Raw genomic sequence first — 1,153,433 nt, 5'->3', positions numbered from 1 at the left:
TGAATAAATCTGATACATCCTCAAGCAAAAATTACTGACTTAGCATCTCTCAGTGTAAATAATTGCCTTAAAAAGTACTGAACCACACCTCCCCATTACAAAAAAAGTTTACTCTCCCTTCCCTGCTGTTCCTAGTTTTGCTGGGCAGAAAAGACAAGCAACTCCTTCTATTCACATGGAAAGAAAACATGACATGGAAAATCAGTTCTGCAACAACACTGGAGCACATGCAGCAGTTGGGGAGTTGTATCTACCCCTCCTACATTTTGATACTTGAAGCTTATTTCATCTGCAAAGGGGCCTATACGAGGAAGGGGACCAGGGGTATATTTTACTGGGGTTCTGGTGGCAGTCCAGGCTGCATCCTTTATTACTATGTAGAAGGGAAATTAAGATTAAAAAATAGATCATCCAATTAGCTCACAGTCCTGTACATACCTTGCTGCCATGTCAAACGGCAGCTAATAATACTAAGTAGGCAACCAGAAATGTAAGTAAGCAAAAGAAAATGATCAAAAAGAAGCCAAAGGGCAACAATCCATCCTCCAGACCAATCAGACAGTACCTTTCTACTGTCAGGCAACAACTTAATAACCAGTGAAGCAAGCAAACAAAATCAAGATGAAAATGATTATACAATATAGAGAATCTGTGGCAACTAATTTTCACTGTCCAGAAAGTTCCAGACTCCAAATGTTGTTTAATATTGCATATCTCATGCCTCTCAAGTATTTTGTATGGGTCAGTTAAAAATCCTTTCTCCCTTCTATACCAATAGCCCTGACTTGCTTCATGCTTCACCAGCAGAAAGAACAACAATTCACGCCATCAGATTCAAGGAATTGATCATCATCTACAAAGATCATGGACCCACATATTTGCAGGAACACTTCTCCTACAATATAATGTGACCTTTGATCATCTGAGGGATACATTCTGAGGATATAACCCTACAAATAAGTAATACTGGCAATGGCCTGTGCACAATCAATCTCTGTTAGAACAACCTGACTTAGGAAGTCAGGAAGGCCCTCCACATTTCTATCAGTTTACAAAATGTACAAAAGAGAAATGCTCAGAAGCGCATTTTTATAAAGGGGTTACAACTGTGATATAATGGAACAGCTCAGGATTAGGCTTTTTAAAAAAGGGAACAGGTGGACCACAAGGAACTGGCAGGAACAGCATTCCCATTTTCCCCACCTTTGCTTCCTTGCCTTTCCCCCTACTTCTCTCTGTCTCTCACACTTCCTTCCCTCTGCTACCTCTTTTCTTATTTCCTTTCCTCCATACCTGTCACCATCTATCTCTTTCTGCCCCCATCACACTCTCTGCCCCCATCACCTTCACAGTCTCTCACCTGCTTCCTCTCCACCTCCCATAACAGCAGCACTGGCAGCAGCACTCCTAGTGACCCACCTGCATCCTCCTGCCTCCCCTTCTTCAGCAGCAATGATGGCAATAGCTCTCCTAGAATCACAACAGATCTTCCAATTATAGAGATCAATTCCCCTTAAGGTTGGGAAATTCCTGGAGATTTGCCAGCGGGAACTAGGGAGGGAAGCAAACTCATCAGGGACTCCATCCCCCAAACCATCCAAGAGTTTTCTCATTAGGTTTAAAGGTATCCTTGGAAGTTTGCACATACTTGAAATTTGACATTCTCGAATTGAGTTGAAATCAACTTTGAATCTTAAAATGCCCAAAAATATCCTTATCTGGCTGGAAATGTCAGGCTTTCTTCATTATCACCTGAATGTCTGTAAATGTTCTACAGCATGGCCCCTATTGCTCAACCATGCAATAAGTTTTCTCCAGGTTGTGTCAACAGAACAAATGACAAAGAGATACAGGACATATTGGCTTTGATCTTCCCCTATGAACAAAGAGATGACAATGTGATTCTGCTAGTGTTCTTGATCTTATGTAATGTACATGCCATCATATCTCAGTGCAGCAAAATGATAGAAAATCTTAACAAGGCAATTTCTAGCTGCAAAGAACAATACTGTAAATTTCAATCTTACATATATAGCTATACATAATATACCATTTTTCTGCTCACAACAAAGTGTTTCTGAATTTCACATATGTGATCTGGTATTAGAAACTATTGGTTTATTTTATTAAATAGCTGTGATGTTATTGATGGTAGAAGAAGAGTTGGTTTTTATACTGCACTTTTCTGTACCATAAAGAGTCTCAAAGTGGCTTACAATCATCTTCCACCCACCTCCACAACAGCACCTTGTAATCTACAGCATGGCCCCTATTTTGAATGTGGCGTTGGGGTTGGGGGGATTCATTTAAAATCAAAAATTCCTCTGAGGATAAATGCTTCCTTAGGCTCATCCCAATCAGTCTTTGGATTCCACCCTGTATTAGGTGGGAAGATACAGAGATTCTCACACACTGTATACATATGCTGTATACCTTTGAATACTGATTGCTGGGAAAAACTTTTACTTGCCTATTCTGCTTAGGGAACACTCAAAGGCATCTACTTGGCCACTGTGGGGAAGATGATGCTAGACTAGAGTCTGAGTTCTTTTTCTGCAGTTTTTATATTCTTTCACCAAATAAACCTTTTGTTTGTTTAAAACATGCATATGCTGCTTTTATTTACAATTTAGAAGGGGGTAACTCTACTTAGAATTGCACTGCTAGTTGGCTGTCTTATTACTGCCACTGGAGAGACAATTGAATGCTCCGTGTCTCACCAATAGAGAAAAACTGCTTTTGCCTTCAAAAAGAGCCTTACTCCTCAATAGTGGGAACAACTGAGAAAAAAGGCAAACAAACTTTGGCGCTGTGGCTGTCTCCTGAACATGCATGCCCCATTTTTGGATCACAGCCAATTCCATGTCACACAAATTGAAACACACTTTAAAGGGCAGATTATATTTGCAATAAAAGCATTAAAGAATGGCAAGTACAATTTATCCTTTGCCAGAGTAGTTCCAGATGTAAAAATGGACCATCTCCTCCAAGTCCTTGTGACAGGACAGGCTACTTTTTGCTCAAATCTTCAATTCAGAAAGGAAATGGGCCACCTTCCTGCCTTACCTTCTGAATGAACAGAATGAGGCAACTGTTCAGCAGTTGGATGCTAATGCTTAATTCCCCATCTCTCAAATCCCGGTTTAACAATTGGTGTGTGTGTGTGTTTTAAAGCATCTGATGAAAATGACTAAGTTAACACCTCTTTCCCCTCACAATTTCTCCATCCCCTCCCCCAACTTGAACACAGTCAAATTCAGTATATTAAAGATGTATTTTCTTTCTGTGAAGTAGGCAAGTACGTAGAACACAACTGAGATATGGAACACTGTCTTCATATATTTTTCTGTTTGTGGAATGCAAAGCAAAGACAAGCTTACTAGTGTGCTTTTTTGTTTGTTTGAAGGAAGAACATTAAATTATTGTACTGAGACACATTTTAGTAAACTGTACAGACCTCTGATTGATTGATTGATTGATTGATTGATTGATTGATTGATTGATTGATTGATTGATTTATAGGCCGCCTCACCCCCGAAGGGCTCGAGGCAGCTCACAGTACAACTGTTCTCAATAACAGCACATAAAATACATAAATAAAGCTTAACCCCATTGAAACAAATTTTCAACAGCAATTTTAGCCTAGATTGACATATTTACATAACCATTTTGTGCAACTGTTACACAGGTGGATGATTTGTTGTGGTGTTTTGCTATGAAAATATTTGTGCATGTTTTATTTCTATGATTTAATGTGGGTTGTACATGTATGTTGCTGTGGTTTAAAATACAGGCATCTAGTCTAAGGAAGAGTGGGACTGGATGGGTGATTGAAGTGTGTTATGGTTGGATGGCAGCTGTACTCTACCGGGCAGAATTGACTGGTTTGTGAGGATTTTCTGGAGAGTGAGAAGAAAGCTGAGAAGATGAAGAGAGGGAGTGAGATGCTGTAGGAGAAATCCATCTGAAACCATTACACTTACGAACTTTCCTGAAACAGTTAACACCATTATACTTCTAAATAAACTCTAATTTTGTTTAAGGGTTGATGGTAAGGGCTGTTCAATGTATACACTGCCTCAAAGGATTCTCCTTCTTTGGAGATTTTTAAACAGAGGCTGGATGACCATCTGTTTATGGTGCTTTGATTTCTGCATGACAGAGATTGGACGATGGCCCTTGTGATCTCTTTCAACTCTATGATTCTGTAAGTGAAAACAACTATAATATTTAGAGTAGAAGATCCCCTTTTACCTCAGAGCCACCCCTACACACTGACCATTCAGTCACTCAACCAAATATAACTAAGCCATCCTGTTCTTGGGTTTCAACTAAGAATTATAAGGTGAGAGAGCCTTTAACTGCAGTGGAAATAAGCAGGAAACACTAAGGATGGCAAAGAGATGCCATAAAACATGGCATCCCAACACTGCAGAGAAGTGATATTACAGTTGTTACACATAGGACTTCCAAAAAGAAACAAACCCTTAAAGTTATGCTTAGCGCAGGTGACATTATACTGTGCCTATAAAGCGCAGACCACAATGGCAGGAGGGGACAATCACCACTGCTTTGTTCTGCAGGAATGTGCAAAAATAGTTGGGAAGCAGTGCCTGTTATGGTATGAATTGTTTTCTTGTACCTGAGCTAGTACTTTTACTGCGTAATCCTAAACAAAAGTAAGTTTTTTCTAAGCCTGCTGACTTTGGTGGGCATGAGAGAGTGTTATTACCACAGATCCTATATACTCCCATAAGACTAGCTAATAGAACCACTGACCTCACTAGGACTGAAATAGCTACAATGGAAGTATCCTGTCTAGACTTATAGCCTAACTTCTTTTGGTAAAGATTCCTATTCCAGTGTTTTCAGTTATGCTTTTAATTTAAAACTGTTTACCATTTCACCTTTTCATGTTAAAACCTACTTGAATATTCTCTCACATTAGTGTTGTCCAGTTTATTGATCTATGTATTGGTATTGATGGCATTTTGTGATCCAATTATTACTACTATGTACTAGAATTTTTTAAAATGTCAGTAGTAAAGGTCATTTCTGGTGCCTCACAAACCATTAAGGTAGTTACTGGAGGACATTTATTTCAATTTAGCCTCAAACTCAAGACAATCTTCTTATGCTGGTATCTAAAAAAGAGGCAGTTTTATACGTTATTGAATACAAATCTTGGTTGCTGTATAAATATGTATAAATACATTTTAGAAAGTTACTTTTTCTGTGGTTCACTAGTGAAATATACTATTAAAGGCCATGAATACTTTTAAGTATTTGAATATTTATTCTTTAACTACAATGCTGTGTATATAGTAGAGAATAGAGGAAATAAACCACCAGAAATTTTAGCATCTTAAAAGAACAAATGTTTATAATCAGTTTGAGAGCTCAGTGGATTTGTGAAATTGTTTGGGATTAACAGGCTATTGATAGCTAATAAAACAATATTTAGCTTTGTCTAGGGAACAGCAGTGGAAAAAGGTGTGGGCACCTTGTCAAACAGGGCCCATTGAGGAAGGATGATGGGTTAAGTGTGGGGGTTGGAGTGGCAGCGTGGGTGCCCATTCTTCAAGGAGAACTTGTCAGTTGTTCGTAAGGCTAATGAAAGGAAGGACGCCAGCATCTGATGGCTGGGGTAGTATTGATGCAAGTTGGCTGACTAATCAGATTGAAAAAGTCCCATGGTATTTATGTCACTTTAATTTGCCTCAAACAATTGAAGACGACAGCATTCTACTAAGGAAAGCTTGATCCAGAACTAAAGCTAAATAAATTAGGGTCTCAGTTTAATCAAATTATCCTTTTACTGGCCTTGGATTAACTTAGAGAGACAGCGTCGGTCTAGGGACTTTTGATTGGCTGGCTAATTTTTAAGAACCCAATATGAAGAATGAGAGATTTTACACACAACTACTATGTATAATACTTCAAACAACCCCTTCTTTTCCTTAAAAAAAAACACACAGAGAGAAATAATGCATGTGTAGAGAAGTAGTATTTTACCCCTCTAGGACAGAGGCTTGAATTTCTTTTTTTAGCATAATTTACTTAAATTAATTCAATTTAGCTGAATTAAATACGCCTAAAAACAGCTTTCCCCACTTTTGTGAGAGCTGTTGCTTTTCACTGATTTGGCATGAGGCAATAGCTATTCATTAAAGCAATCTAAAATGAACTCAAACTGCCACAGACCCAGGTTTGGACAATAACATAGTGAAGAGGTCTCTTCTCTTTGCAGGCAGTCCTTTCATTTTAAAAACATATTCTAATTAAAAACAAAAAGTAACCTCCACAAATAAAAACGTGGCTACTTTTTGGCGTCTTTGAATGCGCTATAAAATCTGGCATTAAATATAAAGGATTAATTTATACAATGCTTCAGATCTAATTTTATGCAGTATTACAGCCAGACTTCATTATGCATAGTTCTCTACAGTAGATCCTTCTCCTGGTTTTACATGACTGTGTGTCCTGCTGGGGCAAATGATACAAAGCTTTAAAATGCTCAAAAGAAGTAATTTATTATTATTTGTAAGTTACCCAACAATCTTCCTCAAGGCCACTGTTAGCATTTGTCTTTACAGACGTTCCTCTTCAGGAACCAAGACATTATGACCCAACAGGAATCTCAACACCACAGTCACAACCCAGATATCTGCACAATATCTTCTATTTCCTTGTTGCAATGAGGCAAACATCTGCATTACCTTAGCAGTCCTTGCTTAAACAGCAGATAGGAAAAAAGGTTCCCAACACAGAGTAATAGTCTCATCCAAAAGGAAGGAGGACTGAATCTGCCAGTGAGAGCAGTGTGTGGCTGCGCTAGCGTATTTACTCTCCCCAGGGCACTTGACCTCCTTCTTGGCAGTGGGATGTGGCACCAGTGTCCCTGCACCTCTGTGACTGCTGCTGATGTAGCAGAGGCAGTCCAGCATGGCCAGGGGAAGAACCAACACTAATCAGCTGCCTCCCAAACAATGCCGTACAGGTTAGGACTTATGCCAGTGAAAATATGGTCCAATGGGGGCTTTCCAGTGGAAGTGAGGCTTTTTCACATTTCAGGCCTGTCCGTGCTGCCAGGTAGCCTCTGTGGGAGCAGTGGGTCAGAACAGCCACAGCCATGCTCCCAGCTCTTTGGATGTGGCTGTCCGTTTTTAGTTTACCATAAAGGATACCACTTGAGTATGATGTCCTTTCAAATCACTGCCTTCATGTGCTGGTGAAGGCAGTCGTAACCTTGATAAGAATCTGGGACCCCTTGTTTGTATGTGGGTACTTTTCCACAGAGCTACTTAACCACCAACTAAGCTATATGTCTTAGATCAAACAAACTTCACAAGGTGCTTTAATTTTATTTTCCTTGCTGCCCCAACGCCAAGGTAAACTGTGGAGGCAATGGAAAGACCTGGAATATGGAAGTATGTGGGCATCTATTTCCATGTCATTCACCAGAGCTCAAGGGGGCTCTAAAGGAAACCAAAAGGAACTACGTCTGCAACCTGCTTTGGATGTAAAGGCAGCTTTAGAGCAGGACATGGCAAAAGGCACAAGCCACACCTGTCACCTTCTCTCATACAACTGTCCCTAGTAGCTTGGAGACTCAAGTAGTTGCTTGGTTTGCTCAAAAAGTGAACTGCCCCTAGTAGCTTGGAGACTCAAATAGTTGCTTGGTTTGCTCAAAAAGTGAACTGCCCTGATTGTGAACAGTCAGACATGTTGCAAAAATCAAAGGAGTCTGTAAATACATTGTGACTGGAGGAGTTTGTAGATATCTGCACAAAATAGATCTGTCTCAGTTGGGGGTTTTTTGTGTACAGCATATCAACTTTTACAAAACATTTTCCTTCTTAGTGGTTTTGGGAGAACTTTGTGCTTCTACATAAGCATAGGCTATTTTTGCTTGGGGTATTTTATTATCTGGAACTGGTCTGTTAAGAAGTGGAAAAGCTTTCTTTGCAGACATTAACAGGCAAGAAGACCTACACAGACCGGGTGTGTATGTGAGACTGACAAAAAGGCTGAGGTTCCCTATTTCTCTGACTAATGATAGGCAGTGTGTCTGTCCTAAAAAAACAAACAATAGACACAAACTTTTTGTTTGTACAGACTGGTTGGCAGGGCTGTGCAGACTGGGGAAAGGCAAATTGGCTGAGGCTAAAGTTGATTATATATATCCTAAAACCAAGGCCTGCAGCACCCCTCTAGATACTATCTTCCAATCAATAAAAGAGCCATTAACTACCACTCTTTGGGTGAAAGTGTTCAACCAATTCCTTAACCACCTAACCATTGTAAAATCTAATTCATAGCCCTCCAACCTGCTTATCAAAACATCTTTGGAAACCTCATCAAACACCTTACTAAAAATATCCATGCTATCCTCACAGTTTACTAAACTTTCACTGGCCTATTCCACAAACACAAGTAAAATTTCTTCTTAAACAAGTATTTTGGGGTGGAATTCTGTGGAGTTTTCTTTGCAAAAATGTTTGGAAGATGTTTTAATTTTCCTCCAATAGTTTTATTTTGAAAACACTAAACTAACAACTTTCCCCCCTGCAGTTCTTTGGAAAATGTTCCCTGTTTCCTGTAACCCTGCCCTGTATACCCTGCCTTATGAAATATTGGATTTCATATTATTTCTCATACTGTGTGCTGCAAAATGCTAGTTTCCATGTTTGTATGGGTGGATAGCAGAGTGTCCGAGCTGTGAGTAAGCCTAAGGCAAAACAGTCTGTTTGCAGAGATTAAATCTATGAGTTACTCCAGGCAATACTATCTGGACGTCTCATAACAAGGACATGAATCTTTGATTATCCAACCCTGTCAGAGTACTCTAACATAATGGAATCTGTAGAACTCCTGAGCACCACACCTTGCTAAGCTGCTTTTTGGAAACTCCCTGATACTGTGCTTTTGAGAAAACATTTCTCCAAACAATTGCTTCTTCCATGCATTCCCTCAACCTCTAGATACGATCTCCCTAACAACAAGATCCCTTCCTGATTCACTCAAGCCTCAGCCAAATTTGAATACTTAAGGCAGAGACTTTAGGAAGTACCTCTGCCTAAACCATTCAAGGTATCACTGACATAATCTAGGGCCAATTGGCCCCATTGTGCCAGGGAGTAGAGACAATAGATAAAGCTGCTAATTAGCTCAGCCCTGCAACCCAGCACAGAGGCAAGAAACGAAACCTAATGCAAAGGGTCTCTCTTCCCACCAAACTCGCACGCCCCCCTATAAAAATCCTGCTCACCTAGACCTCCTTGAGAGTCAGAGTTGGTGTGAGACACGACCTATCGTCCTTCGCTTAGAATTAAGCTATGCTGGCATAGAGATCCTTGCTTTCTTCTGGAACTTCTCTGCAGATCTTTGGTAACGTATAAGTCCCCTGCTTCCCCAAATCCCATTCTATCATCCCACCTATCTTTTCCTCCCTATCTATATACTTAGGAACTGTATGTAAGTGCCTTAACGTCCCTTTGTGTGATTGTTTGCAACCAAAACTTATATAAACATATTTAAACTACAATTTGGTCTCTTTTGTGAATTCTCTGTGGATACGTTTCAAGCTGTTTCTGGTATACATAGTCTAAAAAGATCCTCTCCAAGCCTGCCTCTAGCATTGCCAAGCCGAGTAATTCCCCATTGCTCTATAAAAATAATTTCATACACTGTTAAGCTGGGTAACATTGCTGTGCGTAGAACAGTAAACATTTTATTCCTTCCTTTAGAAGCTCTTACTTTCCTTTTCACCACAGCTTGTGCCCACCATTTTCTGCCACTGCAGGATTCTCCGTGCTGCCCGCCACTTGCAAAAGAGATTTCCTCTGCTTGCAGCTCAAACGTGCGCAATTTCTGCCTTAAAAGAACATGAATAAAGTAAGTTTTCACTGCTGATTCAGTGCACTTGTTTTATCTCTTTTTGTTTTGTTTTGATGGAAGTGCCTTCTAAGCTATGAAGACTTGAAATATGTGCTCATAGCATGTTGCCATACCTTCAGACACCTCCCTGGGAAAAAAAGGAAAAACAACACATGCACCAAATCGGCAATGAAAACTAATTTTATTCATGTACTTTTTAGATGAAAATTGTGGGTGGATGAACTCCATGGGAACCTTCTGCAAATGGTGGGTGGTTCAGAGAATCTCAAAGCAGCAGAAAATAGTGGGAGCAAACTGCAACAAAAATTAAAGTAAGATCTGTAACGTGGGAGTGGAAGGGGGGCAAGTAAATGAACTGTTTTGGGATTAAATGCTTTATTTGTCCATTGCATGCAGGAGAAAAAAAAAGGCAAAGTGGTTCTTTTTAAAACACATGCAAGGCATTTTATTTGTGTTGTGCAGATCAATCAAATAAAAAAAAGGAAATAAGATTTGTCTGACAGGACCTGTTAGGGACAAATCCAAGCTGGCTACTTAAGAACATAAGAACATAAGAACAAGCCAGCTGGATCAGACCAAAGTCCATCTAGTCCAGCTCTCTGCTACTCGCAGTGGCCCACCAGGTGCCTTTGGGAACTCACATGTAGGATGTGAACGCAACGGCCTTCTGCGGCTGTTGCTCCCGATCACCTGGTCTGTTAAGGCATTTGCTATCTCAGATCAAGGAGGATCAAGATTGGTAGCCAGAGATTGACTTCTCCTCCATAAATCTGTCCAAGCCCCTTTTAAAGCTATCCAGGTTAGTGGCCATCACCACCTCCTGTGGCAGCATATTCCAAACACCAATCACACGTTGCGTGAAGAAGTGTTTCCTTTTATTAGTCCTAATTCTTCCCCCCAGCATTTTCAATGTATGCCCCCTGGTTCTAGTATTGTGAGAAAGAGAGAAAAATTTATCTCTGTCAACATTTTCTACCCCATGCATAATTTTGTAGACTTTCCAATCCCATATCCCCAGTCACTTCGAAGCGCCTCACTCTTCAAACTAAGAGTCCCAAAGCGCTGCAGCCTCTCCTCATAGGGAAGGTGCTCCAGTCCCTCAATCATCCTCATCCTTGTTAGCCCTTTCTCTGCACTTTTTCTATCTCCTCAATATCCTTTTTTGAGATGCTTAATTGTAGAACTGGACAACCAAGTACTCCAAGTGCGGTCCACACCACCTTGCTTTATATAAAGGGCATGACAATCTTTGCAGTTTTATTATCAATTCCTTTTCTAATGATCCCCAGCATAGAGTTTGCCTTTTTTTACAGCTGCCACATGCATTGAGTTGGACATTCCCATGGAACCATATCAACTAAAAGACGCCTAAATCCCTATTCCTGAACGTTCTGTGACTGTGATAGCACTGACCCCTGCTAGCATGTTAATGTGAAGTTTGGATTTTGCCCTATGTGCATCAACTTCTTACATTTTTAAGCTACATTTGCTACATTTCCTGAGCCCACTCACCTAATTTATCAAGGTCCGCTTGGAGCTCTTCGCAATCCTTTGTGGTTCTCACCACCCTACATAATTTGGTATCATCTGCAAACTTGGCCACCCACCCCTACTTCCAGGTCATTTATGAATAGGTTAAAGAGCACTGGTCCCAAAACGGATCCTTGGGGGACACCACTCCCTACATCTCTCCATTGTGAGAACTTCCCATTTACACCCACTCTTTGTTTCCTGTTTCTCAACCAGTGTTTAATCCATAGGAGGACTTCCCCTCTTATTCCTTCATTGCTGAGTTTTCTCATGTACTTTTTAGATGAAAATTATGGGTGGATGAACTCCATGGGAACCTTCTTATCGTGAAGTAATCCTCTAGATGTTTACAAATCATCCCCTTCTAAAATCTCCTCCAATATTTTTCTTGTGGCAGAGATTAAATTGCCTATAGTTCTCCAGATCATTCTTCCTTCCTTTAAAAAAAATTGGAACATTTATCCTTTTCCAATCATCTGGCACATCACTTGTTCTTCAAGAAGATAATGGATAATGGCTGTGCCAACTCCTTAAGTACTTTGTTAAGCATTCTGGGGTAGGCACCATCCAAGCCAGGAGATTTATGCCCGTCCAAAGGATCCAGATACTTCTGAACAATCTCTTTATTTATATTCACTTGCAAACCCAAATCCTGTATACTACTGCCTCCAAGTGGTTGCATTCTTCACTCCATGATAAGAAGCTTGCCTGTTTTCCAGACTGGAGAGAGTCATAAAGGCTAAGGTCTTGCACTGCAGCAAGCTGATGAAGAATGGTTATTGCGCCTTTCTGGGCTGTGTGGCTGTGGTCTGGTAGATCTTGTTCCTAACATTTCGCCTACATCTGTGGCTGGCATCTTCAGAGATGTATCACCAGACCATGGCCACACAGCCCAGAAAGCCCACAACAACTAGTTCAATCTGGCCGTGAAAGCCCTCGACAATACACTGATGAAGAATGATTAAAATGCAGAGAGAGAAATGCTGACTGGAGACCTGAAAGCTCTTCATGTTTTAATTTTATTTAAAAGCAGCCTTAGGATTGGACGGAGAAGAGAAGCAAGTGCTTTGAGAATAAAGACAGGCAATCTTTATAAATTCAGGATCAAGTCTGCTTATTCACTTGTTAAACAGAAGGTTAAATAAAACTGTTGCACATGGATGAAAGACAAACCCAAACCCATTATTGACTCTAGCACTTGGAGCATTCTTTCTCCCAGCTAGAAGTAACCCTAGTTGGGAAAGATGCTTTATGTTTTGGATGCAGAAAGAGAAGTCATGGGGGGGTGGTATTTAGACTGTGTATACCTTTTGTTTCAAAACAGAACAGAAGATGGCTCTGCTCAAGCACCAAATATGACTTGGAGGAGGTGCCTCCCTCCCAGATGAAAAGAAGGAGAAAATGTCTGTCTGTATGGAAATAAAGCAGTTTAGATACTAGAAGAGGAAGGCATCTCTGTTTGGGCATCTGATGTGGGGTAGTAGCATCTCTGTTGCCCTGAAAAAGTGCTTCCACTCATGCTCTACTTGTACATTTGTAAATAAAGCAAATATTATGAAAACGTTATCACTGCTCTTTCTTCTAAATGGACCCCCTACTGCTGATCCCTGAAATTCCTCACTGCTCAAGGAAGTGGGTTCTGCCCCACGATAATACTTGATTGGGTCCAAACTCCTGTGAATAGTAAATGCTCAAGGGAGTAGATCTTCCCTACTTTAACCATTTCTCACCATCCTGTGTCCTTCTCAAGCTTGGGAACGTTTTATAGAATGTAGAGTGGTAGGGTTACTTGTGTGGTGTTAAAAGTTATAAATGAGTCAGCCAAGAATGTGTACCTTATCAAGTGGGACACTTAATTATTGTTAAATTATTCTAAAATCCTATAAATATGGAAATGGTATTGGTCGAGAAGGGGTTCCTTGCCTGTGACCTGCTTACTTATGGACTTGTGTAATTGCTCTCCTTTAACTACCCATGTAACAGTGATGAATAGCATAACGCTTTGTTGATTTAGTTTATATCAAGAATGCAATAGTTATGCTTTAATAAGAAGCTTGAAATCTAAACAGTCACCAGTATTTCGGCACACAGTTCAGTATCGCGGTGCTCTATGACTACACGATAACCAATTAGAAGTTCCTCATCTCGTAGTTTCTCGTGCGCAATAGACTCGCCTCCGTCTCATAAATTTGACCCATGTAAGCTCCCGTATGTATTGCTCCCCCCCCCTCTCTCTCTCTCTCTCTCTCTTCGCGGGACTGTTTTTTACATTCTGTTATCTTATTGGTCGGAGGGCAGAGTTGTGAACTTTTATTGGTCGATGACCGGCTTCATCATTCCGGAAGTGGTGTATAGAGCACACGTGTGGAAGGGGTTTGTTGTTGACGGCGTAATTATGAGCTCGCGATTATCTGTGCCCCTTAGTAGGTGTTCTTTCTCTCCCCACCCCCCGCCCGTTTCATGTGGCTCAAACACTCCTCATTCCTTGTTTTCTCTCGTTGTTCCAGGCGAGGCGTCCGTTGCTACTTCCGAGACCGACCCCTGTTTGTCTGACAGCGGGAGCGACGGTCCTTGGGAGGACTTCGGGGAAGACTCAGAAGATCCTCCGTTGCAGATTCCGTGTCTTTTCTGTGACAGGTACGGCCGTCGGCCCTTTTGTGGACACTGCACAGGCGGAGACCCTCTTTTCCCAGAACTGCTAACCCTATAAGCTTCCGCTTATGCTTTCAGTTTATTTTTGGTGGCAGCTTTTGCTGGTTCTCTTCCTTACATCTTGTCTTGTTACAACAGCGAATAGGGTTAGTTTGGTTCTTCCGAACTGCTTGCATACATTTTGCTCTCGTGTATATTTTTGGTGCCATTGACCCTTGCTGCTGCTTTCTGCTGCAACTCCAGATGACTTAAAACATTATCTTTGCTAACCTCAGTCTTCTGTCAGTATCATATTGTATTCATGGGAATGGATTGAGGGTGGCGGTGAGGTGGCAGTAAGGAACATTGCTTTAGATTAGATGGGTTTGCTTTGTGGCAATAGCCATGGATCATCAGGGATGGTGAACACTCTCCAGTATGGGAAGTAGAATGATCTGCAAAGAGTATGTTATCATACAGGTCAGCTGTATGCCCTGATTCTTTTTGTACTTGTCTACTGTTAGATCTTTTGTCTTTCCAACATACAAATTCACATTTTTTGTGTAAACTGACTAATCTTTGGTAATTATATCATTATCTGATAATTGCCCCCAGCTTGTTTGTGCATGCATATTACCTCCCTTTTCTTTTCAGAATATAAAAATAGGTTATCCTACTATATTTTCCAAGATTTTTCAGTTCACCTGAAGATGTGTTTTGCCACTGTTCATCTGACCATAGATTCAGTATTGAGAAGATGGTTCATAAACATAGTAAGTGTATTTTTTAGCATTTTATGTATTTTTTTAACTTCATAGTTTTCTTTATTTCACAGCTTTTTACAGATCTCTTGGATCAAAAATGCAAATATATTTCTTTTTCCATTGCATTCTGTAGTACACTTTAGGCCTGTTGCATGAAACTGTGTTGTGATGTTAATATGATGGCTTACTTGTTGGTATTTGAATGTATCGGAAATCATTCTGTTCATGTGATTGCAAATGCCTTAGCAGACCAGGTGCTCGGGAGCAGCAGCAGTAGAAGGCCATTGCTTTCTCATCTGCATGTGAGCTCCCAAAAGCACTTGGTGGGCCACTTCGAGTAGCAGACTGCTGGACTAGATGGACTCTGGTCTTATCCAGGAGGCTGTTTCTTATGTTCTTAAGAAGAGAAGAAGAATTTGGATTTATACACCTATCTCTCCTTTAAGGAATCTTGAAGCTTCTTACAAACTCTTTCCCTTCCTCTCCCCACAACCTTGTGAGGTAGATGGCGCTGAGAGAGTTCTGAGAGAGCTGTGTCTAGTCCAAGGTCACCTGTTAGGCTTCATGTGTAAGAGCAGGGAAACAAACCCAGTTCACCAGATAAGAGTCCACCACCCATATGAGGAAGTGGGGAAACAAATCCAGTTCTCCAGTTAAGAGTCTGCTGCTCTTAACCAGTACATCATATTGGCTCTCAATCATAAAGGATGAAAAAGTAAAACTAATTCCATTATGGGAAAAGCCTAAGTGTGCATATTTGCTGATGTATATACAATGGGACAAGCAGCTTCAGTACAAACTGTGAGGTAGGGAAACATGCCATAAGTGAGGTTTTCAAGCAGTTCACATTTGTCTAAACATATTTGTTTTAATTGTGAATATAGGTGTACCTAGATGTTCATGTATGCAAAGGGTTTTATGTACATATGTGGAATCTTCTCTGAAAAATGAAAGGGTGTATCCCTTATAATTGTAAAAAGTACTTATGATTACTAGAGCTCTTCAGTCTCTAAGAAATTGCTGGAACAGGACAGTGGGAAAAATACTGTAAATGGTGCTGCAAGCTACCCATTTTTTTGTTTGTGGTGATCTTAAAATTTTGGCCAGTTATAGTTGCAGAGTATTGTTTTCAACTCTGCATAGTACAACAGTACAACACCCTCTCCCTGAAGAGAAACTGAGGCCCTGCAGGAAGGGATGCGTGTTGTACCAAGGGTGGTTGATTTGATAGCTGACTTTTTTTTTTGGCTTAGGGACTCCCCAACTCATGCACACACAGGCCTTTTTTGTCAGAAATCCTATCAGAGAAATTAATATATAAAAATCTGCCACCAAAATCTGAGGTAAAGCAAATGGAACTTAGAAAGAGGCTTTTGAAAGATATACTCAAAACTAGATTTTATTTTACAAACTTCTCTTCTCAGGTTGTTGCTATAGAGAGATACTTAAGCTTTCTGGTTTCTTGGTTACAGAGCAAATGCAGGTTTACTTAAATAGCTGTTTCAGTTACAAGATTTTGCTTCACTTAAAGATGGATGTTTCAGTTTACAGATTCCTTCACTTATAGTTTCACATACACACATACACACACAGAGTTTGGGGTAAACCTTTTCCACACAGTTCTGAACACTTTCCTAAAACTCCCACCCTTAAACTCCAAAGAGTCTCACATTGGCTTGTGACAGATTAAATTCTGGGGTTTCACCAAACCCACTCTTAACTCTGCCAGATAAATTAAACTGGACTAGAAAATCTCAGAAACCCTCAGAAACTCTCTGGTTCCATATCTGGGTGTGTCTCCTCATGAGACGATAGCCAAACCCTCTGTGGGATTTTAGGAGTGTTTCCCATGAATTCAGTTGCCCTCTTGTTTTCCACCAACCAGGCCTCTAGCTTTTTTTTGCAGAGACAAGGTTATTTCCTCTCAGTCTGAGATCTCTCTGAGAATACAGCCCCCCTTAGCCATTTTTCCCTTTGTCTCTGGCTCTCTCTCCCCTGACTGAATCTGAGGACTGACAGGATTTGTGTGGCACACAAGCTCTCAAGCTTTCAAGATCTTTGCAAACTCCCCACTGTCTTTCTGATAGGCTTTTTCCTGCTTTTATATCAGCCAGTATGTGACTCCTGGCTACTGCATTTTGGCCAGCTAATCAGGTTGTGCTCTGGTTAACACTTTGGTTCTCTGGCTAAACTGCACATTTTAAAATTAACCATTATAAAGCCTAATCCGTCACACATAGCTATAAAATTTGAGATAATAGTCTTATTTCCAAGAAGGGTTCATCTATGAACACAATATGGACTGATGTGTTTATCCTAAAACTGCAGGAAGTTAGGGACATCAATTCTGGGATAATCAGAATTAGCCCCCTCTGCCCGAAGCCTAGGGGTCTACCTGGATTCAGTTCTCTCTATGGAGACCCAGGTGGCCTGTACGGCTCAAGTAGCGTTCTATCATCTGCGTCAAGCACGCCAGCTGGCCCCTTACCTCTCCCAGTCTGACCTCGCCACAGTGATCCATGCGACAGTCACCTCCTGGCTAGACTACTGTAACTCGCTCTACGTGGGCCTTCCCTTATGGTTGATCCGGAAGTTAAAGCTGGTCCAGAACTCAGCAGCCCGGCTTCTCACAGGCAGTTCATCATGGGACCACAACTCACCCATGCTGCGCCGGCTGCACTGGCTCCCACTGGAGTTCCGGATTATCTTTAAGGTGTTAGTTCTAACCTTGAAGGCATGGGGCCTTCATATCTTAGGGACCATCTGTCCCAGCTCGGCCTCTGTGTTCGGCAGGTGCCAATTTGTTGGTGGTCCCGGGCCCCTCCATGATATGGCTGTCCTCCACTCGAGCCAGGGCCTTTAGTACCCTGACCCCCACCTGGTGGAACACTCTCCCCCCAAACATCTGGGCCCTGTGGGACCTAGAGCAGTTCTGCAGGGCCTGCAAGATGGAGTTGTTCCACCGGGCTTTCAATGAGGCCAGCCATTGAGGGTGCCATCTCCTGTATTCCTTATTCCATCTCTGGAACTCACATTTATTGAGTAGCCACCTTGATGAGCTGTAAAGCTGAATCTATAATGCTTTCTGGAGTTAAGGTTGGAGTGTCTGTTTTGGAACAGTTTTAAATTGAAATTTGAAATATTGTGTTTTTATGATCTGTATACTGCCCAGAGCTGTTAGGGGATGGGGCGGTATATCAAAACAAACAAACAAATAAAGATCAAGCACAGCATTTCAACAGCTTGTTCCTGAGCACAGTTAAGCCTACTTGAGTCCTTTGGTTGTTAAAGGCTTAGGTATAATTGATGTGCCAAGGGGTTAAATGGAAAGTGACACTGAAATTAGTTAGTAGGGCTGATAAGAATAAAAGCAGTTCAGTGAAAAAGGAGCCAGATGATAGATTACAATTTTGACAGATTTTGCTAAGTATTTCTCAAGCTGGGTTTTTTTCTCTTCCAGGACTTGATTTTTATGGATATATCAAGCTAGTAAACTTCATTAGGATGGAAGTAAGTTACTTAGTATTTCAAAAGTAGAACAAGACTGATGTAATATAACTGAATAACACTATGATGAATTCTTTAGAGGTACTTTTTTACTTAGGTGGGGTGGGTTAAAGAATAGAAACCTACTATATTTTGAAAGCTGAATCCCAAGTGACTTTCTGGAGAGTGCTGATTGATTTGAAGAAATTCTCCTTCAGTAAAATACTAAATAAGATATTATTGGGGAAAAACTGGAAATTTTAAACATGTATAAACTAAAAAATGTCCTTCATATTTTTAATTTATTTTCCAGAAGCCAGCTGCGGATTTTCTTATTTCTATCAGTGCACCAGTTCCCTGGGAGGAAGAAAAGTACTTGAAGCCTGTTTTGAAAGATGATTTTTTACTCCAGTACGGTAGGGTTTGTTCTAACATAAATTTGAGTACAATCATTATGGGGAAAAATAAGCATGTGGTTTAAAGGGCTGGCTTCTTCCGGCATAAAAAGGGCTATCATAGTTTATTATGGCTTGTTAGATTTTTGCTTCCTCAAAATATATATTTGTGGTTTTGTGGGATATCTTCCATTATGTCTCACGTGTCTTCTAATTTGTCTGTGACGTCTTGCAGTGTTCTTTGAGCATCAGATGTGTATTATTTGTAAATTTCTTTTCATCTGCTTGCCAAACCTTTCTATATATCTCGCTGTTTGATTTTATACCACTTTATCTGGGAGAAACTATTGATCTGAATGCTCTCTCACTATTTCTGAAGACTGTTGAGAGTTTGCACACATTTTAAAGAGAAGCTGCTGGAATCTGATGGCTTTTAAAAATAAGTTTTAAAGGTCAAGAATAATCAGCTGTATTTGGTGTAACATGACTTACACATGATTACTAAAAAAAACCCCACCTAATGTAGCCAGCTACTTATCTACCCAAGTAATTGTCTATTCCCCTTCTTCTCATGACTACTTAGTTGGTAAAGGTACTTCTGCTAGGATGGGAAGAGACTGTTTTGAGGAAATCTGAACTCATTTTTCTAGGTGGGAACCCCTGAAATGTTCCTTGCTGCTGTGTATGCAATTAGGAAATACGTACATTTTCCCATGCTTTAAGTTCCCATCAGTGCCTGCCTAATAATCTATCACCTTGCACTAAGGAAAGACTGGAAGTAGAGTAAAGAATAAACATCAGCAGTCAGCTCTTGTTTGCCTGCTTGGCTACACCCCTGTTGTGGGCAGGTGCCCACCATTTTAGTAGCTATTTTCATGTTAATAGATTAAGTAAACAATACTAAAGAGACAGAAGTGCAAGCAGAATTGCTAAAATTATTAATTACAAACTAAATTATTTTTGATTGTGTATCTATGAAATATTACTAAGGGCATGCCTATAATAAAACAAATTATAAATCCCTCCTGTACCAACATCAGTAACTTAATACGAGATTCTACCTGCTCTTAACCACTTATACCAGCATGATGTAGCGATTAAGGGCAGGTGGACTCGAACCTGGAGAACTGGTTTTGATTCACAGTTCTTTCAGAACTCTCTCAACTCCACCTACTTCACAAGCTGTCTGTTGTGCGGAGAGGAAAGGAAGGAGCCTGTAAGTCACTTCGAGACTCCTTATGGTTGAGGAAAATGAGGTATAAATCCAAACTCTTTTTCTCCTAACTCAAATAATATCTCATTGTCTATTCAACTGCCCAATAAATGTCAGCAAAAAGTCCTCTGGAATAGCCAGGTTCAGATTTTGTGTATCATTTTAGAGAGCATTTGGGCCAATTACAGAAAAAGATCCAATTGCTCCCCAAAACCAGCTACATTTTCTGAGAAGATATTGGAAGAGATTGTAAGTCATGATATGGGGCTGTCTGGTCAACTATGGTACTTGGTGTCCTTGGTGTTCTCAGCCTAAATGATTTCACAGTGTTACCCAGGATGGAGATGCACTCTCTCAATAGTGTGGAGAAAATTAGCTCAGAGCGGACTGCTTATTAATATTGTAAGAGGCTGGGTAGGGAATATTTAATACCAATATATACAAAGATCATCTCTTGGAAGAAAATCCACAGAGAGGCTGTCCCAGTCAGGCAGCAGAGGCAGGGTGGTGAGGCGCTCAGATTGAGGCTAGCTCCCTGGGTTCTTAAAGGGCCATGTGCAAAAGAAGCGGAGCCGGTAGTGTTGGTTTGCCCCTACCCCACAGATTTTCTTAGAAGAAAAAGGCAAACTCCAGCTCACTTTTAGTAAAAGAGAGCTGTGGCGAATATGGGTGAGGAAGTGGGTAAGTGGTGGTTGGATGTGAGGGAGGGCAGAGTGAGGTATGTGAGGATGAGCTGGATGTGTATGAGAGTATGTGTGTTGTGTGGTAGTAGTGGGTGAGGCACAGAGCGAAAATTACCTGTGTGTGAGGGGGGAACCCCACCTGACGTCTCACACGGCAAAGTGTGTATCTGTTTCACTTCCACTCGTATTACCTAACAGTATTACCTATTTACTGTTTTCACTGCTCATCTCTGGCCATCTGCGCGAACATTCTAAGGGCATACCAACCCCTCAGGCCACAGACATGCTGCACGAACATTCTAAGGGTGGCAGTTAAACGCAGCCAGCTTCATGGCCTGGTGTGCCAGGAAAAAGACGTTTTACCTGGCTCAGGTATGGACTTTCGGCGATTTGCCTGCAACAGGGAGGAACGTCCTGTGAAAATTTGGGGGTGATCCGTCCAGCAGCTTCTGAGAGAGACCATCAGGGACAAACACACGTTTAGATTTTTATATATATAGATTTGACAGTCTTTATTGTAGGGATAAGATGTTCACAACCACTTGATTCAATGTAAAAAACACACAAACACAGAGTTCCTAAGATATAAATAGGAAGGAGTTCAGAACCAAATGGCCATCATCTGGTTCCAGGGGGCAACACGTTGGGAACAATGACAAAGATTTGTGGCCAGGCTACTACTATGCAGATGCCCTCACTAATTGATTATGCTATCTTCATGGTAACTCATATGCCAAAATGCGTGGATCCCACACAACACATGCAAATTAAGTTTGTTAACTGCACCCTTTACACTTGTTAAAACAGGTAAATGGTCCTTTCTCCCACCCTGGACATTCCACAGGCATATATACTCCACTTGCTTTACTACCATCAGATCCTCTGAAGATGCCAGCCACAGATGCAGGCTAAACATCAGGAGAAAATCCTACTAAAATACCGTCATACAGGCTGGAAACCACACAACACCTCATTTAAATAAAAGATTTTTTTAAATTAGTAGGTATGCTCATACCCTTCTTTAGATGCTGGCCGTTTGCTTTGTTTGACCCTCAAGGGGCATATAAGGAAGCTGTTACCTCTGTGAAGCTGGCAAAGCATGGCAGTGGCATCTTTGTGATAAGGTTGCCTGTAGGTAGCTCAGCATTTCTCTGAACATGTCAGCCTCTGCGTCCTTTCATGCTAGTGTGCAGTTAATATGTGGTGAATTCTCTTGTGCTTTTTCCTCCCAGATATAGATGATGCTATTGACTCTGCCAGTACCTCTTGTCCTAGTGGGTTAACAGAGACTTCATTTCTCCTGGAACGCTTGAAATGTGCAGAGCACAGAGCAGAGTTGGCAGAAGCTGCGCTGGCCGGAGCCCAAGAAGATCTTCAGAAAATGAAGTACTGTTTGAAACAAACGTTGTATTTATTTAGAAATTTAATTGGCATTTCTCTTGGATGTGTCAAACAAAAAAAATGCTTTATATACTATTTTTATGTAGTTCCTACAAACCTGACTTTGTAAACAGTTCCAGTAACTTGAGTGCAGCTGTAAGATTTTCACCAGTGTCAAATACCAGCTATTCTGGTCCACCCAGTTTTAACAGGATCCCTTGACTTTTTTCTGTGCCTGACTATTACAATAATTGCTGTGCAACTTTTTTCTAACAGTAACATTTCAATTGTGAAACAGTTCCCCCCTTAGTACTGTAAATGAATGGGTCATATCCAGTGAATGGAAGTCTACAGAGTGAAATTTCCCTGCCTTTACTATTCTGCTGCAGCCTCCTCCTCCACTGTCCAGTCACAGTCAATTTATGGCGATACCTCAGGGCAAGGCAAGAGACCTTCAGAAGTGGTTTGTCATTGCCTGCCTCTGTATAGCAATCTTAGACTTCCTTTGTGGTCTCCCATCCAGGGTTATTAACCCTGTGTAACTGCTGAAATCTGACAAGATTGAGCTGTCCTGGTCTGTGCAGGTCATAGAATCTCTCAGCAATGGAAGAGGTGAATTAGCCAGAAGCATCTCTGTCCCTCCTCCAGGTGAAGTCCAATCTCAGCAACAACAACAACAAAACCTGCCAAAAAACTGTGAACCAAAAACATTTATATTTAGTCCATGTCAGCCAAATGAAAATATACAAAATCTAGTTGACAATAAATGCAGTCCCCAAAAAGTTTACTGAAAGCAGAAAGTCTGAATGTCCCTGGCCTCTGTCTTTGGTTTGGCTTCTGATTCTCTTCTAGTAGTGAATCAATGGGCATGTACTTCTGCCTTCTATCATGCACCTGGTGAAGTTTATGAGTGCATCACAGATATAGAAATTCCCCAGTTTAATGGAAGAAGAATCACACAAGTGGAAATTGCATGTCTCTTTTATTTACTTCATGTTATACCTCCGGGGAAGAGGCGGCCTATATAAATCTAAAATATAAATAAATAAATAAAAAAAAAAATAAATAAATTTGAGGTGTTGAGGGGAGGGGACATGTTGACTCCTTGTTTAAAGTATAGCCTTCTTTCCTGTTGAGATCCAGAGTGGAATATGGTTAGACGTTAGAGTGTTTGACTGGGACCTGATAGAATTGAGTTAAACCCCATGTATCTGTGAAGATCATTGAGTGACTTCAGCCAGACTCACACTGAGCCTAACGTCCCTCAAAGGGCTGTTGTGAGGCTAAAATGAGGAAAGAAGAATCATGCCATTCTGAGATCTTACAAGAAAATCAGTATAAAAATAGGCTAGTCTTTGTTCCATCAGATTATTGTGAACTTCTCTTTTCTGCCTTCCCCCAACAATTGTAAACCTGAACGCTGGAGACAGAGCAAGTTGTGCAAAGGTGTTGGGTACTTGTTTTCCACCCACAGGTCAGTGGATGTAAAAACTGCTGGTGGGCTGAAGACTGTGTCAATGTGGATCTGATGCAATTGAAACATCGGCTCCTAGTTTATTGGATTGTGTATTAGTCCCCCTCTTTAGAGGTAGTATGATTTATGCTGTTCAAGACGGGGGTAATTGGATTATTAGAAATAAAGTGAAATTGTTGATGGAACTATAGACATACACATTGTGCCCCGCAACTGTGGGGGTTCCACTGAACCCAAGGTCAGTGTTACAGATGCATAAAGCTGCCTTGTACTGAAACAGACCATCAAGGCCAGGATTGTCTGCTCAAACTGGCAGCAGCTGTCCAGGGTCTCAGGCAGCGGCCTTTCACATCACCTACTACCTGATCTTCTTCACTGGATATGATCGAGATTGAACCTGGGACCTTTTGCTAGCCAAGCAGCTGCTCTAGCGCTGAGGCTTCCCTAGAAGTTTTAGGGAGAGTGTAGGCTACTGTGGGAGGGCAAAGATGGGAATCTCCTGCTTGCTGTTTGTTGGTTACTTCAAATCATTGTAGTCCAAACTTCATAATACGGACAAATACGAGAATAAATACATAATATGGACAGATACGAGCAGGAGTGGCGTAGGAGGTTAAGAGCTCGTGTATCTAACCTGGAGGAACTGGGTTTGATTCCCAGCTCTGCCGCCTGAGCTGTGGAGGCTTATCTGGGGAATTCAGATTAGCCTGTGCACTCCCACACACGCCAGCTGGGTGACCTTGGGCTAGTCACAGCTTCTCAGAGCTCTTTCAGCCCCACCTACCTCACAGGGTGTTTGTTGTGAAGGGGGGAAGGGCAAGGAGATTGTCAGCCCCTTTGAGTCTCCTGCAGGAGAGAAAGGGGGGATATAAATCCAAACTCTTCTTCTTCTTCTAAACCAAATATCCATTACACAGAACGTGTGTTTCTCCAGAATAATGATCTCTTAGTGAACTGTTCACATTTGCTGCCATTGCAACAGTACATGGCTACTGCAAAACAAGACACCGTGGAAGTGGCTCTTTGAGTAATGAAATTCTCAGTAAAGTTTATTTTATGGTTAGTGTGAAGCTGATTATTTTTTTCCCTGCAATTTGTCTTTGAAAAACCAATGTTTTGAAATCCACTGTTAGTTATTTCATTTATGGACTAGTTTCAAACCACTGGAAGCAAATTTTCCCATCTCCGCCTTTCCTGCTACAGCCCAGTCTACTCGCCAAGAAGAATCCCCTGTGGCCCTGAGGGTATTCTTGGAACTGTGTGGTTCAGCCTGGCAACAGCCTGTCAGGGGAATGCTATCTAGGTGATTGAGATGCGTTCCTAACTTGATGTAACTGCTTGCAACTATATATCAATGCTGCTACAAGATATATGTAACCAGCCTGCTTTATGTTACCACTGCTATCTGGGGCATTATTTCCTTGATCTTCACTTTATGGCTTCACACTCTCTGTAGATAACTAGGCTCCCCCCCCCACACACACACACTCTGATCTCATGAGATATGTTCCTGTTGCTCCATGGGGGCAGGATGCCAGGTGGCTCTCTGTCACTATCTGTGCTGACGGGAGTGGGGGGGACTAGCAACAGGGATAAAGGGGATGGCAAAGGCCAGGTTAACCAGAACTAGCTTTGCTGAGCTTTGGTGCTCTGAGCTTATCAATAAACGCTACTGATCAATGATACAGAGTCCGTTTATTGGCTTAAAGTTCAAGACCTAACACAGCCACTTTACAAGGGGAACTTATCATTCCTCACCACACAAATAGAATTCTTCTTCTGTTCCAGGAAAATAGACTTTTGGTGTAAGTAAGGTTGCGATTGAGGTACAGAGGGTTTTGCTTTCCTGTGAATATCAAAACTGAGCGGATTGGTCTGTGATGACCTGTATGACAAAGGTAGTTGATGAAAGAAATCATAATTTTGTAACACATCGTTGTCTGAAATGTGGAAAAATACTGCTGCTGATATGCAGAGAATACCAAACTCTTCTGCAGCTGCTTTCTTTTCAGTTACCAGCAGGTGGAGCTTCAGTTTACAAGGCAGTTCTTTGAAACCTGCATGCTCTCCCTCCCTTATCCTGAGGTTTTGTATTTTTTATTGGTTCCATAAACATGTCTCAAGGGTATGTTTCAAATTGATTACAGACAATTTGCACAGGATTTTGTGATGAATGCAGAAGTCAGAAGTGGCTCAGCAGCCAGTGCCATTGCGGAACTACAGGAGAATGAGGAGAATGTTTATTTCAGCTCGTACGGGCACTATGGGATACACGAAGAGATGATAAAGGTTAGAAAGTGAGCACAGGCATGACTTCCTCTTTGTAAAGATGGAAGCAAGGCTGATGGTCCATAAATGTGCTGCAGCATAGCTGCATTTTTAACCCTCTCCTGACTTGTTAAAGGTTCTCCTGCTGAAAGCTGAGGTGGAGAATGCAAGAGAAAGAAGAGAAAAATCATACATAAAAACTGTCATCCAAAGGGCTTTGTACATTTTGGTTCTCCTTCCATTGCAATCCATTATGTTTTCTGCAGAGTTATTTTCAGAATGTCAGAGAATCCTCTGAAACTGGATTCAGCACAGAGTCAAAAGTCTGAAGCCAGAAATGAAATCACCAATTTGCAGTATTTCTAGAATTAAGACATTGACTAAGGAAGTATAAACTGATTCTGCAACTATACATTATAAAAGTAGATGATTGAATTTAGCAGATTAAAACTATTGAGGTCCTCTAAAAAGATAATATATGTAAATTAACCTTGGTTTGGTCATACTTTTATGCCAGAAACAGATGGTTTCAAGGGAACTGAAAATTGTGTATGTGCATAAACATTAAAAAATGGGTGGATTAATGATATTTTCACCCATTCTTTCAGGGTTCCTCTGGTTCATTTTTACCTGTATGGGTAGCTTAGAAGCAGACACCTATATATTTTATTTAATATTTGCTAATGTGACTTGTCTGTAGATTAGAAGATGATGGGGAAAAAACAACCTTGGAAAAATTGTGTTTCATTGTCTTGGCAAAGGTACCCTAAACATTCATATGCTCATTTTGAGCACGGCTATTTACATGCCCAAGGCAAGTGGTCCTGGGGTTGCTGGGTATCTGTCAGCCTTCCCAAGGCTTCTGTCTTGATTGGTGACAGGCACAGCATTGTGTGCACAGATGTCGCAATGCAAGTTAATGACCAATAGAGACAATAACCCACAGCAGAGGCAATGATAAACAGTGCTTTGGGCTAAAGCTGGGCAAAAAGGTTCTGGGGTCTGTTTTAGTGCACAAACAACCTAGGATCCACACTAATTTGAAAGATAAGGTATAAGTCCAGAAATTGCCCCTCCAAAAAGAATTAGACCCCAAAATCTGACATATTTACTCATTGGATAACCATGAAATTATGGCTGAGGTAAATTCGAAATTTCAATGAGCTTAAGCTGTACTGAGTCTATTGCAATCCTAAATTTAAGGGTGCAAGCAGAATAAATATTTAGGTGTACTTTAACCATTGTTAAGGGATGACTTGCTGGCTAATTTTAATTAGCCACATTGAAATGTGTAAATGAATTGTCCATACTTCTAGAGCTTTGACAGCAAATCTGCAGGGTTCCTGGGGGGAGCAAAGTAGGCATGAGACTGATTTTGAAATTTGCTCCTTGAAATATTATTGAATTTGCTAGAAAACATCAGCTGATGCTTTAAGAATTTTCTGGCTCTTTCCCATTTTTACTATGAATGTGCACCTTGGTAGTGAGCAGTACCAAGTGCTTTAATTGCCTTCAGAATTTCCAGTGTCAATTTTCAAGTTTAATCTGGCTTTTTGGTGCATAACTTGCTGTTCTGTGCATTTCTGGGTTTTTGGGTTGCTTGATTATTTTAGATCCACCAAAAGAGTGAGAGAAATGATGGAGGGGAGGAAAAAAGCTAACAGAATCCCCCCCCCCCCCCAAAAAAAAAAAAAATGACTGCAGCTTTCCGGAGCAGCTGTGCATGTAGTGAGGGCAGCAGTTGGAAATCTGTTGGTTAGTTTCAGCAGCAAGAATTGTAAGGGTAGAAATACTGAAGGCTTTACAGTTGACTGCTTACGTGACTGATATCTTTTTGAAGTTATGAAGAGCAAAATGGTGTCCAGTGATACCTTAAAGAATTAACAATTTATTGAAGCATAAGCTTTTGTGATTCAGAGTTACTTCATCAGGTTACAGTACGCACTTGTCAGTGTGGTGATCACAAAAAATATTAGGTGCTTGTTAGGTTGTCACAACTAAACTAACAAACATAAACTGTAAACAATCTGGAACTTGCATTGACATTTTGTAAAAACAGTTCCAGGTCACTCTTTTTTCTAATTCAGGTTTATAAATTTCAGCATGGAAGAGTAGCCTGATGTTACTGTTAAGGACTGTATTTTGCTTTTGTTGGATCAGTTTGTCCTTCCCATCCTTTTGCTATTCAGATAGCTTTGCGTCCATTGGTGCAGTGTTCAATTTGTATGCCAGGGATGATGTTCTCTCTCTCTTTTTTTAACAGTTCTGTTCGTACTTTGTACTATTTTTAACTGCTATCAAAAGGAACTAAAAATATCTCTTTATTTGCTTTGCTGATTGGTCCACTTGGCTAGTGGAACATATGGTTTGCTTGATTTTTTTTCCTCCTCCCTATGCATCTTAAAATGAATGAAGTCAGTTTGTTGCTAAGCTATGCAGCAAGCTCAAATACTGACGTACTGTTTTTGTTCAGGTGCACAATCTGGAAAACCACCAGCATTTTTATAGTTATGCTGAGTAAGCACTTGAAGATCACACACACACACACACACACACCCCGTGAACTTTTCATATTGTTTCATAGCTGCTGTACACCTTTCCAGGTTTAAGATAAGGCTGTTCCCAGGAGTGGAATAGCTTGTTTTGCTACCTAGACCTGATTTATAGTTTTAATTTTAAAAAAATGAATAGAGCTTATTTTTCTCTTGTAAAGTACTATATTGTATTTCATACCCCAGGTATCCAAAATTGTATTATTGATGTACTTGAATGGTTTTGGTAGTGTGGTGCTGCCAAAAAAATTGGAATATATATACACAAGCAGTAATTTGTTAGTGTAGCTTGACAGATTATTGTAGAAAACTATATGGCTAGTTCCCAAGCCAAGCACTGAAAACACTTCTGTGCATGTATGATCCTGAAATGGTTCTTCTGGACTTGGGGAGTGGGAAATGTTTGAAATGTGGTAAAAAGCACTTAATGTTCCTGTCATCGCACAATAATTTGTACTGTGTGCTCTGAACACATTTTCTTTTTTAATAGGATAAAGTCCGTACAGAAAGCTATCGTGACTTCATATATCACAATCCACACATCTTTAGAGATAAGGTAAGTGGGTTAGCTTTAAAGCCGTAAATGTTCTTGCAGTATAAGATACTCTTAGGTAAAAGACACTCTCTTGGATTGGATTTTTTCCCTAGACTTTGGGGAATCATTCCTTGACAGGTCTGTGATTCAATATACTTGGGGTTCTGTTACATGGAGAGCATTATTCAGCTGCAGAATGCTGATAACGGAAATGCTGATCAGCATTGTCATTGTTCTGGGTGCTCTCTTGAAGTGTTCATTAATTATGATGACATGGTTTTGTTAAGCTTTGCTGGTTGCTGTTTTTAAGTAGTGTCTGAAATATGTAGGCCTGCATTTATTTACAGTCATTCAAGTGCACTTCTAATGTGTATCTCACATGATAAAAATATAATGGAGATCCCAGAAGAATTAGCTTTTGAGGGTTCAGATCTGGTTTTTTTTCTTCCCTGAATAACTCATATGATGTATAGACAATAGACTGATTGCTGCAGATTTTTGTCTTTGCTGTAAACTGTATACTCTAATGTAAGCAAGGATAAGTCCTTTTGATCACCTTGCTGATCTTTGGACAAGGACACAAAGTGCCAGTGTGCTGAACGTTACCTAGACATTGCCTTAATATGGCAGCTCCCATTGCTAGATGTAGGAGCTTGCTGTTCCCCAGAGCCTGAGTTAAAATATGTGTAATAAATGTAGCACTACTTTGTATCATGTAAGATCCCATCCTGGTACTGTTGTAATGTAATCCTAAATCAGTACTGGGTATATATCACTATATCTAATTCTTGATGTAGCCCCATATGTGGATAGTTAAATCCAAAGATTAAAGCCATGGACAAATCCAAAAGCTAAAAAAAATACGTGGAAGAGTTATCCCCTTCAAATAGTAGAAGCAGCACATGTACTTTTAAGTAAGGAGATCTTTGAGGCTATGGTGGAGGAAGGGGTTTCTAAGCAACCACAACAATAATGGCAGCTTTCAAATGTTGGGGTTTTTTTCCTGTGACTTCGTTTAAACAAATACCTTGGCCATACTTGAAAGTGGGAAGGAGACCATATTTCTAGAAATGATATTGATTGTAGGCTTGCCTTAATTTTTTCTGCCATCTTGTCAAAGTGTCACTATTATCAGGGAAAATGCGGAACTCATCTCCTCTGATCTGATAAACTATCACACCCCTATGGATGAGACATTGCTGTTTCAAGTAGAACGAAGTCAAGTTTAAAAATTATGGAAAATTTTCTCTTGTAAACTATGCCCTTATCAAATAATAGGGAGGCTAGATCCAGGAATATAAACTAGAACCAAGGTTTGCTTACAATAGTTGTCTATTTAACTTGAGCATATAACTGTGTAATTATTAATTATTTTTTCTGTGTGATAAGTGTACAACATATTTCATTCAAAAATTTAAATATTTTTCCATGTGATAAGTATACAACACATTTAATTAATTTAATGAGAAGTGCAATATGAGATGGACATTCAAAGAAAAAAATAACAGTAGCTAAAGTGAGTTTTAGCCATTTCCTTTGGATTACAAAATGCCCAGCTGGCATCAGCGTTACTGTCTTGTTTGACGCTTGCCCTTCTTATCAGTTCTTGTGCAAAAAAAGAAGCCATTGTCCTTGCCATATTTCCTTTTTCTCCCAAATAGTGTTGATCATTGTCATAGCCAGCCTTACCAACTGCAAGAGCCCTCTGCCTTTTTTTCCCGTTCTTTTTTTTTTTTTTTTTGATATTTCCAAGCAAATGCTTGGAAGCCCAGTTTCTCTATCAGGCCCCACTGACATCTTCTCACTAATCCTACATAAATGATCCTCAAATGTCATTATGTTTGTGGATACCCTTATTGTTAACTTGAGCCAAAATGTTCAAAATGTCCTGAGTTTAATAGATGACTGAATGTTGTTTCAGGCTTCTCAACCAGTGTCTCCATTTATTCCCCCCCAAGTCAGTCTTTGTTTTGCTTCTCCATCAACCTCAGCTGACAGATGTTGAGATGGAATGGGTGCTTTGTCTTTTGCATGTTGCATTTATCAAGTTAAACATTTCATTCTTATGTTACGATAAATGATATAGAAGAATTTCATGGATACTCTCAAAATAGCTCAGGGGGGAACATATATAAAACATCAGTCATGATAGAAAGAGCTAAAAACACATCCATAGCAAGAAAACATGGATTTCCATTTATACATTTATAGTAGAGTGAGTAAAGCAATATATTCCTGAAAGATAAGCTGAAGTTGCTATGTACAACCAAGACGTGATTTTTCAGTGTTCCTATATTACAAGAATACTGTGGTAAACTAGTTCTTACATAACCAAGTCAACAGTTTTCTGTGAATTTTGGTACGGTTTTTAACATTCATACTTTTCTGTGACAAGTTGCTGCTTGTAATACATCTCAGTGGTGAAATGGAAATCACTGAAGAGTCTATAATGAAAAAAGGTGACAGGCCTTTAATTACAGACCCATAGCTAGCACCTCTAGAATGCAATCTGAGCACTCCATCAGACTTGGCAATTTGAGTAATTGTCTCATACTTGAACCCTTGTGTGTTCAATTATCTCACCCTCTCTTTTTCCATTATATTTTCGTTTTTTGTACTTGATGGTTATGCTAGTATACAAATAAGAAAATGTAGCTGTTGCAAATGACTTCTCACATTAACACTAATTCAGGAGGTCACAAAACATTCAGTCTGAAGGGTCACATATTGAATCATCATAGGTCAGGGAATACATTTTATAACGACAAAGTCATTCGTATTAAATGGAAGATGACCTCTGTGTCTTTTTTCATTATTTAATTATTAAGAGATGAAAAGAAGACTTCAGAAACACCAAAGCTATGGGTTCAATCTTGATTTACCTCAAGGTTTTTGAAACTTTGAATTATGTGGTCAGATGAAAATTTCAAGAAGAGGGTTTTTTTTACTGTATCCAGGTTTCTGACTGTATTTGCAAGAGTAGTTTTAAGCATATGTTGCTCTTTGTGATATCAGCAGACTTCCTGGTAATAATTACTTTTTGCTTTTTATGCAAGATTGTCTTAGATGTTGGCTGTGGAACTGGAATCTTGTCCATGTTTGCTGCAAAAGCAGGTGCAAAGAAGGTCATAGGAGTGGACCAGTCTGAAATTATTTACCAGGCCATGGACATCATTAGGTAGGAACTATTCTTCTGAATTAGCTGTTTTTAGTAATAACCTCTGTTCTTAGTCATATTATTTATTATTTATTTATTTATTAAGCTTGTATACCACCCTCCCCCAAGATTGATGGTTGTAAATAAGATTGATGGTTGTAAATAAAACAGATCACAGGGGGTTCAGGATAAACTTGCATGTGAGAAGGAAGGATGCACACAATGCTTGAAGCCTGACACCATTGCATGCTACTTATGCACTTCAATTCTAAACCCACCTGAGCTACTATAACATCTGCTTCTTTTTAAACTTCAAAATGCATTGCTGTTCATCATCATCTATAAGTAATGATGACTTTCAGCACAATCCAAAGTGGGGAGGGGAAAAATGCTAAGGAGGTAATATGACCATGGCACCACAATAAGTGCCACTTGCTCTGGCATAAGGTACATTTATAATGGCACTGGGGCACATACCCCAGCATTGGGGAGCAGCATGGGAGTATAGCTCAGGGACTCATGCCAGTGCTAGAGGGAGTATTTCTAGGGGCAGGACTGACGTTAGTGGGTTCTCTGATGCCTTTTGGACATGTTTGCCTACTTTTTCTGGTGCAAGATTAAGCCAGCAAACACTGTGCTGCAACCCACAGAGCTATATTATCGTTTTACAAAAAGCCCCCACCCAATTGGAACAGCTCCATCTCTATGACTTCAGTTGGTCCTGGAAGCTGACCAAAGCCAGCACAGCCAGTAGTTGCCCCCCCCCCCCTTAAACATATTTTCAGACATACACCTTCCAGCAGGTAAGGCACATAATCTGGGAAGCTGTCTGATAGCTACCTGACATGCAGACTTAGCATGATCATGGGGCACTGTTGGTGGGTACGGGCAAGCACTCAGACTGACACTTTTCACTTGGGGTTCACTCCTACCACAGTGGGCTGGCACTTTGGACTGCAGGGCTGTGACAACAACCCTCCTGGGAGAACAAAGACACAACCCCTCCCACCGAAGTTACTTTGTAGGTTGTGCAGCCTAGCAGCTGGTAACCAGCAACCAGAATGCTAACGGACAGGTGAGGTGCCACCATGATGGGTAAGCTCCTTTGCCACCTTGTCTGGGTCTACCAAGAGGCACCTAGTAGTTGGCTGTAAGGTGCAGAAGGAGCAAGTGGTTGTCCCCACCACCACCACCTTGCATAAGTAAGACTGAGGATGCCCCAGGAGGGCAGGTGGGTGAAATCTGACAGGGCCTGTTTGCTTGCGCAGGGGGCGGCTAAGGCCATGTTGATAGACTGTAAAGAAGAGCAGGGATGACTGGAATGTCTGGCATGACCTGTTTCATTGCAGTGATATGTGACGGCCCATGCTAATGTCTCCATCTGTCTGGCCACCTTTCTGGGCCAGGTGCGGGGGGAGTCACCCAGGATGTTGGTCTGGCCAGACTGTGTAAAAAGGGCTCTGGGCTCAGGGTATACTTAGGCCCATATAGGGCTCTGTGTCATCCAAGCTTGTAGGTCCTACTGTCATCAGATGGGGCTTGGGACCTGCATGATCAAGGGAATCTCCATGTGAACAGATGTGCAATTTCCATGACCATCTTGGGTGGCTGATTCCTTATTAGTCTTTGTGATTGGTCCATCAGAGGGGCACCCAGTGTCCTCTCCAGATATAATATTAACACAGAATGCTCTTGCAGGAAGCAAGAATTCAAACGTCAAAAATTATTACTGTTCCTTTCCCTCATCAGGGAATCCCTTTACCCGTGAATGCCAGAACATTCTAAGTTGTTCTGGCATGGACACACTCACATTCAGAGGCATATCGGGGGGGAAATGTCACTCTGGGACAACATCTGCTCCAGGCCCCCCAATGCTCCCTGCGTTCAAGGATGGGGGTGGCTCAGATGGGCACCGCAACAGCAGACCAGCTCCTGGGCTGGCCTGCTGCCACAGCGCTCATCCGAGCCATCTTCTCCAAGCTGTCCCCCTTCCTGCAGGCCACGTCAAGCCAGCCTGCAGGGAGTCGGGGGTGGGGTGGGGCAGAGTGCCACAGTAGGGGCCCAGGAGCCAGCCTACTGCCACAATGCCCATTTGAACCACATCCAAGCCCCGCCCCCAAGGGCCTGGAGAGAGAAAGAGGTGGCTCGGATGGGCGCTGTGGCAGCAGGCCGGCTCTGTCTTTAGGCGCCTCCCCCGTGCCGACCCAACTCTTCCAAGCTGGGTTGGCGCTTGGGGGGGGGGTGATTTTGTGCCCCCCTCCTGCCGTTTTGCCTGGGGTCATTTGACCCTCTCCTGTTCCCATACCCCTGCTCACACTATCTGGGGGGATGGAATTTGTCACCAGCACAAGTGGAGAGGATGGGCTGTCCATTAGTTCCTGGCAGACACTTTCCCACAGAGCATGCTCCCCATGTCAATGCGGCTCCTTTCTGGGCCTGCTGATCACCTTGTGAGTAGGCAGGTCCTTCGCAGGGTGGGGAGGTTTAGGGGTTTTGGTGTTGAGGTCCTGGATTCTGGCACCACTCACAGCCCCACTTTGTGGCCCCTTCTTCTGGCCCCAGACAAGACTCTTGTATGCAGACAAGCTCTCAAGAACCCTTCCCGTGGGTATTGGGCTGAGATAATACTCTCTAGCTTGCCCCTTGCACTCTTTATACCCAACCCACAATCTAGGCTGCTTCCCTGACTCTTCTGTCAGAACCTTTATGAACCTTCAACTCAGTTCGCACCCCTCCCCTTTTATCCTCAGCTGGCTAGTCAGCCTCTTCCTGCTCAGGTAGCTTGCCAGTTAGAGGCTGGTGCAGGGCAGCCAGACCTGTGGAGGGCCCTCCCTTGGTCCCTGCTGTGATTGAGGTTGTGTCAGGTGGCTTGGCTCTCCCGCCTGGACCTTCCAGGGGTGCTCAATGGCTTGTTCCATACCACCCCAGGTCTCGCTCTCCATCTTCAGGCATCCTGGCCCCTGCCTTCTGGCACTCTGCAGGGTTTGTGTGAGCTCCACTGCCCTCTCCTCCACCATGGAACTAAGTCCACAGTATTATTAATGACAAAGATGAAAAATTTGCCTAATCTGAGAGATGGTAATAGATTTTGCAAGACTCTCCTACTATGTTCCATTTCAGTATCCTTTTGGAATTTAATATGTGGCAGCCTTTTTTGTTTTGTATTTTCTTTATAAGACAACTTTGATTTTGTTTTTATGGTCATTCATTTTGCAACTTGATCTGTGACATGCTGTGTTGACATAGTACCTCATAAAGTCAGTAGCAAGTCATGGCTCTTGTGTGACAGCTTTGGGTTGCTTTCTCTGATTCTGAGCCAGAATCTAGTCTTTGTGGCAACCTGGCCATTATCAGTGCCGCTGAACAAGTTGTTCTCTCTGGCTTCATTGGGCCTTGAACTGCTGAGGGAAGGGGAAGGGTGCAATACAGGGCTGAGATAATGCTTTACAAGATGTCTCACTTGGGAAGGATGAAAGGCAGAGGTAAGGGTTATCTAGATGTGGCTGTTTTTCTCACACAAACTTTGATGCCATTTGTTTAGAACAAATAATTTCCAATGGTTTGAGCTGCCACTTCAACAAACTGTTGCTATCAAAAGGTATCCATTGGAAGACAGTTTTCTTTACCAGTTGAGATCCCATTCTGATGAGTCCATCTACACTTGCATAATTTGTCCATTTTGGAATACATAAGCTGTGCTAATTGACCTTACCTGTCTCACTGGAGGCAAATACTATTACACAGCTGAATTTGCATCATCAGCAAAGTCTTTATTTAAAATCACTGCAAAGTCATGAGGGACAGATCAGTTAATTGAATTTGAGACTTTCCAGTGGAAACTTCCAGTGGGGAATAGCAGACAAAATTAGCACCCATTTTCAAAGGCAACTTGTCTGTTCCAAGGATCTATTTGGATCTGTGTGGATATATTGTAGCAGTTAAACTTTAAATCTCCTTTTCATATTTATATCCTGTGCAGATTTTAGGAGGCTTAAAAGGCATTTTAAGCAAACAAGCTGGGTATGTTACTAGTTGTAAGGTATGGTAAAGGTAGTTCCCTGTGCTTGAACCAGATCGTAACTGACTCATGAGGTAACATCACATCATGACATTTACTAGGTAGACTAAGTTTATGGGGTGGTTTGCCATTGCCTTTTTTAGTCATCTGTAAGCTGGGTGCTCATTTTACTGACCTCAGAATGATGAAAGACTGAGTCAACCTTGAGCCAGCTACCTAAAACCAGCTTCTGTCAGGTTCAACCTCATGTCACGAGCAGAGCAGTGCTGCAACTTAGGGCCTCAGGGCTCTTGTGAGGTATAAGGCAGGCAAAATATCCTCATCAACATCTTAGGCTGCACATAAGCTGCAAAGGAAGCCCAAACGTCTCTGTTGTTGAGATCAGTTTTTCTGTTTTGAATTGGAAGTCAGGACCTTTGATTTTTTTCCCCGCCATATAATATGTGTGCAGTACTTTTATTGTGGAGTAGCAACTCATTCAGACTCCTTCCAAGGTACTTTAGTATAACTGCAGCATTATAAAACTGTCATTTGGATTTTTTTAAATCCCTTCAATAAAAGTACAGGAAGTCCTTTCTACACTTGGAAACTAAGAGGCTGATGAAAACACCTGTCTGTGCAACAATTTTGGATTTGTTTGATTTACATGCCACACTAGGGGCAAAGGGGGTTTAAAGAGAACTAATCTTGTGACAGTGATGAATGGTCTCTTGGAATATACAGGGAACAATTGCTGTAAGGTTACATCTGCTGACTCTATTACTATTTCATTTGTCTCTAATTCTCATTCACACAATTTATAACAGCCTTGTTATACTTTGTTGCTTCTGACAACAGAGTAGATGTCACTTTAACCTATTTGGGGTGTATGAAGTGATGCCAAAGTTTGTTTATTGATCAGTGGCAGATCAGGTGCTGGTGTCGAAATGTTTTCTGCCTCCAGTGTCATATTTTGGTTCCAAGGATGTGCTTTTTCAAACATGCATAAGGAAGAGTTTGATACTAATAGGGCTTATAGGTTAAGAGGCAATGGATCACTGAGCTTGAATGCATGAAAAAAGCACAGTTTCTCCCATACATAATTTTATTAGCCAGTTTCTTAAAGGTCCTTACTGAGGCAACTTCATAGTGTTCAAGATGTCTGTAGTGGAATGTTTTGACCAGCCATTTTTTTACTATGATTTTTTTTTACCAACTCTAGCCAAGTCATGTATTATAAAGGCTCTGGGATGTGAGAGTGATCTGGCTGTGATAAAGGTACTGAGTTGCAAAAGAAGGAAGAGAGTCAAAAGAGCAAACATTCATATCTAACCTTTCTCTTTTTTTAACTTAAGCTGTCCAACCTGAATATAAGATCAGTTCTGCCTTGTAACAGACTTACTACTGCTGAAACAGAGATTCTCAAGAAGATAGATTGGCTAGAGAAAATACTGATAGCTTCTCAAGGGGAGTTTGGTTAATATACCATGCTCAAAATTGTCAAACAGGGTAAGCTTGATACTGCCACTGTAAGACAGAACAAGAAAAGCATGTTCAAAACCTTTTCTCTTTGGTTAGCCATAGCTTATAGAACCATTTCACAGGTTTCTATTTGTTTCAGTTTCATGGGTTAAAAGTTATTGGGGTTGTATAGCCAAGCTATTGTGCAAAAATGGCTTTGTACTAATTCAAGAGATGACTGTCTTTGTATAGTGAGCCATTCATTTGTTCCATATAGTAAAAAAATGAAATCCTTTCCTCCTTGAACTTGAAAATGATATCTATGGTTCTCTAGTAGGAAGCTGCTGATCCATCCATCTTTGATTATCAACTCTTTGATTTGGAGAGGAGACGTCTGAGGGGGATATGATTGAAGTCTATAAAATTATGCATGGAGTAGAAAATGTTGACGGAGAGAAATTTTTCTCTCTTTCTCACAATACTAAAACCTGGGGGCATACATTGAAAATGCTGGGGGGAAGAATTAGGACTAATAAAAGGAAGCATTTCTTCACACAATATGTGATTGGTGTTTGAAATATGCTGCCACAGGAGTTGGTGATGGCCACTAACCTGAATAGCTTTAAAAGGGGCCTGGACAGATTTATGGAGGAGAAGTCGATCTACGGCTACCAATCTTGATCCTCTTTAATCTGAGATTGCAAATGCCTTAGCAGACCAGGTGCTTGGGAGCAGCAACAGCAGAAGGCCCTTGCTTTCACATCCTGCATGTGAGCTCCCAAAGACATCTGGTGGGCCACTGTGAGTAGCAGAGTGCGGGACTAGATGGACTCTGGTCTGATCCAGCAGGCTAGTTCTTATGTTCTTACTGTGTTAATTTGAAATAATCACCTGTTCAGTGCATTTCACTCATTGATGTCTTCAGACGATGACACTATGCCTAGAAAAATGTACTTTCAGTAAATAAATGAGGCTTAACTTACTTGTTTATTATAACTACTAGTGGGGTGCTAGCAACTTTTGACATATTCGGATATTCTGACAATACTTATGTGATCCCTCATGTTAAATATCAGCAGGTTGGTTTATGAAACTTTTCACCCTTACCTTGCCTTCATCTACGGTAACTGTCAATTATCCAAGTTATTAAACATGTAATGAGATTACTGGCTTGGGTTGAAAGTCAACTGTAGAGAGATTGTAGAAATAACAAACGTTGAAGAAAGGGCAGAGATACCAATTGCACTGGAGAAATAAATTTCAGTGGTGTGAATAATTACTCTGTCCCCTCTAACATTAGCTGTCATGAAATGGCATATGAAATGAAAATTGATATAGTGTGCCTCAGAGAAAGTAAATGCCATTAAAACTTGATTTCAGATTTACCCAATAAATAACCATGCTGTTTATTTAGAAAATGAAATACCTGAATATCTTTGGAACAAAAGTTGTGCTATGGTTTTGTACCTGAACCAGCAGATGTTATTAGCAGGTGAAGAAAATGAAATTGATAACTTCGTTATACCATAACTGTATTATCTGTAGTGAACATTTGTTGGTAATTTTTCAATTTTATTTATCAAAAATGTACAAGCATCATTTTTGTTGCAGCTGAATATTCTTGTAGAATTTTAATTAAATCGTGTACTGCTGAGTTTTACAAGAGTAACAGTAAGAGAATTAGGAAGATGCAATTCAACAGCATAAAAATAGAAGGTTTTGAAGACCTTAACTGTTAGGATGAAGTTAATATTTTAAGACTAAAAATTGGAAGACTCTCAATAAACTTCCACCTTTTTGCTTTCATCTCCAAGAACCTTATTCCATTTGTTCCTTACATTATAGTTTCAAGCATTAAGTGATGGGAAACTATTGTTAAGTTGACTAATTACCATTAGCATAAAAATACATTTGTTCGGGCAGAGTGATCTTGATCTGGATCATCTGAGTAAATGAGGCCATATTGTTCATTTTGCAGGCCTGTTTTTGGTTCTGTGTAAAACCGTAATCCAGGAGAACAACTAAATGTAATGAGATGTTCTTACACGTGCAGATTTGATTATTTTTTGTTTTTGTGGTTAACAGTTACATAGCAAGCTTACTTTTTTGTGTGGATATTGCCTTCTTGAAAACAACTGTGCAATTTCAGGTGCTAGATATAATTTCTATTTAGAAAAAAAGTACGGTGTATTTCATTTTTACCCTGCCTTTCTAACCAATGGGTGCCCAAAGCAGGTTATATCATTCTTCTTTCCCTCAGTTTATCAACACTACAACCCTATCAGGTACATCAGGCTGAGTGTGTGTTCTAGACCCAATGCCACCAAGCAAGCTCCAAGGTAGACTGGTGAAAATTGTTCACAAGCATTTCTCACCCCCCCCCCCCCGCCCTTCAAATGTGTACAACTAATTAGCATTTCACAGATGGAAGCATTAGGTTGAGAGTGTGCAGCTTGCCCAAGGCAGCAAGACCAGTTTGTATCAGAGGTCCAACCCTCTACAAAGCCTATGACACAGGGGGTCCTCCATGAAAGGGAAAGGGGGCAGGCACAGACTTATTCAGACAATTTGTATTAATATAGGCAACTACAGAAGGACTAATAACCCTTTTCTGAGGATCTTACTAACATACAATGCAGAAAAACACATTTTGTTCTAGAAATGAAGCTGTAGTGGTATTTCAGTACAGCCTCTATGCTGTTAGGAAATGTTACACTAATGTCAGTATAAAAGTGAAGGTAAATCCCCTGTGCAAGCACCAGATCATTACTGATCCACTGGGTGACATCACATTATGAGTTTTATGACACAGATTGCATTTAGAGGGTGGTTTGCCATTGCCTTCTACACATTACCTGCAGCAAGCTGGGTACTCCACCGCCCAGAGCCCCCCGGGGATGGGGCGGTATAAAAATCGAATTAAATAAATAAATAAATAAATACTCATTTTACTGACCTCCAAAGGATGGAAGGCTGAGCCAACCTTGAGTCGGAAGCACTTCAGTCAGAAACAAACTCAGGTCATGAGGAGAGCTGTAACTGCAGTACTACAATTTACCAATCTGTGCTACAGGGCTCTTACAATGTCAATATAGCAAATTCATATTACGGAGTATATAACCAGATATCACAATTTGCAGGCTCAACGGACTTGAAGATACCATTTCTTTAATCAAAGGAAGAATTGAGGAAGTTGATTTGCCTGCTGAAAAAGTCGATGTTATAATTTCTGAGTGGATGGTAAGATCACCAGTATGCTATGTATAAATAAAAGTAATTATCTGGAATTTAATGATTTATGTAATTACAGGCTCAAGTTATTGACTTGCCTTGTTATGGAACTTCTTTAGTATTGTGCATGGATATGTGGAGAAAGGCTATGTAAGGGCTTCTGCAATTCAGGTTTGGGCTGTAGAAATTTGATATACTAATGCTAAACAAACATAAGAGATGATGTGTCAGTAATTGAAGTTCATGTTGATGTGTCCCACTGAAGTTCATGTTGTAATATTTCCAGTTCGTAGAAAGAGAATCCAGTTCTCAGTGAATTTTTCATAGATAGGCAATGCTTGAGAGGGAAAAAACATAAGAACAAGCCAGCTGGATCAGACCAGAGTCCATCTAGTCCAGCTCTCTGCTACTCGCAGTGGCCCACCAGGTGCCTTGGGGAGCTCACATGCAGGATGTGAAAGCAATGGCCTTCTGCGGCCGTTGCTCCCGAGCACCTGGACTGTTAAGGCATTTGCAATCTCAGATCAAAGAGGATCAAGATTAGTAGCCATAAATCGACTTCTCCTCCATAAATCTGTCCAAGCCCCTTTTAAAGCTATCCAGGTTAGTGGCCATCACCACCTCCTGTGGCAGCATATTCCAAACGCCAATCACACGTTGCGTGAAGAAGTGTTTCCTTTTATTAGTCCTAATTCTTCCCCCCAGCATTTTCAATGTATGCCCCCTGGTTCTAGTATTGTGAGAAAGAAAGAAAAATTTCTCTCTGTAAACATTTTCTACCCCATGCATAATTTTATAGACTTCAATCATATCCCCCCTCAGACATCTCCTCTCCAAACTAAAGAGTCCCAAACGCTGCAGCCTCTCCTCATAAGAAAGGTGCTCCAGTCCCTCAATCATCCTCGTTGCCCTTCTCTGCACTTTTTCTATCTCTTCAATATCCTTTTTGAGATGTGGCAACCAGAACTGAACACAGTACTCCAAGTGCGGTTGCACCACTGCTTTATATAAGGGCACGACAATCTTTGCAGTTTTATTATCAACTTCTTTCCTAATTATCCCCAGCATAGAGTTTGCCTTTTTCACAGCTGCCATGCATTGAGTTGACATTCCCATGGAACTATCAACTAAGACGCATTGAGACCTTGTATCTCCGCTTGCCTAGCTCACCCTGCGCATGGAACAGGTAGCATTTCTGTGACAGGGCAGGAAACGGGAGCGCCCCAGAAGGCAGTGCGCTCCTGCGGCCGCGTGTGGGGGAGGCTGCCATACTGCCTTGCGCCCCAGAAGGCAGTGTGGCAGCCCTCCAAAAATCGGGACACTTCAAAAAACCTGCAGGACGCAGGACAAATTGTTTTAAGGCGGGACTGTACCGCCAAAAGCGGGACGTCTGGTCAGCCTACCTTAGTTCCAGCCAGATTCTGTCTTCTTCCTTGTCTGGTTACTGGTTAGAGAAAGCCTAGTTCTCAGTGAAACTTTCAGTTTTCACTCACAGGCTTCAGTGCACTTTCTGCCCTTTCTCCATCTGATGTTTTCCCCTCCAGCAAGCTAGAGCTATAAGCTTTTTGTTACCCAGTCTTTGAGTATATATGTCAGTGGCTTGAGGGATAGGTGAAAAGGTTAGTCACAAGGGAAAAGTCAGGACAACAGAAGGTATGCAGGTATGCAACAATTGGGAAGCAATGAAAGACCTGCATGCTCCCCTCATGAAAAGGGTATATCTGGGATTTAAGACCTGCATTTGTCTACAACAAGCTCACCTTGTATTGCAAAACATTTCATGCATTCTAAAAGAGAAAATATTCCATAGGAATTTTTTTTCAATGCTTTACAAAATTTCCAATTTTATCATTAGAAAATCCCTCTGAGTGGGAGAAATGGATGAGGTGACTTTCCCTTCATTTTTGTTCTGGTTTTACCCTGGCCCTTTACGTTTCTGTGTTTATTTTCTTTATTCTAGTTCTTTTCTAGGAACCTCTACCATATGTACCACTCAGCAAACAACTAATATTATATAAAAATATTAAAAGTTTCAAGTCCATGCTAAATCTAAAAGAAGACTACATAAAAAGGAATGTGATGATTTTCAGAATTTAACATGTAGAGTTTATCTTCTTACCATAAGAATTACCCTCATGTGGCAGGAAGAAGGATAACAATTATGATCTAGTGGTAGTAGTTGCAAAGGTATTAGTTTTGCAATTACCGGTATGTGTAAATTACTGTTGCATTTAAGACATTAAAAACATACCTATGGATAAAGACTGTGCGTGTGCATGTACACCAGTTACAAACTGAGAAACATGCCCCAAATATTGCTTTGCTGAAAAGATGTACTGTAGAGTTAGGTGAGTAGGCTTCATGAACAATCTGTTCTATGTGCAAGCAGAATTGTGTTTCTGTTCCCTTGAGGTACAGAATTTTAGGAGGTAATGATGTTTTACAGTAATTAGAGTAATTCTGCATACAGTAGTTAACATACAGTAGTTAACTGTGAAATGAGAGCAGTGGTGCTGGTTTTCAAGAATATTCACTTTAACTGTATAAGGAGATAATTGGGTGTATACTTTTGGGAAGAGGCTTTTTAGCAGATTTTACTCTTTTGCATTTTCATTCCATGTCCTATCCTATAAGAATAAATAAATGTCAATCTCAGAACAAATGGAATGCTGCCTTTGAATTCCTGAAATATTTTCCTTGTAAATTATCTTCCAGTTTTATCAATCAATTACATGGTCTTAGTTTTTGGAAGTGGAAAATACTAACTTCAGGAACATTTTTCTGTCTTGTATATAATCTCCAGCAAACCTGTTGTAAAAGCTGTAATATGAATATTTGAGTGAATACAGTGGAAATGCTTGTGAATGGAGAAAACAGATCTTTCCTCACCTCCTTCTTTCCCAGATAGCCTGTTGTTTGTCCTGCATATCCTCTGTGAGGGTTGGATAAGTTTCTAAAACAAAATGACCACTGAATGAGGCACTGCAGTGAACAGGTGGAGTTGAGTGTTACTGCCTTCTCTGTTGAAATACATTGCCAGTGCAAAAGGGAGATTTTTCAAGATTTGCTGTCACAGCTGCAGAGTCCATACCAGGGGTAGGGAACCTGCGGCTCTCCAGATGTTCAGGAACTACAATTCCCATCAGCCCCTACCAGCATGGCCAATTGGCCATGCTGACAGAGGCTGATGGGAATTGTAGTTCCTGAACATCTGGAGAGCCGCAGGTTCCCTACCCCTGGTCCATACTGTGGTGCATTTTATCTGTGGGGCTGCCCCAAACTTCAGAGCAGGGTGCATGGGAGAAGGGAAGATGGGAGAGTATCCAGTATGCTAGCACCTTCTATGAGCTTTTTCCGGAGATCCTATCTTCAGGTTGTGGATATCAATTCATAGCCAGACTTTTCTGACTAGCTTCTACAGTACTCTCAGGCTCATTTTGCACATGCAGAATAATGCACTTTCAAACTGCTTTCAGTGCTCTTTGAATCTGTGTGGAATAGCAAAATCCACTTGCAAACAGTCGTGAAAGTGGTTTGAAAATGCATTATTTTGCGTGTGCGGAAGGGGCTTTAGATTTCTTTTTAAAAGCTAAGGGGAGCTTAGTAAAAGGATATGTTGCCTGTATTCTCATGCTGTTTCTTCCCGACCTTGCAAGTTTCCCAGTTCATCTAGAGTTGACTGAAGGGAAGTTTCATAATAGATATGTACTGAGTAACAGGAACCTGATGGAAAAGAAGGTGAAACTTGTAGAAGAGGATAGAAAGCTGTCTGAAGAACCTCGTGGTGCTTTAGGAAGGGGCTATTTGGGGAAAGGAGGCAGGGCTGAGAGAAAGCCCTTGTTCTTGGTGAGCTATGGCAGGGAGAAAGTAGGCAAGAGGGTTGGGGGCAGAGACTATATATTCTTAGAAGCTAAGTGCCATGATGGTGCCATTCGGGGGTGGGGGGGGAGAGCACGTTAGCTTTTGCAGGTGCAGTTTTATCACTTCTAGCTGTGGCCTTGGAATTCTGCAGCTGGGAAGAGGCTCTTGACCGGACAATGAGAACTGTCTGCTTCTCGTGTGGGGGTGGGGATCTCACTCCCATATTATCAAGAGTTTGGTGCGGTTTTCGCGAGAACTCTCTATGTTCCTGACATGTCTTCAATAAAAGCCTTGAACCAATCAAGTGATTTATTGTCTGAACGGGGAATATGACACTAAGGGAGAATAAGGTTGCTGTCCTTTTGAGAAGGGGTTATTGGGGAAATGAGGCAGCGTGGTGTGGTTAAGAGCAGGTGGATTCTAATCTGGAGAATCGGGTTTGATTCCCCACTCCTCCACCTGAGTGGCAGAGGCTTATCTGGTGAACCAGATGTGTTTCCGCATTCCTACATTCCTGCTGGGTGACCTTGGGCTAGTCACAGTTCTTCAGAACTCTCTCAGACCTGCCTACCTCACAAGATGTCTGTTGTGGGGAGAAGAAGGGAAAGGAGCTTGTAAGCCACCTTGAGTCTCCTTACAGGAGAGAAAGGTGGGATATAAATCCAAACTCTTCTTCTTATTTTAAAGGAAATTTGTCACTTTGTGGCTTCTTCTGTCCTAATATTGTGACAGCAAAGGCTTTTCAAGGGCATTGGGATCTGTATTCACACTAATGTGATATATAAACTTCTAACTCTTAGGGTGTAGCCATCTGGTATAGTTAGTGTGAAATTATGAGTATAAGTACAGTTGTACTTCAGTTCCTTGTAAATGGGAGTGACTGTTTTCATTTTAGCATCTTGTGACTTTAACAATAAACCTTTCATTTGAAGCAAGAGGTTTCTGATGAGAGGTGTCCATTAAAACAGTTTTAAAAGCAATTTGCTTTGATGTGGTAACATTTTGTTCATCAACTAGAGCTGCTTAACTTTGGATAATTTTATTGCTCTTTTCTGATATTTACCTACTTGCATGCCTCAGAATGCTTTCTGAGGATTTTTCTTAACTGTCATGGAAATGCAAAATATGATGGCATAAAAAGGCAAAGCAAGTACTCCTACAAGACCTTTATATAATTTCCCTTTTTAGTTCCTCTGGTAGTGATTGTGTCATTTGTATGTCTTAGTTTATTCCTTAGCTAGGGTCATTAATATTCTATTCACAATTCTGTGTAGTATGAATCTCTTTGCTGTAATTAATTTTGAAGGTTCTAATGCAAGCTTTTGAAAAAAATCTGAACCTTGTCAGTGTGGAAACAGGAGCATCCCAAAGCATCACAGGAGAAATGTCAAGTATAATTTTCTTTCCAGATGGCACCCCTACAGGTGAGGCAGTAGCCTGTGAAATTACATTCTAAATTACACTGGAGATGAGCACCACACATAGAGGAAAGCATTCAGAAACTGGTAATAAATGACTTGATTGAAAATTAGGGACAGTTCCAACATAACTTACAGGGATGTGATTTTGCTTGAGAGAACAGAGATCTCAGGAATGTGAAAGGTCTAAGGGCGGCAGTGATATCTGTTATACTGTGCAAGATAATTTTGTTTGTGACCTTCCTTTTCATTTACTGGAGCTTTCTATGTCTCTCAACATAAAATCATAAAGTAATGTCATAAGAAATTATTTACACAGATATCAGTCACTATAAAACTAATGAAATAATTCTCCTTGTACCTGGGAGGTAAATGGAAGAGATATCAAATGTGTGACAATTTGCAGGATGTAGATTGGGCACTGGGTGCTGTGACATAACATCACTTAGGTGCATTTGAGTCTTGTCTCAAAAATTGTAATCTGCGTACATAACTTCTTCTGGATTAAGTTTAAAGCCTGAAAAAGGAATGTGTGGCCCTTTGTCATGATTTCAGCATACTTCCTTTGTTAGGAGAAAGTGTAGCAATCGTAATAGGAAAAAACCCTTAAAATACCATGGTGAACAAAACAGAAAGCCTGAGGGCCTCTACTAAACCAAAACATACACTTTATACTGAACAACAGCTGCAGACATTAAGTTTAGGATACAGTAGATATTTTCTCCTGACTGTCTTGGGTCCATTCAAGACAGAAAGATTTCTGGGAAGTATAAAAAGAGGAAGTGATCAGAGCATAGCTATCAGGAAGGAGTTTGCAGCAGCCCCCAATTTTTTTATTTTAATTGTAGCTGCTTGTGCTTGAAGCTGTGATAACTAAAATCAATTCAGTCTCTCAATCACTCTATGTGTATGATTTCAGAAGGGTTGCAACGTAAATTCTTATGGACACCTTAAATACAAATTTGTTTTGGCACCGGCGCCGGTGTGGGAGGGGGCCTCATTGGCACCGGCCCCCTCCGTTCGCAGCCTGGGGGTCCACCTGGATTCATCTCTTTCAATGGAGACCCAGGTGGCCCATATAACCCGGGTTACATATCCATATATTATACTTAATTCTTGTTGAAAGATTTTGTTGTAGAAGAATTTAATTAGCAATAAATTATGTAAAGGTAAGATAATTATGAAACCAATTGCTGTGTTACAACATTTAACAAGAATTAACAAAAGGAGCTATTAAAGGTGACCTCTCTGTAGGCAAGTAGAAAACTGTTCCTGCTGTTTGTCCTTGTAAACTTTATGCTGCAAAACATTCTAAAACATAGCTTGTAAAACCTGTATATGGTAATAGAGGAATTTCTTTAATACGGCATTTTGTCTTCCATTATATAGGGATATTTCCTCCTTTTTGAGTCAATGCTGGATTCTGTGATTTATGCAAGGAACAAGTACCTGGCAAAAGGTGGTTCAGGTTAGTCTACAATTCTGTTTTAATAACCCATCTTAGGGAAGCCAAAGATTTAGTCTCTGCTATGCATGACTAAGAAAGTTCTTACCCAAGATGAAAAATGTTTCCATTAGTGGAAGCTGCAAGGCATTCATTTTATAGTAAGGGTAATGCAGAACTATTGATGGGATATTTGAGTCTTAAACAAAATAGAATTTTTGAAGAACACTTTGACTTTACAAATACTGAATGTAATCCTTGAAAGTTTATAAAGTTTGTTGCTGAAAAACAGGGTAAGACTTTCACCATAAGATATTGCCATAGGAACACTTCATAAAGACTGATTTAATTTTACAATAATCTAACATTAAGAGTTTATTAATATACTGCCAGTCCAATTCTACACTATTCAGAGTTCTGGAGATGGAACATAGGAATTTAAGAAGAATTGGATCAAAGGACTGCCTGTTTTGTCAATCCAAATACCAGCCCCATACAAATTTTGAATAGTTGAATGGCTGTTGCAATATGTTGTTCTCCATATTAATAAAATAACTGATAAATACTTGTTACTGTATAGCCAATCTTAGCCTGTTACTGTATAGCCAAACATGAGCTGCTGACACTGACCAAGTTAATCTCTGGGCAAACCAAATCCTACAGAGCCCACTGAGTAAAGTTGGGACAGTTATCTCTTGAAGCCTGGTTTTGGTTGAAGGTTTTTTTCTCTTTTAATTAATTATACACTCTGATACCCAAGAGATCTACTTTGGCTTGATTACAGAGGATCCTTATTTTTTTTTCCACTGGGATAAACTCATAGAGCAACGACTTCAATTTCTCAGTCTTTACTTGGACTCCCTTCATTCAGTAACCAGACAGGAAGTTATGAATATGACTATTTATGTATGATTGCAACAGTACAATCTGTAGATCCTGACCAGCGGTGGGATTCAAATAATTTAACAACCGGTTCCGGTGGTGGGATTCAAATAATGTAGTAACTGGTTGTTTACAAGCAGCATTTTAACAATCGGTTCTGCTGAAGTGGTGCAAACCTGCTGAATTCTACCACTGAAACTCATAGAGCAACGACTTCAATTTCTCAGTCTTTACTTGGACTCCCTTCATTCAGTAACCAGACAGGAAGTTATGAATATGACTATTTATGTATGATTGCAACAGTACAATCTGTAGATCCTGACCAGCGGTGGGATTCAAATAATTTAACAACCGGTTCCGGTGGTGGGATTCAAATAATGTAGTAACTGGTTGTTTACAAGCAGCATTTTAACAATCGGTTCTGCTGAAGTGGTGCAAACCTGCTGAATTCTACCACTGATCGTGACGTATTTGTTCTACTCAATTTGTCGATGTTCTTCAGTCTGGCCAGCTTTCTTACTACTTGTTCACATTTGACTGTTCCTCAGTATAGGTATACCTTTGTGTTGTTGCACCTAAATGTCTTACCATCTAGAATTTTGCAAGGGAGATATTTTAAAATACCCTACTGATAGAGAATGCCACTGCAGTGCAGGATTGTAGGGACTCTGTATCACATGACTTTGGAAAGTACCTATTTTTTTTGTAGTTAGAAATATTTTAATTTTTCCTTTGCTCCAAAATATGGAGACATTACCTCTTTTGTTAGAAGGTAGTGGTAACCTGTCACTCTTTCAGTGGCAAAGTTTTATGTGATTGTGATTGATTTTTGCAGCTGCCTAATATCTAGTTTTGTATACTTTAGTAGTCTGCTTCAAAATAATAAGATATAGAATGAGATAGAAAGAGAGATTATAATTTTTTGTAGTGTACTTGGGGAAGCGGGGCATCTGCGTGGGTATATGTGGGCATATGCATTGTGCTTGTTGGGGGTTTATAAATTCTAGATTGGTGTGTTTAGTTTGTGTTCCACACTGAATATTGATGAATGGACATTAATCAGAAAATACATAATTTATTTAGAATTTTCATGTTATTACTAAATCGCTTCTTAGAATAACAAACACATAAAATCCTTACATTTTCAGTTACAGAAAACCACATATTTTGTTGCAAGGATGTAGGTAAGGGGGGTTCCCCCCATTACATGTCCAAAGCTCCGCCCCCCCTCCCGTTTGTTGGTTTTTTAAATTTGTAAAGTGTTTTTTTTTTCAGTTTTTGACCTGCAGGGGGCACAGTTTTAGGCTAGCAGCACCAAAATTTCAGGGATCTTTTGGGAGAATTTCCTGATGATACCATCCAGGTTTGGTGAGGTTTGGTTCGGGGGTGCAAAGTTATAGACTTCCAAAGGGGGTGCCCCCAACCCCCACTGTTTCAAGTGGGAGCTAATAGGAGATGGGGGCTACACCTTTGAGCGTCCATAACTTTGGACCCCCTGAACCAAACTTCACCAAACCTGAGAGATATCATCAGGAGAGTCTCCTAAAGATACTCTTAAAGTTTGGTGCTGCTAGCTTAACATTTGCACTCCTGACAGCAGGCATCCCCCAGATTTCCCCAGATTCTCCTTTTAAATCCACCTCCTTCTGCATGGATTTAAAGGGAGAATCTGAGGTCCCCAGTTTAAACATTGAAAGTGATGCTGTTTCATGGTGGAGGATAATCCACTCCCAAACAGCATCACTTTCAATGTTGTTTTAACTGGGGACCCCAGATTATTCCTTAAAGGTAGATTTAAAAGGAGAATCTGAGCTCCCTAGTTTAAACACCACTGAAAATGATGCTGTTTGGGGGTGGATTCCAGCATCACAGCGGCTTCCCATGGGGTGGGGGACGCAAAACTAGATTTTGCACCAGGCTGCATTTTCCCTAGCCACGTCTCTGCCTGGAGGGGAGGGCAGAAGGGATTGCCGGGCTGCCGGCTGGAAGTCCAGCCGAGGAGTGGGGGCAGGGGAGTCTGCCATTCCTGGCCTCAGAGAACTGCTTTTATAAGCACTGAGGCTGGGAGTGGGGCTTGGGGAGGAATGGCCATGCCCCCAGGGGCGGGTGGGGGCGGGGCCCTGCCCCCCCAAACCCACCCCATTAAAAATCTATACCTACGTCCCTTTTTTGTTGTGTGCACAAGATAGCTTCACTCACCATACTTATTGTGATTGTTCCCTACTTATTACAATCCAAAAGGCTTTTCATTATTTCCTTGCAGATTTTAAGGTCATTAAAGAAATGGTATGGAAAGTCATGTGTTAGTCAGAATACACCCTTACAATCCTCCCACTAGATTATGCTCACCACTCTTTGAAAATCTTATTACAGTAATCTAAAACCTTGTCGATTGCATTCAGTTTCTTAGAACAGATCTCTAGGGTATATTTCATCTCCATCTGTAATCTTTGGGTGAAATTTACTGTCAGAAGCAAATTCATTTATCAATCCTGTTTTTACTTTGGCTACTTTGCAGTTTCTCCATGTAAAGATATGCAGTCATGCTGGTAAATGAGTGTTTGTTTTGTACTCATATTGTTATACGTAGACATTTAACTCTGTCTTATGGTCTAGATCTAGAGTAAAAACACAGAGCTGAGTTCCCAACTTGTGAAGTAATTGTGGAGGCTAGACTTTAGGCTTTAGCACCATGACTATAAGAACAAGGCCAAAAATTCTATCCTTTGAAGTTGTCCATAAATTGTAGTGCATCTGGTTGTTTCCTAACAGGAAGTTTGTTTCCTGTTAGAAATGAGGGAATGTGTCCAACCAAAATTCTTCCATAGAGAATTTGCACTCTTCTGTCCTGTTTACAGAATTAGATGGTTGAACTTTTGATTTTTGTTTATTAATGGAAAATGTTGAGTCATCTGTGCTTACTGATCCGCTTACTGAGTGTGTGCAAAGCTTCATAGCTTAATTTAAAGTGGTGCTTACACAGGAAAAATGCAGACCGCAATCAAGTCAGACTGCAGCTTGAAAGCACTCTGGGAGTGCTGATCTTTACCCAACTTTAATATTATAAGACTACAGAACATCACCATGTCTTGTTTCATTGTATGCTGCATGTCTATAGCCTTAGTAATTTAGAGGTATTAATTACTATATATTTTTTAAAAAACTAAGGAACATATTTACACGGTGGGGGGACTACTATTCTGTTGTTGAAAGCTTTTAGCTTTAATGCAGGTTGGGAATCATAATGTAAACTGCCAAGGGGAACATAACTGGCACAAGTTGCATGATAACAAAACAGAAACATTTTCTACAGCTTGCTTTCTTTTCCTCTGGGACAGGTTTAGAGTCTTGCAAAGTTTGCAGGGAACGCTTCATGCTCCAGGTCTAAATAGTACAGCAGTGAAATCTCAGGTTTTCAATCTTGCCGCAGCACATTAAGCTAGCAGTGCCAAGAATGCAACATATGAATGATTTGTCCAGAATGGATGAGCAACTGGTAGACAAATGATCAAATCTATCCCCCTACTGTGGTGCCATGGCCGTTTCCCATACCCACGTCTCTGCAAGTGAGAATGTAGCTGCAAAAGAGAAGAACTGTGATGGAGGTGAAATAATACTGCATACCAAAATCACTTTACAGTGTCACAAATGACTCACATGTGTATTCTCACTTGATGTGAGATACCTGCCTGAATCAGCAATGCTTCCTTTTTCTTTTCTTCATTTCATTTTAAACTGATCTGATCAAGAAAGGAAAAATTAGTCTGATTATTTTTCCTAAGGCATTTATAGGTATTTAAGATTGAGTTTACTTAATTTTCGTTTTGTTTTCTAACTCATGGTGCCTTGTATATCAGCTAATATCTCAAGTGGTTAAAAAAGATTATCATAAAATTTAACATTTAAAAAACCAACTTCTGCAAATAAGTCAACAAAAGACATACAGAACAGGCTGCTTAAACTGGCACACTCATGTCAAGACAGTAATATGCAGAGACATCTCCCTCCTTGCACAGACTAAATGCATGTACTTTGGGGCATTTAAAGGCTTGAGACAGTATTGCCTATATATATTCATTGAGGTATGGATTCATATCAACACTCAGAGAAATAAGAGGGAAAAGAGTCTCCAAAAAAAATAAGTTTTTGTTTACTAACAGTAAAATCCAGAAAAATTGACGCAAAATAGTAAAGCAATGACATGGAAAGTACCAGGAAAATGCAGTATGGTTAAATAAAAACACAAAACCTTTCCCTGGAATGACTGCCCACCTACAGAAAATAAACCCTTTAAGAGAAACCAAGGCATACAGGCCCGATCAAGGGGAAGGGAAGGGGGGTGTCTGCAGCAGCAAAGAAGCAGTGGTTGGAGTTGAAATTGACCAGGAAAGGCAGAAGGGTTGCTGCCAGGCTAGTGGAGCAAAGGTTTGGTATCCAGAAAAGACAATGGACCAACCAGGTGACTTGAATAACAGGACATTTCCAAACTGGCTATAAAAACTGGGGCTGACTTCTTACCTGGGATGTGGAGGGGAAGGGGCATCTTGGATTGAAAAATAAGAATAATAAAAATGTAATATTTGCGGCATGTGCAGGTATGCACACCTTTGTCTCCATTGTGGAGTGGAGAGTTTTCACTTTAGAATTTGGAAGTGTCAAAAATGTTCCCGTAGGGAGATTTGGAAGTTCAAATATATTTGCATCAGTAGCTGGACATTTGTCATGCTTGGAGTAGAATCTGGAATCTTCCTTTCCAGTCATTTAGATAGGAAGGAGATGGCTGGGATTGGCCTGTTGCTTATTGTTTTGGAAATCTGAGACATTGGTTGGATTAGATTAGCTGGGAGGAAGCTCAGGGGTCCTTGGGGGAATTGCCCCTTGATTGAATCCCTCTTAGGTGGGTTTGATCGCATGACTGATAGAGTGGTACTGCATTCCTTTCCTGTTTGGCATGACTCATTACTTCTTGATGTGATCTAAATTCTGGCTCCATCTATCTTTCTGAGCCCACGCTCAGGTATACAGCTGTGTAGAAGGGAATCAAACCATAAAGAAAAAGGAGGATTCCCTTGGGTGACGGTCTCTTATGCATCAAACGTAGCCCCTAAATCAGATTCTTGAGGAAGACAGGATCTCACAAAAGACCGGGAGCTGGATCCTGCAGATAAATTACACTAACAGATGTATTCTTCTGTGGCAGAAGGAGTCTTCTCACACAATTTTCTTGCATCTTATCATGAGTGACTTCTGAGAGTCCATTCGAAAGGGCAGGGCTGTGATTGAAATGGCTGAGGTGTAAGTAGCTGCAGTTCTAACTATTAGATAGCAGAGATAATGTTCTTTGACAGGATGAATGTAACCAACACAATCATGCCTGGACATTAGACAGCACAAAGAAGAACAAAGTTTAGGTTTAGATGGAAGACGAAATATCCATTTTCTTTCTAGGCTACTTTTTTTTTCTCCTGCTGAGAAATTGTAGACTGTCCTTTTAAAATAGAAAGTCATAATCACGAGCAGGGCCAAGCTTAATCACCAAGCTGATAAATCCAGGCCATCGTAGAACCCCATCTGCCCTATGAATGCGCAGTGTATAGGAGTTACAGACTCAATCAAGCTTGCATTTCCTCTGCTATGGAAGAAAAAAATTTTTTTACACAATTCTATTAACAAAACTTTATTAAAATTCAAAAAATACATAGAGAAATAAAAAAGGTAAAAACAATTCACATGTGTCAGATTCTACCAGCCCCACCCGACCCCCCACTCCGCCTGGACTATTATCAGAATTGTTTTGAACCCCAATTCCACTTTGTCTGCCTTGTTCAAACTTGGGCCTCTTGGTTTTGCTTCAGAATGAGTCAAGAGCTCTGTTCAAACTCAAAGCACATATAGGATAAGAACTGTATAGGGTGAAACCTCCACTTCCTTTCCTGTATGTTAATCCATGGAAACTTTACAGATGTCTCACTGTTTTGAAAAATGGCCATTGTTGGTGGTGACAGAAGAACTTGCAGTGGCATGGTAAAAGTGGGTTCAGTTTGCCTCACAGTATAAACAGCTATGCTACTTTGATGTGTACCCTTAAAGTTGTACAGCTGATTGAATGTCGTTTGCATTGTCAAGGTTCCCTGTGTTGAGCATGTTTATGAAAAATTAAACCGACATAGACAACTGGGCCTCTTCTGCTTCAGAAAAAACATTTTAGAAGATTCTGCCACCACCCAGAGATTTTAATTATATTAATAGATGCTCCAGGCCATCCAAGAATTCTCCTTCAGTTGGCACCATGAGCTTAAGTGATTAGCCTGCTCTATGTGCGCTGCTGTGAGACTCTGCTGGCCCTTCTCTTTAGTATTTGGGCTTTTCACATTTCCATTGCTTTCTGTCACCTCAAGGCTCCCCGCTTCCCCTTCAGGTATTAGGCTTAGTCCTCTTTCCTTCTCAGGGGACTGGGCAGGGGGCTGTTCCGTGTCACTCGCTGTGTTAAGAGGCTCTTCTCCATCTTTGCATTGGCGACTGCCAGCAAAGATCACAACTTGGCTGTTTTCTTGAGCCCTCTCTTTGGGCACTGGGCTGGAGGCCAAGGGCTCCTCAGTTGATTCCTCGTGCCCCTGGCTCACCACCTCTCTGTTCTCATTCCTGCCTTTTAGACATTTGGAGGGGGGATGAGGGGGAACAGGCAGGCACTACAACCCCCTCAGAGCATTCTACTAAAAATACGATCCAGGAATCAGTGGCGAAATTCAAAACAGCAATAAAATCCAGGAATCAGATTCACAATTCTATTTAGATCTTTTTGTGGGAAAAGGTATATTGGCAGATTTGGTTACAAAATATCAGTATATGGAGAAGAGAACCCAGTGAATAGTAATCTGAGGCTTATAGAAGCCTTTCTGATAAAGCCATTCACCCTAAGAAGATTAAAAACATTTGTCTTCGGGATTGACATCAAGTGCAGGAATGGAGGGAAAATCAGTAGTAATGATAGTCAGTTAGATCCTGCCAGCCTCAAAAGGAGAGCCTCCTTTTGATACTCAAAAGGCTGTGCTGTTGATCATGAGACCCACTTGACCAAAAAAGCTACATGGAACTGGGGCTGCACTGAGAAGAGGAATTGGCAAGGTCACCCTTTCCCTCTTATGCCAGCAAAAAAGTTGGTAGAATCCCACCCAATACCTTTTTTGAAAAGCTTAGCAGATTAATCCTGTAATGTAGGACAGGTAATGGAGTACTAATTTTGAAATGCTGAACTGACAAGTGGCTTTCACAAGGGCAGAAATTGAGATATGGCTAGAATGCAGCTGTCACTGTAAGAGAATACAGTCAATGGGAAGAGAGCAGTGGGGTGAAAAGTAATGATGGGGTATAAATATTAACTTCCCTTTTCCCATAGAATGCAGCCTTAACAGCACTACTATCTTGATTGTCCAGTTCATTTAGCATGTGTTCCTTTGGGCATTTAACTGATGCTCTCTAGCTAGCTAGTTTGGGAGGTTAATGGATGTCTTGTAAATGGTTTCCTCTGTTTCTCTATAAATCAGCCAGCAGGTGGGGTTCACACTGCAGAAGACCTCATAGCACACGCAGTCTACTTTTGCATTTCATGAAGCAACAGAACAGATGATCCTGTCAAACATCAGTGAGATAAAAATATACTACATTAACACTGGGGTAGAACTTGTTCAAGATTTGGGCTAGAGGTCCAGTAACCCGCTTGCCTGTGGGGAGAATGGAGATTTATAATGAAAGTGCTTCGATATAGTAGAAGGTGTTTAAATTCAAGGATTTTTCTACCACAGTCATGTTTACATAACAGTTTGTGTTCATGTTTTGCTTTTCATCAGCTCCTGTTTATCTTCATATCTAGTATTTTCTGCAGGAATATAAGCAGAGGGCTGGGGGGAAATAAAGCACTTCAAAAGAGGTGATGGGAGCAAATTATGCATCTGTGAAATATGCATGCACATGATCTTTTCTTTCTCATTGCAATGCCTGTGGCTTAGCCGTACAGTTCATTTAGCCCTGAGGGGAAAGGGTGGGATACATAGCTCATAAAATAAATAAATAAAATTTAAATGGGATGCTAACCCCTTCAGGACTTTGTACCTGGTGAACTGTTGACAGCTAGTTTGGATGAAAGTATCTTCTTTGATTTCAACCTGCCTGAGAAGCATTAAGTATTTCAGCCCAACAAGCAGAATGGCTCTCCATCTTTTGTTTAGAAGTCCTAGTAGTTGCACCAAGTCCAGAATAATTAAATTTCCTGTATGTTAGTATGGTACAGTCCCTGAAGTGTCAACCTCAGCTCAGATTACCAACCTTGCTATGGCTTAATTTTTGTAGGTTTAAGCAAATCTGTATCACAGAGAGTGGTAAAACAGTAGAAGTAGTGGTGACCACCTAATACATATTTTGACTGCACACAGTGTGTTGCATTCTATATCCATGTATATCTTATGTATGTTTCTGATACATTTGTATGAGGTTGATACCAGGAAATCAATTATATCCTCCCATGCCACAGAATCACCTAGCACAGGGGTCTGCAACCTGCAGCTCTCCAGATGTTCATGGACTACAAATCCCAACAGCCCCTGCCAGCATGGCCAATTGGCCATGGTGGCAGGGGCTGATGGGAACTGTAGTCCATGAACATCTGGAGAGCCGTAGGTTGCAGACCCCTGACCTAGCACAACTATGTCCTCTATTCTGTCAGCTGTTCAGGAAAGGGTGCTTACCCTGTTGCATTGCTGAGGATTAAACGGAGCACTAAAATCAAAGCTCACACTGGTATGTGGTACTATACTGTAGTGATATGATAGTGACCACTGCTAGTGGGAACTTACTGGCTTATGACCATCATAAAAGCAGCAACCAACATAGCATGGGCAAGGTCTGGGTTTCTGCTTACTCAAGGGATTTCTCAGCTATTAAAAAGGATTCCTGCCCCCAACCCTCTTTGCAATCTTACTCCACCTCAAGGCTGGGCTTAGGATATCAAAGAAGAAAGTGAGAGAGAGAACCCCAGGAGGTAAGAAATTTAACCACTAAAACATGATGTCTCTGTGATTCCTGGCAGGCCTCAAAGTTTCATTTCTGTAAATGGGTTTAATAGCCCTATGCCTGTCACCAGGTTGGTGAAACTATGCTACCCACAGACAGTATAAAGTATTTTGTTTTTGTTTGTTTTTTTGCTTTTGAGATTTCTATCTAGTAGTGAAATATTAACTTATATATTAAAAGGGGGGCTTATTTAGCATTGAGCCCGCAGTTTGTCTTCTAGGTCCTGCAGAATATTCTGGAGCAGTTGAATACTACTTGGATATCTGTGTATGTGAGAGAGAAGACACACACACACGCAAATGACTCCTAACCAAAGATTTTGGAATTGTTGGGTTTTTTTCCAGAAAAAAACAGTGCTCAGAAAAAATTGCTGTCCTCATTCTTGATTTTCCTTCTGATTTTCCTCTTTTGCTGCTGAATTTGAACTGTTATAGGGGATTTCAGGAGACTGCAGTAGGAAACAGAAGGTGGCCAGTTCTCTTTTGCAAAACTGCTCCAGTTGAATGAGAGTTGAAGCCAATCCATTGAGCTAGTGTTCTTTAACTTTTGTAAAATCTGTGACACATGTTAAACTATGATCTGATAAAGGAAGCTCTTATTCCAAAAATAAAATTGCTGTATGTGAGAGTGTTTGCTTGATGCTCACTTACAACCACGTCTGTTTTCTCATTAGAACAGATTTACCCTCTCAATGTTCTTAAATTTGTGAGGCATTGCTGAAGGGATAAAAGATTTCCCATCTTACTTTACTGTCCATATGAGCTGTTATTAGTGACAAATGATTCTGGGGCAGTGAATTGAGAAGGACACAGATGACAAACCCATGAATCTGTAAAGTGGGCTGCTGTGAGATGTATATGATCAGCATTTAGTATCACATGTGATAAGGGATAATTTATTCAGAGAAAAGCTAAATGGCAGAATATAAGAAATAGAAATTAGAAGATTCTCATAAAAATGACCAACCCCCAAAGTAAGTATATGACCAAATCCTTTCCCATGAACTATGGTCTTCACAAAAGTAAAGGAAGTAATTTTCCTTGTTGGGTTGGGTCTGTTCCAACACAGAGAAAAGAAACTGTATAATGTAATACGTCAACAATCATACATATAGCAACCCTATTCAGAAGACCACAAGTTCAGCAGAGGGTTGTATGTGCGCTGCTGAGTTTGCATTAGCTATCAAGTGCAAGATAAGGTGGGAAAAGTAGACTCCTGGGTGTGGTGGTAGAGGTTTCATTGTGAAGGTTTTGGGCAGAACCTCTGTGAGATGCTATGAAGGTTATATTGGATGACAAGTACAGGGTCTCTTACCTCCTTTCAGTGGGCTTCTGGAGACTTGGTAAACCTTTTCTGCATACGGAATCCTAAATGAAGGATCAAATATTAAAATTAGCATAACTCACTGGAGTGAACTATGCCACTATAGCATTTTAACTTTCCCACAGTTTCAGTTCTTAATGTAAAGTTTAATACACTGTGTATGGAAATAAGAAAGAAACCCATTCTGCTTGGTAGCCAACTTCCAGGTAGGAATGGGGACTTGAACCTGACACTGCAAAAGCGACATCACTCTGACTTTCAGCTTTCCCTCCTTCCCTCTCCCTGGAAAAAGTCTGGCCAAGCTACAAATGTTGTGCAGTAGCAGGTTACTGAAATGAGTTTTGTATTGGCCATGGCTGGACATACCAAGTCATGTAGGTTGTATGGCAGCTGCTGGGCTCTAGCAGATTGTGTGGTGTCATCATAGCCACTACCACACCTGAGTGAATTTTGTTGCTTGCATGGTAGCAAGTTTGTTTGTGGTTGTTGCTAAGTCTAGCCTCATGTGTCCTCCCTCCAGGACTCCCTCCAGGAGAAAAGGAAGCATGGATAGACTGGAAGGCCAAAATAGCCTTGGAGCCAGTGGTGGGATTCAGCAGGTTCGCACCACTTCGGCAGAATCAGTTGTTAAAATGGTGCTTCTAAACAATCAGTTGTTAAATTATTTGAATCCCACCAATGGAACCGGTTGTTAAATTATTTGAATCCCACCACTGCTTGGAGCCCTGTTCCCCTGTCCATTACTGGCAGAAACCAGCATTCAGAAAGGCTGCCAATATTGTTGTAGTTGCCCAGCAACCCTCATAGTGGTCACTGAACTCTCAGAAGGCATTAATAAATGTTGTTTCTATGAACACCCCCACTTTATTTATTTATTTTTAGATTTCAGATTTTTCTAGAAACCAGGTTTGTAGAAAGGCCTGTCTTGTCAAGATCTTTGTGCAGACTGCTACCCAGAAGTTTATCATCCATCCAGTATGCGCATTTCTCATTTTTGTTACCCAGATGTAGAACTCTTCCTTTATCCTTGTTGAATTGCATCTTGTTCACATCCGACCGTTTTTCCAGATCTCATTGGGTCTGCCTTTATCTTCCAAAATGTTTGCTGCTGCTCCCAGTTTGGTGTCATCTGAAAATTTAATGAGTAATACCTCTACCATCTCATCCAGTTCACTTATGAAAATATTGAAAAGTATCAGGCCCAGAACCAAAACCTGGGGCACCCCATTGGAACCTTCTTCCAATCAGATAAAGTGCCATCAACATCCTCTCTTTGAGTGAGGTTCCCTATGTGCCTAATTCTCCTAGAGTTCAGTCCATAGCCCTCCAGTTTACCCTTCAGAAAATCATGGGGAACCCTGTCAAGAGTTTTACTGAAATCCAGGTAAACGACACTGACAACGCTCCCTCGATCTACTAAGCTTATCAGCTCTCACGTTCTCAAGCTTTTCTTCTTAATTTTCTAGTTACTTGTTAAATATTTTTTGTATCCAGTTTCCTATTTGGTTTTAAAGGCTGGCTATCCAGATAACAGTGGAATGGAAGATTAATGAAACCTATTTTAATTCAGGCTTTTATGCACAAAGCAGCATCTCCTCTGTTAACGTGATGGCTAAATAAATGAGGCCTATCAAAAATATGGATGTGGTAAACGAGTGGTGTGTATCTGCTAGTGTTGCTATCCCCCTGTGTTTGGCATGGTTTAAGCATTTTTCATTATTAGGAGGTTTGCAATCTGAATCAGTCATCACACAATTACCCTCTTCTGCTAACACTGTTGAGCAGCAGATTCTATTGCTGCCTCACAGATTTTTATTTGAGATTCTGGTCACTTCATAGCATGCTACTTCTAGAAAGGCATGCATGATTTGGAAAGTTTCTCTTCCCTCACTGCCTTTCTGGTGATCCAGGAATAAATGCAGAATGTAGAGAAGTAAGAGTTCTCCGTACTCCAAATATGGCAGTCTTAGAACAATAGTTAGAACTATTGGCAAATATAAAGTACTCTTATATGTCCTGGAGTAGTTACAAATTGCCACAATACCATATGGTAGCTTGTGACAGCTGACATGTCTGTAGAAGTTAACTGATTGGTCTCAGCTTCTATTGGGGATCATCACTTTTCCTATGTGTTTTATTTTTCTGTGTGAAACCAGTTATTGAATCATGGAATACCTACATCAGCATTTGGCTTCTCTTCAACAGTGTGTTCTGTTCTACAGTCATCAATATTCTTCTTTGCAGTATATCCTGACATCTGTTCCATAAGCTTGGTGGCAGTAGGTGACCTCAATAAACATGCAGACAGGCTAGCTTTCTGGGATGACGTGTATGGCTTCAACATGTCCTGTATGAAGAAGGCTGTAATTCCTGAAGCTGTTGTAGAGGTGTTGGATTCAAGTACTCTTCTGTCTCAAAGTTGTGTTATCAAGGTAATGTTATGAAAAAATGTTGTCATTTACAACCATATATGTATATGCCTGTATATGAATCTATAATGACATTGCTGCATCTATGGGGCTAATGTTTTGAGACTTGGACCTGACAATTGTTTGCAAGTTACAGCATTTCCATAACCATTTTTTTCTCCTCCTCTTCCCCCAACAACAAATTTGTTTGGTTAATCTAGGGCCGTGGTGGCGAACCTTTGGCACTCCAGATGTTATGGACTACAATTCCCATCAGCCCCTTCCAGCATGGCCAATTGGCAGGGGCTATGGGAATTGTAGTCCATAACATCTGGAGTGCCAAAGGTTCGCCACCACTGATCTAGGGCATACTTCATAATCCAAGAATCTTTTGTTTTTCAGTTTCTTACTTACCCCACTGCCATAAGTGGAAGGATTTCTACAAAGAAGGGGAGTGATTATTTTTCCTGTGCCCCACCTCCCGCTGCTTTGACTTCTCAACTGTCCCAAGGGTCCCCCTTTCCCCCAGAGCAGCATTTTAAGGGGCGTATGGGCGTCAGTCTGGAGGGGAGGTCCTACTCCACATATAAAAATCCCATCCATCCATGGAAATCTCTGATGGACCCAAGCCTGTGTTTGCATCTCAGGAAGGCTTATATGATTTTCCCCCCTCCTTCTTTTGTCTCATTTCAGGGTGGAAATTGAGTCAGGATAACAATCTAGACAGTAATGTGCAGTGTGAAAATATAGACATTCAGTGAGGTAGATTATCATTCTGTGTCTGAGGTGATAATTCATGTCAATCCAGACAGACTGCACTGCTGTCTTGTAAGAGAAGAGTACTTTTCCAGATTAAAATGGTAGTTGCAGTATTTTATTCAGTAATTCCTCCAAGTATTGTGAAGGCCAAACCTTGTGTCTTTGGAAACATAAAAGAACCCACTGAACATCTCCCACAGCTTTGAAACAAATGAGGAGCATGTGTGTTGGGGATATGAGTTCCGGATCATCTTCAAGGTGTTGGTGGTGACCTTTAAGGCCTTACGCGGCCTGGGACCATCGTATCTTCGAGACCGCATCACCCCATACGTCCCTGTACGGCCTCTTAGATCTGTTGAGGCCAATCTACTATTGGCCCCTCGGTGATGCGGCTGGCCTCCACACGGGCCAGAGCCTTTATGGCTCTGGCCCCGGCCTGGTGGAACGCTCTCCCTCCAACTGTCCAGGCCCTGCGGGACCTTGGTGAGTTCCGCAGTGCCTGTAAGATGGAGCTGTTCCACCGGCCGTTGATGGTGCCCCCCCCCCCTTCTTTGGCCCCTGACATCTGGGCCAACTGCCATCTGATGAGACTCGCTATTCCTCCTTTTGGGGGGGGGGAGGGAACTTTAAAATTAGAATGCTGGATGCCACTCCTCCCTTTTGGGGGAGGGGAGGGAACTTTAAAAATAGACTGCTGAACGCCATTCATTTTATTGAGATTTATTGTATATTTATCAGAAATAGTTTTTTATGGTTTTATCGCTGCTTTTAAATGTTTTAGTTATCCTACACTGTTATTTTTATGTTGTACACCGCCCAGAGCCCCTCGGGGATGGGGCGGTATAAAAGTTTAAGAAATAAATAAATAAATATAGCTATTGTGATGTGCTACAGCTGCTGTGTACATAGTCTGTGATAGAGGATCTTTGTGTGGTATTGGTAGGTAAAGCTTTTCAAGAATCTTTAAATGTTAAACATATTTATTTTCCTATGCATCTTGCAGTAAAATTAATGAGTTGACCAAGAATGTTGTTACAAACAAACATCCAAAATCAATAACTGCTATGTATAATGGATGATTTTAAAATATCTAGGAAACTCTAAAAATGTATCTTGTTAATCATCTTATGACTTAAGAGTACACATTTATTTCTGAATCTGATCATTAATGTGAGTAATGTCTGTGTCATGCTGCATGCAACTTTAAGAAAATCTGACAGCTTGTACATAATATTGAACTATGTGTTTTCAAAGAAGTTTCACATCCACAGTTTGAGCAGTTTCTGATCATTTGTATACATTTTGTTTATAATCACAACATTGTATTATTGGACATAGCACAGTGGATCATCTAGTCTCTCAGATAGGGTATTGAAATGCCTGAATACCTAAAATATACCCAACAGATGTTCGTTCAACCTTTTTCTTGAGCAGCTTTCTCAAATCTTGAGCTGTTCTTACACTTCCAGTCTTTAATGGAATTCTGCTTCCTGTGTCAATGAAATAATTGTTTCATATCCTAAAGTGGGGTATTCCTTATCATTATAAACTCTCTTAAACTACATATTTTGCTTTCTCACCTGCTTTTGCAACTTAATACACTTTTTGAAGAACCTAAATAACCATGCCAAAGACATCAAAGTCCAACATAATCCTATGGTTGGATTTTTGTTGTAGGCTCCCCCAGCTGATTGGTAACCATCAAAACAACCCAGTTAACTAAGTAACCTATAAAGTAATAATAGCCATCTGTGTATTATGCAAAAACAAATCCAAATTTGCCATCAAGTATGCTCAGTGTCCTGACCTGGATAGCCCAAGCTGAGCTTGTATCACACCTCAGAAGCTAAGCAGAGTCATCCCTGGTCAGTATTTGGTCAGGAGACCAAGGAATAACAGGTTTGCTATGCAGAGACAAAAAAAATATACAGCAGTAGGCACAACCAGTGACATCTTCCTGATGAGCTTGATGTATAGTGTTCTTATTTACAAATGAGTTAATGCATTCATATGTTATATATCAAATCATACACTTTAAAATATAAGGTGCACACCCAAAATGTAGTGCATGGAGCTACCACTGTTGTGGTTGATGAAGCAGGTTTCTGTAGGAAGGACAAAGAAGCAGATGTATTGCCACTTAGTGGGATGCCAAGGCAAGCTAGAACATTGCATTTGCTGACATTTGAAGGATAAAATGAAGGGCAGATAGATGCCTGGAGTAATACTTGAGGTGATAAAGTAATGGCAATATGGATAGGACAATCTAAATACAAATATAACCATGGTGACTTTGGTCAAAATTAAATTGTAGTCAAAAAGACTTCAATAATGCATTTAATGAAACATAACAAAAGCCTCACTCGGCTTCAACTATAAACCATAAGTTAGTATCCAGTAAAACATCCTGCACAACCTGTATAGTGCACCTTACTCAAATACATTACAACTTAGGAGAAAAGCAAAGCCTTAATTATGGGCGTTTATAAAACTTATTTGGGAGACAAGTTCCTTGCAATGCACTTGTAACAAGTCCAATCTACCATTTGCAAAACACTGGCTTAATTGTGTGATATATCTTGAAGCTGTTTCATATAATGCTAAATGTTTTCCATAGATCAGATGTCTTCTCTATTAAGGTCTGTTATTTTTGCTATCACTACCTCCATGCTCTTTTTGCCCATGGACTGTCACCCTGGAAGATGCCATATTTATCCTAGGGGTTGCCAGTTGTTTATTTGTTGCCACGTATCCTGTTCTGACACTTCAGATACTTTGACTCCTGAATTAAAATGTTTAGGCTGTCTACAATGTAGCACTGATTACATCAGTCTTTCTCTAAATTCTGTTTCATGTTAGTATCCATTTTTATATTTGAAATTCACTTAAAATGTCCTCTTTCTTGTAGTGGATAGACTGCCATGTTGTATCAGTTTCAGAACTGGAATTTACATCTGAATTCACCTTGCCAGTTATGAAGACTTCACTTTGTACGGTAAATATTTCTATTTGAATATTTTAGATTGCATTACCTTATTGCTATGCTAGAAGGAGAAGGAAGAATATGTACCATTACTTCTATCTAGATGCAGCATTGAGAAGTTCTAAAAATTTGTCACGAGTTAATACGCACTTTTAGCACTTAATATGATCCCTGAATGTACAAAAAATGAGTAGTACCGATTAGATGGTACTCTTTTTTAGTGCCATATTTTTCAGTGCATCCTAAAAATGTCATTAGCTTAGGGACATAAGAACAACCCTATTGGATCAGACCAATGGTCCATTTAGGTCAGCTTCACACAGTGGCCAACCAGTTAGTCTGGAGGGCCAACAATAAGTAATCAAGATCAAGTCCTTCCCCTACTGTTGCCTCCTGCCACTGGTATTAAGAGGTTTAATGCCTCTGATTGTAGATGTTTCCTTTAGTATCACTGATAAGTATATCCTCCATAAATCTGTCTAATCCATTTTTAAAACTGTCTGTGCCTATGGCCATCATTACAACTTCTGGCAGCTAATCTCACATTTTAATCACTTGTTAAGTAAAATATTTGTTTTTATTTTTTATCTACTGCCAGTCAACTTCATTTGATGTCCTCGACTTCTAGTATTTTACGAGAGGAAAAGATTTAATCTATCCACTGTTTCTACCTGTGCATAATTTTATAAACCTTTATCATGTCCCTGTAAAGAATCTCTTTTCTGAACTGAAAAATGCCTGACAATTCAACCTTTCCTCATAGGAAATGTGTTTCATCACTTTAATCGTCATCCTCACATTTTTATAAGCTCTTCAATGTCCTTTTTGGGATACAGTGACCAGAATTGCACCAAGTATTCCACATAAGGATGCACCATAAATCTATACAGGGGTATTATAATATTGGCCATTTTGTTTTCGATCCCTTTTGTAACACTCTCCAGCGCACAACTTGCCTTTTTCACTGCTGTGGCACAAAGGGATAACATTTTCATTGAACTGTCCATTTCAACCCAAAGCCTTTCCCCTTCTCAGTCTTGGCAAGTTCAGACTCCATTAGCTTGTTCTTGAACTTGGGATTTTTTGTTCTGGTGCGCATCACCTTATACTTACCTGCACTGAACTTCATTTGCTGCATTGTTACCTAGACATTGTGACCTTGTAGAGATCATAGTTAGCCTTGATTTTCATCTTCCTGAACAATTTTACAAACATGCTCAATTCCAGATAATGTACAGACAAATTAAATAACAACAACCCCAATACTAAATCCTTATGGACCCCAGTGCTATCTTTTCCCCATTGTGGGAACAGTCCATTTATTCCTATTCTCTCCTTCCTGTTGTTCTTCAAAGACCTTCCTGAGATAGCTCACAGAATAAACCAATACAAACCATATAAAATTATAACTAACAAGCAAGCTTGAGTATAAAAAGCATAGATATGCATAAAACAGTCTTCCTTGGTCATTTCTCCCCAAATTTCTAATGCTATCACCCTGTTGCCTTACTGGTTAGGATCAAATCAGTGATAGCTGATTGTTGTATCCTCCTTCCTCCTTCTGAAAGAGAAACTGTCAGCAAGGCATGTAATAACTTTTTGGACATTCTGTGATCTGCAGAGTTTGTCTCTCATCAAATATTAGGACAGCTGAAGGTATTAATGATGGTTGCTTTCCTACAAAATCTGTAATTTGTTCCCTGCAGTTGCCTCTGCTTGTGCAACCAGGATATCCTCTGGCCTTTGTCAGTTACTTTTTCACTTTTGCAGTAGTACCAGAAGCCTGCCTGCCTGCCTGCCTGGAAGATTCTCACTCTGAGAATCTGTGGCCCGGGCAAGCTAATTTCAGTTTTCAAGTAGAGACCATTTGGCAAGCTGTAAGATTATTTAACCCCTATAGTTACTGGTAGCAGTTAATTTGTGGCAGTCTTTGAAGCAAACTTTCCTCTGTTCGATCATTCTGGAATGTTTTTGCTAAAACTTCTGCCAAAATTTTGTATCTCATGGTGATTATCTCATTAAATTTCTCCTTTAAAAACTGTTTCATGTTTTCTCTCCTTTTGCTGAAGGCTTTGATGTTCTAACTGCATCTCACACCTTGGCTTCCTTTGTTCTTCACAGGTGTGTGGGGTGTGTGTGTGCACATTTTCCTTTGCTTTTTCAGGTTGTTGCCATCTGATTCTCTTTTGCTATCCATGAAGCCTACTTCTTTCAATGCAGTCGATAAGCAAAACAGTTTTCATATGTTTAGTGTTTTGCATAGTACGTTGTATAGCTTGTATAGATTTGGAGTACAGGTTTCACTTTTATTTTGGGTATTTTGTTGCTTTGTATACCTTTGTGTTCTACAGTCTTACAGATTAAGCAGTGTGGTAAAAGGTTGATTTGGAATCTGTCAGTTTTAGTTTGGAGGGTTTTTTGTTTTCATTTTTGTTGCACCCAAAAACAACAGCAAAATTTTGTTGAATATTACCTATTCCATCATATAGGATTATTGACATTTTACGAACAGGATTTCCACTCCTTTTATGATGGAGTGTGCTGGTTTAGTTAGAGGCTGACAGTCCATCCATCACTTCAGGCTGCCTAACCTTGCAGCAAATGAACAATAAAGTCCATTATTTGTGTTTTGGATTTTGGATATGGCTTAAAGGTCTATGGCTGGACATAATGTCCTCCTGCCCTCAAATCCTGTATCTAGATTTCGGCTTGGCTTAAGCTGCTATAAGACATGCTTGTTTAATACCCAAAAAACTTCTTATTTTTTGCATTTGAAACCTAGAGTGGCTTTCTCACACCATAAGACTAGGATTAGTTAGAAGCTCAGCATATTTATTTGTTTAAGCAGGCTTAGTTTTTTCCTTAAATACATTTTGTATCTTAGTCATTTTATGTGGTAAAACAACTGCTGTCCATGCTGAAACTGTTTATGTTGGGGCTGGAAATGAAGGTATGCCTTGCTTGACTGGCTGAGGGGTTGGGGAGCATGTTTAATTTTTACTTACTCTTTAACTGTGCAGAATTTAAGCATTCTGTGGTAAACTGCACACTGCCATTCCTAATGTAAGCAGCATGTAACTTGGTCATGCTCTTAGAAGGGTCAGCAACAATTGCACTTTCACAAGAGGGACTCTTGCTTTTATGAAATATGTTACACATGAACCCATTTAATTCAAAATGTGTTGTAGGATACATAGTCTGATCCTGAAATAGGCTAGCACACGGAATTCCCTTTTTTCAGTACATTTCAAGCATTCCAGTATTATGCTTTCTCTTTAAAGTTTTTAAACTGTTTGAATCATGATTTTTTTATAGGTCGAGACTAAATAAGTATATTTTTCTACAATGTTCTACAATTGTTTCAGTTGTGTTCATGCTAGCATTACTTAGTGTTAAAGCAGAATTTTCAGCTGTGTTATGAGTAAAAAAATTCATAGTCGAGATATAGTTTAAGCCGAAGAAAATACAGCAGAAAGTCAGAATGAAGTTATATTGATTTTTTAAGATGGTAATACAGAGTAATTTTAGTAGTAACAGCAAGGCTTTTATCAGTTTTCTTTCAAAGGAAATGTTCTATTTTCACTTCTGTTAAGAGTACAAATCTTTTTGTTTCTTTCTTTTAAAAATGGAGGCAACTGTAGTAGGTATGATATCATGCAAACAACATCTCATCTCTTGAACATATTAAGTCCAGAGGTGGAAAGAATCCAGAAAAGTTTGTGAAAATAAAGTCATTTCTTTTTTTAAAGCAATTTAGTTTTCCCTTCTTCCTTTCCTCGAGGGGGGAATCCTTCTTCACCTCTGGTCTTGGTTAAGAATCATCAAGTTTTTTTCCCTCTTTAATTCCAGCTCCTTCACTGAATTGCTGAACTTTTTTAACTGAAGCAAAAAATATTTTTAACCTTTCTTCACCTTTTTTAACCTTTTAGCCTTTCTTACTCATCAGATGACTTTTGCCTTTGTGTCCAACTACTTCAATACATCCCTTAGACTATTGTCTGAAATAAGATTTATCTTGCACTTCCCTTCTGTGAGAGTGAGACAAGCTCCAGGTGAGCCAGGTGAGACAAGCTTCCATGACATGAGTGATATGAACCTGGGTTTACCAAGTCTGACCCCTAAACCACTACACCACACCAGCTCTTATATTTAGGTATTATTGATTGATATATGATTGTGTATTATTATATGACCTTGTAAACTGCCCTGCCTTGGCAGGAAGGTTGTATAGAAATTCAATAAATAAATAAATAAATAAAATAATCTTGCCATTTCTCTGCCTTTTAAATTTCCTCTCTGGATAGGATGAAGGTTGTAATAGGAAATTGCAATAACGCAGATTGCAGAGGGAGAAATATTTATTTCAAGCACAGTAACACAGATTAAGTTGGTTTCAGTAATACGTACATGATAGTATGTTGTGGTTTTGATAGGGTAAATACCTTTGTACATTAAGCTGTTGGCAAGAATTTTTTTCTTTAAAAAAGAGAACTATTCAAAGAAGCTCAAGAGTTTGAATTATTTTTATTTAAGAAATATAAGTTTAAAATGGAAGCCGTATTTCTGTTATAAGAGCATAGTGATTCTCTTTTTTCTTTCTGCTGCATGGCTTACAAGCATTTCACCTCCATGGTTGGATAAACTCCATCAAAAGCACATTATCCTCCTACTTCTGTGGCCAGCTGCCTAATTGTATCTGCTTTAGCTGCATGCTGTTGGAACATGATACTGACTCAGAACAAAAATGATAAATTGCTCCCCGTAGCTGATAGTGATGATGGTAACTTTTAATTTCCTTTCTCCTAAGTGAATTGGTCAGAGTGCCATTAGCTGTTTACTCACAGAGTTGTATCAATCAGTTGGGATTTACAATATGGAGAGGGGGGGAGGGGTTTCCTAAAGAAGAGCTGTGTGATTACAAACCTGTGGTTCAGTCTGTCATTAAAATAATTCTAAAAAATGTCTGTTAAAAGTGATGATGTTGTTTTGTGAAAATTGGGGGAAGAGGTGTTGGAGTTATTATAACTCTAAAATGTGTCCATGCGTATTGGTAGAACAGACAAGTGTTTCATAAAGATGAGGTTAACTTATTAGACTTGAGCAAGAACATCCTTTCTTTTCCTCCCTGATTTTGTGCTAGCAGCAACATTAAAGTCTATGTCCTTGTTTCCTGTAACATTCAAAAGGATTTCTTGATTGAGGCAACTAGCCCAGCTTATATTTCAACATTGGCTTGGTCTGTGAATTGATTTCACGCTTCTGTTATGTAGCCTTAATGACCATATTTGTGGCTCCAGTGCTTCTCGTTTTCCCCTGTATAGCTGACAGTGTGCTCTGAATATTTACTTCTCTTTATCCTGTTCACTCCATCTTTTGCTTGCCATCTCCTCAATTCATAGCCCTACCCAGTCACTCAACAAACACACATGTCTATCTGCTTGTGAGACGTGAAGAACAGAAGGCAGAATTATTACTCTACTGCAGTGGTTTCCTAATATAAAACATTCTCTCAAAGCCCATGTCAGGCCAGAGCTGCAGGTTATATATAGCTAATCCAGTTGTGTTCACTATCAGTTTCCTAGTGGAGGCTGTTCAGAGAGTACTGCTTCAGTGACTCTAGCTGAGATGCAGGAGTCAATCATGATTACTCCTCTGGGGACTATAGATCTGCTGTCCCAGATAAAGTGACAAGATGGAGAGAAATAGAGGTGAAGTAAGCAAAATCATTTCTGTGTCAAACAAAAATGAAAATCCTTACAGTTACTATTAGTGGAAAACCTATTTTAGGTTGATGCTATTAATCAGTCTTCAAGTTTTACATTTTTTTTAATTGCAAGATTTAATTTATCTTCCTATACTAAACATTTCATAGTCGAATAAAACCTCAGTATGTTTTGCATCTGTTAAATTTCTGTGAACCTGATAAATTGACCCTGCCCATGTTTTTAGTGAGAATAGATAATCTGTCCTCATAATTTATATCAGAATCCATGCCAGTATATTTTATTTATTTGGACAACTTCCCTGGAATGCAGAGCTTGAAGCAGTTTATAAAGTTAAATTAGAAGGCAGAAAATAAAATACTGATGAAAAAACTGTATAAAAACTGGAGCTTTATAATCACCTTTTTCCAATAGAGAGACAAAAACAGTTGTGTCATCTCATTTTTTCATGTCAGAAGGATAAAAGTTGTAATATTGTGGGAACAGCAACCAGAAGATATTCTCGGCTATGGAATATAGATTTGATCCTAAGTGCAGAATATAACGTAACATAAAGTACAGAATCAACTAGTTTTTCCACAAGCCTGATTGAAGTCAGGTTGGGGGAAAATGTCAGGGAATGATGTGTGCTTCACAGAAATGGATTTTTTTGTCACCACATGCTCAGTTGTTGTTTTTTTAATAGTAAATTACACAGTCTTATTGTATCTCAGAGATCAGAACAGAGAAGAGCCCAGGCTACATGAGGTAGCTTTCACAACATCCAGGATTCTGTCCACATTCTTCAAGAACATCATACTGAAACAGTCCATCGAAAAAGACCTACAGTGCTACAGACTCCTCTACTGTATAATTTCCCAACTGGTAACCCAGAGTATCTCATAGTGTTAACAAAGAACTAAGCAAAAAAAAAAAGTCTAGCTAACACCCAATTTGCTGTCATTCTGGGATTCAGACCTTGGGGTCATCAACTTCTAAACTACCCTAAATAATTGTGCTCAATTAAGCTGATAAGATCAGTACCACTTCTTGCTAGAAATGTGAAGAACTGGGGACTTCTTCAGTTTTTGGAATGGAAGAAATTCAGTGAGGCACAACTCCTATGAAATATTTCTGGATTAAGTGATTTTTTTAAATGCAGGATTCTAGACAAAATGTGTAGTATGAAGATTTCTACATAAGACTATCTACAGCACTAGAGAATGATTGTGTATACTACAGACACATACACTGTATACTACAGTTGTAATATTGTGTATACTACAGACACATACACATTCAAGGCTATGATTCAGTGTGACAAAGGTCCACATTTTAATATGCTATAGTATGTTTTGTTTTTGGCAAAATACTAAATCCACCCCAGTCTCAAAACCGTGTTCATAGCCTGTCAAGTTGGTTTCAGTATTAATATTGAAATTCTGGAGATTTCTACCATGTACCACATCTGCCAATTCACAGGGCACTTTCAAGCATGTTAAGTCAATAAAAACTTGTTTTGTTTTTTATCAAATCAGTCTGTGTTTACAGCTAATAATAAAGAACATTTTAAAATATTAACTAGGATAACTAGAACACAAACAGCTCCATGGGGGGTGGGGGTGAATCTGCCGGCAGGCAGCCACTGTGGTCCTCCCTGGCTGCGGTATGCGGTGCAGGATGCTGCACCAGCATCCCTTCACCCCCAGTGCCTCTGCCAACGGCCTGGGGGCATGTCTGGGGGAGATACTTAGTCAGCTTCCTTCTGGCCATTCACACCATTGCATCAATGGCTGTGGCTTCAGAATTGCACCACTGAAAAGGTGGTGTAAGTCTATTAACCAAATGGAAACTTCCAGCAGTGGGGAAGGCTTTTTTGCATTTTAAGTTTCCCCACACTACCAGGAAGCCTTCTTGGGGGCAACAACCCAGTTCAGCCACGTTGCTGTGGCTGGGCACCCAGCCTACTGCATGGGGCTGTAAGAGCTAAAACTGCATAGCTTTCTTTAAAAAAATCTCTTACCAAATTTTCTGAATTGATCATTCTCTTAATTGCAGGTATATCTGCAGAAATAGCCACCTCTCTTTTTATTTTGTTCATTTGTCCTGGTGAGATTAGCCAGTGGAAAAGCTAAAACAGTATTTGTATTGTGGAATCTTATGGTTAATTAGTAAAAACATGTCTGTAAGGTTTAAAGGTTGGGGGGGGAGGGACACCCGAAAGCAAGGTGGTGGTTGTTCTACAAATTCAGTGGAGGTCTCTCTAGATGTGTCTTATAGGCTACCCTCCTTCCCCCTTTCTTTATTATCTTGCAAAGATTGAGAATTTGCTCACTCCTTTCTAGTATCTGCTGATACTTTATTATTATTATTACAACTATATGGTTTAGCAATTTAGTTCTGGTAATTGTTAGAGCAACTGGAACACAGTTTATGGAATTATAGCAGAAAAGGTTTGTGGATAAGTAAGCGTTAATTGTTCTCCTGCTGTTTCTCTTTTCTAAATTGTCCTCTCCTGAATCTGCTGTTCTGTCAGGATAATTGCTTTTGGAGTTTGTTACGCCTACAGAGAGGCATTGAACCCATGTGAATATAGAAGTGATACAATTTCTTCCTAAAGATTTAGTTGACTACTAGGTAAAGTTAAGTAAATTACTTGTCAATTAGTTGTGGAGTTGTTGCATTCTTGCAATAGGTTTCCTGGGCCCTGAAACAGATACACCTCCTCTGTGTACTGGTTTGGTTAGTGATAGAAGTGTGTAAAGTTAGAATTGCAAAGAAATATATCATATATATCCATGGTGGTGAACCTTTGGCACTCCAGATGTTATAGACTACAATTCCCATCAGCCCCTGCCAGCATGGGAATTGTAGTCCATAACATCTGGAGTGCCAAAGGTTCGCCACCACGGATATATATCTTTAACGTACAGTGTCTTTTACAAATAATCATTTACACATAGACCTCTACAGAGAATTCAATCTAAAGAATGTAGTCCATTTCATAAATGGTTTATGTGATATGAACCAACAGCAGTTTGAAGAAAATGTAACTTACAAACATGTCCTGGGATGACTTTTGGGAGCAATGTCTTGATGTATCTACTTTTTTTCTGTTCGATTGATTTGGGACAATATCTTCCTGATTTAGGATCAAAGTCTTCCTTCCTATCCCCCACAGAGAAGATCACCCATATGAAATCATTTAGTCCCAGTTAGGTGTTAGAATTAAAAAACAAACACACACAAACTGAGACTGTTCCTGAAAGCCTGAATAACGAATATGACCTTCTGCTGTTTTTGGGATTCCTGCATTAGTTTGATTATGTTAATTCTTATTTAATTATTCCACATCCAATTTTTTACAAGATTTGGCACATGTGCTATAAGCATTTTTATTAACATTACTGTGCATTGAGGGAAGAATATGTGTATATGTGTCTATTCAAGTGACCAACCAAATGGATGTATATAAAATTTTGTGCTAAAAACATTTTTTATTTCTGTAGAATGGGCATATTCTTGAATTCTCAGTAATGTAAAGGCTGCAGTCTTAAGACCGCTTTGCTGGGAGTAAGCACTACTGGATAAAATGACACTTGCTTCCCAGCAGTCTGCTTAGGTTTGCTCTGTCGATGTCTTACCTTTCCCACTTCAGGAACTATAAGAGCTAATTTCCATAATATTCGTAGAAATGGTAGATCCAAACCTTAATTGTATAAAGATGCCTACCTTAAATGAATGCTAAGGAGCCATACTCATTGGGAAATCCGCACCATTGGAGCCCATGGTGGCAGGAATCCCCCCCTCCCCACACACACACACAGGGTGCCCTGGGGTGCAGCCACTGCCAGCACCTTTTTCAGCCCCCACCCAGTGTTTTTGGAAAGCAGGTGGGACTTCTGTCCAGCTGAGCTTGCAGATTTGCAAAAAAGACTTTCTTTGGAGCAGTGGCTGCCATCACCACGCAAGCATCTTCACTGTGTAATGATAAGCTATCCGTGTTGAAGGAGAACCTGTAGGGACTTTTTAAAAGGGGGATCTTGTTGAGCATCTTCCCTATGAAACTCTGAAGAGATACTGTCTGTGAGAGTTAGATATTCCACTTCAGAACTTTTAAAGTTATTGTTGATACCATACTGTTTTTCTTTGAAATATACAAAAACATTTTTATTGGTATCTATTTTTATTTTTGAAATTTACCAGTAGCTGCTGCATTTCCCACCCTAGACTTATACACGAGTCAATACGTTTTCCCAGTTTTTTGTGGTAAAATTAGGTCGCTCAACTTATATGCGGGTCGACTTATACTCGAGTATATACAGTACAACATTCTTTCCCTTAAAAATTAAATATTTTATATAGATACACACTTCTTCATTTGGCTTTGGGGATATTTCTGAAACCAGTTCTCACATGGCCTTTTATTTTACTTTTTTTTTATTTGTTTGTTTCAGGCAATTGCTGGATATTTTGATATACATTTTGAGAAGAATTGCAATCAGAAAGTAAGTACTTTAAAAGTTGCAGATTTGACATACATTGTAAATTATTTAGTGTTTTTGAGTGTGTCAGCTTTTTGCCTTAAGGTAGTTGAGAGAGAACCTTTTTTTATCGTTGTGAGCATTTATTGTATGTATGTTTTTATAACAGCTTAAAGTAGCATGACATGAAGTCTTGTATTTCATCAGATTTCTGAACTCTTTTCAAAAAAATTTGAATGCAGGTCCTGTTCTCAACTAGTCCTTGCAGTGCCAGAACACACTGGAAACAAACACTATTCTTTTTGGAGAATCCTCTCCATGTAGAAAAAGGTAAATGTTATTTCTTTGTGTCAGTCTAAATATTCAATAAATACAATTTTATGGAGTCCTACAACAGCTATGCTGCTTCAGGTTTCGTGTGCAGTTATATTTGAATGCTCCTCCCTATTAAAAAAAACACCTCACTGCACAGAGACAAGCACGACATCAAGGAACTGTTTAAGCTAGAACATTTCTTCCTGATGTGTTGGTTTTCTTCATACGGGGAACTTGGCATGGGAAGCATTCTGACCCTACTGTTTAGCCTACAGTCAGAAAATGTACATCCTAGAAAGGGCTATCATGCTTTATTTCCTCAAGGTATAGTTTAATTCCTACTTTTTATGTTTACTAACGGTCTATCAATGTAGATATTGATAGATATCTCAGGTTCTTTATTACTATTTGTTACTATTACTATTTATTACTATTTGTTAATTGTTTAAAACAATTGTATGCGACTTCTTCAGAAATCTACTCCAAGTGTTTCACAACCTAAAAAAATAAAATCCTAGCAGACAAAATTATGAACAATAACTGTAAGGCATTTAGGCAGGAATTCACTAATCCTTTTAACAAATTAAAACTTCCAAGAAAGGTATGTATTTGAAACTACTGACAGTAAATCTGTTAGCCTGTTTCAGAGGTGATATTTTAGCTTGCTGTAAATTAATAAATGTGTAATGAAATCTTTAAATGTTCAGTCGCATTTGTCAGCAAAAGCACTTAATAATGTAAAAAATTAGTTGTGCACTGAGCAAGACTTAACCTGTCAGAACACCTGTAAGAACTCTGTTATGCTGTGGTGCCTTTAAGTGCAGTCTCATACTTCTGGATACTCAACTCGCAAGTTTTCTAAATTAGCGGACACAGTGATTCTGGTTCTCACTGTTTTCATTTTCATTTCTTACAAATATACCATGTAGTTTCCATCAGTCTTTTTCTTTGCTGCCCTGGGTTGGATCACAACAAACATGTCTGTGCAAGCAATTGGAAACAACTTTTCCCACTTCCCTCCCTTCTTGTGGTAGCCTTTCAACTCCTCCTCCTGCTGTTTGTGGGGATCCCCATCCACCAGCACTGTGGAAGGCAGGGGCCGGGCCACAGCAGGATGGAGAAGTGAGAAATCCATGCTCAGCTGGTAGAAATTCTATGCTTGCAGCACATTTTGATGGGATCCAAATAAACAATTTGAAAGGCTCGAGGTGAAACAGCCAGCCCTCCAGTGATCTCTTAAATCTGTCTTGTGCCACTTCATAAAAACCAAAAGGGTAAGTGCCTTCCTAAGAGATTCTGAAAGGCTGTTCCATAACACAGAGCAGCTACAGTGAAAGCTCAATACAAGCAATGGCATTTTAAACCAATTTGCAAATGAGAATTGATGAAAGATGCTGCTGAAATGAGAGGAAGTGCTATCCTGGTTCATATGAGTAGAGACAGTGCTTCAGGTATGAGGGTCTCCAGTCTTGAAGTGCTTTAAAAATCACAGGTAGTGTGGCACTCAGCTCAGCTTTCTGCAGTGTTGCAGATTTTTTCAGGATTCCAGTGAGAATGAGACCAACCACATTCACATCCAGTTAGATTTATGAATCAAATTGTATTTGTTTGGCAAAACAGCATATTTCACTAGCAACAACAAATAATCCAGGTAAAGCATACCTGTGATATTCCCTTAAGTGCAGAAATTAAAGATAGCCACTGAAGCTACAGGGTGTCTAGCTGGTCAGAGGTAGAGAGCTTGCCTGGTTTTCTCATGGATGGCAAGGAAGAAGCCAGCAACCATTCTCTTGTTGTGATTGGAAAACATAGAAACAAGATTGGTTTCTTGGGATGTTATCTTTCTCTCTGAGCTGTTGTCTGTCCTTGGGCTGCTCCAAACATACATTGGCTATATTCTCCACTTTCGAAAAAAATGTTTCTAATGCTCTCAGTGGGCAGATAAGTTCAGTTGTATCATCTCCTCGCAAGTGTCTTTTTCACTTACATTATGACCACATCTTGTCCAAGGCAAGTATACTTTCATGGTGTACTTGCAAAATAAAAGGCAATATTTTAGCTGTTCCTAACTGTACCATCTTCCTCCCAATTGTCTTTGCATGTTTCTTCAAGCAGTTTTTTCAATTCTAAATTATTCGTTTGACTAAGTTGCCCACATCCCCTCAGTTTTTTAGACATTTATGCATCTTGGCCACTTCTTTCTGTTGTCTTCAAATACTTTCAGCTACTTACTGTGCAGACCTCAACCACACTTTAGCAATTCACATTTATTACATGTAAGCCTTCTTTAAGCTGAAAGTCTTCATTTTTCTCAGCTGCAGGCTATGAGATTTTAAATCCTTGGCTATGTCCTGACTCGGATCTGGGAAGGGGATTCTTGGAAACTTAATTCCCACGTCTGATCTTAGTTCTAGGTGGGGTTGCTTTCTAGTTCATAGCTGGGCAGTGCTTCTGGAACCAGGTCTTCCTGTTGAAGAAACAGTACTGGACAGGCTTCCTTTTACCAGCTCCAGTGTGGAGCCAGGATTATAAATAGGAAGAAGAAAGATCTGAAAAAGTGGTAGTGGGAGACAGGGCAGTAGCAGAACAGGAAGTCAGGTCAGCCAGGAGGGAAAGGAGAAGAAGAGAAAGAAGCCAGTGCAAGAGAAGAGTTTCCTTAGGGAAGTTTCTAGACCAAGAGGCAGATTGCAGTACTGTGGCTCTTCTCCTTTGAAATGCTGAGGTGGATAAAGATAACCTGGAATAACTGCAAATAAAAACTACCACCTATGCAAGGAACCAGTGACTGGACTCGTGCTTTCAAGACCCTGTAGACCCCAGGAATAAGGTTCCCTTGTCCTCAGGGGGGCATCACAGTGAAGCACAAAACAAAGCAAGTAAGCTGGTAATTTTTGTGTGGGGTGTTAATATGAGAGTAATAGTTTGCTGGGATATTCAGGGCCCAAGCTGGTCAGGGTTTAATCTTTTTATCCAGCATTTATGTTCTGTGCCTGTGCAAATTCAGAGAAGATTTCAAGGACAGTCACATACAGAGCATGCTATAGTAATCAGTCAGAGTGTTACTGAAGCATGCATGACTATTATCAGAATAATTCCATAGGAACAGATACAGCTAAAGCAATAATGAAAATTGGCAGCAGCCTTATATTTGATATGGAGTAGATCTCCATCCGAGTATCCCAAGTGTTGGTAACTTTGTCCAAGGGGAAAAAAACCCAGCAGCCTGCTAAGTAGAAATGGAGGGCCAGAGGCTCCAGATGAAATGACTTCCTAGTTTTGAAGGAATCTCTGTCATGCAGTTTAGATCCCACCTAACAGTTCTATGGGCATTTGTTTCTGATTCCCCCCAACCTGTTGTGGAAATCTTTCCCATGTAATGATGGCTGCTATCACAGAAGACTTTAAAATTGGATTAGATGGATTCGTGGAAAGTAGATCCGTCAGTGGATACTAATCATGGTGACTAAAGGGAACTTCCACATTTAGAAGCAAAAACATCTATGAATATGAGTGCTAAGAGGCAACATCAGAAGTCCTTAGTCTTTATGTCCCGTCAAAGGCCCTTCAGGGAAACTTGGTGGATACTTCATGAAATAGAATGCTGGACTGGATAGATCGCTGGTCTTATCCAGTAAAGTTGCTATTACATTTTTAGATTCACCCCTCCAACTTCCCTTCATTCTGCGTCTTGGGCTCCTGTGTCTACCAGGAGCATCATTAGGCTTCAGGAGCAGGAAGGAGGCAAGCAACTTGCACTCCGCTGATGTCAGTGGTTATTTTCAGTGGAATCCAAGTCTGATGAAAATTCAGTAACCTTGAGGTGTGTGAATTAACCCCAATAAAGGAAGCTTTCTGAAAAGGAAGGACATGATGCTGGTTTGTAAAATCATTCATGGTGTAACCAAAGTAGATCGAGGCAACTCCTTTTCCAATGATTCTAGAACTCAAGGCACTTAATAAAATCAGTGGGCAGTTGAGTCATGATAGTCAAGACAAAACTTTTACACAAATATATAACTTGCTGTCATGGGATGTGCTGATGTCCGGTAGCTTTCAGTGGCTTTAAGAGTGAATAAGACCACGTCATAGAGGATAGGTCCATTGATGACTGTTAGCCTGGATGGCTGAATGGAACCTCTATGTTTAGAGACAAGTATACTTCTCAATGCAAGAAGTTGTAAGGCGACGGCAGCAAAGAGAGGTTTTGACTTTAAACTCTGCAGTGGTTGTTCCAGGTATTTGGGCAACCATTGTATGAAAAGGCTGCTAAAGTCACCAGAAGTCTTTTGTTCTCATGTTTGCTTAAATGATTCATTCCCTTGCTTATCCAGATACCTCCAGTCATTCCATGCTAAGTATAGTTCCTGCTCTGACATCCTCTTATGCCACAGTGAGTCTTTTTAAGCCCAGAGTATCGCATAACCATACTAGGGTTTCTCATAAGAAGGCATTTTAAATGGAACTCTGAAGTGCCTGTTAATTTAATCAAACATGCAAAAACCATATATTTTTGCTGGGTACAATTTCAGACTGTGGGGGAATCACATGCTCAGATGTTCATTATGTAAGAAGTGCTAGCTTCAATGAACCAAAAATATTAGAGAAGAATTTTTTCCAACATTTTATAGCTTCTCTTTATAATGTGTGTGTGTGTTGCTATAGAGAGGTATTCAAGCATACAGTTTTTTGCCTGGGTTTGAGGGAAGGTATTAGTCCCAGGAGGACAGTATTAAATTAGTTGTGAAAATGCAACAAAATCCAATTTGGAATGTTTTTCCATCACAGCTATCATTTAAACTGTTTGGGGGTTAAAAAACAACAACATCCCAACATTCCTTGAGATAATGTTGGAGCTTTTTTGTTTCACTATATCTTTAAACCCTTGGACCATTAGAAAATTCTAATATTAGTGGGGGAATTATGAAGAGCCTAAGTTGCCATTGGAATACAGGAGAGGTAACTTTGCATGAAGGAGGGTAACTTTGGCTCTGCCTGTTATATTAGAACAATGCTGGTTTATTTTTTAGTTTTATCAGAACGATGTTAAACAACAAGATTTCCAAAATATATAGTTGTTATATATGATAGTAGGCGCCATCTGGAACTAAATTATTAATGCTGCATTTTAATAGAGTAAGGTTTATTTTTATCAGAGCCATCCTAATTTATATTTATATTGTATTTTAATTGATTGTGCTCTTTATATTGTTCACCGCCCTGAGCCCTCCGGGGGAGGGCGGTCTATAAACCTAATAAATAAATAAAGCCTGAGTTATTAAAATTTAGTTCTAAAAGTCTTTATGAAACTTGTTGTAACTTTCTGATCTGGCAAAGCTTGAACTTCCATTTTTTTCTACAGATGGTACCAATAGTCATTCAACTATGAGAATTCAAAAACTGTCCGAAAAGGGTCGTTGGCAGGGTTATTTAGGTACTGCAGTGAAAGTCTATCTAGAAGTACATTCATAGAACACTTATGAGTAAACTCTGTTGAACTCAGTTATGATATGAGACATATTTTCCAAAGATTCTTCTCATCTGAGTATAATACAGTCACTCTTCTGTATGAGTGATATTACAAAAACTGACAACAGTGCAGACTGAGATAAAACAGAATGCTGTCACTATGCTCCATTTGTTCGTAATACGTTGTTGCATTCCTAAATGATGGAGGAAGGAGCCATCTAATATTTTATAGATATTCATTTTGAAGGGCATTTTTGGAGGTAAATTCTTGACTAATATAGATATGCCAATTTTCTTTTCATGCAAGAATGGTCTTGCACTCTAAATTTGTAGGACAAATTTGAAGTATCTTATCTTCTCCCAGCTCTTAAACGTTTAACCAGAATAGAAAAAGATGGGTTAGAGAATATCTGTGGCATACCAAGCAGATTCAAATGTCAACCATTTAGTAAATAAATCTTAATTCCTCTAGAAATCTTTTGAAAGACTTCCCTGACTAACTTCAAAAAAACTGAAGTTGAAACATAAAATCCACACGCAAACAAAATCCATTAGCAATAAAACAGCACATGGCTTCATTTTATGTTCTTTCTAATGCCTTGCAGTAAAAATAAAATGTTTATTTTCCACAGTGTCTTAAAAAGCTATACACAGCAAGCAAACAAAAAAGAAGAAACAGTGCCCACCAAAATTATTAAAAAGAATCTTGGTCTTGCCTTGGTCTTGCCTTTTTATAGTTCACAGTTTACTGTCTATATACAGCAAAATAGGTGAACTCAATTGTGTAATATTTATCAAATATATGCATTTAAGAAGTTATTTTGTCATAAATGTAAGAACATTTCTGTAGTAGTCAAAAGTGATATGAAGTGATTTTGACATTCTTCATGGCTTGTGACGTAGTTAGTTTTTAACTTGAAGTCTGGAAGCAGAAAGTCGAAGCATTAAATGATGCTGAGACGCTGATGGCCATGTCTGGAAATCGAACACATATAATAATGGGATTGGGACTGTGCTTATTACATGGCATGTGCATCAAGGACCTCCTGATAGATAACCTTGCAGTGGAATGTCTGAGAAATACACAAAGCCATATTGCAGCCTGGATGTTTTCAGGCACAGTTAACTAAAATGAGCTGTCTGAACATATCAATTTTAAATATACCAAATCAGGTCTATGTAACTCAGAACCATCAGGTCTTTTAACAGGCAATACCAGGGACTCAATCTAGCATCTGCTGTATTCAAAGCATGTGCCATACCACTGGCAATGACCTCCCTTCACTTCTGTCCAGAACTACTGAACTGACCTGAGTTGGTAAGATGCATTTCATGCAACTAGTGTCACCTGGATGTACAGGAAAAGATGGATCCAGCCCCTTAGACACCTCAAATTGTCATGTTATGGGGTACAAAAGGCTCAGCAGTAAACAGACATAGTGTGCCAGGCAATAGAGAACTTCTATTTAAAAGAACTGTTAACGTATAACCACACACTTTTGTACGCCATGGAACTATTTGTATGCTGTAGTCTTTCATACTCGTCAACACAAATTTAGTATACTGTAAAGGATAATAGTACTGCAAATAGAATGATAATGCATTCTGTCTTGATCGATCTCTGGCACGACTTGAACCTTGGTTGCATCTTATTGAGCTCAGGTGATGCAGCTCAGTTTAACAAAACGTTCTCTTCAGTGTACAGAGCAGGGGAGTGCTGATAGCGCATCAGTCATTTTATATCTACATGACATTGATTAATTGGTTGGAGCCTGCTCTCTGTTATGATTACACGGCCATTGCTTTACTTCAGCTGCAGAAATGGCTTTTCACAAAAGACGATTTAATGTGGCCTGGTGGGGCAAAGGAGAGACACAGATCTGCCTCATGACAATGAATTAAACTGATTGTCTGCATTGCTTAATGCAATTAACTTGGTTATAAATAACTGAAGGGTGTCCTTAATGGAAATGGTAGTAGATTGTTACAGAAATGTTGTTTTTTAGAGCTTGCCTCAAGGTATGCTTCACTAGGGTTGTTTAAATAGCAACTTTAATTCATTTTCATGCAATTAAACCAAGACAATGTTTTCTGATAAAATAACAATAAAATCACCTAGGGGGAGAATTATAGCTCTACAGTTAAATAAACTTGCCCATATGTTTAGGATTATGAAAACACTTTATTTGAGCTATGTTAAAACATTTGATTTTCGTCTTGTATGCTGTCAAATATAAATATATTTGTGTTGACATATTTTAAATAAAAGGTCATGCCCCTATAGGTTTTCTATTTTTAAAAAAAGATTGGCATGATGGGAGGCACACAGTGAAAGTGTGCATTTGTTAATATACCTACATGATCCCAATTGCTGCTGCATTTGGGGAGGGGGTTAGATTTTTAAATAGAATTTTAAAATGTTGAGGTCTCAGTCCTACACTAATGCATAGCTGATCAATTCAGTAGTATCCAGACAAGCACGTGCACTTGTCTGCTGCCTTTGCAGGAATCCTATTTTGCATATTGGTTTCCCTTAGATTATGTATAGGGGTGTATCATTTAGCCAATTAACCAGGTTGACAGCCAGCATGATGATGTGGTTAAGAGTGGAGTATTCTAATCTGGAGAAGTGGGTTTGATGTCCCATTCTTCCATTTGAATCCTGCTGGGTGACCTTGAACAAGTCATAGTTCTCTCTGAACTCTCTCAAGGTGTCTGTTGTGGGTAGGGAGGGAAGGGAAGGCATTTGTAAGCCACTTTGAGACACCTTGCAGCAGAAAAAAAGGGTAGAAAAACAATTCTTTTTAACACCATTTGATTAAAAGGTGCGCTTATGTAGCAGATTTTTTAAAAGAAACATTTGTAATACAAGGGCTTAGAAGATTACATCTTAGGTGCTCCTTGTAACATTTATTTATGTTTATATTTGTATGTATAATCTAAAACAAAGGTACCCAAACTTTTTGAGCCTGTGGGCACATTTCAAATTCTGTCCCAGCACAATGGGAGCAGCAACAAAATGGCTGGCACAGGAGGCAGAGCCAGCCACAAAATGTTTGCTACAGCATAACTTCAGCAATACAGTGTAGATCCTTGTGTTGTGCTGGTAGCTGCTGCCAACCAAAAGTCTTGCTGGACAATAGCACTACCTGGCTCTACTCACTTCCTAAAGTACTTGGCAGGAGCAAAAAACTTGGCAGGAGCTGCTACATGCTCAGAGCAGCTCCCAGACACTGCCGCTATCATGGGGCTCAAAGGTGAGTGTGCTACCTCAGCAATGGTGTGGAGATGGAATTCCCTTCTGTGAGTTTTGCATGCACACACACTTGAGAAGAAAGGAGGGAATCAGGTGATTTCCCCCAGCCAGTATCGTGGGTGCCCACAAGTCACTGAATTTACAAAGATTCCAACAGCCATTAGAGCATCTGGCAAACACTTTACTTCTTTTTTAGACCTTTTTGCTGGCTGTGAAAATCCAGTAGAAAATTAGTTGAACCAAAAGGGGTTTTTTTCATTCTTGCTGCCTATTTCTCCAGTAAATCTCCAGAATTAAGAAACTGTTGGACAGCTTTGCTGCTGGCATGGTATTTTAGCTCATGAGAGCCTCATGTGTTTCAACAGGTGTAGCAAGTTCTTCTAAAGAAATCAGAGTTTCTGTGTATTGTATATGTGTTTATTCATAATAGGTCAGACAACAGACAAAATTGTATACTGCTTACTGCCTCAGTACTGTAGGACTGTAAACTAGACCACTGTGTATAGTATTATCCTACTCTTACTAGCATGTTAAGTAATACCATCTTCTGGATTCTGTAACACAGTCTAATATGCTTTCTTTCAGATTTGTTGTAATCCTCATTCTGTTACACTGGTTATGTCTCATGCCATATATTAATTTATGATATGTAATCTGTTTTGGGTGGGAAAAGCAGACTATATAAGTATACAGAACTTCTTTCTCATCTATGCGTAATTTTCTGTAAATCTAATTGGTATTTTTTTCCTGACTTTTGATATCACCCTTCTTCCCATCCGATAAACATTTAGGATCTTGAGGGGAATTAAGGATAATTTTACCCAGTCTTGAAACAAACCTCTCTGAGATAGAATAAAAGCAGATACTGAATAGCTCAAGTGCACCTCAAAGAATTTGGGCAAACAGAGGGATGTACTGGAAATACCAAGAGATGGATTTCAGTAAGCAGGATGTGGGCAGCACAAACCAGAGGGAGAGCAAAAGCATGTCATGATGGTGCCGGGAGGGGGTGGAACCGCTTTTGCAGGTGCAGTTTTATGCTTTGATCACCGGCTGAAGTAGCGAACATCTTATCGGTGATTATGTTTCATGGACGAGGGGCACCGCACATTCCCTCCTCAGACGCCAATTTTGGTGGCGCACCATGCGCAAATATATAAACGCTTATGTTAGAGGCTGTTCTGTGTGTTCCATGGCAAATGGAAACCCTGGGAAACCCCAAGGGCCTCTGCAACCGATCCCAACCCTGAGCCAGTCTTGGAAAGTTATATCGATGGATTTTATCACTGACTTGCCTGCCAGTCATGGCAAAACTGTAATTTCGATAGTAGTTAATTTATTCTCTATACAAGCCTGCTTTAATCCTTGTGCCTCCATCCCCAGTGCTCCAAAACTGGCCAAGATGTTTATCCAACATATCTATCATTTGCATTCAGCCCCAGACAAAATTATTTCTGATCAGGGTAGCCAATTCATTTTGAAAATCTGGAAGGAATTCTTACAACTCTTGGAGGTGGAGCAAGCTTTTGCTTTTGCAGGGCTTTGGGGACAGTGCAACCACCCCACAGCTGAGCCACCCCTAAGCAATTTGCTGTGCCATGGCCAGCTGCAGGACAGCAAAGAAAAAAGCCAGTCCACAGACCTGAAAAGGCAATGCAGCAGCACTGTTGTGGAGGGAGCAGATCAGGGCCTGAAAGACTAAATAACTACCATCCATTGAATGGGGAGGAGAGCAAGCAAAGCCAGCCCAGGGGAGGAGAGGGGTGGGAGAAGGCAGATGATCTCCCAGCCATTATCCATCCTTTGCCCCTGAAAGGAATGAGGAGAAAGCTGGCCCACAGCCCAAAGCCAGGCCCCTCCCTGTTCCTTACCCCACCTCTAACTCCATCTCTTCAGCTCCCTTTCCCCCCCCCCCCCCACCTAATAAAAATACAAGGATGTTGCAGTTGGATGCACAAAAACTTTATTGAGGGGATGCCCATCTCCAAACAACTGCCTTGACTTTGCTGCTGACCAACCTCACCCCACCCTATTGGAGGTTTGTTGTCCTCTGGCTCAGCCCCGCAGTGCTGATTGCCAGCCTAATGTGCTTGGAGCAAGCCAAAAGTGTCAGACTAGTGGTGCAAAGTACTAGCTCTGAGTGCTTGCCCTTCTCCACCAAAGGTGCTCTGTATTCATGCTAAGCCCCCACATCTGGCAACTGTCAGACAGTGTGCATCTGGGCAGGATACCAACTCTGTCTTTTACTGGACATGGTAAGGCCAACTAAGCCAGTTCTTCACAGTAAGGCTAGCCAAACCAGACCTGCAGTTTAGATTCCACCTAATGTACCTGGCATAGCAGTGAGCTGCCTGCTTACAGCAGCAGTGATTGCACTTGGACTGGGAAGGCTCTGATGGGGGAGCGACTCCAGGGTGGCCCTGGCAGAAAGGAGGCTGTCAGTTTACCAGGACCTTCCCCAATGGCCTTAATGGCCAGTTAGCTCCTGCTCTGTGTACATGTATGCAAAACAAGCACCGGTGAATTCTTTTTTTCTTGGGCAGTGATAAAACTGAATTTTAATCTGTGATTAGAAGGAAGGATTTCTCAGCAAGTCATTATCTGCTTATGAGACAGTAACACCTGACCAGCAGAAATCCATTCCTTTCATGGTCATGTATGTTGTGTACTTTTTAAACATTATAACAGTTTTTCGACTGATGTAAACCTAATTCTGTAGCATGTTGTAATTTATTTGTAATTTAATGATTTCTGCATTTGTGCTTGGTTTTTATAGGTGAAGAATTGAAAGGAAAGATAATTATCCGCAAAAACAGAAAAGATCCACGTTCACTTATCATCACTCTTTCAGTTAAAGATGTGAAACAGACATACAGTCTTCAGTGAAAATAATTCAACAACCAACTTTTGAGAAAGACTTTGAAACCGTGCCTCATATTTCAGATACTTGCATCTGAATAAAGATTGTGATTATTTGGTACAAATGCAAATGGTTTTTTCCTGAAATGATAGCATTAGCTGTGTTCTTTGGGACCATTAATGGCTTTCCTTTGAACAGTATTTTATAATGAGAGAAGAAATGCCAGTAGGTAGGTAAATACCTGTTAAAAATTCAGAGTTGAGTACAAATCTTATCTTGTACTTGGACACCTCCACCTCCTGTGTATTAGAAACATTCAACTATTATTTGTTTATATACTTTTATTAAATCTGTAGCTTTCTATAGTTTTAAATATTTAGGAACACTTTCGTTGTGGAGGAAAAGCAAATTAGAGCATGAAGGCTATTCACTAGTTCTAGTGGGTCTTGGCCTGCCTTTAGTTGTCTAAATCTCATTACTTCCTCCAGTGCATTACTGTTGGAAGTATTTTCATATAGAAGAGCTCATGGAATGATCTACCTTTCCACTAAAGCTGTATCTAAGTCAAATTTTAACTTAAGTTGCCATTTCCTTTTGCGCCCCCCCCCTTCCCCGCCTTTCTACACCCCTGACTCAAAATCTAGTCCAGACCAGGCTGTGGCAAGTGGGGGATGTGGAGCATGTTGATGGGGAGGGGGCAGGAGGAAATAGTGATGAAGCTACAATTTTACTTAGGTCTTTACGTGGAACAGGGTATACTCCAGGAGTAGAAGAGCGCAGTGTGGAGGGCTTCAGTAGAACCCCCCTACCTTTTCACTTGCATAAGTTTTTGTACCATTCATGGAAAGTTCATGGAAGAGGAGGAGAACTACCAATTTTCTCTTGAGCTTCAACCCTCAAGCTGATCCAGCTAGTCAACTTTTTCTGTCAACAGTTCAGTCAAATTAACCCATTGCCTTTTTAATTATTGTATCATGAAGTCGTAGTGAAGTCTGAAGATGAATCTTGTCTGTTGTCTCATCTTGTCTGCCAACTCTTTATATTTGTTATATCCTGCAGCAAACCTGGGTATGCATTCAGATTTTGACATCATATTATGAACTGTTCAAAGTAAAAAGTCTCTTACAAAGTAAAACACTTGCACTGTTTTAACTGCTGCATGCAGCACTGTGATATGAGCAGATGGTGCCTTTAACAATTTGAGCAGGAATGGTCCCCAGTCTTGTTATGAAGGGAATGCTCTGTCAGTCTTGTACTTTCAAGCATTCAATATATCCAGCAGTTTTAGATTCTCATTTATAAATTTAGAAAGAAGAAGTCCGTGAGTAGTATTTTGGAAGAAAACAATAATATCTAAAGTAGGCTTTACAGTATGAAGTGATAACAGCAGATGTGTGGCAGTAGATAGTCCTATAAAAATTGATGCTAACTGGCAACTGCTGCCCACAGACTTCTGTCCTCCATTTTTTTTCCTAGGGGGGTGAGCACATACAATAAATTTTCATGCATTCATCTGAATGGGAAAATGGTATAAATTTTTGAAATAAAGTAAAACAAGTCCTGGTAGTACCATCTTGCTTATATTATTGAAATGCTAATATGATATGTTAGGCAGAGGCCCCTAAGCCTGTGAGTTTGTTTGGAATTATGACAGGATAGAGGGCTCACCACAAAATGGCTGCCACAGTAATCAAAACCAACCACAAATGTCATGGCGTAAATCCACGCTTAAATTCTTTACAGTACCTCTTCAACATTTCAGACAGCAGCTCTGTTGAACAGAATACTTTGAAAATAAACACTGTTTGAAATATTTTCTTGCACACATACAACTTATGTTTAGTTATATAATAAAGAGCTGCTGCCAAAGCAACATTTAAAAAATCTGCATACTCAATCAGAAACCCTATTGCTCAAAAACAGCCACCTGACCAAGCCCACTTTCTAGTGGGTGCTGTGGTGACCTTGTGCACCCCTGAGTTAGAATGTTGGAATGGCCCTTGGTTAAACTCAGGTTAAAATCATTTGCTGCAAAACTTACTGTGTGACCTTTGACCATTCCCGTGGCGTAGTGTGTTAGTCTGTTGTGGCAAAACAGAACCAGTGTTCATTGGCACTGTAAAAATTAAAATTTATTCCAGTTCAGATTTCAGTGTTCAGAAATTTAGAAACAGGGAGAAGAAAAGAGGAAAGATTTGAGCCGCTGTGTGGGGACTTGAACCAGTTTAACAGATGATGTGATGGGTCAGAGACTTCTGACCTCTCTTATGTGCAGTGAACATAAAATTGCAATAAAATAAAGTAACTTAAGGAAGAGGTACTTTAAAACGAATTGACCAACATTAGTAAAAGGTTATGATATGATACAAGAACTGTCTATTGAAGTTATTAGAAATTATGAGTGAGGAATCCCAAGCGTCTTTGTAAGCCAAGGCAACAGAAATTGTTTCTTGATGAGCGCTAATTCAGCACTTTTACATTATATGTCCCATTTGAAGTTTTCTATAGACTTTCAGATCAGCAACCAAGGTTAAAATACTTGTCCGCTCATTTCTGACTATTGCCATTTCCGATGTCAGATTTATATTCACTGATTCTCTCACATAAGGATTAACACATGAAGAACTGGTGGATCTGTAAGGCGTATTCTCCATACCGATATCTTCTCCCTTTACTTTCAGCTCTTCTCTGAACAGTGAATAAAAACAGTTATTTTAATAGATCTTATAAGTGCTAATATTTAAGGGGAAAATTCAAAATTATTAATCACATTGCTAAATAGTTTATTAATGGTGCAAAGCCACATAGGCTATTAGTGCTAAGAGGTTTGTCATTAGCTGGTCTAACTACAGTTTTTGCAGATTATGTAATAATTGCTTTTAACTAATTATGCCTTTTAAAGGAAATTTGAAATTTCCATCCATTGGTTAATGACATGAATAGTCAATGAAGATAATAAGATTTGATCTATATTTAAGTTTGTCATCTAGTAAATATGAAAAGATTTTTTAAACTCACTAATATTTATTAATTAATGTTTAAAAGTGTTATTTTGAAATGTACAGAATCCACTATATCCTCAATGAAAGTATCCTCAAGTCTTATTTACCACTGCCTTTTTATCATTGTCATCAATGTACCTAATTGTCAATGTAGTCTGATCTGTGGATACACAATTTTGAGATTGGAGCCATGAACAGTGAAAACATCTTTCTGCAATCTGAGAAAAGCCCAGGTTTTCAGAAAGTCTTTAAAAAAATCTGTGGGCGGTGGGTGGGTTAGTATATAAATCAGACCAACCGATTTCCCTGTAACTTCATGACCAAGCTTTTCCCTCTAACTTCATGAGATTTTACCCACTATTGTGGGTGTTACCAAGCAACCTTGGTAAGCAATGTTGTAATCTGGTGGCAGCAGCCTGGGTGACACCACAATGGGTCATGGCAGGATCCATGTAGAAAAATAAATTGTACCAGCAAGTAAGAAGGTGGGGGTAGGCGTGGGAAGTAAGCCAAATCCCCATCTCTAGTTGATACCTGCCTCTCTTCTGCAGGAGCAGAGAGTGTGAGATGAGGATTATACCTAGTGAGTGATTAAGAACAGTACAGGCTTTGTCCCTTGCTGAAGGACAGTGTGCAGTGTTTCCCAGTTGGTTGGTCTGATTTATATTCTACCGTTTCTTCCAGGCACTCAGCGTGGCATATGTAGGTCTCTTTTTATTCTCACAACCACACTGTGAAGTAGGTTAGGCTGAGAAAGATTAATTCAAGATCACCCAATGGGCTTCATGGCTGGGTGGAATCTGGATCTCACCAGCTCTAATGAGTTATTACAAGGGGTCTGTTAAGTCCACATGCGACCTAAGCATTGCAATTCTGATGTTTTGTCATTATGAACGAATGCAAGATTTAATGTTTGTTACTGATATAATGAATCACCTACAGATTCTCACCCTGGCACTCCAGGGCAAGGTTAAGATTGTTTCTGCTTTTACTCAGACTCAGCTTTCAAAATAAAATAAGAGTTTTTCAGAGACATACTGTTAAGGAATTCAATTTACTTTCCCAGTGTCAAAAAGAGAGTAAATGTATTCCCTAACAATGAAATAAAAGATCTCAAACTGGAAGATAAATTACAAAGGTAAATTACGAGGACTCCTTGATAATTTCCTAGACAGGTTTAAGGACTTGGAAAATCTGAAATCCTGCTTTGCCTTTCTTGTAAGTCCATTGATGTAATCAATGATTGTCCAGTTCCCTAGTACTGTGAAAATGGAACTAATCACATTACAGATGGACCTGAGCCTGAAGACGATTCATAAATCCCAATCTACAACTGAATTCTGGAATCAAGTTTCAGAAATAAAATATCCTTATCTGAAGAAAACCAGCATAGGACTTATTTCAATTTTCAGCATAATATACTGCTGTGAATCATTCTATTCTTTAACAAAGTTTTTGAAGCTGAAACATCATTCAATCCTTACAAATTAGCACTTGACAAGAACTAATTCATACAGCCTTGGCATCATATCCGGATTTTAAACAACTCACACCAAAGATGGTGTTACGCTAGCTCAACAATAAGAAAACGTTTTAAAATGGCAATGGGGAATAGCTTGGCAGCTAGAGGGGTAGGGGGGAATCTTTAGAACAACTATACCAGAAAGTGGCTTGAAAACGTTCCACAAAAGAGACCAAATTGAGTTTAAATATTTTTATAAGGTTTTGGTAAAAGCATTCACACAGGCTTAGAGAAGCTTACACACAGTTCCTAAGAGATATAAAAAGGGTGGAAAAATAGGTTTGGATGAAAGATTAGGAAGGGGGTAGTGAGGACTGATACGTTAACCTAGGTTCAGCTGAGAAGTTCTTGGAGAAGGCAAGGATTCAAATGACCAGCATGTGAATCCAAGCGAAGGACAATATTGTGACTCAAAACCAACTTGACACAAGAGAGGTTCAGGCTAGTAAAGAGCACTGAACTTGGGGTGCACTGTACTTTTATACCCTACAGCACGATCTGGGGCAGGAGCAAGGAGCTCTCTTCCTGGAGTTCCATGCTAGGTTTGCTGGGTTAAGCTAATTAGCAGCTTACCTATTGATTTCTAAATGTCGGGACAGTAGAGCCAATTGTCTTGTGATTGAATCAGGGGGTAGCCTTAAATGGCTTGGGCAGAGTTTCTTTTATGAGTCTACGTCGAGGTGTGTCATGTAAATTTGACTGAGGCTTGAATTGATCAGGGAAGGAGGTGGTTGCTAAAGGCAGTAATTTGCAACCTTTTGTGGCAAGATGCTTCCTGGATCCTTTGTGTTACAGCAACCTTGGCAGGGTGTGGTAATCAAGATACATGTCCATGAGGCTTCCAGTCTGCTAACTGGAGTAACTCATTCAATGGTTTAATTTTGCTAACAGGCCTTTTTGCACTTGGCCTGTTTTTGTTTTGGACACTGTGCTAGACACATGGTTGCTGGCCTTTGTCAGTACATGTTGCAGGAAAATCATATTAAATCCATATTTCAATAAGTCAGGATATGAAGGGCAGGACAACAATGGAGACTCACAATATTTCTACTATCAGTAATAGCCAGTAACCATCACTAATTTTCTTTTTCTCCATGCTTTGACCAAATATTTAGTGTCTTAGGCAAAAAAGTATGATTAGCAATATGTTTTACCTCTTTTGTTTTTATTTTTGGCTGTCTCATTTAATGTTAATAAAAATTACATACAAGAATAATTATGCATGTATATTTCTTAATATTTATATAGAATATTTGTAACAAAATGTGCATGTTGCAATTAAAAAAACCCATATATGTAATATTTGTTCGTGTCTTGTAGCTCTCAGTTATCTGAAGTTTATTCTGTGTGGCTCTTACATTAAGCAAGTTTGGCCACCCTTGACTTATCCTATCTGCAGCTAAATCAGTATTCAAGGGAATAGCTAAACCCACTTTCCATGTAGCAACAGTCAGATTGCATGGCCTCTTCTAAGCTTAACAGACTTGTTTGATTCCAATTTACATTTAGCTGATTTGGGAAAAGGTGAGTCTTTATTTTATGTTACTTTTCGGTTATATTATCAGTACATTGCAATTTGTAAAGTGAACGCTGGGGAAGGGTAGTGCCTGTGTTCCCTTGTTGAAATTGCTTTGCTTGCGGTTGCTGTTGTTTTTGCTGTGGGATGAGTATGTATTCTTGCTCGAGAACGGTAATTTTTTTCGTGGTGGTGACGGGTGGGGCTGCTTCAGCCAAAGCTGGGCTCAGGGCAGCTAATAACATCTCAAATACATTAGATACAAATCTAATAAAAGCATAATAAAATAACAAGGAGCTTAAAAATCATTAATAACCACCCCCAAAATACATAAGGTAGGTTTCTGTTCAATATGCATCTAGCTGCAGCAGAACTTTCCATTTCATTTTAAAATAGCAAGATGGTATCTATTGAAGAAAAGGACAATTCCTAAAATGGTGGCTTGGGTGCTGTCTCTCTGAAGCAATAAAAAAGCCCATCTGGAAGAACAAGATGGAGGAGGAAATGCAGATCAGAGGCCTTTTTAAATTTTCCTTTTGCCCTGTGTGCAGCCCAGAGAGAACATTGGCAAGGAATGTGCACTCTGTGTATTTACATGCTCTTCATTTAGCTGTTACCTAAGGTGATGTGGCACAGTTTCAAAGGGGCATTTCTCCTTAGAATTCTGATATTTTCCTTTGAATTGTTTTTAGTGCACCAGTCCATTCAATTTTCCATGACTAGATTTGTAATTAAAAACAGGAAAATTCTTTCTGATTATGAAGATTCCTCTTTTACACCTACAACATCCTATAGTATAGACCTGAATGAGAGACCTAGAGGAATTTCCACTATGTCTTCCTTGACAAGTAACTAAGGGAGAGGGGGACACTTCAGAGAAAACAGCTCCTAATGTGAAGCAAAAGCCAGGACAACAGTACCAAGATACTTGCAAAATAATCTATGGCTGGCTCTCTTATGATGTGGCACTACTGTAGATAAAGCATATTGTTACATCTGTCGCTTAGCAGTAAATTACATGAAGGTTCCTCTTCCAAACATATGAAGAGACAAGGATTCATGTGAAGCCTTTCTTGAAAATGGCTTCTCAAACTTTTGAGATTTCACGGGCATCAGAATTCTAACTTGCATTGTGCAGCAGTCCAAGCTTTAGACTCTGTTAAAGCTGGGGTAAAAGTAACATAGCAAGTTTTCAGAAGGCCAGCAGAAGCAAATGCAAGATGATCGAAAGGCACTGCTGATATTTTATCATCATTAAGGTACCTTGCCTGTCAGGGCAGTGTAAAATGCAGCCATGATGAGGAAGAGTCAAACCTGAAACAGCTCTTGCAGTTACATGCTGAAGATATTCCATAGCTGAAATCATGGTTGAATTGTACAAACTGCAAATGGATTTCACCTACCATTGTGAATGAAATGCTTGAGCTCATGGGTCACAATGTTCCGTGTACACTAGCAGGAGAAATTAAAGAAGCTGTTTATTACAGTGTAATCATTGATGCGACCATAGATATCATGACACAAGAACACGTTTCATTTTGCATTCACATTGCTACAGAGGAAATATTAGTGGAGGAATTGTTTTTTGGGATTTTATGAAACTGAATCCACCGCTGCTAAAACTGTCTTTTCAATTTCGAAAGATGCACTCTGTCTCTTTGATCTTTCTCTTGACAGATGTTGAGACCTATGCCATGATGGAGCATTGAATGTTGCTGGACGTCTTAGTGGAGTACAGGCTCTTGTAAAGGCTGAGGAGCCAAGGGCACTGTATGGTCATTGTTTTGCACATGTTGTGAACTTAGTTGTACAAGATGTGTCAGAAAATGTTACTATGTGTAGAAATGTTCTAAGTTATCTGACATCACCTTTCTGAAAACGTCACCAAAATGTGTTGCTTTGTTTAAACACTTCCGGCAGGCAGGGAACATAAATCTGAAACAATTTTGCCCCACTAGGTAGACTGTTAAAGCAGCTTCCAATCAGTCAGTGGCTTCTAATTATCTTCTAAGTATCTTCTGAGGAGAGAGGAGATTGTGGTACAAAAGCAGATGGATATGCATGAAGCTTGTTGAGATTTGCTTCTTTCTTCATGCTACAGTTATTGTTGCTTGTGTTTGGTTGTTGGGACACATTAAACACAGCTATTCAAAAATGTAATCTGCAGTTCCATCAAGCGGAACTTCTTCTTGCTTCTGCAAAGGAGAGCGCAAAGCAACTGTGGAACAACTTCGAACAGCTCTGGGCCCCAATAGTCATGCCAGCAAAAGACTTAGATTTAGAGAGTCCTATGGTTCCTAGGTCAGAAAGTCTGCTGGATGTGATCCTCACCTGCTTCCATCTCCTAAGGACTTCTACAGGAAAATCCTGTCTGAAATCAGTGATAATATCTACACAGTTTACACAATGGCTTTTCTCAGATGTGTCCCAACACATGCACAAAATTGAAGAGTTTGCTAAAGGAGAGGATGGTATTACACATACATTCTCAACTTGAATCCAACTATCCCTCAAGCGAAATCTTACTATTGGGGGACTTTAATGCTAGAGTTGGTGCTGATTTAGTATCTCTCCTTGAACATGAGGGGCTTGATGATGATTACTCCTTTTCCCTCCAATTACCTGCTGATCGTAATTCAAAGGACCCTGGTACTAATGCAGCTGGTAAGAAATTAATCCAATTGGCAATTAACCACAACAAACTGTGGTTAAATGGCTTGACAAACTATGAACACTCTCAAGATTTTACATTCATTTCCTCCTCCGGCTGTAGTGTTACCAATTATTGTTTGATTTCTCCACATTTGAAGTCCAAGGTGCAATCCTTCCAAATTGGGGATTTTCTCTTGGGAGATCACTTTCCTCTTCACCTTGTTCTAACCAGATCACAGAGCAGAGAAGTTCGTGGAGACAGCAAGTCATCTGCTGAGTATCTACCCAGATTGGTTTGGTCCCCTAATATGGCGACTATGCTTGAGGATCTGTTTAGTTCTCACAGTCTATGTAGACTTGTCTCCCTTGTCATTAATGCCGACTCATCATACGAGATGATCTCCAACTTTGAATCACTAATTGAGTATATAGTCGATTCTCTATTGAACTTTTCCATGAGGAAACCCAAACTAAATAGTAATAAGGTCCCTTGGTTTGACAAGGAATGTGCGAAATGTAATAGAAATATTCGATATCTTTACCAATGTTACAAAAACTCTCGATCTTCTGTTTTTTGGAATCAATTATTGCAATGTAAAAATAACCTTCGCCAGCAAATGGAAGTAAGACAGCTTGAACATGTTTATTTACAATGGGAGCACTCGTATTCTGCTGTGATTTCCAATGATACCAGGAAGTTTTGGGCTCTGGTCAATAATATGGATCAAAAAAGATCCTCTATTTCTATCTGTATTCCCCCTGACGTCTGGTATGAACACTTCTGTAAACTTTTTCAGGAGGATAGGAATTGCAATGTAAGCCTTACTCCTAATATTTGTTCCCCCAATTGGCCTCCGGTTTCACCCCATGAAGTGGCAGAATTAGTAGAAGGACTAAAGAGGGGGAAAGCCCCCGGGCCAGACATAATTATTCCAGAGGTCCTGAAGCTGCATGTAGGTTGGTGGGCCCCCCGGGCCAGACATAATTATTCCAGAGGTCCTGAAGCTGCATGTAGGTTGGTGGGCCCCCCATTTTAGCCACTGTATTCACACAAATTAACAACTCTGGTGTAATCCCTAAACTCTGGCTGACTGCAGTAGTGGTGTCCATCTATAAAAAGGGGGTCAGTTCAGATCCTAATTTTCGCCCTATCAGCCTACTCTCAGTAATCGGGAAGGTCTATGCCATGCTTCTTCTACGAAAACTTCAGAATTGGGCCTTACAATCACGAATAATTGGGATTGAACAAATTGGATTTACCAAAGGGAAGTCGACACTCGACCATGCGATAGTCTTGGCACATTTAGCCACCAAATATTCATGCAGGCCACAAAGTAGACTTTACTTTTATGCTGCCTTTATCAATTTGAAGGCAGCTTTCGATGCTGTTCCTAGATCATTCCTCTGGGCCAAGCTTGCTGCTCTTGGAATGGATGATAGACTCCTTTTCCTTATAAGGCAACTGCACACAGGTACCAGCTGCCGTATTAAATGTTCCCAGGAAGGTCTCCTTACTGACCCCATCCACTCCACCAAAGGGGTTAAACAAGGCTGTGTGCTGGCCCCTACTCTCTTTAACCTTTATTTGAGTGATCTCCCTTCAACCCTGGTTGGTTCTAATTTTCATGCTCCCAAGCTGTCCTCACACATACATTCTCAACTTTTACAAAACTGACTTGGATGCTGCCCAACTACAGCTTCATTGAAATATGTTTTTAGATATTACAAGGGAGTGGCAATTTAACCTTCCAGCTTTTTGTGATGTAATTGATCTGTCCAGTGGAGAACAAGAAAAATGTGTGAACTAATACCAGAATTAATTAAACTTATCAGAATAGGCCCTTACCATAACTATTTCTTCTGCGCCTCAGAAAGGTCATTCTGATGCCTTTGCAGAATAATGACCTTTCTACGGCCAAGCATAAGGCAGGTAAGGCTCAATCACATAGCTGTTCTTCATGGACATAACCAGATCTCTCAGAAAATTGATCTTAATGTTATAGCTAATGAGTTCCTTCAAAGACCATCAAGTAGAACAAATACATTCAGTGCCATTTAAGTACAGAGGTTTTTTGAACTGTAACATTTTAACAAGTGGGTTGTACTTCGATAAGGCAATCTGTATAGGGAAGTTGGGATCTGGCACAAGAGGATGCTTGTGAAAGCAGGAGAAGGGTTATAGACGAGGACGTAGGTAAGGGGGTGTTCCTGGATTCAAAACCATTACATGTCTGAAGCTCCGCATCCAGTTTGTGGGTTTTTTTGTATTTTAGTGGGGTTTTTTCAATTTTTGACCTGTAGAGGGCACAGCTTTTAGGCTAGCAGCACCAAAACTTCAGGGATTTTTTGGGAGACTCTCCTGATGATACCACCCAGATTTGGTTCAGGGGGTCCAAAGTTATGGACTCCCCAAAGGTGTGTCCCATCACCCATTGTTTCCAATGGGAGTTAATAGGAGATGGGGGCTACACATTTGAGGGCCCATAACTTTGGACTCCCTGAACCAAACATCACCAAACCTGGGTGGTATCATCAGGAGAGTGTCCTCAACATACCCTGAAAATTTGGTGCTGCTAGCATAACAATTGCACCCCAGACAGCAGGCACCCCCCAAATTTCCCCAGATTCTTTTAAATCCACCCCCTTCAGCATGGACTTAAAGGGAGAATGCGAGGTCCTCAGTTAAAACATTGAAAGTGATGCTGTTTCACAGTGGGGGAGAATCCATTCCAAAACAGCATCACTTTCAATGTTGTTTTAACTGGGGACCCCAGATTCTCCCTTTACGGTGGATTTAAAAGAAGAATCTGGGATCCCTAGTTTAAACACCATTGAAAGTGATGCTGTCTGGGGGTAGATTCCACTGGAAGTGTTTTGTGAGAGATGATGCTGACATTTGTTTGGTAAATGTTTTGCTGGGGGTGATTTGTGAGAGATTTACATGCTTAATACCTACTTGCACTGGCTTGGAGCTGTTTTTCAGGCTAACAACCTACCTCATAGGGTTGGTGTGAGGACAAAATTAGGAAAGATTGTTGGTGGGGAGAGAGCCATGTATGTTTTTCTGGGGGTGGGAGATGTTTTGTGAGCTGGTGCAAAAAATGATTGTTTGGTCGTGGTGGGGGAGGGTGGCTGCCCATACGGGGGGGGGGGGTGGCGCCAAACTCAGGTTTTGTCCCCGGGCTCCAGTTTGCCTAGATACACCTCTGGTAAAGAGTATCTTCTTGAGAAACTTTCATGTCATGTAATTCAGTCTATAAAGTGCTGTCTGGGGGAGGGTGGTATATAAGTGGAACAATAAATTAAAAAAAATAAACCTCAGAGTGTGTTGCATAAATTTCTATGAAATGATTCTGCAAGGGAAGCTAATCATATGTGAACTTATAGGAACATTTATTTATATATTTGGACAATTTGTACTCTTTCTTTCCACTTCAAGAGAAGTGGTTTATTGTGCTATCAGCCTAAAACCAATAATAAATATTGCAACAAATATGGAAAATATAGTAAAAGAAGAAGAAGAAAAGCAGCATACTGCAAAATACCTCATTTTAAATAATTAAAAGCACCACAGTAGTCTGGGAGTGATACTGAGGTTAATGCTAGACCCAATTTTTTGTTTTCATTGATTCTGAATACAAAACACTTTTTACTCCCAGAATGCAGATTTGAAAAGTAGAGATTGGAAAACAAGCCCATCAAAAAAGTGAGCAGCAGGATTTTTCCTGCAAAAAGAAATACTTTTCTGGTTATAAGTAGGTGTTGTATGATTTTTGAATGCATCAGCTATAAAATGGAGCCTAGCTTAGGCAAAACTAGGGTGGAACCAGAGCCATTAATATGATGACCACTTTGGGCCTTTATCCATGAATGAGCTGCCTGCTGAGACCTTAATAGATTCTGCTTTTCATGCACAGAAGGGGTTGGTTTTTGTTTTTGTTTTTGTTTTTGCCTTTTCTATTTATACTATGGCACGGTGCTTTGGTTTTAATGCGATGCAGTGTCTGTGATCCAAGAAAAAACCTTTAGTTTTAAAATAGACAACACGGTAAAGAGCGAACGAGTGCAAAAGGACATCACAAGCTGTTCTATGCAGAATCTGTATTTTCATTTTGTTGTTCCTCCTAAAGGTCATACAGATGCTTGAATATGTAGAACAGTGTCTATAAAACACATTTATTAATTTCCTTTTCAGGAAGAATTTAAAAGTTTAATTTTTAGAAATAAATGCCAAACAATGCAAAATTAAAATTGTGCCCATATATAAAGAGAAAATCCTTTAAATCCATTCAGATGGCTTCACATTCTATATCAGATTGGGATCAGATTTTAGGATCATACCTCTCACTTGTTTATTACTACCCGTGTTTTGGATAGAAAGTAATGGGTGAATGGGGGAGGAATGGTAAAAGTCTAAGTCTCATTTCAGAAAGGGTTGAATCCTAGTAGGAGCAAATTAGTACTTCCATCAATCATTTAGTCACATATGAATTTAGTAAAACAAAAATGTCCTTAAAGAAGAAATAAGCTGCTAATTTTGGTGACCTCCAAAGCTGCTTCAGAAAACAATTCTGATGATGCTGTGCTGCAATAATCACATTTGACAGCTGTTTGATAAGGTGATGCTAAGAAAGTTTCTTTGAGTCCTGCTAATACTTTCAAGCACTTTTTTTAATGGACAGAAGCTAGTACCACTAGCAGGTTAAGAAACCAGCCAAGGAACTAGAGGCTAGTACTATGGAATGTATGCACCATTGCTTTTGATTTTCATTGCTGTTGGTGTAGTAGGTAAGCAAAGCAAAACATCAGCCTCTTAATGAACCCAACTGCAAATTAAAGAAGAATAAAGCTACTCAACAAGTTAATTTGATTTTCCACTTGGGTACAACTCAAACTCCCATGGAAATGTGTATAATGTAGTAGAAGAAGCTCCAGAGAAATGGGGTTGGCACACCCACATATTTGTAAAATATATGCAAAAAATGTCTGTGCAGTTTGGTGGAGTCAATATTGTTCAAATGCTGGTGTCTATTTACATAAGGTTTTTAAGGTTTTATGCTACTCTGTAAGCCTGTTTACACAGTTATCTATTTTTGAAAGTTAATCTGCATTGTTCTTGAAACCTGCCTAGTAAAAAGCCCACCAGAATGGGGCGATGTTAATTCTCTGTAGTAAGGTCCTGCTTTCCATGAAGGAACTTGAGTTTTCAGAAAGGGCAGATGATTAGGTTTATTGTTGCTTTCAAAATTTGAGAAGGCCTTTTCCTTAATAATATTCCAAGAAATACTAAGCATTTGGGAACCAAGGTAAAAGTAAACCCATCAAAGATTATTCTTCTGTTTATGTTGGAGATGTAATTCAAGAATAAAAGGGAGGCAGACTTTTAAATTTACAGAAAGCTGGGCCATTATTAATTAAGATTCTGTGTGGCAGTTTAATTATCATTAAAAAGAAGAATTTGGATATAAACAATTGACAGTGGTTGCTGAAAAACTCAGTTGACAAATTTCATTGCATATACAAAGTTTCTATTAAACCTGCTAATGAATTGTGCAAAGAGCTCATAATGAGTGAAGTAAGTGGGAGTCCAGGGGGGAATCACTTAATAGAATTGACCTGTGTCAAATCACCAGATATTCTTGACCTGCTACTTGCTCGGCTGGAAAATTGGATTGGGGGAAGGCATGGGAACTCTGTTATTCAGAAGCTGTGGCAAACTTCACTTCAATAAGTGCATGAATTGATTTCTATGTTAGGAAGAGAAGTAGATGCTGCTGTTAGAAGCTGCCACCATGAAATAAAATAAATAAATAAACAAACAAATAAAAACTAGGCCAGTCAAAGCTCCTGGTTTTCCAGTTTGGTCCTGAGCTCTTAGCTTCATTACATTCTAAGATGAACTGCCTTTAAATGAACAGGGCATACCACAATTCAATAGATGTGGGTAACATTCCATTGAGTTTGAACAATATCAAATTATTTCTTATAATAGGTCTACCGGTTTCTAATAATGAAAATGTGCTTGTATTGTATTTCTAACCTGGAAAGGATAATAGCATTTCTGTAATTTGGTCATATGTTCTTCAGATGGGAATAGAGGTTCCAGGAAATTTAATCCTACTTGCCAATGTATCATGGGACTGAGCTGAGATTTCAAAGTTTTGTTAATAACACTTACTGTTGTGGAGAACAGGCAAAGATAGTTTGCTAGAATTTGACAAAAATTGAATGCCCAATCTTCCACTTTATCTCTTCCACTGAGGATGACTACATAAAGCCTATGCCACTGTGAGAACAGAGTTTGGATTTTAATCCTTTCTATCCTAGCAGATAAGCACAAAGAGAGAGTCTAAAAGAGACAAGTGTTACAAACATTTAATACGAACCAACCCTGACTCACCTCAGAAGCTACATTTGAGGTGCAGAGTGGGGAAGGGGAATGACAAGGAGCTCTTCTGGCAGGTAACTGGAAGGCCAGAGAGGTCTTTGTCCAGTTCACCAGGGAGCTAATCGGAAGGAATGGGGGCTGCGCAGATCAGCCCTTCCCCTTTATAGGCTTCATCTACTGAGGCAGCCCCTTCTTTCGCCATCCACCCTTCTTTTTATTTTTTTTATTTTTTATTGTATCATTTGAATATATTAATTTATATTAATATTCTTCATTTGTTTTCAAACAATACGTTTTCCCCCTTTTTCCCTCCCCCCTGTATTTTCTTCATAATTTTATCAAGCAAACAGCAATAAGTCAATTCTTTGTCATCTCTTCTCCCATATCTCCTCATTGACTCCAGCCACCATCCCCCCCTTCTCATGGTGCAAAGGCTAGGGGTTCTTTTCAGTATATTGTGTAGGGTTATTTTGCTTACGATATATTTTATGGCTTTTTCTACCTTCACAGTAAGGTTAGCAGTTTGAGCATTGGGATGGATCCAGTTTGAGGGAGGCCATGCCTGCATTCCCACCTCCCCTGTTTGGGGACTCCGATAAGGAGTCTTAGAGGTGGGGTGGGGGGCTGAACTACTACATGCCCAGCTTGGTAGTTGACTCTCACCACCAGGTGGCAAGGGAATAATGCTGAGGCTCACAGCCAGGTGGATCCCAAGTTTGCCACTCCACGAGTTTCCCCCAACAGGTGGGGGGGTTAGGTTATATCAAATGGCAGCTGGGTCATCTGATGTAAGGGTCCATCCCCATGCTGTGCCAGTGTTTTGCAGTTATACTCAATAAAAAGTTATGTCTAATTTCTCCCAACACATGCTGTCTGTGGTTCATTCTCCTCAAAGCTTCCTCTCTTTTTGCCCCTGGGTCCACAAACACTTTTACATATTATTATTTCCTTATTCTCAACTATTGCACTGTTTAAAACATGGCAGAGCAGTTTTTAACTAATCCCAGGGAAAGCAAATAGGAGCTAGGGAGTCTCAAGTTTGGGACAACTAAGTTCAATGAGGCAACAGTGTAAATGCTCAGAGTATTATTGGTAAGAACACAACAGTATTAGGGAGTGCGAGTAGGATGACAAGGGAAGGGTGGGTGTGGAGACAAAAGGCTCTAGGAAGGGTAAAGCTGTAGGAAAGGGAAATGTGTTATAGGTGTCTAAAGATGGAGAATGCAATAAAGCAAATAATGTGATACTGAGAGACTTCAAGTACCCTTACCCTTGCTCACAGGGGTACCCTTGCTCACAGGGCCAACAAAACGGTTAGTGATCTTGGATTTGTTTTGAGTGGGACACAAGACCTGGTCAAGATGTTGGTATTGTTGCACCATTTGAGAACAATGTCTACAATGCTATTAAGTTCAGCATTCATGTCAATGAAAAGTTATCCCTGAAGTCCAAAACAGTAACGTCTGATTTAAACAGGGGAAATTTTACAAAACTTAGGGGACTAGTTAGAAGGAAGTTGAAAGGGGAACACATGAAAGTTAGATTCTTTTAGGATACATGGAAGCTGTTTAAAACCACAGCAATTGAAATCCAGATATAATTGAGGAAATGAAATTGAATTCTGGATCTCCTGGTGGTCATGCAATAAAGCAAGATTCTTTTTGGACTGTGTAGATCAAGGTCAAGTGGCAATGATGGTCATATGTTGCTGTGGGAAAATGGCTCCTTTCACCCCCCCCCTTTTTTTTCTTTTTTCCCCCTCCCCCCTCCTATCAGGTATCATAGATTTGGAGGACTTAGAAATTCCAGAGAAACATCAGAAAGTGCTACCTGACCTAAGGGGGAAAGATATCTTGACCCAGCCTAACCAGGTCAAAGGAGGGTGGGGTCTGGGATCTGATAAATTACTGGCAGTGGAGGGGCAAGGTCTCTTCTTTCTTTCCTTCTGCTGGGGAGCAGACATTTTGCCTGGGCTGTGAATGGCGCAGCCATTTTTGGACCATGTGCTCAGTCAGGTAATGGGAACTCTTGGAGAATTGCAACCTTCTAAGTTGTACATGCCTACCCTAAGTTCAACAACTTCTAGCTAGGGTATGTTACGAGATAGGGACAGGGGATTTGTGGTTTCATCTCCTTTGTTTTGGAAACCCTTGCTCCATCTGGTGCTGTGCTAAAATATACTGGTATCCATTTTTATTTTGAATAAATACTTTTAAACCTTAGATGTGGAGAACGGTTCTCCGTACCACAAGTGCCCCACTGTCTTGATTGCACCATCTAAATAGGAGGGGAAGAAAGGCTGAGCAGCTTTTTCTCCAGGACCTCCAGCCTGCCCTGTGGACCCCAAGAGAGGGGGACCTTGGTGGTGATACAGTTTATCTCTATCTGTAAGCACCTGCTTCTAAACTATGTGAAAAACAAAAGAGACAGAAAACAAGATTTTTAAAGCTTTTCCAGCAATCAAAATGGAGTCTTTTTAGACTTAGAAATATACAAGCAAAATTATTATTGTTACATGGATAAAAGAAAAAATGCTATATTTAGATCTTTTTAGGTTTGAAATATATGATGATGTAAGTTTTAGATGTTGGCGCAGCACGTTTTTCTGTAACAAAGCTCTTATTATTCTTTATATTGTCTATAAAATAAAAAATGAAAAGTATAACAGAATTGAATAGCTGAAAATTATTGTTTGTTTTTTTAAAAAACCTTTGGAGGCAAAGTAATTTTTCACACTGTTCGTATTTTAATTAAATATTTAATTAATCATTGAACACTGTGAAATATTGCTTTGCAAAGTGTGAGTAAGTACATTTCAGATTTCGGATATTTCTTCTGCATCACTGAGTATTTTTTCTCTTTTTTTTCTCCCTGAAGCTAAAGAAACTCGGGTGGAAAATCCAGTAAACAAGTGGAGACCTTCAAGAAAATGTTGCACATTGTGTTGTAATTTGTTTTCAGTTTGGTTTCCTCACCACCACCACCACCCCAGTGTCTCTCCCCACAGTCTAGTTAGTTGGGCACAGTGAAAATGCTCCTTCTCACCCCAGCCTTCATAACTGCCACCCTGTTTAAACTCTCCTGCCTGCTTCTAACAGTTTACCAAGAAAAATAGAAGGAAAGGGGTAAAAAAGGAAGGAACAGGGTAAAAAGCAATAAAGCAATCCTCTCTAAGCTGAGCTACATGCTCCTTCTTACATTGTGGGAAGATGTGACTCTGACTGACTGAGAACAAAGAAGTTTTTCGACTTCCTCTTAAATGTGTTCATGCTTGGAAACACACAGTCTATGTGGCAATATATTGATTAGCCAATGGCAATCAATGGATCACTTCATTAATGCAGATAATTAGTTATTCGACACCTCATTGTCTATGGTAACCTAGCTAATGCTTACTAACAAACAACATCATTAACACTTTCATGACTAAAGAGCTGTGCTAGTGTAACCCCCATGCCCAGAATGGGTTGACCCAGTAAGGGGGTGGAGACTCAGAGCAGCAGAAAGGCTGCAAGAGCTCTTTGCAGAAGACAAGGGTACCAGACTCGGACCTTGATTTCTATAAGCCCTTAACACCTTGTTAAGGTAATTGCAATATTGTTGGGAACTACTGGGAAGGTAGTTGTTGTTTTTGCTATGTTGTAAATGTTGGAGTTTATTGTTTCAGGGTTTTCTTTTGTGGTTGTAATGGGTGAGAGTTCTCCTGGAGACCTTCATCATGTTGCAACCTGTTCATCAAGCCCTTGGAGTCTTCAAGAGCCAGCCAACTTGCAAAGAAGAATTTGGACTTGGCATTATCAGTAGACTGTAAATAGAAGGACTTGAAATGCAACCTGAACAGGACCTTGAATTGTAACGTTAAATGTTGATGTTTTAAAAGTGTTAATTGTAAAGAAAAGTAAACCATTTTGTTGTTTAAAAATTGTTGTTGCAACTCATTCCAAGTACTGCCCCACAGAACCCACAAGCTGAGGTTACACTAGCATATACCAACAGTGAGCCATTTGTGGCTCTCAGCTGCCGGGCCCACTGAGTCTTGTCCCCTCCATGAACCAACACCGGTGAACCACACAACTCCCAACCTCTGTTGCCAGGCCACTAAGGATTGTTTCTCCCCCATGACTGACTGACACTTGTAAGCCCCATGTTGCTCCTTGCCTATGCTGCTGAGCCCACCAAGGCTTTCCTTTCCCACCATCAATAGCACGCCCAGCACAGTTCGCAGATGCCAGCTCCCAAAATCTTGTTTCCCCCACCCCCACCCCTAATCTGATAAGTTCCACACAGCTTTTAGCCTCTGCTGCTGGGCTGCCAAGGTTTCTTCTCCCCCACTGTCAACCATGAGGGCAAGCCCTTCCAGGCCTGTCGAGGTATTCCTCCTTTCAGGTGAGCCCTGTGCAATTATGCAGTCTGCCACAGCTTCCTGCCACCGCCCAAATGAAGAGGAGGCAGGACTGTTGTCCATGCATGCACAGATATCTTTATGTAGGATGTTATTAAAACACTTCAGTGTGTTTTAAACCTTTTCAGGTTTTTCTGCAAAGTTTGCAGAACTATAAGTTTTTAATCATGGGCCCAATCCGCTGACTTAGACATTTGCAAATGAGCCCACTATTAGAATATACAAATGGGAACCCGCAAGAATTTCTGGGAGGTATCTCATTCTTTCCACCCATACTATTTCCTCCTTCCCGCTCCTGAAAGCCCCCATAGCCTTTTTTCCCCTTTCCCATCCAATAGTCAGCCTACATTTATTTGTACCTCTTTCTACATCCCCCCCCCCCCCCCCGCCAATAGCCTCTATTCAGGAAAATTATTGCCCTGGTGTGTGTTGCTGACCACTGGGTAAGGCCTATTTGCATGGTAGGGAATCTTCTGCTTAAGATCTGCTTAGCTTCAACACAGATACCATGCAGTGTAGTGATTATAATGTCAAGCTAGAACTTGAGAGACCTTGGTTTGAATTCACACTCAGTGTATGAAGCTCACTGTGCCAGTTACACTCACATATGCACACTTTTTTCTCTCTAATCTACCTCACAGGATTGTTGTGAGAACAATTAAAGTGCAGGAACCAGATGCACCACTTGAGCTCCGTGGAGAAATGGATTGATAGAACAGTTTCAAATATCAATTGCCTGTCCAGCTTTTCAGAGAAACTTTTGTAACATTTAACATAAGCACAATTTTAATCACCATTTTTAGACACTAGCAGGCCTGTTCACTTTTTAAAAACAGGTTAAAACAGGAATCTTGATTCATAATCAATAGGGACTCTACTGTGGATATCAGTGATCTCTTAATGTATTTCTCCATCATTACCATCTTGTGAACTTTCCATCCTTGGAGAACCTGCCAGTATATTAAGCAGTAAGCACCATGTCAGACAGACTTATCTAAATAGCCCAGGAGTAAAAGAATGGGAGATAAAAAGATACAGCATGATTGGCTATGCATTACACATTTCATGGAGGAGGAATGTTCTTGCCTGTCTGTTCTATAAATTTGCATCTCTGGAAGGGTGAACAACAAAATGTTTTCCAGAATTTTAGCAGCTTCTGTGTTTTAAGAAGATATCTCATGCTTTATGCTGTAACGTTTTATGCATAGATGTATGGAAATTAACTTCACTTAAGAGAAGTTCAAAAGTATTAGGGCATCACTTGATTTCTCTTCATTTCTTAAACAAACAATAACCAACATTAAAATATGGAATAAAAGATTTAAAGAATAACAGTTGCTTTTCTGCTTTTAACTGTCTCAATTTCTTACACGCTCCCTCAACCAGAAATTGCAGGGCACTTCCAACGTCCAGCTATTTACTGAGAAGCAGACAGAGGTAAGCGAATGCTACCCACAGGAGATGTGCCCAACTGTGTTCATTGTGTAAACTCAAGAACGGTGTAGTCAGAGCACTGTGTGCTCATTTCTTCTAAAATTATACCACTGTAATGAAAGAATACAAACAAAAGATACCTTTACAGAATATAAGAAGCATCACAAATTATTAGCCCTCCCCTCCCTTGAATCTTATGGAACCATTTTATTCTTGTGTGCTTCTTCTGTATACCCTGCATTCAGGAATAAAAGTTGTTATAAAATGCAGCAGCTTTCAGTTTATTGTGCGATGAAACATACTTTGAAGCGATTCAACTGAAAAAATGTTCCTCATGGGGACTGGACTGAACATATTATTTTGCAATGGGGTTGTTCTCAGTATGTTTCTGTGGCAGATGCTGGCTGCTGTTTGTGGATGTATAACTTGTATCATTGTGCATCTCCTGGCATGATGGGGGAGATTGGGGAGGGGGACTTCCAGGCTTGTATCCTATTGCTTTATGAATTAGAGATGTGCATCTATTTCCAAACAGAAGAAAAAAAAACAGAAAGGAATCAATTTGCTGTAATCATTAGAATAGTTAAAATCAGGGGAAATTTTTTTAAGTAAAGACATTTCCTTAGTTTTATTCATTTTGTTTGTTCCTTCCTTGATGTCTTAAAGAGTTCAAGGAGAAGTCAGAGGAAGGGGAAGAGACAGGAGATAGTGGAACTGACATAAATGCTTCTTGTACTATTACAAAAAAATAACCTGATGAGGTTAGCAGAAGATACAAAAAGAATTATACCAGTAGGTCTGTCCTTCCACTGTGACTGCAACATTTCAACTATTCGGTGCTGAAATTGGCATATGAGTGTTTTATAAGAGAGTGACTTGTAAGAGAATTTTAGGTGGTAGTGCCTTTCCAAAGCTCCTTTTTTGGCCTGAGCTAATTATATTATTTTTAAATGGTATTTTCTTGAGTTTTTCTTGTGGTATGCTAATATTTAGGTAATGTGTGTGAGTTCTTCAGTATGGCCTTAGTTTAATTTAAATCTTTTGTGTTAATGTCAATTGATTGCAGCCATGATTGAATTATGGGGGGAAAGATAAGGTGACCTTAATTACATACACAAATCCCTATTAGGTTGGTTCCTCCACCCTCCACATGACGAACTCTGTGTGTTCGTGCCCATGGAGCGGGCTCTGAGTGCCATAGGTTCGCCATCACTGGTATAGCATTTACCTGCCATAATAACCCTTTATTCTCACTGTGCTTGTGAAAGGTAAATTCTAGAAAGAAAAATACTCACCAATGCTGAGCTCACTGACCAGAAACTCCTCTTAGAAAAGGGTATCAACTGAGTTGCACAGCAGATAGAACAAGTTTATTTATTTTGTTAGCAAAGCACCCCTTGGCAAGGGAAATCTCTGTAAAGCAGGAGAAGCAGGAGGTATTTCAGACATCCTACGAGACATCATTTTTTCCTACTGGCAAAGAGCAGCTATTCTAGAAACAGCTACCTCCATCACAGTAGAACCCTTGACTTGTAACCTATAAACAGTTTTGGGACTGGTACCGCAACAGCCATTTTGTGATTGGAATTCATTATCTGTTTTCAGAATCCAAAAGTGTTCACAAGTTCAGCAAAGGTTGGTGTAACAAACTCCAGGGGAGCTGGAACTGTTGAAACATTGGCAGAGATTCTGACTGACAGTAGGAAATATGGGACCAAACAAAGTTATGGGAAGGAGCAGAGAAGGCAGGCAGATATAAAAATCCCAAATGATATTATAAAATGGTAGATCTGAATAGTGTAAACCAAGCAATTCAAAGCAGAAACAAGGCTGTCCTCCTCAAGCATACACAGCCACATGGTGTAAAGATCCAAGCAGAGAAAACTGAAGTTCCCTTGAGCAAAGGTAATGAACCATATTGCACAACAGAGGCCTTTTCCACACAGCACAGGGAGAGTGGGTTGCAGGTGGGATAAAAGAACCTGATCCCCCTCTTGCCCCGTTTGCATGCCTCCATTCAGGCAGCGACCGGAGCTTGCAGAGGCAGTGCGGGCTACCATCGCGCCTTTGCGTGGAGGTGCAGGTTTTGCTGCCCACTCACCTCCCACCAATGCATGGCCATGCAGCCATGTATGTCTGAGCCTCCACAGCCATGCTGCCTTGCCGGATGGCCCTGTGCGACTGCATATCCACAAAGATACAGGGCAGGAAGGGACCCCTCAGCAGCCACAGAGGGCGCCTCCTGCACGGGCCGTTTGCATGCATGCAAAAAGGAACCAGGCTTTTTGAAATGCCCCACGGATAGCGCGATTCAGGTAAAACCTGTTTTTTGGGGGATAACACGGGTTAGGGGCGGGAACCATGCAAAGTCCCCCCCCAATGGGTTTTTCACCATCATTATCTCATGGTAATTGGCCCATGCAGAAGGGGCCTTAAAGCTCCATGGTTCCTGCCAAACCATTCCTGGCACTACCAAGTGTTTTTAGAAAATGGACAAGACCAGGTGAGTGTTTTTTCCTAGGATGGCTTCTAATTGATGATTAGTGAGCTGATTGGCTGTCTGGAGTTTTAAAGACATTGTTTTGTGTCAGTCCCCGCTCAGACAATAAAAGACTTGTAGGTTTTCAAGGATTTTATTGAAGACATATGAGAGACAGAAGAAGACAAGCGTCAAGCACTTGATAATATGGATAGCATAATCCCCATCCCCACATGGGAACTGAGAGAGTCAGAAGTGTCCAGCCTGGAGGCCCTTCCCAGCCACAGAACTCCAAGGTCAGAACCAGTGATAGCGATGCACCTCCCAAAGCGAAAGCACTTCCAGATAATTCCCCCCTCCCAACAAGAGCATCCTGACACTTTAGCAGCAGCCACCACAACAGCACAAGAATTTTCACTGTGTGACCAAAGGTAAGCTGCAGTAGCCATTTTGTGACTGACTCCACCTCTTGTGGCATTTTTCGTCAACCATTTCATGGCTTCACCCACCTCACTGTGTCAGAATTTCAAAGGTGTCTGTAGACTTTTAAAAGTCAGGGACTCCTTATGATTCAGAAAAATGGTGTAGTCGTGCACGCGGAGTCACCGTAAGAACGAGACGAGACGCAGAGATATCATCTGGTGGAGAGAGCCAGCAGCGGGAGCGCGGGGGTCCGTGATCCTGGCAACTCTGCCGCGTGCTAGTTCCTGACACCTTTTATTAGGGTTTCTCTGGGGGCGGGCGAAGGGGTGGATCGGCGGGAGGCCGGGAGAGTGGGAGAACGGGAAACCGGGAGATCGTCAGGTGATGCATGATCTCATCGGGCTGGTATGTGCAGGAGGAAGCGTCCGTGTCTGCCTAATCCATGCCTGGGGGCAAGGGCCCATTATCCCTTTGTCTGGGACACCTGGTGGCTGTGAGCCAGGTAGTTCATGACCTGTGACTCACCGGGGGGGGACGGGGGAGCGGGTGCGACCAGAAGGCCGTAGTTGGGCCAGCATGCCAAGCGCTCTGCCTACGGTTCTGCTGGGTCAGCGGCTCATCCCTACAAATGGTATAAACCCAAACTCTTCTTCTGCTTCTAGAGTTTTTTTTTAAACACTGGCTAATAAGGCCCATTCAAAGGCATAGGGGGAGAAATGGCGCTGGGGGCAAAATGACACCTGCCCCCCGAAGAGCAGCTGGCTGAACTAAGGTAAGCGGGGTGGTGGTGGAAGGAGTGCAGAGCCCTGCCCCCTGACCCCCTGCTTACCTTAGTTCAGCCAGCTGAAAAAAGCTGCCTGGCTGGGCCACTGCCCAGCCCCACGGCCCAGCCCCATAGCCCAGCCTCGTCAGGCTGCTCTGGGTTGCGTGGCCTGGCTGGTGGGGTAGGGCTGGACAGGGTGCCCAGCAATGGCTTCTGCCAGGCCTGGCGAGGCGAGGCAGGGGGAAGAGGGAGGGGTGTGTGGACGATTTTCCACACACACTCCATATGACTCCAATGGTGCGTGCCTGGGGTGTACCCCCCCCCATCCTGTGGCAGCTACATGACTGGGCCCATCACATGGACTCACCTTTTCTCCCCTGGTAATTTAACTGCTGGATTGATGTGCTCACCAACAGTGAATTCATCTGCATGTAACTAATACTGTTAGAAATGCACATGGATTACTAGTGAATATATGTTTCTCTTTGTGTTGCTGATTCCAAAGCCCACATTCTTATTCACAAGGCAAATGATTTCCACAAAGTATTCACTGAGGAGACTACACTCAATGTGCAGAGAATGAATAAGAAGCCCATATTGTACCTGTGCCCACTCTGTCCTGCTTCTTGCCTTCATAAGCAACTGTCCAATGTGTACCTCTGCATGTCTTATCACTTGACTTCTGATCATCACATTGTTAAAAGTATAGAAGCTGGGTGAAAAGTGGTTGTTAATAACTGTTAGGATCCAGCTTGCCTTGTTGGTAATGTTCAAATATCATCAGGATGCTTCTGTTTTTCTCCCACCCAATTACTTTTGAACTTTCAACCTCCATTATGGCTGTTATCAAGGTCTTCTATCAAAGAGGCCATATCCTTTTTGACCTTATCCTTTCGCTGCATGGATAGATGCCTGAATGTATCAGATTTCATGCATATATGATTGGTCCAAGATCACCCAACAAGTTTCATTTGCAGAGTGGGAATGAGAACCTTGGTCTCCCAGATCCTAGTATGACATTCCAACCACTACATCCGTGGTGGCGAACCTTTGGCACTCCAGATGTTATGGACTACAATTCCCATCAGCCCCTTCCAGCATGGCCAATTGGCCATGCCAGCAAGGGGTGATGGGAATTGTAGTCCATGAACATCTGAAGCGCCAGAGTTGGACACCCCTGCCTTAGGGGCTGTACAGCTAGTATCATCAACCCAAATTCAATTGGCCATGCTGGAAGGGGCTGATGGGAATTGTAGTCCATAACATCTGGAGTGCCAAAGGTTCGCCACCACTGCACTACATCATCCTGGCTGGTTAACAGTCCTGTTTTATTCATGCTGACTCAAACTTCCAATCCTCCATCCCAGTATTTGAGCTGTTATTTATGCAGGTAAAAGCTTATCACAAATGTATGCAAGCATAATTGTTAACTATTTCATCCTAATTTTCAGTCCCAAATTGAGTCCAAAGATATTAAATAGCAAAAGAAATATAAAAATGCTTCAAAGTAACATATTTTAAATCAAACCCCTAATAAAACAACAGCAGCAGGAGTTCAATCCGTCAATCAATATACGCTAGTCACAGCTTCTCGAAGCTCTCTCAGCCCCACCTACCTCACAGGGTGTTTGTTGTGAGGGGGGAAGGGCAAGGAGAGAAAGGGGGGGTATAAATCCAAACTCTTCTTCTTCTATTACGGTCATAGACCAAAAGGTATCAAATATAAAATATAAGATCCAGACATTTCCAAATGTACAAAATAAAACTGAGGTGACCAGTTACTAGAGACTTTTTTTAAAAAATGAAGAAATTGTTGTTATTTATTATTATTGTTGTTGTTGTTGTTGTTGTTGTTATTTAGTACAAAAGAAAAACCAACTCTACCAATCTACCAGAAACTGATTGTTTAAGCCCTAATGTAAACTCAGATTAAAAACTGGAATAGAGCAGCAGGAGTTCAAAATTAATTTAATCCCCATCTATTCCCCCTCTCCCCGCCCCAGCTTTTAAGTGCCTGGGTGTGTTATCATTCAGCATGCAATAAATTGAAAAACCCTGTGTGTATGGGAAAGTGATCACAAATTAAAATTTGATATCACTTTAAAAATATTGTAAGTGTTGATTCATGAAACTTCAGGGGTCATTTGACATTATTGCTCAATATAAGAATTAAAATCAAGTTGATGCTTCGTTTATAAACATGCAGAAATGAGAAGAATACCAAATTTCAAGAAGAGCAAAGGGATGACAAAGGGATGCATCACCTTCCGCAAAGGCTGTTTTATCTGCACATGCTTGATGGCTTTGTTCTGCAGTAAAAGGAGCTGCTGAAATCCAAGAAACAGTCTTGCATGACTGATTGCATCCATTTGACTTGCTTTGGACTAGTCTTATTTCCCTTTGTATAATTGGAACTGTAAAACAAGCCAGTCATTTTAAAGATACAAGCAGAGGAGGATGACTGTGCATGTGCCTCTTTTCATCTTACAATAATTCAAGTGAGTTTTGTTTAAAGTAGCTTTGGCTGAGATGAGTCCTGAAATTATTCACCTAGATAAGCAAAGATGTGATATTTTGTGAAGAATCACATCCCTCCAACACATCCTAATGGTTGAACGAGGCAACTGTGGAATCATATAATGGACATTCGGATAATAGACATTTGTTGTCATTCAGATATCATGGCGGGTGTCTGGCCTGGGCCTTGCCCAGAACACTACCAGGAAACAGTAGCACCTGGCATTGCTACACTGGTTGTTTTCAACCTAATAAATCGCATCCCAGGCTTCAGCCTGGCGACGCCGTTGCGGCGGGGGAGGAAGGAGTGCAATGCCTTGTCCCTGCTGGCCGGCTAAGGCAGTCATGTGGCATGGAACTGCCATGTGATGAGGGCCTGGCAGCCTATAAAGGGCTGCACCGGCAGTGATCGGCCTCTTTCAAGGCTGGCTTCAGAGAAGGCCCTCCCTTCCCTCCCTTCCCTCCCTTCCCTCCCTGGTTGTATGGTTATTGGTTTTTACTGTTATGCTTTGTCGCAGTTCACTGGGCGGTTTTGGGCATAAGAGCACATCCTATTTGGGAAGGCAGTAGCTGGCATGCCGGACCTTCCCACATCGGGGGCCTCCATATGAGGTCCGAGGTGGTGATAGAGCTCTTGAGGGCAAGCCTTGGGGCCGCACTGAGAGCTCGCTGCCCGGCAGGAAGGGTTGTCACAAATTGGGTTTGCATTCATGTAGCATCTGTTCCAGTTCCCTTGGGGGATGTGCCGGACAGGGGTTCTGTCCGAAGGGCCTAAGGGGTCAGCTGGGGCTGCCCTATAACCAGGTTTAGCGGTTCGCTGCCTGGGGGCCAGGATGTGCTCTGTTATGCTCGCCCAGCTTCAAGGTTATTGTTAAATGTTAAATAAATTGTGCTGCGGCAGACTTCTTTTCCAACAAATATATGTTGTTGTTTCATTAATGGAACAAGTCTCCACACATCCGCACGCAAGGACTATTATGGCGTACCTCCATTATTCAAAGCAACTCAGAACAAAGGAGTTGAAGGTTGGCAGTAAAAAAATAATGCAAAGGCATATCTTAATGCTTATTTGAGAGCTGGTGTAATAGTTGGAACACTTGAGCCTTTTGCTTCATCTTTCCAGACCTAAAAGAACAAACTGTCCATTGCTTCTTTTGTTAGCTGGGAGGAAGTGGAATGACAACAATGGATGCTGTACCAGTATATGCAGCCATTCCTGCTCTCCATTCTTTCTCAGTGCTGAATGTGTGAAACAGTCAATAAATGACTTAATTCTGTAATAAGTTGTTAACTAGAAATGATGTTCTGATAGCACTTCATCTCCTCCCGCAAACTACTGAAAAGTAGTACATTTTGCATTCAACATTCCTCCAGAAATGCTGGTGAAAACATACAGAGTAAATACATTCTGTTGAATCTAGTGGGTTTGATACATTTGGGGTTTTTTATTTTGTTTTATTTTTTGTTCATTTCCTTCCTTTGGGTGCTTTGGGGTATAAGCTTAAGTAGAAACTAGCAGAGTCACTCTTCTTATTGGAATCACCATCTATTCTCATGCATAGGAACAAACAAACATTAAAAAAGAGCTTTCAAAACAGAATATTTGACTTATGAGTGATACAAGAGATGCCAATACCAGAGCAAAGTCTTCAGACTTAATACTCTTCAATTCCTGCTCCACACCAGTTCCTTTACCTTCCCTCTAGAAATCCGTTCAATAATTTAATTGTATATATAATAGTTTTTCCTAATCTGTAACAGTGTTTTGCCTTTTCCATCCATTACAATTATTTTTTTCAGAAACTAACGAATGGATTAGTAATGTTGTTCTTACACTGTTGTTTGCCATCTTAAAAACACGTGCACACACCTGCCTTGTATTGAATCAGACCACCGGTCCATACCTCAAACTATTTTTAAAACAATATAATTTCAAGGCCCATTAGGACTGGCAAGATCCAGATTTAAAAGATGGCTTGATTCCTGTAGAGAATTGCCGCATAGATGGACACATTTTGTTTATTCATTTTGCCAATTTATCTCCTGCAGATTTCCCCCTCCCATACGCACTGTACCTGTGGGTTCTCTGTTCTACAGAAGCAACCTGTGGTGGGTATTTTGGGCTGCAATAGGATGGAGAAGGTAAAGTTACATTCCTGGATGGAAATCCCTCCTATTTATTCAGTTACTTTCATTTAAAGGAAAGCCACAGCTGTGTCAATCTCCTAGGCCCGTGGTGGCGAACCTTTGGCACTCCAGATGTTATGGACTACAATTCCCATCAGCCCCTGCCAGCATAGCTAATTGGGCATGCTGGTAGGGGCTGATGGGAATTGTAGTCCATAGCATCTGGAGTGCCAAAGGTTTGCCACCACGGTCCCAGGCAAACTGGGAATATAAACATTTCACAGCGGGAGACAAAGTCCACTGAGAGGAAATCAAGATGGCTTCTGAAAGGCTGTAAGTCCTGCCTCACCATCCTTTTGAAGTTGTATAAGAACATTATCTACAAATATGTAGATAATGGTGACCCTGTAGACATTATATACTTGGACTCTCAAAAAGTTTTGACAAGATGCCTCACCAAAGACTCTTGAGTAAGCCTAGCAGTCATGGGATAAATCTTATGGAGTAAAATTGGTTAAATGACAGGAAGCAGATAGTAGTAATAAATGGACAGTTTTTACAATGGAGGGAATTAAAGCAGTTGGATCCCACAAGTGTTGGTATTGGGCTGGTACTAATTAGGTTGTTCATAAATGATACAGAGCTGGTGACTCAGTTTGCAGATAACACAAAATTACTAAAGATGCTGAAAAGAACTATGTGAAAAGCTCCAGGAGCATCTCTACAAATTGAGTGAACAGGCAGAGGAAGTTCAGTATGGGTGATGCACTCTGGAACAAGGGTGAGGTGATACATATGTGATGGGGCTGTTGCACATTTCCTATGAGTAAAGGCTGGGACTTCCCGCTTCATGGCATGAATTCATCTATTCTATCAGTGAATAATAAATCCGGAAGGGACCAAAGCACTACATAGTTTTTTTTATTTCCTCTCCTCAAAACATGTCCATTTATATACAAATCTATTAGAAACCTCATACAATTCGGAATAGAGTGCCACAATCAGAAAGCAGATGTACTGCTTCACTGTGCCAGTGGTGAAAATATCTTGCAAGCAAGTCAGCTAAATCATAGACTAAAGGGATAGGCATGTGTATTTTCCTCCTCCCAGTATCCCATAGCAGCTGGTCAGTTCTTTCCCATACATCTCCAATTTCCCAACCCTTCCATCTTCTTGTTCAGTTTTACATTTTGAAGCTTCTTTTCCAGCTCCCCGTGTTCAGGGATCTGGGTCCCCTCCTCTGCCACTGCTTTTATTTGCTTCCTTATCTGTGAGGATGTGGAGTGGAGTGGGATACTGAAGAGAAGAGGGGAGAAATGAGCTGATCCAGGACAAGATCAATTACTATTTCTCATCTTTGACAAAGTAATTAAGGCTGTAGTGACTTGTTAATTCAATCTGAATGGCTGCTGCAGTGATAGATGCAGATTTACAATCAGTTCTGCTTCACTGTAGGGAAACGATTATCACCACAAACAGAAGACCAGAGAGTGGAGAATCACTCCAGGAGGACGTGTTTCCTTTTTTAAAGAGACTGCAGATACTGCTACAGACTGGGAATAAAAAGGTGCATATCAAGAGCTCAGGAAAGGCACATAATAAATACTCACATTATCTCTCTCACTGATTCACTTACAGACAAGATGATGATGGGCAACCATGCGTGCAAATTACTGCAGTGCACATGGTGCCCGTAACTGAATCCCTGCTGCTGGTAGATGGGCTTTTCCAGGGCTGAATCAGAATCATGGATGCTTTACCATCAGATTATCTGTCCTAATCCATTGGGGCAGGACATCCCCTACAACCGAGCTTGTCCCCTATAATATCTGATAGCACCAACTATCTGATTGACATACTGTGGGCTGCCAGCTTTTCTATTGTCCCCAGAAGGCTATTCTGGCAATCATGAGACTACCAACAGCCGCACAGCATATAGGGATTTCCATAAAGAGAGGAATCAGAAGACTGTCCTCCTTCTTTCTACCACTGGAAAAGGAGGTAGTACGATAGATACACTAATGTAGGGGATCTCTGCCTTATTTAAACTGTTGTGAGGAAGAACAGATTTACTTGATCTAACTTAGGGAGAATGCAGGCTGAGTTGTGCGAAGATACTTGCTTGAGTTTCAAAGCACAAGTTGGCTGCATTTGTATTGCAGACTTAAACTGCTTTAATTGTATGGGTTACCCCAAAGAAAACCATGTTTCATATTATGGTAAAAGTGGAATTATAATTTGGTGAGGATGCCAAAAATGTGCAGTGGAGAATCCAGGCTTGCAATCGCTGAGCTATACCTAAGCATTTGTATAAGTAAAATCTAAGCAGAATACTATTTCCTCCCTATTGCAGGAAGACTGGATAATTGCTGCTATTCTGCTCATTTGAAGAAATGTTTCAGAAGGCCATGGCAGTCTATAGAAAGTTAGAGGAGTATGGATTGAGATGAGATGACAAATTTTATGTCCCTGGTTGGAGAATTGTTCTAAAAATATTAATCATACTTATGCCTTTCTCTTTCATACTCCCCCACTCCATGAATATCTTCTATCCAAGTTTCTGACCAAGTCAAACACAAAACTCACATACATTGGGGGGTGGGGGTGGTGATATCAAGTCACATCTTACATGTCTACCAGGATTGTGTAATGGTTCAGAGTGACGGACTCTTAATCCGGAGAACCAGGGCTGATTCCTCCACATGAAGCCTGGGCCAGTCACAATTCTCTAAGAACTCTCAGCCTCACCTACCTCTCAAGGTGCCTGTGTGGGGGGGGGGGGGATGGGAATACAATTGCAAGCCACCTTGAGACTCTTTACACTAGATAAAAACGGGGTATAAAACTCAGCTCTTTATGGGGTTTTCAAGGCAAGAGACATTCTGAGGTGACCTTCCATTGCCTGCTTTCAAGTCTTCATCCTGGTGTCTCTTGGTGAACTCTCATCCAAATACTGACTAGGGCTGTCCCTGCTTAGGTTCTAAGATTTGAGAAGATCTGGCTAGCCTGTGCTATCTAGACAGGATCATGGACTATTCATGGGGCTCAAATGTTGATCCTGAAACCAAGGCACAGCAATGTCCTGCACCAGCTTTGAGAGCCATTCAGCTTCCAATGCCTGTTACATTCTCTGGAGGATCCATCCGACCCTTTCCACACCGTGTTTCTGTTTGTACTGCAGACAGGGGAGTCACGAAAGCAGCTCAGCCACTGCTGTCCTTTTTGCTGGAAGGGCCAGATTTCTCTACCAGTTGGCAGTTGCTGCTTCTGAACTTCTCGGGCTCCGGTTTTTAGAAAAGGAAGGGAGAAAGACCAGCAGCTATTGATGCAGAACTGCTGAGGTAACCTGGGGGGTGAGGATAAGATTTGGTTCCCAGCACGAAAAAGTTCAACCGAGTTCAGCAGGGCACACTTCTCATGCTGCTGCTTTCTTCGGATTTTGCATCTCTTAGGCCAGCAGTTCTTACCAGCGGCAGGAGGGCAGGTGGTCTCTCCTAGCCAGGCTATTTCAAGTTGGCCAAGATAACGGAGTGCTGTGAAAGGAACACTGCCCCACTCTCAAGGGTGATAATAGGTGGAGATGAATACTTAACCCCCGGGGTTTCGTGTGCCAATGAGCCTGGGCAGAGCAGTTCGCTTCCGTTTTCCCGTGTGTAAAGGCTGCTGTGCTAAGAGAGGGAGGGTCACAGGTGAGGACTTCCAGGAAAGGCCGAGTCCCGGCATCTGGCGCAGTCTTCAAGCCATTTCCACGGGCGCTTCTCTCTCCTCCCGGTTCCCGCCCCCTCCGCCGGGGTCGTGCAGCCAGCAACGCCTCGATCCGTCAAAAGGAGCTCAGGGGTGTCATTTACGAGCCGGGACCGACTCTCTGCGCTCCACGCTTCTCCCGCGCCCGGCTTGTTCTCCGCAGTGTTCTGAGTCACCCCGGTGCGCCCGATCTTCCTCCTCCTCCTCTTCCTGATGCTGGTGCTGGTGCTGCAGAGCCGGCGGTCCCGCTGCGGAGAGCCCCTCCTCGCCCGAGCCAGGGAGAAGCCGGCCAGAGCAGCCGCGCAAAGAAGCCGGGAGCTCCTCCGGAGCCGGCAGCTGGGCGCACGCCTGGCCTGGCCCACAGCACTGCGCGGCGCGGCGCTTCCTTGCGGCGCCTTTTGCTCTGAAGCCCGGAGCCCACCCCCTGTCCCGGCCCGGCACTTGCCCGCCCTCGTTGCCCTCAAAAGGAAGGAGGTTTGAATAAAAAGGGGAGGGGTAGAGCCGACGACAGAGGGCGAGGGCAGCGGGGGAGGGCTCTTTCCGTCGCTTTCTTTTCCTTTTAAAGCCCGGACCAAAGCTGGCTCTCTGCGGAAGATGGGCTCAAGTGAAAAGAGTATAGCTGGACTGTAGCCGGAGGGCCACTTTAATAAATCTGACGCATGTAGGTGCGGGATGGGGGTGGGAGTGGGGAGGACGGCTCCCTCCTAACGTTCACTTGTCCCTGGTCCAGGAGAAAAGCTGTCCCCTGCCCATTCCACTGGATGCAAATGCAGGTCCTGCCTGATCAGACGGCCTGCAGGGGCGGGAGGCCGGACCGTTTTTAAATACACATTGCCACGTCTTTCCATCCACATTTATCATACGTTACAATCCTGCCTTGCGACGGTTTTTATGGGAAACCGACCAGGCAGGCTGATAGTTCTTTACGAGAGAAAGCGCAGCTCTTGCTTTGGCGAGTGACGCAGAGATTTCTAAAATAAGGACACAGCCGCCATAAAAATGACACATTTCCCTTTGGCAGCGGGGGAGATCAAAAGTTCCTTCCCGCTCCTTGCTGAAGAACCTTAACTTTATTTGGTACTCTGGTTAACTTTCAGGAAAGTTCAAGAAATCAACCGGACTTCGGCACTCGGGTAGTACGGAAACCGTAAAACGTTTTAGTCAATTGTGCTACCCAAAATTCTTACTGGCATATTTGTCACGAAAGGGAAATGGGCAGAATTCTACAAACGCTACTTTTGACCATTGTGGAGGGATTTATATTCCCCGGCATCTGCCGTCCTAATACGAAACACGTACACAGCCCAGGCTGACCTGATTTAGTCCGGACTCAAAAGCTAAGCAGGGTCGACCCCGGCAAGTACTTGAATGGGCCACCATCAAGAAATAGCAGTGTCAATATGCAGAGGAAGGCCGTGGCCAAGCACCTCTGTTAATCTGTTGCCTTGAAAACCCTACTGAGTTTCCACAAAAATGCGGTGACTTGACGGCCCTTTACTCATACAAAGCGAGTTACATTTTTGTAAATTGTCTGACGTCAATGGTCTTAGAAAGGTGTAACTTTGGTTAGGACAGGACTGCCAGACTGCAAACCCAAGCCTGTTCTCCCTCACATGTCTTCCCCACAGACGACGAGTCATTTCGGGTTGATAGCTTGTCTTTTTCAGTGGGGTCTTTCTACATCAAGGCATTACTGTAACAGAGGATTGGGGTTGGGCGGGGCGGGGGAGAAAGACAAGTGACATCTTGGGAGCTGAAACCCTGGTGAAAGTGAAAGGACAGCCCTGCTCTGCCCTGCTCGAATAAATATCAGTGCAGCATACGGCTATACATAAGCAGTAAGCGTGTTTAGGATTGAAGCCGCTTCCACTTTTAAATTACCCTAATTTCAGTGGCAGAACAGCGCTGTCTTAAGCAGAGTTACGCCCCTCTAAACCCGTTGACTCAACAGACTCAGGGGCGGTACTGTTGCTATCAGTTTTAGCTGCACTGTCCCATGCAGCAAGATTCAAAAGCAGAGCATTCTCTGCTGTGGCCCCCACTCTGTGGAATAGCCTGCCTGAGTAGTTCAGGAAGTCTCACACGCTTCTGCCCTTCAACAACTATGTAAAATAGAACGATTCATTTTTATAAATGGAATAGGACTATATTAAGGAAGAGCCGTTTATAAGGGTAAAGAGACTGTGGACAGTACTACTGATGTATATTCGCGCTATATTTTAATTCATTTTTCTTTGAAAGTTTGTTTATTTTTAAGTGCTGGAGAATATCCTACTTTACAAGATTTATTACTTTCTAAACCCACTAACTTCAGTGGTCACAGAAGGGGGTAACTCTGCCATCTGCTTTGCCACAGAAGCTTGTTGGCTGACCTTGGGGTAGTCACACAGTTTAATCTACCTCACAAGGTTGTTGTGAAGATAAAACAGAGGAATGTTCTAAACCTCTTTAAGTCTCTACAGGCAATTGAAGTAATGTGTAAATGAAGTAATAAATAAATATCTGCTGGAAAGAAATGCTTATCTACTGGCAGGAAATATCTACTGACAGGAAATGCTTGAAGCCCTCTTCTAATTAAAGTTCAGGAATTTATCACTTTGTGATTATAAATCGACCTATGCCAAAAGAAACTATGCCTCATAGTTCGATATCCCACTATTGTCTTGATAGTGGGTGCAATTCCAACTGTGAAGCTACTATCGAGCTCTCATGAGAAGTGCCTGTTAAGGAGAACAAATTCCAACAGACATTGCTGGAAATGTGCTGATGTCTTCAGTAGGAATCCATGCTGGACATCTGAAGGGCACTGAATGAAACAGGAAACACTCTGTCTATCTAATGGACGGGTGAGCAATTTGTAGATTTGTACACGTAGTATTCAAAAGTGGAATAACACTTAAATAGACACGATTCTGCCAGAATCAATTGCTTGGAAGGCAACTTAACCTTAATGGGAGCTTGGCTGTTTCCCCTTTGAAATTCTTAAAAGTGATCAACCGTCCCTGGATTGTGCCGAGTTTGTATATTAAGAACCCACTTTGTCTTCCACGTGCCTTATCAAATCTTACACCTATCATCATTTGCTTGAAACTATGCGTTATTTTCAATGGGACATTTCCTGATCGGTGTGCTTAGCCAGTTTGAGCCCTGCCATGTCCGGGAAGTCCTCATAAATTACAGTCTCTCTTTGGTTTCTTCTCTTCCCTCGGGAAGTCTTTACATATCTGAAATACGGAGGAGCGCTTGTTATTTACTGGAAAGTTGTGGTGTGCCTTCTCTTAAACAGCTGTGGAAGATTTCTGCTTGGAGCAAATATTATATTCAACCATGCTTGATGACAAATGTTTAAACTCATCAAGTGAATTGCAAAATCAAGCTTGTCGATTACGGAACAAGGTACGTGAGGCCTGGAGGATCCTTCTGCTGGTCTTCATTTTATAACTGGACAGGCTCAAAGGGCTTCCAATATGGTGCGCAGAAAAAAAGGATTTCTCCCTCTACTCAAAAGCTCACAAGATGACCTCGGTAGAGACCAACAGTTTTCACTGACTATGGTTTTATTTCCTCTATGTTATGTTGAGGCTACAGAAGCGGGGAAATTGAGGGGGCCCCTCCCCCCTTCTTGAAACAGTAGATCAAAATGCTGTCGTGTGCAGGTGAAAAGTAGGAAAGCGGGGGAGGTGGTGACGGCGTGGATCCCTTTTTTTTTAAAAAAAGTGCAAGACGTGGTGGAATATTCAGTTGCGTCCTTTGCTGATGCTGGAAACGAGCATAAAGCGTGGCTGCGGTAAGGGAGGGGAGGGGAGTGGAAAAGAGGGGAGGGGAAGATTTCTCTTCCTCGTGGTTATCCTTTCGGTGCAATAGGACGTGTTCCTCACATGTTCTTTTTCTAATTGCCAACAAGAAAGTTCTGCTCTCTCTGGGCTTGGTTTAGTAAGCAGGTCCCCCCCCCCCCCACAGTGAGTCACTGAGAACACGCAATCCCAACTGCTGCCTGAGTGACAGCTAGCCGGCGCTCTGGCTTCTTGTTGTCCCTTTAAAATCCGAATCCAAGGGTAATGATTTATCAGACTCGTATTATCAAGAAAATGTCATACGAAGGGCACCTTGCTATGCACTGACGCAAACCCACTCTTTCCAACGGAGGTATAGAAAGCTTTGCTCTTGCCTGGGCAAAACCCAGTCCACCCTTTTTGCCTGTACTGCTGTTTTTACTTCTAGCGGTTCCATCTGATGCTATTTGATATGGTAAGTGCTTTGCTTTTCTGTTCTTTACAGGAGGTTCGCATACGTGTATATATGTGTGTGTGTGGGGGGGGGGGATTATCTGTAACTGGTTATGAAATTGGCTTGTCCCAAGTTTCTGCTGAAATAGAAGATATCCGCAATTAATTAGAGGAACTCGTTTAGGCATAAGGCGACAAGAGAGGGAATGAAAGGCATTGGAACTATCCAGGGTCCTGAACGCCTACAGTCCGCTGTAGACGTTGCTCCCCTGTGATATCACAGCCAGTGGAACCGCGCAGGAAGGTATTTCAAAGCCAGAGGGAACTCTCTGATCAATAGCATTTACTATTTAGGTGGGTTTTGCAGATTTTAGACTCTGAAAAGCTCGTGTGTAGAGGAAACTGCACTGAATGGTTCTTTTCCTTTGGCAGCGCGGCAAAAGCATTTCTACAAGCCGTTCTGAACCTGTACCATAGCAACAGCAGCCCTGTTTATTACACAAATAGATTTGGGTGGATTAGGATATAAAAATGTAAAGAAATTAGATTAAATTAAATAAAATGGATAAATCGAGATCAAGCTTGCTAAGGCTGCAGTTCTTAGCGTACTTAAACCACTTTACATTAAGTACACATTTAGGGCTGATCTGTAGGAAGACACGATTCGGTATTTGTTATACTAAAGAGTATCTCCAGTGACGCTTCTGGCAGACTTCTTTTCCTATCGTCAAAATTATTGGAGACATCAGAATCAATATTACTGAGTTGAGTTATACCTCGCTGGCTGTATGGAGGACAGATTTTCTCTCCCCCTTCCCTCCAAAGCCAGTGTGCATTGCTGAATGACAGGAAGGAAATGGGGCGTAAAATTAAAGAATCTTTCTACAATGGTGCTAAGGGAAGGGAGCATCCCACAATCGTGATGTGAAAATCAAGAAGGTTTGCAAACAGAGAGCTGGAGAAGATATGTTACCTAACATTAGAAATGCAGATCTGCAAGGCGATTATATTGTTAGAGTTTACTGTACATTTTCTAGCGTGCGTTGCGTTAAGCTTACTGACACAGGAAATGTCCTAATTGAATCTGCGGCAGAGCCTCCCTTAAGCAATCCAACCCTACCCCGAACATTATGTTTTAGGGAGGACTCCCTCGTTCCGCGTCAATCCCCCCTCCCCTCCTCTCTTTTTAAACGTAACTTTCCTCTTGTAGGATTACACCAGCCAGAAGCAGCTTGTCAACAGCCCCGAGACGGTGGCCACCAGGTCTCTGGACAGCGCAGGGATGATCCGTAACAGCCCGGAAAGCGAGCAGCCGCAGAACCTGCCTTCCCAAATCCCGTCCCAGTTAGCCAAGGTGGCCACAGCTCTTTCCGGCGACCACCAGACTCTGCTGCCTGACGAAGAGAAACCAAATGATACAGAGAGGACCAAAGTTGGGATCTGCAAACTCACCCCCGCGCAAGGCAACGCCACCTTCGGCAAAGACGCCATAGAGCCTTTTCCTCTCCAGAACGCCCCCAGTGCAGGGAACGCAGCACAAGCCAATATCGCCCCTTGCAAAATTCCCCCCTTGCAAAGCACAGACAGGGAGACGAATCAAAGTCTTGGTAAGAGCACCCTGGAGCAAAACAATGCCCCTGGCGGTTGGGCGCCCATGAGCCAGAGCACCGTGGTCTTGGGCACAGATGGGAACACCTCTGTTCTGCCTGGCAGTCTCGGACAGGTAAGTTACCCCCCCCCCCCCCCGTCATGCTCTCACTTGGTCGCGCACAAGTGCTCTGAATTCACACGGTGCCAATGAAGTTGGCCGTACTCATTGTTGTCGCGGGCCAAAGCTTTAGTTCACTTTTAAGGGCTGCTGACTCGCGACCCTGAACCGTCTCTCTGTGACGGCCCCAAAGCCATTGGAGCCAAAGTAATAGCATAGTGAAGACTGAAAATGCTTTGCTCAATAAAAGGACAGGAGAATCAATAGATAAATACCGGACTAACTTTCCTTCCTAAAAAAACGAAGAGGAGGGAATTTCCTCCAGTATATCGTAATAGGTCATCTTCCAGCGAGTTCCGCCTGTTAGGAAAGATCAATCTTAAATGTTTCCTTGTGACTTCGAGGCAGGGTTCACCTGGGAGTTGGCGCTCTAACCACAGGGGGATATAATTACAGTGCAAGCATTTTCAGGATCACTTGCTCTCTTTTTACCTACAACCGCTCCCCCCCCCCTCGTGGAAATTCATGTAGAGGGGAATGCTTAGTGTGTTTGAAGAAGAGGGAAACCGCAAGTGGAAAACCTGAGATTAAAAAAAACTTCTAACCCACCCATCAGTCTTGCTATTCCAGCCTATATAAAACGTCCATTTAATAAAACACGAAGAACTTAGTGAAGAAAACTGTAACAGGTTCCCCCATTAATGGGAGTGATGCGCACTGCAGAACATTATGTTGTGTACATGGGCACGTGCGTGAGAGGAACCTATATACAGTTCAAGCAGTATATTTGAAAGTGTGGGTTCCCATACACCCCAAGTTCGCTCTTTCTTGGCATTGAACGCCCCTGGTAGTCTTTATAGACCGGTTGGAACAGAAGCCTCGTAGGAACGCTTTTGCCTGCCGACCAAAGAGGAATACAATACAAAAGAAAAAAAACCCAACCAGGAAAACCACCCAAGCAAAACAGCGGACTCTACCAGGTCCCCTCCCAAAGCCCCACCGGGCCGGGCCCTGTGATCAATCACTCCATCTCAGACAGTTCAGTGGTTACTCTGGGTCAGTGAGCAAGTCCCGGGCACTGCGTCATGAGGTGGAAAGGGGGCTGGTGTGGTTAAGGCGCACCTGATACCCTGGCAGAACAGCGGCCTCTCCCAGGAATAGCCGGGAGAGGCGACGGCAGGCACGGCCACCGAGAGCGCCAGGGGCAGAAGCAGCCCCCCTGTGCTCCGACCCCCAAGCCGGCTCAGCGGCTCAGTGGGATCCGCGTCGCCGAAGAAGCCCTATTGTTTCTTCTCTACTCCACAGTAATTGGGCACGGGTAGGACTCAGCCTCCAACCAGGGGCCCAGAGCTTAGCGAGCGGATCACGACTCGAAGATCCGTGTTCACAGATGTCACCTTGCGCATTTTCGTCTCTTGCCTGGAAGGTTTCTTAATCAAACCCCAAATTCTAACTAACTAATGCATATTTTATGACGGAGTTAGAGACCGATTTAAGTTTCAAGACGACATTCCGTTTTGAGGAAAGGTGGCAGTTTTTCTCCGATGATGGGTGTATCAGGCTAGAAGTCAACCCACTAAGACGTTTTAAGGGGCGAGTTGCTTGAGCCAAATCAGTTTTAAAATGAGTTCCAGAAAAGGCGACCGTAGAAGAATTATTTTGATTCCCGTTTTCTTTTATTCGAAGGTTAATGGTAGAAACACCTCCCATCTCTCCCCCGCCCCCCTTAAATTAGCCACAATTGGAAGCCTGTTTAACTACTACATCTGCTGCATCCATTCGCTGAACTTCGGAAGGTTTTGCGTTTTAGTGACAGAATCTTGCTTTGAGAGCTGCCAACAGGTATTGCAGGCATTGCGATAGGCTGCTGACCTAATTGGAAGAAAAGTCACCCCAAAAAATCGAGGTGGGGGCCACCAATGGAGAGATTCGGCTCTCTCTCCCCCCCCCCCTTTCCGCTGCTCTCTGCCCATTTTTGCCGGAACTTGGCAGGACTGGCGCGAAAAAGTCAGTTTCGAGGGTTTTTTTAAACATTTGGGTTCCGTTCTAAAGGCACTTTCCGAGGAGTTCCCACTGAATAACGTGGGTCCTACTTCGGAGTAGACGAGCTTTGGATTACTCTCTGTGAACATTACTCGGTATTTCTGGTAATTAACAGTGCTGAAAATCTGGCTGTCCCGGCACGTTTTGACTGAACTTATGTAGATACCCCAAATCACAAAACCATAATTCAGTCTCCCGGGTAAGTGCAAAGTTGTTCGTTTGCTGTCGAATGGCCTTACTGAGCCCGATTACCTCTTCCATGAGCACAGAGCTAAAGGGAGACTTTAGCAAGAGGGAACTATTGGGCAATGTGGGTTAAGGGATGACAGATAGCCACGGGAACATGTTTAAACGCAGCCTGGGTAATCATGGCAATAACTCTGAGCCGTTTATCAATTAATCGTTCAGGGCCCTTTTAAGGGAATGGGATTACGTTGAAAGTCCCTTGACACAATTTAGCTTTACCTCCCCGGGATTATTATGTTTTGCCCTTCTCAAGTGTGAAAAGGCATAAATGGTGAAATGCCAACATGAAACCTACACTGGAACTTTTCTGGGTTTTCTTCCGGAAGCACACCTGGTGCACAGAACAGTAGGAGGAGAAAGTCTGAAAACCGCTTTTAGAGTTCGGAGGGGAAGATTAGCAACGCTCTTGTGTGATCCCAACACAAATGCTTACTTACTCCATCACTTCTAAAGATTGCCAGTTGCATTAGGATTAAATGTGTCTGGATAGTGTCAGAAGTAGATCAGTGGAGTAGATCACAGGGTCACCAGCTACTCATTGAGTCCTAAACTATCTAGTAAAGTATGCGTATGAATTGCTCTTCATTTGTATTTGATACGTTTCATACATGATCCTGCCGCAATAAACTCTGCAGTCTCTAAGATTTTATAGGTCCAGGTCTCTCTCTGTCCATTTGTCTGCATCTCAGCTGAATTTCGTTCGCAGGTATTTCTGTCTGGTGGCAGCAGCCAGACTTTACAGATCTGAGACTGACGTCTGCCAGCCATGGCTATTTTTCAGGTCAACGTGATGTATGTGTATATATGTTTTGTCTCCCTGCATCAGGATGACGATGAAGGGGATGAAAATAAAGCCCGGGGCAACTGGTCTAGCAAGCTGGACTTCATCCTGTCCATGGTGGGTTATGCAGTAGGGCTGGGCAATGTCTGGAGGTTCCCGTACCTGGCCTTTAAGAATGGGGGAGGTATGGATTTTCCACTCTTTTTACATCCTGCATCTCCGCAAGGGATAGACTTGAGACCTTGATCCACAAGCCAGTCGAAACGAAGGGCTTGGCTTGAATAACTGACTTCTGGATCGACTACCGGCTGGCCAATTAGAAGGAGTGAAAGAGGGAGGGGGGTCGTGGAGCTGGGGGTAACGGTGGCGCAGAGTGTGGGCACGTGTGAAATGGAAACTTCCCGAAAACGCTTTGGAAGCCTTTTTATTGGAAGGGTCTGGTATTGATGCTGCGCGTTAGTGACTAGGAGCTCCCCAGGCTGGGGTCCCGGAGGAAGCGCCTCCCGAGTGCCTTTCTTGGAACAATTGCAGGGAAGAGGGAACGCCTTGCTCCCCCCTACTTGTCGGGGCCATTTGCCAGCTCAAGAGCGCCCTCCCCAGGTGGCTTCCCCCCATGCAAACAAAAATGTCTAGGGTCGGAATACTAGTTTGCAAAAACGAAGAAACACTGATATCACGAAATCAAGTATTTCACTGTAGAGATAATCCACCAATTCCGGGTCTATACTATCCAAGCTTCTTTATTTGTACAGAAGCCTGATGGAAAACTGTACTCGAATTATTCCCCAAGGGGTGGGGGGGGAGAGGATTGGACTCTTCACAAATTCTCTTTCAGATATGAAAACATATATTTTAAAAAAGTTTTACAACTACAGAACAAAAATACAGGAAGGTTTGTCTCAAATAACCAGACAATTTCGTTCAGAGACCTTAACTTTATCACTCATGAATAAAAATAAAACATATAGGCATCTGGTTAAGGACATTTCTCTTCAATTGCTATATTTACTGTAAATAACTCAGAATTCGCGCCCCTTTATTACCGAAGAAAGCTCATTTTTCTGTTCAGATATTTGGATACTAGCATCCCCCAAATCTGGACCCGATTTTAAAAAAATCTAGTTTTTTGTATGAAGCACTAGAAAATAACTATTTGCCACCCACAGTCCCATTCAAATTTAATACATGCATCAACCTTTTAGTTTTCAGGGTATAGCTTTTAGGGTGCATGCTTCTATGAAGAAGCGTTTACGTGAATCTTAAAAGAAACAAAGTATAATAATTTCAATAAATCCTTTTGTTTATCTCCAAAACTCCAGGGAGGCTTGATGGTAATTATGGAGGTGTAAAAACGAGTTTTAACTCCCATAGCAGCTTGCCCAGGAGGGCTTCCGGGCTTTGTTAAAAAGGTCGATCGGACCTCCCCTTTTCGTCCAAGCCGTTTTCCCCACCTGCCGCTAGATCGCTTCTCAGCTCGGCGTAGAGGCCGCGAGCCCATAAACACTTGATGGTTGTTTGGGAGGTGAAAGTGTCTTCAAGTCAACTTCCAGCGACCCAGAAGGGCTTTCAAGAGAACAGGCTACCGAATATACTATTGCCTGACTCTGCTGCAGCAGCCTTGGGCTTCCCTCCACGTGCTAACCGGGGTCGAGCCAATTTAGCTTCCCAGATCTGTTGAGATCGGGCCAACTTGGCCCTTCCAGGACAGGAGCAGGGAGGAAATGCCACCACTTTCCCTGCCAAGGCCAAAGGCGCATCTTTTGCATCGTAGAGTTCCTCGTCGGCCGGGTAGCCTCCAAAATTGTCGCATGAGCGACTGGCGATGACCGGGTCGCGAGGGGGCATCAAGCGAGCTCTTGGCAGTTATTAGCTGCCACCCTCCGCGGCTGAAGCCCATGCCGATTTCCCTCGCCTATGATCTCCATTTCCATGTGAATCGGCCCGGTCTGCTTGAGCCCGCCCCAAGTGGCCGTTCTCGGTACGCCTCAGCCAAGCGATCCCCACAGCCGCAGCCAGGGCGGGAAACGCGATCTGGGCTGTTCTGGGGCGCTTCCGTAGTAAAGGGAGAAACCGCTCGACATTTTTGCAAGGCAAAGGCGAAATGGAGCAGCTGCGTCCAGGGCAGTTTTGGCCGCCGCCTCCGAGGGAGGCGCTTCGCCCTGGGCCAGCAGGCCGGGAGACGCAGTTGTCGGGGATGATGAGCGCCACGATTAGCCCTAATTGAATTAGCTTCGCCACCTGCAGCAAGGCGGGCAGCCGTGGCCGCCCCGAGCAGCCCGCCTGGCCTGTCGCTTGGCGGGAGCGGATCCAGGATCCGGACACTGAACAAGGCGCTTTTTGTTGTAGTCTCTAGGGCGGAGCCCCGCGATCCCAAGCAGAGGAACTGCCCCACCCCACTCTTGTTTGTTCAGAAGTGAGCGCCATGGCAGTCAGTGGGGCTTCCTCCCACGGAAATGGACGCAAGATCGCCCCTTTAGCCGGAAGTCAGCCCCCACTGACTTCAGAGCAGGATGCAGTCCTCTGTGGAACCAGGAATCAGCCCTTTCCAACGTGGAATAAACATCCTGAACATCTATCTGCTGCCTTTGTGCAAGTCCTGTGACAAAGACCGTCCTATAACAAAGTGGTAGACCGTCCTATAGACCGCATGCCTAAACCAGTTTACTTGAAAAGAAATCAGATTGAAATAGATAAGACTTACTATAGATGAGGATGGTTGGGAAGCAGCCTGGGAAACATTTCCGCCTCGGTAGTAATTACAGGTTTTATGGTGCATGAAAATACCGTCTGTCAATCTGACCGATGCTCAAACCTTTTTCACAGGAGGGTCCCTGGCCTTCTGTCAATAACGTGTTATTTACTAAAGAGCAAAGCTCTCCTAATTATGTCATATTTTGTGATGTTCTCAGGGTTGTAAAGTAGTTTTGCACTGCACAAGTGCAAAAAAGAAACAGCAGGGGTAACAAAAAGGGAAAGGTGAGGGCTTGGCCCTGTCTCTGAAGTCTGTCCTCTTCTCTTCCATTAGGTGCATTTCTTATCCCCTACTTGACAATGTTGGCTCTGGCTGGGATTCCAATCTTCTTCCTGGAAGTTTCTCTGGGGCAGTTTGCTAGTCAGGGACCCGTGTCTGTTTGGAAAGCCATCCCTGCCTTACAAGGTGAGCAAAGCGAGAGCCAGCCATGTCTCCCCCTGTGTGTTTTGAAGGAGCTCAGGCTTTGTTCAGCTTGAACAAGAGAAATATATCTCCTGGGTGTCACTGTTTCTAGAATGGAGGCTGATGTGCTGCAGTCTGACTTTGACCTTGAGATAACCTTAGGCTGACTGATGGAGTAGCAATGCGGCACTTTCACTGCTTTCGTAAATCTTGCCTGCATTTCCCAGCAGGAGAGCATGTGACTTTTATTGCATCTCATGCATGTAATGGGGTAATGATACTTGCATTTGCTGCTGAGTAACTCATGAATACCATACAACACATTCATTATCCACTTTCCTTGTAGAAGTTATGCTTGGAGGAGTTATTTCAGATGAACAAGATGTACACCAAGAGGCAAAGGCACCCTGGGATCTAGGCACACTTAAATTGCAACAAAGCAGTGTGTTTTAAGAGTGTTCGTGCTGCTTGCTTTTTACCTTGCATATCGATAAAGGTTCTTAGAGGACTAATCACATATGGTGTCAAATGAGATGAATAACTGCTCACCAAATGACAACCATGGATTGATTTAGTGTTTAACCAAATAAAAATACATGTGCTGTTCATTATACACTTACTTGGGAATAAGCCCTTATGATTTCAACCGAGTTGTGGATAGAATTGAACTGTATGACATAGTGAGTCTAGGCAAAGTGCAATTTAAAAATTATATATATGATATATATGACGTGCTATTTTTGACATTTTTCAGGTCATTGTATATTTTAGCAGCTAAACGGAAGGTGGCATCTAATGTTCCCTGTTTCTCTTTCTGCAGGCTGTGGCATTGCTATGCTGATTATCTCTGTCCTAATAGCCATATATTATAATATTATATTGTGCTACACACTTTTCTACCTTTTTGCATCATTTGTACGTGTGTTGCCTTGGGCTTCCTGTAACAATCCATGGAACACACCGGATTGTAGAGATAAAAACAAACTTTTGCTAGGTAAGACATCAGAGCATGCTTTTCCTTTATGTCCTTAATATTTTCTTTAAGGTCAGATGGCAGTGGGTTTAAACCTTTTGAAAGATCAGCGAGGTTCTGCCTCAAAGTGACTAATTTTTGCTCCCTTTAGATCTGCTTTGACAAGCTTTTAAAGTTTTTTGTTATTATCACCATTGCATCAAAACTTAAGTAAATGTAATAAATGTGGTTGAACCTTTACTAGTTTGGCTCCCAGTTTTAGTTCTGTTGCCATCAGGGGAACATACTTTGCCATTACCACTTTTTTGATATCCCAAACAAAAGGGATTAACATAACCAATTTAGATCAGACTGTGAAAATGAATTCTGCACCACCACCAACTTTTCACATTTATTTTCCATGCATATGATTGAGCCCAATATAAGGAACAATTATCCTCATACCAACCTCCCAGTGTTTTCCAGTTAGAGACTAGGGACACCACATACTGGCCCCATACATGCCAACTTGAAGCTTTTCTGAAGATGAATGTAGTGACTTTCAAAGATTCTGTTCCTGTTCTAGATCAATTTTTCTTAATGTTCTAGATCAAATTTACTTACTGCTCTTCCTGGTTTAGCGGGAAGACACTGTGTCCTGGTGAATCTCCTGGTCCCTAATGGCTGCCTGGTATAGCTCTGGGCCCTCCAGGCCTGGTGGAGATATGGCAAAAGCTGGGGAAGTTGCTGGCCAAACAGAACCTCAGCCCACTGAACGATTATTTCTTTGCCCTGTTTTCTAGATGGCTGCTGCAAATAAGGCTGCTTATAGGTAACATATTTGTCTAGGTCCAGGAAAATACAGAAAATGTAGTAAAAGCCACACAGAGAATGTAGTAAAAGCCACCTAGAGGAAAATAACTACCGGTAAATAAGTAATATCTTTCAAGATAAATCGACATGTATTTGCAGCATCTTTAAAATTATATTCTTATCTTTATGCCACCTCTCAACAAAATGACCCTTAACATGGCACTCAATGAAACAAAAGGAAACTATTGTAACTGAAATAATTTAAAAGCCATTCGCTAAATAAAATTTGAACAATAAAAACAGCAATCAGCAGAGAACTAAATAATCGAAACTTAGAATCAGTAGAACAGTTTAAGTGTTGTTTAAGTCTTTAGGAATTTTCCATGAAAATAGTCTGGGAAACAAATGTATTAAAGGTTGTGTTGTGTATTAATAACTGTGGTTTATTACATTGCTGATGTTTAGAAGTTTGTCCAATTAGGGAGACATTAAGTATCTTCTGGGCAGACAAGAGCCCTGTAGACTGAAAGGGAAGAAAGCAGAGGAGGAAGGGAAAAGAAGGATGGGGAGGGAATGTAGGAAGAACAGAGCAATAAAACCTTGTGTTAAGCATCTTGGCATGTCCTTGCTCAGGGCAAATAAATAATAGTTCAAGGTACAAAAGGATTTTTAGGTTATAATTACTTTTATTGCATATATGTATGCATGCATGGGCTATTTATGACTGTTTCAAATACAACACAACAACTCATTGCTGATGCCTTGTGAGGCACTGACTGGCTAGTATGCTTAATCTTGTACTTTTAGCTATAACTTGTGAATATCAACTGCTTAAATTCACAAACTTTAATTTAGCAGTCAGTTATTCATTTGTCGATTTAGTTGGAAAGTGATGAACTTTGGAGTAATTCAGTTGGGAACCACTCAGTTGAATATAACTTATCCCAATGTTGGTTAGCAAGTCATCAGTGAAACAGCCATGCTCTATGGGATATACAATTGTGGTTTCTAAATCTCCAAAATGGCTTCATTTGCTCTGAAGGACTGAATATAAGGGGGAAATTTGCTGGTTGTGGCTGTTCTTATCACATGATACACTGATCATACCTGTCAGAATGTTTTCCTTTCAGTCCAATTTCTCATGATCAAATATGCTCTTAAAATGATTAAACCAGACAAATCTGTATGGCATATAGCTGGTGACCATTTTGAATTCCATGGTATGCTGGTATCTCATATTATGTGCTTATGCCATAGCATAAATTGAATGATAATTGTTCATTTGTTTGATTACCTGTGGCACTTGTAACAAAAGATAAATTTAATGTGTTGAATCCTTTAAGTCTGATGATTTTTCAAAAACAGAATTTAAAGAAGCTCTAGAATTGATCCATGTATTTGGAAATAGGTTCCCTCAGAACTTGTAAAGTTAACTCTAAATCTTTTGGATTTAGCATTACATAATAGAATGAGATTCACATAAGCCCTTTTCAGATGTTTGATTTTGGTCCTGCAACTGCATACAGTAGGAGCGTACACCGCACACAGTCGTCCCAACATGCATAGTCACCATTTTGTGTGATCCTGGCAATGTGCATTTTTACCATGAGCAAACTCTTCTATTACTTGTGAGTTCCCTCAAAAATCTGGAGTTTTGTTCATGTATACTAAAGATGCATGAACATGGAAAATAGATGCATTGTCCATTCACACAAAATAGTGACCACGTGTACTGGAAATCACACACAGCATGGACTCCCATTACATGTGACTGAAGCAGCAAAACTGAAATCTGGAAACTAAAATAAATTGAAAAGAAATATTAGTAGCTCTCTTAATGTCTCACTGTGTGGCTGCCCTGCCATTTCTCCAAGGAACATACTGTGAGTTAATGAAAGTGTAAGTGTGTATATCTTTAGGAGGGAAGGAGTGAAAGACTCACTTTTTTACAAAAATGAACACTGGGAATTCAGAGAAGCTGCTTAAACTTTAATTATAACACTTCACCATTATATCGATATGTATTTTTTTAAAAATAAGGGGATTTTCTGGTACCATCAAAAATAACACTGATGATAACAGCACCCTTCCTTGAAAATTCTCATTATTTATGACACATGCTGACAAAAATAAACTGATTCCACAAGTGTAAAAATAGACCAGGGGGTGGGGGGGGAGAGATGTGCAAACTAACCCTGCTGAAACCAATTCCACTGCTTGTATCAGACTTCCCAGAAAATCTTGAGTAACTTGAGTCTACAGAAGAGAGAGAAAAACACTTTTTAACACTTTGGGGGAGAGGTGAAAATCTATATGAATTTTTTTTAAAAAAAAATGCCTGGCTTTCAGTGGATTGTACTGGGAACTGATACTGCAGTGAGTGCTAGGGTTGCCAGCAACCTTTTTTGCCTGCTGCCACTCTGAGTAGCAGTGAGATAAAAATATATTTCTAAAAAGTCACCAGTGCATGTGGTGTGATCTCGCTTCTGGGGAAAACCTAGGAGTGACATGGTGTCACTCTAAGAATCACCAGAATCTCTATTGTTGAGATGGTGCTCCCCTATGTCTCTGCCCCTCCAAGCTCCTGACCCGCACCTGGCAGCCCTGACCTGCCCGTGGTTAGGCCCAAGAGTTGAACAGAATTTCTGGAAACTAGAAAAAGAATTGAGAAACCAGGAATCTAGAAAGAGATCAGTCTTGGCAATATAATAGTACCAGGTATCCAGACTAAGAATTGACCTCCTTCACGAAAGAGGGCCTGGACCAGCACCGTGTTCAAAATGCTGTTTATCCTGTGCGCTCTAAAAATGTTTCTATTTGATTCGTATAACTGTATGAGGGGGAAAAAATCCAAACAAAGTCTTTATGTGTGAAAATGGGCAGCTGAAGCTTTTTGTGGCCAACAACCTTAAAGGGAGAATCTGGGGTTCCCAGTTTAAATAACATTGAAAGTGATGCTGTTTCCCCCAATTGGGGGGACTGGATACAACACCATAAAATGTTTTCATAGCAGTAATAAAGCATTTTGAAAGCATTTTGAAAATGTTTTCCAAAAAAATTATTTCTGCTGTGTGGCATGGCCTATTGCTGTGTTCAGATTTGTGAGTTGGGGCATGTTCTATAATGTGATGGTGACTTTGAAACGACCTGGTGTAAAAAATCATTGCTTGGGAGAGCGGCTGCCCATGGGGGGGTGCCAAACTCCAGTTTGCCTAGATATGCCACTGGGCATAGCTACAAAGGGGCCGGGGGGGGGGGGGGCGCGTTGCACCGAGCATGCACCTGGGGGGCATCAAACTCAGGTTTTGCCCAGGACTCCAGTATGCCTAGTTACACCACTGGTACCATCCCAAGATTCTCTCACCTTATTCTGATTGTCTAGACCAGAACTGAGTATGTCAAAATGGACGAACTTAGGGAGGCAATGTTGTTTGGGTTAATTGTTTAAATATTTTGAAATTTTAACAATATTTAAGTAATAGGAACATGATGGTTTGTTATGTTAGTGGTAAGGGTTCAGTGAATTTTCATGCAGTATAGGTTCATTTTGTTGTTTACAAAAAGAACTTTCCATTCAACACTACAAATGTATTTTGAATTCTTTTATGTTAAATTATAATACATGGACCGTATTTAAAAAAAATTAAAATCTTACTGCATTTAAAAAGTATTATATAATGAAAAACTAGCTTATCAGAATTGAAGCTATAGATGATTAAGTTTTGCAGTTGTGGGGGAGTTCAGTGAAATGCCTGCAGGGAAGATCTGTCCATCACATTGCCCTTTTGCCTCTTGTTTTCACCTCTTTATGGGTAATATGTAAAGGTTTGTAGTTGTCTATGATGCTGACATGCAAATCCCAAACATGTTTATCCAGGAATAAGTCCGATTGATCTCAGTGGGATGATCATTTGAATAAACATGCTACATGCAGCTGTTTAGTAGCTCTGGACATTTTTTAAAAAGTGGTGGAAGCAGAGAAGTGTCTGTTCATCTGCAGCTACCAAAGTAACATTTGAAGAATATGCATTGGGGGATGTGCCAAGTGTTTCAAAATGAGTTTGTACATGACTATGTGCATGCTCACGCATATACAAAAATTCCTTTTGCCATGTCACATTGTAAGGGCAGTAAAACAAAGCAAAACAGATGTATGCATTCTCTCCATACTTGTTTAAATTACATCAAGTCACTGGCTTAAATCCTCTAGAGTTTTTTCTGTGGAACCCCCCCCCCCCTCGCAGCAGTTGGAATGTGATTCCTGGGGTTCTCCCTCCATCAGGAACAGCACTAGGTGGCATTTTGTGCTGCAGTGGGAGGGAGGATAAGAAAATCTCGATCCATGGGGAGTAATCTTTCCACCCACAAGAAAACTCTAGTGAATCTGAGCCATTCTCTGAAGTCCAGAGAGCATATTACAGGTCTTATGGAAATGCCACCTAAAATAGCTTCCTCAAAACAAATGGTCCCAAACCAAGTTGTAATATATGGAACCACATTCTGTGTGAGTGTCCATCATCGAATTTTGAGCTTTCATGTACCCAGTGTACACCTAGTGACTTTAGCATATGCTTTGGTTCTAATCACTTGTGAAGAACAGGAAAGTTAGATTATTAATGGTTGTGTATAATTCTGTAGTTCCTTTGTAGTAACAAGTTCTTATGGTTGTCCACAGGGCACTGGGTTAAATATGTCACTGACTCCACTATGAGGCTACCCAAAAACTCCAAAAGTATGAAGCAGACTTTGAGTAGCCTCCAGAAATTATTGCCTGTTGTACTTTATTGGTGAATTCCAAAACTTCAGCTTAGCTTTTCCTAGGTAAAAAAACAAAGTCATGAGTGTATTGTCAAAGGCTTTCATGGCTGGAGTCACTGGGGTGTGGTGTGATTTCCGGGCTGTATGGCCATGTTCTAGTAGCATTTTATCCTAATGTTTCGCCTACATCTTTGGCTGGCATCTTCAGAGGGTCCTCTGAAAATGCCAGCCACAGATGCAGGTGAAATGTCAGGAGAAAATGCTTCTAGAACACGGCCATGCAGTCTGGAAACCACACAACACCCCAAAATCATGAGTGCCTCAAAATTCACTAATTTGGGGTGTATCTAGATGCACCAAGTAGGGTCATGTTGATCTCTGGACAAAGACACAACTATATTGTGTCCAGTCAGTGTTTCAAATGGTGCTCATAAGGAACAGCATGTTATATGATTTTTGACAGGCTATGTCTAGATTCTAGATTCCTGCATATGTACTGCAGGAGCATTCAAACAATAGCAGAACCTAAAACCGGTGCCAGTTAAATCTGTTGATGTCTCAGTTCTGTATTCTGTTGTACACTTTAGCCAAAAATGCTTATTTACTTCTGTGGAAACTTGGAATTGTACCCATATGAATGTTTTGATCTTCTTTAGTCATCATAGCTACCTGAAGGGTAGCATGATTTGTTCATTGTTTTTGGTATAAAATAAGCACAATAGGCTCATCTTTTCCTGCTCTTTGTTCTGAAAGAATGATTTTATTTATTATTAATTTCCCATGTAAATGTAATTTCATGCTAGCACCTTCCAGTTTAGTGTAGTCATTATTTTTCTGCCTATCTTTCAAGATTTGATGAATGGCACTGCATGGGAAGATTGTCCTTTGCTGCAAAGCTTTGGACTTTGGGGTACATTGGCGCCCTCTGCTGATCTGAAGGGCCTAGTGCAAGGAAATCCACAGCTCTGGAAAGATAAGGTGTAAAAATCTTGCTGCAGTGCAGCAAAAGTGACCTTACGTGTGCCATCCTGTGATCTCTCACATGCCATGCTATGTCTAATATAAACATGGCAAATCCACATTGTACTGTTGAACATGCTCTATTCTAGTGCAGATTTTAGAACTTTCAATTTCCTTATACAATCTCGTTAGCCAGATGTCTGATTTTTTTAAAATCAAGGAACTATTCAGTAATGCTTCCTTACAGTTATATCTTCAAGGGATGTTATTGTAAAAGAATTTTGACTGCTTTCTGAATGTAAATATGATATTGTGTGTGCAGTCTTTATCCCAGCGTCTTATAGAATTAAGAAATCAAAACAAAATCTGAAGATAATATACTAGCAATATGGTCTCACTTCATTGAAACTTTTTTCTCCAAAAACAGAATTTAGGCTTTTGTAAGGGATGTATGCTCAGTTGTAGAAAAGTGAATGCCTTTTATTCAACTGCATTGAAAACTCAGACCCAAAATGTGGAAGGAAGTCTTCTAAACAACAACAACAACAACAAATGTTGGGGTCGTCCTGTTTACATTAAATCCAAGTTCTTCTCTTAGATGCACAGGCTGCATCCCAGCACAAAATCAGGCATGCTTATTTATGTCAATGCATTAAGTCTACTTAGTGCCTTAAAACTAGCATGAATATAAAAATACTCTATTTAAATGAACTATTTATATACGAGCTATATTCCTTTACATTGCCATTACAGAACAGCCTACAGCCTGTTCTGTGCAGATACTATTCAGGCAAAACCAGAGTGTGCAAAAGTAGGAAGGCAAAAAACCAGCATACTGCTGCCCTCTCTGCTGGCTGATTTGTGCTATAGCATCTTTTAAAATGATATCTGCATATCTTTCTGGGTAGAAGGCTAGATAGAGTTACAATAGCGGTTGCTAATGAACTTAATAAAACAGAAATGTATGAAGTGGCCCTCTCACAGCAATGAAATAAAATTTTGTTTTCCTTAGAATCTGATAAACAATCAGTATTTATACGTACTTTCTTTATTACAAAATTGCACCAGTATTAAGGATACAAAAGTTATAGTTTCCAAGAGTATGGAAGTGAGTTAGGAACAGTGAAATCCCAAGGGGGGAGAAACCCCTCAGGAGGTGGCATGACCCCAGTACTGGTGTAACAGTCACTGGTATAAGGTATAAGGGACATTGCACTGGTATAAGGGACATTTATGTCTGCGCAGAAGCACTTGCATAGATATTGGAGAGCTACATGGTAGCATGACACTCTGGCACCAGTATTGCTGCAGCACTAGTGCTCCTCCAGCGCCTCGGCACCAAAGGGATTTTTCTCAGGGGTGGGACTAACTTTTGTTAGCTTCCTGGACCCTTTCAGCCTGGGAACACCCCCATTTACTGATGTAGACTTATGCTGGCAAAAACATAGGTGCAACCTATGGAACTCTCTTCCATGAGAGTTTGGGGAGCATCCTTGTCAACTTGACACCTGCAGTGCAGCAAGTCCCTTTGGAGGAGACATGACTGTGCTGTGGCTGGGCCATCCCAGACCACAGCACAAATATCTCTCTTAGGATTGCACTGAAACTGACGATTTACTATGTTCCATTGATAAACATTTGGAGATGGATTTAGTGATCCTACAAAAGAAGGTTTTGACATCATCATCATCATCATCATAATCATCATCATCATCATCATCATCATCATCATCATCATCATCATCATCATCATCATCATCATCATCATCATCATCATCATCAAAACTGTAGATCATGTACTCAGCTGTTGCAAACAGATCACCAAGACTGAGTACAGAGGCACAACTCAAATCCACTGGAATTTATGCAGGAATTACAACATTAGGACAGCCAAAAACTGGTGGGAACATTGCCCAGAGAAAGTCATGGAAAATAAGAAGATCAATATCTTATGGGACTTTTGAATCCAAACACACAAGGTGTTGGCTCATAATACACCAGACATCACAGTGATCAAGGACAAGAGAGTGACTATTGTCAACCTAGCAATACCTGGTGATAGCAAGGTCGATGAAAAAGAACATGATAAGGTCACTTAATACCACAATTTGAAAATCAAGCTTCAGCAATTATGGCATTAACCAGCTGAGGTCATCCCAGTGGTAATCAACACCCTGGGCATCATTCCGAAAACACTAGGGCAGAACTTGAAACATCTTCAAATTGACAAATTCAACATCTGTAAGATTCAGAAGGCAACCCTGCTGAGATCCACAAGAATACTATGATGATACATGACAATGTTTTAGGCCTCTGGGTTAGGCTTGAATTGCAATGAAAGGCCAACAACCAGCTAAAGAACAAAAGGAAGGTATTTGCCATGCACCTAAACCCATAAAGGGTAGGTGCATGGTGAATCTTCAAGGGGAGACCATTCCAGAGCCTGGGGGCAATCACAGAAAAAACCCTCTTGTGTACTCCTGCCTCCCATCTTCTGATAAGGAAAGGCACTACAAAGAGTGCCTCCCCATGTGACCTCAGTGCCTGGGCAGGCACATATGGGTGCAGGTGCTACTTCAGGTAGGCAGGGTCCAAGCCATTTAGGACTTTGTACTTCAATGTCAAAACTTTGAATTGGGCCTGGGTGCAAATTGGGATCTAGTGCAGTTCCTTAAGGACTGATGTGATATGCATCTGACTGATGTGAGATGTGCTGGCTAACAGCTGCAGACTGTCTTCAAGGGCAGCTCCATAAAGAGCATGTTACAGTAGTCCAATCACTACACTGTGGCCAGGTCCCCTTTGTCCAAAAATGGGCAGAGCTGGCAAAACAGATGAAGCTTCTGGAGGGCCCTCCTGACCATCACTATCACCTGAAGCTCAAAGGACAGTCATGAATCCAGGAGCATCCCCCAGATCTTGCACCTGATCCTTCTGCAGCAATTCAATCCCATTTGAAACCAAGTGAGCCTTGGTCTTGTGACTTGGGAACCCAGAACCCAGAGAATCTCTGTATTAAACCTCAGTTTGTTGGTCCTCATCTAGCCCATAACTGCTTCCAGCCAGTTGTCTAGCACATAGAGCTCCTCTCCTAACTCTGATGAAATAGATAGCTAGAGCTAGATGTTACCAGCATATTGATAACACTTGACAACAAATCCCCTGATGATCATCCCCTGATGATCTCACCCAGCAGTTTCATGTAGATGTTGAACCAGGGCATATCAGTTATACACTAAAAGTTAAGTTAATTTAAAATCTATTTGGACGTACAGCGTATAAAAGCTAAAATATTAAGCCATTGAGTTAAAATTGTGTCTAATAAACATTTGGGAACTTTCGGTAATGACAGCGCACAGAAATCTGGCAGCTGGTTCAAGAATGGCAGTTGAATTGCTGTCTAGCAGGAACAGAGTTTTGGCAACATCTACAGTGTTGCCTAATCCAGCCATAAGAGGGTTTAGTAGTTTTTCCCGCTCAGATTCATATAGGGGACAGTGATGGAGAACATGGTGAACAGTTTCCTCGAAGCCAAGATTACAGCTGCAAGTTCTGTCAGTAGATAAAAGATGGCACTCTCTATTATATAGTCTAATAGAGGGAAGAACATTGCATCTGGCCAGAGTGACAGCACGTCTCAAGTTAGGATCGTACAGAAGATGTAAATAGTTGGGTGGGATGGAGAAATGAGGCAAGATATTCAGGTGAATTGGGGAACAGACTTTATTTGCTTGTGTCATCAGTTTTTGAGACTCCTGTTCAAGGAGTCTTTGCTTTATAAGCCGGTATATCTCGTTGGCAGTCATAAGTAATAAAGCATCCAATGACAGCGTCAGATCTTGCAATTTGGTATTTATATGAGCCCACCACTCCGTTAAATAAAGGTAGGTGAGCATGTTGGAGGTAAAGCTGGGCTGACCATTGGAAAAAACATATGCGTAGCCAGAACCTGAAGGTGCGACACCAGGCTTTGGTTTCCATGAAGTGCTGGCCAGCTTCCAAACACAGGGCTGCGTAGGGTACTGAGCAGGGGGTTTCAAAAATATTGTATAGGAAACTGGATTGAATTCGCTCCGCTTCGGTGTCTGAAAGCCTGTGCTCTGGTTTTTAAGATTGAATTGCACTAGTTACTTGTAGAATAACGTCCAGTGTGAATCTTATTTCATAAACTGTTCTGTGTGCAATTTTAACTTTGAGATTGCTTTAACATTTAATTATTTATTAAGATGTTTTCAAGGTGGCTTACATGTCACCATTAAAACATTACAATTTAAAATTAACTGAAGAAAACCCAAGCTACCCTACTCCTTCCTTCCAAAAAGTTATCTGCAGTTGATACCCTATTAAAAGCCCTGGGAAATAGAACAATCTTGGAGTACCCCTTCAAGATTTCTAATGACAATCTCCTCAGCTCCTCAGAGAGCTCATTCCACAAAACAGAAGGTACAATGGAAAAGACATGGGTTCTGGCTGATGGCAAGTGGGCTTTAAACCTCATAAATAGCATCTTGAATTGGACTTGGCAACCAACTGGCAGCAAATGTAGTTGTTGGCTAACCCCCCAAATAACTGCGTTGCCACATGCTGAACCAGCTGTAGTTTCTGGGTTGTCTTCAAGAACTGCCTTGTGTACAGTGTATTATAGTAATCTAACCATGAGGTGACCAAAGCATAGATCACTGTAGCCAGCTTGGCTAAGGAAAAATCTAACTGGTGAATAGATTCAGCTAGTGTCATCCATAACCTTGCTCCTTTAAGAGAGGCTTAATGTGAGGAAACGAGCAGCTGAAGTTTTCACAGCACAGTGGTAAATAACATCATCTGGTAAATAATAAACCAGTAAGCTACTGATCCTTTTCTCATGAGCCCCTGAGAAGTTTTGCAAAGTTTATTTTTTTCCCCCAAAAAACTCCATTTGTCCACCCTCACCTCCTTGAAAATGCTTCCTGGTCATTTTGTAGTCATTCTTAAAAAAAACTTTTTAGATTTCTAGCTACAAAGTTTCAAAACCTTGTGCTGCAATTCTCTAGGAACCATGACTATGTAAACAAGACCCCCCCCCCGAATTTTTTTTAAAAAAACTGACAAATACAGCATGAAATGTCCAGTGCAAGCTCAGGGAATGTCACCACCGAGGAAGACTATGGAGACACAGTGTTTTAAAGAGATCACACAGCAAGTGAAAATGTTTTCAAAATTTTTTTTTAAAGAATCGCTAGGGAATAGTATGCAAATAAAATGTTTTCAAGCAGGAAATAAAACATTTTGGGCTAAAAACCAAGTGGAACTCTATGGAAAAAAGTTTTATTTTCTGCCTCAAAATGTTTTATCTAGTTTGTGCAGACAAGGCTGATGTTAAGGGTAGGATATTTTTTCTGCAGGTTGTTGGCAATCTTAGATGCAGTAGATAAAAGTCTTGTCACCAAAATGTATAGAATGAATGTGTGAATTTGGTAAATTTACTATTTTTGCTGCCTTTAAAACAGTAGCGTATTTGCCTAGAGACAGGGGGTACCCCACCCCTGGCATAGTGCCCAGAGAATGGATGTCTCCAGGCACCATTTCCCCCCAGATGCCTCTGCTTTAAAGCTCTTTCCCAGGGTACCTAAAAGATCATCTTTTTTCATGAATTTCTGCCTGTCTGTTGAGACAGTTAGCTGAAATCCTGTTCTAGCCTCTTCCTTTCCTGGAAATAAGGCAGAAGGCCTTTCATGGGTAAGACCCCAGCTTTGGAATGCTTTTTCCCTGAATACTAACATAGCTCCCACTTTATTAGCCTTCTGGTATCAGGTGAAGACTTATCTATTCTTACAGACTTTTAGGTAATGTCCTTTTTTAGCTTCCTCTGAAAACCCAGAATTTAGTCTTAGTTGCCCACTGATCATTTTTTAAACTCTGCTGCTTTACTTTTTAATTTTTCTGACTAGTTAATTTTAATGTCTGTGTTAATTTTAATGTTTCTTACAGTGGGTTCTATTGTTTCTAACTGTTTTATAGTTTGATTTTTTTGGTTGGAAAGTGATATGTTATGATTATCTCTGATGTTTAAATGTTTTCAGTGATTTATTAGTCTCTTCAGCAACCAGTTTCTGGATGAGAGTGGGATATCTTGAACAAGCAACATTTTTCTTCCCCTCAGAGATCTTGAGTGTGCAAGTTGTATATGTATAAAACAGTCAGTTGTGGAATGACAAATTCTAAAAGATGAATCTGCAGTTCTGCACCACAAAAAGACTGTAACTTTTGAGTGAAAAGCAGAGGTTTGCACAGCAGCACTTTATGGCTCAATCTACTTGCCTCTAAAACCAAGGAGAAATTGTCTCATTGTCAGTCCATTTTGTGGGTCCCAATGATGATCATGTCAACACGTAGCCTTTTGTGTACTATCCCAGTCCCTTCTAAAGATTGTTCTTTTTCTGCTCCTTCACTTCAGTAGCAGCACTGTGAGCTTCTGATACTCCAGTGCAGAATGTGGAGGTAGCTCCCAAGGATTGCCATATACCACTGTGAAGGCAAGAACAAAAAACTGGAGTGGCAGAGCCTGTGGACTGCTAATTATAATGAAGTTGTGCAAAAAAGGCACTTGAAAAAAGTTGGGTTGCTTACCACTTTAAATCCAGTTGTGTTGCTTTAGCTGAGTTGTAAAATTAATTGCCCTCAAGTTTAGATGAAATTATGACTTAGAAACACACAATATTCCAAGTCAAATAATTTTCTTCAGTAGAAATAAAATCTTGTGCTATTAATTTTACCAGAAGGTTGTGTGTCTCAGATTAACACTTGATATGTGTTAAGTTTTATTATATCCTTCAATGAAATATGCTAATGAAGCTTAGGGGAGATAAGGGGATGCTTAGGGGATGCATTTTATGTCTCAAGAGTATTAGGAATTTTTTAGCCTGTTGCTTATTGTTTTCAATTGTATCTTGCCAGATTCCTGCATCATTGGTGACCACCCCAAAATACAAATAAAGAACTCTACTTTCTGTATGAGTGCCTATCCAAACTTGACAATGGTAAACTACACCAGCCGTGTCAACAAAACTTTTGTCAGTGGCAGTGAAGAGTACTTCAAGTAAGATATTTTTAAAAGTGTACAGTTAACCGTTTGAAAACACATGTAATTAGTCACTGAACAGAAAACAGTCATTACATTTTTTTGCAAATACTTTACCCACAGTAATTATGGTTGAGTATCTATGCCACTTGTCCTTCAAACATTGGAACTTCACTAATAAGATGATAGCAGAGGACACACAGACAGGTGTAATGTGATGACCACTTGAACATGTGTGAAGATCTGGCTGCCTGAGAAATATAGCAGATCCTTTGGCATTTCAGTAGTCCTGGTGGTTTCAATGTGAACTGTGAGCCTTGATACAGACCCCATAGAGTCATCCTTCAGTGTCAATTCTCAGTACTTAAATGTGATGCCATCCTGTCATAATAGGCTTATGGAGTCATAACAATCAATGTAGAATACAGTACAGAATCAATGTAGTGTAATAGTGCTCTTTGAGCACAGAGAGCCAGGTTCAAATCCTTTATCAGTCCTGAAGCTCACTGGCTCACACTGGGCCAAGCAGTCTCTCCCAGCTTGCACTAACTCACCTTGTGCCTCATGAAGGTAAAATGCAGAAGGAACAAACCATGCCATTTTTAGGGTGACAGATAAGAAACTCCTGGGAAAAAAGGTGGAATGCAAATCCATAGCTAGATCTAACTGCTTCATAGGGATGTTGAGTTATAGTGACCAGGGTTCTTGCCATCACACAAAGGTGGTTTTTTCTTTCCTGCCTGCCTTTTTTATTCCCCTGCCTGCCTGTGAAGCGCAGGCAGGACCGACCCCCTGGGCCCATTTCCCCTGCATGACTCCGCAGATGGGAGCCGGGGAACGGGTTGTTGAGAATCACGTTATGTGCGATTCTCTTGTTTTAACGCGGCTCACAACCACGGCTGTTCACTCTGACATGGCTGCAAGCTGTATTAAAACAAAAGAATCGCACATAACGCGATTGTAAAAAAACCCAGGTGTGTGTGTGTGAGGGGGAAGTGGATCTGCATTAAGATTGGGATCCATGCAAAGTTCTCCCCCAACCTGGGTTTTTTACCGGGTTTATCCCAGTTTAATTTGCCCATGCGGAAAGGGCCGATGCTGTGAGGGGCTGAAAGAAGGAAAAGGAAACTGGTATGGGTGGGTGTGGCAAACAGAACTCTTTTCATAGCTGCTGGTCCTTTTTAAAACCTGGAGACTGACAGAAAAAGCCAGCAATGGCCATTTGGAGCCCTTGTAACCTTAGGAGGGAGTGAAGCCAAAGGGGAAAAAAGTTATAACTGGATTTTGCCAAAGTTGGGGAATGGGTACTTCAGGATCACACTCACCATTTTCTTCAGGGGTGGCTAATGGTAGATTGTGTCAAACACTGGCAAGCCAGTAAACAAACTTTTTTGGGCCTTTTTCACAGGTGCTCTGGGAGTTGTGACTGGAATGTAGTGTGAAACAGTAGTCTAGTCTTCTTTCTGAGGCTTTCATTTGCAGGCCATGTTTAGAGTTGGTAACAGGCTGGAAGATAATTGTTCTGTTTGTTATTAGTGGGTAGGAATAGCCAGATGAAGCTTTTCATGATATGAAGAGAAATATCATTGTCTGTTAACATCTCATTAAGCCTGTTTTGTTCTCCAGTTAGCTGACAACCCTGACAGCTTTATCTTTGGAGCAATATCAAATGTGGCATTAATGCTTGCAGTCTGAAGTAGGGTTGTTAGTAAGTTGCTTTATCAATGCATTTGTCTGGTTTTATAAACTGGTTCTTAAAACAACAACCCTGTGATATAGGCCACTGTTACTCCCATTTTACAGATGGGGAACTGCAGCTGAGATGAAAACAATGACTAGTTCAAAGACACACAGGTTGCCAAAGGCAGGGGTGTCCAGGTCACTGAAATCAAATTGTAGCACCTGATCCAGTTTATAGTTTCCTCACTGTCGTTTGCAGTGCTGATTCAGTCCATAGTTCTCTGGAGACAATGGCAAATATTCTGTTGAATGTAATTGTTGTATAGTATTAAAATATGGACCTTGGCTTGAAATTCTCGTGGAGTTTGCGCAAACGCATACAGTGGGAGAAGGTAGGCTGTAACTACTCATATTGGCACTTTGACTCTCAGGTACTTTGCATTGAAGATTTCTGCAGGAATCGAATATCCTGGTGAAATCAGGTGGCCTTTGGTATTCACCCTCTTTCTGGCTTGGGCGATTGTTTATGCCTCCCTGGCTAAAGGAATCAAGTCATCAGGAAAAGTAAGTGATTTCCATAGCCATTACTTGGGAATGATAGATTGTGTTGAGTTCCTAAATGGTGAATGACTTGCCAAGAAACAAGATAGCCTCAGATACTTCAGAGAACCTTTCAGCTTGCATGGTATCTGCAAAAAAGTTAATGAAATCAAACTTTTTAATCATTGCTATAAATATTTGGTAAGTTGCCACAGGTTTTGTGAATGGGTCTCTCTTGACATGCAATTTATATTCCCTGTGCTTTTATGATAAACATTTTACTGTGTTGCAAAAAATCAATAGAAAGGGAAATCACATAAAATATAGCTTTAATGTAGAAGTGTGCAAATGTGAATGTATACAGACTTAGCATAGTTCCACTTGCGCAATATCTGGCACTTCCCTCCCTTATTTTATAATGCCTAGAAGTGGCTTGTACAATGCTTGCAAAAAATGTTCAGGATATGCCATGTTTAACCTAGTACAAATGGCTAGCAATTGTTATACATTTCCTCTTACCGTAGGACTCTAGTGCATGTGGAAATTTTCTGGGGGATCCACGAGTATAAATAGCAAATTTAGAGAAAACATTCGCCCCACTGACAACAGTGCAGGAAAATGGTTGGCTGCCACTCTAAAGAGTTGGAGTGTATCAAAACGTTCTTTTAGTATCAGTCAAGTCAATGGAGAGAAATTATTTTATTTCCACAGGGTAGCTTTTTTAATAATTCCATTGAAGAACTACTCTTTTACACATTCAGCTCTTGAATTACCGTAGCTGTATATCAATCATCAGCCTTGTGCCTCTTTAGGATGCCTGTCTCTAGCCTAAGCTAGAACAGATTTGTGATTTTTTGCAAAGAGTTGAAGGTCGTATATGAACAGGGGCATGGCTGTCTGTGTTTACATTCATTTCCACCACCACCTTTTTAAAATAGGTTTTGCAGCTTTTTGTTCTGTTTCAAATCTGTGCAAAAACCATTCACCGTATAAACTCACGTATAAGCCAAAATTTTCAGCCTTTTTTAAGGCTGAAAAATGCCCCCCTCGGCTTATACGCGGGTCACCCGCTCCCACCCGTGCAGAGCCACAGCACTTACCTATGAGTGGCGAAGCCTCGTCCCCCTCACTAACTCATGCTTTCTTTCTTGCAGGCTCAAAGTTTAAGGTGTTGTTTCAAGGAAGCTGCTGGCTTTCTAAGCTCTCCGCAGGCTGCCTGGAGAGGCAGCTTCCCTGCAGACTTAGAGCTTAGAAAGCCAGCAGCTTCCCTGAAACAACGCCTAAACTTTGAGCCTGCAAGAAAGAAAGTGTGAGATAGTGAGGGGGAGGAGGCATTCTCAGCTTCCCTTTCTCCTGCTTTCAGCCACTTTCCCTCTCCCCAGACCCGTGCACGCCACCTCGCCCCTTCTTAAAAAGCCTCCCAAAAACTTCTGGGGCGCTCCTTTCCTCCAGCTGTGGCTCCTTTGCCGGCTCAGCACCCTGCCTCCTGATGAATCTTTCCCACCCTCGGCTTATATGCGAGTCAATAAAATGTCCCAGTTTTTTGAGGTAGAATTGGGTGCCTCGGCTTATATGCGGGTTGGCTTATACGCGAGTATATACGGTAGCCTAAATGACAGTAGGCTGAAAGAAAAGTCATTATCATCACAAGATACAAGACCTTTATCATACCATCTTCAATTTCAGTTTTCTTATTTTAAAAGCATTGTCTGTCTTTAACCTAAGATCTCTTTAGCAACCATACAGACAACACCCACCTCATTGGGAGGGTGTTTCTCCTGTATAGTTGTTAACCACAATGTAAACCACAATGAGCAGAAGATCATGGAGTTCCCTTGCCATTGTGGTGGCCACTGAAGGGACAGCTGCAACCATTGTGGTAAGTGCATTTCCAGAGTGGGTTTTAGAACACATGGTTTTGTATCAAATATTTAACCTACATTCATGTTAATTAATTTCATGGTTAAATAAAGTAGTAGAAAGTGTGTGTATTTTTGTGTATCATCTGTGGTGTTTCTTTTCTCTTTTAGGTATGAACTGTTTTTCTTCACATAAACTTATGAGTATGTATAAATGTCAACATTAATTTTTATTTTATCCTCTGTAGGTGGCTCACATTCCCCTGGGCCAGTATCACTGTTTGTGATGCTTTGCAGAAAACACAATATGTTTCCTATAGAACTAAGCTGAATGAGTAAATTTTTTTTCTTTGTGTGATCTCTTTAGGTGGTGTACTTTACAGCTACATTCCCTTATGTAGTACTCATCATCTTGCTAATCAGAGGTGTAACCCTGCCAGGAGCTGGGGCTGGAATTTGGTACTTCATCACACCTAAATGGGAGAAACTAATTGATGCTATGGTGGGCTTATTATTCCAGTTATAACACTCTAATAGGGTGAATAATACACAGATTTATTATTTCCTGTATATTAAAAAAAACACATGGAACTTCGCTGTGTTGTGCTGAACAATGTTGTGTCAGCAATAAAATCTTGCCTAGCTACATTCATAGCTTTAGAATTTCATACGTGCATCAGAAAAACAGGTAAAAATGTCCCCTATGACAACTTGATAGCAAAGCATTAAAAAAAGCCATGCTCATATCATTCTTCTTTAAGGGATTAAAGAAGGTTACTTTATTTGCATGGTAACCTAAATAGCCCAGCTTAGACTGAGCTTGTCAGACATTGGAAGCTAGGTAGAGTTTGCCACAGTCAATAATTGGATGAGACATCACCATGGAAGTCTGGGGTTGCTATGTGGAGAAAGGCAATGACAACCACCTTTGCTTGCCTGCAACATCCTGAGGATGTAGTCGCTATGAGTCAATCACAACTTGATGGCATGTTGTTCTTCATTTGATTTGTGGATAACTCTAGCCTGGTTGGGATAGTGGTGGGCTGCAACATTGCTATAAACATATGTTGTTGTATTGTTGAAAGCTTTCATGCCAGAATCAACAGGCTGTTGTGGGTTTTCTAGATGGTGTGGCCATAGTCTGGTAGTTTTAGCTCCTAATGTTTTGCTTGCATCTATAGCTGACATCTTCAGCAGCACATCACAGTAAGATGTGTTTCTCTCCATGGTACATTGTGGGAGGGGGATGAGTTGCATTTGCATGTATCCATACAAGGTTCATTTACACTTGTATTTGCATGTGTATGTTTGGGTGGTTTGAATGTGTGTGACTCATCTCTGAAACTGTGGTGAGGTGAGGCAATGGGTGGAGGAATGAAAGGAGTTTGTAGCATCTGGTGGATTGTTGAGTGGTGTTTGAAATGTCCCCAGGTTCTTGGTTTTGGTTTTTTAGTACCAGTAGCCAGGCTTTGTTGATTCTCAGATTTTCTTCTGTTTTGTTGGAACTGTCTCGGTGTTTGTGGATTTCAGTGGCTTCCTTGTGTAGTCTGATATATTAACTGTCAGAGTTGTCAAGAATTTCTGGGTCATCAAATAATACCTTTTGTCCAGCTTGGATTAGAGCATGTTCAGCTATGTCTGATTTCTCAGGTTGGTTTAAGTCCACAGTGCCTTTCATGTTATTTTATGCTGTTCTGTTCAGAATGCTGCATTTTGTTGTCCCTATGTATACTTGTCTACAGTTGCACTGCATGGCATGTGACAGACTCCTGCGGAGGTAAAGGGATCTTTCTTTCCTTTGCTGACTGTAGCATGTGTTGTATTTTACGGTAGGTCTGAAGACTGTTTGAAGGTTGTTACCTTCCATCATTTTTTCCATTCTGTGTATGATTCCTTTGTTGTACAGTAGAAATACATTTCCCATGGGAGCGAGGGGCTGGCTGTTGTTCTTCAGTTGTGCATTTTTTGCTCAGTTTCATACCTTTTCTGCTTTTCATTTGGTTGAAGTATCCAATCTAGGAGATTCTAGGTCAGTCTCACTGATGGACTGAATCACCTAGATAAGGTGCTGCAAGTCAAATGGCTCCAAACCACCCAGACATACATGTACAAATGTAAGTGCAAATGAACCCCACCCAGGCACATGCAAATATACCTCATCCCCCTCCCATCTCAGGAATGGACAAAACAAAGACTGATTCTGCACAGCCAAAAAAACAGCACCCTAGGGACGGTAAAAACACCATCCCTGGGACACTGTTCACACAGCTGGTGCTGCTGCATTGCAGCAGCGCCATGCTCGCCCCCCAACTGGTGCAAAAACGCCACTTTTGAAACTCCCTGGGCGAGTTTTTTCAAAAATGGTGTTTTTATGCCAGTGTGGTGTGAAGCGCACTGGCGTTAGGGTGCCGCTTTTGGCCCCTCTGATTTCCTGTTCACTTATCTCTCCTCCCTGCCCAGCTCTGAATGACTGGAGGGACACTCCCATGCTGCCCTCCAACCCCCGGAGGTTGGAGGGCAGTGTGAGCAGGTCCCTCCAGCCATCCAGAGCTGCACAGGGTGGAGAGGTAGGTGAACAGGATGACCCGCAGGCGTCTCTAGGTGGAGCCGCCTCTGTGGGTCGCAGCAACCTTGGCACTGCCTGCACGAGACCATACGAACGAGACCATACGAGCGTTCATCAGCATGAATTATGCCGGTGGAGAGCTGTTTCCTGCCGCTGTGCAGAAATGGCCAAAGAGCGATCTCCACACTGTGCCTTGGAGAGAAACACATCTTATTGTGACATGCCTCTGAAGAGGCCATCCATAGATATGAGAGAAATATTAGGAGCTAAAACTACCAGACCACAGCCATATGGCTGGAAAACCTGCAATAGCCACACATTTGTTGACTCTGGGTCAAGTTTCCATATCAGTGCTGTATGTGAACGGAAATGACATATTTTCATGATGGAGAGCTGTGTTTGTGAAGGTCACAGGATCATCCATTAGGTACAAATCCAATTAGAACACCTTTCTGAATCTGTCTTTGCTGACATTTTGGGTCTTATAGCAGACAGTCAGATGTTTTGGCAATTCTCATATAAGACAAGGTGGTTCATTCCCAAAATTTAATACTCACAGTTACACTGCCTCTGATTGTGAAAATTCTGTTTGTTTCCTCATTGGGTTGAATCCTGCCAAGGTTTCTGTGGGTGCAAGAATTGATACGGATATTTCCCATCGCATGAAGTCCTCTAATTATCCCAAGCTATTCCTGGAGGTGGTCTACTGTTTCTCAGAAGCTGCATTTCAGGGGGTATTTGGACCTCTTGTGGGGAGAGAATCTATGAAAAATCCCTCTGTTCTGCCCCTGTAAAAATCTACATGGGACCTTATTAGTGGGACACACATAAACCATACTACAATGGATATTAATCATAGGTTACCACCCTCCATTAATGGGGAAATCTTTGCAGGGAGGAATTAGTGTTGCTCTTGGGTTGCTACTAGGTATGAGCACTGATAAAAATGATTGGTAAATTTTGGGTTTGGGTATATTTAAACTGGAAATGTTTGATAAAGCCAGATAAAGCCAATATCAACCAGCTTTATTTGGCTGTTACTGAAAATTTTCAGGTTAAAAACAACTCAGACCTGAATTTTTTTCAATTCTTCTCCTCTTCAGGGCTTGGAAATGGTGGCCGGGGGGGGGGGCGGGGGTAGGGAGAGAACTGCCCCTAATGATGCTTTCCAAGCTCCGGCAGAGGAGAGAACTCCATGCCATGATGAACTTGCTGTATCTCCCCGCCCTTTGCTGGCTCCTAAATCCATGTGTTCTTGGGAAATCGAGGTGTATGTGTGAGGGGGGATTTTTGCCTCTGTTGTATTGAATACACCTTTTTATCAGAAAAAGACCGCCCCCCCTCAAGCCAATATAGCTTTTTTGGGGGGGGGGGTTCATAATTTGTGTTTACTAAATCACCGAATCTAGTTGCCACCTCAAGACTGTTGACATGGGTTACTGTGAGGCTTTCATAGGTAGCCTAAAAAGTGACTTTTGAAATGGAAAAAAAGGCAAATATCCCAGAGGTCACTGCAGCCTTTTTCCAGTACCTGGTGAAGGACAGAAAAATGCTTCAACTTTGAGTGAAGCTAATTACTTTCCAGATAAGTGTCACTTAACTGTAACATGTCTAAGCACTGGCAGTACTGCAAGATGTTCTCAAATTGATCAGACACCTCAATTTTCAGAAATATGAATAACATTAACACAGGCAACCTTTATGGGAATGTGGTTATCATTTCAAGATTGTCACATGCTGAAACCATTGCTTAACAATCAAGGTAGTTTTATTGAGTGGAATAGAGTTTTGCTCTTGACTGTTCTTTTGTCTGAACGTTAGGATTCTTGAGCATTGTGATGCATGCAGAAATGTGTTTATATTTCCTACTCATTCCTTCCTTTGTTAGTTAGATCTTCATAATAATAATAATAATAATTCATCAGCATGCACTATTATTAGTGGCCATAATATTCTGTTTTGATAACATCATACAGTAAAATTAATTAAGCAGCTTGTGTAGGGTCTTTGAGAGTACCATTGAATCATAGTCTAGACCAGGGGTCGGCAACCTTTACCACCCAAAGAGCCATTTGGACCATTTTCCATGGCCCCAAAGATCTACTGAGCCAGAGAGGCGGCTCCTCCGGTTCGGCCCCTCCACTCACCTTTCCTTCCAGTACTGGGAGGTGTAGGTGTCGGGCAGGGAAACCTCCTCTGCCCAACTCTGTGGGGCAGAGGGGGGATGGCAGCTGTGGCCTGCCCGGTGCCGCAGCCTCTCGCACTGTGGGAGGCAGTGGCACCGGGCAGGGAAACCCCCTCTGCCCAACGGAGCAGGCAGCTGCCTGCTCCTTGGGGCAGAGGGGGGATGGCGGCTGCAAGGATGGCAGAGGGGGATGGCGGCTGCTCTGGAGGGACACACCCTCCAGGGATCGGAGGGCAGCATGGGCGTGTCCCTCCAGCCCTCCAGAGCAGCGCTGGAAGGAGAGGTGAGTGGAGGGGACTTGAAAAGTGGCACCCTCATGCACTGAGCTGCCTCCAGTTCGGCCCCTCCACTCACTTTTCCTTCCAGCGCTGCTCCAGAAGGCTGGAAGGACATGCCCTTGGTGCCCTCCAACCCCCAGGCCACACGGAGCCTCAGTATAAGGCTGAAAGAACTGCATGCGGCTCTGGAGTCGCGGGTTGCAGACCCCTGGTCTAGACCGTTATTGATTTGTTTCAACTTTCTAAAGTTGAAGTTAATGCTGATTTCCTTTCCTGAACTGTTGTAGGTGTGGAAAGATGCTGCCACTCAAATATTTTTCTCTTTATCTGCTGCATGGGGCGGTCTGATTACTCTGTCTTCCTATAACAAATTCCATAATAACTGCTACAGGTAAGTGCCATGATTTCCATAAAACCAGTGCCTTGGTAGCGCTTGAGTGTCAGAGTTCATTCATGAAATATCTGGAACGTATTTTGATACTTCACAATTGCCCGTTTGTTATGTTCATAATTTTGTCTCATAATTTAGGACCATTAGTGATCCTAAATTATTCAAGATGATTAGGCTATGAAAAGAAACAGACTGATTTGTCCTGATGGGTTTAAATGAGTAATGAAAATAGTGTCTGTACATTCAAAGCTATTACTTGCTATAACCACTTCAGACCGTAAAGAAGGGAGATGGTTTGTTTCTATGTGTGAAAAAAGCTTTCTGCACATAAAAATGTAGCATGCCAGAGCAATGGCGTGACAAGAACCTTTCTCCCTTACATGCTAGTATTCCTTGGACACTGAGCTTTAAAAATCAGGTAGTAGCCAGTGCTGGTTCTAGGTTTGATGGGCAGAGTGATCAGACTCCCTACCCTCCAATGCCTACCACCAGCACACTCCCAGTCCTCTTTTCCTGCCATGTCCGCACCAACCTTCCTATGTATCCCTCCTTGCCTGCTAATGACCCCTCCCATAGCCATCTGCTTGTTCTTTCCTCAGTGAAACTGAGAGATGTATAAGGTGGGAGTGTGGCTGCTGGGACAGTCTGACAGTATCCATACACTTACCCCTGGGAGGGATAGGCATTCTGGGCAGGTAGGAGCACAGGAGGAGTGCTTGCAAGCAAGGGGATGATGGAAGGGCACGTGGGCAGGTAGCAGAGGAGGTGTGTGGGTGAGGGCTGGAGGCATTGGGCCCCGCCAGAAGCTGTGGACCCTGGCAGATGCCCCATCTCCATTCTGATGCTAGGATACTCCCATCCGTAGCATAACAGGGTGCATTTCGTGTCTGCTGCCATATAATACATTTGAATCTGTAAGATATGACCGTTCCATTGCTTAGCTAAACTGTGACTGGCTTGTAACTGTTAAAAATTGGCAGCATTGTCATCAAACAGCCTAATGTTAAAAAACAGGCTCTATCAAGTATGAAATGGTCTCTCTTCTGCGAGTTTTGTTCAACTCTTGGTTTGGGTATGCCCTACTTCCTCCTCAAAAGTGCCCTAATTGAAAACAGGCCAGGTTGAAAAGTAAACTAGGGATTTGTCATTAACCAGGAATAGCATCATAAAATACGGCAAAAGCATGATCTCTGCTGCAAAAGGCCTTGAGATTTAGAAGTAGGTCAGAATCCAGCTGTGCAGACAGCTGTGCATCAGCAAAGGTAACTTTCTGTTTCTACTGTCACTATTGCTCTCTGTAGAAAGGTGATTTTTCCTGCACTTTCATTACTACCAAGTACCGCTTAGGAAAATCTCTCTGTGGTCTCAGAACAGAACATTTAAGTAAATGTGATAGGTAACTTGTTACTGTGCTAGGAAAGACTCTTTTTAAAAGTGAGATGTCCAACCTTATTTCCCCTTCCTACCCACTTATAGAGACAGCCAAAAATATAGGAGAGTTCTACATTTGTTGGCTGTTTCTACTGTTACAAGGCGCAACACAAGCTACAGAGATATTCCCCAAAAACTAAAGCCCAGAAAATAGTCAAAGAAGCAGTGCTCACAAGGACAGTTACAGCTGGAAGTTATTTTGATGTTTCAGCTGCAGTTGTCAGCACTGCTGAAGCGACAAGCAACACTGAAAATGTGTTACCGTCAACAAAAAGTGATGTCTTCATATTTGTATGTATTTCACCTTCTATGTGCACACACTTTTTTTTGAAGATGGATCAAAGTAATAACTAATGTGATGCAATAATGAACTTGGATCAGGTAGTCACCTGGTAGTTAAACATGAAGTAAACATGAACTTGGATCAGGTAGTTAAACATGAAGGACATACAAGGAGAAATATCATTACCTCTCCTCTACCTTCTGGGATTATTATAGGGTTGAGAAATATAAAAAAAATTCAGGAAAATTTGGATTTAGCTTGATTTGGCTATAAAATTATCAGTATAGCCAAATTAGATGAATCTCAATTTTGGATATACTGAAAAATTGGGGTTTAGCATTTTTTGGCATTTTTTCCTTTTTTAGCCTGTAGGAGGAGCATTTTTTAAGCTAGCAGCACCAACATTTCAGGGTATCTCCAGGAGACTCTTCCGATAATATCACCCAAGTTGGGTGAAGATTGGTTCTCGCACAGAATGAGGTGGTGAAGAACCAGCACAACTGCAATTTATACTTTTGGGCCAGCTAGGCAGGCAAGTGGCAAGTTACCCAAATTCAATCAGGATCCAGGACTCAGAGTTTGAAAATCCCAGGGAATAAAAACCTTCCCTGATTGGCCAAGGAGCAATGTTGAACAGTTACACTCACACTTCATTGACCAGATTAAATTTTGCCCCTCCTCCTGTGTCCTGTACTCCTGTGTCCTGTCCCTAAGCAGAATTGTACCATGGGAAATCCATTTCAGTCATTGGGCTTAGGAAGCTCTAACTCCACTTAGGAATACACTGACAACCATTTAAATATCCTGTATTTTAACCATGGCCACACAGTCCAGAAAACCCACAACAGTCTTAATAAAATAATTTAAAAATGTGTCATGTTATTTTGAACAAAACAGAAAAATAAAATCTTACCATCACAAACAACATACTAGTAAAAAAAGAAAGTGACAATCTTGAGCTGTACCCAATATAGAATTAAAATCCTATCCCTGACTCTCCAAAGCTTGCAAGAATAATAAAAACTGCAAAGGAACTGGTCCTCTGAGCATCTCTAGGGATCAAGTTAATAATGCTTCACTTGGGATTTGCTGAAGTCTCATTGGATTAATAGTAATTACACTTTTTTTTGCTGGTCATGATCAATAGTGTTGTGGCCATTGCTTGTATGTTGATTAAACCATTACTTAGAGCTTTACTGCCAGTAAAATCAAGATCTATACTACTTTCACTTACCAGTACATGTCCGCAGAAATGCAAAACAAACTTTTATACTAATACTGGTTTTGCTAATGATATGAGAAGTTCATTTTGCATTTGCATTGGGGATGATTTAACCACACACAAACAAAAATTAGGTCTCACTGCTGCAAAACAACATGCCTGGGATGATCTTTTTCTCCTTATAAAATGGCTATGAGAAAGGTTAGTTAAAAATAACTTATTTTGGACTTCTTTATGGTGGGGTTCTGAATGCAAACCCACCAATCTATATATCTTGAATCTTCAGGGACTGAAATTATGTCAGAAATTTCCTTCTAGACACCTTAACATATTGCCTTACTTAGCTAGTACCAAACTGGTACTAGCTAAATAGTCTCATAGCTGTCTATCTTCAGTCAGCATGGAGCTCCACTTGTGGCAAAAATTAACCACCTTCTCCCAGTTCTGATCTACAGTGTCGAATGCTGTTGTCAAAAAGTCCTGACATGGAGAATGTCAGTTTCTCATGTTCTACTCACCAATGGCTTCTGAATTTCCAACCAGGCAAACTGGCCACAGGTATAAATGGAGTATATTCTGACACACGAAGCACATATGACATGGCTTTAGTATTGCAGTACTACATGTTTGACCTGGATTCAGTGCTTTGGCTTCATTTCTGGGGGGAAAAACTTATTTTAGACATACTCCTTCATGAGGCTAATACAGCTCTACAGGGTGGTTTGAGATTGTGAAAGTGGTTTGGGTGAAAGGCTACTTTTTTACTGTATGCCATGGCTGAGAGCATAAATGTGCCAGTGTTAGGATCCCAGTCCAAAGGTTGGCAACCAGCAGAAGGCCTACCTGGTGTGGGGGTTTGCTGGCTATTTCACTGGAGAAGTGGTGATATCACTTCCAGTGCAAGCTGTGTTGCTCACTGTGATATCACTTCTGAGTCATGCCAGAAGTGATGTCATACCATTGAATGATACCCTCCCCAATTTCCTCAGCCATTTGTCCCCTTCCAAAAGCAGGAGTTCTGGCCTCCCTGGCCAGTGTGCATCTTGGAGGCACAAAATTCCCATTACATATCTGATACAAAGTACTCATGACATCACCCTAAGAGCTAAACTTGATGACACAGCAACAGACTTGGGTACGGGAGTCAGATAGATAGCTCAAAGTAAGATGAGGAGTTTAAAGTGTGGCATGAATGGACTGGAGGGGTGACTAAAGCCCTTCTCCATGCTTTTCCCACTATAAATAATTCCACACACAAAGAAGGAGTATGGGAAGGGATCAGTTCCCATTCTCAGTCAGACATGATGAGCTTTACATGGCCTTCCGCTATATGGCTTCACATTAATTCAACACAACCTAACCTGGATCATGCCCCATCCATATCATGTCAGTGGTAGCACTGTACTATGTTTCTACGGCGATATATGAGGTAGTCATATTTCTCTTCTAAATCTATTTCCAGTTGCTAGAATAAAATAATAGCTGGAGTCAATGAGGAGATATGGGAGAAGAAATTACAAAGAATGAACTTACTGCTGTTTGTTTGATAAAACTATGAAGAAAATACAGGAGGGAGGGGAAAAAGGGGAAAATGTATTGTTTGAAAACAAATGAAGAAGAGTATTGATATAAAATGGAATATTCAAATGATACAATAAAAAATTAAAAAAGAATAAAATAATAGCGATCAGAGGCGTAGCTCCAAGGGCGCGGGAGGGGGGCACAATGCACCGGGCAGGCACCCCTGTGGGGGTGTGGCAGGGTGTTCCTGGGCAGGACGGGGGTGTTCCAGGGCAGGGTGGGGGCAGAGGGCGCATCGGTACACTGGGCACTTTCCCCCCTTGCTACGCCTCTGATAGCTGTACACAGTTATGTAGGGAAAACTTCAGACCATAATAATGCAACAAAATCTCCTTGCTATATTTTGGCACAAGCTCAAAAGGAAACTGAAAGCAGAGATACCTCCAGTTTCTTTGGCCAGGGTCTAACATAGTTCTCAGGGTTGGCATCAGGAGCCATCAAAGCAGGGCAGCTGCCAAGACTTATGTCCCATCATTGGGTCCACTGCTATCACCTGTCTCCACTTTGCTCATTTGCTAGTGTAGTGGCATATGAGGAGGTACCACTGAGTTCTGCCCCATGTGCTGCCTACTATCACTGTCTGAGCAAGCAAGGGCCAGATGAGTTGGGGTGGGAGGCAGTGCATGGGTAGGGCTCAGCAATGCCTCATCTCCTTCTGCCACCTTATGAAAAATGAGTGAGAAGCCAGGTGCCTGGGCAGGCAACTTGCCAGTTGGGTGACTGGCTGGATACAGGCAGGCAGAAAAATGAGTGTGCTGCTGGGTGTTCTGCATGTTCACTAAGAAGTAAGGCCCACTGAGTTCAGGGTGGTCTACTGTCAAGAAAATGTGCATAGGAAAGTGCTATGAATGAGTTGAAGAGGCAGTAAGTAAGGATGTTGTGACTCCAGAAGTGAGTCCCTTGGGGGAGGGGTGCTTTAATTTTGGGGGGAGCCTGCCACAGAAGATTGGCTGTCCATCGCTATTCTCTGCTCAGACCCCACCAAAAACCTTGGACCAGCCCTTGCAGATCTGCTTTCTGTGCTGTGCTTTAGACTGTCTGTGTGAATCATTACATAACTATGAGAACATCTTAGTTTTGTTTTGATCCAGTGCTGCTCTGGTCATATCTGGATGGTAGATGAAGGAAATACATGACATAATTCTTCAATGCATGGATGTGGCCTAAATACTGAGAATAATGTATGAATTATTCTATAGTGGAAAGAACAAGATAGCAATTATAAAGGGATCCCTGTCCTCCCAAATCTAGAGGAAATAATTTAAGTTCATTTTCCATCACTATTGTTATTTTATGTTACCTCCCACACAAACAATATACGATAATTGTACTGAATGGCTTATAGCTCAGTATTCCAAAAACAAGTTTTGTGTAGCTGTTCCATGCGTTTTGGTACAAGTAAAATAATCTCGGATTCATGAAAATTTATTTTGTAGCACATACTATGGCTTAAAATTGTGAGTGCATGGTAATAATCTTTCTTACTGAGCATTTTTCCTTCTGATGCTAATCCTGAGCCATCTGTCAGGAGACAGAACACGACAGTCTGCTTTTATATCAGAGCTCAGCAGGAGGGAAAATTTACAATACATTTCATTATCTTTCTTAAGAGGCATCTCTCTTAGAGTCTCTGAAGGAACAGCAATTCTTTACAACTTTCTAGAGTGCTTTCCATCATTAATGAACAAGTGGCTCTGAAACGGCAAACCTTTCAATATCAGTTGACATATCAATATTTTGTTCCATGGTTTAATTAATACATGTACACTCATAGATATGCATTCCAGCAACATGCATTCAGGCATATTTCAGCCAGAGAACAAGCCTCGAAGTCTCTGAATGCTTGTAGCTCTTGTCAGCTCTACAGCTGCTATCAGCATCTATGGAAAGACACCTCTGACCCTCTCAGCGCCAGTAATGATGACTATGCCTGGGGTGGGGACTAGCCCATGGGAGTGGGGGGAGGGGAAAAAAGGAAGACAGTGTAAATACATGGGCTGGAAAGAATCAATCCCCAGCATAAGCTGGGGATTGTGGGTACAGTTGACAGCCCAAGTGTTGTCTTCTCCTTCCCCAACAAAAGGCTGGTATTAAGGCTGGATGTGGTCGACACCGTTACTTCTACACATCACTAGCCATCACCACTGGTGTGACCAATGCATCAGCCTTGAGGTTGGCTGTCCTGCTCCTTGTTCCCTCCCACCAAAGTTCCTTAAGATGCCTGCCCTGCACAATCTGCACTGTGTTTCCCAACCAATGGTTAAATGCCAGCAGCCAGTTGTAATGGTTGTGCTCTTCTTAACACTGCAGACAGGCACACACAGTACATATATTCTTTGCTATGGGGAAGGTGAAAACTGCAGGGCCTATCAGCCAATTAGCTCTGGATAAAATTCCTTTGTGGCCCTGTTAATCACTGCAGTCATAACAAAGGATGAGTAGCTATTCAAAAACAAACAAACCCTGATATCATGAGTGGGAGGGTGCCTTTTTGCTGAGAGAATGTTGCTGAATGCCAAATTCCTTTCAGCCTTCTTTCAATCTGAGATACCAGAGACACTTCAGCATGCCCCACCCATTCTGTGATAAGCTGACCACTATGGTGGGCCACATGAAGCCATCTGAGAGCTGACTGGCCTTCAGTCAGTGCTATACCCAGTTGCCCAGTCATTCTTGTTCTCTCTCCCCCACAAAAACTTCCTTATCCCCTTCTACAATCAGAGGGACCCAGACAATACTAGAAGTTGAAGGTGAATAAGCAATCAGTAGAGGTGCTGAGTGTGTCGAAATAAGGGTACTCTGGGCCCATAATAGATGTCATGAGCGACTGAGACTTTGAACACATGGAGATTTGTTCACAGGCTGTTTGAATGAACTAACAATCTCTTGAAACAATTCACTACAACTTCTTGAGTTTGGGAGAGTCATTTGATCACTGATCTTTCAGAAATTGGTTAACCCTGTAGGGTTAACTTTGCCAACTGTGGTCAAAATAAAAGTGAAACTTCTGCTTAGCAGCACACAAAATAATGATTGGTTTGATAAACAATAATTTGTCATTAATCACAATTACAGTAGTGGCTGTTAAACTATGAGAAGGCCAGGAATGTCATGATTATGTATTGATCTTTTCAGCTTTTGAGTGATTTCTTCCTGCGTATAATATGATCACTGCAAGAGAATTCATAGTTTTGTAATTCTTTAAATTAACATAATTTTCTCTTATTTAAAAATTTGCATATCATCACATGCAAAATTTCTCCTAAGCATTATTTATTATGTTTGTAATTCTTCCAGCAACCCAAGATAATCCAATGATATTCAACCCAAGATAATCCAATGATATTCAATGATTGGAACATGGGATTCCCACTGTCAAAGACCTCACCTGGTCTTTGAGTGGTAGCAGTGCCAAACTCTGGGCCCTGAACAAGTACTCAAAACTCAAAATAATTTTTTAAATATTTATTTAAAATAATAGTTGTCATTTAATTTACAACTATAGAGATTTAGAAACCACACAGTGAACACAAAATAATAAGGTGCATTTTGAGTACACAATAAAACAACAAAGAATATAGTTTACTAGAAAGAATACTTGCCGAAATATTACTAAAAAAGTCCTCAGTACATGTGCAAAGTTCATTAAGCAAAAAATAGATGCTGAGAGTTGATAAAGACAAAGAAAGGAAAAGGAAGGAATAATTGGTAACACCAATTTATTCCCCTAGCTAGTCAGATGACTATCAGTAAACCAATCAGGTTACATATTGGTCCAAACCTTCTCACAACAAATTCACTCTTTCCCCCTCCCTTCAAAACTGATCCTATCCAATTAAGGAACCAGTTGTATCTGGAAAAAATAATGAGGATGATTGCAGACCAGCTAATTGGACTGATGACCTTGGAGTAAGGCACACTGATTTCCAAACACCAATGCTTGCAGTTTGAGCTATGGGACATGGTGAGAAAGAAAGAAAATATTTTTGTTAGGCCTTTCAACATTCAAGATATACTAGATAGTCATTCTCTTGACACTCACATTACAAAATAAATCTGGCTGTCATATCACACTGATTACACCTATAAATAAATTACACAAGGACCATTTATGTCCAAATGCTGAAAAGCGTTCTTGGGGTATAATTCTTTTTAATGAAATTGTCATTATTTTTTTAACATAATGCAAAAAAGGAAATAAAAAAGAAGAGAGTGAGGGAAATGGAGAGGCTATGTCTTTTTGCTGAAGGCAAGCTTTCACTTACTGATCCTCGCTGTTATCAAGACTACTGGATTAAAAATGAATATGAACTAGTCCACCCGTCAAAGTTAAGGTCCCCAGAGCTTCTGGGGAGGCAGGTGCTAGACCCTCTCTGCACTAATGACACCTTGTTGACCCTTGCAGTAAAGTGTAGCTGGGAGCGGCTGGATGCTCAATCCAGTCAAAGCACCATCTTCTTTGGAACCTTGGGGGTATAAGTCAAAGCTCGTTTTGTCAGATCATTAGATCTGACGGGAACTTTTATTCTCAAAAGCTCATACCCTCATGGTCTCTAAGACGCTATTGGACTTGAATCTATCTGAGCATGAGAAACTACTCCATTACTTGATTGGATTTACCAGGGTAGTTGGTTATATGGAGTAAGGTGGTATCACGGTTATAAATTCTGCTTAAATAAATGAGCAGTAAATAAATCAATGATGACTATTCCTTTTTGCACTGTTGTATCTACCTTGCACATTAAAACACTATGGCAAATATTGTCCTTTTTTTCCCATTTCAGGGATACCTTGATAGTAACTTGTACCAACAGTGCCACAAGTATATTTGCAGGTTTTGTCATTTTTTCGGTTATTGGCTTCATGGCAAATGAGCTCAAAGTAGATATTGAAGATGTTGCAGACCAAGGTATGATGGTTTGTTTTGCTTACAAATGTAGCTTATTAACAGAATGATCTTAAGTGTGTTTACCTCAAAATGAGTCTCGCTGGTTCCTTTACTTCCAACTATAAACATTTAGGATTGTAGCCTACTTGTGCAGCTAGGCATAGAGGAATGAATTGATGCTCACTTCGCCTAGAGTATCAATTTCTTGACTTATAGAAGCATCCCTCTTATGTGTCAAGCACACCCACACAGGTTGATTCTGGGCAGTTCTTACTGGGATCTACTGCCTGATATATACCAACATTCAGCCTTTGCAAGACATCTGCATGTCTAAGAAAGATATTAAAGTTGGTTCATAGTATTTGTTCCAGATCAGAGTGAAACTCTGTATTTCTTAACCAACAAGTAAACGTTGTAATTAGACCTTTTATTTAAAAGATAATTTGATCACTATAGATTTGATAAACCAAAATATTAAATAGATACACAGAACAATGGCATATCACATAGAAATTGATTATTTATGAGCATGCATACTACTTGACTTTTAGAAAAAAAGTTAATTCTCAAAGTTTCCTACAGAGAGCTTTGCCAAAAAAAGAGGAAATCAGATTTCATTGAATTCCAGATCTTAGAGATTCAGAGGTTACAGGGTGTGCCCAGTTTGTCTAGCTAATACATAGACCAACACTTAACTGTACTAAATCTTCTGATTAGTGCTCTCTAAAGGCATAATGTAAGACACTTCTGAACATCCCAAAGAATAATGTCAAAAAATCATAAACAGTGGTTTAAAATCTGAAGCAGCTCATTATGGGGCAAGGTGTGCCTCTATACTTATATTGCTTTATAAAAGCACCATATGAATGCTAAGTAGTAAAAATAACAATATGTTAGAAAGGTTTTACAAATGTGCTTTCTTGAATTCAGGATGAGGCAGCAACCCAGCTGGAATGCTTTTGGGATTCAGTAATACTGCTAATGACTATGTCACCTCATAGTTCAGGTAGTTTCGCTGGATATACCTACAGAAGGAGATAAATATTTCCAAAGCAGATCACACTGAAGGGTCACAATGCCAAAGGAGATATATCAGAAGAGAGATACAAAAAAAATTAGCACTTATGCAGTTATATCAGAATTGTTGTCGTGGTGTTGTTTAACTTAATAATTGGTTCAAAGCATTAATGGCACAAGGATCTCCTTAACTGAAAATGTGGCTGAACACCTTTATGTTAACTTTGTGAAACTGCACAGCCAAGAGTGAAATAACTATTGCTGATTTAAAATGGAATATACCACTGCTTCTGAAGGTAAACAAACTGTGCCGTCCTAAGCTCTGGGCCTATCAATGTGCATCTCCACTTAGGATGGCAATGACTATCTGTATCCTCAGAATCCATTACATGAAAAGATGCCCAGGTATGTTGCTCACATCTAAGAGATGAAAGGGATGGTTGGATAGTCTCAAAATAATTCTGCTTTTTTCTCCTACCATGCTGAATGTCATAATATGTTTGTATTTAAATTGTTGCTTAGATTTTGATTTATAACAGAATAAAATGCCTGTTTTTACTTTACTCATTGTTGAAATTGTGCAGTTGCTGCCCTGTTGGTCCACCTCCTGATGGACATTATTTTTCCCTGTTCAGTGGACATTAATATACAGGGTCACTATCTGGGGAAATTTTAATTTTCTTCAATTAAATTATCCCAGAGGGTATGATGAATGTTAGAAACTCATTATTTTGACTTCTTAATTTAATTACCAGCTTCAAAAAAGTAATGCAAACAGCCATCTTATCTTTAGCAGCCAAGACAAAATCTTTAATCAAGAGATGAAAGCATGCTCATGAATATAAAGGTCCCCTAAGCTTTCCTATGGAGAAAAACTGCCAGTTAACAGCAGGTTTTAAAAAGAGCTGCTTTTATCTTACCAAAGCAATAAAATGTTTTAAACCAGCCATACTTTTCATGTTTGTTGAGGGTTTCCCAAATATTTTGTGAAGTACATACTGAAATTAACTATTCTGTCATAAAAATGTCTAGTGTTATAACAGCTACCATGCAGGGCAAAAACTGATTGGCAAAAAAGCTACATATAATAAATGAAACAATGAAAGGAACATCTGCCCCTCAAAGAAGCATGTCCTGCATTTCAAGACCAATTGAACAGAGTTGTGGCATAAGAAGTCTAATTGCTAGACCAGTGATTCTTATCAAAGTTCCCAAGCACCACCATGGTGTCTTGTCCAGTTTGCTTCTGGGTGTCCACTTGCTCCTTGAGTCTTGGAAATAAAACTCATATGGTCTTCAATAATACAGAAAAAAATTGAGTATTGGCTCACTCCTTGTCAGCGGACAGACAAGCAACACACTGAGCATATCTTTTGTTCATTTAGGAACTACAATTCTGATAAACAGGAATCCATAATTCGTCAGCATGCCTACCGGCTAACTGGCCATGCTGGGTAGGGGCTGGATGGGAACTTGGTAGTTCCTGAACATCTTGAGAGCCGCGAGGTCTCACCCTGGATCTTATAGCAGGGGAGTAGGAACCTGCGGCTCCAGATGATTCAGGAACTACAATTCCCATCAGCCTCCATCGCTTTTAGCCAATTGGCCATGCTGGTGAAAACTGTCAGTGCTCCTAATTTTATCAACCCGCAGGTTCCCTGATCTACTGAACATGAATTTCGGCTTGGAAAGGGTTCCATGAGGCCATGCAAGGAGCAAGTTTTCTTCTTTCATTGGAAACAGTGGGCTTTTCCGAATAGGTTTTTCCCCCCATTGGTTTTGGCCCCATACTGCTTTGGTTTATCCTCTGTTTTCCACATGCATTTTTGTACCTTTAGTTTTCACTTCATTATTTTGTTGTTATTGTTTTCCTTGATTTTTTTTCAATTTCTTTTGAAACTACACTTACCCCAATCTTTTTCTGGGACCGTTTTCAATTGTCTTTTTCCTTGTATGTAATGTTTGTGTCTGTTTTCTTTATATCACCAATTAAATTCACCTGCAGCCCACTTTTTGGTGATTGGACTGTGATGGCCAATCCACTCCCCCCCTTCTTGAAGATGGGTAAAGTTGTTTTGTTTTTGTTTTTTAAAAAGCCCTAAATTGAATTGCCAGCTTTCATTACAAAAAAATCAAGTCTCTAGCCCTTCCTTCATGAAGATTTGCCCTTTTCTTTAGAGGAGAGAGTACAAAATCACAAAGAGTTTGAAAGACAGGCAAGCAGAAGAGTCAGATACTTCAACACATTAAAATACCACATTTTATCCCAAGGAGTTCAAGAGGAATTCCATGGGTCTTGCCTCCTCCATCTTAACTTCATAACAACTTCACAACAGTCCTGTGAGGGATCAATTACTGAGTCGAAAAATAGTTACATAGAAGATGGCCTCCCAGGTTGTTTGACCAAAGCCTCTACTGTGCAATAGATATACTGCTTCTGAACATGGAGGTTTGATGTAGCAATTATCATCTCAGCAATTGACAAAGGAATACCAACTTCCAACAGCAAAGGGGAGGGTTCCAAGGGCCATTCTCCACAATTGTGACATTTGTTTTGTTGGACCGATATTTGAAAATATGTGAACCGTAGATTTTTGTTATAATCATATATATTTTTGTATTATCATTTAAATCTCTGTAAGCTGCCCTGAGACATACCTTGGTTGGGAATGGGCAGGATACAAATTTAATAAATAAATAAATAAATATCTCCACAAGTAAAAGGGCTACAGATTTAATTTTTTTTAAAAGGTGGATGATACTATCAATGCCAACACCTTTCCTTGAAAATCCTTACTATTGAAGGCATGTGCATAAGAAAATTAATTGATTCCACAACTGTGAAAATACACAGAAAGGGCTGATGTGAGGAAGAATTGTGCCCAAATTGATTTCAATGCTTGCAGATTGACTCCTAAGAAAATCAGGAGTAAGTGGAGCATGTGGAAAAACCCTCAATGCATGCAGAATTTCTTATCCAGATCAAAGAGTTGATCCTGGCTTTCTCTGCCCCTTGGGAACAAATAGTTGCTTCAGACAAAGCCAGAGAAATTATTTTTGTGTCTGTAAGGAATGTCATTCAGAAGCAGTTACCCTAGTCATTGAGGGATGCTTGGCTTGGAATCTCTCAGTATTTTGTGGAGTGTCACAGTATTTTGTGACTGCTTCACTCCCTTCTTCATCCAACCATTTTGTGGTGCTGCCCATTGCTCTTTTACAAAAGTCCAAGAGTGCACACAAGCTCAACAAGGTTGAGGAACCTTTTCTACATTACGCAAAACTCTCTGATCAGCAGCAATAGTGACCCAGATTTGTCACGTTTAAGTTAAGAGGAAAGGAACGAAAGAAGACAGAAACTGGTGCTCACTTAAATCCCACTGTCTGCATAATACTACATTTCCCATTTGCCAGTTTGGCCATAACTTTTGGTTTTTGATAATGTCCTTTACAGTAATTTGTGTTATTGATTAAAATAAAAATACCGGTAATTGTCTCTTGTTTTGCCACGTCTAGGTCCTGGGATTGCCTTTGTGGTTTATCCTGAAGCCTTAACCCGGCTTCCTCTTTCACCTTTTTGGGCTATAATCTTCTTCTTGATGCTTCTGACACTTGGCTTGGACACCATGGTAAACTTAACTTTTTTGTCTTGTGCTGCATTGAAGGATCCGCCATTAAAATCTTGGATTTAAAAATTAGTTAAAAACCCCTACATACCAAGAAAGCTTTCAGACAAACAATGTCTGTTTTGAGTTTGGCCTTGGCACCCAATATGTAGCTACAGGGTCCTAAATTAAAGTTATCTTTCAAATTCAAGCTGCACTAGGAAAACTAACAGTTGGGATGAATCTGATAGATTACTCTGAGTCATGTTTATAAAACACTTTGAAACTGTCTTACTTACAGTACAATTTAGATGTCCTGGGGGGTGCTGTGGTGGCCAGGGATTGCAGGAGCCGCCAAAGGGCCTCTGGGCAGTGCAGGCAGGAGGGAAATTCAAAATCCCTCCTGCTGCCCAAAGAGCCCCATCAGAGAAATAGACGTATGCCACTGTTTTTGGTAGTGTAAGTCTGACAGCTATGCCAGAGTGAAACTCAGGTGGAAACTGGTGTGAAAGTCAGGTGGAAACTGACTAATGTCATTTCCACTCCTGGGAATACTCATAGAATGCCCCCAGCTGTGCTGGCATCCAAAAGGACACTGACACAGCTCTGGGAACCGGGCTCTTTTCTGTGCCCGGTACTGTGGACCTCTGTGGTGCCCAACTGCCTCCCAGTTTGCTCTCCCCACTGGTGATCTGTCCCTCCCTTTCCTCCCTCAATCTGGTATTTGTCTGTAGAGGGTGGGAAAGAAAAAAATATACTCTAATTCGGGACTGAAAATGGTCCCTGATGTGATCAATTGCTGTCGCCATTTTTAGAAACTGTAAGATTGATACAGTAAGTGAACCGAAGGCCCCTCGGCTGTCTTCTGGTCCAATACTGGACCACTTTAATCTCCTTTCCAAGGCTGAACAAAGTAGTAGGGCTGTGAAACATACCACCTGTCCCCGGACCCGTGACCATTGTGGTTAGTTAAGGATGGTAGCGATGAGGTGCAGCAACCTCTGCAGGAAATTATTAAGATCTCTCTTAAATTGTGAGTTTTCCCAGAGGAGACTGGAATCTTTTTTATTTTAGTTGCTTGCTATATTTTATTGAATTTTAATTTTTATTATGTATGTGAGCTGCCATGAGTCCAGCTGTGGCTAAGAAAGGGCAGGATATCAAGCCTAATAAATAAATAAAATATGTGGAGGTTAGAAGAGTAGATTTGATGATCTTCATAGATTCCACACAATTGGTTATAGCAACAATGTTAGATACATTATCCATCAACATTTGAATGTTTGGATATGGTTCCTAATATCTTATGTTGTGTCTTTTTGATGCCCCGCAGTTTGCCACTATTGAAACTATAGTGACATCAGTTGCAGATGAGTTTCCAAAGTATTTACGTACTCACAAAGCTCTGTTCACGCTTGTATGCTGCATTTGCTTTTTCATCATGGGCTTTCCTATGATCACTCAGGTAAAAGTATTGTCATCTGAGCATTATCATGTTAAAATATGTATGTGTTGTTTCCTGTGATGGAGTAAGGCTCAATCTTACAAATTTTTAAAAGAAAATGGGGAGGACAAAATAAAATGTAAGTAGATTTGGTGTGGAAGTTGACACTATGTTGTTGTTGTTGTTTGTTGTTGTTTGTTGTTGTTGTTGTTGTTGTTATTATTAATAATAATAATTAGATTTAATAGTCCGCCCTACTCCCGAAGGGCTCAGGGCTGTGTACAATAAAACCCAACAACAAACAGTGATAAACATAATATAACAGTATAAATCAGAAGATATGTTAAAATCTATAGAATTTGGCAAGTTCATAAGTGATAATTTGGCAAGAAGGTACCGTATATACTCGTGAATAAGCCGAGTTTTTCAGCCCTGTTTTAAGGCTGAAAAATGCCCCCTTGGCTTATACACGAGTCCTGCTTACCAGCCGGCTCTTCAGACCTCTGCCGAGGCTGGGGGCGTGGCCGGGATGACCCTCCTCTCGCGGCTGAGCACAAGCCGCATGTTGCTACTGCCCCTCCTCCAGAGGGTGAAGGGGGAACCCCTGGCTGGCTGGGCTTCCTCAAACCCCGGGAGGCAGAGGAGCTCCTTATTTGGGCAGTGACTCCCCCTGATGTCATTGCCCAAATAAGGAGCTCCCTCCACCTCCCAGCTGGGTTTGAGGAAGCCCAGCCTGCCCGGAAGTGGATGGAGCTCCTTATTTGGGCAGTGACTCCCCCTGATGTCATTGCCCAAATAAGGAACTCCCTCTACCTCCTGGTTGCCTGGGCTTCCTCAAACCCAGCTGGGAGGTGGAGGGAGCTTCTTATTTGGGCAATGACATCAGGGGGGGTCACTGCCCAAATAAGGAGCTCCCTCTGCCTCCCAGCTTCCCACCTTCAGCTTATACGCGAGTCAATACGTTTCCCCAGGTTTGGGTAGTAAAATTAGGTGCCTCGGCTTATACACGAGTCGGCTTATACATGAGTTTATACGATAGTTAAATGCATTCCTGCACTAGATTAACATTTTCATCATCTCTTATAGAGTATTACTTTTCAGACCATAATTCAGCTTAGTTTTAAAACTTCTCTTCCATTATAATTGCTATACTCCCCTTTGCAGTATATCTCCCCAATATTCAAAATACAGATGTACAATAAACATGTGTACATAGCGTTACTGTTATGTAGCGAGCCAACTTGGCATGGAAACCTGCAGCATGGTAGGGAGACTATTATATCAATTGCTAGTGTGTAACAAAATGTGGGATAGATTATATGCATGTGAGCTCTGGTTCTGACATGAAGTTGGAATGTTCCACAATCCCAGGTCATTGAAATGGCCTGATGGGGATGAGCGGTGTGTTGGCTATGAGTGAGGAGGGGAAAAAATGATTTCAATCTAGTCCTGACAGGTTTTGACACTTCTGTTAGTAATGACTTGTTTTAATTTTAGGGTGGGATGTACATGTTGCAGCTCGTGGACACTTATGCAGCATCTTACTCTCTCGTTATAATAGCCATCTTTGAACTTGTTGGAATTTCATACATTTATGGTAAGAAAAAAGATGTATCCTGTGCACATCTGGCAGTAGATGTACAAATGGACAAGTCATACCTAATCCTGATTTTAAAAATCAAAGACTTTGCCATCACTCTTGACAAATACAAAAGAGAAACAGATAACAACAATAGAATTTCTCAAAGATTTCATGCAAAGAAAATGTTTGACTCTATGTAGATTGCTACAGTAGTACATTGCTGTATAATTGTGATTGTACGAGAAATTTGTTATAATTATGGTCAATACTGAATCAATAGTGGTGAATAGCATAAAAATATACATCCATAAATTCATAAGTAATTTTTTAGGCTACATCAGTTGCTTAGATGAGAATGAAGCATGTCTGTAAGCACCAGTAAAAAAGAATATAAAGTTTTGTTCATGTCAGGAAGTTCTAACTACCTCAGTTTTTTGTACAATTAGAATAATAATAGCAATAATTATAATGTTAATTGGGAAGTTGACAGGTAAGAGTGTATTGGTAGCACACAATTCTGTTCCAGTTCCATTAATATCTTCATGCATTGTGATAAAAAATCTTTTTGTTTGGTTTCAGAAATGCTAGGATCTTGTTCTTCTCTTATACAAATAAATAAGGAGTAACTTCTGGAGTTGGGAAGGGACTTCAAGGAGCAAAAGAGAAGCCTGCAACCTCCAGACCACCTATATGTAGAACCCATTTACTGGGAACATTAAGAATGCTATCCTTTGCTCTTTCCAAATCTTACCTCTCAATCTCTACACCGCCCACACCTAGCATTAGAGTACTGTTGTATGTAAATTTGGTATGAACCTGAACAGTTCATATGCACCTGAAGCTGAGGCAGAGTTTTCAACATTAGAGATGTGTTGGCCAGGAGCATGAGCATAACTCTGTCTCCCCTTGTTTCTTTTGGACTTGAATGTCACATGACTTCCATCTCTTGTATTAGCCTCAGCACCCTCATTATTACTAACTCCTGTGATTAGGAGAGGTAGAACAGATGAAATGATATAATTAATTAGACACCTAGCTTTTTAATTTTACAGGACACTATATAAGAATGCTCAGGTCACAGTATTCAGACATAACTGAGTGACCAATCAGTTTTGGAGCCAGTGTGATATTGTGGCTAAGAGCTGTAATCTGGAGAACCAGGTTTGTTTCCCCACTCCTCTACAGGAAGCCTGCTGGGACCCTTGGACTAGTCACAGTTTTCTCCAAACTTTCTCACCCCTATTTACCTCACAAAGTGTCTGTTGTGGGGAGGGGAAGTAAAGGCAATTGTAAGCCACTTTGAGACTCCTTAACGTTTGAGAAAAGCAGGGTAGAAAAACCAAACCTCCTGCTTTTAATAATTTAACTTCCACCGTGGTAAAAGAAAATAGTGAATTATTTTGTTTTTCTGTTCCATATAATCCTACCATTTATTGAGGAGGATGCTTCCTGGACTACCTGCTTAGATATTCTTCTGTATGCCTTTTGGTTCAAGCAGTCTTTTTGACTCAATGGCTGCATCTGGAAGGTTGCTTATCTGGGGACAGTAGGATAGCATCCTGTTCCCACAAACCCCTTACACTGTGCATCAGAAATTGTCAGGATGGGCAAAAAGAGAAAGAACAGAGTGGTGTCCAGTGTTCCCTCTTTTGACTCAGTCTTGTGCTTGGATTATCTGACCCAAGTTCAATGCATTTTTCCTGCTTTCCCATAGCATCATGTCCAGAGAGAGAAGAGGGGTAGGAGGGGAAGGGTGCAGGGTTCTTTCTGAGGGAGAGGGAGGGGAGTGAGCGAGGGGTGGCATGCAAGGGAGGGGAGGGGGCCCAGCATCTGGACATGGCCCACCCACTCTAGTGGAGGGAGAGGGAGGGGAGGGAGCAAGGGGTGGCATGTAAGGGAAGGGGAGGGAGTGAGGGGTGGCATGCAAGGGAGGGGAGGAAAGGGGAGGTTCCAGTCAAGGGGGTTGGACTTGGGAAGAAAAAGGAAGGATATATTTAAAGAAACAGAATATAAAGTTTCATATATTACCTGATCCTGCAATTGGAGAAGTTCTAAAGTAGCCAGGAGGGGGAAGGTGTTAAAGTAAAAAAAAAAGAAGGGTATCTGTTCAGCAGTTCCAGTGGGGGAAGAGCAGTCCTTCAGGATCAGATTGGACTTAATTTTTCTCTTGCTAGCATGATATTTTAATCATACTTTCTTTGGGCATTTTATATTGGGGCCAAATCTCATTGGTGGCATTTTTTAAAACCTTTCTGGCATTGAGTCAAATTTTGTGACAGGTGAGTTTTGGGGTGCTCTCCAGTTGGAAGAATAACATAATTCTTCATCTGATTGAGAGAGAGTCAGAATCCTATTGGTTACTGATTGGTTTGGATATTTGTAATGGTAAAGTGGAAGAAGACCAAATTTGGTGAAAATAATGGAGGGGGAATGATGGGTGCCTGGCAAGGCAATGGAGAAGGTAGGATTATTGAAACCCCTGGTTTCACACTGATCAAGTTACCTGAGTGGCAAGCCTAATTAAGAAAGGCTAGGACATGGCTGATGGCCCTGGCTTTTATTGTGATTAGGTTTCTAGCAAACTGTGCATTATAAGGCAGATTCCTGGATGGTCCAAGGAGGTAGGTTATTTTTCTGGAAACCTCAGTCATTAATCATGGTCTGAACTTTGAGGAACCCTTGGGAAGCCATTGGCAGAGGAATGTCCAGCCCCTGAGAAGAGTCCAAATACTTTCTCAGGAGTTTAGTTTGCCTATAGCCTGTTTCTAATTTCTCAAAATATCAAACATGGATTTTCTCCGGCAACTTCAGATAGCATATGGCCTGAGAGGTCATAGAGATGACCTAAAAACACTTCTCCTGATCTAGGTAAAGTATAGCTGTGGCCTTGTGTTATTTGATCTTGCTGATCACCCTCTGACTGTCCCTAGTGGAAGAAATGCAGCAGAGAACAGTCCAGCAGCAATCTTTTTCAGTCTGCTATAGTAGCACTGGGAGTAAGACATCTGGATCCCACTACTTCAGTCCTTTGATTGAGATTCCTGGTGCCATTTAAGAACAAGTGAGAGATCAGGTAAAAGAGCCCATATCACATATGACAGAGAAGACTAAAACATTCCAAGCATATTAGTATACACTTCCTCATGATTAACAATTCACATTGTAAAAAAAGAAATTAAAAGATGCTGGAAACCATTTGACATACATATCCTGTTTCCATGGAAACTAACTGAAGCCATATCTACCCTCATCCAAAAGAAGCTATTTTAACTAAATTCATTGCTGCCAGATCTTTGCGTCAGAAGTGTGGAGGGCAGAGCAGCCTATAGATTTTGTCAGGGCATGGTTTTCCTGCCTGTGTTTTTTTTAACGATTGTGACTATTATATCCCAAATCGCTGCACCAGATGTTGTTTATGAAATGGGTGATTTCATACTGCTGTATGTCTCAGGAAGGAAGCGTTAAAGTGTCAGGCATCTCTCTTTACATCTTTCAGTTTTGAGTTACTATAAATGAATTGAATAGTCACTGGATATATTGCCAGGCGTTTCAACTTTAAGGCCTGCTTGTAAGATTTGTATTGCCCCTTTGTGCTATTTTACTGTAATAGAAACACATTACAGTCCTAGCTGGAAGTGGAAAGAATTCTCATAAAACATCTTCCTTACAAGTGATGAGCAATTTGTGCTTAGAAGGAATACACGCTGGCTTCTCTTTCTCACTCTTACCCAGGATTCCGGGCAGTCTCTCTAGGATATGCTAACCCATTTCAACTTCCATTGCTAAGGGACAGTCAGGTATTCTGGAATGGAAAGTTGTTTATTCACTTTCACCTCTTCCTTTATTTATATGTTCAAGAAATGAGTCAGAAACTAAAACTGCTGGATGAGAGGCAGGGGCTTCTGACCCTGATAAAACATGCAACAGAGTTGTTTCTGGTGGCTGGATTTCACCACTGCAGTAACCAACTGGAGGGAATCAATAAGGATCTGTTACACACTGTGTCCAGTGAGAAGGGACTGTTTTAGTGGGGTATAATTTTTTTTAATAAAACATTCCCTTCTCAATGGACACAGTGTGTAACAGACTTCCCTCTGTGATACACCTCTGAAGATGCCAACCACAGATGCAGGCAAAACGTTAAGAACCAGATCAGAGGCGTACCTAGGCAAACTGGAGCCCTGGGCAAAACCAGAGTTTGATCTCCCCCCACCCCCGGGCAGCCACCCTCCTCCACCGTGACCAAACAATGATTTTTTCCACCAGGTTGTTTCAAAGTCACCATCACATTATAGAACATGCCCCAACTCACAAATCTGAACACAGCAACAGGCCATGCCACACAGCAGAAATAATTTTTGGAAAACATTTTCAAAATGCTTTCAAAATGTTTTATTACTGCTATGAAAACATTTTATGGTGTTGTATCCAGTCCCCCCAATTGGGGGAAACATCATCACTTTCAATGTTATTTATACTGGTGACCCCAGATTCTCCCTTTAAGGTGGATTTAAAAGGAGAATCTGGGCTCCCTAGTTTAAACAAGTGATGCTGGAATCCACCCCCAAACAGCATCATTTTCAATGGTGTTTAAACTAGGGATCCCAGATTCTCCTTTTAAATCCACCTTAAAGGGAGAATCTGGGGTCCCCAGTTTAAACAGTCAGGTATTCTGGATTCTCCCCCACCCTGAAACAGCATCCCTTTCAATGTTAAAACCTCCCCCCTCCGTCATGAGGCAGAAGCCTCTACAAAACTGAAAACAGAGAGTCATATTTACTTTAAAACCTACCTCCACAATTTTCAGACCTTAGGGCATGAAGCCATGATCTCATCCCTGTTACCGCAGCCATTTTTGTGTAGGGCAGAAGTTATTTAGAGTTTTACTTGGCTATTCCTGTAGCCATTTTTGTTAATGGCAAAAGGTATGTGCTGCAGAAAGGAGACTTAAGTTAGGGATCGTCTGCCAATTCCTATCTTGTTCTGAAGTGAAGGTAAGTGTGTGGGGGCAGGGGGGTGCCGTGGGGTGGGGGATGCTGTGGGGGGCAAGGGGGCTGCGGGGGGGGACTGGGGGGCAATTTTTCATCCCCCACTTGACGAGATTTGTTGCACCCATGGACAGAGATTACCCCCTTGTCCCTAGTAGGGTTAATCATTAACAACCGGTTCTCCGAACTGAGAAAATTTTAACAAACGGTTCCACAGAACCACCCCAAACTGGCAGCATTCCACCTCTGGGCAGGATGATATACCCCCTAATACTTCTCAGTTGTATACTGATACAGAGATTATACCAACATACCATTGGTGAGAATTCTCAATATATGTTGGTCAATTTCCAGGACATGTTAGCATAGAGTTTAGTAATTATTCAATGTCTTTTTGAGTTGGAATTTAGGAGTGACCAGTGGTATTCTGCATCACATTACTTTTTAAGCATCTATTCCCAAATTTCCTAAGACTAGTTTTCCCCACTCACCCACCCTCTCTGGATTATTTTTATTATTAAAAAGCACTTCTTACCAAAAACTGTTTTAACACCTTTCCCCTATTTTAAAAACAACTGTTTACGTATGAATGCTTCTTTCATGTTCCCTTTACTTGCTTTCCTCTGAACTAAATACATCTAGTTCTGTCAGCATTTTTCATTCATTGCAAGCAGCAAGCATTCCTTGTTTATTGCTAGAAAAAAGTTTGCAGACATCTAAATCTGTATCCATAACGTTATTTACACATATCCAAACTCTAGTGCTATTTTATATCTAAAGCTACCAAAAGGCTTAAGAAGTCAGCAACCTTTGCCTGTTCTGAACCTACTGCTCATAAATTTCATTGAGATCATAAGTTACAATGTTATGAGGAAGCAAAAAAATCTATACTCTCTTTTCATGTATTTATTATTTAAAATCTGTATCACACGATCAATTTTTCTACACTAAAAAGCTTCAAAGCTTCATTCACAGTGACTCTTATTTGCCATTTTTTTGTTCATTCTGCTAGTTCTTTACAGTCTATTTCAAATTTTGCTGTCCGTCATAATTTGCTATCATTTGTAAGTTTGACGCTTCACTGCTCACCCCTAATTTCTTATCGTACATTAAAAATATAAATGGCAGAGGTCCTAATGCAAATTCCCTGGGGGAATCCCGCTTATTTCATTGCACTGTGAAAATTGTTGATTTATTTCTACCCTCTGCTTCCTGTATTTTACAGCTTCTATTATTATTATTATTATTATTATTATTATTATTATTATACATAACAACACAGCACAAGTGTCTGGAATTCATCTCTGAATATCGAGTCCTTCCCAGGACTAGGATAATTAAGTATTAATAATATTATTAATAATTTATTATTATTATTATTATTATTATTATTATTATTATTATTATTATTATTATTATTATTATTATATACAAAACCAGTAATACACAGCAAACAAGATCACTATGCTGGATTTTGTATTAAATCACACGTTGGACGCTTCCCAAGCGTCTAGGACAGGGGTCGGAAGTCAGCATTTCATGAGCCGCAAGCATCTGCTTTGCCGCTTTTCGATGCGACTCTGAGATGGCTGCCTTCCTGGGGAAGTCCTGGGCAGAAATTAAGGCAAGAGGCGAGCAGGTAGCGAGGGGAGGCGAGCGAAGTGAGCGGGAGTCGCGAGCGAGAAGCGTGGCGAGCGGGGAGTGCGAACAAGCGCCCGAGCAGGCGAGAAAGTGGCTGGGGTCTTGAGCAGGTGAGGCGAGAAGGCGGTGGCGGGCGAAGGCGAAGTGAAGCTGTGGTGAGAAGCAAAATGAAGTCTGCGTTGAGCGAGGCGTCACGGAAGTGGGCTGGCTAGCAAAGCGAGGGAGCCTTGCACGGGAATCATCATATATGGCGGATGGATGAAGATAGCGAAAAGACGAGGCGATCTTGGCGATGGGGGATGGGGGATATACGGCAGAAAGCAAGAGATGGAGCGGCGAATCGAAAGCGGTAGCGATGGAAGCGAGGGCAAGGAAAGTGGGCGAGGGTGCGTTGAGCAGGCAAAGCGATAGCGGGCGAGCTGGCCGAAGAAAGGTTGAGCGACATTTATGATGGAGGGCAGGGAGGCAACGGAAAGCGGGTGAGGGTGTGAGCAAAAGCGAAGCGAGGGCGAAATGAAAGCGAGCGGGCAAGAAAGCAGGTGGGGGGAGCGAGCAAGGGGGCGAGTGGGCAAACAAGCAGGTGGGGGGGTGAGCGAGGGGGCGTACGAGCGGGGGCTGGGCGAGCGAAGCGGTAAATGGCTCTTTGAACTGAAAAGGTTCCCGACCCCTGGTCTAGGACTTTGTGATGTGTAGATGAATAATGCGTGCAGAGCCAAGTAGTGTAGCCTTTTGCAGCTGACATATGGTGATTTTGTCAGTGCCGATTGTTTTTAAGTGTTTTAAAGTTTTTTTTAGGCACTACACCCAGTGTGCCGATCATCACTGAGACCACCTTTACTGGCTTGCGCCAGAGTCTTTGTAGTTCAATCTTTAAATCCTGGTATTGTGTAATTATTATTATTGTTGTTGTTGTTGTTGTAGATTTCACAGCTGGTTGTTGGCCTTCATTACAATTCAAGCCTTACCCAGAGGTCTAGGAAGTTGTAATGTATCGGCGTAGTATTTGTGCGGATTCCAGCAGGGCTGCCTTCTGAATTTGCCCAATGTTAATTTTGTCAATTCAACATTTGTCAATGTTTTAAGTGCTGCCCTAGTGTTTTCGGGATGGCGCCCAGCGTGCCCTAGTGTTTTCGGGATGGCGCCTCAGCTGGTTTGTGCCATAGACGCTGAAGCTCGATTTTCAAATCATGGTATCTAGTGACCTTCTCGTGTTCTTTTTCAATGACCCTGCTGTCACCGGGGACTGCTATGTTAATGATGCTCACTTTCTTGTCCTCGATCACGGTGATGTCTGGTGTATTGTGTTTCAACACTTTGTCCGTTTGGATTCGAAAGTCCCACAGGATCTTGACCTTCTCATTTTCCATTACTTTCTCTGGACAATGTTCCCACCAGTTCTTAGCTGTTCTTTATGTTGTAATTCTTGCATACATTCCAATGGATCATCTTGGCCACTGAGTTGTGTCTATATGTTTGTACTCAGTCTGGAGCTGAAATCTTGCTTTGTGCAGCTTCTTCAAGAGGACATGATCTACAGTTTCATCAGCTTCTTTGCACAATCTGCATTTTGCATCATCTGAGGATTTTTTGATTTTGATTGAATTTGTTCTAATGGCTTGCTCTTGAGCAGCTAAAACCAGGGATTTGGTTTCCTTTTTCAGAGTAACAGTTGTTAACCACAGCCGGTCTTTTCATTGTCCACCTTGTCCTTGATTTTCTCCAGAAATTGGCCATGCAGTGCTTTGTTGTGCCAGCTTTCAGTCCTCATTTTAATCACATTTTTCCTGTATTCTTGTTTGGTTTTCTGGGTCTTCAGTAAATGTCTGTTCTTCACTTCAATCAATGCCTGTTCTTGACTTTCCTTCACATAATCGGCCAGTGCATGCTTCTCCTCTTCCACTGTTTGCTGTACTTGCAGTAAGCCTCTGCCACCAGATCTCTGGGGAAGGTATAATCTATCAGTATCACTGCATGGGTATAAAGCATGGTGCATTGTCATAAGCTTCCGAGTTTTTCTATCCAATGCATCCAACTCAGCCTGTGTCCAGTTGATGATTTGGTAGAAATGCCTTTGGTCTGAACGAAATTGCTGATTTTGTCTGCACTGGATGTTTCTTGCTTCATATCTTTCAATTTTTCTTGCTGTGGCTGTTATTTGTTGTTTGGTGATCTCCAATGCTTCTTCAATTGTTCTAGTGTCTAGCCAGTACCTTCTAATTAATTTTTTCATGATCTTGCCATTCTTTAACCTTTTTGTTCTTTTTCCTTATATTTTCTCAGTAGTTACTGGCATCTGATCTTAGTTTTTTAATCTTCTGTTCCAGTCTAATTTTCCATTTTGGTTTTGATGGTTGATTTATCTTGGGTTTAGGTATTTCAAAGCCCATTTCTCTTGTGACCACTACTGCCATATTGTACATGAGCTGATTAGTTTCTTTGATGGATGTTGTTTCAATTGTCATCAGTGCCATGTTTACATCCCTCGTTATGGTTGCCAGGTCTTTTTTGGGCATCATTTTCAATGCTGGCAGCCGTTGTCTTTCCTCATTTGATTGTCTATAATAGATTATCCTTTCCCTTAGTTCTTTCTGTCTTTCTGTCAGTCTATCATTTTTTTCTGTCATGGGGACTTTCTCTGGAGGTTGTACTATTATTTTCTCCCCTGTGCTGGCGTTTTCATCTTGCAATTCTATTATTATCTCTCTTGTTGTTTCTGAATTATGTACTGTTTTTTTGTCTGATGTTACAGTTGCTTTCTTTTCATAGTTTTCTGGACTTCTTCTAGTTCTATCTCTGTAAAGACTTTATTCCATGTGATGAATCGCCTTTGATCTGCCAGTTTTTGCTCAGTGATTTTCGAATCTGGGTAGCGTTGTTTCCACAGTTCGTACATCCACTTCAAGTATCCTCTTTTTGCTGGTTCTGAGTTGTAATAACAAGCCATGATGGCACGATTTTCTTGCGCACTATACTTCTTTCTTTTGGATGGTTGGTCTACTTGTAGTCCACTTGTAGGCCCTTGTTAACCCACTCGACAACCGATGCGGTATGGAATAATTTTTCATTTATATCACCATATTGTATGGGTTGCTGGACACTCTTAGTCTGGTTTCTCAGTTGAGACCTGTTTGGCATGGGAGCCCCTTCTGGTAGAATACACTACCTCCAGCATAGCTCTCAACGTCATCAAAGCACACAAGCCCCTTCCCGATGACAAGAGGGTGCGAGGGGATTATTATTATTATTATTATTATTATTATTATTATTATTATTATTATTATTATTATTATTATTATTGATGATGATGATGATGATGATGATGATGATGATAAATTCAATTTGATAGATTGCTCTATCCCTGAAGGGCTCAGAGCGGCATACAAGTCAGACAGAAAACAATAAATAAGAATATGAATGTATGAATGCTGAATGTTGTGGTTGCCTCCTATAATGTGTTTAACACTTCTCCAAGCTTTACGTCGTCATAAGTCTCTTCAAGAAAGTGAAATGGGTTTAACTGCTTTCAGGAGAACAAGCTGCTAATGTGGATTTGGCTGATACTGCATTTAATTTATACTAAGACTCAAGATAAAATATTCTTTAATAATTACTTTCTTTGAAGCTGAGAACTAATATAAACCTTACCCAGCAAAAAAAAGCATAACATGATAAACATCTTAGAAACTAGCCAGCATAATTGTTGTAGTATTGGGGTCATATGTTTCTGATAGCTGGCCCCAACCAGCATGAAATGCAGCTTCCAAATACTCTTCAAGGGTAGCTCCAAGTAGAGTGCATTGCAATAATCCAGTCTAGATGTAACTAAGACATGGATCACCATAGCTAAGTTTAACTTGCACAATAAATTAGGACAAATGCCTTCTGTGCCACAGTAGCTACCTGATTATGTAAGGTAGCTGCTGTGTTAGGTAGCACTCCCAAACTACAAACATGGCTTTCAAAGGCAGTATAACACCAGCAGAAGAGGTCTGAAGTCCCCGGTCTGCTTTTCCACTAAATCAAAGAACCTCTGTTTTGTCAATATTAAGTTTCACCTTGTTCACCCTTATGCAGCCCATTACAGACTCCTTGGAATTAAGTGGGAAAGAAAGGTAGAGTTGGGTATCATCTGTATAGTTGTGAAATCACAGTCCCTACCTCTTGTTGATCTCTTCCAGTTGCTTCATATAGGAATTAAATATCAAGGAGGGAAAGATGGAGCCCTGAGGTCATGGGGCAGAGCAGGAATTCCCCAGCACTATCTTTTGAGACTGACCCCTTCCCTCTCAGAGAGTAGTTGAACCTGCATAATATGATGTCCCTTAGTTCCAGTGCTGAGAGGGGGCTCAGCAGAATACTATAGTTGACAGTATCAAAGACTGCTGAGAGATCAGAATTAAACATTCTTCTGTGTAGTTCTCCATACAGGTAATCAGCCAAGGAGGCCAAAGCAGATTCTATTTCAAACCCTGGCCTAAAACATATTGTGTGTATGTAAAAGTATTTTTTAAAGTTTTTAAAATAATTTTTCTAATGTGGGCACATCAAATTAGACTGTAAACCTCTGTGCTACATCTGTCCTGGCCACTGAGTGGCAGGAGCACAACAATATGCCAAATATTCAGAGGCGTTCCTCCCATTGGGCAAAGTGGGCAGTTGCCCTGGGCGCAGCCCTGTGGGGGGCACAAGTTTGTTTGTGGGATTTTTTGTATTGTGGGATTTTTTTGTTTTTCCATTTTTGGCCTGCAGAGGGCGCAGTTTTTAGGCTAGCAGCACCAAAATTTCAGGGATGTTTTGGGAGACTCTCCTGATGCTATCACCCAGGTTTGGTGAGGTTTGGTTCAGGGAGTCCAAAGTTGTGGACTCCCAAAGGGGGTGCCCCATCCCCCATTGTTTCCAATGGTAGCTAATAAATGAGGCTACACCTTTGAGGGTTGATAACTTTGGACCCCCTGAACCAAACTTCACCAAACCTGGGAGGTATCATCTGGATAATCTTTTACTGATACCACCCTGGTTTTGTGAAGTTTGGTCCAGGGGGTCCAAAGCTATGGGCTCCCAAAGAGGGTGCCCCATCATCCATTGTTTCCAGTGGGAGCTAACAGAAGATGGGGGCTACACCTTTGAGTGGGTCCATAACTTTGGACCCCCCTGAACCAAACTTCACCACAACCTGGGTGGTAAATTTCATTAGGAGAAGTCTCCTAAAGATACCCCTGAAAGTTTGGGTGCTGCTAGCTTAACAATTGCACCCCTGCCAGCAGGCACCTCCCAAATTTCCAGATTTTTCCTTTTAAATCCCCCCCCCACCTCTTGATACATGGTTTTTTAAAGGGAGAACCTGAGGTCCCCCAGTTTAAACATTGACAGTGATTCTGTTTCCAGGGTGGGGAGAATCAACCCCAAAATAGCATCACTACTCTAATGTTGTTTAAACTGGGAAGTCCAGATTCTCCCTTTAAGGTAGACTATTGGGAGAATCTGGGCTCCCTAGTTCCCAAACATCCATTGAAAATGATGCTGTTTTGGGGGGTGGATTCCAAGCATCACTCTGTTTAAACTAGGGAGCCCAGATGCTGAGGCAGTAATAGAACATCTTGAAAGCATTTTGAAAAATGTTTTCAAAAAATGTCATTTCCTGCTGTGTGGCATGGCTTATTGCTGTGCTCCAGATTTGTGAGTTGGGGCATGTTCTATAAATGTGATGGTGACTTTGAAACAACGTGGGGTAAAAAATCATTGCTAGGCCACAGTGGGGGAGGGTGGCTGCTTACATGGGGGGTGCCAAACTCCCAGTTTGCTCTAGATAATGCCCACTGGACAGTGAGGCTACAAGGGGGGGTGCGCATTGCATTGAACATGCGCCTGGGGGGGGCATCAAACTCAGGTTTTGCCCAGGGCTCCAATTTGCCTAGTTACGCCACTGCAAATATTGCAAAGGGTTTAAGAAACATACAGTAAAATTAGTGGAGATAAGCACACCACACAAGGAAGTTCTTGTTTATGAGGTTATTAAAACCATAAATTCAAATGTGTTAATTTGAGGCTATTTTATAAATCACAAGACTGAACTCATTTCAGTTTTTATCCCCATGCCTTTACAATATATTGTTGTTATATTTGCTGAGTAATCCTAAGGGCTAACATATGTATATTTAAAGGGAAGCTGGCATAACTGTGGCTTTGTTGACTGTGAACCATGAAAACAGTTCTAAAAGTTATAATTACAGTACTAAGAATTGGAAATTTGGTGTTGTAAATACATTATTTTGAATATAATTTTGCTCTTTTTATTTCTCCTTTTTTCATCAGCTGATGCCTCAAATATCCTATTTTTGTAAATAAAGGTATACCTGTCTTGTTTTTTTATAATTCAGCTATGTTTTACCATCAGAAGGGGACACATGAGGATAAGTACTCTCCCTTAGCTTCCATTCTGTGATTTTTATAACTGCTTGTGACATTTTCTTTTTATTAATACAGAGAACAGGTCTATATTTGAAACAGAAACTGTCCTATTGATGGGTTAACAGTGACCAAAACCCTCCATGGATTTCTCTAGTCTTAGCTGGTCCCCACTGGGTAACAATTTGGGTGGCTGATAGCCACAGTAACAAGAGTTTCTGGGAGTTCAATATTTGTAAGTAAAAATCTGCATTCCCTCCCCACAAAAAAAAGGAAAAGAAACTAGTTTAAAACAAAAATGCCCCAGAAAACATAATGGTTGTAAATAAATACCACAGACAATGTTTACCTATAAATTATATTAATACAATACAATTTCAAGATCTATGTTTTATGGCAGATGGTCAGTTAAAGAAACATTAATTTTGTGAGAGAAGCATTACCTTTCTTTGTGTTATTTCTTTTGGCATCTTTGGTGAAACAGGTCATATAGGTTTTTTAAATCACAGTTCTTCCCAGCCCCACCTACCTCACTGGGTGTTTGTTGTGAGGGAGGAAGGGAAAGGAGTTTGTAAGCCCCTTTGAGTCTCCTTACAGGAGAGAAAGGGGGGGATATAAATCCAACTCTTCTTCTTCTACTGTGTCAGTGGAGGCCAGATAAAGTTGGGGAGGGGGTGGAATCCAATTTTATGGCTCGGACTTCCTCCCTCCAGCCCTGCTCTCTCACTGGTTTGCCCAGGGATAGGCCCATGAAACTGCTGAGAGAGGAGGAAATCCCATCTCCCCCTCCCACTGCTCACCTTACAGTGAGTGGGCCTGGTGCTGCTTCCTGACTCCACTGCCATACTCCCAGATTCCTCAATCCCTACCAAAGGTCTCGTGGATCCTGGCCTCCGCCTTTCCCTACTGAAGAACAATATCGCTGGGACTGCTACAGTTCTCAGCCTCCCCCCCCCCACTGCCAATACCGCCAGGGTGACATTGCTGGGCCTGGAGGATCTGTGCCCATGGCAGTTCAAAGGGTAAGTGCATTGTCTACGCATGCGTTCAGCAGAGGCCAATTTGCTGGTGGTCCCCGGCCCCTCAATGATGCGGCTGGCCTCCACACGGGCCAGGACTTTCACAGCGCTGGCCCCGGCCTGGTGGAACACCCTCCCACCAACTGTCCGGGCCCTGCGGGACCTTGGTGAGTTCCGCAGGGCCTGTAAGACTGTGTTTATTTCCAACCGGGCCTTTGGAGTGTCCAGCCGCTGATATGGTGCCGCCCCCCCACTGCTCCTGCTTTGGCACTGGTACAACAGAGCTCCTCATATTGAGGGGCCTGCCGTCCCCCCCTTCTTGGGGTGAGTTTTTAAATTGAGCCTGGACGCCTCTTGTTTAATTTGCTAATTGTTAGCCGCTGTTTTTATGTATTTTAAGATGTTTTATTGACGGAGCCTATGTTTGTATTTTACTGGATTTGCTCCTTTTTATTGTTTATATATTATGTTGTTCACCGCCCGGAGCCCTTTGGGGATCGGGCGGTATAGAAATTGAATAAATAATAATAATAATAATAATAATGTGTGGACAACACTGATTTGGGGAGGATTTTAACTCCCCTGTTTTGCTTTGTTTTTAATTTTCAGATTTTTCTGCAGGCCTAAAGGGTTTCCCAAGTCTGCAGAAAAATCTCTTGGGGGCAAGTGTGCCCCTATCTGCAGATATAAGTATTTGCAGGCATGGGCACTTTTGGGATTAAGAGATATATATAGATAAACATGTACAGGTATAATACATAAGAATATCATTTGCTCAGGAATGCTGCTTCCAGGTTACAGAAAGGAAGCCATATGTCTGCACAAATATGTGCAGACATGAACTATGTGGCCCTTGAAACAAATAGTTATAGGTCAGTGATGGTGAACCTTTTAGAGACCAAGTGCCCGGGGTGGAGCAAGGGGAAACTGCACCCGAGGCACGTGTGCACCCTGCACCCCTGCCATGCCCCTGTCCATCCCCGCCCTGCCCTGGAATGCCCCTGGAACACCACGATACACTGCCGCCATGCCCCTGGAATGCCCTTGCCACGCCCTCGTAGGGGCGCATGCCCAGTGCATCGTGCACCCCTCGCCCTCTTGGTGCTATGCCGCTGTCGAGTGCCCAAACTGGGGTGACAGCACGCATGCCCACAAAGAGGGTTCTGAGTGCCACCTCTGGCATGCGTGCCATAGGTTCACCACCACTGTTTTTGGTTAAATGTGGTGCCTGTTGTTCTGTTTCCCTTTCCTTCTCCATTTATCGAAGGATATCCCAATCTTAAGTAGGGATGCCAGCTGGCTTGGGCGGGGGTTGTGGTGGTGGGTGCCCTATCTTTTTAATAAATACTTAATATGTTGAAATGTGCAGTAGAAATTTTTCATAGTGTCAACAACATCCCTGTTAAAGAGACAAAAAAGTTTTCTCCAGGCCAGTTTGCAACTGAGACACTTATGATGCTTCATTCTTTTCAAAAACTGAATAATCCTTCTGCAGAACATTTGATAGAGTAATAGTCTGCAACATTATGCTGTGCTTAAATCAAGTACTGAGTGGTCTTTTTAGAGCACATCTATACTTCAGAGTTTAAAAATCAGTTCAGCCTTCATGGTTGTCCACCACAGTTTATCCAAAAAATCCTGGATATTGTATTTTCCTACAAAGCTGCAGACCTGTCACATGACAATTTTCAGGACTTTTGGAGATAAAGGCATGATATCGCTTTAGGATGGTGCTTGCTAAAATTCTTTTGCGGAAAGTAATTGTTCTAAAAATAGGAATAACGCCCTGACTTATGATATTCTTGCAAATTACCAATTTGTTTATCTTCCTGTATCTCAGTGCAGAATTTGATTTTTCATTCGTCTACTTTTCTCTTGAAAATTTTACAAACATAATGAAATGATATAATCCAAAATAAAAAGTATCATTCATGCCTCTTGTGAAAATGATGCACAGCTTAAAATGTGCAGCTAAACTGGCATTTTTGGCTTGTTTCTCTTTTTTCACAGTCTAATTTCAGCTTAATGCATTACACAAAATTGTGTTACATGTGAGCAGCATCTTGCTCTATGTACTTTACTTTTCTATAGTGACAGCTTGTATGATGGAATAAATCTGTCTTTGGCTCTAGTTATCTGTTCTCCTCGCTGAGATTTTTAAATCAGAGTGGGGAAGAAAGCCTTCTGCACTCAGGTCATCCATTCCAAAGATCATTTCATTAGTGCTGCATCACCGTCATCTCAGGGACAGGCGTGCCTTCTGTGTGCAATGTACGCTATTGTCCTTCCCTAAGATAAGGAATGAATGAGTGGTAAGCATGATTAGGATTTTGTACTGCATGTAATAATAATCCTGCCCAATCCTCATTAGCTTTGTTTGAAAACGAAGCACTTCTGAGCCTGAGAATGTTAGACACGGCTGTGTTGCAGTTGTAAAGAAAATTGCTTTCATCCATTTTTTTCCCGTGCCAGCACAATCAAAACCCGCTTTATTTTCATGCTTCCTTAAGGGCACAATGAATTTTCAGGTAGCTTCGTTCTGGACAAATGGCCAGAGGAGAAGAAATGTAAAATTGTGCTGTTGATAATTTATACTTATGTTTTATATTTTTCTTTAGTGTGAAATATGGCAGGCTGAATGTCAAGTGTGTTCAGGGCAGTTAGGCGCAGACAAATGGATCCTGTCCCCCAAAAGCTAGATGCTAATCCTGTAGCAAATGTTCCCTTTTCCTTATGCATATAATTCTCTTACAATTAGCAACTGTTTTCAGTTCTCCCTGAAAACCAGCCACACGATTCCTCATATGCATTCCCCCTTGCTTTCACTCTCCCTTTCTCCTCCCAGTATCACCTGTTTCCAAGGATGAAGGCAAACTGATTTTTTCACTGCCCCCTTGCTTTCCCGGTTCTATTTGTTACTTCATGTATTTGTTACTTCATGATGAGGAGAAGCATTTATCATGTCTAGTGCAAGGGCTCCCAGCCTTAGGGCTGGGCAGTGGCAATGTGCCCATGGGGCGGGGGAGGGCGATACACCAGGCAGAGCAGTGGTGGAGGCATGGCCGGACCATCAAGGATGTGTGGTGGGGGCATGGCATGGCATTCTGGAGGCATTGTGGGGCAGGACAGGGGCGGGCAGTGCTGCAGTAGGGGTGCAGGGCGCACGCACACCCTGGGCACAGTTTCCCCTCACTCCGCCTCTGGGGCTGGGGACCTGTGGGGGTCCACAAAGTTATTGCAAAAAGTCTGCGAATCCATATATGCACTAAGAATTATCATTTTGATCTTTTTGTCATCATGTATTTTCTCGATCAACAAATGCTAATAGTACAACTAAAGTCATGTGGGGGATTTGCAAAAATTGTTGATGTTAGAAAGGAGTTCTCATACTTGGATCGGGAACCACTGGTATAGTGGATGGGCAGAGGAGTGGTGTGGAAGATTTAAGATTCCAGTGTCCCTAAAATGTCTTTGTCATCTATATATATATAAAAAGCTAACAGTGTTTTTGTTCATGATAGTATAACTCAGTAACTGCTGGGCCAATTCCTCTGAAAATTCACAGCCACTATAGTCAGCCAGGTGAGAGTGTTTTTAGGTGTTCACATACCTGAAATTTCACACATGGCCCAGGTAAAATGCCTTTTTCCTGGCGCTCCATGGTGAAGGACATGCAGCTGCCTGTGTGTATCTGTCACCCTTAGAATGTTGGTGCTGCTTAGAATGTTCACTCAGATGGCCAGATATGAGCAGTGAAAACAGTACATAGGCAATAACTCAAGTGGAAGTGAAACACATACACATGAGGGGGAGGGAAGGGAGGGAGAGGGAGGGGTGGCATGCAAGGGAAGAGAGGGAGGGAGGGGAAAGGGATGGAGGGGGAAGCATGCAAGAGAAGAGAAGTGAGAGAGGGGAGAGAATGAGGGGTGGCATGCAAGGGAGGGGAGGCAGGGGGCCCAGCATCTTGATATGACCCACCCACCCTAGCAGAGAGAAAGGGAAGGGAAGGAGGGGGAGGGGTGGCATATAAGGGAAGAGAAGTGAGGGCGGGAAGAGAGTGAGGGGCGACATGCAAGGGATGGGAGGGAGGGGCCAGGCACCCTAGATTCCCTGAATACTGCGGTTACAGTTAAGAAAACCAGGCACGCATTACTCAGGAGTGAGCTCGGTACAGCAACCGTGACATACTTTGAATGGCTGCGTTGCGCCCCTCAGAGGGCTTCCTCAGAAGTGGCACCCATTGCCACCAACGAAACTTACTCCCAGGTACAGGATCATGACCAACCAGCCTAGATGTGTGGGAGGGGTGCCTTTCCATTCCCCCCCTAGGAATGCGGGCACACACATCAATGACATTGCACAGTATCAGACTGTGTGTTTGCATGAGCACATACTGCTGGCCTCTGCAATTGATTTGCTGCTACTGTTCCTTTCCCATTTCACCACCATAAGCCACAGCAACGCGTGGCCGGGCCCCGCTAGTAAATAATATTTGTCATATCCCTATCCTGGGGAGTTTAATCTCTTTTATGACAATCTTTACCACAATAGTTTTTATCAATGTCTACAGGAGTTCTCAAAAATAACCCTAAAGATTGCTTTTAGTCTCCCTCACATCAGTTCTGAATACAGAAGTGTACACCAGCCATTTTAAAATCGTGTGTGGGTATAATTTCCAAACATGGAAATTCAAGTACCATGTTTAGCACTACTTATGATAATGCTGTAAAGTGCCTCACTGTTAACAAGGCAGCTGCTTTTCATAGCAGCTTTATCACTATGAGCTATGAAAGTGTAGTTTTTTATTTTATTGAGGGACTGGGTTGGATGTAGGGATGTGACTTTAAATACAGTTAAATTGCTAATTCTGTACACCATTAATGGTAGTTGAAACTCTCCAGCAATATCTCAGTGATATTCTTTTTACATCAGTTTAATGCCAGTTTAAATCTTGTGGTTTCTGCAGCAGAATTCCAGGAACTATGGAAATGTTGAGGCTTCCATGTTAGACATTCTTAGCCCCTTCTAAGGTTAGAATCTATGATGTACGCATGTTTTTACAGATCCACCGTGTAAGCAAAAAAACCTCTCATAATAGATACTGTTGCATAATAATTATGCCAGATCTTTTTGTTATAGTTTAATCTCCTTGCTTAAAGTTTAAGACCTTTTCTGCGTCATTTTGCACATACGGGTTTAGCCTGGGGTGTGAATGACTAATATGATATGGATACTTATTATCGAAACCCTACAAAGCTAAACATTGAACACCGAACATGGCACATCTAAGACTCCTTCCACACATGCAGAATAATGCACTTTCAATCCACTTTCAATGCACTTTGCAGCTGTGTGCGGAATAGCAAAATCTACTTGCAAACAGTTGAGAAAGTGGATATTGTGGGTTTTCCGGGTTGTATGGCCGTGTCCCAGTAGTATTTTCTCCTGACGTTTCACCTGCATCTGTGACTGGAATCTTCAGAGGAGTTGTGAAAGTGGATTGAAAGTGCACTATCCTGCATGTGCGGTAGGGACCAAAGTCATTAGTGAAATGGCTAGTAATGAACACCATACTAAAGCTCAAAGATAATCACAGCAAGCTTGTATTTTTTTTCAGGTCTTTCTTTATTGGTTCCATGTTGATACTAAGGATTTATTAGGGCCAAGATAATAGGATAACTTCATGTCTGGAAATAGTTTTGGGATAGCTATTCTAGACTCAAGTCATTAGATGATGTTTCAGTTTTTTAAGTAGTAACTGACAGATTTGACTATTTGTTCTTGTGTGTGTGTGTGTGTGTGTGTGTGTGTGTGTGTGTGTGTTGCCATATTGCCGCTGATGGTTAATTCACATCATTGAAAACTGTATCCACTTGCTATAGTAGATGCAATTGGGTGGAAAAGATTCTGTGTATTTTGAATGGTAGGAGAATCATAGTTTGTTTTTTTTCACAGAGGGAGGCTAAAAATCTGAAATGTACATCACAGAGAAATGTCAGCCTTGATCCCTCACTTCTTGTCACTTTCACAGAAGTAGAGAAGTGACATGTTTTATTTTGCATTAAGGTGGGCTGGTTTTGTTCTTTGAGAGTGAATAATTAGTAGCCATGGCAGTGCTTCAGCATTCCAGGGGCTCTGCTAGAAAACATCTATTACTGAACAGAGGTGGTTTAGTGGTAGAAAGGTGAGAGGAATGACAATGAGAAATCAAGGAAAAGAAATCACTCAGTCTATTTCTAACTCAGTGCAAAGTGGTGTCGTTTTGCTATACACAAGCCTAAAAAATGTTGCTCCAATATAATATTTGTCCCATGATAAATCAGATTCAAGGCCCCTGCTGTATGCATAGAACTGGTTCAACAAACCAGATAATGTGACCGCTTTGTGAAAGTCTGGCAAACAAAAGAGTCAATGAACTGAAATAATGTATGAATTAATGTCAAAGAAAACACTTCTGTTCAAACAATCCCCTGATGATTTCACTCAATAATTTGTATGCTGTTTAATGGTTTAACATAAATTTGATTCCTTGATAACAGAGGAAAATAAATGTTGGTATGAATATTCTTTTCCTAAGCACCTTGCCAACTGGTTTCATGTGATGGAGCAAGGAAACAAACCCAGTTTATCAGATTAGAGTCCCTCACTCATCTAAAGGAGTTGGGGATCAAACCCAGTTCTCCAGATCAGAGTCCACCGCTCTTAACCACTACATCATATTAAGCAATTTACCAGTGGGAAACATATAAAACCACTTTCAAAAAGGTGCATTAGAAGCATTAGACTCATATCTTTAATATTAATACAAACACTAACAACCGAACTTTAACAGAGAGGTATTTAGCAATATGGTTCAGATTTCTAAAACTTTGTTTTCAGGAGAGCTATCCAGTGAATAATGCTGCCATGAATGCTTTCATCACAACAAAAACAGTGCCTGGCTGTAAGGATTCAGGATAAAAATGGGGAAAAAGTATATAGCACTGCATCTGTAATAATTATAGTAGCATTCTTTGGGTCCCAGGATGTTAAGAAAACAGCTTTCTGAAATATGCCTAATAAGCATGTAAAATACCATTTTTGGAAAGTAAATAATTTATTAGGATGGCTTTCAGTGTAATACTCCACATTGTACCACATGGATAGAATATCTTTTAAGGCATTAGACTGACAAGTCAGGAGTGTCTGTTCCCATAATAAGACACAAGGGAGATCACTATTGCGATTTTGTAAGCTGCAGCCTGGTCTCTTTTGCATTTTTAAAACGTAATTTACATGTATTTATTTTACAGGCTTGCAAAGATTTTGTGAAGATATTGAGATGATGATTGGATTCCAGCCAAGCAAATTCTGGAGGGTCTGTTGGGCATTTGTGACCCCAACTATTTTAACAGTAAGAAATGAGAGAGTGGGGAGAGGAAAAGGGTGGGAGTCCCAGAGCATCTGCCTTTTCTCAATGTTCCTCCTGCTAAAGATGCTTTAGCAGCCACAATAGCTATTCAGTAACTCTGCCATTCCTTAAAATAAACAATAGCCGTGCTGTAACCTAAATGTTTAAAATATAATTGACATAAATAAGCCCACTTTTTAGATGCTGGACCTGTCCCAGCATAATCTTTGTTCTCTGGGTGGCTGTGTCTGCTTTACACTCGGATCCTTGGATTCTGAGTTTTCATGTGTTATGTATGTGAACAACCTATACCACCCTTGTCTAGCAGCTATTTGAAAATGGGCCAGTGAAGGGTGCTAAGAAGTTCTCCAAGCTCACTGAAATGTACAATTCCTGATTATTTTCAATCAGGCTGGTGTGAGAGAGGGTTCAGAAGGCTGTACTTGAGATTCTTACCTCTCGATGAATGAGATTATGCTGTGTGCCAATATGCATTGCACAAGGTGAAACATATATAGAAGTATATATAAAACTTCTTTGCCTCTTTTTTTACATGCAGGGGTCTTTAGAGATGCTTTCAGGCCTCTTTTCCTGGTACCCCAGAAGGGTGGGAGCTGGGTTTCCTTTTTCATATTTGTTTGTTTGTTTGTTTTCATTCAGATGCTTGGCAAGATTCTAAACAGGATGAGACCTTTGTTGCAGTAGTACCAAGATCCTACAATTCCCTTCCCCAAGAGCCTTTCCAATATTGGCTAAGCCCATTCGGTTTAGTAAGGCTTCTGGAGTGACTTCATTCTGATTTTTATGGTGTACAGCTCAATTGACTTCCTGGCTTATCTGGGTTTTTTGGGGGGGATACATGTGATTTTTAGTGACTTGTTTTTTTCAATTCTACCCATTTTAAAGCGTTTTATTAATGCATTTCCTGTGAATTATAACATTTTTGCAATTGCAAGCCCTTTTAAGGGCTCTGGAATCAAAAATTGGGATAGAGGTATTTTAATCAATGATGGCTTGGAGAAATGCTGCCATCTTTCTCAGAAATTTTACCATATTGAGAATGGGTGGAGCAATCCAATGCCAAGGGCTTATTTCTTGTAGAATTATTTTTCTCTTTATCAAGTTTGCTGAAGGTGAGCCCTTGCCAAAAACTATTCTTGCCTGGCACAACTTATGTATTTTAATACAAGGCATAAAATACTTTCTACCAAAACAGTCTAACAGTCCATGACAATTTAGGCGCAGATGCTTCCTGTGGCCACTAGGTGTCAGCATATGTCTTGATATTTTCTTTTCTTTTCTTTTTGTTTTTCGATGTCCTTCAGAGAATTTGTGGTATTTTGAGCAGGAGAGGGAGGGAAAGTATACGTAATTTTCTAGAGTAATCAAGATAGTTGTATAAACTTCTGGCTAGTATTGTATCCATATTACCATTTTTGAAAAATATGGAACACAGTTATTAATTATATTAATTTACAATCTTCCTGAGTTTTCTCTTATTTCACTGCAATTGTTACTTAGCTTTGTTAAGGGGAAAAATCTGTTACACATGTTTATTTTAAAACATGAGCAATGTTCAAATTCTAAAGGCAGAATAGAACAGCCATATGTTCACAATGCCTAGGATATTAATTCCTAAGTAAGGCATCCCCATACCTTCTTCTGAGCATGACCCTATGCCATTATATTTTCTTAGCATCTGCTATTGGCTGTGAGATAAAAGGATCTTTCATCCTCTCCCTCCTAACTTTTCAGCTGTCTGAAAATAATCCAGATTTAACCCTTTATAATTAAGAGTATCTTTGCCTTTCCAGACTGAAGGTGACAATCTTTGTTCTAAGATTCTACATGTAATAACATTTTATTGATCTAAGTATTGCTACTGAGGTGAGAATTAGGGTCCCAATTTTTTTAAAAAAGCCTGGGGAGCAGTCACACTCATAAAGGTGTACATAAGTATTTCAGAGCAAATACGATCATTCCTGCAGCCTTTATAAAGATGCATCTTTTTAATATTTCTGCAAGCAGCCTTTGAACTCTGTAGGAACCATGGTTCTTCTTTCTCCCCCACTGACCAAAAGAGAACACTTCTGCTGAAAGCTCTGATTGTGGGAAAGACATCAGGGTGGAGTGAAAATAAAACATTTTGTTTAACGCAAGACTTGTTAAATAATGAAAGTCTGAACAATTCTTCCTACAAAATTTTAATAGCTTCTGTGGAAACAGATAACAAAGTGAAATTATAGAAATTAAAGTATATTTTCTATTAAATGTTTTATTCCAGCCTTCCCACAAATTGCTCATGGAAGCATACATAGACTCCATTTGATCATGACAGAGTTGTGAGGTAGGCTAAGTGAGATAGTGACTGGCACCAGTCACTCACTGAGCTTTATGAATGAACAGGGATTTAAACCCAGATATTCCTAGTCTCAACTCACAACGCTGGTCTTTTCCTCACAAATCCCTAAAATGTTTCTAAAACATTTTCATCCCCCTCCCCTCTCTTTACAATGATGTATGTCTGCATTCACCCCTTGAAACAATTCCTGGCTGCCATTACATGACCTCCCCCCCCCCCTTTTCAGTTCTGTGTTGAATCAATGCTTCAATGCTTCACAGCCTCGTGTTGCATTCTATACTACTGGTATACTCAATGCTTCAAAGATTGCCCCCCCACCCACACAATAAAAGAGCAAACAGAAAATATGTTGCAAATAAACAGGCAAAGGGGAACTGTGAGCTCAGAAAATGGTGCCAGAGAAAAAGTTCAGGGAAGCAGAAAAGCATGTGAAACACAGTAAATAGATCAGACAGCAACTGAAGATGTTTTGAAAACATTTCAACCAAAGAATCCTTTTAAAAGGGGATTCATTTAAAACATTTTGAGGCTGGAAATAAAATGTTTGGGGGTACATACTATGTGGAACTTTATGAAGGAAGTGTTTTATTTCCTGCCTCAAAACATTTTATAAGGTTTGAGTGGAAAGGGCCCCTAACAGATTGAGTCTTGTTAAACAATGTATTAACTTATTAGCTTGGGCCCTCGATAGAATTGACAGCTCACAGAAAAAATCTGTCTATGTCTTTAAAAGTTCTAGGGCAGCTATAGAATCTGACTGGACTTCCTCCCAGCCCAGGCCACCAATGTGTATCTTCCCCCTTCTTTATGCCCCACTGCAGAGCTGTAGATCAACCACCACTGCATCCATGCAGTTTCTGTGTTGCTGCCTGCCTGCCATCTGCCTGCCACATACAATCTTCAGTAGCAACCAAGAAGTGGCCCATAGCAACTATTTTGAATTTCTCAGCCCGAAGTCACAGAAACAAGCTTCACCTGCTGGGGCAAGCCCCCCCTCCCCCCAATCCTAACAAGCTTTTTAAACAGGGTAAAAAAGAAAGAGAATAATTAAAAATAAATGGGCTAGAGAAAAAATGGCATTCTTTCTCTTGCGGTGTTGTGGGGTTTCCGGCTCCATGGCTGTGTTCCAGTAGCATTTTCTCCTGATGTTTAGCCTCTGAAGATGCCAGTCACAGATGCAGGCGAAACGTTAGGAGAAAATGCTACTGGAACATGACCATACAACCCAAAACGCCCACAACACCGCAGTGGTTCCAGCCGTGAAAGCCTTCAACAATACATTCTTTCTCTTGTCCATAAATAGAAAAGGGAAATGTCCATAAATGGAAAAGGAAAATGCCCCCATATCATCTGGACTCCCCCACCCGTTTGGTGACCCGAAATGAAGTGCAGCAGTTGTGTCTATTTCTCCTTCATCCTTTTTCTTTTAAATCAGCAATTTTAGGGAGGAGAGGCAGAGATTTCTCAGTCACTTCCCATCCAGCATTGCCCCATTTGAAGCCACCTTCTCAAACACCTGGGAAGGATATTACAGCACAATGTACAGGATTCTGGATAAAAAAAATTGTATCCATTGATTGCTGAAAACAATGCGTTGCATTCAGCAGAAATGCACAGGACATCTTCATCTTTCTTGCTTATGGCGGTTTCTGTTAAAACAGATATTTGATGTATTTGAATAGTTAAGATTACAGTTTAAATTGATCCACATTTCCTGCAAAATAGCCAGTTATTTTATATGGGCATTTTTGGCAACACTGCTATAAATCTGCAGCATGCAATTATTGAATGTGTATAAGGAGTTCATGGTCATTACTGAATTAGGCTCAAACATAAGCAGAGACACTGTTCTTTATGCAATAAGTGGAATAAACTGAAGTTAATTGCTTGATGCTACACTGCCAACAGACTATGTAACAGAACTTTTTATTATCAGAATAAGATCCTGGTATCATTTGCTCATGTAAATCTAACTTGGTTTCATTGTTTTCTGTGGAATTATGCTAGAGTTTCAGTGGGGCTACAGAGTTTGAAATCTGATAACCGACACACATTAATTGTGTATTTGTATGGTTCTATATTTTTATCAATATGCATTTATACACACCACACACAATTATATGAATCATATAATACATGTATGGTAATGTACACACAGCTAATATGTGTATGTTTATATGTGTTCTTTTACCAGTTCATCCTTTGCTTCAGCTTCTATCAGTGGGAACCAATGACTTATGGCAGCTATCACTACCCGGGCTGGTCTATGGTACTTGGATGGCTGATGTTGGCTTGTTCTGTTATCTGGATTCCAATTATGTTTGTGATAAAAATGCACATAGCTCCTGGCAAATTTATTGAGGTAAATCTTATCCTCCCTCTGTTTTCAATGTATAAGATAGAGTTCTTTTAAATGGGTTCGGCTTCAAGGTTTAAGGGTGATTGGATATATATTCAGTGCGTATCTGACCTGCACAGTCTACATGCCTTAATGTCTACACTGTTGGTGGGTGCAAATTCACAGACCTTTCCCCCCTTTATATTACTTATCTATGTGTGTTTGCATTTGAAATCTTATTCTAGTGAAGTAGTTGCTTTTATTTCTTCAGTCATGTCAGGTTTGTATTAGCTGTGAGACTGCATAGGTCTGCATACTTGGACAGCTCAAAATATCGAGATTAAACATCAATATTCATAAAGGAGTTTTGAGGAGAATTTTTTAGTTGCAAATTAATTTCTGTTCTACTTAACTAGTAAAATAAGTGATAATAGACAGGTTTTGATTTTGGGGAGACACAACTCCCCCACCCCCACCCAAAAGAACTTGACAGAAATGCAGCATGAGATAGCAGAAGCAAATTCAAAAATTGGTGCCAACAAGAAAGTCTGGGAACTGTGCAGAGCCACAGGAAATGGTTTAAAGAGATTGCACAGCAAGTGAAAACATTTTCAAAATGCTTTTTAAAAAGAATTGCTGGGAAACAGCATGCAAGGGGTCCCATTCAAGTCAGTCACTATGTTTCTTGCCCTCTAATCTTGGAACTGGTATATTAACCAAACATAGTGGCATCCCTACTTTCTAACTATAGTACCAAGCAATACTGAAAATGTTCCGTCTTGTTTGAGAGAAATTTATTTCTGTACAGCAGTTATTTCATTTTTGGTACACAATTTCCTGAACTATCCAGTTCTTTACTGTTCATTTGGGACGTAAAGGCTGCAAACTGGTAATTAAGTGGAAATTAAAATAACTGATATGGAGCCTTGATTTCCTTTAATAGGTAATAAACATTTAATTGTTCCCTTTTAAACCATCAGAAATATGTTTTCTTTCCCTATTTCTATATACAATGCCCAATCAAATTATATTTTTCAAAAAAAAATCAGTGGCAAGATGAATGAGATTGTCATTGTTTGTACCTATGCAGAGTTAACACACAGTTTCCTCCCTTTTCCCATCTCCATAAACCAAAGTAAAATTATTTGTGATCTGATAATTAAAATCTTTGTTCACTCCCAGCAATGTATTACTTTTTGGTCATCTGTATACTTTTGGGAAATTTGCTAAACAAAAATCCAATTATTTTAATGCAGCAACCCACTGCTCAGACAATTGGGCTAAATAATTGAGCACATGTCCTTCGCTATGTGAGGTTGGTGATTGGTGGCCATTATTATGAATTGTTCTTCTGTGGCTGACTGGGGAAGTAATGAGAGAGCGAACAAGGGGAAAGTTAGATAATGAAAATCTGGACACTTTATCCTCTACTAATCTTGCATATGTGTAGAAAACAAACACTGAATAGAAGAGTATTTTAATATTGCCTTGTAGGGTAACTAACACAACCAATTTCAGCCGACCATGATCCACTTTTGCAACTGACACCTGCCCCCTATTTTTGTTGTTGTTTACTATTCCAGAGACTCAAATTGGTCTGCTCTCCACAACCAGACTGGGGGCCATTTTTGGCTAAACACCGTGGTGAACGCTACCAGAATATGATAGACCCACTGGGAACATCGTCCCTCGGACTTAAACTGCCACCGAAAGATTTTGAACTGGGGAGCCAGTGCTAGTAATTTCCCTACTTTGTGACCACATTGTATAGTCATTCCTTTGAGCTTTCTTTCTTTCATTGTCCCTTTTTATTCTTTTTCACAGTGCCTGAAAGTGATTGTTCAGGAAATAGGATTCATCATTGTATGCTTATAGTAGAGAACCACAGTGACCACTTTAAGTACTGGATTCTAGTGTGTTTGTATGCACACATACCCAGTGGTGTCCACGAAAAAGTAGTTTCACTGTGAAAAAATGGATGTGAATCAGATGCACAGGGAAATGGCTTCCATCAGTGCCAGGCCAATTATGCTCTTCACAATTAATTGACATAATCTACTTTTGTTACAGTCACAGGGGTGGGTTGTAAGTTTCTGGCGCCATATCTGGGCATCCCATGAGCACTCCCTCTCATTCAGCTGTGCTGAGGAACAAGGTGGTTGGCAAATGTATGTCACATACAGAAGATCACTAGATGGAGGCTGTAGCCGTAGCTTTTCATCTTATTGCTGGATTCCAAAAATCTGATTTTCATCACAGAATCAATCAAGCATAGGTATTCCTGTAACCTATTTCACAACATGCAAAAATCAGTAAATGCAGGACTATGGTAGTAGTGGGCAAGTGGCTAGGTTTCCCTTGAGGGGATGCAAAGCTGCAACAATTTGTTTACCTGCTCTGTGTTCATTGATTTTAAAGGAAATTAAATTGGGCCCTAAGGGGCCATTGGGGAGCAGGTGTCTTGATGTGTAAAACTATCCAATGACAACAACCAATTGATCAGGCTACCATCTGGGCAAATCTATTTCATATCTATTTGCCCTGAGTTGCAACAAACAGTTGCTTTAAGGAACTGCTTAAAGGCATGTGTGACTGTAAATTCTGGATCTACAGATAGGATAAGTTGCCTTATACCTTATTGCCCGTTGAACCCACCTCTACCAAGCATGACTGTTAGCAAATAATGAATTGAATCTCTCAGGCCAAAGCCTTTCCCAGCCCACAATGTTTTTTAATTATGATGCTATGGTTTGAATATGAAGCATCGTACATGAAAAAGTGCTGCTCTTTTACTGAACAATGCCCCCCATCCTGAAATTATCAGGACAATCACATACAAAATTGATATGCTGAGCATATAAAACAATAGAGTATTGCAAGATGCAGCTCAGAATTGTATTGGGCACATGGGACTAGATTCCCACATCTGTAATGCTAGGTGTAAAAATGGAGGATCTCCACCAAAAGTTAACTGAATCAAGCGCCTGGTGTTTATAACCACAGGAGCTGAGTGTGGCTCAGTGATTCTGCCAATATGTCTTCCGTTTGAGAGCTGCTAGTTACAATGGCACAGGTTGTTTTGCTTTGCAACAAAAGCAAGAAGGCAGCCTCTCAATATAGTGCACTAATATGAAATTATACTTGGCAGTGCTGTAGAGAAAGATTAACAAGCCTTTCAGGCTCTGTTAAAGACATTGGGTGGGGGGGAGGAGGAAACAATCGGAAGAGCATGATAAAACGAATTGTGTGAAACAAAGCTGTATCTGTGAAATCTGACATGAAAGTGTGCCAAACAAAGACAGATGGGCACACCTGTCTTAATTAATTTCATGCATTTTAGTTAATAATCTGCTAGGTTTTGTTTTTTATTAAATGCTTCAGTTCTTCCTTAAATCTTCATTTTATTGATAAATTGAGGGGGGAAATCCAAGCCCTATTTTAAGTCCCACTCATGTTTCCCATTTGCCCACACCTGATTTATAATCTGTCCTTTTCAAGAACCCATCTTATAATTTATACCTAACTTTCTATTCTTCTGGTAGTGTAAATCTCCTAGCTTCCACATGCAAGACACTTGTTTGCATTCAGCTGTTGTTGTTCAGCTATGTGCTATGCCACTGCTCTTTTCTTACAAAGTTCTTTATACAGTCTTTCAATGTATCCTCTTTCAGCCAGCAGGGTGGATAAAATAACTGAACCCTGAAGTTAGTCTATATAGTTGTTGATGTTATATCCATGCGCACTTTTGTAAAGACAGATTCTTCCTCCAAACAATAATCTGAGGTGTATATACTTTGCCTTTACTGCTCTTGTGGCCATTTCAAAATCCCTCCCTATCTTGTGGTCATTCCAAAATCATAAACCACCAACTCACATTGCAAAGGAAATGGGGACAGTGTAAAGCAAGAGAGAGCAAGAGTTTAGCTGCTTGGCACATCAGTCATCAACAAAGCTCCATTATGTTATCTGCATGCGCTACATACCATAGCATTGCACTGTGCACAGTGATATATAAATATTAACCTTAAATAGTTTTTATCTAACAAGTAGACTGAAAGTACAGCTTGTGAGAATACATTCAATGAACTCCATAGAAATAACCCGTTTATTATAAATGCACTATACATGAGGAAGAAAAATAATTGGCAAGACTGTAACCTTTAGTATCCTCTTGTATCCTATACATGCGTATATCAGGTTTGAAAAAGTTATCAGTGTTCACGTAGTGTGTACTAGTGCTGTTATATGTCCCTATGAAATACTTTAGCAACCAGTGTAGAGATGGTGAGTTTTAGAGTAGTTCTGCTTGTTTCTTTCCTTCCTTCCAGTGTTCGTAGTAACCAATCTAACCGTACTTCCTTTCAGGGAACTGTCTATATCATAGCCTTCCTTTAGTCTGTCCGTCTTCACATTACAGGGTCTCAGGTAACTCTTGAGTTTTAAAAAATCTGTGTCTTGTAGATGTGCCGCTTTCATCCTATTGGGTAAAAATTCAAATTTTAAAAAATGCAAACAAAAATACTAAACCTTTATGTAGTTTTAAAATATATATTTATTTTGTGTGTATATGTATATATATATTTAAAAATTAATACAAATGAAGGGTACAATCCAGCCAAGTTAAGAACCTTTTCATATCCCGTGCAAAAATATTACTTATTAAAAGACATGGGAGTTAAATGTGCTTAACTCTGGCTAGGTTTTGCTGAACTTTCTCTTCCATGAGGCAAATAGTGTTGCCAGTTCTGTGCTGCTGCAGGATGACTGTCAATCCATTGGCAGCTATTGAAGCACAATCAACTTGCCATCAAATTAAATGGAAAACAGATTTTTAAAAGTATTGTTAACCCCACTCCCCCCAAACTAGATAAGCTAAATCTTCTGGAATCTCTTCCAAAACTGCTCCAATGAAAGGAATGGGATTTGTCCATAAGTATTCCACAGAACTGAACAAGCTATATGTCAGTAGGTTGTGCTTTGGGAGTTTTCAATGGTCCTCAAATAGCTTGAAGGATCAAGACTATAAATGTCCCACAAGCTTACCAGCATCCCCGTAGTGCTGGGGGCTGATGCAGTGGGAATCTGCTATTCCACATTTGTTCTGAGATTTATTCTTTCTGTCTGAGCTCTGCTTTGAAGAGCCACCTCTTGCTCTTGGCATAATGAATTTCATAAACATGAGCTGGAAATTAGCTTTTGTAAACATCCATGGCTGGGGAATAAAAATCTGTTGCAAGGTAAATGATGAGCATTCTTTTCTAACCAGGGGGGTGGAGAAAAGAACAATACTACAACCTAGTAATCTTCTGCTTGTATTTATTGTATTGGATAATTTTCCCATTTGTTTTCAATGTGCTTTTATTTTAGTAACTCAATCCACTACTGAGTAGGCTGCATTTCAGCAGTAATTAAATAATTTAATATATTACTTTTAAACCTGACTAGTCAGCTACCTGCTAAAAAGAATACTCCAAGTAGCATGCTAAGAAAACTAAAACCAATAAACATTTATCAAACAAAATCAACAATAAAAAGGATAATTGCCATCTCTTCCCCCTCCTAATTTTATTTTAAGGGGGCTTTGCAGATCTCTAGAGTAGTTTCTGTGATCATTCCAAGTCTTATTGGATGAAAATTCAGCTTTTAAGATAAGAAGGTAATATTTGTGGTGCAAATATTCTTTTTTATGTGACCCCCCCCCACACACACACATATTTGTGAACTTTCCCTGTTCTAAGTTCTATGTTCTTTGCATATTACTAGAAGCAGTGGAAGTCAAGCAAGCCTGGTGATTGTAATAGGAACCACTGCAGTATCTGTATGAACAGAAATATACATACTAGGATTTAACATAACTTGGTAACAATCTGACCAAATCAAAGCTAATTTTAATTGGAAAATTAAGTAATGCTTCTTTGTTTCCATTTAAACTTAACATGGGATAAATTCTAGTTGCTTTTAAACAGAAACTGCAGATTATGGCTTGAGTCCTCCATTTCCCAAGACTGTGTGTGTTTAAGTTCCAAGACTATTTATATGACTTTTAAATATTTATTACCTATTTTGAAAATATATACCCTGACTTTCTGCCACCAAAGGCAGCTAACGGATTTAAAACATATTAAAAACATACCTTAAAAACCATTAAGACCAAACAATAACACATCAAACAATTAAATACAAGTTAAAATCTGCACAAAATACAGTAAAATACACATACATACAAACAACTATTTGTATGCATATATGTGCAGGAAGAAGGGAATTGCTGAGGGAACACCAGGTAAAACAAAAAATGTCTTCAGCTACTGGCAGAAGACAGCAACAAAAAGGGACAGATAAGTCTCCCTGGGGAGAAAGTTGCAGAGTTTTGGTGCCACAACTGAAAAGGCCCTCTCTCAGGTGGTCACTTCAGAAGGCAGGAGCACCTGAACTAGGGGCTCAGAAGATGAATGTAGTAGGTTCATAAAAAAGCAGACAGTTCTTCAGGTATGCTGATCCCAAGCCATGTATGACTTTAAAGGCCATCACCAACACTTTAAATTGTGCTTTAAAGGCAAATTTGTTGGAATAGAAATTAATTATTTTCCTCCAATTATTGATAATCAAGTTAGAGTTGATTTATGTAACCCACAGGCTTGTTTCTGACTCCTGCATATACCCCTGGTAATCATATGCACTAGCACTACCCACATGATTTAGCTTTTGGTATACATTGGCTATTGCTCAAAAAATGGCAGTGGGACAAGCCAATGACTGACTTCTCTGTTCTGTAGAAGCAGCAGACAACAAGATCATCACAAGAGTCTGACTACCGTATCAATTGGCGCTTAATGCCATCTGTACAAACATTCTGGGGGACATGAGAAATGCAACATGTAATCTGAGAATTGAAAACGTATAATCTGAAAAAGTATCTGCAGTGGCATAAAACATCACATTCTATCACACTGTAAAGTTAGCAAAAATAACTATTTTGAAATGTCTGTTTTTCTAATTGTAGTAATTTTCCATTGAATTTGATGGCAAAACCTTTCTTGACATGAAATCCAGAGTTGAGTGTGCTCCACATAGACAGTCTACCTTTCGTTTCTGTCTAATATCTAAAGAACGAAATCTAGAAAATCTTTTAAAAATCCATTTTAATTGATTTGGCCCCTTAAAAGTAAAGGAGTTTGATCATTTCGAAATTTATCAAGCATAGTATATGAATTTAAACTACCAAATATTCTGCATATATCTTAGCTGTTTGGATTATCTGATAGAGACTGCACATATATTTAAAATCACTTGCTGAACACAAAAGTATTTTAGTAACTATAATTTTCAAAGTGTAAAAGAATGAAAAAAGCCATATTTCCAGACAGGTGACATATCAATTTCTATAACTGTAGAACCTGCAAATAAAAAAAGAGTAAAAGTCTAATGGTGAACTATCTTTGTCTAACAAATTTTGTCTAACAAATAAGGCTAACTTTTGAATAAGCCATCTGCACTATTGTATATTTAAGAATTATATTTGAGGCAGAAATATTCCACCTTCAAATTGTTTAGGGTCATATGTATAGTACCTGTGTTTCTATGTGATATAGCAGCACTTTGTTTCCAAAAGGAGGGTTTAACAAAATGACTTTTGACATAAAGGCATGGAATGTTAGGCTGATGCTTCATTTGGATCAAGATACTGTATCTGACAGGTTCTGCTCCACTGATTGGATAGACATGCTTCTGCACTTAAAAGAAAAACCTTCATTGTTTCTTCTTTACTGTAGTTTCTTTCCCCATAAAATACCATTTAACATTGATGAGCCTCCCCTCTGCTCACTTATACCTTTTTATATACATGCACGTTTATGGCTTATCATGGTCTCTTACTAAGATTACTGCTTATTTCATGCAGATGCTGCTTTTTATTTCCTATTAAACTGCACCTTTTTGCAGGTTTCCTGTCTCAAATGAAGAAAGAAAAGAATAGGATGTTGATGCTTTCTCCTTGCAGGCACAGCAGGTGTTCCTCTGTTACACGGAGAGGTTAATCCAGCAGATGCTGCTATACAACTTTCATCCCTTTAAATGTGGCCTGACGGGAAGAATACCACCCCAATCTCCCATAAGTCACACTGAAATGAATTGAGGGGATGTGCAGCAGTGGTGGATTGCTCCCAAGAAGTGCTTTAAGCAGAAATGCTAAATGTTGCCACTGACCTGGTGTGTTTATGAGATTCTGTTTTACTAGCCTGTAGCTAAACCCTCTGCGCATAGTAAACTGCGCATTACTGACATGGCTGAAACTTAGCATTCCATGGGACCTATACTACAGACTTCAGAGAGAGGGGAGAAAAAATGCTTTTAAGATACTTATGGTTTCTGCCTTTGTCACTCTCAGGCAGCCGATAACCAAAGAAAATGCAAGCGCGTGAGAGAGAGAGGATGTGTGCTATTGATGGGTTGAATTTAAAATGTGATAGCTGGGCTGGACCTTATTGCTTGCAATAGTATGATTTGCCCACCATGTTTTAAATACATCTTCAGGTAACCATTTGCCTTATAGGTGTATTTCACTGTTAGGTATAAAATTAGTGTTTGACTAGAATATATTGTTGTCCATCACCTAGAGTATATAGTGTATTTTGTGTCTTCTAGGCACTTTATTGTGAACCTATCATGGAATAGGTTAATTCTTAATTACTTGCGTAATGTCATAAATACTTACATGCATTCTTCAGGGGTACTGCTGCCTATGGATAAAGATATGTACCCTAATCAGGATATTATATTTTCTCCATGTATAAGCTAATGGAAAAAAGAATATATTATGTTTCAAAAGATGCATACCGTATATATACATACATATATATCTTATATAGCACCTATGATAATATACATTATTCATTTAAGAAGTCATTATTCTTGAGGCCCTACCTCAAATTTTGTATTTATGTGTACAAATGCAATTTACTGTATTATATATTTGCCTATTATATTCTGATGTTACAAAATAGAGTCTATCCTATAATGTATGAGTTCAGGAAAAATAAAAAAAATAAATGTCTAGTGTTTAAAAGATACAACTTGTGATAGTGTCTGTTTTAAGTTTTAATCCCTGAAATTATTATTACAATGTAACATACAGCCTTAAGATATTTATGAAATACCTTTCATGCACTTATTGAAAAACTTGAGTGGCAACAAAAAACAAAAAAGCCCTTCAGGTCTCTCAGCATAGAGATGCAGAAGTAAATATCAATTAGGTGGTTAGAGTTCTAATGATTAGAGTGCTCTGCATGTTGAATAATTAATTACTTATCAAAGAACCAATTGGATTTGTTTAAATCCTTTTATTGCATTAAATCAATCATGCAGAATATTAAATAAAAATAGAGGAAAGAATAGGGGGTTGGGAGAGCAGCTCATGGAAATTGCATCTCTAAGCACACTTGCTAGGAAGTAAATCCCACTGCATCCAGCTGGTCAATGCTGAGCAATATTAACAATATTATGTTTGTGGGATCATGGTGGAAGATGTGCACTTGAAATGGAGAAGGTACCAAAGTAAGAAGTGACACAATATGGTCAAAGTTAATCAATTCCAAACTCCATTTATTTTAATGGGAGAACTTCACATATTTTAAAAACTTTCTCACCAAAACAAAGATTTTTTGCCCGGATCCGGTCTTTCTCCCAGGTTTACATTTCTTCTGGTTTATAATCTATGGCGATATCTCAGTGGGGATTAAATTAAATTTAAATTAAATCTAGATACAAGCAGGTTTCAAAAAACCCAGAGAAATTAAATCTAGATACAAGCAGGTTTCAAAATAAACTGCAGCTTTTCATCGAGGTTTCAACCTCCCCACTGCAGCATGTTTCAAGTGAAGGTATCTATGCCTATCTCAGTGTCAAGGAATGTGACAATTTCCACTTACGCATGATTGGCTTGGAGGGTCTATCCTGATTGGCTGTCATGCTGTGTAGGGGCGGGAACTTTTTTTGTCGCGACAGTATGTGGTAACGTGAACATGTAAATGATTATGCGCAATATGCATCTTTTTTCCTGATTGGCCCCTTGTGCCCACGTTTGAGCGGTTCCAGTTCTCTCGTGCCCACGTTAGAACGGTTCTTGTTCCCTTGTGCACACATTTCAACTTTAGCCTCAGCTGAGCGAAACAAAAAAAGCTGAGCGAAACAAAAAAGGCTGAACGAGCATCATGCACAGCCTGCCGCGCTCTGATTGGCTGGAAGACATTTGCGTCACTCTCTATGGCAAGAAATTTGAAACCACATTAGACCTCCGAACCTCCCCACCAATCTGATTTGGAGACGTGTTTTTTAAAAAGGTTCACATTCATGCAGGTTTGGGGAAAACACGTGGGGGGGGGGGAGCGCCAGAACAGGGATGAATCTGTGTTCGGCATTTCAGCTGTGGGCAGTTTGTCATGAAACCTGGATATTTCAGGCGAGCATCCTGGGATTAATTGGCAGTGGTGATATCGCCTATGGGTGCTTTTTTTTTTAACCCTTTGGCAGTACTTGTACTGCAAAGGCATGAATGCCTGCAAACAAACATACTGTAATGATATTAGTTATTTGAGCTGGTACTGATGGGCCACTTTTCATGCATGCCAAAAAACAAATGCTTCTGACAAGCAATTTTCTAAGTACAAAAGCAGCAATGTGACACTTAATCACAATACCACTGCATTAATAGACACAAACTGACTAGTTAAGCACACAAAAGATAGATATTTGCATTATGTTAGAGCTGTGAAGAAAACATCACCAAGTGGTGGATTCTGAAAATGTTCTCAGCACATGTTGCTCCTATGCTTGCTCATGAAGTGAAAAGGCCAGCTGTAGTCTTCTTCACTACAGTGGACTGTAAATGAGGGATGACTCAATTTAACAGATGACAATGATACCACTAATTCACCATTATAATGTCTAGGATTGAAATATATTTCCTCCCACAAGATTCTTTTTATGGTCCCACTTTTACTTGAACCCTTAAATACCTGTACATTCACCTTCCCAAATGCTGATTCCATGATTTATTCTCCCCAGAATAAAAATAGGCATTGTGTTAAAGCAGATATATAAGCATATATAAGCACATATTTAAGGATAAGAAACTACGTTAATGAATCAGAGGAAGGGGGCCAGTTCTGTTGAGGGAAGCTTTATGTGTGTGTCTTTGTGTGCACACGTGTGTGTGTGTGTGTGTGTCCGTGTGGTCAAGTCACATCTGATTTATGGCGACCCCACAGAGCTTTCAGTGCACAAGGTATTCAGAGGTGGTTTGACCAGGGAAGATTTTGGAGCAGATCATTCGACAGATAGTCGCCAGGGCTTAGAAGGGAATACTGTGATCACAAAAAGTCAGCATGGGTTTCTGAAAAACAAGTCATGCCAGACCAATCTTATCTCTTTTTTTTTTTTGATAGATTGACAAGCTTGGTGGACAAAGGGAATGCTGTGGACATAGCATACCTTGATTTTAATAAAGCTTTTGACAATGTGCCCCATAATGTTTAGTCTGGAGAAGCGAAGGTTAAGGGGGGACATGATAGCTATGTTTAAATATTTGAAGGGATGCCATGTTGAAGAGGGAGCAAGCTTGTTTTCTGCTGCCTTAGAGACTATGGATTCAATGGATTCAAGGTGCAGGAAAAGAGATTCCACCTAGGGCTGTTCAACAGTGGAATTCACTGAATCGCAGAGTGGTAAAGTCTCCTTTGGAGGTTTTTAAACAGAGGCTGGATGAGCATGTGTCGGGACTGCTTTGATTGTGTATTCCTGCATTGCAGGTGTCTGGACTTGACGCCCTTGGAGTCTCTTCCAATTATATGACATTGCTTTCCTCTGCATGGACTGAGAGAGTTCTGAGAGAACTGTGACTGGCCCAAGGTCATCCAGTAGGTTTCATGCGGAGAAGGGGGGGAATTGAACCCAGGTCTCCAGATCAGAGTCCGCTATTGAGAAAACTCAGCAATGAAGGAATAAGAGGGGAAGTCCTCCTATGGATTAAAAACTGGTTGAGAAACAGGAAGCAAAGAGTGGGTGTAAATGGGAAATTCTCACAATGGAGAGATGTAAGGAGTGGTGTCCCCCAAGGATCTGTTTTGGGACCAGTGCTCTTTAACCTATTCATAAATGACCTGGAAGTAGGGGTGGGTAGCGTGGTGGCCAAGTTTGCAGATGATACCAAATTATATAGTGTGGTGAGAACCGCAAAGGATTGCGAAGAGCTCCAAGCGGACCTTGATAAATTAGGTGAGTGGGCTCAGAAATGGCAAATGCAGTTCAATGTAGCAAAATGTAAAGTGATGCACATAGGGGCAAAAAATCCAAACTTCACATACACGCTACAGGGGTCAGTGCTATCAGTCACAGACCAGGAAAGGGATTTGGGCGTCTTAGTTGATAGTTCCATGGGAATGTCAACTCAATGCATGGCAGCTGTGAAAAAGGCAAACTCTATGTTGGGGATAATTAGGAAAGGAATTGAGAATAAAACTGCAAAGATTGTCATGCCCTATATAAAGCCGTGGTGCGACCGCACTTGGAGTACTGTGTTCAGTTCTGGTCGCCACATCTCAAAAAGGATATTGAAGAGATAGAAAAAGTGCAGAGAAGGGCAACGAGGATGATTGAGGGACTGGAGCACCTTCCTTATGAGGAGGGCTGCAGCGTTTGGGACTCTTTAGTTTGGAGAGGAGACGTCTGAGGGGGGGATATGATTGAAGTCTATAAAATTATGCATGGGGTAGAAAATGTTGACAGAGAGAAATTTTTCTCTCTTTCTCACAATACTAGAACCAGGGGGCATACATTGAAAATGCTGGGGGGAAGAATTAGGACTAATAAAAGGAAACACTTCTTCACGCAACGTGTGATTGGTGTTTGGAATATGCTGCCACAGGAGGTGGTGATGGCCACTAACCTGGATAGCTTTAAAAGGGGCTTGGACAGATTTATGGAGGAGAAGTCGATTTATGGCTACCAATCTTGATCCTCTTGATCTGAAATTGCAAATGCCTTAACAGTCCAGGTGCTTGGGAGCAACAGCCGCAGAAGGCCATTGCGTTCACATCCTGCATGTGAGCTCCCAAAGGCACCTGGTGGGCCACTGCGAGTAGCAGAAAGCTGGACTAGATGGACTCTGGTCTGATCCAGCTGGCTTGTTCTTATGTTCTTATGCTGTTAACCACTACATCATGCAGGCTATCAGCATGAGCAGGGGTGTACCATTCACGGGAACATGTGTGGGCAAATGTCTCTGGGTGGCACCCACAACCCGCCAATGGTCAGACTGGGGGTGCCACTGAGAACCTCCTCCCACTCTGCTAACCCTGGGGACTACTTTGGGGCTCCCGCCTGCCAAGCGGAGGAGGCTGAACTGGGAGAACAGAGGGGCAACCCTCTCCCAAGCTGAGTTTGGCCAGCTGCCCAGGTCCGCTTGCAGGGAGGGAAATGCATGCCATGCTCTCCAAGATCCACCCCACTCCAGAAGAGAGAAAGAGAGAGAGATGGAAGCAGAACCAGACTCAAAACAGTCAGAGATGCAGCCAGCAATTCCTCCGGCCCCTCTGATGCATGGTTCCCCAGCTTTGGAGCTCCTGAATATCCATAGGCCAATTCTCTTGCCTGGTTCCACCACCAGGACTCCGGCTGACTCTTTAAACCTGAGTAAGCATGCCCAGGGCTGGGGAGCCAGAAGGCTCTTGCGGCTGGATGGCCTTCCCAGAAGGACAAAGATGCTCCTCTCATGTGTAGCCCTCTGACGCTGAGGCCGGAGCTACATCAGATCACATGGGCTTGTATCCAGGTCCCAGGTGCCTGAAAATGACCTTCTGGTGGCGGGAGGCTGTGGAAAGACCCACATCCTTCCCAGCCCTTCTTGCAGAGGAACTCAGTGGGGCTTACTCCTGAAAAGAGGGGCCTGGGATTGGGGCTCACCCTTCTGAGGCTTCCTTGTAAGGCACCCCGAGCCCAGATGGGACCTCTTTCAGCCCCCAGAAGCCTCCAGGCCATGGCGTATCAACACAAAATGGAGCCTGGGACAAGAAATGAGTTTTCTGCCAGGATGGGGGGGATGGGGGGTGGCGGAAAACTCATTTCTTGTCCCAGGCTCCATTTTGTGTTGATATGCCATTGAGTATGAGGCAAGCCTTTTGATCACTTTATTTGAATTTCAAAGATTTATAATCCTTAGATTCTATGATCAAGTTTACCAAAGTATGGATGGATTACCTATGTTTTTAAAGTCGGCAGGGACAGAATATGGTCCTTGAAAGAGGCCTGCATCGTACCATTTCCATGTCACATGCCACATTCCTTCCACCTCACATCAGGTTATCAGGCTTCAGCTTGGCTTTTTAAAAGGGTTGCTACTCCCCCCCTTAGCCACCAACAGGGGATTGTAGGGTTGGCAGACCCAGGTTGGGAAAGTCCTGAGATTTGGGGACTGAGCCAGGGAAAAAAAGTGAGGTACAGAATTCACCTTCCAAAATATCAATTTCTTCAATGGAAACTTACTTGCGTGGTCTGGAGATGAACTATAATTCTGGGGGATCCCCATGTCCCACCTGGTGATTGGGTCCCCACTCTGTAATCTTACAAGTCTGGTCGAGGTGGTGGTTCTTGGGCAAGCACAATGGCAGCTGCTGCACCCATGCCTGAACTACCCTACTAGTGAGGAAGAAGCAGTTGCTGCCCCCTCGTAAAGAGAATCCAGATGTGAATGCAATGGCAGTGGTTTCATCCATATCTTACAAGGAAGATGATGACCCAGGTATGGCAATTACTACTGTATCTCAAAATCAAGCGTAGACCAAAGCATGGATACAGAATGCCACATACACATTTCAAAACTTTCAATTGAGAGGGCTCATGAAAAAAACTAGTGAGTATTTGCAATTTACAACTAGGCTGGTGTCTGCACAATGAGACAACATTAATTTTCATTACCATGCAAAATATAAACTAAAATGGAAACCCTTCAGCTACCAATGAAAGTTTCAACATAAGTTCTGTGCTCACAACAAGCTTTGTAAATTGCATATATAATAGTACAATTTTCCTAGTTGTTTTCTCTTTCAATTAGTTGGTTTATGCAGAATTCAGGAGGTGGGGGGAAAAAAATCACAGTACCAGCATTATGGAGATGAGCACCAGGAAATATGAAAACAGTTCCTACCCAATGCAGTTTTTGTATTGCCTTTTCCAAGCCCTGAGCAAACACTGTTTCCTTTTCAAACTGTCCTCCACAACTGGTGATCTGGCCAATTACTGCCCCGTTTTGAATCTTTCGTTTCTGGGGAAGGTAATTGAGAGAGTGGTGTTGGAGCAGCTTCAAGGTTTTCTGGATGACGCATCGGCTTTCGACCCCTTCCAGTCCGGCTTCCGTGCTGGGCATGGGACGGAGACTGTTCTCGTCGCCGTCACAGATACACTTTGTATACAGCTTGACCGAGGCGGATCGGCACTGCTGGTATTGCTTGATCTTACCGCAGCATTTGATGTGGTCGACCACGACCTTTTGACCCACCGCCTGGCCGTCTCTGGAGTGCGGGGCACTGTCCTTCAATGGATTGTCTCATTTCTCCGGGGTTGGACTCAGCAAGTGAGGTGCGGGGATCGGGCCTCCCGGAAGTGCCCGCTTCACTGCGGTGTACCCCAGGGGGCATTACTATCCCCACTATTATTTAATATCTATATGCGACCCCTTGCTCAGCTGGTACAGAGTTTTGGGCTGGCTTGTCATGAGTATGCGGATGACACGCAGCTCATTCTGTTGATGGAGGGGGGAGCGGTCACCGCCCCTGCAGCTCTACAGCATTGTCTGGAGGTGGTTGCTGGTTGGTTGCGACAGAGCAAGTTTGAATTCATCGAAGACGGAGATCCTCTGGCTTGGCCATGAGGGAGGGGGCGGGATTTTCCAGCCGCCGGTGTGGGAGGGGGTCACATTGGCGCCGACCCCCTCCGTTCGCAGCCTGGGGGTCCACTTGGATTCGTCTCTTTCAGTGGAGACCCAGGTGGCCCATATAACCCGGGTTGCCTTCTTCCACATTCGTCAGGCCCGGCGGCTGGCTCCCTTCCTCTCACAAGCGGACCTAGCCACTGTGGTCCATGCAATGGTCACCTACAGATTGGACTATTGTAACTTGCTCTACACGGGCCTTCCCTTGCGTCTGATTCGGAGACTAAAACTGGTCCAACATGCAGCGGCACAGTTGCTCACAGGCAGCGCCATTTGGGAACACATCCAGCCTGTGCTGCGCCAGCTGCATTGGCTCCCGGTAGAGTTCCGAATCATCTTCAAGGTGTTGGTGCTGACCTTTAAGGCCTTATGTGGCCTGGGACCCTCGTACCTTCGAAACCGCATTACCCAATATGTCCCTACACGGCCTCTCTGCTCAGCTGAGGCCAATCTATTGGTGGTCCCTGGCCCCTCAATGATGTGGCTGGCCTCCACGCGGGCCAGGGCCTTTACGGCTCTGGCCCCAGCCTTGTGGAACACTCTTCCACCAGCCGTTCGGGCCCTGCGAGACCTTGGGGAGTTCCGCAGGGCCTGTAAAATGGAACTGTTCCGCCGGGCCTTTGGAGGGACCAGCCGTTGAAGATGCCCCCCCTTTAGCTCTTAACACCTGGGTCCTTTTATCTAATGGGACTCGCCGCTCCCTCCCTCTTGGGAGAGGATTTAAAATTAGGGTTGCTTGGACACCTCTTATTATCCTACTGCTGTTTTTAAAGGTTTTAACTATATTTATTTGTATTGAGATTTATGTTGTACACCGCCCAGAACCCCTCGGGGATGGGGCGGTATAAAAGTTTAAATAATAAATAAAATAAATAAATAAAAACTATGAGAACTGTAGACTTGATTTTGTTATGGACAAAAGCTGGTATTCCTTAGGAAATTATAGTAAATCACACAAAAGTACTGGTCCACAGAGCAGGAAAAAGAGGAAAAAAATGGGACAATAACTTTTGTTTCAACCAGCTAGGCCCAAAAAGTGCCAAGGTATCTAAATAGCTTCACTTGCTCAATCTTATGGCCCTTAATTTGCCAAGAGGCTTCTAACTCTTAAAAAAAAGGATTTTGGATTAGCATAGTTGATTTCCATTGTATTTTCTTCGCAATAGTTAGCAAAACACTTTTGAGACCGACTCCAGATAAAGACAATAGTACCTCGTCATCTGCATATAGAAGTAGTGGAATGTGAACAGAATGCAACTTAGGACTGTGGCCATTAACTAAGGATAAAACTTGCCCTAAATCACTTAAAAATATTAAAGAGGGTAGGTGCATCCTTGCTTAATTCCACATACAAAAATATTAAAGAGGGTAGGTACATCTTTGCTTAATTCCACAAGGCATACAAATTTTACCAGTTAGAGAACCATTGTAAGAACATTTGACTTGACAGGTAGTATTGGTATATAGTTGTCTAATTAGAAACAAAAGCCTTGGTTCAACATTCTGTACTCTCAACTTGTGCAAAAGAAGATTTCTTGTTACTGAATCAAAGGCCCCTTCCGCACACGCAAAATAATGCGTTTTCAAACCACTTTCACAACTGTTTGCAAGTGAATTTTGCTATTCCGCACAGCTTCAAAGAGCACTGAAAGCAGTTTGAAAGTGCATTATTTTGCATGTGCGGAATGAGCCAAAGACTCCTTTTAGGTCCATAAAAGCGACATTCAGCTTGGAAGCCCCTATAACAGAATATTTGTTCACCAGGTGAGATAAGACCAAACAATGGTCTAAAGTTGTTCTATCTTTGCAAAAACCAGCTTGCTCAGGGCTAATAATCTTAGCATGATCTAACCAACTTTGAAGCCTAATGAGCAAAAATTTGGCATAGAGCTTACCAATTACTGAAAGTAAACTAACTGAACAATAATTAGAGGGGTCTATAGAATCACCTTTTTATAGATTGTTACTATTGTTCACTATGTATTTGGTATAATGCCTGCGTTGTTAATTACAGTAAATACAGCTGTCAATACATAGCAAATTTCAAAAATTCAGGAACAATAATATCTGGCACAATGGCTTTTCCATTTTTTAAATTTTAAATTTTGAGGGGGGAAAGTCATTTTAGAAATAGGAGATGCCTATTCTTTTTATTTCTTTTCAGCTAGTGGAGACTGTGCCGCAGTCTCTCTCCCGGGCGTAAGGGGAATTGGTTGAAAACTTACATTTATCAGGTTTGCTGATTGGCTTTGACCTTTTTGGAGACATAACTAATAAATAAAATGTTATATTTTAAAAAGTATTTATATTCCAAAATCCTCTCAAAGTTAAAAACCTCCCCGAATATTATGATTACAACAAAGCAGAATTATAAAACTCAATCTGTGCTCCCAATCATGAAATACATCTTTATTTTTAATCCTATTTTCCATGTGACCACTATTCACAGTGCGGCTCTTGCGCTTGAAACCAAAATTGCCTTCTATTTAATTGTTTCTACCCATTCCCCATCCTTTAGCTCAATGTACTGAGCATTAAACTCTGAAAGGAATTATTTGGTAGGACAAACGGCTTTTCCTGTCAACCTCTTTTAATGAGACCCACTTTCTTCTCATATGAATAATTTACAATTATAAAAGGAAGACAAACAGCAGGTTGATGAGTGACAGAGAAAAATGTGGTTCTGAACTGTCTGGGTCTTTTTTATCAGAAGGGGGCAGTTGAGAAGGATTAATGGATGTATTCTGCATGATTAATTTCTTCATAAAATTATTTTAATGGTCACTAGGGTGTCCAGGAGTACAAATATAGGTAACTAAGGAAAAGCTAAATATATCAACTAAGTAGCAGAGGAATGCAGCAGCGGAGGTGACAGTGACACAAGTTATGATTCCTGTAGGCAGTTCTTTCTCAGCTAATGTTTAAGGGTAATCTCTTGAGACTTTCTTTCACTGGAAATAAAATCCTTTCCTTTTGGTAGGCCTGATAAGCTAGATCTGTGCCTAGTGCTCACTGTATTTCACCGGTGACCAATCACTTGTATTAGCGTAATCAGACTGACTGATGGAAATCCACTAAAGGATAGATTTTTTTCCAGATGACTTTCCCCTCATTCCCATCTCAAATTGCAAAGTGACTTCTGAAGGCCTAAAGTTATTAGTTCAGCTGTGGTAGCCACATGCCTCCCATCCCAGTTTTTACAGTCAGCAGCACTTCCATATGTTTCTGGTGAAGTCAGTGGCAGCTTCAGGCTGCCAGAGAATATCTGGGAGTTGTAAAGGGATGGGCTTGGGGGATCTTGATGCTTTCAGGAACCTGTTCAATGACTGATACTGCAGGCTTGGGAGTTAGGAAAAGTTTATTTTATTCTGCTTTTCTCTTAAATTGAATACTCATACAAAATGAAATAAGCATAAAAACACCACACACCCCATCAGACTTCCCTCAGTACAAGCTTCAAACTGATGAGTCAAAAGAAGCCAGTACGGAATACTGGTTAAGAGCAGGTGAACTCTAATCTGGAGAACCAGGTTTGATTCTCCAGTCCTCCACATGAGCAGTGAACTCTAATCTGGAGAACTGGATTTGTTTCCTTGCTCCTATGCATGAAGCCGGTTGGGTGACTTTGGACTAGTTGCAGTTCTCTCAGAACTCTCTCAGCCCCACCTACCTCACAAGGTGTCTGTTGTGGGGAGGAGAAGGAAAGGTGATTGAATGCTGCTTTTAGTCTCCTTATGGTTGAGAAAAGCAGTTTATAAATACAAATTCTTTTTTTTAAAACTGATAATTTAACAATTGACAAAATATTTCAAAATGAAATGAAATGAATAATGGCCATGGCTTCACAGTGCACAAGGGGCCACAAGCTACAACCCAAGAAACTAGGTGAGATTATACTTCCTAAAGCAGACCGAGTTACCAACTTTTGTGGTAGGACTCCACTTATAAGATCTTCGTGCCTGACTATACCACAAAAGTCACTGATATCCCTTTCATAAAGCAAATTTAGGATCCTGAATTCTTGACCTGTGGAAAGGTAAGAAGGACTGCTGCCTTTCCCTGTATTTTTCACAGATGCTTGATACAAAGATATTAAGAAGCAAAAGATGTTCCGTGAAGGAAAATAAAATGATGTGTAAGCTTCACTAGCTTAATCTCTTCATGTCAGCCTACTATTAAAGGCTTAAAAGGAAAGGCTAGAGAGGGGAAAGTGACAATTTTACAGGAAAGGGAATTCTGGAAGCCAGATAGCCAAGGAGAATTTGAAGTTTTCAGGGCCAAAGCTGGCAGGACTCCTGTACAAATAAAAGATGCACAGTTGGAAAAGTTCATACAGCTTTATGATCTGCATTATGATCAGAAATCAACACCTCAGAAAGTATTGAGTAAATGGCTGCCCCTTAAAGAGCTGTATCTGGAAGCACTCAGAAAGTGAGGAGAATTGTTTTACCACAAATACGATTTTGTTTAAATTAACCTGCAAAATTTAGTACAAAGAGCAAAAGACAAGGTAATAGATAATATTTAGAATATTGGAGAGGTTCAGTTTGTGTATATGTTATTGTTCACCACATTACAAGTTATGTGAGTCTGAACTTTAGTGATAATACCTTGAAAAGACAATACTTTCCTAACACTGGGAGTCTGCTATTACTAGTAGCTTCAGCCACTGAATTTCACAAATTTCATTAGTGAATGATCCAAATATATGCATTTCCCCAGCTTGCAAAGCTTATTTAGGCAATTTATAATTTTCTTTTTTTATAACTTGGACTCTTACTCTCTGTGATAAATTTTCCATTTATTTTATTGTAATTCTGTTTGACTTTTTGTCTTTGCCTCTGCCTCAGCTTCAGAATGAAGATATCAATTTAAATTAGGATAGCCAAACCAATTATTAAAAGACAAACCAAGTGATATAGAATTTGCAATGTCAAGAAATTTAAAGAATGAGGAAAGTAAAAGATGCTATTGAGCTTTCAACAGTAAAAATGTTTCATTGTGTAACTAGTGTTAGTTCCCTGAGTATTAGATCAGAGTCTGTGTTCACTGCAGTTTCATTGCCATTTGCAGTTTCCTAAGTGTTCTTCCACTGAACTCAGCAGGACTTAATTTTAAGGAAGCATGATGAGGAGTGTGCTGCGTACTCTGCTCTGTATGCTTCTGCAGAGAATTTACTTAACATCCCTCAGATGAGCTGGCCTTCAGTCACTGCAGTTTGTTTATCTATGCATGCACAATTTCTGTTGCAGCCACTGGAGCACAGTTGTGCAAAACTGACTGTAGGACTGTATACATTTATTAATTTTGTAGTTATCACAGATGATTAGGCTGCATTCCCTCTACACTCACTTGGAAGTAAATCCTGCTTTACTCAGTGGGACTTGTTTGTAAATAGACACACATATGGCCAAGGTGTTAGTGAAAGCATGAAGAAAAGATAGGCTCATCAGCCCCATTAAGATCTAATTTATGTGCATGCAGCATTATTCCGCGTAGCAATGGTATGGATACAGGCAATGGTATGGATTTACCATCTTCTACTACACTGTTAGCATATAATATGGGGTAAAATACAAAATAGGTCAATTGACAATTGAGGGATTATAGTACCTTTCTCATGAGGAAAGGGTAAAGAGTTTGACTTCCTGGTTTTAAGAAGAGATACCTAAGGAAAGGACATGATAGAGGTTTATAAGATTAGACATACAGTAGAGAGTGTGGACAGAGATCTTCTTCTCCATCTACCAAAATAGAGAAAGGACATCCAAATCCAATGAAGCTGATATCCAGATTATTCTGGATGGACAAAAGGAAATATTTCTTTATTCAACAAGTGATTCAAATGTGGAATTTGCTGCAAGAGGATAAAGTGATGATCACAGGCACAGATAGCTTCAAATGGGGATTAGATAGGTTCATGGAGGATAGATAGATAGGACTATCAGCGGCTACTAGCCATAATGACTAGTAAAGGGAACTAGTAAAGGGAACTTCCACATTTTGAGAGAGTAAACCTCTGATCTCATTGCTGGGAGGCAACATCAGGGGACGGCCTTAGCCTCCATGACCTGTTGTTGCCACTCTGAAGTTGGTCACTGGTTGAAAGGGGATGCTGGACTAGATAGACCACCGGCTGGCTGGATCCAGCAGGACTTTTCTTATGTTAACCTCCTCCCTACCAGTTGACAGAGTGATTCAGACAGCAAAGCTATGGAGAGACGAGGGAGCTCACCCTGTGGTCGTCTAGTCTCCTGTGCATGCATTTCCCCCCAATTCCAGATCCACTAAAAGGGACAGAGGAGTGCAGTGGAACTCAGCAGCAGACCCTCCTTTCTGGATAAGTTGGATCGCTCTCCGGGCAGCGTCTCTCCTACTCACTCCTGCCGTTCTCCAGAGATGGCTTTGCCGCCCTCTTTGTGGGGGGCGGGGATGGACGCAGACGGATCCATTAGGCTCCGTGAGTGGGGGAATCCACGCGACCAAGGAGCTGGAGGCGCCGCTCTCTCACCGGCAGGGGCGTCGACGAGAGCGAGCCGAACAAAGATCGCACGGCAGGCTGGGCGTGAGCCGCCGAGCGCCACGGAAGAAGAGGTCGCCTGCGCCGGGACGCCCTCCCCGCGGGAAGCACGTGGGCTCGGCCAGGGGAGAACCTCCGACCGCCGCCGCTGGTGGAGACTGTGCCGCGGTCTCTCTCCCGGGCGGAAGGGGCGCTTCAACTTTGACGCCTCTGCTGCTGAAAGAGGGGACGGGAACCCGGAATTCTGCGGGGAAGACAGCGCGACGAGCCCCGATGGAGAGACTGGTGGGCGTCTGGGTTTGCCTGGTGGCAGCCGCGAGAGCAGGTAGGACCGCGGGGCGGCGGCGGGGGCGGGGGGATCCTTGCCCCAAGGAGCCTCTTAGTCAGGAACCGACAGCCCAGGGCTCTTGGTTAATAAAAAAATAATATATAGTAATAGGCACAGTCGCGCGTTTTCCGTCTCCATTGCAAAGACAAAAGGGAGTCGGCAGGCGTTGTGGAGTCGCTCTCCCCACCCTTTGGTCGATCTTCAGCCTCACACTCTTCCACTCCGAGTTAGTATAAAACCTGGGCTGCGAGCGAATGGATTTCCAACGGGGTCGCAGGAAAGGAGTGGAGCGAATAGTATTTTTTGTCTTTAAAGTCGATTGAGTCGATTGATCGATTAATGGGGGCGGGGAGGGGAGGAAGGCCTGATGAAACGGCTCGGGGAGAAAGAGGAAAAGACAATGCAGAATCTGGGGAGTGCTTTGTAGCTTGCTGGATGCAAAGGAGACGCGTGATCCCCGGGTGAGAGCCCCCCACCCCCTCCGCTGCCTCAAGACAATTTTTTCTCAGCTTGCAACGAGCCAACTCGGAAACTTTGCATTGTAATGGCAGCAGCTCTCTTAGGACCGGGCAAGTCCTGTTCCAACCCCACCCTACCGATCTGTTTCGGGGAGCACCTTTGCTTCCCTACTAGCCGCAATCCGAGGAAGGTGGCTGCGCGGACTGCGTGGATGTCTCTGTCATTGTTCAAACCCAAACCCACAACGTGTTCCCTCCCTCCCCCCCCCCCCTTTCGGATCCCTTGATGCTCTACGGGAAACATTTGCTTGTTACACGAGCACCTGTTAAGGAGGTGTCTCCGCTTCTGTTCCCTTGCGGTAGAAAACACAGGCAGGTGACTCTTACCGGCCAGGGAGATCTCTTTTCCCGGGGCTGGGACTGGGGAATGCAAGGACCCGGGAAGGTTTCAGCTTATCTGGCCGGGATTTCTCCTCATAAGAAAACGGGGTGCTTCTTTCCAGGCTGTATGCACGGGTGGCACTCTTCCCTTGCCTTCGCAGCCTCGGCCGGGCAGCTAGCCCTGCTTTGCATTAATCCCGGCGCGCTTGTGGGGCCAGGAGGGCGGGTTGAGAAAGACGCTCAAGGGTACGGAGGACGGGCTGGAGATCTCGCAGTCAGGCCAGGCGGCAGATGGCCTCGATCCGAACCGGCGACTTCAGGGAGCTGCGTGGCGTTTGGGAGTCAGCTTACAAACCACTTGCCCTGGCTCATGCGAAGCTCTTACTCGGAGAAAATGCGGGTGGTTGAGTTAGGTGCCTTCGCAGCCTGTCTCCTGCCACCTGCTCGTTCATGCTATTCTGCCCGCTCATCAGCCGCAGACTCGGTCAGGAAAAGTTTAGCAAACCCTCCCACCCAGCTGTCTTTTTTCTTTGCTCGTAGAAGATGGATAAAGGACTGATAAAACCGCCAGGGGAGAAGCTTTAGGGAAATCCAGCGTGCTTCACTTAAAAGCAGCAAAAGGTTACGTCTCCAAGGGTTTCCTTGACCCAAGGGAGGTACCGTCAGACGTCTCGGGAATCCTTTCATGAAACTTTGTAGAGGAGCCTTCTGCATAAGGCCGGGGAGACTATCAGAATCCTTTAAAGCACAAACGTTATTCTATGATAGTCTGGATTAGAAAAATCCATAGTAGGAGTTTCTATGTTAGTCACCCATCTTCCGTGTTAGCGTAAGAACCTGTTTTAATTGAGGCTCACTGGAGCAGGCTGCCTTGAGAGCAACTGATCATAATGTGGAAAGCCTGCAGAACGAATTGCCGGTATGTGAGCTTCTCTCCTCCCTTGTATGTTCCTCTTCTGAGGACTTGCTAGGTTTGTTGCAGTGAGGGGCCTTTTAATTAAAAGGGGTGGTTTAATGGGAACAGGTCTCTGGGGTACTAAATCTTCCATGTGCAATTAGGAAGAACCCGGAGAATCCTCTATAAAAACGTTCAAGCTAATATCTAATGGAAACAGGAAATATATATGGAGGAACAGATTTGTGTTTTTCTTAAAAATCTGTTTCTTTTATTCTCTTTACTCCTGTTTAGAGTTGTATAGTTAATTGGCTTAGCTTTGGATGATTTTAAAGGAAGTTTTCTGTACATAATTTTTTGGGCTGTTTTTCATAGTGGCAAACAGTACAAAATCACTTCTTAACTCATGCCAGTAAATTCAGTAATCCAAAGAATATTGGTTTGGAAGTAAGTCCCATTGAAACTGGACAGATTTACAGGGCATACAGGATCCTGCTGCCAGCATGCAGAGCTCTGTGAACAAAATATGTGTTTTTTTTCAACAGGTTCAACACCAGTTTTGCTTGAATGTGAAGCTCTAAGACAGTGAATCCCAAGCTTTTTACACTTGCGTACACCTTGGTAACCAATTTCCCTAAAATTGTATGCCCATGTTAACAAACCTATTATATAATCTTTTTTCACATGTATCCCCAGGTGCTGTTGCATGTACCCCTGGGGATATACATATCCCAGGTGGGAACTACTGCCCTAAGGTATAGGCTATTGTAATACTGCTTGGCAGGTCCATAGGATAGCTGCCTAGCAGTATTATAATAGCCTATACCTGTTCTTGGAGATGAGTTCAGACCCCTGGATGAGAAAATTAACTGTGTAGCTTTGGATGAAGTCCTGTGTGTCAGTTTGAATTTTGTCATGTGGCAGTTTGAGTTTTTCATAAGTAATCTATTTCTTTGGCATATGCAGAAATGAGACAAAAGTTTGTGAAACACTTTGTTAAAAGCAATGGCAATAATTAATGATCTCCCAAGTCCATATATGTGAAGCCATTTCAAGTGCAACTCAGCTAAAATTAAACTGTTACAAATTCAGTTCATTGTTTTGGAGCAGCAATGTAATAGTGGTTAAGAGCAGGTGCACTTTAATCTGAAGAACCGGGTTTGATTCCCTCTCTGTCACTTGAGCTGTGGAGGCTTATCTGGGGAACTAGATTAGCCTATGCACTCCAACACACACCAGCTGGGTGACCTTGGGTGAGTCACAGCTCTTCAGAGCTCTCTCAGCCCCACCCACCTCACAGGGTGTTTGTTGTGGGGGGGGGAGGAGGAAAGGAGATTGTAAGTCCCTTTTAGTCTCCTTACAGGAGGAAAAGAGGGGTATAAATCCAAACTCTTTTTCTCTTCTTAATGGCATTAATGGGACTTGACAATGCTTAACCTTACATTTAGGGTGTCTAAATGGGTCATCCATAGTTGCAGTTAACATTATAAGTGGCTGAATGGGTCATCCATGCATCAAACTCTCAAGTGAAACTTTAGCAACTGAGCTACAGCTCATGGGATTGTATACGAATAAATTACATGGATTATGAAATTATCAGAAACGTTCTCATCCATTGAAACTAGCACCAAGACATAAAGACATTTGAAAAGTCTTAGTGAGAGCCCTTTTTCCATTTTCCTGATCAGTTGTTATCTTCTAGCTCACAATAAGATATTGTCATTTAGACAATCAACTGTATTTAATTTTTGAAGTTCTTTCTGTTCTCTGCATCTGAAACATGTATATCTGTGAGGGGGAAAGTCTAATGTTCTGGGATAGTCTGTGAAATAATGTTGATTGTCTAAATTAAACCCCGGTTCTCCTGTAATTGCCATGTTCTAGATAGCCAAATGGCTGATAAAAGCACCAGATGGTGATATGTTTCTGACGCTGGAATGATGACTTCCTTCCTTCTTGAGCTTCCCCCCCTCCCCTGTTGTCATCAGGCGTTATCCAGCTTAGGCCTGTGAAAATGCTACAGTGTCTTTAATGTGAATGGCTCCAATTCTTTTCTTCTTTCTGAGATAAAATGAAGTAATGAAAGTCAGACTTTGTATTTGACTTCAGTCAGGATCATAAAAAACAAAATCCAATGATTTGTATTGGATTTAGTGGAAATGGTTTTCCGTTTAATGTCTCTTTTAATTTCTATGGAGAGAAATGAGACTTCTTCATCCATTTATTTTACATAAGGCTCTGGATACAAATGAGGCAGCTGTCTTTTCTTCCTTAGTATCTTGGATGGAGATTTGAAGTCCACAGGGAGGAAAACTGAGTTAGTTATCCCATAGGAGGTTTGGTGTGTGTGTGTGTGTGTTTATTAATTATTCATTGTTGTAAAAAACCCAAACTCTGCATGCAAAGAAATGAATAGGTATGAAAAGAGCAGCATATTAATACCCTGCTGAAGAGCTGCTCTGAAGTTGGGATCATTTCTGTATCAGTGGCATTCTCCGAACTGGAGAGGTGAACAGATTGGTGGTGATAAAAATTGAGGTCAGAGGAGCTGTCCAACTTACTACTGCTGATGCTTAGATGAATGGCCTGCTCTTGTTATGTAGGGATCCTTTAAACATTGCAGTTTACATATCAAATTTCAGGTAGGGAAATATATAACCTCGGGCTCACTGAAGGTGAAACCTTTATAAGTAGCCACAAAACATCTCTGAGGCATTGCAATAAATGGATCTTACATGTTTTGCTTATTTTGTTAAAACCAGGGCAGTTTCTTCTCCTCTTTTTGGATTTTTGCAAATAGGATGGATCTTTTCATAACTCTTTCAAGATAAATTTTATCTGACTCTGGAACTGATTAAACATTTTCCAAAGATCCCTTCCATCATTGTTGGAATCAAATTGAAATGGTCTAAGCCCTGTGAACTGGGAACTCTGACAATGGAAACTGAACTCTGACAATGGAAACTGTGTTGGAAAAGGGGGCCCATGATCAAGTGGATGGGTTATTTAACTTACTTCAGCCGAGTGGAAGCAAATTATTGAAAAGTGGTTTTGATCTAATGGAAATTAAGATTAGTTGGTTTAGGAGTTATAGTTATTGAAACTGCAGGGCTGAATCCTGGCTGCATCAACAATTCTTCTTGTACAGAGACAATTTTAGTACCAGTGGGCCCTGAAGTTCAAATTTTAGCAAACTAATTCATACCAATACAGTCTTTCTTCTGGTCCCAGAGTCTCTTGTCAGTCTGTTTGCTTCCTGATAGCACTATGTAACTTTTTCTGTCCTTATACATCTTCCTTCCCAGTGCTTCCTTCCTCCAAACCCCTTCATGCTCCTCCCTCCCTCACTGTTCTCAGCTTTGTGTCTTCTGTGTTCCCCTTCTCTCAGTGACTGCTTCTGGGACCTCTTCTACCAGAGCTCATTTTTTTCATCCTGTTTTAGAAACCACCCTTGCAGTGCCTGTTCCAGGATGTTCAGTGAGCTATAAAGTCATAAATTCTGTCCAATAGGTACCTAAGATGCTTGTCCAACCACAAATTAGACAGCACTCTGTGGCATTAGCTTCACCTATTCAAAGTTATTTCTGTATTGGTTTCACCATTAGTTCCAGTTCTACAAGATTCTGCATGTTGTGCTTATCCTGAAAACAAAATCCTGTAAAACAAATTTGTTTCTGTGCAACAAATGTGCAATAATGGTGCACTTGCTGTACTTTATTTATAGCCCACCTTTCTCATTGAGACTTAGGGTGGGCTACAACATAACATAAATGCAGTCAGACAGACAAAGAAATCCAGTGGAGAATGAAATAGGAAATGCAATAAGAGCAAGGTGATTTATACAATCAATAGTGCAATAGGCTACAATCCTATTCCCTTATAAACGTGATTTAAAGTGAATGGCATCTACATGCATGTTTAGGTGCCAGTGTTTGCCTGGCTTAGAAAACAACTTCAATTTCTCAAAGTACACTATATTTCTTGGCACCTGACATATCCCCCAGGTCTGCTGTTCATTATGTACCATAGTTATAATAACTGAAGATGGCAGTACCAGCTTGAAAGAAAAGTCAGGGACATTTCTATTTGTCTTCTGAATATCTGTTAAAAATAGAGTCAATAACAGATGTAAAGATAATTAACATTGCATATTAAGAAAACTGGCACCTTGGTTTTCTGTTGTAGCATTGCTTTGTCCAGTTTAAGTACCCAGCCCCCTATCTGCAAAATTTAGTACAATCTGTGTGGCATAAATCACTTGCATATTCATTTTCCTAGTGCCTTTTTCCTAGTGTCTAAATATATGGACCTAGGCAAGTTTTGTGTAATGTCATATAGGTAAAGCTGAGGATTAAATTTCTGTGTGCCTGTTTCATGCAGCGGGCTAGGGAGAGTCAACTTGATGCACTGAAATCAGTTAGTATTTGACTGTGGTATGTGCTTCCATTGACACTAGTAGAAGAAATTAACAAGGAAGAAGACTGATTTCTACAATCTGAAACTACAAGCTGAAACCACACATATTTCATAATTAATTGTGTGAGCGCTTATATGATTCAGCTGTACCTATCTGTTCATGTGTCTGTTGTTGACTGGCTGAAAGTGGTGTGCAATATTTAATTATCTGTATTGTGTGTTGGTATCCTTTATTTTCATGATTAAATTAATGCAGAAGCAGGTTTCATGTTTACCTGCCAGTTCATACTCTGATTTTTTGGTGATATTGCCATATTTATAGGAATGGTCAGTTTCATCAGTGTGATTAACTATTTCTACCAAAACAAAATTTATAAAATATCTTGCAGTTAAAATGAACTGGCAAAGGTGTTCTAGATTGTACATTATAGTTCAAAATGCATGTGTAACCCCCATGCTCAGAATGGGTTGACCCAGAAAGGGGTGGAGCAGGAGAAGGCTGCAGACCTCATGTAGTTGGAGGAGACAAGGCTACCAGACTCGGACCTTGGTTGTATAAGCCCTTAACACCTTGTTAAGGGTTTCTTTTTGTGGTCTTAATGGGTGAGAGTTCTCCTGGAAACCTTCACCATGTTGAAGCCTGTTCATCAAGCCCTTGGAGTCTTCAGGAGCCAATCCACTTGCAAAAAAGAATTGGACTTGGCAATATCAGTAGACTGTAAATATAAGGACTTGAAAATGCAACCTGAACAGGACCTTGAAATGTGATGTTAAATGTTATATGTAATATGTTAAGAAAGTGAACCATTTTGTTTTTAAAAATCATTGTTGCAAACTCATTCCTAGTTCTGCCCCACAGAACCCACAAGCTGAGGTTACACATGCATATATTTTATGTATATTACACTGTTAATAAATGCAAGCATAGTGGCCTATAGGCTATAGCAGGAGGTAATTTGAAGTTAACTCTCCTGTAAGCTTCCCCAAGGTTGAGTCTGTTGCAAACTGGACTTCCTGGCCCCACCTCTTTTTTCCTCCATGAAGGACCTTGGCAAAGAGAGTTAGTCAGCATTTGTATTTTCGATTCTTTCCTAGGGTGAAACTTAAACAAGTTCATCCTCCCAGCTGCCATTCTGCCTCTGCCTTAAATGGACTAGAGAGCTTTGGGAATCTTTCTCATTATCTTTCTCTGCCAAAGCATGAGGCTGGCATGATGTTGTCACATCTCCATTCCCGGTTATCCATAGCTTCTTCTTTGCAGCATTAGTTTCTCTATTTCCAATGGTAGGGAAAAGGCTGGACGAGGGAGAAATCTGTTTAAAAGAAAGACTAGAGCCAAGACCCAAAGAACTAGCCAGATATAGTTTAGCTTAAGATTTATATACTGATATGTATGGGGCTTTGAGGGGGCAGGTTTATATACAGTAATGCTCCAACCATACATTAAGCAAAATTCTGTGATTAAGTCCTCTGAATATTTTGTTCAAAGTTGGATAAGTAGGATGAATCTAATTCTCTAGTTTCTGCTCTAGTTCTTGTTCATTACAACCCCTTATGAAGTTGCTTATATACCCTCCGGTTGGAAAGCTTGCTAGTTCCAGTCCTTCTTAGCCACATATGAAGCAGCAGTTCATTGAGGTCAGTTTTGAGCTGAGAAACAAAAAACAGTCGAAGTCTTTCACGGTTGGATTCAACTGGTTCTGGTGGGTTTTCAGGGCTGTGTGGCCGTGGTCCGGTGGATTTTGTTCCTAATGTTTCGCCTGCATCTATGGCTGGCATATTCTGTAGCTGTGGAAAGGTTTACATAGGAACCACAAAACGCAGCATTCAGACATGTATTAAGGAACACGAAAGACACTGTCGGCTTAACCATCCTGAAAAATCTGCAGTTGCAGAACATGTGTTAAACAAAACTGGACATAACATTTTATTTGAGAACGCTGAAATTCTGGACAATTCAAAAGCTTACTATGTCAGACTGCACAGGGAGGCCATTGAAATTCACAAATATCAGGACAACTTCAATAAGAAAGAAGAGACTTTAAAAATTAGCAAAGCATGGCTCCCAGTACTTTAAAAATGGACTGATAACCCCACCCGCAATACAATGCACTCAACCACACTTTTGCATAGCAAGTTCCACCCAAACACTTAATGATTGGTTCCCCACCCTGGGACATGGACAATATACCATAGTAAACTTTCCCTTCTCACTTTTAGACACAGTGTGAAACAGACTTTTCTCTGTGATACACCTCTGAAGATGCCAGCCACAGATGCAGGCGAAACGTTAGGAACAAAATCCACCGGACCACGGCCACACAGCCCGGAAAACCCACCAGAACCAAACAAAAAACTGTTAAGCCTCTTTCCTTTCTTGACCCTTTTTATGAAAACTCAACAGGTACCTTAATCTGGTTGGGAAAAGTTCTGATAATGGAATATTTAAGCACTCTACCACAAAAATCATAAAATGAAATATGACACAGAAGGCTGCTTTCAACCTACATGTGTGACAATACTGACCATTCATTTTAAAGCTCCCTTTCTTCATCTGCCATTTTTCTTCTCAGATGCAATCTGCATCAAGTTGCTTTGGATAAAAATAAAATCCCTTCAGAAACAGCAGCAGTAAAACTCCATGTAACTTCATTCAGCACATTGGACCTTTCAAGCTATCTGTAGGTAGTATGCATATGTCTCCATTCTATATCACAACTGCAGGTTGTGTATGGCCTCTATAAGGACAGTACTTTCCTTGAGGACTGTTTTGTGCATGTCCACCTTTTGTGTCATGTGAGAGAGGAAGAAAATTCTCATATCTGATGCCAAGTAAGTGGTGAAAATACCCCTGAGAGGATGGTGTTGCCTGTCAGCTATGTCTGTGGAGAACAAGGCTTGATTAATGTCCAAATCTTCCAAAATAGGAAGTTTTATTTGATGTTGGTTGTGTTTGTCTAGCGAGTTAACAGTGTCAAAGATGTAGTAAATGCAGCTAGAGGTTGACCAAGTGAAGAAAAGGACTTTCTTTTTTTATCTGCCCCTACCCCAGCAGGCTACATGCATGTTGCTGCTTGTGAGGTTCTGAACTTTTTAGCTTTGATGATGCTGATCACCTGCTGATATGGAGCGGATGTATTGACATCCTTTTTATGTCATGTTATGTTCCAGCCTTCCCACATGACACTACAGCCACTTCAAGCAAACAAGCTGAAAGGGCTGGGAGTATTTCTAATATTTGGAACTTCTTTAACTATTACCTGATCATTCGCTTTCCTCTTCTCTCTAAAGATATTACACACTGTTCCTTCCCAATATGTTCTACTTGTTGCCAAGTATATTGTTGTTCCTTTCCAATCTTCCCTCTCCCCGTTTCATTCAGGGAAGAGTACTCTAATACATATTTTCAGTGATTTTTTTCATAGGGTCTGTTTCTGTACGTTTTTTTCTGGATTTGGACATCATCCTTTGATACAGTAAAGCACTCACCTCTTAATTATTTTTTAATGCACTGTTTGTCATAGTATCAGTCACAATTTCCTCAGTTCTTTAAGGTTTTCTTTCAACAGCTTAATTTCTCAGTCTTTTTGTTTTCTATAGAATATACTTAGACATCAGTAAGGCCCATTTCTCTTTACACTGATTCTGTTGGACTCTGGTTGAATCCAGCAGAAGATTGCTGTGGATGGGAGAGTATACATTTATTTATTTGGAGATCTATATTTTTCTTTTCACCCCAGTGAGGATCAAAAGTGGCTTGTGGCATTCGTTCCTCTGTTTTACCCTCACAGAAGTCTTGTGAGAGAGCACTTTGCTTCTGGAATGCCATCCCCACTGATGAGTGCGCGTTTACCGGTACTTTCTTATAGATGCCAGGATGAAAAAATATCTTTTTACTTAGGCTTTTAATTAGGGGTTTTATCTTACCAATTTAAAAAAAAATGATCTGCTTCTGTTTTATGGATAATTTTTATACTATTTATGTTCAATGGCTTGTTTTTAATGGAGTGTGTTTTTGTATTGTGGTGTGTTTTGTATTGTGGTAGTTTTATAAGATGTCTCAAGCAGGAGGCTGAAAAGTCAGCATAGATATAGCCTAAATAGATAAATACAGCAAAAATCAGGGAAGAAGAACACTTTTTTTGGTTAATGCAGTGAAACACGGTTTGCAGTGAAACACGTGTAACATAAGCATAGGTCAAAATAAGTTTCATAGATGTAGCCATATTACCCTGAATTTGTAGCGCTTTTACTTTAGAAAAGGAAGTGACCTGTTCCCCTTTTTTATTTTTTCTTTCTTTTAAATAGTTGTAGGCTTTGGAATGGATCCCAGCTTACGGATTGATATTATCTCAGAACTGGATCTTTTCAATATGTCCAATGGAATTACACAGGTGTCTGGACTACATAATGCCAGCAAAGCATTTCTATTTCAAGGTAAGGGCAGTATCTTTATCTGATTAACAGGAGCATGTGCATGAGTAACTGAGAACTTAGTGATTACCCCATTTCTTATCTAGGAATTATGGACTTTCTGACTGATTTGTTTACTAGGTTTTGACACTGTGCTGGTATTCTATTGATAGTGCTGCTGCTGGGTAGCTCAGCTTCTAATTTGATTTGAAAATATTTTGGTACACTAAAATAGTTCATCCAGGTTATTGACCATTTCTTGGAAAATTTCATGAATACATCCTCATCTGTACAAAGAAATGAAAAAGCATTTGCCAACACTAGATTTTTTACTGACCCGCCAATTTTTCATTTTTAAAAAAATAGTGGTCCAGAAATATATATTTTTTACAAAACTAGATGCTGTGCAAATATTTAGATATTATTACTTAACCATCTTTGTACAAATAAGAATATGGCACACTGACAATTATGCTGTATGGAACCCTCTGAGAGTCAGTCTTGCCTTCCTTATTAGGGCTTTCACCCACATGTCAACTATGAGCTACTATACAACTTAATCTGTTAGTAACCATACACATTATAGTTTTCAGTGGATAGCCATGTTAGTCTGTAGTAGTAGTAGAAAATTCAAGTCCAGTAGGACCTTGAAGACCATCAACGTTTTCTGGGTTCTTGGAAGCTAACCAGGGTTGACCATTATCAGTACTTGGATGGAAGACCACTAAAAAGATGGACTATACTGTATGCAGAGGGAGGCAATGCCAAATCATCCGTGCTTGTCTGTTGCCCTGAAAACCCCATGAGGTGAAACTTCAAGGGTTCGTGGCGAGTCAGCTACTTATTTCCAGCTTTCATCACTCAAGCTTCTCTTCCGATTAGATCTGGGAGAAGAAGGGTATTCTGATGAAATGGGCTTTGACTCATGAAAGATTATACAATTGAAAATTTTGTTGATCTTTAAGGTGGTGCCAGACCCCATTGTTTTAATTTTGTGGTTACCCAGGTAAGTGTGGTTTATATAGGATTTCTTTCATGCAGTGTTCAAGTATCTGTCCCCTTCATTAAGGTGCAATTAATTGTATTGCTACTTTCAAGAAAGTAACACATCCCATTATGCCATTGAATAGATGAATGAAAAAGACAGCCATATCTTTTCCAGTCAGAAGTATATAAAAAATAAACCAAATGCTTGTGCCGAGAAACTAACTCCATGACAATTTGAACCGAACAAATTCTGATCTGTTCATTATGAGAACTAGCCAAACTCAGGTTTCTTAAGTTTCTCTTCACACCTGTGGACCCAAGCTTGAAGATTCCTTGATTTGAAAAAACTACCAGATCTTTGTAGTGTTCAAATTGGCAAATTGTGGTTTGTTTTTTAGAAGGCGGGATTCTAAAGTGCTGTTTTAATCCTGGTTGTGAATCCTTGTTCGTAGAAACAAACACAATTTGCTAGAGGACCCCAGTATATCACACAAACTTTGGCTCTTTCAAATCAGTATGTCTTTCAACTTAGCTGTGCATGTGAAAGGTGAAGGAAGGGTTGTACAGGCATGAGACTGGACTGGGCTCAACACAAACTAATTGGATGTTTTGCAGTATCAGAATCCAGCCTGTATGAATTCCTCTTAAAAACACATTTTGCAGTTGGACATCTGAAAATATCTTTAGCTATTCCAGTTTATAATCTTGTGGTATGAACACTTGTAATAATTATGATTATTACTATTGTAACAATGTCTTCTGTAGTTGAGAGGTTTTTGGCTATTCAGTATGATAGGGGAGATATGCTAGAGGGTGGTTTGCCCAGTGCCTTTGCTTCTTAGTTGTCAGAACCACCCAGTTTCCACCCTGTAACCTACACTCCAGAGGGGAAGGAGTTTCCTGCAGCCTCCTCCTTCTCTCACCTTTTCCCCAAGTTCCCACTATGCTGAAAAGGGGAGGGGGTAAACTTTGTTCTTCCCTCAGCTCCCCTCCAGGAGCAGTCAGTTGACAGTCCTTGGCCATCCTTCTAGCCATTTTGCAGAGGATATTGTACTGTGTTTGTGTGCATGCCCTATTATGTTACCCAGGCTCCTTTCTCTCCTGTGATAAGTTAGGTAGTTTTGTTGATATGGGCCTGGCAAGGTCTTGCCCAGCCCAAAAGCTGCTGCTCAGGTAAGAGTGGCATATAACTTTTAAAAACAATGACAGTCCCAATTCTGACAACACTGGGAAGCTGCAAACTGATGGACAACATATTCCCTGCTAAGGCTCCCAAGGCCTTGGCTGGGGTCAGGGATCCCCTCAAGTCTTGTTGACCACCATCATTTGGAGTAGCTGTGGGATACTTTTTTAAAATGCCACCTTGTTTATTTACCAAAAGTTTTACTGAAAGTGACAAAGGTGGTTCTAGGAGTTACTGTAACTCTATGATTTTACCAGTGATTCATAGAGCTACTCTTTTGTTGCTTCTGGTAAGTAAATGAAACTGTAAATACATTTTTTAAAAATTTACCATGATATTGTGCCCCACCTCCAACCTCCCTGCTGGTTGCCAAGCAGTGCATGGCAACCTTCATCCCTACCCTCAGACAACATAATCTTTGCAATGGCATTTTAAAGTCCACGAAGAGCACCCATATTGCAGATTTAGGACTAGGAATAAGTGCTGCCTCAATAATGTCTGAGGTGAAATTGGAATCTAGACTTTTCAACATGAACTCTCAGCAGTTTTCTTAACTATTTGGAATGTCAGGTGCCTTTCAAACAGAATTTATAATCTGTTTTGGCTGCCAGTTGCTGATGGATTTTTTGTGTCATTTCAGACACAGGAACATTTTGGTTCCTGGCAGCTAACAGACCCCCCCCCTTTTTTTTTTTTTTCATACAAAGCCTCTTGTGCTCTGTTTGCAAAACAGGGCTGAGATTTTCTCTTCCTTTTTCAAATTTTCTTTGAGGCTGATTCCGCATCGGCCAAAAACAGCAGTGTGAAAATGGTGTAAAAGGGTTTAAAACGGTGTAAAAGGGTTTGTACTGTTTTCACACCGTTTTCACACTGCTGTTTTTAGCCCATGCGGAATCAGCCTGAGCTTCTTAATCGCTGTAGTGTGGTTTTTTAAATGTCTGAAGTACGTCCAAACATGCTGCTTCTTTTCCCCATCTTTTTTGTAGAGTGTTCTCTTCTGTCTTTTAAACACTCTAATTTTTGTGCTATAGTTCTAGACCGATATAGCAATTCAGTGCTATATTGCCAGTGTTCAGTAGGAATGTTAACAAAAGATGAGAAAAATGTTTTAGTAAAGGGTTGGGGAAAAATAGCATGGTTTGAAATGGCCAGTGTGCTTCAGATATAGCTTGTTAACAGATTTAAGTACACTGTATGAAATCCCTGATCCTGATGTTGCTTTTCCAACCGGTTTAACAACAAGTTTAGAATGGCAATGTGAAAGTGTCCTCGACTGGAGTAGAGCTGAGTTCAAATTGTTTCTCAGAAAGGAACTGCTTAGGTGGCCTTGGACTAGTTATTTAATGTCAGATTCAGTTAGTACACTATAAAATGGCCTTATTAACTAACTTCATAGTTCTTTTTTGAAATGAAAGAGGCAATTAACGTAATTGTACTCTGCACACTATAAACGCCTTTAGAATGGTTATAAATCAATTGTAGAATCTCACAGTAACTTTTTCTCATTGTGTGCAGCTTGTCTCAGACTTAATTTGACCCAGAGTGAGTTCCACAGCTGTTTTAAATTTCAGAATAGGACTAGTGATTTGAGCATGTACAGGTTTCTGTTCTATCACAAGTAGTTAACCACAACCTGTTACCATTTACATTGCTTCCAAACATTCTTGAACCTTGGTATGTGTCGGAATGTGAACATCAAGATGGGACCTTTTATCACTTATGGGGGACTTGTCGAAAAGTTAAGGAATTTTGGAGGTCAATACATACAATAATTCAAAAGATTTTAAGATAAATATTCAAATGAAACCTAAGACCTATCTGCTGGGACTTTTGGATAAATCTCTAGAAAGAAAATATGGAACTGTATTTTTATATCAGTCAGCAGCAGCAGCAGCAAGAATGTTATATAGACAGAAATGGAAAACTATAATTGAAGAATGGTGGGGGAAGGTATTAGCGTTGTCAGAGATGGCCAAGTTAACTTTGTTACTTAAAGAAACTAAATTAAGTTTATGGACAATTGAAAACCCTTGACAGAGTATTTAAAAAAAAACCATGGAAAAATTGATGATTAGTGGCTGTGATGGTTAAGGATTGGTAAAATAAGAACCAAGAGAGAAAAATAAGACTTTTATCAGTAATTATTCTAAATATTGAATTTTGTCTGGGTAGTTAATGACCAAGTGCTAAAAAAAATGCTCTTAGGGTCAATAGTCAGTGCAGAAGGATCTGAAAGTCCTTGTGGAATAAGTATTTTGTAATTTGTTAGACACAAATATTTGTAACATGGAAACCAGCAATGATTATCCACTTGATCCTAATGGGAGCCATCTACATATCTAGAGGAGGGAGTGTTCAGAAATGTATGTGGAAAACGTGGGATATTTCTGTTTTTCTCTGAAAGCCAGTGGAGCACAGCTGTCATGTTTGAAATCCCAAATTCTACATGTCATTTATTTAATTTTTTAAATATTGATTTGTAATCTGTTTTTAGCCTGAGAAATGTTTAAGAAATACCCTTTTTAAGCTGCTCCTTGTTTTGTGTTATTTTATGCTCTGGCTGTGTTTTGAATACTAGGTTTTATTAATTTTTATGATGTTTTATGTTTTTATCATGTTATATCGCAAGCTGCTTTGGGCAGGTTCCCTGGAGAGGTGGCATAGAAATTTTCCAAATGAATGTCTTCGCTTTTCCCTTAAATTATGTAGCACAAAGGAAATCAGAATCAAACCTTCCTGTTAAACTGGCTCCTGATTTGAAGCCTGCTGTGGTAGAGAAGGCAGATGGATTCCTTAGACTGTAAGGAGCCGTCTTTTTACTCTTTCGTGAGGCAAGTCCTGGGCAGGTTTCATGTAATCATCATATACATATATGATATCTGTATATTGTATGTATAGATTTATTTACTTAACCCACCCTTCCCCAAAGGGCTCAGGGCGGCAAACAACATCAAAATAATAACAATAAAACCATAATAAATAGAATTAAATATAATAATTATACTCGTATAAATAAAGTTCTCTTGTCTGAAGTGTTGTTTTTATGTTACAATTTTCACTGGAGGCTGCGAGAGTGGGGGATGTTGTTTGATTTACCTAATACCACAAAACCTTTCCACAACACCTGTGTTATATGGCTGCATCTGGAACCCTGTTAATGTACTGTGGGTGGTGGTGGTAGTAAACAAAAGGTTAAGAATTATTACATTCCATAGATGCAAACAATCTTTATTCTCTGATTGTGACCATAGAATTCAAATGTTTGTTGCAATTATCAGAAGTATGCATAACACATCTTTTTTTACATCTACTAAGTTATCATTTTTATTGAGCCTGCTGCTTGATTCCACCCTAAAATTCCTAGTTCTACCTACACAATGTTGTCCCGGTCCATTCTGTTTCTTTCATCTTCCTTCAGCCTGCTTGCCTGTCAGAGGCTTACTGGCAATGTATGGCACCTGGAGCAAACCCCCTGTGCCCCATGACCTTCGCGCCCCTTGCACCTCTTCGCACCCCGTGCCCCACTTACCTCAGCCAACTGAGGAGGATGGCAGTCCTGGGCAGTGATTTGAAAGAGAGGTTTTTATGGAACTTTTGCGGTATATAGCACTAAGTGGATGAAGAAATTAGTTACAATAACAACAACCTTTATTAGGCATGAATACCAGAAAAAGTCACAGCAGGGAAACCCAAACAAATTAAGACAAAATAGGTTAGGCATCTCTTACCATCAGAACCTGCAATAGAAACTGGGCTGTTTTCCCTAGCACCATATAATCAGTACTATTCAGTAGTTTTACAATACTTGCTTTTGGAGAACTGTTATGTATTGGCCCTAATAATAAAGCATCCATAAAAAGCTTGTATTTTGGGCAGCTGAGCAAAATATGTTCAAGTGTTTCGATAAGAGTTCAACACACTTTATCCAATATGGGAGAATTGCCAAACAGCCCCTGTAGAAGAGCTGGGGAAAACGTGTTACTCCTGGCCCCGGTGGAGCCCATTGGTGATTAGGATCGGATAGCTGCAGCACCTACATAGCCATATTGCCAACCACTGGAATGATGGCAAAATATAGAGGGGAGCATGTTTTTCTTGCTTGGCTCAGTAAGAGTTGTTTCTCTTGATCAAACAGTCTTGTTTTAATTTCCCTTAATATTTCTTGAGGCTCAAGCATAAGAAGTGGTGAGTTTGCCAGTAATTGTCCTCCACCGTTCAGAAACTTGGAGATCTGGTAAAGAGTAGAGTAGTCTACTGGACTCAGTGTGAAAACATGAAGTTACCCAGAACTTAAAGGTAAGTAGCCATGCCCTAGTTATTAAGAGGTGCAAACCAGCCTCCCAGCACAAAACCATATATGGTACACAGTGAGGTACTCCAAAAAAGTTTATAGAGAAATGATGATTGAACCCTCTCTATTGTATTACTCCATAATGGCACCCCATACAGAAGATGTTCAACTACTTTGGCTTGATAAACCTTTAAAGCTGCAGGAATATACTTCTGCCCTTTGGAGTAGAAAAACTGACTCACTTTTCAATAATAGTAGAACGTCCCTTGACTGCAGCATTTCTATGGCAAACCCATTTGGCATTAGACTGGAAATAAATCCCCAAATATTTAAACAATTTCACTTGTTCAATAGTAGTTCCTTGTAAAATTCATCTATGAGGTTTAGACTTATTGGAAACTACCATAATTTTGGTTTTTGTATATTGTGGGTTAATAGATTGTCTGTGCAATAAGCACTGCGTTGAAGAAATTAGTTGTTATAGTGTGCTATTTGGATGAGTAAGCTACATTATAAGCAAGGACAATTTTTCACCTAACAGAGCCAATGGAGCTGATTTTTACATTAGACTGTATCATGGTTGTGTGTGACACTTTTAGTAGGCATACAAGATAATTCTGCTTTTTTCTCCATAAATATACACATTTGTTAAATAGCCACGTGGCAAGAATTGAGTAATTAAAAGAGCCAGTGTAGTTCCATGTCATATTGCAAGCAAGAGAATTGTATTGGTGGGGTTGAATAGCTATGGAAGGGATCTGGGTTCTAGTCTACGTTTCAGAGTTACATAATTCTTTTTTTTTTTGGCCTTATTTGTAACAGGAGGTGGCAGCACTTTTACAGTCTTTCCCTACTAGAAAAGTGGAATTTGGTTAGGCTTGTTGAATAAAAAAAAAGGAGTTTATTGGAACTGTGATATTTATTCTTAGGAAAGAGATGAACAGAGAATAGTTTGCAAAAAACCCCAAAACATTTCTGCTATAGAATTAAGTATCACCTCATTTTTTTTGCATTTTTAGGCCTCCCTTTTTTGCATTTTAGGCCTTGCATTCTTCAAATAATCTTAAACCAGCAATTTGAATGTTCACAGGTGTTGGGAAAAGTTCCCATTTTCAGAAGTTGTTGTCTGACAAGTGCTATCAGCCCGCTTATATATTCGTACACAAAAGTAGATGTGATGATAAGTGTTTAAGTGTTCTAAGCATTTCACATACATTATCTCAATGACTGTTCAACTGCCTTGTTCAGAAATATTACTATACTGTAAAGATTGATTTGAAGATGAAACATAGTGGCTTGCCTTGAGCTCTTATATGAATTGCAGGCTTGGTTCAGAGCCAGTCCCTTTAGCTTTTAAGCAACTCTAGCATTTTGCACAACCTCTGTAGGCAAGAGTAATATCTGGACTGATTTTCAATTAATGCTTCAAATTTAATAAGGGAAATAGCCATCTGTCTACATTCATAGTTTTTTTGCTTCTTATCCTTCACTTGTGTGGGCTGTTCCAAGTATTTCAGCTTTATTTCCTCTTACATGCTATGTGTTCAGGGATGTGCAAATCAAAAGACACGGATCATTTTACTGAGTTCTCTTGCTCTGTGTAGTAGTTTAGTCTTGGTTTCACCTTTTCCCTCCTGTATGTAGGGGGAAGCAGAGAACATAGCAAATTTCTTCTTTTCTTACCCCTGAAATCTGGCAGTCAGAGTGTTTCTTGAATTTGGACATGTTATCTGCATTTTAAGTATTCTGCTCACAGTGTTTCTCCTCAGATAATTATACTCAAGAAGGAGCCCTATACCATAGCAAGCTTAGCATAATTGTCTTTAATAAATTGTCAACATATGCAGGAAATGGAGTTACTGCTACTACTTTTGAGCAGACAAGATATGAATTGAAAAGTGTTACAGTTTACTTGTCCAGAATTCATAATCTAATTATAACAGCAGGTGCAGTGGGTATAGGAGAAGATCTAAAAGGCCGTGCTGCTTTTGTATAGTGTATAATATGAAAAGATAGTATAGAGAAATAATTGTGAAAATATGTGGTGTGATCCATTCTTTGCAGTATTTTCTGTCAAAGTTTCTTTTAAATTTCTAATGTTATATTTTCGCTCTACAGTGAGCAAAAGTGAGAGAGAGAAAAATTTCAGCCTGCCAGTTAAAATCCTCCAAACCTGCTCATGTGCCCTAACTAGTAGAAGATGAGGCGAATGGTGACAAGAGTTTTGTTGTTTTAAATGATGGTACATTCTAAGGTTGCCAACTTTGGGCTGAGAAAATCGTGGAGCAGGATTTGGAGAGGGGAGTGTTGCCAGCTCTGAGTTAGGAAATACCTGGGACCACAACCGTAGACCTAGGGTTGCCAGCCACTCCCCCCCAGCTACTGGAGAGGTAGTGGGGAGGAAGAATGGCCAGATCCAGATTGGGAAATTCCTGCAGATTATGGGTTTGAACCTGGGGAGAAGAGGGACCTCAGTGGAATACAGTGCCACCAACCCCACCCTTCAAAACAACCATTTTCTCCCTGTCATCTGAAAATGAAATGTAACTATATCTCCAGGTCTTACCTGGAGGCTGGCAACTGTACAAATACTCCAACATGCAAAGCAGTCATTTTATCCAGGAGAACTGATTTTGGTCCTCTGGAGACTGACAAACCTAGAAGGGAGGTCCATAATCAATACAACCAATCCCACCCTCCAAAGCATCCATTTTCTCCAGGGGAACTGATCCCTTTCATCTGGAAATGAGGTATAATTACAGGAGATTTCCAGGTCATACCTGGAGGCTGGCATCCCTACATACACTCTAACCTGCAAAGCAGTCATTTTCTCCAGGAGAACTGATGTTGGTTTTCTGGAGGGTGACAAACCTAGAGGAGAGGTCTATTATCAATGTCACCAACCCCGTCCTCCAAAGCTGCCATTTTCCCCAGGGCAGGGGTAGGGAACCTGCGGCTCTCCAGATGTTCAGGAACTACAATTCCCATCAGCCTCGGAACTACAATTCCCATCAGCCTCTGTCAGCATGGCCAATTGGCAATTCTGGTAGGGGCTGATGGGAATTGTAGTTCCTGAACATCTGGAGAGCCGCAGGTTCCCTACCCCTGCCCCAGGGGAACTGATCTTTATAGTCTAAGTTGTAAGATCTCCAGGTCCCACCTAGAAGTTGGTAACTGTCTGGAATTCTTTCTGCCTTGATTATTGCCTGGAACCTGTTTTGCTTTCATTTAGGTGCTAAGCCAAAACAGTGATTCTGAATTCTTTTCATGCTTTATGGTCAACTTCTACCCTGTGGATTATTTTATTTATGTAATTTTAAGCTGCTGAATGTCATTCTTACATTTTTATGTTGTGGCTTTATGATTTTATTGTATCACTGTATTTGTGAGCCACCTTGAGCAGGTCTTTGGAGAGCCAGAAAAAAACATTTTCTAAATAATTTAATAGGTTATATATTACAGTCTAGGGCTCCATTACTTTACTTATGGAGCCTATTTTTTAAAAATCCTACATGGTATCATTTATATAGGTGGAAAAACTTTCTCTTCATTTGTAACTTTCGGCTCGTAAGTACCATCAAACTCCTTTATTGAAGTGTCAGTCTTAAATCCCTACTCTAGTTTCTAGTCTGGTTTTCACTGAGGGTAGGCTAATGATGGGTGAATATTTCACAACTTGAATTGTAAATGTATCACCCAAGATGTGTCATATTCATAAGCACTTGCAGTTTCTTCCATGATGTACGTTCTTGTGTTGCTCATGGAAACGGTTGTGAAAGAAGGCAACCCTGCCCCACTTCCCTTTCCTTCTGTGTGTATTGGGAAGATATCCCACATGCCCATAATGGAACAGGTGCTGTCAGAATCTCTGGTGGAATTCACAAAAAAGCTCACATCAGTTTCTGCAACTGGAGTTCAATCAAAGCAAGGAGTAAAAGTATTCAGTTTCTGATCATGGGCGAACAGTGGTTCCTGGTCTTGGCTGCCTAGTATGATGAATGCAGGCCATGCAGGTGCAGAAGTACAGAAGCGGCACATGTTTCTAAATGCAAACAGAGTTATTTGTTTGTTTGTTTAGTTATTAATTATATTTTTAGACCGCCCTCCCCAGTAGGCTCAGGGCGGTGTACATCATAATTTAATATATAAAATAAAACATAAAACAGTAATTCAGTCTGTAATATAAACAATCAATATGGTGACAGTTCCCTCCCCCCAATCCCATCCACAGGGCGTCTGGATAACACGAGGGTCTGATGGCTATCCCGGCTGGCCAAAAGCCTGGCGGAACAGGTCCGTTTTACAGGCCCTACGGAAACTTTGAAGGTCCCGCAGGGCCCTGGTCTCCTTAGGGCTGTTCCACCAGGTAGGGGCCAGGGCTGTGAAATCACTGGCCCTTGTAGAGGCCAGCTGGATCTGTTTTGGACCGGGGATTTCCAGCAGATGCTCCTCCAAGGAGCGGAGGGCCCTAGCGGGCCAGTATGGGGAGATGCGGTCCCTCAGAAATGCAGACCCAATGCCACTAACGGCCTTAAAGGTCAAAACCAGTACTTTGAAGGCAGTGGACATTAATCTATATATATATATAGCTAACAGTGTTTTTGTTGTTGATAGTATAACTCAGTAACTGTTGGGCCAATTCCTCTGAAAATTCCCAGCCTCTATAGTCAGCCAGCTGAGAGTGTTTTTAGATGTTCACATACCTGAAATTTCACACTTGGCCCAGGTAAAACATCTTTTTCCTGGCACTCCATGGTGAAGGACATGCAGCTGCCTATGTGTAACTGTCACCCTTAGAATGTTCGTGCAGCTTAGAATGTTCATTCAGATGGCCAGATATGAGCAGTGAAAACAGTACATAGGCAGTCACTCGAGTGGAAGTGAAACACATACACACACATACACACGAGGGAGAGGGAAGGGAGGGAGAGGGAGGGGTGGCATGCAAGGGAAGAGAGGGAGGGAGAGGAAAGGGACAGAGGGGAGGCATGCAAGGGAAGAGAAGTGAGAGAGCGGAGAGAATGAGGGGTGGCATGCAAGGAAGGGGAGGCAGGAGGCCCAGCATCTTGATATGACCCACCCACCCTAGCGGAGGGAAAGGGAAGGGAGGAAGGGGGAGGGGAGGCATGCAAGGGAAGAGGAGGGAAGAGAGTAAGGGGTGACATGCAAGGGTTGGGAGGGAGGGGCTGGGCACCCTAGATTCCCTGAATACTGTGGTTACAGTTAAGAAAACCAGGCATGCATTACTCAGGAGTAAGCTTGGTACAGCAACCGTGACATACTTTGAATGGCTGCGTTGCGCCCCTCAGAGGGTTCCCTCAGAAGCGACACCCATTGCCACCAACCAAACTTACTCTCAGGTAAAGGATCATGACCAGCCAGCCTAGATGTGTGGGAGGGGTGCCTTTCCATTCCCGCCCCCCAGGGAATGCGGACACACACATCAATGACATTGCACAGTATCAGGCTGCGTGTTTGCATGAGCACGTACTGCTGGCCTTTGCAGTTGATTTGCTGCTACTGTTCCCTTCCCGTTTCACCACAATAAGCCACAGCAATGCGTGGCCAGGCCCCGCTAGTTCATAATAAAAATGTGTTACGCATTATGATTTTTCCACTTTGTAATGTGGTAACATCATTAGCTAGAAGCCTATCCCGTGCTGTGCTAGTTTTCTATGTTCAGAGAATGTTTTTCTTGCTATCCCCCTCTCCTCAGCCCAGATAAATGTTTACCACTTCATGAAAACTCAGAGTTCTGTTATGTTTGTAATATGGACTTCAGTTACTTAAATCCTTGAATTTTTTTTGCTTTATATATTACCTTCTAATCCTCTGCAAGAGTTGGTAGCACCATAGCATAGTGACATTTTTTTTCATTCATGATGTTAATGAAATAGTTGGCAACAAATTATTAAATAGTTCCAATCTTCAGGATGTCCTAGTGTCCAAATTGGTCGAAGTTATATGGCAGAATTTGTACAGAACCTGGTTTCAGGGAACTGGGAATATGCTGAAAGCTGTCTCTACAGATTTTAGCAGCTGGTTCTCAGTGCATTTGGAAAAGCTAAAGAGATAGACATGTGCATATTCCATCCATGTGTGCTGAAAATAAATTGGGAGGTGATCTGATGATTTGACAGTTCTTTAGTGCAGTTCACTGTGGAGAATTCCAAACTGCCTTCTGATTTCTAACAACCTGACATGCAACATGTACATGTTGTAAAATGTACTCACCTCTGAAACAGAGGTTTCTCTGAGGAAAAAAATGGAAAGAAAAAAGAACTTACAAAACAGTCACCATTCAATACAACTAAATCAAACGGTATTTGATGGATGCATTTGGTGCGTATGAGCTGTTTGCAACCGTAGCCCTACTTTATCAACAGGCATAATTTACATCTCTCATGTAAACAAATACTGTTAATGTTATTCATTTTTTATCTCTAGTCCAATTGGGTATGGTGTACATGCAGGAACAGATGTATGGGTACTGCAAACTATACAAGAACCCTCTGTATCTATATCTTGCAGTCTGGCCTACAGGTGTGGCAGCATCAGCAGTATTTTGTAGAATGTATTGACCAGGCTGGCTGCACATCTGATCAACTAAGAGGCCAATCCTATGCATAATTACTTGAATATAAATTCAGGAAAACTTCTGAGTATGCTTTTGATACTTGTATCAAAGCTTTATTAAATTAGCCTTTACACATTGACCAATTTGGCATTATACAGATTTGATTTAAGGCAAATGATACCTTTTAAAGCTATCTATTATTTTCTTTGTCCCTCTCTTGCCTTTTCATTGAGATAGATGGAATATGTGAGTATCATTAAATCCTCTCCAATGTTTTCATGAGGGAATAGGGCTACTCTTGTACTTGTAAAAATTATATTCTCATACCAATTGCTTCTGGTGAGCCTGTCCTTCCAGCCTTTCATTACTAAAGATTATTTGGCACTCACAGTCTAGGAAACAGGAAAGTGCACTTATTATTGTATGCAGATGACGCAATCCTGATATCAAGAACCCAGATTGGCTTGAAACGCCTTCTTAACAAATGCCATGCATATTGTGCCCTAAACCATCTGGAAATCAACCCCACAAAGTCCAAAATTATGGTTTGTGCCAACACCTTCAAACCTTCTAACTGGTACCTTAATGGTAACAAACTTGAACAGATAAAGAATCACACATACCTAGGACTTAATTTCAACTATAAAGCCAATTGGGCAAGCCATCGAGACAGGATATTGAAAGAGTGTCATACCCAAACGGCAGCGGTATTGAAATTCCACTTTTCCAAAGGGCAAGGCTATCTACCAGCGGCACTTGAAGTATTCAAAGCCAAAGTCATTCAACATCTTATGTATGGCATACATCTTATGTATGGCTTGGAATAAGTCAGCTGAAAGAGTGTAATCTGTTTTTCTTTACAAAGGTTTGGGGTGCCACATTCTGTTCCCTACTCAGTTTTATGTCTGGAAGCAGGCCTGAGTCTATTAGAAACCAGAGCATGGTTATCAACTCTGAAATTCTGGCTGAGACAGAAAAAGACAGCTTAATCCAACTTGCAATGCCTGATCTGATGAGTTCCAACTGATGGTCCAACATCATTAGGAAGATCAAATCACTTGGTTTCTCACTGGAAACATTCTATATGCTTAATCCAAATCAGATCTTTAGCATATTAAAAACAAGACTACTGGACCAGGAACAACTGCTTCTAGCATCAGCAAACAGATCGTGCTCCCCTCTATACCACAATATAGTACCTATACATCAGCAGCTGGCACACTATATTGATTTGATACTGGAGCCAACAAAGAGATGAGTCTTAACCCATCTCTGCAATGTGTTTCCATCAGCAATGTATTTCCATCAGCAAAAGAGGAGGGACGACTACTCTCTACACCATCCAACGAAAGATTCTGTCCACATTGCCTGAATCAAGTAGAAACTTTAAATCACACAATCTTCTTTTGTCCTAAGTATTCAAATATCAGATACTTACTATCACAACCCATATACCATAAAGCACTAACCTGTCCAGCTGACTTGCGAATGAACTTACTTCTCAACAGCAAAAAACAGGAGACACTGGAAAAGACTGCTAAATTTCTCCTGCAAGTGATTGCTGTACAGAATCAAGGAAAACAGAAGGGAACACAACCTGTTTAATATTTACCCACTACATCACCTCTATTTTTTTATTCTGTATGCCTAATATAGGTTATTGATATGATATGACTAAAGATTATTTTCCATCTGTTGTTCATTTACAGTACTTTCTACTTTGGCTTCTGATCTGATGCAGATGTGTTAGTAAACTGATACCAATTTTGTTATTCTATTTTAATTTTTTAATTTATTTAAAAATGTGTATCCTGACACTTAGCCTCCATTCATTTTAACAATTTAAGAAGCTTTAATATTTAATCACCTCAGGATGTGTTTATATTTATTGTAGAGTATCTGCAGCTTGGATATACTTCACAAGATATGTGTAATTTGAATAGTTAGTTATGGGAGCAGTGGAAGGGAAGCAGTGTACTCTGCTGGTCATGTTTGTACACTGACAACAGTGTATAAAAACACATCTTCCAAAATTTTCTCAAAGTCAAATAGAGGACAGTGATTTGTGGGGGTGCCAATACCTGGAAATAGGATCTGCCCCAGCAAAAAGGCCCAGTAGGAGCAAATGTAGTGCATGGTAGTTAACTAAGATAAATAATCAATAAGTATACTTTTTGGTTTAGTTTTTATTAGTATTTAAACAGTTTGACAATACAGAGTTGAGAGAGTTCTGAGAGAACTCAGCCAGCAGGCTTCATGTGCAGGAGTAGGGAAACAAAATAAGCCATAAAATTGAACCCCCAGAAGCAAAGTTGACCAAGCCTGGATGCTATTACTAGGAGGGCCTTCTGGAGCCACCTTTAAAGTATGATGCCTCTATCTTCAAAAATGTGCAGCCTGCTTACTCACTCAGAAATTCCTCATTGGCTACAATGGAGCCAAGCTACTGCAGAACAGAGAATCTTGGGCAAAAATTTTGGGGTGCCTTTCAGGGGTGCATTTTTAAAGCTAGTGACACCAAAATTTCAGGGTATCACCTGGAGACTGTTCTGATGATTCCATCTGAGTTTGGTGAAGTTAAGTTCAGGGGGCCCAAAGTTATGGACCATCAAATGGGTAGCCCCCATCTCCTGTTAGCTCCCATTGGAAACAATGGGGGATGGGGCACCCCCTTTGTGAGTCTATAACTTAACCCCCCCTGAACAAAACATCAACAAACTTGGAGGGCATCATCAGGACAGTCCCCAGATGATACCATGAAATTGTGGTGCTGCTAGCTTTAAGAATGTGCCACTTGCAGGCCAAAACATGAAAAAATGCCCCCAAAACAAATTAAAATGGATCTGAAATTTTCGGAATTACCTGAAAATTCAGACACATCCGAAAATGTTATGTGTCTAATTTGAGCATACACATAATTTTATGCCCCAAAAAATCCGAATCCGAATTTTAACGAATTATTAGGATATTTACCAACCCTATTCTCCACCAATTGGAAGTGTTCTCTTAGCAGAGGGCAAGAGTGGGCGGAATGGAACTGTGATGATGCAGTCAATCAGAATGCAGGAAAAACGGGATGTTTGCTTTCGCTTTGGATTGGAGAAAAAAAGCGGGGATGTTTGTGTGAAGGGGCAGAAAGAAAATGGATTGTTTCCTTCACAGGAAATGGACGCCCATGCAAAGGACAAAACTGAAATAAAATAGACCCAGATTAAAAAAATAATGGATGTAACCCGTTGTTATTATTATGCTGTGCAGAATCGACCTTACAATTTGGGGCAACAAAATAAAGCCATCTTGGTTACACATTTTTTATTTGTGTAGCTTTGGTAGCAGTTCTGCTATGTTCTGCTATTCTCTTCAAAAATTCAGGGTACTCAAAAATATGTCTAAATAAATGACAGTCTGAGAAAAGTGCCTGAAAAATAAGCCACAAGATTTTAGAGATCACAATGTTTATCAGAGCATGCCATTAATCCAGTGCAAAGTCTGCTTTCTCCTTTGAATTCTTTGAAAGATGACCCCTTCTTTTTGCAAAACCGTGCTTTGATCACTTGTACATTACTGTTTAAAGTCTGCTTTGCCTGCTATCTACACAAGACTCTAATACCTAGTATTTTTCTCTCAGCTTTCAACAGGGGCAGCGTATATTCCATAGCTAACTCTGTTATGACTGGCTGTGTGACTGGTTGAATTTACTGTCAGGACTCCTGCTGATACCCTTTATATCATTTATATATGTGTGTTGTGTTTACCAGTTATTTCTTTTTATCTGTTCAATGTCTATCACCTTTACCTTAAGGGAAGACTGTATTTCTTGAGTGGCATCCTTTGGTGGATATCTCTGCTATCGTAATTATCACCTTTACTCAGTTCATAAATGCATGGGTCCTGTATGTTTGAATCAGAAGAAAACAACATGTGACTCAGTAGGAGCAAAATAATCTTAAACTCATTGTTAAGTGCACAAATAATTTTGTATAGAAATAATTATTATAGACAGTTGTAACCCTTGGAGTTCATACACCTTCAGGATGGTTATGTACAAAGAGAATGTTCCTGAAATGATGGGCATGCACATGGAAACATAAAGTGGTGAGAGTTTGTAAAAATATTATCAATGGATTTTTGTTGTCTATAAGCCCATGGTACTAGCAATTGGGGAGAAAACTTGTAGTCATCTCCACACGTGTACTTTCTGTCCCAGGTCTGCTATATTAATATTATTTCAATTTATTTTCCACCCTTTACAATAGTTTGCATTGCTTGTGTATGTACCATATGGCTTCTGTATGTACTGGCTCACTTGGGCACATTTCTTTCTCATTGGAAAAAGAAGATTGCCTCTGATAAGCCAAATAAAACTTCACTGACTAGTAAATTGATAGAAAAGGGTAAGAAAAGTAGGGAATCTGCTAGGACTTGCAAGATAATTGCATTTCCCCCTGTATCCCCTCTTCCACACTAGTTCTTCTTTCTGTTCTCCTAACATCCCCAATATCCTCTTCTTATTTCTTATTTTCTTCCCACAGCAACCAACCTTCCTTTTATCTGCCCCAAAGTCTTTAGCTTTATTTATTATTTGCTTTAACCTGACCTTGGATGGTCCAGGCTACCCTGTTCTCAACACATTTCAGATCTCAGAAGGTAAGCAGGGTCAGCCCTGAATAGTGCTTGAATGGGAGGCCACCAAGGAATACCAGGGTTGTTATGCCGAGGTATGGCAAGCCAGCTCTGTTAGGTGGTTTCTGCTTGGTCCAAATATCCTGGGTTGAGCAAGGGAAATATCCTGGTCTGACCAAGAAGTTTGCACGGTTCTCAGTCCTAAAGCGGGTTTGTCCCACAATATTCCCTCATCCCGGGATTTTCAAAAATCGCCAATTTGGCAATTCTTTAAAAAAATCCCACAGTGAGGTGGCTCTTGTGCAACATCATGGGAGCAGAACCAGTTTATCCTCACAACAACCCTGTAAGTTAAATTAGGCTGGGAGAGAGTGACTGCCCCAGGGTTACCTACCTAGCCAGCTTATAGATATGATTGCCAAATCCACCCTGGGAATTTTCTGGAGATTTGTGGTGGTGCCTGTGGAGAGAGGAAATTTGAGAAGGGATTTCACCTAGAATCTATGATATACCATAGAGTCTATCCCCTGAACTTCCATTTTCTGTAGGGAAATTGATCTCTGGAGAGCAGACATAAATTCTGGGAGAATTCCAGGTTTCACCTGGATGCTGGTAATCCTACTTCCATTGCAAAAGTAAGGTTATGAACTGATGTTACGAACAGATCCTAGTCAGACATTCTAACCACTACACCACATTGGCTTTCAGCTTATCCCTTTGATCAACCCTTGGCAAATTCTCTCTTGGAAAAATCTGGCCGCGCTGCAATTGTAAGCAGTTACTCAGGTGAACTGTGAGGTGGCTACAACCAAGCCCAGCCCAGTTGTGCAAGTTGTGTAGAGGACAGTGCTGCCTAGATGAGCTGTGTGGCTCCAATTTATAGCTGTTGTCACACCTGAGTGAGTTGAACACATTGTGTGGAAGCTGCAGTGCTTGCCCCGATGAGTCTTCTCTTGAGGTATGAAGGAGAATAGTAAAATGGACCAAATATTTTCTCACAGAAAGATGAGAGGAGAATTGTGAATGAATCCACCGGTATTCCCTAGAACTTCTTTCTAGAGTGATGATCCGTGGAGGTCCTTATGCCTACCCCGTTTCTAACACCCACATTTTAGGTTGACTTCAGTAGCCTCTGCCGCCATTTGCTGAACATATCCCAGAGTTTTATCTCCTTGCAGCTAAGATGAAGGACAATTCACTTTTAAAAGTTCATGAATAAACTTTGTCTTTCCTAGCAATCCCACATGTGTGGTTTTTTCTTTTTCTTTTGTTTTAAGTATGATATCTTTGTAGCTTTGTAGATGACATATGAGAATTGTAGGCACTCAGAAAGCTTGTCACTTTCCATTAAGAAGCATTAGGTAGATCTGGCCTCTGCAGAGGCCAGCTCTACCCATTATTTTCAATTGGGGTAGACTACCCACAATGAAAAGTAATGGTTATAGCTGGCCTCTTTCTCATAGTTGTAGCAGTGGGGCATATGTATGCTTTTCTTTTTTGAAACATCCAGTCCAGTTAATATGGTCAAAGCAGATTTTAAAGCATACATTCTTTGTGTGCAAGTGAGCTCTCAGAAAAATAAAAATATGTCACAAATGGCTTGCTGGAAAAAAGGATTCCCTTAAAAACTCCCATCCAATGCCCATTATTCTTCTCTTCTCCTTCTGTCTCAGAAATCAGATATCAGGTGTTAATCAGTAGAAATGTTTTGGGTTTCTCTCTTATATTTGCCATAGCTGAAATTTGCTGATTTGAAAAGTTTAAAAGGAAAATGGAATTGAATATTCTTAGTAAATGATGCTATTTGTTCATAGGTATATGTTCATATTTAAATGTTTAGTTTGGTTTGCAAAGATGTTTGCTACTTTCAGACATCTCTCATGCACACCTAATTACATGAAGTATGAAGTGACAGCATGACCCACTAAGAATTGTATCTTACAAGGCACTCCTCTACAACTTCTGAAGTCCCAGCAAGTTCAGCTTGATCAGTCTCCTGTTGTGCAGAAAAGCATGGGACGGTGCTGCCTTTTTCTGGCTATTTTGTGTTCTATTTTAACTCTTCTCTCTTTAGGAGCATGCCTTCTTCTCATCTATTCAAAATATATAGAAAAGAAGAGGGGATAGTGCAAGTGCCAGCTTCAGAGAAATGGTAGGCAGCACACAAGTGACTGTTGGTGCCATCTGGCCCTGGGTGCCAAGAAAAATGATCTGGCGTGCCACTGTTGACATGCATGCTTGGGTTGCCTATCCAAATGAGAGAACAGTCTTGTAAACCAGTGGGGCATGAGTTTCTAAATAAAATGAACATGTTGGGCTCACTCCCAGACAACCATGCATCAGTTAATAGTAGCTCCTATGCAAATAAAGCAGCTTAAACAGTAGGCAACCCACATAAGTGAGCACTGTATCATGCATCTCTTCCTCCAGCATTCCTTTGAACTGCAGCAGTTCCCAGGTGAGCATGCTTTCTTCTGTGACATGAAAAGTATCATCTGTTACATTCTGCATCAGAGCTAAGAAGTTGGTGACCATAAGACTGCAAGTATAGCATAGTGGTTGAGGGATGAGCTGGGAGGGAATTTATGTGAAAAATCTTACTTATTCTCTCTTCCCCTTTATGTTGTTTTGAGGACCAGAGCAATGGGCACAAAGGGCTCACAGCAGCTAGACAGACATAATATTCTCATAGCTTCACTATCAAATAGGAAGCATGTGGACCCTTAAACTGGACACAAATTTGGACAATTGCTTGCATAAACTTATCCACGAAGGCAAATTCTAAGTCCTGGGTGCATTACATTGGGAGACACTGCTTTTATTCCCATTCTGAAGTTTTAAAGACAAAATGTATGGGTGGATCGTCATTCCTTTTTATACATAACTAGCGGGGCCCAGCCAAGCGTTGCTGTGGCAATTGTCCTTCTCATCACAGTCCGCAACCCACACAGATGTCCATGCAGGTCCAATGATCCGCAGCATAGCCTTTTGGGGTTGTCAAATGGAATCCCTCTTTCCCTTTTCAGTTCACATTGTTATATGGTGGTGTCTGGTTTTTTTAGTATAAGGTAACCCTTTCCATTCCACAACGGAACTGTCCAGAGTTCAAATCCCACTGTCCATGAGGCTGGTTGACACGCACAGTCCTGGCTTGGGTAAGGCAAAACTGGGGCAAGGAGGCTATCCCAGTCAGGCAGCAGAGGCAGGGTGGTGAGGCGTTCAGATCGAGGCCAGCTCCCTGGGTTCTTAAAGGGCCATGTGCAAAAGAAGTGGAGCCAGTAGTGTTGGTTCTCCACCACCCCATGGATTTTCTTAGAAGAAAAAGGCAAACTCCAGCTCGCTTTTAGTAAAAGAGAGCTGTGGTGAATATGGGTGAGGAAGTGGGTAAGTGGTGGTTGGATGTGAGGGAGGGCAGAGTGAAGTGTGTGAGGATGAGCTGGATGTGTATGAGAGTATGTGTGTTGTGTGGTAGCAGTGGGTGAGGCACAGAGAGTGAAAGTTACCTGCGTGTGAGAGGAACCCCACCTGACGTCTCACATGGCAAAGTGTGTATGTGTTTCACTTCCACTCATATTATCTAACAGTATTAGATATTTACTGTTTTCAATGCTCATCTCTGGCCATCTGCGTGAACATTTTAAGGGCAGACCAACCCCTCAGGCCACAGACAGGTTGTACGAACATTCTAAGGGTGACAGTTAAACACAGCCAGCTTCATGGCCTGGTGTGCCAGGAAAAAGACATTTTACCTGACTCAGGTATGGACTTTTGGCGATTTGAGGGTCCAATTACCTGCCCGCAACAGGGAGGAACATCCTGTAAAAACTTGGGGGCGATCCGTCCTGCCGTTTCGGCGTTAGGGCATGACTAACAAAGTCACTGTTAGCTTTTTATATATATAGATTTAAAGGTGGGTGTGTGCAGGTTGCAGAGAACTCATGTCTCATAGATGTCATTGAACCCCACCAAAAAAACAAGAGTTGAAATAGAAACAATTTTAATCATAATAAACAGGTTTCTTAACAACAATTAATTAACTCATTAACAGAAAAGACGTGTGTTTATTTATAATCATCAATGCTTTCACTACAATCGCTTTCAGAATCTGACCGCAGAGAGATCTATAATGAGGTTTCATCATTTTCTTGGAGAAAGTCCAGCTTTCAGAATTGCTTCTCCTTCTCCTTCACCCACTGGATGAGATGGCTTCACATATTAAGGTCACTCCACACACCCCTTCCTCAAATAAAGTCCTAACGTCATTCAGTTTGAAGGTGATGTTATTGAATGCCACATGTTCTTTTATTTAATATAAGATCAGTAGCGGTGGCACCAGTGGTTGCAGCCCTCTGACGCATTGGTGGGCTGGGACCAGAAGATTGCACTCCTGGACAGAATCTGCTGTGTGAACTGTGGTCTGCCAGGGACTTTGACGTCTTCCACACTGTTATAGCTGATTCTTTCTCTGTTCCTTAGTACTATTATTTGCAGGCTTAGCAAGGTTAGGGTAGAGTAGTTTAGCTGTGGTTGTAATTGTTTTTTGGTTCTGTTGTGTTTATAGTTGTATTTATAGTTCAGTGGGTAGTTTGGGTTAGGTAGTTAGTATTGTGTGTGTAGATTAGTTGTTAGGCTTAACTTTTAGACTAAGGTACGATAGATTGTTTATTAATGGCTACGCTGGATTGTTTTACTAACTTGTTAAATTGTGACATTTAGTCCTGGGCCATTGTAATGGGAGAGGATGGTGGGGGCGACACTATTGGGGCAGGGGATCCCAGTACTGATGGGACAGGGCAAATATGATGGTAGGCAGAGGCTGTATGGGAGAAGGGGGCCAAGCGGCGGTTATGCTCGCCCCTCTTCTGACCTCTGGCCTATCTCAAGGATCCTGTCCCAAGGATCACTGGTATTGAGTGTGCTGGTCTAGAGTGGGAGACCTTGGAGAGGTTGGCTGTTTTCCTTGTGTACTGGTTGCCTAGTGCAATGGGGACTGCCTGCCACAGCTGCTGGAGGTGGTGACCAATTGGGCGTTGTGGTTCCCCAGACTTATCATCCTGGGGGATTTCAATGTCCATGTGGATGCTGCCTCATGTTCAGTGGCTGTTAACCTAGTGTCCTCCATGGTGACGCTAGGCCTCTCCTTGTTAAATTCTGGTCCCACTCACGAGGCTGGTCACACTTTGGATCTGGTCTTTGGGTCAGGAATTGATATGGTCCTATCCTCTGTGAACAGAGTGCCATGGTCTGCCCATTATGCCCTGAAAGTTCGGGTGGACTTGCTGCGCCAACCCTGTCTAGGTGACGGGCTGATTTATGCCCACCTGTGGAGACTTATAGATCCTGTTGGATTCCTGAATCCTCTGCAGGATCCTGAACCCACTGGCACCCTTGATGAACAGATGGAGGACTGGAATTCCAGGCTGTCCAATGCCATCGAAGTGATTACCCCTTGACTTTCTTTGCACTCCCACTTTCATCTGGCCCCTTAGTATACTGAGGAGCTGCGTTGAATGAAATGGGAATTCAGACATCAAGAGCGAGTGTGGAGGAAGTCTCCGGACAAGTCATCTTATAGGATGTTTATGAAAGCCTATGAGATGGCAACAAAGAGGCTGAAGAAGGATTACTTTTCGTCCACTCTCACATCCGCTAGCTCTTGCCCAGCACAATTATTTTGAATTATTTGGTCACTCTCCTCTTTAAATAAGGGTTCTAAAAATATTCAATTGACCCATAGCTGTGAGGCTTTTATGAACTTTTTTGCAGATAAAGTCATATTGCTCTGCCATGACATTCCTGCCACTTTTACTACAATTAGCAAACTGAAGGCCCCATTGCCATCTTCAGGTCCTTGTTTGGGCCAGTTTTCCCTGTTCTCTGAGGCTGATGTTTACAGGGTTCTAGCTGCTGTTAAACCTACTACCTGTCTTCTAGATCTGTGTCCCTCCTGGTTAATTAGAGCATGCCGGGAGAAGTTATGACCCCACCTGTTGGGTATCATCAATCACTCCCTTGAGCAAGGAGTGTTTCCAGGTGGGTTGAAGGAGGCAGTGGTCCGCTCATTCTTAAAAAGACCATCTTTAGATCCTATTGATCTGGCCAATTACCGCCCCATTTCTAATCTTTCGTTTCTGGGGAAGGTAATTGAGAGAGTGGTGTTGGAGCAGCTTCAGGGCTTTCTGGAGGATACATCAGCACTTGATCCCTTCCAGTCCAGCTTCCGTGTTGGACAGAGTTGGACAGCTTCCGTGTTGGACAGCTTCTGTGTTCTATGGGACAAAGACCGTCCTTGCTTCCATCACAGATTCACTCCGCATGCAAGTTGACCAAGGCAGATCTCGCTGCTGGTATTATTAGATCTTACTGCAGCGTTTGACATGGTTGATCATGACCTTTTGACCCACCACCTGGCCATTTCCAGGGTGTAGGACACTGTCCTTCAGTGGATTGCCTTGTTCCTCCAAGATCGGAGTCTGCAAGTGTGGCATGGAGATCAAGCCTACCAGAGGTGCCCATTTCATTGTGGTATGCCTCAGGGGGCTTTGTTATCCCAACTATTGTTTAACATCTATATGTGGCCCGTTGCTCAGCTGGTGTGGAGTTTTGGGCTGATCTTTCATCAATGTGCTGGTGACATTCAGCTCATTCTGTTGATTGGGGTGGTGGTGGTGGTGGTGGCGGCCGCCGCTGCCCCTGCGGTTCTATAGAACCAAACAAAAAAATTCTGAGGAAGTAGCTCCCATTTAGCCATTTTCCTCCTGCACCCTGGCAAAAAAAAGCCCACAAAAACAATACCAATATTCTTCTACTGACCCCCTGGATTGTACATTTGAATTTGGATTACGGAAAGATGCAGGGTCAAATGCACAGATCTCTGTCTCTTTATAAAAACAATTCACTTTTTTGTTACTGACAGAACGTGTTAGAGTTGTGATTTAAAGGGTGACACTGATACTGGCTTTTTGATCCTTTCTTTGTAGGTGATTCTCCCACTAAAAATCCTATGCCAATATTTTTTTCCCTAGTAGAAGACTGTATGCTTCAATCTGTCCCCAAAAGGGGGGAGGGATCTAGTTTGAGAGCAGAGATTTTCAGTGGAAAGGAATCCAAGAGGAAAGGGTTAACTCTCCACTCTTACAAACATTCATCACACTTTAAACTGGTGACCCAACAGCTGGCTTTCATAAAGAAATAAAACACACTATCGCAGAATCACAGAAGGCAAGCCAGTCCCCTTTGTCTGCTGGCTTCTCACCTTCAAAGCTGCTCTCAGCAGCATTGGAACAGCCCATTCGTTCTCTGTCAGCCATTTTTTTTTTGCGGGAAATGAATGACTTTCTTTTTAAAAAGTAGGAGTTTCACCAAAAGTCTTTTAAGCTGATAAAAATGCTTTTATATCAAAGAACAATGTTTATACTGCACAGACTGAATAATTTAATGATGGCTGTGCTTAAATAGAATCCTTTGATATTACACAAAAAGTAGGACTATTTCTCAGCAACAGAAACAGCCGACTTCTGCTTCTGCTGGTCAAAACACAATCACACTCTCATCTTTCCATGAGGAAAGGTGTAAGAGGCCACAACAGGTCTGGAAAGCCCCCACATTCTGTTTTTTATGGAAAAAAACCAAGGTTTGAAAGAAGGCACTAATATTGTGGTTGCTTAGGAATCCACTCCATGACCATTGAGATGTCAGTGGGCATTAACTTTTTAAAGGTAAAGGTTCTGTACCTATTATTTTGGAGGGTTTTAACCCCCATGTATTTTTAACTGTCATGTTTTTCTGGATTTAAATGTCCTCAGATAGGGCCACAATAAAAAGTATATATATTGATAAATCAATGGCAATCAATAAAAAAACAATGATTGATGCAATCCTTTATGTTTAGTGAAAGCATTCCACTACAGTCTAATTCCCTGTAAGGTCCCAGTAAGAGGATTGTGAGTGTTTTCTCCTGGTGGGGACTGCAAGTAGTCAAGTGCAAAGGAGGTAGGAGGGAACTGGAATGATGGTAGGCGAAAGACCTTGGATTGTAGTTGTTATGATATGTGAAAAAAGATGGTTCATCTCCTAGGTCGCAGATAGCTGGGTCAGCAACAGAGCCGGAGCCAGAAAGTCTGGAGCAACTTGTGATAGTCGAACTTTAACGTGACTGGTGCAAGAGACTTTGACTCTGTTCCTATGGAAGACTGTTGCTGGGCAAAGTACTAGCTTGAACATTATGAAGGCAGTGTATAGAACTCTGTATGTATCTTTAGGCTTCTTACCTTACTGCTTAGTCCTGTGTAGCTTTAGAACTTTGCATAGTGTTTGTATAGTGCAACTATCAAGTAAAGCCTTCCTGTGGAAAGAACATCTCGTTTGAAGTGTCTTATTCCAAGAAGGTGTGAGGCTGCTGAGTGTATGCATTTGGACTACTGGACCTACTTGTCTACTCAGGGGCAGCTCCGCTCTACTCTGCTGATAGGTAATGGGCCCAGAGGCCAGAATTCCAGGTTCCAGCCTAAAAGTCTACTCGTGAGTAAGACAGATGAGGTAGTGCAAGTCTGAGATGTGGTGCAGCAATTTGGAACAGCAAAGAAGATGGTATTTGCTAAAGCAAGTATGCCTTTTGAGAAACTGAATGAGAGCAACTACATGTCTTGGACTTGCAAGATGAAAAGCTACCTAATAACAGAAGACTTATGGACTTTTGTGGAGACAACTCCAGCACTGGTAATGCAGCTGGTAAGAGAGCAGATGAGAAAGCACAAGCCTGAATAGTCCTAGCATTGGAGAATTCTCAGCTCCTGTATATTAGAGACTCTAACACTGCAAAGAAGTCCTGGGATGAACTCAAAAATTTTTATCAGCAAGATACAGCTGGATCCAAAATGATCATAGCCAGAAGACTGTACAATTGCAAGTTAAAAGCTGGTGAATTCATGTCAACTCATCTACAGCTGATGAGGTTCTTATTTGTTCAACTAGAAGACCGTGACATGACTTTTCCGGAATCTCATAAAGCTACATCATCTTATCTTCTCTTGATGAAAACTGGGATCAGCTTGTCTACAGCCTGTAGAGTGTTCAAGAAGCAGACCTGACTCAGTCCTTTGTGACTGCAAAACTTTTGGAAAGTCAAGAACAGAGAAAGTACCAACAAGAGAGGCGAGCCACAGAAAGAAAACCAGTGGGAGCCAATCTGGTAACAGAAATCACCTAGCTCAAAATTGTCCAGATGACAACAGGAACAAGGTGATAAAAGAAGAGAGGGGGCAGAAGGGTTTTTTTTTGCAACCGACAAGAAGAATGACCAGTTTGAATCTGCTATGCTGGTGACCAAAGCTTCTGAAAAGCAAAATTCCTGGTTAATGGACAGTGCTTGTATGGCACACTCTGTCAACAACAGAAGTCTACTTCAAGATGAGACTAAAGCTACTGTGTCCCATGTGAGTCTCGCAGATGGCTCAATTTCAAAGGCAACATTGCAAGGTACTGCAAACGTTCCTTCCCTGGGTAAAAGTTTATCTAATGTCCTGTTTGTTCCCCAACTAGATTTTTGTCTACTAAGTGTAGCATGTTTAACTAAGGAGGGGTACAAGGTTGAATTTAAAAATGATATGTACTATGTAAATAAGCAAAATATAAATTGTGCAAAAGGGCAACCGAAAAATATGTTGTCACATGATTCCCAAGGGTAATGGGAGTGTACAACAGCTGTCTAGTTTGCAAAACAAACCATTACATGACAGCTGTGTTCATAAACTGCACTGTGTACTTGGACATGCAGGGTGGTCCACACTTAAGCAATTAGGCAAAGTCTGTGATATTCTGAGAAAACCTGTAAACACTATCTTAAATGCTCAGTATGCAGTGGATGTAAGGTGAAGTCCTATCCCATACCAAAAGTGAGCAACAGACATTCAGGGAGACCATTTGTATTAGTACATGCAGGCTTGGCAGATCCTTTCACACCTAATCAGGGGAATGCTTAATATATCCTGCTGATAGTTGATGACTACAGCAGGTACTCATATTGTTTACTGCTTAAATACAAGTCAGAGGCAGTTGAGAAATTTAAAAACTGGGTTGCCATGATAGAAAGAAATTTTCCCCATAAAGTGGCAAGTCTACAGACTGATCGAGGAGGGAATTCATGAGCAGTAAATTTCAGTCTTGGTTGGAAACCAAAGGTATTGTGCACAGACGAACCAATACTTACACACCTCAGGAGAATGAAATTTCTGAGAGACAGTTAGGGGTTGTACAAGTGATGACAGATTGTATGCTTCAGGATTCTAAACTTCCTTTTCATTACTGGGGGGAAGCTGTCTGTACTGCAACACATGTAATCAATAGGTTATGGAGCTCTAGCACAAACCAGACTCCACATTTCATGTTGTTTGGAAAGAAACCATCCCTAAACCATCTTAGAAGGTTTGGGAGTTTTGCCAATGTGTTCATTCCCAGTTCACAAAGGCTGAAGGGAAAAACAAAAGTGGCAGCGTTTGAAATTTGTGGGCTATTCTCAACATTGTAAATGTTTACAATGTTTACAGATTTACATTGGGCTATGGCAATGTTGTGATCTCTAGAAGTGCCAATTTTGAGAGGCATTCAGAGTGGGAACACGTACATGCCAACTCAGAGGTTTTTCTACCTTCCTTAACTGAACAGCCAGCAGATTTGGCAGTTAGTGATCAAAACACACCAACTTCCTCAGATCAAGGTAACTCAGACATTCCTAAAGTGATGAGTGAGAGTGAGGAGGAGAGCAGTTTAAATTCAGAACAAGAGGAACAGAAACCAGAATGTGTAGATTTTCCCAGGTCAAATAGGGAAAATAAAGGGGTACCACCACAAAGGTATGGGTCTTCACAAGTGGTCAGAATATGTCAAACATGGGTTGAACCACAACGTTTCCAGGAGATGTTAGAAAACTCCTGAAGAACAAGAGCATTGGAATGCTGCTATGGATGCAGAGTTTGAATCTCTGATGCAGCAAAATATTTTTGAGGTAGTGGATAAACCAGACAATCAAAAAGTAATTGGTTCTAGATGGGTGTATAGAAAGAAACCTCTTCCAGATGGAAAGTTTAAATACAAAGCAAGGTTTTGGGCAACAATGATGCCAGCATAGGTGCCACTTATGCCATTCTGGACTGCCAATGACGTCAGCAGTGGGGTCATGCCATCTCCACAATCCTTTCGCCTTTCCCCCCAGAATTGGTAGGTCCTACTTCAGAAGCATTCAATTGCTTTTATACATATCTTAATAAATTCTAGCTCACTTCTTAAGTATCTGTGTCAACCAATTAGGCTGTAATAATGTCATTCGTGTACCCAAATGCCATACCACTGTGGTTTATGTTATTTATGCCCCCTGTAATCCTACTTCAGAAATGCAAAGCAACCAGTTTATATGGGGCTCCTAATCAAGTATTGTCCAGAATAAAACCTCCTTTAGTAGCCTGTGGGACACATTTCTTTTCTTTGTGATGGAGTAAAAATCCTGCTTTAGAATGCCTGACACCACCTCTATCAAGTCTGTTTCTTTTTAAAAAATCTTGTGCCTGTAAACTTTACCTGCAAGAGTCTCAAGAGCACCACAAAATGTTGAAGAATTACAACCAGTATATTTTAGTAGTCTTTGGAAATGTCTGCAAAAGGTTTTTCATATATAACAATAACAGTGTGAGGTTTAGGACCTCTTAACATTTGATTTATCAGTGTCTTTGTGGAATGTCTTTCCTTAGTGGAACAAACCCTTTTGGATTTGTGCTTTGATTTCTGTGAGAAGGAGTGATTCTTTGAGATATCCCTCTGCTAATTATTAGTGTGATCCTTACACAGTTAGCTATGGAAAGTTTGAAAGAAATTATTCTTACACAAAAGTTGGTATTATAACGTCGGTATTTTCTGACTGGTTGTGGAACATATTAGCCATTTTTAAATTTTTCCTCATATGTACTTATTGTTCTAATTTTCTTACAACATTCTCACCTTCTCTGTTTTAACCTCACAACATCCCTGGGATGTAGTTAGGTTGAGAATGTGTAACTGGTCCAAGGTTACCCAGCAAGCTTCCTGGGCAGATTGGGGTTTTAAAGCTGGGTTGCCTGGATCCTACTCCCAGCACTCAAACCACGATACCACATTGTTGATACTTTCTTTAATCTATTCTCGTGCTCTGTCAGATTTATTTCTAATGTTCACACCGTAGGCACTAGAATTTTATTTTACCTGTAACTTTAACTGAGTGTGGTGGATTCCCATGCCATCTTAGTGTGAGGAGCAGGTACTTAACACGCCTTGATTTTTAAAATGGATCATATTAAAATTTGTTACATGAACTTTGACATAATAATTACATTTCAAAATTGTATTAGAATTCCAAGTTCGAAATCCAAGATGATAAAATTTCTTTTGAAAGGCTATGAGATTACAGTTTAACAGCCCAATCCAGATATTGGGAGGCAAATGAGCTATGGAAGCAGCACTGAACTGTGCTGCTGTGTTTGCCCCCTCAGCTGCTATAAGGGGCATCCCCACTGGTGGGGAGGACAAAGATGTTGGCATCCAAGTGCCCCACAGCTCTGCAGCAGTGAAACTTGGAAGTGAGTGCTGCCACAGAGGAATGCTGACATCTGAGTGGATACCGGGGGCGGGGGTGGGGTGGGGTGGGCAAGGGCACTCCTGGAGGCAGAGCCAACTTTAGTCAGCTTCCACGTGGCCTTTTGAGCTGGGAATGCTGCAGCCAGGGCTTTGAACTTATGCCACCCACTCCAGGTGGCTGGGAGTTGTTGGTTTTTTTTGCTGCCTCCCCACATTGCCTGGAAGACCTCTGGAATTGATGCAGTTGTGTGGCAATGGCACCATTCCTGGCTGCTTCAGCCCTGTGAAATGGGCTGTAAGAGCCTTCACCAAAGCAATTTCTAGAATGTAAGACTTCTTCATCATGGAATGGTATGTAAGTTTTAGATGTTTCCTCCTGGTTAGAAGTTCTGGCTATGGAAAAAGAATTAATACTTAATTTAAGGTGCCTGCATTTTGATACACTGAAGTTAGTTGATGACTTCTAGCAGCATCACAATAGGGAGCAAGGGAGAAAGAGGAAAGAAGGGGGTGCATGAGCCCAACAGTCTACTAGGTTTGTGCACTATGAACAAAGTAATTTATCTGTATGGTCTCCACGGGGAAAGTGTTTTTAAGGTCATCTGACTCTCTGGAGAGTCACGGTTCTAATTGGCTTTCAGAATTCTTGATGCAGTGTAGCTTGGTGATCCAATCAATGGCCCACTTGCATTTTGGAAGACTTGATAAGATTGTTCCTGCATCCCTTTCACTACCAGCTGTGTGGGCTACTGCTTTAGAGATATTTCTATCAGGTAGAAATCTCAGGCTGAATTCATCAATTGGAGCACTTTAGAAAGTTTGCAGAGTGATAGTCTGTATCTACTGGGATGTTCCCTTTTGCTTGGAAATCACAAATAGGGCATTGATTTGGCTTCCTGCTTATAGGTTCACATAGTGAAGAATGGCATGCACAAAACATCCTCAGTTATACCACGAAAGGGCAGAATAGAAATTGAATAAAATAAGACAAAATAAATTTATGAGTAAGAAGGGTAGAAATGGGGTAGCAGTTGATGTTCTAATGTGATAATATGAAGCAGTGTCATTGCAGTAGGACACTGTCAATTTCCCTTACTATTCTCCCACCGCCCAGGTGAACAGCAGTAGCAGGTACTGGCGAAGGACTGGAGATATTCCCAAAATGGGAACCTGGCAGCCTTAAATGTTTGGGAGAGAGGTTCTTTTCCTTCTCATATCTGCCACCTGATACAGCTGCCGCTGTCAGCTTAATCAGAGTTGGCCATGTTACCAAGGGGCAAAGGGTGATCTTTACAGGGGTACCTTTTGAACTCAATGCAAGTTTTTAAAATTTATATACACATAAGCTTGGGGGTTAATATTTTAGGTGGATCTGTGAAGGGGACAGAAAAACAAAGATGACAAAGTTGAATTTAAATAGAACTTATAATATATGCAGACAGAGAGATCAAGCAGGGAAAGAGAGTAGATACAAACAGTACTATGAGTGACCTGGATAGCCCAGGTTAACTTAATCTTGTCAGGTCTCAGAAGCTAAGAAGGGTCTACCCTGCTGAGTTTTTGGTTGGAAGACCACCAAGGATTTTAACATCACTACGTAGAGGCAGGCAGTGACAAACCACTTCTGAACATCTCTTGCCTTGAAAACTCTACAGGATCACTTTACATTGGCTGTAATTTAATATCCAAAAGAAAGAAAAAAAAGAAGAAAGAAAGCAACAGTCCCTGACTTGACTGGGGCCAGGTTTGCCGCTTGGGACTGGGAGTGGTTGTAAGGAGGTTGATCCAGCTGGCTCTAGACCACCAGCCTGCATCCCAGAGGAAGTTCAGCCCCACAACCTGGCTATTTATATTTTATTTATTTAATTAGATTTTATACCGTTCCTCCCTATACAGGCTCGGGGCGCTTGGGTCTGGGAAGGGGCATGGAATCTGGACAAGCCTGCACTATACTGCTACTTTCTTGCCCTTATGCAGCCAGGCCCTTCCTCTCACTTGGCTCTGGCTGTCCCACCCGTTTACCCTTGCATCTTGGGGATTAGGGGTTGCATTTTCCAGTTTATTTGCTTCTATTCTGTTTTCTGTCACAGCTGGGATTGCATTTGGAGGGATCCCTTTGTGGGGAGAGGCTGTTTCCATGAACTTTCCACCCCCATTTTGGAGACTCCCTTACAGGGGGTTGGTAGGTAGAACCGTTAAGCAGCATTGCTGACATATAACTGTCTGCAGGCTTTCACCTCCTGGTGACAAAGGAACCCTGCAGTGGCTCGCAACCATGTGGCATGTTTCTTCCACAGCTGGCATGCTGCATGGGGGGTGGGGTATATTTGGTGACAAGTGAATTGACTGGTGTTGGGTTCATCCCCATGCTGCACCAGTGCTCCTGCAGATGTGATCATTAAAGTTGTGGCCTACTTTCCTCCAATTGGTTGTGTCTGGTATGTTGATATTATCCCCTGCTCTCTCTCTTGCCCCAAGGTCCACAATGCATTCCACAAGCAATTTAAACAGTCCTGAGTGGAAACCAGCTCATTATGCTAGATCAGTGATGGCGAACCTTTTCGAGACCGAGTACCCAAAACTGCAACCCAAAACCCACTTATTTATCGCAAAGTGCCAACATGGCAATTTAACCTGAATACTGAGGTTTTAGTTTAGGAAAAACGGTTGGCTCCGAGGCACACGTTACTCAGGAGTAAGCTGGGTGGTAGTCGGTGGCTTTGCTTTGAAGCAACCGTGCAACACTTTGAACGGGTGAATCATGACCCTAGGAGTGTTTACTCAGAAGCAAGCCCCATTGCCAACAACCGAGCTTACTCCCAGGTAAAGGATCACGCTTTGGTTCTTTGCATGAAAATCAGTGGGGTTTAACAGCGCTTAACAGGGTTACCTACACTGCTTCCCCAAAACTTAGTCTTAGGTTTAATGCTAATAATCAAGCCCAGCAGCCCAGGCCAGCGTTGATGTGTGTGTGGGGGTGTGTGACTCTGTTTGCGTGTGCCCACAGAGAGGGCTCTGAGTGCCACCTCTGGCCCCCATGCCGTAGATTCGCCACCACTGTGCTAGATATACTCTCCCACAGCATCCAAACCCTGGACCCCTTCTCTGGTGTTATGGAGAAAAAGAAGGGGAGGAAAAACTGGACAGAAATGGGAGATTGTGGGTTAGAAGGAGAGGAGTCAGGTATTGTCCTGTTCCACTTACACTGCTTACTGCTAGACTTCAATGGGCTGCAAAGAGTCTCCTGGATCTGATGAAAAGGTGCCCCACATGGACCAGCATATGGTTACCAGGATTGGGTTGGAAAATAACTGGAGATTTTGGTGGTAGTTCTGGAGAGGCCAGGATTTGAGAAAGGAAGGGACCTCAGCCTGGCATAATGCCATAGTGGCAACCCTCCATAGCAGCTATTTCCTTCAGATGAACTGATCTTAGTTGCCTGAAAATCAACTAATAACAGGAACTCTCTAGGTGCCACTGGAGGTTGGCAACCCTAGGTTAGCAACAGCAGCGGCTCATGGGAAGGCATGCCAGCAAGATATAGTGGTTAAGAGCAGGTGGATTCTAATCTGGAGAACCGGTTTGATTTCCCACTCCTCCACCTGAGTGGCAGAGCTTATCTGATGAACTAGATGTATTTCCGCACTCCCACATTCTTGCTGGGTGACCTTGGGGTAGTCACAGCTCTTTGGAACTCTCTCAGCCCCACCTATCTCACAAGGTGTCTGTTGTGACGAAAGGAAGGGAAAGGAGCTTGTAAGCCACCTTGAGTCTCCTTACAGGGGAAGAAGGTGGGGTATAAATACAAATTCTTATTCTTTTCCTTCTCCTCCTCCTCCTCCTCCTCCTCCTCCCCCTCTCTCTCTTTTCCCTTTTCTCTTTCTCCTCCTCCTCCTACTGTGCTGTGCCCTTGTTGCTTGAGGCAACCAAATGACTTGAGACAGCCCTCAATCTGATAGATTTTTGTAATACAATGTGTCAAACTAGCATGTATTTTACCAAGAAGAAAGCAAATGTGTGTGTTGAGCAGCAATTGCTTAATGTTCAAAGTAACAAGGTGTAGCAGAAAAGGTAAATTTGTGGGCATTGTACTGGGTAGACAGGCCAGTGTTCATGGTTAATGAAATTAACACACATTCCTGCAATATATTTTGTAGTTACCACCATCGTTTATGTGATGTATCTTTCTTTCACTGACCCACAAACACTGTGTATGTGTCATATATATATATACAGAGACAGACAGAAACACACACACAGAGGCAATGTGAATTATAGGGCTGTGATGCTATTGAGTGGTTCTAATGATGCCATAAATCAAGGGAATGAAGTTTGAATTGCTAAAATCACCAAGATGGAATACAAACTCTTTTATTTAGTGTTTGTTTGTTTGTGTTTAAATAGAATACATGGGTCTGAATCTCAAATAAATTCAGTGCAGTGGCTGGGAAATGCTATTTCTTTCCTGCATGTTCCAACTGAATTTGGACGGCTTGGGGTTTGTGTTCCTGTTGTCACTTTTTCTTGAATTACTAGACTGTTTTCAGAGCATGTTATGAATTGAAGTTTATTTAAGGCATTTGTAGGAAAAATGTATGTCCTGATCTTGTGTGCCAGTACAGTGTCATAAACTATAATGTTAGATTGGTGTTGAAGAGATAGTATGTTTATATCAGGCTTTTGTCTGAGAAAAAGGCACAGTTACCCAGTTAAGATTTTGGGCAAATCTTAATCCATCTCAGTCAATCAGTCATTTGGTTTCAATTGTTCTGGCCTAGAAGTTGAAAGGATGAGGAAGAATTCTTCCCAGCCTGTGGCTCCCTTGCACCACCAGTAATGGCACCAGGGTACCCTAAGACCATCCTTCTGTGCTCTCCTAAGAATTTCCATTCCTCTTCATCAGACTTTGACCTTTTTTTGTTTTTGTTTTCATATACTCAACTCCTGTTTTCCTTGGCAGTCAATTCACAATCATTGGAATCCATTTGGGTACTGTTGTGCTCATCTCTTCCAACCCCCCCCCCCCCCCCCCCCCGGCATTTTCACAGTTATAGAATCAGTTTTTTATTGCATTAGTTCTTACCCTAAAACATTTGGGGACTAAGAATTTATTGGCCTCAAGAATGTTCCAGTACTCATGTTGTTGTGAAAAAGCTGAATGCATATTTATAGAGGAAATGTTTCTTTGCATATGTGTCAGCATGGTGAAAGAAAATCCATTATTGATATATAATAAGTCTTTGAGGTTTAAAAATTGCAAATAGGATGAAATTTTTGTGTTTCTTACATGATTTATCCCCCCACCTTCACACAAGCACTTTCTTTCTCTGTACTTTCTCTTTCTCATTTTGCTAGTCACTTCTAAAGCAAGCTAGCTTTCAAATATGGCCCAAGTGATGGCATCTCCTTTAAATAATAGGCACAAAAATAGTTAGACGCTATTATGCAGTATTACAAGTTACAGACATATATAATCAAGGCATAACGTAGCAACTAAAGCTTGGCAATTTCCTGTGGTGAAAATAATGTACTGTCTTGAGCATCTCAGAGAGAATAAAAATTAAATGTTTCTTGTGAGGTGTCAACCTGTTTCTTATCTGCTAAAAATTCAGATTAATTTGCCATCTGAAGCAATATCTGTAGTGCTGATGAAAATAGCTCTTTCTTTTTTTGTAACTTCTGCTACGTTACTACATATTATGTTATGCCCTGTTGTCTGTAGAGTAGGCTATTATAGCTGGTCCGCTGTAATGTTGTTGGAGGAACTTGAATTGGAAGAACTAGATGCTTGCTGGGTAGTCTTGGGCAAGCCAGCCTTGGGACTTCACAGGGCTGTTCTAAAGACAACTTCATGAAGACCATCCTGTTTTCTTTGTAGAAAGGATAGAATTAGGGTTGCCAACTCTTGGTAACTGATCTCCATGCAGCAGAGATCACTTCACCTGGATAAAATGGTTGCTTTGGAAGTTGGACTCTATGGCATTATGTCCGATTGAAGTTCCTCCTTTCCCTGATTGCCCTCCTCAGGGTCCACTCTTAAAAGATCCAGGTATTTCCCAACCCAGAACTTGTGAGGTAGGTGGGGCTAAGAGAGTTCCAAAGAACTCTGACTAGCCCAAGGTCACCCGGCAGGAATGTAGGAGTGCAGAAACACATCTGGTTCACCACTCTGCCACTCAGGTGGTGGAGTGGGGAATCAAACCTGGTTTGCTAGATTAGAATCCACCTGCTCTTAACCACTACACCATGCTGGCTTTATATACCAGTGAAATAATGTAACAAGGCTGTGAAAATCTTAGTAACAATGCTTACTTTAAGATTTGAAAGTGGAAAAAGATGAAACTAGTACTAATTGTAGCAATATATTTTGTTACCTTTTTTTTGAGTGTGTGCAGCATGGTGTTCAATGGCTGCATATATGGATATTTCAGCTTCTTTTGTGTGTATATAATTACAGACTATATAGTTGCATTTAACAAACCAGTTGATTTAAATGTAAATTAAAACATGATTTTTGTAACTGTTGATGTGACAGCCACCAATTAAGCAGCTGGGATTGGAGCAGAACAATAGGTTGGGTACTTTTAAAAAGTGATGTAGGGAGTGAGGGCTAAAAATCTAAATAATTGACATGGTAGGAAACCATGATTGCTCTCATAATCTTTTGCAAAACAATTCATGAGCAAATTACCCAAGCAACTGACTCAACTGCTCCTAGATATTACTTCTCAGGTTTACGAGCCATGGCAGCCCTTTGGTTTATTGATGGGCTGCAGTTGATAAAAGTTGAGGGAGATGACTAAAGTGACAGTAGAGAAAGCCTTAGGACAAATCTGTCATGATATGGGCCAGAGCTCATTTTAGAACCTACGCTGTGGTGGTGATGGTGGCAAAGAAACAATAATTCTCTACCACTGTTTAATCTGAACAGTGTAGACCTGCAGAACTCCTGGCCTCTAGGGGTTCAGCTCAACTGGAAGGAGGTGGACTGCTCTGCAACCCACCTCAGTGATTTTTATGTACACTTTTCAGCTAAAATCTGCAGATAAAATCTCTCACATGTATTTGACTTGGACTCTACAATAGCAGCAGTGGGATTGTACGGTAGCAGGGTCTGGTTTGTGTGGCTTAATTATCACTCTCTAAAACCCTTTTTTGGTGCAGTAAAGTCTCAGTTGACTTAAAGTGACCCTGTAGGGCACTGGTGGTGAACCTATGGCATGGGTGCTACAGGTGGCATTCAGAGCCCTCTCTGTGGGCACACACGCACAGAGTTCATTGTGGGGGGGCAAAAAATCCCCCCACACACACACATCTACACTGGCCTGGGCCACTGGGCATGCCGTGCGTGCACCGCAGTGAGCAGGGAGGACTTTGTTGGTGGGCATGGTGCCTGTGTTCTGGGTGGCTGCTGCCGGGGGGGGGCAGAGGCAGAGGAGGCAGATATGCTAGAGAGGTGCAGAGTGTCTGGAGGCTACAGCAGGCTGGCCCCTGGTCGAGGGAGTGGGGTGGAGGCACTGGAGCAGCGCAGGGCAGAGCTGCAGGTGGAGTTCAGACATGCAGGGGGGTGTCTGGACATGCAAGGTGCATACAGACATGGCGGCGGGCTGTCTAGATACACAAGGAGACCGTCCAGACACGCAGGGGTTCCTGGGCCGTCTGGACACTCAAGGGGGCCGGGGCCATCTGGACATGAAGGGGGGTCATCTGGATACGCAGGGGGCATCCGAACATGCAAGGGGTGTCCGGACACTCCCCTGCATGTCCAGAGGCCCCCCTGCATATCCAGACAGCACCTGTGCATGTTTGGATGGCCCCCTGCATGTCCAGACACCTCCCTCAGTGTCCGGACTCCCTCCTGGGTGTCCAGATGCCTCCTTGAGTGTCCGGACACCCCTCTGCGTGTCCGGACAGCCTTGCTGCGTATCCAGGCATCCCTCCTGCATGTCCGGATGCCTCCCTAAGTGTCCGGACACCCCCTGCATGTCCGGACTCCCCCATGCATGTCTGGACGCCCCACTGCATTTCCAGACGGCCCCCCTGCATGTCCAGACGATCCCCCTGCGTGTCTGGACAGCCCCCTGCCTGTCTGGACATCCTCCTGCATGTCCGGGCAGCCCCCTGCGTGTCCGGATGCCTCCCTGCGTGTCCGGTCGCTTCCCTGTGTGTCTGGACGGCCCCTCTGCATGTCCCCGGGGGGAGTGTGGACACTGAGGGAGGCGTCCAGACACACAGGGGCCATCTGAACATGCACAGGGGCCATCCGGACAGGCAGGGAAATGACCGGACACTCAAGGGGGTGTCTGGACATGCAGGGGGGCCGTCCGGACATGCGTGTGGGGGTCCGGACACGCAGGGACACCTAGATACGCATTGGGGCGCCGCACATGCAGGGGGCCATCTGGACATGCAAGGGGGGTGTCCGAACTCAGGGAGGTGTCCAGACACCCAAGGGGGAGTCTGGACACTGAGGGGCTGTCCAAACACGCACAGGGGCCATCCGGACATGCAGGGGGTCCATCCAGACACGCAGGGAAGCATCCAGACACGCAGGGGGAGTCTGGACACACGGGGGGGGGGGCGTCCAGAAACGTAGGGGGGCTGCCGGACAGGCAGGGAGTGTCTGGAAATTCAAGGGGTGTCTGGATACAGAGGGTCTGGATACCCAGGGGGGAGTCCGGACACTGAAGTAGGCATCCGGACATGCGGGGGGCTGGAGCAGGTTGGCTGCTGCTGCTTGAGGGGTTGAACAAACAAAACATGTGCCTTTCCAAACACTGGGGAAACGCTTAGACCCAAGTTTTTTGCAGATTGCCCGGGCAGATCAAGCCTAGGGAGGAGGAACCGAGATGCATTTAGGATTTTTTAAAAAGCACATCAAGTTCTTTGCTAGAACTGCTTTTATTTTTGTGATCCTGTTGCATTTTTGTGGGAAGTCAAGTGCTGTGATTACATGTGAAGGACCCCTCCCCCTTCCCCCGCCAGGCCCCCAGTGTTATAATAGTGTAATTATTTCAGGGAGATTATTAGCATTAAACCTAAGGCCAAGTTTTGGCGGAAGCAGTGTAGATAACCCTGTTAAGCACTGTTAAAACCCACTGATTTTCATGGGAAGAACTAAAGCATGATCCTTTATCTGGGAGTAAGCTTGGTTGCTGGCAATGGGGCTTGCTTCTGAGTTAACCCTCCTACGGTCGTGATTCACCCGTTGGAAGAGTTGCACGGTTGCTTCAAAGCAAAGCCACTGACTACCACCAGGCTTACTCCTAAGTAACATGAACCTCGGAGCTAACAATTTTTTTTCTAAACTAAAACTTCAGTGTTCAGGTTAAATTGCCATTTTGGCACTTGTGATAAATAAGTGGGTTTGGAGTTGCAGTTTGGGCACTTGTTCTTGAAAAGGTTCGCCATCACTGCTGTAGGGTTTTCAAGGCAAGAGACATTCAGAGGTGGTTTGCCATTGCCTGCATCACGACCCTGGCACTTCTTGGAGGTCATTATTTAAATATTAACCAGTGCCAACTATGTTTAGCTTCTGAGATCTGATGAGATCAGGCTAGCCTGGGACTATGCATGTCAGGGCACTCTCTGAACCTCTTATTGATAATCTGTCTATTGGCTATGTTGTTGTTTTTAAACATCCTTAGGAATTGGTTATTGAGAGGCTGAATTTTTAATTATATTCTACTTGTATTCTGTGAATGAAAATTTCAACCAAGCATTGGTTTTAGTGGATTGTAGATACATGTGGAACATTAATTAATCAGAGTTCTATTTTTAATGAATATTATAAAGGCAGCAGTAAGATCTATGTTTAATGTGTGTATGTGTTTTCTCCGGTCTTAAATATCAACAATGATATTTGAAATGTTTGTACAGTCAGCAAATATGGGCAATTCAACTGGATTGTCTGCTTTCTACTTTGCTTGCCACAGGCATTGTTTTGTAATATACTGGTTCAAGGGGAGAAATGGTAAACATTATTTGTTGTGTTTTTGCCAAAGGGAAGATATGCAAAAAAGAGGGGAGGACACATGAGGTGGTCCAATTTAGAAGAAAGCATGTGTTTGGAAACAAAGGCCTTAATGAAGCAAAGAAGCAGTTAGTACACAGATCATGTTTACTGTTATAGATGGACCTACAGCAGTGGAAGCATTCAGACTTGTCATATTTTATTCATGCATTTGTGGTATACTTCAGTGAATTAAGAAACACAATGTCCTAAAAGTAAGGCTTCATGCAATTTTATTACTTTTAAACATTCTTTGATTTTTCAAAAACAGATTCTGGCAATATTTTTTTTAATTGTAGCATAAATTTGTATTTTGAAAAGTGTGTGTGTGTGTGTGAGAGAGAGAGAAATACACCCAACTCTGTGTTACTACGTTTCCATTTGCACAAGCACACATAAGAAGGATTTCAGGATGTCTGAATATTATCATGATTATTTATTATTTGACACTTTATGATCCCACTCCCCCCTCCTCATTCTTCATTCCTCACAATAATCCTGTGGCAGATGAAACAGCGACAGTGTGACTTCTTCAGGGTCACTCTTCAAACTTCATCACAGACTTGACCTCTGGTTTCCTATGCTGGCTTTGAATAGTGTTCAAAGAAAACACAGAATTATAGAATTAAATATATTTACACACAAAACATCAGTGAGTAGAAAAATCAGTAACGTAGTAGGATCTTCATGTATTGCTGAAGTACAAAACAGGTAGTAAATAAATCAGTCTGTGATTTTAGTTGGATGTCTTTGGTACTGCTATTCCAAGTATAAGGTGATTTTCTAAGTTTAAAGTAACCATTGTAAAAGCAAGCAAAACTTGTTTATATATGCTGCTACCAATCCCCAGGAACTAAATTTTTTTTTATACATGATTGGTGAACATTTGTATTGATGCAGGTCCTAACTGATTTTCTGTTACCTTTTTGTAAATTTTGCTGCTTACAACATTCTAGAATCCATAGTTCTGACAGGATCTACTAGCTCAGATGCTGCAAAGAATATCAAGGACAGCCAGCTCTTCCTGTAGTCTAGGGTTGCCAGTTTGCAGTTGCAAAATTCCTGGGGATTTGGGGTTGGAGCCTAGAAAGGGTGTGGGGAGGGAAGAGACGTTAGTTGGGATATGATGCCATAAATTCCACTGTACAAAGCAGACATTTTCCCCAGGGGCAAGGGGCTGGCAACCCCATGTGACCAAATGGTGTGTGCTCCAGCTGCACACCACCAAGCCCTGCCCCCAGGAGCTGACCTGCAGGGAGGTGGGGGGGACAGGCCCAGTGGTGGGTGGCCATGGGACCCGCCTGGGGTGCCCACTGCCCCCCGACTTCCATGCAAGCCAGCTTTCAAAAGCTGGTCTGGAACTTCTGGTTCGGCCATTGTTCCAAAAAGACACAGTCAGTTTATAGTGCTGAAGAATCCTCTAACTATCTTGGTAATCCAAGGTGCTCAGATCCAAAATTCAAACCCGTAGAGTGGGGGAGAACTAGAAGAGGTGGAGGTGCCGAGATCCCTGGCACAAGCGGTGATTAATGTGCCAAAAATCAGCTCTCCAACCAATGCAAACAGAGGAAAGAGAAGTCAGGAACGAAAGGCAAACCGTACAAAAATATGAAAAGTAGTGCAAATTCATTCAATAACCCCAACTTCCCTAAGAAAAAGCACAAGATTTCATAACCAAAAATAAGAAAACCTCTACCAAGAAGAAAATTAGGTATAGTAACATCACTTTATTTGTCTGTGTATTTGATATTTGCACTAGTAGATTTTGATTTACGGTTAAAAAAAGGCATAAATAAATGTTACAAAAAATCACATCCTGTAACATTAATGAACAATCCAAAGAAAAGGAAAAAATGTTTTTCATTATTTTGGCAAGGAAAACGATATTTTGTGTCTTCAGGAGACACATATCAAAATAGGGGATGAAAGATACTTGGAATGTAAGAAACTGGGTGAATTATTCTATACAAGTATAACAAAAAAAGGTATTGCTATATATATTAAAAACTATTTGGAACCTAAACTGATCTTAAAAGTTAAGGAGGCAAGATATATAGCAATCGAAATAAAATCAAGAGGCTTAATAATAGTGATAATTGGCATATATACTCCTAATGATAACAAGGCTGCATTTTTAAAGAATTTACCAAACAAATTATTAGAGCTGGAATATGACCATTGGATATTGTTAGGTGACTTTAATGGTGTTGTTGATATAGATTTGGATAAGAAAATTTCCAGTCCAAAAAACAAAACTCAGCAGAAACAAAAACTTAAAAAAATGGGTAACTCCCCAGAACTTTCTTTAACATGACAGAAATTTTAAAACTCCATGATGTATGGAGAGAGAAACAAGAAAGGAATCAGGATGACACTTATTTTTCCAATAGGCATTGCTACCACTCCCGCATCGACATGGTCTGGGCATCAGGTAATATTTACAATTTAACAAAATCAATAGATATCCTTCCCAGACAATTATCAGACCACAGCCCAACTACATGGAGTCTAAAATTAAACAAACTCAAACCTATTTGGAGATGCAAAGACTATTTGGAGATGCAAAGACTATTTGGAGATGCAAAAATTAAAAAACCCAAATGTTAAAAATGAAGTAACCCAAACTCTTAAACAATACTGGGAGATTAATACACCTTTTTTAAGTGACAATAACTTGCTATGGGATGCTCATAAGATGGGTTTAAGAGGTGCCGTGATATCCCAAGAAACAATAGATAAGAAATGTAAGAATTTAGAAAAATCTTGATTAGAAACAGCTGAAAAAATTAGAACTTGCATTGCATAACAACCCTAGGAAGAAAACTGTAACCAACAAAATTAAACTAACAAGGAGCCAACTACATGGACTTAGAGCTAAAGAGATTGCAAAAAACCTTACCTTTATTAAGCAAAGATAATTCTTTTCAATAAATAAACTGGGATAATGGCTTACAGCTAAATTAAGAGAAGAAAAAGAAAAAAATATTATTTCCAAGATTAAATACAAAGACAAAACCATACATAAAATGGATGACATAATGCAAGTATTTGTAAAATTTTATCAAGAACTTTACAGTAAACCTGAAATAAGGAATAGTAATATTTCAAACATATCTGGCAAAATGCTATATACCCAAAATTTCCTTAAAGTCAGTAGAACAATTAAACCAAAAAGTCACAAATTTAGAACTTAAACAATTAAGAAGGTCAAAAATAATAAAGCACCAGGCCCTACGGATGGCCTTACAGCTGCCTATTATAAAAATTTCAAACCATACCTAAATGTCCATCTGTTAACAGTGATAAATGGAATATTGGAAGGAAATGCCCTGCCACCTACATGGAAGAAGGCCTTCATTACATTAATCCCCAAAAATAAAAAAATCAACTCCAGGGCCTGAAGAATTCAGGCCGATTTCACTATTCAACATTGATTATAAAATCTTAATGACAATTCTGGCAAATAGACTCAAAAATATACTCAAACATCTTATTAACAACGATCAGGCAGGGTTTATCCCAGATAGGGATACCAAATAAAATGTTAGAATGATACTCAATGTAATCGAATTCTTAGACCATAAACCAGACATACCAGCTGCCCTAATTTTCCTAGATGTTTTCAAAGCTTTTGATTGAGTCAATTCGCTGTTAATCAAGGAGGTATTATTAAAATTTGGGATATGTGGAGAGTTTAATAATGCAATCCAAGCTATCTATAACATGCAAAATTTTTAATCAACAATACGCTTTCACAATCTTCGGAGATATTTAAAGGAACCCGCTAAGGGTGCCCTCTTTCACCTTTCTTATTCATTTTTATCACAGAAGTGCTGTTGAATGAAATTAGAAAAGACCCACAAATAAAAGGAATAAATTACAAAGGCAAAAATTATAAATGCAAAGCGTTTGCTGATGACATGGTGTTCTTTGTTCAAAACCCAATGAACAATACTTCTAAATTACTTCAGAAGATTAACAAATTTGGTGAACTAGCTGGCTTTAATATAAATGAGGCAAAGACAAAGATGTTGACCAAAAATTTGTCCCACAATGAAACCAATGAACTCCCCAAAATTGCAAATTTTACAATAGAAAAAAAAGTCAAATATCTAGGATTAATTCCGGTCTTGTAAAAGGACCTTTAAAGATACTGCTAAGGGAGGGAAGAACACTTATGACTAATCCTGTTTTGTCTACTCATTTACAATTTAAAACAATATCTTAATTACACTGCAACTCAGAAATATTGAGCTTTGTTTCACACTAGTATCTATTTCAACAATTGTTATTTTAAATAAGGTTTTCATATCTCCTCAAACTTTTCTGGTTTGTCTTTCAGCCTCCAGGTCAATTTATCCATAACCATTTTTCTTATAGACTTTCTTCCCCATTCTCTGTTATGGGAGCTTCTTTCTTCTTCCATAGTTTGGCTATCACTAATCTGGCCACTGTTATCATGTAAAGAAATAAATTGTCATATTTTAAAATTTTTGCGTCTTTGACCAGCCCCAACAGAAAATTTTTTGGTTTCAGCTCAGTTTTCCTTTTGAATATTTTCCTCATTTCGCCAGCAATTCTTCTCCAAAATCTTTTAATTTTATTATATTTCCACCACATGTGTATTAGTGTACCTCTCTTTTTTCTGCACTTCCAGCATAGTTCGTTTACATTGTTATTCATTTTGCTAGACGGTCTGGTGTGTAGTTCCATCTGTTAAATATTTTTATGAAATTCTCTTTCAAATTCATCATCAAATTCAATAATAAATAGAAATTTATTATTTCTTCTCCAAATATTTTCCCATTCCTCAAGAGAGATGATCCTTCCTATGTCCCTAGCCCACTTAATCATTGTATCCTTAACCACTTCTTGTTCAGTTTTCAATTTTTGTAAAAATTGATATATTCTTATTAATTTTTAAATTACCTTTGCCAATAATATCGTCAAATTCATTGGGGGTTTTTTTGAAAGTCAAAATTTACCAGGTCTTTTTTTGTAGGTGTCAAATAACTGGTGGTAAGCAAACCAGTGGGAATGTGATTCTTTGTTTAAAATTTCCACTCTGATTTTAAACCCTAAGTTGTTATTTTCCCATTTCAACGTTTCTTTGTATGAGGGCCAATTCCACTCAGTACTGTATTCTTTTAGTTGGAGTGACTCTGCACTAGAAACCAAACTTGGAATACGGCTATCAATAATCTTATATTTTAACCAGCTTTTCATTACAGTTTTCTTGATCGTATGATTTGAAAATGTTTTAGTATTATTTTTCTTTTCCAATGGGCCATACTGATGACTTCTGATAATTGAGTGACTGCACAATGGCTGTAATGTGCACACTCTAGTTCCTGATAATAACGGATCTTGTAGGATTCTGTTCCAACTAAAGTATCTGAGATGACTTCAAGGGCAGACCCATATAGTGTCCAGTGATGTACCACTCATGGGAAATGTGGGCCCACCTCATCTAGGTGAGCACTTCCATAGCACTTGCCTCATGAAGAAGCCAGGGGCAAGTGGCCACTTGATGGCCTAGCTCCCATTCCAGCCTGGTTTCTGCTCTGGTTGGTGAGGTGTGGAGGATCTGCCGCTTGGCAGGCTTCTGGACAAGCCTGCCTCAAGCCGTGCAGCAAAGGCCCTCCCGGAGAGAGCTCAGCCTGGCCAGCTGAGTCACGGCCCCCAGCTCTGCGCCTTCCTGCAAGAAAATGTAGCCTGGGGCAAAACCTGAGTTTTCCACGCCCCCCAGTGCTTCTTATCTCTGTGAATGGAAGCATTCAAGGGGGCGCCCCCCCAGAAAACTCAGGTTTTACCCCAGGCTCCATTTTCCCCTAGATACACCTCTGGTAGTGTGTATTACGCTAATCTACTCTAGATGTTACCATGGCATAAATTCAGGACCATCTTCTCCCATATGTTGCAGCCCAGAAATTAAGATCATTGGAAGAGGCCTTTTTAACTGTTTCATCAAGCAAAACTCATTTTGGTGGGTCACGAGAGAGGGCTTTTTTAGGGGCACCCATGATTATGGATCATCCTTTCTAGGAAAGTGAAAGATGGTTTTATTGAGGACTTCATTTTGTTAAGTTTACTAACAGTCCTGAATTGTGGTTTTAAATTTTGGTTTTCACATTTTTATATATTTTATGTGTTTCATGTCATAAGTCACCTTGATCTCCGTAAGGAAGAAAGGAGGTTGATAAATGTCTTAAATAAATGAAATAAATGGATAGCTGAATCAGGGTAGGGGTTATTTTCCAGACTTAATGAAACTGGAAGCAGACCTTTTTTTGCATTTGCATTAACTTGCTTCTCCAGCAGTAATGTTGGGTCCAGAATAACCCCTAGGCTTTTAACCAAGTCAACAAACATGAGCTGAACTGAATTAGAAGTGGGAATGACAGCAATCACTCAATGGCTGAGGACCTCTACCATAAAGCAAGAGGATTTAGAGAAGGAGCACATCAGCATATTGATGATAGCCAGTTCTAAAGCTGTGAGTGATTTCTCCTTAGGGCTTTACGTAGAGATGAAAAGTAAAGGAAATAAGAATGCTGCTAGAACACGGCCATACAGCCCAGAAACCACACAGCACCCAAAGGAAATAAGATTGAGCCCTATGAAACTCCCCAGGACAAGTCCCAAAATAACAACTGTGACCTCAACGGAGTCCTCAAGTCCCCAGGAGGTTCATTGTCTGTTTTATCTGTCCCCTATGAAGCATCAGAGTTTTATTCACACTTAGATAGTTGTGAGACTATGATACAGGCTGAACATCCAGCCTCAAAACCAGGCTTTCCCTCAGAAACTCAGTACAAAGGATTAAATCCAAGGTGCAACCTTTTTGATGTGCTGGGCTCATGGCAGCCAAAGAGGCTACAAGTCTTGGGATAGACCTGGTGAGAAACCTGTAACTTGAATAATGGAGCCACCCAGAACAATCAGTCCAGGTGCATCCATCATCACACCTACAAGCACTTTCATCAATTTGGCATCAATTCAAACAGGGTGCTCACTGGATAACTAGGCAGCTGGTAGACCAGCAGAATGGAACCTATTCTTAGAACCCATTGTAATGTGCATACAATCAATATCAGCAATTGTTTGCACTGGTGGTCTGTGAAAGGGCAAAACCTCACCCCTTATGTTCATAATTGTTATGTCTCAATCATCAGGTGAGCAGCAAGGTAGAAAACAAAGTTTATTTACATGGTTGGCTTCCACACTAATACATCAGGCAGAGAGGGAGAAACTAAGCGTTCTCTCACTTAAATAGAATAGAATAGAATAGAATCTTTATTGGCCAAGTGTGATTGGACACACAAGGAATTTGTCTCCGGTGCATATGCTCTCAGTGTACATAAAAGAAAATACATTTGTCAAGAATCATAAGGTACAGCACTTAATGATTGTCATATAGGTCTAGTAAGCAATCAGGAAACAATCAATAGTAATAAAAACATAAAATGTAAAATCATAAAATAAAATGAAATGTCAGCACAGGCTATAGTCATACAGTCATAATTGGGAGGAGATGGGTAATAGGAATGATGAAAAAAGTAGTGCAGTAATTATATAATAAATATATAATAAATAGTTTGACATTATCGAGGGAATTATTTGTTTAACAGAGTGATGGCATTCGGGAAAAACTGTTCTTATGTCTAGTTGTCTTGGTGTGCAGTGCTCTGTAGCGACGTTTAGAGGGTAAGAGGTGTGACTGTTTATGACCAGGATGCGAGGGGTCAGTAAATATTTTCACAGCCCTCTTTTTGACCCGTGCAGTATACAGGTCCTCAATGGAAGGCAGGTTAGCAGCAATTGTTTTTTCTGCAGTTCTGATTATTCTCTGAAGTCTGTGTCGATCTTGTTGGGTTGCAGAACCAAACCACACAGTTATAGGGGTGCAGATGACAGACTCAATGATTCCTCTGTAGAACTGTATCAGCAGCTCCTTGGGCAGTTTGAGCTTCCTGAGTTGGCTTAGAAAGAACATTCTTTGTTGTGCTTTTTTTTAATGACATTTTGATATTAGGTGTCCATTTTAGGTCATGAGATATGATGGAGCCTAGAAATTTAAAGGTCTCTACTGTTGATACTGTGTTGTCTAGTATTGTGAGAGGAGGTAGGATGGGAGGGTTTCTCCTGAAATCTACCACCATTTCTACGGTTTAAGTGTGTTCAGTTCTAGATTGTTCCAGTGGCACCACGAGGCTAGTTGTTCAACCTCCCGTCTGTATGCGGTTTCATCGTTGTCTCGAATGAGACCAATCACTGTTGTATCATCTGCAAATTTCAGTATTTTAACAGATGGATCATTTGAGATGCAGTCATTGGTATACAGAGAAGAGAAGTGGTGAAAGTACACAGCCTTGGGGGGCCCCTGTGCTCATTTTACAGGTGTCTGATGTAATTTTTCCTAGCTTCACCTGCTGTTTCCTATCTGTTAGGAAGCTTGTGATCCACTTACAAATATGCTCAGGTACTGCTAGCTGATTTAGTTTGGTTAGAAGAATGTCCGGTCTGATAGTATTGAATGCTGAACTAAAGTCAACAAAGAGGACCCTTGCATAGGTCTTTGGCGATTCAAGATGCTGTAGGATATAGTGCAAAGCCATATTAACAGCATCATCTGTCGATCTATTTGCTCGGTATGCAAATTGCAAGGGGTCCAACAGTGGATCCGTGATGGTTTTCAAATGGTACATCACTAGCCTTTCAAAAGTTTCATAACTACAGATGTTAGAGCAACTGGTCTGTAGTTGTTAAGTTCCTTGATGGAAGGCTTCTTCGGCACTGGGACGATAGTGGAGCGTTTGAAGCAAGTGGAAGGAACATAGCACATCTCTAGTGATTTGTTAAAGATTTGGGTGAAGATGGGGGCCAATTGGACAGCACAGACTTTTAGGCAAGAAGGTGTTATCTTGTCTGGGCCTGGTGCTTTTCCAGGCTTCTGTCTGTGAAATAGATCTTGCACTTCCTTTTCTGAGATCACCAGGGGGTTGTAAACCCAATGAAATGGGTTCAGTTATAGGAAGTTTGGCGAGTGTTTGTGCATCTGAGATAGAGGGTGGGGATAGAGGTGACTTTGGATTATTTTCAAACCTACAGTAGAACCGCGTTCAGGTCGCTCTGCCAATTGCTGATTTCCTTCAGCTTGGGAAGGTGGTTTACTGTAACCGTGATATTTTTGAGAGTTTTCCACATGTTTGCTGTTCCGTTTGGTGAAAACTGATTTTTTAGCTTTTCAGAGTAGTTTCTTTTTGCTGCTCTGATCTCCTTTGTTAATACATTTCTGGCCTGATTGTACAGCATTCTATCACCCTTTCTGTAGGCCTCTTCTTTGGAACGGCGTAACTGCTTAAGTTTAGCTGTGAACCAAGGTTTGTTGTTACTAGATATACGCAAGTTCCTGGATTTGGTATACAAAGATCTTCACAGAAGCTGACATATGATGTTACAGTATCTGTGAGTTCATCCAAATCTGCAGAGGTGCTCTTTAAAATATTCCAGTCTGTACAGTCAAGGCAAGCCTGCAGCTTTAACTTTGCCTCTTCAGTCCAAGTTCTCACTGATTTAGTTATTGGTTTTGTGGCTTTAAATCTTTGTTTGTAAGCAGGTACAAGGTGAATCATGCAATGATCAGAATGGCCTACAGCTGCTCGTGGTAAAGACCGATAAGCATCTTTCAGTGTTGTATAGCAGTGGTCTAAGATATTCTTGCCTCTGGTGGGACAGTTGACATGCTGAAAGTATTTTGGTAGGTCTTCCCTTAAGTTTGCTTTGTTTAAATCTCCCAAAATAATAACCAGTGAATCAGGGTGTTTGGCTTCAGCCTCCATAATCTGATCGGTTAGAGTTCTTAATGCCTTTTTTACAGATGCTTGTGGATGAATATAAACCAAAAAAAACAGAACTGAATTTATCTCTCAAGGGGAATAAAAGGGTTTGCAATTAATAAGTAAGGACTCCAAATTTTCATCACAGAATTTTTGAATTATTGTTATGTCTTGACACCAGCTTTTGTTGATGTATATACATAATCCTCCTCCTTTTTTCTTCCCTGATAATTCTGCAATCCTGTCTGAACGAAATATCTGAAACCCCGGTATGCACATGCTATTATCATCAATGCTCTCATTTAGCCAGGTTTCAGTAAAGCATAGGGCAGATGCGTTGTAAAATCAGAATTGCATCTGTTTAAAAGAAGTATTTCATCTATCTTGTTGGCAAGTGAGCATAAATTGGTAAGAAAGATTGAAGGGAGCGGGGTTTTTTTAATTCCCTTATTCCTTAGTCTATTTAAAATTCCCGCCCTTTTACCTCTTCGTCTCTGCCGCCTGTGCTTGTTTTTGCTGATCTGTTGTTGCCGGGAAATGGCTGCCTCCTGTGCTGAAATTTCCTCCATGGTTGTAAAGATCTGTTGTTGCCAGGAAATGGCTGCCTCCTGTGCTGAAATTTCCTCCGTGGTTGTAAAGACAGATAGGGGTAAAGTTGCAGAGAGCCACTCCTTAAGGAAACGTTCCCTAATTCTTAGCAGATGGTCTCTGGAGTATGAAATTCGTTGTAAATTGCAGGAAATAGTAGAAAATGTAGAAGCCATTTGAGAGCATTCCACCGAGGCAGCCCTCGTCGGCGCCATCATAAATATCATGCTTTTAGCTGACATCATCTCCACAACTACGGAAACCTCAATAGCTCAATACACAACACTCCTTTCCCCTAACTAAGAGAATAGTCTGGCTGAGCTCTCTTACATTACAGCCATCTATGGTTCTACACTGACTTCTGGTCCTGCACTAATTGTTGATCCTGCACTAAACTCTGATCTTATGCTGGCCCTATTACCAGCTCCCCCAATGCCCCTTCTTTCCCTTTTCCCCTATCTAACTCACTCTCTCCCACTTCCTGTTCCTGAGATAGTCCTTCTTGCTCCAATACTGTAACCTCACACTCTTGCAGCTTACTTCCAGTCTCTGGTGTTACTATTGGAGCAGACACTTTCTTCCTCACTTGATCCACATGTCTGCAAAGGACATGCCCATCTTCTGTCTCCATCATATATGATAATGGCCCTGTAGCCTGTTTAACTTCCGCCGGAATCCAGCATGACTCAGCTCCATAATTTCTTACATATTGCACAAAAGATCATGGTGCCTTCAAATCTATTGCCTGTTGAGATGATCACTCCTATACCAAATCAGGATGCATCTTGTCCAATAGGGTAGTCAACTTCCTGTTCAGAAGCAGCTTTGCTGGATTTTTGCCTGTAGCTGTACATGGCATAATATGTTAACAAGAAGTTGGCCAAACTGTGATGCCAGACCCCCTCTATTATTCACCTCACTGCCCCCTTCATTGTCTTCACTATTTGTCCTGCTTGTCCATTTGTCGATGGATGAAAGGGGGCTGATGAGACGTGATAAATAAAGCCATTGACCAAAAATGTGCGAAACTCTTCTGACACAAATTGTGCCCCATTATCCGACACAACATCTGGGAGCCCATGCGTAGTAAACAGTTGACACAACACCTTGATCACCGTGCAAGATGTCATGGATATAACAGGGACCACCTCTAACCATTTTGAATATGAATTTACTACATTTTAGAAAATTCTGACCCTGAAAGGCAGAATCAATGTGTAGCTGGGACCATGGTGTCTTTGTTGATTCCCACTGCTGGACTGGGGCACCTGGTGGTGTTGGCCTTGAAGCCTGGCACTCCTCAAATCTTGCAACCCACTCTTCTATGACATTGTCCATCTTCAGCCACCACACATAGCTGCATGCCAATGCCTTCATTATCACAATTCCTGGATGACCCATATGTAGGGCCTCCAATACGCATGTCCTCAGGACAGCTGGAATCACCACTTTGTTTACCTACAACTCTTATGTACAGATAACTCATGCTGCCTTGACACAAACAATATAAACTTTTCATCTACTTTCCCAACTGGCCACCCACTCAATGCTCAGTTTAGGACCCAAGTAATGATGGGGTTCTTTGATTACCTTTCAGCTATTTCTCATGCATGCAGGGGTGACTCAAGTAGCGATTCTGATAGCACTTCCAACCGTGGTGGGTGATCCCTCTCTGCTGTCAGTACGAGTAGTTGGATCGATGCACCCACATGGTTGATTCCCTTGCCTGACTGTAGCTCATAATCATAAGCATTCAAAAACATTGCCCATCTGACAAAATTTGAGGCATCTGTCGGTCTGGTGCAAACAGCCCCAACAATGATCAGCCATGATAACAAATGGCCACCTGTATACATAGTCATGAAATTTCTTAACACTCACCACAATTGTCAATTTGGGCCTAATTCCGTTCAGTGGCTGACAGTGTGCTAGAATAGAATGCAATTGGCACTTCATGAGAATCCTCTAACTGGTGACTTAACACAGCTCCCAACCCATAAGGGGAAGCATCATATGTCAAGATCAAGAGTTTCTGTTCATTGAAATTCACGAGCACCTGTCAGATAACAACAATTGTTTCACACTTTGGGAAGCCTTTTCATCCTGGCTGGTCCAGTGCCATCTAGCCTACTTTTCCAAGAGGCGGTGGAGCAGTTCTGCTACAGTGGCCTTATGCTTCAAAAACATATGATAGAAGTTTAAGAGTCCCAGGAAAACCTGAAGTTCCTTCCTTGAATGCGGCACCGGGGCATTATGAATTGCCCTTTCTTTTGTTGATCCTGGATGGATCCCATCTGCATCAATCACATATCCTAGGAACTCTATCTGATGTACTCCAGATACACATTTATCACATTTAACCCTCAGCCCAACATCTGCGAAATGCTACAATACACTTCATACCCAAGCTATCAGCTCCTTCTCAGATGTACCCACAACAAAAACATTTTCAAAATATGGTAGAACCCCTGGCAAGCTCTTCAAAATTTCTTCTATCAAACTCTGAATAATGGCAGGGACCACATTTACCCCAAACTGTAGGCGCTTAACTTTAAAATGCCTCTTGATGGGTCACAATTGTCTGGGGTTTGGCTGTGGTATCATCCACTAGCAGTTGCTGATAGGCCTTTCCAAGTCCAATTTTGCAAAGATTTTACCCTCTGCCAACTGATTGACCATGGATATAGGGTATGAGTATTGCTGCAGAGCCCTGTTGATAGGCATTTATAGTCAGCACAAATCTGCACCTCTCCATTGGCCTTTAGTGGCATACAATTGGAGTTTTCCATCAAGCATGTGAAACTGTTTCCAATATTCCTTGCTCTAACAATTTGTCTAACGCTGCATTGATCTTGGGTCACAATGCAAATGGTACCCGCCATGGTTTCAGTCTAACTGGGACCACTGCTAGATCAAGGATGAATGATGCTGGAGGACCTGTAACCTGCCCCAACCCCTCAGCAAGCACATCTTTGAATTCTTCACACAACAGTCCCCATGCTGATTCACTCACACCATGTATTCCAGTAACAACAATTCCCAATTTTCCAAAGCAATCAAACCCCATCAGACTAGTACATTTTCCTTTGGCCACCAACAACTGTAGGAGGCCATTAAACATACAATATTGAATCCTGACCTAACAAACTCCCACAATGCCACCCCATTCTCTCTCTCCCTCCCTCCCTCCCTCCCTCCCTCCCTCCCTCTCTCTCTCACTCACTCACTCACTCACACACTCACACACCCACCCACCCACCCACCTGCAAAAAAATGTTCATATATGTCTCCAGTGAAATGATGGAAAATACAGACTCACTTCCATAACACAAGGAACATTCTGCAACCTTACAGTCACTGTCAGCTTATCCTGAACCACTGGTTGTACCTTATTGATTACACCTTCTTGATATTCACATGGCATTTTCACAGCTTGATTAGTCAGGGAACAGTCGCATGGTGCCCAGGTCTACTGCCCAGAACCTACTGCCAAGCAGGTCTACCACCTGGAGCCCATGCCAGCATCCAGGTCTACTGCCTGGAGCCCACGCTGACATCCAGGTCTACTGTCTGGAGCCGGTGTCGGCATCAAGGTCTACTGCTTGGAGCCGTCGTCGTCCAGGTCTACCACTTAGAGCTGCCGGCGGTGTCCAGGTCTACCTCTTGGAGTCGCCGTCGTTGTCCAGGTCTATATGTGCCTGGGGACATGGGTTACCCCATACCCCTATATATATGCCCCTGCTTCTGCCTCGTACATTTGTTTCCCAATTCATCCCTCTTGACAGCTCTGTGTACATTTATATTAGACACACAGAGAGAAAACTGTAGCCAGATAGATGAGTCTTTGTAAATGGGAACGTATGATTGGGGAGATACTTCTTTGTGAAATCTCAGGATATGTTCCCATAGGTTGTCTGAGGTATCAACCACTAGTAATGCTGAAAGCTTCCTTATCTCAGAGTTTCTTGTGAATGTATTCACAAATTCAATATGTTGAATTGTACTTTTAGAGAGGATTATCTTACAATCTTTAGTTTTATGGAGCTGTAACTTTTTCCAGAAATATCTTTTAGAGAAGAAAATTTGTTAGACTGGCCTTGGCAGTTTTCAGTGTCTCATTATTTAGTATGACATTAATGTTTATCATAATCAAAATTAGATCTCTAAAATGGACACTGCTTCTGTAGGAAAGATAGTAAATCTGTAATGAGCCTTACGAATCATTTTCCTCTTTCAGTACTCTGCATATTGCTGTAGGCATTGCTGATTACTCTTCTTTTCATTGCTCTCTGCTATTGTTTTTAAAAATTATTATTGTACTAAGGTAGTAAACAACAGTGGCAACATTATTCAGGGAGAGATAAAATTACAACACCTTGTGGGTAATAGTAAATGGTGGGAAAAGTCCTTGCAATCTCATGAACTAATTAGTTAACAAGGCATGTAATTTGATTAGCGCACATGATTTAAGAGCAGGTGCTTTTAGGGGTACTGTGACTTCTCCAGCATTTCAGCTGACAGAGGAATAAACATTAAATGTAACAGATCAACACGCTGGTTCAGTTCAGTTTCACTCGATTTCACTGCTTAGTATATGAGAAAAGGTGCCACTAAGAGTGACATATGATATATCACCACAATGAACATGATGGACCCCAAAGTATATGCTATCTTTTTAATTTTCTCTATTTAATACAGGTGATTATTTAATTCTAGCAAATTAATTTCAGTGTCATGGAAAACTGTAGGTGATTTTTAGATTCTGTATCTGCACAATTCAGACTGTAACAGTATTAAGATTTACATATTTCTCTACAGTAACATGAAACAAAAATATGTGTTAATAGAAATCCATGTGAAACCTCAGTCAGTGGCTTGCCATCTGCAAGTAATCACCAGTTGCTGTGTTGATATGCCAGTGTACCCCATATGCTTAGGGACGTACACAGACAGATTAGCCCCTCTGCCAGGGCGAGTGCCCCGGGGAGGGTAAATCTGTTGGTGTGCCCAATGGCACCACTCCCAATGGTGAGCTGCCCCCCCTTGGATGGGGCCACCAATTACTTAAAAGGAAATGTGATTTGTGAAGGTGGAATGAGAAGGATAGCCTTCTGATTCCATACATTTTTTTAGCCACAGTGCTTAATTTTCATCTGTTCTTGATAATGTTCCAAATGCATTTGTAGTGTCTCTCCTTTAGCAACATACATCATTTTCAGTAATTAGATTAGTTTGTTAATGTTATTGGTCATAAACTGTTTTGCATGTGTGTAGTTATCGGGATGATAAGAGAAAGCATCTAGCTGGTACTACATATTGAGGTTGAAAGTGTATATTATAATATGCTTTCCAACCCCTCTTCTAACACTGTCTTTGTGCAATGTCATAAGATCTTACCTTTTGAAACATTTGTTGTTCACCCTGATAATTGCTCTATTCTCTGATTTAATGAAAACCCATTAAACCGAAACAATAATTAAAATGAGACATCATCTCTGTAGGAGGTTTGCGTATTAAAATCACACAGCATTTCAGTGCAGGCGGATCTTGTGAACCAGTGTTTGGAGCAACATATATAAAAGGTGATTTATGGCAAATACTCATAAATCACAAAGTAATGCTGTTCAGCATGATGCTCTATTGTTGAACAGATCTTTACATACATAGCAATGCTGAACCCATAAAACATTTGAAAAATCTCCTGAGCTGGAACATCTTTAATTTAGGTCTGCTTCAAACAATACGTTCTTTGTACTTACAAATGTTTACACATGAAGCTACCTCACACTGAAGCAGAGCACTAGTCCATCAAAATCAATACTGCCCACTCAGATTGGCAGCGGTTCTTCAGGGTCTTATGCAGAGGTCTTTTACATCACCTACTTTCAGATTCTCTAATGAGAGATGCTGGGGATGGAACCTGGGACCATCTGTATGACAAGCAGGGGCATTTTACTGAGCCACAGCCCATCCTCGCAGTCCACCACTTGAGTAGTCGCTCTGGGTACAAAATAGGCATGCCACATGTAACGGACTTGCCCCACCCTGAAGGGCTGGTGTGAAGCAGGCCTGCTTACAAGCAAGGTGATTGGTCGATGGAAGGCACTGTTGCCCCTGGCCACTGTAAGAGGGCGCTAAAACGCTGCTAAATAAACAGAAAGACAGAGAGAACCTGTCAGACAGTTCTGTTTGGAGAGTTCTGAAGAGAACAGCTTGTGTTCAGAGAGCAGAGTCTGTGGAGTGAAGTCTCTCCGCTCTGTGTCTGGTGTAAAGGAATTCTGGTCCAGCTCAGATAGCTGGCAGAATTCTAGTGACTCTCCTCAAGCGAAGGAAGCTAGTGAGAGGAAGGAAGGCACTGGCTTTTTGGTGCAGAGTGAAGCGCCGGCCAGAGGCTTGTCAGTAGACACTGACCAGACCTAGGAGTCTGTCCTGCCCCTGTGTAACACCAGTCTTGGAAAAGCTCGATCCAGTGGCAGTGAGGCCAGTTTGGGAGTAGAGTGAGAGAGGGAGGCTTTGTATACCAGAATCTCACAGGGCACAGACTGGGTGTGTGTGTATTCAGTGGCTTGTGGATCAGAAAGGACTAGTGTCTGTCTGTGAAGAAAAGCAAAGTGTATAAAAGCCAAGTCGTTTCTGAAGAGACACCTGCGTATGTCTGTGTGTGTATGTGAAACCTAAATAACAACTGAAGCTCTGTAACTTTTTAGTGAAAAGAACCTCTCTGAAACCATCAAGCGTTAGTACCTCTCTGAGCCAGTTTAAGAAGCCTTTCTTGTGTTTTCAAAATAAATTTCATTCATTGTGTTCAAGTTACCCTCGTGCCAACCTGCGTTTGTGTGTGAGAGGTTGAAGAGTGCCTGTCTGAGAGACTAGAATTCCAGCCAATTTTGAGTTCCCTCCATTTTTGTATATGGGACTCTGAAGGACATTCCCCTCAGACCAGGAGTGAATGTGAGGTAGGATCCTTTATATATTTGGCAACCAGCAGCAGTTTTTTGGGATTCCTAGTTCCTTCACTTTAATGGTGGCAGCAGAGTAAAAAGAAGATCCCTGAACACTAGCCTGGGACATTTTGGGTGGCAAAGGAAACCCCACTGGTCAGTTTAGTGGGAACCTTGATTGTAGGCCACCCATCCTGTTACAATTGGTGGCTAGTGGTGGGATAATATCTCTCCCTCCCCTTGAATATAAGCGACCCCGTTACACCATGGATTCCCTTTGAATTGCATGCAGGTGTATTTTTTAGACTTCATAGCTCAGTTGTCACTTCTGTGTATTTTAAAACCAAGCATCTAAAAATATCCTTATTAACAGTTGAAATGAAGCTGGTGGTGAAAATCTTTTGTACTCAGAATGTGAATACAAAAATTATCATCATGTGAAGTAGTATTCAGCACTGAAAGAAAATGGAAAATAATTTATTTAGTTCCCTTGTTTTAATAGACGAATACTTGCCATTACTTATCCTTGGAGTTTTGTCAGATGCTCTTCAAAAATCAAGTATGTGTCAACTATCCTGATGGGTGTGACATCTGTGAAGATTTGGGGCAGTGGTGTCATTGTCCTATGCTCAGCTTGAATCCCAAGGTTTCCCACTGAAGCTTTGGAGAGCTGTTGAGAACTATTAAAATCATGGGAAAATTTATTATTGCCTTCAGTGCAGGCGGAATAGGTTTTTTTTAGGCCTAAGAACACTGAGAGCCAGTGTGATGTAGTGGTTAAGGTGTCAGATGAGGACCTGGGCAATCAAATTCAAATCCCCACTTGTGCTGTGGACACTTGCTGGGTGACCTTGGGCCAGTCACACACTCTCAGCCTCCATCTTGGTAAGTATTTGGAAGGGAAACCTCCAAGGAATACTGGCAGCATGATACAGAGGCAGGCAATGGCATCTCTGAACATCTATTGCCTTGAAAATTGTATGGGGTTGCCTTAAGTCAGCTGTGATTTGATGGCAAATGCCTTCAGTGCAGATTGAATAGGTTGTCTAGACTTTCTTTAGGGGTGTGTGTGTGTGTGTGTGTGTGTGTGTGTGAGAGAGAGAGAGAGACAGAGAGAGAGATATTCAAGTAAGAGCATTGAGGGCCAAGGATTCTTACCCATAAACTCTGAACTAGTTGTGTGGAACTATATATAGGTGTCATGAGCCAGCCCTAGGTACTTACCAGGATACAGAGGACTCTGAGGCAGAACCTGACAACACGGTGCAGCCAGAGTTGGCTTCTCCTGAGGAAGACCAGGCAGCAGAACCAATTCCCAGCCCTTCCCTGCCTGATGACATGCAGGTGGAAGAGCTTGCAGATCCTTTTAGAGAACCCAGTTAGGAGTCAGCTGTGCACAGGAGGCAGAGACAGAGGCAGCTGCCGCAGAAGCAAAGGAGGAGTGCTTGTATTGCAGCAAGATGTGGCAAAATAGAAGTTTCTGCATCTGATGAGAATTAACTCCTTTCAGAATCCTCAACCCTTGGACAAGGCTGTCTCTACATGCTTGCTGTGAGCCTGCTTCTGCCTGGGTGCAACAAGTATGTTTCCTGTTGCCTGAGCTACTGCTGATTCCCAGCCTGTTTACCTGATCTCCTGTGCTGTGATCTGCTGAACTGACCCATGACTACACTTTTGCCTGCTGCCTTGAACCATTGGACTGTCTTCTGACTGCTTTTGTCTGCTGCCTGTCTTGTGAGACTGGACCTGACCATGCCCTGCCTGCCAGCAGTACAATAGGCCCTTTCCGCACAGCAAATTTAGACCGGGTTGCAGCCAGGATAAACGAACCTAGCATACCTCGGACCATTAGCATAGCTGGCTGTCCCGTGGACAGCCAGCACATTGACCGGGGTTCACGCCTTCGCATGCAGGTATGTTTTTTTCTAACACGTACCTCCCACTGATGTGTAATTCTACATGCAGGCACCCATGCTCCCCCAGAGCCTTGCTGAAGCCAGAAGTCCCTGTGTGGCTCTACAGATGGGAGCCGGGAGGTTAGGGGAAAAAACCCAGCGGCATAATGCACTTTGCAGCCGTGACCATTCGCTTGGCCAAGGCTGTGAGGCACATTCAAACAAAAGAATTGCACATATCGTGATTCTTGTAAAAGCCGGGTTAGGGGGGAAACCCCAACCTGGGTTTTATCCCGCCCTTAGCCCATGTTTATTGGCCTGTGTGGAAAGGGCCATAGTGAGACATACAATCAGTACTTCCTCAACAACTTTGGCAGAAAAAAATAGTGTTCAGATTGCTATGATATGGTCATGGAGTGAAGTGTAAGAAATATGAGTTTTGAGCAACAAAACGTTTTGACTGACATGCACCTTCTATCTTGCCATGTCTCCCATTACAGGTGGAAAATGTTGATGGGATAGTTGAGAGGAGTGAGGCATAGCTCCATGATTTATTTCCAGATTCACTGTTTTAAAAATAAGGCTATCACTGTTTGTCCCCACCAAACAAAACACACTTTTATACATCTGATTTTTCTGATACTGTAACTTTTGAGAACATTTCTCATATGTTTGTGGGAATACTGAAGGAGAAACTAGAAAATACTGGAAATGAATTGGTGGACAAATAGCCATTTTTGTTTAAAATTTCAGTTCATTTTAGGGCATGTTTCTTACTTGTGTGAATGAGTTACAGCCAATCAAATTCAACTAATAAAACTTTCATATCTGTATATCTTGCATCTCTTAAAACACAATGCTTCTTAGAAGTATGAGATCATAGAATCATAGAATATGATCTTGTGCAAGAATATTATTAAGAACACTGAACAGTGGATTAAAATAGAGGATTAAAACAAAGGATTAAAATAACAAAGGATAAATCAAAAGGACCAATTAAAAGAGAAAAGTAGAATTTGGCTTTATACCCCACTTTCTCAACCGTAAGAAGTCTCAAAGTGGCTTCCAATTTCCCTCCCTTCCTTTCTCCAAGACAGACACCTTGTGAGGTGGATGAGGGGCTGAGAGAGGTCTAAGAGAACTGCGACTAGCCCAGGGGTAGGGAACCTGCGGCTCTCCAGATGTTCAGGAACTACAATTCCCATCAGCCCCTGCCAGCATGGCCAATTGGCCATGCTGACAGAGGATGATGGGAATTGTAGTTCCTGAACATCTGGAGAGCCGCAGGTTCCCTACCCCTGGACTAGCCCAAGGTCACCCACCAGGCTTCATGTGTAGGTGTGGGAAAACAAACCTGGTTCACCAGATGAGACTCTGCTGTTCATGTGAAGAAGTAGGGAGTCAAACCCAGTTCTCCAGTTCACCTGCTCTTAATCAACATGCTGGAAATAGTAGCATTGGGTCAGTGTTACTTACTTACTTACTTACTTACTTACTTATTTATTATTTCGATTTTTATACCGCCGTATCCCCGAGGGTAACTTGATGTTACCTTTCCAGCTAAAATCTTCCAGCAGTCAGTCCTGTCTTATCCAACAGTCAGCATGGACAGACAAGATGTCTAATGCATAAAAGCATAATACAAAATCAAAAGTTCCTAGGTTGGATCAAGGAGCCATGAATAAAGTACCAAGAGCAAAACTGTACTGAAATTGTTAAACTTTATGGCAAAGGCTCTGAATTGGTCTGAGCTCATTTGATCAATCAGATGTGTGGCTGGCAATGTCAGTGAACTTCATAACCCTGTTACTAGCCATGTGCCCCCTGGGAGTGGGGTCAGAGTGAGATGGTGTGGTCGGGCCTTATCTGCAGTTAAGCCCACCCAGTTCTCAAATTTTTGCTGACTGGCTAGAACGTGGCTTCACTGTTCTTGGCCTTGGAGACTAAAGGGGAGTCAGGGTAAAAGCTGTCCCCTCCCAGCACCTGGACTCTTATCTCAGCTGCAAAAGATCACAGCTTGCTGAATCTCAAGCAACTCCACAGTTATTTTCCAATTTTAAATATTCTATGGTAAGCCTGAACCAGTGTGTGAGAGAACACGAAACATCACCAAGGGACAATTTCTTGACACAAAAAAACCTTGTAAAAAATCCTACTCAAATCAATGAACAACATTCTATGTAGGTGGTTTAGATTTGCAGTGAAACAATATGATCATTTGCTTAAATTAGTAGTATGCTGAGGCTGAACTTTTAGATTTGCTTTAGAGATACTGAAGTTTTATTAATTGCTAGAGCTAGGAGGATGGCACTTCATTTCAGAAGTTAAGAATTAGAAGTTAAGAAGTTGTTCAATGTCAGTTGGTGTTATAAGTGTGCACAACATATAGAACATTTAAATATCAATCCTTCTGATCTTCACTCATCAGCAATGCAAGAGTAGAACTAGTTGTGCAGTTTAGCCTTTATTTGTAGGGTAGACCGCACTGCAGTTTACATCTGTAACAGTCTCAGTCATTTTACAAGAGGTTGTGTCACCACATCCTTCAAAATGCTTTGTGTCACCCCATTCTGGCAAAATAAAGCATCAGCGGTGTTTATCCGTGCTCTTGAGGTAAACGGCAACATGACGATGTCACCCTCATCAAGACCACCAGTACCTGATCCAACCATTCAACCCCACTCCAGTAACCAGATTGCCAGCTAACATGTCCAGCGCCAAGATGCCACACTGGTAGAGGCAGGGGAGGGAACGGAACTGCTCTTCCAGGGAGAATTGCCACACACTGCTAACAAGTAAACTTATCCTGAGGGCCACAGCCCCCAGCCGCCAGGCAAAAGTCTAGCATCCAGCGCTGAGAACAGAAACCCCAGGGAAACAAAAACCCGAGTCCACTAACCCATACTAGTGGACGCGAAATCCCTCACGGGGGGGGGGGGGTTCAAACGAAAGGACTCCCTTACTAGCAGCTGTTTGTGCATCCCTAATCATATGTTGTTCTTTTCAGGATAGCAATTAAGAAAATCAGTCTGAGTGACTGCACTGGGATGTCTGTTACACAGTTATAGGCTTCTCCCTCTATATAGCTAACAGACCTCAGTATTTTCTTGCTTTATCTGACATATTGCTCAAGTTACTCTGCTCATCATTGCATCTGTGTTAATCAGTAGTGTTTCTTGCTATTGTAAGAGGTATTAGCCATTAATTTTAAAACTCCCAGAAATACAGTCTTTGCTTCTTGTGTGCGATGGCTTACTATAGATTCTATGACATCTATAGTTGATCCATAGTGCAGCTCTGGACAGAAAATGGCATGATTATATTTTATATTTGTAAAATTGCCTTGGGAATGTTGTTTTTGCTGATGTAAATGTAAACCTCTCTCATTCTGGAGAACCTTGAATGGTCCCTCTTTGATGCAGATGATGGAATCACAGTGCTTGTTAAAATGAGTACTGTAAGCTTCTTAGTACTCACCTGGCTCTTATTTCAGGAACAGAGTGATCTGATTAAAATAATCTCCGGCATTTCAGATTAAACAAAAAGCAGCCACCATAGCAGCAATTGTGAAAGTCAGATCTTTATTTCTTTGTATATTGTGCTGATGCTGCATTATCATTCCATGGAAAAGTCATATTTTACTGAAGATGACTGCTTAAAGTAATGCTCTATATTATCCACAGAAGTGGCATTTTATTATGAGATGACAATAATTTTCAATAGATAATAGAAACACCATCTTTTTCCTTTCATGCTAGTGTCTTTATTTTTTTGTAAGGAGTTGAGGCTTAAAGTAAGTCCTGAAGTATTAGTCAAATGCCACTTGAATTTTCCAAAGTCAGTGCATCTGAACTAGTGCAAGTTGCCATGGAGCCCCACTTTAATGTATAGTACTGGCAGTGTGTTTGAACTGTGGTTTTCTATAGTTTGGGTGGAACATAAGAGGGAGCTGAGAGCATAACATCTTTTTATGTTCCTTAAAAAGCATGTATGTTGAGATACTTCCAGAAGTTAAAGCAATTACGTGAACACTAAACGAGATGCTTAAAATGAGCAGATTTTTTTTAAAAAGAGGTGAAATGCCTTCGAGAGTATGACACAAAAAGAAGGAAGACATTTTATCAAGAATCTAGGAATGCATTTGAGTATATGGAAGCAATTGGTCCAAAATACAACTTCCAGTTAACACTTCTATAGGGCTGAAGTCCAAGTACAGTTTTTGTCCTCTAAGTTGTCCTTCCAAGATAACGAGGGTCACCTTCAGGTCATCATCAGAACCTTTGCTTTGTCTCCATCCTCACCCCACTGAAATGTGGTTGGTGACTGCATGATGTAGACTTTTTTGTAGTGATGTGCAGAATATTTTCCTCCTGTTAAGTCACATCTGACTTATGGTGACCCCACAGAGTTTTCAGGCAAGAGACGTTGGGCAGTGGTTTGCTATTGCCTCCCAGTCCTGGCATTCCTTGGAGATTATTCCATCTAAATATCAGCCAGGGTCAGGGCTGAAATTATGTGATTGACTGAAGGTCAGTAACAAACTTCCATGGTGCAAGTGAGGATTTGAACTTAGTTTTCCCAGTCCAATACCTTAACCACACTGGCTCTCTAAGCAGTTACACTCTTCTAAATTAACTGACAGACTTCAGGGGTGACACTTACTTTTAGCTTAGAACTGGTCAGGAATCACCTCTTAGAAATTATTTCACTTTGTGGACAACTCTCAAACCACTCTCCTTTGTCACACAGGATACTTCTTGATCCTAAGCAAATATATTTATCTCACTCCAGCTGTCAGGCTCAACTGTCATCTTCAACAGTCAGTTTCTGTCTCTCTCAATTGCCACTTGTAGAATTCTCAAGGTTTTTTCCCCCTTTCAAACCTCCTGTCTCTTGGGGTTCTATGACTGGCACAACTCATCCTTATGCAGTTGTCCATCACTTATCCCTCTCTTTTTTTCATTGCTTCAGGGGAGCTTCTTTCAAGCTTTGCCTGTGCAATGGGGTGTACTCCGTAATTTTATGTTGTTCTGAATCAAATTCCAACATGTTAAGCATCACATATAGCTATGTTCAAATCTCACTGTTTGAGAATTACTTTGTAGCCAGCACCTTTAGAAATTTCTGGAGAGTGCATTGACCACTATATTTTCTTTTCCTCTTACATGTATCCTACATGAAGGTAGAGCATTCCCTGTCACTGCATGCATCCTGTCTTGCTCAGTCTGCAGCCAAATCTATACTGGTCATTGGAGCCATCAGTTGAGTTGTAGGATAAACTCTTGGCTGGCATTGTGGTGTTTGGACTCCATCCCTATTGGACAACTACCTGGTAAATGACACAGGTACAATTATGAGTAGTGTTCATCAGATGTAACAGACAGCATCTAGACTCAAGCAGTTCTGTAGATGGTGGTGAGTCACAGATTTGAATAGTGGCATTACCTTGGTGCTCTTAAGATTAACTGTATGGGTCTCTTCTCTGTCTTGATGTTGTTCATACTTATTTTATGTATTTATTTGTGTGTTTATAATTTAGATTTACTAAACTGTCCGCCCCCGAAGGGCTCTGGGCGGTGTACAATAAAATACTTCAACGAAAATACATCATAAAATTTAAAAGCCACAACAACCACCAACTTAAACATAGACATCAGATGGCGAACACTCTATATCCTGAGAGCAATAGAAAGCCTGATCCCTATCAGTGTAGGATGGCATAGGGATTTATAGGGGTTTTTTGGGGAGGGGTACAGGGATAAGTGGTTTAGCTACTGGGCCAGTACCAACCCATTTTCAGTAATACAGGTCCTCATTCTTCTGGAGCTTGTGCGTGACTTTGGAATTTTGTAAACTTAACCCTAACAATAAGGAGGTTATCTGGTTTAGTAGAAAGAAAGACCAGGGACTTCAGATTTCCCCTATCTTGGACTGGGCTGTACTCTCCTTGGAAAACCAGCTTAAGAGTAGAGTTTTACGAAGTGGTTACTGTGGCTTGGAGTGCATTTGCCCAACTCTGGCTGATGCGTCAACTGTGTCTGTTCCTGATTCAGCCTGATCTAGCCATAATGATTCATGCATTAGTTATACCTAAACTAGACTGTTGCAATAAATTCTACTTGGAGCTTCCCTTGAAGAGTGTTTGGAAACTGCAGCTTTTGTAGCATGTTGTTGCTAGACTGTTAGTCAGGTACAGTTATTGGAGTGCATTTCTGCAATGCTACAGTAATTTCATTGGCTAATGATCTGCTCCTGAGTCCAGTTTAAGGTGAAGCCCATTGTATGAAGAAATACAATGGGCTCTAGAAAACTGTGGTGGGTTAACAGTGCCCACCAAGTAGGCCAATCCCTCCTGTCTTTTCTTTTTGTTTGGGCTTGCAATTTACCACAGATAATGAACAATTCCATTGTTTGGGCCCACCACAGGACATGTCCCCTTCCATTCTCTTCTAATAAGTCATTGAAGAAGTTGAAACAGATGAGTAGTTCTTCATTTTGTTATATTCTTGCTCACCAGTCCAACCATAAAGTCCACAGATATCAGTGATAGATCCAGAGACAGTTAGACTTGGGCCTGTAGCATTTGTTATAAAGGGGCCCTTGTTGCAGGCTCACTGTGTGGTGCAGGCATACCCTTCAGCAGCATAAGCAGTGGTGGGATAGCACAAAGAATAACAACACAGCAAGGAGCCAATTCACCCCTGCACACATGTAGAACCCACAACATGTACCATGTAGCTCCCCTAATATGTAAGATTTATTTACGGTCTTTGACCAAAGCACCCCTAATATGTAAACAACAGCATTGCCAGATCGTGAGAATATGGTGATATGCTGATGCACCAGGCAACTTTCAGACATTTAGTGTGGGGTCCTGAAAATGCAAAGGCTGTAGCATGCTACTAGGTTAATCCTGTGCTAATCATTGGCTAGGTGAGACTCTTAAGGCCATAGCTTCTAGACACTTGTTAAAAATAATAGAAAATTGCCTTTTACCATGGACTTAAACATAAACTGTGCTGGTTATGTGAATAAGTAAGATTTCTAGGATTTTTGTCAATGAATTAACCTTTTTTCCTTTCAGTGGTGGAATTCTTTTTTCAAAGTTATGCTTCGGTTGTTTGTAGATCTCTCAGGGGGTGTAGAAACATACCTGTAAATCAAGACCTACTATGGTTCTTACCTGCTGTTTGATTCTTCCTTTCTCTGTCTGGCAACAAATTGCAGATGTGCTAGCTAGTGAGTGAAATGCTGATGTGATAGTTCAACTTGCCACCCCACCATGACTTCAGGGTGTTTTTTAAATGTGTCCACCAGTTTGTAAAAATTAATTAATGTGGAGTTGTCTCCTCCTTTTAAAGAGAGAAAATAAGATGGAGAAAATGTTGAAAAACTGCTTTGGAAATTTGTATGGCTGAGTATTAGTGGGTTCCAGCTATGTACAACAGCCTTCTGCTATAAGCAAGCAAAAATTCTATTAGTTTTGTCCTAGGAAATATGGTGTGTTTCCATAATGGGTTTAACCTTCACACCAGGTACATATTTAAATAATGTACATTGTTTGTATTTGAGAATCACACTTGAAAACATGTTACCATACATATTCCTTATATTTTTAAAAGGGGTGAGTAAATTTGCTGTCCTCCCTATCTTGTAAATGTAGATTTCACTACCATGGTGTGTGTGTGTGGCAGAGGGGGAGGGGACATGCAATGGATGGGTGGATGTGCATGTGTCTTGTACAAAAGTTAACATGATGTCAAGGAATGCTTTGATCATGCTGAAAGATTTCCCAGTGCTTTCAAACAGAGGTCCGAACTGTAGCTGAAATTTTAATGTATTCATTGACATTCCCTAAACCTAGGCTTTAAAAATAGTTAGGTAATTTTATGACCATCCATAATATTAGTACCTATCCAAGCTAAACTAAGCTTCATAGTATTGTTAATCAAATTAGACGATTAATGATTAATGCTGTCATGAAACAAGAAAGGAGAAGAGTTTTTATTATTCTGGGACAGAATAATTTGGTAGGGGAACTGAATTGCTGACACGTATTTTGTTTGTTAGTGGAATGGCTTTATCCATCCATCCATCCATCCATCCATCCATCCATCCATCCATCCATCCATCCATCCATCCATCCATCCATCCATCCATCCATCCATCCATCCATCCATCCATCCATCCATCCATCCATCCATCCATCCATCCATCCATCCATCCATCCATCCATCCATCCATCCATCCATCCATCCATCCATCCATCCATCCATCCATCCATCCATCCATCCATCCATCCATTTGATTTTATAGACAGTCTCACCCCGAAGTGGTTCACAATACATTGTAGTGTCCAATAAATTATTTAAAATAAATCTAAAAACATTTACAATTCAGTGTACAGCATAACAAATCAACTGAGAACAGTCTAAAACCATGTTAGTAGCACCCTGTCTTAAGGCCAGGAGGGGCTGGCAGCGCCTAAGGATGAAACCAATATAGGGCACTGCCAGGGATGACAAAATACGGCAGGGGCCTCATGAGGAGGCAGCCAATCAGTGACCAGCCTCACCAAAAGTCCGGTGAAATACCTCAGTCTTACAGGCCCTGTGGAACTTGCCAAGGTCCCGCAGGGCCCGGACAGCTGGAGGAAGAGCGTTCCACCAGGCAGGGACCAGGGCCGTAAAGGCTCTGGCCCGGGTAGAGGCCAGCCACATCATTGAAGGGCCGGGGACTTCCAGTAACTCCGCTGTCACAGAATGCAACAGCCTATTCAGGACATATGGGGTAAGACACTCCCGCAGGTATGAGGGCCCCAAGCTGTGAAGGTCCTTGAAGGTGAGTACCAGCACCATGAAGATCATCCGGAATTCCCCCGGGAGCCAGTGCAGACGGTGCAGCATGGGGGTAATATGATCTTGATAAGTACCCCCTGTAAAAAGCCGAGCCGCTGCATTCTGGATCAGCTTCAGCTTCTGGATCAGTCTCAAGGGAAGGCCTGCGTAGAGCGAGTTACAGTGGTCCAACCTTGAGGTGACTGTTGCATGGATCACAGTGGCCAGGTCAGCCTGGGAGAGGTAAGGGGCCAGCCGCCAGGCCTGGTGAAGATGGAAAAAAGCAACCTGGGTAACATGGGCCACCTGGCCCTCCATAGAAAGGGAGGAATCCAGGCGGACCCCCAGGCTACAAGCCAGAGAGGTCGGGGCCAACATGACCCCTTCCAAGCGGCTGAAAATCCCTAGGCCTCTCACCACGGCCCAGCCAAAGGACCTCTGTCTTCGATGGATTAAGTTTTAACCTGCTCTGCCTCAACCAACCAGCAACCGACTCCAAACAATGCTGTAGAGCCACAGGGGCAGAGGCCGTCCCCCTCTCCATCAACTTAATAAGATGTCATGCCAATCTGTTACAATGCATTTTATCTCACCATGACAAATAAGGAACAACTCTGCCTCTAGTTAAGTTATATATAACTTGTGTGTGGGGAGGGGGAAGACTAACCAAAGATACATGATGGGTAGGAATAGGAAGCCTCTCTGGTGCTGCTACTTTCTCCTAGTTCCTGTGTGAACTTTAGATTTAAAGATATTTGTATGATATCTGATGTTCCCTACCAGGATTCAACTCCACAGTGATTATACAACATAAGAGATATTCATTATTTTAAATGATTAGAACTAGAATCTCTATCCTGCATGAGTGGCAGGAAAGTAAGTGGGTCTGTGTGGAGTTTTTCTGTGCTTGAGCATTGAGTGGGTGTACATCTCTGAAAGACAGGTACTGGTCTCATAAATGTTTCATGAACTACCTGTTTAAAGTCCCAGGAATGATGATTGTTCTGCCAGTATGTGTGTGTATGTATTGAATTAAATACATTTGGCAGTCACCGATATATCCACAAGTATTTCTAGCAATACATTCTGTCCCCACCCGGTACAAGGATGACTTCTCTAGATGTATTATTGCAGAAAACAATTGTAAAATTGAAATTGGACCTAGCAAGCAAGTGACTCCGGCAGTAGTGAGCCTTTCTGAATTTGGTAACATTATCTGGTTGCAATACACTTCCTGAATCAGCAATGTAATCTGCTGATAGCAAATCTGAATGGCTCGGCATCTCCTGTCAGAGACTCTGTCAGAAAACCAGCACCTGTCCGATTGTGAACTCATCAGTGTGACAAATGGGGCACAGATAAATATAGTATTTTCTGTATCCCCATTTCATGGTTGTGTTGTAGTACATAATATTCAAGTCTTTCAGAATGAAGGATGTCTATTGGAGACAAAAACTGAAAGTATTTTCTTACTCTTTTACACGTAAACATTTTTACAGTATGTTTTATCTCCTCTTTTTCAATTGAACTTTTTAGATATAGACAGAGAAATCCATGCAGCACCCCACACAAATGAGAAGTTAATTCAACTGTTCCGGAATAAAAGCGAATTCACATTTCTAGCCACACTACAACAGCGGGCATCAACTTCAGGAGTCATTCTATCTATACGAGAACTGGAACACAGGTAAGGGAAAAACCAGCTTTTGTTAAATCCTCTCCTGGTCCAGTAGCATGTAATGCAAGCCTGTGATAGTTTGGGCTCACAGAAGTAAGTGTCTGGCTTGCATTCCTCCTAGTTCTCAAATCTCTTGAATGTCAAACCATGATTTGGTGATAAAGTAAGCAAACATATACCATCAGCATAAAGCTTTCTTATGATGCTTTATTAAAAAATGATAAAACAATCAATGAGAACTCTAAGAACAAAGTTCTGCACAGTCATTAAATGCAAAATTAGCAACACCAAAGTTAAGAAGGAAACATTGACCCAATTGGCTGTTGTGGGCTTTCCGGGCAGTGGCCATGGTCTGGTAGATCTTGTTCCTAACGTTTCGCCTACATCTGTGGCTTGCATCTTCAGAGGTGTATCGAAGGTGTTACACACTGTGTCCACTGAGAAGGGAATGTTTAGTGGGGTATATATGTCCATGACCCGGGGTGGGGAACCTTCGGTAAGTGTTTGGGTGGAACTTGCTATGCAAAGATATGGTTGACTGCACGGTACTGCAGGTGTTTTTTTCAGTCCATTTACATTCGTATTTGCAGTTGCATTCCCTGCAGTAGTTTTAGTGAATGCAAATCTTGTGTCTGGGTGGAGTCCATTGTCCATGAACCTAGCATGCCCTTGGCCTTTGATTCTGGTGTTTTTAAGAACTGGTAGCCAAGTTTTGTTAATTCTCAGAATTTCTTCCTTTTTATTGAAGTTGTCTTGGTGTTTGTGGATTTCAGTGGCCTCCCTGTGTAGTCTGACATAGTAACTGTACATTGACCTAATTCATTTAGCTATGCCACAGATTAAATCAAATGAGAATGCCCAAACTTGCTTTTAAACTTGCAAAGAGATGAATTCAAAAGATGTTCTTAGGAGCTATCCTGAAGAAGGTACCAACTGAAGACATTTTCAAATAGCTGCAATAAATACCATGCTTGCCGCAGCTGTCAGTAAATGTGGGGACTGGTTGGGTTTTTTTCCTGTTTCCCCCCCTTCACTTGGACTTCTTCTTCTTCTTCTTCTTCTTCTCCATCTTCTTCTCCTTCTCCTCCTCGTCCTCCTCCTCCTCCTCCTCCTCCACTCAGTGCTTGAATTTCTTTTTATCAGTCTGGATGAGCTTTAGTTCTCCTGTTAAGCTTGCACTGGCAGACTGGCACTGGATTTATTTTGCTGGTCTTGCAAAAACCTCTTTCCCCCCACACACTTGGATGAAGTGTTGCCAGTGATTCTCTCGATGCAGTTTGGGCTTGCACTGACACAGTAGTACCGGGTTCTGCGGGGCATTTTGCATCACCATTCCATTGCCATTTCTTTCTCTGGGCTTGCAGCCACCCACCTTCAGTTCCCACTCAAGAGATTATCTAGTTTGACATAGGGTTTGCTAATCTCCTATTGCCTGAGTGGGTCTGGGATCTGATCAGCTTCTGGACAGGTTCTGCAGGGCTAGCAAAAGTTGCTTCCCTGCCCTGCATGCTGCTCCACACTTTTTGTCTTTGGGAGGAGAAAAAACACCTTTAAAGAGGCTGGGATTCTAAGTTTTGACAATGGTTCTGTTTGGCTTGCACTGCTAGAGTGGTGGTTCTGGATGGCATTTGCAGTCACATTGTACTTGGTTCTGTTAGATTTTGTCTCATTGGCCGTTTTCGCATGGCCATGGTAAGGGTTGGGTCGGCGTATATGACCGTTCACATGGTTCCACTGAATCCCAGGTTTCTGGTTTGGTTCTGTTGGGTTTGTGTTGGTTCTTGGTGTGGGAGACATTGACAGACATACCACTTTACTTTTTCCATGAAAGAAAAAAGACTGTTCTTCATTCACTGGAAACAATAGAGGATGGATGAGACCACATAAAATTGGATCCTCTGACCCATTTGTTACTAAACCTGGGGGTTCTTGTAAGGAAAGTCATCATTAACTGTGTTGAAAATTTGGTGCCTTTTTTTAAAAAAACCCTCTGAGCTCCAGAAAGATTCTCAACTGAGTATAATAGAGACAATTTTGGGCTCCCCAAAGCCCCCATAATAATTTGGAAATTCAGAAAAAATTGGGAATCTGAAAAAAATTTCAAGTCCAATATACCCATATTTGAATCTTTCTGATATTTTTTCCACACTTCTAATGGCCAAATATTTTAGTCTCTTCATTCTAGTCCTCAAGGTTTTTCTGCCAGTGCTTCTCTGGTAGTTCTTACTTCAGGGTGTGACATGAGGGGTTAAAATGTCACCCTTTCAGAACAAGTTTTCAAGTAGATACTGAGACCAGTGTGATGCAGTAGTTAAGAGCAGTGAACTCTAATCTGGAGAACCAGGTTTGATTCCCTACACATGAGCAGTGGAACTGGATTTGTTTCCCCACTCCTACGTTCCTTGGGTTAATCACAGTTTTTCAGAACTCTGTCAGCCCCACCAAGTGATCTGTTGTGGGGAAAAGAAGGGAAAGGAGTTTGTAGGTTGCTTTGAGACTTCTTACAGGACAGAAAGGCAGGGTGTAAATTCAAAGTCTTCTTTTTCTACTTATCAGCCAGCTGTATATTACCAGTCTGTACCATAGAGGTGTTTCTTTGCCCTGCTCCACAGGGTAGAGCACAGTCAAAATGGAAACCCTGACAGCTTCCCTCACACTTCTGTTTGCCTCAGCGGTAGCAGTTAACAGAATAAATAGTTGCCAGTTCAGACTCAATCCTGCAATGGTGGCGTGTAAAACATATCCTAATATTATTGATTTTATGGTTTTATGATTGAGGGATCCTCCTGAAAAACAATATTTTTATACATAGAAAGCTCAGTGTCAGGGCTGAGCTTCTATTTTCAGCAAATACAGATTTTTGTGAATGAAAGAACATTGTCACTGAAGCCTCAATGTGTTGCTCCTGAGATCCTCTCACTTCAATATGTATTCATTTGTTAGCCAAATTCCAATACAGCTTGACAAAGTTATTTATATACTGTAAAATACCATATGCAACACCAAAACCAAACAAAATGCTAGAATACACCATCATGTATGAATGTTTTAACCATCTAGTAACTACTTTTTAAGAAGATGGATTTATTTAAATCACCAAGGGAAAAAATATTACATTCTTGATTTCAGTGAAATTACCACTGTTGTAATTCAGATAGATTCTGCACATACATGCTAACTGGTTTCTGTAAAAATGAAGAGTTTTGTTGGGGACTAAATAGTACTTCTGTTACCTGGAATATGGGTGTACTATCAGAATCACTTTGTGAACCACTTTTGTTCTTTAACTTTTGCAGTTTGTTTTCTTACCTAGAAAAGCAGGGCTTCCCACAGTGGTGTGGATCTTAGGCCATGCTTTTATGCGTGTAGTGTTTTGAAGAGGGGCACAGTATCTGCTTGTTATGCAGAAAGTCCCAGGTTCAATCCCCTTCATCCTCAGTTAAAAGAATTACGTAGTGGGTGATATGAAAGACTTCTAACTAAGAAGCTGGATGGCCACTGCTAGTCTGAGTAGACAGAACTGACCTGGATGGATCATTGGTTTGATTCAGTGTTTTGCAGCTTCCTGGATATTCATGTATGTTCATCCCTTTCAGTGCATGCTTTGTTAGGAGAGTATTCCTGTGGTGGTTCTAGTTCTAAGGTAACTGGAAGACATTGCTCTTATATGAGCAAGTTAATACTAGAAGAGCATCCTCTTCAGCAGAGCACTGTCTCCATAATAGGAAAGGGTACTGCACAAATAAAAACAAGGCTGGAGCCAAGCCAGTGGCAAGTCATGAATTCACTTAATTGGTAATGAGTGAGATGTCAGCATGATTGCTTGCATTAAATTCAGGTTTCCTTTTAATCTAAGGTATTTTATTGAGAGACACTGACTAGAAGAGAAATAAAAATAAAACGGAAAGGTTTAAAGTCAGATTTTTCTGCCATGCTGCTTGGGTTAGCTGACATTTGTGAGGCATTTTGATTTAACAAAGATCTTGTAAATTTCTTGGCGTGAAACTTCTTCTCATATTTGCTTGTGTTTTTTGCAGCCTGTGTTTGGGACTTTATAGCTTATCTCTGTTACCAATGGCTCTTCTTTTTCATTCCCTGTCATCTTTTGAACCTTGTCTAATGGCAGGCCATTTGTGAGTGCAGGGGGATATCTACCGAAAATGGCACCCAGGGCAAGCACTGAAATTGTGCCCCCACCCAAACACCCATCTTTTAGATAACTGTACAGTAATATTAGCTCAAGCATACAAGCCAAGCTCCTTGTCTTTTTATAATGGCACTTTTCTTGTTTTTGCTGCTGCAATTCTGGATTAGGCTGCTACTGCCCAAGAAGCCCTTCTGACATAGGGGCCAGGTTTTCCCCAAAAGAGGGAGGCTCTAAGCCAGGGGGCTGCAACCTGTGGCTCTCCAGATGTTCATGGACTACAAATCCCATCAGCCCCTGCCAGCATGGCCAATTGGCCATCCCTTCTTAAAAGAAAGACTGTGATGCAAGGAGGGGGGAGCATTCTCCATAGCCCAACACAAAGCACGGGGTGAGATAGAAAGCAGAGCCAACAAACCCCAAGTGACAAGACACCAGTCCGAAGGGCTCTTCTTCCCCAGCCTGACTTCCCTTCTGTGCAGAAAAAAGAGCTCCCTTGCTCCATGAGTGGTCCCACTGAAAAGACCCTCCTGGGAGCTGTCCTGGCTGTCTCTGCCCTCAGCAGAGAAGGGACTGGTGCCCAGCTGACTAATAATCTCACTGGGGGACCTGGGGTCTCTGTTCTGGAGGGTAAAGCTAAGAGGGCCACCAGTCAGAACTAAAACAGAGGCATCTGCAAAGAGACAGAGGGTTGGGGAGAAGAGGAGGCCTTGGTTAAAGAGATTCCCTCTGAAGCTTCAGCTCTGGACAGTGCTACCAATTTGCCTGATGCCAGGAGAGTGTCTTTCCCATCTGCTTGGAGCCATGGAGACAGCTTGTCTGGGAGGAGGTAGCACATTGGTGACATATGCTGCTGTCACTGAACCAGACTAATGTCCAAACACACATGGTTCTTTGCAGGATCAGGTCTCAATCAACCCCTGAGTAGAGGGAGCCCAGGTTTGCTGGTTCATCCAGTTGACCTCACCAGTGATTAAGGCTTCACTGCAGGAACCAATATCCAGATTGTGACCTTGAGGGCCAGACCCAGGCTGCTACTGCTGCATACCTTTGTTCTGAGGAGTCTGTTATCAGCCTTAGAAGCCTACTGCTAAAACAGAATGTATATACCAGTTCTTCAGAAGTTCATGGAACTCTGCTGTAATATCTTTATTTCTTACCCCTTTTGCATTCTGGTAGTTGAATAGATCATAGTAAATATTTCTCTCTGTTTCTTATGTTCCATGGCAGCTGTGCTGTTGTTTCATGATTTAGGACCCCATCAGCAGTGCTTTTCATGATAGCTGAAGTTTGATAATACCTGAAATAAATACATAAGCTTCTGAATCTTGAGTAATGACTGGACTGTAGGTGTATTTAATATGGTTTGGAGGCAGTCAGAGGAAGAGAAATGTTTTGTGATTAGCTTGATTCCAAGGCTAATACTGACATCAGAAGCAGTGCTTGCAGCAGAACACAAAAAAGCCATTCTATCACAATGCAGATCACACACACTACTAGCCTTTATCTTTGCAGGTGAGATGATCTGATACATGATTATTGAGCCAAGTGCTAGATCTTGACATTCCAAAAGATTGTTGGCTTGAACTTGAAGTACCACTTCTTGCTGAACTTCAGTCATTATTGTTGAGGTTGTATTTTGTAGCATATTTGGGTTGCTTGCCCCTTTTTTGTGTTTTTTCTTTTATATAATAGAGTGAAAAAGAAAACATTGCTTGTGGAGAAAAGGGTGCAAAATGACCTTGTTAATCTTGATCTGTACCTGGGTATTGATATTGAGGTAGAGAATATGCTTTTCTGTTCTAGTGGTGGAAGGCGATTGCGTGAAATGTATTTGGGAGGGGACAGCTGTTGCTGTGCCCTGTGGCTCCTTCCAGCCATCACAAAGCTTTTCTTTAAAGCCACTAAAAGTTATTTTAGAAGGCTGACTGAATAACTGAATAACTTTTAAAAAATTATTTGGGACAGAAAGTTCAGTGGGACTTGCCAGAAGTTAAGCGTACCTAGGGGATTTACATGGGGCGTACTGAGCTGCAGTCATTTAGTCACGTGGGGGGACGGAAATTCGCTCCCACACCCCTCCTCCTTCCTCCCAGGTCTATACACTGACTTCAAAACCAAATATTGTTTGGTTGTGATGGGGCAGGGCAGCTGCCCATATGGGTGTGTGTGGAAAACTCAGCTTTTGTGCCAGGTTACATTTTCCCTAGATACAACTCTGATGGGGGGGGGGGGTGAATGCACCGGTGGAAATAACGTGAGCTTCAGCCAGCAGAAATGGCCTTTCCAGGGCACTTAACACAATGGAGGGGTGAAACTGTTTGCATGCAGCTGCTGCTGGCCTCCCCTGGCAGTGACACATGGCGTGGGACACTGTGCCAGCCTCCCAGTGTCCCTGCTGATGCCAGCACAGTGGGGACATGGTCAGGGGAGGAGCCAACATTAGTCAGCTTCCTCCCAGACGTTCTCTGGTTCACACTGGCAGTGGGGACTCTGAACTTACGCAACCTAAAAGGACTGCATAAGTCCGTTCTGCCCCATAAAGGTTTCTTGGCAGTTGGGAGGTTGTTTTGTTTTGCAAGCCTCCCCATGCTTCTGGGAAGCCTCTCTGGGAGCTGCAGGGTGGCATAGTCGCAGCACCACTACTGCCCACCTTGCCGCTCGGATGGTGCTGCAAATTTGTCACATTTGTAGAAGTGCTCAAAGAGAAAAGTCTCTCCTGCAACTCTCTGGAACAGCTTTTCATGGGCCAGAGGGCAGGAGGACAGATCTGTTCCATGAAACCACTCTGCTGACAGTTTTTAAAATCCAGCCCACTGTATCAAGGGCAATGTAAATGAGGAAGCACACAGAATGCAATATCATGCTATATCTTTTATAAAGCCAATCTGCCCTGACCTTTAAAGAAAAGGAGGTAGTCTCTCTATTCCATACCACCAAACAATGTCTAATAATCTCATTATGTAAAATTTCCTTTGGATGCAATTTACAGCAATCGATTTAAAATATAAAATCCATCTAATTTTTACAAGACATGATGTTTCCACTTAAGCATATGCAGTATGGCTGAAACTGAAGATAATTGCATTGTCTCACTAGTCCAGATGAAATTCCCTTATGGATGGTTAACACAGTCCAGGATCAATCAAATACACTTAATGCTACCACCTATATATTACAAAACCCTTCTATCAAATGACAGCAGACATTTCCTTCGGATGCAATTTACAGGAGCAACTGATTTAAAATATAAAATCCATCTAGGGGTTAACTAGATTAGACCAGTCAGCTAAACTCAGCTGACCTCATTGCACAGCATTGCACTCGTACTACTAACTCCACAGCATGCACCACTGCTAACACCCAGCCCCAACCACGTGGGGGGGGGACGGGGTTGGGGCTGAGTGTTAGCCCCCACCCCCCCCCCTCCCCCCCCCCCCCCCCCCCCCCCCAACACCCCCCACCCCCCCCCCCCCCCCCCCCCCCCCCCCCTCCCCCCCCCCCTCCCCCCCCCCCCCCCCCACCCCCCCCCCCCCCCCCCCCCACCCACACACCCACCCCCCCACCCACCCCCCCCCCCACACACCCCCCCACCCCCCCAACCCCCCACCCCCCCACCCCCCCCCCCACCCCCCCCCCCACCCCCCCCCCCCCCCCCCCCCCCCCACCCCCCACCCCCCCCCCCCACCCCACACACCCGCCCCCCCCCCCCCCCACCCCCCCCCCACCCCCCCCCCCGCCCCCCGCCCACCCCCCCCCCCCCCCACCCCCCCCCCCCCCCACCCCCCCCCCCCCCCCCCCCCCCCCCCCCCCACCCCCCCCCCCCCCCACCCCCCCCCCCCCCCACCCCCCCCCCCCCCCACCCCCCCCCCCCCCCACCCCCCCCCCCCCCCACCCCCCCCCCCCCCCACCCCCCCCCCCCCCCACCCCCCCCCCCCCCCACCCCCCCCCCCCCCCACCCCCCCCCCCCCCCACCCCCCCCCCCCCCCACCCCCCCCCCCCCCCACCCCCCCCCCCCCCCACCCCCCCCCCCCCCCACCCCCCCCCCCCCCCACCCCCCCCCCCCCCCACCCCCCCCCCCCCCCACCCCCCCCCCCCCCCACCCCCCCCCCCCCCCACCCCCCCCCCCCCCCACCCCCCCCCCCCCCCACCCCCCCCCCCCCCCACCCCCCCCCCCCCCCACCCCCCCCCCCCCCCACCCCCCCCCCCCCCCACCCCCCCCCCCCCCCACCCCCCCCCCCCCCCACCCCCCCCCCCCCCCACCCCCCCCCCCCCCCACCCCCCCCCCCCCCCACCCCCCCCCCCCCCCACCCCCCCCCCCCCCCACCCCCCCCCCCCCCCACCCCCCCCCCCCCCCACCCCCCCCCCCCCCCACCCCCCCCCCCCCCCACCCCCCCCCCCCCCCACCCCCCCCCCCCCCCACCCCCCCCCCCCCCCACCCCCCCCCCCCCCCACCCCCCCCCCCCCCCACCCCCCCCCCCCCCCACCCCCCCCCCCCCCCACCCCCCCCCCCCCCCACCCCCCCCCCCCCCCACCCCCCCCCCCCCCCACCCCCCCCCCCCCCCACCCCCCCCCCCCCCCACCCCCCCCCCCCCCCACCCCCCCCCCCCCCCACCCCCCCCCCCCCCCACCCCCCCCCCCCCCCACCCCCCCCCCCCCCCACCCCCCCCCCCCCCCACCCCCCCCCCCCCCCACCCCCCCCCCCCCCCACCCCCCCCCCCCCCCACCCCCCCCCCCCCCCACCCCCCCCCCCCCCCACCCCCCCCCCCCCCCACCCCCCCCCCCCCCCACCCCCCCCCCCCCCCACCCCCCCCCCCCCCCACCCCCCCCCCCCCCCACCCCCCCCCCCCCCCACCCCCCCCCCCCCCCACCCCCCCCCCCCCCCACCCCCCCCCCCCCCCACCCCCCCCCCCCCCCACCCCCCCCCCCCCCCACCCCCCCCCCCCCCCACCCCCCCCCCCCCCCACCCCCCCCCCCCCCCACCCCCCCCCCCCCCCACCCCCCCCCCCCCCCACCCCCCCCCCCCCCCACCCCCCCCCCCCCCCACCCCCCCCCCCCCCCACCCCCCCCCCCCCCCACCCCCCCCCCCCCCCACCCCCCCCCCCCCCCACCCCCCCCCCCCCCCACCCCCCCCCCCCCCCACCCCCCCCCCCCCCCACCCCCCCCCCCCCCCACCCCCCCCCCCCCCCACCCCCCCCCCCCCCCACCCCCCCCCCCCCCCACCCCCCCCCCCCCCCACCCCCCCCCCCCCCCACCCCCCCCCCCCCCCACCCCCCCCCCCCCCCACCCCCCCCCCCCCCCACCCCCCCCCCCCCCCACCCCCCCCCCCCCCCACCCCCCCCCCCCCCCACCCCCCCCCCCCCCCACCCCCCCCCCCCCCCACCCCCCCCCCCCCCCACCCCCCCCCCCCCCCACCCCCCCCCCCCCCCACCCCCCCCCCCCCCCACCCCCCCCCCCCCCCACCCCCCCCCCCCCCCACCCCCCCCCCCCCCCACCCCCCCCCCCCCCCACCCCCCCCCCCCCCCACCCCCCCCCCCCCCCACCCCCCCCCCCCCCCACCCCCCCCCCCCCCCACCCCCCCCCCCCCCCACCCCCCCCCCCCCCCACCCCCCCCCCCCCCCACCCCCCCCCCCCCCCACCCCCCCCCCCCCCCACCCCCCCCCCCCCCCACCCCCCCCCCCCCCCACCCCCCCCCCCCCCCACCCCCCCCCCCCCCCACCCCCCCCCCCCCCCACCCCCCCCCCCCCCCACCCCCCCCCCCCCCCACCCCCCCCCCCCCCCACCCCCCCCCCCCCCCACCCCCCCCCCCCCCCACCCCCCCCCCCCCCCACCCCCCCCCCCCCCCACCCCCCCCCCCCCCCACCCCCCCCCCCCCCCACCCCCCCCCCCCCCCACCCCCCCCCCCCCCCACCCCCCCCCCCCCCCACCCCCCCCCCCCCCCACCCCCCCCCCCCCCCACCCCCCCCCCCCCCCACCCCCCCCCCCCCCCACCCCCCCCCCCCCCCACCCCCCCCCCCCCCCACCCCCCCCCCCCCCCACCCCCCCCCCCCCCCACCCCCCCCCCCCCCCACCCCCCCCCCCCCCCACCCCCCCCCCCCCCCACCCCCCCCCCCCCCCACCCCCCCCCCCCCCCACCCCCCCCCCCCCCCACCCCCCCCCCCCCCCACCCCCCCCCCCCCCCACCCCCCCCCCCCCCCACCCCCCCCCCCCCCCACCCCCCCCCCCCCCCACCCCCCCCCCCCCCCACCCCCCCCCCCCCCCACCCCCCCCCCCCCCCACCCCCCCCCCCCCCCACCCCCCCCCCCCCCCACCCCCCCCCCCCCCCACCCCCCCCCCCCCCCACCCCCCCCCCCCCCCACCCCCCCCCCCCCCCACCCCCCCCCCCCCCCACCCCCCCCCCCCCCCACCCCCCCCCCCCCCCACCCCCCCCCCCCCCCACCCCCCCCCCCCCCCACCCCCCCCCCCCCCCACCCCCCCCCCCCCCCACCCCCCCCCCCCCCCACCCCCCCCCCCCCCCACCCCCCCCCCCCCCCACCCCCCCCCCCCCCCACCCCCCCCCCCCCCCACCCCCCCCCCCCCCCACCCCCCCCCCCCCCCACCCCCCCCCCCCCCCACCCCCCCCCCCCCCCACCCCCCCCCCCCCCCACCCCCCCCCCCCCCCACCCCCCCCCCCCCCCACCCCCCCCCCCCCCCACCCCCCCCCCCCCCCACCCCCCCCCCCCCCCACCCCCCCCCCCCCCCACCCCCCCCCCCCCCCACCCCCCCCCCCCCCCACCCCCCCCCCCCCCCACCCCCCCCCCCCCCCACCCCCCCCCCCCCCCACCCCCCCCCCCCCCCACCCCCCCCCCCCCCCACCCCCCCCCCCCCCCACCCCCCCCCCCCCCCACCCCCCCCCCCCCCCACCCCCCCCCCCCCCCACCCCCCCCCCCCCCCACCCCCCCCCCCCCCCACCCCCCCCCCCCCCCACCCCCCCCCCCCCCCACCCCCCCCCCCCCCCACCCCCCCCCCCCCCCACCCCCCCCCCCCCCCACCCCCCCCCCCCCCCACCCCCCCCCCCCCCCACCCCCCCCCCCCCCCACCCCCCCCCCCCCCCACCCCCCCCCCCCCCCACCCCCCCCCCCCCCCACCCCCCCCCCCCCCCACCCCCCCCCCCCCCCACCCCCCCCCCCCCCCACCCCCCCCCCCCCCCACCCCCCCCCCCCCCCACCCCCCCCCCCCCCCACCCCCCCCCCCCCCCACCCCCCCCCCCCCCCACCCCCCCCCCCCCCCACCCCCCCCCCCCCCCACCCCCCCCCCCCCCCACCCCCCCCCCCCCCCACCCCCCCCCCCCCCCACCCCCCCCCCCCCCCACCCCCCCCCCCCCCCACCCCCCCCCCCCCCCACCCCCCCCCCCCCCCACCCCCCCCCCCCCCCACCCCCCCCCCCCCCCACCCCCCCCCCCCCCCACCCCCCCCCCCCCCCACCCCCCCCCCCCCCCACCCCCCCCCCCCCCCACCCCCCCCCCCCCCCACCCCCCCCCCCCCCCACCCCCCCCCCCCCCCACCCCCCCCCCCCCCCACCCCCCCCCCCCCCCACCCCCCCCCCCCCCCACCCCCCCCCCCCCCCACCCCCCCCCCCCCCCACCCCCCCCCCCCCCCACCCCCCCCCCCCCCCACCCCCCCCCCCCCCCACCCCCCCCCCCCCCCACCCCCCCCCCCCCCCACCCCCCCCCCCCCCCACCCCCCCCCCCCCCCACCCCCCCCCCCCCCCACCCCCCCCCCCCCCCACCCCCCCCCCCCCCCACCCCCCCCCCCCCCCACCCCCCCCCCCCCCCACCCCCCCCCCCCCCCACCCCCCCCCCCCCCCACCCCCCCCCCCCCCCACCCCCCCCCCCCCCCACCCCCCCCCCCCCCCACCCCCCCCCCCCCCCACCCCCCCCCCCCCCCACCCCCCCCCCCCCCCACCCCCCCCCCCCCCCACCCCCCCCCCCCCCCACCCCCCCCCCCCCCCACCCCCCCCCCCCCCCACCCCCCCCCCCCCCCACCCCCCCCCCCCCCCACCCCCCCCCCCCCCCACCCCCCCCCCCCCCCACCCCCCCCCCCCCCCACCCCCCCCCCCCCCCACCCCCCCCCCCCCCCACCCCCCCCCCCCCCCACCCCCCCCCCCCCCCACCCCCCCCCCCCCCCTTCCCACCCCCGCCCCACCCCCCTAACCTCCCCCCCCCCCCCCCCCCCCCCCCCCCCCCCCCACCCCCCCCCCCCCCCCCCCCCCCCCCCCACCCCCCCCCCCCCCCACACTCCCCGCCCCCCCAAACCCCCCCCCCCCCCAACCCCCCCCCCCCCAAACCCCCCCCCCCCCCCCCCCCCCCCCCCCCCCCCCCCCCCCCCCCCCCCCCCCCCCCCCCCCCCACCCCCCCCCCCCCCCACACGTCCAGGAGAAGGCCCCTTCAGGGTAAGTCTACCAATGGACCGTTCCAAATGCCTCCATGTCAGACGAGGCAATGCCAGAGGAAATCCTTTGCTTGCCCTCTCCCTGCAAGTCTTGGGATTCTGTGGAGTGCAGGCAGATTTCAACCTAGCAACTGAGAGTGAAGTGGGTTTTTCCTGACATCCTTGAGAAGTCTATTTTAGATTGATAGAGTACTAGACTGATAGAGTATTTTAGACCGATAGAGTACTAGACTGATACTGATAGAGTACTTCCCCAAAAGCTCATAATTATGGCAAGGAGGCCTCAATCTTCTGGAAGATTACAGCCCAAAAGAGTTGTTCAAAAGACCTGTGAGAGTGGATAAATGTAGGGGAAGGCAGACCTTCAATAATGTTACAGGTAATAACCACCTTGAGCTGAATTCTGAAAAACGGTAATCTGTGAAGTTGTTGTACTTTCGTGATATATGCCATGGAGACTCACAAGTTATCAAATGAGCAGCAGCATTTTGTACCAGTCATTGATTCCATGTGAAGGACAGCCCCACACAGAATCTGTTAGAATAACCAAACTAAAAAGTTACAGAAACATGGCTCAGTATAGTGCCAACTGCCAAGTTTCTCCTTTTGCCATCTCTTCTGATTCTGTTTGACTTGAACTTGCTTCAGATTTATTTAGTGTACATTGAGAAGGGGTTTGCCAGAAAGTAAAAGAATGGACTCCTCTTACCTTCTGGGAGAATAATAGGGTTTAGCTATAGTCCTTTGAAATTACTCCATCCTACCAACCTAAGCAGTTCAGTCCATGAAGAAAAGGTGAGAAATCTGACAAACCTGGTCAGAAACCCTTTAGCCTGCCTCAAGAAGTTGAGGAGGTGAGGGGGTCTGTTGCAAAGTGGTGGTAATATAAATGTGTCAGCAGCATCTGCATCAGCATATACCTGACATGGAAGTAATGAATAATCTGATTCAGCCATCTCATATGGATATTAAAGACCATGAAAGAAAGCATAGACTCCTGTGACACTGCTGAAGAGAGTTCTAAGACATGATTCAGACTTACCTTTTTCTATGTCTTCTATGTCTTCTATGTATCCAACGGAAACAGCAGCATATTTAAGGTATGGCAGGTATCACATGTTCCCTGGGCACCACTTCAAGTGGGGTCACATCTCTCCCTGCCTGCCGGCCTGCCACAGCTGCTTCTCTGGCAATTCCAACAGGTGCATTTCTGCACTGGCAGCAGCAGTCGCACATCCATCATAGCCAGGCCAAGCAAGTGGTACAATCACATGCTCTGCCTGTCTGCCATATCTGATTTGCCCATCAGCACCTACTCTTCCTGCTTGGGACATCCTGAGAGCAGATTGTGCTGTGGCTCTGTGGCTCCCTGTTCTGAATGTCTCCAGGTAGGAATGTCCCCACCTCTGCAAAGCACCATGTTAGATTCTATATTCTTGCTTCAATAGGACCATGCAGGGCCAGAGGAAGTCTTTTGCTTGCCCTCTCCCCCCACCACAGTGCTTGAAGCCTGTGGAGCACAGTCAGATTTCAGCCTAGCAATTGTACATGTTTGCCCATTCCCCACCCTCAGGCTCTCTGCCTCAGACATTCCTATTTTCCATGCTCAAGAGGCTCAGCTAATGCCACTTTTCTCTGGTCATCTGGCCTGCTCCAGCCCACAAGAGGACTGGTTCCAGAGCTATGTAACACCTAGCGACAGGCAGGGGGGTTAGGTTTCCCCCTTCCATGAATATGGTTGGAGACCTGGGAGCCTTGCTTCTGCACTCCAGTGGGGTGCCTCCCAGCATGAATGAGAGCTTCATCCTGAGTAACTAGTGCTGCTTGGGCTTCATTTTTGCCCACTACTTGGTATTGTCCTTCAAGCCTACCTTAGAGATGGGCAACGTCTGGATCCATTTCCTGACTGTCTTTGTTTTCCACTTCCTGGGGCAGTTCTAGAGTGAAGGCCCAGGAACTGTTGGGCCCTTTCTGTTACTTATCCTGTGCCAGCAACAAGGCACATGGCTGGCCAGCAAAAGGGCTGACACCTAAGCACAATGTCAGTGCATGCTATGGATGCTATTTTCTGTAGATACGTCCTTGAACAGAAAACACCAAAGCACCAGTGGTGGGATCCAAAAATTCAAACAGTGGCGCCGCCACACACATGCACCTCCAGTCCCTATTGGGCAGGGAGGTTGCTTTAGTAACTCCTTCTCGGCACTCAGAAAAAAATAGTAACCACTTCTAGAGAAGTGGTGAGAACTGGTTGGATCCCACCTCTGCAAAGCACCATGTTAGATTCTATATTCTTGCTTCAATTGGACCAATGTTATGACCAAACATGGCCAGTAGATCTAATAATATTAGTATGGATGTGCTACCCTTGTCCAATTGTAGTAGCAGATCATCCACCAGTATTATTAAACCCATATTTGTGCTATAAGGATAAACAACTGAAGAAAAGGATCAGAGAAGTGTCATTGAACTTACGCCTAATATTAGTTTCACCACACACTCAATTATCTTACCTCCAAAGAAATTATTTTACTCTCATCTCAGATGAAGGAGGGGGGATCAAATGCAAGGGTTTCACTCTCTTTTTAGAAAATAATACAGTAATTTAGATCCCATTAATTTGGTAGGGATGTCATTTCCATATGCAGGGATTTGTGGGTCATTCTTACAGTGACTGTACTAATTTCTCCAGGATTGGGGACAGAGGGTATGCCATTCATTAGTGTGCAGTGTCTCCCCAAGGGGCTATTCTCTTCCTGGAGCTGCTCAACATCTATATGCACCCTATTGCTGGATTAGTCCAGAGATTTGGGCTGTGTTGCCATCAGTATGTGAATGATACCCAGCTCTCTCTGATGATTGACAGTCATCCAGATGCCACCCCAGCTGTTTGGAGGCCATGGTAAAGTGGTGGAAAGAGAGCGGACTGAAGCTAAATTCAACTAAGATGAAGATTCTGTGAGTGGGTTGGGGCGTCATGGATGGGAATTGCCAGTTGCCAGCTCTTAACAGTTTTCAGCTGATTCCCGCATTGTCAGTCAGGAATCTTGGTGTGCTTCTTGATACCTCCCTTTTAATAGGCATAGGTTGCACAGGTGACTCACCTGGCTTTTTACCATCCATTGCTCCTGTGCTCTGGCTCAGACACCTAGTCTTCTATCAGTTAGTGCACAGGTGTCATTTGCCTTTGTCCTTCCCAAGCATGATTTTTTACTGTAGAGATGCTACCTGTTTGTCCACTTCCTCTTCCATGCTACAGTACACTGTGGGCATAAGTTTGAGATGCAAGGCAGCTGTTGGCAAAGCTGTGCTACATAGTCTCCTCAGTTAAAGATACCACACCCTCCTCTAGGGTAATTGAGCTTTTGAATGTCTTTATGTGGGACTTCACAGAAACCATGAAGATAAATTCTAACTAATGTTTACCCGTAACTGTTGTTCATTGAGCAGTCTTTGGTGCAGACACGCATCCTTCCCTCCTTTTCCTTTGGTGGGCTCTCTGCTTTAGGTTTACTGTGATACTCCGTAGTGGCAAAGGGAGGACTGAGGGAAAGAGCCCCCCCCCCCCGAACATGTTCTGGTTTTGGTGAGAAAAAGCTGGCATGCAGCTGGGGAGAGGAACACTCCTTTTGCCATAGAAAGGACTTAAATTTTTAGAAATTTTGTCTCCACTGCTGGCCTATGTATGTTCAGTTCCAGTGTAAGTCTGCACAGGAGACCATTTGATAAACAACCATTATAGGTGAGTGCAGTTCTGTTTATCCTCGTGGTAATACTTGTGACCGTACAGGATATCTCTCATTAAGATAATATGGCCATGTGATTTCCTGATATGATCACTTTCGGAAGAAGGTATCTTATTTCTAAAATAAATTACTACAATTTATAATTACATTTTAGTTATAGGTCTTTCCTATCCAGAGTTGGCAGATTGATTGCTCTAGGAACAATGCATCCATGTTCTAAATCTGTATAACTACTGCACTTCATTTGCCTAGTGACGTCACAAAAAGTTATAAGCTACAAAATCCACATTTTGGTATAGTCATGTGTGATTTTACAACTAAAATGTATAAATTGAAACATAATTTTAAAAATATTTTCACAAATTAATTCTGACCCTATTTCTGACCCTAAGCTGAATGATTGAGAGATACTCAGTAAAGTCTTTTGGAGTATCATCCTAAGCAGAATGACACCCTTCTGAATCCATTTTGTTTAGTGGATTTAGGAAGGCTTAACTCTGTTTTAGATTGCACTGTCAGTGACTCATTCAAACTTGTATATATGCAGATCAGACTCTACATTGTACAGTGTTCAAGAAATGGGCAACAGCAAATGTACCCATTAACCTTTCCATTTCAGGCCAGAAGTCACAAGCTTCATTAATATTTATATACTAAGACATACAGGGAATGGCCAACATTGTTCTGAATGCCTCTGAATCAACTGGTATACAGCAGGAATAAGATTATGCATATATATATTCAGGAACAAAAGAAAGTGTTTTCTGCATCAGTGCATCCTGGTTGCATAAGACTCCTTCCAAAATACAGGGGAACCCAAATGAGTTTTTGAAGTATTTCAGTAATTCACCGTAATTCAGTAAATCGGAATAATCCACATTAAAAAAGAAACTAGGTGAATAAATCGTCAGAGAAACACCAAGCAAATTTGTCCAAAATCAGCTTTTTTCAGATCTTCTGTCTTCTGTTCTGTTTTATTTGATATACAGTGCAGTCCTAAGCAGAGTAATAGCATTTCAAATGATTGATTTCAATGGCTTTAGAATGTTGTAACTCTGTTTAGGATGACACTGATAGAAAACTTGAACACCTGTAGTGAGGAGCAAAGCCTTAATACTTATTGCACACAATTATGGACTTTCCAAGAGACAATAGATATCTATGGCTAGTTTTCCTGGTACGACCAGCTTTGTGAAATAAGGTTGGGCTGATTTAATTGCTGCTGATACTGACTGTAGGTTTTTAATCTAATCTTTTGGATTGGTCATTTGTAGTTATACTAGAACAGGGGTCGGCAACCTTCACTAACAAAAGAGTCCTTTTTGCTCCCCCCAAGGGGAAAATAAACTGTTTGGAGCCTTATAATTAAATTAGCACAGTCTATTAAGAGTGGTTATGAGGATAAAATGGAAGCAAGGAGAACAAAGTCAGGTGCTTTGTGTCTCCATGGGGAGAAATGGAGGGTATAAATGAACTATATACATAAATAAATGAGTGTAGATGGCTTGACTTAGAGTCTTAATAAATCTAAATTCTTAGATGTCACTTTCCAATTTCTCCATCCCAGGAATCATTTTGTAATCCTTTACCCCTCACCCATCATATCTATCTGGCCCCCATGGTAACCCTTATGGCAGTTTTAGGCAGAATTCCTCTGTTCTAAAGCTGACCGCCACAGGACTGTAGAGGACTGCCTTGTCAGGGCCTTTCAGAGATGGTGATGCCCATTGGTCAATTACAACTTTGAACACAAAATGAAACGATGCTGCACTCCCCTGTGGAACTCTCCAAACCATCCCAAAGGAAAGCCCACAACACCAATGGAGCAGGTGGGCAGTGCAGGAGAAGCCAATTGGGCCAGACTCTAGGTCTGGTGGGAGGTCACTCTCCAGGAATCTATCTGACACCACTGCTGCCATGCCAAGCCCGGACACTGGGATGTCAGGCTGTTGACAGGGGACAACTGCAGGTTTCTTAGGGGTCCTGTTTCCCTTTGGGACACTCTGGAGCGTTTCCTGCAGGGCGCCCTGCCTGAAGAAAAGTAAACCTGCTCCTCCAATCCCAAACCCACTTCTGGATGCAGGTTGCCCTGTTGGCCCATTCCTCCTGCCTGGCCCCTCAGACTTTGCAGGCAAACTGTTGTAGGGAGGGGAAGGGAAAGGAGTTTGTAAGCCACTTTGTGACTCCTTACAGTAGAGAAAGGCAGAGTATAAATTCAAACTTTTCCTCTTCAAGTTTTAACTGACCCTTTTGAAAGTGAAAGGCAATTTATTGTATCGTCAAAAGCTTTCATGGCTGGAATCAACTGGTTGTTGTGGTTTTGTGACATACCTGTGAAGATGCCAGCCATAGATGCACAGTGAAATGTTAGGAGCAAAAAACTACCAGGCCACAGCCACACAACCCGGAAAACCCACAGTAGCCACACAAAGGCAGTTCTTTAACAACACCAGTCCAGGAATCTCTGACCACTTCAGAGTTCTGTTCCTGTTTACTTGAAAAGCCAAAACCCTTTTCTCAGCACAACTGATGCTAACCGATCTCCTGACTTGGAGCAACCTGTCACTCAAGGCTGTCTGTTACTGTGGGGATTAACTCTTCAGAGCCCATGAATTGTTTGCATAGCACATCTAAATCCTTTTTTAAAACACTACAGACCTTCACAGACCTTCACTCTATGCAGGTCATACTGATGATGCTATATTACTGTCAGAAAATAGCGAGGACTGCCTTCCCCACAAAATAAGTAGGCATAACACAACCGTGCCTTTTGGGATTTATTTTTTCAGTTCCTTCTTTTTTCTTTTAATCTCCTCTAACCCATTCTCAAATCAAGCCTGAATTGTCCCTAGAAGCTAAAGTGAGTAAACTGAGGTTGACATACTTTGGCCACATAATGAGAAGACAAGAATCACTGGAAAAGACAGTAACACCAGGAAAAATTGAAAGCAGCAGGAAAAGAGGATAATGCAGCATGAGATGGATTGATTCTATAAAGGAAGCCACAGTCCTCAATTTGCATGACCTGAGCAAAGCTGTCAGTGATTGGACATATTGGAGGATATTGATTCAAAGGGTTGCTATGAGTTGGAAATGACTTGACATCACTTAATACACACACAGATCATGTTGTAGAGAAAAATCATGTGTGTTTCATTTTATCCCCAGATAACCTTGTGAGCTAGTACAAGTGTGTGTGACTGGCCTAAAGTCTCTCAGTGAGTTGCATGGTAGGTTGTGTTTTGAATAGAGATCTCTCCAGGTCTATCAGGATAGCCACTATATTATGCTGGCCCTACAGTTACAGTGGTACTCTGAGTACATTGAGGAGATAGCACAATATAAATGTGATAAACATAGTTTTTATGTTCACAAGTGGAATGTATACAGAAAGATCTTGTATAGAGCTCCCTGAGAAAAAAGGAGCAAAATCATGTCACATTGCTAATAGGAGGTAATTGAAAACTGTATTGGAATCAATAATAACCCCTTAGCTCTAGCTTTTGGGAAATGTGAAATAGGATAAAAGAACTGTACCTTTTACATAGCAACTATTGATTTAAGTATTGTGAGAGAAAGAGGAATTGCCAAAGGAACATCTTGAGGCCTCCCACTGAGAGCAGGTGTTTTAGGTCCAGTAGTCTAACAGTTGCCTGCTTAGACCATTAATGTATTGGCAATAACCAGCTGCTGAAACTCAATGACTGAACACTGTGAGCAAATAGAATGGTGTAGATGACAGTTTAACTCTTTAAGACTACATTTGGAAGCCATGGCTATGTTAAGATTATCCTGGAGTAAAGTGAATAAATTTCAGGCATCCTTTCTTTTTCATTCTCTGTTTTTCTATGAACATAAATGTCTCAGTTCTATTTTCTGTACTTTGCACTGAAGTACAGAACTGAAGCATTTATGTCCATAGAAAAACAAAAGACATCTCTTTTAAACATATCATGCCCTGTCTATTGTGCTCTATCAGTGGGTCGTAGAAATTTCACTTCAAATGCTTGGCAATGTTGTACTGACTACTTCCCAAAGATGTCCTGGCTTAGAGTAAATCTTTTTACAAGTTACTGACATTTGGAACTGCATTTTCCTCTCACCCACTTAAGGCAACAGACACACATCTTGCTTTTTGTGCTTTTTGCAGTTTGATGGGTAAATAAGAAACAGAAGTTGGTAGTTGAAGAGTATAATCCTCAAAATTGCTGGACAAAGCGAGAGGGGGATAATCAGAAATGGAAATTAATTGTAAGTAAAAAGTCCCGGCAAAATTGGAGGCTCTTGATTTACATCATCTAAAGATGTAAACTATGGCATATTTATTATTTTAGTGAGCACAGCTTGACATAGGCCAGAATTTACCACAAGGGACACACAAGAGAAAAAACAAGGTGATTATTGACGTACCCATAAACAAGCTTTTCTGATTAAACCTAAAACAGCTTGTATCACAACTTCAGATATCCTTGATTGTGTGAAAAGTAGCAATGAAATGGAAAACTTCCATGTAGCCTAAGAGAAAGACTACTTTTAGGATTACTTAAAGGCTTGATAAAATCCAGTAGTTGTTAAGTGGTGTATTGTATCATCACTTTAGCCGTTCAGTGTAACTATCCAGTCAGTGAGGTCTTGATAATCATATATGTGCCAAGAGTATAACTAGTGTGTGCACTCAGCCAGGGGCGTACCTAGGCAAACTGGCGCCCGGGGACAAAACCTGAGTTTGGCGCCGCCCCCCCCCCCGCCCGGCGTATGGGCGGCCACCCTCCCCCACTATGACCAAACAATGATTTTTTTGTACCAGCTCACAAAATACCTCCCACTCCCATCAAAACATACATGGCTCTCTCCCCACCAACTCTTTTCCTAATCACAACAACCCTATGAGGTAGGTTGTTAGCCTGAGAAACAACTCCAAGCCAGTGCAAGTGGGTATTAAGCATGTAAATCTCTCACAAATCACCCCCAGCAAAACATTTACCAAACAAATGTCAGCATCATCTCTCACAAAACACCTCCAGTGGAATCCACCCCCAAACAGCATCACTTTCAATGGTGTTTAAACAAGGGAGCTCAGATTCTTCTTTTAAGTCCACCTTAAAGGGAGAATCTGGGGTCCCCGGTTAAAACAAAATTGAAAGTGATGCTGTTTGGGGGTGGATTCTCCCCCACCTTGAAACAGCATCACTTTTGAGGGTTGGAGATTCAGATGAAACAAATAGCAGATTCGGCTGGAATCTGGGCAAATTTGGGCACATTCGGACAAAAATTGTCCGATTATGTCCTGCCCAAATATGAACAAATGCAAATGCAAGGTATTTGGGGTTTTTGGGGGGCATTTTTGGTGTTTTTTCAGCCTGCAGGGAGTGTATTTTTAAAGCTAGCGGCACCATGATTTCAGGGCATCATCCAGAGACTGCCCTGATGATACCACCCGAGTTTGGCGATCTTTGGTTCAGGGGCAGCAAAGTTATGGATGCCCAAATGGAATGCCTCCATCCCCATTGTTTTCAATAGGACACCAATAGGAGCTAACCTGAGATGGGGGCTACCCATTTGAGGGACCATAACTTTGGTCCCCCTGAACATAACTTCACCAAACTTGAGTGGCATCATAAGAATAGTTAACAGATGATACCCTGAAAATTTGGTGTCACTAGCTTTAAAAATACATCCCTGCCAGGCACCCCAAGACATTTGCCCAAGATTCTTTGTTTTGCAGTGACTTTGCTCCATTGTAGCTAATGAGGAATTTCTGAGGCAGGCTCCACATTTTTGAAGATAGAGGCACCAGACTTTCAAGGTGGCTCCAAGAGGCCTTGAGTAATAGCATCCAAGCTTGGTGAGCTTTGCTTCTGGAGTGTGTGTGTGTGTGTGGGGGGGAGTTGAGAGAGTTCTGAGAGAACTCAGCCCAAAGGCTTTCATATCCAGGAGCGGGGAAACAAAATCAGCCTTTTGGGGGCCCATAAAATTGAACCCCCAGAAGCAAAGGTCTCTAAACCTGGATGCTATTACCAGGAGGCCCTCCTGGAGCCACCCTGAAAGTCTGGTGTCTCTATCTTCAAAAATGTGCAGCCTGCCTACACACTCAGAAATTCCCCATTGGCTACAATGGAGCAAAGTCACTGCAAAACAAAGAATCTTGGGCAAATTTCTTGGGGTGCCTGGCAGGAGTGTATTTTTAAAGCTAGTGACACCAAATTTTCAGGGTATCATCTGTTAACTATTCTTATGATGCCACCCAAGTTTGGTGAAGTTATGTTCAGGGGGACCAAAGTTATGGTCCCTCAAATGGGTAGCCGCCATCTCAGGTTAGCTCCCATTGAAAACAATGGGGATGGGGGCACCCCCTTTGGGAGTCCATAACTTTGCTCCCCCTGAACCAAACATCACGAAATTTGGGTGGTATCATAAGGACAGTCTCTGAATGGTACCCTGAAATTTTGGTGCCGCTAGCCTTAAAAATGCGCCCCCTGCAGGCCGGAACGTGAAAAAACACTTTAAAAATTAAAAAAAACACAAACGACCCTGAAATGTTGGCGCCCCCCACGTGACAATGGGGGGCGCCCGGGGACATAGGGTACCCCCTGTCCCTAGGCAGGAACGCCACTGCACTCAGCTTGGGGGATGGGAGCACTCAGTATATCATTATGAAAGTGCCAGTAAACGTTATATTTTAAGTAACATCTGAATGTGTTTCTATGCACTTAATTGCCTGCAGCCTTATCAAGGGTTTCAAATAAGGAGCAAAGGAACTGAGATACATGAAGTCCTGTATACGTTCCCTTGATCCCACAAGCACAACTCTGTGTAATAACCACAAATACATTAAGCACTGGAAGGAGGGGAGTTGCCCTGCCCCAGAACACCCCTGGAAAGCCCTGCCACACCCCCTTGATGGCCCAGCCACACCTCCACCGCTGCCCCACCCGGGCGTCACCCCCTGCTCTGCCCCGGGGCGTCACCCCCCGCCTTGTGGGTGCTACACCACTGACTGGAAGTAAACCTAGACATTTTTCTGCTCACTTTACACTGTTAACTATCTCAGTCACTGCCTGTCTGTGATGGTGCATCAGAAGGATACAGATATAAGGAATTTGTACATTAGTTCTAGAGAAAGGAATGTTGTTTAGCTCAGTTGCAAGATGTGAAGTATCCGGCAGTGAGCCTCAGATACAGATTCTGGGCAGAATAACTTCAGCTGAATTTAGATTTGAAGAGCACCTGAAAAGCTGATGCATTAGATAAATTAGTGTCTGTGCAGAAACCTTTCCAATGAATAACTGCATTTTCCAAAAGTAGCACTTGCTGTGATTGCTAGGGGGGGAAAATATTTTATATCCACCTGAACAGAGAGTGTAGTGCTGGGAGGAGTAAAGTGAAGTGTGATATTTTCAGTTAGACACAGATGTTGTTTAAGGGCATTATCCTACTTTCTGGTCAGTTGGATGTGTCATCCTGTGCTAAGAAATACCTGATGTGATTTGCTGAGGTATGTCTTTTTATCTATCTATATACAATGAAAACACCTGGTTAGTTAGTCTAGTAGAAGGAATCTGCCTTTTCCCCTCATTATGTTTCTTTGTATGATCAGTCAAAAAAATTGTACTGACAAAACAACTGTTTGGAGTGTTGCTAAGTCTTTTCTTATGGTAAACAGAAAAGAAGAATATAGAGAGTGGCAAAAATAGTAGGAAAGCCACTGGTAAGCATTTTAGATGCAAATCAAATAAACTAATTAAATGAGTATAACAAAGAAGAGATAGTGAGAGATATTCAATAACCCCACCTTCTCTTTTAGTGTTTAGCTGATTGGAATGGTAAGTTTACGAGGGCAGCATAAAAATATTGGGCTGAGAGTTGGGCAGCCCAATCCTCAGCTCGAGGTTGCTGGGAATAGGACTGCTGTGGTGCCACCCTGTGCCTCCAGAGGGCTTTTTGGTGGTGAGGGGAGACAGAAAAACCCATCCTCCCACAACTGGAAAGCCCTCCATAGGGCTTAATGGACTTATACCACCTGAAAGAGTGGTGTAAGTCGAAGCTCAGGACCATGAAATTAACATTGGCTGCACTCCCAGGAATGTCCTGTCCTACACCCCAACTCTGCCCTGATATGCAAGCAGACACTAGCGCAGTTCAGTGGTGGCTCAGACTTCTGGGTTTCACCACTGCGGAGCTGAGGGGTGGCTGGTCACTGGCGCTTTTGCCACTTCTGCTGGAGCGGGTGCCCCTTGGGTCAGCAGAGGGGGCAAATGCATCGGTGTAGCCCCTTGCTTCCTCCACAATGCAGCCCCCCCATAGGATTGGGCTGTCAATCTGTGGAAGATTGGCCACTGGTTTGTATAAAACACAAATTACAAATGCAAAAAGTTTAAAGTTACAAATTAGTTGCATTCTGTTAAAAATATGTAAACTACTATTGCCATGTACTCACATCTTTAGACCTTGAACTAAGCATTAGGCAGATAACTATTTTATACTGCTCACAAAGGAAAAACCCTTCCCATTCTGATATTTAGATAAAACCACTGAAAGCAGAAAGGTGATGTCTCATTACAAATTCTTGAAAATATTTCCCCATCAGAGTCTTAGAATCTGTTTTAGGATTTGGTTATGCTTGACTCCTTTCGGAATAGGTTTGAACTCAGAGTTTCTCTCACATTAAAATTTGAAGTAATTGATTGGCTCAAAAGAATGACTAGCAGAGCTCCTCTTGTTGAAAGGATTTTACTTCATCCTCCTATCTTCAATCAGCTCCTCTTATAATTCACACAAGGCCTTAAAGCAGAGGTTTTCAAACTCTGGCCCTCCAGATGTTCATGGACTACAATTCCCATCAGCCCCTGCCAGCATGGCCAAATGGTAGGGCTCATGGGAATTATAGTCTATGAAATCTGGAGGGCCAGAGTTTGAAGACCCCTGCAGAGAAAAGTGTGTGTATGTGTGGGGGGGACGATAGGTATCTTGAGTTCACTGAGTTCAGTGAAAACACTGGAGCATTATGGACCCATGGAGTGAAATCACATCATGAGTTTACTAAGCAAACTGTTTATGGGGTGGTTTGCTATTTAATGCTTCAGTCATCTACTTTTTACACCAAGTAAGCTGGGTACTCAGTTTACCAACCTCACAATTCACTTATTGTATCAAAATTGGCAGTGAGATTGTAGTCAACTAAAGCATGAGCTAAGAACAAAGAACCAGAACATTTTAGTTTTTACGTTTGGAATGGTTTATTATTATTCTAACATCTTGGCTATATTTAACATCTTTTCTTGCCTTTGTTCACGATGATGCTTTAGAAGTTTGCTAGGAGGGGAGGCTGATCTAAAATAAATGCATGTTCAGTGGTGCGATTATATAGGAAGAAAATTAATATGTGAAGAAATATCAGTCCTTGTTGGCTTAGAGATGACATTATATGTAATTGAGTAAACAGTGTTACTTATCTGGGAGCATTATTATTGTTGTGGTTGAAATTTATTGTTGTTAAGGCAATTATTGTAAAGATTATTGCTTATTTTTATCAGATGAACTCACTTAATGCTTGTTAATATGAGCTGTTAGAACATTCCATCTTTCTGTTCTTATCCAACATCTTCAAACTGAACAGCACACCTCCAACCAGTCATCAGCTGCCAATGCTATCAAATGGTGCCAATCAGCACAATGCCACCATTGTTTTTTCCTTGGTTAAATGATTGGGAAAGTGTTAAAGGTAACTACAGTAACATTTGACATGGCTTTTTAACTCTCCCCATTTATGTTTTAATGTTGCTGTAGTGGTAAAACCCTTGGTTTATGGTGGACGGGCTCCTAAAGGCTTTAGGTACACATTTACGTTTAGCCTTATTGGTAGTCTTCAGCTTCAGGAAATTCCTTTTCAGCCCATCTTGAATATTCCAAAACCTATCATGTCCACCCCCACCCCCAGCTCCTGTAGAAAAGCTGGAAACTAACGTTTTCTTTTTTGTTTCCTTTTTGTCTTAAAGAGCTATAAGAGTTTAAAAGAAGAAATAAAGGCAGAGGAAGATTTTTTCCTTCTTTTTGTATATTAGCAATTTGATGACTTTTTCCTACCTTTCTTCGTATTTTCATGTCAACTGAGACACAGATAGCAAGGAACAATACATTCCAATCCAAAGTGCAATAGGTGTTTGTCAGGGATTTTTAATAATGGTACTACTCACCAGTACTGAGTACTGGCCCCTTATTTCAGGATTCTCCTAAATTTTGATCCTTATGTGCTGACCTGCCCTACTCAGTCAGAGAAAGAGAGGGGACGGAGACCATCAGGAAGAACAGAGGGGGGAGGGAACTGGTGGAAATTGGAACAATCTATATATATATATAAAGCTAACAGTGTTTGTGTTGATGATAGTATACCTCAGTAACTGCTGGGCCAATTCCTCTGAAAATTCCCAGCCACTATAGTCTGCCAGGCAAGAGTGTTTTTAGATGTTCACATACCTGAAATTTCACACCCGGCCCAGGTAAAACGCCTTTTTCCTGGCGCTCCATGGTGAAGGACATGCAGCTGCCTGTGTGTAACTGTAACTTTTAGAATGTTGGTGCTGCTTAGAATGTTCACTCAGATGGCCAGATATGAGCAGTGGAAACAGTACATAGGCAGTCACTCGAGTGGAAGTGAAACACATACACACACATACACACAAGAGAGAGGGAAGGGAGGGAGAGGGAGGGGTGGCATGCAAGGGAAGATAGGGAGGAAGTGGAAAGGGATGGAGGGGGAGGCATGCAAGGGAAGAGAAGTGAGAGCGGGGAGACAGTGAGGCGGGCCTTGCAAGGGAGGGGAGGCAGGGGGCCCAGCATCTTGATATGACCCACCCACCCTAGCGGAGGGAAAGGGAAGGGAAGGAGGGGGAGGGATGGCATGCAAGGGAAGAGAAGTGAGGGAGGGAAGAGAGTGAGGGGCGACATGCAAGGGACGGGAGGGAGGGGCCAGGCACCCTAGATTCCCTGAATACTGTGGTTACAGTTAAGAAAACCAGGCACACATTACTCAGGAGTAAGCTCGGTACAGCAACTGTGACATACTTTGAATGGTTGCGTCGCGCCCCTCAGAGGGTTTCCTCAGAAACGACACCCATTGCCACCAACCAAACTTACTCCCAGGTAAAGGATCATGACCAGCCAGCCTAGATGTGTGGGAGGGGTGCCTTTCCATCCCCCTCCAAGGAATGCGGGCACACACATCAATGACATTGCACAGTATCAGGCTGCGTGTTTGCATGAGCACGTACTGCTGGCCTCTGCAATTGATTTGCTGCTACTGTTCCTTTTCCATTTCACCACAATAAGCCACAGCAACGCGTGGCTGGGCCCCGCTAGTTTTATATACAAATTCTGTCATTTTTATTACAAAAAAGCACTGCTATTTACCCATTAATTTTTACTTAAGATGTCTTCAGTGTCTAGTGAATAAAATCTTTGTAATTCATTATAAAACATGTCAATTTGTAGAACACGGGCAGGGTCAAACAAAGAACAAGTAGGGTTTCCCTGTTCAGAAGTAAAACAACAACCACAACAGTCCCAAAGCAAATATGTTGCCTTTCTAATAATACGGGGCACAATGGCTGTACTTTTTCACATTTCTATAGTCTGACTTGCCATTGAATGCAAAATAACATAATGTCTTCCATTCTACTTGTATTAATTTTCTAAAATGTAGACTTGCATCGTGACAGAGACATTCCAGATGTCCTTTCATTTGCATTCCTAAACCTCTAATTCCTTCCTCACCATTCAAATGATTGTTGGTCTGCAAATGGGTAAAAATTAGTTTTGAGGGGATTACTGAGATCTTTGCTTTCATATATCATGGTTTCTATACTTTGAACAGTAACATATCTTCGGAGATACCCAAAGTCCAAACACACCTAAAGGGACCCCTCCTTTCTTGTGCTTTGCTGCTGGCTTCTCAGCTCCTTCAGACCTCCTTCTTGCTCTCACTTCCTCCTTACCACCTTTCTTGACATCTGCTCTCGGTGTGGGCTTTTTGAACAAGCTATCCATGATCCTCCTCCTTGCCTTTCTTGCTTGATATATCAGCTTCTCATCATGCTCAGCAGAGTATGGCAGATTTCAAGGAATCAGTTGGGATGATGAATCAAAGTATGGGAGATTATGTGCCCCCAAGCCTTCTCCCACCATCAGCAAGGCATAAGTGGAGGAATTTGGGGTGGGGGGGGGCAGTGGCTTCTTGTATTGTCAACCCAAATCATGCTAAGTCTTCCTCTTTTTCTGCCACCTTCAATTTTTCCTAGCATTGTTGCCTTTACCAGTGATTTGTCTTCTCATTAGGTTGGGATTGTTTTCCAATTGTGTCATATTCTAGAAATATTAATGGAACTTGATAACAGTTTCAAGATGAGACTTCTAAATGATAGCTTCCTGTGCTCCTGATATTGTACAGCACGTAGGAATGGATATGTCCCAGGAAAAAGCTAATATCTTTTATTGCTAGAAAAAGACAGTCTTGCTAAATGCATGATTTACACTAGTGCCAGCTGTGTGGACTAGTTGGATAGTTGTGGGCTGAAGCATCTTCCCATGAAACCACACTCTCTTCACTAAATCCTACATAATTCTTCTGACCGCCTTCGGTCCACCTTCTTCTGTTTTTATATGTTCCGACAAATATTTGCATATCTAGCTTCAGAGAGGTAGAGGTTTGTTTAAGGAAGTTGCACATGATGTTTGAATGAGAGACTCTGTAGTGGGAGAAAGCGACAATTGTGTTCAAAGGCAGATAAAATGAAATCAGATGGGTTTAAAAGTTTTTTTAATCAATAATTTCAAGTTTATATTAAAAATCTTGATTTAAATTGAAATCATATCAACAAGCACTCATGTGCACATTGTGTTCACATTGAATTATGACTGTTTACCAAACAGACTGAGTTAAAGGCTTCTCTTTTATGTGAAAAAGAATTATAGGGAAATTGTGAAGATCAGCAGCATAATCCATGGGAAATGGACAGTTTCACAGTGGCTATGGATGGTGCTGCAGCAGTGTAGGCATGCTGCCTGCAAAGAAGTTTCAGGCAGCAAGGGAAGCCAAAAACAACAAGGAACAACCCCCCCCTCCAGCCACAATCCTCAGTAGCCCTGCAAATCCCCCAATTCAACCCAGTGTAAATTCATACTGCCTAAAGGGGGTGTTGCCAGGTTAAAAGGCAACAGGCAACCAACTAAAGCCAGCTTTATCCCAGGAACATCTCCAGAATGTCCCCACCAGTGCCGGCATGGAGTTCTCTACTGGCATAGTCTTTCATGGTGCCAGGGCATTGCACTGCTGCAGCCTCCCCAACAACAGCAATAGTGCCCCTGCATAGGCATCCATGCCCATTTTGCCAGGGCGAGTAGCCCTGTTGCCAGTGCAAAGGTCATGCAGTTTCAAATATGGCTGTAGATTGCCCTATAAACATTATAAATTACACAATAAGACTGCAGTCAATGGGGGGGGGGGTAGGGAAAGAGTTATAGAAGGTAGTGTGAGGCACACAGATGTGAGTGCTCTTATGCCACAAATACACCAGAGGGAGCGGCTCTATCACTAACGGTGGGCCACTGTGTAGCTCCACAGTGCTTGAGTATGGAAGCTGCCACTGGGCTGGCTCTCTTCCATTGCAGGAGCCCATGCTGGTGCTGGTGAGGGTGTTTGGGGGGTGTTCCTGGTGGTGGAGCCAGCTTTAGTCAGCTTCCTGTGGCCTTTTGGCCCTGGAACACCCACTTTAGCCAAAGGTGTGGTGCAGCCCTTTGGGCATAGGGGGTTTCATGATGGACCAGAATGGGTTTGATTTACATCAAATTGATTGAAATCATGATTGAAATCACTAGTCAGTAATACTTTATTTTTAAATCTTTTTTTAACATAAAGACTTTTGTGCTATTATAATGTTAACATTTACAACCAAATGAAGGTATCATTTTTTGAAAAATGATTTTTAGATTAGTTTTACAGTTATTTAAAATTACTGATTTGGTTTTACTGTTAGAAATATATTGATAAATAATTACGAAACTATTGTAAAGTGAACTATCTCCAGTTTAATAGGTTAATCATTCATATTTGGACAACTTTTTTGCTGTACTTTATTGAAAAGGGAAAAAAACTGATTACATTAATAGGAATTTAAATAGTTTTATTTAACCAAAATTCTAACATTATGGGATACGTATTCTTGTATTTGCTTAAACATACGTGTTTGTTAAGTGATGTAGTTAAATAAAATCTGCACATGAAAAACTTAAACTTCTGTCTTCTGTATCTTACTCATCTTCATCTTAATTTTCTTGTTTGTTCATATGTAAAAGAAAACAAGCTTTCCAGCTTTATCAGTTCCCAAATGATTTCTCAATTTGGAATGATTGAGTCCAAAGGAAGAGACTATTCTTTGTACACCAGCAAAACAAGTTACTCCTCTTAAAAGTGAAATAATTACTTCAACAGTTTCTACATTTAAATGCTTAATAAGTGAACTCCACTATTTCACAGTCATGAAATTGGCAAAAACGTATTTTTGAATGGCTTTTCTTTAGCTCTGAAGTTTATTATAGTTGGTGTCAAGGACCTGGGTCACTCTCTTAGGACCTATTAATATATGAGTTCTCTCTGAACCAAAAACACACTGCTCACTCAGACTGAATAAAAAATTATTTTGTGATTTATTTTAAAAACAAAGTTCAATGACATCAATAACTGCCTTCACAAAATGAACAGAAAAATATTGAAAAGTAAACAATGCCAGTATAAGGATAGAAAGTCCAAGAATAGTCCAATCAGGAATGTTCATGATTGCATAGTTCCATAGAAGCAAGTAAAGTAACATTCTCAAGTCAGGAACATTAGTCAAAATCAGAAAGCAAGGAATAATACTTGCAACAACATAAGCCAAGGAGCAAAGATGTTTCCCCTAAAATATTCTAAAGCATTATGGCAGAAACTATAGGTCAGGTGACATGCTACATCCAATGAAATCATTTCTACTAATTGAACCAACTGCTAAATGTTATCTCAACCACTTGCAGGTGCAAATAGTTACAAACTATAATAGGAATGCAGTCCCAATTGTATCTTCAACCATCTTTGTGACCTTGGAGAGCTGAAAAACAATCCTCTTCAAGCTGCAACTACTGAAATAAAGCACACAGATACCAAATTTACTTTTCTTTAATCCTTAACAAAATGGCTGGGTACTCTCATGCTAAGTTAACATTAAAATTTCCATAAAAGTAGTTTTCACTATTTTTCACAGTTGGCATCACAGATGGATACCCATGTCATTGCTGACTCCTCTTCTTCAGCACTTAAGATTTGACACTGGTACTGAATATTGACAATATTTGCAAGAAAAAATGAGCTGGAGACAGTGCTTGTCCCATTGGTTTTTTAATGCTTGTAATTTAATTCTGTCATTGTGCAGTTCCGTTTTTAAGTACTCACTAAGTTCCTTCCAAATTCTAATAGCTTCAGCAGTAAAACAGTGATTTTTCTGTATTTTGTTTAAAGTTTCAGAGATGGGTTTAAGGATTCTCAGCATATTTTCAACCTTTCTCAAGTCCATTGTTGAGGATTTTCACTGTAACAGGGCCATCTATTTTCTCATTTTGTTCACATACTGTCATCATAATAGGCCAGTTCTTGATATACTGCTCAAAACACTCCGCTACAGAATTCCATCTAACATCTTATGGGAGTGCTAGCTTGGTTCCACCCATTCTTTTCAGCTGTTGCTGCAAAAGGGTTATTCTAGAAGTATTTAGCAATTTCAAGGACATTCGTCTTCATTTCTTCTGGTGCAGCAAATGAGCATTGCAACCATATGTTATTAACTTTGCATCCTCCTCATGCCCTTCTAATTTTTTTTCTCATCTTGGATACATTTGTAGCATTGTCTGTGACTAAACTGCATTCTAGGTATTTTAATTTTTGTTACATTTTATTACATTTATTGCTGCTACTTCTTGTAAATATTCTGCTGTATGTTCATTTCCTGATGTATCAATTTTTCCTGCAAGAAATACATTTTCTTCTGTTATACAAGCATGTATAACAGAAACATTGTGGACTTTACTCCACCCATCAAGACTTAGGTTATTTTTCTTGTTATTCTTGTATTATATGGAAAATAATAAAATGTATCAAAAAAAAAAGACTTAGGTTAACAATTTTGCCCTCTAGACTGGTTGCACATTTCTCCATTTCTCTGTCATATACTTTATCCAGCTGTTTCTGACATCTATTCTGCTGCATGGTGGGTAACCTCGTCACAGTGTCTGAACCATATTAATGAAGAGGCTTTTCAATCAGACAGAAGGAAGAGTTTGTTGCATAAACAAACTGGGCAACTTTTTCATCAATTACCTTTTTTCTAATCTGGCTTTTATCACAAACCTATCTATGGTGGTTCCTGGATGGTCAGATTTTTTTTCCCTTTAAGTGATATACTGTAGATGTCCAATGCGTCTTGAATGAATGCAATGAAACATTATCCTGGACAGATAACTTTGAAACTATAGAACAGTAGAATCCAGAATCCTTTAGACTGATGATGGATTTTCCTAAACAAAAAAAAAAGCCCATGCTGTTATTTTATTGTTGATATCATTTCAGCTTATTTAGTATTACTCATTGTATTCACTGCCACTCAGTACTGCCCCAAAAAGGAATATTTGCTTGTTTCAGCTCTTTATTTATTCATAACAACTGCATTGAAATGATAGTAACATGCAGTAATAATAATACGTGTATTTTTGCTCAAATATGACAATTCCTCAAGGCATTCTTTAAGAAATATGATGAAATCAAAACATTTGCTGACATGCAGATCCTGTCTCTTAAAACATCTTCCTTTTGTCCTCTTCATCAAAGCACTTCTGATGATATTGTTTTATTCTGGTCACCAGACTTGCATTTCTTTGTTGAAGTGTTTGTATTTTGCCTGCATGCCTGTCTTACCCATAGCTAGATAGGTTTCATTAAAATATTCCCAAACTCAGTCTCTTTTATGGCCTGCTGTCATTATAGGCAGATCTAAACTTAGGACTTAAGAGGTAGAGGGTTGATTCTGTATACGTAGATTTGCAAAGGAACAATGGGGCTAAAGTCTTTTTTTCAACTCTATATGTTTATTTTATAACATTTTTGCTGTGGTAGAAAAATTGCCCAAAACAATTTTACAGAAATTTCTGGAAAAGCATAACATGAGTGAATTAATAGAATTCATGGATCAAAAAAATTAAACATTGTATGAATATGTGGCGTCATGCTAAATAATTAAAAACTAATCCTTATTTCATGATGAATAACTTTTGGATTATAATGTGTCTTAAATAGAAAACTATTTTACATAGATTTTTCCTCAAAAGTGCATTTCATTTAAAAATCCAATTTTTTGGATTTTTAAAATCCAGTTCAATTTTTTAAATTTAATTTTAAAAAATCAGTGATTTTTATCCACTCTATGGCGGCCAACAATTTCTGCTATTTTTCAAACTTCCCACACTACGTGAAACTCATTTGTTGGTGATGCGGTGGGGTAGTGGCTGTGCTATTTTGGCCGTCACGGAACTGCCCTGGCCCCATAGATTTTATGACTACCCATTTTATACAATTATGGCATGGGTCCAAAGAACAATAAAGGGAATGGAAACAGTTTCTAGCACAAGATTTTGTGCAGGAGTGACATAGTGCTATAAGCAGTAGGTCTTATTGCAGGTCTTGTGCTTCTGCTTGTGTAAGTGGTAGCAGTCTTCTGCTTGCATTATTTTGTGCTGCCTACTCAAGCTAGGGACTAGAAAGTCATCACAGGTTCTAGGATCCAGGTTATGCCATCCTGTATATAATTAAGATCATCCATGGAATGCTTTGTTTATGTATGTATATATCCCACAGGATCCTGGGATGGGAGTAGTGAGTGGTTACAACATGCTTTAAAATAACTAAGGTCAATTCCCCACTCACCATTAGATGCTCCTCACGGCAAATATTCCGGGGTCCTGCAGCACTCTCCACTACACCAGCAGCGACAATGCTTTCACTCCAATTCTGTCGCTCCTCCCACTCCTCAGCCTGAATCATTTCGGACCCTAGTTGGATGTACACCTTTTTAAAAAGCACAGGCCGAACGTTCAGCAGTGGGGAAGTTCGGGGGGGGGGATCCAGGTTTGAATTTCCCACCGCTGATACTGACATGGAGCCTTCCATCCAATCAGGCCACAGCGGGGTGTGTGCGATGTGCACGCAACCTTTTTTTTCATTTTCGCACCAAAAACAGACATCTACACATCGATCTGAGGCAATGGGGGCAATACAAGGGAACAGTAAACTTAAGTTGCATGTCCCCCAAACAACCAGTAGTAGCTCTATAGCACAGTTGGTTAAGCGTTGCACTGGTGTACAGAAGGTTGCTTGTTTGAGCCCTCCCAGGGATGAGGAAGTTGTTATTTTATTTTGGAGAAATGATGGAGAAATTATTTTATTTTGGAGAAATGATGGAGAAAGTCAATTCCATTTTGCACCACAATCATGATTTCAGGCATAAATCCCCAACTCTGAACACTAACCTTTTGTTGTTGTGGGGAGGGGGGTGGAGGAGTGTGTTTGTGTCTACCTTGCATTCACTTAAAAACGTTCCCGTGCATGCTCGCGGAGACATGGATCCGTTCCCACATAGGGTCATTCTGCGGAGATGTGGATCCATTCTTTTGAAAATAAAAAAATCCCGCCCCAGCACAATGCAGCAGCTAATCAGGACAGCCCCTGAGCGGATCACGTGTTTGATCCACCGACAGTGGGGAGTCCTGCGTGGCTGCTGCGTTTATGGGACCAAGGGGGCAGAAGCTGCAGTGGAGACCATGAAACCGCGCTCAAAAGGTCTCAAAGCAAACCAAACTGTATCTACTTTCTTTTTTGAAGTGGGGAATAGACCTAAAAGACATCTAGTGAAAATTATAATATAGACAATTAAACCAAAGTTGTATTTAGTCCAAATGAATTACTATAGGAAGGAACAAAGGTGTTTGGCATCATCTCCTGCAGGTAAGTAAGGTATGGCTTGGGAAAAGAGAAGTTTCAGCATCCTCTCTCCTGCATTCTCCTTCTGCTGTTAAAGATTCCTCCACCACCACATATGCATTATAAATGAAAGGGGAGACACATGAAACTGCTTTTGATTCAGTTTGTTTGACCCCAAAGGCAAAATTATTATAGGGCAAGCAGCTGGAGGCTCCTGGGCTAAATTTGGCCCTCTGAAAAGTGTCTGTTGTCTTTGACCATCCCCATTTTCCATACTGATGATGGAAAAATTACAGAGAACAAGATTTACAGCTCCATCCAAAGGGGTCGAGGGGCTGGGGACTTCCAGACAGCGTGGTGAAGCAGTGAGGCTCTGCAATACCCCAGCTGCCTCAAAAGCTTCCATAGCCTAAAGTGGAGTTATGTTGCCCTTTTAGATGGCATAGCTCTGAAGACCTGGATCAACGTTCCCAACTTGAAAGGTTAGGTTGAAGCCATCTATAATTGGCTCCACCCTGGAAACACCCGCAGAACATCCCCAGTTGCACCAGTGTCCATTTAGACACCAATGCAACTCTGAGAACCAGCCTATTTTCTGGGTTGGGCACTGCTGAGGTCTGCAGAAGTTGTCCACATCCCAGTTTGCCCACCTAACTGGTGCATTTGCCAACTGCATTGGCAGGGTGGAAAAACATGCTGGCGAGAACTTGCACTGACTTAATAGATCCATCCCCCCTCCTTTGGATTGGGCTGGCCTATTGCCCCCTTTTGAAGGTTGAACATGAAGCCACTGGCTTAGCACCCCTCACTTGTTTGTCAAAGTGGTCACTGACTAAGGTCATAAATGGTTTACTGCAAATGTAGCATTTCTTTATGCTCTTGCTTCAGAATTGTTTTTTTCTTCTGTGCAGCTTAGTGTCAGGATGATATTGTTGGGAGGGGGAATTGTCGGGGAATGCTTTCACTTTTGCAGGTGCATCGCTATCTACTTGCTCTGGCCTTGTAGTCCTGCAGCTGGGAAAGGTCTCCAGGCTGGACACTTCTTACTTTTTCTGTTCCCATGTGGGGGTGGGGATTATGCTATCCGTATTATCAACTGCTTGGCGCCTTTTTCACCAGAACTGTCTTCTTCAGTTCCTTACATGTCTTCAATAAAATCCTTGAAAACTCACAAGTGGTTTATTGTCTGATCGGGGAACTGATGTTTAGCTGAAGAATAGAGAAGAAGCTCCACAAGTTATTTTTTTGTACCTTGACAGGAGATGACAATTATGAAACATTTAACTTCCTAAAAGAAGCATCATTGACAGTACTTGTCTTACTAACTTTCTTTGATGGGAAAGTACTGGCAGAAGTGCTGCTTCCTAAGATTGACAGTACTACTCATTGAATGACAGCCAAACTAAAATAAATCACACTCATAAAACCATTTCCAGTATGCATTTAGAATATATATTATCAAAGCTACTCTCTCTCTCTCTCTCTCTCTCTCTCCCCCCCCCCTTAATAATACCTTAGTTCCTTTTGTCCATTGCCTTGTGTTTTGTTTAAATGAAAACAAGCTAGATCCTTATGAGACGATACCTTCTCTCTGTTGATCCATGTGGAGGGTCCTTCCCCCTCTAGATAGGATTGCTGTTTGAGAAACTGTTGTGAGCTGCTTGTGAAAAACATTGTCCTTTTCTTCCATTTCCATGTTGGGTTTGGCATTGTATTGGATTGCTACATGACTACATTTAATAGTTATCTGAACTATGCATTTGTTTGTTGGGTTAGGTCATACCCGCTCATTTTTGTTCCCATCTGTTTCTGCTGCAAATTGAGGCAGAAATGTATCGCATGATAAGTCAGTTGGAATATTACATTTAATAGTACTTTGAATGGGAAAAAATGTAACTATTACTAAGAATTAGTTGTGTGTGTTTCCTGCTGAGATTTCTTTTCTGGTAGAGGCAACAGATCCAAGTCACAAAGGCCTAAAACTTACAATCAAAATATACTTTCAAGGGAATCATCCAGACTTATGTCCCACAAGTGATTATTTTCATAAAACCATAGGAGCAAAGAAGTGTCTTGAGACTTCTAGACTTCTAGTGATGTCTTGAAAAGGTAAATGATTAGCTCCCAGAAATAGGAAATTTTGGATGTGTGATTATACACATTCCTAAACATTTGATGTTGGTAACTTGGATTTTGGATTATTTTTTTGTTTGCCCTTTAAATGCTGTAAAACATTAGATACTGACAAATAAAAATTGGAAGCATTTTTCCACCCTCCCTCTGGGGCTTATTATTAATAAAATAACTTTTTATACCCGCAAGTGCAATGTAAATGATTTATAATCAGAATCTTAAGGGAGCTGGCTTTGGAAGAGCATATATACTGCATAGCTTTGGAAAAGCTGCAGTATAAACTGAGGAGCCTTAGTTTGACTGCTGTTATCTTTGTAGACAGTATTTTTTGTTAGTTTAAATTCTTATCATAGTTCTTTTTTATTTCAAGAAATTTTCAACTACAGCAACTTTTGTGAAGTCTTAGAACACCCAAAGGAGTAATGTACAGTCAGCAAAATTAAACTTCTTTTTACTTTGAATGCAGCTACTTTGAACTGGAAAGCAGTGGCTTGAGAGATGAAATAAGGTATCACTACAGATTTAATGGACAATCAAGGACAGAGGTGTTTCCATATCGGTTAGCAGATGGGCAATGGCACAAGATTGCATTGTCACTCAGCGCATCCCACCTTCTGCTTCATGTGGACTGCAATAGGTAAGGTGGTCAATTGTTTGTCAATTTTCCCACAGTATAATTTGATGAAATTTAATTGCACAAGTTCGATCTCCTGCAAAGTACTACTGAATAAGTAAATGAGACAGAGAACAAATTTAAATAAAATGCTATGCTTTGATTATGAACAAAAGGCTGATTACTGATTTGGAGGATGAGTGATAAAAATACCACCATGTTCTGTGGGTTTAAGCTGAAGTTGTGTTTGTCTTGATTACACGTGTGATGAATTGTGCGGTCTATTTCTTCCCTTTCAAAATCTGAAGGTTTAACTGTAGCTTCTAATTTCTTTTCATATAATCAAGTGCCTTGATTTAAAAAAAAATCTCTTCTAAACAAACTTCAAAAAGTAGATTTGTCTTAATTGCTCAAAATGTACATGATTGATTTTCTGCATCTAAATGTTTCATGGTTCTTCTCTGATTGATAGGGCGTTTGTGGCAAGTGCTACAGGTTTATTTTCCTTTTAAAAAGAGAGGATTGGGACGCATGATGGCCTTGTAACAATGTCTATTGATAAATATACAGTTGAACAGATGTTATGAGAACACAGAAGCAAGCGCACAGGCAGTTCTAGGCACATAGCAACATTTCTGTCCTGAAATTCCCAGTGTTCTCTAGAAACCCCTCTTAGCAAAATTGTGTCCTCTTTAAAGATTTAATTTAATTGTCTGATGAAATAATTGTAGATAGAAGGCTTAACTTTTCAGGGTTTTTTTTTGTATTGAATACCTTTCCCTCATCGTATTTATTTTTTTTATTTATTTGTTCCATTTATACTCCGCCCTACTTCGAGGCGGCTTACATAATGGGGTTAATAACCCCATTAAAACATAAGCATAAGCATTTAAGCATAAGCATTTTATTGTCATTGTGCACGCACAACGAAACATTAAAAATCACCATAAAAACATCCTTCAAAACAGTCAATTAAAATCCCCACCCCACCCCACCCCTCCCACCCCCACCTTTCAGCTGGTATAAATATGTGGGACCCTGGGGGGTTACACACTGAAGGCCTGGGCAAAGAGGAAGGTTTTAACCAGGTGCCGAAATCCACAAACTGTGGGCGTCTGGTGAATTTCTGCAGGGAGGCTGTTCCCCAGCTTGGGGCCTGCCGCAGAAAAAGCCCTCTCGTGTGCCCCCTCCCGCCACACCTCGGCAGCAGAAGGGATCACCAGGAGGTCTTCCCCACTTGACCTCAGTGCATGAGCCAGCTCATATGAGCATCGGCACTCCTTTAAGTAGGTGGGACATGAGTCATTTTAGGGCTTTAAATATGATTTTCAATACCTTGAATTGGTCCCGATAGCGAATAGGGAGCCATTGCAGTTCTTTAAGCTGGCATTACATGCAACTGGCCAGGTTGACCCATCTTTCACCAGCTCCAACTAGCCTGGGGGGCAAATCTGGGTCAGTTCTAACCCACCCAGCTCACCCCCCCCCAGGTCTCTGTTATATAAGCCAGGATGGCCTTATCATCCAGAATCAAATCCTGGTTGAAGGTTGTCTTGTTTAGGGCTAGCCTTGCATTCAAAAGCAGCCCCACCAGGCCAGCAGGCAGGATGACTGATCTCCCTACCTCCCTTTGGATGGAGAGCAGAACAGAAGGAGCAATGGCCTGAAGACATCCAGTGTGCCTTCTGAAAACCATTCTCCTCTGACCCCCAGCACCATAAAGCCCCCTGCCCATAAGCACTGGGATAGCCCCAGCCTCCCTGCCCTTCCTCTTATCCAGGCACATCCCCCCAGGTGATTTTGCCTCCAGGTGATCTTCTAGGTCCCCTACTATGCCCTTGGGAGTGGGCCCTCCATCTCTCACTTGGAGGATCAGCGATGAAAATATCCCGTGAATGGACTCTCACTCCTAATTGGTGTCTTCTGACCAGGGCATCCTCCCATCACACCCCAGGAGCTCTATTCCACTCCCAAGCAGGAAGATGGATTTCAATAGGGAGGCAGTGCCCTAGGAGTGGTAAAAACACTGTCCCTGGAACGCTGTTCGCACAGCTTGTGCTGCTCCATCGCAGTAGTGCTGTGCTCGCTCCCCCCCCCCCAACTGGCACAAAAACAGTCTTCCTGCCAGCGCGGTGCAAAGCGCACCGGCATGAGAGCACTGTTTTGGGGCCTCTGGTGTTCCCGTTCACCTACCTCTTCTCCCTGTGCAGCTTTGGATGGCTGAAGAGACACGCCCACGCTGCCCTCCAACCCCTGGAGGTCAGCGGGCAGCGTGGGTGTGTCCCTCCAGCTGTCCAGAGCTGCGCAGGGAGGAGAGGTAGGTGAATGGGATGACCTGTGGGTCGCAGCAGCCTTGGCTCTGCCTGCATGAGACTGTGCAAATGGTCTCGTGCTTCCACCGGCATTTATTATGCTGGTGGACATCTGTTTCTGCCGCCGTGCAGAAATGGCCTTAGGCAAGCTGCCTTAGCACAGAGTACAGAGTTGCAAGGATAATGCAGTATTGCTTATGAAATGGTTCAAACATACTGAAGCAGTATATAAATGCTAAATACACATGCTATAATGTTCATTCAACTCATAGTTGAAGGAAGGTAAAGACCCTAAAAGGTATTCTAAACATTTGTTGAATTGTGCTACATACTGAGAGAGTGCGTTGCAGATTTCTATTGGGTTTCTTCATGGGTGAAATGTAGAAAATATGTTTTTGGGCACTTAAGCATAAGATTTTTCAATCCCATGTGCCACAATGCTTTCAGGGCTCAAGGAGTTATTTGAGTTGTTCTTGAGGTAACCTTTAAAGACTTCAGCATAGGAGTGCAGAATACAGGTTAGCTTTATCTCCTAATTACTGAATATAGAATACAGCTGTGAGTTTGATCAAGCCTTCCATTATCTTTTCACATAATCACAATCACAATAGACCTTTATTGGCATAAGGTATAAAAGCGTGGGTGTGCACCATTATTAAATTTAAAAGAATTGTATGTGCCATCTATGAGTAGTTTTACATTCTAACATCACACTTCATTTATAAAAATATAACATAGATTAAAAATTTTGACCATTCAATTGTAAACAGGATTATAAACAAATGTAGTACGACTACACTTAAAACCAGAATTAAGATATTTCTAGCCATTCCTTATTCACAGCCTATTTACTAAAAAGGTGTAACCTTCCCCAGGATCTATAAATGGTTTATACTAATTAATACTATAGGTTAGTTAAATTTCCATAAAAAGGCAATAAATAACAATGAGCTCCTTGTATACACATTCTATGATAAACCAGGAGTACCAGAGGTGTAGGGTATTCCATATTTAGATATGATTTTATACTTGCGTATTTTACGTACCTCTTAAGGACATGACTTGCAGCAAATAATTAGCTATTCTCCCAAGTGTAGGAGGATCATTACTGTTTAACAATTTAGACATTGATATTTTGGAAGGCACCTTTCCCATTATTGGTAGTAATAAAACTTCCCTCTGTGGGTTATATTTTGGGCAATAACATAAAATGTGCTCCAATGTTTCCATCATGGTGGGACAGAATGGGTATACATTATCTGATAGAGGCCGGTTCTCAATCTGGCCTTGCAAGAGAGCAGGGGAAAAAACATTACATCTAGCTCAGTTCAATACCCAGCATTGTTTAGAATCTGGGATTTGTGATAAATATTTGGCCATCGTTCCAGCATTATCTTTTAAAAATAACAACCCACACTCTAGGTTTAAACCAGAGTATGGTATCAAAACAGTTCATGCTTCCTAAACAGAAAGGCCTCTGAGAGAGATTCTGTGAACTCTTATAGTGATTGCATTTACATTTGTTTTGTGGGTTTAAATACCTGTTAAGTGGTATTTGAGTTTTTTTCCTTTTCTCCCTTAGCCAAAGGTACCTGACTTCAATTTTAGTGCATTGTCAAAAATGAGAGAAGCAATATGTTTGTGTTTTGAACACAGCAATTTTTAATGTTTTGTAGTTTGCAAGAAACGTGACAATTTTGCAAGGATAAGGATTAAACTTTTTATATCATGAGTGTCACTAATAATTGATGTAATCCCATAGTTTTAGTTCACCAAAAGAGAATTGTGCATGTTTACAGTTTATGTGACAATTATGTTTTTTTTTTTAATGGTATGCCTTGTACAAAAGTGTAATGTATTGTATTGATTGTGAGGTACTGTATTGTTTTAAGAGTCTGCAGCTGTTGCACTGGAATTGGTAATCAGTAGGTGTGTTATATTGAGCACAGCTGCAGAGTGATTTTAGGCTATGTGTGAGTAGCAGCTTTGAAATAAAGCACCATGTTTTGTTCCTCCGACTCCTGATTCTTTGAGACATAACATATTGGCGACGAGGATAAACTTATGACGAGTCTAGCAAGTTTTTGTGAAGCAAGGACTGTGAGTAAATTATGGCTTTTCAAGGGCAGCTGGAACAGTTTAATTTGGAGTTTCCTTTGAAGTGGCAGAGTTATGAGGCCCGATTGGAATTTTATCTTCTGGCAAATGGCATAACAGACCCAGAAAGGAAAAGAGCCGTGTTTTTGAGCCTCTGTGGTGAAAGGGTGTTTGACCTCGCCTCAGCATTGATAGCGCCAAGAGACTTATCAGCAACACCGCTTGTAGAGATACTGACTGCATTAAGGAACCATTTCATTCCCCAACCGTCAGAAATAGCTAGACGACGTTTTGTTTATAAACGTGTTCAGGAGGGGCCTTAAAGCATTGCCGATTATGTTGCTGTCTTCACGTGAGTTAAGCACAACCATGTAATTTCTCCCAATTTGGAAGAAATGTTAAGGGATCGTCTGGTCTGTGGCCTGAGAGAGGCACCATTGCAAAAGTTGCTGCTGGCAAAGACAGACTTGACTTTTCAAATGGCATACCAAGAAGCCTTGAATTTTGAACTTGCTGCAGCCTCTACTCGGGAGGTGCGACAAGCCAGGAGCCCACAGAGATTGCAAACAGCTGGCAGTGGGACTGTAGACCCGGGTAATGGTGAAATTCAGAGACTGCAGCATGGTGCAATGAAGATGGGAAGAACACCACAACAGAGGGGGAGGATGTTAACAGAGAAATGTATGAGTTGTGGTGGGCCCCATGAGAGAGAAAGGTGTAAATTTAAAGAGGCACAATGTTTCTGTTGTAAGCGTTGGGGGCATATTGGGGAGAGTGTGCAGAGAAAAGGCATCAGGGACCAAGAGACATGTTCCCGGCTCATCTGCTACACACTCTGTGGATGCACCTTGCTGTCCCCATGTAGCTGGCTTGACTGGCCAACCCCCACATGAGCAGTGTGATGGTGTTTACACAGCTGATGTAATTAACCACGTACAACCCGGGAGATCCAGTGCAAGTTGTCGGTGACTGTGAAGATCCAGGATGTCCCTTGTGTGATGGAAGTGGATTCTGGGTCAGCATTCTCCATCGTTTCATGGGACACTTATAAAACATTTTGCCCACAGGATGATTTGGACATTCAATATTGTGACTTCACACTTCCGAGTTATCAAGGACATAGAGTACCTGTGGTTGGCATGTGTAATGTCCATGTGAAATATCATATGTTTGATGGATGTTTGAAATTGTTAATAGTGGAAAGAAGGCGGACGAGCCTATTGGGGTTGGACTGGTTTGGGAGGTTGGGAATTGTAATTACTGGAATTCATGAGGTTAGCAAGTTGACATGGGAGGTGCTAGTGGGAGAATTTAAGAGTGTGTTTGCTGAGGGACTGGGGCAGTATAAGGGTCCACCTATATCATTACATCTTGATCCTTTAGGTACCCCCAATGCGTCTAAAATCACGAAGCGTATTCCATTTGCTTTCGCGCTCTAAAGTGGATGCAGAACTAGATCGGGTTATTGGAACAGGGAATATTGGAGCCAGTGGTAAATGCAAAATGGGAAACTCAATTGCAGCCCCCTGAAGGCCAATGGGGATGTGCGCATTTGTGCTGATTATAAGTGCACAATTAACAAGGCATTACTAGAAACATCCATACCCAGTGCCAGTTGTCAGTCAGTTGTTAGCTTAACATTAGCAGGAAAGGTTTTTGCAAAATTAGATCTAGCGCATGAGCATACCAACAGCTGGAAGTGGATGATGCCACTGCAGAAGCCCAGGCGATAGTGACTCACAGGGGGGCATTCAGAGTAAAAGCTGGCTGCAATTTGGAGTGGCGTAGCTCCTAGGATATTCAGAGCTTGATGGAAGAAATATTAAGAAACTTGCCGGGAGTCATACCATATTTTGATGATGTCTTGATAGTGGGTGCAACTGAGGAGGAACTGATGACCGCAGTGCAGGAAAGTACTGCAGTGCTTCTCAGATGTAGGGTTGTGCGTTAAAGCGCGAAAAATGCGTGTTTGGAGTAAGCGCAAGTAGAGTTTTGGGATACATGGTAGATGCAAGGGGAATCCACCCGACATCAGCAAAGGTGAGGGCCATCCAGGATGCCCCAGCACCACAGTCAAAGCAAGAGTTACAGGCATTTTTGGGATTGCTAAATTTTTACCATTCATTCTTAAAGCATAAGGCCACAGTGGTGGAGCCACTGCACCGTTTATTAGATAAACGGGCAGTGTGGCAGTGGACAAGTCAGCATGAGAAGGCATTCCGAGATGTCAAACGATTGTTGTCATCAGAAAGTGTATTGGTTCATTTTGATGAGAGGAAGCCATTAATTTTGACGTGCGATGCCTCCCATTATGGAGTTGGAGCAGTGTTGAGCCATCAATTGGAGGATATGCGGGGAAGCTCCAATTAGCGTATTATTCCTAGGGCGTTGTCTGCTTGAGATGAGAATTAGCGCTGTATAAAATCTGATAAGGAGGCATTAGCAATGAGTGGCTGGGGTTAAGCATAGGCTTTCATGATTACGTGTATGGGCGACCATTTATGATTGTTACAGACCATAAGCAGCTGTTGGGATTATTTTCCTCAGAGCCAGGTGAACACCACAGATACTGTCCCCTAGAATGCTGCGGTGGGCAATGTTCCCTGAAATGCATATGATTATGTCTTGCAGCACCAGTCGGAAAAGAAATTGGTCAAGTGTAGATCGCGTTGAGTCGCTTGCCAGTACAAAGGGAGGAGTGCAAGAATCATTCCCCACTTTTGGAGGAGGTTTTGATGTTGGAATCGTTATCAGAGCCTCCAGTGCAAGCGGCAGAAATAGCAGAAAAGGTCAGCTTAAGGACCCAGTAGCAGCTTGCCCGAAGTTTTGAATTGGGCAATGGAAGGGTTGGCCATTGGGTAGAAGTTAGAGGGAAAAAAAATTCAGGACCATTTGGAATGAAGGCAGCACGAGAGATATCTGTCCACAAGGGGTGCTTACTGTGGGGAAATAGAGTAGTGATCCTAAAGCAGCCTTTAAGCAAGGATTGCAGGGTGCTGGAGGCCTTACATGTAGTGGCACCCCGGAATGAGTGAGAATGAAGGCATTGTGGCCCGGTGAAGTTATGTGTGGTGGCCAAAGATGGATGATAGTGGAAATAGAAGAATGGGTGGCCAGGTGCAGGGAGTGTCAGATAACTTGCGACTCTGCCCCACCTCGAGCCCCTACCTATCAATGGGAGTCCACAAAAGACTGCGTGGTCAAGGGGTACATATTGATTTCTGCAGAGGCCTTTCCTAAGGCCAGGTGTTTTCTCATCGTAGTGGACTCATATTCCAAATGCTTAGCAGTAGTGCCAGTAATGTCAATGACATCACAAACAGTTATTAGGGCACTGGCGTGGTAAGTTATTTGCAACTCCATGGCCTCGGATCACGGTGGTATCGGGATAATGGGACAGCGTTTGTATCTGGCAAGGAGTTTTAGGAGTATTCCCTGGCCAATGGTGTTATTCGCCAAGGTTATCCTCGAACCCCCTTTTCATCCGCCGACTCACCGAATGGGCAGGCAGAAAGGATAGTCGCGTTACAACGAAGGCGATGCATTGCAGCGAGAATAGTAGAGGGGATTGGCACCTGGTCCAGTTGGCGAATTAATTTTGTGTAACACAGCACATAACTTACCGTGCACAGCCACCGAAGGATGAGTCCCTGCGGAGTTGCTAATGGAATCCGAGGAAACTTAACATAAGCGTTGCTGGATGACCGAATGCATCCCGATTCAGTTGATGATCGTCCACGGAAAGAAGATCCAGGGTGTTGGAAAAAAGCACCTCGGACATTTGATAGGAGGATGATACAGGTGTATGTCCAGAAATTATGGAGCAGGTCCATGTTGGAGTCCCAGCAGTTTGTAGAGGCTGACCGACAGGGCCCTTTGTCTTATAGGAGTGGAAACTGAAAGAGGGCGGGTGATCCCGGCGAACATGTTGACCAAGTAAGAGAAGAGAGTTGCCACGTCCAACAGTAGATCAGGAACCCGCAGGTCCTCGAATCTAGAGGCGTATAAGGGGGCAGATGGAGCTTTTGCAGGATGAGGGAAGCAGTAAATAGGTCCAATTGTCCCAGGAGAGGAACCTGGGGCGTTAAGGAGGCACAGTGATGGATGATATTTGCAGGATAAAGGGGAAACAAGCGCCAAAGGGTCCAATCTGTTTTGGCAGAAACCCAGGAACAAACACAGACTCAGGAGCCAGAAGGGAGCTATAGAGCGATCTCAGCGAAAGAGAATCCCACCAGATTATTACAGGAGTTAGGGGGAAGGGGTGTAATGTATTGTATTGATTGTGAGGTACTGTATTGTTTTAAGAGTCTGCAGCTGTTGCACTGGAATTGGTAATCAGTAGGTGTGTTATATTGAGCACAGCTGCAGAGTGATTTTAGGCTATGTGTGAGTAGCAGCTTTGAAATAAAGCACCATGTTTTGTTCCTCCGACTCCTGATTCTTTGAGACATAACAAAAAGCTTTGCCTGAATTGATATATGATGAAATGTGTACAAATCAGAGAGTTGAAACAGATACAGTTAACAAATGATGATTTGATCATCACAAGGACTGCGCTCCTCCATCGTTCCACTGATGCAGAATGTCTTGTAACTACAATCCTCCTTATGCCTTAAAACATTATCCTTATTGGGGATCTTGGGGTTAAATAAAGAACTTCAGAATTAGAATCTGGACTTAGCTCAATGACTGGCCTGTGGATTATGTTGTCTCACCCCAAAGCCTTCTTTCAGAGTTTATTGGAATAGGAGTGTCTTGTTGCTCACAGTCAATATAGAACCTTTGAATAGACTAGGTCTGGTGTAAATAGTAGGAACTGGAGCGTTTGCCTTTTCATGGTTAACTGAATTTTGCTTTCTGTTCTTCAGGCTTCAGCCTTCTGGTCAGGTTGCTTACCTCTGAGAATCCTGACATGAACACCACGTGCTCACTAATTCTGTAGTCCTGCGTGACTTTCTGTGATAGGGAAGTCTTCTTCCCGGATCAAGATTACAAAGAAATATGGCTGGTAGATAGGAAAGTTGATTAAAGAATACCCTAATTGATATTCCATAAGTATATACAGGTTCTCTCCCCCCCACCCTTTCCAGTCATATTATCTTTCTATGTAAAAAACAACGACACATGCACTTGCATTTCTGCCTGTATTGATGAAGGCAGCACTGGACTGCTCCATAGGTGAAGAGAGTGATGTCCACTCGATGTCACTTGCCCTCTGGCACCTTTCCTTCCTCTGTGTAGCTTTTGGACTTCTGGTCCCTTTCCCCCTTCCAACTGAACTTCAGTCTTCTCTTTGTGTGTCTGGATTTAGCAGTGAAAGCCTGCAGGGTAGATTCATTCAGATCCTGACATCTTGTAAACACTGACTTGAAAGGCTGTATGTGAAGCACAAAAAAAAGGATAATGAACTCAGTACTTCCCTCCTTAGAGTCTTGACTGTGATTAAGTAAACTGCTTCTTTCCTAATGCTGAATGACGGCTCAGTTATCTTTGCCTTTGACAAGCCTGTGTCCAGTGGAATGTTGCTGTACTTTTGTTCTGCGTGATACAAAGGGTTTTCTGCATTTTTCTGATATTGGGGTCTTCAAAATTTAGGACCTGACATTTTCTCTAATAAGAAATCCCAATAAAATAGTTCACAATGGGTAGCCGTTTTTGTCTGTAGCAGGAGAAAAATCAAGAGTCCAATAGCACCTTAAAGACTAACAACATTTCTGACAGGGTAACTGAAGAAGTCAAAATGCAAAGACTGCCAAAGCTCTGTATCCCGCCAGAATTCCCTTTAAGCTAGTCTTACTCACTTCTACCATAATGGAATAGCAAGCACAAAATAAGTGCCCCGCTTCTTCTGTGGAACCAGTATAATGATTCATATGCCTCTTAGACTTTTCATATTACAGTATGCTTTCCCTACGTTATTATATATTGTAAATGCTTGATGGCCAATTGTGTCTTGTTAGTAGCTTGAGGGAACCTTCAGGGTTGCTTACTAGATTAACGACATTGAGTTCTGGGATCAGTGTGGTTCACACAACACATTGCTGAGCCATATTTTCATATCCTACCTCAATCTGACAGAGAAGCTGCAATTTCTGCTGGAATTCACAAGAGGCAAACTTCTTTCGTTCTTAACTGCTTAAACTGGTCATGCAGGATGAGCTCTTAAGATATGAAAGCTTTCGTTTTGTTCCTGAATAGTATTCAGATTTAAGCAGTTGATTTTTAAAGAATAAACTAGAATTAAAGATGTAAATAAAATGGCCTAGAGGGGAAGAGGCAGGAGATATGTTGACGGTGGCTGGAAACATCACAGACACTTATTCAGTAAAAGCTAAAAACCCTCCCCAAAGAAAGAGCAAAACAATTCCCTAGACCACATTCAGCTGAAGAAGGGACCATGTCCTAGAACTGATATCTCCCCCTCCCCCCACACTTTCATTCTCTGTTTATATTGATATATCAATAAAATAAACAAAAATTGAAGTAATAACAAATCTGAAAAGGTGGAAGGGAAGAGGTATACATGGGTGTGTGAGGGAGTGGGAGGGGCTGGTGGTGGATGCAGGGAAGATGCCTGGGGCAAAGCTGTGCTCACTGGCAAATCTCCCCTGCTCTGGCAGTGAAGAAAGTTAAAGTCACACTTAAAGAAGTGTTGCTTGGCGCAGGGAGAATGGAAATTGAAAGTGGGGCTCAGGGGAATACATCTGTACAAGAAATTTGCTTTGATGGTGGACATTCGTCTCTGTCATGCAGCCATGCCCTTGTCAAGAGACCTGGTGCATAATGGGCCATAGGCAGATCTAATATAGGAAATGGCGGGGATGGGGGAGGGACAACAACCAATATTGTAATTTCCATGAACAAATTTACTGTTCATTTTCTTGGAATACTGTGTACAGTTCTGGTTGCTGTATCTTAAAAAAAAGTGCTGTTGAACTGGAAAATGTACAGAAGATAGCAATCAAGTTGATAAAAGGGATTAGAGTACATTTTCTCTTTAGTCTGGGTCTTTTCAGTTTAGAAAAAAGGTGTCTGGAAGACATAATAAAGCTTTATAAAATTATTCTTGGAGTGGAGAAAGTGGATTCTCCATCTCCCTTAGAGCTAGAACTTGGTTCCCAATAAACCCAATAAAGTTGCTGGGAAATAGATTCAGGATAGACAAAAGAAAATATTTCTTCACTCAATGACTAATTAGATCATGAAATTCACTGGCTGTGAACATAATGGTAGACATTAACTCAGCTTTAAAAGGGAATTAGACAAATTAGTGGTCAATTGTTGACTAAAGAGAATCTTCATAAACTGAGACAGTGCAACTTTAAATACCAGGACTAGAAGGCAACATTGGTTCCAGGGAAGCTGGTTGTCTGCTGTGTAAAATATTAGGTATGCCATGGGTGAGATGGGACCATCAGTCTGGACTCCAGCAGGGCGCTTCTTATGTCTCGCCGCAAGCACTGCTGCATGCCTTGGAGCCAGAGGTAAAGATGTCTCTGAGCTTGTGCCTTGCTGGAGTTTAATTAGCTAGGGGTTACACTGAAATCTGTAGCATGAGTTTTTCAATCGGCTCCAGTGAGGAAAGAGTTAACACAAAGATCTGGTATGTTCCTTGGCTTATTGAAAGGGTCTGTTACTCCAGTCAAAAATTGAGACTCTAGAACCGTGGTGGCGAACCTTTGGCACTCCAGATGTTATGGACGACAATTCCCATCAGCCCCTGCCAGCATGGTCAATTGGACTGCTTTTATTGAACTGTGTCAGTATCCTTGCTGCAGAAAGCCAGAACTAGTGAGCCTGGTTTCTGCAGCCATATTTATCTCAAACATTTCCTGCTTCTTGAACTCCCCCTCCTATCTTTCCCACAATAGAATGAATAGCAGAAGAACGAGGTGAGATCAGCTTTGTTCCAAGTGTTCCCAGGTCGAGCAATAAATTCAATCCAGCCCCGGGATGGGTGGGGGGAGGAATGAGGGAGGCTTACTTCACTGTGTTGCAAAGTGTAGTGATTAAGACAGAAAGGCCCATTAACATGCACCGATAGCAAGTGCAGGTGTGACCTTAGCTCCAGCCAGCTGATGCACAGCAAGGTGGGAGCCTGGCCTGACACTTATCTACAAATATAAGGGACACACAAGTTTGCTGAGAGAAGCTTCTGTACTTTCCTGCTGTCAGCAGTCAATAATGAGTGAATCAGGGATGTGGTAAGGCTTTGACATCAGCTAGGTGCTGCAAGGCATGCTGGACTAGCACCTGGGTTTCTTGGGAAGGAGTGGCAGTGCTGAAGCCTAGGTCTTCTGAGACAAGCCAAAATTCAGTTATTATGTATGGGCCAAATCTTGGTTTCACAAATTAACCCATCAAGTTGAATCAGGTTCACATACAAACATCCCTCTGGTATGTAACCCACATAGGCTTGAAGCAGTAAAAGGTGGCCACATTAATGCTTCTTGAATTCATAGCCATACCATGTCACACTGTAATGGTTTATGGCTTGTTTTATAGCTTAATTTCCTACCCCAAACTTTGTGTTCAAAGAAGAATGAGCCTTTTTTCCTTTCCTTTTTTTAAAAAAAGTATCTTCTGCTGACACTCAGTGAATTTCATAAAGCTGTGAAAGTGATTAGCTGTGCCTAACAAAGGGCAAGGCAGCCAAGGGCACTGTTGAGAGCTGCCAAAGTATCTGAGCTTTCCTAATCTTCAGTGGGAGGAAGGCTGCACTTGAAAGAAAATGTGTGAATCCTGCATTAGGGAAGGCAGATTTTTGCATATCAATTTCTCCATTTTAGGGTGGCTTAGTTTCTTAGACTTCCAGATGAATTGGGAATGCTTAATGAGAGGCAGTAGTTCTCTGGGCTTATTTGATCAAATTAAGTCATAGAAGAAGGGAACACTATTTTAATTGGTGGATCTGTGGGTTTAACTGGCTATGTTAGGTTCACTGCTTTTCTCATAATCACTCATTCAGTTGAACAAAATTGTAGGTAGAGATATCTGCGGAAAATTGTCTCAATTTAAACATGCCACCGAAAGAAGGCCTAGCCGTTGCTAGACTATGCCATTGTATATCAAGCAGGCTGATTTTTTAAGGGGTGAGTGGGAGAGGAGTGTATGAGTCGTACGCTCAGCTCTTTTAGACCCTTGAGACTGTTTGGTTGTTCCATGAATTTTGTTTTCCAGTTCACTCAAGCTGGGAAAAAAAGTGCATGTAATGTCATAACAGTGTCATATAAAAGCAAATTTACAGTCAAAGTAGTACGAGTGAAGAATTTTCCACTTCAAACCATTCCTTATGATCTTCAAGTCTCTTTAAAAAATTCTTAAAGTACGAATAAATAAAAAGGATTAGTATAAAATCTTAGAATCTTAAAATCTTAGAATTTTAGAATCTCTTTATTTTTAATACACCATCATTCCTATTATTTGTGCGTATGGCTGTAACAGAGATATACTATATCATTCAAAAGGGTGGATGCATACTATAATCTCAAGAGTATTCACAAGAGAAGGTGGAAGTGAGTCTTGGCATTATGATAATATGCCCAGTTCATAGTTATGCTTTCCAAATTGTTCAATATGCAGTACACCGACTCACAGGAACACTTTGACACCTGAGGCTTGATTAATCATTGACCTTATCCATTCAACTAGAGTGTACACTCATAATTTTAATTTCTGTATATGCAAAGAATATGCACTTGAAATATGAGTGGTGTTATGGGATAAAAATTATGAGGTCTCTTGAATATGGTATAATTTAACTGTGCCATAATGAGATGAAATTGGGAAGGGGGTGGGAATGAGACAAATGTATCAAAGAAAATGTGTTTGCCCATATATTGGTCACTGTAGAATCTGTTTTTGGTAAGTCCACATGGTTCTTTTGAATAGCATATCAGAATTCTGGGGGAAATGCAGTGGAATGTTATGTTTCAACTACACTGAAATCAGTCAATACACCTGTTTCCTAGTGAAAAATGTCCATCTTAGGCCGTTTCTGCACAGTACAAATATCCCAGATTGAGTAAGAGAAATACCCTGGTTTGACCAAGAGGTCTGCATGGTTCCCAATCCTAAAGCGGGTTGTCCCGTGATATTTCCCTCATCCCAGGGTTTTAAAAAACTGCTAAAATGTTGATCTTTTTCCAAAATCCTTCATTCAATAACTTCCATGTTATTGGAACTATTCAGAAGGCGTTGGGAGCAAAACTGATTTATTTTTCCCACCCCGCTGCCTGATCGTGCTCCAGTTCTCTGTTCCAGTTCTGTCTCACCAAGCACCGCTTGCTAGCTGAGCTGCAGCCAGTCCAGTCCTGCAGGTCCTGGCTCATGTTTCCAACAGAATCCTGGGAGGGGAGGGGTGGAAAAGTGATTACCTGGCAGGATGCTCTCATTCCGTGACAGCCCAAAGACCAGTCAAATGTTATTTGGTATATCGTGGGCGGGGGGAGTGTCTCATGCTGTGGTTTCCTCAGGGGTGTATCTGCCATGGGGACATGGGGAGTGAAATGTCCCCAAGCACTTCTCATTTGGTCCTGTGGGGGGGGGGGTCACAAAAAATTCAGGTTCGTTTGTGGTTTTTTGTATTTCAGTTTTTGGCCTTCAGGGAGCACAGTTTTTAGACTAGCAGCACCAAAATTTCCAGGATTTTTTGGGAGACTCTCCATTGATACCACCCAGAAGGCGTTAGGTTTGGTTCAGGGGGGGTTCAAAGTTATGGACTCCTCTGTGCTGGGGTGCCCCATCCCCCTTGTTTCCTAGCTAGGAGGATGGGGGCTACACCTCTGAGGATCCACACCCTTGAGCCCCCCCTGAAATCAAACTTTGAATGTTCTGGAACCAAATCCTCTCACTCAACCTGGGTGGTAATTACCAGGGGAGTCTTCTAAAGCATTCCTGGAAATGCTGGTGTTACAAGGCTTAACAATTGCACTCCTTGACAGCAGACAACCCCTAAATTCCCTCTAGATTCTTCCTTTAAATCCACCCCCATCTGCATGGGATCTAAAGGGAGAATCTGAGGTCCCCAGTTCAAATACTGAAAAGGATGCTGTTTCATTGTATGGAGAATTCATCTTTGTAAAATTAGTTATCATCACTTTCAAAGAAATTTTATCTCAGGGACCCTGTGATTCTTCCTTTAATGTGAACACCCCAAAAGAAGAATCTGGGCTCCTCAGCTTTAAACACCACTGAAAAGCGATGCTGTTTGGGGACGGATTCCATCAAGAGGTAAGTTTGAAAGAGAGATGATGCTGACATTTGGTTTTGGTAAATGTCTTGCCGGGGGTGATTTGTGTGTGAGGATTTACATGTTTAATACCCACTTGCACTGTATTTCTGCTGGTTTCTTTTTCAGGCTAACAACCTACCCTCTAAGCAATGTTGGTGCGTGGAGCACAAATTAGGAAAGAGGAGTTGGTGGGAAGAGGAACCATGCATGCCTTTGCTGGGGGTGGGAGGTGCTCTTGTGAGCCTGGTTCAAAAAAATCACTGTTTGGCTGGTGATGGGGGATGGTACGCTTGCCATACCGAGCCTCCAGCTTGTCGTAGATATACTCAGTTTCCTGCACACCTTTAAATGTGGATGGGACATAGTGCTCTGCCCAATGTTGGTCAAAAGTTTTTACTTGTATAGCACAACATGCTTACCATGTTGCTCACTGGACCAGCTCCATTCCAAAGCTAGAGAAAAGGTGTCCTGCTTGGTTTTCCTGCGGTTGCTGTGGATCATTCAATCAGAAGCATTGCCTTTGTGGGGGGAAGAGCCAATCAGAATGCAACCGGGGATGTTCGAGCATGCATTCTGCATCTATGTTGTAAAAAAAAAAAGCTGGGCTAGTGTGAAAGAAATTGGAATATTTCCTCCTGGACTTAACTCCTTCACAGAAATGGGCACCCATGCAAATGGAGAAACCGGGATAAAATACACTCGGATTTTGCGGATAATCGCATTGTAAATCTGGTAGAGTATCTAAAGCATGTGGAAACGACGCAGTTAAAGCTGAACTTTCCCACTGACCTCGACTATTGGGCCATTGGAAATTGCGTCCCAAACAGTATAGTGCTAATGCTTAGCTGTCCAAGAAAATCAGTGAGAAATTCTTGGGACTTTTGAAAATGGTGATAAAATTTGCTAACTGCTTTAGAACAGGAATGTAATATAAACATTAATATTCATATCAATTAGTCAAAAATATGACAATATGACGTATCCAGTAATGTGAACTTACTATAGGAAAAGGATAAGTAGCTGAATCTGTTAAACAGTATTTAAAAGAGAAACAAAACTAGGATTATTTTGTACTAGAAACATATGCAGACTGTAAATCGCTAAAACCTATTAGAAGTCTGTTACTGTTTCACAGCATCACCTTGTATATTGTTTAGACACTTTTCTGCACAAATTGTGTACAACATCTCCAGTACGTTCTCAATCGCCCCCTTTACTACAATGTTTGTCCTCATGTACCTCCTCTGAAAGTTTCAGTTCTTTTGCTGATCCATTAACTTGATGCCTTGACTATCTGTTGAATCACCGCTTCATGTAATTATGAGTTTACCTGTGAGTGAATTTACCTACATGTAAGAGAAACCTCAAGAAGAGAATCTGTTGAATTGTTCCTTTGTGTAATTGTTGGTTTACTCATGAGTAAATCTACTTGCATGTGAGAGAAAATGTGAAGGGAAGAGAAGTGAAAAAACCAGCCAAAAATGTAAAATGCACAAAATGATGAAAATCAAGTGGCAAGGGGGAAAGGAGTGAGGTGAGGGAAACAGAAAAACAAAAAAGAATGGTGGGCTCGGCTCCGTGTGGGAAGTTGCACAGGGGCTTGATGAATGGGCTGGCTTTTCGGTGGGGAAATTTCAAAAATTTAACCAATACTGCACTGCATGGGAAGCCACCTTGGAAACGTTTCAGCCAAAGGAATGATCGTAAAAGTGTTTTTCAAATACGATGGATTAAAAGGAAAATGAAATGTTTCTGAGACAAATGGAGTTTGGAACTTGTGAATTTCTCCTGAGAAACATCAACTAACATAATGTGTCAGATCATGCACAGGTCTTGCACAAAAGGTGTGGTAACCAGACTTACTGCTTCATTTATGTATCACCATTTTACATCACCAGAAGATGGAGCCATAGGTACATCATGTTAGCTACCTGTTGCTGTTGGGCTTCAGCAAAGGAACAGAGGAGAAGGATGAACATACTAAAACAGTTCAAGCTGTTCTTATTGGCAGAATCTGGAGTGACATATAGAACCAAACACACATCACTTTATCCTATAAATGTGGTAAGAGCCTTCCGCTGCTCTTTAGTCTAGGTTGTTTTTGTGGTTTCACTATAGTTTTCTGAAATCCTACTCAACTGTTCTTGTTTCCTATGCTTTACAAATATATTTGAAGCTGTCTTTTAGAGAACAAAAGATGAAACATGAATCTTGTAGCCTGGTTTCTTGTTTTGATGAATAGCATGCTGATTTTTGCCTTTCTGTTGTAATTTCAGCTTGATTCTGTGTTATATCTCAACTCTCTTTCTCTCTGTTAATAAACCAGTATAAATTTGAGAGGGATGCTATCGGAGAGAATTCTGAGGGAATGTTGAAAGAGCAGTCAGTTCATCAGTGTTATTTTCACCTCTCCCTTAGCTTTGGATTGCTAGAAAACCTATTAATAATTCCTGGTTGAGGAATTATTAAAACGTGCAGTCTGAACTACTGCTGTTGAATAATCCAATATGTTTTTTAAAAAAGAAATTGATCTCTCCTGTCAGGACTGCATTTGCTCATGTTAACACCTGCCTAAGTTTTATTTTGCATTTGATATTTTTAACTCATCAGCTAACTTGGAGAAAACAATTCTTCATATTTTTCTTGCCCTGTAAAGACGCAGACTTGAAAGCTTTTTAAATTTTTGTGTTAAATATTGTTCATGCTTATGCATATGTAACAGTAGATAAGAGATGGAACAGAGTGTAAAACTGATTAAAAGAAGTACAGCATGTATTGTCTGTTCCTTTTTAATGGATTGATTGATTGAGTGTAATATTATAGAATACATTAAAAATACACTCACGCTTTTGTTTCTTATGCCAATAAAGGTCTATTGTATTGTATTGTATTGTATTAAAAATACAGGAATATTGGACTATTTAAACAATAAACAATTGAACAGCAAAAGCTGAAGAAAATAATTCAGTTTGTTTGAAAGTCTTATTTATAATTTTCAAGACTTCTTACAAATAGTGAATAAACAAAAAAAATGTAATAAGCAGTGAGCTCATGATAACCTAATGTCACATACAGCTTGAATCACCACCTTGCTAATCTTTCTGGATCTGTTGGCAGAGTTTGAACCATTTCAGTGGACTCTTGGCGCACCTCCATGAGTGTTTTTAGTATTCTGGCTTTGAAGGCCAGTTGTTTGCCTGCTGTTATAAATTTGTGATTTCTGTATATGTTAATGGTAATGTTCGGTTGTTTTATTATGTAGATAGCAATAAAGCCCATTGTGAGAAAAAAATACAATGGGATCTAGAAAATTAATCCTCCCAGGGCAAGAGATGTGGACGTGGTAAACACTGGTTGAAATGGTACCTGGTACAAACAATTAAATTGAGTTCCCCTGCCACCAAACATCCCACCTTTGGTGGGGGGTAGGGGAATAGGGTGCCTGCGAAGATGGGGAGAGTTCTCATCTTTATAGTCCCACCTTTCCACTTCCAAAGTTGGACGTTGGCTTTGCAAAGTGGAGGGTGGGCCAGCAGGATGCCTGTGAAGTGCGGGGAGTTGTCATCTTCATAGACATACCCCTCCATTTGCAAAGCTGGGTCCTGGCATTGCAAAGGCATCACAGGCTTCCAGTAGGGTGCCTGTGAAGATGGGGAGCCAGTTGTGTGAAAAACTACAAAGCGCTTTAGCAAGTGGGAATTGCAAGTGGAGATTCAAGAAGACATTACCCCTACCTTTTTTTCCTCTGTTCCCCCTACAACTCTGCCTCCTACTCTCCATTGTGCCACCCCGTCTCCTAATCTTTTTTTGCCACAGTATCACAACTCTCTTTCTGGCTCCCTACCCCAGTTCTCTCGTTTTGCCCCACTATCACAGCTGTTTTTACGTTTCTGCCCTCCAACCTCAGTCATTTCTTTCTGCCCACCTACCCCAGCTCCCTTTCTGTTCTCCTATTCCAGCTCTCTCTGCCTGCCCAACTTCTTCTAGCTCTCTCTTTCCCTCTCTTCCTACCCCTACTCTCTATTCTCTGCTACCTTACCCCAGCTTTTGTTCTCTCTTATGGGCCACTTATCCTTAGAGGCATATCGGGGGAAAATGGTGCTCGGGGACAACACCTGCTCTGGGCACCCCTGCCACCATACTCTGGACACCCCCAGAGCCACCCCCTGCCTCCCTGGGCAGGGCAGAAGCCGGCCTGCAGGGAGGCGGGGAGGGCAGGGTGCTGCAGTGGGTGGCTCAGGAACAGGCCTGCCACTGCAGTGCCTATCCAAGATGCCCCTGCCCCCCACCCCCAAGGGCCTGAGGAAGGAAGGAGGCAGTTCAGATGGGCACAGTGGCAGCAGGCTGGCTCTGTCTTTAGGCGCCTTCTCTGTGTCAACCTAGCTCTTCTGAGCCAGGTCAGCGTGGGAGAGGAGGGGGGCAGTGGGCATCTTGACCCCCCTGTCCCCGTGGGCGGTATGCCTATCCTATCCTAGCCTTCTCTTTCTCTTTCTGCCTTTCCCCAGCACTCATTCTCTTTCTGCCCCTACTCCAACACTCTCTTCTTTCACTCCTTTTCAGCCCAGTTCTGGTAGCTTGCCTGGAATACTCTGGATGGGCGTGGGGAGACCTTTCCTTCCACAGCCTCACTCTCATCATCTCAAGTGGAGACATTCCACTCTTTCTCTCTCTCCCTTGCAGCCCCTCTGCACATGAGAAATGGTATCTTCTGGCCTACATCTTCCAGAGTCCTTTCCTTTTTCTGGACTTTTTTTTTTCGAGTTCTGGTTTGTTGTCCCCTACTTAATTGTTTAGTAAGATGGTTTTATTATTATTGCCTGCCTATGGCACCAGTTTCTGAGAGAAAGGCTGGTATATAAAGATTTTAGCTAAATAAATACTGTAAGATAGAAACATTGATGAGAGATGACACAGCTGCTGGAGATCAGAAGAACTTATACAGTAAGTGTGTGTATCCCTTTTGGTCTATGTTGCCTATCTTTGTTTGAACACTTTAGACACCACAAAGGGGGACTTGTGGAGGGATTTCATCCCCCTGCTGGTCCTCATTACCTCTGCATTCCCTCCTCTTTCCAGCATCTGAAGCTTCTCTCCCTTCACTTCTTTTATCACTTCCACTGAGCGTTCTCTTATACCCTCCATTTGATGTTTTGCCTCAAGTTATTCTTTCTCTTCTTTTCTGCATGATTATTCTCCTTTCCCTGCTTTCTTCCTTATTCTCAGTCCCCTTTCCCTCCATCTACTCTTTGCTCCTTCCCCCATCCTTTTTATCTTTCCAGCCTAATCACTCCTCCTTTACTCCAACTCCCTTCCAGTTTCTAAGATGGAACTGTGCAGCTGTTTGGGATTGCCTGGGCAACCATGGCTGTGGAGTTCTAGTAAAGAAATCTATTGAGATCTTGGCATTTAAAAGTTTCTTATTTTCTTTTATCTTCTTAATTTAATTTAGTATTTTTTTAAATATGTATCTGCAGTCTGGAGTCATGTCCAGAATTAGATATATAGAAGTGTCCTTCATTGCCCTGTTGTTAAAAATCCAATGTCATTGAAGCATGAGAGTGGAACCATTGTGTCAGATTTGTCTCAGAAGCATTACTACAATTAACAACACTGCAGGGTTTTTTTGCTTAAATATGTTACTACGCTGGATACTCATAGATTTATATGGAAAGTTAGTAATAAAATGTGTTTTTAAGAAAAATAAATCCTTACTCATTTACAATATGCTTTACAGGTATGTCTACAACCCTACTTCTAATTGTGCTTCTGAACAAAATTCTATGGGCATATACTTCCAAATATTCATTGGGCAGGATGGTCTTAACAGTTCAGATCAGCCATGCATTGTTGTAATTTAGTAACGTAATTAAGTTAACTGTTGGAACATGATTATGTGCTGACTTACCTGCTAGTACACAATCTCTTCCTAGTTTTGTCATATGGGAACACAGATTGTTGTGCAGGACTGATTCCACCACGGTGAAATCCTAGAGCAGGGGTCCCCAAACTTTTTAAACAGGGGGCCAGTTCACTGTCCCTCAGACTGTTGGAGGGGCGGACTAAAAAAAACTATGAACAAATTCCTATGCACAAATGATTGTAAAATGTTTGATTTCACCTTTCAACCTTTCTGTCATGGTCTACTTTTAGAACAGTGACCAAAGTATGTCAAGTACAGGGTGGGCTCCAAATATTGTTGGGGAGGCTGTGGAATACCTTCCCCTGTAAAAAAAAGCAGAACTTTCCCAATGAAGCATTCCATCTAACCCAGGATCAGGGTATCTTCCTGGGTTCTTTCCTCCCTAGCAGCCAGCGAGCGATTCGCCAACCTGGCTGATGCCAATGGGAGTGAGCTGGAACAGAAAGCCTGAGAGCAACACATGGAGTAGCTGAGAGGGAAGGGTGGAGCAGGAGTTGCCACGTGTAAGGTTTCCAACTCTGGGTCAGAAAATTCATGGAGATTTGGGGGTGCCATCATGTAATTGCAATCAACAGCTGTTGGGGCCGGTTCCTCCTCTCCCTCGAGGCCCCACTGCACATGAATGGAGCCATCGCCGCCATGTCTGGCGGGCCGGATGAATGCCTTCAGGGGGCCACATTTGGCCCCCGGGCCGTAGTTTGGGGACCCCTGTCCTAGAGCATTGCTCGACACAGTGATGCCATTTCTAGGTTCAGATTAGAAGTGCTGTTGTGTTGTCAGGGTAATGGCAATTTACTGGTGCTCCCCCCCTCCCCCACCAGTTGCCAGTGCTGGTTCGGCAACCTTAGTGCTGTGAGTCATAGTCCATTAAGTTTTAAGCCTGAGCTATTAAAATGGTTGCCTGTTAAGTTATGATGGCTGTGTTGGATTAGCTTCTATTTGATTCATTTCAACATTGTGCAATACAATGCATTTTTAAATCTGTTTAAGATGCTAGATTCATTGAATAAAGCAGATGCATAAATTAGGTATGTTGTAGAATATTCCATAAGTTTTCATACTGAAGGGTGCAGGCTTTTTCTTGCTGAACAGTCTAAACTAATGCCTTTTGTGCAAGGGCAGGAATAGCTCCTCTGTAACAAAAAAAAACCCAACAATCATTTTACATATTTGGTAGAACGAATCATACAATTTTGGAATAGTCAAGATACATGTGATAGAATCCTCTGTGTATCTGTCCCATTTCTCCATCCTACTTTGCTTTCAGTCTTCCTAGGACATACCCTTCATCTGCTTGGATGTTCAGCATAGTTCTGACAGGTAGTGTCTGTAGGTTCTAAAAGTCTGAGACCTTATAAGACCTTTCATTGCAAGGCAGAAAAAGTGTTGATGCATGTCCATGTTTTGAACAAGACAGAAATAATATTGTGTATACTTTACCTGTGACATCTTGTATTCATCTTATGTGTGCGCCATTGGTGTGGTGGTAGGAGGAGGAAAGGATATATAATGAAAGAATGGCTAATTTTAAATCAAAACTGGTAAGGTTCATCTGAGGAGTTCAGACATTTGCTAAAGTATGGCAGTAGATGCATTATCTCAGACTCAAATATTATATATTTACCTTTAGCAATATATTTAGATGTTAGAACAAAGTGATGAAAATGTATTGTTTAAGGCTTTCACAGCCAGAATCAACAGGCTGTTGTGGGTTTTCTGGGCTATGTGGTCGACTGGTAGTTTTTGCTGCTGACATTTCACCTGCATCTATGGCTCGCATCTTCAGAGGCATCTCACGGTAAGATGTGTGTCTACCACGACATGCCTCTCAAGATGCCAGCCATAGATGCAGGTGAAATGTCAGGAGTAAAAACTATCAGACCAAGGCCACACAAACTGAAAAACCCAAAACAGTCTGATGAGAAATCCTTAAAACAGTAGAGGATTCTTAGTGCAGAATAATGCTGAGGTTTTTAGCACACCAAACAGAAAATTGCCTTTTCTACAGGGAATTTTCTATTTCATGTTCCCCCAAACAGATGCAATCAACATGGAGAGTATAAATATACTTTAGGATTTCCCCCCATTATTTAGAAGTTGCAATGGATTGGATAGATAAATGGGGGAGGCGGGGTTAATCAGGGAAAATGAGTGTTTTGTCTAAGGCTTGAGGTTGGAATTCAGTCCCATAGGAAATCATGTAATCCAATACTAGAGATAAATGTAAAGGGGTTGGGGGAGGATGAGTGGCTTGTTTCATTATGATCAAGAACAGCTTAAAATAATTCAGCCTTTTCAGGTAATGGCTGCATCTTTTTTGTATTCCAAAAGTCTCAGTTTAAACCAGTACATGTTTGCTACTATAACTCCTGTTTTAATAATAGCACATTCTTTTGTAATTAATTTAAAATTGAAATAATTCTGCTTGAATTATCCTGGGGATGATTTTCCGCCCCCCAGGCATGTGCCTAGTGCACTGCGCACCCCCCCTCCCCTTGACTCTTCGTAGCTCCGCCACTGCCAACAAACACATAAATGTTCTGTAGTACTAGAATATGAAGAAAACACAAGGCCCTTAACCCTCATTTGCCTTGCAACACTAATGCTAAAACATTTGCAAGGAAATACAGGTGGCTAGGGAAACAGAGGTATTCATGCTCCTGAAAATTGTGGTTTATGTCCAGGTGGTTTTGCATACAATTCCATAGCTGAGTGGTGAAATGGGAAGTAAGATCAACTGGGAAAAAAAGTTGATACCCACTTTCAAAAGTTGATGATCAGTTTAAATATCCCCAGTTTGATTTTGTTTTTTGTTAGTGAGAAACTAATTTGTTAGTCATTATTTTCACAGCATTTTCCTATTATAATTAGCTTATAATTTCTAAAAATACTATTTTGCTTATAATTGGCCTTAAAAACACACAAAATAATAATTAATAGCAATGAAAATAAAACAAACAAAAGCATATAATAAAACAAACAAAATAAAACAAACAAAAGCAATGATGCATATACTTTTACACAATCATATAAGCTCATTCCTAGGGCATAGCTTGGGAGGGGGGAATTTTGGGGAGAGAGCTGATAGCAATGGAACAGATTAATTGCCTCTATTTCTCATCAGTGTTCCTTTGCATGTTCCTTCTCTGTCTGCCATTGTTAGGCTGCCTGCACAGGCCTGAACCAAGCTCCAATCACTTTTAAGCAATTGTCTCCCCTTGATCAACTGGGTTTCTTTGGTGGATGGGGGTAAGAGTAATGGACAAAGACTCATGTAATTAATTAATGGCCACACTAATGGGCATAGATTAAAGCACTAAAGGGGGAGAAAAGGCACTGGGTCCCAATGATGATGAGGGACCCTAGATGTGATTGAAGATTGAAGATTGAAATGAGAATGTTCTAATTTATGAAATATGTTTTGATATGGAACTTGTTTTCCTGGTTAACTGCTAGCACTGGAGGGGTAAGGTTGATTTAGCCTAGGGTTGTCTACAACTAATTTATTTTCCAGGGTATTTTCCACATGGGGAACAGGTTTATATGGCTTCCTCTAGCACATCAGCAACATGCCTTCCACACATCTGGTTTTCCCATGTTTTTTCTGCTCAGTTCCTTGCGGTGGGTGTTCATCACACATCACCAGGGGGATATTTAATTTAAAAATGGCAATTAAGTATAATCACAACATTATAGCATTATAATTATCTATCCATTAGGTTCTTTGACTTCCCAGCTTTCATTAAAAAAAAAATCAGTATTTTTATTTTTTAAAATGTTATTATATTTCTACCCCACCCATCCTGGCCAAAGCCTAGCTTAGGGTGGCTTATAAGGGTTAAGACCCTTTAGTTAAAACCCTTCAGCCTTTTTAGTTGCAAAGATATAAGGGGAAAGTCATATCTGTGTAATTAAAGACGCTAGAAGCTTTTTATTTTTTTTTAAAAAATTGAAGCTTGGGAATCTCCCAAGACCTCCTGGATGGTTTATGTTTGATAACATTAGTACTTCACTGTAACATATACAATGGCATGATTTTAAGAATGAAGAAAAACCCTGTGGTGGTAGGGAGAAGTGGCTGTTTTGGGGGGTGGGCTGGAGCAGGGAAAATGGTTCTGATGTGGTCAGGACTGGGATGGTACACACTTCCCTAGGGTTGTCAGCCTCCAGATGGGATTTAAAAATATCTTGGAATTACAACTGAACTCCAAACTGCAAATATATGTCTCACAGGAAAAAAAGGGCTGCTTCGAAGGGTGAACTGTTCATCATTATTCCCCACTAAAGCTCCTCTCTTCCCTAAACCCCATCTTCCCAAGACTCCACCCCTCAATCTCTAGTGATTTCTCTGTTGACAGCTGGCAACTCTAATGCCACCCAGCCTTTGCTGCGATCTTTCCCAAAACATCACAGCAAAGCAGGTTTGGGAAGAGGGGGAAAATTAGTATCATGTGTAGAAGCGCGATGATACACTTAATCTCAGCCAAAAGACTGAGAAGCTTGAGGATGTAGAGATTGAGCAAGTTAAAAGTTTCAAGTATTTAGGGCTGAATTTTAGTTACAATTTAAACTGGTCACTCCACAGATATCTTTCGAATTCGTTCGAGCTTTTGAGTTAGCTAAGCATCAACAGTCTCAAACTTCTGTTTCCATCAAGGAAACCAACTTCTCCTTGCTGCGGCCACCATCTTCAATGCAAAGGTCATCCAGCAGATTTGATATGGAATCCCAGTGTGGATCCATTCTTTTAACAACATGGCTGAAGATCCACAAGCTCATTTTCTCTGCCAGATAATGGGAATGCCTATATGTGCTAGCTATTCTATCATTTGTGCAAAAATTAAACTATCTTTTGTGAAAACCAAAGCCTGGACAGTTACTACTAAATATTAACTGATTGTACTTTTTAATGCCCAGCCTTTGAGTTTGCTCTGATCACTGTTAGAAGATACTTACAAATCCAACTGGAAAAGAAAAAAATCTTCGTATGATCAGATCGATTAGGATTGATCTTGACTACTTGGCTCAGTCTTACCCATCTAATCTATTGAGGATAATAACCCAAAGACTTCATGTCCTTGAAATTACAACACTATTTCCTCAGGAATCGAAAATTTGTTATCCCCAATTTTTAGGTATTCAGTTTAACCACAGCACCAATTTATCCTGTTTATCTGCTCTTGAACTACCTTCCCACAAATGTGCCTTTATTGTGTCCAGATTGAATTCCTTTCCATCATCTGTTCTTTCTGGAAGGTTTCTTTGTGTTCCATATTCCAAATGTGATTGTGGGGGAAATATGCCAGATTTTATCTTGCACATATTGTCGGATTGCCAGATTTGTACTGATTTGTGAGAGGAATTAATCACCCCACTAATACAAGCTAAAATAGCCCAAAGTAAAAAAGAAGGAACTTTTCTTACTCTTATCAGATAAGGATCCAGTTTTTACCAACTCTGTTACTAAACTTCTCTCACAGGTAACAAAAACTAAGACTTGTCAAAAACAGGAACGAAATGGCTGAGCTGTCCCACTATTAATCCCTCTTCAATAATTTATTGATTTTACTGTTCGACACATTTTAATTTATTTTTGTAGGCCAATAAAGGTATTTGAATTCTGCTATTGGAAAGCAAGAAAAGAAACCCCAATGTAGTAATCTGGGGCAAACAAACTGTGAGTAGGTGCTCTAAATCATTTTACGTTGGGGATTCCCACAATGAAATATGCTAGAAGTGCATATGATTTATGAATATTTCCATTGTTAGCATGCCTTTCAAGCACTTAATTTTCATAAATTAGTATTAGAATTGTAAAGTTGGATGGGGTCATATAGGCCATCTAGCTGAATCTTGTGCTCAGTTCAGGAGCAGCCTAAAATAACTTTGGCAAGTGTTTTTCCAGCCACTGCTTGAAAACCGCCAGTGGGAGAGGGTTCAGTCCTAACCTAGACAGTCAATTCCACTGCTGAACTACTTCTAATGTAATATTTTTCTTAATGTCCAGTTGGTACCTTTCTGCCCATAATATATATCCACTATTGCAAAACCTGTCCTCTGCTGCCAACAGCTTTCTGCCCTTCTCTGACAGTCTTTCAAATAGAAGAAGAGTTGGTTTTTATATCGTATGCTTCTACTGAAAGGAGTCTCAAAGTGGTTTACAATCACACTTCCTCTGCACCGTCACAATAAGCACTTTGTGAGGTAGGTGGGGCTGGCAGAGTCCTGAGAGAACTGTGACTAGGCCAAGGTCACCCAGCAGGCTGCTTGTGGAGGAGTGAGAAATCTAATCTGATTTCCCAGATCAGAGTCCCCTGCTCATGTGGAGGAAGGGGGAATCAAATCCAGTTTTCAGATTAATGTTCACCATTCTTAACCACTATACCACACTGGCTGTTTTAAATACAGCAATCATGTCCCCTGCTTCAACCTCCTCTTTTCATACTAAGCATTCCAAAGGCTTTCAGACTTTCCTTGTAGGGCTTGGTCTCTGGGCACCTGATCATCCTCACCTGTCTCCTCTGTTCCCACTCCATTGTGTCTACATTCTTTTGAAGTGATGTCTCCAGAACTGCACACAGTATTCCAGGTGCAGCCTGACCAATAGGGTTTACAGTGGGACTATGACATCTTGGAATTTGGATGTTATGCCCTTGTTAGCATGGCGCAAGACCAGATTAGCCATTTTTTCCAGTGCATCACACTTATTGCTCATATTCAGTTTACCAGTATTCCTAGATCTTGCTCAAGCACAGTGTTATTCAGAAGTGTATCCCCATCCAGTATATATGTTTTCCATTTTTGTTATTCAGATGTAGAACTTTACACTTGTCCTTGTTGAACTGTACCTTGTTCACATCTGCCCATTCTACCAGTGCATTCAGATGTCATCACTCAGTCACTGAAGGAAAAGAAGTTGGTCTAGCAGGACCTGTTGGGTGAAAATCCATGCTGGATTGCCAAGTTGTCCTTCAGATGCTCGCAACTTGGCCCCTTTAAAATCTGCTCCAGTATCTTTCCAGGGCTAGAGATCAGGCTGACTGATCTGTATTTTCCTAAGTCATCCCTTCAGTCTAAGAATCATATAAGCTACCTGTCAAGCCTGCGTCATACTCGGCCTGGCAGCTAGCACATTTATTTATTTATTATTTATTTATTTTTTTCGATTTATTATACCGCCCCATCCCCGTAGGGCTCATCCACTCCAAGGTCACAGCTGGCCCTATCCTTATCTCTGTCTGAAGCTGAGAAGATTTCCATTCTTCTGCATGTAACTAGTGAATAGTGCTTAAATGTCCCCCTTATCTGCAACTTCCCATAGGGGGAATCGACTGTCTCACAACAATGACTCTGTTCTCACCATCTATTCTTATGCGACGTTTTGGGAATGCAAGGGAGGGGGGATTATGGGTAGAGAAATGTTGCAACTTACTATTGTAGTAATGCACCGCTGACCCAGCAGCACCGTGGTCGGCGGCTGGAGTGCCTCAACTCGCTCACGGCCTTCTGGTGGCACATACCCCACTCCTCATCCCCCTATGAGTCACGGGTCATGAACTGTCTGGCTCAGTCACGGAGCAGGGACAATGGTCTTGCCCCAGGTGAGGATTAGGCTCAGACGCTTACGCTCCTCTCCGCACGTAGCCAGGTGAGATCATGCATCACATGATGATCTCCCGACCTCCCGCTCTCCCGGAACTCCCTCCGTTCCTCCCTTCTACCGTGATAGAATCACAATAAAGGTGCCAGGAACCAGCGGGGGGGCTTCGCTAGGAACCTTCGGACAACCTCCAGCGCTCCGCTGCTGGCGATCTCCACAGATGCTTATCTCTCGGCGTCTCGTCTCGTTCTTTAGCTGACCCCGTGGGTGCGACTTCAAGCTGGTGCGAAACCGGGAATCCTCGAACCTCCACCCTGCTCACCGTGGCACCTGCGGAAAGACTGCGGTACCGAAGTCCAGCCTGGATCGGTATCCAGGGACCGGTATCGGTATCGCATGCCGTCCAGCTGGATGAAACGCATCCAGGGACTTCGAGTCCTAGGACACTCTCTGCGTCAATGCCAGACACCGGTGAAGTATGGGAGCTTGCAAAAGCAGGGCTCATGACAAGCGTTAACGAACTGAAAGCGTTAGCCCGAAATCGCAGCAGGGTCTCCGTAAAGGGGAGCTCGCGCCAAGTGGTTGAGGAGATTGAAGCTCAATGTCCATATTAATGGTACCCAGAGGGACGGACATGAATCTTGGAACTGGGGAAAACATCGAGCGCACTCTTAGCACAGAGCCTCGATCGCCGATGTCACTGCTACTGGCGGTGGGGGGGCAATGTTATGTGCAGCCATCAGCCTGCCGAACCTATGAAAAAAAACCTCCCTTGTAGGCAGCCCACTCCTTTAGATCTTTTCACCTTCAATTTCAGCGAAGATTTTTCTCTATCGGCTAAATTGGGCCAGCTGTCCTCCTTCTGCCCCCCCTTGCTCCTCGCCCATTTCAAATTCTCATGGCTCAGCACTTCCCTCCTGCTCCGCCTTCGTTTTCCCGAAGCCACCGCACCTCCGTCAGCCCGCGCGTAATGGCAGGTTTCAAATGCATAGGCGTATTAGCCCGCGATCTGAAAAGAAAAGAAACCCTGGCGGAGAAGAGCGATGCCGATATTCTGCATTGTGCCCATCCATTTCACAGATACCCGAGGGAGGATGGCTGATTCGGTGGTAGTTGTCGAATGATGCCGCCCCTTAGCTATAACATCCTCTTCAGGCTCCATAAAGCGATCTGGGCAGTAAAGAATCACCAGCGCCCCTACGTGAGAGCATGCTGAAGGCAATCGCGAGGAATCACTTAATGGTTCGGGCGACTGGAAGACCACCTTCCGCATGCTCCTGAGCCTGCACAATTTGTGATCTGGAAGGCGAGGTTCGCCAGCAATGTCTTTAGCAGGGCAGCCATGCCTCCGGTGGCGCCTACACCGCCGCCCTTGCAACACAAACCCGATGCCTTCTGGCAGTAACCCTAACAAATCGAGATTGTCCTGCCTGGGGAATACCGCTACGGTTAAGCCTCTGGAAGTAAACCCGCAAAGCGTTTGTCAAGGTCCCCAATTCTGTGGCCAGCCCGCACCCAGAGCTTCTCCGCCATACGGCAAAGCCCCAGAGCCCTATGCCGGATTTGTGAACAGGCTCCGGGAGGCGCTCAAGAGGCAGGTGAATGGCGAAGAGGCCCAAAGCGAGCTCCTCATCGCCTGCAGCCCAAGCTGGAAACGCCTCCCACGGAGTGCCGCGCCGAGTAATCACGCGGCTGGAGCAAAGACCCTGAGCTTAGCTGCGACATGCTTAAGGCTTGCCAGGACCTCGGATCTTCACAGCCCCGCAAGCTAAGCCTCCCTGGCCGCAGCACTCTCCACCGCCAGGGGAGACAGCCTCAGGATGATGCTGCCTTTAACTCGCGGCAGACCGGACGCTTCGAAGGGAGAATGTAGGCAGCCCGGTGGGGGGCCTATGGCCCGATGGAGGAGGGTCACTCCCCAAGAGGAAGGCCGCCCAAGACCCGGTGCCCCGATGCCAGAGGCTTCATTGGAAGCGACTGCCGATGCGAGGCTTCGTCGACGTCTCCCAGCCCAGGACTTGGGAGGGAGAATATTAACTGAGCTAAGACCCAGACAAAGGCCCGCGCCAAACCAGCCCCAACTTCATTGGCATCTGGCTCGCGTGCACCCAGCCCATCTCCTTCAAGTTCCCCACGAGGTCGCTTGTCGCCCCAACCCAGTATGGCGACCCCATCCCTATCTACGGGACTGTGGGCTGGTGCTGCCCTGGAAGACCTCGCCCACAGCTGAGCGAAGGAAGTGTTCATCATTCGGGATGTCGACGCTCCGCACCGGGGACCCATCCATCTCCAGATCTGGGCGAGACATCCGCGCGGGAGTTGCCACGGAACCAGCTCGCGCAGCTGATCCTCCTGCCCACTTGCATTAACGCCTGCTGCCGACCCAATAAAGGCGACAAGCGGCAGCCAACATGGTAGCGGCCAACACACCACCATCGGCCCGGTGGAAACTTACCCATCGGGAAGACTCCGCCCGGTGCCTGGAGCTGCGCTATAGAGGGATGCATGTTTAAGAGCCTGGTAGACTACCGGCACTGATGCTGACGCTGTCGAAATCAGGACAGCCAGTGGCCTGACCAGTGGCGGAGCCGAGGCTTACCATACATCCTGGGGTGGGGAAACAAACGCTGAGAGCAGAGCATCCGCTTCGGCTCGCGGTCCAACCAGGAGCTGGGCGACAGCTCCGCAGTGCGCCCATCGTCTTGGACATCCATGTTAATCTCTGGGGAAGAAACCTCATGAGCCAGGTCAAAGCGACCTTAGTCTGGGATGGATAAATCCATCCGCGCCGAATCACTAATCTGATTGTACCTCGAATTGCCTTCGAACTTCCGCCCAGAGCTTCCGGTACCCTCCGTTCCTCTCCCTTCATTCTTCGACCAAAGGGCACGAGGAGGGCCGAATTGGCTGACTGGCCCTCTCCTGGATGGAAATCTGGGCCCATCCTGGTACGCAGCCTTTACTGCCAGGATAGGCCCCAGGTTAAAGGAGCTACGCGCAAATTCACTCCTAAACCAGTTTGAAGAGCCTCCAGTGGTCATGGTATTATAGCACTTTTCATCCAGCCCCTGCGTTGGCCACCAAGGTCCGCGATAGGTTACATTTCCCCTTACAAGGAAAACCCCCCCCTCTGCATGTGGAGTCCTCTACCTTCGCCGCCTGAATGCCTTGTTCCCCTGGCAGCACCCACATCCCCAAAAGAGCTCCAAAAGCCCCTTTCGTACTACTGATTAAACATGCATACCCTGACAATTCCCCAGGGGTCCCTTACACCCCTGCCCTCCCTGTCAAATAATTTTTAAGAAGAGGGATGGCCCCAATTAGAAGAATTACGTAAAAGCAACCTTCTACTACCGCGGTCTGCAAAATAGCCTCACACATTAAACTCTGCTCAAATAAAAAAGCTTCGATCTTGATCTCCATACGTACCCGGCTCTGGGAACCCGAGCCTGTGGGACCGACCCTTTCCCATAACCTGGGGAAGGGGTGTGTTGTTTCAACTGATCCAAATTCCTACAGGCTCCTGTAGATTCCGACTTCGCGCCATATGGCCAGTCAGCCCATGGAATGGCAAAACCGGGCTCCAAGCGCCCCCATCCAGAGATGGACACACATCTCTCTGAAGGATCCAGCCCAGCGGCCTCAGCAGGAGCATGACCTTGGCGCCCGGCCTTGAGCGGTCCAAAGACCCGGATGACCTGGGGAAGCCTCAAAGCAACCGCCAGCCAAGCTCAAAGAGCTGCTTGCGTAAGCAAAACCACCCGCAGACACCCGAGAACCTCTGTGCGCTCTCTTTGCAATCATCACCGCCAACTTCGGCGGCCACCATCCTTGCCTGCTCATAACGCACTCCTGCCCGATGTCAATGCATTACACCCTGATGAGCTTTCACCAGACCAACATCTGGGAGCAGTTTGCTGCCGCTGCCAGCGTCTCATCTTTCTGCCTGGGCCAGTACCTAGGAGTTGGGGTTGCTAAGCTCCTGCCTGCTCTCCCGTTTGCAAAACCCCTGGAGACTTCCTTCACGGAGTCCTGGTTTAAGTCCTTCCATGAATGCCTCATCCATCCAGGTATTCCATGAGCTGACTGAGGGACCGATGGTCATCCAATCCCCTCCGGCCGGCGCTCTCTCCCTTATCACACTGAGACTGTCGCTAATCCGCGGAGTCCAACACTGCTTCGCTCATCGTCGTGATGGCCAACCAAAGAACGACCCAGGCCCATTAGGTCGGCGCTCGGCCAACTGGAACTATGCGCACATGGAGGACATTCCCCATTACCCAGGAACATCCTGCTCCTAAGGGCTGGTTCTGTGGACCTGCGGGGAAAAGAATTTTACTCAACTTCATCCCGCCCGGCTCTCTGCGGGACCCTCTGCTACCTCAGCGCCGCCTCTGTTGTTCTACCTCAGGCTCAGCCCAGAGACGGGCACCCTCTTGCCGCGTAGCATCTCTGCTCTGCCTTCGATCCCTCCTGCCGAGGCGGCTGGCGGTTGCCCTCTCCGCAGCCGAGAAATCGCATACTCCCTTGTGGTTTCCCTGGTGGTAGGAGATCCCTGGACTAGCCTCTTGGTGTGCCTTAGACTGTGGCCGGCTGGCGTATTGCCCATCTTGAAGTCCATCGAATTCTACCTCCCACGCTCTGGATGCCCTAGCCTCGAGCAACAGGAACAAGATCCAGCGACCCTAGATGTCGTGCGCTATTGATTACTTGTTGTTATTACGTCACCAAGGTTGTGAATGTGTACATATGTGTTTTAATCTCTCACGGTAACTCCCAATTGATTCATATGAAGAGTCATTGAATTGCAAAAGTTGTATCCAGTCTAAGTGTGATGTGGTATTGCCCCATTGGTGGTCAGCCCTCTGTAGCTGGCTGGGAGGATAGTTGAGTGCTCATTAGCTCTGCATTAGTTTGATTAGCCCATGCCTCATGCGTGGTCTTGATATTGTCTAATGGCCTTGTAGCGTGTAGAAGACCCATAAACTCCCTGCCCAGCAACAAGTTCTAATGTTGCACAAGCAGCTCGATCAGCTTCGACCAAACAGCGGAGGGACAAAGCGTCCCCTAAATAAACCCTCAGCATTCGGCCTCCCTTCTAAATGTAAAAGGAGGAGATGTAGTAATGCTGTGACCAACAGCACGTGGTCGGCTGGAACACCTGCAGCTCTGACCTTCTGGTGGCACCGCACCCTCCTCATCCTATGAGTCTGGGTCATGAACTGTCTGGCTCAGTCGCGAGCATGAGGACAATGGTCTTCACCCCCCAGGTGAGGATTGAACTCAGGCAACTAGCTCCTCTCTTGCGTGGCCAGGTGAGATCATGCATCACATGATGATCTCCCGACCTCCCGCTCTGCCGGAACTCCCTCCGTTCCTCCCTTCTACACGCCCCCGATAGAATCACAATAAAAGGTGCCAGGAACCAGCACGCGAGAGACTCGCTAGGAACACGGACCTCCGCGCTCCCGCTGCTGGCGATCTCCACCAGATGTTATCTCCGCGTCTCGTCTCGTTCTTGCGCTGACCACGTGGGTCGACTTCAACTATAAACTGGGATTCAGAGAGCAAAGCGGTAGCTTCGGCTTTCTGAACTTCAGGCTGACACAGTTCCAATAAAGCTCTTGAAACTTTCCTGAGTCTTGTTTGTTGACTGGGGTAACAGACAATTCAGACCGTTACACTACCAAGGGTATACAGAACAGGAAGTTGTACTAATCAATTCAAAATTCCATTGATTTAAAAATGGTTGTAAGTAGAAAAGTAATACCAATTTCATGGAAATCCATATTCAAAGTTGTCGCATGAGCTCTTCACTAATTTGTGAAATTTTCAACTAATCAGATGACACAGTTAATCAATTTTCAAGCTTCAGGGAGTTAGACTACTATGGGGGATGAACATTTAGTCTCTTTTGGGAACTGCTGCTCAATTGCTAATTACATTATCCTTTAAAAATATTTTTGAATATACAAGGTATTGGCTGTTGCTACGTTTTATGGGTCATTGGGTTAGCTTTATGGATCAAAATGAAGGCAGTGATGCAGTTTTAATTTCTAAATACAGTGGTCAAATTATAATTAAGCTGTATTTCCTGGTGGATTTACATTTCACATGTGAGAGCACCTTGACAAAGTGAAAAAAATGCAACAGTGTTGTATAGACAAATACAGATAGCTTTTCTCTCCTGGAATGCTCAACTGTTGCCAGGCAAGCTTGTGCTAAACTTCAATTGCCACATCATAATTCAGATCTTTTCTCACAGTGAAGATGATAAATAACTGGCTATAGTTTTGAGCATCAAAAAAACATAATATTGTAGAATCTGAGCCAAAATTATGTGTGGTCAGAGTTTTTATTCATTCTCTGGTTTTTTTTTTATTGCTGGTCTTCCTTCTAACACTGCAACCACAGAATTTGTTGTAGTGCTGAACTACTGGAAAAGATTCAGAAAGACATCTTGTTCTTAAAGCTTCCAATAGATACTTGTACCACATAACCTTTAATAATTCTTGGCTAACCAAGCAAAATCTTCAAATACTAATTTTTCAAGCATATTGAAATTACCCTGTTAATACTCCATGAAATTTGTTCCTATATATCCTAAATGCAAACATTGTTTCTGGACATAACTGCTGTGTCTAATTCCATGAAGCTTGTAACAATTTATTTGCTATTATTAAGAATATGAACTACTTTCAGAAAGTTCAGAAGAGGAGCAATTAAAAAGAAAATGAATGTTAAAAGTCAAGTTTTGTTTGCATTACTATTATTTATTATACACAGCAGCAATTAAGTGGATGGACCATACATAATAATTAGTTGCTTCCCACAGAATCATGGAACTTCAAGCCAAACTGCAATTTATTATAGTTGAGAGATATAAAACCCAGTCGAATCATAGTGATCTGTAATCTTGCTGGTGGTAGATCACTGGGAAAGGCAAAGACGAACTACCCTGTAAACACAGTCAGCCTAGTACATGTCATGATGTGACATCACCCCATGGGTCAGTAATGACCTGGTTCTTGCACGGAGGTCTGCCTTTTATAGTGAATTGTGATCAGTGATCTTTGATATTACTATTGTAATTGTTTGGGGGCATCATGAACTGTGCCGGTTGTAAAAACTAATCTTAATTGTTGGAATAGGGAGGAACAAAAACAGGAAACAGGAAGCTAGTAGAGTTAGAGTGTGGCTGCGCAAGCAGAGCCTGAGAAGGAACTGTTTGTTCTTTTCATTTTTTGTTATGGAAGTTCAATAAATAGTTTGTTGTACCTGAAATTCCTGGCATTAATAAGGCAACTCCAGTACAAGACGGCAAACTTAATTGATAAATCTTGTGGGTGTTCTGACTGCTCCAACTGGCTATTCCCCTGTCTCTTTCTTTCTTTTCAGGCTTCCCTGTTCATTGAGACACAGAAATATTGAAATTAGGCCAATTAATAACCCTGTAGTGACCTCTAAGTGTTGAAGTGAAAGGAAGAGTCACATGTTTCTCACTTTAGATTAAAAACTAGAAATGATTAAGCTTAGTGAGGAAGACATGTTGGATGTGGAGATAGGTCACAAGCTGGGCCTCTTGAGCCAAATAACTAGCCAAGTTGTCAATGCAAAGGAAAGATTCTTGAAGAAAATTAAAAGTGCTACTCCAGTGAACACATGGATGATAAGAAAGCAAAACAGATTTATTCCTGATATGGAGAAAGTTTCAGTGGTATGGATAGAAGGTCAAACCACCTACAACATTCCCATAAGTCAAAACCTAATCCAGACCAAGGCCAAAAATCTCTTCAATTCTGTTAAGGCTGAGAGAGAAGAGGAAGCTGCAGAAGAAAAGTTTGGTGCTAGCCGAGATTGATTCATTTTAATAATATAAAAGTGCAAGGTGAAGCAGCAAATGCTAGTGTAAAGGCTGCATCAAGTTTTCCAGAAGTTCTAGCTAAGATAATTGATGAAGGTGGCTGGCTACACTAACAATGGATTTTTAATGTAGATGAAACAGCCTTATACTGGTAAAGATGCCATCTAGGACTTTAATAGTTATGGAGCAGAAGGCAATACTTGACTTCAAAGCTCCAAAGAACAGGCTGACTTTCTTGTTAGGGTCTAATGCAGCTGGTGGCTTTAAGCTGAAGTCAGTGCTCATTTATCATTTCGAAATTTCTAGAGCCCTTAAATTACTCTAAGGCCTTTTCTGCACAAGTCATCTGGAATGTTTCCAGAACATTTTCAATCTCCCCCTTTACCACAATATTTGTCTGCACTCACCTCCTGCTAATGTTTTATGGCTGCCGTGAGGGTTTTAAAAATATTTTTTGCTTATTCACTGAAATGATGCTTTATTGATTCATTGCTTTGATGGTCCATAGCTCCGTTAAATTGATGCTTCAGTGATTCAACTAAACAACAAAACAAAAACAACACACACACAAAATGATGAAAATAAAGAGGTGAGGGGCTAAAGAGTGAGGTCAGAGAAAATAGCAGAGGGAAAGATAAAACATTTTAAATATGACCACACTGTGAGGAAAGCTGACTCAGAAATGTTTCAGCAAAAAGAAATGCTGTAAAACTGTTCTTGAAAACATTGGAGAAAAGTGGTTTTGGAAACGTTCCCAAAATCAGAGGTGGGGAGAAACAATGCGGAATTTCATGGAGAAAGCATTTTATTTCCAGCTTGAAAACATAGTAAATGACTTGTTAGAGAAAGACCTAAAATGGAACAACAAAGCCTAAATAACAGCACATCTCTTACAATAGGGTTTACTGAATACTTTAAACCCACTGTTAAGTCATACTGCTCAGGAAAAAAAATCTTTTCAAAATATTACTGCTCATTGACAATGCACCTGGTCACCCAAGCATTCTGATGGAGATATACAACAAGATTAATGTTGTTTTCATGCCTGCTAGCACAACATCCATTCTGCAGCTCATGGATCAAGAGTAATGTCGACTTTCAAGTCTTATTATTTAAGAAATACATTTCATAAGGCTGTGTCTGGCATAGGTAGCGATTTCTCTGACGGTTCTGGGCAAAATAAATTGAAAACCTTCTGGAAAGGACTCACTATTCTAGATACAATTAAAAACATTTGTGATTCATGGGAGGAAGTCAACATATCAACATCAGGAGGCATCTGAAGAAGTCAATTGCATTCCTCATGGGTGACCTTGGGGGGGTTCACCACTTTAGTGTGGGAAGTAACTGTAAATTAGCAAAATAGCAAAAGAACTAGAATTAGGAGTGGAGCCTGAAGATGTGACTGAATTGCTGCAATCTCATGATAAAACTTTAACGGATGAGCAGTTGCTTCTTGTGGATGAGCAAAGAAAGTGATTCCTTGAGATGGAATCTACACCTGGTGAAGATGCTGCAAATATTGTTGAGATGACATCAAATGATTCAGCTTAGTTGGTAAAGCAGCAGCAGGTTTGAGAAGATTGTCTCCAATTTTGAAAGAAGTTCTGTTGTGGATAAAATGCTATCAAATAACTTGCAAGCTAGAGAGAAATCTTTTGCGGAAGAAAGAGTCAATTGATACGGCAAACTTCATTGTTGCCTTTGTAACTCAGTTTATGGGCTCAGTGGGGCGGAACTTGGAAGGAGTTTTGCAACAACTAAATTTTTTAACAAAATTGTTTACTTTTCCTTAACATACAACACTCATTAAGTATTAACATTTAACATAATAATTCAAGGTCCCGTCAAAGGTTTTCATGGCCAGAATCACTGGAGTGTTGTGTGGTTTCCGAGCTGTATGGCCGTGTTCTAGTAGCATTTTCTCCTGATGTTTTGCCTGCATCTGTGGCTGGCATCTTCAGAGGATGATCCTCAGTCAGCTGCCATCAACAACAAGGCAAGATCCTCCATTAGCAAAAAAGATTATGATTTGGTGAAGGCTCAAATGATGGTTAACTTTTTTAATGCAATGAAGGATTTTCTAATTAAGGTATGCACTTTTTTACATAACTTTTATATGCATTGGGAAACTAAAAAGTTAATGTGATTCTCTTTATTGCAACATTTTTCTTTATTGCTGTGGTCTGGAGATGAACCTACAATATCTCCCAGATATGCCTCTATATGCATCAACTTCAGGTAAAGTCAGAGAAACATGGTGCTGCTAGCATGACCTTCATAAGGAGGTATTTCTGCATGCACTGTGCTTACAGCTCGCCCTGCTAGGCCTAATGCATTGAACTACCGGAAAAATCTCGAGGATTCGTTGTGTTTTATGAAAATCATATTACAGTCTTTTTTGCATATGGCCTTTGTAATTTTCAGAATTTTAATTTGATTTGTAGGCTGTAATAAGAAGCAACCAGACTTCAGCCACTTTCAGCGTATCAAGAATACATTAGCACAATTAAATGTGAGATCTGTTAAAATGACTTTAAAGTTCAGCAAATCCTTTTTTTCCCATTTGTCTGACATTATTTTATACCCCTTTCTTTCTCCCTCTGAGCCAAACAATAACTTCTTGATTAAGTGGTAGACAGGTATTGTTGCTTTCTCCAAATTCAATAAAGAAAGCCTTCCTTCAAAGGGTGATTCAGAACTTCTACAATATGGCAGGAGTGCGGCATGTGGAAAACAAGAATTTCCCCAAGGCAGGTGATTTGTTTTCAAAGAATGAAAGCTGAAAATCTTATCTGTTTTGTTTTTAGAGATTGAAAGCTAAAAATCTTATCCATAATTTAACAAAAATGAAATTGAAGTGATTTCTTAAAGCAATGTTTCTTAATATTAGTTTAAAAAGCAGTAAGTATTAGCAGTTTTAAAAATTTGGGATGAAGTAGTTGAATGAATCAAAATGCTTTCAGGAGCACCGTGATTATGGATGTAAGCAGTAGTGGGGGGGGGCAACTCTGGGTTGGGGAATTCGGGAGATTTGGGAGTGGAACTCGGAGACAACAGGTGTTAGATTACAGAAACCACCTTAGTGGGATATAATGCCAGGGAGGTTGATCTCTGTTGTTTAACCATCAGCTGTAATTCAGAGATATCTCCAGACATTACCTGAGGTCAGCCAGATAGGAATATATAAATATATGAGGCTTAAGCTCAAGTGATACCCATCCACTTCCAAATTGCTCTGTCCTAAGTGAGAAGCAGCATCCCAGATTAGGGACATACTGAACATGTTCTGATCCATCTACAAAGAAAAACATAAACACCAGGAATCATATATGCTGTCCAGAGGATGAGGTAGAAGGCAAGCCTCCGTGCAGGGAAAAGATGAGCCCATTTCCATTCTTAGGTCCTATGAAATCTGGAAACAAGTTCCATACTAGGCTTCTTGTTAATAGAAATTTTGAGGCCTGAGTAAAAAATGGAAAATTTGGAGTCAATTTATTTATTTATTTATTCATTCATTCATTCATTCATTCATTCATTCATTCATTCATTCATTCATTCATTCATTCATTTATTTATTTATTTATTTATGCTGATGATCTTTTTCAAGTTTTCTGATGGAAAATCTGGGGGAACATGGGGGAAAAATTCCTATAAAATATTTAGGTTCTTAAAATTAGTAAAATGCTTCTTAAGGCAAGGGCTTCCACACTAAAAATGTATGGCATGACAAAAGCTAATTTTTCAAAATCGGGAAACTTGTGGGAGTGCTGGAACACCCCCCCCCCCGGCATCTTCTACTATAGATACATACACTATATCCTGCTAGATAGATGATATTTTTGATATTTTTTAAATGTTTTATATTGTCCAACCAGTGAAAGAAGTTTAGGTTTTATGGGAAGTTAAGTACTGCATACATTTAAATCCTCCTCCCCCCAAAAAAGGTTTCAGTTTTTTTAAAAAATAATGAATTCTTTTTTAAACTGCTTTTTCCTCCTTGGCTTCAAAATTCCCTGAAATCTCACTAGCAGCTTTAGTCACCAAATTGTTCTGCTCTCTTCTTTTTCTTCTGTTCTTTATGGCCAGATGGCATTCACAGCCCATCCAAACCTAGATGTGGCACCAACCCACTGCCTCCAAAAAAGCTCTTTGGCACCACAGGGAGTAGGGAAAAGCCCTAAAACCTTCCTGCCGCCAAATAGCCCCATAGAGTTGAAAGGACATATGCCACAGAAAGTGTGGGGTAAGTTCAAGGGCTGGTGCACTGCACTACAGGCCCTTAATCCCAGGAGGGAGCCAAATACAGACTGCTCTGTTCCTGGGAATGCCCCACCCCAACCCTGTCCATGCTGGTATCTGAGCAGGACACAAGCACAGCCCCACTGCAGTCTGAACTTCTGGGTTATGCGGGGGTGGAGCTGTGGGCCAATCAGCTTCCAGTGTGTTTTGCCCTCGGTCAGGTGTCCCAGGGAGAGCAAACATGCTGGTGCAAAGGTGCGCCACTTCCAGAAGCCCTTTGTTCCCCCCTTTAGATGGCAATGCAATGTTGGACTAGGATTAGGAAGATTTAGTTTGAATTTTTACTCTGCTATGTAAGTTTTCTGAGAGTCACACGTTCTCAGCCCAGCCTACCTCATATTGTTTTGAAATAAAACAGAGAAGTGAAGGATAATGTAAACAGCTTTGGGTCCCCATTTTGGAGAAAGGTGGGATTTGCACCACTTTTTTTTTAGAACCAAGCATACACTAAAACATTGCTGATCCAAACAGATTGTAGGTGATAATTGTCTAGATGAACATTGACCAGCTTTTTAAAAAAAAGTATTTATGATTGATTGATTTATATGATTGGTGACTGATTTCTGTGACTGCATTCCAGACAGTGAGCCATCATTTCCCCTGCTATACCACCAGAGGGCTTTTTAAAAAATCACTAATTGCTACTAAGAGTGTGCTCTCTAACATTCTAAAAAATTTGTTTCAGGCATTTTCCACATGGCTTAATTACACTGGGGTAGAACCGGGATCATAAATTCCGGGGTAATTTTATCCCGACTCCTCCCTTCGGATGGCTGCCCATTTCCAAGGAATTTAGTTAAGACCAGGATGAAATACATTTCTTTTGCACGAGACTGGGACTTCTGTATTCACATTGCAAGTCCCACATTCTGATTGTCCTGCATTCTGATTGGCTGTTGTTTTTGTCCTGTATTCTGATTGGCTGTTGTTTTTGTCCTGTATTCTGATTGGCTGTTGTTCTGCATTCTGCTTGGCTGTTGTTTTTGAGTGGCAGCTGCAAGCTACAAGCTGCAAGCTGAAAGCCTCTCATGCCCGGTGTACCGCGTTCTGATTGGCTGTTGGTTTTGAGTGGCAGCTTGAATGAACATTAGGTGGGGAGATCAGGCCACTGGGCGGGAAAAATAAACCGGATCTGCTCCTGATTGGTTTTTGCATGGTAGCAGGCTCTAGCAGGCTCACTCTGGGATTTTTAAAAAGAACCTCCAATTTGGCGATTTTTTAAAATCCTGGGATAAGGGAAATGCCATGTGGACCAGGAAACATGTGAAACATGCGAAAACCTTGCACAAACTGGGATATTTCACTTGCCCATTCCGGGATATTTGGACCATGTGGAAAATGCCTCAGTGACCTCTGAATTCCTAGCTTTCATTGTTTTTAAAGTCTTTAATCCTTTTCCTTGAAGAGTAGTTGTAAAAGAAAAGGATGGCAATTTTCACATGAGATTTGACTGGTATTCTTTCTGTTTCCTACTTCTTGGAAGGTAGACTGAAAATGGAATTTTTAAAAAAATTCTCACCTTCAAATCATCATCTACTATGGTCTGGTTTTGTGAGAAGACACGACTTACTGGAAAAGACAATAATGCTAAGGAAATTAAAGGTAGCAGGAAAAGAGAAAAACCAAACATGAGATGAATTAAATGTATAAGAACCTCAGTCTGCAAGACCTGAGCAAGGCTGTTAATGATAAAATGTTTTAGTGGATATTAGTTCACCTCCAGTGGAAAGTAACTTGATGGCACTTCATGTCTCTCTCTCTCTCTCTCTTTCTCACACTCATACACACACAGCAAGTGGGGTACAGTGCCATAGAGTCCAACTCCAAAACATCCATTTTATCCAGTGGAACTGTTCTCTTACTGATAACACCCAGGCTTTGTGAAATTTGGTCCAGGGGGTCCAAAGCTATGGACTCCCAAGGGGGTGCCCCCGTCCTCCATTGTTTCCAATGGGAGCTAATAGGAGATGAGGGCTACACCTTTGAGGGTCCATAACTTTGGACCCCCTGAACCAAACTTCGCCAAACCTGGGTGGTATCATTAGAAGAGTCTCCTAAAGATACCCTGAAAGTTTGGTGCTTCTACCTTAACAATTGCACCCCTGACAGCAGGCATCCCCAAATTTCCCCAGATTAGCTGTAATTCCAGTGGATCCCCAGGTTCCACCTGGGGGCTGGCATCCCTAGCCGGGGGGGAGGGGGGTTAATTAACTACCAAAAGCATGAGCAAATAGGAACCAGTGTCAGTGTAATCCACCAGGCCTTTGGTTTTGGCTACCTACTACCCTATACCATCTTACTGACCTCCCAACAACTAACCAACAACTTATGTTGGAACATGACCACTGAGGAAAATCTCTTAGTGGGATGCATGTAGTACTAGTGACATCCTCCTTCTGGTATTTTTGCCTTAGCATGATGTTTCACACCATCTGAAGATGTATTTTATAAATCTCACGTATTTTTAGGATTTTTGAAAATGTGCATTATTCTATTTGTTGTAAAAAACCCTCCCCCAACCCTGACTGTGGTTGTGGGTGGTCAGGATACAAATATAACAAAATAAAATAATAAATAACAAGGCTGGAGCTACAATGGAGAAGTCATACACATGGGCAGTTGTTGATTTTGCCCTTTGCAGGTTGTCATGTTATGCCCTTGTTAGTATGGCGCAAGACCAGATTAGCTTTGGACCCTCTGGACCACATTTCACAAAGCCTGGGTGTTATCAGTAAGAGACTCTCCTGATGATACCTCCCCGGTTTGGTGAAGTTTAGTTCAGGGTGTCCAAAGTTATGGACCGTCAAAGGTGAAGCCCCCATCTTCTATTGGCTCCCATTGGAAACAATGGAGGATGGGGGCACCCCCTTTGGGAGTCCATAACTTTTGGATCCCCTGAACCAAACCTCACCAAACCTGGGTATTATCATTAGGAGGGTCCCCCAAACAATCCCTGAAAGTTTGGTGCTACTAGCCTAAACAATGCGCCCCCTGCAGGCCAAAAACCGAAAAAACAGTAAAAATGTTTTTAAAACCCACAAACGGGGGTGGGGGTGGAGCTTCAGACATGAATGGGTGGATTGAACCCAAGAACCCCCCCCCCCTTACCTATGTCCTTGCTTGGTATCTCAGAACAAAGAAACTGAGGAGCATTTCAAATTGCTAGAGCACATGTACTGATCCATACTCTATATAATTTTAGCTTTTCCCCTCCCCAAAATAAAGGTGAGTTAAAACAGAATAAAAATATAGGGAACTGCATCAAATAAAGGTGTCAGACAACCCAGCCATATTTTCTGTTGCCAATTTTTTCCCTTGGTGTACAAATTATTTGTAGGCGTACACACAGGTATACATTTCCTATCCACCAGTATAATGGACATAACAAAAAATATTCAATGGGATGCTCCTCTTAACTTTTCCACTGGCTAGAACAGTAATTTAAAATATATATAACAAATAAGTAGGAATTGCATAGTTTTACAGCTACAGATGGTGGGAATATATATGCCATTGCCATTAGCCTCCACACAGCTTTGACGCATCTGGAACAGCAGGGGAATTATGTGCGAATGCTCTTTGCGGACTTTAGTTCCGCATTTAATACAATCTCGCCACAAAGACTGGTGACAAAACTTGTGGACCTTGGACTCTCACATTCAATCTGTTTGTGGATTAGGGACTTCTTGTCTGGACGTTCCCAGAGGGTTAGACTGGGAAATCGGGTTTCCTCAGTTCTTACTCTAAAATATGGGAGGCACTTCTAACAGAGGCTGCTGTGTGTTGAGTCCTTTTACTGTTCAACACCCTTTATACATATGCCATGATTGTGCTCCTGTCTATCATAGTAACAATTCATTATCAAATTTGCTGATGACAACAACGGTGGTGGGGCTCACATCTCTGGAGGGGATGAGTCTGCCCTATCGGAATGAAGTGGACCGACTGCTCTCATGGTGCAGGAAAATAAACCTGGTTCTTAACACTAACAAGACAAAGGAGCTCATAGTGGACTATAGAAGGAATAGCTCAGAAATTCCAGCCCCTTGACTTTATAAATGTACCGAGATCAAGTGGAGCGGGTGGCTAGTTTTTAAATTTCTGGAAGCGTTATGATTAAAGAGGATTTGACCTGGGAAGTACAGAGGACTGCCGCTGTGGATTAAGAAAGCCCAGCCGGCGACTGGTAACTATCTGAGACTTTTAAGGAAGCTTAGTAACTGGATGGAAAACTCCTGGTGTCCTTTTACCGCTTCGTTAGCTATAGGAGAGTGTCCTAACCTACTGCATCTGTGTGTATGGTTCTCCAGTTGCACAGTGGCGAATAGGAAGGCGCTCCAAAGGGTGATCACCAATTCTGCACAAAGGATTATCGGCTGCCCTCTCCCCTCCTTGGGAAAGAAATCTATAATGCCCTAAGCCTAAATAAAAGCCCAAAATATTCTTGAGGGACCCGCCTCATCCAGCACACTCTCCTTTTAAACCGCTACCATCTGGCAGACTGCATACAGGGCCCCTCAGAAGAACTGAGGACCAAAGGAGGTTTAGAGACAGCTTCTACTCTAGAGCTGTGGCTATGCTAAACTCCGCTGCTTCATATTGATGTATTTGGGGCTGTGTAGGGATGGGTGGAGGATGATGATGTATGAGTCTGAAATTGTGTGCATCGAGGAATGCTGCTGTAAATTTCGTTGTGCGTGCACAATGACAATAAAATGCTTATGCTTATGCTTATGCTTATGTATATATGTATATGTATGTATGTATATGTATATATGTGTATATATGTGTGTGTGTGTTGTAGTCGACCCACGTGGTCAGCGTAAGAACGAGACGAGACGCGGAGATAACATCTGGTGGAGATCGCCAGCAGCGGGAGCCCGGAGGTCCGTGTTCCTAGCGAGTCTCCCGCGTGCTGGTTCCTGGCACCCTTTATTGTTATTCTATCGGGGGCGTGTAGGAGGGAGGGAGGGACGGGGAGTTCGGGGAGAGCGTGGAGGGCCCGGAGGTCGGGAGATCATCATGTGATGCATGATCTCACCACCTGGGGCTCGTCTTGAGAGAGGGCGTAGCGTCTGGAGGCCTAATCCTCACCTGGGGGCAAGACCATTGTCCCCGTCGCCCGGTGACTGAGCCAGACAGTTCATGACCCGTGACTCATAGGGGGGATGAGAAAGTGGGGAGTCTTGCGGAATGCCGACCAGAAGGTCGTGAGGTCCGCGCTTGGCGTCCCAACGTTCCAGTACTCTGCACGGTGCTGCTGGGCTTCAGCAGTGCATTACTACATCTCCTCCTTTTACATTTTAGAAGAGGGACCGAAATGCTAGAGGGGTGACGATTTAAAGGGGCGGCTTTGTCTCCTCCTCGCCCGTCATGGTCAAGCTGACCGAAGCTGCTTGTGTAACACATTAGAACTTGGTTGCGGGGTAAGGGAAATTCGAAGGAAGGCTTCTTACACACGATTACAGGCAATAATGTAGGACAACACATTAGGAAACGAAAACAAAGATCCGATAACGTGAGGCCAATAACAATTAAACCAATGCAGAGCTGCACAATAGCACTCAACCGTATCCTCCCCGGCAGCCAGCTCCAGAGGGCTGACCTCACCAATGGGGCAAGAACAATGTCATATTTCAGATTAGATACAACTTCTTGCAGCTCACGTACTTTCATATGAATCAATTGGGAATTATCAGAAAGATTAAAACAACACATATTATGTACATTCTCACAACCTTTGGTGATGTTAATATTAACAATAAGTAATCCCAATAGCGGCACGATTTTATCAAGTCTAGGGTCGAATTAAACGAAGCGGGAAGTTCCTGCTGCTTTCTAGGAGGCCAGAGCGTCCAGAGCAATGGTGGAGGTAGAATTGATGGACCATGAGGCAATACAGGCCAGCCGGCCAATAGTCTTAGCATTGTAAGAAGTGAGTCCGGGGACTCCCACTCAGGGAAGTTCGCGAGGGAGTACCGAACTCCAGCCGGAGGAAGGGAAAGCGACCCAGCGTCAGCTCCGATCTATTGTGAGGGGTCGAAAGGCAGAGCGGATGGCGGCGGCGGCGGCGTCCGGGCTCCCCGAGGTGGAGCCTTGGGGTGCAGGGCGATGGTGAGGCTGACCACTTTGAGGCAACAAAGAGTTCCGGCAGACGAGTCGGGCGGGAATGTAATTAAACGTTCTCTCCCGCGCAGGTCCAGAATAACCAGCCCTGAGAACCAGGATGCTTTCGAATCACGTGGGGAATGTCCTCCTATGCCAGTGTGCAGTTCCAATTGGCCGAAGCCGATGAATGGAGCCCGTGGGTGAGTTCGCCGTTTAGCTGCGCGCTCGGTGATGCGGGCGCAGAGTGTTAGATTCGTAAGGTTAGCGACAGTCTTGGTGACAAGGGAGAGAGAGCCAGCCCGGGAGGGTTTGGACGACGGGTCCCCGAGTCGGCGCTTCATAGAGTACCCTGATGGATGTAGGCATTCATGAGGCTGGGCTTAGCCCAGAGCTCAGCTAGGAAGTCTCAGAGCGCTTGCAGACGGGGAGCAGGCAGGAAGCTTAGCAGGCTTCCGACTCCCCACAGGTACTGGGCCCAGGCAGAAAGATGAGACGTTAGCAGCGGCAGCAAACTGCTCCCAGATGTTGGCCTGGTGGCTGCGAAAGCTCAGGGGTGGCCGATCGCCATCGGCAGGAAGGCAGCAGAGAGCAGGCAAAGCCGATACTGGCCGCCCGAGGTTGGCGGTGCATGATATGAAAGAGAGCGGCACAGAGGTTCTCCGGGTGTCTCGAGGGTGGTCTTGCTGGCGCAGCAGCTCTAGGGCTTGGCTGGTGGTAGCCTTGGCGTCTCCCCAGGTCATTCGGGTCTTTGGGCGTTAGCGGCAGCGTTCCTGTTGAGACCGCTGGCGGGATCCTTTAGAGAGATGTGTTCCATCTCCGGGATGGGGTTGGTTTCCTCCTGGCGCCATTCCATGGGTTGGCCTGTCATGGCGAATCGGAGTCCACAGGGACCTGTAGGAAGAGGGACTGAAACACACCCCCTTTCCCCAGGTTATGGGAGGGGGCCGGGTCCCGCCAGGCTCAGTTCTAGAGCGGATGGCGGGAGATCGGGATCGGGGTTTTGTTTGAGTTGGGGTTTAGAGTTTAGAGTTTAATATAAGAAGGCTTGTTTTGCAGTCTGTGAAGGTTGCTTTTAATGCAATCCTCCTGGGGGCCGCCTACTCCTCTTTCTTTAATTGTTTGACAGGAGGGCAGGAGGTAGAGGCGACCCTGGTGGGAATTGGCTTCAGAGCGTCATCAGGGTGCGTCAAGGCGCGGGTCGAGAACCTCGAGGGGGAGGAGAACAGGCGGGTCCTGGGGGGATTGTGGGTATGCATGCTTAATCAGCAACACAAAGGGGCTTTTGGAGGCGCCTTTTGGGATGGGTGCATCGAGGAGAATGATGCAATCAGGCGATTAGAGGCGAATTCCTCACACACAAACAAAAGGGGGTTTTTTTTTTCTTTGCAAAGGGGTTTGCACTTACCGTGACCTTGGTGGCTAGCAGGAAGCTGGATGGTGCTAAAATTTTGTGATCGAATTATCTTGGGGAATTGCCGCCCGCCCGAAACCGCTCCTTAAGAAGCGGTTTGACTAAGCGCCTAGCCTTTAACGTGGTACTGATAAAGTTGCCAGGCTGGGCAGCTCATAACTTAAGCGGGTTTGGGTATTGGGGGCATAATGGTGGCAGCCCTTTTAAACTGGGGCCTGTCCTGACAGTGCTGCGGTATCAGGACGGGCCCAGATTTTAATCCAGGGAGGGCCAGTCAGCCAATTGGCCCTCCCAGCCTCTACTGGTCGAAAAATTAGAAGGAGAGGAGGAGGGGAGACGGAAACAGTTTTCGTACGGAAATTAGAAAGTAATTTTCGGAGGGCACGATTGGGATCAATGATCTGTGACGGCTTTATCCATCCCAGACCAAAGTCGTTTTGACCTGACTCATGAGGTCCCTTCCCCAGAGATTGACATGGATGTCTAAGACGATGGGGCGGACTGTCGAGCTGCCGCTCGAGTCCTGGGCTGTTGACCGTGGCGGGCGGATGCTCCGTCTCGCGGTTTGTCTCCCCCCCACCCCAGATGTGCGGGCAAGCCTACGGTGCGGCCACTGGTCGGGCCACTCGGCTGCTCTGATGGCGGTAACATCACCGCCCGTGTCCACCAGGCCCTTGAACATACATCCTTCTATGGCGAGCTCCAGGTATGGGCGGGAGCTCCCGATAGGCGTCTCCACGCTGCGACGGTGGTGTAGGCTGCGCCATGTTGGCTGCTGGGGCTTGTAGCCCCTTTATTGGGTCGGCAGCGGGCAGCGCATGGGGCACGAGAATCAACGGCGCGCAGCTGGCTCCGGCAGGCAACTCCTGTGGGACGTTTGTCCCGACTTGGAGATGGGTGGGTCCTTGGTGCGTGGAGTCGATCACTCCGGGGACGATGAACAGTCCCTGTTCAGCGGCAGAGGCCTTTGGCAGCACTAGCCCAATAGTCCCGGTAGGGCTGGGCTCGTCATACTGGGGTGGGGCGACAAGAACCGCGTGGGGGAACTTAAAGGAGATGGGCTGGGTGCATGCGAGCGAGATGCCAGAGAGGGGGGTGGTTTTGGCAGGGGCCTTGGTGTTTGGGTCTGCTCTAGTATTCTCCCTCCTTGGTCCTGGGCTGGGGAGGCGCCCGGGCGGGAGTTTCCCGACGGGCAGTCGTTTATAAAGTGGAAGCCCCTCTGGCATCGTGGGCACCCGGTTTTAGGTGGCCTCCTCCTCCTGGACGAGGACCCTCCTCCATCGGGGTTGTACGCCCCCCCACGGGCTGCCTACACTCCCTTCGGAAGTGTCCGGGTCTGCCGCAGTTAAAGCAGTCATCCTGAGGCTGCCTCCCGCCCGATGGAGAGTGCTGCGGCGAGAAGGCTAGCAGTGGGCGGAGGATCCGATGTCCTGGCAAGCCTTAAGCATGTCGGCCAGTTCAGGATTTTTTGCCCCAGGCCGGTGATTGCCCTGCGGCACTCCGTGGAAGGCGTTCTCTTTTGCGAGGCGCATGAGGAGCTCGTTTTGGGCCTCTTCGCTATCTACCTGCCTCTTGGCGCTTCCTGGAGCCTGTTCACAAACTTCGGCATAGGAGCTCTTGGGGTTTTGCGGATGGTGGAGAAACTCTGGGTTAGCTGGCCGGCATTGGGGACTTTGATAAATGCCTTATAGGCGCACTCAGAGGCGACGTAAGGGTGGCCTCAGGCAGGACAATCTGATCGTTGGGGTTGGCTGAAAGCATGAAACCGTAAAGCTGAGCGGCTGTGTAGAGCGCCGCGGGCGGCTCCTGCTGATGCATTGCTGGCGGAACTTCAGCTTTCCCAGATCACAAATTGTGCTACAGGAGCTCAGGAGCATCGCGAAGGTGGTTTTCAGTCGTCGGAACCATTAGGTGATTCCCTCGCTGATTGCCTCCAGCATGCCTCTCACGTAGGGGCTAGTGATTCCTACGTCTCGCATCGCTTTGCGAGAGCTCGAGTGAGGATGTTATAGTTTAAAGGCGTTTTTCGACAACCAGCCGAATGGCGCCACCCTCCCCTCGGTATCTGTGAAATGGGCGGGGCATAATGCAAGAATATCGGCATCGTCTTCCGTCAGGGTTTCTTTCTTCTGCAGATGCGTGGCTAATCGTTCTGCGAGAGTTTTGAAACCAGCGCCATTACGATGGCTAGACGGAGGTGCAGTGGCCGAGGAAAATGAAGGCGGAGCAAGGGGAGGCTGGCTGAGCAGCGGGAGAGTTTGAAAATGGGCGAAGAAGGAGCAAGGGGCAGAAGGAGGACGAAGCGTCCAATTTGGTGGATAGAGAAAATTCGGGGTTGAAGTGAAGGTGAAAGATGTCGAAAGGAGGCTGACCTACAGCAAGGGAGCCATAGGTCTGCAGGCTGATGGCGACATAACATTGTCTCCACGTCAGTAGCAGTGACATCGGCGAGCTCTGTCGCGAAGAGTCGCCCGATGTTTTCCCAGTCCTTAGATTCAATGTCCCCCCCCTCTGGGTACCATGGACACTGAGCTTCAATCTCCTCAACCAATTTGAGCAGCTCCCTTCTCTTTACGGGGACCCTGCAGCATTTCGCTAAGCTTTCAGTTCGATCAACGTGCTTGTCATAAGCCCTGCTTTTGCAAGCTCCCATACTCACCGGTGTTCCGTCCGGACGAGAGAGTGTCCTAGGGCGGCGTGTCTCTGGATCGCCGATCAGAGGACGAAGCGATACCGAAACGGTGGTCCCTGGATGCGCCCGATCCAGCGGACTTGATTATCGACGACCCTTCCCAGGCGACGGTGAGCAGGGTGGAGGATTCGAGGATTCCCGGGTTTCGGCACCAGCTTGTAGTCGACCCGTGGTCAGCGTAAGAGCGAGGCGAGGCAGCGGAGATAACATCTGGTGGAGATAAGCCAGCAGCGGGAGCCCGGAGTCCGTGTTCATAGCGAGTCTCCAGCGTGCTGGTTCCTGGCACCCTTTATTGTTATTCTATGAGTGTAGGAGGGAGGACCGGGGGAGTTCAGGAGGCGGGAGGCGGGAGGTGAGATCATCATGTGATGCATGATCTCACCTGGCTACGTGCGGAGAGGAGCGTAAGCGTCTGAGCCGAATCCTCACCTGGGGGCAAGACCATTGTCCCTGCGCCCGGTGACTGAGCCAGACAGTTCATGACCCGTGACTCATAGGGGGATGAGGAGTGGGGGTGCGGTGCGACCAGAAGGCCGTAGGTCCGTTGGCGTCCCAACGTTCTACCACGGTGCTGCTGGGTCAGCAGTGCATTACTACAGTGTGTGTGTGTGTATTCCCACCATCTGTAGCTGTAAAACTATGCAATTCCTACTTATATATATATAATATGTTTGTTTAGTATCCATGTGTTGTAAAACTATAGTATGCATATTTCTCCTATTCTACAGTCACTTCACTGGCTATTACATACTGCTTCCCTCATCCAAGTAAGGCCTTTGCAGGTGACAACAAACACCCTATGAGGTGGATGGGGCTGAGAGAGCTCTGAAAAGCTGTGACTAGCCCAAGGTCACCCAGCTGGCGAGTGTGGGAGTACACAGGCTAATCTGAATACCCCAGATAAGCCTCCACAGCTCAAGCAGCAGAGCAGGGAATCAAACCTGGTTCCTCCAGATTAGAATGCACTAGCTCTTAACCACTACACCACATTGAAAGTGATGCTGTTTCAGGGTGGGGGATAATCCACCCCAAAACAGCATCACTTTCAATATTGTTTAACTGGAGTCCCCAGATTCTCCCTTTAAAGTGGATTTAAAAGAAGAATTTGGACTCTCTAGTTTAAACACCATTGAAAGTGATGCTGTTTGGGGGTGGATTCCAGCATCACAGCGGCTCCCGGGGGGTGGGGTGGGGGCTCAGATTTTGCACTGGGCTCCATTTTCCCTGTATGCCCCTGCCCAGAGGGAAGGGCAGAAGGAACTGCCAGCTGCCAGCTGGGAGCCCAGCTGATGGGGGGCAGGGCAGGGCAGGGCAGGGCAGGGCAGGGCAGGGCAGGGCAGGGCAGGGCAGGGCAGGGCAGGGGAGTCTGCCATCCCCGGCCTCAGAGAGCTGCTTGTATAAGCGCTAGGCCAGGGGCAGGGCTTGGGGAGGCGTGGCCATGCCCTAGGGGTGGGTGGGGGTGTGGCACCCCCGAACCCCCCCATAAAAAATCTATACCTACTTCCCTGATACCAAGCATGGATCACACACTTTCAAGCCTTCTTTTGCATCTCAATGATCAGAAACAGTCAAGATTATCATGATGTTGAATTTTGTACCAAACTCTGTGTGCTATAGTATCATAGAAAAGTTCTTTGTGCTGTCTAGTACATAAAGTTCAGATCCACCCACATACTCTCAGAATGTGTTTTACAAAATACACATTTGTGCCAATAAAATATCAAGAAAAAATTCTGATATTTCTATGCAGAAGAACTCCAACTCTTTTGTTTGGTGGTTTGTTCTGTTCCCTGCCATACAGTTGAACATTATGGCTGCCATTATTTTAGATCCATTGGTTTTTCTACGTCTGTTTTTTTCTTGTTTTGCCCCATCGCTTTCTTTCTCATGTCCTTGTGATTCTCTTCTACTTTTTCTGATGCGTTTCCTCTCTTAAAGTAATTTTCAGTTACTACCTGTCGTCTTTTACTCTACTTCCCATAAAGTGTGCTAAAATGGTCAGCAATTCAATTAAAAACTCATCCTTTGAATTGATTGGGAAGGAATTACAGCCCTAGGGAGTTAATATTTCTCAAAGCTTTTTTTTCAGGCTGACTAAAACATAAGCAACATAGCCTAACTTTATTTTCAGTCCTGTTAAAAAGATTTTCCTCTGGTTTTAAACGGTTTTCGTTGGGGTTAAAATTTTATTCATTCTATGGTTCTGCAAGAGTAGAGTTTATAGAAATTAAACATAACATAACAGAAGGTTAAATCGCCTGTATGGGATGTAGTCCTTTTTATCATTCATAGTCATCATTGCAAGCCCTGTCCTTATGTAAGCAAATCAGATGCCATGATTCTTGCAGCTTCCTCTCTGTCTGTCATGTCTTTTCCAACAATGAAAGATAATGAGACAGGAAGTGAAAAGAATACCGTGTCTTGCAGGGAAACCATGACATTAGGTATTCTGTAGTGGTTATTCAAGAGGGAATTTCTCCTGAACTGCTTATGATATTTTTTTAAAATAATGTAGAATAATAATACAGAATATCCTCTTCTCCCCTCTCCAAGGATCAAATTCCTTGAAACCTTATACAAATATCATAAAATACTGCTTGGCTGAGTATCTTAAATTACAAAGCTCCTTCTGTTTCCTACTGTGAAATGTCTCTAGACCGAAGATTGCACTGTGCATCTGGTAGTCACTTGGCAACTATCCTTCTTGTACAACAGGTTAGTTTACCACTGGCATGACTGGTTTTCCCTCTTATGGGTTGCCAGATGCTGTTTCCTTCATGCAGTGGAGAGAATAGAAGAGGCTAGTGTTTAACTATTTAGCGCAAAGGAATATTAAAAGAATTGGCAACACAGAATAGCAATTTCTTTGCTGTATTAAGCTGGCTGCCAGTTTTGAGTTTTATTTTTAACCCGGGCTATTATGTGTCTCCAAAGCAGCTTCTCCAAACACTACACTTGTCTTGGGGTGCCTTTTCTTCCCCCTTTTCCTCCTGATATGTCCTTAATCAGAGAGAGACAGAGAGGGAGAGCAGTGCATTTGAATGATATTTTGTTGAAAGCTCTTGCTGTGAGAATCAACTGGCTGTTGTGGGTTTTCTGGGCTGTGTGGCCATGGTCTGGTAATTTTGGTTCTTAATGTTTCATCTGCATCTATGACTGGCATCTTTTAGAGGAATGCCTGAAAGATGCTAGTTTCTGTCTGTGGAATGAGATGCAATTCTGTCTGTGGAAGTGACTTGACAGCACTTAACACACATATTTGGCCCCATGCAGGTGAGCTCTGGACTAGGCAGTAGCCATTTGCCAGATTTGTGCCTTCCAGGAATTGGCAACCTAGCAAGAATATCCATGAGATCCATTGTAACCGCTAGACTTGTTTCTTTCCTTCTTATAGTGGAACTGTATTGTGGCTTCATGCAGCCTTACTATGCCATGTCATTATAGAGAAGATTTATGTAATTCAATATGCCATTCAGAATGAAATCCTTACATAAATATATTTATTAAACAAATGATAACCTGTTATGTATGAGAAGAAAGCCTGCTCAGTACTTTCATATTTTGGAAATGTGTCCAGCCAAAGAAGCAATACATCCATTTCTTTCTAATACTGTTTCATCTTCAGTTATATTTGGAGTATAGATCTGTCTGTTCCAGGGAAAGTGTGCAGAAGAGAGCCTGGGTGGTGTAGTGGTTAGGAGCAGTGGACTGTAATCTGAAGAACTGGGTTTGATTCCTTGTTCCTCCACATTAGCAGCAGACTTTCATCTGGTGAATTGGATTTGTTTCCCAGTTCACACACATGAAGCCTGCTGGGTGATCTTGGGCTAGTCACAGTCCTCCTAGAACTCTCTCAGCCTCACCTACCTCACAAAGTGCCTGTTGTGCAGAGAGGAAGTGAAAGGAGGATGTAGGCAGGGTATAAGTCCAAACTTTTTTAATGCTTGCACACACAGGGAAGGGATATTGCCCCTCTTTTGCCCCAACTCCTCCTTTGGTTGTTTCTGGTTTATTCATATCCACCAGGAGCAGCATTTAGACCGAATCCCCAAGGCCTTGTGTTCTTTCGCAGTTATCCTTTGTATGCTTTTTAAGTCTTGCATTTTTGGGCCAAGCTACATGTTACGATTTTTAAAGAACTTGGACCCAACTTGAATTCTCTGCTGCCACATAGCAACTGCAAGGGGATGATCTTTGAAAAATAAAGGAGCGCCCAAACAGACTCAGAAAGCCATTATGAACAGAGGAAGGGTTCCGGTCTTCCTCTTCAAGACATTTTCTTAGTCCAAAATTGTACTGGGGGTTATTCCCGTTTTTGCTGCTTTTTATGTACAGAATACTCCCCACAGAACAGCAAAAATTGGGTAGTCTCTCCACCTGGACACATACCCACAGTTTTTGGACAGGAAAACAGGTGGGGAGGCAAGGCAGGAGTCCTTCCTTCCCCCGTGGCAGTGTTCCAAGCCTGTTTAGACTCCTCTTTTTTTAAAAAAAATTCCCTCCAGTTGCTGTGTGGTTGCGGGGGTACCTGGACCCTCACTTAAAAAAAATGAATGCATAGTTTGGTCCTTAGTCCTGACAAGTAGATTGAATAGGCAATATTTTGTTTTTCATTGGCAGTTACAGTATGAAATGTGTTAGGACTATTTTATGAAATTTTACTTGTCCTGTCTGTCTCTTGATATTCTTTTATATGGATTAGTAACAAATGTGAAGCTTTCTTATGCTGAATGCTCTGTCAAGCTTCAGGTAGAGCCCTTTCCTAGGCTGCTGTATACATGCCTTCCCTGTCTGCCCTATTGGAGATACCAGAGATATTTTGAGTTCTAAGTATATGTGAAGCATGGTTTCTCTGTAGGACAGGGACTGGGTAGTCACAGATATCCAGCCACAGTTCTGACCTTCATTGCAATCTCATGTATCACTGTCATTCATTCTGGAGGTCGCCTTTCTTACAAATATATTTCAAATATCATTCAAATATATTTTGTGTCAAATCTGAAAACTGGCTAGTTTCTACTGGTTTGTCATAATGGTTTTAATGACATGAATTGCAGCGGTGAGTGGGAGGAATACAAACTTACTTGATATCAGTCATATGGGAAAAGGTACAAAAAGTGGATTATATTTAATCTGAATGGCTGTCTGAACAAGAAGATAGTCAGATGCTTAAGAAATATAATTAGACCAAAATGACACTTGGAGAAAATGAAGAATCCTTTGCCGCTTAACACCTACCTTATGAATGGGACTTTCTGAAAAGATGCCAGGAAGGAGGGGTTGTTGCAACCTTTCCTTTGTAAAGGGCAAAGCCTTTGTTATATTTTCAACAAAGCCAGAGAGAAACCATTTGGGTCTCTGCCTCATTTGTCTTCCTTACATTGTTCTATTGAGCTTCAGCGTAATACGTGTCGATTTGTATGCTTTACATTGAAAAATTCATACTTCTTATGTCATTGAAGATAGATACTGTACAGTCCCTTTAGAACTTTTTACTTGGCCAGATAAATAAAAATCCAATACTGTCTCATTAGTGTTGCAGAGAGAAGTACAGTCCTTTGTTTTAAGATGTGGAGCTTTTAGATGATGTTAACAGCATTTTGTGGAATATTGACTGATTTTCTGAAAGGACTAGATATTTTCCAGCAAGGACTTCAAAGAAGGGTTGGCAGCTCTGGAGATTTGAAGGGTCAAACCTGAGGGGAAAGCAGGGTTTGGAAAGGGAACTCAGCAGGGAATAATGCCATAGGGTCCAACCTCTAAGGCAGCCATTTCCACCAGGAGATCTTAACTTGGTCATCTGCGGATCGGTTGCAATAGCAGGACTCCTCCTGGTGCCACCTGAAGTTGGCAGTCCTACTCCAAGTCACAAAAATATAGGTGCCCTATATCTAAGCAGATTTTTCTAACATAGGAATGTTGTTCAGTAGCTTGTTTGCTCAGTAAGTAGGTCAAAAGCTTTGTTCAGTCTCTCAAAGTATTACCAGAATAGAAGTTTAATCGTATACTTGTTATTGAGGAAGTCAGGTACTTACACTTGAAAATATTGATACAGGCAATATATACTTTCAAAGTTACATTGGTCTCTAAAACATAGGCTCATACAATGCTAATATGTTTTGCTGCTCTGTTAGTTCAAAGGAAAATACAACCATGTAAGCTTAAAAAAAATCACTTCAGCATTGATATTTCCAGCTCTGAACTTATTTTTGTGTCTCGGTGTTTTGAGAAAGTAGCATTGATTATAATTATAGTGCAGGTAAGCAGTTACTCCCCATAATTATGTGAATTACTCTTTTAAGTTATGTTAAAATTCTTAACCCATACATTTTAAATAAAAATATTCCGTTTCTTATCTGTTTCTTTTAGCTCTCCACAACCACTTCTGTTACTCTTTTGCCACCTTTTTCTTTTAAAAAACAGTTTGAAGCTGGTATATACTCAGATAACTAATACTTATGCTTACAACTAAGTGGTGGCTTTCTTAAGGGCCCTTAAAATCTTTTTGTAACGGTTGTTAAAAATCAGAGGTCATTTGGATTGTCTTAATGTATTCTTTTCCCACCTACACTGAAATACACACTCAAAAGGAGTGATTATACATGGTAAGTCCAGGTCTGATGCAATATGTTAGCTTAAGTGTAATGAAAGGATAAAGTTGTACGGAGTCGTATTGATTGCTTAACATTTCTCTTTGGAGTCTGATTCATTCTCTCTCTCTCTCTCTCTCTCTCTCTCTCTCTCTCTCTCTCTCACACACACACACACACACACACACACACACACACACACACACACACACACACTCACTCACTCACTCACTCACTCACTCACTCACTCACTCACTCACTCACTCTGATGATTTTGGTTGAGGACAGTGAGATAAAAAGTTTTCATCCAATTTCTATTAAGTGCACATGTTGTGAGTGACAGGAGTCTATGGCGTTTTCTGCATAGACCATATATCCTGGGATAAGGAGATGAAACATCCTGGTTCAGCCATGACTTTTGCATGACTTCCGGGTCTAACTCGGGCCCACCCCGCAAGATTTCCGTTATCCCGTGACTTTAAAAAAATGATAAATTGGCGGGGTTTTTTTTTTTAAAAAAACCCACGCTGTTCCCTCTCCCATGCAAATACCATGGGAGATGAACCGGTTTATTTTTCCTGTTTCACCGCCTGCAGCCAATCAGAACTGTGGAAAATGGGACAGTTCGCGCATATGCGGCACCATTGGCAAGAAAAATGAAAGTAAACAAGGGGGCTGTGCGTAATCACCTGGAGTTCTTCCTTCTGGTCTGAATGCGCTGATGGGCTGCTGTGCAGAGGGAGAAACCAAGATAGAAACATCCCTGTATATAAGATCCCGGTTTTCCCCTGAGATATTTTGTCCGTCCGGAAAACGCCTGTGTGTTCATTCCTGTACACTTGACTGTCTCAGTGCTATAAATCTGAAAGGATTTGTATGGCTTGGGATGAAGAATTTAATCAGTTTCTTTAAAGCTTTATTTTAATATCCTTGTTCCAATATAAGGCAACACTTCATGGTATCCTAACAAGTAAGGATGAGGGAACAGGAATTGAGACTGAACAAATAGCTAAAATTCAGACGTGATATGGCTCTGGTGTTTTGGCTTGTTGTTTTCCTGGCATAACTATTCTTCACTATTATTGTTTGGGGTGGAGTTAAAATCTTTAAGAAAATACTCAGTGTCAAGTATTTGTTACAGTTATGCTTTAACTAAAAACCATGGTGTAAGTATAGTTTGTCATTAACATACATTGAGCATATTGCAAAAAGTAGCTCTCATGAGCTAATTTTATCTTTTGTAAGCCTCTTTGTTATAGAATAGCACTTTTTATAAACCCTGCTTACTGGCATTTACAACAACCTGTAACTTAATCTTGTCATTCCAACATTACTCTAACCTGGCTGGCCCAGCTGGCCTGATCTTCTCCAATGTCAGAAGCTAAGCAGGATGGACCCTGGTTTGTACTTGGATAGGAGACCACCAAGGAAGTTGGGGGCCGTTATGCAGAGACAGGCAATGGCAAATCCTCTGTTTCTGCAAATTTAATTTTTTACAATTGTGAAATTAGAAATAGAGTGTATTAAATGAATGGTTGTAGTTATCTGTATGTATTGTTTGTGTGTGTATTTATATGTGTACATTCTTATGTTTATCAGTGAATTCATCTTTTAAATCTTCTCTATTCTGAGTAAAACAAATTTGCACTTTGAGTCTAACTGCAACATTTTGCTCTGCAGGATTTATGAACGTGTTATAGACGCCCCAGAGACAAATCTGACCCCAGAAAGCAATTTGTGGCTTGGTCAGCGTAACAGAAAACACGGCTTCTTTAAAGTAAGTTTATGAAACTGTAGCATAAAGCTATACATTCATGTTTTGCCTCATAAAACGGTAGTTCATTGGTATTTCACAGTTATTCAAAAGGTGTGTGCAAGTGTGTGCTTTTCACAAGACAAGTGAATCTGACTTGCTGGAGAGATTACATCAGTTTTCAATATATGTGTGTAATATTTTTCTAATATGAATTGTATGAGTCATTTGGGGAACATGCGATAAAACTGAAGCTTTATAATAATTGGTAATGTGCTGTCTGAAGATACATAAACTAATATGACTTCTCTGGTGTCTACTTTTTCTTTCATTCAGAGCTTATTTAAAAGCTGATCACCTGCCTAGTGCTTAGGGCTGCTAGTTAAAACCATATTTTCAGATAGAAAAATATACAGAAAGTGCAATTATGGATGCAGTAGTGTGGAAGAAGTAATGTGGAGCTGACAAGAGGCCACAGTTTTTGCATGAGCATTTTTCCCCCAATCATGCTCATCTGTTGTCAAACCAGGAAATTGAGTAATCCACTGAGCTCTTCCGTTTTCTATTTGTGACTGCAGCCGTAGTACTGATTCAGATGGAGATTTTAAGCTGTATAAATCAGATTTATTTTCCTCATCTCAGATAGAGCTGTGTTGCTCTATTGTGAGGGAAGGCAGTCTTCTGTGTTGGTTAACAAGTTTAAATTCCTCTGTTTTAGGGCTGAGACTTAACCAAAAATTGGCCTTGATTTTTCTTCACAGATACAATTTTTCTTTTTCCAGCAGAGATTCTCATATTTTCATACTTAAAGTGTCTGGTCTCTGGACTGTGTGTTTCTATGTGATGTGGAAGCTGACTTTAAAAAAAGATTAAATGGCAGACTTAAAATTGGCATAACTTGCCCTAGTATGGAAGTTGTATTTTTTGTTTGGTTTTTTTTTGGGGGGGGGGGGAGAGGGAGGGAGGGGAGTGTTTTAAATATTACTGTCTTCTTATATCTTCATATTCTAAGTAATGCTAAATAAAATAAATATAAAATGTCACTGCTAAAATTCATAATAAAATTGTACTTAAATGATACACAATTTACTGTAATATTTAGTATCTTACACATATATCCTTATATTTTCTGCAAGTGTTAAATCAGGAGTATCAAACATGCAGCCCAGGGGTCAGATCCAGTCCCATAAGGGGGTTTACCAGGTCCATAAACCAGCTGAGGTAACCTCCTCCCCCAATCCCGATCTGGCCTGGTGAGCCCACTGGGCTCGACAGGTCAGATCGGAAGTGGGGTGGTTGTGGTTGCCTCAGCTGGCTCACAGGCCAGATAAGCCCTCTCAAGGCAGCCATCCCACCCCACTACAGGTTTGCCAGTCCAGGTCCCCCCTCCTCCAGTCCTGTTCATGGACCAGCCAAGGCAGCTACCCTCACTCTTTCCAACAGATACACTTCCCTGTATTTTCTTGAGGTTATCATGAATTTCCCTTGGCTATATGGCCATTATGCTCAACTTCCATACAAAATGTTCAGCCAATGTTCCCTCTAATTTTTCCTCACCACATGCTCAACTTTCCAACCACTGACTAGATCTTTTGATGGTTTGAGCAAATACATATTTAAATTCAAAGCTTCTGCATGGCATTCAACCTTTTATTCAAATTATCCAGCACATATTTACAATTAAAGCACTTTTCTACTGAGTTGCTAGTGCATGGCTGAGTTGCTAATGCATTTGCATTAGACATACTGGTATAAATAATTGAGCTTTTAAGGGACATCCCTCCATTTGGTAGTGGGGAGGAAAGTGCCCTCAAATTGCAAATGCTTTTTAGGGCAAGAGATGTTCAGAGGTAGTTTGCCATCACCTTCATAGACACCGCTTCATAGACTTCCACCACCTCCCATCCAAATACTAATCAGGGCAGACCCTTCTTAGCTTCTGAGCTTGGGGTAGCCTGAGCCATCTAGGTCCAGGCCAATGAGATGAGCATGTATGCTGAAGATCACAGCACAAATATATGTGAGTCCTCCTTGCCACTACAAGGCTCACCTTTTCCTTTCCTTTTTTCCATTTTTTGGGCCTGCCCCCCATCCATATTATTTATTGAAGATAATAATTTTTAAAAGTCTTTTTTTAAAAAAAGGTGTACTATAGAATCAGAAGCAGACATCATTGATCACCACACCCACACACCATGTCCATGACCACACTCTTGGAACATGAAGATTTTTTCTTAAATTGAGAATATTTGTATAGCAAATATCATGTGCTCACATTTTCATGGCGCTTCACAACACTTTAAAACAAGGCTTGTGTGTCCAGTGCTGAGCCACAGGAATATGATAAAGGTGGCAATATTATTCTCTAAATAGTTATAAATAAAATAGGCAATAGATATATCTTTAGCAAATAATCCATAGGAGACCTCGGACTGGGGCCTACTATGAATGACTGGGACCTGTTGGAACAGAGAGAGAGAGAGGAAGAAGAGAAAGATAGGAGAAAAAGAGAGACAGTGAGAAAGGGAGAGGAAAAAAGAGAAAGGGAGAGAGAGAGAAGGAAAGAAGAGAGAAAATGGAAGAGAGAAGAAAAGAAGAGAGAAATAATAAAAGAGAGAGAAAGAATGGAGAAGAATGAAAGTCAGGAGAAAAAAGGGGAGAAGGAGATAAAGGAGAAGAAAGATTTAGAAAGGAGAGAGAGAGAGAGAGAAAGAAACAGAGAGGAGAGAAAGGAGAAGAGAGATGAAAAAAGAAAGGAGAGGAAGAGCCCAGCAGAGACACACTTGGCTCTTCCCCTACCCTCATGCAGAGGGATGCCACCCCAGTCCACCTCATCTCACTTGCTAAAATTACCTCCCACTCCCAGGAGCACTGGTCCACATCTAGCACATCTGCACAGGACCTTCCCCAGTCAGGTTGGCTGCACCTGACTGAGTGCAACCTCCCTATCTCATTCAACACAAGGTCCACGCACTGGTTGCCTTCCAGAAAAGGGACCCTCTGCAGTTTAGTACATGGCACTTGTTTCAGGAGGCTTGCTTCCCTAATTTCTTGCAGGGGATAGGGTAGAGATGCCTGGCAGAATTAGTCCCCACATGAGTTGTGGCTCAGTGAGGGGCACCATTTTTTATCTGCATAGTACCAAAATAGTGAGTGGTCACGCAACCATGCAGGTTGCAGGGAACATTGCATTCAGCTGTCCAAGAATCTACATTTAGATGGTGATTTGTTGTGAGGGATGTTTGTTGTGAGGGATGAAGGGCAAGGAGATTATAAGCCCCTTTGAGTCTCCTACAGGAGAGAAAGGGGGGGATATAAATCCAAACTCCTCCTGCTCCTGCTCCTGCTCCTGCTCCTGCTGCTCTTCTTCTTCTTCTTCTTCTTCTTCTTCTTCTTCTTCTTCTTCTTCTTCTTCTTCTTCTTCTTCTTCTTCTTCTTCTTCTTCTTCTTCTTCTTCTTCTTCTTCTTCTTCTTCTTCTTCTTCTTCTTCTTCTTCTTCACCTTCTTCTTCTTCCTGTTTTTCATGAAACGAGGGTAGAGAAATTCCTCCTTTACCTGGACTTTATTTTTCCATCTTAACAGCTGAGCTGTCACTGTGAAGTGAAATTGATGGCAATGTTTTTATTCTACAGCTGTTGCATTTTATAACCTCAGCTGCTTCCCATAATTCTGCAGATGGTAAACATATGTTTATGGGCACGTTGCAAAAAAAAGAGAGGCACTTATATTGTTTTTGCCCATCTTTAATTCTTATTTGATACAGACTGCCCTAGAGTCTAAGAACTGAGGGGTATTATGCATTTATAAATTAATATTTTTATGCATTAACACTTTGGAAACAGCAGGGTAGCTAATGATATGATAATGAGCTGCCAGTTTTTATTGATCATAATGAAAGACGACAAGTGTCTTTTTTTCTGTATGTATGCCTGAATATTTTACTAGCTAACTGGAGGGCAGAAATATATAATTGGTTGTATTTTTAAAGCCTGCTTGTGAGTTTCACAAGCCTTACTTTTTGTTGTTGTTATCCACCAAAAAGCTTATCATTTTGGTAGTTTATAAGCTATAACATCCCTTGTTCATATATTTACATGCTCAGCAGGACTCCTTGCAAAGCAATTTGTTTCAGTGTTTTAGCATATAAAAACCCTATTTTCTTTAGTGTAAACAGAGATCAGCAGGGAAATAAGAGTGTTAAGAAAGAATTACAGTGGAACCTTGGTTAACGTTGCCCTCGGAGATCGCCAGTTTCGGTGTTCGCCGGTCGCTCCTGACCTTTTTGTTGCTTCGGTGATCGTTGGTTGCTTGGATTCTGTCGGCTTCTGAGGCAACTTTTGTGTAAATCTGGTACGCCGTTTGCGTTGCACTCGCGCAAACGGCATTGCACATGCACAAACGGCGTACCTCAGACTATGCTGATTTCGGTTTTTGTCGCATGATTCCACTGTAGTATTTTCTTGTTTGTATCTGTAGTATAGTTGTGTTATAAATTGTATCTAGTAATGTTATTATGTACATAGTTCTAATAATAGTTATTTCAAATTTATTAGGGGTTTGATAGTATAATTTGCTAATATGTTTGCAATGTATCTTCTGCTTTTTTAAAAGGAAAAATCTGCTAAAATGTCTACTAAATGATAATTAATATGATTAAATCTCCTAAAAAATCTACTAAATGAGGATTAATATGTACTTGAAGGTATAATCCGGTATTTTTCTTTTTTCACTTTGCTGGAAATTTTCTGATGAAAGTTGTGATCTGATAATGTCAGAGGACAAATGTAGATTTTTGGAAAAAATGCTGATTAGCTCTTTGTTGGATTATGTGAGATTTTGTAGTCCAAAGTGCTCTTTGCTAGAAGAAAAAAAAATCTAAGGGAAACCTTGTCTGCGCTACATGTATGTTAGGGCTCTGGCTTACCAAGATTCTGACCCTGTAAAGGAATCAGCAACATAAATATATACTTTATGTTAGTGGGAGGTAAGGCTGCAGAATGTATCTTGAAGGTGGATGACAGAGTGATTAAGAAAGAGCAAAAATTCCATTCTTGCCTTCTGCACAAGTCAAAATCATGAATTATTCTGTTAGAAATAGGGTAAAAGACAATGTATCTTTGTCTGTGTTGACCATTCATGTTTTGGGATGGAGGATCTATATGAGTACTAGGAACAATATCCACGGCATAACAAAGTGAAAGATGTGAAAGGGAAGCCACTGGCATATCTAGCGAGGCAGGTGGGGGGGGGGCTCTTGAGCCCCAGGCATCATTTCCTTAGGAAAACGTTTGCATCAGTCTGCCACCCCAACTTCACCCCAGTCTGGAACTCCCAACAGAGTTCAGGACTAGGATGCAGTTGAAGGCTGGCAAGCTGGGCTCAACCCACCTGCAATCTCCATGTGGAGATTGTGGGTGGTGCCAGCCTGAGTTTATCTGGCCCCCATCTCCACATGGATATCAGGTGTGGGGCTGGCTCTGCCTGAACTCCATATGGAGGTGGGAACAGCAAGAGCCCATTTAAGCCTGGTTGAGACCAGACTTGGATTCAGCTCTAAGCTGCAGTCTGCTTAGACTGAAGCTGGCTCTTCTCATCCCTCTAGCTTTATACTTTTGGTTGTGCTCTCTGAGCTCCATCTCCAACCCATTATGGAGCTTAGGCAGTGGATCCTTCCTTGTGTCCACTTTCTCTTCCTTGCCCCATTTCTCTTCCCCCTTTGTTTCCCTCTTTTTCTTTCTCTCCCCTCTTTCTCTCTCCTTCCTGTTTGTCTCTCCCCTTTCCCCCCATTTATCTCCCTTTTCTATTCCTTTCTCCCCCTTTCTTTCTCTCTCCACATTTTTTTCTCTTTTCCTTTTTCTCTCCCTTTCAGTGTTAACTGTTTGCTGAGCTAATTTTGTCAAACCAGTTTATTCATTTATGATAGATATGATAGCTATTTTGTTGGATTTTGTAGGATTTTATATTACCTTATTATAAAGGCTGATCTGGCAAAGATAACCATGAACTGGAAAAAACTTAGAAGAAGAAGAAGAGTTTGGATTTATATCCCCCCTTTCTCTCCTGCAGGAGACTCAAAGGGGCTTACAATCTCCTTGCCCTTCCCCCCTCACAACAAACACCCTGGGAGGTAGGTGGGGCTGAGAGAGCTCCGAGAAGCTGTGACTAGCCCAAGGTCACCCAGATGGCATGTGTGGGAGTGCACAGGCTAATCTGAATTTCCCAGATAAGCCTCCACAGCTCAGGCGACAGAGCTGGGAATCAAACCTGGTTCCTCCAGATTAGATACACGAGCTCTTAACCTCCTATGCCACTGCTGCTCCATAGTGACCTATTCAAAATTCAGAACTAAATAATAACCATATTGACCTGTTCAAAATTCAAAACAAAAACCCTAAATCCATTTAATACCTTTTATTAGTGCCAGTCAAAATGGCCCAAAACATTGTGAGTTTTTAGTTCACTAGAACTCTATAAGGCCAGATATTACACATTAAAAAGTATTTAAAACATTTTTTAAACCCACAGATTTTTCATGCTAAGACCTGTTGCTTCTTCATTATCTAAACTTTTGTCTCCTTTGTCTTAGTTAGGAATTTTGAAAGCATGCACTGTGTTTTGTTGCATTTTGGTCAGCTCTAATAAAGGTGATTACATGGATTGTTTTTTATTCTGGCAATGGTGATGCTACTGAAGCCAAGTAGGAATGTCATTGAGAAAAAGATAGTGGTTTGTGTTAAAACCTATGAATAATAATATGGGTTACCGAATAAAGACCATTGTGTTTTCAGGAACCTTCTTCCCATTGCTGAACTAGTAGGTCCCATGTGGCCATCACATAGTGCTTTTGGCCATTTGCAATACAAAAAGTAAGAGAAAATAGGACTGAGCTTTGAGGATTTTATTTAACTTATTGGAATTGCCCAGCAGATCTTTATCTCTCCACTCAGACCCAACTGCTTCTAAACACACCACTTTTCATCTGGATACTCCCCTTCTTCTGCCATGTTTGGAAGCTTCACAAGGGGCCTACTACCTTGATCTCTTCCTTTTATAAAGCCTGGAATTAAAGGAGTATTTTTGTTTTGAACTCTTTTTGACTTGTCCTGTAATTTGAAGCCAGAATTTGTTCCTAATGTGAGATTTTGCCCCAAGACTAACCTGCTTGTGAGTAACAAGGCTTCGGTTGACAAACACCACATGTACATGCTTGGATCCATTGTGCATTGAATCCCTGTGGTTGAATCCATACTTGAATCTTTGGGTTACAACACATGTAGCTATAGTCCTTGCTAGCTTGGTCATCATATTCTCCTTCTCTTCCTTCCTCTCCTCTTAAATGGACTACCATATATACTCGCATATAAGTCGAATTTTTCAGCACATTTTTAGGGTTTTTACTTTGTCGGCCGCCAGGGGGTGCAATTTTTAGGCTAATGGCAGCATAATTTCATGGATTTTTCAAGAGACTCTCCTAACGATACCAGCCAAGTTTGGTAAAGTTTGGTTCAGGGGGTCCAAAGTTATGGACCCCAAAGGGGGTGCCCCATCCCCCATTGTTTCCAGTGGGAGCTAATAGTAGATGGGGCTACATTTTGAGAGTCCATAACTTTGGACCCCTTGAACCAAACTTCACCAAACTTGGGTGGGATCATCAGGATAATATCTTGCTGATACCAGCCAGGTTTGCTGATATTTGGTGTAGGGAGTCCAAAGTTATGGACCCCCAAAGGGGGTGCCCTATCCCCCATTGTTTCCAATGGGAGCTAATAGTAGATGGGGCTACATTTTGAGGGTCCATAACTTTGTACCCCTGAACCAAACTTCACCAAACCTGGGTGGTATCATCAGGAGGGTCTCCTAAAGATACTCTGAAATGTTGGTACTGCTAACATAAACATTCCTCCCCTGACCAAAAATCCAGTTTTGAAGGATTTTAACTCTTGTGTTTTAGCTTGGTTGCTGGTTGAGCTAAGGTTTTTGTACTTTTAAAGTTATTGTTGAGACCATATTGTTTTTGTTGACCCTCTTTTCCACTTATAGAGCTAGTTTACTGTTTTTCTTCCTGTACAAGTTCTATGTACACGTACGTGTGTCCTACTCCCTGCTTCAGTTTCTGGTTGCCAGACGCACAGCTTTTTCTTCTTCTAGCTTCTCTTTTGCATACCATCAGCCCCTCTTCCCTGTGTGTTTGGTGTGGTCACTTTGTGATTCATCTGAGTTGTCTGGACTTTTGCCTCCAGTGTCCCAAAGCTACCAAGCCTCCTTCTGGAGCCTTGCTAATTCCCCCTTGTTCTAGGTCAATCAGACATCTGCTGCTTCCATGGCACAGTAAAAAACTGAACCTAGTGTAATCTGAACTCTAACCACCCCATTTGGCCTTACTTATAGTGTGTTTATTCCCTACTCAGGTTTAAAAGACCTGATCTGGATGACCCAGGCTAGACTGATCTCATCAGATCTCAGAAGCTATGTAGGGTTGGCCCTGTTTAGTATTTGAATGGAAGATCATTAAGAAATTTCAGGGTCACTACGCATAGGGAGGCAGCGGCAAACCTCCTCTGTTAGTGTTTTGACATGAAAATCCTATGACATCTCCATAAGTCATCTGTGACTTGGTGGCACTTTACAAAAATATACAGCGGGTTTTTAAAAAAGAACTGTTCAGGGGGATTTGGAGGTCATAATGGCTCATAATGAAATAGCCTGTCCATAATTTCTTCTTACATGATTCTCTGCCTCAGATTGCAGCTATGTCCATGGCTGCTTGGGGTGTGTAGGTAAGCAAATATGTCAGAGGCAGCAGATGAAAAAGGAAGGGCAGATGCAGTTTCACTCTAGTCAGATCAGACTGTACCCTGCCATTCCATATCTTGCTAAACTCTGTTGCTTGATGCTCTTGTATACCAGCGCAACCCTGGTACTCAAGTAGGCTATGAAAAAAAAATACTGAATACAAGCTGAGTACTGTGTATAGTGTTCTCATTACATCCAGCTTGCCTACAGTGAAAATATATCTGACCAATAATGTAAAGCAGGAATTAGGGGACATTTTTTCAAGACCTACATCTCTATAGCTGTTATTATAGTAATGCATGAAGTCATAAACTTAAAGTAACAGACTTCCTTATTATTTGTATAGTTTAGCTCAGCCTGCAGTACAGACTTTGCACTTTGATTGGTACTTTGCGAAAGCTGTTTTTTATATTCATTAAATCTGAAACCTGCCAGTAGTCTGTGTTAGCCAACTAATTAACCTACAAAATGAGAAAGGCACATGGTTTAAAGAGTATAGTTCAGTGCTTGAAAGCAAGTCATTAACTGACCTAAACAAACTGATAAAATATTACTTGTGCCCTTTTCAAGATGAGCGTGCTAAACAAATTCAAAATTTAGACTTCATAAGTGGACAAATTTGGGAACATTTTTTGAAAATATCAAGGTCTCCAGAGATGTGCAATATCCTAAAATACAAAGAAATATAAAATGCACTAAAGTTTTGAGCCTGTAGACAAAGTCTATGAGTGAGCCAGTGGGTCAGAATGGCAGGCTAGGATCTAGGAGACCAAGAACTGATTGAAGCTTGCTGAGTATCCTTGGGCCAGTCCTTTGCTCTCAGACTTAAATACCTGACAGAATGGTGGTTGTTATGAGGAAAAAACTGTAATGTAGGATACTTTGGGGTCCTCATTGGGGAGAATGATGGGATATAAATAAAGTGAACAAATGAACCAGCTAATAAAGTGAAATAATTGATCACTTCAGACATAATGCAAAACCATAATTTAAATAACAATGTTGAGCTGATTACCTGAATCTGCACCACTATACTAAATATCTTTAACAGAGATGAACTTGTTGCATTAATCACACTTAATTTTAATTACAGTCTTTGTTATGTGTAAACACTATCCTGGCTTAATCCTAGTATGTTTTCCCAACAACCTGCAGGGCCAGATCTAGTAGGAGGAAGAGGGGGGAAGCTGCCCCAACTGTGGGAAGAAAGGAGTGTGGGCAGAGAGGGGGTGGTGTAGTCTGTGGCAGCAGCCACTGGTCAAAGGCTACAGCTGGCACCTAGTTTCTACATGCGCTACACTACCTGAACACACCCTCCTCAGCTCATATGACTTGCTGCTGGGAAGCAGCACAAGGAGGTGATTACCTGAACTGCATAATGTAGTGTTGGCTACTGCTGGTGCATATTTGCCACAGCAGTGGCTCTAGCCACAGGCAGGTGGCAATTAGAGAAAGGTGGCACTTTACCTTTGGAACACCCTCTACCTTGAGGCTTCCCTGGTGCCTACTTTACTTTCTTTAAGGTGCCAGGCCAAAATAATCTTAGAATCATAGAGTTGAAAGAGAGCCCAAGAGCCAGGATAGTTTCAAGTCCAATCCCCTACATCTTTATTGCCCAGGCTCTTGACTAGCGATTTATTTTACCAACTTTTTACCAGCTTTTTTTCTGATTTATGAACAGCTTTTATGTTGTTTGTGTTAAGAGTTATTTTTATTGTTACTTTTCTTATTTGTAAGCTACCTCAAGTAGGATTCTGATAAACAGCTTTTGTAGTCAAATGCATGTTTAAAAACTTTTTAAAGTTTTAGTTTTATAAATTAATATGTGATTGTATCATACCTATCAGTAATGATTTGTGAATTATTTTGTACAATTTTAATTGTATAACTATAATCTATATTACCAGCTATCTCTTCTGTTACAAAGGGTATTATTCAAGATGCGAATGTTGTCTTTATGCCTAATGGATATATACCACAATGTCCTAATCTAAATCGCAGTAAGTAGCAATTTATTATTTTAATATATGCATATAGCTCGTCTAGTTCAGAGTATGCATGACAATTTTTATTGGTTTTGTATAAGTATATGAGGTTATTGTATAAGTATATGGCTCAGCCTCCTCATTACATACTTTGGACCTGGTGTCGTCTATGGCAATGCTAGAACTTTCCTTGGTTAGATCAGGCCCCACATATCAAGCAGGCCATACACTGGATTTGATTTTTTGTCATGGGGTTGGATATAGATCTGGTCTCTATTGACAGTGTGTTACGGTCAGACAACTTTGCCCTGAAGGACTGATTAGTCCCTCCTGGTATAGGCAATGAGTGGAATGATGCTTGCCCGTAGAGACTTATGGATCCAATTGGATTCTGGAATGCTCTGATACCCCTGATACCTCACTAGATGAGTTGGTAAGAGACTGGCGTGTCCATTTCTGAAGCCATTGACTTCAGAAATCGTCTCCACACCTATAGAAACCCAGCCCCCTAGTAGACTGGGAAACTGGGAATGATGAAGCAGGAGCTGAGACACCTGGAGCAAAATTGGTGGCAAACTTGTGACAGAGTTGCAAGAACACCTTGTATGAGATGGTTCTGAAGACTGCTAAGAAGAAATTCTTTATGCTCCATTATGTCTGAAAGCTCACATCTAGCTCAATTGTTTAGGTGATTCAGTCACGTACATCCCTATCAGAAGGGTCCAGATTGTCTCTGAATTCAGAACTTAGCTCTGAGGCATTTAGGAGCTTTTCTGCAGGCAAGGTCTTGTCACTCTGCCAGAATCTACCCGTCAGTGTTGATAAGAAAGGGAGCTGGAGGCCCATTGGTCATCTTTGAGTCCTACCTTGGACCCATTCAGTGGGCTCTCACAAGCTGAGATGGACAAGACCCTGGCAGCTATGAAGCCAACCACCTGCCTCCTTCATCTGTGTCCATCATGGCTGCTCAAGGCTGGCGGTGATGAGGTGCAATGCCCCCTGTGGGAGATTGTTATATTTTTTCTAGAAACAGGGAAGTTTCTGTGGGAGCGGCAGTGTTGAAAGAGGCAGTGGTGAAACTGCTCTTGAAGAAACCATCTCTCACTCATCTGATCTGTCCAACTGCCACGCAGTTTCAAATTTGTTGTTTCTGGGAACGGTCATTAGAAGGCAATGACCCCACAACTACAGGTGTTCTTGAATGAAATGTTGGCATTGGGCTCATTTCAGTTAGGTTTCAGACTGGTCTATGGGATGGAGACCATCCTGGTTGCTCTCACAGACATCTCTGACAACAGCTGGTTAGAGGTGGATCAGCACTGCTGTTGTTATTAGATCTCACAGCAGTGTTTGATACAATTGATCATGACATTTTGACCCACTGCCTTGCCGTTTCTGGAGTACAGGGGAAAGCCTTACAGAGGCTGACTTCTTTCCTCTGGGATTGAAGACAAAAGATGGTATTTGGGGGAGGAGTGTCCACCTTGTTCCCCATGGACTGCAGGTTGCCAAAGGGGCACTCCTTTCCCCAAGGTTATTGAACATCTGCAAGTGACCCCTTGTCTAGCTGGCGTGGAACTTGGGGATGGGGTGTCACCAGTATTCTGATGACCCCCAGCTCTATCTGTTGATGGGGGACCAGACGGACACTGTCCAAGAACATCTAGCTATGTGTGTATAGGCTGTCGTGAAATGGTTGAGGCCGTTGTGAAATGGCTGAAATTAAATCCATCAAAGACAGAGGTCCTGTTGCTGGGTATGAGGGAGGGGCAAGGGGGAGCGCAGACTGCCGGAGTTGGATGGGGTGATATTGACTTCTTCACCTGCAGTCCATAGCCTGGCTGTGACTTTGGATGCTTCTGTGACTGTGGAGAGTCAAGTCACACAGATGGCCAAATTGGCCTTCTACCACTTTTGCGAAGCAAAGCAGCTGGCTCACTACCTGTCCTGCTTCAACCTAGCCACAGTGATTCATGCAACAGTTACCTCCAGACTGGATTAATGTAATTCACTCTACTCTGTGCTTCCCTTGAAGTTGCTCCAGAAACTGTAACTCATCCAAAATGCAGCAGCAAGAGTCCTTACAGACCTTCATTATAAACCCCTGGGCTCTTTCAGCTGCACTGGTTGCCTGTTGAATTGCAGTTTAGATTTAAAGTGTTGGTGTTAACGTTGAAAGCCTTGAGCAGTCTGAGACCATTGTATATGTGGTATTGCATTTTCCAGTATCACCTCTGGAGGGCTTTACGCTCCTCTGGAAGTAATCTTCTGGAGGTCCCTGGCCCAAAGGAGATCTGTCTGGCCTCAACCAGGGCCAGGGCTTTGGTACAACACATTGCCAGTGGCCCTGCAAGATGTAGGGCAGTTCCACAGGACCTGCAAGACCGAGTTGTTCCACCAGGCTTTTGGTTAAGGCAGCGATTGTGACCTACCATCTGTCTGCCCTCACCTCTCCCTTTCTTTCCCTTCCCTTCCCTTCCCTTCCCTTCCCTTCCCTTCCCTTCCCTTCCCTTCCCTTCCCTTCCCTTCCCTTCCCTTCCCTTCCCTTCCCTTCCCTTCCCTTCCCTTCCCTTCCCTTCCCTTCCCTTCCCTTCCCTTCCCTTCCCCCCTTTCCCTTTCCCTTTCCCTTTCCCTTTCCCTTTCCCTTTCTCTTTTTCTTCCTTTTTCTTTTTCCTTTATATTTTATCATAAGTAGATCTTTGGGACTGGCCCCAATGGCAAATGGAATAGTGCCATTATTTTAGTAGGATATCCATTTTAAGATCTTATTTATCAAATTATATTTGCATTTACACTGCTCGTGTTCTTTTTATGTTGTTGTAAGTCACCCTGAGCCTGGTTTGTGGCTGGGGTAGGGCAGGTTAGAAATAATTTTTTTTTAAAAAAGTTGAAAGATTAACTTTAATAATCTTATTTTTTACATATGAGAAACTAAGACTGTGATTTGACATATGAGGAATTGGGCTTGGAAATTGCAGAGAGCTCTTCAGATTCCAAATGCTGTTTCAATTCTGTTTTATTTCATTATAGTCAAGTGTACCTTTTTCAATTAATCTATCTACATTATGGGTACTAAAAATTGTTACTCCTCATTTTTTTTACAGGATTTAAATCCTCCCTTTCTACCCCCATCAGGCAGCCAACAGTTTAAAAGTACACCTAATAAAAGCATATATTAAAAACCATTAAAACTAAACAATAACACATCCTTAAAAGCAATGCTAAGATACAACAAACATTAAAACACAGGACAGGAATCACTGAAGGAATGCAAGACAAAACAACCAAAACAATAAAAATATCACTCCTTGGTGGAAGTCAGCAGCAGGAAAGGACAGATAAATCTTCTTGGGAAGAGACAGTTCCAGAGTTTTGGCCCCATGACTGAGAAAATTCACTCAGAGGTTGCCACCCACTTAATTTTGTAAGGTGGGGCATCCAAAGCAAGCCTCAAAAGATTACCATAGAGGTCATGTAGGTTGATAAAATGGGCAGTATGCTGGTCCAAAGTCATATAGGACTTTAAAGGTGAAAACTAGTAAACTGAATTGCACCCAGAAACCAATTGAGAATCTGTGTAGATGGGCCAAGACTGGAGTTATATAGTCACTACGACCCACTCCAGTCAACATTGTCACTAGCTGTCTTTCTCCAACTTTTGTTTTTGACCAATTCTTGATCCTTACAGCTAATTAGTTTTGCTCCTCCACTTCACAATTTTAAAGGCATATCAGTTGCTGAGAGAGATGTGGATACTACCAATAGATACCGAATGGCAGCTAAAGGTTCTCTATCCTGATGTATCTTGTGATGTCTTCCAGATTTCTCTTCCTGTACATGAAAGAGCTGTCTGAACTGTTAACCATCAGAGTAGAGATACTGTCATGGAATGAGTTTATGTAGTCTGGTTCTTAGTTTGCAGACATATAATTGAAGAACCATGAAATCCGGGAAAGGATTTTATGCCCTGGAGTAAAATGGACTTTCACTGAATGTCAGTCATGGATAGTATAGCTGCTGCATCTGAGCATACAAATATGCTTCATGGCAGCAATAGAACAAAACATGAAAAAGTGAATAGACATTGCTTGCTTAGTTATTTGGAGATAAAAGTCAACCTCTTTAAAGAAAGAGAAGAACATTTCTGCAAAATTAAAATATTATTTTAAAAGCTTACATATACAGTGGTAGTGACTCCCATTCACAAAGTATGACTTACTGGCCTCTACCTCCCACTGCAACCCAAAGTTGTTTCACAAAAGGTCACTCCATAACTAGTGGACTTTCAGGAATAGCATGAAAAAAGGGTCACAGGACTGTTGCTGGAGTTTGGAATTGGTAGAAATCACTGCTTCCACCAGCAGGAAGGAAGGAAACCTACTGTGGAAGGAAACCTACTGATTTCTTTCTATTGTTGCCTCAGTATCCACTAAAGCTGAGTTCAATCTCTTTAAACTTTTTTGGTATTCAAGAATAAAAGTTTTAAAATACACATTAATAAGGTTAGAGATCAAAAAAAGAAAACGAATTTAACAATATTAACAGTGTGTAAACACAATGACCATTTCTGTACAGCGGCAGGAAATGGCTCTCCACTGGCATAATTCATGCTGGTGGACGCATGAGACCATTTGCATGGTCTTGTGTGGGCAGCGCCGAGGCTGCTTTGACCCACAGAGGCAGCTCCACATAGACCCGTGGGTCGTCTCCTCCCTGAGCAGGTCTGGATGGCTGGAGGAACACACCCATGCTTCCCTCCGACCATCCAGAACTGTGTAGGGAGGAGAAATAGGTGAAGGGGAAACCGGAGGGACCAAAATCACCACCCTCATGCCAGTGCTCTTTGTACCACGCTGGGGCAAAAATGCCGCTTTTGAAAAAACTTGCCCAGAGAGCAAGTTTCAAAAGCGGTGTTTTCGCTCCGGGTGGGGGGGGGGGGGGGGGCAGCACGACGCTGCTCCGAACAGTGCCCCAGGGATGGTGTTTTTGCTATCCCTAGGGCTTTGTTTTTCGGCTGTGCAGAAACAGCCAATGGCTAAATAAAAGATAAATACATTTTAAAAACTGAAATCAAATTGAATGATTCAGAGAAACTTTAAATAATTTATAAATAATAACAATTTGCATGGTGCTTGCCAAGTTACAGTCCTCAGTTTGTTTGTTTTTTTATAATAGGAAACAGAGTCAATTTCTTCTTACTTGGTAGGTTAGTTTTTCCCTTACCATAATGATTATTTAATCATGGTAAAGGATTATTCTTCCAGTGTTTAGCAACTCTTATTTGCAGTTAATGATAGGATTACATTTTGTGAAAGTAGAGTTTAAATATTATCAGGTTAGAAGAGAGTAAATAAAACTTAGGTCTGTAATCACAAACAATGTGTTTTTCCATGATAGTTTCTATCATGCATTTCAAAATGTGTTAGGGAGTAAGGTCTCCTGTTGTAGTGGGAGACCTCCTAGTTGATGCCATTCATCAGGTCAGTGGAGGAGAATGGTGGGGTAATATGGGATTGCAACAAAATATGAGGTCACATAATGGACATTTCCACACCATAATGGACCTTTCCTCTTTAAAGAGCCCCTCGGGGATGGGGCGGTATAAAAGCCGAAACAATAAAATAAACGTTTTCAATCTGTCCCTTTTGTTCACACTCACCCCCTTTGTTCCTGGCCACTACTACATGATTTCCCCCTTTTTTGAGTTCTGTGTCAAATTGATTCTTCAATTCTTCACAGCCTCATTCTGCATTCTATACTTCTCATATAAATGATTTGCAGATTGGCTTCCCCCTCCCTCACCCAAATAAAAGAACAGAGAATGCTGCAAATAAACAGATGAGGGGGAACTGAGTGAGCTCAGAAAATTGGACCAAGCAGGAAGTTCAGGGAAGCAGAGAAGTGTCGGGAACATAGTCAATAGATCACATAGCAACTGAAGACAGTTTCAAAATGTTTCAGCCAGAGAATTGTTTTAAAAGGGGATTCATTTAAAAAGGTTTGCGGCTGAAGGGTAAAAACAGTGCAAAACTCCATGGAGGAAATGTTTTATTTGCTGCCTCAAATAGTTTTAAATAAATTGTGCAAAAACTAGAAATGATATTATTGTGTCTGGGTTTGTGGGTTGAACTATAGAGTTTTGGGTGAATTCTATAGATTCAATCTGATACAGTGATATCACTTTTGATTTTGTTCCAGAAGTGATGTTGGCTCAACACCAAATAATTTGTTCCCATCCCTCTCACTCCAAATACTCTGGACTGCCTGTTAGTGCTGGCAAATGATCAAATATATCCATTTTTGTTCAAGACAGCAACATGTTTATTTAATACATCTTACTTTTTTCCTTCATGGGAGCTCAATATTGCCTATATAATGTTACCAAGAGTTTTCGCATACAGTTAATCAGTAATGAGATCAAATAATTCTTAACTTCATCAAGGTGCTACATAAAATGCTATCAGATCACACTTGGACCTACTTTTAACATATGATACAAAATATATTAATTATAACTTCTTTTCTATTAGATGTCTCAAATACTAGTCTTCTTTTAACTGATCAAATGCAGATATATAAAGTTTTGAAATAAAAATTACCCACAAGGATTCTGTCAGATATCTTATCTAAAACTTTCAAATTTTAATGAATTTAACCAACCCAATGTTTTCCTTTTCCTTTCCATCCTGTGTACTTGAATCATGTATGTGTAATATATAACAATGTTCTATTTCAGTTTCTTAACCTGTTTTTATAACTGCTCCCAAATTTATTAATTTTACTGTAATCTGTTGTAATATAATTAGATTATTGAGTGATACAAGCAAATATTTTCCTGGTCTCTTTATGTTATTAAGCAAATAGTATTTATTTTAAAAATATAATATTTATCTATTGTTTTCCTTCCTTTCTTTATTGAGCCTGTCCAACATGTAGTGATTTCTTAAGCCTGGTACAAGGAATTATGGATTTGCAAGAACTTCTGGCTAAAATGACTGCAAAAGTAGGTACCTGATCATTGTTGCTACTTTTCCATTCAAGCTGTTATTTGATTTATATGTGAATGACCATGTACATATTTTCTGTTTCTGTCAGTTAACTTATTTCATTGTATTGAGGAAGTAAGTCATACTACAAATTGAGAATTAACTGAATATCATATCAATATCACAAAGATACCTTGCTAGTTTACGTAGTTCATAGTGTTGTGTACTAAGATGCACTAACTGGAGGAAAAGAACGGGAAAATAAGTGACTTGGAAGTGATTAGTGACTGTCCTAATGGATGAAGGTTACTGTAAAGGTTGTTTTATATGTTACTTTGTGTGTGTGTGTGTGTGTGTGCACATAGTTTGAACTATAATACATTTTTTTTGCCTCTCGTAAGTCAATGGTTTATAAAGCCAAAAAAATGCATTTCTTCTAAATTTATATTCCTGTTGCTTTCAGAAATGTTCATGCTGCACTTAAAATATGAGATTTCATTCTTTTAACTACCTAAAACAATAACACTGAAGTTGCCGCTAAGAGGTGGTACAACTGGTTGTTTAGGCTGATGATTTACATTAAGGCCTGGTTCATATTCAGGAGGTATAGTGGGAAAACATGATTGTACATAATGTGCGACATGGAACAGTTTGGTAATACTTCCACATCAATAATTTCTCTATAACGCCTGTTGAGGAGCTGCATAGGAACCTGGCTCATGAACATCAGGAATTAACTGTTTCTGTGGTTTTTGTTCAACAATTGGTTTGATGTTATGACAGAACACATCTGTAGTCACTTTCAGGGTCAACCCTTGATTCTTGGTTTTTGGTGTAGTGGTTAACAGCAGGTGGATTCTGATCTCCTCCATCTGAATGGCAGAGGCTTGTCTGGTGAACCAGATTTGTTTCTGCATGCCTACATTCCTGCTGGGTGACCTTGGGCTAGTCACAGTTCTTGGGAACTCTCTCAGCCCCACCTACCTCACAAGGTGTCTGTTGTGGGGAGAAGACGGGAAAGGAGCTTGTAAGCTACTTTGAATCTCCTTACAGGAAAGAAAGGTGGGATATAAATCTAAACTCTTCTTATCTTCCAGAGAAATTGTTCAACATGTCCTTTCCCTGTAGTCTCTCAGGTCAAGCATATTTTCTGATCCAGAATGTTTTTGTTGTGATTGGTGATTATGTTGATAAAGCCAATGTTAGTCCAGCAAAGGATTTCCAGCTGTTGTTAAATGGTATACTCTGTTCCACATGAAGATGTTAGTTTGGTAAGGTTAGGTGCAGTGTTTGAGAAAATTGTATGTTTTTGCATTAGAATATAACCTCGAAAATGAGAATTATCACTTATTTTTACATATTTCCTTTGTCAAAATCATTATTTTGTGCATTACCGAACATGGTATTATGATACAAGACCATTTGAATTTTTGCTTTCAAATTGATGCAGGCATCAGGGCTAGATAGGCAGTAGGTGGAGCATTTTACAAGGCATAGTATTCTGCAACAAAGATGATCCAGCATGCTTTGTTTTGTGATTGAGGAATATATAATCTACTAACATCTTTATGTGTAACACAGTATAGAATTAGGGATGCTTACTATAATTCACATTAGGAGTGTGTAATAACTCATTATGGTGCAAAGACAGACAACTGTAATTTTTTTTAAAATGTAGCTCAGTGGTGTATGGCCCTCTGTCCCTGAGCGCCACTAATCTGGTTATATGGGGAGTGCAAAATTGGCACCCCACATGACCAGGAACACGGCACGGCAGCAGGAAGCCCTGCTGCCCCATCGTCTTTGGGTGCCCTTGGGCCCACCCATGTAGTCATTGATGTGGATGGGGCCAAGGAAACCCGAGGACACCGCACGCCAAGCCTTGCCCCTCCCAGCTCCCAGCCGGCAGCCCCTTCTGCCCTCCCCTCTAGGGACAACAGAAGCAACTGAGGCTCCGTCCTCGTCTCCTTTGCTTTTATAAGCATGGGGGTGGGGGGCTCGGGGGGCCCTGAGCATAGCGGAGTGGTGCCCAGAGAACAGCTGTCTCCGGGTGCCATTTTTCCACCATGTGCCTCTGATGTAGCTTCTATCCACAGAGAACTATGTGTCATTAGTTAGATTTTTTTCCAGTTAAAATAATTCTCTTTCTTATTTCTGAGGCAGTCAACAAGTAGAAATTAAGCCTTTTCAGTAGTAGCACACTAATGTCTTTGAAAAACCCTCCCTTTGGTTGCTCTCTAGGTACTGTACCATAGAGCCTGAAGAAAACAAAGTTTGGGGAGGGGAGGGACTTCTTTGGAGATCACTTGTAATCCCTGGAAATCTCCAGCTACCACCTGGCAATTCTGTGGTCAACTTGTTTTCTTTCCATGCCAACCAAAAACTTACCTGTCTCTTATTATTTCTCCTGATCATGCATTTGATGTTTTAATTTTACTGAAAGTTTTCATGAATATTTAATTTAATATTTGAGTCTTAATTGTTGCAGTTTTAATGTTATCTAAAGTTTACTTTTAATTGTTTTCTGTTCTTAAAATTTTAGAATGACTATTTTTACATCTGAGGATCTGAGCGGTGGTATTTATTTAATGGATTATTAGACCAGACTCAGAGTGGTTTACATCATTAATTAAAATACCATACAACAACACAACAAAATACAATAACAACAGTAGTCAAGCATAGCACCACAAATAGTGTAAAATATAAAATCCCGTGAGGATGGGAGGAAAGAAGGAAGGAAAACCCATAAACCCAGCAGAACAGCTCCATCTGACAGGTCCTGTAGAATTGGACAAGATTCCATAGAACCCTGGTCTATCTTCTATTTTTGCAATTTCAGTATTTGAATTGTATTAATTTTGTGAGCTTGCTCGATTGGAGTGAGTTATAAATGCTTATAGTAAATAAGCAAGCTTTGGGTCCTCATTGAGAAGGGATACAGGGTACAAATGGATTCATCATGACCAGTATGAATATGCTTCTAATTATGAGAAACAAGACAGTCATCATGTGAAAGTTCTTCTTGAAGTGTTTGACCTTTTGCTGCTGGAGACAGACTGCGTGGAACAATGAATTGTGGACAAAAACAGCAACTCCATTCTTGTATTCTTAGCATTTCATGTCTTTATAATTTCTAGACTTGAATTGTGTAGCGGGCTGTCCTAGATTTCCACTTAGAACAGTGTATCTTGCTTCTTGATAGGGATGAGCCTTTGGCAACAAATTATGCTAGTTCCTCATTGTTCAGGCTGACTTTCTAAACTGCAGGCAACGGTTTATTCTTTACCAAGATTTTCAGCATCTTCTATCATTAAAAAATTATGCAGATTGAATGTATTTGTATCCTTTTATTTGTTCTTTTTTATTTATACATTTTTATTTATGACTGTTCATCATGTGTCTAGCAGCCCAGCCCAGCCCATCATGTGTCTAGCAGCTGTGTGTGTGTGTGTGTGTGTGTGTGTGTGTGTGTGTGTGTGTGTGTGTGTGTGTGTGTGTGTGTGTGTGTGTGTGTGGACTCATTATAGCAGTCAGTGCTGACATAGGTGCCCATCCCACTGGCACAAAGTACAAATGTGGCAGATGTGTGGGTGATCAGGTGCCGCACAACTTGTGGTGCCCAGTCATGAAAGTAACCTTCTCTTTTCTAGCCTTGCCAACATAGAAAGTTGCCCTGATGTGGCCAGAACATTCCAGGGCATTCCAGGGGTGGTGGAGCTGATTTTAGTCAACCACCACATGCTGGTGGAACTGGCTTTGGATTACACCATGCTTTCCCACTATCTCCTGTGGGAGCTGACCAGGATTTTGTGTCTTTTTTTTGACTTCCTGCTTCACAGAGAAACCCTTTGGAGATGACGGGGTGGGACCCCAGCAGTGCGATCCCCATTCTGCCTGGGAGATCTGGATTGGGCTGTAAGATTTCAGATTTCCAATGATCTTGGTTTCATGACATAGACCATTGTGGTAATGTGAATGCAGAGCATGGAGACTGGGATTATAATATCAGTAATGTTTAATGTGCAGGCAATATAACTTTGCCCCTGTGTGCCCTAGTGGGCTATGCTGACCCAGTAAAGGACACACAGCTATAGAAAAAGATTAGAAGCTGTAGAAAAGATACCCTAGACTTTCCTCTCACATAGTTATAATCTTGTGGTATCATCCAGCCAAAGGTAAATAATTTTAAGTTCAGTTGATTTCAGTAGAACTTAAATATTATGAAATGATGAATGGAATATTGTGGGATATTGTGATAATGATGAATGTAGACCATGAAGACTGGGATTGTAATCGCAGTAATGTTTAAAGTGTGAGGAGTATAACTCTGCATATGTGTGCCTAGTGGGCTGTGCTGAACCAGTAAAGAATACACAGCTATGGAAAAAGATTAGAAGCTTTAGTGAAGATACCCTAGATTTTCCTCTTTTCCAAGCCTGGAGTAATAATATAGAAGAGTAATACAAAATAATAGCACAGATGTACAAAACCTAAAGCTTCTCATTAAAATAATGACTAAATCCAACAGCTTTGGCCTTTAGTGTTCAAAGGCCTCACAAAAAAGAGACCTTTCTACCCACACTTCACTTGTTTTAGAATGTAATAGTATTCATAGTCAGAATCTTGGGATATCATCTAGCCAAAGGCGAACAATTTCATTGGGAGAAATTAAATTTCTCACGGAAATCAGTAGGTCTTTAAAATGTTCTGGGGTCCTTGCCTATTTTTAGCTTGTTTTTGAATGAAAGCTTCAAAAATGTAGCTTTAAAAGTAGAATATGCCCTGGTTTTAATGTTCTCATTATCCTACTTTTACCTTTACTGATGTTCCATCTATATTTTACTTCCTGCTAGTCTTTGAGCAGCATGTTTTGGTCAGGATCAACTTGAGAAAGAGAAATGTTAAATTTTAGTTCATTTTACTGTAGTAAAGTGAGATAATGATTCTGAGACATGCTGGTGGTCTTACTAGGTGCCAATTAAGAAGCATATTGAATGACTTGTTCTTGTTGCTGTTAATTATATAGTATTCTTGTTGGTATCACCTTTGTATAGGCATATAACATGATTAACACTTCGAAGGTTACATGAATGCTTGCCGGAGGAACACTCTTGTGGTGCATTTCCATATTTCCCTTGATATTGTCTTGTTGTTATTTGCGATGCATAAAGAGAGTATTTTGTTGCATTGATGTGAGAACATGTCCTAGGGGATTTTTAATTGGTAGAAAAAAAAACCCAGATTGAATGTAAAATAAATGATCCTTTTTTGCTAAATGTATGCATTATGTAGTTCATTTCTGAAAGAGAGTTGCCAGTCCTGCTGGCTTGTCAGGCAGACACCCCTTAAGGCTACATCCATAATATCAAATGCGTATGAGCAGAGTGCATTCTGCACATGATAAGTGGGGCTAGCTGTATTGTTGTTAGCTCATAGATTGTGAAGTCCCAACATTAAAAAGTGGTTTCAGGTCTAAAACCTGCAAATATATTGCTATTTTACTTAATTGGATGCTTAAAATCAAGTAATAGCAAAACCACATTAAATATTATAATATCTCTATACACTTAACTGTGCACTGTTAAATAGAAACAATAATGGGGCCATAATCTTATAATATTTCATTTAAGGTTGCTAAAGGCCACTTTCCCTGATATAGACTTGAGCTTGCAGCAACTGTGGATTAATCACTTGTTCCAATATATAACCATGAACTACTTTTAATGAAGGCGTTCTCTTCACAGAGCAACAACTCAGCTGGCTTGGGCTCTGACATTATGAACCAAAAAAACTACATATAGCAGCTCAGTTTATTGATTGCTTTGGTGGCAGACTGCTGTTTTCCTTGCCACCAAAGAGTGGTGAACAAGGAACAGATAGACCAAAAGGACGACAAAACCCACTCTTTTTCAATTTGGAGGCAAGTGTGCCTATTAGCTAGCTAGTCAGGTCTTTCAGATGGACATGGTAAAAGAGGCTGTGGTCAATTATAGTCTGCTGTCCAACGTTTAGAGCAGCAATTCCCAACCAGGGTTCCGTGGTACCTTGGGGTGCTGTGAGCATGTCCCAGGGGTACCGTGGCAATGCTACCGGCTACCCCTCACTTTTGTGGTGTCTCCTGCCGGCACCAGCAAGGATATGGAGCTGGCTCAGGGGGCAGGGCCTGCCACAAGGTCAGCAGCCACTTCCCCCCCCCCACCCCCATGCTTCCCTTCACCCTGGGAGGGGAAAGTGGGGGTGGGAAACAGGGGAACTGGGAGGGGAAGGTGGGGGGAGGATGGCAGGGGTACAGTGAGATGTGAAGAGTGAGGTTAAGGGTACCATGAGGTCGAAAAGGTTGGAAAACACTGGCTTAGAGAAAATAATTGAGAGGGTGGCTGCAGAACAGCTTTAGGTTTCCTGGATGATACATCTGCCTTTAGCTCTTTTCAGTCTAGATTTTGTTCAGGTTGGAACAGAACAGTAGTTCATCAGTAACTCATGTGAACTGTGCATGTGCAGGGCAGCTGCAGATATTCTAAGAGCCCTTGACACTGAGGTATTCTCCCATCTTTTGGCACAGTTTCCTGCAGAAGTGTCTGTAAAAGGGTGAAGAGTGCCACTGTCCCTCAGTTTTTTCTTTACCAGCTCCAATGGTGTAGTGGTTAAGAGCAGGTGTACTCTAATCTGGAGGAACCGGGTTTGATTCCCCGCTCTGCCTCTTGAGCTGTGGAGATTTATCTGGGGAATTCAGATTACCCTGTCCACTCCAACACATGCCATCTGGGTGACCTTGGGCTAGTCACAGTTCTTCTGAGCTCTCTCAGCTCCACCCACATCACATTTGTTGTGAGGGGGGTAGGGAAAGGAATTTGTAAGCCTTCTTCTTCTTCTTCTTCTTCTTCTTCTTCTTCTTCTTCTTCTTCTTCTTCTTCTTCTTCTTCTTCTTCTTCTTCTTCTTCTTCTTCTTCTTCTTCTTCTTCTTCTTCTTCTTCTTCTTCTTCTTCTTCTTCCTCCTCCTCTCCTCCTCCTTCTCCTCCTCCTCCTCCTCCTCCTCCGCCGCCGCCGCCGCCGCCGCTTTCACTTCCGCTTCTGCTGCTGCTGCAGAAAAAGAGAAATGCCCTGAGATGCTGTCACATGCCTCCTTAGTTCCACTGGTTCCCACTACTACAGTTGTCTCAGTTCCAGCCCCAACACTGCTTCCATCAACTCAAGTGCTTCCATGACTGATTATCTCTCCTTGAAATCAATCTGAACTCACCCCAAAAGCCAAGATGATATCAAAATAAATAAACCTCCTCTTCCTTGAAGTTGAAACCACTGCATAAGCAAAAGTCAAGGGTTTAATGAGTTCCAGCTAATACTCCTTGTCTGAGGTCCCTTTGTATTTCTGAAGGTTGGATACCTGAGGTACAGCAATCCTCCATGATTCCAATATCCTTGCTTCCTCTGTCTCTGGAATATAGACCTGGATTTAAGAGGGGTTTCCATCCCCTTCCTTCACAACTATGGATCCTACTATGACTATCCTCATCACCACTAACAGTTCCAGTGCTCCCCTTACAGATTACCTTATTGATCTTGTTCCAGTTATGGATATATAGGTTCTCCATATCATTACCCACTCCATCATCATCTTTATTATATAGTGGTACTAATATCACCTTTACGAACATAGTGGTTGTTGTCACTTGGAACTGAGACTTAAGCATTTTCAACTTCCTTCTACTACATGATAAGCCTGATGATGCTACAGAAGATCTAAACCCATCTCTGGGATCACAAGCTCAGGAGGTCCTTAGTTCTGAGTGTGATTGACATTGTTTCCAAGCCATATCCTTCAGAGATAGTCACTGAAGACATGTTTGCATCTCCAAGTGAAGATCTCAGACAGGAGGATTTATATTTCCTTTTCACCTACTGCAAATTCTATAGTAAGTATATTGTACATTCACTGTATTGCAGTGCAAAAAAAAATCACAAACATATATTGCTCACTCAATCCCATTTGATAGGGAGGTCAGGAAACTTGATAATGTAGGTTGTAAGGTTTATTCCTCTTCTGCCTTGACTTTCCATATGGGTAATAATGAAGTCATAATGGGAAGGTTCCAGCTCTTCCTAAGGGAACAACATGATCCCTTATTTTGAACTGATTTCAGAACACAAAAGACAGCTGGCTAAATTACTGCAGACAGAGGGCTTCAGGTTGTCTAAGCAACAAATTAGATAATCTGATGCCCTCTGTCTGCAGTAATTAAACCAAATTAATAGAGTCTATCTTGTAGCCCATTGCCAGGTGAATAGCCTCTGAAATCACTTTGAGGAAGCATGTCTGGCTGAGATCTATGGCCCTAGCCCAACATCATAGAGACAGGGTAGAGGATTTACCTTTTGAAGGAACTGAGCTTTTTAGTTCAACCACAGGGGTTGTCTCTAAAGAGTCTAAAGATGATTGCAAGACAGTCAAAACACTCCAATCCTGATAAGCAGAAGGTTTTTTTCCAGGCAATATTCCAGTTATCAGAGGTACACCAGGTATACTGCACAACAGCCTCAACTACCCACCTGAGCTCTCCACTCAATTTCAAGTCTTCAACTACATCAAAGGTTCTGTGGTAGCAGGATTAAGGAGGGAATGTGAAAAAGCTGCACAGGAAGGCCACTGAAATTCACAAACACCAAGATAACTTCAACAAGAAAGAAGAGAATCTGAGAATTAACAAAGCTTGGCTAGCAGTACTTAAAAATACCAGAATCAAAGGCCACGGGCATGCTAAATTCACGGACAATGGACTCCACACGCAGACACAGGATTGCATTCACCAATACTGCTGCTGCTGCAAGGAATGCAAATGTGAATCAATCCCTGGACTGAAAAACCCCACCCGCAATACAGTACTATCAACCACACCTTTGCATAGCAAGTTCCACCCAAACACTTACTGATTGGTTCCCCACCCTGGGACATGGACAATATATACCCACTAAAACATTCCCTTCTCACTGGACACAGTGTGTAGCAGACTTCCCTCTGTGATACACCTCTGAAGATGCCAGCCACAGATGCAGGCGAAACGTTAGGAACAAGATCTACTAGACCACAGCCACACAGCCCGGAAAACCCACCACAACCAGTTGAATCCGTTGATGAAAGTAAAGTTTAACAATTTTTGTGGGAAAATAAAAAAGAATAAATGTACAGGCAAACAAAGATGAATGCAAACACACGGAGAACTCACACTGTCCTAGGATATGCAACTTATCCCTGAAATCAGGCTCCATTCCTGAAGACTGGAAGATGGCCAATGTCACACCAATCTTTAAGAAAGGATCTAGGGGGGACCCGGGAAATTACAGGCCAGTCAGTTTGACATCTGTTCCTGGTAAATTAGTAGAATCTATCATTAAAGATAAAATTATAAAACATGTAGAAAAGCAAGACTTGCTGAGAAAGAGTCAGCATGGCTTTTGCAGAGGCAAATCCTGTCTTACAAACTTACTAGAGTTCCTTGAGGGTGTAAACAGACATGTGGATAAGGGGGAACCAGTGGACATTGTCTACTTGGATTTCCAAAAGGCTTTCGACAAAGTTCCTCACCAGAGACTGTTGAGAAAACTCAGCAATGAAGGAATAAGAGGGGAAGTGCTCCTATGGATTAAAAACTGGTTGAGAAACAGGAAGCAAAGAGTGGGTGTAAATGGGAAATTCTCACAATGGAGAGATGTTGGGAGTGGTGTCCCCCAAGGATCCCGTTTGGGACCAGTGCTCTTTAACCTATTCATAAATGACTTCCTGGAAGTAGGGGTGGGGTAGTGTGAGTGTGCCAAGTTTTAAGCAGATGATACCTAAATTATAGTAGGGTGGTGAGAACCACAAAAGGATTGTAAGAAGAGCTCCAAAGCCGGACCTTTGATAAATTAGGTGAAAGTGGAGCCCAGAAATGGCAAATGCAGTTCATTTGTAGCAAAATGTAAGGAAAGTGATGCACACTTAGGGGCAAAAAAATCCAAACTTCACATACACGCTACAGGGGTCAGTGCTATTAGTCACAGACCAGGAAAGGGATTTGGCAAGTCTTAGTTGATAGTTCCATGGGAGATGTCCAACTCCAATGCATGGCAGCTATGTAAAAAGGCAAACTCTATGCCAAGGGATCATTAGAAAAAGGAATTGATAATAAAACTGCAAGAGGATTGTCATGCCTTTTATATAAAGCAAGTGAGTGCGACCCGCTTGCTTAGAGTACTGTGTCCAGTTCTGGTCATTAAGCATCTCAAAAAAAGGATATTGAGGAGATAGAAAAAAGTGCAGAGAAGGGGCAACCTTAAGGATGATTGAGGGACTAGAAATACCTTCCCTATGAGGGAGAGGCTGCAGGCGTTTGGGACTCTTTAGTTTTGGAGAGGAGGCTGGCTGAGGGGATATATGATTGAAGTCCTACAAAAAATTATGCATGGGGTAGAAAATGTTTACAGAGAGAAATTTTTCTCTCTTTCTCACAATACTAGAACCAGGGGGCATTCATTGAAAATGCTGGGGGGAAGAATTAGGACTAATAGGGAAACACTTCTTCCATAGCGTGTGAGTTGAGGGTGTTTGGAATATGCTGCCACAGGAGGTGGTGATGGCCACTAACCTGGATAGCTTTAAAAGGGGCTTGGACAGATTTATGGAGGAGAAGTCAATCTCTGGCTACCAATCTTGATCCTCCTTGATCTGAGATTGCAAATGCCTTAGCAGACCAGGTGATCGGGAGCAACAGCCGCAGAAGGCCATTGCGTTCACATCCTACATGTGAGCTCCCAAAGGCACCTGGTGGGCCACTGCGAGTAGCAGAGAGCTGGACTAGATGGACTTTGGTCTGATCCAGCTGGCTTGTTCTTATGTTCTTATGTTCTTATGATATAGAGGTCTTGAAAAATTGGGGTTTTGTGGGAGAAGGCTGTAATTACCTTATCAAGGAGAAGAAGGGTCCAAGAAGCAGTCAAGGGTCAAAGCCTGTATTGAGCTCAAAGAGACAGGGTGAAAGTAGCTGGCATATAGCATAACTGAATCAAAAGCAGTGCAGAAAGCACTGGGCACAGTGTACTAGACCAGAGGTTAGTTCAGATACGCTGAGCAAAGACTGCTGGGCAGGCTAGTTATAGGAAAATTTGGCCCTCTAGCAATGTTAAGAGAGCTAACTTCCTTTACAAATAAATCTTGTCCACTTGAAGGGAACAATAAAAGGGTCATTTGACTTAACAACTCAGGCCAGGAAGGGTCTAGTAGATTATTAGATTTAGGCTAGAACTGATGAAATCATAGTGCCGGGGTGATTCCAATTCAAAGTGAGGTGGCACTTCCTAGGAGTAAGGCAGAAAAAGAAGTGATGAGATTAGTGAGGCGGGGAGTAGCTGCCAAACAGTTTTGATAGAATCTGGACTTAGGTGTTGTTAGTGTATCTTTTGTGAATGAGGAAACCAGGTGTGCTGTGGCTGTTTCTCAGAAAAGACCCCACTATTTCCCTAAAAACTGCAGGAAGGACATATGAAATGAGGGGCTGAGGAACTTGTCCAGACTGATCCTTTTCCCTATAGGCAACACAGTACTAGACTTCAGGTGGCATCCATCTTAACTTGCATTGCCAGGGCACCTTCATGGAGGACTTGTGGAGCACTGATTCCAGGTTAAAACAGTCTGGAAAATCCGTTGTCCTCCCTTCAACACTGCTTCCTCTTCATCTGTTTTATGCTTCCAATTCCCTCCTGGAAAAAGAACCATAGAGGATTGTTCTCCCAATGCTGTGGAGGACACCCCCCCCCCCCCGTTATTTCATAATAGAAAAGAAGTCAGGAGGCAATCATCCAATTCTGTGCTTCTTAAGCCAGTTTGTTAGAACAAAAAGATTTTGCTTGGTTTCTCTTAGAGATATTTTACTTCTGTTCAATGTTCAGGTGTTATTTGCAATATTAGGATTCCAAGATGCTTGTTTTCATATCTCAATGAAAAAAGATTTCAGAAAATTTTCTCCATTCCATTCTTAACACCAGATGTTTCACTATACTGTCCTCTCAGTTAGTCTTTCCTTGACCCCAAGTGTATTTACAAAGGTTATGGCAGTGGTGATTGATCACCTCAGGGAGAAAGGCTGCAATATCTTCCCTTTCGGGGATGATTGGTTAATGACAGCTCTATTGGTACATATCTCCTTAATTCTGAACCCTCCAAGAATTAGGCCTTCAAGTGAACTTATTCAAGGCTGTTCTCTCTCCAACTTAGTGCACAACTTTTGTTTGAGCTGTCTTCAACTCTGTAATAGGCCTAGCCTATGCTCTCAAAGACTGTATTTCTATTTTTCAAGCAATAAACAAGACAATCTCTTCCACTTTTCAAATAGCAAGAAATAGCCAAAGCTTATTTGGTTTCATAGCATTAGTACCCTGCAAATTTCTTTTGCCAGACTACAATTTTGGCCACTTCAGAATTGGTTTGTCAGTGTTCTTCCCTACAGTGCAATCCTCACAAACATTTTTTTTTAATCTCAAGAAGAGTTCTCAAGACCTCAAGCCAATGCCTCTCTCATGGACTATGTTGCTCGCTATGTGAACACTGGAGTCACTAGTTGTGGTTTTATGAGAGGAAATTAGATATAAGAAATTTGATATAAGCATTAGAATATAAGCATTAGAATATAATGCTTAGAATATAAGCATTATATTGAAGCATTAGATATAGAAATTTGATATAAGAGTGATCAGATACCATCTGACGGCTTCAATCTTCATCATCCAGTGGAAAAAAATGTCTAAAGCTATACAACCAATGCCCCAGCTATGCATTATTTGAACAGACTTATCAGCACAGTATCCTTGGCACTATGTCAGGGGTTTCTCTTAACTGGAAATTGGCCTTGAAGCACAAAGTGAGTTTCCAGGTCATTCAGATGCATTCTTAACAGGGAGGGACAATGGCCTAGCAGATACTTTGAGTCATTCCTTTCAGGACAACTACAAATGGTTTGTAGCCAATAGATTTACTATCCCTGTGTTGTTGGCATGGAACAATCCCTCCGATATGATCATCCTTTCACAAACAAGTGTTGGGCTAAAAAGAACCTTAAGAGAACTGGTATACTTATGTCAAGTAGAGCATTTTGTCATCAACTATGCAAAAACAAAGATAATGCATTTCAACAATAGGTTTGCAAAATCTTCTTGGCAGCTGAATTGGCATCAGATTGAACAAGTTAAATGTTTTTAATATTGAAGAATAGTATTCCAATTTAGTGGAAACCATTCAGCCCATATTCACTCTGTATTCCCATTCTGCACAAAAAAGCTGTAACACCATCCTCATATTTTATTTTATTTTATTTTGGACTATAGGTGGGGTTTTTATCCCAGCTACTATCAAGTTAAATTTGGCGAAAACTTTACCTCAACTGACTTATGGTGCTCAACTAGGGCCAAATAGTTACTTTATGTTATTAGAAAGAGTTCAGTCAGGCTTTTTAGGGCTTTATTTAATGCCATCTAATTGCACAGCCAATGCTGTGCTTAGAGAAGAGGCTGATATCTATTAGGTGGAAACTAAGGATAATCATAATTAACTATAGGCTGAAAATAGATCTAAATCCAACTGGCCTAATGCCTCAGTTTCCCTTGGTGGTCCAATACTCACCATGGTGTACCAGGATAATAAAAAAAATTGCAGGGTTAGACCTGATATAATTGCTGTAGATGGGACAGAGAAGAGCTAAGTTTTAGTATCTCAATGTCTTAGTGATACTGAAATACAGAACGAGACCACACATCTCCCTAACCCGTACAAAGTCCTACATTCATGGTCAGGAACTTTAGCTCTTTACCTCTCTATCATCTTCCTTTCTGAGTTTAGGTGGGCCTTCTCCAGAGCTAGAATTGATGTCTTACCATCTGTTGTCTTATGTGGAAGATTTCATAAGAAGCCTTTTGAGATATAGTGATGTCTACATAGTGCTAACACAGTAGAGACAATCTCTAATTTACTTCTTAACTGCAAATTATATAGTGATGCTGGAAACCTCTGATTTTCCCTTTGATACTTGGATTTAAACAACTACATTATTCTTTAGTTACTGAGGCCTTTTTGATTAAATTCCTTCTTAAAGATAAAGATACCAATATGTCATATTCTAGCTAAATTCAGTTTTCTTCTATGCAAAAAGAGGAAAGAGTTGGTGAGTAAGGGCTCAGATTCTTAGGTTTTATTTTATGACAAAATCTTTTTCCACTATTGCTGTAGATCATGTAATCCTTTGATAGTTAATGATGAATATCTTAACTGTTTTGTTTTACTGTTCCTGAAGTAATGTTAACTTTTTATTGCTGCAGTAATGTTAATTTCATAATTTCTGGTCTAAGACTGTAAATAAAGTTCATTCATTCATCTTCCTGAGGAAGCTTACTATATGATTTTAGGTTAATCATGTACTTTCAGCTTAACCTACCTCAGAATTCTATTGTGTGAGGATTAAAAAGGAGGAGAGGAGAATAATGTCAGCTGCTTTGGTCCCCATAGTGGAGAAATGTGTAATAAATATAGATAAAAATGAGAGGTAGATAAAATATACATTGGTGAATGGCTGAGAAGGAAAGAATGAGGAAGGGGATGTAAAAAGAAAATGAGTGTTGCCAAGAAGAGGGCAAGATGAAATATTGGGGATCAGGGGATATAGAAGAAAGTTAGCTTCCCCCTCATGAGTCTGTTAAGGATTCCCTTCCATATAAGTGGGCCTGGCCCTATGGCCCCCACCACACAACTGTGGCATAGTTTTTCTAGGTAGAGGCTACTGGGGGCGGGGGTGGAGAGCGAAAGTTGAAGACAGAGGGGCAGAGAAAAATAGGTTGGTTGTTGGATGGGAATGAAGCAGGAAAAAGGGAGAGGCCGTGGGGACTTTCAAGTAAGGAAAAGAGGAAATAGTGGTAAAAGCTGAGGATGGGAATTAGATAAAAAGTAGTTTGGTGAATTGCTGAACAGAAGAGAATGAGGCAGATAAAGGGGTGCTCATATTACCAGGAGGAGGGCAAGAAGAAATAGTGTTGGGAGAAGGATCCAGGGCAGGGGTAGGGAACCTGCGGCTCTCCAGATGTTCAGGAACTACAATTCCCATCAGCCCCTACCAGCATGGCCAATTGGCCATGCTGACAGAGGCTGATGGGAATTGTAGTTCCTGAACATCTGGAGAGCCGCAGGTTCCCTACCCCTGATCCAGGGGAAAGTACTGTGTCCTTCCACAAGTCTTTAAGGGTTCCCAATTATGAAAATGGGCCTGTCTTGTTTCCAGCACCACACAATTGGTGTATAGTTTTCCTAGGCAAAGACTACTAGGGTGGGAAAGCAAATGCTGAAGCCAGAGAGGGAGATAACAGTGTACTGGCTGTTAGGTGGGAAGGAGAGAAGGAAGCAGGAAAAAGAGAGAAGGAAGAGGGAAAGAACCAAAAGTAGGGTTAGTGAAGTGCCTTCCAGAGGTCCTTGTACCAACATCAAGGCTTTTGTGAATCGTCTGGCTACATTCAACATAGCAGTAAATCTCTTTCTATGGTGGACCCAAAAGCAGCAGATTCTGCTTGTGTGCTCCTTGTTGCCCCCCACTTGTTCACAAACTGAAATTTTCCATTGATCAAACTTCAATTTGTTGTGAGTCACTACTTCTCAGTGCAATTGCCTCTTCAGTAGTGAAATATAGCAAAGAAGAATTTTTGTTCTGTTTCTGAACTCAGGCAAAAGCAAGAAGGAAAGTTCAATAAAGTTGATGTCATTACCATCGTCAGTAACAGTTTTCTGCTTTTGATTGCTGAATCTGTCATGCCTAGCAGCAGTGCAACTTGTTCTCCAAACACTTATATACAGATAAATGGATTATTTGTATATAAATCCTATGATCATGTCACAAGCTTTTAACCCAAAATACTTTTTTATGTAGCTTACCGTATACATGTAGTGGCTGGATATTAGGTATTTTATTTTTATCTTAATGTAAGGGTAGTTCAGTGGTGGAATTGTCTGCCTAGGCTGGTGGTGAGCTCACCCTCACTGGCAGTCTTCAAGCAGGTTTGTCAGAGATGCTTTAAGCTGATTCTGCATTGAGTAGGGGGTTGGAATGGATAGCCTGTATAGCCCCTTTCAACTATATGATTCGATGAGAGACCACTGCTTAAGATACTTGAGAGCTGCTGTATGGGATCTTGATTTACATTGGAATCACAGCATGTGGGAGGAGGTTTTACGCCTGTGCTGAAACAGTACAGCAGTGCTGATATTTGCCCTACAGCACAGGTGTCAAACATCATGCTGGCAGGAGATGATGGGAACTGTAGTCCATAACATCTGGAGGGCTGCGAGTTTGACACCTGTGCCCTACAGTGATGGAGAGCGACTCTACAATTTTGTTTGGGATGATGTGGTATAGAAGATTTTAAACTGCATTGCTGTAATCCAGCACATCTTCTCTTAAGTGTTGAGTGTTCTGTGCAAAGAAGCTATGATTTGGTCTTGAGATTTTAAAATGGACAAAGAAGAATGGATCCTACTGGTACTTATCTGTAACTCTTCTTACATTTTAAATAAATGCATAATCATATTTAAAGTCTAGAGATAATTCTAAATTGTATTCTTCAAACATTTCAGCATCTATTATTTTGACAGCAAGTTTAGAGATCAGATCGTTGCTATGATTTTTTCCAGAGATGTAGTGTATAATTTCCACTAGGTTTGCGAGAGAAAATATATGTATATACAGTGGCATACATATGTTATCTCTCTATTGACAGTGTGTGTTTCTTTCTGTTGACTGGGCCAGTTTACACTTGTATAACATTTGCCTGCTTTCATATAGTTGCGGTTGATATAACATCTAGTTCTACATTTCTGTTTTGTCTTGCTTGAAAGCATGGGCATGAATTCCATAAATTAAATCAAGCAACTTTCATTTATAGCTAAATTATGCAGAAATGAGGCTTAGTCAGTTGGAAAACTGTCACTGTGAGAAGACTTGTCAAGTAAATGGAGTGATTTATCGAGACAAAGACTCATGGGTGGAAGATGATCACTGCAGAAACTGCACATGCAAAGTAAGACTTTTCTAATATATATAAAGGACAAGACAGTGCATTGCAACTCACTATTGTTTTTGAGTTATAGACTGGGTAGAGTTGTTTTAAATTAAACAAATTAATAAATATAATACCATTTCTAAGAGTTATCTTATTAGCACATGGCAGTGGTGGGAACTGGGTAGTAATTAGAGCACTATTTTGTCTGCTCTTGTATCTTACATTAGTTTATTTTGGTACATTTTAATGTTTTCTGGGTAAAGTTTAGAATTGCAGCATTGTCGTATGTGAGAAGGAAGCCTTATCTTAATTTTATGCATAGTTGTTTACCTGTATCTTGCATAACAACAACATGTAGATTCTGTTTGGGATATTTATAATTTTGAGCAATAGAGAAACAAAAAAATATTTAATATGTAAATCTTGTATGGTTGAAATTATTTGATAGCTATCAGATGAAAGTATTTGTTTGTCTAAGAAAATAGAAAGCTGTTCATTAAAATTTACAAAATGATTGACAGAGCTTGTGAAAAATATTATTCATGAATGTATAAAAATGGGTAGCTGGTTTATATTACTTAATCTATTTTATTATCATTGGCAGGTGGGATAATGGGAGTAACTGATATGAAAAAAAGAAGTTAACAAGTGTGTCTTCAGTTAAAATTGCATCTATTGCACAGTGCCAGAAACAGTCATATAATTTAGATAGTGAATTTTCATATGGTAATTGTGCTTTATCCAAAAAATAAATTACTCTGCATTCATACATACATGTACACACTGATTTAAATTTCATTTCTCTGACATTAAATAGAACGGAGTAGTGGAATGCCGACGAATAGCCTGTCCACCATTGAACTGCTCTCCTGTTAGCCTTCCTGTCCATGTAACAGGCCAGTGCTGCAAAATGTGCAAGTGTAAGTACAGATATTTTACCTATTCTCTTTCTTCGTTACAATGATTTCAGCTGAAGCAGCTGGCTTTTTTCAAAGTTGTTTTATTTTGATATGAAAAACATTTGTGAAAAAATATGTGACCAGCATGGTGTCAGCAGGTAGACAGCTAGGTTATGAGCTTTGTTATCGTACTTAAATTTGCTCAAAGCTGTACCACAATAGAATTAAATAGTGAGAAAGAAAAGCCAGAGCATCTTGTTCTGCACAGATGCACAAGCACAAAAAAGTTTTAATGGTGTGATGGTTGGTTAAGTTTTAGGTCACTGATTTCCTACATGGAATCTTGAAGTCATTTTATCATGATGTTTATAGGTACTTATTTATCAGGTACATTACAATTCTTCTTCTGGAAAAAATAGCTTCTATACATGGGAAAGGAGAAAACATAGTGGCTCTTTGAGAGAGGAAGTTTTGCAAGATGGCCAACAAAGGCCATTTCTGCTCAATACAAATAAAACATCTTGCAGACATTTTTAAAAGAACGATTTTGGCTTTTTCTGCTGACATAATGCAGACAAAACCATTGCTTTGGAGCACATTGATTCATAAATTTGCCATGAGTTGGAGATGACAGCACACAAACGCTTATTGAATAATTGTGATTTTGATGCTCAGGAATATTAAGTTATATTTTCACAAAGATTAACACTAAATATGACTATTTTAGCTAGTTTTGCTATCATTTGTAACACACTGGTAAAAAGATAATCATACTTATTAAGATCAGTTTGGATGCAGTGATTGTCATGGTTCACTCTGATAAGTGAAGGGAGGGGAGAGGTTGTGGGGAATCTAGAGGAGGGAATAGAAAGCACTTAGTAAACCTGTAGCAACCTCAATCTTTGAATCATTGTTAAGATCAGGAAATGTTACATTTGTATGCAGCTGTTGAATTTGAATAGATACTTTATAACTTATCTCAGAGCTTTTCTTTTGTTTCATATACTCTGATGAAAATATGAACAATAAAAAATCTTTTATCCCTTTGATTGAACTTGAAATTTGATTGGCACCAGGCTCATCTTGTAGGATGTTTCAGGGAGTTGAAACATCTGTCAAAAAAGCATGATGTATAAAAATGATTTAAATTGATTGAAAGAGTCAGTTCCTTGACAGAATAATGTACTTAGGACATATCTTTTTGGGTACAAAGTACCAATCACTAAAACTGTCTTTGTGATAATATTGTATGAAATGATTTCTCTGCAGTTTGCCCATTTAGTCATGGATAGTAACCTCAACTATAATTTTCTTCCCTCTAGTCTTATTGAATGCCATGATTATACTCTTTTTGTTCCTATGTTAAAGTAGCAAACATTTCTTACATTTAGAATGCATGGAGACAATTTTGAAAGAGATGTTTCTGCTTTTTTCCTTCGATATCTTTGGTTAATCCCTCCAATCCAGAATGTGCCTATCAGATCAAAATTGACTTTCAGACAAAATCTATAGAGTACAGATTCCCAAGCTTTTTGTTCTTTTTTAAAAGCTACTTGACATGTGGCTGTTATGTAGACTTGTAAGGTTGTTGTCTCTGGGTTGGGAAATACCTAGAGATTTCAGAGGGAGGAGCCTGGGGAAGCTGGTGTTTGGGAATACAAAGGATATCAGCAAGGTACAATGCCATAGAGTCTGTCCTCCAAAGAAGCCATTTTCTCCAAGGCATCTGATCTCTGTTGTCTGGAGAATAGTTGTAAGAAAACAGCCCCCCCCCATCCAGAGATTGGCAGATGGCCCCTCAGATTGCCAGCCTGAAGTGAGCTATGAGTCTGGCTTGCCAGGTGAGATAGCCCCACCATCCCCTGAGATTATTGCTGTTTTTAAGAATACAGGTATGAGAAGAAGCTAAGCAGGCTGTATAATACATAGTGTCACTATGAAGCAACATTTCCATACCCAACAGTCACAGATTAGATGAACTGAGTGGACTAACCTGGCAAATTCGTTCTGGCTTTATTTGCAGCATTTGCCTTTTAATTAGGGCTACACTTAGTGAAGAATTTTTAAGTCATTCCATTTTTTCTCTTTTTCCCCAAGCATATAACTGAGCTTTGCCTTGCCTGGTTAGTCCAGGCTAACTGGATGTTGGAAGCTAAGCAGAGTTGGCACTGGTTAGCATTTGAATAGGTGACCACTAAGGAAGTCCAAAGTGATGATACAGAGGCAGACAATAGCAAATCTTTTCTGAATTTCTCTTAACTTAAAAACCCATGAGGTTGCAATAAGTCAGCAGTGACTAGACAGCTAAACAAACAAACAAATGGGGTTATATTGATTTAATTGCTAGAAATGGGATCCGCTATCAGTAACCGGAAACCCCAAGGATATTGAGAGGCCTATCATTGTTATGATGGATTTGTGGTCTGGTCATGTTGCATTTATGTATTTTTGCCTCAGGTTCTGGTGTTATTCCATCAAAGCTGAAATCTATATTTCCCAAGAAAGCAAAATCTCATCTCTTCCTTTTGTTGTTGGCATAAACTATAAATAAGCTGTTAGGAAGGGTAAACAATCAGCAGAAAAACAAGCAATATTTGTGTTCCTGTAGTTCTTTATACATTATCAAGGGTAGAACACTTACCTTGGGTCTTTTAGCAGCGCGGTGGGGCTGAACTGTGGGGTCCTCTCGTTTCACTGTTTACACATGAAGAGGCAGTCCAATTCTCCTCGCAGATAGTCTCAATAGGCATCTGTTTCCTGGTTCTCTTAACTCCACCCCTCTTAAAGGCACAGATTTCATAATAGCAATCCCAATACTATAGAGTTGATATTCTCCCCTCCCCTCCTGTCCTACCTCTCTACCTCCCCCCACCCACCCACACATACTCCCAACCTCTCTCTTGCTGCTGCTGCAGGAGAGAGGATTATTTTTTTAAAAGAAGCTTATCTGAAAAAAAAAAGTTTTAAAATCTTTGAAAAGGACAGAAACAGAGTGGGGAACGAAGGCTGGAGCTAGAAACAGGCCCTGCTTGTGAATGCAAAAGCCAACTGTATCAATACATTGATATATCTAAATGAGCATTAGACAAGCAGGAAGGAACTGGTAACAAGAAATGGTGGAAGGGGGAAGGCATGGATGGCAGTACGAGGAGTGGGGAAAGTGGAGCTAGGCAGGTTGGCTGTGGGTGGAGCAGGGGTGGAGCAAGGGGTAACTGCGCCTGGGGTGTGCATGCACCCTGTGTTACTGCTGCGTTGCTGCCCCCCACCTGCCCCCACCCCAGAATATCCCCACCACGCCCCTGCACCAGGGTGCATCTGGGGCACCACGCCCCCTGTCCCATGAGTGATACGCCACTGGGGCAGAGGGAAGAGGTCTGGGGCAAAGCTGTGTTCACTGGAAAATTACATCAAAAGTGAAAGTAAGGCTTGAGGAAATACATTTGTACAAGAAATCTTGCTGTGACAGACATTTGCCCCATCACGCAGCAGATGCCTTGTGTGTAATCACCCAAAATTCATAGAAGGAAAAAGAATGTAAACTGAATTCCACTTGTCCTGCATCGATGCTAGCAAAATATCTTACCTATTGAGTACAGGTGACTCATGTACATCGTTATAATGACTGATTAATCCCTTTGTCCCTGTGAGTATAGAGTACAGGTGGCTCATGTACTTAGTAAACTTTCTCTTGTCTAGAGATCTTTATGTAATACCTCAAGAAACCTCAGTTTGGACCAAAAATATGTTCTAATGTCAGAGGCTTATAAGGTGTTTTATTTTGCAATTAGAAATTCACCAGGTTTGTTTATTTATTTACTTCATTGAAATTCCACCTTTCTCTCCATTGGGATCCCAAAGTGGCTCACATTGTTTCTTTTTCTGAATTATTCGATTTCCAAATGCAACAAATCAAAACAAACACATATTTATGAAGCTAAATTTGGCACTACAGGTTTTCTTCCATTTGGACTTTCATATCCAGTCCTGATTTCTCTGTTTATTTTAGTGGTGACCTTTTTGAATTTTAATTACTGATTAATCCCTTTATTTCTGTGAGTAAGGAAATAGCCACAGACAATGGTGCCCAGGGCAAGCACTGAAATTGCCCCCCCCCACTCCATTGTCCAGTGTGGCCTACCCAGTGGGACAGAAGAGTCTGGGTTGAGGGCAGGACACTGAGCCATACTAGTTGTGTTCATAGAAAGGAAGGAAAGAAAGAAGGAAAGAAAGGGAGGGAGGGAGGGAGGGAAGAGACAAGATCAATTATAAACTGGTACTCTGCCCCTCACTGAAGGGAGTTTCTTTTACAGACCTTCTGTTATGGAAGCTTTCCCCCCTCTTACACTCATTGTGCAGTAGATCCCATAATCTCCACTATTTTTGAGAGTGGGCAAAGAATGACCTTTTCTCCTGCTTCTCAGGGAAGATGAAATAAATGGCCCTGAATTATTCTTTGCTTCAGGATTTTTGACTCTACCCCATGTTTCCTTCTCTACTTCCACTCTTCCTGATGATCATGGGGGCTTAAAAAAACTTTACTTCAACTTCAAGCATTTATACCATATTAGATCTATCAAAATAGTGGACATGTTTTCAGCAACAACATCCTGCAGCTGGCGCCAGTGCCTCTGGCTGGAACAGGATGCCGCAGGGAAACCCCACTCTGAAGTGAACAGCCCTGGGGTAAGGTGGGCAGCATGATGGATTCTGAGGGGTAGCGAGCTGAGCATCCCACATAGCCTTCACAAGAAAGGCTGCAGAGGGTGCACTTGGGCAGTGGTTTATAGGTGTTAGATACCAAGTGGGGGATCCTCAGGGACCTATTGGCAGTTTCTGGGTGGGCTGGGTGGGGATTCTGCCTGTGCCCTCCCCCAAGGAGCACCTGGGACTTTCCCTCTTTACACCACTGTCTGAGAGGTACTGTCTTCTATTAAATAGGATAATAGTTTGTATTTTACCTGTTGAAACTGGGTTTAATGTGCTGTCTGCATTGTTGTTCAACAAGTCTAATTCTTTAGTATTTTGAATCTCCCCTTAGAGTATACTTAATATTATGTACAATGGCTAATCTACAGAATATCACTTCTATGACTAATTTTGTTAATGAATTGAGTTCAATATCTACTCTGCTTTTACTGCTACTTCAGGTCACTAAGTAGTCCAGTTTGCCAACGTGAATGGTGAAATACTTCATGATAATAGTTTTTGTAATGAATTTAGTATTACAGTCAAAATAAATGAGAACAATTATCACTGACTGCTGTTGAAAACAAAATGACTAAATCATATTTACCACAGTATAGCTGTATCTACTTAAGCAATATTGTTTTTACTGAACTGTGTAATTTATATTTGCTTACTACTACTAAATGCTCATATCTTTTTTTCTCTTTTTTTACATCTAGCCAAATGCATCTATGGAGGAAAAGTGTTGACAGAAGGTCAGCGGATTTTAACCAAGTCCTGCAGCGAATGCCGTGTATGTTTTTTTAATCTTCTAAATATCCAGTGCTTCATTTTTAAAGACTGTGGAATCTTCATAAGTGGCAGTACTGAGGTGCATCACATTGCTTTAGGTGTTGTGGAATATGTCATCCTCTCAAGGTGACCTAGATTCACTGGAAGCAATGCACATGCCCTAGGTAGTATAATAAAAGTGTGACTTGTGATTTAAGAAGTAATTTTTCCCTTCTTTCTCTGCATTTATGACTTGACAGAAGAAGCATTTTAGCAATGAAGTTGTAAACTATGATACATTTTAATCACATTTGTCACTGCATTTGTACCCTTCCCTTTTCCCAAGGGGTACAAGGTAGAATATATGAATTTGTACTCATCTAGGTACTTCCCATGTGCTTTATTCCAGAAACAGAACTGTGCTTGATATGGTTAGGCTAGTGATTTTCAAATTGTGTTCCATGAAATATCTGGTTTCTTGATAGCTTAAAAGGGATTTTTTAAAATAAGAAGATCAATAATTATGGTGAAGTGTTTCTAAAATACAGTTTGCTAAGTTCTCTCTCTGGAAGGGGAAGATAATAGGGTGTTTTGAGTGCACATACTCTATTGTTATGGAACAACTGTAATGCCCTCAAAACAGGATGTACAAGGGGGCCATGGTCTACATGCAGTGTCATCTGCAATTAAAAGATTCCAGTGCTTGGAGATGCCATAGCTGGCAATTCAGTATGGAAAGGATCTCTGAAAATAGAACATGTGGGAACCACTGAGTTAATACATTCTCTGCATCATCATATTAGCTTGTAAGAGAGTGCTTTATATAAATTAATCTCTGAGGTAAATCCTACCACTCCATTGCATAAATTAATTACTGAAGTAAATCTTACCACTTAGGTTGGAAGAAGGAGCCTTCCTCCAACTTAAGTTGGTATGTGGAAATTAATAAACATTTGGTTTTGAGACGGGGCAACATTCATTTGTTTGTAATGGACATTAATACAACGTGTTGATATATTTGTGCACTACCCTTGCTCTCCTACCCCCCGCCTGCTTCACCCATACAAGGAGCACAGTTGAAGAAGGCTTTGTGTTTTGGTTAGGCTTCAATCAAACTTCAATTCATTGTGATTTTGAAATACAGTACAGATACAGCAGCAACCCATGTTGATGCACATTACTGACAAAATACCTGTATGAAATGTGAATCTGAATAATGATGTTGTGGGCTTAGAATTGTTCACCACTAATGTTTTGGGGTTGCTTGGTCCCCAGTAGCTGAAATCAGTATGCCATTGTATTGTGCCATTGTGTTGTTGTTTAAAAAACCCAGAGATAAACACACAGACACAATCATGCTCACACCAGGTTCTTGCAAAGTGCAATTTCTTACTTTCTGTCACAAAGCTAGGTGTTTTGTAAATGCTAAAATATACATTATTCTGTTCAAGTTCTGCATTATGTCTCAGGGAAAGTGTAGGAAGTTCCATTTTAAAAATGGATATTCAAAGAGTTGTAAAAAGGTTCTGACAAGCGGATAACCTGTCAGACTTGAACGGGCAGAACCTCACCTGTCCCCTTCCCCTGCTTTGCCTTCCTGCCCACCACTCTGCTTCCCTACCTGTCCCCCCTCCTGCCTTTGTCTTTGTGAGGAGCAGCCGTGCGTTGTTGTAGCTGGGAATGGGGGCAGTAGTGGCAGCTCTCCCTTTCCCCCTTCTCCTGTTCACCCGCAACACCACTTTGTCTATCTGTCTGGCTTATGTTGGGGCCACAGCTCCCTTTCCTCCTGTTCCCTGGTGGCCCAACAGCGGCATGTTATCTGTGCCAGGGCAAACAATGCTCCTTTGTTTGGGGGGATTTACCCCACATTTTTAAAAATTCAGTATTTTTCTGCAAACCTGAAGATTCCCCCAAGTATGTAGAAATATGTTCTGTCTCCACAGATGGGGCAGCGTTGACTGTTAGATATATTGACCTTCGCCAACGTATTAGCACTTAGAGTTTAATGAAGAAGAGCAAACCCTTTCCCCCTGCAGTCTTTATACAAGTGTTCCATAGATTGCAGTTATCTTGTCTTAGCGTTGGAGTCAGGGGACGTCTAAAGTGTGGACAATGTGTTGTTATTTTAATCTACTTTCCTAAAATAGATGCCACATGAGGTATAATGCACAAGTCTCAGCATGTATGTCTGCCTGGGATTAGGCTGCTGATAGTACATCTAGTCAAATGCTGAATGTATTATATATAGTAATGGAAGAGAATCCTGTGACATAGTTTTAGGCTTCTGAATAATGTTGGTTTTGTAAATGTGATGTTTGTAGAGAAAAAATGTTTTAAAACTATGATAAAATATTACTACTGGCAGTTTTTAAAATTTAAGAAGCACCACAACTGCTAAGCATTTCACAGTGACTGACTCAGAAGAGTAAACACTGTTTGCAGGCTTACTTATGGGACCATAAAGAAAGGGGAAGGAGCAGAAAATTAAGAGGATGGAAGTAGGAGAGATAGGGATTAGAAGGTAAAGACACATGAGAAGAACAACTATTTGCTTTGAAGTGAAGACACGCTTTCACAGGGGAGTTACACTAATCTTGCGGTATTAGTGCTATTTTATGTTCTGTTTATACCAACATATGACCTTTGTAAATCAAGAGGAACAAGTGGAAGAAGAGCATTTTCAGTGTACAGGTTGCTTGGGAAATGGCATGTTCACACTGTTTAGGGTCCTTACCTGCTGACACAGAAGTGTTTCTTGCCTGATGTATACATCCATGCAAAGCCAGGGAAAATCCCAGAACTTATACAGTACAATGAGTTTAGGGGGAAAAAAATCTTCTTGGCAATACAATTAGATGACAGTGAAGAAGGGAGTATCAGCCATTTCTGACAGATGCAGGTATTGGCTAATATCACAAGATGAGAGTGTGTGACTGGTGACACCAAGTGAGCTTCCATTCCAGAGTAGGGATTCAAACCTGGGTCTCCGAGATTCTGTTCTGGAACTCTTACTACTACACCACACTGGCTTTCTTTTGGTGGCTGCTGTTGAACAGTAGCAGACACCTGGGCCTTGGTGAGTCAGGGAAGGTTGCTGCCAGACCTAAGCTCAATGAATTCTCCCTCAATGGTCAAAATAACCTTGGGAAGGGCTCAGCCCTCTCCTTCTGTCATTTACTGACAGAAACCAAGGCTTGGTTCCTGGCAGTTCTGTTGTAGTTGCCTAACAACACCCTCTAAGGGTGTTCATTTCTTAAAACTATGAACATTCCTCCTATCATTTAGGGAAATTAACCACTCAATGTAATTTTTTTTAAAGATTTCAGATTGTTCTGTAAACCTAGAAGTATTCTCAGTCTGTAGAAATATCTTTCTTGTCTGTCCATGGTCTCAGTTTCTGAACTTAAATATCCACAGATGGGACCACATTGAGAGCAACATATATTAATGTTGAAGGTTAGGGCTCAACAACACATCTTGTTTCCACCATGTGTCTTCACTGCCCAGCTGCTGCCTGCTTTTCCTTCTCCAAAGTGTGTCTGAAAGAACATACTTTTCAGTGCAAAAGCTGTGGCTGAGAGGTAGATGTTCAAACCTTTTCTTTACCTATTATATATATTTTTCAGGTCACACCCAAGTACTTCTGCATTCCCTTCCATCATCTGTTCCATATTGAAGTATGGATCAAAATTCTGTGTGGTGGAAAATAGCTGAGTGAATAGTTTGGGTGAAAAAAAGGATCTCCTGTCGAAATCACATCAGCTCATTCCCAAGTTTTAAGAGATTTTCAGATGAAGTCCAGAGTTTCATAATATTCAGTGGAATAAACCGTTTGTTCCTTCTTAGAATTACAAATGAAAGGTCTCTCTAATTGGTTGTGAATAGACTGGTAATTGTAGAACATTTTGCAGAATTTCTCAGAATGATAGAGTGAGCAAAGCATGTGCAGTTTACATTTGATTGATGCATTGTGTGATAATAACATTTAAAATGCTATCCCACTTCATATTTCTTTATGAACAGAGTAGTTTGTAGCAGGTCTAGTTTGTTAAGATCTGTTCTAATAATCATTTTTGTTGCTTTGAGTTGTAATTCCTAATGATAGGGAAAAACTCAAATTTCATTTGACATGTGTGATTCAATACAAATCATTAACCTTTATATGTGCAGTATTATAGTCCATAGACTTGCACATGCATCATGCTTTTATCTGGCATTTTGGGCAGTACTCTGCTTGTCCATAGGGTTTCTCTGATGAGGAAGATTTTAGTAGAAATAGTGGCTGTTCTTAATGATCATCTTGTTCAGGGTTGCCCAGTTAGTGGTTATCCAGTCCCTCTTCCCCAAATTTAGTCTTTCAGGTGCTGCTGAATGTGAACACTCTTATGTAACAGTAACTGGACTTGCTTTATTTTCTAACCCTCAATTCTATGTTGACTGATATCCCAGACCATGTGGAACATGACAATGCTGTTGGCACCATTGCCATAATTCTAACTGCCATGCTTGTATTTCCCATGGTCCCTATATGTGGCACAACTGCCCTATGCTCAATGTGGGAACTCACAGCAGTGTTCAGATGTGCAGTCTAATTACACAGCAACATGTTTTTAAAGTAGCTTGGACTACTTCTACTATGGGTACTGAAAAAAATATTTGCAACAGAAAAAAATATTTGCATCCATTAATCTTGGGCTTCCCATTATGTTTATTTTCTATTCCATGTTAGATTTAAATTGCTTTTGAATTGTGTGTTTCCCATTGGAGTAACAGCTCTGGTTTTCGTTCTTCCTCCACTGTTTGCTTTCTCGCATTCAATTTTAGGTGGAGTTGTTATCATGGGTTCTTTTTGTCAATGTATTTTTGCACTTTTCTAAGAAAAATGATGTGCTGAATAATAATGATTATTTATAAAAGTATTGTCAAATCTCAGGTATAAGCATTTCAATTATGGATACAGAGACTATCTACGAGAATAGATTTTACTCACCAACCAAGCCAGAGCAAATTAGTTTATTTCAGATTCAGCTATGCTCTGGGATGTTAAACAGCCCAAACATCTTGGCATAACCTGATCTTGTTGGAGCTTGGGAGCTAAGTAGGGTTGGCCATGGCCAGTGTTTGGATGGGAGACCACCAAAGAAGACTGGGGGTGCTCTGTAGAAGAAGGCAATGGGGCTGCCAATCCCCCATGTCCCCAAGAAAAATAAAGAAAGCAGTCCCACTGGAAGTTAATAAAGGAATTGACAAGGGTAACTCCAGGAATCACTGGAAATTCTGTGGTACAATTCTATGGTGATTTCTAGAACTACCATTATCCTCCCTGTATCAATTTTCGATGCATACACAAGGCTATAATAAAAAAGAAAGTTCTCCCACAATGCTGTGGCATTGTGGCAAGGTAATGGAAAACCATGGTCCATTCTACATAGCACAAATAAGACATTCTGAAGACAGGGAAAAAAAACATCTTGGGGACACTGAACTCTTCTCAGCTTTTCCCCCCAAGACATCCTGAAAACATCTTATTTCTGCTCAAGCCATCCTATTTTGAGGATGCAAAATAGCGGTCTTTTTTTCCTGAAGTTGTCTTTGAAATGTCTCCAGCTAGCTGTGTGGAGCTCAAGAGCTGAGAAGATGTCTATTTTTCTCACCTGATTGTTAAAACCTCCTGTTTCCTCTGCTGCTGGCGCTTTACCTTTTGTGCTGCAGGGATTTTCCATGCACATATCTAGTTGGTGACAGTTACCCCGGATGTTTGCTCTGAAGACTCCGATCCTGGGCATCTTTTCAGCCCGAAAAGTGCATGGTTGTACTTTGCTTGTCCTGCCAATTCCAGCAATGTAGAGTTTTCCCTTAAAAAAAATTCTATGAGCTACACAGAGATGACATGAAAATCAGCTGTGATTCTGAAATCGTGTCTGAGTGTCTTCGAAGATAGCTCATCAAAATAAAAAAATGAAACAAAACTATATATTGCTGTAATCAGCAGGATAAGCACAGTACAACCATGAACTTTTCAGACTGAATAGGCACCCAGGATTGGAGCCTACAAACGTCCAAAGTAACCTTCACTACCTAGCTGTGTTCATGGAGAATCCCTGCATCACAAAATGTTGGACTAGTTGGCAGAGAAAACTAACAAGAGGCTTTATTGATCGGGCAGGGGGGGAAAAATCTCTTTCTTCTCTGACTGTGCTGTCTGAACAAAACTTTTTTTGACTGTACTGTCTGAACAAAAATTTAGGAGGCACGTTTTTTAAAAAAAGACATCCCCAGGACTTCTCATTTCTGCTCTGCAGAATAGATCCATGTTTGCCTGTCTCTTGCCTGGAATGCCCTGTGGATAGGTTGCATTGTTACTCAAAGCACATTTTTCTTGGAAGCAGGAAAGGTTTTGTGTTGAACACTTTATTGTCATGAACTCTAGTTATCAGCCAACCAGATAACATCATTTTATTTTACCTATTTTGAAAATTTTTAATTAACCTCTTTAGGAACTTGCCTGAAGTGGCATACAAAATAATAATAATAAACATTAAAATGAGTTAATTTAATCCAGCATTAGGGGAGAAAACCAAGCTCAGAATAAAAACAGAACAACAACAACAACAAACAAAAAACTCCCATGACATCTTAAAATAACCATTTCCAGAACAAATAACAATAAAAGGGTAATCTTTTATCTTATGGGTAGACAGAAACTTTATGGCCTGATACTTAAAAGAAAGCCGCATGAGTGTCAAGTGAACCTGAAGAGGAAGGGCGTTCAGTAAGTGAGATGCCATGACTGAAAAGCCCATTTTCTGGTTTTCATCTGCCTCCTCTCCAAAGATCTTTGCTAGTGGGCTGAACAATAAATTAGGAAGCATCATATTGAGAGGGGCAAGATAATATGCAATCAAGGATTTTTAGAAAAATGATTTTAATACATTAATTTTTATTTTTTTCATAGATAATATTTATTGAATTATAGAATTAAAACTTGGATTCCTGTTTACAACCATACAAATTACAAGTGGAAAATACAAGTCTTACATACGTTGACACTTTAATTAGTATAGACTTCCTACCTTTGCTTAAACACAATTTTTCCTTCATTTAAGGCTTACTAGAAAACTTTAGATGGAATTTAGTGTCTCTTTGCTGATCTTTTGGGTTTTTCAAGCTTATTAAAAGAGTCCTCTCTAAATTACTAAGCAAAGGGATGACAAATACTACAATTCTGTTTAACTGAACTGTTTGGAATTTATTAAAAATATTTCCCACCTAATTTGTTCATTTGGGGTGTACTGTATACGTTATGCCAACCAAAGTGGCCTACTTTGTAACCTACAGGTGTTAACTGGATGCATCCATTAGTGCAATGTAGAGCACCATGATTTGATCATTCTGGAATGAAGTTTTTGTACAGATCTATTTTATTTCTATAGCTTGTCTGTTGAATTTGAATTAGAGAAACTAATAGAAAGAATCCAAGAATACCAGATAATAAAGACTGCTATAAAACACAAAGGAATGTACTAGTAATAACCATGAGTGGAAATTTGTAATTCCTGTAAATGGTTAAACAGATTACAGACAGAGAAAATTGCACAATCTCTTTCTTTTAAATTGTGGGTACAGAAATGTCCAAGCCGATTTATTTCAGTATTTGATGCTATGGTGTAAAATTTATTCAGCTTCCTGCCTTTCACTTTATTACAGTTGTGGCTAAATATCACTAGTGCTGTAGACTTGAAAACTGTGTGACCCTCCAGTCACTTTCATTTTCATCAGTGTCATTCTTTAAAACATTATTTATTTCCAGAATGGAATTTTAGTAAAAGTAACAGAGAGCTGTCCTCCATTGAACTGCTCAGAAAAAGATTACATCCTCCCTGAGAACCAGTGCTGCAATGTTTGCAAAGGTAAGTAGGAGGTTGGCAGATGCTTGGTGAGTTCTGTTCTTAACAGTTGATGCAGTTCACAAGACATGAGTGTTCGATTTGGATCTGGGAGACTACCCATTGGATTTATTGGTGTCACTTGGGACAGCTGTGCATGTGATCTAACTGAAGTTGCTTTCACATGGATATTTTTTATCTAGCTTTTATTTCAAACTGGAGCTTTTTTTCTTTTCCTTTTGGAGCATTTGCACAATATTATCCTTCCTACATCCACTTTCTATAGCTTTCCCTGTTTTTTTTCCAGTGTGACTGAAACCTGTTTTGATGAAAGCTCTCCTGCAGTACTGCAGTCCAAGCAGGTTTGCATGCCATGTGGATGGGATGGTGCAGATTTCTGAACCTTCTACCAGCACTGGCACCATATTTTTGCTATCTTACCTTTATGGTTGCCACCACCCCCTACATATACCTGACACCAGAGAGCTTTTTGCTAGCTTAAAGAAAAATCACCATAGCAGCTATTTTTAAATTTTTAAAAAGCTTTTAAAACAGCTTTAAAAACTTAGTAGTTTCTATATTTAAACTGCAGTTTAAACAAAAAGGCCCTTATGGTATGGGGGTAGTAAGAGGCTGGTTGCGAAAAATATATGGAATCTTTTGTGTGGATGCACAAAAGGGAATGATTGCTATGTATGGGCAACCTTAAACACTTCAATATCAATCAAAATAATAAAAATCTTATGGGGATGTTGTCACCATGAACAAATTAAATATAGAAAAATGTTTTGCACATTGGATCACTATTTTAGATTTTAAAATTTATTTTGGAGGATAATTTAAGAAGCATTCCTTATTTTTAGATTATTAAATTTTCCTTCAGCAAAAGCCATTTATTTCTAGTTATTGTTTTTCTATTTTGATTTTAGTGTGTGTGTGTGTGTGTGTGTGTGTGTGTGTGTGTGTGTACTGTTAAAAGTTACAGTTGTAGTCTAAATAGTGCAGCCAGTAGATTTGCTTATGATTGGGTTTTCACATTACTATAACTAAAATTACTGTATTGTGAGACCTTGGCAGTATGGTCTTCAGTTTTTATTCTCATCTGTTCAAACCAGAACTGAACAAAACCTTATGCATACTTTCATTACCATGACAGTTATGATTAGGAACCATAATTTTTGACAAGAGCTTGGATTCGTAGGATTATTCCCATACGCAAGGGATAACTTTTTTTACACCACCATCCTTTTCCGTGGCAGCTCAAAATGTCCCATGAAATTTTGTTTTTGGAAGAACTCTGGGACCATTTGGGAAATCTTTCATTCACAGAAATGCTCTACGCCAAAGTTCATTAGTATTCAAATCTTTCCATTATTCTGGTGGATCCAAGTCAAGGCTTGTTGCTGTTCCAGTCTCTCCATTATCCTGGTGTCTGACTGTTTGGGTTAGAGTTCAAGGAGTTCAGTGGAATCAGATGTAAGAACAGAATGATGGTGTCAAAAGATACATTAACCAACAGAGAAATTTTCTGTTCAGAAGAACTGGGTGATGTTGTCGCAAAAAATCATTTCCATGACAGGGTTAGTTTGTACAGTGTTTCTGCCTGTCATTGCTGGCTAAGTAGCTACTGAGCAAAACTTTCCTGAATCTCTCTAAACAACCTTTACAACTGTTGCTTTTTCAGCTGTGCTACTTCTGTTCTCATAGAAACTCATAGAAACATAGAAACTTTTCAGCTGTGCTACTTCTGTTCTCATAGAAACATGCAGAATAATGCACTTTCAATCCACTTTCACAATTGTTTGCAAGTGGATTTTGCTGCAAAGTGCATTGAAAGTGAATTGAAAGTGAATTATTCTGCATGTGTGAAAGTGCCCTGAGTGCTTTCTGGTTCTGGTTGGTGCTTTTCCATTAGTGTATTTACTGTTCTACTGACTGAGCTGTGTGTGAGGGGATGCGTGATTAATTTGTCTTATTTTGGGAGAGCATTTTGCTACTTCCCAGAGTTCTGAGTTTTTTCCTCCACTATTCCCTTTTCCCTTTAGTACTACTTCTAGTGGGAATTAGTTCAATCCAATTCAAGGTAGGGGTACCAGGGTGCCTCCTGACATTGCTTGCTGGTAGCAGGAGAAAAATGGAGACGAACGGGCAAGGGTGCTCATACTTCCGTTGGGTTTGGATCACTTCATAATCACCAGGTGCAAATATGTCACTGATTTGCCAATGAGGTAACCAAAAAGGTTGAAAAAAGAAGCACCTTGTATATAGAAATGCATAGAGATTTATGTGGTCTGAAAAAAATAAAAAATATATCAACGTCTGTTAAAAGCAAGCTAAAATTGTTTTGTATCACAAAAACTTTGGCCAAACTGCATTTTTTTAAAAAAAAAACTATGCATCAAAATCCATCAGTATTGATTACTGACCAATAGCTAATCAAGAGATCAGGTCATAAACAGTGACTTCAACAACTCGTTTACATACAAACAGTTAACCCTTTTGTAGCTGAGTTGTGACAGACATTTGCAAACCCCCTACATGAATGAACTAGGAAAAAATTGGCAGCTTGTTCAAAATGAACAACATATGTTCCTTTCAACTCGTTCCTAAGAATAACAAGGCTACTGCAGTCTAGACCAGCTGCAGTTTCGTGATTAACTTCAAGGACAGCCCAACAAAGCACTCTGAGCAGTAATCCAATTGGATGGCTACATAAACATGGATCATTGTGACCAGACTAGCTGAGTCCAAGCAGAGCATGGGCAAACCAGGTTACGCTGATAATAGGCATTGGGCCACTGCACGGTTCTGCTTTTCAACTAACAAGGCTGGGTTCAGGGTAAATGTAGCAAGGTTAGGTTTCTGAAAAAATAGTCCCATTTTTGTAGGGTTGATTGTCCTTCCGAGGTTTCCAATTGTAAGCTGCTGTGTTATCTTTACCTGTTTTTTTGAATGCTATCACCCACTTGTGTCTGCTTTGCAAGTAAGAATTTTAATTGACTGAAAACTTGGGAGCTTTTTTCCTATCTCCCGAAATTTGGAAATGAAGAAACCTTGGGTAGTTAGCACAGTTCCTGATATTTCATCTCAACGGGATGGGCAAAAATATAACTGGAGCTATTCTCTTGCTCTGTTTTGAATTGTTTATAACACTGTGGTGCATTCTGTTATTTGCTTGGAATTTAACATGCAAGAGTTTTTGTATGAGAGGTACAGTCTGAATAGGATGGAAAACAAAAGATACAGGCAGAACTGAGTTCTGAGAACTGAGACCAGGGGAAAATGAATAGTTCAAATAATAAAAATAATAAAACAAATATAGCTTGCAGTGAAAATACAGAACTGGCATCCTTGCTTATTGACAACTTCCTCAGATTATCTTCTCAAAATCAGAGCTTCTTCTCTCTCCCTTCTCCACAGAGGCACATATATAATGATGTATAATGATCCCAAGCAATCAAATTCATTGGTAATGATTGTTGCAGTTTAAGAACTTTTTGTTTAAAATGTAATCATCAAAAGATTATGGAGAAATGGAACAATTTCTTGATTGCAGTTTAATCCTTTTTTAAAAAAAGATTTGCCATCCTCGAAATTTACTGCTATATTATGGATGGCAATTGTTACCTTGAATGACAGATATGATTGTGCACTTTCATGCAATGGTTGTTGAACTAAAAGTTCCACAGAAGCATTTTATATGTTGCATCTGTCGAATTCCATGAGTACACTGCCAGTCTTCACAAACGCACATTATTTAATCACTTTTTTTTGTCATACAGAATAAGAAAAGTAATTTTTATTCACATACTTCAATAGTTTGATGGGCTTCATGTAGATACACAGCTAGTATAGTATTTGCCTATTGGCTGAAATATGGCATTTAGTGGGAAGTGTGGTGGTATCATATTCATAATATGATTCTGCTAACCCTTGCATTTACTGCTTATATAAAAGAGGCTTGCAATGTCTTTCGGTGGCAGCTTCAGGTGACAGTTCAATTAGCATATTTCTCATTTCTCCCAGTCTAACTCCAAGACCAGATTCAACACATTTGCGTCTAAAGGAAATAGAATCAGATCTATTTTCTAAGATGCAAAATCAAACATTTCTCGTGTAGTGCTGTGGGACTTTGAGCTATTTCAAGTTTTCAGTTTTATTAAGTCCCTGATGGATGTTGAGAAGTATGAATGTAATAGCTCTGATTACAGATTTACTAAAAGTTTCTTCAGACATTAGGATCAGATTCTTAGTGTGTCTTCTGTGAGTTGTAAAGGTATGTAAGTTAAAGTTAGTTCTCAAAAGATAATGCAAGGCTCATTCCGCACACGCAAAATAATGCACTTTCAAGCTGCTTTCACAACTGTTTTTGCCATTCCGCACAGCTTCAAAGAGCCCTGAAAGCAGCTTGAAAGTGCATTATTCTGCGTGTGCGGAATGAGCCCAAGTGTAGCGCTGGAAAAAGCCAGTTTTGGGCAAAGAAACAAATAGTTTATCATCACGGTTTCAGTGTAGTCCCACACTAGGATTATGCATGTGCAGGCTGGCTGCTGTAAAGATATCCAAGTCTAGAAGACTAAAAGTGCCAAGTCTAGAAGACTAAAAGTGCTTTCTCACAGAAACCTTGATGTGAGTGGGAGAAGCGATGCTACTCCCTTAGTTCTCTTTCCAGCATATCAGAGAAAGGATTTCCATTGCTGTTCTGATTTTACCTCACCATATTCTTGAGACTGAAGAGGATTTTTTTCCTTAAAAGATTTTTTTATGTGAGGAATAAAACTACATTTAAAGGGGGGGGGGAGGAAGATTTTAACTTTATTATAGCTCAAATGGGGCCACTTCAGAATTTTGCCATTGTGGTTCTAAAAGCAAGCAGATAAAAACTCATTGTCTGTTCCATATTTGCCTGGGGGAATCCCAAAACAGAGCTGTTACCCTCAATCAGGGGTGTCCAACTCTGGTGCCCCACCCCTGCCCTAAATGCATTATATGAATTTGTGGAAAGCTTTGTTTGTGTGCTAGTCACGCAAAAATCCTTCTCCTCCAGAGACTTTCTCAGTTCTGAGATAAGAACATGGTGTTGTGTGACATAGATCCTTGGATTTTTTTCAGGTTCTTGAGATCCAGCCCATCTGAAGACACTTCTTTGCCCCTTCCTTGTTTTCTTTGTCTTAGAATCCTGGAGGTGTGACCTAATAGAGTCTTGCACTTTACTGTATTCCCCTGTGAAATCTACAAGCCTTGCAAAGGACACAGCCTATCTGCAACTGCCTCAATTTGGCTCTGAGGTCAAAACCTTGCTTTGGGTGTCCTACTAATGCCTAATTCATAGTCCAATACACAGACAATTCAACCTTGATTCCGTTCTTTTCTGTTCCTCTGTTGGCTCATATCACTCTAACCTAAAAGTAACCACTTGGAACCGCCTTCTAATGCCTTCTGCAAAAAAACCTCCATCTAATTCTAAAGTGGTGTGATGGTGTGTGCTTTTAAATGTTTGAATTGAGCAGAGTTAAGAGATCCAGGAAAAGTAGTCACAGCTGAGACTTAGAGGAATCCAAACTGAGAGTTTCTGAGTAGCTGTTTATAGTTCTTAGTCGTATTGTTAATTGTAAATAAACCTGTGTTTAATCCTGTTGACCTTCACAACAAGTGGAATGCACTAACATTTATTGCAGTTTCTCTTTTCCCAGCTAAGGATTAACTCCTAAGTTAAGGTTTTGTTTCAGAGTGGGGACATACCTTGCTATTGTCATTCTTGGGAACACAGAACCATTCTTCAGCCTTCTTATGGGCACACCTGAGCAGTGTGCCACTTCTCTCATTTCCATGGCATCCTTGTGAACCATTGGGGATGCAATGCTTTGGAGCTTCTCAGCCATTTCTGTTTTCCAGTAGAGATGATAGACATTTTGAAGCCAGTTTTGCTGTTGGTTCTATGTAAGTTTGTGCAATCTTTGCCCATGTTCCCATCTTCCTTCAAGGGAATGACACTGATCATTCCATCTGGGGGAGAATTCTTACTTTGCATGAATTCATCCTGTTTCTAGGGTCATTCTTATATGGCATCATTTGCAGTGACAGCTAGTGTAATATAATGGGCCCTTGTAAAGCAGTAAGGTAGGATATAAATTTTGTAAAATATAAGTAAATAGGTTAGGATCTGGGAGACCAAGGTTTGAATGCCCACATTCCTAAAGTCTTCCTGAGTCACCCTGAGCACACTGTACTGCAATTCTGGGTTGCTTTGAAAATGGAGAAAAAATGCTAGAAAACATTTTAAGCCATTTAGGGAGAAAGCTGGGGGAATAAATCATAAACTTCACATCAATTTTCTTAAAGGATGTCCTATGTTATACTTGCAATGGATTCCCCATGGTAGAAGGTCCTAGTCAAGAAAGCTGGTGCTAAAGTTGTGAGGATATAAACTGTTGGCCTGGTTGAAAATCAGAATTTCCCCGCTGTATTCCCTTTTAAGTTGTTAATCAGCAGGCTGTTAATGATCCTTTTACTATCCCCTTCAGAAGGAGTTTGACACAGTTCTTTAACCCCATCCTAGGGGATAAAGGATATTGGCTAAAGTATTCTTTTAGGCCATTTGAGGTCTTCAAGGACAAATTGTATATGTGTATAATAAAACAAAGGTCTACTGGTACTTTAAAGTTTAACAACACTTACTTTAATATGAGCTTTTATGTCTTCCAGTTCATTTCTTCAAATATCCCTCTGTATCACAGCCTCTGCCTGTTTTGGCTAACCCATAGCATCAGCTACTAATTTTTACAATCTTCTTGGCTGGCATTATCCCCCTGCCTATAAAAGCACAGGCAACTTTTCCCCTGAAATAATATGAATTGTTCAGTTCAAATAGACAATTCCCTGATGGGCAGAAACTGACTTACTGTTGAACCTTAAGAAACCTATCTATTTCCTCTTCAATAACCTGATATCTCAGCAAAAGGGCACAGGTTTTGCATGTAGACTATACCAGGCTCTATCCATGGCAGGTCCAAAACTCTAAAACTAAAAACTCTACTACAGTAGGACTTGTGAAAGATCCTTTATACTCCTTTGTCTAATTATTTTAGGTGATTATAACAGAGAGTTTAAATGCCATGGTCAAGTGCCATGTCTGCAACTCACAATTTTCTTACAATTCTGTGACTGTTGTGAACTCAGGTACAACCCTACCTCTCATCTGAGAAGTAATCTGTCTTTCCATTAGTCTTCCCTGAAACAAGGACAGGGTGTTATATTGAATGTTCCAACATGTTGAGGAGTTTGTGTGGAACCCTGCTTATTCAGATAACTCTCCAACCCTCCACAGAACAGTGTGCTAACTACTAGTGGCAGAGCTATGATGCTCCCTTTTGTTGGGCATCAAACCCTGGCTGTCTGCAAAGATGCACAGCTATTAGGGTAGCCCATGTGAAATGGTAATGTTGTTTCTCCTGCCCTGTTGATGGTTGGTTGTTAGTCCTTTGAAACCCCCTTTGCCCTACTTGAGTGATTTTTTTTACCTTTGCCTTTGACAATCATTATTTTACTAAGATTGTTGAGCTTTAGCTTCTACAACTGCAGTTGCTGTATTTTTTAATATACCTCTCTATGGCCCGTTCGACACGGGCCAATAAACATGGTGTAGGACAGTAAAAAAAAACATTTTGGGGGAAACTTGACACAGATTCCACCCCTAAAATGAGTCTGCCACATGTTATTTTTCCCCAAATGGGTTTTTGGAGAATTGCGCTATTAGCTGGTCTTTTAAAAAATCCTGGGTTGCACCACTTGCAAGTGAATGGCCAGGCAGGAGGCACTTTATTTGCCTCTGTTTTCCTTTTAAAAAAATTCATGGCTTACATCTGTATAGCTATGCAGGTGCAGATGTTTGTATTGTGATACATCAGCATGTGGGGTTCATTTGTGCATGCCTGTGTAGCTATGCATTGGTGGGAAGTAAATTTTTAAAAAGAGATGCGCCTTTGTGTGAAGGCAGAACAGTAACCTGGATTGTTTCCATGGGCTCCAATTGCCACCTGGGTGCATGTGAAAATCTGCAAACAGATTACTTTATCCCTACTACTACCATGACAGAAGTTGGTTTTTGGTGTTTGGTGTAAGTGTCTCCCTTCCAGGGATGTTCATATTTGTTTCCTTTCTTTTCTAGACAGAGCATATGTACACCATTCTGGAGGTCTCAGAATCATATTTTTTTCCTCATGACACTCCTTTTGGCTCTGCACCTTTTTGATGTTTGAAAGAATATTTGAAGAAATGTCATAAGGACATTTTATTTGTGCTGTGCAGAAAGAAAAAGCCAAGATGGTTCTTTTAAAGATGTCCTAAGGACATCTTATTTATACTGTTTAGAAAGGGCTGTACACAATAAAATTACATCGTTAGAACAATTAAAACAGCATCATTAAAACAATTAAAACCAGAGCTGAAATACATGCAAAAAACATAAAACTACAATTAAAACCTGGACCAGGAATGAGACATCTCTGAAAGAACTCAAAATTTATTTATTTACATATTTATTTGATTTCTGCTTCACAGCTTTTCCTGCAAAATCAGCCCAGAGTAGCATATCAAATACACGCGCATGCACACATGCGTGCACTCAATCCACTATTATAAAATCCTAAATTATAATTTACAAATTATAATGGCACCCTATGTTGCATAAGCAGCTTACATAGGTAGATTGTCTTTAATAGGTGAGGACTGATTTAGCAATGGTAAACAGATAAATGGGGATAACCAACCTGTATGAGAGCTGATAGGCAAAAAAAAATAGGTAAAGGAGTGGGGAAGAGAAAAAATAAGGAGTGGAAGACAATAAGGATTGGAAGACAATAAACAGAAAACAGAAAAGGAAGGGAATAAAGAGAAGGAAAAAGGAGGATCAAATGAAAAGGGTGACAAGGGGGAAGGGGAAGGGAATGGATGGAAAGGAAAGGAGGCCAGCTGATATACATATAACTGTTGCTATCCTCAGCCATATGAATGGTGGGACATCTCTGTCTTCTAGATCTTGTGGAAGTGAAGTAAGTGCTGTAGACACCAGACCTCATTAGCAGAGAACTCCACCAGGCTGGGTCAAGGACAGCTGGACAGTTTTGGGGCCAAGGATAACTTCAAAGTTGTTACCAAATGAGTACAGTGCTCTCTAAGGGGTATATACAGAGAAGCAGTGCCATAGATATGATGGTCCCAGAGCAATTATGACACAAGATTGAACAAAAAAGTCTTCACACTGATGGAAGAGCAAACAGATGAGTTTCCTTTGGGAGAGAATTCTTGAGTTTTTATGCCACTACCAGAAAAGTCTTTTGGATTGCCACCTGCCTATTCTGAGATGTCTGGGCCCCCCAAAGTTTATTTTTGTGGTTGGGTAGAGTCATATTACTACTTTAGAAAATTATGCAAGGATTGATGAGCTTTACAATGTCTAAGCTTTGTAATTTCAGAAAACTGAAGTAAGGAAGTAAAGTCTGAAGTAAAGTCATTACTTATAATAGCTGTCCCTTGATTTTAGAGGATTAGTACTACAAATTTTATTTAAGTATTTATAAGCCATGTTTCCAGGGTGATTTAAAGTATGCATTCAGAGCTGACCAAAGTTGATAAGAATAAATCCTGAGTTCTGAAAAATGATTTACATATATACAAAGTCTTACACCCAGCAGAATACTACAAGGGAAGATTTTTTTTCTGCACTTTCATGGATTAATAAATATTTTAGTTAATTAGACTGTTCAAATAATCAACAAAGTGTTGCCAACCTACTTTAGTGCTGCTTGTTTATGTAATCGAAGCTTGTTTACAAAACTGCTAGTTTGATTATCTTGATATTTAAAACCAATTTGGATGAATAAACGGATAAAAATGAATCTGGCTTTTGCTGGACATTTACATTATAGAGCTCAATGTCATTCCTTTAGAACATTTCTGCCAGTGTTGTTTTATCTGTTTTCTGGCTTGTCTGTATTTGTGTATATCCCCCTTATGAACTGTTTTTGTTTGTGTGTGCTTAAGCTGCCTTGAAATTACCTCCTCAAGTCCTCCCCAGGCTCTTTCACCCTGGAGCCAGGAGTGGTGGAGCTCGGCCTGCATGGAGGTCAGAGGGGTGAGGCTTGGTGGCAGGAGGCCTTGCCTCGGAGCCACACCCCAAGGCTTTGTGCAGCCCTCCCCAGTTCCTGCCAGTCAGCACAGAGGCTTGGGGTGGGGCTCGGCATCAGGTGTGCCCTCTCTGAGACCTCCCCTGAGCATAAGGGGGCATGGGGGTGGGGGTGCAGGGGAGCGCCCAGAGTAGGGCTGTCTCTGGGTACCATTTTCCCCTGATACGCCTATTGTATTTTTTATTGTATTTTTGCTTGCACAAGAGGTCTAATGCAAGTGGGAAGAATTGTATTGAATCCAACCTAAAGTTTTTGCCACCACAAAAATTCTAGTTTTGTAGGACTACCCCAAAATATATTGGAATTTAGATTGAAGTTGAAATATATTCCACATATGATTTGTTTAAGTTTGACTACACTATTGCTCTAGGGGTTGGTTTTCTTAGGCAACATATTTACATATTACATTTATTTGCATGATTCCAAACTTGGAAATGGTCAAACTGCATAGGGAATAAAGCAGCTGAATTATATGTATAAATAAACTCATGCTTCCTGGTGCTATCATATTTACATAGAAGTAAGTCCTTCATAATACCTCTCCTCAGACTGTAGTGTAAATGATTTTAGAACATGTGTCTTAGGTTGCTAAACTATTGCACAGTTTTTGAAAATTGTAACCTATACTTAACATATTTGGAAGGATATTGGACTAGCCAATTCCCCAGTTTTTCACCAATATAAATTAGCTTGTCTACCTATTCCCTGAAGCGTGGAATGTGATTACTGTTATAATTATCTTAAAATGATAAATGGGTCATTGCACAGTCAAATAACTTAAAAAGCAAAATTTAATCTACTGGAAGCAATAGTAATAAAGACATAATGCCCTCATCAGAGGAAAACCAAGTATAGAAAAACTGCACAAGCAACCTTCATAAGATTAGCAGAGTGTTCAGCTGTAATATTTGAAAAAGGACTAGAGGTTAGCAATTTGACAAAGGTAAAGAAGACTTTAAAAATGTATGATTACCATTTTGGAAGTTTCTGATTATATTGTGAATGTTTTAAATTGCTTTTGGGGGTGGGGGCTATCTCACATGTTTGTGATTTCTACCTGGGGTAAAAAATGACCAGGACAGCTGTTCTCAGTTCTTTGTTATTGTAAAGGAGTCTCATTTGCCTTGTCATCTGTGTTAATTGGAATTAGAAGTGGCTTTCTCCCTTTTCATTCACTCTTAGCCCTTTGAAATGATTCCTGGATACCGTTTTGTAATTTTTCCTTTTTTAAAGTTCTGTGTTGAATTAGTGCTTCACATCCTTGTGCAACATTTTCCACTTGTATACTCGATGCTTTAAAGATTGGTGTCCCCCCCCCCCAATATAAGAACAAACAACTAAATGCTGCAAATAAGCAGGTGATAGGGAACTGAGTGAGCTCAGAAGATGGCGCCAAGGAGGAAGTTCAGGGAAGTAGAGAAGCATGGGAAATGTAGTCAATAGATCGCACAGCAACTGAGGATGTTTTCAAAACATTTCAGCCAGTTAATCACTTTAAAAGAGGATTCATGTAAAACATTTTGAGGCTGGAAATAAAATGTTTGGGAGTGTGCAGTCTGGGTGGGGCCGATTTGCTGCCAGAGCAACACACAACGCTGAGGAGACTCAGAGCTGGGGTGGGCAGAAGCCAGCCTGCAGGGAGGCCAGGGCGCCATGATGGGCAGCCCAGGCAGATGCCACAGCTTCCTGCCACTGAGCCCTGCCTCCCTGCATCCCAGGAGGCCATCTTCTGCCATCCCAAGGGCCTGGGGAGGGCAGGAGCCAGCCTGCAGGGAAGCCGGAGTGGTGGTGGGGCTTGGTGACCTTTGAACCAAACTTCACCAAACCTGGGTGGTATCATAAGGATACCCCTGTCCCCACTAGCAGTACGCCATTGCATGCAGTCACATATCACAAACACACTTTGCAGCCACAACAGCAATTCCTGCAAAAGGCCTTTTATTCTTCAGAGCTAAGTGCCTGGGACTAAGTGCCTGCAAAGGGCCTGCAGAACTAAGTACCTGCAAAGACTCTGGGTAATGCCTAACCTGTAATTTTGCTGAGCAGTGCCTCTCCTTGGAGGCCAGTCTCAACTTTTGTCTGCAATGCAGGCAGAGGCATATAGGGGGGAAGTGTTGCTCAGGGACAAAATGTCCTTCAGGCGCTTCCCACGTAGCCCTGTCCCCACGCATTGTGTAAAAGCTACATTGAACTGCATTTGTCATTTCTTAATCCACTCACCTAATTTATAAAGGTCCGCTTGGAGCTCTTCACAATCCTTTGCAGTTCTCACCACCCTACATAATTTGGTATCATCTGCAAACTTGGCCACCACGCTACTCACCCCTACTTCAAGGTCATTTATGAACAGGTTAAAGAGTACAGGTCCCCAAACAGATCCTTGGGGGACACCACTCCCTACATCTCTCCACTGTGAGAACTTCCTATTTACACTCACCCTTTTCTTCCTGTTTCTCAACCAGTTTTGAATCCATAGGAGGACTTCCCCTCGTATTCCTTGATTGCTGAGTTTTCTCAATAGTCTCTTGTGAGGAACTTTGTCAAAAGCCTTTTGGAAATCCAAGTAGACAATGTCCACTGGCTCCCCCTTATCCACATGGCTGTTTATACCCTCAAATAACTCTAGTAAGTTTGTAAGGCAGGACTTACCTGTAGGGTGGTGACAACCACAAAGGATTGCGAAGAGCTCCAAGCGGACCTTGATAAATTAGGTGAGTGGGCTCAGAAATGGCAAATGCAGTTCAATGTTGCAAAATGTAAAGTGATGCACGTAGGGGCAAAAAATCCAAACTTCACATACACGCTACAGGGGTCAGTGCTATCAGTCACAGACCAGGAAAGGGATTTAGGCGTCTTAGTTGATAGTTCCATGGGAATGTCAACTCAATGCATGGCAGCTGTAAAAAAGGCAAACTCTATGCTGGGGATCATTAGAAAAGGAATTGAGAGTAAAACTGCAAAGATTGTCATGCCCTTATATAAAGCAGTGGTGCGACCGCACTTGGAGTACTGTGTCCAGTTCTGGTCGCCGCATCTCAAAAAGGATATTGAGGAGATAGAAAAAGTGCAGAGAAGGGCAACAAGGATGATTGAGGGACATGAGCACCTTCCCTATGAGGAGAGGCTGCAGCTTTTGGGACTGTTTAGTTTGGAGAGGAGGCGGCTGAGGGGGGATATGATTGAAGTCTACAAAATTATGCATGGGGTAGAAAATGTTAACAGAGAGAATTTTTTCTCTCTTTCTCACAATACTAGAACCAGGGGGCATTCATTGAAAATGCTGGGGGGAAGAATTAGGACTAATAAAAGGAAACACTTCTTCATGCAACGTGTGATTGGTGTTTGGAATATGCTGCCACAGGAGGTGGTGATGGCCACTAACCTGGATAGCTTTAAAAGGGGCTTGGACAGATTTATGGAGGAGAAGTCGATTTATGGCTACCAATCTTGATCCTCTTTGATCTGAGATTGCAAATGCCTTAACAGACCGGGTGATCGGGAGCAACAGCCGCAGAAGGCCATTGCGTTCACATCCTACATGTGAGCTCCCAAAGGCACCTGGTGGGCCACTGCGAGTAGCAGAGAGCTGGACTAGATGGACTTTGGTCTGATCCAGCTGGCTTGTTCTTATGTTCTTATGTTCTTACCTCTGCAAAAACCAAGCTGACTTCTTCAGCAGGTCTTGCTTTTCTACATGTTTAATAATTTTATCTTTAATGATAGATTCTACTAATTTACCAGGAACAGATGTCAAACTGACTGGCCTGTAATTTCCTGGGTCCCCCCTAGATCCTTTCTTAAAGATTGGTGTGACATTGAGAGTATTCATAGTTGGTGTGCAGAACGTCCCAAATAATCTGGGATAGTAGGTATTGGGAAAGAACGTCCTCTGCTTAAGACAGGATTGTTGATGACTGCCAGGGGAGATAATACAGACATAGATGATCTGACAAATGGTTTACCTATATAGTATGCTGGTAGAGCTCTGCAAATAGAGTGTTTTACTCAGGCATGTGAAGCTAAAGAATTTCCCAAAACCTGCCAGTTCTGCTCAGTTCCTGTTTGTCATGATGACCACGCATGAAGTTACTTGATGAGCTATTTGCAATCATCTGCTATAGAAGTGTTGCTCTGTACCCAACAAAGTTTTTTTTGAGGGGTGGGAATCAGGAGCTGACTTTCAGATGATCAGATGGAAGTCCATTTTTTTCTAATTCCCCATATTTTGTGACACTTGCTGAGATGCAGCAATTTGAAAAGATGATCAGAACCCCAGGTGATTTGCCTTCTTTTTTCTCAACATCAAGTATCACTTTAGACTGGAGATAGAAGAAGAGAAACAAGCTCTTTTCCTTTACCTATTGCAGTACATAGCTCTAAAGCATTGCTTCAGTTTCTGCCCAGCTTGGAAGGAAAGTGAGAGCTCCAGTTTGCAACTTTACTGGGTAACTATTTTGGTGAGGAATTTGATGAGTAAGAACTGACTCTGAAGAGTGGTCAGCAGAAAATCTATTATGTCTTAAGAAGCTCTCCTCCTCAGTAATTCATGGACATGGAGATTTTCATGACTCACTTTGGTGTTGAACGCTGGGAGACTGGATGAATGATCAACAGTTTACATGCGATGGAATATACTGGAGTTTAAGCATAACCACCTCCAATTTCTTTACTTTTGGAAGATAATCAGTCATGTAAGAGAGATTTTGTCTACACTGAGGACAGCAACCTCACTGTAAAATAATCCTTTTTTCTGGGTACTATAAATCAGAATGGAACTTGAAAAAGGGAGGAAAGGACTTAAAACAGTGTGGCAGAAAGTGGGAGAAAAGGCAAAAGTAAGAATGAGTATTCTTGTGATTTATTTTAATAAAATATGAACTTATTTTTCTTTTGTGACAAAAGTATATTCGAAACAAGACTGCTATGGGAAAGGTTTAGATTGGATGTAAGTACGCAGGTCTTTTATCACTGTGTTGAGTCTAAAGTATAAGAACTGGTTGCTATGGAAACCCCTGGAATGTAAACATTTTAAATTGCACCTCTGTAAATAATTTGAGACACCCGCTGGAGAAAGAGGCCCTTTTGACCAGTTGGATGGTTCTGAGAGGAGGAGGCCCAAAACAGAGTCTGGCAACCTACTGATCAGTTTGTAAATTGATCATGAGTGCCAACTACTGCCTGCTAAAAAATTAATGCCATAATTATTAAAAACTTTTCCGTCTTTGTACTAAGGTCCTGTCCAAATAAAAAATGCAGGGCCCCTCACACAGAGCTCAAGCATAAAATGTAGTTAAGCCTTTAGAGTAAGGCAGCTGCATGTGTAAACAAACCAAGTTATGTTGATGAAGAAATAAATGGCAGGAAAATGTGGGGGAAAATTACCGATCAATACTAATTTGTAAATGTGTGAGCAAAACTATTTCTAACATTTAGGAATTAGTGGAAGTCTTCCAATCTGACAGTTATCCTAGCTTTTCATGGTCTAAGGCCCATTCCGCACAGGCCACACGAGCGGTGGTGCAGCGGCATACTTGATGCTGGTGCACCTCCCTGGGTCATTTGTACACTGTCCTGCGAATGGTGCCGATACCCCAGTGGCGCACAAGGCCGCCTTCACATGGGGCCCACCGCTTCAGGTCCCCTCTTACCTTCTCTTGGCTGCTGTCACTCTGCAGAGGCCAGGGGACACGTCCCCGTGGCCATAGCGGCGTCTCTGAGGCCAGAGGCCAAAAGGCTGGTCCCCTGTGCTCTGCAGGGCGATTGCAGCTGAGAGGAGATAAGAGGGAAATTGAAGCAACACAGGGAAAATGGTGGTGTCCACCCAGTGCTGTTCGTTTGGCATCAGGTGGACACCATCATTTTTCAAAAGATTTGCTTGTTGAGTGAGTGAGAAAAACACTGTTGTGGGGGAAGTGGTCATTGTGGCTGTGCTCCCACTGCAGCTGCTGTGTGAAGTCCTCCCCCACAACTGCATTTTTACCAGCCCCATGCCGGTCTTTAAGTTTCTCAGAGAACTGAAGGCAAGAAAGTCTTGGCAGTGAGAGAAAATTCCTTGGCTTCAGCCTGTATGCACGCAGCAAGGCTGTAGAGATGCAGGTTGTTCCTACTGGCAATTTTCCACTTTTAGTAACTAATGTCCCATCTTGTTGCTTTTTTGGAAGTGTTATGGTTTTGTTTGCCTTAGCTGTCCTGTTATCTTGCCTTGTGCATTCTCCAGACAGACAAGGAAAAGTTTTCCTGCTTTAAAACATGCTATATGGGAGAACAGGCACAGGGGCTATGATTCCCCCTCTTCAAGTACACTGCAAGGAACAGAGGCAACCTCTGTGTTTGTAACAAGCAGGATTCTTTCTGGTCCCACCTACCTATCTAGCAGACACATGTGGGGGAGAAGGATAGAGGCAGTGTCTAATATTTAATTTCCCTGAACTATAACAGTTTAAACACATATGACAAGCAATACAAGATGTGACAGGATCCAGATCGTTACTGATAATTTAGAATCTGAGATATCTCAAGGTCTGTAGTTTCATAAATAACTCTTTTACTGATAAAAATTTGCCATTCCCTAGTTGCTAATGGAACTGGTGGAAATGTGGTGTGCAGGCTTCCTTAAGTGAAGGACGTGACTGCAGATTATTTTAGCCTAATTGCTGGTATGAAGTTACTAGTGTATGTATTTCAACTGAAACTAATGGTGACAGTTATGATTCTGATTTACTAATGGAACTTTTGTTTCCACTGTCAGAGATTCCGACTCAAGTTTTCCAAATGGCACTTACCAATTTTTTCATATTTCCAGTTAAAATGGTATTCTCAGGGAAAACATAAGGAACTCTGTAAGATGTACAAAAAGGCAAGCAATTGTGATAATTTAGGATTCCTTTTTCTTTTCCTTTCTACATTCTAATTGTATAATATTGATGTGATTCATATTTCAGGTCATAACTTTTGTGCACAAGGACATCAGTGTGGTGAAAACTCAGAATGCAGAAATTGGAACACAAGAGCTACTTGTGAATGCAAGAGTGGTTATGTCTCTGTTCAAGGGGATTCAGCTTCTTGTGAAGGTAAATAATGTGCCGAGCAAAGTGACTTGATTGCGGTCTGGTGAGAAATGTTCTATTGAAAAAAAAAAGGCAGTGCAAAGTGTCTCATTATGAAGTCCAATCTTCACAGTAGTATAAATGATAATATCCTCGTTTGATTTTATATGTAGAAAGTTCAGATGACCCAGAGAGATGGAAGGTTCATTCTGAAGTTCAGATCCCTGGAGAATGACTTGCTTTCTAGCATGTTAAAATTCTGTAATGGCTATGATTGTTATTAAAAAGAGTAGACTGGAGTAATGCTGCCACTTAGGCTAATATAAAGCATGATATATTCAGTAATAACAATGTTTATAAATTGAAATACCAAAAATAAGATTTTATGTGCATTTTATCACAAATTAGTATGACTGCAAATGACATCTCCTTGGATGTGAAGTTAGCAAAAGTTTCTTTTGTCAGCCTAGTTGCTGGTGTAGATACTTGGACAACAGTTCTTCATTCTTATGTATTGCACCTTAGGAAAGCTAACCACCTTAGCAAAGCTAACCAGTGACTTTAACCAGATTGAACATTCCCCTTTTTCCTGCTTTTATTGGTCAAAATGGATGAGTTGTCATGCAGTAATGGTTTTTATGTTGTGCAGAAGATGTGCAGGGACACCATGATGAAGGTCAAGGATGATATTGTGCTCTTACCTCATGGCTCTGGTTACCTTTCGTGTCTAATGAAAGCAGCAGTGGTGTAGTGGTTAAGAGCAGGTGTACTCTAATCTGGAGGAACTGGGTTTGATTCCCCTCTTCTGCCTGAGCTGTGGAGGATTATCTGGGGAATTCAGATTAGCCTATACCAGTGGTGGCGAATGTATGGCACTCCAGATGTTCATGGACTACAATTCCCATCAGCCCCTGCCAGCATGCCCAAATGGCTGATGGGGGTTGTAGTTCACGAACATCTGGAGTGTCATATGTTCGCCACCACGGGTCTATACATTCCAACACACTCCAGCTGGGTGACCTTGGGCTAGTCACAGTTCTTCTGAGCTCTCTCAGCCCCATCTACCTTACAGGGTGTTTGTTGTGAGGGGGGGAAGGGTAGGGAGTTTGTAAGCCCCTTTGAGTCTCCTATAGGAGAGAAAGGGGGATATAAATCCAACTCGTCGTCTTCTTCTAAACTAACTTTGTCATCACTGGTCATGACTAAACTAACTTTGTACATCACTGGCCATGCTGCACAGCACAAAAAAGACTGCCTCTATTCACTTCATGCAAAATAAGACATCCAGAAGTACAAACTCGGGTACAAGCGATTGACATAGATGGCAGACCTGGCAAAGTGAACAAGGCAGACGTTATGTTTGACATCACCACCAACTATGGTATGTATGGCAGGAGGGGGGAAGAGAGAGAATAGATTCCTTAGCCAAAAGGCAGTTAAAACACATAGTCTATTCTACCCTGTGGACAGAGTTCTTCTAATCCCATCCTACCACCTTCTTAAAAAGAGGTGGCTTCTGGTGTGCAGACAGCAAAGGGATCAGAGGGGAAAAGAGACTGTTTCCTACCCAACCATTTTGCTTTCTGGTCAGTTTCACCATTAGCTTGCGCTCGACATTTTGTACGCAACTGAAGGTTGCTGATGGTTGCTCCAGGATGTTTGTTCTGCAGACTTTGATCCTGGGCACTTCAGCCCAAAAAGTACATAGTTGCACTTAGTTACAGTATATTATTGATTCAGTTTGGTAGGAATCAAGGTGGCTTTTGGTGTTTTGTGCATTGTTCGTTTGTTAATGTGATGAATTGCCAAAAGGGCATTTACTTTGACTTGAACAATTTTTGGTTTCCTATATTATGACACCAGTATTTATGACCTCGTCCATGAACATTTTTGAAATAATTTATTCCTGTGATGTTTTGTTCCATTTGTATTGGAGATGGAGAAGAGGTGACGTACTTGATGAACAGTTTAAATATATTGCGGAAACAGGGAGATAAGATTAAGGGAGTCTTAAGTAAAAATAGATTTGTGGACCTCAGCTATACTTAATTGATCTTGCAGTTCCAAAAAAACCATTTCTCCCCATGTAAAAGCATGAAATGAAAATGTCTAGTATACTACAAATTAGTAACAAACTATGCTACTGATATTAGATGTTGGTCCATTGTTTGAATAAGCCCATGCAAGAAAATATTTCAGTGCAGTTCTAAGCAGCATTACACATTTCTAAGTCAATTGAAGTCAATAGAAGTGTATAAGGGTATGACTTCTCTAATTATTTTGCTATTGTTAGTGTCATAGAATACCAATAAAGACTGTGGCCTATTCCACATGAGCTGTTTGCAGTGTATCATACTGCCAAATGCTACTTTTTCCCTCTTTTCATTCCGTACATTTTTCCTCCATTTCGGTCCAAAAATATTTTCTGTTCATTTTTCCTTTGTTGTTTTTTATACCTTTCTGAGCTACCTTCTCTTCAACCTGTGACCATAAAATTGAGGGTCTCTTTTTCCCCTATAAGAAGCCACCTCTCCCAGTAGCCAATGTTCAGTATCCCTAGACACCTCTCTGTCTATTGATATTGTCCCACACTTTGAATTTTCTTCTACCTGAGCCAAGTGCAGGTTGCTCAGCTCTATACAACGGACCTTTCCATTTGAATATCAGATGACTATAACCCTTACTCACCAAATTACCTTCATCTATTCTTCTCAAAACTATCCCCTCAATACTGCTTATATCTTAGGACTGTGTGTGTGTTCTGCTGCTTTGATCATTGTGTGTTTGTGTACTCCTATTATCCCTTAATAAAATTGTTAAACTTTATGTAGCTCTCCTGTGGATTTCTTGCAAAAGCTGATCTTGGCATACATAGGCTACAAAGATCTCAAGCTTGCCTGATTTTTTTTTTGCTGAAGTCATGAGTCTGCTCTTGCTTATTCTTCCACTCTAAAAGGGGCAGACTCCCACCATTTCATGTAACAGTTTGGAGATCAGTTGTAATTCCAGGATATCTCAAGGCCCTACCTGGCAGTTGGCAACCATAGATGTTAACCATTTGCAGAGTGGAACCTGATCAGGTGAATGAAACTGCCATGGGCGAGTATGGCAATAGAAGTGATCCTGAAGATAGAGCTTAAATGAAGGGTTTAGTTGGTGAGAGCTGGTACCTTGAGTTGAACCTAGTAGCCAATCGGTAACCAATCAAGTGTCTGTGTAATTAATTCATTGGAGAAAGGGTTCCAATAAGTGCTGTCCTAATTGAAATCTGATTTGAAGGAGTTTCGGAAATGAAAGGCCTTCAAGGGCAATGCTAGTCACCTCCAGGATGATAGAAAGACACACCCAAATGTCCTAACCCACCCAATTTCAGCAAAGGTTGGTTCTCAAAGGAAATGTCATGCATAGTTCTTAAAGCTTGGGCAGGCTAATGCCGGTAAATATGATGTGTCAGGTACCCAAGCCATTTAATCCTTTAAGCAGCAATACCAGCACCTTAAACTGATCCTAGAAACCAACTGGAAGCTGTTACAGTTGAGGTGTTTTTAAATCTTTATCCAGCTGTTCTGCAGCACACACTTCTTCATGTTGTTAGGGTATACTGATTAAGACAGTTCGGGCTGATTTGCATCTGAGATGATTCTACATCAGACGCTGAAAATCATTTCATTGCCTTCTTGTTTTCTTGAAGTGTACATCACTTCCTATCTGAAAATGTGACCATTTTGTGAACAGCAGGCATCAGTACTCAACTCCCGAGGACCACAGGTTACTGCCTGACTTGTACAGCTCTCTACTCTTCCAAGGAGGTATGCTTGCTTGTGATCCTGCCTGCACGCCCCCCCCCCCACACACACAAAGGATCACAGCTTTCAGATTGCACCATGGGTGCCTTTGAAGGAATCAGCCTTTCAGATAGTTTCTGCTCCTTCTCGTCACTCTAATTACAGAATCTCCCACTTCAGTAACTGTTGGATATTGCAGACCTGTGCTTTAGACCAACTGACTTGTAGACTGCAGTAATTTTGGCTACACAATTTGTCTGCTCTGATTCTGTACTTTGCCTCTAAGAGATGTGTCTCAAGTAACTTTTTCACACAACTGTCTATCCCCCACCACCAATACAGTCATTAAGATGCCATGGGCATTCCAACAAGTTTATTAAGAAGGAAATAGCAGCATAGTAATTATGCATTTCTCCAGAATGTTTCCAACTTAAATTTTCAATTTGTAAATCAGGTATGTGTATGGCACATACATCAACAAAACATATCACATGAACTGGTTAGGCATTTTTTGACTTAGTTAATGAATGGCCCATTCTGCACAGCACAAATAAGACATCATGAGGATGGGGAAAAAGGTGTCTTGGTGAGGAACTCTGCATATCTTTTCCCCCAAGTCATCCTTAGGATGTTTTATTTCTGCTCAAGATTTCAATTACTGATATTCCTAAAAGGTGTACTTTTCCCTGAAGTTGTCTGCAAGTCATCCCCTGCTTGCTGTGCGGAGCTCAGGAGCTGAGGAGACACCTTATTTTTCCCACCCAGCCATTATAGCTCAGTTTCTTACATGGGTCACACCCAACATTTTATGGTGCTGCAGTAATTCTCCATGCCTGCAGCCATTTGCTGAAAGTTTCCCCAGGATGTTTGCTCTGCAGGATCCACTGCTAGGCACTGTTTCAGCCTGAAAAGTATATGGTTGTACACAGATTATCCTGCCAATTCTGGCAATATGTAGCTTTCCCTTAAAAAAAAAAAGTTCGATGAACTGTCTTCCAAGATATGAACACACAATATGAAAATTGATTTTCATATTGTACATTCATGTCTTTGAAGACAGCTTACTAAAAATGTTTTTAAAGGGAAACCTATATATTGCTGGAATCGGCAGGACAAGCTGAGTACAACCATGTACTTTTCAGGCTGGAAAGGTGCCCAGCAGTAGACCCAGAGGAGCAAACATCCCAGGAAAACCTTCAACAAACGGCTGCTGGCACTAACAATCACTGCAGCACCATACATTTTTGGGTGCCAGACCTTTAAACTTGGGTGGGAGGAAATGGCGTATGCGGGGTGGGGGGAAGCTTGTTTCTCCTGTGACACATTTTTTGTCCATGCTGTCTGGACAAAAAAAATGAGGCAGCTTTTTTAAAGCCATCCCCAGTGAATCTTATTTATTCTGTGCAAAATGGGGTCAATGCTTCAATTGTTTTCTCATCTCCTTTCACTGATTTGGAAGCTGTGTGAAGTAGGATAAGAAAAACAGGACTAGATGCATGTATTTTTACAGGGAGCTTGATGTTTTTGTTATTGTTTTTAGTTTATGTGTTTACCAAGTAATGGTATCATTTTTGATTGGCAGATATAGTTATAGCTTGAGATCGTACTTTTCTAAATTTGTATTTAGAAAAAACTTACTAATGGTGATTCGGATTGGACATGGTCTGTTAGTAGACACATATATACTCTGTCAACATTACTCAAATTCTGTTATATTGGAGGTGAAGAAGAGCTTGACTTTATACCCTGCTTTGCTTCCTATAAGGACTATCAAAGTGATTTACAAACTCCTACTCTTCCTTTCCTTATAACAGACATCCTGTGAGGTAGATGGGGCTGAGACAGTTTGGAGACAACCATGACTAGTCCAGCAGGCTTCATGTGCAGGAGAGGGGAAACAGATATTCCACAAATACTTCACCAGATTGGCATCCCCCACTCATGTGGAGGAGCTCATGTGGCGAACAAGCAGTACTCTGATGGAGTAGGCTGGTTTAAATGGATTAACACCCACCCCCCAACCTCACATTTGTTTTGTCATGTCACTTGCAGGTGTATGTAATATTGTATGGATGAAGTTGTAAAATACATGTATTTCTGAGGCAGCATATGTGAGCTTCAGAATGAGATATGACTCCTAGTTGCCACCACGAAATAAATACATCAAGCAAAATACATTGGTAAAACTAGATGTATTAATTTTAATATGAACTGTGGACCTCTGGACTGTCCAGTATGTCAACTTGTTATGTAAGTCAAATAAAACGTGAGGTGGTTTCATTCTGCAGGAGTAATTCTTTGTTATCCCAAGAAATCACAAAAAGAACCCAGTTGTTTTGCAAAGAGCACCTATTCCTTTTGGCTCAGGCTTGTGTTTAATTTTTAATTCTTTGATATCAAGTGTGAAAAGCTTCTATATATTTACATAAATATCTAGTGACTTTTTTTCTTGGTTTCTAAGGCTGAAATGATGAATGCTTGCTTTCACTCCTACAGTTTTACTGTTATCTCAACTCCTCTCTCTCTCTCTGTATATATAAAAACAAGAATAAGCAAAAGTAGATATTAAGGAGCATTTTCTCTGTAATTTGCCTTTATTTCCTAATAAGAAACCTGGTCTTTGTAACCTTCAGCAGGGGATGCTGCTCCCGTTTAAATGGCTTTCCCCCTTTTCTGTATTTGATAAAGGACAGACAAATAATTGCTCTTTATTGCTGGAGGACTGAATCGTAATGTATCCTTGCAAGGTCAATGAGTTATTCAGTATTTTTGCTTCTGTGCAATGGTAAAGACAACATTCCCTGTGTATTAAATATTTGCATCTTTTGTCTACTAAATAGAGGATTTTAACCATACAATGGTTTTCAATAGCTTGTCTCTTAATAGAATGTCTTAGATCGACAAGTCTAATTGCTGTACAGATTCAAGTCAAATACCATAGAATTAATGGCCCTATGGACTATTTTTGGTTCTTCAATAGAAATGCTATATTCTGCTTAGTTGCACATTTAAATGGTAATAATTTTATCTATATTGTTGCTTAGGAAATGAGTGATTCAGGAAAATGGATGACATTAACTGAGATCTTTTCACCTCTGGATCAATCACTTCAATCTCACTTAAAAACATTTCCCTCTAATTTTAGTTCTCAAATGAGCACGTAAAAGGAGTGTGTGCTTTTAGTGCAGTTTTCAGCAAACAGTGAAATCTTACCATTCTTCTGCTCCATCATCTGTTGGCACCAATTCGAGCAGGTAACAGGGGCAATGTTCTTTGCATCAAGGCCACACCGAGAAGGCTGGAAGTGTCTCAGGAATCACATTTTTTCCTCAACATTGTGTTTGTTTATCTATATCAACTTGAACTAGCCTTTGAGGTAAAATGGCACAATTGCTTATTCTGTTGTTGTTTTACAACATTTGTAAGCATTGCCACTGAGAGAGGGACAATTGGGGATGAAATTCCTGGGGCCCAAGTCAGCTGGAGGGTCCTGGAAGCCAGTCATGCTTTATTCTGAATTCATCTTGATTTATTCTACTTCTAATTCAGTTCTGCACTGCAGCCACTGGGGTGCTGGGAGTCCAGTAAACCACAGTAGCTCTGCTTTCTGCTCACCATGCCTTTTTTGCAAAGTTCATCGCAAAGCAACAAACACTTACATATCCTTCTAAACCCTCCAGTCAAGCCAGCACTGGAGCAAGGCAAGACCAGCCAGTATAGCTCATGACTACTAAAGTTGTTGCTAGGATTCAGACTCCTGTCATGAGTCTCCTGCTAATGCCTTGTCAGATGAGGAAGAGATAAAGGCATCCAGTCTCATCCCTCAGAGGCCTTAAGAGGACCCATCACGCAAAGCAGAAACTCTGACTGGTACAGCAGGGAAGTCTCAGACTAAAGTCAGCATTACACACCTTCAGTCTCACAGCCTGGGTTCTAAGCAGTGGTGGGATTCAAATAATTTAACAACCAGTTCCAGTGGTGGAATTCAAATAATTTTACAACTGGTTGTTTACAAGCACCATTTTAACAACCTGTTCTGCTGAAGTGGTGCGAACCTGCTGAATCCCACTACTGGTTCTAAGGCCGAAAGAGAAGCACTGCAACCTTACCTCCAGGGTCACCAGAGCCATTGGGACACTGGAGAAGGTGGGATCAAAGAAGGTGCAGGAGTGATGCAGAAGTGTGTGGTTGGCAGTCCTGCACTGGTAGCTGATAGCACTGCCACAGGATCAGGGGTAACAGGCACACAGCCTCCTTGGTCAGTGATGAATGGTACCTGTCTGTGGATTACTCAGCAGATCAAGGAGTTATCCATGTTCCTGATCAGAGATTCTCTGATAAAAGCAGCTGGAAAAGATTGGACCAACATGAAAGCAACTTGTTCATAACCCTTGTGTACCTGCTGTTGCTCTACACCTCAGGATTCTGTGAATTTGACTTTGGACTGGATTTGAACTTTGTATCTTGGGTTTCTTTCTGACCTTGAACTGTAACCTGACTTGTGCTTTCTGGATTTGTCCTTCTGTTTTGGTTCTTGAACTTTGGTGCTTGATCCTGGAATATATCCTGGACTAGGCCTGCTCCCTATTGCCTCAGGTGCCTGTCTGACACCACATAATGAGGCTGTTTTTTCAATTGCTCAGCTCCATAGCTTTGTTTGCTCAACCAAAACTTCCCTGTTAGTCTGTTGTATGAATTTTCCCCCTTAATTTCTTCTCCTCTTTTCCTCACTACCATCCTCCTTCATTTTGTTCTCTTTCCTTCATAATATACCTTTATTTATTTCTTCCCTTCTGATCTCCCTTTATTTGTCAGTCTTGTTTTTAACTCCTTCTCATCCCTGGTTGGGAAGTTAGAATGTACTTAATGGTAGTATAGCAGCAACGCTTGTTAATATTATGAAGCGGGGAAAAGTTAATAATCCCCTATGATCTATCAAAGCGGTAAACAGGTGCTTCTTCCCCCATTACATGCATGGTAACAGAATATTTATCTATCTTAGTTACATTTAATTACATTTTAAACATTTTAGGCAGTACTGATTTACTTGCTAAAGATTTATTGTGACATTTTAAACATTGTTTAGGCAGTATGTGGTTGTCACTGTATTAGTGAGACATCTAATATCCATTTGTAAATACTACTTTGCTAGTGTAGACATTAAGCTTCATGTATGTGACAAATAATATAATCTTTTTAAAAATTATGTCAGCAAAATAAATCCCAGTGACCTCAGTATTTCTTATGCAACAACACTGCTAATCAATTTGCACTTGTTTTTGTGCTAAGTAAATATACAACAGTAAATTTAAATAGATTTCTTACTGATTTACTTGCTAAAGATTTATTGTGAAATGAATTCTTGTGATCTGTGTCCTCACTTCATCAGATGTAAAAGTGTGTTCTACATTGGTACATAGGAGGATTTAGTACTGTTTTGATGTGGGTGACTCAGCGAGGGTAAGTATCAGGGGTACATGAGAGGCCAGTATTGAGTCAGGGATTTCCAGGATGTGAGTGGTAAGGTGTGGGGTGTGAGTGGTAAGGTGCTGGAGATGGTATTATAAAGGAAGAAAGTAGAAATATGGGTATGCTTGGTCTCCTTCCATCCTCCTGGGGTGTTGAGGGGGGATGGCAATAATCAATCAGAAATCTTTCTCTTTTAGGGTATTCCTTGTTCTATTGATCTTCTGGCATTGATTGTGTTGGCCTAGTGTGGGATGCTGAAGAGAGTTTGGCTATATCAGTGATGGCGAACCTGTTTGAGACCGAGTGCCCAAATTGCAACCCAAACCCCACTTATTTATTGCAAAGTGCCAACCCGGTTTTAGTTTAGAAAAAACCGGTTGGCTCCCTCTTCCTCTGCCCCACCCGTTCGAGCAGGGGCCAGCCTGCTGTAGCCTCCAGCAAGTCCCGTGCGCACTGCTCTGTGCCTCTCTAGCATCTCTGCCTCCTCTGCCCCCTCGGGCAGCAGCCACCCAGAGCACAGGCACCAAGCCCACCAGCCAAGTCCTCCCTGCTCACCGCGGTGTGCGCACAGAGGCCCAGGCCAACCTGGATGTGTGTGTGTGTGTGTGGGGGGGAATTTCCACCCCCCACATGACGAACTCTATGTGCCTACTCTGTGTGCCTACAGAGAGGGCTCCGAGTGCCACCTCTGGCACCAGTGCCATAGGTTCACCATCACTGGGCTATATCAACTGTCTAGCTCACCAAAAGATACCCTGTTGGACCTGCTAGAGATGGTGTTGAACTGGGCCTTGAGGCTTCCTAGACCGATACTCTTGGGGGACTTCAAAGTCAATGTGGATATAGTGTCCTCACAGCAGGCTTTGGACCTAGTGTCTTCCATGGCAGAACATCAAACTGGCCACACGCTGGATTTGATCTTTGGTACTGTTGACAGGGCGCCTGCTCAGATCACTTTGCCCTGAAGGCCTGTTTGGGTTTCCCAATCCCTCCCTGTGTAGGTGATGAACAGATTTATGTTGATGGATCCAGTTGGTTTCCAGATTGCACTGCAGGATCCAACACTCCCTGACAACTCTTTAGACCTGCTGATGGAAGACTGGTATACAAAAAAACTAATTGAATATATAGTAAAAATGTATTAGCAAACCATTAAAACAGAGACAAAATATCTATTCTAGTTGGTAAGGCAATATGTCCACTTAACTTCACCATTAGTATATTAATTATTATATGCTAAAAATATTCAATAATATCAAAATATTATCTTAGAACTGTTTTCTCAAAGTTAGTATTAAGGCATATAATCAGATAAATATGTGAGTAAATAATTTCTACAAAACATATTATCTCACCAATATTTCATTGTATGGGGAATGCAGCTCCCAGGACATTTATGAAATCCTATGAGGTGGCAGTGAAGGCTGCAAAAAAGAATAAAGTGGAGCTACACCATGACAATTGTAGTGTATCTCTGAGGCTGGCTCTACTAGTGCAAGCAGGCACAATGGGTGCTGGAAGCTGACTATGGTCAGCTCCACCCGCAGGAACACCGCTGCCTTGTCCCCTCCATGCCAACGTGGCTCAGAAGCGCTGATGCGAAGCTGGGCACTGTAGCTGGATGCCAGCGGATTTTACAATTTGCCGGGGTAAGTGCCCCAGGGAGGACACATCCCCTGGCATAAGCCTGCAGTGCCTCCACAGGGGGATTTGTGCTCCCCCTGATTGGGCTGCCAAATTACTAAAATGTTGCAAAAATTGCATCTTGATGAAAAATCTGATAATTGAGTCTCACCATTCAAAAAACTTAATGTAACCTAGGAAGTATATTTAGGTAAATAAATACGTGCAATAGCACTGCTTCCATAGTGTATAAGCCAGCAATTACTGGTATAAAAACTGCAACACAAAAATGTGTGTGTTTTTTAGAACTAGTAAAAACCTGCTCTAATATTTGCTCTTAAATTGATATTTGTGTTGTGATTGGTATATGAGGCAGGGTATAAATATTATAAATAAATATTATAAATAACATTTTGAGACATTTCTCTTCCAATTTGGAATGCTGAAGGAGAAGATCCTTGAAGGGAAACAGTTTCGCAGATGTCTCATGAAATACCCTTAAGTAAAATTATTTGTTTGCTAGGTAAAGGCAGGATGCGTTTACATAAATTCTATCACCTGTTTCATCTTCTCCTTTGTCTTTTCACTGTTACCAGTATTTTTGCTATTCCAGATGTTAAAATAAAAACGGTGTGGCATTACTTAAACCATTCTATTTGGCAGTGATGTATGACTGGACTTTTGGCTGCCATCCCTGGCCTTGTCTTTTGAATCAGTTTTAATGACCACCCTTCTGTTTGCCCCCCTTCACTCCAGAAAAGCACTTCACACTTGAAATTGAAATTTTCTGCAGCCAATGTACAGTTTATTATATACTAAACCACGTCCAAGAATTCTCATCTACCACAAAATGTGTTTTATGAAGGTACATTCAAAATACATTAATTAAAAACAACCCTATTAGAGCAAACCTTTGCAGCTGGTGTTAGTTCAGTTTATGACTCTTTAGGAAACAGCAAAAAGATGTGCTTCCCCTCACCCCAAAAGGATCCATTAAGGAAGGAAAGGGAAATAAATAATGGAATATTCAAATATGATATATAAAACAGGAAGCTTTATTAAAACAATGTAACTGTAGCTTAGGACAATGCTCAGTAAAATGCTAAGTAAAAAAAATGTGAAGGCTACAGTATACAATCAAAGCCCCTATCTGTGCCTTAAGTCATAGGGAGAAAAAGAAAGGCACAGCTTGAATGATGGCACACTGCCCAATACAACGGAAGGAGCTAGGCCACATTTATGCAGATTCCCATGTTTGAACCTCTGTGTAGGATGGGACATTATCAATATGCTGATGGTATCCAGCTCTTTCTTTCTAGTCTAATATCCAACAATGCAGTAGAGGTCTTGAGCCACTGCCTGAGTGCTATGGTTGAATGGCTGAAAGTAAACAAATTGAAACTTCACCTGGCAGGGGCGTAACGAGGCAGCCCTGGGCAAACTGTAGCCCTGGGCAAAACCTGAGTTGGATGCCCCCCCCCCCCCATGGGCGGCCACTCCACCCCAACCAAATTTTTTTTGCACCAGGACATTGGTGCCTGCAGGGGGGGCATTTTAGACATATCAGCACCAAAATTTCAGCATATCATCAGGATACTGTCCTTATGCTACTCTTCAAGTCTGGTGAGGTTTGGTTCAACGGGTCCAAAGTTATGGACTCCCAAAGGGGGTGCCCCATCCCCCATTGTTTCCAATGGGAGCTAATAGGAGATGGGGGCTACAGTTTTGAGGGTCCATAACTTTGGCCCCTCTGAACCAAACTGCACCAAACCTGGGGGTTACCATCAGGGCAGTCTCCTGATGAGACCCTGAAAGTTTTGAGACTGTGCCTTCAGAAATGTCCCTCCCCCAGCCTGCAACCCCCATGGACAGCAATACAGAAAACTCAATGCAGAACAAAGATTCTTGGGCAAATTTCTGGGATGTTCCTGCAGGGGGCACATTTTTTGATGTATCGGCACCAAAATTTCAGGATATCATCTGGAAACTGTCCTTATGGTACCCCCCACGTTTGGTGCAGTTTGGTTCAGGGGGGCCAAAGTTATGGACCCTCAAAACTGTAGCCCCCATTGGAAACAATGGGGGATAGGGGCACCCCCTTTGGGGGTCCATAACTTTGGACTTCCTGAACCAAACCTCACCAAACTTGGGGGGTAGCATAAGGACAGTCTCCTGATGATATGCTGAAATTTTGGTGCCACTAGCCTAAAAACTGCGCCCCCTGCAGGCCATAAATGGAAAACCACTAAAATACCCAAAAACGAACCCAGCATTTTGATGCCCCCCACAAGGTGATGCCCTGGGCAGCTGCCCACCTTGCCCAATGGGCATTACGCCAGTGTCACCTGGACAAGATGGAAGTTGTGCTGCTTGAAAAGCCCAAGGCTGTTAAAAAAACTGTGTTTTCCATGAGGCTCAGCTGACCCAGAAGCAAGTTAATGCATCTGCAAAAAGGGGGGAAAAGCTTTTGATTAGTTTATCAGGAAAAATGCCTCCCTACCATGACTTGGTCAGTCTAGCCACCTAGATCCATGTAATGGAAACAACTAGGCTACAGCAATGCACTTTGTGTAGGTCTCCCCTTGAAATTAACTGGAAGACTCCTGTTGGTGAGGGATGCTATAACTGGATTATTATTAGAAACCAAGTGGAGCATGCATATTTCACCGATTCTGCAGTCTCTCCATTGGCTGAACATTTAGTAAGCTCAAGTCAAGGTATTGGCTATCATATCCAAAGCTTGCTATGGGCTTTGTCCCTCATATATGCAAGGCTTTAAAAGGGGCTTGGACAGATTTATGGAGGAGAAGTTGATCTATGGCTACCAGTCTTGATCCAACTTGATCTGAGATTGCAAATCAGACCAGGTGCTTGGGAATAGCAGCAGCAGAAGGCCATTGCTTTTACATCCTGCATGTGAGCTCCCAAAGGCACCTGGTGGGCCACTGCGAGTAGCAGAGTGCTGGACTAGATGGACTCTGGTCTGATCCAGCAGGCTCTTTCTTATGCTCTAAGGCTACCACTTTACATTTGTCATGCCATAAGAACTTTGTGCATCTACTAGAACCTTCTGCAGATATCATTCTACACATGGGCAAGATCAACAACTGCCCTCACACTTTCCATTTCTGTAGTGATTCCCACTTTGTGCAATGATCTGTCTGAGGAAAGTTCCCACAGTCCTGGAATTTTGCAAATTATGTAGAACAGAATTGTTCAGGATGTCATTTTTGGAATGGAAATACAGCTGCATCACAAAGGTTTGGCCCGGAAAAAATTATTGTGTTTCTATTGCTGTAGTGCCATGTTCTGAATTATTCAGTGTCATGTTTAATACTTAACATTTGTTCAGAAGACAGTTGCATTTTTAATTTTTCCCAACTCCTAGTCCTATAGTGTTGCTTATTACATGTATCATCCTATTGATTGCATTGATTTCCATATACTTGAGAGTTTTCAGGGGTCTTGTTGACCTACTGACCTATATCTATAACTTATCACTACATTTAGCTGCTGTACCAGAAGACTGGAGGCTAACAAAAGTTATACCAATTTTTAAAAAGGGGTCCAAAGGGATAGCAGGAAATTACAGGCCTAAAATCAGTCCCACTGTCCTGGGAAAATGAATAGACGTTGTAATAAAGCTGTAGTCAAAGACAGAATTATAAGCACATAGAGGAACAAAGCCTGCAGGGGGAAAATCAGCATGATTTCTGCAAAGGGAACTTTTACTTCACCAGCCTACTGGAATTCTTTGAGAAAGTGAACAAGCACATAGACAGTGGTGACTCAATAGATATTATATACTTGGATTTTCAAAAAGTGTTTGACAAGATACCTTATGTTGGACTCCTGAGTAAACATAGCAGTTATACGACAGGTTCTGCTATGGATTATCACAGTAGATGAAAATAAGCAGTAGGTCCCACAAGCATCAGTACTGGGGCCAGTAGTATTTAGTTTGTTGAAAAATCATGTTGAACTGGGGATGATCAGTGCAGTAGCCAAGTATGCAGATGGCACAGTTATTCAGAATGGTGAAAACCAAGGCTTACTGTGAAGAGCTCCAGGAGGATCTCCATAAATTGGATGAGTGAGTGATAATGTGGCAAATGAAGTTCAGTTCTAGAATGTGTAAGGTGATGCAAACTGAAACAAAATATACAAAACCAAAAGCAACAAAAAAGAATGAAACCCAAATTCAGGGATATGCTAATGGGGTCTGAACTTTCTGAAACTGAGAGGGAAAGAGAGTTTGGTGTCATAATTGATAGCTCAATAAAAGTGTCAACCCAGGGAGCCACAACAGTGAAAAAGGCAAGTTCTATGTCAGGGATTTTTAGGAAAGGGATTACAAATAAAACTGCCAATATTATAATGCCTGTATAGATCTATGATGTGGCCTTACTTGGAATATTGTGGGTAGTGCTGGTCAGTGTGTCTCAAAAAGGACATCAGAAACTGGGAAAAAATGAATAGACAATTCATATTTTGTTACTTCTAATATGTTTCAATTTTTTTTAAATGGTGTATTTGTTACAAATGAAAGTCATTAAATGAAGTTAAAAAACTGGGAAAAAGTACAGACAAGGGCAGCAAAGATCATTGGAAGCTCAAAATATCTTTCCTGTCAGGAAAAAAGATGACTTAGGGTGGATAGTGGGAACATGATAGAGGTTTATAAAATTTTGCATGAGGTGGAGAAGATTGACAAACATAACTGTTTCTGCCTCTCCCACTCTTAGCACTCATGGGCATCCAATGAAGATGGTGAGTAGTAGGTTCCGAACAGGCATATGGAAATGCTTCTTTTAAACCAGTGATTAAAAGATGGACTTTGCTGCCAGAGGATATAGAGATAGCAAAGGCATAGGCCGCTTAAAAAACATATGGGAGAGATGCATGCAGAATACGTCTATCGATGGCTACTAACCATGGGGACTAAAGGAAACTTCATGTTTAGAGGCACTCAGCCTCTGAATTCTGGTGCCAAGAGACAACATCAGGGAAAGGATTCTGCCTGTATGCCTTATTGTTGACCTTCTAGAAGAACTGGCTTGCCACTATGTGAGATGGTAGGCAGGACTACATTGACCAGTGGTCTGTTAGAACATAAGGACATAAGAACAAGCCAGCTGGATCAGACCAGAGTCCATCTAGTCCAGCTCTCTGCTACTCGCAGTGGCCCGCCAGGTGCCTTTGGGAGCTCACCTGCAGGATGTGAAAGCAATGGCCTTCTGTGACTGTTGCTCCCGAGCACCTGGACTGTTAAGGCATTTGCAATCTCAGATCAAAGAGGATCAAGATTGGTAGCCATAAATCGACTTTTCCTCCATAAATCTGTCCAAGCCCCTTTTAAAGTTATCCAAGTTAGTGGCCATCACCACCTCCTGCGGCAGCATATTCCAAACACCAATCACACGTTGCGTGAAGAAGTGTTTCCTTTTATTAGTCCTAATCCCCCCCCCCAGCATTTTCAATGTATGCCCCCTGTTCATATCAGGGGTCTTATGTTCATTGTATAATTTGCTTTGAGTCTCAGCAAGAAAGATGGGCTATGAATAATGTAAATAAATAAATAAAGAGGGAATCTACTTCTCAAATAGTGACTAAGTTTTATGGCATATTCAAAATAGGTTCACTTTTTAAAAAACTGTTAAAACTGTCATTTGCAGCTACTGTTAATATGAATATGTGCACTGATCTAGAATTTTCAGAGTCCTTGCATCAGGTTCTTGTAATTAGAGATGCAGCAGCTTGCACAGTCAACAAATTTCTTCTCCCCCCCAACACCGCCCCACCATAAATTTTAAAAGTGGTCTCATGATCAAGCTAGATTCAGCTATTGAAGTGAATATGAAGGAAATGAAACAAAACATGAATTCATGCTTGGATTTAATCTGTAATATTGTACTATTATCAATGGGTTGAAACAAAAACAAAAGATTTACCGTCCAAACAATGGGGCAGAGCTGTAGCGAGGGGGAACTACTCCTGGGGCACACGTGCGTCTTGCATCCCTGCCACATCTCTGCCTGCCCCCGCCCTGGAATGCCCCCACCATGCCTCCACCATGTCCCTGCAGCAGCATGCACCCGGAGCATTACACACACCCCGTCCCCTTGGCGCTACGCCACTGCCATGGGGGAAGGCAGTGATGAATGGAGTAATGGAAGCAGCACAAAGGTGCGCTAATATGAGCGCCCCCCTCCACTTTGGCAAATGTGTCAGTGAGGCTAATACATTAACAGTGGGGTGTTGCACAACTGTTCTGTCCCTGAACTTGGAATATGCTGCATGTGCTGATGCTCCTCTGCCATGAGAGCTTGCACCACCATGGGTGGGGGAAGTCTGAGGCTGTTCCTGGGGCTTTCGTTGACTTCCACAGAGCTTTTGGTTTGGAAATGCTCCATATGCTGCCTGTCAACCTACATCACAGGAGTTTTCAGGTCAGGTGGTGAGTTTTTCAGCTTTGTATGCTTCCCTGCTGCTTCGAACTGCCCCCTGCCGTGGGTTGCACTGTATTATGTTTAACAGTGGTTGTTATAAAATTCAGCACTTAGCTTGCATGGTGGGCCCCTTCCACACATGCAAAATAATGCATTTTCAAACCACTTTCACAACTGTTTGCAAGTGGATTTTGCCATTCTGCACAGCTTCAAAGAGCACTGAAAACAGTTTGAAAGTGCATTATTCTGCTTGTGCGGAATGAGCTGTGGTTATATCACATGTTGTTAAAAACTACACAAATACCTTAAAGAATGAATAACACTGACTGAAAGTTGAAGAACATAACCTTGGGAGTTTTAACTTCAACTTAATACGATTAAAACACCATGAAGGTATAGAAATGGAAGTTTTAACAGTGTGACTACCTGTCAGATTCATTTTGCACTTTAGATTGTTTCTGCAACTCGCCTTAAATTGTCATGAGCCTCTCAGTTTCTATGTATGATCGGTTTTACTTGTCTTTCAGAAGTAACCAAGCATGTAGTTCCAAACATCGCCAGAGAGATCTGAACTTTGAATGTTATTTTCTTGTGTTGGTTGTTATGGAGCCTTGTTGCCAGGGCTGGTATTAGTAGAATAAAATTTAGTAGAAGAAAAATACTTCATAAGTGATACTAGAACTGGATCAGCAGGTATTCTAGGGTTTTGAGTTTACATTCACAACATTCTGCTCTATTACCACAGTGTGGTAAAATAATATAAATAACATTTTCCCCCTCAAAGGCAAGACCAGGCAATGGTCAATTTGTTCAATGTAAAACTAGTCAGACTATCACATGGACTTTGTTCTGCTTCCTACTCTCCAACCACCCACTAGTCAACCTACCATTATCTACCCTTTGTCTTCACTTTCCTTCTTCCTGGCAGCCTCACCTTTGGAGGAGCAATAGTGTGGTGCCAGCTTCAATTCCCAGTTGTAGGGGAAATTCAGATACCCCTCCCTATGCATTCCCTCTTTTCTGTCTCCTGACAACCACATATCCTCATCTTTTCCTGCTTCCTTCCCTTCTTCCCAAAGCAACCGACATTTTATTCTTCACCTGTTTCCATGGTCAGACTTTACCAGCTTTGATGACTTAGACAGCTGTGGCCTTCCCTGATCAGAAAAAATCTGGTCATTGTGGTGTATTCCCTGGTTACATCTAGATTAAATTACTACAATATGTCCTACATGGGGCAACTAATTGAGAACATCAATTAGCAACCAGAACATTGACTGAAGTGGGTCATAGGAACCCTTTCACTCCAATCTTAGTCCATATATACTTCCTCCCAGTTTGCTTCTAGGCAGAATTCAAAGTGCTAGTATTGACCTTGAAAACCCTATACAGTTTGGTACAAACATACCTGAAGGACTGCCAACTCCTTTATGAACCTGCCCCACACTATGGTAGTCTTTGGAGGTGCTGCTTTGAGTGCCCCCCACTTTCTGAGATTGAGTGAGTGGCAGTTCAAGAGAGGGCCTGTCTGGTTGCAGCACCAGAACACTGGAACTCTCTCCACAGTGAGACTAGAAATAGAATCTCTGTGGCACAGTGAAGTCAGACTGAAGAAATAGATTCAATCTCTGTCTTCTTTTAGGCAGTACTTGTACTCCTTTGTCAACCCAACAAATCTGCTTGCTGGTTTCCTGCCTTTGCTATATTTAAGAAAAGCTAATGGGCATCTTAATATTTTTGCAATATGTTCTTTCTTAGACTGAGGTCTTGAACAGTAAAACTTAAATAAGACACATATGTAAAAACACCTCCCTAAGACTCTTCTCTGCAGCCTCTAAGAAACGAGCAGCAAAATAAGTATGACGTGGGTCAAAGTCCTCTAAGAGGAACTGAACCTTTTGCTTTAAAGTTAAGAACATAAGAACATAAGAACAAGCCAGCTGGATCAGACCAAAGTCCATCTAGTCCAGCTCTCTGCTACTCGCAGTGGCCCACCAGGTGCCTTTGGGAGCTCACATGTAGGATGTGAACGCAATGGCCTTCTGCGGCTGTTGCTTCCGATCACCTGGTCTGTTAAGGCATTTGCAATCTCAGATCAAGGAGGATCAAGATTGGTAGCCATAAATCGACTTCTCCTCCATAAATCTGTCCAAGCCCCTTTTAAAGCTATCCAGGTTAGTGGCCATCACCACCTCCTGTGGCAGCATATTCCAAACACCATTCACACGTTGCGTGAAGAAGTGTTTCCTTTTATTAGTCCTAATTCTTCCCCCCAGCATTTTCAATGAATGCCCCCCTGGTTCTAGTATTGTGAGAAAGAGAGAAAAATGGCTCTATATCAAAATTTTCTACCCCATGCATAATTTTGTAGACTTCAATCATATCCCCCCTCAGCCGTCTCCTCGCCAAACTAAAGAGTCCCAAACGCTGCAGCCTCTCCTCATAGGGAAGGTGCTCCAGTCCCTCAATCATCCTTTGTTGCCCTTCTCTCTGCACTTTTTCTATCTCCTCAATATCCTTTTTTTGAGATGCGTGACCAGAACTGGACACACGGAGGAAATTACTCCAAGTCGCGGTCGCATCTCAACTGCTTTATATAAGGGCATGACAATCTTTGCAGTTTTATTATCAATTCCTTTTCTAATGATCCCCAGCATAGAGTTTGCCTTTTTCACAGCTGCCATGCATTGAATTGACATTCCCATGGAACTATCAACTAAGACGCCTAAATCCCTTTCCTGGTCTGTGACTGATAGCACTGACCCCTGTAGCGTGTATGTGAAGTGTGGATGTTTTGCCCCTATGTGCATCACTTTACATTTTGCTACATTGAACTGCATTTGCCATTTCTGAGCCCACTCACCTAATTTATCAAGGTCTGCTTGGAGCTCTTCGCAATCCTTTGTGGTTCTCACCACCCTACATAATTTGGTATCATCTGCAAACTTGGCCACCACACTACCCACCCCTACTTCCAGGTCATTTATGAATAGGTTAAAGAGCACTTGTCCCAAAACGGATCCTTGGGGGACACCACTCCCGACATCTCTCCATTGTGAGAACTTCCCATTTACACCCACTCTTTGGCTCATTCCGCACACGCAGAATAATGCACTTTCAAGCTGCTTTCAGGGCTCTTTGAAGCTGTGCGGAATGGCAAAAACAGTTGTGAAAGCAGCTTGAAAGTGCATTATTTTGCGTGTGCGGAATGAGCCTTTGTTTCCTGTTTCTCAACCAGTTTTTAATCCATAGGAGCACTTCCCCTCTTATTCCTTCATTGCTGAGTTTTTTCAACAGTCTCTGGTGAGGAACTTTGTCGAAAGCCTTTTGGAAATCCAAGTAGACAATGTCCACTGGTTCCCCCTTATCCACATGTCTGTTTACACCCTCAAAGAACTCTAGTAAGTTTGTAAGACAGGATTTGCCTCTGCAAAAGCCATGCTGACTCTTTCTCAGCAGGTCTTGCTTTTCTACATGTTTTATAATTTTATCTTTAATGATAGATTCTACTAATTTACCAGGAACAGATGTCAAACTGACTGGCCTGTAATTTCCCGGGTCCCCCCTAGATCCTTTCTTAAAGATTGGTGTGACATTGGCCATCTTCCTGTCTTCAGGGATGGAGGCTGATTTCAGGGATAAGTTGCATATTAAAGTGAGAAGATCAGCAATTTCATGTTTGAGCTCTTTAAGAACTCTTGGGTGAATGCAATCTGGGCCAGGGGATTTGGTAGCATTTAGATTTATCAATGGCTGCCGAGAACTGGCTTTCCTTTGTCTACCACTAACTCTGCTAGTTCCGCCGGATTCGCTCTCCTAAAGAGAGACTTGGTTCAGGGTGCAGGAATGTTCCTCACCTCCTCTTGGGTGAAGACTTCATTCAGCTTCTCTGCAATCTCCTGCCATCTTTTTAGCACACCCTTTGTTCCTTTTGTCATCTAACAGGCCTACTGCTTCCCTTGCTGGCTTCCTGCTTTTGATGTACTTGAAGAACTGTTTGTTGCTGTGTGGTCTTGATGTTACGCAGCCATGCGTTCCTCATGTAACTCCTTTTTTGCCTCCCCTTACAGCTAACTTGCTTCTCTTTTGCCACCATTTGTGTTCCCTCTCATATTCTTCATCAGCCAAACTGGACTTCCATTTTCTAAAAGACATTTTCTTTTTTCTGATAATTTCCTCAACCTCTCTTGTTAACCATGGTGGCTTTCTTTTGGACTGGGTGCTGCCTTTTCTAACCTGTTTAACACATTCCAGCTGAGCTTTTATTACTGCATTTTTAAATAACCTCCAAGCATCCTGGACAGTTTTGACTCTCTTGATTTTCCCTTTCAGCTTCCTGCGCACTATCCCCCTCATCTTTGAGAAATTTCCCTTTCTGAAGGCGAATGTAACTACATTAGTAGTTGTCACTTGTTCGCATGCTGAGATACTGAATCTGACAGCATTGTGGTCGCTGTTCCCTATCGGCTCAACAACACTGACTTCCTGCACCAGGTCCTGGGTCCCACAAAGAATTAGATCTAGGATCACCTCTCCCCTGGTTGGTTCCACAACCATCTGCTCTAAGCCACAGTCATTTAACATATCCAGGAATGCTCTCTCCTTACTAAAGTTGCTGAAGAAAGCATGGACCACATATTAAAACATGGTTCAATCAATTTTAGCATCAGTTGGGATAAATGAGGGCCCTGCAAAAGGATATGTACCAAGGAATCCCTTGACTGAAGGGGGCAGGAACATAGCTGGTCTGAAAAAAGGACCTTTAGAAGGTGACACATCAAAACCATTGAAAAAGAGCAATTAAATATTGCATGCATAAAGGTTCTGCATAACTTTAAGCTAACCAAACAGTCCAAAAAGAAAGGACAATTACCCTTAGAAGGCCCAGAGCAAGCAGAGAACATATCCTCTGAGCATCAAAATGTATGTAACTCTTATCTCTAGCACAGCTCAGTTTAGTTCATAGATCAGAAGCCACGTGTTTTTTTTTTACATTGATCTATAGAAAAAGATAAAATATCTTCCACCTTCAGATTTACAAGTGATACCTTGTGTTCAAAAGGCTGGAGCCAGGGAGCCTTGTAACAGTCCCAGAGGGTTAAGCTTACCAAGCTTCACTCCAGGACCTCAAATAATAGATGGTACCAGAATTTAAGAGTACATACTCAGGCACAAGCCTTTATTGAGCTGTATTGAAACTCATAATAAAGGGCTGATGATGAATGCACCTGGGGAATCCCCCAATTGCTTAAAAAACAGCGATTGCATTCTATGTATAGAGCTGTCTACATCAAAAACCCATATAAAGGCACCGTACAAAAATTGTGAAATCACTATTTAGTTAAAGACTCTAATAGCTGCTGGAATATGATATGCTCCATTTGAAAAAAAAAACACACCTGCATGATTGACTTCATAGTAGCCATAGACTTTTGAGAGGCCAATTGTTTATGTCATCTCCAAGACAAGGTGGAATGAAATAAGATATCCAGATACCTAAACAAGGAAACCTTAGAAATCATCTGCCTTTGTCTCTCTTTTGGTTGAAAAGCAAGACACAAATTTAATAATTTTAGTTTTAGTAAAAATTATACATAATTTTTCATGAAAACAATAAGTATGGAAATATTTTAGAGCCTGAAGAAGACCATCTCGAGTTTGGGAAAATAAAACTGAATCATCTGCTTAAAATGAAAGAGGGATTTAAATATCCAGTAATTTAGGCAGATGAAAAGAAGGATCATTTTTTAAAGCTGGCAAATTGGACAGGTATAAATTGAATAGAGAGAGCTAAAAGGCACCCCTGTCTAACTACCCCTACCCCCAGACACTCTCTTACATTCCACTTGGGCTGAAGAATCAGTATAAAAGTTTTTAATTAACCTATCAATTGTGGTCTGTTTCAGTTGAGCCCATATACAGGTTCTCAATATGGAGTCAAAAGCGTAGGAAAGATCTATAAAAGCTACATATAAAAAAATCCTTTCTTGGAGATAGCATACTTACTAATCATGGGATAACATATGGCAGTGTTATGGGGCACATGGTGAACAAGTGTGCTATAATGAAATCCTACTTGTTCTGGGCCAATCTTGAGTTGGCCCAAGTCACAAAATGTTCTTTAAATTCTTGTTTCAATTTTCTAGTTAATATCCTGCATTCAATTCTCTGGCACGTGCGTTCTTTTTTATTTTCCTGATTTGGTAAAGACTTTTTGAAAGAAAAGTGTTGTGCCTTCTGTGCCTTTTTTTTCTCTACTGGTAAACTGCACTGGCATTTTCTCAGGTTCAATTATTAATTTCCTAATCTGTGGTATATATTTTATTTAACCTTCACTTACACTTTACTTTCAATGTTCTTTTGGCAAACCTCATTTTTAATAAACTCTGTACTTTGAAATAAAATGTGACCATGTAAGCCCATTTTAGCAATTTTCCACTTATATGAATGTAGAACCTAATAGCACCATGGATACTGTTCAGCAAACAGTTTTATTCCAGGTCCTCATTATGGCTCAGGATTATTTCTAGGTCACCCTCTTTTTACTTGATTCTATATCAAGTGTTCCAAGGAACAGTAATCTGTGATATCTAGAATGTTGTTTCCTTGTCATGACCTGATTACAGTGGTACCTCGAAAATTGACGCCTTCGATAATTGTTGATTTCAGTAATCGACAATTGCCAGGTGCCGATTTCTGCACTTGAAAATCATAGGCCGCCTCGATTTTCAGCGGCCGCCGAGGGTATGCAAACGCTGTTGCGCGTACGCAAACGGCATTGTGCCGTTTTCGGACATCGCCGATAATCTCTGGATGGATTATCGGTGATTTTCGAGGTACCACTGTATGTATTTATCCAGTCAATTGAAAAGTAATTGAAGTCAGTAAGTACAACCTTTACCACTTTGGCCCCGATTCTTCATTTTCCATCTCAAGATCACCATCAGGGCTTTTGTCTGTTTCCTCAGTTTTAGATTTTTAGCCCTCATATATCCATTCTGTCTTTTATTCTTCCTGTGCTGCACATTCCTCAATAAAAGTTGCCAGCCATCTGCTATTTCTCCTGGTACTAAGAAATTACTGTTGCACTGAAAAAATATCAGTTTGTTTATCTTTCCATTGTGGCATGTATTTCTTGCTTTACTGCCCAATAAACTCTCAGGCTAACCCTCAAAATAGGCTACAAGGAACACAGGCAATGAAGTACAAATGTCCCTTGCAAAATCTACTTAAAACTGAACAGATTCATATAACAAAAAGGCAGTTATTCGCAGGTTACTATAGCCAACCAAACTATAGCCAAAATCCAATATTATACATTGCAGGGTAAAGCTACAATGGAGCCAACCACCACATATTGGTGATACCTCGTATAACCTCATATAATGAAATGTTGAATTCATAAAGATGAGGCATAACACTTCAAATATAAAAGCTGGGATTTTTTCCAAGTTAATATTACACATCTGAAAATGGAAGAAGTATATTTATTATTAGGCTAAAAAAAACTTTTGGAAAAGCAACTACCAAACAAATTAATGGTACGCAGTGTTTAACACATTTCTGTCTGTGGTACACCTCTGAAGATGCCAGCCACAGATGCAGGCGAAACGTTAGGAGCAATATCTACCCGACCACAGCCACACAGCCTGGAAAATCCACAACAACCAGTAGAATTTGGCTTTGAAAACCTTCGACAATATATTAAATTAATGGCACTTTATGTCTAAGAAGTAAATTATGCAGTCTCTGAAGCTTGTAGGGAAATAATAACTTTTATGCCTGCACTTGCCTGTAGATGGATTTGTGTTATCAAAACTTGCCTAGGTATTTACAAGAGAATTAGTTTAGATTGCATATTGCAACTGCCAACCCCTGGAACAGTTGAACTGGAATTATTTGTTGTCCCCTGGAGTTACTTCCGTTATGCTAGTGTAATATCATGCTGAGATTTATATGAAGATGAATTTTAATTTCTAATAAGGTAACCATATGTTTGGAATTATACTATAATAAAGTGTCATAAATAATTATTGTTCCAAACAAATCCAACCTTGCATTTGTCAGTTCTTAGGTTTAACAGCTCACTTGTGAAACAGATTGCAACCATCATTGTAAGATTTATCTTTTAAAAATAATCAGAATTGCAATAAAAAGGCACTTAAGCTATGCAGTTTCCCCCCCCCCCCTCATTCAGCAAATGTACCTGTATTTTAGAATTTATGTCCTGCCAGGGGTGGCTGGATGTCCTGAAGATCTACCAGTAGCTTTCATGTGTTAATAATTAGTGACTGGAAATTTATCCCTTGTTTAGTGCTAGGTGAATGCATACATTAATCTAGTCCCCATTGAAGAAAACTGGAGCCTTGCCATTAACTTCAGTATTTTATGACCTAATTCAAACACTATCTGTACTAGGAAATAAATGTTGAGGATAGATTATACCTGTGGCTCCAACACATAAGGAACTGAGATAATTTTTTGTGCATTGTGGACAGAAATGCTAATTCAGATGTTTGAATCTTGTGAAGGTTTTGTTTTAAGTAACATTGCCCTGATATAATCTTTTAAAATCTTCACTCTGACATGTTTTCTTAAAAAGGCAACTCTGACATGTCTTCTTAAAAAGAAGATTTAGGTAGTTTGTCATCTTTGATTATATAGGGAAGTTTGTGAAGCAATAGTCCTCCATTTATTCAGACTGAATTCTGATATCTCAAGATTCTGTTGCATCTGTGTTAAGTTCAGCTTCCACTTTTCTTTTTTCAGATGTCCAGCCCCATTTCATATGGATTGAGGACTGTCTGTGATTTTTCAGTGGCTTTACCTTTTTGAAGTTCCTCTCTGTGACTTCACCCATCCATTAACTTACTCTTAACATATTCCAGCATTAAATCTACCTCTGATGTGGAGTGAAGGGCATTGAGTCTGGAAGGCTACACAATAGCAGTGATGCTATGGTCGATTCTCCTCGGTCAATTTATCGCGTGATACTCACGCGAAAAAACACGGGTTCAGCAAGAACTCCCCACCGCTTAAGTGCTGAACACAGATTCATCCTGGGTCTGGCACACGCTCCCTCCTTATCCCACGTTTTTTCAGAACCTGTTTTCTCAGAACCTGCATTGAAGTGCACCTTCACACTTTGAAGCCAGATCAGTGGGGAGAAACAGGGGACAGAACCTTTGAACCTTCCAGCCAATCAGAGCCCAGTGGGCTTTGTGCAAAGCGCGCACAGCCTTTTTTTGTGCCGTGCTGGGCGTGACTACAAAGGAATGTAAATAGGAAGCTACGGTATAATGATTTTGATAAATTTTTTATGCGTGGCTCCATTCGAACATAAAAACGAGAAGAAGAATAACATGAATTTTCAATCAGGGGCAGAGTAGTGTTTCCGCTCCAGCACAATAGCCAATCAGAAAGCGGGGAAATTCTGCCTACACATTTACATAGTGATGTAGCTGTGGGGAAAAAAGTTTTTAAAAGTTCCTGGCCCAACACAACATAACAGCGAATCAGGACGAGGAAGAACAGTCCTGCCGAGCAGATTGTGTGTTCGTGGGGAGTGTTACATTGCTTGAATCCATGATAGACATCGAGGTCTTCACTAGACATGCTGCAGTGGGGAGGGAGAAACTGCGATGAAAAGATGCTGTTTTTTTAAAAAAACCTGGTTGTATCCGGCTTTAATTTCTCAGTGGGGAAATGGCCTATATGACTGTCCTTCATTTCTTCTGCAAGTAAAATCAGCTGTTCTGCAATTTCTAGTATAGCATTTACATGTTCATGCATATGCTGCTATCTGCTTGGTTCCATCTTGTATCGTTTATACAGCAGGTACAACTTGCTGTTTAGATATAGGTCTGAAGATTTATGCAGTTTCTAAAGTGTGTTCCATGTAGCTTTAACTATGTTTTCATTCCTTGTGTGGATCAGTTGATCATCTTCCATTAGCAAGCTTGTGATTTTATTTATTTACCTCATTCTTACCTTGCCTTTCTCTCCGGTAGGAACCCAAAATGTTTTAATCAATCTTCTCTCCTCTGTCTTATCTTCACAACAGCACTGTGAAGCAGGTTAGGCAGAGAGTGTGCATGTTTCAAGGTTTCCCACTGAGCTTTCATGGCAGACTGGGAATTCAAACCTAGGAGTTATAGATTATCAAACAAAATTTAATTATTCAGACATTATTTCCATCATGTTGTATAGTTAAAAATCAATTATTTATTCCTCCAACATAATAATTTCCAGGATCAAGTGATCAGTGGCCATAAATTGGCAGACCGTTCAACACCAATACTACTTTACATCAGGAATATACAGGGGCACAAAGAAGAGTGGGGTGGAAAGCAAAAAAGTTGGCCAGGAGCAGCTCAGCAGTAAGAACCAGATTAACAAGGCAGTCAAAATTGCCTATGAAATGGATTTTAAAATTCCAAATACAGATTTCTCATTTGCTATGAGAACATTTACCTTCGCCTATCTATGAAATACTATTTTTAATAGAAAATGTTTACTAAGAAATTAATACAAGGTCTGGAAAAGTTGGTGCAGCTACTTTAAATAAAAGTCCAACTAAAGGATCTACTATAACCACTAATACCAGTGCACAGTGAACAAAAAATGATAAACCATTTCTATGACCTAAAACCTAAAACATTTTTTCCGACTTTATGATCAATAAAATGGATTTGGAAGGGTACTAAGCAAAGACTCAGAACATTCTTTAGAGACCTATATAATTTGTCAGTTGAGCTGAAACCTTCTGCACTATGTTCTAACTAAATTTACTTAGTGCAGATATACCACTGATTATTAACTTCTTCTATTGAATTACCCCGGATCGCATAATAATTACATTGAGGAGGTACTTAACAGGGGCATTATCACCACTCTGATTTTCAATTTCAGAAATAATGGTTGGGGGAAGAAAAAAGAGGAACTAATCACTTAACTGATCTACAGATTTCTCCTACCTTAGCAGTTCATAAGGAAACAGCTAACAAATAATGAAGCACTGAAAGGTATCTAAAGGACAAAGAAACAAATCCTGGTAAAACATGCTTTATAATCACCTTCTTCTTCCCAAAGAAGGCTCAATGAGTTGTCAGTTATATTGGATTTTTTTCACAGGTTGGACCTGAAAATCCAGCTCACTACCCTCTATTAATAAGCACACTTTCTATATTCTTATTCCATCAGAATTGGAAACCTAATAATCTTGACAACAGTACCCTGGGACTACGTAATAACCCAGACATTGTTGCTCTAAACCCCAGTTGACTAATATTCCTATTTATGTACTACTGGCAAGTTTAGAAGTTTACAATTAACACTGATGTCTAGTTTGTATTAATTGTCTTTACATCCGAGTGGAGCTCTTTGGTTCTAAAATCCAACTATTTTATGTTGATTTTTGTTGTCCTCAGACTCCCATTCCACTCTCAAGAATGCAGCCAATTCTTCCAATTGAGCTTCCAGATCAGCATTCTTTTCCTTGACCATCATTTCTGGTTCCTGGGAAATCTATCCTATACAATGCCCTTCAGTGATATCTTGAAGTGAAATCAGTTCACTCAGATCTTTCTGCTGCAGAAATAAATCTGAAAAATTTTCTGCAGTGACTCATGTTAAACTTTTTTTCTTCCCAGGCTCTTTTGTAGTTTTTTTCTTTGAGAGAGAATTACTTATTTTAAGGGGACAAACTGATATATTCCTAAAGCCTTTCATAGTTTTTTGTCTGGGTAGGGTCTCAGTGGGAAATGGAGGAGAGTTGCTAATAACATCAAGATAGGCTGATTTCTCTATAGTGTTGGGCTTAACGACTGGCTTCTTTATTTGCAGTTCAGTTCTATTGTTCATTGCTAATGACTGTTTTACACATCCTTTGACAATAAGCGGCTTGACATTCACACCCAAAAGACTTGATCTGGAGTAATTTGGTACAACAATAGATAGGCTTTCATTTTTTACAGCATTGAGGGAATTGTAGTTTGTCTAAAAGTCTGAAGGACCCTTTTTTGCTGGCATCAATGGCAACCATCTAACAGCAATTAGATTAGCTGATTGTAGGTCAGTATGTAATAGTTTACTCAAACTAGTTGATAACATGTGTTTCAAAATTTTGCAAACTGACTAATACTAAGTGTAATCTGATTTGGCCAAGGGCATACCACCCATGGGGTATCCCATGTCCCCAGGTGCGTGCCATTTGGTCACGTGGGGGGCACTAGCCACCCGCTGGGTCCTTGCACCTGGCCTCTCCTGTGGTGCAGTGACCTGGCCAGTGCTTGGTGGCTCCCTACATGCCAAGTGCCGCTTGCCAGCTGAGCCGCCCGCTGCTGAGCCCTGCCATCCCGATCCTTCCTGCAGGCCGGCTCCTGTGCCTTCCAGGGAGGGCAAAGCTCGGTGACAGCAGGCGGGGCGCTGTGGTGGCAGGCCAGCTCCTGCCCTCCCCAGCCTCCCTAGTGAGCGGTGCCTTGGCACAGAGGGAGGCCTGGGGAGGATATGAACCGGTCTGCCACCACGGCGCCCGCCTGAGCCACCCACCTCAGCTGCCTGCCTGCCATCGAGCCTTGCTTTCCCCGGCCTTCCGGCTGGCTGCAGTAAATGGGGCGAGGGGAGCCGAGCAGGCGGGGCATGGGGAGCCGGTCATGCCCCTGGTACCATTTTCACTTGGTACACCACTGGATTTGGCTGCTTTTGGAGATATTGTGCTTCAGCCTTTCTGATGGTTTGGAAATGATTTAAAGGTGCAAAAGACTTTTTTTACCCATTAACTAAGCTGATGTTTTCTTCAAAGTATAGAATATTTGCATTGGAGTTCACATAATTATTTGTAGTAGTGAATCTCTCCAACCTCTGTCCAATGAGGGATGTATTTGTAAACGCTTAACCTTGCTGGATACTAAGGCAAATTTATCATAAATACCAGTTACTGTTTTGTATTTTAGCAAGCATTGTTTAGACACAAAATCCATAAGAAAATGTTGCTGTGTTTCATTACTGTCACACTGACATTTTCTCCCAAAGAATTAAAACCATCTGAAACAGATAGCAATTCTTATTATTCAAATACTGCATATCTGTTACTTAAATGGTCTCTCATATTCTCCCTCAGAAGATACATTTCTTTAGTCTTTGATTGCTTGACAAGTTGTGTTGGCGATCCAGAGCTTGTGCAGCTTTGTTTTTTGCTCGTCATATTATGTAACGCAGTAGCAGAAGCAGAAGAGTATAGTTAAGCTTCTCACAGTCTAATAGCCTGGTCTTTTCATCCACTCTTAAATTATTTCAGTCAAAAGATAAGAAATCAGTTGTTAAAATGTCAGTTCTTTATGTCATAGGTAAAATACTCCCCTCCCCAATTTTTTTCCAAATGAAAGAAATAAATCAAGGAGCTGGAAAGTGAGAAAACGAACACAGCTATTCTGACACCATCTTGGAATTAAGGAAAAAAATGCATGCAATATTATTGTGCATCTAGTTTAGGTTTTTTTGTGCTCAAGTCTGTTGATCCTCAGTGAAAATTCAGGCCACTAGAAAGTGGTCTAAAATCAAATATCTAATATGGAGAGCCAGTTGGTATAGTGGCAAGGTAGGTAGGTAAAATTTATTGTTTAAAGCCAAAGACCATGACAGTATAACAAAAACAACTTCCTAGGCAACAATAAATATAATAATAAAAGAAAAGGCAGCAAGGTTAAAAACAGTCTTACAATTGTTGGGACCATAACATAGATTGCGGCACATTAAACATCAAGATGAGAGTTTATTGTGAATCTTCTTTGCTTTCAGTGTATACAGGGACATCATATAGGTGATATAATGATCCATGTCAATATTGGGATTCACCTCTTTTTGGATTTCTCAAAAAATCAAGTCTATTCAACTCTGAAAAACACTGATTTTTTTTTGGGGGGGGGGTGCACACCCCTATGCAGGACTTTTTCAGAAAACCATCACCTTAGTCTTAGAGTGCTTGATACATAAAGATTTGTCTTTACAGAAGTTACTAAGCCTGTGCACCATTATCACAAGACCAACTCTTGTAAGAGACAGTAGAACCATGCCATCAGCATCCAAAAGAATACTTTCCATTGGCCAAGTGAAGGTGAGATAAACTCTGGGCCTGTCAATCTCATCACTTTATTGATTAGGTATAGGTTGAAAAATAGGAGAGCTAAAACATACTTCTGTTTAACCTCTTAGAGGACTAGAATCTATTCATTAGCAATCTAGATGTTCCCACTCTTATTTTGGCTTTTATATTACTCTGGATTTTGTTTAGTAGGTTTAATGGCCAAATTCCACCAATGCCCAACTTTAACCAATGGTTACTGTATTACAGTGGATTTTGTATAGTAGGGACAATGGCCAACTTCAGCCAGACGGTTCCCATCCACTGAATTAAAAGCAGCTTTTAAATCCACAAATTATGCTAACAGATGTTTGGTAGGGACATTAATACATTTTAGGGCTAGACGGTCAGACAATGATTGATTGTCCTTTGCCCTTTTCTGAATTCCTCTTGCTCTGGGCAGATGATTTGATTGGAGGCATCCCAATCCTCCAACTTGCCCAGGAGATATTTACTGTAACTTTTGGAGGCTATATCCAGCAACCAAATGGCACAATAATTACTGCGTACTTGTATGTCCTCGTTTTTAAATATTGGAACCATGATTCTGCAATTCTCCCCTAAAGGGTCTGGGTAAACAGCTTGGCTAAAATAAGAGCCCGCCAGTCAGAGAAGTGTTTAAATAGTTCTGATTGACTAATTTCCTCTTCTATGGCCTTGCCAGAAAAAAGGGTAGAAATCACATCTCTTATCTCAGAAGTTGATACAGGAGACCACTGGAGCAAGACAGATAGATCAATGGCAGGAACTTGTGTTGATACTCTTATTAAGAAAAGTAGGAGTCCCAAAGATCTGACTAAATATTAGACTTTAACTGAGATCTGAGCATCCAACAGGGTGGAAGTTTTGCTGAGACTCAGTTGGTATAGAAGTTAGTGTATAGGGCTAGGCTCTGGAAGACCCAAGTCAGAAATCCATGCTCAGATCTGAAGGTGACCTTGTACCAGGCACACACTTTCACCTTAACCTTCCTCACTGGGCTGTTGTGAGGAAGAAAAAAAAGTATGCTATCCTGAGCTCCTTGGAGGAAAGACAGGGTATAATAAATAAATATGTTTATACACCTGAGTAACCCCCCCCCCCCAATTGAATAATAACTGTATACTTATAAAATATATGTACTGAAGAGCCCTGGTTTTTTTTTAATATATACATTTCGGTTAATTTGAACTGAATGCAAATTCATTCTTGGATTTATATGGATTCAGTGGAAGAATGAGACAAATTTCAAGTACCTTGTTACAAATTATGAGACTTCCAAAAGATAAAAATGAAGATACAGATAGGCCTTGACAAAAAGTCAGATGAAGAAAGGCAGATTAATGAGTGATGCTGTTAATTGTGGTAGCTGAAATTATTGGCATGACCAAAATCTGTGGTTGTGAGCACATGGGGTGAAAGAGACAAATGGTGTTTTTCCTTATGAAGCTTGAAGCATTCTTGCTTCAGTGGGTTTGTAAGAAGAATGTAAATTCTGTGTCGGTCAGGATGCTGTTTTGCATTACAAATGCTTATTCTGCACTGAAAATTAGTAGACATTCACATAAGCAGGGCAAGCAAGGCAATTTAAATTTCACAAAATACTTTCAGGAACAGTCACCAACAGTGTGATCCTACGTAGAATTACTCCAGTCTGATTTCCATGGAACTAGATTGGGGTAATTAGGACTGAAGGAGTAGGAGTTTGAAAAACAGGAAAAGAAACCAGAGCTGATTGTGTCTAAGGCTGATTCCATATTCAGATAAAAAATCAGGAGGACCAGTGAGAGCAGCTGCAGTAGAATGAGCAACATCCAACTTCAAAAAGAGCTTGAAGAGAATGAGATGGTAAGTTATAGATTCAGAAGTTTTGTAAGCAAAGGGACAAAGAGATGAGATCATAAGGGGCACATTCAGTGTTTTTTAGTTCGAATACTGCTTTATTCTAGCTTAAAAATTAAGCCTTTAAAAAAGCTAAAGCCATATGAACTGGATGTGAACATGAACAGTGCAATCTATGGGGGGTGGGAACTGAAAGGACTGGGGAAGTGGCATGCCACTTGCACCAGTGTAAGGGGCACTTATGCCCCTTTTGCCAGCATAACGTGCTAGTTCTAAAGAGTATTTTCCTGGGGCAGAGGCGTACCTAGGCAAACCTGAGCCCCGGGCAAAACCTGAGTTTGGTGCCCCCCCCCCATGGGCGGCCACCCTCCGCCACCACGACCAAACAATGATTTTTTACACCAGGTCATTTCTAAATCATCATCATATTATAGAAAATGCCCCAACTCACAAATCGGAACACAGCAATACACAGCAATAGTCTGCCACTCAGCAGAAACAAAAAAAAATTGACAACATTCTCAAAATGCTTTTAAAATGTTTATTTACTTCTGTGAAAACTGCTTTAGAAAATAACTTAGAAAACTTAGTCTTAGAACAACTTAAAATAATTTACTCTTTAGAAAATAACTTAACTTGCAATACTCAGAATAAAACACAAGATTTTTGGAAGATAAGTTTGAGGTAGTCTTCCATGGTATGGATTTGTTAATGTCACAAACCTTAGTCATAGAAAAACTTAAAATAATTTACTCTTTAGAAAATAACTTAACTTGCAATACTCAGAATAAAACACAAGGATTTTTGGAAGATAAGTTTGAGGTAGTCTTCCATGGTATGGATTTGTTAATGTCACAAACCTGTATTATCTTTAAATTGCACAAATTTTTCTTGAATTGATAAACATTTCAATAACAACACCAAAACACCAAACATTTCAATGAAACCACTCTAAAGTCCAGCTTTCAAGGTCCTCTCTCCACTTTCAGGTCCTCTTTCCACACTCAGCAAATTGAGGTTGCAGAATCTGCCTTTCCATTCAACCTGTCAAAAATAAGAGTGTAAATGTCAGCTCACCGAATGAGATTTTGGAGAACTCCACAACAACATTTTCTACAGATGAAGGCCCTTACCTTAGCTTGCTATATCAGGGGCACCTTCCTAGCCTTTGCCACTGCAAATGTGTCGATTAGCTCCTCAAAGTTTGTCTTCTCAGTCTCTTCTCTTTCCACACTTAGCAGAGCAAGATCACAGAGTCTTTGTTGCCCCATGGTGCTTCTCAAGTATGAAAGTACCAGTTTCAATTTACTGAATGATCGCTCACAGCTGGCAATGGAAATTGCAGTGCTGAGGAGTATCTGGATAGCAACAGTGAGATGGAAGAAGATGGTCTCATCTCCAAACTTAACAATGAATTCAAGAAGCTCTTCAGGACTTGATATCCGCTGGTCAGCCTGCCCTATCAGTAGCATTCTGCAGTGCAAAATGTCTTCATAGAGCTTGAGCCCATCCACATCACTGCTGTAGACATTGCCCAAATTCACACACTGCTCCAGTAGGTCTTCTTTGTCAGTGCCATAACACAGTCTCTCAATGTCAAGGAGGAATCTAAAGTTGGTATCAAGGCTATGCAAACGAGTGAACCTTTCATTCATCTCTCTGTGAATACGATCAAGTGCTGCCTTCAAACTTCTTTCCATTTCCTCCTTTGCTGTTAACTCTGCATCTCTTGCTTTCTCACCAGGCATTACTTTCACACGTCTTATACGACATCCAAAGGCAACATCATGTTTCTGGCACAGAGCAATCCCTTCATCAATTGACTTTCTGACCAAAACGTCTCTGTGCGCATCAAAATGATCTTGGAGAGATCTTATATCTTGGGCAGCATGGTGAAAGTTCATGCTGGGACTCTGCAGCCTCCTTTGAACACGGTCAATGCAATCAAGTACCTTGTCCCAAAATCCTATATAAGTAAGAAAGTCATAATACAACAGGGACTTGAGCAGTACAACTGCTTCATTCTTTGACAATGTGGTCACGTCTGTATCGAAGAATGCCATGTTCTTGAGAAGGTCGATGATTTCCTCAAGATACATTCGCACAGGTTTCACTGCTTCTGCCTTTGCACTCCACCTGGTTTCAGATTGTGACTTGAGACTCAAAGAAATGGTCTGTTTGAGTTTTGCCCAGTGGTGGTCTGATTTTGCAAAAACTGTGTACAGACGATCTAAGGTTGCAAAAAAATCACCCATCTGTTGTTCTTGAGAGGATGCATGAACACCCACCAAGTTCAGTGAGTGATTGTCACAATTTACAAACACAGCCGGGGGTTCTTTTCAAGTATTCTTTGATGTACACCACTTCTGAGTCCAGCCATTACAGCAGCGTTGTCGTAGCACTGTGACCGACAATCCTTCAGATCCAGTTTGTCCTTCTCCAACTGTTTCAAGATTTCCCCAGTCTAGCTTTCTGCATCTTTCTTGTAGATCCAGATGAAACCAAGAAAAGACTCTCTTACATGGACTTCTCTGCTCCTAGCATCAATTTCCACATATCTAATGACTTCTGACATTTGATCGCGGTGTGCCAAATCAGGAGTTGAGTCAAACATGATGCCATAGTACTTGGCAGAACGAATCTTTTTCAGTATATTCTGACGAACTGCAGAAGTCATGAGGTGGATGAACTCATTTTGGATACGCGGTGAAAGGTAAGATACTGCGCCTGGATTACTTTGGATGTTAGCAAGGTGTGCTTTCAGGACAGGATTGTAGCGAGCCAGCAGTTTCACTATCTCCAGGAAATTTCCTAGATTGCCTTCATGCTCCAGTTGCCATGACTCCCTGTGGCCTCGAAAAGCCAAGTTCTGGAGCGCAATAAATTTTATACAGTCTAGGAGTCTAGTCAAAATGTCACGCCATTTCTGCCTCTCCCTCTCAATCTGTGTTTGTAGGGCAGTGTCAATCATTCCTCCGCTTACAGCCAAATTTTTCTCCATCGTTTTCCACTGGGCAAAGCACTCCCAATGACTGCTCCTGTACCGCGTTCCATCTTTTCCACTGGTAAAACCCAGATTCCCTCTCAAATGCGGTCTGTTGTTCTGATCTGGAAAACAGAAGGCAACAGAAACAGAATGCTGCCCCTTTGGAGGGTGAATACATGAGCCATGTGCGGGTCACCGCCTTACCACGACCATCTCCCGATCTCAACTGGAACCACCCTTTGGTCATTCGACAATTTTGCTTCCCTGAGGGTTTGAAAGGCCCCTTGCTGTTCTGGAAATACCTGGATCCCTTCTGTATCATCAGCAATCTCAAAGCATCAGAAATGACTGGTCTTTCAGAAGCCCTACATCATGCTTTCGGATGACTTTTGGAATGGAGGATGTCAAGGAGTGTTTGCCTGCTGCCAGCTCGCCATGTTGAGGTTTGTTGGGAACAGGTTCTGTCTCCCCAGGTACAATCTCTTCCTCTTCTTCCATCTCAGGAGATTCCAGCTTGTAAACAGTTTCTGTCTCCCCAGTTGAAATCTCTTCCTCTTCCTCCATCTCAACACCTTCTGATGTAGCCATCTTTGTGTCTTCCTGTACTTCTGGGGATGCTGCACTAGATACAACCTCTGCCACTGGGAAACTTGTTGAAGCACCTGGTAATTCTTCAGACTGCATTGAAGTTGATGCCTTGGGCTTCTTAAAGTAGGTGATGAAACCTGGGCTTAACTTCTTTGCCTCCTCCTCTTCCATTTTTCGTCTCTTCCGACCTTCTGCTCCACTTGGCCTTTTCTTTGGTTGTCTCTGCTCCGGCTCCATTGTTTTAGTTCCACACACCAATTGCTTTTCATCTGTAATAAGAACATTGTACATCTCTCCAACAACTTGCCAAAAGTGCCTGGGACATGGACAATATGTACCCCACTAAAACATTCCTTTCTACTAAATGTACTAAATAAATAAGATGAGTCATTTTGGCGTAAGCGGTGCAATCCTAGGTGTATCTTTGTTTAGGACTCCACTGAAGGATGCCAACTGTTAGTAGGAGGGGGAGTTGACTGGCTTCTGTTTATTTAACAAAGGTCTGAAACACAGAAATGAGCAGGCAGAACATTTCAGGGCAGAGCAGCTAACTTGGGATCACCAGCTGATCCCTGCAACTTAACACCACCATCAAAGGGATAGTGCATTTTGTGTGAATGAAGGATATTCTTTTGCCCAACCTGGATTTCACACTGGCAAAGCGGGCCTCTGGCACCAAAGGCAAGAAATCAAGATGGTGCCACTTAGTGTTAAAATAAACAAAAGATTCTGGCATTAGTTATTTGGAAAGCAATGTAAATGAAGTGTGAATGCCAGAACATGACAATCGCCCTGTAGTGATGGCAAAAATGGACCACCTCATAATTTGTGATCTAGGGAAATACGTTCACTCAAATGTCTAATGACAGAGGGAAAAGCTGTCACACTCCCTTATGTTTGCCACACAATCTCAGTTTAGATGATGCTTGCCAGAAATCCAAACAGATGTCAACAGATACTGACGGGTGCTTCCTTGGAATGCTTCAGGGGCCACCCCCCATCAGCCTTACAACACTGTGTATGTAAAGTGCTATTAAGTCCCAGCGACTTATGGCAACCCAGTAGGGTTTTTAAAGCAAGAGATTAACAGAGGTGGTTTGCCCTTGCCTCCTCCTTCATAGCAACCCTGGTATCCCATCCATGTACTAAGCAGTGCTGACCCTGCTTATCCTCACAACACTACAGAGCTGGAAAGCATGAAGCAATACACATGTGTACCCCAAAGCAGATTTGTTGACCGTTTGCCCTCACTCCCAAAAATCAAGCCACACAATTCAGGAATTGCCACACAATTCAGGAAGCAGTGGACGCCCATTCATAATGAGCTAGTGTCCCCACCAAGAAAATAGTTTAAGTATCTCTAAGAAACAAGCCAGGTAAGATGACATTTATCTCTCCACCCTCCTCCTTGCTGCTGTTTATGGTACAGGTACAGATCTCTCAAGTTCATGAAAGGCCCCACAGAGCCTTGCTGCTGTTTATGGTACAGGTACAGATCTCTCAAGTTCATGAAAGGCCCCACAGAGCACACAAAACATCTGCCAGTCACAAAGATCACTTTGAAGCAATACAACAATGCTGCTGCCATTTTCACTGGGGTCCTCTAAACTAGACCAAGAATTAGAATGCCTGGTTTGCAGTGAATAGACTGGCTACCAAATTCCAGAAGCTGCTTAGAGAAAGCAATGCTCAGTCATGGTTTTGGAATGATTCCTTGTTCCTGAGCTATTTAACAGCTAGCACAACCTCCTCCCTACCCTCATAAATGTTTAATACCCTGTTTCCCCTAATATAAGACATCCCCGAAAAATAAGACATAGTAGAGGTTTTGCTGAAGTGTGTAATATAAGGCATCCCCCGAAAGTAATACATAGCAAAGTTTTTGTTTGGAAGCATGCCCGACAAACAGAACACAGGAAAAATAAGACATCCCCTGAAAATAAGACATAGCACATCTTTGGGAGCAAAAATTAATATAAGACACTGTCTTATATTAAGACACTGTCTTATATATAAGACACTGTCTTATATAAGACACTGTCTTATATTCGGGGAAACATGGTAGTGAGCTGAACAAGTAGAGATTGCTTATTTTTCAAAGGTCACAGAGAATCACTGTTCACTTCACATGACAAGCCAGGAAAGCATTACCTCAACAGAGAAAGGAATGAAGTTTCCAATAGGCAGCACACTGAAGCACGCAAGAAAAGCAGACTGTGAATAATGCTCTCAGCTATCTGCCATTCTTAGCTACCATATCATTCATCCGCAATTGCTGACCATGAACACTGAGTTTCTTCTGCAGGATCATCATCAGCATGGCCTGGAGCCACAAAGGAACCTCCCCTTCCATGACTGATTCCAATCCCCTTTGGAAGCTATCTTAAACTGGTGATCCCTGACATCCTGTGGCAGGGAGTTACACAAGCTAATTACTCTTTACCCAGAAATGCTACTTTTGTTTGGAACATTGGTCTTCCCAGCCCTAATCTGCCACTCTCACTGCTTTAAATTTAGCACTGGCTCCAGGTTTGGTGCGACAGAATAATCCTTGTGCACTCCATCCACCTGTCCCAGCAGAGATGCCAACCCCCAGGTAGGGCCTAGAGACCTCCCAGAATTATGTCTCCTCTTCAGACTACAGATATCAGTTTCCTTAGGGGGGGAGATGGCTGCTTTGGGAGGGGACTCTAGGGAATCACATCCCTATTTCATTCCCTCTTCTTCCCAAACTCCCCAAATCTCCAGGAATCCCCCAACCGAAGGAGACAAGGCCATTCCCATCTCTCTCTTTGCATCCTTGAATTGTTTCGGGTCCTCAAAAGGGAAGCCCCTTCTCCCCCACTCCCACCCCAATGCAAGCAGGTCACTGATGCAAGGAGAGGAAGGAAGCCACAGACCAGGGGGGAATCTCAGCCCCTCTGGAACAGGTGTGAAAGCGAAAGTGGCGGCGGCAGCTAAGAGAAGGGGGAATTGCTGCTGGAGCCTTACTCTGCTGGAATTTGCTGAATAGCTGCTTAGAGGCTGGGCGGGGCTATGCCCTCCGTTGCGTGATCTCCAAGTCCACGCACTTGACTCCCCAGGTCACGCGCCGCCGCCATCCCGGCGCCCGGCCTCCCTCCTCTTCTGACTGACTCCTCACTCCTGGCTGGCAGGCGGCAGTTCCACAGGCCGTAGCCCAAGTCCACGCCGCCGGCCAGGAGGCAGTGAACTTGGAAGCGAGCGGCAGCTTCTCGGAGCGCCGCCGCCGCCATCCAAGCCAGGGCCGCACAGCAGAAGAGCAGAGCCTCTGCCCTCCTGCTGAGCGGCCCTGGGGCAGCGGCGGCGGCCCGAGAACTGCGAGGCTGCCGCTTGCTTTCTCCGGCTCCTGATCGCCTTCTGTGCAGCTCTCGGGCGGCGGCAGTGCGGCGGTGCTCCGAGACCGGTTCTCGGAGCGCCGTCGCGCCGCCGCCGCCCGAGAGCTGCACAGAAGGCGAGCAGGAGCCGGAGGTGGTGGAAGCGAGCGGCGGCCTCGCGGTTCTCTGGCCGCCGCCGCCACTGCCCCAGGGCCGCTCAGCAGGAGGGCAACCCCGAGGAAGCAGTTGGGCTGGGCCGGCCGGCAGAGGCAGCATGTTGTGAGGGATTCCCAGGGGGAGGTTGGCGGCGGCTGCTGCTGCTCCGGGGCGGGAGGCCTGAGTGGCCGTGGCCACTGGCCAGGCAGGCCTTGAGGAAGCAGGCGGCGGGCCGGGCCGGGCGGCAGAGGCAGCGCCGCGGAGGCATGATTTGGGGGCCGGGGGTGGCAGCGGCGGCTGCTCCGGGGCAGGGGCCGTGAGTGGTCGTTGGCCAGGCAGGCCTCAAGGGGCTGGAGTGATCCTTTGCCGGCCAGGCAGGGGAAGATGGTGGGCGGGGTCAGGGCAGCCACGCTGAACTGCAGAGACGGAGATCTCCCCTGTCCTGAGTTTGACTTCCGGTTAGCCGGCTGGCTTGTGGGCCGGGCAGCCGGGTCCAGAGGGGGCGGGGCGGCTCGGACATTTTGTCGCCTCCCACGTGACCTACAATTGCTACGCCCAAGGCAGCTGCCTCTTCTGCCCTATGGGAGGTCCGCCTCTGTCCTGGGGCAGGGCTGGCATTGTTCAGCTTCCTGAGCCCTTCTGGGAATCCCACCATTTGCTAGTGCAAACTTACACTGGCAAAAATGGTGGCATAGCCCATTGTGTGGCATATAGCGCTTACAAATTTACAAAAATTCGCTTACATAACTTCTGAATCTATAATCTACCATCTCATTGTCTTCAAGCTCTCTTTGAAGTTGGATGTTGCTCATTCCATTGCAGCTACCCATTTAGCAGAGCCGGAAGTAAACATGAACAGTGCAGTCCAGTTTGGGTGGATCTGAAAGGGCTAAGGAAGTGGCGTGCCACTTGCACCAATGTAAGGGGCACTTATGCTCCTTTTGTTGTCATAACATGCTGGTTCTAAAGTTGTCTTTCCTGCGGGCAGGGCTGGCATTATTCGCCTTCCTGAGCCCTTGTAGGAATCCCTCCATTCGCTGGTGCAATATTACACTGGGAAAAATGGTGACACAGTCCATTGTGCTGCATATAGCACTTTTACAGAGGTAGGGAGCTTGGCAATGTTGGGTTGATGGCTGTGGCAGCAAGACTTTTAGGAGGCAGCACAGTTGTACCATGACTTTGCTGTCCCTGGCTTCAGAGCAGCTACCTAGTCTCTGGATTTCATTCTACATCAGGTACAGCAATATCCACTCATCGTTATTAGTTCTGAGCACAGCAAACAGATATTTCATAATGTCTTAAATACTTGCAGAATGGAAATGTCAATCAACCCAGAACAAATTTCCTTCAAGTTGTCCTTTTCTTTCATTAATATATCAGATTTGTAGCTGCTAGCTTGCCACCTGTTTGCGATGGATATTGTTGCTCCATCGTACATTGCTAATTGAATTTCACTGCTTGAAAGGTCATTCCTTAGAAAAATGTGACATTTGTCACTGTTTAAATTGACCAGGTGATAAACAGCATAAGGGAACACAACATACATACTGCAAACGTGCACAATCTGTGAACTACTATGTGTTTTTCTGTTCCTGGAAGTCTGTGGCTCATTAAAATCATGTGGACTATTTCTTTGTGAGATTCAGGTCAGATAAAATATGAAAGCTTGGGAATATTGTTTAACATAATGCAGAGTTAACAACCATATTTCAGTCTAGCAGTGAATAGGATTGTTTGGATGAAAATGTTTTCCTTGTTTATTCTTCCAACTTAAACTTATGAAGGCATTCACAATATAATTATGAAGTATGTGATCATTGTAGCTTGAATTGCTGTTGCTGCAAACCTGTGAACAGGATCCCCCTAGTATTACCAACAAAGAGGCACTTTAGTTTTTTTAGCACGTTAGTCCTGCTACATGAAGAGACTTTGTAAAAGGTTGGTTTTGTTTACATGAATCCTCCCTCTTTTTGTGTCTTTTGTCTTAATATAAAAACATGGAGCTGCTATACAGGATTAAACCATTGGACCATATAACCCAAGATTATCTGACTAGTAAAGGCTCTCCAGTTGTTAAGAGGAGATCTTGCATCATCTCCAATTTCAGTCAGTTCTTGAAGATGCAAACCATCTTCTGTACTACTAATGCTTCAAAATAATGCCTCACATGCTTCAAAATAATCAGTTTTCTTCCTGAATGCAATTGCCTCCATCTCAGAAGAGAGGAGTTCATTCAATCTTACTATATATTTTACTTCCCTGGTACTTTTTTGCTGTATCTGGACAGAGAACAGCCAAGGTAGTCCTTCTCACACATTTCCTACTAGGGCTTGAATGCCTTAAAAATACTCTTTAATCCTCTTCCCAACCCTGACCTCCTATATATCCAGGTTACAACAACCAGCTGTCAGTGTAGTTTTGCTCACCAGTGTTGATTTCAACCTCCTGCTAGATGTTGCCTGGACAACAATCATCAGCTTCTTTTGGTGCTACACTCTTACTCCCCTGCCATCAGATTCTGGATATCAGCCATGTCTATCTTAATGCCAAAAAAACATTGCTGATCTGTAGTAACTGCAGATGATTTCTGGGCCCTTAATCTTACTTTTGTACCAAAATCCAATTTGCCATTATATCTGAAATGTCAACAAACACCATACTGTTGTTTGTACTTTGTCCGGAAATTCAGGTTGGACCATGTGTATTAGAATGAGCCTTGCTTTGACCAGGACATAGCTTATATGATTTCCTGTTATTTTTTCTACATCCTATTTGAACATTAAGCAGGCTGTTTGGATTCAAACGGTTCTTGTAAATCTGCTTGGGCAGTTAGACTTATTTCTCACAGCTTCTGTCACTGCACCTGAGTTCTGCTTCTAGAACTTCAAATTGTTAAAAGTTCAAAGGAAAAAGTTTGAAATCCATTACAGGCCCAACCTAATTGTTATTGTAACATTCATTAGGCATATATCATGTGAGTCTGTTGATCACATGGATTCACTAAGTGGCTAAATCTCTTGAAAATATATGTTAATGACTGTTGAAAATAGTATTTACTATACTATCATAATATTACTATACTATCATATATCAATGCAGGTATAATTCCAATAACAATATCAACAGAGGATAAGCAGTATAAAAATCTAAATAAATAAATGATCTCGATTTTGTTTATGACAAGAAAAAGCTGTCTTCCATCACACAAATATGAGTCTCCCACACCTCACTTCAGCATTATGAACTGAGACGAATGACTTCCTGGTTCAAACTTTCAGTTAGAGCATTATAGAAAATTGTTGTCTAGAAATGTCACAATGAACTGTGATTCTTACAAACCAAGTCTTCTGCAAGCTTGACTCTATTCAAAGGGAAAGAGAGATTATATGAACCTTTGTTTTGTTTGTGGTGTCTAAATGTAATTTACCGGTATGTTTTAAATCAGGTAAAAACATTCATAAATATAATATACTATAAGTTTCTGCCTCCCCTCCCCATGTATGTACCCTGGGGAATGACACAAGGCATCATTGGGCTAGAAGTCCTGTCTAATTAGAAAATTTCTCATTATTCCCAAATGTTAGAATTCTGTAAGACTTTGGAGTATTTAGGATACTTACAAAGTGGTGTGATTGTATCAGATCTTGATTCATAAAGTTCCGACTGTACACGTTAATAAAAATTCTTCGAAGAGCTCTGCTAGTTCAGATCAAATGTGCATTTAGTTAAGCATTCAGTTTCCAACAGTAACCAGCTAATTTCTTCTGATAAAACTATAAATGTAGCATAAGCTTTAAAATTGATCTATTCCCATTTTAGTGACACATTTTATTACAATAGCATGTGGCAAGATGATATTGTTCTTCAAATTAGTTTTAATGCAACAGGCATATTCTGTTACTTGTGTTAGTGGTACCTTTTAATGTTGTAGCTGCCATAAGCCTATGGAGAAACAGCATAGATACAGGAATGGGGGTATAATGATCATGATAGCCTTTATTGGCATTCCAAAATACAATAAATACAATAAAACAATAAATACAATAAAACAATAAAACAATTGTCCATAAAAGACAGATAGTTACAGCAGCCATTCAGAGTCTCATCAATAGTTTAGTCCAAATGGACTCATCAAAAGTGCCATTCCTATACACCTCTCCACAGACCTGACTGAAAACCTACCAACAGAGCCCAGGCATCACAACAGCATACAGTATCAACACTCCACTATAAAACACAGAGTTTGTTAAGAGTGGCACCTAACACAGAACAAGGGATAGGGGGCGAGGAAATGGGTAGACAATTGATTTGACTCCCATAGGTTGCCACAGCCTTCAGTTGTCACTCACTCCATCTAGCCATCAATAACAAAACTACGACATCCCTCAATGAATCACCCACATTTGACTTTGGGTGACCGTGACCGTGAACCTAAAGGTTGCTGGCAGGGGTAGGCACTGTGTACCAGTAGCAAATAGTTAATGTAAGCAGCATTGTTGTTGTTATGATGATAGCAATCTAGTGCTTAGTATCCATCTAGCGTTGCGTCTATAATCTTTAAAAGATATTTTGCTACGCTTTCACAGAAGTAAGGATCAAGATTATCTAAGATTAAAGGAATCCTAAGAGCATCAGTTAAATGATTGTATAGAAGTGAAGCAATGATGGGTTGGGTCATTCTGATCTTGGCAAATCTTGCACAATGAAACAGAGTGTGCTCCAGTGTCTCTACTTGGCCTGAGTTGCATGGGCATAGCCTCTTTTGTTTATCTATGCATTGGTATCTGCCTTTAAGGAGCATAGAGGGCATTAAATTGAAACGGGCCAAGGATATTGCTCTTCTGTGCCTTGGATTGGTAAGCCAGAAAAGGTAGTTGGCTGTATGTCCTTGTTCAAAAGGGATAAGCAAATTTAGAGGAGAGCATGTTTTCCTCGCTTCAGCTATCATGTTGCAGTACTCATGTTCCAGCAGCCTGATTTTCAGGCAATTATAGGCCTCCGGTAGAGTGGAAGAGTAAAGTGACTCTAGTGGGAGGCCGATAGAGCTAATTTTTTCTTCCACCAACGTCGTCCATCTGGGAACTACCGAATCGGAGAGCATCGAGTGGATTAAGCTAGAATGATCTTGTGAAAAATGGATGTGCAGCCAATATTTGATGGTTCTCAGCCAAGCCATTGTGACATGGGATATTTGCCCAAGTTCTAAGCATAGGGCTGCGTATGGGGCACAGTTGGGTAGTCCCATGATTTTATTAAAAAAACGGGATTGAGATCTATTTAAGATTTTGTTCGCCGCTTCAATCCAGATAGGTGCTCCATAAAGGAGCTTGGTTCCACATTTGGCATTGAAAACTTTCAACGCTGATGGTATATATTGATGGCCCGATTTGTGGAAAAAGCGCAGAATTGCTGAAGCGCTGTTATTGGCTGCATCAAGTGCTAGTTTCCTGTGTACTGCCCAATTAAGATTGCTCGTAAGAGTAATGCCCAGATATTTAAACTGTTTGACTTGCTCTATAGGTTTCTTGTTGATAGTCCATACCTGTCTAGAGAATCGTCTGGCGAATACCAATATTTTAGATTTCTCATAGTTGATTTCCAGTTCATTTGACTTACAGTATTCCGCACAGCGATTCAGAAGGCGGGTGAGGCCAACCTTTGTGCATGAGAGAAGAGCAGTGTCATCCGCATAAAGCAGGGCAGGGACATGTTTAGAGCACAGTTTCGGTGCATGTCTGTTGACCTTTGAAAGAATAGGCACTAAATCGCTGAGAAAGATGTTAAACAAAATAGGGGCCAGTATGCAGCCTTGTTTGACTCTCCTAGTAGTAGGGATGCTAGATGTAATAGGCCCATTCAGGGCAACTCTGATTTTACAGCTAGTGCCAGTGTACAATTGTTTTATTAAAAACAATAATCTAGGGTCAATGTTCAGGACAGAGAGTTTACTCCAGAGTAGTTCTCTTGAAACTGAGTCAAATGCTCCTTTTAAATCTAAAAAAGCAACACAAAGTTTATGGTTGGCATGAATTGTATATTTATTGGCTAGGTGTGATAAAACAGATAAATGATCAAGTGTTGATTTATTTTTAGAGAAGCCAATTTGCTCTGGACCAATTACTCCTGTTTGTCTGATCCACTCCTCAAGTTTCAAGTATAGAAATTTGGCGTATAATTTGCCAGTGACTGAAAGGAGGCTGATAGGGCGGTAATTCGAAGGATTAGTTGTGTCTCCCTTTTTGTATATGGGGACAATTATAGCAGTTAACCACTCGCTTGGTATAAGGCCTGTGTTGTTAACATAAGTGAATAGTGAGGCCAAAAGCGTTGCCCACCATTCTGGAGAAGATTTGAATATTTCAGGTATTATTTGGTCGGGGTCAGGGGCTTTGCCTCTTTTTAAACCATTAATTAAATTGATCACTTCCTGAGGTTTAACCTCAGGCCATTCAGGTAGCTCAGCTGAAGCTGGGGCAAGAACAGGGTTCATTGTAGTACCCACATTGAAAAGGTTGGAAAAATATCTGTGCCAGTGGCCCAGAGAGATATGTGAGGCATGCGTGCCATAGGTTGAGATACTTCTATTTACTAACTGCCAGAATTGTTGGATGTTATTAATTATAGTGGCCTGGTATAATTGATTCCATTGATATTCAATGTAGTTCATGTGTTTCAGTTGAACTACAAGTTGGAACTTTCTTTTTAATTGAGTGATGTTGCTGAGTAGCTCCTCATCCCCCGTAGCGGTATCTTCTATAAAGTGTAATGCACTATATTATTATGTTCGATGCAATAATGGTCAAACCATGTTGTATTGTGTTTGGAGTCCTGTGCTTTGGACAAGGAACTTGTTTGTAAATTTCGAACTAGAACAGTCATAAGTTGTTGAAATTGACCTATTCCCAGTTCTGGGGAAGCAGCCTTTGTTATATCCTCTTTTAATTTGGTTATCATAGGAGAGCCAAGCAGAGCCTCTGAGGCGGCTGCTACCTGTGGTGACCATGTTAACTTACAGTGCTTGGGTGTCAAAGAAGGGTCCTCGCCAGCCCCAACCTTATTTGAAAAGGTTAGAGTTAGTGGTAGATGATCACTGAGTAATAGGTCCCCAATACTAAAAGAAGTAACGAACTGATATAAATAGGTTGACATTAAAATATAATCAATCACACTCGAACCCATGGAATTAACCAGGGTAAAACTATCTGCGTTTCTATGGTGTTTAAGCCCGGAATGGGGGTATAGATGAAGCATTAGTTTAAAAAAATTCTGTAAAAGTAGGTTAACAGTGGAACTAATTGTGCAGGGATTTAGTTGTATTACCTTCCTTGGACATATTCAAGGGTTGAAACTGTCCAGTCATTAGAAATGTTCTTTGGGGTCATATTTTTTCCTAAGGCAGATATGAAACTACATGACATACTTTCGACTTCCTAATTCTATGTATTATTTTCTACATTTTGCAGTTTTTAGTGCATCAGCAAATCTGTTTAAGAATTAAGAAACAAAAATGGATCTGCCGAAATATCACCATAACTGAAGGCTGGGATCAACTGGCTGTTGTTGATTTTCTCTGGGATCAACTGGCTGTTGTTGATTTTCTGGGCTGTGGAAAACGCACAACAGCCTATCACCATAATCTGTGACTTTTGCGCTTACTAGTCAACTCTAGTTTAATGTTCTTTTAGTAAAACCTTTTTTTGTACTTGTTCTGGTGGGTTTTCTGAGAACCAGCTGAATCCGGCCGTGAAAGCCTTTGACAAAACATTTTTTGTGCTATTTTTAAAAGTCAGGATTGTTTTTAAATGAAAAGGTTTAAATTTTCTTCTTTGGCTTCTTTATACCTTTTCATGTTTTTTTAAAAAATATATAGTATTTTGATTCTTGTGAAATAAGCTGGGCTGAAATGTGGTGATTGGCTAAAAATCATATATATGTGAACCCAGATTCATGAATTTTGAATTATCCCACCGCATTTTATCTGTTGGTGGTTCAATATGCAATTGCAATTAACCATTCTCTTCCACTCTTATGATAATCCAGGTGAATTTTCACTGCTGAAATAACACGGCAAGCAGTTCAAAAGATTCAGAGATCCAAACTAGCAATTTGATTTTTTTTCATCAAGTGAGGGGGTGATTTGAAATTGTTGCTTTGAAGAATAGAATTTTAATAGTGTATTTTTATGTGACTTTGATCCTTTGTTTTAGGACTACATTATTTTTTTTTGTTAGGAAGGTCTACCTACTGTGGAGTCAACTCCACCATTCAAATTTAATGCTGAAACTGATTAGTTACAAGTAGAGCTACAATGTAGTGCACATGAAATCTGTGCAAAACCAAGAGCTGAAAGTATTGTCGAAGGCTTTCATGGCCAGATTCAACTGGTTCTGGAGGGAAGCCTGTGTGGAAGAGTCTGGTGGATTTTGTTCCTACGCTATTTCACCTGCATTTGTGAAAGTTGAGACGTTTCAGAGGTGTATCACAGAGAAACAGACTTTTCTCTGTGATACACCTCTGAAGATGCCAGCCACAGATGAAACTTTAGGAACAAAATCCCCCAGACCACGGCCACACAGCCTGGAAAACCCTCCAGAACAAGAGTTGAAACTTCAGTTCTTTATTTCTTGCTGTTAACAGCTTCCTTTCTACCTTATGGAACTGAATTAGGTATGAGTTTGGTACCAACAATCTTCCAAAATTTGTGTAGACTGTAATGAAAGTCAACTTTAGCTTTCTTGGGTTATAAATATTTAGCTTTCTTTGGGTTACAATTTTTGTATTTCAACTGATGGGAGTGGAGAACATTCCAGTGTGTAACAGATTATATGGAGACAAAAATGAGGCATTATTCTGAAACATTGCTTTTGAAAGCACCAGTCTCTGCTTTTTTATTTGTTTTTTGGAATTGTAAGCCCTAAAAACCTATCCCTAAAATAGCATATAAAATCTTAGGGAACTGGCTGGATACATTCTATTTTTAAACATTTTTAGTTATCATATCGAGTCATATCATGACTTGACCCATATTGGTTTTCCCTAAAGGCAGTTTACATTAACACCTTACCCTACTAACCAGTACCCTACCACTCCACTGATGCCTTCCAAAAGAGTCTTCTTTCAACTTCTGTGTTTCCCCCAGTGGAATGGCTACTTAGGTTGTAGGAAATCTCCTTTTGTTGGTTAATCTACCTCCAGCTGAAGGTAGGGTACATGCTACTATGTTAGTTGTTAAGTTGATTTTGTTTTTTGCACTTATGATGCTTTGTAGAGGTCAAGTTCTTAAACTTTGCAATACCTTAATGCAAAAAGAAAAAAAGAAATAGCAATGCTTCCCCAGTTTTTACTAGTACAAGATTACAAAAATATAGACAATTGACAAATCTTCTTGGAGTCCAGACAATTGAATTGGTCCTTATAAATATACTCAAAAACACATGAAAAATATGGAGTCACCTAATTAGTTTCTTGTACCATTTGCCATCAGGGCTAGTAAATGAGCACATAGTGCCCTGCAAACTTTGTTAGTTGCTTGCCAAAAAATGTAGAAGCAAAATAAAGAGTTAACTGAAAAGAAAACTTCTTCTGGCATCAGCCTATGCTTTCTTTTTGAAACAATTGAAGGTGGAATCAGTCTTTAGAGCTCAAGTCATTTGGAGTAAATGCAGTGAAGTTACTCTGGTGATGTATAGTCGTCTTTGTTTTGTTTGGTGGCAGATGACACACCAGCCTTTGGAGGTCAAGCTTGCTATACCGTTGTGCAGCTTGTTTTAACCTCTTACCCTTTAGTAACTTTATTTGCTTTTTGGGTTTGCAGCCTCACTAGCTGAATCAATGCTACTGTGAAAAGGTCAGCCAGCATTCTGAAATACCTTCAGTTTGTAATGGAATGTAAGACACAGTTTCAAGCTTTATTTCATTCAAGAATCAATGTGAAACTTCCTCCTGACGTTGTGTGATTTTCCTTGAATAATTTTTCTGCTTAATATCAAATTTGTGTAACCCATTACATACCTTTTTTCATAAGAAAATCCTTGATTAACAACACAAGACTGCATCCAAATGCACCCTTTAAAGTCCTTGTCATATTGTTTTTTTCCCCCTGTTGTTATTCAGCATGAAAAACTTCTTGTGAATGAACAAATAACTTCCATGAGGAGAATGTGGGGCTTTAGTCATTAGAAGAACTACACATATGTCATGTTGACTACAGAACATTTTTTCCTCTAGTCACCTTATTTTTCTGCCACTGAATTTGATCTTGTTACTTGTTTATTGCTTTCTTCTCACCTGTTACAAAATCCTTTTTCATTCTGTTTAGGATTTCTTTATTAACTTTTCAGTTTTAAAGTGTTTAATAGGGTTAAGCACTGTTGGATGAAACAACATAATTTCTGCTGAAGTAGGTAGATTAAATATAACTCTGCTACTTCACAGCAGGACTCCAAAGGTTGCAAATTCCAAGGTGGGAAATTCTCAGTGATTTGGAGGTGGAGCCTGGAGATTGCAAAATTTGGGGAGGGAAAGGAGCTCAGCAGGGATTAATCATTGATGCCATAGAGTCTGCTCTCCAAAGCTGCCATTTTATTCCGGGGGGGGGGGGGGATATTTGTAGTATGGAAATCAGCTGTGAGATCAGGAGAGGTCCAATCCCATGTGGAGGATGGCAAGTATGCACTGATATCAAGTATGCACTGGAGCAAAGACTCTTCATAAACCACTTATGTATCCATTATCCTGCTGCCTGCTCAAATCTCATTTATTAGACAGCCTTCACAAGCCCTTGGCCCTAACTAAATGTAATGGGTATTGACACTTTCTATACTTTTAAGGAAAAGAGGGGGGTGGGGATCGATTTTAGGGTAGCATAGCCAAAGAGGCAGATGGTTCTTTATCCTTTCGTGTCAACTAATTTTCCACTCCCAATCATTTCCCCAACTAATTTTTCCTTTGACAGAGTTCAAAATACATGTTTCTGAAGAATTTATTTTGAATCCATAGATGAAAGGCAACTTGGGAAACGAGACGTTGGAGCACAGCAGTAACATGCATGGAAGTAGGTGGCAATTTGGTGGGGATCTGTTAAGTGGTGAAGAGTCCCTATGTGGTTGGAAGGAATGCTGAGACCCTGTATGAAGTGAAAACGAAGTTTATGAAGGGTGGATTTTCTCCCAAAGCTCTGCACTCCAATACAATAAATCACTACAGCATAGGATTGCCACCAGCAATCCTGACAGCATAGGATTGCCACCAGCAATCCTGACCGTCACTATTAGCAAAATCATAGAGTTTCACCGAATCTCAAAGCAGTGTGACATCACTTCTGGTTTCACCCGGGAAATTACATTATGCTGTAAGTGAAATTGTGACCCCTGCATGCCCCACACAGTCTTCAGCTGAGTACCAGTCACTGGCTGGCAACCCTAACCTAAAAGAAATAAAAGACAAAAATGTGCGGAAATGTTGCCTTTTAAATAAATATGTGCAAAATAAAAACATTCTAATACTGTGATTCTTATTCACATCTCATCATCTTGCTTTTATCTCTTCCTTTTTCATAGCCAAAGCTTTGTTTCCCAATTTGCTTTTACTTAATGGATGAGTAATTTCTTAACAAAGTCTTCAGTGCCTGCTGTTACCAGGGTCTCTGCTATGGCCTCTTCCACATAAGGAAAGCTGTTCTTTTTTGTTCTCCTTCACTGTCCTTCATCGACCTACTTAGGGGGAAAAACAGAGCATTTATTTAGTTTTATAAATTATTATATTTCTACGTATGCAAATTAATTTTTGTAATCTGAGGCAATGTGATATGTATACGTCATTTGTTAAAATATATTCTGTCAAATATATTAATCATTTGGAAGAAGAGCCATTATTTATGAAAGCACACAATAACTGGAAATACCATTTCTGCTCAAATTGTGAAAGAATATTATCTGTAATTTCTTCACAAGATATAAACACAGTCAGCAACATGCTATTGCATATTTCTGGCTTTGTAACATTTAGATCTTAGCTATATGAATTACATCTTCAGTCTGTTGCTTTGCCTGTTGTAATTATGTTACAATAATTATAACAACCAAAACAAAAATTAAAAACTGAACACATTTCAGCCTAATACAGCACACTGTGCATGATTTATTCATATGCATGGGAACATGCAAATTAAAATGTGTATATCTCTGCATTTAAAACTTATACATGAAAGTTCCTCTAAAGTTTTCACTCCCATTTAGGCATATTTGAGTGTGTAAGACATTTTTGAATGAATGTGCAAAGGGTTCCTAATTGGCTGGTATGTCTCCATGTTCTTTGCAGCAGACAACACTCAGCTGTGGGTCATATCCAGGATATAACTGCTTTGCTGGAGCTGGAAGTTTGTCCCATGTATACTTTTTAAAAAGCACTGCTAAAGAATGAAAACTTCCTTTCAGAACATAAATATTTCAGCTGTAAAAATCAGTTTAAGCTGTTCCCAGCTTCCAATTGATCAGGTGTTCCATGAACTAGATTAACCCAGTATTTCACTGCCGTGATCCACAATTTTTTTTCAGCATCTTTCTAACCTGTATTTTGGGTAATGGCAAATTCCTTGCCACACCTTGATCTGGGGGTGGAACTGTTTTTACAGTGGTCACTGTCATTCATAGTGACTCCTCCACAAGGCTAGCCTTGATCAACCTGTTTCTGAACCTTTTGAACTGGTCACGTGAGTCCAAGCTGACAGTTTGGATAATGGCAGAGCCAGAACTTCTTGTGGACAAAGTGAAAGTTTCAGTGTCCTTTCAAGGCAAATCCTGTCTGAGATAGTGTCCCAGTCACATTCCTATGACCCATGTGGTGAATTATAAATTATACTAGCAGTAAAGTCCACTGTATGCACAAATACAACAGGCTGTAGAAAACTGTTGGTGGGTTAATGGCACTCACCAAAGGGACCACATTCTTCCCCCTCTTAGCTCCTCATCCTAAGTTCCCTCCTCCTCCTGTTCCTCTTTCCAAGTCCTTGCATCAGCACTGAAAGGTTACTGGCTACGTACTGTCCAGTAAATCTCCTTGAACTTAACTATGCGAAATCCAAAGTGCTGGTTTTCACCAAGAAGTGGAAGACTTACAACTGGTCTATCAGTGACCACTTGTTAAAACAAGTAAAACACTTTAAATACCTGGGCATAACATTTATTTATAAACTTGTCCTGGGTCTGTCAGTGAAAACTGGCCTTGGCCACATCTTCTCTCAATGTTAATGCCATCTACTGCTTCTGTTACAGATGTGGTAATCAATACATCCTGGCTGCTCTGAAAATATTCAATGCCAGAGTCTGCTCTCAACTATTGTATGGTACCCCTATATGCAATTAACAGTTTATTAAATTCAACCCACTGCAAATTTCTAAGGAAAATTCTGGGGCTTCCTAAATGTGTCCCATATGCCTCCATGTGCTCCAGACATTTAAATTTTGGCTTTGCTTACACTTTTTGCAGAACAATTCCAGTTATATATACCTTATGCTTACTGAGAACACTTTTTCTGGATGGCACTCATCAATTATTTAAAAACTTTATGAGACTGGCCAAACAATAGATTCTTTGGTCATGCTGACTCCCCTTAAGGCCTGGAATAAAATTAAAGGAAGTCTGTTAAACGTGGAGTTCTGCAACCTCCTCCCGCTGCCAATAAAACCTTCTCCCCTGTGAGTTTTGGGATTTCTTCCATACGTGACTGTGTAGCCAATTACTTTTCCACTGTATGGAACCCTAGATTTAGGAGAGCACTTGCTCTGGCTAGATTTAATGTAGTCCCTTCTGCTCTCCTGTATGGCAGGTATGATCAGATGGTAAAAAAATAGGAGAATTTGTTCCTGTGGTTTGAGTTATGTGGAAACCCTGGAACACACTCATTTCCACTGCCAGAAACATACTCAACTGAGGATGAAATATAAAAACACTTTATTTTCTAAGTGATTGGGCCTGTCTGACTTCCATAAGATACTTTTCCTTTTAAATAATGAGGATCCTGAACATTGTGCACTAGTTGCAAATTTATTATTAGATATTATACAGACTCAGTGAAGTGCTTAGAGTTGCAAATTGTATTTTGACTTCTTGTTATTATTTTTGACTTTTTATATGTAACCCTTTTCATTTTCTTATGCCAATAAAGTCTGACTTGACTTGACCTGACCTGGGAGGTGACCCCTCTTACCTTTCTTCTCTCCTCTGCCCATATTACCAGCACCCTTCTCTTTCTCCTCCTCTTCCTGGATGCCTGTATTGCCATGCAATAGTTAGTGGCAGTTGTGGCCGCCAGCCGTCATGACCCTCCCACAGGGAGCAACCAAAGCCTGCTCCTCCTCAAGCAGCTGTAGATGATACAATGTCTGTAATTATTCAGCAGTGGAGGAGAAGAGCGAGCATGCGAGAGTGTGAGTAACCTCCACAATTTGCTGCTTTGTTTGTGTTGTTGTTTACCTGCTTTGTGTAAGCCCTGTCCCATGCTGAGTGTGTGGGACAATTGGCTGAAAGTGAGTCATGCGTGGTGATTGGCTGGAAGTGAATCATCCCCACCACGCCTAGCCTTTTATATAAATAGGATATGAAGGTCACTTTTTAAATATTCACACATACATGATTTCATTGAATACTCAAATTTAGCCTGTTCAGAGAACAATGAAGTATGCTTTCATTGGAAGCAAATGATTTGTCCTACAGGGTGTCTGTCATTATGACTTTGAAAGGAATTTGTCTTAATAATCCTTTATGATATTTGGTAAGGAAGCATGTATCTTTAGAGGGCTTAAAATATCAGTGATCACTGATAAAAACTGAGACATGGTATTTCCTACAACTCTCCCCTTTAAAACTTTGTTCTTTGCTCAGATATCCACACTTCCCATACTCCCCTCCCCGGTTTTTGCTACAGCTTCAAGGACAGTGGGATGATTCCCCTTCTTTTTCCAAATGTGCCTTTTCCCTGAATTGTATTTTTGTTTAATATCCATTCACTTGATTTAGGCACAGAGTCTAAAATCTGTAAATGTTTAGTTCTCCCCTTTTTCTGAATATTACTGCACATGCCATGCAGACCCTGCCCATCCTCCTCCTCATTCTACTCCCTCGTCACAATTGGTTTAAATTTTTTTTTTCCAGATCTGATTTTTTAAAAAATGCATTGTCATTATGTTATTAAGATGGTTTTCTTTAAAGGAAAGTGGTGAACTCACTCATGAGCTTGTACCTCTGTTCTAACTGAGCCTCCATGGCATGCAGCTCAAGGGTGCCGACAGCCATTTTTAAATGTCTGGTAGCCCACCACTCCAATGGGCTTCATGTTTTTTCTTGCCCTGCTTCCTTTTGACTACTTTAAAAAAATTCCCTGTCATTAGATAGCTATGTAATCAGGTGTATAAAATCTGACTGTTGTCCTTAGTTCTTTTGGTTGTCAGTTCTTCCACATTGTTCTCTGCAACACTCAATCCAACCCACACTTACCACATCACCGAGCTCCAACCACTGACATTAAAAAAAAAAGTCCTATAGGGACAAAACATCTTTTCTGGAGCTCCTTATTTCCCTGCCCAAAAGTCACAGTTCTATGCAATAACACATTGAGTACATTAGGCAATGCAACCTAAAACCCCATGTCATTTTCTTTGCTTGAGTCTCATTTCCAGGGCAGGACACAGCAACTTATCTGTGTACTTTGAAGAGGAAGGGAAGCACTTAGCTCTGGGTTAGAAATACTAAGATAGCACTTCAAACACAATTGTTCCAGCCAGACCGTTTATAAACAACAAATGCTCAAAGAAATTAAAAAAAACTTGGGCCCTTAAAGGTATAAGTTAAAGGTATAAGGCTGCCATGAAAAAAGGGTAGAGAGCACTAGTGCAATTCATTCCTTAAGTCAGAGTTTCAGGACAGTTCACCACTTGAATGCAGGATTTCTTTAATTCACCAAAAGAGTTCTAAATTAAAGAAACTGACAAAAGAAAATGTTTCTTTCAGGCATGATGAATGTGGCAAAGAATCCAGGTTGCCCAGTTACTGCACATGAATAGGTTGCAGCACAAACTGTGGGTGGAGGTGCTTTGTGATGGCTTTTGAAGTAATGGGATCTCTGTGCTGGCCCCTTTGGATGAAGGTTGGCTTGTATGACAGTGGCAATATTTGCCCATATGCTCCCTCAAGTAAATCTCAGTTCAGCTTTTTCCTGACCTTTTACACATTTCTTGCATCAATGGGGCAAACGGGGTGGTGGTGGTGGTTGTATTCTGCAATGACAATGTTTGTAAATAGCTATAGATCACTGTCACCAAGCCAGGAAAGGGTCATTTAAATTTTGAATATGCAGAGACTGCCCAACACAAGAGTTGGCAGAGTGCCTTTTTGGAAAAGCAGCTGCAGTTTGGAAAGGTATTGGATGATATGCCATGGAGCAAAGCATGCCAGTTTTGCCGTAAAACACTCAGGTGGAGAATGACTATGGCCATCTCAAAGGTTCGACTTATGATCTTGCTGTAGGGGAAGCTGGCTGAGAGTCATAAGTGTGGAAAAGGTTGCAGAAGTAAATAATACATATTCATTTCTTTCACTTGGCACAGACCAGGGAATGAGCTAAACCACATTCTGAAGCAAAATCCAAACTCATACCCTATCTCTTTGTGCTGAATAGAGGAGGCTTTGAAGCTGGCAATGGGGGACAGAAAAAGAGTTGGATCTATGTCACATGATGTCTGGAAATTAGGTCCAAAGGAGATCAACAAATGTTACACACTACCACATCATTGGCTGATGATCATCTAGTAGAGTAGACAATGTGGTTTCTGTATCATGGTCCAAGGTGGAATTCAGATTTAAGAAAGAATCTAGATAATCAGTTCCACCCAAGAATACCTGGAGGTGTTTTACTGTTTCTTACAAGAAAATTCACAAGCTTTGGTAGACTGAAAATGATTATCCTTGTCAGTGTTCTGAATATCTTTTAACCTAAAATGCACCATATCTATGATGTATGTATGACAATGAAGTTAATGTTAATCTCCTATGTACCCAGAACATATTATTGATTTCCTGGTCAAAAATGAAATCAAAAGTATGCATTCCAGTAGGCATACAACTAGATATTACTTGGGACATCATGATTATCATGGTGCTCAGTGAAGTCCTCATTATGATCTTAGCATGGATGTTGAAGCCCTCTAGAACAATGTCTGGAAGATTTCTGAAATCATCTTCAAGACCAGCTTGATCATCTCAGGGAGACTATTAAGCCCTGTCCCATGTGGGGAATTATTTCTGAATAAGGTAGTGAGGTAGTGCAGCATGAGGAACATCAGCAACATTCCAACTATACCCCAAGCATCAGATAGAAACCTTCAGAATTGTCACATTCTAATTTTTTTCATAAATAGTATGGAGTCTGGTGAAACAGACAATATATTAATTAATTAATTAATTAATTCTATTTTTAGACCACCCTTCCCAGTAGGTTCAGAGCGGTGTACATCATAGTTGAAAACATAAAATAAAATGTAAAACAGTAGTTCAATCTGTATTTAAAACTATCAATATGGTGACAGTTCCCTCCCCCCAACCCCATCCTGGATGACATGAAGGTCTGATGGCTATCCCGGCTGGCCAAAAGCCTAGCGGAACAGGTCCATTTTACAGGCCCTGTGGAAACTTTGAAGGTCCCGCAGGGCCCTGGTCTCTTTAGGGAGCCTGTTCCACCATGTAGGGGCCAGGACTGTGAAAGCCCTGGCCCTTGTAGAGGCCAGCCAGATCTGTTTTGGGCCGGGAACTTCCAGCAGACGCTCCTCTGAGGAGCGGAGGGCCCTAGCAGGGCAGTATGGGGAGATGCAGTCCCTCAGATATGCAGGCCCAATGCTGCTAACAGCCTTAAAGGTCAAAGCCAGTACTTTGAAGATGGCCTGGAACTCGATGGGCAGCCAGTGTAGATGGTATAAGTCTGGAGTGATCCAGTTCCGGTACGATGTTCCATCAGTAATCTGGCTGCTGCATGTTGCACGAGTTTCAATTTACGGACCAGCATAGAGTGCGTTACAATAATCTAATCTGGAGATGACCGTTGCATGGATCACAGTGGCCAGGCTGGAACAAGACAGATACGGGACCAGTTGCCGCGCTTGCTGCAAATGATGGAAAGCTCCCCGGCCTGTTTGAGCGATCTGGCCCTCTAACAATAGTGTAGAGTCCAAGGTCACACCCAGGCTCTTGACAGATGAGGCTAATTGTAAGGCCTTGCCATCTAGCAATGGCAGGCAAAAGTCCACCGGTCTCTCTTCCCGTCCCAGCCACAGGACCTCCGTCTTTGTAGGATTTAATTTCGGCCGACTTGCTCTCAACCAACCTGCCACGACCTCTAAACAACGCTGGAGAGCTCCAGGGGCCACAGATGGGCTGCCCTCCATTGTGAGCATGAGCTGAGTGTCATCAGCATACGGGGAGCACTTCAGCCCAAAATTCCGGACCACACTTGCCAGGGGGCACATGTAGATATTGAAAAGCATTGGGGAGAGGATCGCCCCCTGGGGCACCCCACATTCAATGGGGTAGCGCCTGGAGTTCTCATCCCTCGATGTCACCTGCAGTCCCCAGTCTCGGAGAAATGAGGCCAGCCAATTCAAGGCCGACCCGCAGACTCCGATATTGGCGAGGCGGTGGACCAAAAGGTTATTATCTACCATGTCGAATGCTGCAGTGAGATCTAACAACACCAGCAGCGCTGACCCACCTCTATTCAAGTGCATAGAAAATACTAAACTAACTGCAAAGGGCTTTCCTTTAAAGTAATATTTAAAGGAAATATTTAAAGGTATCAAATTATGTAGGGTGGTGAGAACTGCAAAGGATTGTGAAGAGCTCCAAGTGGACCTTTATAAATTAGATGCGTGGGCTAAGAAATGGCAAATGCAGTTCAATGTAGCAAAATGCAAAGTGATACACATAGGAGCAAAAAATCCAAACTTCACATACACACTACAAGGGTCAGTGCTATCAGTCACAGATCTGGAAAGGGATTTGGGATTCTTAGTTGATAGTTCCATGGGAATGTCAACTCAATGTATGGCAGCTGTGAAAAAGGCAAACTATAGCTATGCTGGGGATAATGAGGAAAGGAATTGATAATAAAGCTGCAAAGATTGTCATGCCCTTATATAAAGCAGTGGTGCGACTGCACTTGGAGTACTGTTTTCAGTTCTTGTCACACATCTCAAAAAGGATATCGAAGAGATAGAAAAAGTGCAGAGAAGGGCAACCAGAATGATTGCGGGATTGGAGCATCTTCCTTAAGAAGAGAGGCTGAAGCATTTGGGACTCTTCAGTTTGGAGAGCGTCTGAGGTGGGATATGATTGAAATCTATAAAATTATGCATGGGGGCATAATTTGTCTCTCACAATACTAGAACCAGGGGGCATCTATTGAAAATGCTGGGGGGAAGAATTAGGACTAATAAAAGGAAACACTTCTTCACGCAACATGTGATTGGTGTTTGGAATATGCTGCCACAGGAGGTGGTGATGGCCACTAACCTGGATAGCTTTAAAAGGGACTTGGACAGATTTATGGAGGAGAAGTCGATTTATGGCTACCAATCTTGATCCCCCTTGATCTGAGATTGCAAATGCCTTAACAGACTAGGTGTTCGGGAGCAGCCACAGCAGAAGGCCATTGCTTTCATATCCTGCATGTGAGCTCCCAAAGGCATCTGGTGGGCCACTGTGAGTAGCAGAGTGCTGGACTAGATGGACTCTGGTCTGTTCCAGCAGGCTCGTTCTTATGTTCTTAATATTGACAAAAGTTTGGATCCCTTTTCCTCCTGAAACCTCTACCACATTCCATTCTGTTTGTAACATCTTTGTTTAGCAATTGGAGAATTATTTCTGAATAAGTATGCATTCATTGGGAGCCATTAGAGGACCATTCTGAGTTGTCAACATAAAATGGTTCACTAGCAGAGCTGCAGGATAAAGGAAAAAACTACTTTTTATTGTCTAAGCATCAATATTGATGTCTGTGTTTCTGCACCATGAGTCAAACACATTTGGCAGCTATGTAGGCTTCAGCCCAAAAGAACCTAGGAGAATCACAAAAATCAAAGCAGCCAACTTACAAAATTCTTCTACATCATTGATTTGATGGACTAAAGTTTGTTATTATAAGTGTGACATTCATGAGGTGATGAAACATAAACTATAGATGTCTAGGGAGGGCTTTCAAAGCATCTTATTGAAAACATTTAGGAAGAAATATATTGCATCTAAGCTGGGCTTTGGTCCAGGAAAGCACTTAAGTATGTGAATGATCCCACTGAAATCAAAACAAGGCAGGCTTAGTAATTTACAACTGCTCTTTCCCATGCACTAGTCTCCTCTTTCTGACACTGTTTCTCAGTCCTTCCTTCTGGAGATGCTGATCAATGTCCCAAAGTATTCTCTGAATTCTTGAAAAGGAGGATCATTTCAACTGGAATTTGTGTACATTTTTCATTTAATTCCTCTGGCTGTTGGGATTTATCAATGTATCAAATTCCCTTCCTGCTGCATTCCTGCACTGGTATTCAGAGATTTGCTGTCTCTCCAGATAGTGACTACAAAAAGAGGTTAATGGAACTCTGTTCCATGAATCTAATTCCCTTTAAAGGTATCTGTGCTCATGGTCATCATTACCTGTACTGGCAGCAAATTCCATGCTTAGTTTGATATGCCTTTTATAATTCAAATACTATGCTATATATCCCCTAAAACTAACAGCAGATAAATTCTATGCATGTTTTTTTCAAAAATGAAACCCCTGAAATTAAGTGCAGGAATGGTGAGATCAACATTTTTCTCATGCATTCTGTACAAAGCTCCTATTCATTAAATCAAGGCTATTGTTTTTAGGATGCAAATAAGTGATAATTTTTTTCTGTCCTTATTCATGTCAAGGGTATATTGTATAATGTCCCTGTTTCAGCTTCTTAAAATAAGCACTTTTTAATTGTTTTCAAGTACATTGCCACTAGCTTTAAAAATGTGCCCCCTGCAGGTTAAAATGCAAAAAACCACCAAAAATACCACCCCCCTTCCCCCCCCCCCTGAATACCTTGCATTCGGATTCATTCATATTCGGGCAGGACATACTCAACCAATTTTTGTCAGAATATGCCCAAATTTGCCCTGATTTGGGCCGAATCTCATATTTGTTTCATTCGAATCTCCAAGCCTATTCTGGACCAACTGGGTTCTCTGAGTTGACTTCAAGGGAAGACCCATTACAGTTGTCTAGTCTTAGTGTTTCTCTGGTGTGGATCTGGGTGGCCAGATCAACCATATCAAGATAGGGGGCTATCTTCCAAGCAAAAAAAATTGAAAGTAAACATTTTTTGCAGGTACTCTTCTAGCAGTAGCACTGAATTCAGTGTAGCCCATGGGCTACATAACAGCCAATGTAAATTTAGATATTTTCAATCATGAAAAATCAGTTCTAGGCATCAAAAAGATAACATATTTTAAAGTATGGTTGACCTCCAATGAGTACAGATCTCCACATACTGAACATAGTTTGTGGGATTCAGTTTAATGCAAAATTAAAATGCAATTTTAGAGGTAACTCTGAGATACAACAAATATATAGTTGGATCAAAGTTATCCAAAATTTATTATAACAGAATTGGTTGTGTAATGTCTCTATGTCTGATTGACCAAAGACTTACTAAGATACTTTTAGACCTCTTCCACACATGCAGAATAATGCACTTTCAATCCACTTTCAACACACTTTGTAGCTGTGCAGAATAGCTAAATCTACTTGCAAACAATTGTGAAAGTGGATTGAAAGTGCATTATTCTGCATGTGTGGAAGGAGCCTTAGTGATTCTTCCAGTGCCTGTGCATCTGGAGGAAGTGACAATCTAGGTCACTGAATGTTATTTTGGGAATTGAATTTCATAACTTCATTAGAAATTTCTGTCAGGATTTGTAAAATGGCTGACAGACAAACAAGATGGCTGAAGGTATGTTCAGCTTCCTAGTTTAGCGGAAAGCATCATAAAGTTATTATAAGTTATAAAAAGTTCAAGTGACAGTTAGGCTTCAGCTTTGAAGCGATTGGTGGAAAGTTATGGACCAATCGGGGGCTTGTTGCTTAGGCAGGATAATGTATCCAGTGTATGAGTCCGAGCCTGAACTGGAGTTGGGAACCTTTATATGTAACCTCCCTCTCTGCATATTTTCTCATAATGAGCTGTGTGCTTAAGGTGTGCTTTACAGAGCTGACAGAGAGTGTCATGATTGATCAGAAGTGTTCTGTATAGTTATATTAGTTTGTATAGGTAGTCTTATGAATTCTTGCAACTACTTAAGTAAAAGCCTTCCTGTGGAATGAAGATCCTGTGTGGAGAGTGTTTATTCCATATGTGAGAAGGTTCCTGTGTGTGCAAGTAGACTACATCATTCTCTCCTTGCCACGAGTACTACCGTTGCATTAAAATACCTCTGCTGATAATTTCCTCTAGGATCAGCTGTCAAAAACTTGACATTGACACAATAGGACAAAGACAGCATAAAAACATCAAATTGTGACACTGTTTCTGTGGCAGCAAGCTAAGTATTGAAGGTCCTCAGGTAATTCCCTCAGCCTTGACTGTAGTGAGCACACAATAGCATTCCTTTCTTGTGATGGTTGTTCATACTGTGGGCAATTTCACACTGTCAAGTTCAATGTGGCCTAAATCATTCCACACTGTGATTTAAAACTGAACTGTGAAACAGGTATTTCATTCTTCATAATTTTACTTTAGATCCACAGCATTTTTCTGACTGAGGTTTGTACCAACTGTAAGGTAAGATAATAATGCTGCATTTTTTCCATGAACCAACAACTTCTACTGTAATTCTATTCTATTTTATTTCATGTTTCTTTTTTTTCCTGTTTGAAAACCAATATGAAATTGAAAGATAGTTAAATTTGAATGAATTTCCTGAATTTTCTGGAAATTAGTTCATTAAATTACTCTAAAACTAATGATACTGTTTAGTTTAAAAATCCATAATTAAGGTTTAGAATCATTGAGTTGGAAGAGACCGTACAGGAAATTTAGCTCAATTCCCGCTAAATGCAAGATTAGTTATGCCTTCATTAATCTTTCAAAATGGATGCATTTCTGCAAAAACACTCCCCTTTCTTAAATAAAAGAAACTTCAGTATGTTGACCATAATTAATTAGATGTTGTTCAAAACATAGCAAATCAGTTTCTCACATTTTTTCACATATATTATGAACACTCAATAAATGTGATAGATGGGCAGCCCCATCCAAAGGGCTGGGTGCCCAGATTTGGCACTGCAACTGTGCCACCCCACCATTCCCAACTGGGACTTTCCAGCAGCAAGGCGAGGCAAAGAAAACAACAAAATCTTCCCAATGTGGGCTTCCTGGACTTATGCCACTGAAATGGAGGTGTAAGTGCAAACCCCCAGCTGTGGATTTGACGGGGGCAATGGCTGGGTAGAAGCTGCCTAGTATTGGCTCCTCCCCTGGCCACACCCCTGGACCACCCCCACTACATCAGCAGCAGGGGTACAGGGACATTGTTGCAGTGTTCAGCGCCACATCCCACAACTGTGGAAGGCTGTGGCAGCTGCCTGATGGTGGAGGGGGAATCTACAAGCATGGCCCCGTTCCACTTCCAATGACAGATTCTCTCCTCACTTTGGATGGACCTGTCAATGTATTAGAATTACTCCTCCTTTTGGATGCACTACTTAACATGTTGAGTGGGTTTGAGTCTATCAATAAGGTGCCTGTGGACACCATGACATCTTAAGCTGACACCTTAACTGCAGCCTGTTTTTTTAATGTGAGGCAAAAGCCTTGTGATTGGCTGTGCAGATTTTTAAAAAATTACTTTGGCAGCAGCTGCCACCACATCACAAGCATCTCCTCTCAGTGTGACTGAAGGTAAGCCATTCCATCTGTGCAGCAGCCATTTTGTTGCTGTATTATGTGACTGCGCCTATTATTTTGTTCATAATGGCAAAGATGCCCACAGGTTGGTGACCTTTGCTACAAGAAATTTAGGCTCTGTCAAGAGGCTAAACTCTTAGCACAGTCACTCCAAGAGGAATGGTCACAGTTAAGGTACCACACTAAGATGCATCAACCCCTTCCAAAATCAGTGACCACATCAGTAGACTAGAACAGACAGTTCCAGTGGTGATGGGGTGGAATAATCCTTAAAGGCTAGCTAGTGGGCAGCAGCAGTAGTGGGAAATGATTCTTGTGGGGGATCTTTCATAGGCAGTGGCAGCAGCACTTCAGCTAATTCTAGTACTGTACAGAAGAAGGCAGTGATAAGCCACTTCCGACCAACTAGTATCTCTACAACCCTATGATGAGACTATCCAAAATGAAAGGAATGCCATAAAGATAAATATGTGGATTCTGGATCAAATCAAGCCTGAAATCTTAAAAGCTAAAATGACTGAACTGGGACTATACTACTTTGGTCACATTATTAAAAGACATGAGTCTTTGAAAAAGACAATAGTGCTAGGAAAAGTTGAGGGCAGGAAAAGAAGAAGACCAAACATGAGATGAATTGACTCAGTCTAGGCAGCAATGGCCCTGAGTTTGCAAGACCTGAGCTAGGTTGTTAATGTTGTAATGTTTTAGAAATCATTAATTCATAGGGCCACCATAGGTCAGAAACAACATGTTTCTGTCCCTCCCAACATGAGCATTGGCTATAAAGGCAAGGGCTGGTGGAAATTGTAGTTCATGAACATCTGGAGGGCCGCGAGTTTGACACTATATATAATTGGTTCTTGTTGGATATATATAATTGGTTCTTGTTGGATAAAAATGGAAACCATTGATCTGTTTGTAGAACATATAACTATTTTGTTCAAGCCTTCTGTGTACTTCTGCAGTTGAATGTAAAATTTATTTGATCACCAATGGATGCACTGAATGCAAGAAGGCTCATGCACAATTTATCACCATTGGGACAGTGTATCTTCCTTTCCTTTCCTTTCCTGCTCAGTGAGGGTATTGTCTGTCAGCAGTAGTATGGTAAAATTCCACCAAATCAGTCTGTTGTATTTGTCTAAAAGTTTTTTTTAAAAAAAAGATTTTGCAGAAACTTGATGCGGAGAAGAATTTGCAGTTTCAATGTGGGAGTCTTAAAATACCCATATTTCTACAGGCAGCTTGGCAACTCTTAATGAACATTATGATATTGCTGTGAGGGACACACAGACATTGCCTAAACAGCAAACAAGTATCATCTCAAAATGTATTTTTTTTTCATTGTTGCTTTTAACTTTTTGAAATGGTAGCTGAAGAGGGGGGAAGAAGCAACTGCAACAAAACATTGTATAGTTTTACCTATGCAATTGTGTCTGAACTTTTTAGATGCAGAGTAATGTGTCTTAAATGCCATAAAGATGCTTCTGACCTATGGCAACTGTATGAATTAATGATTGCCAAAATATCCTATCATGGACTTCTTGCTCGTGTCTTACAGACTGAAGGTTACGGCTTCCTCTATCAAGTCAATCCATGTCTTATTGGGTATTTCTCTTTTGCTGATGTCTTCAGCTTTTCTTAGTATTAGTGTCATTTCCAGTAACACTTATCTTCTCATAATGTGACCACTGTTTAGTCATTTTAACTTCCAGGGAGACTTTATGCTTCTTTGATCTATAACCCAGTGATTTGTCTTTTGGTTGGACCATGGTATCTGTAAAACTCTCCTCCAACACCACATTTCAAATGAATTAACTTTCTTCCTGTCAGCTTTCTTCATTGTCCAACTTTCACATCCATACATAATAATGGGGAATACTATGGTATGAATTAACTTTATCTTGTTCACCAGCGAGACATCCTTAAGTTTAAGGAACGTCTCTATCTCCTTCATAGCCACCCTTCTTAGTCCCAATCAGCTTCTGATTTCTTGGTTTATTTACTTATTATTAGATTTCTAGACCTCTCTCCCTGCTGCAACAGGCTCAGAGTGGTTTACAATATTTATATTTCTATTAAAATCAATATAACAATAAACCATAAAACGATGGCTCCTTGAATTAACCCAGGAAAGGTAGGAACAATCTAAATTTGGAAATCATACCAAACAATTTAATAAAGAAAAACAAACAAAGAAGAAGGGAAGAGAAGGATAGAGGTGAAGGGAAAGACAGGCCAGGTAAGATGGATAAAGACCATTGCCGTCCTCAACCATAGGCTTGGTGAAACAACTCCATCTTACAGTCCCTGCAGAATTCAAATAAGTCCTGCGGTAACTTGGTCTTATTAGAGCATTTTACCAGGCTAGATCCAAAAACGTTCTGGCTCCAATCAAGGACACTTTTTGGGCCAGGGATTACAAGTTAGTTGTTATTTGTCAATCATTGTGCTCTCTGGGAGGCAAATTGACTGAGGGGTTCCTGCAGATATGACACCCCCAGACTGTTTAGGTCTTTAAAAAGTTAATGTGAAAATCTTGAGCCTAATTCAGTACTCCATTTGAAACCAGTCATAGTGCTCTTTGGGAGGCATATTGATTGAGGCGGTCCTGCCAGTATGACAACCCCAGACTGCTTAGGGCTTTAAAAGTTAATATGAAAACTTGAACATAGTTCAGTGCTTCACCTGGAGCCAATGCAGCTGGTGGAACACTGGATGAATGTGGACTCTCCACAGTGTGTCTGTACCAGCTGAAGCGTCCAGATCAGTCTCCAAGGGTTGCCCTGCATAGAGTGAGTTACAGTAGTGCAGTCCTGAAGTGACTGTGGCTATGTCAGGGCATGATAGATTGGGCACCAGTTGCCTCATCTAGATAGAATAATGGTAGTTTGGCCACATTTGTGACCTGGGCCTTCACAGAGAGAGGCATTCAGCATTACATCCAGGCTCTTGACAGATGACAGCGTGAATGGAGCATCATCAAGAGCTGACAAGATCAGGCTAAATTTTAAGTACTATTACTGTAAGTTGTGTAATAATAATAATAATAATAATAATAATAATAATAATAATAATAATAATAATAATAATAATTATTATTATTATTATTATTATTATTATTATTATTATTATTATTTATTAAACTCTCCCGAAGGGTCTATAGGTGGTGAACATCAACATACAGAGATAGAGCACACAATAAAAATAATAATATTAAGTTAAATTAAATAGCATTAAATAGTGGCTCTATATATGTTAAAAACTACCCCGTTAAAAGCAGCGTTCAGTCAAATAAATAGATGGCATCCTACTAACAGATCCCCTAAAAAGAAAAAGAGGGAAGGGACGGTAGGATCCAACAGATGTTATAAAAGGAGAAGGTGGGGGGGGGCATCAGCGGCCGGCCTCCCCAAAGGCCCGGTGGAACAGCTCAGTTTTGCAGGCCCTGTGGAATTCGTTAAGGTCCTGCAGGGCCTGCGTAGCTGGAGATAGAGTGTTCCACCAGGCAGGGGCCAGAGCTGTAAAAGCTCTGGCCCGGGTGGAGGCCAGCCGCATTATCGAGGGGCCAGGGATCACCAGCAGATTGGCCTCTGCTGACCGCAGAGGTCGATTTGGGACATTATCCCTGAATCAGCTCTACCTCAGTAGTTTTCCCACTTGTAAGTTCCTCTTTTTTTCTTTCAGTGTAATGATGTTGGTATCATATATATATAAACCTTTAATGGCATAATTAAAACAGCAGCAATATACCAGAAAAATGGCGACCTCAGTGTAATGATACAATCTCCAGTACAGTTATAACCGTTTGCTGATGACAGAGCACAAAAAGTTAGCCAGCGCTTCCAATACACTTGCAGAACCACAATCCAACATCGTTACCACAATTGATAGATTAATATTAATAATGGGGGGGTTTTAAATCCACGGGTGGTTTAGATATTTATTCCTGGCCAAACTGTGTAACGGGCAGTGTAATATCACGCGGTTGATTGATTCTTCGTAGTTTAAACTGCAGGGACAAAATCTTTCATTAAAAGGCACTTTCTGCATTCTGCCCTGAGTGGCAGCTGAAGGGAGAATATTGCACCTGGCAAGGGTCAGGGCTCGTCCCAATTTGGGGTTCTAAGACCAAACGGAAATACTTTGCCATGGTATAGGGTTTTAATGCTACCCAAGTGCAAGGGAGAGCAGCGCTTATTAGCCTGCTGCATCAGGTGACTATACCTTTGGCATCATACAATCTCTTTTTGATAGTCAGCTTTAGCTCATTGGCATTCATTAAAACCAATGCATCCAAGGATAGACCCATTTCTATGGATTTTCGCCTCAACAAAGGACCACCACTCGGTTTTGGCTATGAAAGAAAGAGCCTGGTAGGTAAAGCTTTTGTGACAAAGTTGCTAAAGCTACTGTAATTGTATCCTTGGTGAATTGGAAGCTGTCATGCAATCTCATGCTCCTTGTATGGAGGGTAGATGTTGGCCCACCTCCAAACAGACCGCAGCATATGGGACTGAGTGAGGTAATGAAAGTATACTATAGAGAAAGCATGACTGAACTTCTTTCCATATCGCAGCGCTCCATGCTTGTATCCACAGTGGATTCGGGTGATACCGTAATTGCATGGTGATTTTAGCATTAAAATGCCTTAATGGCTGCAGGTACAAATTCTCAATGACCTTGGTGCTTAAAAATAGCCGCTAAATGGCCTTGCAAACTAAGTTTGCTTTGATTCAATGGCCAATTTCCTTTGGGTAACCCAAGAGGAGTTATAATTAAAGTGGAGCACTCCAGGTATTTAAAAATGTTTCTGACCTGTTCAAGCTGTTCAGTTCATTTCTATTGGCCAACTAAATGGTCTCCAAGAACAAGCAAAAACCATTATTTTTGACTTGGGTGCAAGAAATTAAGCCGCCAGGTTATTATGACTACAATATTCCAAACACAGCTGCGTGCCAGTAAGCGCTTCAAGCCAGCTTTTGTAACGAGGGAGAGTAATATAGCGTCATCAGCATACACAAAGTAAAGGTATGGTCATATGATACGGATTCAAAAGCAGGGCAGTGCGAGTGAAATCCTCCATCAAAAAGGAAGCCAGATCACTTAAAAAAAGGATTAAATAGGGTTGGGGCCAAAACACACCCCTGTTTGACACCCTGTTAATTGGTATATAAGGACTACTAAGTATACCATCAGGAGAGCATTTGACTTGACAGGTAGTTAATACCGTGGATGTAAAGGCCATTACTAGTGTAAGTAGCCTTCTGTCAATTCCTCTGTGATTAACAAAGTTTTTCTCCAGCCAGTAGATCTCTGGAGACAAGAGTCAAATGCCCCCCTTTAAGTCCAAAAAAGGCCACAAACAAGGGGATGATTTGCTTCCGCTCGGTGTATTTTTGTGACGCAGGAGTCCTAAGGACTCAAACAATGATCTAAAGTAAGATTTCCATGTTGAAATCCTATTTTGTTCTGGGCCAATGATTTTGTTTTCTGTAATCCATGAAGAGAGTTTATTGTGCAAATATTTTGCATTGTATACCTTGCCAGTGATGGACAATAACAAACTAATCGGGACGGTAATTGGAAGGGAGCAAAAAATCTCCCTTTTTGAAGAAGACAGGAATTATAATCGCATGGGTCCAATCTGATGGTACAAGAGCTGTTTGATTAACGGATGTAAAAAGAGCTGCTAGTACCGGGGGACCACCAGTCAACAAAGTTCTTAAATAACTCTGGGGGGAACCCGTCGGGTCCTTGGAAACGCCTTCAGTGGTTCCTTTTAATTTAAGCACAATTTCACGCACTTCTTCTCGCACAGACAGGGGAGCCACTCTGGACTGTCGCTATATGGTAGGCAGAAACATGCAAATTAGAAAAATGAGGGGTCTTATTAAAAGCATCGAGGAAGTATTTCTGCCAGATAATGACTGGGTATACAAGCCAGCGCGTGGAAACTAAGTGAACCTTGAGTCATTGGATACAAGGGACCAAAACTTCCTTGAGTCGTTACAGTCATTATCTGCCTGTACAAGTTGCTCCCCAGTGATCATTTAGTAGTATCAATTTACGTTCTTTGAGAATACTATGAAGTTGGTTCTTTAGGGAGAAGTATGTACCCAAGGTAAGTTACTACATGGTGAGGTATCTCTAAAGATTGCATATGTCTCCTCGTGAAGAGTCCCTTTGTGCGATAGTATTCATCATCATTTAGTACTAGGGTCATGTCGACTTCTTGATTTGGTTCTTTCCACATGACTGGTGGTCGTAGTAGTGGCAATAATCTTCCTGCGTTAGCTCTTCAAATGTGCGTGAAACACAAACAGGATTAATAGTTTGAAGAGTGAGTGATCTTAGGGCCATGAGCTAAAATATGGGAATAAAGTATGGTGCTGACTTCCCCAGTATTATTTTTAGGCCAACTCATTCCTAAACAATTTGTAACGGGCTAGCTGGTTTAGCCTCCAGAAAAGGAGTGGTTTATTTGATATGGTGATAGTTAGTGGTAGATGATCGCTCATATGATTGAAAACCAATCTGAAATTCTTTAACATGTTTCCCTGATCTTAGAAGGATACTTTAGGACCTTGTCAGGAGCACTGCACCCTCTTTTTGAGAGATATGTAAATTCATCTGATCCGGGTTAAAAATTGGTCAAGCCATTTAAAATTAGTCAGATTAAAACTGATACAAAATTTAAAACAAATGAAACTCCAGCTACATTAATTGTCTTGTCTTTAGATATTCTAGATAGACTAGCAGCCACTCTGGTAAGAACTCTGGGTCAACCCCAACAGCATCATATAGGGCTCGTTCATTTCCCCAGTCTGGCATTAAAATCTCCAGCTACTATGAGAAGTCAGCTGAGGGGAATTTCACCAGTAACTCTTCAAAAAAAAATAGTTACCAAAAAATCATGCCATTGGTTGGATAACTCGAGTCTATCTGTAAGTGGAGGTAAATATACATTTTGTTAAGAATTGTGTTAAAATGTTCATTAGTTAACAGAACAGATTGTGCAAATTTGGAAGCTGCTGGGGAGAACCTTCACATGGACATCAAAGTTAGAGTTAATTAGTATTGATAACTCCTGCTTGGGCCCCTCCTTCCTTTTAAATTTGCTTTTAAAGGCTGGGACACAATATGATAAAAAACCCGGAGGAGAAAGATCTGAGATGCAGACCAAGTCTCCTGCAGCAAGATAACATCATACAGCCCGTTAACATTTCCCTAAACCTCAGGTCTTGCAATCCTTTGTTGTTCCAACCCGCTAATGTTCCAGGATACTAAAACGAATTTGGGAAGGAGGAAATTGGCATCGCAGGGGCTAAGAAAGCGTCAGTCCAGAAGTTCTATAAGTTTTCTCCAGGGATTTGTTTGGCATCTAAAAAAAAAACGCAACAGTTATTTGTAGCACTGGATCTGGAGTCTCCATTATTGTGCACTTCAATGATCTCCTCGCTTCCTCTCTATATCTCCATCTGGTGAAGATCTAATTGCCGCAAGAAGCTGAGGGGTGAGGTTTCTCCATCCCAGTTCAAGCTTCAGCTCTTGGGCCCAGGGATTTTTCCCTTTGTATCCTGTTGCTGAGATCCCAATTGCAGAGTCTTTAAAGAGATGAAAGTCCAACTCATAATCCATCTGGAGGTAACTTCTAAGGAATGCTTGAGGAGCCAACTGAGAAGGGATGCAGAGGTCTTCCATAACAGTGGGAGGCAGGCAGGAGTCTTAGGAGGGCAAATGTATAGTTCTTGGGAGATTTTTTGTTCCCCATAAGGCCTCAGAAAGGTGTTGTCTGTTCCTAAATTAGTTTGTTCCAACAAAGCGATCTCCTAGGTGTGGTCCCATTTCCCTGGGCTATGGTTAAGATCCTGTGCCATAGGGAATGAAGAGAGAGAGGGATCCCTGGGGTTGACCTCCTCAAACTGAACTTCTACCCCATCAGTTTCCTGTTTGCAGATGTATCGGGCAGTTCCAAATCAGGATTAAGTTTCCTTTTTGAGAGGTTTGGAACCAATGGAGACTTACAATAATATTATGAAAAAACCCGGTGAGGGGAGAATGCCTTTGCTCTTAAGAGTAATCCTACGCTTCCACAGTTCTTTGTGTAATAACTGGTGGTGAAACAAATGTTAGTAGTACTCTCTGATGGTCATTCAGGTAATTTTGAAGCATTGATTGATTCTACTGAGATCAGATCTATCTCCTTTGCTCTGATTTTAAGTAACACACTTAGATGGCGTTTAGCTAGACTCAAAGAGTTCCAGACAGGCAAGCAGCCATTATAGTAGAAAATATTGAGACAGATTTTATTGTTCTCAAGTATCAGTTGTTGATAGTTAACATGCTGGGTATTAAAGGTACTCTGAAAAATTGAGCCAGATTTGTTTGCATTTAAGGTGAATGGTGCAGATGGTTCTGTCAACTTTAGTTCACCCTTGTTCTCTGTTCTGTGAGCTGAATCCATAGCATGTTGCTCAGAAGATTGTTTACACAATGAGTCTAAGTTCATTTGGATCTTTTTAATTTCACTGTAAATGTTGCTAAGAGTTCTAGCAACAAGATTGCAAAGAGAGGCAGTGTCAGACACACTTCTCAGACATGCCTTGCATGTTATATCTCCTTCCCTGGAGGTGGGTTGTGATGTCGTAGCCAGCTCCTCTGAGTCTAAGTTAATGGGGCTCCTCGTGGGTAAGCTCAAGCTTGAGACAGCATTGTTAGTGACTCCCACTGTTCCACCTTCATTTTCAGAGGGGGCAAGGGGTGTGTTTTCCTCCAGAGTCAAGGGGAGAACCGATTTGATGTTGAAATAGTAAATGTAAGCGGAGTCTCACCCTGAGGTAACAGAAAATCGTCTATTTTTTGTTGCTTGGACGCAGGAGGGCTCAGCTCCTCTGTATTTCTCAGGCGTTTCCTAGCTGCCATTAGCCCAGTCACGATAGCTCCACTAGGTAGATGGAAATCCTGTTAGTTGTTGAGTAATTGCTTTAAACACCCCGCCTGTCTAGAGACCAAGAGAGCAAAGTGTGGGGGTCTCAAGCGTAAATCACTAACAGGCTGCCCACACAGTAATCTGAAGACAGACACTCAATTAGGCTCCAAAATTCCACAGTTGTCCTTGACACAGATTCAGCAGCTCACAACTGCAGGCACTTGTTAACTACACAGTCAAAATTATTTAAAACCATATATAACAGCAGCAGAATCAAGATAAATTTACGTTTTTTTCGTAGCAGCACAGCTAGCGTCTTTCCCCAGTGTCGCCATCTTGGATCGATCGATGTTGGTATCATCTATCGCAGGGGTAGGGAACCTGCGGCTCTCCAGATGTTCAGGAACTACAATTCCCATCAGCCCCTACCAGCATGGCCAATTGGCCATGCTGACAGAGGCTGATGGGAATTGTAGTTCCTGAACATCTGGAGAGCCGCAGGTTCCCTACCCCTGATCTATCTCGTTCTGCTGTGTTGACAAGCATAAAGCTTGCTCTTCTCCTTCTTTCTTACTGCCCTATTGCTAATCCCAGGATCTGTTATTCTAGTCTGTGAGCACTGATTCTATTGCCAGGGAACCTCATTCCACTCTGACGCCTATCATTCCAGACCAGGAATTCAGGTGTACCTTTGATAGTGAAAATCTGACAAAGAGCTGAGTTGGCTTGGCGCTACTTGGTGAAGTAACAAGATTTGTGCACAAAAGGTTGATTTGTGCTGTGTGGTTTCGAGCTGTATGGCGTTGCATGGCATTTTCGATAAGCCTGCATCTGTGGCTGGCATCTTCAGAGGATGCCAGCCACAGATGCAGGCGAAACGTCAGGAGAGAATGCTTCTAGAACACGGCCATACAGCCCGAAAACCACACAGCACCCAATCATTACGGCCGTGAAAGCCTTCGACAATACAAGGCTGAGATTTTCTGACACTGTATTTTTTGGGGATTACCAAAACCTGAGACTACATTCTGAGATAATTTTAAATTGCAATCCATGATCAAATTTTGAGAAAAATTAATTTTTAAAATAAAATTCAAAAATCTAGCTATGACTTTTGGTCCTAATCGATTAGACATTGTTCTATTGCTTCTGTTTATTTTTTAATGGCCCATGGGATCTAACAGGTACATTCTAAATGTGAACAAAACACATGTGATTGTATTATTTTCCTTGTCATAACAAAACACTGTCCAGTTATTGCCAGTCTTTGTCCTAGTTTACCTACAGCATGGAACTGAAAAGTGATTAATGAGAACTACCTGATAATAATGTTAGACACAGACCTTTGGGGCTCAGTTTTAAAAATTTCATCACTCAGCCTTAATCTAGGTTCACCATGTAATCTTGGCCAAGTCACTGTAGCTTTTTTTTAACCAAGCTCTCAGGGTTCTTTTGAGATTTTTATTTACTTTATTTATACCCTGTCTTTTTCCCAGCAGGGGCTCAAAGTGGGAAAGGGGCTTCAGTTATACTCTCTTGCCCAAGGCCTGCAAAAAACCTGGAAATTGCCCAGACATTTACAATTGTCTGTTCAGTTGCCTGAAACATGTTGGCAATGAACAAATTGTTCTCTTCACAGAATTATTTCAGTCACTCTCCTGCTTCATTTCATGCTTCTAGACCAAACAGTATTTTATTTTACTTTGTTTCCTGTGATCGTACTCAAAACATCTATGATTATCATCTGGTCTAGCTGTGTGATTACTTTCTTCCTGAACAACTACATAAATCTTTCAACTTTTTCCTGTACAGTATCTGTATATGGGCCATAAACTGATAATGTTGATGAGCTTTCCTTGAAGTCTGATTGATATTATTCAGACAGACTTTGCATTATTGCCCCTGAATGTTTGTGCTACATCTCACCTTGTTATTAGAGCAACTTCTCTATTTGTGAATGCTGACTAAAACACTTGATAATTTTCTGATTGAGCAGAGTAGCACTTTGTCAAGAACCTTTCTCTTATAATTATATTTTGGCAGCTCTGTGTATGAAAGCATTAAATTATGTCAGATTTGACCATAGTAATGTTGCAGATTTCTTATTCTGGACTTCACTTTTGTTAGTAGTCAAAGAAAAAGATCTTGAAAAAATGCATGTGTCACTGAATTGTTTTTCACATGAGGTTGTTATTTTTGGTGAAGATTTCTTTAAAAATAGATAAGACAGACACAAATCAAGTTGCCATGGTAATATACTGATAAGTTTAAAGCTTGTACAGATACAATTCACAGATGGGGAAGGGCATTTGTAAGTAATACATGGACTTAAGCCACATTTATTTCAGTGAAACTGCAATACTGATCTGGATTGAGGTGTTGAGGCTTTAATAGATGTTCATCAGTTAGAGCTATAATCCCTATAGCACACTTCATTCAATAATCATGTTTGATGAGAGCCATCACTGATTTAAACCCAGTGGTATCATCATATGAAAACAAATTGCATGACTAGATTTGCTCCATACGCTCTCAAAATGACCAGGGCCCCTTGAATTTTGCCCCCAATTTTTCTTCCCTTGGTACTCCGTTGTGACTATCTGGGACTAAATAGCCAATATGTGAATTTATATTTCCAATCACTTTTAATCACACATTGGCACACTCTGATTTTGGTTTTGTAGTGAATACTGATTGCATAGTTAAGATTACACATCCTCACACTTAGTGTTAATTGCCTGTTTAATGCCCAATTAAAACACTTTTAATGCAGGAATTAAAACACTTCCTCTATGAAGTCCTGCATGGTTTTTAGCCCAAAACATTTTATTCCCTACCTGAAAACATTTTATTTGAAGTTTGTTTCCTATCAATTATTTTTTTGAAAACATTTTGAAAATATATTTCACTTGCTGTACAATCTCTTTGAAATGTTTCCTACTCCTCTCCACAGTCCCCCGATTTCCTCATTGGCACCCTTTTCTGAGCTTGTGCAGACCTTCTTGGACTGTATTTCTGTCAGGTTTTTTATTTCGGGGTGTCATGCTTACATCGCTACATAGACATGACCCCTTGAGAATCGCAGCGTGAGGCTTTGAAGCTTTGTAGCTACAAACCTAAGAAGAGGTTTTTAAAAATGGAATGGCCACAAAATGGCAGCCAGGAAGTGTTTTCAAGTTGGTGAGTATGGACAAATGAGGAGGTTTTTAAAACATTTTGAAAACGTTTGCAAAACATATTCAGAGACTTGTGGGGAATGGGCCATTGGTAAACATGATTGCTGCATAAAATATGTGGCTGTTTTTAGTCTAAACATTATTGCCAATTGCTCCCATATGCTGATGATATAAGATAAGAAGGAACGTTCTGTGTTTTTAAAAGAAAATATTTGGGGGGAGGTGAACAAGCTTTTAGATGGGTTTCCATTGAAGTCCTACATGAGTTTCCATTGAATGAACCTAATTATTTAAACCCGAACTTTCCTTAATAATCAGAACAAATATCTAATAAATTGCTAGGATTCTACGACTCTTTTTTAAATGCTAAAAACATTTCTCACTGAAGCAAAATTTTGTGACTTTTGTTTTCATTTGCTCTTTAAATGGCTGCTAAAACTAGCAATTTAATCTAAAGATGGTCAAATAATTGTCCATAAACTGGGGCTTGCAAAGAAGCACAGGAAGAGTGAGCAATTTTGAAGTCACCCATCCCCAAGTCTGTTCTCAGGACAGGCTCCTTTCCCCCTTTAAGTCAGCATTCTCAAATGTGATAAATCCATGGGATCCCATTTTTACTTTAAAAAACTCCATGGACAGGCAAGCCCCCTCACCAGCACTCACTATATTCCAAATAGCTGACTCTTGAAGTGTGCAGCAAGCATGGAGGCCATTGTCTTCTCTTGTCAATCAGTACAGCAATAGACTTTTCAACTGCTCTTTAAAAACCAGTGCAGTGTTTGTGTTGTCAGGCAGGTCCTTCAAAGTCAAGTCTCAAGGATTGCAAGAACTTACCCCCACCCACACATTTTTGTTTCTGGAATTTTTTTAAAAGTCCTCCCATGCTTTTTTTGGGCAGGGGAATCTTTCTCACATTTATGATTTTCACCAATTTGTGATTTTTGCACATTATCTGCACATGGCACCATAGCACTGGTTTTTGGTCTGCACTCTTGAGCCATTGTTCAAATTTAGATATTAAGATGAGACTAAACTTAGTTTTATTAACCATATATGTGATTTAGTAAATTGATATTTACAGATTCAATATTACTTCTTTAATATAACAATTGATTGAGAGGAAATAAATGTGTTTTCTTAAAGGTGGGGCTATCTTGAATCCCAATTCGCTAGAGAAATAGGATTATAGCCCACAAAAGCAATAGTATCATGCTAGACTGTACCTAAAGGTTCTGCCAACCCCAAAGGTGAGGCTGTCATTTCCTGTGTTTCAGGCATGGGCATGAGTTCTTGTGTTAGAACGCTGATGGCATAGTATAGCAGCTGCTGAGACTGTTTCTTTGTTATCAGCCTGGGACTGAGATTGACTCCCTTCACCTCCTCCTAGTCTGAGGAGGTGTCAGAAGTTTGACCCATGACAGGGAATGTATTGCTATATGATTGCATGCAAATTATGTATTGCTATGTGATATGTTCATGCCAATATGGAAAAATGTGGAAATATAAGTGTTTGATGGATTTTGGACTTGAGGTTATTTGTAAAGAACTGGGTTCATATTGTGGGGCCAGGGCCGCTCTCTGGTCCTACACAGCTGAGTTAATTTTAAGAAAAACTTAAAATTTGAAATAAAGCAAAAGACTTCTGATATTAGAAAACAAACAGACAGTTTTACTTAGCAGAATATAGATCAGTTTACAGAATGTGAACTCTCCCAAGGGGAGGGACACGCCCTTGGTGCCCTCGAGTGATAGACACAAATTTTAAAACGTTACAGAATACAGATAAGGATTACACACAGAAGCTGCGACCTCTCCCTAAGGAGGCAGGCATCAATACAATGTTTAGGAAATGTTACAGAGAGATTGCCCTCTCCTGGGTGGCTCTCGAAGGAGTACGCACTTCAGTATAGGAAAACTCCTTTAGTTTTGTGAGATGCAAAGGCGTCCACACAGTCCATCCCCTTACTCTAAGAGGTATTATGATCCATGGCACCTTAAAAAATCTAATTGGTCAGAACTGGTCACATGAAGACAGCCTATATTTCTATCACAAACGCTACATGCTGTTTGTGCATGCTTCTCTCTGTGTGCATATACAAAAGAACTGCCAGTAAAAGCTAGCTTGTTCCTCCAAAGAAAACCCGCTTTGCTAGAGTTTCTCTCAGAGCGAGACTATGTCCCCAGGCTATGCAGGCGGATACCTTTTGGATCATAAAACTTTTTTTTTTTTCCCAGCATGAAATGTTTCTAACAATTTCCCAGTTTGAAATGTTAAAACATGATTCTAGAGAATTATACAATGGATTCTAACAATTATAGTAAAAATACAAATACATGTGAATCACTTATCATTTATCATTTCATGTGTTCATTTTAACTATATAGTAAAATACTGCTGTTGATTTAACGGAATCACATTCATTTGCTAACCCAAAACCAAAGTAATAAAATGCATCTGTCTGCCTGCTGTCACGGAGGCCCTCCAGTGCCAAGATGTCAAAGATGTTGAGTCTTGCTATTTCGTGCATATTCACTAGCAAGCTGGTAATATGCCTTTTTTACCTATTACCTGCAAAACTACAGGCTTTGGTCACTTACACATGAAGCTCTCGGCCATTTTTGATTCATTGAAAATCCTTGAGTTCTGGCATGACATGGCAAATATTTTCGGATTAAAACAAATTTATTTATACACATTCTTTGGCCTGTCCCACAATGGTAAAGCTTTTCACACCTGAAATCCATGGTCGCAATGATTTGGTACAGCGGGTACAACCTGAGGGCTCAGGCAAAGTGCCGCGAGATAGGCCCATGGGAAAAGAAGAGATACGTGGATCATGTGAGAAACCCAGCAGCTTCTGTATAACCAAGTCATTATGTTGACAGAAGGAGTAAGAATAAAAGCAACAGTGATTGAAACAAACAGGAGAATTCCTTTCAGTTAAGCAAAATAGAATTAAGACCCATAGCTGAAGGTCAATTAGCAATGGGAAGCTAACCCTAAGACATTCGGAAGATGGAAAGGCGAAACAGGACTGCTGAGACACCATGAAACTCCAGACAAAGAGTTCCACCTATTCATCCGAAGGCGAGCCTCTGATCCGCAACCCAAATATAACAAAACAAATCACTTGTCTTGCTGTTACTATGAATCTATAACAATAAAAGAATCAGACTATGGCAGGTATAACTCATCAGAGAATAAAGGTCGGAGAATCAGAATTGTCTACCAGCTTCAGGATGATTGTGGAAGTTCTAGGGACAAAAATGAAAGGCATGGCCCAGGTTATCTCAAATCAGCCTGCCCTGCCTCACCCCATGCTATTTGCAATGGAAGTTAATGGCAGGCATAGCTCATTAGAAAATGCTGCTACATATTTGAAAACTGGTCACCAACCCCAAAATGATGATGGAAGTTGCAGTGCCAAAAATTAAGGGAATTGGAATCCCCTGAGTCAGGTTAACTTCACAATAGGCAACTTATAATGAGAGCTTTTATCTAACCCAGGGGTCAGGAACCTTTTACACTCAAAGAGCCATTTGGACCCATTTTCCCTGGAAAAGAAAATTCATGGAGTCAAGACCCTTGGGAATTCCCCATGCTCTTATATAGGTCATCAGTGGCTGACCTGGCAGCAGCCGACACATTTATTTCTTTTCCTCTCCTGGCCCCCCTCACTTTGTCGCCCCTCGCCTCTGGCGGCTCCCCGCCTCGACCCTCTGCGTCGTTTCTCCCCCCCCTCCACGCGCCTCACAGGCCCGGATGCTGGGCGGCTTTCACTTTCTTTGATGTAGGCTACCAGCACCGAGTATGGGGGTGGAGGATGGAGGACCACCTCGCTTAATCCAGGGAGGTGGGGGACACTGGCTGGAAGTCAACCAAAGCTGCTGGTCACTCATTCACACACTCCCTCAGGGTGTGGCTTCTTCTTCAAATGTCTGCAATGGCCCCTCGATTGCCTCTCTGCGAGGCAGAGAACGGCAGCCCCCCCCGGACTTCTTTCTCGCTTTCCCTGACCTTAGGGATGGACGCGTGAATGCTTGACTCATCGCCGCCGCCCCCCCCCCACTCCCGGAGGGGGCTTTTAACCACATGACAGCCGGAAGGGCAACGGCTGTCCGGCGCAATCGACGACTACTGCACGGAGGTGGGGGGAGGGGCCGAGCGACCCTCTGTGGGAAGTTGTCTTGCCCCAGCCGTGACAGCAGCTCTGCGACGCGGCTTAGAGGCCGTTCCTGTGCACATGCTGCGCCACGCTGCAGCCTTCGTCAGTCTCTACCGCAGCGACTTGTGGCTTCTGGGCGAAGCCGACAAAAGGGGACGAGGGCCCGGGGTACCGATTTAATCTCACTGCAAAACCAAAAAAGCTTCGCATGAAAATTAAATATTTGCCAAGCTTTTCACACTTAAAGGTATTTCTACATGGCAACATCGCTTGGAATAGAGGAATAGAGGCAAACTCCACTTTGTTATGAGGCCCAGATATGATGTAAAATATGATTAAGTTGTGCCAGGATCCAGTGGGGTGGTGATTGCCCTTGGCTGATGAGCTCCCTGCAGCAGCGCACAGGGCCGAAAGATTAGCTTACTGGGGGGGAGGGGGTGCTACTATTGCTTTCGTCGAGCCTGCATTCGCAGTGGGCTTACCAGCCAGAGTTGGCACTGGGGCTGAGATACATCACCTACGGCGATTTCACAGTGAAGAGTTGGGGGGGGGGGATGGTGGGTGTTTCAGGCTGGCTCATGGAGCCTGATAAGCCCTCTCTCAAAGGATTAGAAGATCCGAAGGTCCCTGGGCTGGATGTTTTGACACACACACACACACACACACTCCATGCAGCCAAAGAAGCTAAGCATCAGAATTTTGAAATGAAACTAAAAAAAGAAAATGTGGATGCTAACAATACCTGATGCTGCCTTGTTCATTTTTTAAATACAGTATTTTATTTTTTTCTACAATAAATCGTGATAATTACTAATTTTGTCGGCAGCTTTTGAGAAAAATAATAACTCTTAAGAGAGATTTTCTACTTCTATTAAAAATGCGATATCAGAATCTCGTGCTGCGCAGTGCTTTTAGGCAGCTGTAACAGCCTTTCTTGAGTAGGAGTCCCTGGCTTTGCAGGACCTGGAGATCGCGCTTGATCCCCTGCTTCCCCAATCCCTCCCCCCCTCTCTGCACGCACACATGTTCAAAAAAGCCAGAAGCTCCTTTTCCAGCACTTGGTAAAGCAAAAGGCCGAAGTGCTCCCCTTTTGAGGGACCAGCGCTTCTTTGGCACTCTTTGCTGAGGGACCAGATTTGCAGCTTCATCATTCTTACAGGTCCGCTCAATGCACGGTGGCGCAGACGGAGCCTGGCGAAGTTTGGCCGCTTGACCCTGCTACTCAACGGGTTCAAGAAACAGATGGAAAGCCGGAGCCCAAAAGCGCATGGCTCTCTCCTGTCATTTACAGAGGCGTCGCTGGCCATAATCTTCACGCCGCGATGCCTTCACTCACTCAATTCCCGCGGGAAGAGTTCCAAGACTCGTTCCCAGCCTGACTCTGGCAGCTCTGGGCTACCCGCTTGCCAGGGCTTGGAGTCCCGCTGCTCCCTGACAAGCGCTTTGAAGGTGCGAAGCCGTATATGGGCTGCATCGGGCGGGCGCTCCATAGCCAGACCGTCGGGCATTCAAACTCAGTAATTTCGCCTTCGGCAGGTTTAGCCGCGACCCGAGGAAAAGGGACAAAAGTGAAGAGCTCGCCACCATGCGTGCTGGAGAAGTGGAAGTCCGGGTCGATCGTAAGTCGGCCCGCCCGAATCTCGGTGAAAATGGAAAAGGACACCAAGAGGGGCTGGAGCTGGTTTGAGAAGTCCTTATTGAGTGCCTCTGTATTATAGCGGGGAAGGGGCGAAATTCCCAGCACTGCCCAGTTCGGTGGCGCTTCGAGCCGCACCACAGGCCTGCAAGAAAAAAGGCCCGTTCTTGGCGGCTCGCGAGCCAGCAGAGTTCCCCACCCTGATCCTAACCCCATCATGTGTGTCTCATACTCAGATCCTCAACTAGTCATGGAAGGTCGATCGATGGCACACTCTGAGCCAGACCTACCTGACAGGATTCTTATGAGGATAAAATGGAAGAGTGGAGAACAATGCAGCTTTGGAAGCAGAGGAGGAGGAGGGGTTGGTTCTTATACCCTACTTTTCTCTACCTTTAGAAGCCTCAATGCAGTTTAAGTCACCTCCATCCCACACACAAGAGGCACCTTATGAGGTAGGTGGGGCTGAAATAATTCAGATTTAGTTGTGACTGGCCCAAGGTCAACCGGCAGGTTTCATGTGGAGGAGTGGTGAAACAAATCCAGTTCCCCAAATAAGAGTCTGCTGCTTATGTGAAGGAGGGGGAAATCAAACCTGGCTTTCCAGATTAGTGCTTCTAATCACTATGCCGTAGCTGTAAAGTGTGGAGGAGGGAAAAAATCATTTTATTACTTCGTTAAAACATGGAGAAATATTAACTGCCCCCTTCTGTTCATAATATTAACAAAGATTTTCTACTATACTTCCATTAAGCACATTCTAAGTTGCTAAGCGGGATACAGATGAGAAGTTGAGATGAAGATCTGAAAATAAAGGGGGCATGAAAAATTATGTATGGGAGAGAAAAATAAAGACATGAGTAGAAAAGAGGGAGAGAAATTAAGGAAAAGTAACAGAAAGATTGCTCTGCTGAAACATGCTGATTACCACTTTGCAAGATAACTATGGAGCTGGGTGCAGGGAAAGAGAAAGGGAAAGGATAGACTGCTGGAAACAATGATCTTGTTAGCAGGCTGCAGGCTGGCAATTACAGTAGCAGGCAACTGCCGTGCTGACCTGTCTTGCTCCATGCTGGCTTGACTGATGGGTTAGCATGATTTCTTAGGCAAGTTTGTTTCAATCTTGCAGAAAGGTGAGTCTAGCCTATAGTCTAAGTGCCTTATACTGTGTTCAGGCTTCCCTATGTCCATAGACTTTGCTGCAACCAGAACTGCACTTACATTAAAATAAATGGCATTAATGTGGATACTGTCTGACCTCCAGCTGACTTGGTCCCTGGAAATTTAGTCCTGCAGTTCCCTTCCCTTTTAGGGACCCTCAGGCTGTTTCTGCACGGCCGTATACGTTTCACGGCGGCAAGAATTCGCCACCGGGCGCGAGGCGGAGGCCGCTTTGCATTGCAAGCATGCGAGGCGGCCTCCAGAGAGGTGTCGGCAGATGGCGAAGCGGCTCCGCGACGGAGTCGCTTCTTCTTTCGTACCTATTCGGTTGCCGAGTCGCTGCCCTCCGATACCTCCAGGGGTCGATGACAGCTGGCATGGGCTGCGACCGCCAGCAGGCCGAGGAGGGGCTCTGAAGCGGGACACGGTGAGTGGAACGGTGGAAACAGCTGTTCAGCGGTGCTGTTCGCACCGCGTCGCCGGGAACACGCTGTGGAAGGAAAAACAACCCTTTAAAGGGTTGTTTTTCAGGGCGGCTTGACTCCGCCCTGGGGGAGAGGGAGCGGAGTCAGGTCGGCGCTGCTGCGTTGCAGCAGCGCCGCCTGTGCGAATGGCTCCCTGGGGACGGCATTTATCCCGTCCCCAGGGCACCATTAATGGGCCATGCGGAAACGGCCATTGTGTGTGAAAGTCAAGCAAAGTAATTTTCAGTAAGCATATCCATGATGGAATCTGTTTCTCAAAAATTCCCAAGATTACTTTATAGCAGGGCAGAACCAACAACTTCCAGGTACCAGTCTGGGAGTGGAAACCAAGCAAGCTCTGAAACTCTGGAGCTACAGACAATACAGGCTTACTAATGTGTGCGTACGACTGAGATGACGCTGAGTCACTGCCATATGCACCATCCTTTAGAGAAGACGATTTCAATATTTGCAGATAAGGAACCCATCTTTAATTCCCAGGTGGCAGCATGTGACCTACTGAGCATGTGACATCACACTCACAGATAAAGATTAGGCAACCAGAGTTCTGACTCCTGTGTTGCTGAGGAGTCCTCTCAATGCTGAGTGACCTTATGTAACCTTACTGATGTTACTCTTAATATGAATTCAAAGAGAGGTATTCTGTTTGTATCAGCAAGTCCTTCCAAAAAGCAGGAGCAAATGACAGCTCTATGGGAGTTTATCCTCCACCTATGGATTGAACCATTTCTTTGCAGTAGCACAGTCAAAATAAACAGTCTTTTCTATCCCCAAAATCTTCTGTTATTTATGAGCACATTTCCAATAAAACACTGAGAGAAATGCATGAATAGTTTAATAACCATTATTAGCATTTGTAGTTAGAAAAGAAGAGAGAGAGATAAGTAGCCCTCATGTTTTATGACTTAAGATAATCAGCACAGATATCTAGAAGGAATTCTTTGCCCTTCTATGTAAAATTGTGTCCTTTTATCTATATCTATAAATGCGAAATACCACTGACTAACTCACTGACTGACTCATCAAAAGAACTCAAAAACCACCGAACCTACAAAGTTGAAATTTGGCACACCAGTTCATTATGTGGTTTAGGTGCTCACTAAGAAAGGATTTTTCAAAATATTCAGTTTTACTCGAGTTATTACACATTTACTGTTGAACTCTGGCCATCTGTGTTACTGTTGAACTCTGGCCATCTGCACGAACATTCTAAAGGTGACAGTTAAAAACCTGCTTGCCAAGCTAAAGTATACAGTACAGGGAGTGAAAATGATTCGTTTCACAGGAGATTTTAATGAAGGGCACTTTGACGCTCTACTTCCATGTGTCGAATCGACAAGTTCTGATAATGCCCACCAAACAACAAGCACAATTGAGCCAATGAATTTGGCCCAACTGGATTCTACCACTCAATCAATTCTCCTCACTGCATTACTCGAACTTGTTCCTTCTGTTGAAACAGCTAAAGGGAGGAGAGGGATTAAACACAGAAAGCGATTTACAGATTCGGTTAGAAAAAGACAACTACAGGAAGTTGCTGCAAAATATGCAAAAAACAACCCAGATGTTTATAAAGAGGCTGTGAAAAAGAATGTCACCCCGAAGTTAATAGAGAGGCTTGATGAAGTATGCTGAATGTCACCCCGAAGTTCACAGACAGGCTGTGATGTGGTATGCTGAATGTCACCCCGAAGTTCATAGAGAGGCTGTGAAAAAATATTCCTCTAACAACCCTCATGTTAACCAGACCGCTACAGCCAAATACAATCCAAAAGAATACAAATCAAATTATCACCTAAAAAATGTTTGTCTGGTTTTGAATATGGACTCACAAGGTGATTGATCTCAGACTTCGATCGACCTGTGCTTGGTATCATGCTCTGAAGTGGCAGGATGAGCCCCCAGGAATGTGCTGCAGTGGTGGTAAAGTTCAGCTCCCTGCCATTCAACCCTACCCTGAACCTCTTCACAGCCTTCTCACTCATCAGCATCCAGTGGCAGAACACTTTCTTTCTGCTTCCCGGAAATACAATGGATGCTTCCAAATGACGCCTTTTGGAGCCCAAGAGGTGAAAGAGAGCAATTTCATGCCAACATTTAAAGTGCAGGGACAGGTCTACCACAGGATAGGAAGCCTCATGATGGGACCCCATTAGCAGCCGTCATTTCTTCATATATACTTTGTTGGGGATGATAACAATGAGAGGGACATTCAGAGTGCTCCAGAGTTAGTTCACCTGACAGCTTGGTCATCCTTCAACCAGATAGAAAAACCAAGAATATTCTTTACAGGGAAGTTTTGAGCACTTAATCTGAGGGAGAAATGAAAACTGCATGCTGAACAAGTTATTAGTATGGCTACGTAGACCACAAAGCTAGGGGTGGTGATTATTTGCCTTTTAATTTTTTATTCTGTGACAGAGACTCATCCTACCGTTTGTAAATAGTTAATAGTGTTTATGAATTCATTACATTTGAAACTTTCATGGTATTTTTATCAGGTCACTTTTAGATCTTCACTATGTTTTAGTATTCTCAGTGTTTTTAAAGGATCTTTATTTTTATGAATTCCTTCAATTTCAACTTTTAAGGGTATTTTTATGCCGTACGTTTTATATTTTCAGTATTTTCCCAGTCTGTATATTTTTATGAATTCATGCCATTTCAAACTTCAAGGGTAATTTTATCAGGTACATTTCATATTTTTAGTATTTTCCAGTAGTTTCAGGTTTTTTGCCATGCAAGGGAAGGGGAGGAAGTGAGGGGTGGCATGCAAGGGAGGGGAGGGAATGGGAGGGGGCCCAGCATCTGGACATTGCCCACCCACCCTAGCAGAGGGAGGGGAAGGAGAAGGAGTGAGGAGTGTCATGCAAGGGAAGGGGAGTGAGTGAGGGGTGGCATGCAAGGGAGGGGAGGGAAGAGGAGGGTGCATTTTTTATAATCTCTGTAGCGAAGTACAGGTATCCTGCTAGTAAGTTAGTATTTAAAGAATGGTTAGTTAATTCATGGATCTTGAATACTTTGCGTGGCTGATGGTTTGTTAACACAACTGGCAAGACTAAAAGCCCCACTGTGGACACAGTTGAGAAAAAAAATCATGACTTTTTAGAAAAAATAATAAATACTTATTTAAGCTTGAATATTTCTGTCTGCACCAAAGCCCCCTCTCCCTCATTCTTTTCTTAGAAGGCTGGCAATCTTTACAGTGAAATCTAGCTGTATCAAAGTGAGTTCCCTGAATCCTGTCCTTTCTCCAACATTCTCCAATAATTCTGAGGTATGAAAGTCTTTAGCTGACTGTATTGTCGAAGGCTTTCCAGGCCAGAATCACTAGTATGTTGTGAGTTTTCTGGGCTGTATGGACATGTTCCAGTAGTATTTTCTTCAAATGTTTCACCTGCATCTGTGGCTGGCATCTTCAGAGGATCCTCTTTAACCGATTTCTTAGCAGCACTGTCTTGTGGTGGACAAAAGCCCTCAGCTCTCAGTCCATCCCTGTCTGGTTATCAGCAAACAGGGTTTTCACTGAACTCTGCAATACCATTATTTGAAGCTGCCCTTTCTTTTCTCTGCCATTCTGATAATGCGGAAGGACTGGTGGGAGGAAACATCAAAAGGTTTTGGTAGTGGTTTGCTGATGATAGCCCTTCTGTGCCTGGTGATCTTAATGCAGTCACACAGCCTACATCAGTGGAGCAGGAAGGTAGGCAGCCCTCTTATGCCTCTGGGAACATAGATCCAAGAATTTCTTAAAGGGCTAATGAACTATGGGAAGAACGAAATGTCCTTCTGAGAAACTTACTGATGAGAAAGAAAGAGGAGATGCTCTACAACATGTCACTAATGCATTTTATAGTCTGGTTGCACTAAGTATTGGAATTGCCAATGCTACAACTGTACAATTTAGTATGATCTGTAGTGTGAATCTTAGGCATCCATAGGGTTTCTCTCTGCTATTGCTGCCACTTAATGGTGTGAACCAAGGGCTGAAAAACTTATTGTGTTATGACTAGGTCCATGCAGTAAGTGATGCTGCTGAACAGCTCAACCAACGACTGACTTGTCACTGTATGCTCCAGCATTATGTAACCCAGCATTGATTACATTAAGACATCTCACTGCTCGTAAAACTCAGAGTCTCAAAACATTTTGTATGAATCACATTTCCTAAATATCACCAGAATGTTTTTACAAATACAGCTAAAAGACATTGTTTGAATTTCTGGAACTGAAGATTACAGTATAATTCAGTCCTTTCTTTGAAAATGTTGGTTGGTTGGTTGGTTGGTTGGTTGGTTGGTTGGTTGGTTGGTTGGTTGGTTGGTTGGTTGGTTGGTTGGTTGGTTGGTTGGTTGGTTGGTTGGTTGGTTGGTTGGTTGGTTGGTTGGTTGGTTGGTTTGTTGGTTTGTTGGTTTGTTTATTTATTTGATTTTTATACCGAGGTCTTGAACCCCGAAGCGGCATTCCGGCTGTGAACAAACAACTAATACAAACATTAAGCAGGAGCGGTCATATACAAAATATAAATATATAAGCTCCATCCCATGATCAATAAAATAACCTAAAGCTCATAAAACAGCAAATACAGTTAATACATAAATAGTCAAGAGGCATCCAAAACCCCAATTTAAAACCTACCCCCCAAAAAGGGGGGGCGGCGGGCCCTCAATATGAGGGTCCCTGATGTAAGCACCTAGGTAAGAGCAACAGGGGGCACCATATCAGCAGCTGGACACTCCAAAGGCCCGGTGGAACAACACAGTCATACACAGGCCTCCTCTTGAACTCAGCCAAGGTCCCATAGGCGAGGGCCCTGACCTTAGCTGGAGGCAGAGTGTTCCCACCAGGCCAGGGCCAGTGCTGTAAAAGTCCTGGCCCGTGTGGAGGCCAGCCGCATCATCGAGGGGCCAGGGACCACCAAAAAATTGGCCTCTGCCGAGCGCAGAGGCCGAGTAGGGACATATGGGGTAATGCGGTCCCGAAGGTACGAGGGTCCCAGGCCGCGCAATGCCTTAAAGGTCAAAACCCACACCTTGAAGATGATTCGGAATTCTTCTTCAGATGTTAAAAATCTGTCTTTGATAAATAATTAATCAATCATTTATAGTCATGGACAACTGACAAAGCAACACATTCTTTATCCCCTTATAAGTTCACAAGCCTGCTGGCTTGTGAACTTATAAGGGGATAAAGAATGTGTTGGCTTGGCTCAGCTCTGACTGAATGAACTACACTATATACTTTTCCGTCTATCAGCTGGATACCCAGGGTCCTGCATAAGAGTATGTAATAAAGGTGACAGTCATCCTAATGGACTGGTTAACAGGCCTTGTTTGCCTCTTAAGCAATAGAAATCTAATAAATACCATGGTCTGTTAAGTGCATTATATGCTTCATTTTTTGTTTTCATTTTTTAACCACAGCTGAAGAGTTACTTTAAAAAATAAGTATTGATTTTAGCCCTTGGTAACAGATTCTCAGTTCTTTGATTTCTGTGTGTATATGGAAGGTCTCTGTATGTGATCACATGTGTGGAATTTAAAATATGAACTATCCTTAATATTTTAAAAATGGTGTTATCCTTAGATACTTCTAGTTGACTGAAACAAAGAGTGCACAAAGAATAATGTTCTATCTAGGAAATCTAAAGGGAATTTTAACAAGCGTGTTCAAGAAAAAAACAGGCATTGATAGAACTGTGTTCGTTAAATTTGGATAGGAGTCTGAACACAGATGTATTAACAATATTCTGAAACCATGTTTGTTATCCCCCTTGGTCTATTTGTGCCCCCTGTTTGAGTAAAGCAGTTTTGGTACAGACTTTCCTCACAAGATGGCCCTTTCTGGTGTGTGTTGTGATGTGCACACCATGAGTCCAGATAGGTGTAGCTTTGTGCCTTTCAACTGACACACATGACAACTTTGTTCATCTGAGCAGGGCTTCTGCAAATTGGTAACATCAACAACTGCCTGAACATGTGCATTCTTTATAGTAGCTCCCACCTTGTGGAATGGTCAGCTTCTGGAATTCCCCCCAAAAATGTGAACAAAATTGTGCAGAAGGAAAGCCTCATAAAGCTGATGGGCTATATTACAAGGAAACAATTCAGGAGATGTTTCAAGGAAAGGGATGGATTTGTGGACTTTGCTACTATATATGGTATTTGTTATGTGTTGCTGTATACATTATTCTGCTCTCAGTACATTGGATTTCCACTTATGTAATACCATTTACTGCTTGCTAAACATGTCATCTTTAATACTGTTTGTTTCAGATTTCTGCTTGTTCAGAATTTTATGAAGTCATTTCTATTGCATTGCTTATTAAATTTCTCATCTTGCTGACTGCATTGAACTATCGTGTGTCTTAGTGAGAAAGGTGGAGTATAAATAAATAAATAAAACATAGATGGTCTGGCATCCATTACACAATATGGCTGAACAAACGTGTAGGGAGGTGGAGCAGGGGATACTTTGTTTTCACTGCTATTGAATTCAAGTGGCTTGTTTACATTTTGCCAGGATTTTCACTGGTGAAACATTTCACTGGTGAACTGAGATATGGGCTGAAGATGCACAATGTCAGTGGAGTATTTCACTGCATAGCTCTTGCTTAGTGGGGCTTAGTTGCAATACTAAGCAGTTTTACAGACTGGTCTTAAGGAAGTACTATAAAGCACTCTACAAGCTCTTTATAAATGCTAGTGTAAAATGCAAAGGTGATCATCATTCATTACCAGTTTTGAGAATTTATGCTCTGGAAAAGCATTTCCTGTGAACAAACTACAGCTAAGGTTAACAGTCTATTTTATCAGTGACAAATTAAACATTCTTCAGAAAGTGCTAACAGGATGCTCCTAAATTTGTAATGTGATAAGGCTTTTAAAAAAATAGATGTGCGTGTAAAAGGAATGTATGTTTTAGATTATTTGAATAAGAAAGTTGTAAAAGAGTTTGATGATGTAGCTATTAAGCCTTTACAGCATTTTAGTAATGTCTGAGAGTATTACAGAGCAATAATTGTTTTCACACTGATCTTAAAAGGTAGTCTTTTACTAAATATTTTATACTTATACCAAAAATTGTAAATACCCACATGTCAGGAAGGGTGCAAGTAGATGTAAATCAAGACTTTTCCCTTTAAAATTCATGTAAGTAATCCTCATGAAAAGAACAGACCCACACTTTCCTGCATTTTAAAGAGTTATAATAATGCAATATATTGCACCATAGTATTTCAAATAGACCGTTTGAGATGTACATTTTACCTCAGTAAATTGTTTTCTGCCCGAGGAGGGGAGGAAGCAGTCCTAGGGTGCAGAAGGATACACAGAAAACCCCATTCTGTGGGTAAAATTTGGCCACAGCCATTTTATTGATGTGCTGACAAAAGGACGCAGAGGTGCAGCATAAGGGATGCCTCCGGCACTGGGCAGCATGTCTGCTGTCCCTAAGTGACCACTGGGCGGCACGTCTGCTGTCCCTTAGAATACTTCCCCCCCAGCCTGATGGGGAAAACACCAATGCCTGGAACAGCAAGATAGTGGGAGCCATCTGGGCACTGGCCTCTGGATGAACTCCCCTTGCTGCCAGGGGATGTGAGCCACCAGCAGGCTCCGCCTGGGCATATGGTTCACAATCTTACTCCATGCCCCCCAGGCCTCCTGTGGAGGCCCCCACCAAATGGGGAGGGGCAACATACAGACTCCTCCTATGTGGAACCCACCAAAGAGCAAGGTCACCTCGCTCCTGCCAAAACTTCCTAAGCCAACAACCAATCACACACAGCAGATCTGGTGTTGTGCAGCCAAAGGTTCATACCACATTCCGACAGATGGATGCTATCATTCCGATGCTGCATTAGAAGGTGAAACAAAATGTCTAGGTGGGCAACACACCTGCCCCCCAGAGATTGCACAAGGCGTGCCACTGTTTTATTGGTCCTTATTGGTCCTGCATCTGGCCAGGTGCATTTTCTGCATTTTCTCCAGGGCCAATGCCCCACACCATACTTGATGCTCCAATAGATGTGATCAGGAAATAGTAGTCCCTGGCGACCAGCGTGTCATGAATTCCAAGTCCCAACATCATGCAGCGAGCCAGCAAGATGCTCTTTTCTGTGGGCAGATCATTCTCACCCAGCTGGATGATCAAGGTGTGAGATGGTCCATCCCTTGAAACTGCTCCATCCAGTATTGGCAGGAAGGCCTCCCAATGCATCCCTCTTTGTCCCATCCACAACATGGTCACTGTGGCTGACAATCCAGACACTCCGGTGATCTCCTGAAAGGACTGAAAAATGAAAAACATTAGTTCTCAAGCCAGCGGCAAACATATCCCTTGTATGCCAGGGAGTGCCAGGACCCGATGGTGCAGATCTGCTCCTCGGGCAAACCCAGGTGTGCTGCAGTAGTAGCGGCACTGATACGGAAGGAGTGGGGGCCAAACTCTGATGTTGGGAGCCCCATGTGGCCCAAACAAGTCTGAAGGATGTTGGTAATTTGAAACGTGATAAGCACATGTCATCAGAATGTTTAAGGAAGTGGCCCTGGGTCAGTTGGAAAGGTAGTTGGCTGTGTCGCTGACTGGACAGGGCAATCCAGAGGGGGAATCCCCAAGGATCACCGTGGTCCCACACACGCTGATCTGTCTTGGTCTGGTGAAATCACATGTGCACCTCAAAGCCACCCACCCATATGTTCAATAGCATGAAGGTCCTGCTACTGTGGCCATCCTGAGATGTGGGCACCAACTCACTACAACGAAAAGCCCCGAAGAAGGCCAAGGAAAAGGCTGCCCAGAACAACTTTCATTCGAATTGGGAGGAGCATGACTAGGGTAATGGGCCTGAGGCTGTCGGGGGAACATGGTGTTAAGCAGCTCCACCCTCCAATAGCTCTCCTAGTGAGGAAAGAGTGGCATGGATCAGCTATGTCCAATGCCTTGCAGTAAAAGGAAATGGCAGATAGGTACATGTGCAAGGTCTTGGAGGCCTGGCCCTGACCCTGAAGGTGCCAGGTAGCAAAGGACCACTCCCTCTGTGAAGGGGGTGAAAACATTAGGGGCAGAGAAGGCTGAGAAGGCCAGGAAGGCAGACAGCCCACTGCTATGCCTGCCGTGTTGCAGGGGCCAGGGAGCCAAAATCTCATTGGATGGTCAGGTGCTGCCAAGGCTCCACAGGTCCAGTGGAAACACATTGGGCTGAGGTCTCATGTCGGGGGCCTGGGCTCGGAACCTCTCTTCCTGGAAGCGAGACAAGGCATCCACAATGCCATTATCAGTGCCTACAATATACTTAGCCGAGAAAGAGATGTTATGAACCATGAATATAACAAGGCACTGCCCTAAATGCATGACCTGTTCAGAGTGGGATATTTGGTGATTAATAACCCTGACAATTGCCTGGTTGTCAAACCAAAAGAGAAAACGATTGTCCTTAAATAGGTCACACCACAAATAATGTGCAAGCAGGATGGGGAAAGTGGGGTCTGGCAGTAAACCAGAGCCCTCCCAGCTACTGGCCCATCATTGTGCACCCCACTGCTCCTTAAAAAACATGGTGAAACTCAGACTGCCAGAGGCATCAGAGTGCACCTGGAAGGCATCCCCAGAGTTGAGCAGCATCTGCCAGAGCGAAACACCATTGTAATTTTTGAGGAATTCCAGCCACACAGCCAAATCCAACTATAAACCCTTGGCCGGTCTGATGAAATTGTTTGGGGAGGAGGTGTCAGAGTATCAAAAGTGCCTCTTTAGGCATATTGTGTGTCTTGCTAGATCAGTCTGATCTAACAGACAGTTGACTGACAGCTACTTGATGCAGTGAGCTGGTTCAAACCGGTTCTGGCCAGCTGCTACTGATTGGTGTGTGACCTTTAAGCTAATTGGTCAGCTTCTGTATGTATGTGTGAACAGCTGCAACTGTTCTCTCTCTTCTGAGCATGCTGTGTTGGCGAAGCATGCTGTCAGTCTGTTCCATGAGCTTGTATATATCTTCTTGTGATCAGCTGCACTGTATATCAACTACACTTCACTGAAGAGTAACTGCTTCTTGTGGTGTTTCTCCCGGTTTTGCAGCTAAGTCCTAGGGCTGCTTCTCCTACTCTCGGTAACCAGCACTCTGCTGTGCAATTGGTATACTCACTAATAGGTTATGGGCCCAGACCCCTGCGTTAATTGAGAGTAAGGGTTCCTTGGTGTTTGGAGTTTATCAGTCATGGCCTTCACGTCTGCCAGTCTGCCGTTCGAGAGGCTGAATGAGGATAACTATGCTGCCTGCAGCTGTAAGATGCAGAGTTTCCTCATCAAGGATGGTCTCTGGGACATCGTTGAGATTCCATCGACAGCCGGAGTAGCTGCCGAGGAGAAGGCTGTTAAAAGGGCCTGTGCTACGATTATCTTGGCCGTGGAGAATTGGCAGCTGGTGTATCTCTGTGACGCTGCCTGTGCCTCTGATTGCTGGGAAGTCTTAAAGAAGCTTTATCAGCATGACACAGCGGGTGCCAAGGTCATCTTGACTCGTCAATTATACAGTCTCAAGCTCAGGCCTGGTGAGTGTGTGTCTGCCCACATACAGCAGATGTGAGCCTTGTTTGCTGATTTGGAGGACAAAGGGATGCAGTTTCTGGATAACCATAAAGCGTACATTCTACTATCGTCTTTGGATGATACATGGGAGCAGTTGGTCCTGAGCCTGCAGAGTATTAAAGAGGCCTACCTCACTTTTGACTTCGTGATGTCAACGTTGCTGGAACAAGCAGAAACAGTGTGATTTGCAGCAGGAGAGCCAGCATGTGGTCCATAAGGGGAATTCCAGTGCTTCAGTTCCCAGGTCCCGGGGTGGCCGTGTTTTGCCTGAGTCTGCAACTGTAAAATTGTTTGCAGTATGTAGATGTTTTTCTTGTGGAGCTACCACGCATATAGCATGCTTTTGTCCAAGCGCTGGATCTAGCCTGTTGGGGCAGCAACAATATCAAGCTGATTGGTCAGCTTCTGTATATATGTGTGAACAGCTGCAACTGTTCTCTCTCTTCTGAGCATGCTGTGTTGGCGAAGCATGCTGTCAGTCTGTTTCATGACCTTGTATATATCTTTTTGTGATTAGCTGCACTGTATATCAACTACACTTCACTGAAGAGTAACTGCTTCTTGTGGTGTTTCTCCTGGTGTTGCAGCTAAGTCCTAGGGCTGCTTCTCCTACTCTCAGTAACCAGCATTCCTCTGTGCAATTGGTCTACTCGCTAACAGGAGGCCCCTGAGGAGGCACTGGACAATCAAGCATAGAATGCATGCCCAGGTGCCATGACCCTGGCGGCAAAGTTAAGTTGCCCAAGGATCACCTGTAACTCCTGAAGAGTGCATTTTTTCTTGCTCAAGAGGTCTTGGAGGAGTGAATGTAGGGTATCCAACTTATCTTGGCAGGCAAGAAGTGCCCTGAACAAAACACCCAGGTAAACCAATTGAGTGGTGGGGTCCACCACCTTTTCCCCTGCCAGTAGCACCCCCAAATCTTTGGCAAAGGCCTGGAAGGCAGTCAACCTGGTATGGTAGGCACCAGATCCCACTGGGCCCACAAAAAGACTGTTCACCCTTTCACTACCTATTTGAGGAACTGAATGCCTCCAAGGCAGCACAGCAGAGGCAGAGTGAGGGGAAACACGCGCCCTGCACCCCTGCCGCCTTGGCACCCACCCTGCCCTGGAATGCCCCACCATGACTCCACAATGTCCCCTTGACAGCCTGGCCATGCCTCCACCACTGCTCTGCCCAGGGTATCATGCCCCCTGCCTGGTGAGCAGCCCATGGGCATAGCTTTATTCACTTACCATAGACCTTGGAACTTAAAGGCAGAAATCATCTGGATGGATGGGCAGAAGGTGGAAGGCTGACTGAATGTCACACTTTGTCAGGAGCGAATGATGGAGTACTGCCTCATCCTACCCCAAGGGTTCCTCTGTTAATGATGCCATTGACCCTGACCTATGCTCTGTGTGCTATGCATCCCCGGAGCCACAGGAGCGAATGATGGACATGGTGTGGTCCAGGGATGCATAGCACACAGAGCATAGGTCAGGGTCAATGGCATCATTAACAGAGGAACCCTTGGGGTAGGATGAGGCAGTACTCCCCAGGAGTTTTCTTGGGGACCACTCCCAGTGGGGTGACTCTCAGATTCATGAGGAAGGGTTCAGGAAAAGGACCAGCGACGCAGCCATCCCTGCATTCTTTCTCAATTTTGGGGGCGACTACATGGGACAGGCCCCTGGCAGATTTTAGGTTGCCACAAACTGTGGCCACCTGGGTTCCTTCATAGGGAATCCTAAAGCCCTATGTGTAGCTCTTTAGCAAGTATTTCACAGTTGCTCTTTAGCAAGTATTTCACAGGGGCACTAGACAGCTGAGCCGGATGGGGGTGGCAGCTAGCTTCCTGAAGCCTGGCCCAGCTAGAGAACTAGGCAGAATGTATCCTTCAAGCAAATACAGTTCTTTAATAATGTGAATGAACTTTATATTGAGTGTATTGCTTTCATGTTGTGAACTGAATTTTGAGCAAGTTTTGCTTTAGGGATACATCAAAGACTGAAGCATGCCTATTAGAATTCTAAGAATAGAATTTATATTGATACCTCTTTGGAAGCTGCTGTTCTTTGTATGCTATTCATCAAATTCTGTTTGACTGTTTGTTTTGAAACCATCTCCAGTAATAAAATAATAGCTTTTTAATCTAGACATTTGGAAGATAAATGATATTTTTTGTTCCAGTAGGTTTTAAGTGAGGACACTGGATTATTATTACATTACTTTCCTGTTGATATGTATTTCATAAATGGATAAAAAACAGGACACGTATAGCAGAAATGCTCCCCTATTGTCCACCAGAATCTTGCCTTGAAAGCCCTTTGAAGGAGTCAGCTCTGACTTCATGACACTATACACACATATCAGCAGAGTAGCTCTACATCCATCTCTTGAATTCCTTCAAAATAGGAATTTTTCCCTGGTTCAGGACCCAGCTTTCTGATGAATCCATCCCTAGATAGACAGTGTCCTAAACTCATGAACTTTTACAACTTGGCTATCTGATACAATTCAGTGCTCATCCCCCTTGAGCTCAAATGGCTTTTGCTACAATTCTCTATAGATGCTCCATAGATTCTGCCTACAGGGTGGCTACCTGGTTTGCAAAACATTATTCCATGGACATTAACACCATGAAAGATGCAGTCATTGCAAGAGCAGTATTTCAGTTTCTTAACTCACACCTGCCTCCCAAGACTTGGGAAGTCAGCTTGCTAGCCTCTCATGTGGGACTTCACATGTAATTATCCTCTAATTGCTACAACATACTGGCCTTCAGTTTTCCCTAGTCCCTTCCTCCTTTCAACCTCTCTCTGGGAAAAGTCTGGCCAAATTCAAAAGTTGTGTGATAGTTACTCAGTGGGTTGTGTAATGGCTGCTGCCAGGCCAGCTGAGTCATGGAAGTGGGGTGGACTTTCTTGCTGTTCCCATCCAAATTACAGGTAATTGTGTCATCTGGTGCCCACTGCTCCTGGTCACAAATTGTCCAGTGGTACATTCTTCCAGGGGAGGAGAGAGGGGAGCAGGGGTAGGCTGAAAGGGTCTGCTTCCTCAACCTTTTACTGACAGAAACCTTGGCTTGACAGCTGGCAGTGTTGAGGTTGCCTAGCAACACTCACAATGGTCACAGGGCATTCCTTCTTAAAGCACAGAAGATGCTTCCATTATTTGGGGGGGGAGGGTCATCCCCTCAATGTATTTTTATAGATTTGAAATCAAACCTGGGACTTTTCTCAAGTTTCTGGAAATATCTGTCTTGCCAGTCTCTAGATTTAAGTATCAAAAGATAGGGACACAATAAGAATGAGGTGTACTGATGATATGCATAGTGGATTTATGTTGTGTATTTAAATTTAGACTTACCTAGAGGCCTGGTTGTGAGCCCAAAGGGCGAGGTAAGGGAGGAGGACAGGAGGATGCTTTCCTGGCATGGACTGGTGACTTGTGCAGCAATTGGCCAGGCAGGTAGAGTGGTGGCTGGTTTCTGGCTGCCTGATCCTTCTTCCTGGGCAGATAACCTTCTGGTCTGGGATGTTTCCCAGCATAGCTATCAACCTCCTTCCTGCCTGTCTGGCCAATGTGGCACTGCTTGGATGGCTCCCTACACAGGACTAAGGTTCTTGCAAGGCCCCCATTAGACACCTCTGCTGTTACTGGGGCTCATTCAGCCTCATGTTTGTGTGGTTATGTTGTGTTATTGGGGCTCTGCCTCCCCATTCTTTCTTATCTCCATAAATCGCTGGGCCCAGAAATGGACTTTGCCTAGAACACATGGGTTACTTACCAGCCTCACCCTGCCATACAGCCAGTGATGTGCTGTTCCAGATGTGCCCTCAATCATTACTAGTGATTTGTGATGCATGCCCATCACCCCTCCCTTTTGGGATCAGGCTGCCCTATCCCTGCCACACAAGGGGATAAGCCTAGCTTAACACCTCTTGCCTCACTTGCTGGCTGTGATGTAGATTGGCCAAATAGATGCCTCAGCCTTAAGAAGAAAGATGGGCACCATAATCTCTTCACTGGTGCAGCATATTGTTCTGCATGGAACTGTGAGGTGTGCATTTACCGTCACAATTCACTATTTCCCAATGTGCAGTAGTATTGATCTTGATTCTTGTATGCTCAATCCAAATGAACTTCCAAGCTTCCCTCCAGATTCTCTTCTGCAGGAAATCTGAGCAAACTAAGATTATCCTGAGACATGCATCTTTAAATGACCCCCAGATCCTAAATTTCTTTACTTGTTCAATCGGTTGTCCATTTATCAACCACTCATATAATATTTTGAGTGACTTAGCATCATCAATTCCCCTCACCAATTCCATCTCTCTGTCCTATCTCTTCTTTTGTTTCTCTGTTTAAGAATTATTACTCCCATGTTATATCAAATACCTCACGTGCCAGTTGGGAAGACTGATGGCGCTGACTGCCACTGCAATGTAAAGGGTTAAGGTTTGGGTCACTGCTGACCCATGGGGTGATGTCACATCATGACACTTACTAGACCGGCTATGTTTTATGGGTTGGTTTTTCATTGCCATTGCAGCAAGCAGAGAAGAGGGCTGCTGTTCAAACTAGGCATCTGTATCACTCAGCCCAGCCTGTTTTCCATCATACCACTGAAGCCTCCTCCACCTCCCATATCACTGTGGAGTCCAGGGGATGAACTAGGCAGCAGATATCCACTGACTGTCTTCTTTAAAGCAGCCTAGATTTCTGTGACAAAGAGAAGTGTAAAAAAGAGATGAGGAGAAACTGGTTTAGATATCCAGTTTTTTGCAACTACATTTCACTTCCAGGGATATATCTGAACTGAGAGGTCAAGTGATGGCAAGAACTTGTCCAATCATCTTGTCTGCATCTTCAGGTGTAATGAACTATACTGTAACAAGCAGCAGTTCTGTTGTGCCAAAGTAACCAACAATACATCTTCTAAGGCAAATAGTATGTGAACAATTTTATCATCAAAATGTGTTTCAGAAGAATCACAGCAGGCTGCAGATGATTCAGCTTTCTCCTGTTGAGGAAGCTGAATTAAATTTCTAACCATCTGGAACAGCTCAATTGGACACTATTACTTTAATTGACAAAGTAACTAGTCAACAGGTTTGGGTGGCATGAGCTGTTAAAAGAATTCATATGTGAAATAGTTGATCTCTTAATATGCAACTCATCACTGACATCCTCAGAAAGCAGCAAACACCTGTTTCTATAAAGCAATCTAAGGGAAGACAAGAAATTGCAGGGTAGTTAAAATTGTATGTGTTCTAGACAACTGATAAAAAACAATGTTAAATACAGAATTATTGAATGTATAGGAGCAGCCTTTCTGAGAAAGGATTAGCATACAAAATGGGAAACAATGTGCATTGGTAGGATTGAGAATGGGGAGCATTAGTTCAACTGTTAGCTGATTCCAGAACATGGTGATGGGGGACTGTTCCTTGGTCTTCTTACATTTATGCTATGTGAAACATTTTGTCCCACATCCTGATTAACATCTGCATGAAACTATGGGAGAGTCTGTCAACAGGATTTAGAGTAAGGTACTACCAGTATATAGCTTATACCCCACTCTGTTTCTCTTTAATAGCTGAGTTTGGATGGGTCTGAATAGACATATGGATAACGTAGTGGGAATCAATAATCTGAAACTCAGTACAGATAAGATTAAAATGTTGTTAATTGATTAAAAAAAACCACTCAAGGACTAAGGAAGGGGTTATACTATACATGACGGAGTAGGTTTGTAGCTTGGGAGTGCTGCTGGATCCTGACCTATCATTGGAGGCTGTCCCAATACCTACCTACCTACCTACCTACCTACCTACCTACCTACCTACCTACCTACCTACCTACCTACCTACCTACCTACCTACCTACCTACCTACCTACCTACCCCCCACCCCCTACCTACCTACCTACCTACCTACCTACCTACCTACCTACCTACCTACCTACCTACCTATTCAGAGAACCTGTTGCTCATATTGCTATACTGTTCTGTTGGTATAACTCTATTCAGCTGTTGTTGAAGAAACAATAAAAAATACCCCAGTAATGGGAGAAAGTGACAGCTAAGCCTCACAAGAGTCCAGGGACCCACCATCCTACCCCCCCTTTTCGAGGTGTAGGATTGGCTGTGATTACAGTGGCAAGGAGAAGTCTCCAGTGGAGACAATGTTGGCATGGTAAGTTGGGGCTAGCTTTCTTTATCTCCCTCCCTCTCCTCTCCTGCTGTATTGGGCAGGGCGAGGGGGACAGAATTACAAATGGAAGAGAAAAAAACTTATATAAAATGCTGAACTGGTAACGACACTTCAGAAAAATCAGAATAATAAAAACAGATCCAAACTCATTACAAAAATATTTGACATTCATATTTCTAGTGGTGACCATACTGGAGGCTTTTCAGTTGTTGTTCCTTGCCTTTGGATTTCTTCCTCTTAAGGTTCTCCTGGCTCCTGTATTTTCTCTTAGGCCAAATAAAAACATGTTTTAAACCAAAACTGAAGAATTCCACCATTTTCAACAATTTTCCTGGTCTGCCTCTAGCCCAAAGACTGTTTTTGAATATAATTCCATTCTGCCAAATGTCATTTTACCTTGCTTGTATGTTTCTAGCTTGTTTTTATATTGTTTTATTAATGATAATTCTCACATTATTTTTAATACTTTTATAGCTTTTTCTTTATGAGCATCCCTTAGCAAATCTCTGGAAAAAGAGAATATCCATTTTCCAAAATAAATAAACATTCAAATTTGACTTATATACTAATGGGATCTGAACTGGTACTGATTAAATAGCAAAGTGTTCTTCCAGTCATGACGGAGAACACAATGAAAATGTTGATGATGTCTAGTAATGTTAACAAATACTAGTTTCTGTGCTGGGTGGTGTTGGGAAAAGGACTGAAAATAGCAGTGTGTCCTAATGTCTTTTTTGATTTGTGTTCAGCTCCATTTGAAGCACTATGCAAAGTTGTACAAAAGTATATTGTAGGTGAAGATGAAATTATGTAGAAATAAGTGATAAATTATGAAGGAGTTAGGGAGGACTAAAGGCTATAAGAAAAGACAAAAGCATTTTGGTACTTTTAAGTGAGCAAAAAGATAACTGAGGAGTGATGTTGCAAAGAACATAAGACCATTTTGTTTATTTTTTCACAGTGCAGGGTTTCAGTGGTTACCCAATGGAATTGATGGAAAATGGATTTGAGCCACTCAAACAAATTGTGACATATAATTAACTTACAAAATTCATGAATACAAGATGTAGTGCAAGTCACTTAAATGACTGTGAAAGGATTCTAGAAATATTCATGAATAGTTGGCCTACTCAGACATATTAGCCATGATGGTGAAACAGTGAATGCTACAGAGGATGCTCTTCAGCATAGCTATTGCCTGTCTGTCCTACTGGTGGGATCCATCAAGTGCTTGGTTGATCATTGTGGAGCAGAATGTGTGAGACAAAGGCCCTTCCGCACACGCAAAATAATGCGTTTTCAAACCACTTTCACAACTGTTTGCAAGTGGATTTTGCTATTCCACACAGATTCAAAGAGCACTGAAAGCAGTTTGAAAGTGCATTATTCTGCATGTGCGGAATGAGCCTCAGTTGCCCTTTGGTCTGATCTAGCTGACTGAGGGTGGTTCTTATGATCTGTTTCTTATTCTAATAACTTGGATTTCTATACTGTGATGTTTACTGTTTACAATGATGGTTGACATTAGAAGCCAGTTATGGGAACATGACACAAATAGTGACACTTTCAATGAGTCAGCCTTAAGATAGCTCCTTTTCTCTTCTCCAAGATTATTCTTGCAGCAGTGTTTTTCATAAAGACAGGTTGATAGGCTAACAGCTATATGGTGTTGCCCATACAAATCAATCTTTTTGTTGTATTATAGTTTTGTTTAGCTGTTGACAGTGCTGCCTGGTAAAAAGCTAACAAGACTAAATGTTGCTGTGGATGGATTGCTTGAGCATAGTTTATTGTGTCAAGAAGATTTTCTATTTGAAGGGTTTAGGGTTTGTTTAGTTTTATTTGTCATCAAGTCACAGATGACTTATGGCATCCATGTAGTGTTTTCAAGGCAATAGACATTCACAGATGGTTTGCCATTGCCTACCTCTGCATAGGGATCATGGTATTCCTTATGGAATTCTATCTAAATACTGACCCTGCTTAGCCTCTAAGAGCTGATAAGATTGGGCTAGCCTAGGCTATCCAGGCCAGAGGGGAAATATTTTAGCTAGTAGTATTTCAACTGGATCTTGTATTTCAATTTAGGTGTTTATTCTTCCTCTTTTTTTGTTTATAATTTCTTGTAAGATGTAACCAACCTTCAGTTTCTTGGAGAAGGGTGCCCATATCTTTGTGGGATGATATTCAGATTTTTCCCATGATTGTTTTGGTATTTGAGCATGGTTTCTATTACTGAAAACAAAAATGCACAAGCTGTGAGTCCTATACTGTTATAGATTGCTAATAGTCAACTCCATTAAACTGGCAAAGACAAAAAGACGTGGATCCTGAGAAACTTGTTTTGTCTAAGGATTATTCGTTGGCCATAAAAAATATGTTGTTTGTTGTAAGTGGCATTTTCTGGTGTGCTTTCATAAGCTGTCACTTCAAGAGATCACAAGTAGTGCATTTTTTCTGCTGCGTTTTTTAGATGCAGCAATGACAGGGTGGTTTAAGCTTTCCCTTCACCATACAATTAGGCTGTTGTCAGCTAGATATCAGTAGAAGCTTTAGAAACTCTTTTGCAAAACAAGTCTGCATTAATGTTTCATTGACAGATTTCATGTGGTAATGTAGACACTTGAAGGTCAGCCAGGCTCTTCGATAGTTTATGACAAGACTCAATTGACCCACACCTGTCAGAAAGTGGATGAAAAAGCAGGGGAAAGTTGTGTAGTTATTGGAGCTGGGTAGTCCATGTCTTCATTTACCCAGAGGGAACCATTACCTTTACTACACCCTTGATATGTATTATTGTTTTTAATACATCAGGCCCTGGTTCCTTAAGCAACAATAGTGTTCAGGACTGGCTCACCATCAGCAATTGTAAGCAACCTAGATAGCTAAGGGGTAATATCCAATGAATCATGGTATGAGGAAGAGAGGCACTGCTCCTAAAATAATTTCAAATCTACTGTATATACCCATGTATAAGTCGACTTTTTCAGCACATTTTTAATGCTGAAAAAGCCTCCCTCGACTTATATGCGAGTCTTATACTGTATTATGTGGTATTTTCTGTATGTGCCATTAGGGGGAGCTAAAGAGTTCAGATTTTCCTCATAAGGAAGAAAAGGCTCCATTTTCTCAGAACTGCTAAGAACTTCTATTTCAGGTATGATAATGTTTGCATTAATTGTTGAGAAGGGGATATTGTGTTTATATTGATTGACTATTAGTTTGTATTTTGGTTTCCTGTTATAAAATGTTATAATGGGTGCTACCTGTAGCTGGAGCCAGTCAACTTCACAGAGTTCATTAAGAGGCCTGGAGTATACAGCTAAAGAGAACTGTAAAGGACTGAGAGACCCTGCTAGTCTGTTTTGCATAGCAGGCCAGAACTATTATATGTTGATTATTGTTTCCGTATTGGTTTGCTGTGTTTCATTTGTTATACTGCACACTACTGTTTATGAAACAGAAAACAGATTTAAAGTTTCTTTTGTTGTAAGTCTGGTGAATGTTAAGGGTCACAAGGTGGGATCACACTGACAAAGACTTGAACTCCTTTTCCATTTCTGATAATATCCCTCTTAAAATCTGAATTGGGTCAATTTTTGGACATGCAGATGAGGAGGAGGAATCCATTTTTGAAGGATTTTTAACTCTTGTGTTTTAGCATGGTTGCTGATTGAGCTATGGTTTTTGTACTTTTAAAGTTATTGTTGAGACCATATTGTTCTTGTTGACCCTCTTTTCCACTTACAGAGCTAGTTTACTGTTTTTCTTTGAAATAAATATTCAAATACATTTAACCTACTGTGGGGCCAGGGCCGCTCTCTGGTCCTACACAGCTGAGTTAGTTTTAAGAAAAACTTAAAATTTGAAATAAAGCAAAAGACATCTGACATTAGAAACAAACAGACAGTTTTTACTTTGCAGAATTTAGATAAGATTACAGAATGTGAACTCTCCCGAGGAAGAGACACGCCCCAGTGCTCTCAATTGAGAGACACGGATTTTAGAACGTTACAGAATACAGATAAGTTACAGAAGGTGACCTCTCCCGAGGGAGAGGCCCTGGTGCTCTCAAGCGAGAGACACGCCCAGTAGAGGAAGAGCCTTAGTTTTTGTAGATGCAAAGAGTACAGACGTCACCCAATCCATCCCCTTTTGTTCCACGTATTATGATTCATATACCTTAAAAATCTAATTGGTTAGAACTGGTCACATGAAGACAGCCCCTTACTCTACGTATTTTCACATTCCTTCTGTATTTCAAACGCTACATGCTGTTAGCTTATGCCCTCTACGCATATGCAAAGAACAGTAATAAAATTAGCTTGCTGTCTTCAAGAAAAACCCGTTTTGCTAGTTTGGCTCCCAGAGAGAGCTATGTCCCTAGGGCATGCAGGCTTGAATCTACATACTTTTGAATAATAAAAGTTCCCTTTACCAGCATGAAATGTTAAAACATGATTCTAACATTTTAAATGAGTTATACATACACTGATTCTAACACAATAGAATTATTGTAAAATACTAATACATGTGAATCTCTCTCTCATTATCATTTCTCTGTGTTCATTTAACTATATAGAAAAACACTTTGTAATTTAATTAATCACATTCATTTAGCTAGTTCTAACCCAAAAACCAAAGTTATAAAATGCATCTGTCTGCTGTCACGTAGGCCCTCAGTGCCAAGATGTCAAAGATGTTATCTTGCTTGTTTGCATAGTCACTAGCAAGCTGCTGGTAACATTCCTTTGACCTGTTGCAAAACTGCAGGCTTTTGGTCACTTACACAGAAGCTCCCATTTTGATTCTTTGCAATTCTTTGGTTCTATAACTTAATCCCCTAGAGGATGGGGCGGTATAAAAGTTTAATAAATAAATAAATAAATAAATAAAAATAATCAAATACAAATTTATACCCATTCTGGCCTGTCCCCACACTACTGATGCCTCAATTAATGTAATTTTATTGGTATCTATTTTTATTTTTGAAATATACCAGTAGCTGCTGCATTTCCCACCCTAGACTTATACACGAGTCAATAAGTTTTCCCAGTTTTTTGTGGTAAAATTAGGTACCTCGACTTACATGTGGGTTGACTTATACATTAGTATATACGGTATATATGGTTTATGGACTGCCTGTTGAAGAGCAGGCAGTCAAAGATGGTGGTTACATTTTACTATACTTTTGTATATATAGTAGTCCAAGAACTTGAAGCTGATTTAATAAAAAACTATAAATGGATAAAAATATATACAAGTACATTTATGATGGTGGTCATAATGGTAACTTCACAACCATGTCTTCTTTCTGTGTATATATATATATTTTGCTTTTTCAGCAGAACTTTGTGAGATTCAATTAACCTTATTCCACATGGGTCAAGAATAGTTGGTATTATTATGTCCTAATGAAATCACTCGACCCCAGATGTCCAAGTTGTATGGACATCATAGCATTGTAGAATGTTTTTTGCAGATCAGCATTTGTTATCTCCTTAGAATATGTTATTTAATTGTCCCTTCTTCAGGCAGCAGTTCTTTGAGGAGGCTTTTGTATCTCCAGTCTTTTTGTTAGTATGTCCTAACTGGAAATATAAGATGTGAAAAAAAATCAAACAATACAAACTGGAAGGAATTTTCTCATGTATATACTTTTGTGTGTCTGGCTTTCCTTCTGAATAGTTTAACAATGTGTCAAGATGAAGCTCAGCTGTTGCATACTATGGTTACTTTAGGGTGTTAGATTTGTTACCAGATACTTCTCAAGATATTAAATCTGTTTTTTAAACTTTCTTTTTAATGCCCTTAGGTAGTCATTATGTCTCAGATTCTTCCCTATTAAAAATAGGATTGCTGATATGGATAGAGTGCATTGTGCAACATTTAGTGCATTTGAAGTACTATGCAAATAGTTTTTCAAACTAGTTATGTAGAATTACCAAATGTTCCAGGCAACATTATTGACAAATGATGAAATCATTATATTTCTATAATTTCTTGCAGGACTGTTTTATGTTAATGCCACTTCCCCAATTTGACAGTGATGCAGTGTGTTGGAAATTTTGCCTCTTCAGCTTGTGCTGATTTACCTTTCAGGCAAACAGTGGCTTTTGGAAATGACATTACCTGTATTAACCTAGGAATGTCATTGTATCAGCTTCAGATAAAAGGGAACCTGTCACAGGTGGGAGGAGGCATATGTTTTGAAATTATGATTACTATCTGAAATCTAATAAATAGCTTATTTCAAGCACTAGAAGGCATTAGCTTCAGATTATATATATATATATATATGGTGATTTCTACAGCGAGCCTTTGTCACTTCTGGTAAGAACTTTGTGACAGATTAGGCTTTTAAATGGTTAATTTAAAAAGGTGCCCTTAGCCAGATCAGGAGCACCAAAGTGTTAACCAGAGTGCAACCTGATTGGCTGGCTGAAATACAATAGCCTGAAGCCATAGATAGCGTGTGCTGGCTGATATAAAAGCAGGAAAACCCTGTCAGAAAGACAATGGGAAAGATTTTGAAAGCAGCTTGAGAGCTTGTATGACACACAAATCCTGTCAGTCCTCAGATTCAGTCAGGGGAGATTGTGTCTAAGGGCAGAGTGAGCCAGAGACAAAGGGAGAAATGGCTAAGGGGCCTGTATTCTCAAAGAGATCTCAGACTGAGAGGAAACAGCCTTGTTTCCACAAGAGGCTAGAGGCCTGGTTCGCGGAAACAGAGGGAAACTGAATTCACGGGAAACACCCCTAAGAACAGGCAGAGGGATTGGCTATTGTCTTATGAGGAGACACACCCAGATATGGAACTGGAGAGTTTCTGAGGGTATTTAGCTTAATTGGCAGAGTTAAAGAGTGGGTTTGGTGAAACCCCAGAGCTTAATCTGTCCCAAGTGAGTGTGAGACCCTTTGGCGTTTAAGGGTGGGAGTTAAAGGAAAGTGTTCAGAACCTTGTTGAAAAGATTCATCCTAAACTGAGACATCTGTGTGTGTATGTGACACTATAAGTGAAGTAATCTATTAAAGTGAAACAGCCATTTTAAGTGACACAACATTTTTAAACTGAAACAGCTATTTAAGTTTGCTCTGTAACCTCTAAGAAATCTGCCTAAAGAAACCTCTAACATTTAAGTACCTCTGTGTAGCAATAACCTGAGAAAAAATACTTGTTAAATAAAACTTAGTTTTGTATTTTATATTTTAAAAGCCTCCCTAAGTTCCATTTTATTTTTACCTCCGAGACAGTGTTAGCAGACATTTTGTTTTCCCTGATAGGATTTTTGTTTAAAGGCCTGTGTGTGTATGCGTAAGTAAGGGAGTGCCTAGGCCAAAACAGCTATCAAAACATCCACCTCCAGCCACACTCTTCCCTACCTGCTGGGCCTCTGTGTTTCTCCTCATGGAGGGGGTGGGCAGTGTTGTACTGTTATAAGCTTTTGGTAAGTACATTTAAAAATGTTAATGCCTGCTGCAATTCAATCCTGGGCAATCCTAATTAGTTCAAGAAAGTATCATGACCCCCACTGAGCTGGCTCTAACTGACTCATAAACCTCTGAGGAGGAGCATGAGAAGCCAGAAACATGGCCTGGAGGAGAAAGAGCACTCAGGGAGACTCCTGCAGGATAGAGACCCCTGACTTGTTCCTGAGGCGCCTGCAGAAGGAACTGCTCCACAAGAACTTCCTGCTGTTCTCCCAGGTCTTGGGGCAACTAAGAGCTAGCCCAGGACCCAACCCATAAGCTCTCTGGGATCTGTCTCCACCCAGCAGGAGCAGCAGAAACAGCAAGCAAATGCTAAGATAGCCCAGCAAAGATACAGTGGCAGGCTTGCAGCATGTGCTATGCCTCCTGCGCTTGACCATGCTCCTATATAGGAAATAATCCTTTGCAGGATTCTGGCCCCAGGTAAGCCTTGACAAGATGAGTTCAGGTGCTGCTTCCAGAGCAGGTGGAGCTGCTTTCCTCTCAGCCTAGTTAAGCCTTGGGTTGGGTTGGGAAATTTGTTGGATCAACTGGACTATGAGACATAGGTCTAGTTGCTCCACCTCCCCAAACCTGGCCAGCCCCAGGACAATGGGTCTCGTACCACTTAAGGAGACCTGACCATCCCTGCTTGTAGAGAGTACAGGTCAAGAAGTTAACAAGGATTGCAGTGAGAAAGTTTCATACCAGTAAAATGTGTTGCCTTGAACATTATTGTATGGTAAATATTAAACTGGTAAAAAACTTCACAACAAAGCTGAAGTTAAGAGATTTGGGCTTGAACCAGGAATGGGATCTGCTATCATGAATGATTTGGGATTTTTATTATTCATTGCACAGAACTACTTTCAGACACTGAAAGGAATAATATATAATCTTGGCCCTTGCATTTGGAAAGCCACATGAAGTTGCTGGTTGCCCAGGTCTGATATAAATGTGAATTTGTCTTTCTACCCTTGATGATCAAAGCAGAGTTCTTCCCAGTGTGTATTAATTCTACTGAAGTTCATATTTCCCAATTTGGAAAGTGAACTTTGGCAAATCATGATTTTCTTTTGATGCTGTTGAATTGGCAGTAGCTCTTGTTGTGGCCAATGACATATCAGCCTGTGCATGTACTAGGCACTGCTGGTAATTCATTAGACTGTGAGGCTCCACCTGCTCTGAGATTGACAATCTGCAGTCAGCCATTTTGTGAATATAGTGGGATAAGGCTCCTCCAGGCCTTAGTAAAGGAGGAAAGGAGCATCTCATGGTTCCTTCTCTTTTCCATCAAACTCAGTCCTTCAGTGCTTCCTGGATACTTTCCTTCTTGACCTTTTCTTGGAGCCTCCTTTTGAACATTTCATCCCACCTTCCTCCCCCAACTTTCACCTATCTTTGCCTTCTGTCCCCCTCCCACCCCTGCTCATCACTCCAGCCCTTCTGTCCCACATTTCTATCACTTTTGCCCACCTTCAAATTGGTGTATTGGGCTCCTGGCTATCACACCTCCAGAATTCAGCCCTGCACTTCCCTGGACCTCCCTCCACCTGACCTGATGATTGTCTGTGGCTTGACTGGGTAGGAGGGGCTGCTGTCGATTTCAGTCCCGGGCCCAGGCACTTCAATGGCCAGCTGCTGTCCAGAGGGATACTTCCAGTCTGGTGCTGCTTCCTCAATGCCAGCTGATAACATTGCCAGGCTCTTCTTGCCACAGTTCATCTGTAGCTGCTTCAGAGCTGGTGTCTCTACTAAAGACACAGCTGCTGTCTTCACTGTCTGTTGTGGGAGCTCTGGGCCAGCTGGCTGAGTTCTGGCCCATTCTGCAAGGACATATGTGGGGAGCCTGTGGTAGCCTGCTGTTAGGGAGTCTGGGCATGGTGTCAGGACTCACAGACTCAGGACACTGTTTCAACACCAGAGAAGCCATGTATTACATATTGCACCAGACAAGCTATGCATTACACAACTGTGTAAAAATACATAGGTTACCCTTCTGCTATAGTTGTTGTTCACTACCAGTGTCAGGAGATGCATACTGTCTTCACCAGTTCATGACCAGTCACCCCAAATGTCTCAAATAGACTTTAAGGTTAGCATTGTGAACTGTATTTTACAATTATGCTATAAAACTTCTCTTTCCCTTTTTTCATTTAGAAGGGAAAGCAGTTTCCCTAAAGTTCTTGCTAATATTGACTTTAAGGTGATTTTCTGTAATTAGCTTGGCTTATTATAGAATGTTTTGACCTCATTCAAAAATAGAAAAAAGGTTTTTACGACCCAGAATTTGCAGGTGCTTGGAAATTACACATTACATAAGTTTAATTATCAATGATTCAAATCAGCTTTCTTTTGATTAAGAAATTATCCTGCCGCTATATGAACTTCAGAGTACTCCTAAACATCTGATTTCATTATTTCTATGCTGTTGTTTTTTGTGCAGATCATTGGAAGCAAATGCATATGCTATTAGATTTTGTTTAGTAATTTGTGACATTTAAAAGGTCAGAGTTGTGACAGTTTTCACCTTGAATCGTCATTGCAGTTTTTTTAAGCAGAGTTCAGAAGAAAGCATGTAACCAGAAGACTGTAAATTAATACATTGCAAGTGTCATAAGTGTCATAAAATTTATTAAGGGTTGATTTATGATTTATTGAAACCTAAGGATTTTAGGCCCTGTCTGAAAGGATTAAAAAATTTAATAGCTTCAGTTTATTTGAAAGCCATAAGCATTGAGACCAGTCCTTACCTAATCAAACTAGTAAGGTAACCTGAGGTTCCCAGATCCTAAATCTTACATGCACCATAACTACTACACCATACCTGTCCATGTTCTCTCTCTCTCCCCACCCCACCCCCACACATACTCATACTCATACTCATAGTCTCTCTCTCTCTCTCTTTCTCTCTCTCTCTCTCTCTCTCTCAGGATAGAGTACAGTTAAGAATGTTTCTTCTACCAATGAAATTAATCATACCCAAAATAATTATGAAGTTATTTTAAAGCCCTTAAAGGGAATAGTACACATATGCTGTGCATTTTAATATATTTCATTTAAGATGTTCAATTCCGGGATTTGACTTATCACTTTTTAATTTCAATTAATTTTAAATATGTTCTTCTAATGTGTAAGCTGAGAATAATTGTGTGAACATAACATAACTAAATTTGTGCATTCACATATGGTATTAAATAGCTTCCTACATGTGCTTTTATTGTATTTGTGTGGAAGTTGATTCCAGTAATGTTAATAAGGCTGAAGATGTTGAAAAGGTGAAGAACCTTTTACACTATCTTTTATTTTTGTTTCTGTGTCTATGTGTAGTTTAGCCTCTGTGTGTTACGTTGGTTGATTTTTTAAATGAATGATTTGCTGTTTATGTCGAATCCCACAGAAATTCTGGCTATATCTTTGTTTCATCTTACTAAAAGTTAGCAAAGTGCACAAGGTATATACCTTATAATATGCAACAGTTTTTTCCCCAGGTAATGAAAATACTGGCAGTCTACCAATACTGGCAGTCTGTATTATGTACTGGCAAATACTGTACTGGCAAATACTGGCAGTCTGTATTATAGTTTGAGCTTTCCTTGAAAAAAAAGATTTACTGTCCAAATGGAACACGAAACTAAAGAGTGGCCTGGAATCCAAGAATCAATGTGGTCATCCTGCTTTTTAATTCTGTCAGATACAGAACTTTTATTGTCACCATGGCTGCTTAGATACACATTCTAGTGGCAGCATCAGCTTATAAATTACGTTGGCATTATCTGGGGGATTCCATTATCTACAAACTTTGGTGTTACTGTATATAATGCTGTAGCTTGAAGAGCTGAGTTTTTTGCTCTTCTTTCTTTTTGTTTATTGTATAATACCCTGTTACTAACTCTGTTGATCCTCCTAGAATAGTAGTGAACATTTATTTTTCTTTATCTAAAATACTTTATATCCTTTTACTCTAAGAGGATCCGTTAGACATCTTAGAAAGATAAAACCATAATACACAATCAAACAATAAAATATTCCAAAGCATCATAAAGTCCAAGGACAATACAAAAATAATGAATTAATAGCAGCATTGTACAATTTCTAATTTAACAGTTGTCCAAATGTCATAGGTTGAACCTTGTGAACTATTTATTATTACTGTATATTGGATTATTAGACCACTTCCTCCCTTGCCCAGTTTCCCCAGTTTAAAGTATTTTATATCATAATTCCTCCATACAGTAGATCAATTAAAATATCATTAAATAATATATAAAGAACAACAGTAATAGTCAGCACCATGAAATAATGTAAAATATAGAATACAGCAAGAATGAGAGGAAATAATTTTGCTCATATGCAACTCAATTTGTCTTTACATCACCATGAAAAGGGAAAAGGAGGGAAAACAGGGAGGTCAGGGCAGCTAGTAATGGATAGATATTGTTGCTGCTTTCAACCATAGGCCTGGTAGAAAAGCTCCAACTTACAGGCCCTATGGAATTGGACAAGATCCCACAGGACCATGCTCTCATTTGACAGAGCATTCCACTAGAGCAGGGCCAGAGCCATCCAGTCAAGGACAGCTGGATAGTCTTCTGGTCTGGGAGCAAGTCCTTATTTGCTGAGCACAATGCCCTTTGTGGGGTATATTGGAGGACTGTTTTCTTTTAATGCCATTTCCACTATGCAGTTGACAGAGCACCAGATGGATAAGAGCTCTCACTGGTGTTCCCATCAGAATCCAGGATCCATTCTGCACCAACTGAAGTTTCTAGAGCAGTCTCAAGGGTAGCCCACCTGCATAGATCAGTTTACAGAAGTATAGCCTAGAGGTGACCATTGCATGGATCACTGTGTCTCTGTCATAGTGAGACAGTTGGTACAAAGTACCAATTGTGTAGGCCAGCATAGATGAACAAACCAGTCTAGCCACATTTGTGACCATGGAAGGGGGGGGGGGAATAATCCAGGACCACACCTTAGCTCCTAATGGAGGGTTTAGGTGTCAGTTGCACTCTGCCAAGAGCTGGAAGTTGGCATCCCAACCCCCTGCTCCTGGTCTCTCATCACAGAATACACTGGGATTCCTGGCTGGTCTCCCATCCAAATAGTAACCAGTGCCACCCTGATTAGCTTTTGAGATCTGACAAGATCAGGCTATCCAGGTCTGGGCTCTGCTGAAATCAGTATGAATGTATTTTGCATGGCTATGTTGGAATGGACAAAAGGTAGAAGTAAAATTGACTTTCACTAATTCCTGTGGAAGAATTAATGTTGGTTATTATGTGGGTAACTGGAAATCTGCTGAAAAGTTAAGTAAGAAATTAATGACTAATTGGGTTAGGATGTGTCCTGGAGTGTATCCAATCCTCTCAATCTGCCTATATACTGAACTCCAATCAGTGATTATTTTCCCTATTTACCCATATAACATTCTTGTGTGGGGACAGAATGTGCTGATGGGACTATATGGTCATCTTGCCTTTGACTGTAGAAGACAGATGTCACAGAAAAGAGTTGGTTGTCCCACAGTGGGAGTGTGCATACATGGGATTGTGATTTGCTGTAATGTACGGTAGCTACAAAAATAGATTTCTGTTTCTAGCAAGTTATAGAAAATGTAGTTATGTTTCAGATACAGTGGAACCTCAGTTTTCATTGGTTTCGGTTTTCATCAATTTTTTCCAGTAAAAAAATGTGTCTCGGTTTTCATCTATTTGCCTCGGTTTTCATTGATTTGCAGTAAGGTGCAGGGGTTTGTGGAGAAAAATCACCTGGACAAAGCTGTTGCAGGCCGTGTCTGCAGCTTGTTTAATGACAATGTCTTGCCCCATTTCAGACAAATCTTAAAGAGACATCAGAAACAGACCTCTTTGGACAGCTTTCTGGGGCGACATTGATCCACTGGCTCTGAAGCTGGTCCTAGGGTTATTGTTTTTTTTACTGTTTTCAGCATTAAACACTATGTTTATTCACCAAAAAAATGTGGTTTTTGGTATGTTTCTTGGAGTGCCTAGAACAGATTGGATTTACGTTGATTCCTATGGAAAAGTTTGCCTCGATTTTCATCGTTTTCGGTTTTCATCTATTCTTTTCGGATGGATTACCAACGAAAACCAAGGTTTCCCTGTATTGGGAAACAAAACACAACTGAGATAATGTTTAACTAGAGCAAACTTTAACTATGCTATCAAAGAGAAAAGAACTAAATTGTGTGGGTGTTGTGTGGTTTCTGGGCTGTATGGCCGTGTTCTAGCAGCATTCTCTCCTGACGTTTCGCCTGCATCTGTGGCTGGCATCTTCAGAGGATCATCTGAAGATGCCAGCCACAGATGCAGGCAAAACGTCAGGAGAGAATGCTGCTAGAACACGGCCATACAGCCCGGAAACCACACAGCACCCAAGTGATTCCAGCCGTGAAAGCCTTCAACAATACAACTAAATTGTGTGTTCAATTCCATTGCTGAAAATAAGGCAATTAAAATATTTTGTGTACAAAATGCTGGAAAAGAGTAAGGGTGGGAAAAGGAATGTTATGGTTGCAAGGGTGCCCACCCCACTTTACAGCTCTTCTAGTATAGTTCAGTTCACATTATTCCTAAAGAATGTAATGTCATCTGGAAAGCAAAAAATGACTCTTCTGGTAACTATTGCTATAAATCATGCTTGATTACCAATTTGGCTAGAGATAAAAATCTGGCTTCTTTTTTGTTTTAAGCTTCAACCTATAAATGTTAGATAAAATAACTCTTTAAAAACATTTGCTTGTGTTTTTTTTTGGAGATGTATCCAGGTTCTGGTGTATCAAATAACAAACATGTAGTGGACGTGGAAAAGCATTACGAACAACTACAGATAAATACATTTGCCATGAGAAGACAACATGGGAGGCTGTGTCCTGTTTACCCTGAGGTCTCTTAAAGGAAATAAAATGAAGGATAACAGAGACAGAGGTGTCTCATTCATTTGTTTCTAGTAGGAATTCTAATATTACATGATTTAGTTATCAAATGAATTTGTTCAGATTCAAAATTGAGTTCCATTGGTCCTGAATGAAAAACTTCTGTGAGAGAGCCAGTAAGGTGTTAAAATGTCACACCAGGATGTCAGAGACTTAAGAACATAAGAACTAGCCTGCTGGATCAGACCAGAGTCCATCTAGTCCAGCATTCTGCTACTCGCAGTGGCCCACCAGGTGCCTTTGGGAGCTCACATGCAGGATGTGAAAGCAATGGCCTTCTGCTGCTGCTGCTGCTCCTGAGCACCTGGTCTGCTAAGGCATTTGCAACCTCAGATCAAGGAGGATCAAGATTGGTAGCCATAGATTGACTTCTCCTCCATAAATCTGTCCAAGCCCTTTTTAAAGCTATCCAGGTTAGTGGCCATCACCATCTCCTGTGGCAGCATATTCCAAACACCAATCACACATTGAATGAAGAAGTGTTTCCTTTTATTAGTCCTTATTCTTCCCCCCAGCATTTTCAATGAATGCCCCCTGGTTCTAGTATTGTGAGAAAGAGAGAAAAATTTCTCCCTGTCAACATTTTCTACCCCATGCATAATTTTATAGACTTCAATCATATCCCCCCTCAGCCGTCTCCTCTCCAAACTAAAGAGTCCCAAACGCTGCAGCCTCTCCTCATAGGGAAGGTGCTCCAATCCTTCAATCATCCTCGTTGCCCTTCTCTGCACTTTTTCTATCTCTTCGATATGCTTTTTGAGATGTGGCGACCAGAACTAAACACAGTACTCCAAGTGCGGTCGCACCACTGCTTTATATAACAATCCTTGCAGCTTTATTATCAACTCCTTTCCTAATTATCCCCAGCATAGAGTTTGCCTTTTTCACAGCTGCCATGCATTGAGTTGACATTCCCATGGAACTATCAACTAAGACGCCCAAATCCCTTTCCTGGTCTGTGACTGATAGCACTGACCCCTGTAGCGTGTATGTGAAGTTTGGATTTTTTGCCCCTATGTGCATCACTTTACATTTTGCTACATTGAACTGCATTTGCCATTTCTTAGCCCACTCACCTAATTTATCAAGGTCCGCTTGGAGCTCTTCGCAATCCTTTGTGGTTCTCACCACCCTACATAATTTGGTATCATCTGCAAACTTAGGTCCAAACCTGACTTAGGTCCAAACCTTCACTCAGCCACAGAAGCTTGATAGGATGTCTTTCACATTCTTATCCTAACCTACCACACAGAGTTGTTGTGTGGATTAAAGGAGTTATCCCCACTGGAATGAATGGTGGTTCTGACAGACAGGAGGCTGTTCTGCCCCTGAAGGGAAAATCAGCTACTCAGTTGAGCCCACAGGAGTGCTGCTCCAGCATCCTGTCAGAGGATGAGGAGGAGGAGCTTTCTGCCTCTCGGAGAGAGCAGTAACAGCTGAGGTTGTTAGTGGTCAGACTACTCCCATGATTCTAAGGGGCAGTTATAAGAGTGTTAACACTCCCCAAAGTATCATGAGTCTGCCCCTGGGCAGTGAGGACTCTGATATAGAGCATGAAGATACTGTCTTTTGTTTTTGTGATGGTTCCAAAGGAGACACTCTCTTGGCTGAGAGTTGCTGAATGCCCAGTTCCTCTTCAGCCTACTCCTTCCAGTCTGAGCTGTGAACTAGAGAGATGTCTGTAGCCCCAGTGCATACTTGTTTGCCCCACCTCATGTAGACAAAAAATGATGTCCTGGCTCAAGGTTGGAGTCGTACTTCTTGATCTGGCAATGGTAAAACAAACAAATTAGCTGCCATCAGCATGTAATTTTTCAGAAAGATACAATCCTTCAGAATGCCATGTAAAAGGTTGTGTAAGACACAAGGATTCCAATCAATTATATGGGTAGCAAGCTACAATTCATCATTTCAAGATTCTATCTGTGTGGATTTGAAAGAGTAACCTAGTCAATATTGTAGGACATAGATAGAAGGACACAGATATTGTACAAGTATTTGAGATAAAAATAGAACCAAATAATGAAGGTTGAGATAAATACTGATGGAGGTAAGTACTTCACCATAATTGCTTTGAGCATGGCAGCATTAAGAGCAATTTTTTTGAATACAATAAACCATTGTTCCTTCTGATCCATTAGTAAAATTAGTAGCAGAAACAGTACCAGGTAAATGAAAATGGATATAATTATTGGAAAGTGTTACTGATCTTATTTAAATAGAAAGGAGAATTAAATATGTTTCAAAATAAGATCAGGATTAGAATCTCTTGAAACCAACTATAAATATTTTAAAGATTTATTATCAGTTTTTTTAATTTGCTTCTGTTTCTGACCTGTTAACCTTTATTACTTGGATCAGCAATAAATAATTTAAAACATAATTAGAATCTCTTGGTGTTCTAGCAGTCACTTTTAACCAATTTGAACCAAGGGGAGAATTTAGACATTTAGACATCACGTTTATACATCCAATCACGAATGTTGCAGCCAGCTATAGGAGCATTCACGGAGTTGTCTTGTATGGAGTAGCAATGGAGAATACCATTATAATAGGCTGTCCAGGTCATATTGTTGTGCAACATCATTTTATAACATTGTTATTAAATGAGTTGCTAGAAACATTACTTTGGGGGTTTTTTTTAGAATTTTAATATTCCTCTGGATCCATGCCCCTCTTGGCTAATTAAATCTTGCCGGGAGGAGTTATGACGCCACCTGCTGAATATCATCATTGAGCAAGGAGTGTTTCCTGGTGGGTTGAAGGAGGCAGTGGTCCACCCACTCTTAAAAAGACCATCTTTAGATCCTAGTGATCTGGCCAATTACCGCCCCATTTCGAATCTTTCGTTTCTGGAGATGGTAATTGAGAGAGTGGTGTTGGAGCAGCTTCAGGGCTTCTTGGAGGACACATCGGCTCTTGATCCCTTCCAGTCTGGTTTCCATGCTGGGTATGGGACAGAGACCGTCCTCATCGCCATCACCGACACACTCCGCATACAGCTTGACCAAGGCGATTGGCGCTGCTGGTATTATTTTTATCTCACCGCAGCATTTGATATGGTCGATCATGACCTTTTTACTCACCGCCTGGGTGCTGCCTGGGTGCGGGGCACTGTCCTTCATTGGCTTGCCTCATTTATCTGGGAACGGAGTCAGCAAGTGTGCTGCAGCGATCAGGCCTCCCAGCAGTGCCCGCTTCATTGTGATGTGCCCCAGGGGGCTCTGTTGTCCTCACTGTTGTTTAACATCTACATGTGACCCCTTGCTCAGCTGGTGCGGAATTTTGGGCTGATCTACTATCAATATGCTGATGACACTCAGCTCATTCTGTTGATGGAGCGGGGGAGGGGTGTCGTTGCCCTGGCAGCTCTACAGCATTGTTTGGAGGCAGTTGTGGGTGGTTGAAGCAGAGCAGGTTAAAACTTAATCTAATGAAGATGGAGATCCTTTGGCTGGGCTGTGAGAGTAAGATTGGGGATTTTCAGCCATCGGTGTTGGAGGGGGTTGCTTTGGAACTGACCCTTTTGGCTCACAACCTGGGTGTCCACCTGAATTCATCTCTTTCCATGGAGACCCAGGTGGCACACGTAATCCAGGTTGCTTTTTTCCATCTTTGTCAGGCCCTGCGGCTGGCCCCTTATCTTTTCCAAGCCAACCTGGCCACAGCAATCCATACAATGGTCACCGCCAGGCTAGACTACTGTAACTCGCTCTATGCGGGCCTTCCCTGGTGACTGATCCAGAAATTGAAGCTGGTCCAGAATGCGGCAACCCATCTTCTCATTGGTGTGTGTGTGTGTGTGTGTGTGTGTGTGTGTCAGTCAGAGATCATATCACCCCATGTTGCACCACGTGCATTGGCTCCCAGTGGAGTTCCGGATTGTTTTCATGGTGTTGGTGTTGACCTTTAAGGCCCTTCGCAGCCTGGGGCCCTCATACCTTCAAGACCGCCTTACCCCATATGACCTGACTTGTCATCTCCATTCAGCTGAGGCAAATTTACTGGTGGTCCCCCGTCCCGCAGTGATGTGGCTGGCCTCTACCTGGGCCAGGGCTTTTACGGCCCTGGCCCCTGCCTGGTGGAACACTCTCTCTCCAGCTGTTAGGGCTCTGCAGGACCTTGATGAGTTCTGCAGGACCTGCAAAACTGAGCTGTTCCACTGGGCTTTTGGGGAGGTGGCCATGGAGTTACCACCCCTCTTTGACACCCGGTTTATCATCTGCCTTAGTTCTGGCTTCTTGGTTCCCTCCCGGGGGCAGGATCAGATGCCATCTGTAATTTGTGGATGGGTTTATTGTTGCTACTGATATTATTGTATTTTATTGATTTTTTAACTGAATTATTCGATTTGCCCTTTTGTAATCTGTTGTTTGTTGTCTGTGTGTTGTAAACCGCTCTGAACCCTTTGGGGGTAGAGCGGTTTATCAAGTCAAATTTAATAATAATAATAATAATAATAATAATAATAATAATAATAATAATAATAATAATAATAATAATAAAATGGAAAAAGTGTTGAAACACAATACACTAGACATCACCATGATCAAGGACAAGAAAGTGACCATCATCGACATAGCAGTCCCCAGTGACAGCAGGGTCATTGAAAAAGAACACGAGAAGGTCAAATTCAGAAGGCAGCCCTGCTGGGATCTGCACGAATACTACACTGATACATTACAACTTCCTAGGCCTCTGAGTGAGGCTCTAATTGTAATGAAGGCCAACAACCAGCTAAAGATCTGGCAACTGTAAAATCTTCCATAATAATAATATGGGTACATGAACTCAGACCTTAATTGAGGGCAGTCCAAGGTTGGCCCACATTATGGCTGTGCGGGTCCCCTTAAGGAAGCCTAAGATTCTTCTAAGAAATAGATTTTGAATGGGTTCCAAGCTTAGAGATCAGATGATCATTCCAACCTCATACTTCTGCACAATACAGAGACTGCTTAGATATAATTTTATACATGGTTCAAATAAAATACCTTCTTTGGTAAAATACTGTTTCGTAGTGGCTCCTATTTACTTCAAGACCATGGACCTGGTCATTGCAAAATGAGCTTTCCAACTTAAAGTCACATTGGCAGTAACTCCTAGGTATTATAAGAGATGTATTGTTTGATGGGAATTCTGTGAATACTCCATTGGATTTTTCAATATTTTTTCTAAAAGCCTGTTATTTTGGTCTAATTGTAATTAATCTTTAAAGCCTCTTCATTACAAAAATTGCTTAGCCCATACAGCAATCTACTTAGACCTCTAAGTGTGGTGGAGACTAAAACCATATAAGCATACAAAAGGACATAAATTTAAAGTGTGGTGGAGACTAAAACCATAAAAGCATACAAAAGGTCATAAATTTAAAGGTAGGCTTCAGAGCAGAGGGGCTAGTACACACCCATGGACATTGGGATTTCTTCAGTTAAAGATCCAAAGATATCCATCCTGATTTTAGCAAATGTATTTACATGCATTTCTCATAAGAGAAGCAATAGATGTTTGTCCATTTGTGGCAGCTAACTTTCTCCAGAGTCTACATCTATCAGTGGGGTCAAACATTGCTGCCAAATCTACAAAGGCTGTGTACAGAATTTTGGGGGACCGTTGATACCCAGAGAATCTAGTTGTTGAAGTGTTTGGCAGTGACCAGTGGTAGATGGTCGCTTCTTATAGCTAACTTGTTGGAAGTGGGTTACTTGGTTGGAAGCCTCCTAGACCTCCTATCTATGTACAAATGTTTGCTATATAGGCTTGCTGATATATTCAAAAATCTTATTGGGTGGTAGTTCTGGGGGTCCACTTTGTTCCATTTTTTTTAAAATAGGGGGGGGGCAATTATCAATTTCCATCCAGAAGGGAGGACTCTCAACCTCACACTTGTTGTGAGGCAGCACCAGTATGAAATGACTGGGTACCGTACTCCTTGCTGACAACCACACCTTCACTTCTGGTCACTTTCAAAGACTGGATTTGCATTAGTGGGGAAGCATTACTGTGTTGAAAAAGGTAGCCTGGGCCTATGTCCCTCACATCCATAAACACCAGTAAGGCCTATACCAGCATAGCTGAGGGTTCCCCATAGCATCCAAGGCAGAAAGGATCTCTTGCCACATTGGACCATCTTAGACCTTTGTATTACTTTCCTGGCATCCCCTGACATGAGTCCCAAGTTTTCCACTTGGAGAGTAATTCATAACACATCCCAGTGGGATGCTGCCAACAACTCACTAATTCTCAGCGCAGTGTAAAAAAACCCCATTGAAGCCACTGTATGAAGAACTACCACTTCATATGAATCCACACAATTAGCTTTTTGTACCCTAAAACGAAGACTCTCATAACCCCCTCCCCTGTTATATCCTCCAGCCCTTCAGCCCTAGCCACAAAAGCTAAAATAGCTAAATAGCCTTTTATAGGTCTTGGCATCAAACCTCTATCTCAGCACATGCTCTGCAAGCAAAGGCTAAGCTTGATCTAAACCCTCCTGTCTGCAGAAAGTAAAAAAAAATCCCTTACACTGCTTCTCACAGATATTTCTCATATCTGGTCCCAGTAATTCCATTTTTTCTCGTCACACTTCAGTCACCCTAGATGCCATTACCCTGCTAGCACTGTTGTCAGGTTCCATTGCCAGCTTGTGCAACTGCTGCTTCTTAAGTCACTACTATTATTCAGGCCAGGCACATGTCTGGCCTTGAATAAAACATTAAGCTGAAAGCATTTCAACACTTGGGAACAGAGCAACTACATAACCCTCATATTCCTGGAGGACTAATGACAATCTGCACCACTGCTTGGTTTTCACACCAAAATAAAACTACAGAATCCCTAAACTGTTCACTTCAAATGTAGACTGCCATGACTATAAGGAAATGATACCAAGAAGGTCAAGTCCCTAACACACCTTCCCTTTCCTAGCCCTCAGGCCAGTGCTGGGCACATCAGTGCTGATAGTGTCAGTTTGAACTTTGAAATCCTGTACCAACAGTCTCTGTGAAAATCTCCCCCAGGTGTGTGTGTATGTGCGTGCACACACATACATACATTTAAACTACCGTATAAACTCGTGTATAAGCCGACTCGTGTATAAGCCGAGGCACCTAATTTTACTACCAAAATCTGGGGAAACGTATTGACTCGTGCACTGGCGTAATGCCCATTGGGAAAGGTGGGCAGCTGCCCAGGGCATCACCTTGTGGGGGGCATCAAAATGCTGGGTTCATTTTTGGGTATTTTAGTAGTTTTCCATTTTTTTGCCTGCAGGGGGCGCAGTTTTTAGGCTAGCAGCACCAAGATTTCAGCGTATCATCAGGAAACTGTCCTTATGCTACCGCCCAAGTTTGGTGAGGTTTGGTTCAGGGAGTCCAAAGTTATGGACTCCCAAAGGGGGTGCCCCTATCCCCCATTGTTTCCAATGGGAGCTAATAGGAGATGGAGGCTACAGTTTTGAGGGTCCATAACTTTGGCCCCCCTGAACCAAACTGCACCAAACCTGGGGGGTATCATTAGGGCAGTCTCCTGATGAGACCCTGAAAGTTTTGAGACTGTGCCTTCAAAAATGTGCCCCCCCAGCCTGCAACCCCCATTGACAACAATGCAGAAAACTCAATGCAGAACAAAGATTCTTGGGCAAATTTCAGGATGTTCTTGCAGGGAGGGCATTCTTGGACGTATCAGCACCAAAATTTCAGGGTATCATCTGGAGACTGTCATGATGGCAACCCCAAGGTTTGGTGCAGTTGGGTTCAGGGGGCCGAAGTTATGGACCCTCAAAAGGGTAGCCACCATCTCCTTAGCAAAGAATGTGAGATGGGATGTGGAATGTGTCAGGACAGTCTCCTGATGATATGCTGAAATTTTGGTGCCGATATGTCTAAAATGCACCCCCTGCAGTCACCAATGTCCTGGTGCAAAAAAAAATTGGTCGTGGTGGAGTGGCCGCCCGGGGGGGGGGGCATCCAACTTAGGTTTTGCCCAGGGCTACAGATTGCCCAGGGCTGCCTCATTACGCCCCTGGACTCGCGTATAAGCCGAAGGTGGGAAGCCGGGAGGCAGAGGGAGCTCCTTATTTGGGCAGTGAATCCCCCTGATGGCGTAGGGTGGCGTAGGCAGCAGTGGCGTAGGAGGTTAAGAGCTCGTGTATCTAATCTGGAGGAACCGGGTTTGATTCCCAGCTCTGCCGCCTGAGCTGTGGAGGTTTATCTGGGGAATTCAGATTAGCCTGTACACTCCCACACATGCCAGCTGGGTGACCTTGGGCTAGTCACAGCTTCTCAGAGCTCTCTCAGCCCCACCTACCTCACAGGGTGTTTGTTGTGAAGGGGGAAGGGCAAGGAGATTGTAAGCCCCTTTGAGTCTCCTTCAGGAGAGAAAGGGGGGATATAAATCCAAACCTTCTTCTTCTTCCACCTCCCGGCTGGGTTTGAGGAAGCCCAGGCAAGGAGGAGGTGGAGGGAGCTCCTTATTTGGGCAATGACATCAGGGGGCGTCACTGCCCAAATAAGGGGCTGGGCTTCCTCAAACCCAGCAAGGAGGTGGAGGGAGCTCCTTATTTGGGCAATGACATTAGGGGCAGTCACTGCCCAAATAAGAAGCTCCCTCCACCTCCAGCAGGTTGGGCTTCCTCAAACCCAGCCGGGAGGTGGAGGGAGCTCCTTATTTGGGCAATGACATCAGGGGGAGTCACTGCCCAAATAAGGAGCTCCCTCTGCCTCCCGGGTTTGAGGAAGCCCAGCCAGCCAGGATTCTCCTTCACCCTCCGAGGAGGGCAGCAACAAGCTGCTTGTACAGCCACAGGGAGGTTGTCCCGGCCACGCCCCCAGCCTCAGCAGAGGCCTGAAGAGCTGGCTGGTAAGCAGGACTCGTGTATAAGCCGAGGGGGCATTTTTCAGCCTTATAATAGGGCTATAACGGTACCAATTATTATAAACAGCAAGCCTCAACCATCACAACGTAAGTAGCCTGCAGAATAATGCTAAGGCCATACTAACATGCCACTATTCCTAAATCTGACCACTGCTACTACTGCAAAGATGGCTACCAGCAGACTGTGAAATTATCTTAATGCCTACTCCCCTGAAGGTACTTGCATGTTTGTTTTTTGATAGCCCTTATTCAGTTCACCCTCTAATTCTTCTACTTTGCTAAGTTTTTAAGATTATTAACCAGACTCAAAGGATAGCCTTAGTTAAACCACCAAACTTGTGTGCCCAACAAACGTATATGGCACCTAGTCTCTACTATGCTACCAGAACACTACAATCCCAGGTCCTTCTGTAAAGCTCTACTACAACCTGCATGCATCTACTGCTACCTTTTCCTGTCCTGTTGTGGCAGCTGCTAATTTCAAACACTGCACCCTAACCCTAGCTGGTCTGCTTTGTTTTGTTTTGTTTTTAATTTTACCATGCTGGGATCATAGGCTAAAGAGATAGTGTGACCCTCTTCCCAGCTCCCCTGGCGAAGGGGAGGGGGATTAAAGAAAATACTGGAATCAAAAATAGCTCTAAGAGAATGGGAGAGGGGAGGGTGGTAAATGAAGAATTCACACTCCCATACAAACTGATTATACTAAAGTTGCCTTAAAAGAGCTGGCCCCACCAGGCTTCTCCACCAGTCTCAGATAGCCAGGGGGTGGCGGACGGGGACAGGGAGTGGCAATGTTTGTCCAGAAGGCTTTCTTCTTCAGATGACTCCCTATCCCAACAGTCTCTGGCACTCAATGTGTAGACCTGGTGTGGAATGCTGTGGTGAGTTTGGCTGTCTTGCTGATATACCAGCTTCCTAGTGCGCTGGCAGACAGCCTGCTGAAACTGCTTGAGGTCATCTATGAGTGGACTTGAGACACTCTAGGCTCCTTGTCTTGGGTAATTTCAGCACCCATGTCAATTCGGTCACATAATCACAGTCAGCTGACCTGGTATCTTCCACGACAGCACCAGAACTGTCCCTGATTGAAACCGATTGCACCCATCAGGGAGATCACCCACTGGATTTGATCTTTGAGATGGGGGTGAATGTGGCCTTGACATCCATAGACAGAGTGGCATGGTCAGACCACTTTGCTCTGTCTGGGTAGATATCAATCCCCCTCACCTCGTCTGGGTGATGGTCCTATTTATGCCTGCCTGTGGAGACATATGGATCTATGTGGTTTCCAGAAGGCACTAAGGGATCCAAAGCCTCCCTTGATCCACTGGTGGAAAACTGGAATGGCTTGCTCTTCAAAGCCATTAAGGAGATCACTCCTCATCATCCTCTTTGCTCCCATGCCAGTCTAGCTCCTTGGTATACCAAGGAACTCCAGCTGAGACAACTAGAATGAGGTTGGTGGCAAAGTTGTGATGAAGCTGCAAGAACATCTTATAGGTTGTTTATGAAAGCCTATGAGATGGCAGTGAAGGTGGCAGAGAAGCATTTCTGTTCTTCCTCCAATGTGTCCGCAAGCTCTTGCCCAACATAATTATTCAATGTGATCTGATTTCTGACATCCCGGCCAATGGGATCTAAAAATAATGATTTGGCACCTGGCTGTGAGGCTTTTGTGACCTTTTCTGGAGACAACGCCTTGTCACTCACTGTGACCTCCCACTGACAATTGATGCAGTAAGGGAACTGGAGGTCCCTTTGCCATCTTTTGGTCATATAGAAGAAGAAGAATTTGGATTTATAGCCCATCTTTCTTTCCTGCAAGGATACTCAAGGTGGCTTACAAGCTCCTGTCCCTTCCTCTCCCCACAACAGACACCTTGTGAGGTAGGTGGGAGAATTCCAAAGAACTGTGACTAGCCCAAGGTCACCCAGCAGGAATGTAGGAGTGCAGAAACACATCTGATTTACCAGATAAGCCTCTGTAACTCAGGTGGAGGAGTGGGGAATAAACCTGATTCTCCAGATTAGAATCCACCTACTCTTAACCACTACACCACTCTGGCTATATATATTGGACCACATTGATGTGCTGTCCCTACCCAATGTTGACAAAGCATTTGAAGCCGTGAGATCTACTACTTGCACTCTTGATCTTCATAGCTGAAGGTCGGCCATGAGATACTACAGGGCACCCTGCTGGAAATAATCAACTGCTTCCTATTACAGGGAGTGTTCCCAGGCAGGTTAAAAAAGACAGTGGTATGTCCTCTCGTGAAAAAGCCATCATTAGATCCTCCCGATTTGGCCAACTACCTCCCAGCCTCGAATTTATCGTTTCTGGGTAAGGTAATTGAGAAGGAGGTGGCAGAACCACTACAGGCATTCCTAGAGGATGCATTGGATCCCTTGGTTTACTTTCTGGCCATGTAATGGAGACTATGCTTGTTGCCATCTCAAAAAATCTCTGGATGCTGCTGGACCAAGCAGGGTCAGCACTGCTGATGTTGTTTATTTGTTTGTTTGTTTCACTTAATATACCACCCACCCCAAAGGGCTCTGGGTGGTATACAGTAACATAATAAAATGTCACAATATAAAACCCTATAAAATACAATAAAACTATAAATTATTTTAGATGGTAAAAACAGAAATTTACAGATGGTGAACAACATTTCATTCCACGGGGTTGGTCTAGATGGTATAACCACGGAATAGAATACAGGGTGAGATGGAACAAATTACAGGGATGGCACACAGTCAACGGCTACCCCCTCAAAAGGCCTGGTGGAATAATTCTGTTTTACAAGGCTTGAAGAACTGTTACAGATCCTGCAAGGCTCTAACGAACAATGGTAATGAGCTCTACCAGGCAGAGGCTAACGCACAGAAGGCCAGCCATATCATAGAGGGGCCAGAGACCACCAATAAATTGACCTCTTGTTAAATCTCACCACTACATTTGATGTGGTCAGTAGTTACAAGCTCTTGGGCCACTGCCTCACCGATGCTGGGGTCCAGGGCACAGCCCTACAGTGACTGATCTTGTTTCTCCAGAACTGGGGATAGCAGGTGTCCCATGGGGGGGGGGGATGTCCCAGAGGCACCCACTTGTTTATGGTGTGCTGCAAGGAGCTAGTCTCTCTCCAGTGTTGTTCAACATCTATGTGTGGCCCCTGATACAGCTCATTCTGAGCTTTGGACTGAGTCATCACCAGTATACTGACGACACTCCGCTTGTTCTGCTGGGAAAGACAATTGATCGCTGCCCCAGCTGTTTTGGCTCAGTGTCTACAGGCTATGGTTAGCTGCTTGGAAAATAACAGATTAAGGCTAAATACATTGAAGAGAGGTCCTGTGTCTGGGTTGGGGCAGTCTGGAGGAGGGATTCTATCAGTCAAGTTTTGGTGATGCTTTATTACCTTCAGCCGCAACTGTCAAGAGCCTGGAGATGACTCTGGTGTCCTCCTTTTTTTTTTTTATCGAGGCCCAGGTCACCAATATGGAAAGGATTGCTTTTACCATGTTCAACAGGCTAGACAGCTGGCACCCTACTTATCCTTCCCTGACTTAACTACAGTGATCCATGCAATGGCCACCTGCAGGCTAGATTACTGCAACTCACTCTATACGGGCCTGCCCTTGAGACTGACTTGGAAGCGAACACTGGTCCAGAATGCAGCACTCTGACTTTTCACCAGTGCATTGGTGACAGTGGACATAACACAAGTGTCATGAATGAGGTTCAAGGTTTTTTCTTTTTCTTTTAAGGTCCTGAGCAAAGTGAGACCATTGTATCTGCAAAGTTGCATTACCCCATATTGCCCATGGGGGGCGCTGTGGTCTGCTAATGAAAATGTCCCAGTAGTCCATGGCCTCAGGGACATGTGTATGGCCTCAACCAGAGCCAGGACCTTTTCTGTCCTGGCTTCAGCCTGGTGGAATTCTCTGCTGACACCAATGCCCTGCAGGATCTTAAGTAGTTCTGCAGGATCTGTAAGATGGACATGCTCTGCCAGGCCTTTGGTTGAGGTCTCTTGTTCATCCTGATGCTATCACTGCCTCTCCACAAGGACCAATACAGTACCACAGTCCTTGGCTTAACTGCCAAATGCCTCTATTCTCTAAACATGATTATGTTATGTGACTTTTAAGTGTTTTTAAATTTTTTACCACTAGAGAACTTATGAATACATTATCAACCACTCCTGTGAAATGAAAGTACAAACATTTAAAAATATTTATAAGGCTATGAATGTTGCCCGTTAATTCATTTATCAAACTTCTGCAGATGTTCACTTAGGGTTAAGAAAATATACTTTCTGTTGAAAAAGCTAAGTGTCTATTTATTATTTGATATTTAAACGTGGCACCATTCCAACAAATGTTAATTACTTGATTGTGTTTATCTCTACTGCATGCTTAGACTGTTTCTTTTAAAAAGAAATTTATACATAAATACTGAGTAGCTAGGGACCTGCATTCAAAATTCTGACTGAAGCTATATATGTAAAAATCAGTTTCCCATTGTCTTTCTGGCTCAGCCTAAATTTCTTCTGACTCTTTCCCTAATCTATGCGGACCCTAAAAGCACACATACCCCCTCCACAAAACACAGTGTTTTGTCAAGACCTTTTTGGATTCTCCATTCCTGACTCTGCTTGTTTTCAGTTCACTCCACTTTCCTCCTTATTCCTCTGTATACCTTTCTTCCACCACACTGCTGTTGACCCCCTGCATCTTAAGCACCTTGTTTCATGAGCTTTCTTTAGAACCTTCAGCTTCCTTAACTTCATAGGACCTCTGCTGCTGTCCTTCCTACTAGCAGCATATTTTAGCAACCTTGTATAAAGGGATTTTGGGCAGTCTAATAGGTTTTTCAGTTTCCTCATAAAAGCACACATTGTTGATTCACATGTTAGCTACTTATTGAGGCTTTACTTATATGGTAGCCTCAAACTGCCTGTAGTGGCCACCAGTTCTGAACTCTTGTAGGTTCCTGCATTAATACATATAAGAAGACATGACAATATATAAGGGTGAGAACTAGCAGTGTACTATAGTTTTGTAACATATCCAAGTAAGTTAATTTCGACATACTAAAGCATGCTCTAGCTAAGAACAGCATATAAGAATACCTGGTTAGATCCAAATAGATGCTGGAAGCAACAAATTCTTCCATCTCTCTCTGCATTCTCTCACTCTCCCCAAAACTACTGCTGAGAGTCTGGGGGAAGGTGAATTTGGGATATGGGAGGGGAGGGGAAAGTAGTAAAAATTCCCTCTACTTGAGTTTTTAATGAGTTCCTGCTTCATTAATTCAAGGGTCTGAGAAAGAGGATGGAGGATGAAAATTTTGGCTGTACTGTATTCTTCCCTCATGATTCTCTACCAGTGCTGAGATTCCTTTGACCCTCAGGGTTGGCTTTCAGAAGATGGAGAGTACAACAAAATCCACACCATTCATATTTGTCTAGAGTGTTGGAGAATATTGCAGAGGGGAAAATCCTTTTGGGAATGCTCCTGTTTTTGTCTGCTTTGAATGCTCCAATTTCACTTGGAATTGTTACTTTGGACAGCAGTTCCAGAGCCCGTTCATCATGTTCACATCACTATCTAAAGCTCTGATCTAAGTCTAGTGTAATAAACACAGTTTCTACCTTAATTGAATTTCTTGAAACATTCACTCAAAAGTGGATATGTGTGATATGAGGGTCAGGCATCCATAGGTCAGAATATGCTGATACAGCCATTTATATCTCTTCTTCCTTCCTGTATTGTTATCCATTTCACTTTTCTTTTCTCTTAACAATGATTCTTTGATTTCTTTTAAACCATTTATGTACCATTTAAATACTTTTATGCATTTATGTATCACTTACATTCAACACAAAAATATTCCTGGCAAAAATATAATGTTGAAAATGATTAATTTTATTGTGGTCTGAGAAGAAGAGTCAAAATGGGATTTCTTAAATCAGTCCAGAAACCTTTTACCTGGTTGTGACTGAAGTATGAACTAGTTCATCTGTCATATTACAGTGAGTTCCATTGTCTGTTTTGAGGGACATGAGTACATTCTGAAATCAAAACACTGACAACCTGGTATTCCAATATTATATTGATTCAGTGTTAAAGTGGGTGGTTGCTGGTACTGCATGTCACTGAGACAGAATATTGTGCTGAACTACTGTCATGATGTTTCTATGAAAACTTTAAACATGGACCTGTGTGACATGACAAATTGCCTGGCTTTGTGTAGAACATCATTTTATTTTTTTTACTAAACTGAGATGTGCTTGATTCACCTCACAAAGTAAAAATAATGCAATAAATAATAATAACAATGTCATAGGAATAATCAGCAATGAAGCATTGACAATGAAACCTGTTAATTTTATATTTGGTTGAAATATTAGTGATGGGCGAATCCCTCCATCATTTCCAGGTGTTTTCAACCACTACCATCCAGTCTGATAGTGTTGCTATTATTGCTTCTTGGCTGGACTAGCAATGTTAGTGCAGAATGGCTATCCAAATAACTATTGTACAGGGTGGTAGACTGACTTTTCTCTATTCTTCTCCAACTTCTTACCCCTATTTTGGCAGCATCTGTGTTTACAGTACTCACTGAGGCATCCCCTGGTCTATGGTGCTGACTGTGGTACTGACTCTCAGCTCCATTCAGTAGAGACAAGCTGGTCCAAAATAAAAACTTTTTATTTGCAAGAAGGGCAACTCTTATACCAACAACTTCAGCTAACATGCGTCAACTGGGAACTGAAGCCAAGCACTCCACCCAAAGGGCCAAACTAAATCACACAGAGGATAGTGGGGAGCAGACGGTTCCATTACACATATACACACTGTGAATATACCACAGCATCAAATGTTGCTCCATTATTGTTATGGTTCTCCTCGTTAGGTGGAGTCTCCAAAAATCTGCATTTGGGAGCAGCTGGGATGCAACCTGAAGCTTTTTCATTTTGCTGCTCTGAAATTGAACAAATTTTAGTTTTATTTTAGTTTAGGATTTATATCCCCTCTTTCTCTCCTGTAAGGAGACTCAAAGGGGCTTACCAGATTAGAGTCCACTACCAATGGACTTCAGTGAACCAATGTATGACTTCAGTGGACTAGCAGAGGGAGGGAGAGGGGATGGGTGGGGTGGCATGCAAGGAAGGGAAGGGAATGGGAGGGGCCCCGGCATTTTGACATGGAAGGGGTTCCATGCAAGGGAAGGGGAGGGAGAGAGGGAAGAAGAAGAAGAAGAGTTTGGATTTATATCCCCCCTTTCTCTCCTGTAGGAGACTCAAAGGGGCTGACAATCTCCTTGCCCTTCCCCCCTCACAACAAACACCCTAGAGGTGGGTAATGAGAGAGTCTCCAAGAAGCTGTGACCAGCCTGGCTAAGGTCACCCATTGGCGCAGGTGGGAGTGTACAGGCTAATCTGAATTCCCCAGATAAGCCTCCACAGCTCAGGCGGCAGAGCAGAGAATCAAACCCGGTTCCTCCAGATTAGATACATGAGCTCTTAACCTCCCACGCCACTGCTGCTCCACGCCCTAGCGGAGGGAGAGGGAGGGAAGAGTGGGGGAGGGGTTCATGCAAGGGAAGGGGAGTGAGAGAGGGAAGGGAGTAAGGGGTGGCATGCAAGGGAGGGGAGGGAGGGGGAGGGGGCCCGGCATCTGGACATGGCTCACCCACCCTAGCGGAAAGAAGGGGAGTGGAGAGAGGGGAAGGGGTGCCATGCTAGGGAAGGGGAAGGAGGGGTGGCATGCAAGGGACTGAGGGGAGTAAATGAGGGGTGGCTCCCCTTCCCTCCCTTGCATGCCACCCCTCCCCTTCCCCCCTCCCTCTGCTAGGGTGGGTGGCCCAAGTTCATATGCCAGGCCCCCTCGCCTCCCCTTCCCTCCCCCTCCCCTCCTTGTATGCCACCCCTCACTCCCTTCCCTCTCTCACTCCCCTTCCCTTGCATGAACCCCTCCCCCACTCTTCCCTCCCTCTCCCTCCGCTAGGGTGGATGGGCTATGTCCAGATGCCGGGCCCCCTCCCTCCCCTCCCTTGCATGCCACCTCCCTCCCTCACTCACTCCCCTTCCCTTGCATGCTACCCCACCCCACCCCACCTCCTCCCTCCCTCCCCTCCCTCTTCTAGGGTGATATTTTAAGACTTGGATAATGGGATAGAGGTTTGCACTGTACTTGGGTAATTGTTGGAACCAAGGAATAACAGAAGCCAGCATATTCCTTGAATCTGTTTGTGTGTGTGTGTGTGTGTGGGGGGGGGGGCGCAGTGCTAGACAGAGACTTTCCGATACTTCTGCATTTAAGCAAGAAGCTGTATCACGCCCAGTATCAATTTTCCCTGTCCAGTCATTGGCCTCAAATTAAGTCTGTTGCTTGTTCTCTCTGAACTAATGGGTAAACCATTTTAACCCATAATCACATTCCTTGTCTTAATCATGAAAATTGTGTTTCTAATAGCTATCATATTAGGCAGAAGAAATAGTGACCTTGATCCTCTATTTGTAAAAATCTTTGACAATAGAGTAGTCTTTAGGATTCCCAATAATTCCTTCCTAACATGACATCCAAATTCCATTTAAATTAAGGTATCATTTTGCTGGTTTTATATCCTGTACTACAGGATGAAGAGACTGAGTCCAGCATCCCTAAGACACACAGTGGGCTGACCTCTTCTACATAGACAGGCAAAACTAATCAGGAAAAATGGCAACATTTTTGTAACTTTTGCAGACTCTAATCTGGGCAAAAGAATGTCATCTCAATCTTTTTCCAGATGGATAGTAACTTGTATTAGACTGTTTCAAGCTGACACAAGTTGACTGCCTACTGCAGCTACACTGTTACTCTACTTCAGGGGTCGGCAACCTTTACCACCCAAAGAGCCATTTGGACCTATTTTCCACAACCCCGAAGTTCTACTGAGCTGGAGAGGCGGCTCCGCACGGAGCCACCTCTGGTTCAGCCCCCCCACTCACCTTTACTTCCAGCGCTGGGAGGCAGAGGCGCTGGGCAGAGAACCCCCTCTGCCCAATGGAGCAGGCAGCTGTCTGCTCTGTGGGGCAGAGGGAGGGTGGCGGCCGCGGCCTGCCCAGTGCTGCCGCCTCTCACGCTGTGGGAGGCAGTGGCGCTGGGCAGGGAAACCCCCTCTGCCTCATGGAGCAGGCAGCCGCCTGCTTGGTGGGGCAGAGGGGGGATGGCGACTGCTCTGGAGGGACACGGCCATGCTACCCTCCAACCTCCAGGCCATGTGGAGCCGCAGGATAAGGCTGCAAAAGCCGCATGCGGCTCTGGAGCCGCGGCTTGTAGACCCCTGCTCTACTTGATCCCAATCTACCTCAGCTGCTTTTTCATCAGACTATCTATCAAATCTATTTGCAAGTCTGCAGGGTAGTTCTCCTCCTGCAACTTTGGTAGGCATTAATCCATGAATATAGATGCCAGGAGAGACACAGAATTAGGAAGTGTGATCCTGCAGTCTCTATTCAACTGAGAGCTCACACCTGCTTTCTTAAGACTGGTAAATAAGCTCACTGATCTCTCATGTGGGACTTCACAGGTACCATGACAATGAAAACATGGTTGCACTTTCCTGTAAATGTTATGCATGAAATGCTCACCTGTGCAGTCACACTTTACTCTCTCCTGCCCTTTTGTGAGCTCTTGTGAGCTCTTAATGAACTGAGGGGAGGATGCTCCACCCCCTCTAAATAACACTGGAAAAGGGTAAAAAAAACAGCATGGGGAAGGGGATGGAGCACCTCTAGGTATTTTGAGTGTCAAAAATCCTCTCTGTGACAGCCCTGCATGTGCGCAGTACTGATGTGTGACTGCACACGTTACACTTAAATGCATTCTGGTTTTATTCTATGGCTCAATTATACCATTTGAGCCAAAGAACATTCTAGGCCCTTAAAGTTGACATTTTTATTTGGCAAGCTGCTGGAATTGGTATTCCAAGTTTCAGCAATGTGCCTGTGGAAAATAGACATTGCACAGACTGGTGTGCAATATATGATAGGTGTAAGTCCCTCCCCACCCAGTTTCCTAAGCTTCTTCATGAGGGTCCTCGATAGCTTCTGATTCAGTAACATGACTGGGTCAAGAGGAGCCATGTTACTCCATTTAGATGTATTATTGAACAAACACATTTCCCAGGCCAAGATTTCTACAGGGATTTATCAGAATTCATTTCCCTTTAATCTACACATTGGAACTAAGTCACCCAAGAAGATATAACATGTCTAAAGCATTTCAGTAATAGGAAATCACCACATGGCTGGTTATTTTCAACCAAATTTTTTGGTTGGCCCCAGAATTGGGGTATAAATTAGGTTGGTTGGTTGGTTTTTAAAAAGAATTTCAGTTCTTCTTTTGCAGGCTAATGGGAAAAGCATAGTGCTTTGATAAACACCTCTGCTTTTCCTCTCTTCTGCTGGAGGGATCTAAGAACCAAACTACATTGTGGCTTTGGGATAGTGGGTTTGATACTCTTGTGGATATATATTTGTTGTTCTTATTTTACAAATTAAGTACTGCTAGGGAAGCATCCATGACTAAAATTTGTAACATTCTTCTTGGAATACCAGTGATCTCCTAAGGGCACAGTTTACAATGAACCTTTTCCCTGGGATGAATATATCAGTGGATCATTCTGAAGTAGTTCACTTAAAAGCTTATTTTCCCCCTCTGGGTCTTTACTCTGCATACCAATCTATGTGACATGTACTACTAGTGAAACAACTGAGCTTTTCTGGCTGAAATCTTGAAAAATGTATCTTTCATTCATAGCAATTATTTTAGCCCTGATGATATATTAATAATGTCAATGCATTTGTCCCAGGGGTTAGGATCCATTTCCACTTAGAGAACTTGAGTTATGCCAGGGCAGGTGGCAGCTAGTTAGTTGCAAGTTTCTTTGAGACAATTCTGTAGATGAAAGCTGTATCCAGAATCAAAGTTAGTTGAAATACAGCAAATGATACAATGAGAACAACCCAAATGGGATTTGACTGAATCTAAAGTCACAGCACAACACTCTGTGTAAAGGATTCAATGGTGTTGATGTTCCAGACAGCCGCCTGGCCTTGACTGAATTCCATAACCCGGGCGATGGGCCAGCAGCTGCGGCGGAGGCTCTGGCGGAGACCTTATCTCTGCGAGAGAGATGAGGACTCCGTTCCCATGGGAATCCGGGAGGGGGGATGGGATGGACAGAGTTATAACCTGTGCTTCTGGCGGGAGACTTTATTCCTGCCACGTCGTGTACGTGAGCTTTCTAGGATGTCTGAATAAACGGTCTTTTACACCAAAAAGCCTTTTATTTCTGCTTCTATGGAATTCCTTACACTCTGCTCAAGATATGCAGGAGATAAGTAAAGGCAAGGAAACAGCAAATGGCATGAGTTTTGTGGCAGCATATATGCCTCAGCAATGACCTGGATATCATTGGTAGGTTTATATTCTCAGGAGAATCATGGCTGGAGAGAATTATAGATTGACAGGGGAAAGTGAATCTTGTGCTAGTGATGACAAGACTTGGGCATATTCTGCACAAGCTCCAGGAGAGGTGATGCACCTGTGTAGATGACACCTGCGTCAGCCTGGGGCTGTTCACACACTTGTGTGTTGGTGGTGCCTCTGCACAGGGTGCTCCCCTTTTGTTTTTAAAACTTACTCCCTCTTCCTGTGTCACTCTTTCAGGACAAAGGGGGCATGCCCCCATGGCCCTGGCCAAGCCCCGGGGGCCGGAGGGCAGGAGGCGGGTCCCGTCGTCCCCATGGAGTGTTACAGGAAGAGGAGATAAGTTTTAAAAACAAAAGAGGAGGGCCTTCCACCTGGTGACATTTGCTCAGCACTGGGTGGAAGTCACTGTTTTCTAAAAGACTTGCTCAATTCAGCAAAACACCATTGGGGGGCGGGCGGAGATAAGAGCTGTGCTGCCTTGATTTGGAGACAACAGCCGTGGGAAGTTCACCCACCAAATAGTGTTTTTACCGGTCCAACACCAGTGAATTTGGCCCTGCAAAATCTGCCTTGGTCATTCAAGTGAGTAAATAGCTACAATAGTAGAAACATTATCTCAAGCAAGTTTATTGAGCAACATATAATTTGTAATCAGAGCCATACTATAGAGCAGTGTTCCCCAGTATGCCTGGTATTATGATCAGGGAAGCTATGGCCATTTGCACTGCTGGCTGCCTACACTATTGTACACTTTTCAGTTTTGCTTAAGACCTGCAACCTTTTCCAAACTTACTTATTTTGTCTAGTTCACCCCTCCCCACCGCCCCCTTCCAGTGAGATCATAAGCCACAATTTCAAGTAGATCGCCATCACTCCACACTGGAGAGGGGTTTCCTGTGAAACTTAACGTTTGATCTGCCAGGAGGGGTGTGGGATTAACACTTGAACAAAACACTCACAAACACCAACAGCACATATGCAGGTATGAAAAAGTCACCTTTCATCAGAGATATGAGGGAAAGTCAGCCAACCTCCTCTCTCCAACTGCAAATTCTGGGGTGGTTTTAAAACATTTATCCAACTTTGTGAAAGAGACCAAACAGGACCATCCAAAACCCTTTTTTTCAGATGGAAAGTACAAATGTACCATGGGAGATTTGATGTCAACAGACATAATTGAAATAACAGTGTTAGTATGTGTTTTTGAAATTAAGCCAGGAATTGTTAATATATCATCAAGGGGAATTTGGAGGGAGGGGAGGATGGAGGGTGGATGTAAGAGATGTGGAAGCAGAATCTTTTCAAACAAGGAGGACAGGAATTTGTGGGAAGGAGAGTGGAGTGTCAGCATGATGTTGTGGTGATGCTCAGAAATGGGCAGAGGAAAATAACCACAGTTTGAGAAACTCCACACTAAAAATCAAGTGAGTGGAAGGTGACCTGAAAAAGCACATCCAGTAAAAGCAGAAAGCCCTTCCACTTTCCTGAACATGCAGCAAAAGCTGGCAGGATCCAGGCAAAGTGTAAAGATTTAAAAGGCTGGACTTGCAGAAGTGTGTGGAAACATTTCTGCTTTCTTTGTACAGGAAAGCCTCTTTGCATGAATGAATGCTATAAAATGATAAGCTTATCTCTTGATATATGGTAAGTATGCCTTCACTGATGTGCTGATAAGGCTGTCCATGACAACAGAGCTATGATAATCATTTCTTACAGTCAGTTATTGTCATGCCCCTAGAGACATCCGTACTATTTTCCTTATTTAAGCCTCAGTTGCACCCTTAGTTAGAATGGATTTAGTTGTTTTCTGTACAGTATTCTGTGAGAGGGAACCTTAGTTAGACCCTGTCCCTTTAAGAAGCCCTCTATAGGCAAGAACACTATAGCACTCTTATTAGTTAGCAGTTTCTGTTTTACAGTCTGTTTTGGTTCAGGTGTCTGGGGAAGGCTGGAGACAGCAATATCTCAGATGTTTAAAGTGTCAGAGATCCATAGAACTCAGAGTTAGCAAGTTCCAACATAATTACAAGAAAACAGAGTCCAGTTAGAGGACACCAGGAGAACTCAGAAGAAGAAGCAAGCAGCACAGACTTCCTTAGAAACAGTTAAGGAAAAGTTGGTGTCCTCAAGTTCTGCAAACCATCTCCAATTGTTTCCAGCATCGCAAGTATTCTTTATTTAGTTAGACTTCATGGGAGGAGTCAGAGTGCTAAACTTTCAATACTATTAAACCTTTTTTGAACTGTTGCTTACTTGTCTGTGGGTATTACACTCTGTTCTGGCCAAGTGCAAGACACCTGAATTTAGTTTAGGCCCCTTCTGCACGGGTGGAATACGGCGCCCTGGGGACAGCAAAAATGCCGTCCCCAGGGAGCCGTTCGCACAGGGGGCACAGCTGCTTCACAGCTGCGCCGCCTGAGCGGCGTGAAGCCGCCGTTTTCCAACCTTGCTTGCCCAAAATATATGATTTATGTCTTTATGGAAAACGGAGGCTTGGAGCCACTGCTGTGCGAACGGCAGCGGCTCCACAGCACCTTCCCTCCCCCCATGTCTCATAATTTTACCTGTCCCATGGCTCTCTGGCGCGACGCTGGTCTGGGGACACTTGTTCTGCCCCATGACTCCTGAGCGGTCACGCAGGGCAGTGGGCATGTCCTCTGGCCTCGCGAATCTGGCCGAAGCGTCAGTAGCCATGACAGGTAGGTTGCCCTGACGACAGTGCAGCTCTGCACCGTCATCCCGGGCGGTTCTGGGACCGTTCATGCGAATGACGCCAACCCAACCCCTTCCGCTCCGTGCGGAAACGGCCTTACTTGGGGAACAGAACAGTTATCTTGTGATAAAGTTGTCCAAGTTGGCTTTATGCTATTTTAGATGCAAAAGGATTAATTTGAACTGCTGTTTTCCAGTTACTGCTGTAATATTGAAAAGCATGTCATGAAATTAAAAATTACCAGTATGCATATTGATGAAGTACCTTGAAACCCTCAAAAGAATGCTATCAAGTACCATGCTGACTAAACTGAGATGCAGTGAATCTCACAAAAGAGTCTGTTGGAGTGACTCCTTGTCATTACAGCAAACTGACTTATGCAGATGGAAGTTAGTGATATGTGAAAGATCATTATGCTGTGTCAAATTTCATTTTACAGACCATAAGTATACCTTTTCAAAGAAAAGCAAACTATTTCACCATCCTAGTAAAGACATAAATCATATATTTTTATCACTTCAAAAGGCCACTAAAAGACAAGCTCTAATATTTCAAATGCGACAAGCAATCTACACACATGAATCACAATTTGAGTTTTATAGCAGCCAAACCGATGTCTACTCACTATGTGGTTTATGAATAGTTCTGCAACTATGTTAAATGGAAACTGGAGTCTTTTGTCTTGGGCATCCAATCATATAGTAATTATGATATACACAAAGAGATACAGACAGACAAGCAGACAGACAGACAGAAATGAAGTCAGTACCAATAGCTCTCATTTTTTTAATCTGAATATATCTTAGTAAAATTATTTTGCTTGGTGGAAGTCATTGCTTTGGAAAAGAGCGTGATTGCTTTGGAAAAGAGGAGAATGTGAAAGCCAAAAGCTAAAAATCTCAAGTCTGGATATTACTGAATGCTTTAGAAAACAATACTAAGAAGGTTTACTTGAAAGCAAGTCCTATTTTATTCAGTAGAGCTTACTCCTGGGATTGCAGGCGTATTTTACCGTATTGCAGCCAAACCAAACTGAATAGCACAGTCTAGCCTGATATCATCAGATGTCAGCTGCTAAGCAGAGCCAGCCCTGGTTAGTAATCGGGTGGGAAGGCACTAAGGAATGCCAGGGTTGTTGTTTTTGTGTCTTGCCTTGAAAATCCTACAGGGTTGCCATAAGTTGGTGGCAACTTGACTTTATACATATACTTCCCCTCTACATATTTGCGTAACCTGAAGCATTCCACAGAAACTTTCCCAATATATTTTTAATGCTACTAATACCTACAAAATTCTTTTATATTCAGTGGAAATGCCAGTTAAGCTATTTCCTTAAGCTTTTCTGTATCCAAATGAGGAAATAATGCTCAAATATTGCACTGTGTCAGATGATCTTTTTTTTTACCAGTCCTGACATTTTTCCTTTCTTTTCTATACTTAAATGCATGTTTGAACAAATGCCTTCAGAGCAATGAAACAAAAGTTTTCTTTCGAAAGATAGTAAATGTAGCAGTGCGTGGACAAGTGCAGACACTGAAATATGTCCCGCATGATTATAGAACAACCTGGTTTGATAAAGAATGAGCTTTACTTTGGTTTGGTTTTTTTTTGGGGGGGGGGGTTGTCAGTTTTTATTCATTCTTCAAGAGAATCATAAGCAGAATAGCAAATATAAATGGCTTAGATACTTCAGGTATTTGTAATGGGATAGAGACTTTTGCCTCCAAGCTATCATTTCAAATTCAGTCTAGACCACTTGCTGATCAAGCATCCCTGTCAGATGACAGTTGCTTGGTAGTGAATTCAAAGAGATTTCATTAGCTGTCATAGCTACTCATAGTTTTTTAAAAAAATTATTACAGATGGTGTGCTTTCTATTCCAAGCATAGCTACGGTATCATATAAAAGCAACCTATTTTTTCCCCCTCCAAGAACATGATGGGAGAACAACATATGTACAATTCTTATATCTTTGCTTTACCTGTTTGGTTTCGTCAGTGTCAAATTTTCTGAGACCTTTGTCTCTTGCATATGATCAATGTCATACATGTAAGATCAATATTATTTAATATGTGACAGGGCTAGTATAATTAGGAATAATAAAATGAAGACTGGTGTATAAGGGAAGTCAATCCCATTGGAAAAATATACTGATTTCTACCACAAAATCCTTCTGTAATATGATGGATTGCTTTTAGATAAATTCTAAAGCAAGATTCTTAAATTTCATCATCAACTGTCCTTATCTGCTTCTACCCCTGTTAGCAAAAGTAAATACAGTTGGGACAACTGGCAAAAGTCACTTTTGTCCATGATCTCAGGAGAAAGGGAAGAAGATCATAGAAAAATTAAGGGAGTATACTTTAAGATGCCTTTGGGAAAGGAAGCTGAGAAAAACACTTAACTTGTAGAAAATATAAATGCTTTTACAGAACCAAAAAAACGCTGCAAATAATTTGACAGCTTACACCACTTCCTTCACTAATTAGAGGTGAGTCAGCAGATACACGTTTACTGTTCTGTGACTACAGCAACTGAGGACTTGCATGCAGAGGTGTAGCTAGGTAGACTGAAGCCCGGGGACAAAACTTGAGTTTGGCGCCCCCCCCCCCCCCGGTGTGGGTGGCCATTTCCCCCCCCCACAACCAAACAATGATTTTTTGCACCAGGTCATTTCTAAATCACCATAGAACATGCCCCAACACAGCAATAGTCTATACCACTCAGCAAAAATCAAACATTTAGACAATTTTTTCAAAATGCTTTCAAAATGTTTTACTACAGCAGTCGTCCCTAGGCAGAAGGGAAAGTAGCTGCCACATTCCTCCAAGCCAGGCAGTGCAAGTAAGCATGTAAATCTCTCACAAATCACCCCCCAAAGTAAAAAACATTTTGCCAAAACAGATGTCATCGTCATCTCTCACAAACACACCTCCCAGCCCCAGCATAACATACATGGCTCCCTCTCCCCAATCAAATGTCTTTCCTAATCTTTGTCCCTCACACCAACCTATGAGGAGGTAGGTTGTTACAGCCTGGAGAAACAGCTCCCAGCCAGTGCAAGAGTGGGTATTAAGCATGCAAATCTCTCAAAAAATCACTCCCCAGACAGTTTTCTACTCCAGCTGTCAAGGGGATAGAGTGGTGTCACCACCACCCCTTCCGCTGCCAGGCTTTCAAGTATACAGTGGTCCCATGTGGCTTAGATTGGGAGAACTCTGTATAGCAGTGGTGGCCGAACTCTATGGCACGATGTACTTAGATTGGGCATGCACAGAAGTCGCCCCCCCCCCCCCCCTCACAGACACACACACATACAGCATTTATTGGTAACTGATTAATCTTGAGAAGTTTAATTATCTGTGACTGCATCCCAGAGAGTTCACCCATTATTTCCCCAGCATTCCAGCTTCCTCTGGTGCAGTATCACTTTAGAGTGCTTTTTTTTAAAACATTGGCTGTTACTTTATTGCTATCACACCATCCTGATTAGCCCAGTTGGGTTCAAGGTTGCTCTAGGACTTAGAGGCCCCAAAGTAGGGGTCACCCCATGAGTCACTACTTGGATAGGAGTGAGACTACCAAGGAAGACCAGGCTGCTGCGTAGAGGGAAAGCAATAGCTAACCAATTCCTCTGTTTCTTGTCTGGAATGCTCCATGCAAAGGATTGTCAGTGAACAAGCAGCAACTCAATGGAATGTTCTCGAATTTGTATTCCAAAATGCACTTGAAGTTCTAAAAATCCTTTGCCATGATCTCTGAATTCTCAGCTTTCATTAACAACACCCCCCTCTCAATAGACTTATTCTTTGCAGAAAGATAAAGCTAGAAATTCAGAAATCATGCTGGTAGATCTTCTTTATAGTACACACTTTCTGGGATCTCCCAAAACCTCATTGTGAGGCTGGGGATGGGAAGAAGTAGTGGTGGGATTCTAATTTTTTTATCAGCTTGATCTTTCCCAACTAGTTGGGTAGCCTCCCTTGAAAGGAGAGTTGCTCAAGCCAAAGCAACCCTCACCCAAGGCTGCTGGGGCTTCTCTCCCACAAGGAGGGCTGGGGAAGAGGTTATTGGGAAGAGGTGAAGAGGGCACCACAGTTCCATCCACGTAATTTTTTAAGCTCTTCACTTATTTGAATTTTTAAACAGGATATGTTGGGGATCAGTATTAAAGGCACCATCTGCGGCTATCTCCTGTGCCTGTCTGAGCCCCCTCCCAGCAGGGTGTCCCCCCCCACAAAGTGCCCCCCCAGGGAAGACTCCTAGTTTGGTACAGGGTGGGAACTTTGCCAGCCCAGGTCCCGCCAGGGATTCCGGCTTGCCAACCTCCCTGCCAGACCTTTGGTCCTTCCCTTGTCCCAGCCCCCTCATCATAAGGTTTCGAGCTGGCATCCCCACCACCCCCTGAAGTTTTCCTTTGTTCTGCATCATTACCTGCACCTTCTAACCACTACTGCTCCACAGGGTACCTGGCTCAGCCACAGGAAGGAATCTAAAACTGCTCCGTTAAGTGGGAGGAGCGATGGTCTGTTTGGAGGAAAACTAAACAAACCTTCCTGGTGGAGAACCAACAAGCACCTCGCTAGGGACTGGAGTACCCCTCCCATTCCCGCCTTCATTTGGGTGTTTCTAAATAAAGGGAGGGAGCTGACCATTGCCGTCATGCGCTCCCCACCCCTAAGCCATTTGCATGCACCCTCAAGACCCCTGCGTGAGTTGCATGGGCTTGCCGCTTCTACTCCACCAGTCCTCTCCCAGCTAGAGCGCCCTTCAAGGCTGCCTCGGGCTCGCTCTCTGCTCAGAACAGGGAGTTTGTGGTGAAGCGGCTGCATCCCTCTCCCCCCTCAAGTGCATGAGGTCTAATGGTGCCTCCAGCACCCAGCCAGCAGCAAACTCCTCTTCTTCCCCCCTCACTCCCTTCCCAAGTTCTTCTAAGGCTGGGGCTGTTATGCCAGGGGGAGGGGGGAGCAAAACCAAACAAACCCTTCCTGGTGGAGAGAAGCAACAAGTCTGCAAGGACTGGAGTCCCCCTCCCATTCCCCGCCCCATTTGGGCGCTTCTAGCAGGGAGGGAGCTGACCAGGCTGTCTGCGCCCCCCCCCAATGAGCCGGGCCTGCTTGCCACCCACTCTCTCCCAGCCAGAGCGCCCTTCGGCGAAGGCGCTAATCGAATGGCCTGAGCTGAGCGTGTCAGCCTCTCGGCCGCTCTCTGCTTCAGAACAGGAGGCCGTGGGTGAAGCGGCCGCATCCTCCCCCCCTCCCCCCCCGCGAGTGCATGAGGTCGAATGGTGCCTCCGGCGCCCAGCCAGCAGCAACCCTCTTCTTTCTCCCTCCCTCAGCCCTCTTCTAAGGCCTTAGTGAGTCGTTATGCCAGGGAGAGGGGGGAGCACTGGGCCCGCAGGGAAAACTGTCCAAACAAACCTCCCCCCCCCAAGGAGAAGTGAATAAGCCCTGCAAGGGACTGGAGTCCTCCCTCCATGCCCACCTATTCAGGCGCTTCTAACACAGGAAAGGGAGCTGAAAGCTGCCATTAATCGACGGCTCCAGATGAGCCGCAAGTCAGCTCCCCTCGGCTACCCTGTTCTCTGCTCAGAACGGGAGGCCATGAAGCGACCGCATCCCCCTCCCCCCCGCAAGTGCACGAGGTCGAATGGCGCCTCCAGCACCCAGCCAGCAGCAACCCCCTTCTTTCTCCCTCACTCCCTTCCTTAGCCTCTTCTAAGGCCAGTCGTTATGCCAGGGGGAGGGGGGAGCAATGGGCCAGCGAGGAAAACTAAACAGACCTTCCTGGTGGAGAAGCAACAAGCCCTGCAAGGACTGGAGTCCCCCTCCATGCCCACCTATTCAGGCGCCTCTAAACACAGGAAAGGAGCTGACCTGGGCCATTTGCATGCACCCCTGTGAGCGTGTGCTTGCCCTCTACTCCACCAGTCCTCTCCTAGCCAGAGCGCCCTTCGGCGAGCGCGCACCGACGGCCCAGCTGAGCGCAAGCCTCGGGCTCAAGCTGTGCTCAGAACAGGAGGCTATGTGGAAGCTGCCGCGATCCTCCTCCTCCCCCCCAAGGAAAGTGCATGAGGTCGAATGGAGCCTCCTGCCTGAAGCCAGCAGCAACCCCCTTCTTTCTCCCTCCCTCAGCCTCTTCTAAGGCCTTAGTGAGTCGTTATGCCAGGGGGAAGGGGGAGCAATGGGCCCGCGGGGAAAACTAAACAAACCTTCCTCGAGGAGAAGCAAATAAGTCTGCAAGGGACTGGAGTCCACCTCCATGCCCACCTATTCAGGCGCCTCCAAACACAGGGGAAAGGAGCTGGAAAGCTGCTTAATCGACGCTCCAGATGAGACAGTGTCACTCGGGCGCCCTCTGTTCTTCAAGGCTCTGCTCAGAACGGGAGGCTGTGTGAAGTTTAATCAAGATCCTCCTCTCCCCCCCCGCAAGTGTACTCCAGGCTCTAATGGCACCTCCAGCACCCAGCCAGCAGCAACCCCCTTCTTTCTCCCCTCACTCCCTTCCCAAGCCTCTCTTCTAAGGCCAGTTGTTATGCCAGGGGGAGGGGGGAGCAATGGGCCTAATGGATGAAAAAAAACAAACCTGCTTCCTGTGGCTGCGACTAGGAGGGGACACAGGCTGTTGAATTCGGCACTGGTAGGACTCTCAAGGCAAAGGTCTGTGCCCGGGCTTTTGCCACGTGCCTGTGCTGCCTGCTGCTGCCCTCTGCTTGCTTCCTCCCGGTCTTCTCTCTCACCTCTCCTTCCCTTATGCGCTGCTACAGTCACTCAGGCAGGGGAGGAGGTTTGTGCGACCTCCCACCACATGCGCCTGAGAGAAGGGGAGAAGGAGGTAAGTAGCACGCTGGGTCGCTGGGAGGCGGAGCTTCCCCGCCCTTCGACTCTGGTGGCTTGTCTGAATGGTGGGACTGGCCCAGAGAGGCTACCGTCCAGGGTGGGCGTGGCTAAGGCAGGCTGCCGACTGCTATGTAAAGCAACTTGCCGGCGCCTTTTGCTTGGCTTCACATGATCTGGTGCAGTCTGGGGAGGCGGGGGAGGGGCCCGCCGCCCGACATTTTGGCGCCCCCCACGTGACCGCCATTGTTGCGCCCGGGGACAAGGGGTACCCCTCGTTCCTATGGAGAAACGCCACTGCTTGCATGCATGCATAGAACAGTCATAACAGATTAGGCGCCACGGGGGAGAGCATTGCATACAGTACTCTGGAGTGAAAGGCAGAGGCAGATCGTCCAGAAGGACATGGGGAGTCACATGTCCCTGGACGCCTCACATTTTATCATGTGGGGGGCACAAAATCGCCCATGCGCCCATCCCGTCCCACACCGGTGCTGCTAGTGAGCATGCAGGCCGACCTGTGCCATGACATCCAGGTGCTCATCGGCCTGGCAAGAAGCCTGTGCCCGCCGCTCGCACCCTGGCCGCCAAGCCTGCTGGCTCAGGAATGGACCTACCTGATCCCAGCTGGCCAAAGACAAACAGGTGCTTCCCTGATGGCAGGAGCTGGTATCTGGTTGGGAACCGCAGCAGATGCAGTCTGGGCAGTGCTGGCCACCAACGGGACAGCTGGTCTGCTTTGATCCCTGGGGCCAGACTGGCATTGCGTCGCACAGTCCCATACAGCCTTGGGCCCATTTTGGCTGTGGGCTTCAGGAAAATGCCTGGGTCCCTTTGCTGCCTGGCGCCTCCGCCTCCCTGGAGCATCCTGGGAAAAGGGGGGTCCTTCATTGGTGGCTTCTGAATCGCTGAACCATGGGTCCTCATACTGCCCATGCCAGGCATGCCATCAACCTCCAGGGTAGGGGCGGAGAAGGGCCAACCTGACATGGCACAGTGCTCCTCCTGGCTCCTGGGTGCTCCGGGAAGACCCGGTGGGGGAGGCTGGGGTCGCTTCATTCATCCCTTGAGACGGAGAGGCATTGTTCCAGCCAGAGGAGGCCAACGCTACCAAAAGCCTGTGCTGCTTCAGGGATGGACACTCTGCCACATGAGCTCCCCCCGTCCTATCCCTGGGCTGCATTTGCACAATGTTTCCATTGGGTGGGGGCAAAGACTCATCTGGTGTTGCTGAGGGACCTCATTAAAGGTGACTGTGCTGCTTCTACAGCTTGGCTTTCATTTGAGGCACCCGAGGTGGGCAGGGGGTAGCAGACCTGGGCAAAGGAAGATTTATAGGCCACCAATCTCCTATCTCTAACTGCTACACCATCCTGCCTCTCGAATCTGAATGAGAGAGAAGGGTGGGCAAAGGCACCTGTGGGCTGGAACCGCCAGGGGGCAGCGGGGAGAGGAACGCTGGGCTGTGGGGCTCCCTCCCTCTCCTCCTTGGGGCACAGTGAGGTCATAGTGGGGGTGGGGGTGTGTGTGCAGAAAACTATGGTCTTGCCCTGGACGTCATTTTCTTCTGGTATGCCTCTGGTGAAAGGTCTTATAGTATGCTACTAAAACCAAGTTAGAAGACACAAGATATAATTATCATGTAATATACATTTTTTGTATGTAGCAAACCTAAATCCCTTTTGTCCTTTTCAGTAGTGTAGTATATATTGAGATTAAGCTCCTCCACTCACTTCTGGAGGGAAGGTTTGGCCCAACCAGCGAAACTCAACTGCTAGTCAGTTCTCTGAAAGGGCAAACTCTTCAGTACCATAATCAAATTACAGCATTGTTGGTAACAAACCAACTGAATAATTCACCAGGTATGAATTACACAATGAAAACAGGAGCTGATATAGAGAGTGGTGGATTCTGCACCAGTCAAATATAACAGGTGTAGGACTTTATATAAACCGCTTGGCGGGGGCAGATTTTGCAGAGATCCCATTCCCAAAACAAGTTTGGCTCATTTTAAATCCTCCTGGGATTTTTGAAGATCACTAAACTAGTGATTCTTTTGCACAATCCCAGGTTGCAGGTGCTCCTGCGCAAACACAACAGGCGGGAGACTTTTTATTTCCTACCCTTCCACCTGTTCACTTTAAATTCCATGCCATCCACTGTCAGGGAGAATTCACCTGCCTGCCATTCTGTGCAGGTCACCCAACAGGTTGTGGGCAGATTATCTGAGTGCCTGACAAAGTCCCCTAAGCACATGCTCTCCACATGGCAGCAAGTATGACCGATCTGTAGCAACACGTTCATTATTGCCAAGCCATTGTAAGGTGGTCCCCCTTTTTTTCTTTTGTGCAGCTGACTGTATTGTGGGATGATCGGCATGCTTGCGGGGGTTTCATTTCTTTGCTGTTTGAGGGAAGTAGCTAATAACCCTCCTAGCCCTTCATGAAATAAATGTGAAATACAACATCACTTTGTGTGTGGTAAAAATTAATTTATTAACAAAATTGGTTCAAGGTAAAACAAAGCGTAAGGCTCAGCATGGGGGTCTGATCTTATGACCTGTGTGCTGGGCAGCACGAGTGCTGTCCCCCAGTCACCTAAATTTTTCTCAGCACGCCTGCCGATGAAAAATTAACACACGCTGGAGCAGCTGTGAGATTCCAGATGGGCGGTTGCTACTTCCTGAAGACTCTTTGCTGCCAGGGGCGCAAGCCATATAAACCCACGTCTGGGCAGGTTACCCCTTGGCTTGCTCCACCCCTAACCTCATAAGGAGGTTCCCAAAAAGCGGGCATTTTTGCCCACTGTCCCCCAAGCTAAAGATCAGACCCCATGCGCAATCCGCCAAAGAGCTGGGCTCCAGCTCCCGCCAAACGCCTCCTACACCTTGAGCCAATCACACAAATCGCCGCATATGCTATGCAGCCAACAGTCCATACCCCAAGAAGATAAGCGCACCCCGTCATCCCTATAAAGGGGGGCCAGTTTGTGCGAAATGCCCAGTGAGCAATGCAATGGCCCCCTTTAGTCTGAACAAAACTTGAAACCGCGCGACAGGTGTTGATTCTGGCCAAGTCCACCTGTTTGGGGGAAACCACGTGTTTGCTCCAGCAAAATGGGGAGGGTTTAGGCCAGGACCGGCCTAAAATAGGCTGCCTGACCCCACCTCCTACAGTGACGTCAGGGCACCAGGCGTCACTGCCAGAAACCTCGCGAGCTGTTGAGAGCTTGTGAGGCAATGGGGAGGGCAGCAGCCCCCTAGGAGGCTGTCCCTTCCCCACCAGCAATGGTGGCCGCGGTAAGTCGCGGCCGCTCTATATGCCCACATAGCTACACAGGTGTTGCAGTAATTTTTAAAAAAGAGAAGCATCTCTGTGTGTAAGGCAACCCAGATTGTTTCCATGGGCTCCAGTCACTGTCTTAACAGGGTAAGGGCACACATGTGAATGGGAAAAAGGAAAACAGGTTCCTTCATAATGACTGCAACCCATTATACATATGCTGTGCAGAATCCACCTGAGTCCCAACATAAATTAACAGAACTAACAGTTGCACATACTGAATGGTGAAAGAGAAATATACAAGCAAATGGTTTATTATGTGAAGATCAGCAGATACTGGTACAAGGTTATAGCCTGATAAAATTAACATTAACCATTTGAACAAATAAATCTCTTTTAGAACATAATATAAAGCAGTAAAATGGTTCTAAAGTCTGCTATAATTACCAATTGAATTAACAAAAAAAAATTATGGTTGGTTTTTTGTTGTTGCTGAGTATCAGATATTTCTGGAGAGATGTGGCTTCTTTTCCTGTAGGGAAATCTGTCTCTACAACACTTAGTATGACTGAGCAAAGGAAGCATGTTGATACAATCAAAAATTATTTGAAGAATTAATATTTCAAGTGCAAATGGAAAGAAAAAGAAATCCATTTTATATCTGCCCTTCTAGATCCATGGTTAAGGAAGAGAGTCCCTAAATCCAAAGCAATTAGTTGCTTTCTGTGTATTCCTTCTCTGATTAAAATATTTAGAATGAGAGGTAGGATACCATGCATTATTAAGAATTTGAAAAACTCCTCTAAGATATTTTGATAGTTTTATTAAAATTCTTTTGGCTTAAGTAAAAATTACTCATACATATTATTTGCCTGTGAAAACTTTCAAGGTTTGGCTCATAGTTTTCTTTAGGTGAAAATTAGTGCAATGCTAAATACTTCTGGTACAAACATGTTTTGTTATCTAAAATGAGAGCTCGTTGTCTGTATTTCAGCAAAGTAAACAATAATGAATGTTTACTTAATTGATGGGGAAAGAGGGCAGCTGGATTTTCTGAGTACCGTATATACTCGTGTATAAGTCGACCCGCATATAAGTCGAGGCACTTAATTTTAGCACAAAAAACTGGGAAAACTTATTGACTCGCGTATAAGTCTAAGGTGGGAAATGCAGCAGCTGCTGGTAAATTTCAAAAATAAAAATAGATACCAATAAAATTACATCAATTGAGGCATCAGTAGGTTAAATGTTTTTGAATATTTATTTCAAAGAAAATCAGTAAACTAGCTCTTTAAGTTGAAGTCCAGGGTCAACAAGAACAAATGGTCTCAACAGGTAACTTTAAAAGTAATACAAAAACCTTAGCTCAATCAGCAAACTGCTTAATACACAGGAGTTAAAATCCTTCAAAACTGGATTCCTCCTCATCATCTGTATGTCCAAATGTAACCCAACTTAGATTTTAAGAGGGATATTATCAGAAATGGAAAATTTACTATTAGCTCCCATTGTAAACAATGTGCTTTTTTACATTCTAATAATGGGATCAATAACTTTGGATCCCCTGACCCAAACTTCACCAAACCTGGCTAGTATCATAAATAGACTCTCCTGATGAGACCAGCCAGGTTTGGTGAAGTTTGCTTCAGAGGGTCCAAAGTTATGGACCCTCAAAAGGGTAGCCTCATCTACTAATAGCTCCCATTGAAAACAATGGGGAATGGGGGAACCTCCTTTGGGGATCCATAACTTGGACCCCCTGAACCAAACATTACCAAACTTGGCTGATATCATCAGGAGTGTCTTCTGAGGGCACCCTGAAATTTTGGTGTTGTTAGCATAAAAACTGCGCCCCCTGCTGGCCGGCAAAGTAAAAACACACACAAAATTTTAATGACTCGCATATAAGTCGAGGGGAGCTTTTTCAGCATTAAAAATGTGCTGAAAAATTCGACTTATACATGAGTATATACGGTATATGAAAGAACATTGAAAGAAGGAGCAATTCAGAGAGCTTGTTTTAAAATTTCAGTGTGCTAGTTGCTTTACGATTACTATTGTTGCCCATTTGTACTGCATTGTCTCCCCCGTCATACCTTGGAAATGTACATAAAAAGGCTATGTCCATGCTATCATAAGTTTCCAGTGCTCTCTCCTGCAAGGAAAACATATTCTATTAAAGTTGGCATTTAATAACAACCACTTGATCAAATGTGTGATTTACTAGTGTGCAGGTTTTGAAAAAAATACATATGGGTTTTAATTGAATAATATAATTTTTTGGTTTGCTTTCATGCTTTGAAATTTCATTTGAACAGTCCAGATAGCAGTCATGTTGTAATATTTTAATAATAAAAATCTTGCTTCTATAGTGTAAGTAAACTTTTTCATAGCAGCACTACGTAAGTAATTTCTGACAATAGTCTAACCATACGCTACATTTTTAGGGAATAGTAGTGAAGTGCATATGTTCAAAAGTAATAGCAGCTTTTGGGTATTTTGGTTGGATAGTTATATGTGCTTTTTTACATTCTAATAATGTATCACTATAGGCATACAGCTGTGCAGTTGATTGCAATTTCATAGGGTATTTTTCTTCCCTCAGATATTGATGAGTGTGCTGCTAAGATGCATTATTGTCATGCCAACACAGTGTGTGTGAACCTGCCTGGATCTTATCGCTGTGACTGTGTCCCAGGATATATTCGTATTGATGATTTCTCATGTACAGGTAAATATCTTCATGTGATGCAAGTCACACTATGATATCTTATTAATAATTAATGGTGATCAGTTGGGAGGAAGTTAATATTTGTATCTCAGGCAATTTTTTTCCTTAAGGATTATTTCTGCCTTTAGTATTAGTAGTAAACAGGAAAAAATTGTTTCCGAACTTTTCAGAACCACTTTTGTTGACTTTGCAGAATCTTGCAAATATTGGTAGTATCATACTATTTGCTTCAGCTCATAGCAGTGTGTTCCAGCAGCACGTTACAGCAGTATAAGGACTGTCCCACAAACAAGAACAAATTCTTCAACAGACAGGATGAACTTTGTGTTGATATAACACACTTCTTTAACATAGTAATAAGATAATTACACCATAAATAAGTCAATGAAATATATGTGTAGATTAAACATAAGTGAAACTTACAGGTTCATTTTGTTTGAGATACATTTGCAGTCATTGTTTAAATATTAATCCAGGTCATGTTCTGTTTTGGATTTGGAGGGTTTAAGAAATTCTACTGGAGTTGTGATTTCACTCACTTGCCTTCTCATTTTTGACCACATGTTGACCACTGCATTTTTGGTATTCAAAGATTAACGCCTGAGATAAGAGGAAGGGGAAAAGATCTGCCTCCACCAGTACCGTTTGAAAATGGTGCATAAAATCCAACCTATACAGTTTTGGACAGTTAATAATGCACTAGTAATGCTTAGATACCTCTTTAATTGGGTCAAAAATTACATCCTTGAGGGTATTTATAGAGGTGGAAGAGTTTATCTATGAGCACTTGACACTGTTATTTATAACAACTGTGTAGCCATTTACTTCCTTACATTTAAATTCACTGAGTGTTTTCTCTACATAGAAAGGCATTAATTCACAAACAGATGTGCTTGGACTTTTCCAGAGCGTAGCATCTCATTAAGTGATTATATTGTGTAAATGCATGAATTTATTCTGTGATTTTGTTTGATGCTGATTCAAGGTTTGTCAATTTAGCAGATGCTATGTTCCTAAAGCTGTGCTTCCTTTGCTGCCTTAGTGATCAGTGCTGTTAGCTCTTACAGTGACAAGGTGGTAGAAGGGGGAAATAGGTGCTTGAAATGTACTCAGAAACTTTTTTTTCTTCTCCTCATTCATGAGCAGAAGCATAAACATCAGTTACCAACACCTCTTCCTGGATTTAGGACTAGTGTGAGAGTGTTACCCAAATAGTGCCCATGTCAGGCCTATCATGTGTGTAACTGTAAAACCATGTGTTCTGAGGCAATCATATGGGACTGCTCCAGCTTGTTGTATATATGGATCCCTTTAGAAAATGTATCAGTCTGAGAAAGTCTCAAATAAGCTCTTTATTTCCTTATCAAGATAAAGAGCAAGAATATGGAATCCAAGGGAGAACAAAAGCATAAACCAATGCTGTGATACATGCTGCCCTTGGATGCTTTCTAATCAAGGGAGACATGGGAATCTAAGCAAAAATAAAACGATAAAGGGAAGTCATGCAAAGATTATTTTGAAGAGAAGCATCTGATGCAATTGGTCCAAGGTGCAATGGAGGAAAAAAGCTGATCTGAAATAGTTCCAAGGAAGGGAGGAGGTACAAAATGGAAACCAACTATGGAGATGGGAATTTTGTGGAAAGATTTCAGTAATTTCAGCAAGGATGGAAGAAGATCTGGGAGCAAAACCAAGTATTTTTTATTTACACCCCACATTGATTCTCAAAGGCACTTACATCATTCTCCTCTTCACTTTATCCTCACAAGAACACTATGAAGTTGGTTAGGCTGCAAAAGTGTGATTGTTCCAAGTTCACCAATGAGCTTCCATGGCATGAGTGGGGATTTGAACCTGGGTCTTCCAAATGCTAATCCAGCACTTGGAACCACATACAAAGTTAAGCTGGGTTGCCATGTTTATAGGTTCCAAAGTACCTGGACTTAAGCGGTTAACTTTGATTTGATTCACACTATCCTGCACAGAGATTTCCCTAAAGTTGGATCAGTGGTGCCAGCCTGGTTTCCTATTGGTGTGTTTGAATTTTGGGTGAATATGGATAGAGGAACATTTAGGGGTAATTGGGAGTTTAAATAAGTCCAGATCAGTTTGCTTAGTGTGCTCCTTGGGACATCAAGCTTCTGTTCAACTCCCTTGTGACAGTGCAGAAGAGAATGTCTGCCTAGTTCAGGGGTCTCTGCTTTAATGCCAAACCAAATATTTTACCCAGATGTCCAGTAGACAACTCAGAAGATCTTTTGGCCCTGAGAAAATACAGGGGTCCCTGTTTAGGTGACCTTGTAGATAACAGGAGTGCAGTAGCCTTATTGGGTGAAGTATATTGATATCACCAGGAGGGAGGAGGGTATCGTCCTGTATAAAACTGTCTGTGAGGATTTGGGCTTTAGTTTTCCTGCTATTAAGAATTTCTACCTTAACTGTGTTTGAAAGCATAACAACTCTGGGGGGACTAATTCAGTCAAAATGTATGACTGCTACTGATATTAGCCTGTAGTGAAAGCCAACATACACAGACTGGAAGGACTGCTGGAGAGGCTTATTAAAGGACCAGACTGAGGGGCCATATAAACCAGAGAGGAATATTCCAAAGAGGGAAGGATTCCTATATACCAGTTGGTCTGCAGTATGGGGTTTTGCTTTGGTTTACATCAGTAGTTTGTTTTATGTTTGTGCTGTGGGTTTCTAACTGTGAGGGCTAAGTGAAGGTACTGGAAATACATACCAAGCCGGTTAGGATCCTGCATGTGAACAAGCCACTAACCTAAACATCTAAGTTTAAAAAACTGTACAGTCTGTGAAACATCTAAGAAACTGAGGAGCGTCTAAGCTAAACTGTAATTGACAACAAAAACTGAACAAATACTCTTAAGTCTGTGCTGTGCCAACAATCAAATTCTGCTTCTTTGCCAAAGATCTATGTTGTAAATATGAGTTCTCCCTCAAAAGGCTAAAATAGGTCCGGCAAGTAGCCTTTTCCATCCCATGCCTTTTTATTTACAGAAAGCCAGCCTGGAATATTTGGTTGCCTAGCAGCAGCCACTGAGGGGCTCTATTGCTTAAAGCTACAGACACTCCTTTTATCATTTTTGGGTTTTTAAAACCCTTAACATTTTTTTTTAAGATTTTACATTTTCCTGTGGCTCTTTTTCATGTTTGTAGGAAGATCTTTATGTCTTTTCATAGCTGTAGTCACTAAAGTATACTCAGATTTGGCATGCAGTCTTCACTAATTTGCTTATGATCCTTTCCTTTCAACGAGACATTATCGGCCAGATAATTTGAAATTCAAGATAGAAATCAATGCTTCAGCATCTGCTTCAGTCGAGTATGAAAGCCAGAAATGCAAATTATGCAAGCGGCCGATGCAACCAATCATTTTATATTTATTTGTGTTCCCATTGAAAAATGAAGGGGTAATTAAATAAGTCATATCACAAATTTTCTGTTCAGTATTCATTACTTATTAAATTGGCATATTTTCCTGCAGCACTGAAGAGTAACAACACAGCTGGAGTTCAAGGTTGACATTAAAAATAAATCTTGTTTACATTATTGCTTTTTATGCAGCAATAATAAGAGCTGTGTGGCACAGAATGGTAAGCGGCAATACTGCAGTCCAAGCTCTGCTGACCACCTAAATTTGATCCTGACAGAAGTCAGTTTCAGGTAGCTTGCTCAAGATTGACTCAGCCTTCCATTCTTCTGAGGTCAGTAAAATGAGTACCTAGCTTCCTAGGATTAAAGTGCAGATGACTGGGGAAGGCTATGGCAAAACACGCCATAAACAAAGTCTGTCTAGTAAACATGATGTGACATCACTCCATGGGTGAGTAATGACCTGGTGCTTACAGAGGGGGCTGCCTTTACTTTTAATGAGTGCTCATTCTCATAAGTACATTTAAATTAGGTTCTTATGTAGTTCAAAAAGAAAAAAAATTACTAGTATTCTGCAATAAGCAAAAAATGAAAATGAAAACAAAAAATGTTCACCTAGCTATAATAATTAGTTTATCCAGTCATAATAGTTAACTTTCAGTGCAGTCCTGAAAAGGGGGGGTGGGGTAGTTGCTTGGGAGGATGGCTCAGCCATGGTGCAGTCACCAGCAACATCACTCCTTCAGTCATGAAAGTGGCCTATGCAGCAACCTGGGCTGCACCACTGATGTTGCTAGGGTAAATTTATGAAATTTCAGAAACTGGGGTTGCCCCAGGCTGAAAGGACTCTAAAACTGTAATTTCAAAAGCTACCCCGCCTGAGTGTTCTTTCCTTTGGCACCAGCACAGGTTCCAGCACTGGAGGAATGCTGCTGTCATGGCTGCACTGGTGGCCAGATGTCTCGCTGCTGCGTGATGCCTCTGCACTGACATAAATATTCCTTATGCCAGTGCAAGTGGCATTTAAACCAGCATTATGTCACACTGCCTTCTATGAGTCACCTCCCCTTTGGATTGCACTGTTAAACATTCATTTGTGACTAGGAAAATATTTACCACTAACTTCAAACATATTTTATGGTTAACAAAAATTAAAATCCTGCTGCTTCAGAACATGGCTACTCACCTGAACCTGGTTAATAAAATCAGTGGGAATTGGCAGCTAGAAGTGACAGATTTCGCTCTAATATTTTCTTTTTTGTTACTGTGGAGTAAATTGAAATTGTAATATATCCTTCTCCAAGTGAAGGACTTTGTGAGGTGACTTTCTTCTTCTTTTTCAGCAAATGAAAGTAAAAAGAACAATATTTTGTCATCTTATTTATTTCCTGCATAGAATTGTGCCAAGAGGTACTGAACCCCACCAACACCCCCTCCCATTCCATATTTCGAAGGTTCAATTGAATGCTCCCCAGCATCACTGCTCATGCTCCTCCTTCTCTGGCCACAGAGCTGGGGTCACGGGGTGGGGGGGAATAGAGGGAAGGTTGCTGTACATTTCCTGCATTGTGCGGGTGGTGGATTAGATAACTGTTGGGTCCCTTCCAACTCTGTTTCTTTTTTAAATTAATTTTTAAAATTATATTAAACCACCACACAAATAACTGTCACATAAAACTTTAAAAATACAAATATAGCATCAATATAACAAAACCAAAAAATCTTTCAATTTATCTTACACTTTTCAACGTATTTTTCAATTACTGATAAGAGTGGAATTCATTGATGGTATTGGGGATTTTTTTTAAAAAAATAATTTTTTATATGTTTTGCAAATTCCTTTTCTATAATCTGGAAAGGCTTAGACAGATGTTGAATACCATTCTGATTCATATATGAAATAAAATCATACTATGTTTTATTAACCAAAATAGGAAAACTTAATTGTTAGTTAGGGGAATTAGCTTTTGGAGACAGAGCCTTTGGAGACAGAGCTTATAGCAAGAGGGGATAACTTGAGATCTGTAACCTGTGTTTACAGGGATTGTCCTGGTAGAAATAAGTAGGCCATTGTAAAATTAACAATTGAGTTTTACTAATCAAATAATGAAAATGAACATATATACACAAGGCATACAAGAGCTGATTAAGAGAGAAAGGAAGTATTGGATAGGTTTTCAGGTATGAGTGATATTTACTAGTTTAGTAAAGGAGGGGTCCAACAAAAGCAGCAGCTGAAAGCGAAAAGGGTTATGAACATGAGACTGTGCGTACAGGTCTGTACACACTATGAATGGTGATAGGGTAATGAATTTTCAATTCAGAAATAGATTCCTGGGGCGTGTAGTGAGCTAAACTGGCAGGAAGGTTGACAGAGGCAAAAAAATTGATTCATACTGGGGTGCACAATTGGTTTTGGACTGTATGGTAAAAATGTTCTATATAACATCCCTCTCCTAACGTTTAGCCTGCATCTGTGGCTGACATCTTCAGAGGATGATGATACGTTGGAAAGGCTTGCAAGTGGAACATATATACACGCAGCGGTGAGTGAGGATAATAGGTGAGGGCATAATGGAATAGGTAAGCAGCGGCCTGGCAAGTGAGTAACAATAAGAGAAATGTAAACACATGCAGGTAACAGTCAAAGGGAACAAGGGTCGGGCTGCTATTCAGGATGCCACACCTATGTTTTCTCCACCTATCTCCCGTGTTACTCACGTACTACCCACTTCATTGTTGCTCAGTTTACCGGGCCGCTCTCTATTCGGATACCCATCCCCTATTACGACCTTCACTCCACGGATATGCTCTCCTACTTGCTTTCCTTTCCAACTATCACATCCTCTGCGGGTACTGACTACGGATGCAGAGCGAAACCGTCAGGAAAAGGATGCTTTCCAGCAGTCACGTAGCCGAAATACCTGGAAGCCACACGGCACCTGAGTGATTTCAGGCATTGTAAAGCCCCAACAATAAATTGGTTTAGGAGATTTGCTGTAAATGAAATGGTTTCCGGGAACTCTTATGGCAGAGTGTTCTAGCAGCATTCTCTCCTGACGTTTCGCTTGCATCTGTGGCTGGCATCTTCAGGAGATCTGTCTTTGGGAGAAACAAGGTGAGTGTATATACCTCTGGAGTGTCCAAGTTGGGTGAAGAAACATTATCTGTGAGTAACGAGAATTAGCAGGGAATTAATAGTTTGGGGCATCTGAGATAGAAGTATGAATAACAATAGAAGTCCTACTCGCATGGGAGTAACAATGTAGGTGGCAAGGTCTTGTTGGGAACATCTGAATAGAAGTATCCACAACGCTGTTTCCTTAAGTCTATAGATCATCCTGTCTTTATATGGAGGCCTAAGGTGAACGCTGTCTTGACTCTAGTAATTTTCAACACTGGCTTGTAAGTTCTGTTTCATTTTCACCGTTTCTTCAGGCGCTTTTCTGTTAAAATTATTGACGCGCTTATAATCCAATAGCTTTGAAAATGCTCACTTTGAAAATATATTTTGGAAACTAATCCTTTTGTACTATTCATATGTTCCATTAGGATCTATTTAATTTTCATCATTTTTCTGGTCATATTTTGCCTTACTGTAGGATTTATATTGAGGTAGTGAAATTGATGAAAAAGAAATCAATTCATTGACATTCTTTGCAGCCTTTCTTTTAGCTATGCTTCAGTGAGAGGAGTTCCATTTTTATTAAAGTTGCTCATTCTGTTGATCCCCCTTTCTTTCTTTTCAAATTATTTCTCTGACTTGTCCACAAAGGAAAAAAAATGAATATAGTATAAATAGAAGCCACTGGGATATTCTTTGAGTTAGAGTCGTACCGTGCTGTTGAAATAATTACAAGTGCAGTGTATAGAAAATGATTCTCGGCCAATTTTCGCCGCCTTACCTTTTTTTACCTTCCTAAGATGTTAACATAGCGTTTATAAATTATTCGCCATAAGTCGGGGCGCCTAATTTTACCACAAAAAGCTGGGAAGAGCTTTATTGACTTTAAGCATTATAGAATTGAGATTAAGGAAATGTAGCAGCTACTGGTAAATTTCAAAAATAAAAATAGATACCAATAAAATTACATTAATTGAGGTATCGGTAGGGGTTAAATGTTTTTGAATATTTCAAAGTATTGTAAGCTAAGCTCTATGAAGTTGGAAAGAAGTTAAGCAAAACAGTATGGTCTCAACAATAACTTTAAAATTGCGAAAATCTTAGCTCACTCAGCCGGCCAGGCTGAAACGCATAAAAGAGTTAAAAATCCGCCCCATTTCTGGATTTGCCTTTGGTTCAGGGAAGAAATGTTTAAGTTAACGGGTACCAACATTTCAGGGGTATCTTTAGGGGACCCTCCTGATGATACCACGCCCAGGTTTAGGTGAAGTTTGGTTCAGGGGGTCCAAAGAGTTATGGACCCTCGAGGGTGACCCCATCTACTTGTGGTTTCCATTGGAAGGCAGGGGGGGACCGGAGCACCCACTTTGGAGATCCATGGCTTTGGGATTTCAAAACGAGCAGCTTCACCAGCCAACCTGTCCTCAGCAACGAGATTATTAGAATAATACCACCCGGGTTTGGTGAAGTTTGGTTCAAAGGGGTCCAAGGTTGGCGGACCCTCAAAATTATGGACCCCATCTACTATTAGCTCCCATTGGAAACAATGGGGATGGGGGCACCCCCTTTGGGGTCCATAACTTAGGACCCCCTGAACCAAACTTTACCAAACTTGGGTGGTATCATCAGGAGAGTCTCTTGAAAAATCTCTGAAAGTTTGGTGTTGCTAGAATTAAAACTGCATCCCTTCATGCCGACAAATAAAAACCATAAAATATTTTTAAAATACACTTCACTCGTGAATAAGTCAAGGGGGGCTTTTTCAGCACAAAAAATGTGCTGAAAAATTCGACTTATATGTGAGTATATACGGTAATTTTTTCAATTAATTGTAGATGTTTCTCAGTTGATTCCATACTTACACATAGCTTATCAGAGGCTTCTTCCAGATGTGATATCTGTGTTCTCAACTGGTTTGCCTCATAATATTTATTTATACTAGGTTCTCCCCATCCTCGTTGATCCAGTCTGTTTTCAGTCTTTGAAAGTCATGTTTTTTTGACATATAAATGGCTCAGTAGAATATCGCCTTTGCTGCACCAAGTCCTTCCCGTTGCAGTTCTTCATGGGAATTGTTAGAAAGAAATAGTTTATTTTGGGAACTTCCTCTTTTTATATTTTTCGTTACATTGTCGCCAAATATATCTGGGACCATCTTTTAACATATTTTTTTAAAAAAATTGTTGGATCACTGGATGAAAATTTAATGTTTTAGGTTTATTTGAATTATTTGGAAAAGTTAATCCCAGATATTTGAATGACTGATGAAATATTAGGTTACCTATGCCATTTTGTACTTCATGTTGTGTTTTGGGTGCAATGTTTATATATCATACTCCCAATTTCTTTTATAATTAATATGTAATTCTGCTACTGCTTTGTACCTATGGATCTTTCTAATTAATTCTTGTAAATCTTCCATAGGACTTATGGTTAATATTATCACATCATCAGTAAACATATTAATCTTGTGTATTTGCCCATTTATTTCTTGACCACCAATATTTTTGTTAGTGTTTATGGCAATTGCCAAAGTTTCTAATGAGAGGACAAAGAGCAGGGATGATAAAGAACATATGCTGTTTATTCCTCTAGCAAGGGGAAACTTCCAGAATCAAATCCATTTACTCACACTCTATTTTTTTATTTTTGATAGACAGACTATATTGCATTCATAAAGTATTGCCCAATGTATAGGTTTCTCAGGAGTCCAAAAATAAAACCTTGTTTGAAATGATCAAATATTTTCCGTGCATCAAGAGATAAAATTGATATGTACATCTCTTTCTTTTTACTAATGTAAGTAGCATTCAATATTATATGTTTTGGGACTGTTATTTACCTTTGAAGTATGGATCCTGACTGTTCTTGAGAGACATAATCTTTTATTGTAGCACTCATTTGAGATTCGAGGATTGCAGTGAATAACTTTGCATCTTGATTTAATAATGATATTGGTCGATAAATATCTAATTGATCCATGTGTTTACCAGGTTTTAAAATTGTCACGACTCTTGCATCTTCCCATGACTGTGGTGATGGTTTATTTATTTGGTTAAATAATATTGTCATATATGATAATAATAAACCCTTAAATTACTTATAAAATTCATCTATAACTGGAGATTTCCTATTTTTTAGGATCCGTTTTAGGCCTTGCTTGCATCAATGTTGTTGGAAACCGTACAAGGCAGCCTTAGGGGAGGCGGTACTGAATATAATAAATAAATAAATAAATAAATAAATAAATAAATAAATAAATAAATAAATAATCACATAATTTATTTCTTTACTTTTGATTGGCTTATTTAAAGTATTTTTATGCTCACTTGTCAGTTCAGGGATATTCAGTTTATGTAAGTATTCATCTTTTTTTATCAGAATGATTATGCACAGACATAACTTCAGAGTTCATTCTCAGTTATCAGAATGATTATGCACAGGCATAACTTCAGAGTTGTCGCCACTTGCTTTGGTCATGTGGGGGGCACATTTCACCATCTTCCCCTTCCCTCCACCCAGCAGGCCAGGAAGGGCAAGCACCTTGCCCCATTGGTTTCTGTATGGCGACAACTGTATGGGGTCCCACCCCCAGGTGCTCAACAGCAGTTACTGGCCGGGATTCTCAGCTTGAGCACCACAGGGTGCCAGGCTCTGTACCAGTTGTGGGAGTTATAGGCATCACTTTGTAGGGGCCAAAACTGGAATTTATTTTTACCATTATTTTTATTGTAGACACAGATGGAAAGTTTTGTTGAAGTATAATACTAGAAGGATTGAAATCTTCAGTATCTTATCTTACCTTTCTCCTTTGGTATAGAAAGTTGACAAGTTCTTGATTGCTGAAGCTGTGTTGAAGATACAAAAGCAGGATGTTCTTTGTATAAAATAAATATAGTATTGTTTTATGACACTTGAATGTAAGCATATCTAAGAAGGCCACTAGATAACCATTTTTGCTTATAATGAAACAGCTACTCTAACTATGAAAAAGAATATATCTTGACCTCCATTTTAGAAGAGTGAAATACAATAAAGACCCCTTTGTTTTTAATGTAACAAAAAGCCCTCCAGTTTGTTTTGTTATTAGCAGTACAAAGGAAGGCAAGCTCCTAAAACTTATCAAGGCTGACAGGCCATCAGTAGAGACAGAATGACAGATATATTCCTGCTTTTTGGATAAAACTCTGTCAAGAAACATGTGATAAAGGGAGAATGTTACAAATTGTGATGTTTATTGATTTGTGGTTAGAGATTAAACAAGGCAGATAGAAACAATACATCCAAGATGTAAGGTTTGTTTGTTTGTTTGTTTGATTTTAGAACCGCCCACCCCCAAAGGGCTCTGGGAGGTATACATCAGACCAGAATCAACAATACACACTATAAATAAAGTTCAATTAAAAGCAAATTACAACTCTGTAAAAACATAGCAGCATACAGATATGGTGGTGCCCAATCCCAAGACCCACAAGTCACCCTAAAGAAACAATGTAAATCCCAACCCCAGAGTAGTCATGGACTGTATGTACTTGTTTTCCAGGCTTTTCATTTTGTGGGGTGGTCTAAAGCTTAATGTCACCAATGATGTAATTCTAATGTGATTTGTGCAACTTGCTTCTGTAATTAACTTCTAATCTCCAAAATCTTGGGAGAGATTCTATTTTTTTCCTACTGCAGTGGAATAAAACCCTTTCCCCTATTTTTATACCATATCTCTTGCCTCTAGAATCTTATTGCTTTATTAGACTTTGAGGATCATAGCATTGGCCTCCAAAACTGGCCTCAACAGCTAGGCAAGTCAGCCAGAAGTGTCTGGCCACCATGAGTCACCTGCCAGGGCTCGATTCCCCTCTGCCTGGCTCACTACTTCTGCTTCCCTGGGCTGTTTCTTCTGCTCGCCTGTCCTGCTTTTTATGCTTATGGGGGGGGGGGCACAATCTTAGTGACATCCTGGGAATCTTTTTCTGTGAGTATGTCACTGGGATTATTTGAGGAGTATAATCCCCCCAAACAATGGCAACTGTTCTGCTATTTGTTTTGTACAGTGTGTTGTTGTTGTTGTTACGGCAATCTGTCATTGCTATGCTCTTTCTGTTTTTATGCTTTCTCAAAGTACTTTTTAGCAGCTTTGAACTCTTATTACTCAATTAATAATGATTCTGTTTTGCATATAACAGTTTTTTTGTAATAGAATTTATTTCAATAATATCTAATTATTTCTTTTATTTTCCTGGTCACTATATGCCTTTTTAAAATCTTTTTTTTTTGCCCTTCTCATTCTTTTATTTTTACCTACAACTTCATTTTTTTCACAATTAAACTTATTTTTTAGCCTGGCCATCTCTTGAATACATAGCTCCTTTATCACTGATTTCAGTGCATTTCATACTACCTACTTATATTGACATTCCTGCAGTTATATTTCTTTAAAGGAATTCTATGTGCTTTCTTGTATCTTTTTTTCTGGATTCTAATTTAATTTATAAAGTAATGTATAGGTGGTTGGTTGCTGCCTCAGAATATTCAGAATTACCCATACTGGTGCACGATCAGATAATTTTAATGCCAATTTCTGTTTTTACAATATTTTGTATTGTGAGATGATGTTAAAATAAAATTTATTCTAGAATATGTATTGCATCTATGTGAATAATATGTAAAATTCACCTTCTGTGGATTACCTGCTCTCCATGCATCTAGGAGAATGAATTTCTACAAAACCTTTGCCAGTTTATTTCCTCCTATTTTCTTCTTTGTATTTTTATCTCATATTCTATCTAGACAATCTATATAAATTCAATTTGGTTTTCCCCTGTTATACATTCCATTGTTTAAATTTATGAACTTAAAAATGTGTTCCTTAGAAACTTAATTTCTTTCATATTTGGTGCATAAATAGAGTAAAATGTAAATATTTTACTTTCATATTGCCCTTTTACATAATATAATGATCTCTGGGTCTCTAACTAACTTCTCTTTTTCGGATAAGAAAACTGATGAAAAAATAATTGCTTAATTATATAAAAGTATACTTATATAAAATTATATAAAAATTATATATTTTTATAATTTATATATATATATTATATACCATTGTTCCTTGGTGCTGAATAATGCTGCCTGTAGTTTTCATGTTTCAGTAATCTGTCTTATTTTGTCTATTATGTGCCTCCTGAAGCATTATAACATCTGGGTGCAATCTTATATATATAAAAAGCAAACCATGAGTTTGTTCCTGATGGTCTAGCACAGGAACTGCTGGGCCAATCCCTCTGAAAATTCCCAGCCACTGTAGTCAGCCAGGCGAGAGTGTTTATAGATGTTCACATACGTGAAATTTCACACCTGGCCCAGGTAAAACACCTTTTTCCTGGTGCTCCATGGTGAAGGACATGCAGCTGCCTGTGTGTAACTGTCATCCTTGGAATGTTTGTGCCCTTAGAATGTTCGCTCAGATGGCCAGATATGAGCAGTGGAAACTGTACATAGGTAATAACTCGAGTGGATGTGAAACACATACACATGTTGCCATGTGAGACATCAGCTGGGGTTCCCGCCCTCACACGCAGGTACCTTTCACTCTCTGTGCCTCACCCACTACTACCACACAACACACATACTCTCATACACATTCAGCTCATCCTCACACTCCTCTCTCTGCCCTCCCTCACACCCAACCACCACTTAACTACTTCCTCACCCATATTCCACACCCATATTGAACAAGCTTGAATGTAAAAGACAGCTGGAGGGAGGGAGAGGGAAGAGATGGAGGAAGAGGCATTCAAGGGCAGAGAAGTGAGGGAGGGGAGAGAGTGAAGGGTAACTCAAGAAAGGGGAGGGAGTGGGCCCAGCATCTGGATATGACCCACCCAACCTAGCGGAGGGAGAGGGAAGGGAGGAAATGGGAGGGGTGGCATGCAAGGGAAGAGAAGTAAGGGAGGGGAGAGAGTGAGGGGTGGCATGCATTTCACCACAATAACCCACAGCAACCTAGATTCCCTGAATACTGAGGGAGGGGAAGGGGTGGCATGCAAAGGAAGAGAGGGAGGGAGGGAGGGAGAAGGGACGGAGGGGGAGGCATGCAAAAGAAGAGAAGGGAGGGAGGGGAGAGAGTGAGGGGTGACATGCATTTCACCACAATAACCCACAGCAACGCATGGTCGGGTACCACTAGTTCTCTTATATAATTTCCTGCTCACTTTTGTTTATGAGATCTCCCATTCCTCTAATATTGAATTGTTTTTAAGTTTCTCCTTGGCTGTACAGCCAGTCAGTGTGTGCTGCAGGCTGGTAGGAGTAAGGGTGTGGCCAGATAAGCCAGAGGCAAGGCAAGCAGCACATGAGGCACAGTTAACCAGTAAAGAGTCAAGGCAGGCAGCAGGCAAAAGTGTGATCAAGGCAGTCCAGAGTCAGGGCAGGCAGCAGGCAAAGGTGTGGTCAAGGCAGTCCAAGGTGAAGGCACAAGCAGGCAAACTGGGAGCTGGAGGTCAACCAGACACGTGGAACATACCAGAAAGTACACTTGATGTACCCAGGCAGAGCTAAGCCCAAGGCAGGGTTTAGATAGAAAATCCAGGGTAATAACGCTGGGATCCTGCCAAAGCTCAGTCCTTCTCAGTTGCAGATGCCTCTAGCTCACAAAGCCTTCTGCCATAGCTTGCAGCAATGTGAGCATTTCTCCTTTGACACTGCAGCTATAGCCTCTGCCTTTTTTGAGCATCTGGCTCATGCAGAGGTGTATGGGGGCTATATAGTGTCCAGATGCAAAAAATGCTCTGGGTGCCCCCCCCACGTGGAGCCCCACTTACTCACGAGTAAGTGCTTACTCAGAGTAAGCATTGCTTGCTCATGAGTCAGGCTTCAGCCCTTCTTCCCAGCTGAGAAGTGCGGCACAACTTTCTCTTCCTCCCCAGCTGCTGGGCCAGGAAGAGGGGCTGAAAAAAAATTGAAAAAAGCTTTGGGAAGAATTTTTGCAGCAAAAAAGCACTGAAGAAGTTGAATAGATGTTTTGCAGCAAAAAAGCACTGAAGAAGTTGAATACATGTTGAATAGAGCTGGCGGCGGACATTTTGATCCTATCCCCACGTTCCTTGGAGGGGTGGTGAGCTCATCTTTGCCTCACCACACATAGACTTGACGTGAATTTCTCAATTTATGAGACGCTTATTTGGATCTGGCTGATACAGTTGAAAGTTGTACAAACCTGTATGTTTGTATGTACCAAGTTATAAGATTATAGTTGTGCTTTAGAATACAGTTCCATTTGCACTATTCCTTGCATTGGGCGTTCTTTTTGGGTTTTTGCCAAACCTGTAGCTTTCCAATTTGACGAAGCCCAGCCAGCCAGGCTTTGCTGGGGCAGGGACGTTGTCCCTGCTGGCTGTGGGGGTTCCCGTTCATTTGCCCCCCAGGAGGGCAGCAACAAGCGGCTTCCAAGCCGCACGGAGGTTGTCCCGGCCCTGCCCCCAGCCTCATTAGAACCTTCCGGCTGCGGCTTGTGATTGCTAGAAAATGGTGACTCACATATAAGCCGAGGGGGCTTTTCTTAGCCTTTAAACAGGGCTGAAAAACTCAGCTTATATGCGAGTGTACACGGTATGTCCATGTTAAAGCAGTCTTCCACACACATCTCCCTGCCCCAGTTCAGCAGCAGCAGGTGGTGGGTGGTAGTATTGACAAGCTAGATTTAGAGTTTCTTTTTCCTTGCGTACGTTTTATCAGCATTACTGCTGACTACCTGGCCTATCCATTTGCTGCTATTACCCATGTAGCAGGATTGGCAAACGTTATGTCTGCATTAATGAATGATTCAGTTAATTGTGTTAATATGATCCCCGATCAGAGTTGCCTTGTTTCAAAACAAACCAGGTGTAAATAAAGCTGTTTTATCACAGATTGCTTTTTTCTCTCTGTACATTGCAAACTAAACAATTCACTTCACTTTCCAATGTGGAATTCAAAGGAATGTTTTCAGGTTAACAGCCATAGTACATAGACATCTGGTAGCTAGATTTTATTTCAGTTTTTGGTTTGTTATCTCAACCAGATCTTTTCTGCATGTTGAGTTACTCCTGATATTCTTGAAATTGCTCTACAAGTACTGGAATTGGTTTGGGCATGGTTCTTTTGCATGTCTGCTCCCTGTGCATTTTTACAGTTGTGGAGTTAAGTTTATTTTCTTCCATACATGGCTTAAATAATGATGATTTTACAGGGTAGGTGCTGTTCTCATTAGTATTATTGTGTTGTCATAGCAACCCCCCTTTTTAAAAAAAAGGCCTAAAGTTCTTATGCAGTAATGTAACACTATTTTAAGCAGGTTCTCTGAATCACCGGCTTTAATTAAAAATACAATATGATTATAACCCCCACCTTTGTGAACATATGCCTTTTTTCTCAAAACTCTGTGAGGAAAGGAGCTAAAGAGTTACTTTTAAAAAATAAACACTGAGAATTCAGAGAACTTGCTTAAACTATCTTTACAACACTGCAGTATTATACTGATATTTTAGGGACTTTTAAAATAATTAAATCACTCATATTCAGGGACAGAGGGTGTGGTTTAATGTGGACGACAGTGCAGTAATTGAAAAGTGGTCTGCAAGTAGGTTGGGCAAAGAAAACCAATTATTATGCAGTAGGAAAAAGCTGTGGCAAATGTTTCACACATTTTTCACCAAGGGTTAAATATGAAATCTAAAATTACTTTACTGGTCATGGTTCCTTCATAAACATTAGTTGAGGCTGTATACAATTTTGCTTCTTTTAAAACAACTTTCTTCAAAATTGCTTGAATGTTTATCTAAATAAGAGCCTCTACATTTTTTTTGGGTAGAATCCCTTTTGGTAGAAATCAGCAGCAACTCTATTTCCAACCAAACTAATTTTGCAGAAGGGGTTCATATGTTTATATATAGTTATGCTAGTCTTTTAAAAGTTAGGGGATGAAAAGAAGCACCTAGGAGTGAAATTTAATTGATCTGAAGCTATTTGGAATCTGATCTGATTAGTTGTTCACTCAGTGTTAGTATGCATCAACGTGAAGTATATTATAGTGCATTATACGTGAGATCTACATGATTAGTAATTTATAACAATAATAAAACAAACCATTTTTACCATGTCAGGTTCCTCCTTTTCTGAATTACTAGTGATGAATAGATCAGCATATGTTCACTCTGAAAATAGTATGGGAATAATGAATTATTTTGTTTCGTGACTGCATTATGCTTGAAAAGTAAACTTGAGATTGAATTTGGAGCAGATTGGATCCATAAGCTGAAGAATGCAATGTTGACATCATAGTCCTAACACCATCAAATTCCATGCCATGTCCATTATCCCAGCTGTATCATCATGAGGGGTGACAGCTAGTAAAGGCAACTAAGCAGAGATTTGGCAAGATGCAAATGCATGCCGACCATATCGATGAATTTCCATGTGGCTCCTTTGCTGATCAGCTTAGTTACTTGCCCTTTTTTTGTAAATTTGGTATCTCTACATGTTGTGTTGAGTGTCAGAAGAGCAGGATCATGTATGGCTTTTCTATATAGAAATGTCCCAAAGTACATTAAACAATTTGAAGCATGTAACCAATTTGGGATAATTGACTATGAAAACAAATTTACTGAGTGTAAGTCAAGATTTTAGTTAATAAGAGCACAGAATTTCATAGTCCTAAAGAATTCAGGGATTGTTTGTAAATATCTTTTCATTTACCATAAAGTACAGGAAAATCTTGCAACTATTTGGGAGAGCTGGAGATTTAGTATGCTGCATGTATACTTTCAATTAATTTCAGATTCTAACTCTGTATTTTTATAACTCACTTTTTGCTTGATAGCCTATAACTATTTGGTTTTTATCCTAACATGGTGCTGAATTTTTGTAATGTTAGATTATTCATTTGAAAATTGCCATTTCAAAAAAGAGTAAAGTTCCCTCCAAAAGACAAGCTGTATCTTGTGAAAAATCACCTTTTAGGATGAACAGCAGGTCCTTTATTATCTCATTTTGCACTCTGGTTCCCATAATACTCCGTTACGATCCAACTGTAGGGCAATGAGTCGAATGCCTTTTTGTAGTCAATTCATACCATGTGTAGATTTGTCTTCCAATTTCGCTGTTCTCCAAAATCATTTTGTCAATGAGGAGTTGATCTTTTGTTGCCCTGCTTTTTCTCTTGTTGCCTTTTTTCTCAACTGGCAGAATGTTGTTCAGTTCTAAGAAGTCCACGATCTTTTCAGCTATTATGCCAGTGAGCAGTTTGAATGTAGTTGGCAAACATGTTATTGGCCTGTAGTTTGGTGGAGCTGTGCCTTTCTTTGGATCTTTCTGCAGTAGGTACATTGTGCCAATTGTTAGCCAGTCCTCAATTTCACCTCGCTGCAATGCTCCATTGAAAAGTTCATTGAAAAGTTCAGCCATGACTGGATGCAAATCCATTAGATGCTTCAAACAAAAGCCGTGCAATTGGTCGTTGTTGTTGTTGTTGTTGTTGTTGTTATTGTTGTTGATAATAATATATTGGAGAGACTGTAAATTGAAGTTAGCACTTAACATTTTTTTAAGAGCTGTGCTGACCTGGAGATAAAGAATGAGTCCTGAAGGCTATCATGAACTGAGGTGGGGGTAAGGTTATGGCTCAACATCAGTTTGGAGAAGGCCCCTAATTCCATTTCTGGTATCTCTAGTTTAAATGTTCAAGAAACACACGATATTAAATATTTCTCTCTGAGGCAATGAAGAGATACAATTAGGGTAGACAATATGGTCTTTGACAGAACAATGGTCTGGCTCTATGTAAGGCAATTAAGGGTGAGTTCATGAACTTGCATTTTCATGTGCTAACAATATGGTGAATCTAAAAAGTGCCAACCTTTGTGAAATTTCATTATGTTGACTATTCTGAAATATGTACCCAGTATGTAGTTTAGGGCTGAGGGCAAAGATGTTGGGCCCATTCTGATTGCTACCTACAGACTTCCTACATAAACTACATATATGTGCAAAATAATTTTGTTAAACTAGCTTACTACCAAAGAGGTACTCAATCTACTGGAAAATACTGTGGATGCCATGCTTGGGAAATGAAGCAGCATGTAATTCAGCTTGTCAGTCCACCATTCAGTCTATCACATGTCACCAGTACAACAGGAACCACTTAAAATCAGGCCAGACCCACTCAGCTTGGACAATGGAGGACTATGGCATTTTAACTCAGTCTTAGAAGGTAAGGAAGAATCTGATCAATTTTCCACCACAAGGCAGATGGCTGACCTTGAAGTATAGGCCTTTGTGTGGGATTCAGAGACACAGTTTACAAAAGAAAAAGACAGTTGGCACTGTGCTTCAGGTTTTTTTAAGTGTTATCTTTCACAACCAATATAGTGATACACTTGTTCAATGTAAATGACCTAACTGAAGGAGCTGATGCATAGGTCAGTAGCTTCTAAACATTTTCTTTATTGCAATGGGTGATGATGTACTGCAGAAGAGGTATATGGGAAGGAACATAACAAAAGAAGCATTGACGAGAAGAGGAAGGTGAGGATGACCTTTAGAAAACACCAGGCTAAAATATGCACTATAGATAAAATTACTTGTTTATGTTTACAAGAATAATTTGCAGTTAAAAAATTGCCATATATATCTTTCAATTAATTATTTTAATTATATATATATATATATATAATTGACTTATTGCAACATGAGTTAATACATTAGAATTTGCATGTTTATATTTCATCATCATAGTATTTTAATTATTTTAAACCTAAATGCTAGTTGGTAACTAAGTACAATCATCAGTCTATAATATATTATACTATAAAACATTAATGTAATATTTACAAAGTATACCAAAAAGATTTCAGAACTTTGTGAATAAAAAGCTGTCCATGTATTTTAAAAGAAGCAGTCAGCTTATGTGTGTTTTTAATAGAGTTTAAATTTTAAATGCATTTTTTCACACAAACAAGATTAAACATCTTTTGTGCTCCCTTCCTGAAAGTTGGCTCTGATCAGTAAATTACAATCACTCTGTCCTGTATTACCAAGTGCTTCCCCCTGAACAGTATATCCCTTGGACACTCCTTGCCTTTCCACTTCCAATTATTACCACCTCAGCCTATGCTGACCTTTCTTATCTGAATCCATTTTCTGAAGGAGGTCCTTTTTCTACATATATCTCCAGGGTCCATCCCTCCCTCCCTCCCTCCCTCTCTCCCTCCCTCCCCGCCACCACCAAATGAGGTACACAGAGGTGATCCCACTTATAACATTTTCTGTAACTCACTGCTTTTTCCCATTTATAATAATATTCCTAGTCACAGCCTTTTGGACCAGCTGCTGCAATATTCTTTACACCAATTTTCCTGTTGACTCTTCCACCACTAATATAGGAGTCACATGCCACTTCTTTAGGCTGTCCTAGCATTGATTGATATGTGGTATTACATTGTGATATATGATGTAACTCCATACAGTATTACTGGAAGTCTTGCTTCTTCTGGGCATGAACTGAGTATGTTCACATGCTTTCAGTTTTCTCCTGAATTCCTACTAGAATGCAGAACTTCTTTTTTCACCAAATAGATACAAGTGGCTCAGCACTAGATTTTGGCTCAGCACTAGATTTTCTCTATTTAACCTGGTTTACACAGGTGTGGTAAATGGCTGAGCAATTTATTCCACTTTGTCTATGAACAAAATGTTAAAGAGTGCACTCCCCAGATAGCAGAGTTTGCGCAACACTCACACCGGAACACACAGCAGGAACTGAGACGCACAAAGCTCTATCAGCTTCCCAGAAGCGGTCCTTCTTTATTAAGTTCACAGCAATGTTGCTCTCTCTGTCAAAGTGCTTCGCCAGACGGCCAGAAGACAAGAGTCTCCCAGTGCATAGCACACTGCTGCATTATATGCATTCCATCTACCAATCAGAACACCTGTCCAATTAGCTCCAGAAAGAGGCTGTCATACAGAAGTGGTCATATGACACCTGTCATTTAGATTTTGTAGATCAGACATGTGCTCTGACACAAAAATGGTGATATAGCCATTCCTATCAGGATATGTATGTATGTGCCATCAAGTCTCAACCAATTTAGGACAACTCCAGCTACCAGCTTTCAAGGCAAGTGAGAGCCAGAAATGTTTGTCTGGCTCTGTAGAGCCCTTCTTGGTGGTCTCGAGTCTTATTCCAATCCTACTTAGTGTCTTGAGATCTGATGAGATTGGGTTATATCATGCTGTCTTTCCTCTCCCCTATCAGAATAGTGTATTTTAAATTATTAGGATATTAAACACAAGATTATTTGAAGTGTTGAATATGACTCTCAAAGTTTATTGTATATTGAATACGACTCTCAAAGTTTATTGTCAATAAAAATTTAAAAACAATAGAGCTTTTATTTGTTCCTTGAGTTCTAGCATAGTTTTAATCAGTGTGACTGATTATTAGTCTCTTACTCTGTTGCATATTACCATGACAGTGAAAATGTTCAGATAATTGAGACTATTTTGTATATGTGTTCCTTGCATTAGTCTTCTGTTTAGCACAGGGGTAGGGAACCTGCGGCTCTCCAGATGTTCAGGAACGACAATTCCCATCAGCCCCTACCAGCATGGCCAATTGGCCATGCTGACAGAGGCTGATGGGAATTGTCGTTCCTGAACATCTGGAGAGCCGCAGGTTCCCTACCCCTGGTTTAGCAGAATATAGCCTTTGATTACATTAACCCCCCAAAATCTATGCCCTACTTACTGTAATAGCTTATGTATTTATTGTGGTACCAGCAGCATGGATGTCATTGTTTTATACTTTAGACACATTTATCATTTCAACAAAGGAAAATGTTTTGAGAACATGAACTCACTCTGTTCTTTTTAAATGCCAAACTAATAGACTGGCATGCTTGGGGCCTAACTGAGTGCTTTAGGCAGAGAAACAAAGAAGAGTGACTTTACCATGCTGTAGATACCTTTTTGGTTGTTTTGGAGCAGCAGGCTTTTATGCCTTCTAGCACTGCTTGAGGATATAAACTAATCACCAAGTATTCACAGCTGGAAAGCAATTTCCTCTATAGCATATTACTCCTACTAATTTTGTTTTAAGAAGACTTTATTTCTCCTTAAGGCACCAGATCCCAAAGTTCTTCATAAAATAATTCCTTGTTACACATGTCTGATCCCGCCTCTGACCTAGAAGCTGACACCCTCCGAAGTCCCAGTCCTTTAGTTAGAATCAATGTCTTATAGTGGTGAATGTATTATCCCCAGTTAAGGGTTGGGCCATGCATTTGAAGTATGTAAGAGTATTGGGAAAAGATTACAGACCAGGATCCAAAACAAAATTGTGTTCCATTCACATGCAGAGGCTTTTCTGTTTCCCTGTTTCTAGCAGCAGTACCTGTCATCCACTACCTCCCCACTACTGAGTATACTCTGGAGCATCATCCCATAAGTTGGAGTTCTGTTGTCAGAAGTAAAATTGGGCCACATCTTCTACACACACTCCATTCATATATACAAAAGCATTATCAATGTGCTCATTTAAGAACATAAGAAAGAGCCTGCTGGATCAGACCAGAGTCCATCTAGTCCAGCACTCTGCTACTCGCAGTGGCCCACCAGGTGCCTTTGGGAGCTCACATGCAGGAGGTGAAAGCAATGGCCTTCTGCTGCTGCTGTTCCCGAGCACCTGGTCTGCTAGGGCATTTGCAACCTCAAGAATCAAGAAGGATCACGATTGGTAGCCATAAATCAACTTCTCCTCCATAAATCTGTCCAAGCCCCTTTTAAAGCTATCCAGGTTAGTGGCCATCACCACCTCCTGTGGCAACATATTCCAAACACCAATCACACGTTGCATGAAGCAGTGTTTCCTTTTATTAGTCCTAATTCTTCCCCCCAGCATTTTCAATGTATGCCCCCTGGTTCTAGTATTGTGAGAAAGAGAGAAAAATGTCTCTCTGTCAACATCTTCTATCCCATGCATAATTTTATAGACTTCAATCATATCCCCCCTCAGCCGTCTCCTCTCCAAACTAAAGAGTCCCAAACGCTGCAGCCTCTCCTCATAAGGAAGGTGCTCCAGCCCTCAATCATCCTCGTTGCCCTTCTCTGCTCTTTTTCTACCTCTTCGTTATCCTTTTTGAGATGTGGCGACCAGAACTGAACACAGTACTCCACTGCTTTATATAAGGGACTTGTTCACCTAATAATCATAGATAGTTTATGTACTTCATTCATATCCTGCCTATCTCCCCATTGAGCACCCAAACATTATTCTCTTCTTTTCCATTTTATCATTGACCCTGTGCGGTAGGTTAGACTAAGGGCCCCTCCGCACTGTAGGATTCGACCTTAGTTCGACGTAGGTCCGACCCGGGTACTCCGCACAGCCAGAGCGTTTAATTGTTATATAACCGTGCCTATAGGTCTGCAATCGCTATCCCATGTTTCCATTTAGAATCAAGAAAAAAAAGTTCACTTCTGAAAGTTGTCAAGTACTGCTGGGATGTCATCACTGGAACTTTGTATATATATGGTTTGTCAGTACAAAAAAATGGATCTCACATATGTTTACTAGAATTCTTCCCCCATGGTTCAGCACTGAATGGGCAGAGGTAGAAGAATGCAGAGTTGAGCAATAGACTAGGAGCTAATGCAAGGAGCTGCAGCTGGCCCCAAAAATCACTCCTGCCCATTGCACCAGAGAGTGCAGCAATATTTTCAGGGGTAAATAGGAATTACCGGGAAAAGGGGCCAAGAATATGTTTCTGGAACTGGGATCAGAGCTGTTTTCCCTAATGTCAAATCAAGGATGAAATGCTGACAGTAGCAGTGGGGTTGTAGTTTAGAGCTGTCAATTTCTGCCCCATTTACTTCAGATAACATGCTGCTTTAGCTGCTTGACATAAGTCTTTACACTATAGCCGCTAACCCCTTGGGTAGGATCAGCTGCTAGAATAATCAGCTTGTTCTACTTACCAGAAAACCAGATACCCTTTTCCGTTTTTTTAAAAAAAGAATGTATTTAAACAATGCTATTTTATTTATTAATGAATAGATGCCATAATTTCCTGTAGCAAGATGACATAACTTAATTATGCCAGGTTGCTCCTCTTATATGTAAAGAGATACCAAGAAATCTAATTGGGATCAAAATGAAAATTGCTTCTCTCCATGAATAGTATACCTTACATGTTTTTACCTCTTCTTAAGTCATTTAGCAAATTATTCAAGAAAGGAAGTGTAGACAAGGCCTGAATTTTAATGAAAAATCAAGCAGTGCCAACAATAACCTTCAAACACATCCTGTAAGTCATCAGAAAACCCAACAGAATACACTGCTTTGTTGCGAGTAGAAAGGTGTTTCTTCCCACTCAGTAATATCTTATCTGTTGTTAGAGTTCTGAATTAACTGGTCAGTTTGAATGCTGTGATTCCCCATTTCTCTCTGCTAATCCATCCTTCTAAAAAGTAAAAAGGTCCACTGACTGTGGGCAAAGACAGGGAATAATGCACTGAGTAATATGGGGGAGGAGACCTATGAAACATTTGTTTGCGAACACGAAATTTTTTAAAAAGCTAATGAATCACAGTATTTTGTTAATGTTTATAAATGTAGTTGTGTTAAAAAAGGAAAGCTGTTAAAATGCACACACGTTTCCAATAAAGTGTCATTTCTCATGACAGTTGAAGATTTCATAATTTATCATGCATGTCATAGAAGGTTCTTCAAGGTCTGTGTGCTTTTCTAAAGAAATCAGCCCATATATGTTTTAAAAATCCTTATGTCTCAGCCACTTTGTTCCTGCAAAATTAAAAGAAAGTGTTTGGATGGCATCTACTATTTGTTGGGATTACACACACACACACAAGCAATTCCTTTGATCTGAGTTTAATGTTGGCCCATTTGGAAGTTATGTTATAAATTTAAAGAGTTCTGAAGTCCATTGCCTCTACATTCTTTAAAAATAGATAGTCTTACCCTTTGAGGTGCTTTAGTAGGTTACATATTTTATTCCTGAATCAGTTTTTTTTTAAAAAAACTATTGTTTCCCCATCAATAAAAACTTTCCCAACTTCATAAGCATCACATAAGATTACACTAGCACCATCTTAATAAGATCTCAACCAATAAAACAGCAGCAATATAAAACCAAAGTACAATACTAAAAAAAATGGCAGTCCCTGGTATTTATTTCTTGAAATATCTGCTAAAACAGATACCATGTTTGCTCCTCAAACCCCCCCCCCCTCAAAAAAAGACGACAGCAGACATATATATTCCAGACTTTTCTGAGGGCTACCATCCATTGTCCTGGAGGAACCATGGAAAGGAAATTGGTCTGTCTTATAACTGATCTTATTCTTGTTATAGATCAGGGGTAGGGAACCTTTAACACTCAAAGAGCCATTTGGACCTGTTTTCCACAGGAAAAGAAAACACTTGGAACCGCAAATAATTTTTGACATTTAAAATAAAGATAACACTGTATATATTGGGTTTTTTTACTTTTTACTCCGCTCATTCTGAGAAGCGCATGGATGCGTCCGCCCTGCTGCCTGCAGGGTGGGCAAGGATGGGGCCAGCGGCTCGGCTCGTGGAGCCGCAGTGCAAGGGCAGAAGAGCCGCATGCGGCTCTCGAGCCGCAGGTTCCCTACCCCTGTTATAGATGAATTTTTTGCCAGGATGCTATCACAGTTCGGATATTATATTATTGATACTTATGGTATCTGAAGGTCTGAACAAATTTTAGTTTTGCAAAATTAGATGTTGCCTTGATGTTTAGAAGAAAAAGAAGTTTCATGTGCTTGTTACACCTGCTTTTTCTGGCTGAATCCTGGGGCTTAGTCACTTTGAAATGTATATTCCTTATTTGATCTGTTGCATTGAGCCTATATTTAATAAATCATCAGCCTGAACCATTAGAGTGACTCTAATAAATTAGGGCAATTATTAGCCTTTGTGGACTCTGCTTTTAGAAGGAAGGAAAGATACCAGTTAATTTGCTCACAAAATTAATTTATGGCCAGTTGTGAACACATTTGCAATTCTCCATATAGCTCAGCTGCATAAATGTTGTTGATGGCAATGAGATTTAAGCAGTCCAAGTGCCTATAGGATTGTAGTACAAGCCTATATTTTAATTCGTCCCATGGCATACAAGAATATTTATTTTATATAATATATTTCAAGGGCTTGTAGCCTCTCATTTCCATGTTTTGAGTTTTGTGGTGAACATTTAGCATTCTAATGTATTTCTACTGAAATCTTGCATTTGAAGCAGACTAACAACATGCAGCCTGTACATAGAAACACATGACAAAGATTAAATGCTTAGTTGTTGTCTTTATACTTAGGTTTGTTCATCCAACTCATAAAAGACACTGGCAGCTTGGAGTATTCTGTACAAGGTATTACAATTCTGTAGTAATGGCTAAGTTAGATGAATAGAAGTTTTAGGTTGATACTGAGCTCAGCAGAGAAACTTGGTGACCTATAATGAAAAACAATGACTTGCCATTTCCACTGTGGTTTTTCTGTTTCAACTTCCAGTGGAAGAATTAACTTATATGCTGTCCTTAACCTAAGTCAGTGAGCACTCAATGCTAGTTTGTTATTTTAACTTGGGAGGTAATACATCTACTGGATGATTAAAGATAGCAGCATTGCATTGCCTGTATTCAGCTTCTGTGGATAATTGTAGCATTTTGATCATAATGACCTCAAACAGATTTTACTGAGCTCATTTTAAACATTAAAAGAGAGAATTAATTAGTAGGTACCCCATGGTTGTGACAAAGGGGTTCTTTTGGTTTTGTTTTCAATTTTCCACTATGTATGTTTATTATATAAAATGTTTATTATATAATATAAAATGTTATATTGATATTATGCAAAATGGAGAAAATGCTTTGTGAATACTATTATTTATTAATTTTTATTTTTCATATATCTACTTATTTATCATATTATGTTATCATAAACAATCAGTTTTTTAAAAATCTCTTTACACATTTGTTCAAAGAAACAAAATGAGACCATCATAAGTAGCCAGTTAAGTAGATCCATGAATATTATAGTAATGTTCAAGACATAATTGTTCCTTTTTTCTATTTTTTGTTCTGCTTAATTGAGAAAATGGATAATTGCTGCTAGCTGTATAAATCTTTTACATTGTGTGTGCTGATGTAGTTTCAATAGGATACAGTGCTGCCTTTTCAATGTTCTTGGTTTTAATCACTTGACATGAAAATTTGATCAATTAAAGTATCTTTTAATAAAAGAAACTGCATCTGAGTTATAGGCTATTTCATCACCAGCAGAAAACAGCGCCCTAGGGATGATAAAAACATCGTCCGTGGGGCGCTGTTCACGATGCAGCAGCACTGCGCCAACCTTCCCAAAATGGCAGGAAACCACCACCTGAGCGAGTTTTTTTCAAAAGCGGCATCTTCCCACTGGCACAGTGCAAAGCACACAGGCGGAAGGGCACCACTTTTGGCCCCTCTGGTGTTTTGTTTACTTACCTCTCCTCTCCTCCCTGCACAGCTCTGGATGGCTGGAGGGACACGCCCATGCTGCCTTCCGACCCCCAGAGGTCAGAGGGCAGAATTGGTGTGTCCCTCCAGCCATCCAGAGCTGAGCAGGGAGGAGAGGTAAGGTGATCAGGATGAACCTGAAGTGGCTCTGTGCGGACCCACCTCTGCGGTTTGCTGCACCTTCAGGGCTGTCCACACGAGACCACGAAAGAGGTCCTAAACCTCCACTGGCATTGATTATGCTGGTGGAGTGCCGCTTCTGCTGCCGTGCAGAAATGGCCATAGAGTGGGGAATCTTGGGGAAGATTTATGGAATGTGCTTAGGTAAGATAATATAGAGCTACCCCTCTCTCTTTTTGCAAGATAGATGCATACATTAAGACTCCCAATTGGCCACATTTAAGGTATTTTTCTTCATTTTTATATGTGTTTCCTGTATACAAGTTACATTGTTTTTCAATAGTTTTAAATAATGAAATACCTTTTTTTCTCTTATATGTCAAGTTCAACCCATTCAAATTACTTGAAAGCACTTTATAACTCATTTCGAAAAATTAGAACCTCAAAAATTACAAAAGAATAGTTAATAATCATAAGCAAGAAAAATGTAGTTCTTACAATCAAAATCAACTGGGAACAATTATTCACTTATTACTTATTAACTGTTACCATTAAATCTTTCTTATTCCTTGACATGAAATCTTGTGCCTTCTGTACTGTGTTTATGTTATTTTTTTGGACTTGTACGTAAAACAGATCCCTTCAAAAGATTATCTCATGTTTTCTTAAGACTTCACCCAGGAAATCATAACCCTTCCTTTTTCTTGAAATGTATATTGGAATTTCTTTAGTATAGCGTCAGGGGAATAGCGTCAGTATAGCTATCTATGTTAGGGGGATGTTATCTAGTTGTTTGAGATGCATACCCGGAACTGTGTACCTGCTTAAAATAACAAATTGCTGCTGCTATTAAGATATATGTTACCAGCCTGCTATATGTATCCACTGCCATCTGCACATTCTTTCCTTGATCTTTGCTTTATGGCTTCATATGCTTTTAGACAACTAGGCTTTCCCTGGTCCTCTTGTTCCATGGGAATAATGTTGCCTTCATTATCTCATGGGGCAGGAAGCCAGGTGGCTTTCTCTTGCTATCTGCTAGCAATCTTGGGGCACCTTAGCTCCAAAGACTGTTTTTCACAAATTCCTGGGAAAATGGGAGAAGGGCTCACTTGGGAAATAAAGAGGACTGTGAATGCCAGCTTATAGTTTATATTTGGGTCTTTTCACTTATTTCTAATTTCTCAGTCTCTGTTTCTCAGCACTCTGTGGCTTCTATCATGCCCTCACTTTCTGTCAGGCAATCGTTCTTCCCTTGCTATGTGGGTTCAGTTCTCTCCTTGGCTTATTTCTCCCTTTCAGTCCCAGTATCTACTGCTGCCTATGTCTCTGTGTCTCCTTCCTGTCTCTGCATTTTCTTGCTGTCTCTGTTTCAAGCTTTTACTTTGTTGTGGTTTGTTTTTTCCTGTCAAGTCTTTCTTTATATTTGTAATGATGATCCTCCCTTCCTTTGGGGTGTTTCTGCTCCTTGTCCTGTGTAATGATGTCTTCTGTTTATCTTCTGGGATTTTCCTGGGTCATCTCCAGCTACACTGTTTCTGCCTAGCTTTTGTCTTTGTTTTAAACATGTAATGATCCCTTTTCCAACCTTCTATTCTTTTCCCCTTTCATTTTCTGTCTCTCATTTTCTTTCCTTCCTTCTTCTCAGCCTCAACAATCACCTCTTGGTCTTCCTTTCTTCTCTTATGCTCCTTCTCTTTCCTGTGATTCCTCCTGTGTTGTACCTTTCCTCATTTGAGGTCTCTTGCTCATACCTCTGCTGCTTGTTGGATCACAGGGTAAGGTATCAAATAAGGTCACATTACTTTTTACACACCAGATTAGGAAATTACCTTCACAGTCTTTCACTATCACAATTGTGGATTAAGATTCCACTGTTTCCTTTCATTTGGATTCTTCTTCTTCTGTGGAAGACCAAGACAGCAGAGCTTTTCCAAGGCCTCACCAGTGCAAGATGGTGTTCATTCTCTCCTCAGCACCCTCCGTGTGTCTTCAATGTGTCTCTTAGCTCCAGACAGGTATTGTGGAAGCCTCCAACAGAAAGTAGTTTGCACACCAACCTCTCCTATTTAATCCAGTGGGATTTCTTTTGGTCTAGGTATTCATCATGCTGGCAGGGGATGATGGGAACTGTAGTCCATAACATCTGGAGGGCCGTGAGTTTGACACCTGTGTCCTAGGCCTTTCTCAGTCAGTAAAGTTTCTCTCTTCCAAAGAGAGAGACAATCAGCCTTCCTTGCATCCTCAAAGTTCATAAAAAATTTGGGCCAGGGATCACCAGAGGATTGTCTGAGACACAGTGCAAGGCTTTCTGGGAAGTAGAAGAAGAAAGAGAAGAATTTTGGATTTATATCCCCCCTTTCTCTCCTGTAAGGAAACTCAAAGGGGCTTACAATTTATTTTCCCTTTCCCCACCCCGACAACAAACACCCTGTGATGTGGGTGGGGCTTAGAGAGCTCTGAAGAACTGTGACTCACCCATGGTCACCCAGCTGTGTTGGAGTGCACAAGCTAATCTAGTTCACCAGATAAGCCTTCACAGCTCAAATGGCAGAGTGAGGAATCAGACCCGATTTCCCAGATTAGAGTGCACCTGCTCTTAACCACTATGCAACATTGTCACAAGTACAATGTAACAGAAGCAGGGATCCCAGACCATTTAGAGCTTTGAAAATAAGTATCAATACCTTGAATCTGATCTAGAATTCAGTCTGAATCCAATGAAGCTGGCAAAGCGAAGGTTGAATATATGTTCTCTAAGAAGTTCCTGTTAGGATACACACAACTGCAATCTGGACCAACTGTAGACTACAGATCAGCTAAGGGTTAGCCCTGAATAGAGTGAGTTGCAGTAGTCCAACATGAATCACTGTAGCTAGGCCAGGGAGAGATAAGTAGGCACAAGTTGTCAGATCCAAGGAAGATGAAAAAAAAACCAACCTGGCACCATCAGTGATCTGGATCTCCAAAGAAAATGAAGCATCCAGGATCATCCCCTAGACCAGTGGTGGCGAACCTTTGGCACTCCAGATGTTATGGACTACAATTCCCATCAGCCCCTTCCAGCATGGCCAATTGGCCATGCTGAAAGGGGCTGATGGGAATTGCAGTCCATAACATCTGGAGTGCCAAAGGTTCGCCACCACGGCCCTAGACTCTCAAAGGAAACTGATGGCATTAACTGCACTCCATCAATGCTCAGAAATGAATTTGCCCAATACTATCCACCCTGGCCCAGCAACACGACCTGTGTTTTTGATGGGTTTATTTTGGGCAGCTCTGCTTTAAACATTCCACCACAACCCCCAGGCATTTCGCCAAAGCATGAGAAATGGCATCTGACCAACCAACCAGAAGGTAACAGAAACCATGGTGGATTTGCCAAACAAAAAAGGTAAATATGGGTAGACTGCCTAGTATAGGCTGCCCTGTTAAATTTTATAATATAGGTTAGCTAATTTTAATAAACTAGATAAACCCATTTTATGGTCTTATGTCTATATTTGGGGTCCTGGGACAAATGGTTATGACAGTGAGATTAGAAAAGAGCAAGGTCTACAACTTTCTCTCTTGAACGCTGCTTTCCTTTATAGTAATAATACTGCCATTCCCCCTTGTGTTTTCTGTATGATTGGCCATCAGTACATTTGAATACTTAAATCCAGAGGTTGAAGCCATGAACAAACAAAGCAGGATTTCTTTTTCTGCAAACCTGAATTGTTTCTAAATACTATCAAGAATTATATGAACTGTTTTTCAGTTTCCATCAAGGAGAAAGGTGGAGTGTCAATGCAATAAATAGAGTGGAAATAATTTAGGGAAGAGGATGCAAGGGAAAATGAAATCCCTGCCACTCTTTGTGGGTTTTCTCCTCGTAGAACCATAACTACTACACTTTGAGAGCATAATCCATATCCTGTTGACTACAGGAACATCTTATTCTCCTGTATCATCCCACATAAAATAAGGTGTATGGGCAAGAAGAAAACAGAAGCTCTAAGGAAATGCCATTGAATCACAGCAAAAAAAAATGTTTGCATTTTGTTTGAAGCATATTTTCTCATAATGTCAGTTTACCTGTTTCTGAATGTCACTTCAGATGCTTAGATTACATATAATTTATTTTTCAGTGGTTTGGCCTTGATTGAGTGTTTGAAAGCAAATAGAATTTACATGCCTGCGTGACTCTCCTTCTCCACTCACACAAAGTGCCTGCTACCCTTTGAAATCTCTATCTCTCAGGTTCTGGGTTACAAATTTGTCAAGACATCCCATTTGTCACTGTTCTTGTCTCCTTTAAAATATATAGAGAATCTTAACCATTTCCCTTCTCATATCCTTTCTCTCATTCATAAAGATCAGCAGACAGGGTAGACCCTTAATAAAAGTCCCTCACATGAAATTATTGGGATTGAGGCTCAAACACTATTCCAGTTAGATGCTACTGCTATTCATATCCTACAGTGCATATATAAGCTGAGATATTAAATCATGTGTCTGAGTTTCTTTCCTTGAGACTTGCAGCCCACCAAGTTAAACCAAAACAAGAAGTTAACTTTTATCTTTGGTTTGAACATAACACTGAAGAAGATAAGGTTGAAGTCACAACCTTGTGCTTACACTGAACTTTTGAACTGTGGTCCTATGGTTCCTGCAACTGGGATCCTTTGGCTACAGATTATTTTCAGCCCACTATAAGCAGTTCTTCTCCCCTTTCAATCTCCAGATGCTAAGTTCCAACTGCTGTTTTTCTCTTTCCAACATTCCATCAGCTCTCATTGGTCACTCTTAGGGATAGGAGGAGCCTAGCCCATCCAGCACATCCTGCCTTCATAATTTGTTTTTTTTTTTAATTTTCTGAAAAGCATGTTAAGATGTCACAGTCCCACTGTACACTGAATTGGTCAGGCCACACCTGGAGTATTATGTGCCATTCTGGAGAGTGTGTGCATGCTAAGTGTGGTCAAGTTGCTTTTGATTAATAGCGACCCTAGGAATCAGTGTCCTCCCAACTGTCTTGTCATTAACAACATCACTCAAGTCTTGCAAACTGCGGGTCATAGCTTCATTTATAGAGTTAATCCATCTCATATTAGGTCTTCCTCTTTTCCTGTCACCTTCAACTTTTCCTAGCATTATTGTCTTTGGTTCTTTTCTAAAAGCCTCGCTTCAAAAAGTATGTGGATAGAAAGGAGCAGGTGCAGAGAAGATTGACAAGGATGATCATGGGCTTGTCGACTAAGACACATGAGGAAAGCCTGAGGGGCTAGGGAATGGAAAAAAAAGGTCGAGGGGTGACATGATTGCTCTCTTCAAGTATTTGAAAGACTGTCACTTAGTGGAGGGCAGGAATCTGTTCCTGTTAGCAGCAAAGGACAGGACTTGCAATAATAAATATAAATTGCAGGTAGAAATGTACATTAGTAAGATTTTTTTTTAGCAGTAAGAGTACTTCAGCAGTGGAATTGACTGCCAAAGGAAGTGGTGAGCTCCTCCTCCACAGCTGTCAGGACTAAGCTTCAGTTTCGTTTCTTCTAGTTCCCTGGTTCCTGCCATTCTGAAGGACTGCCTACTCAAACACCCACACCTCCTCTTACACACCCTCAGTGAGAACCCTCAGTTCCAGCACCCTGTAGCTAAGGTGACACAGATCAACAAAGTTCGTTCCTTTTTTATAAAGTTGACTTCGTTTGAGTGTGTTCAGCCTTACAGTGGCAGGCTTCCAGTAGTGGCTGGGTGAACACTTATTAGGGATGCTCTAGCTGACACTCCTTTGTTTAGGGCAGGGGTAGGGAACCTGCGGCTCTCCAGATGTTCAGGAACTACAATTCCCATCAGCCCCTACCAGCATGGCCAATTGGCCATGCTGATAGAGGCTGATGGGAATTGTAGTTCCTGAACATCTGGAGAGCCGCAGGTTCCCTACCCCTGGTTTAGGGAGTTAGACTAGATATCCTGTATGGCCTCTTCCAGCTCTATGGTTCTATGAATTTCAGCCCAAAGAGATGTGTTCACTTGTTGCCTCTAGAAGCATAACTACACAGCACCAGCCAAATATGTAGCGAGATTATTCCATAAACATAGTTTTCTTTCTGGGAAAAATACTGAGAACCAGTGGTAACTGTGTCCCTATAATGTTGTTGGGAGTCTTGGATTCAACTCATTGCTCTTTGATGTTTAACTAAATTCTGTTCAGAGATGCTGTGTCTGGACTGCTTCAGAAACACACAATTCATTTATTTTTGTTCCTGGAGAAGTATGTATCTATTTGAACTGATGAAAATCTGTAGTGGATTCATACTTGGCTTCTTGCCTCTGTAGTTTTGTACATGATTATGCAATTTGTGTAATATTTAGAGATTACAGCATACAATACTGAAATGTACAATATTCATGTAAGTTATTTATTGAAGAATACAGAACATTGAAATAGCAGATTTTAGAAGAATTCAGCACAAGGAAATAGAATAGGACACAGAGACACAAGGGTTCACATAAAGTTTATGAAATGTAATGGCGGCCTGTTCCTAGGTCAGTGTTTCTCAAAAGTTTTGGACTTGTGCATTTTGCTGACTTTGTTCTACTTTGCACTTTCTCCAACCCAATATCAACAATCTGTTTTATTGCTTAAGACATTACGATTCTTATAATTATTTGCGCCTTGGTGATACATTTGACGATACATTGATTGAGATGCTAATACAATTCAGGCATTAATAGGAATAGAAGAAGATATCTCTAATTCTCAACTTAAAGCAACACTCTACAATTTGTAAGTAGAATATTTTCTCTTCTGGGCTCAGTTCTTCCCAAATTGTTATTGGATTGGAAAGGGAGACAGGTGGGAATGACATCACAAATCCAATGTAAATTAGTATGGCTCCTCTTCCAGGACATTCAAAGCTCTCAGGTCTTGGCTACAAAAGATTTCTTCTTGCCACAGAATCATATCCTTCCCTCAGGCATCCATTTCTAAGTTATATGGAGCTACATAACAGTCAGGTACAAACATTCCTCTTATCTCCTTTAGTTTCTTTGCTTTGTCTTTAAATTCCACACTTTGATCTAGTTATGAACCCACACTGACTTAACTTTACTCTGCTGACATACTTTTCCTGCTATAATTTTTTCACCTTGAAATTTGGTCTCAGATGCACCATCTTATCTTTCCCTTCCATGCTTTGTGTGTTTGTTGCTGGCTTAAAACTCCAGAATTGTCAGTTAAAATATAGCACTGTTGCTGCTAAAGTTGCATTTTTTTCCTCACAAACTGTATTGCAGGTATCCTCTATATTGTTTTTAAAAAATGTGGCTTCCTGTATAATTAGCAATTACTGTGCAATTGTCATAGTTAATTCTCCTGCCTGCAGCTGACATGACATGCATCAGATGGTAATTTGTTGTTGGAAAGAGCCATTCAGGGCCTGCACCTAGTAAGGATTTGCAAAAGTCCTGCCTTGAATTCTTTATGAGCTGCACTGGCAATGCAACTGGTTGTGTCTGCTTGAGTTTTAGGTTCTTGCCTCTGTCTCTCCTACACTCTCTGCTAGTTCCTTGCTGAAAAGGCACTTATCTTACAACTCCTGTCATCTTGCATAATCCTGTGCTTAAATTCTTATTTTTTTTCATACAGCAAAATGGTTTACCACTTTCTTATGACTTTAGGGGCATAAATTCTTTGGAAATCAATTTCCTGTTGGGCTTAGCATCATCCAACCATGTCTTTTTCAATCTAAAGCATCATGTGTTTAGGTGTTTAAGTTATTTTTTTATTATTTTGTAATAAATAGGTGTTTGCATTAGAACTGTCTTATGATTATCTGGTATTAAGTACCAAATAACAGTCACATAAACAGCACACAAATGCAGTCTGACCTAACTTTGAATTCAGCAATAAAATTGTATGTTTATAATTCAAAGTAGCTACCTTATAAAATATATTATGACTACAGTCAAAAGGTATAAAGCTGTCAATAGCCTCACTATGCCAGCAGCCCATTAACACAATGTAATATCACTTAGTTGTTATCCTGTACATCTTTCCCAGAAAGAAACCTGAGCAAACAAAATTGTTATAAATTATGGAGAAAAGCACATCACACAACCATCAAAGTTCATAGCAACACTGCAGACATATACCAGTCAAAGACAAGCTGTGTTTCATTTCAGCTTATCATTTTGTTTGGCAGGAACATGGGAGGATTCATTAGAAGGACTTTAAACCAACACCACAAAGATAAAGAGATGACCAACATAGGAATTTCAATAACTGAGAGTAAACAGCGAAGGCTCACCTGAGAGGGCCACATCTCATGGAGCTGAGGTTGCAGGGCTTCAAGTGCCTATATATCAATGTCCAAAGCTTGGGCAATAAGGAAGGTCTTGAGCTTCTAATGCAAACAGAGGGATATAATCTAGTAGACTTGGTGGGATGATTCCCATGTCAGGAATGTAATAGTGGTAAGGTAAATAGTAGTTAGGTAAACAGTCTGCAGCTGCGCCTCTTTTGACCTTCAGCTAACAAGCTAATCAGCCACACCTTGGGAAAAGCTGGAAAAGGCCAGAAAACAAAGCATTATGGTGAGAATCAAATTCTGTTCAATATGACTTCCCTTTGGCTAATAAGGACACTTTTTTCACACCATCCTTCTGGGATTTTCTAAGAGTGCATAGAATGGACCTGGTGTGTGTCACCAAAACCTGGGTGTGTAATGGTGAGACAGTTGCCTTGTGTGAGGCCACACCTTCAGGTTTCACGTGCACCCACCCCTCACAAACATAGGGTTGGGGGAGGGGAGCAGCTATGTTAATCCAGGAGTCTATTCCCTTCAGGGCTCCCTGTTACCCCAAATGGTGGGACACAACAACACTTTTTGGTTGGGGAAATTAGCTACAGAGCACAAGGTCACTTAGAGTCGCTTGAGGAGCGTTGGGTAACTTGATCGCTATATCTATATCTATCAATCAATTGATAGATAGATAGATATAGATATAGATATAGATTGCCTATGTATGTGGACTTCAGATCACCATAAGAAACCAGCAGAGAAAAATAAATTCTTTTAAAATGGATTTTATTGGGAAAATAACAAATGGGATAAAACAAAATTTCACTCACTCAGCTACTGGGGTAAAAACACATGCATTCAAAGTTTCCTAGGATATAATTTAGAGGTGAAAGATAGGTTTTGGATATATAGAGAGAAGGGAGGGATATCAAAATATTATATTTACCAGTCTTGTAGTGGATGTCCAGGAAACAGAGACCTAATGACTAGGCTTTGGATGATCAATGCTAATGGAACAATAGTGCCCGCCACCATGGTGGCATGATAATATTGAACAACTGACTGGGGTCTGAGACATGCTTTTTATAGGGAAAAGCATGTCTTGGGGCCAAGGAAATCCTTGAACAAAAGATTCTTTCTGCTGTTCCAAAGTGAGGTAATAGTCTTGAGTGTCAGACCATTTGACCTAATGGCTGACCCATTACCTTAATGGGTTTTGCCAGGTGTTGGACAAAGCAGGTAATGACCCTTAATGAGCATTGCAACCTATATGGTCACAAGGAGATGAGTCACAGGGAGACTTGAGTAGATTAAGAGACAAAATACCAAAGAACTGGTTTTGACCAGGTTCTGCTATTGTCCATATTTAAATGATATTTCCTGAGTATGGGCCAGGAATTAAGTTGTGTGTGTGTGTGGGGGGGGGGAATCCTTGAGGAATTCTTGCTCACAAGTTCAAATACAATCCCAATATGGAGTTTCTGAAACAGACTCCTACATTTCAGGGCACTGTTTTGCCAGGTCTGCCAAGGCAGCATTCCAGGAGAAAGGCCATCCTCTCACCCTCTGCACTTCTATAGGTCAGATGGCTACATCTCCCTGTTCTGAAGATCATCGGTATTGAGTGTGCTGGCTTAGTTTGAGAGGCCGTAGAGAAGTTGGCTGTCTTGCTGGTGTACTGGTCCCCTAGCGCACTAGTGGACAACCTGCCTCAGCTCCTGGAGGTGATGGCTGAATGGGCACTACGGTTCCCCAAATGTATTGTTCTGGGGGACTTTAATGTCCATATCGACACTGCCTCATGTTCAGTGGTGATGCTAGGCTTCTCCTTAATCAACTCTGACCCCACACATGAAGCAGGTCACACTCAGGATTTGGTCTTCAGTTCAGTTGTTGATTTGGACATATTCTGTATAGACAGAATACCGTGGTCTGACCATTATGCCCTGAAGGTTTGGATGGGCATGCCACCTCTTGCCCACCTGTGGAGACTTATGGATCCAATTGGTTTCCTGAATGCTCTGTGGGACCTTGAGCCCATTGGCACCCTTAATGACCAGGTCAGAGACTGGAACTCCAGACTCTCAGCGGACATCAAGGTGATTGCTCCCCGGTGTCCTTTGCACCTCCATTCACAACTAGCACCTAGGTACACTGAGGAGCTGTGCTGTATGAAAAGGGAACTCAGATTGCTAGAGAGAGTGTGGAGAAAATTTTGTGATGAAGCGATGGGATCATCTTATAGAATGTTTATGGAAGCCTGAAGAAAGTGAAGAGGGATCACTTCTTGTCCTCTCTTGCAACTGCAAGCTCTCGCCCAGCTCAATTGTTCTGAATCATTCTGTCTTGGTCCATAATTGGCCCTTAGCTGTGAGGCTTTCAGGAGCTTCTTTGTGGATAAAGTCACATCGCTCCACCACAACCTTCTGGTCACTTTTGAGACAAATAGTGAACTAGAGACTCCATTGCCATCTTCAGGTCCTGTACTGGACCAGTTTTCCTCACTTGCCGAGTCTGACATGGACAGGGTCCTAGCTGCTGTTAAACCTACTACCTGTCCTCTGGATCTGTACCCTTCCTGGCTAATTAAAGCTTGCCAAGGGGTATTGCAGCCCCATCTGTTGAATATTATTAATCACTCCTTCGAGCAAGGAGTGTTTTTGGATGGGCTGAAGGAAGCTGTGGTCTGCCCGCTCTTAAAAAGACCAGCATTAGATCCCAGTGATCTGACCAATTACTGGCCCATTTCAAACTTATCATTCCTAGGGAAGGTAATTGAGAGTGTGGTGTTGGAGCAGCTTCAAGGCTTTCTGGGGGATACGTCAGCACCTGATCCCTTCTAGTTTGGCTTCTGTGTTGGGCATGGGGCAGAGATCATCCTTACTGCTGTCACAGACACACTCTGTGTCCAGCTTGACCAGAGCAGATTGGCACTGTTGGTATTATTAGCTCTTACTGCAGCATTTGATATGGTCAATCATGACCTTTTGACCCTCCACCTGGCTGCGTCAGGGGTCCAGGGCATGACCCTGCAATGGCTCAGCTTGTTCCTCAGGGCTCGGAGTCAGCAAGTAAGGTGCGGGGACAAGGTCTCCCAGTGATGCCCACTTCAATGTGAAATGCTGCAAGGGGGCCTCTAATCCCCACTGTTATTTAACATCTATATGCGATCCCTTTCTCAGCTAGTGCGGAGCTTTGGGCTGATTTGTCATCAGTATGCAGATGACACTCAGCTCATTCTGTTGATAGTGGGCAGGCCGGCCACTGCCCCTGCGACCCCCCTCCTCACTGTTTGAAGGTAGTCGCTGGTTGGTTGACGCTAAGCAGATTAAAACTAAATCCATCAAAGATGGAAGTTCTGTATGTGGGTCGCAAAGGGAGAGCGGTGGAGTTTCAGGTGCCATTAATAGAGCGAGTCTCCCTTTTGGTGTCTGTCCAGAGCCTGGGGTCTACCTGGATTCATCTCTTTCTATGGAGACCCAGGTGACCCGCATGGTCCAAGTGGTGTTTTTCCATCTATGCCAAGCTTAGTAGTGACTCCCTATCTCTCCCAGACTAACCTAGGCACAGTGATCCATGCCATGGTCACCTCCAGGATGGACTATTGCAACTTGCTCTATGTGGGCCTTCCCTTGCAGTTGATCCAGGAATTGAAATTGGTCCAGCATGCAGCGACTCTATGTGGAGATCTATGTGGGATCACATCTCCCCCATTTTTCGCGGCTTGCACTGGCTCCCAATTGAATACCAGATCCCCTTCAAGGTGTTGGTGCTGATCTTTAAGGCACTCAGAGACCTGGGACCCTCATATCTAAAGGACAGTCTCCTACCGTATGTACCCACTCTGTCTCTGCGCTGTGCAGAGGCCAATCTACTAGTGGCCCCCGTCCCACTATGATGCGGCTCACCTCCACCCAGGCCAGGGCCTCCAGTGCCTTTGCCCCAGCCTGGTGGAACACTCTGCCTCCAATCATCCGGGCCCTGTGGGACCTTGAGCAGTTCTGCAGGGCATGCAAAACAGGGTTGTTCTGCTGGGTCTTTTGGGGAGAGAGCCGCTGATGTGTGTGCCATTCCCTATACAAGGGAGGATTATGTTTTCTGACTACTCCTGGTTCATAGAGTTGTTTCACCATCTGGGAATTGTTTTTAGGTTTATGTAATTTGTTCATTGTTTTAATGTCTTTTAATGGTATATTTTACCTGACATATTAGGCTGTACACTGCTCAGAGCCCTTCAGGGGTGGGCGGTATAGTAAATTTGAAATATAAATAAATATTGTCATACAAAATACCCTCACCTGTCTGCTGCTCATGTTCACACTAATAGATGAGGGGTTCTTCTTGATATGTGATCCACAGGAGTCTTCTCCTTCAAGAGAATAGGTTCAGGGATGAGGTAGTTACCCATTGGACTCTGAACGGTGGGGCTCTTCCCTCTGCCTTGCACCCTGCCTAAGGAGCAGCCTGGAAAGTGCCTGAGTTGCAGGTCCAGTGAAGGTCCAACAGCTAGAACTCACTCCCTTGTCAGCTGCTCTGGTCCTTGTATGGGGGTTATGGGTGGGAGGTCTTGGGTTCCTGCTGGGCTCCCATATGGGAGGCAGCTTTGCCAGAATGGCTCCCAGTCTTGAGGGAAGGGAAGATTGGGGGATGTCCTCTGTTTTGAGTGTCTGCCCCTTTGGTTTTTAGAGTGGAGATGGGATATTATTAGAGTTCAGAAGTAGAAGAGGTCAATCACAGAGTACAGATTTTGTTCTCGACTGGCTGTTTGTTCAAAGCTCTCAGCCAGTAGTGCTAAGGATTCTGTGTGTTCTTTTCCTGACACTGAGGTACCTTGCCTCTTGTTCTACGTTCACATGGCAGGGAGCTGTCAGAAAGCATCCCATGTCACATGCCATGTCTGGGGTGCCCTCAATGAGGTTTTTATAGGGCTGGGGGCTGCATGATTAGGTGATGGGGAGGGGGCTTTGCACTTCGTAACAGACTGCAGGTCTGATTAATAAGTTTATGTCTCCCCAAAGCAGAGTGTGTCTACATTCAGAATCTGACATAAAGGCCTAGGAACAGGAAAGCCACATGATTGACTGATTGCGATAATCCTGCCCTCTGATTGGGTGAGCAACATGATGTCACAGGGAGGGAGGAGAACATCTCCCTATGAAGAAGACTTTGAAATGCTTTGGGATCTGAATGTCGAGGAGTTAAGAGCTACTTGCCTTAACTGTTAAACATACTATCTCAGAGGAAAGTAGTTCAGTCAGTGTGAGTGACTGGTTCTACTGATGTCAGCCTATGAACTGTGTGAAAGCAATAATATACCCAAACTGAGACAACTAGTGGTTTACTGAAGGGCTAAGCTGAAGGGCCCTTCAATAAACATCTATCTATCTATCCATCCATCCATCCATCCATCCATCCATCCATCCATCCATCCATCCATCCATCCATCCATCCATCCATCCATCCATCCATCCATCCATCCATCCATCCATCCATCCATCCATCCATCCATCCATCCATCCATCCATCCATCCATCCATCCACCCACACCAGTGAGGAATATTTCTTCAGTGAATGGTTTTCCTGCCTGAAAAAGTTAGGAAGATGAGGCGTCTGTCACACAACCTCTCAAAAGGTTCATTTCCAGATTGAAAGGGCTCAGGGAATTGATTAATGCCAATCATTGCTCCTTAGCTGCACACAACTATGCCAGTATGAGGTCACTGCAGAGCTGCACCAAAAGTGGCAGAACAGTGCTGAGAGCCTGTCTTGGCATTAGTCAGTCTGCTCCTCCTGCCTGACCCCTTCTTTAAGATTGCACTGTTAGTGCTCCTACAAATACTTTACTTCACAGATTACTGTGGGTGGGATTTTAATGCACACTGAGGTAAAATAAAACTTTTGCTTCTGATATACATTTTTCATGAAATCTGTAAATTAAGAAGTAATGAAGGAAACTACATCTTCCAGATTGTTTTCATAGCATGAAATTTAGCAGTTTTATCTATTTAAATATTCTATATGCCTGAAATAATTTTCATCAAAGCATTTGTTTTTTGAGATTCCCTATCCTCAAAGCTATGTAAGCACAATAAAGAGTGAGGATTTTAGGTTGATGATTTACATGATTAAAGTCGATGTAATCTGCATATTCTGTTCTGATCTTTTGATGAGTACAGTTCCTTTACTTCTTAGTGGAAACAGGAGACTCAAATGTCTGTGCAGGGGCACAGTGTCTGTTTCCCCCCCACTTATTTTGAAAATTCAAATACGCCTTCTTACATTTTAGTGGGACTCTCTCACACATAACAACTGCACTATAGAATATAACTAGACTGTTAAAAATGTAAAGTTCAATGGATTCTCTCTGCCCTTCATATTTGCTAAGTTTTCTCTTTATTTGATGTTATTTGCCGTCTGAGGGTGGAACCTTCTCGTGGATCCTCTCCCAATAATCACACAACACCTTGGCTGGGATAAATCAATTGGCCATGGCCATTTATTGTACAAAAGACAGAAGTGTGAGGTGAAGCATGGGTCTTGATCTGATCATCATGGCGAAGCTCCCGCAGGCGGATGCCTCGTACTTGAGTTTCACTCCACTGAGGGGCTCTGCTGGGCGGACGCTCCTGGCAAGAGGTGTTCCCCATTGGCCCTGTCTGGCAGGGCGGTCACCTCTTGCCGCTGTCGGCCACTTGAAGTGGGGGAAGAGATAGCTCCCTAGCTCCCTTTCCCTGGCCCTTTCAGATCAATACCCATGCACCAACCGCCGAGGGCTATGACAAAAGAACATGCATTAACAACTTGAAAAATTAGGGAGAGGTGGGCGGGCAAATCGTTGGCCAGCCAAAGCACATGGCTGGCACAAAGGAGGGCTTGGTCATTTAAAGACTCGGATCTGCCCTTCTCCAGTGACGTCCTCCTTGCCGATTATAGGCCAGGGCTCAGCCTCCGCCCAGGCCTAGGCAATTGCAGCCAATTCTGCTCCACTAACCCACCCCGAGCGGCAGTCGCAGCCCATGGTGATTCACAGCTGTCTTTGATGCAAGGTATAACAGTACAACACCATCTCCCTGAAATGAAACACAAGTCCAGCAGAGAGGGATGCAAGTGACTGGAGGATGGTTGTTTTGATAGCTGGTTTTGGCCTAGGCACTACTTGCTCATGCATACGCACACAGGCCTTTACTGTCAAAAATCCTGTCAAGGAAACTAATATATAGATGGTGCCACCAGAAACTGAAGTGAAAAGTATAACTTAAAGAGAGGCTTTTGAAAGTTTAAACACAAAACTAGATTTTATTTTACACTCTTCTTAGGTTGTTGCTACAGAGAGGTACTTAAGTATTAGCGGTTTCTTTAGGCAGATTTCTTAGAGGTTACAGAACAAATACAGGTTCACTTAAATAGCTGTTTTAGTTACAAGATTTTGCTTCACTTAAAGTGGCTGTTTCAGTTTACAGATTACTTCACGTTTTGTTTCAAAAATGCACAGGTGTCTCTATTCAGAGTAAGCCTTATTAATACAGTTCTGAGCACTTTACTAGAACTCCAAATGGTCTCACACTGGCTTGGGACAGATTAAGTTTCACTAAACCCACTCTTAACTCTGCCAGTTAAGATGAACACACTCTCATGGGCTCAAAGGTGCCAGTATCTTGGTGTGGTCTCTTTGTGAGACACTCTGTGTGGGCTTAGGAATGTTCCTTTGAGATCAGTTTCCCTCTTGTTTCCCAGCAACCAGGCCACTAGAGGAAACAAGGATGTTTCCTCTCAGTCTGTGATCTCTTTGAGAATATAGCCCCCCCCCCCCCCAGTCATTTCTCTCTTTGTCTCTGGCTCTTTTTGAGTTCAGCAGTGGTGTAGTGGTTAAGAGCAGGAGCACTCTAATCTGGAAAACAAGGTTTGATTCCCCGCTCTGTCACTTGAGCTGTGGAAGGTTATCTGGGGAACTAGATAAGCCTGTGCATTCCAACACATGCCATCTGTTTGTTGGGTGTTTGTTGTGTGTGGGGGGGGGGGGGCAAGGGAAAGGAGATTGTAAGCCCCTTTGAGTCACCTTACAGGAGAGAAAGGGGGGCATAAATCCAAACTCCTCCCCCCTCCTCCTCCTCCTTCTAAAACTAAATATTGAACATTCTGGGATACTTTTTCCTAAGTATTTCAGGTATCTGAAATAAAGAGAAATTGGATAAAGAGGAATTTGAGCAAAAATAAAGGGAAATTTGAACAAAAAGGCTAAAATGGAGTCAAAGTAAAAGCTTTCTACTACAGTCAGCTTTGTAAAGAAAGAATATACTAATTACTGGCGATATGTATGGTTTCTGAAAGCATTAATATCCAAGGCAAATGAAAGTAAAATATTGGTCACAGACTTTCCTATATGTACACTTATTAGTGTATCTAAGTTGGTTCAAGCTATCTTGCTCAAAACATACCTGTATTAGGTTTACTCAGTTGGAAAATCCATATACCTGCAGTGTTATAATTCTATGTAACAATGCAAATAGGAAAAAAATAGAAAAAAACTCACCAAATCAATCTAAACAGTTCATATTTAGCTTAGTGAATCTAAGTTAGTTGATTGATTGTGGTGTTCCACAAAAAATAAAAGAAAATCAAGAGAAAAATGAACAGGAACCCGGACAACGGTCACACAACAAAGCTTACGAAGGAAAAAAAGTCTTCTAGATTTTTCTGGGACCAAGAGAGTCATCCTAAGTGCTTGGTAGCAGCTTTGCAAATCTGGCAATTACACAGATCCCTTCACTGTATCTACATTAAACAAAGCAAACAGACTGTTTCCAGAATTAGCCTAAACAATCAACAACTCTGTAAGGTCCTTGCAGAGGCATAAGGTGCCTGGGGGCAAGGCCTTGTATTTTTGCCTCCCTGCCCCTGCCCCTCCCTACCCCTGACCTCTGATAGAGATTGGGGGTGCAAAAACAAGACCTTGCCTGTAGCAGGCTCCCGGCCCTGTGCTGGCTGCTGCCCCCCCTCACTTATCTCTATCGGAGGCTGTGCCAGTCAGCCAGAGAGGCTTGTCCTCGCCCACTACATCAATGTCTAGGTTGTTGGCCAGCATGGAGGCTGCCTCGCATGTCCCTGTGCCCAGAGTCATGGCTGGGCGTTGGGCAGCAGAGGCCAGCACAGGAGCCAACGGGACTGGCGCCCCCAGCAGGCAGGCTGGTAGCTGCAGTGCTCATGTCGCCAGCCGGGCTCCTCCTGGGCCCTCAGCAGGCACGCCCTCAGACATGGATCGGGCCAGGCTGGGGCAGCAGGAGGCAGGGTGCACTCAGCAGGGCTGCCTGGCATGCCCTCCAAAAATGGCCAGCTTTTCTTCCCTCCAGTCGGCTGGCCAAGGGACGTCCTGAGGCTTCAGTTTGTGGGGGGCGATTTTGAGCCCTGCACTTGACCAGATAGGTGGCACCCGGGGTGACCCCATGTCCCTCTGGCAGGTATGGCCTTGGGTCCTTGGAACATATCTGGGTCTGAATTAAGATGGGCAGATCAACCCAGATGGGGAGGGTGAATTCACCTTTGGGGCCAGCATAGCCTTGCAGCGATGAGTGCCCACCTCACCGGCACAAGTGGCAAATGCACTGATGGAGAGGACAAATACGCAGACAGTCAGCAGCCATGAGGCTTCATGGCATCTGACCCCATGGCATCAAATGCCATTTCCCAGCCCTGATAACAAAGGGCAATACTCCAGTGTGGCTGATGGTGGCTTCCACCTGCCTTTCAACCCAGGCACGCCACCACTGAAAGAGTCGGCCTTATGTCTCCTGAGTCTGTTAAGGCTATGGGGGATTCTTCAATGGCTGTTTCCCCCCCTTTTCTTTCTTTCCCGTACCATCTGAATACCCTTTGGAGGTGACACAGTGCTGAAGCAGTAGTACCATCCCCAGCCACCTGGAGCTCTGGATTGTACTGTTAGAATCTTATGGTTATATAAAGAAAAGATCACTGTAACAATATTTTCTCTTCTTTTCCACACTAGTCTGTCTGGTGTCTATGCAGGCATCGGATCAGGTCTTTGTTAGACCACTTATATTTGCTATTCTTGTTTCTACTCCTACCCACACAAACAGGGTGTTTGTTGTGAGGGGGGAAGGGCAAGCAGATTGTAAGCCCCTTTGAGTCTCCTACAGGAGAGAATGGGGGGATATAAATCCAAACTCTTCTTCTCTTCTAGGTGTGAAAGCTAGTCATAGGCTATTGCAGTGGTGGGATCCAAAACTTTTAGTAACAGGTTCCCATGGTGGTGGGATTCAAACTGTGGTGTAGCAGTTTGGGGCTGGGTGGGGCATGACGGGGGCGTGGCTGGGCATTCCGAGGGCAGGGCATTCCTGGGCAGGGCTGTGGCAAGGACGTAACCACTGCACCAGTCCTTGGGTGGGAAATGAATGCACTCAGGCACAGGCTGCCAAGCACGCTGGTGCACCTCCTGCTAGACTGCTTCAAGTTCGACTCACTACTGCTGAGAGGAGGGGCGTAACTGAGGCAAAAATCACGTGGCAAAATCACCAATTAGTAACCCCCTCTCAGCACACACAAATAATTAGTAACCTACTCTCGGGAACCTGTGAGAACCTGCTGGATCCCATCTCTGGCTATGTGGGGCTGCTTTATCTCTCCAGGGCAGCAACTAAAAAGCCATAATTTGGCTAACAATAATATAACTATTGAAGCTGTCATCATGCCATAAATATATTCCAAAGGATGAAATGCAAATGACTTTTTGGAAACAGACTCTACTGAATAGTATATAACTGGTCCTGTAAAATATAGAAGTGAATGAAGTGGGATCTGAGAATGAAAATTTAAATAGGGTACTGACCTTTACTGATCTTTTCAAAATGATACACCTGAACAAATCTCAAGGTACAGAGTAATTTTTAAAAATGCTGTGCAAAATGGAGGACAGGCAGAAAATGTGATACTCTACTCCATATTTTAAAGCTCTTTTCACCGAAATAAGGCTAAAATGATTTAAGGTCACTGATGGGAAAGTGTTTTGTTTTTTAAAATGAAAATTTATTTCATCAGTTGGCTTCACTAAGTGTTTTGCTTTGGCTTCTTTCTCATAAACAGAATGCAAAAGAGAAAAAATGGCAAAATTATATTATATTATCATTTTTTCTAGTTTTTAAAATTTGCAGATTAATCCTGTGTGTAATGTAGGAATTTGAGATTAGGAAGATGTTTTCCTTTGTGCACGGGCAAAGATAGTACAAATAATTTGCAGTTTCAGAGGGTAGCTATGTTGGTGATTATGGCAAATTATGGAAATGTAAGAGCAAACGTGTTTAATTGCATCATCATTTAAACCTCCTTTTACAAATCAAATTTAGTTAATGAGTATAGGACAAATCAAGGTACAGTGTTCTCTGGAGAAATGAGATACAAAAGTTTGCCGACATGGACGCTGTTGCTAATATCTTTAATAATTGCCTTCTAGAGCTCCACACCACAGACTACTATTTACAGCTATTCTATGTCTTTTCCCTCCTGCCTGATTTTTGAAGTGGCTTTAAAATTGCTGTGTTTAAACAGAACAGGATTCCATAATAGCTGTGCACTTTTAAATATTTCTTATTTAGATACAGGGCAGAATAAACTTTCCATATTGTTGAAGCTAGTGCTGGGTCATTACCATTGTTAAGAGATTTATTGTAACAATACTGAAGTTTGAGTTTGAAAAGTGAAGCAATTTTCCCTTCGTCTTATGAACATTTCAGGCTTGCAAATGCTGAAATTTGTTTTACATATCACCACATAACTCTTCTTGAGCTAGAGCACAAATATGAAATAGTTAAATTACAGTTGGCAAAACTCAAGTTAATAGACAATATATAATGCCAGTAAAGTAAGAAAACAACAGCATTGAAAAAAGACTTTAGAACAACAGCAGATAAATCTATATAAACAAACAGCACTCAGTTTTGCAGCAGTAAAAAATTCAAATACTAAATCCACAAAGTAGTAAAACTAACAGCCCAATACCGACAGTGGAGGCAACTGGGGACAGCGCTGCTGCCACGCTGCCTCACCGCCTCCAGAGAGCATTCCAGAGCTTCAGGGAGGGAAAAAACAGCAAAAACTCTCACCATATTTGGAAAGCCCTCCATTGGGGCTAGTGGACCTATGCCACCCAAAAGTGTAGTGTACATCCTGGGGCAGGTCTATGGCATTACTGGTTGCAAACACAGGTTGGGAGGCAACTAACAGGAATGTCCTGGCCTTGCCCCCAACACCAGCACAGCTCCACCACGGCCAGGACTTCCGGCTTTTGTGGCAGCAGGGCTGAGGGGCACTCACCTGTCTGTGGCTACACCAGCACATGTGTCTCTTGCACTGGCTCCAGAAGTAAATCCCCCCCCCCAGTGGGCGGATGATGCATAGACAGACATTATCCAATAGAAATAATCATTAAAGGCTCAGGGTAATTTTTTAACCTAAGTAAATTCAACAATGAAAATTATAAAGAAATGCTGGCATGAAGAGGGTGCTACTACATAGAATGTTTTGTACTACAAGGCCATTAAAGAAGTTAAGGGCACACTCAATATGGCATCATCTGACAATCTTTATAGTTGGGCAAGTACATATGGGAGAAGATATTTCCTTAGATGACATGACCTGCATTGCTCAGACTAGCCCGATTTCATCAGATCTCAGAACCTAAGCAGGGTCAGGATTAGGTTGTACTTCAGTAGAACACCACACCATCAAAGGAGTTCATGGCTGCTATGCCAACATGGACAATGGCAAACTACATCTGGACATCTCCTGCCTTGAAAACCCTTTAGATTCACCAGAAGTTGTCTGTGACTTGATGGCACCCAGCTCATATATGGATTTATAGCCTAGAAGTAGCTCTTGGAATTTCACTTAGAAATGAAGCTGCAGCTACTGTAATGACTTCAATACTGGGAAAATATGTCACAATGATAGCTTCAGTAGTTACACTGTTACATTCAATAGTTACAGGAAATCTCCCATCTACAGAGGGCAAATAATAAATAGCCCTAGGAAATGAGGGGATTTAAAGGCCATCACAAGTACCTTTAATTGAACAAGTTAGCTGCCAATGTTGCTGATTTAAAATAAGCAAGATGTATTTTCATCATTTAGCCCCTGACAATAATTGATCTGCCAAACTCTAAACCAATTGTAGTTTCAGGTGTGTCTTCAGGGCAACATAGAATTCATTACAGTAACCCAGACATGGTGTTACAAAAACATGGATCAGCATGGGTAGGTTAGTTGAATCTATGAAAGAAGATGGTCGGAGAACCAAATGCACCAAACAGAATGCTCTCTTAGCCTCTCCACCAACCTGCTTTTCAAGTAGCAAGGCTGCATTGATGAGCACTCTGAGCATCACTCCGGCAACCACAAGGAGATCCACATCCTTTAAATCATCCAACTAGGGTTAGGACCCTACTCACCATTTATGAAACTTGAATGTCAATCTCATTCTCATCTGCAGTCTCGTTTGCAGTGCCAAGTGACTACTCCTGCCAAACCTGCATCCAGCACTGCCATTTTTCAAGCAAACGTTGCTGTCAGCTGTGACAGCATCAAGAATCTATTTGGCAGGTGTATACTGATTCAGTCATCCCAAGCTATCAAAGTCAAGAGGACAGTGTCACTAATCTATTGTGCTTTTAACACAGCAGTATGAATGCAGTTGTCTTTGATCACAGGAACATTTAGACTGGTGGTGCAATGCTTCACTATACATAGTACAGGCAGTGAACCCTCAGCCTTTTCTCAAGAACATTGCATTCTCCATGACATGACAGATCAGGCTCAGAGCTTTGGTGAGAGGGACGTGCTGTTTGTTCTATATCCGAAGATGGGTATTTACATCATCCGTAGCAGTACATCAGTGACTACTAACTAAAGGAAACCCTTATTTTCAGAGGCAGTAAATCTCTGAATAGTAATTCTTGGAGGAAACATCAAGGGGGGTTAGACAGTGTGCCCTGTTTGTTGGTTGGCTACTTTGTGAAACAAGATGCCAGACTAGATGGAACAACGATCTGATCCATTAGCACTGTTTTTGTACCTTCAACCAGCTTTAGCTGGTGCACACGCAGCTGTGGTTTGTCCTTAAAATAAAAACTGGGTGATCTTGGTTCAGTCACACACACTACCTCAAAAGGCATTTGTGATCAAATGGAACAGAGGCAAAAAATTGTGACCTTCTGGGTCCCCATTGAATAATATCAATTAAATTAAAATAGTTACCCCTTCACACATCTTTGTTCCTGACACCTGATGAGTTTTGGATATCAGATGATAACTTTTCTATTTTTTTCCAACATTTATGAACTACAGATAGAATATATTATTTTTTATAAATATATAAAATATATATTATATATTTTCAGTAATAAACAGTATAGTGTGTACATTCAAGAACTGTGTGTACATTCAAGAACTGTCATGTCTGAAAGCTTGATATTTATTTAACTTTTAGCCTTGTTGAAAACAGATAAATACCAGTGGTTGATGTAAAATGGGTTGTTCAAACAAGAACTGATTGAAGATTAACGAAGCCAGCTGTATGATGGCCTTGGATTCCTTGTCTTTGCAGTTTTTCAATTTCATTGCCTTAATTTCTGTGAAAAATCATGTGCCTCCATTTTATCACTGAAATAAATGGTGTGCAATTTTTTAAAATCCTGTATTTTAAAGTCATGCAGTCAAAAGAAACCAGGAGATTATATGAAAAAATTGTTATTCTTATCTACAGCAGCATATTAAATAAAAATCACTAGTGAAAGCATTCCAGTAACATATTTGTGAATGGCTCTGTTGCGGAACTATAAAGAATTAATGTCATGCATGGGATTACTGGGAAGTCTAATCACTCATAGAGTATATTATTGCCCTAAAACTGATTCAGACATATCTGCCAGCTCATGGTGAAAATGTTCAATTATGTTAATGATCTATTTTAACACTGCAAATACAGCGGAAGTCAAAACAACAGCTTTGTTTTATGCTTACATTGAATCTCAGTATAATGAACAGTCTGCTTTAAAATTTCGTTTGCCTAAATACATTTTTCCTATTTCTAACTCACTCCTCATTCCTGCATCAAGATTACGTATGTATGTGGCTAACCCAAACACATTGGGAGAGTTCCATTATTTGACTCTCATGAATAAATAGCAAGGGATTAAACTGAGATCAGCAATTTCTCAGTGAAAGTTAACCCCTTTTCATTGTATCTTTTCCCCAATCTTGTATGACCTTGCTGGAATTGCTGTTTGCCCAGTGCATCATATTTACTCAAAAGGGAGGTGACTTTTAAAACCTTTTTTGACTTTCTAAAAGGTCATCTTCCACTTGGGGATACAGATCTGCTGAGTGTGAGGGGGGATTCACTGAGCTACCTATAGAAATTGCAGTTCATTGTCTGGCATATGGTAAGAAGCCTTTGAAAGACTGGAGGTGGATTTGCTTCTCTACTGTACTATGTTTCTAGTTCAGAATAGTACTCCATACCAGTTGTTCCTTCTTCTACTGTGCTTCAGGTTAGGGATACCTAGTGGTTCAGCTTGCTTGTTTGCTTTTTCCAGGAGAGAGAAAAATCAAAAAGTCTGCGGTTTTACAGCAGTTTAGCTATAGCCACTTTGCAGTTGTAAATATGAAAGGCATGTGGTTAATTTTAAACATCCCTGATGGATTGGTGATGTAACATTTGAAAAATGTGACTTCCTACCCAACAGATAGTATTGTGAACTCTATGTGTGTGTGGGGGGGGGGGGGGGGGGGGAAGTTGTTAGGATTGAATCCAGTAAAGACGGAAGTTCTGCGGTGGATCAGGGATAGATGCCAGCCGATTTTGGTTTGCCTGTTCTGGCCAGTGAGGAAGTTCATCTATCCTCATTGGTGCGCAGTCTGGGTGTGATTCTAGACCCCAGGTTGTCCCTAGAGGCCCAGATTTCTAGGACTGACCAAACGGCCTTTTATCATCTCAGACAGGCTTGCCAGTGGCCCCCATATCTCTCCAGTTGTGACTTTGCCACAGTAATCCATGCAACAATCACCTCTAGTCTGGATTATTGTAACATGTTCTACACAGCCTTTCTTTGAATTCGGTACGGAAATTGAAGCTTGTGCAGCATGCAGCCACTCATCTCCTGGCAGGGGTTTTGAGCAGGGACCATATTACACCTGTCCTTTATAAACTGCATTGGCTGCCAATCAAGTACTGGGCCATATTCAAGGTTTTGGTTTTAACCCCTAAGGCCCTGAGCCGTCTTGGACCCATGTACCTGAGGGACTGCCTCTCCCCATATTGCCTGACTAGATCCCTCCACTCGTCAGAGGGGTACCTTCTGAGAGTCCCTGGCCCAAAAGATACCCAGCTGTCCTAAATTAGGGCCAGGGCTTTTTTAAACCTGGCCCTAACCTAGTGGAACAAGCTCCCACAGAGATCAGGGCCCTGCGGGACCTAAGTGAGTTCTGTTGGGCCTTTAATATGGAGCTGCTCTGCCAGGAGTTTCTATCTGGCCTCCAGCAGGTCTAGATAGGGAAGTTGCCATCCTGGTTTTTTAAGTTTTGCTGAACTATTGTGCTGTTTTGTTGGTTTTAAATAATCCCTCAACACTACCTGTAGTCCCTGGCTCCATAGGAACGAGTTAAACCAGCATAATGCTGTTCCCCATATCCCAGCATCCGCAAGGTGGTGGATCAGTAGATCATGGTCAACTGTGTCAAATGCTGAAGTGAGGTCAAGGAGCACCAGCAGCGCTGACCTGCCCCAGTCGAGCTGGAGCCAAAGCTCATCAACGATGGCGAGCAGAACCGTCTCGGTCCCATGATCAATGTGGAAACCAGACTGGAAGAGATCCAACACCTTGGTGTCATCCAGGAATCCCTGCAGCTGTTCAGCCATCACTCTCTCAGTTACCTTAACCAGGAATGCCAGATGCGAAACTGGGTTGGCCAGATCTGAGGGATCTAAATTTGGTCTCTTCAAGACAGGATGGACCACTGCCTCTTTCAGCCACCCCGGAAAAAGGGAGCTATTAATTATATTCAACAGGTGGCTCCATAGCTCCTCCCAGCTATCTTTTACAAGCCAGGAGGGGCATAGGTCAAAAGGACAAGTGGTAGATCTCAGCTCCCAGGAACCTGTCAATCTTGGAGGGGTCAAGCAGGGTGAAATGGTCTAAACCTGAACCAGAAAAAGATGGTCAAGGAGCCTCTAGTTCCTTTATTGTGTCAACTGTGGCAGGTAGGTCCTTGCGGAAGGAGAAGATTTTATCTGTAAAATAGCTCGCAAATGCCTCACAGCTAAATGCCAATTGATTTTTTGGACCCATCAGTGAGTTGTAAGTGTCCGAATCACAGAAATCAATTGTGCCGGGTGAGAGCTTGCAGCTGCAATGGAGGAGGTAAAGAAAAGCCTCTTTGCCTCATTCAAAGCTTTCTCGTAGGATCTCATAGATGTCCTGTACGAGCATCTTGTCCCCTTGTCACATACCTGCCACCACATTTACTCCAGCCATCACAGTTCCCATTTCATCCTCCTCAGCTCCTCTGAGTACCAAGGAGTTGATTTGGAATGGGGGTGGAGAGGACATCTTGAGGCAAGCTCCTCGATTGCTTCAGAGAGCCTGGAATACCAGCCCTCTACCAGCTCATTGAGAATGCTGCCAGGAGGGAGCGCTTCATGCAGGAGATTCTGGAATCTCATAGGCTCCAGAAGCGTCTGCAAGCAGGACAAAATTTGCTCCGCACCTAGACATGAGGGCAGCTGCATCCAGCTGGGCCTTTAGGGCGTAGTGGTCTGACCATGGCACTCGACTAACCGAGGATAAGGCCACTTGCACACCCATTACAAAGATGAGGTCAAGAGTGTGGCCTTTCTCATGAGTGGGGGTCCAGCTGTTAAGAAGGGAGGAAGCCCAGCCAGTGGGGGGGTGGGGCAGGGCGGGAGGGCGGGACAGGGATGTCTGCTGTTCCTGGCCTTGGAGAGCTGCTTTTATAAGCACTGAGGTTGGGGGCAGGGCTTGGGGAGGCATGGCCATGCCCCCAGGGGTGTGTGGAGGCGTAACCCTGCCCCCAAACCCACCCCATAAAAAATCTATACCTATGTCACTACTCCTGAGGGCTACCTCGAACCCCTGCCTCCAAGACTGCTGCATTGTTGATCTGCCCACCAAGCTGCCTGAAGTAATCTCTATCTCAACCCTAGCGACAGACTTATCAGCTTTGATGTTGTCTCACTGCTCACCAAAGTTCCACTGAAAGATACACTCTCACTCATCAGCCGGATTTTTCCAGACAACATCACAGCTTTGTTTCAGCACTGCCTAACAACCAGCTACTTTGAATGGGACAATGATTACTATGAACAGACAGATGGGGTAGCCATGGGAAGTCCCCTCAGCCTGGTGATAGTTAATTTTTATATGGAACATTTTGAGAAACAAGCCCTCAAAACAGCACTCAGGAAACCCACAACTTGTTTCCGATTTGTGGATGACACTTTTACAATCTGGAGCCATGGTGAGGAGGAACTGCTGAATTTTCTGGACCACCTTAACAACATGCATCCAAACATCCAATTTACCATGGAAGCTGAAAAAGTAGGAAAACTGCCTTTCTTAGATGTCTTGGTCTTTCGCAGACCCAATTATCATCTGGGCCACACAGTATACAGAAAACCAACGCACACAGACTGGTATCTACATAAAAAACTCCAGCCACCAGCCACAACAGAGAAGGGGTATAATCAAAACGCTGACAGATTGTGCAAAACGAATTTGTGAACCTCACCTCCTCCCTGATGAAATCAATCATCTAGACTGGGCTCTGCAGGCTAATGGCTACTCCACAACAGAAATCAGAAGAGCTTTAAGACCAAGAGAAACCCAAAAGACTGAGGAGAAATAGCCCCCCACAGGAAAAATACATCAAGGGAATCACTGATCAAATAGGGAAACTGATGAAGAAACATAACCTACAAACCATCTTCAAATCTACCAGGAAAATACTGCAGATGCTACACTCAGCAAAGGACAAGAGAGACCCCCTCACTTCTGCAGGAGTCTATCGCATACCCTGCAGCTGTGGAAAGGTCTACATAGGAACCACAAAATGCAGCATTCAAACTCGTATTAAGGAGCACGAAATGCACTGACGGCTTAACCATCCTGAAAAATCTGCAGTTGCAGAACATGTCTTAAACAAAACTGGATATAACATTTTATTTGAAAACACTGACATTCTGGACAATTCAGAAGGTTACTATGTCAGACTACACAGGGAAGCCATTGAAATTCACAAACACCAGGACAACTTCAACAGGAAAGAAGAGACTCTGAGAATTAACAAAGCTTGGCTACCAGTACTTAAAAACACCAAAAGCAAACCTCAAGGGCATGCTAAGTTCATGAACAATGGACTCCACCCAGACACAGGATTTGCATTCACCAATACTGCTGCTGCTGCAGGGCATGAAAATGTGAATCACTCCCTGGTGTGATAAACCCCACCCGCAGTACAATACTATCAACTACATCTTTGCATATAAGTTCCACCCAAACACTTACTGATTGGTTCCCCACCCTAAGACATGGACAATATATACCCCACTAAACATTCCCTTTTCACTGGACATAGTGTGTAACAGATTTCCCTCTGTGATACACCTCTGAAGATGCCAGCCACAGATGCAGGTGAAACGTTAGGAATAAGATCCACCAGACCACAGCCGCACAGCCCAGAAAACTCACCACAACCAGCTAACTATGAAACTTTTGATAATGACAATGAATCATATTTTTTTTGCTTATACTAGGCTAGGCAGAGAGGTGTGCAAGATGAAACATATCTTTTGGAAAAGTTATAGCTACCTTTAGAGAAGGAGAGTGCAAATCTTTATCATATACTATGTATTAAGAATACTTTGATCTCCCCTGCTGCCCTCTTTATACAAGCATCAAAATACCTTGTACTTGTTAGTTAACCATCTAGTAAGATTTAGTAGAATTATTCTGATTTTGCAAAAGAGGAGATCTTTATAAGAGTGCTTCTTAAAATGTAACACTTTTTAAACCCTCAAAATGAAAGCTTCTGAGGATTTAATGCAGAAAGTAACTTACCATGTTATTGCAAGGGATGTTTTTTTATATTTTAAAGGATATGTTTTTGGAAATATGGCTGAACATTTGAAAAACCAGTGGTCTGGAAATTCTTGGCCATTTTGATGGAACTTGGAGAGGTTTGAGGAGGAGAGCAGAAGTAGCTCAGCAGGATATAATGCCCTAGAGTCAACTCTTCAACCAGCCATTTTTCCCCAGAGGAATCAGTGTCTGTAGTTTGGAGATTAGTTGTAATTCTGGAAGCTTTCCTGGCCCCACCTGGAGAATGCAATCCTAAAAACCCAATAAATCTTATGCAGTAGAAGCTTCAGGGTTCAAAAATTTCTAAGAACCGCCATCTGCCCTTGCACTGTTCATCTGGACTTGGTTTCTCCTAGCTTTTAAAGGACTGGTATGTATGTGTGTGAGAGAGGGGGAAATAGAAGGACAAGAATAAGAAAGGAATGTGTCTTTGTTCCATGTTTAGGGCAAATACAATTGCTCTGAGGATATTTGTTCTTCCCTTTGTTCTAGCCTTAAAGAATCAGGACTCAGAGATGCAAGGGATTTTTTTGTTGTTCTACTGTTAGTTTAATGCACTGTCAGTGTTACGACAGAGGCATGCCCCCCTCTCTCCGTCTCTGTCTTCTAGATGAAAGTACTAGTACTCCATTTTGGAGATAAGAGTGTGTGTGAGAGTCCTGGGTTTCAGCTGCTTTGAGTACTTTTGTACAGCATCAACTAAAGAGCCAGTGCCCACTCTTTTTACTAAAGAGATAAAAATGTCTGCTAGGTAGCAAATGGGTTTTAGTGCTCAGGTGCTTACTAAAGTGCAAATATTACTTACCCTCAAGTGAATGGCAAACTTTGTGGCCTTTATACAGGGATCCCCTCCTTACACCTGGTGATGTATACAGTTGCCATCTCAAAATGTGTGATTCCAAGTTTTCTGTATTAATAGGGCCATAATAATACACAGTTGGAAGAGATTCCATTAGACATCTGTTCTGGTCCTTTATTGCATGGCTATATATCCTCACCTAGAGCAACAATGGCAGATGCATCTCTAACTTCTCTCTAATAATCTCTGGTGATAAAGGCTCCATAATGTCCCCCAGCTGCTTGATATGTTGTCCATCTGGTACAGTTACCAAGCTTGTTTCTACTATTCAGCCTGACTGCTTAGAGATGAAGCCCAGCCCAGATATGTTATTTTTTTTTCTCACAGGGGAGAAAAGTTCAATATTTTTATGGCATACATTCTTCTTCTTCTTCTTCCTCTACCTCTATGTGTGGATGGGGTGGGGGTGTAAAACTGTTCTATTACCTCCCCTCTTTTTTCTGCTGTATTAATGCTTTTATTGACCTCACATAACTGTATTCCAAAATCTTTACTCTTCTTCTTTGAATTCTCACCAAGTTAATAGTATCCCCATTGTAAGTGGACATTCTAAATTAGAATCAAAATAATTTATTGTAGGAATGTGCTTCTGTAGGAAGCCTTCACTAGACAGAAAAGTAAGTCAGTTATAGCTATGTGCAGTTTGAGAGGCTCTGTAGCTCTGCAGTTGCACTTTGAAATTGGACTGGTCTTCATTATCAGGACACTAGACTGCCTGATCAATTTGTGATTTGTAATAGTTCAGACTATTTCTGCAACTTCTTTTCAGTGGTAATGCCAACTAATCAGAATTATTAATAGCATAAGACACCAGCTGATACTGGCAGTACTGTAATGGAACACTAGTATATCAAGGTTGATAGTGTTTTTATTTATTTACCAAAGTTATATCACACCTTTTTGCCCTTAAAAGAACCACCAAGGTAACTAACAAATTAAAAACATTCATACTAAAACCATTCCTTAAGAATAATTAAAACCAACAAAGATTAAAACAATTAAAACCAAAGCTAAAACACACATAATTTTTTTAAAAAAATTAAAATATTGGCAGGAAGGAAGGATCACTGAGAGAATGCCAAAACGAACCAGAAATTGTTCACCTTCTGGTGAAAATTGGAAGCCTAAGAGCATAGACAAGACTCCCTGTAAAAATATTGTAGAGTTTTGGGGCTACAACCAAACTTATGAGCTCCCAGAGCAAGATGTTAGAAACTGACCACAGGGATTGGGTAGATGCATAAGATAATCTTCAAGTATGTTGGCCCAAACATACTTTAAAGGTCAACATCAGCGCCTTGAATATTGCCCAGTCATCTTAGGTAGACCATGACTAGATTGAAATGGTCCCTACTATTCTTGTTGGCATGGGAAGAATTGGAATCAAATCTCTGTTCACTCTTTCTCATACAAAGTTTCCTAAAACAAATTTCTTCCTCCTCCATATGTGAAAAAAGATAAAAATGTACCTTACCTTTCCTTCCACTGTATTCTAAATTAACATGTAGCAGCAGCAGGGTAAATGATACAGTACCACTCCAACTAGCTTGGTGCCAGTTGAGTTGAATAAAGTAATAGAAGACTCATTTCCCATTTTTTATCATTGTTCCCCTAAATAAATCAAGCTGCCCTCCCTTGATTTGGGGAATGTCTTGTTCTGTCACTGCCAGGGTGGAGGCCAGAGCTGTAGCATCCTCCAGGTTTCCCTTTTTCACTAGCAGGGCTTTTAGAAGGCCTAGAGAAGGGTGTTTCCTTTCTACCCAGTTCCCTCTTTTTTTCAACCTGATTACATCCTATCCCATTGCAATCTAGGGAGTGGTTGAGCCCTTTTTTGTTGGACCCACCTTTTGAAGGGTTCCCTAGGTGGAGGGACATCCCCAACTTCTCTCTGTCCCACCAATCTAGAGGCTAGACTCTGGAGATTGACAGGAGCCATGACCAGTTTTGCTTCTCCTTGAGCCTTGGTATACCTTGTCCCTTTCCCCTGGCCTCTTCTAAACAGGCTCAACTTCAGCCTGCTCATGCTTAGGAAGGCTGGCACTGCCTCTCTTCTTTCTCACCCAACCAGGTTCTCTCCCATGTATCTGGCCTCCTTACTGGCCTTGCTCTGTATGGTGCCACATATTTTGTCACGTATGCTTTGGCCATCCTTTGGGCATGTAGTTCACAGTTTTCTGCAACTCTGCATCAGAAGCAGTAAGCATTTGTAACTGATGAAGAAGAAACTTTTATGTCTCACAAAGGGGCTTCATAGTACTGAACATCTTTGATAAGTGCTAAAGAGTCAGCGTCAGTGTTCAATGGCTGCTGTGATAGTGTATAAGCAATAACTAGGGTTTTACCTGGATGCTATTCTGATTGAGAATTGTATCTCATCAAATGTAGGAGTCTTTGGCATCTCATTGGAACTTAATCCAAATCTTTGCAGTTTATCAGTGGTACTAGAGGTTTGTGGTCAGTAAAGAGTCGAAAAGAAGATAAACCAAAGACATATTTGGAAGACCATTCACAAGTCCAAACTGCTGCTAAACTTTCCTTTTCTATCTGAGCATATCGAGTTTTTGTATCAGTGAGTTGACTTTCTGCGTCAGTGTGGAACAAAAACGCAATTGGTTTTATTTGTCCATTTTGCTCTTGAAGAAGTCCTCCATTGAGGCCATAGCCACTGGCATCAGCACAGACAACAATAGGATAACTGACATCATAGTATATTCAAGGAAGTTCATTGTTTAACAGTTGTTTTACTTCTGCAAATGACTACTTGCTGTGAATCTTAATGCCAGGCTACATCAGACTTTAGCAAGTCATTCAAAGGATGTAGGACTTCTGCCAAGCTTGGTAACAACCTGCCTAAGTAATGCGAATTTCTAAAAAGTGTTTACATTCTGTAGTGTTAGAGGGACAATCCATGTTTAAAATCACTTCTATTTTCTTCATGTTGGGTTTAACATGATGTTCATTTAGCTTTGTTCAGCTGTAAACCTACCTTTTGCATGGTGTGAAGGACTTTGTTTAATCAAGCATCGTGCTCTTCCTCTACATAGCCATCGTGCTCTTCCTCTGCATAGCCATAGACCAAGATGTCATCTATATAAATGGACACACTTTCTAAGTGCTGTTACAGGTGAATCATCTCTCTCTGGAATACTCTGGAGCACTGGAAATTGCAAATGGAGATTTGTGGAATAAATATCAACCAAAAGGAGTAATAAAAGTGGTTAGCTTTGCACTTTCAGGCTCCAGGTGAATCTACCAAAATTTGCTTGCGGCATCCAGCAGTGAAAAGATATGAGCACCAGCTAATTTTGGAAGGATATTGTTCATGGTTGGAAGGATAAAGTGTTTAAACTTGACTGCTTTGTTCAGTTGTTTTAAGTCTACACAGATACCCACTTTGTTACAGGCACCATTGGAGCACAACTGTCTGCAGGCTCTGTGATTGGTTCACTCCACAGCAAACCACTCTGTCCAATTTAGCTTTTACCTTTGGGAGTAGAGGTACTGATATGGACCTAGCAGTGCTGACAGTGTAGGGAGTAGCATTGTCTTCTGGTTTTATTTTAATGGGTGGTATTTGTAAAGTTCAAAATTACTGTTGAGATCCTAGTGGGAAGTCATCTAGGCAATGGATCAAACCCATTGCTACAACTCTGTCTATGTTCAGGAAGTTGTTGACTCAAGTTTTGAGTACATAAACCTTGAAGCTGTAGGCTTTCCCTTGAAAATGGGTTTGTGCTTGGAAATATCCCATGCATTTCAAGTTGCTTTTCCCTGGACTGGAGAATATGGAAGAGGCTTTAAAAAAGGAAAGGATGGTTCTTGAAGTATCTGTAAACAGAAAAGAAAATAAGAGTTTGGATTTATACCCCACCTTTCTCCACCTGCTCTTAACCCCTACACCATGCTGGTGGAGTATAAATCCAAACTCTTCTTCTTCCTTTATGTTAGGCTTTTTATGAGGCAGCCATTTGGTTTTGCTAGGTCAGTAACCATGCAACCATTTGGCCCTGCTAAAGTTGTAAACTGTGTTTGTGTTTAATGTATCGTCGAAGGCTTTCAAGGCCGGACTCAACTGGTTGCATGGGTTTTCCGGGCTGTGTGGCCGTGGTCTAGTGGATCTTGTTCCTAACGGTTCACCTGCATCTGTGGCTGCCATCTTCAGAGGTGTATCACAGAGGGAAGTCTTTTACACGCTGTGTCCAGTGAGAAGGGAATGTGTTTATGTTTAGTTTTAAGTGGTGTTATTCTTTAGATATTGTAATTGGCTTTTACAAGGCCACATTCTAGACCAGACAGATACGGCTTAATTGGCAACAATGCTCAGTAAGTAATCTCCCTCATCATGTAGAAGATTTGATTCTATCTGACACCCAATTGGTTAATAACTGACCAAATGGTCTAGATGAGCCAATTCTATAAAACCCCTGACACCATTTTTAAATTTTATGTATGTATGTATGTATGTATTTATTTATTTTATATTTGCATTTATACCCCGTCCTCCCCAATAGGGCTCAGGGCAGCAAACAACAACAAAATGTCAGAATTAAAATAATAAAAAACATCATTAAAACAGCGATAGATTGTGTCAAAACCCACTTCAACTACTACAGCTACCCATGGGAGGCCAGTGATGGTACTTGTCAGGCTGGCTGGCTAGATGGAAAAACTGTCTTGCAGGCCCTGCAGAACTCATTCAAGTCCTGCAGGGCCCTAATCTCAGCAGGGAGCTTATTCCACCAGTAATTTATTTATTTATTTTATTTTATTAGACTTATAGGCCGCCTTATCCCCGGAGGGCTCAAGGCGGCTTCCAATATGGCTGTTACATCGACAGCAAATCAACAATAAAAATACTTGCCCTTGTGGAAGCCAGTTGGGCCAGGGATCTCCAGTAGATTCCCCTTTGGGCCAGGGATCCTTTGGGCAAGGGATCTCCAGTAGGTTCTCCTCTGATGAACAGAGGGACCTGGTGGGGCAATATAGGGAGAGGCAGTCCTGTAGGTATGCAGGTCAAAGACTGCTCACAGCCTTAAATGTCAACACTAACACTTTGAACATGATATGGAACTCTGTTTTAGATTGATTAATTCATAAAGGATTCTTCTTAAGATTTTCTGATTTTTGTTCTTGTCTTCTTACTATTCTTCTGCCTTAGGCTGAATAACCTTGCGTTGTATTGGTTTTTTATACTTGGAACTGTCTAGAGCTGATTTTATTATTTCCTTCCCTTTTAATAACATTTTAAAAATCTCAACTGTTTAAGAGTATCTGGATAAAGACCCCTGGGTTTGATACGTTACTGGTAAGGTACCCGGCTTTGGGTAACCTTTCACAGGAGCCCATAGCATAAATCAAGGAGCATAGCTGGATTTTTCCTGCTTCCTCAGGCAATTTAGTGTTAGTTCTGTACCTAGAGAAGTGCTCTTCCCAAGCAGACCATCCAACAGGCTGTCTGAAGTCAAAGGCTTCTGGTGAACAAAACTTTGCCATTTCCTGCTGTCAGTTCCCCACTCTCTCTCAAGCCTTAAAAAATGCAGATCTTTGCAAATAGCTCTGGAGACAATTGAAGTTCAAACTTCTGAGACCATGTTGCGATGGATGGCAGAACGACCATTGTGATTTTAACAAGTTCATTAACAGCTAACAACAGGAACGATTAGAACAAATAACAGCTACTAAGAATCTCTCAGTCTGAACATTCCCCGTCCCAGGCTCTCACTGCTTTTCCTGCTTTTCTTAATTCTGCCCATCAACCCAAAATCTTGAAGGCATGCATCTCATCACTCCCTGGTTTCCATTGGGTCTGACTGCTGTTTCATGCCCTTCTTGCTGTTGTTGGCTTTGGACTGCTGCTGATTGTAGTCTCGCCCACGAGGCCCCAATGAAGAGACGAGACGCGGAGATTTCATCTGGTGGAGAGAGCCAGCAAGCAGGAAGTGCGGGATCCCGTGATCCTGGCAACTCTGCCGTGCGCTCGCCCCTCACACCTTTTATTAGGGTTTCAATGGGGGCGTGTAAAGGGGTCGGGCAGGCGGGAGAACGGGAGGTCGGGAGAGCGGGAGATCATCATGTGATGTATGATCTCATCGGGCTGCTACGTGCGGGAGGAAGCATCCGAGTCTGGGTCTAATCTTCACCTGAGGGCAGGAACCCTTTTGTCCCTTTGTATGGGACACCTGGTGACCGCAAGTCAGGCAGTTCATGACCCGTGACTCATGGGGGAGCGGGGGTTGGGGGAGCGTGTGCGCCCGGAAGGCCGTAGCCGGCACCAGCATGCCTGGTGCTCCTTCTACAGTTCTGCTGGGTTTGCGGGCTCACCCCTACATCTCCCTGTTTCTTATATTTTAGGAAGGAAGCCGAATTAGTTGGGGCAATTTAGGGGGATGCTTGCCTCCCCGGGAACTTGCTCAAGCTGGCTGAGTTGTTTGTGCAGCATGAGGACCTGGTTGCGGCATAGGGGAAAGTCAAAGGGTTTCTTACAAATGTTGCAAGCAAAAGCAGATACACATTGAACAAGACAAGACCCGACAATAAGGCATACAATCAAACCAATGAAGAATTGTACAAGAGTACTTAACCATCCCCCCGGCAGCCAGCTCCAAAGGGCTGACCACCAGTGAGGTAATACATCATATTTCAGATTAGATACAACATCTTGTAACTCACGCACTTTCATATGAATCAAATGAGAATTATCAGAGAGATTAAAACAACACATATTATGTACATTCTCACAACCTTGGTGATGCAGTAATAACAAGTAATCAATAGCGGCACGATTATCTAAAGTCACTTGACGTAGTTCGTGTTGCTCGGAGGCCAGAGCATCCAGAGCGGTGGAGGTGGAATTAATGGACTTCGCAAGGGCACAGGCCAGCCGGCCAATAGTCTTAGCGTTGTAGGTGGCGAGTCCTGGGACTCCCACCAGGGAGGTCGCGAGGGAGACGTACTCGGCTTTGGAAAGGGCAACTGCGTCGCTCCGGCAGGAAGGGTCGAGGGAAAGAGCGGAGCGGCGATGGCGTTTGGGCTCCCGGGGTGGAGCCTGGGGCAGGATGATGGTAAGGCGGCTAAGGCAACAAAGAGTCCCGGCGGAGAGGCAAGCGGGGATGTAGTTGAAGGTTCTTTCCCCGCAAGTCCAGAACCAGCCCTTAGGGAGGAGGATGTTCCCATATATGGGGGGAATGTCCTCAACATGTGTGCAGTTCCAGTTGGCCGAGCCGGTGGCTGGGCTCGGGCAGCTTCCTGTCCCGCCACATCAGCAATGCGGGCACAAGTGTTGGACTCGTGGTTGGCGACGGTTTGGGTGATGAGAGAGAGGGCGCCGGCGGGGAGGGTTTGGACAACGGGTCCCCAGTCGGCGCTCATGGAGTACCGGATAGACGAGGCGTTCATGAAAGGGCTCAGGCCGGACTCTTCCAGGAAATCTCCAGGGGCTTTGCAGACAGGGAGTAGGCAGGAGCTAAGCAAGCTTCCCACTCCGAGATACTGGCCCAGGCAGAAGGATGAGACGTTGGCAGCGAACCGCTCCCAGATGTTGACTTGGTTGATCTCCAAAAGGGGGTGACCGAGCGTCACCGGCAAGAGGCAGCAGAGCAGGCAGATGATGGTGACTGCGGAGTTTGCGGTGATGATCGCAAAGATGGCAGCGCAGAGACCCTCGGGTGTCTCGGGGCAGCCTTGCTGTCGCAGCAGCTCTCGAGCTTGGCCTGTCGTTGCCTTGACGTCTCCCCAAGTCATCTGGGTCCTCAAGCCGTTCTGGCGCTGGCGGCGGTTCCGTCGGGGCTGTGGGACCGGATCTTCCAGAGAGATTCGCTCCATCTCTGGGATAGGGTTGGTTTCCTTCTGGTGCCATTCCATGGGTTGGCTGGACATGGCGAACTGGAGTCCACTGGGGACCTGTAGGGAGAGGGATTGAAGCATACCCCCTTCCCCAGGTTATGAGGGGGCCGGGCCCCGCCAAGCTTGGTCTTGGCTCAGGTGGGAGTGGGCCTGAGGACAGGTTTGAATTGTCAGCAATTCCAATTTCATTTTCAATTCTGCAGGGGGGGCAGGCCATGGAGGCCCCACCTACTCCCCTTTCTTTAATTTGTTTGGACATGGGCGGGGGGCACGAAGGGCAGGCAACTCCTATGTGGAGTTGGCTTCAAAGACGTCATAAGAATGCGTCGGAGCGATGGTCCGAGCCCCCGAAGAGAGGGGGGGTGAGTGGACCGTCAGGGGATTGTGGGTATGCATATCTAATTTGCAGTACAAAAGGACTTTGGGGGTGCGTTCAGAGAAGGGGATGCGTCAGAATAGCAAAACAATCACACACTTGGGAGTTGGTCTCTGGGACAAAGGACCGGGGGAGGTTCCACCCTGGGGCAAATATACTTACCGTGATCGCAGGGGTTGAGGCAGACACGGCGTTCAGAATTTGGGGTCGAATTCGAGTATCTTGGGGAAATGCCGCCCGCCGAAACCACTCCTTAAGGGGCGGTTTCGGCTAAGCGCCTGGCCTTGGACATGGTATTGATATAGCTGCCAGGCGCTGGGCAACCACAAGCCAAACGGGCTTGTGAGTGAATTTGGTGCGGCAGCCCCTTTTTTAACCTGGGGCCTGTCCTGGCAGTGCTGCGGTACCAGGATGGGCCCAGATTTTAATCCAGGGAGGGCCAGTCAGCCAATTGGCCCTCCCGCCTTTGCTGGTTGAAAAAATAGAACAAAGGGAGAGAGAAAGAGGGTGTTCCAGAGCGGGGGCTCTGGGGTGGAGGTAGAAAATACAGTCAGAACTGGGGGGTAGGGATCTCAACGTGGCCCGCTGCTATCTGTTCTTCTTCTGGGTAACGGCCATGGTGGGAGTGGATTTATCCATCCCAGACTAGAGTCGTCTTGACCTGACTCATGAGATCCCTTCCCCACAAGTTAACATGGATGTCCAAAACGATGGGGCGGACTGTGAGCTGTCGCTCAAGCCCTGGACTGCGGACCGTGAGCGGGCGGGTGCTCCGTCTCGCGGTCTGCTTCCCCCCCACTCCCCAGATGCGCGGGCAAGCCTCGGTTGGCCACTGATCAGGCCACTCGGCTGCTCTGATGACGGTTACGTCGGCGCCGGTGTCCATAAGTCCCTTGAACAGACACCCTTCTATAGTGAGCTCCAGGTACGGGCGGGAGCTACCGATGGGCGTTTCTACTACCGCCACGGTGGTGCCGGCTGTGCCCCGATGGCAATTTGGGCTCGTGGCCTTTATTGGATCAGCGGCAGGCAGCGTGTGGGGCAGGAGGATCAGCTGTGCGCAGCTGGTCCCGCTGGGCAACTCCTGCGGGATGTTTGTCCATACCTGAATGTGAACGGCTCCTTGGTGTGTGGAGTTGATGACTCCCGGGACGACAAACAGTCCCTGCTCAGCTGCGGAGGCTTTGGGCAAGATTAACCCGACGGCCTCTGGGGGGATGGGATCGCTGTACTGGGTCGGAGCAATGAGGATCTCATGGGGGAACTTGAGAGAAAGAGGTTGGGTACAGGAGAGAGAGATACCGCTGGGAGGCGGTGGTTTGGGTTCGGGCCTTGGTTCTCGGGGCTGGTTTAGTATTCTCCTCCGTGGTCCTGGGCTGGGGAGAAACCCGGGTAAGAGTTTCCCGACGGGCACTCGCTCCTCCAGTGAAAGCCCTTCCGGCATCGGGGGCATCTGGTCTGGGGCTTTCCTGGGGGCCTTCATCTCCCAGGGGAGAACCCCCCTCCGTCGGGGTTGTAAGCCCCCCCACCGGGCGACCTACAATCCCTCCGGAAGTGTCCCCGCTTGCCGCAGTTGAAGCACTCGTCTTGGGGCTGTCCCCGGGTGGTGGAGAGTGCTGCGGCTAGGAGGCTGGCCTGATGGGCGGAAGATCCGATATCCTGGCAAGCCTTAAGCATGTCGGCCAGCTCGGGGTTCTTCCCTAAGCCTGTGATCGCCCTGCGGCACTCAGCGGAGGCGTTCTCTTTGGCGAGGCGCATGAGGAGCTCATGTTGGGCTGCGTCGTTGTCAACTTGTCTCTGCAGGGCCTCCTGGAGCCTGTTCAGGAATTCAGCGTAAGGCTCCTGAGGCTTCTGCCGAACGTTGGAAAAGCTCTGGGTTGGCTGTCCGGCAGCGGGCACTCTTACAAACGCCTTGTAGGCGCAGTCAGAGGCAACCTTAAGGGTGGCCTCCGGCAGGACGGCCTGCGCGTCGGGAAGGGCGAAGCCTTTGCAGCCATAGAGCTGCGCGGCAGTATAGGCACCGCCAGAGGCTGCCCCTCTGCTTATGCATTGTTGGCGGTATTCGCTTTCCCAAACAACATATTGCGCAGGGTTCAAGAGCATGTGAAAAGTGGTTTTCCAGTCCTCCGGAACCATTACGTGATTCCGTATGACTGCTTCCAGCATGCCTCTCACATAGGGGCTGGTGATCCCCACGTCCCGTATTGCCTTGCGGAGCTCAGTGAGAACGTTATAGCCTATGGGGCGATACTCAACGACTCGCTGGATGACGCCGTGCTCCCCCACATGGTCAGTGTAGTGGGCTGGGCAGACAGCGAGGAGGTCGGCATCGTCTTCCGTTAGGGTTTCCTTCCTCTGCAGATCGTGGGTAATACGCTCTGCTAGAGTTTTGAAACTCACGCCATTACGTGGCATTGACGGAGGTGCGGTGGCTTCAGAAACGGGAGGGGGAAGCGGAGCAAAAGGCGGAGCAAAAGGAGGAGGCGGCAGGGCCGCGAGAGCACGAGCGGGAGAGTTTGAAACGGGAGTAGGACAGGCGTCCTGCTTAGTGGATAGAGAAAGTTCCGGGCTTGAAACTGTAGGTGAAAGATCAAAAGGAGGGAGATCCATGGCAAAGATACCGTGGACCTGCAGGCTGATGGCAACATAACACTGTCTCCACGTCAGTAGCAGCGACATCGGCGCGCGAGGCTCTCTGTGCAGAGTGCGCCCGATGTTTTCCCAATCCTTAAGATTGAATGTCCCCCTTTCTGGGTACCATGGACATTGCCTATCAATCTCCTCAACCAATTCGCGCAGCTCCCCTCTCTTTATGGAGACCCTGCCGCGTTTCGCTAGCGCTTTCAGCTCGCTAACGTGCTTGTCAAAAGCCGTGCTTTTACAAGCGCCCATCTTACCGGTGGTTCGTCAGACGAGAGAGTGTCCTAGAACGCGAATCCCTGGATGCGCCGATCCAGCGGATGGTCGGTACCGAGGAGGTGGGTCCCTGGATGCGCCGATCCAGCGGACGATCGGTACCGAGAAGCCCTTTCCCAGGCGACGGTAAGTCACGGCGGAGGTTCGAGGATTCCCGGGTTTCGGCACCAGCTTGTAGTCTCGCCCACGAGGCCCCAATGAAGAGACGAGACGCGGAGATTTCATCTGGTGGAGAGAGCCAGCTGCAGGAAGTGCGGGATCCCGTGATCCTGGCAACTCTGCCGTGCGCTCGCCCCTCACACCTTTTATTAGGGTTTCAATGGGGGCGTGTAAAGGGATCGGGCAGGCGGGAGGTCGGGAAATCGGGAGAGCGGGAGAGCGGGAGATCATCATGTGATGTATGATCTCATCAGGCTGCTACGTGCGGGAGGAAGCATCCGAGTCTGGGTCTAATCCCTTTTGTCCCTTTGTATGGGACACCTGGTGACCGCGAGTCAGGCAGTTCATGACCCGTGACTCACGGGGGAGCGGGGGTTGGGGGAGCGTGTGCGCCCGGAAGGCCGTAGCCGGCACCGGCATGCCTGGCGCTCCTTCTACGGTTCTGCTGGGTTCGCGGGCTCACCCCTACAGCTGATGTCATGGGTAAGTGCTGGGGGTGGGACTTTTGTCTCCAGTTAAGGAAGGATAATTTTTCTTGAGTTTGCTTCCTGATATCCTGAACTTAAGCTGCCCAAACCTTAACACTCTGGAACACTTTCTGGAGCTGCTTCTATTCCATGCTCCAAAGGAGCAAAATCTACCCACCAAAGTCCCACATCCCTGACTCTCTGTGCAATTTAGTATACAGTCCATTAGAGCTGATTTACAAGTCGCATGTTGTTGTGGTGTTAACACTTTGCATTCCTCACCAGAAAGCATTTTGGACCTGCTCAGTTCTGATTCTGTTTTTTTAAACCTGGTAGGTGTTTCTTTTTATATCTTCTGCCTAAAATATGATATTGATCTGTCATGAATCTGAAACAGAAATAAATCTATGCCAGGTTTTTCCATTTAGGTCTTTTCTGCTGTTTTCAGCCATTGTAGCAATCCAGTCACTAGTTCGAACAAATGTTTCAAATGTCACATTAGGAAGCTGTAAAGCCCCTCTCCCCCATTTTTCTCTCACATCTCTCTCAATTTCTCTTGCATTGTTTCATTGTAGAGCGTGATGAATGTGACAGTGGACAGCACAACTGCGATGAGAACGCAATCTGTACTAATACGGTCAGAGGACACAGCTGCACCTGCAAACCTGGATATGTGGGGAATGGGACCATCTGCAGAGGTGGGTCTGTTGCTCCAAGAACTGATAAAGTATTAGACACTGTTAATATTTCTTGACAGTTGCCTGAATTCAAGCTGCTCACAATGCTGAGCATTTTTAAGAATTCAATGTTTGATTTATCATCTAGTGTAGTATAGACAGGCATTATGAGAATTGATCTGTGCATAATTTACTTCTAGGCAGTTAAAAGACCTTCCAGTTTCCTATATCTGAATGAGGTTTGCATAACTTACCAACTAATTTCATTGCTTTTTAAAGTGCCTTCTCGAGCAGCACAATGCAATGGAACCCACAGTTATCTTTTGGGCTGAGGTGCATATGGCTTTTAAGCTGGAGTGCCTGTCTTTTGAACAAGAATCATGTGTCTTTTAAATGGGGCTCATCATTTTCTTTTACAGCAGAGCAAGCTCCCAAAAGCCACTGAATACGAGGAGTGGCAGAAAGACAGGATTTTTGTTCTTGATGTAGTTTGCTTTGACTGTACATTAATAAGCTGGATGTCTGCATTTTGGAGATATCACTGTTATTGTAGGCCCTGAGCAGGTCATAAAATATGCATGGTACAATCTAAGCTTGTGTATAATGTCCATATGTTGCTGTTTTTGTTTTTTCTAAAATAAAGGCAATCTGCTCTAAACAGATGAAAGAGAAAATATACATCACTTATTTGTCCAGTTAATGACTAATAATCACAATAGCAGAAGTTATTTAATATGTGTTATCCCATTTCCCCTTTTCTATTACTGGATATGTGTGAATACAGAATGTTCTCAATATTTATTTAGAAATTCATCATTTTCTGACTTCCTAAACAGTTGCAAGAGGAAAGGATATCTAGTTGGAAATTACTGATTCTTGCACATGATCTCATTAGGAGATAATTCCCACAGCTAAGATTCTGGGTAGGAGAATTTACATAAAGAGTTGTTAAGTTGAATTCTAGAAGGAATTGTTGCTTGAAGTCTGAATGTTTCAGGAAGTTGCTCGATCATTGTATGGAACCATGTTTATTTACTCTTCTAACTGTCTCCTTCTGGATGTACTTCAGGTTTATTTAAATGTTAGAATTTTGTCAGTGGGATTCCAAGGGCTGCTGACCAGACCAGCCTGCATTCCCTGTCATATTGAATGAACAGAATGCACTGAAGTAGATGTATTCAGAAAAATGTTAGAATTGAGATCAGAGGTTTGCAGGGGTGGATGTCAGAATTGCACATGTATTCAAAATTATGCAGCTATTTTGCTTTAAATTAGACTTCCTAGTGAACTTTTAAGCTTTTCTTGAGTTTTAAAAGCAGTTCATATTTTCTCAAAAAGGCACTGAAGCATTTGAAACTAGATTAGCTGATAAGTAAAAAGTCCAAAGCAGGAAAACGACAACTGAATTTCGAGTAATTTACCTTTTTCTCTGTACATAATATGGTTGTATAAGCAAGTGATGACATAGTTAAAACCAGCAGCTTTTGCATGCAGATTTAAAATGTGATTTAGGGAACCACTCCTAATAGAAAGAAACCATGAAGAGTGCTCCCAAGATGTACAACAGTAGTCACCCACCAAAGAGGAGTTCCTTAGCAGTAACCCATGGACATTTATGCAGTTACCATTCTCCGACACAGCTTTGTGATTCACAGTGGGGGGTTCAAAGTGTGCCCAGTTGCACAGATCTGATCCTTATTTTGCCTAGCCACCACTTCTATTCCTGGCAACCATCCTCTGGGGAGATTGCCTGCCATCTTTTTCAGTAGGGAGGATTTCCATCTTTGGTCAATCAATAATTCAATAGGCTATGTCTATTCCACTGGTCTATTGAATTATCGATAGACCAGCAGGGTGTAAAAACAATGGCAGCATGGCTGGAAGAGCTGTTGGGTGGCGGGGGGGGGGGGGGGGGGGCACTCGCCGTCGATGATCGTTACGCCGGGCCGGTGTCCATAAGTCCCTGGACACCCTCTATAGTGAGCTCCAGGCACGGGCGGAGCTACCGACATGCTTACTACCGCCACGGTGGAAAATGGCCAGCCTGGCGGCAATTTGGGCCTGTGGGTCTTTATTGATCAGCTGCAGGCAGCCGCAGGGCAGGAGGATCAGCTGTGGCGAGCTGGTCCCGCTGGGGCAACTCCTGCGGGATGTTTGTCCATACCTGGAATGAACGGCTCCTTGGTGTGTGGAGTTGATGACTCTCAACGCATAAACAAGTCCCTTTCTGCCTGAAGGCCATGGAGGCTTTGGGCAAGATTAACCCGACGGCCCTGGGGGATGGGATCGCTGTACTGGCCTGGAGCAATGAGGATCCTCAAGGAAACTTGAGAGAAAAGAGGTTGGGTACAGAGAGAGACACGCCAGAGGCGGTGGTTTGGGTTCGGCCTGGTTCTCGGGCTGGTTTTAGTATTCTCCTCCGGTCCGGGCTGGAGAACCTGCAGAGTTTCCCGAATGGCACCGCCCCAGTGAAAGCCCTTCCGCATCGGGGGGGTATCTGGTCTGGGGCTTTCCTGGGGCCTCTATCTCCCAGGGGGAGAACCCTCCCGTCGGGTTAAAGCCCCACCGGGCGCACTACAATCCTCCGAAGTGTCCCCGCCGCAGTTGGCACTCGCCTTGGGCTGTCCCCGCGTGGTGGAGAGTGCTGGCTGGCCTGATGGGCGGAAGATCCCATATCCCGGCAAGCCTTAAGCATGTCGTACAGCTCGGTTCTTCCCTAAGCCTGGTGATCGCCCCGCGGCACCTGTAGCGGAGGCGCTCTTTGGCGTAGGGCGCATGAGAGCCTATGTTGGGCTGCGTCGTTGTCAACTTGTTCTGCAGGGCCTCCTGGAGCCCGTTCAGGAATTCAGCCGTGGCTCCTGGAGTTTCTGCCTTCTAACGCTGAAAAAGCTCTGGGTTGGCTAACCGCAGCTGCACTCTTACAAACGCCAGCAGTCAGGTGCAACCTTGTGCAGCCTCCGCAGGACGGCCTGCTGGCCGGAAGGGCTAAGCCTTGCAGCCATAGAGCTGCGCTGGCAGCACCGCCAGAGGGCTGCCCCTCTGCTTATGCATTGTTGGCGGTATTCGCCCCAAAAACAAACATAATATGCAGGGTTCAAGAGCATGTAGGTGGACGTAGGTCCTCCGGAACACCACGCGATTCCGTATGACTGCTTCCAGCATGCCTCTGCCATAGGCTGGGTGATCCCCACGTTCCGTATTGCCTTATGGAGTTCAGTGAGAACGCTATAGCCTATGGGCTTATACTCAACGATCATTGGATGACTACCCCCCACATGGTCAGTGTAGTGGGCTGGCAGACAGCGAGAGGTCGGCATCGCCTTCCGGTTAGGGTTTCCCTTCCCCTGCAGATCAGGGTAATACGCTCTGCTAGAGTTTTGAAACTCACGCCATTACGCAGCATTGACGGAGGTGCGGTGGGTTTGCAGAAACGGAGGGGGAAGCAAAAGGCGGAGCAAAGGAGGAAGCGGCAGGGCCTGAGAGAGCACGGAAAGGGAGAGTTTGAAAGGGGAGTAGGACAGGCCCCGCTTAGTGGATGAGAAAAGTTCCGGCTTTGAAACTGTAGGTGAAAGATCGCAAAGGAGGGGAGATCCATGGCAAAGATACCGTGGACCTGCAGGCTGATGGTGGCAACATAAACACTGTTCGCCAGCAGTAGCGACATCGGGCGCTACAGTCCTTCCGTGCAGAGGCCTGACGTTTTCCCAATCCTTGGCGATTGAATGTTTCCTTGGCACCATGGACACAGCCTATCAATCTCCCTCAACCACCTGCTGGCTCCCCTCTCTATGGAGACTGCCGCTTCGGCTAGCTTTCAGCTCGCTAACGGGCTTGTCAAAGCGTCGCTTTTACAAGCCTATCCACCGTGGTTCCTGCCAGACGAGTGTCCCAGGAACGCTAATCCCCTGGATGCGCCGATTCAGCTGGGATGGTCGGTACCGAGGAGGTGGTCCTGATGCGCCATCCAGGGACTCATCGGGTACCAGAAGCTCCTTCCAGGCGCACGGTAAGTCACGGCGGAGGTTCGAGGATTCCCGGTTTCGGCACCAGCCAGTCCCGCCCACGCAGGCCCCAATGAAGAGACGGTGACGCTGAGATTTCATCTGGTGGAGAGAGCCAGCTGCAGGAAGCGCGGGATCCCGTGATCCCGGCAGGCACTTCCACAAGGCCGCTCTCTCACACCTTTATTAGGGTCGGGGCGCAAAGGGATCGGGCAGGCGGGAGGTCGGGAAATCGGGAGAGCTGGAGAGCCGGAGATCATCAGTGTATGATCTCATCAGGCTGCTACGCGCATGGGAGGAAGCATCCGAGTCTGGGTCTAACTCCCTTTGTCCCTTGTATGGGACACCCAGGACCGCGAGTCAGGCAGTTCATGACCCGCGGACTCACGGGGAGCGGGCTGGGGAGCCAGGCGCCTCGGAAGGCCGTGAGCCGGTGACCGGCATGCCTGGCCCCCCCCCACGGCTCCTGCTGCTCATGGGCTCACCCCACAGCTGATGTCATGGGTAAGTGCTGGGGTGGACTTTGTCTCCAGTTAAGGAAGGATAATTCTTCTCTTGAGTTTGTTTCCTGATATCCTGAACTTAAGCTGCCTTAAACCTTTAACACTCTGGAACACTTTCTGAGTCCTATTCCATGCCCAGCGGGAGCAAAAATCTACCCACCAAAGTCCCACATCCCTGACTCTCTGTGCAATTCTAGTAAGGCTGTGTCCATTAGAGCTGGATTTTACAAGTCGTGATGTTGCTGGTGTTAACACTTTGCATTCCTCACCAGGAAAGCATTTTGGACCTGCTCAGTTCTGATTCTGGTTTCTTTTTAAACCTGGTAGGTGTTTCTTTATATCTCTGCCTAAAATATGATATTGGATCTGTCATGAATCTGGAAACAAATCTATGCTGGTTTTTCCATTTGTATCTTTTTCTGCTGTTTTCAGCCATTGTAGCAATCCAGTCACTAGTTCGAACAAATGTTTCAAATGTCACATTAGAAGCTTTGTAAAGCCCCCTTCCCCCCATTTTTTCTCCTCATGCCATCTCTCAATTCTCTTGGCATTGTTGTTTCCATTGTAGAGCGTGATGAATGTGACACAACCAAGCATGAGAACCAATCTGTACCACACGGGTCAGAGGATCAGCTGCACCCAAACTGGATACATGTGTGTGGGGAATGGGACCATCTGGTGGAGGTGGGTCTGTTGCTCCAAGAACTGATGACTGATTATCATCTTAGTGTAGTACAGACAGGCATTATGAGAATTGATCTGTGCATACCTACTTCTAGGCCACAGACCTCTTAAAGCCTCTATATCTGAATGAGGTTTGGTATAACTTACCAACCACTCTCTATTGTTTCTTTAAAGTGCCTCTCGAGCAGCACAATGCAAATGGAACCCACAGTTATCTTTTGGGCTGAGGTGCACATATGGCTTTTAAGCTGGAGTGCCTTGTCTTTTTGAACAAGAATCATGTGTCTTAAATGGGGCTCATCATTTTCTTTTACAGCAGAGCAAGTTCCAAAGCCACTGAATAATGAGGAGTGGCAGAAAGCACAGGATTTTGTTCTTGATGTAGTTTGTTTCTGACTGTACATTACTGCTGGATGGCATTTTGAGATATCACTGTTATTGCAGGCCCTGAGCAGGTCATAAAATACATGCATGGCACAACGGTTGGCAAGAATGTCCATGTATGTTGTTGTTTTGCTTTTTTTCTAAAATAAAGGCAATCTGCTCTTAAAACAGACATTTAGAAAGAGAAAAATATACATCACTTATTTGTCCAGTTAACACTAATAATCACAATAGTAGAAGTTATTTAATATGTGTTATCCCATTTCCTTTTCTAATACTGGATATGTGTGAATACAGAATGTTCTCAATATTTATTTAGAAATTCATCAATTTTCTGACTTCCAAACAGTTGCAAGAGGGAAAGGATATCTAGTTGGAAATTACCGGATTCTTGCACATGATCTCAATAGGAGGATAATTCCCACAGCTAAGATTCTGGCAGGAGAATTTACATAAAAGAGTTGTTAAGCTGAATCTAGAAGGAATTGTTGCTTGAAGTCTGAATGTTTCAGGAAGCTGTTCGATCATTGTATGGAACCATGTTTATTTACTCTTCTAGAACTGTTCCTTCTGACACTTCAGGTTTATTTAAATGTTAGAATTTTGTCAGTGGGATTCCATGGCTGCTGACTAGACCAGTCTGCATTCCTGTCATATTGAAAATGAACAGAATGCACTCAGTAGATGTATCTAGAAACAAGTTAGAATTGAGATCAGGAGGGTTTGGTAGGTGGATGTCAGAATTCTGTACATGTATCTCAAAATTATGCAGCTATTTTAAATTAGACTCTAGTGAACTTTTAAGCTTCTTTTCTTGAGTTTTGTAAAGCAGTTCATTTTCTCAAAAAGGCACTGAAGCATTTGAAACTAGATTAGCTGGATAAGTAAAAAAGTCCAAAGCAGGAAAACACACTGAATTTCGAGTATCTTTTTTCTCTGTACCTAATATGGTTGTATAAGCAAGTGATGATTGCTAAGCTAAAACCAGCAGCTTGCATGCAGATTTAAATGATTTAGGAACCAATTCTAATAGAGAAACCAAGGAAGAGTGCTCCCAAGATGTACAACAGTAGTCACCCACCAAAGAGGAGTTCCTTAGCAGTAACCCATGGACATTTATGCAGTTACCATTCTCCGACACAGCTTTGTGATTCACAGTGGGGGGTTCAAAGTGTGCCCAGTTGCACAGATCTGATCCTTATTTTGCCTAGCCACCACTTCTATTCCTGGCAACCATCCTCTGGGGAGATTGCCTGCCATCTTTTTCAGTAGGGAGGATTTCCATCTTTGGTCAATCAATAATTCAATGTGGTTATTAAAACATTCCAACTGGCTCTATTGAATTCATCGAGAGACCAGCAGGGTGTAAACAATGGCAGCATTGGCTGGAAGAGCTGTTGGGTGTGAGGAAGAAAATCCAAAGAGGAAATAATGCATGGCCATCTCCTTCACATTTCCTGTGAAGGCGGGGGAGGGGGAGAAATCACACATTATGTTTGGAAACTAGTGATTCTCTGATCTGTGAAACAGTAAGTTCAGGAGTGGAAAAAACATGTGTGCAACCAAGAATCTGTCCCAGAAGGAATGTACACTCACTGTGGAGCAAACCACAAGTGCATCAGTGGTCCATGTGTTGCCAATCTCTTTGCACATACCTTGAACAGGGTGACCTGCAATACTGGAAATGGTTCAAGTCCAAGTCTTTTTCATGCCACCTGAGCAAAATGCCTCTTCATTTCAGTTCTGCACCCTGCAGTCTAAAAACAGAATTATTAAAGCATATTTATTTCACCAAAATATTTTTTATTTGGGCAGAAATATTGTTCCATTTAACAAAAGATCACTGTAGACAAGTCCAGGTGATATTCAAGTAGTTTCTCATGTCTCAAGTCCCATCAGTATTGGATGGCACTTTGTGTGACACAGTTAAATGCTAAGGTTCTATATCAGTTGGCATTCTGGTTCAAATTATCTTATAAGTAAAAATTTTCAAATTGTACTTAAATATCATTTACCCACTGCCACAATTATTTAGTATAAGCATATATATGTGAAGATCAGATATGGCTGACAAAGTTTGTCATTTCACCATTTAATATTGTACGTGTATTTTTAGTGGAAATAGTTCATATGTTTTGAGTAACTGAATATTAAGTTGTAATTAATTGACTTTTCACAAAGTATGCAATTGAAGATAAGCTTAACTTACAGTGCACATTAGGTTTCTGAAGATGAGTGCCCTGTGTAATAGAGTTTCCTGCATGAGGCTGGCAATCAGTGGAGACTCACGTGCGGGGGGGAGGGGGGACTCCTCTCAAATGATGTACTGACATTGCAGGATGTGATATATTCCCATCTGGTCCTATCTGTTGAGAACCGACACCATGCCTGACTCAACCCCATTCAAGCTGCCCAAGCTGAGGACAGCCAGGGGCCCAACTCACCCATGTGAAGAAGGCCAGGAGAGGAAGATGATCAGGACCCAGGGCAGATTGCTCCAAACAGCCAAGGACAAGACCAGGAGCAGGAAGGAACATGCTCAGAAGGCAAGGTCATACTGGGACTTGGGGAAGGTCAAGATAGGAGAGGCTAAGAGACAGCCCTGAATAACAAGAGGAAGGAGTAGGGCAGAGAGACAGACAGCAGGAGAAGGAGTTAGGTAAGGCTTCATTTTATAATCTCCCAGGTGGAACAAGGCAGAGGGGACTGAGTACAGGCCAGATGGGGCCAGAGGATCTCATAAAAGGGAAGGAACTACATCTGACTGGCGGGGAGAGAGAAAGGACTGAGCTGCAGAGGCTCAGGAAGCTAAAGTTGGGAAGGGAGGGGACTTGGGTGGTGTAACCCCTATTCTTTTGATTCTGAAGCCTCAAAGGAAGGGGCCTGGCCCCAAACAGATTGACAGAGGGTGGTGAGGAAATCACTAAAAGTGATTTCATCGTATCACCAGGGACACTCTAGCACTTGGCCCAAACTCTATTGCTTAACTCTGGAGCTTTGGCTTGATGTGGGGATATTGTCAACATCAACAATATGATGGTGTCACTTCCAGTTATACCAGAGGTAAATCATCATGTCAATGACCATTGCCCTCCTTCTTCCTCTTCCTGGGGGTGGGGAGACTTGTTGGCTGCAGTGGGAAACAACATTGTAGACTACATGGAATGCTAAGTTAATTCAGGAGGACACTTCTTATTTCTAAGCTATAATATGGAATAACATTGCAAAGTGTAGTAAATGTATGAAATTAAACATTTTAGTCAGGCATTAATATTAATGTGTTTCATAGTTGATGTGTCAAAAGCAAACTACATTCTAGGGCACAACGTATCCAGAGTTAAAACTTAGATTCTGACTACAGTACTTCAGTGGCACATGCTTAACTCTGCCATTGAAACCAACAAGACAATAAAGTGCTTAACTTTAGCTTCATTATGTCCCTAGATAATAGTTACAGCACTATGATTAAATTGAAAAGATAAAGCTGAAGATAAAACTATTCAGATAAACAGACAGTAACAAGCCATATGATTTCTCCAGAGAAAAGGATAAATGAACACAGAAAGAATTTTCTGTATTTCATCATAAATATTGCACATGAAAGTGTTTCACAGTGTGATTAAGGAAAATAGGCTGTCAAACTGGACATTTAAATTATCAGGAAAGGAAATGGCATGAAATTGTGATTTGAAAACAAACAAAATATGCTTTCAAAAGTGATATTTAAAAAAATTATCAAAAACACTTTATAATTGCACAGAAAAGAAAAACATTAATTTCTACTGGGAAGATTTCTGCCGGGAATGTTATTAGTTGACAAGTTCTCATGAAGGAACTAGCCACCTTTCAGCGTCCGTTTACTTTCTAGCACAGTTCCACGAGTCACCACTTCAGGTTCCAGTTACCAAGGAAACCGTTCCGTAATCGCCTCTTCATATAAACTACATAGAGATTTGTAGCCAACAATAAATTCCAACAGCAATATAACCATACAGCCTGGAAACCACACAACACCCCAACGTAACAATATGTTGCATAGTTTCAGAGGGCAGTCATTTTGGTTTACAGTAGAATAGCTAGATTCACGTTTTCTAGTAATTTAGAGGCCAGTAAGATTCATAATGCATGGATGAAAAGAGCTTTGACACCTGAAAACTTATACTCTGAAAATATTGTTGGTGTCCAAGATAATAGTAATCTAAGGACTTGAATCAATATGTTGTGCATATAAGTATATGTAGCAGAGCTGCTATATTCATTTTGCTGGCCCATGTAACACTTGCTACAAAAGAAGAAGAAATGCATCCGTTGCATAACGACCGTACAGTTCATTTCGTTCCAGTATTCCAGTTTGTCCCATACCGTCCATACAACCAATGTTCTTATTCGCGAAGAACAGCCATGAAACGTCCGCCGTCCATCCTGCCCTAAAAATGATGTCCCATTTTGTTTTCTTTTGGGCAAGTGCTATGCTCCAAAATAAAGGTTTCAGATTGAACATTCAGTTGGTTGTTGCCTGGTCTAGCAGCAGTAAGCTTCCATAGGTTATTGGCTGACCAATCCAGTTGCTATTAGATTTTTGTTTGTTTTTTTGCATCCAGATTCATTGCCTCTCAGGCAACTGGGCAGTTTTTCTCTCAGCTGTTGAACATATGCATGCATATGTTGCATGCCCCCTGGGAACTAGTATTTTATTTGCTTTGTTCTTGTGGTTTTTTCTACTCAGTTCAAGAAATCATGTGCATGTGGGGTGGGGATTGTTAGGATTTTGAAGATAGTTACTTATTAAGTGACGATAACAGTTTCTTTGAAAATTACTTTTCCTGGTTTGGATCAATACTTTATGATGCCTGTTTCATATCTGAGAAAAATTGATAGGCAAGTTGTTTCATTTGTCTGTTTCTACCATCATGTGAAGTGACTTTATTGCATGGTTGCCTATTCCTCTTTGCAGAGGCAGAGTCTTAAATATTTTTTGAAGGTGGCAAAAAGTGCAAAATGATGCTCCAATATATTACACACATATTTGTCTGTATGTAAACATTTATAATTAGTGTATATAATATACATATATAATCGTCCAGTCTTGTAATTGACCTTTATGAATTATTAATGAATAATTTTACATTACATTATTTTATACTATCTTATTAATGTATGATCTATGAATAATTATACTTTTGACACTTTTGTGTCCTGCAACAATTCAAAGATGGGCAGCCCCATCCAAAAGCTAGACACCTGGTCACTGCCCCCAAAGAGAATTTCTGGCAGTGTGGAGAGGTAAAGTCAAAAAGTCTCCCTGTCGCTGAGAAGCCTCAATGGGCCACACCAGACTTGGCTGGCTGCCCCGCTATTCCAGGGATGGGGTGGCATTCAGTGCCACATTCCAGCACTGAGGGGGAGCATGCGGCAGTCAGATGCCAGTGGGCAAGGACATAGGTAAGGGGGGTTCCTGGGTTCAAACACCCCCTATTACATGTCCAAAGCTCTGCCCCCCATTTGTGGTTTTTTTTAGTGTTTTCTCAGTTTTTGGCATGCAGGGGGCACAGTTTTCAGGCTAGCAGCACCAAAATTACAGGAATTTTTTAAAGACTCTCCTAATGATACCATGTGGATTTGGTGAGGTTTGGTTCTGGGGTCCAAAGTTATGGACTCCCAAAGGGGGTGCCCCCATTCCCCATTGTTTCCAATGGAAGCTAATAGAAGATGGGGCTACACCTTTGAGGACCTCCTGAACCAAACTTCACCAAATCTGGGTGATATCATCAGGAGAGTCTCCTAAAGATATCATCAGGAGAGTCTCCTAAAGAGTCTCCTAAAGTTTGGTGCTGCTAGCTTAACAATTGCATTCCTGATAGCAGGTACGCCCCCCCCCAAATTTCCCCAGATTCTCCTTTTAAATCCACACCCTTTGGCATGGATTTAAAGGGAGAATCTGAGGTCCCCAGTTTAAACATTGAAAGTGATGCTGTTTCAGCGTGGGGGATAATCCACCCTAAAACAGCATTACTATCAATGTTGTTTTAACTGGGGACCCCAGATTCTCCCTTTAAGGTGGATTTAAAAGGAGAATCTTGGCTGCCTAGTTTTAGCACCATTGAAAGTGATGCTGTTTGGGGATGGATTCCAGCATCACAGTGGCTGCCCATGGGGGGTGTGTGTGTGTGTGCAAAACTCAGATTTTGCACCAGGTTACATTTTCCCTAGCTACGCCTCTGTCCGGAGGGAAGGGCAGAAGGGACTGCCGGTTGCCGGCTGGGAGCCCAGCCCAGGGGGGGGGCAGGGCAGGGGAGTCTGCCATCCCTGGCCTTGGAGAGCTTCTTTTATAAGTACTGAGGCCAGGGGTGGGGCTTGAGGAGGTGTGGCCACACCCCCAGGGATAGGTGGGGGTGTGGCCCCACCCCCCGAACCCACCCCATAAAAATCTATACCTACATCACTACTAGTGGGATTGCCCTTCCACTGGGATAAGTACCCTAGAGAGGACAAATCTACCATGCGGCAGCATGCCAATCCATGAAATGGATTCGCTACCCCCTTTGGATAGAGTTCTAAGAAAATAAATTCCAGCATTATCTTTCACAGATAAGAGCTCACATCACTAAATGTTCTGACTCATTACGTTGAAATATGTTGTGTTAACATTTAAAGTGCCACGGGACTCCTGTAGCATTTTGCAAATACTGACTAATGTGGCTATGCATCTGAAGTTAAGAGTTAAATTAAAAGGCTCAGAGTCTTCACCAGAAGGAACAAGATGCAGCTTCCTTGCTGAACTTAAGCATGCTTGGATCTGGACAACACCTGACTGGGAGGTTACTTGGGATCCCCTGATACACACCACCTTGAGTTCCATATTGGAGAAAAAAAGATGGCAAAATATTAATTCAGTGTACATAAAAGCATCATATTGAATGAGCTGCATAACAAGTACAATAAATATATTGACATACATACTCAGACTTAAACCACTAAATTTCTTCCCTGCCTCCACTTTGATGCCTCAACACCACTGCCACCATTTCTGACACAGAATTCAGCCATTCCTGGGGTCCTTTCATGGAATTAGCCCAACCCCATCCCTTGGACAGCCACAGGATGCTTCAAGAAAGCCCCAGATAGGCAGACATATGTCCCTATAGACCACCCTTCTCCAGGCCCCAGCCTATGTTTCATGGCAGCTATGCTGTGGAGTGGCTGAAGGGGAAGTCAGCTCAAGTGTGGCTGTTGTCAGAGGGGGCCACCACAACTTCCCCATTTGGCCCTGTCTCTTTTGAGAGCTGATAAGGTGACTCTGGGAAGAATGCCACGCTTGCAAGTTCAGGTGGGGAGGGGTAAATCTTTCTGGGTTCTTTATGGGAAACACTGTTCTCTTGCCCTCCTCCACAGTGTGCTTCGACTAAAGCCCTTCTCCCAAAGTGCCCTCTTTGAGTTGTAGTTCATCGAACATTTTTCTCACACATGTTCTCACTTAGCTACAAAAGCCAACCCTGGCATTGAGCACATTGGGGCCAATTTCTGCCTGCTTCCCTCAGAGGCCAGCAGCAACTAAGTGGACTCCAGCATGCATTGAACAGAGTTGGTCAGAGATTGCCTTATACTGAATCAGACCCTTGGGCACATTGTGTGCAGCAGCCAGGTGGGCAGCCACAGCCTTGTTGCTTGCCATGCCTTCTCTGTCCAGTGCCCAGGGTAGCTGCCCCTCTGTCCTCCTAAATCCAGCCCTGTGCAGAGGCAATGGGAAGTTTAACATGTGCACTAGCCTTTGGTGAACTTCCCTGTATCAACAGTAAAACTATTCATGCTTTTCACAATTAAATTCATGTACTACTCTAAAGGTAGACTAAAATATTACCTAGGCTGTTGATAAATGACAGGTGACATGACCATTCTCCAAAACAAACTCTTTCTAAACAAACTCTTTCTATGCAATACTCTAGATCTAATCACAAAATGTCCATGGAAGATAATGGATTTAACTGTTCCATTCCCTTGTTAAATCAAGATACTGAACTTGTTGAAAATGTTTGTGATGAAACTGTAGAAAATGGTTACTATACTGATTTAATCATAGGAAGATCACACAGATTTAATCACAGGAAGGCAATCATCTGATAATTTGGATAAATCATTAATCTATATGCAGTAATTACCCAAACCAATACACTGGCATGTGGCTGATTATCTCTGGAAGCAGGAAAACTAGTGAATTATTTTCAGCTGCAGCTAACTATCATTTCATCATTATTCATTCATACTCTCTGAACCTTGCTATGTGTGTTCATTTGAGATCAGCTGTTCATTGGTTCTGTAAGACTTTGGTCTTTGAACGAAGTTTGAAGTGACTGCATGTAGAAAGAGCTAGGACCAATATATTCTACATGCATCCTGTGAACACTTCTGTATCTTCTTGTAATTTGGAGCACCCATAGAAATTGAAAAATTGTTAATGATATAGAAAACTAGACATATTATTAATATAGAATGCTGATTACAATTCCATTAAGCATGTTGTATTTATAGTAATTGGGTTTTTAATAAGGCAGAGGTAAAATTTCCTCTTGTGCATTAGTTTTCTCTCTGGCCCTTACTTAGTCAGGAATGCTAGACTTTTAAATATATACGCACTGATGTTAATGAAGTGAGAAATGCGGAAATGAATACTATGTGTAGTGTTAAATATTTGGAAATGAAGCTGTATGACTTCTATTTATCCGTTGATTGAAGCAAATGTTTTTAAACTATACAATATTAATTTTATTATCATAATAAAATAGTGATGATATTGTATATTAAGCTAATTAATGGATTAGTGCAAAAACACATGCATGCACAATGGTGGCTTATTGTTTACATATTTATTTGAATGTGCATTTTATCTACAAGTTACAAGTCAATAATTTAGCTAGATTCAAGTCCAGTAGCACTATAGAGACTAACAAATTTTTTGGGATAGAACCTTTTGAGAGTCGAAACTCCTTTAATCACATAGGAGTCAACTGAAAATAGTAATTTAACAGTATATTAAAACATGTATTTTAACTGTATTTTTGTGGTTGATGTAAATGGAGAATAGACATAACAATTAGCCATTATATGCTTCACTGAATATCATATTTGGTTGTTGTTTGATTCATTGTTGTTTGATTCATTGCACTCATCTTTCTGATTCCTTCCTCTTGACTTCATTTACTTTACTTGCCTCTTCTCGTTTATGAAGCTGGTATCTGGGAACATTATGCGTGTTTTAGAATTTTTACCAGAAATAGATTGTTTGGTCAATTCTGGGAGCCCCTTCCTCCACCGGATTTTGATTCATGATGCTAAAGTAAGAAATTGTAGTACTATAATTTGAAATGCAAACTCATGTTCACATCTTTAATTACTGGATTAAAAATGACTACGAGTGACGAAAGTGCCCAAACTTTGTCTTTAGAAAATCTTTAAATTATACTTCAAATAGGACATCTTGGTATCAGAAAATGCTTGCTTCAGCTAATTCCTATTGATCATCTGATGAATGCTTTTGTAGTGTTGAGCCTGCAGTGCAAAAGTCAAATTTAAAAATAGAATGGAGAATGTCTTCATATAATCTGAGTGTCAAAAGTGGAATTGGTGAAAGTCACCCTTAGAATAATATTAAATATTATCAAGAGTATGAGTTTATCTTCTCTTATTTAGTATCCAGTTAGGAGACCTGTCTCTTTTGCAATATCAGCAAATACTAGAGTACAAGGTCACCTTCATGGAAAAGTACAATATGCTTTGTAAATATAAATGTGAACCTTAAAAAATCTGCTACATTATCTGTTTCAGTATGTAAATACTGAATAAAATAAAAATGGAAATATTTCATGTTCTTGATAGGAACTCTCTCATGCATGTCTTGGGGCGGGCTCCATATTTGTCCCATGCTGTTTAGCAACTGTATCAGGGATTCCCATTATGGTGTTCATGGGCACCACAGCACTTTCAGATGTGCTTCCTTGTGCTTGCTTACCACTTCCCACAGCAAAGAACAAGTCCTGGCTTTGGTCCAACTCACTGGAACATGAGGTGCTTCTGTATGAAATGCCCATTCAGAAATGGGCATAGGAGGATGCTTGATTTGGAAGTATCCAACCTTTTGTAACTGCCCTACCTATGGCAACTATTTTGTGGTGGTCCCCACCACAGTTTTTCAAAGTTCCATTGACTATTGTTTTCTTTACAGGCTAAACATCAATGTACTAATACTTATCTATAAAGGCCTTTATGCCCTTGGTTCAGGTTATTTGTGGAAGCTCTCTGCCATCTCTCTCTCTCTCTCTCTCTCTCTCTCTCTCTCTCTCTCTCTGGTTCACAGAATATTTTGAGTATTCCATAATCTGTTATGTCTTTAGCAAAGCAGAACCATGAGGTGTTCAAGGCAAGAGATGAGCCGAAATGCTTTGCTATCCTATGTGTAGCTACCACTGTCTTCCTTAGTTGTACCCTCTTAAAAGAACTGATTATGGCCAAACCTGCGTAGTTCCCAAGTCCTGGCAAGCTCAGCCAAGTGTGTATGTTCAGGCTGTTTCTGCCGAGTTCCACTAAATTTGAAGTCCGGACCCTTTTAAGTGGAATTTTATCCTATCTATTTAGAGAGGCTTTTTAATGCTCATTTCGCCTAATTTGATTTTATTGACTGATGTTCAGTTTCTTAGATAAATGCTTCATTTGGTAGTGTCCTTTTAGTTTTATTTGTTATTCTCTGATTTGAGAAGTTGTGAAATTTGTTAGAAATAAGCAGTAGCCACATTCTAATGGGAAAGGGCCAGTAGTCAGACACTTGCATTTCTGTTTCCTTTGTGAGATAAGCATAGCCAAAAAGGTGTTCACTGTAGCACCTTTTTTTTCTGGAAATGTATATAGAATTTGTATTTTTGTTGATTGTTCTAGGATTACTGGAAGTTGTACTTTGTATTCTTGAAAGTTTTGTTCTAAATGTTATTTTTAGGTCCTGTAATCTGAGCAAATGAAATGCATTGTATCAGGAAAATATACTTTATATACCTACTTCAATCTACTGTATATGGTAATTTAGATTCATAATTCTTTTACGTATGATTATTTGTAAGTTACCATTAGTGTTTCAGAGCTTATCTATAGTGGGATTTTGTGGAAAAATCTCACCAAAGCTGACCAGCATCCATTTAGTTTAAATTATTCCTTTCCCCTGTCATAAAATCAGACTTCACTTTAAATAAATGAATGCCTACTTTATGAGGAATAATATGTACTCTATCACAAAATGCAACCTATTTTCTAATACGAAATGAAATGAAACCTTTAATGGCATATCTGTTATACAATGGGAATTAAATTAATTTGTATTTTCTAATACAAACAGCATTTTTTACATTCATTAAGCTTGGCAGGCTGAATGGAAAACAGACAGATTTGGCATAGGTGTCCAATGAAGGATTCTGTGTACCTACAAGACTGGTATGGTACTGCATGCGTAGGAGACAGGATGTCAGTGGCATATCTACTTGGGCATACGGGGTAACCCATGTCTCCGGGCACACGCCATCTGGTCATGTAGGGGGTGCAAAATCGGCCCCCACGTGACCAGAGAGTCAGCTTCCCCTAGGCAACACTGACAAAACTTGGAGCCAAAACAGCCTAGCGCCATGATGGCGAACCTATGGCACTCCAGATGTTCATGGACTACAATTCCCATCAGCCCCTGCCAACATGGTCAGTTGGCCATGCTGACAGGGGCTGATGGGAATTGTAGTTCATGAACATCTGGAGTGCCATAGGTTCACCACCACTGGTAGCTGAAGCAGGCTGCTTTTACAGCCAGCTGCCAGCAGAACTAAACTAGGTGGGTGTGGGTTAGTGCCTTGGACTATGTTTTCAAGTTATGGTGAGCATTTCAGCAACATACCCATGACCCTTTGCCAAATATGCAAATTACTAATTTATTACTAATTTATTACAAATTACTAATTTGCATATTTAGCAAAGGGTCATGGGTATGTTGCTGAAATGATCACCATAACTTGAAAACATAGTTCAAGGTAGGACTGGGCCTACCAAAAGCAGGGGGACAGGGCTATGTCCCTGATCTCCAGGCAGGCCAGGGGCTGGGGCTGGGGCTGAGGGAGGCCCAACTCCGCACGCTCTGCAGGGGGGCATGGCTGGGGCATTCCACCATCTCGGACTCCCTGCAGCAGGGACATGTGGGTGCGGGGCTCCTGGGGAGGTGCCTGGAGTATGCTGTTCGGACCCCCATACGCCTCTGCAAGATGTTCCCCTTTGTAAGTGTTTCAAACAGTTTTTATCTGTTTGGAACATTTCTCTGTAGGGAAAGTCTCTTTAGAGTTGGACTATTTTGCCATTACAGTCACTGTGACATAGTTCTGCATATATTGAGAAATCAGTTACAATTACACACTTGTTCTACTGTCTTTGCAACAATCAACCTATAACAATTGGCAAAATGAAGCTATTTATCAAAGTACACAGTGAAAATAACTAGGTCTGCAGAAAACAGAGTCAACAGCAACATTAATAGGGACTTCAGTGATCATTATAATAAAGATTATAATGAATTATTATCATTTTTGTTTGTATTATTATTTAATTATTGTATTATTGTTTGATATAGTGGTTTACAACTGGCATATTTTGCAAGTAAATCATGTAGCTAATTTTAGTAAAAATCTACACAAACTCCAAAGGTAGAAGACATTTTAGCTCCATCCAAAGCAGCATTACATCAATGAATTAAACTGATTTGGATTAACTCTGTTTAAAATGGGACTTTAAGGGCAAAGAAATTTAAAATTTGGCAGAGCTGAACATTTCAAAGCACTGAAAAATCAGACCATCTAGCTAAACAAATGACCAGGCATTAATCTAATTTCATCTCTAAAAGGAAAGTGCATTAATTCAGTGAGATTTGTAGCTCTAGTTGGGTTTTGAGTCTAATACTCCTTGAAGCTGTTTGATGGGGTAGCCACACAATAATCCTGAGGCTTGTTATTTGGCATCTGGATGCTTAGAGATTTTTATCTGCCAAATAACTGAATGTGATATTAGGTTTCCTATCTTTTAGCTTCTAGTACTTTAAACATAAGGATTACCTTTCACTTTTGCATTGTAAGAGCCATGTATTTTGAAGTCTATATTGTTGAAGTCTACTTGTTTATTTTTAAAATGCCTGACCTGTCTTATCATTTGAAGTCGCTTACAAATTCTCATTCCATGAGATGAACTGTTAAAAATACACCTGTAAATTACGCTGGGTATCAATAGCCAAACAACTTGTTTTTCAGTAAAAATCCTGATATGTTTTGAAAGCACTTTGACAAAAAGGTGATTTACAGTGCCTCTTAAAACTTTGCCACAAAACCACAGCTGACCTTGTTGCACAGAACCAAACTCTCTAAAGGAGAGTATAAATAAAAGAAGCTACTGTGCAATATGAGCTGGTGAACATCTGTAGAGGGAAAGTCAGTCCTTAGATTAGGGTTGACAGCTTCCTAGAGGAGATGGGGGATTTTCCATCTTCCCTATTATTTCCCACTACTCATCTGAGCAGCAGCAGGAGGTTTTTTTAAATGGTGGTTGGCTTGGCAATGTGATGTCTTTTCCTGGGGAGAACCTGAAAGTGATGCAAAAAACACTATGGTTTTGCAGCTATCACTCCTTCCCCTTCCTAGTTGTTAGCCCAGGCCTGACTACCCTACCCTATATATTTCATAAATCTCACTCCAAGATACCACGATGGAAAGCAATTAAAGATGAATAATATGTTCTGTTCAGTTATATCATTCAGTAGAAAAAAAAGGGTTAGTAATGTGTTCCCATGTGCCTTCTTCTGAAAAATGTATCTGAAACTAAAGAAATTATCAGTGTTTTGATTAATTTAAGAAAATGGTGGCACAAAAATTAAAACACACAGCCCAAAGCTGAACAGTGTTAAATTTGTCATTACACTCCATCTGCAACTTGCTTCCTAGCCTATTTTGCCAAATGGTAATTCAGGAAGCTTTTAAAATTATGAACGCTTTATAAATATTATGGAAAATAGAATACATAAGCTAGATGAATGGCTTAAGTTCTTGGTTAAAATAGATTTGATTGTTTGATTGACCATAGTATGCAACAGTTCATGACAGTTGTTCTAGGAGGTCACCTGTGACTCTGAACCTTTGAAACAAAAAATAATGGCAATTGTGTGTGATAAAGAATCAAGCAACAATCAAAAATTAAAAAAATGTTGCATACTATTGCTGCAATGGCACCATTTTATATACTGTGTGATAAACAATTAATCATATATAACAACCCCACAAGTGCAAAAATGTGAAGAAACCTATATAAATAGGTACTAACAATAACTTATGCAACAATATATTCTATAATGTCCAAAGATACTCTAGTACATGGTATAGTTCAATGAATTGTCTCTGTAGAGAATCTTTTAAACACATACTTTATGTCTTTGCCATAGGTGTTACGTTCTGGTACAAATCACTTGGATTGTCTGTGGTTATTCCATAGGTAGGATGTTCTCCAAACATTGAATAAACATTGCAAAGGAGCCAATGTGGCTGACTCAGACTTCCAATAGACTGTAAGAGTAATCAACTACACTTGGATCTGTAGTCTTCTCAAAAGCTTAGCTAAAGAGCTGAACTACAAAATGCAGCATTTTGTAGTTCTTTCCACAGCTGCAGTGTATGTGATAGACTCCTGCAGAAGTGAGGGGGGTCTCTCTTGTTCTTTACTGAGCATAGCATCTGCAGTATTTTCCTGGTAGGTTTGAAGATGGGTTATAGGTTATGTTCTTCATCAGTTTCCCTATTTGATCTGTGATTCCCTTGATGTATGGTAGAAATATTTTTCCTGTGGGGGGCCTGCTTCTCCTCAGTACTCTGGGTTTCTCTTGGTCTTAAAGCTCTTCTGATTTCTTTTGGGGAGTAGCCATTAGCCTGCAGAGCCCAGTCTAGATGATTGATTTCATCAGGGAAGAGGTGAGGTTCACAAATTTGTTTTGCACAATCTGTCAGAGTTTTGATTATACCCCTTTTCTGTTGTGGATGGTGGTTGGAGTTTTTATGTAGATACCAGTTTGTGTGATTTGGTTTTCTGTATACTGTGTAGCCCAGTTGATGGTTGGGTTTGCAAAAGACCAAGATATCTAAGAAAGGCAGTTTTCCTTCTTTTTCAGGTTCCATGGTAAATTGGATGTTTGGGTGGATGCTGTTAAGGTGGTCCAGAAAACTCAGCAGTTCTTCCTTGCCATGGCTCCAGATTGTAAAGGTGTTATCCACAAATCGGAAACAAGTTGTGGGTTTCCTGAGTGCTGTTTTGAGGGCTTGTTTCTTGAAATGTTCCATGTAAAAATTGGCTATCACCAGGCTGAGGGGACTTCCCATGGCTACCCCATCTGTCTGCTCATAGTAATCATTGTCCCATTGGAAGTAGCTGATTGTTAGGCAGTGTTGAAATAAAGCTGTTATGTCATTTGGAAAATCCAGCTGATGAGTGAGAGTGTGTCTTTCACTGGAACTTTGGTGAATAGTGAGACAACATCGAAGCTGATAAGTCTGTTGCTTGGGTTGAGATGGAGATTGCTATTTTTTTTTGATGAAGTGGGCTTAGTCTTTAACATAATGCATTGTTTGTCCAATGTGGCTTTGTAACTGGGAAGTCAAGAATTTTGCCAGTTCACATGTGGCAGAACCAATCTCACTAACAATAGGTCTGAGTGGGATGGAGCCAGTGGTGGGATACAAATAATTTAACAACTGGTTCTGGTGATGGGATTCAAATAATTTAACAACTGGTTCTGGTGATGGGATTCAAATAATTTAACAACTGGTTGTTTACAAGCACCATTTTAACAAAGAAGTGGTGCGAACCTGCTGAATCCCACCACTGGATGGAGTCCTTGTGAATTTTTGGTAGTCCATAATACCAGGTTGGAAAAGCTTCTGATTTGCAGAGCCGTTGGCATGTGTCTGGTTTAATAGAGGAGCTCTTAATCAATGTGATGATTTGGTGAGTGATTTTCTTGGTTGGATCTTCTTTTAGTTTTTTGTATGTTATGGGATCCAGAAGTTCTCTGATTTTTTCCTTATATTGTTCAGTTTTCATGATTACTGTGGCATTTCCCTTGTCCGCTGGAAGTATGATGATTTCTGGATCTGAACTGAGATTCTTAATGGCATTTCTTTCCTTTTGTGTAATGTTGCTGGAGGAAAGTTTTGCTTTTTGTAATATCCTTGCTGTTTCTTCTCTTAATTCTTATGCTTCCTCTTCTGGAAGATGCTGAATGGCTGATTCTACATTAGCAATGATGTTTTCCATGGGAACTCTGGTAGGAGTAACAGCAAGAATATTACGACACAGTGTGTAACAGACGTCTCTCTGTGATACTCCTCTGAAGATGCCAGTGACAGTTGCAGGCAAAACGTTAGGAACAAGATCGACCAGACTATGGCCACAAAGCCGACAACAGCCAGTCAAATATAGCTGTTTTTTAAAATTGTTTAGTATTTTTCCTGGCTAACTTTCTACCTGTGATATTTCATTTTTACATAATCACAAGCAAAAACATCCTGAGACCATAAGACCTTGTGACTCAGACTACTGGTCCATCCAGTCCAGCATGCTGTCTTACATAGTGGCCAACCATTTCCTATGGAGGTCCAACAACAAGGCATACAAGCAGAAGCCTTCCCCTGATGTTGCTTCTCAGCACTGGAATTCAGGGAAGTGAGGTCAGGTGAGCAGGGAGGCCAGTTTGGGAGGAACAGTAGTGGTAAGTACAACATCTTGGTTGTGCTTTAGTTTGCTCTTCATGTCTTAGTATAGATCTTGGGCTTGTCTAGGAGGCTTATGCACTGTGGCCTTAAACAGCTGGCCTGCTGGATTCCAGAATGACTTCAGAATACTCTTAATTCTTATCTCTCTTTTGTGTATATTGAATCATTCTTCTTTTATGAAATTTAGTATTTCTTGTAGTAGTCCACTTTGTTTCCCATTAAAATGAAAAGTGACTAATAAATATACTGACTTAATATCGTGGTTTAAATCATTTATACTTTTTTTGCTTTTTCACTTGTTTGATATGTGCTTGTAGCACAGATTCTGCATTAAAACTCAATGCTCTGAAGTACATTTGATTAATTCCTGAGATTTCTCATGTTGCTTATTCTGATCTATAGCACAGATCAACATTTGTCTTTTCTTAGTGGAACCACTGAAGTATTTCCTTTATTCATTTACTAGACTAGATTTGTGAAGGTTCCACAAGGTTGAACAAAAGGTCATAATTTCTTCTAAATTATTTGCATATCACAGCTAAGTAGCATGGCAGGGTTGTTGTTTTTTTTAAGGGTATTTGAAAATTTGTGACCATACAACCAATTTAATTGTTGGGGAAATCTTTTTTCTACAAGGTGTCTGAAATTTTAACTCACTTTTTTAATTGGCTTTTCAACCCATCTCATGAGAGTTATGTCAATGCATTAGAACAGTGCAAGAAAGTAAAAAAGACTTGTTTCATAAAAGTGTTTTCTTTTAGCATGATTTATAAACTAGAGTGAAGAAACATTGTAAATATACATTGATTTTGTTTTGTTTCACTGGTGAGAACATAATTAATTTCCTCATGGCTGCTAATATATATATATAGATCTTGGCCTATATATATATATATATATATATTTAATAATCAGGAATTAGAAGCTGTTATGTAATCAGGGAACTTATTGAATTCCACATTGCCATTTCTTCCATGCAAGTCCATAGTTCAGTAATCAGCTGTATTTAGTCATGTAGATGCTGCTCATTAAACTTCAGTAATTATATGTTTTGGAATGCTTGCCAGTGATTTTAGTTAGAAATTCTTCTGAATCAAAGGTAATTATATTACTGATGTCATTTATTTGCAGTTGTAAAGTGGGAGGGTTTTCATTTTTTTCCCCACTCTTAGGGCATACTCTTAGATTGGTTGTCTAAAACTGTTTCCCAAAGAAATTATATCTAAAATAGTTTTTCAATTTACCTACCACAGGAAGTTTAGATCAGGTTCTGGTTTCACTCTATGAAACTTGTCACACCAAGCACCTTTTTATTATTTTCATAAAATTGCTTTGATAGTACGCTATGACCAATATCCCAGTTTTGAGACATTTTTCATTAGTGTTATAAATATGTCAAGAAGTCACAGCATGATGAAGTTTTCATGACCATTTTTAGCATTTCAGACAAAGTGTTATAATAACTTTCAAAGTTACTAAAAGCAAATGTGTGATGTGTATGTGATTTTTATTTTAAATATTTATTTATTAAACTATTTATATCCCACTTTTCCATTTGGCTTCCAATTCTAAATTTTAAAACCATCTATATTAGAAGAAAATCCCATCAACTATCCCACCCTACAAGGAGAGTGCTGGCAATCTGTAGCTTGAACCCCTTTTAAAAGCCCTGACAACTTAAACAGTGTTACAATATTTTTTAAACGATCTGAAGTTTGATGGGTCAACATCTGCTCTCTAACTAATCTGAAGGCTATCCAACTGTTAAATTTTATTTGTACCTGTCTGTGATTTAGTGACATGTTGGCATGCTATTATCTCTCTCTTTTTACTAATGGGTATTGTATGCATTCTACTACTTGCAGGACACACACACACCCACAGCAAATCTGACATAAAAATAGATTTGCAGGGCACAGAATGCCCAGCTCTTACAAGACAAGATCTAAAACCATGTAAGTTAGGACTAAGAACCCAAGGGCTGGGATCCTGCTGTGAAACTTAAAACAATCACAGCATGCTTCGGGCTCAGAAAGACAACTGTAAGGAAGAATCTAGTGTTCTGCAAAGGAACTGTTATCACACTGCTGACAACCCTGTCTGAGGCTGTAATCCAGATGCAGCAGAAGATGGTATTAAGATGTGACTTCAAATACTTAGTCACAGTTACTATTTTATTTTAAAGGTAGGCTTGATACAAAGAAAGGTATTATCTGTGCCCTGTGCAGAAAATATTTAGTAAAGCTTAGATTAAAATGTTTCTGTTTGAACTTTGTGTGAGACAGAATGAATATAGGAGAGTTGGTTATGATGAAAGTATTAAAAATGATTATGACTAAATCCACAGTTTCAAGTGCACTGTAAACTCTGCAGAACCAGTAAAATCCATGGCTGGACTTTTGGTCTTTACTTGTTCTAATAGCTGAATCGCCACCTGCTACTGGCATAATTGCTACTTGATTGACTTCTGAGATTATTTAGGCACTCTGTTATGAAATCCAGATTTGCCAAGCCACTTGGTGTCTCTCTGCTGCCTTAAACCTTTCCTGTCTACTTAACCTTTCACAGTGCTTCATTAGCTTTGAGTACAATTGGCAATGTTCAGGTGGCACCTGGAGATCTCCTGCTATTATAGTTAATTTCTATACAACCAAGATCATTTTCCTTGGAAAAAATGACTGCTTTGGAAGGTGAACTATATGGCATTATACCCTGCTGAGGCCGCTCCCCTTTCCAAATCCAGCTGCAGGTGACGCTTCAGGTCAGCTTCATTGGCTCTCTGTTCATGGGCACAGCCACCCAGAGGCGGAGCTACAAGGGGGCAGGGAAGTGCGCATTGCACCAGGTGCATGTCGGGGGGGCAGAAAATCCCCCCCCCTGATGGGCCCCCACATGCCTTAGTTCAGTCTGAAAACAGAGGCTAGAAAAGCGGCCTAGTGGAAACTACACTTCTCCAGAGGCCTTGTGATCCCCAAGGTCTCCTGGGAAGTGTAGTTCCCACCAGGGCATTTTCAGCCTCATTTGAACAGGCTGCTTTTTCCAGTCTGTACTTTCAGGCTGAATTAAGGTAAGTGTGTGTGTGTGGGATCGGGGCGGAAAACACAGAGTGCACACCAGGCGCAGTCTGGCCCAGCTATGCCTCTGTAGCCACCCCTGCTGTGCCCCATTGTTCTTAGACTGACTGTCTGTCTGTCTTCTGCCCTGTGCTGGCCTGGGGCAGCCTCCCTGTAACCATTGGCATCATTTCTGGCCTTTCGCCCAGCAGGTAAGGGCACTTTCTGCTCCAGGCTGCTGTTGCTGCCATGAAGGTTGGGCAGAGGGTCATAGGGACCAGATCACTCCAGTCTTGTTTCATACCCATACTGGCTCCCGGTTGTTTTTGTTTTTTTGAGGCTTAATTCAAGGGGTTGGAATTAACCTTTAAAGCCCCATTTTATTTATTTTATTTCATTGGACTTCATAGACCGCCTCATCCCCGAAGGGCTCAAGGCGGTTCACAACACAGACAATATAACAGCCAATAAATTACTTAAAATACCTCTAAAACATTAAGATTGATATGCAGCAAAACAACCCATCTTAGCGGCACCCAGTGTTAAGGCTGGGAGGGACTGGCAGTGCCTCACATGGAACTAATATAGGGCACTGCCAGAGATGACACTGTGGTAGGGCCTCACAAGGGGGGCAGAATATCTTAATGGCTTGGGCCAGAATAACTTAATGACTTCCTATTCCAGTTGGACTGGAAACAGCCTCTTCCCCCCTCTGACACCTTTGCTGTCTGGAAAGCATACTGGAAGCTGTCTCCAGGGAATGTCTTATTTTGGGTGTGTGGAGTAGAAAGAGGCTTGAGCCCTCTTTTTAAAACATTCCAAAGACATCTTTTTTGTGCTGTGTGCAACAGACCTTAGTTCATTTCATGGCTTAGAAGTGGTTTAAACCCAGATCTCCCAGTCCCAGTGCAAACAAGCCAGGGCTTCCTTTCCTAAGATTAATAATAATTCACTGTAATTGTATCAGTATTACTTCAAGGCACAATTTATTTTCTAATAGTAAATTGGGGGAAAATGCACTTCTACTGCCATTCTTTTAATAGTTTAGCTAAGAGAATTATACCAACAAGCCAAATATTTGTGTTGGACGAAGTACACAATAGAGCTAAAAGTTAAGCAGTTCGATTTCAGTTACATTTGATCATATCTATAAGAACTTATCCCAAGTAATAATTTTGCCAGATTCAGTGGAATTAGTGCTCCCCAAGTAACTTTGAATATTCAGCATTTTCTAAAATTCCATAATTTGAGGGCAGTATGACTGTTTATGTAAGTTTCTGTTATAGTAACATTTCTGAGGGTTTCAGATTTGAGGGAAAACATATACAATTCATTCAGTTTGTTCCATTTTAGCAGAATGTTTACATTGGAAAAAGAGCACTGCTATTTTTCTTTGTTTACATTTAGCCTTCCTTTTGATTCCTGCCTATGTTCTAAGTTGCAATTGTCATAATTCAAGGGCTTTGCAGGAAATGCAGGGCATTTGGCCTATCCCCAGAGTGTTATCAGTACTGCTTCATAGAGCAGTCAACTAATTGGATTGCAGAGTTAGGATGCTGCCCTCACTCTCCCATAAGAGAAAGCAAATTATCTGTTTGAATGGATTTATTTTCTACAGCCTCTGATATGAGGGCATAGTAAGGTCACTCCTGTTCTTTGTTTCCAGATGACAATAGATAAACTGTTACAATTTTATCACCATGGTAGCCTTCATTGCACAGTGGTATGATCCTAAATAGGAAACAACTTCAGTGCTATCAGTTTATTGATTTTTAAATGCTGTGGCTAACCAAACGTTACGTATATATTAACTGCTGCCTCTGAGGATCTTCCAGGTTAATATTTATCAGCACAAACAATTTAATAGTTTGTGTTCTGCAGAGCTCCATACATGCAGACTATTGCTGTTAAATGTAACTTTAGTTTTAGAAGTAGCAGGTACTGAAGTGGCAGTTTACTCAACTGACAGCTACTTTTAGCAGAGAAATCTCTATATCTTCGTATACAGCAAGCTTTGAGGGCTAATTGAGTCTCGTTTGATGACCGGACTAACAGACCCTTACACAGGAGGGGCATTTACAGGTCTGGCCAGCAACACTCTAAAAAAGCAAATTGCAGCTTTGGCTACTGTCCTACCCCTGTATAGAGGGGAAAGCATTGCAAGTAGATTAATTAAAATCATGTAAGTAGTTTAATTAAAGGAATATCACAGATTAACCCACCACGTGCACACCACTTTCCAACATGGAGAGTTCATATGGTGCTATCAGCCTGAACAACACCTCTGTTTGAGCCCATCTGCAAAATTGACCTTAAATGGCTTCATATAAAAACCATCTTTCTAGTGGTAGTAACTTTGGCCAGACATGTTTCAGAGCTTGGGGCACTCTCCATCAAACCAGGGTTCTGTGTGTTCCATAAAGAAAGGTGGTCCTGAGGAAAAATCCTACCTTTAAACTAAAAGCAGCTACAAAATGTCATATTTCTCAAGAATTATGCCTTCCAACATTCTGTCCAAAGCCTTCTTGTTCAAGAGAAAGAATGCGACACACTCTAGATCAGGAGTCTGCAACCTGTGGCACTTCAGATGTTCATGGACTACAATTCCCATCAGGAATGATGGGAATTGTAGTCCATGAACATCTGGAGAGCCACAGGTTGCAGACCCCTGATCTAGATATTAGATCACTCAGAATCTTTCTTAAAAGAACACAAAATATCAGACAGTCTGATTATCTATTCATTTCCATCAGCCCCCCTCATTTGGGGAGAGCAATGTCTAAGGCAGCCATTAGCTTCACCTTAACATTCTGCATTTTAAAGGCTCACAAAGCCCCAAATCTACCAGTTCTGACAGGTATTACTGCCCATTCGACCCTTAGCGCAGCCACTAATGCAGCATGGGCCAATGACACAATGTTCAATTAAATATGTAAGGCCTGAGCCACTATTTCCCATTTGTTTGACACTACAAACTTAACATATTCATTTTAGCAGAGGTGGCCATAGGCCAGAAGATTCTGCAACACATTTTAGAGCGCTTATCTCTACCTTGTTTTGGGGACACTGTTCTGGGAGATCTGACTCAGGATGTCTTCCTGTCTTTCAAGGAGGATGAACCTGTTCTGCTTCTTCTATATATTGTTGGTTCGCTTGTTTTTTTCCTGGCATGGCACTGCATGTATGGCTCTGTCGTGGAGATCCCAATGATCTTTGGTGAATTTCACCTACTCTTCCGTGTTTCTCCTGATTTTACCCTTCCCAATTTGACGGTGTCATATGTCAGAAAAATTCAACAATAAAGACATATTTAAATGAATAATGCTTCAAAATGACATCTTCTAAAATTTTATACATTGAAAACAAATAATTTCCTTTATGGTAATTGATGTATTTTTCAACACTGAAAGCTTTGGTTGATGTAAAATTTAAATACCAGTAGATGCATGGATAGTTGCATTTAAGGAAACATTTGCTTTCCTATTAAGGATCAGAAATGAGATGCCTGCAGGAGGACTTTCTAGTACCAGTTTCTGACTAGGTGATTATTAGCAATAGGAGATACTGAGAAGTTAATTATAGCCTCTAATCTGGAACTACACATTATGATTAATTGCATCTGGAAAGCTGGTATTTCCCAGTTTTTCTCTTTAATTAAAATGCTCTGAATTAAAGAGATGGTATTTTTATACATCTACAGTATGAGACGAATAAGCAAAAGAAGAATACACATTTTTGTGCATTTAATTGAAGATAAAGATTTAATGTATGTGCAGCCAGAAAGAGGTAGAAAGAGAGGTAGAAAATCTATTTCCAGTAGATAAGAGTTGCTAAAGAGTTGCTAAATATATTCTACTTGTATATCCACACCTTGAGGAGTTCGGAGGTTGCGCTGGGTGATACTTTTATTGCCTTTTAATTGATCATGTGGCATGTTTTAGCCTTTCCATGAGCTTTTCTGCTCACCTGTTAAAAAGCAGGTGGTTTTTCAGGTGTGATGGTCTCAGACCAATTAGGCCTTTAAAGGTTAATACCAGCACCTTGAATTTTACCCAGAAACCAATTGGAAGCCAGTGCAGTTGTCACAGAATTAGCTGGACATGTGTAAGTCAAAGTGAATTGGTCAATAGCCTGACAGGCATATTTTGAACAACCTGGAGTTTCCAAAGTATCTCCAAAGGCAGACCTACATAGAGTTAATTGCAGTTATCTAGTCTGGAGATGACTGTCACATGAATCACTGTGGTGAGGTCAGATTTGGACAAGTACAGGGACATCTGTTGGGCCTGGCAGAGGTAGAAAAAAGCCAGTTTCATCACTGAGGACACCTGCTCCAAGGTAAGCAAGTCATCCAACTTGTCACCCATGCACTTCATGGAGTCCACTGGGATAAGTTGAATATAATCTAGAATAGGCAGCCTCAAGCCCACACCTCAAACCTCCCCAGCTACATGACTTCTGTCTTAATTGGATTCAGCTTCAGCAATCTCTGCCTCAATCACCCAACCACAGCATCCAGACACCCAGTCAGGACTGTGTGGGCCATCTAGAGCTGTTTATCTAGCTAGAGAAAGAGGTGGGTATCCACATACTTATGGTACCTGACACCAATCTTTGACAATCTCTGCTAGAGGGTGCATATAAATATTAGCACTGGACACAGGATTGAACCCTGTGGGTGGGTGCCTGGTCTAGTGAGTGTCTGGTTGAAGTCCTGTCCCCAATGGCTACCTCCTGAGTGCATCTTTGAAGGAATGAGGTGAAACAAGGTAAGTTAATGCCCAGCGTCCCCGATGAGATGAGGTGACTGACTCGGACTGAATTATTAACTGTTTCAAACACTTCAAGATTGTAATGGACCAAGTGCAAGTTTCTCATCCAAGACATTCTGATGATGCTCAGCAACTGTTCTTTCAATCACCTTTCTGAGAAATTGTAAATTTCTTAGTGGGTGGTAATTGACTAGCTTCTTTTTGTCTATGGGAGGTTTCTTTAAGAAAAGTCAAAGAATGGCTTCCTTTAAGGAACTAGGGAACCTACCCTGAGAAAGAGAGGAAGTGAAGGCAAAAAAAGCTTCAGCTACTAAAATACTTTCTTTTGATATTAATGTCACAGAAGTTCAGTCCTCTCTTGCATGAGATTGCCCTAGTAATTGTGATGCTAGATAGTGTTTACACCCCTTATTGATGGGACCTTGCAGTGATATTTATTTTTATTTTATTATGTGAGTTCTACACCACCCTTCCCCTTTTAAGCTCAGGGCAGCTTTCAACTTGTGTAAAAAAATCACAATAAATACAATATAAATTTAAAATTAAGATTAAAAGTTAGAAATAAAATCCACCTAAAAATTAAGCTGTGAACTCTGGTCTCAACCAATTCAGTAGTCTCCTTATCTGATAATATTTATAGTTCTGTTTGGATGAGAACTGCAATTAAAAAACCATAAGGAGGAAATAAAAGGTAAATAGGCAAGTGGGGGGAAAGATAGGAAGGAAACAAAGAAAAAAGGAATTTCAGATTAATGAAAGCAAGATCTGGACAACCAGTCTAACCGGATTTACATTGCCAAAGTCAAGGTAGATGAATGGGTATGGATAATGGAAAATTTGTTCATTATTATTGGAAACTTTCCAGTTTTTGAAAGTTGACGTTCTCAAAAAGTGGATGTCAAGCACTTATTTGATTTAACCTTTGTCTTTCTTAACTACGTAAAGAGAGGGAATGATTGTTTGGGAAGCACTGGGAATAAATTCCACATTAATGGAGGATGTGTGGTATCAGTTCCTCTGATCAGACTGTGGCATGCCTTCTCCTGAACCCCCCCCCCTTTCTTCCATTCTTAACAGCTACACAGTGGTCATGTTGTCAAAAACCAGCCATGTTATAACCAGCCATGTTATAACCTCTCAGTTGGGCAGCCCAGGGGGGGATGAATCCCCCTCTGGAGGCAGCTCAGACCTACACCAGCAGAAATGCCCTCCCCAGGACACTTACCCTGGCAGAGAGGCACAAATCCACTGGCACCCAGCCACTGCAGTGCCCTGAGACATCTGGCCATGGCAGCCAGCTTCATGTTGGTGTGATAGGCATGGCAATATCAGTCGGCTTCCACCCCGGGTTTGGTGCCAGCTGTATCATGGTCCTGGCCCTGCAATTACACCCCTCTTTTGTGTGGCATCATAGGACTCAATTGGGGAATTCAAGTAGCAGGGAGAGTTTTTGAATTTCTCCCCCCACCATAGCACCAGAAAAATTCATTGGCACTGCCTCTGGCATGCTGACCCTGCATGTGCCATTCCTCTGGATTGTGGGGTTAGAGATTCTTTGATAAAACTGATAATCTGGATAGATCTTTTACAGTCTGGCTTTCAATTTGGTTTTGTCTTTGAAATCACCTAAGTTACTTTAAGTGATAACCAACAGGTGACTTCTGGCATTTCATATGATTAGCTGTGTTATTCTGAGCAGCTATTCTTAGTTCTCCTGGCTGTCTTCTTTCATTTCATTCTACTAGCTATGGTATCATTCTGGACAGCCCAGCTGGTGTAGGGTTAAGAAACATTGTTCAGATATTTTAGAATCTAATTGTCCATCTTTTGTATGAGGCTAATTTCTTTGAGTATATTACAACAGTGCATTTGACTGGCTTCTGTTTCTAGATCCTATTCAAGTATTGATTTTGACCTTTAAAACCCTTCATTATTTGGAATGAATGTAGCTCAGAGACTATATCTTCCAATATAAACCTACTTGTACTCTTCAATCAACTACATACACCCTAGTCTATGTAAAGTGAATTTCTGATGTCTAGTTGGTAGATATTTTTGAGAGGGCCTTATCAGTGGTGGTACTGATATTTAGAATTTCATCCTCCAGGATTCATGTTTAGTCCATCTCTTGTGGGGCGAGGGGTTAGTATGCAGTTTGGCTTGTTGATAGCAGTTCTTGGGGTTTTTTTAACTGAATTTTTATCATCTGTGTTTTCAAGACTGAACACTGAATATTGTAGTTTTGCTTATTTAAAAAAATCTATAACTGTTCTAGATTTCTGTCAATTGTTTTATCTGTTTTTCTCTTAATGTTTTGCTTTTTAAAGGATTTCTAGTGTGTCTGGATTTGTTTGAAGAAATCACTTTCAATATTTGATTATAAATGACTGTGGTAAATTTTCTGAAGGATGGGATATACATATCTGCACCCCCCCCCCCCAAAAAGGGTTAAAACATGAAGACTTTCTCCCTATTTTTCATCCTTGCCCCAAAAGGTAAAATTGGTAATGGAAAGAAACTGGCAGAAAATTGAAAAGAGCAGAGAGCTTTCTTGGAAAGCCTCAGGACTTCCTCTAAGCCAGGGGTAGGGAACCTGCGGCTCTCCAGATGTTCAGGAACTACAATTCCCATCAGCCTCTGTCAGCATGGCCAATTGGCCATGCTGGTAGGGGCTGATGGGAATTGTAGTTCCTGAACATCTGGAGAGCCGCAGGTTCCCTACCCCTGCTCTAAGCTTACTGAAGAAGCTTGGGAAGACTGAGCAAATGACAAAGTGAGCTGTGTGCTTGCTCATTTCAGATTCACGAATACATTTTAAATGGTTGTTTAATTGAAAGCTGCTTGTATTTAAATTTTCATCATTCCAATCTGTTTTTTTTGTTGGAGAAATTGTATTATCTTGACAGCCCATTTGGCTGGAACCGCAGAACAGACTACTAGGGATCCAGAGACAGTGTCTTTTATAAGTTTATTGTAAATCTGGAAACCCAAGAAGAGAGTGCTTTAAGCAGTCTCTCAAGGCATGTACAGCAATTTAAGGTTTTATATGAAATGAACAGATTACATGAATAGGTGGATGATAGATGGAAGATTAATAAAGATTAATAATTTACATATTCTTATATTATGCTATTATGACTTCCTAATTTCATTCTGATATTTCCATCACATCAGAATGCCTCTGAGTAAGTTCAATGTACCATCTTGTTTATCCACGTCTGGTTGAATCAGTAATTCTAACAAAATACTATCTCTGCAAAGTGAGTGATCTTTGTTTCAGTAAATATTCCTGGGGAAGCTGTCAGCTAGACAGACAATCATAGTTCTGTCTAGTTATGCTAAGAATCCTGTCACACCTATAGAAAGGGGCTGCATCCTGCTAATTAGCCAATTAGTTTTATAATTCCCCTTCAGTTTCACAGTGAATGTTTCTTACAGTTCCATTTACAATAAATCATATGTCACCTAGCATTGTGTATACAAAAGCAATGAATGAAAATAACAATTCTTAAATGCTCTGACTAGCAGCATCCACTATAGCATTTAATGTTTGTTTTCTAGAACAGTTAATTTTAACCTGCCATGATTTCCATGGATTATATCAAGGTTGGGGTCTTGTCCTTCGTATGGTGCATAAATCAAACTTCCATTTGATTACAGAGTACTTTTAAATCTGTCCTGTTTAAATTACTGGTTCTAGGCATATTCTCTCGACTTCATTATCAGAAAGCTTTCCTGAAGATAAATAAAAATGTATCAGTGTACTTATTTAAATAATACACTAGGGTAAAAGAGAAAAGACTGTTGGCTTAATAAAGTAACATAACACTATTTCATTAGTGAAATATTTTCACTATTGAAATATTATTTTAATTTGCTGGAACTGGGAGTATTGAGGAGTCTGCTTGAAAGTGAGACTTGGAAGTCTTTTTCCCCCCTCTCCAGGGTCAATCTTATTTTAAAATTTGGTATAAACTCTGAAAGGTCTACTATGAGCCCACTCAAAATTTTTGTGAGGACAAGGATTAGATCCACAGTATATCTTGACCATGCTTATAGTAGCTGGCTTGCACTGATTCTTTCTCCCCTGTAGTAGCAACTGCTGCTGTTACTTCTTACTGCTTCCTCTTCCCACTCTTTCCTTCTCTTCTGTAGTAGCAGCCACTGCCTGCACTCTCCCTCCCGATCTGACAGAATTACTTCCACATATGTATTTTACTCTGCCTTGAATCTATAACTGGAGCATTTCTTAGAGCATCCATATGACATTTTCCTCCATTCATCCACGTTCCAGGATTTCCTGTGCTTTGCTCCATTGTGTCCAAAACTGACTGTGGTATAATCTTTCCAAAAAGATTGTAGTCCACAGGAGTTTACATGCTGTGTGAATACAAAGGTGTGAAGTTTCAAACCTCATTCATTGAATCCTGAGTGAGCAGAATTTTGATAAAGGATGACATCAAACAAGAATGGTGGCACCTGCTTTCCTCCTCCTTTTGCTCAAGTGGATCTGAAAGAAAGCAAGAGGAGAAGGAGAGGGCAGAGAAGGAAGCTGCCAACAGCAGCAGGGAGGAAGGATAGCAGCAGCAGTTGGGAAGATTCAGCTGTGGGTGACATAGGCTTCAGCCAGTGCCAGATCATGCCAAGCCCTTCTTCAAGAGCACCAGTAAATCAAAAAGTCCTTTAAGTTTCTTCATTTAGATTCACAGTTTCTGTGTGCATCTAAGTCTGTGACTGTGTAACAGACAGTAAACTGAAGTGAAAGTTAATCACAAAGACTGTTAGGAATGCATCATGTGTCAAGAAGAAGAAAAAATGTGGGAAACAGTAAATGGAAACAAAACAAAATAAATTAAGTTCTGGAGGTTGAGAAAATGGACAGACAGAAAGCAAAGATTAGGAGCCCTGGAGAAAATTGAATGGGTTACTGAAGTTGACTGAATTCTATGGAGATTATTTTGGATGGAAAGGGCTCCACAAGGGAAGCATGTAGTAGCAGACAAAAGTTTCACTGAAATGGAGGATAAGGCACATGATGGAGGTTGAAGGAAATGCAGGTGACAGAGAAGCAATATTCTGTTATACAGGGAATAATGCCAAAGGAAGTCAAGGATTGAACAGTTTGTGATGGAAAAAGTAAAAGCAACAGCTGCAGGAGTCTGTATACCTGAGGTTGCAAATGTTGTATATCTTAGAAACCAGTTAGATTTTCAACTTGGTGATATCCTTTTTCAAATGGGAATTAAGATCCATACACAATACTTCAAATACAGCTTCATTAAACATTTATATTGTGATGCAGATTTTATTGTTTTCAAATCTTTTGTAATAATCTTAGGGCAAAAGCCACAATCCTGAGTTGGCCAGAAACCCAAGATCTTTTTCTTGGTCTGTCACTACCAATTTTGACTTCATAACTATATCTAAAAAGGATTTTTGTTGTTCCAATAAACATCACTGTACATTGATTTTTATGATGAACTTCTTTTTGTTCTTTGGTGCCTTTTACTCAAAGTAGGAATAGCTTCTTGCAGTAAGGTTACCATCTCAGGCTGGGTCTTGGAGTTCTCCCAAAATTACATCTCCAGACTTCTCAGCTCAGTTCCTCTGGAGGCAATGGCAGTTTAGGAGGGCAAACTATGAACTGATAATTCATTATTCAAAGTCATTTATGAACATTTATGTGGCTTGGCTTGAGCCTGTCAGCTTCGCAGGTGATTTTTAAAAAATTATAATATGTTCTGTATGAATTTGAGAATTTTCTTCAATGGATATACTGACTGACTTGGAGGTGTTTTCTAGTTAATAGTGCTTCGGAATGCATCCTTTGGCATCTTACCTAATAGTAGGTGGTAGACCTACATTTCTCATTCTGGGATCTGGGGTCCGTGGGCTTTGTGAAGGCACTCAATGGGGTTTTCAAATGCTTTGTAAGTCTAGAAAAGACTCACTCTTGATGATGAGAAAACAAATCCCTCTGGCCCCTTCCGCACACGCAAAATAATGCATTTTCAAACCACTTTCACAACTGTTTGCAAGTGGATTTTGCCATTCCGCACAGCTTCAAAGAGCACTGAAAGCAGTTTCAAAGTGCATTATTCTGCATGTGCGGAATGAGCCTCTTATTTTCTAGAATTCAGGTCTAAGATTGTTCACCTCAGGCAAAATGGTTTCTCCCTGTTTTGAAGGATGTGAACTCATAGAGCTGCTGCCTATAAATAGCTAGCTTTCAAATGACCTCAGAAATAAGCCAGAAATTGCTCTAGTTGATTTTGGAAACCAGTAGGAACTATTAATAGGTTCAGTGGCACCAAAGAGGTACAGTCTTCATGAAGCCATCATAGTTACTTCCAGTATAAAATTGAACTGGTTTTCAATATGTATATTTTATTGTGCAAGAACTGAGTGTGTACTGATGCCAATTTGTATTGAAAGACAATAATAGCTAATGGAATTTTGAGGTCAATATCAGAAGTTTTCATTTTGTTCAATGTTGGTTTTTTTCCTAGAAGTACCCACAGAGGCAGAAACATTTTCTAGCCCCTTTCTACCCCTATTCACCCAGCTTGTGTTATAGAAGTTATTTACTAAGAAGGGAGCTAGTTGCTGTTTCCAGTACAAAGTCCTTCCAAACAAGGGGTGAGGAAAATTAAAACTTTAATCAGTTGCCCTTTGGAATATGACATTACAGGCTATGTACATATTTCTTAAGCTTGTTCTTAAGAACACGTGCTCTTGAGAAATTAATGATAATTAGATACATTGATATAACTACCACAGTAGTTTCTATACTTTAGGTACTCGAGTACACCAATTCTTATTTTTTTAAAAAAAATGACTTAAGCCCTTTGCACCTACCTTGTTTGTATGCATCATATAGAAAGTCCATTTTAAAGCACACTGTATCATCAAGATCTTGTTGTAATGAGAAGGGCATGAGAGGACAGAATCTTCCATGGGGAATGCATGGCTTGTGCATGTGTTTTAAACATAGGCTTTGTTATCTAGCACAAAATACAAGCCAAATCACCAACTAATTGCAGTTCTGCTCTGAGAAGCAAGATGGGTGAGTGCCAGAGACAGTATTTTCTCCAAGACCATAGAATTTCCTTCTCACAGGGATTCACATGACGCCAAATCTGTGTAGACTTCTTTCTCTCACTTTCTTGTGAAGGTCTGCATGGGTAGAATAAAGGGATAATCATCAATATATCTAATTCTTAACATGGCTCCATCTGTATAGTTTTAAATCCAGAAACTGAGGAAATGACAGACAAATCTTTCTACAAGTCTGAGAGAAGGTCTGAGGTTTGCAGAAAAAATCTTAAATCTAAACAAAAACAAAAAAACCCCACTCAGTGGCCTATTATGAATGCAAGCTTACCACAGATTTTTATCACAGATTTTCCCAGTGGTCAAATCTTATATCTTGGAAATGTTTTCTGTGAAATTATTCCACATACCTCCTTTCCCCCTGTTGTTTTAGATTTCTTTGTTTCTTGTCTCTTCAGTTGCATTTATTCCACATGCTGCTAATGAAAATGTATTATTCCTATTGATGGTGGATTGTCATTTGTGACACAAAAGAATAACTCTCCTTTTTTAAACTTTGTGCTGATGCTCTAGCATTACTGTATGGTTACATTTTGAAGCAGCAATGTAAAAATGTTTCAACTTCCAATTTTATTAATAAGAACTACCAACCCAAAATGGAAGTCAAAACAACTACTGGAGCAAGGGCCATTATCTGAAGGAACAGAAGCACATAGCCCAATCTTTCCCCTGCCCACAAGAATCAAATTTTCCCACCAAATTTGATCTGCAGTGGCTCACAATCATTAGTGTGGCAGTCTCTGATTACATGCAATGATTACTCCTAGTACTCCTTTCAATTATCCCATCTTCAAAATATCTATCTGCTCTAATGTGACATTGATGCAGTCAACCATGCTAGTTTGTTTCTGTCTGAAGATTAAGTTCACAAGTTCTATGTGAAATTGACAAAACTGATTCAGTTGACCATACTAGTTTTATCTCTGCCTCAACATTGCATCACTAGTTCCATATGACAGAGCATTTTTTTAAATTCCCTTTGAAAATGAAGGAGGAGGGGGAAGGGGAACATGACTGAAAGGGATTTTGGATCTATATGAGGCGTGGATAAGGGCCAGGTGTTTGCACAAAATGAAGAAAAAGGAATACTACTGGATCAGGCACCATTACCGGAAAGAACAAAAGCACATCCCCCGCCCCAGTGCAAAGAATCACATTTTTCAGCCAAATTAGAACTGCAGTAACATAGAATGGTTACTGCAGCAGTTCTCCTGCAAAAGCAACTTTCCTTGTCAATTTCAGTTGCTCCTAACATTATGCTATTATGCTACTTGCTTCTGCACAATTTGTATGACTATGCAGACCTGGCTGTCATTGTTCAATAGAAAAAATCCAGTGTTGTGTAGCAGTTTCAGCCTAGGATCTGAGAGACCCAGATTCAAGTAACCACTGTTCTACAAAAGCACTGGGTGAACTTTGCTAGTCACAAACTCTCAACCTAATCTATCTCAAAGGGTTGTGTGAGGATAAAATGGGGGAGAGGAGGACAAGGCAAACTGCTTAATTGGGAAGAAAGATAGAGTATATATGAAGGAGATAAACAATAAATATAGTACAAGACAGGGACCATGTATTGGTTGGTGGTTGGTAAAAAGCAACAGCTCAGAATATAGGGACCACCAGGAGACAAAGAGAAAATATTGTAGGAATGGGATTACAGGAAAGTGAAGTGCCCCTTGAAGGTTCCCTTCTAAGCAACTGGGCCCAGCATGGAGATACCATGCAGTGTGGCCCAGCCTGATAGCTGTTATCACACAATTGGGCCATGCATTTCCTAGGGAAAAGCTACCGGGGGAAAGATGTAAGGAGTGCTGAAGATGGGGCAAGGCAGATTAAGGTAGGTTAGCTGGTGGGTGGAAAGAAGGAAGTAGGAAAAAGAGAGGGCTTACTAGTGCTGCTAAGGAAGGGAAAGAGGAAAGGTGGGGGAGAAGAAATCCATATAGTCTTCCACTTGTCCTTATTGAGTCCATAGTTAAACTTAAATAGGCTAATGACCATCAATATACTCTGTGGCAATTTATTACATTAGTTAATTTATGTAAAAAGTATTTCTTTATAAGTCTGTTCTTCTTGAGCTCCAGTATTATGGAAAAGGAAAGAAAATGTTCTCTCTCCCTTTTCTTAGACTATTTATAATTTTTAACCTCTCTCATGTTCCCATAGTTGTCTCCTCTTTTATAGAAACTAAAAAGTTCCAGCACTTCAGCTTTCCCTCTCAGGGGAGGTACTATAACCCATTGATGATTTTGGTTGCTCTTTCCTGTACAGTTGCCAGCTATTCTTTTTAGAAATGGACAGATAGGAGTTTTTCACAGTGTTCCAAGTGTGACGGTATTGTAGGTCTATGTAAAGGCATTATGATACCATTTTATATACAATTCCCTTCCTAATCATCCCTAACATTGAATTTATCCGTTTCACAACACTGCAGATTTGTACTGAATAGCCCAAGGTTTCATGACTTCAAAATTTCTTCCCTTGATTGTCATATACGATTCAGAACCCATCAGTGAATGTTAGATATTAGTATTTTCTTCCCCTTTGTGTTTCCCATTTGACATTTTGTTAGCAGTTTATCCTGTTTGAAAGGATCATTTCAGAACTTTTTTGCTGTGGTTTTCACTAGCATGAACAGTTTGGTGTAATCTCCAGATTATTAATTATTAAATAAAGTAGTAAAAGATGAAGTAGAAATCCATGAAGGATCTCAATGGTTAAATAAATTGCCCATTTATTTTTTACCTATATAGCTTGCAGTGCAATCCTTTGCATCATTATGCCAGTCTAAGCCCATTCATTTCAGTGGGTTTAGTCTGAAGTAACTCTGCAAAGGATTGTACTACTAGTGATTTAAAGTTACCACATGGAAGCCTTGTTGCCCCTGTATTGCGTTAGCAGCAGCAATGAAGCCATACAAGCTTGTTTCCATGTGGAAAACACCAAGGCTTTGGCATTTGGAAACTCTTCATAGGCACAAGCAGGAATCTTTATCGGACCATTCCAATACATGCCATTGTTGTGTTTGTTCTTAGCGGCTGAAAAAAAAAGTTTCACTGTTTTAATATCGCATTATGTAAAAGGGATCAAACATCATTTTTTGGTTTTGCTGCAGCAAAAAGGCACACACACATACCTTGTAATATGTTTTACTTAAAAAAGGAGGTTAAAGGCCAAAGAATTAGAACATGAGGGTACAAGAAGTGGGATATTAGAACATGTTCAGCTCCCAAGACACACATTTGAGAGTTCAGACAGCAAATAATTCCGACTTAATCCAAAGGCAAAAGGGCACAAACCACATGGATGGAAAATTTAAGCAGCTGCACAAACATGGGTGGGCTAAAGCCAGTTGAAATCAGGCCATGCAAAATTGTAATTCAAATTTAGGCCCTTTCTGCATATCAAATGTATAGCAGGTTGCAGTCAGGATAAAGTAACCCACTTTCCTATTTTTGTGTTCGCATGCATCTGTGGAGGCAGCAATTGGAGTCCACAGAAACAATGCAGGTTGCTTTCGTGCCTTTGCATGGAGGCACAGCTATTATTTTTGTTTACGTCCCACCAATGTGTAGCTACACAGGCATTCACAAATGAACCCCCACAGCCATGGTGACATCTCACGATACCATGATACAACCATCTGCACTTGCGTGGCTATGCAGATGTAAGCAGCGGAAAAAATTTAGGGCAGCCAAATAAAGCGCATCCAAGCAGCTTCAACCCGGGATTTTTCAAAAGACTCATGAATAGCAAAATGCTAAAAAAAATACAGTTTGGGGAAAATAACATGGGGCAAACTCGCTTTAGGAGTGGGATCTGTACAAAATGCCCCCCCAAAAAAACGGATTTTTCCCATCCTAAACCGTGTTTAATGGCCCGTGTGGAGTGGGCCTTCATCCAGTTGGAGCAAGGATTTTGTCTGAAACTGAAAGCAAGAAGTTTGAGTCAAAAATGGAATATCCTGTTATCCTTTCCAGGATTGGGGAAAAGGATATACCCATGGAAGGGTGAAGAGTTGCCTCCAGGTTTGGAGGAATATTTACATATAGAGAAACCGGTAGTTTGCAGTCAGAGGAATGGTGTGTTTAAAGCAGTCTTGATCTGATGGGTGATTCAATCACTTTAGCAAGTGTTTCAAGCTACCTTAATTATGTTATTAAGGATAATCTATGTGTGGGATTAGCAAATGTGCTTCTGGAACCGAACGAAAGAACAAAATAGTCTTTGAAAAGGGCAGCCGCTTGGATGCACTTTATTCAGCTGCCCTTTCCTTTTAAAAAAATTTTTCACAAGAGAGACCCCCTCACTTCTGCAGGAGTCTATCGCATACCCTGAAACTGTGGAAAGGTCTACATAGAAACCACAAAACACAGCATTCAGACTCATATTAAGGAGCACGAAAGACACTGTTGGCTTAACCATCCTGAAAAATCTGCAGTAGCAGAACGTGTCCTAAACAAAACTGGACATAACATTTTATTTGAAAACACTGACATTCTGGACAATTCAGAAGGTTACTATGTCAGACTGCACAGGGAGGCCATTGAAATTCACAAACACCAAGACAACTTCAATAGGAAAGAAGAATGTCTGAGAATTAACAAAGCTTTGCTACCAGTAGTTAAAAACACCAGAATCAAACCCCAAGGGCATGCTTTCATGGACAATGAACTCCACCCAGACACAGGATTGCATTCACTAATACTGCTGCTGCTGCTGCTGCTGCTGCTGCTGCTGCAGGGAATGCAAATGTGACTACAAATGTAAATGGACTAACTCCACCTGCAATACAATGCTCTCAATCACACCTTTGCATAGCAAGTTCCACCCAAACACTTACTGATTGATTACCCATCCTGGGACATGGATAATACATACCCCACTAAACATTCCTCTCTCACTAGACACAGTGTATAACAGACTTCTCTCTGCGATACACCTCTGAAGATGCCAGCCACAGATGCAGGTGAAATGTTAGAAACAAGATCTACCAGACCATGGCCACACAGCCTGGAAAACCCACCACAACCAAAAACAGTTAAAATCTTAAATAAGAAAGTCAGATTTTGAATCCTGAATATGTTTTCATATTGATTATATTTGCTTTCTCGTCATTCATTTTGTTTCCATGATCTAGATTTTAAGTGATAGCAGTGATACTGAAGCCTATACTTATACTGATATATTCACTATAAGCCTAACAGGGCAATCATAGAAGGGAGGGCAAGCTTAAAGGGTATCCCAGGTTTGAATATCTTTTTTTGGCTTTCAATATGTTTTGCAACTTATTGTTATGGATTTGATTCAATGTCATTCTTATTTTTGTTATTCTTGTGGATCTGATAAGCTGTAAGTGGCCTGGACTTCAGAAAGATGATAGAGCTAGGGAAGCCTACCTGCTGGCAATCTTCATTGGCAAAAAAAATTGATACTGTGTTTCCCCGAAAATAAGACAGGGTCTTATATTAATTTTTGCTCCAAAAGATGTGTTAGGGCTTAATTTCAGGGGATGTTTTACTTTTTTCCATGATTTTGCGCCCTCCACATGACCAGATCAGCTGCGCTGGGGAATCTGTAACTAGAGCTTATTTTTAGAGTAGGGCTTATATTTCAAGCATTCTCCAAAAATCCCCCAAAAAATCATACTAATGCTTATTTTGGGGGTAGGTCTTATTTTCAGGGAAACAGGGTATTATGGATGACATGGTGTTACTTCCAGGGAAAACCTGGACATGACATCATGTAGCTCTTGGAATTGCTAGAGTCTCTGTGGTTTTAAGATAGATTTTCCCGTGATTCCTGTTTCTTAAAATTGTGTTTAATTTAATATCAGAATTGTACCAGCGTAGAATCTGCTATTAGCATGTTGGCTGTCTTTCATGTCTTAACATGTTTTTCATCTGTGTTACAATATCAGAAGTTTCTTAGCATAAATGAGAAGTTTTGCTTACAATATAGTAGTTTTTTCAACCTAAAGTACTCAAAGCTCCTTAAAAACTCTCTGCAAAATGTCCACTTTATATGTTACTGAAATATGTCACAGCTGGCAGCAGATTAATAACATCAGTGGCTTTGTGACAAGGAATGAAGAAGAATGTGTGGCTGAAATATCAGGAACAGAATAAAACATAATGGTAATTCTGACCATACCTGAGACACTCTGGTCCAGCATAATAAAATGTCTTGTAAAATATTCATGCATGCTGCCAATTATAGATAGTATGGTCTTACTAAAGAGCTACTTTAAAATGACAACTGTCTGACTTGAGCAAAGAACTATTGAAATTAACAATGGTAAATTTGCCAAAAAGTTGGGAAACATAACCTTTTTAGCAAATGTTTAAAAATCAACACAACCTAAGCCAGAACAGTAATTTAAAAGTAGTATTACAGCCACATTGGAAACATTTAAGCATATGGTTTCCTATAGTTAATGCCAGATTTCATTCTTGTAAAATAGATGTAAATGAATATGTGCTTCAAAATATATTTTTTTAAAAACAATTGGAAGAATGCTTTGATATATATGTTAAATGGAATAGCTTTGCTTCAAAGTGACAAAAGACAAAAGTCTTTCTATAATTGGCAGCATGCATGAATATTTTACAAGAAGAAACTATGAAAATGAACAGAACTTGGCTGCCAGTGTTGAAAAATACTAGGGTCAAGACTGTGTCAAACCAGCTCCACACAGGATGACCATAGACAAAAGAAACAAAGGCCAGGATACTTCTATTCAGATGCTCCCACCAGTGACCTTGCTATCTACAGGGTTACTCCCAGGCTATAGTCTTCATTGTTACTCATACTTCTATTCAGATGCCCTCAACTATTGACCTGGTTGCCGCCTTTGTTACTCACAGACAAGGTTTCCCCACCCACCCTGGAAACTCCAACAGATATATACTCCACTTGCTTTCCCAACATCAGATCCTCTGAAGATGCCAGCCACAGACGCAGGCAAAACGTCAGGAGAGAATGCTGCTAGAACACGGCCATACAGCCCGGAAACCACACAGCACCCAAGTGATTCCGGCCGTGAAAGCCTTCGACAAAAGACAAAAGTGTTCTTGCATAGAAATCCTCAAAACCAGCAATGTATTGTTCAGCTGTTAATTGAGGACAACAGTCAAGGTCCCTAAATGTACTGGTAGACAATGCAAGAATTGACATTTAGAATGTTGGCAAAAATTTGCCTTGGAAACTCTGAGCTGAACAGATAATAAAATTCTTCTCTTGAAAAACTGGGAACGTTAGTAAAATTAGCATGATATACAGTATGATACTCGTTGTATAGGACACTGTAACATTCATGTCAGGTGAACAAATTGCTATTACTAGGAATGGTTGTGATTATGCTCATGTGGTCATTCTTCATGAGCTTGACTGGAGGGACTTAATTACAGGAGAATTGGGAAGGAGGTGAAATGAGATGGTTAAATGAGATCCCTAGTCTTCACTTATCAAACACTGATGCAAAAGATGTTGAGTTTAGCACATCCATCTTATTCCCAGTTTAGCACATCCATCTTATTCCTTCCTGCAGTGTGATTGTTAGCAGTTGAATTCAACTTTGCATGGCCACCCTTTAAAGGCAGGAGATGTGCAGAAAGAGAAGGGAATTGGAATATTGTGAATAAACTGGGAACATCACTGTTGTTGTATCCATCCTTTCTTTCAGCCCAAGTGTGTGTGATTTTTGTGTAGACTTAGTAGGGAAGTACACGCTTGTGTGATGTGTATATGTGTGAGTGTATGTGTATGTGTATGTATTTATACACATGTGCCTGCTGTTCATATAAATGCACTTATAGAAGCTGTTCTATTGCTGTGGTTTAGCTGAACTTGTAGAACTTTCCAAGTCCTTTTCGCCTAGGAACTTCCCCAGATTTATATTAGAATATTCATCTGATTTTTGTGTTGGAGCAGTAGTGCATACTAGTAATGTGGTCTTATATTATTCTAAAGCTAAATATCATTAACAGGAATCTAAGAACTGAGTTGGCGCCTAATTCCTTTTTAAAGAATTATTATTATTGCATTAGGCTATGTCCCCATTGCAGCAACTGATTAACAACAGCTACTTGCTGCTATGCATTTGCTGTGTGTGGATGTGAAGGCAGGAAACCATGAAGGGTAAAACTCCCACCTCCCTTATACCCAAAGGCATAATTCTTCAGTTGTCCTACCATGCACCTCTTAGTACATGTATATCCGTACCTCCTTAAGGAATTGAGGTGATTCCCCTCCCTTTCACTCAGGCCCCTTCCACACACGCAAAATAATGTGTTTTCAAACCACTTTCACAACTGTTTTCAAGTGGATTTTGCCATTCCGCACAGCTTCAAAGAGCACTGAAAGCAGTTTGAAAGTGCATTATTCTGCATGTGCAGAATGAGCCTCACTCTCTGTTTTGCTTCAAATAACCACTCAAGAAGCCTTTTCAAAGTTTAACAAATAAATAGTAGACTTTTATTAAATACTTCAGGGGACTAGGATAGGAGGGAATATTGGTAATAATTCCTCATGCCTACGGGACCGTCTTACCCTGTATGTCCCAAATAGACCGCTGCATTCTGAAATAGCGGAGTTGCTGGAAGTCCCCGGCCCATCGATGAGGCGGCAGGCCTCTACCCGGGCCAGGGCCTTTTCAGCCCTGGCCCCTGCCTGGTGGAATGCTCTTCCCCCAGCTGTCCGGGCCCTGTGGGACCTTGGTGAGTTCCGCAGGGCCTGTAAGACCAAGCTGTTCCACTAGGCTTTTGGTGAGGCTGGCCGCAGATTGGCTGCCCCCTTGTGAGGCCCTGCCATGGTTTTTTTCATCTCTGGCAGTGCCCCCGCTGGTTTCATCTGGGGTCCTGCCAGCCCCTCCCAGCCTTAAGGCCGGCCTTAAGACCAGGTGCCACCGATATGATGCTGCATACTGAACTTCAAATGTTTTTAGATGTTTTAATTAATGTATTGGGTTTTATTGCATTGTGAACCATCTAGAGCCCTTTGTGGATTAGGCTGTCTATAAAATCTAATAAATAAATAAATAAGAAAGAAAGAAAGAAAGAAAGAAAGAAAGAAAGAAAGAAAGAAAGAAAGAAAGAAAGAAAGAAAGAAAGAAACAGTTCTATATACAAGTAGGAAGTTATTTTCAAAGTTCAGCACAGATGTTGTTTGCCTGTTAAGATTTCAGTTGGTCACAGAGTTCTTAATACTTTAATATATGATAGCCTTTCAAGATGTTTCATAATTTAACCAAAGCCAGCACTCAGAAGTTCATGTGGTGTTTCTGGTGCAAACAGTACAGAAAGGAGTATTCTACCAACTCATTTTCCCTTCAGACTTTTCTAAACTTTAGGATCAATTCACAGTGTTTGAAGTAGATCCTTCTAAAGAACTAGGGATGGGAATGGTTCCTCTCTGACACAAATGCTAAGTCAGTTCCCCCAGTTCTACTCACTCTGCCAGAAAATGAACTAGCTCTGATCTCAGAACTTGGGCTATAACTTCTTCTTTCCCATCTTGGTTAGTGACGGGTCCCTTTCCCACCAGTACTCTGCCGACACCACAGGTCTTTCACAGACACTAAACATTTATCTTATTTCTGGAAATCACAGTTGAACTTTCTAATCCTGTCATAAGTTCTGACTTCTTGCAGAACTCTACCCACTCACAGCCTGTCACACTTGGAGAGTCTATGACAGATTAATACTTTAAATCCAGGCTTTTCTGCCTTTGTTTGCTCCTTTGGTCCATCTAAAGATGAAGGTAAATGGAACCCTGCAACACACAAGAGTTCTGCACAAAGATTTTTTCAGGAAGGAAAAGGAAATGCAGACATCTTTGTCTTTTTGTTCAGCATATAAAGGGCCAGAAGATCAGCCCTACATATTTTATACTGGCACAAAGTTGTGACAGCATAACTGAATATTAAGTGTTGGAAAGGTTTGAGAGACTAGTGAGGCAGAACCACGTATCATTTAGCAAAAACCAATTCTTCTTATCATGTGATATCAAACTGATACCACTGTAGTATGTAATCTTCACTATAATTTTGTTAAAATGTTACTTGTATTTTTTATTTACTTCATTAATGCCCATTTTCAACCTACTGGGAACACAAAGTAGCTTACAACATGCTTTTTCCTTTTTATCATCACAACTTATGAGGTAGATTAGGCCAAGTGTGTGTTGTGTATGACTGTCCCAGATCAACTAGCAAGGCTCCAAGGCACAATGAGAAATATGAACCTGACTTTCCCATGTCTAACCACTATGCCACACAATCTGTATTCAAAGCATACACATTTTATTATTATGCACCCTTGTTCTGTGATTTTCACAAAGTTTCATGACGTAGATTCTTCTCCCAGATTCTCACTGTTCAGTGTGAAAGCAGTGAACAGGTTTATGAGTCTGAAACTTGAAGTCATCATTACAGTTCGTCATCTTAAAATGGAGATAACAAGGATGTACTATATAGGATATTATGAGGATTAAACAAAGGATCTGTATATAAAAAATTGCTAAATAATTTCAACTTTCAGTCATAAATCCTTCTAGGCGGAAGCCATCTCTTATTATATAAGCTATTGGATATTTTGCACTTCTTTTTTTAAAATGTTCCTAGTAAAGCTGATCAGAGTTTCTTGAACCTGAATTAAGAACTGTGTAGTGTCATTTTTAAAAAAAGAAATTTCACCTAAAACATCGTTTTTATCATCATAAAAAATCCTTGCAATTCACTGTACTTTTAAAAATGTAGATATGTATTCGGTGCTTCCCCAAACCTCTGGCTTATGTTCCTTCCTTTTGCTCATGAACCATAAAAAGCTCTATGATTTAGTGTGGTTGCCTTTCCTTCATAAATACTATCAGGACTGTTCAGTATGAAGCTGTTAGTAACTGATATGGAAATGGATTATCAGAAAATATATGCAGAGTTATTTTTCTTATCTATATATGTGTGTTCATTTCTGCTATGTCATATTGTTATGCTTTTATTGCTCTTGTTAACGTATTTTTAATAACAAGAACAAAATAACAATGTATATTTTCTAATAATTTTTCCAATCATTTTCATTGTCCCTTCATATTTTTCTAACAAGTTCACCTGTGAATGAGCTTTCAGGGTTTTTTTCAGATGGGTGTGTGGGGGGGGGGGGGCATTGGCAGCTTTTTCTAAATGACCCAGGAAGGTCATGTTTTATATTGTACCATAGGACCCTGTCCTCAGTGACCTCTGTCCATTGTTCACTGTCTTCTCATACTGTTTAGAACACCTCTTGTAGGAAAGATATCCATTCAGTGTATTTCACTGTATTATCTTCTGTAATGATTGGTTCTTTTCAGTGATAAGAAGAGAAAGATGGAATCTCTGCACATATCAGCCAAGGACCCCCACACTATCTTTGTGAAGGGAAATCTCTGTAATGAGGATTGATTCTTCAAGCATTCCTTTTGTGTCTAGTAACTCACAAGTTGGGTACAGTAAATCTTCCATTTCTTTTAGGTGGAAGGTTTTAGATTGAATTTGGAGCACAGGACTCTAGTGCATACCCTCTCAGGATATTAGCATCACTTTTCCATAATTCCTGTTTTTATCTAGACTGGCAGCTACTTTAACAGTTTTGCTGAACATCAGGGAATGGGAAGTGAACTGAGTTATAAGGGGGAAAATGATTTTCTAGTGGGTCTTCTGCTGGACTGATTAGTTTATGAAAATGCTTCCTTTCAGACAGGAATATATGTGCTTCTGGATGCTTGAACCTTTTTGTCCTTCTTGAGTATGTGTTTTCAGCATCAGAAACATTAGTGTGCTTAATATTTCTAGCACTTCAAGGCTCATTTATTTATTTTTACACATAAAGATGTTTCGTATGAATATCTGCTTATTTCATAAACAGTGCCTATTATAATTTTGTAATTGAAATCAAGAATGTATCCTTCCTGTTATAGCATTATTTGGTTATATCCTTCCTGTTATAGCATTACTCCTGTTATAGCATATATTATTCCTAAAGCAGGAATTACAACCAAAGCTTAGATTTCCTCCCCCCCCCCCCCATCTTCCCCTCCCTTCTTTGGTCTGTTAAGATTCTATTTCAGTCATTTCATTGTTGCTTCTTTCTGCTTTTTTCACTTAAATCTGCAAGACTAGCACAGAGTTGCCAACTTCCAAATGGGGTCTGGAGATCTCCTAGAATTAAAGCTGATCTCCAGACTACACTGATCAGTTCCCCTGGGCAAACTAACTGCTTTGTCTGTCCTACAGAGGTCTCTCCCAGCTATAGACCCACCCTCCCCATAATCCATCCTGAAATCTCCAGGAATTTTCTAACCTAGTTGGCAACTAACTGTGCAGTAGTTAATTTTAGAAACTATATACGTGCATAAAATTTAAGGTGCCAAGCTGAGTGAGCCTTAGTACTTTTTAAAGGTACAACCCCATTACCATATTAAGTTATAGGCATATAAACATTTTTAATGCTACCCTGTTCTGGTTACATTTTCAAGATAGAACCAACCTTGTGTAGAAAAAGGCAAAGCAGCAATGACATATCTGGAATTGATATTATGGACCATGCCCAGAGGCGTAGCTTCCACAGGGGCATATGGGGACTTTTGCTCAGGGCAGTCTTCCATTCAGTCACAAGTGGTGTGGAAAATCACCACCACACCCCTTTCCTCCTTGCCAGCCTGGTCCCGCCAGGCCCTTGGCTGGCCCAGCCCCTGCTCCTTCACACGACAAAGCCTCTGCCAGCTGAAGGAGCAGCCTGGCAAGGCCACCACTGGGCGCCCCTTGGCTCCACCAGGCTGCCTGGGACCACTGCCCCTAAGGTAAGTAGGGCATGGGGAGGGGGCTTTGGACCAGGGGAGCTGCCGGGCTCTTGACAGCCCAGCTTGAATTGAGATGGGGGAGTTATGGATGAGGGAAATGGAAAGGGGAAGGGCTCACCCCAAAGCTCTCCAGGCCACGGGGCAGGGAAGCTCTTACAAGGCTCTCGGTGGCCCTGCAAGCTTCAGGGTGAGTAGAGGTGGGGAAGGTCTCACCAAGCCTGGTGGGAACTACCTTCCCCAACCCCCTTCAAGTTCCCCAGGCCACAGAAGGCCTGGAGATAGCAGCCCCCCATCCCAACTCAAGCTGGGCTGCCAAGAGCCTGGCACGGGTTTCCCTGCTCCGTGGCCCAGGGACCTTGAAGGAGGGTGAGATGGGGAAGCTCTTGCTGGGCTCTTCGTGGCCTGACTTGAGTTGGGATGGGGGCACTTTCTCCAGGCCTTCTGCAGCCCGGGGACCTTGAAGGGAGGTGGAGTCGGGAAGCTCTTGCCAGGCTCTCTGTGGCTGGCTTGAGTTGGGATGGGGGGCACTTTCTCCAGGCCTTCTTGAAGGTGACAGGGTAGGGGCAGTTCCCACAAGCTCAGCAAGAGCTTTCCCACCTCTGCTCACCCCAAAACTTGCTGGGCCGCCAAGAACCTGGCAAGAGCTTCCCTGACACACAGCCTGGGGAGCTTCGGGTTGAGTGGAGGTGGGAAGTTCTTGCTGAACCTAGTTGCTCCCACCCCTTGCCACCTTCCCACACCCCTACCCACCCTTGACACCTTCTCCAACCCCTACCCACCCCTTCCCACCCTCTCCCACCCCTAGCCACCCCTTGCCATCTTTCCCCACCCCTAGCCATCCCTTGCCACCTTCCCCCACCCCTAGCAATCCCTTGCCACCTTCTCCAATCCCTACCCACCCTTTCCCACCCTCCCCCACCCCTAACTACCCTTTCCCATTTCCCCACCATCGTGGTGTGAGGGACAGGCAATTGCCCATACGGGGGTGGGGGTGGAAAACTCAGATTTTGCCCAATTTTCCCTAGCTATGCCTCTGACCGTGCCCTGTCTGCCATCATTTTAGTGTGGGCATGCACTTTTCTGTTCCTCTTTATGGGACTCCTGGTCAACTGAAAAGCACTTGGACACATTCCTGTCAAATTTATACTGGCAAGTAAACTTTCAATACAGACAGTGTGTTTGGATTTTTGTACCTGTCTATATTTCCCCTTTTAGTTATATCTGAGTTTTAATAATTGCATGGTGATTTACCTTTACTGTGTTTTTTGTTAATAATTTAATTGTACATTTGTGAAAGACTGCTAAAATACTAGCAATAAATATATGTAAGAGTTGTTTTTCTTTAATGAGCTTTTCATGTCTTTATATTGGAGTCCTATATAGCTGCAGTATACTAATATTCTAAGGAACAGTGAATAACAGCTAAGAACACAGTACAAATTAAATTCTCATCAAATCCCTCAAATCAATCCAATATGCAGATTACATTCCAGACCTGGAGAAATTTCATAATGTTTGATTATGATATAATTGACAACATTTATTTTAGATAAATATAATAGTGCAGATCAGTACATGGTACACTTGTGTAACAGTGCGGGAGTCTTCCCATTACTGCCAACACCTCACATTCTGAAGAGCTGTCTAATCAGTCAGATATGCTTTCATATGCCACAGCTTGTTCTCTGTGGGATTCTGATCTTGATGTTCAAGTAATTGCTTGCTGCAGTTCTTTTCAAGTAGCAGAACCCAGACTTTGAAAGGTTTAAGCTTGCCACAGTTCAGCTAGATTTAAATGCTTTTCATCCCTGTTCATTTCAATGGAAAAATTAGGCATGTCTCAAAATAGGGGAATTTAAAAATGCTTAAATTGACTACTTAGATCAGGGGTAGGGAACCTGCGGCTCTCCAGATGTTCAGGAACTACAATTCCCATCAGCCTCTGTCAGCATGGCCAATTGGCCATGCTGGTAGGGGCTGATGGGAATTGTAGTTCCTGAACATCTGGAGAGCCGCAGGTTCCCTACCCCTGACTTAGATGGATTTATTCCACAAGGTTTCTGTTTTATAGGCAAGTATCCTCCTTCTTTCTTGCAAGGGTACTTTGGTATTTTCAGAAGTTGCATGACATTCAAGAGTTTTGGGCAGTGGCGAAGCCACCAGGGGCCGGGGGTTGCGCAACGCACCGGGAGCACCGATTCTGGTCACGTGGGGGTGGAAAAATCCCCCCGCGCTCCCCCTGCGGTGCCCCCTCCCCCCCACGGTGCACCCCCCACTTACTTTTAGGAATGGAACATCCCAGAGAAGAAGCCTGCCTGTGTTGCCTGGACCTGGTGAGAACTACATTTCCCAGGGGCTCCTGGGAAATGTAGTTCCCACCAGGCCCAGGCAACGCAAGCAGGCTTCTTCAGCCTGCTCCTTTCCTAAAAGTAAGTAAAATGAAGTGCCGCGGGAGGGCTGCCATGGGGGGGTGCCACGGGGGCGGGAGCTGGGGGAGCCGGGAGGCGGGGGCGCCACGGGGGGGGGGAAGCCAGAGTGTTCACTGGGCGCACTCTGGCCTAGCTACGCCTCTGGTTTTGGGACACTTTTACTCTATCCTTTTTAAAAATCGTACTGGGAAAACCCAAGCATGGGAAACTAGCATGGGGCAGCAGTCAAAGCATTAGACTAGGATGTAGGGGATCCAAGTCCAAGTTCTCAGGCTTCAATGGAAGCTTACTGGGTGAGCTGGGTCCTTCACCCATCCAAAATTGGTACCTGACAATTTGGTTGTTCTGAGGATAATATGAAGATGAAAATGTTGTTAGCTGCTTTGGGGTGAGAAAAGTTGGTTATAAATATCTGATTAAATAACATTGTGTTTTCTTAAAGAAGCTCTTTGAATCACAGAGTTCATGCCCATCGTTCACACCTTTTCAAAAATGCCACATTAAGCAAGATATCCAGGAGGAAAGAGCAGATGAGGTGTTATTCATTTAGCTGGAGGAAATCTGCTAGGAAAGCTTTAACATTTTCTGGGGCTCAAAAGCTGGGCCAACTGTTTTCACCCAAGAAGATGAAGTTGTTGCAGGTTTCCTACCACATCTGGACTTTCCTCCAAGATGTACAACTTCTTCGGAATTATTTTTAAAAGCCATTAATATGGTTATTGTTTTTATGTATTTCTGCATGTACCTTATAAAATGGAATTTGCCCAATGGCAAGTGTTGCTTTGTCCTATAGTTGGGAGATACAAGCAGAAATGATCTCCAAGTACTTCAGGGGTTTCCATCTCCTTTTTGTAGGTTGTAGGGTTGGTTAATTAGAGGACTTGCAACCATGAGAGATGGCGAGCAGAGCCATAGGGGGCATTATCCTGGCATATGATGTGATGTCACTTCCAGGGAAAACTAGAAATTACATTGTGATGGACTACATTGATCAATAAGGTTTGGAAGTGCAGCCAAAATCAAAGGAGTGTCACAAACTGAGTGCAGGGGAAAAAATCTTCATAGGAACTGAATGGCACTCTGATTGTGTAAGTTTGCTTACCTGTGCTCTAATTGGGGGAGCACCAGTTGACTAATGGGGGGGTATCTCTCTGAGAGGGAAAAGACTCTTTAAACATTTGAAAGACTATCATATACAGGAGGGCAGAGAGCAGTTCATGTTGGCAATAGGGGATAGGATTTGCAACAATGGAACCAAATGGAATGTTTAGAGAGGCTCTTGAAAGCTTAAAACACAAAAACTGGATTTTATTTAACCAACTTCTTTTCTCTCGTTGATTCAGAGAGGCTTTCAAGCGTTACTTTAGGCAGATACTTCTTAGTGGTTACAGAGCAAATGCAGGTTGTTTGGCTGTTTCAGTTGCAGACTTTGGGGTAAATCTTCCACACACGATCCCGAACCCACTCCTAAAATGCCCACCCTTATCTCCAAAGGGATTTTACACTGACTTAGGAGGGTCTCCATGTAATAACTGGTTGTGGTGGGTTTTCCGGGCTGTGTGGCCATGGTCTGGTAGATCTTGTTCCTAACATTTTGCCTGCATCTGTGGCTGGCATCTTCAGAGGTATATCACAGATAGAAGTTTGTTACACAGTGTGTCTAGTGAGAAGGGAATGTTTAGTGGGGTATCTATTGTCCATGTCCCAGGGTGGGGAACCAATCAGTAAGTGTTTGGGTGGAACTTCAACAAGAAAGGAGACTCTGAGAATTAACAAAGCTTGGCTACCAGTACTTAAAAACATCAGAATCAAAGGCCAAGGGCATGCTAAGTTCATGGACAATGGACTCCACCCAGACATAGGATTTGCATTTACTAATACTGCTGCTGCTGCAGAGAATGCAAATGCGAGTACAAATGTAAATGGACTGATAACCCCACCCGCAATACAATGCACACAACCACACCTTTGCCAGCTAAACCAGTACATCCCAGCCAATCAGATTGCGCTCTGGCTGTTACTATGGTGCTCTTGCTTTAACTGCACCTTTGCAAATTAACCCCATAGGTGCCTAATCCATCTCAGGAATGCTTCAGGTTGATCCTGCACTGATCAGAGGGTTGGACTAAATGGCCTCTGAAGCATCAGTGCAAGAACTAATAAAGCTCAGGTTGTTAGACATAAAATGGCAGGAACTCATTGGTGCTGCTAGGAAAATTAATGATTGTAGCTATAACCATGGTTTGTCAATTCAAGTGTTGTGCCAAAACATAATTAAGCTTTCTTAACTGTAATTTGGCATGATGATGTCTGAGTTTAGCTGTTGTCCAAGAGTGTTCATTCCCCCCTCTGTGTGCACCTGTTATATGCTATGCAACAGCAGAACACTGACTGAGTTGTTAACACTGTAATAATATATCAGAGTAGCCGAGAAATTCTGCACCTAAAAACTGATATTTTTTTCTTTGTTTAAAGGGAATGGACAGAATTTATATTTCAAATTTCAAAAGGTTTTTATGGCCAAATAAAACATTTTTCCAAAAAGCAATGAATTCTTCAAAGAGATCCTGTGGCTGGACAGGGGAGGTCCAGATCAGAGGTTCCAGTTTCCCATTCTTCACAGTGTACAGCTATCATCACCTTCCTTTGTCAAGATTTTGGGTGTAGTCTTGGATACCTCCCTTTTGTTGGAGACCCAGATCATAAATATAGCCAGAACATATTTTTCCCCCTCCACTAAGCTTGTCTCCGGCCTCTTACCTGTACCACTCTGACCTTCCAACAGTGATACATGCAACGATCACTTCAAGGCTAGACTACCATGGCTCACGGTGTGCAGGACTACCCTTGAGGCTATTCCAGAAGCTGCAACTCATCCAGAATACAGTGGCATGGGTTCTTAAGGGAACTCCATGGAGAGTGCGTATACAACCTGTGCTCCACCAGCTGCCCTAGCTCCAGTTTGAGAACCAGATCAGATTCAAGGTTTTGGTACTTCCCTTTTAACCAGTCTGGGACCATCATACCTGTGGGACTGCATCTCTTGATACATCCCCCAAAGAGCTGGGGGGCTTCTACTAGCATTCTGAAGCATTGTTTCTACTAATAACACAAAAAGAGGGGGAAACCCCCTCACAGTGGCCATGAAACGTTTGCAAAGGGTGAACACGGGCAAACATCATGGTAATGTGTGGGGATCGAAAACATTCTGCAGATATTTTAGGTAACTTGTTCAGAAAGGGTCCTCAAATAAATTCAAGGCATACTGGGAATATTGTGTGCCCTTGTGGTGTGTGTCATTTAAATTAGATTACTACTGTGCTTTATGTGGTGCTGACCTTGAAAAGTGTTTGGAAACTTCAGTTGGTGCAAGTGGGTTGGGGCAGTGGGCCATATTAGACCTGGCTTGACCCATCTGCCCTGGCTCCCCATCTGTTTCCATGCACAATTCAAAATGTTGCTGTTAACTGGCATGCATGAAAGACTATCTATTCCCTTAGGAACAAATCCTACCACTATTTGGAAGCCCTGCTGTGGGTATTCTGTGCCTTCTGGAACTCTCTCCCCAGCGAGGTTCATCTGTTGCCTTCTGTTGCCATCCCATCTGTTGCCATCCCATCCCAATACTTTGTTCATTTCATCTGGTGTTACCTCAGTGATCCCTCCTTTAATTGCTTTGTTTATGGTTTTGTATGCATTTTATGCTCTGGTGTCAATTGTTTTAATGACATGTTTTTGTTGTTTTTAATGGTTTTTAAGACATATTTTTATTATGCATATTTTTTATCTGTGATCTGTTGGTCTGCTTTGGTGGTTCTGATGAGGACAGAAAGCTGGGAGGTAAGTTTCGTAAATAAATAATTTGCTATCAGAACAGCTTCCAATTAGCTTCACCCTGCTCTGTAGGACAAAAGAAGCCCAGGAGATGCTGCAATTGTTCTGATTATTGGCAGGACCCTTAACACAAAATAATGATTGCTAGGGCTGTTCTCCACTTCAGATTACAACTGTGCCCATTTTCTTCCTAAATCTTGTCAGTCTGCAATATTATTGGAAGAGTGAAGCATCAGTGTGATGCAGCCAGTTGTGGATATACCCAGCATAGTGTTAATCAGACAACAGAAGTGTTTAGAGCATGGTTTACAGCTGCTGTAATGTCATGTTCTTCTCATTATAACATTATGTACTTGTAAAGGCAGAACCTGTAATACTAATAGCTCCATCTAAGTTAGTATTTAGTTTTGTGTGGATGTGTGTTAACTGCATATGAAATGAGACTACTTCAAAAAGTTAAGAATTTTACAGTTTATACTCTTCAGTGTGTGAAGCATCATTTTACAATCTGTAAATTATTCCGTGTAGTTCAATAACAGAAAATAAACACCATAGCTTTGTTTGTTACCCATGCAGTGTTTAATGACTGTAAAGAAGTTTATTGATGTTATCAGGATACTGATACATTTGTTAACAAAAAACTGCATTATCTATGTCATAAAAGTAAATGTTGCATTTCAAAGCAATATACCAAGTATGTTTTTAGTCAATTTTTGTGCAATAAATGTTACAAAACTATACTGAAAATAGGAATGAATGTAACTCTGGGCAGAAAATCCAGTTCTTCTTTTAAAAAAGAAAACTATTCATGTAAAATACAGCATATCTAATAGAATGATTTCTTATTATCATTTATGCTTCTAAAATGTATTGCTTGCTTTTAAAGGGCATATGCTATATTATGTAAGACTAGCTAGCACAGAGCATCATTACAGGAAAAAATGTTATTGTAGGATATATTGGTTACAATTCAGAGAATTCTTTTAGGAATATTCAGATGCTAGGGTGTGCTCTATTTTTTATCCTTTTCTATGGATGCAATACAAAGTGTGTGTGTGTGTGTGTGTGTGTGTGTGTGTGTGTGTGTGTGTGTGTGTGTGTGTGTGTGTGTGTGTGTAAATGGAGCCTTGGAAGTGGCGTGGGGTGTCCAGTCCAATGATATAGGGGTCAAGTACACTGGCAGAGGGGCTGTTATGCTGCTGGTGGGGCATGGTGCAACTATGTGGTACCAAAACCCAGAAGGTGTCGCATTTGCCAGTGCCCCTCTGCCACAGGAGCCCATGCTGGCATGAGCAAGGAGGAAGTTTCCTGGGGTGGAGCCAATTTTAGTCAGCTTCCAATGGACTTTTGTCTTGGGAACGTCTCCTTTGCTGCCGGGGTATTATGCCATGGTTTAGTGTGGTGTAGCTTATTGGTCAGCAATAGGGGTTTGCAGATCAGCCAGGAAGGGGTTTTTTCCCCGAGATCCCTGCACTACCTAAAACCCTTTAGGAAGTGATTGCACTGTGCCACAGAGGAACCATGCCCAGCCGCCGTGGATCTACCCTCCTTTTTAGTTTTGGCTGCCACTGTCTCTCTCCTTTGAAGAGTAAGCCTTTATTCACTGTGAAAATTGCTTGAAATACAAAATCTGTTTGCTGTAGGATGCTTTGCTTGTTTTTCTACCCCTACAGCTTGGTGGATAGATCGATGTCGCAGGCGCCATCTTGAAAGTTAGAGAAAAAAATGATTGTCTCGTTCCTCCAGGGGTGGAGTCAGCAAGTGTGGTGCGGGGACCAAGCTTCCCGGAGGTGCCCGCTTCACTGCGGTGTGCCTCAGGGGGCATTGTTGTCCCCATTATTTTTTAACATCTATATGCGACACCTTGCTCAGTTGGTACGGAGCTTTGGGCTGATCTGTCATCAGTATGCTGATGACACTCAGCTCATTCTGTTGATGGAGTAGGGAGCTGCCGTCGCCCCTGCAGCTCTCCAGCATTGTTTGGAGGCGGTCGCTGGTTGGTTGCAACAGAGCAGGTTAAAACTTTGGCTTGGTCGGGGGAGGGGTTGGGGATTTCCAGCTGCTGGTGTGGGAGGGGGTCACATTGGCGCCAACCTCCTCTGTCCGCAGCCTGGGGGTCCACCTGGATTTGTCTCTTTCAATGGAGACCCAGGTGGCCCATATTACCCGGGTTGTGTTTTTCCACCATTGACAGGCCCGACGATTGACCCCCTTCCTCTCCAACGCTGACCAAGCCACTGTGATCCACGCAACGGTCACTCCCAGGCTGGACTATTGTAACACGCTCTACGCGGGCCTTCCCTTGCATTTGATCCAGAAATTGAAACTGGTCCAACATGCGGTGGCTCGCCTGCTCACAGGGGGTGCCTTCCGAGAACATATTCAACCTGTGCTATGCCGCCTGCATTGGCTTCCAGTTGAATTCCAAATCATCTTCAAGGTGTGGGTGTTGACCTTTAAGGCCTTACGCGGCCTGGGACCCTCGTACTTTGGGACTGCATTACCCCATATGTCCCAGCTCGACCTCTGTGCTCAGCAGAGGCCAATTTACTGGAGGTCCCTGGGCCCTCAATGACGCGGCTGGCCTCCACTCGGGCCAGGGCCTTTACGGCTCTGGCACCGGCCTGGTGGAACACTCTCCCTCCAGCTGTCCGGGCCCTGTGGGACCTTGGGAAATTCCGCAGGGCCTGTAAGACTGAGTTGTTCCACCGGGCCTTTGGAGAGACCAGCCGCTGAAGGTGCCCCAGCTCCCTCCCCTCTGCTTCCCATGGGTCCCTAACACCATCGGGACCTATTATTCTTTTTTATGCCTTCTTAGGAGGGTTATGTAAGGGTTTCGTGGGGCGCTGTTTTAAGTTATAACTGCTGTTTATGTTTTTATATATGATGTTTTATACTGTACACCGCCCTGAGCCCTTCGGGGATAAGGCGGTATATTAAATCTAATAAATAATAATAATAACTAGTGGGCCCGGCCACACATTGCTGTGGCTGAGTCTGGTGAAGTGGAAAAGAAAGAAAAAGGGAAGTGAACAGTTCGAACATGTGTCATTGCACAATGATTGCAACGGAGGGGAGGGGTAAGGAGCCACTCGCTCCCCTCCCTCTCTCCCGTTCCCTTGCACGGCAGCCCGGCCAGTCCCTCCCTAACATTCCCCTTCCTCTGCTAGGGTGGGTGGGCCATGTGCAGGTGGCTGGTTCTGTCCCTTTCACTCCCGTCCCTTGCAGGCGAATTATCTAGTGTAAAACACGCTGGGAGGCATGAGCTACGTTGTGTTCAAATTTCAGAGCGTTTGGTCCAGCAAACCCCAGGACCCTCCCTCACCTTCCCCTTCCTCCACTAGGGTGGGTGTGCCATGTGCAGATGGCCCGCCCCATCCCTTTCACTCCTTAAGGCAGTGGTTTTCAAGGAAGGCATGGTTGGTTCCCTTGTATCAGAGGGTGTTGCTTTGATGGCCAGCAGATGGCACTGTTGCGGAACAGAACTGTGGTTCCAACTGTTACAGGTGTGGTATGTACACAATAACTGGCACAGTTGTGACATGTACACAACAGGAGGTGTGGAAACAGTATGGAAACCTGGCCACACGCAAATGTGACATTGTGTGAAAATTTTAAAGCAATCAGTCCAGTAGTTTGGGAGATTACCTGTCAGCAGAAAAATGAACTGATAGATGTGTATATATATATAGATAATAATAATATATGGGTAGTTTTTTGCCATGATATTTTACTATTATTACCATGATATTTTACTATATAGAGTCTCTGAAATGGAACCAATGTCAGTAGTTCTGTGAGCCTTACAGAGTTTGATGAACTCTCCCCATGTGTACAGGACTTTCCCAACCAGATTGCAATATGGAATGGAATCCCCCTGTTTAAAGTGAAACATTCTATTAGGCATACACTTGGCATATCTACATTATCTTGGATCCTATATGGTGTATTTTTATCCTGTTTTTCATACTTGAAGGTTTATTATTATGTCTTTACATCAGCAGCTTGATTCAAGTCAAGTAGCAACTTAGAGACTAACTAGATTTTTGGAATAAAAGCATTTGAGAGTCAACAGAGTCTTCATTACATATATAAGTGGGGGTTGCCTCAAGTCATCTGTCAGACCACTGACTTATCAAAGACTAACCCAGACCTTCCTGACCCCACTGCAACTTACCTACTACAAAATCCTGGTTTTCATACTGGCAGCACTGTAATACAATACCAGCTAAATGTTGTTAACAATCATCTATGATCAATTGTGTCCTCATTTAGAAGCTTCCAGATGACAACCCTACATGCAGTGGTGGGATTCAGCAGGTTCGCACCACTTCAGCAGATCCAGTTAAAATAGTGGTTGAAAACAACCAGTTGTTAAATAACTTTGGACCCCCTGAACCAAACTTCACCAAACCTGGGTGGTATCATCAGGTGTGTCTACTAAAGATACCCTGAAATGTTGGTGCTGCTAACTTAACAATTGCACCCCTAACAGCAGGCACCCTCCAAATTTTCCCAGATTCTCCTTTTAAATCCACCCTCTTCAGCATGAATTTAAAGGGAGAATGTGATGTCCCCAGTTTAAACATTGAAAGTGATGCTGTTTCACAGTGGAGGAGAATCCATTCCAAAACAGCATCACTTTCAATGTTGTTTTAACTGAGGACTCCAGATTCTCCCTTTAAAATGATGCTGTTTGGGGGTGGATTCCATTGGAGGTGTTTCATGAGAGATGATGCTGGCATTTGTTTGGTAAATGTTTTTCTGGGGGTGATTTGTGAGAGATTTACATGCTTAATACCCAATTGCTCTGACTTGGAGGTGTTTCTCAGGCTAACAGCCCTACCTCATAGGATTGGTGTGAGGACAAAATTAGGAAAAAGAGTTGATGGAGAGAGAGCCATGTATGTTTTGCTGGGGGTGGGAGGTGTTTTGTAAGCTAGTGCAAAATTGATTGTTTGGTCATGGTGGGGAAAGGTGGCCTCCTATACGGGGGGCAGGGGGGCACCAAACTCAATACCTGAGTTTGCCTGGATATGCCTCCGGGCTTCACTGGTAATCTTCTGAAAGACCCCGGCCCAAAGGGCTCCAGTTTGCCTGGATATGCCTCTGTCCTCCACTAGTAATCTTCTGAAAGACCCCGGCCCAAAGGACATTCGGTTGGCCTCAACCAGGGCCAGGACTTTTTTGACCCTGGCCATGTCCTGGTGGAACTCCCTACCAACTGAGTTCAGGACCCTGCAGGATGTGGTTCAGTTCCACAGGGCTCTGAAAGCAGAGATGTTCCCCCAGGCTCATGGTCTAGTTTGGCTATTCTCCCGCCACCTTCCTCTTTTCCCTTTCCCTCCTCCTTTTCCCTTTTTCTTTCTTGTTCCTTCTTTCCTTCCTTTTCCCCTGTCCTTCCTTGTCCTTTTTTCTTTCCCCCTGTCCTCTATTTGGTATATTAAGAAACATCTCTATGATATCAGCATGAGGGTTATTAGATTTTATCATCTTAGAAGAGGGTCATTAGTGGAGACATCTCTATTATTTAAAATTGTGAAGTTCTATGACACCTGTCTTGTTAGTTTATAGTAGATTTTAATTAATATTTTAACTGTTTTATGGTTAATTACTAGATAAGAATTTTACTATTATATTATTATGTTACTTCATATAACTGTTGTTTGCCACCCTGAGCTTGGTTGCTGAAGCAAGCCGGATAGAAATCTAAATAAATTAGAAAGAAAACACCGCAACTCATCTTTCCCAGTTCTGTGGGGGGGGGGTGTTAAAAGGGGGGGCATTATTTTTTGCAGTTTGACCAATTCATCTCTGGCTCTAATTTCAGTGTGACCACAAGCCATTCTTTGTGCTCCCTTAACTGTGAACAATATACAGAAAGATGTTGCCCAGCAACCCTGTCCTGTGTAAAGATTCAAGTGATGATGCACACCTAAATATTAATCTCTGCCCAAGGGAAGCATAAATATCAGTTTAATTGTGCATCTCCCATCTTTGGAATGGAATCTAATGTCTGAATGTGGACTGGGACAATCTTGACAGGATATGGAAGGGAATGGGAGAAAGAGAAGAGGCAATTTTAAATTGAGCGAGATTTGTTTTTTACTGTACAGAGAATAGAAAAGATAAGGATGTATCTTGTTTGGAAGATAAATAACAGTAAATTATTTCTCAGTGTTACCATTGACATGTTAATAAGATATATTAGATTCCATGCCAAAGAAAGAAGGATAGATACCTGACTTAAGGAACATATTTTAGAATTCTGAGTCAAGAAATTAAATGGATTATTACTCATCTTGGTTGTAGAGTTAATCACCATTTTCCTAAAAGCTGATGAAACATCTGGCAGAGAGAATAGCAAAGCCTCATGTTTTTATATTTTTTCCCAGTATGTTTAGTATGTTTTTATGAGAAAACACTATAGAATTTTTGAATGCTTAGGTGGTGTTTTGGAACAGAGAATAAATATATTATTGAAAGTTTGATCAGAAGTTTCATATGTTTTTAACTAATTTTAATAATGCTACTGGGGTGTTTTAGGGGGGAGCGGTCATAGAATACTATATTCCTTGTTTTCAACACACAATCTTTTATGTTACAAATGCAGCAATATTCAGATAACAATGAAAAGGGAGAAAATATAAAAAAGTAATATTGTTTCATTACATTATTCTGCACATTCTACATTATTCAAATCTGAAAAATAATGAAGTGTAAGTTGGAGAAAATAAAGTTTCCAATATTTAAAACAAAAATTTAAAACAAAAGTCAACATTTATTTAATTGTGTTATAATTCTGTTATAATAATGTCGGGGTGGGGGGAGGACCCTGTCAGATAATTACATAGCCAATAACTGTCAGAACTTTCCATGGACATTTCTTGTCTTGGTGGCAGCCCTAATGAAAATATGGGTGGGAAAGTGTCATGTGGATCAGAGGCCCTAGGAATGAGCTGAAAGTTACCTTGTGTCTGGTTTCCTGGCTCATGAATCTCCAGTGTCTTCTTTTAATGGAAATTAAGTTTGCAAGGTGTGTTTTGTTATAGAAACTACAAAATTGTTCTTATCAGGTAAGATTTTTCAGGTCTTTCAGCTACTGAATTCTGTGATTACAAAAGTAAAGACTTGAATAGTAAACAGGAAGTCATTAATCACTTGCATACCTTGTTTTGTGTACTACTTCAGTAACCTCTGAATTGTCCCAATGCAGAGGCAGTTAAGAAATCTCCCTATGGGAAAAGATATATACATTTCAGTTTCAAATGTTATCAAAGAATTATGAAAATAGAAAATTACTTATTCAATGACTTCAGTGGTTTTAGGAGGGTGTAATTGTGTTGCCTACATAACAGAGTATTTCATATCATATATAAATCCTTTAATTTAGAATTTCCCCACAGAGGAGCTATCAAGCTTAATTGTGTATAATAATAATCTAGGTTGGGAACTTAAAGCAGTTACATAACAGCAAAGTAGTATGGGGATTATAGTGATGATACTGAAGCATACCTCACTTGCTGTCACAATAGGGGAATAAAGTCATGTTTGCCTTCCTGCTAAGGATTTCATTTATTCTGCAACTCCCCACCCCAGGAATAATAAGCTTAAGTGAGATTCTGTGGAGACGACACAGAAATGCATGCTACCCTTTGTTTAAAGTTCCCAACTCTGGGAAATTCCTGCAGACTTGAGGGTGGAGCCTGGGAAAGACAGGAATCTCATTGAAATATAAGGCCATTGATTCTACCTTCTCAAGCAGCCATTGTATCTAGTCAAATTGATCTCTTTAGGTTGGAGATTAGTTGGATTTCCCAGAAGATCCCCAGACTCTAAGTGGGGGCTGGAAACATAAAAGAGGTTCAAAAACGAATGTATATAAATAAGATCTTCTACCCCTTTTTCTCCATGTGATTCACACATAACACAGTAGAAGTGAAGTAAATCAACTTTATAGTCAGATAAAATACTATCAAATGAACCCTCATCCATCTTGATGCATGTGGTATGTAAGTTGCTATAATCATGATAGTGTATCTGTGAGGATGCAGACTTTTAAATTACATTTATGTGGCAGCTTTATATTTTCAGGAGTCTGCAACTTACAAACCACATTTTTGTTCGTTGGTTTTTTGTTGGTTTTCTTATCTATTGGTTTATGTAGTTGCATATCTCATTTTTATCTTGCCTTCCATCCAAGGAGTTCATGAGTGTAGTAATTGTTCTCCTTTCTTAAAATTTATCTTTGCAACACCCTTAGGTTTTGCTTGTGGTGAAACGATAACCCATCCTCCATGTAACTGTGTTAAAATTTACAACTTTGCAAGTTAAAATTGAATTTGCACTCTGCAAACTAGTAGCAAGTTGGGAGACCAAAATGCTCTGATTGACCAGGTTAAAGCTACAATTGCTAGCAAATTTACCACAATCCGGTTTCTTTTGTGACTAAAGCCAGAATGTGTCTGCAGAGTGTGCATTAGAAAATGAATGTAACTGAAAGTAGTGTGATGAGGATAGATGGCATCTACACCCAAATGTACTTTTTGGTACACATTTGAATGTGTCTCAGAAGTGTTCTTTTACATGTTCATCTCCCCAACTGGATTGCAAACCTGCAGGAAGATACTGAAATTGTTTTAAACTTTAAACATTAATTCATCACCTGAACTCATTATGGTACAACATTTGTATTTATTTAGCTGGATAATTTCTTCAGTCAATGCAGCTTTGTTTTTTTCTAGCCTATGGAAATACTTGCCATTTCTTCCAGTGCATTTAGAAAGGGTTTTTTTTTACCATACTGTGTAGAAATGTGTAGGCTGCTTTAGACGCAGTACAGGAAGAATGGAAAAATGTAGCCACTGTTCATAAATATCAACACAGTTCAGTGGTACCTCAATTTTCATCGATAATTCATCTGAAAGGAATCAACGAAAACCAAAATCGACAAAAACCTAGGCACCATTTCCCATAGGAATCAATGTAAATCCAATTAATTTGTTCGAGGCACTCCAAAAAGAGCCTAGAATGGATTAATTGGCTTCCTCAAACCCCAGCCAGCTGGTAGGCAGAGGGAGCTCCTTCTTTGGGCAGTGACATCAGGGGAATTTGAATTAGGGCAGGGGACTGGATAAAGTTTGTTTATTACTCTTCCGTTCATGCTGTTTTTTGGATCCAAACTTATTTTTCTGGACTGCCTTTAGCTCTAGCAAAGACAGGATGTTTGTTATCTTTGATTTTAAATGCTAATTGCAGTCATGAATGGTAAAAGGAGGTCATTCAGAAAAAATGTGTAAAAGCAAAGATAGGCAGCCCAATCCAGATGGGGGGGGGAGTGGCTTTAGGAACTGCCGCAGAGCTGCACCGACACATTTACCCACCCTGCTGGCACTTACTCCAGCAGTGAGCACAAACAGGGAGGCAGGTGGATGCTATGGAGCTCCACGATGCCTGACCTGGAAAGGCCTGTTGCCTGAAGAGCTGCAGCAGCCTAAATCTGGCTTCCAGGCCAGCTGGGAGCAAGCAAGGGGCATTCCTGGTGATGGAGCCAACTTTAGTACACTGGGCTTTCAAGCCAGGAATGTTCTCAGTGCAGCCTTCCAAGTCAGTTTACTGTATGGAGGACTTTCAAGTGTCTGGTAGTTTCCCAGTTGTCTTCCCATGCTGCCTGAAAGCCATCTGGTGACAGCATGGCAGCACAGAAATGGCACCATCCCTGGCAGCTGCAGCCCTCTTAATTAGGTTGTTAACTCCCTTACCCTGAATCAAGGTTTGATGCAGTTTGTTTTGTAGGGTCAACATGACTGGATATCTGATCCTGGTCTCCAGTGTAACATATAGTAGGGAGTAAGCTCAAGACACTTGCTATGTCTTTTGCCAAATTAAAGAGTTAGTTAATGACCCCAATAATAGATATTTCCATCACATTTCATTACTTTAGCAGCAGTAGGATGGTCGATGAATAAACTTCACTATGTTGTTCTTTACGTGGACTGGTAGTATGAATTTACATATTCACCTTCTATCTTATAGATCAGCTAGAATCAAGTAAAGTAGTATCATAGAGACAAACAGGATGTTTGGGGTTTAAGCTTTTGAGAATCAAAGCTCCCTTCATCATGTATCTGACAAAGGGAGATTTGACTCTCAAAGGCTTAAATACTGAAAATCTTCTCTAAGGTGCTACTGGAATTGATTCTATTTGTTCTTCTGAAGACCAATACAGCTACCCTTTGAAACTACCTCATGGATATATCCATGTCATTCCCTAATAAGTTAGAGTAACAAATGTATCATTTATTTATAAATTGCCAGCTCAAAACAAATCTCCTGTTCAAACAGAATCCAATATTTACTATTGCAAACATATTAAATACAAACAAAATCAAACATAAAATTCGGGTATAACCATTTAAGTCTACACTCCTTTTTAAGTCAATGGCAATGGTTGCTTCCACATAAAGCTTTCACTCCAGTTTGACTTTTTGGTTTGAAGGTGAGATTTAAGCATCATGCCCAACTTCCCACTTTCTAAGTTTTCTCCTCTTACTCAAGCCTGGTCTGGTGTGATATTGAGAACATAAGAACAGCCTGCTATATCAGATCAGTGGACCACCTAGGCTATCATTCTGTTTCCTACAGTTGTTCTGGAGGGCAGAAAAACAGGGTGTAGAGACTACTGTTATTTGTCCTGAACTATTTGTCCTGAACTATTTATCCACAATTTCACAGGGTGCTCCAGTGTTCCAGTATATGGGAGAAGGAGACAAATCTTATCTACTTTCTCCATCCCATCTATCTGTTTTATGTTTTCCTTAGCCATCTTTTTTGGGGGACTGAAAGGTTCCAGATTCCCAAGCATTCATAGGAAATGTACCCCCAACTACTTACTTATTTTGGTTGCCCTCCCTTGTAATTTTTCCAGCTCTGAAATATCTTATTTTCTTTTTGAGATACAGTAATCAGTCTCAAGAGCAGCCCAGAGTCATGCAAACTGTAACAATATCATCTGGAGGTGACAGTTGCATGGATCACTATAGTGAGGTCAGGGCACAGCAAGTAGGGAGGCTAGTAACCCAACCTGAGAAGGTAATAGAGCACCTTTGGCTACATTTGCTACCTGAGTCTTCATTGATAAGGAGGCATCAACGATCTCACCTGAGCTCTTGATTGCACCCTGTCAGGAATTGGAAGATGCCCCCCACGACTCCCCAGCCACAGAACCGGAATATTTGATGAATTTAGCTTCAGCTAGCTCTGTTTCAACCACCACAGCAGCCAGACAACAGACCAAAATATCCAGGACACAGTCTAGTTGGCCACACATCAACAAATAAAGTTGGACATCATCAGTGTACTGGTGACAGATGTCTAGTAGCTTGTGGTTTCTTTCCATTTGTAAGGATTTCATTTTGTTCTATTTATTTCAGTAAATTACATGTATGCTTTAGAGAACATTCTACTTGAACATCTGAGGGCATCCCTAATCCACTGGGAAATTATTTTTCACAAGACCAATGAAAATGAAAGGGAAGTGTTTGAGGTTCAGTAACCCTGCTCAAATAGTTTATATTTCAGTGGTATTTTGTGAGGAAGATGTGCCTCTAGACTGTAATTTTCAATTTGTTTACAAAGTCAGAAGTAATCTGGATAAGATTATGTCTGTCTGTCTTCCAAACTGTGTCACATGATGCAGAGACAAATGTCCTAGGAGCTGGTGGGCTGGACTACTAAGTTGGGCATTCCAGTCCAACTTCGCAATTGGTTCCTTTCCCATTGACATTGTGGTCCAAATAGAATAATTTTTTGAATTTCTCATCTGCACCATGTCAACTCCCCAATGTCCCTTTTACTACTTCCTTGGTGCAGATTGAATATTTCCATCTTTATTTTTGCTTCATTTTCTGACTTTTGCACAAAAAAATATAGCTTTTAAATTATTTGTGCATTAATAAATCAGAATTGTACTGTGTTTTATATATCATGTACTTTTGTATATATAAGGGTTCTATGAAATCTTTGCAACATGCATGCACAGCTCACTCAAGACACACTAAAAAGTGGAACATTAAATCAGTTGATGAAACAAATATAAAGTGAAACAAAATATGCACGTTTACTCATCCCAAGACTTAACTGCATTCTCAAGATACATAACAGCCATCTTTCCTGTAGTAAAAGAATAAAGATTACATATTATCCACAAATGTATTTGACAGAGATCAGAAGCAGATTTGAGAAAAGGGGAATTGATGAAGAGCTGCTTAACCCTTTCCCTGTCTAGCATTTTAATGCTCCAGATCACTTCAGATCATAGGTTCTAGCCCATACTCATTAGCCGAAGAATCCTTGAGTGGCCCAAAGTAAGACAATTGATTCACAACATTTGACAAGCTGGATAGCTTGTTCCACATGTCCAGCATAGGGTGAAATTGTATATCAATGCAGACACTTTAATGGAGCTACTTCTTAGTCTCGAACTTCTCCAAACTTCAAGACACTTTATCTGGTTTGGGAATATGTGTCTCAATGGACTGATTTCCCCCTTTGTTTTGTATAATCATCAGAAACACAAGCTTTACTATAGCCATTAAGTATGTTCAGATGGCATAGTAACATAAATTGCTAAGATTTGAAATATCTACTTTGCTGCCTTATCGTGCGTTCTTTTAGTCTCTGCAAAAGTACTTTAGCTATCTACATTGTTCATCATGACTAACTAGAAGGTCATGCTTAGTAGTTTGCTCCGCACACAACAAAATATGCATATTTTCTTGTACACCAAAGCTTCTCTTTTTAAAAAAAAAGTTATTTCCTTACAGTGAAGTGTTATGATGTTTCACGAAGCCCCAAAACACTTTGGTTTGTATTGCACGGATGTATGATTGAAACAAGAGCTGATGATTTGATTTCATCTCTGTTACACTTCTGAATTGGTTTTTGCTTATAAGAGCTTCTCTTTGTCTACTGAAGTTTGCAGTTTCCTTTGCTTATATACTATGAAGACTCAGTGATGGGGGTGGGGGGAAGGATTTGGGTACCATAGCAAATTCTCTTGCTGTGCTCAGAGTTTTCCTTTTTCATCCTCTGCTGTTATTGCCTTTGCCCTTGTGCTTTTTTGCTTTTCTTTTAGAAAGTAATGAGATTCAAAGACCACTGGATTGTGAAGCTAGAGCTAAACTCAGTCATCATCTAAAGGTTGTTTGATAGACATGTGACTTTTTTATTTTACAGGGGCAGTTTTATCACAGAGCTCAAGACAGTCTTGCACAACTTGTCCACCAAGACAAGTAGAATTTACTTGCATGCATGACATGTATACTAACTTGTAAGAGCTTCACACATTCATTGATGGGATCTGAACTGGTGGTTATATTACAATTGCAGTGGATAGACCCATCATATGGCAGCATATAATATTTTTTTCTGGATGCTTCATCTCATCCAGGGTATTAAAGAGCTGGAAAAGGGCAACCAAACTTTTAAAAGGAGATCCTGCTGTGGAACTTCCAAGGCATCACCTGATTGGCTATGGGAAATAAGATGATTGTAGACTGGACAGACAATTGCTGTGATCCACAGGGTTTTATGTTTTTATAACATATCTGTTTGATTTGAACCACAAAAACTTAGGACCTAAAAGAAACATTAAAGAGTGATAGCATGATATATTATTTTTTTGTTTCGTCTGGTATTCTGTCAGTGAGCCCTCCTTCCTGCACTGTTCTTAATTACAGTTTTTATGTATGTGTAATTGTATAGAATTGTATGTTGGTATTGTATCGTAACTTGGTTTTAATTGTTTGAATATTGTGTTTTTGTTTGGTTTTAACAGATTTTTAGGTATGTCTATATTATGAATGTTTCTAATTTGTTAGCTGCCTTGGTGGCCCCAAAGAAGGCATAAAGACACGGTATAAATTCTGTAAATAAATAAATATAAATAATTATCCAATTTTTAGAATGTGAAGCTCAAGGCAGGGCTGTACAGATCTGGGAGAATAGACTAATGTTTTTATTCCAACAGAGCTAACCAGGCAGTATGCAATAAATCATTGATGAGGAAAGATCAGTTAATCTCTGTACAACTGTAAGCTTCTGACTCTGAAGTCTCTTTGTGTCTGTACTTTCATGCAAAAGCACTCAGCAGTCATATCATTGTCTACTTGTTAACGAGCCTCCTCACCAGTTGCCCAGGTAGAAGAAAAATCCCTTCCATTTACATATAGAGAAAATCCCTTCCATTTACATGTGGAGGTACATTTTAAAATAAAAAGTGGGTCAAAAAAGGGAAGGCATAGCACATCTAGCCAGAGGCGATTCTGCCTGGTGACATTGGGTACCCCATGTCACTAGGCACACGCCATCTGGTCATGTGGGAGGCACAAAATTGGCCCCCCACATGACTGGCGAGTCATGGAGGCTCAGTGTGCTCACACCCTTCCCTCCTCTCATGCCACCACTGCCACCAGCTGCGGAACTCAGGAACTGCACAAGGTGAGGCCCTGCTCATTTGCTCACCCACTGGCCTCTTTTTTAGCCTATTTAGACGTTACCAGTGCTATGCGGGGGGCAGGGCTCCATGACCCGTGGTGGGGCGGGCCTCCATAACCTATGGGGCAGGGGGGCACCTGGAGGAGGTTTTGTCCCCAGGTGCCATTTCCCCTCCATACGGCTCTGCATCTGGTACTTGTATTTTTTCTCAGGTAAGTTGTAAGAAAAATGCAAAAATATCCATAGCATGGATGGAGTTGAGTAGTGCTGGGTTTAACTGCCTTTTCATGAGTGTCCCATTTTTGTTAAAAAGAGATATTTCACTTCAGGTTGCTAAGAATGAGATGTTTGCTCACAAGCTTTGCAAGTAATAATTGCTTTGCAAGTGATTGCTTTACAAGTGATAATTGCAACTGTTTATGTAGTAAAAATATGGTGATTATCAGAATTTTCAGCAATATTTTCATACCTGCCTTGTGGAGTAAGAAACTGTTAAACTTTATTTCACTGTCCTGCAGGTTTTTTGCTTAAGCAACTAAGAAAAGTTGGCAACAAAGATTCTGAGCTTGCCTGACCCCTCACTAAGCAAAAGGTCTGTCCTTGCTAATTCCCCAACTCTAAAAGGGTTAGGCCCCCATCATTTCGGGCAACATATTCAAAAGGGCTATAGTCAATGCAAACATATTTCTAAGACTCTGTCACACTTCATAGGGTTTCTGCGCAGATGAAATTATGCAAAGGTATGAAATATAGCTTATATTCTGTCAGCAGAGATGCATTTCTGGCTGCTATGGGCAATTTTAAATCCTGCAGTGCAAGGACTGTTGGAGTATGTGAACAATGAAGTCCTATGTGTCTGTGATTTATCTGACAGACTTACAGTGCTGATTGTCACTAGAAGTTGCTTTCCTAAATCCAACCTGCTTCAAATACAAAAAAGGCATTCAGTAAAGTCAAAGTCCACATTGTAAGTACAAGATTTTAACATACAAACATTCCTAGTTTATTTAAGGATTTCTTTTTGTTTGTTTTGTTCACTTTTTGCTAAAGGATTAGCTTGTGTGAGATATACAATAGAGAATAAATTTGAGTCAAATGGGTCAGTATTCCAATTCCAATTCCAAAGCCTTTATTGGCATTATAAACTACAGAGTTAGTAGAAAAGTAGAAAAGAGGCATTTATCTACTAACTGAGACATTAAAACATTAAAATGCATTAAAACATTAAATACATTAAATACATTAAAACAATGTTAAACGTTCACAACCACGCCTTGTAAACCGCATTAATATTATAAATTAATTAACCATTACTACTATGTAGACAATGATTGCGCCTGACCAAATAGTGCCTCAAAACTTGCAACATTCTCACATACCAAGATCACAGGACCCATTGAGTAGAAAGTTCATCACAGATGGTAACCTGACAGCTGCTTTTGAGCTCTCTACCAATGGACAGATGTACATGGTAGCGTATAGACTCAGAGTATGTGGACACTCCAATAGTACATGTTGAGTCACTTCAACAACGGCCATGTTACATTGACATAACCTGTTCTCATATGGAGTGTTATTATACTCTGCCAAGAGTCATAGGCTGTTAGGTAGAGCACATTAAAACGAGCCAAAGTGTACACTCTGGCGTTGTTTGGGGTTTGCACAGAATGTACAGAATAGATTGGCACAGTAATCCTGATCGGACAATTCCCAAGGCCTGTGGGGAGCAGCTTTTCCCTCCTGCAAGCATTCTCAGTTTCTCTCGTTCAACTAAAACAGATTTAATTTCATTATGAATTCTGATGGCAGACCTAGTTTGGAACTGGTCAGCTGTTAAGCCCATGTTGTTAAAGTTTCTTATCTATGTCAGCCAACCATTTCACAGATGTAGATTCTGATAAGAGTTGATGTATAAAAACTACTATTGGGTCTGGGGCTCAAAATGAATTTGGGTCCAGTACTTAAGTACTCTTGTCCATGCCATCAGTTCCATACTATTTTGTCCAGTTTCTCTGCATAGGGTGTCATATGGGACACACCTTGAATTCCAGTGACCCTAAAATTCTTCGCAAAAAAAAAGTATCCCTGTACTGGACTCACACTTAAAAGGTGATTCTAATTTCGGGGAACCATATTGGGGCTCCATATAATAGTTGAGGGGATTATCTTTGCATTGAAGATTTTCAGTGCAGCTGAGGACAAATTGAATTGTCCTTTTTTTAGAGTAGAAAAATCAGAGAATCGCTGCAGCATTCACCCTAGCTTTGTTCTCTGCTGCTTGTTTATGTTGTGAGGGGACCTGCAAGATAGGTTGCTTAACTGAATAGGAGCCCTAGATATCTAAACTGACTTACTTGCTCTAGGACATGGTTTGTTTTTTTCGTTCACTTTTCCAGCTACATTTATTAATTCCTAGATTTTTGCAAAGATCATGACTTTGGACTTGTCATAGTTAAAGCTGTCAGCTTATTTACATGAACAAGTATTCTGCACTGCAGTTTAGTAGGCGCTTGGGTTTAGCCTACTTGGGGATATTGACAAGAGAACAAGCGTCAGTCTGCATAAAAGCAGAGGTGGATATATGCAGCTGTAACCTAAGGCGCATGTGGGATGGCCATCAATTTTAGTTAAGGTTGCAGGGAAGTCATTGAGAAATAGGCAAAATAGGACTGGGTGCCAGTGGGCAACCTTGTTTAACCCCTTAACTGACAACTATTATAATGGATTCTGTTAACGTGCCATCTCTTGAAGTTCTTATTTGGCAAGTTGTATTCGTGTGGAACGCTTTAATTAGAGCTAAAAGTCTCTGTTCGATGTTTAGGGTTTTTAATTTATGCCATAAAAGTTCCCTATCTACCGAATCAAAGGCACCCTTCAAATCCAGAAAAGCAGCATAAAGCTTGCTTTTTCTTGTGCCTATGTATTTGCTTGCAAGATGTTGGAGAATTAGACAGTGATCTAGAATAGAGTTACCTGCCCGAAACCCGATTTGTTCTGGGCCGAGTAGCTGATGTTTGTCTGTCCAGCTCTTTAATTTTTTCAGTAGATAGTTAGCATACAATTTGCCTACAATAGATAAAAGGCTGATCGGCCTATAATTAGAGGGACACTGGGGGTCTCCTTTTTTTTTTATAGAGGGGGTACAATGATCGCCTTTAACCAGTCCTTGGGAATCATTAAAGATTTGTTGATATATGTAAATAATGAGGCAAGCACTGGAGCCCACCAGTCTGGGCCAGTTTTAACATCTCTGCTACAATGATATCAGGGCCAGCTGCTTTCCCAGACTTTAGTTGGTGAATTAATTCAATAACCTCATCTGTTAACTGGGGCCCATTCAGGCAAATCCTCGGCTGGGCTCATGCTAGAGCTTCGGTCAATCTCTTGGTCGGAGTAAAAAATTCCAGAGTAGTGTTTCTGCCATAATGAAGGAGTGATGTCGGCAGCTATTGGGAGATTTTGACACATGCCCCTATTTGTTAATTGCCAGAATTGTTTTGTGTTATTGGATAGGGTGGTATATAGTAGTTGCTCCCAGTTGCCAATATTGACTCTTCTGATAAGGTGGACGCTTTATTTTGATGTGGTTGCATAGAGTCTGTTTGAGACTAAACAATTCAGGAGGCGGGAATTTGGCCTTGGAGGCCCTAAATCTATTGTATGTGATCCGAATCTGTTGATTCAAATATTTGCACTCAGCGTCAAACCAGTCTCTGCCTTTGAGATTTCCCTTCCCTCTTTGTTCCCCTAAAAGGGACACCAAATATGAAACAAGTTTTTCATAATTTCCTATACTGCTGCTAACATTATCTGCAATAACTACTGAGGAGCCTAGAAACTTGCAGGTGGTGTTGCTTTGGCTTCCTTGGTTTTATTGCATGTTTGGGTTGACCATCTTATTATGGGAGTTGTGTTAATTGCCTTATAGTTTGAAATTTTGGCAGTAGACGTCTCTGCGAGGGAGAGGATGAGTGGAAGGTGATCGCTAATCATAGAATCCCCTATCCTAAAGGCTTGGAGAATGGCTAACAAGTGTGGAGACACGAGTATATAGTCTATTACGCTGCATCCATGGGAAGAGATGAAAGTAAATTCGCCTGCATTTGGAAACTTAGTCAGTCCGTTTAGCCAGATTTTGTTGTGTAGGAGGGCCAATTTGGCTAAATGGAGCCCATTTGAGTTGGAATTTAGATCCTTAGATCTCCTTGCATATGGTGTAAAGTGTAGCTGAAGGAGTTCTTGATCTATATCTTCTTGGGAACATAATTGGATGGGATCGTTTCCTACCCTGGCGTTAAAATCCCCCGCCACTACTAACTCTGACTGGGGATGCTTGGCTTCTAAGTCACCTATAAAATTTGACAGTCTTCTCCAATCACTGTCATTAGCTACTGACCCATTTCTTGGGGGGAAGTATACATTTACTAGGATAAAGCTTTTGTTATTGTACAGTATTTTGATCGCCTGTGCAATTGGTTCACACACATCAAGTTCGGTTGAGGCAATTCCTTGAGATATAAATGTTGCTAAGCCTCCGTATGATGGTCTGCCTCTCTTCTTTAAAGTTGAAGCATGAAGTGTAAATGATTTGTAACCATGAATGTTAATTGTGGAGGTCATCCATGTCTCCTGTAATAGAATGATATGGAATTGGGTGAGGTAGTGGGTAAATTCGGAGTTCAGTGTCTTATTTGCCCACCCAGCAATGTTCCAGGAGATGGTCTCCAGGCCAGTTGGCCGGGGCATTTGGGGTAGTAGTCAGTCTGTAGAGTTCAACTTCCCAATTTCTTCATCAATATGGTGTACCAATCCGTTTCGGTTGCTGTTGTTTAAAGATGTTCTCGCTGGAAGAGAGAGGGTTCGAGGGAGTTATATTTCCCATGCTAGCCCCATACAGATTGGCCAGCAAGTGTCCTCTGTGTTTGAGTCCATAGCAACGTCATTGTGTGGTGGAATATTGGATGCTGCTTGTTGAATTAAAGGTAAATCTTTATCTTTGTTGAAAGCCTCGTGAACCTCAGGTAGCTCCTTGTCCTTCTTGGATACCTCAGAACTTCCAAATTCGATAATTGCTTCAGTTATAGTCCAGGGTTTCCCGGGGCGCTTAGTTGTGCTTGTAGGTGATGGTGGTGGCACTCTCACCTGCTGTGCAGTTTGTAGGGAGTCGGTCCAACTGAGTTCAAGTAGTTCGTGTGCCCATGATTTGCGGCTGTTATTTTGGGTCCATGAAGGATATAAAGCCTCCATGGGTTTTGGGTCCACCTCCCACTCATACGCCACATTTTTTGAGAGGGGCTTTGACAGTTGTTGTTGCTTTTGATTTAGAGTTTCATGCAAGGGAGCTGCACAAATGGGTCAGTGTAAAGCTGTGTTAATCTTGAATATTATATTGATGGTGCAGTCCTAAAGAGAGTTACTCCAGTCTGTCCACTGGAATGAATGGGCTCAGACTGGAGAAACTCTCTTTAGGATTGCACCATCAGTAACTTAATAATTTATCTCTTCCTATCAGCTTAGAATAGATAATAGTTGCTCATAAAGAGATGTGCCCATCTCTATGAACATTTTGCATGTAAGATGCTACTGGAATATTTGTCCTACCTACCCACCTAGTTTTGTGGTTTGGCAAAAGAAACCCTGGCATATAAACCACAAAAATGAATTATTTCTGGGGATGAGTGTGAGATCCTATTAGGGTTGATTATATAATCAGGTCTTCATCCTTCACCTTTTAAACTCCTCTTTACATTGAAGCCTGAGCTATGGAAAATCCCATGAATAGCCTGAAAGGGTTACATCTTAGTTTCCCCTTCCACTCCCCCCCTCCCACCCAAATTACTGCACAAATAGGATTTATCTTTAAAAATCCCATAGGTATATGCTTCTGAAGTCCTAAAAGTTAGGGATTGCAGTGTGTTGGAACACCAAAACAAATAATAGATAACAGAAAGAAACACCTTCAAAATTTCTTTGTGAGCTGAAAACAGAGGATTTCTTTTTTAAAAAATGGCTAGTTTTGAATGGATGTCTGTTGTGGATCTCACATTACTGAACATGTAGCTGCTTTTCCCAGGATAATAAATGTCCATGGTTGCAGAAATGGGACCAAAAACAAACAAAAAACAGGCTTTGTGGTGTCCATGGACATTAGGGAACCAGGTAGGAGAATCAGTTCCTGATTTCTGCTCTGCTCTGTGAAATTTAATGAACCATCATCAGAACAAAACCCCAGAAGTAAAGATACACTTGGCATAGAGTGGTATACACAGCGCATCTCAGATGAAATAGATGAGCTGAAAGCCCCTGTTTCTTCTGTGAATTTTTTCCTTCTTTTAGCCTTGAATTCACTTCTAGCAGGGGCAAACAAGTGCAAGCTTTTAAATAGTTCCAGATTTATCTTGACATAATTGTTTTTATAAACAAAATCTCAGCATTCATTTCAAGCCACTTAACAAATAGAGGTTCTTTTCCCAAGTTTCATTGGAACTAGTGTTGAGATGGCAATGTTCCATATAATGGCAATTACTGTTTTCCTATAAATTATTTTTATTGAAATTCTGTGCATATCTTCTAAGCACTGAGACTATTCAGCACTCATGCTATTTAATAAAACATGATTACCGGTATTTGAGGATGCCATGAAGTTTTCATTAGGTAATACTACAGTAAATATCTCTGAGAAAATGTTGTCTCTGAGTGGGTACCTATGTTGTTTAGCAGCACGATGTAACATTATCAAGACTGTGCATTTAATGTAGGTGATTTTAGGTCTATAATAAAAGTTATTTTATATGAATCTTTGCATTTTTGGTCATGTTAACATTGGAATAGTGCATTGATTTTAGTCCTATTAATCTTAGAATTTTGGGTATTATATATGTTTTAATGTAAGCATAAAATTTAACAAGATAGATGGATTGGTACTTCTACATTAATGTATGAATCCAAGTTTGGTAAAGACCAATTTGTCAATCAAGGAGTCTTCAGTCCATGATATGTCCCATAACTTTCTCAGAACACCTCTTGGAACATGACTTGTATTTTCTGTCCCAAGCACCATTGGTTTGCTGCCCATGGTCTTGGGGTTGATACTGGTGCAATCATAACACTGCTCCTCCACTATCATCTGCTCCTCCACTATCAGTGACATTGAAATAAGACTTTTTGGTACTAGGTTGTAAAAAAAACTGACAACCATGGATGTAGGCAGTCAGATCATTGTATTTTTATTAGAAGAAATTGTACATTATTATATGATTGGATGTTATAGTATTATATATTGCAATACTGTTAGAATTCAGTTTTCACTGCATTATAATTTCATATGCTTTTGTTGAGAAGAATCACAGATTGCTACATATGTGAATTCACCATGTCAGGGTGTTCAGTAAGTTTTGTGCATCTATACCAGCTTAAACTAATGAATACCTCAACTGAGAAGTATGGCAATAAACAGAATAAAGCACAATTTCATGATGTAGTTATCAGAAACTGTGGAGAAAGACGTTCATTGTGTAAAAATATAATTTTATATAGTGCATGCTTTATTGTGCTATTTTTGTCCTTTATTGTTTCAATTAATTTTATTTATACATTTTATACATTTCAACAAATTTATGGAATATGCTGTTCACGAGATCCATAAAACTACCTCAGTGTCAAAAGAAATAATTTCATCTATATATTTTGTCCATGAGCAAAAGCTCTGTTCACCACTGATCCCAAATATTACATTTTTTCTTATGTATATTAACAATTTATGCAAATTGTTCTGCCTGTTCTCTAAGAGAAAAAAAGTGTTAAAGTTACATGACTTTAGAAATTAGCTCCCTTACTGGAATCTAGGTTATTCATGTTATTAAACATAAAAAAACTAAATTATCTGTGATTCTTATAAGCTTTGGTAGAATATCCTCATGTTTGTGCATTTGGTAAGATATGATCTGTCCCCAAATGTACTTAGATATGGTTTAAAAACATTCAGATTCGTTTAAAAATTATTTATTTATTTTGCTGTGCCATGGACAAAGTAATGCAGTGACCTAATTCCCCCTCTCTCTTCAGTCATGCACACACAATATTTCCGCTAAGGAAGAGCCTGATCTTGTAAGGACACAAGTACCCTGGGTTCTTTTTGATTCCAGCCACAAACAAACAAACAAAAAACACACTTATTGGCATGAAACCTCAAGAGAAACTACCAGTGATTGAGACTACGAGTGATTAAAACATTGTCCTGAAGATGAGTTTCTTGCCTATTTGGACCCTGAGTAACGCACTTGAAAATTATCTTCTGCTTAATATCTTAAAGGGAAATTATAATGTTAGGGTTACCAACCCCCAGTTGGTGGCTGGAGATCTCCTGGAATTGTGACTTATCTCCATGCTATAGAGATCTGTTCCTCTGGAGAAAATAGCTGTTCTGAAGATGGACTCTATGGCATTATACCCTGTTAAGGCCTCTTGCCTCCCAAACTCCACCCACTTCAGGTGTTACCTCAAATCTCCAGATATTTTCCAACCTAGAAATAGACAAACTATATTAAGACAGGCAAGTGACTTGAAATAGGGCTTTCTCAGTGGTGACCCCAAGACTGTAGAATGATCTCCCCCAAAGATGTGTCATGTATCTTTTGTTATCTGCTTTCAGAAGATTGGTTAAGACACATCTATTTTCCCAGGCCTTTGGCTGAAGAACTTTCTCCCTCCTGCTGTTTTAGTAATATTATGAATTTTAACAGGTTTTATTGTTTATATGTTGTCATTGTTTTAGTTGTATTTGGTTTGATTATGTATATGTGTTTTGTGTTGTGACCTGCCCTGTGAGTAAATAAATAAAGGCAGGATTAGATGAGAAGAAGACATCTGGGTCTGAATCCAAGAGGCTGTACTTAAGGTTATTGCAAACTTTGGGGGTGAGGGAAAGCTGCTGGAGAAAGGCAAGATGGTCTGGTCAAATGCTAGAAGGAGAAAAAGAAGGGAGTTGTAACAGGATAGTGTGGAATGCACAAGTATAGGTAGAAATCCTGGGGGCTGAGTGCAATAGCATGGAGGGGAGAGGGGGAGAGGGAGAGAGAGAGAGAGGTATTAAATCATACTGTCCCTAATTCTGTTACCCTGGTGCTGAGGTAGCAGTGGGGGTCAATTTGGAGGAAAAGCTGAGCCCATTTTGTGGATGAAATCCCAGTCCTTATATTCCTAAAATTAACTTTGTATCAGGGAAGTCTTGTGATGGTTTCAAACTGAATCAGCCTCATCTGCTAGTCTCTTTATTGACAGACATTATTTCCTTGGCTGTTATTAATGGCAAAAACTAACCATGACATGATTAGCATCATGGATTAAAGTTTTCTTATAGATGTACTGAGGATCAGGAGATTATGATTATCTCAGAAAAAGGGACTAAATTGTTCTCTTATATGTGTTAGACGTTTGGTTTAAGAAAATCCTTCTTTATATCTTCTGCAACATTTCTTTTTGCAGATTCCTCCAGTCACTAGAAATGATAAGTGTTTGTGTCAACAAGTGCTAACACTTTCTTGTGGCTGCTGCCATCGTAAATGATCTCAGCTAATCAAGTTGTTTGTTGCTAAGATTAATGTCTCAATCCAAATTTGGGGTGGGGCAAATCTACTTGAGGAGTGACAAAGGTCCCTGTGGCTCCTCAACTCTACAGCAGCAAAAGTTGGAGGTCTGGCCTGCCATGGATATACACTTGTGTCCCAATCAGATGCCGGCATGGGCATAAGGCCTGGGCAGTCCTAGGGGTGAAGCCAACATTAGTTAATTTCCATCTGAGGCTCTAGATTAATATTGCAGTGCTAGAGTAGCAAGGTGTAGAGTGCCTCACTGAAAATTTAGCCGATAATTTAGCCAATTTAGTGGGGGGTGGTATTTGTTTTGTGAGTGAGGATATAGATTGTTTATGCAAATTGCATCAGATCTGCTTGAATATTACAGACACTGGTTCACTGATATTTCTAGTTCTGAATGCTTTTCCTGGTGATCTATATTGAATTTTATTATTAAATGTTTCATTAAATAAAGCCAGAATGTTGTCTGGAGACCACTGACTTCATTTTGATAGAATTAGATTAGGACAACGACATCTGTACAGGTCAGTACTGTGAAAAGGGAGAGAATAGTGGTAGAAACTATAGGGTTTGAGGTCATTCTAGGGGCCCAGGGAATTAAATGAAGTACAACTTGTATATTCTAAACAAGCATCTTATATGTGTGCTTCTTAATGTAATCTGGAGATGGGGGTGGGAGATGTGGTACATGCAGCAGCCCAGAGGCAGTTTGTGTGCTGCTTGGGCTAGCAGATGACTGAGGCATCCAGCTGCACAGGTTAAGAAACTCAGATGCCTAGGTAAGTGGTGCAAAGTAGCACAGATCCAACAGTGCAGAGGTCAGGCAGGTAATGTCTGTAGGCAGAAGTCAGGCAGTTCAGGGATCAAGGCAAGCAGCATTCGTAGGCAGAGGTCAGGCAATCCTGGCATCAAGACATGAATCTGAGGCAATGGCTAAGGAGGAGCCCAGGCACACATTACTTCTCAACGAGTCACACTTGTTGCACTCATGCTGAACCAAACCTGAGACAGGGTTTTGTAGCTGACTCTGTTGCATGCATCTCATCACAAGGAGCTGGCACTGGATCCACGGTGCTTCCAGGCTCTATGTCAGATTCCTCATCACCCAGAGACTGTCGCATGACTGTCTGTCTGGGAACTCCTGCTGGCTTTTGGCAGCAAAGTGTTAAGGAAGATTTTTTTAAAGAAAGCTGATCATGTTTTGTTTACTTATTTCATTTACAGCTCATCTGTCTCGCTGTAACTCAAGGTGGATTACAAAAAATAAAAAAAAACAATTCAAGATTGATTTATCTGTGTATCTCTATAGAGATGTATAGGAATATAATCAACATTGCAATGGACTACAAGTCTATTCATTTATAAAACTGACCTTTAGAGCTGATCCAATATAGTACAGTTCTAATCCCTTTATGTTCAACTGTATTTTAATGTGTACCTCTGTTTATTTATTTTGTACATCTCCTTGAGCCCTTTGACAATCATTGCCATGCTCACAGCATGAGCCCTTTGACAATCATTGCCATGCTCACAGCTTTAAAGTAAGATTAGTAAATAAGTGACCTCACTGAAATGCTATATGGGAAGTCTCTATGTGAGGAGAATTGGCTTGGCTTGGCTGGTGTGGTTTGTGTGTGTTAGAGGCCCCTTCTGCACATGCAAAATAATGCGTTTTCAAACCACTTTCACAATTGTTTGCAAGTGGGTTTTGCTATTCCGCACAGCTTCAAAGAGCACTGAAAGCAGTTTGAAAGTGCATTATTCTGCATGTGCGGAATGAGCCAGAGACAGGCACTGGAGAATGGAGGCTGTAACAAGAAAGGAATTCAAGAGAAGCCTTTAATCCATACTTGTCCAACCCCCCTGCAAGGATTACCCCCTGAAATATAGATGAGGAAGAAATCCTAACAGCATATGGTGCAAGTGAAATGTTCTCCACAAAGCATAGGCATTTTATAAAAGAATAGTGCAAAGGGAATCACTTCTCAATTTGGATTGATGTTTAAAATATTTCATTTTCATTTTAACCTTTAATGGCATACAAATTATTTCCATTTAAAAGAGAAAAGAGAAAACTTTTAAAACATTTAAAAGAGAAAACTTTTAAAACATTTAAATATGGGTATTTAAAATGCTTTCCAAGAATTTAGCCACTGCCAAGGTGATCGATGGATTACAGTATTTAAAATATTTACATATTTAACATTTTCAAAATGAATCTATTCTGCCCTATCACTTTGGATTCAAGGTGGCTAATCAATGCAGAGCATACACAATATTTTCTCCATCTTCTTCAGTTAATTAGCTTCATTCATTTGGGAAGAGTGTTGGATCCTTTGTTTTTTGTGCTCCAGCTATGTTGCCTTTTATTTGGTCCATAATATATGCAAAAATGAAAAGTATGTCTCTGTATGTGCAAATACACAATGCACAGGGGAAGCACAGATTGATATGTCCTGATATCAGTTGTATATTTGTATCCAAAAATGTATCAGATTCTACTGGTTTTGAGAGGAAAAAGAACATACTGTAATGCGCAGTGTTGCTAATAACCTACATTTGTTAATACAAATAAACCTTGGAACTCAAGGAAGTGCAGACAGGTTGCCGCCCTTTAAGTGTGATTTAGTGATCTCCTGGAATTACAACTGATCTCCAGATTAAAGAAACTAGTTCCCATGAAGAAAATGTCTGGTTTAGAGTGTGGAGTTTATGGCATTATACCCAGTGAGTTCCCCCTTCTCCCCAGGTCCTCCCCCACTTTTTGTTTAGGAATTTCCCAACCAGGAGCTGGCAACTTTGGGTGAGGATTTACAGTCATTCCTGAAACCTTCTGCAGTGAAGCACCAATGTTGTTCTTTATTGGGAAAGAGTCTTCTACAAAATTTCAGGAGACTCCACTTGGATGTTTTCCCATCCTTATTTCATGCCCTGTGCTGCATTTTGGTGGGAAAGATGCTACTCAGTAGACTGAAAGTGACAGAATGGGGCCCTTTTGAAGTCTTGTTTCCTAGGCAACTGAAGTTGGATTAATTGTGTAGAAATAGTGGAGCTGTGCCTGCTGCTGTGCAATTTCTTAAAGCTCACTTCTGCCACCCCAGGTCCTACACCAAGGTATAGATTAAAGTTACCCAAATTACTGTTAGAAACAATGGTGAGAGCTTTTAACTGGTAAAAAGGCCATAGTTGGCATTTTTCTGAGAACTGTATTTAATATGAAAAGTGCATCAAACTACTACAAGTTCATGGTTTGAGAAATTGTATCGATTCACACCTGAAAAACTGAAACTTTCAGTTCTAGTTGATAAACTCCCAAAGAACCTAATCAAATTTAGTTATTATTTCTTTTAATTTGTTGACTGATTTCCTACCAAACTGATGGAAGGATTTAATGGACATTTAGCAATAAAGGGAGATTCTACCTTTAGTAGATTCTGGGTCTAGGAATACTCTGATATCACATCCATGTCAAAGATCAGCTCCTATGACTCTCCCTTCCTGTGAGATCACTTCCTCTTCCAAAATTCAAGTTCAAATTTCATGCCTCATATCACATTTCCCTGCAGTTTTCTCCTACCTAATATCATTTGTAAGTAGGGTTGCCAGGCCTTCTGCTATGGCAGGATGTTTCTTGCCAGTAATCCACACTGCTTAGATTAGCAACAGGAGAAAAAATATGATGTTGATTTTGCCTTTGTCATGATGCAACTTTCAGGAAAAATGCTGACATGATGTCACATAGCTCTGGGAATGACTAGAAACTACAGTTTTGCCTTAGATTATTCAGCAGTTCCTAGAGCAACATGACATTAGTTCTGGGTTTTCCCAGAAGTAATATTGTGGATCTTGTGATGTCACACACAGCCCTCTCGTGTCCACATTCTAAGTTTCTACTAAGTGCCAGGCATGACCTGGCAGCCAACTTGCATGTTTCTGTATACATGTGTTTTGTATGTCATACTAATCCTTTGATTCTAAATATTTATGCGGGTACAACTGATTACTATCTACTTATCTTCTGTTCAGCCTTTATAAAAAAAGTTTCAGAATACTCTTGAGGTGTTTTCTCAGTGTTAAGGAGAGAAAAAATACTCTGGAGGCACAGAGGAGGACATCAATCCTCTAGCCTTTAGTTTCTTGACCCAATGTTAAGGTGTATTTTCATGGGTGTTTCCTTAGTAGTATTATTTTTTTCTAAATTAGTTCAATGACTGTTTTAATTTGGATCATAATTCATGAGTGAAGTTGACTTTTTAAAGATACATTGTTCTTAATTTAGTGCCTAGTCTGGTTTTCTATCTGGCTATTTATTATGTTGCATTTTATGTCTTATTTTAAGCTGCTTTTATTCTAAACTTCTAAAGTTTATTGGGGGCTCTTATTTTATTGATTTTTTGCATTTAAAGATTTAGCTGCTTCTGCTTTTAAAATGGTCAATTGCTGATGGTATTTTAAGTTGATATGGTTGCTACTACAGATTAAGAATGTTGTTAAACTGTTTTACTGCTTTTGAGCTTGGAGTACATTCTTGTAGTTTAATTATTTTTAGAGATTAGTTATTAGTGTTTTTACTGAATATCCCAAGTTGACCTGATCCTGTCTTTGACAGACAGGCTATAGCTGTTTTAAATAAATAAACTGATGTCAGGGATGTTTGAAAAACTGCCTGTATGGTTCTTCCTGTTCACAAGCAGGTTATTCAATTACTACTGTACAGTACAGTATAATTGGCAATGCCATGCATTCATGTTGTCATACAATCTGATAGAAACTCCAGGTTTCTCATTTCCAGACATACCTGTTTATACTGCATGCCTCTCAGCAGCCATTCATGCAAATAAATAGGTTAAGCAGTGATTATGAATGAACACTTGTGTTTGGTGTTCAAGTCTGTGTTTCCACGGTTATGTTCCTCATGCACATGTTTGTGCATCCTTATTGGAGTTATAGCCACTCTATTATCAAATTCCCCATTTTCTATTTTTTGTTTTTTCTTTGATACCAGCTAAACTCAAGCCAATGAAAAAGAATCAAAATGTGGTCTTCGGGGTCCTATCCTCTCAGTACCCCATCTACTGGGGCCCCACAAAATCTTTTGACCCCAGGGATTGCCACAATTTATTCTTTTACCTGGCTGTCATTAGCAACTGAAACTCTGAAAAAGGAAACCGAATCACTGATTTCAGCAGCTCAAGAGCAGGCAATTAGGACACATATGGTCAAGGCCAGAATTTTTAAAAATCCTCCAATGATGCAAAGTGCAGATTGTGCAAGGAAGCCAATAAAACTGTAGACCATGTACTCAGCTGCTGCAAAAAGATCACCAAACTGAGTACAAACAGAGGCATAACTCAGTGGCCAAGATAATCCACTGGAATTTATGCAAGAATTACAACATAAAAACAGCTAAAAACTGATGGGAAGATAAGAACAGCTAAAAACTGGTGGAAAATGAGAAGATCAAGATCTTGTGGGACTTTTGAATCCAAATAGACAATGTGTTGGCACAAAATACACTGGACATCGCAGTGATTGAGGTCAAGAAAGTTATCACTGACATAGTGGTACCTGGTGACAGCAGGGCCATTGAAAAAGAGCATGAGAAAATCACTAAATACCATGATTTGAAAATTGAGCTCCAGAGACAATGGCACAAACAAGCTGAAGACATCCCAGTGGTAAATGGCACTCTGAGCACCATTCCAAAAACACTAGGGCAGTACTTGAAGCATCTTTGAACTGACAAAATCAACAGATTCAGAAGACATTCCTTTTGGGATCTGCATGAATACTGCACTGACACATTACAATTTCCTAGGCCTCTGGGTGAGCCTCAAATTGTAATGAAAGGCCAACAACCATCTAAAGAACTGGCAGCTGAGACATTAAACAATAATAATAATAATGGAGCAGAAACTATTTGTCATAAGAACATAAGAACATAAGAACATAAGAACAAGCCAGCTGGATCAGACCAGAGTCCATCTAGTCCAGCTCTCTGCTACTTGCAGTGGCCCACCAGGTGCCTTTGGGAGCTCACATGCAGAATGTGAAAGCAGTGATCTTCTGCGGCTGTTGCTCCTGAGCACCTGGTCTGTTAAGGCATTTGCAATCTCAGATCAAGGAGGATCAAGATTGGTAGCCATAAATCGGCTTCTCCTCCATAAATCTGTCCAAGCTATCCAGGTAAGTGGCCATCACCACCTCTTGTGGCAGCATATTCCAAACACCAATCACACATTGCGTGAAAAAATATTTCCTTTTATTAGTCCTTATTCTTCCCCCCAGCATTTTCAATGTATGCCCCCTGGTTCTAGTATTGTGAGAAAGAGAGAAAAATTGATCTCTGTCAACATTTTCTACCCCATGCATAATTTTATAGACTTCAATTATATCCCCCCTCAGATGTCTCCTCTCCAAACTAAAGAGTACTAAACGCTGAAGGAAGGTGCTCCAATCCCTCAATCATCCTCGTTGCCCTTCTCTGCACTTTTTCTATCTCTTCAATATCCCTTTTGAGATGTGGAGACCAGAACTGAACACAGTACTCCAAGTGCCGTCGCACCACTGCTTTATATAAGGGCATGACAATCTTTGCAGTTTTATTATCAATTCCTTTCCTAACGATCCCCAGCATAGAGTTTGCCTTTTTCACAGCTGCCATGCATTGAGTTGACATTCCCATGGAACTATCAACTAAGACATCCAAATCCCTTTCCTGGTCTGTGACTGATAGCACTGACCCCTGTAGCATGTATGTGAAGTTTGGATTTTTTGCCCCTATATGCATCACTTTGCATTTTGCTACATTGAACTGCATTTGCCATTTCTTAGCTCACTCACCTAATTTATAAAGGTCTGCTTGGAGCTCTTCGGAATCATTTGCAGTTCTCACCACCCTACATAATTTGGTATCATCCGCAAACTTGGCCACCACACTACCCATCCCTACTTCCAGGTCATTTATGAATAGGTTAAAGAGCACTGGTCCCAAAACTGGTCATTGGGGGACACCACTCCCTACATCTCTCCACTGTGAGAACTTCCCATTTACATTCACCCTTTGCTTCCTGTTCCTCAACCAGTTTTTAATCCATAGAAGGACTTCCCCTCTTATTCCTTCATTGCTGAGTTTTCTCAATAGTCTTTGGTGGGGAACTTTGTCAAAAGCCTTTTGGAAATCCAGTTATACAATGTTCACTGGTTCACTGGTTCCCCCTTATCCGTCTCCTGTAGTCATTCCTCTCCTGTAGTCTATCCAACATTGTTATATTGTTTGAATCTTGTGTTTCAAGGACCTTCTACCTAAGTCCTCAAAATAAATATGTATAGACATAAGTCTAGGCAACATATATGTGTATGTATGTATTTGACTGCAGTCAGATGCAATGCTGACCAGCTTCTAGTGCCATCTTTTGCCAGACTGAAAAGATCAGTAGTGTTGTGAATTAAGAAGAGGGGGAAAATGTAATCAGAGAGATAGTTTTCTGGCTCCTACTTGGACTGTCTGCATTGTGAAATCTCTGGAGGAGGAAAGGAGAGAGAAGTCATTCTACTTGAAATAATTCCTGTCACAAGCTTCTGACCCACACTGTTTGCTGGTTATAAAAGAACAGAAAGATAAAATACACAGACTATTATTTATGGCCTGACTTTGTTCGTTTCAAAAAGTAAAAGACAGTAAGCTGAATGACAGTGAGAGGGATGTACTGTCGCCCTGGCTATAAATAAGAGAGCAATTTATGCAGATAATATTATTTTTTAGAACAATTGATCCATGCAAGTTTATTGCTATTTATGGTTTGTCATAGGTCACAGTGGGTAGGGGGAGCACAATGTACATACCACTTAATAAAAATGTGCTTGGCTTTCCTAAGCTAATAAATTAATGAAGAAGATTTGATGAGAGTCTATATTTTTCAAGTATAAAAAGAAAATGTGCCTGTGAAATCCAGTCCCAATCTTTACATCCATTCCTACCCTCCTTAGCAGCCTGAATAGCCCTGATGAGCACAGTATGCCCAGAAGCTAACAAGATCATGGATGGGAGACCACCAAGGAAATCCAGGGTTGCTATGTAGAGAAAGACAATGAACAACTACCTCTGCTCTTCTCTTGCCTTGAAAAGCACATAGGGTTTGTCAAAAGTTGTTTGTGACATGGTAGCACTTAATTATTATTAGACTAGGACAGTCTTTTGTTCAATCAGCAACAAATCTTGTACAATATAACCCAGTTGCCTCTCTTTCTCAAAGGATAGGTAGGGGCCATGGCTCAGTAGCAGAACTTGGGGAAGGTTCCAAGTTAAAGCTCTAGGATATCTTGTTAAAGAACTCATCAAGTAGGTTGAGAAAGAAAGAACTTTCTTTGTCTGAGACCCTGCAGAGGCATTGCCAACAGTAGACAATACTGAGCTGGATGGGCCAAGGGCGTGATTCAGGGTGTGTTTTGAACAAATGAACTGGGTTCATATTGAGTTTGATCATAGCTCATGTTGGTAGACCAACTAAGATGATCTGCTACTGGAAGACATGTGGAGCCAATTTGTGTAGGTGACCTCATACTTTCAGGAGCCAGTGGAAACCTTAGATTTTTTAATATTGTGATTCTGTTCAATAGTAATTTTATCCAAAGCAACTGTAGTGATAGTGATTTAAAAGTATGAACACCATAGACTGTTGTTTTTAGCAAAATTGGTTTTGAAGAAGTTGTTATTTTCTTTTAATGAAGAAAAGAAAACCAGAGTGGTCATTGTTAAGTAAAAGTTGCTCTGAGTTAAGATCTTTTTGTTTCATATTCAAATTTCCAAATGAAGGAACAGGGAAACTCAGTAAACTCCCATGAAAACAGTAATGTGAGAAATCATTGTCATTGAATTTTTGGTATCTCAGTGGATTTTAGCCTAGTAGGTTTCACACTTAGTTCTCTCAGTGAAGAATTTTATTGTAAATTCAATAAGCACCAATCCAACAAGGCATTTCTACCTGTAAACAAGTTTGGAGATTAAATGTATTAATGAAACAGTATTAGCAGTACAAGTCTCCATAGAGATTTATCAAATTTATATTTAGCTTTCTCAGATTAGTAGGAAGCTGCTATGCAGGACTGAAAATCCCTGGTGTTGTCTTGAAGTATTAGGCTGTTACTTAACAAAGTTGTGATACTGAAGGAACTAAAACACATCAGAAATCTTTTGAAAGGAATGGCAATGTGACTTACTAGCAATTTTAAGCACAAAGACTGGCTGCTGCACAGGAGAGACTTACAGAGCCATCCTAACCAGAATTACACTCTTATTTGACGATTGACTCCAGTAAACTAAAAAGGGTATGACTCTACATAGGTCAGTGCTGCTAGAATTTTCATTCATTGCTCAAAATTGTTCAAAACACATTGTTGAAAATTAACTGTGCAGCCAGTGAGCTGATTGCTCCCCATTATTGGCACCAGTAAGAGGCTGGTTATGGAGCAGCACAATTAGCTAGTTAGCATGAAGCACTGCCGGTTCTTTAAGAACAGAATGTGTCAATGTAGTTGTGTAGTTAGGGCTGTAAGACCAGATGATTCAATAGTCAACAAACTCCAAAAGGCAAGTTGATATCCTGGCATCCTGATGATGCATCACTTTATAATTCCAAAGTGATATCGTCACCATACTAAAAAAAAGCCTCCTAGATAGCATGGGATTGCAGTCACCCTCCAAAAGGTATCATTCTTATAAATTCAGATATTAGAAAAAAGGCAAAATCAGATCCTCTGAAGATGCCAGCCACAGATGCAGGCGAAACGTCAGGAGAGAATGCTGCTGGAACTTGGCCATACAGCCGGGAAACCACACAGCACCCCAAAAAGGCAAAATATTTTTCATATATAAAAACTGCCCCCTCAAACCAAGACCCAGATAATCCAAGATCCCATAAAAATCCAGCTATGATATTACATTATAGGCTTGTCATAACAGAAGCTTATTCATTTTTAAAGGATTTTTTGAAACCTGCTGCCTGAACATCAGCATGGGGTTGTAACATCTGTCTCTTCTTCTGGGACTGGAGTCTCTCACTTACTGACCTTGGTCAACCTATATATACGTTAAAATAATGTTTAAATAAATTACAGGACTGCTATGGACCTTAATAAAATGTGTGATCATACAATCATATGCATGCTGATGAACCTATTCATGTGTTTTCCTTTATCTGCCTTTTTATTTAGCCCGGCACTACTACCTTGAAATAACTCAGTGGATGCTAGAGTTACATTCCTCATGATTTGGTGCAAAAAAAACCCTGACAACTACTTTTTAACCCTCCTTTATGCATGGTTGCTGTCACTTAAGTGTTATGCTGAAAATACAAATTCTGTATCTCATTTCATTTTAATGTTCATTCAATATAGTTTAAACACAGTGTGTCTCTGAGGCTAATAAAGGTTAGTTGTTTCAAGTTGGATTTTCTGAATACTAAGCCATTTAATTTTTGTGAGAACAGAAGAATTTGATCTGAATTACCATGTCAAGAAAGGATATTTTAGCATATGTAGCTTTCTTCTGTGTTTTCCCATTTATATTAGGTCTATATACTTTTGTTTCCTGTGAAATTAGATTTTTTTTTCCGTTTTTAAGACAGCAGATGAGTTTTATGTTTTTTCTTTTGTGAGCATTTCCCACTGTTTTTAAAATCACATTCCCACACTATTGAAGACAGTTACAGTGTACCCTTGGGGGGGGGGGAGGAGGGTAGTTGCACTGCAGCTGGGGATGGTGCAGCCAGAGACTTGCTGCGCAGCAGACAGCAAGCACAGATGACTCTGCCCCTTCCCCCAAGAAAGTTGCCTATGCAGTTCAATGGACTGCATCATTTATTTTTCCACCGTTAAGTCTGTGCCAGCAAACAGGGGCTTCCCAGGCTGAAAGAGCTCAAGCAGCCAACTAAAACGGACCTTGCCCCTGAGAATGCATGGGCTTGTGCACCAAAGGAGTGTTGGTGCTGCAGCAGCACTGGCACCCAGGTATTACACTGTCATGTGGCTCCCAAGACTGGCATAAATGCACAATTGTGTGTTCAATATGAATCTGAACAGCTTATTGGGACAGCTTATTGAAGGCGAAGAGCTCACTTTCTTCTGTCATTTGATATTTTTTTCAGTTAATGGAGTCTCTCTGTGAGTAGCTTGAGGCAAAACGTAACCTAAGAGTACCACTTGCTCTCTGAAGCTGTTGAGGGGATCACTTCCCAACACCCTGTCCACTCCCATGCCAGTCTGGCCAGTTGGTAGAACGAGGAGATCAAGCTGATGAAAAGGGAGCTGAGAAAGCTAGAGTGGGGTTGGCAAAATCATGACAAAGCTACAAGAACATCTTATTGGACATTTATTAAAGCCAATGAGATGGCAGTGAAGGTGGACAAGAAGATAGTCTATGCATCACTCATTGTGTTTGCAAACTCTTGCCTAGTAAAATTGTTTAATGTGATTCAATCTTTGACATCCCTGCTGATAGGATCTAAATTTAAAGGTTTGGCACCTGGCTGTGAGGCTTTTGCAAGCTTCTTTGCAGATAAAGTCCACCACCACCTCCCACCAACATTTGAAACAGTAAGGGAACTAGAGCCCTATTGGCTGTCTTCTGATCCTACACAGAACCATTTTGCTCTGCTATGCTGATTTTGGCAGAATGCTAGCAGCTGTAAAGATCTACCACTTGCCTGCTTGACCCATGTCCTTCATAGTTGGTGAAGGCCAGCCTTGAGGCACTGTTGGGCCCTTGGATTGAAACTGGGGATCATGACAAGTAAATGTATGATGGCTACCCCAGTGCTACTTGGCTTTCTTTTGTTGTTGTAGCTTGACACTATCTGTTGCCATGCCAACTGGCCATTTTCTTATCTTCTATGTGGGGCAGAAGAGGGACATTAGTGGTTTTGCTGTTTATGTTGTATTTTTCAACAGACAATAGCAGCTAAAACGGCTCCAATGATTTTGCAAGTAATTCCCATAAGAAACCTAAAAGGTATAACACTTGAACAGCACAGATCAGTTAATCAGTCCAATTAAGGAGGAGCCTGGAAATATTATTTTCTTTGCTCACCTGTGAACAGTTACAATTTGATTACAATGAAAATTTTAATGGTTGATATTTCGCATGCTCTGTTGTGATTCTTTGGTTGTTGTGATACATTGCATAGTAAATCTGAAGCACCTCTTTGCTTTCATGGCACTTGAAGCCCCTTTTCATATCATTTGCAACAGCTCCATCTGTGACTGCAGCTTGCATGATGGTTTGGTGGCTCTGCTATTAACTCCAGTACAGAAGTTACTCTTTAAATATTAATTGCAGTTTCTCATCTATAATCCACTGGGTACCTTGAGAACTGCAGTACAGAAGAAATGCTTTACATTCCGCATGGAAGTGCACAGCTCTGTGTGACTCAATATCATTCACAGAATTTCCAGTGACATCCTTGGTGTACAGAATGATGTAAAAAATAAATCCATAGTTCTAACTATCCTTATATTTTCTTCTTATATTCTGATAATATCTTTGGAAACATGACTAAAGCTTGGTGGTTACATTTCTCTGCTGATCAGTAACTTTTGAATAATGGAGTTATATGGAAACTGTGACCCATATATCCATCCTTGGTGATTCCATTACTCATATGTCATTGCAGGAAATCCAGCAATGCAAAAATGACAAGTCATGCCAACCAGACAGTATTTTAGCAGGCTTTTTAAATATTTTATACAAAAAGAAAAGAAAACGTTTTCAGAAAGTTATTTTGTTGGAATTGTTCTCCTTTTCATCCATCTCCCTGAACTTGATTAAATTATCATAATTGTGACAGGCAATGAAAAAAACAGGTTAATTTGAAGAAGCTGTTCTGACAGAACAGGAACACAATGAGTTAACCCAGAGCTCCCCCTGATTGGACAGCTGAGCTGCAGTTAGCTATAAGGGCCAGAGGATGTGTGTTCACCTGGGGAGATAGGGACAGGCACAGATAAAGATACAGAGTCAGAAAGACATCTAAGAGTCTGTCGGAAAGAGACTGTAATAGCCAGAGTAAGGCAGAAAACAGTTTGCGAAAGGGAGAGTGCCAGAGAAAACAAAAAGGCTCTCAAAGCTGAGAGAAAAAGTAGATTACTTCACCAGGGGCTAGGTAGCCAGGTGTTGGTGAAGGAAGTCAGGGAGGTCAGGGTGACTATAAGGATATCTGCGTCTCATATCCAGGGGGAGACCTATTCATGGGGACAATTCTAAGACCACACAAAGGGCTTGGTTATAGTCTCTGAGGAGACCGCACTTAGATATTGGACCAAAGAGTCTCTGAGCGTGTGTGTTTTATAATTGGCAGAGTCAAGAGAGGGTTTAGAGAAACCCCAAAGCTTGCTCTGTTCCAGCCTGGTGTGATACCCTGAAGAGGAAAGGGTGGGTGGTTTAGGTACTTGTTTGGGATCCATGTAGGAAGGTTTACCCTGAAGGAAATAACTGAGTGTATGAAGATCTATTTTGAACTGAAACAACATTTTATTTGAAACAGCTAAAGTAAAATTGTTAAGAACTGACTGTACCATCCAAGCATTCCCTGTCTAAGGAAAAGCATAAAAACTCTCTGTACCATCATGATGTAAGAGAAATCCTGTAAATAAATCCTTGTTTTGTTTACTGTTAAAAAGCCTCTCAGTTATACATTTTACCTTAAGGTGACAGTGTACGATTTCCTGACAGGATTAGCCTGAAGAGCTTGTGTGTGCGTATATGTGGGGTGTGCCTGGGTTATCAGCTGCCCTCAGCTCTCCTGTGTGTGTATTACAATAATTATTATTATTTCAGCAATTTAGCGTTCCACAAGTATATGGCAAATGTATATAGTGTTTGTATGTCGGTAATATTATTTTATTTTAAGTATTTTTATAAAGGATGCAAATGTGATATATCTTATTAAATCTTTCATATCATGAATCACGCTTTCATTGAGCATTCTAGTCCTTCTATCATATTATGGGAGGATTTGGTAAGGCCCCAGACCTTCACACTGTTTCCTTACTGGAAATTGTTTCTAATGTTTTCAAAGATTTGAAAAGTAGCTTGAGGCAAAATTTGAGATTTGAAGAAGTTTGAAATACCTACAAATTAACTGCTATCTGAAAAATCAAATATTATTGTTGTAAGAACTGCCTTTTACATCATCATAGTGAGGTATTGATGTTAGAATAGTTCAGCCAATCACTTCTTTGGGTTTTCAGGTATTGTTAGGAGACACATGGCTTACCATCTTAACAAGGCTAAGCAGCTCATTGCTTGGACAGATATCCTATATTCACCTCAAATTATAAATGCAATAACACAACAATTTTCTGTAAGTTAGTAAGAGCAGCAGTTGCAAGTATTTCCTTGAGTTTACTGCAGCTAAACCTAGTTCCGTGTTCTCTGTCATTCCTTGAATTTCCAGGGATCAGTGAAACATTTCTTAGCAAATTGTCTTGTTTCCAATGTAGCAATTATCTAAATATGCTTTCTCATCTTGCTTCTCTGTGGGCATAAGAAATTAGTTGCTTTTCTTCAGTATTGCTTCATAAGTGTATGGAAATATCAGATATAAATGTTTTATTTTTCAGCTTTTTGTGAAGAAGGATGCAGATATGGGGGGACATGTGTAGCTCCTAATAAGTGTTCCTGCCCTTCTGGATTCACAGGAAGTCACTGTGAAAAAGGTAACATTCCAGATTTTCTCACTGATTTATTGTGGCTTACATTATATTATATATAGTGCAGCTTGGCAAAAGTCCTCAGGAAAAATATATGTAAAGAGTGAGGTGCTCCTCTGCCCAGTCTTCCAATTTGTACTGTCAACTTAAGAGGCTAAAGAAATATGTTAATTTCCCCACTGATGTTTTTGGCCTCCTATATGAAACTAACATGATGTTGTGTATGTAGAAAGCTCAAATGTGAGGACTCACTTGTGTAGCCTGATCTTTATTTTGCAATAAATAAATAAAACCTTGTGTGGAAGTTATACCAACATATCAGACACTCTGTGTGCTTTCCATGGATGTCTGATAACATAAGGCAGAAATGTGGAAAAGGGGGCATGAGAAGAAAGGCATTGGTATAGGGCATCCCCAACATCAATAGTTCCAGTATTTTGCACAGAAAATGGCATTTATCTCCCATATGTTTACCATTAGGGAACAAGGAGGTAGGGGGAAAATTAAAATATCTAAGCTTTTTAATTTGAACTACAGTGCAGTCCCCATTTAATTTCAGTTGACTTCAATGTGTAATTCTGCTTAAGATTGTACTGCTGGTCAATTAAATTCAGTTTATTGTACAGAAAAAACTATGTTTACAGTAAGATATTCCTTTTGTGCTATGCTTCTGAGCTAGAATAAAGAGATCCTAATCATTCCTGAACTTTTTAACATGAGGCGGCAAATTCATCTCTAGTGCTGTCATTTAAAAGTCGGCTATCCAGGTGCATCATTGGAGACTGGACTTTGTAATTAGAAATAGCTTCCTTGCATGTGCAGATTTAATTGCCGGCTCATATTAAATTTCTCTGGCAGTTTCTAACTAATTATATTAATTTCACCTTGCTCTACATCTTTGAAATAATTCCAAGGGGCAAACAGGACTTTTGGCTATCTTTTAATAAGGCTCCTCCAGAGTCTTTGTTTCTGTTGTTCAGAAGGCCATACTTGGATAATTGATCACTGAATGTAGTCTTATGCTAGACCCACTTAAGCTCCTACTATTAGTTGTTTTTGCAGTGTTTCTTGGCTGAAATCTCTTGGTGTTGGATGATGCTAAAAATACATGCACTTTTTACACTTTAACATATGGTGCCATGCTCTTTCAAGACTAGCTGTAGCACAAATGATCCAAACAGACTAAAATGGTGCCACAGGACTCTGAATCATAACTGAGAATGTATCTAATAATATGTTGTTGTGCAGAAATACATCATGGCTGGGTCCCTATCTGTAGAAAAATGTGTTGTCAGTGACATCTTCCATTTGCTACACTGTATCTAAAGATGTCCTTTGAACTGATAAAGGGCAATAGAAAGTAGAAGCTTTCTATTGGCTCACTTTGTGATGGCCTAAAGTTGCTTCAGAATTAAGAGAACTATCACTTGCTGCAGTTAAACATAATCAGTATAAAGCAAGTGGCTTTAGGCTTTCTTTCTTTCTTTTTTTTTTGGTAAGAATGATCTGCAATTTGTCAGCTGCCCTACAGAAGTAATGGTATTAGGCTCAATGGGAATTCAGTCAGCATCAAATACTTAGGATTTATGGTGGTGGCATGTGCATTATATATTGGAGTTTTAAGTCAATGATACAACATGCTTTTACAAAGAATATACCACTGATAATGTCTTTTGCAATTTAGCCTTGAATTAATAAAACATTACAGCACAGCTGCAGGGCTACCTTTCTACAGAGCAGCTGAGGAAGGCTTGCAAAACAATAACTGAAGGGCATTGTGAGGTAATTTTACGTAGTTGTAATTTATCTGAGACATCTAGTTTTTCTGTTGGGATCATGGACATGCTGGTTTATTATGTTGTCCTTTTCATTTGGGAACCTAATTTTATGATTCAATTGTTTCTTTGATAAAGGCTGTGAACCAAATAAAATAAAATTGGGATTCAATAAAAGTTAAGACTATGGTGGGGATCCAAAGGGCCATGGACAATATGCATCTGTTCTGACGTCCCTTCCCAGTACAGCAACCAGAAAATTTGCTCCTGAAAACTAATCATTTTCATGGCAAAAATGGATAAAAAGAGTCCACTAACCTTTTCTTTCTTCTAGCTCAGGGGTAGGGAACCTGCGGCTCTCCAGATGTTCAGGAACTACAATTCCCATCAGCCCCTGCCAGCATGGCCAATTGGCCATGCTGACTGGGGCTGATGGGAATTGTAGTTCCTGAACATCTGGAGAGCCGCAGGTTCCCTACCCCTGTTCTAGCCGTTATACTACAGACCAATATGGCCACCCCTTTAAACTCATAGCACCCTCTGAAACTCATAGCCACCCTCTGAAACTTTGAAACTCATAGCAGATTGCCTTCATAAAGTCTTTAAATGGCAGAAGTACAACAACCATTAGAGAGTCAGTCACTGATGTTTGTCCTAGAGGCCAACATTTTTAAAAAATCAGTTTTAAAAAATTCAAATATATTGAAGCTAAAATTATCAGTATTCCCAATATCCTTGAATTCTAGTACTGGTAAGGAATTCAGATTCAGGTTCTATTCAATAATTTGAATATATTTGACTCCATTATAGCCTATGGGGAAGTCAGAGCTTATTTTTAAGATCAAAGCACCAACTTTAAAGTGGTGCTTCCTGTGTTTTTCCAGAGAAGAACACATAAGTTTCAAAAAGATTAGGTCAGGGGGTCCAATTCTATTGGGTCCAAAAGAAGGTGCCCCCATTTATTCTACATTGTTTTCAATGTGAGGTAAAGCTGCCTTTTTTCCTTCAAAAGCAAAAGCAAATAAGCATACCTGCAGCAACAACAGGTCAGTGCTTCCAATCCTAAGAACCAACACAAGCCCAACAGAACCAAAGCAAATTCCAGAGATCTCAGCAGAACCACAACTCAATTTGGCAAACCTAACAGAACTAATATCAAAATCCCAGCACAAAAAAAGTAATGCAGTGGCAAGTACTTTTTGCATGCCTACTGTCTAACAGAAAAACCCAACAGAACCCAGTGCCAATGTGACAGTGCAAATGTCAAATCACAGAGTTCCAACAGGTTCTTTATTATTTTTACAACCAAGGACAATCTACAGAAACCCAGTACAACATCTTAAGCACTGTGTGTGTGTGTGTGCGTGTGCGTGCGTGCGTGTGCGCGCGCACGCACGCATGCACGCGCACACCGGCACTTTTGCAATCCCAGCAAAACATATTGCAATGTCTCCATGGCACATGAAACACATCTTACCATGACATGCCTCGGAAGCTGACAGCCACAGGTGAGGGCAAACATGTTAGGAGCAAAAATGACCAGACCTGGAAAACCCACAAAAAGCGCACCCAGACTCACCCGGGGCGTCGTTGCGGCAGAGGAGGATCGAGCAGCTGATCACCTTCCCCTTATGCCTTGGAGGGTGGTCACATGACAGTTGGAACCATCACGTGACAAGGGAGCCAGGCAGGCCATATAAGCCGGTGCCCAGCTTGGCTCGGCCTCTTCACGAGACTACGAAGACTGAAGCAGCTGTTGCAGCAAAGTGGGGGGGGGAGCCTCGGGGGAGCCAGGGAAGCCCCGTCTGAGGCAGGAATGGCATCTTGTCGGCCAGTGCTAATTAGGGGCAGGGGAAAGGGACATTCCCATTTGAGCAGGTGTGGCGTTCCAGCAACGGGTGGGCTTGCACCAATGGCCAGCTGCTTGGGGGCTCCCAAAAAAGGCTAGTGGGGGGTCTTGAGGCTTTGCGGCTGGCACAGCGGCACCCAGCTGAAACCCCATCATATATTGTGTGGGGGGGCAGTTAAGAACGCAGCCTATTAATGGGCCCTGTAGGCCCATGTCAGAGGCCGGGGTGGCCATCTTGATAGGGGCATAACAAGGTCTTGGTGGCCATATTGTGTTCCCTGTTGCTGGGCAGATTGGTGGCCATTTTGGTTCCCCCGTTGCTGGGCAGATTGCTGAGGCTGGGCTTTGCATGCTCAGTATTACTGTTATTTGCCACTGTGGGCAAAATAACCCTCTTTTTTCCATAGGGAGAAAGGGTGGCAGGTAATTTTATAAGCTTAGTTAGGTTTATAATGGCAGGTTCATAGTTCGTTCATAGTGAGTCCATAGTGAGTTCTTGTAAGGTCAAAGCTCAATCATAGTTAGTGTGGGTTCATAGTTCTTGGTTAGTTGGGGGGTGAATTCCCAGTTTATTCTGATTAGTGGATTTTAAAGTACATAGTCAGTTAAATTCATAGTATATAGATATATAATTTTTTATTTAAAAAAGAAAAATTCCTGGTGGCAGAAGGTGATAGTGGGGTTGGCCATGGCACCTAAACGGATGAATGCTAAGAAAACCTCAGGGCATGGTCCAGCTCCTGGTGGGATGGCAACACTGGATGTGGACACAGGGGGACATGCAAGTGCAGCAACCGGCCATGCCACTCGGCCTTGGACTCATCGCCAGAGCAGTGGCACTGTGGCAGGGGAGGCAGGCCAGGGCACTATAGAGCAGCGAACAAGGCAGATGGCCAGTCAGGGCCATCCTGCACCTTCTTTTCCAGCAGCACAAATAACAAAGGGCATGCAGGAAGAAGTGGGCGCTGCCGCAAGGCCGATTGCTTTGGTGGCTGCGGCCTGAGCTGGGGAGGGGGAGATCAGGCCTGTTGGCAATTTCCCTCAAAGGGCATATGTTAGCCTGCCTTATGGGAGTCCTGCACTGTTGGTGTCCTGGCCCGGCCAAGGGTCCCCAGGCCCTTACATTATGCAATGGCTGGTGGGTTGCGTAGATGCTCAATCGCCTTACGGGTTGGGAAGTGGAAGCTCGTTTACATATTTCTCTCCACCACACACCCTCGTTTCAAACCTGGGTGTGGTATGGGGGGGGCAACCCTTGCAAACTCCTTCGGGGCCAGACCTGGCAAGGGATGTTTACCCAAACAGGGTCTGTTTGGGTTGGGGCAGCAGCTTCTGCAAAGCGGGGTTGGTCAGACCAGCGCATCCAACGCTGTTCCAGGAACTGGTGAGACTGAAGGGCTGGTCAGCACGGCCATACCTGCAGGGCAGGATACTTTGATGACCACAAGGGTAGGGCAGAAGGGTCAGAAGTTGGCCCAACATGCCCAATCCTCCAGACACTCACCTAGCACCTCTTCATCTGGTGAGTCCACAGACGAGGACTCTGTATAGGCAGCAGGGAATTACTGGGTCCTGGGGGAGCAGGTACCTTCCCTGCCTGCCTAGCTCATCAGGAGGCAGTCAGCTAGCACTGGCATCAATGTACTGCACGCAGCAGTTGAGGGTCCAGGTTCCTGGTCAGCCTGGGATGCAGGGGACCTTCCAGAGTCTCACCTGCCATGCAAAATTAGGGAACGGGGTTTAGGCAGTTATTTTGTCAACATATTTACTGTTTTGAGAGCTGAGGGGACTCAGTTTTATCTGGGTCGCGCTTAGGGAAAAGGAAAGGGCTAGTCAGGAGGGCAGAACGTCACATGACAAGGGAGCCGAGCAAGCTATATAAGCCGGTGCCCTGCTCAGTTCGGCCTCTTCACGAGACTACAAGCAAGCAGACCCACCCACCCTCCCTAAGTGATGTGGCAGTGTTATGTATGCTATTTAATGTTATGCATTTTATCTCAGCCTGGTCAGTTTTTTGGGACATAGGGGTATATCCTTATCGGGTAGACGGGCTTGCATGCCAGACCTTCCCATGGTGGGGGCCTCAATAAGAGGCTGGGGATAGTGGAGGGCTTCATGGCGCAGGCCTGGAGGTCCTGTTTCAAGCTCACTACCCCCCCGGCAGGAGGGGGTGTCACAAAATGGGTATGCACCCAAGTGGCACCTAGTAACCTCCTGTCCCAATCCCCAAGGGTTGTGGTGCCGGGTTTAGCAGGTTTGCTGCCCAAAGGGCCTGGTGTCAGCTGGGGGCTGACCAAGGCCAGGTTCAGTGGTACACTTCCTGGTGGCCAGGATGTGTCCCGTTATGCTTGCCCAGCTTCCTATAGTTATTGTTATTTGTTAATAAACAGGGCCGCGGCCATTTCCATTCCAACAAATAAAGTTATCTTTCGTTACTGGGCAAAGCAAAGTCCGCACATCTGTATGCAACCGCTAGTCGATTCTGGGTGTGAAAGTCTTTGACAACACATAAAATAAAACAGTTGATCAATTGTACATGGCATTGCGAAATGTTGCAAATGTGTTTGCTTGTCTGCGTCTCCCTCAAAAAGTTCTGAATTGGGTTTCTTTCTTTTTGCATATGTATTGTAGTTTAGGACACAGTAGAGAAGGCAATTAAATGCCTAAGCAACCATGTGATTCTTCCTCCCCTTTTCATTGGGCAAACAAATCAATCACATTTTAAAATGATTGACAGGCTTATTAGTTTGATTTAGGTGAAGCAAGAGAGTTTTTTGCATGAATGGTAATCTGTGTGTGGTATGCTGTAACTTTGTGGTCTACACAAAAGTTCTGGGCAAGTTGATCCCAATATTATTTTAATTGACCAGGATATCATTCTCTAAATTCGACACAGCAGTGAAAAGGCTTGCATCACCTCTTATTCCATGATTGCTCCATTTTCTCAATAGTCTCTGATGAGGAACTTTGTCAAAAGCCTTTTGGAAATCCACGTAGAAAATGTCCACTGGTTCCCTCTTATCAACATGCCTGTTTACACCCTCAAAGAACTCTAGTAAGTTTGTAAGACAGGACTTGCCTCTGCAAAAGCCATGCTGACTCTTCCTCAGCAGGTCTTGCTTTTCTACATGTTTAATAATTTTATCTTTAATGATAGATTCTACTAATTTACCAGGAACAAATGTCAAACTGACTGGTCTGTAATTCCCCCCTCCCCCCCAGATCCTTTCTTAAAGATTGGTGTGATATTGGCCATCTTCCAGTCTTCAGGGACGGAGACTGATTTCAGGGATAAGTTGTATATTACAGTGAGAAGATCAGCAATTTCATGATTGAGCTCTTTAAGAACTTTTGGGTGAATGCAGTCTGGGCCTGGGGATTTGGTAACATTTAGTTCATCAATGGCTTCCAGAACCTCTTCCTTGTCTAACACTGTCTTCACTAGTTCCTAGGATTTGCCTCCCAAGAAGCTTGGTTCAGGTGCAGGAATTTGTCTCACCTCCTCTTGGGTGAAGACAGATGCAAAGAATTCATTCAGCTTCTCTGCAATCTCCATGTCATCCTTTAGCACACCTTTTGCTCCTTTGTCGTCTAATGGGCCTACCGCTTCCATAGCTGGCTTTCTACTTTTGATGTACTTGAAGAAGTGTTCGTTGCTGGTCTTGATGTTCGCTGCCATGCGTTTCTCATAATCCTTTTTTGCCTCCCTTACAGCTAACTTGCTTCTCTTTTGCCACCATTTGTGTTCCTTCTTGTATTCTTCATCAGTCGAGGTGGATTTCCATTTTCTAAAAGACATCTTTTTTTTCCTAATAATTTCCTCAACCTCCCTTGTTAACCATGGTGGCTTCCTTTTGGACTGGGTGCTGCCTTTCCTAACCTGTGGAACACATTCCAGCTGAGCTTTTATTACTGTGTCCTTAAATAACCTTCAAACATCTTGGACAGTTTTGACTCTCTTGATTTTCCCTTTCAGCTTCCTGCGCACTATCCCCCTCATCTTTGAGAAATTTCCTTTTCTGAAGGTGATTGTAACTACATTAGTAGTTGTCACTTGCTCGCATGCAGAGATACTGAATCTGACAGCATTGTGGTCGCTGTTCCCTATCGGCTCAACAACACTGACTTCCTGCACCAGGTCCTGGGTCCCACTTAGAATTAGATCTAGGATCACCTCTCCCCTGGTTGGTTCCACAACCATCTGCTCTAAGCCACAGTCAGACCTGAACATGCATTTTCGAGTTTATGTGGAGATAGTTGAAATTACCCATTACTACTACGTTTTTGCTTTTGTTGGCCTCTCTAATTTCTTTTTTTCATCTCAGAATCCGCTTGTGCACTTTGGGGCATAGAGGGCAACACCACACCCAATACGCCCTGTTCTATCTTTCTTGTAGAACCTGTAACCTGGGCTAGCAGCATCCCACTGGTTCTCCTCATTCCACCATGTCTCTGTGATGCCTACTATATTAATGTCCTCCTTCAAAACCCTGTACTCCAGCTCCTCCATTTTTGGTCAAAGGCTTCTACTGTCAGCATAGAGACACCTGTATATCCTGTCTCTGTCCCTAACCTGGGATTTATGTGCTTTGCCCTCCAGTCCTTTGTAGACACTATCACTTAAATTGGTGCATAAGCTCATAATATTGTTGATTTAAATTATGACTAGAAGATGATTTGTAGAGGTAAGAAAAATTACTTTGAATCATATACTAAGACCATTATTTTAGGATTTCAGTACTGCTTATTAAAGTCTATCCTGACCAGAAAGCTGTTTTTTCATTTGGTAGTATTGAGGTTTGCTGAATATTATTGATATCTTCATGTTATAGTAGTATGTATAGAATTCCTGTGATTTTGATCACAAAATGTAATGAATGGCAAGTCAGGTAGTAATTCAACTGCTACATCATAATAGGATTGTTTGCTTGGATACTCAAAATAGAAAGACAAATTCCCACAGGAAGCCAGAGTGTTTTCTAAGGAAAGCAAATCAGAGAAAGTATTGCAGAAATTAATCTCATTCTCTTAAAATTGTTGAGAAAACATAAGCACTGTGCAAGAAAATTGAATTATATACATCCTAAGAAAGGCATAATGAAGGTAAATGTTGGTTGACCATAGTCATGATCAGCGGGACTGTAGAGTTTTTCTATAGGAACGGATATTTATGCAGGTACAACTCACCCCAAATCAAAGCCGGCTGAAATAACTGAAAGGTTGATTTCAGAAGATATCAAATGGTAACTTTTTCTGACGTACAAAGCACAAACAAAGTTTGGGTTGTCTAGGTCAAGTAATATTTTAGACATTTCAATAAGTGTTTGATGTTACTTTTATGTAATACATGTTATCACTTTACCACAAGGAACATGTTTCAAGAAAAGCAGAATAGTACAGAAATTCAAAAACTCTCTCTTGATCTTTGCAGGAATAGAGAGTTCTCTAAGTATAGCAATCATTTCTTCTTTTGAAAACGGAATACCTATTTTAACTACTGGAGCAGTCAAATATCTGGAGTTCTCTGCTATTTAAGAAGAGTAACATCTGAATTATTACTTTCAGATTGAAATATCTATTAAATAGATCATACACCTAGTGTATAACAAAAATGGAGGACCTTTCATGTGGAAATATAAAACTAGCTTTTCATAATTGATCTTCCTGAAGAGCCAGTCTTTATATGCTGCCAGCCTAGTCTTTGTATACTTTGGGAATGATACTCATCCATCTTTCGAATGAGACATAAAATGGAGGCCCTGAACACTTCTGGTCATTAAAGGTCCAATAGAACTTCGATCCAATTCCAGTCTTAGTAATTACTTTGTCTTCTTTCCTCACAATTTCTGTATTCACCTTTCCTCTTAAACTGTTGTACACTGCTGCTGGCACAGAATGAGAGAAACAATTTCACCCCAGAGCTGTATTTCAGTCGTAGCTGAATGATTGGTTCTTATTCTGAATCCACTTACAGAGCTTTGATGGGAAAGTAGCCCCACTAAATTCCATGTGAAATATTATCACACCAGTCCTAAATATGTTTACTTCGGACAGCATGCCACAGCAATTTTGTTTTCGATTAAAATTGTTATCATTAACACATGTAGTGCTCACCAATAATTACTTCTGTTCCAGACAGTAATAAATGCACACTTTCAAAATTCAGCCCTGTTCTGCAGGATGGCTCTCCATGGCTGGTCAAAGCTCGCTTGTTCATCGGGGGAAGTCATAAAGAAGGCAGTGGCACACTAGGGGTTGGGTTAAGCCACTTTCTCTCCTCCTCCTCCTCCTCCTCCTCCTCCTCCTCCTCCTCCTCCTCCTCCTCTTTTCAGTGCACAGCCTGGCCCTCAACTCCACAATGAACTGCCGCCTCTCCAAAGCTCTCCCTGCCCTGGCATGCAGCTCAGAGGTGCCCAGCTCAAAATCTTGGGCAGGCAGCCTGCCTCTGGCCTTTGGCACCCAGTACATCATCTGTGGGCTTCTAGCCTAGGAAGGGACAGTGTGGGACGGTAGAGGGGTTTTTATGGGGGTGTGCAACTGTTGCCCACCTCTTCCTGTGGAGCTTTCTTTCCTTCTACAAAGTGCACCTTTTTTCTCCTAGGGCATCTGTAAGACATCGTCTGCCTAGCTGTGCGGAGCTCAGGAGGTATCTTATTTTTCCCTCTCTATAGTCTACTTATTTTTTCCTCTCTACTGAGTTTCCCCTCAGCTTGCACGTAACATTTTGTGTGCTGCTGAGGGGATTCTCCCTGCCTCGATTTGCTGAAGGTTGCCACAAAATGTTTGCTCTGCAGGCTTCAAGGAGTACACAGTCCAAAGAGGACACAGTTGTGCTCAGTTCATCCTGACAATTCCAGCAATATATATTTTTCCTATTTTTTTGTTTTGTTTTTGATGAGCTATCTTTGTTGCTACACAGACACGAATATGGGAATCTTAGCTGCTTGGAAGACCAGTCTGGCCTGCATTGAGAAGCACTGGGTAGACCAACCTTCCATTGACTGACTTAAGGTTTTCTGTGCAGTTTTTCTATGCAGTAAGAAAAAACTAAGACAGTCTGGCTGCTCTACCCAATGCTTCTCAGTGGTGGCCAGACTGGTCTTCCAAGCGGCTAAGATTTTTGTATTCATGTCTGCGTAGCTACGATAGCTCATCAAAAACAAAAAGAGAAGAAAAAGAAAAAAGAACTATATATTGCCAGAATCAGCAGGACGGACTGAGTACAACTGTGTACCCCTTGGACTGGAAAAATGCCCACGGTTGGAACCTGCAAAACAACCTTTAGCAAATGCCAGCAGGGAGAATCCCCTCAGCAGCACACAACATGTCAGGCACACGTTGAAGGGAAACTGACCAGAGAGCAAAATGGTTGGGTGGGAAACTGTCTGTTTTCCCCTCTGACACCTTTGCTGTGTGGAACTACACCAGAAGCCACCTCTTTTTTACACCTCCCCTGATGTCTTATTTTGAGTGTGCAGAGTGGAAAGAAGCAGTCGCCTCTTTTTAACATGCCCCACAGATGTCTTTTTTGTGCTGTGCAGAATGGACCAGTGATTGTTTTTCTCTACTATGATTAAATGTTCGGATGTTTTGAAAAGGTTATGTTGACATTGGTATCTACTTCATTCTAATTTTATAATTTTAGCATTTTGCTAGATTTATTAAATTGGCATAAATAATTACTTTGCTTTCCTGATAATTAAAAGTTTCCTTGGAGGATTCAGGCATCAGTTGATTTCTTCAGATTGCATGTTTTATGTGCAGTATATTTCTGTTATTCAGCATATAGACCTAGAGTTACATCCTTGTGAATCCACTGAAATGCAACTCTGTTGAGGGTTGGTCTGTTTATCTGAATTTTCTGCATCAGATCTCTGTGGTACAGGAAACTCTTGCAATGTTTTCTTTCAAGGTCCATATGGATTTTTCACAATGATATCATATTTTTGTAATCTAACACTATAAGCAGATGTTACTCGGTATACTACAGTTTGATCATTCTAAACCATACCTGTTGCAAATCTTAGGTTGCCTAAATGACAAGTGAAATATGTGAGATACTTTCCATCTTATATTATTGTTTGTGATGGAGAGCTAATGTGATGGAGAGAAGTTTTGAATGTAGGAATGGCAATATAGAGTTTCTGGAACAGATTTTGTTGTTCTGTTGCTGTTGGGATGAATTGAGGCAGAAACATTTATACCCTATATATACATTTTATTTTTCCTATCAAAGCTCAATTGAGTGGTTACTAGCTGATACAGATAACAGAATTACATTATTGGCTACTAAATTTTGGTGGGTGGTACTTATAAAAGGGATTAAGTTTGGGGAATATATTAGTGTGATACTACTTGTGGCCTTTTGGCTGTAAGCAATATCATTTAATTAAGACTAGCAATACATGTCTACAAACAATCACCGACTTATGTTCTGACATATCTGACTGTTGTCTCATGGGGACCAGTATTGTACTTTATGTCCTGATAGTACATCTCAAAATAAATTCATGTGTTCTGGAAGCATTTTAGTACAATTTGCAATATATGTTCAATATCATATTTTATATTGCAACAAATTTGAAACTGTATGAGTAGAGAGGAGTAGAAGTTCATACAGATAAATAAAATTTAAGTACGGATCCTTTGTTGCAGATTAGTTTTATAATTGTGTCTTGGCTTTGAAAAGGTTAGCAACAAATCTATAATGTATGTTTCTTTCCCCTTTAAGAACACATGGCTTGACATTACATTTTGCTTGCAAAGACAATGCACTAAATCTTAATTTATCTAAGTAGCGTATAACTAGAAACATACAGGTGCGGTGAAATCTGCATTACTGAAAATAGTGAATCAGTATTTTTTAATCAATCCCAAATATACATGACTATTGATTTTTTTAATGAACAGCACTAAGAGCAGTTTTATGACACAAATTATGCCAAACTTAATGCTGCCACATCACATGGGCCGTTTCCGCATGGGCAGAATATGGCGGCCTGGGGATGGCAAAAACGCCGTCCCCAGGCCGCCATTCGCACAGGGGACGCAGCTGCTGTGCAGCCGCGCCGCCCGACCGGCGCGAAGCCAGCATTTCCCAAACTCGCTCGGGGAGCAAGGTTGTTGGGAAATGCCGGCTTGGAGCACGGCAGCGGCTCCAAGGCGCCTTCCCCCCCCCCACTCCCTCCCTTCACTTACCTGGTCTCCGGCCCTCCGGCGTGTCGCCGGGGCCTGGGGACACGCCCCCCTGCTCTGCGACGCTGAAGCAGGCACGCAGGGCAGGGAAGGCATGTCCCCAGGCCCAGGGGCCGCGCTGGAGGGCCGGAGACCAGGTAAGTCCACAGGGCGACGGCGCCCAGCGGCGCCGTCTTCCTGGTTCTTTCTGGGACCGTCCACATGGGTTCTTTCTGGGACCGTCCCGGTTCTTTCTGGGACCGTCAGTTACACTGACCCAAGCCCTTCCGCCTCCGTGTGGAAGCGGCCTGACATTTTTAGCTTTCCCATTCTCTTTTTTGAGTTCCAGATTGCAATCCTGAACAATCTTATCAGGAAATAAATAATGCTAAACTGACTGAACTACTGCAAATTATCTAGTCAGCCCAATCTAAAAGTGGGGGATGAAAGCAGCAGCTGGGGATAGCTCCACAGCACCATCTCTGAAGAGGCAATAGGCAGTGCAGGGACCCAGGGAGGATGGCAAAATCCTCTTCTCTCTTAGGGAAGCCCATCACTCTGCAAAAGGGGGGTGTTCCAGAGCTGAATGCACTGAGAGCTGACTAAAATACCCAGACTGCCATGATGATGCTAGTATTTTGTGCACATTGCACATAGTGTATTATATAACAAAGTAGGCAAGGAGCCAGAGAATCTAGAGCATGAGTTTAAAATTGGTAGCATGTGGCTACCATGTGGCTTTTGATCCCTTCCAGTCTGGCTTCCGTGCTGGACATGTGACAGAGACTGTTCTCGCTGCTGTCACAGATACGCTCCGTGTGCAGCTTGACCAAGGTGGAACGGCGCTGCTGGTATTATTAGACCTTACCGCAGCATTTGGCGTGGTTGATCACACCCTTTTACTCCACTATTTGGCCGTCTTGGGGGTGCGAGGCTTGGTCCTTAAATGGATTGCCTCGTTTCTCCGGGATCAAAGCCAACAAGTGTGGTGCGGGGACCAGGCCTCCCGGAAGTGCCCGCTTTGGAGATTTTCAGCCACCGGTGTGGGAGGGGGTCTCATTGACACCGACCTCCTCTGTCCGCAGCCTGGGGGTCTACCTGGATTCATCTCTTTCAATGGAGACCCAGGTGGCCCATGTAACCGTGTAACCGGGTTGCATTTTTCCATCTTCGGCAGGCCCGGCGGCTGGCCCCCTTCCTCTCTATATATTGACTTTAAAAGGTGAACTATTAAAGAAATGTCTTAAATATGGCATCTGCACACTTTGCCCAAACACTGATTACCTTTTATGGAGGGAAGTAAGGGGGGAGTAATGGTAGTGTGCAAACTGCAAAACCACAAAAGGACAACTGCGTTTGCTAATCTCCCCAGGTTTGTGGTGACCCATTTCCCGATGTACTGTAAACCCAGGCATCAAGATGGAAGAGGAGAAAGACGAGAAAATGACTGAAAGGGGGATTGAGTAAACTACACAGGATGTGGATAAATACCAGGTGGTGGGGTGGAGAAATAAAGACTGTTTAAACATCATTGCATGCTTAAAGGAAGCTGTCTCAGAAACAGATTGAAAAAAAATTGCAGTTAAAGTGCTCAGGAAAGCAACTAAGGGAAAATGAAGGAAAAACGTTTCTAGAACCAAACAAAAGAAAAAATGTGCAGAATTAAAAGAAAAAATGTAGCATTTGGTGGCAAGCTACATTGTAAATGACTCATGTGGAAAAGGCCTATAGTTTGTGAAACCATTTTGGGCTCGCAGACAATCGTTCACATAGTGATTTGCCACAACAAATGCTGGTTTAATCAGTCAGGGACAATGCTAGTGAGAGGTGATGAAAGAGGTTTCTATTTTCAGCTGCTTTATGCGTTTCAGTTGGCCTGGGAGAGCAAAACTAAGAAAGGATGCCAACGTTTGTATATAATTTGAAAGCATAGTGAAGGCTGTGGTTAATAAGCTGACTCCCAACTGTAGATTCAGATCTTGCTTTGACAGAAGCTAGCTGACCATAGTTAGTAAAATAACCTGCATTAGCCTGATCATGCTGACTACAGTTCATTTCATGTTATGTCTCAACTAAGCTTACATTTTTATTATATAATTGTAAAATTATTCTATTATTTTTTCTCTGTACTTTCTTAGCCTCTGCAAGTAAGATCAATATTATTAATTAAATTTATTTTTACAGCATAGAAGACAATATGATAATGTCTTATCCAGTGCAACAGGAAGAGTCACTGTTCTCTGATGTGAGAAAAAAGGAATTTAATTGTCAATGTGTAACAATTAATGAACAGGACATGTTATGTTTAAGCACTTCGGATTTGATAACTGTGACTTGTATCCATATCTTTAAACATCTGTATTAAAATGTCACAGTATTCCTCTTGTTAATCCTAACTTCATTATTTAGGTCTTCTCCTGGGTGTGTATTTTATTATTATTTTGATTGTATATGAGAGTATGTTTAGTCTGTTTTGGATTCTGCTTAGCATTTACTAGAGATTGTTTTAGAATTTTTAATCTTTATAGGCACTCAAAGAACTTTTATGGATTGATACTGGCATTGTTATGAACAGGTGCAGAGTAAAAAGATTGATTTGTTTTTGGTCTGAAAGTTCCAAACAAGAGATCAAATTGAAGGTTTCTACTTCTTTGGGGTGCATGGAAGAGTTCAGAATATGCTCAGTTCAGTTCTTGATTTGTTAATGAGATAAATATTACCATGTGATTTGGTGCTTCGTAAAATTCATTACGTGTACCTTGGGAAACAGACTTTTAAAAGGCAGCCAAATCTTGATGGTGTGTGCCCAAAAGATATTAAGAATCTTTGGGGTATATGGCACACATTGTTTTGGTGCACACATATATTGTACTATTCAGACACACAGGATAATAATTGCATTTCCTCTGTAAGAAAATAAAGCTCAGAGTTCATCTCCTCAAAGGCTGTTTTGATCTTCAGTTGAAAACAAGATTATTGTCTGTTTCCCAGCCTCCCTGAGGTCAGCAATTGAGATTTCCCCATCTGTCTCGAGAGCATGTTATAGAGAAATGAAGGAAACAGGACAGTTTGTGTCATGGGATTTATGATTTAAAATGTTTATATCAGAAATGAGTGCCAAAAAACATAAATAATGTTAGTCATTGGTATTTAACTCTGCCTATAAATGTTCAGTCAAATATTGGTAATTTTACATCACAGATTTGGGCGTGTGTGTATGCTGAAATCTAATGAACCATGAAAGGAATACAGGGAGTCCTATATCATAATACAAACTGCTTTTTAATTCCACAACCTTGTTTTAAAATATGGTGGCCATGTGGTGATAGACAATAGGGAAGAGCTGATGGTAAGAAAATAGCCTAAAGACGGACATTTACAAAAACTGTGTTGAATGCTTTGTCAGCTGTATTCTGTTCTTTTTATAATAGACATAGAGATGTGAAAGCCTGGGAGGATAAATTGGGTAAGCCTCCTTACCCCAAATACTATTTTTCAATTTTTTAAATGGAAAGATTGGCAACTTTAGAGTGGGGACAGGGAAAAAGAACTCCTATGACATATTTTCTCTTTTGGAATGCTTTTAAAGGAAAGGTTTTATTCTTCCTTTGGCTGAGAATCCAGGCATGCTGTAGCTGGCAATGTGAGATGGAAATACTGCAATGTTGTCTCAGGGACTAGGCAAGCAAGTGAGCCAGGAGAGACAGAAATTACAGACCACTGGTCTGTTTATCTGGTGTGGTAGAGCCAGACATTAACTGATGTGCTACAGTCTGAGTCAGTTGGTTTATAATAACCTACATTTAGCTTCTAAATCATGAGGGAGGATATATGTATATAAAATATTGGGTATACAAAAGAATTCTTACGGATATTTCAGGGAATTCTCAAGTTTTCTGTATTGTTGAAGGCTTTCACAGCCGGATTCAACTGGTTGTGGTGGGTTTTCTAGGCTGTGTGGCTGTGGTCTGATGGATCTTATTCCTAACATTTTGCCTGCATCTGTGGCTGGCATCTTCAGAGGTGTATCACAGAGGGAAGTGTGTGTAACAGACTTCCTCTGTGATACACCTCTGAAGATGCCAGCCATAGATGCAGGTGAAATGTTAGGAACAAGATCCACCAGACCACGACCACACAGCCTGGAAAACCCACCACAACCATCTCAAGTTTTCCTTGGTTGCATCCTGAGAGTTACCTCAGGAAGTACTCAATTCCATGAAGTCTAGGGGATTTGTATGCAGATATGGAATAAGGAGATCTGATACCTTCAGATGGGATAATAAAAGAGCTATAATATATTGATAAAAAGAGGGATCTGCTGTACCCACAGGCCAACCCCATTCCAAACCTAAATGCAGTGTGGGTGATTGGTGGGATGCAAAACAGTTTTCTGTTTGTGCATCCCTCATTTTAAGGAATACCACTCTGCCTTCGATTTGAGCCATCACATGTGTGGCTCAGGCTTATTCTTGGTTGTGCCTGCTTAGTGCTTGAAGGATGTGTGCCTTATCCTCTTCTGCTAGCCTTGGGGCCTATGTGTCAGGGATATTCCTCAAGGGGTTTCTATCCCAAGTCCATAAAGCACAGAGGCCCCAGTCTTTAGGACTGAGCATTATCCCTTCACATAAAGTGATGATTCAAGATACTCACCTAAGCGATACAGTGTACCACTCCAGAAATATTTTTCCACACTGCTACTGCTATAGAAACAGACCATTTCATTGTTTTGTCCCTTTCTAGATGAAGTCGAAGTAAGGGGTGTGTTGGAAAGGGTGAGTGATGGAATGGGTTTCCCCCAAATGAATGAAAGCTCCTGAGTATTTGGGGGGCTTTTTTAATGGATGACAGAGAGCCGTTGTAGAGCTAAGGAATTCTTCCCATTACTTCTCTGTTTTTGCTCTGATGGAACAAAGCAAATGCTTGTCCGTATGTTGCCTTTCTCCACACAATCTCAGTGTTGTGGAGAAAGAGCATCAAGTTGGCTGGCTGTCCCTCTTCACCAGCTGCCACAAATCCCTCTGCTTCTCCCCTCACCTCTACTGAGGGAGAGTATTCCAGGAACAAGCCTTGGAATGGCTCTGGCTGACCCTCTGGTGTCTAGCTTTTTTGCTCAATTTTCCTAATTGAAGCTGTGTCCTTGCATCTTTTGCTGCTTTGTTAGCTTTGTTGAGTCTGAGGAGATAAGGGAGGGTATAAATATTTCAAATAACTAAATGAAACATACACATTTTGACAAAGGGATTAAAACTCATGAAAATTTGACTTAATTATGGTGAGGCATATAAATTGTATGTGGAAGAACAGAATTTAATTTTATGAATGCTTCTATTTGTTGTCAGGTCATCTCCCAGAACTAGAGATGAAAAGGTTGGAAAACAAATGTTACTGACAAGCTTAAGTAGATTTGTATTTATCATTTCAAGCTTGATTGAGAATTGATGTGCACACATTCAACTAACTGCATTTTAGAAACTAGGTGACATCTACTTTATATGCAACAGCCACACAACTATCGTGTTAGCTTGACAAATAATGATAAAGGAATGGAGATGGTGTCATATCTCCACTGCTAGACACATTTAGCCATCTTGTAATCTCTAATTTTCTACATTCAGTTAGCTGCCCCTTATATTTGGTTTTAGATTAGAAACAGAGGCAGATTCCACACGGGCCAAAAACAGTGGTGTGAAAACGGTGTGAAAACAGTGTAAACCCTTTTACACCATTTTAAACAATTTTATACCAGTTTCACACTGCTGTTTTTGGCCTGTGTGGAATCTGCCAGAACGTAGGAGAAAAATCAGTTTTGTAAAATGACCTGAAAGATCATTCTTGCACCCTCCTTGTCATGCTAGTCTTCAGTTAAAGTGTGTTAAATTAAAGCAATTTGTGACTTCTGCAAGAATCAGAGGACAGCTAAATAAACCCCAGGAGCAACAATAGTAGTCAGAGTTATTTCCTTGAGTAGGGATGGGTAGTATGTGACCTTAATTCATGCAAACATTTAGTTCTTCTGCATAAACACATTTTTAGTCAAATGCTTCACAGCAGAAAGGCAATGATTATCCTTCTTTGTGCCAAAGAAAAATCTCAATAATATATTCATGCTTATGGGACATATGAGTTATTAGTCTTTCATACATTTGAAGGAATCATGACGGCCTTTCATAGCTGATTTAGAACAGTTTATGGGATAGAAGAATGTGTGTGAGTGTTGACAGAAAAGAAGTAAATCCATTTTTTAAAAAAATGACAAAAATATGCCTATGTGACAGTGAAGGCTCTCCCTCTATATACCTAAAACATTTATAAACTGAAATGCAGATCATTTGCAGTACATTTGTATGAATTTCTTGGTTTTAAAACATGCTTATTAGTTACCCACCATTGCATATTTGCTTTAACATTGGTGAGTATTACACAGGGCAAATATAACAGCTGTAGGACACTATATAAACTGTTGGGAGGGGGGACTTTGCACAGGTTCTGTCGCCAAAATGAGTCTGCCCCATTTTATTTCCCTCAACTTGGGATTTTGGAAAATTGCTAAACCAGAGATCTTTTTGCAAAATCGCAGGTTGGAGCTACTCCCACATAAGCGGCCAGACAGGAGTCGCTTCATTTCCCTGACTTCCACTTTGCCATCCACAGTCAGGGATAATCTGCCTTCCACTGGCCTGCTGTGGCAGAGAGGCCCCTTTTTCTTTTATTTTCCATGTTGCACATTCAGAGCTACACAGTGTGGGGCCAGGGCCGCTCTCTGGTCCTACACAGCTGAGTTAGTTTTAAGAAAAACTTAAAATTTGAAATAAAGCAAAAGACATCTGACATTAGAAAACAAACAGACAGTTTTACTTAGCAGAATATAGATAAGATTACAGAATGTGAACTCTCCCGAGGAAGAGACACGCCCTTGGTGCCCTCGAGTGATAGACACAGATTTTAGAACGTTACAGAATACAGATAAGTTACAGAAGGTGACCTCTCCCTAAGGAGAGGCACGCCCCAATACAATGTTTAGAATGTTACAGGAGATTGCCCTCTCCTGGGTGGCTCTCTAAAGAGGCACTCCCAGTATAGGGGAAAGCCTTTAGTTTTTTTGTAGGATGCACAAAAGATCGTCTACACAGTCCCTCCTCCCTTTTGTTCCATCGTGATGATGATTCATATACCTTAAAAAAATCTAATTGGATAGAACTACGAGATTCACATGAGAGGCAGCCAACCCATATGCCCCTAATGATCCACATTCAAACACTACATGCTGTTAGTTTATGGCCTCTATGCATATACAAAGAACAGTAATAAAAGGTAGCTTGTTGTCTTCAAGAAAAACCCGTTTTGCTAGGTTTCTCTCAGAGAGCGAGCTATGTCCCCAGGCTATGCAGCATTCCTTAGCTCATAAACCTTTTCTTTTGCCATTCCCCAGTTTGAAATGTTAAAACATGATTCTAAGACTTATACAATGATTCTAACAATTATAGGATTATAGTAAAATACAAATACATGTGAATGTGAATCACTTATCATTTATGTGTTCATTTAGCTATATAGAAAAACACTTTGTTGATTTAACTAATCACATTCATTTCTAACCCAAAAACCAAAGTAATAAAATTGCATCTGTCTTCTGTCACGTAGGCCCTCAGTGCCAAGATGTCAAAGATGTTATCTGTAGTTGCCTGCATCTCTGCTAGCAAGCTGGTAACATGCCTTTTTGACCTGTTGCAAAACTGCAGGCCTTGGTCACTTACACAGAAGCTCCCATTTTGATTCATTGCAAATCCTTGGTTCTATGACTTCCCATAATTCTTGATTAAACAAATTTATACACATTCTGGCCTGTCCCCAAACAGGTACAGCTGATTATGTTGTAAAATGATTGGCATGGCTGTGTGGGTTCATTTCTGCATGCCTGCATAGCTATGCATATGTTGCATGAAATTAAAAAAGACAGAAGTGTCTCTGTGTGAAGCTGCGAAAGCAATCTGGATTGTTTCCATGAGCTCCAATTGCTGCTTGCATGGCATGCATGTGACTTGGAAAAAGGAAAACAGGTTCCTCTATAACAACTGCAATCAATTATACATTTGCTGTGCAGAATCCACCATTGTGTCAACATTGCATTTTACATGCAAGTAATTTATGTCATTTTCATTATAAACCTATATTTTCCTAGACTTCTCATAAGAACATAAGAACATAAGAACAAGCCAGCTGGATCAGACCAAGGTCCATCTAGTCCAGCTCTCTGCTACTCGCAGTGGCCCACCAGGTGCCTTTGGGAGCTCACATGTAGGATGTGAACGCAATGGCGGCAGCCTTCTCATGGACTGTTGCTCCCCGGACATCACCTGGTTCTGTTCAAGGCATTTGCAAGTCTCAGATCAAAGAGGATCAAGATTGGTAGCCATAAATCGAACTTCTCCCTCCATAAATCTGTCCAAGCCCCTTTTAAAGCTATTATAAAAGGGTTAGTGGCCATCACCACCTCCCTGTGGCAGCATATTCCAAACACCAATCACACGTTGCGTGAAGAAGTGTTTCCTTTTATTAGTCCTAATTCTTCCCCCCAGCATTTTCAATGAATGCCCCCTGGTTCTAGTATTGGGAGAAAGAGAGAAAAATGTCTCTCTGTCAACATTTTCTACCCCATGCATAATTTTGTAGACTTCAATCATATCCCCCCTCAGCAGCCTCCTCTCCAAACTAAAAGAGTCCCAAACGCTGCAACTGTACCTCTCCTCATAGGGAAGGTGCTCCAGTCCCTCAATCATCCTTGTTAGCCCTTCTCTGCACTTTTTCTATCTCCTCAATATCCTTTTGAATCTTTGAGATGTGCGCGACCAGAACTGGACACAGTACTCCAAGTCGCGGTCGCCCATTCACTGCTTTTATATATAAGGGCATGACAATCTTTGCAGTTTTATTATCAATTCCTTTTCTAATGATCCCCAGCATAGAGTTTGCCTTTTCAACAGCTGCTATGCATTGAGGGTTGGATACCATTCCATGGAACTATCAACTAAGACGCCTAAATCCCTTTCCTGGTCTGTGACTGATAGGCACTGACCCCTGTAGCGTTGGCAATGTGAGAGATTGTGGATTTTGCCCCTATGTGCATCACTCTTTACATTTTGCTACATTGAACTGCATTTGCCGATTTCTGAGCCCAATTTCACCTAATTTATCAAGGTCCCGCTTTGGAGCTCTTCTTCGGCAACTCCCTTTGGCGGTTCTCTACCACACCACATAATTTGGTATCATCTGCAAATCTTGGCCACCACCCAGCTACCCACCCCCCTACTTCCAGGTCATTTATGAATAGGTTAAAGGGCATCACTGGTCCCCAAAACGGATCCCTTGGGGACACCACTTCCGACATCTCTCTCCATTGTGAGAACTTCCCATTTACACCCACTGCTTTGTTTCCCTGTTTCTCAACCAGTTTTTAATCCATGAGAGGACTTCCCCTCTTATTCCCTCTTCATTAAGCTGAGTTTTTCTCAACCGCCAGTCTCTGGTGAGGAACTTTTGTCAAAAGCCTTTTGGAAATCCCAAGTAGACAATGTCCGCACTGGTTCACCCTCATGTCCACATGCCTGTTTACACCCCTCAAAGAACTCTAGTAAGTTTTGTAAGACAGGATTTTGCTCTCTGCAAAGAAGTTTTCACATGCTGGACTCTTTCCTCTCCAGCGAGGTCTTGCTTTTCTTTCTACATGTTTTATAATTTTTATCTTTAATGATAGATTCTACTAATTTACTCAGGAACAGATGTCAAACTGACTGGCCTGTAATTTCCCGGGTCCCCCCCTAGATCCTTTCTTAAAGATTGGTGTGACATTGGCACATCTTTCTCCAGTCTCTCAGGGATGGAGCCTGGATTTCAGGGATAAAGTTGCATATTAAAGTGAGAAGATCAGCAATTTCAAGCTTGAGCTCTTTAAGAACTCCTTTGGGTGAGATGCAATCTGGGCCAGGGGATTTGGTAACATTTAGTTTATCAATGGCTCGCCAGAACTTCTTCCCTTGTCTACCACTATCTTCGCTTAGTTCCTCTGATCTCACACTCCCTAAGAAGCTTGGTTCAGGTGCAGGGAATGTTCCTCACCTCCCCTCTCTTGAGTGAAGACAGGATGCAAAGAATTCATTCAGCTTCTCTCTGCAATCTCCTGCCATCTTTAGCACACCCTTTGTTCCTTTGTCATCCTAACGGGCCTACCGCTTCCCTTGCTGGCTTCCCTGCTTTTGATGTACTTGAAGAACTGTTTGTTGCTGGTCTTGATGTTCAAGGCCATGCGTTCCTCATAATCCTTTTTTTTGCCTCCCCTTTACAGCTAACTTGCTTCTCTTTGCCACCATTTGTGTTCCCTCTCATATCTCTTCATATATCAGTCAAACTGGACTTCCATTTTCTAAAAGACATTTTCTTTTTTTCTGGTAATTTCCTCAACCTCTCTTGTTAACCATGGTGGCTTTCTTTTGGACTGGGTGCTGCCTTTTCTAACCTGTGGAAGACATTCCCAGCTGAGTCTTTTATTACTGTGTTTTTAAATAACCTCCAAGCATCCTGGACAGTTTTGACTCTCTCTTTTTTTGGATTTTCCTTTTCAGCTTCCTTCTATGCATCTATCCCCCCTCTATCTTTTGAGAAATTTCCTTTCTGAAGGTGAATGTAACTACATTAGTAGTTGCCACTTGTTCAGCAGATGCTGAGATACTGAATCTGGACAGCATTGTGGTCGCTGTTCTCCCTATGCTCGGCTCTCAACAACACTGGACTTCCTGCACCAGGTCCTGGGATCCCACATAGAATTAAGATCTAGGATCACCTCTCCCCTGGTTGGTTCCCACAACCATCTGCTCTAAGCCACAGTCATTTAGGCAGCATATCCAGGTGGAATGCTCTCTCCATACTATGCACTTCTTTGAACATGCATTTTTCCAGTTAATATGGGGATAGTTAAAATCACCGTCATTACCACTACATTTTTTGTTTTTGTTGGCCTCTCTAATTTCTTTTCCATCTCAGAATCCTCTCTGTGCACTTTGGTCGGGGGGGGGCGATAATATATTCCTACATGTTAAACTGTCCTTCACACCTGGTATTGAGTGAATCCACAGTGATTCTGTAGGGGGAACCAGCTCCCCTTGCATTGTCTATTTTAATGTGATACTATGCTCTCTTTGATGTAAAGGGCAACTCCACCCCTAATGCGCCCTGTCCTATCCTTCCTATAGAGCTCGTGTAGCCTGGTATAACAGCATCCCACTGGTTCTCCTCATTCCACCAAGTGTCTCTGTAATGCCTCACTATAATCAAAAGTCCCTCCCTTCAAAACTCTGTATCTCTAGCTCTCCCCATTTTTAGGTGAGATAATGCTTCGCTTACTATTAGCATAGAGACACCTGTATACCTCTGGGTTCTGCAGTTCCTTAGCCTTGGGATTTTATGTGCTTTACCCTCAAGTGCTTTTACAGCGTAGACACTATCCCTTGTCACATGCACATTGCTATGTTCCTGCTGCTTGTATGTGAAGTTGATTTTAGAAAAACTCCTCCCTCAGCTCCTGTCTGTACTCCCCATAGATACCTGTATTCCGAATCCGAAGTCACTCCTTCACCTCCCGTACGGCTTCCTCCCCCCAGTGGTCTCAGTTTAAAGCTTTCGTTCGTGCCTACCACCACTTTTTTAATGTTGAGCTCCAGCAGCCTGGTTCCCTCTTTGGTTAAGATGAAGCCCGTCATTCTGTTTGTACAGGCCTACCTTGTCCCAAAGCAGGTTCCCAGTTCCTGCACATTCAAATCCTGATGTCTGGAACCACTCTGCCTTACACCCAATTCCTTCTCATTCCCTCGCATTGAGACCCTGCTGTATCTCCTCGGGCATGCCTAGCTTGCCCTCATGCTGCGTGAAAGCGGGTAGCATTTCTGAAGAATGCCACCTGTGGGAGGTCCTGGACTTCAACCTGTTTCCTAGCAGCCTAGTGAAACAATTTAGCTTCCAGAAGTCCTCCCGGCATACATTTCCCAGTAGTCGTTGGTGCCAATGTTGGACCACAACTTTGCTTGGACTCCACCCCAGCACTGTCTAAAAGCCTAGTCTAGATGAAGCGCATATCCGCAACCTCTCGCATTCCAGGCAGGCAAGTCACCATCGCGGTCATGCACGCTTCTCACAAACCCAACTCTCTATATTTCTAATGATCCGAATCTCACCCAACTACAAAGAAGTGAGCCCCCCCACCTCCCTCAGGTGTATCTCTCAGTCGCGAGAGGATAGATGATTCACCAGTTAAGGAAGGGATCCCATCTAAGGGAGCATCTTCCTGGCCCACCTCAGACTGGCACCCTCCATCCCCAAGGCCTTCATTCTCCATGACATCTGGGAAGAGATGCCACCTTGGGAGTGGGACCCGGCTGTTAGGGTCCCTGAAAGTTCTGCTGAGTCTGTCATCCCTCTCTGCCTCTTTCAGCTCTCTCCAGGTCTGCCACCTTGGCTTCCAAGAGAACGCATATTAACGTTCCTTGGAGTGCCAGGAGCTCATTGTCATGCGAGGGCACACCCACGACTTCTCTGGTCCTAGTGGCGAGATAAGCATACATGTGACACTCCAGAACCGCAAAACACTGGAAAGCCCCCATCCCCCCCTGCTGGCTTTCTGCCTTCATATCTGATTTGTTTAGATATTTAGATATTAAGCTTTTAGTCACTGCCCCCCTGGAGCTATCTGCACGTACTATCTGTCAAATATGTCCTTATTAATTTAAAAAACAAAAAAAATTAAATTAAAATTGCGCGTGCCGCCAGACCAAAGCCCCACCTCTTAGGACAAAGCCCCACCTCTTAGGACAAAGAGGAACAAGAGATGAACTCTGTTAACCCCTGTTAAGCCCCACCTTCCAGATTCAGCAGCCTTACAAGGAGAAAAAGAGATAACCCCTGTTAAAATAACACTGTTTTAAAAGCTGTGGCTTTGAGAAAAGCCCTCAACGAAGGAACAAACTTGCATTTAACTGAAGGCCACGTTAAGACCAGAAGCATGGATTTTTAGCTCTGATATGAAGGCTACATTAACACCAAATGCATGAATTTTTAGCTCTTGCTAGGACAAGTCAATAAACATTGGTTGAGCAGTCTAAAAGCCAGAAATACAGGGAAGCAGTTGTTCGTCTTGATTAAAAAGATTGTGGTGGATATTTCTGTAGGCCAGAATCTGTGCTGGCTTGGTCTTTCAGCTAAACATGCCAAATAATAAGTTTGGAGATCCAGAACAGAACAGCCTTGCAAGGAAATAAAGGACAAATGACTAACTGATTACTATGGCCTCTCATAGATTGGGGGGGAAGGCATAACTAACATCCAGAGTTAGGGGTTAGGTGTAAGAAGCATCTGAGAATGGCAAGAGTGTGTAGCTGAATACAGAAGTGAGATGGAGTGTGTTGACTGGCCATATATATGACCCATATATATGAGAAAGAAAGCCATATGTATGAGAAAATTGTAATCACTATTTGTTAACGCAAATGTAATCACTATTGTAACACAGTATTTTCTTTTAAAAAATATATAGCTATGAAAATATTGTTAAAGTTAGATGATAATTAATGATCCAAAGTGTGAGTGCAGTCAATTAGGACAGTTAACCTGTAAATGTGGGAATGTGTAGTGAAAGGATCTCCTTTTTAGAATGGTCTCCATGCTTGTAACATGCTTGCTTTTGGTAAGAAATAATTAACTGGCTCAAGTAATTGGTCTCCTTCAATTATCTACATAGAATCATCTGATGTATTATATTTTTTAAAGTTAATTTTCAAGACATGAACAGGTTTTCATAAAAAAGATTAAATCGAAGCACAGATTTTCTAGTAATATTTTTACCTAAACACAAAATGAACCCCAAATCTATTTGATACAGGAAAGCTAATTAGTCTTAGATGGATTATGATGTAGATCAGTTTAAAACTTGTGACTGCCCCTGGATGTGTGCTTGCTAATGGATAAGTAGGTCATCACTGTTGCTAGTGTAACCCCTATGTTCAAAATGGGATGACCCAGAAAGGGATGGAGACTGAAAGCAGCAGGAGGCTGCAAAAACTTATGAAGTTGGAGAAAGCAAGACTACCAGGCTGGGACCTTGATTTATTTTTTATAAGCTCTTAACACCTTGTTTAAGGTAACTGCAATGTTGTTGGGAACTAGTAGGAAGGGAGTTGTTTGTTTTGCTATATTGTACATGTTAGAATTCATTGTTTCAGGGCTTTTTGTGTATGTAATTGGTGAGAGTTCTTTTAGGGACCGTCATCATCTCAAATCCAGTTCACCAAGCCTCTGGAGTCTTCATGAGCCAACCACTAGCAGGAAGAAATAGACTTGGCATTATCAGACTGTAATTAAAAGGACTTTGAATGAAACTGGAACAGGACCTTGAAGTGTGATGTTAAATGTTCATATTTGATAAATGTCATATGTAAAGGAAAAGTAAATATTTTTTTTTAATTTGGTTGTTGCAACTCCTTCTAAGTTCTGCCCCACAGAACCCACAGTTAGAGGTTACAAATTGGCGCCCAACCAGTGTGAGGCTTGGAAGCGAGATTGCAAAAACAAATTGCTTGCAATGGAAGCATGCAACAAGTTGGGGTTTGATCCCCATAAAACTGTCTTGTTATGTGACATAAGTTCAAGAGATGTAAATGAGGATATTCAACATGCTGTGGAAACTTATGGTGCAATTGCTAAAATGCACAGGATAAAGGGAAGAGGGAAAGGGATGTTGCTGTGTGAATTTGAAACACATAATTCTGTTTGCAAGATAGTCAACCAATGTATAAACTGTAAGTTGCAAGGGAAATGGGATGTAATTCCTATTGATGCAGAGCTTGCAACAATTACTTGGGAAGAAGCAAAAACCTCTGCACAGGGAGATAAAGGAACACTGTTTGGCAGTTACGTGATGGAAAGGATTCCAGTTGCAACCTCTACCCCTTGTGCAAACTCATCCTCTGAATTGCAACAGCTGCTGGAAAGAGTTTTGCAAACTGCCAGTGCAGCTAAGTTTCCAGCAGTGGATCTAAAGTTGCAATTAAAGACATTTTCTGGTATTATACCTAAACCAGCAGGGGAAATAGAATACTCAGTTTGGCGAGTTAATGCAAGAGAATTAATAGAAGATGACAGTAATCCTGAAAATATTAAAAGAAGGAAAATTATAGAGAGCTTGCTGCCTCCTGCATTGCCCATAACTTTGGGAGCAGGGTTGGAGGTGTAACCCCCATGCCCAGAATGGGTTGAACCAGTAAGGGGGTGGAGACTTAGAGCAGCAGAAAGGCTGCAGAGCTCTTTGGAGAAGACAAGGCTACCAGACTCGGACCTTGATTTCTATAAGCCCTTAACACCTTGTTAAGGTAAACTGCAATATTATTGGGAACTACTGGGAAGGTAGTTGTTTGTTTTTGCTATGTTGTAAATGTTGGAGTTTATTGTTTCAGGGTTTCTTTTTGTGGTTGTAATGGGTGAGAGTTCTCCTGGAAACCTTCATCATGTTGCATCCTGTTCATCAAGCCCTTGGAGTCTTCAGGAGCCAACCCACTTGCAAAGAAGAATTGGACTTGGCAGTATCAGTAGACTGTAACTAGAAGGACTTGAAATGCAACCTGAACAGGACCTTGAATTGTAATGTTAAATGTTGATGTTTAATGTTATTTGTAAAGAGAAGTAAACTGTTTTGTTTAAATTTGGTTCTTTGCAACTCCTTCCAAGTACTGTCCCACAGAACCCACAAGCTGAGGTTACAGAGGCTTCTGCAAAATAATGCTTTGCTATTTTAGAAATTGCATATGGCAATATTGTTTCAGTTTCTGAATTGAAAGCTAAATTTTATGAGACATATCAGCACATTAATGAACCCCCATCAGCATATTTAAATCAGTTGCATCATTTGGCTATGAAAATATCAGAAGAAGGAGGGATTACTGATGAAGAGTTTAAGTTGTATAACTAGCTCATATGCATGAGATAATAGTTTGGATTTATTCTCCACCTTTCTCTCCTGTAATGAGTTTTGAAGCAGTTTAGAAGAAGTGTTTGGATTTATACTCCACCTTTCCCTCCTGTAAGGAGACTCAAAGTGGTTTACAAACTCCTTTCCCTTCCTCTCCCCACAAGAGACATCTTGTGAGCAGGTGGGGCTGAGAGAGTTCCAAAGAATTGTGACTAGTCCAAGGTCACCCAGCAGGAATGTAAGGGTGTGGAAACACATCTGGTTCACCAGGTTAAGTCTCTGCCACTCAGGTGGAGGAATGGGGAATCAAACCTTGTTCTCCAGATTAGAATTCACCTGCTCTTAACCACTATACCACGCTGGTTCTCCTTCCCTTCATCTCAGGCAGACACTTTGTGAGATAAGTGAGACTGGGAGAGTTCTGAAAGAACCTCTGAAGATGCCAGCCACAGATGCAGGTGAAATGTTAGGAATAAGATCTATCAGACCATGGCCACATAGCCTAGAATACCCACCACAACCAGTTGAATCCGGCTCTGAGAGCCTTCAACAATACAGAAAACTTGAGAATTCCTTGATATATCGGTAATAATTCTTTTGATGTAGTGCAATTCCATTCCCTGCATTTTTGACATTTTCACTACGTGAATGATGATGATTCTATCCAGTTTGGGACTTCATCCCATTATATGATAAGGGGTATGTCAGTGGTAGCGAACCTATGGCACAGGTGCCAGAGGTGGCACTCAGAGCCCTCTCTGTAGGCACGTGCAAACAGAGTGCCCCCTCCCACACATCTAGGCTGGCCTGGGCCACTGGGCTCGATTATTAGCATTAAACCTAAGACCTAGTTTTGGGGAAGCAGTGTAGGTAACTCTGTTAAGCACTGTTAAACCCCACTGATTTTCATGCGAAGAACTAAAGTTCGATCCTTTACCTGGGAGTAAGCTCGGTTTCTGGCACTGGGGCTTGCTTCTGAGTAAACCCTCCTAGGGTCATGATTCATCCGTTGGAAGAGTTGCACGGTTGCTTCAAAGCAAAGCTACTGGCTACCACCAAGCTTACTCCTAACGCACACCTCAGAGCCAAACTAAAACCTCACTATTCAGGTTAAATTGCCGTGTTGGCTCTTTGCGATGAATAAGTGGGTTTTGGGTTGCAATTTGGGCACACGGTCTCGAAAAGGTTCGCTATCACTGGGGTATGTGGTAGCTAACATCATGTCCCATTGAAGCAAAGAATTCCAGAGCTGGTACATACCTGGGCAACAAAAAGATTTTCCTGTATCTAGAGTTGTAATCAGGGTGTAGTGTGTTTCAATTTGTAACACTGAAGGACGAGAGCTTGTTTTAAAACAGGGAAGTTTCTGGTTGAATTCTGCACCTTAAAATATCATACTAAGGATTTTTTAAGATACGGGACTGCATTAAAAAAGTATATTATCAGATATTTAAGAAATGATAATCCTAGAACCTAGAGATGTTGTAGTTACCAGAGGCGTAACTAGGGAAAATGTAGCCCGGGACAAAATCTGAGTTCCCCCCACCCTTATGGGAACCCCCTTCCACCTATCACGATCAAACAACAAACTTGCCAATGCAGGAGAACGCAAGTGATGCCTATCTCTTTTATACAGTATCAGCATGTCCCAGAAAGTTCCCCAGTGCCTACCAAATCTAAGCCTTTCCTCCTGGCATCATACATTGAAACCGCTGATCTATGCCTGTCCAGTTGATATGTGCGTGGAACTGATAGCAGTTCTGAGAATGCTATCTTTGAGATTCTGGTCTTTAACTTCTGCCTATTAACTTACCTTCTTCTATTAACTTACCTTGCCTATTAACTTACCTTGCATATTAACTTACCTTCTTCTGTTATCTTGTGTATGGGGGGAGATTTTCCACCCCCCTTGCCTCCCACCAGGGACATATGACACCATAAATCCCCATGGAAGCTCCACCCCTGGTAGTTACTATAGTGGTTTTGATAAAGAGATTAAATTTACTTCTGTTTGCACAGTAGAAAGTACAATTGCTTTCACTCTCCAGTTTTACAAAGCAAAATTTCTATTCATTTGTGCCATAGTGCACTGGATCTGAATGAGTAAAGTCTGCAGCCTTCACCTTATGACCTCTTGAGATTGCTTTAAGAAATGATTTAGCTGTAACCCTGTTGCCCTGTTCTTAGAAGGTTAACATCTCTGTCATTGAACTGAAAGATTGGAAGGCAGCCTTAGATTTTAGAACTTCCAGTTGTGAATTGTCTGGCTATGATTCTCTCTATGTATTCATTACTGCTGGAACATTATAGGTACTGGTGTAATGGAGGTGATTAACAGAATACAATAGAATCCTATATGTGGATTGATATGTGGAATGAAAAATAAGGAAGATGGCACTGATGCCCAACAACTGTGATGATCACAGTAACAGTTTCTGGGCATTCTTGTTAATGTATGGGACACGTTTCAGTCTGCAACCTTGTCAGATGAAACTTTCTTAATTCAGACATCTTTCTTTAGCATGGAAAACTGCAGTTTTTGTCATTGAGAAATGCCATTCACCACTGCCACAGCGTTGTCAATTGTAATATTACATATAGGTATGTGAAATGCAGCTTCATTTATCTTCCATATGGTCATGGCTGAAATATTTAAACAATCACTGTGGTTAGGGCCAGTGTGGTGTAGTGGTTAAGAGTAGATGCACTTTAATCTGGATAACTGGGTTTAATTCCCTGCTCTGCCACTTGAGCTGTGGAGGCTTATCTGGTGAACCAGATTAGCTTGGACACTCCAACACATGCCAGCTGGGTGACCTTGGGCTAGTCACAGTTCTTCGGAGCTCTCTCAGCCCCACTCACCTCACAGGGTGCTTGTTGTGGGGGGGGGGAAGGAGGTTGTAAGCCCCTTTGAGCCTCCTTACAGGAGAGAAAGGGGGGACATGAATCCAAACTTCTCCTCCTTCGCCTCTTCTTCTTCTTTGGAGCTATATTAGGACCACAGAGAACTGGGTTCAATCATGACTCAGTCAAGAGTCATGCTAGGTGATCTGGGCCAGTCACTTTTGGCTGTATGATTGTGTTCTAGTAGCATTTTCTCCTGACGTTTTGCCTGCATCTTTGGCTGGCATCTTCAGAGGAGCTGATGGTAGTAAAGCATCTTAAGAGGATCTGATTGTAGTAAAGCATACTATTGGACATTCCACAGGTATATATACTACACTTGCTTAACTACCATCAGATCCTCGGAAGATGCCAGCCACAGATGCAGGCAAAACGTCAGGAGAAAATGCTACTAGTACAGCCCAGAAACCACACAACACCCCAATGGTTATCATTATTTATTCATTTTGAGAACACAGTGGGGAATATAAACACAATACAGAGCAACATTTGAGAGCCTAAAAATGATATCCTAAAAATTCCTCTGTCTAGAACTAGACTATAAAAAATATTTTAAAAGATGGACTACTTCACTTTAAAGTCTGGGTAAAAAGAAACATTTTGGACTAGTGTCTTAAGGACAGTGAGACAAGCCTCAAGGGACAGGGCATTCCAGAGGGGACCTCCTGGGGAAATACTGGCCATGGTTACCAACCATAGCACTGTTCTGGTAAGAGAACAGAGAATAGGGCTTGGAAAGAAATTTTAACTGGCAGATGAGACAGGAGAAGGTAGGTTGCCATACCTCCATTGGGGGGTGGGATATCCACTGGTTTGGTGCTCCTCCCTCAACACCATTTAGTCTGTTGGTGACGGTCTTACCAGTAGCAAATTGAGGGTTAGCTGCCACGTTGTCAGCAACATATTGATGTTACTTCTGTCACTCATCAGAAGTGCCCCAAATATTTTTGCTGACCACCATAGGCAAAAACTCTACAGTAAAATGGCTTCTACTATAGTTTGTTGCCAAAAGCCAGAGCACCCCTTGTCATTGGTGATGACATCACTTTTGCTAATCATCTGAGGTTATGTTGACACATTTCTGATGACTTGGGGACTAGGCCTCAGTTCACTACTAATAAGTCTTTCCCACCCCTCCTCCCCTGCCTGTCGTCAGGGGGTATCTGGCAACCCTAGAAGAAAATGATACTCTAGCAGCCCTAAACTATTTGGGAGGGGAGGTGAATTTAATTGTGGAACTGGTGCAAGGGGCTTGGGACTGCTGAAGAGCTGCTCTGGCATCCAGAGCAGCCACACACCAGCACAGGTGGGGAGGGGAGGTCAGAGAATTCCTGAGGATGGAGCTGACATTAGTCTGCTTCCACACTGGCTTTGTGGTCAGTTACACTGTGGCCCAGGGCTTGGTCAGTTGCACTGTAGCCCAGGCCACTCTTTTGGGTAGTGTAAGTCCTTTAGTCCAATGGAGAGCTTTCTGATGGCAGGTTTTTATTTAATTTTTCTGCCTCCCATGCCACTGGTCAGTCCTCTGTTCAAGGCAGGGTGGTGCACCAGCAGCACCATCCCTGGCTACTTTGGGCTGTGGATTGGGCTGAATGTGCTCCAGCCCCAAATTATTTGAGGTCCTCAAGATATGAACAAACACATGAACTAGCATTTTAAATTAGGATAGCTCAGAAACAGATGGGCAGACCAGAGCTTCCACGGGGACATATGGGGACTTTTGCCTCAGGTGGGCTACTGTTTGGTCACATGGGGTGGAAAATTGCCCCCACACCCCTTCTCCTTCCCCCCTCAACCCAGCCCCACCAGGCTGCTCCTTCACATGGTGGAACCTCCGCTGGCTGAAGGAGCAGCCTGGCAGAGCCACTGCTGGGTGCCCCTCGGTCCTACCCCACCAGGCCCAGCTCCGCCAGGCTGCCTGGAACCGCTGCACCCTAAGGTAAGTGGGGCACAGGGTGGGGGACCGGGGTAGGGAAGCTCATGCCAGACTCTTAGAAGCCCAGATTGAGTTAGGATGGGGGCGCACTTTCTCTGGGCCTTCTGCAGCCTGCTGCCCAGGGAGCTTGAAGGGGGGTGGAGTGGGAAAGCTCTTGCCAGGCTCAGTAAGAGCTTCCCCACCTCCGCTCACCCCAAAGCTCCCTGGGCCACAATACAGGGAAGGTCCCCACTGTGAAATTGGCCCTGAAATGGCTGCAACTGTGCATCTTGGTTAAACTTTTCCTGGAGAAAGGCTGCCAGAAGTTGCGAAGGACAGAAAATTGAAGACAAGGGGGAAGACAAAAGTAGGCTGACTGGTGGGTGGGAAGGAGAAAAGCAAGCAAGTCAAGGTAAAAGGCTATGTGGCATGCCAGGGAAGGGAAAGCCTAAACAGTGTGGGAAGGGATAAGATGCCACCGACAAGTCCTTGTGGGTCCCCCACTTGTTACTTTGTAATGTTTAACTGAAATCACAGTATTTCACCATATGTCAAAATGTGATTGTTTATGTTTGATCTGAAGGGTTGGTTATTTGAACTTAAGTATCCTGAACTTAAAATGTAATAGGAAGTTCCTAAATCTAAATAATTACAATCAAATGTAAGTATTAAACTAAATGAATGTTTTTCAGCTGGTTATTCATACACAAAAATGCCAGGGTCCTTCTGGAAATAAGTACTGCTTCAATTTAAAACCAACAACCAACACCATGGGCCATTGTTCTTGGTGTCAAAAGCATGGTCTCTGCTGTTTCACTATACCAATTATGCATACAATTCTGCTTTTCTTATATTCATTGCTCTGAGATGGTAAAGGAGGAAATAAAAAATGCCATGAGATTGTCACATTGGGTGATTCTGCAACTAAATTGCTAACTTAAATGGGTCTCTGTAAGATTCTGTAAGTGAAAGAGCAGCAGTGGTGTAGGAGGTTAAGAGCTCGTGCATCTAATCTGGAGGAACCGGGTTTGATTCCCAGCTCTGCCGCCTGAGCTGTGGAGGCTGATCTGGGGAATTCAGATTAGCCTGTGCACTCCCACACACGCCAGCTGGGTGACCTTGGGCTAGTCACAGCTTCTCGGAGCTCTCTCAGCCTCACCTACCTCACAGGGTGTTTGTTGTGAGGGGGGAAGGGCAAGGAGATTGTAAGCCCCTTTGAGTCTCCTACAGGAGAGAAAGGGGGGATATAAATCCAAACTCTTCTTCTTCTTCTTCTTTTCATATTTTATTTTATTAAATTTTCTACCCTGCTCTTCCCAGCCAAAAGCCAGGCTCAGAGCAGCTTACACACAATAGTTAAAATATATAAAACAATACAATGTGCAATTCAGTGGCAGCAATAAGCACTAGCAATCTCAAAATATTAAAATTGAATTAAGCATCATAGTTACATATTTACTGATAGGATTCAATAGTGAAGGAAAGGTTTGGCAAACTTTTGCACATTCGACTATTCAGCTTATATAATATAATTTTAGAGGCTAGAGTGAGGCCAGACAATTCATGTCCACAACTACAAGTGGCTGGGAATTTTCAGAGGAATTGGCCCAGCAGTTACTGAGGTATACTGTCATCAACAAAAACACTGTTAGCTTTTTATATATATAGATTTCTAACTTTCGCTCTCCCCCCGCCCAGTCCCAGAGTTGGCTCTACTTTTTCTTTCGTCCACATTCTATATTTGTGGACCTCCCCCAAATATCCAGTAAAAATCTCACATCGTTGGGAAGATCTTCACTAGTTAGAAAAAAAAGACACTTTGATTTGAACTCAGAAGCAGACAAGGTGCAGCCCAGAATTTCCTAGCAGGTCCAGTATCAGTGACACAAGCCCCTAGACTTACTCTTGCTCAGCGGCAACATTCTTCAAAAATTTTTTCCTTTAAAGAGGCACTCATTTGTTATTGGCAATACATACAAGGAGTCAGTTTTTCACAAAGCGTTTGAATAAAAGGCAGGTGCCCATGGCATGTTAAGGAAAGTGGCTTGTTTGATGTATGCCATGCTTTGCAATGGATCCTTGCATCCATCTTTGAGTTTTAATCTCAAGAGCAAAATATAAAAAATTAAAACGAATAGAAATTCATTTCACAGACATTTTCTTTTCCTGTGCATATAACTCAGTCTATTCACTTTTATTTTTTACTAGTATCACCATTTGTGGCAGTATAATTTGGGAGCAGGGGAGAGAACAGGAAAGTATAAAAAATGGGTAAATGAGCAATAAAAATCTAACAAAGGCTTATTGTGAAATATATTTCCCTTAAAGCATTGTTAGAGGCACTTGTGTTCATATCTTTCCTGCTGCTTTCTTGATTCAATATCTCCCTTTGGCACATTACAGAGGCCAGAAACAGCCCCTGTAGCTTACTTGTATGTAAGCCAACCAAACAATTCCTCCCTGAAGATGAGCTCTCCTCATTCATCTTCAGCTTCCTGAGAAATAACCTCACATAAGCACCATAGAGGCCTTTGTCATATCTGATTCAAAGCATTAAGATTATTATAGCTGCCAGCACAATAGAAGCTCATCAGCTGACAAGCTCACAACATGGTGACTCAAAAGTGCTCATCTGAGCCTCTCACAGGAACTCAGCATCTATAGTGTAATAAGACAGAAGGGAAAACAAAGGAAGCGTGAAACAGGCCTTTAAAAACCCAGCCATGGCTAGGGGAGCAGGCAACCACCTGGACAAAATCAATCAGGAGGAGACAACTGCAACAGCATCGTCAAGCATAGCAAACACAAGAAAGGAGAGCTTCAGGACCCATAGCAAAGCTTGACTGGAAGAGACTTGTGAATCAAAACCATATCTTGCCAGGCACTTTTCTATCCTCCACCCACCGCCAACATCTCACAGCGGGCTTAAAAACATTTAGTGTCTCAGCATTCAAGCCAGACACAAAGATCTGTTAACAGTTACAACAAATAACAAGACACCTGTTAAAACATTTATTTAAAAGTTCTGTACATCTACTAATCAGTAAAATACTGACATTATATATATGTATTGTCGAAGGCTTTCACAGCCGGAATCACTTGGGCGCTGTGTGGTTTCCGGGCTGTATGGCCGTGTTCTAGCAGCATTCTCTCCTGACGTTTCGTCTGCATCTGTGGCTGGCATCTTCAGAGGATCTGATGTTGGGAAAGCAAGTGGAGTATATATCTGTTGGAGTGTCCAGGGTAGGTGGAGAAACCTTGTCTGTGAGTAACAAAGAAGGCAACCAGGTCAATAGTTGAGGGCATCTGAATAGAAGTATGAGTAACAATGAAGACTATAGCATGGGCGTAACACTGGAGATAGCAAGGTCACTGGTGGGAGCATCTGAATAGAAGTATCTGGCCTTTGTTTCTTTGTTGCTGCTAGAACACAGCCATACAGCCCGGAAACCACACAGCGGCCAAATTATATATATGGTTTGATATCAGTGACTGTTACTGTAGAGTTTTCCTGTATTCATCTCTCACACATTAGGATTTTGGGGGTTACAGTTTTGATTTCATTTCTCATAATCTGTATCATATATGACCAGCCATTAAAAAAAACCTTGTCTGAGAAATATTATCAGGATTGTCACATATGTTTTATACTAAATAAAGTTTCATATATGCTGCTGCATACTTAATAGTAAAGTTCAGGCAGTTTTGCACTGATTTTTTTCCTTAAAAATTTAAAATCTACTTATAAGTGTGCAGGATCAATTTTAAATAAAATTTCCAAGACATAAATGTACCTGATGTCTTCTGCCTCTCTCCTCTCAAAAGGCAATGTCCTCAGAAAACCAGCATTGCATTAAGATAGAAGAGAGCTGTATGAAGTCACTATTCTGTTTAAATACTGCAGGGACCATGAACAGAAAAATGTCATTCTGGTGTCAGGATCTGTAAGCTCCCAAGGGAAGATTCTTGTAAAGGGCAGGAATAAAGTGAATGTCCTAGGGGAGGGGAAATAAAAGGAAATGGAAAAGAAAAAAGAAAAAAAACTGGAATAGAAAGAATTTTAGAAAGGACAAGAAGAATTATCAGAAACAACGTTACCAGCAAACTGATCCGATGACTGGAGTGATAAACGGTCAAGACAGGTCTTGCAGAAAAATGTGAAAAACTTTTTTTGAAAAGGCTTTTTTTTTAAAAAAAAAAAACAAAATAAGCCAAAAATGATAAAAGGAGTGCCTGTATCTTTAAGCTACCAGGTTTGGGGGGTGGTGGGATGGAGATCACCCGGAATTACAGCTAATATCCAGATGACAGAGATCAATTCCCCTGGAGAAAATGGCCGCTTTTGAGGGTGAACTGTGTGACACTACACCCCGCTAGAACCACTTCCTTCCTCAAAACTTGCTTTCCAAAGCTCCACATCCAAATTTCAGGAATTTCCCAATCTAAAGCTGGCTACTTTATGGAGAGAAAGAAGCAGGGAAAGGGGAGAGTCTGTGGGAGCTTTCAGGAAAGGGAAAGATGAAATATTGCGGGGGGGGGGGAGACTATATGCCTCTCACAAATCCTTACAGGTTCTCTCTACTCTAGTCTAAATTCCACTGTGTTATATGAGAGTAAACCCTAGTTAAGTGTACATAACACTGCAATTTAACATTATGAGTTGCATCCTTCTAGGTCCACTAGAATCAATATGCCTAGAAGGTTACAATTTTGCTTGGGATACTGTTGACATTCCAATGTAAATGTACTTCCCCTTTGTAATAAGTATTAGATTAATACTTTTGTGTAAGTAGTATGCAGCACTTGAAAAACAGGCAGCCTCACTCAAAATCAGCAGGAGTGGGCTGTGGTGCAGATGCAGCACCATCCTTCCTCTCTGACGCAGTGACATAGTGACATGGTGACATAGGGACATAGTGACATAGGGAGGCTTGAACAATAAAAAGTCTCCCTGCTGCCAAGAACCCTCCATTGGACTGAATGGACTTACACTGACTTTTTGGTGACATAGGTCTGAGGCTCAGGCCACTGGCATAACTTCAGAAAAGGCCAGAAGGAAGCCAACTAGTGTCAGCTCCTCCCCTGACCATGGCCCTGACCTGCCCCTGCTACACTGGTGGCAGGGGCCTCGGGATGCTGCCATGGCATCCAGCACCACATTCCAGTGTTGGGGAGGACTGTGGAAGCTGCACGCTGGTGGAATCACCCCTCCATGTTAGTCATGGAAGGCGTATCCACTGATGCAGCTGCGCACCACTCCCATGAGCAGATTCTCCTCCATCCCCTTTGGATGGGGCCAACAGTTAGTTTGAATAGGAAAAAAATTCTTGGTTAAGCCCAAAGTTAAGATGTGTGTTAAGGCCAAAAACAAACAAACAATACCAACTGAGGGAATGTCCATCAAACAACACTTATTATTAGCGGATGGGTAAAATGATAGGAATTATTCATCTTGACTTTTGGACCACCTTTCCAATTTCATGTAGTTAACAACGGAATAAAAATAATGTGGGCCTCTTATAATTTCTGTATCCCTTTATCTCTCTAAAGATAGGCCATTTTCTTAGTCACCAATCATATGGGCATATTGCAGAGTAGGTTGGCTTTAGGATCCACTTATTAAATCCCAGAGAGACATCAGTGATTTATCCTTAGTTGAAGTCTTAATTCCTGTGACCTTTTATCAGCAGGTATAAATCAGTGGCATTGGGCCTGTTTTTATAATTAAGACATATTTGTTGCCAAGTTTTACTTCTGCAGCCACCTTATAGCTTCCCTACATTCAGTAATCTCTACAGGGAAATGTGCCTAATCTAGCAACTCACCTCTGTTACTCAGAAATATGTTACGTTAACACACAATTTTAAAATTTCTAGATATATTGTTTATTAAAGTGAGAAAGGTTGTGTCAGGTGAAGCCATGTGCCATTTCTATATTCATGTCTGCTTCAAATGCTGTACAAAGGTTTTAGCATATAATGCATGTGCCATCATAGATGAAGGGCCTCAATAAACTTGCTGCACATTGTAGCACCTGCAAAACTACCTCTGAAAACTGACAGCTGTGCCTATGGCACCCCTTTTGGGGGTTCGTAACATTTGACCCCCTGAACCAAACTTTACCAAAATTGGGTGGTATCATCAGGACTGTGTCCAGATGGGATCCTGAAATTCTGGTGCCACTTGCTTTAAAAATGTGCCCTCTGCAGATCAAAATGTGAACACCACCAAAAATACCTTTAAAAAGCCCGAATACCTTGCATTTGGATTCGTTCATATTCGGGCAGGACATATTTGGGCTGATTTTGGCCTGAATATGCCTGCATTCGCCCAGATTTGGGCCATATAGGTTATCTGTTGCACCCAAATCTCCAAGCCTAATACAAAGTGTGCTTTACAAAGTACTAATTTTGATAATGGAAGCAGGTACATTCTGTCAGTGCAAGAGATGAGAATTAAACAGGCTCACACAAACAAGAACAGCAACAAATAGTTCTGTTTTCAAGGTGATTCAAGAAGATATGCTGGCCTCCTGTACTATTCACACATGTTATAGTATATTGCACATTTTTGCCTCATAAGAAAGGTAATATTCAGTGATCTCTGGTAAATAAATCTAGTTTCTGAAAAGGGAACAATCACTCTGTGGTGAGTTCAGCAGAGAAATCTCAAAAGGTAAGTCCACATGTGTCTTTTCATCACTTAACCTCAATAACTTACATTTATGAAACAGGCATCACCAGTCCAACACTAGCTAAATAAAGAAGGCTGAATGAAGGTGAAGTACACCTCAATAAGTCTAGTTGTCGAGCAGTAAGACCTTGAATGTTGTATACTTCCAAAAGAATCAGACCCAAGTATAGCCAAAACAGGAGAATTAAGAGTTTACTAAAATTAGATATTGCTCATGTGTATCCACTATTCTCAAAATGGAGTTTGAACAGTAGGAGGAATAAGACCTCACTTCATCTTTTAACCAAATTCACAATGACATATTATGGAATAACCTATTTTTAATACCCATGAAGTTTTAAGTTTTCTGGATAAATGTGACACATTATTAAAAACATTTTTATTGAAGCTTGTCATGTCCCTTGGCTTCTCTTGCAGGATTTTCCACTTATTTCATTTGTGGCTTTTTGAAATTGCTTAACGAAATGATGTAGTCATATCTCTATATTGGCTTAATTGGAATGATTGATTTCTGAAACTGTACTAGTCTGGAGAATTGATATCTGATCAAAGTCAACCACTTTGGAATAGTTCAATGCAGTGGCAAAATAATGTCCCCTAATTGAAAAAAGAAAGGAAAAAGAAAGGAATGGCAAATGCAACTTCTTCACTTGTGGGGAGGGAGGGGTTAGGGGGAGAAGAAAAAGCATCTATGATTTTAAATTAATTTAAATTTTATGTTAATCTCACTGGTTATTACAACCCTAAATAAATAATTGTTCCACTTATGGAACCCTTGGGTATTATCTGAAAGTTTTGGATGTCTGCCATGCTAAACTCAAACAATGAGTTATGCATTTTTAAATTGTCAGCTTCCTCCTCTGTAAGCTTCTCCCTTGAACACTTCAAGAAAAGCATACTTATTTTTTTCAAAAAACATCTATTTTCTTTTGTTCTTTAATTCCAGTCTTTTGAAATGCCATAAAAAGTGTTCCCCCTACTAATAGAAATTGAAAGTGTTTGTATTCTTTATCACGAATGCATGATGTCTGCCACTTTCCTCGGTATCTGCCTGCATTCAAAAATGGGGAGAATAAATAGAATGGTTTAGCAACATTATTATAGAATATTAGAATAGAATATTAGAATATTAGAATAGAACAAGAATCCGCAAGGCCTTGTTTAAGGGGTCTCGGTTCCTCCTCCTCTATTTCCTCTTTCCCTTTCTTGAAAGCCCCTATAGCTTCTATCCTTTTCCCAGTTCCTTCTAGTGTTGTGCAGAGGCGTAGCTACCATGGGGACATCCGGGGACAAGTGCCCCGGGCGCCACCTTGTGGTGGGCGCAAAAATTGCAGGTTCGTGTGTGGCTTTTTCTATTTTTCAGGGTTTTTTCAATGTTTGTCCTGCAGGGGGCGCAGTTTTTAGGCTAGCGGCACCAGAATTCCAGGCTATTAAAACAGTGACTCTCCCGATTGACACAGCCAGCCTGCAGTTTGTTCAGGGGTTAGTTATGGACTTTCAAATGGGTAACTCCCATTACCCATTGTTTCCAATGGGAGCCATTAGTAAATGGGGCTACTCCTTTTGAGGATCCATAACTTAGCTTCCTTGAACCAAACTAATTAAACCTGGTGGTTTCCCCATCAGGAGAGTCTCCTGAAGATAGCCTAAAGTTTGGTGGCATTGTTAGCTAAACATTGCTCCCCTGACAGGCACCTCAACAATTCTTTCCCTTAGGTTCTTCTTTAAATCCACCTCCTTTGAGGGATTTAAAGGGAGAATCTGGGCTCTCAGATTAAAAAAAAAACATTGAAAGTATTGTTGAAGGCTTTCAAACCAGATTCAACTGGTAGTTGTGGGTTTTATGTTGTGTGGCCATGGTCTGGTAGATCTTGTTCCTAACGCTTTGCCTGGCATCTGTGGCTGGCATCTTCAGAGGTGTATCACAGAGAGAAATCTGTTATAAGAGTATATTGGACAAAGTGTATAATAGACTTCTCTGTTATAACACCTCTGAAAATACCACAGCCACAGATGCAGGTGAAACACTAGGAACAAGATATACCAGGCCACGCACACGTTGTTTCTCCAGAAAACTCATTGAACACTACCGATTGAAAAATGATGCCAGTTTGGAATTTGTCTTTGAACAGCATCACTTTTCAATGTTGTTTAAACCAGGAGCCCAGGAGCATGCCCTTAAGGTAATTTGAAAAGGAGAATCTGGGCTCAGTTTAAAACAACATTAAAAAATGATGTTGTTTTGTGTGGATTCCCCTGCCTTCAAAAAAAAAATAGCATCACTCTCAATGTTGTTTAAACTAGGAGTCCTGGGTGTGTTCAGATTTGTGTGTTGTATTGTTCTATAATGAGCAGTGACTCTGAGGATGACCTGGTGCAAAAAAATGTTGTTTGGTCGCGGGTGGTGAGGGATTGCCCATATGGGGGGGGGGCGAACCTGTGATTTTGCCTGGCCCATTTACTCCTAGCACCCCCCTGGTACAGACAAGACTTTTTTCTTCTTCTTGAGAAGACACACACAACCTCCTCAGATTTTTGGGATCTAAGTTTGTTTTGAACTGTAAACTAGCCCCTCAGTTTCCAGGTGTTCTATTGGAAGTGAGTATATAAGCTTTGGGTTCGCTGCTGTGAGGTAACTTTTATGGTGCACAAGAAAGTATACAAAAGTGATACTTTACTGATCTATGAGGTGGACCTGGTGGATTATTGCTGTACTTCCAAGCCTTTTGATCCTAGAATTCGTTTAATTAAGTATTCACCTTAAAAGCAAAGGAAATTGACTTGTTTTTTTTTTTTTTACTGTGACTAGCAACTCCTCGGATTTTGATGAACAAAGGCCTTTATTTTGAAAAGCACTCTTCTGTCTCATTAAAGAAGTTATTGGCATGTTATTGCATGGCATAAAAGAGCTTTCCTTCAGTATAATCACATTGAGGAAGAATTTTCAAAGAACAATTTATTTTAATTTTTTATTTTTCACTTGGTTCTGAAATCATTGTGTGTTATTTTTGAGGTAAATGATCTTATTTATCATATCTGCATAAATACTGTTATGAATAATGCAGAGTGCCAAGAAGATTTTAAGGGAAAAAATGAACCTCTTATCAGAGAACAGGATTAGCATCCTGTTGCAGCTTCCTTGAATTTCTGCTCTGATCCTGTTCAATAGATTTTTTTTTAAATCTTGGACTTTAGAATATTTGCATAGCCACTGCAGTGGGATGTTGTCAAGCCTGTTAGCAATTCTAGTTAAATTGTAAGGTAAGCAATGGAAGCTGCTGAATGACTACAGCCCATCAGAAGGAATTTCTGTACAGTAACTTATGTAAAGCGTTGTTCATTGTAACACTAGAATTCAAGAAGATATACAAGAATTAGCTTAGTGTAGGTCCATCTTTGGTCTTCTGTGCAGTCCCACATTGGGGATTGAGCAGATGCAGGCTTGGTGTGCAGTCCCATAAGCCCAATGGCAGAAATCTCTCAGTTCCACTTGAGCGGCCACAAGTCAACTCCAACAAGAGAACTCACTGTGGGGTAAGCAGAGGGGAACATGTACCTGTACAGAAGACCTCAGCGAATAGCAGTTACAGGTAGGTGAAAGTATTTTTTCTTCATCGAGACAAATTCTGCAAGGGCAAGCATCATAAATACTTGCCTAACAACTACACTTGATTATCATGGCCAAGACAACCACTACCAAAACAACCATTACCAAACCCTGGTTCTCCATAATGAAATCCAAGTTTTATGCTATAAATGAATGCTGGATTGTATAGGTGTTCTCTATTCATCAAAGATGATATCTTTGTTTGACTTGTGTGTCCTCTGTGATTGAACAGGGCATATGTAAATTTATTGCAAAGGCTTCCACTATACTCAAAAGCTGCTTTATTTCCCTGCCCATGCCCTGCCCATTCCATGGATATTTTAGCTTTCACTGTTCTCCCACTTTTGCTTATTGAAAACACAGCCAAAATTACTGTAACCCCCCCCCCCCCGGTTTCCACCTCTAGCTTAGAAAAAATGATGGTGGAAGAAAAGTATGCAAAGTTGCCCCTGATGAAAAAAAGCCCCAAGATAGCAACTAGAGTCGAGCTGCCACAAGAGAAAAACTTGACTACTCCACCCCCTCCTTCAAGACCCCAGCATTAGCTTCTACAGCATAGATGCCTGTTCTTCAGCTTGAAGAAGTACTGGCAAAAACAGAAAATGGACAGCAGGCCCTCTCCCACTCCAAGGTACTGATGATGGAAAGGCCTATTGACAGAATGGTTTACAGCTCTTCTGACTGCAGCAATGGCACCTGTTTCTCAGCTTTCTCTCCCCTACCAATGCCCTGACAGAGACAGAAAGTGGAAGCCAGAACTGGTGGTGGACTGGCCTATAGATGGATCCACCTGCAGCTCTTCTGAACCACAAAATGCCCTGATTACAGAAGAAACCTATTTTTATGTTTCCAATCTTTCCTATGTTTGTTTCCTATATTTTTTGTTTCCTTTATCTATAAAAATATAGCAAATATAGGACAGTGACCTTTTCTTCACTCATTGTCACTTAGCAGATCTGAAGAGCTACTGTCTTTGCTTCACTGGTACATGCTAATATCCTCAGTTGGGTCCAGTTTGATGTTTACTTTTTTGTGTTGCTGCTTGTTGTTGCTTCATGTTGAGCAAAGCCAATGGCTTTAGAAGTAAATGAATAATTTATTACCTAGGCTTGTTTGGAAAAGATCCTTTGTTCTGACCAAGATTCCTGGGTTACTTATACATTTCCAAAAGGAAAGAGTCCTTTCATGTTGTCATGAATATATCAACTCAGCAGTATCATAGGCTTAACAGGAAAGACAAGTCCAGCTTGAGGGTCTCTTCATTGATTTTAAAGCTTTTTTGTGACTGTTGTAGTTTGACACAAGGGATGCATTTGCAGCTGTTCTGTTTTTCTAGCACTTTAACTTGTAAACTCATTTCCTAGATACCTATTGAGGTTTCAACTTATAACCTGAACTCTTTCATACCCATAGATAAATATGACAGTTGTGAGTCAAGGCAGTGAGACAGAAGTATTCCACTGTTTCCTAACGTAATTTAGATTTTACATCATTTGACCAGCTTTTCCATTATTTGAATAAGCTAATAAGGCTGACCTGCACATTTTTAGAGATTTGGGAGCAATCTACCAACCAGTTAACATCCAGTATCATAAACCTAAATCAAATATACTTTCAGTCTTACTGTGCCACAGAAATGAACTAAAGAAAAATTCTATTGATTTTACAAATGAAAGAAGGAAAATTGAATATAGACAGGTCAAGTAAAAACTGACCCAAGGAAACAATCTTTACATCAGAAACCTAGGGAATTATAATATAAAGGAAGAATTGGAAGGTAGAAGAGGGATTCATGTATAAATAACCTGCAGTAGGACTTACTCAAATAGAATTAAATATATTCCATCAACCATATCATGTGAAAAGACTGTGGATATACATTATGTTTGTCTTGGGAAAGGTTTGAATCTGTGAGCAGCATTTATTGTCAATAGACTGTTAGAATTCTGCATAATTTCTATGATAAAATTAACTTATATTTGATACAAAGAAGAGGACAGGCAGTGACAGAGGGAACCAGAACAAGTGGTAAATATAAACAACCTTAAGTAAAAAAACCCAAACAATGGAGGACTAGGCCATACACTTGCTGTGACTGTAGACCATAGATAGTTTTATTCTGAAGCAGAAACACTAATGAAGGCAAGATTCAGAGTGAAAAAATGTGTCCTTTTTATCAGGCTAACATTATTCAGTTCATATGCATGAGCTCTGAATGAGGCAGTTGGCACTGTAAAGTAATAATGGATCTCTACAGAAGATGATGGTGAAATTATCTAAGTCCAAATGGGGCTACATAAAACCTGTGCTATAAGATGATGTAAGAAGTATTCATTAACTACTTCAAATGCAGCACTGAAATCCTGTCTAGGTACAACTCTGGACTCCCCACTTCCTGCCCCACCAGCACTGCAATTGATAAAGATCTAGGAGACCTCCTGTCCAGTGCCTCAGTCAGCATAGTGTTGGGTGGCTTTCCCATATGTTTCCCATTTAATACAAAGTTCTCTTGAATACAAGGACATCTTCAGTTTTGTCTGAGATCAATCCTTCTTAATATTAGCAAGCCACTTCTCCAATCTTTAAGTTTAGAGGCCTGCTTTCACAAACTTAAACATATAAATACTCCTTGCAAATCTTGATCTCATGCACCTGTAACCACTGGAGGTATGGAAAACCAGTGTAGTATGTTGGTTAAAGTCTTGGACTAGAACTTAAAAGAGACAGGTTCAAATATGTAGTCTTTCATAAAGTTGAACAGGTGAACATGCACCAGTTATTCTCAGCCTACCTCACCCACCTGAACTCCCTGGAAAGAAAAGCAAAATAGAAAATATAAACAGAATCCTTGATTATAACTAGGATCTACTTTCAGCAATGCCACAGAAGTTGCTTGTGTAGGTCCAATTCCCATTAAATGTTCTATGCATGGGGAAAGGGAACCCCCACTCAGTTTTGTTGCTGTTGCTTGTCATATGGATAACTGACATAGCAGGCTATGTTTATACTGGCATTTGATCTGCAGGAAAAATATATAGTTTCAAATTACTTGTAGTTTTGCTTTATTGAGTACAAATAATTCTCAATGGATGAAAGCACTTCATCTTTTTTGTGAAAGACACATATTTATTATTTGTGCAACCCCCTGCAGTGAAGCTGGAAACCTTCCAAAGAACTGTGTTTTTAATGCTTCTAGAAAACAAATTCAGCCATTTCTGTGTATTACCTGAAAAATGTTATGTCTTCTTCATGGTGAACATATAATTAATTTTATTTTATTAAGTGTAACTTCCCCCTCTAAAAATATGGCATAAAGACTCAAAGGCACACATCATACAGGTGCCATACAGGTACCAGTAATATTCAACCAAGTGTATTAAAGATTGTACTGGCCATATTGCAAGAGAGCTGGGACACAATATTTATTTCTAAAAGCAATGCATATTTTCCAAACACTGAGAAATTGTTGTGCATTTAAGCTGCTAAAATATGTTGTTTGCCTCATTCTGTATGCAGCCCAACATATAATTGGTGTTGAAATGTTTTGCCTTTCCTTACATGTTGTACCAGTGCAATATATTCACTTTCATAAGAAAAAGCTCCCAAAGGTGTAATTACAAGATTAGAAGGTATTAATTAAATTTTGAAAGACTTTGAAATTACAGGTTACAATACAGAGTGTGGTCTAAACGGACAAAATATGCAACTATCAAAATGCTACTCAAGTTAATGCTGAAGGCTTGTAGAAAAGTATTCTCATTGGCTAACTGATGGATATCTTTTCCATCGATATTTGTGAAAGTTTGTGGACAATTCTGGATGTTCACAACTTATTCTTGGTAATTAACCCTTGCTGTGGAAAATTAATAAGAGGAAGGAGCCATGCCTCAGTGGCACAGCATCTGCTTTGCAGGCAGAAGGTCATTGGTTCAATCCCCAGCATTTTCAGTTAAAAGGATCAAGAAGTAGGTAATATGGAAGAACTTCATCTGAGACCCTGGAGTGTCACTGCCAGTCTAAATAGACAGATGGACTTTGGTGGACCAATGGTTTTATTCAGCTTTATTTATTTATCTGTTCACAAGATTAAAAGCGGGAGCTATGTGATACAGACTGGTAAGCTGCAGTACTGCAGTCAAAGCTATTTCAGATAGTCAATTCATGGTTGATTTTACTGTCCATTCTTGTGAGGTCAGTAAAGTGAGTACCCAGCTTGCTGAGAGTAAAGTGTTAATGGCTGGCAAAGGCAAAGGCCATTCACAACTCCAAAGGAGCTTATATTATTCTCCTTTCCTCTTTTTATCCACACAACAATCCTGTGAGGTAAGTTAGGCTGAAAATTGTTTTGTGAGCTTCCACAATAAGATGAAAAGTTGAACCTGTGTCTCCCAAGTCCTACTCTGAAGCTGAAACTACTATACTACACTGTATTTTTGGGATGGCTGCTGTTGAACAGGAACAAACAGCCAGGCCAAGTTTAGTCATGCAAGTCAGGTGATGTCAAATCATTCAGAGGTTGCTGTCAGGCCTACTGTTGCCACCCTCCAGGTGGGTTATAAAAAAATAAATATTCGGTACCTTTAAGGCTCAAGTACTGTGAAATAGAGGTCCTTTCTGCACAGCGGAAAGGGCGCCTCTCCACCGGCAGAAATTATGCTGGTGGAGGGATGGGGGCCATTCGCACGGGAGCGTGTGAGCAGCCCCACAGAAGCCGGTGCAGAAGAGGTGGCTTCGCATGGAGCCACCTCTTCTGCATCACCCCCACTCACCTCATCCTCCAGTGTCGCTCTGGAGGCCGTCAGGGACCCACTCACGCTGCTCTCTGACCCCTGGAGGTCAGAGGGCAGCATGGGCGGGTCCCTGACAGCCTCCAGAGCATGCTGGAGGATGAGGTGAGTGGAGGGGATGCGGAAAGTGCCGTCTTCCCAGCGGTGCAGTTTGCACAGCGTCAATGGGAAGACGTTGTTTTAGAATAACCTCGCTAAACAAGTGGGGTTATTAGGAGTGGCTTCACACCGCTCCTGTGTGGCCAGGACGGCACTGCTGCAATCCAGCAGCACCTCCTGTATGAACAGTTGCCCAGGGACTGCATTTTTGCCGTCCCTGGGCCGCTGTAAATGGCCCATGCAGAAAGGGCCACAGTTTCCTTAAATATTTCTTGACCAACACATAGAAATTACTACTGTCAGACTAGAACCCCTATCTAGCCCTGCTCAGTTATGTTTATAAAGACTGGTAGAGAAAATAAAAAAATCAGGCTTTAGAAAGAAGAATAATTTTTACTGTGTAGAAATAGCAGCAACCGAATCACTGGGTGCAGCCATTGCGGCTGTGGTGAGCAAAGAGGCAATAAGGGGTTTGCAAAGGCATTGAAAAGGCATTGCTTGGGCCCAAGCATGCACAAGGTTTGCATTGATTGGTCTACAGACCAAAGGGCGGAAGGAGCTAAGGTATAAGAAGGCGCCACACCCTGAGCTCGGCCTTCTTGGCAGCCGAGACTCAGCAGCGGCATGGCCCACCCACCCTCCCTATTTGATTCTGTTTTCATTTTAAGCATTGTATAAGTTTGTCGTAGCCCGGCGGTTGGCGACGGGATCGCAACGTCCGGGGAGAAGCAGAGCCATCCGGCCGGCTTCTCCCATGCTTGTGCCCTGTGGAAGGGCCGGGGGGTGTGGCGGGCCAGTAGGCAAGCTGCTAGGCTTAGCCGGTGCCTGACACCCCAAGGAGTGGGGTTGGGTTGGTAGGTGGCCGCTAGGCTTAGCCAGTGCCCGACACCCCAGCAAGCTTGGGGAGGATGGTGGGTTGGTAGGCGGCCGCTAGGCTTAGCCGGTGCCCGCCTCCTCAGCAGTTGCAGGAAGGGTTGAGCCAGGGGTTCACCCCTGGGGCTCCCGGCTTCCTGCGGTGGTTCCCAATGGAGATTGGGGATCACAGGATGTGTGACCTGTCTGCTGCCCAGCTTCTCATTTGTACATAGTATATATATATATACACATACATACATACATACATACATACACACACACACACACACACACACACACACACACACACACACACACACACACACACATATACATATATATACTATGTACAAATGAGACTATGTACATACATACACACACACACACACACACACACACACACACGTGTGTGTGTGTGTGTGTGTATGTATGTACATAGTCTCATTTGTACATAGTATATATATATTGCATGCAGATGGTGAGACTTTCTCCGGCTAATAACTACACAACCGACAGGTGCTTGGGAAATGGATTGGGCATGTGAACAGTCCAGTCCCAATAACCATTAACATTCATTCATGCATTACATACATACATACATACATACATACATACATACATATATATATATATATACATATATATATATATATACACACTATATATATATAATATATATATATATATAACAATATATATCAATCATATATATATATATATATATATAAATATATGCTATATACTGACCCATATCCATGTTTCCATAACCTGTCGAATATGGTAATGTTGTAGTTATTAGCCGGAGAAAGTCTCACCATCTGCATGCAATTAAATATTTTACACACACAGTGGTCTCTCTAATTGAGAGTCATACCCAACTAGACAAAGACCTTCATCTTTTATAGATACAAAGAATACATACGTCATAATTCATAATCATACCCATATGCTTTCTTCCTTAAAATCAAATTGGCTTGTCTGATTCTTACACAAAAACTGGGAAGTTCCGTCCTTCTCTACTTTAGGCTACATGTCCTCTCCCATAGGCAAAGGGAGCAATAAACTGAATTCTGTGTTTTTGGTTTTTAATCAAGATAGACAGTTCCCAACATCCCTAAGGGTGTGGTTTTCCCATGGAGATACCTCTTCAGGGTTAAAAGATTTCACATACATCTTATTAACTTTAAAAAGTTAAAAATGATTATGACAATTATAATATGTGATTCTAGTAGAATATATATACTTTTCATATATTTCACTATCATTTCAGTGTTCATTAAAATATAGAAAAACACATTTTTAATTATCTGATCAGATACATGTCTATTCTAACCTTTGATCTCTTCATTTCTGTGTTTATTCACATAGCCCATCTTATCTAGCTAGTTATGCCTTAAAGGTCTATAAGATATACTCTCTGTCATGTCTTCGGCCCTTAGTGATAAGAACTTTCTTGCCTGCATCTAACTGTTTACCAGATGGCCTAAACAGAAAGAATCAGTTTGGTTTTAAATATATTGCATACTTATCTTATTTCCATGTAAAGAGAGTTTTTTGTTTGAGTTATATCATTGTAAGGGCATAAAAATTATTACTGTAATAAAAATGTCATTGTGAAAGTAATAATACCTATGTGTTTGTCAAGCATTATTTAAGGAAACTGTGTGTCACAGTACTTGAGCCTTAAAGGTACAGAATATTTTTTAAATAACTTTCAGATGTACCTACCTTTTTATTTCTCTCAAGGATGACTTTCCAGGTGGGACTTGGAGATCTCCCAGAATTACAGCTGAAATCTAGACAACCCTGGTGGGGTCACTTCTCTGCCTATACCTCATTCTTTGAAAGCTCTACCCACAAATCTACAGGAATTTTACAGCTTGGAGATGGCAGCCGTAGGGAACTAATTTGTCATTGGAAGATCTTTTGATTCCAGGAGGTTTCCAGGCTCCACCTGAAGGTTGGCAATCCTAGAAAAAGAGAAAGAAGCAGGAAAAAAGGAGAGACCATGGTGGCTTTCAGAGAAGAAAAAGAGGGAATAATAGGGGAGGAGAACATAAGATGCCTCCCACAAATCGTTCAGGTTCCCACTTGTTATATAAATGTGGGATGTATGCTAACAGTGAGTCACAAATTATACAAAGTTTTGTTGTGTGTTTGTAAAATGCTATCAAGTCTCAAGTGACTTATGGTGACCACATAGGGTTTTCAAGGCAAGAGATTTTAGGAGGTGGGTTGCCATTGCCTGTCTCTGCTTAGAGAGTTCTGAGAGAACTGTGAGAGAACTGGGCTTAGAGTAGTGGGGAAACAAAGCAGGTTTAAAAGATTAAAGTTCACAACTCCACAAAAGATTAGAGTTCACAGCTCATGTGGAGCAGTGGAGAATAAATCCAGTACTCCAGATTAGAGTCTGCCACTTTAACTATTAAACCACGTCCACTCAGAGTTCTTGTAGGCAAGAAAAAGAGCAGGAAGTTACAGAGATTGAGGAAATCTGTGGATCTATTATACATGTTAATCAAATTTGGCTGTAAAAACTCAAATATCTTACAAATGTTCAGTTCTTGAGCAGCAATGGTGGGAGGTTGGGGGGCTAGGTGTGTGTCTAATCCTAGGAACCGAGGTTTGGGATTCCCCAGCTGTGCCACTGACTGGAGGCTATCTGGGAATTCCAGATTAGCCTGTACTGCTCCCACGCCAGCTGGGTGACCTTGGGCAAATGATTACAGTTCTTCTGAGCTCTCTCAGCCCCACCTACCTCACAGGGTGTTTGTTGTGAGGGGGGAAGGGCAAGGAGATTGTAAGCCCCTTTGAGTCTCCTGCAGGAGAGAAAGGGGGGATATAAATCCAAACTCTTCTTCTTCTTCTTGAAAAACAAGAATTAATAGGAATGTTTATATGTACATTAAATTCTGAAAATGTCTATGAATATATAACATACACTGATGCGGAGCTTTTTGACTTTTATGAGTTCAAGTGTTATTCAAGAGCATACATAGAAAAAACACAATTACCTACAGCAACAGATGAAATAAAATAAAAACAGATGAAACAAAACAATTAATTGATCTTAATCACAAAATTGGAGTGACTCTCTCAAGCAGGATTTTGCAGCTTATTTTGAGCACATTATTTCTCAAGTGTATCACCTTCACTAGCTGTTTATTCATACAAATAGTGTTGGTTCATAGTTTGTATTTTTAAAGCTACCAAACAAGGATGTATCATTTTTACTGTTTTATTTGGAGTATCATTTGACTATGCAGTGAGTCCTAATCAAAATAAGATGAATAATCATCAGTAATTTATTAACTTGTTTGCAGACAGCGTAATTCTTACAAGAACCAATACCAATGCATTTTGAAGAAGGAATTATGTTTGGTTTCAGATAAGTCTGAGTTTTATTGTTAAATAAATGTAAGAAGGATCTAATTCACTTGCAAAAGAAAAGGGGGCTGGCTTTACAGAAGTAGTTCATCAAATATCTGGTTGTAAATATCTCTCAAAATTTATCTTGTTACTTAAACTTAATTTTAAATCATTATTGATTAAAATTATCCATATATTCAACTGATAATGAAAAATTACATTGACCCTGGTTGAGTTAGAATCTAGCCTGCTGGCTAAAACTGCAATAATGGCAATTTTTGCTTTACCCCAGTTTACTTTTTAAAATGTCAGAACCTTATTTTGAACTGCATTTAAAATTTTATGGTAATAAAAAACTATGAGGAGGTTTTGTTTAAAAAATCTATCTTTGGAGCTTCTAGTACTGAGTGGCTATTCCTTAATTTATTATAACTCTTGTCTTTTAAGACAAATGTTAATTGTTATAAGGCATGAAAATATGCTTCAGTATGTAAGGGGTGAAATATTTATATGATCTAAAGAGAAACCAGAGTATGTATTGATAGAAAGTACTTAGCTGGGCACAGTATTTCCTTCAATCTGATGTCTTTATACAAAAATTTTCATAACAGTCCTTTCAGAAAAACCTGTATTAAGTAGCTGGAAAATTTGAAACTCTCAGTTGATACCCAGGGTATCTTCTTTGACGCTATTCATTGGGCATGCCTTTCATAATGGTAACAATTATGAACTATTCTGAACAACGTAAATTATGCCATTTTAAAGACTGAATCAAATTAGGGCATCTTACAAGCCCTTGGAAATTTCTTTTTATGTTACAGGCAGAGAAATTTGGGCTCAGTTTTATTAACCTAGAATAACAGTTTTAGAATAGGTCTCCTACTCCCTTCAATAAAATTGAACTTCTGAAGTCTGGAAACAATACTAAGGGTTTAGACTCAAGAACACATAAAATTGTAATTACTAATCTTTAAACTAGTTGATCTGTCATAAAAGGATTATGTAAAGATGACCTTAACATAAAAATCCTACTGACATTTGCAGTCGTAAGAACCTAAAGGAAGACAAGATACTCTGAACAGCTGACTTTTCAACCAGTTACTCTGGCAGTTATGCATCAGCCATAAGAATACTAATTTTCCAGCTATGTTTCTTGTGCTTGAGATTGTTAAGTGGTGGAAGCACAAATGCCTATCTAAGCAAAATTATTGTATAATTTATTTATTGTGGGGCAGTGATTCAGCAATTGAAAGTCCTCTAGGGATTCCCCCCCCCAAAAAAAAGAATAAAGAACTAATGCTCAAGCATTATGCCTAATCTTCCTGCATGCATAGCGAAGGGACATTCATAATATGATTACAGAGTTGTGTCCTTACCAAAGTTAATTATCAATATTAGTTCAAGCATTCTGACTCTCTGTTGGAAATACTGCATTTCAACTCAAGGTTAACTTGCTTTTAAAAATCATATTTGATGTACTGGGTTTCAGTTCCATACAGTGATACTTGTTATTTATTACAGTGACCTGAGATTCTATATTTTAGTATTTAGCATTTCTGTTTCAAATCCTGGAAGGTTACAATGACTGTTGGCAAAGAGGCAGCTGAGCTACACAGTACTGAGTATCACAACAAAGAAAGTGATTATCAAATGACTGCACAGACTTTGTAGACAGAATGTGGACTTCAAGTAATTCTTTAAATACACAGATTCAGTGATTGTACAGCCAGTTCATTTTTACTCTAGTTTTGTTTTCACTCTAATTTTGTGTTATTCCACAATAACAGTGGAAAGGTTATTCTCTCCTGTTACAGCTAGGACAGCAGACAGCACTTTCTTAAAGGCTAAAATCTGTTGTTGTGTACACTGTATAAGCTTTCATGCTCCAGATCCCATTCTGTCAAATGCACATTATTGGATTTATTTTACAATGGTGTAGTCTTTTCAGTCCAAGATTCTTTTGAATGTTATTTATTTAATTCCATAGATCATTTGCATGCTCAGATTGGTTGCCCGATCTAGTACTTGAATAGTCTGTAGTACAAATAGTCTGTAGTACAGTACACGTATGGAGGCACAGAACCAAAGGAGCCCTCCACTGAAATAAATGGAAAAGTTGTAGCAAGCAGAACAGTTTCTTAGACCCAGACATTTTCAAGATCAGGTCGTAGATCTCTATGGAATATAAGTTCATCTAAATTTTTCACATTTTATTCTACAACATGCCAAAACAGCCCTGCAGGCACTTTGTATTATCATGGTTGATGTGGACCAGTTCCCAAGCTGCTAGACTTTGAGGATTTCATTTCTCCAATTTTATTTTCCCCCCTCCCAACAAAAATAATAGTTGCTGGCATCAATGGATATCAATTATACAGAAGTTTAATGTGCTTTTCCATAGTCTCATTTTCCTGCCTTGGAAATTTGTGTTCATTGTGGAGGGGGGCTGTTCTACTTGTGTTTTCTCCCCTCTAGTGGCCGATTTATGCATGGGATAAACACTTGCACTTTAAATCTGCAGGGAGATATGCTGGACATAAACTTGTGTGATATTGAATCAACCGCTAGACAGAGGGCAAAACATATTCAGAGCCCTCACCACCCAAAGAAACAGGTACTTACAAGTGAGAAAGATGGGAGTGCAGAAAAGTCCCTTAACACTCAAAGGCTCTTCTTCTGGTTAAGAACCACCCTTCTTTTGTAACTCACCATGGATGCAGGGGAAGTTTTGAAGTCTTACTTATTAGAGTAATTCATTTACAAGCATACATTCCAACTGCTATCTCTTTGTATCTAGTTAGGCTTAAATCAAGACAGTCTTTTATGTCAGTCAGACAAACCATCATAATACTAAGGGAAGAAAAAGAAAAAATAACTTTGTATAAGCAATCATTGGTTACAGCAGGAAGCAGAAAACACAGTTCAGCAAAGAACTTCTGAACAACAGAAAATAAAACAAGCAGCATCCTCACTCATTCTAAAATTTACAGTGATCATAATCTGAGTGTAAAAACAGGCCTGTTGGTTAACTCTGTCACTTTTTCCATCCATTCTTGCCCTCTTTCATCAGAGTCGTTAGCCCCACTCTTCCCTCAATTTTTTTAAAAAAGTCTCCCAGTTCTTCTAAGTTCTCACAAAGGAACAGAGCTCTTCTGAAAAACCTCTCCAATCCATGCAATCCTACTGGATTGAAAATTAATATTCCAGGAGGTCCTCTTATATTCCACTCTTGTATGCATCTCCATTTGTCACAGGGAACATTCTTTTATTCCACAGGTTATTTTACATTAACACATGAATCATCATTTTGCTAGCCTAGCAGACTGAAAACGACATAGAGGAACTGGACCTGCAACCTTTTGCCTACTTAAAAATGATTTTAGCTTAACCTCTGTGCACTCACAAAGTACAAATTCACCAAAATGGAATTTCTTCACATAGATACCTAGGATTATTTGCCATTTCAGCACACAGAATTCATATACTTGGAGGGCTGTTTGAAAATTAAGTATATGAATATATGCTTGATTACGATAAACTGGGGGTGGGGGTATCCCAGAATTTTTTTTAATAGGAGAGGTATATAATTACTACTTTTATTACACTGAAAGTTTCAACAACATACATAGCAAAGGACATTCTGGAATTAATAATGTGCAAATTGTTTACGTAGAACAGTTCAAATCAAAGTGGTCAATTTGCTGTCAGTGTAGCTCACTTGTATTGCCCCCCAGGCTTTTGACGAAATCCAGAAAGAATCCTAGTGTTCATTGTAAAGAACTGATATTTGTATCCCTCATAGCTGCAATGAACTCAGGCAAAACAAGGACGAGGGGGAAAGAATCCTGTGCGGTGCTAAGTTCCGGACAAGTTGTGTACCCATTAATTAAAACATTTATTGCTTTTTTCCCCCTAGAAGACTTTTTATGTTGTGTGCATTCTTTTCTTTTCAGTGCCTAAAATGTTGGTGTCAAAGGAAATTAATATCCTGGCTGGCTTGTGTTTTTCTCTGAGGCAGATATTGATGAGTGTGCAGAGGGGATCATTGAATGTCACAGCCATTCACGCTGTGTTAACCTCCCAGGGTGGTACCACTGTGAGTGCAGAAGCGGTTTCCATGACAATGGAACCTATTCACTTTCCGGGGAGTCCTGTATTGGTAAGCAAAGATCAGTTGAGAAGTTATGTTATTGTTCTGCATGGTGTCATATACTGACTACTATACAGCCTTTCGTGACCAATGACAATATTTAAAGCTAAAATTAGACTGTAACCAACCATTAATTTAAACTCAGCACTGTTCTGTGAAATATAGTTAAATATTATTACAAAAGACATGAGCGATCAAATCTCTTAATAGTAATATAGAAAATGGACATTTGGAGGTCACAACAGTGATTTGCTTTTCTATGCTATTTTCAGTGGATCACTTGGAACAATACAAATTTTGTATATATTGTTTTATGCTTGACAGTCGACAAGATATAAAACATTAGTTGTCTTGTCCAGTTGCATGGCTTACAGTTTTAGCATAAAGGTTTGGAAATACATTTAATAATAAGCTGGAAATGGGATTCCCCCCTCCCATTGTCAGAACTGGTTTAACTCTATTTTCTTTTAAAACATTCTAACACCTCAACACATGTTTCCCCAAGTAGTAAAAACCTCAAGCATGGTCAGTTTTCTCCTCATAAAGAGTGTTCTTCTGTTGTCTTTTGTGAAACAATTGCTAGAGTTTTGGATCCTGCTTAATGCAAATGGATCTGGGCTGCGTAAATTATTCATTTGCTGACTCTCATTGCTATCTCCTGTTCCCAATAAATTGTTCCCCCAGAGTCAATGGGCCCCCAGGAACATCTTGGGGGTAGAAGTGGGAGGTTGCTATGAGAGGGGAGAATCAGCAAAAATTGCTCTGCCGCTCTTCTGTTAATGGAAGTGCCTTCAGTGAGCAGAGAGGGCACTTAAGAATTCAGAATTTAGTGAGTGTGAGACACGACCAGTGCCAAATAGCAACAGGTGAGTATATTGGCCAGTTGCCTAAAGGGCCAGTCAAGGCAACACTCATACCTAAGGAAGGCTTCCTATCTCTTTCTGGTCTTCACAACTTGTAACCTGCTCTGCTTTGCTTACTGATCACATCCCATTATCATTTGCTATTCATTTCTAACAATGCCTGTGTCAGACTGAACTGTATGGGTTGAGGTCAGTCAAGAACAGATACAAGAAACCACATGTACACAGAGTTTGAAGTCCCATCTATTTTTACACATTCTCTTTCCCTCATCCAGTTCTCTCCACACTGTGGAAGAGTAAAGAATGGCCAGGGACTGGACAATTGCAGGTAGCAATGAAACATTTGAACCAGTTTGAAAAACTGAAGCTGTTAGTAGCCAATGGAAGTGCAGGTGTGGACCAATGCTTCACAGACTTGGCCATCTGATAGGCAGAGGTGACTTGGATTGAGGCTTGGGCTGCTGGCTAGCAGAAATTATTGCCACCACAAAAAATATTTTCTAGGATGTCTTAAATCTGTTTAGTTCCTTGACCTTATAATACACATCTGAGGCTTATCTCACTTTCTTGAGTACCAGTAATCTGCATATAGGTTATTTTCTGTTTTCAGACTACAGCAGACTATGGGGGTATACTTGAACCATGAAGAAAAGTACAATATAAATGTCATGACAGACAGACAGACAGACAGACAGACAGACAGACAGACAGACAGACAGACAGACAGACAGACAGACAGACAGACAGACAGACAGACAGACAGACAGATAGATAGATAGATAGATAGATAGATAGATAGATAGATAGATAGATAGATAATCAGCCATATAAATGAAGACTGAGTTGTTTGCCTTCTGTACTGAAATGGGCTGTTTCTCAGGAGGTGTGCATTCACTTATCATTGATCAAGGTAAGGATGCCAGCCTCCAGGTGGTATCAAAGGTCTCTCAGAGTTACAACTCATCTCCAGACTCTGGAGATTGGTTCCCCAGGAAAAAAAATGGATGCTGTGGAGGTTGGACTCTATAGAATTGCACCTTACCCTACTGAAGTCTCTATCCTCCCCAGGCTCCATATCCAAATTTCCAGGAGTTTCACAACTTGGACCTGGCAACTCTACTCCCCCATAAATGGCCAAGAAGGACCTAGCAACCCTAGATCAAGAAGGTCTAGCCTGGGATGGGTAACAGAAAGAGCTAGAGGAGAAGGGTAGGCTGAATTCTGTGGCAGAGGAATTGCAAACAGAAATCGTGATGAATTAGGATCATGGTGGCATATGCAGGGGATGGAAAAGACAAAGAAGATCAAAGTACAAGGTTGAGAGTTTTACAGTTTACTGACCAGGGAATCTTCTAGAATTCAGATACCTTTATTTGCATACAAAAATAAATAAAAAATTGTTAAGTGGTAAAATCAGATTAAAAGTTGTACAGTTCAGCCATTTTGTTTCAGTTTTTGATGAGCCTTGGTTTAGTATCAGGCACCTTCTGCATATGCAGAATAATGCACTTTCAATCCTCTTTCAATACACTTTGCAGCTGTGCAGAATAGTAAAATCCACTTTCAAATCATTGTGAAAGTGGTTTGAAAATGCATTATTCTGCATGTGCAGAAAGGGGCCTCAATGAAAGAAATTTAGCAACAGTACTGGTACAGTCTGGGTCCTTATTTGATAAAAGTATGGAAATTTTCACTTTGAGTTGTTTTAACTTGTAATAGTGGGGTAACGAAAAAAGGACAATCTTTGATTGAGTAGCAATCACTCACCCTCCCCGCACCTTCAAGCCACCAATATGAAGTGTGGGACCAAGATACTACTCTGTCACAGAACAGCAGGCAAGAGGGAAAGGGTCATAATCTTTACTTGAGAGAGGTGGTAGCTCTGTTGGTATTCAGCAAGTGCTGTTTGGCCTACTGCATGCAGCACCCATGTAGGGAATTAATATCAAGATGTTACAAAAATGCAGCCAATGAAAGGAGCCTAGACTAATTTCCTTAGATGACATGAGCTTTCTCAGAAGGACTTGAAATCCCAAATCCTGGCTATGGTTAACATTGCAATGAAGAATAGTCTGCTGGTTCCACATTCCAGAACAATTTTGGCATTGTAATCTTGTCCTATGTTTAAGGCAAATTTTTTTGCTTGTGTTATTGTTCATTCTTCCTCCAAGCACTTAACCAGTCAGTTTTAGACCTAAATTCAATTTCTCCTAGTTATCCCACGCTAGTTATTAAATTAATTCTTTCATGTGCTTCTGTTCCAATGTTCATATTTTCTGATCTAAGAAAAAAGCCTTTGAGATCCTCACAAATTTAATGCTGGAATCACTTTATTCCATTACAGCAAAATCTGTTATTCTGCAACAACAAAATTGAGTCTGCTGATTCAAAACTGCTAGGTTTGGGCATATATATTGATTTTATATATGTTTATGTAACACATAACAAGACAGATAGAATGTTTACGCTACCTAATTTGTTAAAAACCTTTATATCTTACCATCCCATCCCATAGGGATCTACTTGGCAGCTATGATATGGGCTTTTGTAAAAGAGATATAATCTGTGTTACATTTTATCAGCTGATTTAAATGTTTTTGGAAAAGGGTTCTATCTTTTATCAGAAAAAAATTAGTCTTATTCAATTAAGCACTTTCCTGTGTTAAGTAAGAATGTCTGTGGAGTATGATTCAGTAACTGAGAAACTAAATAAAACGGAAGACAAGTGATTGGCTTATGACTGTCATGAGGAAATTATTTTAAAAATTAATTGCTGAGAATAATCTCACCAAGAGTTAAGTATATGCCCAATATAATCAAGCATTTCTGAATATTTCTGAATACTGTATCCAAGGGGGAAAAGAGAGAAAGAAAGCGTTGCCTCATTGCTCATTTAAGTTTGGTCTTTTGAAAATAATATCAAGCCAATCACCATTTTCAGTAGTAAATGACAATGAAACCCAGTAGCTGGCGTTACCAGAGGACTAAGTGGGTTGCACAATTTTAGCCTGGAGACATGCATTTCCAAATCGCAAGATAAAAGAAAGAGAGTCTATTTTTACACAAGAACAAACTTACAACAATATCTTGGGAGGTAGTAAGGGGCAGAAGGAAGGTCAGGGGAGGGAAGAGGGCGCTGAAGTTGTCTTGGAGCCAAATCTATAGAGGGTGAAGACTGGTACTTAGAAGAGGGGAGCAAATAAGGTGAAGAATATATTATCAAAGGCTTTCATGACAAGAATCAACCGGCTGTTGTGGATTTTTTCGGGTTGTGTGGCCATGGTCTGGTAAGGTGGAAAACGTCTCATGTTACTGGACTTTGCAGTGCAAGCATACTCTCAGAGTTCATTTGTCCTGGAGTGTAAGTGATGGAAATGAATGGAATCTAATCTGCACATTTCAGGGGTCTAGTCGTAAATCCTTTTCGCTGGAATGTTCACTGCTTGGGCTGCAAATTTGATCTGCTATGCTAATAGGTCAGATTCTATGATCTCTCTGGTTGTTGGGGAATGCAGAGTTGCCCTGTGCTTATAAAATTATGTGGATATGCTGTCTCACTGGATGAAATATTAGATCTGAGCTGACCTTGGAATATTTCATTTTTTCTTTATTGAAAATGTAACAAAGTTTTATTTTGGTTTACTTTTAATGGATTTTCCTTTATTATTAACACTCCTAATAACAGTTTTTAAATTCTGACTTTTTATGGCTTTTATAATTGTTTATATTGCGTTCATATAATGCTTTTATATTTATATTCCGTAGCCACCTTGAGTTCTGCAAGGAAGAAAGGCAGTTAGTAAATATTTTAAGTAAATAAAAGAAAATAATGATAATGTGAGATTGGTCTAAGTGAGGTCATGAAATAACAGATGTTAACAGTGGCAGGTATTAATAATAACTGGCAGGAGTGGGTTAGGATATGAGTGGATAGTCCTGGCTGTTCAATGATTTAGATTTCTGGAGAAGTTCTGTATTGTATGGCGATTCTGAGTAGTCTAGGAAGGTTATTATCCGCTAGACCCGATCATTAATCACAGCTAGAAAGCTGCTAACTTTCAGGCCCCTTCGGCACATGCAGAATAATGCACTTTCAATGCACTTTCAATGCACTTTGCAACTGTGCAGAATAGCAAAATCCACTTGCAAACCATTGTGAAAGTGGATTGAAAGTGCATTATTCTGCATGTTCAGAAGGAGCCTCAGTGGGGCACTGAACAGAGCTCATGATTAAGGAGTATCAGAATTCTCATAGGAACCAGGTTACTTTCTTATGCCACAGATGCTTAATTTCATGCAGCCTGAATTTCTGGACTTCAATATGAATTAGAATTGGGGCAGTGGGCTACAAGCAAGCTTTCTGTCCATGGGTATGCTGGAGATATCATTGGTGAGCATGAACCCGTATACAATTAAGCTATTTCATCACTCTTCCTGCTCTTTCAGAGTCCTTTAGATTCTTCTTTTCCATTTTTAATAAGGCAACTAATGTATTTTTATGATTCAATTAAAAAATATAGAGGCTGCTTAGGTTTTAAGGAACTGGGAGACATTACCAACAAAGACCTCACGACGCACCACTAAGTACACTGTCTCTTTTGTTTGTGTGCTCACGTATGCACTTGCAATTCTTTCAAGGAAATGAGGGGCATGAGGCCATGTGGTGACCTAAGGAAATAGCATCATGGCTTGGATTGGAAGATCTCCAGGTTGGCAGGGGGAGGTCTTGAGCTTCTGTGTACCTTGTATACCCTTGTGGGATTTTGTAGGCTGAGGAATTGTGAAACAAATAAAACTCTGAAAGAAAGATAACCCTTTTCCTAAAGTAGTGGTGTTGATCTATTTATGGATACTGCGTGCTCAAAGAATAGCAACAACTGATTCCAGGGCTCAGCTGTGTACTACTGGAAAAATCATGTACTAATGTTAGGATCCAATCTGACAGCTAGCAAACCAAAACATTCCCTTAAATACTATACATCAAATAGGCACTGTTATTTGACAATAAACAAATAATATTGAGGGGCTTACATTGTAAAAGCAAAGCAAAGCAAAGCCTTTATTGGCATAAATAGAACAACAACAAGGCTTACATTATAGAAGATACATATTACTAGTGCAATCTGGACTGGCAAAGATAATTTGCCTAAATTTAAACAATCTCAAGTAGAACTATCAAGTGGAACATAGGTTTGTACTTTGGGAATTCAGGAAAATGTTCTTTTAAACTCAATTGACATTTTAAAATAGGATTTTAGAAGATTTAGTAACCAACCATTTAAGCTTTTTGTACTCTGCCTGAACTGACTGTTCCTATAAGGCAATGCATGTCTAATAAAGCCGCAGCAGTGGATTTCACAGACATGATTATGTCAAAAATGACAAATTTCACAGCATTTCATAGGCTTAATAGATAATATTCCACATGAAAGTCATTCATACTTTCAGATATTATTGGAGGTTTAACGTTTTTCCAAATTCTTTTTTTTTTTTGCAAGCAAAGCTATTAGACCTAACCCAGAAATACCCTACAGGTGCTAAGGTTGTAGAGAATCTTCCATTCCCTACTTTCTCAACAATATTGAAAGCTGAGGAAGATCAGTCATATGTTGTGTAGTGCAAAATCAAGAAAAACTTATTTCAACCACTTTTTTAAAAGTTGCCACCCATGATTTTTCTCCCTTTAAATATCTTATGAAGAGATTCTTCCAGATCAAGTTCACATGGAACATTTTTATAGTACCTCTCTTTGAAAGAAAATAAGGCCGTTTCCGCACGGCCTTTTTATGGCGCCCTGGGAACGGTAAAAACACCGTTCCCAGGGAGCCATTCGCACAGGCGGCGCTGCTGCTAAGTAGCAGCGCCGACCTGGCGTTGCTCCCCCTCCCCCAGGGCGGCGTCAAGCCGCCCTGAAAAACAACCCTTTAAAGGGTTGTTTTTCCCTCAACAGCGTGTTCCAGTGACGGCGTGGTGCGCTTAACAGCACCGCCGGGAACACGCTGTTTCCCTTCCCCATTCGACTCACCTTGTCCCCGTCGTCGGCCTGCTGGCGTCGAAGCCCTGCGCTGCCCTCCGACCCCTGGAGGTCGGAGGACAGCGTGGGCGGGGCTTCGACGGCCAGCAGGCCGACGACAGGGACAAGGTGAGTCGAACGGGGAAGGGGGACGAGGCGGCTCCATGCGGAGCCGCCTGCCACCTGCCAGCCTCTCCAGAGGCCGTCCGCATGCTTGCATGCGAACAGCCTCCGCCTCCACGCCGGCAGAATTCTTGCCGGCGTGGAGGCGCCTGGGGGGCCGTGCAGAAACGGCCTAAGAGTTAAAATCACTTTGTTGTGCCCCCTCCCCCACAGAATTCACTGTGTGACACTGTGTGACTCTGACCTTATACCAGCAGAGCCACAGTAGGCTGTGTTTCACAACCTGTAGTAAAGGAGAGAGGGTGAGTAAATGAATTCCGCAGAAGTGTCCCTGCTGAAATCTGATTCATGTATCAAAGGACCAGTTCTCTAAAAACATTAATGGAAATAGTATCTTCAAAACAATATGCCCTCACTTTGACCTGCACTATGATGTGGAAGTTCACAAGGTTAGACATTGTTGTCACCATGTGTAAACTGTAGATGCACTATGAAATTAATGGGGTTATTTTAATTAAATAGCAGTGCTGAGCCATCTGCTGTCAAAGTCCAGTGCCAAAGAGATTAAACTAGTTTTTACTCTTTATTCATACTGGTCTCTAGCAGGCTTTATTTTTTTAAAACAGTTATAATAATGTAACATTGAAGCAGATTGTAGTGTTTTAAAAGTACTTCTCTTAATTTCTTTTTCAATGTGACAAAAGGGACAATTCACTGATTGCTTACAATAGCGCTGAAGCCTTCAGAAATAGCATTGGAAAAGTAAAACATGAATATTACAAAAAGATTTTTGCTAATTATATAAAATGTACAATTCTAATGATCTGATGATGCAAAATTCAATAAAATGAAATTGAATGTTTCCGCTCAGGTGCCTGAATGGTTGTATAGAAGCTACAGTGTGTTTCACAGTTATTCATGAAAAAATGCTTTATGAACCAAAATTATTGTCTTTACCTGAATGTGGCACATGTGGCACAGAGTGATGAATGACACACCCTGGACAAATTTAGTTGGGAAATGGAAGTTATCACTACAATGTCACTGAATGTGATCCTCTTGACTAAACCAATATACCTGTTATATGACTGTAAATATTTATTTCAGTAACACTTCTAAAATATGCAATCTTATACAGATTGATGTAAATATTTATTTATTTAGAACATTCTTTGCCACTTCTTTGCCCAATGAGGCTCCATAAGGCAGTGACCATAAAAAAGGCATTAAAATTTAAACAATTAAAATACAGTTAAAATATAAAAAATAAATTAAAAACAAATAAACAAACAATACTTGAAGGAAGAATAATTATTGGGAATATGCCAGATGAAACAAAAAAGTATTCGCCTCATGGCAAAAGGCACAAATAGAGGAATTCTTGGGGATGGAGTTCCAAAGTTTGGATGCCTCATTAGAAGAGGCCATCTATATCTGAATCAATATAGACAGACAAATAGACACACAAAACCACAGAATTCTCATAAATAAAGCAGTTGTTTTGAGTGTTAAAAATCTATGGCTGATTCCGCATGGGCCAAAAACAGCAATGTGAAAATGGTGTGAGAATGGTGTAAAAGGGTTTAAAACAGTGTAAAAGGGTTTATGCTGTTTTCACACCGTTTTCACACCGCTGTTTTTAACCCATGCGGAATCAGCCTATGTGAATATGCTCCTGCAAATTTTGTGACTTGTGTGGGACAGTGCTTTTTATGCATTCTGTAATTGTAACCCAGGATTAAAAGGTAGGATACATGCCTACTTTCTTCATAGATTGCACAAGCAGGCTGAAAATAGTACTTGGTTTATACATCATAATGTATCAGTCTGTGAATATGATGGATGAAATACCTTTGCAAAAACAGCCCTTCTTAGATGAGTTGTCTAAGTAGTACATATCACCAGTGTAGGAGATACAGCAAAAATACAGCGCAGACATGTTGTGTGGATGAATTTAACGACTGCCTTCTGGTATTTCACATAGCGCCTGATGCATAAACATTTTTAATGATTAATGAGAACATCTGTAGGTTGGTATGTAACCTTTACAATTCTTTTGCCTAAGGGCACTCAAAAGCAGTAAAGCACTAGAATACAATGCCTGGTGTGTACGGACTGCTTGGTATAGTAGAGTCATCTGCAGAATATAATGATGCTGGTGAACCATAGCTGATGATTCCATTCTTTTGAAAGATTGGTCTAATTTTTTTATGAGAGACCATCTGGAGATATAGAATAAAGGGTCACTAATATGTTGGTGACACACTTTTTTTCCTTTTTCCGCTAATTCAGATGAAGTAGTAGATATTTTGACAACTTTTTAAAAATAGTGATTTACAGATGAGAGCCAATAAACTGAAACTTAATTTAGAAAAGACTACAGTACCATAGACTAATAATGTCTTTAAGCAGGGATTGAGATATCATTGTGACAAAGTTGGGATTGAACTTTTTTTTAACATAGCAAGTTCACAGATTGGGGCTGCTGTTAGGTCTTTGTCTATGGCAGGGGTAGGGAACCTGCGGCTCTCCAGATGTTCAGGAACTACAATTCCCATCAGCCCCTGTCAGCATGGCCAATTGGCCATGCTGGTAGGGGCTGATGGGAATTGTAGTTCCTGAACATCTGGAGAGCCGCAGGTTCCCTACCCCTGGTCTATGGTGATAAGTCAGAGCTAATGCGTAGTATGTAGCATATTTAACAAGCTTCAGCTGGTTCTCCAGATGTGCCCTTTCCTGGAAAAGCAAGATCCAAACATAGTTTCCCATGCATTGCTCAGATCCTGCTATGTACTTTACACAGTGATGCCTTTTGAAGACTGTTTGGAAATTTCATTTTATGTAGAATACAACAGTATTGGGAGAAATTACTGGGAATATGTCTCATTATTATTGAATGAGATCTGCTGATGTCCAGTTGTTTTATGGGAACAAGTGAAAGTGCTCGTGATTACCTTTTAAAGTCTTGAACGGTCTGAGATTAAATGTATCCAGCATAGCTAATGAACAGCACATTTATTGCTGCTGTGAGGTGGCCCCCTCGAGCAGCCAAAGGAATTCTTGCTGTACATTAAGTATTTTTTTTCCACATAGAAGTCAAGAAACATGCAACTTACGCTAGCTAGAATCATGGGGCCTTTGTTGGTCATGGATATCCAGGTAGGGATATTGGTACGTTACTGGTGTTTTCTCTAGATATATTTAGGTGTCTGGTTGGTATTCAGGATTTTTCAAGATACAGATGAACAGAACCCAAAAATGTCCAGAAATGTTTAGAAATGTTTATGACCATCATATTAAAAGTCTCAGAATTGTTTCTTTTTAATGTTTGTGTCAAAGTCTTCTTGACTGGTCTTGGTACTGGTTTAACAGGTTGGTTTGACTTGGATTTGCTGGTTTGACATTGGTTCTGTTGGGATTCGAATATTGTCATTTGCTAAAGTTGGATCTTTAGTTTGAGTTTTATTTGCCACACTGACCCATGGTTCTTCTGGGATCCCCTGGTCTGATGTTGGTATTGTTGGGCTTGTTGGTTCTATTTGCATCTGGAGACTTTTGACCATCAGTTGCTGTGGTGCATTTGACTATTGGCTTCTTTGCCTGAGAGAAAGCATGGCTCCCCCACCCCTAGGAAATAATGGAATCAAGTAGGGGTCTATAGAATTGAATTCACTGATCCAATCAACTTGAAACTTGGAGGTCATTAGAGAACAGGAAAGACTTGGGTCTTGCTAAATTTGGTGTCATTTTCTTGAAAAACAACTACTCTAGCCCCTGGAAATTGTCCCCCTATAGAGAATAATAGACTTTTTTTCAGAATTAAGTGTGTGGGGAGAAACAAAAACTAAATATGAGTACCAGAAATGTATTGGAGGAACAGAATAAAATAACCTGAAACAAAAGCATTTACACCCTTTCTGATGTGCAAATCTGAAAAATACCATTTTTTTAATAGGTTCACATCTTTATACCCGGACTTTGTGGCCTGGTATAGGATGCTTACAGAACTGAATCACCCAAAGTATAGTTCCCATTGGGGAAATCTGATGCTAAGTCATTTGGAGAGAATCTGACTGTCCTGAGTTTAGCTTTCATGTGTAGAAGAACCACACAGTTATCTGCTGAAAGTCAGTCTGCAAAGATGTTTGTTTGATAAATTCTCATTAGTTTCTTAAGCATCAATAATCTAGTATTCAAACTTTTAAAACTCCGTCATTGTGAAATAATTCTCAAAACATTGCATTATTTTCTTCATATTTTTAAATGTTGTTTATGTATTTTATTTGCTCTTTTTATTATATGAATGTTATTATGTAATCTCTTTATGGTCTATTTCCTTGCTGCGTGAAGTAGATAAACAGCTTCTAATAGGATGAACAATAAAATCAGTCATGAAGATTAAAGGAAAAAGAAGTTCTTAAGGGAAAAACAGTTGTCACAACCTTCCCAATAATCAGGATAAGAAACAAAATCTACGTAAAACTTTTTATTAGGGTCTACCTAGTAACATGTTATATAATGTTTTGTAACATTTTCATTTGGCTGGGGTGCGTAGTGGGACTGGAAGTGAGTCGGGACAAGAAATCTTGTCCCAATGCACTTTGTTTTTGCCACGCTGACAGAGGAAGTATGGTGGGGCAAGATTTCTTGTCACAAAGTGCTTCCTCTTGCCCCACACATCCTTCTGACTTGCCCTGGGAAAAGCAAGAGCACTTCTGGTGCGACTTTTCTTGCCAGAGCGGAGGAAGGTTAGGGAACAGGCTGCAGTGGGCCAATGTAAGGCTGTTTCCGCATGGGCAGAATACAGCGTCCCAGGGACGCTAAAAACAGCGTCTCTGGGGAGGGGTTCGCATGGCTGCTGCCACATCGCAGCAGCGGCAGCCTCGCAACCCCCGAGCAGTGCGAAGCCGCTGTTTCCGAACCTCGCTCCCTGAGCGAGGTATTTCGGAAATAGCAGCTTCCAAATGCTGCCGTTCGAACAGCAGCAGCTGGAAGGTGCCATTCCCCCCCCCTTTCCCGAATGCCTACCTTGTCTCCTGGCTTCCGGCTTGTCGCAGATTCCAGAGCCATCGCTCCAGGCTGCGGGGGTTGTGTCCCCTGGCTTCTACGACGAGCTGGAAGCCAGGAGACAAGGTAGGCGTTCGGTGACGGCACAGCCTGTGCAAAGGCTGTGCCGCCGCCTGCCGCCCTTCCGGGACCATCCATGCGAACGGTCCCGGGGGGGGTGCGTCAGCATTGTTTATGCTGACACCCCCCGCACCGTTGCAGTGTGGAAAGGGCCTTTGTCACAGTAGAGTTTGTTGCAGCTTTAGTTTCTGAATAACAATTCAAAGCATTTATAGCCCCCGTAGCCATAAGAAAGTCTTTTCAAAAGTCTTTATGATTTTCTCAGAATTTCTTGGATACATTGGTAGAGCAAGAATCTGAAATGCTCCATTAAATTTCCTTTTAGCTGAAATTATGTTGTACATTGTAATTGAAAAGGTTGTGCAGAAGTTAAAAACAAAACAAAAAAAGGATTAAAAATATGCAGGAAAACAAACCTGAAGGCACTTTTAAGCATAGCGGGTCTAGAAGAAATATGTCACACATAAAAATACTCTAAATTATAAGTTATTACTCAAGTGTGGAAATGCGAACAGACTGTAATGGGTTTTTAGAGATGTTGCTTGAAAATTATCTTAAACTTTTTTTTTACTGGTATTCCGAAACATCGCTCAGTTGTGAAACTATACTTTAGAGTTTGTTAATCTCTTGAATTAAATCAATTGAATTTTGATAGTGAAAATTGAAGGTAAAAAAATTCAATTTTAATGGTGTAATCATGTTCTTAAATGTGTGAAATCCACCTAAAATCACTAAAGTCCATCCTGCTCAGTGCTTGGATTCAGCCAGATTTTTTAAAATGAAGATGGTCTGGAAAATTCACAATAATACAATGAAACAAACTAAGGCAACAACAATTAGGAAGGCCAGTAAAGTTTTTATTAGGGAAATCTCAATAGCAGTAGCAACAAAAAAGAAGGTATAAAGAGGAATAATTGAGACAGTAAAAGAGCAGTTGAAAACTGTAGACAGGAACATTAAACTATCAGAAGTTTTAAAAAGTTAAAGGAAATAAGGAAACTATGGAACCAAGTTGATTTATTCGAGGTGGAAAAAATCCATTAAAAATGCAGACAAGATGCAGATATTTAGAAAAGAATATTCTTTATTTCATGTGTCCTGAAAAAAAATCTGTTTTTTACCTTTAAAGTCTTGAATGTTTGATGGCAAAAGTACTTGGCTTGCAGGGTGTGGGGAATGAACCCTTAGGAACTTACAGCTATTGTCTGTGGGTACTTCAGAGCAATGGGGAAAAGAGGGCTTAAGAACCAAACTGAATTACAGGTCCTAATTTGAATTCTGAATTACAGGTCCTAATTTTTTCAGAAAGCTCTGCCCCGAATTACAGGTCCTAATTTTTTAGAAAGCTCTGCCCCGAGGAATCTAAACCACTTGAAGGACACCTTAGTACACCTAACAAGGGGTGCCTACGCTCGTTTCTACTTTCCAGTTTCCCTCCCAATGGCAGAGATTGCAAGGAAAAGGAAAAACAACTGTCCTCTTGCTCTCCATGTTGGTTCACTGCTGTTTCCAGACATGTGACCGCACATTTATGGCTAGACAGTGTGTTCCAGGAGGCCAAAGAAAACCGATTGCAAAAGTAAGTCACCTCTAAATGCCAAGCACAACCCACCCACCCACACAGACACTCAAAGACACACTTAGATTTCTTTGGGGACTTTCCTGTATATATGTACAACTGAATTTTGCATGTCCACATTATACAGAAGTACAGGATGCTGCTCATGTGATGCACCACTTCTGCTATCTGAATTAGTCTACTCTGTTTCCTTTTAGTTTGAAGAATTAGTGGGGAACAGACCTTGCACTTCAGGAGGAGGGGAATAACTGGGATCTTTTCCACCTATTTTTTCCAGAGGTCTTTCCCCTTAGAAATCCACACAAAAAGCAGAGTTTAAAGGAAAGTTTTACAATTTTATTAAAGGGTTAAAAATAATAAAAACACAAATGCAAGCTGTAAACATACACACAGAGTTTCAAGAAGCCTAAGAAGAGGTGATCAATAGAGGAGAACAGAAGAGGGCATTGAGAGGTGATATTTATCATTCCAGAAGTGAAGAGGTCTAAGGAAGTGTGATCAAGTGCCAGCACTGCTCCCAGGCACAATGGAACAAGAACCAAGGCCATACAGGGTCTAAAGGCAAGGAACCCTCATTTGTGAGGTCTAGTTGCAGGAAAAGTTAGCCTTCTGGCAATGATAAGAGAGGCAACTTTCTGGAAACAAAGCAAAGTTCCTTCCCAGGAAGGAACAATGCTATTGAACAAGTGATGATTAGGTTAAAACCTGGGATAACCACGGGGCGTACCACTCACGGGGATGGGGGGATCAAATGACCCCAGGTGCAACGGTTGGTGGGCACATATTCATCCCCACCCACACCTCCCCTGTGCCAACCCAGTGTGAGGAAGTTGGCGTGGGGGAGATGCCTAAAGACAGATGCCCGTCTGAGCCACCTCCTTCCCACACCAGGCCGAAAAAAAGTACCCGTTGTCCCTCGGGGGCAAGAACTGTCCCTTGCACCCAGCAATTATGGACTACAGTTCCCATGATGCCCATAAAGCCCCAGCAGAAGAGTGCACAGTTGTAGTTGCCAGGTGGGGACAGCAAACCACAGTCTTGCCACTAAGTCTCCCAGGCTGGGCAGTACAAGTTCTGTTCCTGGTTAGGTGAATCTGCGGCAGGTAGAGAGTCTGGGGCTCGTTGGCAGGACCCGGGTGCTGAATCTGGGCTGGGGTTTCATGATTGGATCAAATTCCTGCCCCTTTTCTGCAGCTGAGGCAATGTGCAATAGGGCAGAGAGGAGGAAAGTTGGATCTAGGGAAACAGGAAGCCACTTCCAATTGCTCACTGGTATTCAGAGGGGTTGCAGTCAGGGCGGGTGGAAGTTTTGACGGGGGGATGAACCTCCCTATTGCTGTGGGGGAGGGAGGCAGCTATGCTTGCCGGAAGGATTGACATCAAGCAAGAATGAACTCTGTAGCTGCTCTTTGGGGATCCGTAGGGAAAACACAGTGTTAAAAGTTAACAGGAGTCTGGCTTGTGCAGGGATTGAACTACTCTGAGCCACCCCTGCCCCGGAGCCCCAGCCCCGAGTGCAGGGATGTGCAGGGACGCGGGGGGGTGCCCAAAGGAGGTGGTGTCCCCAGGCACCATCCCCCCCATATGCCTCTGGAGTACTCCTGATGAGATTGGGTCTGCATTGATGAAATTAATGTCAGGGGCATTCCAAGTCAGGGTGAGCCTGGACTGACATAATGAAAGAATTCCAGAAGGTTGGATGGTTCTTTGAGTCAGACAGGAGGTTTAAGGTTAAATTCATGTTAGAGAGAAAGAGAATGTGGAGCGTTTGCATGTCCTCTGCATGTCCTTTACACGTCTTTTGTGCCTACTCAAGGCTCCAGATTCATATAGCTGCAGCGTCAGGGAAGGCACTGTTTGCTGATATGATACTGGAAGGGGGAAAGCATGTTCTGGCAGACCCCTCAGTATCAAAATCAAAGAATTAAGATGTGGCATCCATCTTGGCCAGGACTGTCAGTGACACCATGATATGAGTGGTAGGGCATCTTAGAAAAATGTCCACCTCCTTTCCCCATCTTGCCATGGGCCTGCATGCCAACACTATTTTAAGTATATCAGCATTAAAAGTTTTCTGTGTAAAACATCAGTTTCACAATCCCTTTAAAACTATAGTAGTGGTTTTAAATTATACTGCTAGATCTCATTTTGAGAAGTAGAAAATATTTTGCTGGCAAGGAGACAAGTTGCCTGTGAAAAACTATTTGTCAAAGCAATGTTTATAGTTTTAACTGGTACATACATTTTTTGAAAGCTTGGCATATATTTGCCACATCTGATTATACTATAATGGCTTAATGTACTACTGAAGTTAAAATTAGCATTCTAGTAAGGTTCTCCCCCCCCCCCACCCCATCAATGTGACAGTTAATCATGTTTTGAGGCCCTGGCATGATACTTCTTAGAACTGCATATTCATAAACATGCTGCAAAGACAGATACTCTGGCTAAATGCAGTGCAACGTGGGGAGAAATGCTTGATGTCAAAAGATTGGTTTAAGTTGTCAGGAAAACAAGGTAAATGAACCCTCCATGGTATCTAAACTGTTGCTTTCATTGTTTGGTTGCTATCATAATGGGGAGCTCTTGAATTCACAGAGGTAAATTGCTCACAAAGGTAATTAAGCCAGAAGAGAGAAAGCATTACTCTCTGAGCAATGGTTCCATGCCTCCTCTTCTTTGGGGATGATATATCAATGAATGAGCATCATAACATGATACATTCTAAACAAAACTTGTGGGCAAGACTTGGGAGTGAAAGAATCTGTTGTTGTGGGGAACTGTATGACTCCTTATTAAGTATTTAAAATGCTGGTACTTTCCAACAAGATCAATACCAATTATATACACATGACTGTAGCATAATACTTACGATCCCCCCAATCCCCCATGAGTTAATTTGCTCTGTCACCTCTTGTTGCCCTGTTTCTTCATTTTCTTGTTGTTTTGCTCAGAAATCCTCTTTAAGTGCCATCAATATATCATCTTGACCCATGTGCTAGAAAACACATAAATAAATAAATGAAAAGTACAGAATGATAATAATAGCAGGACGACCAGAGGCACCTTTAGACCATAAATAAGGCTTAGTATTTCTAAAACTAAGTGTACAAAACTTTGGTGAATGAATTAGCATATAGAATGCACAGAAAAGAAGTGAAGGAGCCATGTTTATCTTACAGTTGCCTTGGGATTTAATTTAGTTAATGGGTTTGTCATGGCAGCAGTCACCTGCTTGTTCAGTGATGAATGAAGACATTCACAAAGGTCCTTTGCTTTTTCCAATGTCACACTGTTGGCTGTTATAGAATGTTTGCTTCAGATTTGTTTCAAAATGAGCATTTTTGATGAAAGAGAATCCTTTGCTAAGCATATGTGCAAATTACAAGAGAAACATACTTTATTCTTTTAAATCTGAATGTTGGACACCAAGTCCTGGACACATTCTTTAACCAAGCTGTAAGTCACTGTAAATTATCCATTGTGATACTTTGCTTGTTCAGGTGATTTCACTAGAGCTCTGCTCATGCATAAATTCAATTAAGATTCATGCCAGGAAAATCATGTAGTTTACTGAAGGTGTTTCATATTAATTTTTCTAATTGCAAGTGCAATTAGCATCATGTCTGTTTCTCACTCCTCTTTTACTGTGCAAAGAACTTGAAGAACTCTTCAAACAGTTATTTAAATGAGCTTGTCTATTCCCTGTCCCTATTCTACAGCCAATTTGATATATCAAATTAATATCCTTAGCATTTTACTGTGTTTTCCCATTGCATAGATCATCACAGTAACCCTTATAACAGCTTGTAAGGACAGCCATTATATTATTATGCCTCTATTGAATAAAGTGGATCAAGACTTGGGGGGTGGGGGGCAAGCTTACCTAAGGCCACCAAATGTGTTTGTAGCTCAGATGAAATATAAAGTAGAACACATTTCATTCTCATAATCATGATGCAGCACCAGCTCTTAAAGAACTTGTGTTGCAACCCAATGCACACTTATTGGAAGGTAAGCTCCATTGAACACAGAGCGATATCCAAGTAAATATGGCCATGGAGGAAGAGATAAAAGAAATCTTCCTCAAGACGCTTTAATGATAAATGTCCCACTGACCCATTCATCCATGTTTTAGGTACAAAGCACTTTGTTTTTGATGCAAGTTGGCATTGCACCCCAAAGCAAACTTTGTGTGAGAGCACAATGAGCCTGTTTATCAATTAAATACAGAATGATCAAATTAAGCTTCAAATGTCTTCTCTGGAGTGGAAGAGATATAGAAATATGTGTTGGTACACTGTCCTGAATGAATTCAGAGAAGTAGCTAGATGCAGTAATTTTGAGAACTCTTTTCTCCATGGGCATACATATTTTTTTTCCTCCAGCATACAGGGGTTTTAAATGATTCTTGGAGATGACCTTAGTTCAGTGATATAGTACAGGATTCCCAGCATCTCTTGTTTTAAAAGATTGCAAAGAAGCAGAAAAGAAATTTCTGGGAAAAGAAATTTCTTGAGCCCTTACACATATTTGGGAATGATAGGCTGAGCATAAGACAGTTTCACATCTTTAAACCTTAAAGAATGGGAAATGACATTCATATTTAGAATGGGAAATGACATTCATATTGGGAAAGACTAGTCTTCAAATACACCTGGCACAATTAATTTTGATCTCTTGGATTTAGTACTGATGTCACGTCTGCACTGTTTACAATTGACTGATGACTGGCTTTTAAACAATAGTGAACAATACAGAAACCATTATTTGCATTATGAAGAATACTGACCTAAATAGATTAATAACAAGATTTGGATTGTTTGGCTTTCCCTTCATTGATTCTTGGTAATTTATCTTTCCAAACTGCTGGTTTGGACATTACCACTCAATAGAACATGCTGTTTATGTTTTCTCAACGGGAAGTATTTGAAACTTAGTGAATAGATTTTGCTCTTTGGATATATGGATAATAGATTAAGTTGGTTTTTGGAGTGCAAACAGGTCTGTTGTACTGAGAATATGAATAATGTTGGTTTCCATAATTGCTAACATCTGGCTTCTCATAAATCTGTTAAATTGGATGGAAGCAAAATTAGAGTCTGTTCCACAAGTAAAGCAATTACATAGAACTTTTGTCGACAATATAACTCTATCTTCATCTGTAGAATCCTTTTAGTTTTTTGCTATGAAATCTACTTTTCTAATCTACACTTTAATCCTGCTGCATATCATGTATGGCTTAGAGGGGAACTTTAATTGAGCTGGGAGGTAATGTTTGCATCTTCTTAATATGAAAATTTTGAAGCAAAGGTATGGCAATATTTCTGCAATGATTTAGCATGAAATAAATGAAGGATTACTAAAAAGATAAGTGGGGAAAAGAAATGTAAAAGAAGAAGAGTTGATTTTTATACTTTGCTTTTCTCTATATTGAAGTAGTCTTGAAGCAACTTACAATCCCCTTCCTTTCCCCTCCCCACAACAGACATTTTGTAAGGTATGTGGGGCTGAGAGATTTCTGAGAGAACTATGACTAGCCCAAGGTCTTCCAGCTGTCTTCATGTGTAGGAATGGGGAAACAAACCTCCAGATTAGAGTCCACCACTCTTAACCACTACACCATGTTGACTCTAGCCTTTTACTATCAAAATATCCTTACCCTCTGTTTTCATTTTTTCATTAAAAATATTTTATCAACAAAATATTGCAGGAAAAGAAAAGAAAGTTAACAGTAAAATATAAATGAGATTTTAAAAAGAAAACAAAAGAAAGATTAATGAGAAGAAAAATAAAAATTGGTGGGAGGCGGTTTTCAGGAGTTCAACAGCTTGCTCACACTGCTGTTTCTGGATTTTTTCAGAACTAGTGAGTCTAAAATCCAGACCCTTCCAGTCCACCTGTCAAATTTAAGGTCCCCAATATCAGGGGAGGAGAGAGCTAAGAAAAACTTGCTCTACAGCTAGCAAAAATATCCCCTATCAGTAATGTGTAGTCTGGGAGCACTCAGGGGCTTATCCCAAGTGAAACTGACCCTCAGTTTTTATGCAGTTACGGCTTTTCCCTGCCATCATCTGCTAGCACCTGATGCATAGGATGAAATGAGGTCTGATTTTTTTAGCAATGGGCTGTCTTTTTACCGATGGGTCATCTGCCTTGAGGTCAATACTTTTAAGAAGTGCGGGGGGTGTTTCTCCTTCTCCACAGCATCATGGTGCATTTGTGCACCCCCAGACACCATGGGGGATTTTATTTTATTTTTAAATTACAGTATTTTTAAATTTAAATTATTTTTAAATTTAAAGTCCATCTAGTCCAGCACTCTGCTACTCGCAGTGGTCCACCAGGTGCCTTTGGAAGCTCACATGCAGGAGGTAAAAGCAATGGCCTTCTGCTGCTGCTGCTCCTGAGCACCTGGTCTGCTAAGGCATTTGCAACGTCAGATCAAGGAGGATCAAGATTGGTATCCATAGACCGACTTCTCCTCCATAAATCTGTCCAAGCCCTTTTTAAAGCTATCCAGGTTAGTGGCCATCACCATCTCCTGTGGCAGCATATTCCAAACACCAATCACACGTTGAATGAAGAAGTGTTTCCTTTTATTAGTCCTTATTCTTCCCCCCAGCATTTTCAATGTATGCCCCCTGGTTCTAGTATTGTGAGAAAGAGAGAAAAATTTCTCTGTCAACATTTTCTACCCCATGCATAATTTTATAGACTTCAATCATATCCCCCCTCAGACGTCTCCTCTCCAAACTAAAAAATCCCAAACGCTGCAGCCTCTTCTCATAAGGAAGGTGCTCCAATCCCTCAATCATCCTCGTTGCCCTTCTCTGCACTTTTTCTATCGTTTTGATATCCTTTTTGAGATGTGGTGACCAGAACTGAACACAGTACTCCAAGTGCGGTCGCACCACTGCTTTATATAAGTGCATGACAATCTTTGCATTTTTATTCTCAATTCCTTTCCTCATTATCCCCAGCATAGAGTTTGCCTTTTTCACAGCTGCCATGCATTGAGTTGACATTCCCATGGGACTATCAACTAAGATGCCCAAATCCCTTTCCTGGTCTGTGACTGACAGCACTGACCATTGTAGCGTGTTTGTGAAGTTTGGATTTTTTGCCCGTATTTGCATCACTTTACATTTTGCTACATTGAAGTGCATTTGCCATTTCTTAGCTCACTCACCTAATTTATCAAGGTCCGCTTGGAGCTCCTCATAATCTTTTGCGGTTCTCACCACCCTACATAATTTGGTATCATCCACAAACTTGTCCCCCACACTACCCACCCCTACTTCCATATCATTTATGAATAGGTTAAAGAGCACTGGTCCCCAAACAGATCCTTGGGGGACACCACTCCCTACATCTCTCCATTGTGAGAACTTCCCATTTACACCCACCCTTTGTTTCCTGTTTTTCAATCAGTTTTTAATCCACAGGATGACTTCCCCTCTTATTCCTTGATTTCTGAGTTTTCTCAAGAGTCTCTGGTGAAAAACTGAGAGAAAAATAATGGTATTAAAGAATGGGTGCATTGATATTCCTTAAAATGATTACTAAATTATTTCTGTTTTCAAAAGAGAGGAAGTAAACTATCATTGCCAGGGAGGTTTTCTAGGGAAGAAACAGCATTTAATGACAACATTAATGTGAACTGAGATTCCCATCAGATGTGAAGTGTGGTGGTAATTCTTTCCTTGGGGATTTCAATTTTGTTTTTAAAAAATCAACCTAAGGCAGGCACAAGAACAGGAGTGAGAAGACTAAGTTTCTCCTGTTAGATTTCATTCCATTACCCTTCGCAAGATGTTTTTCTTTTCCACAGTGGTTTGGAAGGGGACAGGTATAGGAAGGGATTATTAATTTGTATTTAGTGAGGCCGGAGATTTTAAAAACCAGTGTTGTTTAGCTGATTGTTGATCTACTGGTTGATCCTCTGTACAGGCACACCTGGGACTGCACTTGTGCAGGCCAGCCACAGAGCATTTTAGTTAGCATTTTATGAGCTTCTAGTCATCGAGTGCTCCCCTTCTCCAGTCACAAGCCTGGACCAGCTGCTCTTCCTGCCCAGGATCACATGACCTGGTGGGAGAGCACACTATCTCTTCCTGTATCTCCCTTTGCCACCACGAGGAGCTACCACTCAAGCTAGATAACAGCCCGCAGTGTGGAAGGTGTGAGAGACATGTGTCTGTACAGAGGAACACTAGATAAACAGTTATGGTAAGCAACACTGTTTTTTTTATCATCATGGCCTCTGTAAAGTCTCACATGAGAAATGGAAGCATAAGTGCTTTGGAGGTGTGTGTGTGCTGTCAGTTAACCACAGATTTCAATACAGTTTGACCCACATTCATCTCAGCGCTAGCATTGATGTTCACAGCATAATGCCTTGTAAAAGTCAAAGGAGGAGACCTCTGCATATGTCATTAAGGTCCACATGTGATTCAAAAGTGGCTAGGTATCCCCCCCCCCCGGCCCGCCCCCAACTGTTCAATAACAAGACTCTGGTTCCAGTTGATTTTTTTAACTATGAAACAGCATTAGGAAATGAGCATTTAGACTTCTATTGCCAGAACCAAACATAGTGAATATTTCAAGCACCATTATACCCCATACCTCTCCTATGTCCTGTCACCTCACCCTGCTGACCAGTTTCTAAGGGGGGATGGCACCTCTCCAGTCCCATGGTCTGCTAAGGAGAAACCATTTCCCCCTACTAGGGTCAAAACAACCTACATTCCACACTGCTGAGAGAGCTGCAATAGCAGGTGGTTAACAAGTTGATAACGGATTTGAGAAAAGGAAAGCAGTTTGCCCCCCGATAAAGGTATCCGCCCGCACTGCCCCAGCCCAGTAAAACACACTACAAACTTTTAGTGGATAACAAAATTTGGCCATAGCCTGAAATTTATTGACATAGAAGAACAGGAAGCAGAAAGCGCTGCACTGAAGGGGTGATCCGGGCAACTGGGTGCTGCCCGAGTGCTGTCTCCAGTGCAACCAAGTTCCTCGAGCCCACCTGCTGGAGAAAATGACTACAGCAGCAGAATTTGGGGGGAAAGAGTCCAGCTGGGCAAAATGCCCCTGTCTGGGTCCCTCCCCCAATTTGCTGCTAGGGGTGCAAGGCTTTATGTAGCCCACATTGGGCATTCCCATCACCGGCTTGCTCCATCCCTGACCTCTTAAGGAGGAAACAAACAGGGTCAACTACAGCTTTCCCTATTAAACGGATCACCCCCCATGTGAAACCCACACAGGCCATGACAAAAACACATGCATTAACAATTTTGAAAAACCAGGGACTAGGTGGGTGAGTGTCTCCATGAGCTCCAGTGGACAAAGAGGGGCCCGACCTGGAGGCGCGGCCTTTTAAAGCCTCCCAGTCCCAGCTGATCACATCATAGTCACGTCTCATGTTAGCAGGACATGACCACAAGATTCCCCTGTTTGTGTCCCGGCCCGCGCACATGTGCATGGCCGGGAATGAAGCAAGGCCATCTGCCCACTGAAGGGCAAGCAGAGCCAATGGGGCAAGTGCTCTCCTTCACCAGGGGGCAGTGGCGGTCTGTGGTAAGTTGCAGCCGTGTTTTAACAGAGAGGAGGAAAAGGGGGTGGTTTGAACAGAGGCAAAAAGTGAAACATGGCAGGATCAAACAAGGGTTGATCATGACACTAGGGCTCTAGTAGAGTGCACCCTAATGGCAATTGGGCAAGGAGTTTTAGCCTTTCAGTAAGCCAATTTAACTGCAAAAGTCACCCAATGATATAAAACTGTGATAGACACAGCAGAGTCCTTCTTGGGTCTTCCAAACACATAAACAATGTAGTGTCCATCCTAAAGGACTTAGTTCTGTCACAGACACAACAGAGTCCATCTTGGGCCCTCTGAAACACACAGCTTCTGGAAGGGATGATTGCTGTGGTGGCAGGAAAACCATTCCCTCCTCACCTGTTTAAGGGAATATCCTGTGCCCAGGCAAGCAGGGAGCCTTAGGGGGAAGAGTGTCATCCTTCAAAAATGGGTGAAGTGCTCTCAAAAGAAGCCTTAGGTAAGTACTCGTGGTTCCCCTGGCCTTTTTAGATGGTGCCAAGACTTGTCCCAGGGAGCAACGGTGGAAAATGAAGACTCAGTTTCCCAGGATGGGTCTGTCTCCCCAGCCCCTGGCTGGGGTAATTTCATGCAGAAAGGTGGCAGTTAGCCTTGTCATCCTTGTGTATCTTGTTTGAAAGGCACCTGCAAGCTTTGGAATAAGTCAATTAATCGCCCTCCCCAGAGCACACACTCAGCATGGTTGTAAGACATTGACAGGGTGGGACTGCAAGAGCGGCAACTTGAAAGGCACCATTTTACCTGAGCATGAGGCAGCATAGATATTTTTCAAGGGCTAAACTTGAAAACAAATAAAAACTTCTGAAGGACAATAAAACTAAAAACTCTAGCCCAAGCAGTCCAAAAGCAACTTTTGGTCTAACCTAGAAAGCTCAGCTAACAGCTCTATAAGAAGACAATCACTCCACGTGGTGGCAAAAAGAGATCTGGAGGGAGAGAGTGCATCCCTCCCACCAGGTCATGTGATCCTGGGCGGGACGAGCAGCTAGCCCAGGCTTATGACTGGGGGAAGGAGCAGTACTCCAATGACTAGAAACTTTAAAAATGCTAACTGAAACGCTCTGTACACACTGTACAGAGCCCATGATGATGGACCAATACTTCCATTATTGATGCCACTGTAGCACTGAAGGAGGTATAGAATCCAGAATTTCATTGTTATTTCAGTGTCTCATATTGAATCTCTTATGTTTGTGTGTAAACATTAGCATAAAGTGCAAAGCTTTGTGCTGCACCAAGATTGATCATTTTTCAGTGACTCTAGTATACGTGGTTAATTTATTTGCATTACCACTAAATCAATTGGTGCAAAAAGGGTTATGAAGTTTCCTGAGAAAACACACCTCTTTTTAGTATAGTATTTAATCAGGGCAAACTACCTAAGTTAGTCTCTTGCCTTGAGCACCCTACTAGTTGCTGCAGGTCAGCTGTGACTACAACATTTTACACACAGAAGTAAACTTTAAACCTTTTAAACTTTTTTTAAAATTTAAAAACTGAAAGTCTAAGCAACTTGTCACAGAATTAGTTGAAGCCCGATAAATTTTCTGTGTTATACAGATATTGATGAATGTGCCTTACGGACTCATACCTGTTGGAATGATTCAGCCTGTGTGAACCTGGCTGGGGGGTTTGATTGCCTCTGTCCATCTGGACCATCCTGCACTGGTGATTGCTTGCATGAAGGAAGCTTGAAACGGAATGGACAGGTATGGACTCTGAAGCAAGACAGATGCTCTGTTTGCTCCTGTAAGGTAAGTTCCTATTTGTTTTGTGCAGTACCTAAAGGTCTCTTGTATTTGCTTTATGAATAACTGAAGTCCATTATTTACAAACCTTTTTCCTTGTAAAGGCCACTTTGATAGCAATACATCCACTTTCAAAATAATGCTTATTCACATTTTTTTTAAAATCCTTGGATCCCTAACACAGAATCTAGGTTAAAACGCATTAGACTTTTTACTAGGTTGTCTTGCAAATTAATACATTCAATCTTGTAAATAAGCCTGTAGCCATTAAAAAAACTGATTTCAGCAAACAAAATGAATTTTTCCCACTGAAGCAAAAAAAAAACAACAACCACCATGTTTTTTATTAAGTATAAACAATACCAGAACACAATTTTAGCTGGTGAAGAGCCATGCTGCTGGAAGCTAATATGTCTAAATTCAATACTGCTTCACATACCAACAAACCTTAGAATTTTAACACATCTGATGAAACTTTGCTTCAAGTAACCTGACCATTTAAAATTTTTCTTATGAATCAAAAAGAAATAGTGTGTTCTGGAATATGACATTCTCCTTATAAAATCCTGTTCCTTGGATTGTCAATTTGGACTTCTGTTTCAGTTTTTATCAGCTAGCGAAGTGTCTTCAAGATTTTGATGGTAAACTTATCTGTCTTGTAGTGCAGCAATAGACTGCTTTAGTTGTTTCATTTTATTGATTGTAGTTATACATTGTATTGTTTTTATATATAGTGTGATTTTTAAACTGTTGAGGACTATCTTGATGTCTTATGGCTGAATAGATCAGGTATCTGTACTGAAGACTGCCTAAAAGCTCTGTAGAAGCCCCTCTGAGCTTATCAAAGGAAAAACAAATATGTGTAATAAAGAAAAAAATACAAATAAAACAAATCAGATGCTTACTTTCATATGTCACTGAATTCTATACTATCATTATTAATTATTAGATTGGCTTGCTTTCCGTTTCCTTTCTGATTGATGATGAAGCCAAGGAATAGAAAATCTTTTTTTAAATCTATCAATGGGAAAAAAGCACACGCGTGCACACACACACACACACACACACACACACACACACACAACAAGTTTTAAAAGAACATCAAATCATTAAAAGAACAACACAAAAACTAATATTCTGAATGTATATAGCTATATAAACAACTAACAAAAGAAATGGATCGTGATTTTCAAAGAAGTATAAACATGATATAAATTTCAGAAAGAGCAGTTCAACATACTTATTTCACTTACTATTCTTCTGTTCAGAAAACACTTTTAAATGTTAATTAAATAGTTACTTAAACAGCCTTGGCTACTAACATATTCATTCAATTACTGTAATTCTAATTTTAATCCCCAATGGTACTTTTTAAAAAGATAATTGATTCAGCAACATATACAAAATACAGTCCCCATTTCTCATCAAATGCATGTTTTGACTGTCCGTTTACAAAAAAAAAAGTCAATTTGGCCACTGTTGTATGTTCTCCTACTTTTCCCTCCCAAATTTCTGTGTTTGGGCAACTTTCAGCTTTTCATTACTCTGGATGCCTTAAGCAAGTACAAACATAGTTCTGTAAGTTCCTTAGGAAAGTTTTCTGGAAGGATGCCTAATGGAAAATTCATCTTCATTTTTTTTTTTTGCATTTTAATGTATATCTAAATCAGTACTATAAATTTAATAAATAAAAAAAATTCAAGTTCACTGCATATGATAAAATGACCCAACTGCTTCTTGGCATTTCCAACAGAGCGTTGAAGTTTATACTCATTTTCATAATATCTTTTGGTATCACATACATCTGTAAAACATTTTGTATCAGTTCTCTCTCAGTGTTTGGCAGATTGTAAATTTAATGTCTTTGGACCATAATCCCAACATTGAAAAGATATCTCTTGAAAGTTTTGCATCCATTTTACCATCCATTATTTGTATTTTGTTCCATTTCAGTGTCATATTTTAGCAAGATCTTATATATTTTTCCCAACAGGTGTTGCTTTTATGATATGAGCTAATTTTTTTCAAATTCTGTCTTGACTCTTAATATTCCTCCCTCTAATTTTAATATTCCTCTGAGTCTTGACATTAATTGGAAATATATTTATTTATTTTATTAAATTTATATCCTGTTCCCCCTGACCAATGTCGGGCTCAGAGCAATGTACAGACATTTTTAAAATAAGTATACCAATACAGAAAAAATCAGTATGTATGCATATAATTATCAACTTCAGATGGCAAGAAAATTTTGAGCCCTTGAACAACCACTCAGCCCACCTCAAACATAGACCGCCGTACAAGCATGGATGAAATCCAGACAGGGGTAACACAGAGTGGCAGTTGTTTAATGGTGATGCAGAGAGGTTGAGACATGAGATCGGGACATATGAATGGTCTTAACCAAAGGTCTAGTGCAGGGGTAGGGAACCTTTAACACTCAAAGAGCCATTTGGGCCCGTTTTCCACGGGAAAAGAAAACACTTGGAGCCGCAAATAATTTTTGACATTTAAAATAAAGATAACACTATATATATAGGGGTTTTTTTAACCTTTTACTCCGCTCATTCTGAGAAGCGCATGGATGCGCCTGCCCTGCTGCCTGCAGGGCGGGCAAGGATGGGGCCGGCGGCTCGGCTCGTGGAGCCACAGTGGAAGGGCAGAAGAGCCGCATGCGGCTCTCGAGCCGCAGGTTCCCTACCCCTGGTCTAGTGGAACATCTCTGTCTTACAGGGCCTGCAAACTGTTTCAGGTCCCACAGGGCCCTGGTATCAGCTGACAGAGAGTTCCACCAGGCTTTGGCCAGAGACCACCTGGGTATTTTATTGCAGGACCAGAGTGTCTCTGTGGACAATATGCAGTGTTGTGGTTCTGCAGATATGAGAGTCCCAGAGCACACAAGGATAAAACCAAAACTGTGATCCTGATTCTGAATTCCACTGTTAACCAGTTTCATCTTTTGGAGCACAGATGGTATGTGCTCTCTCACCAACAAACCAGTCAGAAGTCTAGCAGCTGCATTCTGGACCAGTGTTCATTTCCAAGTCAGTCTTGGGGTGGCCTGCATAGAGCAAGTTACAGTAGTCTAGCCTGGAGGTGACTGTCACATGGATCATGATGGCTAAATCAGGGTGGGATAAGTAGGAGGCCAGCTGCATAGCCTGCCGAAAATGGTAGAAGGTGATTATCGCTGTGTCGTTGACCTAGGCCTCCATAGAAAGGGAGGACTCTGAAGTCTATTTATTTCTACTATCTATTCCTTATTTGCTTTCTGTTATTTAACCAATTTTTATATGTGGCTTTTATATGCCACTGCCAAGTCCTAGGTGAATATATCTTTTAAGGCTGTGTTTACACACGTAGCAGCTTAGTACAACATCTTGGGTGGGCTCAAAGAAGGAGACAGAGTGAGTATAATTAATTTCATCTTTACTGAACATGCAAAAATTGCTCAGATCTGTGTTGCTATTGGGGAATTAAGATTTTTCTTCATGTGAAAGATAACAGGAGACTGAATAGCATGATTTTTCTTTGTGGGAGAGATGGCAGAGTTTGGAATATGTAAAGTGCTGTCAAGTCACAGCTGATTTGTGGTGATCCTCATAGGGATTTCATGGCAGGAGCCGTTCAGAGGTGGTTTGCTATTGGCTGCCTCTGAATGTCCTGAGAGTTTTTTTGAGAGAACTGTGACTGGCCCAAAGTCACCCAGCAGGCATCACGTGGAGGAGTGGGAAATCAAACCCAGTTCTCCAGATTAGAGTCTTCCAAGATTAGAGTCTGCCGGTCTTAACCACTGTGCAATACTGGATCTATAAAGATTGGAATAGCATCACAAACAGCATGTTACAGTGGCTAGGAGATGTATTCCTGAGGATTTATTTGATTTCCTGACAATTTGCATTGTAAGTGAGATTCTTCAATGTTGTAAGAGTATCGTCCTGCAAATGGTAGTCATTTATCAAAATCAGGGCATTAATGAGCATCAGGGAATCACAGAAAATAGTCCTGGTTAGAAAGTTTTAATTATTGTGCACCACCCTCTTATTTGCTTATAGCCTAATTTTAATTCTCAGACAATGTCAAACATGAAGTTACTATTGTACTTCAGATATCACAATGCCTGAGGAATTATGTTCTAAAAGCATATTTCCCAACAAGGGTGGTGGTCCTGGAGGATATACAACCCTTCACTTAGAACTGTGGGGTCATCACTGCCAATAATAAATAGACTCTGTGCGGCAACACTTGACTTCTCCTTGTCTTGCCTCTTCACTTTTAACAGAGAGCAAAGGAAGAAAACAGTAAGTGCTTGCTACCATTTGAACCAATCTCTATGACAGCTAGGAGTCACGGTTGTGAAGAAGATTGGTGGACAAACGATTGCCTCAGTGCCAAGGATTAGCCACCATTGTTCATGCACCTGTTCATTCTCTTGCTTCATGCCACAATCCATCCCTGTTCAAATTATTGATTTGAACAGGGAGAACCCAAACCTTAAGGGAGGGAGAACCCAAACCTGAAAACTCCTTGCTGAGAAACTCTCCCCAACTTTTGGAGCTTGTTCTTACCCACATAATTTGATTTCGATCCTAAATGTAACAAAGTCAGATCTGAAGATTTCTTGAAATACTTGCTTCAGCTGTCTTTGCCACATTATTTAAAGATGCCATTGCTGTCCTGCTATGTTGCAGTTTGGACCACTTGGGAATATCAGCCTCTTCATCTCTCCTATAGGGTGTTTGATAGCCCTAGTATTTGTGATTCAAGTGCAAGTTAAGTTTATAATGCTGTTTATTTTTATTCTAAAATAATTCCTGCAATTTAAGAAGCATTTATTTTAGTTTGGTGTTAAGCGCTATTAGAGGAACATACCCCAATACCTACGTGCATGCCTTGTAACTATCCTGATCAGTGCCTTACATCAGATGAGGAGTCACTATTGGTTTCAAATCATGTGCCTGAGCCATCATATGGAATTTTGCTCAGTGTCTCATTTGTGTTAGAGGTAGGTGTTGCAGGATTTGGTGGATGAGTCTCTAAGAATTTCTGCTTTTGTGGCTTTTCAATATTTTTAGATTCAAGAATGGTAGTACCTTAAATGATAACTTGGATTTGATTGCCTTTTCAATTCTGACTCTTTTCAGTGTTTCAGAATGGGTAACTTTTTAATTATTAGTCAAGAATATAACACATAGGGTCATTCTGCGCAGCACAAATAAAAAAAACCTGAGGACACTAAAATGGGTCTTGGGGAGGAACTCCACACAGCCTTTTCTCCACGGTGTCCCAGAACACCTTATTTCAGCTCAAGGCATCTTTTTTTGAAAACGCTTCAAAGTGTACCTTTTTTTCCTTAAGCTGCCTGCATGATGTCCCCTGCCTGGCTGTGAGGAGCATAGGAGCTAAGGAGGCATCTTATTTTTCATGCCCAATCATTTTTCTCTCTTGTCAGCTTTTGCCTCAGCTTGCACCCTACATTTTGTGTACTGCTGAAGGGATTCTGCCTGCTGCTGTTTGCTGAAGGTTGTCCCAGGATATTTGCTCTACAGGCTCCGATCCTGGGTGCCTTTCCAACCCAAGGAATATGCAGTTGTACTCAGTTCATCCTGCTAACTCCAGCAATATATAGTTTACCTTTTTATTTTCAATAAGCTGTCTGAGAAGATATGCAGACTCAAATATAAGAATCTTAGCCACTCGGAAGACTGGTCTACCTCCCATTGAGAAGTATTGGGTAGACCTGCTCTCTTGCGGCTGCACAAACCGCTTGTTGCTGTTCTCCTTGGAGGGTGAAGGGGAACCCTGGCTGGCTGGGCTTCCTCAAACCCCGGGAGGCAGAGGGAGCTCCTTGTTTGGGCAGTGACTCCCCCTGATGTCATTGCCCAAATAAGGAGCTCCCTCCGCCTCCCGGTGGAATGGACCAATGTTTACTTCAAAGAGCAGATGCATTGCTTGGCAGTAGAACAGCTAGATTTGAGTCCAGTATCATCTTAGAGACCAAATAAAGTTGCAGGATAGAAGCTTTCAAGAGTCAAAGTTCCCTTTGTTTACTGAGACTTAATTTAATCTGTTGTTTGTAGGTTAGACCTTTTTATTAAAATTAGTTCTAATACTGAATAAAAACAGGCTGCACTAAATTGTATGTTTCTAGTGATTTCACTGAAATCGTGTGGTTGTTCTGTTTAAAAAGATTAATCTGTTGGAGTACTAATGAAAATCAAACTTTGCTTGCATTTTTTACAGCCCAGTTCAGAGGCTGTGGTGGCAGGAGACACTCCACTGCTGCACTGATTGCAGAGGGCTTCCAGGGAGCACAGGAAGGCAGAAGAAAATGGAGAATCCCTGCAACCTGAAAGCCCTCCATAGGACTAAATGGAGTTACGCTACCCTTTTGGGTGGCATAAGTTTGAGGCCTGCACCAGGTGTGTTCCAGGGTCAAAAACTTGGTGGAAGCTGACTAAAGTCAGCTCCATCTCCAGGAACACCCCACCCAACCCCAAGACAGAGCTGATTCACCCCCTTCCCTCTGGATTGGGTTGTACAGTGACAATAAAGCTTTAATTGAATCACACATCACTTTCTGGTTTTGTGTTTTAAAAAAGGACAGAACTAAATCCTGAATTACTAAATTTCATCAGCATACTGTTTCAAATTGAAACAGTAATTTCTCAAATAGGGAAGGGCTTTTTGTTGACCATTCTAATAAAATTTGATGCAATTATTGGACTGGATGCCTGTTTTCATTGCCAATTCCATTAAAATGATGTAAAAGAAAATAACACGGTAGAGGACTCATTGAAGTTACCTGCAGTTTTTTTATAACTGTTTCATAGTGCTGTGTGTTTGTAAAACAAGGCATCCCGTCTGATAAGCAATAATATACAGCTTTGGCGCAGTGTGCCCTATCTTAGACCATGTGAAGACAGCACCATTTTTAATTTTTAGGTGTAAGTGAAAATGGATTATTTCAGCACTCTACCGGACATAATACATCAGCTAATCCCCTTTAAACATGCTGGTATTTGTTTATAAGTATGAGGACAAAATTTACTAAAACATTAAAATGCAAACAGCTTAATTAGTCAAGTGCATTCATTACTAAAGTAGCCTGAAGTAGATTTTCTCTGCTTTCTCAAAGTATATCCCTCAAGCTATATAAGAATTATTACTGAGCTGCAGAGCCTTATTGTGTTTAATCCTCTTTTGTTGTTCTGTTTTCTCATGAATAAAGCAGCTTGACTGGACAAATGGAACAGAAACTAGATTTCTTCTGTTTCTTGATTATAAGGGGTAGGGAGTACAGATTTTACAGATGGAGAATAAGGATGTTCCTAAAGCAGATGAAGGCTATGCATATTGATTGATTAATTGATTTAATTTAGAAAATTTATATGCTGCCTCTCCAGAGACCTGGCAAGAGGTGCCTTACAACTAAGATAATACTGAGCCATTAAAGCATACTCATTAAAACAAATCCATTAAAAGCCAACTATAACGAACAAGCCAACATCATAAAGCACAACTATTAAAAACAAGCCAATGCCATTTGAGCAGCCAGGGCATCACAGTAGGTTAAATACACACTGAGCAGCTTAAAAAGGTGTAAACAGAATAATCTTTGGGCTAGAAAGGAGACCATAAATGTTTAAAAGATGAAGCCCCTTTAATGTATTGTCGAAGGCTTTCACGGCCGGAATCACTGGGGTGCTGTGTGGTTTCCGGGCTGTATGGCTGTGTTCTAGCAGCATTCTCTCCTGATGTTTCACCTGCATCTGTGGCTGGCATCTTCAGAGGATCTGAAGATACCAGCCACAGATGCAGGCGAAACGTCAGGAGAGAATGCTGCTAGAACACGGCCATACAGCCCGGAAACCACACAGCACCCCAGTGAAGCCCCTTAGTTAAAAGCCTGTGCAAAAAAGAATATTTTAGGCTGGTATCTAAAAGACAGTAAGGTAGGTGCCAGGTGAGCCTCATGGAGGTGACATTCACAGAAAAAGTATTGTCTGCGGTCAGTAGCCCTTACCTCTGAAGATGGGGAATCACAGAATCATAGGATAGAATGTTAGAGTTAGAGAGGGTTGTAGAAGCTTTCTAGTCCAACCCCCTGCTCAATGCAAGATAAGTCTAAAGCATCCTTGACAGGTGTTTGTCCAATGATTGCTTGAAGACTGCCTATGTGGTGGAGCTTACCACTTCCCTAGGCAGCCAATTCCACTGCTGAACTACTTTTGCAAGCTGAGGTGTAGATCCACCGGCTCAAGCTAACTGTAAACCAACCCCTTCCCCCAAATTAAACACATGACAACTTTTGTGTGTGCAAAAATCGGCTTTACTTTTTTATTACCCAGATGTAGAAATCAGTGTTAACTTTGTTGAATTGCATCTTGTTCACATCCACCCACTTTTCCAATATGTTCAGATCTTACTGAATTCTATATCTTCTGCAGTTTTCACTACTCCTCCCAATTTGAAGTCATCTGCAGATTTAATGAGTAGTTTCTCCATTCCTTCAACCAGATCATTTATAAAAAAATATTGAAAAGTACCAGGCCCAGCACCAAGCCTTCTGGCACCCCCATCTAACCTTTCTCCAATAGATGAAATCTCACTTACAACTACTCTTTCAGTCCAGTTCTCCAACCAGTTTTCTATCCACCAAATTATCTTAGAGTCTAGTCTGCAGTGCTCTAGTTTACCCATCAGGACATGATGGGGATCCCTGTCAAAAGCTTTACTAAAGTCCAGGTAAACAGCATCGGCTGAGTTCTCATGATTCAGTGAGCTTATCACGATCAAACAAGGAAACAAGGTTGGTCTGTCAAGACCTATTGGGGACAAATTTGGACTGACTTCCCAAGATCATTAACTTGTACTTCAGATGTTTGCATATTGACTTCTTTAAAATCTGTTCCAGAATCTTGCCTGGGGCTGCATCAGATGTACTTGCCTCTGAATCATAAAGCAGGACTTCAGAAGAGAAACTTAACTGGAGAGCTGTACAGTATGAATGGAGGCAGTCCTTCAAAGGCATAGTTCTAAAAGACAATGGAACATTTAGTAGCATGGAGCAATTGGGACTCATTTCTGACATTTTCAAGAGGAAACTAATGTTAATAATAGGGTTGATACAGGTTTTGTCATGTTTAACACATTAATTGTTCTTGCTGCATCTTCTAATTTTTTTGTTCACAGTGAGCCCATTTTCATTTTACTAGTGTTTTGGTGGTCCCAAAATATTAGAACTTTGGTAATATAATCGCACAACAATCCGATTATTAACCACAAAGGAAAGATTTCTCATATCCATCTTTTAAACTATTAAAAAGTCTTGTTATACTATTCTGTTGTATTGCTATCAATTTATCTAAAGCTTTGATTAGTCAAAGGTATTAAATGTAATGAGTTCACTGAGTTAATGTGGTAGTTTCTTGTACTTTACCTCTCTTGAAGCAATTAATTAAATTATATGAAAAGAAGCAGAAAGGTGTTATCTAACGATGATATTTGGTTGTAGTCATAGTGATTTTTTTCGTCTTATTTCTCTAGCTGAACAGAAGATAGATTCCCTACTTGTGCGTTTTGTGCACATAGTTAAAAGATTAGTTAGAAATTGTTGAGGTAATTTTAGAGATGGCTATTTGACAATCCAAAGAGTGAGAGATTTGGTGTAGTTTAAAAGGCTATGTACGTTTGACTCTGAAATATTGGGGTCAAATTGTTCGCTGTGGAGTGCAAAAAGTACAGATCTGTACACATTAAAAAAACTATGAGAATGAGAAGTATGTAATTGTGTAGCTGTAGAATGCTGTGATAGAAAGCTTGAATTCTAATTAAGCCCACAGACCAGATACACTGACTTTATTTCTAATTTGCATAATATATTTAATTTGCCTAAATCCATCTGAACATTGGGATACTTTTTTTAAAAAAAAACCTTAAAATATAGAGAGTGTGATGGCAAGAAGAAACAAATAAGCACTCAACAAATTTGTTTTGACTGTGAGACAGAGGATCACGTCAGCAAAGATAGCTTCCTACATGTGTGTGTGTGTGTGTGTGTGTGTGTGTGTGTGTGTGTGTGTGTGTGTGTGTGTGTGTGTGTGTGTGTGTGTGTGTGTGTGTGTGTGTGTGTGTGTGTGTGTGTGTGTGTGTGTGTGTGTGTGTGTGTGTGTGTGTCAGATCACCCAGTACCGCTTCCAGTTTTCTGAAGCTGTTGAATCCTTAGCAGGCACTATCTATACATTTTCAGGTTTCCTGATATTAAAAATATTTACAACTGACATGCTGTTTGGATTGTTGTCCAAGTGAGTAGATAAAGTCAATTTGCTAATCAGCTGTACTTATTTTTATGTTACAAAGGCCTTCATGATAATTTAGGTTTAGACTTAGATATTGCTTGTATGACCCTTGCCTTGAGCAAGAATGAATGGCAGTCGGATAACATCAACTTATTCTGGATGTAGGAAGTTGTTTAGATCCTTTTTGATCTGTTTTTAGATTGGGTTCTGAAACTAAAACAAACTTGCTAACCATAATGGATGATTTATGCCGAGAGCTAGACAAAGGGATTGTTGATCCGTTGATTCTCCTGGACCTCTCAGGAGCTTTCATATTATCAGTCATGGCATCCTTTTGGACTGCCTTTCCTAGCTGGATTCAAGAAGCCCTACTTTGCAGATGTTTTTGCTCTACCTACAAGAAGGTAGTGCTGATGAACTGCTTCTCATCCTCTTAGCCTTTGGAGTTCTAGTCTTTCACAAGTGCATATTGTTCCCTGTGCTTTTTAGCATCTGCATGAACCTGCTGCCTGAGGATATTTCAGCTGGGCCGTCACCAATATATAAATGACACCCAGGTGTATCTTCCACTTCCATCTGATCCCAGGGAGGCATAAAACCCCGAGCCAGGCAGTGTAGGAGTGGCTGATAAACTGAAGCTTAATCCCAACAAACTGCAAGTGTTACTGATGAGCAGAAGTTCTGACCCAGGACTCTGAATGGAGTCGTACTCCCTTGGAAGGAGCAGGTCTGTAGTGCTTTTGGGCCCAAGGATACTGCTGAATAAACTGGTGGCAGCTGTGGCCAGGAGTTCCTTGTATCCACTTCAAATGCTTCAGCAGCTTCAGTCTTTCCAAGGCCAATGTGAACTCCTTGTGTTTAAGTCAGCAAAATAAAGCTTTATTAAACCTGGGATATAAGTCCTCAACTTCAGTCCTGGTAGCTGCCACCAGCCCCTTTCACTACCTAAACAGCTAGAAGCCAAAGGACAAGCTTTCAAGCTTCCTTGAACTAAAGTTAAAAAACTCACCACTGCAGGGTACACCACTTGTAGTGTGAGTTCACAAAGCAGCCCAGTAGGTGCAGCCCTGTAGGAATAGGTCCTGGAATTAGATTGAAGCCACCTGAAGACAAACACAGCAAGTTTACAAGCAAGCTACTGTCATTTCCCTGAGACTAAAGTCTGGGTTTGGGTTCAGAGTACAGCAATTATGTGATTACTTCTCCACTTATTAGGTAGTATGATGGTAGTTTGTCAACTTTAACATATCTCACTTTTTTTTTCATAGTGGAAGTCTAGAGCTTCCAGATCCTCAGGTATAGACAGTCCATTAAAAACTCAGGAACAGTGACGGAAATAAAATGTTGTGTCTGCTGTCCCATGGATCTACATGCCCCTTTACTGTGGTTCTCTCCCACCTGATGCCAAAATGGGGCTTCAAGACAGAGGAAACCAAAAACAGTTGAAAGAGCATGAAGGGAGTCAAAAAGTAGCTTAGCTGGCTTGACTGTAGTTTAGAGAATTCCTGTCTTTTTGAGCTTGGAGTTATGACACAATATGGTAAGCACAAATACAAAATGGCTGCAACAGTAAACAAAATGGTCACTGCAGGAGGTGGAGCCAACCACACAGAAGAAGCCTAAGTGCAAGGGAGAAGAGGGGTAATTTGATTAATTTACTAGCAAATTGTGATTTTAATTTCTGTTTTTTTAAATGGAGTGTATGTATTTTATGTATTCTATCTATGTTGTAAGCTGCCTTGAGCGCCATATGTAAGAAAGGTAGCTAATAGATGTTTAAGTAATTAACTGAAATCATTTTAAAAATACATTAGGAAAGATGAGTGAGAGGGAATAAAGCGAACAATGTGGTGGCAGCTTCTGTCGAAACCTTATTTGAATCTGCACTGGCAATTTTAAATTTAGTAGTCAGTCAGCAGCCCTGCAGGGCATTAGCCCCATCTGGCCCCACTGTTAGTGGGCACAAAAATTTTGTGTTGGCAGCTGACGTGGTGCCCATGGGCACCATGCTGGAGATCCCAGCTGTAGATACAAATTTCTTGACTCTCTACAGCATGTAAAGTTGTGGGCAAATATCTAGAAGGCCTAGAGTGGGCATTGAGATTCCCCAGATTTGGGGGACTTTAACGTCCATATTGATGACACCTCATCTGCGGCAGCTGTAGACCTGACGTCTTCCATGACAGCCCTGGGACTCTCTCTGGTCAGCACAGACCCCACACATCAAGCAGGCCACATCCTGGATTTGATCTTCAGGATGGGTGTGAATGTGGTCACATACTGTATAGATAGCGTGCCATGGTCAGATCTCTTTGTCCAGAAGACATGGCTGGATTTGGTTGCTCCCTCCAGTCTAGGCAATGGGTGCATTTTTGCTTGTCTGTGGAGTCTCATGGATCAAAGGCTACAGGCTCCCTGGATGACATGATCAAGGACTGGAATACTAGATTCTCCGGGGCCATTGACAGGGTTGCTCCCAGCATCCTCTCTAATCTCGCTCTCACCTCATCCCTTGGTATACTGAGGAATTGTGAGGAATGAAGTGGGAACTGAGATGACTTGAGTGAATGTGACAGAAATCTCATGACAAAGTTGCCAGAACATCTTACAGCCTCTCCCTTTTGCCTGCAGTCTTGGGGTGCTTCTGTATGCCTCTCTTTTTATGGAGGCCCAGATCACTCATATTACGCACAAAACATTTTGCCATCTTCGCCAAACTGACTCCGTACCTCTCCCAATCCGATCTAGCCACTGTGATCCTTCAACGGTCACCTCCAGGGTCGATTATTGTAATTTGTTCTATGCTGGCCTGCCCTTAACTGTGATCTGAAAACTGAAGCTGGTACAAAGTTTGGCCACAAGGCTCCTTGTTGGGGCATCAATGAAGGAGCACATCACCTCCATCCTCCGCAAATTGCATTGGCTACCAGTGGAATTCCGGATCAGGTTCAAGATATTGGTTTTGACTTTTAAGACCAAGAGCAGCCTGGGACCTGCATACCTCCCAAACTGCATTACCCCATATTTCCCACAGAGAAGTTTGAGGTCAGCAGATGCAAACCTCCTGATGGTCCCCGCCCCTTCTACTGATAGATTGGCCTCAACCAGTACCAGGGATTTTTTGGCCCAGGCCCCTACCTGGTGGAATGCTCTGCCACCTAACATCAGGGCGGCTGGGCCCTGTGGGATTTGATACAGGTCCACACAATTTCTCAGTTCCGCCAGGCCTTTGGTTGAAGCCTTTACTATTACATCTGTTGCCAGCCCTAATCCTAATTCTGATTTTAAGATTTAAATTTTAAGTAAATTTTAATGTCAGTTGTATTTTAATTAGTTTGGATTTGATTTTAATTATTAATAGCAGTTTTAATTGTTCATTGTTGAGTTTTACAATGTTATGTTTTATTGTTGTAAGCTGCCTTGAAGCCTTTTGGGGAGGGCGGCATATAAATTGAACTAAATAAGAGCCAGCGTGGTGTAGTGGTTAAGAGCAGGTGTACTCTAATCTGGGGGACTGGGTTTGAATCCCCGCTCTGCCACTTGAGCTGTGGAGGCTTATCTGGTGAACCAGATTGTCTTGTGCACTCCAACACATGCCAGCTGGGTGACCTGGGGCTAGTCGCAGTTCTTTGGAGCTCTCTCAGCCTCACCCACCTCACAGGGTGTTTGTTGTGGGAAGGGGGGGAAGGGAAAGGAGATTGTAAGACTCTTTGAGTCTCCTTAAAGGTAGGATATAAATCCAAACTTTTCTTCTTCTTCTTCTTCTTCTTCTTCTTCTTCTTCTTCTTCTTCTTCTTCTTCTTCTTCTTCTTCTTCTTCTTCTTCTTCTTCTTCTTCTTCTTCTTCTTCTTCTTCTTCTTCTTAAAAATAAATATAACTTGAATTTTTTTTTGCTTGAATCAATCATTTGGCAAATAACTCAGCACCTGAATGTAAACCCCCCCACAAAGGACATTAGTATTCTTGATTTCAATTGTCTGTTTTGCATATAAAAGTACTAAAATTGTTTCTTCCCCTATAATATCAGGTAGAGTTTTTAGCACAATAATACCTATAATTATTATCCCCACAATTTGAATAAACTCTTTTTTCATGAACTGATCCAGTGTTTTTTAAGCATTAGAAAATAATATGCTTAAGATATTACAAAAGTTCTAATTTAAACTGTAACCAATCAAATGTGCAGAATCTAGGGAAGTTTGGAAACGAGTGGGAGATGGCGATCTTTGTCACTGTGTAATGACATCACTCCATGGAGATTTTGGGTGTGTGCTTGTTACCGCTGCTGCTCGGGTAACATTAAGCGAGTTTAGTTCAGGCAACGTAGTGAGGTGCGGGAAGCTGGTGTTTTTCAAAAACAGAATATCTTTATTCGAAAGTGATTGATACAGCTCAGGCAGGGGATCCCCGGCCATAGCCAAACGCAGGACCTTTTATACACAAACATCAAAGGAGGGCAAGGGGGCAGGTAACGGGGCAGGTAAGGGGGCAGGCCTCTTACCTTGCAACAATAAGGAAACATCAACACTTAAAAGAAAGGTACAGTTACAACTTCGTGAATGGAACCATGAGATCTCGCTGTCAAGCGTCTTCCCACGAGACTTTACAAGAGCGCAGGAACAGGAAGCGGAGAGTGTCCATTCATAAAACTGGGTGAGGCTGATTATCAGATGGGTGGCTTCCTTGGGTTATGCCGAGGCTCCCGTGCCTCAGTCCCGCAACACAAGAAAGTTTAAATGGTCCAATGATGGTCTTGGCACGTTCTTCAATGGCTGGGACATCTGGGGTGCCGTCATCAGATTCAATTTGTAATTCCCAAAGGGTCTTTGTTTTTGCTAAAGATATTTACCGAGTGTTGGTCCAAACTGAATTCCAGGACTAACTTCCTTAGGCTTAGGAAAATATTTTTTTATATTTTCTTGACGATAACATGCTGGAGTACTGTTCTGCTGCAAGGTCAGTGCTTCTGAGTTGGGCTGGAAGTGCCATCATGAAAATTTCTGCCCTCTTATCTTGCACTTGATAAACCTAGCAGAATCCTCCAGAAGATAAAAATATTTAGTGTTAGCAAAGTTTTATGCCAGAAGGTTTTTAATGCTTTCTTTTTAATAAATCAGAGGACATTTTTCATTGAAAGTTAAGAATTTTTGTATCCCCCCTTTTGTTTAATTTGGAGAGTTATGATGTGATATTCTGTCCAGCATTGTTAACTAAGGGTAAATGCTTTCACTACATGTTTTCATCTGATAAATCAGAATGTGTAATACTATAGATATAAATGTAGGTGAAGAAATGATAATTTCCCCCATTAACCTGTCATATTAAATTTTGTTGACAATCCTTCTTTTGTAATGTTAGCATGTTCCTGTTAAATTAATGGGGCCACCTGTTCAGCTCATATTAATTATAAAAAAGTCTCTGCAGCTGCTCAATTATTCAAAATGTTAGAAAGAAAACTGTTGGCAGGTGATAGTCATATAAAGGATAACAGCAACATTTCATTCAGCTGAATGCCTCCGGGCAGTTTTTCCCCCCCTGTTTTCTTACAAACCCACATAAAACCTCCAAACCCACAGGACAAAGGAGGAGACATAATTGTTCTTATCCTTTGTACAGCCTCTATTCCATTCATGGTTGTGATGGTCAAACTCTTATCTCCTTCCAAAAAAGATGTTTAATGCCAGGTCTATAACTAATGAAATTTCCTTGATACATGGTTTGATGAGGAATTTAGTTCATGTATTACCAAAGCCTAGCTAGATGACTCAGGTGTTTAAAATATCACTTTGTTTCAATTAGTTTGGCATTTGGTCCTTTGTCAGTCCACAGTCAGGGGATAGGAATGCTATTGTACAAGACAATACTTTCTACTTCCACAACTTCCTGGGTGCAGAAAAGGGCCAGTTCTGAATTGGCACACATTGTGCTGGGCTAGGTGTACTGCTGGTATGATGTCCACCTATTGGGTTGACAATAGCTCTGGCTGGTCTTGGAGTTACAGATGCTAAATCGAATAGAGTTTGGGGCCTTCAAAATTCACATTGAAACTTCCTTGATTGGTTTAACTTACAACTTCATGGCTCCCATGGCAACTAGGGGACTGTCCAAAGTTGTGTTGGGTCAGAAAAATGTGAAGAGTCATACAGTGGCTCTTCTGTTCTGTGCTAGGGACGTTCTGTTAGGAGGATTGATATTACAGGCTGGGCCATTGTCAGATCACTACTTGCTGCTCCTTAAGAGTAACTGACCATTAAGATTTTCTGACCCCAGATGGATTGCACTGTTAGATGGAATTAAACTTTGTGTAAATCAAATTAAGAGATTGGGATTACTCTTGGACCTAACATTGTTAATGACTAAATAGGTTGCTGCTTTTACTAGGAACACCTTCTTTCAGTTACATCTGTCTCATAAATGGTCTCCTTAGTTAGATCTGCTGATCTAGTATCCTGATCTATGTTACAGTAACCTGTAGTTTTAACTGTTGTAACACTCTGTATGTTGGGCTGCCAACTGTACACCAGAGAAGTACCAGCTGATACAAAAAGCAGCAGCAGAACTCCTCCCTGGGGTCAGCAGCTCCAAACATATAAGTCTGGTACTGTGTTGATTGCACTGGCTACCCAGTTGCTTCCTGTACCAATTCAAAGTTCTAGTTATTAAGAAAGTGGGTAGGGCCGGTGGGGCCTTTGCCCAGCAAGGCTTCTGATTGGCTGTGCAGATTTTTAAAAACTTTGTATTAGCAGCAGCTGCCATCACAACACAAGGGTCTTCCCTGTGTGACTGGAGGTAAGCTGAAGCATGGGGTCCTCATACTTATTGAACCACACCTCCCAGTATAGGTTTACTCCACTGCATCTTGCATGTTATGCTGATAGTCTTCTCTTTAAGATACCTTTTCTTATGACAGGTTACATATCATATCAAGATCATGGGCTTTTTCTGTGGTCTGTCTAGTCTTGTAGAATGGCTCAGTCTTTTAAAATGGCTGATCAGTGTAGAAGGCTCCTTCAAATTTAGGAAGGCAAGGTAGGCAGTATTATTCCTGAAATAATTAGGTGGAGAGTAAAGTATTTCAGCAGATTTGGCCATGGTTATTCTAGTCCTGTGTTTATTAATCCTGTGAATCTTATATTTTGAGTGTAATTTGTATTTTTTGTATTTTAATCTGTGTATTGACATTAATGGAACAATTATAATTTGTGTCCTCTCATCCTAATTGATGCATTGTTAGTTGTCTTTGGACTAAAGAGGTAAGCCAGGATAGAAATGTTTTAATTAATTCAATAAACAAAAGGAAACACTAGTTTAATAGGAATAAGAAATTGGTGACCACCTTCTTCCTAAAAAATACTTTTATTTCTTTTCTAATATTACATATTTTCATATATCTTTTCATGTATCTGAAGATACGTGTGATTACTAAGAACACACTGTTGCCTTTGATCAGTAATTTGTGAAAAACTCTCAATAAAAATAAGCCAACAGCACGGAATAGAAAAGTGGCAGCCGCATACATATTCATCATTTCTCCAAGCCATGAGTTGGTTCCTTTTGAATGTGATAACACTGAAAACTTAGTGCACTTTTTTTGTAGAAAAAAATATGGATTGTAGAACATAGGTGGAGTTACAGATTGCCCCACATAAGATGCTCAGAGAGAGAAAGAGAGAGAGAATTGCCTATCTGTCTACTTGTTTTTTCTACTTCTTCTGGCATCAATACTGTGCTTCCTTTTTACATCTGTTCCCTCTAGTATTCCTGATGCAAAAAAGTTCCAATGATCCAATATGTGCATTAAGATACATTACCCTGCCTTTTCTGATGTAGGATAAAGTAAGCTACATTAATCTGAAGCCAACCCTATAACACTATATATTCTTAGTGCTCAACTTTACTTTTTGGTAGTCCTTTGGAACATGATGTTATATCTGAAGTACATATGTTAGCCACCTAAGAACTTGAGTCAGTGGGAATATATCTTCTGAAACTAGGACAGAGGACCCAATTAGAACTACTTAGGACTACTTAGTCCATGCATCCATTTGTCCAATAACCTTGTCAGTTTTACTCTAAGCACTAAAGCAGCTTAGTTCAAAAACATTTCTCCTCTTAGACAGTTGTTGCTCATTAAGAAGAACTCATCAGTCTGCTGATTATATAATTAATTAGCTACTGCCTGCTGGTAATGTAATCACTTAATAATGCAAGAAAGTAAAGAGAACCACATAGAAACTATTATAGACATTTGAATAATAACATTGCAAAACACTCAGATAATGGATTGTTTTAAACAAATATTTTATTAATTGATTATATAGGAATGAATAGGATTTCTGATTTAGGGGACCATCTAGTTTTAGAAGCAGTTGTATTCATGAAGTGTGAAGTACTGTCATTAAGACTGTGAAATACACTTGCTAACTCATTGCTAGGCATGTCCCAATTTGCTGTAAACTATCCTCCATTTAGTGCTATTTGTTTAATGCTAGTAATTATTTCTTTCCTTGACAGGATGGCAAGATATTCTGTCGGCGGACTGCTTGTGATTGTCAAAATCCTACTGTTGATTTCTTCTGCTGCCCAGAATGTGATACCAGAGTCACCAGTCAATGTTTAGGCCAGAATGGGCACAAGCTATACCGAAGTGGAGACAACTGGACATACAGCTGTCAGCAGTGTCGCTGCTTGGTATGGAAGGCAACATAATACTGGTGTTTTCCTGCAGATGGTTAGGATCAGGTTATGTTATTTTGAAAATTTGAATGCCACTTCTCCAGAATCTGCTCAAGATATCTCACAGGAACAGGGAAGAAATGTAATATGACATGAAAACCATTTGGGTCTTTTTCTTAGTCTATTTTGGTACAATTCATTAGAAATCAAGGGAATTATTCAGTAAAAGTGAAGTACTGTTTATTAGTGCTGAATAAGTGCTGCTCATATCAAATAGCAAATGGCTTGCCAATTAAAGGTGTGTGTTTGGGTAAAGCTGAGCTGAAGCTATACGCAAAGTAAGTTATTGGAGCTGGCTCAGTAAAATCCAAACAAAACCCAAACACTCTCAAAATTCTGAGAGTAAAGAAAATGTATCTGCTGGAACTTCAAAAGTATTTGGGGGTTTCAGGGAGATGCAGGAATAGGCAGAAGCTGCCCCTGGAAAAAGCTGTTAGCCAACATCTGTCTTTCCCAAGAGATACTAATGAACAGCTGATGGTCAAGTAGACCTGGCTTCCACAGCCCTTTATATTTTAAAAGGGGAAGAACTGAATTGACTGCAAACTTACCAAAATGGCATTGTCTCCACTGGAAGTTTCTCACCACTGTCAGCATCAAAGGCAACGGAGGACACCTCCAGAACCAGAAAATAGCAGGTAGGCTGGCAGGTCCTTGGACTCCTACATGGCTTGTTTGTGATGGCAGCCATTTGCTCCCATTAACACTTGATTTTTTTAAAATTTGCATTTGAATAGTTATATCACTATAACTATATAGTAATATGTGTATCAGGTTCCCTGAATTTGAAGCTTTCAGTTTTTTTTAAAGTAAGTCTATAATCTTGTTGCTTGGAGAGATATAAAGAAAAAGGCATATTTCCACAAAAATAGTACTAGAGACTTTAAAAAAAACTAGCTGGGTATTCAGTTTTCTGAAAGTTCTGAGAATCTGATATACATTCTTATATCACCATAACACTATTCCATTGCTGATTAAATTTTTTCAGAGCACCCCGGTATGTGAGGGAGATGGGCATGGCTTTTGTTTTATGGGACTTCAGAAGCCCGGCCAATTGCCATTTTCTGACTGTGGGTCAGGTAGTACCATCTAACACAGGTGGTGGATAGAAACGTGCAGTGGGAACATATCCAAAAGTAAGTCCAAGGCTGGCTTCCCTTCTTTCCATATTCTCTTCCCTCCCCACTTTTACTGTTTCTAGGACGAAAGGGAGGCATGGCAAAAATAATTGTCCTGAATTTTCAGGCCCCCCAAAAACCTACTCCCCCATCCCTTCCAATCCCAAACAGGTAGCATCATGCAAAATGATTGGGATAATGCAATCAATGCCCCACCTGAAATATGGATCTGAAGTTGATACAGAAAAATTCATAGTGCACATCTCTAATGCCAGTGTGATGTAGTGGTTAAAAGAGGCGGACTCAATTCTGGAGTGCTGGATTTGTTTCTTTGCTCCTACATATGAAGGCTGCTGGCTGACCTTGGGCTAGTCACTGTTCGTGAGATGCTTTGAAACTCCTTATAGGAGAGAAAGGTTGAGTATAAATCCTAACTTTTCTTCACCTATGAATAAAAGAGTCTATTTTTTAATTACAAAATGGTTTGCTTGTTTGTTTATAATTGATAAAAAGCAAACATGCCACCAGCCCTCACACTTTCTTCCCTTGGTACAGAAACATTTGCTTAAGCAATTTTTTTTAGTTTTACTCTTTATAGGACAGCACATGTGCCCCACACAATTTAAAAACAAAACGTGCTTCCACTTTTTGAAACAAAAACAAATTCTATACTTTTAATGCATTTTTTAAAAAACTCAAAAACTCCTGTGTAATTTTAAAATAACACTAAAACACTTGCAATAATCTTATTTAAACTTTCAAGAAGATTTCCCAGAGTGGTGCTGATTTCCATTGAAACTGTACATATGAACCTGTTGTTAGGGTCTGTTACTCCAGTCATTAAATGAGACTCAAGAAGGTTTCAAGAGCTTTATTGGAACCGTGTCAGCCCAAGACTCAGATAGCTGAAACTGAAGTTTGGCTCTCTGGCCTCTGGTATATACCTGTAAGTTACAGTTTAGTTCAACTCATAATCCCCCCCCCCCCCGCCCTCACATTGCCATGATATCAGCATTATAAAGGATGGTGAGAACAGAAGCATTGTTTAAGGACAGGCGGTTCACTCCTATGGAAGGAGGCAGATAAGAGTGGACAGTTAAGCTCTATTGACTAGTTACATGCAAGCGGTGGGGAGGCCACCTTTGCCTCAGGCAATGTTAATGGCTGGGCCAACTGTGGCCTTGATGCAGATGTGCAAACTGCCAGGCCAGGAATGATGTGGGCCTGACACCTGTTTAGACACCTAAGCAGAATCAACAGTCCTCATCTGTCAGAAATGGAGATGCAAATCTCTCCTTGCCATTTGTTCCACACTTCATGTGTGGCATGGGTCCTTCATTCAAAGAACCATATACATGAAGCCTTAGTCACAGAACCTTTCCCTATAGGGTTGTTGGATAATCTCCTCGTAGTGGAGATTATGCCAGTTCACATCAAGCAGAGTGCACTGGAAGCTGAAGCGCAGCAATGCCTTACCATACATGCGCACGTGTGCATATCCCAACATGCGTGTAAGCTTGCACAAAAGTAAGTTGGAGTCAGTTGTAGTTTCTAATCTAATAAAAAGAGTATTTATTAGTGAACTCCATTCTGGATAGAAAGGTAGGTAGATAGGTTCACTAATCTATCCTAATCTAGCTGGATGGAGACAGATGTACAGAGCACCCATCTTCCCTCTAGGCATGGTTGAGTAAGATGGAGAAGAGTGCGAGAAAGTGGAAGGAAGTCGCTGAGAGTACCAATCTAACATCAAAGGGATAGAGCCAGCATGAGAGAGTAAAGGTGCCAATCCCTAGGTCCCTATCTAGTCACTGGCTATCTAATAAAAACCCCTCTGCGGGTCGAGGCAGGAAACAGCATAAAGATCCTTCTCTTCCAACACCCCCTCTTAATGTTTCTTGACTCAGGTCATCAGGTTTATCTTTGTTCTAAGTTTCTTAAAGGCAGGTTTCGGTAAGGGTTTAGTGAGAAGGTCTGAAAGCATCTCGGTGGTGTGGCAGTAGATCAGTTGAATGCCATCCTTTTGCAGTTTTCTCACTAGCTATCTAGTAAAACCCCCTCTGTGGGTCGAGGCAGGAAACAGCTTAAAGATTCGCCTCTTCCAACATCCTATAGGGCAGATAATGGCCACACAGTACATCACTCATTACAGGACTGGATTCTGTGACCCATCAATTAGTCTTTGTCCTGCCATAATACTATTCTTTAGGATCTGAAACAGAATGGAATAAAGCAAGGAAAGTGGGTAGAAATTATCCTGCATATACCTCTCTGTGTGTATGCACACACACATACACACAACCTTATTCACTATGTTGACAGCACCATTAACATGCTTTTGGGGGGCTGATGGTATCTGTAGTCAGTATTCTGTCCCAGTAATGATGAGGCTTTTCAAGAAGATAAACACAGCACAAACATCTCTGCAGGGTCAGAGTGTTTTAGTTATTTATAATTGTAAACAATGCTAAATAAAAGTGAACAGTGATATTCAGTTGCACAAATCATGCCCGGACAGTTGTTTCATCATAGGTCAAATTCATAGAAGGATCTCCAACATTTTAAACCTGATTAATGTTCACTCCAGTGCCATAATAAACTATTAGAGTCATATCAGTGTTTAATCATTAGATTATGGTCCCTGTACAGCTAAATGTTGTTTAAAAAGTTGGACTGTGAATCTCCTTATGTCTCCACTTCAGATTTCACCTCTGACATTAATTTGTTTTGTCGACTTAGGCAAGTCGCTATCTCTCAGCCTCAGTCCCCTTACATAGAAGATAAAGAGAATAATACTGACCTGTCTTACAGGGCAGTTGTAAGGATTGCTAGGGCAATGTGTATGGCTCATTCCGCACATGCAGAATAATGCACTTTCAAACTGCTTTCAGTGCTCTTTGAAGCTGTGCGGAATGGCAAAATCCACTTGCAAACAGTTGTGAAAGTGGTTTGAAAATGCATTATTTTGCATGTGCGGAAGGGGCCTATGAAATTCTAAAAAGATAGGTAAATGCTTCTTTTTAATTTTCTTATAAATAGGTTTTATTTAATTGTATTTACATGACTTGTGCCAAGTGTCCAACAGGGCTTGGAATTTTGTTTTCCAGTACTAGGAGGAAATCAGCTTTTGAATTCAGAGGAATTTTAAACTGTGACGTCTGCTATTCAATTTTTTTTAAAAAATCAAAAATCTCAAAGAGTTCTATGAGCCTTTGCTATGCCTGACTATTGTCTTGGATCCATATTAAACCAAGTTTTGTGTCTTTCATTTTATAAGTACTCAACTGTTTAAGCTCTATGTCACTCACTGCCTCCTTGGACAGTGTTCTTTAATTGCATAAAGTTATAACAAGTCATGCCAAAGAGTAAGGCCATGAATTATTTACCAATACACCCTTAAATGCTGGTTATAGCACAGTGAAGTTGTGATGGTTTCCAGACAAATTAACTACTGTGTCATTATCTCTGAGTGTTTATAAACTACTGAATAGCATTTAACTTCAACACAATAAATAGCCGGTGGCAGTAGTGGCTTGCTGATGTAATAATTTGGTCCATGCTTTTTTAAAATGATATTTCATAGCCCAGTAAATTGCTTAACTAAAGTTGAAGATACACACTTGCAAAGTAGGGGTTATGCATTTTGAATGGAAAATAATTCTGTGACCCTATCAACCAATTAGGGTTGCCAGCTCTGGGCTGAGAAATACCTGGAGATTTTGGACATAGAGCTTGAGGAGGGTGGGGTTTGGTGAGAGGAGGGACTTCAGTGGGTTATAATGTCATAGACTTCACTTTCCAAATCAACCATTTTATCCAGGTGAACTGATCTCTGTCACCTAGCAATCAGTTGTAATAACAGGAAATCTCCAGCCATCACCTGGAGGTTGGCAAATCCACCACCAAATGAGATTTACATGTAATAGCAGGTTTTAACATCTGGATCTTTGGCAGGATGTCTGCACCTCTCAATCAGGGCAGGATACATGTGTACTTTATTTGCTCTCAATCAAGGCAGGATACATGTGTGCAGCTATCTATTTGCTTTGTAGACATATTTGATTTGTGCATTTATCTGATTTTTATTCCATTAAAAAAATCAACAAGGTCTCTCTCCTTTCTTCTTCCTGTGCCGTAGGTTAGTTTCAGAGTTTCTGCCTCCCCCATCTTAACACAACAGCCTAACCACTGCATACCACTGGTACTTGTAATAACCCTTTACAACATATGGTAAACATCAGCATTCAATTGTATGGAGGGGAGATAGCTGTCCATTCTTGAGATACAGACAGAATTGTGCATCCCTTTCCATTATTCCTATGCAACAACTTGTTGCATACAATTAAAGTTAATATCATGTAACTGTATAGTATTACGTAGCCTACATATTTTATAAACCAAGTAAATGCCATGTAATCCCTGTTACAATTAGCAGAATATTAAAATTTGTTTCACAGATTAAAGTGTCTACTCATATGCAGCTAGCAGTTAATGGTGTACTTAATCTGGAAGTGTTTCTATCAAGACTTAACTGAATGAACTCCATTCCTGTCCATAATATTGTTCTGAAGTTTTTCAGTAAAGGAGATGATGCCTTAAATTCCTTTGGTGCTGCCCAACTAGTATATTTGTATGTGTCACTAGTAACAATAAATATGGTTGTGGTGGGTTTTCCTGGCTGTGTGGTCGTGGTCTGGTGGATCTTGTTCCTAATGTTTCACCTGCATCTGTGGCTGGCATCTTCAGAGGTGTAGTCTTCAGAGGCAAGTCATACCCAGCTACACAGCCCAGAAAACCCACCACAACCAGGTGAATCCAGCCGTGAAAGCCTTCAACAATACAACAATAAATATGTTCCTACATGCCAAAAAAACTAGAGGATTGATATACTGAGTAGCTGGAAATACCAGTGTGCTACATATAATAATTTATGGCAAGCAGTACATCAGCCTTTCTGTATATGAAATAATATTGACAGAGGGACCCCAAAAACTGCTATTTACAGATGTCCAAAGGTCATTGTTGTGCTGGTGAATCCCAGCCACTGATTATGAAATTTCAGGTTATCCAAGCAAGTTCTAGATATAGACCCAAGTTATAGACTGATAAAAAGTAGCCCTTTTTTGAGTTTCCCCTCCCCCCCTAAGCTGAGTAATAATCGTTTCCCATACAGCATTCTTTCTGTTTTTATAGGAAGGAGAAGTGGATTGTTGGCCACTTGGTTGCCCAGCCCTCAACTGTGACTACACAGCAAGAGCGGAAGGAGAGTGTTGTCCCCGTTGCATCAGTGACCCATGCTTGGCTGACAAAGTTACTTATGATATCAGAAAAACCTGTCTAGATGGTTCTGGAATAACAAGGCTCAGTGGCTCTGTATGGACAATGGTTGGATCTCCTTGTACAACCTGCCAATGCAAGGTATTTGCTTTCAAAATGTGGGGCATAATTTGTAGCAGATAAAAGGTATTTGGAGGTGAAAGGTCAAGGGAAGGATCATGCAGAATTTCTATACAGCACTCAAAAAGTCCTGTACCCAGAAAGTTTGCCCTTATTTTTTGCTGACAGCAGTGAGCAGAATAGGAATGCTGCAACAAATTATATAATTTATGATAATGGTAATTATGTGATCATTATCCCAGGAGTCTGAACCAGAGCTATGTAATAGCTTTCTGTGACTTCCAAATATTCATTCTTAACACCCTGCAGGTATTCTTAGTATGCATGTAGGACAATGATGTTAACTGGTAAACATTTTAGACATTTATAAGGATGTATTTTCAAAAATAACCTGCCTCTTTAGAGAAGGTGGTTACGGTAATACAAATTGCATTGTTCCATACATTCATTTAAGCTTCTCGCTGCATTTCCTTTGCACTTAGAGGGATTGGCAAAAATTGGAGATCAGGGGACAAAAAAATTAAGTTTCTTCCGTAAAACTGAAAAACAGAAGAAATAATGAACAGCAGCAGGCTAATTTTGTATGACTTCCAGCCTAATGTGGTATATTTTAGAAAATATTAGGATCAAGCTTTCTGAGGTCAGCTGTCACTAAATAAGATGGAATAAATACAAATACAACAGATCTCTAGTTCTAATTTTTTTTAATTAATTCAGGCTGTGGTGAAGTTGGACTTTCAGAATCAGGGTCCAATTAAGGCTGCTAAGGTCCAATTAATCCAGAATTAATCAGAATGTATTGGTAGCCCTGGGCCAGAACAGTGATTGTGGGAGGAAGATCACCGGATCACAGAAATAGTTGACATTAGTCCCCAGATGATCTACCATAATCACCACATTCTGATCCACCCATCCATCACTGTCCCAGCCAAGGAAATCTTCCGCTCCTTATAATGTTGATGTATTTGAGTAATAATGCTTGAGACAATTTTTGCTGAATCTACCTCTGGAAGTGTCACGCCCCGGCAGAGGGGTGAAACCACAGGCGCATGGCCACTGCAGCTCTTCACTGCATTGGGAAATGGTGCTGGACATGGAACCAGCAGCACTGCACCCCCACTGCTGCTGGCATGGTGGGGGAAAGTCCAGGGCATGGCTAGGGGAGGAGCCAACTTTAATCAGCTACCTTCCGGCCGTTTATCCTGTTGCACTAGTTTACAGGATGGGATGGCTAACTTATGGCACCAAAAATATGGAGTAAGTCTATTCTGCCCAATAGGGGCTTCCTGGTAGTGGGAGCCTTTTTGGGTTTTTTTAAGCTCTCCACACTGCTGGGAAGTCTCTATGGGAGCTGCAGAGCAGTGCCACATTGGCACCACAGCCCACTATTTCTCAGTTTCAGTAGGATTGCCTGACTACCTGTTTGGGTACTCCATCTTAAGTATTCTACTGTATTCTACAGTAAGTTTTAAGAATGTAGAGGAAGTTTTAAGAATCTACAGGAAGTTTTAAGAATCAGGCTGTGAAATTGGTGAATATCAAGACTGATAAAATGACACCCCTTTGAAAAGACTTGGCACTATCTGATAATTTTTTCCTGTTTAGGTCTCACAAATTCAGTGCAATTATCATCAGTTATCCAAGGTTATTCCTTTTATTTAAGAGGAAAAAATGAATGTCTACAAAAATAGTAACTTTTTACAGCTAATAACATGCAGCTTCTGAGCAAGGCAAATAAATCAAATCACAATTTTCTGCTCTTTATATCATCCTGACAGGGAAAATCACTTTCTTTTGATCCTTCCAATTGCAGCTACCAAATGTAGTTTTCATAAAACAATATTTAAACTACTGTAAAAGATACCCCCCTTTCTCTCATTCAGTGTGGAAAATGAGTTAATGACTGGGGTATCTGAGCTTTAATTCACTGTGATTAGCTTTCTTGTCCTTCAGGGTTGTTTCTCTGAGGCTCTGGGACAGGCAAAGTGTGGAGAGAGGAAGTAACCAATTTTGTAGCTCTTAGGCTCATCTGTATTTCTCAGATGTCACATACTCAGATTATATGACAGTAGAGATAGGATTAGTGTGGCACTGAAATTGCTGTGTTTGCTGAGTGGATTAAAAGTCTCAGCACCTGGTGAAAGCCGAGACCAAGCTGCTTTGGAGATCAAACCTTGCTATAGGCACCTTTGATTCTCCCTTTTTAGATTATTTGGCTTGGATACATTGGGCAAAAATACATAACCCTCTGACAAAATCAAACTCAGCTGATGTATTTTTAAATGGCTTTATGTAGACATTGGCCCATTTAGACAACAGTTGTTTCACATACACTTTAATTCCATTTGCTTCAGAAACAGCAACTACTGAATGGAATCCACAGACTTGTAGTCCCCAGCATTAACTGAAGACCAGCATTTATTCCTGACATGCTATGACAATGCAGTTGCACCATGCAGAAAGACTCGAGTTTTAATTACGCCCATATCGTTTTTTGAGACCAGAAGTGCATTTCTGCAGGTCTTGATCACACAGTCTAGACATGCAAGGGTTTTCTGTAGCCTCTAGCAGTCCACACTATGGTACTTCAGTACTATATTTAGTTCAACAAATCCCAAGAGCTTCACTAAGGACCAATCACTACATCATTCTCCCTTCCATAAAGTTTCCGCCTAGACATTTAAAAACCCTCATCTGTGGAGACTCCTTCATACAGATGTAAACATTTATGGAAATGTAGAAGCCCCAGGAAGGGGGGCACTATTTCTTTATTTCAGAGATGGGAGAGAGGAAAATGAAATATATACAATACTTATTTTTAAACTTTTTACTGCTTTAATAATATAGATGTGTCATTGATATCTTAGCACATAAAACTGTTATTTGGCATATTTACTCATTTTAAAATTAAACATCTTTAAATAAATATGCCAAGCAGTACAGTCTTATAAGAACTTTCAGCAAGTGGTGTGAGTATAGACAGTATAGAGGGAGGCAAAACTGCATCCTATGTGCCTTTGCATAAGTATTTTAGTTGTGGTGTTACCACTGTGGCTTGGGTAACAAGTGGGCACACACATTCCTAAGGACAGTAATTCAAGCACAATGAAGGTCCTGGACCACTGTGGTTTCAGGCAGCCGGGTTTCCAGGAGGGAAGGGAGGTAGGCAAGGCACTTTTATTAGGCTCGACCACTGGGGATCAAGGTTGGGGCGGTAGGGTTCTCTGAGGCGGGGAAACTTGCAAACTTCGGAGGATCCAGCAAACGGGATGAGGTAGAGCGATTGTAAATCCAATGGGAACTTGGGGGGGAAGCGGCCGCTGCTGGCAAGGTGGGGTGCAGAGGCAGTCGTCTGCCGGTGGCAGCTGGTCACAGCAGGTGCTCATGTTGGCAAAGCGCAAAAGTTCAGCCAGAGGAATCCAAATGAGCTGGCAAGGTTGGCGTCCATTGCGCAGGCGCGGAGCTGTCAGCCATCTGTCAGTGGGGTGCTGTCCAAGCATCCACGGCAACAGCATCCCCCCTCTGATGCTTTTCCACCTAGGGTGAGGCATTGTTCTTCTGCGATTTCACTCTCTTCACCAGGTGGAACAAACAGGGTTCCTTTCGCGCTGGCTTCTTTGGTATTTTCAAAGCTCTTGGGGAAACAGGCAGGGACAGTGGCTCGTGAATCTTCCTGGTTGCTTCCCAGGGCCTGGCTGCAGACAAGAGCATCAGGGCAATCATCTTTCCATCATCGGCTCGCTGCCATTTCAAGGAGAATCTTTCTCTGCATGGCGGCAGCCAGTCTGGTCACATCAGGTTCTTCTAGTTGGGATCCGGGCAACAACAGAGCCTAGAGCACCCTAGACAGCTATCAAGGCAAAAAGGGGGTACAGCGCCTGGACTACCTCGTTCAGATGGGGAGCAATCACATACAAACATATAAAATTGTGCTTGGAAGAAGAAACAGACAATCGAAGCATTGGGGATTCATAAACAAGAAGCGGAGACAGTATGGGCAGAAGGGCAAACAATAACATGGTGAGCCGGCTTCAGTCGCGTCATCGATAGGCGTCGATAGATCGATCTTGGCCTCTGTAGTGGGTGGGCTTTCAGGAACTGTGGGTATGCATACCTAATTTTTCGAAATGATGCTAAACACAGGGTAGTGACACTGAACACAATACATTCGAGTGATTGCAGGCCAGCACATGTAGGCACACAACACAACCAAGCAAGGGAAAATGCAAGATGTTGCAATCTTGTCCTCACCCCAGCCGGAAAAGCGGTCTCCGCAGGACTGCTCAGGGTTTGAACTGGAGTTGGGCATTTTCAGGCGGGCCACATCCTTAAGAGGCGGTTTCAGCCAAACGCCGCCCTTCCCTCCTCCCACAGCCCGTGGAGCTCTGTCCACTTTTCTGATATAGGGATTTCTTCCCTTGATTGCGCCCCGTTGTCCCAATGCAATTAGTCGAATTTCCTGTCATTGTTTACAGTTTTAGGAAGGACCTGAGCCAATTAGGTCCTCCCGCCTATGTTTGTCAAAAATAGACAAAAAACACCCTTTTCCCATACCCATCTCCAGTTCCCGGCACAATAGAGCATCACCCGCCTGCACAGAGCACCCTCTTGGGGTCTGCAGCGCAGCGGACATTTTGTTGAAAAAGCAGGGGGTGTAAAGCTGTCGCCATTACATCCACATGATGGCTGAACTGAGAAAGCTTGTGTAACAAAGAATCCATGCCTGTTTTGCTTGGGGCCTCGTTTCCCAGCTCTAGTTTCAAGTTGAAGGGAGCGTTACTGCCACAGTTGCAGTTTTGTGCCCCCCTTCCATTTTGTATCTTCCCTTTAGAGTTCTCTGGGGACACAGGGGCATTGTTTCTGTTTCCTGGGCAAGACTCCTCGGGGTGACCTCAAACCCTTCTGAATTTTTGAAATTTGTGTCTGAGGTGTTGCATCCCATCTGGGAACCGCCCGGGCCTTCTCCCCACTCTGGATGCAATAGCTCAGACACAAAATGGCAAACCAGGCAGACGAAGTCAAAAGGTGGAAAACCACAAACCCCAGCACAGCAAATAACACAATCAGGGTCAAAACAACATTAGGACCGGGAGATTGCACAGGAAGGGCACACGAGTCATCTACAGCACTCGCGTGGGTAGAGGAAACTTCAGGGACAGGCATGGGCTCATGGGACACCAAGGCACTCTTGGGGGCCAGGGGACTTAGCACTGGTGCTGGCTGGGCAGCACAGGCAGTTTCAGGGCAGCCAGGGGCCAGACATCCGATAACCCCAGTCTTCACAGGGTTGACAACACAAGCCAGCTGGGGGCTGGGGAGCTGAAAGCTCTGTCCAGCCTGCTGAATCCAGGCGGGTGCACGGGGATCGGTGGAGACAACTATCGGGGTGATTGGCCGTTGGGTCACAGAGGCCAGATCCCCGGGACCCTGTTGCTGAACTGGACAGATACAGAGTGGGGTACCGGGGCCCATCCCAGGGCTGGCATGCTGCCGGGATGGACTCCTCCAAGTCTCAAGCAGGGAGTCAGGTATCTGGATGGGTGCAGGGGCCAGCTGGGGGCTAGGAGGGAACTGGGGATCCACCAGCTGCAGAAAACTTCTGGGAGGAGAGCAGGGAGGCAACACGGCTGATCTGGGCAGACCGGGAGCCTCAGCCCTCTCCTTTCTCATGCGGGTGCTGTTGTGTTTGTTTCAAATGGAAGATGGGGGAGAGGCAGGGCTGGAAGGGGGATGGGCTGCCACGTCACCTTCCCAGGTATGCCTGGTGGCGAGGCGAAAGGCTTCCAGTTCCCCTTCAAGCCTAAGGGCTTCCAAGTCCTGGCATCTAAGGAGCCCAACTAACTCATTCACCTTATCTGGCAGCCGATCAGGGCTCATGGGAGGAAGATGAATGGGAGGCGGAGGGAAAGGTGCAGCAGTCCACCCAAGCCCAGGGGTTCCGAACCCTGCCTTGCGGTCAGGTCCCCGCCAATGCCGGGTCCCCAACGGGGGCCGGTTACAGGCAGGGGACCCTGGGAACCCAGGCTGTCCTAGCGGGAATAGCTGGGGTTCTGTGGAGGGGGATTGGCGAATTGCTGCTGCGACTCCATGGACTGGCCTTGGGGAGCGAAACCTAGGATCCTGGAAAATGCAGAATTAGGGGCAGCCGCCCCGGTGGGGACATATCCCTGCCATTGGGCATTCGCTGGGGCCGAAGGCTGGGCTGCAACCTGAAGGGCGGGGCAAGAGCGCCGCCAGTGATCTCTTTCATGGCAATATGAACATTGATCCAGGTCAATGGGACTGCGGCGGGATGCTGAAGGGGGGCCACGTGGCGCTCCGCCTCCATACTGTCGCTGGGGGATTCCCATTCCCGCCCATGGGTCCCTTAAGAATCCCTTCCAGAGCCCCCTGTAGACCTCCTATCACAGCTTCAGGTCGCTCGTAGAAAACCGTGGTGGCTACCTCAAGGAGTTTCCCAGGGTCTGCAGTCACATTACTGTCTACCTTGTTTAGTTTCTTCCTGATGTTGGGCGCACTTCCCCCAGTAAATACACCATTAAGGAGGGGCCGATTTTTAACATCATCAGGATCCATATCCATACTTCGCCTGCACTCAGTGCGAATACGCTCCATAAAAGCAGCAGGGGATTCATCTTTCTCCTGTTTCAGGCTATGTAGTTTGGACAGGTCGTTACAATGGGGGGGCTCCCTTTCTAAAACCAACCAATATGATCTACCTATAGAGAACTAATAGTTCATTTCCCACATCTGTGTTAGGGTCCCAGCTAGGATCCTGGGATGGGAAGATCTGCTCTTTGGTAGGCGAATTCGTCCCTTGCTTCCTGAGTTCTACCTGTTTCTCTGCCTCCTCCCTAGCTGCCCTCATGACTAGGGACCTTTCCTCCACTGTTAGGAACTTTCTCAGTATCTGCTCTATGTCTGCATAGGAGAGCAAGTGGGTCTGAAAAATTGATTCTACCATCTGGCTTACTGCATGGGGGTTGGCAGAATAAGGGCCAACCTCCCTCTTCCAGTTATACAGGTCAGAGGCAGTAAAGGGGACATGCACATAAACTGAATGGAGCCCATTTGCGCCCATCACCATTCTTACACAAAAGCTGCATGTTCTGTCCTTCTCTGCCCTAAGCTACATGTCTTTCCCATAGGCAAAGGGGGCAATAAACTGAATTCTATTTTTAGTTTCAATCAAGATAGACAGTTCCCAACATTTCTAAGGGTGGGATTTTCCCATGGAGAAATACATCTTCAGGGTGTAAAGGTTTCACATACATCTTATTAACTTTAAAAGGTTAAAAATGATTATGACAATTAGAATATGTGATTCTAGTAGAATATATCTTATATACATACATACATACATACATAGATACATACATACATACACTTTTCATATATTTCACTATCATTTCAGTTCATTAAAATGGAGAAAAACACACAATTATCTTATTTGATTCATCTCTATTCTAACCTTTGATCTCTTCATTTCTGTGTTTATTCACGTAGGCCATCTTATCTATTTGGGTAGGCCTAAAAAGGTCTATTAGATATGCTCTCTCTCACGTCTCTAAACCTGTACCACGGTGTTATAAATTCCTTAGTGATAAAATCTCCTCTGCTGTGTAACTGTTGACCAGCTGGCCTTTATAGAGAAAACTTTATTGAATCTTTGGTTTTATAAATCCCTTATTCTTTAATATCAAATACAATTTTAGGCCTATTCTCCTGTCCCACACTTGGAGCCTGATTTGGAGCAAGTAGCCTAAATTGCATAATTAAACATCTCTGGCAGGCCTTGCTTTAAACATAGGTTCTTATAGTTCTACAGGTACTCGGAAGGGCTGGTGGTCTTCTTCAGCTGGACCCAGATGCATATATGAACTGGGTCTTTTGGTAGTCTTCTTTATGTGAATAACACAGCACAATCCCTCTCATTTGCTCTGTCTCTGAACCACTAGTGTCTATGTCATAAGATTCATGTTTACCAGTTGTACTAAAAGCATTAATTTGTTTTTCATGTTTCCCTCTGTACAGAATGGACATGTCTGTTGCTCTGTGGATTTAGAATGCCTTCACAATAACTAACGTAAAAAGCTGGGACTATTCTTTTTTGAGAGGAAAACTGATGCAATTTCCCACTTTCAAAACAAATGCAGTTATAGAAGATGGGAGTTTTATACAACAGACAATTACCAACGTTTCCACCTGAGTAAGATATTTGGGAGTTGCCTTTGGGACCTACCACTATGCGTTCATCCTTGCTAGGCTTGTCATGGGTGACTTTTACAGTACAATGCATATAAATCTATGGTTGTTCAAAGTTTTGAGTGTTGTAAATTATATCCTTTTCCTGTCAAATCATTTGCAAATCCGTTTAAATTATTGGTAAAATACGTATTTGTTTATTTAATTTATGTACAAACAGCAAGATAGAAACTCTCTTTTTATTTTAGTTTAAAAGAACAAAGTCCTACAAAATAAGGCTGCCTTTTGTGGTTTTGTCCCATAATATTGCACTCCTAGTTCTGAGGTCCCTGTCAGATGTATTTATGAAAATATGTATGTATGTACAGTCAAATTGCATAGTACTTATATTTCATAGCTGTCAAACATTGTAAAACATTCCAAGAAACATTTGACTTGTTGAGATAATCAATTCTCAGCCTATCTTTACTGGGGGTGGGGGAAAGTAAAAAATTAGTAATGTCGCAAGTTTAATGAAGTGGCAAAATGCACTCTTTTTTTGCAGAAAGATGAGATAACAGCAACATTCCTGTGTGAAGGGAGGGAAGCAGCACTGTGTTAATCAGTGCTGCTTCAGAATGTATCCAGAAAACCATGCCACAGATCAGAATTAGGCTTAGTGGAATGTTGTGGGCTGCAAGTCAAACGACAAATATTGGATATGGGTGTAAGTCTGTCAAATTGTGTAGAATTCAATAAAACAATCAAAGGGCTTTACACATGTTGATTTTAAGTGAATGGGTTAAGTTTTTGATAACCATTACACTAGTATACATGAGTTTATAATCTCTACTCTGTGTAGTTGCTTTAGCATAATCAAGTCTGCCATCCTCCGTTATGTATGCCATAATGAACAGGTTCATCTCTATTTGTACAATGTTAGAACTTACAAGGAACAGTGTAAATGTCACTGCATTTAATGATAATTTCAGCAACTATCACACTAGGCGGTGTGCTGGTCTTAGAAGATGGTTGGTACACTCCATGTTCCAATTTGTGTTCAATTTAATGTACTCGTCAAACAACCTTGTCTCCTTAACCCCCCCCCCTTTTGACATCCAAAAAGACCTACTTTATTAAGTTAGCCATCTTTAAAATGCTGTTTTAAACCCCAAACTTAAGTATAAATTGTAATTACTACTTCTCAGCATGCACAATGATTAAATTTGAATGAGTGCTTTGATTGTACAAGGCCAGGACTTTTGCAAGTACTAGAATAAAATCCATCTCAGCCCAAAACATACCCCTCTCCAGCAAGTTTATATGCTTAGATCACTACCTACATGTATACACAGAGCATTGTATATACAATAGACTACTATTTGGAAATAGGAGAAAAGAAACCCCCACATCCACACTGCCCTAGTTACATGTAGTTGCTTGGAATCCATAAGGAAAACAGTGGGCTATACTCCTTCCACTGTGCTCATAGAACTTTTTGCCACCCCAATTGGAAAGGGAGAATTCACTGTTTATCATCTGTTCATTATTTATCTGCAAAAAAGTTGCATTGCTTTGTACTGTGCCTGTTTAGAGAAAAGATTCTACAACCACTATTGAGTGTTTCTTTTTCAGCAGAATTGTGCTCATTGTGCTTTTTTGTGTGATAACATTCTTCCCTTTCCCTTTGGTCTTTTTACTGAAATTGAGTATTCATAACCAGTTTGAGGAGAAAAGCTTGGCAAGTGCTTTACTTCATTTGTGAAAAGCTATATTCTTCTAGCCAAGAAATCTATAATTAACTCTTAAGAATGATAGTTGGCTATTTACAATGGAAGACTACTGCATCTAAGTTCTACATATTACTGTGCACTCATCATTCTACCAAAGGGATAGCACACAGCTGTATGGATGCTCTGAGTCATGTAGGTATTTTTAGTTTAGCATTTGCTCTGGAGATTTTAATGAAAATAGAGACCTATTTAACACTGATCAGTTTGAACGTGAGTGCCCAGTTTAAGGGGTCTGGTGCACAAGCAGGAGTTGTTGTTTTTTGTGAGGAGCTGAACTTTCACATTGGTGGCAATTGTGGTTTTGTCCCCAGTGTCAAAAAATTCCTTACAAGGAAAAGCTTATGCAAAGGATTATTGGTGGTGATTAGAGCAACAAAACCCTTAGTTGTTTAGAATTCCATATCGGGAAAATTTGTCTTTTTAAAAAAGTTGCTCTCATTTTGGCACCCTCTGTGTGTCTGATTATTTTTGCAAATGTTTTAATAACTATTATAAGGAATGCCATTGATGTCTTATAGGATGTGCATAGGACATTGTAAATCACATCATCTTTCCATTTTGTAGATCATGTTGTAAACCCAATGATAACTCAACTGGGGGAAATGATGCAGCAGTTTCAGATGTAAAAGGGGAGTGATTTAAAACTTGTGCCATCTAAATAAACTCCTGTGTACAGATCATCTTGTGTCATATCTTCATTTGTGGCTCCATTTTATCCTCATAACAACCCTAATGACTCTGAGAAAAGGACAGGTCCAGAGTCACTGGGGGCATTTCATGAAGAGCAGACAGTTAAACATTGGTGTCCACATTCACATCCAACACTCTAATCACAATATTGGGTGGTTCTTTTCATATATTTGGTAAAAACTGTTACGGCCTTAACAGGGGTAAGGGTTTTATTGAAGAGAATCTCCACCAGCTGCTAAAAAGTGTAACAGCACACATATAGTTTTTAAAAGTAGCAAAGGGGAATGAACGCTCACATTGGCAGCGAGAGGGGCCGAGAGGAGATCTTTTAGACTGCATAATACGAGGAAGGAATTCTAGCAATGGATATTCCACAGAGAAGCAAGAGTCCAAATTGAGTTTAAACGTTTTATATAGATTTGTTCAAAAATACACACACACAGCAAGACATAAGGGCGCATATATTCAAGTTCCTGGTATATAAAAAAGGTTTGAAAGATAGATTGGATAATAGATAAGGGAATGGGGGTTGTTGTGGGGTAATACATTACCTAACGTTTCTTAGAAGGGTAGAAGTAGAAGGCAGGGATTCCATGCCAGCACAGAAACCCAATGAAGGACGAATCCATGTCTCAACACTACAGCAAGAGAACATGTGGCAATGAGCAAAATGCTGTAGGTGAACTACACTTTTATACCCTTTTGCCCAGGAAGGGGCGGAAACAAGTAAGTTTTAAGTTTTATTTTTCTAAATTCTCTGGAATTTCCCATGCTGGGCTTGCTGGGTGAGCTAATTAGTGACTCTTCTATTGTTCTACACCTTGGGACAATGGGAGTTAATTGGTCCTAGATTAAGTCAGGAAGCACAGAATGGCTTTATGCAAAGTAACTCTGATTTTGGGCTGAGACATTAGACCGGGGAAAGGTGGGTGCTTTAGGAAAATTCATAACAATGGGAAGAGGAGATGCAAAGAAGCAACCCTTTGTTGCTAACTTGGTTTCCAGAAGAGATAGGGAAATGCAGAATCTGATACTGAGGTGGCTTTCCATATTCTTTGTCTTTAACAGTTTCTATTCAAGGTGTGGTAATCAAGCATTCTCGTGACTCAAATGAGACCTCCAGGTTATGCTGAAGTAACTCATTATCTTAGCTTTTGTTAAAGTAGTTTTGACCTTTTGACATGCTGCTACCTACACCCATAGGAGTGCTTTTGGCAACTGGCTTTTGCCAATATGATTTTAAAGCAGAAATATATATAAATAATATTCTGGGGGTCCTTTGGGTCGTTACAAAACGTTGGGAGTGTATGTACGCTATACCTCCCTGTTTCCTCCTATCTTTGTACACAACGAACCCAAGCATTAACCAGTACAAAACAAAACATTTGAAGCACAAAGACAACCCAATTTATGCAAGCATATAGGGGAACCTTGTATAAATAGGAGATATATTTAGAATTTATTTATTTATTCATTTAGGATATTTCTGCGCTACCTCTCCAGAGTTCCGTTTGAAACATAATTTAAGTGCTCATTTTTTTTCCAGAAAAAAGTATGGTGTACATTAATTATTTATTTACTATTGTGATAGCTGATGGTTATCAGCAACATCAACTGCCACCAACTCAGGCATATTATAGAGTGTGTTCATTCTGGTTTGAAGACATAAGTAGGATTTCGCAAATATCGAGGGGCTGTTGTTTGTCCCTCCAGGGAGAACATATTCATTTGCCTACTCTTGGAAATCTCCCAGTTTCTTCTGATTTTTGGCTGTTTCTGCATGGCCAGCTGAGCAGGGGTGCATCGGCATAGTTTATGGTGATGCACCACCCGGGACTGTTCGCATGGCCACTCCCAAATGGCTCTTACATCCTGTTGCCTTCCATTGCATTGTGGAGGCCAGGGGACACGCCTCCATGGCCAGAGTGATGGCTCTGGGGTCAGAGGCCAGGAGGTGTGTCCCCTGGCCTCCACAATGTTCAGTTTTTAGGATTTAAATCTTCTGTTTTTAGGATTTAAAGTAGCTGAACTATTTGAACTGATTTTTTAAATAATAAAACAAATCCAAAGTTCTATTATAGGCATGCACAAAGTCTTGGATCTCACTTGTTTTCTTATCACAGATGATTCTGGAATTTTAAACTTCATTTCAACATTAGTTTTCTATATGGCATGGAAAGCTGCTGTTCTAGACACACAAGCCAGAGTGGATGTGGATGCATGGAACTACTTTTATGGATCCTAGATCATGTTTAACTAAATCTCCCCAAATGCTATTCCCTGCAAATCACACCACAATCACATCTAAACTATATTTAGCACAAATGCCTTCTCACAGGAATAGTGCCATGTAAACTATGAGTAGTTTACAACAAACATACTCTTTAAGAAGACAATCATGACAGATAAAGTTTAGATTTTTGTTTTACATAAGCACCAGTGAGGGCAGTTCAGTATTTGTTTTAGTGAAATTTACTGAAAGTAGCTATACTTACATCCAGCAACACTTCCTGAGAGTGGTATATGTTTTCATGACCATATTCACCCTTCCCAGGCAATATTTCATAAACTGACATAGATAGACATGATCTTCTGTCAGATTTCTAAGTTGGCAGAAAGATAAATGTAAGAAATTTCCAATCTGTAAATCTGTGCTTGATTCCTGAAGACTTGGTTTTGAGATAGATGCTCTGAAGTCCAAACATGCTGAATATCCTGTTCACGGCTTTGATCTTCACTCAGATATTGCTGCCCTAGAGACATGGTCTGAGCAGAGACTCATTATAATCCTTTGTCTGCTAGTGTGGATTTGGACAAACCTTATGTTATGTGGAAAAACTGATGACCACACATAGGGATATGTATTAGTATGCAAACCTAAAAGATGCAGGCTGGAATTATCTATACACTAAGCTATGCTCCTGCAGCTCTAATGATCATGTATGTAGAAGGTAGCTTCTGGACACAGTTACTGGTTCAGGGCACTTTTATAATAAGCGGATGGAACATAATGGCAATTTCACCAGGACTATGAGAGAATCTCATTTAGGTCACATGGGGTTCTACTGTAACCAAATCAATACCTGCTGCTTTCTGTTCTTTCACAGCTGCATATATTTCTATAATGATATCTAAGGGGCCTATCCTAATTAGTTCCTAAATCACTTTAATATTCAAGCCCAAGAATCTTTGCAAAGAACTCCAAAAATAAAGAACTTAGATGAATAATTAACTAATTGCCCTAAATTAAAGTTTCCTTTCAGCATTTCCAGTTCCAGAAATATTGGTGCATTTCTGAATTTCATGTATGAAGCATCTCGGTTAATTTACACTTCTTATCATACAAGAATTGTTTCACAGAAAATAAAACAGTTACTTTTTTACTGTGGCTGATGATGATATTTTGTAATACAATAAACAAAACAGCCATTGTTAAAGGAAGGGCAAGGTACATTGTGAAAGAAGTAAATCACAACTGTGGCAACTAAGTGTGAGAAAGTGCAGTATTTATGAATCATCATTAATGAGATTATTTGAAAAGCGTTCTATGATACAGTTTCAGATCATACTTTTCAAAATGCCTTGTATGTTTCAATATTGAAATTTTCTATTAGAAGGTTAAAGCCATGTTCAGGGGATGTCAAAGATAGAAGTAATGATTAGCAGATCTTGACACAAGATGCCATGAACAGGGTAGAGAGAACAATAAAGTGTTGTATAATTGTCCAGAGGTACACTAAAATCCAACATCAAATCTTGAACACTCAGCTTGTATAGGTTATCACATAGACAATCCCAATCCATTTCAATTTGGTTTTAGGCAGGGTTTCATCACAGAAATGGCCTTGATTGCCCTGATGGATGACCTTTACCAGGAATGAGGGAATTCCTTCCTGTTAATTCTTCTGGGCCTCTCAGCTGCTTTCGATACCATTGACCATGGTATCCTCCTGGAGTGGCTCCATGGGTTGGGTTTGGAGGGCACTGTTCTTCAGTGGTTCTTGTCCTTCCTTCAGGGCAGTCTCCAGAGAGTAGCACTGGGGAATTCTTACTCCCAGCCCTGGGAGCTTAATTGTTGGTTTTCCCAGGGCTCAGTGCTTCCCCCTCTGCTTTTTAATATCCATATGAAGCCACTGGAGGAAGTCATCAGGGGTTTGGAGTTAGGTGCCAAAAGTATGTGGATGACACCCAGCTCTACCTCTCAATTCCAGCAGAGCCAGGAGAGGTCCTCCAGGTGTTGAATACTTGCCTGGAAGCGGTGTTGAACTGGATGAGGACCAACAAACTGAATCCAGATAAGACGGAGGTGCTGTGCGTAGTGGGTCCCAAAGTCCAGGAGATCAGAGGACACCCAGTGCTAGATAAAGTGATGTTGCCCCTGAAGGACTGGGTGCAGGTGTTGTCCCCAGATGCTATTTCCCTCGATACGCCTCTGGTTAACCATGTTGTCATTTGATGTTTTACCTAGTCTCCACCTATCCTGATTTGCTCCTCCTAGCTAATGTAAGGATGATCTATTGTCCTTTCATACTTTTGCACATGACTACTACTATTTTTTGGTAAGTGGGACAAAATAAGGTGGTCTGTTTATAGAGACCAGACTTTAAACATTCAAAATATAAGAAAGTTTAAAGAAAAAATCCCCAAGCATCATGCCAAGCAAGGATGAAAAGCAACATACAGTTCTCTAAACTCTATTTATCATAACCAATGTTTTAGTTAGTATTTCTTTAAGTCGTGATTTTCAGAGTTTGCGACTTTTCCCCACTTTTTCTTCTAAAAGCCGTAGACCTTCGTGGATTGAGTTTAACAGAACCCAAGAGATAAGTGATAAGAAAGTGTAAGAGAAAGTAAGAACTTTTTCCTCCTGTTCTGAAATTTTTTATAATCTTTCCTTGGAGTTAATTCACCTCTGGGGTTAATCCTGATCTTCCTAACTCTAGAGGAATATCCTCCAGGAGGATAAATAAACTCTAGAGGAATAACTCTAGAGGAATAAATATGATCAAGCCTTAGGCTTCTCAAACTTTCAGGTCTGACAATCTAGGAAAGGTGTTAGATAGTAAATCTTTTCTTTTATTTTGGCTAGAGCTATTTGCACTTCTAAGCAGGAAGTGCTTAGAGCAAATATGTCAAAGATTCACCCCGTGGGCAGGATCCAGTCCTTTTAGAGGGCTTATCAATCCTGTGATGGCTCAGAATAGGAGGAAAAAGTTCTTACTTTCTCTTACACATTCCTATCTCTTATCTCTTGGGTTACTTGCTTGGCCTAATGCTTGGCCTGATGCTATGTATTTGGGTTTTTTTCTTTAAACTTCCTTATATTTTGAATGTTCAAAGTCTTGTATCTAGAAACAGACCACCTTATTTTGTCCCACTTACCAAAAAGTAGTAGTAGTCAAGTGCAAAAATATGGAAGGACAATAGATCATCCCTGCCCCCCGCCCCCAGGCTGACCATATCACATTTATGTCATATCTAACTCTCGTTACAAATGAGTTCAACACCTTTGGCTCAGAGAATTAATGACTCCCCCCCCAACCTCCTTCTTTGCCAGCTACAAACTTTCAACTGGCCTTCAAAACATGGACAGAGTGCAGTCCCAATTAATGGGATATCAAAGAGATCTTTAAGGGAGATCACATTTCTTCACACCTTCAAATTGCTATAGATCATTTACCTTGGAAAAGCCCCATGGCTTAATTGCTTTAGGTTAAGTTTTGAGGCAAGTGTCCTCAATACTAAACAAAGACTTTCTAAGGAAAGATCAATTATGGAATATTAACTTGGGAACTCTTCCCTTTTGTACTATTCAAACTTTTCATTTGCTAAAGAATTAAATAAAGCAAAAAAACCCCAAACCCTCACAAATACACACACATATATCTTGGTTAATTTTTTGTAGGATTACTGGGAAGAACATGAAATTGCTCTGCAGGCCACATCATTCCCCAGTTGGGCATCCCTAGATTAGCATATATAACCAAAGCATACTGTCTTGATGAACCAAAGTCATAATGTGCCACCAGCAGAGAGCAGTGGGAGACCCAGGTGCATCAGTGATGAAATGAGTCAAGTTTAATAAAATATGTGCTTAGCAGTTCATTAACACAAAAATGAAGAGTCTGCTGAAGTAAACTAGCAAAAGCTGTGATAAAAGTACCATAAATTAAACTAGCCTCCAAACCTTTAGAATATACATAATAATATTCCTCGAGGGTTTATCATTGATTAAACTGATACTGTGTTTGAATAGAAGATGCAAATGAATTAGAATGTTTTGATATTTTGGTAGAATCTTTACTCAGGAACCTGCTAGACTTAAGTGATGCAATGCTTAAGTTGTGAGACATTTCCAAGAAGTGATGGGAAAGGCTATCTGGAATATTTCTTATGAACAACTTTAACAAGAAGCCGTTCCATACATCTAGATATACAACCTTACAACATTTTTATTACATGTCTGTATGAAGCGCCCGTGCACTTAATATTTTTCAGACAGAAAACTAACTGATCACAGTGCTAATCAGTGTTCAGCAGGACAGGCCAACCTAATTGATTACCATACCCTACCCCAAACATTGACTAAGGTTATGTAAATAGGTGCAACTGCTTCATCAGACTAGAAGTCAATGATGTAGTGTCTATTTAGATGCATGGTTTCTTGTCCAGTCAGAAAACTGAGTATGACAGTTTTCATGGTTTTGACACCATTTTAATTAAAATTAATAATGAATAAGCTGTGGTTTTTTTTTGAAAATATAAACATATTCTTCCACAGAAATATAGGGAAGTCTAATTAAATCTTAGGAGGTAATCTTTTCTTTCAACAGTGAACCCAGATAGGTAGGCCTGCAGTACAAGCAATACTATTTCAATGTTTCCCATTCATCAATCTTGACCTGAACAAGCCATAATTGAAATAATTACGCAACTATTTAAATGCTGACTTTTGCTATGAATATTTGATTTACTGAATTTGATTTAGTGATGTCTTTAAAATGTCTAGAAGAAAAACTGCACTTTGTGTCAACCAGGAAATTTCACTAAGGCCACCTGAAGAGCTCTCAGATGGTGCATATTTTGGGTCATCATTTTTTCATTTATGTTTGCATATAAATAGACATTAATAGACTCCATAAGCCACCAAAATGCAGAGCATTGTATAGCCTCATTACTCTGAAAATGCAGTGAAGAAGATCTGAAACTACAGGGGGGATGTTTTTAATCGTAACATTTGAACATCCACAAACTCTTCTCTCCTTCTTAACTTAACAATGTTATTGTTTGCAATTCTGGTAGAATAGAGATCTTTGTGATTTACCAGACTCTAGAAATGAGAGACATTCAATTTAATGCTGGTTGTGTTAGGACAGGATAACAAATTTTTGTTTCTCTTCACTTTTTGGAGTTATGTATGCAAATATCTTAAAAGGCACACAGAGACATTGGTATTAATATATATGTCTGTTTCACACTGCAGTGCGGGAAAGAACAGCAGATTATGGTGTTGTCCTCTGATTTAGCACAAGAATATACTTATGGACCCCCTTTTTAAGGACAAACTACATAGAAAAGAACTGCTACACTCTTGGAATAGAAGTACAATGTAGAACAAATCTTTATTCTGGAAAAGTTATTTAACTCTATCTGATGGTATTTCATGTAGGACTATAATATTGTGAATATCATCACTATGCAGCAACATTGCATATAACTAATATTTTTAAAAAAGCTATTTTTAAAAGAAACTTAGACCAGAATGAATTTGACCAGAGCTTTAAACCAGAGACATTGAATTGTAGGTCAAATCAACCATTAGCTGTGGTAGCTTTGATTGCTTCTAGCAGGATATGTATCTCAGTTCCAAGCACAGTTACTCAAAAAGAAGTTTTGGTAGGTTCTATAGATTTTACTCCCAATTATACATTCACAGGATTTCAGTCTTGACTAGTGTAACCTACTTATCCTTGGCCACATCAATCTCCATTGGAGACTTAGGAAATAATATATGACAGCACCCTGTGGCTTAACAAACCAATATGAAATTGCTTGAACAAATTAACAAACTTTTAATCTTAACACAACTTTCTATCATTTAAGAATAAATAATAGTGAGTATATATATACAGCACAACTCAATTGTACAAAATCTTCAGTGCTGTTTTCAGAAAAGCACTCAGAACAGTTACCACCACTAACAGTGTCCAGTAATGAAAGAATAGCAATAAAGTCCAAACTATTAATCAAGCAGGGCTTCTTTCTCTCATCTGGCCTTCTGCATCTGATGTAGCTGCTGCAGGTCTTCCCTCAATTTGGGCCTGTAAAAAAATAAGTCATTCCCTCAATTAAGCTGTAGGCCTTCCTTCTCCTACTGCAGGCCAGATCAATTCAGGAGGGTTACATGGTTAACAATCTAATATTTCCATGACATTGGGGAAATTCTAATATATTTTCCTTTCTGATTGGGCCCAACACATACCTGTAAAAAATAAATCATTCCCTCAATTCAGCTGTAGGCCTTCCTTCTCCTACTGCAGGCCAGATCAATTGAGGAGGGTGGGGCTCTTGCAGTTGGTAATAAGTAAGCAAGCTTACCAACTGCACATGCTCAGTGAGCTGTTATACCCTGGGCCCTAAGATCCAACAAAACCAAAAAATACTAAAATGGCATGGGTTACACTAGCATTGTGAAGAGAAATGCTCTTTGTTCTTCTTTAACCAATGTCTCCCTGAAAGCCAACTATCTGTTTTCTTGCCTCTTTTTATGAATTTGGAATCAGTTTCGAATCAATTCCTCTTTGTTCAAAGAGGGGCAGGTAGGGAGGTTCCGCAAAAACTCACTCTGTAGACAGACAGGCAATGTCTTCCCAAACCTTCCTGTGCTCTTAGTAGAGCACCCTGCTGTGGTGTGTAACATAAAACAACTTCAAGAGCTGGTTACAAAAGGGTACATTGAAATCTTTTCAAAAAAGAAATGAAAGGAAGTGTATGAGACATTATTCTTTCAGGAAAAGAGAAGTGTAATTTCCAGAATTATTACCAGAGGGCAGTTTACCCAGAACCAATTTGGTTCAAAGGAGGCACAAAGCCCCATTTGGCAAGAAATCTGAGTAGAAGCCAATTGGAAGGGAAGGCTAAGTGGTACTTATTAGTACCACACTTCCTCTGCGCAGGCTTTTTCTGCTGAATGCTAACACCCTTCCTTTTAGCATCATGGGATCACCTGGTTGCTTTGGGGCTAAGCAGTAATTTTTGTGGTCTCCTGAATTGGCTCCTGGGATTACCTTTTTTCCTGTTTCATAAGATTGGGTGATGGTGGTTTTTTCCCCTCTTAAATGGGCCTGGTCAGTTGACTGTGTAGGCCACAGCTAGTTTTGGCAGGGATCGAGTGGGTTGATCATCAGAAATAAAAATTAGTAGCAAGCATACTGAGACATCCACATGGTGGAGGGAATGTCCAACACTGGCTGTGTGGCAGTGTGCAGCTGAGAAAAAGCAGCCCTTTGATGCTGATTAACATCCTTACGAACCTGGTAGTGGCTGAGCACTGCATCAGATGACGTGAAGGCAGATGCTGGCTCTGTTTGGCATCAGGATGAGTCTACCAGAAAAGGCATATATTAATAGTTACTAATAATGGCCCAGGCTACCCCAATCTTGTCAGAACCCAAAAGCTAAGAAAGGTCAGTCCTGGTTAGAACCTGAGTGGGAGAACACTAGAAGAGTGCATATTTTTCACATCCCTTAAATTTCTTTTGTTATTATCAGACTTTAAATTAACTATATTTTAATGCAATTTGTGGGAGCAATGAAGAACTTGATACTGAAACAGAAAGTCAACCCAATGCTCTTTTGTAATTATTTTTTTTAAAAAAAAACTTTCGCCTGTGGTGTTTATATCAAGTTTATAGCAAGTATATCATGAAAAGAATCTGTGGATTGCTTTGCAGTTTCAATGACAAAGTAAATGGAAGACTTAAACCCATTTCAAATATGCTCTACTAACAATATTGGGTCTACACTGTTTGTAACCCCAATGCATGTCATGCAGACAGACCAACAGTCTTGGGACTTTCAGTAAAGAGGGAATTTTATAGCAAAGGTTGGCTTCATTTCAAAAACTGGCTAGTGTTCAAACACATCCAGCTCCAAGGCTTCCATCACAAATGTGGACCATCTACAAAGTTCAGAGCTCTTTTCATGATGAAAGAACTACAGAGGCAGAATTTACAGGAGGTTGCATTATGCCACTGAAAAATCACTCATGAAAATATAGATTAATAATAGCACCTGCATGTGTGAGGAGGGTGTTAACACCTGAAAATGTAAGTATAATTATTTAGTAGTCAGTTTTACTAGTTAGCAAAAATTGGTGCAGCAAGCAGGTCAGAGGGCTTCATATCACATTATGCCAAACTAAATTCCAATTTAGAGTAATAAAAGCTATACCTTATTGTCATGGAAGATGCTATTGCTACAGTAAAGGGAAGTCACATATGACTGTGAAAAGCATCTTTGCCTTTTGATCTCCTGGAGGGAGGACAGGAAACTATGCAGAGGTGCTAGGATGAAACTTCAAAGGCCTAAGTTACCTCATGGCCTGAACAGAGTTTTCCTGAGAAGGGGAAAACAAAGGGTTTTGAATTCCATCTTGAGACCTGGTCAGAGAAGCATCTCTGGGCCATGGGTTCCCGGAATGGGGACCAAGAACCAAAAGGGAGGTAACCAGCTGAGCAATCCCTTAACTGCATCTAAGTTTTATTTCTTTGTTTTCTGTTTTTCAATAAAAATCGTTGAGACCTCAGCTGGTTGGAGTTATTGGAGAAAAGAACCCAGGTTTTAATGAAACAAGCGTGGCTCTCCCAGGCTTGCTTTTAAAAATTGGTGCAGCAAGCAGGTCAGAGGGCTTCATATCACATTATGCCAAACTAAATTCCAATTTAGAGTAATAAAAGCTATACCTTATAATAGTATATTTGTACTGCATGAATAAACTGAATTCATTTTATTTAGTAGCCGTAGTCAAGTAGCATTAAGGTTATTAGGTATTATCTTGGATTAAGTTAATTTTCAATGTATTTCCCAAGGCTTTCATGGCCAGATTCAACTGGTTGTGCTAGGTTTTCTGGGCTGTGTGGCCGTGGTCTGGTAGATCTTGTTTCTAACATTTTGCCTGCATCTGTGGCTGGCATCTTCAGAGGTGTACCACAGAGAAAAGTCTGTTACACACTGTTGTATTCAAGAATGAAAATGAAAGTGTATGTGTGTGTGCATGTGGGTGGGTGGGTGTTTGTACACATTCACCAGTATTTTCACTCTGGCATACACATCCACTTACAATCCAATGCCTGTACCAAAATGCATGAACATGCCCATAAATGATAGTATTGCTACTATCCCACAACAAGTATCCATTCCTATATTTTAAAACAAAAAAGGCTCAGTAATTATCATTCTTTTGGATATAGTATGATATGGGGTTAAAATGCAAAGATTTCTGATTTGCTATTTTTCTCTCATGTCCAAAACTACAGAATTCTCTGTATGGTATAGTGTAGAAGGCTGCTACTTTCTCAGTTAAAGAAAATAAGACACATTGATATTTCAGACTGAGTGAGAGAGAAAACTTAAAAATTAAAGTTTCTTTTGGGAGCTTTAGAAACTTATATCTGAAAAAACATTTTTATCATGAATTTTAGGATGTCTTCTGCTCGCTACTTGTGAATGCAATAATTTCTGTGGGCAATTTTTCATCCAACAATACTTAAGGAATACATACTGAGTGACCAACTGACAGGAACTAATAATGGGCAGTAGTGTTAGAACAGAATAAAGAACCAGCATGACTGCCACCAGTTGAAAATCTTTAGCATGTGCAGCTTATTGTTCAATAGGAAATGCACACTGGGCGAAAAATCAACTTCATCAAATTCTTCCCTTTTTCATTAACCGTTGGGGAGCTGCAATGCATTACCTCTGATTGCTAGAGACCCTGGACATTTAGCAGATTGTGGGAAAGCCTTTTTTTTTTGCTACACAAAAGCAGGATCTTTCTCTTATACTTCTATGAGAAGTTCTGTTTCATGAATGCAAGAAAGGAAGATTATTAGTTCAAACTTTAAATTAAGTAGGAACAGCTGTTTGATAAACAAAGTCTATTGAGGTTAGACTGCAGTAGTTCTTGTTAACACTTCTAAGAGCCTCCTTAGTCTGAAAAGTTCAGTGCTTCATACTGTGATTCACCTCTGCAGATATAATTGCATCTTCAAAGAAATAACCCTCCAATTTTTTCAAAAAAAGCAGAACCAATGAAATAGGCAAGACAGACAACGCAAGCTCAGAAAATGGTGGGGGAGTGCCAAGAGGCATGGGAAATTTTTTAAAGAGATAGCACAGCAAATGACAATGTTGTAAATATGTTTCCACAAAAGAATTGCTAAGAAAGAGGATTCAAATAAAACATTGCAGGCTGAAAATAAAATGTTTTGGGGGAAAAGCCATGTTGAAGTCCATCGAGGAAACATTTTATTTCCTGACTCAAAAATATTTTATTTTGGTTGTGCTGAAAGGGCCAATGTAAGTGACTTTGAATCCCATTGGGGAGAAAAGAAGTAAATAAATTTAGTGTGTGTTTTAAATTTACAGCACTCTTTAACTTGCAATTTGTTTCTCATTTTAATCTATTCTTTAAGCCAGTATGTGGTTAAATTGGATTCTAATCTGGAGAACTGGGTCTGATTCCCCATTTTTCCACATGAGTGGCAGATTCTTCTTGGGTGAACAGGATTTGTGTCCGCTCTCCAACACGTGAAGCCTGATGGGTGACATTGGGCTAGTCACAGTTCTCTCAGAACTCTCTGAGCCCCACCTACCTCACAAGGTGTCTGTTGTGGAGCAAGGAAGGAAAGGAATTTGTAAGCTGCTTTGAGATTCCTTACTAGGCAGGGTATAAATCCAAACCCTTCTCTTCTTCTTAATTAGACTATTATAACTTGTGTCCTCACAACCTGTTTGTTGCATTGCTACTCATCTTGAGTCTGAGCAGATAAGGCAGGACAGTAATGTCTGAAACAAACAAAGCTATTTAAATGTCCTCCTCAGATCTTTAAGATACTGGTCACCGACTGTACCCTAAAGCTGGGATCTAGCCAGGATGCCAAGGTCTCAAAATTTCCCAGAGATCTGAGAGGGAAAGTATTAGAACAGCCTATCAGTTTGAGAAATACATGAAGAGGAACAGGGATGGATATCATTCTCAGCCAAGCCCCCTTTCACCATAACCCCATTCTTCTGTGGGGATTTGGGGGAGTGGGGGGGATGTAATCTAAATTTAGGCTAGCTCCTTATTCTCTATTATTTTCTAATATTCTGTGAAAACTCATTGTATATTGATGCATTCCATTTTTGTGGGTCCTTTCTGTAGAACATATATTAATAAAAATCCTTTCCTGATGAAATGGTTAGGCAAGACTGAAACTCCTGCCCAGTTGCCTAGCTGTTCAGATATGCTCACACACACTAATGCACACAAACACACCCCTTCTGGCATTTGGGGGAAGCAGATTACTGAGAAATCTTGAGTAGTGGCAGATTCTACTCAACCCCCTCCCACCAAGTCTCCAGAAGAGTTTGGGAGAGACAGGAGGAATCACACAAGGATATTGGGATTCCTGACAAGCTGTTGGGTATGTGTGTGTATGTATTAGCAGAGTAGAACAGAAAATACAGATTTTTTAATATATGAGTATACTAACTATATTTGCTTTTTTATATAGTTACTTTTTATATATGAGTTTACTAACTATAAAGGGAGAGTTACATGGAGATAAAATAAGAAATTCTTTCCTGTTACACATCTACATTACTATACTAATTACATCTTGTTACCTATCTGCTGTCTCACATGATGTCTCAACCTTGTATCTCCTCTATGGTGTCATGTCTGCTCAAAGAAACAGTTTACTTCATAACTTCAGATGTATGTGCTCACAAACATGTAAGCAACGGCTAATTGACCAATAGCTAATCAACAGACCAGGTCATAAACAATGACTTCAGCAATTTGTTTACATACAAACAGTTAACCCTTTTATGAGTTGTGACAGACACTTAAAAATCCCAACAAACCCCTTCTCAAGTGTTAGTCGCACAAAACATGCAAACACAATTTATCATGAAGATTCTCAAACTTCATCTTAATTGGTGGCTCAGTAAGAATGTCAGCCATTATTTCCTCTGAAGGACAGTACTCGATATCAATCAGTCCCTTCTGCAACACATTTCTCACAGAAGCAGTCTTGATCACAATATGCTTGTTTCCTTCCTTGAGGCTTTCACTCTTCACTAGAGTGATGCAGGCTTGATTGGCCTCAAACAGGATGATTGGCTGAGGTTCATCTATGCCAAAGTCCTTCAGCAGACAAAGGATCCGTTCCATCTCTTTGCATGCACTACAGGCAGAGATGCATTCAGACCCTGTTGTTGAACCTCCCAGCTCATGGGCTCAGTCTAAGTTTGCAATTTTGCTTCCTTGTTAACTCTGTCTGACTTTCTCACAGTAGATGAGATCTCTCCCTCATTTTGCCTGGCCTGTTCCGCCACTCCTTCTGACTGGGTATCCTCCAGCTGGGCTCTTTTGTGGGTACAGCAGATGGCTCACTGACCAATTCTGAGAAGATGATTTCCTTAGCCTCTTGACTGGGTTCTCACACTATGTGATCTGCTTGATCAGAGACTTTTAGGATATTGCTCTCATCCATGTAAACAGCATTCAGGATTTCTACAGTACAAGTTTCACGGTTCAGTATGCGATACCCTTTTGAATGTTGGTTATATCCAACCGGTATTCCAAGCTTTGCTCTTGGATCTTGATTTCCTCTTTTCTCTTTGGGAACATATGTGAAAGCTTTTGCTCCAAAAACCTTTAAATGTTTCAAACCTGTTAAATTGTTGTTCCACAATTTAAATGGACTTTTGCCTGTGGCTTTGCAAAAACTGTGATTTTACAAGTGTGGTAGGCAGAGTATTTATTGCTCCTCCCCAACAGGGGTCTGGTAACTCTGATTGTAGCAACAATGTACAGTCTCAAGGAACCTCTCTCGCAATCAAGCACACATCCCCTGGCAACTCATCTCTGGAGGCCACACATAATTCTACACCATATCTAGGTCATCCATAATAAAACATGGCCTGTCAACAAAGAATCATGTCAAATAATTCCTCTATCCCAGGTTTAGAAAGTTTAAAAACTTCTGATTATTTCTCTTAGTTACAATATATTGCATCTCTTAGTATGCAAACTTTAAATCTCTTAAACATTTGATTTAATTTGGAAAAAAAGCAATTAAAATACATTCTAGTTTCTATTGGCATTGGCTGCTGCAAAATTATCAGTTGCTAGCCTGGCAGTTGGAGCTGAACAGAAATGAGGAGAAAACTTCACAATGATGGAAGCTGATCGCTTATGACGTTACTGAATGAGAACTGGTTATTGATTTGCTATTCTCCTAACAACATCAATGTCGAGTGATAATGTACTGTACCACTTGTTATAAAGTAAATGGCATTTATATTACTGCCTTTCTTGCAAATTGGCTGCTAGCTGGGAAAGGAAATCTTACGGCCAACTAACATCTTAAAGCAGTGTGTGAAGTACACTGGGAAAGTACAAGTAACACTGCAGAACCATTGCTGGCATTAATATCTTTTGCACTTTACAGGAACTCTACAGAGGTCACAGATTAACTGTTATTTTTTTCAGTATTTTTGATGTCATTGTCCTGCTGGAGAATGTTCAGTTTGGTACAATCAAATCAGAATGAACACTATCATCTTATTACAGGAACAATTAATTTTGTGGCTTCATGCATTTTGAAAAATAATGATGTCTCCTTCTCCAAAACAAAAACAAAAACAAGTCCCAGTGGAAATGGACAGTATTTCTGGAGTCAAAGATTCAAAATGGAATTCAGAATACAAGTATAAGATCAAAGGATTGAATGATCCTACATATTAAGATTCTGGGGAGGGGTTCAATGGCACAGCATCTGCTCATCACACAAAAGGTTCCAGGTTTAGTCCCTGGTCTCTCCAGTTGGAAGGACCAATGATGTGAAAGACCTTTGTCTGAAACTGTGGAATTCCTCTGCCAGTCTGAGTAAATAACACTGACTTTGACCAGTGGTTTGATTCAGTGTAAAACAGCCTCATGTGTGTCCACAGGAATACTTTTCTACTGGAAAACTATAATGTCAAAGGAAAAGGATGTAGCCTAGGAGTCTTACCAGAACACTAGTTTTCATTACATAGGGAGGACTTTCCCCCATGTTGTAGGAGTTCCACGTGCATTCCAGGTACTATGAATTAGGGTCAAAAATGATGAGATGCTGGGGATACATAACAGGAACTTCTCAGTGACTTGTCTCAGGGATGGATTTAGTGAAGGGGCAGGTATCCTGGGTGGTGGGCAGAGGAGAGGGTGGTGGCAGGCGGTGGGGGAGTCTCAATTGCCCTGGAGTTGGCTTGTACTGCTGAATGCATGGTCCCTTCCCTTCATAAGGCTGCTGCTAGAAAGTGGGGAAACTCAGCTGCCTGGAAGTCATGGATCGTTCTGCAGTGCGCAAGTATCCCCTTCCTGATTAGGTTGATACTGGGATACTAGGACATGGTTACTTACTTTCAAGTTCTGGATAAGGTTGTGCTTCTATACTGAATCTAATAGCCTACTGCGCTGGGCCTTACCTGATTTACAAGCCTCGGAATGGTGGAGCACAATTATTGGTAAACTAACCTATCTGGGCCTATCCCTGGAGGCCCTTGCTATGAGGGAGCCCCAAGATATATTAATGGTAATTAGAACAAGACTACTTGACCAAGACCAGCAACTCCTAATGAGTCAAGCACGAACATCATGCTCCCATTTGTTCCTCGGTATTAATCCAGCGGCTGGCAAGATGGCCACATACCTACTGCATCTTGCTTGACTCATTAGGAAATGTTGGGTTTTCACTAGAGCCAGATGCAACATTTTCTCTCCAGCCTTGCTACTGGGTTGGTTTGGGAATTCCCCTCTTTCGGACAGAGTTTGTCCACATTGCCCAACTTGCATTGAAACACTTGAAAACATCTTGTTTCACTGCCCAAAATATAATCCTCTCAGGGAAGCCTTTTTGTCCCAGTTTATATGTAACTGCTCAGCTAAAGCTCACTTAAAACTACTCAACAGCAATAATCCCTTGATGCTAGGGAACACAGCCCAGTATTTGCTGCAGGTTTTGTTGGTAAGAGAAATCTAATCTGTCTTGTTATATTTGCTTCTCTTGTGATTTTATCCTTGACATGGATGCCTAATAAAGGTCTTTTGATGTTTGTTTGATACTGTGAAGTGGGGGAGACTCTGTTTCTCCGAAGAGATGGCTAATTCTGCAGTGTGTGTGCCCCTGTTCCTCTGATTAGACTGCTGCTAGGAGGTAGGGGAGACTCAATTGCCCAGCACAGATAGCTCATTATGAAGCATTTGGGCCTCTTTTCCCCAATTAGACTACTGCAAGGAGGTGGGGGAAGCTCAGAAGAGATGGCTTGTTCTGCAACATGCATGCCCCAGTCCCTCGATAAGGTTGCTGCTAGGAGGTGGGGAAAAGTCAGTTATCAGGAAGAAAGGGATCATTCTGCAATGCACACACCCTATTTCCCTGATTAGGCTTCTACTAGGTGGGAGGAGTGAAGAGGGAGATGCTGATTTTCTCAGAAGGGAGTTGCAGCTCTTGGCAAAGCAAAAGCTGTGGCTATTAGTTGGTCAAGACTATGGCAAGTGAAGAGGAAGGGAAGCTAAAGGTTCCTGTGCAGATGTTCAAAGATGTAAAGTTCTATGCAGCAGGAGGCATAAAGCCCCAGGTAACTTTCCTTGATAATTTCCCATCTCCTGGCAGAGGTACTCTTTGCTCTTCAGCTTGTAGGACTTCTCAATTTCTTGTCTTTCCACCTCTCCTTTCAAGGTCCACACATCGACAGTGGCCATAGTAAGTTTCGGACACATATGATTTCTGAAAAGGGAGAGGGCTTAGATGGGCTGGTGACCATTAACAATGTAGAATGCCTTGTGCACCCCTCTTTCCCGCCCCCTTCCTTGTGCTCTACTGATAAGCTGCAAGCCCTGGAGCAGACGGGAGTTGAATGGGGTGAAGCAGAAGTGAACAGGCTCTTCTCTTGCCATCCTCTCCTGCTGCTTCAAATTGGGAACTTTGTTATGCTTGGCTTTTCCAAAGGCCACAAGGAGACCTGCCCCCTCATCTGATAGACTTTGCCTTTCCCAAAAAGCCTGATTTTACATCCTGGGAAATGTGCATGCGTGTGCGTACATGTGTGTGTGTAAAAAGAACAGAAGGCCAGTTTGTGTGTGTTATGTTGAGGGAATCTTCAAATGTTATATAAATAGATAAAATAATGTATAAGTGTCATTAACAGTTCATTTAACTGATACTACAATTCTTGTTAGCTATTTCTAGCCTGCAAGATATCTTAATTTTGAAACTGGTTAAAACTACTTCTGGGAGGTCACAGACAGGTGCAGTCTTAGGATTACTGTCTGAAAAGAATTCAGCATTGCTGCTGCCAAGATGAATTTTAGAAACTCTGAAAAGTCCTCATACAGCATGCAAATCTGTTCAGACTAATGCTAAGGGTCCTTTGAAACGTGTTATGGGATCTTCAGAGGACTGTCTGTGATGCATGCTGTGAACATTTGATACTATTCTCTCCTCTGAGCCAAAACCTTTTATTTTCCCATGGTCATTGCTGGCAGCCAGAAGGCTAAGCAAAGTCCCATGAAGCGTTGTACTGACAGCCTTGGCCTCAACGTGTTTCCCAGTGTGTGATCTACATGCAGCATGCAAATCTTGTTTAATTAAACCATTGACTCTCAGTGCTAGGAATGCATAGTACACCACTGATTGCCATTCATGCTGTGACCTAGAGTTCCACGAGGTTAATAGTTTGTTCCTAGCAGTGCATGCATTTTAAATAGGGCACTGAAACGACTCTAGAGGGGAAATAGAAGATATGCTTTCGCTACAATAATGGCAACCGAAAAGGGCTATCCTTTTTAGTGCTAAGCTGCAATGAGGAAACTGTCACCACCTGCATCTTTTTATTTGATTATCATTATTTTATAATTAAGCTTACCAGTTAAAATGGTGTGTTTTGATTCAGTTTGGAAGAAAGCATATTTATTTCAAGCTTGCTCATAAATTAGTCTTACTCCCATGCAAGGTATTAAGACATAATATACTTTCTGATTAGATAATAACAAAGCAATGGAAATAAAAGATTTTTATGAGAATTTAAATATCTGTGAATAACAGTTCAGGAGGTTTGAGAATACTTCAAAAATTCAAATATCATCTGGTCATGGCAGATAATAGCCATTAAACTCTCCCATGGGAGACCTGATGAGCTTCTTGAAATAGGAATACATTTCACAGGTATGAGCCTTCTCATCTTTTGTAAAATTCTTGTAATCAAACACAATGACAAGTCCAGTTCTGAGTTACACCTCCTTTCACTTAGGCCCCTTCCACACACGCAAAATAATGTGTTTTCAAACGACTTTCACAATTGTTTGCAAGTGGGTTTTGCTATTCCGCACAGCTTCAAAAAGCACTGAAAGCAGTTTGAAAGTGCATTATTCTGCATGTGCAGAATGAGCCATAGAATGGCCTCATGGCCTTGCCTGAGTCAAACTCCAAAAATCACTACACTGTGTGGCTAACAAGATACCACTTAACATTTATATATCCATATATCTATCATCATGGCTTCTAGAGATGCTCAATTGCTAAGGAACACATCTCTTTGCTGAAGCTATTTGAACAGAAGAAAATCTCTGGATGATAGCAATCCTATGTAAGCAATGAGAATAACAGCATATATTTATTGCTGATGAAGTGGAATTATTGACCATTTGCAAAAAAGGATTTTATCCAGATTATGGCTTACTTTCAGAATACTAGCTGATTGTCTGGGACATGGCCTGGACTTTTGCAGTGTTTTCTAAACAAAGATGTGCAGTGGTATGATTATGTGCCTTGGATGTTTAGAGGCTGCACTTTATTAAATACACATGCATAAGCATATAAACATTACATGTTACCTTGTTAGCCAAAGCATAGTGATTTGGGATTCCTCCCCCCACCCCCTTCAGTTGAGTTCTGGCACATTACTATACTTTCTCTTGGGTTTTTTTTCCTTGCCTGAGTCAAACACTGGTTTTAGAAGTAGAAAATATTACTTAATTGAAACACTGTATGCCATTTCACACTGGTGACTTAACTAAATTCAGTTAGATAGGACAAAACAGTGCACACAGCCTTGTCAGGAAGGGTATATTGTCATTAGCACTGACCACTATGTTTTCCAATTTGTCTGGTTCTGGAGAGCTGAAGAAGTAGCTGATGCATCCCTGCCACTACTTTATGAACAAATGCAGCAACATCATACTATGGATCATACCCCACTTTCCCCCACGTTTGTAATAATTTAATAATAATTTAGAACATGCTCATCTGGAGAAGATCTAGCTGGGTTAATTAGTATGCCACTAATACATGAGAAAAAGAACTTCTTTTGTACTGATAATGCTTCATAAATCTCTGTGCAATTAAAATTTTTAATTCCCTTCTTAAAAGTAGCTTTTCAAAGTTATGAAATGTGTTTTTTCCAAGTGAATTGGGATTTATCTTAACTACGACTAATTTTTATATACTTCAAAAGTATCTTGAACTACATTCCTACATGTGATTTAAAAAAAACACACAAATCCTCTGTTCCTTAGTAACAACTTTATTTTTCAAGAAAGTAAAAACAGAAGATTGGTTCCACATAGATACCAACAACTCCAAAATGGTTGATGAATATAATACAGCAAAAATACTAATGGTGAAATCCTAAACAGAGTTACACCTGATTAACACAAGCATTGGACTGGTAACTCTTCTCCATTACATAAACATAAATCATCCAGTTAGTATACTTTCTGTAGGGGTGCTCATAACATAAACATTACTTGCATATGCCATTCTATTTAATAATTTTACAATGGTATAACCATTTTTATTTTTGCTGTAGACAATGTACAACATGTTAATGTAAAACACAATCATAAGGCTATAACCACATTTAAGAATAACGTTGGGAACCAGCATGGCATAGTAGTTAAAAGCAGCAGATTCTAATCTGGAGAACTGGGATCTATTCCCCACTCCTCCACATGAAGTCTGTGGGTTACCTTGGATCAACCACAGTTCTCTGAGAACTCTCTTAGCCCATGCAGAGGCAGAAAATGGCAAATCACTTCTGAATGTTTTTTGCCTTGAAAACCCTTCTGGGTTCGCCATAAGTCTGCTGTTACTTGATGGCATTTTCCACAACCAAGAACAACTGTAAAGTTCACAAAAACTGCATGAACAGCCCATAATAATAATAAAATTCACAAGAATGAAAAAAAATCATTGAGCAACAGCCATTACCAGAAAAATCAGTAGATTCATACTGAAAAGTTCTTGCCTTGCACAGTGTGCCAAACCTAATCAGACAATGCTCATCACACCTTTTCTGTAAGGTTATTCCACAAAATGGCTACCACCATGAAATCTGAACAGAACCCAGGTGGATCTCCTTAAAAATAAACATCTCCAAAATAAGATGAGAGGACCGCGGCATATAAGGCGATACAGGGACAGTCCTTTCGGGCCATGTATGGGAATCCTGGTATTGCTGGGATGGTTTTAAGGTTATTAAAACAACGAATCTCGGAAATAGAAATTCCAGATAGTTTAGGAATAGTCTTTTTTTTAAAACATAATAAATATTAAATACAAGTTGTACCTCTTTTAAACAGCAGTACATAAACACTTCAAGAGTATGTAACGCAATAGCAGAGAAATTTAGAAATACTGACAAAACAGTGATGGAAGAAAAAATGTAATTCTTAAAAGTTTATACAAACAGGATAGATATTGTCTGGTGCCAAAACAAGACAGAGGATTTGCTCCACTGGGTCAAAAATGGCGCTTTCCCCTGTCTCCATCCTCACCAAGGGAACGCCGGCTAGGCGCGCTTGGAAGAAATGGGACAAGGATATGCGACGGAATGTACCCACCTCCAATTTTCCCCACTTATACTAGTCTGGGGAAAGCTTTGGGGTTTGTGTTGATCCCAAAATAAGTTTTAGTCTACCCAGTGGACCACATCTCAATCTGGCATGGCAGCTGTCTTGGAGCCTCACCGGAAGTTCATGCCTGCCTCCTTATTAGTGGGGACCCTCCTATACCTTAAAGTGGGGCAAGCGGTACCTTAATGCGCCGCATCGAAAGGATGGGCTGTCAACGGGCTTGCACTCCAGGGCAGCAAGGGGAGATCCATCTATCAGCCAGTGCCCAAATGGCTCCCAGCAGCTTGCCGCTCTGATTCCCCAGCACCAGGCTCATGGAATGTTGTGTGTTGTGTTCAGCAGGCAGTGGCGTAACTAGGCAAACTGGAGTCCTGGGCAAAACCTGAGTTTAATGCCCCCCAGGCACGTGCCCAGTGCAATGTGCACCCCCAGGTCCCCTTGTAGCTACGCCCAGTGGCGTATCTAGGTAAACTGGAGTTTGGCGCCCCCCCATGGGCAGCCACCCTCCCACACCGTGACCAAGCAATGATTTTTACACCAGGTTGTTTCAAAGTCACCATCACATTATAGAACATGCTCCAACTCACAAATCTGAACACAGCAATAGGCCATGCCACACAGCAGAAATAATTTTTTTGGAAAACATTTTCAAACTAAAATACCAAAAAACCCAGTGGATGATGGGGCACCCTCAGAGTTTCCGAGTTCATAGCCTTTGGATCTCTGGATTAACAACTTCACTAAAACCTGGGTGGTAATTTCAGTAAGAGACTCTCCTGATGATAATTCCTCCTAGGTTTGGTGTGAAGTTTGTCTTAGGGGGTCCAAAGTTATCAATTCTCAAAAGTGTAGTAGTCCTATCTCCCATTAGAAGCCCTTTGGGAGTCCATAACTTTGGATTCCATGAACCAAACCTCACCAACACCCTGGGTGACAGCATCAGGAGAGTCTCCCAAAACATCCCTGAAATTTTGGTGCTGCTGGCCTAAAAACTGCGCCTGCTGCAGGCCAAAAAAAACGGAAAAACTCCACCTGCTAAAATACCAAAAAACCTACAAACGACTCCTCCTCCTGCATTTTAATAATTTCACTACAGCAAGGCGTCCTGGGCAACTGCCTACTTTGCCCAATGGGCATTATACCCCTGTCAGCAGGTATACGGCCCACTGATTGGATTCATCCTCTATGCTGCACCTCTGTTTCCTATGCCGATAATTCATAAATATCAGGCTGTGGCCAAATTTTATAGCACAAAAATGTTATTCAGTGCATTTATTCATGGGCTGGTAACTCCCCTCAGCCATCAAATTGTAGATGGCAAACAGTTTTCTGATTAAAGGATATGGCTAAGTGCTTGCCTCATAAAACAATGGCTAACAAAGTAAAAAGGAAGAAAACTGGCATACTATTATATCCTGTTTGGGTTCCCCCCCCCATTTTCTAATTCATTGCTTTTAGATGCCTAGTAGGGTACTTGTGGTTACAGCTGCAGTCCTTGAGCCATTAATTGCAATCCAGCTAATAGTTGTCAGCTAATAATTTAAATGATGTGTAAAAATCATTATTTTTCCTAATCTTCTTTTGTGGACAGGGCTATTAGGTAGAGGAAGGCAAACAAAGCTGAAAACAGCATGTTATTAAATGAGGAATAAACAAATACAGTCAAAGAAGATGGTTTGTGAAACAAATGGGACAAAAAACACCCATAGGACTTTTAAATGCACTTTTGCAATTTCCCTAAAAGAAAATACTTAGTCGGCAGACATTCCATTGAAATAAAATGGCAACAATGTATTGTGGAAGACTTTCACAGCCAGAATTAACTGACTGCTATGGTTTTTCCAGGATGTATGGTTGTGGTCTGATAGTTTTTGCTCCTAATGTTTTGCCCAATGTATGGCTGGCGTCTTCAAAGGCATGTCACTGGGCCACAGAGAGAAATGCATCTTACTGTGACACTCCTCTGAAGATGCCGGCCATAGATTCAGATGAGACGTTAGGTGCAAAACCTACCAGGACATGGCCCCATAGCCTGGAAAAAACATAACAACCAACAAAATGGCAACACTTATTGACTTGGATCATAGTCTTGCTGACAAAATGAACAAAGGAGTTCTGTGCAGATTTGACGAATTCTGGCAAGGGGTAAAGCTTTTAGTCTCAGCTAGTCTTTAAAATGTAAAATACTGTGTGGGCAGCAAAAAAACCTCATTTTTAAATATTGTGTGATCCAAGCTCTGCTGCATTAATAGGCAGCAACCAGCACTTCCCACCATATAACAATGAAACATTCACAACAGTACAAACAGTTAGGCTTGTCAACCTCCAGATGAGACCTGGATATCTCAGAGGGCACTTCCCCTGAAGAAAATGGTGCTAACTCCATGTCTATGCACAAAAACATAAAAAAGAAGGAAAACTACCTTTACATACTTTCACTTGGGGAAGGGATGGGAGATAACCCTTCCCTCTTTTTTTGTTCTCTGCCCTGCTCTTAAACCTTACTGCCAGTTGATCTGGGCTTAGGTGAGTGGGCTAAGAAATTAGGTGAGTGGGCTAAGAAATGGCAAATGCAGTTCAATGTAGCAAAATGCAAAGTGATGCACATAGGGGCAAAAAATCCAAACTTCACATACACGCTACAGGGGTCAGTGCTATCAGTCACAGACCAGGAAAGGGATTTGGGTGTCTTAGTTGATAGTTCCATGGGAATGTCAACTCAATGCATGGCAGCTGTGAAAAAGGCAAACTCTATGCTGGGGATAATGAGGAAAGGAATCTGATAATAAAATCTGCAAAGACTAAGTGCCATGCCCTTTATATAAAGCAGTGGTGCTGCATCCGCATTCTTGGGAGTAACTGTGTCCAGTTCTGGTCGCCGCATCTCAAAAAGGATATTGAGGAGATAGAAAAAGTGCAGAGAAGGGCAACGAGGATGATTGAGGGACATGAGCACCTTCCCTATGAGGAGAGGCTGCAGTGTTTGGGACTCTTTAGTTTGGAGAGGAGGCGGCTGAGGGGGGATATGATTGAAGTCTATAAAATTATGCATGGGGTAGAAAATGTTGACAGAGATAAATTTTTCTCTCTTTCTCACAATACTAGAACCAGGGGCATTCCATTGAAAAATGCTGGGGGAAGAATTAAGAATCTAATAAAAGGGAAACACTTCTTCACGCTAACGCGTGATTGGTGTTTGGAATATGCTGCCACGGTGGAGGTGGTGGATGGGCCACTAACCTGGATAGCTTTAAAAGGGGCTTGGACAGATTTATGGAGGAGAAGTCGATTTATGGCTACCAATCTTGATCCTCTTTGATCTGAGATTGCAAATGCCTTAACAGTCCAGGTGCTCGGGAGCAACAGCCGCAGAAGGCCATTGCTTTCACATCCTGCATGTGAGCTCCCAAAGGCACCTGGTGGGCCACTGCGAGTAGCAGAGAGCTGGACTAGATGGACTCTGGTCTGATCCAGCTGGCTTGTTCTTATGTTCTTATGGGCTTTTCCAGCAAAATAATGGAACACACTAGGTGTATAAGCAAGGTTACTGGAATATTCCTCCTTTACTGCTTGAATTCATTTCCATTTCCTTTCTCCTGCAGCAACTACCAAATATTTTGAATTAATGTAAAAAAATTTAAAGAAGGTATAATTAAAAAAATCAGCAATGACTTCTTTGGGCTTGGGACCTCTCCCCCATCTGTTTCATCTCAGTCCTGCACTCAATCTCTGAAGTAGGAAATAGAGGATTTTCTTATGATTATTTAGGATGTCACTTTCTGTGCCACAGCACTTACTATTGTAAATATGTTAAACTGAACTGGACAAAATGACATTCTAATTAATTAAGTTTTCAGAGAAATGTGTGAAAGTGCCTGGGTAGAATGAGAAGGATAACGAGCCAATCCGATGACCTTTAGAGTTATGAAGGTGAGTGATTTGAAGTCAACAGGTACAAATGTACTGGAACTCTGCCTGGTCACAATTTTTAGAAAATGTTACCTAGAATGAGCAATTTAGATTCCATAAGGAACCAAAGGCATCAATAGAAGATAAAGGTTTGGAGTCATCTGAAACAGTATGCTTTTCTCTCTTACCACTAGCTTTGCTTTCAATCTCCCACTCATTTTATAGCTCACTGCTTTTCAGAAATCCAAGTCTTTTAAAATCACTTAGCACTGTACAGACCACTTCCAATGCATATGAAAAGTAAATTTCTCTCATGGATTAAAAATTGGTTAAAGACAGGGAGCAGACAATAGAAATAAATGGACAGTTCTTGCAGGGAAAGCAAATGATCAGTGGGAATCCACTTGGGTTGGCATTAGAACAATGTTATTTAATTTGCTCCGAAATAATTTAGAATTGGAGTAGTGCAGATAATGCCCAAATATTCAGGATGGTGAAAACCAAAGTAGACTGTGAGTAGACTCCAGGAAGATCTCTATAAATTGGATGGGTGGTAACAATGTGGCAAAAAGTGCATTGTTGATAAGTGTAAGGTGATTCACATTTCAGGAAAAATCCAAATTTAAACACATGTTGAGAGTCTGTGGTGGAATCCCTACTGAGAAAATGAATCTAGATACAACCAGGCTTCAAAAGAATCGGCACATTTTCATCGTGGTTTCGTGCTCCCCACCGTAGCTTGTGTCTAGCAAACTATCCTGGTTTTGAGCAACGGAGCAACAATGCAGAAATCCCTACTATCACGCTATCGAATGGCGATCCGCTCAGTGGCTATCCTGATTGGCTGTGGTGTTGTGTTGGGGCAGGAATATTTTTTTTTGTGGAGCCACATTGGCAATTGTATGTGCAGGTTGACTTGGAGCAGAAATGGTGGAGCGGCTTGTTTAAGCAAAGCTCCGTTTTCGCACAGCTCCGACCTTTCGTGCCCATGCAACTATATGGGCACGATGTTTAGTTCTGCCTTATACTTGGTAAAGAAGTCAACAAAACAGTCCCACATTGCTCTGTGTCCACGTCGCCTCCGCAGGCACAAAATAAAAAAGGGCTGCGCATGCATCGCGCACAGCCCACTGCACCCTGATTGGATGCGAGACTCCATGTCACTCAACGGTGGGAAATTCAACCCCCTGGTCTTCCCCACCACTCCCTTCCAATCCGGATCCATCACGGCTTTTTTAGAAAGGTGTACATCCATCCAGATCCGGGGAAAACCCATGATAAGGCAGACAAGGAGCGCCAGAACCGTGATCAGCACAAAAGTGGGGAGTTTTGCACGAAACCTGGATATTTTGTGTGAATATCATGTGTTTAATTGTCAGTGGGGATTCCCCCTGTATTGGCCAAGACTAGGACTAAAAAAGAAATCTTAAAGCTATGGTGGAAAGTCCAATGAAGTGTGTAGCAGTAATGACAAAGGCAAACTAACAAAATCACAAGAAGAACCCTAATGGATTAGACCCATGGCTCATCTAGTGCAGCAGCCTGTCTCACACAGTGGCCAAACATTTCTTCTGCAGATACAGTAACAAGGTATACAGGCAGAATCCTTTCCCTGATGTTGCCTCCTGGTCTTGGTATTCAGAGGTTCCCTTTAGTTACCATGACTAGTAGCCACTGATAGACCTCTCCTATATGAATTGCCTAATCTCCTTTTAAAACTGTCTGTGCCTGTTGCTGTCACTACATCTTCCTGCAATGAATTTCCCATTTTAATCACTTGCTGTGTAAAGAAGTATTTCCTTTTGTCCATCCTGAATCTACTGTCCATCAGCTTCACTGGATGCCCTTGATAATTGGATTCCAGTGGCAACCCTCTGAGTCCATTCAGTAAGGAACAAATTAAACCAATCCGAAGCACATCTCCTGATAGCTTCTGCTGCCTCCAGATTTCAACAAGATAGGGTATCTACTGTATCAAAAACAGCAGATAAATCCCATAAAAGCAACAAAGAGGCATGGTGTTTATACTGACTCCTACAGAGATTACTTGCCTTGGAAGAAATGGCAGTTTTTGAGGCAGAATATGGCATAGGCTTGCAAACCTCCAGGTAGGGCCTGCAGATCTTCTGGAATTACAGGCGGGAAATGACAGGTTCCCCTCAGGGAAAATGACTGGTTTGGAGGGTGGACTATATGTCAGTTTACCCTGCTAAAGTCCTCTTCCAAACCCTGCCCCACCAGGCTGCAGTCATATATCTCCAGGAATGTAGCTGAAGATGCTCAAAACAAAGCAGGACATAGGATCTTCTTTGAAGGCATATAAATTCTTAACTCCAACAGCTGCTATGTCAGACTACACAGGGAAGTCATTGAAATCTACAAACACCAGGACAGTTTCAACAAAAAGGAAGAGAGTCTGAAAGTCAACAAAACTTGGTGACCAGTGCTAAGAAACACCAGAACCAAACCTCAGAGACATTCAAATACAACAGCAAATGAACTCTACCCAGACAAATGCTAATGCAATATGCAACTACAAATGAAAATGCAATTGCAGATGAAAATACAATTGCAAATGAAAATGCAATTGAATTCTACCTGAACATATGCAAATGAGGCTCACACCTCTCTCACACTAGTAAGGAGGACAAAACATACCACACCACACTCTCACTCTCACTGTGCCATGGAATTAAACACATCTTCCAGTGACTGAAGATACCAGCCATAGATGCGGGCAAAATGTTAGCTGCCCTGAGCCTGGCCTTGAGCTGGGAAAGGGTAGGATATTAAATTGAATAAAGCAAAATAATAAAGTAAATATTAGGAGCAAACAGTACCAGACCACAGCCACACAACGCAGAAAATCCATAATGCCCAGTTCCCTAGGCAGAGTTTATGGCAATCCTAACCCTGAGGACCTTAAAGGGATGGGACTAAGTCATGAATCACTCAAATCCTAGTGGCTTCAAAGGGGTTGTAACTAACAATTGTGTCGAATTAATCCTCCTCCACCCTGACAGCGCAATCCTAAACAGAGTTGCATTATTCTCAGCCTGCTAACCCTCTGCTTAAAATTGCACTGCAAAGAATCTTTAACTGAGGCATTTTACAGGCAGTTAAATGTGGACCTATTAAAGAAGTCCCACCCATTGCTGAATATAAAGTACTAATCACACTTTTATCTTACCCCAAGTTTCATAACTGTATTTAGTCACTCTTATCAACAGAATCATTGCATCAGCCATAATTGTGGATGTTGGAAGAGTTTATTCTTTTAGTTCTGTGTTTCAGCAGGACTGAAATGCTATTTTGGACTGATTTGATATTACTACTTCTCCAAGTGAGCAAGATTTTCCAGTAGCACCTTGAAACACCAACACGTTTTCTAGAAAATAAGCTTTTGAGAGCTTTGCAGGCCAACACAGCTGCCACCTGAAATTTGTCCAGGTGAGTGGCCTTCTTATTTCTGACTTAAATGCTCAGATGCACACATATAAAATGTCCCTCACTATTACAACAAGCTTCAGTATATAGAGAGAGTATGGCCCCTTCTGCACATGAAGAATAATGCACTTTCAATCTACTTTCACAATTGTTTGCAAATGGATTTTGCTATTCTGCACAGTAAAATCCAGCTTCAAAATGGATTGAAAGTGCAGAGACACAGTCAGAGATACAGTGATTCCATATCAGCTCTTGCTCAGTCAGGATCTGTGTGTGAACCTGGAACTTATAGATATTGGTTGGCAGCAACTTATGTGACTGAAGGGACACTTTCTCACTCTACCAATATAATGTTTGCACATATTATCTGTTTCACACGGGTATCTGAACACACCTACAGAGCTGTAAAAAGAAGTACAATATCTGAAGCAATCTGAGAACAGAATTTTTTTTCTTTGTCCAGGAGAAGTGAACAATCAATACACACCACTCTCTCACCTATTAAATGTCTGTGACTGTACCAGTGACATGCAGCTATTCTAATGGAAAGCATTTTATAATAAGAATTTTAAAAGCTTGTCTATTATCTGCTGTGTAGTTATAAAATCACTGTGCTGTTCTACCTCATAAAACATGATATGGTTGAGATTATTGTAATTTATGCTTTCTTAAGCATATTAATTAGATTTCTTCTGAGCTGGGCTGGCCACAGGCATTCCTTCAATAGCCATGGATTACCGAACCTCTTTTGCATGTGAAGGAGTGGGTCAGGTTTTGGATAGCTGGACCAATTACCTGGAAATGGCTTCCTGGAGCTTGGAAGAAAACTGATCTGATTAGTATTCCCAGACAGTGCTAGGGCAAGATAAAGAACTGAAACAAACAGACACAACAGTCAAGACAAAAGGGAGGCAAAGAGAAAGAAAAAATCTTGTTAGCTGCCCTTTAGGTTTCACCTCTCTAATGAATCTCTTTTTGAAAGCATTTTAAGCAAAGCCACTGGTTTGTAGAATGTGAGTTGGAGGAAACAGTGCTCAAAAGAGGCAAGCATACAGATGCACACTGTAGAAAAAGGACGTGGCTAAGCAGATATTATTTCAATAAGTAGTCACGTTTTGGGCTGGTCCCTTTTTTCCTTTGCTCCTCGATCAACATCTGTTTCATGAGATAGCAGTTAACATTGTTACCGACAGGAAAATAGGAAAAATATTTTCCTGAGCCCATCGCTGAACTAAACTGGCTAAGGATCAGAGCAAAGAGACCAGTGTTGTCCAAAAGTCTCTATAAGGCATGGAAAGAACGTGTACATATGAATGTGCTGATGTTTCACATGGTTTCCTTCTTGCCTTTGTCCCTTTTAAGATGTAATGTAAGCCCCTCAGTGTTGGATTTATTATTTGCCCAATGTTTAGGATTATACTTTAGTTGATGTTACTGTTAATTTAGGATACTCTTGTACTGTATTGGAGGTTCTTTAAGATTTCCTCTAATGTTTAAGTTTAGAAATGTTATTTTAAATATCTGTTTCTATGGGTAAAAGCAATAGCTTGTAGCAGCTGATATTAACAGCCAAAGAAGCTAGCCTTGGAATTCTGTTTGGGCCAACACCCGGTAGATCTCTTTAGCAGAAACAAAGACCCCTTTGGATTTACAAATTGAATCTGATAACGGCACCCCAGATATCCCAGCCATTGAAGAACGTGTACCTGGAGATCACTCATTGACCATTTGAATCTATCTTTTGTTGGGGGACTGAGGCACGGGAGCCTTTCCTTGTGGTCATAACTTCAAGGAAGCAGCTCCATCTGATAAATCCATAGATTCCTGGGCAAGCTGCTTAAACAGGCCTTGCTACTCCAGTTTTATGAATGGACTCTCTCCGCTCTCCATTTCAGCACTATCGTAAAGTACAGTACAGTAAACCTTTATTAGGCATAAAACTATCATAAAGTTTCGTGGGAAGATGCCTGACAGCAAGATCTCATGGTCCCATTCACAAAGTTGTAATTGTACCTTTTCTTTTATGTGTTGATGTTTCTTTATTGTTGTACGGTAAGGGACCTGCCCCCTTACCAGCCCCCTTACCTGCCCCCTTGCCCCTTTTGATGTGTGTGTATAAAAGTTCTAGCGCTTGGCTATGAAAGAGCGATTCCCCTGCCTGAGCTGCAGCAACCACTTCCAAATAAAATACTTTGCTTTTGAAGAACACCAGCTTCCTGCACCTCACTACGTTGCCTGAGCTGAAATCACTTAATGTTACCCAAGCAGCAGCAGTAACAACATTTATAAAATCCTCTTCTTTTTCAAAAAAGTGAAGCTGATTCTCAAAGCATTCAGGCTTGCATATTCACTTATTGGGATGAAGTTATATCCTATCAAAAGTGCTTGTCAGTCAACAGACCCATCTTCAGACTTTCTGCCTCAGTTCATAGGCAGTACAAAGAGGCAACCACAGCTTCAGATTCCTCAATGGAAGAATATTAGGACAACTCATACAAGTCCAACATCAGATTTTGGTCTTTGCTATGTTGCTACTTAAGAAAATATGCTGACAATATATCTTCAGGTCATCCTAAGGCTGCCTTGTATTCCATGTTTAAAAGGAATGACCAGTGACAAAGCTAAACAAATATGTGATTAGTGTGGGATTTTAACAATTTAGTCTCTGGAAATAGAGTCTTGGTTTTCATGAGCAGTTCCTGGAGGTTTGCTTTTTTCACAGGTCTTTTCTCAGGAAATGTTTGTGTTTCTATGGTATATGCATGCATTTTTTTAAGTAACATGTTAATCATAAAATGAGAGGCTCCATTGCTGAAACCTATCTGGATATCTTGCTAGCCCCAGACAGCCATATGTCTGTACACAGAATGGCTGAGATCACATCTGCTGAATTCACCCACTGCTTACATGTATTCAGTCTAATGTTGGTATAATGCCTAATAAAGTACAAATTGTGTATACACAGGCTTTCTTCCTGCAGTTTGAAACCCAAGAAAAGTAAGATTCCTGATCAGGGGGGTAGAACCTATATATTTGTATAGGGTGCAGCCCTGTTCACACGTTACAGTGAATATATGTACTTCCTGCTTTTATTTGCATATATGTGTTTGTAAGAAAGAGCAAATGTGTTCACTTTGCAGTTAAAAACAGGGATCAATATCTAGATAAATGTGGGGTTTGTATCACATATTCAGCTTTACATTTCTGAGTATAATATGATAATTAATGAACATACTTTTTAAAAACTTCAACTTTATACTGTAGATTGATTGTGATAATGGTCAGACACTTCCATGATCCTTAGGGGCAGTTGTGAGAATGATAACACCTCTCTATGTATGTGGATTGTGAAGGTTTGGTTCAAACATGGCTCTAGCAGTGACAAAATGGAGTCCAGGCAGAAGACAACTGGAAAGACTCAAATGCGAACTTTGTTGTATTGTTGAAGGCTTTCACGACTGGATTCAACTGGTTGTGGTGGGTTTTCCGGGCTGTGTGGCTGTGGTCTGGTGGATCTTGTTCCTAATGTTTACCCTGCATCTGTGGCTGGCATCTTCAGAGGTGTATCACAGAGGGAAGTCTGTTACACCCTGTGTCCAGTGAGAAGGGAATGTTTAGTGGGGTATATATTGTCCATGTCCCAGGGTGGGGAGCCAACCAGTAAGTGTTTGGGTGGAAATTGCTATTCAAAGATGTGGTTGATAGTATTGTATTGAGGGTGGGGATTTTCAGTTCAGATAGTATTGCATTGTGGGTGGGGTTTTTCAGTTCAGTAACTTTGTTATTCCACTCCACACCCTTAATAGAATGTAAACTATAGAACAATGGGTTTCCTGCCAGAAACTACTAATTTCATCAGAACTGATGCAATTTTTCCATCTGAGAATGTTCCTTGAATAGAACTACCCCCAAACCTCTACAGTATTACAGTGGTTCTTCTCCCATCTCCATGATTGGTTCCAGAAGATAGCATTGGGAGACAGGTGCTTGCAGTCATGGGAGCTCCCTTGTGGAGTTTCCCAGGACTTGATCCTGTTTCTGATGCTGTTTAACATCTATATGAAGCTGCTGAGGAGGCCCATCAGAAGATTTGGAATTAGATGTCACTCAGCTTTGTGTATCCAGTCCATCAGAGTCAGGACAGGTTTTCTGTATGCTGGATCATTGCCTGGAAGCAGTTACGGGCTGGATGAGGACCTGCTGAAACTCAGTCCAGATAAAACAGATTCTCTATGTTCTGGGTTCCTGAGTCCATGAGATCCAGGGGCACTGGGTATTGATGGGTTGTATTGACCCAGAAAGACTTGTTGCAAGACCTGGAGCTGCTCCTGGATTCATTGCTGTCCATTGAAGCTTAGGTGCGGTGGTGAGCAGGAGGGCCTCCAGCAGCTCCAGATGGTTCTCCAGCTTTGCCCATTTTTTGGACAAAGGGGACCTGGTCACAGTGTTACATGCTCTGATAACCTCTCAATTGATTACTATAATGTGCTCTATGTGGGAATACCCTCAAAGATGATCCAGAGGCTGGTGCTGGTACAGAATGCTACTAGTCTGCTTGTTCTTGCTGCTTCTTGCTGGTTCTTAAGGAACTGTACTGGCTCCCAATTTACTTCTGGGCTCAATTCAAAGAGTTGACATTAATGTAAAAAACCCTAAATGGCTTGGGGTTTGCCTACCTAATAGAGTGCCTGTGCCTGTATGTACTTGCCTGGGCACTGAAGTCATAGAGGGAGTGGTATTCCCCTGTTCCCCTAGTGGTATTCCCCTGTTGAGATATGGGGTGGGGGCATGGGAGATGGCTTTCTCTGTGATTTGCCCCAGACTTTGTAATAATCTCTCCTCAGGGGTTCACCAGAAGCCTACCCTGTATGGGTTTAGGCACATGGTGAGGACTTTCCTCTTTACTAGGCATTTTGTTAGTCTCTCTGGATGTCCCCTCTATGAGTTTGCTGGTTAGGGGCGGGGATGACAGTTAGAGTGGGGTTTTTAACTTTTGCATGCTGTGTTTTTAATGGATGTATTTATGTAAGAGGATGTTTTAATGCTATAGCCACCTAAAGATCCTGTAAATAGGTGGGATATAAATGTAAAAATATAAATAAAATAAATAAATATCACTAACTGACCCCTTGCAGCACTCTTGCAGCATCCATCCCTCTATAGAGAAGACCATTAGTATTTTGATTCACTTTGAAACCATTTCCTAAGGAATTGGATTGACTCCCCTCAGCTTAATGTGTCTTCTTATTAAGACTGGAGACCCCTATTCTATGGTCTCTGGGAACACACAGCACCCTCTGATAATTTCATCAATGCATTGTTCTCATTAGGCACACAACAGCATTGCCTCAGGATACTTTTCACCATGTAAGTTAGGAAGTAAACTGCACCTACATGTGCCTGGTTCGATCCATGCAGATGTGTATCAGGGAGAAATGGAGCCTAGGACAACAACTGGAGGCATCCACCTGCCTGCCCTGCCTCTCCATGCTCAGGGGCGGGGCTTGAGGCTGGGGCTCAGGGGTGGCTTGGACAGGCATTACAGTGGCAGGCTGGCTCCTGGGCTGGCCTGCTGCTATGGCACCTCCTGGGGAGGGCAGAAGTCGGCCTGGAAGGAGGTGGGGGCAGGGTTCTGTGGTGGGTGTCCCAGGAACCAGCCTGTCTCCACAGCACCTTTCTAAGCCCCTGCCCCCGAGCCCCACCCCCGAGGGCCTGGGGAGGGAAGGAGGTGGCTCAGATGGGCACAATGGTCTTTAGGCACCTCCCCTATGCTGACCCAGCTCTTCTAAGTTGGGTTGGCGAGGGAGAGGAGGGGGGCAATTTGCACCCTGCATTTCCCCGGGGTCATTTGACCCCCATTGTCCATTAGGGCGGTATGCCCCTTTGTCCATGCACCTGATATTGTCCTTCTTGAGTTGCTATGGGCTGGCTCTGCATTGATCTCTACTCCTTGGTCTTCTGGTCTGGTAACAGTCACCTGAACCAAGTTCCTCTGCGTACCCTTACTCCACTTTTTATTTGCTTAACCTCTTTATGTTTGCAGCACTCTTGTTTGGTTGTAATATCTCATTATTTTCAATAACTACCCCTTTTAGTAGTATTTTTCCTCATTATTTCTGGGTCTAATCTCTTAAAGAATAATCTCAGTGTATATTTGTGGAGAATCTTGTTGTTGCTCTCTGCTCGCTAAGCAGCCTTCTAGCTCCTAATTCACCATATTAATTATTAGAAGACAGACCACCAGTTCGGGTAATCATTATGCATTCATTCACTGTAACATCTGAAGTTTTGTGTCAGTGTTAGGATGAATGCACATAAGAAAGAGATGTGTCTGCCCAACATGATATCACTGGATCCACTACAAGTGTATCCAGGGCTGTATCCAGCACTGTAAAAGAGAGAGAACCTTTCCCAACTGATTCTAGATGAGGGGAAACTGATTATCACAAGGGAAAGTTACTCAGTACACATTCTGCTTTTATTAGTTTAACTGACATCATCCATAGACAACTGCAAAAAGTGGGATTAAAAAGGGTATCGTCACTAAAATAGTCGATACAAATCAAATGCGTAAATATTTACTGCAGACATTTGACAGGGAAATATTTTAATATTATTATTTTTCTTTACCAAAAAACTAAAGTAAAATATAATTAAAACAAAAATTATCTCCATAGTTTTTAAAACTGTAGAAGAATATCCTGAATCAACTTTGCATAGGCAATTATTTGCTCTTTTCCTTTCTGTTTAACAAAACATTTTGGACATTCCCAAGAAACTTCCTTCCTGACAAGAGTTGGAGTCAACAGATCTTTCCTTGCCATCCAATGCAAAGTTTAAGTAGCCCACCAGGATTCAGGAGTCACTAGGGTACATTGCCTCCATCTGCCCCATCAGATTCTCCAGATTATGTCACAAATCTTACTATTTGATTGAGCCATGTGGGAGAACATAAGCATTAATGAAAGTTAAATTGCTGCTGTCACTACAACAGCTGCCCTGTATAGTGCCAGAGAAAGATGGTCACCTGTATAATAAGATATAATTTTATATGCCCCTCAGGTTTAGCTTCTGCTGTTGAGCCAACTAAAGCTGCAATGTTATTCCACTTAATGAGAAATAAATTCCATTGAAATTGTTACCCATTTGGGTAACATATCTATCATAGGAAGCAGATCAAAGTGATCCATAAAGGGACTGAATGTTGTGTTGGAATTTTGTAATATTTCTGATGTATTATAATGTGAACAAATCAGACTATATCTGAGTAATTTTCTCAGCAAAAAAAATCCTTTGCAGAAGTGTCACAGCTGATCATATCTTTCTGGGTATTTACAGGCTTCAGACTTTGAAGTCAGCAAGTGGTGAGCTACTTTAAATTGCTGAGTTAGCCATGAACTTGTAACCTCCCCACCAGCAGTTCCAAACTGTTGTTATCACCTGCTAGTTCTATTTACCGGTACTTTTAAAAAGTACAATATATCCATTGAATGGGTCCCCGGATGTCTATTATGGTGTCTAATAGGTCTCTGCTGGTGGTATTTACATTTAAAAAGAACTATAGTAAGTCTGTAGAATGGACTCTTGATGTCCAGTGTGGCATTTAATTGGTTTCTGACAGAAATGCCTAATCACTTGGAGTAATTGCAAATTCTTGGACTTGCCCTGAAGGCTGTTTGATTGGTTGGCAGACCCATCTTTCTCACTCAACCTTTTACAAACCAATCTAATGCAGGCTCATTGACTATAGGTACATGCGTCTCAGATTTGAATTCAGCACAATTATTATTGAAATTGTTCTGCCAAGGTCTCAGGTATGATCTAATGCCCCCTAAGGGTGCGGAGCTTCGTAGAAATAAATAGGCATAGGTTAAAAGTCAAGAATTTAATAAGAAAAAGAATAATAGCAAAGGAAATTAGTAAATTGAATACAGGATTGGGAACACACTAGACCCTAAATAAATGTTCTATACTTTCTAACATCTACTAAATCTTAACCTAAGCAAATATTACTAGTCTAAAGAGAAATTGGGGAGGAGGAAAAGGAGGAAGTGAGACCAGTAAATTTAATCATGGGCAGGATAACATAGTGTTGGTGAAGCAGAGTGGAAGGACTGAGTGGATGGCAGGGCTAATGCAGAGTGTCCTGGGACAGGAGTGAAAGCTCTGCCAGCCAGCCAGAATGTGCCTGTCCCACCCCTGCTGGCCCCTCTGGATGCCCATCCCTGATGCCCAGGCAATCCACTCAGCTCCAAGAACTGGGAAGAGGGCTCTGGGAACAGCACTCACCTGGTGTCAGGTGAAGGGATGGAGTGCAGGGTGAGGCAAATGGGCCCAGGAGGCAACAAGGCAACAGGGGAAACAGAACACCACTGTCTCATGGTGCAAAAAGTCACCCCTTGCTGTCAGAAGAACTGGGTGCTTAGCCGTGCCTGAGGACTGACTGGGGGAGCTGTGTGGGAAAGAAATGGCTCAAGTGCCTCCTCCAGGTGGCAGCAAGCCAGACAGGGTCAGCACACCACTGACCCTTCTCTCCCAGTCTTCACTGTATCTATGTTGGGTCAGAGAGAGTGGCTAGTAACAGGTCTAGTACAGGGAGGGGCTGGAAGCTGATAGACAGCTAGAACAGCCCCTCAGAGGATGGGGGAAGGGCTAGGCCTAGGTGCAGGGCAGCAGGTTGGATGACTGGGCAGTGGGGGTGGACCAACCCCTATAAGAAGAGAGGGAGTGAGGAGGTCAGGGAGAAATCAGGAATCAGAATGCCAGGAGCATAACCTTCAGCTGTGGTTTTGAGGCCAACTCATAGGACAGGGGGCTGAAGAAGGAGACATGGAGCACCCCTCTCCATAGCAAAGACCGGGGGAGGCTTTTACATGGTGTCACACAAATATTCTACTACATGTTCTCACATAGAAGTTTGGAAGCAGTTGTTGGAGACCCAATGGCTTGACTAAATTGCTGGATTTTTGGAGCTAAGATAGTGTTAAGATACCAGAGGAAATAAGACTGGATTGGAAATGGACTGGATTGGAACCAAAAGTTTCAACCTTATTGGTGAGCTGGTGAGATAATAGTTAAGCAGGAAGATATCTTCTAAGGAAAGGGAAATTGTGGCTGTTGTCTTTTTTGATGAAGTTTATTATCCAAATATAATCACAAAATAGGTAATATTGTCAGCATTTGGCTAGATCAAATTTTGGGGAAACATAGCAAGAGAGAATAAAAATATCAGACTAGGAGATGGATGTGTTAGAATGTTGCCTGTAAATCTTGGTCAGATCCTGTTGTGCATTTGTGGAATGCAGAAATCAATTAAGGCACTGTGAAACTGCTATTACCTTTGAATGAGGGAGGGGTGAGTGACTGTGATTGAATACATCTGTTCCCAAGAAGATTGTCAATTATCTTTTTTCCTCTCTTTGAAGTAGAAAATATGCCTCCCTGCACTGAGATTCCCCTTTCCCTCTTTGATTAGAAAAATACATATCTTCCTACTGTTCCAAATAACAGAAGAAGAATGAATGAATGAATGAATGAATGCATGCATGAATAAATAAATACATAAATACATACATACATACATACATACATACACAAGCAAGCATCCATCATAGGGTTGTGCATTTGGATAAAGCTGAGCCGAAGAAAGTATTTCAGCTTTTTTTACTTTCGGCTTTCTCTCCCCTGCTGCCTGCAAAGCCCAAGAGCAGCTCTGCAGCTGGGAATTTTTCAAGTTTGGCTTTAAAAGACTTGAAAAATGTCAAAAAGACAACAAAAAAATCTGGCATGGGGTTCTGGCTTTTTTGAAAATTTCTGGGACTTTTAAAGTCAAATTTGAAAGTCAATTGTCAATGACTACTGATTGCCCACTGGATTCAATTTAATATGTTGTCTATCACCTACAAAGTCCTGAAAGGCACTGAACCACATACCAGCAGAATCATCTCTCTTGCTATGTTCTGTGTTCATCTGAACAAAGCTGTGTTCATCTGAACAAAGCCTGCACACAGTTAAAATCAACAAGTGCCATTCACATATATTAACCTGTTTTGGCTCCAACATTGTGGAATAAGCTATCTGAGGCTGCTAGGAAGGCCTCTATAATTCTACCAATACACAAAATGTGTAAAACAAAGTAATTAGGAGGGCATTCCTTTAGAAGGAGCAAAGCTGCATTTTAATAGGTCAGTTAAGGAGGGGTGAAGTCTTTCCTTCACTTATTGTCTTGTTGCTTTAAGTAGGTATATCTGTGTGCATTGTTCTGCCTCCCTAAACCACCTACCATCCTTCTGCAATACTAGCTCAACTGGAATGTGGAGGAGGAGGAGAAGAAGATAATCCTTTTTCATAGTACCATTTTTTTACATCAGTTCCTCCTTCATAGATACATATCAGTTTCCTCTGTGAGAAAATAACGGCACTAGAGTCAACTAGGCCTTAATTGCGACAGGGGGCAGGGCACATGGTGAGCTCTGGAGCATTGAGCATGTGTGCCCTGGGCCGGCTTGGCAGCTGAGCCACACCCAGCCTGATCATGTTGGCGCATGAGTGCAAGGGTGAAACATGCTCCCTATATATTAGGCAGCATGCGGATGCTCCAGCCTTCTTCGACGCCTGGAGAAAACTGAACCGGCACTTGCTGTTTCAGGGAGCTAGGCCATGAGAGGGCAAGTTTTGGTACCTGTGGGGTATTTTCCTCCCATATCCCCTCCTACTTTTGTCAGGAGGTGGTTCGTTCAGCATATGGCACCGAAAAAACGCAGAGGAGGCTGCGTGGTCACCCAAACGGCTTAGGCTTCAGTGGGGGAGGGAGCAGCGACTGGAGTCCCAGATGTGCTGTCTGGTGGTGTTGCTAGGCGTTATCTTTCAGGGCTGGGTATACAGCCAACAGCATACCCTCCCCTCATCACTTGAAGGACACAGGAGCCGGCGGCTCCATGGCAAGATGGGGGGACTCCTCCCACGGTTTCATTGACCTCCTTGCTGGTCACTGCACAATTACCTCCAAGCTTCACTTCTCCACCTTTGGCGATGATGTGGCCAGGTTGTAGTACTCCCATGCACTTGTTACAAGCCATGGGAAGCCCAGGTCCAGTCCAGGGGGTGGCTCCTTTCCCTATTTTATTCCCTGGTTAGGGTCTTTTGGGAGTGGTACAGCAATGCCAGGGATGTGAGGCCCCCCGACAGTCAACCCTATAAACCAGGGCCTGACAAGCACTTTATCAAATTTAGATCAACCTGCGGGAAGCGGGTTTGTCCCCGGTCTCGGCTTGGCACCACCCTCCATGGAGATGCCAGCTGGGTGGGAGTCAGAGTTAGTGGCTCCTTCAGAGGAGGCCTCCAGTAGGCCGATAGGGTGGGGCCAGGGCAGACATCATACGGCACGGTGTACTGGTTTGAGTCATTGGTCTCCTAGTTCTTCTTCCTCAGGTGAGTCTTCGAATGAAGGTTCCGCACAAGTGGATGGGAGTTTTTGGAGAGTCGGGGAAGAGGTCCCCGTCCTACCAGAATGGCTTGCGTGCAGGTGAACTTCCCAGGTGGGTTTTGCGGCACCCTCCGGGTCGGCAGGATCTGTATCCTAGGATCCTGGGAACCCTCCTGGCTTGCACCTTCCAAAAAAACTTAGAGAGCACTGGATGGGTATTTCACAGATGTTTTCCCATGCGTGAAGGCCAAAGGCGACCCGGGGGTGACTGGTTCTAGGAAGGATAAGAAGAAACAGAGCAAGGAGGGCATAGACCGCACCTTCATAGACCACACCTTCATAGACCACACCTGGCTCAGGGTTTTGAGGAGTACTTGGCCTTAATTGCTGCAGCTTACCCGGGCTGGGGCTGGCATTTAGCGGTTCACATGAATCACGTTCTTCATGCCAGGGCCTTAACAGAAGACACCGCCGCCATCTCTCATGATGAGGAGGTGTGGCATAGCACTTCACACAGGAGTGGGTTTCATTGGGACCTCATCCATGATCAGACATGGATGGTCATGGTTCATGCTTTATCCAAAATCCCGGGTGAAGGTGCCCCCCCAAACGACTGAAGCCGCAGACTAGCAGGCTCAAGCAAGTTCCCGATCAGGTTAACCTGTTGGGGATTTAACAAAGGGGCTTGCCACAGGTCCAGATACAGATACGCGCATGTTTGTAGCAGGTGCTTTGCAGCTCATCCCTGTAGCCAGTGCACTAAGGTCCCCTTGCAAGAACCTTTCAGCCCTTTCAGACTGGCCGGTCCCCTGTTACTGGCAGTTCACGCAAGGAGGCTATCAGCCAGGGAGGACCTGGGGTGGCCTCCAAGCCATGACTCTGATCCAGGGGCGAATCTAGGCAAACTGGAGCCCGGGGACAAAATCTGAGTTTGGTGCCCCCCCCCCCAGGTATGGACGACCACCCTCCCCCACAACGACCAAACAATGATTTTTTGTGCTCCATCCCCCCCCTCCCATAATAAGGCTATTCACAATTGCAAACCAAATTTTAGGAATAGAACAGCAGTTTGGATTCATACATTGCCTATAAGGAGTCTCCAAACAGCTAACAAACACCCCCCTTTCCTCTCCCCACCACAGCAAACACCTTGTGGGGCAGAGAAAGTGGGGCATCAAACTCAGCTCTGCAGATTACAGCCCAGCCCCACAGCAAAAGTTAAGAAGCCAGGTGCTCCACCCCCACCCCCCCATATTAAGGCTATTCACAAATGCAAGCAAACTTTTAGGAATAGAACAGCAGTTTGGATTCATACATTGCCTATAAGGAGTCTCCAACAGCTAACAAACACCCCCCTTTCCTCTCCCCACCACAGCAAACACCTTGTGGGGCAGAGAAAGTGGGGCATCAACACACACACACACACACACACACACACACACACACACACACACACACACAATATCAAGGCCATTCACAATTGCAAACCAGATTTAAGGGATAGAAGTGCAGTTTGAATTTGCACATTACCTTTAAGGAGTCTCCAAACAGTTCACAAACGCGCCCTACCTTCCTCTCCCCACAACAAACACCTTGTGGGGCAGAGATTGCCTCCCTAGCCAGCCTATGGACTCCTGGCGCCCCTCTGCTTTGGAGAAAGCTAAAGAGCAATGGCAAGGACTTAAAGGAGAATAAGGCACTGAACTCTGGGTGAGAGGGAGGGGAGGCGGAGCTCCCCAGTCCTCCTCCTAGAGGCACAGTGGTATTTCTCCCCCGCCCTCTGGACACTCAGGGCCACCATAGAGAGTGGGCAGGGCTATGTCAGGCTTCCTTAATTCTTGCTGTAGCCGGCTTCCTCAATGCCGGGCTTGCTGGGGCTTGCAAAATCAGATTGTGTGAGGGGATGCTTTGACGCCCCCCACGTGACTGCAATGGATGCGCCCGGGGACAAGGGGTACCCCTTGTCCCTAGGGAAGTACGCCAGTGCTCTGATCCCCCTCTTGTTTGGTCCCTGGCCCCCACTCTGGTTTGCCCTATGAAGAGAGACTTAGGGAGCAAGATATGTTTAATTTAGTGAAGAGGTTAAGATGTGACATTAACCATGTTTAGATATTCGAAGGGATGTCATGTTGGTGAGGGAGCAAGCTTGTTTTCTGCTGATCCAGAGATTAGGCCCAGGAGTAATGGATTCAAGGTGCAGGAAAAGAGATTCCACCTAAACATCAGCAAAAACTTCCTGACAGTAAGAGCTGTTTTACAGTGGAATGCATTACCTAGGAGTATGGTGTAGTCTCCTTCTTTGGAGGTTTTTAAACAGAGGCTGGATGGCCATCTGTCAGGAGTGTTTTGATTATGTGTTCCTGCATTGCAGGGGGTTGGACTTGATGGCCCTTTAGGTCTCTTCCAACTTTATGATTCTATGAAATAACTAAGATTGATCCAGGTGAAATGGAGGTGTGTCTGCTTGCTGTTTTCCCTTCCTGGTGGCTTTAGAAAATGAAGCAGGAAGAAACTGGATCTAGGCTCAGTAAAGGAATGCTGTAATGCCATCTTCTGCTCTCTATAGAGACCTCAGCTATTGAAGGTGAAAGGTGGAGGGTGATGAGCAGGATGTGATTGGCACATGGCAGGTCAAAGGCTAGAACAGTGGTTCTCAACCTGGGGGTCGGGACCTCTTTGGGGGGTCGAACAACCCTTGCACAGGGGTCGCCTAAGACTCTCTGCATCAGTGTTCTCCATCTGTAAAATGGACAAATGTTAGGGTCGGGGGTCACCACAACATGAGGAACTGTATTAAAGGGTCGCGGCATTAGGAAGGTTGAGAACCACTGGGCTAGAAACAAATTGTCCCTTACATCAAAGAAAATGTGGCACATTAGCAACAAATCTGAGAAAACATGTATCATATTTCATCCCTATCTACTTAAGCCCACACTGGGAAGGTGCAGGTGCTTGAAATGCTTCCTGAGAATGTGCGAACAAGGCACAACACTTGCCTTCAAGTTCTGCATTTTAACTTTTAAATATGTGTAGTATTAATGCATGAGCCGGTCCTGCACCACAGATCTGATAAACTTCACAGTTTTGTTATTTGCCTCAGACTTCCAGGAACCAAGGAAGGTTGAAACCTGGTCAAGCATCTAGCCAGATGGTGTCTGGGTTTGGCATTCTGGGTGACAATTTGTGCAAACCCAGTCTAAGCAAAAAAGATAGAAACTTCTGATGGTGTTTAAGTGATAGGAGGGTTTTAATTAACTTAGCTGTGTTTTTGTGTCTGGGGGTCTTTTTCTCTCAGAAGTCACTTGTTAATCTGATGTAAATCCAATTAAATCTTTAACATTCTAAAATGAAAGTCCCAGTCTTTCAATGGTTGTATAACTGATTTAAAGCAACCGCTGACTTTACATGAAGTGAGATTTTATTTTTATTTCAATACATTTATAATTAGGTGGGGTAACGCATGGATTTCATTCTGACATTGGTAAATTTTTAGTTAACCATTTCCCAGTTGGGAAACTCTTGGAGCCAAGGGAGGGCAGGTAATCCCAGAGACCACTATCAAAGCTTCCATTTTCTCCAAGGGAACAGACCTCTGTAATCTGGAGATTAGATGTAATTCCAGGGGATCCCCAGGTCTCACCTGGAGGCTGGCATCCCAGCACAATCCAATATATATCTGCTGTGTGCCTGTTCTCCATTCCTTATATTCTGGGGGGTAATGGGCTAGTGATATCTCAACTGCATTGCAAGAACAGTGACAGACCATGTCACTTCATTCTCTACAACACTGAGTCCGTGGCATTGGTTAATGAAGAGGGTGCCTTTTCTTCTGGAATTGTTCTACAAGAATGCCCCATGTACATTCATAGTTTCTCCCTTCTGGACTCAATTTGTGTCTTTTGCCACAGAAACATTTCTAAAAATCAAATCATTGCTTCCTTGTGCATGCAGGGATCACGGCCAGGAGCTGAATTAATATGAGGGGGAACTAAATCTTTCTTTACTACACTTACCTGCTTACAAGAATTCTGTTATTAATAATGTGCTACTCAGAGGTTTTTGATTGATCTGAAATCTTCCTAAGAAGAGAACTGGTCCTATAATTAAATCTGGTGTACAGCAGGTTGGTTAAATCTGATGTACAGCAGGCTGTCTCCAGTATTTAAAACTTTGATATCAGATATAAATACAATATTTATTAGTAAGTAAAGAGCTTGTCAATAGCTTTGCAGCCTGAGCAGAGTTAAAGCTTTTGATAGATGTTCAGCAACACATAGATTTTATATCTTACAGAGTGGAAAGAGAACAGCTGGGAAAGTAAGATAGCCACAGTTGCTGGAAGTTGTGATAAAGTAACCTCATCTTTCTAGTTTTTGCATAATACTTTTTTTATTCAGAGTGGGGACTCATGACTTTTTGTGGATAAGGGTTTTTTTGTTTGTTTTTGGTTTTCATGCATAGACAGAGGGCATTCAGTGTACACCCTTGCAGGAAAAGCAAATTCCCTGTAAAATGAACGCTCACACAAAGAATAATTACCATACACTCAGGAACACACAGAGAGAAACTATGCACACACATACACAAGAAATGCAAGAAGCATTAGCTCTCCCTGCAATGAGGCAACATGGAGTAGCAATGGAAACAGTGGGAACTCACCATGGGGATCACTTTTAACCAGCAAGCTGTTCATTTTCTTTCTAGTCAGGTACTGGCCAGCATCTCACATTATCTGTGTTAGAATACAAATTGTGTAGCTTAGAAGGAGGGGGAAAAGAAGGAAAATTCAAAAGCCAATTCATGTCCAGTTAGCACAACAGAATGATCAGCATCGAGTGATAAAAAAGAGGGGAAAAAGATAATTAGGCCTCTAGAATCGGGATCCCACCTACCAAAGACTTTGTCTGTCACTCTTTGATCAATAATCCAACACCTTTTATTGTTGGGAGCCCTGAAGACATTAGAAACCTACTACATTAGCCTTATTTTTCAGGTTCGGATTTATAATCTGAACCAGAGCATGATCAAAAGACCTCAAAGAGTAACATGATTCTTGTTGAATGCATTCTGAGTATATAAAGTTTAGAAGTGCCTGTTAAAATTCTATTATTTTGTGGCATGCTATGAAAAATTTTGTTTTTAAAAATCGCCAGACCCACGTGATAGGGGCAGTGATGTCATAACAGTGGTGCCTGTTCAAGATGTAAGCTGAATTCCACATTCAGGTGCAAATATGCAGTTACTTAGGGATACAGCCTATCTGATTCAAAATGTCTTTGAAAGAATTTTCCAAGTACTATATGTGAAAAAAACAGCTACTGGGTACAGGTTGCTTGGGATTAGGGCTATGATTCTGCAGGGACAGGGTGTCATGTACTGGAGCTGCTATTTGCGCCCAGGTGTGCAGAGGTTTTATCTGGTGAATAACCACAGAACATGTCTTGGAATTAAAATGGGTCACAGCCCTTTTTATTGAGGCAGAAGCTGGGCAAGCAAGAGGAGCACATCCAAGCAGCCGGTCAGCACCCATGACTGAACCCCAGCATCAACCCCAATCCATATTGGGGAGGATGGAGAAGGTACTGGGCCACCTGGGTGCCCGTCCCTTGTGGCCCCCTTCCTGCTGGGTGCCCATCCCTTGTGGCCCCCTTCCCTTGTGGCCCTCTTCCTCCCACTATATGTCCGAAGTTCCGCCCTGTTTGTGATTTTTTGTATTTTAAAGTGTTTTTTTCAGCTTATGGCCTGCAGGGGGCGCAGTTTTTAACCTAGCAGCACCAAAATTTCAGGGATTGTTTGGGAGACTCTTCTGATCATACCGCCCAAGTTAGGCGAGGTTTGGTTTAGGGTGTCCAAAGTTATGGACTCCCAAAGGGGGTGTACCATTCCCCATTGTTTCCAATGGGAGCTAATAGAAGATGGGGACTACACATTTGAGGGTCCATAACTTTGGACTCCCTGAACCAAACTTGACCAACCCTGGCTGGTATAATCAGGAGAGTCTCCTAAAGATACCCTAAAAGTTTGGTGCTGCTAGCTTAACAATTGCACCCCTGACAGCAGGCACCCCCCAAATTTCCCCAGATTTTCCTTTTAAATCCACTCCCTTTGGCATGGATTTAAAGGGAGAATCTGAGATCCCCAGTTTAAACATTGAAAGTGATGCTGTTTCAGTGTGGGGGATAATCCACCCCCAAATAACATCACTTTCAATGTTGTTTTAACTGGGGACGCCAGATTCTCCTTTTAAGGTGGATTTAAAAGGAGAATCTGGGTTCCCTAGCTTAAACACCATTGAAAATCCAGGAGTTCTCAAGTATTATAATAAGTGGTTCTGAGATTACTTCTGCTAGTTCTTTTAATTCCCTGGGAAAGGGGGGCAATGGCGCTTGGGGAAAAATGGTGCCCGGGCCCCACCCCCCATGGTGCCTGCACCCCTGCACCCCTCCACACCCCTGTGCCCCCTTATCTCAGTTTAGCCAGCTGCAAAGAGCAGCTATCTGAAAAAGCAGCATGGTGGGAACTGCCTTTCCCAGGAGACCTTTCATGCCCCAACTCCTGCAGAGGCCTCCCTCTGAGGGTGGAAAGGGGGCCTTTGTGGTTTCCATTCCTGCCGCACTAGCAGGCTACTCTGTGCTGCCGGGCCTGGGAAGGCGGGGGAAAGGGGGAAGGGGAAGGGGCCCCCCCACATGACCCCAATGTTATGCACTGGGGCGCGGCTCCCACCAGCTTCATTGCAGCTACACGACTGCCCTAGGATGTAGTCATCAGGGCCTAGAGATTTGAATTTGTTTAAAGTAGCCAGGTGTTCCTGCAATAACTCTTTATTTATTCTGGGTTGAATGTTTCCTACTGTATCTTCTGTTTCATTTTCCCCTGGATGAGCACCGTTTCCTTTTTGGAAAAAGACTGAGGCAAAGAAGGTTTTGAGTAGTTCTGCCTTTTCTCCATCCCCTGTTAGCATTTTGCCATCTCCTCCATTCAGTGACTCCATCCTATCTTCCCCCCGCCCTTTTGCTATGGACATAACCAAAAAAGCTCTTTTTGTTGTTTTTAACCTCTCTGACAAGCTTCAGCTCATTGTGAGTTTTAGTTTTTCTGACTGTTTCCCTACACATCCTGGTTATTTGTTTGAATTCCTCTTTGCTGATTTCCCCCCTTTTCCATTCCTTGTACATGTCCTTTTAAAATCTTAGCTCAGTTGAAAGTTCTTTAGACAGCCATCCTGGTTTCCTTAGACACCTCCTTTTTTTTTCTCCTCATTGGAACTGTTTGGAATTGTGCCCTCAAGATCTCACTTTTAAAAAATTCCCAGCGATCATGCACTCCCTGCTCTTTTAGTATTTTTGACCATGGGATTGTGCCCTGTAGATTCCTAAGCTAACTGAAGTCTGCTTTCTTAAAATCTAGAATGCATGTATGACTATGCTTAGCATCCCCTTTCCACTGTATAACAAACACCAGGAGAGCATGATCACTCCCACTTAAGGATCCTACCACTTCCACTTCACTAATCAGGTCATCATTATTGGTTAGGAGCAGATCTAAAATAGCCATTCCCCTTGTTGCTTCTTCCACCTTCTGGACCATGAAATCGTTTGCAAGGCAAGTGAGAAATTTGTTGGACCTGATTGTCATGGATGTGTTAACTCTTGTGTTGGATGCTATTTATATAAACCACTTTAAGAACACTTTTAATAAAAAAAGTTGTAATATAGTTGCCAGATGGTTTCAACAAGAATAGTGCTCATTTGATAAAAATATATCAATTTCGCCCCTCCAGACACACACGCACACGCACACATACACAATAAAAATAAATGTCCTGACCCTTCAATAGAGGCTTATGTTTCAAAATGAGTTCATGAAAATTATAATGACAAAGACCCTATTAAGCCTCTACTAAAGGGGCCCACAATTTTTTCTAATCAGTTGGCAACCTGAGCCAGGGTCTGTCTCAGGATATGACAGAAATGTGACTTGATCGGGACAGGTCTGGGGGGTGGGATGGCTGCCTCAGCTGGTCCCAGAATGGCATTGGATGAGTGCTGGATTGGCAAGCCTTATCAGGCCCATGAGGCAGCTGAGGCAACCCTCCTTACTCTATATTGAGAACACAAGGGGAGTTGACTCAGTTGGCTCATGGGCTTGATAAGCCCCCTCAAGGGACTGCATCAGGCTCCTAGGCTGCATGTCTTACACCTCTGAACTATCTAATTCTAATCTGACATTCTAAATAATACTACACCACACTTGGCCTTCATTTGATACATACAAATTTGATACAGGGATTTCTGGGTATTAAATGGTCATGCAACACGAGAAATTCAACTGACAAATGTAATAATAATTTAAGGTCTCTTTATACTACTGTGTTATGGCTTCTGAAAAGCAAAACCATGAGTTTCTGAACATATGATGGTCTCCAGGGAACATGTAATAAAATATAAACATATATTTAAATGTTGCACTTGTTTTTGCCACAGTTTTTGTTTCAAGTCAGTTTCTCTCAAACTTTTTCACCTTGCTCCCCCTTTTCCCAGCTTACTTAATTAGAAACATTTTTGTAGTTTATTTACTGAACAGAAATGGAAAATAGAGGACTATACAATTCAAAATCAGACATTTAATAATCCTTAATGGTAAATAAACATAATGAAAGCTACATATATATAGCTGCAAAGGTACATCAGCAAAGGAAGCATAAAGTAGAAAAAAATTCAATTTTTCTGTCTTAATAGGTGTTTCCTATTATGCTGAGAAGGCGAAGTGGAAGAGAGGTTGCCTTTTTTCCAGAGAATGGGCAGGACTTAAACTGAAGGAATGTTGGTGGGTTACAGTTAGTTTTGTTGCATAATTTTCAAGTACATTTAACAATTGCAGTCTATATAATGTGCCAGATTTCATATCACCGCACAAAAATGACCAAACAAATTAGGAATGAAAAAATCTTCCCAAGCTTTCTTGAAGTTGCCGACAAAAAGATGGGGACGTTATTAAAATAAATCCTATAAATATTTAAAACCACAACAATCTAAGCAAGACAGAAAGTGCTGTTCCATAGCATGAATTTAAGGACCCAAAGGCCTAATCTTATGCATATTGTAAGTAGAGCAAATGCTTCACAGACTTGCACCCTGACTCAGAGTAGTGTGTATACATTACACTGCACAGAAAAGATTTTGCCAAAAAAAAGGTTTCCCTTTCACTGGGAACAGAATGGAAAATTTCATGTATACAATGAGTTGCTGTGATAAAGCCCATGCTTAGGAAGCTTGCTTTTAAAGCCTGTTGCCTTCTGACTCTCTCAGCCTAATGTACATTACGGTGCTGCTGGAGGACAAAATGGAGGTGAGGAGAACATCAGTTGTTTTGGGTCCTCATTGGAGGGGATGTGGGGTATACATATAAAATACATAAATAAATTATACTGTCTGAGCTGCAATAGAGGATCATGCCTTATGGGATTAAGGAATTAAAATCAAGGAATTAAGAGCAGGTGAATACTGCTGCAAGAGGAAGTATGAATTACTCTATTCAATGGAACCATCTTATTTCCCTCTGAAGCTCTTCAACTTTTGGCTATAAGAAATTATCAGGGTTTGCAAATAACAACATATCATTGTTGACTATCCAGGAAACTCTCACAATTCAGCTTCCTCCAGAAACTCATCTCCTGCTTTGTTGTGGGGCACGGGATTTATTTCCCACCCTGAAATACACTTGTTAAAGATACAGTCACTAATTTCTCTTTTTTTCTCATTTAAAAAGAAGAGTTTTTCTTGAATTTCTCTCCATAGTTTTTTGTTATGCACTCTATTGTAACTTCAGCCCTTAAACTGTTTATTTTACATTACATACAGAGAGTGCTAACTGGAGAGTAGGAAGGCTCGGGATGACATCCCCTGCCTATGAGAATCTATTCTACAGAATGAAATTCTGTAGAATTTTATTCTAAATTTGTAGAATTTAAATTTGCAGAACTCTAAATCTGTAAGTGTTCATTCTAGCTTTTGTAGAAACTCTTTTTCTAACCACCCTTTCTTTGAATTTCTTTTCTGATCAAAACTAAATTGATTAAAAACAGACTCGAAATTCTTAAAAAACAGAAATGAAATGGATTGTTGGATTTCAGAAGGAAATGAGATAAAAGGGAATTAAGATTTCTTTTTTAAAAATTACAATTCAAAAACCCATCATTTATACATCTGGCTCATTATTCATCCAAGAATTTACTTGGCTGCTAATATTTTCTCCAAAGGGGAGATATATTTCAATACTTCTCCAATTACAGAGCACCTCCAGATACACTGATGGTAACAAAAAGATCACGAAATATGACCCAGTACCAAAGAGAATCTTGAAGTATGACTTTTGTCCTCAATCATAAATATCCCATTAAAAATGGGTGAAAATAAATTGAATTTAATCACCCAATTTGCTCTCTCACCACTGATATTTCAGGGCAGAGAATCCACTCCCACATTTGAATCCTTTCTTTGCTGCAAGAACAGTTAATGTATGACATTTTGCATCTTTAGTCTGCTGTTCCCTCCCTTGCAGCATTAGCATCCTTGTTCCCTGTACTTATCTTTTCACTTCTTCTGTTCCAAGTGTTGTTCAGGGAGAAAACCACAATCCTTCCCCTCTGACTGATCCCTCTCACTTGACAAATCTAGCCTAACAGGGATGACTTCCCCGAAGTGATCTGATTTGCTTGTTGTTGCTTATTCCCTCATAATATGTGTCATTTAAAAATTTCTCAAATTAGTATTTGCACTGTTTTTCTTTCAGTCTGTTGTGTCTACATTTTCCTTTGCTTTTCTTTGTCAATTATTTAACTTTAAATAAAGACTTCAAAGCAATTGCTGCCACCTTATCCTCCCCCATGCTTTAAAAATTTCTTCTGAAATAATGTGTTGAAGTTGTGCCTGTGCAAAACTAGATTCCAAGATCTCTCCCACAAGGATTCAAGGGGAGTATATTTGAAGTTAAAGGCATCCCTCACCCTTACTCCCCAGATAACACCTGCTGCCATTGTTACTAATGGAACAACTTGCACATGTAAGAACTTAAGGTGTATATTTACACATGCAACCCCTCAGTTGTTTTGGGACATGCCTATAAAACTGTGAAAGTATTTTTCTTACCAAGATAGTCTAACAACCTCATAAGAATTAATTCCGTCTTGTTCAGCAGTGATTTTGTTTGGTGCCATTCAAAACCTTCCTGCTTGCAACATACTTGTAAGACTCTCTTTGAGGTTGAAGGCAGTAGTATTTTGTGCAAGATCAAGTATCTATTCCTTTATGTAAAATAGAAATTCTAGATTGCACAGAACAAAGTGGAGACTTAAAGCCAGATAAGGCATGAAATACAATGACAGGAGGTTGGGGAATTGAAAATATTTCCCAACAAAATACATATTCCCCTTGAGGATTAAGCAATGAGTACAACTACAAAGATAAGAGGAGACAGAAGGAGCTGCAGCCACTGACTCAGAATGTCTGTGATCCTCGTTCCCATCAATTATTCAGATAAGAAACATCTACATTAAAATTAATCATACAATTCTGAATTGCTCCTTTACATCAGTAATGAAACAGTGGCACTGAATATAAACAAAGAGAATAAAATACGATGTTCCACAAAGAGAGGAAAGTAGTTTTAACTGTAAGGCTAATTACTATTTTGTGGCATAGGGTTATTTTCAATGACCCAGAATGTTAAATGTTCTGTTCTGAACAAGAATCTTTATGATAAGCCCACATGGTCCCTCCTCAAGTGTTTATATCTAACACTAAGTTATCAAAACAAACAAACAGATTTAGGGGGTGGGGGAAATCTCAGCAAGACAGCCCACCGATTAATTCGTTTTTCAGAAGAAGAATTTGAATTGTTTTGGAATTTCCACATATGATGTGGGATTTAAATTTCAAGATTTTCATAATTTCATTACAGTACTTTTATTTTAAGTACCAAGTTAAGTACCAAGTTTCCATAAATGCATGAGCTTTCATTACTTCAGTACAACCATCACCAAACAATGAGCTAGAATCTTCTCTTAGCTGGAAATTCAGCCAGCTATGTCTTTTTCTTTCTGCAATGCAACTGCGCAGAAGAAACAAAAGACTTTCAAACCCTTCTCATCATTAATAAGGAGGAAGAGAATAAAAGAGGCACTCCTCAGTAATGCAGCATCTGCTTAGCATACAGAAGCTCCTGGGTTCAATGTCATCTGCAGATAAACAATCTTAGTAGTAGCTGGGAAAGACATTATTTTGACTGAGATTCCAGAGAGCCTCTACCAACCACATAGAAATATTGACATAGCGAAATCAAGAGGTGGTTACAGTCTTCCAGACTTACATCTATATCATGATTCAGCAGCCTTAATGTGGATTAAGTCTTGGGTAAGGCTTAAGGAAGAAAAATTGCTAAATATAGAAGGGTACGAATTGAAAAGAGGATGACATTTCCATCTTTGGCCTATGGTAGACAGGACTAAAGGTGCAAATGGCGAAATAATGCAACATTACATAAGAAGAGCATTATTTCAGGTGTGGACACAATATAGAAAGATCTTTGGTGTCAAGGCTTCTTTGTAGTTGTCTCGTATGGAAGCATACCAGCTAAAATAAAATAATAATAATAATAATAAAAACAATAAACATTGGCCAACATAATGATCTGCTGGAGGTAAAAGTAGGTGATATAACCTTAAAAAACAGGGGTAGCATCAGATTTGAGGGTCAAGCATGTTTAGTACACAACTATGTTCATTTGGAGAAACTCATGAACAATGATATGAGCTCAGGAGGAATAGCATCAACATGGTCTGAATTTGACAGGATAATGGGATTGACAACAACTAAGATGATTAGTATTCTCTAAAATTAGGGGGCTACTTGGTAGATTGTATATTTAGGTATTATGAGGGTATTAAGTAAGATGGAAGAGTAAGTCTAGTTAGTAAAGATTTTTATTTATTTTTCTTTTAAAATATTCTGAATAAAAGGAGGGGGATTATTTTTCATTAATATTTATAGTGTACTTAATGTTTTGTTTGTATTTGTTTTAAAAACTGAAAAGTGTTAATAAAAATTATATACATTTTTTTAAAAAAGAAATATTGCAACTAAGACATTTACAACCCCATCAGGGGGGGATCTCTCCCACCCCACAAGCACAAGGGGCAAATTCACTGATGGGGGGTTTACTTACCCTGACGGCAGGGCACCACATGGCTATTATGGCTTCTGACCTGGAAGTGGCCACCCTCATCTATGCCCACTAGCACAAAAAGCTGCACTGGCGTGACCTGGGGCAAACTGGGGTGGGCCAGGGGTGAAGCCAACAGGGGGGTTAAGGCTTACGCCACCTTTTGGGTCATGTAAAACCATATAGCTCAATAGAAGGCTTTGCTATAGTGGGGAAGTAATGGGACGCTGCCAAGATGACCTCTTGGATGTGGTGGGGCCATGCTAAACTGATGTTGTGGCCTGCTGTCACAGGCTCTGGATTGGGCTGTTAGAACAGTATTGTAACTGTGTAAAAGAGAACAGTTTCTTTCTATATATCTAACTCCAAAATGTGCCTTCTGCTTGCAGATACTTAAATCTGCAGATATGGGGCACACTTACCTCAAACAGATGTCACTTCATACTAGAAGTACTCCCCAAGTTTGCAGAAAAATCTGAAATTAAAAAATAATCAAACTCAGGTGAGGTTAAATACCCCAATATTTAAAAAAGCATTGTTTTTATACATGTGCAGTTACCATACAAACTTATGTCTGCCAGCCTTGGAGCAGCAGTGGCAGCCATGTGGGGGGTGGGGGTGGGAGGGACTAGACAAAGGCCAATGGGGCATCAATTTCCTAAAACTACAAGTGCTACTTTTTTTCATTTTAGCCTCCTATTTTTTTTTTATGTGTGCGCTTTTTGTTTTGTTTTAAGATTTCAGATTTTTCTGCAAACCTTGGGCTTTTTCAGGTTTATGGTATTAGGATGCCATTGCTGGGAGGGGGGATTTCTGGGGAGAGCTTTAGCCTTTGCAGGTGCGGGTTATCTGTTTCCCTGGCCTTGGAGCTCGGCGGCTGGGACGAGCCTTCAGGCTGGACTTTTTCTAACTGACTTGTTCTCATGTGGGGGTGGGGAATTGCTGCAACATATTATCAACTGCTTTGGTGCCTTTTTTGCCAGTACTGTCTTTCTCCTGTCTTCAATAAATTCCTTGAACCATCAAGTGAGTTATGGTCTGAATGGGGAAATTGACATGTGGGCAGATTTGTCTTGTTTGTTTATGACTTTTTGAAGTCCAACAATTAGATTAAGCTACTGTTAGGATGTTACTTTTGAGAAGCTGATTTTTAAGACACTGTTAAAAGCTGTTTTCCACATAGATTAAATTATTTTATTACTTCAGGCAAATAGTGCCATCCAGATAGTCTCATAGTATAGGAAGTATGTACAGTTAAAGCAATAAGATATAACTTTCATATGAGATAGCTGTAATATCATTCAAAACAGAACACATTTCTGGGAAGAATAATCGGAACTAATTAGAAAACCTCCAGTTGTGCTTACATTGGTAAGAGTAAAATCAGATTTAATTATAAGAGGTCTCAGGAGTGCCAAAGGTGTTATAAAGAATATCTTTATTAAAGCAATCAATATATAAAATGGATGCTTGCTATTATTATAATGTTCAATTGAACATTTCTTTTGTATTAAAAGAAGTTTAATGGGGGCAATTGTGAAGCTAAATTTTAGTGAGTGACAAATCAATCACTGGAATGAATTATAAAAGCAATGAACCTTTATTTGCAAATCTGCACAGGTAGCTGCATTTTATAAAGGAAACTATAGCTTTAAGCAATATTTAAATTTTATTTACTAACAAAGGGGTGCAATTCCATTGACTTCAGAGAAATACAAACAATATTAACAGGACTATTTTGCACTAATTTATGAATTTCAGCAAAAATTAGTTTAGAAGTCTAAATCATGTGATCCAACCCTAATGCACCAGTGCATTCCAGTGTCAATCCAGTATGCTTCTCTATTAATCATCCACTGAAGTGGGTAGGAAAAGTTTTGGCTGAAGGTTTTCCAGTGTGTACAGGAACTGCTATCCTGAGATCTCCTTGGGTGTATTCCAGCTCTCTGACATCTGTAAAGGCAGTGATTTGTATCCACTTTCTCTGTAAGTAAGATCCCAGTTTTACTATGTTAGATAATATGGATAGATACTCCAGGTTGGCTTCAGACACAGACATGAAGCTGCCTTATACTGAATCAGACAATTGATCTATCAAGGTCAGTATTTTAGAGTCAGACTGGCAGTGACTCTCCAGGGTCTCAAGCAGTGGAGTTTCATATCATCTACCACCTGATCCTTTTAACTAGAGATGCCAGGGACAGAACCTCAGACTTCATGCATGCCAAGCTGATGATCTACCACTGAGCCAGAGCCCCTCTCATAAGCTTTAGTTGGAAGACTCTGTTATTTCCCAGGTTAGATAAGAAGAATGATATATGGAATTGAGGTTGAATATGTGAAGATATCTTTGGCAATCTAGCTAAAGAACGGGCTGCATCCACAAAATGGCAATTATTTGTTTTGCCACTGCAATTGCATGGGCATCCAAAGCAGAGCACCCACAAAGGTGTTTCCTATGTACTTTACCCAGTCATCCCCCTATGGTTGCTATTTACAGTTCCTCCTGCCATGCCACCAGAAGTTTTTTTCCCTGTCTTAAAAAATCTTATAAAGCTGTAGCAATATGGCAACTATCATTTTTTTAACTCTGACAAAAGCCTACTGGCACATAGTGGAGAAAATGGCAGACAAAAAAAGGTTGACAGCAGTCAGATGGTGTCAGTGTAGGTGGGAGGAAAAAAACATGTGCAACTTTCTGCCACGATAGTATGTTAACTTGCTTGGACCACAGTCTTTCTCAAAAAGATGATACCATAGCAGGTTCAGGTAAGACTGGAGCAAAGTGGAAAGCAAATGATTGGACAACAACATTCTGTGAATGTTTTGACAATTATCATTCTCATTTGGAAGCCAATGCAGAGCATAACAGCCATGTGGATTCAGTTTTAGTTTTCATAAGTACCAGTGACACCAAAGTGCCTTGTTCTGGCTGTAAATAAGTTGTCTGATGGGTTGCAGTAATCATCTAGCTGTACCACTCCCAGAAAAGCATTTTGTATTATTATCTTAACCTTCTGCTCTGTTCAGAAACTCACGTGCACATGCACATACACCGCATCCAGCGTGAGCACTATTGGTCCTTTCCATTCATATATGTTATCTCAGTAATGATGAAATTAAAGATAACTCTGTTCAACATGTGTCATTGAGTACTAGACTGTATTAACCTATTGCTATGTAATTTCTCTTCCTATGATTACTAAACAAGATTTTTTTCTCAACTTGCTGATCCTTGCAGGTTTCCATAGATTGGGAACAGAGAAAGGTTTTAATTATAATATTTCCAGAGGAAAGGAAGTTTAATATGTTAGTGCATAGGAGCCTGAATTCTACTTGCACATTGGGTAACACATCTGAATAAAAGTTGGATGGAAATTGAAATGAACTAGCAAAATCAAAAGAACATTCAGCCCCATCTCACAATGGTCTGTAATGAGACAAGGAGATATCAAGGGTGTATGAAAGAGACTCCCAGCTCGTATACAGAGGAGAAAATAAATAGGGCAGGCAAAATGATACCTTGCCGAAGTGATTTGTACTATTGCCTACAAAGAGAGGAAGAGAGGATGTGTATAAATTGTACAGTGCTCTACCTTTCTTATAAAATACCTTGTGGACCTTGATGCAATAATAATAATAATAATTGAAACCATGCCACAGATTGTGCAATAATCCCACAAGTGAGTCTAGCTGCACATACTGAAGTGCGCATTGTACCGCAAGAGACAGAGGACAGAAAGCAAAACAAAAGGGTGAGTTTCATACAGACTCTGTGATAGATATCTACAGTCACCACCACAACAAAAAAGAGGCATACCGTATATACTCAAGTATAAGCCGACCCAAATATAAGCCGAGGCACCTAATTTTACCACAAAAAACTTGGAAAACGTATTGACTCGAGTGTAAGTCTAGGGTGGGAAATGCAGCAGCTACTGGTAAATTTCAAAAATAAAAATAGATACCAATAAAATTACATTAATTGAGGCATCAGTAGGTTACATTTTTGAATATTTATTTCAAAGAAAAACAGTAAACTAGCTCTGTAAGTGGAAAAGAGGGTTAACAAAAACAATATGGTATCAACTATAACTTTAAAAGTACAAAAACCTTAGCTCAATCAGCAACCAAGCTAAAACACAAGAGTTAAAATCCTTCAAAATTGGATTCCTCATCATCATCTGTATGTCCAAATGTAACAAAACTTAGATTTTAAGAGGGATATTATCAGAAATGGAAAAGGAGTTCAAATCTTTGCCAGTGTGATCCCACCTTGTGACCCTTAACATTCACCAGACTTACAACAAAAGACATTTGAAATATGTTTTCTGGTTTCATAAACAATGGTGTGCAGTATAACAATTGAAATATGGCATGCCAATACAGAAACAATAATCGACATATAATAGTTCTGTGCCTGCTATGCAAAACAGACTATGCAGGTTCTCAGTCCTTCTAATTCTCTCCAGCTGTATGCCTGTGGCACTGTTACCGTGGACATGCAGCTTTGCTGTTCTTTACTGAGCCCTCTCTCCTTATTGTCAAACCTTCAAGGAATTTGGCAACTGAAATATGCAAATACAGTTCATAACAACTGAACTCTGTGAGAGTTGATTTGATCCATTCTGAGACCTCTTAACAGATTCTGAAGGAAATAATGTTATATCACCCATTATAACTTGTTTATAACTGGAAACCAAAATACATGCTTGTAGTCAATGTGAAAACACTGTATCCCCTTCTCAACAATTAATACAAACATTCTCATACCTGAAATATGCAAATACAGTTCATAACAACTGAACTCTGTGAAGTTGACTGACTCCAGCTATATGCCTCTTAACAATTCTGAGGCAATGGAGCCTTTTCTTCCTTATATGGAAAATCTGAGCTCTTTAGCTCCCCCTAATGGACCCTGGGTTACACAAACAGAACTTCAGCTATAGCTGGTGTGAGGTTATCAGCACAGACTAGGGCACATACAGTTGTATATAAATACTGTGTATACTCGAGTATAAGCTGGGCCGAATATAAGCTGAGGGGGGCTTTTTCAGCATAAAAATGTGCTGAAAAAGTCAGCTTATACACAAATATCTGGTAATCAAAACTCTGGTAGACTGTACAAAACAGACCCGTGAACCTCACCTTCTAACTGCCAAAGTAAATCACCTAGACTGGGCTCTGCAAGCAAATGGCTATTCCACAATGGAAATCAAAAGAGCAATAAAACCAAGAGAAAAACTCAGGACAGAGGAAAAACAGGGAAGGTATTTCTACCACACAACAAGGGAATCACCAATCAAATGGGAAAAATGATGGGGGAAAAAACTTCAAACAGTCTTCAGATTCACCGGAAAAAATACAACAAATGTTATTGTCAGCAAAGGACAAAAGAGACCCCCTTACTTCTGCAGGAGTCTAATGCATAACATGCAGCTGTGGACAAGTATACATAGGGACTACAACATGCAGTAGTCTGACAAGAGTTAAAGAACATGAAAGGCAGTGCCAACTAATCCAACCTGAGATTAGGCTGGATTAGTCAAATGTAGCTGAACATGCTCTAAACCAAGCCAGACATAGAATCTTACTTGAGGATACAGAAAATCTTGACTACTCCAACAGCTACTATGTCAGACTACACAGGAAAGCTATTGAAATCCACAAACACCAGAACAGTTTCAACAAAAGGGAAGTGAGTTTGAAAATTAACAAAACCTAGTTACTGATACTAAATAACACCAAAACCAAAAAACAGAGACATTCAAATGCAACTGCAAATGAACTCCACCCAGACACATGCATGGATCTCATTTTGTGTTGGTGAGGCAAAGCAGTAGTTAGTTAAAATTTTGCAGGTCCAATGTCATCAATCATAATCAGGCTTTTGTTTAAGATAATGAATATTTAAGCTACACCTCTCCAGGGAACAGATAGTTTGCAAATTCTGGATGCTGCTATCATGGGCCTTCCCCTAAAGAGCGATGAGTCCTCAGGGAATGAGCAGAGCCCAGTAAGCCCAGACCAGTTTGGGAACCAACAAGGGCTGGTCTTGGAACAGTCAGGGTCCCTGCAGGCACTACAGGGTGGACAACAAACCGGTCAAGACTCAGAACCTAACATGCCTGCAGAAGCAGGCCATGCACCCAACCCTGCTCCAGCTGAAGAGGCTCATGCACATAGCTCTCCTGAGCCCAGAAGTCAACAGAGTCAGGGATGCAGGGAACTTTTGCAGGGAACTTTTGCAAATTAAATGAAGAAGCAGGGTGAAGACTAATGTGTTGGAAGACCCTATATTAATCAGGTTCACAGAACATACTGGCCTGGGCACAACAAATCACATGACTGCTGTAATACTTCCTCTGACAGACTCAGTAGTGTGACCCTCAGGATGGGCAAACCATGTGTGGTACTGTCAGGTGCTTTATGGACACTCTGACTCACCTGTTGTGATCAATTCAGGCAGTCTAACCCTGGGACAGCTGCTTCCTTTTTGGACCACATTTGTCAAGATGGGGAGTTCTGTGAGTTGGTCTTATGAGCTTGAAGGGGGGCCGTGTCTCACCTGAAGTCTCTGAATTATGTCTCAAAAGTTGTTCGTTATGAGAGCTTTGATGAGGATGTTTGGTGGTGCCAAACAGTATGTGCACAAGAAAGCAGTGGTATGACCACTCTTTAAAAAGTCATCTTTAGATCCTATGGATCCATCCAACTGCTGCCCAGTCTCTTCCATTTCTGGGCAAGATAGTTGAGAGAGTGTCAGCACAGCAGCTGCAGGCATTCTTGAATGACACATCGGCCTTGGACCCCTTGCAAGACATGCTTCCACCCTGACCACGAGATGGAGATAGTGCTGTTCACCATCACAGATGAGCTCTGTCTCCAGCTATACTGAGGTGCGACAGCACTGCTGGCAGAGGCGTAGCTGGGCCAGAGTGTGCCCAGTGCACTCTCTGGCTTCCCCCCCCCCCCGTGTCACCCTCCCAGACTTACTTTAGCAAACCGAGCAGGCTGGAGAACAGGCCTGCCTGTTCTGGTGGGAACTACCTTTCCCAGAGTCTCCTGGGAAATGTAGTTCTCACCAGGTCCTTTGCAGCCTGGAAGGGAACAGGCAGGCCTGTTCTCCAGCTTGCTCAGTTTGCTAAAGTAAGTGTGTGGGGGGGGGCACCGTGGGGAAGAAATCACCCCCGTCCCCCACGACACCCCCCCCACACACACACACTCTTGCTTTGGCAAACCGAGCAGGCTGGAGAACAGGCCTGCCTGTTCTGGTGGGAACTACATTTTCCAGGAATTTTCTGCCCCCATGTGACCCAAAGCTGTGCGCCCAGTGCGTGGTGCCCTCCGCCCCCTGGTAGCTCCAGCACTGACTGCTGGTGCTTTTAAACCTCACTGCAGCATTTGACATGGTCAATTACAATCTCTTGACCCACCACCTTGCCATTACCAGAGTGCAGGAGACAGCTTTGGGTTGGCTGGTCTTGTTTCTTTGGGAGTGGGGTCAGCAGATAGCATAAAGGGAGGGAGAGTCTCAGCAATGTGGGGTGCTGTAGGGTACAATTCTCTCCCTGATATTATTTAATATCTATATGTAACCCCTGGCACAACTGGTTTGGAGCTTGGGGCTGGATTGCCATAAATATGGTTAACACATATTCCATCTGTTGATGGAAGAATGGCTGACTGCTGCCCCACATGTTCTGGATCAGTGTTTGGAGATCATGGTAGGATGGTTATGAAACTAAAATCCAACAAAGGCTGAAACTAAATCCAACCAAGACAAAGGTTTTGTGGCTTGGACGGGTTCCTCTGGTATAGGGGTTCCAACTGCCTCTTTAAGATGGTGAGGCTTTAATACCTGCCACATCCACAAAAAGCCTGTGTGAGATCCTGGAGATCTCCCTGTCTATGGAGGCCCAGGTCACACATACAACCAAAGTGCCCCTTTTTTCCATTTCTGCCTGGCTAGACAGTTGGCCCCTTATCTGTCTTTCTCAAACCTGGTAACAGTGATCCGTGTGATAGTCATCTCCAGGCTAGATTACTGAAACTCGCTCTATGCTGGCCTGCTTTTGAGGCTGCTCTGGAAATGACAATTGATCCAGAATGCAGCAGCAAGAGTACTCACTGGAACACTGGTGAGAGAAATGTAAGACCTCCACCACATGCACTGGTTCCCAGTTGAATTCTGGACCATTTTCAAGGTTTGTGTGTTACTCTTTAATCCCTTGAGCAGTCTGGGATCATTGTATCTTCAGAACTGCATCTTTCAGTACTACCCTTAGAGGCCCATGCTGCTGCTATGTGAAGAGTTTTTTAAAAGCATCCATGTGGCATTTCCTCCTGTCATCCATTTTATAGAATGTATGGGGAAAATGGCCATGTGGCATTCACAGTCACAATGAGAACTTCACTGTGAATTTTCACTGGATGGATCCAGCTGGACTTTCAAGTTCTGATAGGCTGGTCCTCAAACATTATAGAAGATGCTATCAAAAACAGACACACAAGATACTGGAGCATCTGCCATTGCTACTTTTGTGGAACCTCAGTTGCAAAATGACTGTGTATGTATGTGACATATTTCCCCACAAAGAGAACATAACCATAAGTCTGTTATCAGCTTCTCCCCCACTGTGACCCAAATATCTTTGCAGACTGTAATATAATTAATCCTTCAAATTGTTAGTCAACTTGTTTAAGCTAAATAAATCTAATCATTTTTCTCTTTTTAATTTCTGACGCTGCTAAATACCAACCTCAATTTGACTGTCATTCACAGATATTTTTTTCAGTTTTTCAACAGGAAGAGCAGAACTGCACAAAGTAGTCAAAATGTGGGATCAGCTCACATAATTGCACATTTGTTTATGACTGGCCATTACGTTGGACTTTTGTCATTCTGTTCTTTTATAATAATGTATTTAATAAAATTTATATGACTATAATTTTTCTCAACATTAATAAATCAATGTTAATTAATAAATCACCATGCTGTTTATGTAAAGTTGAAATATTTATCAACAATGGCCCTAGTTAAGAAGATCAGATGTGCAAACAGTGCAACCCCATTTCAAAGATTTCCATTTACTATTCATTCCAATGGTAAAATTCAATTTACATTCACAGTCCTTAAGATGTTCAGATTGAATTCCTCCATTGAAATCAGGAGGAAATTGGTCATTAAAAGAAACACAAATGTCTGGACTGGAGAGCATTTTATCTGCCCTGTTAATTATGGTCTCTAGCACTCTAGTCTTCTAACATCTGCTTTAAACAAGGCAGTGCAGTGCTTGACTGATGAGACTCGACTAGTATGAAAGTTCTTTTCACTCTGCAATGTTAGCATATTTTTCACTATGCATTTCCTCTTATAAACAATTGCTGTAGTCTAAGAAAAAGTATAGAGGGAAAAGTTATATTCATTTGTTATGGAAGCCTCTTATAACATTACAAGAAGGACTTGTTCACAATACATGAATTCATTCCCAAAAGACATGATGCCGACTAGAATGCAGGTGAAATGTTTTAAAATACAATTTTTCCCATTTTATGTCTTATCTGTATGGATCAGAAGCGGTCTGAATTGGATTTTTTTTTCAAACATGTGAGCAAAGAGTCCTTCCAATCTGATTGTTAATAGTCAGTTCAATGTGCGGTTTCAAGTTAGTAAGTAGTAGGAGACAGAAATAATTGTGAAGGGAGCACACAAAAGCATTCAATGTCAGCAGTACATGCATGCCAGATACATCATGAAGAGGTTACCATGTGTGGTCAGAGCACATATAATCCATTTTCAATATTAGCCCAATTCTACACTAAATCCTAAACTTAAGAAATAAAACCTTTCTTTTGCTCCCCCACATTTGTAAGAGCTGGTAGCTTAAATTCTACACCTGACTTAAAGGTACACTCAAATCTAGGTCATAACCTGCATTCAGAAGTATTTAAAAGACTTGTGGCAAGGTGCCTCCTGAAAGGAACAGATTCAGGTAGTGGTCAAAGGGTCATACTAAGATCTTGGACACGCAGTTTCAAAGTTCCCCTGTGTCATGGAAACTTGCTGGGTGACCTTGGGCTGATCACACATTCTCAGCCTTGATTCTGGCAAGCATTTGGATGGGAGACCTTCAAGGAATATCAGGGTTGTGATAGGGAGCAAGCAAAAACTTCACTGAATGTCTTTTGCCTTGAGGACCCTGTGGAGTCACCATAGGTCAGCTGTGACTTGACAGCGGAGAGGGGAGATAAATATCTGGACTAAAGAATCAGCAGATCTCAAAAGTGAAAATAATATCAAGTATGCACTATCAATACCCAATAATAATTTAAAGTACCAGTCATTTCAGCATGCAAATAGCTTGAAAGTTACTTAAAATAGAGCCAAAAGATGTGGGAATGAAGGAGATCACTGTATCCATTGATCTGTTCCAGTTCAAGTAGAGATCCAAGTTTCAACACAGGATTTCACATGACTGAGCAGTAAAAAATCTAAAAGGAGAAGTGAAGAAGGAAGACTTTTCATGTGCCAACAAATCCTTATGTAACTGCAAATGTATATATTGTTGGGACCTGATCAAAACGAGAGAATCCTCTAGCTAAGCACAGTAGGACTGATTTCAGTTTGGGAGTTTGATCCTGGCTCTAGTTATAAGACAAGAAACAGATGAAAACAAAACAAAACAGAAGTTTCTTTTCTTTCTGGGGGAAGGTAAAAGAAGGGACAATTAAGTATGTGACCTGACTGGATGGTGGGAGGAGAAGGTGATTCAAGATCATAGGAAAAGTTCTCCCAAATGTGGAGGTGTCCAAATAGAGAGTTGAGTTTCTGGCAGTTTTGGCAATCAGTTAATTTAATATAAATTGGAGGCATAAAAAACTTTCTTTATAAATTCTAATGTAATGTGTTCTATTTATGGCACACTGATTAATTGCTGGGTGTCCTTGTAAGTGATCTGATAATCAAACTCTGAGCATAGTAAGGTTTCTTTGTGGCATATCTGTTCCACTTCTTTTATCATGGTGGGATTAGACTCTATACCTTTTGTTTTTTAAATGATAGAAATGTATTCACTGGTCTGATTCAAAAGCAGAGAAAAGAGAAGCTAGGAGTTCTTGGGAGTTCTTCTGAGGAGAGTCAGCAGCAGGGTGTGTTGCAAATTTGCAAAACAGGTCCCCTCCCAGACCGCACAAAGATCTTCAATTGAATGCAATTGAGGCAAAACAGCTCCCCCTCCAAGTCAATGGTGGGGATTTATTTTCCTACAGATGCTCAGGCATGTCATTGGCCCATTAAAGTCTATGGGGAATTTTGGGGGGAGGCTCTAAGGGACTGTTTTTTTTAAACCAGAGGCACAAAATTTGCAGCACAGCTGCAGGTTACTCTTCTTAGAAAAACCCCATGTTTGGTGAAGTTTGGTTCAGATGGTCCAAAGGTTGTGCCTCCATTTAAATTAGGGTTTTTCATGGAATACGAAAATTTTTAGATTTGCTGAAAAAAAGCTGAAAAAAACATTTACTGGTATGTGTATTTGGCTCTTTTCAGTTTTACCAAAAATTTTTTGGATGCCAATAAACCCAAATCCAAAAAGTACAAAACAGCAACTATAGAGCACAGTCCTAGGTATGACTCATGGAAGGGTGAATATGGGGCTAACATCCTGCCCAAAGGGGCCCAGTCAAAGTGGTGTGACCATGGATGCTGCTAGATCCTTCTGGATTCTGAAATGCCCCAGAGAGATTTAGGATTCCAAACACATGATCTGTTGAGGCTGCAATGTGAACTTGGAATGTAAAGCTTCTTACAACTATTAAAGAATGCTCCTCATTAACCTCTCCCACTCTTTGGGTGAAGACTGCCCCATGGTTTACTGTGGAACTCAGAGGGCTGGAGGACATCTAGAAAGACACTGAAACAAAACTCATACTGAATCCAACAGGAGCTATACAGTCCATTGGAAGACCTATGAAATGGCAGTGATAGAAGCAAAGAAATGCTGTTTCTCTACAATCCTTGCTTCAGTTAGTTCACAACCATCCTAGTCAGTTAAGGTTTCTCAACATCTGTTGATTTCTAAATCTGACCCTGTGTTGTTTCAGGAACAGATAATTAATAGTGAAGCCTTTGCAAAGTTTTTTGCTGATAAAATCTGTATACTACCAGGCAGAAGAAATGCCTAACACATTATCTGATCTGCTTATTGACCATTTTGACCCAGTCACTATGATGGACATTGACAGGGTTCTGGCATCGATTAAAACTACTTTTGCACTAGATCCTTGCCCAGTCATGTAACAGCTATGTTAATAAGCCCATTGACATCTTTCGTAAATCACTCACTAACTCATGGCACCTTCCTCCAGGCAGTCAAAATGGTGGTTATCTGCTCACTTCTAAACAAAGAAAAATCTGTACAGGAAAATGATTTGGCCAATTATCTCTCAGTCTCTAATCTGCCTTTCCTGGGAAGAGTGATTGAGCGAACATTAGCAGATTAGCTCTAGACCTTATTGAATAATTTATGTGCTCAGGATATATTTCAGTCTCATTCCAGGTTCAGGTGTTGGACAGAGATGACCCTGGTGGTTTTGAATGGTAACCCCCATTGGCATGTAGACAAAAGCCATGCTTCTTTGTTGGTCCTGGTGGATCTACCTGCAGCTTTTGATACAATAGATCAAACCATCCCATTGAGGCATTTGGAAACAGAAGGAGATGTCAAGGGATGCACCTTGGACTTGTTTAAATCATTCTTCATTGACAGGACTTAATGCTTTTGCCATTGGAGAGCAGCTATCTTGTGGGGTTTCACAGGATGAAATATTTTGCCCCAAGTCGATTTTTCTCTATCTAAATCCTCTAGTAATGTCTAACTACTGTATTTAAATGGCTGAACTGACACTGAACCCAGATGAGATGAAAGTGCTGCTAGTTGAGAAGGTGGAGAACTTGAAAGACATTGTGCATCTCACTTTTGATGGGGTTCAGCTATTGCTTGTCAAGAGCCTTGGATTAAACTGAATCTAGCATTGCTGTTGGAGAAACAAGTTAATGCAGATACAAAAAATGCTTTCTTCCAACTCAGTCTAGCCTGGAAGATAGCTCTTTAGCCCTTACTTTTCACACCCAGTCTGGACACCAGGATGCATGCCATGGTAACATAAAAACTAGACTACTATATTAAGTTATATAGTTCAATATGTTTAGAAAGTAAACGATCGTTAGATAATTTAATGTAATTATGACATTATGTTTTTTCTTTTCTTTTTCTTTTATTTATGAAAAAGTATAGAGAATCATAGAATCATAGAGTTGGAAGAGACCACAAGGGTCATCAAGTCCAACCCCCTGCAATGCAGGACACACAATCAAAGCACTCCCAACATCCAGCCTCTGTTTAAAAACCTCCAAAGAAGGAGACTCCACCACTCTCCGAGGTAATGAATTCCACTGTCAAACAGCCCTGACAGTCAGGAAGTTCCTCCTAATGTTTAGGTGGAATCTCTTTTCCTTCACCTTGAATCCACTACTCCGTGTCCTAGTCTCTGAGGCAGCAGAAAACAAGCTTGCTCCCTCTTCGACATGACATCCCTTCAAATGTTTAAGCATGGCTATCATGTCACCCCTTAACCTATGCTTCTCCAGACAAAACATCCCCAGCTCCCTAAGCCTCTCTTCGTAGGACAGGGACTCCAGACCTTTGACCATTTTGCTTGCCCTCCTTGGGGCCTGCTCCAGCTTGTCAATATCCCTCCTGAACTGTGGTGCTCAGAACTGTACACAATATTCCAGGTGAGGTCTAACCAATGCAGAATAGAGAGGTACAATTACATCCCTCGATCTTGACACTACACTCCTATTGATATAACCCAGAATCGCACTGGCTTTCTTGGCTGCAGCATCACATTGCTGACTCATATTTAGTTTATTGTCTACTAAGACTCCCAGATCCCTTTCGGATGTAGCGTTGTCAAGCCAGGTGTCACCCATCCTATATCGAGGCATTTCATTTTTTTCTGCCTAAGTGTAGTATCTTACATTTATCTCTGTTGAAATTCATTTTGTTTGTTTTGGCCCGGCTATCTAATCTGTCTAGGTCATTTTGAATTCTGACTCTGTCCTCTGGGGTATTAGCTACCCATCCTAATTTGGCGTCATCTGCAAATTTTATTAGCATGTCCTCTATTCCATTATCCAAGTCGTTGATAAAAAATATTGACTAGCATTGGGCCAAGGACAGAACCCTGTGGCACCCCAGTAGTCATTTCTTTCCAGGATGAATATGAGCCATTAATTTGCAACTTTTCAGTTCGATCAGACAACCAATTATAAATCCATCTAATAGCAGCATTGTCTAGTCCACATTTCATTAGCTTACTTGTGAGAATATTATGGGGCACCTTGTCAAAAGCTTTACTAAAATCAATGTAGGCTACGTCCACAGCATTATTTTGGTCCACCAAGATCGTCACTTTATCAAAAAAAGAGATAAGATTGGTCTGGCATGACTTGTTTTTCAGAAACCCATGCTGACTTTTTGTGATCACAGTATTCCTTTCTAAGTGCTGGCAGACCGTCTGTCTAATGATCTGCTCCAGAATCTTCCCTGGTATTGATGTCAGGCTGACTGGACGGTAATTATTAGAGTTCTCCTTTTTGAAGATGGGGATAACATTAGCCCTCCTTCAGTCCACTGGGACTTCTCCTGTTCTCCAGGAGTTCTCAAAGATTATAGCAAGTGGTTCTGAGATTATTTCTGCCAGTTCTTTTAATACCCTGGGATGCAGTTCATCAGGCCCTGGAGATTTGAATTTGTTTAAAGTTGCTAGGTATTGCTGTACTACCTCTTTATTTATTTTGTGCTGCATTTCTCCTACTGTGTCTTCTGTTTCTTTTCCTCCTGGATGTGCAGTGTTTCCTTTTTGGGAAAAGACTGAGGCAAAGAAGGTGTTGAGTAGTTCTGCCTTTTCTCCATCCCCTGTTGGTATTTTGCCATTTCCTCCATGCAGTGACTCTATCCTATCATTTTTCTTCCTTTTGCTATGGATATAACCAAAAAAGCATTTTTGTTTTGTTTTTAACCTCTCTGGCAAGCCTCAGCTCATTGTGAGCTTTAGTTTTTCTGACTTTCTCTCTACAAATCCTGCTTATCTGTTTGAATTCCTCTTTGGTGATTTCCCCCCTTTCCATTTCTTAAACCTGTCCTTTTTAAATCTTTAGACAGCCATCCTGGTTTCCTTAGACACCTCCCATTTTTTCTCCTCATTGGAACTGTTTGAAATTGTGCCCTCAAGATCTCACTTTTAAGAAACTCCCAGTCATCATACACTCCCTTCCCTTTTAGTACTTTTGACCATGGGATTGCACCCAGTAGATTCTTAAACTTACTGGAATCTGCTTTCTTAAAATCTAGAATGCGTGTATGACTATGCTTAGCATCCCCTTTCAGCTGTATTACAAACTCCAGGAGAACATGATCACTCCCACGTAAGGATCCTACCACTTTCACTCCACTAACCAGGTCATCATTATTGGTTAGAAGCAGATCTAAAATAGCAGTTCCTTGGTTGCTTCTCTTCCACCTTCTGGACCATGAAATTGTCTGCAAGGCAAGTGAGAAATTTGTTGGACCTGATTGTCATGGACGAATTTGACTCCTAGCAAATATCCGGATAATTGAAATCTTCCATTACTACTATTTCTCTTCTTTGTCAAGTTTGGTAATCTGTTCCAAGAATGCCTCATCCATCTCTTTAGACTGGCATAGGGGTCTATAATAGACCCCGACAATTAGATCAGTGTTGTTTCTCTCCCCTTTTTATTTTTACCCAAATGCTCTCAGTCTGGCTTGGAGGATTTAAGTCATGGACCTTCTCACAGCTATAACAATCTTTTCCGTATAATGCTACTCCTCCTCCTCCTTTCCTATTTGATCTGTTTCATTCATTCCATTCATATGTTGCAATCATGAGACTCATCCCACCAGGTTTCAGTGATGCCTATAATATCATATTTGTTTTGCTGTATTAAGAGTTCAAGTTCATCTTGTTTATTTCCCATTCTCTGTCCATTGGTGTAGAGACGTTGAAGGCCATGGTGCTTTTCCTCTGGCTGCTTCTTTAAGGTTTTTTCCCTCCCGCTGTTGCCTTCTTGAGCTATTTGCTCAGTTCTCTCTATAACCTTTGGACTATCATCACTATCGTTTTTTGAACCATCACTATCATTGTTTGAATACTGTCTCCCTTCCCCACATAACTCAGTTTAAAGCCCTTCTAATCATTTTGTGAGCCTCCTGGCAAAGATGTTTCTTCCTACAGGTGTGAGGAGCAATCCATCCCTTGCCAGCAATCCCTCTTCATAACCACAGAGGATGTAGGTAAGGGGGGGTTTCTCAGGTTCAAACCACTCCCATTCATGTCCGAAGCTCCGCCCACCCGTTTGTGGGTTTTAAAACATTTTTAGTGTTTTTGGTATTTGGCCTGCAGGGGGCGCATTGTTTAGGCTAGCAGCACCAACCTTTAAGGGATTGTTTGGGGAACTCTCCTGATGATACCTGCCAGGTTTGGTGAGGTTTGGTTCAGGGGGTCCAAAGTTATGGACTCCCAAAGGGGGTGCCCCCATCCTCCAATGTTTCCAATGGTAGCTAATAGAAGATGGGGGCTACACCTTTGAGGGTCCATAACTTTGGACACCCTGAACCAAACTTCACCAAACCTGGCAGGTATCATCAGGAGAGTTGCTTACTGATATTACCCAGGTTTTGTGAAGTTTGGTCCAGGGGGTCCAAAGCTATGGTTTCCCAAAGAGGGTGCCCCATCCCCCATTGTTTCCAATGGGAGGTAATAGGAGATGGGGCAACACTTTTGAGGGTCCATAACTTTGGACCCCCTGAACCAAACTTCACCAAACCTGGGTGGTATAATTAGGATAGTCTCCTAAAGATACCCTAAAAGTTTGGTGCTGCTAGCTTAACAATTGCACCCCTGACAGCAGGCACCCCCCCAAATTTCCCCAGATTCTCCTTTTAAATCCACCCCTTCGGTATGGATTTAAAGGGAGAATCTAAGGTCCCTAGATTAAACCTTGAAAGTGATGCTGTTTCAGGGTGGGGGATAATCCACCCCCAAATAACATCACTTTCAATGTTGTTTTAACTGGGGACGCCAGATTCTCCTTTTAAGGTGGATTTAATCTGAGAATCTGAGGTCCTCAGTTTAGAAGAACAAGAAAAGTTTGGATTAATATCCTCCCTTTCTCTCCTGTAGGAGACTCAAAGGACCTTACAATCTCCTTGACCTTCCCCGCTCACAACAAACACCCTGTGAGGTGGGTGGGGCTGAGAGAGCTCCGAAAATCTGTGACTAGCCCAAGGTCACCCAGCTGGCGTGTGTGGGAGTGCACAGGTCAATCTGAATACCCCAGATAAGCCTCCACAGCTCAAGCGGCAGAGCACGGAATCAAACCTGGTTCCTCCAGATTAGAATGCACCTGCTCTTAACCACTATGCCACATTGAAAGTGATGCTGTTTCATGGTGGGTCTGCAAATCGCTGCTTCTTTCCCCCTCAGCAGGGAATCCCCATCTACAACTACACGTCTCCTCTGATGTTTTGTCATTCTGTGGGCTGAGCCTTCTATTGCTTGCACATTCTCTGAGGTCTGACTTAGTTGCTCCTGTGCATCTTCCTTATCCCTAATATCCCTGCAGCTGAGAAGGGAGAGAACTTCAAATCAATTTTGTAGGTTTAAGCTCATAGAATGCTCCCTAGACACTCTATTTCCTGGTGTCACATTTTTCCAGTTGTCCAAATCCAGTGCTTGAGAGCAGCCATCTGCCTCAGAGAGACTGCCGATGCGTTCCTCACACAGTATTGTCAGCTCCACTGTGTTGATGAAATCTTCCTTATTCCTAATATCTTGAAGTGCAGATACTTGAGCCTCAAGCTGCTGGACCTTCTCTTCTAAGAGAGGAACCAACTTACACTCAGTGGCGTAGCGCCAATGGGGACATCCAGGGCGGTTTGTCCCAGGTGTGCCCCTGCCAGGTCATGTGGAGGGTGCAAAAACACTCCCTATGCATGGGCAGGGAAACCCTTCTGCCCCAGGGAGCAGGCCCTCAGCGTGGGAGGCAGAAAGGGAGATGGAAATGAAGCACTTCCCCTGCTTGAGTGGTGCTGCTGGCTCCTCGGGCCTGTGGGAGAGCTGAGGTGGTGCCACAGTAGCAAGGGAACCTTCTTTGCCACACGGACGAGGCGATTGCCTCCTCTGTAGGGCAGAGAGGGAATGGTGGCAGTGCCCTGCTTGGTGCCGCCGACTCTCATGCCATGGGAGCCGAGCATGGAACTCCCTCTTCCCCACGGAGGAGGTGGCTGCCTCCGTAGGGCAGAGGGGGAATGGAAATGGCTCCCCACTTGGTGCTGGTGCCAAGCAGGGAACCATGACCCCCTCTGCCCCACGGGGAGGAGGGAGGGGGAAAGGGGGAGGAGCCTGAGGCAATTTCCATGCCCCCCAGGCGTGCGCCAGGTGCACAGCGTACCCCCTGTCTCCTTGGAGCTTCGTCATTGCATACACAAAGGAATTTACAATATTAAGAATGATAAGAATGTTTTTTGTTTTGGAGACAGGATCCTTTGGATTTATAGAAATTGTTGTTTGGTTCCTTTTTAAATATTGTTAATGTTTTATTTTTAAAAACTCAATAAAGATCATTTGCATTAAAAAGCTAGATTACTGTAATGTATTCTACATAGGTCTCAAGGTCAACTTGGAGACTCCAGGTGATATAGAAATCTGGAGTTTGGGTATTACCAGATCATGCATGTTACTGTTAATTGTGTTTAACTTACTCAGTGTAATCTGTCTTGAATTTCAGTCAGAAATGCAGACAATAAACAAACAAATAAATGTGTTACTTTTTATTTGATGGTAAATGTGAACATGGCTATCCACAAGCCACAGAGTGTATATCACTGCTTTGGAGTATGGAGGGAATATAATGCAACAGCCTCACTGAAGCTAAGCAGATCTGGATTTGATCAATGTCTAGGTGGAGATCTTCCTAAGTATACTACCTCAGGCTCTGTGGCGAAACGGGCTTGCTTTTGGCTGGCAGGCCCTATTTCGCACTCTGCACACCCCCAGGAGTTACCGACTTTTCCCACTGGGAGGAGGGCTAGCACCTGCTCTTTGGGTGCATGCTGCCACCACCTGATCATTTTGAGGGACTGCCTGCTGGGAAGAGATCTCAGGATTTCCCAAGCTTCCTTTCCAACTGCATCTAGGTCCCTGCCTCCAGTTTCCCCTTGGTTCCCCTCTCCTGGGTTCCCACACGGAGTAGACTGGAGATCCTGGGAGGAAAAGCTGCTCCAGCCTTCCTCTGACCTCCCTGTTTAAATAAGCGTTATTCCCAAGACAGTGGGGCATAGAGTTGGTACAGAGAACTTTCATCCCACAGCTAAGGTTTTAAAAAAGTATTTATTAAAAAGAAAATGATTACCATATGTTTTTAAGCACACACCAGATTTAGCAAAGGAGTTGCACAAAAATAAAAGGGAGATAAAAGCACTGCAAATCACTCTTTTTTCCTATCACTAATGGCCATAACCCTGGCTAAAGATGGTAGAAAGCAGGGGTAGGTCCTTAAAAGAAGAAGAAAACAAAATGTTGCCATTGGCAAAGGAGGCTCACACATTACCTGGCTGAGCACATGAGAATCTGCAGAAAATGGCTGTCAGCCTTCCCAGTTCAAAGGCAAGAGCTCTGTCTCCCCTCCAGAAGGGAGACCTGGAGCCAAGAGACTCACCAGCCCCTCTCTTCCTCTCAATTTATCAGATCCCAGACCCCACCCTCCTTTGACCAGGTCAGGCTGGGTCAAGATATCATTTCCCCCTAGGTCAGGTAGCATTTCCTGATGTTTCTCTGGGATTTCTAAGTCCTCCAAATCTCTGGTACTTGGTTGGAGAAGGAGAGGATGAAAGAAAAAGGAAACGGAAGGGGGGGGGGAAGGAGCCATTTCTCCACAGGCTCCACGATAAAAGAAAATAAATATTATACATAAGACTGTTTTTGTTTGCATTTTTTCTGATTTTGTAAACCTAATCCTATGACACTGATTATTGTTTTATGCTGTTGGATGGTATTGTTTTTGTATTTTTAATCTGTCTTGAGTTTCAGGAAGAAAGGTGGGTAATAAACAAATGCAAATAAATGCTACTGAAAACATTTTAATTATGAAACTATTCATCTTTTTTTTAAAAAAAACATGTCAATCCAATATTTTTTGTAAGTGTGTCTGCTTTTCCTCTCCCCCACAAACATCTGGGTTGGATGTATTTTTTTTATACAGCATTGCTCATACAAACAATGAATATCATGGAATCATATCATGCTGTATGAGTCTTGATGATGCTTCCTGAACAGCAACACACTTTCAAGTAACTGATGAAGTCAGAATTGCTTCAAGATGCTCACTGTCTTTCAATAAAAGGGTTTCAATAAGTGTTCAATTAACAGGCCCCTTATGCATATCAAGAATACAGTACAGTGTTCAGAAAAAGCAATGAGTCCTTTCAGTTCATCTTAAATGTCAATGCATTTTGCTGTGATAATACCTATAGTATGAAAAAAACCTATTAAAAACTGTATCACCAGATAGAATCCAAATGGAATCACCTCCAATGTAATCAAAAATAAATGCAGACTTTACAAGCAAGCTGTTGCTAAAAACCTGAATAACTAAAAGACTGTTGTTCCAACATGGTTCTATGAAGAAGAGATGCAGAAGTAAAGCAACCATTTTATGTGAACTTCACAAATTGCCCTCAGAACTGCCTTTTGAGAAATACTCTTTCCAGGTGATTCAGGGTGATCAGAAAAATACTCTTTCAAGATGATCTTATTGCACAGATAATAGAAGTAATTAACTGATGAGTCTCCAACCAGAGCATTGGTGCTATGCAACAGTCTTAGTTATATCTGCACTTTGTTTTATTTCAAAATCTATATCACCAATTTCCTCATCCCTTCTATTCAGCCTTTGAAAGCCCAACAGATTAGCCCAACAGAATTTCAGGCCCTTTCCCCACTTCCCTTAAGCCCCACGCTACTCGAGGAGAGTAGCGCGGGGTCCCTCGGCAGACTTCCCGCACTCCGAGAGGCGGCGGCTGCACAGCCGCCTGGTGCCCCGTTAAGCAAGGCTGCTGCTCGGCGCCCTCAGCGGCATCCCAGACCTGCCTCTTCCTGAATGATAGCAAGCCTTTGATCGGCGGCCCACACAGAGCTGGGTAAATTAGGTGGGGACGCCTGGGCGCGCGCCTGGGATGCCGCGCGCTGAGAGCAGCGCGCAGCATAGGGGGGATGGAAGCGAGTGGGGAAAGGCCCTTAGTTTTGTGAAAACTTTATATCAATGTGAACATGGCCATTCAACAATGGTCACCAAACCATCCAAATCTTCTGATTCTGAATTCTTTTGTATATTTATTTATCACGATAGATAATATCCCACATTTCTCACCATTCAGTTTGTTCAAATATATTACTTAGCTCTTTCCTACTGAATTTCCCAATGGGCAAAACTGATTATGAATGGCCTTATGGATTAGGTCCCAGCATTGCCACCTTTGCACAAACCTGGAAGGGATGGTGGTGGTTATGCTAAATTGACTTCCTGACATTACAGAAGCACAGAGGGTTTTTGATGTGTGAACACTCTTCAATGACCCTTACCCTTTTTTAAAAGAACTTTACATTAGGGTACTTCATGTCACATGTGTGAAGATTACTGCTTTCCCATTCCTAAATCAGTCCTCTGAGTTTCACATAAAGCCACCAATGAGTGTTGAGGAACCTCCAGGACAGTATCAGCCCCATCCAAATGGCAGGGTGCCTGGCCATGGCACTGCTGCCTAGTCACCCCACTGGTCTGAGGAGGGCTTCCAGTGGCATGGGGTGTCAAAGGCAAAAAAGCCCAAAGTTGAGAAGCCCTCCAGAGGCATGTGCAGCAGCAAAGCAGCAGTAGAAGGCAACTAGCATTAGGTCCTCCCCCCCACCATGCCCCAAGAGTGTCCCTGCAATGCCGGCAGTGGTGGAGAGGGCACAGGTATGCTAGTGTGGTGTTCAGTGCTGTGTTACTTCACAATGGAGAGCCATGATGGCTGCCCACCAGTGAACTTGCCTCTTTACCAGGGCAAGTGGCCCAGGGATGGCAAATCCATCTGTGTAAACCCATACCACTCCCACCAACAGATTCATCTCCCTTTAGATGGGGCTGATAACCTTGTGGCAGGAAGACCTGTAGCACAAAAGAATTAGCCAGAATAATTTCTGTTTCACTCTTGCACAAGCAGGGTTTAAGTTGTCAGTTGAATATTCATCCGATTCCTCCTTTTTTCCTTGAGCCTTGCTTGAGACATAGTGCAAAAGATATCTGAGTATGTGGTACACATGCTCACTAGCACTTCCCAGGCCTCTTATGGAGGCCTCCACCAAAAGGGGATGCTTGGCACACAGGCTCTTCCTCCCCTGAATAGATCAGTCCCCATGCGCAACCCACCAGGCTGTGACGGATGAATACAAATAACAACAAACCCCAATGAACAACAGGGCAACGCTACTAGGTCAAATAACCGAGGGTGGGTGGGTGGGAGAAGCTGTCATAGCTTGAGCAGAAGAGAGGCCCGGGAAGACCCGGCCGTGGCCCTGCCTCTCCACCGACATCTCGTGCTCGCACCAGTAGCAGAATGGCCCCGTCTGCTGGACTGGATGCCAGCGCTGAGCATGTCCCTTTCCCTGCCCTCTGCTAGGCAGCAACGGCGGCCAAGGTTATTCTCAGCTGTGCTTTCTGGATGGCCTACCTGGCCTCAGCCATGGTTTATCAGAGCACTGCTAGAAAAACCACTTTCATAAATTCGAGTCCAGTAAATTGGTACCAGAAATTAATGGACACTTTTTACCTAAATAGGGTTAATAATCACAGTGTGATTTTGAGTCAACCCACAGTTAACTAGGAACATACTTTGTGAACTTTACCACTTTATATTATTCTTGCCTCCAAAAGTGAAGGCCCCCCAAGCAGTATTTTAGTTTTCATTTACATTTTCATTACCATTCTAATCATCTAATCAAATCTATTGCGTCTACCCTGAAATAACTTCCAAATTATTGCACTCCACCCCCACAATATTATTATTTCCACTTGAATTGTAAATGTTCTAGTATTATCCAGCTGTTCCTGCTTGGATGTGATTGTAAAAAGCTTTCTGACAACATTGCCCAGCACATGAAAAGAATGAAGTGACGTCATTCAAATCAAACACCTATTAGCTCAACTCAACATATTGATTTAGTGTATTGTCAAAGCTTTCACGGCTGGATTTAACTGGTTGTTGTGGGTTTTCTGGGCTGTGTGGCCATGGTCTGCTAGAACAAGATCTACCATACCACGGCCACACAGCCCAGAAAACCTACATCAACCATACTGATTTAGCTTTGCAGTCTGCAGGGTACCAGGGGATCAATGTAGGTCACACCATCTCTAACATATAACATACAAAATGGATCTTCTGTGGCTTACACATCTAAGTATATGAGGAGGCAGACTGGGAAAGACTAATTAAAATAAATTTTAATTGTATTGTATAGATATAGAACACACCAGAGCTGCAGTTTGTTATTGAGAGTAGGATGGAAAGGGGCTGTGGGGGTTTAGGACTGAGCAGAGTATGGATGAGGTACTATCAGTGCTAACTTCATGTGTAGGTCTAATGTTACATACGAAGAGCTGGCGTCCTCATTGTAGGTTGTATATTTGTCAGTAGCAATACCTTGAAGAAAAGGAAGTACAGCAGTATCAGCAAACCATTGTTTTTCAGGAACTGCAGGTAGACAGGTAGCCAACTAGCAAAATTACGTCATACAGTACAATTACAAAATAACCCACTGCAAATCTGCTTCTACCTTTTACTTAGCTGGCTCGGTGCTTTCAGGAAGGAAAGAAAGCTATTAGAAATTGTAGTTAGGGGTGGGTAAGGGTAAAAGTAATCAGATTGTGGAATTGGGTAACCATGGAGCAACAGTCTTGGTTTATCAACGGCTCAATGATATTGAAATGCAAACAGATTACCCCTTGTTACCCTTGTATATAAACCATTGAAATCCTGGCCAGGAATTTTGGCTGCACCCTATTTATCTAATATTACATCTGCGAAATGCTGCTGGGCCTTTTTTAGGGCCCGTTTTGATGCTTTTCAACCTGCCAATTTAGCGGAAAGATTTCAAAAAATCCCACAGCACAGGAGGGTATGTGTTTGCAATTCAGGGGCAGTAGACTCTATGGCTGATTCCACATGGGCCAAAAACAGCAGTGCGAAAATGGGGTGAAAATGGTGTAAAAAGGTTTAAAACAGTGTAAAAGGGTTTATACTGTTTTCACACCATTTTCACACCACTGTTTTTGGCCCATGCGGAATCAGCCTATGTCACACATGCTGCTGCATTGTGAGCTCCACAAAGAGGAAAGGAAGTCTCTAATTCAACCACTGTTAATTTGCTATACTAATTCAATTGCAGGTGACTCTGACTTACATCTTACAAGAATTTTATTGAAAGATAGGGTCCCTTGTATATATTTGCAGGTAGCTGAATTTTGTATGTTAGGATATAATAAGCGTAGATCCATGTTAAGACAGGGAGCAGTATTAGATTATGGAGACTGTAATAATGTTGTAAGTTGAGGTTTCTATTACCATGGATTGCTGTATATATGTGCAATTTGAATTCGTCTTTGTTTTCTTTTTGCTGGCCTTGTGGCTGTAATAAACTATTCGGATTGTGGTGCATGAACCTTATAAAGATTCTCCATCTTCTGGGTGGAGGCTGATCCAGAGGCCAGCTTCTCCCATATCTCAGATGTAATCTGAATAATACCCTCTACAGGGGGGACTTTGATCTGTGAGGTGTCTGCCACCTCCACTATAGCCAATACTGAGTCTGCATCCCATGGAGTCTTGTGGACATATTCCACACAGAGTGCCTTTGCCATGCAAATGAGTTGATCACACTGTTTCTAGAGCCCAATCGAGAACTGGTGCGAGAAGAATCCACATTGGAATCAGAGTCCTCCCTAGAGTCTCCTTCTGCATGGTATTGTATGGGATCACTGGGGTACCTGATCTCGATGCCTGGCATGCCTAGGCTTCTCAAGAGGCCTCTCATGCTGGAACTGCCACAGGAATTCTGCTGTCGGCCAGGTTGGTCATGTCCTTGGATAAGGCAGGGTATAGTGCCATGCAGTCTGTGGCTGTGGTGGAAAATCCTGCATCCAAGAGGCTGCGAGAAGTAAGAGAGAGTCATTAAATCCATCTGTTCATCCTCTGAGGAAGGGCAATGGATATTTCCCAAAGATGATGATGATGGTGTGCACTCTCTCCCCTAGGGGAAGAGGGGTTGCGTGCCATGCCCATGGGTAATCATTAAGTTCGCTGCCCAGGGGAACATCCTCTTTCACCCTGTACAGATAGATTCCTCCCTAGGGAGGGTGAGTGAAAGTGCATTGGAGGGGTTGTTCTCCTAGGAGAAGCCTGCTAAGCAAGAAGTGATGGTATGGTAGGTGATATCAGTCTGTGCCCCAAGAAGCCTGGGGCCTTAGGTGGAGACCAGAGGCCTGCAAGGCGGGGATGTGCTGTTGTCATGTGCCTTGTCTTCTGCTTAGTCTTTTTTTGGAGACTCCATGGTTTTAACTACTGCAGAAATAGAAGACTCTACACCCCAGGGTGCTGCTGCTTGGCTGGCCTCTGGTTACAGAGATACCTTGCACAGAGCTGCCTTAAGTTGGCCCACCCTCTACTTGTAAACCTTTCTTGAGAAATTGAAGCATGCCTTGCAGGAGGATGGGATGTGGCCTTCCCCAGGCATATCATACGTTCAGCATGTTTCTCATTAGCCAATAAGGCAGAGTTGCAAGCATAACATTTCTTTGCAGGTGCAATATTGCCTTGCACGAGGTGCTAAGCAGAGTATTACTTGTGACTAGTTCCAAAAGAAATCAAAACAAATAACATGACTACACTAAATGTAAGAAACTAAGGTAGAAAATAAAACTACAAACACTAGACCAACAAAAGCCCTCCTAAAAACAAGCTTTGTAGGCCTTGACCAGCTTTGCTATCAGAGGACCCAAACACACCCCTGCTCCTTGAGGCAGCAAAGAAAGATTTCAGCATATTTTATGAGTTATAGTGAAACACTTCTTAGCTACTGTTGGTTTATGTCTAATTGAAATGTACTTAACAGGTCGGTTGTGCTTTTGCTATTGTCTGAGACAATCACATTCAGCCTATTATCAGTGAAGATGAAATACGTGCAGCACACTCTGCCAAAGGACATATATCTGTGTTTCCAGAAGAAATTAGAAACAACAGTAACTTGAAAATGAAGGGCCTTCTTGTGGCTTTATTGGCTGAGGACAATGTTGTTGTACTACCAGAGGGCTATGAAATGTCTGACAGAGAGGAATAGAGGCTGTCTTTCTTGGTTGAACCATCAAGCAAAACTGAAGGCCATACATCTCTCAGTTTAGAGACATTTATCAGTCCAACAAGGTCACAGGGACAGAAATGCAATTCTCCTTTTGTCTTCTGCTCCTTTTGCTTCTCTCTGCTGGGAAATGGCCTCTTGCAAGCCTGACTTGAGACCACTTGTTTTGTGCTGACAAGGGATGTTGAAGGAAAATGAAAAATAATCCAAGAGGATAGTTGACAGTGTTATCTTAAACACTGATAATACTGAAGAGAAAGACTGAGGAACAATTTGTTTCCAAAGTACAGAGCGCTTCACAATGAGAAACAGGGCAATAATTTTCTGCAAAAGCAGGAATCCTGACAAAGATAAAAGAATAATAATATATTACTGGCTTGCAGCTCTATCCATTTTAGCATTTAACAAACTGCATGCACCTATGAAAAAGCTGTCTTCACTATCCTTGAAATGCCTCTTTACTTTTGGAGCAAGTGTCAAAATGCAAAGGACTGCTCTATTTGTTGAAACTATTTTTTCTGTTCTTGTGATAGGATTAATGTGTCATATTCAGACAGAAGGAGAGATGAGAGAGTTTTTTCATGACTGCTAAGGGAGAGCCATCTTCATACAAATACTGCAGTTGTCATGGCCACAAAGGCATTGAATCAGCGTTGGTCCTAAAGTGGCACATTAGAAGCAGTAGCAGCAAAGACAAGTAGCTGAAGTAAAAAGTGGCACCAGGATGGACAACATGGCAGAGAAATCAAGAACACTTAATGTGGAAGGATGATGAATACTACTATATATATAATGTGCATCTGATGGATAGGGCATTTAGAATGAGTAGGAGCAGCCTGAACTGCTCATATAAGAGAATAAATTTTACAGTACCAACCAAAGCAGGACTACACCTTTCTAAGTCCATTGAAGTTAGAGGTTTAAAAGTGTTTGACTCTGTTTCGGACAGGGCTGCCAAGCCCCTAGTGGGATTAGGAGATCTTCCACCCCCAGCTCCCATTCCCCCCAGCTTCTCAGAGCAGCACTTTAGGATGTCTCAGTTAGTGTTCAAAGTTTATACAACTTTATCAGCATGTGCCTCACCTGGAATGAAACTAGAAAAGATACTAGAGATTCAAGTCAGATTTCTTGACCTCTCAAATTTTATTTAACAGCAAGATTTTTCATTTTTAACTTTTATTTATATAACTTTCTAAAACTACTGTGGGATGACTTTGTAAGATATACATTTATAAGGTAAATATTCAAAGCAAAGTTTTAAAAGAAGCAAATTAATCTCAAGGAAAAATTCTGAATAATCAAATTAAAATCTGTCTCAGAAATAACAATAGATTAATTTGCACATATTTTTCTGCCCTACTATTTACCTCCTGAACCAAGGGAGGCAAACTTTGGCCAAAGGGTTAAAACAAACTTCCTGTGAAGCTCTTGTTCTGAGTGTGTAAGGAAAACTAAGGTCATACTGAGTATTAATCTGTTTTCATCAGATATAATTGTGATTCTGATTCACCCACACAATTCTGCTGGCATCTCAGGGGCTCACCTGTGCAGTAATAGAATAGGAAGTCATGGGTATTGGATATAAGCAAGGGGAGCTCAGCAGTGTCACCAGTGCCTTTTGTGGTATAGATCTGAAATATGATCATAATATGACCCCCATCTTCTTTCTTTATTTTTTTTATGTCATTAAAGGAAAACAAAACTAGTTTTGGATTTGAGCAAATCAGTAACTGCAGGTCCACCTCTTCTATTAAACTCCTCTATGACAGGTTTACTCATTTGAGCAAAGCCTTCTGAAAGTACCTCTCTGCTAATTGGTAACATATACAACCACAGCTTCCAGCTTGTGGAATGGCCTGACTGAGAAAGCCAGGAAGGCTTGCAGACTTCTACAATTTTGCAGAAAATGCAAACTATATATATAATGTGCATCTATATCAAGACAGCATTTTTATGAAGAAATGAGAACGGTTGCAGAATGAAACCATCCAGGAGGACACATTCACAATGGAATAGGATTGTAATCCTTGTTTGTAATTCTTGTAGGATTGTAATTCTTGTAGGTATTATTCTGCTTTTACCACATTGTCTTCCATATTTGAAATTCTACTTACTACATTGACTATCATATACCTGCCTTAGACAGTTTGCTGCTTGCATTGTATTCCAGTTATATAACCCTAGTCCTATTGCATTGTTTAATGGATGATTTATGTTGTAAAAATGCATTGATTTTATTCCGTAATCTGCCTTGTGTCTAGGCAAGGGAAACTATAAATGGGCTATAAATAAAGTGGGCTATAAGAGGTGGGATCCAGAAGGTTCTCACAGGTTCCCGAGAGTAGGTTACTAATTATTTGTGTGTGCCGAGAGGGGGTTACTAATTGGTGATTTTGCCACGTGAATTTTGCCTTAGTTACGCCCCTCCTCTCAGCAGTAGCGCGCAGAACTTGAAGCAGTCTAGCAGGAGGTGCACCAGCGTGCGTGGCAGCCTACACCTGCGTGCATTCATTTCCCGCCCAAGGACCGGCGCAGTGGCTGCATCCTTGCCACAGCCCCGCCCAGGAACGCCACGCCCCTGTTATGCCCTGCCACGCTCCCGTCATGCCCCGCCCAGCCCCATTGGTGCTACACCACAGTTTGAATCCCACCACCATGGGAACCTGTTACTAAAATTTTTGGATCCCATCACTGGCTATAAATAAAGCAAGTAAATAAATATATAATTTAAGATGATGGCAGTCAGAAGAGATTAGTAGGGGTAGATTTTACATAGTCAAGAATGTGCCTAGTTACACATGGATATTCACTGAGTAAACTGTTACTCAGTGGACATCCTTGTGTAACTCATCTTATTCTTGACTATGTAAAATCTACCTCTGTTAATCTCTTCTGACTGCTATAGGGCTGACTCAAGTGAAAAAAGCACTGTTTACCCTTGTGGCTTTTAACTGTCCTTTTTAGAAGCAGTTTATAGAATCATTGAGTTGGCACAGGCAATACAAGCCTTCTAGTCCAACCTTCTGTTAATGCAGCATCAGCCTAAAGCATCCCGACAAGTTCATCCAGATGCAACTTGAAGATTGCCAGAAAGAAGGAGCTAACCACCTCCCTAGGCAGCTGATTCAACTGCTATAATACTCCTACTGTTAAAAAAATATTCATAATATCCAGCCTTTCCACTTGTAATTTTAACCCATTATTATGAGTCCTATCCTTTTCTGCCCATAGGAACAGCTCCCTGTTTTCTTCAAAGTGACAGCCTTTCAAATACTTAAGCCCTTGGGCACATGCAGAATATTGCACTTTCAATCCGCTTTCAGTGTACTTTGCAACTGGATTTTACTGTGCAAAATAGCAAAATCCACTTGCAAACAATTGTGAAAGTAGATTGAAAGTGCATTATTCTGCATGTGTGGAAGAGACCTTAGAAACAGCAGTTATATCCCTCTTCCTCTTCAGACTGAACATTCCCAAATCTCTCAGCCTTTCCTCATAGAACTTGATATCCAGGCCCCTTATCATCCTCCTAGTTCTCCTATGCACCCACTCAATTCTATCCATGTTCCTTTTGAAGGGAGGCCTTCTAAACTTCAAAACAGTACTCCCAGTCTGACCTGACCAATGCAGGGTACAGTGGGACTATGACATCTTGTAATTTGGATATTATGCCTCTGTTGATACACACCAAGACTGTATTAGCCTTTTTTGAGTGCTGCATCAAACTGATTGCTCATATTAAGCTTACAGGCCCCTCTTACCCCAAGATCTTGTTTGCACACACTGCTACTGCTACCCATCTAGTATGGGTACTTTCCATGTTTGTTGAATTCTGTCTTGTTCACATCAGCCCACTTATCACGTGTGCTCAGATCTTGTGAATTCTATTTCTATCCTTCGGTGTGTTTGGTGTTCCTCTCAATTTGGTGTCTTCTGCAAATATAATCCTGATCAATGTATTGTTGAAAGCTTTCATGGCCGGGATCAGTGGGTTGTGGTGGGTTTTCTGGGCATGGTCTGGTGGATCTTGTTCCTAACATTTTGCCTGCATCTGTGGCTGGCATCTTCAGAGGTGTATCACAGGGGGAAGTCTTTTTCACAGACTTGAAACAGACTTCCCTCTGTGGTAGACCTCTGAAGATGCAGGTAAAACGTTAGGAACAAGATCCACAAGACCATGGCCACACAGCCTGGAAAACCCACCACAATCATAATCCAGATCATTTATGAAAAAATCAGGATTTAGGAATATCTGGGTTTTCCAAAAGAAATTCACGTCTATTAGACCCAAATGTGTATTTTACCCATTTATTTGCCCCTGCTTAGCTTCTGAGACATGAGATAGGGCTATAACTGAACCATCTCATGTCTTCACTGTGCCCAGTACAATGAAGGAAAGTTCCACGAGTGCCTTTTAATGCTATGAAAGGCAATGTTTTCTTCACTTCCAGTTCCAGGAGAGCTTCCTCTTGCTGGTACTCAGTGCTTTGGTGCCTTTCCTAGGGGCCTAAATGGAAACACAAATTCTCAGTCATTATAGTCGGTAAGATTAAGGCTGCTGACATTCTTACATTGGCGGCTGCTTCTCATCAAGAGACCTGCGGAGTTAACCCCCACCCCCACCCCACCCCACCCCACCCCACCCCCACCCCACCCCACCCCACACACATACAGTTGCTGATATGGCAAAAGCTTTATGCTCAATTACCTCTCTGCTCTCTTTCTATGGATAGGGTTTTTTTGTCCTGGCTGTAATCTCTTTTTATAAAGAAAAAAATAGCCTTCAATATTAAAGGGCCAGTAACATTGGAACATTAGCGTTCATTTTAAAGGAGCTGCTAAATTGCAAACTGTTCAACAAAATCAGGAAAATCATTTTGGCTAGTAAAATAAATGAATTGTACTTTTAAAACTATATGATAAATGCAGAGTAAAAATTCAACAGAAAGAATCTGTCACTAGTAGAATGGAACTATCAAGAAAACTGAAAAACATGAAATTGAAAACTGCAAAGTATTTTATCAAAAGATAAAGTTTCAGCAAACTTTTTGTTAAGACAGTGAGAAAGAACTGAAAGGAAAATAACATCATTTTAAAAATGGATTGTGTGGGAAGAGTGCATGCCTGTTATAAAGACTGGAGGTAGGAAACATTGGCAGACTTTAGAGTCTGACAAGAAAGAGAATAATTAGGGGACTTTAATTTTATGAACAGGGGGTACTTTTGCAGTGGTGGAGGAATGTGATAGAATAGACAATGTAAACAAGATTGCAGCGGATGTGTCTTCTATTAGATATAAATTTATCATCTTTATAGTTAAAATATGCAGCAGCTGACTAATGCTGGCTTAGTTAATAAATGTTTTCTCTCATTCCATTCCCTGTACTTTTGGGCTATGTCAATGAAATATCGGCAGATTATAAATCCATCTATAGATCATGCGAAACATCACCTCTAGACTTTTCTGGCTTAGTTGTATGTTGATGCCCCATGAACATTAGAGCTGAACCAGGAATTCATACTGCACTTTGCCAGCAGGAGCCCAGATTATTTAATGAATATGATCTTTTGGTTCAGGGCATCATGATTAGGTAATTCACCCATACCTGTTCAGAATGCCTGACTGTGTCCTGAATGGTGTGAATTCTTCCAAGAGAAGTTTTTATCTGGCTCTATAATTTCAGAGATTCAAAAAGTGCTGGGCCATATAGCTTCAGGGGTCCTGGTGTCAATACTAGGGAATCAACATCTCAACTTTGTTTTCTGAGGCCTCTTTCTGAGGAGCAGCAGTGGTGTAGTGGTTAAGAGCAGGTGCATTCTAATCTGGAGGAACTGGGTTTGATTCCCCGCTCTGCCGCTTGAGCTGTGGAGACTTATCTGGGGAATTCAGATTAGCCTGTGCACTCCCACACACACCAGCTGGTGATCTTGGGCTAGTCACAGCTTTTTGGAGTTGTCTCAGCCCCACCCACCTCACAGGGTGTTTGTTGTGAGGGGGGAAGGGCAAGGAGATTGTAAACCCCTTTGAGTCTCCTTCAGGAGAGAAAGGGGGATATAAATCCAAACTCCTCCTCCTCCTCCTCCTCCTCCTCCTTCTTTTCTGATGCTTCTGTTTCCATGGTTAGCCCAAGACATGGAAATGACAATGAAGGGGGTGATTAGATACAATGGCTCACACAGGCTTTGGGGAAGGTCTTCAGACCCTTCCCTACCCCAAATTAAATAAATAATGTGATACAATCCAGATTTCATTTGGGAAAGTGAGAGAGCGCTATTTTTTCTGGTTTACGAAGTTCAATTCTGAATCAAACTGATGGATGTTTACCCAGCTTGAACACTTGCCTGTTCTGTTCACAACCTGTTTGCCAATCCCAAGCAGGGAGGATATCATCTGGAAAGTTGTTTGCATATGTCCAAATTAATTCAGATGTGTTTGTTTATATACTTATGATTTACATGAGTAGACTTCCTTGCAGCTACCCCTGCCACCCATCTGCTGCTACTGTTGTGATAGATAGTAGGACAATCGTAGTTATTTAAAACAAGTTTATTAAATGCTAGCAATATGAACTAATAGAACAGTTAACACCAGAGGCATAGCTGGGCCACAGTGTGCCTGGTGCGCACTCTGTGTTTTCCACCCCGCCCCCTCCATGGCAACCTGCCCCCCTGCCCTCACCCCTTACCTTAGTGCAGGCTGGAGCAGCAGCCTGTTTCCCTTCAGGCTGAAAATGGCCTTGTGGGAACTACACTTCCCATAAGACCCTGGGGCTCACAAGGTCTCCTGGGAAGTGTAGTTGTGAGGAATCATGGGGAAAGGTAAGGTAACGATATTGAAATAAAATACAGAAGTTATTCTGGGTTTTATACATTGGTCAGTTTAGTTACTTGGATAGCCATGTCCCTGGGGGTACTTCTTTTTTTTCTGATAAATGAGGTGATATAGGTCTTGGTCTGGGCAAACACAGCTGTAGCCTACACTAGCTGAGCAGCTAGTGAGCAGATACAATTCTGTTTGGCATGATATTGTGCCCAAGACAAATGTTACAGGAAACTTAGAAATTATCTGATCATGAACTCACTTCACAGGTGATTGAGGTAGTGCAAGTGAGATAAGTTTTCCTGACAAGTAAGTTCATGGTGAAGTTCTCAACATACCTAATGAGAACATCATTTGTATTTATTGTCATCAGCAGAAGTATAATTGACAGAGTTCATGTTTTGTACATAGCAGGTTCCAGGTTTAATTGCTGGTGACCATCTGAAAACATCTTGGGTAACAGATAAGGAAATGACTTTTACTTGCAGCCTTAGATATTTGTAGCCAACTGGAGAAGATAGTACTGGTCTAGGCAGACCTAAGGTTTGATCTAAACCTTTTTCATATATTACCAGAGGGAATTTAGTTGCAGAGGGTAACTATGGCCCTTTCCCCATCTGTGAACCTTGAAGTCCCCCGGCCATTCTTTCCTCAAGTAGCTGGGTCCAGCTCACTCCTCCCCATCTTCAGGGCGCTGGGCGAGAATGCAGCCGCCTATCGCTGCCTCTCTCTGAGCGCCACTGGACAAGATAATTCCTGGCACCTTTGAATGGCGCTTTGACGCACTCCCCGCACAGAGCTGGGTCGTGGGGAGCTTAGGGCGCGCATTAGGGAAATCATGCAAGACACCGAAGTTGCCCCGCAGCAACCCTCGGGCAAAGGTGAGTGGGGAAAGGGCCTCTGTTGGTCTGTCTGACAAAGGGAGCTTTGAAAGCTTATCCCCCAAATCTCCAGGTGCTTCTCTAAGCAGATCTCTAAGGTTATTCTGGATTTCAATCTGATGGAGAAAATTTGTTACCTTCAGCTATCATCACAATTTCTATCCAATAGTTCTAATAGCCAGTTGCTCATAGATAGCTGGTAGACATTCACTCCTCATCAAATCATAATAATAATTTCTTAAATAAAAAGGGTTATATTTTAATCATTGTTGTTAAGAAAATGTCTTAGAAACCCCACCTTTATTTTGTGAGAAGCATAAAAAACTGAAACAAGTATAACTAAAACTGTAATATTTTTGTCAAGTAAGTTTGCTGACTAACAAATTTTATTTATAAAGTTCTGTGAACTTTAAGAATTTGTGAAAACACAGCAGTAGTTTGGTGAGATTCTACAACCAGATTCTTCTTAGTGCTGTTTAAATAGAAATAAGGTAATCTGCAATAGTTATTGGCCCAGATGGTTATTTAGGTGGTTATTTTTATTGCTACTAATGTAATACTACTAATTATGTAATATATACAACTAGACTCATTATAATGATAAAATAAAAACACATGGTCAGAAAAAGAAAATGAATTGATTTGAAAAAGGCTGGGAAAAGATATAAAGCCCTAAAATGTTTGAATATACATAAAGATGATAAGTATGCATATCAGGAAGAAGGTTATGCCAAAGATAAGGGGTATTTTCACATCAATTATTTGTCTCAAGTTCAATGTTGATGGGAAGTGAGGGTTTTCTGCTTTCCCTTAGCACTGGGGTGTATTAATTCACCTTCTAGGGTTCTCCCAGTTTTTTTCTGTTCTTTCTCAAATCTGTGTTCTATGATTTTTAAAAAATCCTTTGATTATGTACTTAAAAGAAAAAATGAACAGTTACATGAACAAGGTTAAGTGGGAAAGAAGAAAAAATGAGAAGGATATGAGAAAAGATACAGAATTCAGTTTTGCTAAATTAAGTGTGAAATTGTCTTGAATCATCCAAGATGTGATAGCAGACAGTCAAGCAAAGAAGTTAGTGCAGAAGAGAATTGTGTAGGAAGAAGCAAAGATGTAGGAAGAAGCAAAGCACATGATGGGTTTTGAAGAGATAATGAACAAAACCTAGAATACCATAAGAGATAATGAACAAAACCTAGAATAAAAATAGAAAGCCTAAAACTGTCAACAGAAGTTACTGGATAAAGGAAAGTACAGAAGAACCATGCAGAGGCATACCATCAGTAATTGGCACCTGGGGCAAGTACTGAAAGTATGCCCCCCAGTTTCCCCTCTCCTCCAAAAAACTGCACCTCTTCTTGTCTACCTCTCCAGCAAGTGGTGAGTGGGCTGGGTGACCAGGCTAGGTGAGCAGCAGGCAGGTGGAACAGGACAGTTTGGTGCATGGGATGGGGAGCAACACAACTTCCTTGTGCTTGCTCCTGGAGGTGAGAGTTGGGCTGCTGCACCTGTTGAACCAACCGGGAGGCTGCCTTGCTGCTGCTGCTGCCCTGCTGGGTCCTGCTTGCTCCTGGGGGTATTTTAACTGGCCTGAAGTGACAGATACACTCCAATCCTAGTATGTCTATGAAGAGGAGCATGGCAGGACCTCAAGAAATCAAAATCTTAGTTGTGACAGCAGAGGGAGTGAATTCTCCTACGTGGTGTGAATCCAATATAGGCACATATAACATGGTTTGAAATAAGAGAAGCATTGTGAAATGGGAGGTTACAAAAGATTGTTGGATCATTTAGACAGAAGGTGACTCATTTTTTTCTTTTAGTATACTGTTAGAGATGCATACATTACTGATAGCTATCATGAATGAATGAAGAGATAGCTGAGGAAATTATCAATTTGTACATCTGAATTGTGATGCCTTGTAAATTAATGGCTTCAGAACTAACTAGAATAGTAACAGGTCCATTCTGACACCTTTCTCAACCCAAACCAAAGTTTTAATGTGAGTTTGTAACTACCCAATGTGCTTTCGTAGGGACATGCATAGTAAATAATACAGTATGTGGCAAATGAGCTGCAAAGAGTTTTGTAGCAGACTTCATGAAGCATGTCTTACACATTTCAAATGTGTATTCTTCTTTTGAAATGCTTTGGATTTCAAGTTGACTGTGAAAATCCAATGCAGCTCTAATTACTACATCTGTAACCTAGTGATATGGTAAAGGTTATATGAGTGAGCTGGTTTTAAATTATTTCTTCCCACTTTTTCCATTTTCTTGCAGATGGTTCAATTACTAACATAATGGACTCCATAAACCTACCCACAGCTATTAGTGCATGTTATTCATAACATTGTAAGCTTTGGTGTTCCTATAGAAGAGGTACATGCCACTAATTCACATTTGAGAGACTGTCAAGAGCACTAGACAAGCTATTACATCAAATCCCTCTTTTAGAAGATGATTTTATCAGTCATGAAGAGCTAGAGGGAAAAAAATCTTTCACTAAATTTGGATAAGAATCTTTTAAAGAAAAGATGTATTTTCTGTTAAGTTACATATACACTTATAAAAGGCAAAATGAGTTCCTGATAACTCCCTTATTCCCTTTGATTTTTGTCCCCCTTGTTTCCATGTGCATTAAGATGTATCTGCAAGGGCTTTCTGAGCCGTGCTTCCTTGTCATTTTGTTCTCCACCAAGGTTAAAAGCTTTTTATGCCACACCAAGACTAAAAGCAGGGTGGTGAGACAAGGAAGGCAGGTTGCAGACTTTGCAACAGGGCTGGGTGAGCAATTCAGATAATGGCTGGACTATCCAACCAAATAATCATTTTGATAATGATTGCCACCTTGAAGGATATTATGACAAATGGCAGACGAAGGATGAACAAAGTTTTTTTAAAAACAAATTTCACTAAATACATGTTTTTCATGGATGAGAGCAACCAGCACATATCTGAATGCTAATGGATGTTTGCTAAGACAAAAAGAGGAAAAAGAGTTCAGTAGGCATCATTATTTAGGATTAGCATTGTCAATTAGAATTTTAAACATGATTTTTTAAAAATCTCCATGTTAAGAGTTCTGTGGAAATAGCTGTGTGCATGAAATTATTTGCACTGTACAAAACCTAGTTATATTGACTATACAAATCCCAAGGGAATGTGCACATATTGAATGTCAGTGAATGACTTTGTTTTTCCAATGTGAAGACAAGAGTTTACCAATGGAAAAGACAATAATGCTAGGAAAGGTTGAAGGTAGCAGGAAAAAAGGAAGAGTCAACTTGAGATGGATTGACTCTATAAAGGTAGTCACAGCACTCAGTTTGCAAGACCTAAGCAACGCTGTTAACTATGGAATGTTTTGATGGACATTGATTCATAGAGTAACCGTGAGTTGGAAGCAACTTGATTGCACTTGATAGTTGGAAGCAACTTGATTGCACTCTCTCTTTAAATGTACCGTTTTAATAATAGTCCATTCTGCACAGCAGAAATAAGACAATCTAGGGGCATCTTTAATAAAATGCCTCCTAATTTTTTGTTCAGGCAGCATGGACAAAAACGGTGTCAGAGGAGAAAGAGACTTTCCCCTCAATCGAGGGAAAGCCTCTTGCCAGTTTCCTCTGCTCCTGGCATCCAACATTTTGTGCTGCAGGGATTCCCCATGCGTGCAACTATTTGATTCGGGGGCCTTTTCAACCTGAAAAGTACATAGCTGTACTCTGCTCATCCTGCGGATTCTGGCAATACATAGTTTCCTCTTTTTTTATTTTTGATCAGCTGTCTTTGAAGCTACACAGACACAATATGAAAAAATCGGCTGTGATTCTGAAATTGTGTCAGCATAGCTTCGAAGGCAGTTCATCAAAAATAAAAAGGCAAAACCATGATGTGGTCGACCACGATCTTTTGACCCACCACCTGACTGCTTCCACAGTCCGGGGCATTGTTCTTCAGTGGATTGCCTCATTTCTCTGGGATAGGGGTCAGCAGGTGTAGTGTGGGGACCAAACCTCCCAAAGGTGCCTGCTTCATTGTGGGGTACCTCAGGGCGCCTTGTTGTCTCCACTCTTGTTTAACATCTACATGTGACCCCTTGCTCAGTGGGCTGGTCTGCCATCAATATACTGATGACACCCAGCTCAATCTGTTGATGGAGGGGGGACACCTCTGCCCTGTGGCTCTACAACATTGTTTGGTTGGTTGAAGCAGAGCAGGTTAAAACTTAATCCATAGAAGATGGAGGTCCTCTGACTGGGTTGTGATGTGGGGTTGAGGGATTTTCAACTGCTAAGGCTAGAAGGGGTCTCTCTGGCCCTGACTTCTTTGGCTTGCAGCCTGGGGATCTGCCTGGATTCTTCCCTTTCCATGGATGTCCAGGTGGCCCATGTTACCCGGTAGCGCTTTTCCATCTTTGCCAGGCCTGGCGGCTGGCCCCTTACCTCTTCCAGGCTGACCTGGCCACAGTGATCCATGCAACGGTCACCTTCAGATTAGACTACGGTAACTCGTTCTACGTGGGCCTTCCTTTGTGGCTGACCTGGAAACTGAAGCTGGTCCAGCATGCAGTGGCCTGACTTTTAATGGGGGGCTCTTTCAGAGATCACATCATCCCCATGTTGCACTGCTTACACTGGCTTCCAATGGAATTCCGGATCACCTTCAAAGTGTTGGTACTGACCTTTAAGGCCCTTCGCAGCCTGGGGCCCTCATATCTTTGTGACCATCTTACCCCATATGTCCAAAGTAGGCCTCTTCGTTCAGCAGAGGCCAATCTGCTGAAGGTCCCCCACCCCTCAATTATGTGGCTGGCCTCTACCTGGGCCAGGGCCTTTATGGCCCTGGCCCCTGCCTGGTGGAACACTCTTCCATCAGCCGTTAGGGCCCTGTGGGACCTTGGTGAGTTCTGCAAGGCCTGCAAAACAGAGTTGTTCCACTGGGTTTTTGGGGAGGCCAGTTGTGGATTGCCTGCCCCCTCCTGATACCCCATACCATGGTTCTATCATTCCCAGATTTGCCAGCACTTCAGTTTACTATCTGGGGCTCTGCTGGTCCTTGCCTTAGGGTCGGGCACTGCAAATAATGTTATTCTCTGTAAATTAAATTTTATATTGACGCTGCTATGTAATTTAAGGGTTTTAATATATTGTTGATATATATATTTATTGTTTTATCACCTTGTTATGGCCTTGTACACCGCTCAGCGCCCCCAGGGGTTGAGTGGTCTATGAAGTTTAATAACAACAAAAACAACAACAACAATAATAACTATACATTGCTTGAATAGGTTGAATGAGCAGAGTAGAACCATGTACTTTTCAGGCTGAAAAGATGCCCAGGATTGGAGCCTGAAGAGTCAACATTCACCAAATACCGGCTCGCATGGAGAATCCCTGCAGCAGAAAATGTTGGGCACCAGCAGCAGAGGAAACTGACAAGAGGCTTTAATGGTCAGACAATAAAAATACGATATCTCCTTAACTCCTGAGCTCTGCACAGCTAGCAGGAGCTGACTTGTAGACAACTTCAGAAAAAAAAGTCAACATTTTAGTGACTTGAAAAATATCTGGCTTGAGCTGAAATAAGGCATTCTGAGGAAATCTTGGGGGGAAAGCTGTGTGGAGTTCCTCCCCAAGTGTTTTCCCCATCCTCAGGATGTCTTATTTTTGCTGTGCAAAATGGACCAATAATAAATATAAATTTCTAATACCAATATGGGGCCTTATGGAGGAATCCTTTAGGTTTGGAGGAACAGCCAGGAAATGATTTGATGGTGGAGCCAACGGTCTGCTGCAAATATGCTGAGAACTTAAGCATTTGCAGCTTCTATTGTATGTCAGGTTGAGAACCTTACATGACTGTTTGCTTGCAACTCGAAACAGTTTTTAAATTTTTTTACAGATGCATAGTGGCAGAATTTTGTATGGCAGTTGGCCAGATAGCTGTGTCTACTGCTGTCTCATAATTTCTTGGCAGGTCCTGATGCCTAGAATGGCAAGATATGTCCCATTTAAAATCAGTTGAGCAGTTAACTGGACTGAAGATTAGTAATTTCCTGGAACAGCACTGATCCCTACATAATTGCTTACTACATGAACTTCTTTAGTTTATTTCCTTCTATGGCAGTTAGCATAGTCTTAACTTATTTAAGCATGTTCCTGACTGTTTGATCTTATTCTGATATGGTTTTACATCTTCAACTGATAAATTATTAGCAATCTAGGCATGCTAATCAATGTTGCCTAACTCTTATATAGTCTTCCTGTATTTAGTTACAGAGGAGATTATGATATTTCCAACGTTAGTAATATAATATATAATAAACGAAAACCAGGAAAACACATGAAGACCTATATTATTTAATCATGAGAAGACTTCATCTGCAGTGATATAAGCATACCAAAAAGTTGCATACTGGACTGGCAAGCCAGCCCTCAGTTCTGCACACACACACCCATTTTACGAGACATGAACATTCTGACCTTGCTTTTAAGAAGCACACAAAGATTTATTTACTCGCCCTTCACCTAACAAAAAAATGGGGGGGGGCTGATCTACAAATATCTAAATCTATGGATCAGGTCTGCACTGAGAGAAAGGAGATTTTTCTATAAACTTGAGACTATGGCCCACTCTGCACAGGTCAGTGAAGTAGCTGCACATCAGGATAAATGACCCTGGTGCAGTCCCAGGGCCATTTGCATGCTTCTGTGCGGGCAGCCCCGGAGGTGCTACGGCTTGTGGAGGTGCCTCCGCACAGAGGTGCATCCTTTTTTCTTTTTAAACTTACCTTCTCTTCCCTGTGGAGCTGCACAGGGAAGAGAAGGTAAGTTTAAAAAGAGAAAGGATGCGCCTAAAAGCAGTGTCTCCCACCTGGTGCCATTTGCTCAGCACCGGGCATACAAGTTTAGCGAGTTTCGAAAACACAAGTGGGGGGGGGAGGACAGTGCTGCCTCGTTTTGGAGGCAGCAGCCATGCAAAGTTCTCCCCCCAACCTATGTTTTTACAGGGCCCACACTGGTGTTGTTGGCCCATGTGGAGTGGGCCATTGACAGTCAGAATAGTGTAGTGGTTAAGAGTGGTGGACTTTAATCTGGAGAACCAGGTATGATCTCCCATTCCTCCACATGAGTGGCTACCTATAATCTGGTGAAATAAATTTGTCTCTTTGCTCCTAGATGAAGCATACTGGGTGACTTTGGACTAGTCACAGTTCTCTCAGAACACTCTCAATCCCATGTACCTCAAAAGATGTCTGTTGAGGAGAGAGGATGGGAAGGAGTTTGTAGGCCACTTTGAAACTCCTTACTGGTGAGAAAAGCAGGATATAACTCCAAACTCTCCTTCTCCCAGGTTTGCAGAAAAATCTGGAAATTTAAAAAAATTCAAACCAAAGGCGTAGCTGAGCCAAACTGTGCCCAATGCGCATTCTAATTTTCCGCCCCCCTGCAGCACCCCCCACAGCGCCCCCTTCCCCCTTCCCACACTGACCCCCTTCCCACACTGACTCTTTTCAGAACTTTTTCAGGCTGCAAAAGGCCTGTTCTCAGTAAAAACGGCCTGATGGGAACTATACTTCCCAGGAGACCTGTGAGCCCCAAGGTGTCCTGGGAACTGTAGTTCCTCAGGCCGTTTTTACTGCAAACAGGCCTTTTGCAGCCTGAAAAAGTTCTGAAAAAGGAAAGGAACTAAGGTAAGTGTGGGAAGGGGGATGGGGGGTGCTGTGGGGGGGTGCTGCGGGGGGAGGGTGGGGAAAGGGGGAGGGGCCTATGGGCGATTTTCCATGCCCCAGGCGTGCACCTGGTGCACAGCACACACCCCGTCCCCTTGTAGCTTCGCAACTGCTCCAAAATAAAATTGTTGTCTGTGCATATGCAGACAGTGCATCTACTTCCTCCTCCTCTCTCAATGACCCTGGTGGCACAGGACAGGAATGACAAGGATGATGGTAGTGGGGGCAGGGAACCTTGCCTGTCCTGGCAAGTGCAGCTCCTGGCTTCTGCTGATCCCAGCTTCACTCCTGATCTTTGTGGCCTGGGACAGCATGGCTTCTGGTCTCCCAGTCTTCAGAGTCAGTCATAGCATTTCTCCCAGCCTCAGTCTGCTAGGCCCAAACTCTAGCTTTGCTGAGATGCTGGATGCTATTGCTGCAGTCAGTGAGGCTGCAAAGGTGGGGGTTGAGTGGGAATGGAATGCTGCTGCTCTGCTGATGCATCTGGGTGATTGGATGAGGCACCACTGAGGTGGCAAACCAGGAAGGGGGTAGATGGATAAATAAGTTTTGGGGTCACTGCTGCTATTATTGAGACAATGAACAAGCAGGATGGGTGGCTGTGCAAGCAGCTGGGTTGGCAGGGGAGCTGCTGCTGAGATGCATAGAGTGCCAAAGATGGGAGGATATATAAGCATAACAGCAAGGAGGGATGAGTACAGTGCCAAGGATAGGGGGAGTAATAGGCAGCAGAGGAAAGTGGGGTGCCACTGGAGGGGGGTGTAGGCTGGCAAAGCAGCAAAGAGGAGGGAAAAGCCAAGCAGCAAAGATAAAGTGGTGGGTAGAGTGCCAAGAAAGGGGGATAAGTAGACAGTACACTGAGGTACCACTGATATGAAAGTAGAAAAATGTGGCGGGGTTAAATGTGGCGGGGTTTCATAAACAAGAGATCTAAGCAAAGACCAATAAGAGAATTTTTCATTGAGTTTTTCATGAGTCTCCACTTGTATTTTTAATTTTACTTGTTCATGAGGCTTTATATTCAGACAAGACATGTGTGGTCCACAAAATTAAGCCCTTGTCTTTTTCATTAATTCTGTGTTTCACATTTTTTAAATGAAACATATGCCACAATGTACTTCAACAAAACAACTGAAACAGGAGCTGGAAAAGATGAGAGGGCTGAGAGAGTCAGATAAGTATCAGAATAATTTGCAAGATAGCAGTGAATGAAAATCTCTTATGAATACCTAGAGTGACAAGAAGAGACATTCTGGAGTGCTTTAAGCAAGGAAAGATATCTAATTTCTTTTGTTATTCTACTATGTAGACAGAGAGGTTGGCATACATTGCTATGCTCCCCCCCTTTTTTACTTAACTTCAAGTTAGGATATCTAGCAATTTTGAGACCCTTTCATATTTCTTTTCATCTGTCCTAAATCATTAGTCGTTTTAAGATTTACTAGGTTTGTGTGAGGGAAGAGAACAAAATCTATATGACCCAGCAGGGACTCAGTAAATGGAAGACTTTTAAAATGGTTCTTGATTGAAGCTCAATGCAAAGAAAGAAAGATTAAATCAGAGAAAAAATAAATGTATAGCTACTTACATATACATTTTGGTGAGATTCAATTCATTACATTTTCTTGTACCTTGTAATAACATCCTCCCAGCTGTCAGTTTCAATACAATAGGGAAATATAATTAGGTATATGTGTTAACATTTTGCCAGTCTTATATAGATTATTTTTGAGAGTGGCATGGTTTCGTTCAGTGGCGTAGAAGGGGAATGACACCTGGGCTGTGCCCCCCATGGCCCCTCTGCTGTGCCCTCCTGCATCCCCATCCCCCCATATGCCCCCTTACCTTAGTTCAGCTGGCTGAAAAAGCAGCATGGCTGGACCGCTGGCTGAACTAAGGTAAGGAGGGGCAGGGCCCCACCCCCACCCGTGCCCTCCCTTTCAGGGTCTCCCACCTAATAATGAGACAAGATGAAGCACAGGCAGTCCTGGGCTATAATGCAAAGTCTGACTGAATAATATCAGGCTTCATGATGTATAGTCTTGGGCTTTAATGCAAAATCTGACTGAATAGTATCATTCAGATTTTATGGAAATTTTTATGGAACCATCAATATAACCATCATTTAAGTTTAAGCCCAAACTACAGAAGCTGATGTGGAAGAAATTGAAAGCTTTCATGCAAATGTCCAGGGAAAAAAACCTGATATCACACCTAAATGAGATGTACTGATAATCACAGGTGTCTGGAATGCAACAGTTGGAAACTAAGTGGAATCAAATTAGTGTTGGAAGATTTTGGCCTGAAACATGAAATGATTCTTGGAATTGTGACTGCATTGTAAATATGTTTCAGGCAGTCAAACAGATGACTGTATATGTAGACATCATCAGACAGTCAATAGAGAAATCAAATGAGTTATGTAATCAGAAGCAAAATCAAAATTGATTAGACTTCAAAACCATGAGTCATAAGTTCATTTTTTCTTTTTTCTCTATATATTCTATCATAGATTTCCAGTTACCCAAAAATTTATTCAAATTGCTTTCTTTAAGCAACAAAGTAAGCTTAGCCATTTCTCCTAAGCCTAATATCTTCACCCAACCATTCTTCAATTGCAGAAATAGCTGGAGTTTTTCATTTTTTATGCATATAATGTTTTTCTGCTGTTGACATATATAAAAACAGAAATCCATGTTTCCTTTCCAAAGTTGCATCATATGTACATTCATCTTTATAATCTTTTGGATTGTTGAATGTATTATTCTCCAGCATTCTCTAGCCTCCTCACAAGTCCACCGTAGATATTAGAATGTCCCTTTGTAGTGTTTCCCACACTTCCCACATTTATTTGAAATATTCTTATATATTTTTGCTAATTTATCTGGTGTCACATAGCATCTATATATCATTTTATAAAACATCCCTTTCAGATCTTCCCAAATGATATTACAGACCTATTTCAATATTGTCTAACAACCAGTTACTTCCAATGGGACAATTACTTATACAAACAAATTGATGAGGTGGCCCACTCAGCCCAGTTATAGGTAATTTTTATGATGTTGGTATATCTATACTTTGAAAAACAACCCCTAGAGACAGACAAGAACCCTCAGTATGGTTTTAATCTATGGATGATATTTTCATAATTGGAGCCATGACAAGGACCAATTGATGAAATGTCTGCACCACTGTTACCCAAAATGGTGGGACATAACAACCCTCTTTGGTTGGGGAAATTAGCTGTACAGCAAAAGGTTGCTTAGCGTGGCTTAAGGAGCATTGGGTAACTTGATCAATTATATATATACATATATATGTGTGTGTGTGTATACACACACACACACACACACACACACACACACACACATATATAATTGATCAAGTTACATCATATATAATACATCATACCATTTCATATTAAATTTATATATTGCCTGTGTATACAGGTTTCAGCTTATTATAAGAAACCAGCAGAGAAAATATTTTTTTTCTAGGATTTTATTGAGAAAATAAGAAAATGGAATAAAATAAATTCCCACTCACAATCACTCAGTTATTGGGCATAAAAACTCACACATACAAGGGTTCCTAGGATGTCTTTAAATATCCATCCATCCACCCACCCACCCATCCGTCCGTCCGTCCGTCCGTCCGTCCTTCCGTCCATCCATCCATTGAGAGAGAGAGAGAGAGAGAGAGAGAGAGAGAGGGAGGGAGGGAGGGAGGGAGGGAGGGTGGGAGGATGGGACATCAAAGTTTATATGTACCAGTCTTGTGGCAGATGTCCAGGAGACAGAGACCTAATGGGCCAGCAGTAGGCTCTGAAATGATCAACGCTGATGGAACAATATTATTGAGCCCCATGGTGGTGCGTGATAATATTGAACACCTAACTGGGGTCTGCAGTGTGCCTTTATAGGGAAAAAGTGTCTTGGGGCAAAGGAAATTCTGGAACAAAGAATTTTTCCTGCTGTTCCTGGTGAAACAATGGTCTTGAGTGTTAGATACTGACCTGATGGCCCACCCATTATCTTGATGGGTTCTGCTGGCATTGGACAATAAACAAGTAACAACCTTTAATGGAGGTCACAATATAGATGGTCATGAGGAGGGTGAGTCAGAGGAACACCCTTGAGTAAGTTAAGAGATATAGACAAAAGAGAACTTGTTTGTCTAGGGGTGCTGTTATTCATATTCAAATGCTGTTTCCTGAGTACATGCAAGGCATGAGGTTGAGGGAGGAGGTCCTTTAGGCATTCTTGCCTGAAAGGTCAGACACAGTCCCAATATGGAGTTTCTGAATTCAAACAGACTCCTATGTTCAGGGCACTGTTCTGCCAGGATAGAGGGCAGCATTCCAGGTAGAAAGACCACTCTCTCCCTCTTCATGCCACTATAGATCAGGTGGGTTGCAATTCCTCCCACAACAAAGGCAAGTAATCTTGATTACTGGCTTCGTTTGCTGTATTCCATCAATGTTGAGGTATGTGTTGCTGTGCACAGGAGCATAGAGGAGACAGAATAAAAGGTAAAAGTAGGGAGTAGAAAGACAAAGAAGGAATGTGACCACCAGGGAGAATGGCGAAATTAGTTGGGAACCCCACCAATTTGCCAGTCTAAGAGGGAATAAGTGACATTAAGCTCTGTTTCCTTGGACGTCAGGAAATATTGAAATAATTTCATACTAAATAGTCTCTATTTGATGTCCCATCTATTATAGGGCTAACTAAAACAAGGCAGTACTTCGTATAATGGGTTCAATAGCAATTCATAATAAGGTATCAATCATATCAAATGAATAGAATTGATTTTAAATAGACTAAAACAATAATATTAAACAAGGAATATACTAAGTTATATGCACTATTCCATCAATTACACAGTACAGTAATTCATAAGGATAAAAGATACAATGTAGGTGTATCTGTATACTAAGGGGTAAACTCATCCATATCACAAGTTACAATTTCATAAAAGGATAAATACATAACTTCATGGAAAAAAGGTTTGCAACAATACATGTGGTTGCATAGACGAAATACAGTACTCATAGATGCTGTTATAAAAGTTGCTTTCAGTGTTCTCTATCCCTTCCCCCCATGCTTCTCTCAGACCAGAGGAAACATGGTCCCGAACCCTTCTGTCCACACTCCATGTGTTGAAACCCCCCCCCCGATTCCAGGATAGTGGGGTGAACTGGTTGGCTGGAGTGCTGGCTGAAGCAGCCGTGTTGCAAAGGACAGGTGGGAGAAGAGCGAGCTTCCCGAGTTCCGGGTAGAGGCTGTTGTATGGGAAATGTAGGCACTTGCTGCCTGTACCAGACATAAAACAGACATCATTAGTGGGTGATTGGCTAAGCCTAGGCTGGAAGCACAATTATGGGCAATTGGGGCTGGCGGAGATCTGACTAGCTTCAGATCTCTTTGCTGATGCCTTAAGAGACATCTTGCACTTAGCCAGCTTAATGCTGAGCTAAGAGCAAGGCATCACAGACTTATGCATAATTAATGAGCTACACACTAATCATCAGAAAAAGAGAGAGAAAATTACATAAATGACATTTTGAAAGAAATAAAACAAAGTAGTGTGCATTTTTCTTTTAGAGGTTGCTTGCTATCAATTAAGGGTTAAGAAAAAGAAAAAGAGTAATTAAAAAACCCCAACTAAATAAGTAAATGCAAAAACATAGCACCAAGAAAATTAAAAATCTCTCCATGAGAGAGGAAACCTTAGGGCCTTTTTCATGGAACAAAGACATAACACCACCTTAACAGTATCTGACCAAACATTCAATTCATCATGGAAAAAAAAGAGGAAACTGTCATTTTTGGATGTCATGGTCATCCACAGAACAAACCAACAATTAGGCCACACAGTCTACAGACAACCATACAGACTGTTATCTATATAAAACTCCAGTCATTACTCATGACAAAAAAGGGACACAATCAAAACTCTAGTAGATAGTTCATCATCTCACTGATGAACTGAATCACCTAAACCAGGCTCTGCAAGTGAATGACTACTCCACAATAGAAATCAGAAGAGCTAGAAAACCAAAAGAAAAACTGACTGAGGAAAACCCAGACATAGGATCTTATTTGAAGACAAAGAAATTCTGACAGCTCTGACAACTACTGTGTCATACTACACATGGAAGCCATTGAAATCCACAGATATGGGGGCAGTTTCAAAAAAAGGAAGGGGGTCTGAAAATAAAACCTGGCTATGGGTACTAAATAACACCAAATCCAAAAACCAGAGACATTCAGATATAACTGCTAGGCTTGGTGAACACCCTAAGAATTCGGTAAAATTTGGAGTCGGTTTTATTTGGGCATAAAATTATCTGCCTGAATAAGACAAATAACAGATTCGGATATACCCCAAAATTCGGGCATATCCGAAAAATTCAGGTACGTTTGATTTTTTGTATTTTGGGGACTTTTGTGGCCTGAAGGGGGTGCATTTTTCAAGCTAGCAGAACCATAATTTCTGGGTACCACCCAGAGACTGTCCTGATAATACCACTTGAGTTTGGTGAAGTTTGGTTCAGGGGGGCCAAAGTTATAGACCCCTTCCCCCATTTTTTCCAATGAGAGCTAACAGGAGATGGGGCTACCCTTTTGAGGGTCCATAACTTTGACCCCCCCCGAATCTAACTTCACCAAACTTGGATGGTATCATAAGAATAGTTACCAGGTGATACCCTAAAATTTTGGTGTCACTAGCTTTAAAAATGCACCCCTGACACGCATCCCAAGAAATTTTCCCAAGATTCTCTGTTCTGCAGTGCCTTGGCTCCATTGTAGCCAATGGGGAATTTCTGAGTCTGTAAACAGGCTGCACATTTTTGAAGATAGAGGCACCAGACTTTCAAGGTGGCTCCAGGAGGTCCTCCTGGTAATAGCATTCAGGCTTGGTGAACTTTACTTCTGGAAGTTCAATTTTATGGGTCCCAAAAAGGCTTATTTTGTTTTCCTGCTCCTGCACATTTGTGGATTCCCAAAAGTGAGAACTGATGTACCATCAGAATCTGACTTGAGGAAAAGAGTGGATCAGAAGCAAAAGCAGTATAAAGCTTATGTTGATAAGCATAGGGGTGCTAATGATATTTTATTTCAATGTGGATCATTGGTGAGAGTAAGAAGACCAGGGATTGTGTGAAAGGGAGAATGTAATGGAAATGGATAATGGAAAGGAAAGGATTACATACTTGTCATATGGTCAGATGGTCATATATGGAATGCTTCACATTTGGTACCTATACATGGTAGTGGTAGCAAAATGGGTTCTGAAATGGATGATGCCTTTTTGTTGCCAGTAAAGAATGAGTTTGAAGTGGCTGGTGGAGAAAATAACTCTGATTCACACCCAGGATCTTCAGGTGTGTCCTCACAGATGCCACCAGAACAACAAGGATTTTTGGATACGCTTCAACAGACACCATCATCACCATTAATCCACAATATACCACCTGTTGCAGTGAGAAGAAGTAAAAGAACGAGACGACCACCTGTTTGGACAAAAGACTATGTTTGGGGTTAAAAAAAAATTTTTAAGGGGAAAATGTGGTGTAGTGTGTATGTCCCTTTAAGAGACTAGTATTTAAGGATATGTCAGGAAGGGGAATGCATGCAGCTGTTAGAGTGTTTTACAGAGTGTTTGGATGAACTTGAATAGAGTTTGATTACAAGGCTTGTAAAAGCTGATATGGTTTTTTGTGGGGTGGGGGGAGGGTCTTGTGATTTTAGTTTACTGAATCACCACCCCTATTAACAATAGGACATTAATTCATAGGGTGTAAGACATTAATTCATAGGGTGTAAGACATTAATTCATAGGGTGACCATTAGTAGGAAGCAATTTAATGGCACTTACATACATACACAAGGTGAATAAACTTAATTCAACAACCTGGAAGTTCTTATGGATATAAAGCTGATATAGAAACATGGCTTGTTTTGCATGAGATTGTACTTCTCAAGAAAGATCATTGTTAGGTATGCTTCTGGATTCTCATTTGTCTTGGGTTAAATGTGGGGTGGGGTGCAATTAGTATCACATTTAGTTTGGCCAGCAGAAGACATTCCTGGATAAAGCTGTATTTGCTACAACTATACAAATCCTGGAAACATTAAGATTTTGCTGTAATTTTGCTGGCCTACCTTTGGCCATGATCCGTAAACTTAAACTTGTACAGCATGCGGAAGCCAGGCTCCTTTCAGGTGCTTCTAGTTGTGACCAGATTACACCTGTCCTATACCAACTTCACTGGCTGCCCATCGAGTTCCAGGTCATGTTTAAAGTTTTGGTTCTTATCTTTAAATCCATTAGTGGCCTTGGACCTACATACCTGAGGGACTGTATCTCCCCATATTGCCCCATCAGGTCCCTCCGCTTCTTGGAGGAGAACCTACTGGAGGTCCCAGGACTTTTACAGCTCCCTAAAGAGACCAGGGCCCTGCAGGGTCTGTAAAATGGACCTGTTCCACCAGGTGTTTTGCCAGCTGGGCTGATTAGTAGATCCCATATAAAACCTGGACCTCCCATGGGTACAATGAGGGGGTGGGAAACTGTCACCATCTGAATCAGTTGTTTTAAAATATTCATTTTTATCATATTTTAAATTGTGATTTTATTGTTATTACTGTTGTTCACTGCCCTGAGCCCTATGGAAGAGGGTGGTCTAAAATTTTAATTTATAAATAACATCACTGGGAAGCTTTTTTTTAAAAAAAAGTGAGGCACAATTTACTAAACTTTTTAACTTTTCTCTATTCACAGATTGCTGATATGATTAAAAAAAACTTGCTTTTGTATTGTCTGAGCCAGACAATTGTATTGTATTGTTCTCTACCACATCACTATTAGCAGGTATAAGCAGACTCCAAGGAGAGACACAATCAACTCTCAAGATCCATGGCTAAAAATGTTGCATTTATACAGAAAACACAGAAGTGCACTGCAGTGGTATACAGGTCAATCTGGTATTTGTTTTCAACACTAAAACATTCTTCATGGCCATAAAGTGATTATGTTTGGAGGGACCCTAAGCTATTCAAGCTAAAGCTTTTGATTCTTTCAATGTGATTCACAATGGCACTTTTGTATTTGAGAAAAGGGTTAAGAGGCTTGCATCAAAACACATGCCACAACCCTTAATAAAAATGATGCAACATGGCATTTTATTAGCTCACCATTGTTGTCCTCATCATCTACAATTTTAATCTTGCATTTTATAGCCCTAGTTTTTATTTTATAACTAGAAAATGACACTTAAGGAGATAAATTAAGCACATTTAACAGTATTTCTCCTTTATGTATCATATCATAAAGATGTATTTATTCATGTGGGAATAAAGTATGAAAAGACCAGGCCCATTTTTAAAGTGATCTATACACATTTAAATATTTATACCTAACTCTGTTCTTGAGATATTTTATAAGATGATGCTACAATTGTGAAAGTGGTATTCTTGAACAAATTTGTAGTGATGTTACATATTTATGGTAGGGGAAGAGTGAGGAATAATTAACACAGGTGTTTATTGAATTGAAGGAGTCTTGCTATAGACTACAATAAAACCACTATCAAGACATACCTAATGGGCTTTCAAATGATTTCCTGAATGCATGCTATTAGTTTTGAAGTCAAACTCCTTATGAACCATGAGAGAGAGAGAGAGAGAGAGAGAGAGAGAGAGAGAGAGAGAGAGAGAGAGAGAGAGCAGTTCTTTAAAAATAGAAAACATATGCTTTTAAAAATGATAAAAATATTGCATTATTGCAGGTCATATATCCATGGTTATTCCAAATGTACTTTTACAGATACAAATGTGTTACAGCTGAAATCAACATAGCAAGAACTTTTTACATTGCACTACAAATGTAATGAGAAAAAAACATTGTAAGTGAATGGTAGTAGTGGAAAGTTATATGGTAGTTTCCAAAGTAGTGGAAAGTTATATCTGAACTAGCTATTAAATATTTCCGTGTGGGCAAGTGTAACCCCTATGTTCAGAATGGGATGACCCAGAAAGAGGTAGAGACTAAAAGCAGCAGGAGGCTGCAAAACTCATGAAGTTGGAGGAAGCAAGGCTACCAGGCTGGGACCTTGATTTATTTTTTATAATCTCCTAACACCTTGTTTAAGGTAACTGCAATGTTGTGGGAACTAGTGGGAAGGGAGTTGTTTATTTTGCTATATTGTAAATGTTAGAATTTATTGTTTCAGGGCTTTTTGTGTATGTAATTGCTGAGAGTTCTTTTAGGGACCTTCATCATCTCGAATACAGTTCACCAAGCCTCTGGAGTTTTCATGAGTCAACCACCAGCAGGAAGAAATGGACTTGGCATTATCAGACTGTAATTAGAAGGACTTGGAATGAAACTTGAACAGGACAGTGAAGTATTATGTTAAATGTTAATGTTTGATAAGTGTCATATGTTAAAGAAAATTATATCATAAGGAAAAATAAATGATTTTTTAAATTTAGTTGTTGCAAACTTCTTCCAAGTTCTGCCCCACAGAACACACGAGCAGAAGTTACAAATTGGCGCCCAACCAGCATAGGGCTTGAAAGTGAGGTTGCAAATACAAATTGCTTGCAATGGAAGTGTGCAGCAAGTTGGGGTTTGATCCCCATAAAACTGTCTTGTTATGTGATGTAAGTTCAAGAGATGTAAATGAGGATATTCAATATGCTGTGGAATCTTATGGTGCAATTGCTAAGATGCACAGGATAAAGGAAAGAGGGGATGTTGCTGTGTGAATTTGAAACACATGATTCTGTTTGCAAGATAGTCAACCAACGTATAAACCATAAGCTGCAAGGGAAATGAGATGTAATTCCTAATGATGCAGAGTTTGCAGTAGTTAGTTGGGAAGAAGCAAAAATCTCTGTACAGGGAGATAATGGAACACTGTTTGGCAGTTACATGAAGGAAAAGATTCCAGTTGCAACCTCTACCCCTTCTGCAAACTCATTGTCTGAATTGCAGCAGTTGCTGGCAAGAGTTTTGCAAACTGCCAGTGTAGCTAAGCTTCCAGCAGCAGATCTAAAGTTGCAATTAAATACATTTTCTGGTATTATCCCTAGACCACCAGGGGAAATAGAATACTCAGTTTGGAGAGTACATGCAAAAGAATTAATAGAAGATGACTGTATTTGTGAAAATATTAAAAGAAGGAAAATTATAGAGAGCTTGCTGCCTCCTACATTGCCCATAGCTTTGGGAGCAGGGAGGGAGGCTTCTGCAAAAGAATGCTTTGCTATTTTAGAAATTGCATATGGCAATATTGTTTCAGTTTCTGAATTGAAAGCTAAGTTTTATTAGACATATCAGCACATTAATGAACCCCCATCAGCATATTTAAATTGGTTGCATGCTCGAGCTATGGAAATATCAGAAGAAGAGATTACTGAGGAAGAGTTTAAGTTCTGTGTTCAGGAACAATTCTTTAGGGGATGCTGGCATGAAGCATTGTTAACAGCCCTCAAAATAAGGAACATAGAGTGAAGTAGTGGACTAAAAGAAGGTCAATATGTTGCTCTCTTTCATGCAGTGAGATTCTTAGAGAAATAAATCTCTAGTAAACAAGAAAGGAAACTGAAGCAAGAGATGCAGGAGAAGGGAAAGCCTTTAAATAAAATTATGGGACCATTTGATAAAAGTACAGAAAGGGCTGAAAAGAGTGGTACTAACAAAGAGATAGACTGGAAATCTAAATACTTACAATCTGAGAGGGAGATAGCTAAATTAAAGACTACCCTTCATCAAGCAAGGGATTGTGGCAATTCAAAGCCTCAGTTCTCCCAGAGTCTGAGAGAAAGAAGAATGGTAGCCTCTAAAGACCCCAATAAGGTGTGGTGCTTTAACTGTGGATTACAGGAACATTTTAAACGTGACTATGTCAATCAGCCAAATCCAGTATTGGTTCATCAAATATTATTAAATACAGCTGGTAATCAAGGAGAAACTTGTTTAGATGGACTATCTAAGAACAGTATAGCAAATCAGTGGGCATCTGGAAAGCAGACTATAGGTATGGGTGGAAAGGAACTATTACAAGGTTTGATAATAACTTTATGCAATGACTGCGTATATTTGGATGGGGCAAAACGCAGCTGTTCAATAGATAACAGGTTCACAAGTGACGTGCATTTGTGAGACCTTTTGTAAAGCCCACTTATCTCATTGTGAGCTGCAGCCTACTAGGGATTTATTGGAAATAGAAGGAGCAGGAGGTCAGAAAGTACACTATTTTGGATGTATATTGCACAATCCAATTAATATTGAAGGTATAGAAGAGAAATATGAATTTTTAGCTCTAGAGTGCCCGGACCAACGCATGAACCAACAAGTTTCAGCCATTATTGGTACTAATGTGTTAAGATGTGTGACTCATACTAATATTAATTCAGATGGGATCAGTTCTGCAACTAGCAAAGACTTGCCATATCGTTGGAAAGAAGCTTGCATCTATTATTTAGAGAGTCAAAGAAAGAAGGCTGAAGTGGAAGAGGGAAGTGAAGCATGGCTGCAGGAAGGAAGGCCTGTACATGTCCCAGCAGGAAGAGCATGCAACAGGTGTGTTGCAAACTTCACAACAGAAAATAGGAACAACAGTCCTTTTAGAAGACATGGAAGTGGCAGTTGAGCCAGGAGGGTTATCCATCTTTCCACAAATAATAAAACCTATGGTATCAAATATGAGAATAGGAGTTAAATGTTAATGTTTGATAAGTGTCATATGTTAAGGAAAAGTAAATCATTTTTAAAAAATTTAGTGGTTGCAAACTCCTTCCAAGTTCTGCTCCACAGAACCCACAAGCAGAGGTTACACAAGCATTTAATGGCTTGGTAAAAAGGAGAGTTTATATTAAATGCTCACATAATCTACACATGTTATATTACTTTTTATTATATGCAGCTCTGGGACCAATTAAATACTATTGAATCATTCCTAGACAATGACCTTGTGGCAACTCTATTTTTTGCAAGAAATTTTCAGTACATGATTAGAGTAGTCACTAATCCATCTATATAAAATTAATTTAGACTAATCTTTTTTCTGAACATGGCTTCAGTGCTGTGTACATTCACTTAGCAGTGAGAGTTATTGACATTCATTCAACTTAATTGATGTATCAATTGATGTATTGATCTATTTATCTACTAGCAATAAAGCTCATTGTGCAAAAAATACAATGGGCTCTAGAAAACTGTAAGTCATTGCCAATACTCCTTGAATGTACTCAAATCTACGTGGCCTACCCTGTCCACTTGCATGTCCGCACAGCTCTTTAAACAACTTGTCCTGCAATTACCAGATTTATTTCTTGGGTGTGAATTTGTGTATGGAGTTTATGGGGGATGGGACTCAACTCCTACTATCACCTCCTTCTCTTGCTTCTCTTAAACAATCCAGACTTCAGATACACACTACAGGGGTCACTGCTATCAGTCACAGACCAGGAAAGGGATTTGAGTCTGTTAGTTGATAGTTCCATGGGAATGTCAACTCAATTCATGGCAGCTGTGAAAAAGGCAAACTCTATGCTGGGGATAATTAGGAAAAGAGTTGATAATAAAACAACAAAGATTGTCATGCCCTTATATAAAGCAGTGGTGTGACCGCACTTGGAATACTGTGTTCAGTTCTGGTCGCCACATCTCAAAAAGGATAATGAAGAGATAGAAAAAGTGCAGAGGGCAACGAGGATGATTGAGGGATTGGAGCACCTTCCTTATGAGGAGAGGGACTCTTTAGTTTGGGACTCTTTAGTTTGGGAGAGGAGACGTCTGAGGGGGGATATGATTGAAGTCTATAAAATTATGCATGGGGTAGAAAATGTTGACAGAGAGAAATTTTTCTCTCTTTCTCACAATACTAGAACCAGGGGGCATCCATTGAAAATGCTGGGGGTAAGAATAAGGACTAATAAAAGGAAACATTTTTTCACGCAACGTGTGATTGGTGTTTGGAATCTGCTGCCACAGGAGATGGTGATGGCCATTAACCTGGATAGCTTTAAAAAGGACTTGGACAGATTTATGGAGAAGAAGTCGATCTATGGCTACCAATCTTGATCCTCTTTGAACTGAGATTGCAAACGCCTTAGCAGACCAGGTGCTTGGGAGCAGCAGCAGCAGCAGCAGAAGGCCATTGCTTTCACATCTTGCATGTGAGCTCCCAAAGGCACCTGGTGGCAGAGTGCTGGACTAGATGGACTCTGGTCTGATCCAGCAGGCTTGTTCTTATGTTCTTATGTTCTTAAACCCTTATTCTGGAAAATGGCACCCAAGGAACACCACCCACCTTTTCCCTTAAGGTGACCAGGCCTCTGAGAGGACCTGATGAAAAGTAATCAGACTCCAGGCTTAAGTCTCTATCCCAGTCAGACTTACCCCCTAGCTCAGCAGCTCTGAAGATAGCTGTTGGTACAGCCAGGTCAGCATATTTTCCCACTCCTTCCAGCTCAGTGCCAGCTTCCTTTACTTCCACTTGAGCTAAGATAATGAGAGCACCCACATTTCCTCACACAGAGATAGCACTCTGTCCCCCATCCCTAGCAGCCTGGAAAATGACTCTCACCATGGCCGAGAGAAACAATACAGTATATATATATATGGAGGTCAGGGTTCTATCTGTGAGGCAGGTTAGGCTGAGAGACAGAGATACAGAGTAACTGTCATTGTAGTCCTTGTATGCCCATTGATGAACCTTTGAAGGTCACATACTCTAATGTCTACATCACTCTAGTTGTATTTCAAGTGCTCAAAGCACTTTGTTTATGCAATGTGGTTATACTCACAACAACACTGTACGGGATGCCAGTGTTATTATTCTCCATGTTGCAATGGGGAATTGAACCTGAGAGAGGCTTATCTGTACCTACCTAGTAAATTCATGATAGAGGCAAGATTTGAACTAGGGAATTCCTGATTTGTTGCTCAAGCTCTTTAAATTAGATCTTGCTTCTGAGGCTATATGTGAAGGGCTAACTTGTAAGTCCCCACAGATATGTGTAACACAAACCTGCTATTGATAGTTTGGAATACAACTGAGAAAAATTGGTACTTGATTATTTGACTTTGGTGAATGGGCACCATCCATAGATTCTCATAGGTTTTGTAAGAGATAAATGAGTTTGTTTTATAGTTGAAATGAGTTATGATGTTGCTACTGATTTTAAATGGATTTTAATGCACCTTCTGATTTGTATTGTTTATATTATTCATATTATGTTGTATTACTGTTTGTTGTTGGTTTTGTTGTACACCGCCCTGAGCCCTTTGGGGGTAGGGGGGGTCTATTAAATTTAAACAACAACAACAACAATCATTTTATGTAGCAGTTTTCTTGGTTTTACAAGGCTGTTACCTGCTCTGAACCCATCAAATTATGGTAGGGTGTCTTTATTATTTTTTTTAAAGACACTAACATGTTGAACATTAATACAGTTGTTTCCTGTTTTTGACAGATTTTGTATTTAAATGCTTGGGAAATGAGATTTTTGGCTCCTAACTAGCATTTGGAGATGTGGAATATTACATTTCAGTTCCTGAAGCTGACAGATGCCTATAATTGTATGATACTAATAACATTTACAACTACATAAGCCAAGATGTGGGCAATTAAAATTCATGCTTCATGGCACCTTGGGGGGTCTGTGTTGGAAAGGCTTCAAACCTCCATCTCCTAAATAGGTAGCTGTAAAAGTAGAACGGATAATGCAAGCTTAACTACACATGCACTAATGTTCATAGCAAATTCCCAACAAACCCTCCTTAAAAACAAAAGGAACAAACAAAAAGCAGAACATTGGTAGAAATAAGTTGCATCAACTTAGGGTGAACATAATGGATTTTAACAGAACATTGTTTACATCTATTGGATTAAAAATACATCAGAGTAAAGCAGGGAAACACTTTTCAGTCTTAATGGATCTAAGGCAGTTTTTTTACTCAGTTACTCAAGAGCATTTATGGGAAATTTTAAGGAAAAAACTCAGTTGATATTAGATTATTATGGTTTATTCAACAATTATATTCAAATTCAGTGGCTCAAGTTCAAACAAAAATATCAGTACAGCTAACCTATCAATTCACCAAAATAAGGGGGTTAGACAAAGTTGTTTTTTGCTCCTCTTGTATAATCTATATAAAAATGATTTGGTTAGTTTCTTGGCTCTCTACTTGGCAAAGGCCCCTATTTTGGCAGATCAAACTATATAGTTATTGTTATATGCAGATGACATTGTGCTTCTTTCCTGCTCTGCAGTAGGCTTATATAAACTTCTTAAGACCTCCTCTGACTACTGCTTAAAGGAAAGTTTATCCATTAACACCCAGAAATCTAAAATCATGGTTTTTATAAAGACAGAATTGTGCCATTTTAAAGTAGTAAATAAATGGATGAAATGATGCAAAATTGGTCAAGTCAGGCAATTTAATTGCCTAAGCTACCTAGGGTCAGCTTAGCCTAATGGTTCCTTCACATTGCATCAAATTCCTCTAAACAATCATACTATGGAATTATATTTAAAGCTAATCTAATTTAGAACTTGCATTTGAATAACATTAAACACAAAGCAAAAGTCTCTAGCAATGTTTTAACATTTTTTCTACACTAGAGTCAGAAATGATATACCAGGAACAATTAATGTATGTACTGCTAAGATGATTCCGCAAATTTTATATGACATTGGAGTCATGATTGATGTGGTAGATTCAGCTATTGGTCCATTTTACACAAAATTTCTGCATTCTATTATGGGTATGCCAACTTGTGTTTCTGGGGTAGCTCTTAGAGTGGAAGTAGGTCAAACATCTTTGGCAAAGAAACTTTCTGATATATTGTAAAATACTTGTCCAATGATGTACTTATAAGACTCATTGGTAAAGTTCAATTATCTTCCTGGGTAAAGGTTACTGCAAAAAAGCTGCAGCTGTTTGAATTCAATCCAAATATGGAGTTTGAGACAAATAAAATTAAATTAGTGGTGGCATCTCTTGATTTTAGCAGTATGTAGTAGAGAGCTCTATGGGTTTGTTCAGTGTCTACCCATGGCCTAATTCCTCATAATACTATTCTACAATCTGTTTCAATTTAAATGTGTTTCAGTACAGAAGGGCCTTCATTCTAACTAGGTTAAGTTCATTTCCATCTAAGGTATCCAAAGGATACCAAATGCAGGTATTTTTCTAGATGCTTAGGTAGCCACCCTAAATAGATTTCCTTGGTTCAGAGGAGAAACAAAGATAGTTGTTTTGAATAAATTATTATGTGCTAGGAACAAATAGAAAGTGTGAATGTGGGGTTGGACATATTGAGACTATGAAGCAAATTTCACTGACATAGTTACTGGGGAGATCTGAGGCAGAAATATTTTGGGCAGTTTTTATGTTATAAATGTTATCCTTCTTTTCAAAGTTTAATTAGGGCTGTTTCCGCACGAATGCGAAAAGTGGCCGGGTCGGTGTACTCGATGCCGACCCGACGACACTAGGACCGTCCGTACAGACGGTCCTAGAAAGAGCCAGGCAGCTGGCGCCGCGGAGCGCCGGCACCCGGCTGACCCGGCGTGTCCCCGAGCCTCCGGCGTGTCGCCGAGGCCTGGGGACACGCCCCCTGGCCCTGCGCGCCTGCTCCAGTGGCGCAGGGCAGGGGGCGTGTCCCCAGGCCTCAGCGACGTGCCAGAGGCCCGGGGACAAGGTAAGTACAGGGAGCAACGGGGGGAAGCGCTGGGAAGCCGCTGCCGTTCGCACGGCAGCGGCTTCCAGCCGGCGTTTCCCCAACAAGTGCGCTTCCGAGTGCACTGGGGAAACACCGGCGTGGGGACGGGCGGGCGGCACGAGGGTGGCGCGGCTGCAAAGCCGCACCCCCTGTGCGAATGGCGGCCTGGGGATGCCGTTTTAGCCGTCCCCAGGCCACCATTAAACGCCCGTGCGGAAACGGCCTCAGTTTCGATTATGTGACTTAGATAATAGGATTACACTACTAATAGCTACATTTTTGTGGACTGTAATTAAAATAAAAGGGGTTAATTTATTTTGTGTGATGCTGCTTGTGTGATGCTGCTTGTGGCCAGTGGCACATTAAAGCAATATCATTTTACTAAGTTTATTGAAGGGACATTTCAAAGCAAGAAACTAATACTAGTTTCTAGAGTCCTGACCTGGATGACTCAGGCTAACCTGATCTCATTAGATCTCAGAAGCATAACACTGTTGGCCCAGGTTACCACTTGGAATGGAGGCCACCAGGAAGACTAGAGTTGTAAACTCTATGGGTTCACTGTTGGCTGTGACTTTCTAACTCCAAAATTTCCAGAGAAGTCACAATGTTAATTTTTTGCATCAAAACAAACAATTGCTATGGCACCTTTAAGACTAGCAAATATGTTGCAGTTTTTGCAGACAGCAGTTTATTTATATCTAATCTTTCTTTCATTATGGAACAGAAGACACCCTTCAGAGAGGTCTGTAGAGATCTCCCATCCAATCATTCAGGCCCTTTCTGCACAGGCCATAAATAGCGTCCTAAGGATGGCGTTTTTGCTGCATTGCAGCAGCGCCGCCCTCGCTCCCACCCAGCGGTGTGAAGATGCTGCTTTCTAACCTCGCTCCCTGAGCGAGGTTTTCCAGAAGCAGCATCTTCCAACTGCTGCTGTGCAAACGGCAACGGCTGGCAGGCGCCATTTCCCCCCTTTCCCCAAATGCCTTACTGTCCCCTCCGGCCTTCCGGCGCATCGCACAAGCCAGGGGACACGCCCCCCTGCCCTGCGACTCCAGAGCCTCCAGGCCTCTGCGCAGGCTGCACCATCTTCCCCACCCCTACCGGGACAGTCTGTGTGAACAGTCCGGGAGGGGTGTGTGTGTGTGCAGCGGAAATGGCCTTACATTCATCTAGGCTACTGCATCCTAGGTTTTCTAACCATGTGCTAGGCTCTGGGTGCTGGGCCCATGTGCTAGTCTCTGGGTCTATCCTGTGTACAATTTAGCAATTACATGAGGTCTTTCTAACAATCACTCCTTGCAATTTTTGAGATCTTCTTGAGATGTTCTTTCTCCATATTCTGTCCTTTCATTTAAACATTTTTCTAGATGCTTAAGCAGCCACCATAAATACATTTCCTTGGTTCAGAGGAGAAATAGAGTTAGTGATTTTGAATAAATCATGATATACTAGGATTAAAGCAATGTATGGATCATATACCGAACACCAGAAGTTTGAAGATGTTTGCAACTTTGTCGTCCTGTCAATATACATGGTGCTAATAGCTAAAAAGCATGCACAACCCTCTTTGACTATGATGATATCTCCTCCAGGATAAGAGAAATCTAAGTTCAGTCATTTTAACAGAGCCCATGACCCTCCCTTGTGAAGAACGGCTTAACAATGCCCTTTATTTCACAAGACTCTCTCAGGTAACTATGTCATCACCATCTGTCCATCCTTTAACTTAAAAATAAAATCAAAACCCATTTATAATTTCATAAAAGAACCTTGATACTTTTCTTATTTCATATATTATATGATTGTTGTCATGCCTAAACCTGAAGTACAGGACAATTTATGGAAGTGACTCTCTTCCTGAACAGCTGTATACCCTTTTCAGGGTAAAGATGACAATACAGTAAGAGAGGGAACCAAACTGTAATAGGGCCAAGAAAGGTGTTACTAGATATATGGGAAAAATGGAGGGGTAAATGGATGCCTGGCACTCTGGACGTAGCACCTTTGGCAAGTGTGGCCGGAAAAGATGGAAAAAAGGTGATAAAAATATTGAAAGGACAAGGAATTCAAACTGTTGCAAATCTGATAAGAGAAGGAGGAGAAATTATGACATTACAAAATTTTATAGAGTTAGGAGGTAATGAGAACTGGTTGGTTTTGAGGGGCATTTGGGAAAGGATAAAGGTTTCACGAATAAGAGGAGAATGTATAGTGGCTAAATGTTTTGAACTATATGAAAAATGCAAAGGGAAAATTTTGGGACATATATATAAATATATGGTTGATGACAAAGACTTTATGATAAGAACATTGAATCAAAAATGGGAGAAGGAAGGTTTTCTAGATGCCGGAAAAACTGAAAATTTAATAGACAGTTGGAAAAATATAAAGATTGAGAAATATATGGAGTTGGAAAGAAAAGTGATATTGAAATGGTATAGAACACCAAAACAACTAGCATACATAATTAAAGGACTTAGTTCCAAATGCTGGCACTGTGGAGACCAGGAGGCATATTATAGTCAGATGTGGATGGAATGTACAGAAGTGAAAAATTTTTGGGACATGCAAACAATAGCTTTAGGCTGGAAAGAAAAGAAAAAATGGACAATCCAGAAATGGTTGGAATATATTTGGGAACAAGTGACACTGGACATTTTTTATATAATAACAAAAAATAAACTGTGGCAAGATAAACAGAGCAACATTTTGAAGATATGGACAATATATGTGGACTGGATGAAAGAAGCTGGAGTCCATGAGGAAATATGGGAGAAGAGATTACAAAGAATGAACTTACTGCTATTTGATAAAATCATGAAGAAAATACAGGGGGAGGGGGAAAAGGGGAAAATGTATTGTTTGAAAATGAAGAAGAGTACTAATATAAAATGGAATATTCAAATGATACAATAAAAAATTAAAAAAGATGACAGTACAGTTGTGCATTCTCTGACAGAAGTCCAAGCAGTGTGCACCCACACTGTCAAGCTTATTAGTGAGACCTGCCTTTTAAAAATGTACTTGGCATTTTCTTTCCCGTTTCTGCTGCGGGAAAGAAAATGGTGGACACAAATTTACAAAAAGGCAGGTTTTGCTGATATGCTTCCAGAGCAATATAAATGCTATTCTAACAAAGTGCTATTGTTCTGTTCCCCAAGGGAACTAATAACAGGTACCTTGCCCTTAGCCAGAACAGAATATAAGACCCATAGACAAATGAGCAACAGTTCAAAGAAGGGTTTAATTGTACTGAAAATTTGGGACTCTAACTCCTCCCAAGAAGTCTGACTAACGAGGAATACCTGCAATACTGGAAACAACTGGAGGCTGAAACCACTTGAAGAGCTTGCAGGCACCGAACCTTTCTTGCTTCTGAGAAAGTCTACTCAGCTTGTGCCTCTTCTGAGTTCTCCTGGTGTCCTCTATCTGGACTCTGTTTTCTTGCAATCTGTTGAAACTTAATTACTCAAAATGCTATGGGTCTCTGACATATCTCTGCCTTACCCTCTGAAGGCTGGGGTCTCCTTCTTCTTTCCCCCAATTCCTAGCAAAAGTCTAATGGGAGGAATGGGGTATGCACACTGCAGAATTACCATCTCTGCTGGATAATACAGCATCCTTTACCTCCTAGCAGAAGCCTAATTAGGAATGAGCCACATGCAGTGTAGAATGAGTCATCACTTCTTGGCAATTGAGTTTCCTGTTCCAGTTCCTGTGATTACCCTCTCTCTGCCTACAGCCTGGGATACCTGCCCTCCCTCACCCCCCCCCCCAAAACTTACCTTGGATCATGATTTCTAGGGTCTCTAGTGAGTCCTGGTCAAATTTGGATATGGGTAGAGTAGAAGAAATTAAACTCCTTTCCTGAGAATTACTTGAGATGCCTATTGTGTTTTGTAGGAAAAGTTTCCTGTGTGTATGAAACATATTCCGTATCATTACATTCTATGACAGCTCCAGGTCTGCTTCCATCTGTGCTGTAATATCCCACTTGTGCTAGCACTTCTAGTAAATCACAGAGCCCACTCCTGAGAAATATGCTCCTAACATAAAAATACCCCATAGGTGTATTGTGATATATTTGTCCGACCAGCTCTAATGGTATGAAATTGCCCTAAAAAATGTACAATGAGTAATGCCTGGTGCACTTAGCTGAGAGGTAAAGATAAATCTCATATTTTTTAGGGCCCAGGTTCCCCAGAGACTTCATTTGAACATGCAGGTGCAATAAGAACTCAGCCAATATGCCAAGCAGCTGCTCCATCTGAACCACAGTCCCCATGAATCATTAGGCTGGCTATTTCTTGGCCCCTCTTGAAATCTCTGGAGTAGTTCTTATAATGAAGTCATTGGTTTCCCTTTTCTTTCAGCGCAAAACAGTGCAGCATCCATTTCTAGGCCATTGTGGTTGCTAAATAGAAGTGCTGAAGAATTCAAGATTAAGGTGCACAGTCATTCCATTTACTTGGATGTCAATATTTTATTCCTAATTTGTCAGCTAAATGCTTCTCATTGGCTGTCTGACAGCATTTCAACAAAAGAAATCTGTCTATTTCAATATTCTTGCCACCTTTGATTTCTTCTAGCCCAGAAAAATAGTGAGCATTATTTTGCTCTTTTCCCCTTTCTATTTTGTACCCTCAAAGCTATTTTCTGTTCTTTTGGGATAATAGTATGAGGAGAACAGAGACACAAACAATTCTCTTCAGGCCAAAATGGCTGTGACCAGAACACATATGTCGGTAATGACTGGGAAGTGGTTTGTGGCTTCATTATATAGTCATTTGTAATGGCTGGTATACACATTCTGTGAAACAGAATGGAGTCCTGCCATTCCCGCCAGTACTGGAAAAGATGCCAAGGAAGGGATTAAGTTAAGACAGTAAATTTGAATTGCTTTTTTTAAAACCTATAACGGCTGGTCCATTTGGGCAATGTTTCAAACACCTTGGTGGAACACATTTTGTTGTGGCAGCCTCTGTTTCTAAAATGTCAGCAACATGAATATATTAATCTATTATATTTTCTATCATCCCCAGTATTTAAAAGTATTTTTCTAAAATACTTAAATGAGCCACAACTGGAAAATGCTGCTGTTGCCATCCTCTACACCATTATATTTTTGGTGTATAATAAAACCTAGAATAGCCCAGTTTGTCACACCATTGCTAAAAATTAATTACTTCACACTGCAACTGTAATACTACATGCATTACTAGTACAGCCATGGATGACCAACTTATGGCCAGTGGGATGCTTCTAGTACCCACAGCAATTTAATCAGCATCTTGCTAACAGTACTAAATTTCATTGAAACAGTGGAAGAAAGTTAGTTTACTCATAAGAAAAAGTGGAAAAAACTTTTCTAGATATATTTATTTATATTTATTTAGTTATTCTTTCGATTTATAAACTGCCTCATCCCCTAGGGGCTCTGGGCGGTGTACAGCATCCACAGATACACAATCAATTAAAAGTCAGTACAGACAATATAATACTAAATCCATTAAAATCTATTTAAAACAGCGGTTAATATAACAGTAACAAGTATCCTATCATCTAATTCATTAAGATCACCCCAACAAAAGAAAGAGGGAGGTGAAAGGCTCCTCTCTAAGAGGGTAGTAAAGATGGTAAGGTGCATAGATGGTAAGTGCAGAAAACAAGGGGGGGAGGAGGGAGGGGGCGCCACTCAGTGGCTGGATACTCCAAAGGCCCGGCGGAACAACTCGGTCTTACAGGCCCTGCGGAACTCACCAAGGTCCCGCAGGGCCCGGACAGTTGGAGGAAGAGTGTTCCACCAGGCCGGGGCCAGGGCTGTAAAGGTCCTGGCCCGTGTGGAGGCCAGCCGCATCATTGAGGGGCCAGGAACCACCAGCAAATGGGCCTCTGCTGAGCGCAGAGGCCGAGTAGGGGCATATGGGGTAATGCGGACTCTCAGATACGAGGGTCCCAGGCCGAATAAGGCCTTAAAGGTCAAAACCCACACCTTGAAGATGATTCGGAATTCCACTGGGAGCCAATGCAGCTGGCGTAACACAGGTTGAATATGATCGCAGAAGGCGCCCCCTGTGAGCAGACGCGCCGCTGCATGTTGGACCAGTTTCAGTTTCCGAATCAGACGCAAGGGAAGGCCCGCGTAGAGCGAGTTACAATAGTCAAGTCTGGAGGTGACCGTTGCATGTATCACAGTGGCCAGGTCTGCCTGAGAGAGGAAGGGGGCCAGCCGCCGGGCCTGCCGAAGATGGAAAAACGCAGTCCGGCTTACAAGGGCCATCTGGGTCTCCATTGAAAGAGACAAATCCAGGCTGCGGACAGAGGGGGCCAGCACCAAAATGGCCCCCTCCCACTCCGGCGGCTGGAAATCCCCCGCCTCCCCCCTGCGGCCAAGCCAAAGGACCTCCGTCTTCGATGGATTCAGTTTCAGCCTGCTCTGCTGCAACCAACCAGCGACCGCCTCCAAACAATGCTGTAGAGCTGCAGGGGCCGTGACAGCTCCCCCCTCCATCAACAGAATGAGCTGAGTGTCATCAGCATACTGGTGACAGATCAGCCCAAAGCTCCGCACCAGCTGAGCAAGTGGTCGCATATAGATGTTAAATAATAGCGGGGATAGCAGCGCTCCCTGAGGTACACCACATTGAGGCGGGCACTTCCGGGAGGCTTGATCCCCACACCACACTTGCTGGCAACGGTCCTGGAGAAATGAGGCAATCCACTGAAGGACCGTGCCCCGTATCCCGGAAACGGCCAGGCGGTGGGTCAAAAGGTCGTGATCGACCATATCAAACGCTGCGGTAAGATCTAACAAAACCAGCAGCGCTGATCTGCCTTGGTCAAGCTGCATATGGAGCGTATCTGTGACGGCGACAAGAACCGTCTCCGTCCCGTGCCCAGCACGGAAGCCGGACTGGAAGGGGTCAAAGGCCGATGTGTCATCCAGGAATCCCTGAAGCTGCTCCAACACCACTCTCTCAATTACCTTCCCCAGAAACGAAAGATTCGAGACGGGGTGGTAATTGGCCAGATCCCCCGGATCTAAAGATGGTCTTTTCAAGAGTGGGCGGACCACTGCCTCCTTCAACCCATCTGGAAAAACTCCTTGCTCAAGGGAGGTAGAGGTATAAGGTATATATAAGAGGTAGATACAATTTATCATTTGTATTTCCTACATAATCCCCCAGCTATACTTGTGGTTTTTGGAATGGTTTTTGGGAATACAAATAAAAACATAAGAAGAGCCTGATGGATCAGACCAATGGTTCATCTAGTGCAGCATCCTGTCTCACCTAGTGGACAATCAGCTGTCCTAACAGGCAAGCAAAAGTATAAATGTTGACTTTCTCCTGTGTTGCTGTCTCCCAGTACAGTGGAACCTCGGTTTTCGTCGCCCTTGCTTTTTGTTCACTTTTCGTTTGTCTCGGTTTTTGTCAATTGCCTGGGTGAAAAAGTTGACTCGTTTGGGTCGATCGCCTCTGTTTTCGTCAATTTCTGTCACCTGCTGCCATTCAAAACTGCATCAGGACCCAGGACTGCAAGGTAGGTGGTCCTATGGTGCCTCAGTTTTCATTGGTTTCGGTTTTCGCTGGCTCCTGCCGGTCAATTACCAATGCCGGCTCCTGCCAGTCAATTACCAACAAAAAACGAGGTTCCACTGTACTGGTATACAGAGGTTTGCTGCCTCTTGATATGGAGGCTTCCTTCAGAAGCCGTGGCTTGTAGCCATTGATGGACCTTTCCTCCATGAATTTCCTCCTTCTTTTTAAAACTATCTATGGGCCTTTCCCCACTTACCTTACGCCCCGCGCTACTTGAGGAGAGTAGCACGGGGTCCCCCGGCACTCCCCACAAGAGGGGCGGCGACAGCACATGGCATCCCTGGTGCTCTTGCAAAGGGCGCCTTTTGATGACCCCGTGCAGAGCGCGGGGTCATGGGGACGCTGGGGGGCGCGGCATAGGGGGGATAGGGGAGAGTGGGGAAAGGTCCTATGTTTGTAGCCCTCACAATCTCTCCTGATCGTGAATTCCACTGTTTGATTATCCAATGAGTAAAAAAGGATTTTCTGTTTCACTGAGTGCACCCAAGTCATAGTATTATAGGTATAACCTCTGGGTATGTGTGCAAACTGTCATCAAGCTCCAGATGACTTATGGCAACTCATTAGGGCTTTCAAAGCAAGAGACTAACAAAGGTGGTTTGCCATTCTGCTGCATAATAACCATGGATTTCCTTAATGGTCTCCCATCCAGGGGTGGGTAGCGTGGTGGCCAAGTTTGCAGATGATACCAAATTATGTAGGGTGGTGAGAACCACAAAGGATTGCGAAGAGCTCCAAGCGGACCTTGATAAATTAGGTGAGTGGGCTCAGAAATGGCAAATGCAGTTCAATGTAGCAAAATGTAAAGTGATGCACGTAGGGGCAAAAAATCCAAACTTCACATACACGCTACAGGGGTCAGTGCTATCAGTCACAGACCAGGAAAGGGATTTAGGCGTCTTAGTTGATAGTTCCATGGGAATGTCCAACTCAATGCATGGCAGCTTCTGTATGAAAAAGAATAGCAAACTCTATGCGTGGGGATCATTAGAAGAATTGATAATAAAACTACAAAGATTGTCATGCCCTTTATATAAAAGTATAGTGGATGCTTAACCCGCTAATTTTCCTGGAGTACTGTGTCCAGTTCTGGTCACAAAGATTCTCAAAAAAAGGATATTGAGGAAATGAAAGAAAGAGATTAGAGAAGGGCAACAAAAGGATGATTGAGGGACTGGGAGCACCTTCCCTATGAGGGAGAGGCTGCAGCGTTTGGGACTCACTTTAGTTTGGAGAGGAGGCGGCTGAGGGGGATATGTGATTGAAGTTCGCTACAAAATTATGCATGGGGTGAAAATGTTGACACAGAGAGAAATTTTTCTCTCTTTCTCACCAATACCTGTAGAACCAGGGGCATTCCGTCAAAATGCTGGGGGGAAGAATTAGGACTAATAAAGGAAACACTTCTTCACGCATAGCGTGTGATTGGTGTGTTTGGAATATGCTGCCACAGGAGGTGGTGATGGCCACTAACCTGGATAGCTTTAAAGGGGCTTGGACAGATTTATGGAGGAGAAGTCGATTTATGGCTACCAATCTTGATCCTCTTTGATCTGAGATTGCAAATGCCTTAACAGACCAGGTGATCGGGAGCAACAGCCGCAGAAGGCCATTGCGTTCACATCCTACATGTGAGCTCCCAAAGGCACCTGGTGGGCCACTGCGAGTAGCAGAGAGCTGGACTAGATGGACTTTGGTCTGATCCAGCTGGCTTGTTCTTATGTTCTTATGTTCTTATGTATTAATCAGGGCTGACCCCATTTAACTTCTGTGAGCTGACAAAATCAGCTATCCAGGTCACTTACCCACAATGAATGTCATTTGCTACATGGTTGCCTGCTTCCTCAGTTCATGGAGATCCTCCTGTAGCTCTTCACAATCCTACATGGTTTTTTATCATTCTGAATAATTTGGTTTTTACTGGCTTGTGTCCTATCACTTTGCTCAGCAAAGTTTAAAAAGTCACTTCCGTTGGATGAAGATTTTTTACTCTGGAAGAAAGAAGTAAAGTGATTGAGTGCACTGCAAGCCACTAATTCTGGTATAAGTAATCTATTTCTATTTCTGGAACAGAAGAGAAAACGAAAGCATTTTTGTTTCCAACAGGCCATCTGTTATACAAAAGTAGAAGAGTGTTCCATCTATATATATAAAAATCTAACAGTGTGTTTGTCTCTGAGGGGCTACCTCATAAACTGCTGGACGAACTCCTCCCAAACTTCCCAGGCACGTCACTCTGCCAAGCGAGAGTGTTTAGCAACATTTACATGACTCCGGCAACCGTCCTGAGCCATCAAATCCGCTTCTTCGCAGCTTCCCATCCCACGCCCCAGTGTCCTCCCAGATGCTGCGTCCATTAGAACTTGCTCTTTCCACACACCCCTTCCTCCAGCCAACACGTTCTGTGCATGCCTCAAACTCCCCTCACATCCCTCGCTGAGCGAACTGTCCCGCCATTTCCAGCAGCCACGCAGTCCACTCCCCTCCACTCAGCTGCATCGTTCGCTCCCCTCCGAAAGCGGACAAAAGACTCCTCCTGGCGCTGGCTTCGACAACCCCTCCCCACCCCCTTGCTTTCCCCTGCTCCACTTCATCCCAACGCTGGCCTTCCAGTCGCCTCAGCCAAACAGCCTGCCCCGCCCACTGTGACAAACTTTTCTCCTTCTTCCCACCCCCTTTGCTTCCCCGCCAGCTCTCTGCCTTCTCTCTCACAGACACACTTCCCAGGCATGGTAGCCATAGCCTCCTCTCCACCATTCCCTTTTTCAAAACTCTCTCACTGCACCTCACACACTTCAACATGTTCAACCATCTCTCATCTCACACACTCCTTCTCTGTCTTCCTCCCTCACAGACCACACTTCCCTACACAGCCTTAGCCTCTCTCCATCCTTCTCTCTCAAAACTCCCTCTCACTGCACCTCACACACTTCCAACACAACCACCTCATCTCTCAGCACACTCTCTCTCTTGCCCTCCCTCACAACCACCACACCTTCACACAGCCACTTTCAGCCTCCTCCAACTCCTTTCACAACCTCTCTCACTGTGCACTCACACACCTTCAACACACACAACCCACCTCATCTCTCACACACTCCTCTCTGCCCCACTTCCCTCACAACACACTTCACACAGCCATTAGCCTCCTCCATCCTTCTTCAAAACTCTCTCACTGCACTCACACACTTCCCAACACAACCACACTCCCTATCTCCACATGGACCTCCTCTCTGCCCTCCCTCCACAGCCACACACGCACTTCCACACAGCCATAGCCTCCCTCCCATCCTTTCTCAAAACTCTCTCACTGCACCTCTACAACACTTCTAACACAAATCCACCTCATCCTCCACAGCACTCCTCTGCACTCCCTCTCCCACGAACCCACCACTTCCACTGTAGCCTCACCCATCTTTCCACCTGCCCCTCCCCTTCCTGCCCTCCTCCATCCTTTCTCTCCTTCCACTCCTCACCCTGGTTTCCTTCCATACTCCTCATCCTTTCTCCACACCTCCTCTCACCTCCACAGTTTCCACATGCCACCTCCTCATCCTTTCCACACCACCTCCTCCACAGACACATGTCCACCTCCATCCTTTTCCTCTCCTTTCCTTCCTCATCTCCACTCCTCTCACCTCCTTTTCTCTCCTTCCTGTGTGCCTCCTTGGTTCCTCCATCCTTGTCTTCCTCACTGGGTCCTTTCCTCCACTCGTCTTGTGTCATTTCGTCTTGTCTCCTCTGCCTTGTCTTTTCCTCTGTCCTCCGTCTTTTCCACACTGTCCACCTCCTCTCTCCCTCCTTCCTGTGGCCTCCTCGTCTTCTCACAGCTCTCTCCTTTGCTCACAGCCTCATCTCACTCTCTGCCCTCCTCACCGGACCTTCACTGTGCTCACGTCGGCACTCAGGCTCTCTCACTGCTCACACCTTCAGCCTGGCTCACCTCATCCTGCCACCTCTCCTGTCCTCCTCTCACAGCCACACACTTCACACAGCCATAGCCTCCTCCATTTCTCATGGCTCTCACTGCACTCACACTTCCAGCACAACCACCTCGTCTCACACTCCTCTCTGCCCTCCTCCACGGCCACTTCATGTGGCCTCCTCCGTCTTTTTTTTCAAAACTCTCCTCACTCACCCCCACACACTTCCAACACAACCACACTCCTTATCCCTTCTGGCCACACCCTCTGTCTCCCCTACACCCACCACACAGCCATAGCCTCCCAACCTTCTCACCACCTGTGCACTCCACACACTTCAACACAACCACCTCCTATCTCACATACTCTCCCTCCCTCACAGAAAGCCACTGCACAGCCTCCTCCATCCTTCTCTCAACTCTCTCTCTATAATTGCACTCCACACTTAACACAAACACCTCATTCTCATACCTCTGCCCTCCCTCACAGACACACTCCCACAGCCAGCCTCCCATCTTTTCTTGGGGAAAACTCTCTACCCACTCACATTAATTTCAACATAAACCACCTCATCTCACATACCTCTGTCTCCTCACACCCATACACCTCTTACAGCTATAGCCTCCACCCTTCTGCACAACTCTTCTCTACTGTACACTCTCACAACCACTCCTATCTCTCACACTCTCTTCTCTGCCCTCCCTCATTGTGCCACATAATCTCTCACAGCTTAGCTCTCCTCCATCCTTTTTTCTAAACTCTCTCAAATGCACTCACACACTTCAACACAACCACCTCATCTCACACACCTCCTTCTCTGTCCCTCCCTCACACACCTCCACACTTCACACAGCCATAGCCTCCCTCCATCCTTTCTCTCAACACAACCACCCCCACCACCACACCCTCTCTGCTGCCCCTCTCACAGCCACACTCCTCACAGCCATACCTCCATCCTTTCAAAACCTCCCCACTGCACCCCTACACACTTCCAACACAACCACCCTTATCCTCTCACACCACCTCTCTGTCCTCCCTCACACACTCCACACCTCACGCCATAGCCCTCCCATCCTCAGACAACTGTCTCACTGCAGCTCCTACACACTTCAGCCACACAATCCACCTCTCATCTCACACACTCCTCCTCTCCTCCCTCACAGCCACACACTTCACACATTGCAGCCATGCCTCCTCCATCCTTTTCACAAACCCTCTCCCTGCACCTACCTCACTTTGTTGCCTTTAATCGCTCAATCCCTGCCTCACCCAGGATTACTCCACTCAACCTCATCCACCTTCACCCACACACGCTTGGCTCTCCCCTCCCTCTCAGATTCAGAGCCATTCACTACCACGCGACCAACTCATCACCTCACACCTCAGCCCTCTACTTCCTAACATCACATTTCGGCTTCCCTCAGCCCATCTTCACTCACATACACCTCTCTGCTCTCTTCAGTTACTTCTAACACCCAGCCAGCAAAGCGACCTAGCCCCTCTCACACACAAAAAGAACTCTCCACCGACACCACCATTCTCCCTCCTCTGCCTCGGCACATAACTGGCCTGCACAGAGTTCATACCCCACTCGCCTTCAAACCTTCCCTTGGTGTGTGGGTGGGTTGGAGGTCTGATGTTCACCAACCCTCCCCACCCGCAACAACAACAAGCCACTCTGTGTAGACGTTGCCCATTGCACAAATGTCCAACGACCAGCTCTCACCGCTGTACCATAGGTAACCCAGCGCACTACCTCCAAAGGGGTCCAGCAGCTAAATAAGTCCATACACTACAACTACACGTATCTCTAAAGTTGGTACTGCCCTGCAACGGTTGTTGCTCACTATGGGATCTTTTCTCATCACACCTCCTCCCTGCAACACCCTGGGCAATCCAAAAACACACTCCATTAACAGAACGAATTTGCATCCCACAGGACCATCCTCTGTTCTCTCCTTCTGCTACGGGGAGTACAATCCACAGTTCCCCCACCTCACAAGGATGTAGCACTGGCTCAAACATACCCCCTGGATTCCAAAAAATACAACAAACTGATGCACTCAAGCTGATATGAAATAAATTTTTTCTTTTACTATTATGGCTAATCCAGTTTTGTCGCATGCTTATTTACTCTTCTATCGGAATTTGTTGTAATTGAGGGATTGGCCACAATGTTGACAGGTTCCGCTTTCAAAGGTGAGGGATGTCCTCATCCCTCGCATACACCATATGATGCCAACAGATATGCCATTCCAATTTAAGAGACTACAGTTCCCCATCCGCTTTTAGCATCTATCGCTATCACCATCAACAAAGCTAACAGGGCCAGAAGCTCTACTTATATTAGTGGTGCGGTGTCGATTCTACACTCAGAATGCTTCATCTCATGGCCAACTATCAGCCAGTTTACTGCATGCTCCAGAAGTATCCACCCCAGAACACCTCTACATCTGCACCTGCAAACAGAGAAGCAAAGGGAAATGTTGTCTACCCACAAGCACTGCAACCCTAAACCTACAGGAATACTACACTCTGTCTGCACACCCTTCCCCCTTACATGAGACTACTACAAATCAACGCTATAACAATGTGAACTGAAAAGGGAAAAAAGGATTCCATTTGACCACCCCAAAAGGCTATGCTGCGGATCATTGAACCTGCATGCACATCTGTGTGGGTTGCGGACTGTTATGAGAAGGACAATTGCCACAGCAACGCGTGGCCGGGCCCCGCTAGTTCTGTATAAATTGCAGATTACAAAGATTTTCCTAAGTTATATCTATTGGAGTAAGGTGACTCAGAATGCCATGACATTGTGCGGGGGGGGGGGGGGCATGACTACACTGCTTTAGATGTGTATATGCATTATCTTATTTATCTTATTTTTGAATGCCTCTCTGACCTGGAGCTTCTCTCTTTCCTCCCCCTCTTTCTGTGTCCTTTGAGTTCTCTTTTTCTCTTGTTGTGGGCCTGCAAGGAGCAGGATTTATCTCAGGTCTCTTGTGAAAGCCATTTCATCTTACTGCACACATGTACTACCAGATTAGTCAGTCAATTGCAATAGGGAACAGAACTCTTTAGATTTTGTCTTCTCTGTCCTTTCGACTGCAAGATGCATGCAAATTAAATCTTCATCAATTAATGCACATTTTACCTTTTTGCAATATACTTTCTCTGAGTTTATTTTACAGTTATGATAGCACATGTTTTGGACTTTTTGCTAAATTAACTAATACATATCCAAAACAATAGAAACAAAATATTGTGGCGATACAGATATGAATGACCACATTTTATTAGAGCAACTAAAGGAAATGTGTCTTTGTGAAACATTCTTGGCTAAAGTGAAGGAATGGGTTCAAGTTCAAAAGCAGAGATGATCCAAAAAATGCACACAAAAATATTATCTGAAATATTATTTCAAGTTTCATTATATCATGCAGTGTATTCCTGCAGCATGTTATCAGAGAAAGAAACCAAGAGATTGTATTGCAGCTACAGCACTCCTGAAGCAGCATTTGATATTATTTCTAACAAATGAAAGAAGAACTCATTATCTAGGAAAATTTTGAAGGAGATACTGGAAATGGAATAGGATACAAGATCCCCATTGTAATTAATCAATCACAGCCCAGGGGTGAACCTTTCAATAAATGAGGACCAAAGTAGAAATGTTCATAGAGTCATTTAAAGTAAAGTAGTTTATTAGATTGGCTCGGCTGATATGAAAATATGTAAGCTGCTTAACCTCTATTAGGGTTATTAGAGTATAAAATCAGAAAAGAGCAATAAGCGCAGCATGAAAAGAATATTTTATTACTCTTGTTCCTGTGTTTCTGATGGGCATTTAAAACATGGTCTGTAGATGTCCCCGGACTCCTTGCTACAGCAAACAATAAAAATCTTGGACAGGAAATATTAATTATTGGCTTGGCTGTGGAGGTTCTCTCTGATACTTTGTAGCTATCTATCAGATGGGTGGCATGCCAGCTTCTTATGATCCTTTTGTCTGTTGGCTGTGAAGTTCCAAAGCTTTGTTACAAATGAGGAAGAAAAAATCCTTCCAGCAAATGACTCTTGTTGAAAAAATGCTCTAAATCAAAGCAGTAACTTGACAGCTAAGTAGAGAGTGGAATTGCTGTGTTCACAGAATTCACTGAGAGATACTTAAAAGTACAAATTGCTTATAATACAGACAGGCACGACAGGATTTGTGAAGGCCAGTGTGTACATGCATACATCAGTTTGTAAATCTTATATCCAGCTCACATAAGCATGGATATATTTGATCCTTATCACATGATTACTCAGAACTGGATTTTGTGTCTCTGAATGTATCAACTGATTCAACTGAAAAATCTTTTGCTTTTAGGTAATCTGAGATGAACTTGCAGAATTATTCCAGTCAATGTCCACTGAAATCAGTGAATTTAGATTGCGTAACTCCACATAACAGTAAAAGTTCTACTTGTTACATCGCTCATTGACACAAATAATCAGTGGCATTCAACAGATTAAAATTTATTTATTTGTTTATTTTAATTCATTTATATCCTACCTTCTTCTCAAATAGGGAGCCAAAGTAGCTTACATCATTCTCCTCCCATATATTTTATCCTCACTACAACCCTGTGAGGTAGGTTAGTCTGAGAGAGTGTGACTGGTTCAAGGTCAGTCAGTTTCTGTGGCATGAGCAGGGATTTGATCTTGAGTCCCCCAGATACTAGTCTGACTCTTTTATTTATTTATTTATTTATTTATTTATTTATTTATTTATTTATTTATTTATTTATTTATTTATTTATTGTTTAGTTTTATATACTGCCCTATCCACCCAGTACATTACAATACAAGCATTTGCGTAGGTATAAGTATAAAGTTAATACGTACATAATACATCATACACCCACATACTCTTTTCCAGAAACCATCCTCATTGAACTGTGCAAGTACTAGATTAAAATGATGTAATGCTGTAATTTGCTACATTGGCAAATGTCAATGAAAACTCTTGGGAGTAACTAGTATTCATAAATGGAACTAGATAAATTCTGCTTGTCTCAGGATTTTGGAATTATCCTTAGATTTCATCCATCAGAAATAGAGATAAACCTGTGTGACTGTAAGGCACATGGTTTAGTGATACTAAATTAAGAGCTCTTACTAGATTGTCTCTGTACTACAAGTGTAATAGAAAATATCCAGCAGGAAATGTATTTAACTATGGACTTGTAGCTTTCACTAAGAAGTGCACATCTGACTTACAGGTCAATTGCAGCTTCCATTCTCTAACTTTGGAATGCTTTGCCAGTCACTTGGAAAAGGTCTTTGGTATTTTAATGCCGTCATCAGTCTTCCATTTAATTATCTTTGCTTTTATTTTTTTCTGAATATACTCTTTGTTTTTCATTTGATCCCATTGTTAACCTTGGAAAACTTTACTCAGGTGTGTATACCCTGTTGATTACAGTAATTATTAGGGAGGTGCAGGGACAGTGGGGAGCGGGGCGCCCAAAGCACGTGTTGCCCCAGGCGCCATTCCCCCCCCCACACCTCTGGAGTGAGCTGTTGCACTTTGAAGAACTTCTGTGATTAGGATAGTATTCAGTGGATCAGAAAATCACCAACGTGTTCTATTGTAAGACAAAATATATTTGCTTAGAGAAAAGATAATAGTGCTACCAATATGTATTTGGATTTTTTTTGTTCTAAATCCTGCATCCATATTTGTCAAAACAGTTGTTCACTTATTGTCTTTGTTGCATTACAGCCAGCAATCTTGCATTTTTTTCTCTAGCCTGTGACTTGAACACTAATTGCATTTTGTAAATAATAGATTAAAATACATTTATATGTGCTAGAATGAAAGGCTCTTAGCAAAAAACATACTATGTAAAGGTTTAAAAAATCTTTAAAAAGCCAATTTAACACAACCTCAACCATCTTTTTCTTTACACTACAAGATGATATTTGTGTACTTTTTTTTTAACAATTTTGAAATCTGAATGCATTTTGTACCCTGGACTCATAATTCACTGCAGAATGAAAAATAAAGCAGACCACTGTTGCAGTATCCATAACATTAACAGAGATGCAGATAAATGTATGAAGAAATCTGATTATGTATTTATATGCTTTTATGCAGGAGGTCATCTAGAGTTTATCACATAACCTTTTCACAGAAAGCAGACTAAATGTCAATGTACTAACCAAGGCAGGTAAAGACATTAAATGAGTATGAGCATATTCTGGGAATCTTCCTGAGAATCTTTCATCAGAAAGAAACTTTTCTAAACAACTCTGTTATGATTCACTCTGTACACAGGCAATATATACAGATCCTTTAAATCTCATTACCTTCTGCTTTTCCTTCTAGATAGAACACTACTTTCTGTTCCCTAATAGCTAACTCAGGATAATCAAGAAGTTGGGACGGTTGTATTGACCTTTAGATTTGTTGCTGACATATCTTTCAGACATATCTCCCACCATATGATAGCCATTTTTCCAGGAGCAGATTGCAAATGGCTGTGGATTGCATCCAGATGACTTAATCACAGCAGGGCCAATAGCATAAATATCTCCCATGAAATTGGCCCACTGTTGGAATGGAAATACAGATTCTGTGACTCAATCCACACAGTGGACCCCTGCCCGCAACTTTCAAATATTTTCCTCCCTACATGGGATCTGCTTCTGGAAGAGTAGCTCTCACCTGACAGGCAATAAATCTAAAGGACACCTATATTAGTTGTTTGCTGACAAGAGAGCATTACTGAATTTAAATTGATATTATCGTATGTCCTAGTGTTTTAATTTAACAGCACTGCACATGAAGCTGTGTGACTTTTTTGTTCAGTTGGATGCTAGCAAGAATGGCAAGTTTGCTCATAAAATGACAGCACCCTAGCTTACTTCAAGAAGTTATTGTTTTATTTTTGTAGACAATTTTGCTTATTCTTCACATAGTGTGAGGTTGTGGAGATGAAACCAAGAATGAGTACACTGAGCTGGGTGAAAATAGCCCATGACTTTGGGATAATGTACTTCCAGCTGTTTTGTTGCATGGTATTGCTCAGCTCACTCACTAAACTATCAGCATTGAGCCAATCTAATGGGTAAAAACATAGGACAGAAAGAAGACAATGTGGATAGTTCCTACTGTCCTAGCCATTGCCCTGTGAATTCAGCTGTTATATATCCTACTTACAGGATTTGTCTACAAAGACCTTTAGGGTACTCCCATAGATTGTATTTTGTGTATCAGATCTTTATTTGATTTAAACTCCAAACCCTTCCTAAAACAAAAGTACCAGCAAAACAGAAAAAAACAAAAACAAAAATACTTTAAAACAAGAATGAAGAAGGGAAATAGAGGAAGGGAAAAATGTTTAATTGGACCCAGCATCTATGGTCTACAGTAAGACAAGTGAAAAAATAAAGGCAGAATCATTAAGTGAATGGACAAGTATCCATAGGCCTTCTCCAGGAGTCTATCATGTTTTGTAGCCCAGGGATAGACTTCTCTCAACTTTATCCCTCTCTTGGTGCCTGTTATTTATTTATTTATTTATTTATTACTTAGACTTTTATACCGCCCCATCCCCGAAGGGCTCTGGGCGGTGTACAACACAAAAATATCAATTAAATTACTAAAACCGTCCCATATGTCCCACGTCGGTCTCTGCGCTCGGCAGAGGCCAATTTACTGGAGATCCCCGCCCCCTGTATGATGCGGCTGGCCTCCACCAGGGCCAGGGCTTTTACGGCCCTGGCCCCTGCCTGGTGGAATGCTCTTCCTCCAACTGTCCGGGCCCTGCGGGACCTACATGAGTTCTGCAGGGCCTGTAAGACTGAGTTATTCCGCCGGGCCTTTGGGGAGGCCGGCTGCTGATAGGTGCCCATTAACAACTAAGATCCGCTGTTCCCCTCTCAGGGGAGTTGAGGAGTTAATGGTTGAACGCCATCTGTTTTAACTTATCATGAATTAGGAACGCTGCTTTTAACTGATATGAATTTTAGTATTTTATTTTGTTATCCGCTTTTTATTGTGATGTAAACCGCCCTGAGCCCTTTGGGGGAGGGCGGTATAAAAGTGGAACTAATAAATAAATAAATAAATAAATGAATAAATGAATAAATAAATAAATAAATAAATAAATAAATAAATAAATAAATAAAACCATTAAAACAGCGATAGCAATAAAAGAGGCGTCCGCCAACCCCAATTTTAAAATTCTCCCCGAGAAAAGAGAGGGGGAGGTGGAGAGTCACGTTAGATGGTAGGCCCAGATATAAGAACCAACTGGGGGCCAACTGGGGGGGGCACCATTTCAGCGGCTGGACTCTCCAAAGGTTCCCGGTAGGAACAGCTCAAAGTATTACAGGCCCTGCCATGGAACTTCGGCATAAGGTCCCTTTGCAGGGCCCGACAGCCGGAGAAAGGGCAGGTGTTCTCCACCAGGCCGGGCCAGGAGCCGTAAAGAGCTCTGGCCCGTGTGGAGTACAGCCGCATCATTGAGGGGAGCCTAGGGACCACTAATAAATTGGACACTCAAAGCCAGAACGGTGAGAGGCCGTGGCTGTGGACGTATGGGGTGATGCGGTCCCGAAGGTGCAGAGGGTCCCCAGGGCCAGCGTAAAGGCCTTGAAGCTATCAACACCAATACCTTGAAGATGATCCGGGGAACTCCACCGCAGCTACAATGCAGCTGTATAACACAGGCTGAATATGATGCATTAGATGGCGCAGGGGAGGCTCAGCGTGAAGCTGAAGTTACAATAGTCTAACTCTGGAGGTGGACCAAGCTATGTGGGATCATACAGTGGCTAGGTCCGCTTGTTACACTCCCTGTTGTTGGCTGAGTAGAACCCCGAGGCTTTTCCCCCCTGCTCCTAGGCTAGCCACAACAATTATCTTTTTGGTAATGGAGATCTTCTCTTCTCTTTAGCATAAGATAATCAGATGAATTAGTATGGGATTCATATCGGGCAGAGCAAGGGGGAACTGCGCCCGGGGATTGCATGCACCCTGCACCCCTGCCACGCCTCCGTCCGCCCCTGCCATGCCCCAGAATGCCCCTCCATACCCCCTCCACACCTACCACACCTCCACAGGGGGCGCACCCAGTGTGTTGCGCACCCCCATCCACCCCCCTTGGCACTATGCCACTGATTCATATTCAAAGCAGCCATTAATGAGTTTTGAGACATTGATTCATTCATGTCACTTTGCTATACGGAATTGTGGCAAATATAAAAGCATGCATTTGATCAAATATCAAATATAAATGCATTGTGCAAAGTAGAAGGACAATATTCCACTGGTATGTACATTCCCCACAGTCTAATAACTTATGAACTCTTCCCCCTGGCTAGCATGAATGAGGAATCCCATTTGCACAGCTTTCTTTCTGGTTCACATCACCAGCATAGCATAGTACATACATGCAGCAGAAAGATCAGAATTCAACTCTCCATTCCATTATGAAGCTAACTGGGTAATCAAGGGCTTGTCCCATCAGCCTAACCTAGGCATGAAAAGTGGGATTAAAATTCCTTATTAGATAGGGCTGTAGTAATAAACTCCATATTCAAACAGAAGTATTCAAAATTTGTATGACTGCCTTGCAAAATAAAACATCTCTATGAACTGTTTATTGAATATGGGTATATGTACTTGAGTCCCTGCAATAATATTCACTGCTTCCTATCAAGAATGCACGTTTTCTTTTGTATATACAGTATATTGTTATCACTATCAAATTCTCTGTGATGATGATAGAAGTAAGAATAAAGGAGAGAACAAGGGGATGGAATTTGGATGAAAACAAATATTGTTTCTTAGTCAGTGGCTGCAAACTTCACTTAATGCTAATTACCACAAAAGAGTGCCCTTTGGCTATTTCTCGTTATAATGACTTTAGAAATATTCTGATTTTTAACCATGGCAATAAATTTGATGCATTGCCTGTCATGACCTCAGCATGGCTTTTTTATTTCCACCATTTACAGGAGGCCAGAAATTAAATACCAAAGTCACCTAGAAGAAAAATATGCACTGCAGGGTTTTGTTAGCCCTTTAAACCTGAAATGAGCAGTGCAGCTAATGGACACCTTGCTGGTGGAGAGCAGGTGTCTGTTTCATTCTTTCCAAAGTTTCAGTGACATTTTATAGGATGTAGTTGGGATATATATCACTGTAGAGCATCAATAGCTGCTTGAAGAATATGAACAGAATTAGTCCTTCTGAGATTCTGACAAATCATCAGAAGGTCAAGGGCTTTGCTGAGGCTGACTGTGAGTGTAATGAAAGTCTGACAGTATCTACAGTGTGTGGTAATTTATAGTAAAATTAGCTGAACTCCATGAAATTGACATTTTACCTGTGTCTGTCCCTGGCACGGAATAAGAAACCATGTGGAAGCCATGAAGCATACAAAAGACTAGAAGAGGCTTTGAAATAAAGAGAACCAAGGAAAAGTAGTAGATTTACCTTTGATCAGAGAGTATCTCAAGAATTTGTCACTCTTGAGACTCATGAGTGAAATCAAACACCCCTAAACCTGAATTCAGGCAGTAGATTGGTTGCATGATGCACAGATCATTCACATGGGTTCTTGTTCAAAAGAAAGACTCACTATATTCAATAACTACTTAGGGTGCAATTAGAAGAGCTGGGGGAGATCCTCCTTTGTAATAGGAAAAATATTACAGGGGGACAACATCTGAACAAGCTTCTTTTGGCACACATGATTTTAGTTGGAAACCCAAAACGTGGACAAGATAATAAAGAACATCTATAGGATACTGAACTATCAATTTAACCCTCAGGCTCTGCAAAGTGTTTGAATATGATTGGAAAACTGTGAATTGGGTTGCCAAAGATGCCTAACCTTAACTAGTCACTATAGCCTATTTTTTTCCAGACCTTGCAACACAGCTATGAAAAAGACAGGTGGCAGGAACAAAAAAGAAAACTTTGGAATCCTGCCAAGATAGCTTCCCCTTTTTCTGATTTTAACTAGAAGTCCCCAGTATCGTCAATTAAGGGATTCAGATAGTAGATGATATTAAAAGAATCTAAACTAGAGATCCCAGACAAGCTGCCAGCTGTGTAGGTAGTGCTGAGCTTAATGTACCAATGACAGACCATTCTACTTTGCAGCTTGTTGTGTTCTTCATCCTATAGCAACCGCTTATGGAGGCCTACCTATTGCTTTCCAATAGTTTTATCCAATACCTTGCATTTCTAAAATATCTCTGTAATTAAGCAATGTTATTATTCATCATGCTCAGAAAATAATTCAGAATTAAAAATAGCTATCTAAACTGTTGCTTCTGAAAAGTAAAAACAAACTGGGCAATGTTATATTCATTTTACACCATCCAAAAAAATGAATAACCTGTTATTTAAGCTAGCTACTGCAAATAATCTGGAATGTAGAATTAAATATGCTGGGTTACAATGAGGAAATGTTGCTAAATGACTGACTCTATACAGTATGAAAAGGGCAGCAGAAGGCAGAGAGGGAGTCAGCAGAAACTTAAGATACATACAAGCATGTCAACCAAACAATATTAGTCTAACCACCTTTCAGTGTATGGTATTTGAAACAATCATTATTCTGTTAAGGAATGCTTTCCAGATCCCATATAACCATGGAAAAATATTTCCTACCTTTGTGTGTTTTTCCCAATGAGAAGTTGTATGTTAAGGATTCTCTGGTACTTGTTTTACATTATTATAAAGTAAGTGAGAAATTCAGTTTCCTATAAAACAAGTACCTTTTCTCTTATCTGTCTGAAATTTGGCAAGAAAAAGCTCTGGGGTGAGGGGTATAACAGTCAAGAATTTCATTTCAATTGCGTAAGAATGGAATGTTCCACTAATCTGTTACAACTTTAATTGCTTATGAATCAGGCACAGTTTCTTGTCTCTGCCTGAAATTTGGTAGAGATAATCCCTTGCTTTAAGGGTCCAGTCCCTGATACTTTCATCCCAACAGACTAAGAGCAAAAAGCCATGAAGGTGTTTACTACTGAAACCAAAGGGTAGGAATAAATAATACAATAAAGAATCCAAAGAGATGAAATTATACTAAAGTAAATGAATACACACACACACAAACACCATACATTCCTTATGTATGTTACTTCAGAGCCAACTTTCTCAGAATAGAGCAATGAACAAGTTTCAGAATTCCCCACCACTACTTTGGGGCCAGATAAGATTTTTAATTTTAAAAAGCTCAAGATTTTCATATCGTATCAACAGGAACTGGATCAGCAAAATGTGTTGCTAAAACTATTTAATTTCTTATTTTCTGGAACTTGGATATATAAAAACTATTTGACTTCTATGAAAATGTTTTTCATAATGTGCTTGGAGTGCATCTCTGGAAACAAATAAATTCAGAAATAATAGAAGTACACTTCCAATGAACCAGAAATCTGAGATTTGCACTTAGAGCTGAAAATAAAAACTGGAGCATCTTGATTATGGAGATATGATGTATTCAGTTTTATATACAGCAGCATATTAAAAATATTCAAATGACTTGAGGTTGAGACATGCTATAAATTCAGCCAAAGAGATGAAATATTATGGATGCAGTACCAGTATTTTATAGACAACAGTCTTGTGTCCATGCACTGCATTTTTATGCCTCTTTGTGAAGACCCACATCCACTCCTGTGAAATTTAATTTCTTGCTCAACTACATGTACACTGGTTACTTGTGTACACTACTTGGGCCTGTCCTAGATTTCTTTACATCACTAAATATGGAGTTTATCCCAGTGAGCCTATTTGGGTGAGTATGTGGAGCCAGTTCTTTAGCCAACTAGATTAATTATGTAGAACAGTGCATATTTCTTCCAGAAACAATATGCTGATATGTTAGGGGAAAGAAACTATTTCCCCTGGCCATTTAAACAATAGTGAGAAATAATTGAAACTATCTAAGTTGACTGTAAATATTGGCTTGTCACATCTACTTGGTCCCAGATCAAAGGTGTGATGGAGCTGGACCTCGAGATGATGCAATTAAAGAAAGCTAAACTGACTCAAATGAAGCCCAGATAATACGGACTTTTGCTCTATCAATCCATAGATTCTCTGGAACAAATGGAACAAATATAAGGCTCTTGCTAAGCATGTGCAGATCCGTTTTCTTCCAAAGTCTTTTATGCATGAGCTTTTTGGTTGGTTCTAGTCTCATACTACTTAATTTTGTGCCCCGATTTTCTCATATGTTTTCCTGCCTTAAGTTTTCACATTTTGTTTGTTTATTTCTTCCCTGTGTTTTTTCCAGCATTTTGGAGTCTACTTTTACCCCAATGCTTTCTAACAAGCCAGTTTTGTGTAAGCCTTTTCCTAGTGCATAATGTTTCTATCAGATTTCTTTGTCTCACCCACCTTCATCCCAGTGATTGCACTGTTGCCATAATCAAATCATTCCCTCTCCCTCTGACAAGTGCTTTCAGTTGTTTTTTTAAATGGCCCTGAAACATGAATATAGTACTGTAGTGTTATAAAGACAGTTTAAGTAGGTTCTGGATTCACAGTTTTGATTTTTTTTAAAGGAAACCTCTAGCTTCTTCACTCACAGGGGTAGAAGGGAAAAGGTATATCTCCAGGACAAGGATTGAGACTTACTTAAAAGTAAACAAAACAGAATATGAAAGCTGGAAATTCAGAGAAGTTATGTTATGATTTCAACATACGTGGCTGGAGACAGAGCCACTGCCATGCCACCATGCTGCCTCCAGAGGGCAGAACCCGCCCCCCACCCCCCAGCTGCTTGAAAGTCCTCCATGGGGCTAAAGTAGGGGTAGGGAACCTGCGGCTCTCCAGATGTTCAGGAACTACAATTCCCATCAGCCCCTGCCAGCAGGGCCAATTGGCCATGCTGACAGAGGCTGATGGGAACTGTAGTTCCTGAACATCTGGAGAGCCGCAGGTTCCCTACCCCTGGGCTAAAGGAACTTATGCCACGCTTTCAGGTGGTGTAAATTTGGATGACCAGCTGCCATGCATGTGATGTGAAACCCAGGGTGGAAGCTGACCATAGTTGGCTTCACTCCCAGGAATGCCTCTGGAACACCCCCATTGCAGTGACAGGATCAACAATGGCACGGGAGCTACCTCTAGCCAGTGGCATAGCTACAAGGGGGCAGGGTGGTACACGCTGCACCAGGCATGCTCTGGGGGGGAGCGGAAAATTTTTTAAAAATATTTTTAGTGTTTTTACTTTGTCAGCCAGCAGGGGATGCAGTTTTTAGCATATCCTCAGGTGACACTCCTGATGATACCACCCAGGTTTGGTAAATGTTGGTTTAGGGGGTCCAAAATGTTGGTTCAGGGGGCGCACCCATCCCCCATTGTTTCCAATGGGAACTAATAGTAGATGGGGGCCAATAACTTTGGACCCCCTGAACCAAACTTTACTAAACCAAGGTGATGTCATTGGAATAATATCCTCCTGATACCACCCAGGTTTGGTGAAGTTTGGTTCAGGAGATCCAAAGTTATGGACCCCCAAAGGGGGTGCCCCATCCTCCATTGTTTCCAATGGGAGCTAATATGAGATGGGCGCTACACATTTGAGGGTCCATAATTTTGGCTCCCATGAACCAAACTTCTCCAAACCTGGGTGGTATCATCAGGAAAGTCTCCTGAAAGAAGCCTGAAATTTTGGTACTGCTAACTTAAATATTGCTCCCCTGACAGGCACCCTCAAATTTTCCCCAGATTCTCCTTTTAACCCCTCCCCCGAGTGGATTTAAAGGGAGAATTTGGGCTCCCTAGATTAAAAAAAACATTGAAAGTATTGTTGAAGGATTTCACAGCTGGATTCAACTGGTTGTTGTGGGTTCTCCCGCCGTGTGACCATGGTCTGGTAGATTTTGTTCCTAATGTTTCACCTGCATCTGTGGCTGGCATCTTCAGAGGTGTACCACAGAGAGAAGCCTGTTATAAGAGAAGTCTGGACACAGTGCATAACAGACCAACATTAAAAATGATGCTATGGGGGGGGGGGAATCTACCCTGAAACAGCATCATTTTCAATGTTGTTTAAACTAGGGAGCCCAGATTCTCTCTTTAAGGTGGATTTAAAAGGAGAATCTGGGTTTTCTAGGAGAATCTGGGCTCTCTAGTCTAAACAACATTGAAAGTGATGCTGTTTCAGGGTGGATTCTCCTTTTAAGGGGGATTTAAAAGGAGAATCGGGGCTCCCTAGTTTAAACAACATTGAAAATGATGCTGTTTTGGGGTGGATTCCCCCTCCCCAACAGCATCATTTTCAGTGTTTTTTTTTAAACTAGGGAGCCCAGAGTCTCCCTTTCAGGTGGATTTAAAAGGAGAATCTGGCCTCTCTAGTCTAAACAACATTACAAGTGATGCTGTTTCAGGGTGGATTCCCCCACCCAAAAAGACAGCATCACTTTTTTAATGTTGTTTAAACTAGGGAGCCCTGGATGTGTTCAGATTTGTGAGTTGGGGCATGTTCTATAATGTGATGGTGACTTTGAGATGACCTGGTACAAAAAATTGTTCTTTGGTCATAGTGGGGTAGGGTGGCCTGTGGTCATGGGGGGCCACCCATGCTGGGGGTGGGAAACTCAGATTTTCCCTAGTTATGTCTCTGCCTCTAGCCATTTTTTAGATTCACCAACAGTTTTGTCCCGCTGCCAGGGTAAAAGTGCTGGTGGGGGCTCATATTGCATCCAGAGAGCAATTTGCTCTCCCTTTGGATGGGGCAATAAAGCATTATATTGCTCCTTTAGAGCCTTTTAAAAAAATTAATGAGTTGATTTGAGACCATCAGTAACAACACTGATGACAACAGCACCCTGCCTTGAAAATCTCCATTATTTAATCCATGTGTAGAAGGAAATAGACTGGCTCCACAACTGTAAAAATGCACAGGGAAAAATGTGCAGAAAAGCCCTGCCTGAACCCATTCCAGTACTTATGGATTGACTCCCAAGAAAATCAGTAGTGAGTGTGTGGAAAAGGACTGAGTTTGTTTCATTTTGTTTCAAAATTTGTTTTATTTATTATTTCATTAGTTTTCATTTTTATCTCCATGAGAAGCACACTTCTTCTAAGTGTGATATCTTTGTTTTCCATATAATTTCAAGGAGAATTTTAAGAACCGTACATAAAAAGAATCTTTCCTGCCAAAGTAGTAGGAGAAAGGATTCTAATTTTACAGGCAATGAAAGGCAAAACACATTTCTAGCTGTAATGTCTTTACTTTGCATGAAATTTGAATGAAATTCTCAGAGATTTTGCTCACACAAGATCATCTATGCCATTTTTAGAGAACAGAGAAAAGAAATCTTACTTTAATAACAATTATGATTCTCCCATCAGAGTGAGCAGAGAGAAACTTTGACACCACAAAACATTAGGGGAAATTATATAAAAGGCACTGGCTTTAAGTCTCCAAGAAGAAGGAAGATTTACTCAACAGGCAGTGGCTTGTATTTGACAACCCAAGGAAAGAATGGGCTGAATACAAAGTACCAAGAATTTATTTATTTATTTATTTATTTGTTTGTTTGTTTGTTTGTTTGTTTGTTTGTTTGTTTGTTTGTTTATTTTATTATTTGGATTTTTATACCGCCCCATCCTTGAGGGGCTCCGGGTGGTGTACAACATAAAATACAGTTATAAATAAAGTTGCTAAAACCTTTAAACAGCGATAAGAATAAATAAGAGGCGTCCAATAAACCCCATTTTTAAAAATCCTCCCCAAGAGGGAGGACGGCTAGTCCCATTAGATGGAAAAGGACCCAGATGTAAAGAGCCAATGGGGGGGGGCACCTTCAGCGGCTGGTTCCTCCAAAGGCCCGGCGGAACAACTCCGTCTTACAGGCCCTGCGGAACTCACTAAGGTCCCGCAGGGCCCGGACAGCTGGAGGAAGAGTGTTCCACCAGGCCGGGGCCAGAGCCGTAAAGGCCCTGGCCCGCGTGAGGCCAGCTGCATCATTGAGGGGCCAGGGACCACTAGTAGATTGGCCTCCACCGAACGGAGAGGCTGTGCAGGGACATATGGGGTGATGCGGTCTCAAAGATACGAGGGTCCCAGGCCGCGTAAGGCCTTATGGAATAGAGTTCATCAAATGGAACTCCCCAAAGCAGACCAATGATCACTCCATTCCCCACTGAATTGGCCAGCACTGTAGCAGGAACAATTGGCAAAACCTCCTCCCTCCTCTACTAGTGGAAGTGTTTTTTCTTTAGTGTCCTACTATGCTGGCAGAACAACATCTTGAGATCTAACCTAAAGCATTTGCTTTATGTAAATAACTAGTTGCAAATGCTTCAAATAATGTAAAACAGAGACAAATACACTTTTTTGTTCATGTTGCAGTTGCACCCAATGAAATCAGACAGTTACACACAGAGATGGAAAGAGGCAAAGACTTAACTAGTCATTGGCATAACCAAAACAATAAAAGCCCTATAAGTGCTTTCTTGAATACACATGACTTTCTCATTTCCATCTTCCAGTAGCAGGTCCCATCGTTACCATTTTTTTTAACTTCTGCCCCACTGACAGCCACAAATGAAGTGGGAGAACCTAGGTTGGACTAAGCTCTGATCCTTCTTATTGAGTTTCTTCTTTGGAAAGAATTTGTAAATAATCATGTTTGATTGAATAACTACTCTTGGATTTTTCTTTGGTACCTTCTGCTTCAAACCCAGTTCAGGTATTACTAAAAATGGTTAATAAGCACAAGGAATTGTTGTACAAAGATACATGTGTGAAGAGTGTAATGTTGGAGAAATTACTCCTGGAAATCAGAAATTCCACAGTGAAGAAGAGATACTGGAAATCAGAAAGTACTTGTCATGGATGCAGAGGCATCATTTGTGTAATGATAACAAATACTATTTCCCATGGATCCTGAAGAACAGCCATTGCAATCTTAAACAATATTTATTTTGTCTTAAACAAACCCCATATTAAAAAAAGTTCAATTGAAAATTAATTTGTGTTAAGTATCTTTCATTTTGACGATAACGATAACAAGTCATGCATAAGACTGATGTATATTCATGAGTGGAATTATGGCTGTAAATGAAAGCAATACATTAGTGACTGGTAATCAACATCTACTTCACTTTTTAAAAATTAGCATAGTCACTAATCAAAGATCATTTCATCTTTGCCATTTAGTGTTGATCACTCATTCTTTTTGGGGGAAAGAATAAGCAGTGCATTTATACTTTAAGATAAGCAATGCCAGAACTAAACAACAGCCAAGGTTGCAATTTGTGTATAGAATTCCCAACATGCTTTTGGATGAATAAAGTAATGTTTCTGTATAAGACAGAGTCTATGTTTTAAGAGCACTTTCCTTCTAAGATCAGACTCTGTTAGCAGACACTGAATTATTCTAATTTATGACATTGCTGCACCTATTTCTACATTGTCCATTCAGACTGTCCTCAGCTCTCCAGGGTGTTCATTCCCTAAGCCTGTTGTCTGAGATCTTTTAAACTGGTTATGCCAAGGATTGAATCTTGGACCATCTTAATCTAAAATAGGTTCTATATAACCAAGCCATGGTTTCTTCCTGTTAATGATGAACTTCTCATCAGAAGCTGCAATGAGGTAGACTTATGGTACAGAATATGGCACTTGGTGGCTGTACCTGTCTTGGCTTTAACTTTGCCAAGTTCAAGGGTGCAGTATGTACCACATTTCCATAAGAGTGCAGTTCTGAAAAGAGCTGCATAGTCATCTCTGAATGAAGGAGAGAGAGCCAGGGAAGCCACATGTACTTCTGAAGCAATTCCTCCAAGTAGGATTGCACGGAAACACTCAATGTAATGGTCCACTGGAGTTGAGAAGCTGGAAGCAGCAACAATTGCCATCTTTTCCAACTTGAGCTATTGACCCCCTTCTGGAGGAAACATCTAAGCCATGTATCGCTTTTGTATGGAATAAAGACATAAAGAGATTGGAAGAGGAGTTCTTATCCTGCTGCTAAGTCTGACAAAAACCTGGAGATCTTTCTAAAATGTACAGAGAGATAGCTGTTTTAAGGCAAAAATATTCCAGACAGTTTTTGGTTGCTGCTGGATTTTACCCATTTTCATTGTCATCTTTTATTGATGTACGGTGCTTCCACGTGGCACTTTCACTTCCAGACTGGAGTATGTGGGGGATGGGGGTTTGTGCATCCACATGATGTCATACTCTAATCATGTTCCTTTCAGCCTTTCCCTGTCCAGGGTGAGTGTGTCATCAAACCTGGTTTACTACCATCTTTATTGACAAAACACAGATCAAGCATATTGGCATACAATCTGGATGGGAAGCTGCAAATCAGTAACCTTTTTTTTCCCAATCAGCAACCTTACAATGGCTGTTTCCACCATGCTGTTTCCACGATGCTATCACATGACTTTTGGGGGGCTTTTAAAAATGGGATATAATTCCACAGCTGGGAGACAAGAAAGGTGGGCAATAGCTTCTCATCCATAGCCAAGGGAAAACATAGGTGTCATCTTCCTGCACCCTTGTGTCAAGAGGAGCATTACAGCCAGTGCTATCTTCTTATCTCCCTGCAGCATAGGGGGAGGGATGGCTTGGGCTCAAAAACCTTGAATTAATCCTAATACAATTTATGGGTACTGAAACATAGTTTTCAGTCAAAACTGAATACTGTAATGCCCTGGAAAATTACAGATTTCAGACGTTGCTTATGCAGATATTAGGCCTCAGTTAATATTCTGAGTTTGATAAGAACATCTTGGGTAAAGATGCTAACTTGGTAATGTTGCTTGGTAAAGGGTGTGGGGCTACATGAATTAATATTGTGACTGAGATAATGATGTTCAGAGACATCCATATTCTTTCTTTGTGCACTTTCCCCATTGATGAGGAAAATATATTTAATTGGCATTAAGTATTTTGGCAGATCATACATGCCCATTGAACTCCATGGTCACAATAAACTGTAAAATGATCATACATTCTCAAAACCCGGGCATGGGTTTTAGAATTTTCTTCTTCAGGATTGTGAGAGTCCAAAATGGTTAAAAGAAGTAGTCCAGGGCAGTAAAGGTTAAGGAGATGAGGTACATACTGTTAAAATTATCTACAGGGCAATCATAATGGCTGTGTATCTGCAATTCAGTTCATTCTTTTTTGTGTTCTGAAATACTTGATGACAATGTCAAATCTTCCATGCCGTTTTCTCTTTTATATATATTAGCAAGACTATTCTTCCTTTTCTTGGCTCACAAAAATTAATGTTCACAACAAAAATTCTTGCCCTGCACATTCAGTGGAACTGTTAGCTTTAATTTGGTTTATCTCATTTTGGTTGCTCATATTGTATAGGTAACCTGCACTTGTCAGTCTCATTATTGTGCCATCTTGAGAAGAAATGTTAAACGTTTTTTTTTAGTCCTGATCACTTTGGAAAGTTTTGTGGATGCCAAAAAGAGACGGCTATTCTACTAGCATCAATGCTCTTAAAACTCTCTCTAGTTTAACGATACAAGCAAAAGCAACATCAGAAGCCATAAGTCACTTTAATATGCAAAGAAATAATGACATACAAAATGTGTGCTATAAAATCTTAATATGGACATTGAGATGACATAAATTTTGCATACATTTAAATGAGCCTGAGTTACAAATGGTATTGAGCCTGCACCCTAGGGCATAATCCATTGTCATTAGCAGTAATCCTAATTTTAAGGTATTTTCTCCTATATATTTTAGTTCATCTTAATTTATCCGCAAAAATGAGCTGTACAGTATGGTGCTGCTGCTGACAGATACTGAATAGCTACAACGCTAGCTAACTTAATGAGGATTAAGAATATATAGTATGTCTTAAACATAAATTTCTCCTGTATAGTGCAATAAAGCATCAATGAACCCTCAGTTCTTAAAAATAGATGCCACTGGTGAGACCTTTGGTCCACCTTGAAGGCCAAAATGGATAATATCACATCCCCAAGTTTACCATAGGAATGCAATGCCATTGTAGAGCTTGGTTTTTAACTTTTAAAAATGCCACAGAAGCCCACTCCTTCTGGAGACTGTAGTGCAGTGGACGAAGGACTCCTGTCTCCCCACTGTCAGCTCTTGAAATCAACAAAAGGGGAAGACAGGAGCACCTCATTCCCCTCATCTCCCAGTATAATTGACCATCTGCAGCTATTTGAAAAGTTAAAATGCAAGCTCCAATATGGCCCTGTGTATCAGTGATGGAAGTAGGGATACAATATCAACTAGTGTTGCCATGATATTGTACAAAAATGAAACATTTCTAATCATCGTTTCCAGACCTCAAAAGTCACTTTTTAAAGAATATCATGGGTATCAGAAGCATGTCCTATATATAAAATTTATATATTCCAAGGAACTCTTTGTAAAAAGTAATTCTAGTTTTAGTAATAGGCAAGCATATGTTCTCAGTTGTGAGCTTTTACAAGGCATCAACTGTGTGAGAGGAATCCCTATTTACCTTTCAGTTCAGTCATGAACGTTTAATCCAACAAAAACTTTCAGAATACTTAATGTCAATAGGTCAGATTATTTCCATTCCTCTTGCACAAGAGGCTGATTCTCAGATTGAACCTACAGAGGCATCCTGGTCAATGTATCCACTTTAGCATGCCACTTAATAAATGGGACATTATAGAAAAATCATAGATTTTATCTCCAAAATTATCTCTCTTGTAAATAGATATGTTTTAGAACTAATCTTTGTTGAAGAGGGTAGATTGGATCCTGTGGAAAAATTCTGCTAAAGGAAGAGGAGATGACTGCCTCTTTCCTCTCCTGCTGCAGACTTTTTCATGCTGTTCGTTTGTGTCCCTTGTTCTCCAGGAGCTTCATTATTGAGATTTTCAGAAAGTTGGAAGCAAAGCATGTGCTACCACATGGTTTGTCACAAAGAGACAATTATCTTAAGAGAGAAATAAACTATAGTGGGAAGCTATCACAAACATTATTAACTATTAAAATACTCAACAAAATACACCGTGACACAACTAAAATTTTATAGGCTTTGAGGTTGTCAAAAATATAGGCTTCGATATTGTCAAAAGCCACTGACCCAGCCTTTGAGTTGTAGCATCCCCTTGCAAGTGAGTCTGAACCAGAACTCACAGATGTAAAAAAAATTTGAAGTTTTATTTATTTAAAGTTTTAAAGATGTTACTAAATAAACATAGACTTCAAACAGAGTAAAACAGAAAAATTTGCAGCACAGTGACACATGAAAATAACAAAAGCTTATTTGCTACAAAGTGCAGTGAGATCATACAAGCAGTAGGCACTTCAGCTGGTTTCAGGACTTGTGCAGAGTTCCAGTAGCAGCAGCTAAAAGGTTGGGGAGGGAAAAGGAAAGGGGAATAGAAATGCAAATTACAGCATAGGCACTATGGCTTTTGCAAGCTGCAGCAGGGGATTAATCAGCAACCAATCAGCACATATTTTGATCAGAATTTACAAGACAATCCAGGAGTAAAATCCACCCTCCTGATAGATTAAACATTTTCAGTCTGGCATGTTCAGATGTTCCCAATTAACTCTGATAACCGGCAAAGGCTCACAGACTACCCAGTGGGCTTGAATAGATAAGGGAGGCACACAAATATGCTAGCACCTGTGAACTGAACTTTTCACAAAATGGAACCTTACAGACTTTTTAGCTCTCAAAATGGATACTCCCTAGACAGGAATAAAAAGACATTATGAAAGGCAGACCAAAAAAAAAAAATTGAGATCCAAATCTAAGGCCCCTTCTGCACATGCAGAATAATGCATTTTCAAACCACTTTTACAACTGTTTGCAAGTGGATTTTGCTATTCCGCACAGCTTCAAAGAGCATTGAAAGCAGTTTGAAAGTGCATTATTCTGCATGTGCGGAATGAGCCTATGAGTCATTAAAGACGCAACAGAGCTGAACACATTCTCTGTTAGGGTTTTGCATCCGGCTTTTATTTGAAAAACAAACACACCTCAGTTAATAGGTGATCACAATCAGGCCAATGGAAATAAAACATACCTTATGTATAACTCTCTGTTTACAAGTAAGAATGGAGGAGAATAGTGAAACATGGATTGCATTCTGGTGTACATTTTTGGTGCCAAGTTCCCTCTCGGCTCATTTTTCACTGGATAAATGTGTGTGTACCGGGGGTGGGGGGAGGAGGAGGGGATTTGTTTGATGTCCAACAAACAATGTTCACCATCTGTAGGAAAACCTTTGTGCACTTATGAGATGGGATCCACCCAGCTTTTTCCACTTCATCTTGCCCAGTTCCCTTTCTTTTTAGCCCCTGCCACACATGACTTTTTTGCTCATGATCCCCTTCATAGACTTTTTGGAAGTCAAAAGGGATCACCTTTTTTCATTCATGAAAAATGTGGTTGTATCCAACCCATGAGACGCTATCGCCATTACAGCACAAATAGTACAAGTGCTCTGCCATTTCTTGTATTTTATTAAATGGCAATGCAGTTATTCTGGAAGGCAACAAAGACATGAGCTGGGGATTTCATTTCTCAGTCTGGTGCATGCTGCAGATTGGTCCAGAGTGGGTTAGCTTTCAAGTAACCCTGCGGTGGTACAAGACTATACAGAACTACTAACTGTCACTGAGCATTTTATACTTTCACCTCATAATGAACAATTATGAAACAATAACACAATGTGTTTTGGGAATCAAAGCAATGAATAGGGACATTCTGTTAGTCTTATAGCAAAAGAAGAGGAACAACATCTGGAAACAAGATGTATCTTCTCCTTTTCTACTTCCTACCCATCAGCCAGACTACCTTTATAGGCCCATTGTATTCATTCTTTCCTTCTTCCTTCCCCCTTGCAACCTGTACCTTGGAAAATGATGAATTGAACAGTATCTGCTGCAAGGCTCAGTTGCATAGTGAAAAATCTGCCTCCCTTTCCACTATATCTCTCCTCAAAATTTTATTTTTCCTTCCTCCAGCCAACACCCATATTCTCACCTTTCCCTGCTTCTTTCTCTCCTGGCCATCCACCCACCAATCTACCTTTTTATCTGCCCTTCCATCTTTAGCTATAATATTTATATTTGCTTCATTTATATCTTACCTTTCTCCATAATGGGAACCCAAGGCAGCTTACACCACTCTGCACTCCACCATTTTATTCTCACAACTATTCTGTGAGGTAGATTAGGATGACAACATATGTCTAGCCCAAAGTCACCCAATGAGCTTTCATGGTAGAGTGTGTCTCGCTCTTCTAGTCTCACTGATCTTATCCTGAAACTCTAAATATTACAGTTGAACAATAGTGAGCAAGCAGGTGTAAGCAAGCCATGCAAGTCACTTGGTATCAAGTTGCCCCTTGGTTGTTGATGGGCATGGCTCAAGAAAGTCCACCCTGAAAGGCCTGGAAAAAGCCCTGTATCCTCTTCCTACCCTTTACAAGCAGAAACCAAGGCTTCAACTTGCAATGCTGTCTAGCAATGGCTGCTCAACACTTTTTTGTTTGTTTTTTTAAAGATTTCAGAGGGGTTTTTTTTGCATGCCGGGGAATTTTTTCCATGTTTTAAGAAAGATATGTGTCCAAGGTTTCTCTGGATTCATATATTTGGTCATGTTGGCAATTAGATATATTAATAATGAATATATAGAGGCAATGCTCTTTGTTTGCAAAATTTGCTGTTACCTGCTTTGGAAGCATGGAACCAAGAAGGCTACAAAACATTTAGTTCTTGAAACTGAGGAAAAAGTCATAAATAAAATATATCTTAAAACTGTGTCAAGAATATTCTCATTCCCAGCAATGTTTCTCTGCTTAATCTTCTTCTTAAGAAAGACCATAGTAAATGGTCCAAAGCATGATATTTTATTTTTTAAAACCCTATTGTCTCCCTGGATGAATACAGGTGGAGCGAAAGTAGGCAGAGCCTAGACAGAACATGAATGATACTGAGCAGAATATAGGCAGACATTTGCTGTTCAAGGATAGTTCACAGACCAAACTTGATAGGTTTTGGTTGAAGACTGACAGAATCAAGTGGGTTATGAGCATGAACTTACCCTTGGCTTCTCATATTCCTAGAGAAAAATCCTAGCTGGTCAGTAAGCTTCAATTACGTTGAGATAATACTGGGATTTTGTTTCTTTTAGTTTCCAACTGCTGCTGAAGAAAATGTTTAACATAGATAACTCCAGTCTTATCCCCTTCTTTCCTTCCCTACTTATTAAACTGCTTAGAAGTCTCAAAGAAAAATTGAGCAAATAGTGCATTCTATCACACTAACATGCTTCCATAAGCAGCTGCCACGCTAATCGGTTCTTTGGCGTTGACCTTTCTGGAATGGCCTTATTTTGCTACAGCATTTATCACTGGGCCAAAATGTCAGTAGAGAACAGGGTACTAGTACTTATATCAGTTTGCATATATTTCCAGAAATATCACTTCTGCTTATGTTTCCATCAAGATCTTCAAGAACAGGAACAAATAGAAATAGGTGGAATTGATTTCTCAATTACTGCTCTGCCTGCATAAAGACACTCAACCTGATTAAGAAATGTTAGAAATGTTCTGTAAAATATGTATTTATAAAAAGAAAATCAGCATGCATTTAGCTTTCTTCAAGTTCTCTCACTGCTTCCCACCTTCCTTACCTAGATAACAGCAATTTTCCCCACTTTTCTGGCCACCATTTCAGAGGGATTGCAAGGGGTGCTTTAAAAAAAATCATGTTGAGGGTTTATCACTGGATTGGTAGACCCTTTAAATTAATATGAACTAATGTGGTCTAGTGAATTAATGCTAGATCAAAGATGGGAAGGAAGGAAGTTTGGCAGACAACCTGCCCAGATTGTTGCACAGGAAGGAAAAGGAAGCAGGGGGCAGACAAAATGGTGAATTAGTTCAGCTAGGGACACTTGAAGCAGGAGAATACCTATGTAAATAAAAAACCATGGGAAAACCTACTATGAAACACAACCTCGGGGTACATACTGCATGCATAAATGGCCATTAGTGAGCAAAATGTAAATAGTAGAACTATTAGGATAGTAGAAATATCAGAATACAGAAGAATTTGCCCAGTCATAGAAGCATTATATTGAATACAGTAAATAAAACCTCCCAAGAAGTATATTACAAAATGTAAAACTTATATTTATTTAAATAGATTCAGTTCACATTCAGGTTGCAGTCAAAAGGAGACAGAGAAGTCTAATCTAAAAAAAAAAGTACTTTCCCTATCACAAGTAGCCATCTAAATCTGGCATCATGTGCATGGAAATGTGAGGGCATTATTTCTACAGATGCTACCTATAGAGTGGCATGACTCCATGGAGAGCCATATGGAAAATGGGGAAGAACAAAGAAAGAGGAGGATCAGAAAACATCTCCTATCATGAGACTTAGGCTCATTCCGCACATGCAGAATAATGCACTTTCAAACTGCTTTCAATGCTCCTTGAAGCTGTGCGGAATGGCAAAATCCACTTGCAAACAGTTGTGAAAGTGGTTTGAAAACGCACTATTTTGCGTGTGCGGAAGGGGCCAAAGAGAGAGATCCTAGTCAAGGAGACAACACTTATACTCAGAGTGATGTAACACCCCTGATGTCCAGGAATGCTGAGTCACTCACTCCAACAAGTCTGTGATTATTACAGTCCATTCTCTACCACAGGAAATATAAGAACACACCTCACATTGTGTGATGAACTCTATATGACAAGAGTATCTGCTAACACCATGAATTCAATCCCACATTAAAAGTGCTGGAGTTACTAATTTTTTATTGGCTTTACTTCTTATATCTTTATATCTTTTAATATGGAAATTATGAGTAGATAAAACTTTTAAACCACATGGACACTTTTCTTTGCACTTCAATAAAGGGATAGGAAAACATTAATCTGTATGTCATACTGCTTTTAAAAGCAAGGGGAATAGTAAAAAAAAGGAGAGAAAGAGTGACCAAAACACATTTCCAAAATGAATGCAAAGATCACCATAAGTACCCTATATAATATTTTTATTTATTTATTTATTTTTATTTATTATATTTATATACTGCCCTCCCCCGGAGGGCTCAGGGCGGTGAACATGGACATGTAAATAGAGCACAGAATAAAATCAATAAATCTCAAGTAATTAAATAAATCATAGAGAAATGGCTCTATACACATCTATACACATATATAAGATCACCATAAATAATGATCCCTAGACTGAACTGCAACATGATTGGGACACAACCACTGATATTCTCAAACATTAATTTGCATTTTATATCTGCAAATTATAGCATACAGTACACTGATACTCAAATAAAAAGCAATTACAGAAGAAATAGTTAATAAAGGGGCAACTACCAGTCATCACCTTCCAAATCTAGGATTTCCATTTAAGATAATTACTCCAACTTCCACTTTCAGAATGTTTATGCCTTAAGGCTTAGGGCAGTGGTTCTCAACCTTCCTAATGCCGTGACCCTTTAATACAGTTCCTCATGTTGTGGTGACTCCCAACCCTAACATTTATCCATTTTACAGATGGAAAACACTGATGAAGAGAGTCTTAGGCAACCCCTGTGAAAGGGTCATTTGACCCCCAAAGGGGTCCCAACCCACAGGTTGAGAACCACTGGCTTAGGGGCTCCACTTTTTCTGGTGTACTTTGTGGTTTGTTTCTATTTGTGTTGGACCTATTTTAAAAATAATTAAATGTGCTTGGGAGTTTGAAAGCAGCTTTAAGACTCCTTATGGTTGATATAACAGGGTATAAATCCAAACACTTTTTCTTTTTCAAACTTTTTATACTATGTATGCAAGCCAAAGGTTAAAATATGTTTGCTTAAAATATGGCTGCCCATTTGTCCACTTCTGATATTAGTGCTAGTATGTTATTATTATGACAACATTAACATTAGTATAATAACATTTATTTGTTTGTTTGTTTCAGCTTAGCCGTTGTTCTTCCCCTTTCAGGCTCAGAGTGGCTTCCAACAATAAAACTCAATTAAATCCAAAAAAAATCTAATTCAACATGACATTAGTAGTCTCCAGTTGGTTTATAATAATTAAATTATGCCCCATAAAAACCCAATTGACACCATGTATCCAGTGGAAAGGGGAAATGGGAAATAGAGAAAGGGAGAAGGAGAGAAGGGGAAGAAAAGGGGGAGAGGGGAGAGGGCGGTCCACAAGTTGGATACTGTTGCTGCCTCAGCCATAAGCCTGGTAGAACAGCTCCATCTTATAGGCCCTGCAAAACTGTACTAAATGCCGCACGGGAGGTATCACTCAACAGAATGTTCCACCAGAATGTTCCACTAACTCACCCCAGTCATGTCACAGCATTCTGTACTAACTGTAACTTCTGGAGAGTTTTTAAGGGCAGCTTCATGTAGCCTGCATTGCAATCATCTAGCTAGATGTTGTCACAGCATTCACCAAAATGGCAAGATCATTTCCTGCCCAAGAATGGCTGCAGCAGGCACACCAGCCAAAGTGTTGATGGTGATGATGATGATATATAAACATAAAATAACTACCAGAATCAAACCCGGTTCCTCCAGATCAGAGTACACCTGCTCTTAGCCACTATCTTATATTTTTATGCCTCAGAACACTCGTAATAAAGTCATATTCTCTTCTCCTCTTCAAAATTTTGTATGGTGTCTCATTCAAGGTAAGGATTTCCTTAGCACTAATCCTCAATTTTGTCTTGAAGTTTTTCCTCAAAATTTCCTCTTTGGTTCTCATTCTGGAGAAAAAAACCAAAATGTCCCTCTCTCTATGTTTTTCTCCAAATGATTTTGAATTCAGTCTGAAAATTTTCTCAATATCTTCTTCTAAGACATCTTCTTCTGTGTCTAAATATTTAACCAGAGTTGTAATTATTTCTTTTCTTTTCTCCTTCTCTTTCGGGAACTCCTTTTAGTCTAAGTATATTTTGTTTTTAATGCAATTCAGTTAATAACATCTGATTTTCTAACTTTCTAAATTCTTCTTCCCAACAAGCCATCTTTCTATCATTCTTTTTCTGGAGGTCTTCTATTTCGCTGCATTTTTGTTCCAATTCTACCATTTTTTTGCCCCAAGTCTTTAATTGTCTTCATTTTCGTTATTAATTCATTAATCTCCATACATACTTTATTAAATTTACTGTCCATAACATTTAGTTTTCCTTCTAAATCATTGAATCTCACTGTATTGTCCTTTTGCATGCCATTCATTATGTCAATTACATAATCCAATTTTGCTTCCATTTCCATCTTCTCTGTTATACTACTCTTCCAAGTTTTATTCATTTCTTTAGTGGTTCCTCACTTATTGTTATTATTTACAATTTATATTAACTTCTACTAATTCCAAGTTTTTTCCTGTACCATGTTTCTCTGGTTCTAATTCTGTTCCCGTTGTTCTCTCTCTTTTTGTTGATACTTCAGTTAAAGAGACAGCTCTCTCCAAACGCTGTTGGCACTATTGGCCAATCTTCTAGAAACACCACCTTTTTACCCATACTCTCCTCTTCTGCCTTCCCTCCCCCCCTCAAGCCCATTCTTACAGTTTATAATACTGTCCTTGTTATCTTTAATTAGGAATCTAAATATGTTCCAGCTTTTCTTGGAAGACTGCTTTGAATGAAGCCGCTGCTTACCCTCATTCCAGGATGTAATCAGACTCAGTGTTTGCTGCTGCTGTCACTGCTCCTCTTGCTACCGGCTCACTGTTTGGAGCAGGATGCTCATGCCGAAATAGATTCTTTGACTCCCCTTTTAATCTAGGGGTGAAAGCTGATTCTTCATGGACTCCACCTGTTTGCAGGGAGCCCTTTCCACCAGCTAAGAACAGGGGATTAACAGAGAGCAGTAGCATGTGCCCCCATTTTCTTCGCCATCACAACCGGAAGTCACTCCCCACCACACTTATATGAACACACACAGGGCTTTTATGTCAAAAATCCTGTCAGAAAAATTAATACATAAGGTAAAAATTGAACTTAGCAAGGCTTTTGAAAGATAAAAGCAGAATTAGATTTTATTTTACAAGGTTTTCTTCTCAGGTCGTTGTTACAGAGAAGTATTTAAGCGCTTTTTTTTTTCTTTAGGCAGATATTACTTAGAGGTTACAGAGCAGATGCAGGTTCACTTAAATGGCTGTTCCAGTTACAAGAATATAGCTTCACTTAAATATGGCTGTTTCAGTTTCCAGATTACTTCACATATGGTTTCAAACATGCACAGGTGTTTCTATTCAGGGTAAACCTTTTCAGAATGTTCCTGAACACTCTCCTAAAACTCCTACCCTTAACTCCAATGGGAACTCACACTGTCTTGGGGCAGAATAAGCTCTGGGGTTTCACTAAACCCACTCTCAACTCTGCCAATTAAGCTAAACTCATCCTCATGGACTCAAAGGCACCAGTATCTAGGTGTGGTCTCCTCATGAGACAATAGCCAAGCACTCCATGTGGTCTTAGGAGTGTCCCCATGATATAAGCTTCCCTTTTGTTTTCCACTCTCACAGGCCTCCTAGCTGCTGGTGAAAACAAGGCTTTTTCCTCACAGTATGAGATTGCTTTGAGAACACAGGCCCCCTTAGCCATACTCCCTTTGTCGATGGCTCTCTTCGCCTTTGGACTCTATCTCCCCTAACTGAATATGAGGACTGACACAGTCTGTGTGTCACACAAGCTGTCAAGCTGCTTTCAAAATCTCTCTTGCCAAATTCTCTCTCTCTGACAGACTTTTCCTGCTTTTTATATGAGCCAGCACACCCTGTGGTCCTGGCTACTGCATTTCAGCCAGCCAATCAGGTTGTGATCTGGTTAACACTTGGTGCTCCTGCTCTGGCTGAACTGTACCTTTTCAAATTAACCATATAAAAGCCGAATCCATCACAACTCTAGGGGATAGGCTGGCATCCCTAACATATGCAGGCACCCAGCTTTATTGTGTTCTGAAGACATGTTTGTCTATAAAAAGGCTCCAGCAGATGCAAGGGATTTGTAGTCCTTTACAGAACCAAAGGCTGAATGCAGTTGGGATATGTAAAACTCACCTAATCATGAGGGAGTAGACTGAGATTTCCACTTTGGCTTTTTTTATCAGAAGCATGAATCATACACTCATCCTTCAGTAAGTCACATACACATCTTTTCCCAGTGCTTCTTTGACTGACCATATCTCAGAGACAAAGTTTAGCTCCACATATCCATTCTATTACCCACTTTCTGGGGGAATATGATCTATGGATATACAACTACCACAATCTAAAGCAAAATTCATAGGTATTGCATAAGAATTCCCTTTAATATTATTTCACATATGTACAGCTGTTTCATTCTAAATAAGCTCTTGAAGATAAAACTGCAAACAGGGAGTGGCTGGAAAGACAGTGCATAAAATATCCTCAGTGTAATTACCGATGCTACAGAAAATGCAATATTTTAGCATCATTTCAAAGAAAGTGATTCTTTAATCTATGAACAGCTATAAATAAGAGAATTATCAGTCAATATATTATTTTCATTTTATGCCATCATTGATCCTGTGCAGTTATGAAACAATCACAAATGACATTTTGACTGACTAAACAATTAGTAGTTCATATTTAGCTAGTAAAACACTATGCGTCATTTACTATAAAAAGTGACTTGCATAGCTTATCACAAACAACAATATCATCTAGTAAAGAAAGGGATCTAAAGCCTACTTAATGCATTGAAGAAATTCCTGTCACATCATCTGGTTGTAGAAATAGCCTAAAGAAGCATGACTAGGAATGATTAATAGCAGTCACACACACACTTTAGTATGTTCATTCATACACCTTTAATTGGGGTTCACTGTGGAAAGGGCATGAAAAGTGGCTTGAATGACAGACCTGAAAGAAAGAAAAAAACTGTTTTAAAAGGTTTTAAAAAACAGAATATATTATGTCACTTATATTTTATAGTTTACCCAGACAAGTTCCAATACCTGTTGGTTCAGCTTACACCCTGCTTAAAGGTCATTAGCATTGAGCTGACTGGTGAGCTGATCAGATGTGAGTGAATCTGGACATGCCAATTGCATTATTACAGTTTTCTTACACAATTACAGTACAATTGCAGTACAATTCTAAACAGGAGTATATCCTTCTAAGTCCACTGAGATCCATTGTGGTACAGCGTTTCAGTTTCCCCCTCCCCCTCCCCTCTCCTTCCTTGCATGCCACCCCTCCTTTCCCCCTCCCTCCACTAGGGTGGGTGGGCCATGTCCGGATGCTGGGCCCCCTCCCCTTCCCTCCCTTGCATACCACCCCTCACTCCCTCCTCTTACTCTCCTTGCATGCCACCCTTCACTCCCTCCCCTTACTCCCCTTGCATGCCACCCCTACCCCTACCCTGCTAGGGTGGGTGGGCCATGTCCAGATGCCAGGCTCCCTCCCCTTCCCTCTTGCATGCCACCCCTCAGTCCTTCCCCTTACTCCCCTTGCATGCCACCCCCTCCCCTGTGGCACGCACGGTTTGCTTAATCCCAGCTGCAACTCACTGTACTTTGCCTGTGTGGAAGGGGCCTTAGAGCTACTTTTTTTGGTTCCACTAATGCACTAATGGAGACATAGGATTCAATTGCCATTCTGCCATGAACCTTGGGCCAGTCACATACTTTCAGCCTGTCCTACTTCACACGGTTGTAAAGACAAAAGTAGGAAATGTTGAAAACCTCTTTAGTCTCCACTGGGAACAAAAGTGAAGCATACATGAATGAATAAAGAAATAAACTCTCCTTATGATTGCACTATTAGTCTTCTTCATTACCACCCATCTACTGTCACTATTACCCAAACTGGACTGGCCTATTCCTTTTTATAGTTGGGGGAATTAGATGGGAACAGACCTAAGAGGAGAGTAGGGGATCTCAACCAATTTATATAGAGGAACGTTCTCTGAAGAAATCAATTCAAAACCAAAATTAAAAGAATTATGATTTTATTGAGGAATACAAAATAATAAAAATATGATCACAAATTGCAAATGGACACACATAGAGTTCTAAGAAGTTTAGGAATTAGAGAGATGATTGATATTGGAGATAAAGGTGGGCCCTGAGGGGAGTGTAATACTTACTATTCCAGAACAGGTTCGAGGAGATAGCACTTTTCACGGGTGTAAGGAGGACATCCAAGTGCAATTTGCCATGGATTTTGGGGATCTAGTTATAGGAAAAAAATGACCCTTTGGAAATAATAAGAGGGACATTCTCCATCAGACTACATAGTGTTCTGTTCCCTGGCATAGGCTGTTTACGGTGTCAGAGTCTGGTGGTGAATTGGCAATAACTTATTGACAGGGTCTCATTGAGTGCATGTGCAAAAAGTAGGCAACACATTCTCCTCAAAGCAGGTAATTTATCAAATGCATTTAACTACATTGGAGCAATGAGGAGGGGATCAGCAAGTGATTCCATGCTTCATATAAGTTAATATACTTAATGACCTGATTGACAATGACTACTGGGGATACTGCCTCTTCTCTGGTAGAACAGAGGATTTAATTTCTGAACTGAATGAAAGTAGTCAAAAGCAGCAATGACCATGTAGCAAAGCTGATCAGAACAGTACTGTGCTCAGGGCTAACAACTACAGAAAACATCAAGGTCACCTTGCAAATAACTGAGCGAGTTCAAAGAATATTGGGCCAGTGCAGGCCAATGCCCTGTGTTATGTTCTCTGTATGTTAGTCAGCCTAAATTCTTCCAAACTAATCAATTCTGATCCTTCAGGCAGAAAATGGAGGAAATGGTATTGTAGGCCTGAATGGCAAGGATAAGTTTATCACGGAACTAAAATGGAGACCTCACATGGCAAAACTTGTTGGCTGGACATAAATATTGAACTTCAATTTGATTGAATTAGTTCAACCTTTTGAAATGCTAATCCCTAGTAGGTCACATTAGAACATAAGAACATAAGAACAAGCCAGCTGGATCAGACCAAAGTCCATCTAGTCCAGTTCTCTGCTACTCGCAGTGGCCCACCAGGTGCCGTTGCTCCCGATCACCTGGTCTGTTAAGGCATTTGCAATCTCAGATCAAGGAAGATCAAGATTGGTAGCCATAAATCGACTTCTCCTCCATAAATCTGTCCAAGCCCCTTTTAAAGCTATCCAGGTTAGTGGCCATCACCACCTCCTGTGGCAGCATATTCCAAACACCAATCACACGTTGCGTGAAGAAGTGTTTCCTTTTATTAGTCCTAATTCTTCCCCCCAGCATTTTCAATGAATGCCCCCTGGTTCTAGTATTGTGAGAAAGAGAGAAAAATTTCTCTCTGTCAACATTTTCTATCCCATGCATAATTTTGTAGACTTCAATCATATCCCCCCTCAGCCGCCTCCTCTCCAAACTAAAGAGTCCCAAACGCTGCAGCCTCTCCTCATAGGGAAGGTGCTCCAGTCCCTCAATCATCCTTGTTGCCCTTCTCTGCACTTTTTCTATCTCCTCAATATCCTTTTTGAGATGCGGCGACCAGAACTGGACACAGTACTCCACAGTATTAGGATCCACCTCTGACTGTGGCAGGTTATGCAGAAGTTTGCTAAAGATTTACAAGGTTCTGTTACTCACTGTCACCGAATGGAGATTGAGATGGGATCTGACACCCATACCAAAGGGCATCAGGAAATGGTTGTGGAGGCAGAGGTTGATGTCTCTGTCACCTATTTATCCAGGGATAAAGATAAATCTAGTAGTTTGTGCTCTTTCAGAAGAATTACAGTGTAGATCCCAAACATAGTATACACCCATTTCTGTACTGGTTTAATCCATATTCTATGTGATTTTTGTACAACCTTAATTCTTGCAAAATATTTATGTAGTACTGATAATGCTACCACTGTGGAAAAAGAGAAATGGAGGTGATGGAATATGACTCTTGAATACAAGGCCCACATTATAAGCATCTACAGTTTGCTAGATAGGACAACATCTTCACTGCTTACATAGTATGAACATTAAGGTAAAAACTGCAACTTACTATTTACACATTGTTTGGTGTATATGTGAATTTATCAGAGTTTTAGGGTTAAAAGACATGTTTGGAGTATGTGTGAATTCATAAGAGCTTTAGGTCTAAATTATGTTCAATTGGGAAGCCATTATCATGGCTGTATGGGAAGAGAGAAAGAGAGATCAGACACATGACACTGAGGAAGGGGAGTTTATCCTTCCTCATACTGCTTTTCTAATGAAAAATCCCTTCCCAATGCTTTCAGCCACTCCCAAAGAGAAAAACCCTTGACAGCTATTGGTGATTTTTTTCAGTTTGATTTTTTGATGTGTGTATATTTGTGTGTGTATCTGAACACACACCAATATAAATATTACCAATATCATTTTAATTCTTGGGACTCATCTAACTGATGTATAATTACTTGAAAATATACAATTGTCTGCAAAATTTATCTCTATATGATAATCTTGTTCCATTATATCAATTCATTTTGGAGTTGAAATAAAGATCAACAGATAAGTAACTCATGAGAAAAGAAAGATAATATTCAATGTGTATAATCATGACTTGTCATTTAACCTAACAAATAGCAGCCACATGAATTCAGCATGATTTATAAATGCATTAATTTGTGGGTGGATAATCATGCCATTTTCCTTTTAGTCACAAGTTGTGCTCTGAACAAGTGAGCATTTTAAATAACAGGCACTCCAATTTACTTTGGTGGGTGTTACATTCCCACAGCACTTTCCACACATCTCTGAAAATGTTAAATAAAAGGTTTTTAAACAATTGTTACACTAACAAGGTATTCCCTTTCTTCTCTCACTCCCTGCTGGTTGTATATTAAGTATTTTCAAATGTCACAAAGTGGCACAATGGCATTGAGAAGGAAATGGAGATTGGTTTCAAAAGTTAATGTTTCCAATCATGCGTGGTAATGGCTCTTCATAAATTGATATGTTGCTATTGCTTAATTTCAGTAAACATTCATACTGAAGAATATCCTTTCCATCACAGCCATTCTAAAATAAGCTAATTTATGCTAATATCTTTCTTCTTGACATTCGGTAAATTCCTTCTAATGCATTAATTATGACTCCAGATAGACCAATGATTATTTCATATATGCTAATTAGGAATCATTTCATTCAGTGTGCCACACACATCAGTAAACAATTGGAATCAATTCCCCACAGAGGGGATAAAAAGACAATGGTTTCCTTTCCAAAGTTGCTAGAATTTACCCCACAATCAAGAAGTAATTAGAGAGGAAAATGAGTTAGAAAATACTCATACAGGTGTGAACACCACTAAGTGCGTGTTTCTTCCCAACAAAAGGGATAAAAGCAGACGGCTTGAGCACTAATGAGTTTTTACCATATATGATTAGAAGCGATCAGCTCCTTTCAACAAAAGTAAATAAAAAACAATCAAATTAGTTCCATTTTTTAATAGAACAGATTGATATGAAAGAGTGTGATTTTCAGTGCTGGGCTTGTTAAAGATTAAATGTTTAAAGAGACTATGAATTGACTCTTCTGCCTTTCTGATCGTGAAATGCTAAGGATGGAACTAAAGTTCAGGCTAATTGACAATCTCTTTTGCTTGTACTGTGAAAACCCTTGTTAAAAAGTCCTAGTCCTGAAACTGGATGCATTCCAATAGACATTAGGCACAATCATATTGAATAGTACACAGATGTCAGAAATCCACTTTTCTAAATGTCTTTTCATTCTCTAGCTTGGTCCAACTATGATCATACTGAATGACACAGCTAGGTCTTATACATCTCAAATTCACTTATTAAAACATGTCAATATGCTTATCTATTAACATATTTGCCTGACACCCCATTATTTTAACTATGTGCTTACATATGAATGCTTACAATAAGCACACAAAAAACTGTAACTTTTAGGTGCCCAAACACTTGAAAAGCAGAATCTTTTTTCTGTACAATATGGCATTAATATATCATTAGTACAAAGAACCATTAATTTTGCTTAGATCCTATTCATTCAGTTTAATTAGGTTATGCAACAACGTATTCTGCTTTAAATACTAGATGATAGATGCAGTGCTGTTAACCAGAACATAGGCCTTATGAATAATGGTAAAGGTTGGAATGAACATTTGGGAAACTGAACCCATGTTACCTTGTCAGGGAGAAATATGTCAGTGTTTGAATACTGAAGATAGATTTATTTTCTTCCTTCAGTATGTCTTATGCATAGGTAGACCCATTATCTGGGGTTTTTGCCTCTTTTCTTTGCAGCAAATATCTATCATTTTTTCTGATCTTTAATGTATCTCAAATCACGCCTGCAGGCTCTCCCTTCCTTTAGATCCATTAAAAAGTAAAAAGATAGAGAGAAAGAAAAAAAGAAGAAATGAACTACAGAATTTAATGGAGGACAACCGTCTTTTTTTGACATTTCCGCCTTCCTGCATCCACTGTTTTTAAAGTTATCAAGAGTTCAGGGATATTGCCAGCATTTCCCAAACCTCACCTATTAAACTGTGGGTCCTCAACACTGAGGAGGTGACATAGTGAAAGAAAACCCTCAGGCAGCAAAAATTGCTCCCTCAGTAAATGTTGCTGAGAGCTGTTATTTAATCACCATGTTCTGGAAGCTGAGAAAATTGCTGCTTTGGAGGATGGGCTCTATGGCATTATGCCCTGCCTCTCCCTCAAACCCTCTCCTCATACGCCACCCCAAATCTCCAAGAATATCCCAACCTGGAACTGGTAACCATAGCCAGGCCTGGTTCCAGAGGTGGGATTCAGCCTATTCACACCTATTCGGTAGAACCAGTTACTAAAATTTTCTCAGTTCGGAGAACAGGTTATTAATGATTAACTCCACTAGGGACAAGGCGGTAATCTCTGTCCCTGGGTACAACAAATCTTGTCAAGTGGGGAATGCAAAATCAACCCCCAGGGCCCCTTGCGGCCCCCCTGCATCCCATAGCACCCCCCATGTGTGTATGAACTGTATGAAATAATGCAATATATAGTAATTCTATTTTTTTGTTCATTGGTATAAAGGTTGGGAAAGTATTATAGGTAAAGATTTTTCATTTTCTTTTTTTCCCTTGAAATTTATATTGGAAAGAGAGGATTTTAAACTACTCTTTTAGATTAAGGATTTTGGATCTCTCCCTCTGTTAGTTTTCTTTCGTGGAATAAATAAAGTAGTTATAGGAATCTGAAGGTGAAGTAGAAAGTAGGGAGGGAGGGAAATATGGGAAGGAGGGAGGCAATATAGAATGTTTTAGTTGGGGGGGGTTGAGAGAGATAGACAATTAGATATGTTTGTAATATGTTAACAATTGTAAACAGTTTTTGGTTTCTCTCCTTACTTATGTTATTATTTAAAATCAATCAATATAATTATATAAAAAGAAATAATGCACAACCTTTCGATATGTTGCTTTTTTAATACTTTAAACAGTCATTATTTGAATCTAGAGGCGAGGCAAAGGGGAACTGCACCTGAGGCGCTCGTGCCCTGCGTCCTTGCCACAGCCCCGCCCAGGAATGCCCCACCCCCAGAATGCCTGGCCATGCCCCCATCAAGGCCCGCCCAGTCCCATTGGTGCTACGCCACTGTTTGAATCCCACCACCATCGGAACTTTACTTTTCCCCATATGCCTCTTAACATCCACCAATTCTCTAAACCTCCTAATTCTATGAGTGTTGCCAAAGATATTATTTCACCTTTTTCATTAAATAAATTAGCTACTATATTTATACCTTTTCTTTGTAACATTCTTATTGCATTTTTCCCCTTTTTACTGACCATGCTTCCAAATAGTGCCACATCCAGAATGCCCAGCATCCATAAAGATTTCCATTTCTCCCAAATTTCAAATATCACTTTTCGGGGTCCAATTAATTTTTGTTTTTCCATTTTTGATTAATTTGTATACATCCCAAAACTACCTATCTTCTCACTTGTCTCATTTTCAAATTTAATCCATCTTTCACTTTTGTATTCTTGAATTCCCATTAAACTTTTTATTTGGAAAGCTTCATAATACTCTTGCAATTTTGGAATCCCCCAACCCATAAGTTTCTTTGACATATAAACTATCTTGTTCATTATTGTTGGCCTTTTTTGATTAAACACCCACAATTTAATTTTATTATCCCAAGCCTCAAACTGCTTCTTTTTAATCTATATTGGTACAGTACGGAATAGGTAAAACATTTTTGGTATTGCACACATTTTCAATGCCTTGTAATAGATAGGTTCTTCCCTTTCCATTCTTTTAGTTGCTCCTCTATTTTCTTCCACATAGTTTCATAATTATATTTAAACATCTTCTCCTTTCTATTTGTTATAGTTATACCTAAATATTTTATTCTCTTCTTCACCAGTTCTTTTCCTAATGTTTTCTTTTCTATATTTATTCTCAAAATTTCAGTTTTGTCCATATTTACCTGTAACCCTGAATATTTCTGAAAGTTGTTTAATATTATTTTCAGTTCTCTCAACGTTTCTACTGGATTAATTGTTACTAATAATATATCATCAGCAAATAAGTTTAATCTTATTTCTTCTTGATTAATTTTATAATCATTAATTTTTCCGTTATTTCTAATGCTTTCTGCTAAGTATTCCATTGCAACCACAAATAATGATGGTGATAGAGGGCATCCTTGTTTTACTCCCTTTTCTAACTTTACTTCCTCTGACCAACCATAATTTATTCGGATCTTTGCTTTATTATTCTCATACATTTCTTTTATTACTTCTATGAAACCTTTCCCAAATCCATACTTTCCCATGATTTGAAATAAGTAGTCATGGCTCACTGTATCAAAAGCTTTATACACATCTAATTTTATTACAGCATATTTTTTGTTCTTCCCGTGTTCCATTACATTTAAAACATTCCTCACAGGGTAACTATATCCCTTCATCTGACAAATACATATTGATCTTGTCCTATTATCTTAGTAATATCATCTTTATTCTATTAGATAATATTTTGGCAAATATTTTATAATCCTGATTTAAGAAACTTATCGGTCTGTAGGACTCTACTTGTGATTTATACCCTGGTTTTAGAATAGTTATTATTTATGTATCTTTCCATGTTTCCAGTACTTTCTGGTCTTTTAATGTTTTGTTAAATAATATTAGTAATTTTGGAATTAATACTTCCACCATTTCCTTATAGTACACCATTTCCTTATAGTTCCTTATAGTATGAACCTTTCCAAAAAGCCTTTGATAAAATTCTACAAATTTCTGCCTTATTCTCTTATGATCTGTTACTATAACATTATTGTCATTTCTTAGTAATTTAATTCGTTGTTTTTCCTTTTTTTTCTTTAAATAATTTGCAAGTGTTTTATTGACTTTATATTTTGTCTCAGAGGCCATTTCCGCACAGCCATGATGGGGGTTGGGTCGGCGTACATAATGCCAACCCAACCCCCCCGAGACTGTTCGCACGAATGGTCCCGGTTGCGACAGGGAGGATGGTGCAGCATTCGCACAGGCTGCGCCATCCCCCAAATGCCTCACCGTGTCCTCTGGCCTCCAGCATGTCGCTGCGCCCCCCATGCGAACAGCTCCCTGGGGACGGTGCTTTTGCTGTCCCCAGGGCGCTGTTAAAGGCCCGTGCGAAAAGGGCCTGAAATTGATTTTTTACCCATATATCCTTTTCCCACATTTCTGACCGATCCAGGTCATCTAATTGATCTGACAATACCTTTAATTCATTCTTATCTTCAATGTCAAACCTGGTCTATAATTTATCCCTAATCACTTTTACTTTCTCTACTAATTCCTGACATTCCTTATTCAACACTTTTTTCTGTTTGTTTTGGATATCTATACAATAGCCTCTTATTACAGCTTTAGAAGCATCCCATATTTCATCTGTCACTGTTCCTCTGTTTTCAAATTCGTTTGCCATTCTCGCACCGTTGGAATCGCCAATGTTTTCTCATTTTTCGCCCAAATTATTGTTGCCACTGTGGATAAATATCTGAACAGGTCATCATTCTCTTATCTTTCTTTACCTCTAAAATTCCTAACATTTCAGGTCTCATCTCTATCTTATTACGGTATTTAAAATCTTTGATATTTCTTTATGGCTCTGTTGCCCAAACATTCCAGCCTTCCTACATGTCCATTGGTAATATAATGTACCTATTTCTTCTTTGCATTTCCAACACCTGTCAGAACCTTTTCTCATTTTATGAGGTGTTATGTACCAGTGGTAAAACATTTTATAATAATTCTCTTTAATATAGTAACTCTTAGTGAAACTTAAATCTTTGGTCCATAATCTTTCCATGTGTCTCTCATAACATTATGTCCTACATTTCTAGCCCAACTAATTATATAATCCTTTATTGTCTATCTAAAGCTAAACAAAATTCATACATTTTTTATCAAATGTAAATCCATCTTCAATAATTGATCCTCTAATACATCTGTGTCTGTTACAGTCTTAAGAGATTTCTTATCTTTATAAAAGCAATTATCTTTATAAAACAATTATTTTTATAAAAAACAATTCTCAAGCTGTCTATATTACCACCAGTCACATTTCTCACGGATACATTTATCTTCTCTTGTGACTTTAGTCTGTACCCTAATTTTCCACTTCTTACTGGTTTGTCAACTGTATCTGAATACCTTATCCACCTATTCTTATCTGATGAATATCTGCCATGCAACATTTCACGTGATGAGGCCCAGAGCGGCTGATGGGGGTTAAGTCTCTGTTTATATTTCTTCCAGACTCTAAAAAGAGCAAACCTAACAGGATTATGGAGAAATTGCTTGGTAACTTTATCCTTATAATACAAGAGAAAAGCAGACATCTTCCAGTACCAAAAGCCTGGTGTTCATCAATGCAAACCACTCTTTTGACTTCAGTGGATTTAGAAGGTTTTAACTCTGCTTAGAAATTCACAGTAGGTAATCTACATTTATTGTCATTACATTTATATACTAATATTCAAAAACTAGAATCTGTCATTGGTTCTTACACAGTTTTATTCTCTATTGTCTTTCCAATTTAAATAACCAGTATAGCACTTTTTCTTTCACATTTTGGAAATTGTTTGAAAAAGACATTATGGAAATTTCTAGATAACAAATGACCTATTTTATAGTTGATTACCTAGGATTTGCAAATTGGGTTTTCTGTCTTTGGCAAAATCAAGCCTTTCATTTTTTTTCCAGTACTATTTTTCACATCAGAGACAATCTGTTCACAAGATGAGTGTAATAATGATTGTAGGGAACATTTGGGGCACTTAGTGAGATGGATGATAGTTTTAATTACTTAAATACATAATTACCTGCCTATTAGTCCCTACAATGATGGTGTTTGCTTTTCACCCATACCAGACACTTAACAAAATGAACACTGAAGCACTACTTATTTGTTTTGTTCTACTACTAATTGCATTTTTCAAAGATAAATTTAAAGTAATAGGATACGTGGTGGTATATGGATACTGCACCATGAGAATTACTCATAAATGGTATTCAGCTGAGCAAAATTGATGTGTATTCTAAGCATAATGCACCCTCGGGGGGGGGGGAGGAACTTGCTAAGTATACAGGAAATCCTCAGTCCCATAGAATGTTTTTGGTACTTTCAGAAAAATTTCCACACACAATTTTGGTGAAAGTTGAATGAGATATTTTGAATATATCACTAGTCTCATAGCCAGCAAAAATAACTTTTTGAGACTTTTAACAGTGTGCTTTCAGGAGACCATTATTATTCTCACATATTAAGACAAAAGGAGGAAGATTTAGATCACAGCTCCTGCATCTGTCTAGCAAATGTTCATGGCCACAAGGAGTTATACTTGTCAGGGCATTATCATATAAATTTTACTAACCCATTTCAATATGTGTATGTCTATCTGTATTGTCACAGTTTCTCTACAAAGTTAGGAGTCACTATCCCTGAAATTATACATTAAAGTTTTAAAAGCTAAACACAAACCCCCATATTTTATAGATCAATAAGGAAATAAAAGTTAATGAACTGTTGCAAAGGCTGAATACAGCAATGTATGGGCATTAAGAACAACAAGCCAATATTCTAGGAAAGGTTCTGCTCTGGAGTTAAGCTTCAGTGGGAATAACTGTGTGAAAAACGGCAGTAATGACTATAAAGAACTATCTTCTTTGGAAGTTAACTCTCTCCAGACTGTAGAAACTTTAATTCATGCCATTGCTCTACAGTTTTCTGAGTTCTTTCCCTAAGCAGAGAAAGACAGCACATCCCCAAGTCCTAGTTTACTAGACTTGTCCTGTGTATCCAGTATCCCAGCACTGGCACCACCTCATGATCCAGCATAGCCCTCAAGCCAGCAGATTGCAGGATGGATCTACCCACTGCAAAAGCCACCTGGGGTCTCCTGAAGGTCCCCAGAAGGATAGAAGGAGAAGGGCAATGGTTGAGGTTTGGTCCAGACACAGGAGTGCACAGTTGGTAGGCCAAATACTTCTCTCTGCAGAGAGAATTACAGGTGCACTTACTCTTTTCATGCAGTGGAGCTCCATGGTCTCTGGCTGACAATCACTTGGATTTTATCTGACACCAAAATCACAAGGATAGGTTCAAAGTTCTTGCAGAAATGCAGGACTTTGGGGGTGGGGGACATAGGTGATTGCCACAGTCCTGAAATCTTGGTTAGGTAGCTATAAAACTGGAAATGAGAAGAACAGGGGTAGGGAGGCAGTTAGAATTTTATTATTCAAACTGGCTAACATGTTCTAAACCTCTTGCTTAAGGCAAACTAATTGTGACTTTTCAGATGACAAAAATTAAGATACATGTGCTACAGTATGATAGGGCTGAGCGATTCACAATGCTTTATCAAGTGTTGGATATATTAGCATACCATGATTACTCCTCAGATTATCTAAATCTTTTGGATATACTCACAATTGTTCTCATGCAAAACAAAATTAATACTTTTAAATTCTTCAAATGTTCAAGAGAGACAGCCTGAGACTTAGCCAAAATAGAAGTGACACATCAAACCAGAGAAGCTCTTAAATGACAAGGTTTTGAAAGCTTTGTGTTTATCATGTACCCATATTTGGCAGGTACATGTATGCATGTTGACCAAGTGGACATAGGACCATAAAATGGGAGATATTCCTGAAAACCCATCATGACATTGTTGGAGCATAGCTATGTCATATCTCTGTTTCAGATTTTCGTGTTGATTACTGTTCACTTTATGTGATTCTTTAGTTTTCACTTGATTTGCACATTGTATATATTAAAATTACACTGCACAGTTATGAGTTGCATTGTTTTGTCTGTGGCCGCAGTGTTGTAGTGTGAATATTTCTAATATCATCAGATGTATGTTATTAAAAGATGTGTTTCTCTCCATGGCACTGTGTGGAGTGATTGTGTGGTAGGGTATGTGTTCTGTCCACCTCACAGGAATATAGGCTCGCATCTAGTAGACTGGTTGATTCAGAGATAGTATGGGTTCAGTTGTCCTGTTGGTAGGTGTTGAGCTCCTGTCACTGCACTGGGCTTTGGCCAGGATCCTGTGAAGAATTACTGTTCTCAGTGCTTGGCTCTGGGATAAGATTGCATGCAGCCAGTCAAACACTTCATCTGCTTTGGGCCACTTTGGGCCAGGCCTTTTGCCATCACAATTCCCATAGATTGAGAGTGCCCCCTTGGGGCTATGGGCCTGCATTTAGATCCTTCCCAGTGGAGATTTGGTGACTTTTTCAGGGATTGGTTAATGAGGTCTCTCTTGCAGGCTTAGGCAAAATGGCCTCTCGAGCTTTTGGACCATTGTCAGCAATCACCTCTGTTGTGCTGGACTCTCCCTGAAGATTATAAGCCTTGCAGAAACCTTTGGGTGACTTGATACCACCCAACTTGCATGACTCAATTAGGCCTGGCTTCTTGCTACTGTTCACCAGCAGCTGCCCTATGAAAACCAGTGTTGTATAGTGATTGGAGCTTCAGAGTAGTGGACTGGGATACCCAGGTTCAAACTCTTATCTTGCTGAAGACGTTCACTGGGTGATTTTGGACCAGTCACCTACATTTAGTCTAACTTATCTCAGGACTGGTGGACTGAAGGCAAGTTATCAAGCTGTGCCTCCCAACCTCTTATCATCTTGATGTTGATACACACCAAAATTCCATTATCCCTTTATGCCACTACATCTCACTGACTGCTCATATTTAAATTACTGTGCGCTTATATCCCAATATCTTGTTCTCACACACTACTACTCAGTAGTGTATCCTTCATCCAGATAGAAAGGGGGCAGAGAGAGAGAGAGAGAGAAAGGTGGGAAGAGAGAGAAGGAAGGAAGAGAAACAGAGGAGAGAGAGAAAGGAGGAAAGACAAAGAAAGGAGTGGGGGAGTGTTCCACTGCCACACACAAAAAAGCTTCTGGTTGCTTTAAAATTATATTCAAGTGAATGGTGCTGTGCCCAGAAGGAGACTGGGGGTGTGGACAAGGCCAAGGAGGGCACTCTTTCCCTGACCTTTCCCCTACTCCAGTCTCCTCCTGGCCACAGCAACCAAAGACTTTTTACAGAGACAGAGGGAATGTGGGCCACTTCCCCCCTCTGCACCCCCCCAGCACAAAAACTCTGGTTGATTTAAATTTAAGGTTAACTTAAGGTGGTATGTTCAGGCTAGGTAATCAGGGTGGGGTCTCTTCCTGCATCCCCCAAGAGGCACCTGGGGCTTAAGCTCCCCCACCCCCCGCCCTGCATCTGGGTTAGTGTATGGATAAAAAGGAGGAAATGAGACTAATGTAAACTGTTTTGATCCTCAAAGGGGAGATTGTGTAGTTTTCCAAGGCAGAAATGGCGGGGGGGTAGGGAATGGAGAGGAGAGTATACAGAAGGGCAGATAAAAATAGATTGGCTGCTGGGTGGGAAGGAGATGGGGTTGCCCGCTCCAGGTTGAGAAATTCATGCACATTAGTATATGTACAATTTAAAATTGTTGATAATTGACACATTTAGCTTATTTGATTTTTACCCTGCCCTTTCCCAAACTAAGTCAGGTTCGTGTTGATTAATAAAAGCATAAATGTATACGTAATACATAATATGGAGTGAGGGATAGCTGTGCTTGATGATTTGGCAAAGTAGCTTAGCTTTATCTCTAGGAGAGAATAGCGTGCTCAAATATTAGACCCATCTCTGATGATGAGCAGATCTTGTACAATTTAGTCTGGGAAAAGGACAGGATGGTGTGGGTGGACACCTGTGTGTGAGAGAAAGTCTAACCTAGATGTATAAATGCATGTTGAATAGATGCTGGAAAGGTCAACAACAAGAGGGAATGGTATCTTTCTTTCATATGTGGTAGATATGTGAAGAAGTTAAATGTTTCTGGGATATATTAAAAATATTAAAAATTCTGAAGATAACAACTATGAAAAAACCTGAGAGTTTTTTTGTTAGGACTTATGGGAGATGAGATTCCCAAAGAACACAGAACATGTTTAGGACTACTTCAGCAAGAACTCTATATGCACAAAAATGGAGGGATAAAGAAATACTAACAAAGGAGGACTGGATTTTAAAGTCACGGAATATTCAGAAATGGCAAACCTGACATTTGTATTAAGGGACACTAACATGGAAAACTGGAACCTTTTCACAGAATATCTTTTGAGAAATTATTCAAAAAGAGAAGCAATAGCAGGATTTGAAATTTAACAGAATCATCAGAATGTATTAGAATATTTTAAAAAAAACAAAAATAATAAATATATTAATGTGATTTTTTTTAATTTTATGCATGAATCTAGAGTCAGCCTTTAATCAAAGATGAGTTAGCTGGGAGTTAAGATAGTCACTATAGGGTACGTAATGATTTTTTTGCTAGATTTTTTTCTTGTTTTTCTGATATTGCTGGTTTTGGTGTCTGTGTATGTTTTATGTGTCTTTTTGTGATAAAATAAAAAAAATGAAAACCATAATGCTTTGATTTTGTTCCTGCCCTTTACTGTTGCAGTTGTTTTTCATGTGTGTCACTGGACAGCACTAAGAATGTTGTACAGATAAGAGAATAATTGCTCCCATTTATTAACTGAAATGTCCAGAAACTCTGGGAAATGTGTCTTGCTTAATCACTACTTCAAAATTCTGATTGTTATAAACATTTCCTTAAAAGGACAGGTTTCTGAAGAAAATGGCGTGAGATCAGAAAATAATAGATTGTTGCACTTCATCCATCAATAGCAAAACCCAAAAGAAAAAAGAAAAAACCCTAAAAGATATAGCATTCTGAGAGGACACAAACCATGTCTTTCTTTTATTGCATGGCCCTTGTTCCCATTGGTTTTTACAGAAATCATAGATTTGGAATGAAACATCTGACTTGACTCGTATGGTGATTAGTGGGGTAATTACTTTTAATTCATCACTAATGATAACATTAAAACATAAGAAAGGGTGGATGGTGAAGAAAGCTTTAAACCTTTCGAGCATGGATTTTGGAAAGCCCAATCTTTTATGAAGATATAGCTTATATTTCTGGTTACATTACATCCTTGTTCACAGAGCATAAATCTTTCACGGGTAGTCTAGTCTATTCTTAATGAAAATCTTAAACCTTAGAATAAGCACTCAACTGAGGTGCTTTAGAAATAGTATCTCATTCCAACTGTGTAGAAGGCTGGCTAAGTACCTCACTGTCCAAATGACTTAGGAAAATTAATGGTCCAAATTAAAATAAAAACCTCTTACACTCTTCTTTTCATTCCACAAAAATCAGGGCAAATTAAATGTAGAAAATTGCTTGAAAGATTATATAAGCAATCAGCTGCTAAAAACACTTTTCTAAGTGAGACAATATATCAGCATTATGTAGAATTCCAAGAGTTCTGTTGGAAATCACAGTCACATCAGTTAAAGGTCTTCAAGAACTTTGATTCTGTTATGGTGTAATGTTTTTCATCCAAGAATCACTGCTATAAGGCAACTGAATTATTTAGATGGAAGCACTGAAGCTCTCCCTGCGATGCAAAAAACCTGACCTAGATACTTATTACTGCAGAATGTATTCAGATAAAAGATTAGCTCAGGACAGAATAATTTGTGTAACTGTATGAGAAGGTCCTTTTTTTTTTGAAACTCCCTTAATCCAACTTGGGAAAGACTTCTTGTGACATTTGCCAAATTATTTTAATGTAAACTTGTGTATATATGGACTCAGTATAGTGAAATGGCTTTAATTTCTCCTTTATCTCTACATTGTAATGTAATGTTTAATTTCTATAACACCCTCCCCTGGGCTCAGAGTGATGCACAATAATATAATAATAGAATATAAATAACAAGAACAGTAGCAACAGCAGCAATGAATAGCAAATCAATTCTTACAATGCAAACACTTCAAAACATCAATAACATTCAATATGATTTTCTTGGAAATCATATTGGAAATGGAAACGATGGTAAAGGAATGATAAAATAAGTCTCAGATACTGATTTATGGGCTACTTGTGACCCAAATCAAGACTTAGTTTATTTGCTTATAAGCATTATGATACAAAGAGGATACACAGTACATAGAAAATGTATTAGTCTTACAGGGTAGTGAAAAAGTCCCAAAATGCTTTGGACGCTCTAGATTTGTTTCTGGAGAGCATTTGATGCCAAATGCAGTTGCACAAGTAAGTGGGCACACTGAAAAGTCCATTCATACCCAGCAGTTGCAGTACAGATGAATATTAGTTGTGACTGAGTACTATTGAAAGCAATGTAACAAGTTTGTGTAAATGATCTACATAAATCCTATGATTTTTAATGAAATAGAATAAACTGAATTGACTAAATAGGTTTTGGATATCAAATGTTCTATGTGCTCTGCAATCTTCACAGAGGCTTAGGCTTCACAGAGGGCCCCCCCCCGTGCCTCCCCATTTACCTCTGGTTCCTCTCTCATCCCCCTTAGTTTCTCTCTCCTTCAGCCTGGTGGGAAATACACTTCCCACCATGAAGTTCCTCTCTCCTGCAGCCTGGTGGGAACTATACTTCCCACCACGAAGTTCCTCTCTCCAGCAGCCTAGTGGCTAGGTCTCCTGGGAAGTGTAGATCCCACCAGGCATCAGGAGAGAGGAACTAAGGGGGAAGAAAGAGGAACTAAGGTAAGTGGGGGTGCAAGGGGTGTGTGAGGGGGCGCTGCAAGGGGGCGCAGGGGGAAGGGGCCGGGGTCAGGAAGTGATTTTCCGCCCCCACCAGCATGCGCCTGGTGCACACCACACACACACGTCCCCTTATAGCTCCGCCACTGAATCTTCTTTGTGTCAGTTACTCCCCCTTCCACACATGCAGACTTCTACACTTTCAATCCACTTTCAATGCACTTGGCAGCTGGCTTTTACTGTGTGGAATAGCAAAATCAATTTGCAAACAGTTGTGAAAGTGGATTGAAAGTGCATTATTCTGCATGTGCAGAATGGGCCTTGGCATAATAGTAACAAATAGTAACAACTAGTAAGCATTAAACGTAATTTTGGATTTTGAAGTATTTTGCATATATTGTCTTACTATAACATTAACATAAACTTGTAAGGTAGGTTGGCATAATTATTTCCATAATGCAGATGGGGTTGAACCTGATAGACTTGCCAAAGACTTCTCGGTGAGTTTAGGCCAGATACAGAATTTGAACTTCCTGATTCCTAATCATTAATGTTCAACATTCCACACACTGTTTGATTTCTGAACAGCCTGAATGTGATCACTTGCGAAAAAAAGACCAGTTTTTTGCAGCTGACTCCTTACTTGCCCCAACCCAACTATTCTATTTACCTTTTATGGTACAGGAATGAAAGAAGGTTTTACATTTTGAGATGAAACATACAAATTAGATTTCTCTGTGTCATTTAGGGCACTACTGCTTAGTGTTTATTAACAGTTTCCAAATTATGTTCTTATGTACAAATCCACACAAACTCATGCATGCTGATTTTTGCACTGACTCACCTCATGGGTGAACTGTAGTTTCTTCCTGTTGCACTCACAAAATCTTGTTTTTCAAACTTACATGCAAATAAAAATATTTATCTCAGTTTTATTGCAATATTTCTGGCACACACTGACAACTAAAAGGCAAGGTGACTTAGCTGTTATGTGTTGGATGAATTTTACCATGTATGTTCTCACTCTCCTGCTACAGAAGATCATTTAAATTATTCATCTTTTGGTGCTTTGTGAACTGCTTGCACTTTTAATGCTCAATAAGTGCTTGATATTGTAATAACTGGACAATGACCTTGGCAGATACAAGTCTTCTTTTCTTGTGACTGAGAACTGATCTTACTGCACCAACAAAGACAGAAGGAAGCTGTCACAGATAAGATACAAATGAAGTTTATTTACTAAGACGTGACCTGGCCCTGACCCCGTTGCATGAAGAGTTACTGTCTGTGTGCAAAGCTGATAAAAACACTAGTTAAGTCAAACTTGGAACAAAAATAAACAAGACAATGTCAATTGGGTGTAAATGAGAAGTCTAAGGATGCTAACTCTGATTTAGGATTGTGCTCACTTTGAAGCTTTCAGCATTTTTTATTCATAGTTATCCAATCTGTTAACATTATACCTCTTTACAACTTAATGATACCCCTCCACTATAGGAATTAAGGAATAGATAGCATCAGAAGGTAAATCGAACTTTTTAGCATAAACTGCTTTAGACAAATAGCTACTCAGCACATAATTTTAAAAGGTTTCCTAGAAGGCTCTGGGAAAGTGGGTTTGGGGGTATGGGGGATTCTGTCAGCAAAAATGGTAGATCTTGCATCAGTCAACAGAAAACTGCCTCATATGAAATGTTTTGTAGGTTAATCTAGGTGGGTGTGAAGAAATATGTCAAAGAAGAAATTACCAACTATGCATCCCTTGATAACCATTAGAGACAATTATGCATTGCTGGAAATTTAAATGTATCAGTAGCAAGCAAGTAACGACCATCAACAGCATGAGGCATCCATCCAAATGCTTAGTCAAAGCATGACCATTATAAAGGGAATAAAAGAAAGAATCCATTCATTTCACATGAAAAGCCAGGTAAACATTAAAAACACTTTCAGAAGACTCTGATCTTGCCAAAGATATAATTCCCAGTTTCTATAATGATAACTGTTTCCTAGTGAATCTCTGCTTTATGATTATTTATGGAGCTTTTCCATACTTTTTAAATTGAGCCAGAATTAAGGTGCTGGACATCTTGTGTTGGAGGACCTGAGTGCCTGGGAAACTCTCGAGTACGGTGGCACACAGCCGGAAAAGGGTATTCCACGCTCCCCCGACTGACCTCTCCTTCCAAAGGTGGTTTCGAAGAAAACTGCTGACATTGCAGACTCTCTGGCCCCAATATGTGTACGTGCAAATACTTAATTCTCTACTCTAACCCCCGTGCTCTTTGCTCTCTCCATTGTATTGCGTTCCCCCCACCTGCATGCCCTGTTTGATTTTCCACCTGTAACTGTCAATAAAAGGGCTTGGAGGGAAACAGTACGGCAGAGTTGTCCCCTGCTTCTCTCACTCGCCGAAATGACATGCTGCCTCAGTTGCTGTAAGACAACAATCTTGCATCTACTTTTTTTGTACATTGGCTAAAAACACTAGGCCATGAAATCTGCTAAAAGAAAAAAATTAGACCTTTGTAACACCTCTACAATACTTTTCATATGTACAAGGATCTGGATGTACAAGTTGTCATTTCATCTCTACTCCCAGTTGTAGGACATGGCCCATAGAGAGAAAGAAGAATAGTGGAGGTGAATAGCTGGCTTTGCAAGTGGTGCCACCAGAAACAATTTGAGTTCTTAAACCATGGTCTGTGGTTTCATGAAGAGGGACTGCTGGCAGGGGCATAATGAGGCAAACTGTAGCCCTGGGCAAAACCTGAGTTGGATGCCCCCCCCCCATGGGCGACCACTCCACCACGACCAATTTATTTTGCACCAGGACATTGGTGCGTGCAGGGGGTGCATTTTTAGACATATCAGCACTAAAATTTCAGTGTATCATCAGGATACTGTCCTTATGCTACCCCCCAAGTTTGGTGAGGTTTGGTTCAAGGAGTCCAAAGTTATGGACTCCCAAAGGGTGTGCCCCATCCCCCATTGTTTCCAATGGGAGCTAATCCCCAAATTGCATGCCCTATGCAGCCCTTTGTCTGGAGTTAGGTCAAAACTCCTTGGAATCAGCAGCTTGGCTGAGGGCTTTTAGATTCTGGCTGCGAATTCATTTTCTCTCAGACTGTAATTCCCTGGTCCACCGTCTGCTTTCTGACACCCATTCCAACCCCTGGTTTTCCATAATTGAAGAAAAAATGACCTCTGTTGGACTGCCAACAGTGGATTCACTTTGCCCTTTGTCCTATTCAGAAGCTTATCGAAAATTAAAAGGTCAACTATTGCATAGAGAGTTTTCTACCCTAATCACCGCAGCGAAGAAAACGTGCCCCCGCCCCTTATTTTTCTCTCCCATTTGAACGGGGCCACTTGACACACTACCTGTATTGCTTAATAAACCCTGCTCAAAGGAGAGCCATAATGCTAGCCAGGTTTAATGTTATGCCTTCTGTCTTGTTACATGGCAGATTTAATAAGCAAGAAAAGGCTAAAAGATTGTGCCCATGTAATGATGGCTCCGTTGAATCTCTGGCCCACCCATTACTACACTGTCTCAGATTCAAGGAAATCAGATCCAAGTATGTGAATCTTACTCCTTTACATTTACCCGATCTCCCCGATTTATTTAGATTATACTACTTGTTGGACAATCCTGATCCTTCTCTCTGTATGATAGTGGCAGACTCTCTCCTGGAAATTACCAAACGCCAGTAGATTTCCTTCAATCTAACATTTATTTCCTGTATTGTATATGCTTTTTAATCCATTTTTATTATTGTTGTACTGTTGTCTATGCCAATAAAGGCTTGCAATGGGAGCTAATAGGAGATGGGTGCTACAGTTTTGAGGGTCCATAACTTTGGCCCCCCTGAACCAAACTGCACCAAACCTGGGGGTATCATCATGGCAGTCTCCTGATGAGACCCTGAAAGTTTTGAGACTGTGCATTCAGAAATGTGCCCCCCCAGCCTGCAACCCCCATTGACAGCAATACAGAAAACTCAATGAGAACAAAGATTCTTGGGCAAATTTCTGGGATGTTCATGAAGGGGGCGCATTTTTGGATGTATTCGCACCAAACTTTCAGGGTATCATCTGTAAACTGTCCTGATGGGACCCCCCAAGTTTGGTGCAGTTTGGTTTAGGGGGTCCAAAGTTATGGACCCTCAAAGGGGGTACCCCATCCCACATTCTTTGCTAAGGAGATGGCGGCTACCCTTTTTCAAGATATTTCACCAAATCAAAATGCAGTGTTGCCTCAGACAATTAAATGGATTCCCTGTTCCTAGGCTTCTATGTCTTTCTCTGATTGTAATCAATAATGGCTCCTGACAGACTTGTAATTTTAAAATCACTTGTTTCTCTGCAGTCTGTCACAAACTGCCAAACAGTTGCAGGATGGCATGAGGTCACAGAGTCGTAGAGGATTCATCTGTATCTCTGCCACTTCTCTTGTTCCTCAAGATGGAACCACTTATGTAGCAAACTGTAGTCAGATAGTTTGCTACAAAAAATGTAGTAAACAAGTCAGACAGAATGAAACACAATAAACAATGCAACAGAAAGTACCCTTAAAGCTGACAAACATGTTTGGATATTTAATACCTCATAGTTCAACACTCCCTGTTTTGCGTTGTAGAGCCTTGGCTTGAAAGGGTGCCGTAGTTATAGCAGTATTTTCTCCTGACGCTTCGCTTGGGGATTTGTGGCTGGCATCTTCAGAGGATCCTCTGAAGATGCCAGCCACAGATGCAGGCGAAACGTCAGGGGAGAATGCTGCTAGAACACGGCCATACAGCCCGGAAACCACACAGCACCCAAGTGATTCCGGCCGTGAAAGCCTTCGACAATACATTGAACAACTCTGCTCATATTGTTTCCCACTGTTCATTACATAGTTTTTAGTGTGGAGCTTTCAGAGAGCATCACACTGTTATCCTGCCCTTCCTTTTAGTAAATGGCAGTATTAACAATTTGCCTCCATGACATTTAATTTTTACATTATTATGAAGTTCAGAATAGAAAGCGTGGCTGCGCCTTACCGCGGCCGCCATTGCGGGGGTTGGGCCCAAGGAGGGAGGCTGCTGCCCGGCCGCCGATGCGGCCGGTTGGCGGAAGGCTTCCGCGCATGCGCGCCGGGTCGGGCGCATGCGCGGTTGGCGGCAGCAACATCAGCTGGCCTGTTGGGAGGGCCAGCTGAGTGGTCGTCGCTGTGACTGGCGGATCTCGCTGGCCAGGCGCAGAACGCTGGCCAAGTCAGCGGGCAGAGCCTTGTGTGCGGCCCTGCCTCGTGGCCAGGCCCCATTCGGAGCCTGGCAAGAAGACGGTTTTGACGGTTTGGTGATCGCTTCTGGCAGCAGGTGGGGCGAGGGGACTGGCTCGGCCTCGCCTCAGACAACGGCAGGGCCTCTTCAAAGGCCTGAATGGAGTCGATGAGAAGGCTGGGGGAATCTCACAAATGGCGGCTGTGCGGTATCTGGTGAAATCAAGAACACATACTCCCTTGCCATGCACAGAGCCCTTGGATGGTTTCTCAGCTGTTAGAGACCGCTGATGGGAACCCCCCCCCCACATTTAAAGGGTTGTTTGGAAGGGGAGGTAAAGGTTGCTGTTTTACCCCCCCCTTTGCTTTGCTGCCATAAGGAGGGCACATGACCCAAGGCCCCTTCAGGAGTCACAAAGAAGCCAACTGAGAAAGGCTTCTTATGGGAAGAAAACTCCAGGGGATTGTCTTCATGGCTTCAAGGCTTGACAAGTAGGCAATTTTACAGAGCCAGCGTGGTTCAGTGGTTAAGGTGTGGGCCTTGAGAGATGGTGGGGAGATCTTGGTCCACGCTCACCATCACCCATGATCCTGAGTAACGTGTGGGGAACTGTATCTTTCCCCTGGCTTCAAGCTGGTTTTTGGGCCATTCACAGTGCCCTCAGAATTCTTTGGCCTACATACAGTTCTCTCAGGGCCTTTGGCCTAGTTTGGCTATATAAAAGGGTTCGCGCAATTTATTTCTAACCACACGAGGGCGCTTAGGTTCCTAAGTCCCAGAAAGTAAAGGGAGAGTATTCATACTTATGCACCTTTTCAATTTGGCCAGACGGTGGCAGCGGGGAGCAACAAAAAATTATACAACCAAGCAGTTTTTTATTTTGGTCAGATGGTGGCATCAGGGAGCAGTAAACAAAGTATAAAACCATGCAGCTTGGTTAATGGGGCGACAGAAAGGCCAAGCAAAGCAAGGTGTATACGGAAAAGATTTTGAACAAGTGGTTTGGTTAGTAGGGCTTCTTGAACTAGACTGACCTTTTGTTTCACGACACCCCCCCCCCCCTTCTCATCTTGTTCAGCTGGCTGAGGTGGTGAATAGCACCCATTTAGCAAGACATACACTACTGGGTCATCATGGCATCCAGGAAAGGAATTAAGAGGAAGGCAGTTAGCCAAGCAAACAAAGGGCCTAAGAAGAATGCTAAGCCCTCAGGGAAGAAAAGGGCGAGGCCATCAAAACCTGTTTCTTCTAAGAGGCCCTCAGATACATGGGGACCTGGTAGGCAGACCTCACCCGGGGTTTCCACTCGCTCCCGCCCAGCAGCCAGCCGGGGAATACACAAGGCACTACGGCACCCATGGGGCACACGTTAGTACCCTCTACATCTTAGGGGATGGACAGGGCAGCCCCGCCTCCAGGCACTTCTGAGTTGAGTGCCCAGATCTTTAACAATTTGGCAAGTACTTTTGCTAGATTGGCCAACAGCTCTGCGGCCAGTGGGGCGGCTGCCTCCTTTGCGGCCAATACAAGTCCGCGATTAACCCTGTTCAGCCAGCTAGGGAGCAGGAAGAAGAGGTTTCTTCACAGGAGGAAGATGAGGATGAGGGAATCCAGTTCTTCGGCTTAATCGAAGAGGTGAGGGAGACTGAAGCGTCAACCGGGCAAGAAGACAAAACGTAAGGGATCTCGGGCGGCACTCTTACTTAAACACCATGGTTCAAAGGCTCCCGCATCGATCCTCCAGACACCGCTTCCTCCTCCCTCCTCTTCATCTATAGTGAGTATTCATCGGATGAAGATTCCCCAGGGTGATGGCACATTCTGGGAAGATGAAACAGCTATTCCCCGCGACTCCCACCTGGTTTGAGCGAAGCAGAGAGAGATTCTGCAGCCTGGGTTTTCCGTGAGGGAAGACACCCCCCCACTTTCAGTTAGTGGGACCAAGGTTACCAAACACCCTCCGGGCAGGCATCTTACCCGAAAATTGAAGGATAGGGCCCTCAACGGGTATATTTTGTAGATGTTTTCAAATTTGTTCGCCCGGGGTCATCAAAAGCAGTCACAGGGTCCTCCTCATCAAACACAAAAGCCAAGAAGGTCGACAGGGGTTTCGACAATTGGCTCCTGGGCGTTGGAGGGTATATATGACCCTGATCATGGCAGCTTACCCCTTAGGGGCTTGGCACATGGCGGCTCACCATTGCAACGTGTTGAGAGCTCGCCTGATAGCGGGGGACTCAGCAACTATTGGCTACGATGAGGAGTTCCATAGGAACGCCTCCAGCTGCTGTGAGACCAGGTGGGACAAACTGAACCAAGAGGCATGGACCATGTTTGTGCAGCCCTTCGCTCGGTCCCAAACACCATCGTTTAAGAAAAGACCCAATTATCGGGGCGACGGAGCCCGCTTAGTTTGTTGGGAGTTTAATATGGGGAGATGTAATAGGACAAAATGTTGTTTTGAACATGCATGCGAGATTTGTTTCGGTACCCATGCCAAGACAGCGTCAACCAGGGCAAAAGTCAATGCCCTTCTCGAGGAGCCCCACCCACAGCGAATTCTACATTGTCCAGTAGAAGCGGGGGGTCGGGCGCTGCTAATTCAGCTGCCGCCTCTCTTAAGGTAAGGGAAAGCTTTAACAGTTGGAATACACTAGCCTGCTCCCCCATTAATAATCAGGCACTACTAACTTTTTGTTAAAGACCTACCCCAACCGCCCGCAGCCAAACTTTTTTGGGAAGCAATTGCCCAAGGTTTCCGCGATCCCCTACACTGGCCCTCAAGTGGCGACGGATTGCAGAAACCTTAAATCTGCCCGGACATGCCCCTGGTGGTTGAGGCTAAATTGGCAAAGGAGGTAGCGGCTGGCCGCATGGCCGCCCCCCCCTTTTCTCCTCCCCTTGCCAACCTTAGGGTTTCCTAGGGGTAGTGCCAAAGAAAGCGCCTGGGAAGTTTCTCACTTATACACCATTTATCCCATCCGGAGGGCTCTTCCAATAATCGTATTGCATCGTACTATGCGAGCTCTCATCTGTTCAATATGCATCATTTGATCAAGCCGTTAACTTAATTAAATCATGCGGGCCCGCACTTTTAGAAATAAGTGTGACATCCAGTCCGGCTTGTCAGGCTACCTCCCTATACATCCTGAAGATTTTTGTTTACTGGGCATCAAGTTTAAAGGGCAATGGTTTATTGATAAAGCCATGCCCATGGGATGCTCCATTGCATGTGCCGTCTTTGAGGCCTTCAGCACCTTTCTAGAATGGGTAGCTAAAGGTAGATCAGCCAGTCCCCACATAACTCATTACTTAGATGACTTTCTTTTTGTGGGACAAGCTGGCACACGGCAACGTGAGCACAGACTTAAATGCTTCCAGACTTTAGCTGCAGAACTGGGTGTCCCTCTGGCCCCAGAAAAGACCGAAGGACCGTCACAGTCATTGACCTACCTGGGGATATTGTTAGACACCAAAAAAGGCACATCTAGCCTCCTGAACTAGACAAGCTGTCAAAGCAATTAGAGAATTAATCTCTACCTTAGATGCAAAAACCAAATGTAAGCTGAAAGAGATCCAGAAGCTGCTGGGGCATTTAAATTTCACTTTGTCGGGTAGTTTCCTCGCAGACCATTTTGCGCCAGCTTACACAGGCCACCTGGGGAGTTTCCTCGGGCCCCACCACCATATATCAGGCTGACCCGGGGCATCAAGGAGGACCTGGGGTATGGCAGGAATTTCTAAGTCACTTTCTTTAATGGGACTTCCCTTTGGCAGGAACGTATAACACCTGAGGCTGCTCTACAGGTCCACTCTGATGCCTCGGGAAGTTTAGGCTTTGGGGTTTTCTTTAAAGGACAGTGGTGTGCCCAGCTTTGGCCCCAGGATTGGGGTGGACAGCCAACTGGTCAGAGACTTGACTCCCTTCTTAGAGTTCTTTTCCGGATATTAGCAAGTGGCTCTACACCTTTTGGCGGAGGCAGTTCTCTAACTGCAAGGTGGTCTTTTGGTGCGACAACCAAGCGGTGGTCAGAGTAATTAATCGGCAATCTTCTCGCTCTGAGCGGGTTATGCGCTTGGTTAGACAGCTTGTAACGATATCTTTGGTCAATAACTTCTTTGGTCAATAACAGCAGGCCATAAAAGGGTGGGTGCGGATGACCCCTAAGGTTAAGGACACGGGGCTGCCTATTTCTCTGAAACTGCTCGCAAACATCTTTGCGACCGTCCCTCACATTTGTTCATCTCCCTTCGAGATCAGTCTTTTTAGGGCGGCTTTTAGCTTGGCCTTTTTGGGGGCCTTCTGCAGCGGAGAGGTTGTCTCTCCTTCATGGGTTGACTTTGGTGACAGGCCCCTACAGGTGGGTGATGTCCAGGTGTGTGGCCAGACCCTCATTGGTCAGGTTTCATCGGCTGCTCCAAAACAGATCAGCTAGCAAAAGGCATCGCATTTCCATGCAGGCCTCCTCGCGAACCCCGGGCCCTTGTCCAGTTAAGGACATGGCTGCCTATTCTTCAATAATATTCCGCCAACGTGAAACAGGGTCCCCTTCTTTACATGCGGATGGCTCTTGCCTCTCGCGCTATCAATGGGCAGCAATTTTATGGCTTTGCCTCTCAGCCCTACATCTCCTGGCAGCATCCTATGGCTTGCATTCATTTAGAATTGGGGCTAAGCTTCCACGGTATCTGGCCTAGGGGCCCCAGTCATCAGGATAATGGAAGTTGGCAGACATGGCGCTCTAAGGCCTACAGAACCTATAGTATTGTAGACCATTCCCCCAACATTAAGGCAAGTTTTCAAGTTGGTAATTTTGATTGTTGTTAGTTCTGGCAGGTTCTCGGAGAGTGGTTTGGCTTATGGGCCACAGCATCGCGGTTTTGGGGTCGGGCAGACCATGCAGCAGCTTCCCAGTTGGGTCCGGGAATTTGGGCCTACATCAGCAGCTGAGGCTACTCTGGCTTGGGAAAAAGAGATTACGCGATGCTGGGTGCTTAACCTTTTACCCACCCTACGGAGCAAGTTGAAGTCCTTTGACCCTCCAGCTGGGAGAAAATGGTGATCCAGCTGGGAGAAAATGACATCCCCGCTATGAAGAGCGTAGAGCTGCTGCAAGCCATATTAGCGGACTTGGACTCCATTCACTGTCTGTTACCTGGCACGACGATATTCTGGTTGCATCTGTTACAGAGACGCGTTTGGAACGGAGCAATGGATCCTCATTGGGTGAATGGAGCCAGATCAAGAATTTGCCGGACTGCATTGCGTTTTGTTCGCGTGGTTTTGGGGGGGGGGGGCGGGAGTTCCGTGATTGGGACATTTCTAGTAAAGTAGTGGATCTGTACAGGCAAGACGGGGTGGCATTTGTCACCAAAGGGTATCGGAATTGTGGCTGCATAGGCATAAGAACAGCTAAGCGTGATTGGCTGAAGGCTTAGAGGTGATGGCGTGGAGCAGGGGAAGGGTTTCCTTGCTCTGTATGGCATGGCGCATGGGGATGATCTGATGGAAAGGGGAGCTGGGGGAGCTCCCCTGTTTTGGCACACCTCCTTAAGAGGTGGGGGTGGAGCAAGCTCAAGGAAGGGATGCCCCGCGCGGGGCTTGGTGAAGCTTATGCTCTTAGTGTAAGTTGGATGGGGCCTCCAGTCATGGGCATTTCGCTGGACTGGACATTGTCTCACTCCAATCTTTCACCTGCTTTATTCCTCCAGCACTGGGCTGAGGAATCGGTTTGCCCTGGGGTCAGCACTTGTGCTGCCCAGAGGCTTGAATCACCCCCCCATGCTGCGCCATCTATATTTCCTATGCTTTCTGTTAATAAAGTTCTTTGGCTATGGCCATTTACTTATCCATTTTAAAATTGTGTCGGTAGTTTCTTTGGGGGAAGCATGACCGAGCGGGAGGGCCACCAATCCACCCGCAAGACAAATACTGTTCAGGTCACCCAGTGAGCTTTATGTTTGAGTGGGGCCTTGAATCTGCACCTTCCTGATCCCATTCCACACTAAACCACACTATCTCTCTTTATAATATAAACTCTCTTGATAATATATCTCTTTTTATAATATAATAATATGCCTGGTGAGTTCTGTCAGGGTATCCAGAGAAAGACTCTAGTAACCAATTTAAATTCGATCTCATTAGCTTAGCCCTTCTAATTTTTCATTGTAAATTCAAGTTTTGAAGTGACAGGATATATGGCACAAGACAGCCATCTCAAGATATTTCCAGTTTCTGCATGATGCTATAGATTGGGGTATCAAACTCGTTACTTACGAGGGCTGGCTTTGACATAAATGTGACTTGGTTGGGCTGAGCATGGAGAGGTGGTAGTGGCTGCCTTGGCTGTCAAGCCTCCAGCAAGCATGCCAGCCCTGATCACCACTGGGGGTGGAGGGTGGCTACCTTAGCTGGCAAGTTGGCAGGAGCCTTCCAGTTCAGAACAGCATTGAGGGAGGTGATTGGCAATTGAGTGGGGGATGGCTGCCACAGCCAGCAATTCCACAGCAGGCTTGCCACTTCAGATTGGCATGGGTATATGTGTGTGGCTGCTTCAGCTAGTGAGTTCAGCAGGCTCGCTAGCGCCAATCAGTATTGGAGGTGGAGCAGGGGCGAATGTCTCAGTTGGCACCTTATTACTAACTGTTGAGAGGATTACTGCATCATCTGCATAAAGCAGAAATGAAATACGTCTTCCAGCAAATTTGGGGGGGGGGCAAAATTTATGTTATGGAGATGACCCACCATGCCATTAATACAGAAGTTAAAAAAAGAAGGGCCAATATACATACCTGCTTACCACCTTTCTGAGTTTCAATGGCACTGGATAGATGACCCTGAGGATTACAGCGTACTTTGAGTGAGGTCCCCTCATGTAATGTATGTATTAGGTTGAGCAGGTGTCAAGTGAGCAGGCCTGTAATTTTCCCTAACATCTTTCTTTTCATAACATCTTTTTACTATTGGGTTGAAAGGCAAAGGGGTCTTGAATCTTTAAAAAATGTTTATTACAAAAAACAAATGATGTTTCACTAATTGTTACTCACTTACTTCCCTTGTTATTGAGTGCTTCCTGTACAGATGATTCCAGTTTCATGATGAACTTGAAGATGCAATTTCATTATCTTTGTTTACTTGCATCGGACTTGTTACCTAAATACCTAGCAATACATTTTTCTAGAGATGCTCAGAAGAATTACCATCTGCATTTTCTAACCTGTGGTATGACACAAGTTACAATAACACACTGCTTTTGCAATGAACTACATACATATCAACATCTGGTCATCCTTCAGTATATTTACAAATCTTATGATGTTCATTTCAATGTTTCTACTGCATATCTAAGTGATTTAAACTTCAGTCCATGACAGGGTATGCATTTTTGTGTGTGTTTCACTTCATTTAAAATATTCAATTATTGTTGTTTTACTTATTGTTGCAGTCATTTTTATTTTTACCTTGGTTTTAACAGGGAAGTTTTTTCCATAGGCCACATACACAGACCATTTTACATCCAGTTGAGAAGAGATTTTCAGGGATTCTATGTGACATTGAAATAATACTTCCTCCTAGCTGTCAGTAAGATATAAGAATCTCTGATTTATTGGCCATTAAAATTCTGGATTGCAAAGCAAACTGAAGCTTAGTTTCAGAATTAAAAATAAACAAACAATTCTTATCCATACCTTTTAAACTGCACAACATGCAGGACTATTATGTATATTGCTGAAATCTGCTGTTAGAATTTGCTGGAGTGTTACCCATGGAATTAATTCATAAGTCTTGGATTTAGTGGGTACGTCAATTAAGATTACACAGGTTACATCTAATGTTCCACAAATATAAAGCATTTTGCATGCAGATATGAAGAGGTTCACTCCATTAACCACAGACACCTTTGATTAGTTGGAATATGAAATTGGCAGCAGCCCATTTATTATAGCAATATATACATTATAGCAAAATATATATACAAATATATATACAAATTATATATATATAATTTCATTTCATTTCACGTTTAATTTATATCCCGCCCTCCCCCGGAGGGCTCAGGGTGGCAAACAACAGTAGTGAACAAACAATAAAGCATAGCATAAAGAGCAACAACAATAAATCATAATACAACAATATCAACAGCATAATAATGCATCACAATGATATACTATAAACAATAACCAATTATATCAGCTAACCCCCAAATCACAGTTCCCACAATTACAAAAACTAAAATACAATGAACTAGCATAGAGTCTGCTCCATCAACCCTCCCCAAACAGTCCCTGAACAGGTGGTGCCCTTCGGCCACTGCCCAAGTCAGCTGTCTTGGGCTGCTGGTGGAACTCCTGTTGTAGCTGCCAGACCCCCACCTGCAACATATATATATATATATATATAACTGCAACATAGAAAGCTGTGCAAGTGTAACGGAGCACAACCTGGATCCCAGGCACCAAAAACTGAACCTGGTTCAGAGGTCAGCCCCAGTTGACCCCTCAGGCTCTTTGGACAGCAACAACTGTCTGGCACATTCCCCAAGGGACTTGGAACAGAAAGTTACTATGTGCCACTTGAGCGCATACCCATTTACTGACACCCCTTTCTGCCAGGTAGCGAGCTCTCCGCATGGACCCAATGCGTGCACTATCGAACTCTCCACTACCCCAGACCTCTTATTGAGGGACCCTTCTAATGCAGGAAGGCTGTCCGGGTCACAAGCTCTGCTCTTCCTCTGAAAAGGATAAAATTTATGTCTTAAACTGTCAGCAGAGCTGTGTGACAAAGAACATTATATAAACATCATCAGACAACTCCAAATTAAACTTTGGGAGGGAGGGTGGGTCCTCTCGGCCCATGAGGCTGAACCCCAGCCGGGCACTGCCTTTATAGGCTTGCCCGGCCCCTGTCATGTGACGGTTCCCGGCCACATGACAGGCTCCCGATCAGCCCAACAGGGGGGAGGGCAGCCTCTGCCTCCTCTCCTGCTGCAACAGCGTTCCAGGCTGATTCCTGGGGTTTTCTGGAAATTACATCAAACTCATATATTCCAAATATATGTTCTATATCCTTTCTGTCCATTCCACAGTTCTTTTCTTGAAAAGTTGTACGAATCCTGTTGACAAGTTATATTGAATGACAAGTTATATTGACAAGTTATATTGAATACAATGTGTGAGAGGTATACATGTTTTTCTTTAAATATGCACGGAGTAATTCTCATGCAATGTTTAACAAATGCATAGCTTAACATGATGCAAATATCACATTTATCCAGGTACAGATCCCCATTTTCAATTGTAAAGTGAATATGTGTTGGCTCTTTACTAACAATTTTGCACATGTTCAGGCAGGATGTATTTTGAGTATTCAAAATCTCTTGCAAATCTATTTTTATAAAGGATTATAAACATTTTTTCAAACTAGATGTTTGCTGTAGAGTGAGTATATAGAGAAATTGTACAAAGTCAAATTAATTAATATGGCCACTAACAGCCTATTTTTAGTTACAGCTATAGAAATCTGTCATTAGAGATTCTAAAGGAGAACACTAGGGAGGATAAAAAAGTGTTTCTAGTACTATGTTTCACACACATTGGACAGTCCCCCACTAACCTTTTGCTAGGGAGGGAGACCTTTATTTTCTGCCATGCTGGGCATAATGTTTGAATTAGTTACATGCACATATAATAGAACCTTTGTGGGGTTCTAACACCATATATGGATGTCTGGTATACTTATTTATTTATTTATTTATTTATTGGTTCCACTTTTATACCGCCCTCCCCCAAAGGGCTCAATTTTACTTCCATAAAAGAACTTTTTTTCCCCCTGTTCCTCTCTACATAGAGAGAGAATAGGTAGGAAATTCAATCTAGTTTCTCCATTGCAGAGAAAGAGTACCGTATATACTCATGTATAAGTCGAATTTTTCAGCACATTTTTAATGCTGAAAAAGCTCCCCTTGACTTATATGCGGGTCATTAAAATTTTTTGTGTGTTTTTACTTTGCTGGCCAGCAGGGGGCGCAGTTTTAATGCTAGCAACACCAAAATTTCAGGGTACCCTCAGAAGACACTCCTGATGGTACCAGCCAAGTTTGGTAAAGTTTGGTTCAGGGAGTCCAAAGTTATGGACCCCCAAATGAGGTGCCCCCATTCCCCATTGTTTTCAATGGGAGCTATTAGTAGATGAGGCTACCCTTTTGAGGGTCTATAACTTTGATTCCTTCTGAATTAAACTTCACCAAACCTGGCTGGTCTCATCAGGAGAGTCTCTCATGATACCAGCCAAGCTTTGGTGTGAAGTTTGGGTCAGGAATCCAAAGTTATTGATCCCCAAAAGGGTGCCTCCCATCCCCCCATTGTTTACAATGCCAAATGAGTTTCAATAGCAGATTTTCCATTTCTGATAATATCCTCTTAAAAATCTAAGTTGGGTTACATTTGGACATACAGACATGATGAGGAATCCAGTTTGAAGGATTTTAACCTCTATGTTTTGAGCTTAAGGTTGCTGATTGAGCTAAGGTTTTTGTACTTTTAAAGTTACTGTTGAGACCATATTTGTTCTTGTTGACCCTCTTTTCCACTTACAGAGCCAGTTTACTATTTTTCTTTGAAATAAATATTCAAAAACATTTAAACTACTGATGCCTCAATTGATATAATTTTATTGGCATCTGTTTTTATTTTTGAAATTTACCAGCAGCTGCTGCATTTCCCACCCTCGACTTATACGCGAGTCAATAAGTTTTCCCAGTTTTTTGTGGTAAAATTAAGTGCCTCGACTTATATGCGGGTCGACTAATACACGAGTATATACGGTAAGGATGTATTGTAAGCTTAGTTGACCAGCTTTGTTTTGATCTGTGTTTTCTGGGAAAATGCACTACTTTGAGTGGGACTCACTGCAAAATAAGTGTTCTGAGGATTTTAGTCTGAGGATTTTAGTCTTTAAAAGCTTCAGAGGAAGTGTAGAACAGAACAAAAATAGAGCACTCTGCATCTTGTTATTGTTTACAGCTAATAGTGGTCTATAGTCTGGAGACAACAGGCATGTTCCAGCCAAATGTCAAGCACTTTTCACTCCCCTTGATTCCAACAGAAAAATTAAAAGGATGTTTAAATCTTTCCAGTTGACGCCAATCGATTTTAACTTTGGCTGGTTCATGAGCTTTCTTTGCCACCTGAGAATGCAGGCTGTGATTATGTTAACTGCTATTTATATTCAAATATTTTTATGGAATGGTATTTTAGGCCATAGGAAACTGAGCACCATTGTAGGACTGCAGGAAAAACTTCCATCCACCTGCTTTCAAAGAGATATATGCAGCTACATTTTTGGAGCAACTAAGCAACTTGGGATAAAAGTCAAGGGAAGGTAAGATTTGGAGTATATGATAGTGCCCAGAAGCCTATAAATTATTACTTATTGACCAAGTTAGGGATATGGTAGCATTAATAGGGAATCCATTGGTCTACTTGAATGACTGTCTATGATAACCACAGAAAAGGTAGGAGAGAGGGAGAGATAAAATGGCAAGTGAAAATAATTTAAGGAACAGAATTAAGAATTGAAATTTTGCAGAAAGCTGAAATGGCTTTTCCTCAGAAGCATGCACTAAAATGTGACATTTGTAGTACCAGGGGAGTTAATGGTATTCTATTCACAGACATGGTCACTGTGTATAAAATCACATTAATTCCTCACATTTGAATAATGAGTTTGGGCCAAGCTAGGAAGCAGCCAATTAGACACACTTGCAAGGGATTTCCCATTCATGGAGAAAGCAGATTTGTGCATACACATTCATTTATGACTGTGCATGGAGCTTTCAATGTGGAAATTCACCATTCAGCTGCTCTCTGTGCCTGTTGTAGTCCTTGAACAGGAGAGATTTTTCTATAGCTCTCATTTCATCCAATCACATTAACTCACATTCATCATTTGATTCATGCTTGTGAATTGGGGATGTTTCTTCAATCTTTTGGATATTGCTCTTTAAGGCTGTTCATACCAAACAAATAAACTTTTTCAAAGCAAAACAGTATCTCTTTACAATAGCTGGGGTGCATTCCCTCTCTTTTGTTATTTCTTCTAATAAGTTTCTTCAACCTTTATGTCCACTCCAAAGGAACAGCCTTTTAAATTTCCTATTCCTCCTTTCACTGAACTAATAGGGTTTTCCTGTTGGGACTAATTAGTTCTACTTGTGACTCTACATCTGTTCTAATTCTACAAACATTCACATACCATAACATAGTGCAATTTCACACAAAGAGATACCAAAGCAGTGTTAATGTGTTACAGCATTGACCACAAGTCTAACCTTACATTAACTTTGCCTTTCAAGGTAAATATCCTCCTTGTCACAATCCTGTGTAGATCAGAGCTTGAAAAACATGTTTTAGTAAGAATGCAGTAGGAAAAGGTGTATGAATATAGTACAATTAAATGTGTGCCTTCCTCTCTTAGCATGTGAAGGTGTTCCCTGCACAGGTATAAAAAATCCTATTTAATATCAAGCAAGATTAATTTTAATAATAGTTTTTTTTTAAAGTGGCTGATCACACAGGGAACATTTACCTTGGGACTCTTCTCTGTGCAATGCGCTTGAAGAGGGTTCTCCTCACATTCTTCTGTTTACACATGAGCAGCCAGCTCAGTGCCTTCTGCACAGCGGCTTGCAGAAGTGTCAACTGGTTTCTCTTCTCCTTTAGTTGCTTTTCTTAAGTCTGCCCATCAACAACCTTAAAGGTTATATTCTACTCTATTGATGATATTCTATTGCCCTCCCTTCCACTAAACTCGCTCTCTTTCTGAAAGAAAGCTTTAAAAATGCCTTCCCAATCATCAGGAAGGGCAGAAGCAAAGTGAGGAGGTGGGGTTGAGCTAGAAAGAATCCCTGCTTGTTCTGTTCTATATCAATATAGTGATACAAGCATTTAGAGAAGTGGGAAACAGTTGGCAACAAGGAGGAGGGTGAGAGGGAAGCATGCATAGCAGCTCAACTGAGTGGAGTGGGTGTAACTTGGTGGGCTGGATGCAGGCAGAGGGAAGAGGTCCAGAGCAAAGTTGTGTTCACTGGTAACTCTGACCGGTCTGGTACGAAGCAAAATTAAATTTCATGCTAGAAGTGATCTCACTTGCCACAGGGAGAATACAAAATGAAAACGAGGCTTGGAAAAATACTTCAATACAAGAAATCTTGTGGTGATGCACATTTGCCCCCATTATGCAGCAGATGCCTTGTGTATAATTGGCCAATGACGAAAATGAAAACAGATTGATCTTTTAAAAAAGAAAATAGAAAGCTTTCCCATCCCATAACTACAGATAAAGGACTCTTTATGTAGCAATGCTACGTAAATTTTCACCATTCCTGCTCTTACAAAGTTAAAAGTGAAGTTTTGAACTCTTGATGAGGGAAATTCTATAAATACAGCTGATCAGACTGTTGAACTGTTCTGTGAAAATGGGAGCTTAGCAATGATATTAAATACATTAAAATTACTGCTTTCATTCAAATGTAATTAGTCTGCCTTTTAAAGCAGTAAAATAACCATCCACAACTACATTTTGTTGATTCACTTTTTAATTACACTTTGCACAGGAGACTATTAATCTGCAGATGATTATCAAGTTAGTAAATATTTATGGTAATTAGAAGGTTGAGACTTTTTGAGAGCCATTGAAGAAACAGACTTCTGATTAAAAGACTGGTGGCCTGCTACTGTTTTAACTGTATGTCTAGTTAATATTTGCTACTGTATCTTGGGTAGTTATTGCCAGTACCTAAAAAACATTATGAATCCCTATTTCTGTGCTATTGCTTTTATAGGACTGTTATTCATTTGGTTCTAAAAGCACTGCTAGAGCTGAAACTAACATTCTGATCTCAGTAGAGGAGCAAAAACTTTGTGATTTCAGGAAGGAATGGGTAGGTGGCATGCCAGCACTGACTTCTTGACTGTTACTCAAGAGGAATTGAGCTGACACAGTATTAGGTATTAGGTAGCAGCACAGTGAATTAACTGGAGCAAAAAATCCTGTTTTCACTCAGTGGGTACCCCATAAACCATCATGTTTTGCAACATAACTGAACCACAGATCATGATCTGGGGTTCTGATAAACAGCAGGGTGCCATCTCCAGCATTTGGTAGTCTTCTGGAAGACAGGGTGTAGTGCATGTCCTATCAACTTTCATTTAGAGGATTTCCCTTCGTTTCTAGCAACTTTAATTAACATAAATTGGCTTAAATTGGCTTAGATTTATTCTAAACTCAAATGTGTCTGGCATCTAGCTGTGCATCTAAGGCAACATCCCATCAGAAGAAAGACATTCCTCAGAACTTTGGATGATATCTGTCTTCTTTCCCAGTCTGCTTGATACTAATATGAACAACTGGGGATCTTGGTCACATGCTCTTGCTATAGAAGTAACAGCTATAAAATTTTACTCTTTGACTCTTTTTCAGCACTGAAAAGAATTTACTTATTGTTAACCAGAAATAACTTTAATTCCTACCATGAGCTTGGTTTGTTCTTCTAGAATGATACTGTTTGCTAGGTTAACATTAACATATTTCAAAAGCACAAAATGCTATTTATTATTTATTTATTTATTTTACACTCCACCTTAATTCTAAGTAGGGACCCAAAGCAGCAACATTCTCCTCTTTTTCATCTTATCCTCACAACTATCGTATATACTTGTGTATAAGTCAACCCGAATGTAAGTCAAGGCACCTAATTTTACCACAAAAAAACTGCAAAAACTTATTGACTTGAGTATAAGTCTAGGGTGGAAAATGCAGCAGCTACTGGTGAATTTCAAAAATAAAAATAGATACCAATAAAATTACAGTAATTGAAGCATCAGTAGGTTAAATGTTTTTGAATATTTATTTCAAAGAAAAACAGTAAACTAGCTCTGTAAGTGGAAAAGAGGGTCAACAAGAACAATATGGTATCAACTGAGTAATAGTGAGTTGTACTGAGTAGTGCCTGTCTAGTTCATCTCAGCTTCTAAATCTGTTTATTGCCCCAATTTTAAAAAGGAAAACAGGTTCCAATGTAATCAGTCTATAGAAGGCTTAATGTCCCCTTTAATGATATATGTAACAAAATGGAAGACCTTTGCATTTGGCATCAATCCACTGAATCAAGCATGGAAGCTTAAGCCACATGTGAAAACAGTTTGTAAATGAGGAGAAACTAATGTCTCTGAACAAATTCCAGCTAATCATTATTACTCCTTTGATTTTTATCAGATGAAGTTGGAGTATTTCAAGTTTACTGCTCTGAGATGTTGCATGTGTTTATAAAGAAAAAAATAAGCAGAAAAAACAAGATTCTTTCAAAGCCTTTCAGAAAAAATAGCAGTTCTTTAAAACTAATCCCATTTAAATTTTCTCATGCTTTGATTTATTTTAGTCAAATCAATTTTAGTAAAACTAATTATATGATAATATTGTGGGGTTTTACCCTTGCTTCTAAAAACGATGTCAGCTTTTTTTCTTTCACTCCAGTGCTTTCTGTAACAAATTACTGTTTAATTAATTTTATCCACTCTTTCTTTTTTCCTATCCCTTCCTTTCTAGAGAGTTAATAAAGGGGACAAATGCCAAGATGCAGTATTTATAAAACACCAAAAGCAATGCTTGGTTTTACAGAACTTGATTCAGTAAGAGACATATAAGAGTAAGATTAGGTTACACATGCAAGAAATCCAATTAAAATTGATGGAATTACTCACATTTTAAATATTGAAGTGTGCAGCTATTATTAACTTATTTTGTGAGAGTACACATAATTTGTATCTGCACATGATCTATGAGGTTTACTCTGTTCTACTTTGAAATCTGCCATGTAAAAAACCGCACACACTTTACAGTAATCTTATCAGAGGCCCTTTCCGCACGGGCGTTTTATGGTGCCCTGGGGACAGCAAAAATGCCGTCCCCAGGGAGCCATTCGCACAGGGGGCGCAGCTGCTGTGCTGCTGCGCCGCCCTCACGCTGCCCGACTGGCGCAAAGCCAGCATTTTCCAACCTCGCTCGGGGAGTGAGGTTGTTGGGAAACACCGGCTTGGAGCCGCTGCCGTGCGAACGGCAGCGACTCCAAGGCACCCTCCCCCCCACTCCCTCTCTTCACTTACCTGGTCTCCGGCCCTCTGGCACGTCACCAAGGCCTGGGGACACGCCCCCCTGCCCTGCAATGCTGAAGCAGGCACACAGGGCCGGGGGGCGTGTCTCCAGGCCTCGGCGACGTGCAGGAGGGCCAGGGATAAGCCGGGTCGGGGCCGGTTTCTGGGACCGTTCATGCGAACCCCCATCGACGCCGTGCGGAAACGGCCAAAGAGTGAAGTTGACTGGGAAAAGGCTGTAACAGAAGCTGCCAAAAAGAAAGACTTGTGGATGACTTCACCACTGCCATTTTATAGTGCCTCCATATTGCTGATGCTTTTCTGTCTCTGTTGCTACTTCTGCTGCTCCCACACTGGCTTTATCATTGCTGCTGCTGCTGCTCCCATCCCATCCTTTCCTGAAGGTCACCCAAGCTGTATGTGGCCAAATGTACCAGGAAGCTGAAAATATGCTGGACAGGTGGAGCAGAATGAAGACTAACCTCTAACCACATTTCCCTGGCCCCACATTGGAGCATTCCTGGACAGCCTTCTGATTGATTTGCTGGCAGGCAGACTTGCAGGGGGCTGCCCAAGACACACAGGACCCTGGGACGATACCAGCACACCTCAAGAAAATGGTGTCCATCCTATCATGCCACCCACCCTACAGGTTGTAAATAGGGGTTCCTAGTAAATCAGGGACCTGTGCTTGTATCTGTTCTTGTGATTTAATGAACACTTATAAAAACATTCCCAGTTGTGCAAGGTAGACATTTTTAAAAATGGAAACTTTAAAACCTCTTCAATGCAGTGTTCAGTTGTGGCAATGAAACAGATTTTGATTACATTCATGATTTTTCATAGCTAATAAACATGCAAGTAGGGGAAGATGCTACGTGCACTAATGGTACTTACCAAAGGCAACTCTATAACTTGATTTAAATGTGACATGGGTGAAATCATTGTCCCATGAAGCATTTGAATTCATGAAACATCTAATTTAAACTGGACAGACAGCTTTCTGAGAGAGAAACCCAATAGGATAGTTCTGTAGCTTCAGTGAGCATCTTGTTTAAATTATGTCTTAAATTAACTTATATAATAACTGCATAATAATTAGAAGAAATAGTAATTGCAGGGGACAGATCAAGGAGTGGAAGAGAAAACGCAGATGGTTTCATTGAGGTCAGTGGAACCAGGCCACTATTATATAAGATATACTCCTGTGGAAAGATGGTGTTGAAATGACATGGGATTTTAGAACAATTGCTGAACATATCTGTCCCCACTTTAGTCCACTAGACTAAAAATGCAATGTTTTCCATAAGAAAACAACTCTTATCCAAAGTTTAATAGTTATGCTTATGATGGATTGATATGAAGGTGGCAAGAGATGCTTGTAACAATCTAGTAAAGTCCAGGCAAAAGTAACCGTTCTCAGTTCTTTATTGTACTGGCAGTCATAGTCGAATACAGGCAATGTGAGTTCTGAGAGCCTCAGAACTTTGATAATAGTTTTAACACAGTAGCAACCCTCTTTCCCACCACAAAAGATAGCAAATAGTTTCACACAGTCAAGCCAAGTAGCAACCCTCTTTCCCGCCACAAAAGATAGCAAATAGTTTCACACAGTCAAGCCAAGATAACATGAAAGCAAAAATTCCCCGTCTAGGCAGAGAGCCAGGCTGGCAGGCGGGAAAGACTCAAGGACAGAGCACACACCAACATCATCCTGACAATGCTGTGACCATTATGGTGATAGAAAGGTACCCTGGCATCGCTGTGGCTAGGAAGAAGAGTATAAGGTACTCTTTCTAAATTAACAGCATCCTTTCCCAACTTAGAGGGAAGCACACTAACATTTCAATGTATTCAGACCCCTTGATGGGAAGTTCCAGGTCTGGTAGGATTGAGCCTATAGGACCTGGCACCTAGATGGCTATAGGCCCTGTAGCACATGTGGGATGAGGTCTAAAAAGGGGAGTGGGTCCTTTGTTCTGGGAGCCCTGGTTGTAGGGTTTTGGAGTGTGTGAGGAGAGCAGTCTCTCCTGGGCTTTGCCACATGGGACAGAGGGGAATGATGCTAAAAGGGGTTGTAGATGCACCAGGGACAGGGACTTGCAACTAACAAAGATCAGATATACCATGGATTTTAACTATCAAGTTAGACACTTGTCATTTTGTTTATTTTCTTAGTGCACCTACATTTGTCCTTGTAGTTTCCTGAATTTGTGCCTTTCAGAAATAGTTATTAGAGAATCTGCACGAGTCTTTACCCACCTGTCTGTGACTCCCTGTGTATATGGTGTTGGCCTTGGGCAATCCCAAGAGAGAGGGTGGCTTGATTTTACCTGCACTATGGCAGCAGCATAGTGCCAAGGGGGCAGGGGGTGAGTGATGCACTGGGCATGCACCAGTGCAGGGGCATGGCAGGAGCCTGGCACAGTTCCCCCTCGCTCCAGCCCTGAATGATGGCAGGAATAGTGAAAGAGAGGACAAGATAGTGTCTTGCCCCACAATACGATGGAGATAATGAGAATTATATTCATCATCATGGTCTCTGTACAGTGGCATGAAAGATTGCACTTGTGCAGGGCCAGCTGCAGAGCATTTTGATAGAAATTGAAGAGCTTTAGCTAACTATGGAGTGCTCCCCTTCCCCAGCCACAGACCTGGACTAGCTTCTTTTCCCACCCAGGTCATGTGACTAGGGATTAGAGGTGCATTCCCTCCCTCCACCTCCTAGGAAGTTGACAGCCCACAGCGGGGAAAGTGGGAGGAGCATGTGCCTGCACAGAGGACCACTAGGTGAACAACAGTTACAGTAAACAACACTTCTTTTCATTGTTGTGGCCTCTGTACAGTCCCATATGGGAGAATAGGAAGCTTACTACTGTGAAGGTGGGGTGGCTGTTAAATAAACCACAGATTGCAATACAGCTTGACCCATGTTCATCTCAGCCCTAGCACTGACTTCCACAGCTTGATGAATGTAAAGTGGGTAGACCACGTAAATGCTCTGCACATGTCATTAAGGTCTACGCTGTTCTTGAAAGCCATAGCAGCAGCTAGGGTCTATGTAGAGTATGTCCTAATGGCAATTGGGCAAACAACCTGAACTTTGCTGTAAGCCAATCTAATTGCAGATATCACCCAATATGATAGAGTGGGGACAGATACTTCAGAATCCTACTTGGGGCATCAGAAACATATGAACAATGCAGTGTCCTTCCTAAAGGACTTAGTGTTAGCAATGTAGAATGAGAGGGCTCTAGGAAGTGCACTGTATTGACTGAATGTTCTGAAAAAATTCAGACAAGACCACATCCTGAAAAATTCAGACAAGACCACATGGGAAAGATGCCTGTACAGAGGACAACTAGATGGACAACAATTACTATAAGCAGCACTTTTTTAAACATTCAGGCTGCACTTGCAATTAAATTATCTCAAGAATAAATTAGAAGAAGAAAAGTTTGGATTTATACCAGCTTTTCTCTCCTGTAAGTAGTCTCAAAGTGTCTCAGATGCTCAAATTTATAGAGAAAATCTAAACTGAACTTTGTTAGGTATGTGGCTACTACTAAAGGAAACTGTTACAATTGATCAGATATTAGTCTTTGAACAGCATTTATTTATGATATATAAAGACCTCAATGATAGATCTTACTGATCCCAATTCATTGGTTCTAGCTTGTCCCTAGTGTTTTTCAGTATCTATGTGAAGCCACTGGGAGAGGTCACCTAGAGATGAGGACTAAGCTGCTTACAATATGCAGATGACACTGAGCTCTATTTCATACTACCAGGAGATCCCAGGGAGGCTGTGGAAACTGAATAGGTGTCTGGAGGAAGTTTTGGAATGGATGAAAGCTAACAAACTAAAATTTAATATGAACAAAATGAGATGCTGCTGGTGTGTGCGGTGGTCTGACTCTGGAAATGTTCTGTTATGCATGTGATTGCACTTCCCCTACAGGAGCAGGCTTGTAGCTTGTTCTCCTAAAGGAGAAAGTTTGTAGCTGGACTTGGGCTTCCTGTTGGATAAACAGTTTTAGCTGGTGAGCTAGCTCCAGCTCTTCCTGGGAGAAAAGATCTTACTACTGTGGTCCATGCGCTATTAAAATCTAGATTAGATTAGTGAAATGCATTCTACATGGGGTTACACTTGAAGACTGTCCAATACAGGTGGTGCAGCATACTGGCGCCAGATTGTTGGCAAGATTGTAGGAATCATACTATTCCAGCCTTGTTCCAGTTATTATGGCGTTTCCCCTAGTCACCCGTCCCCCTCAGGCGAGTGTGACATCCCACCTACCCTGACCTGAGGGTTGACTTTCCCAGCTGATGTTCTTTCCCCTTGGCCTGGAGGGCCAAGAAACAGTCTTACCCACAGGGCGCCTAGGTATGGGCGTGCCCTGACACTCTCCCCGCACCCTGTCTTCTCCCTCGCTCTGTTGCTTCACCGAGCAGGGTCCTTTAGCCACTCAGGTTCTTCTCCACTCCCCCTTCCCTGTTATACCCTAACAGGGCAGGGCTCTTTATTGGCAAGTAGGCAGTCATGGGTTCCCCAGCTTGTTTCACAGCACAGCTGGGCTGCAAAACCCTCCCCCCTGAGTCCTTTCCCCTTTCCCTGCCTCCTCCTTCAAGCTCCCTGTCCCTCCTGCTTCTTTCCAACTCTCCCACCATCTTCTCCCAGCCAATGCCCCCATTGCCTCCTCTCCCACTCCTTATATCCTTTCCCCACCCCATTTCCCTTCCACGTCCCAGCTGTCGCCCCACTCGATCCCTTGCCTTCTCTTCAGCTGGGGCTGAGCGAGCCTGGCCAGGCTCAGGGCCCTGCCCCCTCGCCTCCTCCGCATTGTGTGGACAGGCCTGCACCACCTCCTCATGAGGCAAGCCATCAGCCATGGTCTGCAGTTCGGAGGGGAGACGGGACAGCGGATTGATGGGCCAGTGAATCGGCAGCCTGTCCAGATCTTGAGGTGGTGAGTCACCAGGGCGTAGAGGCAGTGAGTTGCCGGGGCAGCGAAGCAGTGGATCGATGGGGCCGCTCAGTGAACCACTCGTCCCGGCCAGCCAGCCAGCCAGCCCAGTGTCACCTCCTCTCGGGAAGTGGGCGCTGTTGCAGCCACCTCTGGCACCACGGCAAGTCCAGGTGCCGCGCTGGGGCTTGTGCCCAGACAGTTACTTAGTCTTTCAATTTGTTTCCAAGCACAATTCAAGGTATTTTAGAGCCCTATATGGTTTGGGGCCAGCATAACATAAAAATCACCTCCTCCCATATGAACATCTTCAGAGTTTCTTCTTTGGGTGTTTCTGCCATCTGAGGATACAAGATAGTAATCTGAGAAAAGGCCTTCTCAGTTATGGCACCAAAACTTTGGAACTCCCTTCCCAGGAAGAGTACCAAAATCTTCCACTAGTATTTCAAGACTTTGTTGTTTTATTTGGCGTACCCCTCCCCCACAAATAACTGTTACAAATTCTTTCCTGGTTCCTGATGTTATATCTTTTTGTATGTTTTACTGAGTTATTATATATATGCCTTATTTTAAATGTTGTTTGAGTGATTTAATGTTTAATGTTACCACCTTGAGGACCCCACTGAATAGAAAGGCAGCATAAAATGTTTTAAATAAGTAAAATAAATAGTTCCTGTATTTGTCCCTGGTGGAGAACAGTTCAGCAATTTGCTGATATATTTGGTAGATTATTTGCTGGTAAGTCTCATGCCTGCTTCAACTTTAATTTTATTATTTATTTTATTTATAAAATTTATATTCTGCCTTTACATCAACCATTTAGCTGGTTATCTATTTAAAATATTCTTAATAAGACCACTTTTAAAGTCCATTACAATTATCAGCCTGAACACATCATTAAAACAATTAAAAAGAGTTAAAATACATATAAAATATAAAAAATTAATTACAACATTGTTTAGGAACAAGGGATCACTAAGGGAGTACAAAAAAACCACCCACTGGTGGATGACAGCAACACAAAGGGACAGACAAATATTCCTGGGAAAAGGATTTCAAAGCTTTGATACCACGATTGAGGAGATGGCCCAGCTAATCTCATAAAATGGGACATCAAAAGTTGGGCCTCTGAAGAGACTGTGATTACTAAAGGCATCATTTATGAAGAGACTGTGATTACTAAAGGCATCATAAAATCCTGTTTCCTGTGTTTGTTCTGGGTCATTTTGACTTGATCTCCCTGACTGATGAGATCATGGAACTTTGATACACACTTCATATGCAAATTACATCTTAAATAATTAAATATTTTCAGGAAAGTCTGAGAGTCCTGTTACATAGAAAAGTTAACACTTTCTTGTAGAGGGTAATTTTATAAATACTCTGAAAGAGACTGAGGTGACATTGTAGTTGAAAAAGACTTCTTCAGTCATGTGTCTTTAATCTTCCTTTATGGACAAGATGATTGAATGTTTGGTATCAGAGTAACCTCAGACACACTTGAATGACACCTCTTCTCAATTCATTATAACCAAACTACAGAGACAGATGTAGCTATACTGCTGGATGATCTAAATATGTAGTATGACAATTACAATAATGTGCTATTATTATTTGATTTGTTAGAGGCCATTTAGAACATGGGCAAGGAATCCTGGCAACTGCTTTTCATTGGTTTGGGTATTGGGAAGGGGCCAGGAAGTAGTCAGTGTGGGGCTGTCAGTCAGGCTGACATTTCCCTGCATTGTTCTAGCCTCTTAGCCATCTTCTGAATGTCTATGGCCCATTATGCTTTGAAAGCTTATCTTGGGGCTTTGGGCTGCACAGTGGGATTGTAGTAGGGTCTCCTTGCATTTCACTGTTTACAAACAAGGAGGAATTCCACTGCTACTCCCAAGTTTCTGTTTCTCTTGGTTCTCTTAATTCTGCCCATCAACTTACTTTTAAAGGGACTTCCATTCTGGACATGGCTGATGCTGAAGGTCCCTGAATATACAGGGGACATTTTCCGTCAAAGAACATAACCCCCCTGGAGGATAGGGGGAGTATTTCCAACCCCCTTTGGCGGGGCAGGAACTCAGATCATGGAGGGATAGTACTCACTGGGGGAGCCCAAGCGGGTAACCAGGTTTACAGACTCTCCTTCAACAGCATGTACTCAATGGAGAGAAAGGGAGGAGATGTCATAGAAAACTCTTTGACAGAAATAATAAATGAAGTCTTTGAGGGCAAAACTATTCCTAAATCATGGACACAAGCATTAATTTCCCTAATACCAAAAATTACGGAAGGTATTCCAGAAGTAAAGGATTTCAGAGCAATCTCCCTATTGAATGTCGATTATAAAATATATACATCAATACTATCAGACAGATTTTAAAAGGTATTAAATAATCATATAAATGAAGATCAGACAGGTTTTTTACCAGGTAGATTGATATCTCAAAATGTAAGAGCAGTGGTTGATATCATTGAAATTTCTCAGTTGGAAATGGCTATAGTGTGTTTGGTTGCAGAGAAAGCCTTCGATAGGGTGCATTGGGACTTTCTTCTTGCTACCATGAAACATGTTGGAATATCAGGCAACTTTTATAAGGGCACTGAAAGCACTTATACAAAACAAAATGAGAAAATAAGAATAAATAAGGATCAAACTCTTATGATAGAGATAGGAAGAGGGACATGTCAGGGGTGCCCCCTCTCCCTGCTTCTATTTATACTATCATTGGAACCACTATTATTAAAAATTAATGGAGAAAATAGTATTGAAGGTTAGAAATGTCAAGGAATTAATTACAAATTTAAAGCATATGCAGACGACGTTGCTTGTTTTGTTAAAGATCCCATACAAAGTATACTGACATTGTTACAACTAATTACGCAATACAGCCATGTGTCTGGCTTTAAAATTAACAACTCTAAAACAAAGATGTTAATTAAAAATTTGGATCCCCCCAAAATTGAAAAATTAGAACACATGTCCCAATTTAAAATCGAAAACAAATTAAGATACTTAGGAGTGATGTTAGAAAATAACAATACAAACCTAATTAAAAACAACCATATTAAATTATAGAATAATCTTAAACAAAAATTCTATAAATGGAATAATATAAATTTTTCTTTCTATGGGAAGTTCTCTCTAATTAAAATGTCAGTTCTGCCTAAAATGCTTTACATATTTCAATGCATTCTATTTATTACATCAAAAAAAATATTTGCAACCTGGCAAAAAAATTAGCAAATTCCTGGGGGGGGGGGGGAGAAACCCTGTGTAAAATACAAAAATTTAATTGATAAAAAAACAGAGGAGAATATGCCCTTCCTTATCTTCGTTTATATCACGATGCTGTAGCATAAGCCTGGATAAAACCGTGGGTTAACCTAACTGATTATAAAATCTTAAATCTAGAAGGTTACAATAATCTAGCAGGTTGGCACAACTATCTGTGGCCAAAATCATCTATACATGCAGAAATAAAAAAAATCATTGGCAAACAATTTACAAAAAACCCCACTGACTTACCTGCTTAGTCCTGTATTGTCAGAGAAAGAGTTTAGAAAGACACAACTTTATTTGTTATATCATTTAATAGTGGCAGCCCATCTAAACCTTGACAAATATTGGAAAACTGACACACTTCTGACCCTTGAAGAATGGAAACACAAAGCTCATCAACTTTACATCATGCATAAATGAGCACATCAAATAAAGTTACTGCCGGTGGAAACATACACAGAAAACTGAACAAATTATGTTACTAGAGAATTTGACATCATAAATTTCCCAGTTGATTACTAGAATTTATTGTTATAGATTCTCTTAAATACCATTGGCTATTCTATTTCTTGTTTTATCTCCTATATGTGATTTTTCTCTAATTAGTAACTTATTATTTTAGTGTGATTAACAAAGATTATTTTAAATCCGCAGTACAGTAGATTTTTGAAATAATAAGAATAGTAATAAATGTTATGGTGATAGAGAAAAAGAGTTAGCTTTGAATTTTGATTTTGGAGAAAGGAAGAACAGATCTGTGATCTATAGTTGAAGGAGCAGTCATCCTTTAGAATCTTAAGTTTAATGATAGGATGTATAAACAAAGATAGTGTCCGGGAGCGGGGAGCCCCCCTCCTTGGACTTACCGCCACCGCCCACGACGACCTGCTCGCCGCCGCGCCCGCCACCTCCCCAGCTGCCAGATGGGGAGGCCGGGGGCTCCCTGCCGTGCTGGATGGCGGGGATGGGGAGGCCCTCCAGCGACGCGCCGAGGGACGCTCTGGTGGGCTCTGGCCCGCCTGCAACACCACACCTCCCTGGCGCTGGGCTGGGGCCGGAGGGGGCAGTGACGACCGGGGACGGGCAGACGGGCCCTCCCCGGCGACGAGGGAGCTACGTGTTTCGACGTCTCGGGGCCGTCGCCGGGGAACTTGCCAGCCAGCCACGCCCCAGGAGGGAGCCCTGGATGGCTGCCGCGGCCCAGCCAGCTGTTGGTGCTGGCAAGACGGCTCTCCCTGGCTTGCCTGGGATACCGGGGCGGGCCAGGGGTCAGGTGGGAGGCGGAGCCGGCTATGGGAGGGGTTTTCAGGGTACGTGAGGGGGAGTGAGGGTATAAAGGGAGAGGAACGAAGGCACCTGGGGGAGTTGTGGGACGTAAGGGAGGAGGAAGGATGTGGTGTGGTTGGCTTGGAAGCTGGTGGACGGAGGGGAGACTTGGAGGGGCAGGACAGGGGGCAAGAGGGGAGCGGAGGAGACTCAGGGAGGACTAAGGGAGGCCTGTGGAGTGAACAGGCTCCCCAAGTATATGAAAGGGAGGCCTGTGGAGGGAACAGGCTCCCCTGTTAGACGAAGGGGAGTCCTGTGCAGTGAACGGGCTCCCCAGTTGGACAAAGGGATGAGGCCAGGCAGGCCCTGAGGGGGTTTAGACCCCACTTATTGACCACCCCTTCCTTAGACCAGGAGTGAGGCCAGGAGTAAGAACCCCGGGTAGGGATTGGAGGGATGCCCCCCCTGTGATACTTTGGAGGGGGACCTTGACAGATAGTAAAGAAAGAAAATATCTGCTTCTTGTCTCTCCTTTTCCTTTTTTTCTTTTTAGTTTAGGAAAATGAAATGTTTTTTATTATTTCTCTCTCTTTTCTCTTCTATCTAAGGCAATTAGCTAAAGATTGATGAATTTATGTATAACCTTTGAACTAGTGAATTAATGAATATTGTAAGTACTCTTTTCTTTTCTTAGGCCCTTTCTGCCCGGGCCTTTTACAGTGCCCTGGGGATGGCAAAAACGCCGTCCAAAGGGAGCTGTTCACAAGAGGGTGCAGCTGCTTCGCAGCCGCGCCGCCCTCGCTCCTCCCCAGTGGCGTGAAGCCACCATTTTCCCCCCTCGTTCCCCGAGCGAGGTTTTTGGAAAACAGCGGCTTCCAGCCACTGCTGTGCGAATGGCAGCAGCTGGAAGGCGCCATCCCTCCCCCCTTGCCCAATCAACTTACCATCCCTGCGACCGTCCAGCGCGTCGCTGAGGCCTGGGGACATGCCCCCCTGCCCTGCTACTCTGGAGCGGTCACACAGGGCAGGGGTGTGTGTCCCCTGGCCTTGGAGACGCGCCGGATGGTCGCAGAGACGGTAAGTCAAGCGGGCGACTGCGCATCGTGGTGCCGTCTTCCTGATAGTTACCGGGACCGTTCGTGCGAACGATCTGGGGAGTGTTGGGTCGGCGTCATGTACGCCGACCCGACCCCCAGCGTGGCTGTGCAGAAGCAGCCTTTCTCTTGTTTTCTTTTTGTAACTTCTTTTAATTTTTTTCAATGAAGTATATTTAAAAAAGAATCATAGAATCATAGAGTTGGAAGAGACCCCAAGGGCCATCAAGTCCAACCCCCCTGCAATGCAGGAACACTTAATCAAAGCACTCCTGACAGATGGCCATTCAGTCTCTGTTTAAAAACCTCTAAAGAAGGAGAAATTAATATGACAATTCAAATGTAATACTTTGAGGAGAGGGTTTTCCAATGAACTGAGTCCAGCCATAGTGGAGAAGTGGCAAGATGCTTTCTGCTTTCCCTTTGATGGCCCCAACAATGACCACTGAAAGCTAAGGAACAAGAGGGAACAAGCAGTCAAAGTCCAGGCGTATTTAATGAGAATAAAGTGGGGGGGGGAGTAAATATTTAAATTCTGAAACAGTGTGAAACTTGCTTTTTGTCTTTATCTTTTAATAAGGGAAAATGCATCTCTTTGGAGAGCATTGTAAAGATAAAATTCAAAAACATAAGTGCTTGGTGCTTGGTTAAGTGTCTCTTGTGCACAATTAACCCAAGTTTATATGTCACCTGTGTTAACAGGCAAGCATGATACAATAGGAAATGGTGGGATTTCCCTCTCCCTATAAAGTAAAAGGTGATTAAACTTAAGTGGCTATTGCATTGGCTTGGGAATGGAATAAGCAAATACTTTCCACTGACAGAAATAGCACAATGCTTAATTTTTAATGAGCTGAATTTTCATAGCAAGAGAAAGGATTTAGCAGTAACAATTACCTTTCAGATAATAATTATTCTGAACATCTGGTTAGATGATGCTTGATTTACTTCTAATTGGCGAATGTGTGTCAGATATGGATATGTCTTTGTAATGTGATTATAAGACAAATGTCAAGGTTTCTGTATTACACAACTTCTCAATTTCACAAGTAGTAAACCAGGAATTTGCCAATAGAATTAGTGGTTTGAAATTATAAAATGGATTAGATCCTACTTATTTTAAATTGAAGGCATTCATGGGAGCAGACCTGCCCCATCTTCCACTTTCCCAAGAAGCCCTGTTCCTCATAACCTCTGCTGAGGATCTTGTTGTAAATAACATGTCATACAAAACAAGAGTTGTTAGGAAAGAAAATTGGGCAAAATCACACTTCCACAAGTTCAGCTATGAGGTTCGTCCAACTTGTGCAAGAACAAGAAAAAATATTTTGCATGATCCCTCTTTCATTCGTCCTGTACTCTGGGAGGAGGGAAAGTGCTGAAAAGGCACTTCCACTAATTCCTGATGGGAACTTGAGACAGTTCAGCCCAAATGCTGAAAAATTCAATGAAGCTGCCCTTGCACTGACAGCTGCTCTTGGTTTCCACTGTGAGATTCATGGGAAAGGGAAGGTTGGGAAGCTGAAGGCAGGGACACACAAATGTAGTTGTATGGTGGGTGGGAAGGACAAAAGGAAGCAGGAAAAGGCTTCAGGAGTTTTCAGAGGAAGGAAAGAGGAAATAGTGGGAGAGGGGTATAGGAGTTGTCTCCCACAAGTTCTTGTGGATCCCCACACTTGTTCCAGTTAAGTTTTGGCAATTAGAGGGAATGCTTCTTTGTAAATGAAAATAATAAATAAATATAATAGTAAATAATGGAAGTGAAGAGGCTGAAAAGAGGCAGTTTTTTGTCTGTCCCTTTATATTTGCTTGGGAATTTTATCACAGGAATTCTTACAGGAAATGTAAGATTTAAACAGAATGCAATATTATTCTTATGATGATGATCAGCTTGACTTTCACACATAGACTACTAATTTCTTGAGGGGTTTTATTAGCAATAATAATTAAGAATATTTCTGATGGTGTTTTAATAGGGTGTGTGCCGATACATTGACAAACATCCCAGTCCAGATGGGGAGGGCTGAATTTGGCAGAATTTACTAAGCATAGACTAAGGGAAATCTATCACCAGATTTTTCCCATACACACTGACTCTAACTAGGATTTCCCTTCTGATCATCATTCTTAAAAGAAATCCTCTCCCTCTCTGGATACTAACTAAACAATAAGTCTTCTAACTTATCCCCTTCAGTGTATCTCACCAGACAATACCAATATCAAGTGTGTTTCTTGTGTTAGACTTCTAACTTGGGAACTCAGATCAGACCAGCTTCATCTGTCTGACTTTTCCCCTTACAGAGAGTAAAGTTTTCACAAAGAGAGCAGCTCTTTCCACATCTGCATCTTAAGCTCTCTCTCCACCAACTCTTTCTGTTCCAATCTAACTGATTAACTGGCATTCTACCCACCAGCCAATCAGAAGATACTTTAGTTAACACTTTGCTTTCAGGTGTCTTTGCTCTTGTTTCAAACCAGCAAAGTCCTGGAATCCTTCACCGAGGGCTTTTCAGGTGGCCAGAGTGTTTTTTTCTCTTTTAGCTGCCTCCCCACACCGCTTGGAGGTCTTCTGGAGATGGTGTGGCAGTGTGGAAGTGGCCTGTCTCCAACCTCATGATCAGGATTGGTCTGTTGGAGCTGTCCTTGGAAGAAAAAAAGAGAGAAACAGAATGATGAGAACAAACAAATGTAGCTAACTGGTTGTGGTGGATTTTCCAGGCTGTGTGGCCGTGGTCTGGTAGATCTTGTTCCTAACTTTTCACCTGCATCCGTGGCTGGCATCTTCAGAGGTGTATCACAGAGAAAAGTCTGTTTCACACTAGCTATGTAACTATGTAACTAACTAATGTAACTAGCTTTTCTGTTAATGTAACTAACTTTTCTACTACATTGGATCAGATATAGTACAATAAAATGTCACTCATAGTCCTGGAAGGGGAAATGCTTTTTATACTTTTAAATTATGTAAGTTAATTTTATATATTGCCCACCAGCACCACTGTTTTTGACCCAATTTGTTTTCAGTCAATATGTCATTCTTATTAAAATTGTTCTGTTTAGCTGCAATTACTATAATGTGATGATGGACCCATCCCATGAGATAATGCAGAATTTATGGCAGATGTATAAAATGCTGATATAAATTCATTTATTTTGGTTGTAAAACATGGGTAAAATATTTTCTGCTTAAGGAGAGGTCATTCTTGCAATACTAGAGTTACAAGAAAAGATGCCATTGCAAATGTTACTCTTGAGTAAAGCCTGATTTCTTCGCTCTCAAAATTGGTTTATTCAAGGAAGAATGCTGGCTTTTTAGTGATAAGAGATAATCGTGTGCTGCTTAATTAAGAGTCTGTGAACTTCTTGGAACCTTTACAAGGGAATATTCAGCTGTATTCACATTCCAGGGTCTGCCCTTCTATACATGCAACTGAATAGAATATTTGCAAAAAGGATGCTTAAAATTGCATCTTTTTAGAAACCACACAATTTTATTCCTTTCAAATTTTTAAAAAACCTATTTTTCAACACTGGCTGAGTCTACACATGCTGTCAGATTAGTTGTTATACACAATCTGCTTGTGAGGTGATAATCTGTAATTCTTTCTACACTTATAGATTCTTTCTGAAAAGAAGCTAGTGCAATAATAAAAGGAATGAAATGCTTCAGTACTCCCCCAAACGCATGTGGTTTCACCCTCTAACAGCAAGAGATACATAATTGTGATGTGTACTATGTGTGAATCATATTTTTTTCAGGTAAAGAAGTTTCAACATTTATTGGATGTCTGCATATCAAAGGTGCTTGCACAAATTCAGCACTCCCAATTAAGTGGCTGCTGTAACTTTTCTGGGCTGTATGGCTGTGGTCTGGTAGGCCCCTTCCGCACACGCAAAATAATGCGTTTTCAAACCACTTTCACAGCTGTTTGCAAGTGGATTTTGCCATTCCGCACAGCTTCAAAGAGCACTGAAAGCAGTTTGAAAGTGCATTATTCTGCATGTGCGGAATGAGCCGTAGTTTTTTCTGCTGATTTTTTGCCCACATCTATGACTGGCATCTTCAGAGGCATGTCATGGTGAGATGTGTCTCCATGGCAAAGTGCAGAATCTTTGTGTGATTGGGTGTATGTTCTGTCCACCTCACAGCTGGGTGAGGCTCATTTGCATGTGAGTGGAATTCAGTTACAATTAAAACTGCATCTGCATTTGCATTTGCATTTCCATTTGCAAATGCAGATGCAGTTATGAATGTGATTGCAAATACAACTGTAAATGAACTCTACCCAGAGAAATTGAAAATGTGCCTCATTCCTTTGTGAGGGGGACAGTACATATACCTCACCACATAATCACTCCACACTGTGCCACAGAGAGAAGCACATCTCACCATGACATGCCTTTGAAGATGCCAGCCATAGAAATGGGTGAAACATTAGGAAATGACCCTGCTCCAACAGTATTGTTCAATAAACATAAGTTATGATTAGATTAGTGGTTTTGATATATTTATTGTTTTAGTGTTCTAGTGTCTGTTACCCAAGTTTATTGTAATTTGGTTTTATTGTTGATATTGATCTTGGGTACTGAAATAGTCAAGAGAAAAGTGGGCACATAAATATTTTAAAAAATAAACTACTATTTGTACAAAATGATATAGCTGTAATGGGTCTAAGAGAATATCAGGCTGACACACATGTTCAATCAGCATTCAGGTGCTAGGTTGAGGGGACTATAAGCAAATCAAGCCAGATTTGAGCTCAGGAGGTGAGACAATAAGCAAACAAGCACACTGAATGGGACCAGCTGTACCATATAAAAGTAAATGCAAAATAAAGAAAAAAAGATGAAAACTAAAGCAGTCAGATGAATGGAACAGCATGCAAATGTACAGAATGGTTGGGATTTCAATTACATTGCTTTTAGTTTAAACAGCTGGGCTACATCCTCAAACTGTTTACTCTGGAGTCATCGCAAAGCCATCAATGGGATTTAGACAACTCCACACTGATGTGCTTTTCTAATAGAAGTATGTTAAATTATGTTTTTAAAGTCTTATGTAAATGAAAAAAGACAATACCATCAAGCTTATACATAACTTGTAAACACTTCACAAAGCGTGCTAAGAACAACATTTCTTCTTCTACAAGAGGTACGCAATATAAGCAGTAAAATTGTAAATGTGATCTATTTTGCTCAGAATAAACATCTGCCTCCAGAAAGCACATCAGATATAGGGTCTCTATAACTGTTGATAGATCTGAGAAAGATAACAGACACATTTGTTTAGAAAGCCCCATTGTCTTTCATAATTTTGCCCCTTTTGAAAATGAACTGTTATTCATAATTAGGGAAGTATGTCCTTTTCTTAGGAAAACTGCAGATACAAATTCTATATTAAGGCATTCACAGCTATACTATCAGAAGAAATAGTACATACAAAAAAGGGGGGACGTAAGTCTGTAACCAATACACAAAGCAAGCCAACCAGAAAAGGTTGAAAAACAAAGATACCAATTATAAAAAATCAAGTCTACACTTCAAAATCACTGCTATATAAACAAAATGAATATGCTGTAATAAGTGAAAAAAAGTCTGCAATCTGCAAAACATGCTTCCGGCTAATCATGAGACCAAATGTATTTTGATGTCAGTGGTTCCTTTATAAAGGGTAAGCATAATAATAGAATTAAAATACCAACAGTGCAGATAAACTGACAATATCTTATCCAAACTTATTCAGCCAACTGGTCTTTACAGGCTTATTCCAAGACCTAAAAAATGAAAAAATAAAATATAAAAAATTACTCATTTTTAATAAAATGTTAGTGAATAACATATGCCACACTAAAAAGTTTACTGACCATATGGCATTCATTCCAAGAGATATCAGTAGATAAAGTATCTAATTTTCAATTTTCTTGAAAAAGAAAAGAAAATTTTCATGAGGTTTCTGGTGACTCTATATATCCTTAAGACTTTAACCTATTGAAAATATTTTACCAACCTAAAACACTTGGTTTAAAAACAGCTTACAGAAGCCAAACCAAACACAGTTCCTGAACATTCTAGTGCACTAGTTCAGGCCGTTTCCGCACGGCCCATTAACGACGGCCTGGGGCGCTAAAAACGCCGCCCCCAGGCCGTCCAAGCCGTCAAGATAGCGCATATGCCGCTGCTGCAACGCGAGCAGCGGTGACCTGACTCCGCTTCTGTATGCCTTCAGGTGTCGCCCTAAACAACAACCCTTTAAAGGGTTGTTGTTAGAGGAAGCGCTCCTGGCGATACGCTGCGCTTAACCGCATACCAGCCGGGAAGATTTGTCTCCTTGCGCTTTCAATTCTGATCGAGCACTCTTCGTCAGCCGCCTGCCGTTGGCGTGCCAAGCAGGCCCCGCCCACACTGTCCCTCCCACCTCCAGGGGTCGGAGGGCAGCTGCATGGGCGGGCTTCGATGCCCAGCAGGCTTAACTCCACGCAGGACATCGCGCGGAGTGGGGCTTGTTGGAGAAGAGGCGGCTCCGCAAGCGGAGTCCGCTTCTGCCATCTGTCGGCTCTGTTTCAGTCTATCTCGTCATGCCCTTATTTGCATGCGAACGGAAAGCTTCCGCCCCCCACGCCAGAACTCTTGGCGGCAAGTAGAATAATGGAGGCCTTGTGGAAACGGCCTCATAAACAGGGCCAGTGATAGCTTACTCTGAGGGGTGGCAACTGCTAGGTTTTGTGTGGAGCCTGCTGCTGCTGACTCACCTCCTATGTAATTGCCCTGCTAGTGCTCATTGTACAGGGCACACTTCTCTATTTGCTTATGAGTGCTCCACTATGCATGCTCCTGTTGGATGCACTGCCCTGTACCATGGAGGAAGGGCATATATATGGTTTATAGGAGTAGTACTTTTAACAGCCACAGCAGCACTCCCATTTGTGTTCTATCCAGAGTCTTCAAGAGAAGGTCATATAGGAAGTTGTGAGCTCATGCACTGGGAAAACTCTTTAGAGGGTGAAGTTGTGAGGTGTGAACAGGAAGATAGAGGTGGTAGAGGACAGAGGTGAGGAGGAATGCCCTTGACACTTTACCCAGGATCCACCAAAATCTGGTACTGGCCTTGAGCTGATATTTCTCAACACTGAGCAAAAAAGTTAACAGCCCTCCCAGTCCCAAAGAGCAAGGAAGGAACACAGTCTACATAATACCTTTTACTAGAACCAACAAATTCTATTTAAAACGTAACAAATTGGTCAGCAATTAGAGACAATGGTTGATTTTTGTTAATGCCTACAGAATTTAATTGGTTATTGCCTCTTGCTCAGAAGAGCTGGATGCAACTTGAAACCAGCATTATTTGAAACAGCTCAACATATGGTCTGCATGTGGTCCAGACTTAACCAGAACTTTACCTCATGTATTGAGGAATTTTTCTTATTTTATTTTTTGTAAAGTCCAGCCTGATGAAGAATTCTGGTGAAATTCAAAGCTACTAATTTTGTTGGTACTGATAAAAGTTATAATATGAATCATGTTCTGGTTTTCACAATATTGTGTCCTAAAGTAAAGAGGGGGTATGATCAGTGGGTCTGGCTGCGATATATGATTTGAAAATAAGTTTAAGGTGATCCCATATAAAAACCATGAGAATTCATTTAAAATCATCTGGTAAGAGTTAAGTAGCAGCATTTTTGATTGCATAAAAAGGGCTTTTCTGCCTGTCCAGCTCACTACCAATTGCTCATCCAAGGAAGAAGGAACACAGTTGCAGCATTTGCACTGTAAGCGCTGCTAAGATTTAGAGAGTTGTGTAGAATGCAGTGTCATGCTGAACTAACGCCCCCGGATGGGAAGAAATCACTTGGTGGTGAGATCAGGTTTCAGCTACTGCTCAACAGTGTTTGTAAACATGTGTACATCTATATGTTGTGGTGATTGTCTCAGGACCCCAATATAATTATGATGATGACATGAGTTGAACCTGCAGGAGTTTGAGCACCCCTACTTTCTGACACCTAGCAGCAGATGAAGGATTAAACTCTTCCCATCTTTCCTGCATAACCACGATGCTGATTTTGGTTGTATGCTTCTGCAATTCGCATTTTATAGATCAATGGTGGCGAACCTATGGCACGGGTGCCAGAGGTGGCACTCAGAGCCCTCTCTGTGGGCACACGCAAACAGAGTGCCCCCACACACATTTTGGCTGGCCTGGGCCACTGGGCTCGATTATTAGCATTAAACCTAAGACCTAGGCTGTAGTAATGCACCGCTGACCCAGCAGCACCGTGGTCGAGCGCTGGAACACCTACGCTCCTACGGCCTTCTGGTCGCACCGCACCCCCACTCCTCATCCCCCTATGAGTCACGGGTCGTGAACTGTCTGGCTCAGTCACTGGGCGCAGGGACAATGGTCTTGCCCCCAGGTGAGGATTAGGCTCAGACGCTTACGCTCCTCTCCGCACGTAGCCAGGTGAGATCATGCATCAAGCATGATGATCTCCCGACCTCCCGCTCTCCCGAACTCCCTCCGCTCCTCCCCTTCTACACGCTCGACAGAATCACAATAAAGTTGTGCCAGGAACCAGCACGCGGGAGACTCGCTTAGGAACACGGACTCTCCGCGCCCCGGCTGCTGGCGATCTCCACCAGATATTATCTCCGGCTGTCTTCGCCTCGCTCTTTTGCGCTGACCACGCGGGTCGACACTACAAGCTGGTGCTCTTCTAAACCCGGAACTTCTCGTAACCTCCACCCTGCTTCACCGTCAGCCTGGGAAAGGGGTCCGCGGTAATGAAGTCCGCTGGATCGGCGATCCAGGGACCACCGTTTCGGTATCGCCTCGTCCTCTGGATCGGGCGCGATCCAGAGATCTCGCGTCCTAGGACACTCTCTCGTCCGCACGGAACACCGGTGAGTATGGGAGCTTTGCAAAAGCAGGGCTTATGACAAGCAATGCTAACGAACTGGAAAGCATTAGCGAAATGCGGCAGGGTCTCCGTGAAGAGAGTGGGAGCTGCGCGAAATTGGTTGAGGAGATTGAAGCTCAATGTCCATGGTGTACCCAGAAGGGGGACATTGAATCTTATGACTGGGAAAACATCGGGCTTACTTCTTCTCGCGACAGAGCCTTCGCGCGCCGATGTCACTGCTACTGGACGGAGACAATGTTATGTCGCCATCAGCCTGCAGACCTATGACTCCCTTGCTGTAGGCCGCCTCTCCTTTCGATCTTTCACCTTCCACTCTCAACCCCGGAATTTTCTCTATCCGCTAAATTGACGCCTGTCCTCCTTCTGCCCCCCCCCTTTGCTCCTCCGCAAATTTCATTCTCTTCAAATTTCTCCCGCCGCTCAGCCAGCCTCCCCTTTGCTCCGCCTTCTTTCATTTTCCGGCCACCGCGACTTCAGCTACCACGTGAATGGCGCTGGTTTCAGAACTCGCGCAGAGCGTATTAGCCACGACATCTGCAAAGAAAGAAACCCTGACGGAAAGACGATGCCGACATTCTCGCGATTAAATGCCCCGGCCCATTTCACAGATACCGAGTGGGAGTGGATGGCATTGTTCGCTGGTTGTCGAAAGTAACGCTCTCTTAAGCTATAACATCCTCACTGAGCTTCTGCAAAGCGATGCGGACGTAGGAATCACTAGCCCCCACGCGGAGAGGCATGCTAGGAGGCAATCGCGAGGAATCACTTAATGGTTCCGACGACTGGAAGACCACCTTCCGCGATGCCTCCTGAGCCCTGCACAATTTGTGATCTGGGAAAGCGAAGTTCCGGCCAGCAATGCTTTAGCAGGGCAGCCGCCTCCTGCGGGCGCTTCTACACCGCCAAGCGACAGCTTTACGGCTTCGATGCCTTCAGTAACCCCAACAATCAGATTGTCCTGCTCTGAGGCCACCCTTACGGTCAGCTTCTGAGTGCGCTTACAAGGCGCTTATCAAGGTCCCCAATTCTGGCCAGCTCCACACAGAGTTCTCCGCCATACGGCAAAGCCCCAAGAGCCCTAAGTGCCGAAGCTTCTGTGAACAGGCTCCAGGAAGCACTCAAGAGGCAGGTAGATAGCTTAAGAGGCCCGCTAAAACGAGCTCCTCATGCGCCTCGCTAAGGAGAACGCCTGCACGAGTGCCGCGAGAGCAATCACACGCCTGGGCAAAGACCCCTGAACTGGCCGGCCATGCTTAAGGCTTCAGCCAGGACATTCCGGATCTTCTCCGCTTCCACCAAGCTAGCCCTTCCCTCGCTCGGCCGCACTCTCCACCGCCAGGGACAGCCTCAGGATGATTAAGCTTTAATCTGCGGCAGACCCGACACTTCCGGGAAGGGAATGGTGGCAGCCCGGTGGGGGGGCCTATAACCCCGGGAGCGGGAGGAGGGTCTCTCCCCCAGAGAGGAGTAGGGCGTCACCAAGACCCGGTGCCTGCACGCATGCCAGAGAGGCTTCCCCATTGGAGCAGCCGCATCGCCTGCCGGGAACTTCAAGGCTCGGGCGCCTCCCCAGCCCAGGACCGGGGAGGAGAATATTAGAACAGACCCAGACACCAAGCGTCTACGCCTAAACCGGCCCCCCCACTCAAAAGGTATCCTCGCTCACGCGGCACTCCAGCCCATCTCCTTCAAGTTCCCTCATTTCCAGGTCCTTGTCGCCCCAACCCAGTATGGCGTAATTCCCATCCCTTTACCGGGACTATTGGGCTTTGCTACTAAGGCCTCCGCCGCTGAGCAGGGAGTGTCTTTCATCATTCCCGGAGTAATCGACTCCACGCCATCTTGTGGACCCATCCATCTCCAGATCTGGACGGTAACATCCCGCAGGAGTTGCCTTAATGGAACCAGCCGCGCGACAGCTGATCCTCTTCTTCCGCCCTCTATGCGCTGCCCGGCTGCCGAATTCCAATAGCATGCATACAAGCCCCGGCAGCCAACATGGCGCAGCCAGCACCACCATCGCTGGGCGGTGGAAACACTCCATCGGAAGCTCCTCGCCTGCAGCACTCGAGCTTGCTATAGAGGGATGCATGTTTAAGGCGCTTGGTAGACACCGGCACTGATGTGACTGTCATCAGGACAGCCGAGTGGCCTGACCAGTGGCCGACTGAGGCTTGCCCAAGACATCTGGGGGGTGGGGGGGAAACAAACCGCCAGACGGAGCATCCGCCAGCTCACGGTCCACAGCCCAGGACTCGAGCGAAGCAGCTCACGGTACTTCCCATCGCCTTTGACATCCATGTTAATCTCTGGGGAAGAGACTCCCATGAGCCATGGGTCAAAACGACGGTCTGGGATGGATAAATCCATCACGCAGATCACTAATCTCGATTGTACTCTCGAATTGCTCTTCAAACTTCCTCGCAGGGAAACTACCTCCCTTTCTCTCTTTTCTTTTCCCTCTATCTTTCAACCAGCAGAGGCGGGAGTGGCCAATTGGCCGTGGGACTGGCCCTCCCTGGATAGGTGTAATTCAGTCTGGGCCCGTCCTGGATACCGCAGCACCTGCCAGGACAGGCCCTGTAGTTTAAAAAAGCGCCGAGGCTGCCGCGACCAAATTCACTCACATTAAACCAGTTTGGGCGCTTCCAGTGGTCACAAGTGGTATTATAGCACCATCATCACTTCTAAGACGCTGGCCGAAACCGCCCCTTAAGGAGTGGTTTCAAGTGGCGGCATCTCCCCAAGATAATTCGACTGGCAAAATTTTAGCACCATCCAGCCCTTCTGCGTGGGCTACCAAGCGTCACGGTAAGTACATCTCCCTTACAAGGAAAACACCCCCTCTGCATGTGGAGTCCTCTGCCTTCAACCGCCTGAATGCCTTTGTTCCTGACGCATCTTATCCCATCCCCCCAAAAGAGCTCCAAAAGCCCCCCTTTCGCCTCTTTCGTACTACTTCGATTAAGCATGCATACCCACAATTACCCCCCAGTGGTCCGCCCACACCCTGCCCTCCCTTTCTGTCAAATATTTTAAGAAAGTAGGGATAGGCTGCCCCCAGCAGAATTGCATTAATAGCAACCTTCAACTACACGCAGTCTGCAAAATAGCCTCACACATTAAACTTCTAACTCGAATAAAAACTCGATCTTGATCTCTCGCCACCCGCTCGAACCGGTGGCCTGGAAAGCGGGACTCCGGCCTCCTCCTATAACCTGGGGAAGGGGTGTGTTTCAGTCCTTATTCCTACAGGCTCCTCGCGGATTCCCGACTCGCCATGACGGGCCAGCCCATGGAATGGCGCTTCCAGAGGAAACCAACCCCATCCCAGAGATGGAACACATCTCTCTGAAGGATCCCGCCCAGCTGGCTCAACGGGAATGCCGAACACGCCGACGCTTCCAGATCGTCTGTCCAAAGCACCCGATGACCTGGGGAAACGCCAAAGCAACCGGGCCAGCTGCAAGCATTCAAGAGCTGCTGCGCCAGCAAGGCCACCCCCAGACACCCGGTGAACCTTCTGTGCCGCCTTCATGCGACATCATCACCGCTTAACTCGGGCGGCCACCATCCTTTGCCTGCTCTTGCTGCCTCCTGCCAGTCATGGCAATCGGCCACCCCTGATCGAGCTTTCACCAGACCAACATCTGGAGCAGTTTGCTGCCGCTGCCAACGTCTCTTCATCTTTTCTGCCTGGGCCAGTACCTAGGAGTCGGAGCCTGCTAAGTCTCCTATGGCTCTGCTCCCCGCTTTCGTAAAGCTCCTTGAGACTTCCTAGCTGAGTCTGGCTTAAGCCCCTTTATGACGTTTTGCTTCATCCATCACGTACTCTATGAGCGCTGACTGGGGACCCGCCGTCCGAACCCTCCCGGCCTTCTCTTTGTCACCAAGACTGTCAGCTAATCACGAAGTCCAAACACTCTGCGCCCCGCGATCTCCGGGCGCTGATTTGAGATTTGCGGAACTCGAATTCGGCCCATTCACCGTTCAGGGGGCTTCAACTGGAACTGCAATGCCGCAAGACAGAGTGAGATTATTCCCCCCGCGGTACGCGGGAACATCTTGCTCCCGGCAAGGGTTGGTTCTGGACTTGCTGGGAGAGAACTTTCAGCTACTATCCCTGCTCGGCTCTCTGCCGGGACTTCTGTTGCTCTTTAGTCGCTTTACCACCATCGCCCTCTGCCTCAGGCTGGGCTCCACCCCCAGGAGCTCCGGGCGCCGCCGTCGCCGCTTCCACTCTGCCCCTCGACCCCTCTTGCCGGAGCGGATGCGGTTAGTTCTCTCCGGCTGGAGTTCGCCTTCCCTCGCACTTCTCTAGTGCGGGAGTCCCCTGACTTCGCCTTACAATGCTAAGACTATTGGCCGGGCTGGCCTGTGCCTCTATGCGGTCCCATCAATTCTACCTCCACCGCTCTGGATGCCCTAGCCTCCTGAAAGCAACAGGATCCGGGTTCGGCTGTTTACCCTAGATAATCGTGCCGCTATTGATTACTTGTTGTTATTACATCACCAGGGTTGTGAGAATGTACATAATATGTGTTGCTTTAATCTCTCTGATAACTCCCAATTGATTCATATGAAAAGTGCGTGAATTTGCAAAAGGTTGTATCCAGTCTAAAGTATGATGTATTGTCTAATTGGGTGGTCAGCCCTCTGGAGCTGGCTGCCGGAGGATGGTTAAGTGCTATCGCCACAGCTCTGCATTACTGGTTTGATTGTATGCCCTATCTAACAAGTCGGGTCTTGTTTCGTTCAATGTGTATCTAATATTGCCTGTAACATGTGTAAGAAGCCCCTCGACCTTCCCCTGCCCCGCAACCAAGTTCTAATGTTGCACAAGCAGCTCGGTCAACTCGACCAAACCGCGGACGGGACAAGCGTCCCCGTAAATCGCCCCGCGGCATTTCAGCCTGCCTGCTAACATGTAAAAAAGGAGGAGATGTAGGTAATGCACCGCTGGACTCCAGCAGCACTGCGTGGTCGAGCGCTGGAACACCTACGCATCTTTAATGCCTTTCTGGTCGCACCGCACCTCTACTCCTCATCCCCCTATGCGTCACGGGTCGCGAACTGTTCGGCTTCAGTCACCGGGCGCAGGGACAATGGTCTTGCCCCCAGGTGAGGATTAGGCTCAGACGCCACGCCTTCTCTCAAGACGTAGCCAGGTGAGATCATGCATCACATGATGATCTCCCGACCTCCCGCTCTCCCGGAACTCCCTCCGTTCCTCCCATCTACACGCCCCCGATAGAATCACAATAAAAGGTGCCAGGAACCAGCACGCGGGAGACTCGCTAGGAACACGGACCTCCGTGCTCCCGCTGCTGGCGATCTCCACCAGATGTTATCTCCGCGTCTCGTCTCGTTCTTGCGCTGACCACGTGGGTCGACTACACTAGGCCCCTTCCGCACACACAAAATAATGCATTTTCAAACCACTTTCATAACTGTTTGCAAGTGGATTTTGCCATTCCGCACAGCTTCAAAGAGCACTGAAAGCAGTTTGAAAGTGCATTATTCTGCATGTGTGGAATGAGCCCTAGTTTTGGGAAAGCAGTGTAGGTAACCCTGTTAAGCACTGTTAAACCCCACTGATTAAACCCCACTGATTTTCATGTGAAGAACTAAAGCACGATCCTTTACATGAGAATAAGCTCGGTTGCTGGCAATTGGGCTTGCTTCTGAGTAAACCCTCCTAGGGTCGTGATTCACCCGTTGGAAGAGTTGCACAGTTGCTTCAAAGCAAAGTCACCGACTACCACCAAGCTTACTCCCAAGTAACGCACGCTTCGGAGCCAACCATTTTTTCTAAACTAAAACCTAAGTATTCAGGTTAAATTACCATGTTGGCACTTTGCGATAAATAAGTGGGTTTTGGGTTGCAATTTGGGCATTCGGTCTTGAAAAGGTTCACTATCACTATCACTGTTGTAGTTGGACCCAGACATGTGAAATTTGTCCTGCCAGAGCTATTCAACTCCTGGTGGCGTGGGAATGAACAAATTATTAAACCAAATCCTAGCCTGTGGAGAATAAACAGCCTGTGATTCTTCCAAGTATCTGCATTTATATAACACAACTGACACTTGTGTCAGACCAGCAATTCTTAATCATGTATGAGAAGGTAGAAGGGAAGGAGAGAATAGTAACAGAAGAATGTGAGCACAAGAAACAGGCCACAGTCATTCAAAATGTGAGTTAGAATAATGTTAACTCATTTATGTGCTATCAAGTCATTTCTGACCTACAAATTAATGACCTCCAAGAAGTCCCATTATTGACAGTTCAGATCTTGCAAACTGAAGGCTATGGCCTCCTTTATTGAGCCAATCCATCTCATGCCGAGTCTTCCTCTTTCCCAGCTGCCATCAACTTTTCCTAGCATTGTTGTCTTTTCCATTATGGTAGCCTCAGCTTGGTCATTTTAGTTTCTAGGGAGTATTCAGGTTTGTTTTGCTCTAGAACTCACTTATTTGCCTTTTTGGCAAACCATGAGAAAGAACATTTTAGCTTTAAAGCCCCCCTTTCTCTCCTGTAAGCAGTCTCAAAGTGGCTTACAAACTCCTTCTTTTTCTCTCCCCACAACAGATACCTTGTAAGATAGTGGGACTGAGAGAGTTCTGAAGAACTGTGATTAGCCCATGGTCACTGTCAGAAGAGAATCCATTTTGTTGGTGTAAGACCTAGTAAAAATCCTTTTCTTTCTCATGAGCTCAGTAGCTTCAGAAAGCAGGTGTTTGCTAAGTGGGAATGGGTGTACTGTTTCTCCAAGTCATATAGCTTGTTAGAAGTATGCAGTCATCTTAATTAATTTCAGCCAGCTGGAACTAGTCAACTAAGGGACTAATTGGAAAAAAATTTGATTCAGGAGGGAGTGGTGTATCTACTGTTCATCTAAAACTTTCTGATCAAGGCAGACCCTGATTGGAAGATCAATGATTACTTGATGTGGCCAGTCTAAACTATAAATTAGTTCTATCAGTGTTAGCAGTAACTTTCCTTTTCTTTGTCTTGCTTTGTTATGTACTCTTCTTGAAATACAGTGGAATTTTGCACATATTCTGAAGATATCTAGCACCTTTTGCCTGCATGTATTTCTTTGTGATATGTAGATTTAAATTTTATTGTTTTATTTGTATAACTGTGTTGCACCTTGATATTTGTTTTCACTGTTAAGTTTTTAAACCTATGTTTTACTTGTTTAAATAATTTTTTAAAAATACATTTTGTGTTCAGAGTTCTGGTTCATAACCCACAACTCAGCATTGCTACCACTCCAAAGGCTGGGTCAGGCCTTTGACAGTCACCCAGCAGGTTCATGTGTAGGACAGGGAAAACAAATCCAGTTCACCAGATAAGAGTCTGCCATTCATATGGAGGAGTGGGGAATTAAACCCTGTTCTCTAGATTAGAGTCTACCATTCTTAATCACTATACCATAATGGCTCCCACAGTTTCACTAGAGCTCTCTTCCTACACCACATTTCAAATGAGACATTCAACTTGAGCTGACTTAAATGTGTTTGATATCCATTTTCATGGGTAATTCCATTTTCAAGGAATTAGCAAAATAAATACATTGGCAGTTCTGGTGAAATGTTGGTACATATTCTTTTTAAAGAACAGACCATGAACTGAGCATTGAAGCACAACATGGATAAGTTTAAGCTACAACTATATGGATAATTTTTTAATCATCTCTACTACTTCCCAGGGTTCTATGAAAAGGAAGGCAATGACAAATCACCTCTGCTAGTCTCTTGCCTTGAAAATCCCATGGGGTTATCATGGTTGTGACATGATGGTTGTGACATGAACCTTTACACACACACAAACTACTCACATTACATTGCTATGGCCAACATAATGCCAAGCTCAAACAAGCAGCCAATCGTAAAAGGACATAACATAAATACTATCGCAACTTCATACTTGAAACAGCAACTGAACTATGCTTCCCAAGATTTTCTGCAATAATGTGCCTGCACGAGGAAGCCAAAGGAACAAGTTGATTAATTAGCAGCACCAGAATGCACCACAGCATTCTAATTATTACAATCTCTCATAGACAGTCATATGAAATAAAATATCCATATGAAATACTCCCTGCTTTGCACTGAGTAATCTTTTAAGGCAGTGATACCCACAGAAGAAGCAAATCACAAAGCTGAGGTTCACTTTGTCTTGAATAAATCACTGTGAAAGAAACTACTTTAAGACCCATAAGTGCATTGTGTTTCAGCCATCAATGTGAGCAATGCATTCATTTTGAATGCCCACTTTGGGCACAAAAGTTAAGGATTTATTATTTTTTGAATTTGAAGCATTTCACTCTCCTTAGGTTCTGTCCACGTTGTTGCACTTCCTGTTGAGTAAGTGGGATATAGAATTTCAAGTGGTGCTTTATATCAAGTATCCAATTCCAAGTGCAATTTTTTTTTAAAAAAAAATCCTAATAGATACATGAAGGGGAGATGTTTTTGCAAATTGGGGCAGGGGGAGTCGGGGCCAGACTGGGTTTGAATATAGCTTTGGAAATGGACCCACTCATTGCCTTGCCCTCCCCTTTCCCGTGGACTGCTTTGCACACCTTCCCCTCCACCCTGTTGCTGACTACTTCTCACTTCTAGTCCTGCCATGTTATTTCTATTGCTCATGACCTTCCTGCTCCTGCATATTTTTAGATCTTTAATTAAAAATATTGTTAGATTGATAAATTAATAATAATAATAAAAAAACGTAAAAATAATACTAGTTGATCAGTCCAAAAACCTGTCACTTTGTTCGCATATGATCAATAAAGTGGGACATCTTCAGCCTTGTAGTTTTATACAAAAGCAGTCAGTGATTCCAGATCACACAGGGAAAAAAACAGTTGGTCCTGATGCTTGGATTTACAGCACATCGGGAGATGGATGACTGTGATCCTGGGGAGCTTAGCAAACAGCAGTTCAGGTTGTCCTTTTGTGGTTTGGCTGCATGCTGCCATTAATTCCCCCCCCCCCCCCACACACACACACACACACTTCCCACCATAAATGACAATCAATGTTTGGGTAAAGTGTACAGATGCTATATTCATGACTTTTCCTTAATCGATTGCCTTTTTATGTCAATATATCAATATTGATCTGTTGATCTATTGATAGATTGATAGATCAATCTATTGATAAGAATAAAGACAAAAATTAAAGATTATATTAACAAAGAAAGCATGCATGCACGAGAACTCAGGAAACACCGCCCCCTGCTCAGACACAAAAAGCCAGCTGATGGGTAATGCCTACCTCACTGTAAACCAAGTGGTGGGTAATAATTCCAAACATGTCCCAAAAACATGGACTCCCTGGCCAATTTTCTTTGAAGTCACAGGAACCTCACTGTGTGTTATCACCAAATGTGTAGAAATAGGCACCTGAAGCTTTTCATGACACAACCCTAAATAACATTCTGTTATGCCTGTATTAAAGAGAGAGGACTTTTCTCCCCTCCAGCAGTCAGCAACCCTAGGGACGACATACTTACTTAGAAGAAAATCCCATAGAGCATGGGAACAACTTCTCCCTACTGCTAACCCTTTAAATTCTGCCCTTCCCAAAACCTTTGAACCATAGGTTCTACTTTCATCTTAATTTTTTTCCTGTTCATTAGTAGACAAAGCATTCTTGAATTGATTCTCAATTAGATTTGCTCCCTGTTTGAGGGCTTCAGTTACTACTGTTTTCTTTGCAGTCAAATATATTTATTACTATTGCTTTTATTATTGTTGTTTAGCTTTCCTCAGCAACCGATGCTGGGAAAAATTCTCTTTGGTTTCCTACACTTGCCTATCACAAAAACAAGAAATAGACTTTTTGAAACAAGACCTAGCCAGACTTTCAGAATTTCAAATTTGACATTAAGCAGTCTATTTTGAACATTGTAGAAATTGAACATTGTAGAAATTGAAGAAATATGCAGGCTCCATATAGTACTGTTTCAATGTTGGGAAAGTTTCTTTCAAAGAAATAAACAGAGTAAAAAAAGAATCCATTCAGTTAGTCCAATTCAATTGGACACAGCTTCCCAGGGGAAGTGGAATAAAAGCCTATTGCTAAATGCACTTAGCATTACACTAGACAAAAGTGAATCTCTCTGGACTATCCCTTATATAATTAACTATATTGCCAGTGACTAAAGGTTTCTGTAATTTTGAAAACAGACAGAAATTGGCATAGTGTAGTTCAGTAAAACCTTTTTCATTGATTCTAGTTAAGAATCTGATTGGTCTTATAGGACAGACTTAACTTCTTCGTATGCTCTAAATTAACTTTTCCAGAAAATAGCAATTGTATTGCATGGCCTTTTTAAAAAGCATTATTGAGTTGCATTTATGTCTTTCAATTTTTAGTCTGTCCTTAGTTTAAGGAGTTCCAAATGGCATATATATTTCTCTTCCCACAAGTTCTGTGAGATAGACTTCAAGAGATGGTGGCTGATCCAAAGCTATCCAATGAGCTTCATAGTTCGAAAATTTGAACTTGGAATACTCTAATCATAGTCTGATACTCCAACCATTACTTTACACTATAGGCAGGAGTCAGGTGGTGGAGAATAGCCCAAGTTGCCAAAGTTATCTCTATGACTTCTATCTAGTGACTCAAAATGTACAGACAAATTCACCTGAAAAGTTACCAGATATATTCCTCATTTATTAATGAGAGAATAGTAAATCAAAATAAATTGCATGGCACTGCTACAAGAGAACTGTTTGACAAAATGGAAACAGTGTGCATCTGTGTGCAGACAGGAAGGGAGTAGGAGAAAGAATATCAGATGTTTTTTGAGACTGTTGATGAGTGGAGTTAAGAGAATTGGGAGAAGAAGAGATTCAGCAGAGTTCAGCAGACAAATTATGCTGCAGGCTGTGGGCTGCGTCTTCGTGTGTAAACAAAGAAATGTGAAGAGAGCCCACTACGAAGAGAAAATGTGCCCCAGGAATCAGCCTGGGACGCCATTGCAGCAGGGGAGGAGGGAGCGACTGCCCTCCTCCCACACTAAAGTCCTGAAATTTGTGTAGCTTTCATCCCCAAAACCACATGAACCAAAAACAGAGGTTTATTAATGGAATACTTTAGGTTCCACTGAACTGTCAACCATGACTATTCTCCATGATGTATACACTGGTTTCCTTTATGGGAGTGTTTGGATGTGCACAGAAACAAACCTCATTTGTGCATCTCAGAAGAAAACCATTTCATTGATTGGTTGTTGTGGGTTTTCTGGGCTATATGGCCATGGTCTGGTGGATCTTGTTCCTAGCATTTTGCCTGCATCTGTGACTGGCATCTTCAGAGGTATATCACAGAGAGAAGTGTGTTACACACTGTGTCCAGTGAGAAGGGAATGTTTAGGGTGGGGAACCAATCAGTAAGTGTTTGGGTGGAACTTGCTATGCAAAGGTATGGATGACTGTAATGTGGGTCGGGTTTTTCAGTCCAGGGAGTGATTCACATCCCCCATTACAATGCAGTCAACCACATATTTGCATAGCAAGTTCTACCCAAACACTTAACCCACATTACAATGCAGTCAACCCAGAGGTGTAGCTAGGAAAAATGGAGCCTGGGGCAAAATCTGAGTTTATGCCCCCCCCCATATGGGCAGTTGTCCTCCCCCACTACAACTAAAGGATGATTTTTGCTACCAGGTCATCTCAAAGTCACCATCACATTATAAAACATGTCCCAACTCACAAATCTGAACACAGCAATGGACCATGCCACACAGCAGAAATATTTTGTTTTGAAATTTTCAAAATGCTTTCAAAGTGTTTAACAACTGTTATAACACTTAAAATTTTTTAAGTGTCATATGACTTTAAATGTTTTCAAAATGTTTTATTACTGCTGTGAAAACATTTTATGGTGTTTTCAGCAGCCCAATTCTTTCCCTTTTCTGCCTAATTCTGGGAGACAGAAGGATCTATTGTTCAACCTTCAAGCATCTCCCATTAACCTAACAATTAAAAAAATAGAAGCAGGTACATTGCTTTGTCACAGTATTTGTGGGGAAAGCTCATAATTGTCCATCTTGTACATTCTTACTTTACATAATGACATTATTTGCAACCTTTTTATAAATGCATTGCAATTTGAAAAAGAGGGCTCAATCACTTAGTTCAGTCCATTTATTTACCCTCCACTCATTCCCAAGCATTGCCAGAAATTATAGCCAATTTGAATTAACATCAACTAAGGCATAGTACCAGCAACCCTGAATGTCCATCTCTTCCTCTGAATGCCTATTTCATACTTATATCTACAAGAACTCCAAGCACTGCAGATTCATCCTCTAATTGCTAAGGGTGCAGCCCAAAGTAACCCCTGGATGACCCAAAGGTTCTTCCCAAAGAGAGAGCTTATGTATTCTTTTGAATTTATATGGTGAGCATTTATCAGCCTGGGTAGCCAAGACCACAAGACCTGTGGGCACAAATTCAGAATCTACTTTCTTTACTTGCTCTTGAAAAATCTGCTGAAACTGTGCAGAACTTCCACATTCAGAGGCAGTAAGCCTCTGAATACCAATGCCAAGAGGCAACATCACACTTTGGCCTCTATGCCTTTTGTTGGCCCTGAGGCAAATTACAGAATAGTGATTTACAGATGCCCTGAGGATGCTGGGAAACTGTGTACAATGAAATTGAGGCTCACCATAACTTGAAAGGTTTGCTGATTGTGGAGACATAAATACCTAACTGAGTGAGTTTTTTTATAGAGAAAGAAACAGAGAGCTCTAGAGAGACTGATCGGGCAGAAGAGGGGGCGGGGCATGATTGTGTGATTTTGCGCCCCCCACATGACTCCCACAGCAGGTGCCTGGGTCGTTTGTTCCTGGATGTCCCCTTGGGAGCTCCGCCACTAAGTCAACCATACCTTTGCATACCAAGTTCCACCCAAACACTTACCGTACTGATTGGCTTCTCTGGGACAGGGACAATATATACCCCACTAAACATTCCCTTCTCACTGGACACAGTGTGTAACACACTTCTCTCTGTGATATACCTCTGAAGATGCCAGTCACAGATGCAGGCAAAATGTTAGGAACAAGATCTACTAGACCACAGCCGCACAGCCCAGAAAACCCAGAACAACCAGTTGAATCTGGCTATGATAGCCTTTGACAATACGTTTTATTGATGTTTGAGCTGACTGTTCAGGTGACCTGAAATAAACCCACGGAATAGTTTTTCTTCCTCATCCTGTACTGTCACAACAACCATGCAGAAGGCAGAGCCCTTGTTGCAGTGTTGAGCAGAGTAGGGGCAGGTGGACAAGGACCAGGAGGTGGCAAGATAAGATAAGTAAGAGGCAGAACAGCTGGAAGAGGAGGAGGAACTCTTCGAGTCCCCACTGTAGGAATCATCTTCCACATAACCCTACTGGTCATCAAATTAAGCAGTGCAAAGCTTTGTGACATTTTGGTGTCTATGTTCACATAGTGCAACAAAAACATTACTGCAGAGTGAGAACTCAAGCAGCAGGCCTCATCCTCAGTGATTTCCTGGTATGTTAAGTGTCCTAGTCACAGGCATGACAATCCACCAATGCTGTGTTGCCTTTCAGGTCATTCTGTAGAGAACCTTCCACCCACCATTCCTGCCACTGCAAAAGACCAGCCAAGCACAAGCACTGAACCATCTGTACCAGCAATGCTGGAAGGATTGATACCATCCAGTCACTGGAGAGGCAGTGCCTCAGAACACAAATATTGCCAACAATTGATTTACTTATACTGTCCTCATTTCTCAAAAAATACCACTGACAGCTGCTTCTCTTTCAAAATACACAGTCCTTTAAACATCAGCTCCAAAGGCTGGAAAACACTGCAATCAAGATAAAGGAGCATCTATGGATGTGCTAAAATTGTTTTAGCTAAAAATGTACCAAGGAAAGTGGGCATGAACAGTTGTTCTCATTAGGGGATAGTTTTGTTGCATGGTTCAAGAGACACTTAATTTTTTTCATGTTTATTGTTTCCAAATTAAATTGGTTTGCAATCATACTGTATACCATGATTTACATCATCATTTGCAGGAAACAATTATTGAAACCTTGCCCATACAGATATTTGGAAATGGTCAATAAAAATATTTAATGGAACAATAACAGTATACAACAGTATATTTAGGTGAACTTAAACCCAACAGTAATCTCATTGGTAAAACTACAGATCTAGCCAATACACCTTGCTGCCCATACATGATTGGTTTTTGGATACAAGTCCTGGAGGACATAACTAATAGTGCCAGCAGCAGATGGACTGATCTAGGAGTCACTTTGGACATTAACTGGCTCACTTGGAATGTGTCTGGCATGTGATGTATCTGCTTGTTGCTTTGACAACAGTTGTTCACTGATGGATTTCAATGCATTGACAGTGGCTAGCATAACAATAAAGTTTTTGCCCATGGCATCCTGCAAGCTAGAGATTGGGAAACTTGCGACCTTGATTGTCTATGTATACTGGAGTCAGCTTTTGCCAGAAACTTGCAGGAGAATGGATAAAGTTTAACAGTTTTTATAAAGGGATAAAATCAATGCAGCAGAGCACACACACACACTCCTAGGATATAAGCAGTTATATTGAGGGGATAGGTCTGGAATAGATGAGGAAATTGGGGATTAAGGGCTATAAGTCACCTCATCTTGGAGTGGACTGGTCCAATGAACAGAACTGAGCAACCAGGGATTAGCTCTAGAAGAACAAAGTGTTGTGGAGCACAGACAGAGAGATATCAAGTGATATTGAACACTGGCTACTGGGAGTGGGGGCTCTTACAGTGGAAAACAGAACCTCAGGATTATGCAGAGTGACCTTTAAATCTCACAAGACAAAGAGAGTTCCTGTCTTTTGGGGGAAAGACAAGAGACATATATCAACCTCAGTGGTTGTGTCATTGGTCTAATGGGTTGAGACATCAGCTTAATGTTCAGACTAGGATGTGAGAGAAGCCTTATGAAAGGCTGGTTTGGAGGGAGACAGGTCCAGACATAGTTCTTTCTCTTTGTGGGTACACTGAGCTAATGCAAGGAATGGGCTACCCACTTTGGCACTACATTTCTAGGTACCCCAAGGGTTGGCTGAGGTGGGTAGAGACACCACTATTCTCCAAGCAGAGTGCCTGTGGTCCATCTTAGGTTACTCTGGTAACAATACCTCTGCTTCTCTTCAGCAATAGCCTTGTCATGACGACATTTGTCCTCATCATTACAGCATCTTTTCTCCTCAAGGATCTCATTATGTCATTTGTTGGAATTATCTTCATAACTACCACACTGGCATGTCATCTGTTGGGCAACTTCTGTCAGGATTCAAAGGGACCTTTTGCAGTTTCTTGCACTGTCCAAATGTCACACTGGAGACAGTTCAATTTCTTAAAATCCATTCTCTTGCTCTGCATGAACAAAATAGGACAGAGAGGTTTTTTTAAAAATTGCAACCTACTTCATAGTCAGAATACAATTTTACCAATGCCTACCATGTTCAGGGAGGGATTGTATGTTCAGGGAGGGATTGTATGCCCGTTGACATTTATTTTGAGCCCATTACATTTCAAGCCTTATTTTGTGGTATAGTATGAATAAGGCTATACAGCTCATATAATTTCAGCCTCATACTGAAGAATCCGGTTAGTTAAACAGAACACCATATTGTTACCTCAGGGAATTATAAAAGTCAACACTAAATGATCCATTTTATCTATAATTCTGAAAGTACCACTCAGGATTAAAAACCTAATCATCTTCTTTTATTAGATCAATATATTTTCTAATATACTTGTGGGGGTGTTAGATAAACTGACAATGCTTGGGTGAGAAAATGATTTATTATGAGTTCAGTCACTTCAAATGCCTTCCCATTTGGATTACTCCCTGTGGAGCTAATCTGATCTCAATAAAAGTTCATTGGAAACCCAGCTACTAAAGTGACAGATGTATAAGTCTATTTTGCCCATTGTATTTTGGTACCCATATTTCTTTTAAGTTTGCTTTCTCCTGCAGCAGCTTTCCCCTCCCCACTTTGACCCATTTTCTTGGCATTTTGTATCTTCTCAACAAAGGAAAGTGGTAGGGTATTTCAAGCCTTCACACAATTTTGGTTTCTTGTGAAACATTAACAGCCATCTTAAGGTATTAAGGAAGCACTTATGGCTAAGAGTACAAATTTGTCTTTCTTATATCAGATACAGTGGCATTTCTCAGAGGAGCAATACATTATATAAAATTAGGGTCACACTGAAATAAGGATTTTTCCTTGCATAACCATTGGACTACAAATCACTCTCCAACCAATCTGTGGAAACAGTAAATATAGTAAAGTACTGCAATTTAGAACATATAAATTTGAACTTGAAGCCAAATGGACACGTGTACAGCAGAAGACTGTAAAAGAAAAATAGCCATGGAAAGAGCTCCACCCCTGGACCACCTCATCCAAAAAAGGGACAAAGGGATGGAGAACCACCTAGAGGCCCATTATGCATGGAACATTTACCTTGGGGCTCCTCACTGCACAATCCTCTGTTTACACATGAGAAGGTAGCCCACAGCCTGAAGTGCAGTTTGTCTGCTGAACTTGACTGGCTCCATTCCCAATTCTCCTAACTACACCAATCAACTCCACCTTAAAGGCACAGATCTCATCACACCTGGTAGCCTCAAGACTGCTGGCTTTGTAAAATCCTTTACATTACTATTATATCAATATCACTACCCTAACCCTAGCCCATCCCAAAAATTATACCCCACAATGAAAGATGCAAAGCACTTCTCTGCATCACAAGTTGTTGAAGAAGGGGACCATGTGCTAGAGCTGTCCTCTCTTTTCCCCTCTAACCATCCACCCAAACATTGGCTTGTTCTCTCTCTCACACCCTGTTTCTCTTCCTCCTGCTGCTGCTGTCACAGGACAAAGACAGGCTTGTTTGAAATAAAATTTTAAATAGTCCTCCTGAGCATCAGGGAGGGGGGAAATTGAGCTGAGGAGGTGGGGTGGAGTCAACAAGACACTCTGCTTGCTCTGGTTCTTGCAAAAGCCAACTCTCTGTTGTTATTATACTTACATATCGATATATTGAAATGAATTGTTAAAGGAGGAAGGAAGGAACTGGAAGAAGGGAAGGGGGAGAAGGGAAAGGCATGGACAGCAGTGTGAGGGAGTGGGAAGGGTGGAACTGGTCATGGGTGGAGGGAAAATGTTTGGGGAAAGCTGTGCTCGCTGGCAAATTTGTCTGCTCTGGTGGCAAATAAAATTAAAAGTTGTGCTACAAGTGGTGTTGCTTGGTGCAGAGAGAATGGAAAGTGAAGTGGACCCCAAGGAAATATGTCTACACAAGAAATCTTGCCACAAGGTACATTTGCAGGAATCACACAACAGAAACCTAGTGCATAATCAGCCAGACTTTGTCAGGCTGGATACCCTTTGTATAGCTTCACAGGGCTGCATGCTCTCCTCTGTGTATGGCTGAGATGGATGCCCTCTTTTGTCATGCCCACAGCTTGAATGGGACATGCACCCTTTTCTCATGTGCCCTATATGGGCCAAAACCCCCACACCCATAGAAGGGTGAAGAAACAGCCAGCAGCCAGTCTGCTGATGGCTCAAAGTAGCTTTAGCTGCCATTTGCTTGGGGGCAGATGCTGTGGTCTCAGTGTGGGAAAGCAGTCTTCAGGCCTTTGACCTACCAGGTCTTTGGTTGGTGTCCTAAATGGCCAATATGTCCTATGTGGGTACAATATACAGTTAAAAATAAGGGGATCTTTACTAAGCGGTTTTCCTTTGTGTGTGTGTGTGCGCACGCACGTTTGTGTGTGTGTGTGTGTGTGTGTGTGTGTGTGTGTGTGTGTGTGTGTGTGTGTGATGACAATCATTCCAAACTCTATACATATACTTATTTAGAAATAGATGACCGTCTGACATTCTTGAGAGTTGAATTGGCAGAGAAGAAGCTTCTACCTATACAGGACGGCTATGTTCTATTATGGAGATTTTGTCCATTCTTTTGGTAGTTTTGCAGTGCTGAAAGGATAGGTAACTAGAAGTATACACATAAAATATCTTTTTTTACACCAATCAATGACCATACAAAATATGAATTTATATAACTTATCTGTTGGTCTTCTTTGTGATCTTACTATTTGTCAATTACTGTTCATGTAAATCAGAAACACATGGACGTATTACTGCTACTACCACTGGCAACATTTGTTAGCAGACATTGTTACAATAATATTATCATGGTTCCTATGTGCCACATACATAAGCATACTGAATCCTTCACAAATACTGATACAACAAGGACCCTTAACTTTGTTAAGCTTTGATGTCCAAGTAGCTAGGTTATTTTTACACCCGTCAAGATGACAGGGAGTAATAGGTAGCATCAACTGTATGTTGAATGATGCTGTCACTGGATGTCTTTCTTTAAGGATAGATTAAGATAGAGTTTCCAGACAAGGAAACATGAGGAGAATATAAAATTTCCATCTGCCCGGTTGCTTGAACAATTTCCTGTTCCCACTCAAACCTCTGTCGTCATTGATTTTAGAGGCAGAAGAAAAATAAGGAAAATGACATTGATGGTAACACTCTAAAATTTCACCCAGTTTCTGTGGTAAAGAACCATCATAGGATGTCACCCCACAAACTCTATCCTCCCCAGACCCCTTCCCCAGTGGTGGGATCCAAAAATTTTAATAACAGGTTCCGATGGTGGTGGGATTCAAACAGTGGTGCAGCTGTACACACGCACCTCCAGTCCCTATTGGGCAGGGAGGTTGCTTTAGTAACCCCTTCTTGGCACTCAGAAAAAATTAGTAACCACTTCTAGAGAAGTGGTGAGAACTGGTTGGATCCCACCTCTGCCTTTCCCCATTGCCCAGCATTTGATCAAATAGGGCCGACAATCTGGCCCTGTTTATCTGCTCTGGGTTCTGTTACAAAAAGCTAGGCCTTTGGCTATTCTCCCATTAAACTCCGCTCCCAACAAGTAATAACACATCAGGTGAATAAGCAACTTTTATAGTGGCCTGCACTCCAAGGAGCTAAAAAAAAATCTGTACTCCACACTGCAGCTCTATCCACTCTGGGCCCTACTTCTTGACCCCAGCCACCATCCAAATACCAGAAAATTGAATTTCAAAAGTTGGCAATTCTAGTTGTGATAATACTTAAAATATAAACGAACTATGAACTGACCGTCAAAAATTTAGATAACATTAGGACAAAGAAATTTCAGGACAAAAATGCAAAACAGTTACAATGTGTTATACAAAAAGGTGACCTGTTTTATCAGTCATTTAGCAAGATTGTTAATATAAGAGATTCCAAGATTAATAAGTATAGGTGTTCCAAGATTAATAAGTATAGGTGTTCCATCTTAGATATAGATATTGTCAAGAGAATGTCTATTTTACAGGAATTTTCCAGCCTTAGCTAACTGTAGGCCTCTGCCAGGTACAGAGTGCATTTCACCTCCACAACTACTGTTTATCTCAAGGATGAATTCCCAAGCTAGTTTAATTAGATCATTTGCTGCAACTGAGAACTTCCAGTTGGGAGGGGATAGCTCACTCAAACTCTGGATGATTATCCGAGATCAGCCCAGGACTGGTTGTGAAAAGTCATGAAACTATAGCCAGCATTTCCATAAGAATATCCAATGCAACAATTAGTCATTTCCTTTGCTTTTCTTTTTCCCCCTTCCCTCACCTTGCTGTCAGAAGGAAACTTGCATTAGGGCCTCAAGAAACAGCTATGCTGTACAGGACTTCAGTAAGTAACAGTGTTAGCTTTGTTAGTTTCCTTGTATCCTGCCATTCTTCTTTTGATTTCAACATCTTTCTAACTTTTTTGAAATAAAGTTTTACTTTGCTTTTTTAAAAGATGTGAGTTAACTGATCAAATCCAGAAGTACTTGGTTGCTTTACTGATAGTGGCTAGCCTGCTGATACAGATATATTTATCTATATAAAAAACCAACACCAAATTAAGGTATTGAGTGATGCCAGTTCTAAAATCTTTAAACAGAATGAATAAACCAACTTTTCTCTTCAGATTTTCATATTTAGTGAACCATTTCAAAGTTAAGCTATCAAACAATGGGAGGCTAATTTAATAAGCAAAACACTATAATCAACTTTATTATGTGAATTGCCAACAGCTTTAGGGACTGCAGGAGGGACAAAATAGTTTTAGATAGTTATAACAAAAGACTAGTACATTTTTGCAGGGAAAATGTTTAGATCAGATTTATGTGCAGCCCAAGGTGCAGTGAAAAATACCTAACAGAATTGTATATGACCTGGAACCTAATTTAAAATATTTTACCTATGTGCTCCCCCCTTTTGCAAGCACCATTAGCATGCCAGTACACCTTTCCTCTGGGCTACAGTTTGCTGGCATGCTAACAGTCCATGTTGAGGCACTGGCAAATGGGTAATAAAAAAACAAACCTGCAATGTCGCTGAATACTTACAGTTCACAACCTTCATAATGAAGCAGGTGTTTGTTATAGGCAGCAGAATCTCCTCTGGTTGAGATTATGACCTGACTCAGGTAAAAATTCTCCTCCATCTAATTAATTAATTAATTAATTTGGCTTTTATCCTACCCTATCCCGGCAGGGCTCTCTTGTTACACCGCTAAGACAACATTCCAGGTGCCAGAGAAATGTATTTTCTTTACTTTTTTCATTTGGACAACAGAAACTATGGCAACTACAAAACCCATGACTCCTTCCAGCATAAGATCTGACACATGCAGTTTTTCAGAGTGCCTGAAGCCCATACTTGCAAACCCTCATAAAATTACAATTCCTAGAATCCTGATGCCAGGGATGCTTTCGAGACATTTGATATGCCTGAGGACAGAGGACAGAAGTCAAATAGAGAGTTGCCACCGCAACAGAAGGAAGTAGGAAGTAAAGGGAGCAGCAGAGTGTGAGGGAAGGTTATGCGATGTCAGAAGGGCACTCCTCAAGTTTCTGCTATTGGTTCTCACAGCAGAGATAAGTTTTGTTCAAAACAACATCACTTTATTAGCAAGAATATACAGGGATGAGAGTAACTGGTTTCAGAACAAGAGAACTCAAAATATCTACTATTCCCTCAGGTCCTCCCTTTCTCTTCCCTTTCTCCTTATTGATAACATTCCTACCTTTCTCCCCAGCCTACTTACTTCCCCCATTCACAACATTTTCACCTTTCCCTCTAGCCCCTCTTTCTCCCGAGTGAAAACATTCCTTCCTTTCTCCTCAGCCCCCATCCTTTCCCCCATCTACAACATCTTTACCTTTCCATCCTAGTCCCTCCTTTTCTCTGCATTGACAACATTCTCACCTCTTCTGGGTGGTCAGGGACTTACTGAGATATTTTCTGGGGGAGGAAGTTGACTGTAATGTCACCAACTTTGGAAGGGGGAGTGCTTTAAGATTTCTCAGAATTACAACTTATTTCTAGACCTGGAGGAAATGGCTGTTGCAATAATACCTACTGAACTTGATCTCCTCTTTCAAATTCCACCCTCTCTAGATTCCACTTTCAATCCTCAAGAAATTTTCATGTTGGAGTTGGCAACCTATTGGTCACCTGCTGTGACCAGTTTGTTCAGAACTTTTTCTCTTGCATCTGTTCTAATTTGGAGTCCTCCTCCTGGTTGCTTGAATATGCTGAGGCAGAGGGTGGCTAACTGGGTTCTGGAGGCAGTGAAGGCCTCTTTGAGAGAGTGGATGGATGCTCCTACCTTCAAACAGATGGTGGTGAACTCACCCTTAAAGAGGGGGCAATGTGTTTGCCTCTGCATTCATTAATCTGTTATAAATTATCAGCTTTTTTCAAAAAGACTTCAGTTCTTGTTTTACACTTTGTAGTTAGATTGTTCTTTTTAATTTTAAAAAGATTGCAATTTTACAACCAGCTTTTAAAGAGTAGGGTCCTTTCACTAATGGTTTCAGCACAGATTAGGACATTCCCCAGGCAGATGTTAGTGTGACACATTCAGTGGTGGGATCCAAAATTTTTTAGTAACAGGTTCCCATGGTGGTGGGATTCAAACAGTGGCGTAGCGCCAATGGGGCACAACAGGGGCATGGCCAGGCATTCCAGGGGCGGGGCATTAATATTAATTTGTAAAAAACTCTTACTGTAAAAAAGTTCCTAATTTCCAGCTGGTATCTTTCTGTCCATAATTTAAACTCATTATTGCAAGTCCTATTGTCTACTGCCAACAGAAACAACTACTTCTCCTCTAATTGACTGCCTGTCAAATACTTAATACTTTCAAATACTTAATTTTGTTTCTAGAAATCAAATGAAGGATACTTTCCTTAAACAAGAAACTTTACCATATTTCTAAAACATGTTTTTAAAACAGCTCAACAGGGAGAATGATCCCATTTTCTACCTTCGCTAACCAGCCACATAGGAAACAACAGGACTTTATGATTTTTGGACCTAATGGAATTTCTAATGGAAAAGCAGACCCAATTAGTAACCCCCTCTCGGCACACACAAATAATTAGTAACCCACTCTCGGGAACTGGTGAGAACCTGCTGGATCCCACCTCTGGACACATTTAATTTGTGAGGTGCAGGTGGAAGGTGCAAGGATAGGTAAAAGATAGATGTCAGATGTTTGAGGAGGGTGCAATTTGAGAGTTTGCCCTGGGCTCTATTTTTTATAGATATGCCCCTGGGATCTATAATTCAAGGTTTGCCCTTGAATTGTCTTGCCACTGTTTTAACTATGACTCATTGAAAGACTCAGTGTCCATCAGATTGTAAATGATTTTCTTTTCACAGCATAGGATCTGGGACAGAAGATGGAGGAATTGTAGTAGCTCTGGAAAGTGTGTTTGCTACAAGCATGTCCTTGTACTTAATATGGATGTCAATTTTTTTTAAATTGTAGAAGCATCCTTTATTGGTTTATAGAAGCTTTTCCAATGGGCTTGGAAAAAATTGCCCCCAGGGGATTAGAACATTTTATGCCACCCTTCCACCAGACTTCCAAATTGGACTACCGTGATTTGCTCTTAGGGCTACCCTTGGAAAGCCTTCAGAGACGGCTGATGGTAAAGAATGCAGCTGCTAGGGTACTGACAGGAACATCGTGGTTAGTTCATATAACTAGGATTTTGCAGCAGCTATACTGCCTGCCAATTAGTCTTCAGATTCAATTCAAGGTTTTGGAGTCAACCTGTAAAGCCCTCAATGGTCTGGGACCCTCATACCTACAGGACTATTTCTCCCACTGCAACCCCCGCACCCTGTACACCCTTTGGTCATCCTCCAGGTGCTTTTTTCAGGTGCCTGACCATGGTATGGCTTACTTATAGAAGGCCCTTCCTCTTGTCAGCAGGGGGAGGGCCTTCTCAGTTGTTGGCTTTTTACAGTAGAATGCACTCTCAGATGACACCTGCACCCTGCCCAACTGTTTCAGTTTATGCAGGTCATGCCAGGCCAAATTAGTTAGGTTGGCTTTTGGAGTGTAATCCACAAATTTGCAGTATTTTATTAGTAGGATGGTGCAAGCAACATATTTTAATAGTTTTATATTTTAATATTAATAATATATATTTGTTATCTGTTTTATGTTGTTTTTGTTTTTTTAACTAATTTAAACTTTAACGTTGTGAATCACCACAAAACTCTGTGAGTAAGCAGCAATGGAAAAATCTAAATAAATAAATAAATCAAGGTCCACAAAGCAGTAAACATAAAAGTATTAAACATTTAAAGAATGCAAATTCAATTAAAACATGCAATACATTAGAACACATAAACGGAGAACACTGCAAAGGGGCCAGAAACCAGATTAAATAAATTCATCCTCGCCTACCAGTGAAAGAAACTATAGAAAAAGACAGTGGAGTCTTTCTGGGGAGAAAGCTCCAAAGTTTTGCTGCCGTGACAAAGAAGGCCCTTGTTCAGGTAGCCACTTGCTGGGTGATCTTGAGCTAATCACAGTTCTCTCCAAACTCTCTCAGCCCACCTACATCACAAGGTATCTGTTATGGAGAAGGAAAGATGATTGTAAGTTGCTTTGAGACTTCTTAAAGAAGTAGTATAGAAACCCCATTTTTTTCTTCTTCACAGTTTCCACAGGCTTCCTGGGATCTGCTGATAGTATGAGATAGAGCTCAGTGTCACCTGCATATCAGTGCCAGTTCAGGCCATATTTCCAGATGACCTCCCTCAGTGGCTTTACATAGATGTTGAAAACCCTGTCTGAGCCCTGTGGGGATATAAATTTTATAAACAACGAACAAAAACATGCAGGACCAGATGGAACCTTAGAAAATCCCAAAGACCAAAGGCCAGAGCAGCAGTTTCCCAGCCCCACACTCAGTAGTCTAGAAGTATAAGCAATAGATTGTTTTTGCTGAAACAGATGCTCCCAAGCCATCTTTAGATGTATTTGCCTGCATTTCCAGCTGTTTTCTTGGTTCAAAGTATCAGAGTACAAGAACAGCTGTGATGGGCTTTTAGGTTGTCCAAAGCTTTTTGCTGCCCATGTTCCCATTGGCAGATAACTGCCAGACACAATCCCAGGAAAGTATCCTTCATATGAAACAAAGCATTATTGAAATCACTTATGCATCCTGAGCTAATCTCATTCATATTTCACAGTCATTCCAATGTTAGGTTGGTCATATCTAACTGCATGAAAAAAAAACCACCCAAGCAATCTGCTTAGCAAGAGAGCTCCATTGATGATTAAAAAAAATTCTGCTCCACCAGGTTGGACTTTGCATTATGTTCTTCCTTGGTTTCTGCTGCAATGATCATATCATCTGCCATGATGTGGAAATCTTCAGTATCACCAATGCATTTGCAGCTGTTTTGCTGAAATACTTTTTTAAAAAAAAATAAATTTATTAGACCACCTACCCCCGAAGGGCTCTGGGCAGTGTACAACAGGAAATAACAAAAACAATACATAATAAATATCAGAATTCTAAACAATATTAAAACCCTTAAAACACAGCATAGCAGGAACATCATAAAACCCATACTAATTATTATCAATGGCGACCGACCCTAAAGCTAAAGCTGGGAAGGGAATGGCAAGCATAGTACAAGCATCAGGCGGGGGCAGGCAATCCACGGCTGGCCTCCCCAAAACCCAGTGGAATAACACAGTTTTACAGGCCCTGCGGAACTCACCAAGGTCCTGCAGGGCCATAACTGCAGCTGGAAGGGCAGGGGCCAGGAGAACTTTACTTACAGGATGCCAAAAGGCAGTCTGTTAAAATAGCATATGCCCTTTGGGATGCTAAAGGGAGAGGCGTACCGGGGGTAAATGGCACCTGGAGACAAATTGTCTCCGGGATGCCCCCCAGGCTCTGCCCCCACCACCACCCTGCCCCTGCCCCATGATGCCCTCAGGCTTCACCCCCACTGTCAGTGCCCTCGACTCCACCCATGTCACCATCCTCCGGACAGGCCAGAAGAGACTGCAGTCCCAGCCTCAGAGACCTGCTTGTATAAGCACTGAGGCTGGGGGTGGGGCTTGGGGAGCAGGAAGGACTCAGTCCTTCAAAAAAATCTACTTACCTTTTGAAAGAGTACCTCTTGGTGCTGGTTCTATGTGAGGCACTAAAGTCCATCTAGAGTGATGTATGCATCTCTCCATTTTCAATTATACAGAAAATAAATTTAGTTTATTTAGGATCTGCTGTGTAATGTGACAGAATTGCCCCTTTGGTTTTGATATAGGTATCTTCAAACACAACTAGCATAACTTGCATCTGAATTTGGCACACTTCCAAATGTTGACTACTGCGACTGAGATTGTATTTGATTCTACTCCACTGACAAATTTGAAATAGATTGGTGAGCCTGCTACTGCAACTGTGCTATAATGCATTAAAATGATCATGGTCCTCAAATTTTGCTGGCAGTTTGCCTTCCAATGCAGGGATCTAGGGTAGTTTCACTTTTGCTGAAATGTAGGGTTCTTTTTGCAGACATAGCTCTACCCTGGACATAGGTTTCATTCTGCAAATATCCATAGCCTCTTCAAATGGGAGGGCAAAGGTTTTTCAAAAGCTTTTTCCTTAAGCTTGCAATCAGGTATGTGGAACACTACGTTGTCCCTTAGCATAAGACCCTAAGATGTCGAATTTACAATGAGGGATTTTTTTTTCTTAGCTTCATGACAAAACCATCTATTCTAGGAGTTTCATTCGCAATTGCTAGAACTGGTATCTGTCAAACCGAATTTTTCCCAGGTTCATAGTCTGACTTGAAGGGTGTTAAAACCTCTGCTAAAGTGTTTTTTTTTTTTTAAAAAAAAAGATCTGCAAACCCACCCTTTGCATATTACATCTCAAGGGATTTGTCTCCTATACAGTGAAAAAGGGCTGTACACAGCCTTCTTTACCCTTTGTGATTACTACCGTGTTTCCCCAAAAATAAGACAGTGTCTTATGTTAATTTTTGCTCCCAAAGATGCGCTATGTCTTATTTTCAGGGGATGTCTTATTTTTCTGTGTTCTGTTCGTTGGGCATGCTTCCAAACAAAAACTTTGCTACATCTTACTTTTGGGGGGTACTTTATATTTCGCACTTCAGCAAAACCTCTACTGCGTCTTATATTCAGGGAAACAGAGTAGGTACAGAGTAGGCTTGAGCAACAAATAAAAAGTTTGTTTTGGGGTTTTTTTTGGCTTTAAAATTATAAAAAAACCAAACCACAAATATCTGATTCAGAAAATCCAAAAATATTCAGGTTTCTAAAAAAAAAAACCGAAAAAATTCAGGTCACTGGTTCTGGTGAGTTTTCCAGGCTGCGTGGCCGTGGTCTGGTGGATCTTGTTCCTAATGTTTCACCTGCATCTGTGGCTGGCATCTTCAGAGGTGTATCACAGAGGGAAGTCTGTTAATCTGAAGATGCCAGCCACAGATGCAGACGAAACATTAGGAACAAGATCTACCAGACCACAGCTACACAGCCCGGAAAACCCACCAGAACCAGTTGAATCCAGCCGTGAAAGCCTTCAACAATACAAATTCTGGTCAGTTTAACTTTATGGGGAATTTTTTGGTGTTTTCTAGTTTTCCACCTGTTTTGGGCGCATTTTAAAGATAGAGGCACCAAACTTGCAGTGTGGCTTTGAAAGGCTCATCTGAGAAGACCAACAAGATTTGGTGAAGGTTGGTACATGGGGGTCCAATTTCATGAACCCCCATCATCTCCCATTGTTTCCAATGGTTTCTAATGGGAGATGAGGGCTACCATTTTAGAGGTCCATAAAATCGGACCCCCTTCAGCAAACTGTGACGATCTTATCAGGAGGGTCTCCTAAAGCCACCCTGTAAGTTTGGTGTCTCTGCCTTAAAAAATGCACCCCCTTACAGACAACCTTAAAAATCACCTAGATTCACCTATTGAACTCCATTGCAGGCAATGGGGAATTCTGGGTGTGTATGCAGGGAGCACATATTTCAAGATAGAGGATCCAGTCTTTCAGGGTGGTTTCAGGAGACCCTCCTGGTATGAATACAAAGGTCTGGTGAAGTTTGGTTTGGGAGGGCCAGCGCTATGGGTCCTCAAAGGGATAGCCCACATCCCCTATTGCCCCCGAACCAAACATCACCAAAATTAGGTATTCTCATCAGGAGAGTGTCTGAAAGCCACCCTGCAAGTTTGGTACCTCTACCTTAAAAGTGCACTCCCTGCAGACACCCCCATAAATTTCCTATTGGCTACAATGGAGCCAAGTCAAGATCAAAGTATCTGGCAGGCTTTTCGGTCGTTTCCCCACTCACCGTTTGTTGCGCGCTACTTTCCCCAAGTAACGCAGGGTCCAGCAGCCCTCCCCACTACAGGGGCGGTGACAACACAGCCACCTCAACTCTGTCGCTCTCGTGCCCCCTCAGCGTGCATAATTTCTGGAGCTGTTGGCGCCTTTTGGATGACGCGCGGGGCAATGGGGAAGCCCAGAAAGTTCAGCCTCCAGAGCTGCGCTCCAGCCAATCAGAACAAAGACCCACCCTGCCAATCACCAGCGAACGCATGGATGTGGCGAGTGCTGCTTCTCTGCAGTCGAGGCAGACAGCAGAGCTTTCCTACGGTACAAGCTGAAGTGGGGAGAATGGCTGCGCGCTCAAAAGCTGCGATTCATACAAGACCGGTTTGCCTCAGCATTTTTTTTTTTGAAGTGGGAAATCGCCCTTCAGCAACTATGTAGGATGGGAAATTTTCCACCATAGAATTACATGTGTGGGGAAAAAGTAATTACTTTTTCCTCTTCATAGACTTGCATGGGGCTTGCTGTTGTGCTTCAAATTGTACTGTGTTGAAGATGTTATTGAAGGCACTGGTAAGGGTCTTGCTCTGGGTCAAGGCACCAAATTTGCCACAGGTCTGCTGGTGACTCTCTTCACTGGAACAAACCAACTCTGCTGAAATTTGGGTTGCTAGGGGCCCAATTCTGTGGGTACCAAGTTTTCCTTCACTTGGGTGCCTATAGCATTGCCCGCTCCTAACCAAACTTCAGAAAAATTGGTTGGTTCCTGTGAGGAGAGTCACCGGCACCCTGTGGCAAATTTGGTGCCCCTACCCAGAGCAAGGGCCCCCCACCAATAAAATCTCCAGCACAGTGCCAGCTGGGTATAACAGAAAGCCCCACCCTACCTCCCACTGTTTCAAGTGGAGGGGTGTGTGGAACTACTTGTTTGCTCACCCTCTTCTCATGCATTCCCCAAACTCCAAGAACTCAGGGTACACAACAGTCCAATTGCTGAGGATGAGCTGAAGGTCACTCCTCCTCTTCATCAAAGGGGTTTGCAAACAGGGACTTTTGCAAACACAATCGCAGCTCTAGACACCATTGTCCAAACAAAGTTCACAAGTTTATTAGCAAAACTCCCAAGGTTAAATCATCAACTCTTCATGTTCAAATCTTTAAAAAATTCACTAATACAAAAATAACACTTCCAGCCTCAAAGGCTTAGGGCGGAACAACCCCTCCCCACTGGCTCTCAGTTAAAACACAGACTTCCTCCCTTACTTCTCAGCTGTCTTAAAAAGTCAATTACCCTACTCAAGGACAGGCCACCCCTTCCATCACTGAAACCTGTGATAATCATATTCAGGTGTGATTAGGCAATGAGCAAGATTTCAGGAGACAGCTCGTCAGGTAAAGTCAACCCTCATACAAGGGGGAAAACTAAATTTTTTTCCACCAGAGGAACAGCAGAGGCACCCCCCTCTCTCCCAATGTCTTCTGCAGCAACACCCTTACACCTAACAACAAAGCCACTGTAGAGCAAAGCCAAATCAAGACATGACAGAACTAATCACACTATAACAGCATAAAAAGAACACAGACACAGTCCAGCAGTGTGACCATAGCAGACCAAGACGGGGAATGATTGCCGGCCCTGATCTTACCAAAGCACCAGATTACAACACCATAAAAAGAACACAGACACAGTTCAGCATAGCATATCAAGACAATCTAGCATGTATGCAATCACAAACTAAATATTTGAGTAATGACAGGAATACAAATGTTACATACCTGCTTCAGTAAACCTTCAGATTTGTTGTTACATTCCCATCTAGGACTGTTCCTTGAAAGGGAGGCCTCAGAAGGTGAGACGGAAGGTTTTTTTCTGTGCAGTCTGCACCATGATCCTTCTCTCTCAGCAGGCACACATAACATTACAGCCTCACAGGTTTGACCTTAGGTGATGTGGCACCTTATATCACTATCCCCCCCTTTCCCCAAGAATGCTGATGGGATGTCAGACTCAGGGTCCAGTCATCTAAAAATGAAGGGGAGAAAAGAGAGAGAACACAATTACAACAATTGCTAATATCAGGTTTTTCACTTAACACATGAGTTCCTATTTCTATTTCAGGAAAGGGGATGATTAAAAGATGTACCTACCTTATTGAATGTCTTCTCCAGGCAGGCCTCCTCTGCAGGGCTGGTGTACAAGTATCCCATAAAGAAAGATCCTCCAAAGACCAGATAGAGGTAGGACAAGTTCAAGGAAAATCTGAACTAACACTCTATATCAGTCTCAAACAGAATGGACTGGCTAGGAGCCAGAATTGTAACTGATACTTTTGGGACAGCCAGGCACGCAAAGTCAGGAGTTTGAAATATCCCAGAGAATAAAAACCTTCCCTGATTGGGCAAGGAGCAGTGTTCACAGTTATGCTCACACTTCATTGGCCACAGTCATCTTTCTCATCTTTCCCTGTCACTAAAGGTGCAAACGTTGCAAGGACCTAGCTGGCTAGGTCCTTGCAGAAATGCATGGTACTCATTGGTTGGGACTGGTAATCTCCAGAACTCTCCTATTGTTGTACACAGAGTGCTACACCAGGGAAAGAGAGAAGAAGATTGCAGCCAGCTTTAGCAACACTGGCTGCTTCCGCACGGCCACGCTGGGGGGTGCGTTGGCATATACGAACGGTCCCGGTAAAGGCACCCGATCGACATATCTTCCCTGTGACCTTCCGGCGCTTCACCCAGGCCAGGGGACACACACCCCTGCCCTGCGTGACTGCTTTGGTGTCGCAGGGCAGGGGGCATGTCCCGAGGCCCAGGCGACGCAACAGAAGGTCGCAGATAAGGTACATCGATTGGGAAAGGGGGGGGGATGGCGCTTTCCAGCCACTGCCATTCACACATTTTCCAAATACATCGCTCGGGGAGTGAGGTGGGAAAATGGTGGTTTCGCGCCGCTGGGGGGGAGCGAGGGCGGTGCGGCTGCAATGCAGCTGCGCCCCCCATGCAAACAGCTCCCTAGGGACGGCGTTTTTGCTGTCCCTAGGGCGCTGTAAAAGGCCTGTGCGAAAAGGACCACTTGTTGGACTGTAAGCAGCCCTCTAGATCCCATCAGAAAGCCCAATAGACACCACGCTAAGGTAAGTAAGGTGGAAAGAGGGACTGGGGGGGGGGGTCAGTTTGAAAAAAAAGTCCATGTTAGAGTTCAGATTTCTATTTGCTATCCGGGGGTGGGGGGTCCTAGGCCGTATTAAATCCTATAAGGTTAAAGGGTTTTGTTCAATTTTATACAGTGCACATATATACACATTGATAACACCAAGGGAGGAAATGCAAATGGATGTAATGGATCAAAGCAGCAACAAATGGTCCATTGGGCTGGGATGGTCAGGTGGCTTGCTGAGCCCTTCCTGAAAAGTTGTGTACATCGATTATGCTTCTGTTATTTAGTTGCCTTTGCTGAGGACCTGCTGCACTAAGAACATAAGAAAGAGATCAGACCAGAGTCCATCTAGTCCAGCACTCTGCTACTCACAGTGGCCCACCAGATGCCTTTGGGAGCTCACGTGCAGGATGTGAAAGCAATAGCCTTCTGCTGCTGCTGCTGGTCCCAAGCACCTGGTCTGCGAAGGCATTTGCAATCTCAGATCAAGGAGGATCAAGATTGGTAGCCATAGATTGACTTCTTTCCCATAAATCTGTCCAAGCCCCTTTTAAAGCTATCCAGGTTAGTGGCCATCACCACCGCCTGTGGCAGCATTTTCCAAACACCAATCATGCTTTGTGTGAAGAAATGTTTCCTTTTATTAGTCCGCTGACAACAATTCCAAAATTACATATTGCGTGAAGAAATGTTTTCTTTTATTAGTCCACTGACAACTCCAAAATTACATATTCTGCTACTTATATTAGAAATAAGCAATACAAAGAGAAATTTTTTTAAAAGTATGCAATGAAATGACTGATGGGTGGGGAGGAAGGGATCTGCTCATCCCTATGTGGAGACAAATAATTCTGACCAAGCTCTTTGTTTAATCGTGTTGTATGTTGTTGTTGATGGTGATGATGTTATCTAAATGTTAATAGTCTAAATATGACTCTATGACAAGAGAAATAAAATACCAATCATCATTTTTGTTAATGTCCATAATAGTTGATAATGAAATGTGCAACTATCAGCAATACTACATACAAATCATACAATGGCATAAAAATGACCCATAGTTCTCTTCACATAATAGAACAACACCATCTTCATGCCATAATGCCTATAATTCTATAAATTAGATTTTTTAAAAAGAGAAAATAGTGGTTTGTGATGAGAAGTTGATGTGCAAAAACAGCCGTCAGCGAGCAAATTACAAACTTTTCTTTCTTAGTGTAGGGAATTCAACTGATGTTTAAGCAATATTATTTCCCCAGGGATAAAGCTTGTGATAAAGGTTCATTTAAATGTTGTAAACATACATGTTAAGGCACACAATGTTATTTAATTGTCTCTTCAATTTGCCAAGAATTAATTTAAAAAGAACAGAATCAGGTATTGTTCAGACATAATGGATGGGAGGTGCATTGTATCTGTGTATTATATATATATATGAATGAAATAATGAAATATATATATATGAATGAAATAATGTACTGCTATTTACCACCTGGGTAAGGCAGAACTGGGGGAATGAGGCTATCTCAGTCAGGCAGCAGAGGCAGGGTGGTGAGGCGCTCAGATCGAGGCCAGCTCCCTGGGTTCTTAAAGAGCAATGTGCAAAAGAAGCGGAGCCAGTAGTGTTGGTTCGCCCCCACCCACGGATTTTCTTAGAAGAAAAAGGCAAACTCCAGCTCGCTTCTAGTAAAAGAGAGCTGTGGCGAATATGGGTGAGGAAGTGGGTAAGTGGTGGTTGGATGTGAGGGAGGGCAGAATGAGGTGTGTGAGGATGAGCTGGATGTGTATGAAAGTATGTGTGTTATGTGGTAGCAGTGGGTGAGGCACAGAGAGTGAAAGTTACCTGTGTGTGTGTGTGTGTGTAACCCCACCTGACGTCTCACACGTCAAAGTGTGTATGTGTTTCACTTCCAGTCGTATTACCTAACAGTGTTACCTATTTACTGTTTTAAATGCTCATCTCTGCCCATCTGCGCAAACATTCTAAGCCCTCATACCAAGCCCTCAGGCCACAGACATGCTGCACGAACATTCTAAGGGTGACAGTTAAACACAAACAGCTTCATGGCCTGGTGCACCAGGAAAAAGATGTTTTACCTGGCTCAGGTATGGACTTTGGGTGATTTGAAGGTCCAATTACCTGCCTGCAATAGGGAGGAATGTCATGTGAAAATTTGGGGGCGATCCGTCCAGCCGTTTCGGCGTTAGGGAGTGACTAACGAAGTCACTGTTAGCTTTTCATATATATAGATGTTCCCAATGTAATGGAAGGGTGTACTAGGTTGTTAATTATGTAGCCCTTTTGATTTGATCTGGCCTGCAGTAGAAGGAAGGCCTATAGCTCAATTGAGAGAATTACTTATTTTTAACAGGCCCAAATTGAGGAAAGACCTGCAGCAGCTACATCAGATGCAGAAGGCCAGATGAGAGAAAGAAGCCCTGCTTTATTAATAGTTTGGACTTTCTTGCTATTCTTTCATTATTGGACACTGTTAGTGGTGGTAACTGCTCTGAGTGTTTTTTTTCCTAAAAAGCACTGAAGATTTTCTACAATTGAGTTGTGCTACATACATATATATATGTATACTATTATATATATATGTATTATATATATATATAAAATAGTGAACACACACACACACACACACATACATATATATAATAGTGAACACACACACACACACACACACACACACACACACATATTCACTATTATTTATCCTTAAATGATAGAAAGTTGTGTTAAGATTAAAGGTTTGTTAATTTGTTCAAGCAATTTCATATTTGTTTGTTAAGCCAAAGGTGCTGTCATATATTATTTCCTAGGTCTCCAATTGAGATTGATGTGGCCAAAGATAAGTAGGTTACACATTGTTATATTAAGAACTAGCAGGGCACCCGTGCTTCGCTACGGAGAATATAAAAAATGCACCCTCCTCTTCCCTCCCCTTCCTTGCATGCACCCCTCACTCCCTCCCCTTCCCTTGCATGACACCCCTCACTCCTTCCCCTCCCCTCCCTCCGCAAGGGTGGGTGGGCCATGTCCAGGTGCCGGGCCCCCTTTCCTTCTCTCTCCTCCCTTGCATGCCACCCCTCACTCACTCCCCTTCCCTTGCATGGCAAAAAAACCCTGAAACTACTGGAAAATACTAAAAATATGAAATGCACATGATAAAATTACCCTTGAAGTTTGAAATGGAATGAATTCATAAAAATATACATACTGGAAAAATACTGAAAATATAAAATGTATAGCATAAAAATACCCTTAAAGGTTGCAATTTAAGGAATTCATAAGTATAAAGATCCTTTAAAAACACTGAGAATACTAAAACATAGTGAAAATATAAAAGTTGCCTGATAAAAATACCATGAAAGTTTCAAATGTAATGAATTCATAAACACTATTAACTATTTACAAACAATAAGATGAGTTTCTGTCACAGGATAAAACATTAAAAGGCAAATAATCACCACCCCTAGCTTTGTGGTATACATAGCCATACTAATAACTTGTTCAGCATACAGTTTTAATTTTTCCCTCATATTAAGTGCTCAAAACTTCCCCGTAAACAATATTTTTGGTTTTTCTCTTTGGTTGAAGGATGACCAAGCTATCAGGTGAACTAACTCTCGAGCACTCTGAATGTCTCTCTCATTGTTATAATCCCCAACAAAGAAATGACGGCTGCTGATGGGGTCCTGTCATGAGGCTTTCTGTCCTGTGGTAGACCTGTCCCTGCACTTTGAATGTTGGCATGAAATTGTTCTCTTTCACCTCTCGGGCTCCAAAAGCCGTCATTTGGAAGCATCCATTGTATTTCCGGGAAGCAGAAAGAAAGTGTTCTGCCATTGGATGCTGATGAGTGAGAAGGCTGTGAAGAGGTTCAGGGTAGGATTGAATGGCAGGGAGCTGAACTTTAACACCACTGCAGCACATTCCTGGGGGCTCATCCCACCACTTCAGAGCATGACACTAAGCACAGGTTGATCGAAGTCCGAAATCAATCACCTTGTCTCCACAGTAATCAATGTGAGATCCATATTCAAAACCTGACAAATATTTTTTAATCCAAGGTAATAATTTAATTTGTAATCTTTTTTTATTGTACTTGGCTGTAGCGGTCTGGTTAACATGAGGGTTGTTAGAGGAATATTTTTTCACAGCCTTTCTGTGAACTTCGGGGTGACATTCAGTATATCTCATCACAGCCTGTCTGTGAACTTCGGGGTGACATTCAGCATACTTTTTCACAGCCTCTTTATGAACATCTGGGTTGGTTTTTTTGCATATTTTGCAGCAGCTTCCTGTAGTTGTCTTTTTAAAATCAAGTCTGTAAATTGCTTTCTGTGTTTAATCCCTCTCCTCCCTTTAGCTGTTTCAACAGAAGGAACAGTTTTGTATGCGGTGAGGAGGTCGGTGGTAGAATCCAGTTGGGCCACCGTTGGCTCAATTGTGCTTGTTGTTTGGTGGGCATTATCAGAACTTGTCGATTCGACACATGGAAGTAGAGTGTCAAAGTGCCCTTCATTAAAATCTCCTGTGAAACGAATCATTTTTATTCCCCGTACTGCATCCTTTAGCTTGGCAAGTAGGTTTTTAACTGTCACCTTTAGAATGTTCGCACAGATGGCAAGAGTTCAACAGTAACGCAGATGGCCAAAGTTCAACAGTAAATGTGTAATAACTCGAGTTAAAGTAAATATTTTGAAAAATCCTTTCTTAGTGAGCACCTAAACCACATAATGAACCGGTGTGCCAAATTTCAACTTCATAGGTTCGTTGGTTTTTTAGTTCTTTTGGTCAGTCAGTGAGTTAGTCAGTGGTATTTTGCGTTTATAGATACAGATTGTTAGGTATGATGTTGATTATGTTTTGTTATGAGGGTTGTTATAATATGTTATTATGTTGATTATATGGAATATTGCTGATATTGAAATATTGTCCATGGTTTATTGATTGTTGTTAATTGCTGATGTTGCCGATATCATGACCATTCTACTGTATATGTGCTGTATTATTTTATTGTGCTGTATTATTTTATTGTGCTCTGCCCTGAGCCCTTTGGGGGAGGGCAGTATAGAAATTAAACATAACATATCTGATAATGAATTTGTGCTAGGATTTTACAAGTGCCTGCTTCATTCAGTTAAGCAAGAGTTAACTGTTGAAGTCACATGCATAAAATCACATGAGCTACTGGTAAGAACTCTCCTTTCTTCTTCCAGCAAAAGCAGCTTTTCACCCGCCCCATGCCACCAGAAAGCTCTCTGGAGGCGGCAGGGCAGTGCCACAGTGGCATCATCCCTGGCTGCCCAGGGCTCTGGATTGGGCTGCCCATCTTCAACAACTGCAATTCCCATGATTTACAATTAAACCAACGTTAGCTTATACTATATGTTAAAGGAAACGCTGACTTCCATGACTACAAAATTAGAGATGACTAGAACTTATGCTTTTTGCATGAACATATTTTAAATTACACCATGGTTGGGCTCACTGTTGCCACAGAAACTAGCTCTGGAAATCCTCTGAATTTGAAAGAACAGGCCATATAAGAATATAGATATACATAATTGTTCTAATTGCTGCATAAGCATCAGGTCTAATTCTGTCAATGAATCATACAGCCTGGCAAACCCACCACAACCAGCAGAATCATACTTTGTTTTATATAATGAAGCTCTCTTTTCAAATATCCTTTGAATAAACAGCAGGTTCATTCACATTAATATTGAAATGCTGACATGAATTCACGGTGCAAAGAGTAATTCCTGCAGTATTCTGCAGGTGTTCTTTGCTCTTCCTCTTCAATCGCTTACACTAGGCAACTATTCTCTCCATTTTTGATTAGATTATTTTGTGAAAACAGGCTGGAGAGACTGCTCAGGAGATTGAGATAGCCCTGATATAACATCAAAGAAGCTGAGTGTTATCTCAAGATAAGTGTTTCCTGTTAACAAGCTTGGTGAATGTCAGCCGTTTTCAATTAAGTAACTAAATTTTCAATAGGCTAACATGGTATTGTAAACATTGTGAAGTTAAAAAAAACCCATACATTTGGGGAAGAGAGAAACAACAAAAAGTAACTACTTTGGACCTTTATTTCCATCCCTTCTCCTTTCCCAACTCCACAAACAGAAAAATTCAAAAGACACTAAATAAAGTAGCTTGAATGTTGGCAAGTGCGCTCTCAAAAGGAGAGAAAAATTGTCAGCAATTTAACGCTGATGAAGAGTGTGGCTCAGTGTAAACACTACGCTTGTTTGCTACTACACTGTATTAATAACTTTGCAAAT

General features: G+C 41.8%; 3 protein-coding genes across 8 annotated transcripts; all 3 read left to right on the top strand.

Annotated features, from left to right (window-relative positions):
- The first annotated feature begins 13,699 nt into the window (after positions 1–13,699).
- PRMT3 (protein arginine methyltransferase 3) lies at positions 13,700–88,019 on the top strand. 3 transcript variants are annotated; one of them, XM_048484924.1, is made up of 16 exons: positions 13,700–13,853; positions 13,938–14,067; positions 14,761–14,834; positions 18,286–18,335; positions 18,625–18,727; positions 21,835–21,988; positions 25,604–25,745; positions 28,767–28,832; positions 31,868–31,989; positions 40,567–40,666; positions 47,326–47,404; positions 60,896–61,083; positions 64,727–64,813; positions 74,961–75,011; positions 75,230–75,317; positions 86,801–88,019. In XM_048484924.1, exons 1-16 carry the CDS (start codon positions 13,751–13,753, stop codon positions 86,908–86,910), a joined length of 1,647 nt encoding a protein of 548 aa, XP_048340881.1. In that variant the 5' UTR covers positions 13,700–13,750; the 3' UTR covers positions 86,911–88,019. The 3 variants fall into 3 exon arrangements, with proteins under 3 accessions (XP_048340881.1, XP_048340880.1, XP_048340882.1); XM_048484923.1 differs by having other exon boundaries at positions 14,752–14,834; XM_048484925.1 differs by lacking the exon at positions 13,700–13,853 and having other exon boundaries at positions 13,945–14,067; positions 14,716–14,834.
- Positions 88,020–123,763: 35,744 nt separating this feature from the next.
- Positions 123,764–208,311, top strand: SLC6A5 (solute carrier family 6 member 5). 2 transcript variants are annotated; one of them, XM_048484103.1, is made up of 16 exons: positions 123,764–124,101; positions 125,290–125,802; positions 128,903–129,041; positions 131,883–132,014; positions 132,832–133,005; positions 146,428–146,569; positions 148,663–148,795; positions 150,998–151,132; positions 155,947–156,050; positions 165,352–165,476; positions 169,986–170,098; positions 171,408–171,539; positions 173,016–173,115; positions 194,446–194,546; positions 199,100–199,267; positions 200,827–208,311. In XM_048484103.1, exons 1-16 carry the CDS (start codon positions 124,087–124,089, stop codon positions 200,980–200,982), a joined length of 2,382 nt encoding a protein of 793 aa, XP_048340060.1. In that variant the 5' UTR covers positions 123,764–124,086; the 3' UTR covers positions 200,983–208,311. The 2 variants fall into 2 exon arrangements, with proteins under 2 accessions (XP_048340060.1, XP_048340061.1); XM_048484104.1 differs by lacking the exon at positions 150,998–151,132.
- A 13,433-nt stretch (positions 208,312–221,744) lies between these two features.
- On the top strand, positions 221,745–900,625 carry NELL1 (neural EGFL like 1). 3 transcript variants are annotated; one of them, XM_048483513.1, is made up of 20 exons: positions 221,745–222,067; positions 232,529–232,657; positions 302,543–302,693; positions 340,651–340,821; positions 400,610–400,706; positions 411,403–411,475; positions 418,381–418,463; positions 435,391–435,525; positions 436,325–436,427; positions 441,812–441,885; positions 449,674–449,773; positions 466,875–467,003; positions 617,883–618,008; positions 686,852–686,974; positions 782,071–782,166; positions 839,212–839,352; positions 864,231–864,424; positions 883,234–883,410; positions 889,767–889,991; positions 898,005–900,625. In XM_048483513.1, exons 1-20 carry the CDS (start codon positions 222,016–222,018, stop codon positions 898,053–898,055), a joined length of 2,430 nt encoding a protein of 809 aa, XP_048339470.1. In that variant the 5' UTR covers positions 221,745–222,015; the 3' UTR covers positions 898,056–900,625. The 3 variants fall into 3 exon arrangements, with proteins under 3 accessions (XP_048339470.1, XP_048339471.1, XP_048339473.1); XM_048483514.1 differs by lacking the exon at positions 839,212–839,352; XM_048483516.1 differs by lacking the exons at positions 782,071–782,166; positions 839,212–839,352.
- The last annotated feature ends 252,808 nt before the right edge of the window (positions 900,626–1,153,433 follow it).

Source organism: Sphaerodactylus townsendi, linkage group LG02 (assembly GCF_021028975.2).
Source record: "Sphaerodactylus townsendi isolate TG3544 linkage group LG02, MPM_Stown_v2.3, whole genome shotgun sequence".
Taxonomy (NCBI): Eukaryota; Metazoa; Chordata; class Lepidosauria; order Squamata; family Sphaerodactylidae; genus Sphaerodactylus; species Sphaerodactylus townsendi.
This window is presented reverse-complemented; position numbering and strand designations above follow the sequence as displayed.

What these genes read in the sequence shown, in the direction of transcription:
- PRMT3 (XM_048484923.1), top strand. Translation starts at nt 13,751, where the DNA reads ATGACCGGCTTCATCATTCCGGAAGTGGTGTATAGAGCACACGTGTGG. An exon ending in TGATTTTTTACTCCAGTACG is followed by an intron (nt 18,728 to 21,834) that starts GTAGGGTTTGTT and finishes TTTTCCTCCCAG; the next exon opens with ATATAGATGATGCTATTGAC. An exon ending in GAAGATCTTCAGAAAATGAA is followed by an intron (nt 21,989 to 25,603) that starts GTACTGTTTGAA and finishes AATTGATTACAG; the next exon opens with ACAATTTGCACAGGATTTTG.
- NELL1 (XM_048483513.1), top strand. Translation starts at nt 222,016, where the DNA reads ATGGAGAGACTGGTGGGCGTCTGGGTTTGCCTGGTGGCAGCCGCGAGA. An exon ending in TGATGATTTCTCATGTACAG is followed by an intron (nt 618,009 to 686,851) that starts GTAAATATCTTC and finishes GTTTCATTGTAG; the next exon opens with AGCGTGATGAATGTGACAGT. An exon ending in GCTCTGTTTGCTCCTGTAAG is followed by an intron (nt 864,425 to 883,233) that starts GTAAGTTCCTAT and finishes TTTCCTTGACAG; the next exon opens with GATGGCAAGATATTCTGTCG.
- SLC6A5 (XM_048484103.1), top strand. An exon ending in GGCAGTGAAGAGTACTTCAA is followed by an intron (nt 146,570 to 148,662) that starts GTAAGATATTTT and finishes TTTGACTCTCAG; the next exon opens with GTACTTTGCATTGAAGATTT. An exon ending in AGAAACTAATTGATGCTATG is followed by an intron (nt 151,133 to 155,946) that starts GTGGGCTTATTA and finishes GAACTGTTGTAG; the next exon opens with GTGTGGAAAGATGCTGCCAC.